The sequence below is a fragment of the Polypterus senegalus genome, chromosome 2 (genome assembly GCF_016835505.1).
Source record: "Polypterus senegalus isolate Bchr_013 chromosome 2, ASM1683550v1, whole genome shotgun sequence".
NCBI classification, from domain to species: Eukaryota; Metazoa; Chordata; class Cladistia; order Polypteriformes; family Polypteridae; genus Polypterus; species Polypterus senegalus.
The window spans coordinates 182,050,521-183,203,953 of record NC_053155.1 but is presented as its reverse complement, the minus strand read 5'-3'; the positions used below and the strand labels follow the sequence as shown (position 1 = coordinate 183,203,953).

Here is a 1,153,433-nt window from a genome sequence, read left to right as displayed (position 1 = left end):
ACTGTTTTTATAGACTTTCCTGCTATAGATAATATAATGCCAAGTCATTCTTTTGGTGATTCATCCCTGACTGATGTAACTTGTCTGGTGCGTGCATTTGACCACTCTGACTACATTTTCAAAAACCAGACGTTGCTGTGAATTCTGCTTTCATGTTTGCCAGTTCAACCACAGTGTAAGGAACTCTTACATTCCTGGATTACAAGCGGATAGTATCATCCTATACAGCTGGCATGGTGCAACTCAGTGATGTCTGTGAAATGCCCGATCAGTCAGCAAGTTAACATTGAAAAGCTCCTGTGGCTAAAAACTCGAGAATGGACAGAACTTGCAAAGTAGCAGGCAGAGAACAATTCCTCAGAGTCTGCCTTTGTAAAGCTGGCACCAGTTCAGCACACAGCTCAAAGATGATAGCTCTTAGAATTTCTAAATCAACTTAGAAGCCCCTCATCATCATCTATAAATAAACACTCTCTTCTAATTCTTCCATTTGTGATGTGTTCTAACAACTCTAAAGCAGCTATGGTACTTGGAATAGTTTGGCCACTCCTTGCACTATAGAGAATGAGTACAATTAAATGAATAAAATTTAGAAGCAATATGCTATTAATTTCATTTTATTTAATAAATCTCGCTTCATTGATGCAAATCTGAAAAAAGGAAGACAACACAGGAACAGTAGCACCACTTTGATGCTGTGTGCTGCCAGTCTGCAGAACTGAGCAGAAACATGCATAGGCATGGTCTGAGGCTGCTGTGTAATTGTGCGTGACTTTATATCAAGTTTAGTTTTTATACATCTTGAAGTGAGTGTAGAAGCAGGGGTACGCGGGTACATACTCACCATTCATACATGAGGCCCTTTGTCATTATTTTCAAGGTGCCTTTCTCTATCTGATTTTATGCCTCATGTCTTTGGTAACTCTTTCAGTGTGCCTCCTATGCCTTTTTTCCTCCTCATTTGTCTCACTTCCTCTATTGATCAGCAACACCAAAGCCAAACTGACCAATCACACAAAGACAAACTGACCAATCAAATTGTTCTGAGGGTCTGGACACACACACAAAGCTTAGTGTCATTAATCAGGTATCACTGGGATCTGAAGCCTATTCTAACAATAGAAAAGAAAATGGGTGCCAGCACTGAGTGAGATACCAGCCCATGTATATTTACTATAATCAGTCTTATGTTTTTTTAATGCTACTTTTGTGTAAGGCTTTAGCTTATCTGATAATATGAGCAGAAACATTCATATTTTAATAAAAAAGCAATGCATCAACAACATTTTAATGACTAAATAAAACTGCTGAATTTTTAAAGCAGCCAAAGAAAAAAAGCAAGACAGCATATAGAGAAAATGTGATTGGAAAGGTGTAATGATTGACGTGGATAAAATCCTCAAAGACTGACAATAAGTGTACCATATCAATATTTAATTTATTACAAAGCAGAGCTGCAAGGAGTGTGCTTTGCTTCTTGCAGTCTGTCACTGTCACTCTGAGGATTTGAAATAAAACAGATCTTGAAGTTGTTTTCTGTGACTAAAGAAAATTCACCTTCAACTACACATAGACATTCAACCCAGTAGTTGTAGGTAAATTGTTCCACACAAAAGAACACCAGCACTGCAGTGATAACCCATATTAACCATCTGCAATGTCCCAGTATCAGGTAGAAAATGTGACAAGCATTGTAGTTACCTCAATTTGACCTTCATTGACTGCACTGGACATCAAGCCAACAAACAAGGTTATATCCTTAGTTTTAGATAGACAAAAGATTTCAATAGCATAGGTATATGAATTTAAATGAGTGCTTTACAAAGCCTCTTAGTTAAAAAATCTAGAAGGGGTGCAGAGCAACCTCTGGATTTGCTTCCCTATGAGCAAAATTTAATTAATTCATTCATTCATTGAGTCATTCATTGATTCATTCATGTATTCATTCATCATTCAAACTCACTTATACAAATACTGGATGGTGGGAGAGCCAAAGCCTGTCCTGGAGGATTAGGGCACATTTCAGGAAGTAAGCAAGGATGAAGCACCTGACTATCACAGAGCATCCTCAGTTATTTAAAGGCACTTAATCTAATACGTATTTCTTTGAAATTTGGAAGATAACCTCACACAGGAAAAAGATTAGGCTAGGATTTAAATTCTGAACTCTAAAGAGGAGAGCCAGACGCAGAACTCTGACACTTGCATACCACACTCCAGTACTCCATGATGTAGCTATATCTTACTAACTTTATTTTAGGGTCATTATTGTCAAGCACTGTGTCTTCCTATCCTGAAAGCCTCAGATAACAGACTAACTACAATAGTAAGAAAATAAGTAAACAAAAGTTAATAATGTGTATTTCACTTAAAGAAGGCACAATTCAGTCTAGGACTCTGGACCTCGAGTATCTACTTATAGAGCAGATTCTGTATTCTGTAATTCATTCATTTATTTTCATATTGGATGCAATACTGATCTTTGATTAAACTTCTTAGTGAAGGCACATGTACATTCTTAAATGATTCAAATGATCTGTGATAAGCAAATTTGCTAGGTGCTTTAAATTCTGAAAAAGTAGTCTACATTCAACATAATACTTCACAGGAAGGCAGTGCATTTCATTTAGAAAATAGGATAATATTAGTTGGCAGTGAGACCAAAGAATCCCTAAGATTACTAAATATGTCCTCCAATTGGTGAGTTTTGAACAAAATTTGCCAACCCATTTTAGAACATTAGAACACTTTAGACGAGAACAGGCCATTCAGCCCAACAAAGCTCGCCAGTCCTATCCACTTATTTCTTCCACGAACACATCAAGTCGAGTTTCGAAAGTCCCTAACGTCTTACTGTCTACCACACTACTTGGTAGCTTATTCAGAGTGTCTATCATTCTTTGTGTAAAGAAAAACTTCCTAATGTTTGTGCAAAATTTACTTGTAACAAGTTTTCAACTGTGTCCCTGTGTTCTTGATGAACTCATTTTAAAATAACAGTCTCGATCTACAGGACTAATTCCTTTCATAATTTTAAACACTTCAGTCATGTCACCTCTTAATCTTCTTTTGCTTAAACTGTATAGGCTCAGCTCTTTTAATCTTTCCTCATAATTCAACCCCTGTAGTCCTGGAATCAGCCTAGTTGCTCTTCTCTGAACCTTTTCTAGTGCTGCTATGTCCTTTTGTAGCCTGGAGACCAAAACTGCACACAGTGCTCAAGATGAGGCCTCACCAGTGCATTAAAAAGGTTGATCATAACCTCCTTGGACTTGTACTCCACAGATCGTGCTATATATCCTAACATTCTGTTAGCCTTCTTAATGGCTTCTGAACACTATCGGGAAGTCGATAGCTTAGAGTCCACTATGACTCCTAAATCCTTCTCATAAGGTGTACTCTCGATTTTACGACCGCCCATTGTGTATTCAAACCTAATATTTTTATTTCCTATGTGTAATACTTTACATTTACTGACATTAAATTTCATCTGCCACCAGTCTGCCCAATTGTAATGATATAACGGATTCCAAATTATCTGCTAATCCACCTATCTTGGTATCATCTGCAAACTTAACCAGCTTGTTACTTATATTCCTATCTAAATCATTTATATATATTAAAAATAGCAGCGGCCCTAGCACTGACCCCTGTGGAACACCACTCTTAACATCGTCCAGTTCTGATGAGGTTCCTCGCACCATCACCCTCTGCTTCCTGTGTCTGAACCAATTCTGCACCCATCTAAAAACATCACCCTGGACTCCCGTTTCTTTTAATTTGATGCCCAACCTCTCATGTTGCACCTTATCAAATGCTTTCTGAAAGTCCAAATAAATAATATCATAAGCTCCACTTTGATTGTATCCTTTTGTTGCCTCCTCATAGAATTCCAACATGTTAGTAAAACACGACCTCCCTCTTATGAACCCATGCTGACTGTTCAGAATAACTCCTGTCCTTGCCATGTGTTGCTCAATCTTATCCTTAATAATTCCTTCCATTAATTTACCTGTGATGCATGTTAAGCTTACTGGCCTATAGTTGCTTGAATCTGCCCTGTCCTCCTTTTATATAATGGGATGATATTTGCCATTTTCCAATTTACTTCGGAATCTCTCCAGTACGCAGTGACTTCCTAAAAATATGTGTCAAGGGTTTATATATGTACTCACTAGCCTCCTTAAGAACACGAGGATAAATATTATCTGGGCCTGGCGATTTGTTTGATTTCATCTTATTTAATCTGAGCAGCACTTCTCCCTCTACAATTTCCAAATCCCTCAGTACCTCCTTAGTAGTTGCGTTTACCTCTGGCAGGTTATCCACTTGCTCACTTGTAAACACCTCAGAAAATGTAAGTTTAGGGCATCTGTTATTTCACTGTCTGTATCTTTTAATTCCCCTTTACTATTCCTGATGCACTTGACCTCCTCCTTGACTGTTCTTTTACTACTAAAATACTGAAAGAATCTCTTGGGGTCTTCTTTCACCTTATCTGCTATATTCCTCTCCAAATGTCTTTTAGCCTCCCTGATATCCTTCTTAATGGTTGCCCTCATGTTCTCATATGCTCTTACGATTCACTTTGCAGTCATCAGCCTTATAAAGCAGTTTTTCCTTTGCAACTTCTTTTTTAAATCTTTATTAATCCACCGTGGAGTTTTTTTTAGTTTCCTATTAATTCCAAATTTAGGTATGTATCTGTCCTGCATTACATGTAAAACATGTTTTAAACCTGTTCCACTACTCCTCGACTGTCTCCACACTTAAAAAATTAGCCCAGTGTATCCTACTTAGACATTGTCTCATCTGCTCAAAATTAGCCCTACCAAAGTTCAACTTAACAAAATACTGAGAATTGTATTACATTATGGTCAATTGACCCTATTCCGATTATTACAAAATACTAAATCCAGACAGGCTTCGCCCCGTGTTGGTGCTTTAACATGCTGTGTTAAAAAACAGTCACTTGTTACTTCTAAAAACTCCTGCTCTTCTGCTCCTTCACCTGCAAAGTTATTCCAGTTAATATTTAGATAATTAACATCCCCCATAACTATAATATCTCCCTGTAAACTTGCCTTTTTGATATTACTAAAAAGATGTGTGTTGAAATTACTGTCTGAATTGGGTAGTCTATAACACACTCCTAAAATAAGACCTGTTTCCCTAATATTTTCCTGGTGAAGCCACATGTCCTCACTAAGATGGGGCTCATCATCCAACTGAAGAGGTCTTACCTTTAAACCTTGTTTGGCATAAACAGCAACCCCACCTCCTTTTCTGTTCTGACTATCCTTCCTAAAAAATGTGTATCCCTCTATGTTACACTCATCCCTATCTTTGTTTTTTAGCCAGGTTTCTGTTATTGCTATAATATCATAATTATGCTCTGCTACATACAACTCCAACTTACTTACCTTATTTTTGATACTTCTAGCATTAAGGCAAGCTATTTTTAATGTGTTACTCCTTCTACATTTAAACGTTTGCTTAGAATTCACATTACTGTGCATTTTTATTTCTACACCATTGTTTGTTCTTCCACGTATAGATTTAAACCTGGCCTGTCCTAAACTCCCTGCCCCCCATTCCCAAGTTTAAGCAATCCTCGACTAGCCTACACATAAGCCTCCCCAATACATTGGTGCCCCTCCAGTTCAGATGTAACTCGTCATGGCGGAACAGGTCCCATCTGTTCCAAAAGGATTCCCAATGCCCCATAAACCTATACCCTTCTATCCTGCATCAAGATTTGAGCCACGTGTTAAGCCTTCTAATCTCTTCACTCTTACCTGGACTGGTGCATGGCACAGGCAGAACTTCGAAGAAGACTACCTTGTCAGTTCTGCTCCTCAGCTTGGCGCCTAACTCTTTGAATTTGGATCGCAGAACTGACAGACTACCCTTAAGACCCTTATGTATGTCATTTGTTTCAATATGGACAATGACAACTGGATCCATCCCCACTCTGGCCAAGAGCCTATCCACCCTTCCAGGGAGGTCTCTAAACTGTGCTCCCGGAAAGCAACACACCGTGCGAGACTCTCTCTCTCTGGAGCACACCTGCGCTTCAATCCCCCTAATGACTGAGTCCCAAATTATCACTACCTCTCTCTTTTTGGGAACTAGTTTTAAGGTGGTCCGTTGGGGCTCCTAATCCATGCCTACCACCTCTAGAATTATCAGAGTCACTGTCCAGCTCTGCAAGGACATGATAACGGTTTGAAATTTCTAGTTCTGGGGTTGATGCCCCCGGACAGTTTTTCACAGCAACTATGCTGTGTTTACTAGTGATGTTGCTAGCCAAATATTTTCCTGCAAATTTTCAATGTGGCTGTCTGAGACAAATTTCTTTTCCCAGAGCCCCATGATGCTTTGTAAGGCAAGTGTGACATCACATAGCTGTAGCAGCCAGACATAGAACTCTCTGTAAATGTAAAGATTTACTGTAAATGTGCATCTTTTTGGGCACATTTAATGTCACTACCCAATCTGCTCCACTCATGTGTGATGTCACTACTCCTGCCACATCTGCACTCCACGTGCATTTAAAAAAATAAAAACTTGCAGTACACAGGCACATTAGCTAAAAAATAATGAGAATCTATCTCTTTATACATCTATAACTATATATGTATACTATATGTATATAGTCTAATAAAAGCACTATATAGTGCCTGATCCTGCACAGATTCACACTGAGGCATGTGTAAAAAGACACAAACTTTATTTTTCTTCAGCTGGAGGGTACGTCTTCCCCATGAACCCTCCAGCCACAAGACAGTCCCAACACAAATAAAGCACCCAAATCACCACACTCTTTTCCTCCACTCCTCTTAGGGAAGCTTCGTCCACCTCCTCCCAACTCCGGAGCCCTGAATAGTGGCTGCAGGCTCCTTTTATAGCCCACCCGGAAGTTCTGCAGGTGTTCGTTGACCTACTTCTGGTTGCACCTCCGGGTGTGGCTGTGCTTCCACCTAGACGGGCTCATTAAGCCGTGCAGCTCTATGCAGCTCCCCCTGGTGGAGGCCATGGAGCCCAACCAATAGATGAGCTCTGGTGTTCCATGAAAGTGGCCCCGATGCAACCTAGGGGGGCTGCCACCTAAGTGTATTGTGGCATTGTGACATCCTTTTGAGTTAATAAAGCTATTATAATAATCATAACCTGTATATCTTTTTCCATACAAACAACTGTAAACCTAGTTTTGCTCACCTCTGTATATGGAATGCAAAGTTGCCTGACTCACTCACTTACTCACTCACTCATCAAGAAAAACATCATTTCCCATTTATTTATAAGGCTGAAATTTGGCAGGATGGTTCACCTAGGCCAGTAGGTATTTACTCATAAAGTACATTTCAGTAGTTCAATATTAAGGGTAAACCCCCTTCTACAATGGAAAAACTAAATACCCCAAAATTTAAAAACAAGTTTGATGGGTTTGATTGAAATTTGGTGATGTTATAGAAAACAGAAAATTAGCCAACTTGTGGCTTTTATTTGTCCATATTTGTTGATAACAATACTATACCAAATACATCATGCTAATGTGCCATGAAGCTCTAACTGAAGCATGAAGAGAAAGAAAGAGTAGTTGCCGCGCCATGACCCATCTGAGTTATGCTGGTGCGTGCAAATGAAGATCTCCAGCAAATGAAAAGTGTAGACGAACAGCTCCACTGACCAATAGAGTGAACTGACAAGTGAAGATGGGGAGGTGACTTGGACAGGAAATAATTTGCATTGACCTGTACAGTTTAGATAGAGCTATGAAACGGAAGAAAGGAGGAAAGCTCTGCTCAAAATGTGTTGTTTCCATTCACAATGTCTGTTTCAAGATTTGCATTGGTTTTGATCAATTAAAATACTGTAGAATCTTTTTTCACTGACAATGTACAAATTACATACCATATAGTATGTGTAAAGGCAGATGGAAATTATTTATTTTGTTGTCTACCATTGTGTGAATACAGAATGGATGTATTAGGTTTGGAAATTCTGCATCAGATTATCCAGTGAGAAAGTGGGCACAATACCAAGTTTTCTCATGTGACACAAATTAGAAAATGTCAGACAAAATCAACAAAAAAAATTGTGGCTAAAAGACACAAAGAATTCCCGAGGGCAACAGAGTTAAATATACACAAAAAATTGCAAAGTGAACAAATGTACAGTTGCTACATATACAAAAAAAAAATCCTGAAGTGAACAAAGTTGTGGTTGTTAAATATACTAGTAAGCATCCATAAAATCACAAGACTGCACTACTAAATACATCTCAAAGCATACTGATATGAAAACAGAAACTGCTGTTTGACATGCAAATCAAAAATTGACAGTTGCCTTGGTTTGAAAATTGCAATAACAGATGTAATTATAATTCACACATTGATTATGAATTTAATAAAAACATTCTTATAGAGTTCATGAATGTTAAATGCCCATATCATCGTGCATTGAAATGAACTGATGAATCACCTGAAAAGATCAAGTTAGAATCTTTTGAAAAAGTTTAGTATTTGTTTTACATCCAGATTCAGAGCATTTTCTAAAGTGCTATAAGAATGTATACCACTGCCTTCCAAATGACATCAGTTAGTGCAAAAAAATCAAAGTCAGTTTCATGACAAATGTTAAAGTGCAAGGACAGGTGTATCTCCATTGTCTTAGAAAATTTCCTGGGTGGAGATAGGTAATACAGCTAGTGGAAATATATAGTTATAGTAATTGAATATACTGGAGAAAATCTTATGATTTCCTCTGTGTACATGCTTGTGAACATGAATACAAGTTCTTTAATGACAGACAGATTCAGCTTAAGAATCAGCTCAGTTCAATTAAGTTTATTTTTGGAAAGTTCTCTTCACCGAATGCAGGTGTAAAGCACTGTGACAAGTTTTCAGGTAAAATTAAATTAAATGAAATTTTACAAGTTACTAAAATTAAATTAGTACACAAAAGATGCACAGAAAATAAAGTACAAACTGATTAATACACATTGACACAGAGAATATCTGTCAACAAGTAATTGCTGATCTATGGTCAGTTGACAACAGAGGAGAGGAAAACAAAAACTCCAGTCAGCAGCATCCATGGAGAAAATAAACCACTAGATGGCCCATGATATACAGTATTGTAACAAAGAAAATCAAAGACAAAGTAATAAATATGCTGTCACAGTCCTGGAGATAGCAGCCAACTTGCCATCCCACCCCCTCCTGGACATTCTATAATAGAGACTGGGTGCAATACCAAGTTTTCTCATATTACACAAATGAGGAAAAAGTCAGACAAAATCAATACAAAAAATTGTAGCTAATCTTCTGACAGCAACTTTTCAATCTAATTCTAATTCTCCCATTATCTCAGAAGACTTCCATGGACAAGAGAACAGCTTGCCACATAAAGATACCAAGCAGGTCACTAACAGTTTCAAGGTCCCACTGTTATTTTTTTAATCCTTATAGTCAATAGTAGGCTGGTATCTTGAAATTTGAATGCACGCTCTGGTTTGTAAGTAATGCAAAGTTCAGATAAGTAAGCAGGGCTTTTGCCATTTAAAGCATTTTATGTAAAAAGAAAGATTTTGAAATAAGTCCTAAGATCAACTGAGAGGATATGACCATTGTAGTTATGTGTTCATACTTATAGTTCTTGTAATGGAAATTGCAGACACATTTTGCATTAACAAAAAGCTGCTTAAAGAAGAATTTGAACAGCCAGTTAAAAACACATTGCAGTAGTCAGTCCTACTAGAAATAAATGCGTAAATGAATTTCTCAGCATCCTTCCATATTTAGGAAAAGTGTTAACATTTTTAACATAGAAAAAATCCACAGTTTACGTGTGGTCATGGGACTGCATGGCTATGTCTGATTTGCGAAACGGAGCCATGTGATTATTGTTGCTATGTCTGATTGGTGAAACAGAGTCTTGTGATTATTGTTGCTATGTCTGATTCGTGAAACGGAGTCTTGTGATTATTATTGCTACGTCTGATTGGTGAAACAGTCATGCAGTAGATCCACTGGCGGCTAATTAGCGTATCTAATGGAAAAAAAGTAGCGATTCGAGTGTTGCCCAATGTAGTGAAGTAAAAGTAGCATTTCTTCTTCACAGATCTACTCAAGTAAAAGTAAAAAGTATGGTGCAATAAAGCTACTCATGGAAGTACAATTTGTTTAAAAAGTTACTCAAGTAAATGTAACGGAGTAAATGTAACTCGTTACTACCCAACTCTGGAAACAATCCCACATTCACTGCAAGAAAATTTAGCAAGCAAAAGTGATTTATTTACAGTTTTCTTCATGTGTTCCATAAAAACATGTTTGTAATTCTGAAGTTTAAATATGATATCTGTTTAGGCACAAAGCTCACCATAATTAACTCACACAAATACGGGTATACAGTGGAGGTGCGCTTTTTTTCCCAATTGACTGATTTTATCTGTTTCACCAGTGGCAGGTTACCATAACTCACACAATTAATCATAAATACCAGTTTGCCTGACTCACATTATTCATCTTTTGTGGTTGTGGAGATTAATAGGACCAAAGCTCTGCTTTTCCTATTTTATAAGTCTCTTCTTGCAAGATTGCCTCACTTAAGTAAAGTTGGATTCAAGTTAGACATACAGAAACAGGCTCACTATGGTTGGATTTGCCTCCTCTGGTCTGAAGCCTTGATTCCTGTTATATATCAGGCAGGGTTCCTCCCCTGGCTGGGTTCAAATTTTTGTTTTATGTTTTTATTGTATATTTTTGATTTATTGGTATAATATGTTAGTATTGCTTTTATTTATGATTTGCACCATTCTTTTATTTAATGTATCTGTTTTCATGCCTTAGTTATGTCACTTGCCAAGAGGTGAGGCAACCTACCCATTGTGACAGATTGGGGGCGCTATCGCTCCCTTAAACCCTTGTCCAAGACACCAGACACCAGATAAAAGTCCAAAAGTAGACTATATTTATTCTGCACAGTGCACAAAGATCCCTCTTTTCCACAATACTCATACAATCAATCACAATACACAATAATAAACTCTCCACCACTCCCAGATGCGTTGCCACCTTTCCACCTTGCTGTCTGGGAGCTCCCACAACCCTTTTATCATCCCTGACCCGGAAGTGTTCCAATCCCCAGTCCATGTGATCCCCTATCACTTCCGGGTCAGATCAAAAGTCCTTTTCTTCACCCCGGAAGCACGTCATTCCCCTTGTCCATGTGACTCGGACGTACTTCCGGGGCGTAGGGTAAATAAACACTGTTCCTTCCTGCAACGCCTTCTAGCGGCCCCTGTGGTATCCAGCAGGGCTGTAAAGGAAAACTCCAATGTCCATAATTCCCTGTTGGCATTCGGGGCACCTCCATGCTGCAGGGAGAGCTCCACCTGGCGGCCTGGGGGTATTGGCCGGGATGAATGGCCGGCCATATTCCACACCATCAATGCAAGGGACTGCCTTCAGCACTATAAAGGCAGTGGCAACCACTGGTTCCTTGTGGTTCATTTGAAACCGTTTGGGAGTGGTGAGTTTCTTGTGCTTCACTTATGCTTTGTCATTTACTGGATTTTTTACCTCTATGCTCTGTATTTGATTATTTTTTTGATTATATATTGGGACCTTATTTGCCTTTTGATTGCTTTTGCTGGCAACTCCTTTTTGCCTTTTTGTGCTTCATTGAACTTCACTGTTTAACAGTGCCTTTTTGATAATTAATCTTTTATTTTATATATTTCCTGTTTATTGTCCTTATTACTAGCTGGGATCTGACAGTGATATCCCTCGCTTGTTTTTGGTACTTACGTGATTTGGAACTTTTGAGCTTATAACAGATTCAATTCTAACCAATCAAGACTGAGTAGAAATGTGAGTAGAACATAACACCATAGATGCATTATTTCTTCTGCATTTATTAATCAGTATTCCATTTTTGGAATCTACAGTGGAAGCTCGAGATATGAACAGCTCTGTATACAAGAAATTCAAGATACAAGGAAAGTATGAGCGAAAAATTCAGATCTAAATAGTAGCATTGGCTCACGTAACGAGCCACAAGCCAGGCTGTGGGTATGCGTGACGCGTTTCCCGATCCACCTCGACTCGGGGATTCACCCAAGCTGACGCCGCCAGCCCGTCAGCTCACTCAGTGTTTCTTGTTCTCCCGTAGCATGAGGATCTACGCATTTGTGTGCTTGTGATTTCATTGTTTCGCTGTAGCAGTTTGCCATATAAGCGTATCCAAAAATATCGCCGACATGCAGATGGAGAATAGGAGACGATTGCCCTCAAGAGGAGAGAGAGAGAGAGAGGCGAGCGAGCGAGAGAGATAAGGAGACAGAGAGAGAGAGAGATAAGGAGAGAGAGAGAGAGACGCATACGTGAGCGAGAGACATAAGGAGAGAGAGACGGGCACGAGAGAGAAGAACCATCAGCTCAGTTATGATCACATGACGCTCAGCAGACAAAGTGTATCCATACTACTCGTATTGCAAGACATCACTCATTTTATCAAGATCAAAATTAATTAAAAAATTAAGCTCATCTTGCAAAACACTCGTAAACCAAGTTACTCACAAACCGAGGTTCCACTTGTATATGTTATTTATCAGTGTTATTTGTTAGGAAAATTGATTTTTATGTTGATATTTTTTGGGGTGCGGAACGGATTAACTGGATTTCCATTATTTTCAATGGGGAAGTTTGTTCTAGATACGAGAAATTTGCTATGCGAGCTCAGTGCTGGAACGAATTAAACTCGTATCTCGAGGTTCCACTGTATTTGTTTTAGTTCAGGGTTGGGAGCTTGAGCTAATCCTGTCCTGAAAGCACTGACAGTAAAGCAGAAAGAATTCCTTGTAAGGACACAATATATATATATATATATAATATATATACTCAGCAAAAAAAGAAACGTCCTCTGACTTTCAACTGTTTTTACTTTTAGTAAACTTAATGTGTAAATATTTGTATGAACACTAAAAGAGTCAACACCATAAGACATAAACTAAAAATGTTTCACAATGTGTCCCTGAATGAAGGGAGGCTCAAAATCAAAAGTACCAGTCAGTATCTGGTGTGGCCACCAGCTGCTTGAAGTACTGCAGTGCATCTCCTCCTCATGGACTGGACCAGATTTGTCAGTTCTTGCTGTGAGATGTTATCCCACTCTTCCACCAAGGCACCTGCAAGTTCCTGGACATTTCTGGGGGGAATGGCCCTAGCCCTCACCCTGCTATCCAACAGGTCCCAGACGTGCTCAATGAGATTGAGATCCGGGCTCTTCCACTGCGAGGATGATCAGCTGTCCTTCCTGTCTCCTGTAGCGCTGTCTTAGGCGTCTCACAGTGCAGACATGGCAATTTATTGCCCTAGCCACATCAGCAGTCCTCATGCCTCCCTGCAGCATGCCTAATGCACGTTCACGCAGATGAGCAGGGACCCTGGGCATCTTTCTTTGGGTGTTTTTCACAGTCGGTAGACAAGTCTCTTTAGTGTCCTGCGTTTTTAGAACTGTGACCTTAAATCACTTTCAGGGGACATCTTCAAGGTTTTGCTGAGGTAAGTAATTCCACCTGGAATGAGAATGGGCACTTTCACTAATTTCCTTTTCCTTTCTACTTCAGCTCCATAGGGATGCACCAGATCATCCCTGACTAAACTCAAATGCAAGCTCCAGAAGCCCTGTCCTTCCAGGATGGTTATTATATATTCAGTCTGCTGACCAGAACTGGGATTTTATTAGTGGCCATTATTTCTTTTTGACATTTAAAAGGGATTTGTGGTATGGTACCCTGACTGTTGAACCCATGCTGGACCAATCATCAACATTATATACTGTATATGTGTGTATACTGTATATACAGTGCCCTCCACTATTATTGGTACTCCTTGTAAAAATTAGTAAGATAAGGTTTAGAAAAAAAAATCACTGTTTGCTGAAATGTCATACAAAGGAGAAGGTTTAGGACCCTTGATGATCTGGAGAGATTATGTAAAGAAGAATGGTCTTAGTTGTCATGATCTGTATTCTCCAACCTTACAAAAGTTTACAAGAGAAAATTCTGTGCTGTTATATTGGCAAAGGGAGGTTTTACAAAGTATTAAATGCAGGGATGCCAACAATTGTGGCACATGTGATTTTGTTAAAAATATTTATTTCTTGATGAGGGTTTTGTTTTTCTTTGAATGAACTTTTTTCAATTAGAAGTCAGATGCTTCTCATGTTTTCAATGCAAGATGAAAGTTCTTCAACAGTGGAGGGCACTGGTACATACATATGTAAATAATGTATATTTGCTAATGTCATTAATGATTTTTTTATACTAAATATATACAAAAAAAAATCACTTCCACAGTGTTTGATTGTTTTGTAACATTTAATTTCATTATATAGACTAGATTCTACTCTTTTTGTCAAAAAGTTTTATAAAGAATATACAACATACTAACAGAAAAAATATGACAGAAATACATGGTCACTCCTGGTAAAGTATATACACAATTAATTGTACACACGAGCAGGCTGACAAGTAAAGTGAGGTTTCAGTTCGCTTGTGACATAACCTACATTATTATATCTTGTCCAGAGGCAAACACATACATATTCTGTTTGTATTTATAGCTGTTTTTGGTTATTTTCTGTATTATTACTCATGCTGAATGCCAAGAGTAAGCTGTAACTCCAGCAGCCATTGTTTGCATTGGGATTTGTAATATTTCATACCGTGTAAAGCTTTGCAAGAGGAGATTTTCTTTATTGAAATACACAACTTTCAGGGTGCTTCCAATGTTGTATTACACTGATCAGTAGTTAAGGGTTCTTGGTCATGTGCAACTATCAATGTCATTTTATGACATGGCACAATGTGTGATAAAATGTATAATCCATAAGCTAATTATACTGTATTTGTCCATACTTAGCGAAAATGGGTGCAATGGTGGCTCTGAGGCTAGGGAATGTAACCAGTTCAAAGCCCATGAATGCCAGAATTGATTCTACTCTATTAGGCACTGGAGTAAGGTCCTTAACTTGCAATTGCTCCATCCTGGGTATGACATTAACCTGCATTCAGCCCTGTAAGTAGGTCCTCCAACTTGCAAGGGAAAATTCTGGGGTTGGTGGCAGGATTTGCACTCCAGCCATGGTAAAAAAACCTCAAAGTGTTCCATTCCATTCAAAATAGTGTGCTGCTGAGGTGTCACCCATTGCACAGCTGCACTCAGGTCCTAATTTGGGATCTTGGGGTGGTTCGTCATGTGGTGGGTACGACAATGCGCTGTATCAGCTTAAGCTTCCAACCTCCCTCTTAGCATATAAACTAGTTTCTGAGGTCGCCTGAATCTAGCCAGCAGCCAGTTGACTAAGCTCACCAGAGGTCTGTAGTGTTATAAACTCATAATCTCAGTTGGTTTGTCTACAGATATTCTGCCATTGGACCTTACCTGAGTACTTTGTGCTATCAGAGTGACAGTTCTCACATGTGGATGCATAGCCATCAGATTGTGATTCTTAAATTATTCAAATGCAGGCTTACTTTATGTAGACAGACAGCGTGATATTGTAAATAAAGTGGTGCAGAGTTGCTGCCTTGGTTTTGATTAAATATGATTAAATATGTGTATCAGTTTGCCTGTAAAATGCTTTAGAATGGTATTTATTATATAAAGGTGTTACAGAATATAAAATAAAGGTTGTTTGTTTATGTGTTGATCAGCTAACACTAACTCCACTGGTTAATTTTCTGCAAGTGATGACAAGGACAATATCTATTATATCTCATCACTCATCACAGAGTTGCCTTGACTCTGCCTAAATAAGGACACACACATACTACCATACAATATCATACCTGGTATTCAACCCAGTTTATCTTGGGTTAAGATTGGTTAATATATTGCTTATTTATGTGGTGTACAACTCTGCCCAGTCAGTTTCTGTGAGGAATTTGCATTGCATTCCCATGGGTTTTCCTTTCACATTCACATTCAGGTTTGCTTAAATGGTTTGATATACAGTAGGTGAGCATAAGTGTGCATCTCGCTCGTGCTTTGTTCCAGCTTTGTGTCAGATGGTAGCAGAATGGGCTGTGACCCCTACAACTCTGGGACTGGATTAGGCAGATTCAGTACATGGATATATAAATAGCCTGTTTATTAATGACAGGTTTCCAAATAATTACATTGCAAATGCATTATTTCATACATCTAGAACACTAGCATATAGCAGGCATCAGGGTCTTAAGGAAGAGGTGAGGAAATCTGAGCCAGTGGTAGGGTAGTGGCATTGACACTAGTGTTGTGGCTAAATGGTACACATGAGGCTGAAACACAGAATCAAAGAGTAATCTTGTTTTAGTTCTTAAAACATGATATCTTTATGTCATTTTTTATACTTGGGGACAAAATTTTATGCTTCGTTGGGTACTTGTGAACTTCTCCTTTAAATTACTTAGATTATAAGTCAGTGGGAAAAGAATTGTGTTATGAAAAAAAGACTTTAAAATTAACCTCTCATCAAATTAAAAAAATGTGAATAAATCATTATATTGTGTTGTTAACTGAGATTAAATTTCAAAACAAAATAGTCTGAATTAGAGTCAACTGCCCTAATTGACGGTGTGCATAAGAAATGTAATGATTTATTTCATGAGGTAGGCGTACATAATAAAAAATAATTGTTTCTTATTTTTGAAACATTTAAATTTAAAGGCTTAAAGTCTAAATATTCTCAAATGTAATAGTAATTTGTCATGTTTGCACATTCTAACAGAAGCTCATAGTAAGCTAAATCCCTAGCAAAGCTCAAAAATCCAAAATAACATTTTATTATTGACCTTAAAATGGTCTAAAACGATACCCAACATGGTTATGTTTAAAATTGTCATTGTTAACCTTTTGTGATTGGCTCTCAGAGGGCCAAACACCAAAAATATTATCATATTCATGATCAGCATCTTCTAAATAGCATAAAACGACACTCCACATGCCTATATTACTGATCCACATGATTGTTATGATAAGAAACAATTTTGACCCTCCTATCCAAAGATGGCCTAAATAGGGTTTTTATAGGTCTTGAGGGCCAAAATAGACAATATTGCTAGACATCAAGACAAATCGAATGTTATATCAAATGGTGGGTTTTTCTCATACCAATGAGTCTGGAGGTGCCTGTCAGACAACAAAAAAGTGAAGTCATTCTTATGATGACAAAAAGACATCTAAAGTCAAACAGGTGACACTAGTAGATACTGTTCACTTTCTCATAGTCGGTGGTTTGTTTGACATTTGCTTGCTACAGTATGAATTGGATTATGACAAGAAGAAGCTTTCCTTGTGGACAACACAGTGGTTTGCATAGCAGCCTCATGGCATGAGTACTTTATTACATTTTCATTGATGTCTGTTAATATATCCATAAAGTGACTAAGTAGTTCCCATTGTGATTAAAATTATATCAGTTTCAATATGCAGTGCAGTATTAGATGACTGTGACATCCGACTCTACACTGTCTTCCTTTGGAAATAGTTGTATGAGAAATTAACTGAAACAAGATAAATAAAGATAAGAAAAAGCTAAGATCAGATGGAGACTGGATGTAACTCCCCATCCAATCACTGTCTGTGGAAAGTATATTGAGTTTCGGAATTCTGCAAAGGCTTTTATCTTGGAGCTACTGTTTTTCATCCACTTTTCAAGGATATACATTACATTTTAGACATTTAAGCCATTCTGCACTAGCCATGTATAAATGTGGATGCTCTGTAATTAAATGGCACACCATCCAGGCCTGGCTGATGTCTTGCGCCTGATTCAAACTATACAAGCTTACAAGCTCTGACTTTTACAAACTTATTTTAAAGATGAACAAATTAAAAAAAAAAAGAGTATAATCAACATTTTTGATGGTTGGGTAAAAGTACAACTTTCTTTGCTTTGTGCCTTTCAAATGTCACAAAGGTTTTAACTATATATAATTAGGAAATGTCAAATGAACTGCCAACTCTATATTTCAGAGACATGCAGTAATTCAGATTGTGACTCTGACATCAATTTTTTTTAATGATCGTAGGTGTTATTGTTGAAATTCAGATTGCACATTAAATGTCTTGTCATGCTGTTTGTTTAAAGGTAGGGCTCTGGTTGACTACTTTTATTATGTGGATTTTAGAAGTTAACATATTTATTGTATCTTTAGTTTATCTTGTACAGAAATCTTTCATTTTTCATCTGATCTGAAATTCAGAAAGATTCTGGCACAAAATGTAATGCTGTGAATGTATTTAAATGACTTCATCTTGCATAACAATAAGACTTTCCATATACACCATATTACTGTAATAAAGGAATACTTGTTTTTGCATTGTATTTGTATTAGCTATGTTGGATTAAATCTAAAAAACATAACTTCATTTTGCAATCACTGCTGGGTCTCGACCTCATCTACACTTTCTGAGCTACTGTGTTACTCAGATTAATGTTGCAGAATCTTTTTGAAAGATGATTATATATTTATTTATTTTTATCATTAGCAATTCTATGCCTCTTAATTTTACAAAGCCCATTTTATGAGAATGGAAATCAAGCTGTGCTCAAAATAGCATGAAGTGCAGCAAAATGCATCTTTGGTATAAGATGACAGAAGGCTTATTAAAATTAAGTAGCAATAACAAGAAACCTAGGATGTGGTCAGCAGAATCACAGTGCCAAGTTAAAGTTGATACGGCCCTTAGCTGTCCAGTCATATCCACAGCTGTGAGAGCCAAGTGTAGGAATATAAAACTGTTTAACAGGTGTTACCACAAGGGGGCATAACTCAGCCCCAATGATCAGACACAATATACACACAATACAGTCCCAAGTTCAAATAAAGGTTGTTGATTTGCACGGTACTTTCAATTAACAGACAATCACACCCCAAAGTATAATTCACCACAAGTTTATTCCGGCAGGTTTGCTCTTCCGAACTATATGTCTCATGAAACCCTGAGGGAGTCCAAACTGGATCCATAGCAGTGTAGCACAGCCACCTTTTGCCCCGGAGCTAAACCGTTCCTGATAACCAGTTTCCCCTGTCCATTCCTTATATGATTGCTCAGACTGGGATAGGCACCTAGAGTGACCCTGGCCCATGTTGCACCTCCACTTATGTAGTCTATCCATGATGGCTTCCCAGCCAGGTAAGACCTCACTCTCTCTCCCTCCAGCATTTCCACAGGTTAACTTGTTCAATAGCCTTTCTGCGGGTTTACCTTCTACCACAAATTAATTATTCTTAACTCCAGCCTCTGTCAGGCTGACAGCCAAGTACAAAGCTGACTACTCCCTCTCCACTGAACATATGTCATCCGTTGACTCTTTCATACTGCTTTGTGGTCAGTGTGCATGTGCTGAGTGTGATGGACGGTATGACTGAGGAGTAATTTAATCGATTCAGGAAAGCAAAGAGGCAACGGGAAAAGCATAAACACTGGAGCTGCAACAACAGAAGGTTAAAGCAAGGTTTTATTGAGAAAATGAGAGAAGGAACGAGAAACAGTAAAGAACAAAAAAAGGCCAGAAAAAGAACCTAAAAGCTTCAGTAAATTCAAGCAATTAACAGCTTATTTCAGTGCCTATTTTATTTAGCAATGTAAAGTTTGTTAATTGTGAAAACAAGGCAGAAGGTATGGCAGGGATCTTACACTAGTAATAAGATAAAGAACAAACCAGATCGACAGCAATACAATTTCGGGGATGACATAAAGTTAACAGAGTCTAGAAAGTGAAAAGCATGGTTAATCACTGAATATGATTCTGAGGATACATACAGTATTTAAACTGAAGAACGGCATATTAAGGGATACTACAGCAAATATTTTGTATACACATTGATCTTCCAAAGTATTTGCAAAATTTTAGCAAAATGATATTTAATAAAAAAAAAATACATTTAATTGAAATGGCATATTTTAAAGTGATTACATTATTATTGTATTTAAGGAGGAAGCCAGTCCATGAAGCTAGTGCACCATAAAGTGAAGATCACAATAATGTAACCATTAATTGCATTATTTGTTCTGCTTCCTTATTTGAAAACAAACAGGAATATCCTTGTAATTCACAGACACGTCTTAATGAGAATTGGAGCAGCCAGAACCTATTTACATTTATGAAAACTACAAAAGTGCCATGTCTGCTGATGCTATCAATAGGCATTTTTTAATTGTATTTAATTTCTAACTATAGCCTGAAACAAACCATGTTCAAAGACATAAGCAAGTTCGAGTCACTCCACATCCCAGGAGCTACAAGCTAAGAGTGTTATGAAACTGCAGTTGTTTTATTTAAGCACTTACTATAACAGCAATTTCACTATTTACAGGCATTTTTTCAAATCAGAAAGTTGGTTTATCGTCCACAAATATGAGGCTGAGGTGCCAGGTTTTTATTAGTGAAATGAAGGCAGCATGCTCAAGGCAGCACATAGTCCAAAAGCCCCAGCAGGCTGAATGACTAGGCTGAAAAGAAGTGTTAAACCACAGAGCTACATACAACTTTCAAGAGCTTGCCTTGCCTTGCCTCAGGACTTTACATTGTCAGAATGGGTATCTGCCTACATTAACTAGCACCTAAATGAGAAACGGTGCCTTATACAAACAGCAATGCAAGAACATAAGAAGAAAATACATTCTGAAGTTCTACAAAAAAGAATGTGTAAAGCAGAGACAGACAGAAAATGGATTTTTCAAAATATCAACATCATTAGGTTACAGAAATAATGTCTGGCAATTCCTAACAGATAAGATGAGGTGAAAATTTGAATCAGTATTGAGGGATACAGTATATAGTGTCTCACAAAAGCCACTAAGACCATGTCACCGTGTTCAGTGATGCCACACATTAACCCCAAAACTAAACCCACTATGCTGCATGGTGAGTCCTGTGATATCATGATGTGATTGTTCTGTCAGCAAACTGGAAGATAAACGTTTGAGCAAAGACTGACAGAAAATTAAAACTAAAAAAAAAAGCAAAACAAAACTGAAGCCTAATACTAGAGAAAATAATTGTGATCAAGAGAACGACAGGGTCAATAACGAAAGTACATGCGAGAAAAAAGCACAAAGATAAACTTTGAACATTTCCGAGATTTGGTATCCACAGATTGGAGAAAGATTTGCACCCACAGCTGTCCTAAATTGTATTGATTATGCATGGGTCCCAACCTCAGAGGCCACACCCCTAGCAACACTGGAAGCAAACCTAATGATGGGGAAAAAAACCCTGGCAACCTATGAGTACCCAAAATTATACCAAATCATGACAATAATATTCGACTGTGTGGAAAAATAAAAATCAGTTATTGATCAAATCTGGTGTGCGTGCCAAGGGCCACGAGAAGTCTGTCTTGCGACAAGTGCAGCTTCTGTTTTCTGTAACAAACAAGAAGTTACAAGTGCCCAACTGATGACCTTTAAAATTGTGTAACTACTGATCCAAACAAAATTATTGTAAAGATGTAATGTCTTGAAATTCTTGTGCAACTAAAGTCATAAGGTCAAATTTTTGCTTAGCATTATAAAAGATTTAGGACACCGACTTCTCGGGCAGATGAAGGGCAGGTGTCCTAGGACTGTGCTTCTCTGTCATTCTTACCTTTGCCTGGTGTGTATTAATAAAATATTTTTTACTAATTTTAATTATATCTCTCTGTCTTCAGTCACGAGAAACGACAATAGAGAAAAAGCGTCCACAGTTTTCTGGCGCAGCGTGGGGCAGAGAGGCGGCGGCTGACTCCTCGGCGGGAAGATCTCAGCGATCTGTCTTCTTGAAGCAGACTGCGCAACTGTGCACCGGCAGCAGAGTAAGCAGCTCCGATAAAAGTTAGGACTGCCCTGTCCTGAGACGACTCCTGCGTGAGGAGTCCCCGGTCTCCTTCTGGTACAACCACGGTGACTGAGAAGGATTTTCCTGACAGAGCTGACTAACACCCAGGCTGGGGTAAGTAACCCGGAGGTTTCCGTAAAAAGATAAGCTGGGGGCGGGCTTGCTGTAGAGTATAAAAAGTGACCGGGAATAGTAAATGGAAAAGAAATACCTTGTTTTAGGTCACTCCTGTTGGGAAAGATAGTATAGAACACTATCCTCTGGGAATTAAAAAGGGGGATTTAGGGCGGGATCCGGTGCGTGGCACACCCATAAACCCGGACAAATCTATTGGACAGAGGATAGAGCATAGAATAGAAGAATAAAAGGTTAAAAAACAAGGGGAGTAATAAAAAGTACGTACTAGAAATAAATATTTGCTTTCACCGTGCACTGTGACAGTAACGTAGGAAATAGTGTAGTATACTTCCCCTGGGAATATTAAAGGGAACGTTAGGGGGTGAGTGGCACACTCAGCATTCCAATAGTTCATCGGACAGGGGACGAGTAGGACAAGGATAGAAAGATAAATCTGGCACAGGGCTGGGGAAAAGCAAAGGAAAAATGGGAATACATAACAGCAAGCCTGCCAACCGGCCCGGGGTTCAAGTCTTTTATGCTGGAAGGATTGTTTTCGGAGGATCAGCAGACGCCGCACAAAAAAGGGTCACCTAGAAAGTTAATAGAGAAAAGCACAGGATTGGATTTTAAAAGGGCATGTAAAAAATGGAATAAGCAGAGCGGTGGGCGTTGGCCATTAGAAGGGACAGGAGATGCAAGTGAGATACAGGAAATAAGAAAGATTTTATGTAGAAATACACAAGGTTGTTGTAATGGAGGACCGTGATCGAATGGATATGTTTGATCGGTGGGAGTTAGTTATTAAAGACAGGAATTTGGAAGCAGTACAGAAACAGAATGAATTGCTAAAAACAAATGAGGGTAAATCTAAGAAAGAAAGAGAGGAACTGCTAATTGCGCTACAGAAAGTGCAGACAGATCCGGGACCACAGATAACCAAAAGTAAGAAAAAGAATAATACTAGTGAAGATTCCTTATACCCTGTCATCTGTTCCTCTCCACCTCACCCACAACCTCCACCCCCTTACCCTTTACCTTCACCCCAAGTAAGTGTGGAGCCAGGTCTCTCCGATGACGATATGGAAGCGGAACATTCAGTTTTCAATTCTCAGTCCCCCGTGTCTCACCATACGAGGAGTCAGTCCTATGGGAAGGACCGACAAATGGCACCTGTTTTTAGCCCTCCTTTCCCAAAACTTAGAAACACCCCCATGGTTACCTTTTCGTGCCCTTTAATTGAGGTTCCCAATCCCCATTATGATCACACCCAGGCTATAGGAGCCCAAAATTCCCCTACTGTAATGATCCACCGTAACTGGGACATTCAAGAATTAAATGAAGTAGTCGCTGCTTTGCCCGATCCTAAAATTGTTGGAGGGAAAAAGTTCGTTGCTGAACTGACTATGTATGACGGCATGTATAAACCAAATGCCGCAGAATGGACTCAGGTACTGAGACGGAAACTTGGTACTACCTGGGCAACCGTTAATCACGGGACTATTAACGGGCAACAGTGGACTTGGGATGAGACGTGTCACCGAAGAGATGGTCCCGGTGGAAGCGCAGTTTTTGATCAACAGTGGCAGGCACTGAAAAATGCCATAGAAGAGAAATATAAAAAGGCACTGACTGGTCCCTCATTTCGCTGCGAAGCAAAAGAAAGACGAAACAGTTGATGAATGGGCACACAGAATTCAGGATTTAATGGCTAACCACTCTGGGCTAGAGAATGCCGAAGATCGCACCCGTGCTGCAGTTCCCCCTTTTGTCTCAGGACTGAGATCTGACATACAGACCAAAGTGCGGACTTCCTGCATCGGGTGGGAGTCAGCCACATTTGAGGAAGTCCTGCGCCACGCCGAACATGCGGAAAAACAGACCAAGCAAAAGACTCTGATATTCAAACTAAGCTACTAGCTGCCCAGATGAACTATTATACAGGAGCAGCTTTAGCAAGAGGACGAAGAGCTGGCTTCCGCGGACGAGGGAGAGGAAGGGGGCGAGGACGAGGTGTCGGAGACTTCACTGCTGGACAACCCACAAACCACTTTACATACTTTCCTTCTTATTCTAATGCCTGTTATAACTGTGGCGAGACTGGACATTTCCGGCGGGACTGTCCCCAGAAGCCGCAACAATTCTTGCCACCCCCTCCTCAGCCTGTTTTTTCTGATGTATCGGACCAACAGCATTGGGCATAGGAATACGCAGGGACCCCCAGCCACTCACTTCAGTTACCCCTAATTACTCATAGCCCAGAGACTGATCCTTTATTGACTTTACTTGTTAATGGCACTGAAATTGCCTTTCTTGTTGACACTGGGGCCACTCGGTCCACCCTCTCGCTGGCAAAGGTCCCTACCTCGAAAGAAATTGTTACTGTGCTCACTGCCTCAGGACAGCCCCATCAACTCCAAGTCTCTAAACCTCTTGTAGTCCAGTCTCACCCAGGTGGACCTGCCTTGCAGCACCGGTTTCTTCTGAACCAACTTTGCCCTGTAAACCTCCTGGGACGGGATTTGATGACAAAGCTCTCCTTTTCCATCTCTATGACTGATCAAGGATTTTTCTGTTCCTCCCCCAAGATACTATGCCAAGCCGCCCTCCACCCCAAACCCTCTTTTGCAGCCTGGACTTTAAATGTTTCCCCACATACCATCCTCCTCAAAGCCCTACACTCTTTTCCCTCATGTCTTTTTCCCCACTTACAGGTCCCTGACACTTTACACTGTACTGCCCAATATTTCCCTGCAGAAGTAGACACCCCTTGGCTAGAATCTTTTCTTTCTTCAGGAACCTGCCCTGAAACCCTTCACATCCCCTGCATTTTCATTTCCTCCACAAAAGCGGCCGCACTTGTACATCTTACATGTGCACAGAGTATCTTTTATCTCGGGGGATCAGTGTCTCATATTTCTTTAGCTAAATCAAGCACTGTCCATTGGGTGGAAATCGGACCATGGGTAGAACAATGTCTTAATAGAACAGACTGGGTACATGTTGCTTCAGGTGTTTTTGATACCTCAGACCATTTAATAACTAAAGTTGTGCTTCAAACTGATTTTTTAGTACATCGTACATTATGCTGCACTTCCCTTTCTGCGTTGTCATTGCAAACTACTTCCCCTTCTTGGCTCTCAGCACTTCCTGACTCTTTGTGGTCTCAGGGTAAAAATGATTATGGAAGGATAGCCCATTGTGAGCCTCTGGTGATCTACCCTAAATCTTCTTTCCGTCCGCACCGTGCCCAGTATCCTCTGTCTCCTGAAGCAGAGGCTGGCATCTCCGCCGTACATTCCGATCTTGTGAAACGCGGTGCGATTATTCCAATTAAATATTCTCCAGTTAATTCTCCCATTTTACCTATAAAAAAGGCTGACGGTTCATGGCGTTTTGTACAAGACTTACGACAAGTGAATGCTGCAATCTTTCCTAGAGCTCCTATTGTACCTAATCCTTCCACTATTCTTTCTGCAATCCCTCCCTCTGCTCGTTATTTTTCAGTAATTGATTTAGCCAATGCTTTTTTCTCTATCCCTGTACACCCTGACTCGCAATTCTGGTTTGCTTTTACTTTCCAAAGCCGCCATTGGACATGGACTGTTATGCCTCAGGGATATACTGAAGCCCCTTGTGTGTATGGACAAGCGCTTGCTCAAAATTTAGAAGGGTTCTGGCCAGACCGGGTAGTACATTAATACAGTATGTAGATGATATTATGTTATGCAGTACTACTGAAGAAGATTGTGCAAGATACTAAAAAACTACTGCAGTTTCTGGGGGACAATGGACATAAAGTTTCAAAGGCTAAATTGCAATTAATTCAAACAACTGTAAAATATTTAGGTCATGACATCACAAATGGAACAAGAGCTCTCTCTAGCGATCGCATTAACACCATTCAAAATCTTCCCAGACCTGTCACAAAACAACAGGTTATGTCTGTATTGGGCATTCTGGGTTACTGCCGGCAATGGATTTTGAATTTCACTGAAAGAGCACAGCCGTTACAAAATTTAGCAAACACCCCTGGCCTTCCTCTTTCTGGTCAGGTGCAATGGACCGAGCAGGCTGAGAAGGCTCTCTGTGACTTAAAAAATGCACTTTCGGTGGCACCAGCCTTGGGCCTTCCGGACTTTTCTCGTCCCTTTACTCTGTTCGTGGACGAAAAGGGGGGATATATGACTGCAGTTTTAACACAATTACATGGGGATAAACAAAGGCCAATAGCTTATTTTTCATGAGACAAAATTCACGCTGTACATTCCATTTTAGTACAGGCTAAGACCTCCCATCTCACTACTGCTAGGGCAATACACTATCAGAATGTACTCTGTACTTTGTCAAACGTCACAATTGAAAGATGCTCCACTTTAAATCCAGCCACCCTGTTGCCAACAAATAACGATGGCGAACCGCATAATTGCCATACAGAAATAGCAAAGGTTGTAAAGCCTCGAGTAGATCTACAGGAAACACCTTTAGAAATTGGAGAAAATATTTTTGTAGACGGATGTTCTTTGCGATTGGAAAACGGAGCACCCTCAACTAGTTACGCAGTGGTCCAAGGGGACCGCCTGCTGGAAGCAAATCGAATTTCATCAAGTTTAAGTGCACAAGCAGCTGAATTAATAGCGCTCACCCGAGCATGTCAGCTGTCCGAAGGAAAAATCATAACAATTTATACAGATTCCAGATATGCCTTTGGAGTCTGCCATGATCATGGGGCATTATGGAAATTAAGGGGATTTAAGACCAGTACTGGCAAGCCCATCCAACATCAAAAGTTAATCGAATCCCTCTTGGAAGCCATAACTAAACCATCAAAGCTAGCGATTGTTAAATGTCAAGCTCACACAGGAAAACAGGACCTTGTCAGCAAAGGAAATGAATTGGCAGATTACTTTGCTAAAAAGGCTGCATACAGTAACACACCAATCTCTTTATTCCAACAGAGAAATGACAAGGACCCTGATAATCAAATTATTTCTTTACAGAGTGCAGCCACGGACATTGAAAAGAAAAAGTGGTCCAAAGAAGGATCCCTCTCTGATGGAGTCTGGACTCATCAGCAAACTAACAAACCTTTTCTCCCAAAAGCTTCTTTTCCAGGTATGGCAAAAATAGCCCATGGCCTCGACCATGCTGGGAAAGATGCCATGGTTCAAGATGTTGAAAAACATTGGGAAGCTGTAGGCTTCTCTACATATGCAGAGCAATTCTGTAGACGCTGTGCATTATGTCAAAGGTTTAATGTAGGAAAAGGCACTCAGGTAAGTCCCGCCGTTACTCCTAACCCAATGGGTCCGTTTGAACACCTCCAAATGGATTTTATTGAACTAACACCGTCTAAAGGTTACCGATATTGCCTTGTGATTGTCGATGTGTTCTCCCGATGGGTAGAAGCTTTCCCTTCAAAACGCAATGATGCCAAAACGGTTGCTAAAGCACTAATTAAAGAAATTATTCCAAGATGGGGCATCCCGCAAAAGTTACAGACAGATAATGGTACTCACTTTGTGAATTCCATTATAAATGAATTACTACCTGGCTACAGATCAATGTACATCATTACTGCAAATACCATCCACAAAGTGGGGTATTGTGGAACGATGCAATGGCACCCTAAAAGCTAAGCTTGCAAAAATTTGTGAACAAACCAATTTATCCTGGCCAGATGCTTTACCCCTGGCTTTAATGGGATTGAGGGGACGGACACACCGGCAATTGGGGCTATCGCCGTTTGAAATCCTGACCGGACGACCCATGCCCGTTGGCATGGTTATAGGAAATGTGAACCTGCATACCGTGGACAATGATCTTCTCTCTAGTCTTACAGGCCTCCGAGCGTCCCTGAAGGAAGTCCACGAGCAGGTTAATCAGGCTTGGAGAACCAGCCCTCCATCTAAGGACTCGCCGATTCCCTTGGGCACCTGGATCCTGGTTCGAGACACCCGGAGGAAACATTGGCATCAGCCTAGGTGGAGAGGACCGTTCCAAGTTCTTTTGTCCACACCACACGCTGTAAAGGTTGAAGGATTGCCCGCCTGGATTCACGCTTCGCACTGCAAAAGATGGCACCCATAATATACATACTCTTGTTGTTTTTTCTTCCATTATCCACTTCACGGGTGACACTGACTTTCCAGGTTGAGGAAACTGCCTCATTCCAGGTTGACTTTTGTGCAATTGTTCCCTGTACTGGCAGACAGGAGCAATGGGAATGGCCTGACAAATATGTCTGTGTGAGCTACCCGGTTTATGACTCTGACTCAAGTTTTGCTTCATCTGACTCTGAATGTGGCTTCTGGAGTGATGTGTTTGCAAACACAGGACCAAATGACTGGGGTTATGAACCCTGGCAGGCTACTCAGTATGGCCTAAAGACTCGATTCTCTATTTTAAAGGGACATGCCTCTCATGAGTGTGCTAAGAATCAGTGTAACCCATTAATCATTACTCTAAAGAATCCTTCTTTGCATGATTCAGGAACTTATGTCTTAGCTGCATATGCAAGTGGTCATGATCCCCGAGGACTTTTCAAATTAAGGTCAAGGCACCTGCTCCCTCTCCTCTGTCCCCCTTTCCTACTCAGTTTTTCACTACTGCATCCGCGAGTGAGGAAAAACCCCTAGTTCAGGCTTTGGATCTAACCACCTTAACAAGCACGTTCTCAGTAGAAACTGGTTATGGGGACCAGAATAGATGGTTGCAGTGGGTAATCTATTCAGCAAAACAGGTTAACCGTTCACATTGCTACGCTTGTGCAGCTGCACGTTCTTCTCTAGCAACAGTCCCTTTCCCACTATCTAACATTTCTGACCCTACTGGTCTGCCTTGTCTTCTCTACTTATTTACTACGTCCAAAACTTCTATTGATTCCAATTGTCGCTTTATCTGTTCTTTTTCCCCATTAGTCATATGACTACCCCCATGTTTCAGTCCCATGAAGGAAATTTCACATGTTTTAAATCAAATGGAACTGCTTGGGTAGGAGAATTACCTTCTTCCTTCTGCCCAAACCTTCCATGTCAATTCCACCTCATTTAATTCCACTCTTTCAAAATTTTTGCTTTCCCAAACTACCCCTAGATCTGATATTTGGTGGATGTGCCGCAGGTCAAAACTGTTTGATATCTTGCCTTTCGATTGGTCTGGCACTTGTGCCCCTGTACAGCTAGTTATGCCCTTTCGATTATTATCCCTACCCTCTTCACACTCTCTGTATCACCCCTAATTCCCAGCTCTCCACTTCCTTCCAACCGTTCCCTCCCAGACTCTTCCTCCAGCTTCTCCTGCACGGCCCAGGAGTATATATTGATTCTATAGGAGTTCCCAGAGGAGTCCCAGATAAGTTTAAAGCAAGGGATCAGGTAGCAGCTGGATTTGAATCTATCATACCTCAGATTGCCATTAATAAAAACGTTGACTGGATTAATTACTTATATTATAACCAGCAGCGTTTCCTTAATTTTACTAGAAATGCTATAGAAGGTATTCATGAACAATTAGATCGTACCTCCCTAATGACTTGGCAAAATCGTTTGGCCCTAGATATGTTACTTGCCGAGAAAGGTGGAGTATGTGCTATGTTTGGTGATGCTTGTTGTACATATATCCCTAATAATACTGCACCTGATGGGTCCATTACTCGAGCACTAGCCAGCCTAACATCTCTTTCCAATGAACTTGCCACTAACTCAGGCATTTCTGACCCTTGGGATCGATGGTTCATGTCCACCTTTGGGTCATGGGGCCAAAGGCTAAAATCAGTATTTATTTCTTTGGCAGTAGTATTCATTGTCCTTTTACTTATCGGATGTTGCATTGTTCCTCTTATTCGCTATATAATATCCAAATATTTCACTGCTTCTATAGCCAAGGCCTATATGCTACACGAGGAACATATGCTCCAAATTGCCTCTTCAGTTTCCTCATCCCTTTCCCCCTCTCCTCCTCCTTCCCCATCCCTTACCTCCGCCTTCTGAATTTTCTTCACTATTTTATCATGCCCAGATTGATAAAAAGGGGGGAATGTGGAAAAATAAAAATCAGTTATTGATCAAATCTGGTGTGCGTGCCAAGGGCCACGAGAAGTCTGTCTTGCGACAAGTGCAGCTTCTGTTTTCTGTAACAAACAAGAAGTTACAAGTGCCCAACTGATGACCTTTAAAATTGTGTAACTACTGATCCAAACAAAATTATTGTAAAGATGTAATGTCTTGAAATTCTTGTGCAACTAAAGTCATAAGGTCAAATTTTAGCTTAGCATTATAAAAGATTTAGGACACCGACTTCTCGGGGCAGATGAAGGGCAGGTGTCCTAGGACTGTGCTTCTCTGTCATTCTTACCTTTGCCTGGTGTGTATTAATAAAATATTTTGTACTAATTTTAATTATATCTCTCTGTCTTCAGTCACGAGAAACGACAATAGAGAAAAAGCGTCCACAACTGCTAGAACTAATGTGCAATTAATCATTAAAATTGTACCAAAATATACATTAATAAAAAAAATATCAAAAGGCTGAACAACACTGGAGTGTTAAACAACCTGAAGGCTGATGTTATTTCAGATTCTGTTTACAAAATAAAAAAGGAAAGCAAAAATATATACTGCTCAAAAATTAAAGGAACACTTGTTAATCAGAGTATAGCATCAAGTCAATGAAACCTCTGGGATATTGATCTGGTCAGTTAAGTAGCAGAGGGGTTTGTTAATCAGTTTGAGCTGTTTTGGTGTTCATGAAATCCACAACAGGTGCACTAGAGGGGCAACAGTGAGATGACCCCCAAAACAGGAATGGTTTAACAGGTGGAGACCACTGGCATTTTTCCTTCCTCATCTTTTCTGACTATTTTTTCACTAGTTTTTTTTATTTGGCTACAGTCAGTGTCACTACTGGTAGCATAAGGTGATACCTGGACACTACAAAGTTTGCACAGGTAGTCCAACTTCTCCAGGATGGCACATCAATACGTGTCATTGTCAAAATTTTGTCCTCTTTTCTTAAATTTCCCTTTTCGACCTGCTTAGCCCAAGCCTTAAAAGAAAGACGGGAATTTGCCCAATTTTTTGTTTTTCCCCACCTTTATACTGCTGTGCTTCAAACTGATTTTTTAGTACATCGTACATTATGCTGCACTTCCCTTTCTGCGTTGTCATTGCAAACTACTTCCCCTTCTTGGCTCTCAGCACTTCCTGACTCTTTGTGGTCTCAGGGTAAAAATGATTATGGAAGGATAGCCCATTGTGAGCCTCTGGTGATCTACCCTAAATCTTCTTTCCGTCCGCACCGTGCCCAGTATCCTCTGTCTCCTGAAGCAGAGGCTGGCATCTCCGCCGATACATTCCGATCTTGTGAACGCGTGCGATTATTCCAATTAAATATTCTCCAGTTAATTCTCCCATTTTACCTATAAAAAAGGCTGACGGTTCATGGCGTTTTGTACAAGACTTACGACAAGTGAATGCTGCAATCTTTCCTAGAGCTCCTATTGTACCTAATCCTTCCACTATTCTTTCTGCAATCCCTCCCTCTGCTCGTTATTTTTCAGTAATTGATTTAGCCAATGCTTTTTTCTCTATCCCTGTACACCCTGACTCGCAATTCTGGTTTGCTTTTACTTTCCAAAGCCGCCGTTGGACATGGACTGTTATGCCTCAGGGATATACTGAAGCCCCTTGTGTGTATGGACAAGCTTGCTCAAAATTTAGAAGGGTTCTGGCCAGACCGGGTAGTACATTAATACAGTATGTAGATGATATTATGTTATGCAGTACTACTGAAGAAGATTGTGCGCAAGATACTAAAAACTACTGCAGTTTCTGGGGGACAATGGACATAAAGTTTCAAAGGCTAAATTGCAATTAATTCAAACAACTGTAAAATATTTAGGTCATGACATCACAAATGGAACAAGAGCTCTCTCTAGCGATCGCATTAACACCATTCAAAATCTTCCCAGACCTGTCACAAAACAACAGGTTATGTCTGTATTGGGCATTCTGGGTTACTGCCGGCAATGGATTTTGAATTTCACTGAAAGAGCACAGCCGTTACAAAATTTAGCAAACACCCCTGGCCTTCCTCTTTCTGGTCAGGTGCAATGGACCGAGCAGGCTGAGAAGGCTCTCTGTGACTTAAAAAATGCACTTTCGGTGGCACCAGCCTTGGGCCTTCCGGACTTTTCTCGTCCCTTTACTCTGTTCGTGGACGAAAAGGGGGGATATATGACTGCAGTTTTAACACAATTACATGGGGATAAACAAAGGCCAATAGCTTATTTTTCGAAAAAATTGGATCCTGTGGCCGCAGCACTTCCGCCTTGCCTTAGGGCTGTGGCTGCCACAACAGAAGCTGTGCTAGCCAGTACAGATATAGTGCTCATGAGCCCCCTAACAGTAAAGGTGCCTCACGCTGTACATTCCATTTTAGTACAGGCTAAGACCTCCCATCTCACTACTGCTAGGGCAATACACTATCAGAATGTACTCTGTACTTTGTCAAACGTCACAATTGAAAGATGCTCCACTTTAAATCCAGCCACCCTGTTGCCAACAAATAACGATGGCGAACCGCATAATTGCCATACAGAAATAGCAAAGGTTGTAAAGCCTCGAGTAGATCTACAGGAAACACCTTTAGAAATTGGAGAAAATATTTTTGTAGACGGATGTTCTTTGCGATTGGAAAACGGAGCACCCTCAACTAGTTACGAGTGGTCCAAGGGGACCGCCTGCTGGAAGCAAATCGAATTTCATCAAGTTTAAGTGCACAAGCAGCTGAATTAATAGCGCTCACCCGAGCATGTCAGCTGTCCGAAGGAAAAATCATAACAATTTATACAGATTCCAGATATGCCTTTGGAGTCTGCCATGATCATGGGGCATTATGGAAATTAAGGGGATTTAAGACCAGTACTGGCAAGCCCATCCAACATCAAAAGTTAATCGAATCCCTCTTGGAAGCCATAACTAAACCATCAAAGCTAGCGATTGTTAAATGTCAAGCTCACACAGGAAAACAGGACCTTGTCAGCAAAGGAAATGAATTGGCAGATTACTTTGCTAAAAAGGCTGCATACAGTAACACACCAATCTCTTTATTCCAACAGAGAAATGACAAGGACCCTGATAATCAAATTATTTCTTTACAGAGTGCAGCCACGGACATTGAAAAGAAAAAGTGGTCCAAAGAAGGATCCCTCTCTGATGGAGTCTGGACTCATCAGCAAACTAACAAACCTTTTCTCCCAAAAGCTTCTTTTCCAGGTATGGCAAAAATAGCCCATGGCCTCGACCATGCTGGGAAAGATGCCATGGTTCAAGATGTTGAAAACATTGGGAAGCTGTAGGCTTCTCTACATATGCAGAGCAATTCTGTAGACGCTGTGCATTATGTCAAAGGTTTAATGTAGGAAAAGGCACTCAGGTAAGTCCCGCCGTTACTCCTAACCCAATGGGTCCGTTTGAACACCTCCAAATGGATTTTATTGAACTAACACCGTCTAAAGGTTACCGATATTGCCTTGTGATTGTCGATGTGTTCTCCCGATGGGTAGAAGCTTTCCCTTCAAAACGCAATGATGCCAAAACGGTTGCTAAAGCACTAATTAAAGAAATTATTCCAAGATGGGGCATCCCACAAAAGTTACAGACAGATAATGGTACTCACTTTGTGAATTCCATTATAAATGAATTGACTACCTGGCTACAGATCAATGTACATCATTACTGCAAATACCATCCACAAAGTGGGGGTATTGTGGAACGATGCAATGGCACCCTAAAAGCTAAGCTTGCAAAAATTTGTGAACAAACCAATTTATCCTGGCCAGATGCTTTACCCCTGGCTTTAATGGGATTGAGGGGACGGACACACCGGCAATTGGGGCTATCGCCGTTTGAAATCCTGACCGACGACCCATGCCCGTTGGCATGGTTATAGGAAATGTGAACCTGCATACCGTGGACAATGATCTTCTCTCTAGTCTTACAGGCCTCCGAGCGTCCCTGAAGGAAGTCCACGAGCAGGTTAATCAGGCTTGGAGAACCAGCCCTCCATCTAAGGACTCGCCGATTCCCTTGGGCACCTGGATCCTGGTTCGAGACACCCGGAGGAAACATTGGCATCAGCCTAGGTGGAGAGGACCGTTCCAAGTTCTTTGTCCACACCACACGCTGTAAAGGTTGAAGGATTGCCCGCCTGGATTCACGCTTCGCACTGCAAAAGATGGCACCCATAATATACATACTCTTGTTGTTTTTTCTTCCATTATCCACTTCACGGGTGACACTGACTTTCCAGGTTGAGGAAACTGCCTCATTCCAGGTTGACTTTTGTGCAATTGTTCCCTGTACTGGCAGACAGGAGCAATGGGAATGGCCTGACAAATATGTCTGTGTGAGCTACCCGGTTTATGACTCTGACTCAAGTTTTGCTTCATCTGACTCTGAATGTGGCTTCTGGAGTGATGTGTTTGCAAACACAGGACCAAATGACTGGGGTTATGAACCCTGGCAGGCTACTCAGTATGGCCTAAAGACTCGATTCTCTATTTTAAAGGGACATGCCTCTCATGAGTGTGCTAAGAATCAGTGTAACCCATTAATCATTACTCTAAAGAATCCTTCTTTGCATGATTCAGGAACTTATGTCTTAGCTGCATATGCAAGTGGTCATGATCCCCGAGGACTTTTTCAAATTAAGGTCAAGGCACCTGCTCCCTCTCCTCTGTCCCCCTTTCCTACTCAGTTTTTCACTACTGCATCCGCGAGTGAGGAAAAACCCTAGTTCAGGCTTTGGATCTAACCACCTTAACAAGCACGTTCTCAGTAGAAACTGGTTATGGGGACCAGAATAGATGGTTGCAGTGGGTAATCTATTCAGCAAAACAGGTTAACCGTTCACATTGCTACGCTTGTGCAGCTGCGTTCTTCTCTAGCAACAGTCCCTTTCCCACTATCTAACATTTCTGACCCTACTGGTCTGCCTTGTCTTCTCTACTTATTTACTACGTCCAAAACTTCTATTGATTCCAATTGCGCTTTATCTGTTCTTTTTCCCCATTCGTCATATATGACTACCCCCATGTTTCAGTCCCATGAAGGAAATTTCACATGTTTTAAATCAAATGGAACTGCTTGGGTAGGAGAATTACCTTCCTCCTTCGCCCAAACCTTCCATGTCAATTCCACCTCATTTAATTCCACTCTTTCAAAATTTTTGCTTTCCCAAACTACCCCTAGATCTGATATTTGGTGGATGTGCGCAGGTCAAAACTGTTTGATATCTTGCCTTTCGATTGGTCTGGCACTTGTGCCCCTGTACAGCTAGTTATGCCCTTTCGATTATTATCCCTACCCTCTTCACACTCTCTGTATCACCCCTAATTCCCAGCTCTCCACTTCCTTCCCAACCCGTTCCCTCCCAGACTCTTCCTCCAGCTTCTCCTGCACGGCCCAGGAGTATATATTGATTCTATAGGAGTTCCCAGAGGAGTCCCAGATAAGTTTAAAGCAAGGGATCAGGTAGCAGCTGGATTTGAATCTATCATACCTCAGATTGCCATTAATAAAAACGTTGACTGGATTAATTACTTATATTATAACCAGCAGCGTTTCCTTAATTTTACTAGAAATGCTATAGAAGGTATTCATGAACAATTAGATCGTACCTCCCTAATGACTTGGCAAAATCGTTTGGCCCTAGATATGTTACTTGCGAGAAAGGTGGAGTATGTGCTATGTTTGGTGATGCTTGTTGTACATATATCCCTAATAATACTGCACCTGATGGGTCCATTACTCGAGCACTAGCCAGCCTAACATCTCTTTCCAATGAACTTGCCACTAACTCAGGCATTTCTGACCCTTGGGATCGATGGTTCATGTCCACCTTTGGGTCATGGGGCCAAAGGCTAAAATCAGTATTTATTTCTTTGGCAGTAGTATTCATTGTCCTTTTACTTATCGGATGTTGCATTGTTCCTCTTATTCGCTATATAATATCCAAATATTTCACTGCTTCTATAGCCAAGGCCTATATGCTACACGAGGAACATATGCTCCAAATTGCCTCTTCAGTTTCCTCATCCCTTTCCCCCTCTCCTGCTCCTTCCCCATCCCTTACCTCTGCCTTCTGAATTTTCTTCACTATTTTATCATGCCCAGATTGATAAAAAGGGGAATGTGGAAAAATAAAAATCAGTTATTGATCAAATCTGGTGTGCGTGTACAAGGGCCACGAGAAGTCTGTCTTATGACAAGTGCAGCTTCTGTTTTCTGTAACAAACAAGAAGTTACAAGTGCCCAACTGATGACCTTTAAAATTGTGTAACTACTGATCCAAACAAAATTATTGTAAAGATGTAATGTCTTGAAATTCTTGTGCAACTAAAGTCATAAGGTCAAATTTTGCGCTTAGCATTATAAAAGATTTAGGACACCGACTTCCGGGCAGATGAAGGGCAGGTGTCCTAGGACTGTGCTTCTCTGTCATTCTTACCTTTGCCTGGTGTGTATTAATAAAATATTTTGTACTAATTTTAATTATATCTCTCTGTCTTCAGTCACGAGAAACGACAATAGAGAAAAAGCGTCCACAACTGCTAGAACTAATGTGCAATTAATCATTAAAATTGTACCAAAATATACATTAATAAAAAAAATATCAAAAGGCTGAACAACACTGGAGTGTTAAACAACCTGAAGGCTGATGTTATTTCAGATTCTGTTTACAAAATAAAAAAGGAAAGCAAAAATATATACTGCTCAAAAAATTAAAGGAACACTTGTTAATCAGAGTATAGCATCAAGTCAATGAAACCTCTGGGATATTGATCTGGTCAGTTAAGTAGCAGAGGGGTTTGTTAATCAGTTTGAGCTGTTTTGGTGTTCATGAAATCCACAACAGGTGCACTAGAGGGGCAACAGTGAGATGACCCCCAAAACAGGAATGGTTTAACAGGTGGAGACCACTGGCATTTTTCCTTCCTCATCTTTTCTGACTATTTTTTCACTAGTTTTTTTTATTTGGCTACAGTCAGTGTCACTACTGGTAGCATAAGGTGATACCTGGACACTACAAAGTTTGCACAGGTAGTCCAACTTCTCCAGGATGGCACATCAATACGTGTCATTGTCAGAAGGTTTGCTTTTTCTCCAAGCACAGTCTCAAGGGCATGGAGGAGACACCAGGAGACAAGCAGTTACTCATAGGAGAGCCGGACAGGGCCGTAGAAGGTCCTTAATCCATCAGCAGGACAGGTACCTGCTCCTTTGGGCAAGGAGGAACAGGAAGAGCACTGCCAGAGTCCTACAAAATGACCTCCAGTAGGCCACTGGTGTGAATGACAGACTTCATGAGGGTTGCCTGAGGACCTGATGTCTTCTAGTGGGACCTTTGCTCACTGCCCGGCACCATGGAGCTCGATTGGCATTTGCCATAGAATATCAGGATTGGCAGGTCCACCACTGGTGCACTGTGCTTTTCACAGATGAGAGCAGGTTCACTTTCAGCACATGTGACAGACATGAAAGGGCCCGGAGAAGCCGTGGAGAAAATTATGCTGCCTGTAACATCGTACACCATGACCGGTTAGGTGGTGGGTCAGTGATGGTCTGGGGAGGCATATCCATGGAGGGATGCACAGGCCTCTACAGGCTAGACAACAGCACCTTGACTGCCATTAGGTATCGGGATGAAGTCTTTGGACTCATAGTCAGACCCTATGCTGGCACAGTGGGTCCTGGATTCCTCCTGGTGCACGACAATGCCCGGCCTCATGTGGTGAGGGTATGCAGGCAGTTCCTGGAGGATGAAGGGATTGATATCATTGACTATCCCCCATTCTCACCTGACCTAAATCCAATAGAATATCTCTGGGACATTATGTTTTGGTCCATCCGATGCCGCCAGGTTGAACTTAGACTGTCTAGGAGCTCAGGTGATGCCCTGATCCAGATCTGGGAGGAGATCCCCCAGGACACCATCCATGGTCTCATTAAGAAGATAACCCAACGTTGTCAGGCATACGTACAAGCACGTGGGGGCCATGCAAACTACTGAGTATGATTTGGAGTTGCTGCAATGAAATTTCGGCAAAATGGATTAGCCTGCCGCATAATTTTTTCTCTTTTATCTTTGGGGTGTCTTTGAATTCAGCCGACTGTAGGTTGATAATTTTTATTTTCATCAAAAGATGTGGCATCCTTTTTTTCCTAACACATTACCCAGTCTATATCAGTAGAGATATCCAGCATGACTTTTCTTCCATTGAGATCTGATGTGTTTTCAAAGTGTTCCTTTAATTTTTTTGAGCAGTATATATGTATTGTCACATACACATGAGTAGGGGGCAGCCAATAGGCCCGACGCAGCTTGAATACAACAACCGGGGGGATTTGATGTTTAGTGCTAATGCTTCTCTTTCTTGTTCTTCAGGAAAATGATGATTAGAAATCAATCCAAGACACAGTCCTCTTCCGGGTACTGAAGATATGACTCTATTAAATTATCTCACTTCCGGCTCCCTCATAATGACCCATCTTATCACCTCTGGCACATCAGTTCTAGGTTACTGTCAATTATTACTGTCATTTCCTGTCCCTCACATATAAAAATCCTCTGTATCACGCAAACACTGTCTCATGAAAGTATCTGCATGACCTACAGTATATGGGACTGGGTCCTAAACCTTTATGTGTTTCTCTGGTGTTATTCTGTCTTCACTATATATATATATATATATATATAAATAGGAGCTGCCTGACACAGTGAAGTAGACCAAAAGCACCTCAAAAGCTAGACATCATGCCAAGATCCAAAGAAATTCAGGAACAATTTATATAGTGGTGTGAAAAACTATTTGCCCCTTTCCTGATTTCTTATTCTTTTGCATGTTTGTCACACAAAATGTTTCTGATCATCAAACACATTTAACCATTAGTCAAATATAACACAAGTAAACACAAAATGCAGTTTTTAAATGATGGTTTTATTATTTAGGGAGAAAAAAAATCCAAACCTACATGGCCCTGTGTGAAAAAGTAATTGCCCCCTTGTTAAAAAAATAACCTAACTGTGGTGTATCACACCTGAGTTCAATTTCCATAGCCACCCCCAGACCTGATTACTGCCACACCGTTTCAATCAAGAAATCACTTAAATAGGAGCTGCCTGACACAGTGAAGTAGACCAAAAGCACCTCAAAAGCTAGACATCATGCCAAGATCCAAAGAAATTCAGGAACAAATGAGAACAGAAGTAATTGAGACAACATATCAGTCTGGTAAAGGTTATAAAGCCATTTCTAAAGCTTTGGGACTCCAGTGAACAACAGTGAGAGCCATTATCCACAAATGGCAAAAACATGGAACAGTGGTGAGCCTTCCCAGTAGTGGCCGGCCGACCGAAATTACCCCAAGAGCGCAGAGACGACTCATCCGAGAGGTCACAAAAGACCCCAGGACAACGTCTAAAGAACTGCAGGCCTCACTTGCCTCAATTAAGGTCAGTGTTCACGACTCCACCATAAGAAAGAAACTGGGCAAAAACGGCCTGCGTGGCAGATTTCCAAGACACAAACCACTGTTAAGCAAAAAGAACATTATGGCTCATCTCAATTTTGCTAAGAAACATCTCAATGATTGCCAAGACTTTTGGGAAAATACCTTGTGGATTGATGAGACAAAAGTTGAACTTTTTGGAAGGCAAATGTCCCGTTACATTGGCGTATAAGGAACACAGTATTTCAGAAAAAGAACATTATACCAACAATAAAATATGGTGGTGGTAGTGTGCTGGTCTGGGGTTGTTTTGCTGCTTCAGCACCCGGACGGCTTGCTGTGATAGATGGAACCATGAATTCTACTGTCTACCAAAAAATCCTGAAGGAGAATGTCCGGCCATCTGTTCGTCAACTCAAGCTGAAGCGATCTTGGGTGCTGCAACAGGACAATGACCCAAAACACACCAGCAAATCCACCTCTGAATGGCTGAAGAAAAACAAAATGAAGACTTTGGAGTGGCCTAGTCAAAGTCCTGACCTGAATCCAATTGAGATGCTATGGCATGACCTTAAAAAGGCGGTTCATGCTAGAAAACCCTCAAATAAAACTGAATTACAACAATTCTGCAAAGATGAGTGGGCCAAAATTCCTCCAGAGCTGTAAAGACTCATTGCAAGTTATCGCAAACGCTTGATTGCAGTTATTGCTGCTAAGGGTGGCCCAACCAGTTATTAGGTTCAGGGGCAATTACTTTTTCACACAGGGCCATGTAGGTTTGGATTTTTTTTTCTCCCTAAATAATAAAAACCATCTTTAAAAACTGCATTTTTTGTTTACTTGTGTTATATTTGACTAATGGTTAAATGTGTTTGATGATCAGAAACATTTTGTGTGACAAACATGCAAAAGAATAAGAAATCAGGAAGGGGACAAATAGTTTTTCATACCACTGTATATAAAAGTAGGGACAAGAGACATGGCAAGGTTTGCGGCAACCACCCGTTTAATACAGTATCCTGGCTGCAAAAGTAAATGCTTTTAGTTTTAGTCAAGTTTACAAGACCGAGTCCAAAACAGAACTGAACTCCAGGAAAATGGTGTGAAGCTTTATAGGGAGTCTGGAGGAAGTGATGTCATCCTCGGGGCCGGGACCGGAAGTGATGTCGTCCTCGGGGCAGGGAATTGAAGTGGGGTGTTCTGAGTCGAGGCGGTGACTCCTGGTTTGGATTTCCTGGGAAAGGCCTGCAGGGAACTTAGAAAGAGCGTCAGTGCACCCCGCCACCCCCTGGGCAGATGTATTACCATTCATCTCCAAGCCCTTCAGCTGCCTCCTATTCACACGTGTGTGACAATATAATATATATATATATATATATATATATATATATATATATTTGACAATTAAATTTGTTAGTCATTGCTACTGTATATGATTGCTATATACTACAAAAATGAACAAAGACTTACAGTAAGCTCTCCAGTCATAAATCTTTCTAACAAATATATCCAGGGCAGGGCCACAGGGCAGCTAGCCTCAATAACAGCTAGCACTGGACAAAAGGCCAGAACAATCCCTGGATGAAGGACCAGTCCGTAACAGGGTGAATGCACACACACACACGCACACTAGGGACAATTTAGCAGTGGCAATTGACCTAACCTGTATATATTTAGACACTGGGAGGCAATTGGAGCACCTGGGGAAAACCAACACAGATATGGCAAGAATATGCAAACTCCCTGCATGGAGCACCAGGGTGCAAACCCCATTCTCCTTACAGTGAAGTAGTAGTATTACCACTGTGCCACCATGCTCCATATAGTATAGTATATATATACTAACCAAAGATGAATTATCTTTTGTAATTTGAAATACAACTTAAATGTTCAATAGCACATAATGATGCCCAGAAATATGTTTAATTTAACAGGCTTTCATAAGAAATAAAAAACATATTGATATGTGCATAAGAATTAACTTTAAATGCACATCTAAACTCAATGTGTGGGCAAGTACAAGGGCCTGAATAAATTTATGGTTTCCAGGTCTCAGACAGGGATCCTCTGAATTCTTTTAAATAAACTAACCTTGCTCTCAATAAAAGCTGAGGCTTGATTTTGTTTCTTTTGGATTATTGTCAGAAGTATTTTATCCTTTCATCAGTAGATTTTTATTACTGCTATTATTGATTTATGAACTTGGAAATCCAACAGTTTCACACTACTTATACAATAAGGTTTATATAGCTTTTGTTAAGCATTGGTGCGTGTTGAAATCCATATACAGACTGCTCAATATATTGATTTTTAAATTGGCAGAATAAAAAAAATAGTATAAGTGAGCAATAACACAGGTTTCCTAGTTAAATTTTCCATTTTGGTTATTCATAAGGATCAGGTCAAATTACTGAATTTCTAACAGTACTTGTATAATATGTAAATCTTAATTAAGGTGGCATCCTTTATTCCATTCAATTTAATGCTATGAAAAGCACATCCACACAAATCTATCCGTTCATCCATGATTAATTTAGGGTCCCGGTAGTCCTATCAGTGTTGAGAGCAAAGAAAAACTATGAATTAGGAAATAAATTAACTGACTTGGGTATGCAAATCCTAACAAGTAAATGACAACAGTAAAGAAAAAATGCTAAATTTCAGTTGTTATGCCACCCTGCCATTATGCTGGCAAACATTGATGATTCCAAATTCCAGTTCCAAGATTAGAAAGGAGAAATTAATCACAGTGGCAGTGATACCAAATAATATAGGATACTGAAAAGAGAAATAGATAGTACTTAGCCACACTCTCACAAAATTATCTCTCTATTATATTAAAAATGTTTTTTTGTCATGTCCACATTATTCAGCCTTGACCAGTCCCCTCAACACCGCTCGCCCAATCATTACTCCTACTGCGCACATCTTCTCTCCATATAATCCCATGACACTCTCAGTGGTAACTCACCCTTCAATGCAGTTGGTTATAATGGCACATCAGAAAAGCAAATTTTTTATTCAAGAACGTCGAATTTTACATTGCAGCGTCAAAAAAAAAGAAAATGAACAAAAAAGAGCTACATATAATAAAAATTAAGAAAGAGTAATTATAATATATAAAGAGAATTGTCCAATAAATGAAAAAAAGAAAAAAACAATATGCTAACAGAACAGCAAAAAAGCAGAGTTAATAGAATGTAAGTTAGAGGATAAAGTAATTCATGATATTGTTTTTAATGCAGCGTTAATGGAATTTAATTTTTTATTCGCTTTTTACTATGTTTTAGTATTCATTGATATTGTAGTAAAACACTCAAGTAACTGGTTTCTGTCTAATATGATCACTGTCTTCCTCTCGAACCCCGCACTCTCTTCTATATACCATCTCTCTAAAAACAATTGCTTTTTCTAACAAAGGAGCACCCCGACACCGTTCAAGTGGCTCAGACGCAAAGTAGTGGGCACCCAATACTCGTCCCCAGGAGGATGGCGAGCAAAGCCAGCAGGGGGCAAAGCCTCCTCAGTAGCAGCTTTAACAAAAGTACTCCGTGTTAAGAGTTCCACCCTTAATTTAAATCCAAAGAGTACTGGTACTGTACTGTGCTGACAGGCTGATTCTTTCAAATATTGGGGTCTTTTATATATCCTTGGATTATCCTTCCTTAATTTTTAATTATTTGCATGAAAAGTGGAGCTAGTCTAAAGTCATCCTTTGTTTTTTCAATCATTACTCAAAAGCACATTTCACTCTGCAGTCCTTTTTGTACGTTTAATAAAGTTCCGTGTGCAATGAGAAATGTGTGATATAAATACAATAAATTCTACAATTGGATGTTGTTTTTAGGAGGAAAAATAAGGAGCCTTTGAGTTAAACAGGATGTTGTGTTTGCTAACAAAAGCTACATTTAAAGCACAGTAAACTCTCAGACAGTTTTTTACACACATACTATAAGAACGTACACTTAATTATAAATTCTCAACATATATTTCATTATCTTGTCAATTTCTCCATTTCTCCATTTTTGTCATTTTTGCATTTTGTTTCCTGCACTTGATGCTCAGCAGATATCATTGCTTTTCTTCTTTATTATGGTGTGGTTTGTTATGTAATCAGCTTCTGCAATTTGCTTAATGCTCACTCTTTCTTTTTGCCATGTCACTTGGTTTTATGATGATATTGCCATAATAAACACATAACCACCAGCTACTTTACCAAGGTTGGTACTACCTAAAATTTTTTGACTATCCAGAAGATATAAGACATTGCTTTTATATAGTTCTTTTCAAGACACTCAATGTGCTTTACACAGGGGAGGGAGCCACTTCAACAACCACCAATATTCAGCATCCACCTGGATGATACGACCACAGCCATTTTGTGGCAGTACACTTACCAAACATTAGTTATTAGATGGTGAAGTTAAAGACGGTATTTCATTAGGCGGCCAGAATGACTCGGCCATGATGGACAATTTAGCTGGTGTCCCAGATGACTGGGCAGTCTCCGAGATGGATGATACCTTCCCTGGGCCATGAGAGGGCAGCCGCCCCGGTCTGCTTGGGGGCCACGGGAACGGAGCTGGGACGCTCACCCCTACGGGAGGACATGGCCACCGCCAGGGGGGCCCGGACGGTTAGGGAATCCTGGATGGCAGCACTTCCGCCACACTAGGAAATGCTGCCGGAAGCAATCCCAGGGGCACCTGGAGTGCTTCCAGATGCTCTCCTGACACTTCCGCCACAACAGGAAGTGATGTCAGGTGGAGCAACTGGGGCTCATCCGGGTCATGATAAAAGGGGCCGCCTCCCTCCAGTAGACGGGAGTTGGGAGGAAGAAGACAGAGCTTGTGAGGAGGGGAGTGGAGGTCGAAAGAGAAAGAAGAAAAGAAAGGAAGAGAGTTGTTGGAAGGCACTGTGGTGCAAGAGGAAAATGAAGAACTGTGTTTTGGACATTCTGCTGTCTGTCTGTCTGTGTCCTGGACAGCAGGAAACACCCAATACTTTATGAAAAATACCAAGAGATCTTTTATGACCACAGAGAATCAGGACCTCGTCTCTGAAAAATAAATAGATGTTTTGCTCCTGTCTTTAACTAAATTTTTCTTTTCTGTCTTAATTGATATGAAAAGAGTGAAAAGAGTCTTTTATCAAAGGAGACTGACTAACAGACATGCAGTACATAGTGAATTACTGATAAGGATGTGTGTAAATAAGTTTTTTCTCCGCTGTTCCACTTTTGAAAAGGTAACCCACCCCCAGTGAGGGATTCAAAAATAATTAAATGATGTTCCTACTGTTGTTTGTTCATTGCAAATAAACATACACACAAGCACATGTATAATTTCAATGTAGGCAAAAATAAAAAATAAAAACAGAAGGACACCATGCTGTTTTATGGCTCACTTGCACATACACACCCCACAGACAACCATAAAATTCATGATTGAATTCAATCAAAAAGAACGCTGAAATAAATCAAACATGAATGTGCTATGAATTACATTTCAAAATAAATAGATTCTGTTTATATTATTTTGATTTGGTATATGCTATTCTATTTTTGTTACAGTAATAATTGTTATTTTATTCACGTCAAAGCAACACCCTTTAAGGACAGTTGCAGTGTACCTGTGATGGTACCGTACTAGTAGCAGATCAAGAGCAGACTACATAGTATGGTAATAAGAGGAGATAATCCTCAGGTCTAAGTTCTGTCTCATTGAACAGCAGACTCTTGTAAAAAAAATTAAGCGTTTGCTTAACAAGTAATAGAGGATACAAAAGATATATTTCAGCTGGAAAGCACAGAGACAGACAGATTGATTGGTGAGTAACTAAGTGTTGCATATGATCCTCAACATCAAAATGAAGCTCCTGCCTAGCATTGCTGACCCCTCTCTGTGACAGAGATGAGCTTTATTGTGGAACCACTGCGTCTTTGAAGTACCAGAAAGAGCTTTCCATCGTTACATTGAATAAGGAACCTTTAGAAATGAAGAAATACCTGTTTCTTTGTTTCTTCTTTTAAAAGTAAAGAAAATGACTATGATTTATCTGCAAAATGGTACTTGTTTGTAGTTTTTAATTTTCTATGCTAAATCCCTAATTTTTCATGTTTTGTTGAAAATAAAAGCTGAAAGCATATGACCAAATTGTTTGAAGTGAAATTTACTTAAAGATACACTAAACAGCTTAACTGGGATTTCTCCAGAGGTTTCAGTGTGTACTGATGATGGATATCGAAAAGATGGGAACATTATGTGTGTTTTCTAAGTTACTTCATATGTTATCCCTTTCTTAGAGAGAATAAACAGTGTTTGAGATTTAGTAATAAAGTGGGGAAAGTAGCCATGGCCTTTCCTGCTGTGTCTACAGGGGAAAATGAAACATTTGCAAGCATCAACATTGATGCAAATCAATCACAAGTCTTGACCATGACTGACCAGTTTTACAACAGGAATAAAGCATGCCAGTTAATTGTGAAAAAGGGAAATGAGAGAAGTAACGAGAAATGTATTGAATTGAAAGTTACAGTCCTTAAGAAATGGTGATCATCAGTATAGAGAATGTGAATGAAATTTTTGGCCAAAGTGGAATGCTGGTATTATACTGATCTTGTCACACAATTTTGGCCAAAATCTGGAAAAAAAGAATTTTTTTTCCAGTATTTAAAATGGCACATAAAAGGCATGTTTGGGAGAATTTAAAAAATCATGTTCAAGAATTAACAAATATGAAAATTTTTGTACACAATTTCCTAGACTTGATTTATGTTTCACAACAAAAAGAAAAATAATCTCGGTAGCATGTGATCTACAACCTAGAAAATAGATACAGGATATAATTGCAAACTGTTTTTTTTTTTTGTACTTGTGTAGCCGCCGAAATATCTGGTGAGTTCAACCACGGGTAACATGCATGCCGAAAGAAATCTCTCAGTCCAAAAGTTTGTTTTAAAAATATTTATTTAAAAGCAAATAATCCACACAAGAATAAAGAAAAATGTAGTTACACACGTAGAATAAAAGGCAAAAAAAAAGGAAAAATGTATTTTCTCCAGGGCGCTGCTGCCTCACAGTTAGGAGACCCGGGTTCGCTTCCCGGTCCTCCCTGCGTGGAGTTTGCATGTTCTCCCCATGTCTGCGTGGGTTTCCTCCCACAGTCCAAAGACATGCAGGTTAGGTGCATTGGCGATCCTAGTGTGTGTGTGCGTCCTGCCCGGGGTTTGTTTCCTGCCTTGCGTCCTGTGTTGGCTGGATGTATCTTTTCCAAACTTAGCTGTTCTTGAGAAACTTAAAAGTTCTTTACTTCTTCTTCTATACTTAAAGATTCTTAACATCTTCTATATTTAAAGATTCTTAGCTTCTTCTTCTGTATGCTTTAAACGTACAGTTCAGCACTTAAATTAAGTGCTATTTTCTTACATGTTACTTCACACACTCAAAAGGCCCATAGGCATTTAGGCATGATTTAAAACCATGTGCCCTCTACACCTTACACATGGCAAGGCTGGTCACTAACTGAGAATAATGTTTAGTCAGAGCTGTTAGAAATAGCTAGAATGTACCAATTCAATTCTACTTATGGGGATTATAGGAACCTCCCATAGATTATGCATTGTCATTTAGTAAAACATTTATGACTCTTATGTAACTACATAACTTGAGTACTGAATTCCTTAAATGTGTACCAAATGATTTAACTCTCACAACAACTGCAGGACAAATTTGATTCTTTTTTATATTTAAATTAAGCAGAAGAACCCTACATGTCATCTCTTCAGGATCAAACTTCATGACTAAATTCCCCCAAATTAACAGAAGATAAAAAATAAAGTAACACATCCTATAATGTGTACAGCTTCTAAAAATATTTAACTTGTCATGTCTTATGGGTTAGGTCTGACCTGTCATTGATTTCAATAGACTTTTCTACTGTATTTAGGGTAATACATTTTGTCACAACCCATAAAAACATCTTAAATATAATTTTTTCAGCCAAGAAACATAAAGACTTTCAGCACCCAACCCCCCAACCCCCTTTACAAAAAAACAAAGAAGATTCCAGATGTCACATTTTTATACAGCTACTCCACATTTTGCGCACAGCAATGTCGTTCAGGTCAGTTTGGACCCAGCATGTACTTTAGTGGATTTTTTGTCTTTATTTAGGGTGGTTTCTTGATTCGTAGCCCAAAGCATAATTTTTCAGTTCAGAGCTGCAAAATCTTTGAGTGTAGTGATATAACTTTACAAAAAGTAAAACATTTTCCCTGCGGTGGGCTGGCGCCCTGCCCGGGGTTTGTTTCCTGCCTTGCGCCCTGTGTTGGCTGGGAATGGCTCCAGCAGACCCCCGTGACCCTGTGTTCGGATTCAGCGGGATGGAAAATGGATGGTAGTTAGGATATAGCGGGTTGAATAATGGATAGATGGATGGAAAACATTTTCCAGATGTCATATTTGCGTATCGTTGATACATATTTTGAACACTGCCATATCGATTTTGACCCATGATTAACCGTAATTGATTTTCTCTGTTTAAGAAATATCTTAAATGTCATATGTACTAAAACCAGTTCTTCTGTGCTACAGGTTAAGATGATCAATCCATGTAAAACAGGCCTGCAGAGAAAAATTTTCTGTCCAGGGCACCAAAAAGGATGTTTCAGAATCAGGTCAAATGAAGCCCAGAAGACACAGCATTGACTCAGTACTCAGAGAAGAAGAAAAGATAAAGGGCTTTTTGCTAATGTACTGTGATTTGGTAGTGGGAAAGACATAAGAAGAGTTTCCCACAATGAAATAAATCCTGTGTGTTGTGCTGGACTTGTGTCTGAATCTTTCTGTTTCAGGTTACTGGAGTGCCCCTGCAGGTCACAATATCATTACAATATTTGTATATATATTCGTGTGGTGTGAAAGTAAAGAGTAAAAAATATTTCAAGCTCATGTACACAGAGAGAGAAAGAGAGGTTGGGAGGATGCAGAGCTTTATACCAAGTAGATTTACTAAATTGCTCACCTCAATAATTAATTGCATGCCACCTCTTTATTTTTCTTGTAAGTGAAATTATTAAAAAGGCCAAAAAAACTGTAAATTGAGTATTGAGCTAGAAAATAGGAACACTCATTACAAAAATTGACATTTATGGTCTTTGTAGTCATACTTATAAATTGCACACAAATGTTTGTAGTTAGATTCAATACATACAGTAAAAAGTCATTTGCACTGAATGTAACCTTTTAGGATCAGCGATAATGTATGCATTCCTTGAAGCCCCAGTGAATGAAGGAGGCCTGATTGTATGAAATGCTTTTAAACCACCAATTATTATTAAATTAGAGGACAGGCCTCTTGACATTTCCTTATCGATGTCTATCTTTGAGGCAGATGTAGGTTTGTAGGGACCAATATTATAAAGGTTTATAGGACTAATGTTGTCATGTATACAGACTAAAGTGAAATCAGCTAATCAACATGCAGCATGTTGGCACTTTATAGAGACTTCATTAGTGAGAACCACCCTACCTCAAAAGTTCTGTTGTCTTTATCTTAAATAACTTCCATGATTTAAAAGTTATAAGAGCAAGTGTCAGAATCAGGTCAAATGAAACCCAGAAAGATCTTTAAGGAGAGAAAGAGTGAGAGTGAAAGAGAGGGAGATGCAATTGCTGCAATTGCACTGAAAGTATAAATTGCAAAGTCATCCTGCTACCCCAGATCTCTGACTCCCTGACTATTATGCACACAGTTGGCGTCAGTATGCAATTCCTTGTATTTGGTGCATTACTGTTGAGTGCTAGAGATGCAGAAAATCTTGGAAAGGAATCTGCACACCAAGACGTTTTCTCACTAAACTTCTTAACATTTGGGTGTAGCTTCCTGTCCAATATAACCTTTGTGCCACCAGGAAGTTGCTGGTAAGTCAAACAATGTTAAAGTGGTGCAGATGTAGCAGTGCCATAAACTGAATACCCATGGATGGAAGTTCTTGAGGAAAATTTGTGAAAACACATTTTCTTTTATTCTCCACTTTGATTTTCTTAATTCCTATGGCATCATTAACTATTAAAACATACATACACACACACACACACACACATGCGTTTACTTAATAATTGTATTGATCCTCTCAAGCCAGTTAAAGAAAACTAACATTTGATTAAATTCACTTAAAAGGCAGACATCTTATTTCTTGATATTAAAACATCTTTTTTCTAGGTTCTGAATTTCAAGCTCCAATTTTCTTACCTTGATCTTTATTGCACTTCTCAAATTTTCAAAATGTCATAGTACACATTAATTGGGTTTTGATTTTTGTTCCCATTATATAATTTGCATGGAGTGGGAGACTGTTCTTGTGACAAGGACTGTCGCATTTCTTACGTCACTAGGAAGTGATAGTATAAATATAATCTTATGGCTTTGACCATGCCTGTCGTTGACAATGATTTTGCCTTGCATGTTTTATCAGATTATTAACAGCAGACATTTTTCCTTTTTGGTTTATAATAAACTTGTACTGGTTAAGTACTTCAAGTTTTTATTCTGCTCAGCTACAATTAAAACACCACTAGCTCCTTTATTTGATAAAAGTTCTTTATGATCGTTTAATTTGAATCTGTGATTTACATAGGCCTGTTCTGAGTTAACAAAAAAACCTGAGCCTAAAATGTGTTAGCAGGGACAATTGAGCGTTGGTTTTATGATTTTGCTGTTTCAACTGAGGCTTATTGTGATAAATCTTGATTTCATAAGCATGCTTCATGGAATACCCCCATCATTCACGGGTTGAAATAGAGAAAAGTTAAGCAATATTAAACAGTTACAAAACAGGGGGGAAAACTATTACAAGACAATTAAATTTAAGGAATACTCTAATAGGTATATATTTAAATTACAAAAGAAAGTTAACAATGGAACACTTAAATATTGTAAAATCAATTAATAAAGGAAAAGAGAACAATACACGAAAAGAAAATAAAAGTCAGGGACAACAATCTTATCAGTAAAGTCAGTAAACACTTTGTTTTCTTGCTTGCATGTTGGGACAGGTCTATAGTTCTCAACACTATACATAAAATAAACATTGATTTATTATTTCTAATCCTATGCTTTTCATACTAAAATGAGTACCATACATTCCCTTATGTACAAATTATTTTTCACTACATGGTATTGTAACACTTAATAATAAACTCATGATTAGTATTCATACTATGAAAGAAAAATGAAATAATTTTCTCTGTCCTGGTCCATTTCTGACCTTGATATGTTCTGAACTTCCAGCCGCCTGGAGTTTTATTTTGTTTTTTCTATCCCCCCTGGCCATTGGACCTTACTCTTATTCGATGTTAATTAATGTTGATTTATTTTGTTTTTCTTATTGTGTCTTTTATTTTTCTATTCTTTACTATGTAAAGCACTTTGAGCTACTGTTTGTATGAAAATGTGCTATATAAATAAATGTTGTTGTTGTTGTTGTTGAACTTGCGGTAAATAATGGATCCTCAAAGCTAATTTAACACTGGAGACATGAACAATTACTTCCAATATTATTTACTTTCTTTACTTACTACTTTGAACATTTTTGGCTGCTATGAAGATGTTTTGGAGTGCTGTGGCAATATTAAGCCTAATTCTGGGAAAGCTTCAGTTCCTTACAAATTTATGTAACTGATACTAGCACTGAGGATGTATCTGAAATGTTAGAAGTTAGATGACCCTATTCTTTTATGAAGTTAATCAGGATAAAAGCTGAAATACGTGTACAAATTAGAGGACAATCAATTGCTACAAAAATGTGAATATTTGATCTTTTTGCATATGAGACTGCATATACTGACTGAAAGTGGAGTGGGAATGCCTAACCAGTAGAGGAGCTTTCCTCAAGGTGCTGTTCAATCCTTCTAATTTTATTGCTGTTTTTGTTTACATTTAGTTATGCAGGAATTGTTTGATTTTGTCTCGAGTGCAAGTACATTTATTTATTTATATCACTGTCTAATAATATTAATCCAGATCAGTGTCATGGGGAATGCTTGAGTCTATTATAGGACTGGGGGGGCCTTATTCAGGGCAATGCCTTCCCCAGAACATGAGAGGGCAACCACCCTGGCTTACAGCGGAGCCACGGGTTTGGAGCTTAGAAGCTCAAGCCCCACAGTTTCAGAGCCCTGGGTTGCAGCACTTCCACCACACCCGGAAGTGCTGCTGGAAGAGGATCTGTGAGCACTTCCGGGTGCCCTATAAAAGGGGATGCCTCACTCCATTTGAGGAGCCAGAGTCAGGAGGAGGTGGATGAAGCTTGCTGGGATAGGAGTGGAGGTGCAAGAGAAAGGGCAAGGAAGAAAGGACTGGGTTATAGGCTTCCCCATGGGAATAAATGTGTCTGCTGGACTTGAACTTGTATCTGTTTGTCTGATTCGGGTAGGGTGGCTGGTATGCCCCCTTGGTGGTCCACATCAAACACACTCTAGGGACAATTTAGTATCACCAGTCCACCTAACCAACATGTCTTTGAACTGTGGGAGGAAGACCTGAGCACCCGGAAGGAACCTAAGCAGACATGGGGGAGAAGATGCAAACTCCAGCCAGGGAGGACCCAGGATGCAAAACATGGTCTCGCTACTGCTACTATTGCACCACTGTGCCACCTTAATAGAACATAATATTCTTAAACCTGATTTTTTTTCAGCTAAGGGTTGTATGGGACCAGAGTCCTCCTTAGCAGCACTGGGCAAAAGGTCAGGAACAAATAGTTCACATGGTGCCACTTCATCACTGACGATTCCTACATTAATTAAATAAAATGTTGCTACGTATCATTTAAAAAATATTAAGAAAATAATTTTAGACTCTACCATTTTCTTGGATGCAGCTGCCAATTATTCCTCAAGGATCATTCCAGAATCTATTGTTATTTTTACAGAAGTACCTTATTTATATAAAAACACACTACTAGAATTTTCTGAATGTTTGAAGAAGGGAACTGAGTTGCCTCAAAAGCTTGGATATTGTAATCTATTTAGTTAGCCAATAAAAAGTGTCATTTTGCTTGACTTCTCATTAACAAAGTGAGATACAGTGGGCAAAGTGATCTTGCAACTATATACATTGTAATCCTACAGTGCTGGATATCTTTTACAGTCAACATCAGAAATAAACATATTGCAGTTAAATTTGTCTGCGACAATTGTTAAAAAAAACTTAGCTGGGTAAGCACCGTTTGCAAACAGTCTTAATAAAGGGGAAGAGGAAACCAAGAAAAGGAACCCCCGATATGATTTCAAAGTTTCACTGTCGCAAACTTAAACATTATGGGGATTTGGTTTTCTGTATGATTTTCATATTGAAAACTCGTATGTTTGTTAGACTCTAAGATCGAGTAGGAACTTACTTACTTATATTAATAAATACAAGAGGTTTGGTAGTCCATGCAGATTTGGCAATTATTGTCTACTCTGTGAGCTTTTTAAAAACTTAAGGGACAAAGAAGAAGAAACAAAACAAACATAGAAACATTCAGCTTTGCATTAAAACCAAATGAAACTTTGTACTCTGAAGAGGGTGCCTTTATCATCCTTTCATTTACTTGGGCAAAAATGAGAACAACATTTTTTTTCCTTCCAATTTCCAAACTTCTCTTTCTGTCTGAGGATGTCTGAGAAGAGAACCTTACCTCATTAACCAAGCATGGGATAGGGTGGTCTCACTCACAGTGTGACATTTTTATGTCACCAATTTAATTCTTAAGCATCTGTTTAGGACGTGGAAAGAAAATCAAGTATTCCAAGACACCCCAGTAGAGTGACTGCTGAAACGGAAACCCCACTCTCTTAAAATTTCAAGCAACAGTTCTGCACAACAATGCTGTCGAGCTCATTTTAAATAGTTTTTAAAAAATATTTACAAATTCTTCTTGGACAGTTTGAAAATAGCTTCTTGTGATGTTTTTTTGTTTGAAATATATACATATACTCAGCATAAAAAGAAATGTCCCTTTTTCAGGACTGTATATTTCAACAATAATGTTTTAAAAATCCAAATAACTTTACAGATCTTCATTGTAAAGGGTTTAAACAATGTTTTCCATGCATGTTCAATTAACCATAATCAATTAATTAACATGCACCTGTGGAATGGTCGTTAAGACCTTAACAGCTTACAGAAAGTAGGCATTTAAGGTCACAGTTCTAAAAACGCAGGACACTAAAGAGACTTGTCTACCGACTGTGAAAAACACCCAAAGAAAGATGCCCAGGGTCCCTGCTCATCTGCGTGAACGTGCATTAGGCATGCTGCAGGGAGACATGAGGACTGCTGATGTGGCTAGGGCAATAAATTGCCATGTCCGCACTGTGAGACGCCTAAGACAGCGCTACAGGGAGACAGGAAGGACAGCTGATCATCCTCGCAGTGGAAGACCACGTGTAACAACACCTGCATAGGATCGGTACATCCGAATATCACACCTGTGTGACAGGTACAGGATGGCCACAAAAATAACTGCCCAAGTCACACCAGGAACACACAATCCCTCCATCAGTGCTCAGACTGTCCGCAATAGGCTGAGAGAGGCTGGACTGAGGGCTTGTAGGCCTGTTGTAAGGCAGGTCCTTACCAGACATCACCAGCAACAACGCCGCCTATGGGCACAAACCCACCTTCGCTGGACCAGACAGGAGTGGCAAAAAGTGCTCTTCACTGATGAGTCACGGTTTTGTCTCACCAGGGGTGATGGACGGATTCGTGTTTATCGTCGAAGGAATTGAACACGTCTGGGACCTGTTGGATCGCAGGGTGAGGGCTAGGGCCATTCCCCCCAGAAATGTCCAGGAACTTGCAGGTGCCTTGGTGGAAGAGTGGGGTAACATCTCACAGCAAGAACTGACAAATCTGGTCCAGTCCATGAGGAGGAGATGCACTGCAGTACTTCAAGCAGGTGGTGGCCACACCAGATACTGACTGGTACTTTTGATTTTGAGCCTCCCTTCATTCAGGGACACATTGTGAAACATTTTTAGTTTATGTCTTATGGTGTTGACTCTTTTAGTGTTCATACAAATATTTACACATTAAGTTTACTGAAAGTAAAAAGAGTTGAAAGTCAGAGGACGTTTCTTTTTTTGCTGAGTATATATTCAAAATTACATAATGTAATTTGCATCAGTATTGTTATGGCTTCTAGGAATGCTTGTAATTATGTAGGTTTATGAACAAAAGCAGTGCACAGACTGTAAAGCAGGGAGTTTTTCTGTCCTCAGATACAGGTATAGTGGATTGTTAACTCCAATCAATGTTTCAAAAGCATTTGTAATGCACACTTTGTGAATATTGTATCTGAGGTCCAAGTGGGGTTTTTCAATGAATATTGAAAACTTGCTTCTTTAATCTTGGGCAACCTCGTTGGAGAAAAGTTGTGTGAAAAATTTAAGAAATCACAGTTTTGTTGCTGAATTGCATAACCGATGTTAATGTTGTTCTATCTATCATGAACTTGTTATTTGAAGCTTCATTCAAGCAAGCACCTACACCTCCCCCCCACCCAATCCAAACACATTACAAGCCTCCTGTAAATCATCACAAATGAAGATCTTTGATTTTAAACTGGCTCTTATTGATCAGTGATATTCAGGCAAAATGCTACTTGTTCTCATTTATGAAGAGCTGCAAGAAGAAATGTTACCGGGGAATCAATAGTTTACAATTCAAACAATTTTTCAACATGACTAAAGGAACAGTGAGTAGTAATTTCCCAATCATTTCATTTTCAGTGGAGTTTTTTTGGCTCCCTTCTGCTCTACTTCTGTGCAGCCAGCCTCATTGTCTTTTGGTGAAACCATGTAATTACCTGTTTAAATAGTTCTTTCTTGACATTATATAATTCACACAAAAGATTCCCTTTTATAGCTTTGAATTAGGGACAAGACTTATTAAAAAACATGTATTTTATATTTTTTGGAACTTGGCTACAACAAAATTAAGGCTGTGCCTAATATGTCAAAAAATAAGTGAGATTATTAAGTTTATTTTAAAAAATATGAATGCTGCGGTGCCTAGCGTTCAAGACAAGAAAAAAAGCTATGTAATATGAATGTGCATGCAAATATCATTACAAGACTATGTTGTACAGTTTAAACAACTTTCAACCAGAGTTAATTCTTAGCCAGACATTTAGTTTTACCCCCTTTGTTGAAGGGAGAGATTATCTGTTCTCTGCCAAGCTCTATGATGACTTTACTTTCCTGTCAGAAATTACATCATAGTACTACAAATAAAGAAAAGACTTCTATGGTTTTAAATTATTCTGCCCTTCTACCAAAGTGAAGTTTTCACTATAATTCATTGCCCTTAGAAAAAAGGCCTTTATAATAATATAGACTAATTTTAAGGTGTGCTAGAAAATGGTAGCTTCAGAAACAAAAGAAAAAAATTGAGGGTGCGAGATGGTTTAGATTACTGGTTGGTTATAATTTAATAAATTCATATACTCACACATCCCTTTTGTACACTGCATATCCAAACTAGGTTTACTGGCAGGCAGTCCTTATATTGACAGAATTATAGACAATGAAATATTCAACCCATTCATCGCAGAAACTAATAATACACAGGCATAAGGCAAATTTAGAGACACTAGCTACACTGGCCCACTCCTATATACACACTTACGACAGGCAAATTTAGAGTTGTCAGTTAACCTAAAACAGGTAGGAACAGCCCAGGCTGGGTTTCAGACCTTGGACTCATGAGCTGTGATGAAGCAGCATTAGCCACAATCGTGCTCTTTCCATAAATCGCTTAAGCACTTCTTGAATTAACAGTGATCATCTCTGCCTTTGACAGAAGACAGTATCCTCCAAGAATTATATCACTCGGTAAACTTCACCTCTTTGTCACCTTCATTGCATACTGTACTTGCAGAACCAATGATGGCACTTTATGAACTATTAGGGAACAGAGTGGTCAGTGCTGAGATCACAAAAAGCCCACTGAAAAGAAAATCTTTTCTTCATTATGCTTTTTTACTTCATTAAGAGCAGAATCAGCAATTAATTAACTCAAAAATGATCTCACTTATCACATATCTGTTTGACCTCCACCTAATGGAGTTGGAATTTAAATGCCATCTGCTTGAAATCCTAAATACCTGGCTTATTCAATAATGGCAAAGTAGTGTTATTAACTACATGACATATCACATGGCATTAACTGAGCTAGAAACATCACAATCCATTATTAAAATGTAAAAAAAAAAACCTCAGCTAATCAACCACAGCATAAAATTAAACAATTACAAATACCTGAGCGAACTCTTGTAGGAAATGTTCCTGACCGATATTAAATGGATAATATCAAAAAGCGCTTGAAAAGTTAGGCACACATATAGTGTCCAACTACAAAAAAGTGATCATCACAATAGAGATAATAGAGATAAAGAGAATAAACTAATGAGTTCTGAACAAAGTTTTTACAGCTAGCCATACTGTAGACAGACAGACAGACAGACAGACAGATAGATAGATAGATAGATAGATAGATAGATAGATAGATAGATAGATAGATAGATAGATAGATAGATAGATAGATAGATAGATAGATAGATAGATAGATAACTTTATTTGGAGGAAATTAGGGATATATATAATATGGTCTGAGCACACACTACAATAACTGAAAAAAAATATATCCTGACTTGGCTGTCACAGTCACAATGATGCATTACAGAGGCATATTGCTGTTGGTATACAGGTTCCCCAATAGTGTTTCTTGACACATTTCTGTTGATTAGCTCACTTGCTGGAATTCCTCCATGTTAGTGTGTCAGAGGGAGGATGTGCAGCATTGTTCATAATGGCACTCAATCCTCATATACAGTTCAATATGTTCAATAATGGTACCATCTCAGGGAATAACGACAGCACATTTTAAAGGAAGGAACAGCTCTTAAAATGTCAAGAGAGTTTTCAGTTTGTATTTAAATGTCATGTCAGAAATTTACAAAAAAAGATCTAGCAAGAGAAGTTAATACTGAATCTTACTTTTCTAAAACTAATTCAGAAGCATATACTGTATTTACTGATTTCAGACAGAAGCTCCAATACCAAATGTAGTCACAATAATGAATACTGGAGGACCGTTCAGTATGTAGATTGCCCTCACTCTGGTTTATTTGCCATAAATTGAGTCTGTACACCCAAACAAAAATTAGGCCATCATTTAGTGAGAGCAACATGTCCTCTTCAATTCAGTGACAACATACATATCTTAATCAGAAATCAGAGCCAATAATTGCAGCAAAACAGAGTTATAAATTCATGTGTTCCTTTTGTTCCTTGACTTTATTTGTTTTTATTTTGAAATGTATTAATGTATTGATCATTTTATTCATTTAGGTAGTTTACCATCTTATAGCAGTGCTCAAAAGTCAACCCAGATTTATATAGAGTAGTCAAATGATTTTTTTATTTTGTTTTTAAGAAATGCCAGGTCTTCACCCAGCCTTAACTGGCTTGCACAACCTTTCAATAAATACAAAGAACAAGTCTAAGAAGCTCAAAAGGAATATATTGGAAAAACACTGAGCTACTTAATTATTTACAAATACAACAATAACCCATAATAAACTGAAAAAAGCATGAACAAATGCAAAATAACTTCTAAAAATAGTCTTAAGACACCTGAACTCTATGAAATGTGCTTTGTGTATGCATTTGGCAAAACACATGCCAGGATCAGCAAAGAAGAATGATAAATTCGGAAAAAAACTGTAGCCCTATGAGAAAATGAGTATAATGCAATCCAAACTGTGCAATGATTTTCTGCAGCTCAAAGAAAAGCATTTTTTTTTTATTTTGTTTTTGTAAAGTATGTTTTACAGGCTCAGGACACTGTAATATGTTTCCAAATAAAATGCAAATTTTACAAAATAAAAAATGTAGACACATATAATCAAAAATTTGGTTAGTCAGAGAGTAAAACAGAGCAAATGTAACATTAAAATAACTGAAAATGTATTCTGTACATACATTGATTTTAAATGCCCAATTGGTAATAGAGAAAAAAATATAAAAATTAACTTGGCAACATCCTTGGGGAAAATAAACTTCTGTGGGTCCAGGGTCACTTATAAAACAAAGTTACTTTCAAAGTCAGATCCACTCCTAGTTCTGGAGACCTAGGACAACTAGATGCCCAGCCTAGGTATTTTGCAGTATTGTATAAGATTGTGCTGGGCAGTGTAATATGGCAGAAAAATGTTTTCATCCATGGATTCCAAAGGCCCCCAGTATCTCTGGTGTCTTTGCCAGAGGTTGGCATGAGTGTAGCTTGACAGTACAGCATTGGCAAAGCAGGATACTGAGAAGGGAAACATAATAAAGGAGGATTAGTAACAGTTTATAATTTTTGTAGTTTTTATATTTGTATACAAATGACTAAGAAACAGAAATGTTAATGAGTTAAACCTAAAACTAGTCGGGGTATGCTATATTAAAGTACTGAGTCTTCAACCTGGATTTACTACATCAGGCTGAGAGGGTATATTTTTTAAAAGGAGACATTTCTATCTTGTTGTCCCTGTAGCTAAAAGCCTACTTTTGTTTAATTAAACATCGGAACCTTTAGTATTTACAGACATTGAGACTGCTACACAGACTCTAGTTTGCAAGTAATGATAAGTTCAGATGGGTAATTAGGGTCTTTGCCATTACAGGAAGCCCTACGTTTAATTGTATCTCAGTGTAACAACTTTAGAACATGTCTTACAAGGTTATACTTTCTAGCTGTTGTAATGATTATTACAGTAGAATTTTGAAAATAATTAAAAGCTGCATGTAGAACCGTATGAGCAGCCAGTGCTGTAAAGCCTTGCAATATTGAGCTGATTACGTTGTATACCAGGATGTTATACAGCCAATGAGGATGGTCTCCACTTTAAAACATATAGATCTTTGTGAGAAAAGATGGAAATATCTGTACTTTCTTCAGATTTGGAAGCAGAGCAGTTGGTAAGGTTACTTGATAATAGTCAAAATGTGCTGAGCCCTCATTTATTACGAAGGTTACTGCAAGAAATTTTAAGTTGCTCTCAACATTGTCACTGCCAATGTAGATGGGAGTGTGGTCTGACTCCTGATTCTCGACGTCATTCGTAAGCTCCTTGTAATTAATGGTGAGGTTGTTCTCCTGACATCAGGAGGTAAACCTCTTCTTTGTAAACTGTCTGATCATTGGCAAGGTAGTGATGTTACCAGCAAATTTAATGAAGGAGCTGGAGGTGTGATTGGCCACACAGTCACAGGTGAACAAAGATTACAGGAGGGGGCTTAGCACTCTACCCTGTGGAGTACCTGTGATAAGAGCATGCATAATGTGATGCTGCCAATCCACACACACTGAGGTCTGCAATTTAGGAAGTTCAAAATCTAGTTACAGAAGGCGGCACAATATCCCAAATTTAGTACAGGCAGTCCCCGGGTTACGTACAAGATAGTGGCTGTACGTTTGTACTTACGTTGAATTTGTATGTAAGTCGGAACAGGTAAATAATTTTAATAAATGCTATTGTTGACAGACTGTAACCAAGTGCTCTGCCTATGAATGATGGAGTTTCACCTCTATCTGACTGTTTTATTATTTCTACTTTATTTTTAATGGTGTTGGTTTTTCTCTTCTTTACTGTATCACCAGCACTTGCATCAGATTTATGTTTCAGAGACATTCTTGAAGGGTGAAGACAAAAGATTAAGATTCTCTTCTGCACAGTACTGTACACGTTATCACAGCAGGAAGGCACCAGACGTCAGCACGTCTGATGTATAGGGTGGTCCAGATCTAATCATGCAATTTTCATAATGCTATAACTTATTCAGTTTATTACATAGAAAATCACCCGGAAAATCCCAAAACATAGAAAAGAGTGCGCACTGATGACATGAAGAATCGTCTTCACGCCAAACTGGAATCGTCCCTGCATAAATCAAAGTCATCCAGATGATCTGGATATGTAAAATTAGATCTGGACCACCCTGTACTGACAAGAGACAACTTCCTGCTATGTGCGTAACAGTACAAGCAGACTTGCTATTCAGAATGAATAAGGGCAGCGAGGGGAGATTCATCACCAGCCCACTTCACAGTCACGTCCACTACAGTATACTGCCTGCAGTGTCTGCCACACCATCTGAGGCACACTATAATGTTATCCCCCGCCGCCTCCTTCACCCTCAATGGCATCCGTTCAGCCACAACCGGGTCATTGCTTGCAGCATTACCAGCCACCCACCGAGAATGAACAGGCAGCCGTGTTGGTGGGCGGGCAATGAAACCACTTGCCGCCAGGAGCCACCCGAGGGACGCTACACTGAGCAGCTAAATCGCCCCCCTCCAGCCTCCGTTCAGCCACAGCTTGCAGCGTCCCCAGGCTGAAGATGACAGAGCGGCAGTTACTGAGGCGCATGCAGCGCAGCTGCTGCCCCGTTCACATATCGTAGGTCGAATGTCCGTAACCTGGGGACTACCTGTGGTTTGGTGAACAGATTTCATATTAAAACACTTTTAAATGCTAAACTGTACATTGTAAACAGGGCATTGGCATAACAGTTTTAATTACCCAGATGTTCATGGATGATATGAAGTGCAAGGGATATGGCATCCTCTGTCAACTGGTTGTGTCCATATGGAAATTAGCAGTGATCATGGCTACCTGGAATATTCTGTTTGATGTGTCCCAGCACCATTCTCTCAAAGCACTTCATCATTACTGCAGAGTGAATGCCACAGGTATGTAGCCATTCAGATATCCACTTTTGTTTTCTTAGAAACTGGGTTAATTGTCCTCACAAAGAAGATGATGACCACACATTCTATCTGCCAAATTTTAGAGATTTTACTTATTTAGCATACAACAACAGAGCAGGGTGAATCGTGGTGATGCAAGCAATCAAATGGTGAGCTATATATTAATATAAATCAAAGTGGCTGTAGGAACTATTAAGTTCATCAAGGAAAAAAAAAGTTGACTTTAGTGTTGAACACCTTGGCATTTGGAAAGAATTTTACTGTCACTACTGTGTTTAAATTGTATGGAATCCTAACATTCTGCACTATGGAATCACCAATGAAAAACAGTCTGATGTTCCATTTTTTCATTCAAAAACTTAATTTTATAAGATAGCATGTTGCCATCCTAAATAGCATCACTTAATGTGACTTCTGGTTGTTGTGAGGTGGCAAAAGGAATCATTGCCACACGAAACGATTGACAAAATGATGGTGCCTGTAAATGACAACTGAAACCAAAATGGTTTAATGGAAATGTCACAAAAATATTCTAAAAGCAACAATTGACTATAAAAAGACAAAATAATAATTGAATGCAAAATACAACATTTCAAAAACACAAAATCATAACATCTAATGTCTACCTCAATAGACATGCTGATGAGTGCTGAGCATTCTTCCTAGTCTGGGTCCCAGTTGGTGACCAGGATGGTGAGGGACTACATTTTGACTTCTTAGTCCTCTGTCCTACTGTTACCTGCTCACACTGCTGCCAAAATTGGTGCAGCTAACTTTGGTCATACATCGACTACGCCGCTTTGAGTAGTGAGAAAAGTGCTATATAAATGGAAAGAATTATTATTATTACAATTAGACCTGGAGACTAAAGCTGAATCAGAAAATTAAAAATTATCCAATCAAATCAAGGCAATCCAAATGGTGGTTTGCCTGTTTGCTATCAGGCTTTAAATGTGGTCATCCAAAGTATACATTTTTCCTACCAACTCTAAGTTTACTACACTTTACTGGCAGGTGAAACAATCTGAACTGTTGATAGGAAAACCTACTCTGTAAATAATGCAAGATGCACAATATATAAACGTGCCTTCAAATGACAAAAACAGATGGAACAAATACTTAACTGGCAAGTTTGTTTTTGTTTCTGGTGAAGATAAATATCGCTCTTGTTGGGAATTACCGCTGGATGGCTGCAAGGCACCCTCATTCTAGCTTTCACCACCTGATCGAACTAATTTTCACTCAAGTCTGCTCTGTATTCCAATGGTGTTTTTCACTCATCATTGTTTGGTTTTCTGCTTATGCTAACTTTTCTGTGACTGTCTCTTGTATTGCTAAATTAAGTAATTCATAAGTGAAACACTGTAATTAATGTTTCTAACTCTTCCTGTACATCTGATACTGCTCCAATTTAAATACTCCATCTCACTGTCTGTTTTCCAGGTTCCTGCATGCTCAAACAGCAGTAGACAGAAGCAGTCAGGTGCCCCAGGTGATATGCTTTGTAAAATCTAAAGTGGTAGTTTCACAGGAAGGAGGACCGCCTAATCAAATACAAATGACAACTTCTGTATTATTTTGTCTATAATGTTTAACTTTCACAGCTGCTCCAAGTCCTTAAGATATAATGGGGTATCAAATTGCCTGATCTCACCGGAAGACTATCCACCTCTCTATTCAACCATGAGGTCATCCACCAGAGCTTAAGACATATTTCCATTTTTCAATATATATCATTCTTCAAAAAATGTCTGCAGTTACCAAAAGTAATGACTGTTTATCACTTCAGATTGTAGACGTAATTGCCTACATGGTACTCAGCATCCAGCACATTAAAAGCAGTCCATGTGACACATGGCCTGCATCTATGTATTAAATTCACTTTTTTTTTTTACTGTCACTTTAGCTTATAGAATCTCGATCCCTTTTTCCAAGTAGTTTTAAATACTGCACTGGCTTTGGGTGCCAGTCCACTGCAGGGCCCATTCATTCATGTACCCACCCTAACACTGTACCAATTTAGAGTTGCCAATAAATCTAATCTGTATTTCTTTCAAAATGTATGCCAAAAAATAGAATGCCTAGATAATAACCCATGTGGGCACAGGCAGAATGAGGAAAATCCAACCAGGCACAGGATATAAACCTAGTAAGCTGGATCTACATACTAGAATGCTTGGCACAATTAATGATCTAGTATTACCTGTAAGAAATTTGAAGAAACTATGAAAGCTGAAGACATTATATACTAGGGAAGACCAAAAAAACTGACTTAAAGGTCACCTCCTTAACACTAGAATTACCAGAGCCTACGAAAAAACTCGTAAATCCGTCCCACCTTAAATCACTTCTTAAAATCGTTCACAGCTCTCCACCAGCGTCTTTTGTCATCTAAATGTGCTGATAAAAATCAGGCTGCAAGCAGCCAGCTATTCCATCCCCCCACCGACAGAACGTGCACAAACTTTTCCCAGCTCATGCCTTGATTGATTTTCTGGGAGTGAAGTGGAGTTTTAGAGTGGAAATAATAGATTGTTGTTTGGAACACACGCATTTCATGTCTGTTCCGTTTCTACAGTAATCTGTGTAAATACATTGTTAAAACAGAAACGTTTTTTATATTCTACTAGTAGATGACAAAATGTAGGCATAAACTATATAATGTATAAAGCCTAAAGTATCAAAGAAATACTTTCACAAAAGATACAAATGTAACACAACAATTGCACTTTTATTCAAAAATATAACTGCAGAAACAAAAAGCCGCCTTAACATGCGACATTGACACCCATTTATTATGACTGCCTCTGTGGTGCAATAGAATCAGCTGCTGACTGGGAATCAAAAGGTCGTGAGTTTGATCTGGCAACCACTCGCTGTAGAAAACATCGTTTGTGGTCATAGTGCCAAAGAAAGGACATTCCAGTAATCCCAAGCATACATCATGAAGACCTTTGAGAGGCTGGCCCAAAAACACCTATGACCGCTGGTTTCAGAACATTTGGATCCTCTGTAGTTTGCTTATCAGGCACATAAGTGTGGAGGATGTTCTGATCTATATGCTCCACAGGGCTTACTCCCACTTGGACAAAGCCAGCACCAAAGTTAGGAAAATTTTCTACGATTTTTCCAGTATCTTTAACAGAATTCTGCATCATTGACTAGGAAAAAAGCTCAGGGCTTTTCAGCTTGACATCCTCCACAATCTCCTGAATCATGGACTGCCTGACCAACAGACATGTCAGACAAATGTCAGCAATGGTGGTGTGTAATACTGGAGCAGCTCAGGAAACTGTCCTATCTCTCTTCCCTTCAGACTACTGAATGCTGTGTAGAACTTTGTCTTGTGGTGCAGGGACAAATACCTGCAACTCAACATCAGAAAGACAAAAGAACTGGTAGCGGACTTCTGACATGTCAAGGTGCCTCTGAGTCTCCATCCAGATAGAGGTTGTGGAAGTGGTACAGAGCAAGTATAAATAAATAAGTACAAGTATTTTGGGATTCATGCAAATTGGACTGGTCTGAAAACAAGGGTGGAGCTGTATAAAGGCCAGAGCATACTGATCTTTTGATGTATGCAGGACACTACTGGAAATGTTCTATCAGTCCACAGTAGCCAGTGTGTTGTTCTACACTGCAGTCACCTGAGGAAGCAACTTGAGCTCAAAAGGTGCCCAATGCCTGAACAAACTTATCAGGAAAACCTGTTCCATCAAAGGGCAAACCCTGGACAAACTGGAAGATGTTGTAGAAAAGAAGGCGGTGGCAAAAAATTCATGAAAAATTCCATCCATTCCCTCCAGGAAGCACTCTCTTGAAACACTTTTAGTCAAAGGCTTACTGCACCACGATATGCTAAGAAGTGCCTCTGGCGATCTTTTCTGCCCAGTGCTATCAGGTAATTCAGTGCTTCATCCCAACACACTCTGTAAGTTCATTTTGAAATTTCAGCACTTTATTTATTTATTTACACTACTTATTGATTGATTGATTAATTGATTGATTGGCTGTATTAGCTGTCCTGTGCATCTGTATCCCTGTTTTTTGTATTTCTGGTGCAGTATGCATGTAAATTTCCTGTTGAGATTAATGCAATTATCTAATCTAATCTTTTTTAATCTAAAATCTTGTAAGGTAAATTTAGTGGCAGAATCATCTTTCATTGCAGTTCACACTTTAGTCAGACCGTACAAGGAAGTCTTGAAAGAAATGGAATGCAGTGCATGTTAGAAATAAGAAACTTTCCTTGTTTAAAGGTAATAATCCAAAGAGTTTGAAGTTTGTAAAGCACCATAACACAGAGAATGATTTCGTTTGGACATGTAAAGAGCAGAGATGCTGGGTATATTGGGAGAAGGATGTTAAAGATAAAACTGCCAGGTAAGAAGAAAAGAGGAAGGCCTAAGAGAAGGTTTATGGATGTGGTGAGATAGGACATGAAGGTGATGGGTGTGACAGAACAAGATGTAGAGGACAGAAAGATATGGAAGAAGATGATCCACTGTGGCACCTCAAACAGTAGCAGCTGAAAGAAGAAGAAGAAAACAGAGAATTACAACTGATGGAACAAGGTCTTACGGATTTAAAGGCGCATAATTATTTTCAGCCAAACAATATGGTACAATCGTATTTGCTGATACCCGAAAGACCGGGATAAACAACTGCAGGAGCTCAGACAAGATTTCATCAGACAAGGTTACACCCCCAAAACAACAGACACTCAAATAAGAAGAGCTACTGCCATACTCAGAGACAACCTTCTGGAATATAAAAAAAAAGACAACAAGAACCGCATCCCCCCTGCAAACTACATCTTGAAACACTTCAAAAAATTATAAAAGAACTTCAGCCACTGCTAAACAATGACCAGACACTGAAAAATGTATTTCTTGAACCTCCCCTCCTGGCATACAGACAACCACCAAAGCTTCAGCAACTAATTGTTCGAAGCTCCCTAAGTGAACCAACAGGAAATTGCACATCTCCCTGCCTACAGAAAAGATGTAAAATGTGTGCTAACATTTATAATACAGACCGTATAGTTATACCACACTGCCAACTTGAACATCACATAAAGAGATCATTTTCCTGCAGATCATCTAATGTGGTCTACCTAATTCTCTGCATGAAATGTCCTGACACTGCACTCTATGTGGGAGAAACTGGACAAACACTCTGCCAGAGAATGAATTTACACAGGTTCCACATTAAACATGGCAAACACAGATGTTCCTGTAGCGGCCTACTTCAACAGCCATGGACACTGTGAGAGGGACTTTAAAGTCACAGTGCTTATGGGCAACTTCAAAACACAGCAAGAGAGAAAAGAATGGGAAGTTAAACTCATGCTAAAATGTAATACATTACAACATGGCTTGAATAGAGACAAGAGTTTTATGGCCAGATATGAGGATTGTTTACATCTCTCAGACTGACACAGACAGCCTGTCTACATATCCACATTGTTTTGTAAAAGTAATTACAAACTTCAAAAGACTTTGTTGGACAGTTATCTTATCCAAAGATCTTGACAATACATTGTTCTTCTCTCTCTTGTTAAATTAACCCCAGCCTGAATGAATCTATTATTTTTTTACATTTAAGATTTCTCATTTAAAGATTTACCAATGTTGTTTCTTGTCCTACAGTGTATATAAACACAGGAAACTCCACTTTTTGTATTACATCTTGCCTGAAGAAGGGGCCTGAGTTGCCTCAAAAGCTTGCATATTGTAATCTTTTTAGTTAGCCAATAAAAGGTGTCATTTTGCTTGGCTTTTGTGGTTCATAAAGATAACAGTGTGTCATAAGTACTGTTGGTGAGAATAAAATTGATAGCTTTTTAGTGATAGTGAAATAGGATGCCAGCTCTGTCGTGGCCTAGAGGTGTATTTCAGCTAATGCTTAAAGAAATCTGGTAAAACCAGAATTTGATTTTTCTCTGATAAAAACAGTGTATTGCCAAAAATGTTACCTTTCTGCATCACAACAACTGTAAAAACATTGCAAAGGAAATGAACACCTTCGTGGAGTGAAAATCTGTTGAACATCAACATTAATAGACTGGCAATCCTTGACCACAATGTGCAGAATCCCTTGCACAGGGAAAAGGACAAAATAAGTTGAAGAAATGTTATGGAAGATGTTGCAAAAGAATGTGAAGAATTTATCACAGGAATATTTGAAAAAGCCTTTACAAGCAGAAAACATTTAACTGCCCAGATATCTAGTCTAATAAATTATCTTAGGTTATGTGGCCCAATACATTTGCATAGAATTTTATTTATAAAATATCCTTTGAATACATAAAATGAACTAAAGCTTGGTAATTTACATTCATAACATCAGAGTATTACATAAACTCGTAATCTCCCTGCCCCACCTAGTCACTTGCATATGGATAATCCCCTTTATAATATAAATAATACTAAGGCTTTTAACATGCACCTCAATCTCAAACATTCAGTATCAAAATACAGTATTATTTTAAGAGAAGAAATCTAAATACACCCAATGTTATATCATCTGCCCGGACTATTCCTTTTGTTAGAGACCTCAAAAAAATCAGAATAAACATGATAGGAGTCCATCACCTTGAAATCTAAGTGGCAAAGAAGGAAGAGAATGATATCTGACATAGTGTTTGATGACCTATGCCTGAAGCTTCTGGTCTACTGGAAGGAATGAGCATTTGTAATGGCTTCGCTGTCTGTAATGGATTTGATGCAGAGCCACTGACCTTGCCCCTGCAGTAGAAAGCAGTTTACCAAGATTATGATTCATCCACTTTCAGTCTCACTTCCTTCTTTGGATCAACATAAACTTTAAATGGATCTGATTTTCTTGAAGTTTTTTTGTTTTCTTTTCAAAACCTGTGCTGTGTTGGTTGTTCTTGGAATTGACTGGCATTTCATTATGAGTGAGTGATAGCATTAGATTGGCCTACATATCTTGGACAAACTTGATTGGCATTTTATTTTGTTTTATTATCACCAGAGATGGCATTGCATTCGTTTAATGTACAAATAATAGACAACTTTCTTATTTTGAGCCTCGACTTTCTGAGATGAATCTAATACTTCCATTGAAGAATAATGTAATCCATCATTCTGATAAACATGGAGCAAATTAGAACACCTTCAAGACCTTTGGTCATAATCATGCATTTCTTAGAGAGCTCTCCATCCAAGGGTATATTGTTGGATAAGTTGTTCTAGAGAATATCAATGACTTTTGACTGATTTCTCAGGAATACTATGATAGGTACAAATATTGGTTACACTGCTTTTTAAAAGAATAAAATAAGAAAGAAACAAAAGTATAACACCCTTACACTGTGTGAAATTACTCCCTTAGCCAAATCCCCTGCAACAATTACTCTGACATCACCCAAAGCCACTTAGGCCTGACCGCAGACAGTAAACAGAAGTGTCCAAGGATGGTAGCATGCTCATATATTGTTCCATTATTTTCTATAATAAAACATTTTCACCTGTTGCATACTATATTTTTGGGCCCTCTTTCTCTGCATTTTAATAATACCAATAATAGTTTAATCCTGTCGTGCTCAGTGGAAGTCTACATACTCAACAATGACTTGACATTCAATGGATGATCTTCCACTTAACAGCAAAAGCAGATGAAGGTTTACTGTTGGGGTGGTGTTAGACTTCAGTAATGTGACACTTGGTGCTGTGCTCCTATTCCTTAAATTAACACAACACATAGAATTTTCAAAACTGTTTTAATCCAGCCCTGGGGTTGCAGGGGTTTGGAGTCTACTCTAGTAACATCAAGCCTATCAGCCATGAATGAGGTATCAGTCCTATACTGGCAATACACTTAGAAAGCCATCTGCAAAATGAATGAAATGCTGGCATTTACCCTTCCAAGAGCGTAAACATTCTCAATTCCTTTATTAAATTCTTTCCATATTCTCATACTCAAACATGACTTGAACAGATAGCCTCACAGCTTCTTGGGTCTTTTTTTTCATCAACAAACTCATAAATCAATTTCCTAATTGATCCAAATGCTTCAGTTTTCACCCAAGTGATCTGCTCATTCATCACTTTGTCAGAATGCCACCTGAAGGCAGACCTGCTAATCCAAAGGCTTTTATAAAGCTTCTCTGGTGTTGATTTATTTTTGCCATTTTTATTATGTGAATTTGGAAAATATATAAATACTATCAATCAGTCAGTGAATTTCCCTTTTTATTTTAGCACATGTCATCGGATCAGCCATCACATACCATTTTATAATCAATTATAAGAGGTGACAAGACTTAAACTCCATCTATAACATTATTTTTTCACCCTGAACAAGTAATTTAACTGTTTAAAATTATAGAACTTTCCTCTGAAAATAATACTGAAGTACATATTTGCTTTCTATTCACTGAACAGAAGATTATAAAGCAACAGTGGGACATACTGACCTCACAGCCCACAGTATTGTGAAGCAACTGCAGTTATGGCAAAACTTGGTTTGTTAATGTCGTTATTGAGACTCAGGTACTTTACCTAAAGAGAAAAAGCCTGAAAATGTCCCCATTTTAATTATTTTCATAAACAACAATCCATTTATCCATCCACTTATGATCTCCTGTTGTATATTGCTGTGTACTGAGAGCTGTGTGTTTTGGTTTTCTGTAAGTGTATTGGTGGCACGTGTTTAATTGAAACAAACTGCCTTTGCCTTATTATCTTGTGGACCAACAATACTGTATTCTGCATGACAAAGATCAGTTTGAACTCATCTTTGTTGCTTATACATTCTCAGGCATATTTGCTGTGTATCAAAAACACTGAAGGCTTTATTTTTACTGTAATCATCTATCAGCCCCTGTGAAAAATTTAGTGCCCCACCTACTAAATTTATTTGGGTGCTAAATTCTATCATGAACAAAAAAAGAAAGTCAAATTTACCTGATATAAAGTTTTTGAAATAATGCCTATACCTGAGTTATTTTATTATTCAAAATGGAGGCAATGAAGAGGATGGGGAGGGGCCTTTTGACCTTTTGACATCCAGGAGCCTATGGAAGTCTTAATTCAGCTTTGTCATTAGCATACCCTGCCTAATTCTCAATTAAAATAGCACAAACTGTACTATTTTTATATTGAACACAATATACATTTAATAGGCACACCTAACGCCATATTATACTGTTGAATCAGGGAATACATTCAACAAGTATATCTACTTTATATCTGTAATTATACGAGGGGTGTTCAAATATAAACAGGAGTTTATGAGCTACATTTTATTTATTGAATACAATGAAACAATTTACACACGAGTTTTCTATGTGGTCTCGTGCCACTAAAATACACTTGTTCCAGTGCTCAGGAAGCTTCTTAATCCCCAAAGAGTAGAAGTTTTTTGACTGCATGTTGTCCCATTCTTGCACAGCATCAATAACCTCTTCATCCCTTCCCTTCTAAAAATTCCTTAAGTGGGCCGAAAAGATGATAGTCCCTCTCTGAACAATTTGCACAAGTCATACACTCTAGACCAGGGATATCCAACTTTTTTTCCCCAGAGAGCTACTTTTACAAAATGAAAATGGCTAAGAGCTACTCATGTTTTCTAACGTTTATTCTCATAGCTTATTTCAACCCAAACAAACTGAATAAGCTTGTTTTGCCTGAACATTTACAAAATGTTGGTGTCACAACTTACATTTTGCATTAAAACATCACAAAAAATATTTAGTTCACCTGCAACTGCATTTTGTATGCCTCTATGAATTTTCTATTGTATTTCACACTATGAATGCTGTCAAAACAATGCAATTATAAATACACAGATATTACTTATTCATTTGTCATTTTGTTGCATGTCACTGTTTCACTTCACAAGAGTATTTACATGTCCTGTTGCATGTGTGATATGTTTTTTAGTTAGTGAGATGGAGTCAACAAGAGAGGTGTATGGTGTAGTGTAGCCACTTAGGTTGACCCTTATATCACTCGGCCCACCTTAAATCTGTTTGCACCTCTCCACCAGCGTCTTTTGTCCTGTAAATGTGCCGATAAAGACAAGCAGCAAGCAGCCTACTATTCCATCCCCCCATCTCCTTAGAATGTGCACAACGTGAAGTTTTCCCAGCTCATGCCTTGATTGATTATCTGGGAGTGGAATTAATAGATTGTTATTTGGAACACATGAATTTCATGTGTGTTCCGTTTCTACAATAATCTGTGTAAACACATTTTTAAAACAGAAACGTTTTTCATATATTTTAGTAGTAAATGACAAAATCTATGTAGACATAAACTATGCACTCACCTAAAGGATTATTAGGAACACCATACTAATACGGTGTTTGACCCCTTTTCGCCTTCAGAACTGTCTTAATTCTACGTGGCATTGATTCAACAAGGTGCTGAAAGCATTCTTTCGAAATGTTGGCCCATATTGATAGGATAGCATCTTGCAGTTGATGGAGATTTGTGGGATGCACATCCAGGGCACGAAGCTTCCGTTCCACCACATCCCAAAGATGCTCTATTGGGTTGAGATCTGGCGACTGTGGGGGCCATTTTAGTACAGTGAACTCATTGTCATGTTCAAGAAACCAATTTGAAATGATTCGAGCTTTGTGACATGGTGCATTATCCTGCTGGAAGTAGCCATCAGAGGATGGGTACATGGTGGTCATGAAGGGATGGACATGGTCAGAAACAATGCTCAGGTAGCCCGTGGCATTTAAACGATGCCTAATTCACACCATTCTTTGTAAACCTTAGAAATGGTTGTGCGTGAAAATCCCAGTAACTGAGCAGATTGTGAAATACTCAGACCGGCCCGTCTGGCCCCAACAACCATGCCACGCTCAAAATTGCTTAAATCACCTTTCTTTCCCATTCTGACATTCAGTTTGGAGTTCAGAGATTGTCTTGACCAGGACCACACCCCTAAATGCATTGAAGCAACTGCCATGTGATTGGTTGATTAGATAATTGCATTAATGAGAAATTGAACAGGTGTTCCTAATATTTAATCAGGTGAGTGTATAATGTATGAAGCCTGAAGTCCAAAGATCAAATAAACACTTTCACAAAAGGTTCAAGGAAAAGACAACAGCTTCTGTGGCATAGCGGTAAGATCTGCTGACTTGTAATCAAGAGTCCCTGGTTCGATCCTGTCTACCTCCTATATTTGCCATTTTCAGTAGTGAGCTGCTCTCATTGTTAATATTATACAGTACAAACATACACTTGGCTTGCGTCTGTAACAGATGGTGTACATTTATAGGACTTGTAAAAGTTACCTTTTTTTTCACTTTTATTCTCTCAGTCACAATCACGATACATACTGCAGCCCTAGGGATCTGATGCTGTTAGTTTTTATTTGAAACTGGGAATAACTGTAGATGTGAGTAGTGATTTGAGGCAATGGAACTGGACATTCTCTCATCTGGAGGGATAAAAGCTGACAAACAAACAATGGCGAATTTTCCTTCTTCGTATCTCACCGTCACTTGATTTTTTTTATTCAGTTTTATTGAGTGTTTCTGCTCACACTGAATTAGTACGCACCTTATGGTCTATGATGTCAAAAAAAAACAAAAATAAAAAAACAGAGACCTAGGTATATATGATATTTGGAATTATTCGTTTTATGACCTGTATAGTACATTTTGAAAAACGTGGCACAGATGCAACATTATTCATATTTTTTATATTCATTCACATAATATTTTGCGCTTGTAATCAGTGACCGTGTGTTTTTTTTCCCCAGATCTTGCCAGTCCCCATATGCTGTATGATGTTTCTTTTGTACTCCAGGACATGCAGAGAAAAGAATAGTAGAAAGAGGTCAGTTCAGCGCTATTGTATATGCAATCATCAAATTCAAATGCTCACAGTTGACACACACGCAAGAACCGTCCTTCCTACATTTACGACGTGTGTACCTGTTGCAAGCTCGCGAGCAATGTGTTGGAGACCCCTGCTCTAGACTGAGAGAGAGAGAGACGCTCATCCCCAAACTAATTTTTAAGTTTCAAATAAGTCTGACATGGAACGACTCCTTTATTTGTCAAAAATTTTAAAATAATTTGCTGCACTAATGTGTACCTCCTGCTCCGAAATGTTGATGATACCTGACAGGAAGGAGGGAAAGGGCAGCTAGCACTACTAACGACAAGTTCAAACATGCATGTGTTTGCCCAAGGAGTCATGTCTACCTTGCACGTTTTATAAGAACAGTGCATGAAAATTTCTGTTTATATTTGAATGTCCCTCGCATTTTACTTAAGTAGAAAGGTTAATGGGATATATCAGTTTTTACTGGAGTACATTTTTCTGTGTTTATTTTTACTTTTGCTTAAGTAAATTGTTTGAGTACTTCCTCCACCACTGCTAAATAGTGTGGGACACAAACTTCATGACTTTTTAAAAGATTCTGTACATTTTAATTTGTGTTTTTATTTTCAATTGTCCCTTTAATTAATAAAAGAGCAATGCTGACTTATTGCACCTGCAGATGCATTGAATGAATTAAGCACAGTTGACTGCCGATAAACAGGTCATTTTGAGCTATCATTGGGGTGTTTTCATAGAGCTTCAGTGACCTCAATGGAAAAGGCACTGCTATTCAGATATTGCTAAAGGGCTTTTCTTTTCCCTACCTGTTAAAACATAGTTCTTCAGTTATCATTGATTCCACCTGCCTGCCTGTTTGTGTCAATCTCAAAGAGCACTGTGAGGTGTTATGCCTGTCTATGTCATGATATGAATGGCTATAACAAGCAGTGATTAACCAATAAGTGGGCAGTGTACGTTGGAGGTAACTGCACACCAGGAATCTGCTGATACCTGAAGCCAGTAATACTGAGTACAGATATGGAGTTTGGAAAGAGATCCAAGCCTGGCATGGCTGCATAACTGTTATAATGTGAATATTATCACCTACTTAGTGCAAAACCAAACAGGTAAAAGTAAACAGGGATTCTTGGCAGTCAAAAACTGAGTGTCTCAATTAGAAGGAAGGCAGGAAATACTATTCGAGAAATGAGAACTGTATACAGTCATTAGCATTGTATTATGACAAGTTTGCTAATTTCAGCTGAAACGGTAACACTAGAGTTTAGGTACTGCATAAATGCCAGTATTGCTCATTTACTCTTATGCAACAACACCTTAAAAAAAGCTTTTTTATGTTAATAACATTTACAAAACATCAGAAAAGTATGCATCTGTGCAATATAGACCAGTAAAATAACTTCACTTCGGTACAGTCAGAAGTGAATTAACTGATACGTATTTCTCTTGATACTGCACATTTCAGTATGAGATTTGTGAATCTTTCACATTCATAAATAATTTTACCGGTGTATCCAGGCTCTTAATATGTCACACTGCATAGAGATGAATACATACTGATGCATAATATTGATAAGCATAATTAAAACCAAAGGAAACCTTTGTTAAGGTCTTGTAACACACACAACTGCACCAGACACAGACACAGTTGGGAGTCGTTTCTTTCTTCTCCTCCACCCATGCCCCAGGTGAGCTTTGTCCTCCTCCACTCCTGGCTCTGACTTTTTGGATGAGGCACAGCGCTACTTTTTAACCCAAACCTGTCAGTGTCAGCACTTCTAGGTCAAGCAGTAACTTGAAGTGACAGGAGAGTTTCCTTCCAGGATTCTTCTCTAGCAGCCCCCAACAGGGCTGCTTTTCAGGTCTGCAACTCCCATACTACCCAGCAGTTGTCCAAATGGGCATGCTTGCCACCCAGCATACTGGAGTAACAAATGACTCTGAGAGGCAACCTCCCTCTTTCCTTCTACAATAGTGGCAACTCCATCTCTACCTTTCATTAAAATATAATGTAAAGTAAATAATACATTTATGTCTTTCTTAGCCTCACTGATTGTTCCTTCTTTTTTGCAACCTTCTCTGTACTGAAAAGGCATTTTTTCTCAGTAGTAATCCACTGGAACTCAATCATCTATCCATTTCCTCAACAAACTTATTCTAAAAACTAATCCTGGACATCACTCCGTTGCTAGACATACTCAAACCAGACTTATTTAGCATCGCCTGCCAATTTAACCTTCCCATAATAGGAGATCAGAGTACTGAGAGAATACTCATGTGAATGCATACAAGCTTCACAAAGATAGTGATGCACAGATAGTGTTAAGGTGCCCTGCACCCTTTTTTCATGTATCCATCTATACACCTATTTTCAAATCTGCTTAATTCAATTTAAGGCTGTAAGTGGTGGGCAGCACTGGGTGCAAAACAGAGGCCAACTTTAGACAGAGCATTAGTCCCTTGCAGGGCACAGTAATGTATACACCTCCACCTATCAAACCCAGTCAGTTAAAATCACCAATTAATCTAATATGCACATTTCTGAGATGTGGGTGAAAACATACATATTAAGACTCCACACAGGGAAAAGCCCTGAGCTTGAGAACAGAATGAAAAAATATTTATTTTATGTAAGACCATTACTAAGTATGCAAGAAAACATCTGAAAACAATAAAACAAAAATGTGGAAGAAAATCACTGGCACATCATTTTAAGCTTATACATAAATTGTTTGAATTTCAGACACAGTAGAGAAAGTCCTAAGTCAATCCAACTAATTAAATGACAAATTTCATTGACAAAAAAATCTGCTTTTAAGAAATTGATAGGAACAAAAATCTCCAGCCACTGCAGCACTCAGGGAGTTAAATTTCAGACTTGTTATGTAAGATATTAGCCTTCTGTAATTTAGAAATGTAACAATTATTTTTTGAAATGGTACATGCACTCTAATAAAAGCATGATTGTTAATTTGCATTTTCAGTAATACAGAAAAAAAAACTATTAAAAATAGATAAGCTATCTCCAGTCCTTAAAGAGCCCCCAACTAATGACTAAAGACCCACGGGTCTGACAGTAACCTTTTCAGTCTTAGTCTTTGGTTCCTGTCTGAAGATACACTCTATAGATTTACTGTTCAATAAAATAGTGCTTCTGGACAAGACCTTGTTCATTTATTAATCAATTCACGTACTAGGATTTATAAATCAAGTGAGCAAGTTTTCCATTTTCATGAATATAACTCTGATTGTACAGTTAGATCAAATTGCCTAGAAGCTTTTGACTGTGAATATTGATATTGTATCTGAGAGATTGAAGATACAAAAAATTCAGCTAATTTGTTCTGCTATTCCACTATCAAAGCAGCTTCAAGCTTAACAGACATTTTAATGAATGAAAAACATGTCATAACCCCGAGAAGAATCACAGAAAGCATAGGTCACTAGGCAGAAACAACCCATGGACAAGGTGCCAGTCCATCACTAAGGTGAGCACACCCACATAATAAGCCATTTAGTAATGGCACCTAACCTTTGGGCTATGGGAGGAAATCAGAAAACCCAGAGGAAACCCACACAAACATGGGGAGAACATGCAAACTCCCAGGAAGTGAATCCTAGTCAACTTACTTCAAGGCAACAACACTACTGTACTGGCCACTGTACCTCAATTGAAAAACTTGTATATAAATTTCTTTCCATTAAGAACTCTCAAAACTCACCATTTTTCAAACAAATACACTGAAGGTATATTTTAAGTAAATATATACAGTATATTGTAAGAAAACGACATGAAAAAATGAAAAAGATTTGGGGTCCAACCCGGCACCATGTTTATTAGGTTTGCAAGAGAAAAAAGAAACATACTTCAAAATTGAGTTCAATATGGAACTAGTGAAAATTGCAGAGCTTCCATTTTTTAGCCCTCTGGACAGGAAGGGGCAGGTCCAGGTGGACAGACACTAGAAGTGGTGTCAGTGAGGTCATAGCTGTCAATCATCTGGTCTGCAGAGGCAGAAAGAGAAAAAGGCATTAAAACAGAGCACCAACCTTTGGTGACATGGTATCATTATAGTCACTAGAGCCCTTCAGCTGTCCCCCATGCATACATGCATGACAAGACCTCTTCCCCCTCAGCCCAGACCCGTTGGGTTGGGCATTCCAAACTGTGAGGTCTTGAGCCCAAAAATAAGCATTGGCATTGGCATGGAGAGTGCAACGACAATGGAGGATAAGGCTGAAGATCCAAAAACCATCTGATGATCAGTAAATTCAACTCCTTGTGATCCACTGTAAGGTTACATGGTCTGTCACTAGAGTAAACTCATGGCCCAGAATATAGTGTCTCAGATGGTTAATAGCCCACTTTATTGCCGCATACCTGTGCAGTAGTTTCCGGTTCAGGAACATGACGGGGTGCTCATCACCATCAGTGCTTTTGCTCAACACAGCACTGAGACCTGTGTCTGAAATGTCAGTCTGTAAAACAAAATACATAGAAAAATCAGGATACATCAATACAGGTGCTGATGTAAGGGCTTGTTTTAAGTTACGGAATGCAAAGTTTGTTTTAACATCCTATACCGCCGTATTAGGAGCCTACTTCTTTGTGAGGTCTGTCAAGGGTGCTGCCCTCTAAAAAAATAAGGAACAAATTGGCTGTAGTAACCCATTAAACCTAAGAAAGCTTGCACCTGCTGCTTGGTTTTTGGACAGGGGCACTTTGGCACACTGTGGTCTCACTGTACCTCTGCCCACTATGTAGCCTAAATATTTGGCTTTCTTCAACCCAAAGAGACTGGCTTGACTTTGTGCCAGGAGCACAGTGTGTACCTGCTGTACATGTTCCTCTCAGCTGACGGAACAGATGATGATGTCCTCCAGTTAGGCGGCACTACAGGCATTGTGGGGATGTAGCAGTCTATCCATGAAATGCTGGAAATTTGCTGGTACCCAGTACAATCCAAATGGGAGGACATGATACCTTCAAAGTCCATTAAGGATGCTAAACTTGGTCTTCTTCTTTGCAGATTACATTAAAGGAATTTACCAGTACCCTTTTGTCATGTCAAGAGTGGTCAGATATTGAGCTTTCATGAGTTGCTCGAGGAGTTTGTTCACTCTGGACATTGGGTAGGCATTGAATTGGGAGACTTGATTAAGTTGGCAGAAGACATTGTACAAACACCAACTGCCACCCGGCTTTAGGACCAGGATGATGAGATTAGACAAGGGACTAAAACTTTTCTCAGTTATACCAAGATCTAGCATTCTTCTGATCTCAAGCTCCACTTCTGTATGTTTTGCCTCCAGAAGGTGGTAAAGGCATTCTTTGATGACAACCCCTGGGCTCTGTGATGATGTCATGTGCAATTAGCGAGGTCCTTCTAGGTAGTTCATTCACCACTTCTGAAAGACTAGATGACTGCTTCAAACACTTTTTGTTGTTTGATCTGTGCTGAAATTAAGGTTAATTTTCTGAGCAAAGAAAAAAATAAGACTGGCTGGAGTAGGGATCAGTATCCTGGTCCTTTCACAGTTTCAGCAAGTTTACATAATATACTAGCCCTACTGGTCGATGATTTGGTTGTTTCACCAAATAATCAACCAGAACATTTCATCCATAATTTCATAGAGGCTTTGCCAATGTGCCAATACTTGGGAATGAGAAGTGGGAATGAGAACGATGACTCGATCTCTGGTATAGAACTCACAGAGGGTCAAGCTATGATCATAAATGCGGGCCTGTGCTACTTGTGCTTTCTCTATTTTTTTTTTTTAGAATAGGCCTGGCTTTCTGAAATCTATCACATAACTACATGATATATTCCAAAATATTAGTGGAAGGGAGTGCCTTTTCTTCACAACCTTCTTTTAGAATGTCCAGGGTTGTTGTCCATACATGGGGAGAAGTTTGTGGAGGCTTGTGAAACTTCCTGGTATGCAAATAACATGAGGTGGAGTAGCTGATCCCAGTTCCTCCCATCCTCGTTTATAACCTTGCACAGCACCTGTTTTAGTGTCTGAATGAACCACTCTACTAAACCATCAGTTCGTGGATGATATGGTGAGGTTTTTGAATGCTTAATTTTGAGTAACTTGGCAATCTCCCTGAACATCTCCGAGGTGAAAGGTGTCCCTTGGTCTGTTAGGACTTCTTTAAGGATGCTAACATGCGCAAAGATCCCTTACAGCTTCCATGCATTGTTTTTGGAGTTGACCACTATCAGGGTGATAGCCTCTGGATATCATGTAGCATAATCAACTATCAACTACTCCTATGAACTTAAATGGAACATCGATGATGGATGAGAAGAGCGCCATCCTTCCAAGGAATCTGCCACAGCTGACATTCAAGACAGGAAACGCAAAAGTAGCAGACTTTCTCATGAATCCCTGGCTAAAAGAATCAGAGCTTAATGTGCTCAAGTGTCTTTGAGTTTCCCAAGTGGGCTCCTAGGGCGTAGGCATGTGCTAACTCACAAACCTGCCACCAGAAAGTTTGTGGGACTAGCACAAAGTGCAGACCGGGGGCATAGGATACAACATTTCTTGTCCATCTATTAGAACAACTACATTCTTCGCAAACTGTAAAGAATCATCGTTCCATTGTTCACTTTTAAAAGAGGCCAGTGTTTGCCAAAATTGAAAATGTAAGTCCGAGTGGGGTGACCTCAGTGGAACAAGCTATGGGCTGTGATGACTCAGCATCTGTCTCCATTGAGACATCTGCATGAGCATTATGTCACCCATGTCACTCTGGGTAGCCATGTAACCCTGTTCCTCAGCTGACTGACAGAGTAGCATGGGGACAGCCTGAAATTGATTCATACCATCTATATCAAGGCCCAGTGGTTCCAGGCAATTAGTGTTTTACTACATTTACTTTGTGACCAGTCTCGCCCCAATATCACAGGATAATGTAAACTGCCTAAAACAGCCCCACTTGATATGTGATTATATATTAGGTGGACATGTACCATCTGGTTTACCTATGGATACAAGTCAGACTGTTGATCCGAATTTCCACTGTCATGGTAGCATGTAACATCATGCAACAATGCAGATGTTGCTACTGTAGAATCAATGAATGCAGTCACCTTATGCTCATTTATATAAACCACCCTAGTACAAGGAAGGGCCAGAAGATTGGCCGTGAAACAAGACTTCTCACCTCTTACCCAACCACAGTTGATCAGTTCACCAAAGCAAGGACAGGTTGTGGCATGGTGCTCCTCCATTGGTTCTCCCGATGATTCCTTTGCATATCAGACTGGCTGAGGAATGGAATGGTTTGTGGTGATCAACAGGCCATACCTCAGCAGCACCTTAACCTTTAGTTGTTCATAATTCGCAGTGGCCTGCTCATCGAGGTTGTAATAAGCCCGCTGAGCTGGCCCGTTTAGGAATGGTGCCAGTGTATAGGCTCGCTCTGTATGCTACCAATGATAATAAGTACCTCAAATATCAAAAAATAGTACTCAATATTGTCATCTTCATGTAATGGAAATAATAGCTGGGATGAACACATCATTTGTTACTTCTGGAGTGTGACATATGCCAAACTACACACCTCCTTCCTCTGTTGCTTCCCCACCTGGAGCTTCACTGCTCAGAGTTCTGTTGCTAGGGTCTGAAGAAGGCTTGTAACGTTCTGTTGCTTCATCATCGCAACAAAACCTGCCGCCTATGCCACTGTAAAAAAAATGACACAACACATGAAAAAGATTTGGGGTTCAAACCTGGCACCCTATATATTAGGTCTGCAAGAAAAAAATGAACGCATGAGAAAAGGAATTTTCAGACTTGAGTTCAATATGGAACTAATGAAAATGGCAGAGCTTCTGGTTTTCAACCCTCCAGACAGGAAGTGAGGTCATAGGTGTCAATGATCTGGTCTGCAGAGGGGTAAAGAGAGAAACACATTAAAACATAGCGACACCCTCTGGTGAGGCATATAATTATAGTCACTTTAGCCCTTCAACTGTCCACCTTGCGTGACAAAAAAAAAATATATATATATATATAGTATTTCCAGCACCCCCTTACACATTAGATTGTAATATGCGCATCACTGGGGAAAATAATAGCCAACATGATCAGTACCAATCACCTTTCCCTTTTTGCTCTCCACATTGTCCAGAAGGATTCCAAGTTCATGAGAAAATCGTGCTTCTGCTGTGACTCCAGTAATTACTTTACTAACAGCAAAGATGACTTTTTGGCTTCTCAAGACTAATTGAAGTAAACAGCAGTCTGCTTCACTGGTTGGTCTTTTGATTCCAGTGGAATATTGCTGAATTCAGAATACCTTTCATAGTGGCCCTGTGAAAATGAGTTTTCTCAGAAAGCGCAGTCGATTTATTTCTACTTTAATATAAAATTGTTTGGGTTTTGGGGTTAAACCTTGCATCTGGCAACATTATTTTGCTATTTTAAATCATTGTAGGAATCTTACAGACAATTTCCAATTGTAGCATGGGGCTGGTTCATTACTGTTGTAGGTGGCTGTTTAACCTGTTCTTTTCCTTGTGGGAGTTTTTCTAGTCAGAATAACCCATTTATTATATGACCTGTGGTTTCTTGTATCTAGCATACATTTACATATAAGTTACAAGACTTTGTTCACAAACATTTTTCGTATACAAAGTCAATCATGTTTTGAACTTTAGAAGTTGAAAAGGTGTTTTGTGGTGAATTCCTTATGGGGAGTTACCTTACTGTATAAGCATGTCTTTCTATAGCATGCACAGTAAACAAGAAAATTCTTATATAGTGCTCTTTATATAGTGTTTGTAGATGTTTATTTTTTTTTTTTACTTCTGAGCTTTTTTAAAAGGATTGAAAATCTTTTCTGACACCAGTTTGGTCTTCATTTGTAGGTTCCTTGGATTCTGTGGCTGGGTTGTTGCCACCATGGGATGTCCAAAGATTGCAAACTGTAATGTCATCTGGTCAACAGTATAAAGGTCAGTAATTCTCACTGTAATTGTAGATAAAAACGTAACTTATTGATGTATGCTTTGCTGTATTTTAGACCATGAATAACACACCTCTGTGCTTTGTTTTTCTGAACACAATTTTTATGTAATGTTTGGGTTTTTGTGAAAGAGAGGACAGATTTTTGGTTTAGACATGTCTCTTCTCCTGGTCCCTTCATAAAAATTCTCTTGCCTTTTCCATCTGCCATAACAATGCATGTGACTTCACTGAAAGCAAAGCAAACTAATTACATTTTATTTGGGAGTCTTTCTTGAGCAAATTGTCTTCTTTCTGCAACCACATGTTAATCATGTAAAAATGAAATGAAAACAAATGACTGATCAGCATCAAGAGGTTGGGCAAGGGGCATTTACAGTAAGGATGGGGTCATCCAATCATGCCTATGATCTGGCAAACTCGTGGTTTTGAATGTATTCTTTAACATATAATGTGAGTTAAGAAGCATTGAGAAGTGTAATTCTAGTCTCACTGAAAATGTTTACTCTTAAGGTTAAGCATTCTAGTGTTGAATGGTGCTAATTATCAGTGTGGTTACATTTTTAAGGTGTGGTTAGTATAACTATCTAAATATCAGGTAAACTGTAGACAAACACTTGTTTGTGTTAATTTGAATGTTGAGCTTGGCTAATTAATATTTTTAATATTCTCACCTTTTAGTTAGCCAGTAAAATCATTATCTCATTTTTTCTCACTCCGCAGTAGTCTACCAAACAGTCGACAGATGTCGACATTGAACAAATAAAAAAGCTATGAATGATGGTGATGACCTGTTCAGGCAAGCCTTGAACAATCTTAAATGGGCTGGGGGTAGCGGAGGCTAATGAGAACATTCCAGCAGCAAAGTAAGCCATCCGTAGCTATGCCAATGGTAGGATCCCCTCATTATTCATCAGGTGGAGTATTTATTGCAGGGTATTTAGGCACTTACAACCAAAGTAGAGCCACCTGATTGACAGCAAATCCTGTAGAAGCTTCCATTGTGTTCTATAGCTTTCTAGAGATTACTGTCCATGGGCTGAGCATCCCAAGATACGGGTGGTTTAAGTAGCACTGCAGTGATTATTGGGCAGTCCTGCCTTTCTAGCATGAAGGGGAGAGTCTATGTTAAGAGATTCCCAGGTAGATGGAAGGAGATTGACTGTTTTGAGTAAAACAAAAAAAAAAAACACACTTTTCTCCAAGGCCTCAAACTACATGTTCCTTCTTGGTCCAGTCTTGGGAATCTGTACAGTATTTGCTTGTTTTATATCATATATCTTTTGACGCCGATTGTAATTGTAAGACCTAATTTTCCACACACACACAGGCATCTTATCTGAAATCAGCTTAGTTCCCACCTTTAAGAGTCCAAGATTTTTTGATTGAGAAATAATAATGATACTAATGGTAGAGCCATTTAATTTTGGATTTGTGGAACTTGAGTTCTTTTAGGACCACTGTGCCTTACTCCTATTAATTTGGATGGATGTGAATTTTTTAATTAAAATGCTTTAAAAATATTATATGAAAAAAATAATGTCATTTTTTGTTTTCAAATTAATAGTATACACACTTTAGAGCACTTCTTTAAAGACTCTCCTCAGTGATTCAGAGGGTTGTATCCTTAAATCCCTACTTACTGCCAGCTCTTCGCAGTCTGCCTGGTTTAACTCGAGGTAGACACTGTCTGATTAATTTTCTACTCACTTGCCATTTGGAGATGCTAAATGCATTTATTAATGACATTTAAAATTACTGTTATTAGGGCCAACTGTAGGCTGCCTCTAACAATCAGAAGTGCTAATTATTTTTTCACTTGCAATAACAATAAAGACATTTCCTACGCCTGCTTGCTTGCAAGGAAAAATCTGACAATCTCTCCAAAAAGAAGATCTGTACAATTTTTGCTGTTTTATGGAGCACACAGAAAGATCTTTGAAATCTCTGCCATTATAGTTCATTTCTTTTTAGAAAAAGTATTCAGTTTGCAGCACAAAAAAGCAGAAATGTGTTGGATGTTGACATTCCACTGCAACAAATTCCAAAAGGTGTCATCTCTGAGTGTAAGGTGAAATGTGTCTGAGCTGTATTTGGCTCATTGACTAAGCTCTACAATCAGTATAGTGTATCTTACTGTTTATATGGGGTTACACACTGAAAGGCTTCAAGTGACATGTCCAACCTCTTCTTGACAGGCCACTACAGAAACAGCTAATGTCAATTAAAGAAACAGAGAAGATCTGCTAGCCAAGTCCCTTTGGAGCAGCATCAACTCTTTGTCTTGGATCCGATGATCAGCAAATGACTCTGTTCTCCTGTGTTTTGGCAAAGGATGAGTTGAAAATTAACTTATTTATTTATTGGAAGGTTCTAAAAGCAATAAATTGATAAACTGTCATTTTTCTGTAATGTTTGTGAATAGTCAAAATCAATACTTTGTAGTTTTCCAGTAAAGCATAGACAGTGCGGTTCAGACATCAAATTTCTTGGAAATGAGTAGAAATATAATGTGTCCCAAACTGCTCAGCAAACAGGAGATAGATGACAAGATGAATCAGGAGGGAGAAGTCCACAACCTTTATTTCGTAAAGAAAAGGGGCGGGCAGGCATTGAAACTATAACAAAGGCAGACAATGCAGTCATTAATTTGATTTAGAGTTTAGAATTCAATGTGGTCACTGAATTTATATTTATCAATATTTCAGACCTGTCCCTAGTAGAGTGTTTCTCAAGTTCTCATCTTTTTTAATGTATCAATTCATTACTAATATAATAAGCAATAAACACCAAACAGCAAGTCAGCAGACTTTATTTTGAAATCCAACATTGTGGCAATGTACTGTGTGGTCTGACAGTAGTTAGAGCTTCTGCCTCAGAGCTCTCAATTCCAGAATTCAAATACTGATGTGGTGTCACACATGTGTCTGAGGATCTCCTTGCTGGCTCATTCGAGGTAAAAGGTAACCCACCAGGGCGAAAGGGGTCGCTATCACTAACTTTGTTTCCTTTTCTCCCCACAACTCCTAGAAATCTCCCAATGAAGGAAATTAGCTCTGCCTCTTCCAGTTCTCCCATTATAAAAAGACCAGGTGCCTCCACTAATTTGTCTTTTGCTGAGACCCATTCCGACAAGTGAAAGGTCTAGGAAAGCCTTCCATTGTTTTGTCTGCTATAACACAAGTTATTTTCTGTTTTGTTCCTTTCAGTTAAACGCTACCAGGCGGCACCTGTTTAAGTTTATTGAGAGATTTGTGAGAATTAAAAGGGATTACCCGGCTGGTGTCCCAAATATTTGTGATTTGTTCCAGCTTTGTTTGAACCTGTGTTCGGCCAGCTCACAGTGGGTATTATCTGTGTGGACTCTACATGTTTGTCTTATGTCTTTGATTTATTCTCCGGGTATTACAGCATATATTTAAATTAGTACCACAAAACACGGTTGATGGTGGTGGTGATGTTGGCTCACATTATTACTGGTATGTAGCTTTTATCTGACTACAACGCAAATAAAATACACTGCTTTGGAAAGACAAACACTCTGCAAAAGTGGTTCCTCTCTCCTGCATTTCATTTTTTAGCCACATCTCTTAAGGCTATTCAACAAGCCACACATACTGACAAATATCAGTATTTATTATATGGTTCCTCTGATGTTTATTTTAAAGTACGCTATGCTGCTGTATTTACTGTCTTACTGTTTTTGCATTTAGTCTGTTGTTGAAAATATACCACACTCCCTAGTTTGTGGAAATTTACTGTACAAGTACCAATTTATTGAACTGTGTGCACAACAATAATTTTGAACTTTTCCTCTAATATCTCAAAGATGAGTGGGTTATTTTGACATTGGCTATGATGAAACATTTAACAAGTTTAGATTAAGATGACTCTTAATAGAGCTGTTACAAATCAGTGGTTCCCAGACTCATTCCTGGAGACCCACTGTGGATGATAATAATTGATCTCATTTAATTACCCTTTTTTTCTCTTCTATTACTTTGCATTCAGAAAAGCACGGTAGTATTCTTTTTATAGTACATGCAGAAGACATTTAGAAATATATTCTACTAGCTGTCCCCTGTGGCTCCACCCACATAGTAGTGAAACAGGGCAAACTTTAAAAAGCAATAGCAAAACAATGTAATTCTGGTCAAGCGGAAGGTAGGTGCGCTCCAATGTCAAACTTCGGCACTGTATCTGATCGTGTTCAGCCCTGACTGGAGAGTGTCCCCTGCGTGGGGAGAAGAGCACATGGCTGTGATATCTCTGTCAATCACCAGGGCCCCACCCCCATCCCCCCAGCCCGTATTGTCTCTCTCGGATTCACACAAATAAATGGGTACAGTAAGCGAACTTTTATACTTAGCGCGAGGAGAGAAGTCGCAAAATCAACGAATCAATGTTCAAGCAAATTATACAAAACAAAGTCGATCTAAATCTGTTAAGTAGTTCTCTCGTGAAAAGCAGACAGATATACAGAACGATAGATGTTGGATTTTATATATATAGTGATGGTGGAGTCTGTGCTGGGCTGCCCAATCTGATGACAGAATGTTTCCATCCGATGATTCCAATTCTCCCAGTATCTGAGGCGACTTCTGAACGGACAGTAGAACAGCCTGTCAAATTAGGACACAGGGAAGAGCAAAGAATAGCGGAAGGGTATAAATGATTTACTAATATTGTATTACTTATATGTTTGTACAAATGACTACCGAACAGCAATGCAGTTGCATAGCAGCTTTAATAAGTGTATGTTAGACAACAGTAGTGAGTGTTCAGTCTGGATTTAAAAGCTGAAACTGAAGGGGCACCTCTTATGTTAACAGGCAGGACATTCCAAAACTTCATGGAACTGTAACTAAAATTTAACTTTCCACTATTACTTTATTAATTATTAAAATCTTGAGTAGAGTACATCTTGAGATCTCAATGTGTGTTCTGGTTTCTAAGTAAAGAAAAGTTCAGATAAGTAAGTAGGGCTTTGGTCATTTAAGGCTTTGTATATTAAAAGGACGATTTTGAAATCAGTCCTAATCTCAACTGAGAGGGGACTGTCAGGACTTGATGGCTGCAGTTAATTGTTCAAATTTTCTGGTTTGTGTAATAATTCTTGCCGCAGAATTTGGAATTAACTGAAAGTTGCCTAAAGAATAATTTGAACAGCCAGAGAATAATGTATTTCTCTCTATTATAATAAAAAAAAACGTGCGACGAGATGAGACTTTTTGGAAGATTGTTTCAAGCCCTGCAACTAGAGACTTTGGCCATGAGATGTTTTCAAGTCACGCCCTCCTCTCAACCATAGAAAACCGTGCACATGGGACTCTCATCTCTCATTCATGTGAAAGCTTTTGACAGACACAGTTCTTGCTCTCTCAGCTCTTATAAATTTTAACGTTTTCTTCACTTTAAATTCCCAATTAAAGAAGCCGTGTTATGTCCAAATCTTACTGGAGAATTTCATCACGAAGGGTTATCAACAGTAAAAATGAGTATACAGGCAATCCTAGCACCGAGAAACAATAAAGTCAAATGAATTAATGGCAAAAATTGGTTAAATGCGTATCAATAGACTATGCTGAAACAGTTGGTAGTGATCATGTGGAAAATGAAAACATCAACTTGCAATATTTTGAAGAATATCTACAACTGTTAAAGCCATCCAGTATTCCTCCGCACTAATTACTGTAGAAGAAGGAAGTATCCAAGAAAGGTAATGTAGTACATCTTCAGGGGATAACATTAGACAACAAAGAAAATCTTGATATGCCATTCATAATAAAACGTTAATAGTTTCCCGTTAGAATAGTTTTTGCATAGACATTTTACAAATCTCAGAGCCAAACATTCGAAAAAGTAGTTTTATTTAATAGAGAAAAAGAAATGAAATTCAATCACGTGCAGTTATACGTGCCATTGTCATGATGAAAGTCCAAACACAGAATCACAAATCAATGGGATATTGACAAAAATGTAATTCAAAAAATTATTTTACAATTGCTTTGCAAGTTTTACAGTAAAATTCCCTCATCATCACTTCATGATCATAATAAATAGCTAAAGCAGACAAAAGGTTGCCAAATTCAGTCATGAACAATCAATATGGACAATGGTATGGGTGATATGTGGTATGACGCACCCACTACAGAAAATTCAGAATGGTGAATATAGCCTGAGCTGGTCAGCTACTTAGGGGAGCCATTAATGAAAGTTAAGGAGTTTGGCTCTGTATACCAAGTGGAGCACGCTCTGTAAAGTCTTGTGTTATGTACACAGAGGGGTTCCAATTCTGTAACTGAAGTAGGCGCATGCTCTGAACACTGAAGGTTATCCCCCTGGTTGTTGAAGTTTAGTACTACTGTATGTGCACCATTTATGAAAGATACGTGGAAAACTCTTTGTAAACTCTGTGGTATGTAATGGCATGTGCTCTGGACACATGAGTGGGAACAACCAGTAATCAAAGTGTAAGACTCCAAATGGCTTCGACCAGCACTGAATATAGCACACATGAAAAGACAATTTTCTAGTTTTATTAAAGAGAATAACAGGTTTCCTTTGTGCTGACACAACTACAGAAGTTTTTCTGATAACCAACTAGCACTATCGACTAGGGGCTGGGTGGTTATTTGGCCTTGGAACCCCTGCAGATTTTGTTTTTTTTCTTTCCTTATCACCAGACTCATCATTAGAGACTTATATTATGATATTGCATATAAGGGCACTACCCTCCTACTAATTATATGTCCATGTTTTTTAAGATTGTGCAGATTTATTTACTTATTCTTGGTTACTTATTAATACTCTTACCTAATCTTATTTGTTTTTCTTTTTTCTTTTCTTGTAACTTTCACTTTGACATCTTGTAAAACACTTTTAACCACATTGTTTGAATGAAAATATGCTATTATTGCTTAAAACATTTTTGGTAATTTCCGGCAACGCATCCGAGTGGCAGCCTTTCCAGCAGCTCCGTATACGACTTTATCTTTTTACCTTTTTATCTCTATTTTTCTCTATCTCACTGATCACTTCTACCACTTTCTTTTATGTGGAATTGCTCCCTGGACACTTTTTACACATTTTTACTATTTTACTATTTGACATGGATTTTACACTCCGAGAATCGCCTATTCAAGTAGTCAGCTTAAAGCACTGAGAAAAAATGCTTATGCCGGTGTGGTTCCTTATTTACCTGACGAGGTAAGAAGACGATATCGGGCAGCCGAGCGGCGCAAAGATAAAAAATAAGATTAAATCGAGAAAATGGCGTTATAAACCGTCGGTGCCTTCTGTGATCCTGGGAAATGTAAACTCACTACAAAATAAGATCGACGAACTGGCTGTGCTGGTGAAAATGTCAGAACCTACAGAGAATGCAGCTTGCTGTGTTTTAGTGAAACATGGCTAACGTCTATCATCCCAGATGCTAACGTGGAGCTACCCGGGTTTAGCACAGTTAGAGCGGACAGAGACGCAAGTACCTGTGGAAAGAAAAAAGGAGGAGGACTCGCTCTCTATGTCAATACAAAGTGGTGCAACTCAGGACATGTAAACGTTAAAATCTCCACTTGCTGCAGGGACATCGAACTGTTGGCCGTAAGTCTGCGCCCTATTACTTGCCCAGAGAGCTTGGACACGTGATTGCTGTTATTGTTTACATCCCCTCAAGCAACGCGAGATGGCGAGTGACATCATCCATTCCGCAGTTGCTAAGTTACAAACGCAGCACCCTGAGGCACTTGTGCTAATCGCTGGAGACTTTAACCATGTAACGCTGGATAAAACATTACCTGCCTTCTCCCAGTATGTGGATTGTAACACTCGGGAAACAGGACTATTGACCTACTATGCAACGTTAAAGACGCATACAGCGCCACCCCCTGCCTGCGCTTGGGAAAGCAGATCATAACCTGGTTCTGCTTCAGCCTCAATACAAACCAAGAGTGAGGGCGCTACCTACAACCACACGCTCATTCAGGAAGTGGTCCCTGAGGCAGAGCAGGCTCTGAGAGACTGCTTTGGAACTACAGACTGGGATATATTGCTGGGTCACATAGTGAGAACATTGAAGAGGCTGTTGAATGCACAACTGATTACATCAACTTCTGTATGGACATTGTAGTTCCAGTAAGAACAGTACGCTGCTATGCTAACAACAAGCCATGGATTACAAGTGACATCAAGGGCCTTTTGAACCAGAAGAAAAGGGCTTTTAAAGGTGGTGATAAGCATGAGCTGAAGTGCGTGCAGAAGGAACTCCGAGTCCAGCTCAGGGCGAAAGAGCAGTACAGGAGAAAGCTGGAGCAGAAGTTGCAGAACAACAGCATGAAGGAAGTGTGGGATGGGATGAAGATTATCACTGGCTGCAGCTCAAGCGGGTGCCGCATCGAGACAGACGTGGAGAGAGCAAACCAAATGAACAACTTCTTTAATAGGTTTGATCACAGTAACCCACTCACACCTCGGAGTACTGCATCCTCCAACCATCCTTCTGCTGATACCAGCATAGGTGAGACATCCCCACCCACAATTACAGCAGCCCAGGTGAGCAGAGAGCTGAAAAGACTTTGTGCCAGCAAAGCAGCGGTCCAGATGGTGTATCGCCACGATTGCTGAAGGCCTGTGCGTTGGAACTGGGGAGTCCTCTACAGCGCATCTTCAACCTGAGCCTGGAACAGGGAGAGTCCCAAGGCTTTGGAAAACATCTTGTATCACTCCTGTCCCAAAGGTATCACGTCCTAGTGAGCTGAATGACTTCCGGCCTGTTGCTCTGACGTCACATCTGATGAAGACCATGGAGCGGCTGCTGCTTCACCACCTGAGGCCACAGGTCCGTCACGCCCTCGACCCTCTGCAGTTCGCATACCAGGAGAAGGTGGGAGCGGAGGATGCCATCATCTATATGCTTCATCGATCCCTCTCCCACCTGGACAGAGGCAGTGGTGCTGTAAGAATTATGTTTTGGACTTCTCTAGCGCCTTCAACACCATCCAACCTCTGCTCCTTAGGGATAAGCTGACTGAGATGGGAGTAGATTCACACCTGGTGGCATGGATTGTGGACTATCTTACAGACAGACCTCAATATGTGCGTCTTGGGAACTGCAGGTCTGACATTGTGTGCAGCAATACAGGGCGCCGAGGGACTGTACTTTCTCGGTCCTGTTCAATCTATATACATCAGACTTCCAATATGACTCGAGTCCTGCCACGTGCAAAAGTTCGCTGATGACACTGCTATTGTGGGCTGCATCAGGAGTGGGCAGGAGGAGGAGTACAGAAAGTTAATCAAAGACTTTGTTAAATGGTGCGACTCAAACCACTTACACCTTAACACCAGCAAGACCAAGGAGCTGGTGGTGGATTTTAGGAGGCCCAGGCCCCTCATGGACCCTGTGATCATCAGAGGTGACTGTGTGCAGAGGGTGCAGACCTATAAATATCTGGGAGTGCAGCTGGATGACAAATTGGACTGGACTGCCAATACTGATGCTCTATGTAAGAAAGGTCAGAGCAGACTATACTTTCTGAGAAGGTTGGCATCCTTCAACATCTGCAGTAAGATGCTGCAGATGTTCTACCAGACGGTTGTGGCGAGTGCCCTCTTCTACGCGGTGGTGTGCTGGGGTGGCAGCATAAAGATGAAAGACGCCTCACGCCTGGACAAACTTGTTAAGAAGGCAGGCTCTATTGTAGGATTAAAGTTGGACAGTTTAACATCTGTGGCAGAGCGACGGGCACTAAGCAAACTCCTGTCAATCATGAAGAATCCACTGCATCCACTTAACAGTGTCATCTCCAGACAGAGGAGTAGCTTCAGTGACAGACTTTTGTCACTGTCCTGCTCCACTGACAGACTGAGAGATCGTTCCTCCCCACACTATGCGACTCTTCAATTCCACCCGGGAGTAAATGCTAACATTAATTTTATTTTAATTTTTTTCATTTTTATTACTATTTAATTTAATATTGTTTCTTTGTATCAGTATACTACTGCTGGATTATGTGAATTTCCCCTTGGGATTAATAAAGTATCTATCTATCTATCTATCTATCTATCTATCTATCTATCTATCTATCTATCTATCTAAAAAGGTGAATTATGAATGTGCTAAGAGTTTACCATTACAACACTGGAGTAATGACTGCTGAAAAAGGGGCCTTGGAGTTATATATGAATAAGCAGTAATAATCATGTGTAGCCTTAGTAATGTCTTGGCTATATTTTTAACTCAATGTAATGGTAGTTTTTAATGAAAAATATATTTCAATCAAAAATGAAAAGTTTAGGGTGATTACAAGCCTTTGAACACAAATGTCAAAATTGTCTGATAAGGTGACTGACAGTGGTGTGCACATTATCTCAAAAGGGCAGGGGCCAAGACATAAAAAATGATAAATTCATAAAAACATATTAGTGTAATAATGGTTGTACCAGTACACAGATATACATTGTCCAGAAGAGTTTACAGTGATTTAAGGATCTGTAAATATGCCAATACAGTATACGCAATTAGATAAATTATACTAAACCCAAAGCATGAAAACAAGCTTCAAATTAAATCATGTAAATATATAATGTTGAAAGGTATATGAACACTAAACTTAGTTGAATTATTCATTATGCTGAATGAAGTAATTTTTAATCAATTTCCTTTTTTATAAGTCCAATGCACCTTCCAGACTAACAAAGCTGTTGTTGAAGCCTATTCCAAGAGTACAGTACTAGGCATAAGACAGAGTGCCAGCCACACATGGATGAATCCTATAATCTGACACTTTTCTCTGGACTTATTTTTTATTTTTATTTTAAGGATTTGGGATGTGACATTTTATTTACTGTTCATGTTCAGGAGTGATCTCTCCAACTAAAATGACGAATGAGGGGAAAATACTTTGAAAGTAAAGACATTTCAGAATTTCTAAGTGTGTAATACTAACTGGCAGATAAGCTGTTCAATGACTGGTATGTTAAAAGAAGCTTTTACTAATTGCTTCAATGGCACCATTTACACCCTCATTTCAAAACATTTGCAAAACACCTCTGCTGCAAAGAATGTGGGAAAATGCATTGTTGGGTGTAGTGTGAAACCAATAAAATAGCTACACAGCTGCCGTAATCAAATCACCTCTGGAGGCATGAGTACAACTTTATGATATCGACTGAAGGTCAGCACCTACTAGACCACCTCCTCACCCAAGACAAAAGTGGAGTTTCAGATGGTCAGGTATCTGTGAATCAGAGGATGAAAAAATTAAATGAATAGCAATAGTAACAAAGTAAAATTGATTCAAAAAGAACTGAAAAAAATATCCAAAGGCATATTTTCATTATGCCCTTCCTGAGGACTCTTGTTGTTAGGGTCTCATTTGATGTCTCAGCAATTCAAAATAATAATAATAAAACCATGTCTTACTCTCCTCTTTTTTCCTGTCTTCTCCTTAGCCATTGCTTTCTCTGTCTGTAAGAGCCAATTTTAGAAAGTAATGTGAAAGTTAAACTTATTTAAGTGTTTGCTTCATTTCAGTAACAGAATATTAGTTTCTTATAGCTACCTAGAACACAGTATAGTCTTTTACCCCGTATAAGTTAACATGAAATAGAATTTTCTTTGCTTTATCTGTAAAATGGAATGTTAATTAAGCCAGTCAGGAAATAGTCTTATTGCTAGCATGAACTGTTAGACAAGTATGCAAATAGGAGTTTTCTGACCGTGCTTAATGTGTTTAACGTGCTTAGCATGCCTAAAGTACAACTGTATGACCAAACTTAGAGAAACGAAACAAGATAAATAAGCCTTAAACTGAACTTTCTTTAAACAAGAACTTTTCTTTATTATCTATTTTTGTGTGAACTTTTTTGCTTTGAATTTGCTAAAACTTTTAAAACAAAGATATTTGGTCTGTGTAATTATTTGAACATGTGTCACACTTTTGCCTGAGTCATCCTATGAAGCAAGCTAAAAGCTGTAGAACTTTGGTAATTTTGGATAAATACAGTTATACCATCTTTCTACATTTTTTTACCACACCCCAGTCAAAAAATAAAAAAATAAGGCTTGTACACTATATGCTCCCTTGAAACAAATCCCACCTATGAAGTGTGACCTGCTACGCTTCACTAACCTAATTAAGAGAATGGAAAAGTGCGAAAAGAAGGTCAGCACAATTAAACCATTCTTTGTCCTTGACTCTAATTAACTCTTGGGTACGCTCAGCAGGAAAACAAAACTTAATTAATTGATTAAAGTGTAAACAGTTATATAAGAGGCATGTAATATGCAAAATATACAAACAATGCACATTGAATAAACTCTCCTTAAATCACCCGACAGATTTATGCAAACACAAAATTACAATGACAAATATTCCACAGGTTAACACACTATATAAAAAAACAGATTTAAATCCAACAGTGGTGAAAGTGGAATATGCACATGCTGGCAAAGCCAGTGAGTGTAACTATAAATGACACTATCCCTGACATATAAAACTGGTCCAGTCTCACTGGGTTTACAACAGGGGAGCTCCCATTCGCCGCTGCTCAAAGTAATCCCTCTTCAGTTGTTTGCTGGGCATGGCACCTGAGTTGACCACCTCTATAAGTGTGAACCTCCCTGGTGGTGGTTAGCCAGTCATTTTGCCAGCTAGTCATAGTTGCCGCTTGATTCATCTGAAACAATTTTATATTGTCAAAGTTTGTTTTTTAAAGTTGCTCCTTCATCTTCCTCCCCTACCTTTTAAAGGGTTTCCAGTGGCTTCAAAGCCAATGTCATTAGGCCCTTAATTGCCCAGATAAGAAATACTCTCCTTTATCAGACAAATTGTCAATGTCAATGTAGTTATAGAGCACATTTGAAACAACACCAGTAATGCTGTAGCTAAAGTGCTTTACAATAAAATATACAACAAACATAACTAAAATAAAATGAATAAAATACAAAAAACACATTACAAACCATCAGTAAATTGCAAGAAGCAAATGACTATGAAGAAAGAACCATCAGTATCACTGAAGGTCTGGGAAAGCTAAAGAATCTAGTTTTAATCAGTTTAATTGAGGGTGACTCCTTAATGTAATTAGGTAAAGAATTCCATAGATGAGGTGCAGCAGTGGTAAAAGCCTTACCACCTCTTTCTTTTGCACTTAGTACGAGGGACACAAAAGAGACAACTGACCAGCAGGATCATGAAGGAAAATGACAGCTCAGGTAACAGAAAGAAAAAATGAATGCACTATGTGTTGTGCTACACCTATTGATTAATCTGTTAATGACCTTTTTGAGTGCAAGAAATCAAAACTTGCTCCACTGAGGAGAAGGATGTGCGCTGGCCCAACGCTGATCCTCTTTGATTTACTGGCTAGTATATTACGATATCACAAAATAATATTGGCAAAATTTTGCATAGAGAAGCACCAGTCCTCCACCATTCACCTCTGTCCAGCAATCACCATTTCAGTATTTGATCCACTTGCTATTGACCATGTTCTGCAGTGTATTGCACTTTGTACAAATTTATTGATGGTTAATTTACAAATAGCTACCCACTATAACTACAGTACATGCTTCTTGATGAGCAAATTTATTACAGCAATATGTTACATAAATCTAAGCAATACCTTAACAATAGTCTGTAGCTGGATGTAAGTAACTGATTGTCAGATTTCGTTGCCACTCACTGTCAGTAAAATCTTAAAGAATAATAAAATCTCATTACTAAGTACTTCTTGTTTTCATTCAGTTTTAACACTAAATATTGAGCACTAGTAGGTACAGTTACATGCAGATAAGAGAGAACTATTACAAGTAAGGTGTAGTGTTGGACAAAGTGGGCATTGCCCATTCTGCTATGCTTTTAGTGGCACACAGTATCACTGCATTCCTGAGCAAATGGCTAAACTGCAGCTTGTACCAAACTTTTGTCAGCTCTGTGCTTCATTCTGTAAGTAAAAGTGTAAAACATAACTGAGCTGACACCTTTACAGAGGCTACTTTAGACAAGAAGGTGTCCAAAAGGACATGCATTTTTGGCTTGTGAACTGAACTTTACCGGGATGTGATGTACAAAATAACACACCTATAAACAGTCACTGGATCTGTAACTAGAAGAGACCTTAATTCAATCATCAGAGGTTATACCATTCCTCAGAACTAGCTAGAGGCTAATAATATATTAGTTTTGCGGAGATGGTACCTTGACAAAAAAACTCTGCTGGATACAAGTCAGGTAAGGGTAGAGAGGTCAGTATTGCGTAGTTTATTAATTATTTTGCAGTTTTGTGTTTTGAGTATTAATGTATATATTTTTGTTTCATGTATTCTTTTCTTCAACCTTTTTGTTGAGTTTCAGAAGGAAGGCAATGTAAAGCTGTAGTTGGGATCCTGCCATCAGCAGTATTTAGGAAACAGACTTTATTATGGCTACTTTGGCACTGAGGCATTTTCATGTCTTGTGATTTTTACTTTTTATTTTGCTCATGGATTTCCCAGTGTTGACCTATGCACATAAATTAAGGTACTGTTCTGGTTTATTGAATTTAGATTTATTTACTTTGTTACATTGTTTTCTTTAATTTTGATCTTCAATTTATCTTTTGTGGAACGTTTTCTGAATCCTATTAACAAAAAATTAAATATTAAAGAAACTTTTTTTTGAAGTTAGAGTTTTACCATTTTCCTCTACTGCTTTAGTGGAAGTTTTGATTTTTAAAATGTTGGCCTGTGTAGGCTAAATGTCTGCCTCTTGACTGCTCACTGACTTTTGTTTAGGGCATTTTTTGAGCTTTAAGAACAGACAGGGTCATAACAGTCACCACACTAGAAAAAAGATACAACAGCACTAGGATTTGTACAGGCAAAAAACAATCAATCGCATGACAGGACAAAAACACAGCTTAATAAAAGAACACATGTCTGTGCAGTGCATTTTGTTATCACTGAAGTTTGTGATGTGCTATCTGTTGGAATGACAGATGTAGCAACTGGATGGACACAGAGATACACAGACATGTATCCTCTTATTAAGGTGTCTGCATTGCAAAGTACATTCTAATAGATGGTGCTGAAGTCTAAGCTGATTATTTAAATTTCAACTCATCTTAGACGGGTAGTACAGCTAACGCATGTTCTGCTTTAACAGGCTCAGGGGATTAAACCTCTGTGTTTAAGGTCTTCACAATTCTCAAAAATATCAGTAAAGTTAATCTAACAGAATTCTTTTGATGAATAGCAATTTATGTACTCAAGTACATCAGCAAAAAAATTAATTGGAAAAATATTTAAGACTGAAGCCAGGAAGCAGTTCTTCACATAAGGATCAGTGGGAATCTGGAACAAACTACTGAAACATGTAGTTGATACAGAGTCCTTGGAAACTTTAAAAAGTATCTGGATGAGATATTGAGACATCTTTGTTACTAACTACCCTAATGTATTTTATAGACTGCACGTTCCTCTCATCTGTTGAATCTGTTATGTTCTTATATTCTTAAGTGAACAGCGTAATAAGGCAATAGCTTAGCTCATTGGCACAATTCTAGAGAAAGAGCAAAGCAAAAGTCTTTTTAAGAAAACATGGAATCAATAAGGTGTGCTTTTTAATAATTAATAAATGATTTACACTGTTTTGCTATAGGAGATTTTTCTCTGGTATGGCTGCTGATGGCATCCAAACTTTGATTAATTAGAGGGAGTTAAAATGGACAAGACAGGAGGAGTAAAGGTGACATTACACCATCGTATTGCTAAGATTTTGGAATATCACTACACTTTCATCATCCAGCAGGTGACGCATGCCCAAAAAACATTTTAATTATTTAAAAGAATTGCTCATTTGTCTGCTTTTCTAAAACACAAATTTAAGGCCTGTGGCCCCTGAGTAAACAAATTAATGTATATTGTGTGGAAGATGGCTTGGGCCCTTACCCTGCCGGGACACCTCGTCAGTGGAAGGACCAGAGGAGAGAGCTTATTCAGGGCATTACCTCCCTAGGGGCCTCATGCATAACAGCGTGCATAGAATTCACACTAAAACAAAAGCGGAAATGTGCATACACACAAAAAAATCCAGATGCATAAATCTGTGCATTTGCCAACTTCCACGTTCCTCTGCTACATAAATCCTGATAAGCGTAAAAAGTAACGCACATGCACGTGCCTGCTGCCACTCCCCAACTCCTCCCAGAATTACGCCTTTTTGAATATGTAAAATCAATATAAATTGCTCTTAAGCAAAAGCACGGGGGAAAATAAAAGAATTTCAGCAAATACCAAGTGGAGGCAAGGAAAAACGTACTATTTGTTGGTTTAAACAGTGGTATAAACCACAAAAGGAAATTGATCGAGTGACATAGAGTGTCGGAGAAACTCGAAAGCTCAAGTTCATAAAGTTGCACAGTGGCCGAAATAAAAAAGAAGTTGTCAGATATCAAAGTCGCTGTGGAAAGGCAAGTTGTAGCCCACTGTCTGAGTGTCATATGAAAGCTTATTAGGGTGCAGAGAAAAAAAAAAAGGACACAGTGAGAAAAAAGCATGAAATGTCAACTTTAATCTCAATATTTCCACTTTATTCACGTAGTTTATTTTGTCATTAAAACAGAACATCATAAACTTCATCTTTAAATTGTTTAATTTACTTGTTTCTCAAATACCATCGTAACTAAAGTAGCACGTTAAATGCTTTGTTTTGTATATGTTCTGCTATGTGCTCTATGTGTGTGAATCACTTCTTAAACGGTCTTTCTCTTCCTCCTACAGCAAACAGAATCCATTGCATTTGTGATATTACAGCTCTCTGAATAATTAAAATACTGAGATGTATACTTGATATTTTCATGATGACAGGGGTTAAAGCATGTTATTAAACATGGGAACACGGTGGCGCAGTGATAGTGTTGAACTGGTGCCCTGTCCAGAGATTGTTCCTGCCTCCCACAAGATGCTTGCTGCGCTGTGCGTGACCTTCGATGAAATAATTTATTGCAGCAGTACTGTCTCTTTCAAATGTACTAACCCCCAATTCTTGTCCCTCCTTTTCTTTCTCCAAGTAACCAATCACCACACAATCAGCTCTGTAATAGATGTTAAGCCATCTGTAAACTTAGAACGCAGATTCTTCAAAACCTTTAAGGAACATTAAAATATCTTCGTAGTACATGTTTAATTATTTTATCCATCTATCCTTCCAGTGTCACGCCAGCCCCAGCAAGAATACAGCGCGAGGCAGGAACAATCCCTAAACGGGGCGCCAGCTCCTTGCTAGCGCTGTGGCACAGTGTCCTCACATGTTTAACTATTAACAAAATAGATTATTTAAATTATGTTAACATTTTATCTTGATGGACTGATTGAGTGCGTTTATAGTTCTTGGAATTAAACTGTTTCTAAACCGTGAGGTTCGTACAGAAAAGGCTCTGAAGCATTTGTCGTATGAGAGCAGTTCAGAGGCAGCGTGTGTGTGATGCTATATCCCGGTAATTCTCTTTCCGATTTGCTACTGTAGAGCTGTGATTCCACACTCAGATGCAGTGGGATAAATACTCTGAGTGGTGCATTGAGAGGAACAATGCTAAAGCAGCTATGGTATTTGGAATAGTTTGACCATTCCGTGGACCATTATATCGTTACAGGTTAATTACAATCAGATGCCTTAAACTAATAAACAATATGTGGTTAATTACAGTGTATATGATAATGCCGCATCAGGGATTTGGATCTAAAAAAGAAAGGGAAACCACACTGGAGCAAAAGCACTGCTTTGACGTTGGGTGCCACCAGTTTGCAAAACCGAGTGGAGAACTTGCGTATGCCAGAGTTTGAGGCAGGGTGAAAATGTGCGTGGCTTTACACCAAGTTTAGGTTTTATACATCGCAATTTGGATGTGGAAATGGGAGTACGCAATATATTTGAGAGTACGCACCATTTATAAATGAGGCCCCCAGTGTGTTAGGTGTAAGCCCCCCAGTGTTGCATCGGTGCCTTGGACTACCTCAAGGCTCCATGGGAGTTGGAGTTTGGTGCAGCCCTATTGGGTTCCATGAGTGCCACCAGGGGGCACTGCTGAGCCCTTTGCTATAGCACTTTCACCACATCCGGAAGTGCTGATGGAAGAAGGTCATCGAGCACTTGGAGCACTTCCGAGTGCCCTATAAAAGGAGCCAGCCGCCACTACTCCGGGAGCAGACCACAGCTGGTATCAAACACTTGAAATGTCCTCTCAATCAGAAGAAAGAAACACATCTAAAACATATCAATTAAAGAAAGAATTAAATTAAAGAAGGATTAATTCCTTATTTATGTCTTTATGGTTGCTTTCATCTTGAATTCAAAATGGAAGCCCATATTATAATTCCTTTTTTTTTTCTTACTCAGTTTTTATTTTTACTTTCTTGTATACAAAGTACAGTATAGGGAAAGTATTGTAATCGTCCAAAGATTCAATCTCGAGATATTGATGAATCTCTGAAAATACCATTCTTGGAATTATGTCTGTGTGTGTGTGTGCATGTGTGTGTATGTAAACACGATAACTTGAGTACGCTTTCACTTAGGTCAGCCAAATTTTGCATACAAGTATTAGGTACAAAACATATATTTCTGTCAACAATTGGGCTATTTCCATTAACTGGAAGTGGTACTTTACCTTTTATTCATGCAGCTGCAAAGTCCGATTTATTCAACTTTACTTTTTTAATAATTGTTCAATATATTATTAATTTGGTTTGATTTGTTGTTGATGGTTCTTTAATGTTCATAATATAAAAATATAATCATTGTCTTGCGGTTTACTACTCAAATATCCATCCCCATATCTGAGTATACAAGAAAGTCTAAGGGAGACCATTACTGATTTGTGTGTTCTGTTTCTTCTTTCACTGTCCATATCTTAATCTTTTAGATTCTATTCATAATTAATATTTAATGTAACACTTGTTTCATAATTTAACTGTATTATAGAGAGCTTCTTCCAATTCAGAAGAACTAGAGAGCCAAACAAGTAAAAACATAGAAATAAGACAATCGATGTATTTGTTATGCTTATTTTAGTAATTCGAAAGTTTAGGTACTGCAAAAATGGATCTATTACTCATTTACTTTTATATAACATGGGAGCTCTGCCCCCTGCTCGCTTTGCTCACCCACCTCCGGGTTTAGCTTACTGGATATGTCCTTTATTTTCAGCCCTGGGTATGGTTGCATCTCTTTCTTGCAGGACATATAACGCTGCTCGTGTTGTGAAGGGGGTGCGGCTGAACGCACGCTAAGGAGATGCCGTCAGATCATATGCTGTCTATCTGCTGCTGCTGTTGCTGTCACGCTGCCCGTCGATCATTTTAAAGCCTGTACACCATCTGTCCTTTTGCCACTTCGCACCTCTGTCACTCATGTTGTGCGGAGGAGTTGGTTCGGGTGTTAGGGTGGCTGAACGCACGCAAGGAGATGCGGTCAGATCATCTGCTGGCTTTCTGCTGCTTGCGAGTTGCATGTTTTGCTTGTCGTTTGTTGTTGTTTTTAGAGCTGGGAGCAAGTTAAAGTGTCTCTCACGGGACTTCAATTTGTCTTCTGAGAAGCTTATGTCTCGTCTCCCTAGCCTCCCTCCCAAAGATTTTTTTATAATAGAGAGACAAGACCTTAAGATTCACTTTTTTGGGTCTTCATAACACAAAAGCATCAGTAAAGTGTTTATTCATCTTCAAAGGTGACCTACTAACAAAGCTTCACTTTGGAGTGGTCCAAAGTGTCTTAGGTAAGACATATTTTTTCTTGATATTGCATACTTTACTATATGACCTGTGAATCCTTCATATTCATAAGTAATTTTAGTAGCATATCAAATCTCACAATGCAGAGATTAATAACTTATTTATTAATGCTTTGTTAGTGTCATTACCACCAAAATAAGCCTTTGTTAAGGTCTTGTTGCATAAGAATAAATGAGTACTAAATGCATTTTTGCAGTGCTTTTGTAACTGTTGTTTAAGACAAGGTAAATAAGATGGATTGATTCATTATTTTTTAACTTCTTCATTTCTTAACTGGTGCCATGATTCAAATGAATAAGTTAAGTGGCCTTATATACTGCCAGCCAGCCAGCCATTTTCCAACCCAATGAATCCGAACACAGGGTCATGGGCCAATTTAGAATCGCCAATTCACCTAACCTGCATGTCTTTGGACTGTGGGAGGAAACCGGAGCGCCCGGAGGAAACCCACACAGACACGGGGAGAACATGCAAACTCCACGCAGGGAGGACCCGGGAAGCGAGCCCAGGTCTCCTAACTGTGAGGAAGCAGAGCTACCACTGCACCACCGTGCCGCCAGGCCTTATATACTGTGCTTTCAAAAATCATCATATCCTCACACCACATCTCAAAAATTATTTCTCTCTGTTTTAACAAAGCTTAAACAAGGTATTTCCACCTGTAGTGATACACCTCAGAAATCTATTCCTGTTTTGAATGATAACAGTTATTTTACATTTAAGCCTCAGGTGTTCTCTGTGTGGAGTTTGCATGTTCTCCCTTTGTCTGTGTGGGTTTCCTCCTGGCACAGTACAAAGACATGCAGGTCAGGTGGCTTGTGTGTGTGTGTGATTGTGTGTCTGTGTGGCAGTGATCTAGCAGGCTTATTTTCAAACAAAAATAAATTCTTACCAAATCAAGAAATTAATTACTGAATATTTTTTTTGTCAAAAATAATTATTTCTTCTAAGAAGCCTTCCAACATAGATTAAACAGTCGTAGAAAATGTATTTATTGATTCAGGTAACTGATCAACACGATTAAATAAAGTTCTAGTGGCATAAGAACATAGTATTCCAAGATACCTGCAATTACTGTAAGTACTTGCTTTGCACAATGAAATAAAAAAACTGGCTACCATTATCTAAGAACTTAAAGATTTTTTTTTTATTTAATTCACTTAAAGAATTCTTTTTTTGTGTTCAGCATGAATTTTGGGGTGGTATGGTGGAGTAGTGGCTAATGCATTCTACAAGAAAAGGACTTCTGAAACACTGTCTTTATGGTGTGTTCACCTAATGATAAGTAACTATTAATATTTTAAAAAACTACACGATACCAATCAAGGTTACACTCACCTTTTTATTCTGTTTATGTTCATTTTCTCCATAAAAGTCATTCCTTTCAGGCTTTGATTAAGTCTACCAAATCATTTCTTAACTATGTCTAAGAATTCTATAAAGTACAATGTTGCCTGTGAGACATAATATAAAATCTAATTATAGATTAAAACTGTGTATTAAAGAAACTCTATTCCTGATCTGAAAAGAGAAGTAAATATTATATTAATATATTAATATTTGAACAGCTTGTTCTAAGCCATCTGAAATTTTTTACTGCTTCTGATTTTGAACAACTTCGAGCAAACAGATCTGTGGACGATGCCATTAACATGGGCCTTCACTTTTAGCTACAGTATCTGTAGTGTAAAGGAACTTGCCACAATACTGTTTGTTGACATCAGTTGAATTTTTAATACTATTGTCCCTGAACTGTTACTAACTAAACTTAAACTAAAGATTGAACTGAATCCATATGTAAATGGATTTACAGTTTTCTAATAAATGGGAAAAAATATGTTTGTGTAGACTCTCACCTTTCAGACTGTCTCCATATTAGCACAGGTGTCCCTCAAGGCTGTGTACTTACCCCTTACTTTATTCATTGTAAACCAGTGACTGCAGGTTCACTGGTCCTTCAGTAAAAATCTTTAAGTTCACCGATGACATCACCATCATTGGACTAATTACTAATTGAAATGGAATAGTTTACAGAAAGGAGGTGTCTCGTCTGGTGTCTTGGTGTGCTACCAATTACCTGGTCCTCATAACCACCAAGACAGTGGAAATGGTCGCTGACTTTCGCAAACAGCAGTTACAACCTTTCCCAATAGAAATTAATGATTTTGCAGTGAATATGATGGAATCCTTCAAATTTCTGGGCACAACAATCATACATTTTCTCAAATGGGACATTAACACCAATTCCATCACAGAGAAGGCTCCGCAGCAGTTGTATTTTTAATGCCAGCTAAAGAAATGAAATATTTCCCTGACAATCCTAGTTCAATTTTACAAAGCCATAATTGAAAGTGTAATTATATTCTCCATTGTTCCAACAATGATGGATGGATTAAAAGCCAGAAGTCTGTATGACCATCAACATCAAGTGACTCCGTGAGAACCCTAACTACATAGAGAACTATTTCATTTATGTTAGGTAGATTTCCCAGAGGGGACTGGGCGGTCCTGTGGCCTGGAACCCCTGCAGATTTTATTTCTTTCTCCAGCCGTTTTTTTTTTGTTTGTTTTTTCTGTCCATCCTGGCCATCGGACCTTACTCCTTTTCTATGTTAACTAATGTTGTCTTATTTTAATTTCTTATTTTGTCTTTTATTTTTCTTTTCTTCATTATGTAAAGCACTTTGAGCTACTTTTGTATGAAAATGTGTTATATGTAAATAAATGTTGTTGTTGTTGTAGGGTTTGGTTCAGCAAACTCCAAAAATAAATGACAGTGTGTTTTGAAGTCTGCTGAGAAAATAATTGTCTGTGCTCTTCCATCTTTTGAAGACCTGTATACATCTTGCGCCACTAACCAAGTCAAAAGGAATACCACATGCTTATCATCACTTGTTCCAAAAACTCTCCTCTGGTAAACTCTTCAGGTCAATTTAAACTAAACCTAACAGACACCTAAACAGTTTCTTTCCCTGAGCCATAACCCTCTCAGACCAGTAATTTAGCCTGTCTTCTTTGCATTTTCATGTGTTCTGTTATATATTGCATGAAAATGTATGTTTGTACAGTAAATGTACGTGTGTGTGCGTGCATGTTCATTCACTCTACACGTTCACATATTCACTTGTACATCATCATTTGCATATGTCCTTTATAACTGTACTATTCTAAAACTTTGTGTAAAGTTTTTTCTTTTTAACTTATGTTATTTGTATGTGACGTTACGTTGTGTTATAAGCAGCTCCAAATCTACCAAGTCAAATTTCTGTACATTAAGTAATGGCAAATAAAAGTGATTCTGATTCTACTTCTGAAATATTATGAATTCATATACGACTTGCACACCCTCCTACACCTCAGCTCAAGGCTACAGAAGGATAATGTGATTCTCTGTTCCCTCAGACATCAGACATAGCAAGTTACTGGAGAGTGAACAAAAGTGATTTATGGTAGTGACTGAAGCTATGAAAAGACCATTGAAGTCTTCAGGATCTGTAAAGAGGTGAATGATTGCATAGTCTGACCAGAGAGCAACATGTAAAAGCACCGTGTGACTCTGTACTAGGAAATAGTTGGGTTCAATGAATGTATGGACAGATAAATAAGAGCATACTATTATGAAGAAAAAAGACAGGGAGTGTACACATACAGAGAACTTGGAATTTAAACTAGTTTAGGAAGACAAATGTTAATAAATAAAAATGTCAATCCATAATGTAAACTTGATTTTAAGGAAAATTAGGACCTTCAAATTAGAATACACCTGAACAAAGGGACAACTGTCTGTGTATGTATGTCTGTGTATCATTGTGTTCATTTCAGTTGGTAGGGTTAGATAGAAACATTTAAAAATAGGCAAAAGATGTAGGAGACATGTCAAAAAAAATCTGAAATTATACTAAAAATACCAAATAAAGATTAAAATAAGAAAATTGGTTTTAAAGGCCTATTCGGTTGTCCGGCAGCAACATTGTCTTAGCAACTTTCTTGCTCAGGTCATATGAACAATGTTTATAGCTTTAATATTAATGTCTGATAACTTTTACTTGGTGGACAATGGATGACTGAAAATAACAATAAATTAATGCACACATCAGGAAACAAAAGCCCCAAAATAACTTGGCTAGAGTCATTAAACCAGGCCAAGATGTTATTGCCCTGTTGTGGAGTGAAATTTAGTACATAGGTTTATACAGTAAATATTTTGTTTATTTGAAAGTCAGCCAAGGCAGATTTGGTGTTAGTGTTACAAGATTTTATTGATAAGGACAGCAGTGCCCAGGCACCCACGTCTTTAGGACTGCCTCAGGATGTGAATTTTAAGACATATGCCTGTAACCAGTTTGGCATTCCCTACAGGAAAGGCATAAAATGACCTGTCTGGCAAACTTCAGCTGAACAAATGGTATCCACTACTTCACAGTAGATGTGAAAAGGCAGTGTGGGTGATGGAGCATCAGACAAGTCTGTTAAGAGTGAATGTATTTCGACTTGCAAGAGCCTATAAGCAAGCAATTGGGGAATGAGATGTACTGGAACTCTATTAGTCTGAAGTATGGCTGTTTGGAATTGGTTTTGAATCAGAGGCCATTCTGTACCATGACACCCTATTGGTGTAATGGTTTGGACAGAGAATGTATAAATGTGGTCGCTTTACTCTTCCCTCTCTCACAACATGGCCATGCAGAAAAGAATACAATGATTAATGCAACTCGGAAGACATATTGAGACAGGCTTACGACCTGGCCTGAAGAAAGCTAACAAAAAATGGTGAATTAACTGGAGACATTCAAGTAACTACATATCTGTGTGCCACCTGAAACTACACATCTAGCATTTATCAGGTTGTATGGTTGCCAATAGTCACATGTACTTTTCTTATTGTTATCATTTTATTAATATTACAATAATACATTATTTAAAGCTGTAACTTAACTCCTGCTTGTCTTTTTACTCTACCTTTATTATACATCTAAAAGAGAAGAAGTTATAAAGTACAATATCTTAAAAACAATGGCGAGTTTATGGGATTTCAGGCATTCTGATAAAGTCTACACAATAAAGAATACAGAACGGGAAAGTAGAGTAATATAAAGCACCACCAAGACAAAACATTTTACCTGCAAAACACTTTTGCTATAACAGTGGTAAGTTTGACGAGCAATATCAAGAGGAAGTGGCAAAAATGAAGAGGAAAAAGCCTCTGCGAGGGAAATGGATTGAGTGGATATTATTATTCCCAACTAAATGAACAACACATATATTAAACAAAAAAGGGTCTACATTGATTACTTACATTTCAACCTGACTTAGATGGGTATAACAGCTAGTTCCATTAATAATTGGTTAGACATAAAGTTCCATTCTACTACATTATTTGTAACATGAATTATTTCCCTTTGCTTTATAAAGTTTTACAATTGTATGCAAAGGCATTCTGTAGATCACACAAATAAAAGATTAAGTAACATTTCTGAACTGTCATCTCATTCTGAAGCTGCACTAGAGATACTTGCATAATCATGGCTTTGAGGAGACCAGAACCAATCCTAGTGAATGGAAAATCCTATTTCTCCATCATACCTCAACACTAAACTGTGCCCTACCAGGAAGACATGTAGCAGATTTTAATAATTAAAAATATTGCTGCTTAATTATTAGGGATGAGTAGTTCTGACTAATGTTGAGCCATAATGTCACTGTGTTAGATGATGAAGCCAATTCAAGGCACCTAGCCTGCAGACAGTTGTTAGATGAGCTTGGATATGAATCAGGATGCCTAGCTGTTGGCATGAATGCTATAAAAATGAAGGGGATGATAATCTTAGGAAAAGACAGGCCTAAAAAGAAGTCTGCATTATAGAAGCAGGTGACATATTGTATTCCTTCTTCACTTGTTCATCTTATATTCTCTGTGTTTGTTTTCATACGTTGAGCATCATATCTCTGGCATCACATCTACAGTATGTGGCTCATCAGCAAGCTTCCAAAGTTACAAAATGAATTGTACCTGAATTGCCATTTAGTGAAAAATTCAATGTTACTTGTGTTCTGCTTTAAGAGCTGTTTTAACTATTCTGCTTTGGTTTATTTTTTTAATTTGAATCAGTTACAGTGTTAGGGCAAGAGAGCAGTTTAGGGCTGTGGTTAATTAACCTCATCTCTGACATTACTTTAGAAGGTTGAGGTGCTTATTCTTTATTTTATATGATATCAGGCTATTTAGTAAAGTAAGACAGTGGTTAAACCATGAGTTGTTTGACTGATATATCTTTGTGTAGGACATATTATTCTTGACTGCTATTGTAAAAGACCACCATTAAACAGTTTAATAATTATTAGCTTTTCTACAGTGGAACAAAATGGTTGACGCAAATGATGTGGTAGGAGATGGCGTCGTAACTGGAAGACGGATGTGACGTCATCAAGAGGAGACCGGAAGTGATGGTATTGCGGAAGTAATGTTATCTTTGGGAGACCGGATATGATTTCATCAAGAGGAGACCAGAAGTGACATTCATCAGTGGGAGACAGGACGTGACATCATCTGTGTTTTTTGGCTTCTTTTTCATGAAGGCAGCCATATTGTTTACTGTTGCTAGGCATGTTGTTGATTGCAAAACACACAAGTCATGTAATGACTTACATCATCATAGTTGGTCTACACATTTTCATTTACATATTTATTGCCACGGTTCTGAAAGACGAGTATGTGTCTGGCCATGGCAATGAGCAGTCACATTATAATATTCACAATGGTTGCGGTTCCCCTTCATTTATTTTACCTGGAAGGTACATTAAAGATGAGTTCACAATACTCATTTTTAGTAATTGTTCAATGTGTACGGTCCATAACAATGCACTGATAAGTCAAATGACACATCTTTATGTAAAAATTAATGTATGCATGATAAAAAAAGGAATAAGACCTGCCTTTACCGTTTAAATAACTGCAAGGCAGGAAAAAGAAAAGCAACACGTTTACAAGAATGAAAGTACAGGGTTTTTTTTTATACCAAAATCATTGAAGTTCTTCTTCTTCTAACTTTCTTTCAAAACACAAAGTTTGCCTGGAAACAAATATAAAGACAGTGCATCTTAAAGACATGATGTGCAGCATATTTTTGATATTGCAATTTGATTTTAAGTGAAAGCTTCTGAGAAATGATCTTAAATCAGTCTTTCTAGAGATCATTTTAAATTACTTGGCTTACTCTAAGAGTTCAAGATATAAAACACAAGGCCTAGTTTTACTGTATTTAGACCCTTCTGCAAAAGAGTCAAGGTAACCACAAGGAAATTAAAAATTATGAGTAACTCCTGAAAATGTTAAAAAAAAATTCTCATGGTTAGTATTGTATGGTATCCTAATTGGCAAGGCCCAACCATATTAATCTAATGTAGAACAAGATGCTTTAAAAAAAGCAGTTATTACAGAGTGAAATAATGAATATAATTCATTTATACTTGTCAAGTTCATCACCTGTGAGAAAAAAGGTTCAGGTTGCTGCTATTGAAGAATACTTTATTTAAATGATTAACTAGTGCTATTTAACTGAAATTCTGAACAGTTGTGATTATATAGTACCTTGATTTTTCAAGAACTATATCTAATGTGTGTGAACGAGCCCCGGACACAGACAGGCAGACATGTTGTAATTCCACCACCACACGTTTATTTACAACTAGCAAAATACCACTGCTTCGTAACGGCGAAGTACTGCCTTAAAATTTTTGAAAATTAAACCTTTTTAAACTGAGGGAAAATATACCAATAATTATTTGTTAAGGATCTCTTTGTATACCACATTGTAAGTTCGGCCCACCGGTTGTAATATGACCAAGCTGTGCACTGAGCTTACTTTTAAGCATGCAACGTACAGTTGGCCATGTGAATGGTAATCTTGTTTCAAATCTCACAGCTTGGATTGCTGCTGTAATAATCGGTTTGAGTTTCATAGTTTGTCTCAATTACAACAGTATTTGCAGGACTTGTGTTGAAGTGACATTCAGCATCTGTCAAGCATTGTAAGCATACAACCGGTTTCATTGATAACTTCACATCCAGCTTTTGAGAGAAATCATCAACTGTGAATTTAAGATGTTTAAGAGGCATTGGCAGTTGTCGAAAGGTGTAAAATATTTGGTAATTTCGATACACTTGAAAGAGACAACCGAACAATTCAGTGGCAGCCATCAACTCACCTGCAGAACCATAGGTGAAGGGCTTAAGCATTTCACTCTTATAGTGCTCCTGTGTAATATAATTATCTCCTGTAACATCATCAGTCCACACCTTGAACCTGTCCCAGTCATTCAATACATAAGACACAATGTTTCTCCAGATATCAAGAGTGAGCCTGATATGGCCGTGCAATATGTAACAGAGAGAATGGAAAAGGTAGGTGCCATCTCATGGAAACCACTCGGTAAGTGAAAGTTCTTTGATCCATGGTGATCACCTCGATAGACATGTTAATGGGGTATGGTTGGAATGATAAAGGAAATGGGAACCTGAACAATGTAAAGTAAGTCTAAAATACCTAAACAATAACTATAATCATAATAAATAAACAATAAAACAGCGGAGAAGCCGTGGATTAAATATAAAGGCTGTAGTTATCAGCAGGGAGACGTGAATCCCATGGCGAAGCAAGGAAGAGAATGTAGAAACTGGAGTGACGGACGAACTTATATAGGCAGGCAGACAACAACGTGGGAGGCATTGGGATGGGGAACCCAACGCCGCCTCACAAGGTGACCGAGCTGCAGGCTATGGACGTATATATGTACATAAGTAGGATTCAGTTAGCATTAGGAACCAGCGTACCAAATTTCTTGAAGATGGGCCCATAAGTAACAAAGACCGTTGAAAAGTTCAATATGGCGGCTGACAGTGGCATCATACCATCGAAATAAGTACGTACATCGGTTTCGGTTTGCACAGGGAAGCCGCCAACCAAATTTCGTGAAGATGGGGCCATATTTAAGAAAGTTCAACATGGCGGATGTTGTCAACCGTTATGACCGTTACATGTAAAATTTCGAAATGAAACCTGCTTAACTTTTGTAAGTAAGCTGTAAGAAATAAGCCTTCCAAATTTCAGCCTTCTATCTACACGGGAAGTTGGAGAATTAATGATGAATGAGTCAGTGAGTGAGTGAGTGAGTGAGTGAGTGAGTGAGTGAGTGAGTGAGTGAGTGAGCGATTCAGTGAGGGCTTTGCCTTTTATTAGTATAGATATATTTACAGTTATTAAAGTGCACACAAACCCCAAAAGTCCCCAAAGTCCAGGCCTCTCACACACTTTGCCTTTCTTCGGGCCGCCTCCACTATCGCTTCTCCTGCTTCGTCCTACTTCCACCCAACTCCAGCCTCGAATGAAAGGAGGCGGCCCCTTTTATCCACACCCGGATGTGCTCCAGGTGCTTTCCGGAAATCTCCCGCCGACACACCCCAGTGTGGCAGAAGTGCCGGCTGTACTCCCGGAAGCACTCCTGGTGTCCCAGCTTCTCTTCCTCCCAGCACTTCCTGGTGTGGCAGAAGTGCTGAGGTCCAGGGCTCCAAAGGCATGGGGGCGCCCCTGGCGGTGACCACGGGCCCCTACAGGGTTTGGCTTCCAAGCCCTCTACCTGTGGCCCCCAAAGCAACCAGGGTGGTGGTCCCCACGTAGTCCGAGGTGGGCGCACGCCCTCTTCCAGTCCTCCAAGGCGTCCCGGCCGGGTCGTTGCCCCTGGCATCCCTGACATGTGTTACTGCAAAAGGAGTCCTTTAAATTTTGTATATTCATGTAAGACAGTTCACATCTGTTCTACTTTTCCCTTTCATCCCTTTCTTATTATTTAAAGAAAGCGCATCAGTTCTTTATCATCATAAATCCATCCATTCATCCATCCATCCATCATCAAACTTGCTAAATTTCCTTGCAGTTGCAGGGCTTCATTATTATATGAGTAGCAATAATATTATCCTAATCACAAATAGACCAAGTAATTAAAAGTAACATAAAATAATCTTAATAAACGGAAATGTTCACTTCTCTCTGACCATTGACCTAAAAAAATGCAGCAGTAACAGTCATTCATAAGAAACATAAAAACATACATTTCACAAACAAGAAGAGACCATTCAGTCCATGAAACTGGTTTGTTTAGTTAATACATTTTTTTTTTCAGCCTTTAGTTAACAATGACATCCGTAAGTCATTTATTTTATTTTGTGGCACCTCTAGTCAATTTTCTCTTATATCCACTTACCATAACACTGTCACCCTTTGTCACTTGAGTTGCTGTATACATTTTATTATATTTTTAAAGGAACTACAGATACTTTATAGGTAACCATGAAATAAACAAGAAAGATTTACCTGATTGTAACTTTTTAATAATGAAGAAATCAACAACATGCACTTCTTTATTCTCTGTTGCAAAAATGTGGTAACATATTCATGTTGACATGCTTTTCTTGTTTTACTGGAAATCCACAAACTTAACTTCTCTCTCAAATCTTTGAGGAGTGAAAGATAAGATATTTTCAGCTTTTCCTTACATGTTGAATTTGACCATGTTTAAATGTAAGATATTAACAAGGTACAATAATTTTGTGATCCAAGCATCACGTACAATTAACATACAAAATTCTTCCTGCTCCTGAAGGGCAACAAAAAACCCCTCATTCTTCAGTTCAATCACCTGTCTCTTTTAGATAGCCATCTTGCTTCCTTGGGAAGAAGAAGAAGATTACCATGCTTTTTCCCAATTATTGGCAAACAGGTGATTGAAGAGGTCTACTTTCTATATATAATTTGTCTAGTACATTTTTTAACTATTTGCCAAGCATTTTCTCAACATGCTCCTCACGGTGGTGACAGCAATATTTTATTATCATATCATATTGACTGAAGAGACAAATCCTTTCAGTGAAACAACCATTGATAAATATATAGTCACACAATTCTCATTTGTTTGAGTTGTGAATTGAGCAAAGAGTGACATGATTCTTGCTCAGTTGTGATTCAGTAACTTAACGGGTTATTTTAGTTCATGGATCATAAATGTGTTGCTAAGATCAATAGGACAATCCACAAAACACCCCTCCTAACGAAGCAGTTTTCAGTATAATTAGAGAATTGACAGAAGTCAGAAATTATCCATGGCTTTAGTAGATTAGAGGAGGTGATAAAGTTCGGCATTAGATTATGTGATATATTAGATAAGGTGCTGTAATTAGAAAAAAAAAAAAAAGTATACAAGGAAATGAATTGTTTAATTGAATTGTTTGCTCCCTCCATGGACAGAGACATTTGTACATAATTCTGTGGAAAGAAAGAAATGTTCTGCATTTTCACCTGGACTCTGTAACTGCCTTCTTTGAAGATAGAGAAAAGTTTTTTATATGATAAAGACAGTTTCAGTAGTTGCTTAGGCTAACATTTTCGCTTCCTCAGAAATGATTGTCAGTCATTCTTCTGACATAGTAGACCTTAGTAATTTTTGATAAATGCTAATTCTGAGAAACTTTGTTTTCCATTCATGATTGATATTGGAAAACCTAGATATATCTCAAGAGCTATGGAGACATTTGGAAATTTACAGCATGTACCAAGGTTCTAAATTTTAAAAACATGTAATTTTTATATTGACAAAATTTCCAAAACAACAATATATTGTATACAAATGCTATAATACAGTTAGCAGGTCTAAAATTGTAATTTCTAATTTCTGCCTTCGTAATACAGACATCCCTCCAAGTTACAAACAGCTGTTGAATGAAAATTCAGGTATATCATGTAAACCATTCCATACCTTTTCTGATTGTACAAACCACAAATAAAATTTAATTTCCACACTTATGAAGACCTAGTCTAGACCTATTTTCAAAAGTGCATCACTAGCACTAACATCCAATCATATTCAGTCAGTACAGCAGGGTAGGAAGTTTGAGGGGTGGTCTAAATATTAGAGAAACACAATCCCAGTCCCAGTAATTCTGACAGCTGTTATTTTCAGCTTGTCACATGTGCTGCTCACGTGTGTTCTCCCGTTATCTGAATCACAATGGCCCAATTAAGATGGTGAAATAGGTGGAAAAGAAAGACCGAAAAGCCATTCCCTTGAAAATAAAGCTTGAATCGATAAAGTAAACAGCCTTATTAAACAGTATTTAATGAATAGAAAATATCTTATTAGGATTTGTTTTGTAACAATATTATTATTAAACAAATTATAACAAGTTTTCAATTGTTGTATGAGCAAAAATTGAGGTCTTTTTTCAGGGCTAGGGAACTGTTATTTTTTTTTCTTTTACATTTAAGATATTTATGAATTTGCATTCTACAATTCGCCTTAAAAAGTTGTTTTCAAGAATGGATTAATTTTGTACATTAGGGGAAATTTGTAATTAGTTTGTGGATTATTAATGGTAAATTGATACTAGTTGATATATAGGGATTAGTGTCAAAATAAAAGTACTAATAAAATTAAACTGGAAACTCAACGATATGATTCAAGTATAGTAATTAAATGGTAGATGAAACGAAAAGCAGTGTAAAATGTCATAAGAATCCAGTACACTGATTCCAGTAGGGAATTTTTGTTATTTTATGACATCGATCGGGACTTCACATGGAAAAGCAGCTCCTTGTTTAGAAGTGCAGATCATTTTAGACATTAAATCAATCAAGGTCTTTCAATTATTGAACTTATTCTTCCTTCATAAGTTGAATGTAGTGGAACAGTATATTATTGATCCTGTTAGAACAAGACACTTATCTTCAAGATCATCCATTGGAAAATTTATGGAGTAAATATACAAATCATATTTTCAGTCAACAAAATTCTAATAAAAAATTGTCATAATAATAAATATATCTGGGATATAAATGGCCTCCCCTTAAATGTAGGACCCTTATGCAATGTATAAACTGAACAACCATACGTGGTGGCCCTTAACATTCACGCTGCAATGTCAGACCGTTGGAGAGGTAGCACTTGATGACCTGGGGCCTCATGTATAAACGATGTGTACACATAAAAATTTTGTGTATGCCCGTTTCCACACTCACATCCCGATGTATAAAATCCACACACATTTTCACACTAGCTCAACCCCTTGCGTACACAAGTTCTCCACTCGGTTTTGCAAACTGGTGGCACCCAGTGTCAAAGCAGTGCTACTGTTCCTGTGTGGTTTCCCTTTATTTTTTAGGCTCACATCACTGATGCGGCTTTATCAAATACACTGAAATTACCGGCATATCATTTCTAAGTTTAAGGCATTTGATTGTAATCAGCCTGTAACAATATAGTGTTAGATGGAATGGCCACGCTATTCCAAATGCCATAGCTGCTTTAGCGGTGTTACTTTCAGTGCACCACTTAGAGAATTTTAGCCCACTGTATCTGAGTGTGGAATCACAGCTCTACAGCAGCTGTTCAGAAAGAAGGTTATCAGGGTACAATATCTAGCACACAGTGCCTCAGCCATGCTCACAGTCTACTTGAAATACTTCAATCTAGCAAACTCTTCAGATCCTTTCCTGCATGAAACTCAAGGTTCAGAAACAGTTTCATTCATAGAGCTACAAACACACTCAATCAGTCCATCAAATGTTCCCAGTAGAACTGTTTGTACTTAGAATTGCAATTACCTCACTGTAAACGTGCACTACAGTTGTGATATCTGCACTATATGTACATATGTATATTGTACTTATGCTTTCATAGTGTTTAATATTCATTGTTTTTTTATCATATTATTATTATTATATAGGATAGAAAACATAGAAAAAAGTGGAATAAACTTTAAATAATATAAACATATTGTATATGAAGAGTGCAGTAATTTAATTTATTTAACTAATACATAACCTCGGCAGCACAGTTAAAGTGTAAGTAATAAAACTTTTTTACAATCCTGTAGCACTGAGATTCTGTCCTTTTCTTCTGTCTTTAAAGGAAGAATACCTTTTCATTTAAAAATACCCCAATCTATATGGTGTGGTTTTGAGCAAAATTGTCATTTTTATAATGTATAACCTTAAAAGAAAATTCTGTTTGAAACCTTCTGTGGTAGCACATTTTCTGTTCTTGTCCTTGATTTATTGAAATAGTTTCTACCTAATAAAATAAAACATACTGCAAGTTAATGTTAATAGTAAATTTACATGAATGTTTACTTAAATTGAATTAAGTGTAAGTTTCACATAGATAATGGAAGAGTCTGTTTATCCCCCTATAACTGAACATGTTAATGGTATATTCCTAATGCTCTGCTGTGTTCTAGTTTGTAGATAATATGATGAACTCCGATTATAAATAGTTACAGATATAAACTTTTATATTAAAAGGTATAAAAGCATGTTGTTTTCTTACTATATGTACTGTAAAATAGGACCAATAAGATCATCAGGGTTTGGGCACCTTTATATAAAATGATTTACTGAAAAATACATAATAACATCTTTCCAGACACTGGTTGTAAGCTTCCTTGACTCCATGATGTCGACAGCCCTGGTCATGAGGTGTGTGAGGCAGAAGGTACAGTTCCAGGTATGTGAGAACCGGAAGTGATGGCACTCTGTAGCTTATCATCAATTGCTGGATCTGCAGGTAGAATGAGAGGAAAAACATTAGGTGACAGTGCCAACCCTCAACAAGCCCTGAAGCTGTCTTCCAAACATATGTGCGTGACAGTATGTATGCCAAAATGTAGTTCATACTGTATGTGATAACATACAGAAACTTTATCAAATGTAACCAAGACACTTAAGCCTTAAACAAAATATGATAGACAAGAGTTTTTTTCTTCATTGTATGTATTATCAACTTCTTTATTTCTGTGTTCTGTTTGCTTTGAATTACACTAAAACGTTTAAAGCGAAGACACTTAGACTATGTATTTCATACCATCCATACACAGTATTGCAACATTCAGTGGCACAAAAAAAAACATTGCCTAGGAATGCAGTGCAATTGTTGTTCATACATAAACACAGGTCAAGTGCATAACAAGTATAATATACTATAAACTGATGAATAATCACTTAATTAAAGTAATTTACTTTAGTAAATGTTATAGATATCAATAAATTGAAAAAGGAAATAATAAATACTGTATATAGCAACAACAGTTAATGATGAAAACAGCAAAAGCAGCAAATGTAATATGTTTAAATAAGCAACTAGGAGCAGATCAGAGGAGAGGGGGAAGCATAGAGTTCAGTGTCTGGACAGCCAAGAGGTAGCAACTGTTGTAAAACGAGATGGAGGTGAGACAAAAAAGACAGCAGAAGAGGTGGGATTAGTCCTCCAGAATGCTGTAGGCTTTGCAGATGATCCTTCCTGCTTTATGCACTATCCATTGTGGGACCTTGCGGTCAGAGACACTGCAGTTCCCAAACCAGATAAGTGATGCAGCTGATCAGAACACTGTTGAAGGTGCCCATGTAGAATGTGGTGAGATTGGCGGGGAGGTAGGCTTGTCTTCCTCAGCCACCTTCAGTGTCTGGAGGTGGTGTTAAATGTCCAAGTAAGGTCAGCTGCCAGGTGTACACAAAGCAATTTGATGCTCTTGACCAATTCCACTGCAGAACCTCAATGTTCAGAGGGGTGTGGACAGCACTGGCCATCCCGATGTCAACAGTCATCTCTTTCATCTTATCCATGCTAAGAAACTACAGTTTGTCACGGCTTTTTGTCAGAAATTTCTTAATGATCTGAATCAGTAGATTTTTACTTAACTTTTAATCTTTTGAAACAAATTTCCAGTACATTATGTGCTTTCTTCTTCTTAGACATTGAATACCAGCAGTCTAGTTCTGTTTTAAATCAATTTTGCACCAGGCAGTTTTTTAGTGGGCCAATGTGGCTTGTCGTTTTGATATCTTACATAAGTAGATAAGTGGCTAGATGGGTGGGAGGCTCAAAATTTCAAATTAGTTATAGTGAGTGTAGGTGTCTGATGACTGTACTTTCTCTTTCCTATCTGTTGTTATTGTGCCTCAGAACACACTATTGGGGACATTAATTTCTTTATTTTGCATGTGGGAATTGTGCCTTTACAGTAGAGTACAAAGGAGACTGAAAGATTTTAAAACTCAGACCTGTCAGCCAAAGCAAAATGCATTATACACTGGTCAAGATATGTAAAAACAACTCTGGCAAAACTTTGTTAAAATCTTCTTGTTTATTTCAAAGCAGTGAATACTTAACGCTATACAAGAAGATGAAATGACTTATAGAAAGGTACAACCTCAGAGGAAAAGAGAATTAATCTGGAACAAGATCAAAAACCAAGAAATATCAGACAAAAACAAGAAAATTCACAAATCACATCTGCAAAAACCCCAGTTACATAAATAACATAAGCTATAACTGAGGATATAACATCATTTCCAAAAATGAAAATATTGTGGCAAATGCTTTTCTCAGAATAAAAAAATAGCAATGTTAAAGTGGATTAGATGTTACCAACTGCTGCAATATGCTCCACCCGCACAGCCTAATAGTTCAGAAACAGATTTGAAAAGGATGGGGAAATGGGTTAATGAACTGCAACAACTTGTCAAGACTAACACTGCAACACCATTTATTTTAAGGGTGTGGTGTCACTTGAATTATGCACTTTCAAGAACACACATAATCTTAAATGGCTATATTTTACATTTTTATTTAATTCTTATAGTTTACTCCTGCTCCATTTAAAAAAAAAATGCTAAAGAGTATGCCAGTTTATTTACCTGCTAGCTTATTTGATTTTGGAACTCTGTTGGGCATAATAAAGTTTTATTATCTAATAGAGCCAGTCTTTGCTGCCAAGCCAGTAAAGAGCTTCAGATAGTATCGTCTGATTAGCTTTCAGTTAATCAAACTCCATAGCAATTGTGAAAATAGAATGGATTATGGATTTTAAAAAGCAAAGGGAAGGAAGTGGTAATGGCAATGTAAGCACTGCAATCGCCCATAGAACTTCTTTTTGATTTGGAAGAAGGCTATTTTGTTTTTCTTTTTTATTGATGAGTGTTATATACCATATTAGCATACTGGAAAAGGGATATAAACTATAGTGTGAGTATATATGTTTAATAGCATTTCTATTATTATTTTTTTCTCTTTTCAGTGTATTTTACTTTTCAATTGTATTTTAAAATAACAATATTATAATTTCAAACCCACATAATCCAGTTCAGGCTCATATAGGACTGAAGTTTATACTGGAAGCTTTGAATGCAAATAGAAACCAACCCAAAATGGTGCATTTACACACACACACACAGATCTATTTATTTAAAACATACTCAGCTACCCACCTTGGCAACTCTTTAGAGGCAAATATCAAATGGAAAATGCAAATTCATTTTTTGGGAGGAATAAGAATGAAATTTGTAAAAGGGCAACTGACATCACAGGAATGATCATTTTTGGTATGGGTATGTGTTCCATTCTGTGAATAAAATAATCTTCTTCTTCTTTCAGCTGTTCCCGTTAGGGGTTGCCACAGCGGATCATCTTCTTCCATATCTTTCTGTCCTCTGCATCTTGTTCTGTTACACCCATCACCTGCATATCCTCTCTCACCACATCCAAAAACCTTTGCTTAGGCCTTCCTCTTTTCCTCTTCCCTGGCAGCTCTATCCTTAGCATCCTTCTCCCAATATACCCAGCATCTCTCCTCTACACATATCCAAACCTACGGAATCTCACCTCTCTGACTTTGTCTCCCAACTGTCCAACTTGAGCTGACCCTCTAATTTACTCATTTCTAATCGTATCCATCCTCATCACACCCAGTGCAAATCTTAGCATCTTTAACTCCCTGCTCCCTACTATCACTACAGATCACAATGTCATCAGCAAACATCATAGTCCACGAGGACTCCAGTCTAATCTCTTCTGTCAACCTGTCCATCACCATTCTAAATAAGAAAGGGCTCAGAGCCGATCCCTGATGTAATCCCACCTCCACGTTGAATGCATCCTTTGCTCTGTCACACTTCCTATCCTGTACAACTGTTACATACTTCTGTGCCACTCCCGACTTCCTCATACAATACCACAGCTCCTCTCGAGGCACCCTGTCATATGCTTTCAAAAGGTCCACAAAAATGCAATGCAACTCTTTCTGGCCTTCTCTAAACCTCTCCATCAACACTCTCAGAGCAAACATTGCATCTGTGGTGCTCTTTCTTGGCATGAAACCGTACAGCTGCTCACTAATTATCACCTCACTTCTTAACCTAGCTTGCACTACTCTTTCCCATAACTTCATGCTGTGGCTCATCAATTTTATTCCCCTGTAGTTACTGCAGTCCTGCACATCCCCTTTATTCTTAAATATCGGCACCAATACACTTCTTCTCCACTCCTCAGGCATCCTGTCACTTTCCAAGATTCCATTAAACAATCTGGTTAAAAACTCCACTGCCATCTCTCCTAAACACCTTCATGCTTCCATATTCGTATGTCATCTGGACCAGTGGCCTTTCCATTTTTCATCCTCTTCATAGCTGTCCTTTTTTCCTCCTTGCTAATCCGTTACACTTCCTAATTCACTATCTCCATATCATCCAACCTCTTCTCTCTCTTGTTCTCTTCATTCATCAGCTTCCCAAAGTACTCTTTCCATCTGTTCAACATGCTCTCCTCGCTTGTGAGTACTTTTCCATCTTTATCCTTTATCACCCTAACCTTCTGCACAACTTTCCCAGCTCGGCCCCTCTGTCTAGCCAATTGGTACAGGTCCTTTTCTCCCTCCTTATTGTCCAACCTCTCAAACAACTCATTATATGCCTTTTCTTTAGCCTTCGCAACCCCTCTCTTCACCTTGTGCCTTATCTCCTTGTACTCTTGTCTACTTTCTGCATTTCTCTGACTATCCCACTTCTTCTTTGCCATTCTCTTCCTCTGTATACTCTCCTGTATTTCCTCATTCCACAACCAGGTTTCCTTTTTCTCCTTCCTCTTTCCAGATCTCACGCCAAGCACCCGTCTTGCTGTAATCCTTACTACATCTGCTGTAGTTTCCCAGCTGTCTGGTAACTATTCACTGCCACCCAGTGCCGGTCTCACCTCCTCCTTAAACTCAACCTTGCAGTCTTCCTTTTTCAACTTCCACCATTTGATCCTTCAGATCATCTCTTCTGCATAGGATGTAATCTACGTGTGTGCATCTTCCTCCACTCTTGTACGTAACCGTATGTTCCTCCCTCTTGTTAAAATATGTATTCACCACAGCCATGTCCATCCTTTTGGCAAAATCTACTATCCTCTGACCTTCTTCATTCCTCTCCTTGATACCATACCTGCCCATCACCTCATCATCTCCACTGTTCCCTTCACCAACATGCTCATTAAAATCCGCTCCAATTACCACTTTCTGTCCCTTGGGTAGACTGTTAATCACTTCATCCAACTCACTCCAAAAATCTTCTTTCTCACCCATTGCACACCCAACTTGCAGTGCATATGCACTAACAACATTCATCATCACACCTCCAGCTTCATAATCATTACTCTGTGAATAAAATAATGATCAGATAAAACGCTGCAGTGGAAAGGGTCAAATTTATTTAATTAAAAAAATGCAATTATTTTAAATTACATTAAAAAAAATTGACAGAACTTTCAATTTAACATTTTCAAGGTTTTTATGCTAATTAGGAATTTTCATAGTCTTTCACCAGAGGGCAACATAAAATTGTCTCATTTTAAGGGTTTGGCCTAAGTAGAAGACGTGGGGCACCAAGCTGTATAAAGGTACAGGGTTATCAGAATCTCTAGTAGGAGGTCTAGCTTGTTATTTCTATAGCAAAGGTAGGACTGCCTCAGGCACCATTGTCTATATTCATTAAGCATCTTAGATGTTCTCCTAGGAATTACATTACAATTCTTAAAAGGGTAAGAATTTACCCTACCAAAGTGTAGGACATCACAATAATTATAAAGAGTTGTACACCTAGTCCCAAGGAATAAGTGTTTATATTTAACAATGAATGACGTCACAAGTTTACGACAACCTGAGTTGCAAAATTGCACTCATGATGACGTTTTGTATATTTTGTGAGACTAAGGCTTCCCCACCAAGATAATAATACAAATGATAATAGTATTAAAAGAAGGAGTAGGAGGAGAAGAAGAAGAAGTAGAAAAACATAACAAGGAGGAATACAGCACTGAGCTGTACATCATTGTTGCCACTTCATAACAACATTTCAAGTAATACTATAACAAGCACTGAGATGGAAAGACTGAGATACACACAACTGAATGAGAGTAAAACTTATCTGGGAAGAAGCCATTAAAGTCTGTATTGAATAGCAACAAAATGCTATGCTTCAAAGGCTACACCAATAGGGCTTCTTCCTAAAACACCCACCCCCAGTTTCTTGAGTCTGTGTGTTCCAGGAGAGTGCAAAAGATACTGAACTAAAGACTTGATAATGAGAAAATAAAAAGCTAAAATTGCTGTTATCCATTCAGGAGTTCAGTAGCACAAGAAGCTTAATAACTACTTTGCATGTTTTAGTCAGCACTGCAATAGTAAAGACACACACACACACACTGACCACTGTAGCTACGCATTTTAGAAGTGCCTCTGTCTGCTACAATATGTTTCTGTTATTTTAACAATTGCATCCCTATATGACATAACATAACAGCAAACAGAGTTCACATAAGCACTGTGGTCTATGAATGTACATTGTGTTAAAATGCTGCTGCTATTTTGTCAAGGCATGTTTGCATTTCCAATTGTACAGTAATGTTAAATTTCTATGGTTATTCGTTTTGGAGTGCAGTCAGAAAGTGGATGAAGTTCAGCCTCATCTGTACATGTGCTGATGTTGTTAAGCAGATTTGTTGATTCAGGTTTTGTTGAACTGAAATCTGCATTTTCTGTGGCTCTTCATTATTAATTTTCTTAAAGGCAGTCCTTTTAATGCAGTTCATATTTTCATGAATATAGCTTCCAGTTCTTTCTAGCTTACATCAACTCCTGCGCTGTCATCATAATGCTGAATAAGAGAAAGCACACATAGCACCTGCATTTGTTTTTTTTTTGGGAGACTTTTTGACTTTAATTGGTTTATTGTAAACCGCTGTCTGTTGGACCAGGTTAACAGGAGCACCTTTTCAGTTCAAAATCACCACCCCTACTTTGAGTGCTGCCTTCACAAGGCATTGGATTGGTTTAGAAATATGACGCTCAGTGAGCTGTCTAATTATTCCCTCCCAGTTTTAAGCAAATCTCACTCACATTTGTCTTCATCTTGCTTCATTAAGACTAACAGTCAGAAGATAAAGTTGAGTGAAAAAGGTAGTCAGAGAGATGAGAGGAAGTGAGAAAGAAAATGTCTTCTGAAGGTTTCTTTTTTTCTTTTTTAATTTTTACCTTTTATTTTTTCTTCTCTCTGTGTCATTGTTAAATGAATTGATCATAGTCACACAGAACTTTAGAATTTGATATAATAAACTTGTAGTTAAAATACCTTGGTTAATTTTATTTTCATATTATACATTTTCAGTTCTGCACTTCATTAAAGTAATTTATATGAGTAGCACAGCATATTTCTTCAATAGGAGCACCAGACGTTTACAGTAAGCATTACTCAAAGACGCTCCAAATTTGGGTCAATGACCTTATGGTTTTAATTAACTAGCCCTTCAATTTTTTTAAAGTGCCTTTCATGGTAATTTATATGAAGACAACATATTTTTGTATAATGGTGCTCTGGAGGTTAAGTGGTTGTTCAAGGCCATTCAGTGAATCAGCAGTGGGATTTGAGGATGTGACCTTGTGATTGCAATTAATTAATTACCTGGCAGTATGCTATAGAGCACCATTTTCCAACTTGTGCCATTTTTCATGAAGAGTAGAACATTTTATTTTAAGTTTACAGTATGGGGCAAAGCTACTTGCTTAGGTGGGTGAGATATGACCCTGTGAACTTGCTTCTTTAAAGCTATTTCCTTAAGCATTCAATTGCTCTAACTTAATGGCCTGTTGCTGTCACAACACTGCTGTTCACCTTAACATGCCATCTTTTACGTTACTAAAATCTTAAGCTTTATATACTAAGTCAGAAATGAAAAGTCCCCATTTTCTTTGCTTGGATGCTACTTGCTCCTCATATGCAATCCCCACAGCTTCCAACAATCAATTTTATATATAATGAAAAATGTCAAGTCACTCTACTGCCAAGGCTGGGCTCTGGGTTGCTACAAAGTAATAAAAAAAATAAATAAAGCTACTACTGACACATTAATGAGATTAAATAATGAGAAATGTAATACGTGTTAATGAGTGTAATGAAAAGTTGTACAGTGCCAAATTCCTACTTATATATAATAATTATTAAACCTGTAATTTCAGTGGGATTTTTTTCTTCATCATGTTAAAGTGCCATATATACATTCATGGAGTAAACCTTTTTTGTTCATCTGCCTATTCTCACAGCTGAGTTCTCTTTTGTACTTTTACCACCCAACTAATGTTTGTCAAGTCCTCACCATGTCCTAAAATTAGATAAGCGTGATGTCAGGTGACATAAATCATATAACAGGTTTCACTCCATCATTATTTATTTAACACAAAGCAAACATGCAGTAATCCTATGATTCAGTAACTTGTAGTTGACACTCTAGGCATGAGTCCGTACCTGAATTATAGGTTTACATCCATTCATCCATTATCCAACCCGCTATATCCTAACTACAGCATCACAGGGGTATGCTGGAGCCAATCCCGGCCAACACAGGGTACAAGGCAGGAAACAAACCCCAGGCAGGGCGCTAGCCCACCGCAGAGGTTTACATATACTTATCTAAATAATAATGTCTGTCACAAAGAAATAAGTTAAATAATCGAATGTTGGTGCATCAACTGTCTCGATTGACGTCAGATCATTATGATACCTTCTGACATCATAATCATTTCACAAAATACAGCCTGATATATCATCATAAAGTGAAATACTCACAACCTCCTGCTACTTAGCAAAATACTGTATATTGGCTATGAACTTCCTAAACTGAAACAGGAACACCATAGGTTTAGAATCAAATGGCATTAAGGTGAAAAAGGACAAGCTATTAAAACATGAGAAGAATACACAAACTATACACACACTGGATGAATTGAACTACACACTGCATGTCCAGGGCAGATCTAATACTGTGAGGCCAGCATGCAATTAAAAAATTCTACTTTTACATATATGTTCTTTCACACTTCTTTGAAACAAGGGCATTATACTGCTGGCTTCCTTTCCACAAGTTGGAAAGAGCATACGTAGAATTCCTTGGTGAATTTATCTTATCAATAGAGGAAAATCAAGAAGTAGCATAACGGTTTCTGAACAACGTATTCCTGATAATGAATTCTTTTTTCAGATTTCTGTGGCTTCTTTTAAGGGTACAATTAATGCTGACTTTTTGAATCTCTTGACTGGTATACATTGCTTGGCCACCACTGGGACAACCTTACGCTGGAAGTGCAAATGTGTAATTAAGAAAAAAAGCAAGTTCCAGCCTCACTGGGCCATATATTTTGGGCCTGCACCAAATTAACATCATTCTGGACTAACATTTTTAAATGTCTATCAGACAGCCAGCCATATTATGACAGACAGGTGTCATAATCCCTCCTAACCCATTAACAGCTGTGTTTGGTGTACTTCCAGATGGGCTTAAAGTGGAGAAGGACAAACAAACTGTGATTGCCTTTACTACAGTATTGGCATGTAAACTTATCTTGCTCAACTGGAAAAATCCCAACTCACCTCTTTTAAGTCAGTGGGTAACTGTTGAAATTGGAAAAAAGTTAAATTCTAACTTAGAGGATCTGTGCAGAACTTTTTCAAAACCTGGCAGGATCTAATCAATAACATTTTAGAATAAGCTTTTAAAGCACTGAGGAAGCAGATCCTCTCCCCTTTACTTTTTCTTCTCCATTTATCTTTATTTACTTATTAATTCATCTATTTACTTATTTTACTAGCTTGAAGTTTTACTCTGCTGGCCCTGCTCTCTTTCTCAGGGGTTGGGTTGATTTTTTTTGATTCCACTTTAGTAAAATTTGATCTATTTGTATGGAATGTTGTGTGATTTCAATAAAATTAAAAAAAAAACCAAAACAACAGACAGTCCTCGTTTTAATGTGGATAATAATTTTGAAGCCCCATCACTATACAATGGAACCTCAGGTCACAAACGTAATTCGCTCCAAAACTCTTGTCATAACCCGATTTGGTCGTGACCCAAAGTATTTTCCACCATAGAATTGTATGTAATTACAATTAATCCGTTAATGACCATACGATCTGTATGTAAACATATTTTCTTTAAAGATTTTTAAGCACAAAAATAGTTAATTATAATATAGAATGCACAGTGTAATAGTAAACTAAATGTAAAAACATTGAATAACACTGAGACAAACACCCAGGCTCCCTGCTCAGCTGCACACGAGCCAGCGCTCGCTCGCTCTCTCTCTCTCTCTCTCTCCTGCACCGGCTTTCTCCTCTTGCTTCCTGCCTTCTCCTGTTCTCTTCTTTTTCCCTTTAGCTGACTCGTGCTTTTATTTATGAAGAGGACGTGGTAGTCATGGCAATCAGCAGCTCCTGGGAACAATTACGAATGCGGACCGCTTCTCACTTGTGCACTTAGGTGTGAAACACACACACATCATAAACTCCTCAGGAACCGCTTCGGCCACACACCACCACACCCCCTCACTAAGCTGAGAGTGCACTAATTATTTATTAAAACTGGCCTTTTTGATGGAAGCTGTGGACCTGCAATACCACAGGAGGATGCTAGATGCAGAGGAGGTTACAATTTTGAGGGAGAGTCCCTCTGTGTGATGCACCGAGAACAATGTACAGTACAGAAAAAGACTGAACACGTGCGGAAATCATCTGCGCGTACAAACCGGAAGGGAAACTAGCTTGTTCGTCACCCGAGTGTGTGGTCATGAACAGATGCAAAAGTTTGGCAAACTTTTTGGTCGTAACCCAATTTGTACATGTTCAGAGACGTTTGTGAACCAAGGTTCCACTGTACTGGAAAATGCAGGTTGCACATGTCTGCACACACATCGGAAGTTATAGAGAGCACCACAATGCCAATTTGTCCAGCCCTTAGCTAGAAACAGCCTTGCATCACCCTCCACAAAGATCATTTCATATACTACAAGATGTGATAGTTTTCTAGAGAAGAAATGACTTTCAGCATATGATGGAAAATCTCCAAGCCCTAAATGTAGCCACTGGTAACTTAAAAAAACACTGTTGTTGTGGAAAGTCTGACTCTCCAAAAGTTACAATGCTCCTGGCTAGGACTCAGGCATTCCTTTTTTTGAAAATGATGTCTTCATCCTTGATTGCTCTACAAAAACCACAAGTCAAGCTTTCTATACAATGAACATTAAAATTCAAAAAAGAAAGTTTGGATAGGAGATGAATTACAGATAAATAAATAAAATGAAGAGTCATGGTCTCATTTTTAATAAATTTATTTCCAAAACCTTTCAAAGCCAGAACAAAACAAATCTAAAACAAGAATTGTGTCAAAAGCAACTCAAAAACCAGGAAACAATGTCAAAAGGCAAAGCATAATAACCCAAAGCCAGAAAAATTCACAAGTACTTACAAAAATTCAATATCAAAGTGAGCAAATGGTAATCTGAGGACTTTAAGCCACTCTACCCTATATAAAAGTTAAGAATGAGTCCTTAACACTCTATCGGAGAAGCCCCATCCCTTGAGGCACCAAATAAAGGGGACAAGGCTGATAATGACTAAATGCACTACTAAACTCAGCATATTGCCAAGACCACCCCCTGACCAGAAGAATTTCTAGTATCAGGAAGTATAAAGAGTGTGGTCATGCTAGAGCTTACTGTGCTGTGTGAGGAGCATTTGGAAGAGGGCTTTGAGCAGAAGAAGAGCACATTTGAAGGCCTAGTCAGAAATATCACAGGCAAGGCTAGAGGGTAAGGTGTATGCCTATGTAACCAGGGTGCAGAAGCTTTGTAGGGTATTCTCTATACAGGACATGCTCAGCTATCTGCATCCTAGGGAAAAGAAGGAGGAGAGCCATTTACTATAACACATGGGATGCAGAGAAAACCTCCCAGTGGCTCTGGATTAAGACATCAGATCCATGGGAGATTGCTGCTAGGGTACAAGCTGAGTTTTGAACACCTTTGCCGGGGTAAGAGTGTCTAATGTTTGAAAGATGCAAACTCCTCAATGACCCCAGGTAACATTACTAAAGATGTGCCCTAGCTTAGCCTCAGTAGACATATTGTCACAAAAAATACGATAATATGAAATGCAAATAAAAAAAAATCAAAATTCAATGCTTAAAATAACACAAAGAAATATACATTGTCAAATTAAATACAAAAAATAAAAAGAGGAAAAGAAAGCTGAGCCTGGGATGAAACTCTGGCTAATCCATAACAGCTTTTGGTTTCAGTCTTTTAAATTTTATTGACGGAATTTTTGGCAAAATTCTCCTTAAATTGTTGGGGTCCATAAATTCTTGACAGCATTTCTTATGCACAATTTTCTTACAAAGTACTTCTGTTCTTTACTATAGAACACATTTTCCTTTAATACGAAAATAAGATATTTGACAAAAGAAAGGAGATCATTCATACCATCAAGCTTGTTTGTTTAGCTAATAACTAATCTGTCCCAATATCTAATCCAGATACGTTTTAAAGACTGTCAATGTTTCTGATAAAACTACCTGTCTCTGTAGTTTGTTTCAGATTCCCATAGATCTTTGCGTAAAAAAGTGCTTCCTGGCTTCAGTCCCGAATGTACATCACCTTAATTTCCACTGATGTCCTCAAGTATGTGATTCACTGTTAGGCTGAAACAATTCTACTGGATTGACTTTATCAATGCTTTGAAGAATTTTGAAGACCTGGATTAGCCCCCCACATAGTTTCCTCTGCTTAAGACTAAACAGGTCTAATTCTGTAAGTCTGTCAGAGCAGGAAGTGTCCTTAGGTCGTGGGATGCAGTTACTGTCCACTGCATAGCTTCAAGTGCTGCTATGTTTTTTTTTTTTTTTTATATAGCGTGGTCACCAGAACTACACACATTACTCCAGATGAGGTTTCACTACTGAGGGGTTTTCAAACTCCAGTCTTAGAGGTCCGCAGTGGCTGTAGGTTTTCATTCTACCCCTTTTCTTAATTAGTGACCCGTTTTTGCTGCTAATTAACTTCTTTTGAATTAATTTTAATTGACTGGGTTTTTAAGATTTGTTTCCCTTCATCGTTCCTCTGAATTTCTTCATTTCTTTCCTTAAACGGCACCCAAACAGAAATGAAAATGAGAAGTGAGGGCCTCAAACTCCAACCAATTTCACTCCAAGCAGTTGCTTAAATAGGTGCTGATTCTTATTGTTAATGAAACCGATTCTTTAATTCCAAGGCTTGTTGCTGCTCTATTGTGCAATAGCATACATTTCTGAAATTATTAATTTTCTCTTTTCTAAGAGTACTGTTAAAATGTTTTGTGGACCTGAGCAGATCAACATTCCTGAGACCTTCGTCTCTCTTTATTTTCAGATACTGTACGATGAACACAGTTTGCTGGTCATGTTTTGACTCATTTTGTATCTCACTATTGTTTGGCAGCTAATTAAGAAAAAAGAAACAATTAAGGGGTCTGAGTCTTCAAGAGCAAGTCAATTAAAATTAATTAAAAAAATGTTAATTAGCAGCAAAAACATGTAACTAATTAGGAAAAGGGTTAGAATGAAAACTTGCAGTCACTGCGGCCCTACAGGACCAGAATACAGTGCATTATATAGTATAAGCATAACACTCCTTAATTTATAACTTTTTTATGATATAACCTAACATTGTTTTAAAGTATATGTTATTTTGAATCTTTTTATTTCTGTGTAGTTTTGTTTTCGCTCCTTTTTCATCGGTGTTTTGCACTATCGCACATGCACATCTAGGGATTACCTTCTTGGCTCTGGCACGGTTAGCAGTTTTATCCTGGGACAAGAGGGGACGGTGATACTAACATTACCTTGTCTTTTCTCCTCCACAGGCATGAAAAGAAGATATCTAACTTTGTTCTTTCCCCAAAGAAAAAGCCCCACCCCTTCCAGATCCAGCCCTTCCCACTCCCAGAAGGTGGTATCAGATGTCAAGCTGACACCCAATAAGTACAGAGCTCCTGATCACCTGTTGTGTCACTGTTAAAGCTATTACTTTTGTTTTTGAGCAGTTAGTCTTTTTTGTTTAGAATATTAAAAGGGATTACCAGTGTGGTACCCCAATCTTTCTTGGCCATCTTCCTCAGTCTGATTTCCCAGCCACAATTACACCATGACACTTTAGACATAAGAAAAATTAATAAATCACAGTTTTAAATGAGCTTTGAGGTCTCCTATGCTTTGTAAAGGGAAACTCAAACTAAAAAAGCATATGGTGCTTGTATAGCAAGGTGTAATTTGTGTTTTGTAATTTTTTTTAGTTTTAGTTATGAACTTCCTCAAAATCAATTGTTCTTGTAAATGGTTACCAGCATACTGATTGTATGTTGTAGTGCGGGCAGTAATTAATGTTACACATCATAGACCACATCCACTGCATTTCTCTGCTGCCACCAGAAGCACAGTGGATGCTGCAGTGGTAAGTGGTGTCTTGAGCTCTCCCAAAGTTATTTTAATTTTATTTTTATTTTATTTGTTATGTACATTATTTGGAAATGCTCGAGTTTGTATATTGTAAATAATTTTCTCCTGGAAAATCTGAATAATACATTGTAAATAGTTTTTATACGTAATAAGTTACATGTATTACTAAAAAAAAAGAAGCACAGTGGATGTGGCATGGGCTTAGGAGAGAAGCTGTTTGTGTTGATGCCCTGCTCTGTTTTCTTTTTGTTTCTGGAAAGAAAAAACTAAACTTCTATTTCGCTCCAACGTGCCTCTGAGTTGACTTGCCTTGTCATCATAATGTGGAGAAGGACAGATTCTAGTTGGTTATTCCAAAAGACCTTAAAGCTAGATTTTGATCAAAAGTTCACCTTATTCTACGGGGTGTAATCGTGGCCGGAAAAGCAGACTGATAGAGACAACTAAGAAAGTATTGTGCCAAACCTGAAAGAGCATGCTTGCTGTGATTCACAAGGTGAATCTTTTTTTTTTTTAATCCATTGCTGTCATGAAATATACTAAAATAGATCATTTAAGAGATTAATTTCTTCAGGTTCAGAAAGTAATACTTTCTTTAAGATTTGCATCAATGCTATGTTTTTATTTTATAACTTTTTTATGTGACTTTAATAACATAATGTAATTTCAGGACTATTTTATAGAATTTTTTTTTGGCAGAACTGTCATTTTGTGTTTCTAGTTTTCATTTTCATTTTGTGCATCTGGTTGTTATGATGTTATGTCTTTGCTGAACACATGATGCCCATAACAGGCAACACATGACATGCCAAGTTACAAAAGATAGCCATGCACATTAACACCATACAAACTTTGTTTAAAATAAAGGGAAGACTTCAGCAAAAGGCTTTAGTGGTAAAAGAAAACAATAAAAATAACAGCAAGAATCCTGAGAATATTGGTTTCTGATTTAAGAATCTGGTAAGGATATCATTGCTTCTTTTCACAGTTATTTGGCTCATCTTAAGAGAAAAACAAAATGTGGTTTTCTGTGACTAACCTTTCAAATGATTAAAATGTGAATTTGTTGGAAGTTCTTACCAGTTAATAAAATTCACATAATGGCTTTCCTTCTATCAACCAATAAATTGATAAGCTGAAATAAAAAAAATCTGAATTAATGTAAGCCACTCAAATTCTGAATGTTCGCAAGAAAATGTAATGATTTACTTCATGAGGTAGAAGTACATAAACAAAAACAGTTGTGTTACATTTGAAATATTAAAAAATATTCTTCTGTTTAAATGTTGAAAGTCTAAACATTCCCGATTGTGAAAAAAAAAATGAATAAATAAATAATATCATGTGTAATCACTGAACTTGAAATTATCTAAAACGATACCCCACATGGTTATGTTTGAAAATCTTTGACATTTTTAACCTACTGGGAGGACTACCGGTAAAGAATCACATAATATCACAAATATATTTATGACCAGCAACCACAAAATATCATAAAACAATACTCCTCATGGCTAAATATTGATTGTATTTTTCTCAAAACGTAGAAAAAATGGGTCATATTCCATTAGGGGGTTAACTCCTGGGGTCAGTTGATGTGACATGCACAATTTCATGTCCTTCTGACCATTTTGCTGAATAGATCTATTGATTTGCTCTTTATAACAAGGGCATAATATCGTCCCCACAATATGGTGCAAAACTTACCTAAATATGAGATTTTTTAGGTCTAGAGGGCCAAAAATATCGGGGACCCTCAAAAAGCTCGACATCTCAATGAAGAGAATGTGCAAACCCTCTTCCGCCAAGAACTAAACCCAAAATCAATGCCAGGATTCTGAACCCACTTTAAGACTTTCCATTATATTTCCTCCCAAATTAAGTGAGAAGTTGAGCAAAATTACACCTTTTATTAGCTAACTAGAAAGATTACAATATGCAAGCTTTCGAGGCAACTCACGTCCCTTGTTCTCAGAAAAACACTCTGGGTGTTTTGCTGCTAATGTAGCACTCAGTGTGATCAATGAAGCTGATTTACATTGTCAAGTGTATGTTTAATATTTAAATAATTTTTTGCATGTAATTTGGTCATCAGTTCTCTAATTACAGTATTTATGGAAATGCTTGTTGGTCATGCTCCAGTACTTGAAGGACTCCTGTTCATGAATAAGCAGAGCATCTGTTTGAACCAACATCTCTTCTTCTCTGTTTTGGTGCCATATTTGGTAAGTTTTTTTGTATTTATCAGTTAAAACGTCTTCAACTCCCTTTGAACAATTAATGGATCACAGGTGAACTACTACTATCTGTCAATCCACATTGCTTGGTATCATCTGCAAACTTTACCAACTGGTTGCTTATATTCCCATATAGACCATTCATAAATATTGAGAACAGCAGCAACTCCAGCACTAACCCTTGTGTGACACCACTCTTAACATCACCCAATTCTGAAAAGGTTTCTTTGCGCCATAATTCTCTGCGTCATGTGTTTTGGCCAATTCTCCACCCATCTACCACCATTCACTAATTTTTGTTTGAAGCACTACCTCTTATGTGGGACCACATGAAGTGCTTTTTGAAAATCAAGATAACTAATATCATATGCACAGCTCTTATTGTATCCTGTGGTTGCTTCTTCAAAGAATTCCAGCATGTTAGTAAAACACAACCTCTCTCATCTGAAACCACGCTGACTGTACCCTAAAACACCTGTTCTGGTCCTCAATTTTTGTTAGTAAACTAGACATTAGCTGAAGTTGCATCTGAATGTTTCTGTCATGAACAAAAAATGCCATTGCTAAAATGTTCTAAAACCTGTAGACTCAAAGATGCTCACTAGAAGGAGAAACCATCAAACCTGGCCAGTGACAAAGGCAGGCACAGAATCTTAACATATAAAAATATTTCATTTTCATTTCAAAAAATGCTCTGTAGTACTCTGAATCCCTGAAGAGAACAAAAGGGAATACAATGCCTGTTAAAAGCAAATCCAAAAAAAATGTGGTCCCTTTACAGTATCATAGTGTGGTCAAAAGACAGAGCAGTAAGGTAAAATAGTCTAATAAATCACAAAGCACAACTGAAAACTCAAGAAATCTCACCAACTCCCTATCACATTCGAAATGAACCTCCAGGAACTGTGGTAAACCCTCCAAATTTATAGGGCAGAGGGCAGTTTGTGATTAGCAGGTGGCCCTGGGTATTGGAGGACCACCCACAAAACATATGGAATGTGACACAGTCAGCCTACCTACATAATAAAAATTAATAAACAGAATAATGGAGATAATCAACAAAGGTAACATAAATAAAAGAATCAAGAATGAACAAAACATACCACAAGAACTTGAACTGAAGCCAATGAAGACATCCTGGTTGATATATAACAGTTTCTCTGTTTTAAGACAGACAGTTCAAAAAATTTGCCTATGTATTTAACAGGCACCCAAATGGGCATTTATTTTAGGCTTGCATCCACAAACTGAACTCTGGCTGGATGTGACTGACAAAACAACACACCTACAGTATAAGCAGTCACTAGATCTGGAACTAGAAGTGACTAGGATCCAATCACCAAAATGTTCACCCTTCTTTATCTTTTCTATCTCTTTGGGGGAGCTGGAAGCTGATGGTTGGTTTTGTTTGGTGGGAGCTGTGAACTGACAAGTCGCTGTCTTAGGCTTGAGAAGCTACCCACTCTTTGTGGTGAAAAAAAAGCTCACAGAATTTGTTTGGTCTGCAGCTGCTCTCCTTAGAATCTTGGAGCTGGAGGCCTTGAATGAGCTTTAAGGTCTACTCTGCCAACCCAAGCTCTGTGCCACTGACTGAGCCCTGTCTGAGAACACTGAAAATCAGCATTACTTCAAGAGGGGAACTTCAAACCCTCGTTCTTGTGCCAGAAAGAGTAATGTTTTCCCTAAGAGGTTGCAAAGAGCATGCCACTCTCAGACCACACCATGAACAAAGGATCATGTAGTAAAAACCAAGACTACACTCCCAACACAAGAAGTGTCCTCCACCTCAAACAGGAGTAACAACATGCAACTTCACACAGCATCAGACATCCTCCTTAAAGCCCTGGCATCTGTGCCAAGATAAATTAAATTAGAACTCTTAACTGCCAGCCTCTTCTGTGTTACATGTTTGTCTGTCTTGTGCCCTGTCTTTTATTCTTATATACTGTTGTAGCTGTTCTTTTCCAGTTTCCCCAAAATCAAGCCTCTACTGAATTGACAAGGCTCCAGCATAAGTCAAATGCATAACAAAGAAATTTCTCAGTCCGATAAAGTTCATTTTGAAAAAGGTTTAGTGAAAATTCAAAGCAAAGCAAAGTAGTTTACACAAAAATAGAGTAAAAAGTTATTACACACGCAGAATAATGGCAAAAAAAGAAAAAATATTTCTTCTACAAACTTACCTTCTTGTTAAACTACTTTAAAGGTTGTCCTATTTCTCTGTGATAAACTTTCATTCAGTTCTTTCTACACATACAGCATATTCAATATGGTCAATACAATACATTACAGTAAATGATTTGAAAACATTAAATCATAAAATCTGTCTTACCAAGGCAGATCATAAACTGTGACTAATCTGTAGTCAGAGGGACAAGAAATAATTAGAATATTCCATTTCAGTTTCGCTTGTGGGAGATATAATAGAACCTCTTCTAGACTATGCACTAAAATTAGGCAAAAATTTTGGTATACCTAAGAAAATACATCTATCAATTTAACATAACCTAAATGACTAACAAATGACTATTACAACTGTATGTGCAGTTATAAAAATCTATAATCCTAGTGTTCATCAATAAATTGTAATATTCTGTTTATTAAAATGAGTGTGCTTTAGATACCTTCATATATGTCTTATAGCTGTAAAACTCTCCAACAGAGAAAAGCAAGGAAAATTAATTGGGAGCTTTAAAAAAATATTGAATAATTACTGGCATTACCAACAGAAAAACTGATAATTAATTAACTTATTGATTAACATAAATTAAATCAATCAATTCTTCTTTTCACATTGTTAAACATTTTCCTACAATTTTTTGGCGTCCCTGGTTAGGCCACCAAACAGAGATCCCTCATTCATTTCCTGCACTACCAAGACAATGTAGATTGCAGAGCAAAGTTATCTTTAATCATTTCAGATTGTTCTTTTATAAATGCCAACACTTTGGCCTTAGCCCTCATTTTGTTGCCTGTATAGTTGTGTTTTGTGTAGTTGAACACTTAATAAGCAGATTGCTCAATGTATCTTAGTAAATTCACTGCCATTGCGGAAACTGGGAGTTTCATGAACAGACTTGACAAGCAGCATGTTAAAACATATGAAAGATGAAGACCAATGTCCATCTATTTTCCAACCCGCTGAATCCAAACACAGGGTCACGGGGGTCTGCTGGAGCCAATCCAGGGCACAAGGCAGGAACCAATCCCGGGCAGGGTGCCAACCCACCGCGGGACACACACCAAGCCCAATTTAGAATTGCCAATCCACCTAACCTGCATGTCTTTGGACTGTGGGAGGAAACGCACGCAGACACGGGGAGAACATGCAAACTCCTCGCAGGGAAGACCCAGGAAGCGAACCCAAGTCTCCTAACTGCGAGGCAGCAGCGCTACCACTGTGCCACCCAAGACCAATGTCTCCTTTTAAAAATAAGAGAAGAAATTATTTGTAATGAAAGGGGCATAGGAAAGGAGCTTTGATTAGAATTAGGAGACTCTAGACAGACAACATAATGAAGGCCACATGTCTCCCCAGGCTTTATTATACTTCTGAACAACAAAAACCATAGCCATTGTCATAAAGTGTTTTTTCGTCAGGAGTCAATGGGTCAGGGTGAAGTAATCCCAAAAACGACAAAGTGCATATAAAGCAATCCCTGCCTGCTCTGAGTGCCCCTAGTATGAACCCACATTTAGGGAATATGTATGAAGGTACTGTTTTTGTATTAGTTTAATTTAATGTAAGTGAACGGGAACATGAACTTGTGTAATATTGTATTTTACCTTGTTTTCATTTATATTGAAAAACCCTGTGCTTTGTGTATATATGAGGGTAAATCAAAAATGAAACAGATAGAAACTAAAGCAATACAAATTGTTCAAGATGGCTGATGGATACATAGACGCTTTGCTGTGGGATTGCACCATTGCTGAGTAATGTGCCATAGTAATTTTTTTGGGGGGGCAGAGGGAGTTAAACCAGCTGAAATTCACTGAAGGATGTTTGCTCGGTAAAGAAGTAAAAACAGTATGCACTGTGAATGTCTTGAATTGTGTCTGCTTCAATCTATTCCAGGTACATCATAATTTTGAAAATACATGTACATTTTGATTTAGCCTCATACCCATTTTATAAATGTGTGCCAAAATTCTATTAATCTCATCCTTTTAAATTTATATTGGAAAATCACTCTCTTGAATGTCCGAAACTGTTAATTTGCTTATATTTAATATTAGGAAGTCATAAAAGGAAAGAACGAGGTACTAGTCGTATGGAGCCACCAAACAGGAAGAGTGCAGTAGCAATGCAGACATCTCCCTCTTCTGCACTCAAATTGTTTTGTTTGCTCTTCTAATAAGTGAGTCACACTCAAATGGGGGCTTCATGTGTACCACAGTGTATCTGTTCCAACTGCCTCATTTTACCTTCATGTCAGCACTATTTTCCTGCTGATCAATTAAACTGAATTGATAAAAAATAAAATCAAAAGAAAGGCAGTGATTGCAACTGGGGCACTGAGTTCATAAAAGTTGTTATTTTGAGAGGCAACCGACAAAAAATAATGACTTTTTCCTTTCAATATGTCTTCTGAGAATAACGGTGCTGAGCCTGCATTTTTGTCTGGAAAACCTTGGCACAAAGGTATCCTTTCTGCTAAAAAGAAAACAATTAATATTTCAGGACCATAAGACGAGAGAGCTGTACTTTCTGGTACTGTTGAGTCAGCAGGAATTATCTGTGTTAATTGTGAGTGTTAATTAAACATCTGTACTTTAATCATCAAATTAATTCTTTGAGAAGATCAGACAGATGATAGGTGCTGCATTCCTTCCCACACTTTTTAACAATTAGAAGACGCAAATGACCAACTTAAAGTAATGCCCTCAAATCCTTGTGATGTCACCTGCTCATTTACATGTTAAACAACAAGAACTCCATCCATCCATCCATTTTCTAACCCGCTGAATCTGAATACAGGGTCATGGGGGTCTGCTGGAGCCAATCCCAGCCAACACAGGGCACAAGGCAGGAACCAATCCTGGGCAGGGTGCCAACCCACCGAACAAGAACTCTCTCATTTAAAAAAAAAAAAAGACTTCTTCACCCTGTCTTGATCATTCTGGTCCAGGAAACCTAATGGGTTACCATGTCTCTGATTTATTCCCTGGAGGTCCTAAACATTTGTAGACCCAAAATGAGAATGTAAAGAAAGAGTCAATGAAAGTGCACAGTTAATGTGAAGAAGATTAAAGAACCTCAGATTATCGCTGATGAGCATTACTGCTAAATACCAGAGCCCATCCTTAGGTGAACAGTAAACACGCCCGGCGGGTGGCCTTCATGATTCTTAATTAACACTTGCAATTTCTTTTTCAGAGACAGAAGAGATTGCAGGATTTAGAGGCTTACCTGGCTGTTTCTTTAATCTCTGATTTGCTCAAGGGAAAATTACAAAATGGTTTTGCTGGATGATATATTCCAGTTGTCTTTTCTAACCAATTCATCTGTTGATCATTTTGCTTCTTAGTTTTGTGCTGACAGTTTACATAGATAAATGTATCATCATCATTGCTTGTTGCTCTTAACATTATTAACAGCTTGCACCCAAGCTTCCACAGTGGGCAAGGTCCTTCTCTGTTTGTGTGCCTCAACACTTTTTGTATGTGTTTACAAATGTGAATTAATTTGTGAGAGATGTTTTGATTAAAATATTAATTGCAACGGGAAATATAAGATATGTTTAGTTTATTATGACTGCAGAGATTCTGACACTTCTGTACCCATTTAATTCTGCACTTGGCCTCACGTTTGGAAATGGAAAGGCTGCACTTCCAGAATGGAAAAGTTCTGAAATCTCTTAAGGGAATTAAAATATTGACCTGTACAATACTTCATGATGTGAAAACTTTTAAAATGTACTTGTGGTTAACTTTCACAAATTCTGATAACGTGCCAGGCTGTAAATGTGTTGACTAAATAATAATAATAATAATAATGTTTTATTTATTTATAAGCGCCTTTCTAAACACTCACGGACACGCAAGGGGGTAGGATCTGAACCAGTCTAGTGGAGTGAAGAGTAGTGTGACAAATAGTGTCAAAGGCTGCATTCAGATCAAGGAGGATGAGAATAGTAATTAAACCAGAACCAGCTGCCATAAGAAGGTCATTAGTAATTTTTATAAGTGCCGTTTCTGTACTGTGGATGGGACGAAAACCAGACTGGAACTGTTCATACAGATTATTTTGATATAAATGAGAATGAAGTTGAATAGCCACTATTTTTTCAAGAATTTTGGAAATGAAGGGTAGATTAGAAATAGGATGAAAATTATTGAATTTAGTCATATCGGCACCAGGTTTTTTCAGTATTGGGGTTATTGCAGCAGTTTTAACACTAGAATTACCAAAGCCTACAAAAAAACTTGTAGATCCGTCCCACCTTAAATCGCTTTGCACTTCTCCATCCGCGTCTTTTGTTCTGTAAATGTGTGGATAAGCAGCAAACAGAAAGCAGCCTGCTATCACATCTCCCACCCCACACAGTTTTCTCAGCTCAAGTCTGTTTACCTGTCTGTCAGTTGCTTATAGTTGTACAGAGTGAGAAGTCAAGTAAAATGACACCTTTTATAAATACTATATCGTTATTTGGAACACTTGCATTTCATGTGTGTTCCGTGTCGACAATGATCTATGTAAACACATCATTAAAACAGAAACATTTTTCATGTTTTAGTAATAATTGACAAATGTAGACATGAAGTGTATAATGTGTGAAGCCTGAATTCCAAATATTAAAGAAACACTTTCACAAAAGGTACATATATAACAGAACAAATGCGCTTCTATTAAAAAATATAACTGCAGAAAAAGAACACGCGTTAGGGTGTGACATTGAAACGCATTTACTATGACTGCTTTGGTGGCGCAACGGTATCAACTGTTGACTGGTAACCAAAACTTCATAGGTTCGATACCAGACAAGTCCATTTTGAGAAGTGAGTTGCTCATATTCTTACTATTTTAGAATAAAAACATACATTTAATTCCAGTCTGTAACAGCCGGTGTAATTTATGATACTTTTAATGGTTAGCTTTGTTTTTTTTTTTATTCAGTTTTATTCTCTTAGCCGCGTTCACGATCCCAACCAAAACCCCCGCATTTGACACTGCTGTTTCCACATAGACGTGCTATAACAGAGGTCAACTCAGATCATGACGACAGTTCTACATCGGAGCAAGAATGGACGTCGCACTTTTGCCATTGCTGTAATTTGTATACAGTATGTACATGGGAAGCTCTGCACAATACTTGTGACTATACGCTGTAGGAAGTGAGTAAATAAATAAAGGTAAATAGGTAAATAACATTCGATCTGGCTTTTATGTAAGTAAAATATGCCTGTAAATGTTAATGTTTTGGACACATGCACCGTAATGTTTTGGGCACATGCACCGTCCTTACATACACCATCCTTTGTATGTAAGAGCCAGATTAGATTGTAAGTTAATTGTAAAAAAGTAAAAAAATTACTGGCAAGCAGTGGCGACCAGTCACGCCAGCATTCGTTCAACCGAAAGTGATCAAGTCAAGTTCATTTTAAAATATATTGTCAAGTGTACAGTTCACAGTACAGTGTAATATTTAATTATATGTGTCCCACAAACTGGTGAAAATAGTGTGTTGCTTGCAACAAGCAATGACAATGACTACCACACCATACAATAAAACCTAAGATGACAACATAAGAGATAATCTAAAACCACCTTCATAATATATTTATATTTATACATAAATATAAACTTGCAGGACTCCAACCTCACTTCTTTATACTCTACTGTTGACCGAAAACCTTACCAATAACATACAAGTATTTAACAAATTCTAGACAATACAGCACAGTTTGTCACACATGTGCGAATGAGAGGCAGCTAAAGGGCTCGAATGAGGATAATTCCACACCAGACCAGGGGGAGGCAAGGTGCATTAACCCTTTCTCTCATTCCAAGAAAGACCCTTTTACAGGATATCCCGCCTGGCCTTGACAATGTCATTTCCAGTAATGCCCCCAAGAACATCACTTCCGGTCCTGAAGACGACACTTCCGGTCCCAATGACACAACTTCCGGTTCCGACCCCAACAACGTCACTTCCTCTGCCATCCCTTAAAGATGCTATCTTGCCTCATCCAGGCAGATCTGTTTTGGACTCAAACCTGTCCACAACTGTACACCATTCAAACCACATTTGCAGCCAGGAAACAATATACAGGTGGCTGCCCCAAACATTTTTATGGCTCCTGTCTATTCTTATGAAAAGTTATATACAGTATATATATAAAACCAGACTGTAACAGTAACATACAGAATATTTGTGCCTACTGGTATAGCTGCATCTTTACTGCTCTTTTCTTGATACTGTATAACCTACTGTTAACTTGTCAAAGGAATACTCCACCCAAAAATGATATTTCTTTAAATGTTACTTACCCCAACTAGTTTGTACTGGAGGCAGAGAAAAACTTGTAATCTTGTATTTTTCTAGTGAAAGTATATCTTGAATATTCAAGCTTAAGAGCACCAACAGTGGCTAATTCTGGACAAAGGCAAATGATGCGAAAAGCTATTGTTACATAATCCACATGTCAGATATCCATTCATATGGACAAAATGAGCAAAGTGTGTGTATCTTTTTTGCTAAAATATCATTTACAGTGTCTTCCTGGAAAGCAGTGTTTAAAGCAAACACTAAAGATGTTATTCCCACAATGCTGTGCGTTTGACTTAAAGATCTGTGTTTCCCCTTCATTTATTAGTTGAATATCCTGTCTTTAAATCAAATGCAAAGCATTGTGGTAATGACACCTTTCCTGTTTAATACTTGCAATATAATTTATAGATGACAAATCCACGAATGGTAAACCGGTGAATTTCAGAGATCGACTGTATTGTACCACATGCAAGCTTAGTCTCTCTCTTTTGGGGCTCAATATGTAAGGTACATAGGACAAATAATTGATTTCTACACAACAGTCTGAGCTCTTGGCACTTCCACCTACAGTCAAGAAGAAGACCCTGATAAACAGCAGTGATGCTATTCAAGACCCACCTCCTGTCCCACCACAATAAAACATATGTAGGTACATCACCAACACATCAGTAGTGAGAGAGCCCTGAATATGTATGAATAAATACATATAAAACAGAAATAGAAAAGCACAAGGTAAGGCAGGAAAGGTGTGTAGCTTCAAGCGAACCCTACTTAATTGGTTTGATTCATTTTCTTTTTCAAAAAGGATGAAAAAATATATATATGGAAAACTGGCAGATTAGTACTCTATTGTGGTGCTAAGTAAGTCATGCAGGAGCAAATGACAGTTCATTTTGGGTACAATCTATCTTATCCCAGCCGGAGCTGAAGAGGATGAGCATGGAGAGGACGTGATGTCAGATGTCTTCCAGCTGCTGTTCTTCTGCCCTAAGGAGTGAAACAGAGATTGAATGAAAAAAAATGCCCTTGCTACACACTCAGTGTACCCTGACAAACATTTGCATATGAGACTCACCAAACCTGTATATATATATAGTCGGAGATGGCTGGGGTGGCGGCCCGGCCGGGACACCTAGGAAGAACGGAGGAGGGCTTACGCCTTCCCCAGACCATGTGGGGGCGACTGCCCTGGTTCCTTTGGGGGCCCGTGGTCACCGCCAGGGTCGCCCCCATGACTTTGGAGCCCTGGACCTCAGCACTTCCGCCACACCCGGAAGTGCTGGGGGGAAGAAGAGAGGGGACACCTGGAGTGCTTCCGGGGATGCAGCTGGCACTTCCGCCACACGGGGGCATGTCCATGGAAGACTGCCGGAAACCACCTGGAGCACATCTGGGTGCTATAAAAGGGGCCGCCTCCCTTCAGACAGTGGCGAGAGTCGGGAGTGGAGTGGACTGAGCTGGAGAGGAGAGAAGGAGGCGGTCTGATGAAAGGCATTGTGTGGCTAGGACTTTGGGGACTAGTGGAGTTTGTGGTGCACTTGTGACTGTAAATAGCCGTAAATAAACGTGTGGTGGGTAAAATGAATGTGTCTGCCTGTCTGTGTCCGGGCCAGTCTCCACAATATATATATATATATATATATATATATATATATATATATATATATTGTCAGGGATGCCAGGGGCCATGACCTGGCCGGAACGCCATGAGGGACCGGATGTGGGTCTGCGCCCCCCCTGGATCACGTGGGGGTAGCCTTCCTGGTTGCTTTGGGGGCCACGGGTACAGGGCATGGAAGCTCCACCCTGTAGGGGCCCGTGGTCACCGCCATGAGGCGCCCCAATGCCTTGGGACCTGTTACCCCAGCACTTCCGCCACACCAGGAAGTGCTGGGGGGAAGAATTAGGACGGCGCCCAGAGAGCTGCCGGGAGGACAGCCGGCACTTCCGCCATGCTGGGGCGTGGCTAGAGGAGGAATGCCGGGAACACCTGGGGCTCATCCGGGTCATATATAAAAGGGGCCGTCTCCCTTCATTCGAGGCTGGAGTCGGGAGGAGGAAGGACGAAGCTCAGGAGAGCTGTGGAGGTGGCCCGAAGAGAGGCATTGTGGCCAGGACTGAGTTTTGGGGGGGTTTTGTGCACTAATCTGGGGTCTTAGTGACCATTGGACTAGGTCTGAGTGACCAATTATTGTAAATATTGTTTGTAAATAAACGTGTGATGGTTGAGAACAACATGTCCGCCTGTCTGTGTCCAGGTCAACTTCCACATATATATATATATATATATATATATATATATATATAGCTAGATAGATAGATATGTGTGTGTGTGTGTGTGCTGTTTTCAGCCAAATTCACAACCTTTTGGCCTCCTAATCAGGTAAATTGCTGCAGCAGGATGCTATGTAGAACATGAACTCCATTGTGCACCTGCAGTTATTGATGAGCCAAGTTAAGCTATCTGAAGATATCTAGAAGTAAAGCCATTGGTGAGGCTTCTTGAAAATAGCAAAACTTTCAAAAAAGTATGGTGAAGAGCTCAACAAGTACTAACCGACAAGAATAAAAACTTTATAGGAAAATGAAGAGTATACAATATTTACATGCTTTTGTGAATAGACAAGGATCTCAGTTGGTTGATTTAATCGTGGGGCAGCATGAAGGCTCAAATCAAGTACAATTTAAGGTGAGCACATGAGAGTTTTGAGAATTTCCCTCATTATTGGGTAGAGTATGTGGCCCAGATGATATGAAGGACATTTAGCCTTTAAAGAGAGACAAAAAGTATGATGAAAAATGAAGCTACTAGAGGGCAATGTAAGATGGCCCCATCAGAACTTCCTAAGTCATACTCAATTCCTTTTCAATTGCCAAGATTAGTTATGGATTCCTTCTCAGTTGCCAAAATAAGTTATGGAGATAGCTTAGAAGCTGCCGGGCTGTGCCCCTTTGGGTTGGTAGTTGGAAGCTGAAGTAAACAAGGCCTCACTGGCAGATAGGTGGAGAAGAATGAAAACTGAGAAGCAGGAAGTGAAATGTTTGTGATGTTAGGGAGTGGCAAAATAGGTGAGCCACCTATTACTAGTGACTTGACAGTGAATTCTTCCACAGAGACTGTAGTGGTGACTACACAGCAGCTTCCAGCAGGCAGAGAAGAGAATAGAAATGCAGTCAGCACAAGCAACACAGATATTAAGTGTTTATGGAACCTGACACATGCTTGTGTGATTTTAAGGATGAGTGAGACAAGAGGGATTTTATTTGTTCCTTTTGCTTTCTCTTTGTTGATTTCTCTTTGCGGTTTGTTCTAATGAACTGCTTTATTTTGGTACTTCCTTTCACTTTTTGACATTTTGTTTTGGGTTACAATGATGTCAGATTTAGTTCTTCTGTCTGAGCAAACATTACAGAAATTAAAGGAGTTAAAGTACCAACTGAATCACTACATCAGGGGCAGCTGGGATACTGGCTTAATTCTTATTAGTTGGAGATGTTTTTCAAAAATTACATAATTAGTAAACTCATCTCAGTAATTTAACATTAAAATGTTTATTAGCATACCCAGCTTAGTCGTCAGAATTAATTTTTCTCGATATTTCTTTATGGTATTTGAGAGACTTTCCTTGTGCCTGGCGCTGCTAGCCTGTTTCTGATTTTCTGTGGCAGTCTCTTAGACCCCACACTTCTTTGGAATGACTTTATTCATTTGCAGTAGTCTGAACATTTCGGATCTGTCTTGGGGCTTGAAGCATAAAATCCTTCAAACGACCACTATTTGAATTTTCCATGACAGAATTTAAAGGCTTCTTGAACTTATGCATCGCGCTGTATTGGAATGCCCGTATTTGAATGACATTAATTATCTAAGTATAATACGATTTATTATTTTGCCTTTTGAACAAAACCTTTTGGGACCAATGAAGAATTACTGTATATTTTACATTCTTGGATTGGAATTGTGAATGTGTTAGGTTTCGACTGTTATAGATTACCTGTGTGTTGAATCTTTAATGTATGCTTTAATAGTGTGTTGGTGGTTGTACTAGGTTTAAAAAATGCGATCATTTATCTTCATTTTATGTGATTTTTTTGATGACATTATTTAGCATTTTAGCATTAGCATGGTAACTGCTTCAATCTTCAATCTTCCTTCTTGGCAGCTCCAATCATCTTTTCTCTCTGTCCATTGCCTGCACATCCATATCCGTTGTGCTAAATCAGACCACTCACTTGGGATCAGAGGCAACATGTGCTGCACTCACTTCCCACTTCTGTGAGTCAATCCAAGCCAGGATGCTTCCTGAAACTCATGTGCAGCTTTTCAGGATGGCTGTGTACCATTTTACAGTCTAAAGATGCTAAGCCCCAGCAGAATTTTCATTCCAAAACACCACTGTAAATTACAAAGAGGCATAGGTTGTTGGTATAACACAGAATGTGTCTTGAGCAAGTGGAAACCTTTGGCTGAGGGAAGCATGTTACTCTTTAGAAGTTACACATTTACTCATTTACTTGAATTTCATTTGCTGGTTGCTCATTTATTCGTCCACGAGTATTTATGGTTGGTATACATACAATTTGGAGTTTGTAATAAATATCTGTTAGTTCTCTACTGTGATTATGACACTCATATACGTTCCTATTGGGCCAGTGATTAGAAAGGGCAATTAACGTGACATACATGAAGATGTAAGACTGCAGGATTCAGGAACAGAGCACAAGAACTACATGCAAACTTCCCACAGATAATGACTAGACCAGGAGTCAGACCCAATGCTGTGGAGAAGTGAGGCAGCAATTCAGCCATCCTGAACTGGACTAAGTGGGTTAGAAAATAAATGTAAGGATAGATTTAAAAAACTATTTGTAAATCAGTTGATACAGTTTATATAACATTTATGAGGAACTACTTTAATATGAAATTTAATGAAATATCTGAAGGTAAATCATTAAATTTTACTGAATAATGAGAACAAAATGCAATTTGGTGCTTTGACAGAAATAAAAAGGAGAAGAATGAGTTACATGACTTCTTTAGAAACTTTTCATTGCATTGCCAATTATTTTTCATTGTCCAGCTCTACTAGTTACCCAACAAATGCACTTGATGTCCACTAAACCCCACAAAAATGCCATACAGTGGCAAGCAGAATCTTTTTTTTTCTTCTAAGTAGCCAAAATCCCCAAACAACACTTTGAAAATGAGTTACATCCTGCACTGAAGCTCTGTTTCTAAAGGATTGCACCAACAGAAAGAGAAGTCATTGAAGTGATTTTATAATTTCCTTCAAAATGGCCTTCATACAATATGTTAGAGCGCCACTAATAGTAAACACAAAGGATTCTGAAACAAATTACTACTGACAACCAAGTTTTAACAAATTTAAAGTAAAACAATGAGTATCCAATAAAAACATTGCAGCAGTCTACCTATCCCAGTGGGTCTCACACTTTATCCTGCTCACTTTTCTTGCCTCAAGCTGCTCTTGTTTTCTTTCAGGGAACTATTTTCTCTGCCTGTTATAATTAGTTTATCTATTAGTGTGTAGTGCGCTCCTTTTTTTAATTGTCTCTCATTATCTCTTAGCAATGTGGATACCAGTGATTGGCTGGCCATTGGGACTAACAGGGCAGTTTCTGCTGGGCTGCTCTATCTTTGAGACAGAATGACTGGAAAAACAATCTAGAAATATGAAATAGGAAGGTGAGAGACGTAAGTGGGCCACACTCAATCTTCAGTGTACCACTCTATAAATACTACTACTTTCTCTCAGACCATTCCCCACCACTGCCCTAAACTAACTTCCTACCTGAAACAAAGAAAAGGGAAGTATAAGAGCATTCATGATGATTCATCAATTCATGATTACCCACCACACCAGGGTTTTGTGCTGTGTGCTAATGCCTCCCCTTCTCCTCTCTCTGCAGAACAAAGGATTGACAGCCACTCCATCATTGACGACTTCCATTTCTCTCCGCCTGGACCCTCCCCTTCCTGCCACTTGACCTCAAAACCCAGAAATCAGCCATCTTGTTTCAGTTCCTATTCAGAACACCAATTTGACTATTCAAAGACTACTCCACATTTATACATGGTTTCTTTGCTTTTGTAAACTCATTTATATGCGTCCACCAAGGTGCAGCCCCAAATCTCTAAAGCCCAACATACTGTTTACTATGACTACATAAGATGGCACGTAACCTAACACAGTCAGCAGAATTTACAGAAATGATAACTTAATTATTAATCAACTACCACAGTGGTGAAGAGTAAGTTTACAAATACGGTATTATTTGTCTTTGATTTCAACTTTTTTAGCTTGATATAGCCAATGATCACTATAAACTGTTTCATGATTTATTTTACAAGGATGCCAATGTTAAAAACATGATGCTGATATTAGCTTGCAGGAAAATAATAGAAGCTTGGTTTGGACTAAAAGTGAACTTTGTCCTCATATTAGATTCTCAAACGTTCTTAATCTCTTGTCAGGTTTCAGCAAAGTGCAGCAGAGAAGAATTGGCAAGAGACAGGAAGGCAAAGCAGCAGCAGGATTATCAGAAAGAATCAGTGCAGTATCAGCAAAGTCTGTTTTTTATGTTGGGTGTTTATATAGTATGAGTTACTTTCAGATCCATAAGAAATGTCAGAAGTATGCACCGAAGGATACTTCGCAAGGATAGCTTGTGTCTCTTTGATTGGCATAAGTCAGCTTGGACAAAAGACTAGGGTCAGTTTTAGATTGCAGTAATCTCTGGTATATACTGTCACGATTTAAAGGGAAAGCGTAGTGTTTTTGGGTGTATTGTCATAATTACTGCAGCAGTGTGGTACTAGCCTGCACTGATCCAGTGAGTTATTGCTGATTTCATTGCTCATTGAGCTATCTTTCTGTTCTTATAAGAACTGCTTATTTTTGCCACACTAGCATGGTGACAGTGTGACGGTGGCCAGTTTGCCCTGCAATTGACACTGTAGCTACTCTTTTGAGTAATGAAATGCCAGCTCAAATTGTTGCCTTTCAGTGACTCAGTGTTGAGGTTGAATTTTTTCCAGCCTTCCCTAACTGAAGCTAGAGTCAGCACTGTTACCTTATTATTTATAATTATTGCTTATTTTACACCCCTATCAGTTGATTTGTTGGTGACATCATCAGGTGTTACTATTTGAAAATTGCAATAATGCCACATGCCACTAGGTTGCACATTGTATGTACATGAGTGTGATGTCTCAGATGTGATCACTTGGTTTAAGTAACTGTCTTAATGAACGGGCTCTGTAATTTGTTTCAAAGATCAGACATTATTTTTAGCTTGAGAGAGCTAACTTCTCTGCCAATTTATTTTTTGAGTATCATTGCTTTCGATTTGGATTCATTTACTCTTGACTTGCAGTCCATTTTGTCCTAATTGCCAGCAATCTGTCTTTGATAAATGAACTCTACACAATCCTGACTGTGCTCTCTCTTTCTGCACCTCCGCATCACTCATAATATACAGTAAATGAAATGATCTCCGGGTTAACGTATAATATAAAGCATGTGGTATGATCAACACTAAACTCTGTTTGATACTCAGTTCCATACCACTAGTTTCACAACTTTTATACATGTGCAGGCGACTTGTTCAAACAGTACCATTTGAAATTTACTGTAGTTACTGCATTTATGTGTTTACTGATAACATCATGACAGGTCAATCTGAATGACAATGTTTATTGGCTATCTGAGCAACTCAGGCCTGAAGAATCTGTTCAGTTAGCCAATAAAATGTGTCATTATTCTTGAGATCTCATTGCATCCATAATGGCTAACATTATGCAACACCCTACTAGTACTTATGATATCATGAAACACAAAACTGGCAGTTATGGTACTCATGTCCAGTAACTTGTGTCTGATCTCAGTGTTTAATTAGCTGGTCTTTGCTTCTTCTTATTTTTAACTCGGAATATAACATATAGTGTGACATCTACACCAATTTTAATAATAAAAATAATTCTTTACATTTATATAGTGCTTTATCACTGGTCAAAGCACTTTTACATAGTGAGTGGGGAGCCACTTCACCCACCACTAATGTTAAGCATCCACATGGATGATGCAATGGCAGCCATTTTTGCACCAGTGCCTTCACCACATATGATCTAATAGGTGGTGAAGGGATGAGAGGGCCAGAATAACTTTTCCTGTTATTCCAACTTTTTCCCTTAGTTGTATCCTAATAATGATAATTAACAGAAATTAGCAGATTAGCAGAGCGACAGGCACTAAGCAAACTCCTGTCAATCATGAAAAATCCACTGCATCCACTTAACAGTGTCATTTCCAGGCAGAGGAGTAGCTTCAGTGACAGACTTTTGTCACTGTCCTGCTCCACTGACAGACTGAGGAGATCGTTCCTACCCCACACTATGCGACTCTTCAATTCCACCCGGGGGATTAAATGCTAACATTAATTTTATTTAAATTTTTTTCATTTTTATTACTATTTAATTTAATATTGTTTCTTTGTTTCAGTATACTGCTGCTGGATTATGTGAATTTCCCCTTGGGATTAATAAAGTATCTATCTATCTATCTATCTATCTATCTATCTATCTATCTATCTATCTATCTATCTATCTATCTATCTATCTATCTATCTATCTATCTATCTATCTATCTATCTATCTATCTAACAGCAAATGGCATAAACACCAGGGCAGTTAACATTGAATCAGCTTGAATGTATTCCAGTTCTCTGAAAGACATTTGTACCCATGCAATATCTATACAATAGTGCCACTGCTACTAAGTAACAGTGGATTTCCTGTTTCCTCAATCTTAGTTCCTAATCTCATTTGATAGGCATTTTTTTGTGGCCATAGAACAAAGCTGATTTTTCCACTCACACCTATTATGAGACATATGGGGTTACAGTTTTGTACTATTCATTTTATTTTGCAGAACTGTCATATTGCAATTTTAATTAAAAGTTTAAAAACATTGTTTGGAGACTTGTTACACCTTCTGATGAAAGTACACATATTGAAAATTTTACTAATTGGACTCCTTACCTGGCCAGGAGGCCCTATTGGAAGGACTATTCAGAAAAACAGCAAGGCCAGGATGAATTATGGGTCTTATCCAAGTTGGGGTGAGAAGATAATGAAAGACTGGAGGAGACACTCTATCAAGAGTGATTTATCCCCCAGGACAACAGATGGCAGTGCCTCCTCTGGCCTGGACCTTGCTTGGAAACCTGCAGAGTTACATTGGGTCTGTAGGTCAAAAGGGCAGCCCTGTCTGAGTCTTTTGGTGCCACAAGGGGGGAACTGCCCAGAATGTACCCAAGGACTCCTTGTTTGGTGCAGCTTTCATATGGCCAGGGATTTCATCATGCAATGCAGTAGCACCAAAAGTACTCCCAAGTCCAGCACAGAAGGGGGCTGTCTCACCTCATTTGGAAAGAGGAAGGAAACAAAGTCTTACTTATTTTATTAAGTGGAGTAGGACTGACTGTGAAGATATTATCTTTATATATAATATGCTACCGTGGCTGTTCGTTTGTCTGTCCAGGATTTTAAATCACCTGTAGCTTGCAAACCGTTTGGTGATGATTGAACTCCAAGGTTATTCCTGTTTTTATTTTTATTTTATTTTATTGTAGAATCAACTCTCGGCAGCAGCGAGCAGGGCGGCCGTGCGCCGCACGTGTACGGCTGACGTTCTCATCCCTACCACCTTCGCCATCACTTTCCCTACCTCTTCAAAACTTAAATCATTCTTGAGGCAGATTGAAGACTTAAGTGCAAGCTAAAGTTTAAAATTAAGGAAAACGTACTAAGTAATTATAACACAAACATTGACTTAATCACTTTTAACATGAAAAAGATGTAGACGATAAGAGAGAAGATGCAGGCTGCTAGGTGGAGGAAAAAGGAGAGATGCTGAGGAAGCAGCAAGCGCATCAATCTCTGAGCAAATGAATACTAAACTTTCAGAGAAAGTGTATGAAAACAATGAATTTTCAAGTCAGATGTATTCACTGCACATTATCATACAGTGCACTGTTACTGGTTGTTTAATAAAACACTTTATTTTCCTCTAATCCGTGTTCATATAAGTTGCTGTATGTCTGGGGTTTGGGGCTCAGTGGTGCACCCTAGTATCCACACGTTATATGTTCCAAATGTGTGTTGGACTTTCCTTTTAGCTTTGTTTCTATGGATTATTTCAATGAAGGAACCTATATGTGGTAATAAAAATGTTTTATTTGATACAGCTCCAAGACAGCTATTTTGATTTCATAAAAGTGTGAAAAATTGCAAATGTAATGTGCATCATATAAAGATTCTTCCTTAAGTAATTATATTCTGCACAACACTACTATTTGCTACTGTTTTTCACAAATCCAGCAGCCTCAAAAACTATTTCTGAAAACCTATGCCTGAAACATACACCCTACATACCAACAACAACTGAAGTTTTGGTGCTTAAATTACTTTTGGACTAACAAGTTATTATATAGCTTCTATGGCAGGATTTGCAAGTATATCACAAAATGACAAAATGCCAAGTAAGACTATTTAACATGAGGTGCTGCCACTGAATTATGATGGATTGATAATTAAAAAGAAGATGTTTTTAATATGCTCAGAAAAATTGTCAGTCTAATACAACAACAAACCAAACCTCATTGCAATATTTCAAGGAAAAATAAATTAGTCTATGTTTTTTAGAAGAGAAGAGCATGAGATCAACACCGTTGGGAAATGTAAATTAAACATTTAGGAGATAATAGCTCAGGATGAAGAAAAACAATTTTGACCTACAAAGGCCTTGATGAAATGACTTGCACAATATGGATTTTTATGAGTATGGATTTATACAAAGCAAACAAAGGGAGCCATGTGGACAATGTAATCTAGTGACTAGCATAATCCCTGCTTGAATAAAGGCCATTGAGACTTTGTCTGCACCCCTGTATTAAGACTATGGTCTGTATTTAGAGTGGAGGTGGATGAAGCTTGTGTATTACTTTGTGTGTAATATATTTCTTGAGTGCTGCGATCTATGAAAGGTACTGTTGTCAATAAAACAGTCTTTCTCGGACTAAAACAGTGTCTTGCACAGTCGTATCCGGGGGTTTGGGTTATGACAGTCCTTCTACAGGTTGCATCAAATAGTTATATATATATAAAATGTACTAGCTGTACCCTGCGGCTCCGCCCACATAGTAGTAAAAACAAGACAAACTTTAAAAATCAATTAAAAACAATGCAATTCTGGCCAAGTGGAAGGTAGGTATACTCGAACATCAAAGGTTGGCACTGTTTCTGATCATGTTTAGCTCTGACGGGAGAGCATCCCCTGTGTGGGGAGAAAAGCATGTGACCGTGATATCTCTGGCAATCAGCAGTTACCTTCTAAAACACATGTACCTCTGATCTCTCTTTCATAAATGTCAAAGTTACTTCTTAACAATCTACAGATGATGTTAATTGAACAAACAGGCATTGCTAGCTAAGCGGAGGCAAGGTACGCTCCAACAAGTGGTGAGAGGTAGACCAACTTGAACGGAGGCTGGGATTTCCTATAGTCCTTTTATAGTGACCCGGAAGTGCTTCTGAACGCCTGTCCATGTGACTTCCTAGCACTTCTGGGTCAAATGAAAAGTCTTCTTTTCTTCAACCCGTAAGCACATAATCTCTTTTGTTTATGTGACTAGGACGCACTTCCGGGTTGTAGGCAAAACCCTCGTTGCTCCTCCCTGCAGTGCCTTCTAGTGGCCCCAGTTGTATCCAGCAGGGCTGTGGATAAAAACTCCATTGTTCATAATTCCCTGCTGGCATTCGGGGCACCTCCATGCTGCAGGGAGGGCTCCACCTGGCGACCTGGGGGTATTGGTCGGGATGAATGGCCGGCCATACTCCACACCACATATTGTTTATTAGTTTAATGCATCTGATTGTAATTAACCTGTAACAATATAATGGTCCACAGAATGGTCAAACTATTCTAAATACAATAGCTGCTTTAGTGTTTTTACTCTCAATGCACCTTCTTCTTCTTTCAGTTGCTCCCGGTAGGCGTTTCCACAGCAGGTCATCTTTTTCCATATTACTCTCGCTGCGCCACTAGGAGTATTTATTTTACTGTATCTGAGTGGGGAAATCACAGCTGTACAGCAGCTGATCAGAAAGAGAATTATTGGTATACAGCATCAAGCACACGCTGCCTCAACCATGCTGTCCATTGAATTCCTTGTATTTCAGAAAGTTTCATTCCAAGAACTGTACACGCACTCAATCAGTTCATGAAGTGCTCCTCGTAGAACTGTTTGTACTTATAAGTACAATTACCTCACTGTAAAGTTGTGATACAGTTATAATATTGCACAACTTAAGTAACTTTAGAAAGCACATATTTACATATGATGACAATATCATTTTTAAGATGAAATGCAGAAAAATAAAACTAACTTAATTTAAATAATCTATATTGTTAATAAATAAACATGGGAGGACATGGTGTCGCAGCGCTAGCAAGGAGCTGGTGCTCTGTTCATGGATTGTTCCTGCCTCGCACTGTATTCTTGCTTGGACTGGCGCAACACTGGATCGATAGAATAATTTAACATGTACTGCGAAGATATTTCAATGTTCCTTAAAAGTTTTGAAGTTTACAGTTGGCTTAATGTCTATTACAGAGGTGATTGTGTGGTGATTGGGTATTTGGAGAACAAAAGTAAGGACAGGAATTGGGGGTTAGTACATTTGAAAGAGACAGTACTGCTGCAATAAATTATTTTATCGAAGGTAGCACATGGTGCAGCAATCATCTTGCGTGAGGCATGAACAATCACTGCGCCACCGTGTTCCCATGTTTAAGAACATGCTTTAACTCCCATCATCATGAAAATGATATCAAGTATACATCTCAGCATTTTAGTTATTCAGAGAGCTTAATATCACAAATGTAATGGATTCTGTGTTTTATCAGAGGAAGAGAAAGCACGTTTAAGAAGCACATAGTGATTCACACACATAGAGCACATAGAAGATCAAATACAAAACATATACATATATAGTATTTAATGTGCTATTTTAGTTACAATGGGATTTGGGAAACTAGTAAATTAAATGATTTTAAGATGAAGTTTATGATGTTCTACTTTAATGACAAAATAAATTATGTGATTAAAGTGGAAATTTCGAGATTAAAATTGATATTTCGTACTTTTTTCCCACTGTGTGCCTATTTTTTTTTCTGTACCCTAATAAGCTTTCATATGACACTCAGATGGTGGGCTATGACTCACCTTTTCACAGTGACTTTGATATCTGACAACTTCTTTTTTATTTTGGGCACTGTGCGATTTTGTGAACTTGAGCTTTTTAGTTTCTCCAAAACTCTATGTCATTTGATCAACTTCCTTTATTTGTTTATACCACTGTTTAAACCAGCAAATAGTACGTTTTTCCTTGCCTCCACTTGGTATTTGCTGAAATTATTCTATTTTCCCCTATGCTTTTCCCATTGCCTTTTCACAGAATGCTGAGCTTAAGGGCTATTTATATTGATTTGCATATTCAAAGAGGCGTAATTCTGGGAGGAGACAGGACAGGACAGCAGGTGCGTGTATGTGCGTTACTTTTCACACTGACCAGGATTTAAGTAGCGGAAGAACATGGAAGTTGGCGTTTGCACAGATTAATGCATCTGGATTTTTTTGTGCGTAAGCACATTTTCGCTTTTCTGTACGTCATGTTATGCATGAGGGCCCTGCTCTAAATCAATAAAGTTGTTCTCTCGTGAAAAACTGACAGACATACATACAGACAGACAAACAGATATTGGATTTCACTGTATATATATAGATATAGATACAGATGTATATATAGGCAGAAGAGAGAAATTAAGCAAAAATTTTGAGATGGATGTGACAGAAGGTCATAGTCTGATAAATAACTGTGAATTAAAACTAAAAATAGCAGCAAATCTAGTAACCAAAGCCCAATACACAAATCAAAAGCATAGTAGAAAAGGAAAGCTAAATTCTATAACACTTTTTACTCAACCAGGTCTTAGAAACACTTGCTAAAGCCTTTTATTAATTTAACTAGACATTAAGCCCGTTAAAGTAACGGGCGCTAGAACAGTAGTGCATAAACATTTGTATGAACAGTCTATATTAAATGGCAAGGGACCTTGTATGTGGCTGTAATATGTGTGACTGTATTGTGTGCCTTTAATTTTCTCTTTCAGTAATACTGGTTTGTATTTCCGTAAAATGCCTGTAATTTTGTCTGACAGTAATACAGTGGAACCTCGGTTCACGACCATTACCGAAGTAATTTCCCCCATAGGATTGTATGTAAATACAATTAATCCGTTCCAGACCGTATGAACTGTATGTAAATATATATATTTTTAAGTTTGTGTATGTATCTGTCTCTCTCTCTGCACAGGGAATGCACAGGAAGAGACTGAACACGTGCTGTGTGGCCCTGCGCATGTGCACTTCACCAGAAGACACACACACACGGACAACTGGACACAAACAAGGGTTTTATTAAAGAGGATGATTAATTGTGCTATCCACAATTTTAGATACTTAATGCTTATATTTATATAATTATAAATGTATATAGTGTGACAGATAGGGGGCAGTATCACTCCCTTGAACCCCTGTCCAATACACCAGACACCAGATAAAAGTCCAAAAGTTGACTTTATTAATACACAACAGTGCCCAAACCACCCTCTCCTCCACAATACTCATTCAATACACACACAAATCACTAACAATAAACTCTCCACCACTCCCAGGCGCGTTGCCCTCCTACCACCCAGCTCAGCTCGCCGTCTGGGAGCTGCCACAGTCCTTTTATAGTCCGTGACCCGGAAGTGCATCTGAATCCTCAGTCCATGTGACTTCTTAGCACTTCCAGGTCAGATCAAAACTCTTTCTTCACCCCAGAAGCACGTCATTCCCCTTGTCCATGTGACTCGGATGTACTTCCAGGGCTTAGGGCAAATGATATTCATTGCTCCTCCCTGCAGCTCCATCTAGCGGCCCCAGGGTTATCCAGCAGGGCTGTGGATGAAAACTTCATTGTCCAAGATTCCTTGTTGGTCTTCGGGGCACCTCCATGTTGCAGGGAGGGCTCCATCTGGCGGCCTGGGGGTATTGGCCGGAATGACAAGCCGGCCATAGACCACAATAGATATACAAATATGCGCCAGTTAACATCCACAATACATTCTGTGAAATAAGACATTATGTGATTTGGACATTGTGCGAACACCTTATTATTTACAGTAATTAGCAAAGCTACAGTATATGGCTAAATACACGGTGGTTATGCTACAATGCTCCAGGGACATGCAATACATAAGATAAGGTGCTGCTGTCTATGAATCAAAGTAGGCAAAGTAGGGAAAGTGCACATTAAAATAACTGGAAGCACAATTGCTTTGTATAGAAGAGACATGAAATATACGTGTTGCACGAAGGAAGCTGTTGTGTTCACTATGTCTGGTCATTTCTGCCACGTCCAATTCTTCGATTGGGATTTCTGAACTGTGAAATAACCTTATAGGACAATGAACATATATGTGGTTAGGACATTGTCCAAATGGATGTTATGCTTTTTAGCCAAATGCAGATGAATATCTTGAATCTGACAGGGACCAATTTAAAGATACCACTACAGAAAAAGTTCATTTGCTCTGAAAAAGATGCCTTCTAATCTTTACAGCTAAGATACTGTGCCAATGGTCAACCAGCAACTGAAGACAGCACAACAATGAGACTGAATCAAGGGCTTCATTATTAACACCAAAGTTCACAATTTCCATTTTTTTGTACTTAACCTTTTTTTTCTAGTCAACTGTTATACAGGGTTTTCCAATTGTTTTACTCTGGCTTTTTTTACTGTGACTTAGCTGGCAGATGCTGGAAAGTGCCAACCTAGCAAAAAGTTATCCTGGAGCCTCTGCGGTGCATAGCAGAGCAGTAACAGTAATTTCAGATCTGAAATGGGCACACATAAACCCAAGTTAGCAGAATCAACCACAGGAAATGAAGTTAAAGGAACACCATATCTCTTACTACTTTGAAAAAAAAAATACTGTCAATATTTTAAACATGAAAGATCCTCAACTGCCAATTACTGACTATCAATGATGGTATTCCACAGATATGCTTATCTTTCATGCCTTACCTTTTTTGTGCATATATATTAAGATAAAAATATTGCTCATGCTGCTTATACTGCTGATTAAATAACCCCCTTTTTCTTATAAGAGCACTGCTGATTAACATTTAAAGAATGGTTGCATTTAGCTCCTGTTTAACTTAGGTTTTGGGAATTAAACCTCTTTTAGTCTTGAATAGAATAGGCCACTGTAGGTCTCAGGTCTTCAAAATTCTGTGAGACATAATTCAAATCAATCTACCTGAATTCTGTCAGATAAATAGTTAATTAAGTGCTCTAGACCATCGGTAAAAATTCAAGGGAAGTGCATCCAAGAAGTACTTCTTCACACAATGAGTTGTAGGAACCGGGAACAAAATAATGAGTCATCTAGTTGAAGTGAAAACCTTGACAACTTTTAAAAAGTATTTGGAGGATATGTTCAAACAACTTGGCTATTAGCTGAACAAATAAGCCCCATGGATTGAATGGTCTCTTCTTGTTTATCAAATTATTTTTTTTCTTATCGAGCTTATGTCTCTGCCTCCCACACTGAGCTTTTTATGTAGGGGTAAAGTGTTCTTTGAGTGAGCAGAAGTGCTCAGAATAGGTGCTGCACAAAAGTGCTGGCAAGACAGCTATTTTATTTTTTATTTGAAATAAGCAATGAAGGTTTCACAAGACACTACAGTAAGTATTTACAAAAATTTTGTTGGTATGTTTTTGTAATTTTACATGAATTTCTCCTTATTTTAAAAAAAAATAGTTTTCAGCCATGTCAAATATACAACAGAGTCTTTGCTCACTTATCTCTGGTTCTTTGTAAGATGCGGATGTAGAGTGCATACAGTAATTAGTTATTAGTCAGTTGATCATCCTTTCCTCTACTAATTACTCCAGATAAATGATGTTAATTAATGCATGGATTATTCTAATTCTTGAGCAACTTAATAGACAGTGGCAGGTAGCACTTCACAGTTCTGTAATTGTATATAATCAACTTAATTCTGGAAAGGAAAACAGCTTATCTTAACAGCTTAGGCCATATTTTCCCCTGAAAATGAGGACTTCACCAGCCATTTATCTGCAGTTGCCATAGAGATGCAGTAAAAAGTCCTCATGTGTAATTTTCACTGACTCCCCCATCAAACCAAAGAAGGGGCATAAAATATCCTCCAAAGGAGTTCTCTTGAGTGCAAGAGGGATCATTTCACTACAGGATATTCCTCTACAAAAGAAGTGTTTGCCCAAAGAATTGACCAGTGAGGCTCTCAAGATTCTTTCATAATAACTTAGATGTTGCTCCTTATTAAATAGGAAGACATTATTTAATCATCCATCTGAAGTTAGGAGAATAATTCTACTGGTCATTTTAAAAAATCATAACACCATTTGTGATTACAGGGCAAAACTGAATTCACGTGAGGAGGTCTGCAATTCTGTGTTTTTTTTTTTTTGACAGCTCAATGCACTTCACAGAGACAGTCATTTCTCAAGAAGAGCTAAATTTCACCAGTTTTCACCATATTGAATCTTTGTATGGAATTCCTTGTACAGGGTTCTAACATCGGTACCTAAAGAACGTGGAAATTCAGCTGAAGGTAGGATGTTTGCCACATTTAATCATCCCCTATACTGGCTACTCTGATTGATGATTGAAAGATGGCCACTAGAGAATGATTTAAAGCAATAAAAAATATTACATTTGTATACTGTTATGGTTAGCATTAAGTGAAAAAAAAAATCTGTGTCTTGATTTAGAATTTCCTCAAAATTATTTCCATTAAGTCTAATACAACTTTCAAATTCTTGAAATGAGAAACAAAGCTTTCAGAAGCTGATCTTGTTACTACCCTTAGACAACTTAAATATCACTTTGATGTCTCCTCTACCACCTTGCCTTGTACAAATGAGGTTTCCTCAGCCTTTTCTTGTTACTTATAATTTAAATATATGACAATAACTGTACATAACATCCCAGCCAGTGTATTGTTCATTCATTTGATTTTTTTTTATGCCTTGCTCATCTTCTGCTTTTCCCTTGATTGAGCATAATTCTATCTGTGCTGTCTTGTCACTGAAAAGGATTAGTCCATTGCTGTTTCTGGATCCTTAGAGTGCAGAGCAACTATAAGCATTTTCTTTTTCACTTTATATGAAAATCAAATTTGGCCCCCACAGTTCTTACAGTATACTTATGATATTTACTTGCATTAACCACATCCATGTGTACTGACATCTAGTCTCAGAATCTCTCTGCACTGCTGCTTGATAGTGTCTTCAGACTGTGTCACTCCTTTAACAATCAATGTTTAGTTAGTGCACATAAGGAAAAGATGGCACCCTATTTCTGACCTTTAAAGAACACAACTAAAAAAGATTATCTGAGGAAAACTTCTCTAAATATCATCCTGAATTTAATTTTGTGGGTCTTCATAGACCTTTTTACTACCATGTCCACTGTCTCCAGTTTTGCCAGATTTCCAGCAGCAGGAATTTAAAGGCTTTCTGAAAACCCAGCTAACCAACATTGTATACTTTCCTCACATAAAGCTTATCTAAAATCACCTGAAAGAAGTCTAAATAATATTTCCAATAACCATGTTGATATATCTTTTCCAGATTGCTGTTGACCCATCTACATCAGCAAAATTCTGATTTTATTCAGATCTTGATTGGCCTTTCACTGGCTGTTAGCTACTGGCTTTGTTGACATACAAGGTGTAAATACACATCATCCCTTTTGTGCATGTTTAGTGTTGTGTGAAAGTTTAATTTTATTTACAAAATTTACTTTTAAAATGTTGTTTTTGCTTTCCACTAAGGTAGGTTATTCCCTTTGCATTGTTTTTCAGCTGCATGAAAGCAACATTTAGAGTGTGAAAAGGATTTCCATTTATGCTGCAGCAGGTGCCGGAGCTGGCAGAACAGGTAGGACAGTCTGTTAAGTAATTCAACAACATCAGCATCATTAATCTAAAAAGTGTAAATGCATCGACTGAAAAAAGTTGTAAATAGGATACTAGATACATCAATTAAATTGCTTTCTTTTAAATACTGTATATTGTATTTCACTGAGTGACATTTTGCGTTTATTTTTTTAATCACACGAATATTTAACTTCTTGTTTTGGCTGACATTTTAGGTTTCTCAAAACCACCATTAGTCACTATATTTTTTTTAGCAACTGAGATCCTTTGAGATTACGTTATCAACTATGTGTTATGAGAGATGCCAGCATTGTTCTCTACCTGCCTTTTAATTTCAAGGTCCGTCAGCATAGCCTGCTGACAAAATGAGAGCTACAGCCAGATGTTATTAGCAACAGACTACACTGCAAAAATGCATATGCAAAAACTAGAAAAAAATCTTTGCATTGGGAGTTGTTTTGCTTTTATTTAGCAGTAGATCTTACAATGGGGTAAGCAACGTTTACTTCACAAGATCATTTAAAGTAAGCCATTATGAAATGATTGAACAGACACAGAAAGAGGTTGGGGGGCAGCCACCCATATACTTGAATCAGGCTGCCAAAATCAAGTCTCAACAGACTTCAGTCCTACAATAGAATGACAACAATAGGCAAATGGAAGTAATGTCATCCTGGCAGGAACCGGAAGTGACGTCGTCGGGTCCAGAACCAGAAGTGATGTCATCAGGCCCAGAATCAAAGTTCTGCCAGGACCAGTTTCCAGACCAGGTAAGACTGCAATGATCATAGGTTCTAACTCATGGCTCATATATTGATATAGGATAGAAGGATAGTGATATCTTGGTGAGGGATAGAAAGGCCTTGTATGCTCAGTTAAATGGAGATTGTCTCCCTTGGTTGGGGGCACTTCAGTTTCTAGTGCACTACTCTTTTGCACAAATTTTTGAATCAAGATCAGTGATACTTTATTCTCGAATCTCATCTTTCACTCAATTTCTCTGCCCCTCCCTTCACTCTGGTGAAGTTCTCCTCCTGCTAATTGAGAACATACATTATGGGTTCCATCCATGATACTTGGGTAACTCAGACCTTGATGCTGTATACATACTTTATCTCATCTCAGAGCACTGGAATTATTCATCAGACAGGCTGAGCCAGCACGGACCCAGCTGCAGAATGGGCAATAGGGGGTAGGCGGTTAGTTAGACAAGGTTTCCAGGACTCTGACTGTTTTCTGGATTGTGTGACTTCTGCAATTTGGCTGTTGTTCTACAATTAAATGATGGACAAATATTGTTGTTTTTTATTTATGTTTCTGCTTTGATTTGCTGTATTTTAACAAATGTGATAGTTCTGTATTTATTAAGTGGTATAATCTATTCTTGCATTTTGCAGTGGGAGTTGTTGTGGTGCTGGTGCTGTTCTACACTTGGTAAGGAGCACTGTGCGAGAACAAAGTATTTTGTACTTTTGTATTGTATTTCTGAGATGGCAATGATTGATTGGCCATCCAACTCTGTGAAGAGTATTATTTGTGCTCTGTTTTGTGCATTGTATTTATTGTATTTGACAGCCATTGCACATCCAACCTACCTACTGTTGAAGGGAGTTTGTCTCTGAATTGCCCTTCTAAAGATTTCTTTCATTTCATTCTTAGAGAGCCAAGGCTGGGAGGCTGTCAAAAAATAGGGCCTGTTAAACCCACTGAAACATTCATTGTGTGATTTTGGGTCATACAAGAAATACAATTGTTGTTGTTCTATACTGTAAATACCTTTGTATGAAGATCATAATAATTTTGATTGTTTTTATAATGAAAAGATTGCAATTCCTCAGAACATTTCAAATAAACATATAACTGGCAGTTATGAAGAGCAACAGAGACAAGTTTCGATTTGCAGACAGCTTCAAGAAATTAACACTAAAATTCATTTTACTTGTGATTTCACACTTGAGAAATGTGAAAGACAGTAAAGAGTTTCTTGGAGTTTTCGGGGGTTTTTTTTGGCTGGGGAAAAAAGAAACACTGCTTCCTAAAGCCTCCTTCGCATTCACATTTCTGTGTTTACATGTGTTGTTTTCTGCACCTGTATAAAGCAATTAATCCATATAACACTGGAAAAATCAAATCTATTTATACCTCTTGTTTGCATCATCCCAACATCCCAAAGGAGTGCAGTATATCTAATATATAAAGCAGAGTCTATGTGTGCGTGTATGTTTGTTTGTCCGCCATACAAATCTGCACCGGGTGTCCATTCACCCCCAATCTGGGCATGCGGCTCCTTTGTGACCAGGAGAAGGTCATGGGGTATGTTTGGTTTGGAAAAATGTTAATGGTGAACCGCAGGGCACCTTTTCATCGACACAACATTCGGCACATGTCCCCATACTTAAGACGTTGTAACAGAACTTCACCACTGCACCATCTAGCGGCAGTTTTGGTCTTTGTGCGTCGCTCTTTACCCATGTTTCTTTAAATTGCCAAGAGATGGTGGAAGTGTCCAAGGATGAGAAGGCTGACTACTTTGATCGGGTGAAGAGGAACTGCTGCATAGATGATAAACATGAACGACCTAGACTGTGTGACCGGCTGACACACCCGCGTTTCCGCACGTCACACTCCCACACGCATTAATAGTGCTGTATTTCATTCACCACTGTCCGTCATATAAAAGCACGTTTGAACAGAGATTCACCTTAAAAAGACAGCATCCTTCCCCCACCATTTTCCCCAAACACAGCACTGATTGTATGCCACTTCTCTCTGTACTTACCATTGTCTGTTACATGGCATCACAGTTCAACACAGATGCTCCTTACAAACAGAACACCCCTCCCCACCAATTTTCCCAGTATGGTTTCAGTGATACTCTTTCTCACTGGCTTTCCGTATTTGTGGTTTTATTTCCTCACTTTACGACTGCCAGTATGATTTCAGTGTTGTTCTTTCTCACTGACTGGTGCTATTTGTTCGCTTTCCAATGTATTCTAAATAACGTAAATTCATCTCACTGTGGTGCTTATTCCATATGTAATACCACGTAACACATTATAATTGTCCTGCTTTTCGCTAATATACCCATGCCACCGAAAAAAAGATGTAGATTTAGAAGGTCCACTTCAGATGCCACAAGGAAATCTATTTCAAGAGTGTCTGAAACACCACAGCACACATAATCCACAGTGAAAGAACTTACAATAAAATGTCAATCAGAAAACCATTTCTTCTATTTCTGTGTTCTGTTTCTTTCATTTGGGAAATTCACCAGTTATAGATTCCCGGGCAACGTTGGGTATACGTTTGAACAGACACTTGCCTTAAGAAGACAGCATCCTTCCCCCGCCATTTTCCACACACACAGCAGCAGTTGTATGTCACTTCTCTCTGTAGTTACCATCACCAATGTCCGTTAGATAGCGGCACAGTTCAACACAGACTCTCCTTAATGTGTAATACCACTCTCCTTTGTGTCAAGACTCTCTATCCAAATATTATTGAAACAACTATCATGACACGTTGTGCAAGCCGTGCACATGTTTTCATACCAAGAATACCGCTGATTCCGAATAATTTACCCTTTGATTTCAAACTGCTCCAAATTCCTGTTCGTTTGACTTTTGCTATGTCAATTAATGAGGTTCAAGAGCAATCACTACAAGTTGCAGACATCCATCCATCCATTTTCTAACCCGCTGAATCCGAACAGGGTCACGGGGGTCTGCTGGAGCCAATCCCAGCCAACACAGGGCACAAGGCAGGAACCAATCCTGGGCAGGGTGCCAACCCACCGCAGGACACACACAAACACACACACACACCAAGCACACACTATGGCCAATTTAGAATCGCCAATCCACCTAACCTGCATGTCTTTGGATTGTGGGAGGAAACAGTTGCAGACATCAATTTCGAAAATCCATTCTTTTCACACGGACAACTCTACATAGCATATTCTAGAGTGGGCAATCCTCAGAATTTGTTCATTTTCTCACCACAACGGAAAACAAAAAATATACTGTATCCAAAGGCTCTGGAATGAGCACTTATATTACCTATTACAATAAAATGTGAATCAGAAAACAGTTTGTTCTATTTCAAAATTCTGTTTCATTTCGGAAATTCACCGGTTATAGATTCCTGGGCAACGCCGGGTACTCCTGCTAGTATATAACAAAGTATTTTTATGTTCCTGACAGTTTCCCCATATGACGCGAGTCTATAGAAATCTTGTTACTACAAAGTACATTCAGCAGATACTTTTACTACAACAAAGTGCCCAAAAGACCTTGAAATGCCTGAATGAATCATCCACAGAGCAGTTAGTTCTGTGGTCGCAGCTTGGCTGTGCGCAACGATCATCAAAGAGAAACACTGTAATTTTTTTTTCTTTCTTTGAACTTTCCTCATACTGTTTTTTTCTTTGTTTCCTTACGGTTTTCAGTGATACCACTTGCTTATTGCACATCAACATTTGAAAAACATCCATTGCAATTTAACTCATTGTCACCCTCCTATTGAAATGGCAGACACGAAAAAAACGATAACAGTTCATATTAGAAAAAAAAACTTTATATTTTTGCAGCTCTCGATTGAGGCAAAAAGAAAAAAGACGTTGCCAGAGAATTTGGAATTTCTCCATCAACGCTGTCAACTTTCTTGAAAGACCGAGCAAAAAAAGACATCAAAAAAGCAGTTTTTATGTGGTCCAGTGATGCTCATTCAAAAAACATTCCTATTAATGCGGCACTCTTTCAAGAACATGTGAGGTTTGTAAACTCTCTTGGGACCTCCCCCAACTAGACAGCATGCCGAAGAGCATCCCAAAGTCCGATCTCCACGTCTATGGAAGACTGTTTATCTATCTTAACAGCAAGCGGAAAGCTATGCTTTCTCACTCAGCTATGCTGCGTCTCTCCGCCAAAGCAAACAGAAAAGATATCGATGGATGGTGCAAGGTACATTGTAAATGCATGTAACAGGATTACTTGATCACTGATCTGGCCACGACCCTGCCTGACTGCTGTGTCTGTGTATAGCAGAGTGGCAAATCACCCTACAATAAATAAGTGTGCCGTTCCTGTTTCAAGCTGAATAAAGCTGGTTTTGCTAAAGTACTGAGACTAAGCCTCATGTTTTGGGTAGCAAGACAGTGACTTATAGTGCGACCCCAAACTTTTATGATTTGATTTTGTGTCGCTTCACTGCAGCGCTTTGAGCTTGTTGTTGACCTGCCCTGGCAACGGACAAACAATCTTCCACAGATGCTGCAATCGCGCTTCGGGACGCACTTCAGCGTGTCATTCCAGTTAGGTGGGTGGGGGCATCAAAAGAGTTCAGAAACCTCACAATATGAAGAAGAAAAGGATGATTTGGCTACTGATTGATAACTGTGCTGCCCATAACATGCTTCCACAATTAGGTACACACATTTGGATTTGGGCATCATTCGCACCCTGAAAATGTATTATATCAAGGAAATGCTGAGAAAAATTCTCATCAGCATAACTTTTAGGCAGGAGAAGATTAAAATTAATGCGAAAGAAACTATTGAAATGATTGCAAATGCCTGGGCGTAAGTTAAAAAAAGCACTATAGTAACAAATACACAATCTCATTACTATGAAATTTTCATTACAACAAAATATTTTTTAGGTCCCTGGGAGTTCGTTGTAACGGAATTTTATCTGATCATCTGTTTTAAAGTTTTGTTAAATCGTTCAGTCAAACCATTCGTCTGTGGATGGTAAACAGTGGTACTCAGTTTCTTAATAGCAAAGCTGTCACACAATTGTTTCATCATGTGAGAAGTAAAAGGTGTGCCCTGATCAGTTAAAATTTCGCTAGGGATGCCAATACGAGTGAGAATCTCACACAAAGCTTTGGCTATAGTGGAGGAATTGGCTTTTTTCAAAGCAGCAACTTCCAGGTATCGCATTGCATAGTCAACCAACACAAGCATATATTGATACCCACTTTTAGTCTTAGGTAGAGGTCCTACTATATCTAATCCCACCCATTGGAAAGGGACCTCCAAAATAGGCGTAGGAGAAAGGGTAGCCCGAGGAGGTTTATAAGCAGAGACTATCTGACAGTCAGGACAAGAAGTACAGAATCTCTCCATATCTTTCCCCATATTCAGCCAATAAAATCGTTTTGATAAATGTTCTCTAGTCCCCAGGTGCCCACCCAAGATGTGAGAGTGAGCTAATTGCAAAAGAATGTCCTTATGTACTTCAGGTACAACTAACTGGTCAATGAATTCCCCGACTAAATGATCTGATATTACTCTAAAAAGGCAGCCGTCTTTCTCAAGAAAGTGCAAGGTTTTTAAGCCCCCGGATGCACACTCTTGGTAATAAGAGTCACTAGCAAAGCGAGCCTGTTTAAAATGCATATTCTAATGAGCTATCGGCATGCTGCAAGCAAACAAAATCAGTCTGCTCAGTTCTTGTTCGGAGGCATTTGCAAGTTGAGAAGTTGTAGATGGGCCAGCCAGCTGCTCTGGGAAAGTGGGGGGGCTATCACCCTCGGTCTTGCTGGAGAGATCGGGTTCAATATCTAGTCTGGGCTTGAGCACTTCCCCAACAGCCACTTCAGGTTCGATATTTAAACAGGGCTTGATGTCTTTCCCAACAGCCAGTTTGTCCTCTTCCCCCCTGCTAAGCTTAACATGGGGTTCACTGACTGGCGTCCGACATTCGGTCATGAGTCTAGGAAAAAAGGGCATTCCTCCTGCCGATCAGTAAGTGCAACGTGCATTCTTTCTCCGACGTAGAACCGTCGTCATGATCTGAGTTCACCTCTGCTATATGTATGTGAAAATAGCAGTGTCAAATGCAGTGGTATGATCGTGAACGTGACTAAGAGAATAAAACTGAATAAAAAAAAACAAAGCTAACCTTTACAAGTATCATATCAATTTACATCGGCTGTTACAGACTGAAATCAAATGTATGTTTTTATTCTGAGATAGTAAGAATAAGAGCAGCTCACTTCTTAAAACGGACTTGTGAACCTGTGAAGTTTTGATTACCAGTCAACAGCTGATACCATTGTGCCACCAAAGCGGTCGTACCGAAGGGGTGTGAATTTCGCACCCTAATTCGGGTTCTTTTTCTGCAGTTACAGTCTTCAATAAAAGAACACTTGTTCTGTTATATTTGTACCTTTTGTGAAAGTGTTTATTTGATATTTGGACTTCAGGCTTCACACATTATTCACTTCATGTCTACATTTTGTCAATTATTACTAAAACGTTAAAAACGTTTCTGTTTTAACGATGTGTTTACATAAACATGAAATGCATGTGTTCCAAATAACAATATAGTATTTATAAAAGGTGTCATTTTGCTTGACTTCTCACTCTATACAACTCTAAGCAACTGACATGCAAGTAAACAGACTTGAGCTGAGAAAACTGTGTGGCGGTGGGGGGATGTAATAGTAGGCTGCTTTCTGCTTATCGACACATTTACAGGACAAAAGATGCTGATGGAGAGGTGCGAAGCGATTTAAGCTGGGACGGATCTATGAGTTTTTTCATAGGCTTTGGTAATTCTAGTGTTAACAGCATGTTGAATCTCTAATCTCCGTTCAAAGCGACAAGCATTTCCTGGGCGATCTCTCGGAGGCTGTGGAACAGCATAAGGAGCAGCAAATCCACTGCTTTTTCTACAACCGGTTTGAGAACCCTCCAAATGTTTGGCCGTGATCGTTAACAATTCAACATCATGACGAAGGAATTCATCTCGGAGAAATGCAGGGATCCCGGCCAGCAGTATATTCATGACAACCTTTTCCACAATGTGCTCCATCTCGCTTCCCTCAAACCAGCAGTGAACTTTATGAGTCAAAGCTTGAATTTGCGCACGAATGGGACCGTCCATGTTTCCAATCATGTAGCGCAAAACCTTTAGACAAAAAGCTAGTAGTTTTTCGTAAAACAACTTGCTGCTTCAAGAAATCATAATTGCCAAGCTTATCGTGAGGCACATTCCGTAAAGCAATTAAGACATCCCCAGACATAAAAGGGATGATGATGACAGCCCAGTTTCATTTTTCCCATCCCAGCAAAGTCAACACATGTTCAAAAGCTAAAAGAGACATCTCTGGGTCATCGGAAGGACCCATCTTCGTCAGCACATCCTTGGAATTAGTAGGTAGAGTAGGAACCGGATCATCCTCCAGGTCAGGAGGAAGCGGGACATTTTGAGCTATCTGAAACAACCGCTCAGCATTCATCCATGCGTTCATCTGTGCAACCAGTCCTGGTACCACTTGTCACACTTGGGTCACAGATTTCCACAGAAACACAGGAGGTTGTAGAGACAGGAACTTTATTCAAACACTGCAAACAAACATATGCCTCTTTTTTTTCAAAGGTTTAAATGGACTCCTTGACAAGACAGAGATGACAGCTCCGTCTCACAATTTAAAAGAATGCAAACATATCTTCCTCTTCAAAGGAGTGCACATCAGGAGCAGGGAAGGTCTGAGGGAGAGAGAGAGATAGAGAAAAGCAAACAAATAATCCAAAAACTGGTGCTGCTCAGACTTTTAAGTCTGCAAAGTACTGCGTGCATCACGTGATAGATCAGCCGCAAGTACGTCCAGCAAGCAAGGGAGCAATGTGAAGGTAGTCTTTCAGCGTCTTTTTTAACCTGTAGCGGTTCTACTCAGGATTGAAACTTCAGCTCCCAGCAGTCCTCGCAGTGGCTCTGATTGGTCGTCTGCTCAGGGTTCAGGGGCTGCTGGGTACAAGGAGGCCAGCATAAAATTTAAAATGGGGTCAGTGATACAAAAGTAGGGAAGTCTTTTGTGTTTCATGTCTGGAGTTGCCTGTCTGTCTGCCTTCCATTCTGATACCTGTGGATTCTTGTTTTGTCCTGGATCATCTCTTGTTTAGGGCTATGGACTATCTGGTGTCTTGCTGCACATGAGGACTGTCCGAGGCTTTGTTGTCATCATGTGAGCATTCCTGATCCCATTCACCAGTCTTCATCTCATCAGGAAATACATTCCCATTCAACGTGCTGGACTATCTACCTTCATCATTGCTTTTCATCAGTTGCTGTTTTCCATGGACTTTATAGTGTGTGGTTTTGTTTGTGGTTTGTTTCTGTTTATTGTACTGTATAATCACCTAAAGGGAACTGGGGTGGGATCATTTCAGCATGTAGTTATATTTCATTTATTAGTGTTTTAATATATTCTTTAATTTCTGTTTTATTATCGGTTGTTTTCTTGTCTCTGGGAGTGTGTGTGAGTTGGGTCCAAGCTGGGCATGTTCCTGGGATCCCCACTAAAAAAATGAAATAAATCACAGTCTTATCGATGGTGTGAATCTTAGCGGTACAGGAAGACATAGTACATGGAATATTAAATGGAAGGCAGATGCATGCAGAATTACTGCATGAAGAAACTTCCAGACAGGAAATATACTCCTTTCTTCTTGTGTGAACGGCACGACTTTCACTGGAAGCAAAACGTAATTTATTTCATGAATTATTTTGTTAAGCAAAAAGCTGAGCTTTCCTTTGAAGTGAATTTTGCAACAATCATTGCAAGTAATTGACAGTCTTGCATTTCATGTGAGTCAGGTAAACTATACAGAAACAAACAAATCTGTTTATATTATAAAGAGTGTGACAGATTAAGTGCTTGCTCGCACCCTTGCACCCTCAGACACCACGTCAGACACCAGGTAAAAGTCCAATAATTATTTATTATAATAATAATTGTGCACAAAGCACTCTCCACTCCCAAATACTCCAATAATATTACAACAATAATCACAATCCTCCACTCCCAGACGCGTTGCCCTCCTACCACCCAGCTCAGCTCAGTGTCTGGACTGAGGCACCGTCCTTTTATAGCCCCTGACCCGGAGGTATTCTTGTCCCGACAGTCCATAGTTCCTTACTCCTTCCGGGTCAGGGCAATCAGTCCTTTTCTTTAACCTGAGCACGTTGTTCGTTCCTGTCATGTGACCATGGCGTACTCCGGGTCATAGGGCATAAAAGAGCCCATAAGCCCCCCCACAGCGACTCCTGGTGGCCCCCAAGGTATCCAGCAGGGTTGTGTAAAAATACTACAAGGTCCATAATGCCCTGCTGGACCTCGGGGCATGATCCTGCTGTCGGGCGAGCTCCTCCTGGCGGCTTGGGGGTGCGGACCGGCATGGAAAGCCGGCAATCCTCCACAAGAGTTATACTTCAGAAAGGTGTGTTTGGTGTGTGGTCATTTAGCTGCATTGACAAGGACTACATCACAGGACATACAGTGAAAAATGGTTACAGATGCTGGAATTATAATCTATTTATCCAGACGTCACTAACCCAGAAAAGCAATACCGATCTTAACCTAATTCTTCTCATTAGCCGTCCAATCAGCATACCACGTTAAAAAGAGAGCAAAGTAAAAGGAAAGTTAAATAAAATCCTAGATAAATCTTTCTCAATCATCTTGGTGTCATGACCCACTTTTTCCCATTTAAGTTTCTTCATGACCCACCAATCCCCCTTTGGAAATCAAACACGATTATCGGGGGGCATCTCCCAAGCTGAATCAAGTACAATCATCAGAGCAATAAAGGGATTCAAGCATGATAATTAAAGCAGTGACCCAGTACCATTACAAACAATACCAACCCACAATCCACCAGCGGCAGCCCAGACACCATAATTAAGAAACACTTTCCTAGACCAATCCATCATGGCAAAAGCTAAACGTTATACATACAATAGTCAATTCTTTCAAGTAATTAAAGTTTTTTTTTCATCATCTAAGATTGTAGCTCTTTTCAAGTTGCTCAGTCTTTTTAGAGGGGCAAGAGATGCATCTGAGGAGAAACCAACAGTAACTGGAGGGTAGGAACTAGCTGGCAAAGGATGTTAGTGAAAAAAGATGTTGTACAGTTTAAGCACAAAACAAAAGTAAACGTAGCAAATGGGGATTACCCAAAATGAAATTAGCAAAATGTGTTTCCTTGTATGGCTTAATAAATGATTACAAATGACTCGCCAATTGTCACTGACGAGGCAGTGTCAGCAAGTAATTGGCTCCCTGGGAGAAAAGTCACATTGGTATTCATGACTGACAGTATGTTCACTGGAGTAATCAGGACAGGGACATGGATGTTCTACTTTGCAGTGAAGAAGAAAAAGTCAGACTGTAAGAACTACAAATAGAACTAATGGCTAGCCTGAGCAGGGCACCTCCAGAAAAACTAAATACCAAAGCCTTCAGTTGTTTGTGGAGTCAATATCTGTGAACTCAGCCACAGAGCTAAGTTCAGTATTAATTCATCCCAGTGGACAAATCACCTATTGAGGCAGCAGATCATAGATCACCTGGAACCCTAAAAAGAAAACAAATACATATTGGGCACCATTTGCTTCTTTCATTTTCCACATAGTTCAAGATCACTGCACTGTTTGATTTTATTGTGTAAAATGTGCCAGAAAAAAAAAACTGCAATGCAAATTGTTCTTTCCAAGCCTCTTGTTGAAGATAATTACTGTAAAGCAACCACTTGCAACAAAGGCATATATTTCTTCAGAGTCTGTTTTGGTTAAACACTGTTTGCCGCAGACGTGATTGCACAATTTTCTTGTCGCTCATTGAAATGAAAAGGGCACGGCATCACTTTGAATTATTGCTTTGGTTCGTGTTCATGCATTAAGCAAAGAAATGTTGAACTTGGAATCGTTGATTGCACAGCTGTTGCTGGCCTTACTTCACAAAGGAGATCAATATATCTGATTAGACTCTCTTTTACAGCAGGAATCTTCTCAGGCCATTGCTTGTTACACAAAATGAAAATCCATTAGCTCCTTTGACAGTTAACAACTGTGTCTGTTCTGTTATTGTGTAGCTGCTTCTATGCAACAGACACTTGAGAAAGCACTACTGTATAAACAATGGGATTCCTCACAAGCTCGGGCACACAGCTGACATGTCCAAAGTACTTGAGTGCAGTGGATACCTTTATCTGTCAGTCTCAGCAACAACCCTGCTTGAGATGGGCTCTGACAAATATCAAAGAACTTGCAGTGCTGCACGTCGTAAAGCAAACCACATTATAAAGAGAGGAAAAGTAATCTGTCACAGATGTGCGGCATGAAAAAATTTTAAAAGATCCACCAACTGTCTGTTATGGTAAGCTATTGAGCACTAATCAAATAAACAAGTATGTGCATAATATTCTAAACATGTAAAATTGATTCTTTAAATATATAAATCAATGCTTTTTAGACATTTTAATGTGATGCATCAGGCCTCACTACTGTAAAATCAATCCTTCTATCAAGACATAATTCTGCTTTCTGTTGAATCAGTTCTACTTCATGGTCAAATAATAATAACAAATAAGCAGAGACCCTGTACACAAATATATACCAGTGCTGTAGTATCTGAGGATGTTTTAGTGGCTTGAAATTGTTGCCCTAATATAAACTTCCACTAGCAATACATCTGAAATTGTCAATGCTCACCCAAAAACATGCTCACTGTCCTGCAAAAAATGTTCAAGATGACCAATAAACACTCTGGTATCCTTGCAAAATAGCATGAAAAGAATATAAAGGTATAATTGACATTGCCATTTTCTTTGATCTTTCTCATTGTAACCTTTCCTGTCTTACAGTTTTGATGATAGACAAACATTACTGTTACAAGGCTACATGGGGGACTAACTTAGCAGAATTCCTTCAGCGAAATAATTGATGTCATACTTAACAGATCCAGGCAGAAATTAAGAGAAAGAGTATTTGATACCAAATCGAGGAAGCACTTCTTCACAGAAAGGGTTTTGAGCAAAGTACAGCAACAACAACAACAACATTTATTTATATAGCACATTTTCATACAAACAGTAGCTCAAAGTGCTTTACATATTGAAAAATGAAAGACACAATTATAAAACAAAATAAATCAACATTAATTAACATCGAATAAGAGTAAGGTTCAATGGCCGGGGGGGGCAGAAAAAACAAAAAAAACTCCAGACGGCTGGAGACAAAATAAAATCTGTAGGGATTCCAGACCATGAGACCGCCCAGTCCCCTCTGGGCATTCTACCTAACATAAATGAAACAGTCCTCTTTGGATTTAGGATTCTCACGGAAGGGCTTGATGATGATGATGGTCACGTAGACTTCTGCCTTTTAATCCGTCCATCATTGTTGGAGCATCATGAAGCTTTGAGTAGGTGGTGGTGGCGCAGGCCACCACCACAAAGAAACGGAAAAAGAAACAGAAAAGAGAGTAGGGGTCAGTACCGATTTTAGAGCCACCATGAATAGTTATTTTGAGGAAATTGAACATATAGAGTATCAAGATTAAGTTAAATTAAGATTAAAATCAAGTCATACAGTCATACAGAGTCATATAGTTGAATGTGCAACCCTGAAAGTGTTGAAAGAAAATATCTGGACAATATATCAGGACAACTCAGCTATTGGCTAACTGAATCTTATGATAGATTCGTGTCTGATGCTCATATACTGTACATTTTCCCAGCTGTTTCTTATTTTATTCTCGACCCTCGCTAACCTCTCTCTCTCTCTCTCTCTCATTTCTCCTAGGGCACGAAGCAGAAAATGGCCGACAGTGGGGTAACTCGCGTTGAAATCGTAGTTGACGAACTCCAAGCACTTGATGAACAGATTCAGAAACTCCTGTCCCGACGGAAATACCTGAGAAATCTGAAGGCCCGGCTGTTGGATAAACCGTCCTTGCCATCTGGAACCGGCGAAACATCAACCCCGTTGTGCCGACCTCACCCCCGCGTCTCGTAGGAGCGACGCCGCTGCTGACCTTGGTGGATTTCAGCTATGCAGGCGGGGGTCAAGGCCAGAGCACCTCCATCGGCACAGGCAGCATTTTATCTCAGAACCGGTTTGACCCTCTCCGCGTCCCCATTTCGCCTTCAGCACCTGGTGATGTATTAGTGGTAGGTGATTCTATCGTTAGAAACCTTAATGTCGCATGCCCTAATGCAAAATCGTTTGTTTCTTGTTTTCCCGGTGCTCGTGTCCGAGATGTAATGATACGTGCGCCAGCAGTCTACGAGAAACACAAGGAGAGGGCAGTTGGAGCAATCGTCTTGCATGCGGCGTAAGCGATATAAGGCACCGACAATCAGAAATCCTGAAGGCTGACTTCGCAGCTTTGATTGAAGACAAGAAGGAGAGGACCCCATCGGCAAAGATTTTCTACCTCTCGTCAGACGATCCAACGAGTACTACAGTCATCTGCTAGGATTGAACAACTGGCTACAGGGTTTCTGCAAGAAGAAGGATGTCGGTTTCATCAACAATTGGAATCTCTTTTGGAAAGGCCGTCTCTTCAAGCGTGATGGCCTGCATCCGAACAGTTTCGCGCCGGGTCCTCTCCGAAAACATATCGAAGGTAATTCGTTTTCTTGACTATCTATCTCTGCTCTTAACCCTTCCGAAATAATACTGCTTGCCAGGACATGATGAATGTTTAATAGAGTCTTCCGTTAAAGTGCACACCATTAATACTGTAATAAGCAATCTCAATGCACGTAGAAAACCTAGGAAATACGGCATAAACTCCAATAATCTAATTAAAATCACTATTTTAAAGGAACAATGTATTAAAACTATAAAAACAGATCACAGATTAAACAAAAATACACAGAGCGCGCTAATAATAATAATTTAGTTCCTATTCCAAATAACAATAACGCACATAGTACTCATCTCTGCACCTCGAAACATTAAATATGGCACTATTAAATGTTAGAGCTTTAACTAACAAAACGTTTTTTATCAATGATCTTATTAGTGATAAAAAAATTGATCTTATTGCACTAAATGAAACGTGGCTGAATTCAGATGCGCGCAGTTTTAATCGAATCTGCCTCCGGATTACAGTTTTACTCATGCAAACCGCCAGGGAAAAGGGGGCGGATTGGCTAACATTTACTCGAGCGATTAAAATGTAAAGATGTCAGTTTTGGTAAGTTCAAGTCCTTTGAGTATCTCGCCGTTGTTATTCATGGAGATTCTCAAGTTCTAGTACTATCCGTGTATAGACCTCCTAAATATAGCGCGTCTTTTTTTGAGGAATTCTCCGACTTAATGTCAATTTTAATTACTAACTATGACACACTCCTAATAGTTGGCGACTTTAATTTTCATATAGATAATCAGTGTGATCTAAAAGTAAAAGAATTTATGAACCTCCTGGATTCTTTTGATTTGAGACAACTCATAAATCAGCCTACACATAAAGCAGGTCATACATTAGACTTAGTGATTACTAAAGGACTGAAAGTTGATATAAAACAGATCATTGATATTGGTCTATCAGACCATTTTCTTCTACTTTTTAATATAGAAATAATGATAAAAAACACTCATGAGAAGCATATTGTTAAAAAACGCTTCTTTGATTGCAGCAGCTTTAAAACTTACAAACATTTTAAGCAATCAGTCCGTTTATAGTGCCAGCTATAATAGCGAGGACAATGTAAATAGTAAGGTGGAAAGATTTAATTCTAAAGTGAGAGCTGCTGTTGACATAGTTGCACCTGAAAAGACAGTGAAAAAATCTTCTAGCATTGTTATACCATGGAAGACCCAAAGAGTGTCTGATTTAAAGAGAACATGCCGTAGAGCTGGCGTCAATGGAGGAAGACTAAACTTACTATCCACCACGAAATATTAAAAGTCAAAATAACAGAATACAATAACACTGTCCGTCTTGAGAGACGCTGCTATTTCTCAAGATTATAAATAACAATGCTAGTAATCCCAGAGTCTTATTTTCAACAATTGATCGCCTACTAAACCCAGGTAGCTCAAAGGAATGCCTCCTAAGTGCTTCCAGTGAAACCTGTGAGGCTGTCGCTGTATTTTCAATCAAAAAATTAATGATATTAGAAATAACATAGTATATCTCCCCAACACTAAGGATCCCCCTAAACCCCAACATCCTGTTATAAACAAATTAAACTCTTTCACTAGGATAGATTTACCTGATTTACAAAAAATAATCTCTCAATTAAAACCCTCCACCTGCGTCCTTGACCCGATACCAACAAGGTTTTTCAAAGAAGTATCAGGCGTGCTAATTGATAATGTTCTTGACATAGTAAATTGTCACTAGATACTGGGGTCTTCCCAGACTGTCTTAAGACTGCTGTAGTTAAACCCCTACTTAAGAAACATAATCTTGACCCCTCAGCTCTTGAAAATTTTAGACCCATCTCTAACCTGCCTTCTTAAGTAAAGTTCTGAGAAGGCAGTCATTATGCAGTTAAATGACCACCTAAATAAACATGCTATTCTTGATAAATTTCAGTCAGGTTTTAGAACAAATCACAGCACAGAAACTGCACTCGTTAAAGTAGTAAATGACTTCTGGGTAAATGCAGACAGAGGCCATTTATCTGTTCTCATCCTCTTAGATCTGAGTGCTGCATTTGACACCATTGATCACAACATTCTTAGAAATCGCCTTAGTCAATGGGTGGGCCTCTCTGGCAGTGTCTTAAATTGGTTTGAATCCTACCTGACAGGGAGAAAATTTTTGTTAGTTGTGGGAATTACAACTCGAAGACACATGATATCCAATATGGTGTTCCACAAGGCTCTATCCTGGGTCCGCTGTTATTCTCAATCTACATGCTTCCGTTAGGTCAGATTATCTCAGGGCACAACGTGAGCTACCACAGCTATGCTGATGACACACAGCTGTACTTATCAATAGCACCTGATGACCCGATTCTATTGATTCACTAACACAATGTCTGACTAGTATCTCAGAATGGATGAATAGTAATTTTCTCAAGTTAAATAAAGAGAAAACTGAAATTTTAGTGATCAGCAATAATGGATACAATGAGGCTATTAGAAATAAACTGGATACATTAGGATTAAAAGTAAAGACGGAGGTAAAAAGCTTAGGGGTGATTGTTGACTGTAATCTGAATTTTAAATCACATATTAATCAGATCATTAGGACAGCATTTTTCACTTAAGAAACATAAGTAAAGTTAGACCGCTTATATCACTGAAAGATGCTGAGAAATTAGTTCACGCGTTTGTTTTCAGTCAACTAGATTACTGTAACACACTCCTCTCAGGACTACCCAAAAAAGATATAAATCATTTGCAACTAGTGCAGAATGCAGCTGCTAGAATCCTAACTAGGAAAAGAAAATCAAACACATTTCTCCAGTTTTAATGTCACTACACTGGTTACCTGTGTCATTCAGGATTGACTTTAAAATTCTGCCTATGGTTTATAAAGCCTTAAATAATCTCGCCCCATCTTACAGCCTGCGCCACCACCACCTACTCAAAGCTTCATGATACTCAAACAATGATGGACGGATTAAAAGGCAGAAGTCTACGTGACCATCATCATCATCAAGCCCTTCCATGAGAATCCTAAATCCAAAGAGGACTGTTTCATTTATGTTAGGTAGAATGCCCAGAGGGGACTGGGCGGTCTCATGGTCTGGAATCCCTACAGATTTTATTTTTCTCCAGCCGTCTGGAGTTTTTTTTTTCTGTCCCCTGGCCATTGAACCTTACTCTTATTCGATGTTAATGTTGATTTATTTTGTTTTATAATTGTGTCTTTCATTTTTCTATTCTTTAATATGTAAAGCACTTTGAGCTTCTGTTTGTATGAAAATGTGCTATATAAATAAATGTTGTTGTTGTTGTTGTTGAATAAACATTATGAACTGAATGTGTTACTTTTGTTTGTTAAACTTCTTATTAGTTTTAGAATGGGTTACCCGTAACAATCTGATACAGAATTCTCTTTTTATTTCTCAGCAATGTTAGATATGTTACCTCTACATTCTGGTCAAGTTTAAGTATTGCCAGCTTTTTCTAACCTTGGATGGATCATCTGTCCATCTTAGCATACTACTCACTGCTCCCCATAAGACAGAACAGGTGTCATTCCTAACCTAGAGTGAACATGATGTTCTCCAATTGTATTTTTCTAGAAATTCAAACTTCGTGTCTTCTATCTATACTAATAAAAGGCAAAGCCCTCACTCACTCACTCACTCACTGACTCACTGACTCACTCACTGACTCATCACTAATTCTCCAACTTCCCGTGTGGGTGGAAGGCTAAAATTTGGCAGGTTCATTCCTTACAGCTTCCTTACAAAAGTTGGGCAGGTTTTATATCGAAATTCTACGCGTAATGGTCATAACTGGAAGCAGTTTTTCTCCATTTACTGTAATGGAGATGAGCTAAAAACGCCGTGGGGGCGGAGTTTCGTGTGACATCATCACGCCTCCCACGTAATCACGCAGTACATAGAAAACCAGGAAGACCTCAAAAAAGCGCTTAAGAAAACATGCATTATATAATTGAGAAGGCAGCGAAACAATAAGAAGCGAGCGAGTGACATATACAACCATATTCATGAGTTCTGCTACTTCGGAAACAAAGCACGATGTAAACCTACACTTTAAATTAAGTTTATAGACAGGCTGCCGCTGGCATTTGTAATTTAGTGCCTACCCATATAAGGCCGTCCGTCAGCGGCAATCCAATAGCAAACTGCCACGGGTAAATATTCATGGGTGAAGGACTGTGCTTATGGAGAGGAAGATGAGATGGTCAGGGTGGTGTTTGACACAAACTCAGCGAAACTGCGAGAGAAAGTTTTAAGTGCCAGGACTAAGGTAACATTAAATAAGCCATGGACATAGCGAGATGGCACCAGCACAGCTGGGAACCTTCGATGCATGTACACCGAGTGGCTCACGTGAACTGGCGCAGTGCACAGATAAAAGCAACAGTTCCAAAGAGCTGAACAAAACCGAATTACACAATTGAAAGGCAGCAAAAATATGAAGCGTCTGATAAGCAGATTCATAAATGCAGCTACTGTGGAAACAAAGCACATGGTGGAAAAAGTCAATGTCCGCTAAAGGAAGACAGTGTAAAAACCTGTGCATGCAGTGTGTCAGGTCTCAGATAAAGAAGAAGACGAGTTGTTTATTGATGCAGTAAGAAACGAATCGATGAATGAAACCTGTCATCTTTACAACGATTGACAAACACGGAATGTAACTTGAACACAACACATCCTACAAATACGAACCTGATTGAAAGAAATAATGATAATCAAATCCTTGATGACAGCAACACTCAGTAACACTCACAAAACAAATACTGTATATTGACAGTCATGTTACGTTATTTTTAAAATGTTCCCTTTTCTTTTTCTACCTTTTTTAACACACTACTTCTCCACTGCGATACGCGGGTATATATATATGTATATATATATCCCGCTCTACATACTCGAATAATGGATACTTTATTCGCCATCAATGATTGTTTTGGTAAAGCCATACTCAGTGTATTCATTAGATGAACGGTAAAAAAGTAAGAGCGAGGGAGGATGACTCATTGAGGCATGCAGGCTGTAGTCTTGGCGTCAACTCTATCTGAATTGCGCGATCACATTTGAAAAAATATATCTTTTCAAGTTCTATTTAGTCCATATGTGTCAAACTCAAGGGCCGGGCCACATCCGCCCGGCGTGTAATTATATCCGCCCCGAGATCATTTTATATACTGTATTATTGTTATTAAAGCCGGGTATATGAAGCGCTGGTAACACAATAAACTACAGATCCCATAATGCAGCGCTTCAGCTGCCTTGCCGAACACTTACCACGTTAATCAAGTCTACCTTATGATGCTGAAAGTTATTGCGAAGCTAGAGTTATTGCGCACTGAGTTTGCACGGCGCTTTGGTGACTTTGAAGAACAAAAAAAGTCTGTCTACATGCGGCTCGAACCTTGTGCATGTTTGGTAGCACATATCTGTGTGAGAAGCTCTTCTCAGTGATAAAGACTAACAAAACAGCACACAGGAGTCGCCTCACTGATGAGCACCTGCAATCCATCCTGAGAATCTCCAGAACACAGAACCTCACACCAAACATAAACGAACTTGTTGCCAAAAAGATGCCAGGCGTCCAGCTCTAAAATGACATATGAGCAAAGACAACTGAATGATTTGATTTGTTATTGCACGTAAGGCGGAGTCAACCGTTTAACAAACAGCGTATTGCACTGATACGAAATAGCTGTGTGTGTATATATGTAGATATGTATGTATATGTATATATATGTTTATATATGTGTGTGTGTATGTATGTATATATATATATATATATATGTATTTGTGTGTATATATGTGTGTGTATGTATGTATATGTGTGTATATATGTGTGTGTATATATGTAGATCTATATGTATGTATATATATATATATATATATATATATATATATATATATATATATATGACAACAACACTCATCACTCACAACAGTGACAAAACAATTACATTGACAATCAGGTTACGTTATTTTCAAAATGTTTCCTTTTCTTTTCATTGCTTCTTTAACACACTACTTCTCCGCTGCGAAGCGTGGGTATTTTGCTAGTTTCTCATAAATGAATTGTGCTTTCTCAAACTTTAGGATTCCTGGCACCATTGTAGTCAATTTTAAAATAGACAGAGAATAGCATAATTTACCAGTATAACATGGGTAAATTCTCAATTTTGCTTTTGAGCAATCTGTCTGTTTTAACCTCCTTAGCTAGGTAGATCTTCATCTTTATCTATAATCAAACTGAGATGCATTCATTTTTTTTCTAATTTAGAGGCATTTGTCAATAGTATTAGCTTCAACAGCTGTCACCATTATGGAAGTGACAAGATATATACTGTGGGACCAAGATCAGTTGTTAGTTTTTCATGGTCTGGAGGTGCCATTGAAGTTCTCACTGCCAATAGATGTGGAAAATCTCCAGATCTGCTGTGGAGTATATGGCATCTGCTTCTAGTATTATCTGTACTTCTATGTTAATATCTGGAGATGCATGGTATTTCTTACCATAAACAGACAGGACAGTTCTTCAAACTCACCTGGACAGACATTTTAACAAACATTACGTTTATTAGCTTTATGTTTTGATCTGAAATGCCATGGCTTTTCTGACCAGAATTAGATAAGACAACTATCCTGATTCAATGGGAAAGGACATATTTCCTGTAGCCAAATCCACTCCAAACCTAAGATGACATGATATTTATCACTAGCACCGATTAAAGCAACTCACCACTGTAATTTAAATCCTTCTGTTTTATTTTTGTTCCAGCCTTCATTAAATTCACCACCCTCTGTCACAGTGTTACTCAGCCTTTCTGGTGTCAACCATGTAAGTATTTATGCAGCCCTTCTTGAAATGACAGCGATCAATGGGAGGCGGGGTTAAGTGTGATCATTGGCGCACTGCCCAACCCATTCACAACCAACCTTGCGACCCATCTCAACTGACTATTGATATATAGAGTAGTAACTAACTTACCAGAAGGAAGCCACAGCCCATAAGTGGTTTGCAACCCAGTGGTTGAGAAAAACTGCACTAACATGCAGAAAGAATGTAAACACTCTACATAGACAGGAACAGCAACCTAGCCTAGATATGAACTCAAAACTCTGGAGCTGTGAGTTTGGAATGTGGTTTATAATGCATGAGGGCTAACAAGCATTCAACCATGCTGCATTAAAAAATGACTGTCAAAGTTAATGCAGTAATGCATAAGATCAAAAGTGTACTTTTAAAAAGTATAACACATTATTCTTCCTTAATTTTATTTCAGCAAATGCATTGTTCCACACACCCTCTAGACTAATCCATTAACGATTGCTGAGAAAGATGACGTTTATGAATTTTTGATGGAAACCTCTCCGAGACAGTTCAAAGGATAAAACTATTGATATTTGTAAACTTACTTCTGGCACATTTAAATATCACAAAAGTAAAATGTCCTTGCTGTATCTATTAAGAGCAAAACATTCTAATGTTAAAAACTAATGGTTAATCATCAAAAATTGTGTCACACTACAATCCATTAATGTACAACTAGATCCGTTTCTATGAATGAAACAAAATCTAAAGATTTGACTATCACTATTGCACCAGACTGCAGACCTCTAAATAACACTTGAAGATAAAGACATGACAGACATCATTCAGTTTACCACTTCTGAAAATTCTTACACATTACCTTCATGTGGGATAACTGTGCCATGTATCAATTATTTATATTAAAGTCATAAGTCTTCACAGTTTGAGCAGCATAGAAGTTGTAGGGCAGTGACAATTACAAAAGACCACTGGACAACACTGAGCAACCAAAACCACCCTGGTTAAACATGCAATTAAAAGTGAGAGTAATGCAATTTCATGATTAACTATGAATAAAAAAATTGTAATTGTTTGACAGTCCTAATATATGTACTGTAGATTCCAGAATATAAGCCGAAAATTTCATCCTAGATTTTTGGCTTGGAGTTTGGGGGTCAGCTTATACAACAAGTATCGTTTCAGATTCAAGATTTCCAGTGCAATGCTGGTTTTGCCGATGAATACAGAAGTAATAGTTTTGATTTACGACCAACATCTTGCGTTATGACCTGAATGAGGTCACGTGTATCCGCTTGCGCGATTGTAAACAAACAACCGAGAGCGTTAGTAAGCGTCAGTCGGAGCCCAGATACATGTGTTTGTGGATGTAATTTCGGTCTTTGCAGTGATTTACCTATATATATAATTCACTAAGACCATGCAAGCAAGACACATAGGGAAGGAAGAGAAGGTAACGAAGGTAAAGATAGCGATCACAATCGAAACAAAGATGGAAATTGTGTGTATATATGAGAGTGCTGTTCGTGTGACCGATCTCGCTAATATGTACAGCATGTCGAAATCCACCATCTCGACAATTTTACAAAGAAAAGATTTGCATAAGGAAGCTCCTTCTAAACAATAACCACCTTCCATTTCATTCTCCTCCTCATCCCTTCTTGCAGCCCAAAGATGTCAAATTAAATGGTGAAAGCGGCCCCGCTTCTGCTTCCTTCTGCATCGTCTCCTAGACCCGACAACAATCCACGGAGAGCCCGCTGGTCTCGCTATGTTGTCTGAGAGATGTTGTGCTTGTGATGAAAAACACTCGAAACAGATGTCTGACTCTGGACACCGATGTCTATAAGGTTCTGACGGGTGTAGTGGATGTTCGCCAAACCGATCGTGCACAAACAAGCAAAAAAAAAAGTACAAAAACAACAAAAAAGTGCACTGAAAAGGAGAGCCGTGAGCAGCTGCGACCATGCGCGCCGCTATGCTCCTAGCTTAATCTAGCCTACTTCTGGTAGGCTAGGCACTTTTTATAACTTTTTGGTTAGTACATTAGAAAAATTATTGGTGTTTTGTTAAATTATGCACATTATACAACACTTTTTTATTATGAAAAGGTTAAATAAGTGTTTCAGTGGGAAGTTCAGAACGTATTATGGGTATTTCCATTATTTCTTATGGGAAAAATAGTCTTGACTTACAACAAACTTGAGTTACAACCAGCCCTCGTGAATGAATTAAGTGTGTAAGTCAAGGGTCCACTGTATTGCATATTTAAGTTAATTAAATTTATAACGAGTCTCCTGAAATCCACCCGCCAATGTACCGTATTTGCGTATACAGTTTCAACACAAAGGTTTCATTTTACCATACTTCTCCGCAATCACTTCCTGGTTTCTATCAGTCTCAAATTCTCGCAGATAAACATGATAAATATACCTGAAGAGACACTTTTAAGGAAATTTAGAAAATTTCGCTTGGAGAAGGGGGTGGGCTTAAATACTGGTCATCGGCAAATACATGTAATTTAGTAGGTAGAAAAGAGGGTCGGCTTATATACCGAGTTGGCTTATATTCTGGGATCTACGGTATATAGTAAAAATCTTACAGCAAGCTCTGTTTAATAATTGGCATGCTGGGCCTAAAAGAAGGCCAAAATAATAAAAAGATGGCACAATGTAATCTAATGAATGAGATTTATTTGATATTTAATTGACACAGACAAAAGAAAAGTAAAGAAAAGAAAAGGGTTTTATGCTTCCTGGAATAGGCTCTAGCTTCCCTGTGACTCTGCCTCTGCCACTGCTCAGGATAAAATGGGTTTAGAAATTGAATGGATGCATGGAAAAGGAAATAAATAAAAGTATTATGAAATGTGACACTAAATAAATAACAACATCAAAGTCAAAGTCAGGGTGAACTTTATTTTCATCTCCCCGAGTTGGACAATACTTTTCCTCGGCCACTAGAGGTCAGCCACCCGGGGCTATTTTGGGGCCACAGGGACACAGCTGGGACGCTCTTTATGAGAGGACGTCAAGGGGAGCACCTGGGGCTCATCCGGATCATGATAAAAGGGACCGCATCCTTCCAGTAGATGAGCCAGAGTTGGGAGGAAGGAGATGAAGCGTGTAAGGAGGAGGAAGGAGGTCAAGAGAGAGAGAGAGAGAGAGAAAGAAACAAAGAAGAGAAAGGAAGAAGAAGAAAAAGCAGAAGAAGAAGAAGAAGAAAGGAAAGAGAGTTGGTGAGAGAAGTCATTGTGGTGCATTGGAAAAATAAAATAAAGGAGTGTGCTTTCGACATCCTGTTATCAGTCTGTCTGTGTTTGTTGGTGCGTTCTCCTCAATGGCGCCCAACGTGGGGCCTACTTCCTGCTAAAAGGTGGGAATCCCGTTTTATAAATATTTTGTGGAAGCAACCCCGCACAGCAGACAAAGGCGCACTTCCATTGCGGCACGCAAGCTGGCGTCAACGCCACTGGAAACGCTCGCCTTGTTCCACGCCTGACGGACATCTTTATTATGGGGAAGAAGAAGGGCAAACGCACCCTGAAGATAGAGATGCCTCTACCCGGCGGCGTCGTTGCGGATGCACGGGGCAGCGGGGTGGCAGAGGAGGCCGCCCAACGACAGAGTAGTCAAGAAGATGGGATTTGGGAGGTAAGTCTCGCATCTGATGGTGATACGCTTGGTGGGACTTACCCGGCGGTCACCTGGTCTTGTTTTTTAGTAGGGGACTGCCCGAATCCGCATCTGTGGCCGAAGCACGCCGACCCATGGAGTGACAACAAGACGGCGATGGGAGACGAAGAGGAGCCGCTGTCGACTGCAGAATGGCTGCGGGGCGGAAGCTGCCCGGAAGACTCTTCCCCGAAGGCGTCCGCTCATAGGGTGGAGGGAGCGTCGAAAGACCGGAAGTTCCTCCCCAAAACAAGTGCGGGATTGGATGGAGTGTGTTGTGTGCCCGCCGATGAGTACAAGAAGGCGGGACCAACGAACGTCAATCCTGGGACGCTCGAAGACCCAAGGGAGCATGCGCAGCAGCTCCATGGCTCCCAGCCGGTGGGTGAGTACGAAAAAAATATGAATTCACCGCCGGCTGGCTTAAGTGACTTTTTGTTGGCTGTACAGGAGTTAGAGAAAGTCTTTCGTCCTGTACAGCCTCTCTTACAGGTACTGCAGAACTTGACAGGTGTGATCAAGACACTGGAGGAGACTGCAGACGCGCCCCTGAAAGCCGTACTGGGGTGGTTACGCGGGCGACATGGGATTCTCCAGCCAGTCCGATGCTTCGGTACAGGTAAGTCACACCGGTACCGAACATGATCATGGAATCCCTAGCGAAAAGAACCCGGATGTAACGGAAGGGATCCAAGTAGCAGGGGTTCCGACAGTAGATCGGGGGATGAGTACTGAGACCGCAGTACAAGTGGAGACGGGGGGGGCGGTGCCGGCTTGTATGTGCTGGCACCCAGACCTTCCCGAGCCAGGAAACTGCGGCGCTCGTAACCCGGTCGAGAGGTGTGCAAACAGCACGGGGTCCCTCTTTAATTCATAAGGGGATCCAAGCTGTTGCAGTGCTCCAGAGTAACGGGAGGCCCCGGAGAAAAACAGAGGAGTCTTCCAACAGGTGGAAACGAGGTTACGAGAGAGCGCAGGTAGTGAGAGAGCTCTCCCCGAGACAATGGAGAGCTGCCCCGAACCAGGCTGAACAGACGCAGGCTCGGGTGTTCCCGTCCTGTTTTCAGGTCTGGAGAGCACCGGAAAGACAGAGGGTGTGCAGGTGTTACAGGTGCCATGGAGTTGGGCATCTGTGGAGGCGTTGTCCGTATGCCTGGAGCAAAGATGCCATTAGGCAGCGTCGGGACGACGTCTCCGCACCTGTTTCCTGTTTTGCAGGTCCTGGTCATAGAAGATGGTATGCTGGGACCCCACCGTGGGAGACTCCTAACCCTCGCGGGATGGGCCACTTTGCTGGATGGGCTTCAGCTGGTGAGGGGGCAGTGTCACAGATGACCGGGGACACTGCCCGGCCAGGACGCCTGGATAGTCCCCGAGTTGGACAATACTTTTCCTCGGCCACTAGAGGGCAGCCGTCCGGGGCTATTTCGGGGCCACAGGGACACAGCTGGGACACTCTTTATGAGAGGACGTGGCCACCGCCAGGGGGGCGCCCGGACAGTGAGAGAAGCTTGGATGACAGCTCTTCCGCCACACCAGGAGGGCTTCCAGGTGCTTTCCTGACACTTCCGCCACACCAGGAGGTGACGTCAAGGGGAGTACCTGGGGCTCATCCGGGTCATGATAAAAGGGGCCGCCTCCTTTCAGTAGATGAGCCAGAGTTGGGAGGAAGGAGACGAAGCTTGTGAGGAGGAGGAAGGAGGTCGAGAGAGAGAAAGAAGAGAAAGGAAGAAGAAGAAGAAGAAGAAGAAGAAAGGAATGAGAGTTGGTGAGAGAAGGCATTGTGGTGCATTGGAAAAATAAAATAAAGGAGTGTGCTTTCGACATACTGGTGTCAGTCTGTCTGTGTTTGGGGGTGCGTTCTCCACAACAAGTATACAGACAGATGAAATTGTGAAGCTCAGGGTCCACAGTGTAACAACATGACGTGCAAATAATAAATTAAAATTAGAATTAAAATTTAAAATTAAAACACAAACAAGACAAGACATTATGTAAAGACAAGACAAAGAATTAGCAGCAATATTAATGTGTAGTTGGCAATATGAACATTGATGCAATGTATGGTATTTGCAATCTAGATACATAAATATAGTCAATAGATATGTAATATAATAAATAAATAATAAATAATAGATATAGATAATACAGAAATTATCAGTGTATGATAATAGTTGTTTAAGACATGTGTAAAGGTCAGTATGAGATTTTCAGTTCTTTTTCTACATGCACAGTAGTCTTTACAGGAAAGTGGTTTGGATGCATAAAAGTTCTGTTTTTAGAGGTGGTTGAAGCAGTGTGGAAGATCCCAGGGGGCAGCATGGTGTTAAGGAGTCTGACAGCTTGGGGGTAAAAACTCTCCTGCAGCCTAGCAGATCTAGCTTTGATGCTGCAGTATCTTCTCTTGGATGGCAGAAGTATGAAAAGTCTATGTGAGGGGTGTAAGGGGTCCTGCACAATGCTGCAGGCCTTGCGGACACTGCGTTTGTAAAATATGTCCTGTAGTGAAGGAAGAGGTACTCCAATAATGTTCTCTGCTGTCTTCACTATCCTTTGCAGGCGCTTGTGGTTGGATATGTTGTAGTTGCCATACAAGACAGTGATGCAGCTGGTCAGAACACTCTTAATAGTGCCTCTGTAGAACATGGTGAGGATGGAAGAGGGAAGACTTGCTCGCTTCAGCCACCTCAGGAAGTGTAGTCTCTACTGGGCTTTCTAGATTAGTCATGAGGTGTTATGTGTCCACGTAAGTTCCTCAGTTATGTGCACACAGAGGAAATTGGTACTGCTAACAGTCTCCACATCTAAACTGTTGATGCTGTTTGGGATGTGGGCAGGATGTGATATTCTGACGTCCACAATTATCTCTTTTGTCTTGTCAACATTGAGAGATAGATTGTTGTCTTCCGACCATGCAGACAGCTGTTCCACCTTATCTCTGTATGCTGTTTCATCATCCCTGCTTATCAATCCCAGTACCGTCGTATCATCTGCAAACTTGATGATGTGGTTGGTATTGTGCATGGCTGTGCAATCGTGAGTCAGCAGGGTGAACAGCAGTGGACTAAGCATGCAACCCTGCAGTGCTCCAGTACTCAGTGTGATGTTGCTGGAAGTGTTGCAGCCCGTCCGAACTGACTGGGGCCTCTCTGTCAAGAAGTCCAGGATGCAAATGAAATGCAAGTACAAATAATTTAATGTGTCACGAAATATGCATTTTGTTCCTTATTTCTTTATGTCAGTCAGTCAAACCTGCTTAGTCCTGAACAGGGTCGCGGGTGTCTGCCAGAGCCTATCCCAGCCAGCAGACGGCACCAGTCAATTTCAGGGCAAACATACACATACACACACAATTTAGTACCGCCAAAGCACCTAATCTGCATATCTTTGGACCATGAAACCTACACAGACACGGGAAGAACTAGCAAACTCACCTATTTAATGTTATTATGTAGTTATTCTCATACTTCACAATTCTTTGATTTATTTTATCTATTTATTTTTATCCTAAATATTCCTTCATTATAAGGGTGTAACATTCTCCATCCTCAATCTTTAATCTAACTCACTGCTTCCATAGCAAAATCGTGATCGTTAGAAAAACTCACTTAAAACCAGTGCCGTCAAGAGGGGGCTGCATTGTTTATATTGTGCAAGGCCCCCAATATTTATGTCTGTTTTGTAGTTTTGTATATATTCATATCCTTCAAAGGGGGTGTCATAATTCCATACTTCTCGTCCCAACCCCAAATCTATGACCAAGATTGGCGAAATGCAAAGGTTGGGAGCTTCCCACAACATCTTGCTCTTCTTATACACGTACAATAAACATTGGGACACTTGGCTAAGATGTTATGTAAAGTTTAAAATGCACCGCCATTAATTTGTTAATTTTCAGCTCTCACTTTTTATTTTTAATTGCATGTTGTCATTGTTTAATTAGTTTCATTGTGTCGATTTTGTTTTGTTTTTCATGCAGGTTGGATAATGGATGGATAGATGTTTTACCCTTTGGAGCCACTGTAATGGGGCTAAGTTCGAAGTATGATTTCTGTCAAAAATAACTCTAGCTTCCTACCTTTTTGGCACATGCGTAGTAACAAAAATCAATTGTTTATTCCTTGATAGCAAATGTCTTGTGCGTCCAATGACGAATTTTTGACATGCTTGTGAATTGTATTTGTAATTTTCAGAAGCAAGCATAACTTTCAGAAGCACAAGCGTAATTTTCAGAAGCAAGCATAACTTTCAGAAGCACAAGCGTAATTTTCAGAATCAAGCATAACTTTCAAAAACGCAAGTGTATTTTTTAGAAGCGTGCATCATTTTCAGAAGAGCAAGTGTAATTTCCAGATGCAAGCATAACTTTCAGATGCGCAAGCGTAATTGACATGTGTGAAATGTAAAATTGTCTCAACTTCTGTTGAATACATAAAAATCTCTATCTTATAGCAGAGTGGAAACAAACTGTGTTAAAAAGTTGTAAATTTCAGTGATAATGGCCAGAAAATGACAATTAACAAATGAAATGAGACAGTGTATTGTTACCCTAAGAAGTATAGGCCTTGCATTTAGAGAAATTACAAAATAAAAAAATCAAAGCATCAGTGAGTATGGTGCCCCACACAATCCTAAGGCAATTGGAAACTGGATGAATTTTGACAGGAAGAGATCTGGCAGACACAAAGTCACAGCCCAATCATAAGACAATTTTTTGAAGATCACCAGTTAGTGTCACACACTGAGGAACCATCTTTTCAGCAACTCATTAGCATACAAACACAATACGTGATGAATGAAGATTTCAAATTTTGATTAATTGTTCCATATAACTTTCTTCCATTCTGCAGTAGTACACAGCCAGTATTTCATGGCCCAGGCAAGTCTTGGTTTCTTATTTTGTCCTTTAAGGAATAGCTTTCTTACTGCCACTGCTCCTGTCAAACCTGCTGCACAAAGTCTCCTCTTCACAGTAGAAATTGAAACTTGCAACCTCTATTAAGCTGTGTTTAAAGCTGTTGAGTTGTGAGGTGCCTATCATGGAAGCTGGTGACCCTAAAAAACTATATACATATTATACACTATAAATACACTGAAGAGGGACATATGACCTGCCACAACGAATAGTGGGAAGGCTGGAATGATAGATGGCCCTTGCACTGCCTGAAGCCAAGCCTGATGTATGCAAACCTATAGAAGGGGAAGGGGGAGGTGAGTGACGGAGGTAAGGGGTGTCTGGGAAGTCTATTTCCCACTTAGCTAAAAAGTTGAAATTTGGTAGGATGGTACATCTAGGGAAGTATATATCCATGCAAAAGGAAATTTTGTTTAATCAATATTTAGGGGTAAAAAAATCCCCATACAAGACAAAAACTAAATACTCCAAAATCTCAGAATGCCTAGATGGATCTGGTTGAAATTTGGAGACATTGTAGAAAACAACAAAATTAGCCGACAAGTGCTTGCCAGACACGAGGGCTATGAGCATTTTCAATTTTGTGCAAAACAGTGTTTTTTGAGTGAATAAAATTAATTAGTAACTTTTATTTTTTGGTTGGTGGACATTTATTCAAATCTATTGTATACTGAGGAAGTACTAATTTTAAGGTTTGATGCTAATGGAGAGTCAAGATTTTTAGCAGTTTTAGATTTGAATAAATCAACTTTAAATCACCTTTGCAATATTACCATATACCAGTGGAGTTCTGCTGCAATCTCTTTAATGGCAAAACTATCGACTATGAATCATAATGAAATGTTTAAATGAGAACACTTTCAAAAGAGTGCACTTCATAAAAGTGAAAATTTTGGTTATTAACTTTTGATTGACTTTTTTAAAGTTATACATAACATCATATTCTCAATCCCTCTTATACTAAGTACAGTATTTTTTAAATCATTTTGTTAACCCTTTTATTATTTCCAGTTTCAAAATAAAAGTGCATTCCTAAACCAAAGTGAAATTTAAGGTGTTGCAAGATTTGTGGGTAAGATGACAGTCTAAAATCTGACTGTAACTAATTGGTCTTTCTAAATTAAACAGTAGGTGGCTGAGGATTTATTGAAGTGGTAAAAGAACCTGCAAGTATAACAAAAACAATCAGCCACTGGAGGCGAGTTAGATACACAGTTAAAACATCTGGTCACGAAGGCATCTTGTGAGTGGGATCCAGTCTTGGGTAAATTTTAGAAAGTCTTTACTTAGAGGGGTGAGTATGGTGTACAATTTTAAAATGGGTTAATCCATATCTAGGATAGATTAAGAGGGAATATATTATGTAGGATTGGCTTTGCACTCTTTATTTGTATAAGAATGTGCAACACAGCATTATCTCAAGAGTTTTGAGGATGGGTTATTTTTTGCAGAAATGAAATATAGAAATTACTCCTGTGTCTGTGGAGTTGCAGTCGCTGTGGTACATAATGAAGGCAGTGTTATACTGACATTAAATGAGTGATGGTAGTTGGGTGCATTCACTTGTTCTACAATAGCTGGGATTTTATTCCTATTTTATACCTATTTCTTCTGGAATCCAATCTGACTTCCCATGATAAAGACATTTTAAGAACCGATTCATAAAGCAGTTAGACAAACCATATTTGAAATGAAAGGACACATTTGTTTGCAGACATACAGTATTTAACATTGTCATAATATTTGCATTGACTGGCAGAGTCATTTGGCTCTGTGTATTTTTTCAGTTCTCTGGCATGACACAAAGAATCTTGATGTGATTAAACACAAAGTGATTTGATAGCTTTATTATAGCACCATAGAGGTAAAGGTTTGGTTGAATATAGTGCTTGTTAATAGGCTTTGCTGACTAATAAAGCTGGAGATGTAAAAGCTGGGAATGTACCGTAGCTTGTGTCTGTTGGTAATAAGACATGAACAGCGGATGCTATATCAAAAACAATGGTGCTCATAGATGAGATGCTCATTTACTGACAAGTTCTGCTATCTACAATATCACAAAACCATGCGTGTCACTTCAATCGGTGTTTCATATGCCCTGAGATGAACAGTTGCCCCGTCTAAGGCTGCTTCTTGCATTATGCCTGGAACTACTGCAACAGGCTTCCTGTAATCGATACTGGAAAAAATGCATTCAGAATACAAATGTTTTTTAGTTATTAAATTATTTTTCTTCTCTTTATCCACACATCCACTCTTTGGATATGACCATTAACCATTTATTCTAAATATTATTTAATTAAAGCATATTTTAATATGGGTGGTATTGAGGTTCAGTGGTTAGCAGTGTGACATCACAGCTCCAGAATTTCAGTTTAATTTATTTCAAAGATAAATCACTCTACATGACGTTTCTTTTATTATACGTAGTGTACTTCCGCATATTTCCTATTACAATAGCAATAAGCACAACAAGTAAGTCCTGAAAAAGGTGAGGAATAAGAATGAAAGATGAGTACTAACCTATAGTAGTAAATTGAATGTCACATTACTCAATTATAGTTCGTGGAACTTGATGACTTTAGATGTGATCTCATCATCTTAGGGTGTCAAATTATAAATCTAAAAAGCACTGGCGATGTCAGATTACCCGACTGATTGATGACTTTCCTGCATAGTTTTATATTTCCAAAGTATCACAACCTCACCCCTTTTGCTAACAGTCAATAATATGCTGCCTGATACACCCATTGTCCATGAGAAAGATTTACAGGAACAAGAACATCAGCCACAATCTCGGCCATTTTTATGCTTTATTTCCATTCTGGTGGGGTACGTAAAACAAAAGACATCAGGCAGATAAGCCCCTCATCTGTGCATGAGGTCCAAATCACCTGTCTTCCTTATTTTTTGTAGCTGCATTATATATATTGTATTTCTGGGTGAGCACTCATTGGTTGTCATCTCTCATGCAAATGTAGCCCACCCTATGACTTAATACAAAATGTCACAGAGCAGTTGGACTGAGTCACAGGATATGTCAGGCTACATGACTGGTGGTTAACTGAAACTGACTCCTGCTTTGATTAAGGTTATACGAATGATGAGGGCAACTGCAGATTCAATTGTAATTATGCCTAGTTATACTGTAATTACACTTGTAATTACTCTACAAATGCTGTACACTGTAATAAGAGGCACATAATAAAATATGTTGCATTTTATTACATGTCTGCAAACTCCTGTTTCCTAAAATAGCCCACAATTATGCATGCAAGCTTGATTGGCTTTTCTTATCAGAGGGTCATATGGAATTAGAACCAGGAATCAAAACTTAATGGGTCCCCATTCTATTGGAAAACACATTCATTCATATTGGAGAAATTCAGAGTAAAAGAAAACTGGACTTTCAGGATTGAATCTATGTGAATAAACAAAATGTGCAAGCTCCAGATGACCAGAATGTAAATCAGAGCCTTAAAGCAGAATTTTTAAACACAATACCTTCAATAATTCATCTTTAGGTTAAAATCTCTCATTTTGAAAATTAAATTAGTGATAAAGTCTTCATACAAAAGAATCACACACTTTTTCTGCTCAGTGTCTCGACTGAGACAACCTTTTCATTAATGAAGGTTTTTAATAAATTTGTGTAACCATTATCTGCCCTACACTTCCACCTGGGAGAGCACAGTACCATTATAACACACAAATGATATTTGTACCTCCAGAACAGGACTTATACTTGGTTAGTAGTTCATGCTGTTTTCACTCCCATGGTGATGGTGCCTTTGAAGATGAATTTTATCTCATTATCAGTAGAAATATTGACAAGTTGAGTCTGACAACATCCTGGCTTCCTGTAAGCAACACCAGCCCCTTAGATGCAAACCCCAAAGGAGGGGTTGGAGTGCTTTGGTACTTGGTCTGATTTCTTTTTCAGTCATTAGGCACCTTCTCTGCATTACTCTGATAACAGGAGTTCTCCTTAATGCCCTGTACTTTTCTTCTCCTCTCATCATCCATCAAACTTGCTTTTATTTCTCATCCTTCTTTATTAATGGGTTTTCCTTCCTTTTTGACTTCCTGCTTGTTTGGTTGATTTTAATCTACAGTTTCTGATTCTGTCAGTTGACCTGATTTATCTAACAATTCCCCTGTTTGTTAATAAGAAAAAAAAGTCTTCAGTATTTTAGCTGAAGCTGATGATGTGGATTTTGCCACATAATTCTTTTACATTTTCTATAGTGAAAGTAATTTGTCTTTCGTACATTAGGTTTTTGGTCATCTTATGCTTAAACAAGGGGGCGACCGCCCTGGTTGTGTTGGGGGCCATGGGTAGAGCGCTTGGAAGCCCAACCCTGTAGGGGCCCATGGTCACCACCAGGGGGCTCCCCAATGCCTTGGGAGTCCTGGACCTCAGCACTTCCACCACACCAGGAAGTGCTGGGGGGAAGAGAAGCAGAGACACGCGGAGTACTTCCGGGGGTATAGTTGGCACTTCCGCCACACTGGGGCGTGTCGGTGGGAGATTTCCAGGAAGCACTTGGAGCACATCCGGGTCTGGATAAAAGGGGCCTGGAGAAAGGCAGAGTGTGTGAGAGGCCTGGACTTTGGGGACTTGGGGGGTTTTGTGTGCACTAATGATTTTGTAAATATTGTAAATAAACGTGTGGTGGTGTATAATAACATGTCTACCTGTCTGTGTCCGGGGCTCGTTACACTATAGATATATATATTTACATTTCACATTCTTTTTATTCTTTACAGTATATGTTTATACTGAACAAGTAAAATTGTGTCACTATCCATAAACTAAAAACAACTGCCAAAGTGGAAAATAAACAGTATTTTATTACACAAATGAGCACAAATGTTAAGACAAAGTACAAAATAATTAAAAAAGAAAAACGTTTGTGGCCATCTCAGGCCCAGCTACATAGGATATTCTTTTAACTACAGTATATATGGGGTCGAGGGTCCACTGCATCTCCTTCAATGCAAAGTGACACAGTACTTCAAAAGAAATGTCTAACTCAAGAAAAATTAGATTGTCTGTTTTACCAAACTGGACTATATCTCCAGTATTAAGCGACCTAACTCTATCATATCAGTGGGGGAAATTAAAGATATTACCAGGGAACCAGAGGCAATGCAATGAATGGAAACATCTTGAGACTCTTTGCAAGTCATTTAAGAAGACACTGATGACAAGAGTCAAGCAACAGGCTTCTTTTAGTAGTCCGGAAAATGGCCAGGTCACTGGCTACTCTTCAAGACTGGAAATTATGGACTTTATATTATATTGAAAAAGCTAAAGACGAGGTGTTGGAAGGACATTGCTTGGCTCATTATTGTAGATTATTGTACATTATCAAATCAGTGTTTTCAATGGTAAAAAAATATAGATGGGAAAAAGTGCAATCAATGAAAGCATCGGAAGACTCCCTTGTCCTGGTAATTTTAATTGTAATGGTGGAAGCACAAGGGAGTTTACAAGATAATAGGTACAGAAATTAGCCATTTCTTGAAAGCATAAAATGACATGTAGAATAAGAAAGAAAGAAAGAAAGAAAGAAAGAAAGAAAGAAAGAGAAAAATGATAAATTACAGTATGAAGAACTCAGAAAAACAAACTCTCTAGGGGCCCAAATATCACAATGGCCAAATGTGCTCCAGTCATGCTACCCATATTGAAACACTTGAGACACAGCCTTCGTGAATATTTTGCTGTTGTTGTTGTTGTTAGGTCTGTCAGGAAGTTTGCTGCATTTCACATTAATCCTGGATTTTGACTTGGTGCCGATTGCTCATGCAAAAAAATATTCAGAGATATAGCTTAAGGAGACAGGATGACTCAAATCAGCAACAAGACCAGTTCTCCATCCTTATTAGGGGCCAGGGAGATTCATGATGACTCAATGAGTCAAGGGAATTCAGGACTATTTTGTAAAATGAGTAATGGTTTCACTTGCTGTGCCAGATCTTAAGTTTGACATGTAGATGCATCAGACTGCAATTCTGAGTCATATGCCGCTTTCACTCTGCATATTTGTTCCTCTGCTGGAACGTTTCTGCAGTTTTACACTGGCAACATTCCTATTCCCTTCCAGCCAATACCCATTCTGACAGAGAACATTCTAAACAATTTTAACAAACTTTTGTCTTTGTTGTTACTGAAAATCCTAAATGTTACAATAAATTAAGTAACTAGATCCTAACCCTAACCTTTTAGAATTTATTATATACAAGCAAAGGTACCTGAAGCTGCCTGGAGTGGAATAGAGCGCAGATGTGGTACTAAATAAATTTTCCTGTGGAATAAAAATTTCACAGACTAAACCAATCATGGGGAACGATTTTACATACCTGTGCCATGTCCCAAAAATGACTCCTAAAGGCAATTCAATAATAAAGTTCTGGTGTGGTCACTAAATACAATTACCTTGGTGGGGGGGTAGAGTTTGGAATGAAGCACAGCATGTTTTCTTGTACAAATGGGAATCTGTACCAAACATGACAGAGACTGGTTGAGCTGTGTGGATTTGTATATTGGACAAACATACATTCAGTTTTATATGCTCGATTTTATATACTAAGCTAAATATCCATTTTATGAAGCCAGTTCAGAGCCATTAAGAACAAAGGAAAAAACTAATGTTTTATAGTCGCAGAATTCTTATATCATAAGTAATCATGAAAAAAAAAGTACATCATTTAATTAAACTATTTGGATGTACAGGTATGCTCTCATCTCATTATAACTCATATGTATTAGCAACACTTGGTTCAAATGTGTGTTCATTTAGGTCAGTTGTTTAAGGGTTCAGATCCCCCCCAGAGATCTCTACGATCAGTAAAAATTGCATCCTATAACTCCCTTAAAATTGCAAAGTGCCACCTCTCAATTTAGGACCACTCCATCTCCAGTTAAATGAGTGGTGGTGGCACCTAAGCACTACTGCTATTTTCAAAGTCTTTTCTGATGGGATTTATTCAGCTGTAAAATGGTTAATAGTGGGGAGGTGGTTTGTTGGCCGAGGCTTCCAGGACTCTGATTGTGTCTGGCTTGTCTTTTCCTACAATCTGGCTGTGGTTTTACAATTAGCTGATGGACAGATATTGTTGTTTCTCATTTATGGTAATTAGATTCTACTTTGTTTTTGATATATTTCAACAAATCTGGATCCCTGCATGTGATAGTTCTGAATTTAGTGAGTGGTATAATCTATTCTCTTATTTTTCCCTGAGAGAAGTTGAAGTGCTTTGTGCCTGCACTTGGCGAGAAGCTCTGTGCAAGAACAAAGTTGTTTATACTGTTGTATTGTATTTCTGGGGTAACAATGATAGAGTGGCCATCTAGCTCTTTTAAAATGGGAAGGGTGCTATATCAATGAAATGTATTATTATTATTATTATTATCATTATTATTATTATATTATTATTATTATTAAGAGGATTACTTGTGTTCTGTTTTGTGTGTTGTATTTACCTCATTTATTGATACCCACTGTATGCCCAGCCTACCTGGAAGGAGGACTCTCACTGAATTAACCTTCCCAAGATTTTTTTTCTTCCTATAAGGTTGTTTCTTGTCTTCTTAGGTAGTCAAGGTTGGGGGGGATATCAAAAAACAGGGCCTGTTGTTATTGTTTCAAATTCAAAATTAAGCGTTATATTTTAGAGAGATATATTTTAAAAAACAAAAAGTTGGTCTTCACTTTTTGTTGGTCTTTCACTTCAATGTAAAACTGAAAAACATCTCCAAATCTACATAAAATGAAAGCATTTAGACATCAGTTGCATTGTGCTTGGAGACACATTGACAAGTTGTTAAACAAAAATAGTGTGTCTGTACAATCATTACTTTGAAAACAGACCCTGAAGGATAGGGTTTGGGGGCTTATTAAATGTTATGAGACACAAGGTGTCTTGAGATTATTGTGAGCAAAAGTACTGGGAGATGAAAATTCGAGCTGAAAATTGTAGTTGAGAATAGAAAGGTGGTTATTACAAAGATAGTGTCACACACATGTGAGCAGGAGGCAGCTAAAGAGCCTAAGTAGTTGTAATACCACAACGACTGGGAGGGTGGCAGAGTGTACTTACTGTCTGTCTCAGTTACTTGCAGAACATTCCTGGGAAATCCCGCCACCCACTTCCGGTCCTAATGACACCACTTCTGGATCCTGTCCCAAAGATGATGTCACTTCTGGTCCCAAGGACATCACTTCTGGTTCTGGCCCTAAAGATGACTTCACTTTCTGAACAGGCCTTTAAATCCACCATTTTTACTATATGTGATCAGTTCTGTTTTGGACTCAATCTTGTCAACAACTCTTTCAAAATTTCGACATTTGCAGCCAGGATACATTATACAGGTGGCTGCCCCAAACCTTCATGATGTCTGGTGTATTTATTTGTGACAAGAGAAAAGATTGTGCTACCAAAACCAAAGCACTAAACCTGTATCAAAAGTTAAAGTCAAGAAATGAGTCAAAAAACCTAGCACTTTGAAACTAACTCTCACTAAGAGTTTGCAAAGAACTGCCCACCAAGGAATAACAAATATTTAATAGTGTCACCTCCTGTGACATCAGAAACGTGAGCGAAATGGTCACATGCCACTACTTGGAGGATCATGTAATTCAATAAGGAAAATATGTTAAAAAATATTAAACTTTTTAAAAACAATTTCAAATCAAATTTAGACTTCAAATAAGTTATCTAGAACCTACAAATCATGTTATTAATTGAAATACATACATAAACCTCATATATTATCACACCAGTAGGGTCAACTTAGAATTCAGGTGAGGGATGATCATGAGAAAGCAAGACAGCCGAATTATATAAACCAAAATACAACGCAGGACTTGTACTTTAAGTAAAGAAACATTAAGTCAGAAGTATTAACTAGATGAAGGATCTCTAATTCAATTTTTTCATCAGTGATAGTTTTGTCATTTAATTGTATCCACAAATATGGATATTGAGATTTGTGCACCACCAATTTAAGTAGTGGAAGCAATCATACTGTTCATCATATCTTATCATATCTTATCACGCCACTGCCATATCCAGGTAAGAGCGGCGTTAGCATTCTTAAGATCTTCATCGGTTCAGGAACAAGGCCTCAGGAACATTCATGGAGAATGTAGTCCATTGTTTTGGTGGGCTCACCACAGGGACATTAAGTACTTGCTGAGAGGCCCCTTCTAAATAGGTTGTCCCTTGTTTTACCCACCTTTGACCTAGCTCGGTTAAGCGTGACCCAGTCTTTCCTAGAGAGGGATGTTCCATTGGGTAGATGCTCTTGAGGTGTAGGAAGAGCTTCACTGGGAGGGCTACAGTCAGTCTCTCGCAACCTCTCAAGCCTATGTTTTGTGGACTGCTTTGGATTAAGGTGTTCCACTGTGGTGAAACTCTGACGAGAAGGTAGTCGGTGATTTACTACCTGGTGATGGTGAAGTGGGTGTCTGGAGTCCATCAGTTGCTTGAACCTTTCTACTCTTGAGCTAGTTTCTCGTCATATATGGGGAGGTGCGATCCCAACCAGCCTGTATAAAGCACGAAGGCACATTGTTCGCAATGTGCCGGTGATGATTCAACATGCACTATTTAGTTCAGGGTCATCCTTGTTGGCATGGGTTGACCTAGCCCACACTGGTGCACAATACTCTGCTGTTGAATAACAGAGTGCCATGGCCGTTGATCGCAGAATCTTAGGGTCTGTTTGTGGTATAGTGGGTCCAGAGCTTCCAAAAAAAAAAAGGTTGGTTTTAAATCTGTATAGCCGTGCCGTTCTCCATGGGCGCGATTTCATGACTGCGGGGAGTTAATGTGGTGATTGTAGCGAGTCGCACCTGCACGTGTGGTTGCGGTTATTCTCATTTGTCTCATTGGCTTCCTGTGGTGTGTGATTAAGGCGCTGCACCCACGGAGGCGAGGGGATGTGTGTGTGTGTATATATACAAGTCAACACCAGAGAAGGGGGGAATGTAGAAAAGAAAACAAAAGATAGATAGAAATGGAAGGAGAGAGATCGATCAAGGAAAAAGGAGGTTAAAGGACATGAGAATGGCAGTCTAAGTAAGCGGATCTGGCCACCTGTAAGGAGGAGACGAACAAGCTGGGGCCCCGTGGAGGAGCGTTTGTTGGTGGCACTCTAGGGGCTAGTTCGTCCCACTGAATATTCGAGTGAGTGGAATGAGCAGAACAGGTGACCTCCCGAGGGATCCGAGGAGCGACTTCGGGAGCGCGAAGGATGAAGGGAGAAGAGCCGACCTTGACGGTCTGGCAGTGACGTCCGAAAGGAGGCCAAGACGGAGGTTGGCAGAAGGAGCTCGTAGCTGTTGGTCTCTGCCAGCTGTGATAGTAATGGGTGAGCCGGGGAGAAAGAGACGGAGGTGGGGGAATAATGAATGGAAGAGACCGTGTATTAACCTCTGATTTTAAAGGATTTATTTATTGATGGTTTTAACCCCACTGGACACTTGTTTTACGGATTTATTTATTTATTGGAACTTGTTGCACTGCACTTTTTGTTTTTGATTGCTTTAAATAAAAGCACTATATCACTTTTTGGAATATATCCCCTGGCTTTGAGAGATTTGTCCCCATTTGTCAGCTCATCTTGGTGACATTATTGACGGTGTTGGGTTCAGGGCTCCCAGACGAACGAAGGGAGCATGGAAGAGAACCTGCATCATCACACTGCTCCCCAGGATGCGTTTGCTAATTTGCTAAGGAGATTATTCTTGCTGGATATCTTCTTTTTGAGTTTAAAAATATGTTCTTTAAAAGACAGTGTCATGTCCGGAGTGATGCCTAAGTAAACAGGATGTTTGGTGTTCTTCAGTACTTCGTTATTCCACCTGATCTCTAGAGTTATGTTTGTTTGTCTATTGTTAAGATGAAAGGTACAGACCTGTGTCTTCTCTGGGTTGGCATTAATGGACCATTTAGTGTAATACTCTGAGGGGTTGTTGAGGGCATTGGTAAGTCTCTTTTGGATATCTTGTAAGGAAACAGACTGGTAGGCTAAGCAGAAATCATCTGCATAAACGAACTTCCTAATGTTGGTGAACACAGGCTAGTTGTTGGTATAGATATTGAACAGAACAGGAGCCAGCACTGAACCTTGAAGAAGTCCATTTTTCTGATTCCTCCAGCCACTCTTTTTACCATCTATTTCTACGTGGAACCTTCTGTTGACCAGTATTGACTCGATTATATGAACCAATGGACTGTTTTGTATGGTTCTAGCAAATTTCAAAAGAAGTGCTCTGTGGTTCACTGTATCATAGGCAGCGGAAAGTTCTACAAACACTTTCCCTGTAATTAGTTTCTGCTCAAAACCATCTTCAGTGTATTGAGTTAGGTTCAAGACGGCCACAACAGGATTGACCGGGGAGAAAGCCGGCTTGGTCTGGTGACATTTGATCCTCGACGGTTGGGGATATGTGTGCCAGTATCATCCTTTCATATACCTTATATAATATGCATATCAGTAAAATTGGGCGGGAACTTTTTGGCTCTTCTGGGTTTTTTTCAGGTTTCAGTAGTGCCACAACTTTTGCTGTTCTCCAGATCTTCAGGATGCGATATGATGTGGCACAGATGTTAAACAATGAGAGAAGCCACTTTTTAGTTTTATCACCAAAGTGCTGTGTGATCTCTGTTGTAATCCCATCTAATCCAGCAGCTTTACCAGGCTTTAGTTGTTTTAAAGCGTTATTCAGTTATTCTATGACAAATAGATCAAAGTTGTTGTCACTGGTGTTCATGAGTCGACCCATGTCTTTTTTCATTTTCTTGAGATAAACTTTTTCCTTACTTGGTGGTTTCCCATTGAGTAACAACTGGTGTGCCACCTCATTAGGTGTTACAGCTGCCGTACGTTTGGGAGGTTTCTTATCAGAATTTAGTTTCCTAATTGTAGCCCAAGCCATTTTGCTATTACTAGTTATATCAATGTTCATTATGACTTCTTTCCACCGATCTTTCCTTTCCCCACTTAACAAGGTCATTAGGGTTTCCCCGAGCTCTATTGTATTCTCAGCAAAGGGGTCCTCATTATATGTTTGAATGTAATCTCTATAAAGAGCCTTGGTTTCTTCATTGAACCCTAAGATGTACTCTTTCCTACAGCCCCTTGGGATGTTACTTTTAGAGCACTCCCATACAGTATGCCGGAACTCTGCATAGCACTGTGGGAGAGGTCTGATATTTAAGATGTCAGCTTCCAGGTCTGCTGTAAATTTCTCCCATTTGGCTTTCTGAAAGTTAAACCTTTATTTTGATTGTGTCTCTCTAGGTCTTATTATGGGCTTGATGTCAATTAGGATCATTCAGTGTTGGGATTTAGGTATGGGATTTGTGGTGGATACGGTGCGCTGGCGCCCTGCCCAGGTTTTGTTCCCTGCCTTGCGCCCTGTGTTGGCTGGGATTGGCTCCAACAGACTCCCGTGACCCTGTAGTTAGGAAATAGCGGGTTGGATAATGGATGGATGGATGGCTTTGTGGTGGACTTTTCGAAGTTTGGGTAGTGTCTTGATGAGGCAAAAACCAGGGGCCTCATGTATAAACAGTGCATACACACAGAAATGTTGCGTATGAGCGTTTCCACCTTCAAATCACGATGTATAAAACCTAAACTTGGTGTAAAGCCACGCACATATCCATGGTACCTCATACCCTGTCATACTCAAGTTCTCCACTCGGGTTTGCAGACTGGCACCACCCAGCGTCAAAGTAGTGCTACTGTTCCTGTGTGGTTATCCTTTCTTTTCCTGATGTGGTTTTATAAATACACTGAAATTAACCACATATTGTTTATTAGTTTAATGCATCTGATTGTAATTAACCAGTAACAATATAATGGTCCACATAATGGTCAAACTATTCTAAATACCATAGCTGCTTTAACGTTGTTACTCTCACTGTACTTTCTTTTTCTTCTTTCAGCTGCTTCTATTAGGGGTTGCCACATCGGATCATCTTTTTCCATATTACTCTTACTGCACCACTCGGAGAAACTGAAAGAGAATTACCGGTGTACAGCATCAAGCACACGCTGCCTCAGCCATGCTTCCTATTTGAACTGCTTCTCATATGACAAATGCTTCAAACCTTTCCTGTACAGACCTCCCGGCTCAGAAACAGTTTCATCCCAAGAACTATGAACGCACTAAATCTATCAAATGCTCCTTGTACAATTGTTTGTACTTATAAGTACAATCACCTCACTGTAAACTTTCAGTACAGTTATAATATTGCACAACCTGAGCCACTTTATAAAGAGTGTATTTACATATGATGACAATATTATTTTTAAGATGAAATGCAGCAAAATATGTTTATTATATTATACAGATAAAACTTTAACTTAATTTAAATAATCTATATAGGACACGGTGTTGCTACGCTAGCAAGGATCTGGTGCTCCGCTGACGATTGTTCCTGCCTCACACTGTAGGCTTCACTGGGACTGGCGTGAAGGATAGAATAATTAAACATGTACTACGAAGATATTTCAATGTTCCTTAAAAGTTTTGAAGAATCGGCGTTATAAGCTTACAGATGGCTTAACGTCCATTACAGAGCTGATTGTGTGGCGATTGGTTACTTGGAGAAAGAAAAGTAAGGACAGGAATTGGAGGTTAGTACGTTTGAAAGAGACAGTAGTGCAGGGGTGGCCTTAGGCATGTGCAAACTGTACACCTGCACAAGGCCGCCAAATCCCAGGGGCCGCCACACCAATATATATTGAATATTAAACAGAAAGAGAAAATAACGACACAGCTAAAAACGCAAATTTCGGCAAAAGTTAAATGCTTGTGTCATAATCACGAGGCGCCTATGCAGTGTCCGCAACAGACATGGCCATCTGCCGTGCATAAGATACCATATTGACATTGGTGGGCGAAGGAGCCACCGATTCTTCCTCTGCCCAGGGCCGCCACAAGCCTAGAGCTGCCCCTGAGTACGCGCACAATCACTGGGCCACAATGTTCCCATGTTTAATAGCGTGCTTTAACTCCCATCATCATGAAAATGATATCACATATACATCTCAGTATTTTAGTTATTCAGAGAGCTGTAATATCATGAATGTAATGAATTCTGTGTCCTGTCAGAGGTAGAAAAAGCCAGTTTAAGAAGCACGTAGTGATTCACACACATAGAGCACATAGAAGATCACATACAAAACAAAGCATTTAACGTGCTGCTTTACCTACCATATGATTTGAGAAACTAATTAATTAGATGATTTTAAGATGAAGTTTATGATGTTCTACTTTAATGACAAAATAAACTATGTGATTAAAGTGGAAATTTCAAGATTAAAGTTGACATTTTGTGCTTTTTCCCCACTGTGTGCCTTTTTTTTTTCTCTGTACCCTAATAAGCTGTCATATGACACTCAGACGGTGGGCTACGACTTGCCTTTTCACGGCGATCTCAACTTGTTTTTTTATTTTTGGCACTGTGCGACTTTGTAAACTTGAGCTTTCGAGTTACTCTGACATGCTATGTCACTCGATCAGCTTCCTTTTTTTGTTTATACCACTGTTTAAACCAACAAATAGTATGTTTTTCCTTGCCTCCACTTGGTATTCGCTGAAATTCTTCCATTTTCCCTCTTGCTTTTGCCATTGTCTTTTCACAGAACGTTGAGCTTAAGGGCTATTTATATTGATTTGCATATTCAAAGAGGCGTAATTCAGGGAGGAGTTGGGGCGGGACAGCAGGCGCGTGCACGAGCGTTACTTTTCACGCTGACTGGGATTTATGCAGCGGAAGAACATGGACGTTGGCGAATGCACAGATTCCTGCATCTGGATTTTTCTGTGTGTAAGCACATTACAGCTTTTGTGCTTACGACATGTTATAGTGTGAGTTCTACACATGCCGTTATGCATGAGGTCCCAGGTCTGGAGTATACCCTCGTTTCTAGCAAGCTCTTTGGAAAGATGGCTTGTTTTTAGCATTGTAGAGAATTGTGAAGTTATTAGCTAGTGTCCATTGTTCCACAGCTTCACCATCTTTATTGGTTTGACTGTATCACCAGATGGTATTGTGACTATTAAACTCAACTACTATGAGGTGAGCTTTGGTTCAATATGGTCTTCCTGGGACCAATTAAATGGGGTTGGAGGTGGCTTGTACACCGAGATGATATTCAGGTGTTCCATTTCCACAGACAGGATCTCAGTCCCCTCATTTGTAAAATCTATGCTTGTCAGGATGGTAGATTTGTCCCGTCCATATATCACACTTCTATGAACCGAGCTTTGGTGGAAGATGACAAGGTCCATTCCTGGTATTGTGGGAGGTGCAGAGGTCTTATGGGTCTCCTGCAGGCATATAATGTCAGCATTGAGTGATTTAAGGAGTTCAACTTTGTTAGGCAGACATGCCTTCAAGTTTGAAGGTAACAACTTTAAACTTGGAAATTTTCGGGGCCGAGGGTTTATCCTTTTACCAACCCTGGATGAGTGCAGTGGACTGTGTTGTATAGCAATTGGTTTCTGTCTGGTAGGGCAGATTAACAGGGGCACCATGAGAAGGTTTGCTACATGCCCCAATCATACTTTTAAAAGAGACAAACTATTTAATATTATTTTTTAAAAAATTAAAATATTATGAACAGTGCAACAACAATTCTATTTAAACAGACAACATTCCCATTCATCTGCGAACACTGAGAGTTCTGTACATCAATTTTTCTATAAACCGTTTTAAAACAGTAAATTATCTATTCATTCATTTTTTGAATTTGCTTATTCTAATACACAATTGAGTGGTCATGGTGTCTATCCCAGATTAAAGACAAACCAAGGTAATAGGACCATCTCAGGACAATCAAAACAAATTTCAGTAAGACAAAAATATTTAAGAAAATGCTGCATGGATCCAAGTAAGAACAAATACGTAATGAGATGACATGTAACAGCTGAGTTTGATTATAAAAGTCAAGTTGGATAGAAGGCCATTTGTAAAATGCTTAGTTGCTACTAGGAAAATAAAAACAAAGTTAGATTTTTACTTAGTGCCATGTCAACTTGGGACTCTCTTCTATTTTGGCATATTTTTTATTTTAATCCAGAGATTGATCGGTATATAAAAATATAAGGACAAAAAAGCAGAGATAAGACATTAGGGGATCAGGACAGGCACGGTGCTGTAGCTTTCTAGAGGATCGTGCTTACGAAATGTGTGAATAATGTGGAGACTATCGATATTGTATGTCACCACACACATAAATATTAAACACTGAGTAAGTACAATTGTAGGTGTTTCATCCTCTTCAGAGTTCTTCTTGGATGCGCGGTCATATATTACCTTAAATAAAACCGATATAACTTGCAAATACATTCCAAAAATATCCCTACGCTTAACAATCCTTCAAAGTGGCACTGGATGTAAGGCTCAGCCAAGTTCTTCCAACCATTTGTATACTTTTGCAGATCACAATAACAGAAGAATGGGTGTGCAGTTTAAAATTGGCATTGTAAAGTCTTACATCAGGCACACTGGAAGCGCCGTGTTAAAATTCTTCCTTCTCAGAATGAACTTTTAGATGGGAACAGACAGTGATGCAAATTGAAGCGAGAATGCGACTCAGCAGGACCAAAGGGAATATTTTAAAGTCAAACCTGAGGACACGTTATTAACAGTCACAGAATATAACAGTATGAGCAGAATGAGGCTTGGATTATTCTACTAAGGACCAATATTTCTTGCTTTTCTTTTTTGCTCTCTGTTTAAATCTAACTGTGTAGCATTGTGTGCTGAGAGGCGAGGGATTTTTCAGATGTTGGTAGAAGTATCTTCAGCTGAAATTTCCCTTTCAGCCAATAAATTTGTCACATTAGTGGCGCATCTTTCCTGAGAGTCTCTGTGAACTACGGCTGACAGGGTTAGCCCTTCGTTTTTCTGCTTATAAATCAAAGGTACAAATGGCTCAAAGCACCACAGGCGAAGACAGGGGATTAGTGCACAGAATATTATTTGCTGCTTGACATTGAAGAGAAAGATGCATTGTTCCCTTTGTGACATCTCATTAAAACACAAAGAACCATGCGTATCATTTATCACTCAAAATTCCAACGCAAGAGAGCCTACGCGCTCCCCACATGAAGAGTCTGTTTGGTGTGTTACTTTTTATTCATATATGCTTCCAATCAATTCCATTTATTTTCATATAGCGCTTCTTGAAATAGAATGCCCCAGAGCAGTGCATAAACAATCAATATACAAAACCACACAGAAATTAAAAATGAATGCAATAATGATTAAATTATAAGGACAAGGAATGATTTAAGGGACAGGCGGCAAAGGAAGAGGAAAGGAGAGGAATTAAAAAAAGTCTTCCCTCTGACAGAAATCCAAGGTCTAGGTTGTTTATAATTAGTCGTTGTTGTTACTATTATATTATTGTAGCATTACTATTAAACAAACAGATATCAAGGCACTAGCAACAGTATTGCTGTGTTAGTCTTAAATTCAGTTTTTGGAAAAGCATAATTCTTCTATGGTGCTGTCAATGATATGGGCCTTGTCTTTACAGAGCCAGATCCATTTCATGTGCAAATAATTAAATATGGCCATTTCTTTGTAATTTAAAACTGAAGCACACTATTCCAGATTTAGCATTAACTTTAAAAATGATTTAATGCTGATATAATTCTAGAAATCTTCACTGAGGCAGGGAACTAGCAACAACACTTCTTCAGCCAATTATCACTCACACTTTTGTCTGTTGATACCCAAGGTATACACAGATCAAAAGGAAAAGTAATTTAAATAAAGTTTACCTTCCTTCTTTATCACAGGCAGGCTGAAATATATCTTGACTGGGTCTTAAAAATCTTGAACTTTCTGGTAACAAGTACTGATAAAAGTAAACCACACTATTATATTCCTCACTCTTCTTTAGCTATATAGTTTATTTTGGTTATTTAGTAAAATGTTTCATTAGAACTTCACACCAGTTGCTGACTGCTATTCAAGTAGATATTTGTTGAACATTAGAAACATTTTGATGAGAATAAGCCATACAGCCCAACAAAGTTTGGTTTACTGGCTGATGTCTTAGCATTTTTTTTAACAACCCCGCTTTTAATTGTTTAGCCTTTTTTTAATTTTGAATTTGTCTTAGAAACTTATATGACTTGCTATTTACCTTTCTTTTTGTCTCCTACAAGTTTATTCCTCACAATACTTCTGCAGTATCACAGTTATCTACCTTAAAATTTTGAATTCATCTTATTTAGCTCCTCATTTGGCTTTCATTTTTGTATACCTAGGCTAAGGCTCACTTTTTAACCTTTGTGTGGGAGGTTCAACCTAACCAGCAGGTTACTTTAAATGCAAAAAAATATATACATGGAGATGGATAATGATCTGTCTGTTCATAGGTTTCATGATATAGCTCAACCTGAAGCTGCCATTATTTCAGCAATCATTTTAAAGTGCCAGAAAGCCAGGCAAATATCTGTTTCTGTGCTGCAACTCCTCAACAAAGTGTTACATTGTTAGGTCGACTATATGACAAGCTCAGAAGCAATAGCTAAGAACTTATTAAGTACTGTGAACATTGAATCATATCTTTCTACTCTAATCTGGAATTATTACTTCTATATCTACAGTATATCTTGTCACACACATGCTCATAGTGAGGTCCTTTAAGTCTCTGAGAAGGTAAGAACTTCCACCCAGGGACAATAGGGGATGCTGTCACTCATAACCTTGTCTTTCCATTCACAGCTCCAAATGACTGTAGCTAGAATGCCAGTTGATGACACTCTGCAAACATCCCAAGCCAAGCTCCTTCTGGGTCCAGATATATATATACAAAGTATATATATTGTGGTCCCCGGTCGGGCTCCAGCCCAGGAGGACGAGAGGAGGACTTGTGCCGCCTCCAGACCGCGAGGGGAGTCTGTCCTGGTTATGTTGGGGGCCTCGGGTACAAGGCTTGGGAGCCCAGCCCTGTAGGGACCCGTGGCCACCGCCAGGCGGCGCCCCGATGCCGGTTTATTCCGTGTGGTCTCCGGCCGGGACGCCTTGGAGGACCAGAGGAGGGCGTGTGTCCTGGTTATGCAGGAGGCCTCGGGTAGGGGGCTTGGAAGCCCAGCCCTGTAGGGACCAGTGGCCACCGCCAGGCGGCGCCCCAGTGCCTATTTATCCCGGGAGCCCGGCGCTTCCGCCACACCAGGAGGTGCCGGGGGGAGGACGACAGGGGACACCCGGACGGCTTCCGGGTGCGCAGCCGGCACTTCTGCCACAGAGGGGTGTGGCCAAGACAAATTGCCAGGAAGCAGCTGGAGCCCATCCAGGTTCCTATAAGAGGGGCCGCCTCCCTCCAGTCATTGGTGGATGTCGGTAGGTAGCGAGACAGAGCTGGGGAGAGGATTGGAGGCGGCCAGGAAGAGAAGGCACAATGACTGTGAGCCCTGGACTTTGGGGGAATTGGGAAGAAAAAAAGCAGACGGTATGAATTAAAGCTCACACAACAGAGAAAAAATGAACGACTTGAAAGAAAAGCAAAAAGAAAAAGAAAAAAGCAGAGTTCCTAACCCCACAACACAACCTTCTCACCTTTTTTTTCAATGAACCTCTCTACCCTCCTCCCGTCCCTTGTACCGCCACCCCCTTTCCGCATCAATCATTCCCTCGCTGTCAGGCCAAAGCACAGTACTCTGTCCTCCCTCAATCGGACCCAACAGTCACTCCAAAAGGCCTTCAACCTGGCTGGGACATTACAATATGTGTATTTATTTTGTAATGAGATTTAGTCTCCAGACATCATAAAGATCAGAATCAGCTTTATTGGCCATGTATATATACACATACAAGGAATTGGACTCCAGTTTTACCTTGCTCTCTGTACATGTGTATGTGTGTATACAACTGTCACAAAGTAACATTTCTACATATACAAGAAATAAATATATATTTGTATATATACTGCTCATAAGAATTAAAGGAACACTTTTTAATCAGAGTATAGCATAAAGTCAATGAAACTTATGGGATATTAATCTGGTCAGTTAAGTAGCAGAGGGGGTTGTTAATCAGTTTCAGCTGCTGTGGTGTTAATGAAATTAATAACAGATGCACTAGAGGGGCAACAATGAGATGACCCCCAAAACAGGAATGGTTTAACAGGTGGAGGCCACTAACATTTTTCCCTCCTCATCTTTTCTGACTGCTTCTTTACTAGTTTTGCATTTGGCTACAGTCAGTGTCACTACTGGTAGCATGAGGCGATACCTGGACCCTACAGAGGTTGCACAGGTAGTCCAACTTCTCCAGGATGGCACATCAACACGTGTCATTGCCAGAAGGTTTGCTGTGTCTCCCTGCACAGTCTCAAGAGCATGGAGGAGATTCTAGGAGACAAGCAGTTACTCTAGGAGAGCTGGAGAGGGCCATAGAAGGTCCATAACCCATCAGCAGGACCAGTATCTGCTCCTTTGGGCAAGGAGGAACAGGATGAGCACTGCCAGAGCCCTACAAAATGACCTCCAGCAGGCCACTGGTGTGAATGCCTCTGACCAAACAACCAGAAAGACTTCATGAGGGTGACCCAAGGGCCCCATGTCCTCTAATGGGCCCTGAGCTCACTGCCCAGCAGCATGCAGCTCGATTGGCATTCGCCATAGAATACCAGAATTGGCAGATGCACCACTGGTGTCCTGTGCTTTTTACAGATGAGAGCAGGTTCACCCTGAGCACGTGACAGAAGTGAAAGGGTCTGGAGAAGCCATGGAGAACATTATGCTGCCTGTAACATCATTCAGCATGAGCAGTTTGGTGGTGGGTTAATGATTGTCTGGGGAGGCATATCCATGGAGGGTCACACAGACCGCTACAGACTTGACAAAGGCACCTTGGCTGCCATTAGGTATCAGGATGAAATCCTTGGACCCATTGTCAGACCCTATGCTGGTACAGTGGCTCCTGGTGCACGACAATTCCTGGCCTCATGTGGTGAGAGTATGCAGGCAGTTCCTGGAGGATGAAGGAATTGATACCATTGACTGGCCACCACACTTTCCTGACCTAAATCCAATAGAACACCTCTGCGACATTATGTTTTGGTCCATCCAATGCCACCAGGTTGCACCTCAGACTGTCCAGGAGCTCAGTGATGCCCTGGTCCAGATCTGGGAGGAGATCCCCCACAACACCATCTGTCATCTCATTAGAGGCATGCACCGATGTTGTCAGGCATGTATACAAGAACACAGGGGCCATACAAAGTGCTGCGTACAATTTTGAGTTGCTGCAATTAAATTTTGGCAAAATGGACTAGCTTACCACATAATTTTTTCACTCTGATTTTTGGGACGTCTTTGAATTCAGGGTTCTGTAGGTTGATCATTTTCATTTCCATCAAACAATGTGGCATCCTTTCGTTCCTAACACATTACCCAGTCTATATCAGTATAGATATCCAGGAGAATTTCTTTTTCCCATTGAGATCTGAAGTGTTTTCAAAGTGTTCCTTTAATTTTTTTGAGCAGTTTACATATCTACATGTATGTAGGCAATGTGCAAAAGACTATAGTGCAATTGTGCAAAGTGCAAAATCAGAATGGAATATAGAATAATGAAATAAGATAAGCAGTAACATTATATACACATGGGGAACAGTTCAGTACAATGGATGATAGTCATTGACTGGTTTATTGCACAAGTATTATCTCTGATGCTGTGAGATTAACTTAAGTATTTATGAAAGTGATAGCCTGTGGAAAGAAATTGTTCATGTGTCTGGTAGTTTTGGCATACAGTGCTCTGTAGCGCCTACCAGAGGAAAGTAGTTGAAAAAGATTATGAACAGGGTGTGATGATTCTGCAATGATGTTTTCTGCCCATTTCCTGACTCAAGATCTGTATAGGACCTGAATGGAGGGCAGATCAACACCAATGATTTTTTCTGCAGTCCTGACTGTCCGTTGTCGCCTGTTTTTGTCCTGTTTTGTGGCTAAACCAAACCAGACTATGATGGAAGAGTAGAGCAGGGGTTCTCAAACTTGGTCCTGGGGGACCCCTGTGGCTGCAGGTTTTTGTTCCAACCAGCCTCTGTTTTTAATTGGACTCCTGGGCTGATTAAGTTAACTGTTGTTTCCCAGATCCCCTTTTTTGGGAACAATATACAAATTAGAAAACTAAGTTTGGTTAAAAAAAAGTATTAAAATGTACTAAGCAGTTATATGTATTTTTTCTTTTTAACAGTATTTTCATCTTGATTGTCATTCTACTTTTCTAGGTGTTCTAATTGTTTAATTAATCATTATTTACTACATTGTGGGGCTGACACTAAAGTAGTTGCTGCCTTTCACGATTGAGTGTTGTTTGCTTGTGTTTCTGCTCTGCTTGTTTTTAATTGTCATGATTAAGATTTAATGAAGGGAGCAAACTGCACAGAGAAAGGGTGAAATATAATAAAAAGAGAGTTAAGCATTTAAATCCATAGCAAAAACAGAAATATTTCAAAGTTTCTTATAAATGTAAAAATCATGCTGCTGTGCTTTTCTGAATGCAGAAGAAAAATAATACCAGCTAATTAAATCAGCGCTATCAGTTGTTGTCACTGATTAGGAATCTGTTTGGAACAAAAACCTGCAGGCCACAGGGGTCACCCAGAACCGAGTTTGAGAACCCCTGGAGTAGAGAACAGACTGGATTTCTGCAGAGTAAAATTGGATGAGAAGAGCCTGAGGCAGGTTGAACTTCCTGAGCTGACGCAGGAAATACAAGCTCTGCTGGGCCTTTTTGACAATTGTGTCTATATTTGGTGCCCACTTCAGGTCCTGCAAGATTGTGGATCCCAGAAACCTACATTTTTCTACGACAGACACAGTACTGTTGAGTAGTATGAGAGGAGCCAACACTGGGGGGCTCCTGCTGAAGTTCACTATCATCTCCACAGTTTTAAGCTTGTTCAGCTCCAGGTTGTTTTGACCGCACCAAAGGGCCAGCTGTTTGACCTCTCTTCTGTATACAGACTCTTCACTATCCTTGATAAGGGCAATGACTGTCATATCATCTGCGAACTTCAGGAGTTTAACAGATGGGTTTCTTGAGGTGCAGTCATTTGTGTAGAGGGAGAAGAGCAGAGGGGAGAGGACACATTCCTGGGGGCACTAGTGCTGACTGTTCATGTACTGGATATGATTTTTCCCAATCTCACTTGCTGCTTCCTATCTGTCAGGAAGTTTGTGATCCACTGGCAGATGGGGGCTGGTGTGAAGAACTTCTGGAATGATAGTATTGAACGCCGAACTGAAGTCCACAAACAGGATCCTCGTATATGTCCCTGGAGAGTCGAGATGTTGCAAGATGTAGTGCAGTCCCATGTTGATAACATCATCCACTGACCTCGATAAGCAAACTGTAGGGGGTCAAGCAGAGGACTTGTAATGTCCTTCAGGTAGGTCAACACCAGTCTTTCAAAGGATTTCATGACCACAGACGTCAGGGCAACAGGCCTGTAGTCATTTAACCCTGCGATGGAGGTTTTCTTAGGAACCTTAAAACCGCCATCTTACCTCCAAAGAGTCAGTTCTGGAGATTTGGGGCAGCCACCCATATATTATATCTCAGCTGCAAAAGCTTTTGAAATGTTCAAACAGAGATTTTCACAAGACTGAGTCCGCAACAGAACTGACTCTTTGGAGGTAAGATGGTGGTTTTAAGGGCTGGGGAAGAAAATTATGTCATCTATGCCGGAACCGGAAGTGGTATCATCAGAGGTGCCGGAGCCAGACGTGACATCATCAGAGGTGCCGGAACCTGGTGAGATTTACCGGGAATGGTCTGCAAGAAACTGAGAGAGACAGTCAGCACACTCTGCCACCCCCTGGTCTGGTGTAGTATTACAGTTGCCCAGGCCCTTAAGCTGTCTCCTACTCACATGATATATATTGTCACACACGTGCGCATGGGAGGCAGCTAAGGCTGTGGAGAGGTTCAATCACACTCTCAAACAAATGCTGCATAAGGTGGTCAGCGAGGATGGAAGGAACTGGGATCAGCTCCTCCTCCTCATCCTTTTTGCCTATTGGGAAGTCCCTCAAGCCTCCATGGGGTTCTCCCCTTTTGAATTACTGTATGGACGACAACCCCGGGGCATATTAGACATCTTAAAAGAAGGATGGGAAGAAGAGGCTCTTCCCTCTACAAATATATTAGAATATATCATTTTAGATTTGGTAAGATTCAGCCCCTCCTAAAAAAGCACATGGAAGAGGCTCAAGCAGCACAGCTCTTTTATTACGACCGCGGCACATCTCTCCGGGAGTTTCACCCGGGAGATTGGGTCATGGTCCTAGTCCCTACCTCCCACTCTAAGTTACTTGCCCATTGCCAAGGTCCCTATGAAGTTAAGGAGAGGAAAGCACTTGTCGACTATTTGGTGAGTCAACCCAATCCGCCAAGGGAGCGGGTTTATCATGTGAACCTGCTGAAACCATGGAAGGACAGGGATCCCGATACCTCCTCCGGTCAGCCCTGCTCACTCTTTGCTTACACGGCTAGCCTTAACTTCCGTGCGGATTTAAATCCCAGACAACGACAAGAGCTCGAAGCAGTTATCCTGTCTGTCCTGGAGGTAGTGAGTGAAAGCCCCAGATGGACCTCTCTGGTTGAGCACGGCATTGTGACAGAACCCAGGGTGGTAGTCCGAGAACGCCCGTATCGGCTTCCCGAGGCATAAAGGGCTGAAGTGGAGCTTGAGATCAAACACATGCTAGAACTAGGTGTGATCGAAGAAAGTTATAGTCCCTGGTCCAGCCCAATTGTGTTGGTCGCTAAGACTGATGGGAGTTGGAGGTTTTGCAATGACTTCCGTCGGCTTAATCAAGTCTCCCAATTCGATGCTTATCCAATGCTGTGAGTGGACGACCTCCTCGAGAGGCTTGGACAGGCTCAATATCTGATCACACTGGACATGACAAAGGGGTACTGGCAGGTTCCTTTAATGGACTCTGCGAAGGTTAAGATCGTGTTTAGCACCCCTAGCAGACACTGGCAGTATCGTGTCCTTCCATTTGGGTTACAGCTACCTTCCAGCATCTGGTGGACAAAGTGCTCAGGCCTCATAACTTGTACAGTGCTGCCTACCTGGATGACATGATCATCTATTCCAGCACATGGAAGGTACACCTACAGCAGGTAAAAGCGGTATTGCGGACACTTGGTGAGTCGAGGCTTCAGATCAGTCCCAAGAAATGTTTCTTCGGCTTGAGCAAAGCCAAGTATTTAGACTACCTGGTGGGTCGAGGTACATTGAAACCACAGTGCTCCAAAGTAGATGCCATTTTGAATTGGTCCGCGAACCAAGTGTCAGGTCCAAGCCTTTCTCAGGTTAGGGGGATACTACCGCCGGTTTGTGCCCCGGTTCTCAGAGAGCGGCGCCCTTGACTGATTTGACAAAGAAGAGGGCCCCAACCATTGTGGTATGGACTGAAAAGACAGGTGCTACATTTAGTGACTTGAAGCAGGCCCTTACGCCTGCACCTATTTTGAATGCTTCCAACTTTTCCTTACCTTTCATCCTCCAGACGGACGCTTCGGACACAGGCCTGGGGGCAATGCTGAGCCAAAACGTCAATGGTGCGGATCATCCCATTATGTTTCTGAGCCGGAAACTGTTGGACCAGGAGACCAGGTATGCGGCGCTGGAGAGAGAGGCTTTAATGGTTAAATGGGTGATTACTCAGCTGAGGTACTACCTGCTGGGCTGGGAATTCACCCTTGTCACGGACCATGCTCCTTTACAGTGGATGGCCCTTTACAAGGAGTCGAATCCGTGGGTTACCAGGTGGTTTCTTGACCTCCAGCCATACAAGTTTTTGCTTGTTCATCGTCGGGGCACTCTTCACGCCAATGCTGATGCCCTCTCTCAGGTTCACGACCTCTCGGTCAGGGTCACCCGACCCGATGGATCTGGGCTGAGAGGGGGGCCTTGTCACACACGTGCGCATGGGAGACAGCTAAAGGGCTTGAGTAAGGACAGTTCCGAGACATACTGGGATGTGGCAGTGTGCACTGACTCTTTTTCTCCCTTGCCTGCAGACCATTCACGGGAGATTTCACCTGGTCCTCTTGCAGTAGGACCCCCTTCGTTGGGGACCTGAACTCAGATGTCGGACCGCCTGTTGAGGGAGCTCTCTGCTGGTGTGCGGGTGCCACCACGGCTGGAGGAGGCTGCAAGGGAGTGAGTGGCTCAGAACAAAGGGGCGTGGAGGCCTCGGAGGGGGTGCCAGTAAAAGGGGGAGCGCAACCGTGGGGAGAGGAGGGGGCGAGCACCGAGTGGAGATGCTCAGGCCACGTCTCCGCCCCTATCCCTGTTTGGAGAGCAGGGCCGGACCTCGGTGGTCCTGGACTAGGACCCGCTTCGAGGGTGTGCTGCCCTCGTGGGACATGTCACTCTTCCTGAGTGGTCTTTGCTGGCTGTAGGGCACTGTCAGGGATGCCAGGGGCAACGACCCGGCCGGGACACCATGAGGGACCGGATGTGGGTCTGCACCCACCCTGGATCACATGGGGGCCGTCTTCCTGGTTGCTTTGGGGGCCACGGGTTAAGGGCATGGAAGCCCCACCCTGCACGGGCCCGTGGTCACCGCCAGGAGGCGCCCCAATGCCTTGGGGACCTGTTCCCTCAGCACTTCCACCACACCAGGAAGTGCTGGGGGGAAGACTTAGAAGGGCACCCGGAGAGCTGCTGGGAGAACAGCCGGCACTTCCGCCATGCTGGGGCGTGGCCAACGAGGGAATGCCTGGAGCCACCTGGAGCTCGTCTGGGAGAGGATAAAAGGGGGCGTCTCCCTTCATTCAAAGCTGGAGTCGGGTGGAAGCAGGACAAGGCACGAGAGAGGTAAGGAGGCGGCCCGAAGAAAGGCATTGTGAGGCCAGGACTGAGTATTGGGGTTGTGTGCACTATTTGGACCTGGTCTGAGTGACCAATATTTGTAAATATAATTGTAAATAAAACGTGTGGTGGTTTGAAAACAACATGTCTGCCTGTCTGTATCCGGGTTGGCTCCACTATATATATATATATATATATATTGTAACCACTGCCGCTGGTGGACACACCGGCCATTCAGTAACCCCATCTTAAACATTTTTTCAATGGAAAAAGAAGGATCAGCTGCTGGCTTGCTTAGTGACTTGCTCCTCACGCGGGACTACAAACATTTACAAGATTGAGCTGTGGCCATCCTGTGTTCTCTCACCCTCCTGTCTCTTTTCCCCCAGAGTTCCTCTGCTACAGCTGTTGCCGGCGGCCCAATGGATCCCCTTGATGAAGAAGATTTTGTGTTCTTTTGAGCTGAAGTTGGGGCCGGTGCATCACGTTTGACAGATGTATATGCAAGGGGGTACCCAAAAATAACTGAAATCTGTACCTGGCATACAATCTAGACTTAGTTGTGAGTTTCGCTGCTAGGTGTAGCATACTTACAGTATTCTGTGAAAGTCTGCCAAGTGGCATTGCTCTGTATTGTTCGTACGGCATTCCATGTCAGCTTTTCTTGGTGCTCAGTAAAAGTGTTCTGCGATTTTTGTGATGGATGATCATAAAGAACCGTGAGTCTGTATTAAATTTTGTTTTCGTTTATGGAAGACAGCTGCTTAAATTGTAGTGATGCTTGAAACTGCTTTTAAAGAGGAAGCTTTAAGTAAAACACAGGTCTGCAAATGGTTTTTGTGTTTCAAATGAGGGGAAATGTCCCCTGAAGACAAACCAGGATCTGGCCAACCTTCTACAATTAGGAATGACAAAAATCTTGAAAAAGTTTGCAATGCAATTTATGAAGATCATCTTTGGACTATTTAAGAGATTTTTGAATTGACTTGTGTGTCTTGGAGTTCATGCCACCTTCCATGCTCGCTTGATCTTGCTTTGTGTGAATTTTTCTTGTTCCCGCATATGAAAAACGAACTCAAAAGAAATTGTTTTTGTACCATGGAGGAAGTCAAAGAAAAATCTCTGCAGGCATTTGACAATTCCAATTTTTTTTCCAAAAGTGGGAAAACCATTGGGACAAGTGCATTCATTTATATTGATAGGACTTTGAAGAAGACTAAAGTTTCAGTAAGTAAAAATTAATAAAACCATTTTTTTTTTAATCTGGTTATTTTTAGATGCCCCAATTATATACAGTATATGCAAAAGTAGGTTTACAGTTGTTCATAAGGAAAATGACATTCAGGTCATGATTATTACAATAGCTTTATTAACTCAATAGCTTTATTAAGTTTATTATCCATCTATCCAGTATCCAACCCGCTATATCTTAACTACAGGGTCACAGGGGTTTGCTGGAGCCAATCCCAGCCAACACAGGGCGCAAGGCAGGAAACAAACCCCGGGCACCACAGTATTAAGTTTATTAACTCAAAAAAATGTCACAATAATAGAAATGAATAATACAATAATCAATAAATAAATCATACAAGAATAAACTCTGTGTTTCATGTACTCTCAACTGTAAACCTACTTTTGCCCTACAATATATATTGTAAAGAATGCACAACAAACAAAATAAAGATTTGGAGATTCCACTCCGTATACTGTAAGGCAAATCAACAAAACAAGTAGTCATTCAAGACAGAATCCAAATAAAGACTTAACAAAAGGATCAAGACTGCTGCTTATATAGAAAGAAAACAGGAAGGGGTGGGATCACAGAAGGTAATGAGTTGTTGTAGATAAGTGTGGCAAGGGACCAGAAGTAGGTGGAGTCTTCTGTTGGTCTAGGGATGAGGAAAGAAAGACATTAGCACCACTTAATAACCACCGTCTCCGTGTTTCACTCCCAAGTAAGCCCTTAGACTGCCTCCCAAGTGCGCGTGTGTGACAATACATACACCCCTATCTCAACTGAAGTTGTGTCTAATTTTTTTTATTTTGATTAGGTTTCTTATACTTTGTTATTCCTTGAGGGAAAATTTTCCTTTAGCATGACCTCTGGGGTTCAGAGCACAGGGTCAGGTGGCCCAATCCCTTTCTCCAGTGTTATTTCTACCAGATCACCAGATATTTATACTATAACTACATCTATATCTTTTTAGGTCTCTACCTGTATTTTGTGATGGGGAAGCTACAGTTCTGCTTTCTATGGATGCTTTGGTTCTGAATAAATACATTTTCTTACACACTTTAGTTATAACCATGCTGGATCAACTGCCCTAACAGGCAAGTTTCAAATCTCGTTGTAATAAAAGTCTTTACACATGCTCATTTCCCTAATATAAGAGTCTTTCTCCAGCTGAGGTGCTACAGTCATTCACATTTATATGGAAGGTAACATCCCAGTTCCTCTGCAGGAGAGCAGCTCTGAAAAAAGGCAGACAGAAGCAGTGTCAACTAGTTGCTAAAGATTTACTTAATTTTCTCATTTGCTTTTAAAGTTTGTTCCTACAAGTCTGAAATAAGTGTGCTTTTGAGAAGAACTGTTTATCATTTTATTGGTGCAACACAGACCCCACATCACAAAAATGTATACATATATGTTTCTTTTTCTGAAGATTCTTAGAATCACTTGTTTTCCATTTGATCCCTGCTCAATATGTGAATTAGAATGCCTTCAAAAAGGCCAAGGTGATGTTGTGGTCACTGATTGGTTTCTGACAGTGTCATTATACATATGCCAAGACCTTAGTCAAACCATTGATTTTTGCATCATTGTTTTTAAACACTTGCTCTAGCTCTTTGAATTGGTTTTGTTTTCCGGAAAATGGAATTGCAAGTGCACAGGACAGCACAAAAATGGTAATGAGTTTGGGCTTTTGACAGTGTTTTATAATTTTAGTTTAGGCTAATGACAGTGTTTAACACAACATAAACTAGTGCAGAAAAAAAAATATATAAAAATGCAGCATAAAGATAAATGAAATGCTTTTTCATGTGGAAATGTTGAGCATATCCATTGCTTATATTTGATGTGATCAATTTTAAATTCTTTCTTTATTTTTGTAATGCAAAACACCAGTAGCCAGACTGTCAAGTCAGCCTGCTTCTGGTTCCTTGTGTTACTGTAATGTGGTGTAAAGCAGCTGCTTCTTGAAACTTGTAAACTTGAGTTTTAATGTTTTATTACTTACTGTGTGTCAACAATGTAATACTGTGATTTTGTAAGATGCTTAATAACTTGTCTGCATAATATGAAGAAATGTAATTTAAAAACAGATCCTATTTGATTAAATATTTACAACCCTTGATAGCATTTTGTAGGTTGTGGGAGTCCTAATACATAAAGTGGAAATAACAAGTTACCCTACATGAACCATAACATTTTTAATTACACAGATATTTTATTGCACTATATTTTTATGTCCTACTTAACATGAGTATATTGTATATTTTATGAATACTCTGAATCCTGTTCCTTGCAAAAATTATTCCCTTCAGATCATCATTGTTTTTTACACATTAATTCTACCTTATTGTATTACTTCTAGTGAAAGCTGAAAGGAACTTTTCACTACTTCTTTTGACTATATGTGCTTAGCAATTTGACTGAAATTCATTCAAATTCATCATAAAGTATTCCTTTGTGATTGCAGAAAATTTATTGCCTACTTTTTAACTGACTAGCTATTTTTCTTAGAGTTTGTCCTTAAAAGTATTTATTTATTGTACCTGTTAATGTTTCACAATAGGCTTTAAAAAAATAATAATGCACCACCAAGTAAATTAAGAACCCAGTGGTAACCTTATACATTATAGGATCAACAAAAAGTAGGTGTTGCAATAGTAAGAGTAAAACATGGTCTTAAAAAACAACTGAACTCTATGCTGTTATCATCGAAATCTATCCATCCATCCATTATCCAGCCTGCTATATCCTAACTACAGAGTCACGGGGGTCTGCTGGAGCCAATCCCAGCCAACACAGGGTGCAAGGCAGGAAACAAACAATGGGCAGGGCGCCGGCATACACACAACTACGCACCAAGCACACACTAGGGACAATTTAGGATCGCTAATGCACCTAACCTGCATGTCTTTGGACTGTGGGAGGAAACCCACGCAGACACGTGATGAACATGCAAACTCCACACAGGGAGGACCCGGGTCACCAAAATCAAAACTGTAATTAATTGTAGATTACAGTATTTCAGTGCAGGAGTAGAGTTGGCAAATGTGGATGAGTTTAAATACTTGGGATCAACAGTACAGAGTAATGGGGATTGTGGAAGAGAGGTGAAAAAGAGAGTGCAGGCAGGGTGGAGTGGGTGGAGAAGAGTGTCAGGAGTAATTTGTGACAGACGGGTATCAGCAAGAGTGAAAGAGAAGGTCTACAGGACGGTAGTGAGACCAGCTATGTTGTATGGGTTAGAGACAGTGGCACTGACCAGAAAGAAGGAAACAGAACTGGAGGTGTCAGAGTTAAAGATGCTAAAATTTGCACTAGGTCTGACGAGAATGGATAGGATTAGAAATGAGTACATTAGAGGGACAGCTCAAGTTGAACGATTGGAAGACAAAGTCAGAGAGGAGAGATTGCGTTGGTTTAGATATGTGCAGAGGAGAGATGCTGAGTATATTGGGAGAAGGATGTTAAGGATAGAGCTGCCAGGCAAGAGAAAAAGAGGAATACCTAAGAGGAGGTTTATGGATGTGGTGAGAGAGGACGTGCAGGTGATGGGTGTAACAGAAGAAGATACAGAGAACAGAAAGATATGGAAGAAGATGATCCGCTGTGGCAACCCCTAACAGGAGCAGCCGAAAGAAGAAGACAGTATTTCAGTGCAAATGATTCATAAATGTGTACAGTATCTTAAAACAGCAACACAGCAAAATCTTGATCATCCGTCAGGGTTTGGGACCAAGGCTGTGATGGATAAGAGAAAAGATGGATAACAGAGTAGCTACTTTAAAAATGTTATATAGAAGATTAGTTTAGTGAATAGTCATATTTATTTACAAAGCAAGACTATATTAAAAAAAATATAATATAGTATCAACAAAATGAATTAATTCATATAATATTTTAATGACCAGCCTAATAAACAAATACAACTCAGAGGTACTAATTTGTTACTTGGCTTCTTCATTCTGTATCAAACGGTGCCCTGTCTTATCTGGGTTACAGAGCACACCTCTAAAAAAATTTTAAAAAAGCTTTCTACTAGTTATTTTATCTCCTGCTGGTTACATTTTTTTTTCTCTATACTGAAAACTCTCGTGCTTATTGTCAACTGATTCCCTACTCAAAACTTTTTTCCGCCATACCTTCCTTTTTCTCCTAACTTTTCCTGTCACTTATCTCCTAAGTGGGAGTGTCCTCCCCTTTTCAGAGCAGAAGCCCTTCAGCCTGTCCTATCACTTACAGCATTCATGCCACCCTTTCTGCTCTCGTACAGTGCATCACAACCTGCCTGCAACAAAACATAATATAACAGAATTAAAAAGAAAAATATAACACAGAAGAACATTACCATTAATCAATACGTTTTTCAATTTTGTCAGCATCAAGCTTTGTATCGGTCACTGTTGTTCTTCCTACTCCGTAAATTGAAGGAATATTTGCAGCACTTTAGCCATTTCGTACACGTTTAATAATTTCAATTTATTTGTGACAATTCCCACACCACATGCATACGTTTATCAGCCATTATAATGTATAGTAAATGAATTTTAATTAAAAAAAACTACGAAACACTATTAAAACTGAAGGTATGTAACTGACAGTGTGATTTCAAAATGTGGCATGACACATTTTGTGGTGCTGGGGAAGAAAACTATGCACTAGCAGAAGGAAGAGCTGATCTATCAACTGCTTTTCGGCTTGTAAGACAGTTGGGGAGGGTCTCAAAAGAGCTCAAAAATCTCACAATATCCTTTGAGTGAATCCAGTAAAGGAAAAGCAGAAAGTTCATGGTGCAACCATTGTACTCTTATACCCCTCTACATACTGCACACTTCTGGATGGCCTCACATAGCAACCATCTAGAGATATTCCTTAAAATGGCAGCATCTATAAGACAAATGGCATCTCAGGAGAACAGTACTGAAATGGTGCTGACAAGTTACATCAGCCAGGGATGAGTCTGTCATTACATCATCAGTGGCAGGGTCACCTATATAAATGTCAAGCCTGCAAAGTTGCATGCTTTTCCAACGAGTGCAGAAAATGGCGAAAGGTCCTTTTAAGGATAGCGAGTCACCTCAAAGAACCATGCAAACAGCAGAGAATCCATCCATCCAACTTTACAATATTTTCTTTCAGCATTATTTAAAATCTATCAAGCACCAAAATAAATGTGAGCACACAATCCATTGACTTCCAAGACCCATATAACATGGTCAAACTAATTTTTGGAGGACAAGGAAAGTTTATAAAAAATAAGAAACAAAACACCTAACCATGACAACTTTGACTTATATTCATTAGTTTATCGGGCACATCAAGATATATATATATTTTTTTTACATTATTTATACATATTGCTTAGATGATTTGTATGTTGTTTCAACGTAAACATCAAATCCTTTACAGAGGTTACTTTCTGAAAATCATTGTCACCAATCTTGCAGCACTTTACACTTGTCAGCACTAAAAGTTCATACCTCTTTGCAGACATCTTTGCTGAAATCAAGAAAAACAAATTTCTGCTTTTAAATCATTGGGTTTGAACTAGTATCATTCTCACTTTTAGATGTTGGCATGCAGGTCATACTTTTCGGTTATTTGAAAATCACATGTAATTTTGTCCTTGATTGTTGAATTACTCTTGATTACCAGTCTTCTGTTTAGAAACCAAGCTCTGCCTTCTATAAGGGTCTACTGATTAGATTTCTATCTAGAATTGATTGACCATCCTGACTTGAAATGAGCTGGCAAAGTTAAATTTTGACTATGAATTCTGGATGAGTAAACATTCCTATCTTCTCCTACTGTGGTTTTGGATTTATTTTTGCTTTTGCTTGTGTTTTAAACTCTAAGTTTTCAAATAACTTTAAGAGCTAATTCTCTTTATTTTGATTTTCAAGTGTATTTTTTTAATGTTTAGTGTCGTGTAGTCCTCAAAAGCAGCTTTACATACTGTATATAGGAAACTGAGTGATTAAACATTAAACTAGCTTTAGAGGAGTAGTTTGACTTGTTAGGTGGCGTAGTTCATTCATTGGCAAAGTATACAAGTGATAAAATGTATCTGACTTACAGTCATTAATGATAAACTCTTATGGACCTGATGTAAAAAATAAAATTGAGTCTTGACCTTATTATGGCCTAAACCTGTCAGACAAGTCCCAGGTTCTCAATTATTGTTTTTATGTAACAAAATAACTCCCAGAAGCTTCTTTTCCTTTTTCCAAGTACAAATAAATACTTTCCTTTTCTTTCATTCTGTTTTTACTGTTTACTCCACTCCTCCCAGACGAGTGCTGCTCTTCTCCACTCCTGAGACTGACTTGTCTGGCCATGTGGAGGGCTGATTCTTTTAACACACAACCTGGGAGAACTTCTGGTTCAATCCACTCTCCTAGATGCAATTCCGGGTCAGGCAGAACCACCTTAGTCACTCAGAAGTTAATTCCTGATAGCACCCCTTGGCGGGCTCCACAAATCCTGACAGGGCAGCCCCATGGAACCATAACTCCCATGCTCCCTTGTGGACTTCCATACTGGAGCCCTCCTGAAGGGATCCTGCCACAAAGTGCATTAGAGAATGACCTAATGCCTCTGACTGTCCTGTATTTCCCACTTCCCATCCGGAAAAGGGTTTGCTAACCACCCTGTTCGAGTTGCTTCTCCATTCAACATTTTCATCCATGACATCTGGGATACCAGATGGTCCATCACACTACATACAGTATATATGAATAATGTGCATAATAGATTAATCAGGGACCTTAAATTGATCTGGTCTGAGGTGAGAATGAATGGGTGTGACCCAAAGTGGACTGTTACTATTTTTAGGATTGTTTCCTGCTTTTCATGTGATGCTTTCCTAAACAAAAAATTGGAATTAAGTGTTTGAAAATAAAATGATGCATTGTAGGTAGAAATAAGATGCCACTGAAAAAAGTTTGTTTCTGATTACCAAGTCAGTTATATGACTCTAAAGTATAATGACACAACTCACACATGATGGTGCAGTAGGTAGAGGTTTTACTGTTAACCATAACATTGCATTTTAGGACATTTTGTTCGTTAGATTCACCATTACTTTGAAAAATCTGTCAAAGAGATGGACAGAAACGGGGATGCTTCTCAGCATTTAAGAAATAAGTTTGGTCTAGAGAAAAGTGAAGCCAAAATTAAGGAAGGTGTTTTTGTTGTTCCTGAAATCCATGAACTGATGCTTGACGATGAGTTCTAAAGGAAACTGAAGCCCACTTCAGAATCAGCAGCATGGGAATAATGCATGTGGGTTGTCCAGAATTTTCTTGGCATTCACAGAGCAGAGAATAATGCTGAGCTTGTGGAGTACCTGCTGAGAGGGTTTCAGCTTATGGGAGCCAGAATGTCACTGAAGATACATTTTTTACATTCACATCTTGACTTTTTTTCACCAAATCTGGGCAATGTTAGCGATGAGTATAGGGAAAGATTTCATCAAGATATAAAGGTGATGGAAAACTGATATCGGGGAAAATTCACTCCGGGCAAGATGGGTGACTACTGTTGGTTCTTGCAAAGAGAGACGGATGTGCAGTACAAGCGCAAAAGCGAGTGCCCCCAAAATTTTTGGGCACGCTGACCTCACTTTTATATTGAGGTAAATTAACATAAATTTGCTTTAACGTGTCTCTGGTGTCGTCTTCTGGTTTGTTTTCAGAATAATCACATCAAAATAATTTTGGTTGAACATAGTCTAAACTCCAAATATTGTGTTGATATATTATATTGATATTCAACAGTGTCAAAACGTCAATGATGTGTATTTCAAAAACCTGGAGTGCTAGCTTAATTCCGATTTCATATATGCAATCAGTGTAAAAAACTAAAAATAAAGAGCTGCTCTGAAGTTCCCAGAAGCAAACAAAAAATATTTTTTGTAGACCAGAGTAATGATTTGTTATGATCATTTGTTCATCAGTCTGTCTGGTAGACTTACTTCACCTCAGGCTTAGTGTTTACCTCACCTTGCAGGCAGCGTTGTGTAGTGGATAAGGCTTTGGATTTTAGACCCTGAGGTTGTGGGTTCAAATCTCGCTACTGTCACTTTATGACCATGAGCAAGTTACTTCATCTGTAGATACAATTATGACCAATTGTATTTCAAATCTTGTTAAGTTGCCTTGTATAAAGGTACCAGCCAAATAATCAGTAATGATTATAATACAGTAATTCCTTGTATGATATAACGCATGGTTCAGATACAAGTTATTGCATTACAAGATATCATAAAATGTTGTTGAAGAAAATATTGTCTGTTTTGGTTGAAGTAAGAGATTTTAAAGTGCATAGTGCCTACACACTTTATTTCCATTTTGATTAGCTAATTAATTCTTCTCTCTATTTGTTGTCTGAAAAACTTCATACACTAGTTTTGTTTTTTCTGTTTTTGAAGACTGACTACGTAACACAGAGAAAATTTCAGCTTGTCATTGAGCTATCTGTTTTGCCTTTGGTGTTTGCTGTGATTTCAGTTTTAAAAGTGTAGTCTGCATAGTAAGGGTCTATGTGCACACTATTTTTAAGTATAATGTTAAATTCTGCCATCATGATGTGTCTCATTTTACAAGACTACACACGTCCTGATGAAATACATTTTACATTTTCTGGGTCTTTGATACTTAGGATAACTGCTAATTATACAAAGGAAATACACTGGAAAGAAAACTCTATACTGAAAAATTAAAACATCAGGAATGTAAAGTTTTGGTGAGGGATCACTTTGTAATGAGTGCTAAAGGCCCACTGCCAGTATGGACACAGCATGTTAGAGATCTAAGGAATCCTGAGTCCATAATGGCTTAAAATATAAGCCAAGTATTTTTTTTACAGAAATGTGGAAAAAACAGAAAGTAAGAGAGACTGCAAGAAAAGCTGCAGGCATCCATAGAAGATAACATTTTTTGCTAAGTTGTTAATTTTTCATAACAGAATTTATTTTTTACCTTCTATTTCTTTTTTCAGCATGATTTCAAAGTAAATTTGAGGGTATAGCACATTTGTTTCTGTTTTTACAACTAGAGCAATAGTAGGCAACGCAACTTGGTCAGCTTCAAAGAATGTGTCAGTAATAGGGAAAAGTATGAGGGGCCAAACAGGCCATAAATCATATATTTCTGTGTGTAATCTATTGGTTTACATGCAAACACTATTGGTTTATGAATATTTACTATCAGTTTGCATGCATACTCGATTGGTTTGCGTGCGTACAATACTGGTTTCATTCATATGAGTTATATTGGTTTGTGTCCGTATATTATTGGTTTGTGCGTGAACCATATCCGTTTGTACGTGCATACCACTGGTTTGCATATGAACTACTATATAGATACTACTGGTTAGATTTGCCCAGTAACCCCACACTCCCACCCCCCCAGCGCCGCACAGACAAGTGAAGTGACTTGTTTATGGTCACCTAGTGTTATTATCAGGACTTGAACCCACAACCTCAGTTTAAAAGTGCAGTCTTAAACACTACGCCACAATGCTTGCACATCTACAATGTTTATATTAATTGGCATAATATAAACTTGTCCGGGACAGATTCCATTGTTAAAGTTGATTTTAACATTTTCAACCCGTTCAAGTTTTGGTTACAAATCTGGAATATTTATTTTTTCAAATAATGGATCAGTTTGCGGATTAATGTCCACACTGTAGAATATTTTGCCTTGCTGTTAATATAGAAGAAGAAGCTGCTTTGTGAATAAGTAGCTGACTGCAAGCTTATACTGGATGTAGCTAGAAGTGAATAAAAAGGCAGCTGAATGCACATCTAACTTAAAAATAATTACCACCAAACCCTTTCGCAAACATACTGTAACGTGCAAAAGTATTCAATCCCCTTTAAAGTTGTCATAATTTTATGCAAGACAAAATATTTGTACACATATTTATTCATTCTGTATTTTTCTTATGCTGTAACAAAACATTTCCAAAGTCAAAATAAACTATTTTATGTAGACATTTAATTGTAGAAGAAAATCTCCAAAGTTAGTGTTTACATAAGTGTTTAAACCTCTGTGCTTTGGAAGCTTCATGTTTACACCAATGACACATTAATTACAAAGGTGGCAGACATTTGACAGTCATATTAAACATAATGAGGTGCTACTTTCTCTCTGGATATAAAAAGCCCCCTTCGTAGTCTTTGGTGGACAATCTGAAAAAATGAACAGAGAGGAGCATTCTGCTGATGTGAGAAACAAAGTTATTGAAATGCACAAGATAGCAGGAAATAATTATAAAAATATCAAGAGTTTGAATGTCCCATTGCACACTGCTGGATCCATCATCAGAAAGTGGAAGGTTCATCACAGCACCCAGATTTACTAGAACAGGCCGTCCCTCAAGACTGAACATCAGAGTTAGACTTCAACTGGAGAGAGAGGAAACTAGAAATCCAACCACCACTCTCAGATGTTTGCAATGCTTTTTGGCTGAAACTGGAGTGAAGGTGCAGGGGTCCACAATTTCAAGAGCTCTCCATTAAACAGGCCTCTACAGGAGGGTGGCAAGAAAGAAGCCATTCCTTAAGATGGTCCACATAAAAGCACATATGGCGTTTTTGCAGTTAAATATGGGGAGAAGGGTTTATGGTCAAATGAAACCAAAATAGAACTTTTTTCTCAGACTTCAAAGAGTTACAGAATGTGTGGTGTGAAACAAACACAGCCCATGCCACAAGAAACAGCAGACCTACAGTGGAATACAGTGGTGGCAACATCTTGCTATGGGGATGTTTTTCATATGCTGGGACTGAGAATCTTGTCAGAATTGAAGGAACAATAGATGGGCCCAAATACCACACAATATTGCAGGAGAACTCGTTCCAGTCTGCTATGAATTTAAAGCTCGGGAGAAGATTCATCTTTCAAGATGACAATGACCCTAAGCATTAGACCAAAGTGACACTGGGATGGCTCAAAAACAGACAGGTGAATGTTTCGGAATGGCCAAGTCAAAGCCCTGATCTTAACCCTGTTGAGAATCTGGGGCATTGTTTGAAAACTGCTGTTCAGAGATACCATCCCACCAACATAGAGGGTACCTAGAAATCATGCCAAGAAGAATAGGGAAGAATCACACCTGAGCAATGTGCAGAACTGGGGCGTATTTACATACCCCAAAGGAATGAAGGCTGCTACTGCAGCAAAAAGGTTCTTGACAAGGTATGAATACGTTGGGCTTGAATGCTTAGGCAAACAATCACTTTGGAGTTTTTCTTTAGTTATTTGGAGTTTGATAATGTTTTGTTACAGCACAAGAGTTCACTTTAAAAATACCAAATGGATAAATATATGGACAAATCTTTTGTGATTCAGAAAATTAAGATGACTTTTAAAGGGATTGAATACTTTTGCATGTCACTGTATGTTTGTGATAGGGCTTGTTGATCATTTTTTTACCAGTATTTTCCCTTAATTCTGAAATGATCATAAGGCTGAAGTTAGGTATGCATTCGGCTGGCATTTTATTCACTCCCAGCTACTTCCAGTATAAGTTTGCAGTCAGCTACTTATTCACACAGCTTTTGCAAAGCAGCTTCTTATTCTATTATAACAGCAAGGCAAAATATTCTACAGTGTGTACATTAGTCGTCATCATTATAGACTGATCCATTATTTGAAAAAATAAATATTCCACTTATTGGTCCTGCACGGGTTAAAATTGTTAAACTTTAATTTAACAAATGAATCTGTCCTGGACAAGTTTATATATGCCAATATCACAAAACTATAAAAATTAAGTTGGCCCAACATCATTTAACACTTTACAGTGCCCATTAGATATCACAGTAAATCCCATTTATCTGATATTGTAGTGGGAATACATTGTCAGTTTCACCCTGATGCTCGCACTGGGCAGAGCAAAACTCCGCTGCATCTTAAAAAAACGCATCTGTCTTTTCATAAAACTGTGAAAGGTAACGTATCCCAATATGATGTAACTGACCCATGCAGGTCCTAAATGTTAAATGTTTAGCTTTAGCTTTCAAAGAATGGACATGTTTAGTCAATTAACATACACGTTATAGATGTGCAAGCATTGCGGTTAGGGCGTTGCACTTTCAACCCTTTATGCGTGGGTTCAAGTCCAGAGACTGACACTGTGTGACCCTGAGCAAGTCACTTCACCTGTCTGTGTGGCACGGTGCGGGATCGCCGGGCATAATAAATCTAACTAGTAGTAACTAAATGTTATGTTGTATAAAGACATCAATCATAAATGTTGAATATTTTGCCTTTAGGATAAGTAACTGTTTTGCAAATACTGTGTGAACAAGTACAGCTGCGGGTTGCAAGCAAGCATGTAGATGGAACCGAATAAGAAGACGGCCAAATACATACCTAACTTCACCCTTGCGTTCATTACAGACTCGAGGGTAAATTCTGTTAAATAGTAATAACTAGCAAAATACCCGCTCTTCGCAGCAGAGAAGAAGTGTGTTAAAGAAGTTATGAAAAAGAAAAGGAAACATTTTAAAAATAACGTAACATTTGCTTTCTATTCGTTTGTATAAGCACAGTCCTTCACCAGCAATTATTTAATGTTAGCTCAGACCCGGCACTTAAAAGTTTCCGTCGCACCTTTGCTGAGTTAGGCACTAACACTATTCTATCCCTGACCATCTCATTTTCATTTGAATAAGCACAGTCCTTCACCAGCAATTTTAACTTAGTTACAAAGTGATCAAAAGTCTCATTTATACCCTGGGTCCTCTCAATAAACTTGTATATCGCGAATATCGTGTTCATCTTAGGCATGACAAATGCAAGTGACAGCGTGTCTATGAACTTAATTTTAAGTTAAGCTTTACACCTTGCTTTCCTATTCGTTTGCATAAGCACAGTTCTTCACCCGCAAGTTTAACTCCGTTACAGCAATTTTAACTCCATTAGAAAGTGATCCAAGTCTCGTTTATACCTCATGTCTTCTCATTAAACTTGTATCGTGCAGCGTGTCTATAAACTTAATTTAAACTTACAGTTTACACCGTGCTTTGTTTCCACAGTAGCTACACTTATGAATATGCTTGTATGCGTCACTCGCTTCATATTCTTTTGCTGCCTTCTCAATTGTGTAATGCGTTTTTTGTTTTGCACTCTTTGGAGCAGTTCCTTGTTCTCTAAGTACTGCGTTCACAGTCAGTTCACGTGAGCCGCTCTCTTGTGTGATCTTGCGATGTCCACGGATTTATTTAATGTTAGCTAAGACCCGACACTTAAAAGTTTCTCGCTACAGCAATTTTAACTCCATTACAAAGTGATCCAAAGTCTCATTTATACCTCGTGTCTTCTCATTAAACTTGTATCTTGCAAATATCGTATTCGTCGTAGTCATGACAAACGCCAGCGGCAGCATGTCTATAAACTTAATTTAAACTTACAGTTTACACCGTGCTTTGTTTCCGAAGTAGATGCACTTATGAATATGCTTGTATGTGTCACTCGCTTCATAATCTTTTGCTGCCTTCTCAATTGTGTAATGCGTTTTTTGTTCAGTGCTCTTTGGAGCTCTTGCTTGTTCTCTACATACTGCATTCACAGTCAATTCACGTGAGCCACTCTCATCTTGCGATGTCCACGACTTTATTTAATGTTAGCTAAGACCTGACACTTAAAAGTTTCTCTCGCACATTCGCTGAGTTTGCGCCAAACACTATACCATCTCATCTTCGTTTGCATAAGCACAGTCCTTCACCTGCGAATATTTGCCATATATGGGCAGACACTCAATTACGTGGGAGGCATGATGATGCGGGAAGCAACTCACATGGCAACCGAGCTGCAGGCTATGGCCGTATATATGGTCGAAAGTAGGTTCCAGTTATGACTGTTACGCGTAGAATTTCAAAATGAAACCTGCCTAACTTTTGTAAGTAAGCTGTAAGGAATGAGCTTGCCAAATTTTAGCCTTCTACCTACACGGGAAGTTGGAGAATTAGTGATGAGTCAGTGAGTCAGTCAGTCAGTGAGGGCTTTGCCTTTTATTAGTATAGTTTACCACCAAGTCCTTTCGCAAATGTGTGTTGCGGAAAAAAAAATATATAGTGCCGTTTAAACACAGATGCGTCTCCTAGACACATCTTTTTACACTCCATGACTCTACTGGCCCTTGAGTTCTGAAGATCACGTGAACAACCAATATAGTTCACACGCAGAATCGATATAGTTCATACACAGAGTTTCGATAGGGTGCGCACGCATGACCAATATGTTTCATACGCGAAACCGACATAGTGCACACATACAACCAACCAAGTTCAATCCCAAAATCGGCAGGTTACCCACCTGAAACCAGTATAAGACATGCATGAAACCAATATAGTGCATACGCAAATCCATTATTAGACCGTCACAGAATGCAAGCCAATGTAGTTCATATGCAAACTGATAACATTCAACCGTAAACCAATGCAGTTCACTCACAAACCAATAACAAACATACTGGAACCAGTGATTTACACACGCAAATCAATATAGTTCATATGCAAACCAGTGATATGCATGTACAAACGGATATAGTTCACACAAAAACCGATAATATACGGACACGAACCAATATAGTTCATATGAATGAAACCAGTATTGTACGCAGGCAAACCAATTAAGTATGCATGCAAACCGATAGTAAATATTCATAAACGAATAGTGTTCACACGTAAACCAATAGATTACACCCAGAAATATATGATTTATAGCCTGTTTGGCCCCTCATAAAAACATGATGTTTTATACTCCAAAGTGTTTGGCTTCAGCAAACACTGCTATCTGTAAACTTTTCTATCATTTTATATGATGCCATTCCATTATGAACATCATCTAAAAGAGCATTATAAGTAGATTCCACATTTCTGCAACTGAATCCCTTGGAGGCTAAAAGGTCTTTATAGGGTCACACAGGCATGTAGTCTACAACTAAATACAATAGTGACTACTGGGGTACACAACAAAAAAAGTAAAACTGATATATGTATATACAGTATATATAATTCCACGTTCCACTTGAAATATCCTTGCTCAAGAGTTTAAAATAAGCCAATGCACGTCTACAATATGAGCTCAGGAAAAGAGAGAAAGAGAGAGACTTAAAGTTCATTTTGTTACTTAAACCCTACAGTCTTATAATATGTGCTTTATTCACTGTTTTTTTTTTTTTTAATGACTATAAGCCTCTATGACCACTACACATCTGACAGGCCACTATGAGTGCTTTTGAACTATGATCAAATAGTTCAATTTTATAAGCCAGGCTAGGTACTTGTGAAAATTGCTCCACAGCAGAATCTAATCAGCTTGATTTATTTTTACTGTCTAAGAGGTTTGTCTCAAGCTCCAGACATCTTAGGATAGCAGTGCTATCAAGTTTGACTGTAAAACAAAAGCTTCTTAGTTCAGTTCTCACCAGTCCTCAAGCTACTGAACTTACCTGGGTTCCAATATTGTAAATCTACAGAAACGAACTGCATTGACGATATACTGTACTTGTAACCGTTGTGGCCACTCTGACCATCTGGGAAAGATATTGCACCACAACCATTCTATTATGGTTTATAAGAAATATGCTTTTTATTTGAGCAGGCAGTGTGTTGTAATGTTTAAGGCTTTGGAGCTAGAACTTCAAACCCTGAGGTTGTGGGTTCATATCCCACTACGGACAGAGTGTAAACATGAGCAAGTCACTTCACCTGCCTGTTCTCCAATTGGAAAAACAAATGAAATGTATCCAATTCCATATCAGATGTTGTAAGTACCTTTGATACAGGTGTCAGTCAAATAATAAGTAATAATTTCTGTCATAATATCAAGAAACAGTTGCAGTAATAGCCTTTAATACCTCAAGATGCTGTGTGAGTTGTTTTATAAAAATGCTATTTCCATTGTGTTTTTCCCTCTTTTCCAATGGGCCACATTTGATTGTAACACAGTGTATACCTGTCACAGGGCAGAGTTCCTCTTTCTTCAGCATAATAATCCCTCTTTTTGTCCCATCTTCCTGTCTTTTATTCTAGTCTTTCAGACCACATGGCTGAAAAGAGTGGATCGAGGTTCTCCCTCAGTAGACCTTATGGGGTGTGTCTTTAAGCCAGATGTCTCTTTGACCATCCTGGGCCTTGTCTTCACAGGAAGGCTTCCAGTACTCATCTGAAGAAAAGAAAGAACACAATTTAAAGCATCTAGAACTCCTTTATTTATGTTCTGGGCTTTCCCTATACTCCATAAAAAGATGGCACAGGCAGGTGGAGCAAACCATGACACAGTGACTTGGGAATGTGTTCACTATGGAGTGGAAAGTTCCTTTATAAATTAAAGGAATGAATAGTTTGCTATCACAGAAACTAGGAAACAAGTTCTAATAATATATTCTGTTCCTGTAACAATACTTCAGAATGGTGTTGTTAACTGAAAGGGAAAGTATTTAAAATATATCTTTGTAAGTGAGGAACCCACTGACACACAAACCGAAACTCATATTCATACACACAAAGCAGCCAAAATATGGCATCACCACTAACCTACCCTACATATATTTGGGGTTGTTAAGAGAAAAACTGGAAGACCCAGAAGACATGAGAAGAGCATGCATACTCTACACAGTAAACATCCAAGATATAAACCAAGGATCTGATACCTGGGATTAACTTATTTCTGGGATCATGCTACTGCATCTGCTAGAGGTCCTGCTAAAGAATTAGTGAAAATCATTACATATTGTAGTAACATGAAATTATTTGTGAGCACATGTTGTACTAAAAATTTTGGTAAGGGAACGTCCCTCAACTTGGAAGGTGTTCCTCCTGTACATGTAGGAAATCAGTTTTACAGTATTTTGAAGGGATGGCTCCAATATTTAGGTGAACTACACAGTCACCTAGAATACCAAAATTTTGTAGGAGTTTTTAAACAATACAAAGAAAGGATTATATTGTCCTGATTTTGAAGAAAAGGCATACTTTAATCTACTGTGTTTAAATAAAGAAGTCCACGTTTGAACCAGGAACTGAGTCTCTGCAATTGTGTCTGAAATGTAAAGTTTTACTACACCCGCTAAAGGCCACTAAGGATAGAAATGTTCTATATATTCATAAAATTCATCCTTATCAGTGGAGAGTAAACTAGTGCAGACAATGGATTTAAAATAAATTGTATCCGAGTTCACAAAAATGAATTCAAGGAAAAAACAGTTTTGAATTGCACTGATTTTGCAAAGTAAAAATTACATTTGTTTACCTAATAACTGCAGAAAAAGTATTGTGGAAATCATTAAATCAAGTATATTTATAGTCCACATAAAATGCATACATGTATGTACAGTAAACGTATAAATCGGTTCATAATCTATTTAGACTAACAAATTATAAACAAATTGTTTCATAGATCATGTTATATTAATGGATAAAATATCAATAATCTCACTGGTATGTTTTAGAAATGATCCTATGACTGCCTGGGTAGGGGATGCCCCTTACTGCTTTGCCTAGAGAAACATAAATGCTGGAATCGGCCCTGGAACATAGCACATTGACAAGATGCTTGAAATAAAAAGGGACTTTATAAAATAAATTTTGTTTTAGAGTAATTGGCATCAACTCCACACTGTCTGAACTGGAAGCATGGGTGTATGGATAGATGTTTAGTAGTAGTGCCCAGTTGCTTAGGATTTGGACAGAAAAGCACAAAGTTCACAGAGTAAAAAGTAATTAACTTTACCAACCATAGTTTTGAATGTAATAATATGAAGAACAAATGAATTAACCATTTTTATTTTTTAGGTTGCATTTAGCTAAAGCAACCACTAAAATAAACTTCTTGCACTATCTGAACCTGATATGGATAGATGGGTTAGAAAATGGACAAATGAGTGAAAAGCTTGTAGTGACACTGAAATGCCTGGAATACTTTCTGTCCAAAAGTGTCTTTCACCAAATCCCTACGTCCTAAGGGAATAGCCTGAATTACCTGGTAAGCTTTTTACAGGCTTTGCACCCAGCACCTACATGATTTTGTGAGGATCTCTTTTAGCCACACCACCACAGACTATTTTCTTTCAGCGAACATAATGGACCAGATTGGCTTGAAGCACTTTATTAATGTGCCGTGATGAGAATGAAGAAGCACTTTGCAACACATTGTGCTGCGTGAGGCATCATCTTCAGCTCACGGTTTCTATTTTTAGACACACAGTGAGCCAGCTGTAGGCGTGTGCATGTTTGCTGCTGTTCTTACTTCTGTTTATGTTTGTTCCAAGAACTTTAGGGTTATTTCATGTCTGAACTGCAGAAGGGTTCAAGATATGTGCTCCAAGTGCTCCCCTGGGCCACTTCAGCAACAGAGGCGGCATTCCTTGAAGAGATGCTGCATCTATCCCCCCATGCCACTGAAATAATAAGAGTATAAAATATGTTCTTTAAAGATCCAACAAAAAGTAGCATTAGAGCACAGAATTGCAAGGAAAATAAAGGGGTAAGTTCAAATTAAGGTCTATTTTTTAGTATCTATTTACTTATTATTTGGCTGACATATACTGTATTTATTCAAAGTGGCATACCAGATCAGTATACATTAAAATGGTTTGCATAACTTCTTTACAACTGGAGCTCAACCAAGTTAAATAACTTGCTCAAGGTCAAACAGTAAATAGGGAGAACTTTAAAGGAGATCGTGTGGTTTAAAATCCATTGATCTAGTCACTTCATCACATTGCTAGTAAGAGGACTTGGTTCAGGCATACCAGTGACAAAAGAGCACCATAGCAGAAAGATTTTTTTACCATTAGCTGTAGTGAATTTCTAATCTTAATTTTTTATAAAACCTTTTATGTTGGTGTTATACAAAATAAATATTTAATCCTGTAAAGGAAAAAACAGGTATCTGGACAGTTTTTCTATTCTTGTCTGCTTTCTGAAGCTCCTTATGGTGGTGATTAATGCGAAAGGCCATTAATAAAATTGACTATCTGTTAAAGACCAACAAGCAGACATTTTTATTCTGTTTCTGCCAACAGTTACTTATCCTCTGTCTTCTCTTTGCCCTTTTGTACACTCTTCTTCTGAATATCCTAGTGTTTAGGTCTGTTTATAAAAATAAAAATGTGTTTTCAATTTTATTGTTTAATTAATATGAAAAGCATTTTAAGGTAGTGGTCCTGTGGCAAGATGTATTAAATTTAGGGCTGAGCAATTTTGACTTTTTGTCCATGGATGAGTGAGTATAGGTTTAAGCATGGTTGGTGCCTCCAATGCTGCCAGGCATTTCACTGAGCTGTATAAATGGGTTATAAATTACATAAGAGGGCAATTCATTGACTGCCTTTACATTTTTTAGCCTATTTTCCCCTTGCGATATTGGACATCTCTGGGCTAATGGTTCTTGAGGCTAATCCTCCAATTAACCATGAACCACCCAATCTCACTGAGATTGCACAGGTGGTGCACCAGCTAAGGGTAGGGAAGGCTGCAGGGATCTGTGGTATCTGGGGTGAACTTCTTCAGGCTGGTGGTAAGGCTGCCCTCCTGGCATTGCAAGAAGTATTTGCTTCCATTTGTGAAACGGACGTCAACTTAACTGACTGGAAAACAGGACTTGTCATCCCTATCTGGATAGCCTGGATTGTGGCAACTGCAGGGAGATAAGATTACTCTGAGTGCCAGGTAAGGTCCTTGCTAGGGTCATCCTCAATAGGATCTCTGACCACTTGCTCATCTACCAACGAACAGAGTAGTCTGGTTTTATGCCTAAAGAAGTCTACCATTAACTGCGTCCTGGCACTGATGGTTCTCATCGACCGTAAATGCAATTATTGGTAGAGTTTCTTTGCAGCCTTTGTTGATTTTCATAAAGCATTAGACTCAGTTGATTGAGCTGCCCTGTGAGACTTCCTGAGACTTTGCAGGATCCCTCCCGAAGTTGCTGGATATCATGGCCAACCTGTACACTGGTACTGTGAGTGCTGTGCAGAGTGGAGGCAGAACCTCTGCATTTTCCCAGTTGATTCTGGAGTTCAACAGTAGTGAGTTATTGCTCCGACTTGGTTCAATGCTTGCATTGACTGGGTGTTGGGCAGGGTCTTGGGTTCCAGCGGTTGTGGAGCATCTGTTGGTGAAGAAAGATTCATGGATCTTGACCTTGCTGACGATGCTGTGATCTTCACAGAGTCAATGGAGGCTCTGATCGGGCCTCTAGAGAGAATGAGTGCTTGGCTTTGTGATTGACCTGGATAAAAACCAAGATCCCAGTTAATTCTGGGGTTCAACAGTAGTGAGTTCTTGCTCTGACTTGGTTCAATGCTTGCATGGACTGGGTGTTGGGCAGGGTCTTGGGTTTCAGGGTTTGTGGGGAATCTGTTGGTGAAGAAAGATTAACGGATCTTGACTTTGCTGACGATGTTGTGATCTTCACAGAGTCAATGGAGGCTCTGATCAGGCCTCTCAAGAGAATGAGTGCTTGGCTTTGTGATTGACCTGGATAAAAGCATGATCCATGCCTTTAATGACCTCTTTGGCACAGCCATCAGCAGTTTGTCTGTTTGCAGAGCAAATGTTGACCTCATCGAGAGGTTTAATTACCTTGGCAGTGACATTCATGTCTGTGGTGACTCTTCCCATGAAGTCAGTAGATGGATAGGGATAATATGGGGGGTCATGAGGTCACTGGAAAGGGGTGTGTGGCGCTTTCGATATCTATGCAAAAAGACCAAGTTCACAGAGTCCTGGTACGTCCTGTTGTGCTATATGGTTGCAAGACATGGACGCTATCCAGTGACCTGAGATGAAGACTGGTCTCCTTCTGTACTATGTTTCTTTATAGAATCCTTGGGTAACACTGGTTTGACTTTGTGTTGAAAAAGTGCTTGCACACGGAGTCCCGAGCAAGGCACATCACCTGCGTTTTGAGGGAGTGTCAGTTATGGCACTACGGCCATGTGGCACGATTCTCTAAGGGTGATCCAGCTTACAGAACCCGAGAGGCAGGACCAGGCCAAGGGGATGTCCATGTAACACCTGCCTGCAGAAGGTAGTCATTTGCGGAGGGTGGGACTGGACTGCGTGTTTACCTGGGGGGTTACCAACCAGGATCTCGAGCTGTTTCATCGTGTGGTGCATATTCCGCAGCCTGACCTTTCCCCTTGCTTTATTAGGCCTCATCCACACTAGTATGTTCTTCTTTAAAAATGCAGATATTTGTCTCTTTTTTTCCCTTTTGTCCACACAACCACGATGTTTTCATCCCAATAAAATGAATACTTCTGAAAATCGTCTCCAGAGCTGGAGATTTTTTTAAATGCCAGCAAGGTGTTTAAGCATGGATGGGCGAACTCAAAGATTTCTGAAAATGCTGACTCCATTGTGCTGTGGTTTGTTCATGTTTATTATGTGGCTCTTCCCTGTTTGATCACTCTTCATGAAAGAAAACATATTCTAACATAGCGGGCATAGAAGAACCACACTTCCTTGCATTTTTTGTGTTTTGCTTACCTGTATGCACCTATATTGCATTTTGTGCGATTTTTAGAACTTGTGGCCAAGAAACTACTCAAACACCATGATAAAATCAGCAGTTGTATATGTGCTCAAACTGCAAAAAAATGTTTGGTCCGTTTGTAACATTTCTAATCAAACTCTGATTCACCTTTAATGCATCTTTTCACACTTTAGAAATACAAGCAACTTAAATGGCTGATATTCTGCAACACGGGAATATAACAACATTGTTATCTGTGGTGCCATGACTGAAACATTTTATCAATCAATCCATCCATCCATTTCAATCTCATATTTATTCAAATCAGGGTCACAAAGCAGAGATTATTCTAGCAAAACTTGGTATAATGCAAGGTCCAAACCCAGAAAGGAGATGATTATGTTATGTCTATTTTTATTTATAATATTGACCCTACTTGTGGTTCAGGTAATGAGCACTAAAGTACATTAGTAGTTCAGCTCCCAGCAGTGACTCACAATATGGTCCTAAACATGTTGTGATACTGAGGTTCCAATTGTAAAAGTGTGGAACAATTTATTGAGCATTTGTTTGACAATTTTAATAATGAATGTAATTATTTTTTTCTGCTTGTATTATAGGCTCACTAGTTACGTATTTACTGTTTTCCATGAGATTAACTGCCGTTGTTTTTGGCCTTGCACCCAATGCTACCAATATTGGTTCAATTCCTCCTAAAACCTCAACTTGTATCAAATGGAATTAGAAAACACATGGACCGTTGCTAGGGTTATAGGGAATTGCAATGTGATTAGTCAAGCTTTAATTTAAACATAATCTTAAAGCAGATGATGTAAAAACATATTTTTCCAAACAAAGTGAGAAATGTTTTGATTAGCAGGATGGATAAAAAAAACTTTTAAGTCACAACACTTCTCATAGAAAATGATGTTCTGAGCTAGGCTGTTTTGATTATACAGCAGCTTTAAATAGAAATTACCATTAAACAGTCACTATTGTAAGTTAGTTAAGAGTAGTATACAGTAACACTTTAGGGGCTATAAGGTCTTGATCTAGTGCATCCACTAGTCACTTATTATTTCTATGTAACACAAACAAAGCCTTTATTAACCTACTATTATGTAGTTTTTTTCATTTCTGCTTTGTCTTACTAAAATAAACAATATGTTTGTTAAGGTCTCAGATGTAATAAATATATAGTAACTAGGTTGTCCCAATTGTACTGTATTGTACTCTGGACAACTGTACTCTGAATCTGGATGTTATTTGTGAGCTTCCAATTCATTATCTAAGTTACAGGGCAATAAAAGCGAGTGTTGCTGCAGTGGATTAGGAATCTCTGCTGCTATCCTGAAATTTCAATTTTATTCACTACAGATGTCTTCAAAACTCCTTGCCTGCAGAAGAACACGCATCAACAGTGTCAGCCACTGCTGATACTTCTGGGGCTGCGTGTCCCTGAGAGTAGCCTGGATAACACAGAACATTTTCTTTGGCTTTACTGATAATGAACTATTGATCTGTCTGCCTGCAAATGGCTCAAAGTCTTTGTATCTCTTGCTTTACAAAGTGGGCCTGATTTAACTGTAAGGAGATCTGCTCGTTATTTGCCAAGGCAGCTTTTCTGACTTTGTCTCAGAATGTTCATTTTCTTGTGTTTGGATCGAAAAAAAAGAGCTGTTAATACTGACCCATATGTCCAATGTCTGATGACAAAAGAAGTATCCACTCATCTAGACAACACAAAGCACAAAAAGGAACATTCTGGTTCATGTCAATTCAGCTTATTATTTTATCGTGCTCAATATGTCAGTACATTACAACTGTAATGCACTAACATTCTTATATCTATACTAATAAAAGGCAAAGCCCTCACTGACTCACTCACTGAATGACTCACTCATCACTAATTCTTCAACTTCCCTTGTAGGTAGAAGGCTGAAATTTGGCAGGCTCATTCCTTACATCTTACTTACAAAAGTTGGGCAGGTTTCATTTCGAAATTCTACTCTTAATGGTCATAACTGGAACCTATTTTTCTTCATATACTGTAATGGACGTTAGCTCGACGGCCGTGGGGGGGCGGAGCTGCGTGTGGCATCATCACGCCTCCCACGTAATCACGTGAACTGACTGTGACCGCAGTACGCAGAAAAGAAGGAAGAGCTCCCAAAGAGCGCTGAAGAAAAACGCCGAATACTTTATTCGCGAGAAGTTTAATGAGAAGACACGAGGTATAAACGAGACTTTGGATCACTTTGTAACAGAATTCAAATTGCTGTAGCGAGAAACTTTTAAGTGCCGGGTCTTAGCTAACATTAAATAAAGACATGGACATCGCAACATCACACAAGAGAACAGCTCACGTGAACTGACTGAACGCAGTACGAGTGATCACTTCCATCCATCAAACCTGTTCAAAAAATGCATTACACAATTGACAAGGTGATGGCTTTATATGTCGTTCGTTTATAAAACAGCGGAGAAGCTGTGTAAAGGCTGTTTCACAAAAAACCAGTGGAGCGTCTTATATGAGCAGGCAGTCAGCTAAAGAAGGGAATCAATAAATATCTATATAATCGTAATAAACAAGCAAAAAATAACGTACAATCTGTGGATTAAATAAAGGAAATGGGTACCTGAACAGTAAAGCAAGTCTCGAATAGCTACACAATAACTATAAGAATCGTAATAAATGAACAATAAAACAGTACAGAACCGCGAAGCAAGGAGAAACGATGGACTTATATGGCGTTCGTTTATAAAGCAGTGGAGAAGCTGTGTGAAGTCAGCTACACAAAAAAAACAGCAGAGCGCCACACTCTGAATGAGTTCCTGGCATCACAGTTATACCATCTGATCTCCCATTTCAATTGAAATGCCTCAAATTTCCAGTAAGGCTCTGATTCGCGATGACAATTAATAAGTCTCAGGGACACACCCTACAAAAGGTTGCCATTGATTTGAGGCAACATTGCTTTCCTCCTGGACAAAACTATACGTTGCATTCTCAAAAGTAATATATACATATATATATCTTGTCACGCTTGGGTCACAGATTTGCACAGATACACAGGAGGTCGTAGAGACAAGAAGGGTTTTTATTCAAACACCGCAAACACATGAACTTAAACGTGCTCCATGACAAGTCAGAGATGACAGTTCAGCTAAGAGCAGAGAGAGATAAAAGCAAACAATCAATTCCAAAACTGACAGGCTGCAAGGCTTATAAGTCGGCAGAGTACCGCGCAAGGCTTGTATTACGCGTTATAGTGCAAGGATAAGGAGCAATGTGAGGGTAGTCAGTGTTTCAGGGTTTGTGGTTTTCCCAGGGGCGTTTGTCTCTATTTGGGGTGCGATCAGCCCTCAGGCTAACTATATATATATATATATATATATATATATATATATATATATATATATATATATATATATATATATATATATATATACACTCCCCGATCTACATACAGTCAAATAAACAAACCACACACCATGGTGCAACATGAGAGGCTTCACCTTTAGCGCTGACGTCTGAGGTTCGATTCGCGAAAGTGGGTGCAGTGAGTGTGTACTGCCTGATGAGCTCAGAGTTAGGGAGAAACACGTGCCGCATACTGTTTGCATTATTTGACAGTAAAACTATTTCAATATATTCAATATACATATATCAGCACTTCTCGATTGATTTTAACCTCGCACCCCCTTGGTTTGAGAAGAAGTATGAAAAAATATGAGGTTAACGCAGAAAAACAGATCTCCAATTGAAGCTTTATTAATAATGGATACTTTATTTGCCATCAATAATTGTTTTGGTAAAGCCATACTCAGTGTAATCCTCCTTCCATGTTATAATTTTTCCACGACTAGCCATGATTAAATGAACGGTAAAAAAGTAAGAGCAAAGCGAGGGTGACTTATTCAGGCAGGCAGGAGACAGCTCAATAGCTCTAATTTAGATATAAGTAGGTTCTGCTTAGTCGCCAGAAATATCTTTGGTAGGAATGGAAGTTGAATTTAGTCTTTAAATTTCTATGGTGAAGAAAAATGTATGCATTGATGACTAAATTTAACTTAGATTCCTACTAAACATATTTATGTCGACCAAATAAAAAATACTTATATTTAAAATTTAAATAGAACTTGAACAGATATGATAGTTCATAATACCCACACAGCACTAAGTGCACGTAAGAGTAGGAGTCATCCGTTTTAACAAGCAGCGTATTGCACTGATATGAAATAGCCTGCCCATTTAATTATTTAGGAATGGATAGATAAATTAAGATTTTGTACAAATAATGTTTTAATTTTTCTTCCTCGATGGATTCTGGCACCCCCAGCAACAGCTGCTCGCACTCCCAAAGGAGATATATATATATATATATATATTGTCACAAGAACGAGACATGGACAGATAAAGGTTTGGGGCAGCCACCCGTATAATGTGGTATCCTGGCTGCAAAAGTCGTTTTAACAAATAATCAGCACTGAAGTGCATTCAACTGAGTCCAAAACAAGACTGAGGAAACAAAGGAAAAGGGGCAGGTTTTAAAGGGGGAGACAGGAAGTGAGGTCATATGGATCCGGCACGTGGTCTTCCACCATTGGTTCATAGCCGAGGTGACATCAGAGGGACTGGAGCTGGTGTGGCCGACTTCCATTGGCTCAGTCCCGGAAGTGATGTCAGGAGATCCAGGTGAAATCCCAGGGATGGTCTACAGGCAAGGGAGAAAAGAGTCAGTGCACTCTGCCACACCCCGGCATGCCTCCGAACTGCCTTCACTCAAGCCCTTTAGCTGCCTCCCATGCGCACGTGTGTGACAAGGCCCCCCCTTAGCCCAGACCCGACGGGTGGGCGACCTAACCGAGAGGTCGTGAACCCGAGAAAGAGCATCAGCGTTGGCGTGGAGCGCCCGGCGATGAACGAGAGAAAACTTGTACGGCTGCAGGTCAAGAAACCACCGGGTGACCCGCGGATTCGACTCCTTGTGGAGGGCCATCCACTGTAGAGGTGCATGGTCCGTGACAAGGGTGAATTCCCGGCCCAACAGGTAGTACCTCAGCTGAGTAATCGCCCATTTAATCGCCAGAGCCTCCCTCTCCACCGCAGCATACCTGGTCTCCCGGTCCAACAGTTTCCGGCTCAGGAACATGATGGGGTGCTCCACACCATCGACGCTTTGGCTCAGCACGGCGCCCAGGCCTGTGTCCGAAGCGTCCGTCTGGAGGATGAAAGGCAAAGAAAAGTTAGGTGCCATCAAAATAGGTGTGGACGTAAGGGCCTGCTTTAAGTCACCAAATGCAGCGCCTGTTTTTTCAGTCCATACCACAATGTTCGGGCCCTCTTCTTTGTTAAATCAGTCAAGGGCACCGCTCTCTCCGAAAAACCGGGTACAAACCGGCGGTAGTACCCGCTAACCGAAAGGCTTGGACCTGCCGCTTGGTTCGCGGACGGGGCCATTTCAGAATGGCATCAATTTTGGAGCACTGTGGCCTTACGGTACCCCGACCCACCAGGTAGCCTAAATATTTGGCCTCGCTTAATCCGAAGAAGCATTTCCTGGGATTAATCCGGAGCCCGGCCTCACCAAGTGTCCGTAATACCGCTTGGACATGCTGTAGGTGTTCCTTCCATGTGCTGGAATAGATGACCACGTCATCCAGGTAGGCAGCACTGTATGAGTTATGAGGCCGAAGCACTTTGTCCACCAGACGCTGAAAGGTTGCTGGAGACCCGTGTAACCCAAATGGAAGGACACGATACTGCCAGTGTCCGCTAGGGGTACTAAACGCGGTTTTTCCTTCGTGGAGTCCGTTAAAGGAACCTGCCAGTACCCTTTGTCATGTCAAGTGTGGTCAGGTATTGAGCCTGTCCAAGCCTCTCGAGGAGGTCGTCCACGCGTGGCATTGGATAAGCATCAAATTGGGAGACTTGATTAAGCCGACGGAAGTCATTGCAGAACCTCCAACTCCGTCAGGCTTACCGACGAGCACAATGGGGCTGGACCAGGGACTATAACTTTCCTCAATCACACCTAGCTCCAGCATGCGCTTGATCTCAAGCTCCACTTCAGCCTTTTTTGCCTCGGGAAGACGATACGGGCGTTCTCGGACAACAACCCCGGCTCTGTCACGATGTTGTGCTCAATCAGAGAGGTCCTTCCGGGGTTCTCACTGACTACCTCCCGAACGGTCCGGATAACTGTTTCCAGCTCCTGCCGCTGTCTGGGACTTAAGTCCGTGCCGAAGTTAAGGTCGTGTGTGTGAGCGAAGAGTGAGCGGGCTGGCGGAGGAGGGATGGGGTCCCTGTCCTTCCACGGTTTCAGCAGGTTCACATGATAAACCCGCTCCTTTGGCCGACGATTGGGTTGACTCACCAAATAGTCGACCAGTCCCTTCCTCTCCTTAACTTCGAGGGGCCCTGCCAGTGGGCAAGCAATTTAGAGTGGGAGGTAGGCACTAGGACCATGACCCGATCTCCCGGGCGGAACTCCCGAAGAGACGTGCCGCTTGAGCCGCCTCCATGTGACTTTTAAGGAGAGGCCGAATGTTTCCAAATCTATCGCGTAACTCGCGCGATATACTCCAGTATGTTTGTAGAGGGAAGAGCCTCTTCTTCCCAGCCTTCTTTCAAAATATCTAATATGCCCCGAGGTTGTCGCCCATACAGTAGTTCAAAAGGGGAGAACCCGTGGAGGCTTGTGGGACTTCCGATAGGCAAAAAGGACGAGGGGGAGGAGCTGATCCCAGTTCCTTCCATCCTCGCTGACCACCTTACGCAGCATTTGCTTGAGAGTTTGATTAAACCTCTCTACTAATCCGTCGGTTTGAGGATGATACACCGAGGTCTTTAAATGCTTTATTTTCAGTAATCTGGCAGTCTCCTTGAACGTTTCCGAGGTGAAGGGGTACCCTGGTCGGTCAAGACTTCCTTGGGGATCCCCACACGCGCGAATACCCCTAGTAATTCCCGTGCGATGGCTTTAGAGGTAGCTGAGCGCAACGGAACAGCTTCGGGGTATCGTGTAGCATAATCCACGAGGACTAAAATGTACTTGTGTCCTCGGGCTGAGGGCTCTAGGGGTCCCACCAGGTCGACCCCGATTCTGTGGAAGGGAACGTCAATCAGTGGAATAGGAACGAGAGGAGCACGGTCCCTCCTAGGAATTTGTCGCAGTTGACACTCTGGGCAGGAAGCAAAAGCGACTAACCTCCTCATTAATTCCTGGCCAGTAGAAACGGAGCTTGATCCGCTCCAGAGTTTTCTCAGTGCCCAAGTGGCCACCTAGGAGGTGGGCGTGTGCTAGTTCGCAGACCTGCCGCCGGAAGGTACGTGGAATTAGCAGCAGCTTTCTCTCCTGTCCATCATGCATCGCTACACGGTAAAGAAGGTCGTTGTCTAACACAAAGTGAGGGCCCTGATCAGTGCGCTGGCCATTGACAAGGACCACTGCATTTTTTACAAACTTCAGGGAGTCGTCGTTCCATTGCTCTAAAAGAAGCCGACGTTTCTTTAAATTGGAAACGCAACACGGAGAGAGGGTCAGCGTCGACCTCAATGGCCGTGGTTTCCTCCCGCTCTGCCGTGGCGTTGGTAGATGACGTGTCAGCCCGCGACGGCCCGGGAGTTGCCACATCAGTTAGGGCGACCGCTTCGTCTCTCTCTGCTGGCTGATTACACGGCGTGGAGGCAGCTTGAGACGGTTCATCTCCGTCCATAACAAGGCCCAAATTAACCCCGGGAGTGGTATGTGTCTCACCGCTTTTAATTTTAGACCAGTCCGGCCCTAGTATCACCGGGTGTGGGGGATCCGGTAGGACAGCTACGGTGAGTTTACGAACTGACCCTCCGTAACTTATGACACAAGCGGCGGACCTGTACCAGCGGATATCTCCGTGGACACAGGTTATACCGGTCTTAAATTTTAGCCACTGTTGCGGTTGCACAAAGCGGCGGGCAACAATGGAAATGTTGCTGCCGGAATCAAACAAACCTGTGGTCTTGTGTCCGTTGACGATCACCACGCCAGTATGTGGGACCGCCAACGGATTAACCAGAGCACACCAACCCCTCCTCGCCCTCCACCTGCATTCCTCCTCGTCTCCAAGCGGTTTGCGCGCCCGCGGCACCGCGGACGCCAATACAAGCTCCGGGTTGTACAGGGAGGGGCTAGGTCTTGGGACGTACCCCGGCTGAGTTTGACATGAGGACGGTTCTGCTCCCTCAGAGTGTGAGGCCGTCCTCTGTGTCTCCAGAAGCTCTATGACCTCAGACATGTTCTTAAACTGCTTGCCCCAGACCGGCTGGGTGAAGCCACGGGGAAGCACTTCCAGGAGCAGATAGCAAGCTACCTGCTCTATTATTTGGTAGGGCGTGTTTTCAATGGCCGTAGCCAGTGCCCTACCGTTGCCCATAAGGACCAGGCTTGTTTGTTGGTCGGCCGCTCAGGGTCCAACCTCCATTTTTTTATTTTATTCACCTACCAGTCTGGGGCACCCCTAGGTGGTAAATGGGGCTTTGGTTTCACAGGGAGACAGGCACTCTCCCCCAGTAGAGAGCATACTGAGTCCTTTTTGCCTCCCCGCTCCATGGCAACCCAATTCTGTGAGCCCCACCCGCACACTCCCTGGCCTCTCCAGGTGGCCTAGTTATGCGTGCTGGGAGCGGAGCCCGCACTGGGTCACGCCGAACCACGGGGCACACTCCCCGCCTGAATACTCGGGCCCAGTACGCTCCCACCTGGGTGTATTGCAGGTCCTGTCCCCTTCTCCATCCTGCCGACTACGCCACTGTCACAAGAACGAGACATAGACAGATAAAGGTTTGGGGCAGCCACCCGTATAATGTGGTATCCTGGCTGCAAAAGTCGTTTTAACAAATAATCAGCACTGAAGTGCATTCAACTGAGTCCAAAACAAGATTGAGGAAACAAAGGAAAAGGGGCAGGTTTTAAAGGGTGAGACAGGAAGTGAGGTCATATGGCTCCGGCACGTGGTCTTCCACCATTGGTTCATAGCCGGACGTGACATCAGAGGGACTGGTGCTGGTGTGGCCGACTTCCATTGGCTCAGTCCCGGAAGTGATGTCAGGAGAGCCAGGTGAAATCCCCCGGAAATGGTCTACAGGCAAGGGAGAAAAAGAGTCAGTGCACTCTGCCACACCCCTGCATGCCTCCGAACTGCCTTCACTCAAGCCCTTTAGCTGCCTCCCATGCGCACGTGTGTGACAGTATATATAGATAGATAGATAGATAGATAGATAGATAGATAGATAGATAGATAGATAGATAGATGTGTATGTATATGTGTGTGTGTATATATGTAGATATGTATATATATATATATATATATATATATATATATATATATATATATATAAATATATATATATGCCAGCAACACTCATGACAATGACAAAACAATTACATTGTCAATCATGTTACGTTATTATTAAAATGTTTCCTTTTCTTTTTCATTACTTCTTTAACACTTTGCTATATATGTATATGTGTATATGTATATATACACTCACCTAGAGGATTATTAGGATCAACTGTTCAATTTCTCATTAATGCAATTATCTAATCAACCAATCACATGGCAGTTGCTTCAATGCATTTTGAGTGTGGCATGGTTGTTGGTGCCAGACGGGCCGGTCTGAGTATTTCACAATCTGCTCAGTTACTGGGATTTTCACACACAACCATTTCTAGGGTTTACAAAGAATGGTGTGAAAAGGGAAAAACATCCAGTATGCGGCAGTCCTGTGGGCGAAAATGCCTTGTTGATGCTAGAGGTCAGAGGAGAATGGGCCAACTGATTCAAGCTGATAGAAGAGCAACTTTGACTGAAATAATCACTCATTACAACCGAGGTATGCAGCAAAGCATTTGTGAAGCCACAACACGCACAACCTTGAGGCGGATGGGCTACAACAGCAGAAGACCCAACCAGGTACCACTCATCTCCACTACAAATAGGAAAAAGAGGCTACAATTTGCACAAGCTCACCAAAATTGGACAGTTGAAGACTATAAAAATGTTGCCTGGTCTGATGAGTCTCCATTTCTGTTGAGACATTCAAATGGTAGAGTCAGAATTTGGCGTAAACAGAATGAGAACATGGATCCATTATGCCTTGTTACCACTGTGCAGGCTGGTGGTGGTGGTGTAATGGTGTGGGGGATGTTTTCTTGGCACACTTTAGGCCCCTTAGTGCCAATTGGGCATCGTTTAAATGCCACGGGCTACCTGAGCATTGTTTCTGACCATGTCCATCCCTTCATGACCACCATGTACCCATCCTCAGATGGCTACTTCCAGCAGGATAATGCACCATGTCACAAAGCTCGAATAATTTCAAATCAGTTTCTTGAACATGGCAATGAGTTGTATGTACTAAAATGGCCCCCACAGTCACCAGATCTCAACCCAATAGAGCATCTTTGGGATGTGGTGGAACGGGAGCTTCGTGCCCTGGATGTGCATCCCACAAATCTCCATCAACTGCAAGATGCTATCCTATCAATATGGGCCAACATTTCTAAAGAATGCTTTCAGCACCTTGTTGAATCAATGCCATGTAGAATTAAGGCAGTTCTGAAGGCGAAAGGGGGTCAAACACCATATTAGTATGGTGTTCCTAATAATCCTTTAGGTGAGTGTATACAGTATATGTATATGTATATATATGCATATATATGTATATGTATATATATGTGTGTGTGTATGTATATGTATATATCTAAAAAGGCCAAGCTCTCACTGACTCACTCACTCACTCACTCACTCACTCACTCACTCACTCACTCACTCATCACTAATTCTCCAACTTCCTGTGTAGGTAGAAGGCTGAAATTTGGCAGGCTTATTCCTTACAGCTTACTTACAAAAGTTAAGCAGGTTTCTTTTCGAAATTCTATGTGTTACAGTCATAACAGTCAACAACGTCCGCCATGTTGAACTTTCTTATTCATGGCCCCATCTTCACGAAATTTGGTAGGCGGCTTCCCTGCGCTAACCGAAACCAATGTACATACTTATTTAGGTGGTATGACGCCACTGTCAGCCGCCATATTGAACTTTGCAACGTCACTAATTCTCTAACTTCCTGTGTAGGTAGAAGGCTGAAATTTGGCAGGCTCATTCCTTACAGCTTACTTACAAAAGTTAAGCAGGTTTCATTTCGAAATTCTACGCTTAACGGTCATAATGATCAACAACGTCTGCAATGTTGAACTTTCTTATTCATGGCCCCATCTTCACGAAATTTGGTAGGCAGCTTCCCTGCGCTAACTGAAACCAACGTACGTACTGATTTCTGTGGTATGACGCCACTGTCAGCCGCCATATTGAACTTTCCAACTTCACTAATTCTCCAACTTCCCATGTAGGTAGAAGGCTGAAATTTGGTACTTAATTCAGTGGTATGATGCCACTGTCGGCCGCCAAATTGAACTTTTCAACGATCTTTGTTACTTATGGGCCCATCTTCAAGAAATTTGGTATGTGGGTTCCCAACGCTAACTGAATCCTACTTACGTACATATATACGTCCATAGCCTGCAGCTCGGTCACCGTGTGAGGCGGCGTTGGGTCCCCCATCCCACTGCCTCCCACGTTGTTGGCTGCCTGCCTATATAAGGTCGTCCGTCACTCCAGTCTCTACATTCCCTTCCTTGCTTCGCCACGGGATTCACGTCTCCCTGCTGATAACTACAGCCTTTTTGTTTAATCCACGGCTTCTCCGCTGTTTTATTGTTCATTTATTATGATTATAGTTATCGTGTAGGTATTTTAGACTTACTTTACATTGTTCAGGTACCCATTTCCTTTATCATTCCAACAGTACCCCCATTAACATGTCTATTGAGGTGATCACCATCGATCAAAGAACTGTCACTTACCGAGTGGTTTCCATGCCCGGAGATGGCACCTACCTTTTCCATTCTCCTTGTTACATATTGCACGGCCATATCAGGCTCACTCTTGATATCCGGAGGAACATTGTGTCTTATGTATTGAATGACTGGGACAGGTTCAAGGTGTGGACTGATGACGGTACAGGAGATAATTATACTACACAGGAGCACTATAAGAGTGAAATGCTTAAGCCCTTCACCTATGCATCTGCATGTGAGTTGATGGCTGCCGCTGAATTGTTCGGTTGTCGCTTTCAAGTGTACCGAAATAGCCAAATATTTTACACCTTTCGACAACCGCCAATTCCTCTTAAACATCTTAGATTGACAGGTGACGATTTCAGTAGTGGACACTTTGATGTTTATGAATGTTTAAACTCTCAAAAGCTGGATGTGAATGTATCGATGAAACCGGTTGTGTGCTGGCGCTTGACAGATGCCGAATGTCTCTTCAACACAAGTCCTATAAATACTGTCGTAATTGAAACAAACCATGAAACTTAAACCGATTACGACAGCAGCAATCCAAGCTGTGAGATTTGAAACAAGATTACTGTTCACATGGCCAACTGTACGTTGCATGCTCAAGAGTAAGCTCAGCACACAGCTTGGTCATATTACAACCGGAAGGCCGAACTCACAATGTGGTATACAAAGAGATCCTTAACAAATAATTATTGGTATATTTTCCCTCTGTTTAAAAAGGTTTAATTTTCTTCACCGCTACAAAACGTGGGTATTTTGCTAGTCTATACTAATAAAAGACAAAGCCCTCACTCACTGACTGACTCACTGACTGACTGACTCATCACTAATTCTCCAACTTCCCATGTAGGTAGAAGGCTGAAATTTGGCAGGCTCATTCCTTACAGCTTACCTACAAAAGTTAAGCAGGTTTCATTTCAAAATTCTACGCGTAACAGTCATAACTGAATCCTACTTACGTACATATATACGGTCATAGCCTGCAGCTCGGTTGCCGTGTGAGGCGGAGTTGCGTCCCGCATCATCACGCCTCCCACGTAATTGAGTGCCTGCCCATATAAGGCTGGCCGTCCAATAAACACACTGCCGCTAAATATTCGCAGGTGAAGGACTGTGCTTATGCATACGAAGATGACATGGTTAGGGATAGACTAGTGTTTGGCACAAACTCAGCGAAAGTGCGATAGAATCTTTTAAGTGCCGGGTCTTAGCCAACATTTAATAAAGCCGTGGACATCGCAAGATCGCACGAGATAGCATATGCACAGCTGAGAACCTTCGATGCATGTACTCCGAGCACATGAACTGACTGTGAACGCAGTACACAGAGAACAAGCAAGAGCTCCAAAGAGCGCTGAACAAAAAACGCATTACACAATTGAGAAGGCAGAAAAAGAATATGAAGCGAGTGACGGATACAAGCATATTCATAAGTGCAGCTACTGTGGAAACAAAGCTCACAGTGGAAAACGTCAATGTCCAGCTAAAGGAAGACAGTGTAAAAAATGTGGTAAATTGAACCAATTCGCTATAGTTTGGAGGACTGGGAAAGGTAAACCCATGCATGCAGTGTGTGATGTCTCAGATAAAGAGGAAGACGAGCTGTTTATTGATGCAGTAAGAGAGGAACAACCCTCTGAGGCTGAACATGCCTTTGAGGACATATCAATAGGAAAGCACGGTGTAAAGCTTAAGTTTAAATTAAGTTCATAGACACGCTGCCGCTGGTGTTTGTCATGCCTACGACGAATACAATATTCGCGAGATACAAGTTTAATGAGAAGACGGAGGGTATAAACGAGACTTTTGATCACTTTGTAACGAGGTTAAAATTGCTCTATCTGAGTTAAAATTGCTGATGAAGGACTGTGCTTATGCAAACAAATACGAAAACAAGGTGTAAAGCTTAACTTTAAATTAAGATCATAGACACGCTGCCACTGGCATTTGTCATGCCGAGAGACTGTGCTTGTGGAGGGGTGGAGAGTTAAGGCGGGTGGGAGAGTCCTGTCATAATCTCCCCTCCCATTCACGTCATTTCATTCACTTCATTTCGCTCCGAGCTTAGCTCCGATGAGCTCCGCAGCTGACGCGGTCTTGCCGTTCTTTTTCCTTAGTGTTTAGTCCTCTCTCCTGTACTGATTTATATAAAGGAGGGTTGAGATCCAAGAGACTGTGTTTGTGTGTTTGTGGAGGGATTGAGAGTTAAGGTGGGTGGGGGAGTCACGTCATCATCTCCCCTTCCATTCACCTCATTTCATTCACTTCATTTCGCTCTGAGCTGTGCTCCGCAGCTAACGCAGTCTTGTGGAAACAACTTTGTGATGCTGCCGCCAAATACTCACAGAAAAATCCACAATTTAATAGACACGCTGTCGCTAGAGTTTCTCCACACTCTGAATCCTCCAGGCACTCCTGAACATAATCTAATTTTGAAGGTTGGGACACCAATAATGTTACTGAAAAACTTACAGCCACCGAAATTTTGTAACGGCACGAGACTTCAGGTCACGTGTCTACAAAAGAACCTAATTGAGGCAACTATTTTTACTGGCAGTTGCTCAGGGGAGAGAGTTTTTATTCCTCGCATCCCCGTTATACCCGCTGATCTCCCATTTCAATTCAAATGCCTCCAATTTCCAGTAAGGCTCTGCTTCGCAATGACAATTAATAAGTCTCAGGGACAGACCCTACAAAAGGTTGCCATTGATTTACGGCAAGATTGCTTTTCACATGGCCAACTACACGTTGCATGCTCAAGAGTAAGCTCACACAGCTTGGTCAGAATACAACCGGAGTGCTGAACTGACAACATGGTATACAAAGAGATCCTTAAGAAATAATTATTGGTATATTTTCCCTCAGTTTAAAAAGGTTGACTTTTCTTCTTAATAAAAATGTAAAAGCAGTACTTCGCCACTGCGAAGCACGGGTATTTTGCTAGTATAAAAATATGAAAAAGTACTTAAACACACATCCATCCATCCATTCATTCATTATACATCCATCCGTCTATTATCCAACCTGCTATATCCTAACTACAGGGTCACAGGGGTCTGCTGGAGCCAATCCCAGGCAATATAGGGTGCAAGGCAGGAAACAAACCCTAGGCAGGGCGCCAGCCCACCACAGAGCACACATACACACACACACCAACACAATAGGGACAATTTAGAATCGCCAGTGCACCTAACCTGTATGTCTTTGAACAGGGATGACCTGGGAAGCGAACCCGGGTCTCCTAACTGCAAGGCAGTTGATGGCAGTGGAGATGAAAACTCTGTATCAAGTTATTCAGAGTAGGAAAGTGGTCCTAACTAGATCAAAAATCTCTGAGTGACACAAAATTGGTCCTACTCTTAGGAACAGGACTGGAAGCATTTTATCAGTTTTTTCTTTATTAGGAAACTTCCCCTAACTTCATTAGAATTTAGGAAAGTTCATGAGCTCTCCTAATTTGCTTGTAGTAGCCTATAGATGGTGCTCAGGCAGAGATCGGCATGCGCATACCAGGAAAGGTGAAATGTTTTGAAATAGTGGTCAACAATAACAACTCATCAAAAGATGATGGTTTGACACAAACAATTCACAACAAATCTTGTAATCTGCACAAATCTGCATTCATGTAAATCAGCACACACATGAAGATCATTGCCCTAAGTGTAGATGAGCAGAAATAAATGAATCACAAGTGATATCACAGTATCAATACTCATGCAGTCATGGGTACAAACTGCTATTGTACCCATTGTACTGCACAGCCAGCATATAACGATGAAGCCAGACGGGGCAGGATGTGTGATTGACAGCAAAATATCATACAGGTTCGCCAGGCTTTACATTCCATGAACTCCTGGAACATTTGCATTATACTTTACAAGCCTAGGTTCAAGAAGGTAGGCACAGACTCCTGGGGCACTAAATAAATAAATAAATAGAGCCACACAGAAGATAAGGGAGGATTATGGAGAGAGGCATGGTATACAAGAGTACACCTGAAGGGTGAACATGACTTATAGCCACTTTACTTTACTAGGGACTTCCAGCAACCATAACAAAGGGAAGGTGATTTTCAAATTTGAAAGAAACCTTCAAATTTGTGCTGTAAAGTATGAGTAAGGTTTTTTGTTTTTAAAACACATGCAGGGTGCAAATCTGGCTGGAGTTCTGATTGGGTAGTGATATTATGCAGGTGTGTATATGTTATAAATTATTCGTGCATGTTCAAAGCTAATTGGGTAGTGCTGTAAAGCATGAGGTGGTACATGCATGTGTAAAAGTCTGTGTGCGCACCCATTGCAAATTGGACAGGTATTGCAGATCGAATAGTGACATCCCCATCCAACTTTGGCTAGTACAATTGTATTATGTCACTCTGACCTCTCAAGGCATTGTGAGGTACTGGGAAAGAAAAGTTTGCCTAAGACAGCCATGTGGCTAAATTTTCAGTAGAAAAATTTGTACCAGCAAACACCAGCTGCAAAAAAGCGTTAGTGATTTCACAGATTACTACTACTCAGGGCCACAGTGTGGTAGAAGTACATGTTCTATTTGCCTGACATCTCACCATCAGTAAGAGCTAACACCCAGCTATCAAACATATGAATCCATGCTAGAAAAGGAATTGAGGGCTAGCCGGAGTCTGCAGAACAGTGACAGGTGATGTAATGCCAGAAAGAGTTATCTTTAGTCACAAACGTGTTGTGTACAAGACGAAAGAGGATGTTAGACAATAATAAGCTTTCAGGGACTCTCTATTCTTTCCAAGCACCATCTCATTATACCCCACTTCCACTGCCGCACCATAATATGGTACTACAACATACAACAGACTTGTGTTCATCTGGCTGTTTTTTTATCATTACATTTTACTAACAGTCGAATGATTGGTACCTTTGTGATTTTTATTTTAAATCTGCGTTATAATGAGTACACATACAACATCCAGTTATATCATTGTCCAATGTAACGTGAATAATGGGTTGACTCTGGCTTGTGTCAAATGGCAGGCTAATGTCATTCATATTTAACTGCTCCTGAACACCACAATTTTCCTTCTATTAATGTAAAAATAACTCAAAGCTGTAATCAACCCTATCTGAAAAGAGTGCTTCTCCCAATCGCAACAACAACCTGATTAAATACATTTTAAACACGTGTGGTAGATAAGAAACATTCTTCATAGGACATGTTTGTGCAAAATGCATAAAGATTACCATTCACTTTACTTTATTAGCTCAGGTACCTGACAAGTCACTACTATATAGTTTCCCAAACCCATTATGACCATGGGTGTAATTCAATTCTTTCCCACAATGAACTGTATTGTATTACACTTGTTTGATAGGCAGAGAAGCTTTTGTGGTGTGAAAAAAAGTTACTGAGGAAATGGTTAATATTTTTTGAAAGTATGGAAAGGTTGAAAATTGTAGCAAACCAACTAAATAAATGGGCATTTAAAGCAAAGTGAATTTGGTCAACTTGTGCAAAGACAACACAGCTACCTTCAACATCAGGACATCATACAAAACAACATGACCAATGTCCAAAATTGTATTATACATTTATAATATATAATATATCTACAGTATATTTATAATAGAAACAATTATAATAAACCACACTTTATTTTCATATGGAATAGTAACCAGCAACCTACCTAGGTTTAACAAAGTATATTGCTTCTTGTTAATTTTTCTGTTTCTGGTCCACTGCAGCCACCCCTCTTGCACATCCGTGTCTGACAGGGTAACTACTGTAGTATAACACTGTAATCAATAACATACTTTTTCCAAAGCATTGAGGGCTTTGTAGTGAATCTTAGGCAAACAATATTTAAACAACATGTCAAACAGCAGTTACGCTAAGAGACCAGTCTTATTTTTTCTTGTAGTAATATACATCAAGTTAATGATAAAAATATCCTTGGTGAAGTATCTGATTTGAGTTTTAGGTCTAATCATGCCCTCTGTGTTGGCTAGTTGATTTATTGATTCAGATTCTGTTACTTACATCAATTTGTAAGTTTCCTCAGTCTTGGGATTTTGGGTAGCAGTTAGGGAAGAACAATAGGTAGGATAAAAATAGGATGTAATTCAGGATCATACGAAGTGAGACAAAGACAAGGCAAAAGTTTGAGGAAATTAGACCAAAAGGAGAAACATATTTTAAAATGATTAAACAGAAATATACAGTAATTAGAGGCAGTCGAAGGTTAAAAATACCAGGAACACTGTGGAAAGTGATAATTAGGGGCAAAATGTAAAACAAAACTTGCGATCAAAGAAAAAGCAAGGTTCTTTAACTTGAAAAGCAGGATTCAAAGTATCCAACTAGTATTGAGAATAGTTCTTTAGAATTTAATCTAAAAACTTAATCCACAGCTACACTGCTGCCTGGCATGATGATGTTAGGACTCACCCATGTAAAATCACCCACCTCACCCACATAACCAGTTTGATAGAACCAGGGGCATCAGAGACCCCCAAACCCCAACACAAACACATAAAGAATCCCAGGTTCAAATAAAGGATGGTTTATTAATAAATTCCTCCATAAAGTCGCACAAGCACAAGAAATTTCTTCCCACAATACCTCACCTCACAATATCTCACCAAACTGCCCTCCTCCAGTTGAGTGTGGCTTCAAGTCCTCCCAGCTCCAATTTGCCTGGATAAGGGAATGCAGTCCCTTTTATTAACACTAGAATTGCCAGAGCCTACGAAAAAACTCGTAATTCCGTCCCACCTTAAACTGCTTCTTAAATCCCTTCACACCTCTCCGTGGCGCCCTTTGTCTTCTAAATGTGCTGATAAAGAGAAGCCGGCTATTCCATCCCCCCACCAATTTAGAACGTGCACGAACTTCTCTCAGCTCATGCCTTGATTGAGTATCTGGGAGTGAAGTGGAGTTTTAGAGTGAAATAATAGATCGTTGTTTGGAACACACGCATTTCATGTCTGTTCCGTTTCTACAGTAATCTGTGTCAACACATTGTTAAAACAGAAACTTTTTTTATATTCTAGTAGTAGATGACAAAATGTAGGCATAAACTATATAATGTATGAAGCCTGAAGTCCAAATAGCAAAGAAACATTTTCACAAGAATAACACAATTGCACTTTTATTCAAACATATAACTGCAGAAAGAAAAAGCCGCCTTAACATGCGACATTGACACCAGTTTAATATAACTGACTCCGTGGTTCAATAGATACAGCCCCGCTTAGAATCAAGGGGTCACAGTTTGATCCTGCCCCTCTCTTTTGAGAAGTAAACTGTTCTTAGTCTTACTGTTTTAGAATAAAACCATACATTTGATTTCAGTCTGTAACAGCCGGTGCAATGTATGATCTTTGTAAAGGTTAGCTTTTTTTTTTTTTATTCACTTTTCACTCTCTCAGTCGCGTTCAGAATCAATCCATACAACCCCATCTAACACGGCTGTTTTCACTAAAGACGCGCTATAGCTATGCAGTGTACCACGATGCATACTAAGGCCCCCACCCCCAGGTTCTGACACACAAACGCTTTATTCAAGTGCACTTTTTCCATCGCCTTTTCCTGTAAGAAGCAGTGTACACACTTCTCTCTATGCTGTGGTTTCTATTACACACCTGAAAGAAAGAGACAATACATATGAACATATCCAGCATACAGCAACATGCGGGGACTGGCAGGAACCCTCAATAAAACTGAATAAAAAGAAAATCAAGTGACGGTGAGATACGAAGAAGACAGCTTCGCCAGCGTCTGTGTGTCAGAACCGGGTGGGGGGGCGTTAGTATGCATCGTGGTACAGCACAGAGCTATAGCGCTCTGTATTCTGTTTCTTTTGTACTCCAGGGCACGCAGAGGAGAGAATAGTAAAGAGCAGTAAGTTCGGCGCTATATGCAATCATCAGACACTCCCCATCTGCCCGTTGTTTTGTTATACTTTTCAATACCTTTTATACTGCTCAAACGGGCATGCTCAAAAAATACACGTGTAATGCCACGAAAAGTGCACGCAGACACTTCATTTCGCAAACAAAACAAGTGCACTTTTATTCAAAACTACCTGTATAACCGAAGAAAAAAGAAAGCAAGATACAGTAGGCGATTGATACGACATCTTGCATGGTGCAATGCTAAGAAGTGAAGATTTTCATTCCGTGCTATATAAAATCATCACATTCAAATATTAACAGTTCCCACACACCCAAGGACCGTCCTTCCTACATTTACGACCGTGTACTTGTTGCCGTGTACACACCTCTCTGTGCTATGGTTTCTATTACACTGAATGAGCCCCTGACACTGTACTTTCTTCCCTGGGGGAAGGTCCCGCATCAGAGAATTTCCAGTTCCTGCATAAATTCACACCCGATCTGACGCTGTTCGTTTTCAAATAATATTGCATTAGTGCGATTATATTTTCACATATATTGTCTCTTTCTTTCAGGTGTGTAATAGAAACCACAGCATAGAGAGAAGTGTGTACACTGCTTCTTACAGAAAAGGCGATGGAAAAAGTGCACTTGAATAAAAGTGCACTTTTGTTATACTTTACACCAATATATGTTCCTGTGTTTGAACGACACGGGCAGTTGGGGAGTGTCTGATGATTGCATATAGCGCCGAAGTTACAGGTCTTTACATTCTTTCTTCTGCATGTCCTGGGTGCAAAAGAAAAAGCATACAGCAACATGCGGGGACTGGCAGGAACACTCAATAAAACTGAATAAAAAGAAAAGCAAGTGACGGTGAGATACGAAGAAGGCAGCTTCGCCAGCGTTTGTGTGTCAGAACCGGGTGGGGAGGCGTTAGTATGCATCGTGGTACACTGCAGAGCTATAGCGCGTCTTTAGTGAAAACAGCCGTGTCAGATGGGGTTGTATGGATTGATTCTGAACGCGACTGAGAGAATGAAAAGTGAATAAAAAAAAAAGCTAACCTTTACAAAGATCATAAATTGCACCGGCTGTTACAGATTGAAATCAAATGTATGTTTTTATTCTAAAACAGTAAGACTAAGAACAGTTTACTTCTCAAAAGGGAGGGGCGCAGGATCGAACCCGTGACCCCAAAGCGGGGACTGTATCTATTGAACCACGGAGTCAGTTATATTAAACTGGTGTCAATGTTGCATGTTAAGGCGGCTTTTTCTTTCTGCAGTTATATGTTTGAATAAAAGTGCAATTGTGTTATTCTTGTGAAAATGTTTCTTTGCTATTTGGACTTCAGGCTTCATACATTATATAGTTTATGCCTACATTTTGTCATCTACTACTAGAATATAAAAAAGTTTCTGTTTTAACAATGTGTTGACACAGATTACTGTAGAAACGGAACAGACATGAAATGCGTGTGTTCCAAACAACGATCTATTATTTCCACTCTAAAACTCCACTTCACTCCCAGATACTCAATCAAGGCATGAGCTGAGAGAAGTTCGTGCACGTTCTAAATTGGTGGGGGATGGAATAGCCGGCTGCTCCTAGCTTCTCTTTATCAGTACATTTAGAGAACAAAGGACGCTGGCGGAGAGGTGTGAAGGGATTTAAGAAGCAGTTTAAGGTGGGACGGAATTACGAGTTTTTTCGTAGGCTCTGGTAATTCTAGTGTTAAGGACCCGAGAGTACTTCCGGTGCCAGGGCCACTACCTGATGAAAGTACTTCCAGGTCATATGGAAGTCCCGCTTATTAGGGAGCTCATCTCCCTGCAGCACCCCCTTGAGGCCCCCATGGTCCCCAACAGGGCTGTGTTGCCAGACTACATCTTCCAACATTCCTTGCTGGTTCCCAAATGGGCAGCGATACGGGGGGCTGCTGCCATCTAGTGTTCTGGGGGAATAACACATCCCCTGCAGTGTCTTTTATAACTGAAAGACTGTCCGTCCATCCCTTCCAGCCATCTCTCTTGGGTCTGGTTCCTTCCTGTCCCCTGGCCGGGATGCCCGTCCAACCTATGTGGCACTGACACCAGCAATGGGTATCATTGCCATAAATAATATGGCTAATGAAGAAAATTCCATCAATAATGCAAAACAAAATGATGTCAACATGACATGAAATATATAACTTAATTTTAATAACTATTAAATCCGCAAGTCCTCGTAATGATCAGACAGTTCCATGATTCTACCACCAGTAATGAATACTGATGCCATAGCATAATAAAGTTAGAAGCTTGTGTAAACAGAAACTAGTAGATATAATTGGACCCATTGCCTTGAGATAATGTAAGAGATCTGCTTTTTTAGCAATTGTTAGTCTTTACAGAACTGGAGTGTCTTATTCTTCAGAGACTCAAGAAATTGAAAAGGAAGGGGATGTTCTTCTTTAGGGTTATGGTTGTCATTGGCTTCATAGCTGAAGAAGGAGTGGACCTGTAAGACCCTATATGTTCTTTTAATCCATGGTTGTCATTTCAGGAATGCCATTCACCTTCAGCCAGTCAGAAGGCACACAATTTTGCATGTTATAATAATGGTTTTAAAAATCTTGTCTTGAGAATTAATGGACAATTTTGCATATGCTTTCATGAAGTTTGTGTGCCTTTTCTGCAGTCCCTGTTTTATGATGTCAGAGGCTAATTTTAAATCTGATTGGTTGATTGCTATTAATTGTCCTGGAATGATACATTTGATGTGGTTCTTGGAACAACAATAACCCAAGTCAATTTAAGCGAACTACTTGCATTTAACTGTGAAATTCAGAAGAGTGTCAAATGAAGTAACAGTGATACTGTATGGGAAATTTTCTTTCTCCTTTTATTCATCTCTCCAGTTGTATACTTTTGGGTTCCTTTTGTTCATTTACATCTGACATAGAGCTGCAATTTATATCACTTTAATAATAGAGTAAATGATTAACTGAAGTGTCTTGTCTCTGTTGGCAAAATGATTCCCCCAAAGTGCTTAAAGCTTAGAACTGTTACTTACTGATGATAAACCTCCTCTGCTCATCTGTTCAAAAGAAGAAATTATTCAGTCCTTTTTAGGAGGACTAAACAGCTTCATTAAGAGTTGAAGTTCTCTAATTATGTCACCCACATTTGGATAAAGGCAATTTCACAGAGGAGTTCATATTTCTAATTTTATTTTTTGTATGTGTTCAGCTTTTGACAGCTTTCACATTTTTTTCATTATTTCACAGCCTCAGTTTTTACTCCCTTTTCTCACTGATTTTATTTTTTTATTTTATTTTTTTATTAATTTTATTGCAATTTCTCACTGATTTTAGACACATTTGTTTTGTTATAGACAGTCAGACAGACAGACAGATAGATAGATAGATAGATAGATAGATAGATAGATAGATAGATAGATAGATAGATAGAAAATTAATTATTTATAGACAGATATTATAGATATGTTATTTTTTTCAGTATTTTTCCCATGACCATTTGATAAAAAAGCTGATTTAAAAGCAAAAAAGATTAGCCAGATGAGCTGTGGGTGGGAGGTTTTATGCTCTTACAGATAAATCACAAAGGCCAAGTCTGAGCACAATCAACCCCCTGCTGAGCAGTAATGAAATGGCAAGGGTTGTTACAGTCTAAAAATGAAACATTGTTTGAAATCACAGAAGACCAAAGAATTGAATGTTTTATACTTTTTGGGCCTTTTGGGCTTTCCAATAATTGAATCCAGATATTATTTATACTTATAATGTAATACTCAATATGTATGCAATGGTAGAGCCTGTTACAGGACACCATAAAAGGGAATTTTATAAAAGAGCATGAGAAAATTATTCTCATAATATGCAATTAATGTAAAGTACATTAAATATTGTTAGGACACAATGGTGGGATCACTACATTACACAGAAATGGACCACTGGCAGTACAAATGCTCTATAATAAGTGGAGTTTATGATGCTCCATTTCCAAGAGTATTGCAGCAATGGTACCTGGGTGGTAAGAGCAGTCCAGGCATTCCGAAGTTTTATGACCAATTTACTAACTCTAGAGTGCAGCTGGACAGTTTACCCCCTTTTATCCTGGCAAGTTGATCAAGGTTTTCCCTGTGATAGACTGAGTACTTAGGATTAGCTTGTGCGTTCACATTAATCAGGTTACACTAATTTGTGGTGTGTTGTTTTTTTTTAATACAGTATATGAAGATAAATGTGTGTTTGTGTTTTAGTTGAACTAGTATTCAAGTCCACACTGATAAACTCATGGGCACCAAACTTTGCAAAGATTTTCCATTTGTACAGAGGAACACCATATGTGATGTATGTTTATGAAATGTAGTTGGTGTCAGCATCATGGACAGTATCAGGTGGTGTCTGAAAACCCGGCAGGGCTGGGTAGCAAAGCTAGTTATATATAGAACAATCCATCCAATAATTTTCTAACATTCTCAATTAGTTTTTAGAGTGAATGGGGGACTACTGCTATACCATTGAGTGCAGAACCAACACTAATAGGGTACCAATCCACACATATGGTCTGCAGTTCACCAACATGTATGTACAGTCATGGTCAAAAGTTCTGAAAATGACACAAGTATTGGTTTTCACAAAGTTTGCTGCTTCAGTGTTTTTAGATCTTTTTGTCAGATATTTCTATGGTATGCTGAAGTGCAATTATAATCATGTCATAAGTTTCACAGGTTTTTATTGACAATTAAATTAAGTTTATGCAAAGAGTCAATATTTGCAGTGTTGGCCCTTCTTTTTCAAAACCTCTACAATTCACCCTGGCATACTGTCCATCAACTTCTGGGCCAAATTCTGACTGATGGCAGCCCATTCTTGCATAATCACTGCTTGGAGTTTGTCAGAATTTGTGGGGTTTTTGTTTGTCCACCCACCTCTTGAAGATTGACCAGAAGTTCTCAATGGGATTAAGTTCTGAGGAGTTTCCTGGCCATGGACCCAAAATTTTGATGTTTTGGTGCCCGAGTCTCTTAGTTATCACTTTTGCCTTATGGCACGGTGCTCTATCAGGCTGGAAAAGGCATTGTTTGTCACCAAACTGTTCTTGAATGGTTGGGATAAGTTGCTCTCGGAGGATGTTTTGGCCATGACTGTATTATGAATGTGGAAGTAAAACTGGCATACACTGAAATAACCCACACAGGCACTAGCAAACAGAACAAGGACAATAGCTGGACCAGAATTTGAACCCACTACTCTCAGGCTATCAGGTAGCAGTGGTAAATACTGTAACATTATGCCATCCTTTTATAATAATATTTTAGTAAGTATATAATTTTATACTATAAATCATATTTTAGGGCAGCATGCTTGGGTGGCACAGTGGTAGCACTGCTGACTTGCAGTAGGGAGCCCAGCATTTGCATCCCGGGTCCTCCCTGTGTGAAGTTTGCATGTTCTCCCCATCTCTGGTTTTCTCCTACTATCCAAAGACATGCAGATTGGGTAAACTGATGATGCTAAACTGGCCCAAGTGTGTGTCTGATATGTGTGTTTGCCTTGTAATGGACTGGCATTCTGTCCAGGGTGTGTTCCTGCCTTGCACCCTATACTAATTGGAATAGGCACCAGCCCTTAAACACTGATCTAGATTAAGCAGGTTAGGAAATGACGTGATGCTCAGTGCAGTGGTTAACACTACAGCCTCAAAAGCAACGGTTTCTTGGGTTCACCTCCCATGCTTGTTTGTGTTCTAAGTGGAATTTGCAAAGTTATCCCCTATTTGCACAGGTTTTCCTCCCACAGTCCTGAAATACATATGGATAAAGTTAATTGTGAAATCTAAAGTGGCACAGTGTGTGTGTTTATGAAGCATGCAATGGATTGGCTCCCTAATCAATGCTGGCTTCTGCCTTTCACCTAAAGTTGTGAGAACTTCTTGCCCATATGGCCCTAGACTAATTGGATTTGAGAATGTTATTATATTAGTCTTTCTTATTTAATTTATACAATAATGTGTATGGAAGCAAAGGTTTGTGATACAGTGAATCATATATGCAAGCACTATTTCTCTTTTTTCACATCTGCTTTTATTTGTATGCACCCCATAGGTACAATAAGAAAATCAAAATGCCCTCTCTCTCTGCTCATGTTGCTACTGAAGAATGGACATCAGACTTTTTTTTACCTATTATGCTCTCCACCATTTCATATCCATGAGACACAGCTCCTCAAATCCATGGCAAGTTGCAGAGGATTATTTAGATTCCATAATATGTTTTCTGGCTGTGTTTATAACTTCTTAGACTTTCCTCTTTATTAAATAAAATATACATAACAAGGTGTGCTTCTATACAAATCCAGGTTTTAAGAGGTTACTATTATGATGGCTTTTCACAAGTGTGAGATTATCCTGGCATAAGAAATAAGGCCTTAATACTTTATAAAACAAGGTATGGGAATTAAGCAAGAAGAAGTTAAATTTCACTATGGTGATAGCTGTTAAAATAGCTTTGCATTCCCATCTTTACCTTCTATTTGTTTCACTCTAGATGGCTCATATTCAGGCTGATCTAAATCTGTATTGACTAGATCTTGTCCTGATAATGCATGTTTGTGATTTGAAGCTACAGGGGACCGATTACTGCAGACTAAGAATATGCTGACATTATAGATCTTGCTGCTTAGCAATCAAATATCAGCTTGAGTTTCCAGCAATCCAGTTGTGCTAGTCAGTCTGTATCTTTAGTATACTTTTTTCTGCATGAGGATTTGGGTCATATTATAATGGTTTAAGCTCTAAGCCAACTGGAACTATTTTAAACTTATATCTTTCATGGTTATACTTGAGGTCCCACATGTTTTTTTAAAGATAATCAGCAAGAGACCAGTTTTTCCTAAATTAATAAGCAAAACAGCAATCATAAATAAGACCAGTAATGGCGCACTGCACGATAACATGCAGTGAATATACTTGACTTATAGTTTTCATACTCTTTGTACGATTAGCATTTGTTTGCTCAGAGGTTGATGTGCTTGCTGCTTCCTGAACAGCTCTTCTTTTCTCCACCGTAGCGGTCCTCTTCTTCTCTTCTTTCGTCGGCATCTTTTCGTGTTAAAACTGATTAAGTCAGTATTTGTGTTGCAATTACTTAGTATGTTTTCTTTAATTTTTCACTTAAGCTAGCACTTAAGTCTTCAATCTGCTTTACGAATGATTTAAGATATGAAAAGGTAGGGAAAGTGACGGCAAGGTGGTAGGAATGAGAATGGAGCCTGTACACATGCGCCACATGACCACCCTACTGGCCGCTGCCGAGAGCTGATTCTACAAAAAATAAAATAATAATAAAAAGATAAGTAACCTTGGAGGTCAATCATCACCCGAAAGCAGATACTAGACGTCCTGTAGCATATGTTTACCAAATTTCAAGTCAATAGGTCAAATGGTTTGCGAGCTACAAGTGATTTAAAATCCTGGACAGAAAAATGAACAGCCACAGTAGTGTATTATATATAAAGATTGTGACAGAAGAAATTAACAATTATTTAGGAGAATATTGTATAATATACAATTTAATACAAACACCATGCAGTGAGTCCAGATTCATTTCATATTACTGTCCTTGTGGAATGAGTGGTTGATGCCAGCTTCAATGTCTAACAATGCAGTGTGACAAGAAAACAATGAGATCCCCAAGGACACTGTATGAAAACCTTACAGTTCCCCAGCTTTATCCAACTTAGAGCTGAGCCAAGTATAAATCTAAGCATGAAAAGTTCCTCTTCCACCAACCTTCTAGTTTGAAATGTTCTTTAGGCATTAACAAAACATAAATGGAATTTAAAACTTGAATACAGACACAAAAAAAGTCCTTTATGCAGCAATTTCTAAGTTTCATATCTTATTGTTATTCTTTCACTACTCTTCTCCCATATTCCTTTACAGGATGATATTTTTTTATAATTTCTGGACCAAGAATGAGCTAAGAAAACCTGACTCTGACAAGCTCCTCAGGGTTGCATTTTACTTATGGTCTTATTACTTGACATACATTATGCAAAACTTATCTTTTAAATATAAAAACCCCTTGTATCATACAATAATCAATTACAAGTTATTTGCATGAACTGCTTTCTAATTCCTTATATGTAGCTCATTACCTCACCTCTTTCCATTCTACCTCATAGGTGGCTTCCATCAAGGCTCCTTTATGGAAGTTGGTGAAGGTCAGACTCCACGAGGGGTAAATAAAAAGTGAGAATGTCACAAGTGTTTGATGAGATACTGTGTATGTAGCAGAGATAATCAGCATCTATCATTTAATGATGCATTCTATTTCAAATGGAAATGTGTAATGGGTGTAATCACACTCCTTTACTTCTGCTCTATTAATATGTTTCATTTATATTCAGTTTTCAGAACAAACAAGGTGATTGCTTTAAGTCAATCCGGGCCCCATCATGTCTGTATAAAGCTACGTCTTGAGTTCCAAAGAATAAACTCCTCTTAACTCTTAATTTAATCCAGCACAGTTAGTATTGACACTTACATATCCTCTTGGAATTTGGGGTCACGAATGGACTCACAGGCAAATTCTTGGAGTTTAAGGTTTCCTGGGTTATAACTTGTGTGGGAAAAATATAGCCAGGATTTCACCTCTTTATGTAAAAAGAGCAAATTGGGACACCAGAATCAGTTGTTTCACAAGCAAATAAAAACTCAGAAATTATACTTGTGAATTATACTAGAGAGCTGGGACCCTTGCCTGGCCGGGACGCCAGGAGAACAGAAGGACCGTAAAAGAGGCAATATCTCCCCTGGGACACAAGAGGGCAGTCACCCTGGTTTGCATCGGAGCCACAGGATCAGAGCTTAGAAGTTCAACCCTTCTGGGGCCCATGGCCACCCCAGGGGGTACCCGAATGATTACAGAGCCATGGAGTACAGCATTTCCATCTCACCAGGAAGTGCTGCAGGAACAGGAACTAGATACACCCAGAGTGCTTCCGGGTGCCCATGCAGCACTTCCACCACACCAGGAAGTGCTGCAGGAAGGTCATCAGGGAGCACCTGGAGCACGTCTGGATGAAGTATAAAAGGGGCCACATCAATCTGCATCCAGTCCTGCATGTAGGCCCTCCAACCTACAGGGAAAAATCCTGGGGGTTGGTGGCAGAATTGTCACTCCACCCACCATAAAAAAATCTCACAATGGTTCCATTCCATCTGAACTAGTGTGGTGCCGAGGTGTCACCCATTACATGGCTGCACCTAGGTACTAATCTGGGATCCTGAGCTGGTTTGCCGTGTGGTGGGTGCGGCAATGCGCTGTATCAGCATGTGCTCCTAACATCTCTCCCTCTCTCTCTCTCTCACTCCATTCAGGGATGCGGAGTCGGGAGGCAGAGGACTGAGCTTGCGAGAAGAGGAGAGGAGGCAGCAGAAGAATGTGTGTGTTTGGACTTCCGTGGGTCCTAGAGTCTGTCTGTAGTTGGGCTGATCTTTCCACATACTCCATAAAAGTACTGTTCAGATAAGCTTTAATTAATGTGACATCATTCAAAAAAGACTATTCTTGAATCTTTTGTAAATCACCATAGTTTGATTCATACAGTGAAATGCACTCTGTTAAGATGTAACATTTTAAAAAATGACATTTAATCCAGCACAGTTAGTACTGATACCTATATATCCTGTTGTAATTTGGGGTCAAGGGTGGACTCACAGGCAAATTCTTGGAGTTTAAGGTTTCCAGGGCCATAGTTGGTGTGGGAAAAATATAGCCAGGATTTTACATCTTTATATAAAAGGACAACAGAATCAGTCGTTTCACAAGCAAATAAATATTCAGAAATTATACTCCATAAAAATACTTTTCAGATCAGCTTTAATTAATGTGACATCTTTTAAAAAGACTATTCTTGAATCTTTTGTAAATCACCATATTTTGATTCATACAGTGAAGTGCACTCTGTTAAGATGTGACATTTTCAAAAATGATATTGCTGCAAGAAGAAAACACAATAGAAGAAGTTAATATATTTTTTTTTATTTTTATTTATTAATTTTATTACAATCAATACATAGCAATCAAGTTTTTACAAAAAAAAGAATTATGCTAAGAACAGATCGATCCCCACCCTTGAGAGAAAGAGCAAGCCAAACGGTGTAAAATTTAAGGCTTGTAAAAATACCTAAATTAATAAATTCTATGTGCTTTATAAACTTATTTTAAAATATGACTGATTAGATCCTGCCATGTTTTGAAAAAAGTCTGTACAGATCCTCTAACTGAGTATTTGATTATTTCCAATTTTAAATAATATAACACATCAGTTTCCCACTGACTTAAAGAGGAGAGTTTGGGTTCTTCCAGTTTATCAGAATAAGTCTGCGTGCCAACAGTGTAGTGAATGCAATCACAATTTGTTTGTCCTTCTCCACTTTAAGACCCTCTGGAAGAACCCCAAACACAGCTGTTAATGGGTTAGGAGGGATTGTGAGTCCCAGGCTGTCTGAGAGGTAATTAAAAATTTTTGTCCAGAATAATGTTAATTTGGTGCAGGCCCAGAACATGTGACCTAGTGAGGCTGGGGCTTGGTTGCAACGTTCGCAGGTTGGATCATGCCCTGGAAACATTTTGGTAGAGTTTTAGTCGAGACAGATGTGCTCGATATATAATTTTGAGTTGTATAATTGTATGCTTTGCGCATATGGAGCTTTAGTGAATTCTCTGCATTGCTACTTTCCACTCCTTTTCTGATATATTAATTGAGAGGTCATTTTCCCCGTGTCCTCTTGGATCTTTGAAAGGAAGGGATTGTAAAATGATTTTATATATTGTAGAGATGGAGTCTAAGTCCTTAAGATTGAGCAATATTTTTTCCAGCGTGGATGAGGGTGCAAGATGAGGAAAATCTGGAAGGTTCTGTTTAACAAAGTTCCTGATTTGAAGATAGTGAAAGAAATTTGTAGCTGGAATGTTAAATTTGGAATGTAATTGTTCATAGGATGCAAAGACGTTGTCTATATAAAGATCTCTAAGCAAGTTAATTCCAAATTTTTTCCAGATCTTAAAAACTGCATATGTTTGTGAAGGTTGAAAGAGGTGGTTCTCTTGCAGGGGTGCCACAGAAAGAAGCTTCTCCGTCTTAAAATGCTTTCTACATTGGTTCCAGATTCTAAGAAGAAGTTAATATTAAATAGTTTTAATAGTATTGTAAAATCACAGCAGGGCAGTACATGAAAAGTAACAAGGCAAAATGAACTTTAGTATGGGCAAATTCTAGGGATAGTCAGCACTACAGGGCTAACTGAGCATCCTTTGAGAAAAACGCCTTGAAGCATTTGGTTATTGAGTTGGTCATTTAATCTCAGGCATCTCATCAGATTACTGAGCATCACAGGCAGGTACTCTCAGGTACAAAACTGAACATGTTGTAAAGTGAATTCTGATTAAACAGGATTGCAAACTGGTTTGGAATCCACTGTTGGGGTTATTGCATTTGGCCTTTAAAGAGTGTCTTACTGTACCTGGGGGGAAAAATTGCTAAATTAGTTTCACTGTATGATCTATTAAACTTGCAGTTCACATACCAGCTGTTATTCAAAGTCATGTGAAACATTTTTATATAGACTTTCAGGAGCTGTTCATTATCAGGCAATAATAACCCATTATGAACTAACTTGTCTTGGATTTTTTTAGGTTTCTTATGACACTGAGCCATTTTTTATTTTTGTCTTTGATACATTTTCACATTCTTTATCTCGGTTCTTCTTTTCATGTGCTTCTGTTCAAAGTCCTGTTTAGCCTTTATTGTCCTCTTTAGCTCCACATGGTTCAAGGGCCTTACTAAGGAGATCTTGTGGCTTATGCAGGCAGAAAATTATGCAGACCTTTGCGAAGAAGTTTGTCCAGTACATAACAGACCAAGTCAAGTGTAAGAGGGGGCTACTAGGGTCAAGTCATCGCAAAGAGAAAGAGTGAGAACCACACTGGAGCTCACAGCATAACTGAGAGAGTGGGAAGTCAGGGCAGCTGGGCAGTAATTCACTCCAGAGGTACCCCTAGTTCCCGGTAAATAAACTCTCAAAGAGTCAAAGAGAAGTCTTGGAACCTGAGTAACAAGTTAAAATTTAGTTTCCTGGGATCTTAAAGCACATTATTAGCACACTAAGTTAGAGATACTAGTTGTTCTGCTTTACTTACACTTTACATTTTATTTTCATTTTTATTAGTCCTTTTTACAATTCTCTGGCTTTAATTTGGGTTTTCTTAAAGGCGCTTAAGTGCACCCACTTGTAGACGAGAAAAGAATTGCTGGGTAGCTCCAGTGTATACTGAGTTACAGATGTCTGATGGCGAAGAAATAAAGACTTTAGTCATCTTCTCAACAGACAAAAAGGCTTGATCTTAGGTAACGCTTATAGTTGGAAAACAAAACGGTCTTAACAGCAGAATTTGTATGTTCATCTAATTTGAGGTTACTTTCAAATATCACATCTAAGTTCATAGCACAGTGTTTAATGTATGTTGCTAGTGAATCGAAATTACAGTCAGAGACACTATAGAGGTCAGACAACCCAAAGATTACAATCTCAGTTTTGTTGACTTGAAAATCATGAAAAGTTAATGACGTCAAAGACTTGATGTCTTCCACACAGTTCAATAAGACCTTAAGTGAGTAACCCTGTTTTAATGATAAATGCATTTGTGTTTCATCAGCATAACAGTGGAAAGAGATCCATATTTTTTAAACGATAGACCATGAGGGTAGCATGTACATTGAAAATAACATGGAACACAGAATGGACCCTTGTGGGATCCCGCAAGTGAGAGGGGCCAGGCGAGGAGGACATAAAGCAAAACACACAAAGAACAAATATATAAAACTCCTAGATGTGAGAAAAATACAAGAATCTTAATAATGATGGCACAGAAGAGTGGCTTAAGCCAGACAATCTCCAGCCAAAACAAAAATGGTGCGAAAAGTGGAAAAGCATTATTAACAGTGTAGCCAAGCAAGAGCAATTCAAGAATTTTAGAATTTGGAAAGAATTAATTAATTCCATTCTAAAGTAAACATATCGGGTGAGTCTCCACCATATCTTTTTTTTCCTGTTTTTGTATATTTGAGGAATGAATTCAGATTAGAGTCTTTCATTTAGTTCTCCAAATTTAACACAGGGAAAGAAGGTTGAGTATTCAGTTGCATGAGGTTTTTGCAACACAATGTTGTGTATTTTTGATTGAATTGTATTTTACTATGTGTAAAATATTGTATTATTAAAGTATAAAAAGAATAAGAAGCCCTGTAAACAGTGATGTGTTCTTTGCAGGTACCATCATCAACCGATATGTAAAGTAAAAAATAAAAAATTGTTATAAACATTTTCTGAATTTTCTGGATGTTGCCAGTGACAGCAAGACTAAGAACTGCACACAGTACACAATTGCATTGACCCAATTGCTAATTTCTAATTGAGACTAATAGCTGTATAATATGGATCTCACAAGAGTTTCCCCTCACTTCTTCACTCAGATGTAGTCAGTATGGACAACTGTTCAATTAACTAGCTTCAAATGTGTTGCTCCACGTCCATAGCCTTGGGTATCACCCCATTTACCGGACCATCAGTAGTTCATAACTAACAATAGACTAATGATGAGACAACAGCAGAGGCTTAGGGTGCCAAGAAGTATAAAGGTGCATATTATTTTTCAAAACAAGTATCACTCTGCCAGATCAGCAAGGTTTAAATCAGTCAATGATAAAACAGACTCACCAGAAATGCAATAAATATTGTAAGGTCTCTAAACTCTTTTGGGACTCCTCCTAACGGGATGACACACTGAAGAACATCCCAAAGGGCGATCGCCACATCTGTGGAAAATAGCATATCGGTTGCAGTGGCAAGTGTGGCTGGGATGCCTATTTGCCAATGGGAGCCTCCCATCTGAGTAAGGAACCATCTGCTCTTCTTGCAAGGATGCCCGTCTGGTCCATGTGCCATCTACACACTTTAAGCTACAATTTTGCATGCAAATTTGGTACACTTTAAATTAAATTTAGAGTTGATGTTTTCTAAACCAACAGATGGCCCTATCCGTCAGTGACCATTATCTCCACTGATGGACCAAGTTCAACCCCAGTGTGGAAAGACTGTTTAGCTGACAGTGCTGTTTTAAAACTACAATAGTAATAAAATAAACACAAAAACAACACAAATCAGTAACTATGGAAAAATAATTTTGTACTTTGCTTCTATTAAAGAATCTTCCAGCTATATTGTACATATTCACAATCATTCTTTACCGGGAGCCCCCTATAAAACTTGACAGAGATGAGTGCAGCAGTTACCTGATGTGCTCTTGATGCTCCCCTCTGTTCTCCATATGCTGAATGAAAAAAGGTTTGGGTAGGTCAGTAACTGTAGTGCTCCAACATGTCCTGAATTTGGCTATTGAGGGATCTCAAAATGTAAGGACATGCTGACATTTTTTGCATGTTTTAGATATTGCAATATACTAGTCAGTGTTTAACTAGGAGCTACACCCAACATCACCCACCTGCCTATTCCAGAAAGGACCATATCAGTATTTCTCTGGCAGAACCCAAGAAATATTGTTTCCAGTATAATAATGAAAAAAAAAAGCCAAAATCTATACTAATAAAAGGCAAAGCCCTCACTGACTGACTGACTGACTCACTCACTCATCACTAATTCTCCAACTTCCCATGTAGGTGGAAGGCTGAAATTTGGCAGGCTCATTCCTTACAGCTTACTTACAAAAGTTGGGCAGGTTTCATTTCGAAATTCTATGCATAACGGTCATAACTGGAACCTACTTTTGTCCATATATACAGCTATAGCCTGCAGCTCGATCGCCGTGTGAGGCGGAGTTGCGTCCGCGTCATCACGCCTCCCACGTAATTGAGTGCCTGCCCATATAAGGTAAATATTCGCGGGTGAAGGACTGTGCTTAGCATATTCATAAGTGCAGCTACTGCGGAAATCAGCATGCCTCCCACGTAACTGAGCTAAATATTCGCGACTACACACTCGGTATACGAACAAGCCAGTTTCCCTTTCGGTTTGTACATGTTCAGTCTCTCCCTGTGCATTTCCTGTACAGCAAGCAAGAGAGAGAGCACGAGACAGTGCGACACACACACACACACGCACACAGGCAGCGTGAGAGAGAGACAGATGCACACACACAGTCAGCGCAAGCACACAAACACAGGCAGCGTGAGACAGATATCGTGACACACACACAGGCAGCAAAACAGAGATAGCGCAACACACACACACACACACAGAGGCAGCACGAGAGATGGACGCAGACACACAGGCAGCGCGAGAGAGAGCTGGACGCATTAAGGTAGGAAGGCGGTTAAAGAATGCACTGCTCTTGATTTTGTTTTCACTTCTGTTTTCGGCGACATGTTCGTAGCGTGTATTGTTGCAATGCTATTTTTCTTGGTGGTTTATTAAATTACAGATTTTTTCAAGTGTTCATTTTTCCCCTGTGCTTAAAACTCATTAAAAGAAGTGCTTTTAGCCAGCGATTGGTAGCGCTATAGTGCGAACTATTGCAGTGTTAGTTTTCTCTGTTGTTCAAGGTTTTCTCAGTGTTATTCAATGTTTTCACATTTCGTTTACTTTTACGCTGTGCATATTATGGTATAATTATATTTGTGCTTAAAAACTAAAAAAATATATATTTACATACAGTTCATATGGTCTGGAAAGGATTAATTGTATTTACATACAATCCTATGGGGGGAAATTGCTTTAGTTCACGACCAAATCGGTTTACCTCCAAATGGGAACCTCGTTGAAAGAAATAATGATGATCAAATCCTTGATGACAGCAACACTCATAACAGTCACAAAACAATTACATTGACAATCATGTTACATTATTTTTAAAATGTTTCCTTTTCTTTTTCATAACTTCTCTTCTGCGAAGCGTAGGTATTTTGCTAGTGTATCATAAAAAGGAAAAGCAAGTCATGTAGCATAATAATAAACAGAAATGGAGAATAATATTCCATAAGCAGGTTATATGAGGGCAATGTTTATTGAATACACAGACAACAGTGACGCATTGAATATTAATTGAGTTTCATGGTTGTCTACACTCATCTGAACTCATCTCACCAATACCTCTGGAAAAAGATATACAGTACTCAGAATTCTGTCAAATATCAGTTCAAATTCGAAGAAAAATATTCTCTTCAAATGTCCTTTTTATTATTCTGTGACAAAAATTTCAAGCAAGCTCCCAGGTTGAAGAGTAAGCCTTTCAATCAAAGATACACTTTTTCCATTCTGTGACATTTACTAAGACTGTTTCCTAAACTACATCATTGTTAAATGAGCAGCACAGGAAAATTCCTCACAGTCACAGAATTATATAATGACCCCAGTTTGACCAATCTGACCTTGCTACACTCCATTAAAGGTCCCTCAGGTACCCTTAGTAGCAGATAAGTTGCTTGTCTTATAAATTTTTTGATGAGCTCCCTTTTATTTTCATATGCGTCTGGAAATTCAAAATCACTGGCACAATGCATGATCTCTTTTCAGAGATTTTAATTGAGAGGTTTCTTTCCTGTTGTTGCTTAATGTTGCCTAGGGGTTTGCTCCTTAAAAGGAGATGAAAGACTGTGGGAATACTACTTATATCGTCAACATAACTTGCTAGTATTGATTCAAGCACAGTATGAAAGGATCAGACTCAACACACTTAAAAAGGTTTGGGGAAGCCACCCGTATATTATCCCTGGCTGCAATGGGTTTGTTTTAAGACAGAAATGTCTTTGATAGAGTCCAGACATGAACTGACTGAGGTTTGAGAAGATGGTGGTTTTAAATGAAAAAAAAACGGAAGTGATGATCTTCTAACGTCATCGTAGGTGCTGAAATCGAAACTGATGTCAGCATTGGTACTGGAACTGGAAGTGATGTCAGCCTAGGCACTGGAACTGGAAGTGACATCAACTTAGGTACCGGAAGCAGAAGTGATGTCGTCTTAGGGCCGGAACCAGAAGTGACATCTTCAATGATGTCAGACAGGTTTTCCTGCAGATGGCCTGCAGAGATAACAGGAGAAGGTTTAGTGCACCTCGCCACCCCGTGGCATGGTGTGGAATTACCTTCACTTGGTCTATACAACTTCCTCCTACTCACATGTGTAGCGGTCAGAAGCAGCTAAGATTCACACTGTCGTGGAAGACGGTGATTTATTTATTTTATATGAGGATTACCAGGGACAACCCCAGCCTTGGCACGACACACACCCACACACTACAGAGACAAAGAAAACGCACTGGGAACTTAAATGATAAAAAAGTATAATAAAATTAAATGAACTAAATGAAACAATAATACCACCCCTGATCCCTTCGGCGATATTACAATTAACAGATAAACACGACAAACACGCAGTAAAGTCCATGTATGAAATAATCAGCGGTGAAGTTATGTCCAGTGATTTGAATGAAGCGAGGGAAATGGAAAAACACAGTCCTACCGGTAGTTGCTGAAGTAAGTTGACAGATGAATGGAGCGCTCCTTCTTCCGTGAAAGCCAATGAATCCAGACAACGTCCTCAGTAACAGTAAACAGGTAGACAAATGATAACCAGACCCCAACAAACAATACAATCCAGGACACGATGATATATGGCAGACAACGACAGGCAGTTCAACAGTTATAACAAGCACCAAACAAACAAGAACAAAACTTTTTTTCTCTTCGTCGTCCCCTGCCCTCCTTTTGAACCCCTCTGGCCACCTTTGCCCCCAACAGCCCTGCAAGGACTGCTGGGAGATGCAGTTCTAACCAATGGTAGCACTGCTACACATGTGTCTGACAGCAGATATTGATGGAAGGTTAGGAATGATGAGCAGGTTCCTTCTAATAAAGTTTTGAACTTGTTGTCACATGTGTATGTTTGGGACATGGCTGAAGGTGATGCTACATATCCTCTGAACCTGCCTTCTCTTCTCTGCCCTTTACAGAAAGTAAGAGTGACACTTGTACCATCTCTGATGTCACTTCACCCACCCTTCTGCACCCACCTCTTCCTGTCTGATTTGAATATAACTGGTTCTTACCTTTGACTCACATCTGAAAGGACTTATTTGCCCTTACTTCTGTTGCAAAATGTACAATATAGAGATATCACGCACACGCCCCAACTCTTTACAATCTGTTTTGTCCCGTTCTCACAGTGTAACGATGAGACCCTGCAACTACAGTAATTAAATGTGGCAAACTCTCTCATTCAAAGTTGTGTAGTTGAATTACTGTATTTTGAGATAGTCAGTGTAAAGCAATCTAGTGTGGTTTGGCCTGCAAGTACGATCATTGGAAAAGTACACTTTTATTCTAGTTATTTTGGAACATAAGATCTTACAAAATGGATTCAATAAATCTTATATGAATGGCAATAATTACTTTGAAATTGTACTCTGTCTTCGGCACAGAGAAGCACCTTTTTCAAGTCCTTCCCTTATGATCCCCTGTATCTCTGATTGCCTGCAGAAAGGGATTCAATAGCAATTGTAAAAATCATTGCTGTCAATGGACAGCTATGTCTGGTCCTGTGTTCTAGTAAGAAATAGAATTTGATTTTTTTATATGAACAGAGGCTTCTGGGTTACAATATATCAAATTTTTCCATATGTAGATATTGTGTGATATATATATATATATATATATATATATATATATGGATCTGGAATCTGTAATAAATTACTGTACAGATTTGTGCAGTATTATATTGTTATTGTGTCATAATTGAAATTTGTGTACTACAGTTAATTAATATTCCCATTTATCTCTACAAAAAGCTTTTTTTTCTGTGTCTAGAGGTTGCAGGACCTTTTGTAAAGCAGATAATGTTAAGGTATACATTACAGTCATCAAAGATTTTTCAATAGATGTCTGCCTTTAAATTCCCCCATCTTGATATTGGAATATTGTAGATAAGAATACATTCTGTATATATTTTTCATAATTATAATTAATCAGCAGTGATGTTGTTTCAGATTCATAAGAGAGCTAGTGTGGAAGACAATTCTCCAGGTCAGAGAAATAGATCAAGGCTGAAAAGAAAAGCACCTGTAAAAATTTCATTGGATCCTTCAGGGCCATATGAAAGGCCAACTAAGGACTTCCTGGTGGTGTCAGATGACCTGTCCAAGGACCGAAAAAAATCCAACAGTTTTCTGACAGGAGTCAAGAGGCACCTGTAGGAATTACACCCTTTTCTAAGTGTGATCACACAGAATGTCAAAAGCCCCTGCTGTGATAGCCATGTTTTTCTGCCTGCCTGTGCATCTGTCTGCAAGAAACCACTTAGCTACCAGTTGACTGATGTTATTGAAACTTGGCACACTTATACTTCAATGAAATTTGGTGGGACAGTTCCATTTTCATAGACATACCCTGAATACAGCAGGCTGTATAGATTTTTGAAATTGCAAAATCTCAAATTGGAAAACATTGGTGAATCTTAAAACAGGAAAACATTATGTGTGACTTCAACTACGAGTTAGTTTACTGTTTCATTTTTACCTTGGGAGTGATTACTTTAACCTGCATATTTTCCTTTTTTCTTTTATTCATTTGACAGCCATTCTTGATGATGAAGCAGTGAAACACCTGTAGTCGTGCTCACTGAAGCATGTACACCTCGCAGCAGAACCGGCCAATGGCAGTGTTACCATATATAGAAAGTATGACTTTAGATGCAGTGGTGGGCTGGCGCCCTTCCCGGGGTTTGTTTCCTGCTTTTCACCCTGTGTTGGCTGGGATTGACTCCAGCAGACCCCCGTGACCCTGTAGTTAGGATATAGCGGGTTGGATAATGGATGGATGGATGGACTTTAGATGTATATTTATTTATTCAATTTAATAATAATGATATTCTTTATTTATTCATCACCATACACGTTAGCCTTCCTTATTGCATCAGAATGCAGGGGTAGGTTTCATTATACACTAACTGGCAGGTTTCTGCCTCTGCCCTCTCCTATCCATGTATCTGTGGCTGCATGGTGGCTCGTGTGAACCTCAGGTATAGCAGCTCACCTCTCCAACAATTTGAAGTCTTAGCAGGTAAGTCATATGTTCATGTCCGTAAAAGAAAAAAAATAAAAGCAACTTAGCTTATGCTGAAATGTATATAGGATGACACAGTGAAAATTTATATCACAGTGATTGAGTGTGTACTTAGTATTTCTGTTACACTGAAAACAACCTCATGGATGCATTTTCTAAAGATTACAATGATTCAATATTTCTCTGATACTGTAATTTATCTTCAAAGTGCTACAGTGATCCACTATATCATTTAAAGATTTAGTCAACAACTTACTCCATCAGGTAATTATTTAAGAAATTTAAAATACAGTTAGCCACATACCATCCACATCCAACAACTAACAATATGAATGTTTTTATCACCTGATCTGGAACGTGCAGAAATCAGTTTCAGCCAGATGTTGTAAAATGGGAATAAAAAACATTTTTTGTACGCTATTAATACGAGCGTATATGTAATTATATTCATTTATTACTGTTATTTTGGAATATTACTAACTTTTGCAATATTATGTAACAAATACAATTTTGTTTTGACAGTCAACTCTTTGATGAAGTGAATAGAGAATTTAAAAATGGTCCAACTTTTAAACCAGCTAATCACGTCTCTGAATGCATCTGAATGTTATGCTATGCATTTATTTTTTAATTTGTTTTTCTTATTGTCACTTGGTAGATCTGTGTAGTAATGATAGGTACATATTGTAGATGCCACATGGGCTGAACGGGCATCCCAGCCAGGAAAGAAAGCAGACCCAGAAGGAGATGGACGGACAGCCCCTATAAAAGTAGAGAGATCACTAGGGAATTGTTATTCCCCCAGCACGCTAGATGGCAGCAATCCCGGATATCCACACCTAGTGGAAAGCCAGCAGGGCATGCCGGGAAATGTAGTCTGGCAAGTCAGCCCTGCTGGGGTCACGGGGTGCAGCAAGAGGGCGTTGCAGGGAAACAAGCTCCCTAATCTAATCATGGACCTCCATGTTACCCACAAGTACTTCCATCGGGCAATTACCCTGGCACCAGAAGTACTCCTGGGTCTGTAATAAAAGGGATCACACTCCCTTATTCAGGCGATTTTGGAACTGGGTGGTAGAGAGGCAACATTTGACTGGAGGAGGGCACTTCAGTGGTGAGAGAATTATTGTGGAGAGAGAAAGAGAGACCAGTGTTGTGTGCTTTTTGTAATACTTTTGGAGGCATTTTAAATAAAACCTTCATTTATTTGGATTTGGAACTGTGAGTCTCTGATTGTGTCGGGGTTTGGACAGGCTGACCTGGGTGTCCATCACAATAGATAAAAAGAAATTGAATGTGAAAGAGATGCTTTTAAAAGTGGTGTAAGCAGGTGGATGAAGAATCCAACCTACCAGCTGAATTGGACCTATTGAAGATGCAGGATTTTATTTAATCTTCGGTTTGTTTGACCCTTTGTCTATGGAGGAATAGTATTTTTACTATGCAGTAATAACTTAATTAAGATATTTTATGAGAAACAAACTCTGTTAAAGCAAAGTCAGCATTAAACATGCTCAAGTTCAAATACCTGTCTACTAGAACCTTATGGAAGTGATTATGATCCCCTCCACATAGAATAACCATTGTCTGTTTTTCACATCATATTGTGATGTGTCTTGCCATTGCATGGGCTATAGGGAAGGGAAGCAGTGTTGGGGTGGAGTCTTGGGGGAACCCTGTTTATAAGGGATTGGGGCACCTCCCTAGAGAGACATGAGTGACAGGGATCCGGGTTAATTAACGGGGAATGATAAAAAGGGGAAGTGGTGGCCGGTTATGTGAGTTGGAGGGGCTGGAGAAAGTAAGGAGAACAGCATCAGGTGAAAAGAAGGGTAGTAAATATTTTTAAGACGTAGACAGGACGAAGGTGATTAGTCTTTATTATTTTGGAGGTGTCCCTGTGACCCAGACAACGGGCAGCTGTAGGGCACCGTTTATATCGCGGCATATTGAATAAAAAGCCAGTCTGCATTTGGAAGACTTCCCCGGACAAGCGGCTCCTGAGTGTGTTTATTCGACGGGACGTCAATTTGGTGTCAGAAGTGGGATTTGGTTATTAGACAAATGGAGTTGCGACAGTGTGGCAATAAAATGAAGCAGCAGTCAAAGTCCAGGTGAGAGTGTATTTAAAGAAGCGTTTACGCCGCATATAAGTTCGCCTAGGCAGTTAGCACTCATGGAGGAGGGCAGGTTTTCAGCCCGCATGAAGCAAGAGGGCGACTTAGAGCCTCCTTCAGAGCAGTTTGCATTTATGAGGCTGAATGCTGTTGAGCCTGCAGCGCGACCCCATTTTATGGAAGACGCTCAATTTAATGCGAGGCCAGACGGAGCAATAGAAACGAAAGAATTGCATCGCTTCCCGAGTATGTTGGCATGGACAGAATTTAAACAGCGCTTCATTTATTTAACAAATACGTACGGATGGACTGAGGATTATGGAGCAGGGCAGTTATTGGCACACGTAGATGGAGAGGCAATAAACATGTTGCTTTTGGTCTCGTCCGATGCGAGAGAATTAAGAAAGCTGATCCCTGGACTATTCTGATACATAATAGTGAGTCATGGCCGTTAATGATATAGCAATGATTAACAATCTACTGTCTGATCTGTTTGTTTTAAAATACGGGTTTTTGTCAGAATATATTCTCATTATTACTTAGTATTACTAGGGCTATCTGTTTATGTTTTATTGTGCTTAATTAATTCTTTTTTTTTTTTTTCTTTTTTCTTTTCTAATTATTTTATCTTTACCCTAAACGAGACTGTTCAATATCATACCTTTGGCTTATTGTTATTGCTATTACTGCATTAAGACATGTTATGCTTATTCTGGACACATTTTTAACACCATCCCGGGTTTATTATCTGGGTGTATCATCTTAATGCACTAAAATTGCTGAAGACTATATATATATATTTTAAGTGCAAAATTCTTTTTTTTTTTCTCTTTTAAAGACTATATTGGTAACAGATATCTCTATCTTTTAACCCTAAAGCGCCGCTGCATTGGGGCTTGTTTTGCTTTGGGCGTGCTCTGTCTCTGGGTATGTCAGAGGACTGGGACTATGTGAAGTGGGTTTTAGCCTCACTTGGGGAGGCAAAAGGGAGGTGGGGGTTAAGGGGGAGAGAAAGAGAGCAGGCTTGATCTATACCTAATCTATCCTCAATCTTTATAATTATAACTACCAACGTAATAATAAGCTGCATGGCAACAACTCTTGGGGAAATAGGAAATTAAGACCTAAAATGTCTCACTTCCAGTTAAGACTATAAAATGACATCAAAAACTCAGAATCAGTGTCTCCATGATGGGACAGTTAACCGTAAGCTGGAATGTTAAAGGCCTGAATCACGAATTAAAGAGAAAGAAAGTACTCTCTCACCTAACAGGTCTAAATGCTAAAATAGTATTTTTACAGGAAACCCACTTACTAAGCAAGGATCAGTTCCGGCTGCAAAAGACTGGACTGGCCAAATGTTCCATTCTAGTTTTACAAAGAAAACTAGAGGGTGGGAATTCTCATACATAGAACAGTACCATTTGTAGCATCAGATGTAGTATTGGATCCTGAAGGGAGATATGTAATGGTCATGGGAGACTTATCTAACTGTAAAATGATTTTGATAAATGTTTATGCACCTAATGTTGATGATAAGGAATTTATACAAAATTTATTTGCATCCATTCCCAATCTGAACACTCATAAAGTTATAATCGCTGGGGACTTTAATTGTGTTTAAATCCACTTTTAGATAGGACTTCCTCCACAGGGGGAACAGTGCAAAGATAATTACAAAGTTTATAACTGATCACAACTTATCAGATCCCTGGAGGTTTTAAACCCAAATTCAAGAACATATTCTTTCTACTCACCAGTACATCATTGCTACTCAAGGATTGATTACTTCTTTATAGACAATAACTTCTTGCCTAAGATTAAATCTTGTAAATACGATGCTATTGTTATTTCTGACCATGCACCTATGATCTTGGAGCTGAAATTACTAAGCCACATACACTCACCCGCAGATGGCGCTCAACCGCTTCTATTAGCTGACGAGAATTGTACTGAATTTATATCCAAACAAATCAAATTCTTTCTAGAGACAAATACATCCCCGAGATCTCTGCAGGAATACTCTGGGAAACTCTTAAGGCCTTCTTAAGAGGACAGATTATCTCATATCTTTCCCACAGAAATAAATCCAAGCCAAGAAAGTAGCAGAGATAAAAGCGAAATTACTAAAATAGACGAAGAACATGCCAGACTACCAAGCGAGACTCTACATAGGAGGAGGCAGGCTCTACATTCAGAATTAAACCTCTTGACAACTAAAGAAACTGAACAACTAATTTACAAATCCAGACATCATTATATGAACATGGAGAGAAAGCTAATAAGCTTTTAGCTCAACAAATTCACAAGCAAGAAGTGCAATGCAATCTCGTAATTACTAACACGAATGGAGATAAAATCATCGAACACAAAAATATAATGCACACTTTCAGAGACTACTATAAATCCCTATATACTACTGAGTTTAAAGAAGACAATACACAATCTAATGCATTTCTGGATACATTACAGATACCACAAATAGACGCTTTAGTGTGGAGGAACTTGATAAACCTCTGGCATTATCAGAATTACTAGATGCTATAAAGTCACTCCAAGGTGGAAAAGCAGCAGGCCCTGATGGCTACCCTGCAGAGTTTTACAAGAAATTCTCCGCTCAGCTAGCTCCCTCCTATTAGCAACATTTACAGAAGCCAGAGATAACCAATCTCTTCCACAAACCTTTCGCCAAGCACTAATCACTGTCTTTCCAAAACAAAATAAGGACTTATTACAATGTGCATCATACAGACCAATTTCACTTCTGAATAACGACGTTAAAATACTCTCTAAAATCATAGCTAGAAGGATGGAGAAAGTGCTCCCCTCGTAATATCACAAGACCAAACTGGATTTATTAGGGGCCGACACTTATCTTCAAATCTTGACGCCTGTTTAATGTAATATACTCACCAACTAAATCAAACACCCCAGAAATATTATTATCATTGGATGCAGAAAAAGCATTCGACATGATTGAATGGAAATACCTTTTACTACATTGGAGAAGTTTGGGTTTGGCCCAACATTTGTGCATGGATTAAATTACTGTATACTAACCCAGAAGCTTCAGTTTGCATCAATAACATTTGCTCAGACTACTTTAAACTAGAACGTGGCACTAGACAAGGATGCCCTTGTCACCACTGCTGTTTGCATTGCCATTGAACCACTGGCAATACATTGTCGAAATACTGATCAGATAAAGGGGATTAGCAGAGAAGGACTGGAACAGAAAATCTCATTATATGCAGATGACATGGTACTGTATATATCGGACCCAGAAAATTCTGTGCCTGCAGTCTTAGCAGCACTCACAGAATTTCAAAAGATCTCTGGTCTCAGAATTAATCTGAATAAAAGTGTACTCTTTCCAGTGAATTCTCAAGCATATAATATTAGATTAGACACCCTACCTTTTATCATTGCAGAACAGTTTAAATACCTCGGGTAAACATCACAAGTAAACATAAAGCTCTTTATCAACAAAATTTCGCGTCTGCATGGAAAAAATTAAACAAGACTTGCATAGATGGTCAACCCTTCATCTCACACTAGCTGGAAGAATTAACACTGTTAAGATGAATATTCTTCCTAAGCTCCTTTTTATTTCAAAACATCCAATATACATTAATAAATCATTCTTTAAGCAATTAGATTCAACAATAACCTCATTTATTTGGAATTCAAAACATCCACGCATCAAAAGAGCGACCCTACAAAGACAAAAGGCAGAAGGTGGCATGGCTCTACCTAACTTCCAGTTTTATTACTGGGCAGCAAATATACAGGCGATAAGAACCTGGACACAAATAGAAGAACATACACAGGCTTGGACCGCAATAGAAGTAAAATCCTGCAGTACTTCTTTGTATTCCTTGCTCTGTGCTCCAATAAACACACGTTATCGGCAATACACTAATAACCCAATTGTGCTCCACTCACTTAGAATCTGGAACCAATGTAGAAAGCATTTTAAGACGGAGAAGCTTCTATCTGTGGCACCTCTGCAAGAGAACCACCTCTTTCAACCTTCACAAACATATGCAGTTTTAATATCTGGAAAAATTTGGAATTAACTTGCTTAGAGATCTTTATATAGACAACGTCTTTGCATCCTATGAACAATTACATTCCAAATTTAACATTCCAGCTACACATTTCTTTCACTATCTTCAAATCAGGAACTTTGTTAAACAGAACCTTCCAGATTTTCCTCATCTTGCACCCTCATCCATGCTGGAAAAATATTGCTCAATTTCAAGGAGTTAGACTCCATCTCTACAATATATAAAATCCTTTTACAATCCCTTCCTTTCAAAGATCCAAGAGGACACTGGGAAAAGATCTCTCAATTAATATATCAGAAAAGGAGTGGAAAGTAGCAATGCAGAGAATTCACTCAAGCTCCATATGCAAAGCATACAATTATACAACTCAAAATTATATATCGAGCACATCTGTCTCGACTAAAACTCTCAAAATGTTTCCAGGGCATGATCCAACCTGCAACGTTGCAACCAAGCCCCAGCCTCACTAGGTCACATGTTCTGGGCCTGCACCAAATTAACATTATTCTGGACAAAAATTTTTAATTACCTCTCAGACAGCCTTGGACTCACAATCCCTCCTAACCCATTAACAGCTGTGTTTGGGGTTCTTCCAGAGGGTTTAAAGTGGAGAAAGACAAACAAATTGTGATTGCAATCACTACACTGTTGGCACGCAGACTTATTCTGATAAACTGGAAGAACCCAAACTCTCCTCTTTTAAGTCAGTGGGAAACTGATGTGTTATATTATTTGAAATTGGAAAAAATCAAATACTCAGTTAGAGGATCTGTACAGACTTTTTCAAAACATGGCAGGATCTAATCAGTAATATTTTAAAATAAGTTCATAAAGCACAGAGAATTTTTAATTTAGGTATGTTTACAAGCCTTAAATTTAACGTTATTTGGCTTGCTCTCTCTCTCAGGGTGGGGATCGATCTGTTCTTAACTAATTTTTCTTTTTGTAAAATCTTGATTGCTTTGTATGGATTGTAATAAAATTAATAAAAATTAAAAAAAATAAATAAATAAAAAATAAACATGTTGGCTGAAGGATTGCGCGAAGGGCGCCGTGGCTACACAGAACTGTTATGCTGCATGGACAACACGTGGCTGAGGGTAGAGGCGGTGCATGTGAGAGATGAAATAAAGACACAACGGATGGGTGGGACTGTATTAAAGATTGGCAGATTTGATGGAACTGGGTCTTGGGAAGCATACAACACCCGTTTTCGCATGATTGCCAAGGCAAATGGCTGGAGTTTGGAGGACCTAGCTGTGCAGCTGGCTGCAGCATTGGATGATGATGCATTGGTGGTTCTGACGGATGTGCCAGAAGATGAGCTGTTAAATGCCCATGCTTTGGAAATTGCATTGGAGCGACGGTTTGGCCATATAGAAGCTGTGACTACAATAAGATAATAGCTGGAGCAGAGGGTTCGCAGGACAAGTGAGGCCCTGGGGGCATTTGCAGCAGATGTACAGTCTCTGATGCGACGGGGTTATCCCCATTTTGACAGATCCGTGCAGGCAGAGTTTGCTAAGGAGGTATTTCTGCGGGGTTTGAGCCCACCATATCTCCGACAGCAGGTCTGTTTCACTAAGTCTGAGACCTTGGAACAAGCTTTGTCTGCAGCCCAGGAGGCAGAACAAATACTTAAAGAGGGTTACAGCCAAGCACCTCTTGCATCAGCAGAGTCGTCCAAGGTGAGGAGACCGGAAGCTATCCACCAAAGTAAGGCCATAGATGTAAAACAAGAGTATGAGGCTGTGGCTCCAGTGACTACCGTACAAAAATTCAGGAATCCTTCACGCCTAATGCGCCCACCCTGCTGCTGGTACTGTGGACAACATGGACACTTTCAATGTGACTGCCCCAGTAGGGCTAAACAAGAGGACTTCCAAGTAAGCATTGTACCGGGAAATGACATGGGACCAGTGTAGGAGGGACAACGCTGGTCCCAAGAACAGTCCCTGTTGGTCAGTTGGGTGAGGGAGATTACTGTCACCTTTCAGTTTTGATTGGCGTCCATGTATACAAGGCACTGGTGGATACAGGGTCAACTGCATTTATTATCCATCCTGACATGTTGGATGTTGCGGTCCTATGTATGGCCAATTCTACTAAGTTGATGACAGCTACAGGTGAGGTGACCCCCATGTTAGGCAGAGCACAAGTAGACATTTGTATTGCTGAGAAGCAGTGGGTGCAGGATGTCTGGGTGGCTACTATCAACAACTCCTGTATCTTGGGACTTGATTTCTTACAAGCAGTTGGAGCGCGAATACATCTTCAGATAGGGACTCTGTATCTTCAAGGCATTGGGACACTCCCCTTGTTAGGGCACCAGCAAGGCAGAAGGGAACCCCCAGTGGTGGCTCCCCTGGAAGAACATGTGCCTATTTTCACTAACATCACTCAAACCATACCAGTAATGAAGGTTGTCCGCACTGTTTGGCATGCCAACAGGAAAGGGTTAACACACAAGCAACAGCGCCAGCTCTGGGAGTTGTTACATGACTTTAGGGACCGTTTTGCTACCTCTGCAGATGATGTTGGCAAGACTACTCTTGTGCAACATGACATCAATACTGGGAGTGCTTCCCCTATCAAACAGCACCCCCACCGTATGCCACTAGCTAAAGAGACAGCAACTGAGAACATTCTGCAGGAAATGAGACAGGCCAGGATTATCGAACCCTCTGAGTCTCCCTGGGTCTCTCCTGTGGTCCTTGTCCCCAAGAAGGATGGCAAGTGATGATTTTGTGTTGATTATCAGCAGGTAAATGCTGTAACCATCAAGGACTCCTATCCGTTGCCTCTCATTAAAGAGTCCCTGGATTTGGTGGCAGGATCAGCCTGGTTTTCATCACTAGACCTGCGCAGTGGCTACTGGCAAGTGCCGCTAACACCTGAAGCTCAACCTAAGACTGCAGTCTCCACAGGAAAGGGACTCTGGCAGTTCCGAGTTATGCCTTTTGGTTTTTGCAATGCTCCAGCTACCTTTGAACGGTTAATGGATAAGGTATTGGCAGGTATGTCTGGTACTCAATGCCTTGTCTACTTGGATGATTTACTGGTTCATGACAAGACATTCCAGGAGGCTCTGGAGTCCTTGAGGGAGGTTCTGCAGAAGCTTCGTGTGGCTAACCTTAAATTTCATCCTGATAAGTGCCACCTTCTCCGGACAGAAGTGTCATTTCTGGGTCACCATGTGAGTCAAAGAGGTGTCACCACACAGAAAGATAAGGTGTCTGTTGTGCAAGAGTGGCCAGAGCCACAGGATTGAAGGCAGATTTGTGAATTTCTTGGACTGGCCTCTTACTATAGGTGATTTGTACCTGAATTTGCCACTATTGCTGCACCCTTGCATCGTTTATTAAGCCCAGATGAAGCATTCCAGTGGGGGGACCAACAAGCCACCTTTTGTAAATTGAAAGAAGCCCTTTGCGGTGCACCGATCTTGGCTCCACCCAATATTGACCAGCCATTCCTCCTTGACACCGATGCCAGTGATGTGGGCTTAGGGGCTGTGCTGTCACAGCGGCACCCAGAGGGAGAGCGTGTGGTGACTTACTATAGCTGTGCTCTCAGAAAAGCTGAGAGAAATTATTGTGTGACTCGGAGGGAGCTCCTTGCCCTGGTGGAATCTGTTCGTCACTTCAAGCACTACCTGTGTAGCCTCTCTTTTGTGGTCCACACTGATCATGCTGCTCTCCAGTGGTTACTGTCTTTTCGAGAACCTGAGGGTCAGATTGCTCATTGGTTGGAGGAGCTTCAGACTTACCACTTTCAAGTAGAGCATCGACCTGGTGAGCAACACAAACATACAGATGCTCTGTCTCGACAACCCTGTGCAGATCAGGGGTGTGCCTATTGTGAGAAAAGGGAGCATCAAGATCAAAGCTGTGAGGATCCTGATAAGTTTCAGTGCCAAGCTCTTTCACTGCCAGGATGTACCTAAGAATGGCGAGTCAGTCAGGAATGTGACCCTGAGGTCAAGAAGGTTCTCCACTGGAAAGAGGAACAGCATCGTCCCTGCTGGGAGGAAGTGGCACTTGAATCACCTGCAGTTAAGGGTCTTTGGTCCCAGTAGGACAGCTTGGTTGTGGAAGAGGGGGTATTGAAGCGACAATGGAGGGACCCTGCAACTGGAGAAGGGAGGTGGCAGATTCTTGTACCACAACAGCTGCGTGAAGAGATCTTGAGGAACATGCATGAAATGCTTGGAGTTGGTCATTTTGGAGTCACCAAAACCTTAAGGCGGGTGAGGCAGGCGTTTTATTGGGGACAGTGCAGGTGCGATGTAGAGGACTACTGTCACAGGTGTGATTTATGCACAGCCAGGAAAGGACCCCAAGGAAGGTCTACTGCCCCACTACAACAGTATCAGGTAGGGGTTCCAAGTATGTGAGCGACTTGGCATCCAGAAAACCCAAACCACCCCCCTACACCCCCAGAGTGATTGGCTAGCAGTTTATCTAGTCTCTGACCACACAGCTGGCTCTTACCACCTCTAAAGATCAAAAGGACTGGGACCAGCAGCTGGCTCTGATTCTGATGGCCTGCCAATCTGCTGTGCAGGAATCCTCTGGATGCACCCCTGCTTTATTAATGCTAGGACGAGAGCTGCGAACAATGTCTGCACTTGTATATATTGTTCCCCCGTTAGCCCAGCTGAACCTCCAGGCCCTGACTATGCTCGCAAGTTGCAGGATCGATTGGAGGTGGCACATAACTTTGCAAGGGGCCGGATAAGAGTAGCAGCGGAGAAACAGAAGCGCCACTATGACATTCGGGTTCGGGGGCAGCCTTTTCAAGCAGGTGATCAAGTTTGGGTTTATGGCCCAAAAAGACAGAAGGGATGCTCTCCAAAGCTGGACAGTTCTTGGGTGGGACCCTGTCAAGTGCTGGAACGGGTGGGGGAGGTTGTTTACTGGGTCCAGTTACCACCTCCAGGCAGGAGAGTGTTTTTACATCAGGACCGTCTGGCCAGTTACAGAGGCTGTGCTCCTTCACAGCCTGCACCCATGACTGCCACAACACCTTCCACAAATCCTGGCTCAGATGTTACACCACTTGCCCGGCCTGACTCCACTAACAGAAGCCCACGCCGGCGAAGACAGCTGCCAAGACATCTGCATGATTATGTGCTTCCTCGGGGACAAGGAGCTGAGGAGGGGGCAGTGTGATGTGTCTTGCCATTGCATGGGCTATAGGGAAGGGAAGCAGTGTTGGGGTGGAGTCTTGGGGGAACCCTGTTTGTAAGGGCTTGGGGCACCTCCCTAGAGAGAGATGAGTGACAGGGATCCGGGTTAATTAACTGGGTGTGATAAAAAGGGGAAGTGATGGCCGGAAGTGTGAGTTGGAGGGGCTGGAGAAAGTGAGGAGAACAGCATCAGGTGAAAAGGGAAGTAAATGTTTTTGAGAGGTAGATAGGACAAAGGTGATTAGTCTTTATTATTTTGGAGGTGTCCCCATGACCCAGACAACGGGAGGCTGTAGGGCACAGTTTATATCGCGGGATATTGAATAAAAAACCAGTCGGCATTTGGAAGACTTCCCCGGACAAGCGGCTCCTGAGTGTGTTTATTCAACGGGACGTCACTATATATTTATAGGCTATACATATATTTATCTAACTGACACAAAGCTGATTTTTTATCATTATTATTAATGTAAGGACCAGTTTTGATTAAACAAGGATTTCCCGGTATACAGAAAACAGTCACATATTAATGCATAGGCTTAATAGGCCTCAAGCTTTGGATCTCGGGTTAGGGATGTTTCAAGGGTGCTGGGGAAAAAGGAGATCTGAAATTTTTAATCACATTTTCTTAAGTCAAGTTATCTGTTTCATGCTCTGCTTCTCCTTATCAGAGTGCTTATTCTGTGCAGCAAAGCGGGGGGTGAAACAGATTGGTAACCTCTTTTAAATTGCACTGAATGATTGGCATAACAGTGTGCTCTAAGTTGCATTATTCTTGAAAATAATCATATTCGAACATTATCCCCAAAAGTTATTTAGCTTTTCACAAATAAACATGTCCAAAAAGTACAAAAATAAGTCTCAATATATAAAAATGAAAAAGACTTATTTTACTCATAAGGCTCACCAATTCAGAATGCTGGCTCTTGCTGTTATTGTGGAGTGTGAAAATATACTTCTATCCATTTCAGTCAAAATAATATTTTTGGGAGGAAATTTTGATAGCGAGTGTTGATCTCAAAATTGGTACATTTTACTTCAGCCTTGATACATAAAGACAAGATGACCCTAAGATGTGTTAGCTTAAATTCCCAAGCTAATGTTAGTGCATGAAGTTGTCAGCTTACAATATCTGCCAGATAAACATTTGTGTTGCATGATTATTGTGCTATTATTGATAAACTTTTTGCGGATGTAGACCAAAGATATGATTTATACATTGGACTGAAAGGAAACAGTAAAACAGTAACTTGCTTCAGGTTTTGCAAGTTCAAATTAAAGTTTAAAAAAATGAGAAACTAAGAAGTGGAAAGTAGTTGCTTCTATTAATTTGTGGAAGAAACATTGATGGACACATAAGTATTTACATAACTTAACTGGGGACCAATGCCTTTCAAGAGTACTCTTTCTCTAAATTAATATTAGTCAGTAAAACTCACTGTAGCCATGTATGGGACAAGACATATGTATTCCACTTTTCCACTGGCACTGGATGCCAGGTAATACAATGCTTGTGTAGTGGTGGCACGTTTGATTTGTGTGCCTGCGTGAATATGTCCTTGTCATATAACATCACTGAATGTTGTGAATAGCATCAGTGATTTGTTGGTTTATTAGCCGGCGTACTCTAGGGCTAGGATTTTTTTTCAGAAAATGAATGACTTAACCAAATCAGGATGCTTTCAGTAATACTGACATCCTGGCTTGAGCTCTTTCCTTTTGAAATTACAGAGGAGGAGAGGCTCATACCACAAATAGTGTATAGCCAGATCAGAAAGAGTTTCTTAGGTTTCGGTGAAGAAAACATCTTTAGCTTTGGGTGATTAAAAAGCAAATAAAAGCATACTTCTGTCGAATATAGAAATAATCCTGATTACACAACCTGGATCTCCACTTTAAAAGTCACTGTTAAAACTGACACTCTTGGTTTAAGGGGATTGTGATGCCTCTTTTTTTTATTGCTGAGACTTTACAAGAGACTGAACAAGGAAAGGAATATTAATATGTATTTATTGTATTATACATAGTGGTGTCTTTGTGTTGATCATTTTTACTTCTTTGTTATATGTCTTCATTTGAAAATGTGTATTGGGTAATGCTCAGTACAACTACCCTATTAGTATCACAGCAGCCTTGAGTTTCATTTTTTTATGATAAGAGAGGTTATAAATATGAAAAATTAGGGGCTAGTGGTGGTTACAAGCTGCAATAAGCCTTGGTCAGTGAATTATTAACTTGTCCTGGTTGAATGGGTATTTGTTATGGAGTGGTGAACCTCATTAATATAAGGGTTTGTTACACATTTTCTTTAGGCAATTTTAGAATTTTTTTGCAAATGCCTATAAAAGGTATTGACTCAATTTTTGCTCAGCATGTAGAAGTTTTACTAACCAGGAAACGACTCAGCAGTGCTATCGTGATATCAAGATCATGCTGTTAAGAAAATGCATGCTTGAACATAGTGTGTGTTCGGACAAACTCCTCTGAAATAGATATATTGACAGGCAGGCACTGGGCTATTTCAGTATGAAGTAAGAGGTGTAGTTGAGTTAGGGGGCTTCCAAAGAGTTATATAAACCCAGGGCTGTGGCCCAAAAAGTAAATGTAGCTTTTAAAGAATGTACAACTGTTTGCAGATTTCTAGCAGCATTGTGCCTGAGTACACAGAGCCTAGTCCCTGACTATCAGGTGGACATACTAAGCAGATAAAATATTGTCTATGCACCTAAACACTCTCTTACTCATCTCCAAATCTCTATCTTTCTTTATCTTCCCTCCTCCCTCTGAACCTCTGGCCACACATTTGTGATACTAGTCAGCTTAGCTTCCACTTCATTAGCCTCCTGAATCGATGTAGCTCTTAACACCACATAGTGGTTACTTATGGGCATGTCTTGAGAGCTACTTGCTCTCAGGAAGGTAATGCCCTCTGAAAGTCCACATTCTGTTTCTACAATGTATCATCTGGTAGCAACAGGTATCCCTGCATTCCCAAAACCATTTTTGGAATTTATATGGTAACACAACCTTGATAGTTTACACACTGACTGCATTCTGTAATATGCATCAATGTTTCACATATTCCATGTTAAAATTCCCTTAAAGTAATTATTTCCATATTTACCCAATAAAGGCGTACATTCACTTGATGCTTCAAATGATTCCTCCTTGCACTTGGGCATCCAGTTTGGAAGCCCAAGGATTGCATCTCTGTTGTTGCTACCATCTTGACCTTTTCAAACTGTGTTGTGCACTAGAATGGTGTGCAGGTGAGTTTCATGCAACCGGGAGAAACATTCGCACCTTCAAATCTGAAGTCATGATTCTATCCTGTAAAAACACAGGCTTTTTCACTTGTAGGTAAGAGGTAACTAAATGCCTGAAGTAGAGATCAAGTATCTTGAGATCTTAAGTGAGGGAAGAGATGATTTTGAAATTGACCAATGAATCAGTGCAATTGGAACATTTTTATAAATACTGGTGGTATAAGGAGAGATAAGTCCACAGATGAAGCTGTTGATTTCAAGCCTCAAGGTTATATTTAATCATGTTTACAAAAGGACATCTGAAATTTGCCTTCTCAGTTGAATCCAATAACAGACAAAAATTAAATAAACCAAACAAATAGAGACAGATTAAAAACTTACTCAGAAATTCTAAAATATTTACATTTCCTACCTATGATCACAAGCTCTGAACAGTGCCTGATGATAGGGTATACAGCTCAGCAAACAACAGAGAACCAAAGTAGAATCCAGATTGATCTCCAGATCAAAAGGAACCAGTAGAGGACATGTAGTTGAAATACTTCCTGGGCACCCAAGGGGAAGACTTAGAAATGCTGGGGAATTATATACAGTATATTAAATGTCCTGCATGTTGTATCCTCACCACAAACAGCAGAAATGATGATGATGATATTTGTTTATCTCCCTTACATCTTAGAAAACACCATATTTCCTATAATTTTAAAATGAACTAATATCATTTATCATTACAATACAACATAATACAATATTAAAATTGATTAATAGTGGAACATAATGATCATTGGTCCATTTTCAAGTGGGAGAGCATTTCATAAAAATTATTAGGAACACCTGTAAACCTGTTCATTCATAGCAATTATCTAATCATCTGTCACGTGGCAACAGAACTATGTGTACAAATCATGCAGATACAAGTCAGTTAAAGTTCACACCAAACATTATGTGTGTATTATTACAGCAGTTAACAACACGACCAGCTTTGAAACGAGTGCTTGACTACTGTCATTACTAACTTGAGAAACAGCGATCACAATTGAAGCGAAGAAAGAAAATTGTGCGGAAATATGAGAGTGGCGTTCGTGACCGTTCTCGCTAATATGTACAGCATGTCGAAATCCACCATCTCGACAATTTTACAAAGAAAAGATTTGCATAAGGAGGCTCCTTCTAAACAATAACCACCTTCCGTTTCATTCTCCTCCTCCTCCCTTCCTGCAGCCCAAAGATGTCAAATTAAATGGTGATTACAGTATGAAATTGTTGTTTCTGGTAGGCTAGGCACTTTTTATAACTTTTTGGTTAGTACATTAGAAAAATTATTGGTGTTTTGGTAAGTTAAACACATTATACAACCCTTTTTTATTTTGAAAAGGTTAAGTAAGTGTTGCTGTGGGAGGTTCGGAGCGCATTATGGGTATTTCAGTAATTTCTTATGGGAAAAATAGTCTTGACTTACAAACAACTTGAGTTACAACCAGCCCTCGCAAATGAATTGAGTTCGTAAGTCAAGGGCCCACTGTATAGATTATATTTAGACCCAGGAACTAAACTGACTAAAAATGAAATTGCATCAAAAAGTTTAATGATTACCTGTAAACATTAACCTGTGATTTCTGTTCACTGTATTCTCACTAATAATGTACCACTCCTTGAACAACAGAGGATGGTATTTGCAGAGTTCTAATGTTTGCCCATTATAATTTGAATTAAATCAGTTTTATCAATTTTTGAATAAAACATTTAAAATCTATACAGTAGTTGCAGTCCTGTTGCTGTGCTGATCATTTCATTTTACTTTGCCTAATCTGTGTCTCCTATGTCATGCCACATATTATTATTATTATTATTGTGGCTGAATTATTATCTATGTTGTAGCCTGCAATATTTTGCTCCTCCCCCTCAATGTTTATGACAGGTCAGCATCCACGTATGTTGTATTGCATATATATCGATTGTGTCATTTTGTAAAATTTTGTTAGATTTTGAAATCTGTTTTTCATTGCCAGTCGCAATGTCTGTTAAAATTCACTTAAGTTCACACTGCACATGTCCAGTTTAGAGGGCAGGTACCTTTAAGCTTGCAGGAATGAGTTTGAAACATTTAAAGTATTTAGGAAAGCATACAGGAGCAGTGACAGAGTCAAGGTTTGTTTCACATTCAGATTCATATTATACAGTTGTATTGTTTTAAATGCCTAATTTATGATTTGTTGTTTTAAATCTAATCTATTTCATTGTTTTACATTTTTTCCAAAAATAATATATATTGTGTTTTGTCAGATTTTCAGATAATGCCCTATATAGCACTATATATTGTATGTAAACTAATTGAATTGTCTCTTGCTTAGTATTGAGAGGGTTATTAGGACATCGATACCAAATGGATACAAAAAGTTTATCTTACTTCTCACATTACAGAACATGCCAATCCTGCCTGCAGGTTTTCTTCCAAACCAACTTCTGCTTAACTTAATTTCCCAATTTTTATGTTTTGGTGTAAATCCAGAAATCCAAATGCATTTGAATTTAGTATTTAATTATTTTCCATGGGAATATTTTTTATCTTAGGTTTTAAGATTTTCATCTTTGTCATTGTCATTTTACAGGGTTGGTGCAACCTATCAAGTGATTTTTAACTAATCTTCAAGTTAACCGTTAACATTTGGACACTGGAAGCAGTCAACAAACCATCAAGCTGCATTTAAATAATGACCAAGGGCCATAGGATGCTTTGAGCTGTTCATTGAACAGAATTAATGTAGTTAGTCTGGTTATAAAAGAGTTTTTTTTTTTTTTATTATTGAAAACTGATTATTTGACAAAATGAAACATTATTTTAGGCAGTATGTCATAAGTATATTAGTGTCTGATCATCCCTTTTTTACAATACAATGCATGAATTAAGTAGACTTTGATGGCATCACTGCCACAGATAACAACAGATGTATTTATTGATGATATTTTTGTGTTATTTCTGTAAAATATTTTATAGGATTTCCAGGAACACAGGAGGTCCTTGAAACAAGACACCCAAGGATGATGCAGTTTCTCTCTTATCTACAGGAAATGGATTATTTAGAAGAAATGTATTTGCTTTTACTTTCCACAGGACAAAAGAAAGAGAGAGCGAGAGAGCATTTTACTGAAAATGCTAAAAACTTTCAATATGAAAATATCTATTATATAATTAAGAAATATGTCATAAGCTTATGTGTCTGAAGGAACATGGTGTGATGGTTATAGCACTTTAATCCATGGAGGTTCTGAAGAATTACTGGTTTATAGTGTCATATGTTATGTGCATGTCACACACTTAATAGAAATATTTATTATTCTTTACTCCTTTTTGAAATCATCTTATTATTATCATTTGATTCAATAGAAGAATTAATCTCTGATTACAAGCTATGCTTGAACAAAAGTCAGAAGTCACTGTGGCAAACAAAGAATAGTCTATGTGCTAATAATGGAGTGAATAATGATTTGCTGTAATCAAATCACAACATATGTAACAGAGGATGATCATAAACCTGTTGAAAAAGTCTCTGTCCGCACAGGGCCAATAGAGATTTGCCAATGGGGGAGAGACGAGGATATCAGGGTACCTGGAGTAGAACCCAAACAGATAGCGAGAACATGCCAACTTCACACAGTCAAAAATCTGGTAAGACATTTGAACACAAGAATAATGAGGCAATATAATGCTGCCAGTTTGCATTATAAGAAGAAAACATTTTATTTATAGAACATCATACCCATGTTCCAAGCACTACCCAAATATTCTAAATGCACTTACTTGACTAAAAGCTTAAAATATGCGTGCAAGTTATGCTAAAAAATTATTTTGCATATGGCTTATTTACACATATTTGGTAAAATAATATCTAATGCATGCAAGCAATTTCTTTGCTTTAATAAATGTCAATATTTTAAAATCTCTTCATAATTTATAACCCAATAAGTTTTGATTTAAGCAGTTTGTTCTATGGATAAAACAATCTTCTACAGTTCATCCTCACCCACAAGCATCACTGATAACTTTGCAAAGACATCCCGCTATAATAAACAATGATGATTCTCAAACAAATACCTTTGGCATCTCACAGAGAGTATTGTGAAAAAACAGTATTAAACTGAAAACCACATTAATAGAATGCTGGGGTTGACATCTGGCTGTAAACTATGTATATTCATATCCATTCTGAATCTAAGATACAATACTTTCAATTTTTGACATCCATAGCTTTGACTCCTTGTTTCGTGTGAAGATCCCATATTTTGTGTTTCACCTGTTTTGTTACACTTTGGAAGAAAAATTTCCAGGTATTCTATATAACTAAAAAACACCAGTCTATTGGAAGCTTGAACATTACTCAGGATTCTTCGGTTAAGTTACTGGAGTTACTATGAATAGATTTATTATTCAACATTGAAAAGGAGCTAAATGGTATATTCATACCAATGTAATTATTATTATTCTTCAATTTTCAAAAACACTTTTCCAGCCATTTTAAAGCTCTGTCATCCACCCATCAATTTTCAAATCCATTTATATTTAACCTTCTTATAGAATCGTCAGAGACCAAAGACTATCTTGGAAGCATTTAGTACAACATAGAAACCAACTGTGAAAGTAGCATCAGTGTATCACAAGGCACAGGTACACACACACAATCACACTCAGTGGCATTGGTTCAATTTAGAGTGGCCTGTGAACTTAATATGAATGTCTTCAGGAAGTGGTAGGAAAACAAAAATCTCTTGTTCCCAGCATTTGTCTCCTGCACTTGCAGAGTCTGCTGTTTTGCACATCCATCTTCACTTTGCAGTGCAGTGGGTGGCATTGATGCATCACATATCTTCCTTGAGGCAGTCAAGCTACCATTTCTTTGGTCTTCCTTACAGTCTTCGTCCTTGGGGGTTATTGCATAATGCAACTGAATTTTCATTGTTCTATATCACGTAGCCAAACCATTGTGGTCTTGTCTCCCACATTTTAATGACTAATGATGCAATTTCCATCCATTTCAGGACCAATGTCATTGTTGCTGTTTAGATCTTCCACAGCTCCTTCCATGCAGCTCCAATGATCTTTCCTCTGCTGCACCCACTGCCTGCACATTCATGCTGCTGGCCCCTCCTCACACCACTTAGTTTGTGTCACAGGCAACATCATCTGTACTCACTTTTTCCAACTCTGTGAGCCAATGTAAGCCAGAATCCTTTCCAAAGTTCCCTAATGGACATGTAACCAGGCCAATGGAATTTAGTGCTGCTATTTAAGTGATTGGTCCTCTCTCTCACTTTGGCACACACATTCATTCACACAAACACACACACCCACAGCTTCACAGGAAGGCTGCACCCCTTCTGACAGCCTCTCTCTGTCAGGTCCTCGAAGTCCTACCAGAGTGTTCATTCCAACAATGGCACTGTGTATGAGGTGATCAATAACAATGTAGAAAACATGATGTTTATTTCCCTTGTATCATTAATTGTTCTGTCAGACTTCTGCTAATTTACATTCAGCATATACTTTTCAGTTTTATATATATTGCTCATTAGACTTTCCATAAGTATTAACTAACTTTGAAGTATTGACCAAGCAATCAAATAAGTGGGTTCAGAAAGCAGATGTATGAAATTTTAATATGTGTCACTAAATTAGTTTCTTATAAATGTTATGCATAGAATTTAATTTCACACCTTTTTGAAGAATTATCTGTATTTCTCAAGGAAAAAAGTCTTTTATAGCAGAGAAAACGTAATCTTCAGCTAAAATGTGGTTAATTAGTTTTTTTTTTTTAAATTAACTGTAGACCTGCACTGTCATGGACCATTGACAGAGCAATCATCCGTCCAATAAGGAAGTATTCATCATTGTTAAATGCTAAAGGAAGTGCAAAGTAATAAGTAAGTCAATACATTCTCTAAATAATTTAATTTGATCACAAATTCAGTAATTACCAAAAAATGGAATTCTAAACCTTAGGCTATTTTTTAAAAGAACTGTATTTTCAATAAAAATATAAATAAACATGTTTTAGAATGTAGTAAGTAATTGTGAATGCCACAAAACAAAATAAAATACAAAATACCATTCAACATATTCCTTAGATAATTACAAACTATATTTGAAACAAGATAAAACTGTTTAGCAGTCCTGTAAAAAGTCATTTCATCTAATCAGTCATCTGTTCATATTTAGCCCAAATGTTCTCAATTTGTTCATCAGGATATCATTTCCTTTGGTCATTCTGTATTATTTTCATTTTCGCTGTAGACAAGGGCTTCGAAAAGTTTAATTAGCAGACTATTTGTTGGATCATAAGCCAAATAGAAATCCATCCCAATCTGAAATGTTTTATACTTTTGCCTTATGCTTGTCTTCAAGGCTAAATTTGCCAGATGTCCCCTAGACTAATTAAATAAGTTAATGAAGCAAAAAAGTTGTGTTCCACAAGTTAATTCAATTAGGTGTAACTTGCTAAAAAATAATATGTCTCCTGAACTACTTATCCAGTAGATTCCTCCATTTGAAAAACCCAAAACTTTTTTCTCAGCATCTATCCATTTTCTTGTCCTCTTATCCAGTTCAGAGTCATTCCAATTCTGTAAGCACTGAACACAAGATGAAACCAACCCCTAGTCTGTAAAAGGACACATTCACCCCTACATACACTTACAGTGGGAAGATTTAGAATTTCTAATGACCAAGTCTGCATATCTGTAGCATATGGAAGTAGAAGTGAAGCACCCCAATTAAAAAAAAAATCATTCTCAGAGAAAATATACTAACTTAGATAATGAATGGGCCTACTGTAAGAGCAAACTAAACCTAGCTAGATTACTAATGAATCACAGGACACCCACACATATGCTCCATCATACCAGGTCAATTGAGAGTCACTTGTTAGCCTAGTTTGTCCGTGTTTGGGATACAGAAGTAAACTACAGTTTATCATGAGACAGGCATTCAAAAGAAATTAAAAAGAGACCCCTGGAGCTGTGAGACAGCACTGCTAACCACTGATCCACCATGCTACAAAGGCACACTTATTAGCATTAATAAATATCAATATAAGTTTAAAATAATATTTAAATTTTTTGTCTAACATTATTAGTTATGCTCATAACAATGTACAACACTGATACTCCTTCTGTAGATATCTTTTTAAATGTTATGTTTTTACCCAAAGAAGGAGTGAAAAAAAAATGTATGTATATACTGTATATTGTGATTTGTGCATCGTAGACTTAGTGGGAAGCAGCCCGGACACAGACAGACGGGCATCATTTCAAGTCCAACACACGTTTATTTACACAATAAGTAGTGCACAAACCCAGTGCCGCAGTACCAATCACCCCAACAATCCAGGCCTCTCTCCACAATGCCTTTCCTTCAGACCGCCTCCTTCTCTCTCTATCCAGACCTCGTCCTCTTCCACCCGACTCCAGCCCTGAATGAAGGGAGGCGGCTCCTTTTATGTCCCCCAGGATGTGCTCCAGGTGTGCTCCGACAATCTTCCACCGACACGCCCCAGTGTGGCAGAAGTGCCGGCTGTATCCCCGGAAGCACTCCGGGTGTCCCTGCTCCTCTTCTCCCCAGCACTTCCTTGTGTGGCATAAGTGCTGAGGTCCAGGGTTCTCCAGGCATTGGGGCGCCCACTGGCGGTGACCACGGGCCCCTACAGGGTTGAGCTTCAAAGCTCTGCACCCGTGGCCCCTAAAGCAACCAGGGCGGTCGCCTCCTCATGGTCTGGAGAAAGCGCAAGCCCAACTCCGGTCCTCCTGGGCGTCCTGGCTGGGTACCACCCCCAGCCGCGTGCCACAACTTGCATAAGAGAGAAGGAGGTAAGTCCTGGTTTCCAAAAAAGTCAGTTTTACTGTTGTGAAGACAAGAACAATTTAAAGCACTTTCCAATGGGAGCTGTAACTTCAGCACACACAAAAACAGCAAGAAAGTGTGACAATGTCTTTATCCTGCATTAGCGCCCTTCTTCAGCTTAAAGCAACAGATATCTTTTCTTGGAGTAAAGAAAGAAAGTGAGTGCAAGGCCAGGTCAGCAGCCAGTTTTAAATGTTCCCTGTATCAACCATCAGGTGATAAACAAGTTATATAATGAACCTACCCACTTTAACAGGGTTTTTAACACACAGTGCAGTTGGGGAGTGCCGGGGTCTCACACTCATCCCCAAGCTTTATTCACACTGGTGTGAACAAACCGACAGTAGAAGCTGGGCTCAGCCAGATGCAAGATCTTGCAAGGAGCTCCAGACCAAGGGTTGTCACCTTCTCACCAAGCTTCTTGTTGATGGTCTTGTAGCCCATTCCAGCCTTGTGCAGGTCTACAATCTTGTCAGAGCCAGAATTCTGGATGGGTTGTAGGAGATCATATACTGATTTCTTTCAGTGATATCCAAATTAATTTATAACTTTTATGTAATATGTTTTTTCTGGATTTTTGGATCATATGCTTCTCTCTCCATTAAAATGAAACTACCATAAAAATTAGAGGCTGTTAATTTTTTTGCAGGTGAGCAAACTTACAAACCTTTCCTCAGACATCACCTGGGGCCTCATGCAAAATGCTGTGCATATAATTCACACTAAAATATGGTGTATGGACAAAAACAGAAATGTTTGTACACACAAAAAAATCCAGAGGCATAAATCTGTGTGTATGCAAACTTCCATGTTCCTTTGCTACATAAATCCCTGTCAGCTTGAAAATGAATGCACATGCATTCGCCTGCTGCCACTCTCCAACTCCTCCCAGAATTACACCTCTTTGAATATGCAAATCAATATAAATAGCCCTTAAGCTCAGCATTCTGTGAAAAGGCAATGGCAAAAGCACAGGGGAAAATAGAAAAAATTCAGAAAATACCAAGAGAAGGCAAGGAAAAACGTACTATTTGTTGGTTTAAACAATGCTATAAACAACAAAAGGAAGTTGATTGAGTGACATAGACAGTCAGAGAAACTCGAAAGTTCAAGTTCACAAGTCGTGCAATGCCCGAAATAAAAAAGTTGTCAGATATCAAAGCCGCCATGAAAAGGCGAGTTGTAGCCCACTGTCTGAGTATCATATGAAAGCTTATTAGGGTACAGAGAAAAGAAAAAAAATAGGCAAACAGTGGGAAAAAAAAACAGAACTTTAATCTCAAAATTTCCATTTTAATCACGTAGTTTATTTTGTCATGAACATCATGAACTTCATCTTAAAATCTTTAATTTACTAGTTTCTCAAATACCATCATAACTAAAGTAGAACGTTAAATGCTTTGTTTTGTATTTGATCTTCTATGTGCTCTATGTGTGTAAATCACTACGTGCTTCTTAAACTGGCTTTCTCTTCCTCTGATAGGACACAGAATCCATTACATTCACGATATTACAGCTCTCTGAAAAATTTCAATACTGAGATGTATACTTGTTATCATTTTCATCATAATAGTAATTAAAGCATGTTATTAAACATGGGAACACAATGACGCTGTGATAGTGACAAGCTGGCTCCTTGTCCAGAGATTGTTCCTGCCTCCTGCAAGATGCTTGCTGCGCCATGTGTGACCATCGATGAAATAATTTATTGCAGCAATACTGTCTCTTTCAAACGTCCTTCCTTTTCTTTCTCCAAGTAACCAATCAGCACACGATCAGCTCTGTAATTGATGTCAAGCCATCTGTAGGCTTAGAACGGCGATTCTTCAAAACTTTTAAAGAACATTGAAGTATCTTCGTAGTACATGTTTAATTATTCTATCCATCTATCCATGCAGTGTCACGCCAGTCCCAGCAAGAATACAGCGCAAGGCAGGAACAATCCCCGAAAGGGCGCCAGCTCGTTGCTAGTGCTGCGACACCATGTAAATGGTATGTAAATACGTGCTTTATAAAGTGGCTCAGGTTGTGCAATATTATATCTGTATCACAAGTTTACAGTGAGGTCATTGTACTCATAAGTACAGACAGTTCTACAAGGAGCACTTGATGGACTGATTGATTGCATTTACAGTATAGTTCTTGGCATGAAACTGTTTTTGAACCACAAGGTCCGTACAGGAAAGGATCTGAAGCATTTGTCGTATGAGAGCAGTTCATTAGACAGCATGGCTGAGGCAGTGTGTGCTTGATGCTGCATACCGATAATTCTCTTTCCAATCAGCTGCAGTAGAGCTGTGATTCCACACTCAGATACAATGATATAAATACTCCGAGTGGTGCAGTGAGTGTAATATGGATAAAGATGATCCGTTGTGGCAACCCTTAACGGGAGCAGCTGAAAGAAGAAGAAGGTGCGGTTAAAGGGGTAGTTTGGCTATTCTGTAGACCATTATATTGTTACAGGTTAATTACAATCAAATGCCTTAAACTAATAAACAATATGCGGTTAATTTCAGTGTATATGATAAGGGATGTGGATCTAAAAAAGAAAGGGAAACCACAGTGGAATAAAAAGTACTGCTTTTTAACACAAATATCTAATCATCCAATCAAATGAGATAGATAGATAGAGATAGATAGATACTTTATTAATCCCAAGGGGAAATCCACATACTCCAGCAGCAGCATACTAATAAAGAACAATATTAATATTAAATTAAATAGTGATAACAATGAAGGTATAACAGACAGACAATAATTTTGTATAATATTAACTTTACCCCCCTGGGTGGAATTGAAAGGTTGCATAGTGTGGGGGAGGAACGATCTCCTCAGTCTGTCAGTGGAGCAGGACAGTGACAGCAGTCGTCCCTGAAGCTTCTCCTCTGTCTGGAGATAATCCTGTTCAGTGGATGCATTTGATTCTCCATGATTGACAGAAGCCTGCTCAATGCCCATCACTCTGCCACGAATGTCAAACTGTCCAGCTCCGTGTCTACAATAGAGCTTGCCTTCCTCACCAGTTTGTCCAGGCGTGAGGCATCCCTCTTCTTTATGCTGCCTCCCCAGCACACCAAGAAGAGGGTGCTCACCACAACTGTCTGATAGAACATCTGCAGCATCTTATTGCAGATGTTGAAAGATGCCAGCCTTCTAAGCAAGTATAGTCGGCTCTGTCCTTTCTTACACAGAGCGTGTACATCAGTATTGTCAGTCCAGTCCAATTTATCATCCAGCTGCACTCCCAGGTATTTATAGGTCTGCACCCTCTGCCCAAAGTCACCTCTGATGATCATGGGGTCCATGAGGGTCTTGGCCTCCTAAAATCGACCACCAGCTCCTTGGTTTTGCTGGTGTTCAATCGTAGGTGGTTTGAGTCGCACTATTTAAAAAAGTCCTTGATTAGTTTCCTATACTCCTCCTCCTGCCCACTCCTGATGCAGCCCACGATAGCAGTGTCATCTGCAAACTTTTGCACATAGCAGGACTCCGAGTTGTATTGGAAGTCCGATGTACTTTGTATATAGGCTGAATAGGACCAGAGAAAGTACAGTCCCCTGCAGTGCTCCTGTGTTGCTAACCACAATGTTAGACATTGAGTTCCCGAGACACACGTGGCATGATTGTTGGTACAAGATCAACTGGTCTGACTATTTCAGAAACTGCTGATCTACTGCGATTTTCACTCACAACTATCTCTAGGGTTTATAGAGAATTGTCCATAAAAGGGAAAATATCCAGTGAACAACAGTTTTCTTGGCAAAAATGCCCTGTTGATGCCTGAGGGCAGTGGAGAATGGCCAGACTGGTTAAAACTGATAGAAAGGCAACAGTAATTCTAATAGCCACTTGATACAACCAAAGTATGCAGAAGAGCATCTCTGAATGCACAACATATCAAACCTTGAAGCAGAAGGGCTACAGCAGCAGGAGATCACACTGGGTGCCACTCCAGTCAGCTAAGAACAGGCAATTGAGGCTAAAATTCACACAGGCTCACCAAAATTGGACAACAGAAGATTTGAAAAACATTTGGATGCTATGGTCACAATTTGGCATCACCAACATGATAGCATGGATGCATTCTGCCAGGCTGGTGGTGGTCATGTAATGGTGTGGGGGATGTTTTCTTGGCACTCTTTGGGCCCTTTAGTACCAACTAAGCATTGTTTAAATGCCACAGCCTACCTGAGTATTGTTGCTGACCATGTCCATTTCTTTATGACGGCAGTGTACCCATCTTATGATGGCTACTTCCAGCATGATAACATGCAATGTCACAATGCTGAAATCATCTCAAACTAGTTTATTGAACATGGCAATGAGTTTACTATACTCAGATTATCTCCTCTCAGTCACCAGATCCCAAACTAATGAGGCACCTTTGGAATATTGTGAAATGGGAAATTTGTATCATGGACGTACAGCTGACAAATCTGCTGCAACTTTGTGATGCTATCATGTCAATATACACCAAAATTCAAGTGGAATGTTTTCAGCACCTTGTTGAATTTATGCCACAAAGAATTATGGCAGTTCTGAAGGCAAAAGAGGGATCCACCAAAGTGTACCTAATAAAGTGGCCAGTGAGTGTATACAGTATATACGTATGTGAGCATCTGTAGCATTTTGTGGGTTTGTGCTGATTAAATTCGTAGAAGGAATTAAGTTTGACACTGCCACTAACATTTATTTAATCTGTTTTCCTAGAATGGAGATAGAGAATAACCAGGAGGACCAATGAGGTCACATCCGATGCCTGTGAAGCCCACACCTTCTAGTAGTGGAAATACTTAAAATGAATGACAACTGTTTAAACGCTGAGCATTTTTTTTAGGTACAACTGTGTCCCAATCTTCATCCTTTAGACAAGACAATTAATGGAGGATTGTATGATACTCCAACCCTCATTTCTACTGTATTTTATCATCATTTACAATATATGCATACACATTCAAGCAGAATTTTCATGCTTTTGACAACAATTGATACTGTTCTCAAAGTATCATTAAATTGATTAAGAAGCAGAATCAATATACTACTAACGTAATGGCTATTACAGCTTGAAATGACCGATTTACACTTTGTTCTACACATATGACCGCAAAGGCCCATTTTTAAGTCATTACTCCAGTGTCCAAACAGTAACCTCTCTTAGTAAATCTTAATTAATCATGTTTAAATTCTAATTGGTTATTAAGAAACCTTTCTTGTGTTAGAACAGTTGAAACATTTTTTTTTTGTTCAATAAAGCAATTAAATCAACTTTCCTTTAATTGTAAGGCACTGTCTTTCCAAAAATGAAATTATGGGTTTAAAAATGGTCAAAATCAGAAACAGTTTTCTCATTTAACATGTCAGTCTATTGTTGTGTGAAATGAAGGTCATTCCATGTGTAAGATTGCCAGGATACTGATAGTTTCACACAAAGAACAAACTGGATCTAACATAGAAAGTATAGAAAGAGAAATGGAACACCCAGGTGCATAAATGTACAAGTGGACCAGTAGACTTAATCTGATTCCACAGTTTCAGAAACAGATGCCTTGCAGGTTGTCAGTTTGCTGTTTCCTTATATAGTATGTGCTAAACACCAGTGTCATATGCAAATATTGAAAAGAAAAGGCTAAAATAGCCAAAAGAACACAGAAACTGATTAGTGGATATCTGGGTGATTCCAAACTTTTGTCCATTTTAGCCTTATCCCTTTATTTGACAGTTACAGATATGGCCTTTTCTTTGAAACTCTACCACTAAGGCCAGTTATCCCTTCTCCGTTGCTAATGTCAATGGTAAAATTCCCTACTCTTACCACGTTATTGGTGAAATTCCACCAGCCTTAGGAGAAGGAAAACTATTCTAACATAAAACTAATAATTGCAATTGTCAGGTTACTCGTTGAGCTGTTTCCCTAAATAACTTCCAGTTTCCTTAACTACTGCCTTTTTCACTTGTTCATATGCATTGCAAAAAAAGGTAGACAGACTGGTGCAGTGTAGAGGGTTTTAAAATGGACTTTTTATAATATAAACACAAATACACACATATACTGTCCATCCATCCATCCATTTTCTAACCCGCTGAATCTGAATACAGGGTCACGGGGGTCTGCTGGAGCCAATCCCAGCCAACACAGGGCAGGAACCAATCCTGGGCAGGGTGCCAACCCACCGCAGGACACACACAAAGGCCAATTTAGAATCGCCAATCCACCTAACCTGCATGTCTTTGGATTGTGGGAGGAAACCCACGCAGACACGGGGAGAACATGCAAACTCCACGTAGGGAGGACCCGGGAAGCGAACCGGGTCTCCTAACTGCGAGGCAGCAGCGCTACCACTGCGCCACCGTGCCGCCACATATACTGTTATTTTATAAATATTTTGTTGAAGAATGTTACTTTAAGTTAGTTTTAGCAATTATCATGACCACTGCTAATGCTAATTTTTCTCATTTTAATATTTTGAGTACATGAACTAAAACTTAATGCACATCTGAATTTTTGTCATTTTCATTTTTGCTGCTGGATAAACCATAAAAAGGAATTAGCAAAACTAAAAACTCTAATATTTTAAGATCTACACTGACTACCTGTGCAAATATAATCACTTTAAAGATGATTAGCACATTAGTACAGTAGAATGAATAAAACAGTGAATAAAAATCATTTCCATTTTAAAGAGCATGTTTTTTATTGTGAAATGAATTGGCAACACTTTTGAACTGCGCAGCTTTCAGGGCTTACATCTCTTAGTCACCTATTCCTACGCAACTCAGACAAAGCCGTTATTTAAAGCGTGTCATTTAGCAATAAGTGACTAATAGATTCAGTACAGGCAGCCTTAATTGAAAGTGTTATTGGTGTTTTGTAAATTTCATTAAGAGCTAGAAAAGCATTTGTTAAAGTCTTACTACTTAACAGTAACTAACTAATAGATTCACCAAGGCAACCCCTCTTGTGAAGTGTTAGAAATGATTCTTAATTTCAAATTGTACTGGATTTCATGCGTTTACTTCTGACTGATATTTCTTGATGCTAATATGTGGTTCATTTCTTGTACTTATTTTGAACTTCTATTGTCTCTGAAAATGTCTTACATCATATTTCATCCATATTCATTTTTCATGTTTCTGATAACAAGCATAGAGTGCATACCCTAAGCAGCAACAAAATTCCTGAAAAAAGGGTCCTTTACTGAAGCTCCTTCTCTTCAGTGATATGTCTGTCATTCATCCCATTTAAAATTACAAATCTGTGTTTCAACTTGACAAACTGTGTCAATAAAAATTATTTGATTAATTTCTACTTTGCATTCAGTACCATGTTACAACCCTTTAAAAGAGCCAATGGAAGATAACACTCCAGACAGAATTGTCCTTGCTCTATAAAATATATCAATTTGGTTTGAAATTCCGGTATTGTGGAGGCAGCGGTTAACACAGTTGTGTTATCGCTCCTGGACAGACTGGTCGTTTTCTGTGTTGAGTGTATATTTTCTCCTGTCCTTTTTTAATTTTTGCTCAGGAGCAGGAGGGCTCTGGGTACATAGCCGCTGGTGATCTCAGGAAGGATGCTGGCTTGGATTGGCTCATGGATTTGGGGAAAGTTAAGACAGATGGTGTTGTCTCTGACCTTAATTGAGTGGTGTGAACTGGAGTCAGTGGCTTGAATGTGTTGGTAGTGGATGTGGCAAAAGAAAAGATGATTGGAATCACAAGGAAGGAGTTGTTGACAATTAGAGTGGAGGCATCAGCTTTGGTGGGGTGGCTGAGGAAAGAGATGGCCTCCAGTCAGCTCTGCATGAGAGAGACACTGTGTTTAACAATGAATTAGCCCAGTGTTTCTCAACCATTCGGTCATTACCCTCTATTGGGTCATAGGCTGCTGCCAGTGGGACGTGTGGGTTGGGTTGGGTTGGGTGTGTGTGTGGGACACAGCAGTTGGCAAAGTAGTCAACAGCACCCAATGATATTTACCTCCCTGTTTTTCTATGATCATCTCACACATGGGAACCAGTTCCCCACTTTTACATGCACACTTGATCACCAAGGGACAGCTCCTTGTGGGAGATCACAAAGGTAGAGAAACATTGTACTAGAACCAGTCATAATAAAATTTTATACTGATTCCATTAAAATAATATACAATGAAGATCTATCCATACATTATTTTGTCATGCAGTACACAAAAAGAGTATTAAAAGATACTGTATCTCAATATCTACATTAATACACCAAAAGCAAATATTTATAAGTTTAAAATTTTTCTTCAGTGGTTAAAGTGCTAAGTCTATTATACATAAGTAAATGATAATATGATAATAATGATGACTATTACTCCAAAATAATGACATCTACAAATTGCTCCTTTAAATTGCATTACACAAAATCATCCAATGAGTCTGTTTAAAGGGCTGTAGCCTTAAAGCCGCTGATGCTGTACATGAAAAGCAACCTAGAAAGAGAGTAACAGCACAAGACACAAGCAACATTTGCATACTCCAAAAATAAATATCTTTATAGATAAGACATTGTACCAAGCATGTTGAACAATACATCAGTTATTAAGGCACATTTACTCCTTGCACAACAATACCATTTGCTGGGGGAAGAGCTACAGTGCCCTTAATGCTTGAAGAGACACCAGCATCCCAACACACTTATATGAATTAAGTACTTTCAGTAAATGGATGGATTCATTTTCAGGTTTAGGGTTTACATCGGGGTGTCCAACTCTGGTCCTGGTGGGCCGCAGTGGCTGCAGGTTTTCATTCTAACCATCTTCTTAATTAGTAAGCAGTAAATGCTGCTGATTAACTTGTTTTGCCTTATTTTTAATTGATATGACCCAGACCCCTTAGTTGTTTCTTTTTCCTTAATGAGCAGCCAAACAATAATGAGACACAAAACAAGTCGCCACATGTCCAGCTAACCAGAAAATAAAGAAAAGTGAAGTTGGACTGCTCAGGCCACTAAAACATCTTAATGGTGGTCTTAGAAAAAAACAGAAAATTAACAGTCTGCTATAGCAGAATGAGAGCAGCAACAAGTCATGATATTCAATAATGACTTTAATTAACAGCAAGAATTGGCTTCTCATTAAGAAACTGGTTGTAGTGAAATGGACTGGAGTTTGATGTACCAATTTAGCTGGTCATCTGTTGGCTCGTTTCACATCTCATTTCTGTTTGGCTGCCATTCAATTCAGAGGACTGAATCCTTAAAATCAGGGATATTAAAATGAAGGGAAAAGGAGTTAATTAGCAAAAGGGTTAGCATAAAAACCTGCAGACACTGGGGCCCACTAGGACCGGAACTGGGCAACCCTGGTTTACACAAAAAGGCTTAATTATAACATACATAACCTGATTATTTTTTGTCTGTATTGTAAACTCACTGACTGAGGTCAATGCAAAAATGCATTTAATTACAATGGAGCAGATACCACCCCATACTAAAAGAGACACACTGTTAGCTAACCAATTGATTTGGTTAGACTGAATGGTATGTGGCTTGTAAATTTTTTTATGCGCAAAATAAAGTGTAAAAAAATAATATTTATATAAGCAATTACATTAATCCATATATCCTATGTTCTAACCCACTTATCCAGTTAAGAGTCTGAGGGAGATGATGCCTATCCTGGAAGAAGCCTTGAATGGTACTCCTGTCATTGGCTTAATTTAGTTCAGTAAATGGATGCAGTGATAGCTTATTTGCTGACAGATCATAAAGGCTATACACCACTTAAATATTCAGTTTAAATCTTCAGTTTTCAGTTTTTCATAACCTTTACAAATAGATAATTAAAAAAAAACCAGAAAAGCCCCTTTACTCACATCAGAGCATTTGACAGTCTAACAAACTATTTCTAACAGTTTTATACTTTCCTACAGCTTAACAGATCTTGATATAATGAAAATTACACTTGTCAATAAAATATTTCACTTACAAGTAAATAAATGTGATTTTATGTAGGACTTTCTACACCAATGGTATTCCACATATTTTTAGAAACATGACATCTCCCTGTGCTACCCATACCAGAAATAAACATTTGCTAACAGCAAGGTCTTCATTAAAAAATAATGGTTTATTTACTCAAACTCATACAAGAAAAGAATGATTATAGTGAAAACACAGAGCATTAGGTCCTCCTTGTGTGGAGTTTGCATGTTCTCCCCTTGTCTGCGTGGGTTTCCTCCTTCCTGGCTGGGATTGGCTCCAGCAGACCCCCGTGACCCTGTGTTAGATAATGACTGACTGACTGACTGACACAGAGCATCAACAGTTAAACAGAAAACAAACAGTGATACTTATCTAAATCTCAAAACAAAGGTTCAAATAGTAATTTATTTGCTGGAATGACTTTCCCACAACCCCAAAATACAGAGCCAAAGCATAAAGCACACTCTCAGTTCTCTAACAATGCAGTCTTTTACTCTCACCTCATTCTGCTCAAACTTTGATCTGGTAACTGTAAGTTCTCTTCACCAATAGTATAATGAGGACACTTTATTCCCTACCTTGGACTTATTTTCTTAACAATCTGTAAAATGATTTCCTGTGTCGGGAATGTGCAGAGAAATTCCTGTGGCATGTTCCCCAGATCTCGTCATAGACACCTCAGGTCACGTAGCATTTCAGAGTACACTGACTGACTGACTGACTGACTGACTCACTCACTCATCACTAATTCTCCAACTTCCCGTGTAGGTAGAAGGCTGAAATTTGGCAGACTCATTCCTTACAGCTTACTTACAAAAGTTGGGCAGGTTTCATTTCGAAATTCTATGCGTAATGGTCATAACTGGAACCTATTTTTTCGTCCATATACTGTAATAGACTGCAGCTTGATGGCTGTGGGAGGCGGAGTTGCGTCTAGCGTCATCACGCCTCCCACGTAATTGAGTGCCTGCCCATATAAGGTAAATATTCACGGGTGAAGGACTGTGCTTAGCATATTCATAAGTAAAAATATCTGAATCACAAAATGATGTTAATTATATTTTGTCCATGAATACTTATTAAATAATTCCAAATAGTCTGTCCGCTTCCTTTCATAGCTTTTCCGATGGTTGTGCTGCTTCCAGGCATGTATTTTCGTATTAAAGCATTTAACCAATCACATTTCCGCCATCATTTGTTGCCAGGCAGAGAGGCCTTCACAATCCGTTGTGTAGGCACTCTAATACAGAATAAAAGTCAATTAACCTGTTGCTTCAACCAATCAGATTTTGAGTTGATGTCAGTACGGCCCTCTAGCAGGCGTACGGCGACGTCACCATATTCAGACCCATTGATTGGATAGAAGCCGCAGGTTCGACTTTCAGCATTAGCTTCGATGGCGATAGAAAGGGACTTTTTGATGGAACTGAGGCGCACGGATAATCCGTATGACAGAGTGATTGAACTGTTTTTGAGGAAAGAAAGGAGGATGGATTTTGTTTACAAATAATCAAAATTTTTGGTGAGTAAAATGTTACGATTTTCCTAAATGATATTGCAAGTTTATGAGTTATTATTGATGTTTTTTATGTGTGTCGCGGCTGTGGCTGCAGTAGAAAGGAACTTTTTCACCCCGGTTTGTCTATTCAATAAAGGCATTTATTGTGGCTACAGGAGTTATCTATCTGCGATGCAGTGGCTCTTTATACTGTATTTCTGCATATTAAGATGTTTTTTTATAACCAAAAATTAGTTTTTGAAGGGCGGGTTGATTCAGACGGAACAGTACTGAAGGCCTAGGTGTGAGATGCACGGTCCGCCAATGGACCAGATAATACGTACATTTAATGAACATTACAACCCAAAAATAAACAAAACTGTAGAGAGGCCCATGATTAAATGAACGGTAAAAAAGTAAGAGCGAAGCGACGGTGACTTATTAAGGCAGGCAGCAGGGCTCGATGTAGTGTGCTTTAAGTCAATCTAAAAGGTGCCCACAGAATCGAAAAAATATATCTTTTCAAGTTCTATTTGGATATAAGTAGGTTCTATTTAGTCGACAGAAATATCTTTGGTAGGAATGTAAGTTGAATTTAGTCTTTACATTTCTATGGTGAAGAAAAATTTATGCAATGATGATTAAATTTAACTTACATTCCTACCAAAGATATTTCTGTCGACTAAAAAAAATTACTTATATTTAAAATTTAAATAGAACTTGAACAGATACGATAGTTCATAATGCCCACGCAGCACTATGTGCACGTAAGAGTGTAAGTCATCCGTTTTAGCAAGCAGTGTATTGCACTGATATGAAATAGCCTGCCCATTTAATTGGATAGATAAATTAAGATTTTGTGCAAATAATGTTTTTCATTTTTCTTCCTCGATGGATTCTGGCACGCCCAGCAACAGCTGCTCGTACCCCAAAGGATATATATATATATGTGTGTGTGTGTATATGTATGTGTGAATATACAGTATGTAGATATATATATATATATATATATATATAGTACAGGCCAAAAGTTTGGACACACCTCCTCATTCAATGTTTTTTCTTTATTTTCAACAGGTAGTCACCTGAAATGGTTTTCCAACAGTCTTGAAGGAGTTCCTAGAGGTGTTTAGCACTTGTTGGCCCGTTGCGAGAATGCCAAGGGTGTGCAAAGCAGTAATCAGAGCAAAGGGTGTCTATTTTGAAAAAACTAGAATATAAAACATGTTTTCAGTTATTTCACCTTTTTTTGTTAAGTACATAACTCCACATGTGTTCAATCATAGTTTTGATGCCTTCAGTGAGAATCTACCCATGTAAATGGTCATGAAAATAAAGAAAACACATTGAATGAGGAGGTGTGTCCAAACTTTTGGCCTGTACTGTATATATAAAAGTCAATGTATGTGTGTGTGTATGTATGTGAGTGTGTGTTTACAAGTGAGCAAGTGGATAACCTCCCAGAGGTAAACACGACTACTAAGGAGGTACTGAGGGATTTGGAAATTTTAGAGGGAGAAGTGCTGCTCAGATTAAATAAGATGAAATCAAACAAATCACCAGGCCCAGATAATATTTATCCTCGTGTTTTTAAGGAGGCTAGTGAGTACATATATAAACCCTTGACACATACTTTTAGGAAGTCACTGTGCACTGGAGAGATTCCAAAGGACTGGAAAATGGCAAATATCATCCCATTATATAAAAAGGGTGACAGGGCAGATCCAAGCAACTATAGGCCAGTAAGCTTAACAAGCATCACAGGAAAATTAATGGAAGGAATTATTAAGGATAAGATTGAGCAACACATGACAAGGACAGGAGTTATTCTGAACAGTCAGCATGGGTTCAGAAAAGGGAGGTCGTGTTTTACTAACATGTTGGAATTCTATAAGGAGGCAACAAAAGGATACGATCAAAGTGGAGCTTATGATATTATTTATCTGGACTTTCAGAAAGCATTTGATAAGGTGCCACATGAGAGGTTGGGCATCAAGTTAAAAGAAGTGGGAGTTCAGGGTGATGTTTTTAGATGGGTGCAGAATTGGCTCAGACACAGGAAGCAGAGAGTGATGGTGCGAGGAACCTCATCAGAACTGGCCGATGTTAAGAGTGGTGTTCCACAGGGGTCAGTGCTAGGGCCGCTGGTATTTTTAATATATATAAATGATTTAGATAGGAATATAAGTAACAAGCTAGTTAAGTTTGCAGATGATACCAAGATAGGTGGATTAGCAGATAATTTGGAATCCGTTATATCATTACAGAAGGACTTGGATAGCATACAGGCTTGGGCAGATTTGTGGCAGATGAAATTTAATGTCAGTAAATGTAAAGTATTACACATAGGAAGTAAGAATATTAGGTTTGAATACACAATGGGCGGTCGGAAAATCGAGAGTACACCTTATGAGAAGGATTTAGGAGTCATAGTGGACTCCAAGCTATCACTTCCAAACAGTGTTCAGAAGCCATTAAGAAGGCTAACAGAATGTTAGGTTATATAGCACGATCTGTGGAGTACAAGTCCAAGGAGGTTATGCTCAACCTTTATAATGCACTGGTGAGGCCTCATCTTGAGTACTGTGTGCAGTTTTGGTCTCCAGGCTACAAAAAGGATATAGCAGCACTAGAAAAGGTCCAGAGAAGAGCGACTAGGCTGATTCCTGGGCTACTGGGGATGAATTATGAGGAAAGATTAAAAGAGCTGAGCCTTTACAGTTTAAGCAAAAGAAGATTAAGAGGTGACATGATTGAAGTGTTTAAAATTATGAAGGGAATTAGTACAGTGGATCGAGACTTGTATTTTAAAATGAGCTCATCAAGAACACGGGGACACAGTTGGAAACTTGTTAAGGGTAAATTTCGCACAAACATTAGGAAGTTTTTCTTTACACAAAGAACGACAGACACTTGGAATAAGCTACCAAGTAGTGTGGTAGACAGTAAGACGTTAGGGACTTTCAAAACTCGACTTGATGTTTTCTTGGAGGAAGCAAGTGGATGGGACTGGCGAGCTTTGTTGGGCTGAATGGCCTGTTCTCGTCTAGATTGTTCTAATTCTAATTCTAATTCTAATTCTATGTATGCTCCAGCATCACTTCCGAACGGCTAGAGCTATTTTCATGAAACTTGGTACAAATGTTTCTCATTGGTTGACTAAAAATACTGTAGGGTGAAATCAACCCAAACCCACCCCCTTCTCTGGGGTATGATCTTGCAGTCTTCTATGCATGTTATCATCCAGTTGACACTCGGAACAACCACCAGAGGGTGAACTGGAGGTGACCACGCCCCTGTTGCTTTTAAAATAAATAGAGTTGGCCTGTTTCACGCGTCAACTGGATCATAACATACATACAAGACCTCAAGACAAGCACATTAGTGAGTCTTAATTGTTGGTTAATTTATTTTTAATTTTAAACTAGTTTTTTTTTTAATTATATTTTTCTCAAACAATTAAAAAAAAAAAACACTTTATTTTCCTCCTGGGCAATGCTCGGTACTTCAGCTAGTAAGTGATAGAACTTTCTTGCTATAACTAAGATACCGTGTGTTAATTGTGTCAGCTGTTGTTTAGAATAAGTTTCAGTGCTAGCAGGGACTGAAAGACCCATTTACAGCATAGAAATGGGATAGAATACAGTTTTCTGACCGTTTAGAAATTGTTCAACCCTATAAGCAAACTTAAAGAAATTAAACAAAAATTTTAAGCTTTAAACAGAAGTTTTCTTTTTTTGCTATATCAATTTTCACTTTTTTGTGTGAACTGTTTTACTTTGAATTTTTACTAAAGTTTTTAAAATGAAGATATTTTGTCTGTGGAGTCATTTCAACATGTTAAGCTTTTGCTGAATCCCATTTGAAAACTAGAGCTGCTGATCTTTAATAATTTTTGGTAAACACAGCTACAAACACTTAATAATTGTTGGTCAAATAGCTTCTTATAAAATATGACTTGCATTTTTATGGTAAAATGTAAGCAAAGAACAATATAGTAATATGATAAGAACACACAACAGGGTTCAGCATGGTGGTGCAAAGATTATTAGTACTGCTGCCTCACCAGTCCATGATCTTGGCATATATATCAAGTATGGTCACTGTCTCTTCTACCTGCAAAGTTTTCCTCAAGATACACAAAATTCCTCTAAATATGTGTTCAGAAGAGCCACCAACAAAGTGCATTCCCAAACAAAATAACATACCCGACTTCATGTAGCAATAAGAAATACATTTCTTATTCTGGATGTGGATCTAATTTAACTCTTGTTTTTCTCCAAATTTTTAAAAGCATTAATAAAATTCATCTGTCCAAATTATTTCAGGTAAAATTGACAGTTACAAGGGCTAACAACATCTTTTGTCAATGTGGTGTGTTTCTAGGTTGAAGTATACCAGCCTTCTTCAAGTTTCTTGAGAGAGGAAGAATAAGGTGCAATTGTATGTGGTTAAGTCCTCTGAGTTTTTACTGAGGCAGAGACAAAAACCTGGGATGAAAAGACACTGCAGATATTATAGGTAGTTCATTTTCTCTGCCTTTATTCTTCTGGCAGGTTTATAATGGAAAAGAAGATATGGTAGTGCCTGCAAAGGGAAGTAATCTGAAAGTTCTGAGAAGGAGAGGCAGAACAGTGAACTGGTGGCATGACCTACAGTACATATTCGCGGATAAGTTCTCCCGCGGATAAGTCAGGACTCTATTTTACAGTATAATTTCTGGTATTTTATAATGTTGGTCCTATAAGTCGAATGCGGAAAGCTCATACTATTGGTACAAGGTATTATGATATGCTAATGCCCACCTGAGAGAGTAACCTCAGAGCACACTGCCTTTTTTCTATATGGGTGTGGCAATGCGCTGTATCAGTGCATGCTCCTAACCTCTCACTCTCTCTCTGTCTCTGTTTTGCCCAATACCCAAACTATTCCGAAGCAACATTTGCACTGATTTGTGTTTTTTGTATCTCACATCCTCATACACCTTTATCATAAGAGCATCCCTTATCTACGATGGCATGTTGAATCAGAAGAAAATATGAAGCTGGTTTTAAATTAAACGTCGTTGAAGTAGTGAAAGAAATTGGTAACTGCACTAGTGCAAAAAAATTTGATGCATATGAGAAACTGGTGTGAGATTGGAGGAAGCAAGAAGATGTGAAAAAAAAATGAAGTGTTGCATTTTTGAATGGGCATATAAGGGTTTCAACACCCGATTTATATGTGAGCATATATGGTAGTCGTAATCCTGGTATAGTGCTCAGTGAAGTCTCTTAGACCTGAGTAATTTTGGGAGGGAAAAGAGAGGCGAGAACTTGAGACTCCTTTTTTATTTTAATGTTTTATTTCTGCACTTTGCTTTTTGGTTGTGTGAGTGAACAAGGAATGGTTTTATTAATAATGTATTGCTTGGCATAAGACTGTGATTTGGCACACAATTAACAGGTTTTATATTTCTTAAAGAAGTTTTTGTTTCTATGGCTCTCTTTTCTCCCATTGTAGTCGCTTGGGTATGACAACAGATACATGTAGTCCAAGTTAAGTGCAAAGGTGCTGTTGCATGAGCCATCACAAGGTTGTTTAGTATGGAAACCAGAAAGCAATGTTTGTGGGAATCTGAAATGAACTACTAAGTCAGATAGATAGATAGATAGATAGATAGATAGATAGATAGATAGATAGATAGATAGATAGATAGATACTTTATTTATCCCAAGAAAAATTTAAGAGTAGAAGCTGAAACCCTGACAACTATCAGCATAAAATATTGAAACAGTTTACGTGTTAGCTGAACAGACCAAATTGATGGAGTAAATGGTCCCATTTCACTTGAGAGACATCTTATGGCTTTATAAAGATATGTATGATAGGTCAATATGTGGTTTTAAAACAGATGTAGTCTGGGTGAGTCTAAATAACTGCTCTCCCATTAAGAACTGGTTCCTATCTGGCTCCTAATTCCCCTTGAAGCTAAAACAAAAAATCCAATAGGCACATTATGTTGTACCATTTTCAAACACATACAGATTTCAAATCATAATTTGGACATTCATTATAACATGAACATTTTTCCACCAGAAAGTGTGGCATGAATGATGATGTGAAGGACTACGTTCAAACTGCTGTAGGTTTGTACATGTTTAAAACCATAGATCTAGAGAGGATATGGACTGCCTAGGATTTCTGAATCTTACGCTGGAAGTAGAAGGCAACAAATTTCTCTTTCAGCCTTACTGTGGTGCAGGATTTGTGCCAGATGACCCACACACTCTTACAGTAAAGCACAGTCTTAATTGCATCAGGCAGGGAGCGCAAAGAGCTAAAGAGCATTTGGATGCTTAATGCTCATTAACATTTAAGTCTAATTAAGTGCATAGTTATGGGCCTCATTAAAACCTGTCGTAAATCTCTTTTTGTGTCTCCATAATAAACTAAATGAAGCATTGCTAGTGACTGCTAATTACTATTGGCTTGTAAACTATTCTCTTTGCTAACTGCTGTATTTTGTTTATTTATTGTTGATCCTAAGTAATTGTTTACTCATCCCTTATTCTCTGTAAATTTGCTCTTGCTGTCATCTTTCTTGCCTAATTCTGCTCTTACTCACAATAAGCCACTCTTGACTTTTGTACTTAAATGGAATAAAAATGTATGTACATGTAGGGACACACATTGATCTTTAATTGTAAATATGATTTTTGCTTCAATGTTCTCTATGTGATATGGCACAGTAGTCTCAATATTTTATGCTGGTAGTTGTCAGGGATTTAGCTTCCACTCTTAAATTTTTCTTGGGATAAATAAAGTATCTATCTATCTATCTATCTATCTATCTATCTATCTATCTATCTATCTATCTATCTATCTATCTATCTATCTATCTATCTATCTGACTTAGTAGTTCCTTTCAAATTCCCACAAACATTGACCTATCATACATATCTTTATAAAGCCATAAGATGTCTCTCAAGTGAAATGGGACCATTTACTCCATCAATTTGGTCTGTTCAGCTAACACGTAAACCGTCTCAATATTTTATGCTGATAGTTGTCAGGGTTTCAGCTTCCACTCTTAAATTTTTCTTGGGATAAAGTATCTATCTATCTATCTATCTATCTATCTATCTATCTATCTATCTATCTATCTATCTATCTATCTATCTATCTATCTATCTATCTATCTATCTATCTTATTGTGTGTATTTTATATCAACCTGTCTTTAGTCACATTCTCTATCTGTATTTGCTGCTGAGCCTAACGTACACATTTATGGAAATGAGATTGGACTAAACTTTATCCCAAGATTCCTGGAGCTGTATATCAAAAATGTAGAGTACTGTGCCACTAAGCATCTCCCTGCAATCATCTGCATCCCTGCATCTCAACTGCAGTAATAAAATATTGAAATGAACACATGTCTAAGCCTACAGATTGTTATTCAGTATTTTTGTTTCCTTTTTGAACCACCTAACAATTTTTCTTTTGGTTTTTCTGCATGCCCTAAAGGAAATGAGAGAGTGCAAAATGCACATAGAAAATAAGCACTCTCTTCTTCCATCTTCCATTCAGCATGACTGTTCTGATACTCCATTTGCAAATTCAGATGAAACTGGCAACAATAAACTACACTACTACAGGGCGTGACAATTTGAATTCACTGGAGCATTGCTTTAAACGCTTCACTAGTAATGAAAGTAGACCTCAATATCCTTATCCTCTTATCTGTACAGATGGAAGGATATAGAATAATAACTGACTTCAAAAAAATTCTAACACTGCCCTATGCAAGGCCAATTTTGATTCTGGCTCCTTATGCTGCTGAGGTAGCCATCTCTAAAACAGATTTTGGAGTGTATTGTTATATGCTTCAAATCTTGTAAACAGAGTATGTAACATTAACTGTGGTGTGCCATTCAGCTAGATACAAAGATCTATCTCAGAGGTCACCCTTCCATTCTCTGCATTAGGCTTTTGAGCCCAATTATCTGTAGACTACATCAGTGAGTGAATAAATAATCTCAACTGGGAAAACTGTGAGGAGTGCAGAGAGACTCAGAGGAAGAAGGAGGCTTAAAAGGAAACATAAAAGTGAAGTGGTCAGGGCTAAAAAAGCAAAGAGGAGAGGAGAGAACAGGACAAGAGAGGAGAGGGCCAAAAGTGAGCAATGGGAAAGCTCAGATTAAAGGTGTCATTCTATTGGTTAGCCAAACAGCAAGTGAAATTCTTAAAGAATAATATAATGTGTCCAGAGCTTGTAACAGAATATTTTATAACATTATATAACCCAGATTTTACTCTTATTTTTCTGACTTTCCACCCACATTCCAAAGACATGCAGGTTAGTGTAATTTGTGGTTTTAAACTTGCCCCTTAAGTGTGCGTAAGTGTGCCCTATATTTGACTGATGCCCCATTTAGTATTAGTTACTGTATGGTGATCTTCGCTGTCCAGAGAAAGCTTTAAACAGGCACAATGCTAAAATAAGCAGGCTCAGTAGGCAAGTGGATGAATACAGAATTCTGATTTTCTTTTACCTTAATTAATGAGGCATAATTTTCACTTACTTAAACCAAATTAGTGAGCCCATTATTTTATGTAAATTTCGCGTTTTTCAAAACACTACAGTGCAATATATATGGTTTATATTACAGTGCAATATATATGGTTCATCTTCCCCCACCTAGACAGAGAAGCAGGACAGGGACACACCCGCAATGTTTTGCTGAACAAGCAGCCATCATTGCCACCATTAAGAAACTTGGTGGTGGAATCATTTAAAAATCAATAAGTTAATCAAGACTGAAATTAAGATAATTATATTTTGGCAAATTAGTTTTTCATCATTAACATATAAAATGAAGTGCTAAATGACTTCCTTGAAATTGTCGATAAGGTCAGTGATCTGATAGGTAAGTCTTAATTATATGATTGTCACTTGCTGCTGATAGATTAATTCCAGGATACAGACTGTCATCTCCTGGCACACTGCTGCTCATTTGAAAACAAAAATATGCGCTGCAGACATCTGACTGATTGGAGCCTCGTTCAGAAATGTAATCTCTGTAATTTTATTATTGCGAGGGTAAAATGAGGGTGCATTGTCTAAAAGACAATGAAGAAAATGACACTCCAAATACATTCTCCAAAGGCGGAGAATGAGAAAATGCACTCCTGAGACTAAGACCCTGTCAGTGATTATGGAATATTCGTGTGGCCTTAGGATGATTTCACTGCTTAGTATCATTTTATGGAATCTAGTGTGTTATTATTCACTCAGAAAGGACCAGAAAAACTGCTTTCTATGGACAAATTCATAGATGTCTATTGAATCAGATCCAAATATAAAGCAGTGCACATATCAGATGAATACAATTAGGACATTTTGAGTTCACAATGCAAGATTACAGTAATGCAAGGTACTAAAGTAATAGTAATATGCCACACTGCCAATGGAGATGTCCACTGGGAATGGCACAACATGGAGAATATTAAAAAAAAAATCTGTAAGTGAGAAGTACATAGCTGTAATTCTAACATGTCTGTTATAAAAAAAATAGCAAGATGGAAACCTTTAAAACTTTTTGTTGCTTTTCCAAGTTATTGACAACTGTCACGTGAGTAATATAATGGGTGGTGGCTAAGGCAGTTAGATGGGTAAGTGGTGTGGAGTGTAGGGTCCTAGTAATATTGCACATAACAGTGTTCAGCCGTGTATCATCCCTTATACAGTGGTGCAGAATGATGCAAGACATAAACAGACACTATTTCTCAGCTAGAATAGCAGTGAACGTGTAGGGCAGATCTAAAAGAGGCAACCATTTCATGAAGGAAATAGGCGTTGATTTCATGCTCCTTTGATCTGAAAAGCTCTCTTCACTTCATCTCTGTGATCTCAATTTTTATGTAATATATTACTGTATACTTCTATATTATTATTATTATTATTATTATTATTATTATTATTATTATAAATATACTACTATATCCTTTTTTTATGTAATATACTACTGTGGTCCTTACTGATTTTTTCTTCTCAATTTTGTGCACTGCTGTTTACATCTGTATGGACCCTCTACAGAGGCAAGAAAATCATTTTGTCTATTTTCGATGAGTTATAGTCCTTCCATGCTTTTTGCACACCTAATACACAACAGCATCTGCCTGTTTCTCTTTGAAGCTAAAATGGAGGGCAGATGTATTCTGCCAGTTATCCTCAACAGGCAGGTCAATACCTAATGACATACCTACTGAAATACCAGAATTCACTGGTATTAGATTGACAGCGTTCTCACAGTTTGTGAGACACTGCCAGGGCTGTGCTTTATCTCCTTAAATGTTTATAATATTTATGGTCAGGATATCAAGGTGTAGCCGGGAAGAGGATTGTATCCAATTTGATGACCTTAGAATTGCGTAACTTCTTTTTTGCAGATGACATGATCCTGTTGGGATGGTTTTGCGACTGAGTGTGAAGGGATGAGTTTCAACATCTCTAAATCTGTTGCCATATTGCTCAGTTCAAAAAAAGCAGATTTTTGTCTCTGAGTAGTAGGTGAGTTACTGAATCAAGTGCAGGAGTTAAAGTACTTTGGGTTAGGGTCTTGTACACAACTGGTGAAGAATGAGCTGAGCCACAAGGCAAAGCTCTCGATTTACCAGTCAATCTGTGTCTTGCCCTCACCTATGGTCATGATCATGGGGTAATGACTTGAAAGAACAAGATCATGGGTACAAAGGGCTAAAATAAGCTTTCTCCACAGGGTGGCTGGGCTCTCCATTAGAGTCAGAGTGAGAATCCCTTTAGGAGATGCTCAGAGTAGACCTGCTGATTCTTCACATTCAGTCTAGTCAATTGAGGTAATTCAGATATTTGATACAGCAACCTCCTGGATGTCTCCTAGCAAATGTTTTATGGGCACGGCGAGCTAGGAGAAGATCCCAGGGAAGAATTATTGCTCACTGGGAGTATTTTTTTTTTTCCCAGATGGCCTGAGAATGGCTTGGGGTCTCACAGTATGAGTCGGTAAGTGTGTCTGGGAAAAAGGATTGTTAATACTGTTGGTCCCACAACGTGGTCTCTGATTAGCAGTGGAACATAATTTAATGAAAATAGTGATATTTCCAGACAAATTTCTTAGGTTGAGCTTTTTACAAAACTGAAGTTAGCAAAGAAGGCTCATTTCTCACTTTTATTACAATATCATTTTAAATATCATTTATCTGTTGTGGTGGTGTAGTAGTTAAGGCTTTGGACTTCAAACTCTGTCCCGCTACTGACACTGTGTGACCATGAGCAAGTCACTTGACCTGCCTGTGCTCCAATAAGAAAACCAAAAGAAATACAGTGGGAGCCACGTCAAACAGCCACCTGGAGCATGACAGGTCCATGACAGGACCATGCACGATCCGTGCACAGAATGTGATCCCCCGCGATGACGCAGTTAACGATGCCCCGCCCCATAAACGCCCCCATGCACTTTCTAAAAAGATGGTTGCAATGCTGTATAATCCCGCCAGATGGAGCATTGAATGCTTCAGTTAACTGCAGTGTCCAGGAAGCCCTATACCGTATCTTTAATATACTGTATAGGCAGTTCTTGTATTGTCAACATAGTTTCATAAATAGATGACGTGGTAAAAAAAACAACAACAAACCGATTAATAAAACAGATTTGTTAAATCACTCAATACACAACCCATGATGATTATGCTATTTATTATTAAATAATGAATTAATAAAACTAGTTAGTAAAATATTTTTATTCTAGACTATAAGTGAAGAAAAAATAAAGCAAGTTACAGTAGGCGGTTGATACGACAGCTTGCGTGGTGCAATGCTAAGAATTGCTGATTTCCGATCCGTGCTGTATAAAATCATTACATTCAAATATTAACAATTCCCACACACCCTTCCTACATTCACGACATGTGTACTTGTTGCAGTGTACACATCTCTCTGTGCTATGGTTCCTATTACACTGAATGAGCACCTGACATTGTACTTTCTTCCCTGTTTAAATAACATTCGAGTATATCGCGTCTCCAAATAAATCACATTCGAGTATAGCGCGTCTCCAAATAAATCACATTCGAGCTATAGCACGTCTCCAAATAAATCACATTTGAGTTATAGCGCGTCTTTATGTGAAAACAGCATTGTCAGATTTTTATCGTGAACGCGACTGAGAGAATGGAACTGAATTTAAAAAAAGCTAACCTTTACAATTATCATGCATTTACACTGGCTCTTACAGACTGACTGAAATCAAATGTATGTTTTTATTCTAAAATAGTTAAGTACATGCAATATTAGCGTCAGATCGGGTTTGAATACACGCTGTTACAGGAGGAGTCAGCTTATTCAGTGCAGCAGTTTCAACGATGCGTGCAATATTATTTGAAACGAACAGCGCCAGATTGGGCATATTCAAACCCGATCTGACGCTATTCGCTTTCAAATAATATTGCATTAGTCTGATGATGTTTTTACATATATTGTCTCTTTCATTCATCTTGCGGTTTGTAATCAGTGACCGCGTGTTTTTCCCGATCTTGCCAGTTCGCACATGTTGCTGTATGGTGCTGTTTCTTTTGTACTCCAGGACATGCAGAGGACAGAATAGTACAGAGCAGTAAGTTCAGCTATATGCAATCAGACAGACAGACAGGCAGAGAAGGCACTAGATATATAAATAAACAGGGAAGGCACTGTATAATAGATATATAAAAAACAGCTAAGGGGATAGATATATAGATAGGTAGGTAGGAAGGAAAGGCACTATATGATAGGCAGACAGGGAAGCTCCTATATAATAATATAATATAATATAATATAATGTTATAATTATAATAATAAAATATAATGTTAAAATCACGTGATTGCAACTCAGCGCAGCTAAATTGCTGGCGTGTGTTAACGTGTTCTTGAGAACAAAGCGCCATCTAGTGGTGGAACCAGGTAAATGAATAAATAGGGCATGAATGGGCGTGTTTACTGTGAAATCTTGACACGCCTTCTATCAGTAGAGGGAGGGGGGGATCACGGCGTGCATAGGGCAGCCGTACGCCATTCGCACGCCATTCACACGGCCGCGGCTATTTGACGTGGCTCCATCTGTATAACCAATTGTATAATACATGTTGTAAGCTGCCTTGGTTAAAGGTGTCAGCCAAATAAGTAAATGTAAATGAAATATATATAAATGAAATAATGATTTTCATGGGTGAACTTGTAGTTGTGCTCTATGCCAAAAACTTTTAACCATAATTGATTCATAAGTTGTGTGTTTTTCACTTGAATATTTAAGAAAAAGTAGTATTGTACATCCAGTGTAGTACTAGGGTGTTGTACCGTGTTAGCCATTATGAATGTAGAGAAAAGCCAAGCAAAATGACACCTTTTATTGGCTAACTAAAAATATGCAACCTTTTGAGGCAACTCAGGCCCCTTTTTCAGGCAAGATGTAGGGGTCTGAGTTGCCTCGAAAGCTTGCATATTGTAATCTTTTTAGTTAGCCAATAAAATGTGTCATTTTGCTTGGCTTTTCTCTACATACAGTGTATAATGTGTGAACTTTGCCCGGACACAGACAGGCGGACATGTTGTCTTAAAACCACCACACGTTTATTAAACACAATATTTTACAATAAAGGTCACAAAGACCCAGTCCAGTGGTCACACAGACCTTAATCACGTGCACAAAACCCCCAAATCACACACAAAGTCCTGGCCACAATGCCTTTCTTCGGACCGCCTCCACTCTCTTCTGCTTCGTCCTCCTTCCACCCGACTCTCGCCTCGAATGAATGGAGACGGCCCCTTTTATAGAGGACCCGGATGAGCCCCAGGTGTTCCTGGCAATCTTCTTCTGGCCACGCCCCAGCGTGGCGGAAGTGCCAGCTGTCCTCCTGGCTGCTCTCCGGGTGCCGTCATAAATCTTCCCCCCAGTACTTCCTGGTGTGGCAGAAGTGCTGGGGCAACAAGTCTCCAAGACATCGGGGCGCCTCCTGGCGGTGACCACGGGCCCCTACAGGGAAAGGCTTCCATGCCCTTGACCCGTGGCCCCCAAAGCAACCCGGAAGACAAACCCCACGTGGTCCAGGCAGGGCTCTGACCCTCTTCCGGTCCCTCCTGGCGTCCCGGCCAGGTCATGGCCCCTGGCATCCCTGACAAATGATAAAAGTGGACCCTGGTGGGTATGGGATCCCCAATAACCACATGGACTCCTTACCCCCATGACCAAAAGGCAGCAAATTAAAACAGCAGTCTGTGAGGATTCAATAGGCTGGAGGTGGCAAGATGCAGGAGTGGCAGCAGCCAGCCAGCAAGGAAGTAAGGCACATCCTTTAAATTAGGAGAACTCAAGAAACAGGGTAGTGATTTTCAAAGGAAATGATTAGAGGTTAGTGCATGACTTCATGGAGCATCACCTCAGTAAAGATAAAACGTTTGACAATGAATACAAATACTGTGATACTGTTAGTGTGCAGTCTGAGATCAGTGTAAGGCTAGCCATGTCTTGTTTCCAGTTATATTTGTTGGTTTATTGTCAGTAGGAGTGCACAAGGGATGATAGGAGTAGACCTTGATCTACACACACTTTAAAGTGAATCAGCATTTAGAGGTAATGGATCGTTGGAGAGCAGTAGCATTTCTTACATACAATGTCTAAGTATGTCTATGATATGAAAAGTGTTCAGTGTGATGCTGGTCAGACAGGCAAGGTGGCATGCCTTTGGTTTTGCAGCATTTAAATCCATGTAGGAGGGTAATTTTTCTACTTCATTGGCACATCTTAAGTAATAGCATTCTTCATGGATAATTTATTGTATTCTACACAGTACTAAAGTTCAATGTTCAGCCAACAATGAAGCGCTAATGGGACCCCCAATTACCACACAGAGAGCATTTGATAGGGTCACCGCTATATTGGTTGTGCTAAGATCAGTTTGGGGTTTTAGGGATGAAACTGAACTAAAATTACAGAAACCCACTAGAAAGCCCCACTCAGTCCCAAACCTTACTGGTGGGGGACTGAGTCCTTAACCCAGTTGGACAGGTCACAGCCACATAAACCTTACTTAATATATAGTATTGCGAGTCAGTGTAGTTGCAGGTTAAAATCAGCAGAAGTTAACATGAAAGAAGACTTTCTTATTAATCAAACATCTCAACAGCACATTTAACTGAGAAAAGCAAGAAAAAGTAAGGTATTGAAACAGAAAGAAAAAAATTACTTGTTAGTGCTAATATCACTCAGAAAGTGAGTTAAACATGCAAAAAGATACCCAAAAGATTGGTAAAAGGGAAAAAAGTAATTGAATAAATAAAACCTGCGACATGCTAAATTGCTTAGAATCTCAAGAAATTTTATTACACTGAAATTTTTCATAAATAGCTGATTTTTGTATGACAATTGGAACTGCAGTAAATGTAAGCATTAACCAGTTGGCCTATATTATGTTTTAAATTTTATAGGGACATAGCTGTCTATTGTACAGTGACACTGTTGCTTGTTTTAAACATCATGTAACATAAGTGGAAATGTATTTTAAACTTGTAACCTCAGTGTAAGACAAGAGCCTCCTGAAATACAAAAGTACACTCTAGCTTCAAGCATCTGTACATTTGAATATTCATTTTCAATGTGGTTGCTTTTGGGCTATTTATAAGGAGTTTTTTGGCTAAGTAATATTTAGCAACCCTGTTTCCCACCTCTAAAACTTGTCAGCTCACATCCTGTGGCATCTGGATTCACTTAAAAAAAAACAACTGTCGTTCTTACTGTTATTTAGAGGTAATCATCCAAGGTGTTTTTTGGCTTTATTCATTTTTGACTACAAGTATTGTTGGTTTGGTCTTTTGTTTTTTCTGGGTTTTTTTCAAGTTTAAAGTGACCTCAACAGTTTCTGCCTTCTCCCTAATTTATTCACATCCTGTCATTACATTAATTCTTTACCTGCCATCTGGCATTGTCTCTGCGATTGTAACACATTAGCTTAATTGGCCCTATGTGAGTGACAATGGAACTATAAGTTAGTATACCCTCATAACAGTTGATTTCTGCTTTGTGCCCAATGGTGCAGAGACAGGCACTGTCTGAAAGTGACCCGGGAAATGAGTAAGAGAGTTCAGTTAACTAATGAGTAGAAATATACTTTAATAAAATGATTTACTTATCCTGTTTCTGCACTTGCATTTTCTATTCCAGAATACCCTGACAGCATACACTGCAAAGCAAGAACTACTCCTTGATACCAGGTTGTCACAGTGCACAATCATGCACACAACACACCAAGTCAATTTAAAGTCATCAGTACATCTCTTGGGATGTGTGAGGGAATATGAGCACCTGGAGAAAAACCCACACAACCATAAGCAGAACATAACTGGGGACAAGGTTGGGAATCAAATCAAATTGCATAAAACAATGAAACTAAAGTATTGCAAATGTGGCATATGGTCACTTGCTGGGTTAATTGTTAATAATTCTGAGATATGCATTTAATGCTTACAATTATTCATGCTGACATTTTTGTTTGAAAATTCCCATAGGTTCTTGAAGGCTCCAGACTTCTTGTATATCCCATAAATGAATCCAGCGTACAGGTAGGAAAGAATGGCTGGCAAGAGATGCTATCTTTTCTAGATTATTCCCCTTATACAACAGCTGCTGGCTTCTCAAAATAGATCACATAAATCATTTTATTTGTATTTCTTGTTGTTTATCAGTTGGATTTTCCTTGGATTAAAGTCCGTAATAAAACTACTTTGATCTTCACAGGGTGCCTCTACTTTGTCAAAGCTTTTTTACAGCTTATTATAATTGCAAGAGGATTTGCATTTAAAATTCTGTTGAACCCAAGATACGTCTTTCAAAACCTTCACTCCAGGGAGCATGAGCTGAACTTTTGCACTTTTGTTTAGTTACTGGAAGCATTTGAAGATCATCTAATTGGGATTTGACTGATTCATATGAATACTCTTGCTTTATTTTATCACCTCAAAATCTCATGCTAAATTATATCAAATAGTAACATTCTTAAGAAATTACTTTGCTTATGTAATCTTATGTCAGACAACTGCACGCCCATCAGTTGAAAACTTATCTGTTTACAAATTATTCAATCAAAAAACACAGTTGTATGGAAGGCTAGTGTTTATTAAGATTTTAGTTTATCAGCTCAGTGTGTTGTCTTCTGTAGTACATTTCAAACCCCCAAACAGAGGCAGGGCAATAGCTATGGAGCTCTTACTATTTAACATGAGTGGACAACCGTCATCAGGGTGTAACCAGCTCATTCCTCAGCCTCAGCAGAGGTGTCCAGCAAGGTAGAACTGAGTGTCTGTGTTGTGGGGCTCCAATGGAACAAGTCCACCCAACAATTAAAGATACCCCCACACTCAGAAGCCTGATTAATCACTTGAGCTGACAGAGTTCTCTTTTAGCTTGATTAGCCAAGAGAGTTGCTTTAGTTGCTTTTTGCAATCTGCATGGGATGAAGATTTGGGTTCATGCCTTAGGGGCCCAGTGCAGAAGCCTGAGTGAAAAGTGAAGAGAATGTATTTTCACTGTTGCTGTGACCCAAAATCACCAAGTAGGGGTGGTATGAGAAGCACAAAGGGTGAGATTGTTGGAGAGGACTGTGCAGCAGAGTGCACATGGAATTGTCACACAGTAAAGAAGAGACAACCCTGCAAGTTAGGAACCCAATTAGACACTTGAGCTGATGGAGTTCTCCCTTTTCTTGACTAGTTTTTACACCCTCTGTGTAGGGTGTGGACTTAAGTTAAAGTCCCAGGAGTCCACTGAATTAGTATTTAGCAAGTGTTAATCACCTGGGCACAGAGCACAAAGAAAAATTTACCTTGGATTCAACACAGATCCAGAAATGGGGTGTCACTCAGAAGCCCACACTTTTTAAAGTCCACTATCTGCCAACGAGTGTTTTTTGCTTATCTCAGTCCCTTGTTCTATCTTTCATATCCTGTCTGCTTATATCAACTAATTTTTTTCTGACCAAGTCATTTAGTTGTGTATTCATGCATCACTTATTGAACTAAATTAATTCAGTTTATATTGGTGGTGTATCTATTCTGGAAGCATCAAACAGAAGGCAAGAAAAAATCAAATTCGCTTATGTAATCTTTATTTCTTTTTAATTTTGTGGAAAAATAGGAGTTGCCAAAGGGAAACCCATGCAGACAAAGGCAAAAGCTCAACATGTGCAGTGATCTAGGCCAATATTTGAACCCAAGAGCTCAGAGGCTTATATTCCAAACCCTGCTGCACTAGAGGGGCAACAATGAGACGACCCCAAAACAGGAATGGTTTAACAGGTGGAGGCCAATAACATTTTTCCCTCCTCATCTTTTCTGACTGTTTTTTCACTAGTTTTCCATTTGGCTACCCTCAGTGTCATTACTGGTAGCACGAGGACCCTACAGAGGTTGCACAGGTAGTCCAACTTCTCCAGGATGGCACATCAATACAGTGGTGTGAAAAACTATTTGCCCCCTTCCTGATTTCTTATTCTTTTGCATGTTTGTCACACAAAATGTTTCTGATCATCAAACACATTTAACCATTAGCCAAATATAACACAAGTAAACACAAAATGCAGTTTTTAAATGATGGTTTTTATTATTTAGGGAGAAAAAATATCCAAACCTACATGCCCCTGTGTGAAAAAGTAATTGCCCCCTGAACCTAATAACTGGTTGGGCCACCCTTAGCAGCAATAACTGCAATCAAGCGTTTGCGATAACTTGCAATGAGTCTTTTACAGCACTCTGGAGGAATTTTGGCCCACTCATCTTTGCAGAATTGTTGTAATTCAGCTTTATTTGAGGGTTTTCTAGCATGAACCGCCTTTTTAAGGTCATGACATAGCATCTCAATTGGATTCAGGTCAGCACTTTGACTAGGCCACTCCAAAGTCTTCATTTTGTTTTTCTTCAGCCATTCAGAGCTGGATTTGCTGGTGTGTTTTGGGTCATTGTCCTGTTGCAGCACCCAAGATCGCTTCAGCTTGAGTTGACGAACAGATGGCCGGACATTCTCCTTCAGGATTTTTTGGTAGACAGTAGAATTCATGGTTCCATCTATCACAGCAAGCCTTCCAGGTCCTGAAGCAGCAAAACAACCCCAGACCATCACACTACCACCACCATATTTTACTGTTGGTATGATGCTCTTTTCTGAAATGCTGTGTTCCTTTTACGCCAGATGTAACGGACATTTGCCTTCCAAAAAGTTCAACTTTTGTCTCATCAGTCCACAAGGTATTTTCCCAAAAGTTTTGGCAATCATTGAGATGTCTCTTAGCAAAATTGAGACGAGCCTTAATGTTCTTTTTGCTTAACAGTGATTTGCGTCTTGGAAATATGCCATGCAGGCCGTTTTTGCCCAGTCTCTTTCTTATGGTGGAGTCGTGAACACTGACCTTAATTGAGGCAAGTGAGGCCTGCAGTTCTTTAGACGTTGTCCTGGGGTCTTTTGTGACCTCTCGGATGAGTCGTCTCTGCGCTCTTGGGGTAATTTTGGTCGGCCAGCCACTCCTGGGAAGGTTCACCACTGTTCCATGTTTTTGCCATTCGTGGATAATGGCTCTCACTGTGGTTCGCTGGAGTCCCAAAGCTTTAGAAATGGCTTTATAACCTTTACCAGACTGATAGATCTCAATTACTTCTGTTCTCATTTGTTCTTGAATATCTTTGGATCTTGGCATGATGTCTAGCTTTTGAGGTGCTTTTGGTCTACTTCTCTGTGTCAGGCAGCTCCTATTTAAGTGATTTCTTGATTGAAACAGGTGTGGCAGTAATCAGGCCTGGGGGTGGCTACGGAAATTGAACTCAGGTGTGATACACCACAGTTAGGTTATTTTTAACAAGGGGCAATTACTTTTTCACACAGGGCCATGTAGGTTTGGATTTTTTCTCCCTAAATAATAAAAACCATCATTTAAAAACTGCATTTTGTGTTTACTTGTGTTATATTTGGCTAATGGTTACATGTGTTTGATGATCAGAAACGTTTTGTGTGACAAACATGCAAAAGAATAAGAAATCAGGAAGGGGGCAAATAGTTTTTCACACCACTGTATGTGTCATTGCCAGAAGGTTTGCTGTGTCTCCCAGCAGAGTCTTAAAGGCATGGAGGAGATTTCAGGAGACAGGCAGTTACTCTAGGAGAGCTGGACAGGACCGATATCTTCTCTTTTGGGCAAGGAGGAACAGGATGAGCACTGCCAGAACCCTACAAAATGACCTCCAGCAGGCCAGTGAATGTCTCTGACCAAACAATCAGAAACAGACTTCTTGAGGGTGGCCTGAGGGCCTGACGCTCTCTGGTGGGCCCTGTGCTCACTGTCCAGCACAGTGGAGTTCAATTTGCATTTGCCATACTGAGCACATATGATAGATGTGGAAGGGTCTAGAGAAGCCGTGGAGAATGTTATGGTGACTGTAACGTCTTTCAGCATCACCGGTTTGGTGGTGGGTCAGTGATAGTCCGGGAAGGCATATCCATGGAGGGATGCACAGACCTCAACAGACTAGACAACAGCACCTTGACTGCCATTAGGTACTGGGATGAAATTTTTGGACCCATTGTCAGACTCTATGCTGGTGCAGTGGGTCCTGGGTTCCTCCTGGTGCACGACAACGCTCGGCCTCATGTGGTGAGAGTGTGCAGGTAGTTCCTGGAGGATGAAGGAATTGATACCATTGACTGGCCCCCACACTTGCCTGACCTAGATCTAATATATCACCTCTGGGACATTATGTTTTGGTCCATCCGATGACACCAGGTTGCACCTCAGACTGTCCAGGGTCTCAGTGATGCTGTGGTACAGATCTAGGAGGAGATCCCCCAGGACACCATCTGTCATCTCATTAGAAACATACCCCAACGTTTTCAGGCATGCATACAAGCACATGGGGGCCATACAAACTACTTAGTATGATTTTGAGGCTTCAGGAATTCTAGTGTTAAACAATACCTATAGATAAATGTGATGTAATTTTTTTTTTTCATTTTCTTTTAATTTTAAAATCTCATGTAATTTAAGAAAACAATATAAATTTGACTTTGCCATAATTTATTCAACAAAAAATTAACAGATGTTATTTATTCTGTGGATAAACTAAGTACACCAGAGGCTCTAATTCCAAGTATTGCTCTCTTTGGCAGAAACAACTTGAAGTAGGCGTTTTCTATAACTGACTACCGGTATGTAACTTCGACTGGAAGAAAAATCCTCCAATTCCTCTTTGCAGAATTCTTTTAGATGTGATGTCTAATGATGTATGATGGCTGGTGGGTTTCTTTCAGTTGACTTTCAATCTTCTGACAGATGGTCTCACATAATCCTCAAGCACCCTCTGGTACGATGAAGAATTACATGATGGTGAACTGATGATGGTGAACTGATGATCTCCTCCTTGAACCGTCACCTTATCGTGGTGGAGGGGTTTGCGTGTCCCAATGATCCTAGGAGCTATGTTGTCCGGGGCTTTATGCCCCTGGTAGGGCCACCTAAGGCAAACTGGTCCTAGGTGAGGGATGAGACAAAGAGCGGTTCAACAAACCTCCGATGAAGAGCAAAAACTTTGGACGACGTTTTCCCTTGCCGGACCGGCTCACGGGCCCCCTCTGGAGCCAGGCCTGGAGGTGGGGCTCGATGGCGAGCGCCTGGTGGCCGGGCCTGCACCCATGGGGCTTGGCCGGGCACAGCCCGAAGAGGTAACGTGGGTCCTCCTCCCCATGGGCTCACCACCTATGGGAGGGGCCAAGGAGGTTGGGTGCAGTGTGAGTTGGGTGGTGGCCGAAGGCGGGGACCTTGGCGGTCTGATCCTCGGCTACAGAAACTGGCTCTTGGGAGGTGGAATGTCACCTCTCTGAAGGGGAAGGAGCCTGAGCTAGTGCGCGAGGTCGAGAGGTTCCGGCTAGATATAGTCGGACTCACCTCGACGCACAGCTTGGACTCTGGAACCAATCTCCTTGAGAGGGGCTGGACTCTCTACCACTCTGGAGTTGCCCGGTGAGGCGCCGAGCAGGTGTGGGCATACTTATTGCCCCCCGACTTGGAGCCTGTGCATTGGGGTTTACCCCGGTGGACGAGAGGGTGGCCTCCCTCCGCCGGGTGGGGAAGGGTCCTGACTGTTGTTTGTGCATATGCACCGAACAGCAGTTTGGAGTATCCACCCTTTTGGAGTCTCTGGAGGGTTGCTAGAGGGCATACCTTCTGGGATTCCCTCGTTTTGCTGGGAGACTTCAATGCTCACGTGGGCAATGACAGTGAGACCTGGAAGGGCGTGATTGGGAGGAATGGCCCCGATCTGAACCCGGCGGTGTTTTGTTATTGGACTTCTGTGCTCGTCATGGATTGTCCATAACGAACACCATGTTCAAGCATAAGGGTGTTCATATGTGCACTTGGCACCAGGACACCCTAGGCCTCAGGTTGATGATCGACTTTGTGGTCGTTCGTGGACTTGAGGCCATATGTCTTGGACACTCGGGTGAAGAGAGGGGCGGAGCTGTCAACTGATCACCACCTGGTGGTGAGTTGGCTTCGATGGTGGGGGAAGATGCCGGTCAGACCTGGTAGGCCCAAGCGTGTTGTGAGGGTCTGCTGGGAACGGCTGGCAGAGTCCCCTGTCAGAAGTAGCTTCAACTCCCACCTCCGGCAGAACTTCAACCCGCCCCGAGGGAGGTGGGGACATTGAGTCCAAATGGGCCATGTTCCGTGCCTCTATTGTTGAGGCGGCTGACCGGAGCTGTGGCCGCAAGGTGGTCGGTGCCTGTCGTGGCGGCAACCCCGAACCTGTTGGTGGACACCAGCGGTGAAGGATGCCGTCAAGCTGAAGAAGGAGTCCTATAGGACTTTTTTGTCCTGTGGGTCTCTGGAGGCAGCTGATAGGTACCGGCAGGCCAAGCGGAATGCGGCTTTGGTTGTTGCTGAGGCAAAAACTCGGGCATGGGAGGAGTTTGGAGAGGCCATGGAGAACGACTTTGGACGGCCGAGGAGATTCTGGTCCACCGTCCGGCGTCTCAGGAGGGGGAAGCAGTGCAGTGTCAACACCGTATATGGTGGGGATGGTGCGCTGCTGACCTCGACTCTGGACGTTGTGGGTCGGTGGGAGGAGTACTTCGAAGACCTCCTCAATCCCACTAACATGCCTTCCAATGAGGAAGCAGAGCCTGGGGACTCTGAGGTGGGCTCTCCCATCTCTGGGACTGAAGTCACCGAGGTGGTCAAAAACTCCTTGGTGGCAGGGCCCGGGGTGGATGAGATCGCCGGAGTTCCTTAAGGCTCTGGATGTTGTAGGACTGTCTTGGTTGACACGTCTCTGCAACATCGCATGGACATCTTTAAAAAGGGGGACCGGAGGGTGTGTTCCAACTATAGAGGGATCACACTCCTCAGCCTCCCTGGAAAAGTCTATTCGGTGGTTCTGGAGAGGAGGGTCCGTCGGATAGTCGAACCTTGGATTCAGGAGGAACAGTGTGGTTTCCGTCCTGGTCGCAGAACAGTGGACCAGCTCTTCACCCTTAGCAGAGTCCTGGAGGGTGCATGGGAGTTTGCCGACCGGTCTACATGTGTTTTGTGGACTTGGAAAAGGCATTGACCGTGTCCCTCGGGAATCCTGTGGGGGTGCTCGGGAGTATGGGGTACGGACCCCTGATAAGAGCTGTTCGGTCTCTGTACAACCGGTGTCAGAGCTTGGTCCGCATTGCCGGCAGTAAGTCGAGCCCGTTTCCAGTGAGAGTTGGACTCTGCCAGGGCTGCCCTTTGTCACCGATTCTGTTCATAACTTTTATGGACAGAATTTCTAGGTGCAGCCAGGGTGTTGAAGGGGTCTGGTTTGGTGGACTCAGGATTGGGTCACTGCTTTTTGCAGATGATGTTGTCCTGTTTGCTTCATCAGGCCGTGATCTTCAGCTCTCTCTGGATCTGTTCGCAGCTGAGTGTGAAGCGGCTGGGATGAGAATCAGCACCTCCAAATCCGAGAGCATGGTCCTCAGCCGGAAAAGGGTGGAGTGCCCTCTCAGGGTTGGGGGAGAGATCCTGCCCCAAGTGGAGGAGTTCAAGTATCTCGGGGTCTTGTTCACGAGTGAGGGAAGAATGGAGCGTGAGATCAACAGGCGGATCGGTGCGGCGTCCGCAGTGATGCGGGCTCTGCATCGGTCTGTCGTGGTGAAAAAGGAGCTGAGCCGTAAGGCAAAGCTCTCAATTTACCAGTCGATCTACGCTCCTACCCTCACCTATGGTCATGAGCTATGGGTAGTGACCGAAAGAACGAGATCGCGAATACAAGCGGCTGAAATGAGTTTCCTCCGCAGGGTGTCTGGGCTTTCCCTTAAAGATAGGGTGAGAAGCTCAGTCATCCGGGAGGGGCTCAGAGTAGAGCCGCTGCTCCTCCGCATCGAGAGGAGTCAGATGAGGTGGCTTTGGCATCTGATCAGGATGCCTCCTGGACGCCTCCCTGGTGAGGTGTTCCGGGCACGTCCAACGGGAGGAGGCCCCGGGGAAGACCCAGGACACGCTGGAGGGACTATGTCTCCCGGCTGGCCTGGGAATGCCTTGGGATTCTCCGGAAGAGCTGGAAGAAGTGGCCGGGGAGAGGGAAGTCTGGGCCTCTCTGCTTAAGCTGCTGCCCCCGCGACCCGACCTCGGATAAGCGGAAGAGGATGGATGGATGGATGGATGAACTGATGATGCTCTGATGCAGCAAAATAGGCCCAAATCATAAAATTCCCACCATCATTCTTTACAGTTGATATTAGCTTCTTCTGGTCTTTAGTTTTCACCTAGCATGTCTTCTGATACTGTGACCTAATAACTCCATCTTTACCTTGCATATCCTAAGAACACTGTAGTGGAAGTTCTGGTCTTTGCCTAGGTGTTTATAGGCAACCTTAATCTTGCCCTGATGTTCTTTTTAGACAGCAAAAGTTTCTTCCTGGCAAACTTCCCATATGTATCTAATTAGTACAGCCTCTTTCTAATGGTAAACTCATGCACTTTGACATCAAGAATGGCAAGTGCAACACGTAGGTCCCATGTTGAAATTGTGCGGTTCTTAGAGAATTCTTTTGACATCTTACTCTCTGCTCTCAGGTGGAACATGTTAGATTGACCTGGCCTGGAGAAGCTGGCAGTTCCTGGAAATCCTTTCCAGTTGTAGATGATCTTCTGGACAGTCGAATGGTTGATTTCCAGGTCTCTTGAGATCTTTTTATATCCCTTCCGACACTCATAATCATCTATAACCTTCTTTCTAAAGGCTTCACTGAGCTCTTTTGATTTAGTCATGGTGATAGCACACACTTCAAAGACAAAGATCAAGTCAAACTAAATGTCTGAGGTTTAAATGACAGGCTCCTTCAAGATCATCTTTAATGATGTTCTAATCATTTGCACCTGATTCTAATTTGAGGAATTTGAGGCACTAAAACATGTAGGATGTATTTTCTCTAACATGTGATATTTTCCTTCATGTTTATTTAAATTATACAATGGACTACAACATGTAAAAGCAGCATGATGTTTGTTATATCACCCTGATCTAAATACTCTGTTTAAATGAAGTATACATCTTGAAAAATAAGACAAGAATGTGTGCAATATTGGTTTGAATTCACCTTAGCAAGTAACAACGTAATATTTCAAGATTAATATAAATAATGGATTGTGCTCAACCTAATAAAATAATACAGCCTTCAAAAATGTTATGCCTCATTTTTAGCCAGTAAACAGCAAATAAAAGATAATAGATTTTTAAAAACTGTCTTTGATTCCTAGAAATGTATTTTGAGATGAGTAGATCAGCAGCCTGGTGATTCAGCAGGGCCAGCTTATGGGCCTTTGTTGCTTATACCCAGGGATGTCCTAATTATTTCTCCTAGGGATAGCTAAGCTAGTGCTGCCCTCTGTTTTGAATAACGCATTTGAGAATTGAGCCTTGCAAGTCAGTTGGTTAAGGAAATTCAATTGTTGTCACTCAACAGGAGGCGGTTTAATCGGATTTGCCCAGGCTAATTCTGTAATGTACTGAAGATAAACCGCTGTTCCCTTGAACTGCAAATCAGTTATTTCTGTTATGTATTCCTACAGTATATCTTTCCTCTTTGAATATAAGAACATAAAATGAATGTTAGACAAGAGCACATCATTCAGCCTAATACCACAATTCACCTATGGTGTCCACTGAGTCAAGGTCCTTAGGATGCAAATCCATAGGCAAGTGTTCCTTTACCCTCTGTTTTTTTCATGTTTTACAGGAATATGGCTTTGAACGCTATAACAGCAAGAGTAGTTTGTTCAATAAGAATGTCCCATTTCGCCAATTTGTAGCTTGTGATCTGAAATAATGTAGTTCATTTTTAATTCATATAGCAACTTTTAAAATGAGTACCATAACAAGAATTTGCCACAGAGGAGACTTTGGAGAAAGCTTGCAAATGTGACAAGATCAAATCATCATACAGTATAAATTGATGGACCCCAACCTTGAAATTAGCAGTCAAACAATTGGTGGGCAGAACAGCAGACTGAGTATCACAAAGACTCTCTTACAACAAGAAAACTGAACTGTATGGTCCAGACCAAACATATGCATCCTACCTATAAAGTAACACTTCTTGTACTAGTTTCTAAAGCTCTAGAATCATCTACTGTATCAACCCAACTGTTTAACAAACTTGTTTAGTCCAGTATTAGGAATATGGGGGGAATCAGCAGACATCCCTGGAGTGCTGGCTGCAAGGTAGCAACCATCCCTACTATATATGGGATGCCTGTAACTGGATAAAAATTAAAAATGTCAAGGATAGATACTTTGTTACAGATTGGATTCAAGACAGCAGAAGTTTAAAAAATAACTGAAACTGAATTCTCAAAGGAGAAGCTCTCAATTTTCCCTGAGATTATTTTTTTTTTATATACAGGATTCTGTTTCAGTTTGTCACAACTATTGTGGTTATTATGCAATACTCTTCCCTAAAGAAATAATAATAAAAAAAACTTTATTTAATCAACCAGTTCTGTATACAGTGCCTTTCACAGTGAGTATTATCAAAAGGAAAATAATGTAACACTGGCAACACAAGATGATATAAAGCATTAAACGCAGAAGAAAGTTCTACTTGATTAATTTCAAACCCGATTCATTAAAAAAAAAAACATAGACAGATGAAAAGCAATGGGCTTTATAAATCCCAAGCTTAATAAAAAAGTAAACTCAAAATCACATAATTCATGTGACATGTGGCATTGATTTATATGCTAGTAATTTTCATAAGCAGATAAAAACTTCCTGTGGGAATTTTAATGAGAGATGGAAGGACAGCACATCAAAAACATAAAAAAGTGCCAGTAGAGCAGGGACCTTTAAAATAAGGTCTACCTTAACTTCATTTGTCGCATAGTTGAGCTGAAGACTGCAAAGGCAGCACCTGGTGAAAAGATATGTGAGAAAAAAAAAGCTGTCTCTTTGTAACACAGTTACAATTTTAGTGCTTATCTTCAAAACACTGAAGCTCATTTTTCTAGCTACAAAGAGGCTTAATACCTGTTGGGAGACACCAATACAACAACCTGTTATGTTATGCTGCCTTCTTCTGGGAGCCTATATTGATTTTTTAATTTTCAAAATGGACGGAAAGATATATTTCATATTGTTGTGCAATTTTGTGTTTTATTTGAGCCATTTGAACATTTGTTAGTATGTACAATATTCAGGACTTGTGAAGTGCACTACAGAAAACCATTTTATTAAATTGTTCATAGAAAATCATGATCTATTACCATTGCATATATGTTCCTAATTAATCATATTATAATATTGCATTCATCACACTATTTCATGGAAAGAAGGCATAAAAAGATAATTAAACGCAAAACTGGAAAAAAAGCATTACTATTCAGTACTGATACTAAGGCTTCATGTTCACTTAGTCCAAGTACTAGCAATGGATGCAAACCCTACAAGATTAAATACACATGAGATATGGTGTGATGGAAACTGGGACAACAGTGAACCGCAAAACCCCACCACAACAACCACAGTCTCGGGTTCGAATAAAGGATGGTTTTAATATCCACAATCCCTCAGTTAAGTACAAAGTATAAAGCACAGTGTTGCCTCCCTTTCTCCCAGCTCCAACTCCCATGGATATGGGAGTGCGGTTTCTTTGATTGAGGACTTGGGAGTACTTCTGGTGCCAGGGCTGCTGCCCATTGGAAGTACTTCCGGATCATGCGGAAGTCCAAAATAGCATGGAGCAGTTCTCCCTGCAGTGCCCCACCGACTACAACTCCCGGCATTCCCTGTTGGTTCTCAATTGGGTGCTGATATGGAGGGATGCTGCCATCTAGCGCATGGGGGGAATAAACATCCCTCAGAGACTGTCCTACCCTGTCCTCTTCTATCCCGATTAGGGAAGGTATTAAGCATATGTCTGGTCGGGACACCTGTCCATTTGTTTTGGGCTCCCCACCCGGATGACGAATCTTTTCTGGCTGGGATGTCCATTCATCCCTTAGTGCAACCTTCTCCAGGTGCACCATCCTTCCCTCTCTTGGCCTGGATGCCTTTATGTTTACTTAGGGCCTCCTGTCTGGGTAAGGGATCTTCCCAACTTCCTGCTGGGATGCCTGTCCATCTCGTGTGACTCCTACAATGGCTAAGTGAGATAAGAGATATATTGTGGTACTTATTTAATGTAAAAATTTTAAGTCCTAAACAGAACATAAATCATTGGAAGAAGAGGGATCATGATGTAGATGTAATTGCAGTGGTTACGTTAAAAGAATGCTTATCAGGTAGAATGAGAGTCACAAATATAACTTACTCCAAATAACAATGTAAGGTTGAAGACAAGAAGCCAGAAACAGGTTAGGACACTAAAGTCCTGCAGACTCATAGTTGCACTTCATAGTTTCCAGAGCAATGCTTTATAATTTCTAGTTCTTAATCTTCTAGATTATATAGGAGTCTGCCCCTTATTAGAGTTCTTCCTTCTAAGTATGCAGTTACACTTTGACCATACCTAGGCACAGCTTCATCCTGAAGTGAACTGTCCTTTCTAATTGTTTTTTTTTTCACCTGAAAACAGTGTGACAGCCTCTATTTTCTAAACACCCCCTGACTTTTGCGTACCATTTAGTGGTGTGTCTGGTTCTTCAATGAAAACAGAGAAGAATCGAGACTTTTATGGATCCCTAAACAGTTTTCTTCTGACTTCTTTTTCCTCATAGAGAGACTAAGAAAACTGTGATACTCCTGCTCCAAAGAAAAAAACATTTTTCATGTCATAGAAGTAATTCAAAAGGCTTGAGTGTATTTTGGATCAGCGGACACAACAGTGCAGATGGAAATCCCAAAAGAAGCAGTTTAGAAGCCTTAATATATACTATATATATATTGTGGAACTGGCCCCGGACACAGACAGATGGACATCGTTAGTTCACCCAACACACATTTATTATGTACAATATTTACAGTGTTCAAAAGTGCACGTCCCAGTGCTTCCAGCACCGATCCACCAAAGTCCAGGTCACCAAATGCCTTTCCTTCTGGCCGCCTCCACTCCACTCTCGAGCTCCGTCCTCTTCCACCCGACTCTTGCTAATGAACGGAGGGAGGTGGCCCCCTTTATCCCAACCCAGATGGGCTTCAGCTGCTTTCTGGCAATCCTCCGCGGACACACCCCCGTGTGGCGGAAGTGCCGGCTGCGCACCTGGAAGCCCTCCGAGTGTCCCCAGTCTTCTTACCCCCAGCACTTCCTGGTATGGCGGAAGTGCTGAGGTCCAGGGTTCTTCAGGCACCAGGGCGCCGCCAACACAACCAGGGCGGTCACCCCCTCATGGTCTGGAGGAGGCACAAGCCCTCCTCCGGTCTGCCTGGGTGTCTTGGCTGGGCTCCACCCCCCAGCCGCATGCGACAATATATATACATATATATGTATATACTGTATATAGTCAAGCTTGGGTCACAAAGTTGCACAAGAGAACACAGAAGAGTTTACAAAAAGCAGAAGCTTTTTGCAGTTCTGTCAGTTTCAAACATAACAGTCTTTCAGAAGAGGTCCAGCCACACTGGGAACACCTGTCAAACATGACGCCTCGGCCCCAACTCCTGGTCAAAAGAACAAAAAGTCTTTCTCTTCAAGCAGCTTGGAAGCAGCAACCAGAGCAGAGGGAGTCTGGGGGAAGAGAAGACAGGAGAGTGAGGCTGTGGCTTGGTCTTTTAAATGTTTGAAGCTGTGTATGAGGAGCATGTTGTACGGCAAGCCTACAGCTGATCCCACAAAGAGCATGTGTAAGAGTGTGTTTGTTTTCCACTGAAATACTGTTTAAGAGGGAGTTTCTGAAGGGCAGCTGTGTCCCCCTGCGGCAGCGGTCACACCCCCACCCTCAGCTTTGTTCACACCTTCATGAACTAATTGATTTACAAAACTGGGCTCGGCCAGGTGATTGAGGATATCAGCATTGACATGTGCAGAGCCAGGATGATGATGGACAATAGAATTAAACGGCTGCAAGCTTATGAACCACCTAGTAAGTTCAGAGTTTACATCTTTCTGTCTATAGAGCCACTGAAGGGGAGTGTGATCGGTCACCAAGGTAAACTTATGCCCTCACAAATAATAACAAAGCACTTCTATGACCCATTTGATTGCTAAACACTCCTTCTCAATTGTCAAGTAATTATACTCTCTGGGAAGCAATTTCCTATTAAAAAATGTGATGGGGTGCTCCACACCATCAAAAACCTAAGACAGGACAGCCCTTAAACCAAACACACTAGTGTCCGTCTGCAGGATGAACTCTTGAGAGAAGTCTGGTTTCCTTAAAACAGGGTACAATGACAAAGCAGTCTTAAAATCATGAAGGACAGTTCACAATCATCCGACCAGACAACACTGTGGTTCTTTCTGCCCTTTGTAAGATCACTAAGAGGAGCAGCTCTATTCACGAAATTTGGGGTGAATCTCCTGTAATAACCAGCAAGTTTGAGGAAGGCATTAACCTGTTTCTGCGTTTCCAGATGAGGGTAAGCAAGCACCTCCTCCATCTTCTTCAATTTTGGGCTAACCAAACTCCTGCCCATAAAATAACACAAATAATGTATTTCAGACATACCCAACTCATATTTCTTAGGGTTAGCCGTTGTTCCAAATGCAAGTGCCAATCATTACTAAAAATGATAACATATAGAGATACGCCCTGGAATATTTGGAATGGTGGTGCCAAATCTAATCCATCATATGCTGGAAAGTTAGAGGGGTGCCATGCACACCAAATGGGAGTCTAGTAAACTCAAATAATCTGTCAGGGGTGGCAAATGCTGTTTTTTCACAACTGGAAGCACCTGGCAGTACCCTTTCGTAAGATTGAGTGTAGAGATATATAACACCTGACCCAGTTTTTCCAGTAATTCATCAACACAGTGCATAGAATAAGCATCAGATTTGGAAACTTTATTTAAGTGTCTAAAATTGATACTGATAACCTAGTCAAACTGTCGCGTTTTGGGACCAGAATGATCAGGCTATTTTCTGCTCATATTCAGCCAATAAAACTGCTTTGAGATGCGCTCCCTAGTTTTCTCAGTGCCCAGGTGACTGCCTCAAACGTGTGCATGAGCCATCTTCAATACTATCTCTCTACACTCAGTCGGGTTGACCAGCTGTTCACTCAGTTTGTCCCCTGCACAATCAGAAATGACCCGATAAAGCAAGCCACTTCTAATTGACAAAGTGCAGAGTTTTGAAACTGGGGGTCTCATGCTCCTAATAATAGGAATTAATGGCAGTGTAAGTTTGATTAAACACAAACTCCAAGGAGTTGTCGGCTCGCTGCAAGCTCACAAACTCTGTCTGTTTAATAGCCGCTGCCGCCGGGGGGGGATGTGCAGTGATGGCTTCTGGAGAGGTAGAAGGACCAGGCAAACATTCTCTAGCAAAATACCCGGTCTGGTCACAGTGAAAGCATCTGCGCTTGGACCCAGCTACGGAATTCCTATGACGGCGTCTTCTACTCGATGCGCTAACAGGAGGACTCTCGACAGCAACGTCAGCAGCTCTTTGCATCTGGGCAAAAGAAAGGTGCCTGGTGGGAACAGAAGGCACCACAGGCTGCTCCGGAGGAAAAAAGCTCAGGCCTGGGGCCATGGCTTAAAGAAGGAGTGGCAATTGCCCGGTGGAAGAGGCCTGGTGGGCAGAGGGGGATTAGGAGCTGGACAAGATTCCCATCCTGCTTCCAAACAGCCTGGGTGCCTTCCAGTCTATGAGCCAAGCTGATCAGCGAGCCAATATCATTCCGTAGCAACTCATCTCAGAGCTCCTCAGCTATTCAAGACAGTATTGCATCGACAGCGACCTTTTACACTATACACTCAATGGTGTCTCCTCAGAATCAGCTTTGAATAAGATGAAGCAGGTCCTGCAGCTGTGCTCGTATAGGGCGATGAGGATCAAGCTATCAAAGCTGGACCGAACGCCCCTTGGCAAGGGAGCTTGTAGCTGTACGAAGAAGAATTTACAAAGACATCAAAATCACCAAGGGCCTCATGTATAAACGGTGCGTACGCACAGAAATGTTGCGTAAGAACTTTTCCACGTTCAAATCCCGATGTATAAAACCTACACTTGGCGTAAAGCCACGCACTTTTCCACGGTACCTCATGCCTTGTCGTATGCAAGTTCTCCGCTCGGTTTTGCAAACTGGCGGCACCCAGCGTCAAAGCAATGGTACTGTTCTTGTGTGATTACTCATTATTTTCCTGACGCGGCTTTATAAATACACAGAAAGTAACCGCATATTGTTTATTAGTGTAATGCATCTGATTGTAATTAACTCGTAACAATATAATGGTTCAGGGAACAGCCATAGTATTCCAAATACCATAACTGCTTTAGCGTTGTTACTCTCACTTCTTCTTCTTCTTCTTCTTCTTCTTCTTCTTCTTCTTCTTCTTCTTCTTCTTCTTTCAGCTCCTCCCGTTAGGAGTTGCCACAGCGGATCATCTTTTTCCATATTACTCTCACTGCACGACTGCACGAGTATTTATATCACTGTATCTGAGTGTGAATCACAGCAGCTGATCGTAAAGAGAATTATCGGGATACGGCATCAAGCACACGCTGTCTCAGCCACTGCAAAACGTTTTAAAGCCTTTCCTGTACGGACCTCGCGGTTCAGAAACAGTTTAATCCCAAGAACTTTAAATGCACTCAATCAATTGCTCCTTGTAGAACGGTTTGTACTTATAAGTACAATCACCCCACTGTAAACTTGCACTTCAGTTATAATATCGCACAACCTGAGCCACTTTATAAAGCGCGTATTTACATATGATAGCGATATCATTTTTAAGGTGAAATGCAGCAAAATATGTTTGTTAAATTATACACATAAAACTTTAACTTCATTTAAATAATCTATATTCTTCACTGGAAATGTCATGAAGGATAGAATAATTAAACATGTACTACGAAGATATTTCAATGTTCTTTAAACGTTTTGAAGAATCGCTAAGCTTACAGATGGCTTAACGTCTACTACAGAGCTGATTGTGTGGCGATCGGTTACTTGGGGAAAGAAAAGCACTGACTGCAGTGGCTACGCCAATATATATTGAATATAAAACAGAAAGAAAATAACAACACAGCTAAAAGCATGCGACAAATTTCGACAATAAATTATTTCATCGAAGTGAAACACATGTTTAATAACGTGCTTTAGCTCCTATCATCATGAAAATGACATCACGTATACATCTCAGTATTTTAGTTATTCAGAGAGCTGTAATATCACGAATGTAATGGATTCTGTGTCCAGTTGGAGGAAGAGAGCCAGTTTAAGAAGCAAGTAGTGATTCACACACATAGAGCACATACGAGTAGAAGATCAAATACAAAACAAAGCATTTAACGTGCTACTTTAATTACGATGTGATTTGAGAAACTGGTTAATTAAACGATTTTAAGATGAAGTTTATAATGTTCTACTAAATGACAAAATAAACTACGTGATTAAAGTGGAAATGTCGAGATTGAAGTTGACATTTCGTGCTTTTTCCCACCGTGTGCCTTTTTCTCTGTACCTAATAAACTTTCATATGACACTCAGACAGTGGGCTTACAACTCTTCTTTTCACGGCAACTTTGATATGTGACTTCTTTTTATTTCGGCACTGTGCGATTTTGTGAATGTGAGCTTTCAAGTTTCTCCAACACGCTATGTCACTCGATCAACTTCCTTTTGTTGATTATACCTCGGTTTATTTGAACAAATAGTATGTTTTTCATTTGCCTCCACTTGGTATTCGCTGAAATTATATTTTCCCTCGTGCTTTTCCCGTTGTCTTTTCACAGAAGGCTGCGCATAAAGGCGATTTATATTGATTTGCATATTCAAAGAGGCGTAATTCTGGGAGGATTTGGGGCGTTACATAATGCGCGTGCACGAGCGTTAGTTTTCCGCTGATCGGGATTTATGTAGCGGAAGAGCGTGGAAGTTAGATGCGCACAGATTCCTGCATCTGGATTTTTCTGTGCGTAAGCACATTTCGGCTTTTGTGCTTACGCCATGTTATAGTGCGAGTTCTACGCACGGCGTTATACATGAGGCCCCAAGTCTCTAAAGAGGGAGGTTTCGCAAGACCAGTAGGGCAAATATGGGGCAACGATGGCAGCCCAGTTTAATTCGCTCCAATGCATTAACATGGCAGTCTGCTCAAAGCCGAGGAGAAAACCCTCCAGATCGTACATAGGGCCTATCTTCATAAGCAGGTCTCTGGTAGGAACAGTGGGTAGAGGCAGCAGATCCTTTGGATCTGCTGGAAGAGGAATGTTCTGAGGATCCATTTATGCAACACCCCACCTGGTAGCACTTGTCAAGACTGGGTCGCACAGGAGAGCACAGAAGGATTTCCAAGGAGCAGAAGCTTTATTACAGTTCTTGAAGATACTAACACAAGACTCTTCCTGAAGCAGTCAGGACACACTGGGAACAGCTGTCAAACATGACACCTCGGCTCCGACTCCTTGTCAAAAGAACACAATGTCTCCCTCTTCAAAGGGTTAGAGTGGTCTGGACCAGCAAGCGTGCAGCTGATCCCGCTAAGACGAGGTGAAAAAGTGTGTTTGTTTCCCAATGAAATACTGTTTAACACTAGAATTACCAGAGCCTACAAAAAACTTGTAGATCCAGCCCACCTTAAATCCGTTCGCACCTCTCCATCAGCGTCTTTTGTCCTGTTAATGTGCCAATAAAGACAAGCAGCAAGCAGCCTACTATATCATCCCCCCACAGCCGCAAAACATGCACAAAGTTCTCCCAGTTCATGCCTTGATTGATTATCTGGGAGTGAATAGCTGGAGTTTTAGAGTGAAAATAATACAGTAGATAGTTATTTGGAACACATGCATTTCATGTGTGTTTTCTGTTTCTACAATAATCTGTGTAAATACATCATTAAAACAGAACCATTTTTCATATTTTAGTAGTAAATGACATAATGTTGGCATACACTATATAATGTGTAAAGCCTGAAGTCCAAAGATCAAATAAACACTTTCACAAAAGGTTCAAGGTTAGCACAACAGTTTCTGTGGCGTAGCGGTAAGATTTACTGACTTGTGATCAAGAGTTCCCGGTTCGATCCTGATCTCTAATTTGCCGTTTTCAGTAGTGAGCTGCTCTTATTGTTAATATTATACAGTACACACATACATTTGGTTTGTGTCTGTAACACACGATGTACATTTATAGGACTTGTGAAAGTTACCATTTTATTTTCACTTTTATTCTCTCAGTCACAATCATGATACATACATACTTCCATACCCCCCCACCCAGCGATGTGACACTGTTACTTTGTATTTGAAACTGGGAATAACTGTAGATGTGAGAGGTGTTTTGAGGCAATGGAACTAGACATTGTCTAATCTGGAGAGATAAAAGCTGACACACAAACGCTGGTGAATCTGCCTTCTTCGTATCTCAACGTCACTTGATTTTTTTTATTCAGTTTTATTGAGTGTTACTGCTCACGCTGAATTAATATGCACCCTATGGTCTATGATGAGAGACATACAGTGGGATGCAAAAGTTTGGGCGACCTTGTTAATAGTCATTGTTTTCCTGTATAAATCGTTGTTTGTTACGATAAAAAATGTCAGTTAAATATATCATATAGGAGACACACAGTGATATTTGAGAAGTGAAATGAAGTTTATTGGATTTACAGGAAGTGTGCAATAATTGTTCAAACAAAATCAGGCAGGTGCATAAATTTGGGCACCATTGTCATTTTATTGATTCCAAAAATTTTAGAACTAATTATTGGAACTCAAATTGGCTTGGTAAGCTCAGTGACCCCTGACCTACATACTGTGGACGAAGTTTGCAGACCAGACAGCAGGTGAAATAATAAAGCAGCTTTATTCTTTAGTGTCACAGTGAGAAAAGTTTCAGAAAAGCAGACAATCAATACTTGAAAGCGTCAGGGCTCTTCTGAACCCCGTTTGTTGGATGGGATCCGGTTTTATACCCCTAGAATGCGTAATTTAATATCAGTATAAAATGCAACAGTCAACACATTTATTGAGCCCCTTATAAAACTTGATTTCTTGGCTCCTTTTGTTATGGCGTTCAGATGTAAGCTAAGGAACAATCTGATAAGGCAGACTCATGTGTGGAATGCATAGACCTTGAGTCCTTTGCACAAATACTTTTCTGTTTGCTAAAACAAAACATGCTTTTACAGGGTTTTGCAAAACTTACTTCTCAGACATGAATAAGTACAAGAGAATGAAGAGAACATTCGTCTTCCACATTCCCCCCTTTTTGTTTAGCAAACAGAAAAATACTTGATCAGGGGAGAGGTGAGTGGGAAAAGGTAGGAGAAGGGGATGTAGTGGAATGGGCAGAGGAGTGTGGGGTAGCTGTGCTGATCTGAAGCATTTTTTCTTCGTGTAAGAAGTAAGCTTTTGCCATAGAGGCAATAAAATACTTGGATACGATGAATCTTATCAAAGGAACAATAAAGCAAGCTACAAGCAGGAGAACGATTAAAGCAACTGTAAGAGAAATGAGAACTGACTTTAGCCATTGGCCCCAGGACCCAAAAGTGGACAAAAACCATTTGTCCCAAGGATTAGAAATGCCAGAATTAGTAGCTAGTTCATTAGAGAGAGCAGTCAAATCAGCTAAAGCACGAGTGATTGATCCATCAGGAGCTGTATTATTAGGGATATAAGTACAGCATGCATCACCAAACATAGCACAAACGCCTCCTTTCTCAGCCAAGAGCATATCTAAAGCCAATCGATTTTGCCAGGTCATGAGGGATGTTTTATCAAGTTGCTCATGGATACCCTCAATAGCTTCTAAAAGGGATTCTATTAGTTTTTGATGCTGAATGGGCTTGCCAGTACTGGTCTTGAATCCCCTGAGTTTCCATAATGCCCCATGATCATGGCAGACTCCAAAAGCATATCTAGAGTCAGTATAGTTACAATTTTTCCCTCTGACAACTGACAAGCTCGGGTGAGAGCTATCAATTCAGGTGCCTGCGCGCTTAAACTTAAAGAAATTCGGTTTGCTTCCAGCAGGTGGTCACCTTTGACCACTGCATAGCTGGTTGAAGGTGTTCCATTTTCCAATCGTAAAGAACACCCATCCACAAAAATTATCTCTCCTGTTCCTAAGGGTGTTTCCTGTAGGTCTGGTCTAAGTTTTATAACCTTAGTTATTTCATCATGACAGTTGTGGGGCTCCCCTTGATTTTCATTTGGAAGCAGCGTAGCTAGATTTAAGGTGGAGCAACTTTCTATGGTAACGTTTGACAAAGTACAGAGTACATTTTGGTAGTGTATTGCCCTAGCAGTAGTGAGATGTGAAGTTTTAGCCTGTACTAAAATGGAGTGTACGACGTGAGGCACTTTTACCACTAGGGGGCTCATGAGAACTATATCTGTACTGGCTAGCATGGCCTCTGTTGTGGCTGCTACGGCTCTGAGACAGGGTGGAAGTCCCGTAGCCACTGGATCCAATTTTTTCGAAAAATCGGCTATTGGCCTTTGTTTTTCTCCATGGAGTTGTGTAAGAACTGAAGTCATATATCCCCCCTTTTCGTCCACGAACAAAGTGAATGGACGCCCATAATCAGGAAGGCCCAATGCTGGCGCAGAGAGGAGTGCATTTTTTAAGTCACATAGAGCCTTCTCAGCTCGATCATTCCATGCCACCTGACCAGAAAGGGGGAGATCAGGGGTGTTCGCTAAAAGTTGTAAAGGCTGTGCTCTTTCAGTGAAGTTTAAAATCCATTGCCGGCAGTATCCTAGAATGCCTAAGACAGACATAACCTGTTGCTTTGTAACAGGTCTAGGAAGATTTTGAATGGTGGTTATACGATCATTAGAGAGAGCTCTTGTTCCGCGAGAAAATGTCAGGACCTAAATATTTCACAGTTGTTTGAATTAACTGCAGTTTTGCTTTAGAAACTTTGTGGCCATTCTCAGCATAAAATAAAAACAGTTGCTGAGTATCATGTGCACAAGCGTCTTCGGTAGTACTACACAACATTATATCATCTACATACTGTATCAATACACTGTCTTTATCTGGCCAAAAGCCTTCTAAATTTTGAGCAAGAGCTTGTCCAAATACACAAGGGGCTTCAGTATATCCCTGAGGCATAACGGTCCATGTCCAACGGCGGTTTTGGAAAGTAAAAGCAAACCAGATTTGAGAGTCGGGGTGTATGGGGACTTGCAAGTGGGAGAAAGACATGAAGGAAAAGAGTGTAGGGCTTTAAGGAGGAATGGCGTGTGAGGAGATATTCAGGGTCCAGGCTGCAAAAGAGGGCTTAGTGTGGGGGGAGGTTTGGCACAGGAGTTTAGGAATAGAACAGTAAAACCCTTGTTCAGTTAGAGAAATAGAAGGAAGCTTAGTCATCAGATCCCTTCCTAACAGATTAACAGGGCAGAGCTGATTTAACAAAAACCGGTGCATCAAAGTGGAACCCCCGGAATAAAGCTGAACCCGAAGAGGTTTAGACACTAGCAAAACATGTGGTTGTCCAGAAGCAGCAAGAACAGTCACTTTATCGTTCGAGGCAGGGACCTCCTTCAGTGAAAGGGTGGATCGCGTAGCACCAGTATCAACAAGAAAAGCAATTTCAGTGCCATTCACCAGCAAAGTCAATAAAGGATCTGTGTCCGCATGGCGAGTGAGCAAAGGCAACTGAAGAGAGTGGCTGGGGATCCCTGCGAATTCCTAGGACCAAGAAATATCCTCAGGTGTAGGTAAAGGAGGCGGGGGAGGAAACTGGTGTGGGCAATTGCGGCGGAAGTGTCCCGTCTCACCGCACCCGTAACAGGCATAAGATGTAGGTGCTTGATCTGAGGGGAGAGGTGGCTGAGCAGATGAAGAATTCGGATTAGGAAGCAAAAATCCACAACCTCTCCCCGGCCTCGCCCCTGTCCTCGGAAAAATCCATGTCCTCTACGTCCTCGACCCCTGCCTGAGGTTCCACCTGCATAATAATTCATTTGTGCCGCAATTAACTTGGTCTGAGTATCTGACTCTTTTTGCTTAGTCTGTCATTCAGCATGCTCCGTGTGTCTTTTAACTTCATCAAAAGTGGCACTTTCCCATCCAATACAGGACGTGCGCATCTTATTCTGGATATCACTTCTGAGTCCTGACACAAAAGGAGGAACTGCTGCCTTGTTACGGTCGTCTGAGCTGTCTAAGTCAGAATGATTTGTCATCAAGTCCTGAATGCGATGTGCCCATTCATCTACCGTCTCATTTTTCTTTTGTTTGGCAGCTGAAATAAGGGACCAGTCAGTGCCCTTTTTATATTTTGCAGCTATTGCAGTTTTCACGTATTCCCATTGGGCAAGGAAAGGACCCTCATTATTTTGTCCACGAGGCAATGCCTCATTCCACTGCCACTGTACTCCATTATGCTGCCCATGATTGACAGTAGCCCAAGTAGTCCCATTTTCTGCGTAGCACCAGGTCCACTCGGCTGCACTGGGTTTGTACATATTATCTAGCTGCTGCACCTGTTCCACAAACTTCAACCCACCGATTACCTTAGGATCAGGCAATTCGGACACTACATCTTTCAGCTCTTGAATATCCCAGTTACGATGTATCATTACAGTAGTGGGGTTATCGTTTTCTGGGGGCAGTGTGGGATCGTGTCGTGGGTTAGGGACCTCAATTAAAGGGCATGAAAATGTGGGTGCTAAAGGTTTAGGGGACCTAAACAGGGTAAGGTTTTCAGGGGACTTATCTCTGAGGGTCTTGCTTCTAGTACGTTGTGAAATGGAGGGCTTTTTGTGTAAGTTAGAAGAGCCTCCCATAGCCCCTAACAAGTGACCATCAGTCTCATCATCAGGATCTGTAAGTGAGGAGGGATCGCACTGATATTGTTCATCAAAGAAATCATCAGTAACTGGGGCATCGGTAACTACAGGAGACATTGGGGCAATGCTTGTATGTGGCGGTGGAAGGGGTTGTGGGTAAAGTGTTGGGGAAGAGAGCATGGGATATAAAGGGTCTTTTTTATCACTCCATCTTCCTCCTTCCTTCAGACTGGGGTCCGAATCAGCCTGCACTTTCTGTAAGGCTATAAGCAGCTCTTCTTTTTCCTTTCTATTCTTAAGTTCAGCAACTAAAAGCTCATTCCGTTTCTGTGCGCTTCCAGCGTCGCGGTCTTTAATAACCAATTCCCATCTGTCATACATATCCATCCGATAAGGACCTCCATTACAACAACTCTGTGTATTTCTGCACAGTATTTTTCAAATCTCCTGTATCTCACTAATATCCCTGGTTCCCTCCACTAGCCATCAACCTGCACTGTCCTTATTCCACTTTCTACATGCCTTTTTAAAATCTAATCCTGTCTTCTTTTCAATGAGCTTTCTAGGGGACTTTTCGATCCCGATGGCACACCAGGAGCCCGGCAATCCTCCGAAAATAACCCATCTAACATTAGGTTTTTAGGACTCTTGGGGGACTGTTTGACTGGCTTGCTATTTGTTTTTCCCATAGTGAGCGGCAGGATATCAACAGAAAATGACTCAGCCCTCGATAAACCCCGTTCCATCCGCCATCCGCTCCTATTCCCGGATTACAGCTTCAGGTGACTTCGTGTCCGTTTATTCGCATCAGCAGAATCCTACATCAATATGCCCAGTGGAGTCCGGGATATGGAGGTTTTACCCGATCCCTTCATCAGACGGTTTGTATGCGTCAATCTGCCAGGGTATTGTCTCCGTCACCTTAGCAACCCGTTGAAACAAGAGTATGACCAGACAGCGGATGAAAAACTCGACCTCCCGTTTATTTAGACACACATTCTCTAAATATGCCCTTTCACCCCCATTTCTCAAATTTTTATAGGAGTGTGCCACTCACCCCTTTCTAATCCACTTCATGGAGATGACTAACATTCACACTGTGCCGTTTTCCGTAGGGTCCCAAGTCACCTTTTGTGAGTCCTTAGAACCCTCCTATGGGTCTGATACAGTATGCTCTCTTATTCTTTATTTTGCATATGCTTTTATTCTTTTTCTTTCTTTATTCGTATTACTTCTAGCACACCAGTCAAACTCAAATAACAGGAATCCCCCGATATACTCACCGCAACTCCGTCCACCTGCCTGGAAATGCCCGTCAAGTCGTGCCTCGTTTTGGCTAGGAGGAGGTCAGGGACTCCCCACGCAGGAAACACCCAAGGCAGGCCAATCCTACATTTACCGAAGCTGGACCCGACCCGGCGGAATCGGCTCCACCACGGTCCTCTGGGCGATCCTGCACGAGCCGTCTGCCGTCTCCTGCCCCACGTTTGGGTGCCAAAACTGTGGACGAAGTTTGCAGACCAGACAGCAGGTGAAATAATAAAGCAGCTTTATTCTTTATTGTCACAGTGAGAAAAGTTTCAGAAAAGCAGACAATCAATACATGAAAGCGTCAGGGCTCTTCTGAACCCCGCTTGTTGGGTGAGGTCCGGTTTTCTACCCCTAGAATGCGTGATTTAATATCAGTATAAAATGCAACAGTCAACACATTTATTATACACAATCCTTGAGCCCCTTATAAAACTTGATTTCTTGGCTCCTTTTGTTATGGCGTTCAGATGTAAGCTAAGGAACAATGTGATAAGGCAGACTCATGTGAGGAATGCATAGACCTTGAGTCCTTTGCACAAATACTTTTCTGTTTGCTAAAACAAAACATGCTTTTACAGGGTTTTGCAAAACTTACTTCTCAGACATGAATTAGTACAAGTGAACGAAGAGAACATTCGTCTTCCACACAGGTGAATCCTATAATGAGAAAGAGTATTTAAGGGGGTCAATTGTAAGTTTCTCTCCTCCTTTAATTTTCTCTGAAGAGTAGCAACATGGGGGTCACAAAACAACTCTCAAATGACCTGAAGACAAAGATTGTTCACCATCATGGTTTAGGGGAAGGGTACAGAAAGCTGTCCCAGAGATTTAAGCTGTCTGTTTCCACAGTTAGGAACATACTGAGGAAATGGAAGACCACAGGCTCAGTTCAAGTTAAGACTAGAAGTGGCAGACCAAGAAAGATTTCGGATAGACAGAAGCGACGAATGGGGAGAACAGTCAGAGTCAACCAGCACCAAAGACCTACAACATCATCTTGCAGCAGATGGAGTCACTGTGCATCGTTCAACCATTCGGCACACTTTACACAAGGAGATGCTTTATGCGAGAGTGATGCAGAGGAAGCCTTTTCTCTGCCCAGAGCACAAACAGAGCCGCTTGAGGTATGCTCAAGCACATTTGGACAAGCCAGCTTCATTTTGGAATAAGGTGCTGTGGACTGATGAAACTAAAATTGAGTTATTTGGGCATAACAAGGGGCGTTATGCATGGAGGAAAAAGAACACAGCATTCCAAGAAAAACACCTGCTACCTACAGTAAAATATGGTGGTGGTTCCATCATGCTATGGGGCTGTGTGGCCAGTGCAGGGACTGGGAATCTTGTCAAAGTTGAGGGACGCATGGATTCCACTCAGTATCAGCAGATTCTGGAGATCAATGTCCAGGAATCAGTGACAAAGCTGAAGCTGCGCTGGGGCTGGATCTTTCAACAAGACAACAACCCGAAACACTGCTCAAAATCCACTAAGGCATTCATGCAGAGGAACAAGTACAACGTTCTGGAATGGCCATCTCAGTCCCCAGACCTGAATATAATTGAAAATCTGTGGTGTGAGGTAAAGAGAGCTGTCCATGCTCGGAAGCCATCAAACCTGAATGAACTAGAGATGTTTTGTAAAGAAGAATGGTCCAAAATACCTTCAACCACAATCCAGACTCTCATTGGAACCTACAGGAAGCGTTTAGAGGCTGTAATTTCTGCAAAAGGCGGATCTACTAAATATTGATTTCATTTCTTTTTTGTGGTGCCCAAATTTATGCACCTGCCTGATTTTGTTTGAACAATTGCACACTTTCTGTAAATCCAATAAACTTCATTTCACTTCTCAAATATCACTGTGTGTGTCTCCTATATGATATATTTAACTGACATTTTTTATCGTAACAACCAACGATTTATACAGGAAAATAATGACTATTAACAAGGTTGCCCAAACTTTTGCATCCCACTGTAGGTATATACGAGGGGGGACCCAAAAATAACCGGAAATATTTTTATAACATGTTTAATTTAATTTTCTGTACGAACTATAATTAGTCTCCTTCAAAGTACTCTCCATTGGCGGAAATACATTTATATAACCGTTTGTTCCATTGTTCGAAATGTTTTTTAAATTCGTATGAAGTAATGCCCATTAATGCTCTGGTCGTTTCTTATTTTACCTCTTCGATGTCAGCAAAATGCTTTCCTTTCAAGTCTTTTTTCATCCGTGGGAACAAAAAGAAATCACACAGAGCTAAATCCGGTGAGTAGGGTGGGTGGTTCAGGGTTGTCATACCGTTTCAATAACAATAGTTTCTGCAACACTTTTTTCTAAAAGAAAACAAAATTTCACTGCTGCACGTTGCTCTCTATAATCGGCCATCGTAAAATAATGACGCTTGCACAAAATTACTTTTACAAAATTCACTTAACACAAGCACAACCTTCCAGACTGATGGCACTTGGCAGACTGACTTGTGAGGAGTGTAACTAGATCGCCCTAGCCCTAGTTACATCGCCCAACCACGTACTACAAGTACCAACCTAACAACAACACAATTCTGGTTATTTTTGGGTCCTGCTTCGTATGATATTTGGATATATTCATTTTATAACCTGTATAGTACATTTCGGAAAACATTGTGGCACGGATGAAACATTATTCATATTCATTCGCATAGCATATTGCACTTGTAATCAGTGACTGCTTGTTTTTTTTCCCCAATCTTGCCAGTGTCCACTTTTGGGTGCACAGTGCTGTTTTTTTGTACTCCTGGATATGCAGAGTAAAGAATAGTACAGAGAGGAGAAGTTCAGCACTATATGTAATCATCAAATTCAAATGTTAACTGTTCACACACATGCAAGGACCGTCCTTCCTACATTTACGACATGCGTACCTGTTGTGATATTCCTGTTGGACTTCAGGCTTTACACATTATATAGTTTATGCCAAAATTTTGTCATTTACTACTAAAATATTAAAAACATTTCTGTTTTAACAATGTGTTTACACAGATTACTGTAGAAACAGAACACACATGAAATGCGTGTATTCCAAATAACAATCTATTATTTCCACTCTAAAACTCCACTTCACTCCCAGATAATCAATCAAGGCATGAGCTGGGAGAAGTTTGTGCACGTTCTAAGTCGTTCGGGGGATGGAATAGCCGGCTACTTGCAGCTTTTCTTTTATCAGCACATTTAGATTAACAAAAGACACTGGCGGAGAGGTGAGAACGGTTTTAAGAAGCGATTGACTAGTTTTGGAAGAACTTTGTTCACGTTCTGCGGCTGTGGGGGGATGGAACAGTAGGCTGCTTGCTGCTTGTCTTTATTAGCACACTAGCAGAATACCCGCGCTTCGCAGCGGAGAAGTAGTGTGTTAAAGAAGTTATGAAAAAGAAAAGGAAAAATTTTAAAAATAACGTAACATGATTGTTAATGTAATTGTTTTGTCATTGTCATGAGTGTTGCTGGCATATCTATATATACACACACACGCATATAAACATACATGTGTACATATATACACACACACATATACTATGGGGTGCCAAACAGGCAAATACATTGATTTTCTGAATATATAAAGTTGGCGTCAGAATATATAAAGTCAAAACTTGAATATATAAAGTTATTCCCGAATATATAAAGTTAAAATTTGAATATATAAAGTCAGCGTCGGCATATATAAAGTCAAAACTTGAATATATAAAGTTATCGCTGGAATATATAAAGTCAAAACTTGAATATATAAAGTCAGCGTCAGAATATATAAACTCATTCCTGAATATATAAAGTCAAAGTCAAAATATATTGATTGAAATGACTCTGAACTGAACTAAGTTAACAAAAACGTATTCAGAAAGATAAATTAAAAAAACACTGTTCGTTTAATGTTTTGAAAGTGATGCATGTTTCCTGCCCAGGATTGGTTCCTGCCTTGCGCCCAGTGTTGGCTGGGATTGGCTTTAGCAGACCCCCGTGACCCTGTGGTCAGATTCAACAGGTTGGGAAATGGATGGATATTCCAGCGCTGACTTTGTATATTCCGACGCTGACTTTATATATTCAAGTTTTGACTTTATATATCCCAGCGCTTACTTTATATATTCCGATGCTGACTTTATATATTCAAGTTTTAACTTTAAATATTCCAACGCCGTCTTTATATACTCAGGTTTTGACTTATAAAAAGGTTGCTTCGTTGGTGAAGCAAGGAAAAAGGACTTAACCCGTTAATTAAATAAAAAGGTTGCTTCGTTGGTGATGCAAGGATAAAGCACTTTCTTATATATCGTTCGTTTATAAAACAGTGCAGAAGCTGTGAGAAAGCTGCCTCCTTAGCGAAGCTCGTAAGCGAAGACACCGCAGTGAACACAGAAGAGAACCCGTGGATTAAACAAAACCTACACAATAACTATAAAAATCGTAATAAATAAACAATGAAACAGCCGGAGAACACGTGGATTAAATAAAAGGCTGCTTCGTTGGCGAAGCAAGGAAAAGGACTTTCTTATATATCGTTCGTTTATAAAACAGTGCAGAAGCTGTGCGAAAGCTGCTTCCTTAGCGAAGCTCGTAAACGAAAGACACCACAGTGAACACAGAAGAGAACCGTGGATTAAATAAAACCTACACAATAACTATAAAAATCGTAATAAATGAACAATGAAACAGCGGAGAACCCGTGGATTAAATAAAAAGGCTGCCTCGTTGGCGAAGCAAGGAAAAGGACTTTCTTAGATATCGTTCGTTTATTAAAAGAGAAAGTTGCTTCCTTCGCAAAGTAAGGAAACGACTGAAGACACCGCGGGGAAGAATAGCCTTATATGGACAGGCAGTCAATTACGTGGGAGGCGTGCTGAGTTCCACAGTAGCCGCGTCGGAGGCGTGCTAATTTCCACAGCACTTATGAATATGCTAAAAGAGTGGAGAACCTATGAAAGCGCTTTCTTGGCGAAGAAAGGAAAGGAGTGAACACACCACAGAGAATAACGGCCTTATATGGACAGGCAGTCAATTACAGGCTGCTTCGTTGGAGAAGCAAGGAGAAAGGACTTTCTTATATTTCGTTCGTTTATTAAACAGTGCAGAAGCTGTGAGAAAGCTGCTTCCTTCGCAAAGCAAGGAAACGAAGCAAAGAATGGCCTTATATGGGCAGGCAGTCAATTACATGGGAGGCGAGCTGAGTTGCGCAGCAGCCTTACTTATGAATATGCTGAATATTTACCCGTGGCAGTTTGCTATTGGATTGCCGCTGACGGACGGCCTTATATGGGCAGGCACTAAATTACAAACGCCAGCGGCAGCCTGTCTATGAACTTAATTTAAAGTGTAGGTTTACATCGTGCTTTGTTTCCGAAGTAGCAGAACTCATGAATATGGTTGTATATGTCACTCGCTCGCTTCTTATTGTTTCGCTGCCTTCTCAATTATATAATGCATGTTTTCTTGAGCGCTTTTTTGAGGTCTTCCTGGTTTTCTATGTACTGCGTGATTACGTGGGAGGCGTGATGATGTCACACGAAACTCCACCCCACGGCGTTGAAGCTCATCTCCATTACAGTAAATGGAGAAAACTGCTTCCAGTTATGACCATTACGGCGTAGAATTTCGATATAAAACCTGCCCAACTTTTGTAAGGAAGCTGTAAGGAATGAACCTGCCAAATTTCAGCCTTCCACCCACACGGGAAGTTGGAGAATTAGTGATGAGTCAGTGAGTGAGTCAGTGAGTGAGTGAGGGCTTTGCCTTTTATTAGTATAGATTTATAGGACAAAAGACGCTGACAGAGAGGTGGGCCGGATCTACCAGTTTTTTCATAGGCTCTGGTAATTCTAGTGTTAAGAAGGAGTTTCCGCATACCCCCTGCAGCAGCAGTCATATATATATATATATATATATATATATATATATATATATATATATATATATATATATATATATATATATATATATATATATATATAAACTGCTCAAAAAATTAAGGGAACACTTTGAAAACACATCAGATCTCAATGGGAAAAGAAATCCTCCTGGATATCTATACTGATATAGACTGGGTAATGTGTTAGGAACGAAAGGATGCCACATCATTTGATGGAAATGAAAATGATCAACCTACAGAGCCCTGAATTCAAAGACGCCCCAAAATTGGAGTGAAAAATTATGTGGCAGGCTAGTCCATTTTGCCAAAATTTAATTGCAGCAACTCAAAATTGTACGCAGCACTTTGTATGGCCCCTGTGTTCTTGTATACATGCCTGACAACATCGGTGCATGCTTCTAATAAGATGACAGATGGTGTTGTGGGGGATCTCCTCCCAGATCTGGACCAGGGCATCACTGAGCTCCTGGACAGTCTGAGGTGCAACCTGGTGGCATTGGATGGACCAAAACATAATGTCCCAGAGGTGTTCTATTGGATTTAGGTCAGAAAAGTGTGGTGGCCAGTCAATGGTATCAATTCCTTCATCCTCCAGGAACTGTCTGCATACTCTCACCACATGAGGCCAGGAATTGTCGTGCACCAGGAGCCACTGTACCAGCATAGGGTCTGACAATGGGTCCAAGGATTTCATCCTGATACCTAATGGCAGCCAAGGTGCTTTTGTCAAGCCTGTAGCGGTCTGTGTGACCCTCCATGGATACTTAACTGATCAGATTAATATCCCATAAGTTTCATTGACTTTATGCTATACTCTGATTAAAAAGTGTTCCTTTAATTCTTTTGAGCAGTATATATATATATATATATATATATATATAGTGGAAGCCGGCCCAGACACAGACAGGTGGACACGTTGACGTCACCCAACACACATTTATTATACATTATTTACAAGTGCAGCAACCCCAAAAGTCCTAACCACAATACAGTGCCTTCTCTATCTTCAGGCCGCCTCCTGGCCTCTCCTCCCGACTCCAGCCATTGTCTAAAGGGAGGCGGCCCTTTTTATAGCCACCCGGATGTGCTCCAGGTGCTTCCCGGAAATTTCCCACCGACGCACCCCAGTGTGGCTGAAGTGCCAGCTGCGTACCTGGAAGCACTCTGGATGTCCCCAGTCTTCTTCCCCCAAGCACTTCTGGGTGTGGCGAAAGTGCTGAGGTCCAGGGCTCCAAAGACACAGGGCCCCTACAGGGTGGAGCTTCAAAGCTCTGTACCCATGGCCCCGAAAGGTACCATGGTGGTCACCCCCACATGGTCTGGGGAAGGCACAAGCCCTCCTCCGGTCCTCCTGGGTATAAAAAAAAACCCTTATCTTCCATTCTTAAACAGTTCTGTTTTGGACTCTAACCAGTACATATTGTACTCTACTTTAAAGCCTTATACAGCTAGGGAAAGTAAACAGGTGGCTGGCTGTTTCTTTCACACTGGCGTAGTTGGTAGGATAGTCTCCTTAAAGAAGCAGGAGAGAACCCTTAGAGGAGCCTGGACACACCATCCAACCAGCAAACAACAGGTGGGAGATTTTTGTTCCTGAGCTCCCATGGTGAGGTCGGTTGGTGTTGGTGGAGGGAGCATGGGGAGTGCTTTGACTCAAGGGTCTGATACAAAACTCTGGGCATGTGGACGTAGGGCTTACGGGGCACAGGCGGGACTGATTATGGGCTCCTGGCTGAATGGTCTGCTCCCAGAGCCCCCACAAAGGGAAAGAACCCTAGTAAGTGTGGGAATGTCTCAGGTTGGCAGGCAAGGAGAGTGATGCAGTGGGAGTTTGATCCCCAATTGCCGGTGAATCCCCAAGCCATGAAATAATGGATTATAGTCTAGTTTTGGCTACAGACCGAAGAAAATAACACCCGACAAATAGTCGAACAAGTAGTGTGTGCGCTGTTGCTCAAAGCCCTCCTGACTGACCTCGCCCAGCTGGCCTGGGGTCGGCTCATGAAGAATATGGTCTTGTTAATCGAGATTGTACAAACCGCAAAGGCGGAGAACTACCCAGGGAAAACAGAAAGGAACCCCTGTGAACCCAGACGATCTTGTGTCCCTACTTCACCGCCCCATTGCCACCCCACGGAGCAAACCCGGGAACCTTCTAACCGGGTCTGCGTAGGCACGGAGACTGCGAGGTGCTGTGCTCTCGCTAACCTTCTGGTTTCTGAACATATTTGGGAGATTTTATTAAATGGGATCAAAACACCAGCCCTCTATGATTCAGGCAGTAAAATTTCAATTGTTCCTTGCCACTTAGTGTTGCCATGACAATGGCATAAAACAAAGACCAATGTAACCTGTGTACACGAGGAAGTCTGTCAGTATAAATCCGCCATGTGCTTTGTCAGCTGTAATGGGACAGTTAAAAAACTGATGGTAGCCATAATGGAAGACCCTCTGTCCCAAGTGATACTCAGGAGAGACTGGTCAGACAGTAAACGCAATGTAACACTCTACCTTCCTAAACAACCGTTGGGCCTAGTAATGGACGCTACGAAGGCGTCCTTGGCTGACTCCACGCTGTGTTTGCCTTTACTGATGACGTGGAGATCCCCAGGCCATCACGTACTGATACATCAAACCCAGGCAGCGAGGTGGTATGGGCAGATACCATGCCCATTAAGGTTGCCTTTGACCCTCTTTCTCAAGTACACTTCCAATTCAGGCAGACACAAGAGTCTTCTAAAAGGGAGGAATGGAATGATGACTCCCTTAAGTTTATAAAGAATGCAGTCATTCTGATAGATGGCCAGTGCACTCAGCATCCTATGCCACAGGGTCCTCACTTTGTGCTAAATAACAACCTCCTATATCGGGTGGCTGAACATGAAGGGGAAATGCACTCTCTGTTGCTAGTCCCACAGGCTTACCGGTGACAAGTCTGTGACCTAGCACATAGCCATCTCCTCTGAGCCCGTTTGTGGCCCGAAAAGACTCTTGAGCATATCAAGATCCGATTTTTTTGGCTGGGAATCAATAAGGAAATCCGCCGCTTTTGCATGTCTGGCCCGGAATGTCAACTGCGGCAGACTCCAAAAAGGGACCGTGCTCCTCTCGTTCCTCTACTCCTAGTTGATGTCCCATTTGAACGTGTCGGGGTTGATCTAGTGGGACCCCCGCCACAAATATATAATGGTCCTGGTGGATTATGCCACCCGATATCCAGAAGCTGTTCCGCTGCGCTCGGCTACTACTAAGGCTATCGCATGGGAATTAGTATGGGTCTTCTCGTGGCTCAGCATCCCTAAAGAAATCCTTAAGGATCTAAGGACGCTCTTCACCTTGGAAATGTTCAGGGAGATAGCTAAGTTACTGAGAATTAAACATTTAAAAACCTCGGTGTATCATCCTCGAACTGATGGTTTAGTGGAGCAGTTCAACCAGACCCTCAAACAGATGCTTCGGAAGTTGGTCAGTGAGGACAGAAAGAACTGGGATCAGCTCCTCCCCCTTCTTTTTGCATACAGGGAAGTCCCACAAGCCTCCATGGGCTTCTCACTGTTTGAGTTATTGTACGGACAACAACCCTGGGGCATATTAGACATTCTAAAGGAAGTTTGGGAGGAAGAGGCCCTCCCTTCCACAAACATATTAGAATATATTGCGCAGTTACGCAATAGATTTGCTAAAATTAGGCCTCTTCTCAAAGTCAGTTGGAAAAAGCATAAGCAGCTCAGGCCCACTGTTACAACCGCGGCAGATCTCTATGGGAGTTCTGACTGGGTGATTGTGTCATGGTACTCATTCATACCTCCCATTCTAAACTCATGGCCCATTGACAAGGTCCTTATGATGTTAAGGAGAGGAAGGGGCTCGTAGACAATTTGGTTAAACAACCAAATCGTCGACCAAGTGAGCGGATATACCACTTGAACCTGCTGAAACTGTGAAAGGATAAGGATCCCGATCCCTCCTCCAAGCAGCCCCGCTCACACTTCACTCGCAAATCTGACCTTAACTTTAGTCCTGATTTGACCACCCTTCAACGCCGAGTTCTGGAAGTAGCCATCTCGGCTATTCCTGAGGTAGTGAACAAAAACCCAGGGTGGACCTGACATAGTGATCGAACAGAACTGAAGTGGAGCTGGAGATCAAACGAATGTTGGAACTAGGTGTGACAGAGGAGAGTCATAGTCCCTGGTCCAGTCCTAGGTGCAAGGTTTTGCAATGACTTCCGTCGGCTTAACCAGGTTTACTGATTCGACGCTTATCCAATGCCGCGCATGGATGACCTCCTCGAATGGCTAGGACACACCAAATTCTTGACCGCCCACAATATGACAAAGGGGTATTAGCAGGTTACCTTAACAGATTCCGCAAAGAAGAAGACTGCATTTAGCATCCCTAGCGGACATTGGCAGTATCATGTCCTTCCATTTGGGTTATACGGGGCCCCCGAAACCTTTCAGCGTCTGGTGGACAAAGTACTTTGGCCCCATAACTCATACAGTGCTGCCTACCTGAATGATGTTATTATCCATTCTAGCACGTGGAAGGAACACGTACAGCAGGTGCAAGCGGTAATGCGGACACTGAATTAACAGAAAGAAATGTTTCTTCGGGTTAACTGAGGCCAAATATTTTGGCTGCCTAGTGGGAAGGGGTAGTGTACGACCACAGTGTTCAAAAGTTGACACCATATTGAAATGGCCTCGTCCAAAGACCAAGTGGCAAGTCCAAGCCTTTCTCGGACTAGCCGGCTACTATCGGCGGTTTGTGCCCCGTTTTTCCAAGAGAGCGGCGCCATTGACAAACCTCACAAAGAGGTGCCCCAATCATGTGGTATGGAATGCTACATTGGAAACTGCATTTGGTGACTTGAAACGGGCCCTTATGTCAACTCCAGTTTTGAAAACCCCTGACTTTTCTTTATCTTTTATCCTCCAGACGGATGCTTTGAACACAGGTCTTGGTGCCATGTTGAGCCAAAGCGTCGATGGAGTTGAACACCCCATCTTGTACCTCAGCCAGAAACTGTTTGACTGCAAAACCAGGTATGCGGCAGTGGAGCAGGAAGCCCTAGCAGTTAAATAGGCGATCACCCAGCTAAGGTACTACCTTTTATAAGTTCACCCTGGTGACAGACCATGCGCCACTGCAGTGAATGGCTTTGCACAGGGAGTTAAGTCCACGGGTCACGAGGTGGTTCTTGGACCTCCAGCCATTCAAGTTTTTGGTCTTTTACTGCCGGGGTAACCTACAGGCCAATGCCGATGGCCTTTCCAGGTGTCACAACCTCTCGGCCAGGTACGCCCAACACGGGCTGAGGGGGGGAAGGGGGGCATGTGACAATGTGACACACATGCGCTTGGGAGTCAACCAAACGGACAAGGAAATGACAATTCCAAGCCAGGCCAGGGGGTGGTGGGTTGCACTGAACCTCTTTCTTTTCTCTCTGCAGACCAAACATGAGAAATCCTTCCTGTCCCGGCCACGATGATGTCACTTCCTGTGATCCAGTTATAAAAAAACCCCATCCTCTAGTCTTAAACAGTTCTGATTTGGACTCTAACCAGTACACATTGTACTATACTTTAAAGCCTTTTGCAGCTAGGGAAACTATACGGGTGGCTGCCCCAAACATTTGTTATGTGTTAGGCTGTTTCTTTCACTATATATATATATATATATATATATATATATATATATATATATATATATATATATATATATATATATATATATATATATATATATAGTAGAATACCAAGGCAAGAGCGGAGAAGTAGTGTGTTAAAGAAGGCACGAAAAAGAAAAGGAAAAATTTTAAAAATAACGTAACATGATTGTTAATGTAATTGTTTTGTCATTGATATGAGTGTTGTTCTCATATCTATCTATATATATCTCTATCTATCTATATATATACACTGTTCACAAAAATTAAAGGAATACTTTAAAGAAACACATTAGATACATCAGATCTCAATATGAAGTTGGATATCTATACAAATAACAACAGGGCAATGTCTTAGGAACAAAAGGATGCCAAGTCTTTTAATGGAAATAAAAGTTTTCTGCCTACAGAGGGCTCAATTGTGTAGACACCCTAAAATCAGAGTGAAATGAAGATGTGGCAGGCTAGTCCAAATGCTTTTCAGTATCTTGTGTGGCCCCCATGAGCTTGTATGCATGCTTGACAACGTCAGGGCATGCTCCTAATGAGACGACGGATGGTGTCTTGTGGCATTTCCTCCCAGATCTGTATGAGGGCATCCCTGAGCTGTTGTACAGTCTGAGGAGCAACCTGGCGGCGCCTAATGGACCGAAACATAATGTTCCACAGATGTTCTATTGGGTTTAAGTCAGGGGATCGTGAAGGCCATTCAATTGTTTCAATTCCTTCATCCTCCAGGTACTGCCTGCATACTCTTGCCACATGAGGCCGGGCATTGTCGTGTATTAGGAGGAAACCAGGACCTACTGCACCAGCATAGGGTCTGACAATGGGTCCAAGGATTTCATCCTGATACCTAATGGCAGTCAAGATGCCGTTGTCTAGCCTGTAGAGGTCTGTGAGTCGCTCCATGGATATGCCTCCAAGATCATCACTGACCCACCACCAAACCAGTCATGCTAAACAATGTTACAGGCAGCATAATATTCTCCACGGCTTCTCCTGACCCTTTCACGTCTTTCACATATACTCAGGGTGAACCTGCTCTCATCTGTGAAAAGCAAAGGACGCCAGTGGTGGACCTGCCAATTCTGGTATTCTATGGCAAATGCCAATTGAGCTCCCCGGTGCTGTGCAGTGAGCACAGGACGCAGTAGACATTTGGGCCCCTCAGGCAACCCTCATGAAGTCTGTTTCTGATTGTTTGGTCAGAGACATTCACACCAGTGGCCTCCTGGAGGTCATTTTGTAGGGCTCTGGCAGTGCTCATCCTGTTCCTCCTTGCCCAAAGGAGCTGATACTGGTCCTGCTGATGGGTTATGGACCTTCTATGGCCCTCTCCAGCTCTCCTAGAGTAACTGCTTGTCTCCTAGAATCTCCTCCATGCCCTTGAGACTGTGCAGGGAGACACAGCAAACCTTCTGGCAATGACACGTATTGATGTGCCATCCTGGAGAAGTTGGACTACCTGTGCAACCTCTGTAGGGTCCAGGTATCGCCTCATGCTACCAGTAGTGACACTGACTGTAGCCAAATGCAAAACTAGTGAAGAAACAGTCAGAAAAGATGAGGAGGGAAAATGTCAGTGGCCTCCACCTGTTAAACCATTCCTGTTTTGGGGGTCATCTCATTGTTGCCCCTCTAGTGCATCTGTTGTTAATTTCATTAACACAACAGCAGCTGAAACTGATTAACAACCCCCTCTGCTACTTAACTGACCAGATTAATATCCCATAAGTTTCATTGACTTTATGCTATATTCTGATTAAAAAGTGTTCCTTTAATTCTTTTGAGCAGTATATATATATGTTGTTCTCATATCTATCTATATATATATATATATCTCTATCTATCTAAATATATATATATACCCGCGCTTGGCAGCGGAGAAGTAGTGTGTTAAAGAAGGAAAGAGAAAGAAAAGGAAACATTTTGAAAATAACGTAACATGATTATCAATGTAATTGTTTTGTCACTGTTATTAAAGTTGCTGTGATATATATATATATATAGCAAAATACCCGCGCTTCGCAGCGATGTCATGTGTTAAAGAAGTTATGAAAAAGAAAAGGAAACATTTTAAAAATAATGTAACATGATTGTCAAAGTAATTGTTTTGTGTATTTGGCGCAGCGTCAAAGTTGTTTTCGGTAGCTGCATCAGAAAATGTACCACGACGCCTGACACGCCTCCTTTTACTGTTTTCTCACAGCTTGGATTGCTGCTGTCATATATATACACACACACTCATACATAAATACATACATACATATATATATACATATATATATATACACATACATATCTTCATATCTACATATCTATATACATATCTACATACACCTATATATATATATATATATATACACATACCTATCTACATCATATATACACACACATACATACATAAACACACACAAATTATATATATGTGTGTATGTATGTATGTATGTATGTGTGTGTGTGTGTGTGTATATATATATATATATATATATATATATATATATAATGTAGATAGGGGTGTGTGTGTTTATATATATATATATATATTAAATGTAGATAGGGGTGTGTGTGTGTATATATATATATACACATACATACATATATATACACATACATATACTTGTGTGTATGTTTGTATGTGTCTATATGTGTGTGTATATCTTTGGTCACTGAGTGTAAGGGTAAAATAATAAAATATAGTCTATAAGTTAATAAACAGTAAAACATTAACGTTTTAAGAAGTACAGGTACATTGAGCACTACTGGAGTGGTTGGGTAAACTACATTTTAAAGACTGTGTAACACAACAGGTAAGTAGAACTAACAGCAGCTAAAATGTATATGGATCATCTCTCGGTAGTAGATCCCTTTTGAAAGGCGCTACACGACGGCTGTGGCATAGAAATTACATTTTCTATGTGAACGTTCAAATTTGTGCCTCTGGTAATGTGCCTTACCGGCTTTTAAAGAAAATTAGTTTTGTGTCCTCTGCAGTATTAAGAGAGAAAGGCTTTGGTTTGGGATAAAAGGAAAAAGGGTGTAAAGAAAGGAAAGTTGCCTTTTTCTTTTATATAGTATAGAGAGATGTGTTCGCTGACGTTATGATCGCCTTTTGGGGACAGTCGCGTGGGTCTTGTGTAGACTGGTGAGACGTCCCCGCCATTAATCGGCTGTGATGGCACTGTCAGTCCTCCACTCGTGTGCGTGTCTTCATAATCCGAGCTGAGGACCTCATAATCGTATCGTGCAAAAGAAAGTGTGAATCGCCTTAATATTATTTTGCCGTGGTGTAGAAAAGGGGTCCCGTGTTTGCACTTGTCTGGGCTATAGCGCAGGGGGAGGATGAAAAAAATCTTAAGGCAGAAGCGCAGTCAGCGTCTCAAAGGCCAGCACAGCTATGCACGCGTGCTGGCTGCTCGACTTTTGCAGGGCAGAAGACCACAGTTTTTGCAGACACATTCATGATATCAAAAGTCTCAGCGCTCTTTGGAGGTCATTCATATATTATATGATATATATATATATATATATCAAAATACCCGCGCCTCGCAACGGAGAAGTAGTGCATTAAAGAAGTAATGAAAAAGAAAAGGAAACATTTTAATAATAACGTAACATGATTGACATTGTCATGAGTGTTGCTGTCATATATATGCCTGCCTAAATAAGTCACCCTCGCTTTGCTCTTACTTTATTTACTGTTCATTTAATCATGGCTAATGGCGGAAAAATTATAAAATGGAAGGAGGATGGCTTTACCAAAACAATTATTGATGGCGAATCGATTACTCATAAAGCTTGAATTGGTGATCTGTTTTTCTGTGTTAACCTCTGTCACGCACGCGCGAGTAGGAGGCCGCGGATTGATTCGATAGCACCTGGGAAACCATTCGCCGCCAGGGAATGGCGGGGTATTAACTTTCTCCCTCTGCTTCCTCATAGAAAGAAAGACCTTCCTGCACCATAGGCCTGGATTGACCGCAGTGCGATACTTCCGCCCTTCCTCCGCCATCTTGCCCTGACGTCATCCTTCCCATCCTCCCTTGCGTCCTTCCCGCATCCTCCACTTCCGCTCCTCCCCAATAAAATGGCCGCGACGCCAGGAGTCGGCGCGCGATTATGAACTGTTTGTTTATAATTTTGACCTGTTTTTGTTTTGTTTACAATATACGGGGCCGGAAAACCCCAACCCTTGCTACTGTCTCCTCGGTCCTTTACAAGTGGCGTAGTCGGCAGGATAGAGAGATCCCGGAATGACGGAGGGACAGGACCTCAACACGGTGCTGCAGGATGAATGACCAGCTCCAGGCGCTGCAGCGCGCAAGCCGCCACCACCGGGAGCTGGAGGCCACGAGGCCAGGTTAGTGGAAGCCCAACGGGCGAGACCAGACCCGCCCAGGCAGCCGCCTCCTCCTATGGTCCGATGGGCCCTTCGAGGACGCCGATGCCTACCTGGGCATGTTTGAGAGGACGGCCACCCGAAGCGAGTGGCAGCGGTCCAGTGGGCGCCCATCTTGGCGCCATACCTGAAGGACCAGCGCTGGGCCTATTATGACCTCCCTGAGGAGGAGGCCGCTAATTACGACCTCCTCAAGCCCAAATACTGGCCCGCTACGGCATTAGCCCGGCCAGCAGGCGGCGAATGGCGGAACTGGGTCTTTGACCCGAAAAGCCGCTTCGCGCCCAGGCGCTCGAAGTTCTGGGGCAAGATGGGCCGCTGGCTACGGCCAGAGACCCGACGGGCGGAAAGTGGTCGAGCGGGTGGCCTGTGAAGGCCTGGTCAATGCGATGCCCAGTTCCCTCGCCCAGCAGGTCCGGGACACGCCTATCAGAACATGTCGGGCCTCCTCGACGCCCTGGAGCGCCAGTTGGCGGTCCTCCGACTTGGGGGTCAGAAAAGCCTGCTCGCGGGAACCGCAGGGACGGGCGGCCACCCCGAGCCCCTCGACGCGCTGCAGAAGCGCCAGCCAGAGCCAGAGAGGCCGGGTCCGCCGCGCTGTTTCAAGTGTGGCGAGACCGTCACCTGCTGCCAAACTGCCCCATCACATCGCCCGGAGCCTATGGACTGCAGCTGGACATCATCGGAGAGGTATTGTACCCGCCGCATCCCTTGGCGAGTCGAATCACGGGAGTGGTGTTGCTAAATGGGCACGCCGTGGTGGCTTTGTTTGATTCCGCAGCAACATTACCATTGTTGCTCGCCGCTTTGTCTTACCGCAACAGTGGTTAAAACAGCATTTGTTGGTCACCTGTGTGCATGGGGGGACTAGGTCATATCGCTCGCCACTGCTATGTCACCTGGAAGGGGAACCAATCCAAATGACGGTCGCTGTGTTACCTGACCCCCTTCCCAGTGATTTGGGACAAGACTGGTCTAAAAGAATCAGCGGTAAGCCATTCGCCGCCCCGGGCCTCGTTGGATCTTGTTATGAGGGGAAAAGGCACCCCTCCCGCGCCTCCACGCCGTGCACAAGGGCAGGCCCTATGGGCGCTGGTGTCTCGGGGGACCTTTCCGTGGCTACGGACCTTGACCCGAAGATTCCGCCGGAGAAGGGACTAGCCAGGAACTCTTCCCGGCCCAGGCCCCAAGACCCTCTCGGCGCCTGGACCATCAATTTCGGTCCACGCCGCCTCCTTTAAGAGGGAGCAGTGGAATGATGACTCCCTGCGCTTTGCCCGAATGCGTCGTTCTGCCTAACAGCTCAACAGCGGACGGATCCACACCGCGGAACCCTTCTTTGTCCTTGAGAATGATCTGTTGTACCAGTGGCTACCCATGAGGGCGAGGTGCGGAAGTTGTTGCTAATTCCGCGTACCTTCCGGCGGGAGATATGCGAGTTGGCACATGCTCACCTCCTAGGCGCCCACCTCGGGGCCGAAAAACACTGGAGAGGATTAAGCTCCGCTTTTACTGGCCTGGGATCAATGAGGAGGTCCGGCGGTTCTGTCAATCCTGTCCGAGTGCCAGACCCGCCAGATTCCTAGGAGGGACCGTGCTCCTCTAGTCCCTATTCCCTCGTGGACATCCCTTTGAAAGGATAGGGGTCGATTTGGTGGGACCCTGGAGCCCTCAACCCGTGGCCACAAGTATATCCTAGTCATGGTGGACTATGCCACCCGGTACCCAGAGGCGGGTCCCCCGCGCCCGCTAATACTAAAAGCATCGCACGGGAACTGGTTAATTTGTTTTCACGCGTGGGCATACCCAAGGAGGTCCTCACGGACCAGGGTACGCCCTTCACTTCGGATACGTTCAAGGAGGTAGCCAAATTACTGCAGATAAAGCACCTGAAAGCGCCAGTCTATCACCCGCAAACTGACGGGTTGGTCGAACGTTTAATCAGACGCTTAAGCAGATGCTCCGCAAGGTAGTCAGCGGACGGCAGGAACTGGGACCAGCTCCTCCCGCCGTGCTTTTGCCTACCGGGAGGTACCCCAGGCCTCTACAGGCTTCTCCCCTTTTGAATTACTATACGGGCGACAACCCCGGGGAATCCTCGACATCCTAAAAGAAGGCTGGGAGGCCGAGGCTCTTCCCTCCTCTAACATTTTGAGTGCGTGGCGCAACCGCGCGACCGACTCACAAAGATCAGGCCCCTCCTAAAAGAGCACGTGACTCGTGCGCAAGCAGCGCAGGCCGGTGTTACAACCGCAACTCCGTCCTCAGGGAGTTCCGCCGGGGACCGAAGTTATGGTGCTCGCCCCGACCTCCCACTCGAAGCTGCTCGCCACTGGCAAGGGCCTTACGAGGTTAAGGAGAGAAAGGACTCGCCGACTATTTGGTGAAACAGCCCAATCGCGTCGACCGAAGTGAGAGGATCTATCATGTCAACCTGTTAAAGCCCTGAGAGATAGAGAGGAGCTCCCAGCCCCGTAGGTCACTCTCCCTTTCGCAAGCACAACTGCCCTTAACCTCGGCGAAGAGCTGACCCCAAGCAGCGGCAGGAGTTAGCCCAAACACTCCGAGCCATCCCCGAGGTAGTGAGCGAGTCACCCGCCGGACCGCTGATTGAGCACGATATAGTCACGGAGCCCGGGTAATCGTCCGAGAGGCCCTACCGACTCCGGAGGCAAAAGCGCAGAGGTCGAACTGGAGGTGAAACGTATGTTGGACATGGACATAATTGAAGAGAGCCATAGTCCCTGGTCCAGCCCTATTGTCCTCGTCTCCAAGCCAGACGGCTCCTGGAGGTTCTGTAATGACTTTAGACGCCTGAATCAGATCTCCAAGTTCGATGCCTACCCCATGCCCCGCATTGACGACCTCCTTGAGCGGCTGGGTACGGCTCGATATCTGACTACCCTTGACATGACAAAAGGGTATTGGCAAATTCCTTTAACGGCATCCGCAAAGGAGAAAACGGCCTTTAGCACCCCTAGCGGGCACTGGCAGTACAAGGTCCTCCCATTTGGGCTGCACGGGCCCGGCGACCTTCCAACGCCTGGTAGATAGAGTGCTGAAGCCCCACCAGTCCTATAGCCGCTTACCTGGATGACGTTGTCATCTATTCCGCACCTGGGAGGAGCATCTACTGCAGGTCGCAGCTGTCCTCCTAACACTGGCTAAAGCCGCCTCCGCATAAACCCCGGAAGTGTTTTTGGATTAAAGGAGGCCAAATATTTAGGCTACCTCGTGGGACAAGGACAGGTGCGCCACAGAGCTCCAAAGTTAAAGACATCTTAGAATGGCCCGTCCGAGTACCAAGAAACAGGTGCAGGCTTTCTTGGGGCTTGCGGGTTACTACCGCCGGTTTGTTCCCGTTTCTCCGAAGAGCAGCACCCTTGAATGACCTGACAAAAAGGGCTCCCTATACGTGGTGTGGACCGACAAAGCAGAACACGCGCTCAGTGACCTAAAGAAGGCCCTAACGCCGGCACCTGTGTTACGGACGCCCGATTTTGGGCTCCCGCTTATTCTCCAGACCGACGCGGACACAGGCCTGGGTGCCGTGCTGAGCCAAAGCGCCGATGGTGTCGAGCACCCTGTGATGTACCTTAGCCGGAAACTGATGGACCGGGAGACCCGGCACGCGGCAGTGGAGAGGGAGGCCTTGGCCATTAAGTGGGCAGTGACCCAACTCCGTACTACCTGCTGGGTCGCGAATTCGCTCTGGTGACTGATCACGCTGCACTTCAGTGGATGTCCCTACACAAAGAGTCGAATCCGCGGGTCACCAGGTGGTTCCTGGACTTACAGCCGTATAAGTTCACTGTCACTTATCGGCGGGCACCCTTCAGGCCAATGCCGATGCCCTCTCTCGTATTCACGACCTCTCGGTTAGGTCCGCCACCTGACGGTCCTGGGCTAAGGGGGATCGTGTCACGCTTGAGTAGGAGGCCGCGGATTGATTCGATAGCACCTGGGAAACCATTCGCCGCCAGGGAATGGTGGGGTATTAACTTTCTCCCTCTGCTTCCTCGTAGAAAGAAAGACCTTCCTGCACCATAGGCCTGGATTGACGCAGTGCGATACTTCCGCCCTTCCTCCGCCATCTTGCCCTGACGTCATCCTTCCCATCCTCCCTTGCGGTCCTTCCCGCATCCCTCCACTTCCGCTCCTCCCCAATAAAATGGCCGCGACGCCAGGAGTCGGCGTCGCGCATTATGAACTGTTTGTTTATAATTTTGACCAGCTTTTTTTGTTCTGATTTACAATATACGGGGCCGGAAAACCCCAACCCTTGCTACTGTCTCCTCGGTCCTTTACACCTCATATTTTTTCATATTTCTTCTCAAACTAAGGTGGTGCGAGGGTAAAATGAATCGGGATGCGCTGATCAATGTAATTGGTGTACCAGGAAATCATGCATTGACAAAAGCTCCCCTTTGCTTGTAATGCAAAGTGTGATTAAATGCATTATTTTTAACTGTATATGGAGCACATGCATGAAGCTTCTCAGCTGTGCTTGTGCTAAGAAAAGGAAAGATTTTAAAATAACGTAACACGATTGTCAATGTAACCTTTTGTAAGTAGTGCCTGGAGGATTCAGTGTGGAGAAACTCTAGAGACAGTGTGTGTATTAACTTGTGGATTTTTCTGTGAGTATTTTGTGGCAGTCTGACGAAGTTGCTTCGGAAGACGCAAGTTAGCTGCAGAGCTCAGCTCAGAGCGAAATGAGATGAATGGGAGGGGAGATGATGACGTGACTCCCCCACCCGCCTTAACTGTCAATCCCCACAAACACAGTCTCGGAATTTGCATAAGCACCCCTTCACCTACAATTTTAACTTAGTTACAAAGTGATCAAAACTCTCGCTTTTATCCCTGCGCCCTCTCATTAAACTTGTATCCCGCATTACCTGTGGGCATGTGAAACGCCAGCGGTAGCCTGTCTATGAACTTAATTTAAAGTTTAGGTTTACACCTTGCTTTCTTTCCGAGGTAGCAGCACTCATGAATATGGTAGTATATGTCACTCGCTCGCTTCTTATTGTTTCGCTGCCTTCTCAATTATATAATGCATGTTTTCTTAAGCGCATTTTGGAGGTCTTCCTGGTTTTCTATGCACTGCGTTGACAGTCAGTTCACGTGATTGCGTGGGAGGCGTGATGATGTCACACGAAACTCCGCCCCCACGTCATTCCAGCTCAACTCCATTACAGTTAATGGAGAAAAATACCTTCCAGTTATGACCATTAGGCGTAGAATTTCGAAATGAAACCTGCCCAACTTTTGTAAGTAAGCTGTAAGGAATGAGCCTGCCAAATTTCAGCCTTCTACCTACACGAGAAGTTGGAGAATTAGTGATGAGTCAGTGAGTGAGTGAGTGAGTGAGTGAGTGAGTGAGGGCTTTGCCTTTTATTAGTATAGATAACCTATGGAGCAAGATTCGGGGGTTGGACAAGTACAGTGGTAGCTGATGAATCTGACCTTAGTCTTATAGTGTGTACACAAGATAATAAATTTAAAAAACACTAATTATGTTATATTTTTTATTAAAGCAATGCCTTACATTTTTTAAAAAGCCTATGCATTTGCAGTACCAATCAACACTCAGAATTAAGCATTTATTGTTGCATGTCATTTGTACACATCATATGAAAAATACTAAGGAAATGGGAAAAAGGCCTGCAAACTTTTCAATATACCCAATAAACGATGTAAAAAAATTAAGTACTTTTTTTCTATAATGCACGACGAGTCACATTTGCCCAGAAGATGGTAAAAAGAGAATGACTGACAATGCTGTGTTTGAATGATTAGAAATGGTGATTTCTACTGTTGCTTTTTGGAAGACATTTATTCAGATCCTTTTATGCTGAGACAGATCTAATTTTACAGTTTGATGCCAATAAGACATTGTGATATGTAACTTTTAAATCATCTTTGAATGAATCACCTTTGAATCATCTTAATAACATTACTGAATATGTGTTCTGAGTTGCAGCAATCTCTGAGAGAACCCTGGGCCCCACTTACTGAAGATGTTTTCGGTGGTCTATATGCATGAATACACATCACATAAAACTGTCCTATGTCTTGGCCTAGTCCCAAGCATTGAGACTATCCCAGAATGTACAGTGATTAATAATAATAATATTTTATGTCCTGAATAATAATATCAGCTGATAACTAGGGTGGAGTGTAAATTTAGTTATATGTAGCATATAAATCGATAAGTATTTTCTCTGTTTTTATTTTTAAAGATAACACTAGAATTACCAGAGCCTAGGAAAAAACTCGTAAATCAGGCCGAACCTTAAATACATTCGCACCTCTCCGTCAGCGTCTTTTGTCCTGTAAATGTGCCGATAAAGACAAGCAGCCTACTTTTCCATCCCCCCACAGCTGCAGAACGTACACAAAGTTCTCCCAGCTCATGCCTTGATTGATTATCTGGGAGTAAAGTGCTGGAATTTTAGAATGGAAATAATAGATTGTTATTTGGAACACATGCATTTCACGTGTGTTCCGTTTCTACAATAATCTGTGTAAACACATTGTTAAAGCAGAAACGTTTTTCATATTTTAGTAGTAAATGACAAAATGTTGGCATAAACTATATAATGTGTGAAGCCTGAAGTCCAAGGATCAAATAAACACTTTCACAAAAGGTTCAAGGATAAAACAACAGCTTCTGTGGCACAGCGGTAAGATTTGTTGACTTGTAATCAAGAGTCCCCGGTTTGATCCTGACTGCCTCCTATATTTGCCATTTTCAGTAGTGAGCTGCTCTTATTATTAATATTATACAGTACACACATACATTTGGTTTGCATCTGTAACAGACGGTGTACATTTATAGGACTTGTGAAAGTTACCGTTTTATATTCACTTTTATTCTCTCAATCACGATCACGATACATACTACTGCCCCCCCACCCAGGGATCTGACACTTTCTATTTGAAACTGGGAATAACTGTAGATGTGAGTGTTGTTTTGAGGCAATGGAGCTAGACATTCTCTGATCTGGAGGGATGAAAGCTGACAGACAAACGCTGGTGAATCTGCCTTCTTTGTATCTCACCATCCCTTGATTTTTTTTTTATTCAGTTTTATGGAGTGTTCCTGTTCACGCTGAATTAGTATGCACCTTATGGTCTATGACAGGGGTGCCCAATACGTCAATCGCGATCGACCAGTAGATTGGAAAGGTAGTGCAGGTAGATTGCGTTGCATTCAAAAAAAATTTTTTTTAAACATTAGTTTATAGCTCCTCCCTATGGCATTTGCCACTTGATTGACATACAGGGAGGCCAGTCTGAGATCTCTTTTCTTCTAACACACTGGTCATCCCACACGCATGATCAAACTCGCAAGCTACTGCAAAACTCCGGCTGTGATCTACTTAGCCTTCTAATTTATATCGACTAAAGAAGGGATTTAAAAAAAAAATTGTTTGGGGAGGGTATGGGCTGGATGTGGAATTGGAAGAGGATTTTTTTCTCACAATGTCACAATCGAAGTGCGTTTGTCTGATCTGTCAATCTATCATTGCTATTCCAAAGAAGAAAAATGTGGAAAGGCACTTTCAAACTGTTCATAAAAACTACGAAACTGACTTCCTCCCGAAAAGAAATCTGAGAAAGAGAAAGGAGAGGGAACTAAAATTGCAGTTAATCGGACGGCTGTCATTTTTCACTCGGCTGAATTCAAAAGCAAAGGCAGACACCGAAGCATCGTTCCGGGTGAGTCACTCGATCATTAAGCATAAGAAGTCCTTCCAAGATGAAGAAATGATAAAAGATGCCTTTGTTGAGAAAGGCAGCTAGGAAGAAAATCCTGCTGAGATTTCAAGACCCCTGGCCAGAAAAGAAGGAGTTTCTCCTTGTCATTAAACATGCAGAATACAAGCAACTTAATAACGATCAATGGCCGGTAGACTTGGCATTTTTTTCCCATCTGACCAACATGTTGAATGAGCTTAATTTACAGCTGTAAGGAAAAGAGAACCCCATGGTCAATATGATTAGTTCAGTTAATGCTTTCAAACAAAAAATTCAACATCTGTCCTCAAAGCTGCAGCGCCTTGATTTGGGGAACATCCAAAACCTCACGTCAGAGCTGGAGACGCAATGAAAGGCGTGTGCGCAACTTGACAGCTTTCTCCACACAGAGCAGATTGAAAATTGCCTGTCAGACCGTTTCAAGATGCTTTACTTTAGCCAATCGCTACATTTAAGTGCTATCCATTTAGGGAAGATGTTGAGGGTGATTCACCCGCATCAAAAATTGCAACTGTTTCACCTAAAACTCCTCTACAGTGGAGGATGAGATTTTGACTCTACAGGATGACATTGAGCTGAGGTCTGGGGCTCTTGGACAGTTTTGGAACTTACTCACAGAGGAAAAGTACCCAAACATGAGGAAATGTGCTACCTCCTTGTCTGCATTATTTGCCTCTACTTATTTATGTGGGTAAGCCTTTTCCCACATGAAGATTATTAAATCCAAATACTGTAGTGACCGTAAATGTATTGAATTGTTATTGTGCCATAAAGGTTATTCAGTTATGCAAGGTACTACAACATATATTTTATGTATAAAGTATACTCAGTATGTGTATATATATATATATATATATATATATATATATATATATATATATATATATATATATATAATTTTTAATGTAAGCAGATCATTTCGACCTGGTCATTTTAAAAGTAGCTCGCAAGCCGAAAAAGTGTGCGCATCTCTGGTCTATGATGGTCAAAGGCGCACTGACAAAAAAAAACAAACAACAGAGACATAGGTATATATGATATTTGAAATTATTCATTTTATGACCTGTATAGTACATTTCAGAAAACATTGTGGCACAGCTGCAACATTATTCATATTATTTATATTCATTCGCATAACATCTTGCACTTGCATTCAGTGACCAGATGTTTTACCCCCGATCTTGCCAGTCTCCACGTTGCTGTATACTGTTTCTTTTGTACTTCAGAACATGCAGAGGAAAGAATAGTACAGAAGGGTCAGTTCAGCGCTATGTGCAATCATCAAATTCAAATGTTAACAGTTTACACACACGCAAGGACCGTCCATCCTACAGTTACAACATGTGCACCTGTTGCAATGCGCACACTTCTCTCTGTGCTAAAGTACAGTACTTGACCGCAGAGTGGCAAGTTTATGCAGTTTGAGGCATTTTGGAAAGTCTACGTAACAAAGAGTATAAAAGAAGAAAATAGGATCACATAAGACTCTTATGAAGACAAAAACAGTAACTTCTGAATTTTTTATTGCACTCTTCTCTATTCTGTTTTTCAATTTAAACTAATTACATTTCCAATGTATGGCTGGCTTGCTCCTGCATGATTATTTATCTGGATGTTTAATTGATCACTCCAGTTTAAGTACATCATTAATTCTATTATATATGTTCTGTCATGCTAAATATGTTATCCATTCCATGAAAAAAATAAGAAAAACAAAATGGTTTTTAGAATGCTAAAAATATTACTAGTACATTATATATTTTAGTTTATCTAAATACCCTAGGTACTGTATATGTTAACATGTAATGGAATATTTCTAATACTTCCTTTGCAATAGTGACTGTTTTAACTTGGGCTCTGTTCCAGGATGTGGTATCTGCTTCTTTTATTTAGCTTGTTTGTTTTGTTATTTTTCTTTTATTTTTGTAAACATTTTTTGTTATGTTCTGCTGTCTGATATGTTGCCTTTTATTGATTTTTTTCTTTTTTTAATTATTTTGTATTTGTATGTTAATTTTATTTGTTATTTGTTATTAGTATTATTATCATCCTTTTTTAATATTGAGTTTTTTGACATTTTCATGAAGATGCATTTGGAATTTTTTGCTTGTCAATTGCTTTGATTTTGTTTTTTCACTGTTTGTTTTCTTTGGAAAAAAATCTTTTTTTGAATTTTTTAATAAAAGTTTTGAATGTTATGAAGAAAATTACTTTTGTTTCTGTAGAGAAGGGGATTTTATATGCTGCCCCATTCCAATTTAAGATTTATCAGACTTGGCCTGTTTGAGGATGCAGGCCTCAGGCATGTTTTTGAGGTTTTAAGGCCAGGCCTATTTTTAGGGGAGCTTTAGACATTTCAAAGGTTTCTTGGCCTGAAATTGTGTACACATTAGATGTCTAGCAATAATGTGGCAATCAACGTAACAAAACAATGACAAAACCAAAAGACTGACTGCCAGACAAACCAAACCCAATACTAGAGGCAAAATTCAAAGTCAAAAAGTTCAAAATAAAGGTCAAATTACCCAAAAAGTCAAAGTAACAAAGAAAGCATCAACACCAGATGTTTTGTTGTTACCCCAATACTAGGATAGCAAGATTACCTTGACGCGATGTTGTATACTTGCAATATGATGGTGTCACACGTGAAGCAATGTGGGAGTGGGTTGCTGCAAAACCAAAATGGTGATGCCCAGGCATAATAAACATAAAAATTCAAGATGGCATAACGACAAAATTCAAAAGGTAGTAAATATACTATAATTAACAAATAACAAAGATTCTTAATAATAATAATATCCATGGTCAGATAGTATTTTTCTCATTGGCCATTTTCCTTGTAATTATCTATTATTTCAAGCTTTAAATTTTTCAAGAGTTTAAGAAGGCATTTCAGATTCAGTTGTGGCTCAGGATCATTAGCACATAGACTGGCACATTTTTGAAGACATTTCTGCTTTTCAACTTCATGTTTACACTAATCAGCCTTGAAGTTCAGACTTCCTTTGGTGAGACTTATTTCTTATCTGGGTTAACCTCTACCCTCCCCAACCACGCAGACAACATTTTCCAGGCAAACATCCAAGAATGAAGTAGTGCAGTATGAAACCACCAAGCAGTTCAGACTCTAAGCTTAATCGTTAATGATGGCTCCTATCTAATATAATGTAAGGTCAAGTGCTACAGCAAGAATAGATACTGTAGCAAATGCATTAGTAGTCTAAACCTATAGGGACAATTACATAATTTAATTATATAATTAAAACTTGTTTTATTAAGATCATTTTTATAAGAACCTGTAGATTCTTGAATAAAGTTTATCGTGAATGTTTGGTAATTTAAAGTGGATATTTTAATAATCAAACGTCTTTTTAACAACTTAAATTGTATTCCTTTTCTTTATTTTAACACCAAAGGTTTAAAATACTATAGGGCATTGTGTTCTGGGGAACAGAATTAAAAGACCCACAATCCATCATGTTTTGTGTTTTATAGGCAGGCACTAGTGTTTGTTGACATTATGGCAGTACCTTAAGTTATGTATGGTTGAGGACATGTGTCGTATTGCTCCTTGTCATGTTGAAGACATTGAAATCTGCATTGTTGTATTCCTGATTTGATTATTAAATATTCTGTATATAAGTTTCGTAAAGGGAATTTAGGAAATAGATCTAAAAATGTAAGCGGAGAAGAAAAGAGAAGGGGCCAGAGAGAGTAAACAAGTTGAAAACTAATAGAATTAACACATAGGGTAATGAAGTCATTAATAAAAAGTGGGTACATCTAGAGATATGGGGTTTAAAGTAGAGAGCAGCATTTTTAAAGTAAATGGCTTTAAAAGTGGAGTCAACTCTCTTCTCAGAAAACTTACCGGCACATTGATGTAATGTTTTTTAGTGAAGCTTGACTAAAAATCAATGATAAATATATTGTAGAGTATTATTTAAACATAAGTTTGATAAAAAGTTTCTAAATGCAATGATACCTTGATAAGACAGTCTTAGAGATTTGGTAAAAAATGTACTGAAACCACTTAAATGTCTAAGGCTTATAACAGTCAGATGAGACCATCAAAGTTGTGCATACAATATTATTTATGTTGTCTTTCAGAAAGCATTTTATTTTATCTTGACTTTCAAAAATTATTTGATAAGATGCCACAACAGAAGTTGTGCATCAAACTTAAAAAAAAGTGAGAGTTCAGGGTGTTGTGTGTAAATGAGTGCAAAATTGCCTAAAACACCAGAAGCAGATGGTTATGGCACAAGGAACCTTATCAGAATTGGCTGATGTACAAGTGGCTAATACTAGATAGATAGATAGATAGATAGATAGATAGATAGATAGATAGATAGATAGATAGATAGATAGATAGATAGATAGATAGATAGATAGATAGATAGATAGATAGATAGATAGATACTTTATTAATCCCAAGGGGAAATTCACATAATCCAGCAGCAGCAACAATATTAAATTAAAGAGTAATAAAAATGCAGGTAAAAACAGATAATAATTTTGAATAATGTTAGCGTTTACCTCTTGATTGAAGAGTCGCATAGTGTGGGGGAGGAACGGTATCCTCAGTCTGTCTGTGGAGCAGAACAGTGATAGCAGTCTGTTGCTGAAGCTGCTCCTCTGCCTGGAGATAATACTGTTCAGTGGATGCAGTGGATTCTCCATGATTGACAGGAGCCTGCTCAGCGCCCGTCTCTCTGCCACAGATGTTAAACTGTCCAGAGTTCATTCCTATAATAGAGCCTGCCATCCTCACAAGTTTGTCCAGGTGTGAGGAATCCTTCTTCTTTATGCTGCCTCCCCAGCACACCACCGCGTAAAAGAGGGCACTCGCCACAACCGTCTGGTAGAACATCTGCAGCATTTTATTGCAGATGTTGAAGGTTGCCAACCTTCTAAGGAAGTATAGTCAGCTCTGACCTTTCTTACACAGAGCATCAGTATTAGCAGTTCAGTCCAATTTATCATCCAGCTGCACTCCCAGGTATTTATAGGTCTGTACCCTCTGCACACAGTCTCCTCTGATGATCGCGGGGTCCATGAGGGGCCTGGGCCTCCTAAAATCCACCACCAGTTCCTTGGTCTTCTGGTGATCAGACGTAAGTGGTTTGAGTTGCACCATTTAACAAAGTCCTTGATTAGCTTCCTATACTCCTCCTCCTGCCCACTCCTGATGCAGCCCACAATAGCAGTGTCATCAGCGAACTTTTGCATGTGGCAGGACTCCGAGTCATATTGGAAGTCTGATGTAAATAGGCAGAACAGCACTGGAGAAAGTACAGTCCCCTGCGGCGCTCCTGTGTTGCTGACCACGCTGTCAGACCTGCAGTTCCCGAGACGCACATACTGAGGTCTGTCTGTAAGATAGTCCACGATCCATGCCACCAGGTGTGAGTCTACTCCCATCTCTGTCAGCTTGTCCCTAAGAAGCAGAGGTTGGGTGGTGTCGCTATTATTTTTATATTTATATAAAAGTATTTATATTACTTTTATATATATAAAAGATTTAGATAGGAATATGAATAACAAGCTGGTTAAGTTTGCACATGAATCCAGGCAGATAATCTTAAATCTGTTGAAATTCACTACAGAGACATTTAGACAGCATTCATGCTTGGTTAGATTTGTGTCAGGTGAAATTTAATGTAAGTAAATGTAAAGTATTATACATAGGAAGTAAAAATGTTAAGTCTGAATATACAATGGGAAGGTTGAAAATCAAGAGTACACCTTAGGAGAAAAATTTAGTAGTCGTAGTGGACTCAACACTATCATCCTCCAGACATTGTTCAGAATGTTTGACTATATAGCATGATGTGTGGTGTACACGTCCAAGAAGGTTATACTCAGGCTTTATTACATCTTGGTGAGACCTCATCTGGCGTACTGTGTGCTGTTTTAGTCTCTATGCTACAAAAACGACATAGCAGTGCTAGAAAAGGTCCAGAGAAGAACGGCTAGGCTCATTACAGGGATAGAGGGGATGAATTATGAGGGAAAATTAAAAGAGCTGAGCATTTTCAGTTTAAGCAAAAGAAGATTAAAAGGTGACATGATTGAAGTGTTTAAAATTATGAAGGGAATTAGTACAGTGGATTAGGACTGTTACTTTAAAATGAGTCAAAAAAACCATAGGAATACAGATGGAAAATGTTAAGGGTAAATTTCACAGAAATAGGAAGTTCTTCTTTGCGCAGGGACCCATAGACAATTAGAGTAAGCTACCAAGTAGTGTGGTAGACAGTATGCCATATAGGGCCTTTCTAAAGTAGATGTGATGTTATTTTGGAATAATTAAGATGATAGGACTGATTAGCTTTCTTGGGCTAAAAGGCCTGCTCTCATTTAGATTGCTCTAATTTTTTAAAAGGCAGGAAACATTGAAACTCATGTGCCGTATGTTTCCCATTGAAATTTTTCACAGTGCTAATGTGTGCAAAAACAATAGTTGTAATCATTTAAGGTAATATTGGTGTAGAGAATGATAATATAAAAATATAATCCAGAGGAATAAATAAGGGTACACCACCAAATCATTAACTGGACTGGGAGTATAACTTGAGGGATATTATACTTAGACTATAAAATGCTCTAGGAGTATTCTGGGCAGTTCTAATCACCATACTACTATAGAGACATAGCAACACTTCAAACTGTGCAACGGAGAGAAAACCAAGTGCATTCTAGGACTTAAGGACATGTCTTACTCTGATAGACTCAGAGAACTAAGCCTGTTTAGTCTCGAGTAGAGGAGACTCTGTGGTGACCTAATTCAGGTCTTCAAAATCCTCAAAGACATTGATAAGGTAGATCCAGAAAGATTCTTTCAGCTTAAGGGTCAGTCACATGTTCAAGGATGTCAATGGAACATAAGGGGAAGAGTTGTGGGACTCTGGAACAAACTATTGAGACATGTAGTTCAAGCAGAAACTTTGGCAACCTTTAAGAAGTATCTGGATGAGATATTGAGACATCTTAGCTATTAGCTAAACAATCAAGCTTGATGGACTGAATGGTCAAATTTCTTATGTTATTATGTTCTAGTAGGCTGTTCTAAAAATAAAGCTTTAAAAGCTGAGGTTGATGGAGCATTTGTTGGCTGATCATTCCAAAGTTCCCTAATATCTTTGATAAGATGAACAGGGGATGTCTGGGAAAAGATTTGAATTGAGCAGAAGATATTCTTAATATCTTTCTTTTCAAGAATTATCAGGAGAATGGTTTAAGATGTTTCTGTGTATGTCTGTAAACAGAAATCATAACTAATCTTTCAAAACCTTACAATGAATGTAAACCATAAAGAAAACATATATTCTTCCCTAGTTGATCTTCTTTTTCTTTGTTTGTTGTATGAGCACTAAGTAACTTGGATGGTGTTTTATTTGATTGAATCAAAGTCCTGACTCTTCATTGTACGTGCCAGTGCCATCTTACTTTATAGCAAAACTGTGCAGATATCAGAATTTCTGTCTATACACATCACCAAAAGAATGATAAAAAATGCAACCAGTAAGAAATAAGAATTAACAACACTTTTAAGCAAAGCTAAAATATACTAAATTAAAAAATAAGCAGAAAATATCTGCATTCCCCAGTACTAAACTTTTACATTGTGTTTTTAATAGATTTTAGTTGATTTTAGTTTACATTGTATTTATTAGGTAAGTACTGAATATATTGTTGTATTGGTAATTTTTCCATAATTATTAAAGAAATAAATTGAGAGATGGTCATTGGGTCTGTCTCTTTTTGGAGGATGATTTTTCATTACTGAAATAAACAATTTCACCTGTAGTAAATGCTCTCCTACAGTTGTCAATTACATTATTCATCTGTCTGCAATATTCATTTACAAACCAAACCTATTTTATAAGCAATGTGTACATGGACGGTGCATCATAATGTTATTTTGCTTGGCTTTAGAATTTCAGTGTTGACTTCACACAAAATATTCTGCTAGGAGGAATCAATCTACGGTCAGAATTCTGTGTGATGCCCACTCCTGTGACAAGTCCTATACATTTTTATCATTTGAGGCTTTTCTTAAACTAATTTAACTAATTGCTGGCATTGACAATTGCAAGCCTACTTTGGAAAAATGAATAAATGTCCTTACAGTGAGCAAAGTAGCCATTAAGCTGCACTTTGTGACTAGCAGGGGGATGAATTGCACCTTCTCTTCTCTTTATCTGGCTGGAGCAGCAGATCAGGATTTTACCAATCACCCCAGAAGATCATTCCCCAAAGGTCAGATGACCTTTCTCAAAGGCTGTAGTGGAAGCTGCTTGATCAACCTGCAAATTACCTGAGCAGGATGTTACACAACAGTGACCTGGCAATAATAAGCTGCTCAAGCAATTTCAAAGCAAGGAAGTCAACCGTGAATAAAAGTACAGAACAAGTGGAGCATTGTTGGATTCCAAGGAAAATGAGAACAAAGAAGCCATTGAAATGTGGCCAAAGAGCACATCCAGGTGAAACATGGTCACTGAATGCATAACTTGTACTCAAAATACTGGCCAGACACAAAACTTGACAGTGGCAAGAAAAGGCTGTGTTTTTCCAAACTTTTCCAGACCCCAGGTTGTCCCTGTCATTGCAAGTTAAGTACATGCACCCCAAAACAACGTAATCTGGAAAATCTCCTAGTGGTATAAAGATCACAGACAGATTAATTCTAAATGAGAGGAAAATGAAAAATGGCTATAAAGTATTGAATCTATGCTTTGGTTTTATACTTATCTCAGCATACTAAACAACATTTGCACCAACATAAACACCCAGGTCATATCTGGCTCTTATAGCTTTAGGTCTCAGAAGGTACAGAAATGGGAAACTGGTTGGACTGGTCACATAACACAGAGGAACTATATAAGAAGGGGTAAAGCAGACTCGTTTTCCATAGGAGACTGCACTCCTTTAATGTGGGTACAGACATCCTTCATATCTTCTATTAGTCTATGATGGCCAATGCAGTTTTTCCCACTGAGGTGAACTATTTGGCAGAAGTGTGTCAAGAAATGCAACTGGGGCTCCTTTATACCAACAGCAATACATCTGCATAATGCCTACTGGCAAGTCAGAAATTTTTTCTTGCATTTTAGTCATTCTGGTGTTTGTTGAGACTATCTATCTATCTATCTATCTATCTCAAATAACAGAATTATTGTTATAATTTTTGAAGCAGACATACTCATTCTTGTGCATACAGTCTGCAATTATTAAGCATCCTCTTTCCATCCTGTTAAAAGGTTTTATGAAGATTACTGAAAAGTTATGTGCCTTCCTCACTTTCTAAGAATTTATAAGTCAGTTGTGAAAACCTTGAAACATAAAAAACACCCATACATCATGTGAAAAACAGCCTGTAAATTTCATAATTTTTGTTATAATAAATCCATCAACAGCGTCCTGGCACTGAGGGATCTAGATGGAGCACAAACACTAATATCAGCAGTTTCTTTGCAACCTTTGTTCATTTTTGTAAAGCATTTGCTTCAGTTGATCAAGCTGCCCTGTGGGACATCCAGAGACTACGCGGGATCCACTCAAGGTTGCTGGAAATCATGGCCAGCCTGTATACTAGCAGAGTGGAGGCAGAACCTCTGTGTTTTTCCCAGTTGATTCTGGGGTTCGTCAGGGGTGTGTTCTTGCTCGTTCTCTGTTCAGTGCTTGCATTGACTGGGTGTTGGGCAAGGTCATGGGGCCCAGCGGCCGTGGGGCATTTGTTGGTGAAAAAAGATGCACTTATTTTGACTTTGCCGACGATGCTGTGAGTCAATGGAGGCTCTGATCGGGGTACTTGAGAGAATGAGCGAGGAGTCTGAGTGTCTGGGCTTGTGAGTGTCCTGGATAAAAACCAAGATCCAGGCCTTTAATGACCTCTTAGGCACAGCCATCACCAGTGTATCTGTTTGTGGAGATAGTGTTGACCTGCCCAAGATGTTTACTTACCTCAGCAGTGACATTCATGTCTCAGGTGACACTTCCTTTGAAGTCAGTAAATAGATTGGGACAGCATGGGGAGTCATGAGGTCACTGGAAAGGGATGTGCTCCCAATATATATACAAAAGAATGAAGATCCAAGTCTTTAGAGTCCTGGTGCTTCCTGTCTTACTATTTGGTTGCAAAACATTGACGCTATCCAGTAACCTGAGACGAAGACTGGACTCCTTTGGCACAGTGTTTCTTTAGAGAATCCTTGGGCACTGCTAGTATGACTTTGTGTCAAATGAGTGGTTGCTCATGGAGTCCCAAATGAGGAACATTGCCTGCATTGTGAGGGAGCATCAGTTATGGCACTACGGCCATATGGCGTGATTCCCCCGATGGTGATCTGGCTCGAAGTACCCTCATTGTTGAGGACTTAAGTGGCTGGTCCTGGCCAAATGGACGCCAACATAACACCTGGCTGCAGCAAATAGAAGATCATTTCTGGAGGGTGGGACTTGACCGCGTGTCTGCCTGGGGGGTTACCAACCAGGATCCCAAGCTGCTTTGTCGTGTGGTGGGTGCGGCAACGCACTGTACCAGTGCATGCTCCCCAACCCTGTTTGTAAAAATGACAAAACATCCAAACTTCTGTAATTATCTTAAAAAGCCCTAAGTTCCTATTCCTGTGAACACTACAAGCTACATACATACTCTAGAACAGGGGTACTCAATTATAGTCCTGGAGGTCCGTCCGCAGATGCTGCAGGTTTTTGAGTTAACTACATTTCTAATTAGAACCTGTTTATCCACCTTAATAAAGGAATAAGAGTCTATGTGCCTGCCTGAGTGTTCATTAGATTGCTATGTCTCTGCCATTGCATTTGTAATTCCAACAGATAGCACATCATAAACATTTTTAGAAATTAAGTGCATTGCATTTGTGATTTCAATAGATGATGTCACATTTGTAGTAATGCATTGTAAAATTTATTCCAATAGATGGTGGACTGCAAATATGAACACGATGGTCTACTTTACACGGGTAGTACAGCTAGTTTACTAATAAAGAAATTTGTTTTTGGTCTTACTTTTAGTGAACTTGGTTGATAAAAGTCTATTAATTGCCTATTTTAGCTTTAAACAACTGCATTTAGGTTTTAACTGTCGCCCTTTTTCATAACCAGCCATCAGTTAATAATGAGGTGCAAATGACAAAGGAACCTCTAGCTCTTCAGCTAATACGCTTCTATTTAAAAATTTGTATATACATGAAGTGTTTGTGTTAATACAATGTTTTGAAATAAATGAGAGAAAAGGAAAGCACCACAAGTGGATAAAGTTTTCAGAAAAAAAAAAAATTGTCTCAGAAGAATGAAAGCACTAACAAGCCATATAATTAAATACTAACTTTTATTATCTGTTTGGCCTGGCTTTTAATTACAATGCTTGTTGGAAAACTGCAGCCACTGTGGACATTCAGGGCTTTAATTGAGTACCCCTACCTTAGACAGTTTAGAATTTCTGAAGCTGGCTTTCCTATTATTACAAAATCACACTGCACAAGTCATTCAACTCCGCATCACCTACTCTGTTGCTCTGTAATGGACTGTCCATTAGGCTTCATTGATTATAATGTGTCTGTCATTTCTAAAATTTAGATTGGTTATTCTTCCATTGTGTTTTTTTATATATACCTATTCTATTAATACTGACTGCACAATGCTGCAGTATTATCTTTGAGCTATAAATGTGAACTGATCAGATATGCTGGGTCTATGCAGAGAATCAATTTCTTCCACAGACATTTATGTTAGGTTTGATTTAACTTGCACTGCACTTTATTATATGGTGGTATGTTTTAATATAACCTTGTTCGCTTTGCAAGGGTTTTATGATTCTTGGTTCTTGCTTTCACAGGTGTTAAATAAAATGTTCAATAATGGATTGATCGATCGATCGATTGATTACGCTGTCAGCATTTACTTTGACTCATTGCATTTTGTCTGACTTGTTTCAACTCTGTCACTCACACTCAATGAACTAATCAATTGCACAGTTACTCCGTCATATTTATTCAATATAGCCCTTTTTAACTTTCAACAGGAGTTTGAGAATAATAAAATAAGAAATAATGTACATAGCATCTGTAGCAATGGTATACTCATTACATCACACATACAGTATACAAATTTCAGCTGATAGGAATGTTGCATCCTTCCATTCATTCACTTACACAATTACATTAAATGGTGAAAGAGTAAAGATGAGGAGCCAAGCTGTAAAGAAATTGTTTACTTTTTCTAAACTGTTTTTTTCTTTCTTTGTAAAAAAAATTCTAAATATACAAAGACCTAATGCACAACTTATTCGAACAATAATTTCCACTAGATCCCCATACATAGTATATTCTCCACTCCTAGTTCAAGGCTTGCAAAACCAACCATATCTGAACATTTTATTTAATATATAAAGCATAAAATTAATGCTTCCTTTTAAGACCTTAAAATTCAACAAAATTGTATTATTGCTCATTATTAAAGATTTGGCCTTCCAGTTGCTTTTAGTTTAGTTTCTCTGAATAACATCTTTCAACTGCTTTATGATATTGTGAAGCAGTCTTTACAGACACATTGAATGAAACATCAGTCTGTTCTTGTTGGTTAACTGCTTGGGCTTTAGAAACAGATTCAACAAATTCTGGAAAATTTGAATTTCCATCTTGATTTTTATTTGCGTTGTACCCCTATGGTGAACTTCAGATATATGTGAGCATTTCAGATCTAATCTACATGTCTTCAAAGGTTCTATTCAAGTAATCATTTTTCCTAGTTTGAGTTACAACTTCTTCAGAACTGAGTTAGTATTTTGTCCACTATTTGTATGCTTGTATTTTAACTGTTTCTTTTTAACCCCCAAAAAAGGATATCTACTATAATGACATCCATTTGATATCTCATATTTGTGTTTAAAATAATAAAGTATGTATGGTGTCATTACATGATCTGCATATGTAATAAAAATGATGATGTTTGGGTTGAAGTGATTTACTTTCATTATCCATGGGCTTAATGGCCCATTCAAAGGTTTAGATAGATTTCTTAACTAGACCATTGGTAGCTAGATGATGAGGAGGAAATGTGATATATTTAATGCCATTGTTCCTCATGAAGGTTTAAATTCCACCAAACAGAACTGTGGTGCATTTCGACTTCAACCATTTTTGGTAAGCCATTTCTTGATAGTATTGTTTTCAATCCAGAGATAGTCTTTTCTGAAGTTGTTGACTTCATGCAAATAACCTCAGGTCATTTATAATGTGCCAATTATTAGAAGATCATCAAATAACAGTGTGTTTTATATATTCCTGTAAGTATTTGGTCCATTGTTGTTTGCCAGATGGCAGCTGCTGAAGTAACACAAAAAAAGAAGATGATTACACCAAAACAAACCATTGTGTGTATTAATAGTCAAATATTTCCATGATAATTTCTTAATTTCCATTTGTAATAAGCCTCTCCAAAAATAACTTGTATGAGAGGCAGAGGGTACTGAACAGTGCAAAGTACAGTACCAATTGTAAATTTGTAAACCTCTCATATCTGAACATCAACAGCTTTTCCCTTCTTTTAAACAAGAATTACAGTGTAGCCCACTGTCTTTATTCCATTTTCGACAGAATGTCCACATTTTCAAGGTTCTGTAATTTTAGCTCTACTTTATGTTGGATAGTATATAGCACTGGATAGGCTTATTAAATTTAGGAATGGCATTTTCATTTATTTCAATGAATTCTGTTTTATTTTTTGCGAAGTTCAAATTCCTTTTCCAAAAACTTCTTGAAACTCCAGCAGCCATACCACATGCAGTTCATGACAGGTACTTCACCTGTAGCTAAGCATATTCGGGCCCAGCCAGTACTTGGATAGGAGACCATAAAGGAAAAGATTTAGGTTGATGCTGGAAGAGGTGTTGGCAAGGATAGCAGGGGGCCATTACCCTGTAGTCTGTGTGTGGATCCCAAGACCCCAGTGCAGTGATGGGGGCACTCTGCTGTACAAATGGCACCATCCTTCAAATGAGACATAAAACCAAGGTCCTGATACTCTATGATCATTAAAGGTCCCTGGGCATCTTCTATAAAGAGTAGGGTGTTTCCCATGTCCTGGCTAAACTGCCCATCATGGCCTTGTCATCTTTGCCTCCTAATCTTCCCCTGTCTCTATTTGACTAATCATTTCTCTGACCACTTTACCTCCTAATAACTAATGTGTGTTGATCCTACTGGTGCAACATGACTGCTGTGGCATCATCCAGGTGGATGCCGCACATTAGTGGTTACTGAAGTGGCTCCCCCCTCTAAATGTAAAGCGTTCACAGTGTCTTGAAAAGCACTATACATATACAATGTCTTCTTGAGGAACTGCAAGATAGTTTATTGGCTTTAAAGGACAGTAATGGGCATATATCTGAGACTAGGTGCCTGCTAGGGTCCTTGGGGAACATTACAGGTTTGTTCATTCACTGATCTGTGCATAGGCCCCTTTCTAACTAATGTCTGGTACACCATGCAGCCATTCAAAATACATTGTCTCTTGGTTGTAGTGTCAAGTATTGCCCTGACAAGTCAATCTATGGCCATCTACTTTGACACTAGAGGGCGCTGTCACTCCTCAAACCCCACAGACAAATGTTCAGGACACCATGTAAAAGTATCAGAAATATTTTTCATTTCTTTTCTTTTTTCAATTGTGCCACAGTGCACCGCAATCACCACCATAAACCAATCAATAAACAATAATAATACAATAAATCAATCCTCCATTCCCAACAGCTCCGTCACACTACCACCCAACTCCGGCTCGGCTTGTTTTAAATAGTTCTTGACCCGGAAGTGCTCCTGTCCTTTAGTCCATATGATTCAGTAGCACTTCTGGGTCAGATGAAGACTTGTATATTCTTCTTCAGCCCAGAAGTACTTCTGTTCTTCCGTCCCTGTGACTTGGGAGTACTTCTGGGCTATAGGGAAAATAAAAATCCCCCAGTCTCCCTGCAGGGTCACACAGCGGCACTCACAGCACCCAGCAGGGCTGTGAAGCCGAACTCCATCTCCCATGGTGCCCTACGGGAATCCGGGGTACCTAAGCTGCAGGGAAGTTTCCACCTAGCGGCCTGGATGTGTCGGCCAGGATGAGCTGCCGGCCATCCATCAAACTACATATGTCCCCTATCACCAGCAGCTCTCATACTAACCTGTCACTCCACTTCAGTAAGTTCAGAAGAATGGATGGATACCTTCATTCTCTGTATACAGCTCTTTGTGTCCTGTATTTATTAAGATTCATTTCAATAGGGTCAGTTTTACAATAGGATTTGGGGTCAAGTAATTATTACTAATGAATTTCTGTAATTGTAGTCCTATTCAAGCAACTCAAATAATGGAACATGGGACAAGTTTAATTTGGGGTTATTTTTTAAGGAATTTTTACAAAAGGTAAAATGCTCTGTAATCTTTACTGAGACTTGAACATACAATCTGTAAAAAGTTACTAACATGAGCTGATCAAATGGGTCTAGAATTATAGAGGTCCTCTGGTAATAATTACTGTACCCCACCTCTTGGTATAAAACTTATCCCGTTCGAATAGGATTTTAGTGTCTTTACTGTCTCACCCATTATACATCCCTTTTCTTTTTTATTTTTTAGGAAGTTTCTGTTGGTCTAATTTTTTATCTGCCTGACTTAGAAATTGATCTTACAGATATTACAAAGTCCATTCCTTTCTATGTTTACATATATGATCAATGTCAATTTGATGTGTACTATATTGTGCCTGCCTTAGGAATGATAAAGCTAAGTGAATCAGTTTATAGTGTAAAGTACACTCTGTATGTAAAACAAAAATAAAATAAAAAACTGTACCTATTTAAATGTTATTTCTCATCAGTCATCAATTAGTCAACATATAAAAAACTTTTTTCTGCATAATGGCATTAAAAAAATTACAGAATTAAATATATATTTAAATATTTATTCATGCTGTAATCATGAGTATATTCTCTTAAGTTTAATACATTAATCACATTTTTCAAGCCTCACAGGTTTCTTTTTTGAGTTTTCTGCGTCTGTGGTTAACTTTATTTTCATTTAGAAATTAACTGCATTTGCACTATGTCACATTGTGCCACATCATATTTTGTATCATACTTATAAATGATGCTTACTGGATTTGGTAAAAGCTGTGAACGACATTCTTCTAAAAATAAACTGTAATGTGAAATACATTTGATGAGTTTTGACTTGACCTGCCACTCATTGCCTCACAATTTGATGACAGAGCCTTCCCTATGACAGACTCTATTTACAGGACACTCAAGTACGGCTTGGGCGCAGATGTCTCTTGTCTTGAGCACAGATGTTGAAAACAGAGCACTAAACACAAGTAATTGATGTGCATCAATTCACAGTGTCTCAGAAGAGCTGCTGCGACAGCCACAGTCCCATTTTATTATTAATGCATTAAAGAAGAAGATAAGAAAAATCAAAGTTTGTTCTGCTTGAATTTAAAATGATTACTGTATTACATATTTATATTGTATTCCTCTGGCTTTGCCATCAATCAGTCAGATTTTGTTTTATGTAGAAACATTTACAGAGGCAATCATCACAATGCACTTCACAAAGGATTACAATGAAGTCTGCAAGAGAAAACATGAGGGAAATTTATAGGCCATCCACCATAGTACAAAGTATCTTTCATAACTGATAATTATCTAAAAAAGATATATCTAATTTTCACTGATAACTGGTTTCCCTTTCAGATGGAATCAGGCTTATACTTTACCTGCATTCAGTAATGCTGTTTGAAATCTTGTGTTACAGCCTGTATTTTTCCTCTTTCACATATACAGTGCATGCACAATTCAGTTTTGACTTCAGAATTTTTTGTGGCTGCCTATACTCTTTGAACACATAATAGCTGAACCCAGATATAGCTGGCTATTATCAGACAGGGTTAGAGCAGCAAGGAGATGTTCTAGAATTGTACTAGTTAATGGATAGCCCAAACTAATAAAGATTAAGTACATCTCAGTCATCCTTGTTTATTTCAGTTGCCCAAAAACCTAGATTCAAATAATTTAAAAGTACAAGGTTAGTCTCAAAAGAAAAAAAAAATTTTTTTTCTGAAAGCAGTACAAACTTTCTATCTTGGGTTACCATAGCATGTAGAATACTTTGACATCTTCTCTAAAGTTAAAGAGGAAAAGTAGAAATTTCCTAAGAAGTGGAATGTGGAAGTTCATGTTGTTTTATCAAAAAATCATAAAGTAGGAAATTCGGTGGAAAAGACTAACTAAAAGGTCATTAAACAAGCACTGAAACCATTTATTGACTTAAGGCTTCTCTTCAAATGGCAAGCATTGTAGGGGAGTGGAAGAGCTTTGCCTAATATTAAGTAGTTGCTTACTGAATCCAATCGCCTTCCTCTCGCATCTCCAAAGTAAGGTTAATTAATGACTCTAAATTTGGTATAGTATAAGTGAGTGTAAAAGTTTGTGTTCTGTGATGTAAGGGCAGTCTTTCTGAGCTTATTTCCTGCTATGTGCCAGGTGCTGCTAGGAGAGGCTCTGGCCTCACTTTAACCCTAAGTAATTAAACGTTAATGAAAATGTATGCATTATAAAAAGACCATCTAAACAGATGAAGTGAGTTGAGACTCCACCAAGAGATTTGTGTTTATTTTTTGGTTATAGTGGAAGGAAAGAGTAAATGTGCTTCCAATAATAACAATATCTTTATCAATGTTTAATGAATTCTTTAGATATTTCCATCCAAGTTCTGCAATACCTAGGACAGTGATGGCGAACCATTTAGAAACCAAGTGCCCAAACTGCAATCCAAAACCCACTTATTTATCGCAAAGTGCCAACATGGCAATTTAACCTGAATACCACCTAAAACTGAACACCAGCATAACCAAGGAGCTGGTGGTGGATTTTAGGAGGCCCAGGCCCCTCATGGACCCTGTGATCATCAGAGGTGAGTGTGTGCAGAGGGTACAGACCTATAAATACCTGGGAGTGCAGCTGGATGATAAATTGGACGGAACTGCCAATACTGATGCTCTGTCTTTCTGTCTATCTACTGAGTTTTTAGTTTAGAAAAGCAACTCATACATTAACATCTTTTGTCTTAAAAGAAAAACATAATAACAGAGCTTTCAATGATACAAACAACTTTTTGTTGAAAGGTAAAAGTTTGCATTCGGTATGCTTTTGAACAATTAATGTGCTTTTTGCTGTTGTATGCATGCTGATAATTTGTCTAACCTTGGCTCATACTTTGTAAGTTTGAGAGCAACACATGCAGCACTCAGGTCATCTGTTAGTCTGTTTCTGGTGTCAGATTTGATTTAATTCAAAGCTAAAAACAGCTGCGCACAAGCATAAGCTGTTCCAAACAAAGTAAGGAAAGAAATCTCAAGTGCCTTCATTGACTTAAGATTATTTGGCAGAGAAGAGAGTGAGTGAAGAGGGGGAGCGGTGAGGGGAGCAGCCCGGCCCCGCATTCCTCTGGCTTTATAGTAACGAACTCTGTGCTCGGGCGACGGCGCGTGCCCACTGAGAGGGCTCTGAGTGCCCCCTTTGGCACGCGTGCCATAGGTTCGCCACCACTGACCTAGGAGGTAGCATGAGTAACGGCTATGCTAGTGGGGAGTGATAGGTTAGGTTCCCAGATTATTTTCCAAGTTAGCGGCATTTGGACTGTGGAGAATACAGATACACATCATACTCCTTACACTAGCCACACCACTTTCCTGTGCACCCGTTAAATGTGTCCTCATAAAACCAGCAGAGTCACATTCATGACCATCTGTTTGTGTATATATGTAATGTGAAAAGATCAGACTTGACACACTCATAAAGGTTTGGGGTAGCCACCCGTGTATTGTCTCTGGCGCAATGGGTTTGAAAAGTCCACAGAAGTGTCTTTGATGGAGTCCAAAAGTGAACTGATTGAGGTTTGAGAAGATGTGGGTTTTAAATGTAAAGACCAGAAGTACCATAAGGGAACCAGAAGTGACCTTCTTCTGAGGTCATCCTATGTGGTGGAACTGGAAGTGACGTCATCTTAGGCGCCGGAACCAGAAGAGATAACAGGAGAAGGTTTAGTGCACCCCGCCACACCCTGGCCTGACTTGTAATTACCTTTGCTTGGTCTGTACAATGTCCTCCTACTCACACATGTTTAATATGGCCCCCCCCACACTCAGCTCAGACACGTTGGGTCAAGAGTACCTGTCCGAGAAGTCGTGGCAACGGGAAAGGGCATCAGCATTGGCTTGCAGTACACCACGGCAATAAACGACCGAATACTTGCATGGCTGTAGGTCTAAAAATGACCTAGTGATGTGTGGGTTTGAATCCCTGTGCAAGGCCATCCACTGTAAAGGTGCATGGTCCGTCACAAGAGTGAACTCACACCCCAATAGGTAGTACCTCAGCTGAGTAATTATTCATTTAATAGCCAAAGCTTTCCGCTCCACTGCCACATGCCTGGTTTCATGATCCAGCAGTTTCCGACTCAGGTACATAATGTGGTGTTCAAGTGTTTCTGAAGTGTCCGTCTGGAGGATGAAAGGAATGGAAAAGTCAGGTGCTTTCAATATAAGAGCTGACGTAAAGGTCATTTTCAGGTCACTGAATGCAGCCTCCGTTATATTATCCAATACCACGTGATTAGGTTTCCCCTTCTTTGTGAGGTTTATCAAGGGTGTGGCTCTCTCAGAAAAACAGGGTACAAACCGGCAATAGTAACCTGCTAAGCCGAGAAAGGTCTGAACCTGGCTCTTACTTATCGGACAGGGCCAATTTAAAATTTCATCTATTTTAGAACACTGTGGTCTCACTATACCCCGGCCCACTAGATAGCCTAAATATTTGGCTTTGACTAACCTAAAGTAACATTTCTTCAGATTAACACGAAGACTGGCTTTTGCTAGTGATTGCAATAAATCACCAACCTGCTGCATGTGTTCTGCCCATATGCTGTAATAGATGACAACGTCATCCAAGTAGGCAACACTATACAAACTATGAGGATGGAGCTATTTGTCCACCAGACATAAGAAGGTCGCAGGTGGCCCATGCAATCCAAATGAGAGAACACGATACTCCGAGTGTCCGCTAGGGGTGCTAAAAACTGTCTCTTTCTTAGCGGAGTCTGTTAAGGGAACCTGCCAATACACTTTAGTCATATCTAGAGTAGTCAGGAACTTGAAGTGTCCTAGCTGCTTGAGGAGGTCATCCACTTGTGGCACTGGATAGGCATCAAATTGGGAGACCTGGGGCCTCATGTATAACGCCGTGCGTAGAATTCGCACTATAACATGACGTAAGACAAAAGATGAAATGTGCTTACGCACAGAAAAATCCAGATGCAGGAATCTGTGTGTACTCCAACTTCCGCTACGTAAATCCCGATCAGCGTGAAAACTACGCACGTGCACGCGCCTTCTGTCCTGCCCAAACTCCTCCCAGAATTACGCCTCTTTGACTATGCAAATCAATATAAATCGTCCTTAAGCTCAGCCTTCTGTGAAAAGAAAATGGGAAAAGTACGGGGGAAAATACAAGAATTTCAGCGAATACCAAGTGGAGGCAAAGGAAAAACATACTATTTGTTTATTTAAAACTAGAATTACCAGAGTCTACGAAAAAACTCGTAAATCCGTCCCACCTTAAATCGCTTCTTAAATCCCTTCACACCTCTCCACCAGCGTCCTTTGTCCTCTAAATGTGCTGATAAAGAGAAGGTAGAAGCAGCCGGCTATTCCATCCCCCCACCAATTTAGAACGTGCACAAACTTCTCTCAGCTCATGCCTTGATTGAGTATCTGGGAGTAAAGTGGAGTTTTAGAGTGGAAATAATAGATCATTATTTGGAACATACGCATTTCATGTCTGTTCCGTTTCTACAGTAATCTGTGTAAACACATTGTTAAAACAGAAACGTTTTTTATATTCTAGTAGTAGATGACAAAATGTAGGCATAAACTACAGTATATAATGTATGAAGCCTGAAGTCCAGATATCAAAGAAACATTTTCACAAAAGGTACAAATATAACACAACAGTTGCGTGTTTATTCAAAAATATAACTGCAGAAACAAAAATCCGCCTTAACATGTGACATTGACACCTGTTTGTTATGATTGCCTCTGTGGCGCAATTGATTCAGCTGCCGACTGGGAATCAAAAGGTCGCGAGTTCAAACCTGCACTACTCTGTTTTGAGAAGTAAACTGCTCTTAGTCTTACTATTTTAGAATAAAAGCATACATTTGATTTCAGTCTGTAACAGCCGGTGTAATTTATGATCCTTATAAAGGTTAGCTTTGTTTTTTTTTTTAATTCACTTTTCATTCTCTCAGTCGCGTTCAGAATCAATCCATACAACCCCATCTGACACGGCTGTTTTCACATAAAGACGCGCTATAGCTCTGCAGTGTACTTGTGACTGCATTCTCGTACCAATGTTTGCGAAATGAAGTGTCTGCATGCACTTTTCGTGGCATTACGAATTTACAAGTTTTTTCGTAGGCTCTGGTAATTCTAGTGTTAAACCATGGTATAATCAACAAAAGGAAGTTGATCAAGTGACATAGCGTGTTGGAAAACTTCACTAAAGGCGCAAAGTGGCGGAAATAAAAAACAACTTGTCAGATGTCAAAGTCTACGTGAAAAGGCGAGTCGTGGCCCACTGTCTGAGTGTCATATGAAAGCTTATTAGGGTACAGAGAAAAAAAAGGCACACAGTTGCAAAAAGCACGAAATGTCAAATTCAATCTCGAAATTTCCACTTTAATCATGTAGTTTATTTTGTCATTAAAGTAGAACATCATAAACTTCATCTTAAAATCGTTTAATTAACCAGTTTCTCAAATCACATCGTAATTAAAGCAGCACGTTAAATGCTTTGTTTTGTATGTGATCTTCTATGTGCTCTATGTGTGTGAATCACTACTTGCTTCTTAAACCGGTTCTCTTCCTCCAACTGGACACAGAATCCATTACATTCGTGATATTACAGCTCTGAATAATTAAATATTGAGATGTATACGTGATATCATTTTCATGATGATAGGAATTAAAGCACGTTATTAAACATGGCTATCATGGCGGAGTGATTGTCTTCGATAAAATTATTTATTGCAGCAGTACTCAGGAGTGGCTCTAGGCTTGTGGCGGCCCAGGGCAGAGAAAAAATCGGTGGCCCCTTCACCCGCCAATGTCAGTATGGTATCTTATGCACGGTGGATGGCCATGTCTGTTGCGGACACTGCATAGTTGCCTCGTGCTCATGACACAAGCGTTTAACTTTTGTTGAAATTTGCCGCCGCATTTTTAGCTGTGTTGTTATTTTCTCTTTCTGTTTTATATGCAATATATATTGGTGTAGCCGCCAATGCAGTCCTTGCTTTTCTTTCTCTAAGTAACCGATTGCCACACAATCAGCTCTGTAATAGACATTAAGCTATCTGTATGCTTAGAGTGCCGATTCTTCAAAATGTTTAAGGAACATTGAAATATCTTTGTAGTACATGTTTAATTATTCTATCCTTCACACCAGTCCCAGTGAAGAATATAGGTTATTTAAATGAAGTTGAAGTTTAATCTGTATAATATAATAAACATATTTTGCTGCATTTCATCTTAAAAATGATATCGTCATCATATGTAAATACGCGCTTTATAAAGTGACTCATATTATAACTGTAGTGCAAGTTTACAGTGGGGTGATTGTGCTTATAAGTACAAACAGTTCTACAAGGTGCAATTGATTGAGTGCATTTAAAGTTCTTGGGATGAAACTGTTTCTGAACTGCAAGGTCTGTACAGGAAAGGCTTTGAAACGCTTTGCCATGGCTGAGACAGTGTGTGCTTGATACTGTATACCGATAATTCTCTTTCCGATCAGCTGCTGCTGTGATTCACACTCAGATACAGTGATATAAATACTCCAAATGGTGCAGTGAGAGTAATATGGAAAAAGATGATCCACTGTGGCAACTCCTAATGGGAGCAGCTGAAAGAAGATGAAGAAGAAGAAGGTGCAGTGAGAGTAACAACGCTAAAGCAGTTATGGTATTTGGAATACTATGGCTATTCCCTGGACCATTATATTGTTACAAGTTAATTACAATCAGATGCATTACACTAATAAACAATATACGGTTAGCTTCAGTGTATTTATAAAGCCGCGTCAGGAAAATAAGAGTAACCACACAGGAACAGTAGCACTTTTTTGACGCTGGGTGCCGCCAGTCTTCAAAATGAGCGGAGAACTTGCTTACGACAAGGTATGAGGTATCGTGGAAATGTGCGTGGCTTTATGCCAAGTGTAGGTTTTATACATCGCGATATGAACGTGCTAAAGTTCATACGCAACATTTCTGTGTGTACGCACCGTTTATACATGAGGCCTCTGGTTAAGCTGATGGAAGTCATTGCAGCGCCTCTAACTTCTGTCTGGCTTGCTGCCCAAGACGATAGGACTGGACCAGGAGCTATAACTTTCCTCAATCACACCTAGGTTTAGCATTTGCCTGATCTCTAGCTCCATTTCAGCCATTTTTGCCTCAGGAATTCTGTACGGGTGTTCTCAGACTATAACCCTAGGTTTCATCACAATGTCATGCGCAACCAGGGAGGTCCGCCCTGGATTTTCACTGACTACCTCTGTGATGGACAGGATAACTGCTTCGAGCTCCTGTTGTTGCCGAGTCAAATTATCTCAGAAGTTAAGGTCAAATTTTAGAGTGAAGAGAGAGCCTGGCTGTCCGGAGGAAGGCTCAGAATCCCTGTCCTTCCACGGTTCAGCAAATTGACATGATAAATGTGCTTTCTGGGATGATAATTTGGTTGTTTCACCAAATAATTGACCAACCCCTTCCTCTCCTTAACTTCATATGGGCCCTGCCAATGAGGCAATAATTTGAAGTGGGAGGTAGGAACTTGATCTTCTGGGCAGAATTCCCAAGGAGATGTGCCACGGTTACAACAGGGGACCTGGGCTGCATGCGCCTTTTCCATGTGCATTTTTAGTATGGGTCTAATCTTTTCAAATATATCACGTAACTGCATGATATATTTCAAAATATTTATAGAAGGGAGAGCCTCTTCCACCCAACCTTCTTTTAAAATATCTAATATGCCCCGGGGTTATCATCCATATAATAATTCAAAAGGTGAGAACACCATGGAGGCTTGTGGGACTTCCCAATATGCAAAAAGGATGAGTGGGAGGAGCTGATCCCAGTTCCTTCTGCCCACATTGACTACCTTGCACAACATCTGCTTGAGAGTTTCATTGAACCTCTCCACTAGACCATCGGTTTAAGGATGATATACTGAGGTCTTCAAATGCTTTATTTGTAGCAACTTGGTAGTCTCCTTGAATGTCTGCAAGGTAAAAGGTGTCCTTTGATCAATCAGGATTTCTTTAGGGATGGTGTCTCCCGCATATACCCCTACCAATTCCCATGCGATAGCTTTTGAAGTAGCTGAGTGCAGCAGAACAGCTTCAGGAAATCGGTTAGCATAATCAACCAAGACCATTATATATTTATGATCCCTGGCCGAGGGTTCTAAGGGTCCTACCAGATCGACCCCAATGTGTTCAAAAGGGACATCAATTAAAGGTAATGGAACTAGAGGAGCATGGTCCCTCCTAGGAATCTGCTGCAATTGGCACTACAGACAAGACATGAAAAAGCGGCGGTCCACCTCATTAATTCCAGGCCAAAAGAATCAGAGCTTAATTCGCTAAATTATTTTCTCGGGGTCCAAATGGGCTCCCAGGAGGTGTGTATGTGCTAGTTAACAGACTTGTTGCCGGTAAGTCTGTGGTACTAACAACAGGGACCTCACCTCTCTCTTGTGTTCTGCTACCTGATACAACAGATCATTATTCAACGCAAAGTGAAGACCATGTGGCATGGGATGTAATGTTTGGTGGCCGTCTATCAGAACGACTGCATTCTTTGCAAATGTAAGGGAGTCGTCGGTCCACTGCTCCCTTTTAAATGAAGCCAGGGTCTGCCTAAATTGAAACTGCAGACGTGTGAGAGGGTTGGATTCTACCTCAATGGGCGAGGATTCATCCCGAGCCGGTACAGCACTTAATGATGATGTTTCATGCTACGATGTCCCAGGTGTCTTCCCATCATTATTAGAGGCTGAACTCTGTCTCTCTGCTGGCTGTGTACATGGTGTGAAGGAAGATGAGGGCACTGGTTCTGCATCCATGACTAGACCTAGCCTTTGTGTGGGAGTAGCGAGTGTTATACTGTGATTAATATCTGACCAGTCTCTACCTAGTATTACGGGGGAGGATGTTTCATCACCACCATCACCACCTGCTTTTTAAAATGCCATCATGGCAGATATAACAGCTAGTGGATCTATAATATCAGACATTCCCTTGAATACAGGTTAGACGGGTCTTATCTTTTATCCACTGTTGTGGCAACACTAAATCGCGAGCAACAACAGAAATGTTATTGTCTAAGTCAAATAAAGATGTAACTTTGTGTTCATTAACCAGCGCTTCTCCCTTATGAGCATAGGCCAGAGGAGTAGCGATTACACACTGCGCCTCCCCGGGTATCACTCCGCAGACCCCTTTGTCGCTTCGCAGAGCCTTTTACCTCACATCGGGTTCTACCAAAGCATGCCTCACTTTGTAGCAACAGGAGTCAATGTTAGGGACGCAAGCATGTCTGGGTTCACATGAGTTTCGTTATGGTTCTCCCAAGCAGGTTTCCGCTCTGAGATGTTCTATTACTCCCACTGGGGAGATTATATCACCATATTCCCAGGCTGGCTGGGTGATTTTATGGGGCATAGCATGGAGCAAGGCACAGGCAACCTGCTCCGCTATTTGGTAGGTATTATTTTGGTGTGGTTTAACCACTTGACCACCTTCGTCCATAAATTTACTGCCTGTCCTCTGAGTGCCCTAGCTAAGTTTAAACAAGCAGGCCAATACATTTTTCACAAGCCAACATGGAGCACTCCCACCTTTCACAAAAGACTTTCCTTTCGTGGGGTACTTAGGAGCAGTCCCCATACCCGGGAGCCCATAATAAGTCCCCCATGTGTTCCCAGCCGTACCAGGCTCTATTTTCTGGGTCCCCTTTCTGAACTCTCATATGCCTCTAAAAGGTTGGTGGGTTGAAGCATACTCTAGTTTTCCACAACACACCAACTGACCTCAGCTTGGTGACTCGGGAGTGGTTCTTACCCAACTGTCCCCTCTTTGCTTGTAGGTTGGAGTAGTATGTTGAGTCTTGGTTCAGGTTCGACTTCCAGTCCAATAAGAAGGTCATTATCCTGCTAGCTACACCACTGTGAAAATATCAGACTCAACACACTCATAAAGGTTTGGGGCAGCCACCTGTGTATTGTCCCTGACTACAATGGGTTTGAAAAGTTGAAACAGAAGTTTCTTTGATGGAGTCCAAATGTGAACTGATTGAGGTTTGAGAAGATGGGGGTTTTAAATGGAAAGACTGGAAGTGACGTCTAATTGAATCAATCACAACAGGACCAGGCACAAAACAGGGACCATCCTTGGACTGCTTGAGTTTGCAGCTCGCATACCCATCAACACTGGGCCACTTTAGAATTACCAATTAACGAAACACAGATCTTTGGGATGTGTGAGAAAAACTCACACACACACTTTCAGAACATGAAACCTCAGCACGAGAAATGCTTTGAGCTGGGATGGACTCTGAACTGATAAAGCAGCAAGGCATGACTGCGGAATTCAGTCCTTATAAATGAAAGTTCAAACTGATAAACAGGTCATTGTTTGGATCGCAGGGCCAAACCAGTATTACAGTTGTCAGAAAGAAACCACTTAGATGACAAGTGGGTCATGTTTTGATGCCTTCTTTAAAGGGTTAATCTCTACAACACTTAATAAAGTTAATCAGAAGTTGCTGTGGTGCAACACAATCCCTTTCATTACTCTCCATATTGTTTTGAATGAGAGGCATCCTTTGGAAAGACTAACTATGGGAAGATCATGTATGCCAGTGTCAGTATTCTAATGATATTTGGTGGGTGAATGAGCTCTAAATTGCACTATTTACAGTACTGGCCTTCTGAATTTTAGAAGTGTTCCCAAAGTCACTGCGAAAAGTTTTTTGGTAAAAAATTAAGTTGTGTATGTCTCTAATTAGGCACCAGGCTTATTGCACCACAAGGGTTATTCCCAGCTCTCACCTGAATACCAATTAAATTAAATATTTGCTTTTTTAACAGTGTCTCAAAATACTGTAATCCTGTTCTCATTTGATTTGTTATAAAAATCAGCAAGGGGTTTTAGGGTTGCTTTGCTTTAGAGCATATGCCAATTAAGTGTTACTTACCAGTCTCATACCATTTTGCATTTAGCAGACATATTTCTTCAAGAAATGTGTGTCAGCACTTTGTGTTAGCTGCACCTTCTTTGTATCTTATTAGGCTGATAGCTTGGCTCATTTTGACTGTTATAAAAATGAAAAGCATGGTCCAGCTCCTCTTGAAATGGGTGATCTGTGTTTATATGAGGACAATATGAGTATAAACCATTTATAATAAGTTTGAATCAACTTAATAATCTGTATTTTGGTGGACTTCTATTGTAAATAAAGTGCTTAACAGAAAATGACCCACCCAAGGTTGGATTCTGGTTTATGCCTAATACAGCAAAAAATAGGTTAAGCTCCCAACAGCCCTGAGACTGGATTAAATAAGTTAAAAAATGAATGAAGAATGGATAAACATGATCATGTAAACTGTTTTTGTTTGTGCTGCTAAGATGAACATGGAAATTGTGAGCTGTGAGATGCATGACATTAAAATTGAGTATCCATTGTGACAGATTAGGGTTTTTCTCGCAACCTTGTACCCTCAGACACCACGTCAGACACCAGGTAAAAGTCCAAATAATTATTATTTATTATAATAATGTGCACAGCGCACGTTACTCTCCACAATTCTCCAATAAACAATAAACCAATCACAATAACAATCCTCCTCTCCCAGACGCTTAGGCACCCTGCCTCCCAACTCAGCTCGTCTGTCTGGGATCTCCCACAGTTCTTTATACTCCTCGACCCGGAAGTGTTTCTGAGCCCTCAGTCCATGTGATTATCCAACACTTCTGGGTCAGGTAATCTGCTCTTTTCTTCAGCCCAGAAGTATATCATTTCTGCTGGAATTCGGGGCCCTTCCATGTTGCAGGGATGGCTCCATCTGGCGGTTTGGGTTTGTTGGCCGGGATACATGGCCGGCAATCCCTCACACCATATACTAAAACACTACAACATCTAATTTCAACACTGAATTTGCCTACTTACACTCAGTCAGAGTTTAAGACAGCATAATATTTGAAAACCTTATTATCTGAAATCATGCAGAAAACTATCATAATATGAATAACAATAATATAATTAAGTTAAATAATAAAATAAAAAATATGATATAAAGCAGAACTCTCTTGACATCCACACTGGTTGCTGTGAAAAATGATAATATATAAATAACTAGCCAGTGTTTCTTAAAATGTTTTGTGTCGTGACCCAATTTTGCCTTCTTTGTGTTATCAAGACCCAGAGTCAGAATATCATGATGGGCCTATTCCTGCCAAGCAAGAACCTGAAGATGAGTCCACTGTGGAAATATGATCACCAAAAGTAGATAACAAAAGATCAGAACAATCTGATGAATGTTGACTTTAGTTGCAACATGCAAATGGTAGGATAAGAATCCAGCATAAATAGCATGAATCTATGAATCCATCCTATCTTTTGTAAACAGTATTGCCTGGTGATTATAGTGTAATATAGTGGAGAATGTAGTCTTGGCACATATAAGGGCTCTTAATGCCATTTGTGTGTCATTTTTATGCCATAGCATACCTAAATCTATTTGCTGATCATGGAAATCACTTTATAACCACAGACTACCCTTATTTTTAAATGTATACATCCACTAAGATAATTTGCCATGTCATAAAACATGCTTCATGTCAGGATTGCTCCACAAATATGACACTGACATGAGTATAATTTAATAACCTACACAGCCCACAGATCTCAATCCAGAAGGGTAGAAGTGGAACTGGAGGTTCAAGCATGACTATGTGATTTTGTGTGATGCTATTGAGTCTATGTGGACCAATATATCTAAGGAATGTCTCCAGTGCCATATTGAATCTATGTCTGGAATAATTCAAGTTGTTCTCAAGGCCAAAAGGGATCTTACACAGTACTTTATTAAGGGATTAAATGAACTAAAGAAAAAAGTATATTGTTTTAAAGATGACTAGTTATTTGATGACTGAAAACTTGTCCAATGTGAGGGAAAGTGTGTAAAGTATATTAGTGTGTCTTAAAAAGAACCAGCAGGGTTAATTTCTGCTTCACATATGATGCTTCTGGTATAGATCTAGCCTCCCCACCAACATCATTATAAGAAATTAGGCCCATAAATGAATGGATAAGTGTAAAGTAAACAGGCCAGCAGGATGAAGCATTAACTTTCTCTAAATTGGCAACTCTCATTTGTTTGTGGAAATAAAGTTGAAGTCCCCTGTAATGAAAAGAATGAGAATGTCAGGATGTCATTAATACAACAAAAGGGAGAATAATGAGAGAAAAGTTTTGAAAAAAGAGAGATACGAAGTGTTCATTATGGGGAGAATCAAGAAGAAAGGTCAAGGACAAAGAGCAGTCTGGCAAAATGAAGAAGCTTAGAGAGTAGAATGAAGAATTAATCATTTTTCACCAAAAGTCGGGATCTGACATAATGCATTGATCTAAATACTGCTGAACGACTAAGCGTTACTCTTTGTCCACATGTGGTCAAGTGGAGAGAAGCATCACCATAAGTAGTACCAGCGGCTATGGATATAATCTCAGAATTCATTTTTATCGCATGAGTGCAATGAATATCCAGATTGGACATTCCTGAACCATAACTAATGACAGGCCTTCTAGTGACATGATAATTGTGAGTGATAGCTCATGCCTACTAGAACAATTTGTGCAGTATTTCTAAACAAGTTCTTTGCTGCAAATACAAACTGGACATTATTTTAAGGGTAAATAAGGCTTATTATCTTTATGAAAATTTCATGAAAGGTCTTACCTGTATGTGCATAATTTTTGTGTAATAATTTAATTTTCCAAAACATTTCTCACATCTTCAGTCCTCTGAGTGTACTGAATGAGATATAGTTCTTGCATAATGATGATTATTAGTGAAAATATGTATACAGTATATTAATATGCTTCCATAATACCCAGGTGTTTTACTCTTGATGCACTTGTGAAGCACTTTTACATTGCCTGCATAAAGTGGTTACTAGGTCTACATCTGGAAGTATAGAGAAAGGAAGAAACATGCTACACATGCTAATCGGTTCACTGGTGTCGCACCTATAGTATAATCAGCTGAAATGAGGTTCCTGGGTTCAATGAAGCGGTGAGGAACGTTACAATAATGAAAGGCCTAGTTGGAGAAAAAATCATTCACAAATGATGGCATGGATATGTAGTGAGGATGCTGCCTAGGTGCCTCACAAAAGTGATATATTAAGAAGGACCCACTGAGAGAATGTCCAGGACACATTTTATATCTCTGAGGGGCTTAGAATTTCTCCATAAATACCCAGATACTGCTGTGTAATCTGTCCAATTCAGACAAATAGATAATAATAATAAATTTTATTTATATAGCACCTTTCCCATGCTCAAGGCACTTCACAGAGTTTAAGAAAGAACAGCAGGGTATATAGTATATAGCATTGTACAAACCAAATAAATAAATAAAGAAGAGTAAGACAGTAAATTCAGAGAAAAAGCCTAACAGACAACTTAATTGATGGTCTAGCACACACACAGGTTACATGAGCATCTTGACATAGAGGTAAACTGAGAGAAGGGTAATAAAGTCAGGTAGAGCTGAAAGCCTTCCTGACCAGATGAGTTTTGAGTTGTTTTTTAAAAGAATTCATGGAGTCAGCTGATCTAATTAATTTCGGTAGGTCATTCCAGAGTCTGGGCGCTATACAGCTGAAGGCCCTGCCACCAACGGAGTGTAGATTAGTGTGGGGTACAAGATTGCCAGAATCAGAGGACCTTAGTGGGCACACAGACACATAGTGATGGAGAAGGTCACTGATGTAGTTTGGAGCAAGGTCGTTGAAGGCTTTGTAGGTTATTCATAGAATTTTATATTCAATTCTGCAAGACACAAGGAGCCAATGAAGGCGAAGCAGGATGGGTGTGATGTGCTCACTGTTGCTGGTTCGAGTTAGGACTCTTGCAGCCGAGTTTTGAATAAGCTGGAGCTGTGATATAAGATTAGAAGGGGCACCTGCCAGCAGCTAGTTACAATAATCGATGCGGGATGTGATAAAAGCATGGACAAGTTTCTCAGCATTAGAAAAGGAGAGGAAGGAGCAAACATGGGATATGTTACGGAGGTGAAAGTAAGAAAGTTTCTTCATGTGATTTATGTGGGTGGAATAAGAAAAGGAGGAATCAAAAATGACACCAAGATTCTTTGCAGTAGTGGCAGGTCTGATGAGATCATTTTATTAAGTTGCACTTTAGTCCCAATTTGCAGGGGTTCAGTTTTGTTGCAATTTAATTTTACAGAGTTCTGCTCCAATCAGGTTTTAATTTCACTGAGGCAAGTTGTGAGCTGAGAAAGCTCTGATGAAGTTCCACTTTTAACATTGAAATAGAGTTGAGTATTGTCAGCATAAAAATGATAACCCAGTCCAAAGCTATGAATAATATGGCCAAGGGGAAGCATACAAATACAGAAAAGCAGAGGACCAAGGACAGAGCCCTCAGGAACTCCTTGGTGTGACTGGCGCCGAGCTGGATCTGCTGTTGCCAAGACTAACAAACTCTTGGTCAGATAGGACTTGAACCACTGGAGGTATGCCAGAGATACCCAGCATGTTCTCCATTCCGGACAGTAGAATGTCATGTCTGATGGTGTCAAATGCTGCACTGAGGTCTAACAGAATTAATATGCTGGTTTGTCCAGAGTCTGCTGCCATAAGCAAATCATTGGTTACCCATAGCAGAGCAGTTTCACAGCTGTGCTGCGCCCTGAAACCAGACTGAAAGGGCTCCATCAAATTATTAGAAGTTAAGTAGTTGGTGAGTTGGGAAGCTACAACACGCTCAAGAACTTTTGACAGATGGATAGTAAAATGAACTGAAGTGACACAAGTCATTTATACAACAAACATGTTGAAAGCAAGCATATCAACCAAACTTAGGTAGGATGAATACACAGGGGATAGCACTGCTATCTTGCATTCCCAATGAGGCCACTGTTCCCTGTTTCTGTGATTTTTTTTCTTTCTTGTACTCCCTCTTTTTTCTTGCATCACAAACTTGTTTGGCTTAACATCTGCCAATCTGAGCATGCATATCCTATAAAACACTATGGTCCCAACCCAGACTGGCACCTGCCTTGTGTGTACAGTAATCCCTCGCTATATCAAGGCCGACTTTTCGGCTTCACTCTATTTGGATTTTAAATGTAAGCACATCTAAATATATATCACAGATTTTTCGCTGGTTTGCGGATTTCTGCGGACAATGGGTCTTTTAATTTATGCTACACGCTTCCTAAGTTTGTTTGCCCTGTTGATTTCATACAAGGGACGCTATTGGCGGAGGGCTTATAACCTACCTAATCAGAGCATGTATTACATATTAACTAAAACTCCTCAATGCTATAAGATATGCTTCCCGCGCGGAGCTTGATTGTTTGCTTGTCTCTGCCTCTATCTCACCCTCTCTGACATTCTCTGCGCCTGACGGAGGAGCTGTGAGCAGAGGTGCTGTTTGCACAGAAGCTGTTTGCCTAGTGGATACAGACACATCTTTAAGAAATGCCGCTTTATCAGGGTGCTTTCAAAAGCACACTTATTGATTTTTTGATGGTTTGCTTTAATCTCGCTCTTTCTCTCTGACGTTCTCTGCGCCTGACGAGGAGATGTGAGCAGAGGGGCTGTTTGCTTAGAAGATACTGACGCTCCTCTAAAAAATGCCGTGGCAAACTTAAAAACACATGTATTGATTTTTTGATTGTTTGCTTTTCTTTGCGAGCGCTCTCTCTCTCTCTCTCTCTCTCTGAAATTCTCTGCTCCTGAAGAGAAGAAGATATATTTGCATTCTTTTAATTGTGAGAAAGAACTGTCATCTCTGTCTTGTCATGGAGCACAGTTTAAAGTTTTGACTAAAGGGTGTTATTTCATTTCTAGAGGGCTCTAATAATGTTAACAGTGTGGGAGAGTTTATAAGGGCTTAAAATATATAAAAATAACTACACAAACATATGGTTTCTACTTCTCGGATTTTCATCTATCGTGGGGGGTTCTGGAACGCAACCCCCGCGATTGAGGAGGGATTACTGTAATGCGTTCAGAAGAGGTTGCTGCTCTATAGGAGGACTAAAGAGTTTCAGTAAATGAATGTATTAATCAATCAAAAAAATTTTTTTCAGTTCATCTAATGGCCTTCCTGATAAAAGCTTGTATATTTATTTTATTTATTCAGTTGTCCTGACTATAGTCTAACAGATCTTAATGAACAGAAAAAAGGAACAATTTCAAATAGCTGGCTTTTAGTGCTCTTGGACAAAAAAAGGAAAAAGTTGGAAAATCAGCAGATAGTAAGCTACTATTCTTTACATAAATTGTCAGAACATCCACTTGTAATGAAATTACTGTAACATGGAGATGTGTTTTCCTTAGGGAGATCTAGAAATGTGTTTATTTTAGCTATTTTATATGATTGTTTGCTGTATTTTTGGACTGGTGACAAGATAAGAGGCCTTCAGAGATTAGCTGCAAACCTCAGGGAGATTTGTATCATTTGCTTTCACAGTAGCAGTCAGACCTGCATTAAGCAGTGTACAGGAAAACAATAGCTGATTCCACCAAATGAAGCTCCTTGGTGTCTTTTCTTCAATTGCTCATTTTCTGTTAAATACTGTATTGCTTCTGCACTAGTATCCAACAGCAGTTACACTAATTTTTTGCATAGCCTGTTTAGCAAGAAAAAAAGGGCAATATTTAAGGGGACAATGTAATTTTGATCCGGATTGCCAAGTGGTCAACATAAAAAGGCTTATATTGATAGAATGGAAGTATGAATTCAAATCCCTTTTGTGGTATAGCTTAGAGCTATACTGTAGAGGTAGACTGTGACTGACAAGCATAACAGTTCAACATTCATCTTGACTCTTCGCTTTATTGCCTTGTCTTGATTACCTTTTGCTTAATCTTTCTATATTTAATATAGTGTGCTCACTTTTATTGGCTTTCCTCCTCTCTGAAAGAAAAAATAGAAAGCAAAAGCTATTTTAGAGGTTGTATGAATATTCATCTGTATAAATTATAATATAGAGGTGTACCCAGTCAGAACTGATTGATTATTGCCATATGTCTAATCATGATGAGATTTAAAACCAAGATCCCGACTCTCTGTGGTCTTTAAAGATTTCTGGGCATCTTTGGAAAAGATTAGGATTTCTCCTAATGCCCTGGATAAATTGCCCACCTGGCTCTGTCCATTCTGGCATTCTAATGATCCCCTGTATAATTGGGTAACTATCTCAGCCCTTCATCACCTTACAGCTAATATGTGGTGGGCTTACTGGTACAAGAATAGCTGCCACCACATCATCCAGGTGGGTGCTATACTTTGGTGGTTGTTGAAGTGGTTCCCCTCTGTGTATGTAAAAGCACCATCATCAGTGAGAACATTTCATTATTATAACTATAATTATGGTGGTGTAGTGTGCTGGATTAATTGATAACTCTGAACTGGCCTTGCATGAATTAGTGTGGATGTGTTCATTAGTGTGACCCGTGGTGTACTGGTTTCTAACTTGCTCCCATGCTGCCATGTTAGGTTTTGGATTCTTCATCTCAAAGCTAGATTATGTAAATTTGATGAAAGAAGAACAACATGTTAGGTACTATAGGCAGAGTGGACTAGATATTAAAACACTGGAGTCTAGACTAAGAATATCCCCATATTGTGCTCCAACTGTAGAAATATATAAAGCAAAAATGTTGGTTTGCAGACAAGTGTCAGGTAAATTAAATAAAAAGAAAAAATCTTAATCAAGTTCTTCTCTCATGCTAGAGGCACATAATACATCTGGTCCCAGAATAAACATCATTCTTTTTACTGTGTTAATCAATGACATTCGAAATGAAATTGTAAAGTTAGATTATATTCATTTCAAACTGTCTCCTTCCCTTTCTATGGATATTGAATTTATTTTGCCCAGTATCATTCAATGCTGTACGCTTTATTTATAGGAATGAATAATATTCATTTCTGAATGCCATATTCATTTTAACATGTGTCACATTGACATAGCTGTAATCCTGAATTTAACATCTTCTTAGAATTTGTCCCTCTTTTGACACTTAAGTTGAATTGTTCTTGAAGTCTGAATCTGTACTGTGTAAAGTGAAAGTGGTGAATGCAATAAATAAACGCATTCAAAAATAAACAACTTTAAAAAGCTTTTCTGTAATGTAATACAAAGTACAGCTAAATGTCCTTGAATACGGAGAACAATAATCACAGTGAAAAAGAACATACAGCATGGTCTTTTAAGACTTTTACCAACAAAATTTGCCCATATGTAGATGGGGTAGAGGAGCACTACAGAAAGTTGGCTGCAAAATTAAAAATCAATCTTAACTTCACCTCTTTAATACCTTGTCATATTCAATTTACCGCTTACCATTCATTCCTCTGTAAAAAGCTCAATAGAAAAAGGCTTACTGATGATTTCAACAAAAATGGATCGGTATAAACCGCAATTAATATATAAAAAGATTGGTGACACTGACCTGCAAAAACAAGCTTTCAAAAGGTTTTGGAGGTTTAACCAAAAACAATATTCCCATTGGCAAAGAAATTTGTAGAAGCAATCATAAAGGCAGATCAAAGGTTAGGTAATATAGGAACATAGTATGAATACAAACCAAGTGACATAATCCCTTAATTAAAAAATACACTAGTGAGAACTCATTTGAAGGACCCTGTTCAATTCTTATCACAATTCTACAAAAAAGTCATAGCCCCACCAGAAGATGTGCAAAGAAGAGCAACTTAGTGTGTTCTGGAAATAAAGGGCATGTTCTATTTCTATAGGCCAAGGGAATTAAGTCTGCTCTAGTGTACAGCAGAGAGGATGCTATTGGATCAATTTCAGGTCCCCAGAACTGTCAAAAATAGACAAATGTCATCCAGCAGAATTATTTCATCTACTGTACCTAGTTAATCACATGCACAAGGAAACAAGTAAAAAGCAAAGGGAAATTTATTTAAGACAAAAATTGGCATTTCTTTATGGAAAGATTGAAGAAATCTGTTACTTTAACAGTGTGTGTAGAATGATCCTAAATTTGAATGTATAATTTATATGAATGTATAATTTTCCTAAATGTTCCTTTAAACAATTTAGAAACACATGCACATATGACTAAATCCTTCATATTCACAGCTACTTATAAACAATAAATCATCTTAAATTTGTATGCATGTGAACAAGAACATTGTCTCAACCCAAAGAATTAGCACACATATCTTAAAAAAGGATATAAAGTGATATCAACAGCAAGAAATCACACATGATTGACTCAGTTAAAATGGTACTGTCTGAGAGGCGGAGTTGAGAAATCAGGAGGATGGACTTAAATGCTGCCATCTGCACAGCAAATTATTGTGGTAGCAGGAAAGAAAAGAGAAAGCCTGCTTCTCCTCAGTGTCTGTTAAAACTATTATGTTGCATTTTAAGTGATTAGAACTCCTTAGGAATTGAGTGCATCAGATGAAGCAACACTACACAAACATGTGCATCTCTATCTGCAAATTAAAGTTTGAATCTGAAATCTACTTTCCCAGTGTTTTAATTGACACTCGTCTGCGAATGCCAACTATTCCTGAACAACCAAACAAGGTCCTTTAATTTTTTCTCTCCTATAGGTATGTTAAATGACAGAAGATGTAAACTTTCCTGAACCCTGTGAAAAGGATTTAGGAGTTGTAGTGGATTTGACACTACCAACTGCCAGACAGCATTCAGGAGCCATTAACAAGGCTAACAGAATGTTAGGCAATTTAGGAAGATGTGTAGAGTACAAGTTCAAGGATGTTATGCTGAAGATTTTTATAAAGCAGTGTTTAGACCTTATCTGGGGTACTGTGAACTGGCTACAAAAAGAAAATAAACTATGATAGAAAAAGTCCAGAGAAGAGCAACTAGGCTGATTCCAGGGCTGCAGAAGATGAATTATAAGGTAAGATTAAAAGAGCAGAGCCTTTTTCGATTTAAGCAAAAGAAGATTAAGAGGAGACAAGATTGAAGTGGTTATAATTATGAAGGGAATTAGTACAGTGGGTTGAGACTGTTATTTTAAAATGAGTTCTTCAAGAAATTATGGACACAGTTTGAAATTTATTAAGGATAAATTTCACACAAATATTATGGAGGTTTTCTTTACACAATTAACCATAAACACATGAAATAAGCTACCAAGTAGTGTGGTAGACAGTAGGTTTTAAGGACTTTGAAAACTAGACTTGATGTTATTTTGGAAGAATTGATTGATAAGACTGGTGGGCTGAATGGCCTTTTCTCATCTACATTGTTCTAATGTTGGTATTTTCTGTTTTAAATAAGTGTATTCAATTATTAAAGATGTCTTTTTGGAAAGATGAGTGACATAAATTATAGTAAGCATATTTGGTAAATCCTGTCTACTGCTCAAGCCCCTCTTTATCGGACCTTGGATCTTTTCATCATGGGGGAAAATTATGACCTATGGAGTCAGGACAATGAAAGCCTTCATGACAGAAAGTAATTTCCCCTGAGAATAGGCAGAACTATAGTACTTTATACCTGCTGCAAGTTCTTTCTGCTTCATACATACTTCTTGTGATGCACTCAGACACATCATCAGTTATATATCCTGGGTGTTTCAGTTTTTCAACATCATACACCCTTGCCAAGGTGACCCAGGAGAGGTTAATCTGATCCCCACCTTTGTCTAAGTAGCATTAGCCCATGGCTTACTTCTCTTCAACCACTGCCATCTTAAGGCCCTCTCTGCTGCCACTGTGCTTTTCCTGATGCCCTGTGTTCTATGTGTCCCCTTAATGTCCATTAGAAGAAATGCCTTAGAGAGGGATTGGACAGCAAGTACTCTCAGCTAACCTCTATGGGCAAACACCATGTCTTCCACCATCTGCATTTTTGGCTCATTTCCTCTTTGTGGCCTCCTCCATCCTGTCTGACTGTGAATTTCAGCATGACCACCTATCTTGTTGACTCTGGCGACATTACTATGGCTGCCCCAAACATGGTTGCCATGATGGAATTTGGTAACTGGAGCTGCTTTCCCTGGCAGACATGCATACAAATGTAAGATGATTTGTGGTTTAAAAATACCTGTGAAAACACTGCACAATTAGAACAGTTGTGTAGCCAAGGCGGTCAGCATTAGAAAAAGTCTAAAATGAAAGTGCACATATTACTTAAGAATATTTAAAACAATATCTAAAATAAATGCTTTATCATCTTACTTGCACAGCTTTGCGTTGATGGTTTCAGTGATGTTTTCTTCTGGTCTATTGTTCTATCTGCTGCACTACAATTCCACTCAATGCTGCTGCTATACTTGAAGGGATGATTAAACTCTTAAACCCTGAGCAACTGTTTAAAAATATTTCTCCATATCATGCAAGTGAACTACATGACATACTGACAAAAATAATACCTCTTCTTCAAGTGACGGGTGTCTACCACTCAGTGATCACATCCTTCCTCTCAAGCATCATCTAACTCTCTCCCAACTCTGATTTTCTAATGCAGTAAGACTGCTCCCGTTTATCTCGAACCAGTGAGTGCTTCCAAAGAGGAGACATTAACTTGCGGAAACACTTCCTTGTCACATTGACGCTGGAAGCTCCTTTTTCATAGCACCCTCTGGAAGAACCCAAAGACCCCTACAGGTTTGTCTCTCCATACTCCAGCTCCTAGGCAACCCTGTAAGTGTCTGACTTGGAACCCACATTGGATTAGAAACCACATTGGGAGGAACATTGCCACTGCTCACCCTGGAGGATGGATTGCCAATAAAAGGCCATTCAACTCTATCTGTACGTTGTTTGCACTTGATATCAGTTGAGGCTCTGCTCTGATGGGGTGCATCTCCACTCCAAGGTCCTTCCATTACATTGACCTTGCCGGGTAAGGAGTCATCCTCAAACCCTGTCAGCATCACAGACCATCCTCTCCAATACTTACTTTACACATTTACGCTTTTAACTTTGGATCATAAGGCTCAGGTCCCATTACTAGTTCATTTTAAGACTTTCTTCAAGATGTTTTGTCTCAAAAGCAATCCAGTAGGTCCTAACTGAAGAAAACGTACTTCATGCATGTCCTTGATAGGACTAAAGAGCTAAAGTAAATGTACACTATATCCTACAAAGTAAATATACATTATATCCTACACAAAAATAAATAGGCACTCAATATTAGATTGTTTCATTCTTCCTTTCACCTTGCCTGAGTTTTTTGTGTCTTCAGGGATTGTTTTTTATGCTAATTCCAAAAAAACATGCCCATGCAAGCAGCATATCATCCCTGAAATGTATTTATCTTACAATAGGCTGACTATATTTGATGAATTTGATATTAAATGTAGATACATCATGTTTGGCCTTGATTTACAGTTTCCTGCACCACGAGTCTGGTTCTATTTTCATTGTTTTCATCTACTGTATTATTATTTCTTTTTGCAACCTTAATTTCATGCTCACATTTTATTTGTGCATGGAGACCACTACTTTTATATTGTCAAAATATGTAACAAGTGCTAGGTGGCATGTTGGGACCCAGCAAGTGTTTGCTGGTTCTCCCTGTATGTGTTTTTTTTTTTTACTTTATCCAGATTTCCTCATACATCCAAAATAGGTGCAAATGTAATTGATTTTCTAGTGTATATTGGGCTAGTGTGTGTGTGAGGGACTGAGTCACAACCAGGTATTATTAGTATCTTGCACCCAAAGCTGCCAGGGTGCCCTCCAGCTTTCTGTGATCTTTTATTGAAATAAATGTGTATAATAAAATGAATAAGTAATGACAGTCAAAAACACCAGAAATGGCAAAAAAAGCATTGTGGACACAACTGTGATGCAGAATATGTGGTATCTTATTCTCTTGCATGTGATCATTGAGTATTTTTATTTGTGTGTGCTTTTTAAAACTGAGAGCCTAGCTTTATTTTTAAATCATTATTTATTTTTTTATCATTGCATCTGAAAGTGAGAAATGCCACCGGCGCTGAATGCGTGATTTTGCTAACATAGCTTTCATAAAGTGATATTTTTTCAATTTAGTTTTGCATATTTATTTCTAAAAATTCCCCTCAAACATTTTATGTTTTGTACAGTGAAGCAGCCAGTCATTTGTGTACAGTGTAAATTCATAAATCAAATGCGAAATAATCAGGTTCATTAGGCTCAGCTTATTACCTTCGGCATTTTGCAAAATCAGATTTACAGCAGCAAATGACTTTTTTGACATCATCATCTAATATTTTCTTTAAATAAGCCTGAGAAGAGAACTTCTTTACATGCTAGGTACCATTCACATTCATTGTAAAGAGATTTAATTATGACCTTTATTAATGAAAACATCTAAACTCATCTGAGCTGCTCCAGTACTTGACTATCTAAATTTTTCAGATAGTTATTCATGAGTTATTCACCCACGTCATGAAAAAAACACCCGGTTGAACACAGTATTTTCTGAAACATAAAATAAACTCAAAGAACCTCAGAAAGTACATTCCAAAACTCTGTGGTCCAAAATTGTAATACAGCCTATTAAGTGACTATTAAATAATTTACCTCTGGTCATGAAGGGTCACTGTGGATGTCAGGTTTTCATTCCAACCAATGTCTTAAGTAGTGACCAATATCTGTTGTCTATTGGTTTTATCATTCCTATAGGGACTATGCTGACAAAGTAAGAAATTATTGGCAGAATTAGCTGTACTTTTTGTAAAGTCATAATTAAAATGCACAGGAGTTAATTCACTTGCATGTATTTCTGGAACCTCTACGTTTAAGATTCTGAGTGTTTAATTCTTTCCTTTTTCTATTTAACATCAACCGTTCAATACTCTTTCTGAAATTGCCTCTTCCTTTACAGGGTCTGTCAGCTGAAGCCTTTCCTAACAGGAACCAGCCTGGACAAGACATCCGACAAATCAGAGCAAGTAATTTAATATTGTTTTAAAGTGTTGGAGGGAGAGTGGGTTCCAAATAGAAGTCTGCATGGTACTGAATTTTTTTGGTCCTGCTCTTGACCATAGTTTCATCCCGCTCCTGGCCACTTCCAACAAAATATCTGATCCATGTGCGGAAAGTGCAATCAGTGTAACTGGAATGTGGTGTGGGATTCAATCCATCCATTATCTAACCTGCTATATCCTAACTACAGGGTCATAGGGGTCTGCTGGAGCCAATCTCAGCCAACACAGGGTGCATGTCAGGAAACAAACCCTAGGCAGGGTGCCAGCCCGCGTGCTATTGTGCCCTCGCCTGCCTTCCTCAATAAGTCACCGTCGCTTCGCTCTTACTTTTTTACTGTTCATTTAATCATGGCTAGTCGCGTAAAAATTAGAAAATGGAAGGAGGATTACACTGAGTATGGCTTTACCAAAACAATTATTAATGGCGAATAAAGTATCCATTATTCATAAAGCTTCAACTGGTGATCTGTTTTTATGCATTAACCTCATATTTTTTCATACTTCTTCTCAAACCAAGGGGGTGCGAAATCAGCCTCGTCAGTCACAGGGGGTGCAAGGGTAAAATGAATCGGGAAGCGCTGATATATATGTATGTATGTGTGTGTGTGTATATATATATATATATATATATATATATATATATATATATATATATATGTCACGCACGCTATGAGTAGGAGACCGTGGACGGATTTTAACGCACCTGGGAACAAATTCGCCGGCAGGGAATGGCGGGGTACTAACTTTCTCCCTCTGCTTCATCATAGGAAAAAGGACGCTCCGCCACCATATGCCGGGTTTTGACCGTAGTACGGTACTCCCGCCCTTCCTCCGCCATCTTGTCCTGACGTCATCAATCCCATCCTCCCTCACGGTCCTTCCCAGCATTCCTCCACTTTCGGCTCCTCCCTAATAAAATGGCCGCCGACGCCATGATACGCCGTCGCGTTTATGAACTGTTTTGTTTATAATTTTGACCAGTTTTTCATTGTGGATTGTCTACAATATACGGGGCCAGCAAACCCCAAACCTTTATGCTCTCTCCTCTTAAGTCTTTTACAATATATATATATATATATATATATATTTATATATGTGTGTGTATGTGTGTGTATATATACATATATATATTGAAATAGTTTTACTGTCAAATAATGCAAAGTGTACGCAACACATGTTTTGCGACATATATATATATAGCAGAATAACCGCACTTCGCAGTGGAGAAGAAGTGTGTTAAAGAAGTTATGAAAAAGAAAAGGAAACATTTTAAAAATAACGTAACATGATTGTCACTATAATTGTCTTGTGACTGTTATGAGTGTTGCTGTCATCAAGGATTTGATTATCATTATTTCTTGAAATCAGGTTCGTATTTGGAGGATGTGTTGTGTTCAAGTTACATTCCGTGTTTGTCAACCGTTGTAAAGATAACAGGTTTTATTCATCGATTCCTTAATTACTGCATCAATAAACAGCTCGTCTTCCTCTTTATCTGAGAAGTGACGCACTGCATGCACAGGTTTTTTTTACACTGTCTTCATTTAGCTGAACATTGACTTTTTCCACCGTGTGCTTTGTTTCCGCAGTAGCTGCACTTATGAATGTGCTTGTATGCGTCACTCACTTCATATTCTTTTGCGGCCTTCTCAATTGTGTAATGTGGTTTTTGTTCAGCGCTCTTTGGAGATGTTGCTTTTTGTCTGTGTACTGCGTTTACAGTCAGTTCACGTGAGCCACTCGGTGCACATTCATCGAAGGTTCTCAGCTGTGCTTGTGCTATGTTGTGCGATTGTCCACGGCTTTATTTAATGTTAGCTAAGACCCGGCACTTAAAAGTTTCTCTCGCAGTTTCGCTGAGTTTGTGCCAAACACCACCCTGACCATCTCATCTTCATCTGCATAAGCACGGCCCTTCACCCGTGAATATTTAGCAGTAGAGTGTTTCTATTGGATTGCCAGTGATGTTATATGGGCAGGCACTCAATTACATGGGGGCGTGACGATTAGGGACTTAACTACGCCTCACACGGTGACCAAGCTGCGAGTATGGTCGGTATATATGTACATAAGTAGGTTCCAGTTTTGACCGTTACGCGTAGAATTTCGAAACGAAACCTGCCTAACTTTTGTAGGTAAGCTGTAAGGAATGAGCCTGCCAAATTTCAGCCTTCTACCTACACGGGAAGCTGGAGAATTAGTGATGAGTGAGTGAGTGAGTGAGTGAGTCAGGGCTATACTATACTATACTATATATATAGTAAAAGGCACTATATAGCGCCCGACCCGGCACAGACCACACAGAGGCACGTGTACACAAACACACAGGCTTTATCTTTTCTTCAGCTGTGTGACATGTCTTCCCCGTGCCACACAGCCCAAACACAGTCCCAAAGTACAAAACAAAGCACAAAAACAAACCACAATTCTCCACCACTCCCCCCAGGCAAGCTTCGTCTCCTTCCTCCCAACTCTGGCTCAACGAGTGGTGGTGGCTGGGCCCTTTAATAGCCCACCCGGAAGCGTTCCAGGTGATTAACCACCTGGTCCTAATTGCACTTCCGGGTGGGGCTGCAGGCTCGTCCAGCCGGGCTGTGGGAAGCAGGCAGCTCCCCCTAGCGGCCACGCCGGGCCCCAACCAAGCTGTGGAGGACTCCATCTCCCATGGAGCCCTACGGGTGGTTGGGAAAACACCGTCGGCCAGAGAGGCTGCCACCAAGCGTCCCGGGGGAGGTACTGGACTGTCCATGGCGGCTCCCCCAGAACATAAGCAGCAGGGGCGTCCCTGCCGGGCATGGGACCCGGCTGTCCTTCACAATATAGATTTATCTTTGCTTTGACAGCTCATTTACTACCACAGGAATGAAGTCTATTCACCCACGGTATTCACTCACTACTCTTAAATTTTAGTCCAGGCCAAAAAAGAGCTGGGTCCTAGATGACTTCCATGGGAATACAGACTTCTAGCTTCAAACCTTCACATCATTTTTCATGTTGTTTAAACCTGGTTCCTCTAATCTGAATCTGTTACTTCCTGATGTTAGTCAGACCGCAGTCACATGTGTCTCAATTTATTTGAGACGTATTTGCTTTGGGTTTCTGAACATTATTAGTGGTCATTTTTGTTTTTCAGAATTTTTTTTGGAATGATTGCTATTTTGTATGGCAATGGCTACTTTGGTAGCTGCTTTCATTGACCTACCATTTTGTTGTCAGTTAATCAGTTAGTTGATGGACTTATGCTTCATGTTCAACTTGAGACACAATGTCATGATATCCACATAAAAAAACCATGCATGGTGAATGCTGCTTAAATTTTACTTATCGGAGCAGACTCTGAGAGACAAGTCCTCAAGCAGACTGAAAACGTCTTAGACAAAACTATTCTGGATTTGAAATCTTGTTTTGTTTTGAATCACAATTTTTGACTAGCAATTTGGTGTTAATGATCAAAAGATACTCCATGTAACAAATCCCTGCCTTGACTCCTCTTAGTAAATCGATTGCATTGTCACTGTAAATTAAAATAACATCCTGACTAAAGTCTGTCCAATTCAAATATTACAAAATAATGGAAAGGCAAAGGAAATCAAAGGGGAAGCTCAGAATCCTATGCAATTGTCCTCTTTATTGCTATTTGTATTATAGATTTCAGTAAAGTTAATTTTTTGTCTACCCACTCATCATGGTCCTTCATTTGTGTGCTTTGAGGTCTCCATCTCCATTTTAGTGCATGCCTGACAGAATACAAGGGCAAGAATCACTGTCTTTCCCTCCTATCATGTGACTGCAGCAAATGTAGAGCTGTCCAGCAAGAAGTGTAGATGAGAAGGGCCATGGCAAAAGGATGCATCAGAGTGGTGCCCAGACAGCATCATGACATGTGCCATTTGTGTTCCTAGTGTTGATACTTGAATAAAAAAGTGGAAAAAGCAAAAACAGATAAAATGTTACTTACATTACTTCACAATTTTTGTTCATTTTCTATGAAAAGTGAAACACTAAATTGAATTTCTAATGCAGCAACGAACCATCTAATCCAGTGGCATGTTTCATTAACAATAACTTGGATGCTAATATACAAACTGGTTTTAAGAATTAATGACCTACAGACTAACGCTTCCAGAATATTGGTTTTCAAGCTCTAGTTGCTCTTTATGGAGTTTTTCACTTTCTCTTAGTGTTTGTGTGGGTTTTATGCTTGGTACTCTAGTTTCCTTAGATATTTCCTTGGTTTCCTTGTACTTCTGACTGTAATATGAGGTGTATGAACTTGACCTTCAAGACGTTTGCATTGATTTGTTGAATGCCTAAGAGGTTTTATTGGTTGTTTTTGGTCGATTGAGCAATGATGATTACTGATGCCCTTATATTACACAAGCTTCACAGAAGCAAATACCTTACAACTGATCTTTGTATAGTAATAAAGTAAATGCATTCTTTTGAAATTGCCCAGGTTTGTCCTACAACATAATGGAGCCCCATAGAGAGTTAATTCTTGGCTTGTGTAAAATGCTGCCTTGACAGGCCCCGATTTTGTATGATCCTGTACTGGAATAACTGGGTCTGTAAAATAATTAATCAATGATTAAATAATTAACTAACTTATTTACTTATAAATATGTTTTTAGAAATAAACTAGCAATGTACTGGACTACTGACTTCATTACACAGATATGTTGAAAAACAAGAAACGTACTGTATCACCATTTAAAAAGTACATAGAATTCAAGGATAAATTAAAAGTAAAATGAAACACACTGAGAATAAAGACCAGCATTATACCAAGAATGTTAAAGGGAAATCTAGGACAGTAATCACAGCAGTTTTTGCTGAAGCCTATAAAGAATAGAATTCATCAGAAAAGAAAATTATTAAGGGATTGACACAGGAACAGTGCAGAGGGGGGCTTCTTTTTCAAAAAGAATTGTAGAGAGGTTAAATGAAACCTAATACCAGGAAAATGGAGCTATGAAACATTAAACAGTAGTTGGTAATATTAAACAAAACCAATTTTTTTTTTATATTATGCAAACACATATCTTGTTCAGCAAAGGCGTTTAAAGAGCTGATGGCACTTGGAGTAATAGAGTACCAGTTCCTGCTAGTTTTCCGCCTTGTGTCATTTCTTTAGGGAAATTGGAGAATTCCTATGTGCTCTGTTGGCATGGATATCCACCGGAGATCAATGGAAACAAGAGAGTACCCTAGTGAATGAGAAATAGGAAATGTTTTTCCATTTATCAAAAGCATGGAGAAAACAGATACTATTAAGTAAGGGCCATCCCGACATCATGGCTCAGATAAGTAATGGAAAGACTAATCAGGATTGACTAACTCCTGAAAAACATTCCTGAAAAGTACAGTGCCAGCATGATTTTAGAATGGCAACTTTATCAGAAAGAACATGTTGAAGAGGTAATACGTGCAGAAATTGGGCAGACAATCTGTACATCATTAGTAAGAGACAAGGCTAATTTAGTTTTTTAATTAGCTTTTACATCTATACTGTTTTCTCCTGGTTTAGGTTTATGAATCTTTGAATATTTAAATTTTAGTGTTTATTATTGGTGAACAACCTCAATTAGTTTTTATTTTGATAGAACCCTTTTAGTTTAGTTTTTGTTTTTTTATAGACATCTTTGTGATAACAGTATATTTTATTTTTAAGTTTTTTGGATTAGTTCTCATACACTTAGCTCTATAATCCCAACTGCCTATATCAATTATGAGCTTGTCCTTGTCACTGTCAGCATCATACTCCAAGTACTTCTAGACAGAAAATTCAACTTTACTTATTTCTCTGTTGTATGTATGTATGTTCAAAAATATATTATTACAAGCAGAGTTTATTCACTGACTTATGTTTCTTTTCTGTTTTATTGCTGTTAATTTCTGAATTCCCTTTTTTAATTTTTATTAATATCGTTATACGTATTTATTTAGTATTAATGTATTATATATAAAAGTTGGAATACACTACTTGTTTTTAGTGAATGGAACCTCAAGAGGCAGGACCACCATTAGGTCACTGGTGATGGAACACCTTCAGCAAGTATATTTCAAGCTGGAGAACGAGTAATTCAGAAGTTAATTGATGTTTGTCCAGAAATATTCTTATTATAAGCATTGTTTCATTTTTATAAATTCCTTAATGTTGTTATTGGAAAGTGGATTATTGTGGAGTATTAAGATTGTGAATTTAAACGGGTCTGCTTTGAATTGCCTTTTAGACCATTTGCCTTATTTATTTCTTTGGACTTGATCTCTTTTTGTTTATTCAAATCAACTCTTCATTTATAAAAATTCTATATTGGTCTCGTTCTTCCAAGCCAGGTTTTACAGCTTCCTCTCCACTGAAAAACATTTTTGGATATTTTTTATGTTCCTGAAAAAGTTAAAATATCTTTTCGAATTTTAAAAAGTCAAAGCCCATTTTGGATTTGTGCAGGCTTAAATCCGCCTGGTGAAATTAAGAGTCAGGCTTCCTGGGTAGAAGCCTCAAAGAAGGCAAAAGGAAGGTTAGGGTTTTTCACCCTTCTTTCACCTAACTGGAACACTTTCCAGCTAGGTCACAACCATTATACTCATTAGACAACATGGTGTAGTAGCCTAATAGTGGAAAACAAGAGGCATTCAATAGCAGGCTACTGGCAATTGGTTTCTTTGAAAACAGAAGGGCCACTTTTATTTTCACTCATTTTACTTTCACTTCAATGAGTTTTCAAGTACAGAGTTTTAATTTTAGTTTAGTTTTCATGTTTGTCAGCTTTTAGTTTAATTTTTATTTAAATTAATGAAACGAATTTGTGATTTTATTAATTTTATTAACAATAATAACCTTGATTAGAGAATGGGCATTACTGGATATTATCAGCCTCATTTGTATAGCTAGGTATTTATCTGCTCTAGCTACTTGCCAGACCAATATGTTTAGGCAATATTCAAAGGATGAAACTTTTAAATAAGCGTAAGAAACGCCATCGTTCATTTTTATCATTGGTCTTAGACTGGTGGCTCAACTAAGTGAGGGGAGATGGCTCCTTTTATGCTGGACCCAGGAGTACTTCTGTTGTCACAACTTAGCATGGCAGAAGAATTTCCAGGTCATGCGGAAGCTCCCAAGAGCCAGTTTCTGTAGCCGAGGATCAGACCGCCAAGGTCCCCGCCTTCGGCCACCACCCTACCTTAAAGATAGGGTGAGAAGCTCAGTCATCCGGGAGGGGCTCAGAGTAGAGCCGCTGCTCCTCCGCATCGAGAGGAGTCAGATGAGGTGGCTCGGGCATCTGATCAGGATGCCTCCTGGACGCCTCCCTGGTGAGGTGTTCCGGGCACGTCCAACCGGGAGGAGGCCCCGGGGAAGACCCAGGACACGCTGGAAGGACTATGTCTCCCGGCTGGCCTGGGAACGCCTTGGGATTCTCCCGGAAGAGCTGGAAGAAGTGGCGGGAGAGGGAAGTCTGGGCCTCTCTGCTTAAGCTGCTGCCCCCGCGACCCGACCTCGGATAAGCGGAAGAGGATGGATGGATGGATGGATGGCGGAAGCTCCCAAAAGTAGGCAGATATTCTCGCGGCAGTTTCATCTGGCATCACTCAGGGACCCTGTCCTTCCAAATTACCGGTACCATAGAAGTCTGTGGGAGTTCAAATTGGGACCATATCAGAGTAGCCACCTTTTGAACAAGGGGATAACCTGTCCTTGATAACTAGTCTCCCCAGGTCTGTGAAATATATAAAACTAGCCAACCCGCGGCGTACCATACGCAGCATAATCAGGCCGGTTTTTGAATGATTTTTAAGCACAGGGAGAAAATTATTTGAAAAATCGGCACTGCCTGCTCATGTGCCCACCTCCAACTCGTTACTTGAGTCATTGTCATCTTTGCACAGTCCAGATGCACCTATGACTCACGTAGACTTTGCATTGCTCTGTGTGGTATTGGCTGCTTTTCTATATATAATCCACCAAGACACACGAACACGGTAGTAGCGAGGTGGGAGGGGGGCCGTGTTCCTGCAGGAGCATCTAAGAAGACGCATGTTTGTCATGGATGCAAATTGCTGTATGTAGCGTGTAAAACAGTTTGCTATGCTGCACGCGGTCGTGCATCGTAACCGAAAACTCGGTTTTTAAAAACTGCTTACTTCATTGTGTTTTAACCTCCGTTGTAAAAGATTGTTTTAAGGATCCCATGGGATACCCCTCGCAAACCGTTTTACACGCTGCATATGGCAATTTACCGCCGCGAGAAACATGCCTCTATGAACAGTTAACGCAGCTCGGAGGTGCATGTGGCCTCTAAGACAGATGAATATAAATGACGCCTTTTCTTCTGTGTCATCGCATTCGAGTTGGTGGGCGTGGCCAGGGCCGGATTTAGACTTGATAAGGCTGTAAGCTATTTGAGACATGGGACCCTTTATAAGTCCAGATATTCTATGTAAGTGCCAAATATGATTTTCCGATACCTAGAGGTTTAAACTGAAATACAATTAAGAAGTATATAGATAGTGAAATAATAAATGCTTAACTTAAAATAATTTTTATTCATAATAAACTTAAAAATGCAAACTCTGGTAAAAAGAAACAAAAGTTCTTTTAAAAGGCACAATGTATTAAGGTTTATTATCTAATATCTTGTGTGGAGCCGACCCGGACACAGACAGGCGGACATGTTCTTAATCACCACCACACGTTTATTATATACAATTATTTACAATAAATGGTCACTAAGACCCAGTTCAAAAGTGCACAAACCCCAACACACAGTCCTGGCCACACAAATGCCTCTTCTCGGGCCGCCTCCACCCCTGTCTCGTGCCTTGTCCTTCTTCCACCCGACTCCAGTCTCGAATGAAGTGAGACGGCCCCTTTTATATTCTCCTGGATGAGCTCCAGGTGGTTCCCGGCATTCCCTTGTTGGCCACGCCCCAGCTGTTCTCCCGGCAGCTCTCCGGGTGTCCTTCTAAATCTTCCCCCCAGCACTTCCTGGTGTGGCGGAAGTGCTGAGGTAACAGGTCCCCAAGGCATTGGGGCGCCTCCTGGCGGTGACCACGGGCCCCTACAGAGTGGGACTTCCATGCCCTCAACCCATGGCCCCCAGAGCAACCAGGAAGGCGGCCCCCACATGATCCAGGGTGGGCGCAGACCCACATCCGGTACCTCACGGCGTCCCGGCCAGGTCGTTGCCCCTGGCATCCCTGACACTTGAAACATGGTATAAGGATTAAGGAATTATATTAAACTAAAATATTTTCTTTCTTGCCTTTGCCAGAGCAAAGTCACTGATGACATCATCAAATGATAAACTGCGTAGATTGTCACTTTCTATGCACATGAGACTGAGGGAACATAATTTATCTTGTGTCATTGTTGTACTAAATTCATTTTTTATTCTCTTCAGCTGAGAAAAAAATCTTTCTCCAGAGCAATTTGCAACCATCATACATAGAAACAATCTCAAAATTGCTTCTACATTAGGGAATGCTGTTGGGTGCAATGGCAAATCATTCCATTCAGAAAGGACCTCTAACCTCTCTCTCTCTCTCTCTCATTTCTCCTAGGGCACGAAGTAGAAAATGGCCGACAGTGGGGTAACTCGCGTTGAAATCGTAATTGAGGAACTCCAAGCACTTGATGAAAAGATTCAGAAACTCCTGTCCCGACGGAAATACCTGAGAAATCTGAAGGCCTGGCTGTTGGATAAACCGTCCTTGCCATCTGGAACCGGCGAAACATCAACCCCGCGTTGTGCCGACCTCACCCCGCGTCTCGTAGGAGCGCCGCTGCTGACCTCGGTGGATTTCAGCTATGCAGGCGGGGGTTCAAGGCCAGAGCACCTCCATCGGCACAGGCGAGCATTTTATCTCAGAACCGGTTTGACCCTCTACGCGTCCCCATTTCGCCTTCAGCACCTGGTGATGTATTAGTGGTAGGTGATTCTATCGTTAGAAACCTTAATGTCGCATGCCCTAATGCAAAATCGTTTGTTTCTTGTTTTCCCGGTGCTCGTGTCCGAGATGTAATGAAACGTCGCCAGCAGTCTACGAGAAACACAAGGAGAGGGCAGTTGGATCAATCGTCTTGCATGCCGGCGTAAACGATATAAGGCACCGACAATCAGAAATCCTGAAGGCTGACTTCGCAGCTCTGATTAGAGACACGAAGGAGAGGACCCCATCGGCAAAGATCTTCGTTTCGGGTCCACTACCTCTCGTCAGACGATCCAACGAGTACTACAGTCGTCTGCTAGGGTTGAACAACTGGCTACAGGGTTTCTGCAAGAAGAAGGATGTCGGCTTCATCAACAATTGGAATCTCTTTTGGAAAGGCGCGTCTCTTCAAGCGTGATGGCCTGCATCCGAACAGTTTCGCGCCGGGTCCTCCGAAAACATATCGAAGGTAATTCGTTTTCTTGACTATCTATCTCTGCTCTTAACCCCTTCCGAAATAATACTGCTGTGCCAGGACATGATGAATGTTTAATAGAGTCTTCCGTTAAAGTTCACACCATTAATACTGTAATAAGCAATCTCAATGCACGTAGAAAACCTAGGAAATACGGCATAAACTCCAATAATCTAATTAAAATCACTATTTTAGAGGAACAATGTATTAAAACTATAAAACAGATCACAGATTAAACAAAAATATACACAGAGCGCTAATAATAATAATTTAGTTCCTATTCCAAATAACAATAACGCACATAGTACTCATCTCTGCACCTCCAAACATTAAATATGGCACTATTAAATGTCAGAGCTTTAACTAACAAAACGTTTTTATCAACGATCTTATTAGTGATAAAAATAGATCTTATTGCACTAAATGAAACATGGCTGAATTCAGATGCGCGTCAGTTTTAATCGAATCTGCCTCCGGATTACAGTTTTACTCATTCAAACCGCCAGGGAAAAGGGGCGGATTGGCTAACATTTACTCGAGCGATTAAAATGTAAAGATGTCAGTTTTGGTAAGTTCAAGTCCTTTGAGTATCTCGCCGTTGTTATTCATGGAGATTCTCAAGTTCTAATACTATCCGTGTATAGACCTCCTAAATATAACGCGTCGTTTTTTGAGGAATTCTCTGACTTAATGTCAATTTTAATTACTAACTATGACACACTCCTAATAGTTGGCGACTTTAATTTTCATATAGATAATCAGTGTGATCTAAAAGTAAAAGAATTTATGAACCTCCTGGATTCTTTTGATTTGAGACAACTCATAAATCAGCCTACACATAAAGCAGGTCATACATTAGACTTAGTGATTACTAAAGGACTGAAAGTTGATATAAAACAGATCATTGATATTGGTCTATCAGACCATTTTCTTCTACTTTTTAATATAGAAATAATGATAAAAACACTCATGAGAAGCATATTGTTAAAAACGCTTCTTTGATTCGCAGCAGCTTTAAAACTTACAAACATTTTAAGCAATCAGTCCGTTTATAGTGCCAGCTATAATAGCGAGGACAATGTAAATAGTAAGGTGGAAAGATTTAATTCTAAAGTGAGAGCTGCTGTTGACATAGTTGCACCTGAAAAGACAGTGAAAAAATCTTCTAGCATTGGTATACCATGGAAGACCCAAAGAGTGTCTGATTTAAAGAGAACATGCCGTAGAGCTGAGCGTCAATGGAGGAAGAGTAAACTTACTATCCACCACGAAATATTAAAAGTCAAAATAACAGAATACAATAACACTGTCCGTCTTGAGAGACGCTGCTATTTCTCTAATATTATAAATAACAATGCTAGTAATCCTAGAGTCTTATTTTCAACAATTGATCACCTACTAAACCCAGGTAGCTCAAAGGAATGCCTCCTAAGTGCTTCCAGTGAAACCTGTGAGGCTGTCGCTGTATTTTCAATCAAAAATTAATGATATTAGAAATAACATAGTATATCTCCCCAACACTAAGGATCCCCTAAACCCCAACATCCTGTTATAAACAAATTAAACTCTTTCACTAGGATAGATTTACCTGATTTACAAAAATAATATCTCAATTAAAACCCTCCACCGCCCCTTGACCCGATACCAACAAGGTTTTTCAAAGAAGTATCAGGCGTGCTAATTGATAATGTTCTTGACATAGTAAATTCGTCACTAGATACTGGGGTCTTCCCAGACTGTCTTAAGACTGCTGTAGTTAAACCCCTACTTAAGAAACATAATCTTGACCCTCAGCTCTTGAAAATTTTAGACCCATCTCTAACCTGCCCTTCTTAAGTAAAGTTCTAGAGAAGGCAGTCATTATGCAGTTAAATGACCACCTAAATAAACATGCTATTCTTGATAAATTTCAGTCAGGTTTTAGAACAAATCACAGCACAGAAACTGCACTCGTTAAAGTAGTAAATGACTTGCGGGTAAATGCAGACAGAGGCCATTTATCTGTTCTCATCCTCTTAGATCTGAGTGCTGCATTTGACACCATTGATCACAACATTCTTAGAAATCGCCTTAGTCAATGGGTGGGCCTCTCTGGCAGTGTCTTAAATTGGTTTGAATCCTACCTGACAGGGAGAAAATATTTTGTTAGTTGTGGGAATTACAACTCAAGACACATGATATCCAATATGGTGTTCCACAAGGCTCTATCCTGGGTCCGCTGTTATTCTCAATCTACATGCTTCCGTTAGGTCAGATTATCTCAGGGCACAACGTGAGCTACCACAGCTATGCTGATGACACACAGCTGTACTTATCAATAGCACCTGATGACCCGATTCTATTGATTCACTAACACAATGTCTGACTAGTATCTCAGAATGGATGAATAGTAATTTTCTCAAGTTAAATAAAGAGAAAACTGAAATTTTAGTGATCAGCAATAATGGATACAATGAGGCTATTAGAAATAAACTGGATACATTAGGATTAAAAGTCAAGACGGAGGTAAAAAGCTTAGGGGTGATTGTTGACTGTAATCTGAATTTTAAATCACATATTAATCAGATCATTAGGACAGCATTTTTCACTTAAGAAACATAAGTAAAGTTAGACCTCTTTATCACTGAAAGATGCTGAGAAATTAGTTCACGCGTTTGTTTTCAGTCGACTAGATTACTGTAACGCACTCCTCTCAGGACTACCCAAAAAGATATAAATCGTTTGCAACTAGTGCAGAATGCAGCTGCTAGAATCCTAACTAGGAAAAGAAAATCAGAACACATTACTCCAGTTTTGATGTCACTACACTGGTTACCTGTGTCATTCAGAATTGACTTTAAAATTCTGCTTATGGTTTATAAAGCCTTAAATAATCTCGCCCCATCTTATATATCGGAATGTCTGACACCTTATATTCCAAATCGTAACCTCAGATCCTCAAATGAGTGTCTCCTTAGAATTCCAAGAACAAAACTTAAAAGAAGTGGTGAGGCGGCCTTCTGCTGTTATGCACCTAAAATCTGGAATAGCCTGCCAATAGGAATTCGCCAGGCTGATACAGTAGAGCACTTTAAAACACTGCTGAAAACACATTACTTTAACATGGCCTTTTTATAACTTCATTTTAATCGTAATTTAACTTAATCCTGATACTCTGTATGTTCAATTCATCATAACAACTATTCATGGTGGCTCTAAAATCGGTACTGACCCCTACTCTCTTTTCTGTTTCTTTTTCCGGTTTCTTTGTGGTGGTGGCCTGCGCCACCTCCACCTACTCAAAGCTTCATGATGCTCCAACAATGATGGACGGATTAAAAGGAAGAAGTCTACGTGACCATCATCATCATCAAGCCCTTCCGTGAGAACCCTAAATCCAAAGAGGACTGTTTCATTTATGTTAGGTAGAATGCCCAGAGGGGACTGGGCGGTCATCATGGTCTGGAATCCCTACAGATTTTATTTTTCTCCAGCCGTCTGGAGTTTTTTTGTTTATTCTGTCCCCCCTGGCCATTGAACCTTACTCTTATTCGATGTTAATGTTGATTTATTTTTTATAATTATGTCTTTCATTTTTCTATTCTTTAATATGTAAAGCACTTTGAGCTACTGTTTGTATGAAAATGTGCTATATAAATAAATGTTGTTGTTGTTGTTTGGACACGATCGTTAAATATTACCCTATACAGATCCTGATGTGTCAGACTGTCGTGTTCCGCTGAACCATGGGCTTGACTATGTCTAACATATTGGTGAAAATGCTTGACTTCTCCTACAAGATTCATGTCCAAATGTTCAGGATATGTTTGGCATAAAGCACTAACTCCTTCACGAATCTCTTCTTCTGTAGCTTCTAATTTTGTTAGGAATGAAAAGCATCATTGTATATTGAGGCCCTCTGTGCCAGACTTGACTCTAATGCATCCATCACAGGTATAAATGTTTTAATTCTGAACTTGTCTCTTGGCCCAAGGTTCTCTAAAGCATCATATTAATCATTATTGATATGCCTTCTTCTATAACTGCTTTTCTTGTAATCAACATCAGGCAATTTTTCCTTTGCTTTTTCTTCAAAATGATCAAACAAAATGCACTTACCTGAAATGTAACTCCAGTAAGGACACAAAAAACTACTTTCCAAAATAATGTCAACAATCAATTTATCAAAGAAACACACTCTGCAAATAAAAGGTCAGAATAGTGTATCGTCTGCCGGCTCACTCGAACTACAAAAGATCAGCGCATGCTCGAGTGTAGTGGAGGAACACAGGGGAATCCCCGTGTTTATAGTAAAAGAAATTATATACTCTAAAGTTTAGAGTTTAAACGTTCCATTTCTATTGTGAAATAATAATGAAATAATTTTAAAAATTACCGAAATTACCGGCATTTACTGTCGAAATTTATCAGTATTTTCGGTAGTCATAATTACCGGTAATATTGGTTAACCGGTTATCGGTAATGCAAACCCTAGGCACAATAGCGCTCTGTTCCTCGAAAAGACGCGCAAAAAAATTTGGTGAAGAATATTGGACGTCCCGGACGTGCGGCATTGGGACAAATAATGCTGTGGTATATTTAAGTATATATGACAATTACTCACTCAGACAATTTGTTTAGGGGGCCCCCAAGAAGGTGGGGGCCCTAAGCTATAGCTTGTGTAGCTTATACGTAAATCCTGCACTGGGCGTGGTTCTGCGAGTTGTCGTCGTATCCAATGGTCTTGGAGTTGGTGGCCGTGGCTCCTTCCTGCGTGCACCATAGGTGTCTTACTTGTCGGCGGCTTAGTGAATCCACGCCCCTTCTGGCGTGCTTTCCATGGGTGTCTTGCCTTAGTGAATTATATATATAGATCTTGACAGGGATAGAAACCTGGAGCCATCCTGGCTGGATTGCACCTCCACATGTGCAGTCCATCCATTATGGCCTCCCAGCTGGTATTTTTCGTTATCCTAGACAAGATGCCTGTCCATCCATTATGGCATCTACAATAGGTACACATCAATAATAGACACATAATATAAAATGTGGGCGAAAATCTATGTGTGGCACTAATAGGAATTGAAAATGTGTAATTTATTGATACATTTGCTACATGTGGTCTTTGAGGAATCCTGGAAATGTGAACAATTCTGTGATAATAACTAATGTGAGTAATGTTCAGCTTTATGAGATTTCATTTTGAGCAAAGAGAGATAGTTTCAGCAGGTAGCAATTGTATCATGGTTAGGACTTTAAGAAGCTGCTACAGAAACAGTATTTGAATGGAGGCTTTTGCATAAACAAAGAAAACATAATGAATGAATTGAATGATTTAAATAGAGTTATGAATGAACTTTACATGAACATTCCTGCAATGCTGGAAGAAAAATGGCACACATACAGAAAACACTGTGCAGGAATAAGCAGAATGTGCAAACTCCATAACAGCAGTGATTGGAATAGAATTCAAAGTCAGTACTGTCAAGGTGGTAGGCAGCAGCAATAACCTCTTTATCATTCTACATTTGACCAACACTTTAACATTTTAAAAAGGTACTTATTACTGATTTGGTGTTGCAGACCTTTTAGGGTCATTGTCTTAGATTTTCAGGAGGTGTGGAAAAGACTGTCAGGAGACAGTGCCTGTAAAACTGAATGCATTTGGGATTATGGGAAATATTAGAAGCTTAATCTGTAATGCTCTTAACAGCATAAGGCAGGTGATTTATAGAAGGTCAGACTTGTCCTGGAGTGATGTCTATATTTTTGGTCAGTATTAAACTCCTTACAGTTCTTTATTATAGTACATAAATGAGTTGTGAAAGATATTGAGTTGAAGACAGTTAATCTGTTCTGGTGAAACAGATAGCTTAGAAGCAGATGTTGTTATCTAGAGAGATATAGACATTATAGGTATTAGACAGACAAGTGACAAATGAGTTTTTGTGTCAGTAAGTGTATGAGAATGCATGTGGGGCCTAATAACTTTGTGGTCTGTGCAGAAACCTTTCCAGAAAATCTCATGAAGCTGGCTAGAGGATTTTTTTTTCACTCTGTCCATCTGACTTCTGTCATTCTGCCTGACTAACTTACAAAATGATGGGAGCCACAAATGCATAGTGTGTGCCTTCCTCTGAAATCATGTCAATCGGCAATTGTACCTGTGCTTACAAGGTACTCCACTTGTCTGCAAAGATTGTACATTATGATGGATTAAGATATTGGGGGAAGTTAAATCCAACCTTGTGAGCCTGCTTTGTCTGTTGCAGGGTCATAAAAAATGGAGTTTATCAAGCCAGCATTATATACAAGAAACAATATAGTGACAGTCCATCGCAGGGCACACATGTACATTCATTCAGAGCAATTTAGTTTTCTGCCAGCATCTAAAGTAATCTGCATTTCTGGAGAGCATGTGAAAGCCATGTGAAGATGGAGAGATCATACAAATTCTGTACGGTCAGTGATCAGTCTGTAATCTGGTGGAGCTTTGAGGTCACAAGATTTACCACTACACCACTCTGCAGGAGAAAAAATATTAAGAACAGCATTTGTTGTAATGCAATTGGTGTTTTCTGATATGCTATAACACGTCGAAAATATAAGCACAAGTTGTGTATGGTTCTAGTCTATTATTAGATTTTCAGATATCTGCACAAGAGCAATCAAAAATTCTTATTTTTATACAATAAATTTCTCTAGTGAACATCATCTGAGTGCATTTAATAAAATTATACTTAAATAATTTATATTTTGTTTATTATTGGAATACAGTTTGGCTAATATGCTTCCATTTACTTATTTGGGATTTAAGGTACAATTAAGATACAATTAGTTTAATTTCTTTTGTTTTTCCAGTTGGAGTGTTGACAAGTGAAGTGACTTGCTCATGATCAAACAGTGCCAGTGTAGTCATAATTGACATGCCAGATATTGGTATTTTAAAATATAGTACTTTATCTTCAAGGAATCAGTTCAAATAGTAACAATAAGGAATCAACATACCTTTAGGATGATGAAGAACAGCATAGTTTATTATTGTCTTATTTAATAATTATTAATTCTTTTAACACCATTGATTGTTTTATAGGCATGGATTGTGAGGTGTTATCTGGCCACTGAGTGAAAGTGCCCATAAAATTGTAGGGGATGAAACTGGCTCTCCATCTTTGTTCCCAAAACTAACATTTTCTTCCCTTTCAAAAAAAAAGACTAGAAGAGGTTCTTGGATCAATCTGCAGTTAGCTCACAAACAAGCTTGAAGCGTTTTTTCTTGTTTGTTATCTTCCCTAAATAAGTGGAAATTACACTGACTGCTCACGCAATGGCCCTCAGCTAGTCATGTAGCCAGCCTTCACTCTCATTGAAAAAATCAATATTTTTGTCAATTGTGTTGGACTGTATATGGTGCTCACCATGACAGGCTTAACAAAAGATTGATTCCTATGCTGCTGAGCTCTACTGCTGGTTGGTCTCAGTCTGATGGGATTATATTTACACACGAATGAGTGATAATATATATCTCTTACTAACAGCTACACCAAATCATGGATTTCTCTCTTGATAAAAAAGTAAACTTTTGTAAAAGTTTTGCAAGTTTGTATTGCTATTTTCAGAAAGCACAACAATGGATTACCAATGGCAACTGGATCCATGGAAGAAAACAGCCACATCTGGCTCTCTTTTAGACATTCCTCTGCATGTTGCCTATTATGATAGACACTACAGAAAAGAAAACTTTTTTAGGACAGTTCCTCTGAACAATTAAGCAGCTTTCAAATATAGCATTCTTACCATTTAAGATATTTTCAAAAATTTTAGCTGTTCATCAAAAAAAATTAAAACTTGACATGAGCTAAATAAAAAGAGAAGAAAGAGATTAGCCCAATCATCAAAATTATAAATCAATATATTTAATTACAAAGGATGACTCTAGATCAGCCTGATGTGAGCGGCAGTGGGTGTATAAGTATTGCTGGGATGAATGGGTGACTGTCATGATCTAGGAGATTTTTGCTCTTAGATTTTATTTTCAAGTGTTACCATGTGTTAATTTCAAACATTTGATTGTTTTACCACTGTTACAATAACACCACCTTGCCACCATTTTGAACATTTTGATTTTGTCATATTGTTTTATGGAAGCTTGGGCACAACCATCTGGTTTATTGCCATATTACTTGTTATTTAAGACTCTATCACAGGACACTTAGCATTTTAGAATTCAAACATTAAAAATATAAATCTGTGCCAAATGATTTTATAATTTTTGTTTTCTAATTGACGATCTGTATTGCTAAGCTCATATACCAGGTTTTCTCACCTTTTTGCTTCTCACCAATCGTTTTTGGTTAGTGGAGGTAATTCTTGCTTCCAACAAAATGTTTAGTTTTGAATTCAAATTCCTTTCTGTTTTAGGCTTAGTCCACACTAATGAGGAGGAATCCGAAAATATTAGTTTCTGTTTAAAAGTGTTCAACTATAGCATTTTCAGATTTGCATTCTACTCCGAAATGTCAAAAATGACTAAATCTTGTCTATTAAGCATGCATGGAGCAAACCTGCAAACAAAAAAAAAATGGACTTCTTTGATTGGACACAGGATAAACTAAAACTTCTTTTAAAGATTATAAGTAACTATAAAGTTAACAAGATCTTGCAGTCAAGATATTCAAGTGCTTCAAGACACAATGCCCATCATCTGATGCAAAGAAGTTATAAAAGGACCATCCTCATGGTAACCATGAGATCACAAAAGGAGCTTATCAGAACAAACCAAAGTCAGTGCCTGATCACATGGCAATCTTGCATCAGTCTTTTTGAAAATCTTCTGATTCTTTCAAAATTACACAGTTTGGACAGCGTTTTTGAATTTATTAATTTTTGCTAGTAAAATTGGCTGAATTATTACAAAGGTACCTTGACAGAATATAGATGTGGGTAGATAATATTTAAGGTAAATAAAATGTAAACTATTACAAATAGGAACTAAAATTGTTTGAATGCACAATTGGAGGTTTAAAACTTAAACATACATTTTATGAGAAAGACCTTGGAGTCTAGATCCAAACAATACACAGAAGCAGTAACGAAGGATTAGAGTATGTTACTTTATATAGTACATATATGAGTGGAGTATATGAGCTTTGATCTCCATATTACAAAAAAAAAGCCAGCATCTCCAGAGAATGTCAACAAAAGAGCAACAAGGTTAAGGAGAAATGAGCTATGAGAAAAGTGTTTAACCTTTTCAGTTTAAGTTTAATTAAAGGTGTAGTTGAAATCTTTAAACCTGTGGAGTAAACTAGTACAGTGGATTGCATCTTTAATTTTAAAATAAATACTTTGACAAGAACATGGAGATGCAGATAGAAATTAATCAATAGTAGATTTCTCACTAATGACAAAACGTTAGGATTAGGTTAGGGGATAAGGCCAATAAAGACAAGCTCTGGCACACATGATCTAAAATATATTTAATTTAGTAAACATTCTTGAATCAGCATGGCCATCTTGTTAAAACATAAATAATCTTTAAGCTATTTTGATAGCATGTGCATAAAACCATTTTATTAAAAAATACCTTTTTGATATCCCTTTCTTTCTATAAATCAAATTAGGGTTTTAAAAAAGAGACTATAATACAATTTTTAACAAGATTGTCCTTTCTGTAGATATTAAGATTGGGGTTAGTATTTAAATATAAAATTAAAGGAAAATAAAAGAAGTATTTAACAGGACCCTAGGAAATCTTAACATCAGTTTCCTAACTTTTACTAACTTTAGGGGTTGGGGATAGACTTTGCAATTTTAAATCTTTAGTCTTATTGCCTCCACTCAGAAAACTCTTAACCTCAGGGATTCAAAAGAAAACAGATTTTAACCTCAGGGACTCTTAGGGGTCTTACCATAAGGGGCATTATTTTATTAACATTAGGTTAAGGGTCAGGGGTAGGGGACAGAAATTAAAGTTTTTATAATCATTAATATTACAGCTTGTATTCCAAAGCTCTTAACCTAAGGGCCTCAAAAAAAAAAACTAAGTTTAACATTAGGGATCCTTAGGGGATCTTATTTACATAAGGGGCCTTATTTTACTGATTTTAAGTTTGGGTTAAGGGGGTTGAATATATAGTTGTAATTACATTTTAGGTCAATATCAAAAAAATCTTAATCCTAGGAGTTCTGTTAAAAAAAAAAAGTTTTTCAAAAGACTTGGGAGGGTTAGGTGTAAGATAGGGAATATGGCCATCAAGGCATTCTCTGCCACACAAAGTTCCTAATTTAAAAAATTAAATATATTCTGTTTAATTCAAAATATATATATAATTTAATTGTTTAAAAAATGAATACAATCTTTTAATTTAAATAAATAATCCCTAATAACATTAAAAATGTTCATATCAATAAAACCAATATTAATAAAATTAATAATCCATAAATAATAATTCCTAAAATTTAGTAAAAACAGAATTTGATAAACCTAACACCCCCTAAAAATGAATAAATAGTGACCTCCCTAGAAATTCTGATCCATAAATAAATAATCCAAAAATCTATATCTATAATTCACAAGACACTGAACGCAAGCAAGACACGAGCCCTGCCCTCCAACTCTAAGACAATGGGATACGCTCGACAGAGCCCCGCCCACCAACTCTAACCCTCCTACCGCATCATGGGATGCGCACGACAGAACCACACACGCCAACTGTAAGCGTCCTCCCGAGTCCAGCGTCGCTCTCGAGGCACGCAACAACTCACCAAACACAGCCTCAGTCGGTTTCGTCTGTGCAAAAGTCCACATGCACCTCTGAGCCATGTTGACTTTACACCGCACGCAAGACAGAGAGCCACGATTGCCAACTCACAGAGGCCCGCCCACCAACTCTAAGGGCAAGCAAGACAGAGAGCCACACCTGCCAAAGCCCTCCCGCCAACTCTAATTAAGGGCAAGCAAGATAGAGAGCACATGCAAGACAGGGAGCCCTGCCCACCAACTCTAAGACCATGGGATACGCACGCATTTAGTGTATCAATGGATATAAATAATTGCATGTAAACGATTCACCAAGATCTGTTGTATGTAAACGATACTGTTTAAAAATTGTTGTTTTTTCATCAGAAAATTCGGTTTCCATGTCTACCTGTATTAGTTTAAATGGTACTTTTACCACTCGCTATAGGGCGGGCGCGCTGACTTATCGTGTCGACTGGGCAACACAGTGAATATGGCGTCTATCTATATATGTCTATGTTTTCCATAGCCTGCTACAGGAAAGTACTCTCTCGGCTATTAGCATTGGTTTCGTTCCTTGCTATTTTCATTATACTGCGACAGTGTTTCCCTAAGCCTTTGTTATACTGAATTCCTTTCTCATTGTTTTCCATTCCTATTCTTACACCGGTGTATGCTACGGCGGGCTTTGGCTAGTAATTAATAATTACTAATAAAATGCAACGTTATCTTTCATTTAACCTCAATGGGAACCGGGGCCTCATGTATAAACAGTGCGTACTCACAAAAATGTTGTGTATGGCCATTTCCATGTTCATATCGCAATGTATAAAAATTAAACTTGGCGTGAAGCCATGCACATCTTCACACCAGCTTAATCACTGGTGTACGCAAGTTCTCCACTTGGTTTTGCAAACTGGCGGCACCCTGCGTCAAAGCAGTGCTTTTGTTCCAGTGTGGTTTCTTTTTCTTTTTTAGATTCACATCCCTTACGCAGCTTTATCAAATACACTGAAATTAACCGCATATCGTTTATCAGTTTAAGGCATCTGATTGTAATTAACCTAAAACAATATAATGGTCCATGGAATGGCGAAACTATTCCAAATGCCACAGCTGCTTTACCGTTGTTACTCTTAGTGCACCACACAGAGTATATATACCACTGTATCTGAGTGTGGAATTACAGCTCTACAGCAGCTGATAGGAAACAGAATTATCGGTATACAGCATGAAACACGCTTTGCCACAGCCATGCGCACAGTCTATTGAACTGCTCTCATATGACAAACGCTTTATAGAATTTCCTGTAGGGACATCGCGGTTCAAAAACAGTTTCATCCCAAGAACTATAAACTCAATCAGACCAGCAAGTGCTTCTTGAAAAACTGTTTGTACTTATAAGTACAATTACCTCACTGTAAACTTAATATACAGTTATAATATTGCACAACCTGAGCCACTTTATAAAGCGCGTATTTGCATATGATGATGATATCATTTTTAAGATGAAATACAGCAAAATATGTTTATTACATTATACAGATAAAATGTTAACATTGTTTAAATAATATATATTGTTAATAATTAAATGTGAGAACACAGTGTCTCTGCACTAGCGACACGCTGGCGCCCAGTTCAGGGATTGTTCCTGCTTTGTGCTGTATTCTTGGTGGGACTGGCGCAACAGCGGATGGATTGATGGTTAGAATAATTAAAAATGTACTATGAAGATATTTTAGTGTTCCTTAAAAAGTTTTGAAGAACCGGCATTCTAAGCTTCCAAATAACTTGACATCTATTAGTTAGTATGTTTGAAAGAGAGTACTGCTGTAATAAATTATTTCATCTAAGGTCGCGCAGCGAAAATCTTGCGGGAGGCAGGAACAATCTCTGGACAGGGCACCAGCTCGTCACTATCACTGCACCACCGTGTTACCAAGTTTAATAACATGATATAATTCCTATCATCATGAAAATGATATCAAGTATACATCTCAGTATTTAAATTATTCAGAGAGCTGTAATATCATGAATGTAATGGATTCTGTGTCCTGTCGGAGGAAGAGAAAACCCATTTAAGAATCACGTAGTGATTCACACACAGAGCACATACAATACAAAGCATTTAACGTGCTACTTTAGATATGATGGTATTTGAGAAACTAGTAAATTAAAGATTTTAAGATGATGTTTATGATGTTCTACTTTAATGACAAAATAAACTACGTGATTAAAGTGGAAATTTCAAGATTAAAGTTCCATGCTTTTTTTCCCACTGTGTGCCTATTGTTTTTTTCTCTGTACCCTAATAAGCTTCCATATGACTCTCAGATGGTGGGCTACAACTCACCTTTTCATGACGACTTTGATATCTGACAACTTTTTTATTTCGGGCACTGTGCGACTTTGTGAACTTGAACTTTCGAGTTTCTCCGACACTCTATGTCACGCGATCAACTTGTTTAAACCAACAAATAGTAAGTTTTTCCTTGCCTCCACTTGGTATTAACTGAAATTCTTCTTTTTTCCCCCGTGCTTTTGCCATTGTCTTTTCACAGAACACTGAGCTTAAGGACTAGTTATATTGGAGGAGTTGGGGAGTGGCAGCAGGCGTGTGCATGTGTGTTACTTTTCACACTGACCAGGATTTATGTAGCGGAAGAACGTGGAAGTTGGTGTACACACAGATTTATGCATCTGGATTTTTTTCTGCGTATGCACATTTCCGCTTTTGACCGTAAGCCATGTTTTAGTGTGAATTCTACGCACGCCGTTATGCATGAGGTCCTAGATGTTTAATTCTCTTTTGACTACAGGATCTATCCACCAATTTAACATTGATATTAATATCCCACAACAGAATCCACTGGAATTTTCAGGATGGGAAAGAGAATCTAATAATAAAAAGAAAAAGGTAATTTAGGACCATATAAAACACAAGATCGAGGATATCTTGGTACGGCTCTTAGAGGGAGGATTTATTACATGTCAGCAGAAACAATGCTTCTTGAGACCTATTGTTCCATTGGTTTGGAAGTTCTACCTCCTGCCCTAAGATTCATAAGCCACCTCAGTGCTGGCTGGCCTATGCCCTTTGAGATACTGGATGGAAGGCCGATAGTCTCTGACTGTTCCTCCGAGTCCTATCGTATCTCTGAATATGTGGAGTTCCATTAGAACCCCGTCACACAAAGACATAATAGCTACATCAGGGATACATATTTATTTTTACATATTATTAAGCAATTTAAAGTTCCTGCTGATGCCTTACTTTTTACAATGGATGTTGAGTCACTATTTACGAATATTGATGTCTCATTGGGCTTGAGTGCAATACGGGACATATTTGAAAGGTTCTCTGATCCAGGCAGGCATGATGACTTATTATTGAAACTTTTTAAGATAAATTTAATCTATAATGATTTTGAGTTTAATGGCAAATACTTTTTACAAACATATGGGACTGCCAAGGACAATAAATTTGTGCCTTCTTACATGAACATCAACATGGCAGAATGGGAAATGGGGGCATTTGCTAAATGCCCCTGCCTCCCTTTCCTATATTTCAGATACCTGGACGATATGTTAGAAGTCTGGACCCATTCGGGGGATGATTTAGAGGATTTCCTTAGTATTCTGAACCAACATCATCCTACTATCAGAGTACAGGCCTATTTTGATCCTTATATGGTAAGTTTTTTAGATACAAAAATCTGTTTTTCACCGATAGTCAGTTCCTTCAGGCATCTCCATTCTAGAATCTTTTTTAAGCCAACAGACATACATGCCCTATTATTTCAAACAAGTTATCAACCCAGACATACGTTTAGGGGAATAGTGAAATTCCAGATTATTTGTTTTTATAGGATTAACCGATCTAAACCCGAGAGGTGTTTTGTTATTGGACTTATGTGCTCATCACAGATTGTCCATAATGAACACTATGTTCAAGCATAGGGGTGTTCATATGTGCACTTGGCACCAGGACACTCTAGGCCTCAGTTGGATGATCGACTTTATGGTCATGTCGTTGGACTTGTGGCTACATGTCTTGGACACTCGGGTGAAGAGAGGGGCGGAGCTGTCAACTGATCACCACCTGGTGGTGAGTAGGCTTCGATGCCGGTCAGGCCTGGTAGGCCCAAACGTGTTGTGAGGGTCTGCTGGAAATGTCTGTCAGAGTCCCCTGTCAGAAGTAGCTTCAACTCCCACCTCCATCAGAAGGGAGGTGGGGGACATTGAGTCTGAATGGGCCATGTTCCGTGCCTTTATTGTTGAGGTGGCTGACTGGAGCTGTGGCCGTAAGGTGGTCGGTGCCTGTCGTGGCGGCAATCCCGTTGGTGAACACTGGCGGTGAGGGATGTCGTCAAGCTGAAGAAGAGGTCCTACAGGACCCTTTTGTCCTGTGGGACTCTGGAGACAGCTAATAGGTACGGGCAGGCCAAGCAGAATGCAGCTTCAGTGGTTGCTGAGGCAAAAACTTGGGCATGGGAGGAGTTTGGGGAGGCCATGGAGAACAACTTTCGGACGGCTTCGAGGAGATTCTGGTTCACCATCCAGTGTCTCAGGAGGGGGAAGCAGTGTAGTGTCAACACTGTATATGGTGGGGATGGTGTACTACTGACCTCTACTCGGGACATTGTGGGTCGGTGTGGGGAGTACTTCGAAGACCTCCTCAATCTCACTAACATGCCTTCCAATGAGGAAGCAGAGCCTGGGGACTCGGAGATGGGCTCCCCCATCTCTGGGACTGAGGTCACTGAGGTGGTCAAAGAGCTCCTTGGTGGCAGGGCCTCAGGAGTGGATGAGATACGCCCGGAGTTCCTCAAGGCTCTGGATGTTGTAGGACTGTCTTGGTTGACACATCTCTGCAACATCGCATGGACATTGGGAATAGTGCCTCTGGATTGGCAGACCAGGCTGGTGGTCCCCCTCTTTAAGAAGGGGGACCGGAGGGTGTGTTCCAATTACAGAGGGGTCACACTCCTCAGCCACCCTGGAAAAGTCTAATCGGGGGTCCTGGAGAGGAGGGTCCATCGATAGTCGAACCTCGGATTCAGGAGGAACAGTGCGGTTTCCGTCCTGGTCGCGTAACAGTGGACCAGCTCTACACCCTTAGCAGGGTCCTGGAGGGTGCATGGGAGTTTGCCCAACAAGTCTACATGTGTTTTGTGGACTTGGAAAAGGCGTTTCACCGTGTTCCTCGGGGAATCCTATGGGGGGTGCTTCGGGAGTATGGGGTACCAGACCCCCTGATAAGGGCTGTTATGTCCCTATACAACCAGTGTCAGAGCTTGGTCTGCATTGCTGGCAGTAAGTCGAACCTGTTTCCAGTGAGAGTTGGACTCTGCCAGGGCTGACCTTTGTCACCGAGTTTTATGGACAGATTTTCTAGGCGCAGCCAGGGTGTTGAGGGGGTCTGGTTTGGTGGACTCAGGATTGGGTCACTGCTCTTTGCAGATGATGTTATGTTTGCTTCATCAGGCTGTGATCTTCAGCTCTTTCTGGATTGGTTTGCAGCTGAGTGTGAAGCGGCTGGGATGGGAATCAGCACCTTCAAATCCGAGACCATGGTCCTCAGCCGGAAAATGGTGGAGTGCTCCCTCAGGGTTGGGAGCGAGATCCTGTCCCAAGTGGAGGAGTTCAATTATCTCAGGGTCTTGTTCAAGAGTGAGGGAAGAATGGATGGATGGAGGATTAACTCTCATTTGGTGGATGTTGAGAGGGCCATTCATGCCTTATTCCAAGTACTATACAAGAGAGTCTATTCCTTTAGGTTTATCAAAAGTATTGCAGATGAAGTACCGCACACATTTTCACAATATGCATATAAGGTTAGTCCCCAATTAATAAAAATGTAGGTAGACCACAATTAGCAATGAGGGATTTTGAAATGGAAACGTATTCGGGTACTTCTCTAACAATGCCCAAGTCGGTACATTCTGCAGCTTTGGATGATGTAGTGGAGTGTCAGACACAGTCTATCTTGGGCTAATGGATTTCGTATTGGCAGATTGAGATTTACCTATCGGATTGTGTCAATTAGGTGATTTAACTTTACTTTAACATGGCCTTTTTATAACTTTAATTTAACTTAATTTAACTTAATCCTGATACTTTGTATGTTCAATTTCCTCATAATAATTACTCATGGTGGCTCTAAAATCCGTACTGACCCCTACTTTCTGTTTCTATTTCTTTTTCCGGTTTCTTTGTGGTGGTGGCCTGCGCCACCTCCACCTACTCAAGGCTTCATGATGCTCCAACAATGATGGATGGATTAAAAGTCAGAAGTCTACATGACCATCATCATCAAGCCCTTCCATGAGAACCCTAAATCCAAAGAGGACTGTTTCACTTATGTTAGGTAGAATGCCCAGAGGGGACTGGGCGGTCTCATGGTCTGGAATCCCTACAGATTTTATTTTTTTCTCCAACCGTCTGGAGTTGTTTTTGTTTTTTCTGTCCCCCCTGGCCATTGGACCTTACTCTTATTTGATGTTAATTAATGTTGATTTATTTTGTTTTCTTATTGTGTCTTTTATTTTTCTATTCTTTATTATGTAAAGCACTTTGAGCTACTGTTTGTATGAAAATGTGCTATATAAATAAATGTTGTTGTTGTTGTTGTTATTTCTCTTTTTTAAGATGAATTGCAACTTAGATTCCTTGGTTCCTTTCGATTTTGACATTGGATATGACGGTGTGGTAGTTTTTGGTTCCGCCTTGCCCCTGTACAATTATGTGTAGACCCAGTCCTCTAACCTTAAGGTCCCATCTTTTTTTGATTTCCTGTCTGGATTGGTTTATGGCCTTACCTTGCCCAACCCTAAACTTAAGGTTAGTGGAAGAGATATGCTTTTTTTACAACATGATACCTATTTTTTTTTTTTATCAATTTAGGTGGGCTTTGGTGGGGTCGGAGGATGAGTTGTAATCGGGTTGAACTGATTTAATGATGACTCTGGATCAGCTGGGCAAGTATCATCAGGTAGATGGAGTTAATCCTTCCATTTTTCAATCTTTTTCAGTGTTTGGGAAGTAGGAGGGACCGGATTTTTTTGGTGATGCAATTCTTGGATGCACTGGAGTACTTCAAGGTTTGGCGTTACTCTTTCTTTCAATTAGATAGGATAGACAGGAATTGAACTGGGATCTGAATCTGACTAATTCTGGTTGTAACAAGGGTAGGGAGGTGAGACAGATCGAATTGAGTGCTACCGGTGATATCTGAGGAATGGGGGATGGGGCAATTCCAGGAAGTTATTAGGAGGAGGAGTTTAGTACATCAAATAGAAGAGATAGAATGGAATGGAATCATTTTCATTGGTCATTCCTTTGCACATTTCTGTGAAGTGCATTATATGTAAATGCTTGTAATCCTGTTTCTGTTACATCAGTTTATTAGAGCATTTGTGGCATCTTAATAAGTTCTTCTAATTTTGTGTTCTTTAATTACATTCATGGACCAGGAAATGTAAAGGGAAGTCAATTTTGGGTTGTGTGGCATACAAAAAAGTAGGGGTGACAGACAGGAAGAATTTTTGTGGTCTAAATCAGAGAGTTAAAAAATTTTAAGATGAACTGAGCTGTTTGCAAAATAAGCAGTAGTGCCATGAAGATGCCACTTCAGTATGCCGCCATTCCTGCTTCCTGGCATTGGTTTAGGCTACTCTTCTTGTATGTGAGCACACTTTCTGCAATGTGCTGAATTTAGTCTCATTTTCAGGCACGTCTTGTAAAAGGTATTTTGCAATCAGAACTCAATTGTTCTTTCACTCACCTTCTGACTGTCAGAATTAATCTCCTCTAGTCTACATCAGAAAGCTCACTAATATAAGCATTTATTATTTATGAGAAATTAACCTTTTGTTTTAGAAAGTTGTTCAAGTAAATTGTCGGGGTAGTTTTAATTTTTAATTAAACAAGCAAGGTTGAAGGAGTTTGTTTTTTTCATACTAATTGGTAATACAGGTGTTATAGTTTGTCTTTGTTCAGTGCTCTTCAATGTATTTTGTAAAGATTTGATTTCTAAACATAATCTATAATAATAAAAGGCAAAGCCCTCTTTGACTGACTGACTCACTGACTGACCCATCACTAATTCTCCAACTTCCCATGTAGGTAGAAGGCTGAAATTTGGCAGGCTTATTCCTTACAGCTTACTTACAAAAGTTAAGCAGTTTTCATTTCGAAATTCTAAACGTAACGGTCATAACGGTTGATAACGGTCGACAACGTCCGCCATGTTGAACTTTCTTATTTATGGCCCCATCTTCACAAAATTTGGTAGGCGGCTTCATTGCGCTAACTGAAACCGATGTACATACTTATTTCGGTGGTATGACGCCACTGTCGGCCGCCATATTGAATTTTCCAAACGTCACTAATTCTCCAACTTCCTGTGTAGGTAGAAGGCTAAAATTTGGCAGGCCCATTCCTTACAGCTTACTTACAAAAGTTAAGCAGGTTTCACTTCGAAATTCTATGCGTAATGGTCATAACGGTCAACAACATCCACAATATTGAACTTTCTTATTCATGGCCCCATCTTCACGAAAGTTGGTAGGCGGCTTCCTTGCACTAACCGAAACCAATGTACATACTTATTTCGGTGGTATGACGCCACTGTCAGCCACCATGTTGAACTTTCCAACGTCACTAATTCTCCAACTTCCCGTGTAGGTAGAAGGCTGAAATTTTGTACTTATTTCGGTGGTATGATGCCACTGTTGGCCTCCATATTGAACTTTTAACGGAAACCGGTATCCGTACTTATTTCGTTGGTATGACACCACTGTCGGCCGCCATATTGAACTTTCCAACGTCACTAATTCTCCAACTTCCCGTGTAGGTAGAAGGCTGAAATTTGGCAGGCTCATTCGTTACAGCTTACTTACAAATGTTAAGCAGGTTTCATTTCGAAATTCTACGCGTTAATGGTCATAACGGTCAACAACGTCCGCCATGTTGAACTTTCTTATTTATGGCCCCATCTTCTCGAAATTTGGTAGGCGGCTTCCCTGAACTAACCGAAACCAATGTACGTACTTGTTTCGGTAATATGATGCCACTGTGGGCCCCACATTAAACTTTTCAACAGTCTTTGTTACTTATGGGCCCATCTTCAAGAAATTAGGTACACGGGTTCCCAACGCTAACTGAATTCTACTTACTTACATATATACGTCCATAGCCTGCACCTCGGTCACCGTGTGAGGTGGCGTTGGGTCCCCCATCCCAACGCCTCCCACGTTGTTGGCTGCCTGCCTATATAAGACCGTCGGTCTCTACATTCCCTTGCTTGCTTCGCCACGGGATTCATGTCTCCCTACTGATAACTACAGCCTTTTTATTTAATCCATGGCTTCTCTGCTGTTTTATTGTTTGTTTATTACAATTATAGTTATTGTGTAGGTATTTCAGACTTACTTTACATTGCTCAGGTACCCATTCTCTTTATCGTTCCAACCCCCATTACCATGTCTATCGAGGTGATCACTATCGATCAAAGAACTGTCACTTACCGAGTGGTTTCCATGCCTGGAGATGGCACCTACCTTTTCCATTCTCTTTGTTACATATTGCACGGCCATATCAGGCTCACTCCTGATATCCGGAGATATGGATGGATGGTTCAAGGTGTGGAATGATGACGGTACAGGAGATAATTATTGTACACAGGAGCACTAGAAGAGTGAAATGCTTAAGTCCTTCACCTATGGTTCTGCATGTGAGTTGATGGCTGCCGCTGAATTGTTCGGTTCTCGCTTTCAAGTGTACCAAAATGGCCAAATATTTTACACCTTTGGACAACCGCCAATGCCTCTTAAACATCTTAGACTCACAGGTGACGATTTCAGTAGTGGACACTTTGATGTTTATGAATGTTTAAACTCTCAAAAGCTGGATGTGAAGGTATCAATGAAATCGATTGTATACTGTACTTACAACGCTTGACAGATGCCAAATGTCTCTTCAACACAACAAATCCTGCAAATACTGTCGTAATTGAAACAAACCATAAAACTCAAACCGATTATGACAGCAGCAATCCAAGCTGTGAGATTTGAAACAAGATTACTGTTCACCTGGCCAACTGTAAGTTGCATGCTCAAGAGTAAGCTCAGCGCACAGCTTGGTCATATTACAACCGGAGGGCCGAACTCACAATGTGGTATACAAAGAGATCCTTAACAAATAATTATTGGCATATTTTCCCTCAGTTTAAAAAGGTTTAATTTTCTTCTTAATAAAAATTTTAATGCAGGGTATTTTGCTAGTTAAAACATATAAGTTCTTTTTTATGTGTAAGTCTAATATTTAATGTACTTTTTAAGGAAACATTAATTTCTTGCCATGCAGCTCACTTAGTTTGCTGACAACTCAAGTTCTGACATACAATAATAAAATGTTGAGAAACACTACCACGGACACGCAAGTAGTGTGGCAGAGAGCAGGACTTTAGGAACGTTCAAAATTTAGCTTGTTGTTATTTTGGAAATTTGGATTGAACAGCTTGTTTGGCTGAATGGCTTATTCTTGTCCAGATTATTCCAATGTTCTAAAAAATAATTCACAGTGAGGCTTTCACATACTGCTCACTTTTTCTTACTGATAAAAGATGAAAATTTCCCATACATTTCAGGAATATGCCATGCAGTCAAGGAATCCTTGAAATAAAAGCTATACAGATCAGTGTTATGATTGTGGAGTTATATATTTTTTAATCATTTATATCTGTTCTCCTTATTTACAGGTAAAAAAGACTGCAGAGCACTTGAAAAATCTCATTTTCACTTTGGAATGTGTGAAATTTAGGAATTTTAAACAAATTGAGAAAATCTCCTGCCTCCTGTCACAATCTAAATAACTACATATACATTTCTCACATTGTCACTACCAGTCAGCATGTAAATAATTTATATACATATTATATACGTATATATTTATTATATTACAATACAAAACATATGTCTGCGTAAAAATTATAACGGTGACAAATAATGTAAACAGCACGTTGTGCTAGGAGTTCTGACAGTCTCTTTCACCTGAGACAAGCAGCTAATTTCTAAGGTCTAAAAATTGTACCTGGAATGGACAGACGTAAATGCCTAGATATTTATACCCTAATGAGCGTTGAGTTAACAAGGCATAATTAACAAAAGAAAAGATACAAAAGTGTAAAACCTCAAAGCTAAAAATAGCTAAAATATGTGTAAGATGTACAAAAAGACACGGAAAATTATAACAATATGCTAACAAAAAGGGCATTCATCTGACACAATCTAGTTTCTCAGAAAGAATAAAAAGGAGCTGATAGCAATCCCCCTACCTCTGGTACCCCTTATTGGTAGCTGTGACATCTCATGGCAAAACATGTGCCAACAAGTTTTGAACTCACTAAACAAAAATGCATAAAAACAGAAAGCTTTCCCCTGACAGTGTAACGCAGTATACATTCAAGTTCCATTATTTCAGACAGGGCTCAGATAGTCCATTTTTATTCCACAGTAGTTGCAAACTTTGAAATATTTAATTAATTTAGATAAAAAACATAGATAATGTGCTAGCAATAGACTCAAACGGTGACCTATCCTATTTTTGAAGACCTTTTTGTAGCTTAAATTATTAGCTGTTACCCAGGTTTGCCCAGAAGAAGAGGGGGGAGACATGTCTGGAGGCAGGAGGAGAAGAGGAAGGTAAAGAGAGTGGAACTGAAGGTAGGAACTTTGAATGTTGGCAGTATGACTGGTAAGAGGAGAGAATTAGCAGATATATAGAGAAAAGGAAGGCTGATATATTGTGCGTACAAGAGACTAAATGGAAGGGGTGGATCAGAGGTGGATTCAAATTGTTCTATCATGGTGTGGATAGGAGGAGAAATGGAGTAGGGGTTATTCTGAAGGAACAGTAAGAGTGTTTTGAAGTTGAAAAGAGTGTCAGACAGAGTAATGATTATGAAGCTGGAAATTGGAGGTGTGATGATGATGTTGTTAATGCATATGCCACGCAAGAGCCAAGAATCAAATGGTGGAAATTGAAAAAGGAAGACTGCAATGTTGAGTTTAGGGAGAAGGTGAAACAGGCACTGGGTGGTAGTGAAGAATTACCAGACAATTGGGAAACTATAGCAGATGTAGTAAGGGTGACAGCAAGAAGGGTGCTTGGTGTGACATATGGACAGAGGAAGGGAGAAAAGGAAACCTGGTGCTGGAATGGGGACGTACAGAAGAGTATACAGAGAAAGAGGGTGGCAAAGAAGAAGTGGGATAGTCAGTGGGATGCAGAAAGTAGACAAGCGTACAAGAAGATAAGGCACAAGGTGAAGAGAGAGGTGGCAAAGGCTAAAGAAAAGGCATATGATGAGTTGTATGAGAGGTTGGACATTAAGGAGGGAGAAAAGGACCTGTACCGGTTGGCTACACAGAGGGACCAAACTGGGAAAGATGTGCAGCAGGTTAGGGTAATAAAGGATAAATATGGAAACATACAAGTGAGGAGAGTGTGTTGAGCAGATGGAAAGAGTACTTTGAGAGGCTGATGAATGAAGAAAATGAGAGAGAGAAGAGGTTGGATGATGTGGAGATAGTGAATCAGGAAGTGCAACGGATTAGCAAGGAGGAAGTAAGGACAGCTATTAATAGGATGAAGAATGGAAAAGCCGTTGGTCCAGATGACATACCTGTGGAATCATGGAGGTGTTTAGGAGAGTTGGCAGTGGAGTTTTTAACCAGATTGTTTAATGGAATCTTGGAAAGTGAGAGGATGCCTGAGGAGTGGAGAAGAAGTGTACTGGTGCTGATATTTAAGAATAAGAGGGATGTGCCGGACTGTAGTAACTACAGGGGGATAAAATTGATGAGCCACAGCATGAAGTTATGGGAAAGAGTAGTGGTAGCTAGGTTAAGAAATGAGGTGATGATTAGTGAGCATCAGTATGGTTTCATGACAAGAAGGAGCACCAGAGATGGGATGTTTGCTCTGAGGGTGTTGATGGAGAAGTATAGAGAAGGCCAGGAGATGTTGCATTGTGTCTTTGTGGATCTGGGGAATGCATATGACAGGGTTCCTCAAGAGGAGTTGTTGTATTGTATGAGGAATTTGGGAGTGGCAGAGAAGTATGTAAGAGTTGTACAGGATATGTGTGAGAGAAGTGTGACCATGTTGAGGTCTGCGGTAGGAGTGACAGATGCATTCAAGGTGGAGGTGGGATTGCATCAGGGTTCAGCTCTGAGCCCTTTCTTATTTGCAATGGTGATGGACAGGTTATCAAACGAGATTAGACAGGAGTCCCCGTGGACTATGATGTTTGCTGATGACATTGTGATCTGTAGTGATAGTAGGGAGCAGGTTGAGGAGATCTTGGAGAGGTGGAAATATGCTCTAGAGAGGAGAGGAATGAAGGTCAGTAGGAACAAGACAGAATACATGTGTATAAATGAGAGGGTGGTCAGTGGAATGGTGAGGATGCAAGGAGTAGAGCTGGCGAAGGTGGACAAATTTAAATGCTTGAGTAATGGGGATTGTGGAAGAGAGGTGAAAAAGAGAGTGCAGGCAAAGTGGAATGGGTAGAGAAGAGTGTCAGGAGTGATTTGTGACAGACAGATATCAGCAAGAGTGAAAGGGAAGGTTTACAGGATGGTAGTGAGACCAGCTGTGTTATATGGGTTGGAGACGGTGGCACTGACCAGAAAGCAGGAGACAGAGCTGGAGGTAACAGAGTTAAAGATGCTAAGATTTGCATTGGGTGTGATAAGGATGGATAGGATTAGAAATGAGTACATTAGAGGGTCAGCTCAAGTTGGATGGTTGGGAGACAAAGTCAGAGAGGCGAGATTGTGCTGGTTTGGACATGTGCAGAGGAGAGATGCTGATTATATTGGGAGAAGAATGCTAAGGATAGAGCTGCCAGGAAAGAGGAAAAGTCCTAAGAAAAGGTTTATGGATGTGGTGAGAGAGGACATGCAGGTGATGGGTGTAATACAGGTAGAACAAGATACAGAGGACAGAAAGATATGGAAGAAAATGATCCGCTGTGGCGACCCCTAACGGGAGCAGCCGAAAGAAGAAGACCCAGCTTTGCCCAGAAACTTTTATTACACAATGGGCCTTTGTAAATAGTGCCACAAGTTAATTGGATGTATCAGAAGCACAATATAATTAAGTTCTTTTATGTACACAATATTTGTATTTTTTTTAATGAAAGACTGATATTTTTATAGGCAGTGTGGTGTAACTGGTAGGACTTTAAACCCTGATGTTGTGGGTTCAGATCCCACTACTGATACTGAGTGACTATGAGCATGTCACTTCATCTGCCTGTGCTCCAATTGGAAAAGAAGTATAATTAATTGTATCTCAAATTTTGTAAGTCACCTTTGATAAGTACATTAGCCAGATAAGTAACAATAATAATATTAGGCCACTGGAGCTGCTTACTCTTGAAAATATTCTATATATTATTATACCTGAGTAATACATTTCTGCATTAGATCAATTCCTGGTTTTCCTAGTGACTTGGCTTTTGTTGATGGCCATTGTAAAACAGTTTTACAGGAAAGTGTATTCTTTTGAATTAAAATGGGTATTCAGGGAATAATGTGAAATCTGACTATGTAAGTATTATTATTATTATTATTATTAGATATTTACAATTTTAACTTGCTTATTTCATTTACTCAAGTAGTTATTTTCATATTTTTTTCAGGTTTACGTTCAAGCTTGTATTTAATTTCTTGCCATAGCCATAGGTAGACAATAAAATGCTAACACTAAATTTTGTCTTACTTTATCTTGTTACAAACAGAAATGACATTTATAGACTGCACATTTAGGCTGTCCATGCACTGGATTACATTTTTGGGTTGTTTTCTCTAGTGCTTAAAGTGAAAGAAAATAACTGTCAGTAGTATGGTTTGGAGTCGTCATAAATGATTTGGAGGGTGGCCCAGTGGTGCAGTGGTAGCACTGCTGCCTCGCAGTTAGGAGACCCAGGTTCGCTTCCCGGGCTCTCCTTGCATGGAGCTTGCATGTTCTGTCCATGTCTGTATGGGTTTACTCCGGTTTCCTCTTAAAGTCCATAGACATGCAGATTAGGTGCATTGGCGATTCTAAATTGTCCCTAGTGTGTGTGTGTGTGTGCACATGCCCTTTGGTGAGCTGGTGCCCTGCCCAGGGTTTGTTTCCTGCCTTGCGCGCTGGAACTGGCTCCAGCAGACCCCCGTGACCCTGTAGTTGGAATATAGCGGGTTGGGGCATCACTTTAAAGTCTGCAAATGCAAATGTATATTGTCGGGTTTGGGCTTCTGAATTGCACAAAAAGACAGCCAGGAGAGAACTGGGCAACAATACTTTTACTCTGGCACACAAAGAAACAGTTTAGGGGCTTTATTTAAACATGCAGCAAATTTCTTAGCTGTTTTGCTCAACGGATCCTTTAGATTAAAAGAAATCAATGGCATTTCCTCGAAAGCGCTCATTTGAAGAGAGTGGATTCTCTGGTCCAGGACACTGCCTCTTCTTCACTCTGTTGGTTAGTGTAGCTCTCGGTAATGATATCTGCCTTCCTAACAACTACATCTCTACTTCTGATTCCCTTGCTTTTTTCATGCTATACTTTTATCTTAGAATAACAGATTTGTTCTCAAGACAATAAGCCCCAATATATTACTGTAAATAGTTTATCAAAATTGTTTGTTGGAAATAACAGGGAAACCCTTAATAAATTTAATATTCGAGTAAAGAAAAAATGTAACCTCAGAAACAAAGGTATATCACAAGGCAAGGCTAAATTAATAATTAGTCTATGTAAGAAAAAAGACAGAAGCAACATAAGGTGTTGTGGTACCTGAAGTGTTGCCAAACCTCATCAAAATTGATGAAAAAAATACAAACATGTTCTACATTAAACTTTGAGAACATCTTTTCAGGTTAAAGTCTAAATATTGACTGCCTAAGATGGTGGATCTTCCAGGAGGAAGAGATGGGTCCCAGGTGAACAGACACTGGAAGTGACGTCAGTGATGTTAAAGATGTTAATCTTTCAGATGGAGGAAAAGAAAACACATTAGCACACAGTGCCAACACCTGGAGCGGCGGGAAATTACAATTATGTCCTCTATGCACGCATACTTGTGTGTGACAACTGGTAACTGAAGATGCTTTAAACAGGGGCTTGGATGCCAGAATCTAATAGCAGCCCAACTGCAATATTAGGAGGCCAAGCTTCCTTGGGCTCAACAAAATAAGGAGATGACAGTAGGAAAAATAAAACAGAACAATTAGGAAACAAAGGAAGATAACTGACAATTTTTTAGCAATAAATTAGGTAATTAAACAGTAACAGTAATCTATACTAATAAAAGGCAAAGTCCTCACTGACTGACTGACTCACTCACTCACTCACTTACTCATCACTAATTCTCCAACTTCCCGTGTAGGTGGAAGGCTGAAATTTGGCAGGCTCATTCCTTACAGCTTACTTACAAAAGTTAGGCAGGTTTCATTTCGAAATTCTACTCGTAATGGTCATAACTGGAACCTATTTTTTCGTCCATATACTGTAATAGACTGCAACTCGATGACCGTGGGAGGCAGAGATGCGTCTTGCATCTCGCATCATCACGCCTCCCACGTAATTGAGTGCCTGCCCATATAAGGCCATCACTCAGTGGCAATCCAATAGAAACACTCTGCCACTAAATATTCAGACGAAGATGAGATGGTCAGGGTGGTGTTTGACACAAACTCTGCAAAACTGCGAGAGAAATTTTTAAGTGCCGGATTTTAGCTAACATTAAATAAAGCCATGGACATCGCGAGATCACACAAGATAGCACAGGCACAGCAAGGAATCTTCGATGCATGTACTATGTGAACTGACTATGAACGCAGTAAGCAGAGAACAAGCAAGACCTCTAAAGAGCGCGGAGACGTTTTGATCACGTGAACGTGTCTGCAAAAAGTGGCGTTTCCTGCACTGCAAAAATACTATAAAAGTCGGGCAGCCGGCCCACGCGCGTAGCTGTGCCGGCCTTTGAGACGCTGACAGTGCTTCTGCCTTAAGTGAAAGTAAACACTTTTAATTTTTTTCCTCCTTCCTCTGAGCTATAGCCCAGACAACTGCAAACATGCGATCCCATTTCTAGACCGCGGCAAACTAATATTAAGGCGCTTCAAACTTTCTTTTGCACGTATACGATTATGAGGTTGTCAGGTCGGATTATGAAGACACGCACAGGAGTGGAGGACCAACAGTGCCATCCTGGCCAGTTAATGGTAGGGCCGTCTCTCCAGTCTACACGAGACCCACTGCGACACTCATATCGTCAGTGAAGACGTCTCTCTACACTACATAAAAGAAAAAGGCAAGTTTCCTTTCTTTACACCTTTTTTCCTTTTATCCCAAACCAAAGCATTTCTTAACACTGCAGAGGACACAAAACTAATTTTCTTTCATTGCAGGTAATGCTGGTAAGGCACATTACCAGAGGCAGAAATTTGGACGTTCACATAGAAAATGTAATTTCTATACCACAGCCGTCGTGTAGCCTTTCAAAAGGGATCTACTACCGAGAGATGATCCATATACATTTTAGCTTCTGTTAGTACTACTTACCTGTTGTGTTATACCATCTTTAAAATGTAGTTTACCCGAAACCACTCCAGTAGTGCTCAATGTATCGTAACGTTACATAAACGTTAATGTTTTACTGTTTAATAACTTATAGACTACATTTTATTTTTTTCCCTTGCACTCAGTGACCAAAGCTATACACACACATATAGACACATACATATATATATACACATATATATATATATCTGTGTGTGTGTATATATATATATATATATATATATATATATATATATATATATATATATATATATATATATATACACACATACATACATACATACACACACACAAATATATATATATATGTGTGTGCGTGTGTGTATGTATGTATGTATGTATGTGTGTGTATATATATGTAGATAGTGTGTGTGTGTATATATATATATATATATATATATATATATATATGTATATATATATATATATATATATATATATATATATATATATATATATATATATGACAGCAACACTCATAACAGTGACAAAACAATTGACGTTACGTTATTTTCAAAATGTTTCCTTTTCTTTTTCATTACTTCTTTAACACACTACTTCTCCGCTGCGAAGCGCTGGTATTTTGATAGTCTATACTAATAAAAGGCAAAGCCCTCACTGACTGACTGACTGGCTGACTCACTCACTCACTCACTCACCACTAATTCTCCAACATCCCGTGTAGGTAGAAGGCTGAAATTTGGCAGGCTTATTCCTTACTGCTTACTTACAAAAGTTAAGCAGGTTTCATTTTCGAAATTCTACACATAACGGTCGACAATGTCCACAATGTTAAACTTTCTTATTTATGGCCCCATCTTCACGAAATGTGGTAGGCGGCTTCCCTGTGCTAACCGAAACTGATGTACGTACTGTGATGAGGATTCTTCTTTAAAAGAATGTTACACAAACAAAATAAAGTTTTGGGGACCGTCCCCATATATTGTCATCCAGACAATCAAAGAAAAGCACGATTCAAAGTCTCAAAATAAAACAATGAACAATTTTCCTGAGTCAAAATGGCGACTTTATAGAGGGAAGGATTATGGGACAGGAAATGATTGGCAGGAAGTGACGTTGAAAACAGGAACCGGAAACAACGTCATCAGGATGGGACGGAAGTGAGGTGAATTGATGGAGCCGGAAGTGATGTCATCATGGTGGACCGGGAGTGATGTCGTCGCGGCCATTTTGGAATCCGGAAGTGGAGGAGTTATTTTTCTTCCAGTTTTCTGTTGGGCAAAAGAGATTCAGGTAAGTACCACATGACAACCCTCGATCTCGCGATGTTTCATTCACCTTTAGGCTCTTTGACTGCCTCCTAATCGCACATGTGTGACAGTACGTATTTCGGTGGTATGAACTTTCCAATGGTGTTTGTTACTTATGGGTACATCTTCAAGAAATTTGGTATGCAGGTTCCCAACGCTAACTGAATCCTACTTATATACATATATACGTCCATAGCCTGCAGCTCGGTCACCGTGTGAGGCGGCATTGGGTCCTCCATCCCAACACCTCCCACGTTGTTGGCTGCCTGTCTATATAAGGCCGTCACTCTGGTCTCTACATTCCCTTCCATGTTTCACTACGGGATTCACGTCTCCCGGCTGATATCTACAGTCTTTTTATTTAATCCACGGCTTCTCCTCTGCTTTATTGTTTGTTTATTACGATTATAGTTATTGTGTAGGTATTTTAGACTTCCTTTACATTGTTCAGGTACCCATTCCCTTTATCATTTCAACCATACCCCTATTAACATGTCTATCGAGGTGATCACCATCAATCAAAGAACTGTCACTTACCGAGATGGCACCTGCCTTTTCCATTCTCTGTGTTACATATTGCACGGCCATATCAGGCTCACTCCTGATATCCGGAGGAACATTGTGTCTTATGTATTGAATGACTGGGAGAGGTTCAAGGTGTGGACTGATGACAGTACAGGAGATAATTATACTACACAGGAGCACTAGACGAGTGAAATGCTTAAGCCCTTCACCTATGCATCTGCACGTAAGTTGATGGCTGCCACTGAATTGTTCGGTTGTCGCTTTCAAGTGTACCGAAATAGCCAAGTATTTTACACCTTTGGACAACCGCCAATGCCACTTAAACATCTTAGATTCACAGGTGACGATTTCAGTAGTGGACACTTTGATGTTTATGAATGTTTAAATTCTCAAAAGCTGGATGTGAAGTTATCGATAAAACCGGCTGTATGCTTACAAGGCTTGACAGATGCCGAATGTCACTTCAACACAAGTCCTGCAAATACTGTCGTAATTGAAACAAACCATGAAACTCAAACTGATTATGACAGCAGCAATCCAAGCTTTGAGATTTGAAACAAGATTACTGTTCACATGGCCAACTGTATGTTGCATGCTCAAGAGTAAGCTGAGCGCACATTACATTACATTATATGTAGATATGTATATATATATATATATATATATATATAGATATGTATGTATATGTGTGTATATATATATGTTTGTGTGTATATATATATATGTGTGTGTGTGTGTATATATATGTGTGTGTATATGTAGATATGTATGTGTATATGTATATACAGTATATGTGTGTGTGTATATATATATATAAATATATATATATGACAGCAACACTCATAATAGTGACAAAACAATTACATTGACAATCATGTTACGTTATTTTTAAAATGTTTTCTTTTCTTTTTCATAACTTCGCACTACTTCTCCGCAGCGGGTATTTTGCTAGTTAAACAATAAAATAATTAAACAGTGATAGAAATAAGTCAATACAATTTCATTAAGAGAAAAAGCAATTTAGTAAGAAAAAGGAAAAACAATTACAATAAATAAAACTAATGCCAGAGATGGAGCCAAGTGTTTTAAACATGCACACTAAATCAGCCTTGTATTTACATTTTTTTTTTTTTTGCCTAAAGTTTAACTAAAAGAAACCAACAACACAAAATTAAAGTCCCCAAGAATTTATCACTGATTAAGCTCTGGAAAATCTCCATTTAAGAAAATTTCCTTGACAGGTTAAGGTGGTCTGTCAGTCTTCTGCCAGACTAAATGCACTATTTTTTGTATCAGATGTAGTTACAATAAAGAGAGCAATAAAGTACGAGAAGTAACAAAGTGGATTCATTGCACTTCTAAACTTATGTGGCTCCGTTAGATGTAGAATGAAGTTTACATTTTCATGGGAATTACTGGTGTGATATTTTCATTTGTGGAAAATATATGTTGTCTTCTAGGACTTTATAAAGACACAGTTTCAATGTAATAATCCAAGATATGTAAGATGGTAACTTCATGACACAAAGGCACATAGAATGAAGATTATTAGTGCAGGTTTGTTCCTTAAAAAAAGGAAAAAACTGAAATCTAAGAGGGAATATAAAATTTGGGGTTTGCCATTTTAAGATACATTTATAATGCTATAGTCAGGGATCTAGCTCAAAAACTAAGCTCATGTCACTTCTCATGAACTTTTCCTGTAGAGTGCTGACCTTGAAGTGACTTGTGACCGCCCAGGCCCGCAGCTCTGAAGGACTTTTGCACTTAAGACCAAGAGCAGAATGCAGGTAGGTGGACACATTCTTGAGCAGACCCATCAAGAAATGTACTTAAAGTGGAAACCCAGCCTTTATTTAAAATCAGATGGATTTAAGCTGCCACCAGTAAGAAAAATGAACACCTCTTACAAAACTCTCTTCTCCTATTTGCCATCTTCCTTATGCTTTAAAATATTTCAGATACAGTATTTCCATTTTTATTTAGCTTAAAATATTCACCAGCTATTCACTCCCCTACAAACTGAGTTTGAGCTCTGGTTGAATTTGACTTATTACATATACAGAGCACGATGAAGCCATCTGTCAAAAGTAAAGCGACTGTTTGACATTTACTTCAATATTAGTATAGATATAAATTACAATAATGAAAAAGCAAATATTTTAGTCAGCTGGGCCTTTTTCATATAACAGCATCTATTTGCATTTATTGTTTTGAAATAGAGTAGATAAAGGAAGTACAGCAACCATGTCAGGAAAATAAAATAACTGCGAAAGCAATTTTACGTTTAGAAGATATGATCATTATCTTTAGCCTGCACATATTGTACAGTACCAAAATGATTTATGTATTCTTCTTAGCAATGATGGAACATGAAGGGAAACCCTTCTAAATCTGAGTAAATTACAGATTTGTGACCTGTTTTTTTTTTTCTTTTTGTCATTAACCTGTCATAGCAAATGTATCTGTGAGGGCTGCTCAGATTAATCTATTGCCCTGGAGACAGTTTAACAGGCATTCTTTATGAGAAGAAATAACAAAGGCCAATTCTTATATCTTTATTTTAAACCTAGTTTAAACAATTTGTCACCAAAATTAAGATGGGCAAAGTAAGAAAAAGCCTATGCATTCATCTTTGGAAAAAAATATAATTTTTCAAGTAGCTTAACTCAATGCTGAACTTTTCACAGTAATTTTTGTACTTACTTATTAAAGGGAATAACAGAACACCAAATAAGTAAATAAATATACACACAGTGCATCCGTACATTAGGAATGTGATTTATCTAGTGTTTAAAAGATAAACCGGACTTCTTTTTAGTACACGGGGAAATTGCAGTGCTCAGGAAGACAGAAATAAATCTGCAATGCAGTAGATCTCGGTTCAGACTTCACAGCAAAAGACGATCACATAGTACAGACTTGGCAGAGTTCAATCACATTGTCCAGAGAGGCAGAATTAAAGTTCATCCAACCCAACGAGTCTAAAAAGAAAGTAAAGGCTGCAAGGATATGTTGTCTTCCTGACTACAACAGTAAGACAGTTTTATGATTGAATGAGTGTATTTTAAAGTTCTTTCTTCAATCCAGTGAAAATGGACTTGTAACATCTTTAAGTTACAAGTACTTCTCCACTACTTCTTGTTTTCTATTTAGTCTTATCTTTTAACTGTTTCTAATAGGTTCTGTCCCATGTGAGGATAAGAACTTGAACTACTGTGTTAGCAGAAGTTGTGGAAGCTGAGTAAATACAGGTGTTTATGCCACTGTTTAATGTCTCCTGATGAATCAGAAAAGGTGATTACTGTTTTGTTTTCAAGTTAAAAACATGCAAGAAAGCATATTTAAGGGAAGAAGAGCAACTCAGAAGCTAAAACTGTGGACAAGTGCTATGGAAACGTCCCTGATGCCTACATATTACATCACAGAGCAGCTCTGGGTGCGTCTGACCACGTCGTTGTTCATCTACTCCCGAAGTACAAACAGAAACTGAAATAAGAAAAACCAGCCATACGAATAACACAAAACTGGTGCAAGGACAGTGTAGAGGAACTGTAGGAATGTTTCTCCAGAACAAATTGGGTGGGATGTGCTGATATCCTCACAGTCATTGAATGAGGCCACTTACACTGTCAGTGAATATATGAAATTCTGTTAGTCTATGATCATTAAGGGAAAAACTGTCAAGTTGTACCCCAACAGTAAGCCAATGAATCACTAAAGAGGTTAAAGCATTACTATTGGAAAAGCAACATGCACATCAAGAAAATAAGATAGAAGATAAATTAATTTTAAAACAAAGGATAAACAGGTTAATTAAAATAAAAAGAGGTATGTGGAAAAAATCAAGAGGTGGTTTAATCATAACAATCCAAAGCAGATCTGGAAGGGACTAAAAACAATTACAGGACTGGGCTGTAAAAAGAACGTGAATTTTTCAGCTGACAAAGACCATAAGCTTTTAGCAGATGAACTGAAAAACTTTTTTGCCAGCTTTGAAACAAGTGATTTTAGCATCTAAAATACAGAAATAAAGGAGATGCTTTATAAAAACACCAGGAATTCTGCTGTGATGGGGTTCAGTTTAACGGAAGTGGGGAAAAGCGTGCGGCAGGCCAAAGCAAAGAGTGCAGTGGGACCAGACAGCATATCAGGTCGGCTCTTAAAGTCTTGCTCTAAGCAGCTCTCTTCAGTTTTTTCATTGCTTTTTAACTGGTCTCTGACCTGTGGTATTGTACCTAATCTGTGGAAACAATCAATCATTACCCCTGTATCTAAGGTTTCTAGACCAAACTGTTTAAATGACTACAGACCAGTGGCACTTACACCTATTCTAATGAACATTTGGTGAAAAACATTTTAATGACAGAGACAAAGTCTTTTCAAGACAACAATCAATTTGCTTATTGTGCAAACAGAAGTGTGGAAGATGCTCTGCTTGTTATCTTACATCAAATCTTCACTTTTCTTGATCAGCCTGGTTCATATGTCAGAGCACTATTTTTCGATTTTTCTTGAGCGTTCAATGCTATACAGCCTCATATACTGATTGGGAAATTGAACAGTATGAATGTAAATCCATTTATTACACTATGGATTCAGAACTTTCTTTTAAACTGTTTACAGACAGTTAAAGTTCAGGACACTTTTTCAATAGTCATTTATTCAAACACAGGAAGTCCGCAGGGATGTGTCTTATTTACTCTGTACACAAGTGACTTGAGACAGAACAATGATCACTGCTCCATTATTAAGTATGCAGATGACACCTTGCTCATAGGACGCATATCTGGAGAGGATGAAAGCCATTATCTAAATTAAGTGGACTGGATGGTAAACTGGTGCAATAAAAACTCTCTCACTCTGAATGTAAAAAAGACCAAAGAAATGATATTTGATTTTAAGAGACAGAAATCTGTATGTTCACCTATTTTAGTTCTGGGAGAGGAGGTAGAAATAGGGATTGAATATAATATACTTAGGAACTTACTGTACCTAGATAACAATCTTAACTGGAATTCAAAAAAAATATTCTCTAAATGCAACCAGCGCTTATTTCTCCTCCTTAAACTCAAACTATTTAAAGTAGACAAGGACCTCATGTTGTTCTTTTATCATAGTCTGATCCCGTCTGTGATCACTTTCAGTTTCATTGCCTGGTTTAATAGTCTGACAAACCAAAACTCAGAAAGGCTCCAGCAGATTACGAAGTATACAGCTAAAGTTATTGGGGCTGATGTAGATTTGACTAGTATGTGTCAGAGGGCAATGTTAAAGAAACTGGAAATCATCTCAACTGATGACAGACATCCATTACAACTAAATTCAGTAAATCAGGAAGGATAGTCGCTTTGAAAACCCACACAAATCGCTCCACAAACTCCTTTCTTCCTAGTGCCATATGACTTTTCAATAAAAAATATCGGAGATAATGATTAAGGTTTTGATATATATATATCCTGTTTTTTTTTTTTTTGTTTGTGTGTGTGTATATAATTATGTATTATCTAACTGCCTTACCTTAACCTATATTGTTTCTATTTGTCTGTTTTTTCTCATTCTGTCTGTTATTAAATGCAACTGAGAAGGCAAATTTCATGTTTTCTTGTGTAAAAATGACTAAATGAAGAAACCTTAAACACGGCTGCCTCATGAAACTAGTGTCTGAATTCTATGCCTGATTGTTTTATCTATATACGAGGTGAGACACAAAAATAACCAGGTTGGTAAAAAATATGTATTTATTGATGAATTACATCATCATGAATTACATCATCTAAACATTGTCACCTTCTATATACTCCCCCTCCTGATCTCTGCACTGCTGCATACGTATCTTCTATTGATTGAAAAAGTGCTGGGAGTCTTCTTGTTTGAGGCTTTTCAACAGGCTTGCTGTTTTTGTCTTCACTTCAACCATTGATGAAAACTGTGGTCCCTTCAGGTCACTTTTGACATCACAGGGAGGTAAATCGGGCAAATGGGAAGAATGATTGAGGACAGGAATGTTTTTGTCAGTCAAAAACTGCTTTACGGAAAAAGAGAAAATTCGCAAGAAATTTCATATTGATTTGCTGTTTGATTTTTTCACCCGACATTATCACGGGAACTTGTGTAGAGATTGTTGTGCAAATACTGACTGGGCTTTTCACAGGATATACCTAGCCAGTCAGCGGTTTGAGAGGGCGTGTAGGAGGGGATATAGTTCTATGATTCACGTCTGGCTGACCTCTAGATGGTTTTCCAGGAAAGCCCAAAGCCCAGTCCGGTTATTTTTGTGTCTCACCTTGTAGTGTTCACATTCTATCTGTGTCTGTATGAGATTTGTACACGTACACAGATTTTCTGAATACATTCAGAAATATGCAGGTTAGGTTAATTGGTGAGTCTATTTACTTACTAATTTGCCTTATCTTCCCCCAATATACATGATATATGATGTTGGAGTAGAATTGGTGAATCTAAATTGACCCAAACTGAACCTGAATACAGGTAAGTGTCTAGGGTTGGATCGTGCCTTGTAGGGTAAGCGATCACTTATCGTTAATCCAATAACCCTAAACTGGATTAATTAGGGCGGAGAATGTTATGCTAAGTTATATTCTGTATATTGGGATGGTGCCAGGCAGAAAGAATGATCAGCAAGAAAAAAAAAAAGAAAGAGGGGATACACTAGGGATGAATACATGTGTGTGCTGAAGATATAATTCAGGCAGCTTTTCCCATAAGTACAACAAACAGGGTACCCAGCTGAAGGAGGGCAAAACTGAACACCAGGTACCAGATATACCTGAGCCTCTTTGTAATATAAAATGAGACCAAGTAGGAAAAACAGGAGTGACAAAATCTCCTGGTTACTAAGGACAAGAGAGCTTAAGTACGAATTTTCATGCCCCATTGGAGTGAGTTCTAACCTACAGTCCCTGTTGCAAAATTAGGGTCAATCTGATACATCTGTATGGCTGAACATGGAGGTGCTATTTCCTTATGTAATTGTAAGATGTAGTAGTTGAGAAATTCTGCGATTGGATACATTTTTTATAACTGTCCTTCACAAGGCAACTGTAAAGCCCAACTGGCCAAGATGTCAGAGGGCAACTGGAAAAACAGGTTGTAATGTCACTGTACTTTTCCAAGCTTGGTACCTTTGATGCATATCGAGTTCAATATCATTATGTTTTGTGGGATTCATCCATTACCTCTGGTGTCCACTGCCGTCAAACCACAGGTTGATTGGCCAATCTACACCGCATCCGGAAAGTGTTCACAGCGCATCACTTTTTCCACATTTTGTTATGTTACAGCCTTATTCCAAAATGGATTAAATTAATTTTTTTCCTCAGAATTCTAGACACAACACCCCATAATGACGTGAAAAAAGTTTACTTGAGGTTTTTGCAAATTTATTAAAAATAAAAAAACTGAGAAATCACATGTACATAAGTATTCACAGCCTTTGTTCAATACTTTGTCGGTGCACCTTTGGCAGCAATTACAGCCTCAAGTCTTTTTGAATATGATGCCACAAGCTTGGCACACCTATTCTTGGCCAGTTTCGCCCATTCCTCTTTGCAGCACCTCTCAAGCTCCATCGGGTTGGATGGGAAGCGTCAGTGCATAGCCATTTTAAGATCTCTCCAGAGATGTTCAATCATATTCAAGTCTAGGCTCTGGCTGGGCCACTCAAGGACATTCACAGAGTTGTCCTGAAGCCACTCCTTTGATATCTTGGCTGTGTGCTTAAGGTCGTTGTCCTGCTGAAAGATGAACCGTTGCCCCAGTCTGAGGTCAAGAGCGCTCTGGAGCAGGTTTTCATCCAGAATGTCTCTGTACATTGCTGCAGTCATCTTTCCCTTTATCCTGACTAGTCTTCCAGTTCCTGCCACTGAAAAACATCCCCACTGCATGATGCTGCCACCACCAGGTATTGGCCTGGTGATGAGTGGTGCCTGGTATCCTTCAAATGTGACGCCTGGCATTCACACCAAAGAGTTCAATCTTTGTCTCATCAGACCAGAGAATTTTGGTTCTCATGGTCTGAGAGTACTTCAGGTCCCTTTTGGCAAACTCCAGGCGGGCTGCCATGTGCCTTTTACTAAGGAGTGGCTTCGGTCTGGCCACTTTACCATACTGGCCTGATTGGTGGATTGCTGCAGAGATGGTTGTCCTGGAAGGTTCTCCTCTCTCCACAGAGGACCTCTGGAGCTCTGACAGAGTGACCATCGGGTTCTTGGTCACCTACCTGACTAAAGCCCTTCTCCCCCGATCGCTCAGTTTAGATGGCCGGCCAGCTCTAGGAAGAGTCCTGGTGGTTTTGAAGTTCTTACAATTACGGATGATGGAGGCCACTGTGCTCACTGGGACCTACAAAGCAGCAGAAATGTTTCTGTAACCTTCCCCAGATTTGTGCCTCGGAGGTCTACAGACATTTCCTTTGACAGACATTTCCTTTGACTTCATGCTTGGTTTGTGCTCTGACATGAACTGTCAACTGTGGGGCCTTATATACAGTAGACAGGTGTGTGCCTTTCCAAATCATGTCCAATCAACTGAATTTACCACAGGTGGACACCAATTAAGCTGCAGAAACATCTCAAGGATGATCAGGGGAAACAGGATACACCTGAGCTCAATTTTGAGCTTCATGGCAAAGGCTGTGAATACTTATGTACATGTGCTTTCTCAGTTTTTATTTTTAATAAATTTGCAAAAACCTCAAGTAAACTTTTTTCATGTTGTCATTATGGGGTGTTGTGTGTAGAATACTGAGGAAAAAATGAATTTAATCCATTTTGGAATAAGGCTGTAACAAAAAGTGATGTGCTGTGAATACTTTCCGGATGCACTGTATATTGGTTTGTTGGGGATGTATTTGAGTAGACAGGAAAATGTTGATAATAGTCTGGTATCCAATCTTCATTTGGTTCCTATTTTGTGCCTATTATCTATTTATGACATTTTCTAGAAATGTAGAGTTACGTTTTAACAAACATCAGAAAGATTACTCATTACTGTATAATTACGCTATTTTTTTGTTCATTGTCCAAACCTCAAATACAGAATTAGCTTGAGGTCCCCAGTGATTTTTTTAGATATGTGCATGATTCCTTTCGGAACTAATCTTTTCTTGTATATTAGGCAGATTGTTTTTGCCATTGTATTGTTGCCTTTAATATAATATCTTGGATGTATTTCAGTCCAACACATGTTAAAGGAATGCTATAGTGGGGTAAAAAACAAAAGTGCTTCTGTACACTGAGTGAACAGCATTGACAAGAATCTAGATAGAACTGTCCAGCTATAATTTTCAAGTGTAGGACTTTACCATCTTTTTAAGGAATGAAAGAATCCATACCTGCTTGTAATACAAAAGCATGTTAGGCATACACACACAATGGCTTTTGCATGGCATACATTTTTTGAAGCACTCATGGTGGTTAACAGTGTGTCAATCAGGCATTAGAATTTAGTAGTTAGAAAGTTCATTAGGAGTAGTTTTTGGACATTTGCATTTAAGGATCTAAAATAAGGGTTAATTATTATTTAAATAAATGAACTCTGTAAGATAAGACTTTTCAAAAAACAGGAACACAACAGAAATAAAAAAGAAAAAGCAGGAGCTGTAAATAAAAATCCTTTAAGCGTTGCTTTGAGCTGCTTGTGCTGGCAGCAGCGTGTTTGGGGATTTGAATTCTGTGCGCACAAGTCTAATTCAATGTGACACCTGTTCTGAAGTGCTGTAATTAATTGTTTCAGGACCTTACCATGAATGCTTCATGCTGAGGCCAAGGGTGATGAAAGCTGAATTGAATCTTAACAGTTCATTTGCAAAAAGCATATGTTCAAATGAATTTATGAAATAAAATGACCTGTGATGTGCCATTATGCTCACAGTAGCCAGCACAATAAATAGCAAGGGATGCAAGGTTCATCGCATTTCTGCAAAAGAAAATGACTTTCTAAACCGACCATTAGATACGTAGAACTGGCAAATCAAACAATGAATTATGATGACATTTTGCTTAAAGAGAGAAGTGCTTTAAGTGGGAAGGTTCAAATCCCACTTCTGGCTCACTGGGAAAACCTCTGGCAACCTGTCAAGGCTACAGATATACAATTATTACTGTGCATCTTATCAGAATAGGATTTATAGCCTAGTGGATAAGGTGTTGGACTACACTGCACAATTCAAACATGGATTCAGATAGTGACAAGAAGTAATTCACTTGATTTAACAGAGGTAAGTAAGAAAATTAAATTATATGCAGTATTAAACTACAGTGAAATGCAGGATAAACATATACAGTAGAATTGTTCATTGGAGGTTCCTCAATTATTAGTCAATTACTTTTGATATTAAAAGACTTCTTCTTAGGTAGTTTTCCAAAATATTTACAGTGCATCCGGAAAGTATTCACAGTACATCACTTTTTCCACATTTTATGTTACAGCGTTATTCCAAAATGGATTAAATTCACTTTTTTTCCTCAGAATTCTACACACAACAACCCATAATGACAACGTGAAAAAAGTTTACTTGAGGTTTTTGGAAATTTACTGTATTACTAGGTATTACTAGGTATGTGATTTGTATAAAGGGCTATAATAATAATAATAATAATAATGATGCTATTATTAGTACTTTTGTTGAGTGTGACTTGCCCTAAATATAGAGCTCAGCTCACAGAGTTAGATTTCAACCATCAAAAGTCTGGCTGTACCAATCATCCTATACAGCTTTGCCATCACCTCATAATCCTCTTCTGAGCTGAAGATCATGGACCAAAAGACCAGCAAGATGCTTGTCCACCTACATCCAAAATTATGGAGATGAGGATGAAGCGCTACAGGCAGTTCTTAAACAACCCGGACAAGCCATACAAAGACAAGGATCTGACACACATTTATGGCTTCTAGGGAATCCGTTCCTGGGAATTCTGGAATCCCGCATGTCATTCCCGGGAATCCTGGGCTCCCGGGGATGACACAGTGCACAGGCATCTCACATGTGAACGGTTTTAGACTGACCGACACTTATTTTTAATAAAATTACTGCAATATGTTGACACCAATAAAAACTTACCTTATCTACAAGCAGTTTATGTTGTCATATAAGTACATGTATCTAGTTCAGGGGTGCCCACACTTTTTCTGCTTGCGAGCTACTTTTAAAATGACCAGGTCGAAATGATCTACCTACACTAAAATTGCTATATATATATATGCAGTAATCCCTCCTCGATCGCGGAGGTTGCGTTCTAGAACCCCCCGCGATAGGTGAAAATCCGAGAAGTAGAAACCATATGTTTGTATAGTTATTTTTATATATTTTAAGCCCTTAGAAACTCTCCCACACTGTTTATAAATATTCTCCGCACAGTTATACAGTAAACCTTCATTTATAGCGGTTGATCCGCTCCAGACAGATAAATGAATTTCCAAGAAGTAGGATTCTTTATTTATAAATCTAATATTTTTGCAGTTAGAGCATTGAAAACCTGTTTACGACCTTCTAAATACGTTTTTTAACATTATTAGAGCCCTCTAGACATGAAATAACACCCTTTAGTCAAAAGTTTAAACTGTGCTCCATGACAAGACAGAGATGACAGTTCTTTCTCACAATTAAAAGAATGCAAACATATCTTCCTCTTCAAAGAATACGCGTCAGGAGCGGAGAATGTCAGAGAGAGAGTAAAGTAAACAGTCAAAAATCAATAGGGCTGTTGCGCTTTTAAGTATGCAAGCACCGCGATAAAGTGGCGCAATGAAGGGATCAATGTGAAGGTAGCCTTTCAGCATTTTTTTACAGGCGGGTCCCTATCTTCTAAGCAAACCAGCCACTGTGCAAACAGCCCCTCTGCTCACACCCCCTCCGTCAGGAGAAGATAATGGGGCCAATCATATGCCTCCCTGATGGTGTTGCATGATGTATAAGTATCTGCCTTTATTTCTCAGAGAGAGTGAGAGACAAACAGAAAAGCAAACAATGAAAAATCAATACAAGCTTTTAAGTGTGTGAAGCAGCGCGCGGGAAGCATATCGTATATCATTGAGGAGTTTTATTTAATATGCTCTGATTGGGTAGCTTCTCAGCCATCCGCCAATAGCGTCCCTTGTATGAAATCAACTGGGCAAACAAACTGAGGAAGCATGTAACATAAATTGAAAGACCCATTGTCTGCAGAAATCCGCGAACCAGCGAACAATCCGTGATATATATTTAGATATGCTTACATTTAAAATCGCGATGGAGTGAAGCCGCGAAAGTCGAAGTGCGATATAGCGAGGGACCACTGTATATATATATATATATATTGTCACAGACGGCTGGGGTTCTTACCCAGCCGGGATGTCTAAAAGGAACGGAAGGGGGCAAGAATAGCTTCCGGGCCACAAGGGGGCAACCGCCCTGGAATAGGAAAGGACCACGAGAAAAGATTATAACCCGTTGGGACCCGTGGCCACCGCCAGAGGGAGCCTTAAACCTCGGCAAGATGGCGGAGGAACCTGCCAGGGACGCCCGGAGTGCTTCCGGTGCAAAGGGCAGCACTTCTGCCACACCAGGAAGTGCTGCCGGTTCGACGTCATCAGCCACCTGGAGCACATCCGGGCAGGAATAAAAGGGGCCGCCTTCCAGCAATCGAGGAGCTAGAGTCGGGAGAGGGAGCAGGACGAAGCTCCTAGGAGGAAATTGGTAGCCAAGAACAGAGAGAAAGAAAGTTCAAATTGTGGTGATTATTGCTGTGTAGTGTTTTGGGACTGTGTTTATTTATGAATAATAAACGTGTGTCTTTTATAAAGATGTGGTCTCTGACTGGTGGTGTCCAGGAAAGTCTCACAATATATACATATATATATATATATATATATATATATATATATAACATAGTTTTACTGTCAAATAATGCAAAGAGTACGCGGTACATGTTTCGCCCTTTACGTTGCGCCACGGCATGTGGTTCGTTTATTTGACAGCATGTAGATCGGGGTAATTACATTCATGGCATTTGTAGTCTGAATCACAATCTGATTGTATGGGTGGTTACCTACCAAACATCCCCCATGGTGCCCTCTTCAGTTGCGAGAAGCAGATCATAGAATGTTGCAAAGTTTTACTGTCAAATAAAGCAAAGAGTACGCAACACATTTTTAACCCTAATTCTGGGCTCATCAGACGTACACACTCACTGCACCCCCTCTCGGGAATCGAACCTCGGAAATCAGCGCCAGAGGTGAAGTTAATTTATTTGACAGCATGTACAAAGTAGATCGGGGTAATTACATTCTTGGCATTCGTGGTCTGAATCACAATCTGATTGTATGGGTGCATGTGGGATGACCAGTGTGTTAGAAAGAAAGAGATCTCAGACTGACCGCCCTGTATGTCAATCAAGTGGCAAATGCCATAGGGAGGATATATGATAGACTAACGTTTAAAAAAAAAATTTTGAATGCAACGCGATCTACCTGATCAGATACTGATACACTTGTTCTAAACAACACCCGTGCTTACCATTGCTCTGAAACACCGCCATTTCAGCTTTTACTGATGCGTCCAGTTTCTTGTCATCATTCTGTGATGGCAAGTTTCTTAGCACAGATAATGTGGATGCAACAGACTGATGCATTGCAATTTCAAGTTGCTGTTCAAAGCTGTTGTCCGACAGACGTCAATGAAGTCTGCCCTGTCCCAGCATTTGTGAGCTGCCAAGTGCAGACTCCTCCCAGTCCACTATACAGTAGTCTTAGTCGGAGCCAGGAGACTGACAATTGATGCTGGTTGACTAAATTAATCTGCAAAACACTACACCGTGGGCCAAAAAACCGTGCTACTTAATTATTTTTCAACTATACCTCTGTTATTTCTTGATCGATTTTTACACTTTTACACGCTATATATGCAAGCTTGGCCGTTCCCTGTTTCCCGGGAATTACAGCAGTTTCATTCCTGGGAATGCGGGAATGAAAAATGTCCAGGAATCCAATTACCAGGAGCCCGGGAATGGATTGCCTTATGGCTTCAAAGTGCAGTTCTCAAGAGCAAAGCCGAGAGTCTCAACAGTGCCACTTAAGACCAAGCCTTGAACAACCGGCACCAACAGAAGTACGGCACTTACCAGCAAATGTTGTGTGTGTGGTGAAGCTGAAGAGAATTTAAGCCACATAGTGATTGGATTCCATGTACTGGTCCTGAAGAAATATCTTGAATATCACAACAAGGTTGGCATGTACATGCACTGGGTGCTGTGCCAATAGCTGGGTGTTCCAACAGCAGAGAAGGGGTACAATCATATACCAGATGTGGTTGTTGACAGTGGAGACTGTGTTGACATATGGGACAAGATCATTCCCATAGACCATACCATCACTGCCAACAGGCTGCATATTGTGTCCCATGACAAGAAGAGCAAGTTGTGCATCTTCATTGATGTGATGTTCCCGGATGACAACAACATCCTGAACAAGGAGGCCGAGGGAACTGTCAGTTAGAAAGACCTTGAGATCAAATTGAGATACATGTGAAACACAAGGACAAGAGTGGCCTCTATAGAAGTAGGCACAAAAGCATCTGGACAAATGCCCATGTAGAGTTGGGCATGAAAGAGCTTGCACTCCTTGGTGCTGCCCTCATTCTTAGATGACTCCTGAGTTACAGTAGCTGAGTTCAAAGACTGAGAGGTCTGGCTGACCAATGGCCAGTGTACCAGCATGCCTCAGTGCACTGAGAGGAAGGTCTTGAGGATAATAATAATAATAATAATAACAATAATAATAATGAAGATGTCAGCTCAGAATGACATCATTACTGAGTCACCAGCAGCATGAAAGGGCATTCCATCATTCAAATACATAGCTTAAGTACAAGTCAAAGGACAAGCCTGCCATAGTCACATGACTACCATTCTAGTGTGGCCAAAGTGAATTGTCCTTCTAAGGATAGTGACCTATCTAAAACAGCAATGAAATAAGCATAAATCCACTGTGTTGGTGCTAGCTAACACTAAACATTTACTACAATAATATTAATAATAACCACAATTATGATAATAATAATCTTTTTTATATCTTTAATAAACTTTAGTGGCACAATGGTAGAGTGATTCATGCTACTACCTCACAGCTTTAGAAGAATGGATTAAAATCAGATGGCTTGTTCACTTTCTGTGCACTTTTTTGTTTTCCTTTTCTTTTCCTTCCACGTCAATAGCAATATGGATAAGGTGGATTGATAACTTTAAACTGGGGTCTGTGTGTGGTCTGTGTGTGTGTGATTGTAATGAACTTGTACTCTATCCAGGGTTAGTTCCCACTTTTCTAGATAGGTATTGGTTCCCAGGAGCCTGTAATCACATTAACAAGTTATAAAATAAATACATTTTAAGACAGTGTTTGTTTTATATTTTACTGTATGGCATTTTAGAAATCGTATTGGATAATAGTGTTTTATTTTACCTCCCCTAAGATATATTTGTAAATTTGTTCAACAATCTAATCTTGTCAGTGTAAACTGTTCTTTAAAATAAATTGAACTGCATAGACTTGAATTTACAACGAGCTTAATAAAGTACACACAGGGCCTAAAAATGAATCAATCAAAACTGCAATGTCTCATATAGTAATGGCTGTAGCAATACATTTATTGAGACAACTATACTGTACTTGTATATGCCACCTCATCCTCCTAGGACTCCCACTTAAATACATTTGCTGTATTCCTACTGTGACTAGATTATCAGCTTGAAAACATTTGATTATCAGAGCCACACTAGCTCACTACTCTGTCCATTTCATACATTTCTAAAATGATCTATGCTCTGTAAATATGTTTGCAAAACTGATATTGATGCCTCCAGCAAGCTCACTATATCTCAATGACCAGTACTTTTCATCAATATGTGTGTATTGTTCAGCAGGGTCTCGAGAAAACCAAACATTATTACTTTTTATGGGACACAGTAGCCCATCATCTCATTTTCTAAGTGACTGTATGACTCCAAGTCTTTGCCTCTCATTTTAATTTCTGTTCCTCCTGGTTACTCAGGCAGCTTGCTCAGGGGGGTATCACACCTCTTCATTGCCCACTGTGTTCCCTCTACCATTTTACTAAATATACACATTTTGTTTGATTTTTTTTTTCTACAACCCCCACCCCCCCCAACTGACTAACACACTTTATGATATCAGCTTTTGTGAAGAAGCTTGAAACATTATTTCTAACCTCATTTTCTTTCCACAGCATGTATTCATTATCACATTTTTGCTTGTTTGAGGCTGCACACTGACACAGACGACCACTTTTTAGTGAAATCCTTTACTTTTGTGCTGCTAAAACATTCTCGTGTTTTGATCATTCCATAATTGTATGACAAAGATCTGTCTGTTAAATTAAACTGGTTACTCGAAACAGACCCCAAGGGTGTGTGAGTAGGAGTGTGTGCCTGACTGTTTTGTACCCAAGGCTGATAATTATATGGAGTGTGGGATTTCCTTCAGTTGCGCCATTTTTCTGTCAGTCATCAATCAGCCTGAACTATACATATTTAAGAAGCAGCAGGAAAGCAGGATGGACACAGGGAGAAATGTTCAAACCACACAGAAAAGTTACCCTGACTGGCAATCAAACCCAAGACTCTGGCTATGATGCCCTAATGTCATGTAATGCTAACAGAACATTATAGATTAAGCTGGCTTTTATTTAATTTACCACAAAATAAATAAACATGCACTTATTTACCATGCAACAGAAATATTTTTACTTTACAAAAATCTACAGATATCTACAAATAAATAAATACATAAACTTTTTTTTGCACAAACGTCTGACTAAAAGAGGGAGAACAGACTCTTACAAAGTTTAGCAGAAATCTTGAATCTCTAACACATTGAAAAAACAGGGAACCTCGCTGCTGAAATTCACGCACCACCTGCCTTGTAATCTGCACAATGTTAACAGTTTATAGACAAGTGAAAATTCACAGCATACGGAACACCTCCGCTTCTTCCACTTTCTGTTATTATTAGATATGCTTTGGAAGAAGCAGAAAAAGTATTTGAAAAATCAGATGACTGCTCCGTACTCCTTCACATATAATCAGGTGCCAGTTTCAGTGTGGCCTGGTGTAGCAGTTGTCAGCACCCTTGCCTCAGTACTCCAGAGACCAGTCCAGTTAAGTCTCTCTGTGGAACTTTATTCAGATGCTCTATTATTAATGCAGGTGTTTTCCATATCGTATTCACTCTTCAGATAATCATTGTGCTTACAACAACCTAATAAATTATGAGTAGTCTGCAAGTTAGGTAGTCTTGCAGAGCCAGAAGTATAATATTGATGATATTTTTGAGACCCCCAAAATTCCCCCGGGTGCATGTTGTGCTGAAACTATCCACGCAGGCAGAGATTGTTTGTCCGTCACTGAGGCCTTGCTGTGTAACGAGCCAGTCGGCCAATGGTTCCTGCTTTTTTGCTCTGTCTGTCTGTATTAAAGTGGTAGCTTTCATTTGAATAAAGAACCTGACTGTGCCTCTTTTGAAAAAAATTAAAAGTTGGTTTCCTGAAGCCTGTGGACTTATCATCTTCTCTCGGGGGCAAGACAGTCAATCACGCGAGATGACCTTGAGTGAACATTGCTTAAAACTGGGTGGGAACAATTACATTGCTCACAATGTGTCACATTTCTAAACCAATCCAATGCATCATGAAGGCTGCACTCAAACTAGAAGCAGTGGTTTTGAATTGCAAAAAGCAACCTGACCCAACAGAGACCATTATGATAAACTGTTTACATGCATCAAAAGGATATGAAAAGAACGGCTGTTAAGAACTGAGATGGAGATTTCAGTACTCAAAACAGCGGAATCAACAAATCAGCTTAATGACACCTGTAAAACACAGACAAGGCTGCAAAACATCCACCTGTCTAAATGAATAAATAAAGTTAACATTACTTTCTAACTGGAAATCAAACATACCCTGCCACAATATTGCCATAGCATGTCAACACATAGTATATAAATAGACCACAATGTTTTTTGCTGCTATGCCATATAGTGATGCAACAGTCTAACTGACAGCACTTCTCAAATGCATGGGGCAAAGTAGCTGCAGTGGTATACAAGAATATGTGTCTGTGTCTTTTGTTGCCATGCTCACTAGAATGTACAAATTACTCATTAAGCTTCAGTTTCCTTGTGCAACTGATTATCTGAATTGATAACAGCAATTTTAGATTTTTACTTTTTCTCAGTGTCAAGTCTTTCATTTAGTTTCTTTTGTTCTCTCCCTGCCCTCAGTGGTTTAAAGTGCATGGCCTTGACAAACTGGAGGAGGATGTTTTAGGAAGAAACCCCAGGGGCAGAGCCTTTTCAACAGCTGATTTTTCCCACTATTCACTACAAACTTTTTAACAAATTGTCCCCAGATGTGTATTCTTGTTTGAAATTATGTCTGGCCCCAGCTTGGACAACCAGCTTGCAGGTTAAAACTGCTTTATAGATATGAAATTTACATTTTTTTCTTTTTTTGTAATTAGGTTATGAACTACTTTCCAGTAGCAGATATAAAAGACTAAACCTTTACTGCCACACAAAACACCTGTTTACCTGCACTCCATCCTTCCAGTTTCTAAAGAACTTTTCAAGCTAGGTATTGTGGTAGTTAATGGCACAGTGGGACAAGCCAAACTTTTCCATTTGTCTCAACAAATACTTGCTCTTGTTACATGATACCTATGAACATTTCAGACCAGCTGTAAAGTACTCCACTTACATTCTGGTAGAGGATGAAAGGAAAAGCCCATTAGTATCCCGAAAGAGCAGTTCTCCTCTTGAATTTGATACACTGGCACATTTACACAAATTTATGACATTGTCATAAATACTCCACAGCACAAAATAAGAAAAAAGGTGCACAGGCCTCGGAATAAACAATAAACAAACCAGGACTTCACTGGTCTTCATTTGAAACAAGCCTCACCACAGGTAGCTTAGTCCCAAATTCAAAAGTTCAACTTCAAGGTCTTCAAATTGCCTACATTAATGCTCAAAAATATAAAGACATGCCCTTCAAGGAAGATAACGATTGTACACCTCTAGCTTTAATAGGACAAAGGGAAAACAATATATTTTAAATGCAAAAGAATGTATTAAATGACAAAAAAAAGCAAAACAAATGATTAGGCAAGAAAAAAATACCAAAAATATCACCAAAAGGGTATGCCTAAAAAGGTAAAACAAAAGCAAACAAGATAAATCGAAATCTAAGGCAAAATTCACAACATAGAGGACAAAATATTAAAAGAAAACAGAAGATCCAAACATTGCTATCAAAAGATGATCTGCACTCCACATCCACTGAAGACTGTTGTGAAATGGAGATCCAAACATGGCAAAAGGACCTGTGAGGCCTCCAAAATTATTATAAAGCAGACCATTAACCTTCCTTGCCCAGCCCAGAATAGACTTACTTCAAACTAGCTTGGCACAAAAAATAGAAAAAATATAACAAAATGAGCAAAAGAGCAACAAGCATTTGCCTAATCCAAGGTAAACAAGTCCCAATACAAAATCCAAAGGCAATTTTAATAACAGAAGCACAAATCCAGAACCAGAAATTAACAAAACAATACCTACAAATTCTCCAAACAGCAACTCACAATGATTCATTGGCTGATTCTCTTACTGTGGCCTCCAGATGCAAGCTGAGGGAGGAGCCAGCAGCAGTGATGTCAGGGTGGTCCTACCTCATGGTGCTTCACCCACACAGTACATGGAATTTTCTCATGTTAAAAAAAATAAATCCATTAAAATGTGAACATATGAAATAAGAAATAAAAAATTACAATAAAACATAATGACTCTCTGAGGGTCCTTAATCGTCAGCCTGAATATAAAAACTGTGGGCAGTCCCTCAGCAGTGATGTTATAGTAACCTTGTCTCTTGGGGTTCCACCTAAAAAAAAACAAGAAAAAATGATACAGAATAAATGAACATGACAATATTAAAAAGTGCTCACTAACACAAAACACAACACGAAAAATGCATAACTAACAACAAAAACTGTAACACAGGAAAAACAAATCTTGAATAAAGGACCAGGCCCACACTAACATCTAACATTCTTGAACTGGAAGCTCTGCAATGTTACATAGAGGACTATTTTTGCATCTTTTGCTCTTGCTCTTATCATTTTGACTTCCCTTCATTAGATAATGAAAAAATTGTACAGTATAGGTAAAATGAGATTTTATGCAAAAACACCATCGTTTCACAATCACAAATTAATTAGTGGACCTATACAACAGCAGCTGCTGTTCCTAAAAAACTGTGAATGTGGATGTGAGTAGAGTGCGTGACTGAGAATGGCTGTGGATGTCAATTTTTTTTTATTCAGTTTTATTCTTGAGTGCTCTTGCTCACGCTGAATTAATATGCACTTTCTGATGCATGATGTCAAGGCCGCACTGACAAAAAAGAGAGACTTAGGTATATATGACATTTGGAATAATTCATTTTATGATTGTAAATCATGTATTGCACATTTTGGAAAACGTTGCACTAATGCAACATTATATTCATTTGCATACCTTCATGTGGTTGTAGTTAGTGACCATGTTTGTTTTTTTCTTCTGATCTTGTTGCTGCATGTTGGTAGTTCTTTTGATCTCCAGGAGATGCAGAGGACAGCATAGTACATAGTGGTCAGTTCCACGCTATATGCAATCATCAGATTCAAATGTTAACAGTTCCCACACACACCCAAGGACCGTCTTTATGACATTTGTATAAGGTGTGAAGCCTGAAGTCCAAATATCAAATAAACACTTTCACAAAAAGTACAATTATAACAAAACAAGTGCGCTTTTATTCAAGAATATAACCAAAGAAAAAAGAAAGCAGGTTACGGTAGGCGGTTTATGCGACAGCTTGCATATTGCAATGCTAAGAACAGCTGACTACCAACCAAGAAATTCTGGGTTCGATGCTGGCAGCTTCTCAGGTTTACTACAATATATATACAATACAATAAAAACATACATTTGATTTGTGTCTGTAACAGCCACTGTAAATTTATAGTGCTTGTCAAATTTAGTATTTTTTTTTATTCAGTTTTATTCTCTCAGTCGCGTTCATGCTCTCCGTGATATGACACACCTTTCTTTAATTTTTTACTTAAATGAAGAATGATTTAAGATATGAAGAGGTAGGGGAAGTGATGGAGATTCCTACCACAGGAATGAGAACGGCGCCCGTACACATGCGCTTTATAGCTGCCCTGCTGCGCGCTGCCAAGAGTCGATTCTACAATAAAATAAAAATAAACAGCAGAATAACCTTGGTGGTCAGTAATCACCCTGAAAGCGGATAGTATACGTCACATAGTATATGAGTACGAAATTTCAGGTTAGTAGTTGAAATGGTTTGCGAACTACAGGTGATTTAATATCCTGGACAGACTAACGAACAGCCACGGTAGTGTAGTATATAAGAAGATTATTACACAGAGTGTTGTTCTTATTATAAAAAATAGGATACAGTATATAAGGGTGGTTCTACACATAACAAACAAACGCAAAGTAGAGAAGACTAAAGACAATAACCTTTGCCCCAGTTATGCCTCAGTAAACAGATGAGTGTTGATACTGATTTGTGGAGTGTCTACTCCACTTATTCACAGAATACTCATCTAACACACATTTTTTACCTCTTTAACCACCTCCCTCCTTTCTTCCTGCTACCATCTACCCTCAAATCACCAGTGGTTCTCTTGACTGCAAGATGTCCCCCTTTTCTCTGGATGGAAGGGCCTTTTAAACATCAACCCAAAAGCTCTTTCCAAGGTCTGAAAGTTAATAGACAGGTCAAGTCAAGTTTGGCAGAACTCCCAAGTACTCTGTCTGGGAAGGGAAGTTTTCTCTCAGCAATATGGCTTTAGAATTCAGAGCCCTCCCCACCCAGTGGTCCATGCTGTCTTTGTAATACTACAGGAGCCTGCCCATAATATATTAGCAAGGCTCCGTGCATAAAACATTAGTGCCTTGTATTCTCATTTGGGCTGATCTTCATAGTGGTTACAAAACTGATTTTTTTTTTGCTCTCTATTTTCTAACCGCTTATTTACTGTAATTTATATTTATGAGAAACCATCTTGGCAGCAGAGAGCGTAAGGTTGGTTACAAACTAAAAATTTTAAGATATAGATTTTCAGAGAAAAGTCACATTATGGACATCTAGCCCATCAGCCTCAATTTGAGCCTCATTTATTGCAATGCTTCTTTAATGGAAAATACAGTTCTTGATGCTGTTGTGTGCTGCTGGCAAGACTGGCACTCTGACTCAAAATGGTAATAAGAAGGAATTAAAACTCAAGAGCAAGCAGAATTATTAGTATTGGCATAGTTATGCTACAAGTTAGCCAAGGCACTTGTAGCACTCGAAATCTTTGCATTGGGTATTTCTGCCAATGCAGCTGGAATAAATTCAGATTACAAGCTCAACAAATATATTTACAGCATATCAGAAGTGCCTGTTATTCTGTTCTTGCCAGCTCAGAAACATCTGCTTTACTTTCCTAAAATAACTCCAAGAATTTAATTCTCCATAGTAATCTCTTACTGTTTCTGGAAAGACAAACTTTGCATCTGTGCAACGGGAAAAGCGAAATAAACATAAAGGAGCTGCCTCACAGTTATAGGAGAATTGCTGCAAATTCTGGCCTAATGACATGTGGAAAAAGGTCAGCATTGTCTTATATAAAACTCAGCAATTTAGCATTTATTATCACTGTGAAATGCCCACTGCATAAACTGTAAAGCTCACATTACTAAATATTTATATTTATATTTAAGAGATTTGAAAAATAATGTGGAAAAGGGTATGAAACAATGTTATGTCTGAAACCCACCTCAGCTATGGTCAGAAGAATGGTGTAAAAATGTATTGATGCTGAAGTACCAGTTACAAACTAGGGATTAGACCTAGATGAGGGCACCCTCACTCATTTCAGACCAATTTAAAATACAGTGGAAAGAAATCAAAATGTTTCAGAGAAAATTCATGGGAAGAACATGAAAAATCTATCCAGACAGTCACCAGGTGCAGGTTTATGAAGGTGCACAGCAGCAGCATTTACTCATAGTGCCACATTACTACACTAGTCCTACAGATTAATCATAAAATTATCCTACAAGCAATAAACAAGTCCCCCCCCCCCAAAAAAAAAATAAGACTACTCTTATTTTGACTAAAGTTACTAATCATGACTCAACCATCAGAAAAACCTACGCAAAAATGGGATTCACAGGGAATAAGAAAAGTACCTTTGTTCATTATAGAGATCTTTGATGCTTAAATCAAGTTTGTGAAATGCAGTAATGTTCAGTCACTGAAAACTGTGTACTTATGGAGAATACATAGAACTAATCAATAATTACAGAAAGAATTCCATTGTAGTCAATTTTGCTATAGGTGGTGAATCTGTTACTATATCAAAGACTTCATTACTTTTTCATATGAGATATAGTACTGATGGTCTTTGTTAATGAGTTTAATTTAAGCAAGTATAAAAATACAGTTTTATTTGTTCATGAGATTGACCTTTAACTGTTATTAGAATCTGGATATAAAGTGGTCAGTTGAACGTCCCTAGGAAATTTGTGACCTTTATGCATTTAAATTGTCTTGCATAGCCAGTTAAATATTTTTTTGGTATCTGTTACATACAGTATGTACAGGCTTGTAGGGTTAAGATATTGGGTTAGATTGACAAATGTTAAAAGCATTCTAGTAATTGTGGAAAGGGCTGTTGTCTTACAGATTTGGTGTCCTTGGTTTAAATCCCCTGTCCAGTCATTTTCTGTATGGAGTTTATATGTATTTTACCATGCATTTATTGGATATCCTTGGACGTATTCAGATTTGTTCACACATCCCCAAACATGTGCAGGCTAGGTTAATTGGCAACTCTAAGTTGGCATTGTATGAATGTTAATGTGTGTGAGTAGCTCTGCAATGTGCTGGCACCCTTTTCAGGGCTTGTTCCTGCCCTGCTCATTAGGTAGCCTTTGCTCCCCTTTGAGTTAATATGGTTTGAGAAGGATAGGCTAAGTGTGCTGACTGCATAAGTCAAAGGAATCGTGAGATGAATAGCAACCAAAAAACAAGTTTCATAACTGAAAAGTCAAAAAACCAATTACCAAGTCTAAATAACAACAACATTTATTTATATAGCACATTTTCATACAAACAGTAGCTCAAAGTGCTTTACATAATAAAGAATAGAAAAATAAAAGACACAGTAAGAAAAGAAAACAAGTCAACATTAATTAACATAGAATAATAGTAAGTTCCAATGGCCAGGGTGGACAGAAAAAACAAAAAAAAAAAACTCCAGACGGCTGGAGAAAAAAATAAAATCTGTAGGGATTCCAGACCATTAGACTGCCCAGTCCCCTCTGGGCATTCTACCTAACATAAATGAAACAGTCCTCTTTGGATTTAGGGTTCTCACAGAAGGACTTGAAAATGATGGTCACGTAGACTTCTGCCTTTTAATCCATTTATCATTGTTGGAGCATCATGATGCTTTGAGTAGGTGGAGGTGGCGCTGGCCACCACCACAAAGAAACCGGAAAAAGAAACAGAAGAGAGAGTAGGGGTCATTACGGATTTTAGAGCCACCATTAATAGTTATAATACATGTAACAAAAATAAAAGTCAAATAGAGAGAGCAAGAATTTGAAAAACCAAAACCAAAACATTAATCTTAAACCACAGTCAAAAAGCAGATCCAGAATTTGTGAACCAGAAATTTTTCGAAAACAAAAAAGGAATGAATGCTACTTGTCTTTTTCATTTTAATTGAAGAATATAACATTCTATACAATCAAGCCTATCTTATACAATGAAGAACAGGTCCTCTAAACAAGAATTGATTTTTTCCGTTTTTAAATACTATAAAACATCAATTACCTACTGACTTATAACAGGTGGACTGAGATTCTTCTAGTTGAGCAAGATGAGTCTACGTGTTACCAGTGTGGTATATACAATTACAGTCAATATGTACTTCTCTACTTCACCAAACAAAGATGTTAATGGGCTTGGAGTGGTTGTGGCAGGAAGGCTGTCTGATAGGCATTCAAAGATTTTTATCCAAAATTATGTTAATTTGGTGCACTTCTAAAACATGTGGCCCAGTGCACTAGATTGCAATGTTCACAGGTTGGATCTTGCCCAGGATACATTTTGGACAATTTTAAATGAGATAAATGTGATCAGTGAAAGATTTTAAGTTGAATGATTGAATGCTTTGTGCTGTTGGAGCCAGAGTATATTCTATATATGGCTGCATTCCACTCCATTTCTGAGATATTAAGTGAAGTATGTTTTAATATATTATTGAAATGCTGTCTGAGTCTTCAACACTGATCAGTATTTCTTCTGGAATAGAAATAGGTAGGAGGTGTGGAAAATTGTGCAGGTTGCTTTTGACAAAGTTTCTGATTTGAAACTAGTGGAAAAATTGTGTTGATAGGAAGTTAACTTTTATAGTGTAATTGGTCATAAGAAGCAAAGACATTATGTATATACAATTCTCTAATTGCTTTTGATACCAGATGTTTTCCAAACATGAAATATTGTCTAGGTTTGAATGGGTAGAAAAAGACGATTGTCATGTAGAGGTGCAACACATAAAAGCTTCCTTGCATTTTTATGCTTCCTGTATTGGTTCCATATTCTGAGTGATTGATGGACAATTGGATTATTGATATAGTGACAATAATTAGTATTTACTGTGGCACAAAGCTGGGCATATAAAGAAGTACAGCAGGATTTTATTTCTATTGCAGACCAGGCTTGTGTATGTTCAGTTTTTATCAATGTCTAGGTCTTTAGTTTGTATATTTGCTGACGAATAATGATACCTTCTGCTTTAAGTCTTTGTAGAGTCTTTCTTTGAATGCCTAGATGTATTGAATTCCAAATAAATGAGGTTATAATTGAGTTTAATTTCTTAAAGAATGATTTGTTAAAGTATATGGGGATGCTCTGAAACAGAAAAAGGAGCTTGGGAAGGACATTCATCTTGACTATATCGATTCTCTCTGCTAATGTGAGATGGGAGTTAGACCTTTTGTTCACATCTTGTTTGATGCTGATAGCAAAATGTTCTTGAAAAAGATCTTTATATTTAGTTGTGATGTTTACTTCTAGGTATTTAAACTGATCTGATAAAATAAATGGGTTAATTTCCAGTCTAGCATTGTGTACTAGAGAATTAACTGGGAAAAGCACTATTTTATTCATGTGAAGGCAGATATCTTTTGAAATTCTACTATTGCATTAAGGACTACTGGTAAAAAAAGTTTGTGGGTCTGATATACTAAATACTATATATAGTATTGTGTCATCTGTATATAGTGATATTTTCTAGTCCTGCTCTGATAATCCCTCGGCATGTTAAAAGTGAACAAAGGGGGCTTCTTTCAAGTTCCACATTCTAGTCCGAAGTAGTTTGAGATAATATTGTTAATAAAGACAGAGGCTTCTGGACTGGTATAAAGTAGTTTTATCTATACTGTACATATATATTTGGGCCAACCCAAATTTGAGCAATGTGGTAAATAGGTAGTCCCATTCAACCATATCAGATGCTATTTGCGTCCAAAGATAATAAGATCTCTGTTAGATTTTATGGGTGAGTATATTACATTAAACAAACGTTGAAGATTAGAAGCTAAGTGTCTACCTTTAATACATCAGTTTGGTCTTGTGATACTAAAGAAGGATACACTTTCTCACTCATTGTAGCTAGAACTTTGGACAGAATCTTAACATCATTGCTCATAAGTTAAATTGGTCTGTATGATGTATATTGCAATATGTTTTTTTTTTTTTGTTTTTTTTTTGGAAAGATGGTAATAAATACTTGGTGAAAAGTTTGAGGTAGAATTTTCTTGTCTCTAGCTAATTTAAACGTTGCTAATAATAGTGGAGCTAAGTTATTTGAATATTTTTATAATACTGCAATGGTAGCCATCAGGGCCTTCTGCTTTCCCACACTGGAGTGAGTTTATGGTATCTAGTAATATTGAGAGTGTCAGAGGATTGACTAGTTCTTCTGCATAAGACTGTCCAGCTGTGGTATTTGTGATACATCAAAGAAATCATTAGATTGTGTTTTATCGTCTTTAAACTGAGTAGAATATAGGGACTTATGGGATAGCATTCTCTAAAAGTGGGGATTATATTTTTATAGTCAATGATTTTATCTTTGTGTGTGTTAGTAATTGTGCTTTGAACTTCCTGCTTGTGGATTTGTTTGATCTTATTAGCCTTCTCTCTATGTTAATAGTAATGATGCCACAATTTAAAGATGAGATGTTCTATTTTGTTTGTTGTCAAGAGATCAAATTCTGATTGTAGAACCTGTCTTTGCCTATAAAGTGCCTCATTTGGAGACCTGGGGCCTCATGTATAAATGGTGCATATGCATAAAAATGTTGTTTACTCCCATTTCCACGCTCACATCGCGATGTATAAAAACTAAACTTGCCATAAAGCCATGCACATTTTCATGCCAGTTCAATCCCTTGTGTACGGAAGACCTCCGCTTGGTTTTGCAAACTAGCTGCACCCAGCATCAAAGCAGTTCTACTGTTTCCATTTATTTTTTAGATTCACGTCCCTGACTCAGCTTTACCAAATAGACATGAAATTAACCGCATATTATTTATTAGTTTAAGGCATCTGATTGTAATCAACCCATAACCATATAATGGTGCACAGAATGGCCAAACTATTCCAAATACTATAGCTGCATTGGCATTGTTACTCTCAGTGCACCACTGAGTATTTAAACAACTGTATCTGAGTGTGGAATCACAGCTCTACAGCAGCTGATTGGAAAGAGGATTATCAGGATACAGCATTTAGCACACACTTCCTCAGCCATCCACACAGTCTATTGGAACTTCACCCATACAGCATGGCAAACGCTTCAAAGCCTTGCGGTTCAGGAACAGTTTCATCCCAAGAACTATAAATGCACTCAATCAGTCCATCAAGTGTTCCTGGTAGAACTGTTTGTACTTATAAGTACAGTAACGTCACTGTAAACTTGCACTACAGTTATAATATCGCACAATCTGAGCCAATTTATAAAGCACGTATTTACATATGATGACGACTGGCTTCTAAGTCAATTTAGATTCCAAAGCGCTATCTTCTTGGAGCTCTTGATATCATTTTTAAGATGAAATGCAGGATAGATGGATGGAATAATTACACATGTACTATGAAGATATTTTAATGTTCCATAAAAGTTTTGAAGAATCAGCATTCTAACCTTACAAGTGGCTTGGCATCTGTTACAGAGCTGATCGTGTGGCGATTGGTTACTTGGAGAAAGAAAAGGAAGGACAGGAGTTGGTAGTTAGTATGTTTGACAGAGACAGTACTGCTGCTACCTTTATTTCATCAAAGGTCACGCACGGGGCAGGAACAATCTCTGGACGGGGCGCCAGCTCGTCGCTACCATTGCGCCACTTTAGCCCTATGTTTAATTCATCCATCCATCCATTGTCTAGCCCGTTGAATCCGAACACAGGGGTCTGCTGAAGCCAATCCCAGCCAACACAGGGCACAAGGCAGGAACCAATCCAACCCACCGCAGTGTTTAATTCATGCTTTAATTAATTTCATCCTGAAAATGATATCAAGTATACATCTTAGCATTTAAATTGTTCAGAAAGCTATAATAACATGAATGTAATGTATTCTGTATCCTGTCGGCGTAAGAGAAAGTCCATTTAAGAAGCACATACTGCTTCACACACATAGAGCACATAGAAGAGCACATACAGTACAATACACAGCATTTAACATGCTACTTTAGTTATGATGGGATCTGGGAAACTAGTAAATTAAATGATTTTAAGATGAAGTTTATGACGTTCTACTTTAATGACAAAATAAACTATGTAAATAAAGTGGAAATTTCGAGATTTTAAAGTTTACATTTGGACTCTTCTTATTTATTTCGGCCACTTTGCAACTTTCTGAACTTGAACTTTTGAGTTTCTCCGCCACTCTGTTACGTGATCATCTTCCTCTTGTTGTTTATATCACTGCTTAAACCAACAAATAGTACGTTTTTCCTTGCCTCTACTTGGTATTCGCTGAAATTCTTCTTTTTTACCCCCATGCTTTTGCCATTTTCTTTTCAAATAAAGCACAAACATAAGGGTCTATTTATATTGATTTGCATATTCAAAGAGGCGTAATTCTGGGAGGAGTCTGGGTTGGGCGTGTACGTGTGTTACTTTTCACGCTGACCAGGATTTATGTAGCGTAAAAATGTGGAAGTTGGCACAGATTTATGCATCTGGATTTTTTTGTGCGTACACACATTTCCGCTTTTGTCTGTATGCCATGTTTTAGTTTAATTCTACACACGACATTATGCATGAGGCCACTGGTGTATTCTGGATCTATTTTGGAAATTTTGCTGATTAACTCTGACAACTTTTTGGTCTCAAATTTACTTTTATGGGAAATATATTAAATAATTTGGCCTCTTAAAAAAACCTTTAGAGTTTCCTAGAGTATTCCTACAGAGACCTCTGAGGATTTGTTTATCTCTAAATATATAAGTGTGTTTGGAGATGAATTCTGTAAAGTTCTAAGCTACTAATGACAGGAGGTTAAGACACCAGCTACAAAATTAGTGTGTAGGGCATAGTGATTCAGGCTGCAAGATCAGAGGGGCATGATCAGAGATAACAATAGCATTATACTTGCAAGATTTGATAGTGGGCAATAAATTATTATCAATAAAGAAACAATCAATTCTTGAGTAATTATAGAGTATTGATAAGAAGAAGGAATATTCTCTTGAGTTTGGATTTAAGAATCTGCATGAGTCTCATAAGTTATGATTGGTTACAAACTGTGTGATTGTTTTGCAGTATCGCCACAGTAGTTGAAGATGTATTCAGGTCTGGATTTAAAACACGATTAAAGTCTACGGCCATTATAGTTTTGTGAGTGTTCATCTTTAGGAAGAGATGCAAATACATTTTGGATGAAATCTTTATCATCCACATTGGGTGCATAGACATTTATCAAAATTACTTCAGATTTAAATAAATTACCCATCATCCTGAGATGTCACCCTTCAGGATCTGATAGTACATTTTATTCTACAAATGATGTTATATGTATTAAGATTCCCACACCGTTAGTTTTCTTTGTGTAGCTCAAGTGAAAAACTTGGTCAGTCCATTTTCTTTGCAATCGAAACTGGTCTTTACCTATTAAGTTAGTCCCCTTTAAAAATACTATCTTGGCATTTAGGCGTGTGTGATGAGAGAGTACTTTTTTTCTCTTTAAATCACAATTGAGACCTTTGACATTCCAATTTACTAAGTTCACTGTTTGGTCAGAGGGACTCTGATTCTGAACTCTTGAGGACATTTTGTAATCTTAAGTAAAAGTAAAGTTCATAAAATAGATTTAACCTTGATTTCATATTATTGCCATATGTTACAGCTAAGGGGGTTATTATTATGTTGGCATTTACAGTTGTTGGGGTAAAAGAAATAAATAAGAAATAACTTGCTTCCCCCTACCCAACCTCCATTTTCCCTCACCAAGTTAGTTTAGACAACACTTTACAGAGTCCCAGTCCTCTGACGTTCCAAGAGACAGGGTATGTCTGAAATAAAAGGAACCCCCAGCAGCAGTGTAATCTATAATAATAAAAGGCAAAGCTCTCACTGACTGACTGACTGACTGACTGACTGACTCACTGACTGACTGACTGACTGACTGACTCACTCACTCACTCACTCACTCACTCACTCACTCACTCACTCACTCACTCACTCACTCATCACTAAGTCTCCAACTTCCCATGTAGGTAGAAAGCTGAAATTTGGCAGGCTTATTCCTTACAGCTTACTTACAAAAGTTAAGCAGGTTTCATTTCGAAATTCTACACGTAACGGTCATAACGGTCGATATAGGTCGACAACGTCCGCCATGTTAAACTTTCTTATTTATGGCCCCATCTTCACGAAATTTGGTAGGCGGCTTCCCTGCGCTAACCGAAACCGATGTACTTACTTATTTCGATGGTATGATGCCACTGTCGGCCGCCATATTGAACTTTCCAACATCACCAATTTTCAAACTTTCCGTGTAGGTAGAAGGCTGACCCCATCTTCACGAAATTTGGTAGGTGGCTTCCCTGCGCTAACCAAAACCGATGTACGTACTTATTTCGATGGTATGACGCCACTGTTGGCCGCCAACTTTAATTTTCCAAACGTCACTAATTCTCCAACTTCCTGTGTAGGTAGAAGGCTGAAATTTGGCAGGCCCATTCCTTACAGCTTACTTACAAAAGTTAAGCAGCTTTCATTTCAGAATTCTATGCGTAACGGTCATAACGGTCAACAACGTCCGCCATATTGAACTTTCTTATTCATGGCCCCATCTTCACGAAATTTGGTAGGCGGCTTTCTTGCGCTAACCGAAACCAATGTACATACTTATTTCGGTGGTATGACGCCACTGTCAGCCGCCATATTGAACTTTCCAACGTCACTAATTCTCCATCTTCCTGTTTAGGTAGAAGGCTGAAATTTGGTACTTATTTTGGTGGTATGATGCCACTGTTGGCCGCCATATTGAACTTTTAACGGAAACCGATGTCCGTACTTATTTCGTTGGTATGATATCACTGTCGCCCGCCATATTGAACTTTCCAACGTCACTAATTCTCTAACTTCCCGTGTAGGTAGAAGGCTGAAATTTGGCAGGCTCATTCCTTACAGCTTACTTACAACAGTTAAGCAGGTTTCATTTAGAAATTCTACGCGTAACGGTCATAACGGTCAACAACGTACGCCATGTTGAACTTTCTTATTTACGGCCCCATCTTCACGAAATTTTGTAGGTGGCTTCCCTGAGCTAACCGAAACCAATGTACATACTTATTTCGGTGGTATGACGCCACTGTCAGCCGCTATATTGAACTTTCCAACATCACTAATTCTCCAACTTCCCGTGTAGGTAGAAAGCTGAAATTTGGCAGGCTCATTCCTTACAGCTTACTTACAAAAGTTAAGCAGGTTTCATTTCGAAATTCTACGCGTAATGGTCATAACGGTCAACAACGTCTGCCATGTTGAACTTTCTTATTTATGGCCCCATCTTCTCGAAATTTGGTAGGCGGCTTCCTGCACTAACCGAAACCAATGTACGCGTACTTGTTTCGGTGGTATGATGCCACTGTCGGCCGCCATATTGAACTTTTCAACAGTCTTTGTTACTTATGGGCCCATCTTCAAGAAATTTGGTACACGGGTTCCCAACGCTAACTGAATCCTACTTACGTACATATATACGTCCATAGCCTGCACTTCGGTCACCGTGTGAGGTGGCGTTGGGTCCCCCATCCCAACGCCTCCCACGTTGTTGGCTGCCTGCCTATATAAGACCGTCTGTCGCTCCGGTCTCTACATTTCCTTCCTTGCTTCGCCACGGGATTCATATCTCCCTACTGATAACTACAGCCTTTTTGTTTAATCCACGGCTTCTCCGCTGTTTTATTGTTTGTTTATTACAATTATAGTTATTGTATAGGTATTTTACACTTACTTTACATTGCTCAGGTACCCATTTCCTTTATCATTCCAACCCCCCATTAACATGTCTATCGAGGTGATCACCATCGATCAAAGAACTGTCACTTACCGAGTGGTTTCCATGCCCGGAGATAGCACCTACCTTTTCCATTCTCTTTGTTACATATTGCACGGCCATATCAGGCTCACTCTTGATATCCGGAGGAACATTGTGTCTTATGTATTGAATGACTGGGACAGGTTCAAGGTGTGGACTGATGACAGTACAGAAGATAATTATACTACACAGGAGCACTATAAGAGTGAAATGCTTAAGCCCTTCACCTATGGTTCTGCATGTGAGTTGATGGCTGCTGCTGAATTGTTCGGTTGTCGCTTTCAAGTGTACCGAAATGGCCAAATGTTTTACACCTTTTGACAACCGCCAATGCCTCTTAAACATCTTAGATTCACAGGTGACGATTTCAGTAGTGGACACTTTCATGTTTATAAATGTTTAAACTCTCAAAAGCTGGATGTGATTTTATCGATGAAACCGGTTGTGTGCTTACAACGCTTGACAGATGCCAAATGTCACTTCAACACAACAAATCCTGCAAATACTGTCGTAATTGAAACAAACCATGAAACTCAAACCGATTATGACAGCAGCAATCCAAGCTGTGAGATTTGATACAAGATTACTGTTTACATGGCCAACTGTAAGTTACATGCTCAAGAGTAAGCTCAGCGCACAGCTTGGTCATGTTACAACCGGAGGGCCGTACTGACAACATGGTATACAAAGAGATCCTTAACAAATAATTATTGGCATATTTTCCCTCAGTTTAAAAAGGTTTAATTTTCTTCTTAATAAAAATTTTAATGCAGTACTTCGCCGCTGCGAAGCGCGGGTATTTTGCTAGTAAAGAGTTAAACAGTCCCCATAGGGAAAAAGAGTCTAATGACACTTTAAATTACTAGTTACTTAATGGTTACCAAAATATACATATATTTAGAATATATTTCAATATAGTAATTGAAAAAGTGGCCAAAATAGAAATAGAATGTATATTTACAGCAAATGTTACATTAAAGAAAGACCAAGTTGCAAGCAGAATATTTTTGCATTACCAGGATACAATATGACATGATATGACTTATGTTCATATTTTAGATGATATCAGAATCAGTCAGTACTTATTTTCAACCATACTTATTCTTGAACTCACTCCAGTTTAGAGGAGCAGGGAGCAAGAGCCTATTCTGGCAGAACTCGGATAATGCAGGAAAAGTGCCTGGATTGGGTACCAGTCCATCATTTGGGCCCATTCATGCACACACCAACACTCAGACTCACAAGAGAAGACAAGCAGTCACAGAGGAACATTCAAACTTCACACAGATAATCAGGTGCTGGATTTGAACCTATTGCAGTACACTTAATTTGTAAAGTGGAAGTGCTAATCAGTCTACACTACTGTGCCATCTGAGCTCAAAATATCTCATAATTCTTAAATGAGAGCACCAACAAGCCATGGAATCAAATAATTGGTTTAATTTATTAAGAAACTGGTTGGGGTGAAACTGCTTGGTATTTGAAGCCCTGGCTTAGTTGGTCATATGTGGGTTATGTCACATCTCATTTTTGCATGTCTGCCACTTAAGGAAAAAGCACAGGGTTTTTAAAAATAATGTAATCAAAAGTCAGGGAAAAGAAGTCAATTAACATTAACAATTAAGTTTGTCACTGATTAAGAAAGTGGCAGTCACTGTGGCCCTCAGGGTTTTGACACCCTTGTTATGAACAAAAAAGAGGGACCCTTATGACCGAATGTTTTTAATTTCTGTGAATTTCACAATTTGTGCATTTTTCTTACTTTTAATTTATCTTATAGTTTAGTGAGGTTTCATTTTTATCCTCTTATGCTAAGAAACATGAAATATTTATACTTTTACCAGACTTTAAATGTTTGCATTCCCTTTACCATTTTCTTTTTTGTTTACTCTATACTTTACACTTTGCTCCCTTAATTGTATCCAAATGTGGACAACACTAAATGCTAAAAATAAACTTCAATGCCATATTCTCCTGTCTACTGTTTTGTAAGAAATGCTTTTTAATGAGCTGACAAGCCAAAATTGCTTTAAGAAATTGCCCCCTTTTAGTATTCAATATTGTCTGCACCCGTGTCTGCACTGCTTATTGCTATTTGTCAGCATTTGGAAACAATTCAGGGAGTATACAGAAAAGAGTGAATTAAAAAAAGAAAACAGAAGAAGAGATATGTAAGCTTCTAAAAATCACAGCAAACAATATTAATATTTATACATTTCTTAAAAAATATTTATAGGCCAGATGACTTAACAATGACAATTAAAAGTAACACTGACATACTGATTGTGAAATTTATTGGAATAAAAACCTGTAGCCATGGTGGCTCCAGGAACTGAATTTGAAAACGAAAAATTTACTGATGAGCTAGAATGCTAAGGCTCACTGAACACTAAGGACAATAGAGAGAAATAAAGAAAAAATGGGCCCTCTCCCCATAACCAGACTGTTTGTAGGTGTTGTAACACAATCTACACCCCTTATATAATCCGGGAAGGAGAAGTATGGATATGCTTCAGTTAGCAAATCCAAAAATAGTTTCATGTCCAAACTTGCAAATGCTAAACAATAAACTTAGCACCTTTTTATTACTTCATTATATACAATTGTTTTTTGAATAAGAGAAAAACAAGACTGTTTTAAAGTAACAAGATTCTCTTCTTCGTGATTTACTACCATTCTTGAAACTTGTCTGTCATACTAACTTTTTATTTTTTTTATCCACTGACAGGGAATAACTGAAAGGTCACACACATTTGGCTAACATGTATGCCGCAGTACACCACAATACAAATCACTTGATAATGGACTGTACATTTACCATTGCAGTTTCATATAATCTGTAAATGGGGTGTTTTAGAATTTAGCCTGATTAGTAAGGAATTCCCAGAGTTTTGATTTTGCTGTAGCCACCCTGTCAACTAAATACAAATCCCTAACAAGAAAGTATTTGTTCCACCGATTTATAGTAGAGGCAGCCTGCTATCCTGCTCTAAAGCACTCTTCGAAATAAGAAAAATCACTTCTCATCTTAGCCCAGTGTTCTAAAAGTGAAGTTCATTAATATCATTGCAGATGACCTCGCTGTGTTCTGTCATGTTCCGTCAAAAGCTAATTTTGCTCCTGACTAAAAGTGCAAAGCCAAGCAATGGATTCTGCTATATCATTTCCAATGTTTTGAAAAGTCCTTGAGGGACACGGAGCACATATGGATAGTGCTATATGGTGAAAAGGCAGCTGGATATTTTATCTTGAGGCAATTATTAAGTTAGATGTGCAAGAAGATGAAAAACATGGGAGAAAGTAAAGAAATGAAATACACTTCACTTAAACTGTTGTTGTGTCTTGCAAACCTATCTACTTTCATTAGTACTACAAACAGAGTTTGAGGAAAATAGGATGAGTCATCACTTAAATTGTACATCAGCTAGTCAGATTTTTACCTTTAATCGTGATGTTCAGGCTGAAGAGAGCAAATATACATTTGAACTGAAGAAAGTGACCATTGTTATAAAGCTCCATGGACAGTTCGTATCCACACTGAGCTACTGCATTCAGCCACTGTATACTGCTAAAGTAAATTCTGCTAAAGTGTAAATCATGTTAATGTTCAGTAGCTATTCACAAAAGCACAAAGCAGCTTTGGCCATGACTGCATGCAGAAGGCATTTCATCTTTAAGTATTCCTTAAGCTTTGTGGGGAACATCAGTTTTAAGAGCACTTGATTTTAAGTTCAGGTTGAAATCTATTGTCCGCTGTGTTCCTTAAAATTATATTGTTTCTCACAGACTAGTGACAATAGTACACTATCAGCAACAGACATAACAATGTCATGAATATATCATTCATTGATACAACAACATACTATAAATACAATATATTTTAAAAGAATTAGACAAAAAAATCACATAAAATGTGTTGGGGAACCAGATGGAGGTCCTGTTTAATACCCTAAATACACTGGCTTTTTGGTGATCCAAATAGGAAGGTGGTGACAAAGATAGCATGTGGAGTCTCTCAGTCTCAAAATGATTGCCTTCTTATAGGGGAGGACCAGAGGAGGTAGGGTAAACAGCATGGCTAGAGATGCGGCTATAGTTTGTGTTTTTAGTCTTTGTTATCATTTCAAGGGGCAGGAGTGGAAGATACTTAAGCAACTATTTCAGACTTAACTCCTTCTCAAGTGTAACCTTAAAATCATTCTAAAAAAAAGGCACACAGTGCTCTTGCAAATTACAGTATAGCAACACACATCAGATATACTCATGCAGCGGTCAACCTCCCTTGAATGATTTGCAACTTTGTTATTGAATCTACTTATGAGTGTACTAATGGTTCTCTACCATTTGATAGAAATGAGTGGGCAAATTATTTTGCAAAATAGCTGAGGTCTGTAGCCTACTCATGTTAAATCCTGGAAAAATGAGCAAAACTGTTAAACTTTTTCAAAAAGAAAAAATTTAATGACATGTAAAAGATACATTTAAATAACAAAATGTCAACATAAATACAGTAGAAAAGGTACTAATGCAGATTTAGTACACATTCTTTGTGTGATAATTTTTGAAATGGTCACCAATGCACAAATGTGTTTATTTATGCGCTTTTCTTATAATACCAGTAACGGCACACGATAATGTTCAGTGAATACACTTGACTTGAGCATTCATAGTTTTCATACTCTTTCTCTGTACATTTAGCATTCATTTGCCCAGAGGTTGATGTGCTTGCTGCTTCCTGAGCAGCTCTTCTTTTCTCCACCCAAACGGGCCGCTTATTCTCTTCTTTCGTCAGCATCTTTTCTCATTAAAACTGATTATGTCAGTGTTTTTGCTGCAATTACTTGGTACATTTTCCTTAAATTTTCAATCTGCCTCAAGAATGATTTAAGATATGAAGAGGTATGGGAAGTGATGGCGAAGGTGTTAGGGATGAACTACTTGCTGTCTGCTGCCGAGAGTTGATTCTACAATAAAATAAAATAAAAATAAAAAGAGGAATAACCTTGGAGGTCAATCATCACCCTGAAAGCGGATAGTAGACATCACGTAGTACCAAATTTCAGGTCAATAGATCAAACGGTTTGCGAGCTACAGGAGATTTTAAATACTGGACAGATAAAATGGACAGCCATTGTAGCGTATTAAATAAGAAGATTTTTTTCTGTTGCTTGTTATGAGATGTAGGATGTGCATTATGCACACAAGTGATGCACCCATTTCCTGACACGAATGTCGACAATTGCTGCATTGTCAATAGTACTTATGGGGTTTTGTCTTCCTTACTCTTCAATTTGATCGCAGAAATTGTTCACCACAGTGAACCATCAGATGCTTAAATTCATTAGGTATTCATCAGGCAGTTTGGTTGTACAGTGCTATAGGCATTAGTTTCATTATCTATGACATGTCTGATGACCATTCACATTCAGTATGACTTGATTAATCTAGTGGCTCAGGTTTGAATTTGTTCGAAAACTGGCTTTACAACTTGCCATTGTGTTTTGGATAATAAATCTAATTAGATACCTTAGATTAGCAAAACACATAGAAATATTCTTTTTTTTGCAGCAAAATTTTATTATATTCATGGAGCAGAATTATATCCAAAGCATTATTTCAGCTTAATGATGTATATTGGATCATAACAGGATCAGAATGCTTATCGTCTCCCCTCCTACACTAGATGGCAACAGCCCTAGATACCAGTAGCTCTTTGGACACCCACAGGGAATGTTGGGACTTGTAGTTTTGTAGTTCAGACCTGCTGGGGTCTGTGGGTGCTGCTAGGGGGTGCTAGAGGGAGTTACACTCCCTAGCATGTGAAGCTTCCATGTGGCCCAGAAGTGCTTCCAGCAGGCAAAACCCTGGCACCAGAAGTACTCCCAGGTCCTCCATTATAGGGACTGTATTTCTTTATCCAGGTAAGTCAGAGCTGAAAAGGCAACGCTCATCTGGAGGAGTAGCAGCGTGGAGAGAAAAAAGAGAGAGAGAGAGAAAGAAAGAAGGACAAAGAGACACCTGTTTGTTGTGTTATTTTTGTAATAACTCCCCCCCCCCCCTTTTTAACCCAGAACTGTGTTGCACATTTAGTTTGGGGTTCAGTGGCACCCCATAGCCTTCACACAGGTATATCCTGAGAGATATTCAAGGTTAACCATAGAAATCCAAGCCTAAGAAACACTCAGGGTTAATACCAAGATGGTTAATAATACTGTTTGTCTTTCTACACATGATGTGCACTAGTCTGGCTTCCTTTGGTAAGAATATGTATTGCCCTTACAACATACAGATTATACAATATATCCAGAATATATGAATATAAGAATACCAACACTAACAGAGAAATCTAAGAACAGTAGCAGTGACCTGAAATCTCTTTTAAAGTAAATTGTTTTTAAAGATTAATTGCATTTTCAACAGTACTTTCACTGAGACCTACACAGGTCCTTAATGTAAATTTATAGTAGAGGCTTGATTCGACAAGAAGATACAGTGTAACTAACCATCCAATCATTTTCTAAGGCAGTTTAAATCCAGTTTAGGGTTACAGTGTTTGTCACCCAAGAATTTGCAAACCACCCAGGACCAAGATTCTGGTCCTGGGAGGTATCAGCACATGCATTACCATTATGTAACTTTGTAATGTAATCAGAATTATAAATGATCATGTGTAAGGTTTCCTCATTGTGAAAAGTAGTTGTGGGTGAAAAAATAAAAACCCAAATGATGCAAACTGCAATTTGCCTTAAATAATTTTCAAGGTAATCTCAAATGTAAAACTTTATGGTTCATGTGCATCATCAATAAAAATAATTTTGGGGAATAAATCATAAATATTGTAACTTTGTTGGTTATTTTAGGTAATACATGTCAACTGATATTTTACTGTATGTCTGTTCATACTGCTTATTTACTGGAGACTGAGCATGAAGCTGAATAATTTCAAATATACACAAACTGCACAGCAGAGCTAAAATGGGGTCTCTCTGTTTACATCTTGTTAGGTTTCAGGGATTACTTTATTTTTATTTGCAATGGACTAGTATCCTGCTAAGGACTGGCTCCTGCCTTGCACTTAATGCTGACTGAGAACCCTCATGACCTTGAACTTGGTTAGCCATGTTAGAAAACTGTTTTATGTAATTGTTTATAATATAAAAAAAGTAGACCTGCAAGATCTGGGGGGTATTTTTCGTACGTGGATTACTCGCTTAGCCGGATGTAATTGTTGACGATTTGGTCTGATACTGGATCTGTCGGTTTTTAGAAACTCTTGCTGGAAGTGTTGTCATAGCAACACATCCTAATCCTCAAACCTGCAAGGAGCAGGTTTGTTCTATGTAAACAAGGATTGGCTCACACACGTAATCAGTGTCCGTGCATGGAATTCATTCAGTCATGACTTCGTCGTTCATGAATGAGCGACCAAAATATACAAAGAGAATTTCATATAGAGAGGGTTTTGCGCGATCAGCAAGATCCTTTATTGCTCCCGGAGAAAATTCTTTTCAAAAGATACCGCTTTAGCCGAGGTGGAATATTGTACCTCAAAGATTTATTAGCTCCTTATATTCGAAGTCAAACTCGGCAAAGTTGGGCTCTCACAACCACACAGACAGTATGCATTGCTTTGAGGTTTCTTGCCAGTGGCACTTTTTTATATACTGTAAGCGATGCGGAACATCTATCGAAAAGTGCAGTTTGCCAGGCAATTCATAAAGTCTGTTTGGGTCTGAAACATTTCCTTCAGGTTTTCATAGTGTTTCCTGGACACCTGTGTGTGCAGACCATAAAAGAGGCATTTCATGCCATTGCAGGTAGGTAATAAACAGGAAATAAACACCCATAGTTCCATAAAGAATCTCACAATCAGCCTAACATTCTCATTACCTAGGATTTCCAAATGTGATTGGGGCACTGGATTGTACGCAGATCCGAATAAAGGCCACATCAGGTCCAAATGAGCCAGATTACATGAACAGAAAATGCTTCCACAGTATTAACGTGCAGGTATTGTCACTTTTTGAAAGAGTTGAAAATAGCCAATAGGTATGTTGACAGTAAAATTGTTTGACCTACATGCTATCAATTCTCAGATGATCTGTTATGCATCCTACCTTGTATCAAATGTGGAGGCTAAATGGCCAGGGTCTGTTCATGACTGAATTTTTAAGGAGTCACACCTGTATCGGACATTTGAACAAGGTAATAATCTAATTATTAATCATGGTGATGTGTGTATTGTATTCACAATTTTTACATATTCCACAGGTCATCATGATGGAATCCTGCTTGCGAACAGGGGATATGCCTGTAGGAATTTTCTAATGACCCCGTTTCCTGACCCCAACCGTGGGCCACAAACTCGATATAATGCAGCTCTGTCTAGGACAAGGGCACGAATTGAAATGACCTTTGGCCACCTGAAGGAGAGATATCAATGTCTAAAAAGGCTGAGGGTTGCACCTGACAGAGCATGTGACATAATTGTTGCATACTCTGTCTTACACAACATAGCGACCATCAGAAAAGAGAGAGTCCCTGAGGTTTTGGTGCAGTCTGATGATGATCTTGACCCAGTGCACCTTGAGCAAACCAGTGGCAAAGCTGCCAGAGACAGAATTGTGGCCCAACATTTTCAATGAAAAAGACAACAGTGGTTTCACACAAAACTGATTTATTATATATTACGGACTTTCAGCCTGTAAGGAGGAGAACATAAATTAAGGATACACTCACGCATACACATCTTGGGAAAGAGAAGAGAATTTTGTTACCAATTGTTTTTCTAGTATTTTTATCTGCAACTTCACTTTGGTTGTCTTCAGTTCATGAAGTTCCATGTCCTAATGTATTTTCCTCATTTTTAGTTTCCTGTACATGACTTTCTGCTGAATATATCTCTTGTATAGACCCGTCACATTTTTCTGCAAATAAATACACAATTACAAACGCCTTTTTTCCTCTATATTGTATACACAGTATATCATTTTGAATCATTTCGTATCAAGTACAACAGATGGCTCAACCAACCTCACCATCTCCTTTTTTTGATGTGGATGTTCCAAAAGGTACATGTGTGCTGGCTACAGGCTCCTGCAACACAGTTATATCACGATTAGCACATGGGACTGATCAGAGTGGAGTTTGTTCAAACATTTGGAACATTTACCTCTCCTTCTGATGAATAATCAGACACAGTGTCTTCATCAAATATTTGACATTCGTTAATAGCTGGGTGGTCAGACACAGGTTCTAGGGATATGACATTCCCTGCAACTGACCCAACAAAAATAAAAAAGAGGGCTAAATGGGACATACCTATGGCACACATTGAGGACAAAATATATGCAATGACCATCCTTTACCTGAAATGAAGTTACCACTTCATCCTGCCACTGGTTCTGAGGAGGAGCTTCCCCCTGGAATGCCCTCAGAAACCGGGCGATTGGCATTTTGCTGGAGAGCCAACTCTTCTGCAGGGGCTAGGTCTGGACCACGTGGACCTCCACTTGTTTTTTGCTTGTCTGTCTTCTTCTTATTAGCTTTTAAATTAATGTTTTTTCTATTATATATGATTCTTTATGTCAACAATTCTTTAAATAGTTATATACCAATATTCACCAGTTTGAAGTATATTTTTGTACTTCAATTTAACCTGTTCCCATGTTCTCCTTGTGCTCACGTTTGATCTGGAATTATGACATATTAAATAATAATTAATGTGACACATAGGAAATGAAACGCTGCATTCAGTAAATACAATGCACACTACTTACGCATTTAATTTGTCAGCCACTTTTTGCCAGCCATCTTTTCTAGTTTGGGCTGCTTTTGCAGTGTTACCCCTTGTACATATTAACTCTTGAAATTCTTCATATCCTTCGAGTAACAGGTCCTGCTCTGCTTGTGTGAAAGAATGTGCCCGTTCTTTCGTCATTTTGTTGCAGCCTATCAAAGACTTGCTGATCATGTTTTCTAGAATCAATATACAGTAATCCCTCCTCGATCGCGGGGGTTGCGTTCCAGAACCCCCCGCGATAGGTGAAAATCCGCGAAGTAGAAACCATATGTTTGTATGATTATTTTTATATATTTTAAGCCCTTAGAAACTCTCCCACACTGTTTATAAATATTCTCCGCACAGTTATACAGTAAACCCTTGTGTATCGCGGTTAATCCGCTCCAGACAGATAAATGAATTTCCACGAAGTAGGATTCTTTATTTATAAATCTAATATTTTCGCAGTTAGAGCATTGAAAACCTGTTTACGACCTTCTAAATACGTTTTTAACATTATTAGAGCCCTCTAGACATGAAATAACACCCTTTAGTCAAAAGTTTAAACTGTGCTCCATGACAAGACAGAGATGACAGTTCTTTCTCACAATTAAAAGAATGCAAACATATCTTCCTCTTCAAAGGGCGCGTAAGGAGCGGAGAATGTCAGAGAAAGAGAGTAAAGTAAACAATGAAAAATCAATAGGGCTGTTGCGCTTTTAAGTATGCAAGCACCGCGATAAAGCAGCGGCAATGAAGGGATCAATGCGAAGGTAGCCTTTCAGCATTTTTTACAGGAGCGTCCGTATCTTCTAAGCAAACAGCCTCTGTGCAAAAAGCCCCTCTGCTCACATCTCCTCCGTCAAGCACAGAGAACGTCAGAGAGAGAGAGAGCGAGATTAAAGCAAACAATCAAAAAATCAATAAGTGTGCTTTTGGACGCACCTCGATAAAGCGGCATTTCTTAGAGGAGCGTCCGTATCCACTAGGCAAATAGCTTCTGTGCAAACAGCACCTCTGCTCACACCCCCTCTGTCAGGCGCAGAGAATGTCAGAGAGGGTGAGATAGAGGCAGAGACAAGCAAACAATCGAGCACCGCGCAGGAGGCATATCTTATAGCATTGAGGAGTTTTAGTTAATATGTAATACGTGCTCTGATTGGGTAGCTTTTAAGCCATCCGCCAATAGCGTCCCTTGTATGAAATCAACTGGGCAAACAAACTGAGGAAGCATGTACCATAAATTAAAAGACCCATTGTCCGCAGAAATCCGCGAATTAGCGAAAAATCTGCAATATACATTTACATATGCTTACATATAAAATCCGCGATAGAGCAAAACCGCGAAAGTCAAAGCGCGATACAGCAAGGGATCACTGTATATGGGCTTTTCAATCAGCGCAGATGTGCGTAATCATCTCAGATGATTAGATCCAGCTAGACTAATCTACTACACCGCTGCGTTTGAAAAACTGACCTATCCCGGATGAGTGTCACCGGCATTAACTTATCCAAGATGAGGCACCTAATCTCGGATGATTTAAGCAACGTACGGAAAATACCCTCCTGGTAAACGTTAAGAAAATCGCACAGGCTGATAATGAGCCAGGATATTGTATTCAACAACAATAGGGAAATACCTGCCAGTGGACGACCACCACCTTGGAAACTTATGTCACCATTGTGATCACTCTGAAGTTGTGTTTTTTCATGCTGAAAGCAAAAGAATGTGTTGCCAAAATGGAAAAGTTCAGCTTACTCTATATGAAACATCTTTAAGAAGAGCAGCGATAATCATGTAATAGAGAGAGAGAGAGAGAGAGGTTAGGAACATGCACTGATACAGCGCATTGCCGCACCCACCACATGACAAATCAACTCAGGATCCCCAGATAAGATCCCGAGTGCAGCCATGTGACAGGTGACATCTCAGCACCACACTAGTTCAGATGAAATGGAACAGTGAGATTTTTATGGTGGTTGGAGTGCCAATTCTGTCACCAACCCCCAGATTTTTCCCTGCAACTTGGAGGGCCTACCTGCAGGGCTGGTTGCAGATTAAAGTCATACCCAGGATGAAGCATGTAATAGAAATAAGAAGATGTAACAATTCTAGCATCCAGTGAGCATCAGGTACATATGGTTAGGCGACCTGCTGGTACTCATGAGTTACAGGGGCTAGATCTTTGTTATTTTTCCTAGTTATTTATAAAGTGGATCAGTTACATGTTAGCTTGCAATGGTTTGTTTACTAAATGCTGGTAGGGAAACAATTCATGGTAGAACAGATAATTTGATATTTTGCATAGGTATTCAGAAACCATTTTTGATATTTTGCATAGGTAATCAGAAACCATTTTTAACTATGTATGTTGTATTAAAGGAATAATGATGGTCAAGAAAAACCTTTTAATCTCATGTTTTCATGCAAAATGGAGATAAAGTTTTTAATAAGTCTGAGGTGACCTACATTGTACAATAGCAAATAATATCCAACTGTCAAAGAAAAAATCTTACATTACTTGTGTTTCATATCCCACAAGTCAAGTCATCCGGTCATATACTCACACCATTTACCAAAATATTATTAACACTTTGAATGTGAGTTACGAGTTAACTTGTATCTCATCGAGTCTGTCAAGACGCAACATACGAGACAACTTGTATCTCAGTACACAGCCACTGTACTGTAGATGCAGGCAGCTTGCTAGCAATCTTTATGGACATGTCTCTGTTAGCTGCAACAGTGCTGCCATCTAGTGGATAGCCAAAAAAAATATTTTTGGTGTCAACGGTTTGTGGAAATGTTATAAATAAGTGGCTTGTAGTTATGCTGTCACAAAAAATGTATAAAGCCACTAATGTTTGAAACAACTATAGTTGTTGCAAGATGAATATTTTGATGATAATGACAGTGAATGAGATAGTTGCAATCAGTGGAATAATGTGGAATCTGTCAGATCTGGTACTGATGAGGATAACTTCCCTGAAAGCGTTTCTTTCATTATAAGACTAGTAACAACTGTCAGGAGAGCACTACATGGACATTTTTCTGCCCATTGACTGCAAATAACCATCAAACTACCGCATATGTTGTGTTCAACAAGTGTAAATAGCACAAAGAAATGCGTTATATATGTGGTGGATAATCTTCCAAGCTTGCACTCTGCATGGTGCCATATTCTAGGACTAATTCAAATGGAGACTTTTACATGTTGCTGGTGAAAATAAAGTAATTAACAGTTTATTTACATTTTTAAAAGAGTTACTGGTGTTATAAATGTTGGTTTCTAATAAATTTCTTTATATTTTTTACAAGTTTTGATAAAGTATATTATTTACCATATTTGCAAATACCTGTATTGCAGCATCCTGGTAAAAAACGGTCCAGCAGTCAATGTGATAAATAAGTCACCTCCAGAAAATATTATCATGAACTAAAAATGGAACATGCTCAGATGCGCCTGAGCATCTTAGTTGTCTCCCTGCCTCCCATTGCTTCTTCTATTACCATATCCGCAGCTAGAATACTTCAGGTTTATTTAGTGCCAGTCAGTGAAACTGCATGAGTGAATTGAACTTCTGTTTTTTAAATTATCTCAAATATAAACAAGTCTGTTCTCTTCCTGATAATTTTTTCACTCAGTTTTCTTAAACTTTTAATTTTAAGTTGTGCAGGTCTCTTAGTGAACTTTGCACTGTTGATATCAAATTGAAAGCAATGTTAGCACATGAATAACCTTTTACTGGGCTGGATTCAAGAACCAATAAATGGCCATTCTGCTTAAAAACATGAATTTACATTTTTCTTTGCTATCGCTTCAAACTACATGGAGAAAGTAACATAAAAAAAAAAAAATTTTGGGTGGAGTATTTCACTACTTTGTTAAACAGAACCATCCAGATTTTCCTCATCTTGCACCCTTATCCACGCTGGAAAAAATATTGCTCAATTTTGAGGAATTAGACTCCATCTCTACAATATATAAAATCATTTTACAATCCCTTCCTTTCAAAGATCCAAGAGGACACTGGGAAAAAGATCTCTCAATTAATATATCAGAAAAGGAGTGGAAAGTAGCAATGCAGAGAATTCACTCAAGCTCCATATGCGCAAAGCATACAATTATACAACTCAAAATTATATATCGAGCACATCTGTCTCGACTAAAACTCTCCAAAATGTTTCCAGGGCATGATCCAACCTGCGAACGTTGCAACCAAGCCCCAGCCTCACTGGGTCACATGTTCTGGGCCTGCACCAAATTAGCATTATTCTGGACAAAAATTTTTAATTTCCTCTCAGACAGCCTTGGACTCACAATCCCTCCTAACCCATTAACAGCTGTGTTTGGGGTTCTTCCAGAGGGGCCTAAAGTGGAGAAGGACAAACAAATTGTGATTGCATTCACTACACTGTTGGCACGCAGACTTATTCTGATAAACTGGAAGAACCCAAACTCTCCTCTTTTAAGTCAGTGGGAAACTGATGTGTTATACTATTTAAAATTGGAAAAAATCAAATACTCAGTTAGAGGATCTGTACAGACTTTTTTGAAAACCTGGCAGGATCTAATCAGTAATATTTTAAAATAAGTTTATAAAGCACAGAGAATTTATTAATTTAGGTATTTTTACAAGCCTTAAATTTTACACCGTTTGGCTTGCTCTCTCTCTCAGGGGTGGGGATCGATCTGTTCTTAACATAATTCTTTTTTGTAAAACTTGATTGCGATGTATTGATTGTAATAAAATTAATAAATAAAAATAAAAAAAATAATAAAAAAAAAAACACCATTGCAACAGTTTTTGTGTTAAAATTTCATCAAACTCAAGGATCTAACTTTAACTTCATATAAATCATCTTGTGCAGCTGGTAGTAAGGTATTAAATATTAAAGTACTGTGGGATCTACTACAATATCATATGGTATTCTGTTTAGCATAGGCTTGGTTTAGATATTAGGCACTAATGTTATGCATAAATTACTAATTCTAGCTATACAATTAACCTAACAAATCTTTTATGTTTATGTCTATGCTTGGTCAGTTTACATTTTTCCAATAATCAGAATCATAGCCCTAACTGTATCAGTGTAATAAATACATTTTTCTCCTGACTTTAAAAGGGCTGCGCACAATTGGTCTGGATATATTCCAATCTACTTGTTGCAGCTTAATGAAAGAAACCCTACAGCAATTTGCTGACAAATTGCATGAATAATTTGCTGTTTACTCATGAGTGTATTTTTCTTTAGTTGTTGCATGTAGAAAATTAATTAATTTAACATGATTTAGCAAGATGAAAGTGATAAGCGACTGTGGAGAAATTTAATGGAAGATTTCTATACACAAATTGTGTTAGAGTAGATATCTTCAGGGAGGCATCACAAATATTTCCTGGCACTTGTTGGAATAATTGTTGTCATATAACTGTGCATAGCTATCTGGCATAGATATGAAAAGGGCAAACTGAATGGCAAATACAACATAGTCCCAGACAGCCACCGATTATTTTCTTAATATCTTTCATTATCACTTGCAGTGCGAAAGGATGCATTTGCAAATGTGTGAGTGATGAAGTTTCAGTTGTGACTATTAGTCAAAGTGCTCTCAGCAGCAGTAAGTAAAAATGAAATGCTTAGTTGTCAATATTTCAGTTGAGCGGCAGTAGTTGAAAGATGTGGCCTTCTAAACTCTGTGCAGTTTGCTTGCTTAAGATGTATCTAAGATTTAATTTACAGGAATCCAATGTACTATTTCAGCATAGACAGAATAAAGACAGATAAATTCTTGATTTGTTTCAAAGATCTTATTGCATAAAGCATTGTAGAAATTCTTATACCCAGAGCAACATCAAGGTGGTTAAACTATTTAAAAATGGTTAATTTATTAAATCATGAACACAAGTAAAAGATAAACAAAAGGAGGCTAAATAAAGAAGCAAAAAGTGCAATACCTGCTGCCTGATTGGGTTAAACTATTCAGACTCAAAGTCCACTGATGATCAGATGAGACGGCTTATCCATTTGCACCAAGCACACACCTGTCAGTCCTCTCCTTCTCTCTCTTGCTTTCTGTTTCTTTCTGTCTCTCTCTCTCTCTCTGTATGTTTGTATTTGTAATCGGTAACACTGCAGAAATGTTACATAAGAGTAAATGAGTAATAGACACATTTTTTCAGCATTTAAACTAAAGTGTTACCATGTAATTTAGCCTCTCTCTTCTTCATGCCAGTTGACCCCTAACTCCATCTCACCTCTTGATTCCAGCCAGAGTTAGCATTTTGGCTCAAAGCCACTATAAACTTCCTCCAAAGCATCTGAACCATGCCATGGAACTTCAGCCACCACTGTGAAAGCCTAGCTTTATGTTAGATACTCCTTCTGGTGGCCAAATATGTCTTTGCAACTCTGAGCTTTTGACTGACCTTTTTGGGTTTCCCATATAAAGGCCAATTCTATGCTCCTCTGTCTTGCGACCATAGGCATTCCAGCCTCATTCAATATGGTCTTGTCTTCCTTCTTTCAAAAAGGTAATTCCTGACAACAGTAAGGTGCTTTCATCTAGTATCTTAGAGTAACAGTATATGCTTCTACCCACTCTGCCAATACTGGGCATCATTTTCTGTAGACTGTCAATGCCATCCAGTAGTGATACAGGACTTCTCAGTCCCTAGGCTCTCCCGTCCTTTGACACTACCAAGCTCAGCATTACTCCTGCTCAGAAATCCCCTTATTCACATGGATATTAAACCCTCCATTTCAGTTTTCTTTCCACGTGGTTTTCTCTTAAAGATTAAATACAAGGGAAAGCATGTTAATTTCAATGTGCAAAAAACTTTTTGACATCTGTAATGAGGGACAGTTTTTTTCAGTTAGACACTATGAACTTGTACTTTTTATTTCTTATTGAACTAACACATCAAAAGCAAATAAATTGAAGAACCCTTCAACTAACATGCACAACTTAGGTTTTGCAAATACAAAACTGTTAAATGCTGTAGCTATGTAAATACAGTATATACAATAAAAATTAGTATTTTACTGACACTAAAAATGTTTTCCATTAAAGGAAGGAATTGCTAAAAAAATTCTCAGCCTTTAGAATTTCTGAAAAAAAAAAAAACATTTTAGCATTAATATACTAGCTCTAAAGATTTAATGTAAACTATAATTTCCATTTTTTGGTTCACTAATTCACGTAATCCAAGTTTATGTTTGTTGGGGCTCATATCTTCCCTCTTTGCAGTATTAAGGACTTCTTGGGATTTTTTAATTTAATATTTTTATATAAGTGTTCTACTTTTATTCTCCTTAGGCCTACAACAAATCAATATTGCTGCTCTAGCCAATAGATATAGATATATAATGATTCCATTTAAGACAGCAGAATGTCTATATTATTTGTCATTTAACAATGTAGATGAATGATCTGCCTATAATATTTAATTATACACAGAACGAAAATCCTAGTGCTTCATCAAGTAAGCATCAGGTAAGATGGAGAAGATCGATCCTCTGAATATCAAACAAGTTAAGAGAAAAAATGCAGAAGGATATTCACCATTGTTTCACTTTATACTAAAAAAAGAAACTCAAGAGGAAAGATTATTAAAGGCACATTGTTTTTCTCAGCTAAATCTAGAAACTATTACTAAAAGACACATTTTCCATTTTAAAACTGTTAACTATCATTTAAGGCTTCAGGATTTTTTTGAACACAGTGATTTAATATTGTGCTTAATGAATGTCAAATTTATAAAAGCTATTGAAACTTCTGAACAATCATTTTTTGAGGGCTCATTTAAAAATCTGATTGGGATTGACTTCATCAGAAACATATTAATCTTAATACATAATATAGAAATAGTTCTTATCCTACCTTATTCTAACATAAAAATACTAATTAAGAATTATTATTATATCCCTTTTTGGCAGCGCTTCTCAAAAAGACGGAGTGAAAGTTTAAATAGTTAATGTTTTATTTATTAAACGACTTGGAATCAGCAATGATTTGTTTATAAAAATGCGACAAAAAATATTTTTATTTCTTGTTACTTTAGTTGTCATGTAATGTTGATAAAAAGGACTGTTACACAATATTAATTGAGTAATTCTTGATGCTCTATGGGCATGATATTCCAGGAAGACTTTGGTACTATAACACTGCAATCAAATAAAATTTGAATCACTACTTAATAAAGACAGAGTTGTCAGCATTATATTATTGATTATTGCAATTAAGTGTCATAGCATATAGAAATTAAATTTTGTAAAGTCATAAAGATCATCATTTTCATGAATGCTGTATGCCTTTGGTCAAATAGCAGTTCAAATTATGTGAACTCTCATATCGGGGTAGTTGGCACAATGCAACATTTTAATTGGATTATGATATGCACTGTGTTATTGTGCACGGTATTTTGCATTTGAGATGATGATTTTGAAGTATTGAAATATGAAGATGAGATGACATTTATTTCTTATGTTTTTGTAAGATATATTATGAGAGACATGCTTCTTCTTCTTCATCTTTTCCCACTTCTATGTGCGTTTAACGTGCTTGATCAACCTTCTCCAAACAGCTTGGTCCTGCATCTTCTCACCTGTCAAGCCCTTTTCCTTCACATCATCCATCCACCTCCACTTTGGCCTCCCTCGCTTTCTTTTCCTCTGTACTTCCATTCCCATCACTTTTTTACCCATATATTTATTGTCTTTCCTCTTTACATGTTCATACCACTTCAACCTACTTACTTTTACTTTCTCTCTTCCACTTTTGTTGTACCTCCAATTGTCTCATTTCTCTATCTTAGAAAGCCCTTCTCCATTCTTCCAGCTTCTCTCCACTTTTTCATTTCTGGTGCTACATAACACAATGTCATCAGCAAAAAGTATGCACAAGGGGGATTGGTCTTTTATTACATGATTCAACACATTAATAACAAGATCAAAGAGATAAGGACTTAAAGAAGATCCCTGTTGCAGATCTTCTCAAACTGGGATCTTGTCTGTTACCCCAACACTGCTTTTTACCTGAGTCCTCACTCAGGTTGATATGCTGGACAATCCTCACATACTTCTCTGGTTCTTCTTTCTCTCTCATGCACCTCCAGATCGCTTGACGTTCATAAACTTTCTCTAAATCAATAAAACATCATATGCAAACTGTTCTACTTTTCTAAGTGCTTCTTTATGAGCTGCCTCAATTTAAAGACTTCATCAGTTGTTCCTCTCCATAGTATAAAACCAAACTGCTCCTCCCCAATGGTGGCATTCGCTCTATGACCCTTTCTCAAATTTTTGTTGTGTGTGGCATCAGCTTTTTCCCTCCATAGTTTAAACAATCTTGAATATCATTCTTCTCCTTATAAATGGGTACAATCACACTGTTCTGTCACTCCTTCACAACACATCTACTCTCTCTTCTTCAAACTTTTTCCACACTTCTCCGTTTCTATTTCATCTGGTCCTATCAGTGATATTTAATGACGGCATGCAATATTAACATTTATAAATGCCTAGTTTTCTTTAATAATAGCAAAATCTGGATTGTTGCATTGCAATCTTCTTTATCTGTTTTGTTTTTTTTGAAGACATGCACCATTGAATGTGGTATATACAGTTAAGTTACATATTAGGAATTATACTGTATATGTTCTTAAGTGATTTCTTTGGTTATCATAGATTATCTATTGATTATGCCATGGTTGAATCCACTATTTCAAATTGAATCAGTTCGGAGCCAATGGAGAACAAAAAAAAAAGGAATATGGTGTTCTCCTCTACTATAAGAGATGCCACTACAATCTCAGCTTTTAACATTAGAATCCTTGAAGCCTATGAAAAAACTCCCAGGCCACATTAAATTCCTTTTCACGCTTCATTAGCATCTTTTGTTTTGCAAATGTGTCGATCAGCACAAGCAGCAAGAAGCCTACTATCCCATATTCCCACCGCCTCAGTTCAAGTCTGACAAAAAGGTCTCCCAGCTCAAGTCTGTTAATCTGGGTGTGAGGTGCCTGGAGTTGTATTGGATTAATAATATATCGTTATTTGGAACACATGCGTTTCATGTGTGTTCTGTGTCTACAACGATCTATGTAAATGTAGGATGACAAGAAATGCGAAGCAAAAAATGTGGAAGACATACCTAAAACTGAAAAACTTTTTCACGTTATAGTACTAATGACAACATTTTGATGTGAAGTGTATAATGAATGAAGACTGAAGTCCAAATATCAAATAAACACTTTCACAAAAGTTCCAAGTATGGCAAAACAAGTGCAGTGTTATTCAAGAATATAACCGAAGAAAAAGAAACTGTGTTAGGGTGCAGTGCTGACACAACCACTTGACTGGTGAAGAGGTAAGAACTGCTGATTCATATCAAGTGGTCGCGGGTTTGATTCTGGGCGCTTCCTAGATTTACTATTTTGAGTAGCAAGTTGCTCTTATTGCTACTCTTACAGAATAAAAACATAGATTTGATTTGAGTCTGTGACATCTGGTGTAAATTAATGGTACTTGTAAAGGTGTTTTTTTTTTTCTTTCAGTCACATTCACGCTCCCCCTGATTTGACACTGCTGTTTTCAAATAAAGATATGCTATAGCAGAGGTTAACTCAGATAAGGATGAGGGTTCTGCATTGGAGAAAGAGATCAGAAGCACACCCTGCAAGAAATGTCCAGTCACACATAACAACAACACAGCAGCACCAGGCGTAAAGACGAAAGATGGCACCGTTTGGATGCTGCAACAGGTTGGGTGTCATCTTGTCAGTGTATCTGCCACACGCATATCCTTCAACGAAACAGCAGAGCCTACAGAGCTTACCAAGGTATTGTACAAAGTTCTGTTTGTGATTGTGTTTCTTGATGGTCTTTATATGAAAAACATTTATATGTTACTTATATAAACACCATATCGAATATTGTTTACCTATTTATTTACTTATCTTCCTACAGCATAAAGTGACAAGTAGACATGGGCATGCTGACAAAGTACATCTACAATACCACTCCTAATTCAGGAAAAGATCAGTACGAAACGTTCAATGCCAACTTCCACCAGCTGCTAAAGTCACTTCAGTAGGCAAGAAAATCTGTACTCTAGTGTTTATACCAAGAAGTGCCATGCTGACGGTGTAATGTATCCAAAAAAAAGTCTTGTGACTGCATTTTCGGTATATTGCTTACTTACTGAAATGCCAATTGCAGCACTCCTTGTGTGATTTTGGGCTACATAATATGTAAATTGTTGTTGTTTTCTCTGTTTTTAGGAGGGAACAAGAATCATAAAAATGTACAGAAAAGTGGAAAAGCAATTTTTATTTCTGCAATAAGAAAGGAACTCCTCCTGAGTTGAACAGCCTGTATAAAACACTTGTTTACAAGAAAGGGTTGTATTGAAAAAGACTGGTGAAAGCAAGGACAATATTCACTTTGCAGTAGGTAATAAGGTAGGTAGACTAATTTTTAAATCATTGTTTTTTGAAACAAAGAACTTTGTAAAAGTAGGCACACATTGCTAAGCTTGAATGACTCATTAAAGAGTTTGTGTTTTGGTTGGCTGAGTGTTAGCAGTAACACTTATTATTCTGGTACTTCCTTCTGTTGCCTCTTTTACAATGTGACCATGTCTTGATTTTATTGCATTATTAAAATGTATATGACAAACAAATTTGACCAAGAGGGTCAAACTGGGAATGTGTTGCTGGATGATATCATTAGCAATTGACAATTGGTTACTTATATTAATGAAAAAACTTTATTTTGCTAATGATTTGAAACAAATGATTGAAGATATTAAATGCTGTTTGTACTTGGAGCTTGTAAATGCATTGTATACATTTTGCATTTAGACATGAAAGTTTAAATGTGTCTCTAGTAGGCGAATCTTTCTCTTACAAAGTGCAAATTATCAATCTGGCAGTTTCCTCTGCTGTGGGTGTGCCACAATTCTGTACACTTCATTCATTTTTACAGATGATGAAGGAAGAACCCATATCATTAAGGAAATAAAAGAGAGACAGAATGGCTGTTAAGTGTCTACGTGACTCTTCACATTTTCTGTATTTGAGAAAGCTTTCATCCTCTGCTGAGAAAACATGATAATTCAAAAACATAATGGGTCAAATAGCAAGTTGCAATGGTATTATGGTATCTTTCTACTGGTGTTGTCTTTAACACCTTATCAAATCTTTTTACAATTAGTAAACCATCAGTAAGTCATTCTGACTGTGAAATGTGTTGTGCTGTCTGGTAAGCTCTACAGGAAATGTACACAAGTTTCAAGTTATGAGCTGCAGACTGCATGCAATAGTGGGTGGATATGAAAGGAGATAGGAAGATTCTCAGTGTGGAAGTACAAGTGATGGGTTACACATTCCCATCTCTGTCCTAGAAGAATTTAATAGGGGTTATTACAATTGAAAGAGATACCATTTAATTTTACTTCAGTCTATAACTGATCATCTTGGAGTTGTTAGATGACTGATATATGTGACTTAGCAATTAAAATATTTATCATGCTTTAATGTAATGTGAAATGGCAATGATAAATTGTGCTTATCTTGCAAGGACCTGCTCATATTTTGCACTTTTTCCAAATCCAAAAGTACCAATGGTGAGACATTGGTGTACTGGAGGATGTATTCATAAATTAATATTTGCAGGCTTATCTTTGTAAAGTATGATAACAATCTTCCTGCTTAGTTGACAAATAACTTTGGTTAAAGTTTTGAAACCAAGATTTTGCCATATTGGAAAGGTTAATTTATTGTTAGCCAACAAATCGTCCATATGTCTTTTTCTATATTACGTGAGCTATTTTTACATATTTGTACCACGCCTGGCTATTAACAATAAAGACAAATTGTGGTCAAATTGAAAATTACAGGAATTACAAAACAGCAATGTTGGCTTACTCAGTTAAAATGATGATTCTCCTGATTAACCTGAGAATTTTACACATTGCCCAGCCCTAGACCAAATCTGATTAAGTTTCCAAACATCTGATTGAGAGCAAAACATAAAGTGTAAAACTATTCACAAAGCAGCCTAACAGGGAGAGCGAAAGCAAAGATAGGAGAAGATGACTGTCCCAATAAGCAACTAAATGAATAAAGACAAAATTGTAAAGATTTAATTTCATAGCAACAGCACGTTTGACAATATTTATCAGATAGCAAACAGAGGTTATAATACTTTCAATATGCAATTATGGAATGAGTATGAGAATTGACCTGCAGGGTAGTGCAGTTGTTGCCATGTTATACACTGTCCCATTGTCAATGCTGGATTGCGGATGCTGTGTAAGCTTCAAGTGATCCATCGGAGAAGGTTATGTAACAGTAGTCTGTATGAAAAAGGGAGGCAGCAATATTTTTTTTTTCATTGTCTTCATATGTTTCTGCATATGGTATAGCTGAATGACAGAAATGGATTCCAAAGTGAAATTAAAAGACAATATTGTACTGTATTTGATTTATAAATATCTTGCTTCTTTACTTTTCTTTCATCTTACTGGTTATAAAATGGCATTAGATTATTTCGACTAGTCTAACAGAAAAACCCTACAGGATAGAAAAGCTCACAAATTTGTGGCTTCTTCACAAACAAAATAAAAACTAAAAAAACCTGCAAAGAACTGCATTGCTGATAAGCAGCCTTAACACTTGCCATGAATCAACTTCATTTTCAGAAATTATAGTAATAAAATTGTTTGTCCAAGGCCATTCAGGCACTAACTGTAGAGTAAAGAACATTTTACACAGAATGAGCAGGAATCAATCATAAATCCAGGTTGAAGTTCTTGTGCATAAAGAGAAAACATGACCTGTTATAAAAGTAATTTTAATTCAAGTCAAATGTTGTTATGGTATTGTAAAGTTTCTGTTTCAGCCATTTGCTAAACTGATCATCATTAATATTGCTATGAAATCTCCGAATTTAAAAAGTCAAAGCATTTTAACTAATGTGATACTTTGGATTAATATATTAAGTTTAGAGACAGTATATCTCCGAGTTTCTGTGTTACTCAGTATATCTGTATTATTTTAAAATTTTTCTTTGTAACTCAGTTCACACCTGTGAATTGCACTTATATAACAATTAAAGTAAAACATTAACCCAACCCAACTCAATAAACATATTGATGGTTAAGTATTGCAAAAAACCATCACAATATAAGAACTGAAATTATAATAGCTGAGATCGTGTAAACCTTGTAAGCTTGTTGCTTAAAACAGACAAAATCACAGTTCTGATGCCATAGGCCCACTTGCCAACCTAACACTTCATTTCATAAATATCCAAAAGTGTAAAAGCTAAAGTAAGAGGTTTTGGTGTTAAGGCAATAACCTCTGAATTTCATTAGCAGGAACAAAGGCTTGACAAACCAGCACTGAGATAAAGTCCATTAAAGAATACAGAGAAAAGAAACAGAATAGAAGAGGGTTAATAACTGTACATAATGATGGCTAAGCTTTTATTTCTGAGGAAATTATTATGAGCAGATAATCAGCCATTCTAATAAGGATATGCTAGCCTAAAGTAGTGAGTCTTCATCCTTTAATTGCTGAGACACAAGCAAAGTCGATAATTTAAGTGTTAAATTAACACTTCTAATGTTCAAGGAACCCTTACAAATGTGTATGTAGGATGTGTTTCAGTGTATAAATCTTCTTCTTCTTTCGGCTGCTCCCGTTAGGGGTTGCCTCAGCAGATCATCTGTCCGCATATGGATTTGGCAAAATTTTACACCAGATGCCCTTCCTGACGTAACCCTCCCCATTTATCTGGGCTTGGGACCGGCACGAAAAAACACACTGGTTTGTGCATCCTCTGTGGCTACATTTTTTTAAATAAACACAGCTCAGGCCATTTTCAGCTTTGTGTGTTAGAAAGAGGATTTTTACATTGGCACTAAACTAATATTAGAGTTAATAATAGGAGTTATATTATTGTTTTTCTATTCACTAGTAATCCTGAATTAAGTGAAAGCTACAAACAGAACAATGGGAACAACTGGTGAATAAGGTGTTACATATGTCTATACTACTAAAAATAAATGCATGAATCAACTTCTTTGCATTATGTATACTAAAAAATACATTAAGTTTTCAATATTCTTAAGCTGGCTTTATAGAGAGCAGTAATGTTTATGATATGGATGGATCGGTATCAATACAGCAAAATCAGCATTCATGCTACTGATTCAAAAAGTGACAATATTTCATTATGGCTGTGTTCACACTTACCAGGCACCAGGCAAGTGAATCCAATCCAATGTTTTGCCTTAACACTAGAATTACTAGAGCCTACGAAAAAACTCGTATATCCGTCCCACCTTAAATCGCTTCTTAAAACCATTCTCACCTCTCCGCCCGCGTCTTTTGTTGATCTAAATGTGCTGATAAAATCAGGCTGTACGCAGCCGGCTATTCCATCACCCCACCGACTTAGAACGTGCACAAACTTCTCCCAGGTCATGCCTTGATTGATTTTATGGGAATGAAGTGGAGTTTTAGAGTGAAAATAATAGATCGTTGTTTGGAACACACGCATTTCATGTCTGTTCCGTTTCTAAAGCTATCTGTGTAAACACATTGTTAAAACAGAAATGTTTTTTATATTCTAGTAGTAGATGACAAAATGTAGGCATAAACTATATAATGTATGAAGCCTGAAGTCTAAATATCAAAGAAACACTTTCACAGAAGGTACAAATCTAACACAACAATTGCGCTTTTATTCAAAAATATAACCGCAGAAACAAAAAGCCGCCTTAATATGCGACTTTGACAATTGTGATACATAATATGAAAAATCTGATTTTAGTTATTTTCATATTTGGTCATAAATTAGGTACATATTCAGTTCGGCATAAATGAGGAGGATCAGATCACAATTCATGTGGTTTTTTTGCATATCCATATGAGCTGAGTGTTGCTGTCATCAATGAGCACAGGCAGCACAGCAAAGCAGAGCTACAGCTGCAACAATAGTCACAGTCCAACCATTACTGACTCCCACACATGGTTGGTGTAGCGGTGCGAGCAATAGCTGTGAAAACAGCTTATTTTAGTATTCTTGACCTAATCATGTATGACTAACAAAGTTTTTGAAGTTCTTCAGTGCAAAATGTAATGCACACCATAGCTACAAGCACATTAATTTTGTTGGTTTTAATACCACAAGTTGTCTCAGAAGTTTTTCATTATTGGTGACGCAGTTGACTCGTTCACAAACATATCAATGTGCGCATGCATGTCGTTTCAGAGGACAAATGCGTACCCATTACATTTAGATACAGGTCACTTGCACATATAAATGTGATCTGTTAAAAAAGACAGACTAGAGCAATGAGGCTTGTAATGTGAGCATAGCATAACTTTCCAATTTTCCCATATTAAAACACAAATAGTTATCACTTTTCCAATGTTTAATAAAATAAAATGAAGACATGACAGGAAAAAGGTCCTTTGGTCTGAAAGAAAAAAACAGCTATGTATCATGAGTTAAAGTGAATATTACAGTATGTTTTGTCCCAGTGGTAGCATGTAAAGTGAAAACAGTAACTGTTCCAGTTATATCACCCTTTAAGAGTTAATGACGGAGTGCTATCATCATATCTTTGTATACTCTAAAAACAATAAAACTTCAACTAAGCACACAAGGATGCTTGCTGCCTTTCAACTCAACAAAATGTTCATGCCCATGTAATAAAATGATGTAGTCAGTACTGTCAAAAGCTTAAATCTAACAATGTAATAAACACAGCATTTCCCTCCATGAGAAGAGATTTCAGTGTCTTTGACAATACACATTAATGCCACTTCTGCATTGTGAATGGTCAGATCAGAATTTTGTCCATAAAGAGGTCAAGTGGGAGGATGAGAAAGAAAATAGTACAGGATGGTTAGGAGCAAGTGAGGATCCTAGAGATACAAAGAAATAAGGATGGGGCAAGATGGAGACAATCAGAGAGAAAGACAGAGATTAAGGTAAAAAGTGTGCACAAAAGAAGAAGATGGACAATTCAATAGACCAAATTTGTAATCTTTTTTTAAAAAAAAGCTAACCAGATATATTTGTATGTATGTTATTTCATTGGTAATACCTTCACATATTTCCAGAACTGCATGTGAGTAACTCAGAGTAAGTCAAACCCAGAATATGGTGTCTTGAAGCAGAAGCAAGGATGGCAGAATGAATCTGATTTCAGGTGTCTGTTGTCCATTACTTTCTTCCTTTAAGACATCAGAGACTAACTTTAAAGCTGATTGGCTGAAGAAAAATAAAGGTTCAACTATGGCATGTCAGGGTCTGAGCAAGTAGACACAATCTTAATGAGGTGTGATGAAGGATAATCCATATTTATACAGCAGATATTTCTCATTCTGTCAAATAAGATATTGTATACAGTTGCAGTTCATTGTGAGTCTATATTTTGCATCTCTCACAGGTATGCTGCTTGCTCTGATAAGTGTAATGTAGAATTTACAGTGATATTTTGAATTAAAATACAGGCAATTCCGGGAAACACAACTAGTGAAAGACATAGTGCTCTGAGCCACATATGAGATGCCCATTTTATGGAAAGTGACTGACTTAAACAAAAAAAAAGACTAACTTGTATTTTGTATAAGCAGATTGCATCTGTCTAGTTATTCATTCATGAGGATTAGAGATGTCAGAAGTAGAAATGCACTGACAGGAAACAAAAAAAAAAATAGCGTTTTGGTTTGCAGTTGACTGAGTGGGGTACATTATACAGAATTTTTACAGCAGAACTTGACTGTGGCCTTCTTCCTCTTTACATGGTCCATTTCATTTATCAGTAGTGATTTTTCTTTTTCTTTCTCTTAAGGCCTTAAATGAGGGTGTGAATTTGGGATTAATCTTGCCAGAACAAACACAAAATGATGCTCAACAGCAATTCTGAATTGAGGCTTGATTAAAAACAGAAGGAGGAACAGGAATATCACAGTAATTGCAGAAAATGTTCCAAATTGAAACCTGCCTACTAGTCTGCCATTTTTTGCATTTGATATGCTTATAATAAGGTTGAAAAATGCATAAAATATTTTGTCTCAAGTTTTTCATATGAAGTTCTGAAGCGCAAACTTTAATGGTGAACCACAATTTGATATAAACTGCTGAAGGAATAGGTATACTCTAGAAAACAGCAAAACAATAAACATTCAAGCATTTTTATCTTGAAAAGTGGGAACAACCTTGTGAGACATACTCTGTGCAAAACATTAGGTATTCAGACACGTACAGATCTTTATACGGACAATATGCCATATATACTCGCGTCTAAGTTCTTCTGCAAGTAAATCGGGCTTGATTTTAATGTATAATTTCCTGTATTTTATAATGTCGGTCGTATTAGTCGATTGCTATTGGTCCAAGAGATTAGGATATGCTAATGCCAACCTGAGAAGGTAACCACGGAGCACACTGCCTTTTTTTTTCTATGTATTGTGCCTACGTAACCACACAGTAATGCCCAAACTATTCTGTAGCGACATTTGCACTTTTTTTGTGTTTTTTGTATCTCATGCCCTCATACACCTTTATCATAAGAGCATCCCTTATCTACGATGGAGCGTTCTATCAGAAGAAAATATGAAGTGGGTTTTAAATTAAACATCGTTGAAGTGGCAAAAGAAATTGGTAACTGTGCTGCTGCAAGAAAATTCGATGTGTCTGAGAAACTAGTGCGAGATTAGTGGAAGCAAGAAGATGTAAAAAAAGAAAAATCAAGTGTTGCATTTTTGAACGGGCATATAAGTCGGAGTCTGATTTTATGATCGATTTTTCGGGTTTCAGGACCTGACTTTTACACGGGTATATATGGTATCTTATGAACAAATGTAATTTTCCAGCTACACACTTTTTTTCCTATATGCAACTTAGAAATTTTCATGAAACAGACTTGTCCAAATTTCTTAATATTGCATCCATATCAATCCCCAATGCCATTCTGTTTTTTCTTGATGAAGTTTTCAGTAATATATGTGTTTACTGTAGTCTTTTCAGACCTTGACTATATCCTTTTAATAAGTGATATAACCTAAAGTCTGCTAATGTCAATGAAAAAAACCATGGTGGAGTCACCAGGAGTACCATTGTTGGACTAATCCTGTGCTGAACCCATCCACCCAAAAATAACAATATATTTTTTTTTTTTATGGTGCTCCCAACAATCTCTTAATACATTAACTACATGATAATCATTCTTATGCCCTGTAATTTTTACCAAGTATATTAAAAGTACTTGTAATCTCCAAAGTTTCAATGGCACTTATCCCATCTCGACTTGTACTCCAGAGTTAGGTGAGGATTTAACAGCACCATAGCTGACTCTCAAAGCCTGACAAGACAACCCTTGTAGGCAGAAAGTGCCTTTTATACTGGTGAGCGTTACTTTCATTCAGCTTCATGCTTTTCCCTTCCTCTAATCACAGCTGACATGGACTCCTTCTCATTGTCTGCAAGACCTCTATTAAATTATATGGTGGTTTTGTGTGTGTGTGTGTGTACGCGCAAGCACACTCTCAAAGTGCTACAGACAGACATGCGGACTCTGTCACCGCACTTAGTATAGTAAACTACACTTTCATTTTAATTCAGGATATCTGAAACAGTGCATGCCTTAAATTAAAGCAACACTCCACACTTCTAATTCTGCAGCAGGAGGGGATTATGAAGATGCTCATATTTTGAGAGGGCACATGTGAAGTTCAGCAGGCCTTTCCTGAACCCAGATATATCCAACCACCGGCATCTCACACCACGGTCCTGCCAGAGCTAATTTAAAATGTTTGAAGAAGCACACATTTCCACTTCAAAAGGTTAAAAAGGTAGTGCCTTTACTTTACGTTACTGAGTGTAAGTCATTTTACACTAAGCTTAAACTTTCTTCTCTGAACTGGTAATGTCTGGCAGGCGCATTACCACAGAGGATAAAACTATTTCAAAGAATGGGGAATGACGGGAAAGGTACCTTTCAATTAGCTTCTATGAAAAGACATATACATATAATACACTCTAGTTCTATATGCACTAACCATTGCACAATCCAACTAAAGGTCTTTCATAGATCAAGTTTAACTTGTTTAAAATTGACCAAAATATACCCAGGGAAAGACCCAAACTCCAACTGCTGGCATCTAGTGCTACCATCACTAAGCCATTTGTTTTGGGAATGCAATAAATTAACATAATTTTTGAACAAAATCTTTACATACTTCTTTGTATGTATTTCTTGGTGTCATAATCACTCCTCATCCATTAATGGCTATATTTGGATGTTTGGTGTACACCCAGATGGAATTACAGTGCTCAGTGATAAATCGATTCTAATAGTCTATACGACACTACTAGCATGCAGACTTACCTTGCTCAGCTGGAAGAATCCCAACCCACTTTCTATAATGTAGTGAGTAACTGACATTCTGTTCTATTTCAAATTGGAAAAAAAATCAAATTCTCTCTGAAAACATACATCCAAAATATTTTTAACACGTGGCAAGAATTCATTAGTATTAATTTAGAATGAACATGCTGGGCTGTGATTGACTCTGTTACACTATTAATTTTTTAATCATATTTAAAAAAAAGATTTCTTTTGCTTTTGTCTAGGTTTGTTTACTTTTTCTTTTGGGTAAGGGTTGAATCTTGTTGTACATTGTTTCCCTTTGTATTTCTATTTTTCTTTTTTTTCCTTTGTATTTATTTTGAATAAATGGTTGTATTTGTTATGTTCTTATTATATGTTTGATTGAGCAAAACACAATTGGAATGTTCTGGTTTTCAGAAATAAAATAAAATATTAAAAACAAATACATATATAAAATGTATCTAACAATATATATTATATATATATTGTAATATTAACAAAACAAGATGCAGAGGACAGAAAGATATGGAAGAAGATGATCCGCTGTGGCAACCCCTAACGGGAGCAGCCGAAAGAAGAAGAAAAAAGATATTGTTATTTCGTCTTTCGGCTGCTCCCGTTAGGGGTTGCCACAGCGGATCATCTTCTTCCATATCTTTCTGTCCTCTGCATCTTGTTCTGTTACACCCATCACCTGCATGTCCTCTCTCACCACACCCATAAACCTTTCCTTAGGCCTTCCTCTTTTCCTCTTACCTGGCAACTCTATCCTTAACATCCTTCTCCCCATATACTATCATCTCTCCTCTGCACATGTCCAAACCAACGCAATCTCGCCTCTCTGACTTTGTCTCCCAACTACCCAACTTGAGCTAACCCTCTAATGTACTCATTTCTAACCCTATCCATCCTTGTCACATTCATCGTAAATCTTAGCATCTTTAACTCTACTACTTCCAGCTCTGTCTCCTGCTTTTGGTGAATGGCACCATCTCCAATGCATATAACATAGCTGGTGTCACTACCGCCCTGTAGACATTCCCTTTCACTCTTGCTGATACCCGTCTGTCAAAAATTACACCTGACAGTCTTCTCCACTCATTCCACCCTGCACTCTCTTTTTCACCTCTCTTCCACAATTACTCTGTACTGTTGATCCCAAGTATTTAAACTCATCCACCTTCGCCAACTCTAGTCATTGCATCCTCACCATTCCACTGACCTCCCTCTCATTTACACACATATATTCTGTCTTATTCCTACTGACGTTCATTCCTCTCCTCTCCAGAGCATATCTCCACCTCTCCAGGGTCTCCTCAAACTGCTCCATACTCTTGCTACAGATCACAATGTCATCAGCAAACATCATAGTCCACAGGGATTTCTGTCAAATCTCATCTGTCAACCTGTCCATCATCATTGCAAATTAGAAAGGGCTCAGAGCCAATCCCTGATCCCACCTCGAATGCATCCATCACTCCTACCGCAGACCTCACCACTGTCACACTTCCCTCTTACATATCCTGTACAACTGTTACGTACTTCTCTGCTACTCCCGACTTCCTCATACAATACCACAGCTATTCTTGAGGCACCCTGCCATATGCTTTCTCCAGGTCCACAAACACACAATGCAACTCCTTCTAGCCTTCTTTATACTTCTACATCAACATCCTCATAGCAAACATCGCATCTGTGGTGCTTTTTCTTGGCATGAAACCATACTGCTGCTCACTAATCATCACCTCACTACTTAACCTAGCTTCCACTACGATTTCTCATAACTTCATGCTGTGGCTCATCGATTGTATCCCCCTGTAGTTACTACAGTCCTGCACATCCCCCTTTTTCTTAAATATCGGCACCAGTACACTTCTTCCCCACTCCTCAGACATCCTCTCCCTTTACAAGATTGCATTAAACAATCTGGTTAAAAACTCCACTGCCATCTCTATTAAACATCTCCATGCTTGCACAGGTGTGTCATCTGGACCAACGGCCTTTCCATTTTTCATCCTCTTCATAGCTTTCCTTACTTCCTCCTTGCTAATCCATTGCATTTCCTGATTCACTATCTCCACATCACCCAACGTTCTCTCTCTCTCATTCATCAGTCTCTCAAAGTACTCTTTCCATCTGCTCAACACACTCTCTTCGCTTGTGAGTATGTTTCCATCTTTATCCTTTATCACCCTGACCTTCTGCACATCTTTCCCAGCTCGGCCCTTCTGTTTAGCCAATTGGTACAGGTCCTTTTCTCCCTCCTTAGTGTCCAGCCTCTCATACAATTCATCATACGCCTTTTCTTTAGCCTTCGCTACCTCTCTCTTCACTTTGCGCCTTATCTCCTTGTAGTCTTGTCTGCTTTCTGCATCTCTCTGACTATCCCACTTCATCTTCGTCATCCTTTTCCTCTGTATACTCTCCTGTACTTCCCCACTCCACCACCAGGTTCCTTTTTCCTCCTTCCTCTGTCCAGATGTCATGCCAAGCACCCTTCTTGCTGTCACTCTTACTACATCTGCTGTAGTTTCCCAACTGTCTGGTAATTTTTCACTACCACCCAGTGCCTGTCTCACCTCCCTAAACTCAACCTTGTAGTCTTCCTTTTTCAACTTCCACCATTTGATCCTTAGATCTGCCCTCACTCTCTTCCTCTTCTTTATCTCCAGCGTTATCCTACTGACCACCATTCTATGCTTCTTAACTACACTTTCCCCTGCCACCACTTTGCAGTCTTCAATCTCCTTGAGATTGACTCTTCTGCATAAGATGTAATCTACCTGTGTGCATCTTCCTCCATTGTTGTATGTCACCCTATGTTCCTGCCTCTTCTTAAAATATGTATTCACTACAGTAATGTCCATCCTTATGGCAAAATCCACTATTATCTGAACTTCATTCCTCTCCTTGGCACCATACCTACCGAACACCTATTGTCTCCTCTATTTCCTTCACCAACATGTCCATTGAAATCTGCTCCAAACACCACTTTCTGTCCCTTTGTTCCCTTTCTGTTCATCATTTCATCTAATTCACTCCAAAAATCTTCTTTCTCATCCATCACACACCCAACTTGCGGGGCATATGCACTAACAACATTCATTATCACACCGCCAATTTCCAGCTTCAAAATCATTACTCAGTCTGACACTCTTTTCACCTTCAAAACACTCTTGACATAAAGTTCCTTCAGAATAATCCCTACTTCATTTCTTCTCCTATCCACACCACGATTAAACAATTTGAATCCACCTCCGATACACCTGGCCTTACTCCCTTTCCATTTAGACTTTTGCACGCACAATATATCAACCTTCCTTCTCTCCATCATAACGGCTAACTCTCTCCCCTTAACAGACATACTGCCAACATTCAAAGTTCCTACCCTCAGTTCCACTCTCTTTACCTTCCTCCTCTCCTCCTCCCTCCAGACATGTCTCTCCCCCTCTTATTCTCCTTTTTCGGCCAACAGTAGCCCAATTTCCGCCAGCACCCTGTTGGCTAACAGTACTGGTGGTGGTCGTTGTTAACCCAGGGCTTGACCAATCTGGTAGGGAAATTTGTATTGTTTTCCACATATTGATACATCAATATGCATGTATACTGTTTTATATATAAAATGTACATAATAATTGTATAAAAGCATATAAACATGTTTGATGAAAATTAATAATTTATAATAATACACATTCACTTAATTATTTTGAAACATTTAAAATAATTTAAGCCTAACTATCTCAAAAAGGTTAAATTACAGTGCACTATCATGCATCTGATACCCAGGACTAACATTTCTTTATGTGAAAATTATTTTTAAAGTTTCGTTATAGTTAACTTTTCTCTTTCAAACCTGCCCTTCTTAAAGAACTTCTTTTAAGATTAAATTATAATTATTCCTATCATGGGGATCCACGGTTTTTTCTGTTTTCAGTTTTTCCACAAAGCACATGATCTTCAGTCTGAAAAAAATCTGTTTTAGTTTCAACTCCTTATGCCCTAAGGGGTTTTTGTAAATATTGTGCCTAAATTACATACCCAAAAATAAATGGCTATTATTCTGCATATGTAATAAAGAAGCTTCAAATGACTAGACAGCAGGGAAAAGAAAGTATTTATATAATTTAAAATCTTTACACCAATATGAACTAAATAAAATTAAAAAAATGTTTCTTTAGTGTTTTCTCTTCAAAAAACTGTGTTTTTACAGTACATAACCAAGACATTTTATGATGCACAACCCTGGAATCAATTTTACTTTGTGCCCCAATCTGTCAGCTATCATTCTACCAAGTTTACATGTCATATCCCATAGCTTTGCCAAATTATACAGTTTGGCACAAATGTCCCCCTTTTTGGAAATATTAAGCGTCTTGCACGTAAATAATCTCTCAAAACAAGTACTGCAAAAAGAGAAAAAATATATATGTATATACACACACTTCACATATCTCTTAGAAGCAGCAAGTAAACAATTTGTAACTATAAATGTACAGGTACAATTATGTACTAATCAAAAACTTTACTTTCAAATTTTTTTCATACCAATCCTTGAAACAATTTCTGTTTTCCAGTAGACACAATGACACTTTACATTTTATACAGTAGTTTTGTTTTTTTGTGCTGCAATGGACACATCTTCTCTTGTCGTATGTTGCAGTACCCTACTAAGATGCTGTGTATGAAACAGACCACTATAGGGCACACACATACAACTAAACAATTCACACTGTGTTCAATCAACCTGAACTGCACATTTTTGTCATGCAAGTCGAACATGGGCATACTCAGAAACAGTGGGGTGGGACACTGACATTTCATCAAAGTGGGGGGTGTGTGGGGAATCTCACATTAAGCAGTGAGGAGTGGTGCAGTGGGTTGTGATTCAGTGACATTTGATCAAAGAGAGATTCCCTGTGAAAGTTTGCATGGTGTAATTCAGTAACATTTCATTACGGGTGATGGGGGGAGACGGGAAGCTCCCACATGAAGTTGTAAGTGGTAGCATGGCAGGGCACGATACAAGTACATTCAATCGAAGAGTGGTCCCCAGTGAAAGTTCATATACCAAGTGACATCTGAGTAAAAGCATTGGTGGTTGGGAAGGTACAAGTTTTTAGGGTTTAGGAAGCAGCTACAAAGTTGAAATCTTACTTCACGTCAACCAAACAATGTGAATGCACTCTCTTTAGAAGCTTGTGTGTAAAGATATGTAGAGATTAGTTGTCACATATGCAATATATTTCCTGCAATTTATACACAGCTGTGACATGTACAGTAGTACCAATGACCAATCATAGACTTTACATCATTGGAAAGGTCTGAAACTCAGTGATCCAATAGCAATGAGTCTTTCACTGTCTGTGGCTCAACATATGTAGGAACTTTGGTAAAACCAGATTCACTCAGTTGTGATGCACTGGTCACATCAGCATATGTGTACAAAATTAGACTAGTCTAGTTATGCAACACGTTGAGCTTTTTGGGCTTAGTTATTGATAGTAAAGTTATATAGAGATACTTTTTATGCTATTTTGCTGATTATAAAAATGGTATTTTTGATGTTGGATTATTTACTGATGGTTTTGCTTTCTAAGAGCCAATCCCGGAAAGTTATAAATGTCAAATATCAAACATGCTGTAAGTATCTGGGTTAACGTATTAGACTATTTTAAGGTCAGTGATTATGAATATGATGCTAATTTTGATTTATTTCTATTACAATCAAGAATATTTAGACTTTCAAAATTTAAACTGAAGCATGCATTGTAATCTATACTAATAAAAGGCAAAGCCCTCACTGACTGACTCACTCACTCACTCATCACTAATTCTCCAAGTTCCTTTGTAGGTAGAAGGCTGAAATTTGGCAGGTTCATTCCTTACAGCTTACTTACAAAAGTTGGGCAGGTTTCATTTCGAAATTCTACGCGTAATGGTCATAACTGGAAGCTATTTTTCTCCATATACTGTAATGGAGTCGAGCTGGATGGCCGTGGGGGGTGGAGTTCCATGTGACATCATCACGCCTCCCACGTAATCACGTGAACTGACTATCAACGCAGTACGTAGAAAACCAGGAAGAGCTTAAAAACGCGCTGAACAAAACATGCATTATATAATTGAGAAGGCAGAGAAACAATAAGAAGCGAGCGACTGACATATACAACCATGTTCATGAGTGCTGCTACTTCGGAAACAAAGCACGGTGTAACCCTAAAGTTTAAATTAAGTTTATAGACAGGCTGCCGCTGGCGTTTGTAATTTAGTGCCTGCCCATATAAGGCCGTCCGTCAGCGGCAATCCAATAGAAACACTGCCGCTAAATATTCACGGGTGAAGGACTGTGCTTATGCAGAGGAAGATGAGATGGTCAGGGTGGTGTTTGGCACAAACTCAGCAAAACTGCGAGAGAAACTTTTAAGTGCCGGGTCTTAGCTGACATTACATACAGCCGTGGACATCACACGAGATGGCACCAGCACAGCTGGGAACCTTCGATGCAAGAACACCAAGCGGCTTACCTGAACTGACGGAGTGCACAGACAAAAAGCAACAGTTCCAAAGAGTGCTGAACAAAAACGAATTACACAATTGAGAAGGCAGCAAAAAAATATGAAGCGTCTGATACATACAAGCATATTCCTAAGTGCAGCTACTGCGGAAACAAAGCACACGGTGGAAAAGGTCAATGTCCCGCTAAACAAAGACAGAGTAAAAAAAAACCCGTGCATGCAGTGTGTCACGTCTCAGATAAAGAGGAAGACGAGCTGTTTATTGATGCAGTAAGAAACGAAACGATGAATGAAACGTCTTATCTTTACAACGATTGACAAACACGAAATGTAACTTGAACACAACACATCCTACAAATACGACCCTGATTGAAAGAAATAATGATAATCAAATCCTTGATGACAGCAACACTCAATAACACTCACAAAACAATTACTGTATATTGACAATCATGTTACGTTATTTTTAAAATGTTCCCTTTTCTTTTTCATAACTTCTTTAACACACTACTTCTCCGCTGCGAATATACAGTATATATATACCCCGATCTACATACTCTCAAATAGACAAGCCACACGCCCTGGCACAATTTTAGAGGTTTCGCCTCTAGCTCCGAGGTTCGATTCCTGAGAAGGGATGCACTGAGTATGTACGCGTACACGTATGTACACCTTGGTTTGGGACGTATGATAAAATATGCGGTTAATGCAGAATCATATTACGTTATTTTTAAAATGTTTACTTTTCTTAGCACAAGCACAGCTGAGAAGCTTCGATGCATGTACTCCATAACGCGTTAAAAAAATAATGCATTTAATCACACTTTCAATTCCAAGCAAAGGGAACTTTTGTCAATGCATGATTTCCTGGTACATCGATTACACTGATGCACACATCACAGCTACAAAAATGTTAGAGTCGGAATGAAGCGCGTTCCTACGACTGATCGGAGCAAAATTTCATTTCAAAAGACTACCCGAGTGAAGCCTTGATAAAAGCATGGTTTTGTGCACACTGAAAAGTAAGCAAAATTAGATGCATTACAGAAAGCGGACTTTGTGGCTCTTACTGGGGATCATTGGACTTCCGTGACCGTTAGTAATTCTAATTACATCTAATTACAAAATGTTCAATGATCACATTGTTTTAGCCTAATGTACAAAATAATTTTGGCTGAGGTTACTCAGAGTTTAAAGATTAAGTTGGGCAATTTACCTTTTTTGTTTCTGACTAATTTTTTTAAGAATAAAAACTGCACTTTATGTAGAAATTTTGATTATTATTATTTAAAGACAATACCATTCTGAAAATGTACTTAAAGTACTTAAACTGCCACTTTATTTTTAAGTCTGCCCAATTTTAACCAGGGATGATATTTTTGTTTCTGTTTTGAATTCAAATGCAGTTTAAAAGCATTTTTTTTTTCAGAAATTAAAACAGCTTGAGTTTACAATATTCATTTCCATGTCTATTATTTGATTCTGTTGCCCACTAAAACCCTTTTAAATTAAAAAAAAAACATTTGAGACTTGGGGCAAATTTACGTGTGCAATTACTTACAATTAACCAAGATTAATTCTTACACAGCCTCTAATTAATTGGATTAATTTTTTTAATCAAGTCCCACCCCTACACTCTACATAGATATATATGTAGATTTGTATATATATGTGTATATACAGTATATATGTAGATATGTATATATATATGTGTGTGTGTGTATATATATGTATATATATTTATATGTATATGTATATATATATATGTATGTGTGTATATATATATATATATACTAGCAAAATACCAGCGCTTCGCAGCGGAGAAGTAGTGTGTTAAAGAAGTAATGAAAAGAAAAGGAAACATTTTGAAAATAACGTAACATGATTGTTAATGTAATTGTTTTGTCACTGTTATGAGTGTCGCTGTGATATATATATATAGCAAAATACCCGCGCTTTGCAACGATGTCATGTGTTAAAGAAGTTATGAAAAGAAAAGGAAACATTTTAAATATAATGTAACATGATTGTCAAAGTAATTGTTTTGTGTATTTGGTGGCAGCGTCACAAAGTTATTTTCGTCTAGCTGCATCAGAAAATGTACCACAACGTCTGACACGCCTCCTTTTTACTGTTTTCTCACAGCTTGGATTGCTGCTGTCATATATATATATACACACACACACACACACACACACACATACATACATACATACACATACATACATATATATATATATATATATATATACACATACATATCTTCATATCTACATATACACATATATATATACATACCTATCTACATCATATATACACACACATACATACACACACACAAATTATATATATGTATGTGTGTGTGTGTGTGTATATATATATATATATATATATATATATATATATATAATCTAGATAGGTGTGTGTGTGCATATATATATATACACATACATACATATATATACACATACATATACTTGTGTGTATGTTTGTATGTGTCTATATGTGTGTGTATAGCTTTGGTCACTGAGTGCAAGGGAAAAATAATAAAATATAGTCTATAAGTTATTAAACAGTAAAACATTAATGTTTCAAGAAGTACAGGTACACTGATCACTACTGAGTGGTTGCGGGTAAACTACATTTTAAAGACTGTGTAACACAACAGGTAAGTAACTAACAGCAGCTAGAATGTATATGGATCATCTCTCGGTAGTAGATCCCTTTTGAAAGGCGCTACGACGGTTGTGGTATAGAAATTACATTTTCTACGTGAACGTTCAAATTTGTGCCTCTGGTAATGTGCCTTACCGGCAATTAAAGAAAATTAGTTTTGTGTCCTCTGCAGTGTTAAGAGAGAAAGGCTTTGGTTTGGCATAAAAGGAAAAAAGGTGTAAAGAAAGGAAAGTTGCCTTTTTCTTTTATATAGTATAGAGAGGTGTTCGCTGGCGTTATGATTGCCTTTTGGGGACAGTCGCGGTGGGTCTTGTGTAGACTGGTGAGACGTCCCGCCATTAATCGGCTGTGATGGCACTGTCAGTCCTCCACTCGTGTGCGTGTTTTCATAATCCGAGTTTAGGACCTCATAATCGATATCGTGCAAAGAAAGTGTGAATCGCCTTAATATTATTTTGCCGTGGTGTAGAAAAGGGATCCTGTGTTTGCACTTGTCTGGGCTATAGCGCAGGGGGAGGATGAAAAAAATTAAAAGTGCTCACTTTGACTTAAAGCAGAAGCGCAGTCAGCATCTCAAAGGCCGGCACAGCTATATATATATATATATATATATATATATATATATATATATATATATATATATATATATATATATATATATATATATATACACACATACATCCACATATATATACATATCTACATATACACACGTACATATACATACTGTGGACTTGACCCGGACACAGACAGGCAGACATGTTCTTAATCACCTCCACACGTTTATTGTATATACAATATTTACAAAAGTCCAGTGTCACTCAGACACAAACAAAACCCAACACACAGTACTGGCCTCACAATGCCTTTCTTCGGGCCGCCTCCACACACCTCTCGTGCCTTGTCCTTCCTCCACCCGACTCCAGCCTCGAATGAAGGGAGGAGACGGCCTCTTTTATACGCTCCCGGATGAGCCCCAGGTGGTTCCCGGCATTCCCTTGCTCTCCGGGTGCCATTCTAAATCTTCCCCCCAGCACTTCCTGGTGTGACGGAAGTGCTGAGGTCACAAGTCACCAAGGCATTGGGGTGCCTCCTGGCGGTGACCACGGGTCCCTAAAGGGTGTGGCTTCCATGCCCTGAACCCGTGGCCCCCAGAGCAACCAGGAAAGCGGCCCCCACATGATCCAGGGTGGGCGCAGACCCACATCCGGTCCCTCACGGCGTCCCGCCCGGGTCATTGCCCCTGGCATCCCTGACAATACACACATACATACATACACACACATATATACACACAAATACATATATATATATATATATATATATATATATATATATATATATATATATATATATATATATATATATATATATATTGTGGTCCCTGGCGCCCAGGAGGACAAGAGGAGCAGCTGTTGCTAGGGATGCCAGAATCCATCAAGGAAGAAAAATGAAAAACATTATTTGTACAAAATCTTAATTTATTTATCCATTCCTTTCGTATCAGTGCAATACGCTGCTTGTTAAAACGGATGACTCCCGCTCTTACGTGCAAGTCTGCCTGGATATTATGAACTATCGTATCTGTTCAAGTTCTATTTAAATTTTAAAGAGAAGGAATTTTTATTTAGCTGACAGAAATATCTTTGGTAGGAATGTAAGTTAAATGTAGGCATCATTGCATAAATTATTCTTCACTCTACAAATGTAAAGAGTAAATTCGCCTTACCTTCCAACCAAAGATATTTGTGTCGACTAAATAGAACTTGAAAAGATATATTTTTTCTAATGTGATCACGCAATTCAGATCGAGTTGACGCGCACTACATCAAGCCCGCGTGCTATTGTGGTTTCGCCTGCGTGCCTCAATAAGTCACCCTCCCCTCACTCTTACTTTTTTACCGTTCATCTAATGATTACACTGAGTATGGCTTTACCAAAACAATCATTGATGGTGAATAAAGTATCCATTATTCATAACTTCCAATATGACTCGGAGTCCTGCCACGTGCAAAAGTTCGCTGATGACACTGCTATTGTGGGCTGCATCAGGTGTGGGCAGGAGGAGGAGTACAGGAAACTAATCAAGGACTTTGTTAAATGGTGCGACTCAAACCACTTACACCTTAACACCAGCAAGACCAAGGAGCTGGTGGTGGATTTTAGGAGGCCCAGGCCCATCATGGACCCTGTGATCATCAGAGGTGACTGTGTGCAGAGGGTGCAGACCTATAAATATCTGGGAGTGCAGCTGGATGACAAATTGGACTGGACTGCCAATACTGATGCTCTATGTAAGAAAGCTCAGAGCAGACTATACTTTCTGAGAAGGCTGGCATCCTTCAACATCTGCAGTAAGATGCTGCAGATGTTCTACCAGACGGTTGTGGCGAGTGCCCTCTTCTACGCGGTGGTGTGCTGGGGAGGCAGCATAAAGATGAAAGACGCCTCACGCCTGGACAAACTTGTTAAGAAGGCAGGCTCCATTGTAGGATTAAAGTTGGACAGTTTAACCTCTGTGGCAGAGCGACGGGCACTAAGCAAACTCCTGTCAATCATGAATAATCCACTGCATCCACTTAACAGTGTCATCTCCAGACAGAGGAGTAGCTTCAGTGACAGACTTTTGTCACTGTCCTGCTCCACTGACAGACTGAGGAGATCGTTCCTCCCCCACACTATGCGACTCTTCAATTCCACCCGGGGGAGTAAATGCGAACATTAATTTTATTTTAATTCTTTTCATTTTTATTACTATTTAATTTAATATTGTTTCTTTGTATCAGTATACTGCTGCTGGATTATGTGAATTTCCCCTTGGGATTAATAAAGTATCTATCTATTTATCTATCTATCTATCTATCTATCTATCTATCTATCTATCTATCTATCTATCTATCTATCTATCTAAAGCTTCAATTGTTGATCTGTCTTTCTGCGTTAACCGCATATTTTTTCATACGGCTCAAACAAAGGGGATGCGAGGGTAAAATGAATCGGGAAGCACTGATATATGTATTTGTGTGTATATATATGTATGTATATATATATTGAAATAGTTTTATGTGAAATAATGAAAAGAGTATGCGACACGTGTTTCGCCCTAATTTTGGGGTCATCAGGCGTACATACTAAGTGCACCCCCTTTCGGGAATCGAACCTCAGACGTTGGCGTTAGATGCGAAGCCTCTTCCTTTGCGCCACGGCGTGTGGTTTGTCTATTTGAGAGTATGTAGATCGGGGTATATACATATATATATACTGTATATATCCACGCTTTGCAGCGGAGAAGTAGTGTGTTAAAGAAGTTATGAAAAAGAAAAGGGAACATTTTAAAAATAACGTAACATGACTGTCAATATACAGTAATTGTTTTGTGAGTGTTATGAGTGTTGCTGTCATCAAGGATTTGATTATCATTATTTCTTTCAATCAGGTTTGTATTTGTTGGATGTGTTGTGTTCAAGTTACATTCTGTGTTTGTGAACCGGATAACAGGTAACAGGTTTCATTCATCGATTCGTTTCTTACTGCATCAATAAACAGCTCGTCTTCATCTGAGACGTGACACACTGCATGCACGGGTTTTTTTTTACACTGTCTTCCTTTAGCGGGACATTGACTTTTCCACCGTGTGCTTTGTTTCCGCAGTAGCTGCACTTATAAATATGTTTGTATATGTCACACGCTTCATATTTTTTTGCTGCCTTCTCAATTGTGTAATTCGGTTTTTGTTCAGCACTCTTTGGAGCTGTTGCTTTTTGTCTGTGCACTGCGTCAGTTCACGTGAGCGGCTCGGTGTACATGCATTGAAGGTTCCCAGCTGTGCTGGTGCCATCTCGTGCGATGTCCACGGCTGTATTTAATGTTAGCTAAGACCCGGCACTTAAAAGTTTCTCTCGCAGTTTCCCTGAGTTTGTGCCAAACACCACCCTGACCATCTCATCTTCATCTGCATAAGCACAGTCCTTCACCCGTGAATATTTAGCGGCAGTGTTTCTATTGGATTGCCGCTGACGGACGGCCTTATATGGGCAGGCACTAAATTATGTGTGAGGCGTAACTCCGCCTCCCACGACCATTGAGCAGAAGTCTATTATAGTATATGGACGAAAAAATAGGTTCCAGTTATGACCATTACGCGTAGAATTTCGAAATGAACAACATTTGCAAGTAAGCTGTAAGGAATGAGCCTGCCAAATTTCAGCCTTCTACCTACACGGGAAGTTGGAGAATTAGTGATGAGTCAGTGAGTGAGAGAGTCAGTGAGGGCTTTGCCTTTTATTAGTATAGATACTACCTGTTCAGTGAGAAGGAATGATTCTTTTGAAGCTTACACTGGAACTTGGACTTTATAATTGTTTTTTGTGCATGCTGCTGCACTATTTTAAGAAATAGAACTTCCCACATGCTGTATCTTGGCCAAACTACATAAAATATGGCCCATTCAAGAGGATTAGACTGGGAAATGAAAAATCAGAGGGTTAACCAAAGTAATAGGCATAAAATAATCGGGGTCAAAACTAAAAAATAAAAAAGTTTATTGGCCAAAACAAAAATGTGAGGCAAACATCAGCCATGTTCTTTGTGCTGCCCATCTTAAATTGTGTGAAAATGAAAATGTCCTGCACTTGCTGATGTCTGAATGTATGTCCGACTATGGTGCCTTTTCTAACAGCAAGAATTATGGAGCTAGAATGTGAATACTCTGAAATGGCTGGGATCGCAACAAACTCATGATTACAAAATGTCGCCACAATTATGTAACCAAAATAACCTGACATTTTACAATAATAATAAAATCTAAATGTATAAAATAATAAAATAAAATCAAAAAGTATGTCATTTATATAGAAATTATTATACTACCATATATGTGGCAGACAATGGGTAAATTATTTCTCCTGGATATACTGGGAGGGTCTTGAAATTGCCCAGTAGTAAATCTAAAATTGATGCCCGCTCAATGTCCAGTGTGGATAAATTGTTTAGAAAAACAACTCTCTCTACCTTTGATTTAACTAAAGAATACTTTCAGGTTCCAATTGAGGAATCTAGTGTTGAGGCTCCCATTTGGGCTTCATGGGGCCCTGCTGACATTTCAACGTAAGACAGATCAAAAATAATGCCATTACTCTGAGTACTTAGGTGCATATCTTAATGATGTTATTTTCAACTATAATTGGAACTCAAAACTGATAGGACTTCAGGTGGTCGTAAACAGCTTGAACAATACTGGTTCAACTGCTAATCCAAAGAAATGTAAATTAGGTATGTCAGAAAATCACCACTTTAATTATTCTATGGGTAAGGAACTAATCAGTCCTCAAATAAAAAAGATTGATGGGGTACTTCCATATCCTTGTAAGTCTTTGCTTTCTTTTACTTTTATTTTTGCCATTCAAATTTGCCCCTTTAATGGATTTAAGGAAGGGCCACAAGAATCTCAGTATTGCCTGGATGGAAACTTGTGAAAAAGCTTTTACAGATTTAAAACTCTTACCTCTCACCCTATTCTATGAAACCTGTTCAAGGACTTTATCTTGAAAACAGATGCCAGTGTTAAAGGGTTGGCAACAATATTTTCTCAGGTTTTTGATGACATGGAAGCTCGTTACGTATTTGAGTAGTAAACTGTAGCCCAGAGAATATAGTTATTCCACTATTGAAAAGAAATCTCTGGTGATAAAATGTACCGTTGAAGCACTCTGTTATTACTTATAGGGTCAAAGGTTTACTTTGGTAACCAATTATGCACCACTACAATGGCCTTATAGGAAAAAAGACACAAATTCTATATTTACCAGATGGTGTATTCATTTATAGCCATTTTTTCAGTTGGACATAGTCCTGGTGCACAGTATGTTAACGCAGATGTTCTTTCCCAACTTGCTGAGCTATAGTTAGAAAGTGTGCTCTCACTTTTTAGAGCTGATTCAATGAGATAGAAAACACACTTTCCAACAAACACCGGTTTCGCAAATGCTGGAGCAGCTGCAGGTTTGCACAAGTCTCATATCTCATGGTAACAAAAACCTTTATAAGCATTTGCCTAACACAAGCAGTTTACTACCTGTCTGAGTTTTCTGTCTTTAAGATGGTTCATGGAGCTTGAGACACTGACCCTTTGCAGCTTGGCTCAATAGAACTGATGCAGATGCCTTTGAATTCTTTTATTTTTTGAGGAACTGACTGGAGTCAAACAAGTGAACATGTTCATGTTTACAGTATGCCTTTAAAAGTCTCCAATATTATTTTTCAAGTTCAAGAATAAAATGTGTTTAAAAGGACTTTTCTGAGTGTTATTTGCGCAATTCTGAACCCAATAGACATCAGTAACTGTAGACTGTTTCTATGGAAAAGGTGTCCTGTTCATTTCATTATGTTGCCAGTGAGACTATTAGCTGGGCTAATATTTATTATTTATTTATTATTTAAATAGTGTATTCGTAATGACCCAGTCCCATTATTATATTTATAAGGATAGCATTCTAATGCCTCACGCCTAGACAAACTGGTGAGGAAGGCAGGCTCTATTGTAGACACGGAGTTGAACAGTTTGACATCCATGGCAGAGCGACGGGCACTGAGCAGGCTCCTGTCAATAATGGAAAATCCACTGCATCCACTGAACAGGATCATATCCAGACAGAGGAGCAGCTTCAGCGACAGACTGCTGTCACTGTCCTGCTCCACTGACAGACTGAGGAGATCGTTCCTCCCCCACACTATGCGACTCTTCAATTCCACCCAGGGGGGTAAACGTTAATATTATACAAAGTTATTGTCTGTCTGTTATACTTTCATTGTTATCACTCATTAATTTAATATTGTTCTTTATCAGTATGCTGCTGCTGGAGTATGTGAATTTCCCCTTGGGATTAATAAAGTATCTATCTATCTATCTATCTATCTATCTATCTATCTATCTATCTATCTATCTATCTATCTATCTATCTATCTATCTATCTATCTATCTATCTATCTACTGTATCTATTCACCATTTTGGCGTAGTCAGTGCAGGGTGGTATTAAGGCTGGTATAATGTGGTCAAATATTGTTGTATTACACATATTAAGGCTGCAGTCTTTTGCACTGTCAAGGGTCTCACTTTCAAGAACAACATTTAACCACAGATCGACTGCCTTCTACCGAAGTGACTTTTGGCTACCTTGGGTTAAAATGATGCAAGAATAAGGTGCTGGACTTTTAAGTCTTGAACTGTCATATACAATATTTCAGCACCAAAAACAATCCCAAAAAATTGTGTGCACCAATTTGTCCATGAAGGCCACTTAAACACCACCATTTCAAAGTTGAACACCTTCAAGGTAGTAACTTGCAAAACATCCACTATTCAGGTCATTATTGGAATATAATACAGGAGGTGATAATTTGGAAGTACAATAAAAATGAATCTCTTTTTATTTAATGTGTGCTACATTTCAATTATAAAATAACTGTATTCTTTTGAGAATATATTTACATCATAATAAACAAATAAGTGACACCTAACTACCTACAAATATAATAATGAATTTTATATTTAATTTCCTACAGGTAAAATGGTACATATTGACTCTTTTCAAAAATGTAAAACTGCTCAATAAGGTAGGACATAAAAAACGTAACCTACTCCACCCTGTTTAATCTCATTCAGGGTATCAGAGCCCGCCCCAGCAGCATCAGATGCAGGTCAGGGACTGTCCATGGAAAGCCCAAAAGACCATCACAGGGCTCAGTCACGCTTGCACTAATTGAGATTTGCCAATAAACCTAATATGAATATTTGCAAGTATGAAGAAAACTGGAGTATATGGAGAATAATCCATACAGACAGGGAGAAGGATTCAAACCTAAGACACAAAATCCATGACAGAACTGGGCTCAGAACTGTTTAAAATAATGAAAATGACTCATTGGGTCACTGTCAATATCATATTGAATATTGTAAAATCAGTATTTTATTGTGTTGCAGTGCAGTGGCTAGTCCTACAGATTCATATCAAAGGCTCTACAATATATGTGCTGTTTGTACGTTCTTCCTGTCCATACGTTTTTTCTCATATCCTCAGAGTCTAGTGCACCAAGACTTGGTGGCTGCTTACAACTTGGTTCTGTTTGCATAACCTGTGGCTGCCAGCAACATCACATTGTAATTAGAATGGATAAATACAGAATATTTTTGTTTTCAGATTTACCATTGTTTTTGTCTACCCTATGCTGTCTTTTGATTTAAATTTCAGTGAGATAAAGTAGGCTAGGTAAAGGTTAAAAATGAAAAAAGTGTATACAGTAATATATATCTGCCCACTCCTGAAACCTGGCCAATTTTATTTCCATTAAAATTATTCTCTATGGAATAAAATCCACTCAATTTGGTATAACCTGTGAATATAACTAATTTGCTTTACATGGTTGTTGAAATGAATTCTTAATAATTGTTAAGTTTAGCATTTTCGTTCCTGACCTTTGTAAGAACCTGAATTTGACTTTTATTAATTCCTCTCAAAACACCGAATCTCCCTTCCTAATATTTTGTTACTTTCAGGCAAAAGGTAATTGCCAGAACAGGAGGTGGTTTTGGAAGAAAACATTTTAGGAGACAATTTAGAGAAAATGCTCAAAAAACATTGTTCCTATTGACTAAAAGAGAAATAATTTACTAAATCGCTGCGCATCCTTACAAAAAAACTATAAAAAAGCACCATCTGTAAAGGAAAACACTGGCACCTACATGCATGATGAGTTATATTTGATTGATGTATAAGACATCTTTGAGGGGTAATATTAGCCACAAGGGTTTAGGAAGCAGGAGGCTGCCACAACTTTTTATCATTATGAAATATTTTATTGATGAGTACTGTGAAAAAAAAATGTTCCTAAAAATGTAAAAAATAACTATATATCAAATGTAAAATAATGTATAACTAGTTAAACGTAAATATGAATATCAGTTGTTTATTCCCTTTGATTCTGTTCCATACACTACCTTAATAGCTACTCAAGAAAACTTAACATAATATGATGTATGGCATATGTAAAAAAGGAAAAAAAAAGCCTTTTAAGAGCTAGTATGGATAAACAGAGTAAAGACATAAATTAATAAAGGCCTGAATTTAAGACAATTCACTCAAAACAACTCTCTTTTTATTTCCTTTTTTCTTTCAAAAATTCCAACTCAATACTTAGTTTATATAGCACTTCATTCTTTTCATTCATGCTCTGCAAATTGTTGGACCCGTGTTGAGGAAAAAACTTTCCTCTGTTGAGAAAGAAATCATTCATGGAGTCAGATGTGAATGCAGAACAGTTTTTTATTTGCGTACAGATATGCACAAATGTCTCAGTCCATGGAGTGAGCAATTAATTAATCAATTCATTCTCTTTTATATTTTTCTACTAGCAAAATACCCGCGCTTCACAGCGGTGAAGTACTGCCTAAAAATTTTTATTAAGAAGAAAATTAAACCTTTTTAAACTGAGGGAAAATATACCAATAATTATTTGTTAAGGATCTCTTTGTATACCACATTGTGAGTTTGGCCCTCCGGTTGTAATATGACCAAGCTGTGCACTGAGCTTACTCTTGAGCATGCAACGTACAGTTGGCCATATGAACAGTAATCTTGTTTCAAATCTCACAGCTTGGATTGCTGCTGTCATAATCAGTTTGAGTTTCATGATTTGTTTCAATTACGACAGTATTTGTAGGACTTGTGTTGAAGAGACATTCGGCATCTGTCAAGCGTTGTAAGTATACAACCAGTTTCATCGATAACTCTACATCCAGCTTTTGAGAGTTTAAACATTCATAAACATCAAAGTGTCCACTACTGAAATCGTCACCTGTGAATCTAAGATGTGTAAGAGGCATTGGCGGTTGTTGAAAGGTGTAAATATTTGGCCATTTCGGTACACTTGAAAGCGACAACCGAACAATTCAGCGGCAGCCATCAACTCACATATAATAGAATAATTATCTCCTGTACTGTCATCAGTCCACACCTTGAACCTGTCCCAGTCATTCAATACATAAGACACAATGTTCCTCTGGATATAAAGAGTGAGCCTGATGTTGTAGGCAGGCAGCCAACAACGTGGGAGGCGTTGGGATGAGGGACCCAACACTGCCTCACACGGTGACCAAGCTGCAGGCTATGGACGTATATATGTACGTAAGTAGGATTAAGATGGCGATGGGAACCCGCGTACCAAATTTCTTGAAGATGGGCCCATAAGTAACAAAGACCATTGAAAAGTTCAATATAGAGGCCGACAGTGGCATCATACCACCGGTATAAGTAACAAATTTCAGCCTTCTACCTACATGGGAAGTTGGAGAATTAGTGACGTTGGAAAGTTCAATATGGCAGCTGACAGTGGCGTCATACCACCGAAATAAGTACATACATTGGTTTCGGTTAGCGCAGGGAAGCTGCCTACCAAATTTCGTGAAGATGGGGCCATAAATAAGAAAGTTCAACATGGCAGACGTTGTCGACCGTTATTGACCGTTATGACTGTTACGTGTAGAATTTCGAAATGAAACCTGCTTAACTTTTGTAAGTAAGCTGTAAGGAATAAGCCTGCCTTCTACCTACACGGGAAGTTGGAGAATTAGTGATGAGTGAGTCAGTCAGTCAGTCAGTTAGTCAGCCAGTGAGGGCTTTGCCTTTTATTAGTATAAATTACTACTACCTTATCTAATACATATCATCTCTTAATATGCAGAATTCTATCATCTTAATTAATCCACTACAGCCACCAGTAACTTTGTATATATATTGATTCTTCCATTAATATAAACATCACTTCATTAATAGGGGTGTCCTACAGGTTTTTTCATTAATCTTATCACTACCTCATTACCAGGGGTATTTGGGCTTTCTCATTAGATTTTCCTCACTTATTAAGGAGGTGTTCATTACTTATTTACTTCATTTTTAGCTTAGTATCTACTTGGTTGGTTCCTCAAAAATGAGGCAAAAACCTCACATGCCTAGGTTTAAAACAACATTTAGATAATCCTTTAGTTACATTCAGTTCTTATGTTTATTAATTCATTGCCATAACTTCATATAAGTATATTCTTGTATTTAATTGAAAAAATCATCATGTATTGATTAAAATTGTTTACCTGTTACAAAATTCCCAATAAATAGACTCCTTTTTCTGTACCAAGATGCCTTTAGATCACCCTTAATTTTACATCTGACATACATTAAAACTAACCAATTACATAAGAATTAATAACACTTGGAACAAGTACAGAGAATTTTGTCATGTCGCTTCTACAAATGTCCAGGGAGGAGGTTTCAACTTCTTATAAGGTCATTCGCAGTTATACTGTATGTTCTTTTAGTGTTCATGTGAGGTATCACTCACAGACATGTGCGCAGCAGATGAAGTATTGATGCTAAATTGCCCTGGTTATGACTGAATGTATGGGTTTATGCCTGAAGGCTGGAATAGAATCATGAGATGAAGCATAGTTCAAACCAGAAACAAGCTGAAACCTAAAAGGCAAAACTTTTGCACCAAAACATACCCACAAAACACAAATCAGATTTGAAGGAAATCAAACTGAAGACTGAAAAACGTAAATTTAAGTCTGTTTGATTGTGTTTTTATCCAACTCACAGATACTGAATGAACCATTGGGCCTGTTTTTTTATGGCTTCACACGGATGCAGTGATGTGAAGTGAGGATCATGGCTGGTGAGGCACTGAGTCCTTCAGAGACAGATTTACAATATTAACTATTCAGATTGCAGCATGCATATTAACTTCTCATCAGCATTCTTTACACACAAATAGGTAAGGCACATATTTGGCTAAGAAAAAACGGTATGCTTATAGCGATGGGAGAGAGCGCATTTGCTCCACACCCTCCACGTGTTCTAAACTTGCTGTTGCAATTCCACAATTAATACTCATTCAGTACAAATGAAAGTATTGAGTGATGTACAAAAAAAAGGATTTCAATTTTGACTTTAATTGAAATACTTATTAATTTTTTTAAAAGCTTTTTATTCTGATTCTTTAATCAATTTAACTGTTCAACAAAAGGATAACAAGAAAAACAAAAGAATATTTTATTTACGGTCAAAATTTAGTTTTTAAATATTGGATTTTTTTTTTCTTAATCTGATCCCTTTTTTTATTATAAAACTAGCAAATTACCCGCGCTTTGCAGCAGAGAAGTAGTGTGTTAAAGAAGTAAAGAAAAGGAAACATTTTGAAAATAACGTAACATGATTATCAAAGTAATTGTTTTGTGTATTTGGCCGCAGCGTTACAAAGTTGTTTTCGTCTAGCTGCATCAGAAAATGTACCACGACGTCTGACACGCCTCATTTTTAGTGTTTTCTCACAGCTTGGATTGCTGCTGTTATAATCGGTTTGAGTCTACATATACATATACATATATATATATATATATATATATATAATATATATATATATATATATATATATACACACACATATATATATACACATATATATACACACTGTAACAGATTATGTCTCTCCTCGCACCCTTGTACCCTCAGACTATACATCAGACACCAGGTAAAAGTCCAATGATAATATTTATTATAATTAATAAAGTGCACAAAGCACGCTCCTCTCCACAATTCTCAATAACAATAATAATAATAATAACAACAATCCTCCACACCCAGACGCTTAGCCACCCTGCCTCCCAACTCAGCTCATCGTCTGGGGCTCCCACAGTCCTTTTATATTCCCTGACCCGGAGGTGTTCCTGCCCAACAGTCCACAAGTCCTTATTCCTTCCGGGTCAGTGCAAATAGTCCTTTTCTTCAACCCGGGAGCACGTTGTTTCTTCCTGTCACGTGACCGTGACGCATTCCCAGGTTATAGGGCACATAGGAGCCTACGAGCCCCCCTACAGCGACGCCTGGTGGCCCCCAAGGTATCCAGCAGGGCTGTGTACAAACACTACATAGTCCATGATGCCCTGCTGGAACTCGGGGCATGATCATGCTGTTGGGAGAGCTCCTCCTTGCGGCCTGGGGTTGAGGACCGGAGTGAAATGCCGGCAATCCACCACAACACATATATACATATATATATATATATATACACATGTAGTTTGGCCAAGATACAGCATGTGGGAAGTTCTATTTCTTAAAATAGTGCAGCAGCATGCACAAACAACAATTATAAAGTCCAAGTTCCAGTGTAAGCTTCAAAAGAATCATTCCTTCTCACTGAACAGGTAGTATCTATACTAATAAAACGCAAAGCCCTCACTCACTCACTCACTGACTCATCACTAATTCTCCAACTTCCCGTGTAGGTAGAAGGCTGAAATTTGGCAGGCTCATTCCTTACAGCTTACTTACAAAAGTTGGGCAGGTTTCATTTCGAAATTCTATGCCTAATGGTCATAACTGGAAGGTATTTTTCTCCATTAACTGTAATGGAGTTGAGCTGGAATGACGTGGGGGGGCGGAGTTTCGTGTGACATCATCACGCCTCCCACGTAATCACGTGAACTGACTGTCAGCGCAGTGCGTAGAAAACCAGGAAGACCTCCAAAAGCGCTTAAGAAAACATGCATTATATAATTGAGAAGGCAGCGAAACAATAAGAAGCGCGCGAGTGACATATACTACCATATTCATGAGTGCTGCTACCTCGGAAAGAAAGCAAGGTGTAAACCTAAACTTTAAATTAAGTTCATAGACAGGCTACGCTGGCGTTTCACATGCCCACAGGTAATGCGGGATACAAGTTTAATGAGAGGACGAGGATATAAATGAGAGTTTTGATCACTTTGTAACTAAGTTAAAATTGTAGGTGAAGGGGTGTGCTTATGCAAATTCCGAGACTGTGTTTGTGGGGATTGACAGTTAAAGGCGGGTGGGGAGTCACGTCATCACCTCCCCTCCCATTCATCTCATTTCGCTCTGAGCTGAGCTCCGCGGCTAACGCCGTCTTCCGAAGCAACTTCGTCAGACTGCCACCAAATACTCACAGAAAAATCCACAAGTTAATACACACACTGTCTCTAGAGTTTCTCCACACTGAATCCTCCAGGCACTACTTACAAAAGGTTACATTGACAATCGTGTTACGTTATTTTTAAAATCTTTCCTTTTCTTAGCACAAGCACAGCTGAGAAGCTTCGATGCATGTGCTCCATAACGTTAAAAATAATGCATTTAATCACACTTTGCATTACAAGCAAAGGGAGCTTTTGTCAATGCATGATTTCCTGGTACACCGATTACATTGATCAGCATCCCGATTCATTTTACCCTCGCACCACCTTAGTTTGAGAAGAAGTATGAAAAATATGAGGTTAACACAGAAAAACAGATCACCAATTCAAGCTTTATGAATAATCGATTACCATCAATAATTGTTTTGGTAAAGCCATCCTCCTTCCATTTTATAATTTTTCCGCCATTAGCCATGATTAAATGAGCGGTAAATAAAGTAAGAGCAAAGCGAGGGTGACTTATTTAGGCAGGCATATATATGACAGCAACACTCATGACAATGTCAATCATGTTACGTTATTATTAAAATGTTTCCTTTTCTTTTTCATTACTTCTTTAACACACTACTTCTCCGCTGCGAGGCGCGGGTATTTTGATATATATATATCATATAATATATGAATGACCTCCAAAGAGCGCTGAGACTTTTGATATCAAGAGCGTGTCTGCAAAACTGTGGTCTCCTGCCCAGCAAAAGTCGAGCAGCCAGCGTGCATAGCTGTGCCGGCCTTTGAGACGCTGACTGCGCTTCTGCCTTAAGTCAAAGTGAGCACTTTTAATTTTTTCATCCTCCCCTGCGCTATAGCCCAGACAAGTGCAAACACGGGACCCCTTTTCTACACCACGGCAAAATAATATTAAGGCGATTCACACTTTCTTTTGCACGTATACGATTAGGAGGTCCTCAGCTCGGATTATGAAGACACGCACACGAGTGGAGGACTGACAGTGCCATCACAGCCGATTAATGGCGGGACGTCTCACCAGTCTACACAAGACCCACCGTGACTGTCCCCAAAAGGTAATCATAACGTCAGCGAACACATCTCTCTATACTATATAAAAGAAAAAGGCAACTTTCCTTTCTTTACACCTTTTTCCTTTTATCCCAAACCAAAGCCTTTCTCTCTTAACACTGCAGAGGACACAAAACTAATTTTCTTTAAATGCGGTAAGGCACATTACCAGAGGCACAAATTTGAACGTTCACATAGAAAATGTAATTTCTATACCACAGCCGTCGTGTAGCGCCTTTCAAAAGGGATCTACTACCGAGAGATGATCCATATACATTTTAGCTGCTGTTAGTTACTTACCTGTTGTGTTACACAGTCTTTAAAATGTAGTTTACCCGGAACCACTCCAGTAGTGCTCAATGTACCTGTACTTCTTAAAACGTTAATGTTTTACTGTTTAATAACTTAGACTATATTTTATTATTTTTCCCTTGCACTCAGTGACCAAAGCTATACACACACATATAGACACATACAAACATACACACAAGTATATGTATGTGTATATATATGTATGTATGTGTATATATATATATATATATACACACACACCCCTATCTACATTATATATATATATATATATAAACACACACACCCCTATCTACATTATATATATATACACACACACACACACATACATACATACATACATACATACATACACACATATATATAATTTGTGTGTGTGTATGTATGTATGTGTGTGTATATATGATGTAGATAGGTATGTATATATATATATATGTGTATATGTAGATATGTAGATAGATATGTAGATATGAAGATATGTATGTGTATATATGTATATATATATATATATGTATGTATGTATGTATGTGTGTGTGTGTGTGTGTATATATATGACAGCAGCAATCCAAGCTGTGAGAAAACAGTAAAAAGGAGGCGTGTCAGACGTCGTGGTACATTTTCTGATGCAGCTACCGAAAACAACGTCGTGACGCTGCCGCCAAATACACAAAACAATTACTTTGACAATCATGTTACATTATTTTTAAAATGTTTCCTTTTCTTTTCATAACTTCTTTAACACATGACATCGCTGCGAAGCGCGGGTATTTTGCTATATATATATATATCACAGCGACAAAACAATTACATTGATAATCATGTTACGTTATTTTCAAAATGTTTACTTATCTTTCTCTTTCCTTCTTTAACACATTACTTCTCCGCTGCCAAGTGCGGGTATATATATATATTTAGATAGATAGAGAGATATATATATAGATAGATATGAGAACAACATATATATATATATATATATATATATATATATATATATATATATATAGATAGATAGATATGAGAACAACACTCATATCAATGACAAAACAATTACATTAACAATCATGTTACGTTATTTTTAAAATTTTCCTTTTCTTTTCGTACCTTCTTTAACACACTACTTCTCCGCTGCGAAGCGCGGGTATTCTGCTAGTACATATATATACATATATATATATAATACATATATATATATACACATATATATATACATATATATATACAATACAATACAATATATATATATATTATGAGGGGCCGTTCAGGAAAAAAAGATTGGTTTGTAAATATATACATTGGTTCAGATATTTATATCGGTTCAGATACATTGGTTTGAATACATCCATTCAGATATATATTTCGGTTCAAATATATACATTGGTTGGGATGTATTGGTTGAGATATATACATCGGTTTGAATACATCCGTTCAGATATATACATTGGTTGAGATATATATATTGGTTGATATACATTGGTTTAAATTTATATATTGGTTAAAATAGATTGGTTTAGATATATACATCGGTTCAGATACATCCGTTCTGATATATATATTGGTTCAGATAGATCGGTTCAGATATATACATTGGTTGGGATTTATGGGCAGGCACAACGCGGTCACCCATGTTTAGCATCTCCCTTTTGCTTCATCATTGCTTCAACACTGTTGTAATTATTGTGAACATTTTATACAAGCAGCATACGCTTGTCTGTCGCGTTATGTTTAGTAAGCCCTATTTGTTGGGGGTCCTCGATTTCCAAGCACTTTTTTCCTTTCATTATTTAAAACACTCGCAGATACCGCCCTCGCCTCGCTCCGTCCGCCCGCTCATTGTACCCGCCTCACTCGCTCCCTCTTGTCCCACCCATGACAGATTCTTCTCAAAAGCAGAGTTACCAGAAAGCATTAATCGCAACCACAGTACGTCCCATTTTTCACCTCATCAGACGCTGGTTTATCATTGGTGGAAAGCCGCCCGGTGATATCTGTTATTCCGTATTGGTAGCATTTCATTTAAGGGCGATCTGCTTCAGCAAGGAACTTAGTCCTGTTTGCTGAAAGGATTTTATGAAGGAAAACACTGGAGTTGCTCTGTTTCTTTAAATGTTCATCAGGGATCAAAATGACCAGAATATTCCCGCATCACAAATAACTGATGTTTAACTATTTTTATAGTAAAACTAACAAAACCACACACAAGCACGCATACACGCCACACACACACTCACACTCACAAATCGTGGGTCGCGCGTACTACTGATTAAGCGTATCTGTCAAGGACGATTATTTTTTCACCCCATAAAACAGATTCTTCTCAAAAGCTGAGTTACCAGGAAGCATTGAATGCAACCGCAGTACCTCCCATGTTTTCACCTCAACAGACGCTGGTTTATCATTGACCAAAGCCGCCCGGTAATTTCTGTTATTCCGTATTGGCAGCATTTCATTAAAGGGCGATCTGGTTCAGCAAGGAACTTAGTCCTGTTTGCTGAAAGGATGTTATGGAGGAAAACACTGGAATAGCGCTGTTTCTTCTGAATGCTTATCAGTGATCAGGGACCAGAATGATCAGAATATTCCTGCTTCACAAATAACTGAGGTCTGTTTTTATTGTAAAACTGAGAAAACCAACACACGTGCGTACACAACACAAATACTCAAACTCACACATCGTGGGTCGCACATACTGCTGATTAAGTGTATCTGTCACGGACGATCATTTTTTTTCACCCAATAAAATTTTAGATCGTCAAAGTTAGAAAGCAGCGCGGTGATTTCTATTATTCCTTATTGGCAGCATTTAATTTAAAGATGATTCATGTCAACGAGGTGAAAGAGTCTCTTATTTTGATAGGGCGATCTTTTTTTAGGCTTAAGCATTTTTGATTGACTTACAAAAGAAAATAGCTATTACTTACCCTCTTTGCTTCAAATTGGCTTTTTAAAAAACCTTTTTGATATAAGTTGTTTATGGCAGTATAAAATAAAAAAAGCAGTGTTCAAAATTATAATGCGCGTATCTAACAGGAAGAGGTGGTGGTAAGATTGCTGACTCGCAGTTAAATGATCACTGGTTTGTGTCCGGGGGGCTTCCTTTCTGTTATTTTATTTATTTACTTATTTATTTTTACAAATTGCTTTGAGTAGTAAGAAATGTAAGGAATTAATAACAATAATAATAATAGTATTATTATTATTATTGTTGTTATTATTATTATTATTATTATTATATAATAATAATTATTATTATTATACGTGTGAATGCTTGATCAAATTCAGCCGCTGCGTAGTGGGGTATGAATAAGGACAATACCACGAGTTCATTGAAATAATTACACAGCAAGGTGCACACGCAATGCAAACATAATGTGTATATTATTGAAGTAAAGGTTCATATAAATTAATTATATTCAACTTTTTAACAAGTTGAGAGATGTCAACTGGTTAAAATGCACGAAATTATACATGTATTGCTTTATAGTCCACACATAGTGTATGTATATTATTAAAATAATGATGTAAAATTCCTATAAAATGGTATAGAATCTGCGTCGTAGACTTATTTTGTGTCAAATTTCTTCAAAGAAGTTTTTAATTAGTTTGCTTTAAAAAAATCTTACGGCAAACATGTGAACCGTTGAAAATCGCTGATCTTAATCAATTTGTTTTAACGCATGCTCCGTGCAAAATGCTGTCATATCTGTTAGTAAACATGCACACGCAGTGATGTCCTGATGTCTGCGTTCTAAGGCTGCAGGTAAATTAAACGCTATTGACGTTTTACCGGGGTGCTCTGTGATTGAGAGCGGACAGTAAACTTTGTTAAAATGATATCGAAAAATACCAGTCGTCAGTTGTGTTTTTTAGTCGTTTTGGCATGTTTACTGTTCTGTTACCAAAAAATTCTTCAACGGGGATCATCAACAAAGAAACGTGGATAGTAAGATTTAGTAAAATATCAGTAATAATAATACATTGCTCGACACCTAGTAACACTTTACAAAGACATTTAAAAGACAGCTCGTTAAAATAAATGTAGCAATCCATTGTCATGCTATAAGTGACAGCTTGCTCTTAAACATTTACACAGGTGGTTTTTCCTGGGAATAAAAAAGGGGGGAAAAAATCCACGGGAAAGGTTTTGTTGTTGAACTCAAATTTCACCTCCGCCATGTGAGCCATTAAAACTATTGGAATGAAATATACAGTAGTTCTATATAAATAAATAAATAAATTTCCTATCACACCCACCCTTTCACCTCCTGTACATTGGAGAGGATTCTCATTTTCACAGCAGGTGCAATTATCCTATAAAACACATAGGAGTTCTCTGCACCGTTTTTCATGGGAGATTAAAACTCATCAAATGTATTTAAAAAACTTTTAGCAGCCTGTGGCATTCCTTATCTGCTGTGGTCCATTACAAAATGAACACCAGGCAGTTACAATTGTGCACAGTTTCTTTAATAAGTCTATTAGACAGTCTTTTATAACGTTTTCATATCGAGTGTGTCTCTTAATCCCTTCTAGCAGAGGAGACACTTATTTTCACAGCTTGGTCTATGCTGTAGAAATGCGTGCCCCCGTCTTCTGCTTGTAAATTAACACTGGAATTAAAAAACTGTCCACAGTTTATTTAAAGAGATTGAAGGAAGTCTTCTATATCACTTTTTTGTTTACTATGTCCTTACTCATCCACTAATTAAAAAAAAAAATCAAGCGCTTACACTGTCTTTTTTTAAGTATGTCTATGAAAATCGCTGTGAGTAGCCAGAAAAATGCTATATAAATGTAATATATTATTATTATTATTATTTTGGTTTTTTAAATCCAAATAAACCTGATAGGACTTCTTCCAGGATATGTGCCACTCTAGGGTACCAACAAAGTCAAACTGATTAGGACATTTTGTGATCAGTTTGTTTAAAGTATATTAAACAAAATATAACTTTTCATCATCTTCTCATTTCTAATTTGGCATTTCAGGATACAGTACAGTATATACTGCAAATATACATTTAAATTGTAACCGCTGATAATTATTTACTCTTGTGCTTGCGTTTTCCATAAAACAGCATCAAAATGTGCACAAAGTATAAGTGATAAAACACACAAATTCTGACATTAGCATGACTGTTGAAGGAAAAACATGTATTAGAAAGTATTCTATGGAGTTTTCATAAATTAATCAAACCTTTTGAGTTTCTTAATATATTTTGTAATCAGGTTTTAATTTTTTTTTTATTTTTACTGCCACTTCACAGATCAACAATCCCCAACATGGTCACTGTCAGAATAAGTCTTTTAACTTTTTTCCTGTGTCCATTGATACATTTTCCGGGTTTCACTACCCATCTGAAAGAGTTGGCATCAGGTTGGGTGGCACTTTTAAACTGTAGTAGTATGAGCAAGCATCAGTGTGGCAAGCACTATTTTGGCATTTCTTTCCGTCTCATTTTTTGTCCTGGGCCCAAGCCTGTAAATCTCTTTTGTAAATGGGTGGATTGGATAGAGGACAGATACTGACAATTTTCAAGGCTATATTAAAACAATACTAAAAGATATTTGTGTATGTGTGTTGTAGTGCCCCATGGTGTAAGTGTTAGATCCATTGAAGAAGTCAACTTAAACAAAGAAAATGTACATTTTACAGGCTTGTTTGAAGTGTTTTACATTATAACCATATTTTTAATTGCTGCGTGAATATAATTTTTTCAAGAGGATGACCTTTACTATTGTCAAAAAAGACAAGCAGAGCAACAGGAGGAATATGAAAGTTATTTGTTGAGTTTAGGAGACAAAGGATACTTGTAAGGAAGTTCATGCCAGTGCTATTGGTGTACATTCTGGAATTTATAAAACTGCTGAAATTATTTCACAAAGATGTTACTGGCCTGGTTTTATGCTGACATTAAAATGGCTACATTTTCTGATAATTATAATCATTATTTTAATTAAAAGACTATAATTGTCAGAACAGATTCAATAAAATGTTTTAATATCTCAGTTGCTGTTTGTCGGACTCTTTAATTGACTTGTCCTACAAATGTGGATATTTGGTACTTCATTTGACAAATAATATGAATTTTTCCAAGTCTCATGTATTTCATATAGATAGATAGATAGATAGATAGATAGATAGATAGATAGATAGATAGATAGATAGATAGAACTTGTACTCTAAGGGAAAATGTGCTTCTTTTTTTAACAGAGGCTGAATGAATAAATAAATTAATATTAATATAATGAAAAAACAGCCAATCCAATAAAAATTGTCTAATGTTCATTCTGCAAGCAACAGTTGAAGCTCACAACTCTGACGCAAAAGCTCAGCTGTAGAAGTGAGTGTCCCTTTGAGTGGAGAGGATAATGGGACACAGTAGACTTGAAAGTGATATAGATGACTTTCAACAATCTTTTACCATGGATTTCAGACAATATTAGTTACCCAGGGTTCATTTTGAAAGCAGCAGACAGGGTGCACACAAGCGCATGGATCTGCTCTAGCCATGGAAATGAGTGTTGCCTGTAGGGAATAGGATGCAAACAAATAGTGGAGAAGATTATATAGAAAACTATATCTACAACCTTTTAAAATCAATTTTACATATTTTTAACTATCCGGTGTTCATTTTGTATAATCAGCAGTCAGAGGGCACACATTTTACAGCTCTACAGCAGCCATGGAAAATGAGCGTACCGACCAGTGGATGAGACATGCTTTTTCAATCCAATAGTTTTAATAATTCACATGGCGGAGGTGAAATTTGAGTTCAAAAACAAAACATTTCCCGTGGATTTTTCCCCCTTTTTTATTCCCAGGAAAAAACACCTGTGTAAATGTTTAAGAGCAAGCTGTCACTTATAGCGTGACAATGGACTGCTACATTTATTTTAACGAGCTGTCTTTTAAATGTCTTTGTAAAGTGTTACTAGGTGTCGAGCAATGTATTATTATTACTGATATTTTACTAAATCTTACTATCCACGTTTCTTTGTTGATGATCCCCGTTGAAGAATTTTTTGGTAACAGAACAGTAAACACGCCAAAACGACTAAAAAACACAACTGACGACTGGTATTTTAAAGGCAAAAAAAAGGGAAAAATGTATCTTCTATAAACTTAGTTTTTCTTATGAAGCTTTGGTTACTTCTGTACATAAAGGTTATTTATTTCTTCTTCTGTATGCTTTAAACATACGGTCCAAAACTTAGATCTTTTAATTTACGAGTTACTTCACACTCAAAAGACCCTTAGGCCGTTGGCACTTAGATATGCGCCAAGCTCACCGTGCATAAGCACGAACGCAAGCATAAAACGAATTCTTTCAAGGACACGGTTAAAAAACCGTATGCCTCTATACCTTACACAAGGTAAGGCCAAACACTTACTAAAGAACATTGTTTACTCAAAAACTGTTAAGAGATGACAGGAAAATACCAACTCAATTCTATTCACGGGGGTTATAGGAACCTCCCATATTTTATGCATTATCATCTAATAAATATTCATACATTTTATAGAACTAGGAAATGGCTCTTACACATCCGGCCCCTAATTGTTTATGCTAGGGCAGAAATCAATTACTTAACTTTACTTAATAAGAGCCTTCATTACTTTACCAAACTTAAAACAAACCTTAAGAAGCTTAACTTAGTTTCTACTATAAAAACACAAATATTAAGTTTAGGAAACTTTATAGCTTAAACTCTAATGTATAAACACAAGCACTAAATTTAAAAAGCTTTAAAATTAGGCATGCAAAAAGAGAATGAGTCATTTTAATCATTGTTTGAAGCCTCCTGGATCAGGCACAGTTTGCTCACGGGTCTGTCCAGTATACTGTTCTTGGTTTGCACGCAAACTCTTCTGACGGCACCTTTGGCATCTGGCATTGTCTTTGTGACTCGACCCATTACCCATGAATTGCGAGGTGTAGCTTTATCCACAATTAGAACGATGTCTCCTTGTTCAAGGTTTCTTTTTGGTGTAAGCCATTTTTGGCGTTCCTGAAGTATTGGCAAATACTCTTTAGTCCATCTTTTCCAAAACAAATCTGCCATGTATTGAATTTGTTTCCAGCGTCTTCTTGAATATGATTCGTTTTTTGAAACTAGTTTAGGTGGCATATCGGGTTCAGTGTCCAATAACAATAGATGATTGGGTGTGAGCGGTTCCAGATCGTTAGGGTCGTTAGATGTCTCTGTAAGGGGTCTATTATTTAGTATTGATTCCACTTCGCACATCAGTGTGTGAAGATTTTGATCATCGAGTGTTTGTTGGTTTAGTGTCGAATTTAAAATCTTTCTTATACTTCTGATTTGTCTTTCCCAAACTCCGCCTTGATGAGAGGCTGACGGTGGGTTAAAAATCCATTTGATTTCTCTTCGCATCATTTCTTTGCTGATTTTTTCGTGCTCCAAATTTTTTGTGGCTTCTCGTAACTCTCTTTCTGCTCCAGCAAAATTTGTTCCATTATCTGAGCGCATGATTTTAACCCGGCCCCTTCTACTCTTAAATCTGAGAATCGCTTGGATACAGGAATCCGAGTCTACATTGTGTGCAATCTCAATGTGCGCAGCTCTAGTTGTTAAACAGGTGAAAATTACTCCATACCTTTTGACTAAGCTTCGTCCTCTTTTGACAAAAAAGGGTCCAAAATAATCAACTCCAACATTAGTGAAAGGCTTTTTGTTGGGTGCTAGGCGATCTTCTGGCAAATCTGCCATTTTTTGCTCACCAGCTTTCGCATTGTATCTTCTGCACGTAGTGCATTTCGAAATTATTTTTCTGATGGCTGCGTTTGCCTGAGGTATCCAGTATTTTTGACGTAGTTCTGCTAGCAAATAATTACATCCACAGTGTCTGTGTTTTTGGTGAAGGTGTCTGATTATGAGTGTAGCGATATGCGAGTTTTTATGAACTATTGCAGGATGCTTAGCTTCCTTTGGCATAGCTGATTTGCTGAGTCTTCCTCCGACTCTTAATATTCCTTCTTGCAGGACTGGATCCAGTTTAATGATTTTACTGCTTTTCTTTACAGGCCTATTTTTACTTAGTGCTTTAACTTCTTCTAGGTAAGCTTGTACTTGACTTAGTCGAATAAGCTCATTTTCTGCTTTAGACAAGTCATCTAGAGACAGAGGCTTTAGTCTCATTGTTGATTTGTATTCTTTCATATGTTTCGCGATCAGTGTCTTTTGTTTTTCTGGGCTATGTCCAGATTGGCTAACTGTATATTGAATCGCCTTTCTCTCTTCTTTCAAGCGTATTAGCACTTCTTTAAACTTAAGAAACCAAGCTACTGTTTTCTTTAATTTGTACCATTCTGAGTAGTACTCTATAATTCTTTTTACCGGTTCAGTTTTTTCTTCTACACATGCAAAATTTGCTACACACCTTTTGATTTCCGGATCGTCGCTAGTAGACAAGTCCACCTCATCCGGTCTCTCAGGCCATTCGTCCTCTGGCTGTAGTAGGAAATTCGGGCTTTGTATCCACGTCTTACGTTTGATGAAGCTTTCTATTGTCGAACCTCTTGATGCCTGATCCGCAGGATTTTGCGCAGATGCGACGTATCTCCATTGCGAGGGTTGCGTGTGCTCTCTTATCACTGCGATCCTGTTGGCAACGAAGGTTTTGTAGCGTGTACTTTCATTTGTGATGTACCTTAGTACTGTGGTGCTGTCAGTCCAAAAGATCGACTCTTGCAGGGGAATCTGCAGTTCTCGTTTTAACATTTTGTCCATTTTGACTGCTATCACTGCTGCTGTAAGTTCCAACCTTGGTATAGTGACAGATTTTAGTGGTGCCACTCTTGATTTCCCCATTAGAAATGAACAATGTCTCTCATTTTCTTTGTTAGTCAAAAAGAGGTAGGAAACAGTGCCATACCCGTTTTCTGAAGCATCTCCAAAATGATGCATTTGTGCGGTCATTATTTGACCAAATCCAGGCGGTTTAAAGCACCTGACTACATTAAAATCCACAAGTAGCTGCAAATTGTCCATCCATTTTTTCCATTGCCGAACGTACTTAGCTTCCACTTCTTGATCCCAAGCATATTTTTCTTTACACAGTTCTCTTAGAATAAGCTTGGCAGGCAGTATGACTGGCGCTAGAAATCCAAGTGGGTCATATATTGAACTGACCACTGACAGAATGCCGCGTCTTGTAGCAGGCTTATCTTGCAGCTTTACCTGGAACTTGAAACTGTCAGTCTGTGTGCACCATTGAACACCCAAGGCTCTTTCAACTGGTAACAGATCATGGCTTAAGTCCAAGTCTTTTTGATCTTTTGCCCTGTCTTCTTCAGGGATTGACAGCAAAACTGCTCTGCTATTACTTATCCATTTTGTAAGATAAAATCCTCCCTTTAAGCAAAGGGCTTTAAGATCTTTGGCCAATTTTATGGCTTGTTCTTCAGTAGCAACTGACTTTAAACAATCATCGTCATAGAAATTATTTAACACAGTGTTAACTGCTTCCTCCGGAGCTGTGCCCCTTGCATCCTCTGCTGTTCTTCTTAAGGCATAAGAGGCACAACTGGCACAAGTAGCACCAAAAAGATGCACTGTCATTTTGTATTCCTCAAGTTCATTGTTTAGATTACCTTCGGGCCACCACAGAAAACGAAGAAGATCCATGTCTGTTTCTGGTACTTTCACTTGATAGAACATTGATTTAATGTCCGCCATGAGAGCGATTGGTTCCTCTCTGAATCTTGTAAGAACACCGATGAGTGTATTAGTTAAATCAGGTCCTTTCAACAACTGTTCATTTAGAGAAAAACCTTGAAAATGTAAGATCTTAACAGAGTTACAAGTCAGTGGGATAGAAGAAAACACATTTTATGATTTACCAGAGGTACGTACAGCAACTGTTATACCTGGTAATAAGGACAAAATTCCTACTCAAGAAGATATTTCGAAATGGCCTTACCTTAAAGATGTATACCTACCCCAAATAAACGCAGAAGTAGGTTTAATAATAGGTACAAACTCTCGCAAACTCTTAGAGCCATGGGAAATCATACATAGCGAAGGAGATGGACCTTTCGCAACAAGAACACCTCTAGGTTGGACTGTTATTTGTTATGCGAAAGAGACAGATAACAGAAGTGAAAAAAGGTGTTCAGTCAATTGTGTAACAATAAAGCAAGTAGAACAAATGTTACTCAAGCAATACAATATAGACTTTCCAGAACGCGACTGTGAAGAAAAAGAGGAAATGTCACAGGAAGACATTAAATTCATGCGCATAGCCTCAGATACTGCAAGTCTAGTGAACGGACATTATTGTATTAATCTGCCCTTTAAAGATGAAACACTTAAGGTACCAAACAATCGTTGTATTGCAAAACAACGTGCTATAGGACTTAAAAGGAAACTTACAAGGTTCCCGACATTTCATGAGGATTATAAAGCGTTCATGAAAGACATTTTAGACAAAGGTTATGCCATAAAGGTACCCACTGAACAGCGGAACCTCGAAAATGAAAAAGTATGGTACATCCCTCATCATGGAGTATACCATCCAAAGAAAAACAAAATAAGAGTAGTGTTTGATTGTACAGCCACCTATCAAGGTTTTTTAACTTTAGTGTTGCCGCTTTGCGTAAGGTGAAGTCAGGCACGGGTAAGACGGGTAAGGCGGTAAGTATAAGTTGTTTAGAGCTATATTTTTAGGTTCGCCCTTGGTGAATTGTATCAAATACCCTAGTTTGCTATCAGGATCACTCACTTCTTGGTCTATGATTCGATCAAATGCTCTTATAAAGTTTATATAAGTCAATGGATCGCCTTCAAACACTGGGATCTTTTTATGGGGTACATTAGGAGCTTGTGTCTTATTCTGTTGTTCTTTCTGTTGATCGTAGCGTTTTTCATAAAGCGATTGTTGAAGAGGTGCTTCGTTTTGTTGCTGATAAGGCGGTTGCTGTGGATTATTTTTACTTTCATTTGTATTTGTAAAGTTGTAACTGTTCGCATCTTGCGACTTTTCAAATTTCACATCTGGTTTCTGGCTTAGTCTATTAGGACTGCGTTTGCGCCCTTTAAGTGCTTTTAATTTCGCTTCTGATTCTGCAATAGCTGCCTCTAAAGCCAATTGATCTCTTTTAGCTTTTAGCTGAGCTTCTTCAGCTTTTCTCTGCATTTCCTCAGCCTTTCTCTTTATTTTTAGCTGCATTTCTTCTAAATCTAGAGCCTGTTGCTTTCTTTGGTTTTCTGCTTTAGCCAACAGCACAGCGTGTGCTGCCTCTTGAGATCTGATGGCGCTCATAGAAGTCCCGCTGAACTTGTACTACGTTTAGATTTTTGGAGATTTGGGAGGCTTTGGCTGAATTCGCCCGAACTTATATGACTTTTACTTTGAATGGAAACCTGTGAGACACTATCTTCTGGCGAGACGTCAGGAAAGTCATTCGTCGTTCTGTAATCCTTGAATTGGCTAGCGAAAAGTCAGGCTGCTGGTTGAGGCTTATATTTTGACGTACTTCAAAGACCCATTCCATCGTATTTTCCGAAAATGTGCGAATAGTTTCTATTTTAGCATCAAAGTCCTTTTGTAGCATTTTCCGTATATCTTCGTTACTCTGGAGGGATAAGAGTTTGTCGTTTAACCTTTTATATTCCATTCTCATGTTAAGGAACGAGTTTTCGAAGATCGATTTTATAGATTCGTAATTAAGTTAATTTCTTTTTAATTCATTTACAGTCTTCATTGTAATAGATAATTGTTTGTATTTGTAGTCCATTTCAGACTGAAGTTTAGATATTAATGAATTGGACGGCTTTATGTCATCATCAAGATGATCTTCCATTGAAACATCCTGATCGTTGTGACTTCCACTCACACCACTGTTACTTTCAATGGGGGTTCGAAATGTTCTCTGGCTCCCGGACTCAGATGCCATGGCGTTGAAAATGCAGGCTTGCTTTCTTTTATGATCCAAGGCAGTTTTAAACTTTCAGTCCTAGGCAGGTTCAGATCTTAAGCAGGTTTCAAAACTTCAGGCTGGTTTTTTAACTTTAGTGTTGCCGCTTTGCGTAAGGTGAAGTCAGGCACGAGTAAGACGCGTGTCAAAGAAATCTCTCAGTCCAAAAGTTCGTTTTAAAAATATTTAGTTAAAGTTAAAGGCAAATAATCCATACAAGAATAAAAAGAAAAATATTTACACACAAAGGATAAAGGCAAAAAAAAAAGGGAAAAATGTATCTTCTATAAACTTAGTTTTTCTTATGAAGCTTTGGTTACTTCTGTACATAAAGGTTATTTATTTCTTCTTCTGTATGCTTTAAACATACGGTCCAAAACTTAGATCTTTTAATTTACGAGTTACTTCACACTCAAAAGACCCTTAGGCCGTTGGCACTTAGATATGCGCCAAGCTCACCGTGCATAAGCATGAACGCAAGCATAAAACGAATTCTTTCAAGGACACGGTTAAAAAACCGTATGCCTCTATACCTTACACAAGGTAAGGCCAAACACTTACTAAAGAACATTGTTTACTCAAAACTGTTAAGAGATGACAGGAAAATACCAACTCAATTCTATTCACGGGGGTTTTAGGAACCTCCCATATTTTATGCATTATCATCTAATAAATATTCATACATTTTATAGAACTAGGAAATGGCTCTTACAGCAATCATGTATAAATTCGTGCATTTTAACCAGTTGACATCTCTCAACTTGTTAAAAAGTTGTATATAATTAATTTATATGAACCTTTACTTCAATAATATACACATTATGTTTGCATTGCGTGTGCACCTTGCTGTGTAATTATTTCAATGAACTCGTGGTATTGTCCCTATTCTTACCCCACTACGCAGCGGCTGAATTTGATCATGCATTCACACGTATAATAATAATAATAATAATAATAATACAATTGTTATTAATTCCTTACGTTTTTATAGCGCCTTTCTTACTACTCAAAGCAATTTGTAAAAATAAATAGGTAAATAAATAAAATAACAGAAAGGAAGCCCCTGGACACAAACCAGTGATCATTTAACTGCGAGTCAGCAATCTTACCACCACCTCTTCCTTTTAGATACGCGCATTATAATTTTGAGCACTACTTTTTTATTTTATACTGTCATAAACAAATTACATCAAAAGTTTTTAAAAAGCCAATTTGAAGCAAAGAGGGTAAGTAATAGCTATTTTCTTTTGTAAGTCAATCAAAAATGCTTAAGCCTTAAAAACGATCGCCCTGTCAAAATAAGAGACTCTTTCACCTCGTTGACATTAATCATCTTTAAATTAAATGCTGCCAATAAGGAATAATAGAAATCACCTCGCTGCTTTCTAAATTTGATGAACTAAAGTTTTATTAGGTAAAAAAAATGATCGTCCATGACAGATACACTTAATCAGCAGTATGTGCGACCCACGATGTGTGAGTTTGAGTATTTGTGTTGTGTATGCGCGTGTTTGGTTTTCTCAGTTTTACAATAAAAATAGACATCAGTTATTTGTGAAGCAGGAATATTCTGATCAATCTGGTCCCTGATCACTGATAAACATTCAGAAGAAACAGTGCTATTCCAGTGTTTACATCCATAACATCCTTTCAGCAAACAGGACTAAGTTCCTTGCTGAACCAGATCGCCCTTTAATGAAATGCTGCCAATACGGAATAACAGAAATCACCGGGCGGCTTTCGGTCAATGATAAACCAGCGTCTGTTGAGGTGAAAAAAATGGGAGGTACTGCGGTTGCGATCAATGCTTCCTGGTAATTCAGCTTTTGAGAAGAATCTGTTTTATGGGGTGAAAAAATAATCGCCCTTGACAGATACGCTTAATTAGTAGTACGTGCGACCCATGATTTGTGAGTTTGTGAGTGTGTGTGGTTTTGTTCGTTTTACTATAAAAACATCAGTTAAACATCAGTTATTTGTGATGCGGGAATATTCTGGTCATTTTGATCCCTGATCAACATTTAAAGAAAGAGAGCAACTCCAGTGTTTTCCTCCATAACATTCTTTCAGCAAACAGGACTAAGTTCCTTGCTGAAGCAGATCGCTCTTTAATGAAATGCTGCCAATACGGAACAACAGATATCACCGGGGGGCTTTCCACCAATGATAAACCAGCGTCTCATGAGGTGAAAAATGGGAGGTACTGCGGTTGCGATTAATGCTTTCTAGTAACTCTGCTTTTGAGAAGAATCTGTCATGGGAGGGACAAGAGGGAGCGAATGAGGTGGGTACAATGAGCCGGGGCGGACGGAACCAGAGGCGGTATCTGTGCGAGTGTTTTAAATAATGAAAGGAAAAAAAGTGCTTTGAAATCGAGGACCCCCAACAAATAGGGCTTACGAAACAAAACCCGACAGACAGGCATATGCTACTTGTAGAAAATGTGGACAATAATTACAACAGTGTTGAAGAAATGATGAAGCGAAAGGGAGATGCTAAACATGGGTGACCGCGTTGTGCCTGCCCATAAATCCCAACCAATGTATATATCTGAACCGATCTATCTGAACCAATATATATATCAGAACGGATGTATCTGAACCGATGTATATATCTAAACCAATCTATTTTAACCAATATATATATTTAAACCAATGTATATCAACCAATATATATATCTCAACCAATGTATATATTTGAACGGATGTATTCAAACCAATGTATAAATCTGAACGGATGTATTCAAACCGATGTATATATCTCAACCAATACATCCCAACCAATGTATATATTTGAACCGAAATATATATCTGAATGGATGTATTAAAACCAATGTATATATTCAAACCAATGTATCTGAACTGATATAAATATCTGAACCAATGTATATATTTACAAACCAATCTTTTTTCCTGAACGGCCCCTCATAATATATACATATATATATATATACAATATATATATATATTGTAACAACTGGTAGTTGAGTATTGAAGTTCTCGGAGCTGAACTTTGCTGCGCACTTCCCCCAAGCTATCGGCTAGCGGAATGCCAGCGCCATACACGCAGCTGTACCTAGCTCATTAAGCAGGCGAACACTCGTGTCCCATACACCGCACGACCCCGAGTGTCTCTGTAATAATTGCATAGATGGAATATCTAGCAAGACACAGCTCTGTCCTTTATAACCTCTTTAATAGAGCAGAGAGTCAAAAACAAAGCTTAACACATTGCAAGGCCATTGCCAATGTCATTCATAAACACATCTTTCTCCATGATGGTAACTGTTACACTTTTATATAACTGGGCTGCAAATGAACAAAACCCACCCAAACTAACTTGACATAAACACATAACATCTCTAATACAAAAGAAATCGACTGCCTTGCTTTATTAACATAAAAAGTAAACTCTAAAGAAATACCCATAATGCACCAGGCTGTTAGCCCTGACTGCCGGGTCATTACAATATATATATGTACATGTAGCTCAGTCGGTAGAGCGGGTTGTCCAGCAATCGGAGGGTTGCAGGTTTGATCCTGGCTTCTGGCATGAGAATGCAGCTGTTGTGTCCTTGGGCAAGACACTTAACCTACCTTGCCTGCTGGTGGTGGTCAGAAGGATTGGTGGCGCCAGTGTTCGGCAGCCTCACTTCTGTCAGTGTGCCCCAGGGCAGCTGTGGCTACATAGTAGCTTATCATCACCAGCGTATGAATGTGTGTGTGAATGACTGTTGTGTTGTAAAGCGCCTAGGGGGGTTCTTGAACTCTAGTTAGGCGCTATATCAAATACAGGCCATTTACCATTTTTACCATTTACATCATATATAAACACACATACATACATACACACACACACACACAAATTATATATGTCTGTGTGTGTGTGTATGTATGTATGTATGTATGTATGTGTGTATGTATGTATGTATGTGTGTGTATATATAATGTAGATAGGTGTGTGTGTATATATATGTGAATATATATATGTATGTGTCTATATGTGTGTGTATAGCTTTGGTCACTGAGTTCAAGGGAAAAATAATAAAATGTGGTCTATAAGTTATTAAACTGTAAAACATTAAAGTTTTAAGAAGTAAAGCTACATTGAGCATTACAGGAGTGATTTCGCGAAAACTACATTTTAAAGACGGTGTAACAGAACAGGTAAGTAGTACTAAAAGCAGCTAAAATGTATATGGATCATCTCTCGGTAGTTGATCCCTTTTGAAAGGCGCTACACGAGGCTGTGGTATAGAAATTTCATTTTCTATATGAACGTCCAAATTTCTGCTTCTGGTAATGTGCCTTACAGGCATTACCAGCAATTAAAGAAAATCATTTTTGTGTCCTCAGCAGTGTTAAGAGAGAAAGGGTTTGGTTGGGGATAAAAGGAAAAAAGGTGTAAAGAAAGGAAACTTGCCATTTTCTTTAATATAGTGTAGAGAGAGGTCTTCGCTGACGATATGAGCGTCACGGTGGGTCTCGTGTAGACTGGAGAGACATGTGCCTTACCGGCATTACCAGCAATTAAAAGAATTGTATCTCGCGAATAAAGTATTTGGCGCTCTTTGGGGGCTCTTCCTTCTTTTCTACGCACTGCGGTCATAGTCAGTTCACGTGATTACGTGGGAGGCGTGATGATGTCACACGCAGCTCCGCCCCCACGGCCATCGGGCTAACGTCCATTACAGTATATGGAGAAAAATAGGTTCCAGTTATGACCATTACACATAGAATTTCGAAATGAAACCTGCCCAACTTTTGTAAGTAAGCTGTAAGGAATGAGCCTGCCAAATTTCAGCCTTCTACCTACACGGGAAGTTGGAGAATTAATGATGAGTGAGTGAGTCAGTGAGTGAGTGAGTCAGTGAGGGCTTTGCCTTTTATTAGTATAGATTGAAAACTGTAAAGGAAGTCCATGTGCCTATCCTCTCCACGACAATCTCTGTCAATTTCTTGTAAAAGTCCTTCTTATTTTCCTTTAATTTTAAAAATCTTACGTTTCTATTTTGGCAGTCAGTCGGAACAAAAAAGTAAAAATAAACAGACCACTGAAGTGCACTTGACTTTCTGATATTGCTAATTTATAGAGTGTCTGCGCAGAAGAACAGCAGCAACAAGCACCTGTTGTGCTCACATGCACCCCCTTTAGTGTGGCACAGTGCTGTTTGCCTCACCTTGTGTCATTTCACTGCGATTTTATAATAATAATTCAATAATAATTCATTACATTTATATAGCGCTTTTCTCAGTACTCAAAGCGCTATCCACACAGGGAGGAACCAGGAAGCGAACCCACAATCTTCCACAGTCTCCTTACTGCAAAGCAGCAGCACTACCACTGCGCCATCAGCAAGACTAAATAAGTCACACACGTTCTTTAAAGATATTAGCCAGACTGGAAAGTCAAGGTGTATAATAAACATGTCTGCAAATGTTATAGTGGCAACATACAGGGAGACAGCAACAGGCACATGCCAATTGCATGCATCAACCACGTGTGTGAGGGATAGCGCAGTCCGAGGTGAGGCTCAACTCATCGCTGATGCACTTTGTGTTTCTCCACTGTATTTGAACAGGAAATGCACCTCAGCGATTTTGACTATAAAAAAATGTATCACAATTATTGGAATCGTACAGAAAACAAATTTATAGCAAAGACCAGTGGACAAATTTATTTTATGTTATCATTATTAATTTTATATATATATATATATATATATATATATATATATATATATATATATATATATATATATATATATATATATATATATATACACACATACTTTTCATGATGACAGACTGCACGTCCCTGCACTGATGACGTAAGTCTGAAACCACATTCCTTGGTAAAGGGAATCATAACCTGGCGACATCCATATGCAAAACAAAATTATGTCACCATTATATAAATAATCACTATGTTCTAGAAACAGTTTAATGCCAATTAAGTGCACTGAAATGTCCCAGAGTAATAGATTAATTGATTAGAAAAGAGCATTCTAAGAGAAATACATTTTAAAGTGAACAGTTCATAAAAGTAGGTATCTGAGTAGGTGTCCTGCAGTGTTGGTTCTTGTCTTGTGCCCAGTGCTATTAGGTTAGCAGCTCTGTAACAGAATATGTGGATTTAGAAAAAGAATGGCCCTAAGATACAGGTGGGATATTGTGCTTGCAACTGTACAGCACTGCAGCATGTACAAACTTAGGGAGCCAAACTGTGAAAGGAGATTGACCAATAGTGTAGGCGGATTTGGCCTCATCTTGTAAAAAAAGCTGTTTAAAGCTTCAGTGGAGGAACTTCCCAGGAAAGGACTTAAAAAGTGATGCTGGGCCAGAGCTGCAGGGAGGAGCTGGACAGTATGTTGAGAAATTCTGACAGAAACCCATTGGGAAGCAAGTGGCCTGGAAAATTATTCAAACGTTATGGCAGTAAAAGGTGCTCAAGCGAGCTTGTTTGGGGCCACAACACCGAAGAAAGTATGGTGTGTTCCAGAGGCCATAACACCTGAGTAAGCACAGTGAATTTTGATACTGCAACACCAGAGTGGGTACAGCATGTTCCTGGGGCACAGCACTGGATAGTAGATGGAGGGAACACCTTTCACCAGTAACAGCTGAGGTGTATAAATAGTTTCATTTTAGTTTGTTATGCTAAAGTTAAAAATGCTAAAGAGCTATATTTTGAACATTCATCTTATTAAGTTACTTTATTGCAAAAGATTTAAATGGGATAAAACAATATATTGATACCTGTGTCTAAAACAATGTAGAATACATCATGTGGAACAAATTACCTGTATTTGATTTATCTCAGACTATACTGGTTGTAAGTTGTAAGATTTGTATTTGTTTTGGAAAAGACTTTTTGATTGCTCTTTTTAAGAAGAATTCCATGTAAATAAATACACAGATTGTTATAGCTGTATTTCTCAAGGGTTTCTAAATGGCTTTTAGTGAAATTCACAGCAAAAAGTTGTCCAAAATAAAGGAAGAAAGTTGATAATGCACAACGAAAAACGACTTGTCTATAATGTGCTGCTTAAGGCTTAAGTGTCCAGGTTACATTTCTTAAAGTTTATATATGTTATTTCATACACTAGCTTAATGCTAATGTAAAGGTAATTGTCACAAAGCTATTTCTTAATGTTTCTATATGTTTTTTCATACACTAGCTTAATGCTAACGTAAAGGTAATGGTCAGAAAACTTTATTCCTTTAATACCATAATACCCAGTTCATGTTTTTTTTCTGGCTGTCTAGCTACAATCTGAGAGTATTCTATTGTTTAAATAAAGAAATATAGCTGAACATTAAGAATATTACATTAACTTGTTAGCTATGGGTGTAGAACAGAATTTATTAAGTACAGTATACTTTTTAAAAAAAGGCATAACAATCGTGTTATGAACAAAAGAGTTTCAAAGCACAAGAAGTCGCAAAATACTCAAAATGCCCACTAGAAGGGCATAAACCATCAAACCCTGGCTTAGTCACAAAAAGGAGCAATGAAGATTCTTTATAATTAAAAGATTTGTTATTTAAAAATGCTATTTTTAACAAGAAACTTTGAAGAGCACAACAGACACAAAAGGCAATGCCAATAGCAAACACAGTCCCAATATAAAATCCAAAAGTACAAAGTCAAAAACAAAGCCAAGCATTAGGTCAGATATCCATGTAATTAATGAAAGCATAGAAGAAAACACTAAATAACTCCCCATACTACAAACACGTTCAAAAAAACAAGTTTTCCTCGGTCTTTATTAGGCTAAAGGGCATTCACCTGTGGTAATGGCAGGTAGCCCACCTCTTGGGCATCCACCCACAAAGCACAAGGAAAATAGCGGAAGATTTATTTACATAAACCTGCTAAATAATCTACAAGGTTAATATAAAAAAGACCTATTTGAAAGTAAATGAGACATTTGAACCACAGCCGGGGGAAGAAACCTGACTGAAACCCAACAGATTGCATCACATATGTGGCTTTTCATTTATAAAAGGGCCATGCATTTTGTATCGGTTTTACAAATAATTATGTAGTTATAACATTTGCAATTTGAATTTCATACATAGGCTTTGCTTACCTTTGGGTTACTTATTTCAGACATCATTATTGTATTTTTACAAATTATTATTTTTTGCCTTTTATTATCCTTTTTGAACAAACGTTATTGTAATTACAAGATGTTCTGCTTGCTCTTTGCTGCAGGGGTTTTACAGATTCCCTGTCCCTTTTAGGACTGATAAAGTTAACCTTTCTTTTTTGTATGTGCAGCCCGCAAGCCTGTTTTAGAGATTTAGGAACATGCTTATTTTCCTCTATTTCCTCTATTCCGTAAAAAATTCAGTCTTGAGGATTTAGACAGCATTTCTAGAATACATAAAAACTTTTTAAAGTCCCTCCGTTTCCCAGTGTACAGTGGGAACAGGATTTCTTACTCAACATTTTAGAAAAGGAGTGTAAGGCAGCCATGCACAGAATTCACTCGAGCTCCACATATGCAAAGCATACAATTATTTAACTTAAAATTATATATTGAGCACATCTGTCTTGTTTAAAACAGTCAAAATTGTTTCCTGGGAAAGATCCAACCTGCAAATGTTACAATCAAGTTCCAGCATCATAGGGCCATATATTTTGGGTCTGCACCAAATTAATATCATTTTGGACCAAAATCTTTAAATGCCTGTCAGAAGCCTTGGTGTCACAATCCCTCCTAATCCATTAACATATGTGTTTGGTGTGCTTGCAGATGGGCTTAAAGTGGAGGACGACCAAACTGTAATTGCCTTTACTTCATTATTGGCACATAGACTTATCTTGCTCAACTGGAAGAATCCTAACTCACCTCTTTTAAGTCAGTGGGTAACTAATGTTATATATTATCTGGAATTTGAAAAAATCATATTCTCACTTAGAGGATCTGTACATAACTTTTTTCAAAATCTGACAGGATCTAATCAATAACATTTTAGAATAAGCATTTAAATTGTGGACATGGATTCTCTTCCCTTTTTGTTCTCTATTTATTTATTTATTTATTTACTAGGGGTTTACCCCCTGCTCACTTCACTCACCAACCCCCCTTATCTGCGCTACACGCACGTTGTGAATAGGGGGGCTGAACGCACCCCAAGGAGATGCGGTCGCTCCTCCAAAACTCCCTCTTAAGCAGTGATAAAATGGGAAACAAATACAGTTTTTTTTACCTCCTCTTTTCTCAATCAGCTACTGGCTTGCTGCTGCTGCTGCGGTACCACGTGATATGCATCTCACGCAGCACTTCGAACATTTAAAAGCCTGTACAACAGCATGGCTTTGTCATGTACTCTTTGTTTTTTATTTCCTGGCCCCGGGCGTGGTCAAATCTCTTGGCACAGAGTCTCGTCTCACAGGACTTGAGTTCTTGATATGTTTTAGTTTAGAATTTAACACAGAATAAGAAACTGAAAATCTAACAACACCACATTAAAGTTCAATAAATTCTAAAAAGACTACGATCCATATATATGTAGGTTTTAAAATAAGCCCGATTTAAAACGTGACAAAAAACACAACATAAAAAGTCACATAAAATCGTTGCACAAAATCATTGCATTTTAGCTTTAGGATTTTATATATAGAGAGTAGATTTATCTGCGGTGGGTTGGCACCCTGCCCAGGATTGGTTCCTGCCTTGTGCCCTGTGTTGGCTGGGATTGGCTCCAGCAGACCCCCGTGACCCTGTATTCGGATTCAGCGGGTTAGAAAATGGATGGATGGATGGAGAGTAGATTTATTTATTCTACTATTAAAGGTCTCTGTTGCCCTAGCTCTCTTTCTCATGGGCGAGGGTTTATTTGTTTCGAACCTAGTTTTGTAACACTGGACTTGCTTGTATGGAATGTTATTTGATTTTAATAAATTTAATAGAATGTTAAAAAAAGAGAGATTCTATCTAAGGCCTATGTTTTGAGTTAAAGCCTTTTTTAAATTTTATGGTTCTGTACATCACATTAGGAACTTTTTAATCAATTTTCTGATTTTTTTTAATGCATTCTATGCTCTATAGTAGTTAAGGCTTTGTACTTCAGTCCTTGAACTTGTGAGTTCAGATCCTTCTACTGTTCCTGGCCACGAGTAAGTTTCTTCACCAGTCTGTTCTGCAATAAGAAAATCAAGAAAAAATGTATCCAATTGTATCTCAAATGATGTAAGTTTCCTGCGATAAAGGTGTCAGAAAAAAAAATAATAAAAATTTTGAACAGAGGGCAGAGCAAATTTATCTCTTAATTTGTTTTCTTTTCCTTTTCTGAATTCAGTTTGGTTGTTCTGGTTAATTGCATTGGTGAAACCTGTCCCTAGGCACGGTCTGTGCTTCTGATGGAAATGTGTGTCACAGAGTATTTAAGTTATGGCATTAGCTAAATAAACTGAGGATTTTTTTTTACCTAAGATACCCCATTAAAATTTATGGTTCTGTGAATTGATTGTTGTACTGGCTGGCTGAAGACAGCTTTCTTTACTAGCAGAAAGCACATGGTCTACTTATTGTTCTGTTTGGGGTTATGTATATGACTACCACAATGTACATTTTACAATTTAACCATGCCTTTCTTTGAGAGGAGCTATTTTTGGTAGGCAAGTGGATGGACAAAGTAAGCGTATTAAAAGGCTTTGTTTTTACTTTCTTTTGTAATTTTTTTATGAGTTTAGAGTTAGGAGGTCATGGTTTCTACAATAAAATGCATCTTGTTATACTTTTCTTCTTTTTGCTCACCCGCTCTATTACAATTTGCAGCCTCCCCCTTAGCAGTAATCCATTTTAAGAGGTGCCATGTTGTGACAACCATCTCTTTGTTATTTCTAAAACTATTTTTACTTCATGTCTTTTATGATTATATTTCTACTAAGCTGTTAAAACTTACTTATTGTTTAACTTTTTGTTTCCCTAGAGGTTTTTAATGTTCCATTTGTTAAATTTTTCTGTTTTGCTATAACACTTTTTGTTGTATTTTACTGTTATTTCATTGATTTGTTTACATTGTGGACACTACCATTTTGTACCTCCATTGCTAAGATGCATGGATGTCTTGCTATGCTCAAGCTGAGTCACTGTTTTCATTATTATAACATTATTTAAACCAGCAGTGCATGTTATTATTTGTCCAAGATTGTGGATACTAAAAAATGAAAAACTTTTGTGTGTGCTTACTGTAACTGTCTTTCAGGTTGTAATCTTTGGGTAAAGAATTTCAACTTCGTGTTTATCTTAGCATTTTGGATTATGTGCTTGATATTCTGACTTTCTGATTTTGGCCTTAGCTTAAATTACTTAAAACAATTGCATCTCTTGACCCAAATAATTACATTTGACTTCTCCCATGTTTTTCCATTATTTGACAGAAAAATCTATTTAATGAAAAGGATTCAAGGCAGCATAATATTGTTATTATGTAGGCGCCTATAAATAGAGCTAAGGTGAAAGACATTGTGCATGATAAATCAAAAGGAGTTAAACAATTATAGTAAAACACCACTCTCACTGCAATGTAAACCTATTAAAATATGAATTTTCATGGTAAAATGGTAAAGCATAACCAAAGAAAGGGGTGCTTATACACTACAGATGATTCCTTGAATAATGAATCACAGAAATGTGCCTCAATAATAGCAATAATAATAGTAACATCTGCCATGCTGCAATGTCAAACTTCATTCTCTACTATGCCAAGCCAAAGAAACTCTGAACTTAATTGCTTTTTCTACTGTCATCTCTCTATTATAATAAAATATCCTGGGACGAGACAAGACTTTTTAATCTAGGATGAGACGTGACTTTTTCAAAGAGATTCTTTCATGTCCCACGAGATGAGACTTTGTGCCAAGAGATTTAACCATGCCTGGGGCCATAAATAAAAATGTCAAAGAGTAGATGACAAAGTAGAACGTTGTAAAGAATTCAAAAACGTTGGCGCGATACACATGCAGAGCAGGTAAGAGATAATGAAAGTACTAAAATTAGAAAGTCTCAAAAAAATGTTAGTAAAGATTGCATCAGCACAAATTATTACTCAGTGAAAAGAGATCAAATATATTGTTCGGATTTAAACTGTAACTCGGAGACATGTAGATTATCTAATTTGTGTTGCCATCAGGGAAAAGTAGTGTTTCTTCCCAATGAAGAGGCCTATCCACAAGAATTAAAAGTTTTGTTGTTTGGTAAAAGTGAAATCCACATACGCGAGTGGCAGAGGCGCAGCACAGCGTGGGGTGATGGCGAAGCCCCCTAGTACAACAAAAAATTCTAGAATGAACATGTTTATCTCTAAATATGTATTAGAATAGATACTTTTTCTATGTGTTTGTGTTTCAGATGTACCCTTTTGTAATATATCTTTTAGAGAAATTTCATATTTATAAACTTGAAAATAAATTTTCAATGCAAGCTTTACTTTATATTTGTCAGGGTAAAATCCATAAAGTTGCCCTTGCGTCCCTATTAAAGATGTGAATAGTTAAATATCTTGCTTATTAACACTCTTTCTTCTACCATCTTTGCCTTTGCTATCACTCTTCTTTATCCATTTTTAAGAATTTGTAGGTCTTTTGTTTAATTACAGATTGGGTGCCCATATTTTAGCTGCAATTTTTGCAGGTGAAGCATTTTGCTGCTGTTTATGTTGTGTTTTCATTCCTTATAAAAGCACACATAAACAAAACAAAATGTAAACTTTTATGCTGTTTATTTGGCAATAGCATGAAAAGAGATAAAGTGTAGAGCAAATGTAAAATGAGCACAGAACGGCCTTGATTAAGCTTTAGCTACTCCTCACACTGGTTATTTCCAGTTGCATCTAATAACCCACTGTCATTGATCTATTGGTACCATTCTGAATTTAAAAAGGGAATTGTTTGCTTCCATTTCTTTTTCTGTTATTGATATAAAAGTCCTTCGCTTGGGGACAGGCAATGACTTAGTCTATGGCTTGGTTACTGGCTTTTAAACACATTAGAGACTGACTGAGATTTATTTATGTAATGCATAACATTTTAATGAATCTAATTTTGATTAGCATTTCCCCATGTTTAATGATATTTTTTATTTATTGTAATTTTAAATTAGACCTGCCTGATTAATGACTTAAACTTGGATGAGAAATAGTAAACAATTTGCCAACCTTGCTCTTTTAAGTTTCTTTAAACCATTTTTACTAATAAATCATTCTTTTAATTTGCCCAGATTAACTGAAATAAACTTGTGCTTGTCTCTATGGAAACTGTAGCACAGAAACATCTTATTCATTAAAATACAGTTTGCTGTTCAACAAGCCCCTGTTTGAAAGTCACTTATTATAAGCCAGGTCAATTCCGTAAACAGTGGTAATAAAGCTATAAGTTTTAGAACTTCCAGTAGTGAGAAATTAGGGCATCTGATAAGCAGGTCATCAGAGATGGGCATTCATATAGACATGGATTTCCAATATGAGGTGATAATGTTTGTCTTTAATAAATTACTATGTATTAAGTTGAAAAAAATAAACTTCTTTGTATTTCTTGTGCGTTGATCATTTTTTTCAGTGAGTTGAGTGCTATGAAATGCTCACCAAAATAGACAGACTGTGGAGTAATTTTAATATTTCACTTTGTTTTTATCTTGATTGACAAGCTGGTTATGACTTTTTCTTGTGCCAGTTTGGAGTATGGAAACCTTAATGGTCAGAGGTCGACCTTTTATCCTATAAGATAAGGCACTTGACAGTAAAACATAAGTTCAGCCTTAACCTTTATCTAGATGAGTGATCCTTTGTAAGTCAGCTAAAAATATGGAGTAACTGTACAACTTCATATCGATATACAATAGTGTCTTGGTGCTTTCAATAGTGTTCCATATAATGAAGTTAGGCTAGATGTTTGGTCTTCATAAATATGTATGTTTACTTTATGTTTACTGATATCACATCCCTTTTTCATTTATTATGGTACACTGTTTTAAAATGTAATGGACACACAAAAAAATGAGTACATATGCCTGTTCTATTATCTGCCATTTAGATTCTCAGTACACCCACATTCGACCTCCAGCATATCTCTGTCTCAAGCAATACATTTCCTAAAATTCCCATCATTGTGTAAGCTAATGAAGGGTCCGGTATGCTACTAAATTCTCCAACAAAACCAGAAGTAGGTTAATCTCAAGGTACCATAACTGGACTGTATTCTTGTAATGAGGATATTGACTGTATAAGAATTTTTAATGGGGGACTCTCTTATTAAGGGGACTGAGAATCAGTTTTGGTCCAGGGAAAGAAAGTCTTATATGATGTGTGTAAAGGCCAGCCCTGACACAGACAGGCGTAGGACACGGGTTCAAAGCACAAAAGAGTTTTTATTTTCTTTTACCTTGTGGGCAACGCCTTCCCCGTTCCCACTAGTTCAACACAGTCCCAAACCACACAGCACACAATTGTCTTTTCTCTTTCTTCTTTCTCCTGACTCTGGCTCTTGGGGTAGTGGGTGCTGGCTCCTTTAATAACACACCTGAAAATGCTCCAGGTGCTAGATGACTTATTTCCGGCAGCTCTTCCGGGTGTGGCAGAAGAGCTGCTTTGTTAGGCTCAGCAACAGCTTCAGCAACCCCTGGATCCCAACAGGGCTGCATCAAACTCCAATTCCCATGAAGCGCTGCGGGAGTCCTGGGCACTGCTGCAACCAACAGGGGCTGCCATCTAGTGCTCCGGGGGAGGTAGCACTCTGGATAGGCTGGTTCCCCCGGTCCTCCCAGCATGGAGGTGTCTCAGCCGCCCACCAAATGTGTTGTATTCTGTATGCACATATGGGGGACCTTTGTAGACACATGAATTGGCTCCTGGCTACAGCAGGGTGGACCCAGTACTACATTGGAGTAATTGACTTGTTTCACAGAATGCTGTCAGTTCTGCATTCCAAATTTAAGAAGTCACTTCAAGTAAGATTGAGGAGATTTAAAATGTTTAACATAACTCAGATCTTGGTGATATTTTACAGGAGTGTATCATTATTGGACACTAGGTGACTTCTGGACAGATGGGATTTGCAATGCTGAAACAGGCTGCATTTGAACAAGAGGTGTATTAGGGAGCATTGTGAGTAGGTTAGTGGAGGATTGTTTAAACTAGGAACTGGGAAGGGGACAAAGTTTAGGATAGGCCAGATATTTGAACTTCATATCAAGGAAATAACACTATTATTAAGGCAAAAATAAAAAAAATAACTAACTTAATCTTAAGAAAGACAAAGTAAAATGTGAAGTACATTAGAAGTCCTTGCCTTAATACTAGGAGTCTCAAAAATGAACCAAGTGAGTTTCAGCTAAATGCAGATGCATATAATAAAGATATCATAGCAGTAACAGAAACTTGACTGAATCAGAAGGATGGGAATATATGGACTGGGAATGTAACAAAATTATTTATGAAAATATAACCCATTATTTATAAAATGAAATAAGAACTTGGCCATTCAGTTGGAAACTTAGTAAGGGTTGATTTCACATAAAAGACAGAAAGATTTTGCTTCAGACAGAGAACTGAACGTTAAATAAGCTACCAAGTGGTGTGGACTAGCAGGACATTGAAGACCTGTAGAACTTGACTTGAGGTAAGTTTGGAAAAAATAGTTGAATAGGACTATTGAGCTTGTTGGAGTGAATGACCCGATCATTTGAGAAGAGCTCATTCATCTAAACACAGGTCCTGAATTTTGATGTGAAAGTCCTCAAGATGAAATGTTCACCTATAATGCTACAGATGGTTTCAGCCTTAGTGTTTTGTTTCAGAATTTAAATAATTGTATCATACCTGTATTACATATCTTTTAATTCTCTGCTTAATATAAAATTTTTCAGAATTTCCATATACATTTTATGCTGCATTCTTAGAATATTTTGGATATTTTATTGAATTAGTATGTCATTTTTAAAATATGAAATGCTGCAGGATGTGGTCTCCTAATATTCAACTGAAGTGTGACCCTGTTTCAAAGTAGTGCCAGGGAGGAAAGGTTGCCAGTTCTGAAATACTTGGAAGAACTGAGGTAGCAGCTTTGTAATATGCCCTCTCTTAACTCTCTTTAAAATTCTGTCACTGTGTATTCTGACATTACACCTGGAGCCACACTAGATGAAATACGCTTGTTTAAAAATCAAACTACAGTACATGCAGTATGACAGCAGATTACATGAGATTAGGTAGTCAACCAGCCTCAACTTTTAATACGTCATACAGTAAGTCCCTCAAGCATTATATGTACACAGTCCTACCCACAGGCTGACCTTTATTTCAGCAGACTGTATTACTTGTTGGTTTATGACTGATGAAAACAAAAGGAACTTCAACCAGCATAAGAATATGTAGGCTTTGAATCATACATTCGAAAAGAAAGGTCAGTCTTTTCCTTATATACAAGACCAATATCATACTTTTTTTTCTGAACTCAACAGTTCAGAGTTTCCCTACAAAATGCTGTGGAACTAAAAAGTTATTATAAGCTCTATGTTTAAACTCACTAATGTGGACTCTACAGATACTGCTACCTGGCATTTCCATAATCTTAAAAATTAATGAAACTTTCTGATGCACACAAGACGGTGTTAGCCAAAAAGCAAACAATATTCATTGCTGGACAGTTCTTGGTATTCTTAGATCTCTCTTGTGTTGTCACATTTCAATCTGACTAGGAGCTGTTTATTTGAGCCCAATTCAAAGCATCTCCTGATATAGCAGAAATGAGAACAAAATTATACTGACTGTAAACATGTGGAAAGCTAAAGGTTAGTATGATCAGCTGGCGAGCTAACTCACAGGTTTGTATAGATCATGTTGACATCTTGAACTTGAATATAAGCAGTGATCTATTGACATCTTGCAAAGTACTTTGAGCTACATTGTTTGTATGAAAATGTGCTATATAAATAGAGTAAATGTTACTGTTATAATCTTAATCACTCTGGCTTAACCTAAAATTTGTGTTTGTTGAAAAACAGGTATCTTTCCTCTTTAACAACCTCTGGGTCTCCATTGTACTGTGTGTATGTGCCTATTAGCTAAGAGCTCCTTTTTCATTTACATGTGTCATATTTCACAGTACAAATACTTACCACACAAGCATTTTTCTCCCTTAGGAAAAATGTGTGTTTTTGCTATAAGTACAGATAGAAAAGAATACTCATATGCCCATTGCTATCCTTGAACAAAGTTATTTGCTTGAAATTGAATTTGCAGTAAAACATAAAGTTTTGCTTTGCAAAAAAAAAAACAAAAATTGTGAAACTAATTGTTACACCAGCTGTTACGGACTGAAATCAAAGGCTTCTTCTTTTTGGGCATGTACACCATCAGCTGTCACGGTGCTGTCAGATCTAAACACTAGCATGGTGAATTGCTTGTGTACTGAATTGACTTTTGCTGTAGGTGGAAGTCCCATTTTACTTATGGTGCCAAGCAGAGTAGCGCTGCATTGCAGCACTCTATTAGCCAGCAAAAGTGCTTTGAAGAAACGGTGTGTTGTTACAGCTCTGCCTTTGTCCAGTCTGATAGCAGTCACGGGACATTGTATCTTTGATTGCTGGTACAACAAACAGTTCTGAGCAGGCATCAGCCACAGTGCTGCTCTTGTGAAAAGAATGGAGATAAATGTTATCAACTCAAAGAGGGAGAGGCAAGTTTGTTGTACCAATTGAGCGTCACTGAGAGAATATAACTGAATAATAAAAAAAAGGATTTCAGTGTGTAAATGCACCACACACACATAACCATCTACAGAACATGATACAACACATTTCTGGGGGACTAATTTTGCTTTTTCACAGTTATTGAGTAAATGAACAATGTATGAAATAGGAACTTCATATCTTCACACCAAATGAGCAGTTCAGCAAAGCTTGCATTCGTGCTGAGTTGTATGTTTCCATTGAAAATTTAATTTTGCCATAGTTTACCCCTTTATAAAATTTAAGCAGCCAACTTGCCCCTGTTTTTCAAAAAGTCATGCCCGTGCTGCTTTTATTAGAAGCAGAGCAGCCTATCCATATGCTATTATTTTTTTGTTGTTGTTGTTTGTTTCAAGCAGCTTGGAGCAGAAATAATTTTTACCACAAAGACATATTTTTGATGAGCATAGGACAGATTTCATATAAAGATTCTTTGGGAGCAAGTGATTCTAGGGTGTATAATCTTCCCAAAATTGAAAACATATGCTGGTAGATGGTAATATGTTAAATGAAATAGTGCTTTCTTTTACCATCATTACATTCAGGCATCCATCAGTCAGCATCGTTGACTCATTTGTCATTACAGGCAACACACTTATCATCATCACTGTCACCTCTTGAATATGTTCCTATTGAGAATGGTGAGGTCTTATTTTAAGACAAACATCTAATCCACGCATATGTTGTGAGTCCATATAAAGTTCCTTTGTTTCTTTTAATCTTAAGCATACAAAGCAGAGATTACCTTTTTAATTAAATTTGTAAATGTCTCTTGTATATATTTCTTATGTCTCCTTGAAAGTGCTACATTGAATATCCCACATCCAAATTATATATATATTTATATTTAGAAAAACCATATATCATTGCATAATGTTAATTTTATTGTAAGTTAATGAAAGATGATCACTGCCAAGGCTTTCAAAGCATTAAAAAGTTAAGCCATAGCCATAAATTATAAAAGAGCAGGGTTTTGATGCCTGGGTTGCCCACAACCTTGAAATCTTCATGAATCTGGATCACCAACAGTCATTAGTGGGATGGACTAGTGCCATGAGAACACACAGGCAGCAAGATTAGGGCAAAGTGCATAGTGTTTTATTCACAAACAAAACAGTGACCAAAGAAAAGTGCAGTACAGTTCCTCAAATAAATAAATGATCCAATAAATAGTCTATAAAATCAGGGCTGTTTTGAGGGAGATAAATTCAATTGGTAATAAATAAATCCAAATAAACATGTTAAAAGTTAAGACTAAAAACATATAGGTAAAATCTGTTCCCTGAGACTTAGTGCCCTTATTCTCTTTCTCCCCCATAACCCCATATCTCTAACCCATCGAGTTTCCTCAGTGGGGGTCAAAACACCGACAATTGCTGTCATCCATGAAAATGGCTTGAATTCCAGCCACCTCAGCCGATCACAGATGAGATGCTTAAACCATTTTCTATCATCCAAGCACCATCCTTTTGTCATATGTAGGAAGATCATCAAAGCCTTTCAGCCTTTGTTCCCTGGATGCTAAGCAGGAGTGTCCTAGGGCCTCATGCATAACGCCGTGTGTAGAATTCACACTGAAACATGGCGTACAGACAAAAGCGGAAATGTTCATACACACAAAAAATCTAGATGCATAAATCTGTACGTTCACCAACTTCCATGTTCTTCCGCTCCATAAATCCCGGTCAACCTGAAAAGTAAAACACATGAACGCGCCTGCTGCAACTCCCCAAACTCCTCCCAGAATTACGTCTTTTTGAATATGCAAATCAATATAAATAGCCCTTAAGCTCAACGTTCGTGAAAAGGCAATGACACAAGGGAAATAGAAGAATTTCAGCGAATACCAAGTGGAGACAAGGAAAAACATACTATTTGTTGGCTTAAACAGTGGTATCTATACTAATAAAAGGCAAAGCCCTCACTCACTGACTCATCACTAATTCTCCAACTTCCCGTGTGGGTGGAAGGCTGAAATTTGGCAGGTTCATTCCTTACAGCTTCCTTACAAAAGTTGGGCAGGTTTTATATCGAAATTCTACGCGTAATGGTCATAACTGGAAGCAGTTTTTCTCCATTTACTGTAATGGAGATGAGCTTCAACACCGGGGGGCGGAGTTTCGTGTGACATCATCACGCCTCCCACGTAATCACGCAGTACATAGAAAACCAGGAAGACCTCAAAAAAGCGCTCAAGAAAACATGCGTTATATAATTGAGAAGGCAGCGAAACAATAAGAAGCGAGCGAGTGACATATACAACCATATTCATGAGTTCTGCTACTTCGGAAACAAAGCACGATGTAAACCTACACTTTAAATTAAGTTCATAGACAGGCTGCCGCTGGCGTTTGTAATTTAGTGCCTGCCCATATAAGGCCGTCCGTCAGCGCAATCCAATAGCAAACTGCCACGGGTAAATATTCACAGGTGAAGGACTGTGCTTATGGAGAGGAAGATGAGATGGTCAGGGTGGTGTTTGACATAAACTCAGCGAAACTGCGAGAGAAAGTTTTAAGTGCCAGGACTAAGGTAACATTAAATAAAGCTATGGACATAGCACGAGATGGCACCAGCACAGCTGGGAACCTTCGATGCAAGTACACCGAGTGGCTCACGGAACTGACGCAGTGCACAGATAAAAGCAACAGTTCCAAAGAGCTGAACAAAACCGAATTACACAATTGAAAAGGCAGCAAAAATATGAAGCGCCTGATAAGCATATTCATAAATGCAGCTACTGTGGAAACAAAGCACACGGTGGAAAAAGTCAATGTCCCGCTAAAGGAAGACAGTGTAAAAACCCGTGCATGCAGTGTGTCAGGTCTCAGATAAAGAAGAAGACGAGCTGTTTATTGATGCAGTAAGAAACGAATCGATGAATGAAACCTGTCATCTTTACAACGATTGACAAACACGGAATGTAACTTGAACACAACACATCCTACAAATACGAACCTGATTGAAAGAAATAATGATAATCAAATCCTTGATGACAGCAACACTCAGTAACACTCACAAAACAAATACTGTATATTGACAGTCATGTTACGTTATTTTAAAATGTTCCCTTTTCTTTTCTACCTTTTTAACACACTACTTCTCGCATGATACGCTGGTATATATATATGTATATATATATACCGATCTACATACTCGAATAATGGATACTTTATTCGCCATCAATGATTGTTTTGGTAAAGCCATAATCAGTGTATTCATTAGATGAACGGTAAAAAAGTAAGAGCGAGGGGAGGATGACTCATTGATGCATGCAGGCTGTAGTGCGCGTCAACACTATCTGAATTGCGCGATCACATTTGAAAAAATATATCTTTTCAAGTTCTATTCAGTCCATATGTGTCAAACTCAAGGGCGCGGGCCACATCCGCCCGGCGTAATTATATCCGCCCGCGAGATCATTTTATATACTGTATTATTGTTATTAAAGCCCGGTATATGAAGCGCTGGTAACACAATAAACTACAGATCCCATAATGCAGCGCTTCAGCTGCCTTGCCAACACTTACCGCTTACTAGAGTTATTGCGCACTGAGTTTGCACGGCGCTTTGGTGACTTTGAAGAACAAAAAAAGTCCGTCTACATGCGGCTCGAACCTTGTGCATGTTTGGTAGCACATATCTGTGTGAGAAGCTCTTCTCAGTGATAAAGACTAACAAAACAGCACACAGGAGTCGCCTCACTGATGAGCACCTGCAATCCATCCTGAGAATCTCCACAACACAGAACCTCACACCAAACAGAAACGAACTTGTGGCCAAAAAGATGCCAGGCGTCCAGCTCTAAAATGACATATGAGCAAAGACAACTGAATGATTTGATTTGTTATTGCACGTAAGAGCGGAGTCAACCGTTTTAACAAACAGCGTATTGCACTGATACTGAAATAGCTGTGTGTGTATATATGTAGATATGTATGTATATGTATATATATGTTTATATATGTGTGTGTGTATGTATGTATATATATATATGTATTTGTGTGTATATATGTAGATATATATGTATGTATATATGTGTATATGTATAGATATGTATATATATATATGTTTATGTGTGTGTGTAATATATATATATATATATATATATATATATATATATATATGACAAAAACACTCATCACTCACAACAGTGACAAAACAATTACATTGACAATCAGGTTACGTTATTTTCAAAATGTTTCCTTTTCTTTTCATTGCTTCTTTAACACACTACTTCTCCGCTGCGAAGCGCGGGTATTTTGCTAGTAAACAATAAAAGGAAGTTGATCGAGTGACATAGAGTGTCGGAGAAACTCAAAAGCTCAAGTTCACAAAGTCGCATGGTGACCGAAATAAAAAAGAAGTTGTCAGATATCAAAGTCGCCGTGAAAAGGGGAGACGTAGCCCACTGTCTGAGGGTCATATGAAAGCTTATTAGGGTACAGAGAAAAAAAAAATATGCACACAGTGAGAAAAAAGCATGAAATGTCAACTTTAATCTTGAAATTTCCACTTTAATCAAAAAGCTTATTTTGTCATTAAAGTAGAACATCATAAACTTCATATTTAAATCGTTTAACACTAGAATTACCAGAGCCTATGAGAAAACTCGTAAATCCAGCCCACCTTAACAGACCATGTACATTTATTTGAAACTGGGAATAACTGAAGATGTGAGTGGTGTTTTGAGGCAATGGAACTGGACATTCTCTGGATCTGGAGGGATAAAAGCTGACACACAAACTTTGGTGAATCTTCCTTCTTCGTTCAGTTCCATTGCCTCAAAACACTACTCACATCTACAGTTATTCCCAGTTTCAAATAAAAACTAACAGCATCAAATCCCTAAAGTGGTAGTATGTATTTTTCACACTTTAATCACGTAGTTTATTTTTTCATTAAAGTAGAACATCATAAACTTCATCTTAAAACCGTTTAATTTACTAGTTTCTCAAATCACATTGTAACTAAAGTAGCACGTTAAATGCTTTCTTTTGTATGTGTTCTTCTATGTGCTCTATATATGTGAATCACTATGTGCTTCCTCTGACAGGACACAGAATCCATTACATTCATGATATTACAGCTCTCAGAATTATATAAATACTTAGATGCAAACTTGATATTTTCATGATGATAGGAATTAAAGTATGTATTAAACATGGGAACACGGTGGCGCAGTGATAGTGATGAGCTGGCGCCCGGTCCAGAGATTGTTCATGCCTCACGCAAAATTCTTGCTGCGCCGTGCGTGACCTTTGATGAAATAATTTATTGCAGCAGTACAGTCTCTTCAAAAGTACTAATTCCCAATTCCTATCCTTCCTTTTCTTTTTCCAAGTACCCAATCGCCACACAATCAGCTCTGTAATAGTTGTTAAGTCAGCTGTAAGCTGAGAACGCAGATTCTTCAAAACATTTAAGGAACACTGAAATATCTTCGTAATACATATTTAAATATTCTATCCATCTATGTTTCCAGTGTTGCGCCATCCCCAGCAAGAATACAGCGCAAGGCAGGAACAATCCGTGAACAGAGCGCCAGCATCTTGCTAGCACTACAATACCCTGTCCTCACATGTTTAATTATTAACAATATAGATTATTTAAATGAAGTTAAAGTTTTATCTGTATAATATAATAAACATTTTGCTGTATTTCATCTTTAAAATGATATTGTCATCATATGTAAATACGCACTTTATGAAATGGCTCAGGTTGTGCAATATTATAACTGTATAGTGCAAGTTTACAGTGAGGTAATTGTACTTATAAGTGCAAACAGTTATACAAGGATCACTTGATGGACTGATTGATTGCATTTATAGTTCTTGGGATGAAACTGTTTCTGAACCGCGAGGTCAGTACAGGAAAGGTTCTGAAGCGTTTGTCACATGAGAGCAGTTCAAATAGGCAGCATGGCTGAGGCATCGTGTGCTTGATGCTATATACTGATAATTCTCTTTCCAATCAGCAGCTGCAGAGCTGTGATTCCACACTTTGATATAGTGATATAAATATTCTGAGTGGTGCAGTGAGAGTAATATGGAAAAAGATGATCCACTGTGGCAACCCCTAACAGTAGCAGCTGAAAGAAGAAGAAGAAGGTGAGAGTAGCAATGCTAAAGCAGCTACAGTATTTGGAATAGTTTGGCTATTCCATAGATCATTATATTGTTACAGGTTAATTTCAATCATATTTCAATCACTTAAACTAATAAACAATATGCGGTTAATTTCAGTGTATATAATAAAGCCACGGCAGGAATGTGGATATAAAAAAGAAAGGGAAACACACTTGAACAAAAGCACTGCTTTGACGCTGGGTACCCCCAGTTTACAGAACTGAGTGGAGAACTTGCGTACGCCAGGGTTTGAGCTACCTCTATGAGTATTACAGTGATGCGTTGAACAGAGTGAGAGGAAGGAATTTAAGTCTAGTAAGGGATGGTTGGCTAGCTATGAGAAAAGCTATAGCCTCAAGAACTTAAATATCACAAGAGACTCAGCATCAACTGACGTATTAGGTAATGTAAGTAATCTAGAGTTTATTTAAACTCTATTTATATGCTGGAGGATGTTATATGCAAATGCTATGCCATTTTATATAAGGGACTTGAATATCCTTGGACTTTGTTATTTATGGGGATTCTGAAACCACTCCCCAGCAGATACTGAGGGACGACTATATTAGATCAGACTCTACAAGTAAGTAACTAGGTTAAGAAAAATTCTTGAATATTTATAGACAGATACAACTAACTGTGCAGGAATAGCCAGTTAGTTTGCTATCATGATTACCTACACTCAAGATATTATTACTTTTACATATTTTATTTTCTGCTTGTTGATCAAGAGATTAAGTCAGATGAAGTTGTAAACCTGACTGCCAGTGATTTTGGCAATTATTATGCATTTTTAATCTTTTATTTTGTATTCGTTTACTTGGTCTTTCATTATTTCCAGGGACTCAAGATGGCCACCATGTGATTACATCATCAGGGTCAAGTCACATGTTCTTCACAGCTACTTTGGGACACTGCAGATGCTCAACATTAATTTATTAATTTAAAAGCTAATGATATGGCCTATTAGGTCTTTTGCATTATGTCATGTTTTCCTCATTTTATTTCAAAATCACTGTCAGAATCCATGAAATTCTGGAGCATCTTCCCTATTTGTAAACATTCTTATTTGTTTTATTTCTATGTGCCAGGTGGTCGAGTTAAGAGCAAAATAAATCTTATTAAAGCATGGGTTTAATTAAAAAACAACACAATGAAATTCTATTGCCACTGTGACCTTTCAGGAGCAGTTTTGACTAAATTCTTTGTCATATACAAGAGGTATTCAGAAACCAAGTAGCTCTCAATTTATTGAATACGTACTCATGAGGAGGACAGTTTTAGATTCCCCATAACTTTCAGTCACAAAGATTTCCTGGGCTGTGTGCTCTTTGAGTCACCTGGGGCCTCATGTATAAACTTTGCAAACACAAAAAAATGTTTTTGTTCTCCTGTTTCCATGCTCAAATTGCGATGTATAAAATTTTAACGCTAGCTAAAACCCTCACGTATGCAAGTTCTCTGATTGGTTTTGCAAACTGGCGGCACTTAGTGTCACTGCAGTGCTTTTGTTCCAGTGTGGTTTCCCTTTCTTTCTTAGATCCACATCCCTGATGTGGCTTTATAAATACACTGAAATTATCTGCATATTGTTTATTAGTTTAAGGCATCTGTAATTAACCTGTAACAATATAATGGTCCACAGATTGACTAAAGTATTCCAAATACCATTGCTGCTTTAGCGTTGTTACTCTCACTGCACCTTCTTCTTTTAGCTGCTCCCGTTAGGGGTTGCCACAGTGGATCAACTTTTTCCTTATTACTCTCACTGCACCACTCGGAGTATTTATATCACTATATCTGAGTGTGGAATCACAGCTCTAGTGCCAGCTGATCAGAAAGGGACTTATCGGTATACAGCATCAAACACACGCTGCTTCAGCCATGCTGTCTTTTTGAACTGCTCCTATATGGCACACCTCGCGGTTCAGAAACAGTTTCATCCCAAGAACTATAAACACACTCAATCAGTCCATCAAGTGCTCCTTGTAGAACTGTTTGTACTTATAAATACAGTTACCTCACTGCAAACTTGCGATACAGTTATAGTATTGCACAACCTGAGCCACTTTATAAAGTGCGTATTTACATATGATGACAATATCATTTTTAAGATGAAATGCAGCAAAATGTGTTTATTATATTATACAGGTAAAACTTTAGCTTCATTTCAATAATCTGTATTTTTAATTAAACATGTGAGAACACAGTGTCGCAGCGCTAGCAAGGAGCTGGTGCTCCGTTCATGGATTGTTTCTGCCTCGTGCTGTATTCTTGTTGGGGCTGGCATGACACTGGAAGGATAGATGGATAGAATAATTAAACATGTTTTACAAAGGTATTTCAATGTTCCTTAAAAGTTTTGAAGAATCTGTGCTCTTTCTTCAAAACAGCTTTACATCTATTACAGAGCTGATTGTGTGGCGATTGGGTATTTGGAGAAAGAAAAAGAAGGACAGGAATTGGAAGTTAGTATGTTTGAAAAAGACAGTACTGCTGCAATAAATTATTTCATTGAAGGTCGCGCATGGCGCAGCAAGCATCTTGTGTGAGGCATGAACAATCATTGCACCACCATGTTCCCATATTTAATAAAATGCTTTAATTCCTGTCATAATGAAAGTGATATCAAGTATACATCTCAGTATTTTAATTATTCAGAGAGCTGTAATATCATTAATATAATGGATTCTGTGTCCTGTTGGAGGAAGAGAAAGCCCATTTAAGAAGCACGTAGTGATTCACACACATAGAGCACATAGAAGATCAAATACAAAACAAAACATTTAATATGCTACATTAGTTCTAATGGTATTTGAGAAACTAGTAAATTAACACTAGAATTACCAGAGCCTACGAGAAAACTCATAAATCTGGCCCACCTTAAATCCGTTCGCACCTCTCCGTCAGCGTCTTTGTCCTGTAAATGTGCTGATTAAGACAAGCAGCCGGCTTTTTCATCCCCCACCATCAAGAACGTTCACTAAGTTTTCCCAGCTCGTGCCTTGTTTGATTATCTGGGAGTGAATGAACTGCTGGAGATTTAGAGTGGAAATAATAGATCGTTATTTGGAACACATGCATTTCATGTGTGTTCCATTTCTACAGTAATCTGTGTAAACACATTGTTAAAATAGAAACTTTTTCATATTTTAGTAATAAATGTTATAAAATGTAGGCATAAACTATAGAATGTGTGAAGCCTGAAGTCCAAAGATCAAATAAACACTTTCACAAAAGGTTCAAGGATAATACAACAGCTTCCGTGGCAGTAAGATTTGCTGACTTGAAATCAAGGGGCCACCGGTTCAATCCCCCCTGCCTCCTACATTTGCCGTTTTCAGTAGTGAGCTGCTCTTATTGTTAATATTATACGTACATTACGCACATACATTTGGTTTGTGTCTGTAACAGACCATGTATATTTATAGTACTGTACTTGTAAAAGTTATCTTTTTTTTTCAGCTTTTATTCTCTCACTCATGATTACAATACATACTACCACTCTAGGAATCTGATGCTGTTAGTTTTTATTTGAAACTGGGAATAACTGTAGATGTGAGTAGTGTTTTGAGGCAATGGAACTGGACATTGAGATACAAAGTAGGAAGATCCACCAGCAATTTGTGTGTCAGCTTTTATTCCTCCAGATCAGAGAATGTCCAATTTTATTACCTCAAAACACCACTCACATATAGTTATTCCCAGTTTCAAATAAATGCACACGGTCTGTTAAGGTGGGCCGGATTTACAAGTTTTCTCATATGCCCTGGTAATTCTAGTGTTAAACAATTTAAATATGAAGTTTATGATGTTCTACTTTAATGACAAAATAATCTATGTGATTAAAGTGGAAATTTCGAGATTAAAGTTGACATTTCATGCTTTTTGTCCACTGTGTGCCTTTTTTCTCTGTACCCTAATAAGCTTTCATATGACACTCAGACGGTGGGCTACGACTCGTCTTTTCACGACGACTTTGATATCTGGCAACTTCTTTTTTCTTTCGGGCACTGTGCGACTGTGAACTTGAGCTTTTGAGTTTCTCCAACACTCTATGTCACTTCTTCAGGTGACATAGGTCAATTTCTTTTTTTTGTTTATACCACTGTTTAAGCCAACAAATAGTACATTTTTCCTCACCTCCACTTGGTATTCGCTGAAATTCTTCTGTTTCCGCCCGTGCTTTTACCATTGCCTTTTCACAGAACGCTGAGCTTAAGGGCTAATTATATTGACTTGCATATTCAAAGAAGCATAATTCTGGGAGGGGTTTGGAGAGTGGCAGCAGGCGTGTGCACGTGCATTACTTTTCATGCTGACAGGGATTTATGGAGTGGTAGAATGTGGAAGTTGGCGAACGTACAGATTTATGCATCTGGATTTTTTTGTGTGTACGAACATTTCCGCTTTTGTCCCTGTACCATGTTTTAGTTTGAATTCTATGCATGTCATTTTTTCTCGAGGCCCCTGGACTCCATCCCCCAGCCTAACCCTGAATCAAATTAATCTGTGTGAGAATTTTATGCTTTGTTACTTAATGTTATGATGGAGAGTACATATTATTAACTAAGAACTAGGAAATAATTTACGTTAATGTGCTGTATATTTTTATATAACTTTATTTTATTCCATCTTTATATATATATAAAATCCAACGTCTGTCTGTCTGTCCACTTTTCATGAGAGAACTACTTAACGGATTTAGATCAAGTTTTTTTCTATAATTTGTTTGAACATTTCAGTTGATTTTACGACTTCTGTCATCACAGTAAGTATCTTAGTGCACTTGCAGGAGCTATTTATTCGCACTAATCCAAAACAAAGGCTGTGGGCCAAGGGAGGGGGAGCATGAAGTCAGGAATGGGGAGCCAGGCAGTGCCCTCCTCACTCAAGCACCAGCCTCTGTTAGAATTGGTTTACCTCTCACCACATTTTGGAGTGTACCTTGCTTCTGCTTAGCTAGCAATACCTGTTTGTTTATTGACTTTTAAAGTTTGTCCTGTTTCACTACTATGTGGGCGTAGTTGCGGGGGACAGCTAGTTTTAAATAAATAAAAAAAAGACATTTATTATTAATCTCACCTAGATGTTTTGTTGCTTTAGGTTCATTAAAGAGTATGCAGATTTTGAGCTACACAAGTAAACCAAACCCAGTAAGTGTGTTCACTGCTACTGAATTCAGAGGTTTAGAATTGTGAGGTGAACCTTGTGGGCTCTAAGACCACCAGATTTCTTCCCCTTGAGCCTGGGAATAGGCAACAGGTAGCCTGGGTGTCTTCACCAAGCCTTGAATGTGTACTTAAACAAATTACCATGATATTTTATGATTTTTTTAAATGTTAAGAAGACTGACTGAGGTAGTGCTAACATTTTCCTAACAGGGACACCTACTGTAAAATGGCAACAAGAAGAAAGAAGCCACCAACCATTTTATACTCAATATATATTTTATAATAACAGCTAAATAACCTTTATGTTCACGGCTTTTTCAAAATTTCAAGTTTTCATTTCAACACCTGATTTGTAAGTTAATACATCATAATTTACTTGTGTATGTACTGTAAAATTACTTATAAGAAACTGCTTGATTTGTAGTTATAAATATATTCTTAAAATTTTCACTTCTCTGTCAGTCAATAAACACTTTTTATATTATATTTTAGTTTTTCATCAATGTAATTTTGGCATAACTTTCTAAATGGAACCTAGAGAATCCTTTGTTTGGTCCTCATAAAAAACTAAAAAATTATAAATTGAACATTATGTTCCATTATTAAAATTGCTTGCTCTAACTCATGAAGGGAAATGGGAATATATAATTCTGAAAATTTCTTAATTTTGAATATGAAACTTGTATTCAAACCTTAGGGACATTTTATTATAGGAATTATTTACTGTGTCAGTGGTTCTGAACACAAGTCTAAGTGTGATAAACAATTGCATGGAGTGACTAAACTAAACTGTTAGGCACAAGATCTTTTAGGGAGGTCAACTTGGCCTCAACTGTAGAAGAATCCCTTTACTTCCAGATATGCACCTGCAAATTGTCAATTTGGTGACCCTTGAAAATGTTAAAGAAATAGAAGACAAATGATGTGATGACTTCCTACATTTCCTTTCCAGCTGATAGGAACAGGAGGAACATTGTTTACTTTTGGAACCTTCCTATTCCTAATTGGACAATTTGCGACTTTAACTGTGTCATTTTTTCATTATACTGATAATATAATAGCTGCATAAAATTCTGCAGCAAGAGAGACATTTCTGTATTTTAGGCTTAGTATCATTTAGAGCAACATTGTAAATTAAAACAGCTATTGTTCTTTATATATTTTTAAATGTCATTTGGAACGTGTGCCACCAATTCTCAGTGCATACAATTAGCACAGGCACTCTGCCATATTCTGTTAACCCTGCTTTACACCTTCTGTATATATCTTCTTGCTGCTGTTATACTTGTGTCATTGCATATTGTGTTCAACAGCTTCCACCACTTTGCAAATATCAGTTTTTAAAAAGAGAAAATAGGGTTTGTTTGACAGAGTGAAAGATGATTTATTCAGAAGGTTAAGTGTCACAAAAGACTTGATAAAAATGACTCCTTACCTTTTCTATTTTGGGTAGTTTTAACATGAATTATTCATAAGCATACCAATGATTCAATCATAATTAGCAAGACTTATAATTCAGTATTTAACTAATATAAAAGATGACAGTCATGTAAGATTCAGAGCAATGCGGTACAGGTACAGGGTAATAGTTTGTCCCTTTGGCCACTTGAACTTAAGAATATCTATGAACTAAAAAATAGTGTAATTATGCAAAACAGTTCAAGAAAAGACAGCATTTTTGGGCAAAGCTTTTTATATGAGTTCAGAACCTAATGACATTGTCTGGAATGGAAAACCAGACTATTATAACAAAGAAATTGTCTGGAATGGAAAACCAGACTATTATAACAAAGAAATTGTGTAACAAAGTTGAGTCCAGGTAGCCAAAATAAGCCCAAGAACCTAATAACAATTTCAGACCTCTGAAATGTCTAAATAGGATTAAAGTCTGTATTTTACTTTTTTTACATTATGGTACTAGCTTTTCATGACAAACATGAGGATAACTCTAATGTGCTTATTAGTCAACAACTGTTGTTCCTGCTGCTCTGCCATGTATCCCATTTTTCTTACAGATAACTGTGGTTCATTGTGACATCGCATCGTAGGAAATTTTTTGCATCTTTCATTTCAATAAATTTTGAATGAACAGGTACAAATGAGAAGAATGACAGATGTATGATGCTTTCTCTCTATTGCTAGTGTGGTTCCAAGAGTGTTTTACAGAGTCCCAGGTATTACAAGGGTGTACCACACTCTTTAAATATGAATGATTCTATTATAGTATATACTCTACATTCAAAAAGTGCAGCTCAATAACAAGGCATGCAAAAAAAGGCTCTTCTTCTTCTTTATTGGATTACCTCTCAGTACAGTTATCCAGTAAGCACACAAATCTTTGTACTACAGTCTAATAGAACTCATAGATAGCATTTCAAAATAATGGTTGCCTCATACTGTATAATACATTACAGTAAAGGTGTTAGAAATAATTGTGCAACCCTTCCCAGACTGGTAGACATTACAGTTTTTAGTGCTTTTGTGGAGCTATGTACAGTATTATGATTTTATGTCTTGGTTAATTTTTCCTGGGACTTTATTTTATTTTTAATTTGCTATTTGAAATGTGCAGAATTCTGTTTGGTCTTCATAAGAATTTGTTATAATGCTTTGAAATCGCTTAGTTTTTTTTTTTTTTGTCTGGAACCTTCTGACCAGTATGACAAACCCCCACATACGATGTACTGTTCAACTTGTCTTAAGATGTACAGCAGTTATTAAAGACATCAAGCTTTTTGGGGTTCTCACCTATTTTATTTGCTCTCTAGTGCTAAAACACCCCTCACAGCCTGTGTGCTGTAGGACTCACTGTCACCAGGTTCTGGTTTTCAGATGTGAACAGGAATGTGCTTTAGTATTGTGTTTATAAGAATTACTTATGGATGGCTTGAAATCACTTCATCACACTTTTTTTTTTTTTTGTCTGGTGCCTCTTCGTTCATAGGTACAAAAAAACTCTACATATAATAAACTACTTGACTTGTCTTAAATTCTAGTTATGCAAGATATACAACTTTTTGGGTTTCCTCCTATTTTTATCCCTCTAATCCTGAGAAAGAAATCCAAAGTTTTAAGCAATTTTTGGGCCATATATTGTTCAGGAAGAAACCAATAGGTGTCTTCAGCAGAAATGATCAAATGGTGCCAAGACTAGGTCCTAATGGGATACTAGGGGTTAAAGTTACTCCTTTTGAAAACAATTCGAAAAAATTGTTGATAATATAGGCATGTTGAGTGTCAAATTAATGGTATTTCAAGGTTGCTGATTACTAATATGATAATCGTTTTAATATTAGATTCTTTACTGGTGATCTCAGAGCCACTACCAGAAGGTTAAAAATGGCAAATTACAAACATAGCATTTGGGGGTATTGTTTTAGACTATTATTTCAAGGTCGGTTATTGCCAGTATGATGTCATTTTTCATATATGGTCCTTTACTAGGGATCTAGCCCTCAATGGACCTCTATAAGGGGGTGACAAATTACTTTAAACATCCAAACTGAAGCACATGTAAGAATGAAACCAAAGAGATCATAAAGGTTTGGGGCACCAAAGTGATCCCCATATAATTGAAAAATCTTAATGAAAAAACCCCAAAAACTAAATAAATGTTAGTATGTCTTCTTCAGATGGGAGTTGATCATAGCCTGCTTCAAGGTGGCAGATTAGCCTATTTTAATTGCTGGGAACATGTTGGTTTAAGTGGCTGGAACCAGAATTGATGATTATCTGTGTTTTGTCTATCAATCATTTGTCATGAATGGCCATCTGAGTGCCACCTTCCAGACACGGATAAGGTATGCAGTAGCCTGCTGGGACCAGAGGGGTTGCCAACACTAACAAGTCAAGTCAAGTCAAGTTGGGAAGCATGCACTAGTACAGTTCGTTGCCGCACCCACTACATGGCAAAACAACCCGTGATCCTGGTTTGCAACCCCCCAGGCAGACACACGGTACAGTCCCACCCTCCGGAAAAGACCATTGTGGACACTTTTTCTATAGTGTCGTTTCTTGTGACTGAAGACAGAGAGATATAATTAAAGTTAGTAAAAAAATCTTTTATTAATACACACCAGGCAAGGGTAAGATGACAGAGAAGCACAGTCCTAGGACACCTGCCCATCATCTGCCTCGAGGGGTCGGTGTCCCAAATCTTTTATAGGGCAAAGCTTTGTCTTATGACTTTAGTTGCACAAGAATTTCAAGACATTACATCTTTACAACAATTTGCTTGGATCAGCATTTACAAAATTTTTAAAGTTCATCAGTTGGTCACTTGTGGTTTTTTGTCTGTTAGTAAAAACAGGAAGTTACACTTGTCATGTGCACTATGGACAAGATAGGTTCTGCGTGGCTTTTGTCACGTACACCAGATTGATCAATACTGATCAACTTTTTATTATTTTTCCACACCATCTATCTGCTGCAGCCAGGTGTTACTTGGGCGACCCCTTGGCTTGGTCAAGCCACTCGGGTCCCCAACAATCAGGATCTTTCGAGCTGGATCACCCTCGGGGAAACGTGTTACCTGGCCATAGTGCCATAACTGACACTCCCTCACAATGCAGGTAATGTGCTTCATTTGGGACCCCATGAGCAACCGCTCATTCAACACAAAGTCAAACCAATGGTACCCAAGGATTCTTCTGAAAAAACACAGTACCAAAGGAGTCCAGTCTTCGTCTCAGATCACTGAATAGCGTCCATGTCTCGCAACCATATAGCAAGACAGGAAGCACCAGGACTCTAAAAACTTGAACCTTCGTCCTTTTCCTATCGGGAGCACCAAACACCCCTTTCCAGCAAACTAATGACCCTCCATGCTCTTCCAATCCGCCTACTGACTTCATAGGAAGAGTCACCAGAGACATGAATGTCACTGCCAAGGTAAATAAACCTCTCAACAAGGTCAACACTCTCTCTGCAAACAGACACACTGCTGATGGCTGAGCCCAAGAGGTCATTAAAAGCCTGGATCCTGGTTTTTATCCAGGACGCTTGCAAGCCCAGACACTCAGACTCCTCACTCAGTCTCTCGAGCGCCCCAGTCAGAGCCTCCATTGACTCCGTGAAGATCACAGCATCTTCAGCAAAGTCAAGATCTGTGAATCTTTCTTCACCAACAGATGCCCCACAGCCACTGGACCCCACGACCTTGCCCAACACCTAGTCCATGCAAGCACTGAACAGAGTAGGAGCAAGAACACACCCCTGACGAAACCCAGAATGAACTGGGAAAAACGCAGAGGTCTTGCCTCCACTCTGCACAGCACTCACAGTACCAGTGTACAGGCCGGCCATGATATCCAGAAACCTTGAGGGGATCCCGCAAACCCTTAGGATCTTCCAGAGGGCAGCTCAATCAACTGGAGTTGAACACTTTGCAAATCGACAAAGGCTGCAAAGAAACTCTGCCGATATTCGTGTTTGCACTCCATGAGAACCGACAGTGCCAGAATACAGTCGACGGTAGACTTCGTAGGCATAAAACGAGAATATTCCGGTCGCTGGTAGGTGAGCAAGTGCTCATAGATCCTATTGAGGACGACCCTAGCAAGGACCTTACCTATAACCGAGAGCAGTGTTATACCCCTGTAGTTGCTGCAATCCAGGCAATCACCCTTCCCTTCCAGATAGGGGTGACGTGTCCCATTTTCCAGTCAGCTGGGATGATGCCAGTCTCCCAAATGGAAACAAAGATTGCTTGCAATGCCAGGAGGACAGCCTTACCACCAGCCTGGTGAAGTTTACCCCGGATACCATAAATCCCTGCAGCCTTTAGATGGATAGATAGATAGATAGATAGATAGATAGATAGATAGATAGATAGATAGATAGATAGATAGATAGATAGATAGATAGATAGATAGATAGATAGATGCGTGCGAACTCATTACAAACAGCCTGGTCTTGAAGTCTGGCCAAGTCCAGGCTCATTTTCCTAGTTGGTGGCAACCTACTGGACCTAAGCTGGATCCTAAGAATAGCAACAACAAGGCTGTGGTCAGAATTCACAAACTGGGCACTTCTGTAGCAGTTTTGCAAGAGCCTCCAGCATCTGCTCACAAAGACGAGATCGATCACCTTCTAACAATACCATCAATATGAAAGCATCATAGTGATTCTGTTTAAACTGGTGCTGCATTTCCCTAGTTGTCCAAGTTTGTGGATAACCTGCATAAATAAATTTCTTGAGTTTTGCTAGTTAGGTATCTTGCTTTGTACTTTCAACAAATTTGGTTTATGTTTTGGGTTTTGCTCTTTTACCGTCTTTAAAGTATTTATGACACTGACTTTGGCAACTCTTCTAGTATACGTTTAGCCTTTTCACACTAGTCTTAGTATTCATTTCTTTCTTTTAGTTGTGATCTGACATCTTCAGACTAGTGAAGAGGGCCAAATGTAGCCATTATATTGAGCAGGACTGGCCTAAATTGAGCTTCATTGTTAATCAAAATGTTTATATAGCTGATGCTAATTATGTCTTTAATTCGGTTGAGTGGGTGCTTCATGCTAATTACTCCTTTAATTGGTCTGAGTTCATTCAAAATATAATAACTTTTCAATATCTGAGGATACTTGTGAACCCCAAGCAAATTAAACAGATATTAAATTTTCCAATGTTTATATCCTATCTCAAGCCCTTATCTATATACCACTATAACCCACCAAAACAAATTAAGTTAAAAAAAGTCAATAATGCAGAAAATCATATGTACAAATGCAATAGTTGTAGTTATGTTGAATCATTTTTGTTCAACTAATAAATTATGTTAAAATCCCTTTCATCAACTAGGGTCTAAAAATAAATGTTTCAGGTTAACAAATAATAATAATAACAATAATGATAATGATCATGCAGTTTGCAAAAGGCTTTTGAGTTACGTCTACTTCTGCCAACATTAAGTTGATCGAACTAACTAAAATGAAAAAGATGAGTTTGCCTTTTTAATTATTTTTAATTTCCAAGTTATTTAAGATTGCTACAAATAACATAAGCTGATCAGATACTTTTTCTCTATATTTAAAGTTATTTTGAGTGCTATGAACTTAGTAACAATACTGTATGTGGGAACAGCAGATGATAACATGTAAAAGATTAAGTTGTTCCAAATAGTTTTTTTTCTAAATATGTGTAAGCATTTTCAAGTTAAGTTGTGACCACATCAGCATAACTATTTGATAGCAACTTTGTAGAATTACATTAATTCAGTTAAAAATCCAATCACACACTTCCTTATTAAGCTCTTTATAAAACCAAAGAGTTTATAATACAACCAGTATAACAATAACATGCAGTGAATACACTTGACTTGATCATTCCTAGTTTTCATACTCTTTCTCTGTACGTTTAGCATTTGTTTGCTCAAAGGCTGATGCACTTGCTGCTTCCTGAGCAGCTATTCTTTTCTCCAACCTAGCGGCCCGCTTCTTCTCTTCTTTCTTTTCGCGTTAAAACTGATGAAGTCATTGTTTGTGCTAAGCTGGCACTTAAGTCTTCAATTTCCCTCAAGAATGATTTAAGATTTAAGATATGAAGAGTTAGAGGAAGGATGAGAATGGCGCCCGTACGCATGTGCCGCATGGCTGCCCTGCTGGCTGCTGCCAAGAGTTGATTCTACAATAAAATAAAATTAAAATTAAAAAGAAGAATAACTTTGGAGGTCAATCACCCCAAAAGCAGACAGTAGAGGTCACATAGTATATGTGTACCAAATTTCAGGTCAATAGGTCAAATGGTTGGCGAGCAAAATTTGATTTTAAATCCTTTACAGAAAAATGGACAGCCACAGTAGTGTATTATATAAGAAGATAAGTTTATTTTGCACTTTGCATTTAAATCAAAATACTAAAATACTGATAGGTATTTTGGTCCACAAAGTGTTCATTTCCTTTGGAAATTAGTTTGCTTTTTGCACTACATCACAATGGCAAAATTATGGACATAAGTAACTGCTGCTTGAATCAAAATATATAAAATCAGCATGCATTTTGTGAAACTATATGTTTACATTGTTGTAAGCACAAGTGCTTACAAAATATGAAATAGCATGCTTTATATATAAAACCTTTGTTAGATTTCATACTAAAATTTGCTTATGCTCAAAAGATAAAAATGGTGTTTGCAAAAAAAAATCTGATTTATAAAAGTGTACATACACTACGTGTCATGTCACGTTTCTGTATTAATCTGAAATCAACTTAAGACTATGTGTGCTTAGGGACTCACCATCACCTCCTGCCAATATCCAAAAGATGCAATATGTTACTAAAATATGTTTCAAAGAAATTTTTTTTTGTTTGTTTCAATGTTGTTCAATGTTTGTTTTGTTTGTTTGTATGTTGGTTGAGGAAGAGAAAACATTATTATTTAACTCACAGATATCAAGGACTATGTTTTGAGTTGATCATGCTGCAGAGAGCTATATGATTTGTTGCTGATTTATGCAGAAAAGGAGTTGGGCTGTGTGCACAGCATTAAGGGACTAACTTTTATCATTCATGAGGAAAAGCTGACCTCTGATACTATCAGAAGACCCCTGAAGAATGTAAGATCTTTATGGACTATAAGAATGTTTAAATTGATTCTAAGTGGGTACAAATACAAGGGGGTATTCATTAGGAATGCAAATGGCTGTTTATTTCATGTTTTAGAACATTCCAGTATGTCATGAATTAAGATTTATGTATAACCTCAGAATGAACTGCTAGGGGTTTTTTTTCCTTTTCTAGGATATAAAAGAGAAAACGTTTTTACTTTAGATATTCTGCTAAAACCCAAATCAGTCGACTGAGTTGGGAAGAGGTAGTCTCACATTTTCTCTACTCACCAAGAATTAAGAATAAAGAAATTATTTTTACTTTAATTGGATTTAAGTTCTTCCGTTGTTTTCGACTTCAGCGCTCACATGGTTTAAATATTTTAATATTCAACGAACTAGGCACCCAATACTGCTGTAAAGAGTTCAGGGGTGCTCCCTGTGTAGAATTTTATCCAAGAGTGCAGAGACATGCAAGTTAGGTTAACTAGCAATGCCACATTGTCCCCTGATGTGTGTGTGTGTGTGTGTTCACCTTGCAAAGAGCTATTGCCCAGTCCAAGGGCTGTTCCTGTCTGTGCCCATTGAGGCAAAGTGGTCAGAGAAAACATCAGTCACATACAGTATCACACATAACACTGTGACAAAATGTTTAAAAAACTTAAAACTGTGATATCTGTGTCTTTGATCAACTGAATAAATAACTGAAAATGGTCCAACTTTCCAACCAGTCACACCCAAATGTTACTCTATGCATACTGTACATTTTGTAACACTTCCTACAATAAGAAGTTTTAAATGTGTTAATTTGAGTGAGATTTACTTCATATTGTAAATTTATATTGTGAGCAATTCATTATATGTGACATGGGATGTGAGGTTCATATGTAATACTTAACTTTGAAAACTGCAATTTTTTTATGGTTTGTCAGACCCCCTTCCCCCCAGTTTAAATGTCTAATTCCACCCATATCTGTGATGCTTTTATCGCATATGGCTGCATTCAAGTGCACCAATTATATTAGGAAAATCAGCATTTGCTGCAAATTGCCTTTTGATCTTGGCCTTCTCACACTCACCGTAAGATTCCTGACTGATCAGCAAGTTCACATTGAAAAGTGCCTGTTGCCAAATACCTTACAGTTATTAAAACCTATACTGGAACAGAGATCATGTGATTTCTTCATGATAGTCTCTGTAATGTAGCCTGCAATTCAACACACAACTCCAAGAGAACAGCTCTAGAAAGGTTAAATTGGCTTATAAGCCATTCATCATCATGAGACAAGAAACTTGGCGGTATTCTCCAAAATAGCCAATGGTACCATTGCCAGTTATGTCATACAACACTAAAGCTACACACAATGAGAGCAATTAACATTAAGCAATAGGCATTATTACCAACACTGAAGGCATTTGTAATGGAAGAAATTGTAAGTTACCTCAGATATAATTAGTTTAAGAAAATCGGAATGTGACAGACACTTCATTGAAATAAAGAAATTAGACTTTCTGCTCAGTTCATTGTCCTGCCAGCTGGAGTCACTAAAATGCCAAAAAAGTCTGTGTAGGATTTAGGGATGGTCAAAGTTTGCTGTAATATTAAGTCAATTTTCACAGCAAGTTTATGTTTTATAAATCATGACTTTTGCATAAGAAATGGCTTACACATATTTCCAAGGATAAGCATGTTTTAATACGTTCGGTCTCAGGTTAAGAAAGAAAAAGAAACAAAGAACAATTGTGTAAAAAAATTGCTTTCTTCATCAGACAGATACTATTTGAAACAGGTAACAGGAATATATTGTAACTAAACTGTTTTGATCGCACAACTTTAAATTTAAACATATGGAATACCTTTTAGCATTAGCTACTTACACATATGTTTCTTTAAATAGACTATGTTGTATCCCCTGTTTATGTTGATATACATATGTTGTATGTATAATCACTCATTTAAATATTGCAATTTAATATGGCAATGGACAAAAACAGATGCTTGTTTCATCTCTTCTTTATCTTGTATCCCAAAGTTCAAAAAATGGACATGCAGCTTGAAAGTAAGCCGTTTAAATTAGTTGTTTAGTATTAAGTCAACTAGATATAAAATGATCGGGTATTATCCCATAGTATGACAAGATACAATCTGGTTCAAATGAGATAAACCATAAAATTTTAAGAGGATGGATTCAAGGCCAGTGTAGGTGATGTTTAGATGAAATTGGAAAAAATCCATGGAGATGCTGAGTGAAAGAACTACTGACCACGTATTTAGTCTCAAGCACTAGTCACAGTATGTGACGAATTAGCACATACAACAGAAGATGAAGGCACTTCACTTTCAGATTAAAATGGCCCCTCTGAACTCTATCTGCTGGACACTAAGAGCAACATACATAGCTAGCCTCTACAACAGTCACAGTTATTTCACACTTGGCCAAAAACTTTATTAGTCATCATGAACCAAAGCCTGCATACATGCTGTGCATCACTTTAATCTTAAGAATGTATTTGTAAATTAAAAATACTCACTATAATGGATTTCTTCAGAATTACAGATAGTGTTTGTTAGTGGACAGGTAATGTAGTATGAACTTGTGCAGAGCTTAGGTGGGCAGAAACTTGGCATACTTCAAATGAAGGCAGAGAAACTACGCCACCTAACCAACGTGAAACATTTTTTTTTTAACCAGCAAATTAATTAAGTGGAATGTAAATTACTCAAAATAGTTGAAGTAATCACAAGTATGACCCTTTCAGCACAGTTCATTCAATAATATTTGTGCTGCTGTTGATTTGATGTTCTAGCATTGGGAGATCGGGTTTTAAACATAAGTAGAGTTTAAGGGGAGGAAGGGCTCCTTTAAAAAGATTTGCTATGTTACTGAAATATATCAATAATGTTTGTTTTTTTTTTCCTCAAATGTTTTTTTTAGGTCACAGCTAATGTAATTAGGCTAATAATCAACAAACATAACAATTTAATTTATCCTCCCTAAGCAACTCTTTCTTGCACCTAGCCTTAAAACAGAGAAACATTCTATACCACACAACTTAAGGATTAGTTTATTGTTTCAGATTTAACTTGAGAGAGGTCACTTCAGCTTGTATATTTTTTATTCAGCATTTTCATCTTTTACGTGTCAGATAGCCACTCTTGTCAGCAGAGCAGGTCTTCAAGTCATGAGTTCGAGCAACTATAACAGTAGAAACAGTAGAACACCCATATCTGCCGGTGACACATTCTAAGACCTACCGTGGATGCCTGAAACTGTGGATAGTAGCAAACCCTATACAGTATATTTGTCGCTTATCATTTGAATACATACTTATGATAAAGTTAATTGATAAATTACACACAATAAGACTTTTCCAGCATTAAATAATACGAGTAATACAAAAGACTGTGCATTATTATACTCGTGTGATCTCTCTCTCTCTCTATCAAATGAATGGGATGTTAATATTTTGACGTAACCCTCAAGGGATGATGGAAGCAATGAAAAATATCTTCCACACACACAGTTTAAACACACATTTACATTTATTTCTTTAAAACAATCTTAGCCTATTATGGGTATTCACGACTTCTCCATTCTTCATTCTTTTAACTGCACTTCACGCTTCCCTTCAGCTATCAAGAACTGCCAACATCACTACATGCATTTTTGGTGCTTTGAGGCCAATATTGAGGAAAATTAAGAACAGCACTGTGATAACATGGAATTGAACGTGGAGAGCAAGAACCCTAAATGCTAAAGGCTGGTTTATATTGTTCTTAACGCATCAGTGTGGCGAAAATGATATTAGACATAGTCACATTGCAGTGTGCTTCACACAGAATGTGGTAATAATTTATTTGTGGAATTATTTTATATTTTCTGGCCATTGCATATCATGGATAACTGAAACCACAGAAACCAAATTCATGGATACAGGGTTCTACTGTGTATTCTAACTTTCTATCAATCCATCCATTTTCTAAACATACTTATTCAGAACAGGGATGCAGGGAAGCTGGAGCCTAACCCAGCAAGCATCAGAAGCAAAAGCAGGAACAATTGCCGTATAGGGTGCCAGTCCATCGTAGGATCAACACACCCATTGGGGGCCAATTTAGCAATTCTTTTCCACCAACCCTGCATGTCTTTCAGAAAATTTAACTCAATCTTAGGACACCTGAAAATTACACCATGCATATATTATCTGACATGTTTAAAAATAATAAAGTGTTTACAAGTAGAAAAAAAAAAACAAACAAAAAAAGTTTTCTATCATTATAATAGTGTTAACAGAACCTGTGTATTTCTTGATAAATTCAAAGTTTTAAGTATGTTAATGTGAGAGATTTAGGTTATATTGTAATTTTATGTTACACTATTTGGTATATGGGACTTACTATGTCATGTTAATATGTATTAGTACACTTGTGAATCTAATAAAGCTATTATTTTCTATGGTTTGTCTAGCCCTGCAATCCTAAATATTTTCTATTAGGTAGCATAGCACTTGCTGTCTCTCTCTGTGTCTTTGTCCCTTGTGCTGGAAGCAGCAGTGCTGTAAATGTGAAGCAGACGTAAAACACTTTGTGACACCCAACTGATTCTAGCTATTTCTGTTTGTTTTTTAGGTGACCAAAATTCTTTCATAAACTTTGTTCTCCATACCCAGTTTTCTAAAAGTGTTTGCTATTGGTTTATATCTGTGTGCTTCAATAAGTAGCAGTTAAGCTATTATTTGAAGTTTTAAGTAGCAGTGCTCTGGATGCGAAAGAGATGCAAATCAGTTTGCAACATGCTGTTGATTCTCGCTATTTCTGTTTTTAGCCTTTTCAGCCTCAACGCAAATTGTAAAAATGTCAATAGATTTAAAACTGAATTTGAATGACTGTTTGTGATGAAGTTTATTTGAGCATAAAAGATGTAGCAACACAATGCGAAGTATGCGGTCCAGACTTTATACGCTCATGCACTTGCCTCTTAGTATGGCTGACGTCACAAACTGAGGGATCAGTGTAACTTCACAAAATCATTAAATTTGATTATTTATCCTAGTTAAGTACTAGCCATCTGTCTATTGAATTATCTTTTAGACAGGTGCATCTTAGTTTTATATTATTATGTGAGCTCTGACATACCAAAAGTAAAAAATCAAAGCTGTACTAAGTCAAAAAATCACTGTTATATGTTATTGTGTTTATAAAGCACTTTGATAGAAGCCCACTTTCAGAAGCAGAGGTGAACAAATTTTCACTTGAGGTCATCTAAAAGCAATTAGATTACTGAAAAAAGCTTAAAAATTCTTTATAGTTTTAAATTAACTTTGAAAGAGAGTCAAAAATAATTAGAGGAAGACAGGAATATTTCATAAATTTGTTGTGTATTTATTATGTGATTAGTGAAGAGTTACATAATTCCAGCAGATTTGTTTTCAATATTTTAGTTACAAAATTTTTAATATAGTTGTTTACAAAAGACAACAGCACAAAAATATTAAATGAAATATTAAATATACATTTATAAACAGAAAAGATAAAAACAGAACATTTGAGTGTTGTGACAGACATGATGTGTTTTTCAAGAATGACATGTGGTAAAAGCAACAGAGATAAATGGTAGCAGAGACAGCTTTACCGACAGACTCAAGCAGTATGGGAGAACTCTGGACGCCTCAATGAATAAGCTGGTATTAAAAAGGATGAGTTGCAAGTTTTTATGTGGGTTTTTTATAGGTGCAAAAAATAATGTCAAAGAAGTATTTATTAGGGTAAATGGCAAGTCTAAATTTGCCTGGTGTATGTATAGATTTGATGGTGATAGTACTCATTCCTGTATTTTACTTGATGCTGCTAGGAAACTATGGCTAGTGAAATTTTTGAAGGCTTTAGCATATACTGTAAAGGATGAATTTCTGAGTGAAATGCATATGCTGACATTTAACAATATTTGGTATTGCGAAACTCCAACTTAATTTGACTTTGCTTCCAAAGAACGTTTCCCATATCCTTCTATATAAAAGCGGTCGGGTGTCCTTCCGTCCCGTGAATGCTACGCAGGCGCGGAGTTTCACACGCCCGTCCATTTTGCAATGCACGATGGGATTTGTAGTTTCGTTTTTCCAGGTAAAAGATGATTTTCTACTCCAGACTGTACGATATCTTCTTCTTCTTTCTTACTATATAGCGGTCGGGATTGTCCTTCCGTCCCGTGAGTGGAAAACGTAGTGGTATTCCACTTATCACAGACTTATTACTTGCAGCTTGCGGTACGAAGCAACATGATGTGACCAGAGTTCTGGTGCTCCCATCGTTCCCTTGCTTTTGTGCGCAATGCGCTGGAAAAATAGACAAAATGATGTCTCTGGAAATAATTAATGTTGATGGAGTACAAATGCCTCACCGCGTAGTAAATATCAGGGAGTTCAAAAGGGCGACCTCAATATAGAAAAAAAGTTTAAATTTCATCACAAAAATAGCAGAAACTATGAGTATTAAAGTAATACCGCTCAAATGCAATATAACCAAATTAATGAGTTTGTATAAAATATCAAATTGATCTACATATTGAATTGCCTTAAGAAGTGGTCAACTTAAAAGTCGGTCACCTTAAAAGGCGGGTGAGCCTAGTCATGATAACATGCTGAAACAGTAAGGGCACAATGTTACACAGAATCACAGTATTATCCCTCTGTAAGACCATTCGTACTGTATAATAATATGTAAATGCCTGTATTAAAGCGTATGTATTAGTTAATTAATCATGCCTTTGTGTAGAATAAGTAGGTGCTCCATGAGTCTGTCCTGCTTCTAGTTTTAATTCTGTGAAGGGAGTTGGGTCAAATGATTGATGTTGAGCAGGACATGAAGCAACGGTTTTTTGACTGTTTTAGTTAGATATAATTACATAGGTTTACAGTAAAGGAAATGGCATTTTGGAAATATGTTAGGCTATGTTTAATAAGTTTATTATGTTCTTTAATTTACCTATGTTTTGTAATAAAGTTCATTAAATCATATGGAAGAAGTAGTTTAATGCTTCTGAATCTTCGATCCTGCTCAAAGTGGCACTTAAGAGGGAGATGCTGCTATACACTCTACCAACCTTTCCAAAAGCTATGCGATTGAGAGACCTAACTTTTGCCTGATGACAGCATGGTGAGACTAAAAAATAAAAGCATGTCAATGTCTGACATTTGATTTCTTTGGCCTGACGAAAAGCCATGTAACAGGACTCCTGGTGAGCACCTGGGTCATAAGCTATAGCTGAAACTATCCGGTGAGTTACAAGGAAGGTAGCTGACTGCATTATTCAGTCTTGTCAAGATGATGGCATGAACTGCGAGAAATGACAAAGCCTTTGTGAACTAGCCTAGCAGCTCACCGAGCAGGCACTGTAGGGGAGGATATGGCCTTTTCATGCTTATTACTAAAAGCAGCCCAACCATTTATTTGCTGTCAGAGCTATTTACTGTAGAGCAAGACCTGGTTTGCAGGAAATGTGCAGTGAAAGAATTCACTATCAATCACTGACTTCTTTTATATTGCTCTGATTTATCGCAAAATAAATCTGGTTATGTTAGGGTCTGAGTGAAATATAGCATTCTATTGACTAATCTTTCACTCAACTCAGAAAACTCTGTCAAGGTAGTCGGGCTAGATGAGATGGAGCTGCCTTTCATTTGTTTCCAACTCTCAGCCCACAGAAAGAACCTATACACAATTTCCATGATCGTATTAGATAGAAGGCATTTCTAGTGAAACTCATTAAAACTTTTAATTACATCACCTCCAGTTAATTAATAATTTACATATTTAAGAGGTCTTTTACTAATGATATATGAAGGTAATATGGCTTGTTAAGGGCCCTGCATCAACCAAAAATAGCAAAATCATTAGTCTATCTATCAAGCAAATATTCTGATCCAGAGATGGTATAGCCCCGGACTAGAATTATGAGATGAAAGTATAACAAAGAAATGAATTTATTAACTAAAGTAAAGAGACAAAGACAGTTGATAAACTAAAGGAGCAATTGAATTACAAAGAAACACAAACTAAACAAAAATATAGGTTCTGAAACTCTGATAGTAAAGTATGGTGTCTTGTAAAATTGCCCTTCTTAAAGTACGGCACCAAAATAATTAATTTGCTTTCCATCACCCTCTAAGTCCCAGCTTCTTTTTCTCCCACCATTTGCGAATTTATCTTTGGCTTCCCCTGACACCACGCTCACTAAATATCTGACAAGGGTCACCTTAAAACTCTATCTTAGGGTAACTTTCAGTCACACTACAGGGTTTTAGGACTTGCTTCGGTTACAATTGCACTTGCCAAACGGAAATTTTCTGGGGGAACAAACAAGTACATCTTGCAGGTAGTATTGATTAGATATAAATAAATTATTTAGGAAGGTTGATGGAGATGGCTTGGCATTAGTCCTAATGCCAGTGACAGTGTCCTCTACTTTTTGCCAATCTCCTGTAGAATGGCTATCCAATCATTAGCAGGTATCAGCTGATGCACGGTTATAACCTACATGCCAACAGAAATGAGCACTACCAAAATGAAACCTAATCATAATTGCCAGAGGTTGTAATGACAAAGGGAGGGAAAATATCCAAGGAAAATTTTGAATGATATGTACTCCTGACTTTGGCTGTATCGAAAGAATTTACTATTGGCGACAGTGTTTTCTGGCACCTGCTAAAATAACAATTGACATTGCAAGCACCTGTTGGTAAAGATCTCAATTCTGAACTATCTTTTGGTATGCCGATATTTTTGAACAAACCATAGGAGGAGAAGACTGTGGTTCTGCCTATCATCGGAATTGCACAACTTTTAAAACTGCAATTAAATAGGGCAAGGTACAAACCTGCTTCAAAACAGAAGTGAGACTGGTCAAAACTCTCAGGCCCAAAATGAATCCAGCAGTTTCAACTTGCATTATCCTACTAATCACTTATCTGCTCTTGAACAACTTAGCAATGTGGGTGCAGAAATATGTAGGAACTCTTTGTCCACCCTTTCCCCAACAAACTTAAGAAATAGTTTTTTATACATTTCTGGACTGTATGAAACAGTAAATATCCATAATGCCATAGGTTGAAAGTGTGCCACAGGCTTGGCACACTGACAACATCTCATCAGAGAAAGGCTTTGCCTCAAAACACAAACCTTTCGTAAGGGTTAGTGATCAAACTATCTGGAGCTGCAATGGCATCAAGTGCAGTGTCTGCTTCAATTGCTGTATTTTAAACAATGCAACTGCAAAAGCAAATGGGCATAAAATGCCAACAGAGTGGGCTTTCTATCACCCTCTTCTAAAAAAAGAAAATTCCGGTCACCATAATCTCATGTCTTTTTGTATGATGATTACTACAAAAGCACATTCATTATCACCTTGAAATATTCAGCAACAAATTGTAGTGCATCTGATTTTAAATTTATTCACCACCTTGATGTATTCAAACACACTCGCTGCCTATTTGTCTTATTCATTGCCTCTATCTGTATTATAAAGCACACTATATAACAATCTAGTTTTCCATATAGCTCCTTTCAATTCCAACTTATCATAGAGAGCTGCAGAAATCCACTTTTATGTGGTGTTGATGCATCTATGTATCAGTGTTTCTTATATATGTCCTGTCTACATCATTATTGAAGGGGCAGAAGAAATAGAATGTATTACCACATATAGTATATCATTTGTTCCTGCTAGGTTATGACAAATATGTTTAGAGATTTTTTTTTCACATAAGGAAGACAAAGGTTTAGAGATAACGTTGTTATACTTCCTAATCACAGTTCCAGAGAGCGGCCATGTGTTGCATGCTGATTAAGTAAGACTTTCACTGTATACTATACATGTGACAGTAATGACTCTATAAACCTGTAAAAAAATGAATGCACAGTTTACTGGGATAATGGGGAGGAAGGACTTCAAGAAACAACACATGGCTGGGAATATCGTAGACTGTATACAATTCTACGTTAGCTTTCCGTTATAATCTATGACAACAGTCAGCGCATCTGTATGTCAAAAGGCTCCATTGTGTGCACTGGCAGGATTAAGCTGATGGAGAAAATGTTTACAAGAATTCCTCAATCACGATGCCCCAGACAGATCACCAACTAAACTATCATAGTTGGACGTATCCTTGGACACTTGACGTTGTCAATTAAGCATTGCATTAGTCAGTTAAAAGTAGGCAATGACATAGGCAGGGACAAAATCACAGAAGTATTCAAGGCTGTGTGTGTGTGTTTGTGTGTCTGTGTGTTTACTAATGTGCTTCTCTGAAAGCATACCACATTCTTGGAAACAGGAGATAATAGCTCTCATATACAATTGCTGTGGAATAAACCTTCTGTCAATAATGGGTAAAGTGATCCTGTTTATGATACAGTAACGCCTGCTGCAACTAGGGAACAAACTGCAAGACAGGAGCAGGGTGGCTTCCACCCTGGAAAATGGTGTGTTGACCAAATATTAGTTCATTTCAAAGCACCATTCAAAAGCATACATTAGCCTGCCTTGTGGATAACTCAATAATGCAGAGGTTATGACCACCAATATTATTTGTCTTCTGTAGAAAAGCTTTGCGATTGCCTGGTTGTGTGCAAATAAAAGGCCAGCTGTCTGAAAACGTTACAATACGCACAGGTGTGGAACAAGGGCTGCATCATGTCACCACTCTTGTTCAACACTGTGCCCACTGGTAAGGTAAACCTTTAAAGACCAATACAACGTTTCTAACAGACCCGGTGTAATGTATGTAGACGACAATGCAATCTGAAGCTGAAACAACTGTAATCATTCTTGGTGTCATGGCTACAGCATAACAATTTTTAATTAAACATTAAAGCAAAAGTCCTTAGCTATATAGTTTATTGGTCAGTTTAATCCTTGTTGGTGAACAACTAAAATAAGTCTAGCAATTAAAGAATTCTGACTATCATCGAATGACAGAAAGTTGAAAATTTAGAGGATGTCTCAAGTCAAATTGGCATAGCAGTGGCAGCGATTGGCGCAATAACATAATGTCAGTATATCAGCATAGCAATCAAAATGATATTCAAGCCGACTATGGGCCTTGCTACAAGCAAACCTGAACAAGTTGAAAGGTTTCCAGATATGTGGCATGAGGTAGATTTTAGACATTTTACTTTGTAATCACATACAAAATGAAACCATAAGTCCTGCGCAACTCTCGTTCTGTACCTGATGAAGCTGTGGCTGTGATAATTTAGTCACATTTGCCAAAGCAATCCACATATTGCTATCTTTAGTGCTCCTAACTGTATCAACATAAGATCATAAGTACATCCCCAGAATAATCCAAAATGAAACAACAACAACATTTATTTATATAACACATTTTCATACAAATGATGTAGCTCAAAGTGCTTTACAGGAAGAAGAAAGAGAAAAAAAGACAAAATATACAAGAAAATAAAAGTAGGCAGTACTAATTAATATAGAATAAAAGTAAGGTCTGATGGCCAGAGAGGACAGAAAAAACAATAAAAAAAACTCCAGACAGCTGGAGAAAAATAATAAAATCTGTAGGGGTTCCGAGGCCACGAGATCCGCACATCCCCCTCTACGGATTCTACCTAACATAAATAATAATAATAAGACATTTTATTTATTTGTAAGTGCCTTTATAAACACTCAAGGACACCAAACAATAGATAAAACACAGATTATAAACAAAACAAAAATACAAAAATTTAAATCAGATGGAGAAAATTATAATCAAAGAGAAAAACAGTCTTAAACAAATGAGTTTTAAGTTTAGATTTGAAAAGTGAGAATGAATCAATGTTTCTAAGCTCGGAAGGTAATGAGTTCCAGAGCTGGGGAGCAGAGCAGCTGAATGCTCTGCTCCCCATAGTGGTAACACGGACGTATTTTGAATTGAATGCAGAACTTAACTGGAAGCCAGTGAAGCTGCTGCAAAATAGGAGTGATATGGTGGATAGATGGGGTTCTAGTAATGATGCGGGCATCTGAATTCTGGACCAGTTGAAGCTTATAAAGAGATTTGCAGGAAAGACCAAAGAAAAGGGGATTGCAATAATCCAGATGAGAAGTGACAAGGCTATGAACAAGGATAGAAATGGTGTGGGGAGTCAGGAAGGGGCGAATACGATTAATGTTATGTAAGTGGAAATATGCAGACTGAGAGGTGTTATTGATGTGGGACTGAAAAGTTAAAGTACTGTCAAGGATGACACCCAGACTCTTAACCAGTGTCGGAAGGGGTAGACAGAGGAATTATCAATAACAAATGTAAAATTAACAATTTTGCACAATGTTGATTTTGTACCAATGAGGAGAACCACAGTTTTGTATTTAAGAAAATTTGAAGAAAACCAGGGTTTGATTTCTGCTATGCAATCAATAAGCGAGGAGGGTGGAAAGGAAACAGTAGGTTTGCTAGTGAGATAGAGCTGGTTGTCATCAGCATAACATTGGAAGCTAATGTTATACTGTATTTCCAAAAGATATTTCCAAGGGGAAGGAGGTAAATAATGAAAATGAGGGACCCCAGAACAGAGCCCTGGGGCACACCTGAAGTAACACCGGTGAGTTGGGATGTGAAAGTTTTAAGCTGGACAATGAAATGAATAGCTGAAATGACCTCAATCAGTCCTCATTGTATTCAGGGTTCACATGGAAGAACTTGATGATGACAGTCATGTGGACTTCTGGCCTTTAATCCATCAATGTGGGGATATCACGGAGCTTTGATCAGGTGGTGGTGGCGCAGATCGCCACCACAGAAAACCGGAAAAAAAACAGAAGAGAAAGTAGGGGTTATGGATTTTGGACCCACCATGAATGATAATGGTAATTAATTGAATATACAGAGTATCAGGATTAAACTAAAATGTAGCTATGAGAAAGACATGTTAATATAATGGGTTTTTAGCAGTTATTTAAAGTGCTCCACCATATAAGCCTGGTGAATTCCTATTGGCAAGGTATTCAGATTATAAGTGCATAAGAGCAGAAGGCTGCCTCACAACCTCTTTTAAGTATAGCTCTTGAAATAATAAGCAGACACTCATTTGAAGATCTATGGTTACAAGTAGTAACTAACTAAACAAGCAGTAACTGACTTGATACTCAGTGACCTTTGACACCTGCAGAAGTGTATTGGCTACATAAAAGGGCACAACAACACAAGTGCTAAAATTGAGAAAAAAGAAAGAAGGTTTATCACAAAGTTTTGGACTACTGACATTAATTAACTGCTTCAAGGTCCACCACTGAGTTAGTGAGATTGAACCAGTAAAACTGTGGTCTTGGTTTTGAAAACACAATGGCCCTGATAAAGGTTTTGAAATAAACAAAAAACTAATCTAAGGGAAAGATAAAGCACAGAGACTCATTCCAACTGTAAACTAAAAATAGACCATGAATGTGAGTGGGATTTAAGCCCAGGACAGTCTGATGGCCCATTCTATATTACACTAGCACCTTCTCAGATTTTGAGCATCTGGAGTTGTGACTGAATAGATCAGTTTTGAAGAGGAAACAAGACACAGACCAAAGCAAAAAGTGAACAAATAGTGATTTTTTATTTACAGTGATCAAAAAAGAAACAAAATCAAAAATCAGTGTTTTGTCAGTCTTAAAAACACACACAGTCCCGATTACATGTTTAAACAAACAAATAAACATATTTTAAAAAAAAAATTCTTTTACTTCCAAGCAAAAAACCAAGAAAAAGAAAAAAGTTTTTCAACAGTATATACAAAAACAAAAGGGCGAACAGCTCACCAATGCAGGCCCTCTACTATGCTCTAGGGCTTTCTCCTTATGTATTGCTTTCTTAAGATATACTGTGCTTCCAGGAAGACAAAGGCAGATAAAGAACCTCTAACACCTAATGCCCTGGTTTATGCAGCTGCCAGATTGTCATGACCAATCCCATCTGTCGCCGATCCCTCCAATGAGCACACGACACAATACTGGTGCATGCCACATTCCCTCCTCCTAGAACTCTATACTTAGCAGGGTTTATTTGTGAACACACACCCTTAGGCGGATGAACATCTGCCTCTTTCTCACTCTTTTGTAAGTACCTGTAAACTTATTAGCCAGGCCTTGTACTTTCTTACAGGTTTTTCATTCTGGCACACTAACATGCCATTTACATTTACTTATTTGGCTGATGCCTTTATCCAAGGCGACTTACAGCATTTATAATAAAATTGGTTACATTTTTTTTTAGAGCATAGAGAGGTCAAGTGACTTCCTAATGGTCACACAGTGTTAGCAATGAGATTTGAATCCAGAAACCTCAAGGTTTAAAGTAAAAAGCCTTAATTACTACAAAATACAAAATCTGAAATGCACGGGCTACTGTCCTCAGCTGCCCCAAGTTGTGCTCACCCATTTATTAATTATACTTTTTCACCAAACTAAATCATAGACACTTGGATTTGTGAGGCAGCAGTAATAACCAATGCTACCTAAAATATTTTATTGAAATGGAACTGAAATTGGAATAGCCATATGACACTAAACTCAAATTAATTAATTACTAAATATAGGTAAATATAATATATAAAAACTAATTTAATAATAATAATCACATTTATGTTTGGCGGCACAGTGGTTGCGCTGCTGCCTCACAGTAAGGAGACCTGGGTTTGCTTCCCGGGTCCTCCCTGTGTGGAGTTTGCATGTTCTCCCCGTGTCTGTATGGGTTTCCTCCCATAGTCCAAAGACATGCAGGTTAGGTGCATTGGTGATCCTAAATTGTCCCTAGTGTGTGCTTGATGTGTGGGTGAAGGCTGAAAAAAATCAGTTTATGTATTAAAAAATGTTATTTCAAAGAATGAAATATCAAAAATATAAAGGTGCATATCCATCTCCCATGCAGTCAGAATAATGAATGCTAAAAATCTGTTTGGAAAATTAAGACACAAAAGCAAAGGTTTGATAAAACAACAATACTGGACATTCCTGCTCTTGTCCAGCCTTTCAGTGGTGGCCTCGACCCATGATCCACAAACTGTGAAGAGTGTCATCCTCACAGAATGTCACCAAAGAGCTCAAATTAAACTTTTCTTTTGTTTAAGGTTGTTTAAATGAGCGCAGGTGAAAACAAATCACTGCCCAGCATTTTTGCATATCATAAGTGAGATATGAAAGTTGACCAATGGTTTACCCTCAAAATATTTTGCATGTGGAAAAAATTGATTACTCAAAAAAAGAAATCATAGAAATGTGCATGGAGAATGACACTCTTTTTCCACATTTGACATATAAGTGTTAAAGTTCAGAACACTATCAAGGATAACATCAAAGTGGACATAGAACTGAACTGGTGTGGTTAAAGGCAAGATGTACTAAATCTGTTCAAACAGTTTTCAACCACATACCTGCAGGTCTTTTTCAAACAACAAGTAAAGATGTCTCAAAATGTCACATCATCCCCATGTTGAACTTTCAGCCAATAGTAGCCCCTCTACCCAACAGCCATACGTTAAAGAACCTACAGAATACTATATCACAGAGTATGTACTGTAAGTTGGTGGAAAAGTTCAAGAAACCCACTCCTTCAGTCAGCAGCATGCTGTGCTAAATACTGAAATGCCTACAAACCAGGTGTTCTGCAAATGAGTGCTATTTTCAACACAGCTTCACAACATTCATTGAAATTAAAGCTCCATTTTTATCAAGCCTTTTGAGAGTGTTCATTCAGTTTAGAATCTTCTGCCTACATCAAAGATAGCTTTAATTTTGCAAAAAGGTTAACTTAATTTAGAGTTCACAGGAAAGATATGTGAATTGCACAGCTAAGTTAGGAACTTGATAATTGCATTTAATTAAATTAGCCATTTCTGATTGAACCTTATGCTGTCACTTTCAGTGCCACACTGTAGTTAGTGAGAGCCATATACCTGCAGCACCAGTTCACTCACAGTGTTTATGGTCTTAAGTCAGAAATGGGTTCAAGAACATAAAGGTTAGACTCTTAACAAAAAGTTAAACAATTTAGACTGAAAAATAGTTCCTGTCTAATGTGAAAAACAAAGTGCTATCATTGGTAAATACATTGTTTAAAAACAAGTTATAATTTCTAGTATTATACATACAGTATATTGAAATGCCTTCCTGAAGCCAGGAAATCTAACATAGAATATACTGTAAATTCCACACAGATTTTGATGATGAATTATCTACCTGTATTCTTCTTGCTAATATTAATGACAAACATTTTTGGCCATCAATGGAATAAATGAGAAGCTTCATGTCAAAGTGCAGAAACAAAAATAGATTATAAACAAGAGATACAATATCTAAATAATGACCTGTACTTGTAATTATCAAGCATCTTAGAGAAGGAAACCTGTCGTAGTTAGCAGAAAAACCTTAGGTCTGGCACAAATTTGGCCCTACTCTAAGGAATAGGACTAAAAGCATTTAATCAATTTTCCTAAATTATGAAACTACTCCTAACTTTACCAGGGTTTGGAAGAGCTGGTGAGCTTATCCTAAATTTCTGGGAGTTTGCTAGATGATGGTGCTCAGGCAGTGATTAGCATACACATCCTGGGGAAGGTGGAATGTTTTGGAAATGACGGGCAACAAAGAACATGTAAAAAGGTCTCGATTTGACAGAGATGGAATGATATTTGTAACAAATCTGGTATATTACGTAATTTATCCACTTTAACAGAGAAGCCATGCGCTGTCAGTCGACACAAAAGTGTTGGTAACATTACAGGTAAAATGCGGCTTTCCAATATAAATGACTTGGGTACGTCACAGTCCACCTTTTCTCAAATTTTGTACCAAACTTTAAATGTCCTTACAACGCCTGAGGTAATATGCAAATTTGTTTTTCACTGCTCCATGTGAGGTAATGCTAAATTAAGCTGCTTTCCGGCAAACTGTTTTTTACATTATATTTCCTAGAGTTGTTGGTGTGATTGACAGCATACACATAAAAAGCACTGCTTCAAGTGTGGATGAGCAAGCATATGTGAATTGCAAGCAATATCACAGTATCAACATACCGGTGGTGATGAATGTAACAATTATCCTGAATATAGGTGAAGCTGGATGGGTGATTGACAGTCAAATGTCACATATATGCTGAGATCTGCATTTCACAAACCCCTGGAACATTCATGTTACACTTCACAAACTCACTCTTGGAGCATTAGGTACATTTTTCCTCACAGAAGATAATGGGTTATCCTGGAGAAAGGCAGAGAATACAGATCTAGAAGGTGATCAGGAACACTGGAAGAGTGAACATGACTTCAGAAGTAGTGACAGAATAGCAGTGGCTAGTTTCAGTAACTGTTACATTAAATCCTGTAACCTTAACAGTGGTGAAGGCATTTTTTTTTTCTGAATGTATGGGTGTGGAACATTTACTGTTAAATAAACAGGCACAACTCTCATTTGGTATGTGTATCTCAGTTTTTTCACTCGGGTTGTTGACTACATTATTATTTTTGATGTTATGTACTGTCAGCTTAGTACAATATCCTATGTTATTATGGTTTTCTTCTTCTTCTGCTTCTTCCACTTCTCCTACTGCTTGGGTTATTATTATTATTATTATTATTATTATTATTATTATTATTATTATTATTATTATTTGTGCAGAAGCCTACATGTTAGTATCAAAAAACTAAAAAAATGCAATCATGAGCACCAATTTGTGGTGGCTCTGGGTACTGTGAAATCATGACATCATTCATTCTCAAACATGAACTTCTACTCTTTGCTAAGAGTTGGACTAGCACGTTTCATAACTACTTCTCATGTCCTACTCCAGAGTATTACAAATTCTCATCCAAGTCAGATGTTTAATGCAATTCCTAGGAGTAATTCTGAGATGCTTGATACATATGGACACTGGTCTTAATCAAAATTAAATGTTTGTAAATTACACAGCTCTAGCTTTAAAGAAATTATGTTCCACATTCTAAATGGAGAAGTCCAAAAGTACAGCAGTAAGAATGATTAATCAACTAATTAGTGAACTGTCTGGGATCTTATATTGCAGGGTGTTTATTATCTCACACATTTCACACTCTAGCTGTTACCCACTATCCTCTGGTGGGAGGGGCCATTCGAAATGGAATTTGTGCTACTAACAACTAATTAACAAATAATGTATACTTGTATAGAAAGAGTATATACACTATATACAGCAAGAGGGTCTCAACTCACTCTGTTTCCTCCTGTAGAACTTTTGGAAGCACAGGCTGTAAGAATACAAGATGTCTCACAGTCTGTTTATGCTTTACCTAAAGCATTTAGGATGAACCTATAAACCTGGGATTAAAGTTCATTGATGAAGGTTTGGAAATTAACAGAAAATTAGTATGGTGTGAAGTATTATAGCTTTGTTTTTTGCCAGCACACTTTGAATATAAATACCAAGGGAATTAATTTCATCAGGCAGGATTATACCAGTCTGCCAGTGTTTGTATTTTTTACTTTTTCTGCTTCCTATTTCTATTGACTTTTGTAAACTTATAAAAATCTATTTCAAACTACTTAGTTACACTCTGAGATGGAGATGCTCGGTAAATTTGCTCTTTGTACAATAACTTACCAACTTAGCTTTTAACAATAAAACTGAATAATAAAAAAAAGTTCTACCAACATTGACCAGTTGCATTACTGACATTCATTAAAAAGGATATTTTGTATTATCCTTGGAGCCCTGTCATTTAGAGTTTTGAGTGCATTTGAATATGCTTACACAAATATACATATTCAAGCTACAAAAAAAAAACCTTTCAATTTAAGGTTTCTTCTTTTGCAGCAGACAATCTGAAAATGCTATGTATTGATTATCTATTTAGTAAGAAATTAAGCTAAACTGTTCTTCTTATACTTAACTATTTTGTAAGCCTGAACAAGGTTGCCTGGGGCTAGTGCCTATACCAGCAGCCATGTGGCACAAGGCAAAAACACTCCCCTGGACCAGATGCCAGTCCATGGCAGGGGAACACACAAATCAACACACTAGGGCTAGCCAATTTAGCATTGCCAATCCACCTAACCTGGACTGTGGGAAGAAACTGGAGCCCATGGAGGAAACCCACATATACACAAGGACAACATGCAGATTTCACGCAAGGAGGACCTGGGACCTAAATCCAGATCTCCTTATTGCAAGGTGATGCTACTGCTGCACCACGTGCCACACTATTCTTGTTATATTAAGACAAACTCTCATTATTAATAATTTATTTATTTTTTGCTTACTAAACTTTGCTTATCATTTCAGACATCATTAGTTAAAAAAAATAATTCCCTATGGGTTAAGCTAACACTCCTGCAACTTTCCACTTCTTTCTCAATGATATTTTTACTGTAGAGATATTTTTGTTCCTGACAATACTCTCAATTTTCTAAGAATTTAGAAAGTCATGTTATTCATGGTAGTGTGGTTCACTATTTTTGAAATCGGAAAAAAATTAAATTTAACAGAACCTTTTAGGTTGTCACATTTCACGATAAGGTCTGAATTACGATCTAATCAAAACAAAGGCCATAATGAAATGGAAAGCAACAAATTCGATAAAAACATTGGATTTGTTAATTATTATAGATGATTATTTAAAAATACACTTGAAAAATCAAAATATGCATTTAAAAAATTACATGTACCTGTATAACATCACATAAATTTCCTTCAAGAAGGTGTTGAATAATTTAAAGGGCATTCACTCACTTCTGCATGCATGATATCCCACGGACATTAAAAATATGTTCTTGTATTGGTTTCGTCCTCCTGTTGTGGCTTTCTGGTCTCTAGTTCCTTGCTTACTCTCTTTCATGCTGTCAGTCAGTATTTCTCATTTTCCAGAAATATTTATACACCTTGACATTTCAAGCCTCACTTTCTCTGTGCATCAGTGTAAATTCTTATGTTTATGCACACTAGGTACTAAACCTTTCCTTGCTTCTAGATGGAAGACTCCAGACCTAATTACATTGAAGAAATGGCAGTCTACCTTTCATAATCTGATTCTGTCAGAGCTTTCTACATCACAAATCAACAGAGTAGTGCATCTGATTCCATACATGCCTGGGAGGTTACTGCTTCCAAACTTGAATCTTTTATTAAAATAATCTTTTGATAACAGTCATTCACTTGGTTAGGCATTGTGGTGTAGACGGTTGACAGTGTTGCAGTTTCTGGAGGTACAGCACAACACATGGGGTGGGGTGGGAGGGTTACACAGAGGCAACCTTTGGGTTTGTTACACATGTTAATCATGTCTTGTTCTGGAATTTTAATTTCCTTTTGGTGTTAATAATGAAAGCTCGATAACTTCCTTTTAAGTTAGAAGGGGATATATCCAATTTTTACATCTGCTTACATCTTTTTTTTACATTTGTTTACATCTCCAATTTTTACATCTGTTTTCTAGCATCCCAGGATGAGGCAACCTCTTGTGCCTTATATCTCTCTCTTTCTCTCTGTTTCTTTCTCTCTCTGGGCACTTATAGCACATAGAGAGAATTCCACCATCCTGAGACACCAGTGGCAGTATGATAGAAAACATCATCAGTGCTAAAACATGTTCTTCTCTCTTTTCTCTCTTTATCATTTGTCAAAGCTATGTCCCTACCCAGTGCTATCTTTCCTGAGTTGTCATTCCCTTGGCTACAATGTCCCCCTAGTACATATGACTGACACATTTGCCAAGATCGCAATGTCTGACAGCAGTTGAAATCTTCCAAATGTACAAAAATCTTAGCAGTATTATAAAGTCAACACAGAATACAGTTAAAATGAAGATTTTTAACTAAAATTAAAGAAGGCTTGTAGCAATTTAAAAACTGAGCATTTTCTCAGAACAAATAATAATTAAATTGGAAGTGATGTAACTGTTGAACCACTAGTATCACTTCTTCATTTATCACATTATGAGGTTGATTATTATTGACCACTAATATAAACAATTTAAGTATTGCCAAACTGAAAATCTGTTCACTGATTAGTGTCACAATAACAGTCCACAGACATCAAAAAGGTTTAGGGTAGCCACCGTATATTGTGCCCTGGCTACAAATGGGTAAATTTTGGTTGAGTTGTTCACAGATTGGAGTCCAAAATAGAACTGATTTAAGAGTAAAAATATGACGGCTTTAAAGGCTGGGACAGGAAGTGACATCATTGGGACCGGGACTGGAAATTACGTCTTCAGGGACCAAAAATGACATCATCTCTAGTGCCTGGTACCGGAAGTGATGTCATCAATGGCGCCTGGACCTAGCAGGATGTGTGTGACATGAGTTTTGGTGTTATCGCCTGACAAGAGAAAATTCTAAATAATCAGAAATACATTCCTATGACAAGATGGCACATGTCAGTGTGAAAACTGTGAAAAAAGTTAAGATTATGTTATAGAGAAAAGAAAAAGAAATGTAAAACATTTAAGCAAGAATTAACATTACAGGGCATACCAGTCCACCACAGAGTGCACAGAGACAATAAGCCAATCATCTTAAATTACACAATCACAATAAGAAAAAGAAACACTCTTGCTCTGAAGCAATAACCGTTGTTTTTTTCTTTTTTGTCATTCACCTGTCCATTTTGCTTGAGCAGTTTCTTGGAATTTGCGTAAAAAGGTCATCTATAAAAAGTGTAATGAAGTTCCCCTGTCTCTCACAGTCTGTTTATTTGGCAGCTTGGAAACATTTACCTGGTGAACAGAATCCCTGTTGGGTTTATATTTCTTTATTAATCATTCCAATAAGATTGCCGGCCAAATTTGCAAATTTAATACAAGTATAATTAAATATTTTAACGTGGCATTTTCCTTTCTTATTATAATGTCTTTATGTATTTTTATGTGCGGAATTAAATCTTTTTTGTGCTGCCTCCTGAGATTCCTGGGAAAATGAGATGCAAATCTCGAAGGCTATTTTATCCCAGCTAAATAAACAGATTACATTTCAGAGTAATAACACAAGCAATTGAGCTCTAATTATCATTAGGAGCTGCGGCACATTTTAGGTTTAGTTTCCGGTAATGAATTGTGGCTGATGTAATTGCTATTTGTCTTTGCAACTCTTCTAGAATCAGTTTAAAAATAACCTTTAATTTTTCAGTTTGTCACCCACTATAGAAAATGACAACATCTTGCACTCATTGCATTGCAGTGTATTAATATGTATAAATGTCCCCCAACCTGCTTCTAATTAGACACACCAAGGAGGAACGCCTATCCTCTGACTTCACAGCTATTAGTGCAGCAGGGGAACTGCAATATCAGAGCCCTGTCAGCTGTTATCTAAATGCTGACTGAAAGATAAACCGATGTCTGAGCAGGCAGTAATCTCATCAAGGGTCCAGATTCTCATTAATGTGCTGGGCAGGTGAGGTTTTGCCAACTCTTATTCAATTCTGTTTATTGTTGTATAGACCTCTACAATGAGTGCAGGCTTAGACTCCTGTAACAAGCTCACAAATAAAATGCAATTACAAACTTTACAATTACCAGGTGCTTAATGCATGCACATAAAGGTACATATTTATTTAAACACAAAATAAAATGAGACAAGGTCCAAACTCATTAACGTAAATAAAATCTAAAAATAGCTGTCCATTAATATTATTGTCAAACTTTTCCCATTTGGTGACAGAGGAGAGGAAAACAAAAACTCAGTCAGCAGAATTCCAGTCATCGTCCTAGAGACCTCGGCTGACTGGCTGCCCGCCCCTTTCTGGGCCCTCTGACAACAGAATCTTTCCATCCATTGTTTCCAATATCACAGCTGTCTGTGAATGGGTATGAAAACTTTGTGGAAGTACAGCAGAGGTACAATGTACCACAATAGGGTTACAAAAAGAGAAACAGAACAAAGGACTTAGTAAAGGATCATAATTGTTTAATTACTGTTATTTTAGCACAAATGATTAGCAAACAGAGATATAATACGATCTGATCAGAAGCTCAAATCAAGGTATGCTAAAGAAGTGAATCATCAGCCTGGATTTAACAGCCAAGATTAAACGAGTATTTCTTATATTAGCAGGCAGATCATTCCACAGCTTTGAGGCCCTGTAATTAAAAGCTCAACCTCCCACTGTGTTATTCCCACTGAAAAACCATGAAATATTAAGTAGGCAGGCATCTTCAGTCATTCATGCATGATGTGGTTTATAGGTCAGTAGGGACCTGGCTATTTAAGGCTTTATATGTAAGAAGTAGAATTTTGAAATCAGTCCTAAGCTTAACTGGAAGCTGGTGTTAGGACATGAGAACTAGAGTTATGTCTAGTTCTAGTTATGATTCTCACAGCCATATTTTGAATTAAATGAAAGTTGCATATAGAATGGTTTGAACAGCCAGTGAATAACACATTCCAGCAGTCAATCCTACAAGAAATAAATGAGTTAATTTCTCAGTATCCTTCATATTTAAGCCAACTTAATTTTCCTATACCTGTATTTTAAAGCAGAAAAAATAGGTTTTAGATAGTATTGTAATGTTTATTTTAAAAGACATACTGATATCAAATATAATGCATAAATTGTGTGCTGATTCAGTAAAAATAATGTTTACAACAACTAAGTAAAAAAATGACAGACTATTGTTGTGGTCTGCATTCTTTCCTATAATATCATTTATTTTTTTCTCCAGAGACACTATAATAGAAATATCATTTATCTAAAAAAACTATAGCTGATTAGAATCTACATATGAGTGAAAAATAATGGTATGTTTTCTAAATGATAGTTCTTAGTGGAAACATTTAAAGAAAATAACAGTAAATGTCCGAGTACTGAGCCCCACAGAACACCATACAGGGGGTCCTCAGGTTACGACACAGTTCCATTCCTACAACAGTGATGTAACCGAAATTTTGGTGTAAGTCGAAACACACTCTAGTCTAAGTCACTTACCTATCTTAACACATAAGCAAAATCATAATCTAGAACATTAAAACACAAAACCTTAACCTGAGAAAAAAGAAAAGGACATAAATATACTGTACTGTACACTGTACTGTAGTAACAGAAAAAATGAGTGTAAAAAAATGCTTACCTTTATTCCTTCTCATGTCTCAATTTTTTTAAGTTTTTATGGGAGTGAGTGTTGTAAACTCGAAATGTTGTATGTCGAAACGTTGTAACCCGAGGACCCCCTGTATTTAACTTCTGAATGTAAAGATGGTGTTTCTCAAATAAAACGTGATGTGTTAGGTGAGTCTGAAGCTACATGGCAACAACTTTTTCACCTATTTTAGACAGAAAAGATACATTTATTTGTTTAGAATTGTTAGGCGTATGTGGGTCCAGCTCTTTTAAGTAACATTCTGATAGACACTTTTCAATGTATTAGGAACTCTGCCAGTCATTAATGAACTATTGATAATGCTAAGAATTGTGCTGCCAGAGCATCCACTTGTTTTGCTGGGACTGAGTCTATGGAACAGGTAGTAGATTTTATTTTTCGAAATTAAACTTATGACTTACTGTTCTGTTATCAAGTCAAAATTACTAAAGCAGTAATCACAAATACAGACAGGGTTTTATAATTCAATATTTAATTTGTGACTTGACGGTGAAATCTGAGATCTTATATGAACAATTTTGTCATTAAAAAAGTTCAGAATGTCTGCAACTGTTTATGTTTTTAGGTATTTTGCATATAGTTCAGAATTCCCATTTATTAGATTGGGAACTATTCTAAACAGTATACAAAAATTATTTTTGTTGTTTTATATTAATCTACTATAATAGTCAGAGAGAGTATTTTTATACTATTTAAAGAGTATGTCCATACAATTCAGAAGACCTATGGCTTTGTTACTGTTTGTCTATGCTCCAGTTTGCAGCATTCTAATTTAAGAGCTTGAGTACTCTCATTGAACCAGTGAGAGTATCTACCACTTTTGTTTTAAAGGGAGCTACAGTATTCAGATTTCACAAGCAATATATCACATCCAGAAACTTAATGAGATTGCATTAATAGCATGATTTTACACTGTCCTGTAATTATTAATTATTGGTTTAGAGTCCAGCAGTCATTGTCTGTGTGGAGTTTGCACATACTTCCTGTGTTTGAGTGACAAATTCTAAAAAAATGTCCTAGGTTATTAGTAGCTCTAAGCTAAGTGTGTGAATGGACTCGTCGATGTACTGGTGCCCATCTAGTATTAAATTCTGCTCTGCATCCAATGCTCCTGGAATACGTATTACACTCCAAGAACTCTAAAATGGATTCAGAGGTTTGAGAATGTCATGTTATAAAGGTTTTTTTTTTATTAATTTTAATTAAAAGTAAATAACAATCTGTACAATCAAATCAAACTTAACAAAACCAAAATTCAACTCCCACCCAAAAATAAGAGAAGAGAGCTAGCCAACAAAGCAAATATTTAAAGCAGCAAGGAAGAGTATCCTTTTCCCTGATATAGAAGCTTATTTTAAATCTTGCCATATTCTTAAAAAAGATTTGAACAGATCCCCTAAGTGAAAATTAGATTTTTTTCCAATTTCAAATAGTATGGGATTTCAGTTAACTACTGACTTAAAAGTGTTGGATTGGGATTCTTCCAGTTGAGCAAGAGAAGTTTACGTGCTAGTAATGAGGTAAAAGTAATTATGATTTTTTTTTGTCCTTCTCTACTTTAAGTCCTTCTGGGAGTACACCGAACACAGCTGTTAATGGGTTAGGAGTGATTGTGATACCAAAGCTGTCTGATAGGCATGCAAAGATTTTCATAACAAGCATCACCATATATAGCATTTGACAATCAACTGAAATCAGATGAGTTGCACACTGAGCTGAATGTAAATAGCAATAGAAAATTACACTTGGCCATTGTAGACTCCTTAGTTCACAGTATCTAATCAGACTATATTTGATATGCCACCTTTCATATGTAATTACATACAAGAGCTTTATTTAACACATTTTTTTTTGCAAATCAGTGCCATACAGATGATTTGAAACACATAAGCAGATACTAGTCAGTATCTTAGTGAAGCACCATGCAGCACGTAGTGAGTGCTTATTTAGCTAGTACCGCTGGATTACTGGAAACTTCTTTACATTATTTAATATATAAATGTAGCACATTTAAAATATATAATCTGTTAATTTAGGGCTTGTGTTTTAATCATATGTTTTATGATGAAATACAATATATATGTATAGCTGTATTTCTATATATATAAAATCCAATGTCTGTCTGTCCGCTTTTCACGAGAGAACTACTTGAATGATTTAGATCTGTTTTTTTTCTAGAATTTGCTTGAACATTCCTGTTGATTTTGCGACTGCTCTCATCGTGCTAAGAATCATAGTTCGCTTGCAGAAGAAATATATTCATGATAATCCGAGACAGAGGCTGTGGGCTAAGGGGAAGGAGTAGCGTGATATCAGGAGTCGGGAGTTGGTCTACCTGTGTTTTGGAGCGTAACTTGCCTCCACTTAGCTATCGGTACCTTTTTGTTTATTGATTTTTAAAGTTTGTCCTGTTTCACTATTACATGGGAGGAGCCACAGGTAACGGTTAGTATACAGTGCATCTGGAAAGTATTCACAGCGCATCACCTTTTCCACATTTTGTTATGTTACAGCCTTATTCCAAAATGAATTAAATTCATTTTTTTCCTCAGAATTCTACACACAACACCCTATAATGACAATGTGAAAAAAGTCTACTTAAGGTTTTTGCAAATTTATTAAACATAAAAAAACTGAGAAAGCACATGTACATAAGTATTCACAGCCTTTGCCATGAAGCTCAAAATTGAGCTCAGGTGCATCCTGTTTCTCTTGATCATCCTTGAGATGTTTTTGCAGCTTAATTGGAGTCCACCTGTGGTTAATTCAGTTGATTGGACATGATTTGGAAAGGCACACACCTGTCTATATAAGGTCCCACAGTTGACAGTTCATGTCAGAGCACAAACCAAGCATGAAGTCAAAGGAATTTTCTGTAGACCTCCAGGACAGGATTGTCTCGAGGCACAAATCTGGGGAAGGTTACAGAAAAAATTCTGGTGCTTTGAAGGTCTCAGTGAGCACAGTGGCCTCCATCATCCGTAAGTGGAAGAAGTTCGAAACCACCAGGACTCTTCCTAGAGCTGGCTGGTCATCTAAACTGAGCGATTGGGGGACAACGGCCTTAGTCAGGGAGGTGACCAAGAACCCGATGGTCACTCTTTCAGAGCTCCAGAGGTCCTCTGTGGAGAGAGGAGAACCTTCCAGAAGGACAACCATCTCTGCAGCAATCCACCAATCAGGCCTGTATGGTAGAATGGCCAGACGGAAGCCACTCCTTAGTAAAAGGCACATGGCAGCCCGCCTGGAGTTTGCCAAAAGGCACCTGAAGGATTCTCAGACCATGAGAAACAAAATTCTCTGGTCTGATGAGACAAAGATTGAACTCTTTGGTGTGAATGCCAGGTGTCATGTTTGGAGGAAACCAGGCACTGCTCATCACCAGGCCAATACCATCTCTACAGTGAAGCATGGTGGTGGCAACATCATGCTGTGGTGATGTTTTTCAGTGTCAGGAACTGGCAGACTAATCAGGATAAAGGGAAAGATGACTGCAGCAATGTACAGAGACATCCTGGGTGAAAACCTGCTCCAGAGCACTCTTGAGCTCAGACTGTGGCAACGGTTCATCTTTCAGCAGGACAAGGACCCTAAGCACACAACCAAGATATCAAAGGAGTGGCTTCAGGACAACTCTGTGAATGTCCTTGAGTGGCCCAGCCAGAGCCCAGACTTAAATCCAATTGAACATCTCTGGAGAGATCTTAAAATGGCTGTGCACTGATGCTTCCCATCCAACCTGATGGAGCTTGAGAGGTGCTGCAAAGAGGAATGGGTGAAACTGGCCAAGGATAGGTGTGCCAAGCTTGTGGCATCATATTCAAAAAGTTTTGAGGCTGTAATTGCTGCCAAAGGTGCATCGACAAAGTATTGAGCAAAGGCTGTGAATACTTATGTACATGTGCGTTCTCAGTTTTTTTTATTTTTAATAAATTTGCAAAAACCTCAAGTAAACTTTTTTCATGTTGTCATTATGGTGTGTTGTGTATAGAATTCTGAGGAAAAAATTAATCTAATCAATTTTAGAATATGGCTGTAATATAACAAAATGTGGAAAAAGTGATGCGCTGTGAATATTTTTCGGATGCACTATATGTATATTGTAAAAAGATAACACTCAACACACTTAAAAAGGTTTGGGGCAGCCACCCGTGTGTTATCCCTGGCTGCAATTGGTTTTGTTTTTAAAACAGAATTGTCTTCAATGGAGTCCAGACATTAACTGATTGAGTTTGGAGAAGATAGCAGTTTTAAATGGAAAGACCAGAAGTAATGTAGGGGAAGCGGTAGTGACATTGTCCTAGGCACTGGAACCAGAAATTATGTCTTCAGTGATAAGTCAATCAGGTTTTGCCGCAGCTGGTCTGTAGAGATAACAGGAGAAGGTATAGTGCCCCCTTGCCCTCTGGCCTGGCGTCGTATCACCTTTGCTTGGTCCATACAACGTCTTCCTACTCGCACGTGCGTGACAATATATATATATATATATATACCCCCAATGTTGGTCAGAGTTTGGCAAACATCACATGCTCAGCACAAAAATATTTCAGATGGCATTGCAGTATTCCTGGTGTCCAAGATATTGAATTTATAAAGGAAATTTTCTTATGTGATTTTAGAGATTTAGGGTATTTTTTTAACAAAAAATTGGTTAGTATTTTTGAGTTTTTGGCATTTTCTATCAGATTGATTTGTGTTTGCCTTTAGATCACTGCTTGTTTTTGATCATTACTGTACATTTTTCTCCTCTTTTGACCATTTTTTGTGTTTCTCAGTTTGATCTGGCAGAACATTACAGTTCTAAATTAAGGTATGATTTTAGAATTTATTAATCGTTGCTGGTACCATTCAGCTCACCTTTTACCTTCTAGGTTTGGATACCTGACCATCTACTTTCTTTCTGAGAGTTGTTTTGAACAACTGATATACAGTAGATTCAGAAAATATTCAGACCCCTTTACTTTCTGCACACTTTCTGTGTTTTAGATTTAATATTAAATGGTGTGATGTATGGCCGGCCGTTCACCCCGGCCAATACCCCCACGCCGCCAGATGGAGCCCTCCCTGCAGTATTGAGCTACCCCGAAGACCAGTAAGGCATCATGGACATTGGAGTCTTTATGCACAGTCCTGCAGGATACCATGGGGGCTGCTGGGAGATGCTGCAGGGAGGAGCAACGAGTATTTACCTTATGCCCCGGAAGTACGTCCGAGCCACATGGACAAGGGGAATGACGTGCTTCCGAGGTGAAGAAAAGGACTTTTGATCTGACCCGAAAGTGATAGGAGATCACATGGACTGGGGATTGGAATACTTCCGGGTCAGGGATAATAAAAGGACTCTGGGAACTCCCAGACGGGGAGCTGAGCTGGGTGGAAGGGTGGCAACGCATCTGGGAGTGGAGGAATTGTTTATCGTATTGTATATTGTTTATTAATCAGAATAATTGAGAGGAGGGTGCTTGTGCACTATTGTATAGTCCAAATAAAGAATTATTGCACTTTTACCTGGTGTCTGGAATCTTGGACAAGGGTTCAAGGCAGCAATAGCAGACCCAATCTGTCACAATGGATAGATTTGACATTTTGTCAATCAATCTACACTCAGTAACCCATGATAAGAAAGTTAAATCCAGTTTCAGAAAGGTTTGCAGATTTACTAAAATCAAAAACCAAAATCTGTTATTCATATAAGTATTCAGATGCATTGCTGGTCAGGTGCATTCTGTTTGCTTTAATTATTCTTGAGATGTATCTAGAACTAGATTGGAGTCCACCCTTGGGAAACTGAATTGACTGGACTGGGCGTAGAAAGGTACACACCTGTGTATGTAAAGTCCCAGAATTCACAATTCATGTCAGGACAAAAAGCAAGCCATGAAGTCCAAAGTACTCTCTATAAACCTTTGTGATTAAATTGTAGTGAGGAATAGAACTGAGCAAGGTCAGAAAAGCATTTCTAAAACCCAGAGTGTTTCCAGGGGTACAGTGGCCTTAATAATTATAAAATGGAACAAGTTTGAAACCACCAGGATTCTTCCTAGAGTTAGCCATCTGGTCAAACTGAGTAACAGAGCAAGAAGAATCGTGGTCAAGGAGGTGACCAAGAACCCAACGGTCACTCTACCAGATCTTCAGAACCCGTCAGAAGGACATCCATCTCAAGAGAATTTCAGTAATCAGATTTTAATGGTAGAATGGCCTGCCTGCTTGGAGTTTGCCAAATGTCATTTAAGGGGTTGTAATAGAATGAGTAAAATGATTTTCTGGTCTTATGACATGAAAATTGAACTTGTTTGACAGAACTCCAAGCACTATGTCTGGGTGAAAACTAGGCATTGCCTATCACCTACCTAATACCATCCTTGAAACATGGTGATGACAGCATCAAGCTATGTGGTGCTTCTCAGTGTCAGGAACAAGGTGAATAGCTAAAATTGAAGGAATAATTATAATAAATAGTAATAATAATAATAAATTTTATTTATTTTGCACCTTTCCTATGGAAGGATGAATGCAGCCAAATACAGAAAGATCTTTGAAGAAAGCCTGCTCGTATGTGCTTGCAACCTAAGACTGGGGCGACGGTTTGCCTTTCAGCACAAAAATGACTTAAAGCATATAACCAAAACAACACTGGAGTGGCTTCAGGGCAAGTCTGTGACTGTCCTTAAGTGGCCCAGCCAATGCTCAAAATTACAGAATGTGTATGGAGGCATTTGAAAATGGCAGTTTAAAGACACTTTCCATACAGTCTAATGGAGTTTAAAAGGATATTCCAGGAACAATGGGAAAAACTGCCCAAATCCAGGCATGCAAAGCTTGTATGCATTCATACACAAAGACTCAAAGCTGTAATTGCTGCCAACGGGGCATCTTAAAGTATTAAATCCTTAGTTTGAATACCAATATGAATGAGAGATTTCAGTTTTTGATTTTTAATAAATTTACAAACCTTTCTGAAAACAGTTCTGGGCTATTGAGTGTAGATTGATGGGCAAAAATTGTAAATTCATCCATTTTAAACTAAATCTACAAGCACAGTAAAATGTGCAGAAAGTTAAGGTGTCTGAAAACTTACTGAATTGAATGTATATCTCTTGACCTTTAAACGTTTCTCTTGTTTGGTTTGTAAATCAACTTGTGATATTTTTTATTTAAAATATGAGTTAAAGAAGCATTATATAAATGAAAAATGGGATCATGCCTTCCTCAGCCCTGCCAAGGACTTTAATGTGATGTAAATGGGAAGTCTTGAAGCACCTATGTAGAATACTTAGCAATAAACTACCCTCCGTCCGACTGCACCTTTTGAGGGACCTTTTTAGACTAAGTGACAAAAGGCATATCCCAGTGACTTTACACATGACTGGTATGCATCTGAAATGAGCAAAGGCAGCTGGCCAGTGCTCCTAGAATCTATCGATGGTAGTGGGACAACTGAGCACTACTTGGTAATCCAGACCAGCTGTATACCTCACCCGCCTGCCCTGGGTTTGGCCTTCTGTCTTGCTTGTGCATTGCTACCCTTTGATTGATTTCTTCCCTGTCACAAAGCAGCCTGTCATGTCATACAGATGACACAAGTGTACTTGTCTGTACATCTGATGTAAAATTATATGTCTCTATGGCTTCAGCTTGGCTGAATGAGGAGCTTTGTGCAACTTAGCTTGACAGTAGAGCAGTGCTTGGTGTCACTTGGGATGTGGCTCAATGTGCCTGAGGTTTCTGCTGAAGAAGACAGAAATGGCTCCTACCTCACTATTATACTGATTTTCTTACTTGCCTGCTTTTCACCTCCATTTGCTTGCAATGTTCTTTGTAATTTTTGGTGGCAGGAACAATATACCGTACTTAATAGAGCAAAAAGGCTTAATGTTAAAAAAGGATTACTGAACATTTTCACCCCTGTGATATGTCATAATTTTGTTGCTACTTGTGATTTGACAAATGAATGACTTTTTAAATTTTAGATGGATTGAAAGACTGAATGAAATGGATGCTGTCTGTGTTGAGGGTAATTTTTTGTTGGATATTCCAGTTTCTTCCATATCCCAAAGATACTTGCTCAACTGATGACCCCAGAGTACCACGTTCATCCAGCTTTCCTAAGAATGTGGTAAATAAAAAAAAAGGCTTGGTTCTAGATTGTACTAGTCTTAATTAAAACTTGTTTTAAAATGTGTATATTCAACCAAAGTGCAGTGTTTTTTCCTGCCTTGTGCACAGTCAGCCAACATGACTCTGGAGTGGATTAAATGAATTTGAAAGGAAAGGATTTTTACATTAGAGTAGGAGTCATTTAGGGTGAGTGTGCATATGTCCTAGCAGCTGAGTGATTGCTTCCTTATAATGATGAGTAAAATGATTAAAGTGAATTGAATTTGCAGCAAAATACCAAATAGTGTTTCTCTTCCAGCAAAATTCCTGCCATTCACAGAAGAAGAAAAGTGTGTAACAAATTAAAGCACATGAGACAGATAAAGAGTTGGGGAGACTCCCCATATACTGGCTGTGGGTTCCAGTTCCGGGTATAAGGTCAAACACAGCACAGAAAAAGCACACACATTTGACAACACAATATGATTACTTGGAGCTTTCATGAAGGAGGGTTAATGACAACAGGAAATGAGTTGACAGAAGTGATGGGGTTGGAGAAAAGCCAGAAGTGACATCAGAAACAAAACAATGGTATTGACGTCATCAGGAGGAAGCAGGAAGTGAGGTGATTTTCCTGAGCAAGAATGAGGTGTTCTTCATGGGAGATCGGAGCCTTTTCTTGTGGTAAGGACTTTTATTCTGGCATTTTCCTGTGGGCATAAAGGAAAAGTGAGTATTAGTGCCGTGTTCCAAATCCCTCGTGGTTTCATGTGCAATCAGGCCCTTTGACTGTCCCCTAGTCGTGCATGTGTGACAAGTGTTTAGTTCCTTTCTGGAAGAGTTTTCACACATTAATCCCACATTAATCTGCTTACCATTTAGTATTTAAATAAAAGATCTCTAGCAGAAAAAAAAACACTGTAAATGTGAATATTCTCACCTAGGATAAGGTCGGTTGCTAAATAAGGGAGTAGTAGGAAATGGGGTTTTGGCAGCAGCAACTTTCCATGTACTGAGACTTCCAGTGTATAAAATGCAGTGTTGTGGACAATGTTGTGTTTTTTATGGAAAATAGGTAACGTCTTATTTTTAAAAAGTGTATTGCACTCATTGGATGATATCAGCAAGAGGCAATAAATAGTGATTTTACCAGTGTGGTACGGATTATGTGTTTTATGCAGCAGAAGAAAAGAAAAGAGTTGGACGCAAAAGTGTGAACAAGGATTTAGGAAGCAAAATTACTTGTTCTTCCACTCACAAAAACACCTTTAATACAGCAAAAAAAAAAAAAATCTTCGGTAAGTCTAGCATTTTGTAACATTAAAATAGCCTGCAAAATGAATTTTAGAGTCAGATTTCTAAAGCTGTAAGTGAATCAAAACTGTCTAGTTTAACTCATCATTAGTCCCTTACTTTTGGCCAAAGTCTTTTGTTTTTCTATCATGGAAAAAGTGTGCTTAGGAAATTAATGGATGACATTTGAGAAGCATAGGAAATGCTGTCACATCACAAAACATAATTAACTGAGATGCAATTTTCAGATAAGGCTTCTACTCAGATAAGTTCTCCCTATATTCACATAAGCTTCTCCCATAAATCGAAGGCATATTCTTATTCATAAGAGGTTTTCCTTATAGATCCTGCGATGACCTGACATCCTGTCCAGTACCATTTTATGCTTGGCGCCAACTTTGCCCGGATGATGTTACAATACACTGTGGCACAGAAACAAGTGGGCCTAGAAAATACTGCATGCTGCATAAATTAATTATTGCTAGAATAGTGAAGAATCCTCATACATAAAATCATTAGTGTTCAAATATTAGCTAGTGTGGAATGAGCCCCGGACACAGACAGACGGACAACGTTTGGTCACCCAACACACACATTTATTATACAAATATATTTACAATTAAAGGTGCACAACCCAGTGCCACAGCACCAATCACCCCAAAGTCCAGACCTCTCTCTTCAGTGCCTCTCTTTGCCACCTCCACTCCTCCGCTCCTAGACTCTTGTCAACTTCCACTCGACTCCAGTCATCGATGGAGGGAGGTGGCCCCTTATATACATGCCTGGATGGGCTCCAGGTGCTTCCTGACACTCCTCCGCCGACACTGCCCTGTGTGTCCTCGGTCTTCTTCCCCCTAGCACTTCCAGGTGTGGCAGAAGTGCTGAGGTCCAGGTGCTCTTCAGGCACTGGGTCGCCGCCTGGCAGTGACCACGGGCCCCTACAGGGTTGAGCTTCCAAGCCCTGCACCCGTGGTCCCCAATGAAACCAGGGCGGTCTGGGAAAGGTGCAAGCCCTCTTCTGGTCCTCATGGGCATCACGGCCGGGTCGCCACCCCTGTCATCTCCAACACTAGAAAAAAACTCCAAGAGCTTTCTTCTCTTGATTGTGCTAATAATTGATATTAATCTAATAAAAAGTGTGTAGTAAGTTGAGAAACTGGGTTACACTAGATTTCTTATAAATATCATTGTCAGCACAGTTTCTTCTCAAAAATAAAAATATTAAAACATTATGCAAGATTTTAAGGCATTGTGCAGTTGGGTTTTTAAAGAGGGGAGGAGAAATGTCATCAGGAATTGCAGGGTTTTATAACAACCAATGGTGAGAGACAAAAGGGCAATTCACATTCAAAACCATGAAATAAGAAAAAAAGTCAAACAAAAGCCTAAAAGAGAAATGAAGCTAGATTTCTTTAACAAATTACTAGTTATTTACTTTAGTTATTCAGAATGGACTTACAAATTAACCCTATGTTGTCACCTGCACACACTCATACAAATGGGCAATGCCTCCCCACGTCGTAACTACCAGATGAAAGTGCCGGTGAGTAATAATATAATGATTATTGTTACTTTTATTTTTTACAATTTATATTCTTATTTTGATATTTTCATTACCATTTCACATTATGCTCACTGTCATTTTGTGATTCTCAGTGTGTTGAATTGCCGTGATATGAAGCCTGTGTTGTCATCATGTACAAATGAATAATAAAGTATTATTTTACTGAATCATGTCCATTATCTATATATATAAAATTCTTTTTGCGTTTGAAACAGAAATTACGTATGACCACGCAAAACAGAAATTGCGTATGACCACAGCACATATTATAACATATTATAATACAGGAACTAATCACTTCATTTGCGGACGCCATTTTTATATTGTCTTTGCAAATTGTTATTATTTGTGTGAGAGTTATTTAACTGATATTGAAAAGAAGTAAACACAAACATGCCGATCTATACCATAGAAGTGCGCCCTGCATCACCCTCCATTTTGGACTCCAGCGCTGAGCTGTCCGCCGCCAGGCGCGTTCTGACAGAGAAGTTTTATTTATTCGTCCACGTGACTGTCGCAGAAACTGCCACATTGTAACTTTTTTTTAATTGGAAGTACTTGATAGTAGAAGAGATGAGGAAATCTGCTTTGCATCTTTCTACTTTTTAACTGCGCCAAGCTGTACACAATGTGAAGACGACACCGCATTCAGCAGCGAGGGTTCATGAGAACAAAGTGGACCCTGGGAGGCGCAAAATGTCGGGTTGCTCCGCCGGGTCGAGAGCTTCGCAGTTTCAGGCAACATCCTCTCTTCTCGCACTGTTTGTGACATTTCGAGTCCCCCTCGGCTCCTGGGAGAGTGGAAATCTTTCCGAATGAATGCGATCGCGCCATCAAAGAAAAACTCTCTTTGTAAATTGCACTGCACAACTACTTACTGTCCCTTAAGGTGAGTTCAGGTCACTAAAACCCTGTAGCATTCAAGGTTGTTTTTGTGATTAATTCTTTTAAGATGATGGAGGGTTTACATCTAAGAAGATGTACCGACCTCTTCATGTTAAGTTTTGGACTTGGGAATTGTTTGGACCTTCTGCCCGTTAAGCACGGAAGTGCAGTGTCCACATTTCTCAGAATAATTTTTCTCTTAAATCACAGGCACGTAGTGCAAGGTTGTCAGGCAGAAATTTGCAGGATCGCATAGAAAATGTAATTTCTATACCACAGCGGTCGTGTAGCGCCTTTCACAAGGGATCTGCTACGAGAGATGATCCAAATACATTTAAGCTGCTGTTAGTGCTACTTACCTGTTATGTTATAGCACCTTTAAAATGTACTTTACCCGAAAGCACTCCAGTACTGCTCAGTGTATCTTTACTTCTTACATGTTAATGTTTTACTGTTTAATAATTTATATGCTACATTTTATTTTATTCCCTTGCACTCAGTGAGTGAAGCCACTGGGTAATCAGCTAGTGTATGCATAAACAGCAAATAAATAAAGCAAATTCTACTTTGTATTAGATTTCCTGAACTACATTATATCCTTTGGGCTTCAAATGGATGTCAGTATCATTAATATACAGTAGTATTTGGCCTCACTCAGCCATGTGTTTGATCTCTTCAGCAACTTTTTGCAAATCTGTCGGCCACTCACTGTTGAATATAGTGTCATCCATTGATCATGTCCTTACAAGGAACTTTTGAGAAAGTAATATTATAATTATGTGGTGGGCTGGCGCCCTGCCCGGGGTTTGTTTCCTGCCATGCGCCATGTGTTGGCTAGGACTGGCTCCAGCAGACCCCCGTGACCCTGTAGTTAGGATATAGCGGGTTGGATAATGGATGGATAGAAGATTATAATTAATAGTATTAAAGTGACAAATCCACTTTAGAGAGTCAATACTGTAACATACATTCAAGAAACAAAGGTAAAGATTTTGTTATAAGTAGAAATGGTTTCTCTCCTTATTTTTTTTTTTTGAATTCTAGTTAAGTATGTTGACTTTGTTTTATGACTTTTCCATGGATATTGCCATCCTGATCCATTGCCTGAATGCGATGTTCAGTTGATAAGGAGCTTATGCTTTAAATACCTGCACTACAGATGGATCGCTCCAAGTCTGCGAAGGAACTGATCAAAAAGCTGTTTATGTGAGAGTGTTTATACAGTAGTGTTATTTAGATGCCTGACTTTTGACTTGTGTTTCAGTTGTGATGGAAACTGGGGGTGTCAGCGAACCCCAAATCTCTGAACACGATCACACCAAGTCTCGGGTTCAAATAATGGAAGGTTTATTAAACAATTCCTCCACAAAGTCTCTCCACGTCCTCCCTGCTGTGACTCGCCTAGATAAGGCAGTGCGGTCCCTTTTATTACTTCCGGTGCCAAGGTGATTGCCTAAAGGAAGTACTTCTGGGTCACATGGGAGTCTCATAAATTGGGGAGTGCAGCTCCCTATAGAGCTGCCTGGCAGCACCCATGGTCCCCAGCAGGGCTATATTGCCGGGTAAATCTCCCAACATTCCCTGCTGGTTCCTGAATGAGTGGCTTCATTAACAACTGCTGCCATCTAGGGTCTTGAGGGAGTAAAAAGCTCCCAGTGACATCCTCCATTTTCAGTGGGCTGTCCGTCCATCCCTTCTGGTTCTGGTCTGATCCTATTTTCCTCCCTGGCTGGGATGCCTGTCTGCCTACTAGGAGACTCCCATCCAGGTAAGGAATCATCCCCTCTTCTGGCTGGGATGCTCGTCCCGCCCATGTGCATCTACACTGTGAAACCCCATGTAGTGGGAATTGGCACCAAGAATCATTTTTGGCCCTTGTAATTCATGTACCGTGTGTATCGATTGTGAGATCAGAGAGACACAGACACAAAATTATAAAAGTGAAGAAAAATAAGTGTTCTTTATTAAAAGGTGCTACAAACAAAAAGGGTGAAAAAACAAAAATTCAAATGAAAATGATGTGGTGTCATTAAAAAAAAAACCTGTCCTAACAACACACACATAAAGCAAAAATGCTAAAAAACCAACAAAACAAATATTTACAAAAATACTGTTCTTTCCTCTTATGCCACTTAAAATGAGGAAATGAAAAGAAAACATGCAATAATCTAGAAGAAAGAAAAACATTATATAAAACAAATGTCCTGCTTTCACCTCTGTTAAATAAATCACACACTTTTTACATTAAAGAATAAAAAAAACAAACTCTGTTAAAGTCTCCATATCTGTATGCATGAGCTTTAACTCATGCTCAGCACTCCAGCTTCACTCTGTTTGATACTCTGAAGGTTTGTAAGTCACCCAACTCTGTCCATTCTCCGGTTTTATAGGTCAAATGGGGATTGTGGTGCCCTATCCCCAGTCACATCCCCTCGTTCCCCAATCAGGGAGTACTAAGTGACAATGCTCACACTTTACAGACCCCTCTTCCAGGAACTCTCCTGTTTCCTGAGGCAATTGTCAGCATGCACTCTGTAAGGAGCTGCCTCGCTCTTCCACTCTTCCTCATGCCATTGCACTCTCTCTGGTAAGTACTACTCTTACCTGTTTTCCCAGGACTTTGGTAAAATTGCGCAATCAGTGTCTTTGGACTTCTCATATTGCTTCCTTTCCTTTTTCCAGAAGTGGCAAAGTGCAACAGGTGACAGACCTTGTCCAATTAGATGCCGTCCAATTCCCACCCACAATGTCACATAAGACCTGATCCATTTAGTAGCCGTGTCTCCTCTGGAGATATGACACACCTCCCCCTCCTTCAAGTTAAGTGTGCCCATGGTTGCAATAGCTATTAAAAAAAATAAAAAACACAGATAAGGCCATAAATAGCTATACTGCTCTAGTGTGACAAGCATTACTTTCACTTTCAGTAGTGCTCTGCACCACAGTTTCTTACTTCAATTCTTGATTTACGATTTTGACTAGATGAAAGACAGGATTGACTCTTAGTTTCAACTTTCAGGCTTGTTTAACATTTCTTATTCTAGTCATTTTCATTCATTCTGTTTGCTTTTCCTAGTGATAGGCACTAAACTGACGTTTTGAGTAGTGCATTTTTGTTTAAAGAAAAGTCATTTGGATACCATACCTCAGTTTTCTCAAGGGTCTATTATAGATTGAGTCTCCATCACAGAGACATGCCTTACTTTGAAGGTTTTCACAACAACCTTGATGTCAATGTTAGAATTGATGAAGCATTATAAATAAATTTCAATAAGGTAATCTATAGGATAGTAGTCACAAAACTTGAAGAAACATCCACAAGTCCTTGGGACAACAAGATGACCACAATCATCATCTTTATCATCATCATATTTTTGTGATCCCCTGGATTTAGATAAGATAAACAATGTAGACTGGCTTTCTGTGGTGTTGGTGTTCAAAGCTTTGTAAATTAACACCAGACTAATATAAGTGGTCCATGGTTTTGGACTATTTTAAATAAATAGTCTATGGCGTGAAGTGCAGGTTACTATTGGGTGCAGGTGTGCACGAGTGTGCATAGCTCTTGGAATGGTCATGGTGGCTGGCATACAGTGCATACACTTGCAAATGTGAGTGTCAGTCAGATCCCTCATTCTTATCTTGGAGGCAGTGGCGCATTGCACCTGCACCCAGTTAGTCAAGCCGAGTTAAAAGGAGCCTGCATGGCACAGGAAGGGGAAAATGGTTGTGAAAAGAAAAAAGAAAGATTTTGTCTGGCAAGAGAAAGGATGTGAAAAGAAAGGATCGAGTTCTATGGGCATTGTGCATCTGGTTGGAAGCAAGTGCCACTGAGCAAATTGAAGAGATGTGATCACATTGTGTACTTTGAGTTTATTGTAATCTGCTGATATTTTCTGAAGGAACTGTGTTGAAGAGGAAATTACAGAAATCTATGCACAAAGAGGTGGAGATGAAACAGTGGATCTCATAGTAACAAACTCCAGTGATATTCATAAATGAGTAGAATGCAGTTTTAAATGGAAATTAAATGTAGGAATGAAAATTCTGATTGGTTTCAAATATACCACCAAGGCTTATAATTGAAGATGATGGTTTGATTTGATACAATCACATATTCAGTGGCTGCGGTGGGTTGGCACCCTGCCCAGGATTGGTTCCTGCCTTGTGCCCTGTGTTAGCTGGGATTGGCTCCAGCAGACCCCCGTGACCCTGTATTCGGATTCAGCGGGTTGGAAAATGGATGGATGGACATATTCAGTGGTAAGGCATGTAACATAGGGCCAAGACAAAGATAAAGAGTTGGGGTGAGATAGCAACCCTGTATATTACAAGGCAAAAATAAATGCAGCTTTTCAGCAGAACAAAGAAACATCACTAAAGAAACGAGTCTTAGTTCAGACAATCTAAAATGGCAACACTTACAGTTAAATGCGAGCCAGTCAAGAAGAGACATGTTCCAGGGGAATGGACACTGGCTGTGACATTAGAGTCTATAGATGGAGAAAGACAAGAGAGTTAGAATGCAGTGTAGAATTACCACCACCAGAGCCTTTAACCTGTCTCCAAGGCGCATGTGAGTGACAGACATCAAATTTCTAAGCGATAATTATGTTTTATTAGTATTATTTTAAAAAAGTTTCAAACATTGCTGTCACCAAGGTTGATTACACATTTAATATTCATTGCTATATATCCAACAATAATTTTCAGATAAAGTTGGAAGTCACAGCAAACAATGAAACACGAAGCAATAAAATAACAGATCAAGCACAGTACTTTGAGGCATACCACATGTTTCTTTTGATTCTAAATTACTATGTGTAATTTCTGGAGTTTCCTTGTCTGGGCTCCACCATTTTGTGGTGCAGATTCATGGGCTCAGCCAACAACAACAATACTAATTCTGGTTAGGGCCTCCTTTTTCTCTCAAAATATCATCAATTCTTCATGGCATGGAACCCACAAGATGTTGGAAACATTCCTTTGATATTTTGGTTCATGTTGATGTGATTGGATCATACGATTTCTGCAGATTTGTCAGTTGCACACAACCACCCCCCAAAGGTGGTCCACTGGATTCAGATCTGGTGACTTTGAAGGCAGCTGAAAAACACTGAACATGTTACCATGTTCATCAAACCAGTTTGAGATGGCTTTTACTTTGTGAATTGGTGCATTATTATGCTAGAAGTAGTCATTAGAACAGGGGTGGGCAAAGTCAGTCCTGGAGGGCCGCAGTGGCTGCAGGTTTTTGTTGCAACCCAGTTGCTTAATTAGAAACCAATTCTTGCCAATAATTTAATTGCTTGGCTTTTTAGTGCTTTAACTATGCTATGTCTGGTAATTCTCCTATCCTAGATTTTTTCCCCTTTCTAAGGATATCATCCAAATTATTTGAAGTCTAAAACGGATGAGTAATTATCAGTCCTTCACTTTCCTTCCAAGTATTTAATTAAACTCAATAGTGCATGATAAATACACACAGGTGTAAATGATAACAAGCTAAATGGAGGAATACTAGTCTCTTTTGTCATTAACAGAAGCAATTCAAAACCAAGAATACAGCTGTTTAAGACTAAAATAAGCAATAAGAGTTCAAAATCTTAATGAGCAAGACAACTAAATTGAAGTAGAAGTGTTACTTCAGCAACAAGTGCTTCTTATTAGGTAAATGAGTTGGAGAAAAAACATGCAGCCACTGCAGCCCTCCAGGAAGAACTTGCCCACCCCTGCATTAGAAGATGGGTACATTGTGGTCATGAAAAGATGCTTATGGTCAGCAACAATACTCAAACAAGCCATGACATTCAAGTAATGATTGATTGATAGAAATGCATCTCAAGTGTACCAAGAAAACATTCCCCACATTATTACACCACCATCTTGGACTGTTGACACAAGGCAGGATGATTACATGGATTCATGATGTTGTTACCATATTCCAACCCTACCATCATTGTGTCTCAGCAAAAACAGATTCACCAGATCAGGTTACATCCAATGTCCAGTTTTGGTACATCTTGTGTCCACTTGTGACAATGCAGGTCCTGCTCCATGCTCCCACTTCTCTTCTGGTTGAGCTGGTCTGATGGGGACAAATCAAACTAGAAAGGGGATGGTGGAAAAGTGATTTTATTAAAAACCAAACAAATCAGTTTCCAACTAAGGTGCAGTGCTCAAAATGTTTCAATTAATTACTCATGTGTTTAAAACCTGGCTAAAACGAGACTAAAAACCTTCAGCAGACATTAGAGCCACACCAGCCAAACACAGCTACTTCCCAGTCTCTCCAGGTCACCCCAGGTTTACTCAGCTGAAGAGACTTTAGCAGTCGCGGCCCTCTCGCTAACGACCCCCATCTTGGCTGCCTCTGCTGGCGTCTGCCAGACCACTTGGGGTAGGTTGTCCTCTTATCTTCCTTCTCGTACACATAGTCATCCCTCAGATTCCTAGGGAGGACTCCATTTCAATAAAACTCCTCCCATTCAGTGGGCGCTATCCGTTCTTTAAGCGCCGATCCTTCGCTCCGCATGGGACCACGACCGTATTGACCTCTTTCTTTAAACTGGCTGACTTGTTCTCTCTCTGTCACCCCTGATGCTGTTCATTTTTTCTTTCTCCTTTTCTTTCTCTTTCCTCCTTTCCTCCTTTTTGACTCCCGATCTTCTGTACCGGTCCGTACTTATATGTCTCCGTGGGTGCAGCGGCTCAATCACGCACCGCAGGAAGCTGATTAAGAAATTGAGAATGATCGCACCCCCTCGTGCAGGTGCAACTTCTCTCATTTACTTCATCAACTCCCCACGACTGCACAATCGCACCCACGGCGACTGAAACGGCCAAATGGATTATTTAAAAAATGGCCTTTCTTTCAGAATCGTGGATCCACTATACCACACAACTGCAACTTCAGTTTTCTTTGCTGACAAGAGTGGAACCTGACATGGTCTTCTGTTGTTTTATCTCATCCATCATAAGGGTTGATGTACTGTAGTGCACATTCTGAAATTCTTTTCTGTTCACCAGAGTTTTACAGAGTGGTTATCTAAGTTACTGTGGCCTTTCTGTCAGCTCAAAGCAGTCTGGCCATGCTCCTCCGACCACTCTCATAAACAAGGTGTTTTGATTTTTGCAGCATTCTGAGTAAACCCTCGAGACTATTGCGTGTGAAAAACCAAAGAGATCAGCAGTTACAGAAATATTCAAACCAGCCAATCTGGCACCAACAATTTAAAATCACAGAGATCACGTTTTTTCCCCATTCTGATGTCTGTTTGCATGGATAAGCAGTGTACAGGCGTGTCTAATAATTTGTTCAGTGAGTGAAGGTACTGCCATCGTGACATGCAAGTGGGAACCCTGAACAAAACATTGGCTTGCATTTTGTCTCATATAATATTATGAGAAGGGACATTCTGGAGTCACTTGCATGGTTTTTTACCTTTTAAAGCCACAAGAAAAAAGATTACTTTCACAATCCGCTGTTTATTATTATTATTATTATTATTATTATTATTATTATTATTATTATTAGCCTACAGTGTATATTGCCAGATGTATTTACAGAATTGCTGTTTCCAGTCACCATCACAGTTTTTATAACAGAGTATTGGTCTGCCATGATGAGAAAGGCCCTCAGGACCCACAAAATTATAGGGGATTTTATTATGGAAACTGCAGTAAATTAATGTTATGACCCAGAACAGCTTGACCCTTAATTATGCCAGCTAATTGACATTCTACAGTAAATTAATGTAGCCATTATGTTTATTGAAAGCAATTTCATAGAATCAAATCTAAAAGTTATGACACTAAGTGAAGTGAAAATGTCGCCATCTGTGAGCACTGAAACAGAAGCTTGTGGTTAGACTAGTGGACAGCAATAAAGAAAATGAACTGGCCAATGAAGGAGGAGGGGAACTTTATAAAGGAGAAGAGGTACCAAAATTGAAAAATTGCATGGAGCAGGCCAGTAAAACAACATGTTGGCAGTAATTCTGTCTGGAAAAGCGAAAGTGTCCATGAATAAGCTTTGTGCTGCTTCATCAAGCTTCCTTAATTTCAATAAGGTGAATTCATTAAAAATTCCAGTTATGCAGAAGAAACACACCCCCTTGGGAGTTTTTGCAGACAGCAATCACTGAATCCACAAAATATACAATGTGTATCGAGTAGAGCTCCCCATGCAGAACCTTAAAAGGGGCTTCTTGATTTCGAATGCAAGTTTCTCTTTGCATGAAAGATTATATTTAATCTAGAAAGGAGTATTATTTATCTCTTGATTAATGTAAGTATGTGCATACTTTGGGAATTATGTTAAATAACCTACAAATGAACAGAATGCACAATTTGGCATGAATATAACAAACACTTGTAAATATCTTTTAACCAGTATCCAAAGCATGGCTAATTGTGAGTGCTGGGTTGAAAATTCCAGTCTGTGTGGAATTTGCATGATCTTCCCACAGCTGGATTGTAAAGTAGGAGAAATACAGCTAATAGTAGACTGACAGAAAGCTTCCTGCCCTGATGAGAAAATAAAAAATAAAGCTAATGCTAATGTGAATTTCCCCTTGGGGATTAATAAAGTATCTATCTATCTATCTATCTATCTATCTATCTATCTATCTATCTATCTATCTATCTATCTATCTATCTATCTATCTATCTATCTATCTAATGCTGTTTAGTTTGATAGGCGTCCATTTCAACAAAGAAGTTGTCTTGGGGATGGCAATGTATAAAATTTACATATACAAACAACAGCAGCACTAATGCAAAAGTAGCTCCCTGTTAAAAACTTGTTCATTAACCATTATTATTGTCTTCTTATATTTTCTGTGTTATTATTAATCATATAATATTGCTAATTTTTATTGTCAGCTTTGTGCTGTTTTTGCATCTTTATTTTGTGATTTGTTTTCCTATAGGCATGGCAATATTGTTTATAGCTACTGCTATACACTCCAATGTTTGTGTCTGAACTACATGGAAACATGTAGCAATGTCCAAACAAAAGATTTTTAGTGCAGGTTTCAGGTTATGACTGGAATCACTATGCCAGTCACAGAAAACACAAATGTTTTGAAAATCCACACCCACCACTTACAATTTTTTAAAATCCAGCCATCGACTCTCTTTCCCAAGCAAATCACCCCCAAGTTTCCCACTAACACAATGCTCTATAAATCTGACCATGATATGTGAGCTTATTTCAGAATCCTAGTAAAAACATATGAGAAATAAACTTAAAAACAAAATCTAAACTTTTCAGACCCTAATTGGAGGGCTTAACCATCATAATCAGAATGGAAGTGGAAAAGTCATTAACTAAGTAAAAATCCTGTTTAATAACCAGTGCCAAAACAATAAGACAAAAATGAGCTGAGACAAAGGAGCGACAGTCAATACCAGAATATCGAATACTAAACTATTTTCTTAGTTGAATTTGTATCTTAGACAGTGTGTCAAGAGGATGGTCCCTAGCAACCAGGTAAGGCCCCCCTAAAAACGTATTGTCTGCTTGCAGTGGCTTTCGGTATACAGTGTTGTGCAAGTTCACACCTCACAAGAACTAGCTCAAAGTTCAGTTCACACAGATTTAAATGAATACAGTTATGACTATAATTCACTATTTGAATTTTGAACTAGTTCATGTTCAGTTCATTTTATATTTTTTAAGTAGTGAGAATAAATGACTCAGTAGTTTAATTTTTTTTAAATTTTGCATGCCTTATATTAGGCTATTACAGTGTTCTTGAATAAAATACAATAATTATGAAGACTTTTTTTTATTTAAATACACTTTATTAAGTTATACCCAGCAACAAATACGTATAACTATTGTGGAAAGACAGCCCCCGGACACAGACAGACAGAGACAGAAGGTCCAAAACACACTTGTTTATTTATAAACAGCACCACAATGCCATATTCTCCAACAGCACCGTCTATTTCTCTTTTCTCTCTCTTTCTCTGACCTCCACTCCTCTCCTCACAAGCTTCGTCTCCTTCCTCCCAACTCCGACTCATCTACTGGAGGGAGGCGGCCCCTTTTATAATAGCCCAGATGTGCTCCAGGTGCTCTGTCCGACGACACTTCCTGGTGTGGCAGAATTGTCAGGTGAACACCCGGATGCACTCTTGGTGCCCTTGGGATTTCTTCCGGCAGCACTTCCAGGGTTCCATGACAGTCCAGGTGCCCCCTGGCGGTGGCCACATCCTCCCATAGGAATGAGCTTCCCAGCTCTGTTCCGGTGACCCCCAAGCAGACCCGGGTGACTACCTTCTCGTGGCCCAGAGAAGGTATTGTCCCTCTCGTGGACCATCCAGGCATCCTGGCTGGGTAAGGTCCCCGGCTGTCTGCCACAGTATATATGCTAATATCCTCCCGGTCAAACAAGAAATTAAATAGATGCAAGTATACATATAAAGTACTACTCTATTTCCAATCATATGACACAAATGGCAATTGTAGAACCAGTGTGTAGATGAACTAACCTATTACGCTGCCTGTCAAAATTCACATCACATATTGCATGTGCAATGGGGAAAAATATAAAGTGGCCTCACGAAGTACAACGTTTTCCTAAAAGCGAAAGCGGAGCTTCACAGCATGCTTGTGACAGCAGGGGTGCACCATAAGCACAAGCAGGCAAACACAGACAGTGCATATTGGATTTTACATTATTTTTTCCAAATACAAATACATGGCAAAAAATGTGTACAAAATAAATATTTGTAAAATTCCACTATTTGTGCTTATCCGAATACCGTATTCAGATTAGGCTCCACCCCTACATTACAGGGTGTCACACACGTACGTTTAGGAGGCAGTCAGCAAGCTCTGAGGTGAGTCAATATAATATCAGACGGGGGTTGAATTGGGGTACTGATGTCTATCTCTCTGTCTCTACAGAACAAAAGAAGAAAAATAATAACACACCCACTCACCAACAACACTTCCGTTATCTGAAAATGGCTCTATATAAACCACTCCTTCTGTGATGATGCCACCTCTGACACATTTGGATGACGCCACTTCCGGTGCATGGTAATGACGCCACTTACTGGTCCCCACTGATGACGTCACTTACGGCCATTTAAGATGAAGTCACTTCCGGTCCCTCGCGGATAACGTTACTTCTGGCCACCATTCAAGATGACGTCACTTCTGGTGTCCATTAATGTCACTTCTGGATTAACCATCATTTCCTGCCAACTCATATCCTGTAGCCATTTTGTATTTAAATGATCAATCCACTAATGAAAACTTTTAACTGTTTGGTTTTTTTCAATACATTTTGACCAAAAATAACATATACTATACGGGTCAATTCCCCAACTTTTATTTGCAGTTTTGATTCTATCATTTCTTATCACAATTGGCGTAGCTGGCCAGATTAAATTGTTCCAAAATGCCAGAGGAACAAGACCTCAACACCTTCTTAACCACCATGATGACTGAACTAAAGCAAGTGAAGATACAATTAGGATAAACTCTGACCCAACTGGCTGAATCCGAAGCCCGGGTTGCGGCAGCGGTAAGAGTGGAGACTTCGTGGTCTATTTCTCCTCAGTTGACTCATTTGACTAAGGGAGATGATGTAGATTCATATTTTTTAATATTTAATATTTGAATGTACCGCCAAGCGTAATAGTTGGCCAAGGTCGAAGTGGGCTTACATTCTGGCGCCCTATCTGAAAGGAGAAGCGCAGAGGGCTTATTATGATCTTACAGAGGAGCAGACTGACAACTACAATATATCAAAAGCAAAGGTGTATAAATGCTACGGTGTATCAGCAGCACAGCAGGTGAGAGAATGGCGAGAGTGGAGGTTTGATCCCGAACGGCCGATAAGAACCCAAGCCTTCGAGGTATGGGGAATAGTTGGGTGCTGGCTAAGGCCAGATGTAACTAGTGCCCAAAGAATGGCCGAGCTCCTAGCTTGTGAAACCTTTATTAATGCTCTCCCAGACCAACTCGCCCAGCAAGTCCGCAAACAAGAGGTAATCTCCATGGAAAACCTCATTGGGGTAGTTGAACGGCATTGGGTGGTTTGCAAATTGGACGGGACAGAATGGTCCTCTCACCAATCCCAACAGGGTTGTGTTCCTTATTCTAAGCCTACCCATCCACATACCGAAGTCTCTGCTCAAAAAAAAGAAAAATTGTACCTCCCTCCCTGCTGTTTCAAGTGGGGTTGGACACATGTTTTCTGCATGCCCAACTGTGGAGCATATAGATTGTTCTCACAGCAAGCGAGAGAGGTATTGTGCTTTAATAAACCCTTTGTCTCTCCCGTATACGGGAGTAGTAATACTTAATGGCTATAAGGTAACACCGATGTTTGATTCCGGGACTAACATTTTCATTGTTGTCACCATTATTTTTTGCCGCGGCAGTGGATGAAAATCAAGATCAGTCAGAAATGTATTCACGAGGAAACTTATTATTACAAATCCGCCTCGTGTCTTCTCGGTGGATAATGTAATGAAAAGTAAGGTGGTTGCTGTGTCGCCCGATCCACCGTGTCCTGTGATACTAGGACGGGAGTGGTCTGACAATAACAGCGGTAGAAACATTACTACTCCCTTTATCAGTGAGGGCGCTTGTTAATGGATGGGGATGACTCTAGTCTGACTGCCTCCACGCCGTCTATTAGCTCCTATAGGTCCAATTTAGATGCTCAAACAGATGAAGGTCCTTCAGGCACTTCAAGAGACAAACCCGCTCCCGAGGGACCTGGACGGTCAAAAACTCTGCCCCTTGAGGTCAGCCACGATCCCATTCATGAATTAGCTTCTCAGTTTAGGTTAACATCGTCCTCTTTTATAAGGGAACAATGGAACGATGATTCCTTGAAATATGCAAGAAATGTGGTTGTTTCAGTAAATGGGCAAATGTCCCTAGATCCCCCACCACGAATGCCCTACTTTGTTATTAAAAATCATCTGTTGTATCGAGTGGCGGAGCATGAGGGAGAGATAAGGGTACTGTTGTTAATTCCACGCACTTATCGACAAGTGTGTGAGTTAGTGCATGCTCATCTCCTAGGAACCCATCTTGGGAACGAAAAAACACTAGAAAGAATTAAGTTCAGATTCTATTGGCCAGGAATAAACAAGGAAGTCAGACAATTCTGTACTTCGTGTCCCGAAGGCCAGATTCACCAGATCCCTTTGAGGGGCTGTGCTCCTCTCATTCCTTTACCCCTGACTGTTATCCCATTTGAAAGGGTTGGAGTTGATCTTGTGGGACCCCTGGAGCCCTCATTGCGTGGTCATAAATACATTTTAGTTATGGTAGATTATGCCACTCGATTTCCGGAAGCTGTTCCATTGCGCTCAGCAACCTCCAAAATAATAGCACGGGAATTAGTAGGGATTTTCGCTTGTGTAGGGATTCCAAAGGACGTACTAACAGACCAAGGAACTCTCTTCATTTCGGAAACATTCAGGGAGGTTGCTAAGTTACTGCAAATTAAACATCTTAAAATATCGGTTTATCACCCTCAAACAGACAAGCTGGTAGAACGATTTAACCAAACACTTAAGTAGATGTTGTGCAAGGTAGTTAGCGAGGACGGATGGAAGTTGGGATCAGTTACTCCCTCTTGTATTATTTGCATATCGGGAAGTCCCACAGACGTCTACGGGCTTTTCTCCTTTTGAACTCGTATATGGAAAACAACCCCGATGTCTATTGGATATGCTAAAATAAGGCTGGGAAGAGGAGGTCCTCCCGTCCTCTAATATATTAGAATATATTGCACAATTACACGATAGATTGGCTAAAATTAGACCTGTACTTAAAGAACATTTAGAAAAAGCTTAAGCAGCGCAGGTGCGGTATTACAATCGAAACACCACCCTCCAGGAATTCACCCAGGGGATCGTGTTATGGTGCTCGTTCCTACTTCCCATTCCAAATTATTGGCACATTGGCAAGGCCCTTATGAAATTAAAGAACGGAAAGGGCTTGTCGACTATTTAGTTAAACAACCTAATCGTTGACAGAGCAAGCGTATTTATCATGTAAATTTGTTGAAACCGTGAAAGGATAGAGAGGCGGAGCCTCCCTCCAGTCAGCCATGCTCCCTTTTCATAGAACATCAATCCCTTAATTTCGGATCTGATTTGTCATGGCAGCAACGACAGGAGCTGGAAACAGCTATCCTGTTGATTCTGGAAGTAGTAAGCGAACAACCAGGTCGCACTTCCCTGATTGAACATGATATCATTACTGACCCGGGTTTGATTGTCCGAGAACGGCCATATCGGCTTCCCGAAGCAAAGAAGGTGGAAGAGGAATTGGAAATTAGGCGGATGATGGATTTAGCGGTTATTGAAGAAAGCTACAGCCCCGGTCCAGTCCAATCATCTTCATTGCTAAACCTGATGGATCGTAGAGGTTCTGTAATGACTTCCGACGACTCAATCAGGTATCCAAGTTTGATGCTTATCCAATGCCTTGAGTGGATGATCTCCTCAAATGGCTAGGTAATGCTTAATATCTAACTACTCTTGATATGACTAAAGGGTACTGGCAAATTCCCTTAACATCTTCTGCTAAGGAAAAAAATGTCTTTAATACACCTAGTGGACACTGACAATACACAGTCCTTCCATTTGGTTTGCACCGAGCACCGATGATATTTCAGCGTCTGGTGCATACACTGTTAAGCCCCCACAATTCCTACAGTGCCACCTACTTAGATGACATTGTCATCTATTCCGGCACCTGGAAGGACAATGTACAGCAGGTTATGACTGTTCTCTTCACACTAACACCAGCTGGGCTTCGGATCAATCTGAAGAAATGTTTCTTTGGATTGAAATAGGCCAAATATCTGGTGGGAGATGGTACTGTGAAGCCATAGTGTTCTAAAATTGATGCCATCATTAAATGGCCCCATTCGATTACTAAGAGCCAAGTACAGGCTTTCCTGGGGATAACGAGCTACTACCGTCGCTTTGTTCCTCGCTTCTCTGAGAAGGCCATGCCTCTTAACAAAGAAAAGGGGTCCCCTTAATGTGGTGTGTGATGACAAAACTGAAGTCACATTGTGAGACTTGAAGACGGCACTTATGTGTCAGCACCTGTGCTGAAATCGCCGTACATTTCTTATCTTTTCATCCTCCAGACTGCTGAACACCCCGTGATGTACTTGAGCTGAACACTGCTGGATAGGGAGACCAGGTATGCAGCAGAGGAATGGGAGGCCTTGTCAATCATGTGGGCTTTGACGCAACTGAGATACTACCTTTTGGAACATGAGTTTACCCTTGTGATAGACCATGCCGCTTTACAGTGGATGGCTCTAAATCAGGAGTCGAACCCGCATGTCACTAGGTGGTTTCTGGAATTACGACCTTACAGTTTCAGAGTCACTTTTCATCAAAGCACTCTCCAGGCCAACACCAATGCCCTCTCGATTCTACGACCTCTCAATTCAGGTCACCCGACCCAATGGGTCTGGGCTGGGGGGGACATGTCACACACGTGTGCTTAGGAGGCAGTCAACAAGCCCTGAGGTGAGTAATATAATATCAGACGGTGGGTTGAATTGGGGTACTGATGTCTTTTTCTCTGTCTCTACGGAACAAAAGAAGAAAAATAATAATAACACTCACTTAATTCACCAACAACACTTCCGATACATGAAAATGGCTCTATACAAACCACTCCATTCTGTGATGACGTCACTTTCCGGTCCCTCACTGATGACGTCACTTCTGGTCCCTGCTGATGATGTCACTTCCAGCCATTCAAGATGACGTCACTTCCGGATTTACCATTATTTCCTGCCAACTCATATCCTGTACCCATTTTGTATTTAAACGATCAATCCACTACTGTAAATTTTCAACTGTTTGGTTTTTTTCATCATATTTTGACCGAAAATTACAGATATTATATGGGGCAATTCCCCAACTCTTATTTGCTGTTTTGATTCTATTATTTCTTAACACAAGGGTAAGACAAAACATTTAATCTGGACCTAAACCAGATCCAGAATGTCACATAAACCTGAACTAGCTCACGTTCAAGTTTTTCTCTTGCAAATACATTACATTAAGTTCACTTTTCTTAGAAAAATGAGCTTGTTTAATGAATGCATTCTTTTGAACTAGTTCACGAACAACACTGGCAGTATGAGGATGCAATGTAGCCAGAAACCAAATTAAAAACAATTGAAGACTCTTTCAAACAAATTAAATTCAAAGCAGTACACAAAATCAAAGGCTGAAGCCAAACTTTCATAATATAAAAATCTTGCAAACTAGAAACATTATTTAAAATACAAAAAATATTTAAAGACACAAGAATGGTTTGCCAGTTTTCAACAAGAATGTTCTTGGGCTTTGAATTTGGTTGGACTCTTTTGACTTACGATAATGATCCCTGTCTGACTTTTTGTTTATTCTTTAGCTTGATCTTGCTTAGTGTCTTCATTATGTTGTAGATTTATTTCTCTCATTTTGTGAAAATTGTTATAGCTGCCAGCTTATTGAATGTGTAACTAAACAGAAACAAACCCTGCTGAACAGTAAGAGTGTAACTATATACAACTTTGCATTGCGTCGTTCAGTACAGGATATTCAGTTCAATGATGTGATCCGAGTAAATACAGCCTATAACTTTAACTATGCATGTTACAAGCATAACTTTTTCATGCACTGATGGTTAGTTGAATGAAAGTTTTCAAGATAAGCTGTATACTTGACAAGATACAGTGTGCCCACTGTATTTTTTATGAATGGATCTAAATTAAAAACTCTGTATCCTAACAACTGCATTAGCACATGTTCAGTGATGCAGCCTTGAAAGTATGGCCACCGCAAAGCCAAAGCTTGGGGACACTCCCATATCCTTCTTGTTTCCTCTTTGGGAACATTTCAGTTTTCCTGTGAACTGTAGTTGGTATGGGCAAAGACAAGTGGATAGGACAAAGGCAGCATGCCAACGTTGTTTAACTGAAATTGGACAGATTGCTGGAAGTATGTCAAACATGATTACTCATTTGTGTAAAGAAAAAAAGGAGTGAAGTGCAAACACTGCTCCCTGTGGCATTTAAGGAATCTCTTCTTGCTAATTCAGACTTGGCAAAAGCAGTAACAAACACCACAGGTTTTTTTATCACATCAGATCTGTGACCATACTCTGTTATGAATAATACAGGTATGAAACACAAGTTAAAAGTTTCTGAGCCCCGGTATGTTGTTCCGTCTTGCACATATTTCAGGCAACAAGTCATACCAGCCATTTATAAACAAGTACAAGATTTAGTTGTACATTGTTTATCTGAAGCATCAGCCCTTGTTCTCATTACTGATGTTGGAAAAATGAGCCCACATATCCTCATATTGCCATACTGTGAATGTTCTACTTCACTGTACCTGCTACCTCTGTCCCTTTAGAGAGGGTTTTTTCAACTGCAGGAGACATGGTTAATGCTAGTACTGTAGATCTGCCCTTTCTGCAAATTCATTTTTCTTAAAAAACATGAAAATAGAATCATTCAATAATTTTATACATGGTGCACTTCAATAGATCTTTATTTTAGTATTATACTATACATTTATTATTATTACTTATTTGATAACATTCTGAAGAACTAAGTTCTGTTAGTAGATTGCAGAAATATTAGCAAAAAATATTTTTAAAAATAATTTCTTGTCATAGGTATGTTTTTTTAAGAAGAAAAAAAACATTTGCATGTGTTCAGGAAATTATGGCCAGTTTGCCACTGTTTACAAGTTTTTATAAATTGTGGGATAAGAACTGGCATCCTTTCCAGAGAGGTGTATGGGTTATTATCTGAACGGGAGGCCTGAGTGGAACACAGGATAGATTAGCCGGATGGGCTGAAAGGTAACTCTGTCCCCAGCTAATATAAAATAATGGATGGACCGGCGGAGTCCAGAACTTCGAAGTGGTTCCATCCTGAGATGGAATAATGGCAGAATGGCATAAAAGGAAGCCCATTGCCACACATGAACATGTCAGAGCAGGGTGGCAAAACCCTGATAGAGAAGGAGGAAGAATTGTGTGCTTATTGTGTATTTTCATTGTGCTTGTACAACTGGTCAAGAGAAGATTTGGAAAGGTGCATTTGAACAGAATAAAAACCCTTTATTTTATTCTACAAACGTGTGTTACTATACTGTGTCTGTGATTTGGGGCTCTCTTGCACCTCTTGTGGGGACAAAGTATATATTTTTTCAAGTTAAATTCATAAAAAAATAAAAGAAATTTCATATTTTGCAAGTCTTTTTATTTCACTGTAACAGAAACATACCAAACCATGTCTTCAAAACTGAAGTACCTACCGAACGGTGACTTTTGCATACCATTATAATCGTACTGGACAGTGATCTTCACAGAAAAGGGCATGCACCATTTCACAGGACATGGTGGATGGGTTCACCGACAAAAGCGCGATAGACATACAGTGGGTATGGAAAGTATTCAGACCCCCTTCAATTTTTCACTCTTTGTTATATTGCAGCCATTTGCTAAAATCATTTAAATTAAATTTTCCCTCATTAATGTATACACAGCACCACATATTGACAGACAAAAAAAAAAAAAATAAATTGTTGCAGATTTATTAAAAAAGAAAAACTGAAATATCACATGGTCCTAAGTATTCAGACCCTTTGCTCAGTATTTAGTAGAAGCGCTCTTTTGAGCTAATACAGCCATGAGTCTTCTTGGGAAAGATGCAACAAGTTTTTCACACCTGGATTTGGGGATCCTCTGCCATTCCTCCTTGCAGATCCTCTCCAGTTCTGTCATGTTGGATGGTAAACGTTGGTGGACAGCCATTTTTAAGTCTCTCCAGAGATGCTCAATTGGGTTTAAGTCAGGGCTCTGGCTGGGCCATTCAAGAACAGTCACAGAGTTGTTGTGAAGCCACTCCTTCATTATTTTAGCTGTGTGCTTAGGGTCATTGTCTTGTTGGAAGGTAAACCTTCGGCCCAGTCTGAGGTCCTTAGCACTCTGGAGAAGGTTTTTGTCCAGGATATCCCTGTACTTGGCAGCATTCATCTTTCCCTTGATTGCAACCAGTCGTCCTGTCCCTGCAGCTGAAAAACACCCCCACAGCATGATGCTGCCACCGCCATGCTTCACTGTGGGGACTGTATTGGACAAGTGATGAGCAGTGCCTGGTTGTCTCCACACATACCGCTTAGAATTAAGGCCAAAAAGTTCTATCTTGGTCTCATCAGACCAGAGAATCTTATTTCTCACCATCTCAGAGTCCTTCAGGTGTCTTTTAGCAAACTCCATGCGGGCTGTCATGTGTCTTGCACTGAGGAGAGGCTTCCGACAGGCCACTCTGCCATAAAGCCCTGACTGGTGGAGGGCTGCAGTGATGGTTGACTTTCTACAACTTTCTCCCATCTCCTGACTGCATCTCTGGAGCTCAGCCAAAGTGATCTTTGGGTTCTTCTTTACCTCTCTCACCAAGGCTCTTCTCCCCCGGTAGCTCAGCTTGGCCGGACGGTCAGCTCTAGGAATGGTTCTGGTCGTCCCAAACGTCTTCCATTTAAGGATTATGGAGGCCACTGTGCTCTTGGGAACCTTAAGTGCAGCAGAAATTTTTTTGTAACCTTGGCCAGATCTGTGCCTTACCACAATTCAGTCTCTGAGCTCTTCAGGCAGTTCCTTTGACCTCATAATTCTCATTTGCTCTGACATGCATTGTGAGCTGTAAGGTCTTATATAGACAGGTGTGTGGCTTTCCTAATCAAGTCCAATCAGTATAATCAAACACAGCTGGACTCAAATGAAGGTGATCTCAAGGATGATCAGAAGAAATGGAAAGCACCTGAGTTAAATATATGAGTGTCACAGCAAAGGGTCTGAATACTTAGGCCCATGTGATATTTCAGTATTTCTTTTTAATAAATCTGCAACAATTTCAAAAATTCTTTTTTTTGTCTGTCAATAAGGGGTGCTGTGTATACATTAATGAGGAAAAAAAATAATTTAAATGATTTTAGCAAATGGCTGCAATATAACAAAGAGTGAAAATCGAAGGGGGTCTGAATACTTTCTGTACCTGTATGAGCCCCGACAAAACCACAACGGACAAAATCGCATGAGAGGCCAAGAGAGTGGGACGTGTACAAATTATGTGCTAGGTTATAACTGTTCTGCGGTGGGTTGGCACCCTGCCCAGGATTGGTTCCTGCCTTGTGCCCTGTGTTGGCTGGGATTGGCTCCAGCGGACCCCCGTGACCCTGTATTCGGATTCAGCGGGTTAGAAAATGGATGGATGGATGGTTATAACTGTTATAACTGCTGATGGCATGCCGCGAACAAATAACTTATATTTGCTTTAAACTAGTAATTCATATTTAATGAAACTTTTGCGATTTTGTTGGTGCGATTTTGTCTGAGCAATTTTGTCGACGCGATTTTGACGCCGCATTTTAATCGCCGCTATTTTGTCGGCGCTAATATGTCTATCGTGCAAATGTCAGGTCACATGGTGGATGTGTCAACTGTCGCGGATGCCAGGGGCGACGACCCGGCCAGGATGCCTTGGAGGACCGGAAGTGGGCGTGCACCCATCTGGGATCACGTGGGGGCTGCCCTCCTGGTTGCTTTGGGGGCCACGGGTTCAGGGCATGGAAGCCCCACCCTGTGGGGGACCGTGGTCACAGCCAGGAGGCGCCCCAATGCCTTGGGGACTTGTGACCTCAGCACTTCCGCCACACCAGGAAATGCTGGGGGGAAGATTTAGGAGGACACCCGGAGAGCTGCCGGGAGAACAGCCAGCACTTCCGCTACGCTGGGGCGTGGCCAAGAGGGGAATGCCGGGAACCACCTGGAGCTCGTCTGGGAGTATATAAAAGGGGCCGTCTCTCTTCATTTAAGGCTGGAGTCGGGTGGAAGCAGGACGAGGCAGAAGAGAGTGTGGAGGCGGCCCGAAGGAGAAGGCATTGTTGTTTGGCCAGGACTGTGGATTGGGGTTTGTTGTGCACTTTATACTGAGTCTGAGTGACTTTAAATTGTAAATATTGTATATAATAAACGTGTGGTGGTGACAAACAACATGTCCGTCTGTCTGTGTCTGGGTCAAGTCCACACAACACAGGACAAAACCTATACTGAGCATGAAGAGCTGATCTTAAAAGGAACAAAACAGCTGTCACAAAGTAGGAGATAGCCAGCTTAACACTTTGTATGCGAACTGTGAATAAACTCGTATCTCATGAAAATGTGATATACAAGACAAATTGTGTCTCAGCATACAGCCACTATAGACGCAGCCAGCTTGTTGTCGATCTTTTCTGCCACTTCTCAGTTAGCTACTACAGTGCCTTTATTTAGTAGATATCCATAAAAAAATTTTTGTGGCCACAGGTTGTGGAAAACTGTTATTAATAGACTGTTTATGGTTATGTTGTCATGAAAAAGGAATAAAGCTGCTGTTTTGAAATCACAAGATTTTTTGCCAGATGAATGTTTTTTTGATGATTGAGGCGTTTCTTCATTACAAGGTATCCAACTTGTCACAACTATCAGGACAGCACTACATGGACATTAAGCTGTCCACTAAATGCAAGCAGTCATCAACTACCAAATGTGCTGTGTGCAGCAAGCATGGACAGTACTGTGACGATGTGGGTTCAGGCTCCACACTCCCTTTGATATTGGAAGCACATGAACCCAACACCGTTGATAATGTTGCCGAGTGAGCTAGTCAATGGAGGCAAATAAACAATTGAGCAAGGGGTGGTATACAAAAAGTGCAATAGTGCTTTTATTAAAAGCAGTCAACAAAACAAAAACAGTGTTCAAATAAATAGTGCAGTACTCCAATAAATAAATAATCCATAAAAAGAACATGTGGAGGTTAAAAATCAATAAATAGAAAAAACAATCCTTAAAATCGTGAGGTTAAAATCTTCTCTTGGAAGCAGTCTTAAAACACTAACAAAATCCGGTGCCTATTTTCTGTATGCGTCTCACCTGCTAATCCCGTTTGGGCATCGCAGCAGGCAAGACGCTCTCTGCAGCTGCCCTCCTGAAACACACGCACGAGACTGAAGACCTCCCGATCCCTGGCTTCGGTATGGCACTCATCCCAGTCCCGGAGAACTTGGTTTCCCACAACGGCCAGGTCGCTCACGTTGGGGATTCCCACCACCAAGTCTCCCGACTTCCGCTGCCTTTCCATGGCCTCTCGCGCCAGTCGCCTTCCCTGGTCACTCCCGCTACCTGATCGCTCAGCGGGAGCGACATCAACACAAACGTCTGGGTGTCAGCCTAACACCCAGCTTCCCCGCAGCTGTTCACGAGCGCTCGATCGCGCGCTCACCCCACTCACGCACCGTCTGCTTCCTCTCCTGCTCCCGGTAACCTCCGTCCTCTCCTTTCCTTTCACTCTCCGATCGTTTTTCCTCCTCCTCTCCTTTCCTTTTCTTTTCTTTCTCTCTCCACTTTTTTCCTCTGATCGTTTCTTTCTCCCTCTAAAACCGACTCGCGCTTCTTTTTAAAATGACGAGGGCCACAGCAGCTGCAGCATTAGCCACGGGACAATCATGAATGTGGGCAGTTCCTCACCTGTGCACTAGTTGAGAAACGCCCACACCCTACGGATCGTCCCGCGGCTCACTATGGCCCAACGTCCCCTCACTAAGCCGCGAGCACATCGATTATTCATCCAAAATGAATGGCCTTTTGCTCAACGAGCTGTGGACCCATAACACCACAAGTACAAAGAAATGCGTTATATTGGTAGCAGATGGGCTTCTAAATGGAGAATTTTACATGTTGCTGGTGGAAATAAGGTAATTAACGGATTCTTTATATTTTTAACAGTTACTGTTGATAATAAAACTGTTGCTTTTCTGTTACATTTCTTTACATTTTTCTGAGTTTTGATAGAGTTCAATATTTATCATATAATCATAGACCTGTACTGCAGCATCCTATTGATAAGCCCAGCAACGTGCTAAAGAGAAGAGAGTTTGCTGGTCAACATGAGACAACTGCAGTACGGTTTGTTGGGACCTCATACTCAGACCAAAGTGTCCAGTTCCTAACACTAATAAATAGGAACTGATGCAGAAGGAGATATTAAATCAAAGTCCAAAAAAAATATTCAATCCAATGCCAAATATGTAAATCTGTTTTCTTTGGCTATCCACCTCTGCTTCTACCTTATTGCCCTGTAGCGAATGATCAGTCTTTTGGCCTTGGAACCCCTACAGATTTACCTTCTTCAGTATTATCATGCATGTGTTGGAGGTCCTGCTCACAGGCTCAGTCAAGGAATGTAATACCCCATGAAGGTGAAAGGTGGTGTTGCTTCTAATATTGTCATTTCCTTTTTTCTCCTCAGTGGTGTAAAGCTGCCCAGCGAGGACAGCTGAACCCGTCCCTTTTGGTCCAACCGTCATTACTGGCTTGAGTAACCTGCCGAGTGATCCTCTTCTACAAGCGGCTAAAGCTATCCAGCTATTTATTTGCCAAACGTCAAAGTATCTTTTTTGTTCGTTTTTGTTATCATGTTGTCCTTGGACAAAAACAGGGATAACGTGGTTGGCACCCCAAAATTTCTTCATGTTTCTGAACTGTCATTCCTGCACCCAGCCACAGTATCTTGACAACTGGAGTTTTCTTTTCCTTTCTTCCCTGGCCACCTGTCCATAGAATTGGATTCTGCCATTGTCAACTATTATTATTGTAGACTTAAAAACTGAGCTTAGGTAATAATAAGTTATGTTAATGACTGTGGTGGGCTGGTGCCCTGCCCGGGGTTTGTTTCCTGCCTTGCACCCTGTGTTGGCTTGGATTGGCTCCAGCAGACCCCTGTGACCCTGTAGTTAGGATATAGCGGGTTGGATAATGGATGGATGGATGGATGGATTTGTTAATGAACTTGTTAATGGTTTTACTTATTTGTTTATTTGTACTATGTACTGATATGTTTATTTTTTATTTGAATGAGTTAGTTATTTTTCTTTATTATCAAAATTCTTTCTTTTATTTTTTTTATACTCTTTGTAATAAAATGTGCATTATAATGTTGTATGTTTTTTTTTTGTTGTCTTCACCATATAAAGCACTATCTAGAATGCCGTGCTTACTGCATAGATTTACAGAAATATACCCATGACGTATGAATATGCGGCTACGACTTCATCAGAAACAACACAAATACCAAAACTGAAACAAATAAATCAAAGAAAGCAAACAAAATATAATATTTTAGAAATGGTATGAAAAATGCCGACATTCATCAAAATAATAAAAAAAATTGATCAATCCTGGACTTGGAAGAAAGAAGACCACCTTTAAGCAATACATGTTTTAAATTACTGGATAATAATATATTTACAAATAAATGACACATAAATTGCACTTTGTTAGAATAAAGGTTAGGTCGTATAATGTTTCTTTCTGTTGAGCTCAGATTTAGCAATTTAGAATTGAAGAACATGTGTCAAAAATTGACAAATTCTTTATTCTTTCTATTTATTTGCAGTATTATGCATCCAGCCCACTTTTCCTTCCTTTACTAGTCAGAAATGTAGTGAACAAGCTGTGCAACAATTAACACAGTGCTGATAAAATGTCTTACTTTCTCCAAAAGGAATTAGTTGGTTTAAATAGTCAGGATTTCAGTTTCATGTTGCATGGAGATAGATACAGTCTACTGAAGGGCTAAAAGATTGATTTCAAGATGAATGAAGATGAATTATGGTGAAAATTGAAAGGGCTGAATCTTTTCAGGCTTGTCAAACAGAGACTAAGAAGATATAAGTACTTAATAAGGGAATAAGTAAGGCTGATGCCAGCTGTTACTTGAAAACAAGTTCCTAAACAAGTATGTAGCTGCACAGATGGAAGCTGGTTAAGTGTAAATTTCACACATATGTTAGGAAGCATTTTTTCACACAGAGAAATAAATGGAACCAATTACCTGGCAATATGGGTGGAAGTAGCAACTCAGGGACAATCATATCACAAATCTCAATCTGATATTATTTTAGAAAAAAAGAGTAACTGAGGATGCAAAAGTTATGTCAAAATTATGTTGTAAAACTGAAGACATTACAAAACTTTAATAATATGAACATTAAAAATTTCAAATATTAATTGAAATCTTGTAGTATAAAGCATATTACAAATTGCAATAATGGTTTAACACAGCTGATTAGGATGTGTTTGTAAAGAGTTCAACTTTTAATAACAATAACAACATTTACTGTATTTATATAGCATGTTTTTATACAAATGATATAGCTCAAAGTGCTTTACAAGATGAAGAAAGAAAAAAGAAAAATATAAAAATAAGATTAAGTAATCCAAAGTAATAAAGAATAAAGTAAGGTCCAATGGCCAGGGAGGATGGAAAAAATAAAAAATAAAAAAAGCAAAGAATCTGAATCTGCATGGGTTTTGGGGCCACAAGACCACCCAGTACCCCACTGGGCAAATGCCTATTTAAACTAGGTCAAGACTCCTTAGCCTGATGCTTTATTTTAACTACTAAAAATAACTTTATTTGTTGTCATACCTGATTTTTTGACATTAAAATAACAGATTCATAATCTTGCTTTTTTGTTAAGATAAATCATTATGTAGGCAATAACTGCATTGTATGCAAATATTTCATATAATGCCAATGAGCTTATGAACCACTGTTTTAGCTCTAAATGCTCATGTTTCAGTTATTTTATTATGTTACTTTTCTTTCCTAATTTATTAAAATATTGCCAACTACAAGAATCAAATCTAGGTAGTGTGTGGAGCTATCGATGTATGCAAACATTATGTAAAAATACCAACGCAAGTGTTGTATCTTTTAACCTATGTGATAATAAAGATGTGTGATATTCATTTTAGTGCTATTGACCTAATTAACTAAAACTGCAACACTGAAAGTCTGAATTCTTTCAATATGTATTTATTCAATGAAATCTAGAGAAATGCAGTTTATTTTCTGGAGAAGAAATAAGTGCACCCTGGCTTTAATAACATTTTTAGCAGTAATAGCGTAAAGTAATTGTGATGTTTCTCCACAAAGAGCAGCAAGAACTGTTTACCAACAAGCTCTGAGGTAAGGAACTGTGATATGTTGCATGTTGATTAGTACCTGCATGTAGGAATTTCACTGTACTTTGTACATGTGACAATATTGACCCTTGCGAACATTTGATCATATTATCAATTTTATCGGTACTGAAACAAAACACAGGGGAACAGTGTTCAAGTCTGCACAGAATGGCACATGTCTGTGTCTTCTTTGCAGATTATAGGTTGCCAGCCTGGAAAAAGATCCATGACCTATGAGAACCTCTGCCACTCAATAGGCCACAGCCTAAGGATATAAATACTTCAATTTTTTCCAATGTAATTAGTTCTTCTCTGGAAGAAGTCACCAAATCACCATGCTTTAGAGTTTGTATGAGGTCCTTCTGCTTAAAGGCAGCTGTTGGCTTAATCCACATATGATTTATGGCATTGTGGCAACATGACTCCAAAGTAAACTTGCTTCTTTTGGTCTCCAAAGGATATAAATCCCTCTGACATTCTACAACTAATAAGTGCTTCTCTGGAAGAATCCCATAATCATCATAGTTTACAGTTGGTATAAGGTTCTTCTCTTTAAAGACAGTTGTTGGCTTACTCCACCTATGATTTATGGAACTGTGGCAATATAACTCCAAAGCAGACTTGCCTTTTCTGAGCACTCTAAGTTAAAAGCCTTGCTATATAATCAATTTTAATTCATTCAATTATTTTTTTTATTCTAGTTTTTAGTAACAGAGGCCTTTTACTTGGTGATTACTCAATTGCATCATGTCTGTATAATAATTTGTTGACAGTTTGCTCACGCACCTTCACACTGAGTTGCCTTTTAAAATATGTTCTTAGGTCATGCTGGGCCCTTGGCCCAATCATCTTGCCAGTGACAGCTATGGCCCAGCTCACTTATAGCTCCATGTTAGTAGGCTACTAGCAGAAAGAGGACTGTTCATGTGTTATGTTTCAGGTAATTCACAAAGACACCTTCAGCAGCAGTGTTGAAGCCACACACCTTTCTTCTGAGACATATAAACAGTGAGACACATTTATCTGTTTTTCAAGATTCCATCTGTTTCATAAGGTAACTCACTGTTGCTACTTTAAGCTTTAGGGAAGTTCTGCTGACCTCTTGCTAGTCTCCCATTAGCTCATTTTTACTTCTGCACCCACAGACTACTTTCTTTAGTTTTTGGGCACCATTTAAGGATGTATAGAATACTGCCCACTTTTTTTTTCCCACAAGGACACCCCAGGTTCCAGATTATGCTCCTCATTTATGTTTTTGTATCAATCTGTCCATAAATGTGTTGTATGTTTGTCTCTAAATAAAGTGTCAGTTAGAATTCTAAGAAAGAAATGAAATACCAGTCTTATATAAGAAAGTCAATCAGCTTGGGCATTGTTTCTGAAGAAGGAAAAATGTATGAACATTTAGAGACACAGTTCACCATTAAAGAAATTTGAATCTTGTTTCCAGATATTTTAAAATATGTTCTTTTATATTTTATGTTTGCAATACATTTAAGATACAGTATCTCAAATGCACTTCAAACTCAAATACAATTTCAGATATCTTGAAACGGCTTCCTGTAAATTTCAAGATATCTCTAATACATTTTGTGATATCTCAAATTGACGTTGCATGTATTTTAAGATATCTGAAATTCATTTAGAGGAATCTTAAAATGTCAGGAAGTCCCTTGGAATATATTAGCAATTTTACAGGAAGATATTTTGAGATATGTTTAACTTTATTTCAGATATCTCAGAATGACTACTAATTTATTTTAAGACTAACTGTGCTATCTGTCTAGGATGGGTTAAAATGTAAATAATCAATGTAGACCTCATGTTTTTTATTTAATATATGTATCTTGTATAATGGGCGGCACGGTGGCGCAGTGGTAGTGCTGCTGCCTCGCAGTTAGGAGACCCGGGTTTGCTTCCCGGGTCTTCCCTGCGTGGAGTTTGCATGTTCTCTGTGTGGGTTTCCTCCCACAGTCCAAACACATGCAGGTTAGGTGGATTGGCGATTCTAAATTGGGCCTAGTTTGTGTGTGTCCTGCGGTGGGTTGGCACCCTGCCTGGGATTGGTTCTTGCCTTGTGCCCTGTGTTGGCTGGGACTGGCTCCAGCAGACCCCCGTGACCCTGGGTTTGGATTCAGCGGGTTGGAAAATGCATGGATGGATCTTGTATAATAATACACATGCAATTAATTTCCCTCACTACAGCCTTTTTCTCTTCAGATAGTCAGCAATTTTCACTTAATTATTATTCGTCAAACTGACCATTATTATAGTCAAAGTATTTTGCTGGTTGCTACTGCATTGGTCTGCTTTAGTGACTCTAGCCTAGTTGTGTCAGGGCTGTGGTTTCTTGATGTGCATGTCGATTGATTATTATTTTCACAGATCTATTGCCCACCATGCAGTTATTAGCCATTAGCATTGCAGTGATAAACCTTGTTCACATGACCCTTGTAGGTGCAAGAAAATTGCTGCCATGCTGCTGTTGTCGATGTACTGTATATAACCGGACAACAAAATTGGCTGATAAGACCAATTTTCTTATTTTTAGACCTTATTATTTGTATTAGCATTTTTTTACCCTTCTTGTCCATTTTTTGCAAATTTTTACAATTTTCTTCCTAATTATGGCAACTGGACAGATATACCTGTAGAGACACAAACACAGAATTTTTATTACAGTAGATATCTTGAAATCTATTTGAGAGATAATTATTAATAATGCATTTAATTTAACCTGAAATTGATGTATTTTTAGATGTCTGTCATTCATTTTAAGATATCTTAAATGGATTTCCAGATAACTTAAAATATTGAGATACCTCTAAATGTTAATTTGGCTTGCCACACGATGTCTCAGAATTCCAAGAGGCCCTGTAATTCCTCAGAGGCATATGTCTAAATTTGTCATCATGGTTATGAAAATCAATATAACTCTATTTATATCGAAACAGTTTGATGAAAACCACACTGTAAATTTCAAAAATAACTTCAAAGAGAGAGGTAACATCTTGCATGTGATTCTAGTCACTGGGAACTTGTAGATCATCTGTTTATCTTTAAGTGATTTAAATTAGCACATCATTAAGCAGAAGGAGCCCCACACTTTTCTTAATATTCTTTTAAACGAAAAGCCATTTCAGCACAGTTAATAGAATTTTACTTTCATCTTTCTTTGGTATGTAGAAGCTATCTCTCCAACAGTATCTGTAGAATTCAGTGCCTGCATAATTTTAAATAACATAGAAAATTAGATTATGCTTGATTAGTAAATGACAATATCAATTAGCAGAAAAGTGATGAGTCTAAAGTAATCAATTGGTACAAGCAGATAATGGAAACTGTTTAAAAATGATTTCAGTCTACTGAATTTTATTAATGTTCTTCTCTACAAAACTGGTGCAGTATGTAATGAAAAATTATTATTAAAACTTTATTGACTAGCCATAACCTAGTGCTAGCATTGACACATTTCTGAAGTACCACATTTAATAAAAGAATGGTTATATAATTTATTTTGTAATTATTATAAAGGAATTAATGGTATTCATGAATGTAATAAAAAGTTATACATCTTTGTGAACATAGTGCTGTCTGCTTTCGATGGTCATATTCTTTTTATCTTACATCCACTTTACCCATGTATTTTCATTTTATTTCAAGGAGCTATACTTTATTTTTGAACTTGGACAAAAATCAAAGGAATTGGTCATAAATAAGAAAGTATTGTCTCAATGTACTTTGAGTATAACACAGACATTAGGAAGAGCAAATGTGTAATTAATATAGTTTGTCTTATTTCTGGACCTCAATTAAACAGAAAGAGAACCTAACAAATTTAAAACCACACTTAAACTGCTTTTACACAGATGTCTATAAAGAGAACTCCATCTGCCATGGAACCCTGAGGCACCATCGTCAACCATGGAGGCTGCCCCCAAGCGTCCCATGGGAGATACTGAGGAGGCCATGGCTGCTCCCCTGGAACATAAGTAGAAGGTGCGTCCCAGCCGGGCATGGGACCCGGCCACCCACCACATTGCCCCTCTCACAGATTAGCCTCATGGAGCTCATCAGCATGTCCTGCGAGGGCCGGTCCTTTCCTGGATAGGGAATCGGCGTCCTTCAGTCCATGGCTCCACCCTGTGGAAATATAAAGAATAGGTCTGGGGGTGCTACCACGACATCCCTGCCCCTCGGATGTCATCTCTGGACATCACCTGCAGACGTGGCCACAGCGGCCACAGTTATAACACACCCTACTCCATTCCGCCCGACCCTTGTGGGACCGGAAGCAGGCAGCAAACTCCTGCCCCTCTGCCCACTCAGCTGAGAGCTTCTGGAATTTCCGCCCCTCTGTAGCATAGCCCTTCTGTTAGGAGTTCCCAGTTTCTTCTTCTGGGTCCTCCTCTTTCTCTGGGGTGCCCTGATGGTTTGAGTCTCTCTATGGGAAGAAGAGGGACCACTTGCCATCTGCAACCCTTTAGATGAGACCAATGTCGGCAGTTGGGGCAAGGTTGTTTGGCAGCCGACATCCATCAGCTGCTTCCCTGCATGCTCCCTTGCCACGCTGTCGATCATCGTGGCAGCATCTCGTGTGGTGGGCATGGCTGCCTGGCAAGCAGTCTAATCATAACTGCAGCTGTTGCGCTCTGCCCTCCCCTTTCCTCTATGGCACAGGCCTCACTCACCTGTATCCTGCAGGCAGTAGGATGATGCGCCGCATCTTCGAAGCCATTCGGTAATGGCTCCCAATATGGTGCCGAGCTTCTTCTCAAGTCCTGCCTTCATCTTCTGCAGGACGTGAAAACCCTTAAGCAAAGACTGCAGGGGCCTCCTGTGCAGCCCCAGAAAAGTTAATGGTTTCAGTCGGTGGTGGACTCAGGGTCCCCCGAGTAAATATAAATATATATATAAATAAATATATGTGTGTGTGTATACAGTACAATTCCTCTTAACTGGCCTTACATTAACCAGCCTGTTAAAATAAAACAAAATTTTAAAAAAATTTAATCCTGAGATCTTTTTTATATTATATGTATGCCCTTCCTTCTTTCCTGGAAGGTGATTGGTATTTTAAAACCAGCAAACAGCAAAACAGTGTTCAAATTAAATAAAGTGAAGTGTATCTAAAGTCTTCTTTAAATAAATAATCCATTAAAATGAGTGAATTAGTGGAGGTTAAGATCCATTGGCAAAAAAACAAGTCCTTTAAAGACAATGCAAATGAGGTTAAAACAATGTCTGGAAGCAGTCTCTTAAAATCCAAAGCATGGTGCCTTCTACTTTCTACCGGGTGGCTCCCCTGCTTCTCCCATTGGGCTCCGCAACAGGGGAGTCGCCCTACCTACAGATGCAGCTACCTTCCATACTGGTCCAGTAGCCCTCCGAACCCTGGCTACTTTGGGCTCCATCCAGACTGAGACCTCCATGACTGTTGCTGCCTTTCGACTGCCAGTCGTCTTCAATACCGGTCACTCCAGCACCGTGGTTGCTGAACCAATTGGCCACACTTACCACGCCCCCTCACTAAGCCGTGAGTAGTGCGATTATTTATTTCAAAAGTGTCCTTTTTGACTTGAGCTGTGGACCCACTACACCACACTGTCCAGTTGTTATACAAGAAAAAAAACCCATGTGCGAAATTGTAGATGAAGCCTTGTGGATATGGTTTCTTCAGGAACATCAAAGAGGTACAGTACATACCTTAGAAATATGTTTCTACATGAAAATAGGTTTGCGTCGGAATAACCGGCCAAAACGGCAACCAGCCATGGGTCCAGTCCTGAGTATATATATATAAATATATATTATATAAAAAATTCTTGCGTCAAGACATGATCATCTCAGAGAGACACTTTGAAGTCCTGCGAGACTTCTTGCACGTCACAACCTACTTACAAACAATTTTTCTCAGACACTTTAATGTCCCACAAGACAAGGCAGTGAGACAATAGGACAGCTGCTGTACAGGCTTTAAAATGATTGTTGCGCAGCGCGACATGCAGATCACGCAGCTCGGTAGCAGCTAGCAGACAGCCAGCAGTGGATCCATCTTAATCTCCTTAGCATGCGTTCACCCGCCCTTCACAACGCGAGCTGCAGAAATGTGAAATGGCTAGAGTGAAGCATGCCTCTGGGGGTGGGGGTTGTAGGGTGGGCGAGCAAAGTGAGTAGGGGGCACAGCCCCCTAGTATATATATATATATATTGGCAGACAAACACATATCATATAGGCTTGCTACTTACTAGTATTTACAGCTCTACCTTATCTTGGCAAAAATAAATAGTTTTCTGATACAAAGACCGGATTGATGAAGTCCAGACGTTGTGTGGAGTTGTTGCTTTGTTGCTGGTCCATCTTCAAGCGAAGGATTCTTCCTTCATTGGAGTACACTATTTCTCCTTTGTGGATGCGAAAACAATGGGAAACAAACACCAATTTAAAACAAAAAGCAAATTCTTTATTCTTGCTGAGTCAAAGAGACTGCCGCAGCATCAACACAATAAACCCCCCCACCCCCACCCGCCAGCTCAGTGTCACTGACTGGTCAGAAAAGACAGCCTGCCTAAAAGAAATAAATCCTCCTCTCTTTATATTACCTAGCTTATTCATTAACCAAAGAGAGAAAAAAAAAGATGGCAGTTCATTTTGAGGTCATACATAGATTGCTGTAAATTACGGTTACAACAACAACAATAACAACATTTATTTATATAGCACATTTTCATACAAATAGTAGCTCAAAGTGCTTTACATAATAAAGAATAGAAAAATAAAAGACACAACAAGAAAACAAAATAAGTCAACATTAATTAACATAGAATAAGAGTAAGGTCCATCCTAATTTATTACATGCAAGAGTGTACAAAGTTTATTACCAACTTAAAGAATCATCAGGGCACTCACATTCCTAAAAATATGCCTTTATCAGCACACACACACACAAGACCAGTTTAAAGTAGTTTCTTATAGTTCAGTACATTAGTTATAAAGAAATTATATTCTTATAGCTTTAATATCTTCATTAGATTTTGTTTGGTTAGATTAATAAATCCTTATTTATTAATCTATAAATGACATGTTTCTTATAGTTTTAAGTACGAATTCAGAAACTATCACATTGATTTATAATATCAGAGGGAGTTCTGTTAGTATCAAGAGGTCAGCATTTCCTCATAAAAGAATGCAAATTACTCTCATAATTCTGTGCACAAGCTTAATTCTTTTTCTATCTAAATGAAGAACAAATCATATAGAAGTAAAAATAATATAGCTTTCTGCAGCATGATTATTACAAAATACAGTATTTGAAATTGTGAAGTAACTACTTATAATCATTATAGTTAATAATGTTTTTTTTTTTGTTTCTCACCTTGCTGTATGACCCTTTCTTTGTGGTGTTCCTCTGAGGTGTTGCTTTCTAAACTTGCTTTCTGCTGTTAAACACCTTTTCTCTGCTGTCTGAAACTTAGGGAAAAGAAATACTCTTTCCTGCATAAGAATTTAGATGTTAAAGTTCCTTTCTGCTGCTTGTCAGCCTTCAGTCTCTCTCACTGTGTAACATGGCAAACTGGATCTCAGCTCTCAGGGTGAAAAAGAGAAGAGTTTGTCAGATATGGCTCTTCAAGGAAGAGCGGGTTATAACTTTTTAGGTTTTAGAGACCAAATTTCAGAAGGTCAATTTTTATATTTCCCTCTCCCCTACAGAATGCCCATGGAATTCAGTAAGTATCCAGAGAATATACCACAGTGCTTCTTCAAGGTGGTGGAAAGACTTTTAAAGGAATGTAAAACCTGCTGCTATTAAAGTTACTTCCTTGTACAAAATCAGTGTCTTCTTACAATTAACTCTGTTGTTATCCCTTGAATTAGAAGTGTTTGTCCTTGTCTGAGACCATTTCACACCTTCTGCCTCAAGAGGTCTGCAGAGAGGCCTCAGGAGAGATGTCAATTTGACTTTACACCTTTGTTATCAGATGAAGTACAAATCCTGCAACTCAGCACTTAGACTGGAATGCAAGTGAGGGAAAGGGGCAGCTAGATGCCTGCATCCCTGTAAAACCTAAAGCCTAGCAAAATGGGCAATTCCCACTTTATCCTATAACGGTCATCACACAATCAAACACAAAAACAGAATGTTCAGGGGCAACTATTTTTGGAATCTGAATGTGATTGAAAATTGTGTGAATTACTTGCATTCATAAGATGCTGTGAAGTATTTGTTTAAAAATAAGCATCCTATCCCTTGAACAGCTGAAAACTGCTGCAACACTAAGCGAGACCCAGTATCCAAAACTTTCAGAAGATGGTTCACTGTACAGATGAATGGGGTAAAAGGGGACTCACTGCATCCATTATGGGTATATTTGTGAGTTTATACTGTTCTTACACTATGGAGGCACAACATGAATATTTTAATCTTAATTGCATGTCCCTTTTAAGAGAAAATGAAAACTAAACTTAAAAGAATTTCTTTTTTTAAAAAATAATTGAGGTAAGTCACCAATAATTAAAAGAAAAGTTAATTCACAAATGGTCATACGTTCATAAAACTAAACTGAAAATCAATCAACAAATCGAAACAGAATAGCAAAAAATAATTAAAAAAATTAGATTAAAATAACCTTGGTCATTACCATGTACTATTAATAAATTTTAAAGACAACATTGTATTGTGAACATGACTTATTTTCAGCTTTGTCTGTATTGATGCAACTTTTTCTCTATTTTCATTTTTCTCATTTAACACTTTTACGTTTTTATTCAGTTTTGGCTTAAGCCAAAATAGAAATAATGAGCTTCTGTTTTTCTACTTCTGTTTTTCATCACTGTGGCAGTAAACTATTAAATGGCGTATCAAATTGATAAATGGAATTGAACTGCAATGTCACCTTTTGCAGAAATAATTTGTCAGAGCAGGATATGCCTCTTGAGATGTCTGTTTTGGATTGACTCCAGAGCTGAACTCCTAATATATAATTATACAGGTGGTCTCCTACAATCTGTCTACTATTCTAAACTCAGGTGCAAAAAGCATAAGTTGATTCACATTCAAAATTCAATGTTCATTTTGTTCATAGCGTAACGGTGAAGGGCCACTCAGTTGACCAAACTGCAGACTCTTGCAGATTTATTAATATAAAACAAACACACTAGCCCAATAAGCAAGAGTTTGCAAAATAAATCTATGGTTAACAGTCTTAGCCCCTAACTTCATTTTTTTTTTTTATCAAACTGAGTCTAACACATCCACAATGAGCTTCTTAGATTAGTAATCCTTATGCTTCCTCAGCATATAAAAATCAGCCCTTGTGGCATATTCCCTAGTTTGCAGCATTAAGGTCCCATTTGTAAAGTATATACACAGTCTTCTTTTCTTGCTTGTATAGCAAGCTGCCAGTTTTCCTTTCATCTTCTTCATTTATCTTGGCTCCCAGTGACATCTTGTTGGGCTCTGTCTTTCCTCTAGTTTCCTTGCACAGTGTGTCTTTCCTAGGACTCTTCTAGGGCATCCTGCGTGAGGTTACTGAGTTTTCTGTGTTTGACTGTGTATGTTAGGCAACAGTAAAGATTTTTATGTTGTTCAGGGAGCAAAAGATGAACACATTGTCAGTAAACCAATAAAGTATAAACATATCGAAGACAAAACTAAAACCATCCATCCATCCATTTTCTAACCCGCTGAATCCGAATACAGGGTCACGGGAGACTGCTGGAGCCAATCCCAGCCAACACAGGGTACAAGGCAGGAACCAATCCTGGGCAGGGTGCCAACCCACCGCAGGACAAAACTAAAACCCTAACCACTAAACAAAACTTGTAGCCAAACGATGTTCCTCTAAAACTTAGTTTTAGAAAAATACTGAGTCTCAAACACTAAACAGAGGCAAAAGTCAAAAGGAGATGTTGTCAAAAGTGAATTCACTCTAAATTCAAAATAAATGAAGCTGCTCACATTAGAGAATTAGCCCCAATCTTGGACAAAATGGAAGTGCACAATGCTGACCTTTGCACTGTGCCAATAATTACATCACATGGCAGCAGGCAAATTAAAGATCACAAGATGAAAACTCATATTAAAAAAAAATGTCACTGTACACTTTAAAAAATGGACTGTGAATTTATAATAAAATTACTGGAAACTATTTTCATTACTTTCACAATATGTTACTGTATCATATTACTGTATATTACATCAACAATACAAAACTTTACAGTGACTTTACAAAATAAATGTCATATAGCTGTATGCTGTTGATAAACTACAGTAATTTCCTAAATTTTTGCATATTAACTGTAACAGTGCTGCAATTCAGTAGCCAGTAATTTACTGCAGATTTGTTAATCTCCTTACTTAGAGTTTTATTGTTATTAAATTTGTTTTGTTTCTATTTATTTTAATTTACTTAAAATATCTGTTAAATTTTACTCTGATGTGTATCTTAAAGTGTCTATGTCTTGCCTAGTTTCATCTTTTTTCTTTTTCTTTTATTATACAGTTCTTTGTGACTTCTTGTTTGTAAAAGACACTTCGTAAATAAACTTTACTTACTTACTTACTTAAACAATTTTAGTTAAAAGATATGAAAAAAAAGCGTATCTGTAACCGTAACAGTTAAATGACTAGGAGTTCATCTGGCAATCATTTAGCTATCAGATACACATACCATAATTTCTATCCATTGATAAAATATCAGTGTTTTATAGAATTATTTTAGGTTGTCTGGGGGAACTGAAAAGGTTGCTTTTCTTATATAGCGCATGCTACAGGCTCACCAGTTTATCAAAAAAGCACTATACATTAGCTTCCATAACCACAAACAAATCTTCAGCACACACAGAAAACTAGCCAGAGTTTTCTAGCCATCTTGAACTTTTTATTTCTCACAGTGCAAAGATGTAGGATCATCATTAAGATTTTACAATGTTGCTGAAAAGGGGGTGTTCCATATGCAAACAGACAAACTTTATGCAAAATTTGTTTTCTGTGCCATTCTAACTTTATACCAATACAACAATTGTTCATAAAAATTGCCCTGCAAATTGAAACAATTATTTGAAATTGACAGCTAAACCACTACCCTAAATGTAAATTTACATGCATTTATCTATTTAAAATATTTGTAAAAAATATTTATTGTAGTGTATTTTTGACTGAAAAAATACACTGTTAACGTAATGTATTATTACCTTTTTTTTTCTTAAGTGTATTCACCCAACTTCCTCAAAATTTACATCAACTTGAGTTTTGAAAGTTCCTAAATTCCTTCTTCTTCTGTGGTCCACTGTGTGAAGCAAACCTTCTAATGTTTGCATGAGATCAAGCAAGTTTCCATCAGTGTCAATATAGCCAGGATGTCATTTTTAACTTCCACCATACCAGACATGTAAGTTTAAATGTGCAAATTGAAAATGTCACACAATGAAACACAGACCAGTATAAATACAATATTACAATGATTTTTTGTCTTATGACGGAAGATGGTGTGATTACACAATACATTTTTCATTTTATTGAGAAATATTACAGTTAATTCCTGAAATAGATTTTTTTTAACAGTGAATAATTTACATTTAAACTAAAACAAAGGAAATATTAAATTGTGCATGTTACCAAACCCCTAACAACATCACACAAATGTTATTAAATTCATAATTATACATGAAATAAAATAAAAATGCCCTCCATCATAACAGGTTGGGAGGGAAAGAGCAAACTATGACAATTTTTTAGGTATACCATAACTAGGGGTTACTAAATACAACATCACATATGAATAATGTTCATTTTTTACAAGATATACACTTGAACTTTGCTGTGATTTTAATGTTTTCAGTTGCCAACTGTAGAATATTAGAGATACTAACCTGCAAAAGCCATCAGCAACCATTCTGACATTATCAGAATATACACAGGAGTGTGTGTTCCATTGTTCCTGAACATTCTATAAATTTCTATTTATTTATTTAGTTATTTTTAAATACCATTGTTTTGTTTTTGCTTTCAGGCTCTGCAGACTGCATGAGGGTGACATTTTTGGGAGCTACACAGACCTCTCCTGTTGCTATACAGCATTCTTTGTAGCCATGTACATTCAACTCTGTGTTGACGTGTGATGTTACTGGTGTTATTGTGAATAAAAAATTATTCATTTGCAGTGTGAAGTTGAGAGATGCAAAAATGTGTGTAATTTACTGCAGAAAAAGAAAAAAGAAAGAAAAGGAAAAGAAATATCTAGTGTTGGAGAAAACTAATCCAGTGCCAAAAAGAAAAAGAAATCAAGTGCTAAACATCTCCAGCTGGCAAGGCTTCCATTGGAATGAAAGTGAGGGTCTCTGTTTGTTTAGATGTTTTAGTTGGAAATTCTTTTCTGTGTAAAATTAATAATAAGTCCTATGTATTTGATTAGTTTTGTTTGGGGGATTTGTATTCTCTCCTACTCAGTGGATAAATCAAACAGATCTGACAGCTGTTCTCATGTATGGATCAGTGAAGTCACAACATGCACACTTTTCATAATGATCATAAAATCTGATTGCAGAGATAAACTCTAAAGGTCTGATGCATAAACATATCATTTCTGAAGGTGCAGTGCACCTTTCTTTTTATGTGCCTGACATTTGATTATGTTGTACCATAAAGAAAATAAGGCATGATTTTAACTGAGAGACTATAAGAGGAGGCGCAGTCTCTGTTGAGGCTAAATTTGATACTGTGAATCAGTCATCTCCTTCACCTAACTGTAATTTGTAACGCCATTTTTGTTATTGAGCAATCAAAGTCAAAAATCAAAAAACACTTTAATAGGTGCTGAATTGCACTCTACAAACCTGGAAAACCAGGAAGTGCATGGCATGTTTACCACGGCAGTGTGGTAATCCTTACCAAGCCAGGACGCCCAGAGTGTGGAAGGACCAGGGGAAAGAGTATTTTTAAGATAGTTTCTTCCCCGGGCCGACAGAGGGCAACCGCCTTGGTTTCCATTAGGGCCATGGGTAATGAACATGGGAGCTCAACCCTGCTGGAACCCATGGCCACTGCCAGGGGGCACATTAACATTTCCAGGGCCTTATTTGGCCACACCCAGAAGAAGCTCATTGGGCACCTGGAGTCTTTGCGGGTGCCCAATAAAAAGGGGCCAGTCCCCACCATTTGACACCAGAATTGGGAGGAAGAGGACAAAACCTAAGAGGGACTGTTGTGTTGGTGATTTGTACACAGTGTGTTTTATTCTAAATAAATTAGGTGTTGTGTTGAACCTGTGTCCTGCCTGTGTGTGTCCGGGTTAGGGCAGCTGTGCGCCCCCTGGTGCCTCACAAGTGCTAAGATTAACCCACCACAAAATGTTAATGTCCATGATAACTTGAAATGGTTTTGGAAAAGATGTAATTTAACTAAATTAAATATTATTCGAGACACAAAATAAATGTAAAAAATGGAATCTCCAGAGCAGAAAAAATGCAAAAGGAGAAACAAAAAATAAAATTCACTTTGTACAATGCAAGTAAAAATTAATTGGAAAACCAGATCATGAGCAATGAGCAATCTAAACTGTAACACTACTATATCAGCTGGCATTTATGAGCTATATCTTGCTTCAAACATGACCATCAGGAATTTGCTAAACAGTTCAATTTAACATCAAGCTCATGTACACAATTCTCTCTCCATGTGTCTCTCTGTGTACATGAGTGTGGAACTTTGCCAAGCATGTGCCTTACTGCTGTTTCTCTTCCTGATTTTTCTGGAGGGAACAACACTGTGAAGTTGACGTTTGGCCACTATTCAATTTGGAAACTTAATAATGGTGTTTCTGCTGTTTGTGGCTGATGTTGTTCTCCGGCCTTCATCAAACTGTTGTGCACTTAAACAGTTCACAGCTCAGTTTAATGTGGTTGAGATGACAGTTTGCACCTGTAGATCTAAGGTTATGGTTCTGGAACAAAATGGTTTGATCTCTGCAAATAGCCAGAGTTAAGAGAGGGTAAAAGGTGAACCATAAGTTTGTCATGGTTGTGTATTGATTTTTTGGTTGTTTTGTTATTATTAGTTGATTTTTCTTATTTTTTATTTATGATGGTCAATCATCGCCACTCAGTTTGCAAGATTTGCTTGCTTACATGCAATTTTCCAATCTGCAACCATTTTGGCATATAGCAATGGTGTCTCCTGCTACCACATGAACATGCTGTCATTCAATCTGCGTTTAAGATATAGCATAGTGACTACCACATCCATCTTTATGGATAATTTATAAACAAATGCTATCAATAGATTTAATATTTATTTTAAGGAAAGGATTCTAAGGTGGTCAGGACTTATTTGCTTTTTGATTTCGTACACGTAAATATTAAAGTGATTGTAGATTTTTGCTCTTTCTGCTATTTAAACACTTGTTATTTCTTTTACCCATAATTATTAATTCTGTTTCCCTGTCCATTATCCTTTCTTTGGGTTGCTGTATTCATGCATCCTGAATTCTTCTTTAAGGTTGAGGGTAGAGGTTGATATTTAGATTGATTAACAAAAAGGTGCACAGTGGCAGTTTAATAGTCTTTATACCAGCTGTGGTGGTGTAGCGCCTGGATAAAGTGTTTAATTTACTCCGTAACTGTATGTATAGACTGGAAATTGTTCATGCTTCCCTTGCTGAATCCCCATGATGGTGGTTTGAGCGTGGAATTTGGAATTGTATTGTGGGCATTTCTAAACAGGCTGACTAAGAGAAGACCTGGGGCAAAGACAAGATGCGTTGGAAGCATTTTATACCTCAGCTGGACAAGGAGTATCTGGGTAATTCCCCAGACGATCTTGGAAACGGTTTCTTGGAATAAGGATGCTTAGTCTTTTTAACTTATCATACTTAAACTACCACCCTCACAAGGAAAAGTGGATTGAAAAGTGAACAAATATGATTACATTAGTTTTTATCTCTCACTATCTTGTTTACTAATAGTGTTTATAGCAACACACTATTATTTCTTGATATTGTGTATGTTTCAGTAATGGCTGTGCATGGTGGAAAGTGTTTTTTTTTATTATTGTTATAACCTTATTGTATTGCGCATAGCACTGATTTTTTCTGTTATTTCCTTGTCTTGTTTTGTTTCTTCAACTTCCCACCATTCATTTTAGTTTTATATTCTCATTTCTCAACTTGAACAGCCGAAGCATTTTGCTAACTAACGTTCTTTTGATTCTTCAACTGGAATCTAATTTCAGCATGCATATGACATGGGCATGATACCATTTTATTAAACTCATTCTAAATTTGTACTGCATGTTCCTGGTGTGAGAAAAATTCAATTAACTCAATGACTTTTGGTTATTATTTTGGACAGTGTCCCTCAGTCAATTAAAAAGAGCAAAATAATCCAAATGATGTTGATAAAGTAACTGAAAAATCTGAAGCATGCAAACTGCTTATGCTGCAAAGATATTTTTTTTATTTTATTTTATTTTTTTTAAGGAGATAAGTCTGGAAATTCTGTCACTCCGTAGTATCTATATCTTAATTATTGCATCTGTTCAGAACAGTCAGAAAGTATAATGAAGGCTGACAATAAACCCTGAAGGTATGAGTCTTATTGTCAAAACAGGCAACGGCTGTAAATTTCCTGGGGCTTGTACTTGTCAGCACAGCAGCTTCTCTCTGTACTCAAAATAATTTGCAACTCAAGTATGGATACTTTTAAAACAGGGATTCATCTGGAGCAAGGTAAAGACACCTTTTCACATGTTACCCAGCATGCTTGCATTGTGAGATAATGAAAGTAACTGCTTAAACTAACTCATGCTGAAAAGAAGACAGCTGAGAGTTAAGTGAAGTGAGGTTTCTCCAGTTGGTGCTTGACTTTCTCCCGCTGGGTGGGCTGCTCTAAAGGATAAACTGACTGTTATTAGGTTATATTTTAAAGTGCATTGCACCCTTAGAAAATGCCAAATGTGAAAACCCTTAACAGAGTGCATTGTCCTATCTTCACAGCACACCAAAGGTTATTTGATTAAATCAGATGATACAAAAAACATTTTTTAAAAAACCTGAAACATACAAGGAGAATGTCATTGAAGCTGCAAGATAGCATGATAAAAGAATTGGCCAAGGTAACCTGGGGTTTCATACAGTTTTTGTGTTGAGCCAATGAAGCAATTAACAATTCAAACTCCTTAGGGTCATGTATAATTTTTTAAGCATATCTTCATATCTATAATTATGATTAGCATGACTGGATGGCAACAACACTGTAACTTTAAAACAGTCTTTTTTATACTATTTCTTAGTTCAAACTATAAATGTGTTCTAGAAAGAGACAGATCATACAACTCCTAGTAATGACTTAGATCTATTGCCTATAGGCAAAATGCAAAGGGGTTAAGGACACACTGAACTGCCTGAGAATTATTTGTTAGCAATGCAATACCAGGAAATGACAAATGGAAACAAAGATGTGGTTTTAAACAGAGAAGGGTCAAAACTGTTAAATCAAACTAAAGCAGGCATTCAGGAACCAAGGGGCAAGATGTTACTCAAGAGTCTGAACAATGTCAAAACTAAAATAACAACTTTACCACTAGGGCTTACTTGACAAGAAAACTAACCAGCACTAACAGAAATTGCAAAGCTGTTTTATCTGCCGCGGGATGTAGAAAAATGAGAATGTGTCCTATTTATACAGTACGTCACCTCTGGTATCATAATGGTCTGACCGTCATATTTGTGTGATTTAAGAAAACAAAATGTCAACTAAAATAGCTTTCTTAATATCGGGTGATGCACTCGAAAGATACCCAGAATATTCTGTAATAACTCTCACTAGGACAAAGCAATCTGAACGAAACACCATGCAATTTGCTCCTCAGTACATTGAGCTTTGAACAAGCCAGGATGACCCTGCGTCAGAGCGATGAGGTAGGCGCCTGACAGCCGTCGTGATGTTTAACCTTCGTTTGCAAATTCTGGATGTGTACCGCCCGTACCCCTTCACTCAGTCACTCAACTTCTCATCAGAATGGTGGTGTACAGTATTGAGCAGCATGTCTTCATTGGGCAAACCTATTGGGTCACCAATTTGTTTAAGCGATGTCAGAATCAACTAGATGATTGTGAGTTAATGGAAGGTTACTTCCAGCAAGATGGAGCAACATATCACACTTCGGCATGGAGCATGGCAGAAATTTAGTCTTTCTTCGGCATCAGGGTAATTTCAAAGGGGCTTTGGCCACCACGATCGTCGGATCTGACACCACCAGACTTCTTCCTTTGGGGTATGCTCAATGGAAAAGTCTGTTGGAACAAACCTTGCACTGTGGAAGATTTGAAGGAAAACATACAATGTGAAATTGCTGCTATTCCCCCCGAGACACTAGCCGATACGTTCAGAAACATGGAGCACTGCATCAAAATGTGTCTGGCAGAAAACGGAAACCAGTTCCAGCATCACATGTAATGCAATTGATTACACATACGTCAAGGTATATAGCATTTTTATTTTTGGTTCAGATTGTTTCATCTTAATTGAAGTTACAACAGAGTATTTGGGCCCTCTTTTGAGTGAATCTCCCTGCACTTATTCTATTTAAAAATAGGCAATGGGGACTGATCCCTGATGATTCAAATCCCAAAATAAATCCAAAACACACATATAGCAATATATGCAGTATTTGGCCAAAGGTTTGTGGACACCTGATCATCACACTTACATGTGCATTATGGCCTCTGTTTTGCTACTATAACTGCCTCCACTCTTTTGGGAAGGCTTTACACAAGATTTTACATTTGTGAGGTCAAGTACTGATGTTGGATGAGAAGACCTGGATTGCATTCTACATTCCATTTCCTCCCAAAGGTGTTCAGTAGTATTGAGGCCAGGGCTCTATGCAGGCCACTAAAGATCTTCCACACAAAACTTGTCAAATGATGTTTTACAGACTTGACTTTCTGCACAGTGGCATTGCCATGCTGAGACAGAAAATGTCCTTCCCCAAACTGTTGCAACAAAGTTGGATTTTCACTGTTGTCTAAAATGTTTTTGTATACTATACTCGAATAACAAAACCCTTCCCTGGAACCAACAGCCTAGTCCAAATCCAGAAAAACTGCTCCAAACCACTATCTTTCCTCCATCAAACTTTACAGTAGGCACTATGCAGTTCAAAAGTTAGCATTCTCCTGGAATCCACCAAACCCATATTCACCCATCAGACTGCCAGATATTGAATTTTGATTCACCACTCCAAGCAACATGCTCCCACTGCTCAAGAGTTCAATGTTGGCATGCTTTACGATACTCCAGCAGACACTTGACATCATGCATAGTTATCTTAGGCATGTGTGCATTTGCTCAGCCATGGAAACCCATTTCATGGTGCTCCTGGAAAAGTTTTTATGCTGATGTTGCTTCCAGAGAAAGTTTTGTACTGTATTTTGAGTGACAGAAAAGAGCACAGGCATTGTTTTTACACGCTATGCACTTCAGCATTTCGCCAGTCAACTCTGTGAGTTTGTGTAGTTTGCCACATTATGGCTGAGCCATAATGGCCTTTACACTTCATAGATCTTTACAGATCATAGCAGAAATGTCATGTTCCTATTTGTGGTAAAAATGGGATTCTATGATAGTGCCATGTTTAAAGTCATGGAACTCATGGAACCTGCCAATGTCGGTCAACGGCAATTGCAAGGCTATGTGTTTGATTTTATGTACCTATTAGCAATTGGTCTGACTGAAACATCTAAACTTAGTATTTTGGAATGGTGTCCACATATTTTTAGGTCATATAGTGTAATTTGACATCTTGTCACTTTACCACCTAAAGGCACATTTACACTTTTTGTTTTTCCCTGCATTATTTTTGCAACCTAATAATGTAGGTAATTTGTAGCACAATAGTAAAATGAATTCTTTTCAATGGTCCCTGTTCACATCACTGTGGAGTAGCACATTTAAAAAAAAGTGTCTTGCTGTATACAGTGGTGTGAAAAACTATTTGCCCCCTTCCTGATTTCTTATTCTTTTGCATGTTTGTCACACAAAATGTTTCTGATCATTAAACACATTTAACCATTAGTCAAATATAACACAAGTAAACACAAAATGTAGTTTTTAAATGATGGTTTTTATTATTTAGGGAGAAAAAATCCAAACCTACATGGCCCTGTGTGAAAAGTAATTGCCCCTTGTTAAAAAATAACCTACCTGTGGTGTATCACACCTGAGTTCAATTTCCGTAGCCACCCCAGGCCTGATTACTGCCACACCTGTTTCAATCAAGAAATCACTTAAATAGGAGCTGCCTGACACAGAGAAGTAGACCAAAAGCACCTCAAAAGCTAGACATCATGCCAAGATCCAAAGAAATTCAGGAACAAATGAGAACAGAAGTAATTGAGATCTATCAGTCTGCTAAAGGTTATAAAGCCATTTCTAAATCTTTGGGACTCTAGCGAACCACAGTGAGAGCCATTATCCACAAATGGCAAAAACATGGAACAGTGGTGAACCTTCCCAGGAGTGGCGCCAACCAAAATTACCCCAAGAGCACAGAGACGACTCACCCGAAAGGTCACAAAAGACCCCAGGACAACGTCTAAAGAACTGCAGGCCTCACTTGCCTCAATTAAGGTCAGTGTTCACGACTCCACCATAAGAAAGAGACTGGGCAAAAACGGCCTGCATGGCAGATTTCCAAGACGCAAACCACTGTTAAGCAAAAGAACATTGGGGCTCGTCTCAATTTTGCTAAGAAACATCTCAATGATTGCCAAGACTTTTGGGAAAATACCTTGTGGACTGATGAGACAAAAGTTGAACTTTTTGGAAGGTAAATGTCCGTTACATCTGCCGTAAAAGGAACACAGCATTTCAGAAAAGAACATCATACCAACAGTAAAATATGGTGGTGGTAGTGTGATGGTCTGGGGTTGTTTTGCTGCTTCAGGACCTGGAAGGCTTGCTGTGATAGATGGAACCATGAATTCTACTGTCTACCAAAAATCCTGAAAGAGAATGTCCGCCATCTGTTGTCAACTCAAACTGAAGCGATCTTAGGTGCTGCAACAGGACAATGACCCAAAACACACCAGCAAATCCACCTCTGAATGGCTGAAGAAAAACAAAATGAAGACTTTGGAGTGGCCTAGTCAAAGTCCTGACCTGAATCCAATTGAGATGCTATGGCATGACCTTAAAAAGGCGGTTCATGCTAGAAAACCCTCAAATAAAGCTGAATTACAACAATTCTGCAAAGATGAGTGGGCCAAAATTCCTCCAGAGCGCTGTAAAAGACTCATTGCAAGTTATCGCAAATGCTTGATTGCAGTTTTTGCTGCTAAGGGTGGCCCAACCAGTTATTAGGTTCAGGGGGCAATTACTTTTTCACACAGGGCCATATAGGTTTGGATTTTTTTTTCTCCCTAAATAATAGTGACAAACATGCAAAAGAATAAGAAATCAGGAAGGGGGCAAATAGTTTTTCACACCACTGTATTTATATTTTACTTACCGTCCTCTGAGGCTCTACCCGCATAGTAGTGAAATACAGCAAACTTTAATAATCAATAAACAAAATGGTATCACTAACTACGCGGAGGCAAGGCACACTCCGAAACTGGCACATGAATGAGGAAGGCCCTGCCTGGCTCCCCACTCCTGATGTCACTGTTCTCCCTCCCATTGGCCCGCAGCCTCTGTCTCGGATTAGCATGAATATATCACTCCTGCAAGCGAACTATGATTCTTAGCATGATGAGAGAAGTCGCAAAATCAACAGGAATGTTCAAGCAAATTATAGAAAAAACCCGATTTAAATCCGTTAAGTAGTTCTCTCATTTGCTAGCTTAGGTTAGCGCGTGTGTGAGTGAGGAGGGCCCCACCCCCCCAGCCCTCAGGCTTCAGCCCTCAGCCTCCCTCTTGGATTCACGCAAATAAATCAGTACCACAAGCGAACTATGATACTTAGCGCAATGAGAGAAGTCACAAAATCAACTGGAATCTTCAAGCAAATTATAGAAAAAAAATGATCTCTCATGAAAAGTGGACAGAAATACAGACTGACGTTGGATTTTATATATAGAGACATGTACTTAGATGCATGAAAATGTACCATTATACATATTGATGTGTATCTTTCTTGCTGGAAAATGCACAACAAAAGAAGATCATAGATTCCTGTTTCCTGCAAATGAGGCTGAACACATGCATACATCAGGAGCCAATGAAGAATGTATCATCCATTTCTGCATGTTGCTGGAAATGACTGGAATATTTTTTCACCAGAATACAGTGACAGGTAGACACATATGGAATTTACCAATTTAGATGGCAAAATAAACCTTTGTATTAATCGCTGGTTTAAAATGTGTGTCAATGTACAAAAAGCACATGGGCACCAGCGTTAACTTGCATCTCTGCATATGCACAGGAAATCATAGATGAATTAGGTCATGAATTAAAAGATTATTTCAGTGAAGATGAAACTGTTCTCACAGTTTCTCACAGGCAAAACAGAACAAATACATCCCTTAAGAGGTTTTTGAGCTTACCTAGAATGTCAAAAAGTGAAAGAGTCTCATACACAAGAAGAAATCATAAGGCAGCACACTATTCTGTGCCTAAGCATCCATCACTACCAGTGCTATTCTGTTTATATGTGAAGTGATCATTGAATTGGAAATTGTGGATCAGTTGGGGGCAGCTTGGTGGTGCAGTGGGTAGCGCTGCTGCCTTGCAGTAAGTAGACCTGGGTTCGCTTCCCAGGTCCTCCCTGCGTGGAGTTTGCATGTTCTCCCCATGTCTGTCTGGGTTTCCTCCGGGTGCTCCAGTTTTCCCCCACAGTCCAAAGACATGCAGGTTAGGTGCATTGGCGATCCTAAATTGTCCCTATTGTGTGCTTGGTGTGTGCGTGTGTATGTGTGCCCTACGATGCCCGGGGTTTGTTTCCTGCCTTGCGCCCTGTGTTGGCTGGGATTGGCTCCAGCAGACCCCCGTGACCCTGTAGTTAGGATATAGCAGGTTGGATAATGGATGGATGAGTCCCTGAGGTAGTATCATACAATCAGTAAATCAGTACCAGACTACATAGTACAGTACAAAGAGGAGATGATCCTCAGGTCTTAATGCTATCTCAGTGAACAGCAGAATAAGATCGGTACCGTTTAAGTACTCCACAGCTGGTCTTGTTTTGGGCCTTGTGTTTCTCCTTGGTTTGCCAAGCTGATCATCTGATTGCCTGTTAACGGTGGTGCCTCAGCAATTAATGTTTTACCCTCTCTCAATTAATGGCATACATCTTGATTTAAAGGGATAAAGCAAAGGGAAAAATGTGCATTATCATGTAAACGTAATAAAATCAATGCAATCATACATTAGATTGAAATGAATGTCACTGTTATTATTGTAAACATTATTCACTTTAATCAAATGAAAAGATCCTGAAATCCCAATATGAAAAGTAATGACAAAGAGAGATACACTTTAGTAGAGTTGTATCTAAAGCATTATTGTCCCTCTGTAACTCATTTCTCAATTACATAGATAATATGGAAGAATGTACTTGTCAGTGCTTTTCCATTCATCCATCCATTTTCAATCTCACTTATCCAGGGCAGGAAAACAGCTTTGGGTGCCAAGAGAGCGAATTTCAATAAACAGCATTTAAAATGATTTTTTTCTAAACCCTGATATATTTTTTTTAATTTGAATTAAATTTCTATTACAGATCCCTGGTGGAGTGTCTAGTTTTACCCCTTGGGTCTAATTATACACCTTATTTTTGGTTATCAATTAATTTATGGTTTGTTTCAAGACTAAATTTACTGGATGCCCCACAACAGGGTTATGGGTAACAGCTTCAGAAAATAACAGGTGGGATAAACAACAGCCGGGATTTAAGATCACTGACCGCGCCGGGATGGTGCTCTAATCAGTCAACCAGGCAGTTTTGCTGCCATATTTTGGGATAATACATAAGATCCCTCAGTTAGGATGAAGCCCATCTCTTCTAAAAAAACCCGGCCTTTCCAAAAATCATCCCAATTGTTCACACATGCTATGCTTTATTTGCACACCAGGTTTCTACCCAGCAGTGAAAGGAATGCAATCTGCTATAAATCCACATCCCCTCAAACAATCTTGGTAAGGGACCAGATACAATTAAATTAAAATTTTGTTTTAGCTTTGGTATAGAGGTGAAGTTCGCTTTAATACCTCAGATTGCTGTAAAATATCATTAGTGCCGACATGCAGCAATAAGGTGAACTTTGCCGGAAACGGTCCAATGCGCCTTAACATTAATCGGGTTTAACATAGTTTGGGAAATTTTAATTCCGCACTATGGATCGCCAATTATGACACTTTATTATTCTCAGTTTCCACAGAGGCCTGAGGCTGAGAACCTGTTCTGGGTCCGAATTGTGACCCTGGGTGCTGGGGACTAAATTTTGGATTCTTAGACCCCGCCTACTGTTACCCACTCGCCCTGTGGCTGGGTTGGTGCTGATTTCGCCTGCACTGACTACAGTGGGGCCTGGAGAGACTGAAACCGAAACAGATGTGCAATTGTCTAAACAAACCGAGTCGATCCCAAATTTGGTTTGCCTAATCGCTATCAGATTCCTAACGTGGTCCCCAATTCGCGTATTTTCCGACCAACTCTAAATTAACTAAACATTTTGGCAGGTGAAGCTATCTGCACTGTCGGCCGGGAAAAAAAGGTACATACTGCAGGACACCAAAAATATAAACGTGCCTCGATGGGCAGAGAGAAGAACAATTAAATGTTAGTCATCTTTGCCGTTTTATAGGTGCTTCTCTTCCGTGTTGAGCTGAATCACCCTCGCTTTAAGTTTCCACCACCTTAGCGATCGACTTTTAAATTTCCCCACCGCGGGTTATTTCTACTGGTAGCCGCCGGCTTTATCTCAGGTGAACTTGCTGTTGCTTTCAAAGGGCTACGTGCCTGTGAGACCCCCCGCCTTCTGCTTCCTTCCGCTGATCCGGCTCTCTGCTTCCGGGCCCCTGATCCGCTCTTTTGCTTCCCCCGCTGATCGCTTCTGCTTCCGCCCCTGATCCTCTCTGCTTCCGCCCTGATCCGCTTCGCTTCCGCTGATCCGCTCTCTCTGCTTCCGCTCGCTGATCCGCTCTCTGCTTCCGCCTACCTGTGGTGTATCACACCTGAGTTCAATTTCCGTAGCCACCCCAGGCCATTACGCCACACCTGTTTCAATCAAGAAATCACTTAAATAGGAGCTGCCTGACAAGAAGTAGACCAAAGACCTCAAAAGCTAGACATCATGCCAAGATCCAAGAAATTCAGGAACAAATGAGAACAAAATAATTGAGATCATCAGTCTGCTAAAGGTTATAAGCCATTTCTAAATCTTTGGGACTCTAGCAACACAGTGAGAGCCATTATCCAAAATGGCAAAAAAAATTGGAACAGTGGTGAACCTTCCAGGAGTGGCCGTCGACCAAAATTACCCCAAGAGCACAGAGACACTCACCCGAAAGGTCACAAAGACCCCAGGACAACGTCAATGAACTGCAGGCCTCACTTGCCTCAATTAAGGTCAGTGTTCACGACTCCACCATAAGAAAGAGACTGGGCAAAACGGCCTGCATGGCAGATTTCCCAAGGCGCAACCACTGTTAAGAAAAAAGAACATTGGGGCTCGTCTCAATTTTTAAAACATCTCAATGATTCCCAAAGACTTTTGGGAAAATACCTTTGGACTGATGGACAAAAGTTGAATTTTTTGGAAGGTAAATGTCCTTACTTTCTGGCGTAAAAGGAACACAGCATTTCAAAAAAAGAACATCTACCAAAAAGAAAAAATATTGGTGGTAGTGTGGGGTCTGGGGTTGTTTTGCTGCTGGGACCTGGAAGGCTTGCTGTGATAGATGGAACCATAGATTCTACTGTCTACCAAAAAATCCTGAAGGAGAATGTCCGGCCATCTGTTCGTCAACTCAAGCTGAAGTGATCTTAGGTGCTGCAACAGGACAATGACCCAAAACACACCAGCAAATCCACCTCTGAATGGCTGAAGAAAAACAAAATGAAGACTTTGGAGTGCCTAGTCAAAGTCCTGACCTGAATCAATTGAGATGCTATGGCATGACCTTAAAAGGCGGTTCATGCTAGAAAACCCTCAAATAAAGCTGAATTACAACAATTCTGCAAAGATGAGTGGGCCAAAATTCCTCCAGAGCTGTAAAAGACTCATTGCAAGTTATCGCAAATGCTTGATTGCAGTTTTTGCTGCTAAGGGTGGCCCAACCAGTTATTAGGTTCAGGGGGCAATTACTTTTTCACACAGGGCCATATAGGTTTTGGATTTTTTTCTCCCTAAATAATAGTGACAAACATGCAAAAGAATAAGAAATCAGGAAGGGGGCAAATAGTTTTTCACACCACTGTATTTATATTTTACTTACCGTCCTCTGAGGCTCCACCGCATGTAGTGAAATACAGCAAACTTTAATAATCAATAAACAAAATGGTATCACTAACTACGCGGAGGCAAGGCACACTCCGAAACTGGCACATGAATGAGGAAGGCCTGCCTGGCTCCTCCACTCCTGATGTCACTGTTCTCCCTCCCATTGGCCCGCAGCCTCTGTCTCGGATTAGCATGAATATATCACTCCTGCAAGCGAACTATGATTCTTAGCATGATGAGAGAAGTCGCAAAATCAACAGGAATGTTCAAGCAAATTATAGAAAAAACCCGATTTAAATCCGTTAAGTAGTTCTCTCATTTGCTAGCTTAGGTTAGCGCGTGTGTGAGTGAGGAGGGCCCCACCCCCCCAGCCCTCAGGCTTCAGCCCTCAGCCTCCCTCTTGGATTCACGCAAATAAATCAGTACCACAAGCGAACTATGATACTTAGCGCAATGAGAGAAGTCACAAAATCAACTGGAATCTTCAAGCAAATTATAGAAAAAAAATGATCTCTCATGAAAAGTGGACAGAAATACAGACTGACGTTGGATTTTATATATAGAGACATGTACTTAGATGCATGAAAATGTACCATTATACATATTGATGTGTATCTTTCTTGCTGGAAAATGCACAACAAAAGAAGATCATAGATTCCTGTTTCCTGCAAATGAGGCTGAACACATGCATACATCAGGAGCCAATGAAGAATGTATCATCCATTTCTGCATGTTGCTGGAAATGACTGGAATATTTTTTCACCAGAATACAGTGACAGGTAGACACATATGGAATTTACCAATTTAGATGGCAAAATAAACCTTTGTATTAATCGCTGGTTTAAAATGTGTGTCAATGTACAAAAAGCACATGGGCACCAGCGTTAACTTGCATCTCTGCATATGCACAGGAAATCATAGATGAATTAGGTCATGAATTAAAAGATTATTTCAGTGAAGATGAAACTGTTCTCACAGTTTCTCACAGGCAAAACAGAACAAATACATCCCTTAAGAGGTTTTTGAGCTTACCTAGAATGTCCAAAAAGTGAAAGAGTCTCATACACAAGAAGAAATCATAAGGCAGCACACTATTCTGTGCCTAAGCATCCATCACTACCAGTGCTATTCTGTTTATATGTGAAGTGATCATTGAATTGGAAATTGTGGATCAGTTGGGGGCAGCTTGGTGGTGCAGTGGGTAGCGCTGCTGCCTTGCAGTAAGTAGACCTGGGTTCGCTTCCCAGGTCCTCCCTGCGTGGAGTTTGCATGTTCTCCCCATGTCTGTCTGGGTTTCCTCCGGGTGCTCCAGTTTTCCCCCACAGTCCAAAGACATGCAGGTTAGGTGCATTGGCGATCCTAAATTGTCCCTATTGTGTGCTTGGTGTGTGCGTGTGTATGTGTGCCCTCTGATGCCGGGTTTGTTTCCTGCCTTGCGCTGTGTTGGCTGGGATTGGCTCCAGCAGACCCCCGTGACCCTGTAGTTAGGATATAGCAGGTTGGATAATGGATGGATGAGTCCCTGAGGTAGTATCATACAATCAGTAAATCAGTACCAGACTACATAGTACAGTACAAAGAGGAGATGATCCTCAGGTCTTAATGCTATCTCAGTGAACAGCAGAATAAGATCGGTACCGTTTAAGTACTCCACAGTTGGTCTTGTTTTGGGCCTTGTGTTTCTCCTTGGTTTGCCAAGCTGATCATCTGATTGCCTGTTAACGGTGGTGCCTCAGCAATTAATGTTTTACCCTCTCTCAATTAATGGCATACATCTTGATTTAAAGGGATAAAGCAAAGGGAAAAATGTGCATTATCATGTAAACGTAATAAAATCAATGCAATCATACATTAGATTGAAATGAATGTCACTGTTATTATTGTAAACATTATTCACTTTAATCAAATGAAAAGATCCTGAAATCCCAATATGAAAAGTAATGACAAAGAGAGATACACTTTAGTAGAGTTGTATCTAAAGCATTATTGTCCCTCTGTAACTCATTTCTCAATTACATAGATAATATGGAAGAATGTACTTGTCAGTGCTTTTCCATTCATCCATCCATTTTCAATCTCACTTATCCAGGGCAGGGTTGCAGGGAAACTGGAAGCTATCCCAGGAAACATTGGCTGCAAGGCAGGAACAATTATCACCAGTCCATCGTGGGTTAAACACACACAAATGCACACCAAATTAATCCAACAGTCACTAAGCCATTTTAAATACCTAGTAAAAGACTGGACAATATTCATAAAGAATCTCATTACAGCACAAACTTCCCAGTAGGGCACTGGTGCTATATAATACATATTGTGAAAGATCTCATACCAGATCTGGAGAACACTGGCAAAGAGACCTTCATGATACTCTGAAGGAATACAGTACAGATGAAACTGACAGCACCTGTTGATGCACACTTTCCAGACAGGTGGCCAAATAGCATCACACACCTAAAAACATTTATGGATGTGGATGAAAATAGGAGCCAGAAAGGCAATTATAAAGCATTAGACAATGGCTATGCAAGAAGAGTGGGTGCCAGCTCAGACGCAGTTGGTGCAGTTGCTCCCAAAATCATCAGTATAAATATTTACATGCATTGCTGGACTTTTTTTTATGAGATCGATTTACATATATTTGATTCAGTATCAGACAATGCTTCAATCCAAATATAAATGTAAAATATTGTTTCTATGTTTTTAAAGGTATAATGATGATTTTTCATGCTGAGAGCGCAATGCAACAGACCCGATATGTCCATTGCCATGTCAGGAAAACAGAAGGAAGCTACACATATACCATATTATGTAAATGTTCACAAAATCAGTTCAACTTTCAGCAACAAATGAGAAAGACATAAAACTACTAAACTGTTCTCAATAATCTGGAATAAAACTAAAAGTACAAGCCCATTAAAATATCTTTGGAATGCAAAAGCAAAAAAAAAATCTATGATATTTAAAGGCTAACCCATGGTATAAAATAAAAATAAGTCACTCTAATTTTCAGTATCACTCCTGCCAACTTGTAAATCTGTACTTTCGTCAGTAGTAACTATTCTTTTGTGTTTAATTGCCTACTTTGCTACCCCTCATTCATTGTAAAGAAACACCCCAGTGTGATGTATCAGTCGTCTGACTATTAGACAGTTGCTATTAATATTAAGTCTGCCATTTAACAATCTGAAAGTGTGAATAAAAGACATAAAAAGAGTGATAATGAAATGATTAAAGATGCCTCTCGGTGTTTGCTGTCACTGTCAGTTGAACTAGTAAATGCAAACACTATTGTGCTAATGAAGAAAGAAACATTTTATTGCTAAATCAAAAGTGGTTGAAAGGATAAATGTTGTGAGCCATCTTAAAACAGCCAGAGCTTCTCTAGAACATCCACTTTTGATTACGATGGTCAATTTCAACCTAAAAATATAATGCCATTTTTTAAATTAGGTAAGACACCATCAGTATTGATGAGAAGGTCTGTAAGGATAGGATGGTCATAAAAGATCTAACAAATCCAATTAGAGCTGTCTCCACATCAGATAACTATAACTGGGATTGTTATCAAACAAGGGGTTGCAATAGCTGGAAACCTGGCTAAATAACAAAGATGGGGATGACTGTAACATAGAGGGATACACATTTTTTAGGAAGGATAGAACAGAAAAGGAGGTGGGGTTGCTGTTTATGCCAAACAGGGTTTAAATGTAAGACCTCTTCAGTTGGATGATGAGCCCCATCTTAGTGAGGACATGTGGCTTCGCCTGGAAAATATTAGGGAAAAAGGTCTTATTTTAGGAGTGTGTTATAGACCACCCAAATCAGACAGTAATTTCAACACACATCTTTTTAGTAATATCAAAAAGGCAAGTTTACAGGGGGATATTATAGTCATGGGGGACTTTAATTATCCAAATATTAACTGGGATAACCTTGCAGATGGAGGAGCACAAGAGCAGGAGTTTTTATAAGTAATCAGCGACTGTTTTTTAACTCAGCATGTTAAAGCACCAACACGGGGTGAAGCCTGTCTGGATTTAGTATTCTGTAATAATCAGGATAGAATTGAGGGTGTAGAGGTGATTGAACCACTAGAGTCAAGTGACCATAATGTAATACAATTCTAAGTATTTTTTAAGAGTACAGATGCAAAGACTAAAATTGTTAAGTTGAACTTTGGTAGGGCTAATTTTGAGCAGATGCGACAAAGTCTAAGTAGGATAGACTGGGATAAGCTTTTAAATATGTAGACAGTCGAAGAGCAGTGGAACAGGTTTAAAAATGTTTTACATGTAATGCAGGACAGATACATACCTAAATTTGGAATTAATAGGAAACTAAAAAAAACTCCACGGTGGATTAATAAAGATTTAAAAAAGAAGTTGCAAAGGAAAAAACTGCTGTATAAGGCATATAAGACTAATGACTGCAAAGTGAATCGTACAGCGTATGAGAACATGAGGGCAACCATTAAGAAGGATATCAGAGAGGCTAAAGACAGTTGGAGAGGAATATAGCAGATAAGGCGAAAGAAGACCCCAAGAGATTCTTGCAGTATTTTAGTAGTAAAAGAACAGTTAAGGAGGAGGTCAAGTGCATCAGGAATAGTAAAGGGGAATTAAAAGATACAGACAATGAAATAGCAGATGCCCTAAACTTACATTTTATTGAGGTGTTTACAAGTGAGCAAGTGGATAACTTCCCAGAGGTAAACATGACTACTAAGGAGGTACTGAGGGATTTGGAAATTGTAGAGGGAGAAGTTAGGTTTAGGTTTAGTTTATTTATATAGCACATTTACAACAGCCACACGACTGACCAAAGTGCTGTACATTTAGAAACATCAACATAAAATAGAAATATACGATTTAGCCAAAAGAAGCACAACACATAAAAATAATTTGTATAAATATATCTATACATATACATATATCTACACTTACACACATCTAGGTAGGCAAAATAAAGCCTAGTAAGCCAGAGAAAACAGATGTGTTTTTAAAATAGATTTAAAAATAGTCAGACTAGGAGCCATTCGGATTTCAATAGGCAGATCATTCCAAAGACGAGGCCCAATTACCGAGAAAGCACGGTCACCTCTACGCTTGAGTCTGGAGTGTGGAATTAAAAGAAGGTTCTGATCACGGATCTCAAACTTCTCAGGGGTATATTGGTGAAGCAATTCAGATAAATAGATGGGTGCTTGTTGGTGTAGTGTTTTAAAAACAAATAATAAGATTTTAAAATGTATTCTAAATTGAACAGGCAACCAATGAAGGGACTTCAGAAGAGTCACATGATCCATTTTTCTTTTTAAAAGAAATTTAGCAGCTGCGTTCTGGACCAATTGAAGGCGGGCAATTTGGGATTTGGAGATGCCATAATAAAGAGAGTTGCAATAGTCGAGGCGAGATGTAATAAAAGCATGTATGGCCATCTCCAGGGTCTTGTCAGTGAGATAAGGTTTAATTTTTGCAAGCGTGCAAGCTGATAAAAGCTCGATCCGATCACGGCAGAGACTTGTTTGTCAAGTTTTAATGAGTCATCTAACAGGACACCCAGATTCCGAACCTGTGAAGACCTGAAAGCTGATAAAGGTCCCAGGTCAAATTCCGGGGCCTTCATATGTTCAGAAGGGCCAAAGACTATCACCTCAGTCTTCTCTTCATTTAAGATAAGAAGTTTTGGGATAGCCAAGATTTAACTTCATCTAAACAAGATAACAAGGCATTCATAGCCAGTGGATCATTTTTCTTAAAAGGTAAATAAATTTGTGTGTCATCAGCATAAAGGTGAAATGATACCCCATGTTTTCTAAAAATAGAGCCTAGAGGTAGCATATACAGAGAAAATAAAGTGGGAGACAACACAGAGCCTTGAGGAAGACCACAGGAGAGAGAGGACGTCGAGGAGGAGAAGTCTCCTAGCCTAACCATGTATTTCTATCAGATAAAAATGACTGAAACCATTTTAAAACTGTGCCAGAAAGACCCACCCAGGACTCTAGTCTATTTAGTAATATCGAATGATTAATGAGTGTCGAAAGCAGCTGATAAATCTAATAGAACAAGGACCACAGAATCCCCCGTATCAGTGGCTAAAAAGATGTCATTTAACACCCTCAAGAGGGCTGATTCGGTACTGTGGGCCTTGAAACCAGATTGAAAATGCTCAAACAAATTGTTTAAAGCAAGAAAAGATTGAAGTTGGAAAAACACAATCTTTTCCAAAACCTTAAAAAGAAGCGGTAGGACCGAGATAGAGGCGATAGTTTTTAAAACTGACAAATCGGAAGTGAAGGTTTCTTGAGGAGGGAGTAATAGTAGCCACTTTCAAATTAGAAGGAACCACGCCTGTTGAGAGGCACTTATTAAAAAGGACGCTAAGCCCGGTCCGATCGAATCAATGATTTGTGTAAAAATCTAGGATGGATAGCGTCATATGGAGAGGAGGATGGCTTCAGTTTAACAATAGTATCTTTGAGTGACTGTATAGAGACTGGTTCAAAAGTATCCCAAGACATAGAACAGCGGCAGAGGAGCAGGCTGCTTGGTAGAGAAGATATGGGCTCCCAGACCAGGTTTACTTACTTTGTCTTTAAAAAATCTCGAGAAGCTTTCACAAAGGGCAACAGAAACAACTGACCCAGTGTGTACCGGGGATTGACAACAGAATTAATAACAGAAAACATGACCTTAGGTCTAGACTGATTATGCAAAATTAAATTAGAAAAATAGGTTGCCTTAGCTGATTTGGCAGCTCTCTGATAAGCCGATAGACTATCTTTGAACAGATGTAGAAAATGTGTAACCTGTCCTTTTTCCACTTACGCTCAGCCTTTCTACAAATCTGCCTTAGTAGCCGAGTCTCTGCAGAATGCCACACTTCAGATTTAGGTTTGAGCTTAAGAGGTTTAAAAGGAGCAGTTTCATTCATTACATCAAGCCAGGCATTTTGTAACAGACTGAGATGTTCGTCTGCATCCAAGTCTGATAATGGAGAATCCAACAGTAGATGAGAACAAAGCTTTGTAAAACACTGACTAAAATTAACACTAAACTGAGGTGAGTATACCCTAGTCAGAGATGTCACTTTAGAAGAAACATAAGGAAGGCTAGGAAGGCACATGGAAAATAAAACAGGCTTGTGATCAGAGAGCATAAAGTCAGAGACAATAACATCAGTAATATCAACTCCATAAGAGAGGATGAGGTCAAGAGTATGTCCATGAATGTGAGTGGGACTTTTAACCCACTGTGTCAGGTTAAAAGCCTCGATTAGATTAAGAAATTCCCTCGAGAGAGGGTTTGACTGACAACAAACATGAACGCGTTAAAATCGCCCATCAATAAAAAGCGATCAATGTATGTGTGCCCTCGATGCCGGGTTTGTTTCCTGCCTTGCGCCCTGTGTTGGCTGGGATTGGCTCCAGCAGACCCCCGTGACCCTGTAGTTAGGATATAGCAGGTTGGATAATGGATGGATGAGTCCCTGAGGTAGTATCATACAATCAGTAAATCAGTACCAGACTACATAGTACAGTACAAAGAGGAGATGATCCTCAGGTCTTAATGCTATCTCAGTGAACAGCAGAATAAGATCGGTACCGTTTAAGTACTCCACAGTTGGTCTTGTTTTGGGCCTTGTGTTTCTCCTTGGTTTGCCAAGCTGATCATCTGATTGCCTGTTAACGGTGGTGCCTCAGCAATTAATGTTTTACCCTCTCTCAATTAATGGCATACATCTTGATTTAAAGGGATAAAGCAAAGGGAAAAATGTGCATTATCATGTAAACGTAATAAAATCAATGCAATCATACATTAGATTGAAATGAATGTCACTGTTATTATTGTAAACATTATTCACTTTAATCAAATGAAAAGATCCTGAAATCCCAATATGAAAAGTAATGACAAAGAGAGATACACTTTAGTAGAGTTGTATCTAAAGCATTATTGTCCCTCTGTAACTCATTTCTCAATTACATAGATAATATGGAAGAATGTACTTGTCAGTGCTTTTCCATTCATCCATCCATTTTCAATCTCACTTATCCAGGGCAGGGTTGCAGGGAAACTGGAAGCTATCCCAGGAAACATTGGCTGCAAGGCAGGAACAATTATCACCAGTCCATCGTGGGTTAAACACACACAAATGCACACCAAATTAATCCAACAGTCACTAAGCCATTTTAAATACCTAGTAAAAGACTGGACAATATTCATAAAGAATCTCATTACAGCACAAACTTCCCAGTAGGGCACTGGTGCTATATAATACATATTGTGAAAGATCTCATACCAGATCTGGAGAACACTGGCAAAGAGACCTTCATGATACTCTGAAGGAATACAGTACAGATGAAACTGACAGCACCTGTTGATGCACACTTTCCAGACAGGTGGCCAAATAGCATCACACACCTAAAAACATTTATGGATGTGGATGAAAATAGGAGCCAGAAAGGCAATTATAAAGCATTAGACAATGGCTATGCAAGAAGAGTGGGTGCCAGCTCAGACGCAGTTGGTGCAGTTGCTCCCAAAATCATCAGTATAAATATTTACATGCATTGCTGGACTTTTTTTTATGAGATCGATTTACATATATTTGATTCAGTATCAGACAATGCTTCAATCCAAATATAAATGTAAAATATTGTTTCTATGTTTTTAAAGGTATAATGATGATTTTTCATGCTGAGAGCGCAATGCAACAGACCCGATATGTCCATTGCCATGTCAGGAAAACAGAAGGAAGCTACACATATACCATATTATGTAAATGTTCACAAAATCAGTTCAACTTTCAGCAACAAATGAGAAAGACATAAAACTACTAAACTGTTCTCAATAATCTGGAATAAAACTAAAAGTACAAGCCCATTAAAATATCTTTGGAATGCAAAAGCAAAAAAAAAATCTATGATATTTAAAGGCTAACCCATGGTATAAAATAAAAATAAGTCACTCTAATTTTCAGTATCACTCCTGCCAACTTGTAAATCTGTACTTTCGTCAGTAGTAACTATTCTTTTGTGTTTAATTGCCTACTTTGCTACCTCATTCATTGTAAAGAAACACCCCAGTGTGATGTATCAGTCGTCTGACTATTAGACAGTTGCTATTAATATTAAGTCTGCCATTTAACAATCTGAAAGTGTGAATAAAAGACATAAAAAGAGTGATAATGAAATGATTAAAGATGCCTCTCGGTGTTTGCTGTCACTGTCAGTTGAACTAGTAAATGCAAACACTATTGTGCTAATGAAGAAGAGAAACATTTTATTGCTAAATCAAAAGTGGTTGAAAGGATAAATGTTGTGAGCCATCTTAAAACAGCCAGAGCTTCTCTAGAACATCCACTTTTGATTACGATGGTCAATTTCAACCTAAAAATATAATGCCATTTTTTAAATTAGGTAAGACACCATCAGTATTGATGAGAAGGTCTGTAAGGATAGGATGGTCATAAAAGATCTAACAAATCCAATTAGAGCTGTCTCCACATCAGATAACTATAACTGGGATTGTTATCAAACAAGGGGTTGCAATAGCTGGAAACCTGGCTAAATAACAAAGATGGGGATGACTGTAACATAGAGGGATACACATTTTTTAGGAAGGATAGAACAGAAAAGGAGGTGGGGTTGCTGTTTATGCCAAACAGGGTTTAAATGTAAGACCTCTTCAGTTGGATGATGAGCCCCATCTTAGTGAGGACATGTGGCTTCGCCTGGAAAATATTAGGGAAAAAGGTCTTATTTTAGGAGTGTGTTATAGACCACCCAAATCAGACAGTAATTTCAACACACATCTTTTTAGTAATATCAAAAAGGCAAGTTTACAGGGGGATATTATAGTCATGGTGGACTTTAATTATCCAAATATTGACTGGGATAACCTTGCAGATGGAGGAGCACAAGAGCAGGAGTTTTTATAAGTAATCAGCGACTGTTTTTTAACACAGCATGTTAAAGCACCAACACGGGGTGAAGCCTGTCTGGATTTAGTATTCTGTAATAATCAGGATAGAATTGAGGGTGTAGAGGTGATTGAACCACTAGGGTCAAGTGACCATAATGTAATACAATTCTAAGTATTTTTTAAGAGTACAGATGCAAAGACTAAAATTGTTAAGTTGAACTTTGGTAGGGCTAATTTTGAGCAGATGCGACAAAGTCTAAGTAGGATAGACTGGGATAAGCTTTTAAATATGGAGACAGTCGAGGAGCAGTGGAACAGGTTTAAAAATGTTTTACATGTAATGCAGGACAGATACATACCTAAATTTGGAATTAATAGGAAACTAAAAAAACTTCACGGTGGATTAATAAAGATTTTAAAAAGAAGTTGCAAAGGAAAAACTGCTGTATGAGGCATATAAGACTAATGACTGCAAAGTGAATCGTACAGCGTATGAGAACATGAGGGCAACCATTAAGAAGGATATCAGAGAGGCTAAAAGACAGTTGGAGAGGAATATAGCAGATAAGGCGAAAGAAGACCCCAAGAGATTCTTGCAGTATTTTAGTAGTAAAAGAACAGTTAAGGAGGAGGTCAAGTGCATCAGGAATAGTAAAGGGGAATTAAAAGATACAGACAATGAAATAGCAGATGCCCTAAACTTACATTTTATTGAGGTGTTTACAAGTGAGCAAGTGGATAACCTGCCAGAGGTAAACATGACTACTAAGGAGGTACTGAGGGATTTGGAAATTGTAGAGGGAGAAGTTAGGTTTAGGTTTAGTTTATTTATATAGCACATTTACAACAGCCACACGACTGACCAAAGTGCTGTACATTTAGAAACATCAACATAAAATAGAAATATACGATTTAGCCAAAAGAAGAAACACATAAAAATAATTTGTATAAATATATCTATACATATACATATATCTACACATACACACATCTAGGTAGGCAAAATAAAGCCTAGTAAGCCAGAGAAAACAGATGTGTTTTTAAAATAGATTTAAAAATAGTCAGACTAGGAGCCATTCGGATTTCAATAGGCAGATCATTCCAAAGACGAGGCCCAATTACGAGAAAGCACGGTCACCTCTACGCTTGAGTCTGGAGTGTGGAATTAAAAGAAGGTTCTGATCACAGGATCTCAAACTTCTCAGGGGGGTATATTGGTGAAGCAATTCAGATAAATAGATGGGTGCTTGTTGGTGTAGTGTTTTAAAAACAAATAATAAGATTTTAAAATGTATTCTGAATTGAACAGGCAACCAATGAAGGGACTTCAGAAGCGGAGTCACATGATCCATTTTCTTCTTTTTTAAATGAAATTTAGCAGCTGCATTCTGGACCAATTGAAGACGGGCAATTTGGGATTTGGAGATGCCATAATAAAGAGAGTTGCAATAGTCGAGGCGAGATGTAATAAAAGCATGTATGGCCATCTCCAGGGTCTTGTCAGTGAGATAAGGTTTAATTTTTGCAAGCGTGCGAAGCTGATAAAAGCTCGATCCGATCACGGCAGAGACTTGTTTGTCAAGTTTTAATGAGTCATCTAACAGGACACCCAGATTCCGAACCTGTGAAGACCTGAAAGCTGATAAAGGTCCCAGGTCAAATTCCGGGGCCTTCATATGTTCAGAAGGGCCAAGACTATCACCTCAGTCTTCTCTTCATTTAAAGATAAGAAGTTTTGGGATAGCCAAGATTTAACTTCATCTAAATAAGATAACAAGGCATTCATAGCCAGGGGATCATTTTTCTTAAAAGGTAAATAAATTTGTGTGTCATCAGCATAAAGGTGAAATGATACCCCATGATTTCTAAAAATAGAGCCTAGAGGTAGCATATACAGAGAAAATAAAGTGGGAGACAACACAGAGCCTTGAGGAAGACCACAGGAGAGAGAGGACGTCGAGGAGGAGAAGTCTCCTAGCCTAACCACGTATTTCCTATCAGATAAAAATGACTGAAACCATTTTAAAACTGTGCCAGAAAGACCCACCCAGGACTCTATAGTCTATTTAGTAATATCGAATGATTAATAGTGTCGAAAGCAGCTGATAAATCTAATAGAACAAGGACCACAGAATCCCCCGTATCAGTGGCTAAAAAGATGTCATTTAACACTCTCAAGAGGGCTGATTCGGTATTGTGGGCCGCCTTGAAACCAGATTGAAAATGCTCAAACAAATTGTTTAAAGCAAGAAAAGATTGAAGTTGGAAAAACACAATCTTTTCCAAAACCTTAGAAAGAAACGGTAGGACCGAGATAGGGCGATAGTTTTTTAAAACTGACAAATCGAGTGAAGGCTTCTTGAGGAGGGGAGTAACAGTAGCCACTTTCAAATTAGAAGGAACCACGCCTGTTGAGAGGCACTAATTAAAAAAGGACGCTAAGCCCGGTCCGATCGAATCAATGATTTGTATTAAAAGTCTAGGATGGATAGCGTCATATGGAGAGGAGGATGGCTTCAGTTTAACAATAGTATCTTTGAGTGACTGTATAGAGACTGGTTCAAAAGTATCCCAAGACATAGACAACGGCAGAGGAGCAGGCTGCTTGGTAGAGAAGATATGGGCTCCCAGACCAGGTTTACTTACTTTGTCTTTAAAAAATCTTGAGAGGCTTTCACAAAGGGCAACAGAAGCAACTGACCCAGTGTGTACCGGGGGATTGACAACAGAATTAATAACAGAAAACATGACCTTAGGTCTAGACTGATTATGCAAAATTAAATTAGAAAAATAGGTTGCCTTAGCTGATTTGGCAGCTCTCTGATAAGCCGATAGACTATCTTTGAACAGCTGTAGAGAAATGTGTAACCTGTCTTTTTTCCACTTACGCTCAGCCTTTCTACAAATCTGCCTTAGTAGCCGAGTCTCTGCAGAATGCCACACTTCAGATTTAGGTTTGAGCTTAAGAGGTTTAAAAGGAGCAGTTTCATTCATTACATCAAGCCAGGCATTTTGTAACAGACTGAGATGTTCGTCTGCATCCAAGTCTGATAATGGAGAATCCAACAGTAGATGAGAGCAAAGCTTTGTAAAACACTGACTAAAATTAACACTAAACTGAGGTGAGTATACCCTAGTCAGAGACGTCACTTTAGAAGAAACATAAGGAAGGCTAGGAAGAAACATGGAAAATAAAACAGGCTTGTGATCAGAGAGCATATAGTCAGAGACAATAACATCAGTAATATCAACTCCATAAGAGAGGATGAGGTCAAGAGTATGTCCATGAATGTGAGTGGAACTTTTAACCCACTGTGTCAGGTTAAAAGCCTCGATTAGATTAAGAAATTCCCTCGAGAGAGGGTTTGACTGACAACAAACATGAACGTTAAAATCGCTCATCAATAAAAAGCGATCAAATTTAGTAACAATATTACCAATAAAGTCAATGAATTGCTGAAGAAAGTCCTTATCTGAGTGAGGAGGACAGTAAATCAGCCCTAGGCAGATAGGACCGTTCCAGTCGAGGTGAATAAGTTGAGCTTCAAAGCTGGTATAAATATCCGGAGAGATCGAGGAACACTGCGCACGGTGAGAGTTTTTCAAAACAGTCGCTAGCCCACCCCCACGTCCGTTTTGGCGGGGGAATTAAAAAATGTACAGTCTACCGGGACCAACTCAGCGAAGGGGGTAAGATCACCACATTTAATCCATGACTCAGTAATGAACATAAAATCCAGATTTTGCAAGGAGAAAAAGTCATTCAACAGAAATGTCTTGTTTACTGCTGAGCGAGCATTAATTAAAACCATTTTAGGTGAAGGAACAGCATCGGGTAAGAGAGAGACTCTACACAGCGGCCGTAGCATACCTGAGTCAACTCCAGATCTGCGGAGATAGTGGCCAATCCGAGGGAGTCCAAGCCGGGGGGTAGAGGGTGAGGACAGGGGAAGAGCAGGTCGAAGCCACCGGTGCGCCTGATCCACGAGACGCCAAATCACAGAGCCACCTTGTAGCGGCTCGGAAAACGGGCTTGTAATACAGCCCGCATGCAGGTGGGCTTTCAACTTGATCGCAAATCCTCCCCTGCATCCACGTTTCCTCCTGCGTTTTCTCCGAAGAATGTTTAAAGGCCAGCGGCGAATATAGTCCGGAATGACAATTTTGAAATTCTCATGTTGTTTGTTAAAAACACACTCCATCTCCGACTTGTGAAAATTAAAAAGAGTTGATCGAATATCCAAGAGACACTGACGATCATAGACTATAAGGGCACTACAGTTTGAATACAGTGCACTCAACCAAACTATCAGGCAGGAGAGCAGTAGACGGCATGCCGACACAGGCGCCATCTTTTCCATAAATAATCAGAATTTGATTTAATCTGATTCTCAGATCTAATCTGAGAAGTGCTGCTCAGATTAAATAAAATGAAATCAAACAAATCACCAGGCCCAGATAATATTTATCCTCGTGTTCTTAAGGAGGCTAGTGAGTACATATATAAACCCTTGACACATATTTTTAGGAAGTCACTGTGCACTGGAGAGATTCCAGAGGACTGGAAAATGGCAAATATCATCCCATTATATAAAAAGGGTGACAGGGCAGATCCAAGCAACTATAGGCCAATAAGCTTAACATACACCACAGGAAAATTAATGGAAGGAATTATTAAGGATAAGATTGAGCAACACATGGCAAGGACAGGAGTTAAAGGGAAAAGGGAGGTCGTGTTTTACTAACATGCTGGAACAAAACGATACGATCAAAGTGGAGCTTATGATATTATTCATCTGGACTTTCAGAAAGCATTTAATAAGGTGCCACATGAGATGTTGGGCATCAAGTTAAAAGAAGTGGGAGTTCAGGGTGATGTTTTTAGATGGGTGCAGAATTGGTTCAGACACAGGAAGCAGAGGGTGATGGTGCGAGGAACCTCATCAGAACTGGCCGATGTTAAGAGTGGTGTTCCACAGGGGTCAGTGCTAGGGCCGCTGCTATTTTTAATATATATAAATGATTTAGATAGGAATATAAGTAACAAGCTGGTTAAGTTTGCAGATGATACCAAGATAGGTGGATTAGCAGATAATTTGGAATCCATTGCATGATTAAAGAAGGACTTGAATAGCATACGGGCTTGGGGCAGATTTGCGGCAGATGAAATTTAATGTCAGTAAATGTAAAGTATTACACATAGGAAGTAAAAATATTAGGTTTGAATACACAATTGGCGGTCGGAAAAACGAGAGTACACCTTATGAGAAGGATTTAGCAGTGATAGTTGAGTCTAAGCTATAAACTTCCCGACAGTATTCAGAAGCCATTAAGAAAGCTAACAGAATGTTAGGATATATAGCACGATGTGTGGAGTACAAGTCCAAGGAGGTTATGCTCAACCTTTATAATGCACTGGTGAGACCTCATCTTGAGTATTGTGTGCAGTTCTGGTCTCCAGGCTACAAAAAGGACATAGCAGTGCTAGAAGGTCCAGAGAAGAGGGACTAGGCTGATTCCAGGGCTACAGGGGTTGAATTATAAGGAAAGATTAAAAAAGCTGAGCCTTTACAGTTTAAGCAAAAGAAATTTAAGAGGTGACATGATTGAAGTGTAAATTTCGCACAAACATTATGAAGTTTTTCTTTACACAAAGAATGATAGACACTTGGAATAAGCTACCAAGTAGTGTGGTAGACAGACGTTAGGGACTTTCAAAACTCGACTTGATGTTTTCTTGGAGGAAATACAGTAAGTGGATAGGACTGGCGAGCTTTATTGGGTTGAAAGGCCTGTTCTCGTCTAGAGTGTTCTAATGTTCTAATGTTCTAATAGAATAAACAACCTACTCCCTAACAACAGACACCAGGACCACCTTGCGATGTGCTTCTAATGGACCAGATGAAGTCCATTTTCCTCTGCAAAAAGATATTTAAGCTGATCTTGCTTGATTTCAGTGGTGTTCTGTGAGAAAGCTCTGGCCTAAAGACAAGGCAAGTTTTTTTTACCAGCATTCTGCACAGAGGATGCCCTGCAGTTGTAATATTAGTTAGATGATTATAAAGCTACGAAATACAACACTTAATGTAGTGAGAAACTTTGGCCCAGGTAGAACTCTGACAGTAAGATAGATAGATAGATAGATAGATAGATAGATAGATAGATAGATAGATAGATAGATAGATAGATAGATAGATAGATAGATGAGGATGAAAGGCGAAGCTATTGCTAACACTGTCATCTCCTTCTTTCTCCACAGTGCCAAGAGGCCACCCAATGAGGGCAACTGACCCCTCCCTCTTCCAGTTCAGCCTCTATCAAAACCCAACCCTCCCAGAAGGAGGTGAACTTGTGGAGCAGTTGGGTTTCAGACAGCTATTTAACAAAAGCAGACTTACTGTATGTAAAAGATCTTGCCTGAAGAAAGGGCCTTAGCTGACTCAAAAGCTTGCCTATTTTAATCTGTCTATTTAGCCAATAAATGGTGTAATTTTGTGTGATTTCTCATTGCACCCATAATAGCTAACAGGGTTCAACACCCTACTAGTGAAGGATATTGACAAGTTCCACTTACCCATGCATCTGACCACTTATAGAGCCAATTCACTGTGCTACTATTTGGGCTACATGGGGCAGCAGCCAGTTTTCAGAGTCCTATTGGCAGAGTATTGAAAGGTGCAAAGAAGGACCTATGAGAAAAATGTGATAACATAGTCATCTCTAGTAAGATGTGGGAAGAACACAAGGAACATCTTTCAGACATTTGTAAGTGTATGAAAGCACCCAGGTTTCTTGCAAGTGAAGAGAAGACTGTAATTGCAAGATAGGAGGAACAGTACCTGGGTTTCACCATAAAGGGCAGTGTAATCAAGCCCCAAGAAGATAAAGTGGCTGCCATACGATATCGACCTCGTCCCACTAAAAAGAAGCAGATCTGGTCCTTGTTAGGACTGGTGGGGTGGTACAGCTGGTTTATTCTGGAATTTTACACATTTGACACCGCTAACCGACTTGTTACAAATAGGTGCACCTATGAAAATAAAGTGGACAACAATCTGTGAGAAAGCATTTCAGGTATTGAAAACTGTATTATGTAAAAATGTAATTATGCATTAAGCTGACTTTAAAAGTTCATTTTTTTGCAGGTAGATGCACTAGGGTAAGGTTTAGGAGCAGCACTTCTGCAATGAGAAGGACAGGATAGAAGGCTGGTGCTGTTTATTAGCAGAAAAGTGTTCCCTAGAGAGAAAAATTATGCAGTGGTGGAGAAGGAAGCATTGGCTATAAAATGGGCCATAGACAGCTTAAACTACTATCTGTTGGGAACCAAATTTGTGGTGGAGAATGACCACTAGGCTCTACAGTGGATGCAGAAGATGAGATTTACTAATGCCCACATTGTTCAGTGGCACCTCACACTACAGCCATATAGATCAAGGTACGCAGGTGTCGGGGAAAAACAATCAGTGGGCAGATTACTTATTCCAACCGGGTAACCTATATCTACAGAATTTTGCTGTCTGTATGGAAAAAATTAAGCAAGATCTATATAGATTGTCCACCCTCCATCTCACTTTAGCTGGAAAAATGAACACTGTCAAGATGAATATCCCTCCTAAGCTACTTTTTCTATTTCAAAACATTCCAAAATACATCATTAAATCATTTTTTAAAAAGTTAGATTCAATCATAACCTCATTTATTTGGAATTTAAACCTGGACATGAACAGAAACAGATGAACAGACACAGGCTTGGTCCGCAATAGGAATACAATTCTGCAGTATGTCTTTATGTTACTTGCTTTGTACCCCAATAAGTACAAGTCATTGCCAATATACTAACAACCCAATAGTGCTGCTTCATTCACTCAGAATATGGAACCAATGTAAGAAGTACTTCAAGACAGAGAAGCTTTTATCTGTGGCACCACTGCATGAGAATCATCTTTTTCCAGCATCTCAAACGTACAGTTTTTAATGTCTGGAAAACATTTGGGATTAAATCACTTAGAGGTTATCCTATGAAAAAATAACACTCCAAATTTAACTTTCTAGCAACACATTTTTTTCACTATCTCCAAATTACAAATTTTGTTAAACAAAACCTGCCCAGTTTCCCTCATCTCCCACCTAATTCTATTTCATAAAGAATATTGATCAGTCTCAGAGACTCAGACAGCATTTCTGTAATATATAAATACATTTTAAAGATCCCAGAGTACAGTGGGAAAAGGATCTCTCACTCAACATCTCAGAAAAAGAGTGGAAGGTAGCAATGCACAGAATTCACTTGAGCTCCATATGTGCAAAGCATATAATTTTACAACTTAAAATTATATAGCAAGTGCATCTGTCTCATTTAAGATTATCCAAAATGTTTCCAGGGCAAGATGCAACCTTCAAACGTTGCAATCATGTCCCAGCCTCATTGGGCCACATGTTTTGGGCCTGCACCAAATTAGCATCATTCTGGGCCAAAATCTTTGTCTGTCTGAATGCCTTTCAGACAGCCTCGGAGTCACAATTACATTAACAGCTGTGTTTGGTGTACTCCCAGATGGGTGGAGAAGGACAAACAAACTGTAATTACTTTTACTACACTATTGGCACATAGACTTATCTTGCTCAACTGGAAGAATCCTAACTCTCCTCTTTTAAGTCAGTGGGTAACTGATATTATATATTATCTAAAATTGGAAAAAAATCAGATTCTCACTTAGAGGATCTGTACAAATCGTTTTCAAAACCTGTAAGGATCTGATAAATAACATTTTAGAATAAGCATTTAAATCGAGGAAGTGGATTCTCTCCCCTCTTTTTTATTCTATTTATTTTTATTAATTTATTTATTTGCATATTTTTACTATTGTTAAAGTTTTGCTTTACTGGTCTGGCTCTTTTTCTCATGGGTGGTGGTTTATTCATTTCGAATCTAGTTTTGTTAAACTTGACTTGCTTGTATGGATTGTTGCCAATACTTTTTTAAATAGATAAAGGGTGCGCTTAACTTTCTGTTTTTTTTTTTACACAGCACAGCGGTTAGTGCACTGATGCATTCATAGCGCCTTTGTAGTGTCTCGTGGACAGTGCACCAGGAGAGGCCTATTACAATGGAAACTACCAGGCACGTGGTCATCATCCTGATGAAACACTGCTATAGAAAGGGGTGTCACAGGAGGCTGGGGGTCTCGGTCAGAAGGACCGAGAGGTGGTCTATACGTTCCCTGGGCCAGAAGGGGGCAACTGTCCTGGATGTTGAGGAGACCATGGGGAAGTAGCAAGAAGGCTTAAGCCCACTGCGGCCCATGGCCACCACCAGGGGGTGCCCCGAGCGTCATGGAGCCCGGGAGATCGACACTTCCGCCACACCTGGGAAGGTGGAGGAACAACAACAACAACATTTATTTATATAGCACATTTTCATACAAACAGTAGCTCAAAGTGCTTTACATAATAAAGAATAGAAAAATAAAAGACACAATAAGAAAACAAAATAAATCAACATTAATTAACATCGAATAGGAGTAAGGTTCAATGGCCAGGGGGGACAGAAAAAACAAAAAAACTCCAGACGGCTGGAGAAAAATAAAATCTGTAGGGATTCCAGACCATGAGACCGCCCAGTCCCCTCTGGGCATTCTACCTAACATAAATGAAACAGTCCTCTTTGGATTTAGGGTTCTCACGGAAGGGCTTGATGAAGATGGTCACGTAGAGTTCTGCCTTTTAATCCATCTATCATTGTTGGAGCATCATGAAGCTTTGAGTAGGTGGAGGTGGCAGGCCACCACCACAAAGAAACCGGAAAAAGAAACAGAAAAGAGAGTAGGGGTCAGTACGGATTTTAGAGCCACCATGAATAGTTATTATGATGAATTGAACATATAGAGTATCAGGATTAAGTTAAATTAAGTTAAATTGAAGTTATAGAAAGGCCATGTTAAAGTAATATGTTTTCAGCAGTGTTTTAAAGTGCTCTACTGTATTTGCCTGGCGAATTCCTATTGGCAGGCTATTCCAGATTTTAGGTGCATAACAGCAGAAGGCCGCCTCACCACTTCTTTTAAGTTTTGTTCTTGGAATTCTAAGGAGACACTCATTTGAGGATCTGAGGTTACGATTTGGAATATAAGGTGTCAGACATTCCGATATATACGATGGGGCGAGTTTATTTAAGGCTTTATAAACCATAAGCAGAATTTTAAAGTCAATCCTGAATGACACAGGTAACCAGTGTAGTGACATTAAAACAGGAGAAATGTGTTCAGATTTTCTTTTCCTAGTTAGGATTCTAGCAGCTGCATTCTGCACTAGTTGCAAACGATTTATGTCTTTTTTGGGTAGTCCTGAGAGGAGTGCGTTACAGTAATCTAGTCGACTGAAAACAAACGCGTGAACTAATTTCTCAGCATCTTTCAGTGATATAAGAGGTCTAACTTTACTTATGTTTCTTAAGTGAAAAAATGCTGTCCTAATGATCTGATTAATATGCGATTTAAAATTCAGATTACAGTCAACAATTACCCCTAAGCTTCCTAAGAAGGAAGGACATTCCAGGGATGCCTGGCGTGCTTCCGGGTGCAAGGGCAGCACTTCCACCACACAAGGAAGTGCTGCCAGAAAAGTGTCATCAAGCACCAGGAGCACATCCGGGTGGGAATTAAAGGGGTCGCCTCACTCCAATCAGAGAGCTAGAGTCAGGAGCTGGAGGTGGACGAAGCTCCAGCGGCAGGAGGAAGAGAGGTGGCCCACAAACATTTAAAGTTTGGTGCTGGAGTATTGTGTGTGGTGCAGGACTATTTAGTATGTGTATATAGTGTAAATAAACGTGTGTGGCATTTGACATCCGATGTCTGTCTGTGGTTGGGCTGTTGTGGTCGGGGGCATGTGTGAAAGTTGCTGGTTTTGAAAGTTACCGAAAGGAGAAAAAGAGAGTAAGGCCATGGAGATGAGTCGACAGACAATGCTGCAGAGGACTGGAAGGCTAGCGAACCCACATACAGGAAGTTTAGAAAACTTATAGTAAGGCCACATTGGACAAAAGGCATAGCGTGCCTAGCTTTGTTATGGTGAATAGGGATTGGAGGAGCATGTGTAGTGTCTACATGGATTGGTTCGCCAGTATAATATAAATGGTTGTCGTAGACGCTAGAGGGCCTTTGGGCTCTTCCAAGCTTTTCTGGGAGGAGAGCCATTATTACAATTTAATTTGTAGATTCTTTACTGCTGTTTTTATTTTTATTTTTTAGGAAGAATGTGTTTCCTATCCTGAATTATTTGTGTAAGGAAGAAAACTTTATTACTTTTTGCTTTTCATTTTTGACTGCAGAACTATTTGTAGAGTCAGAAATATCTGTAGAGTCCTTTATTTTCCTCCTTCAGTTTTTGCATGACACCTATTTTTATTGATTATTGTTTTCTTTTTCCACTATGCATTTCAGTTATAAACTTCTACAAACCCAGAATCCCAGATCATGCTAAGTGTCCAGAAGCATGGTGTTCCACTCTCACTCTCATGGTGCTCCAGTGTTGAACACACCTATTTTAGAAGCACAGTGTTCTTGGCTTTCAGAATCCCACGTCCATTACTTTCTTCTGGCATCTGCATTTCTTTCTAGAAGGTGTAATATTGGATAATAAATAACAAAAGGAAGTTTAAGTAGCAGAACATATTTACTTTATTCCCATAATGTGAATGGCTAGATTTGACAGGATGTACCCTCAACAAAAATGTTTAACTGTCGAAGTCTGTGAGTTTTATACACTAGCACATTCACTGCTTTTTACAAATAGGTATACCTTTTAGTTTATCCCTAAACTTTCTTCACAATCTGTTTGTATGCATCATTGATTTGGGGCTCGCAAAAATGTGTTACATAGCCAGTTTTTTTTAAGAAGCTGCCCCTGAAAAAGGTAGCCTATACTTTGACCTGGACCAAGACTAATGTACATAGCAAATTTCATGTAAATCGGTTCAGCCACTTTTATACCCAGATAAACACACAGGGAGACAGACATTCTAAAGTTTTTTTTATATAAATGGCAGCATTCTGTATACATGCATCAAATCAAAGAACAATTATTACCGTTATGGGCAAATAAACCAAGTTTGAGTAAGGCTTTTGTAACATTTATTTCCATCCATTCATTATCCAAACCGTTATATCCTAACTACAGGGTCACAGGGATCTGCTGGAGCAAATCCCAGCTAACACAGTGTGCAAGGCAGGAAACAAACCACGGGCAGGGCGCCAGCCCAACATTTATTTTGACATTGATATCTATTTACGTGATTTGGCTATGGCATTTTGATTTGGAATAGATTCTTGGTTACTGACCTCCCACATGTTTAGATCATGCATTCACTAGTCCCTTTTGTGCCTTACATCTCCCAGCCTTACTCTCCCTCAACCAAATGTCCTTTGAGCTTTTTTTTCTCTCTCAGGCGTTCATAACACTGGGTGGCTGGTGATGAGGGATGTGAGAATCTTTTAATCTTTACAGCCTTTTCTCTCAGCTTTTTAAGTGTCTAATCTGATGATCATGCTGCAGCACTCTCTCATGACTATCTTTCTCTTTTTTTTTTTAACCTTCCTAGATTTGGGGTAGAGGTGTTTAAGGAGAATCCATTGCTAGGGGCTTTCTATTATGTTTTTGTTTTTCAGAATCAGTTGTTAATTGCTTTACTGATTAAGCAGACATTCTTCAGGCTTTTCTAAACTACTGTCTTTTAAATTGTTTCAACCATGAGACCCGTTAGGTTTTTTGACCCAGGAGGATACAATTTGTCAGAATCTTCTGTTTGTTCCTCTTCGTTGGCACAGCTTCCCCTGCCTGTCTCTGGAATCGGTATCTGGCAGAGCTTAAAATGACTACAAGCAGGGTGCACACATCATGTGTCTGCCATTGATTCATAATCACTAGTTGCTGTCAATGCGATCCTCTGCAGGTTACTGTCTACAACACAGCAGCGCATGTCTGATCAGTGATCTGCATTTTACTCAGACATCAAAGTGAAAGATTTTAGTGATGAGATGCTGAACATTTGGTTATGTGTATCTTGTTAACATGAGAAGATGCATCTTAAATATCTTATAATAAAAAACAATAAAATATTTACATGCCTCTTACATTAAATAAGACAGAAAATGCAAAAAAAAAAATCCAATATGCAGTAATGAACATAAAGCAAAAAGGTAATCTTAATTGAGATAATGTGTCTCTATAACAAATAATTCAACTACCATGAGGTTACTATCTATCCATTGCATGGCAGACAAGAACAATAGACTTTCTCAGCACAATAAAGTTTAAGACAGGCACCAATTCTGCAGAGGGTGCCTGTTCTTAATCTAAAAATGACTAAGTATCTTGACTTTGCAAGGAACACTCAACAGCTTATATCTATGTAGTAATTTATACTATCCTAGCCTTCATTTTGGAGCTGGTCCTAAGCCCGGATAAATGGTGAGGATTTGCATCATGGAAGGCATCTGAATGTAAAAATCATGGCAAAACCTCATGGAGAAGTCTAGTCAAAAAAAGTGACCCCATATAAAAATAGGAATAGCTATGGAAGAAGAAAAACAATACAGAACACAATTGTTTCCTTGCAGTTTTATCTCATGCAGGTAATCAGTTACTCATTTAGAGTTACATAGCTTGAAAGTGTTTGGGATTGATCAAGTCAAAGGCACAACAGCAGAATCCTATCCTTAGAACACTGGCCACTAAGCAGGAATCCACCCAGGAGCTGCTGTCAGTCCTTGGCAGGGTCCACTTGTGCACACATTACATACACTTGTGCATACTGGGTAAATTTAGAATGGCCAATTATCCTAAAATACACATCTTTAGAATACAGAAGGAAAACCAATGGAGCAACCCACAAACAAATCTCACAGCAATTCCATACCAGAACACTGCATCCATGAGGCAGAGGTGCAACCTGATAAATAAAAGTATTCTATATTTTTATAATTGCAGTTCTGTCAAGTTACGTGACTTCTAAACCAAATTAATAAAATAATATATTTTGTGTTACAAAGATATTAATAACACACTGAAACACAAAGACCTGTGTTGCTAAAATAAAGGTGGTTCATATAGAGAATGCTGAATTAGATTATATTAAATACATTTAATTAATCCCATGGGGAAATTCAGATGCATACAATAGTAGAAATATACAAAAACAAGGATACAGACTCACAGGACAGATAATATAGCCAATCAATCAATCAATCAATCAATCAATCAATCAATCAATAAATATTGTGCAGACATTGTAAAATGAATTTAATGAGTACATCAGGAGGAAGCATTGAATTGCCTGATAGCAGTGGGCAGAAAAGCAACGGAGAGGAACTTCTTAGCACACTGTGGTGGAATGAGCATTTGGCTAAAAGTACTCCAAGGGAGCACCTCCTGGAGGGGATGGAGGGGATTTTAATGATGGCATTCAATTTTACAGCCATCCTCTTTTCCACAACAGCTTCCAGTGTGACTAGTTTAAATACTTGGGATCAACAGTACAGATTAATGGGGAGTGTTGGAAGAGAGGTGATGAAGAGAGTGCAGGTAGGGAGGAATGGGTGGAGAAGAGTGTCAGGACTAATTTGTGACAGATGGGTATCAGCAAGAGTGAAAGGGAAGGTCTACAGGACAGTAGTGAGACCAGCTATGTTATATGGGTTGGAGACGGTGGCACTGACTAGAAACCAGGAGACAGAGCTGGAGGTGACAGAGTTAAAGATGCTAAGATTTGCATTGGGTGTGACGAGGATGGATAGACATAAGAATGAGTACATTAGAGGGTCAGCTCAAATTGAAAGGTTGGGAGACAAAGTCAGAGAGGGGAGATTGAGTTAGTTTGGATTTGTGCAGAGGAGAGATGCTGGGTATATTGGGAGAAGGATGTTAAGGATGGAGCTGCCAGGCAAGAGGAAAAGAGGAAGGCCTAAGAGAAGGTTTATGGATGTGGTGAGAGAGGACATGCAGGTGATGGGTATAACAGAGCTAGATGCAGAGGACAGGAGGATATAGAAAAAGTTGATCCACTGTGGCGACCCCTAATGGGAGCAGCCAAAAGAAGAAGAAGAAGACTCTATAAGAGTAACATATAGGAACAAATGAAACATCAAATCCAGTATGTTTTGTAACCATTCTTGTTTGATTTTCTCTACTCCATTTGACTTAAGTGCACATATCTGAACTACTTTACAAAGCACTTACAGACTTAAAGAAACTTGAAATTAAATTGTATCACTTTAGAACAGGGGCTTTAAGGACTTGTTATAGTGCACCTTTTAGCCACTTATTGCAATATAACACAAATAAATCCTTTGTTAAGATCGTGTTACATAGCAGTCAATAACTAAAAGATGTTCTCTATGCAGTCTAGGCAGCCCTTATTTTAAAGTGTCCTTGTGCTTTGAAAGTCTTATTAAGAACAAACAAAGTGTCTGCTCAAATTGTGTTAAACAGCAGATCCATTTATGTTACTCCTATTCTGAAGTTGATATGTGTTGCATATGTTGATATTCTGCTTTTTTCGCAACTGGCATATTATGCAGAGTTTGTTTCTTCTTTGTATTTGTTGATGGGGGTGGCACAGTGATAGTGCTACTGCCTTGCAGTAGGGAGATCAGGGTTCATGTCCCGGGTTCCAGTCTATTGGTATCTACAAGTGGTGCATTTGTCAGAGTGGAACATTTTTGTATACTGGATCGTTCCATTTCTCTCTTAGGAAAAGAAACATGTAAATATTACATTTAAAACCCAGCAGATGAACAGGCAATAGGCACCCATTGTTTGGACTGAGGCGAGAAGTTAAAAGGCAAATTTCCTGGGTTATCCTCTTACTAATTATTGTGATGGCCGTCTACAGGATATCGGTATTTGCTGTCTTGCAAAAGAATCACCACTTTGAAGTTTTAACTGCCTAAACATACAAACAATATAACATTGTGATAAAAGAACTGCTCCTTCTTTGGAAAATGGTTGTATTTACCTGACTTGGAAATTAACATGCTGCGGTGGGTTGGCACCCTGCCCAGGATTGGTTCCTGCCTTGTGCCCTGTGTTGGCTGGGATTGGCTCCGGCAGACCCCCGTGACCCTATTCGGATTCAGCGGGTTAGAAAATGGATGGATGGATGGAAATTAACATGTCTGAGAATGTTGGTTTCTAATCAGCTGTGTACTCATTGATAGTTGGTAACAATACATTTTGTTAACTTGTGTTTTCATTATTTATTAAACCCAGGAAATTTAGATGTGCCATTGTTTAATCCAATTGTCCAGAACTGATTATTGTCTTGTGTAATAGAAGTTACTGTTGCTTTTCCTGAAATTACTGTTGTGTCTTTCATTGTGTGTTTATTCACTGCCCAATTTAAACAACCCTGTATGCTATTTTCTGTAAATCTCGAGAGTTCCCAGTCTCTTAATAAAACTGGGTGGCATAGTCGGATATGTTAACGGTGTTTAAGTTAGATTACCTGTAAGTGTGACCAGACACCTGTCACACATTTCTTGTATTTTCTATGTGTATGTTTATTTCTTATACCTTAATACTGATCTGTTAAATATGACATTGCATTAATATCTTGTTAGTCCTTTAAAGTGGTTAATGGCACTATCATGAATACACTGACTGGACAATTAATTTATTGAATGAACATTAATTCAGCTTAAGGGTGCTACATTTTTTGGAGCTCTTTTATCCAGTCTGACTCTAACGTTCTTTCAGTCACAAAATCCAGTTCCTGAAAACACTCTTCTTTCAGTTTCAATTTGTTTTTGTAGGGAACTATTCACAGAATACAGGCTGGGAACACTTGAATTTGTTTCCGTCTATAATGTGTCAAACGTGTGGGTGTAGTGCTACCTTCATGGGAACCAAGTTCATGGGGACAAAGGTGAATGATTTCATTACAACAAAGCCTCTTAAACATATTCCAGTTCTGCTCTCAAACTGGAAAGTGATAACCCTGAAGAGAGGCACTGACCTCACCTCAGGCATCACCTCTAGTCCCACTGTTTTAAAGACTACCTCAACAAGAAGGTTGTGTCATTTGAGGAAGGCACATGGATGGCACATGTTATGATTACATTATTTTCTTTAACATTTTATAGATATATTTAGCACTTATTTCATGTCCTTTGTGTCTTTTGGGGGGATTTAAAATATGGAAAATTCAGATTTAAGATTTTTTTCTGTGCTAAAAGCACCCATTAAAATGAATAAAAATATTCAATATCATATCACAGTCAGAATAATGTTTTTTTTTTTATTTAATTCTGCCTTATTAACTGGGGAAAAAACTTGATGCCTCCACATTCTCCAGGAATATGGACTACCTGAACAACAGACAGCAGTTTGGGAGGTTGAGGAACTCTGCGTCAGAAATGGTGGTGTGTAATACTGGAGTACCTCTGGGAACTGTCCTGTCCACCCTGTTTACCTTCTATACAACAGAATTCCAATATGATACCAGGACTTGTGGCATGCAGAAATCTTCACATGACTCGTCCATCATGGGCTGCATTATTAATTGAGAACAGTCAGAGTACAGGGAGGTTGTGGAGGACTTTGTGCTATGGTACAGAGACAACAACCAGCAATTCAGCATCAGCAACACAAAATTGGTGGCGGCGGACTTGCTAAGGATCCCCCTGAGATCACTCACCATTCAGGGGGAGGACTTGGAAGTTGTTCAGAGCTTCAAGTACCTGGGGGCTCATGTGAACAACAAACCAGACTGGTCTGACAACACAGTGGCTTTGTACAAGAAGGGCCAGAGCAGTCTTTACTTCCTGAGGAGACTCTGGTCTTTTGATGTATGCAGCAAGCTGCTGGAAATATTCTGCCAGTCCATAGTACTGTATTTGCTCTAATAGAGGCCCCTGGTGTTTATTTGCAAAACTAGCCTCGGCTCCCGGCGCTTAATAGAGACCGGCTGCTATTAGAGACCGGCCATTATTAACAAAATCCTTCAGAACGCAATATTTTTTCAGGTGTGTCGGTACAGGTAAGTATACAAAAATATCGGCTAATATTACGAACAGCTACTTTATTTGAATTTCACATGCTGCATAAGACTGTCAAAGATAAATGGCAATGTCTTTCTGTACCTTTCGCTGCTATTCGTCGTCCGAATCCGCAATGACAGCCTCGTTGTTGTCCAGTTCACTATCGTCTTCCTCTTCTTCCAGGTTTGTCACGATGCTTTGAATTCTTGCCGCCGACAATTTCTCTCTTCCTTCTAAACACAGCTGATTTTCTTTGAGGCAATGAATTAATGAATCCTCACTGCCATCAGTAGAATTGATGATGCTACAATTTTTGAAAGATTCCCAAATCATTTCATTTGAGATTTCATCCCATGCAGACATGATCCATGTCAACATCAGGCGTCGTGAAGGTGTGCGCAAATTTCTGTCTCATGGTCAACCCGGCACAAAAATGAAGCAATTTTAGAAATCGGTATATCCATATTTCCTATATATGCAATGTGTTGACATGCACATGTATTACACATGTCTATAAAGATACAGATGCTTACAATGTACGCTAGTAGGCAAATATCAAACACCCAGCTACTTTTAGAGACCGGCTACTATTTGGCCGAGTCCCCTCTGAAGCCAGGCGCTTATTAGAGAGCAGCGACAATAAGAGACTCTGCGTTTATTGAAGCATATACGGTAGCCACTGAGTTGTTTTACACTGTGGTCAGCTGGGGAAGCAGTTTGAGCTCAAAAGAAGCACAGTGCCTGAACAAACTTATCACGAAATCCTACTCCATCACAGGGTGAACACTGGACACACTGGAAGCTGTTGCAGAAAAGAGGATGATGGAAAATTTTAATGAAATCATGAAACATCACCTCCAACCTTTACAGGAGGCGATCCCTTAGAGCAATCTAAGCCAAAGGCCCATTCCACCACAGTTGGCTAAGAAGCGCCTCTGGGGGTCTTTTCTGTCCACTGCTATCAGGCAACTCAATGCTTCCTCCCAACGTACTCTTTAAGTTCATATTGAAATATCTTAACAATATACATGTTTTTATTTTTTGTTTGATTGCTTGGCTGCATTATTTGTTCTGTGAGTATGTATCCTTGTTTAGTATGTTTCTGTGCAGTATGCACCTGAATGTCCCCATGGGATTAATGAAGTTCACCTACTCTATTATTGGACTTGCTTTGTGGTCGGGTGCTTGCAGCATTGCGGTGTACATCACATGTCATTGAATAGAGGGGATTAAGGTTGTAGTCATGCACTTTATGATTATCTTAAATTGAATAGAAACATCGGATCAGCTCAGGTTAGGGAGCATGCACTGGTATAGCGCATTGCTGCACCCATCACACAATGAAACACCTCAGGATCTGAGTTAGAAACCACCGAGGCAGACATGCGGTCCAGTTCCACCCTCTGGAAATGACCATCTATCTGCCGCAGCCACATGTTACGTGGGCGTCCCCCTGGCCTGAGCCAACTGCTCGGGTCCTCAGCAATGAGGATCCTGTGAGCTGGATCAGCCTTGGAGAATCGCACCCCATGGCTCTAGTGCCATAACTGACAATCTCTCATTATACAGGTAATGTGCCTTACTCAGGACTCCATGAGAAACCACTCATTCAAAACAAAGTCAAACCAGTAGTACCCAAGGATTCTCCAAAGGAGTCCAGTCTTTGTCTCAAGTCAATGTATAGCATCCAAATCTCACAACTATATAGCAACACAGTAAAAACTTGGAACTTTGTCTTTTTGCAAAGATATTGGGAGCCCCACACACCCCTTTCCAGTGACCTCATGATCCCCCATGATTTCCCAGTCCTTCTACTGACTTCAAAGTAAGGGTCACCAGAGACATGAATGTCACTGTTGAGGTAAGTAGACCTCTTGATGAGCTCGACATTCTCTCCAAAGGCAGACAGACTCATTACTGATGGATGTCCCCAAGAAGTCAATAAAGGCCTGGATCTTGGTTTTTTATCCAGGACATTCACACGCCCAGACACTCAGACTCCTTGCTCACTCTTTCAAGAGCCCCGATCAGAGCCACCTCTGACTCAGTGAAGATCACAGAAGTGAGACTGGGCGGTTTAAAGCTAATTTGAGAATTAGCCTCTAGAACCATGGGCCAAGAGATGTCCAATATCCTAGCCAGAGGATCAGCTTTAAACAGTGTTTCAAAGTAGCCAGCCCTGTTGGTCACAACAGCAGTGTCATTAGTAAGGACCCTTCCATCACCTGCCCTGACTGCAACTTTCTAAGGAACAGATTCGGATGTGTGTAATGCTTCAGTTCTTCTGTAGTCAGAACGTAGGTCACTAGACCGTAGATGGTGAGTCATTTGCTCACACGTCCCTCTAACTAACATCTCCTTATCTGCCATCAGAGTCCTCAGAGCCATCCTTCTCGGTTCCCAGTACAGACTGGAGTTGCCATCAAGCTATGTGCTATGACTCCTTTCGATGATATCCAGAGTGCCCTGTGAAATAAAAATACCTTCTTCTGGGAACATCGGCAACACCAACTAAACCCTCAGCAACTTTCAGGGTCTTGTTACGGAAGGTCTCCCACATCACAAGATCACCAGTAGCACCCAAATCTGCAAGTTCATCACACAAACTGCATGCAGACTCATTAGAAACAGCCTGATCTTGGAATCTGGCCAGGTCTAGCTTCCTAGTAGGTGGTAGCCTGTTGGACTTAGCTGGATCTTCAGAGTAGCAACAACAAGTCTGTGGGTCTGTTGCCAGAATTTACAAACTGGTCACTTTTGTAGACCATGCATTTCTGTTGGAGCCTCTAGTATGTACCCACGAGGATGGGATTGATCTCCTTCAACACACCGCTATCGGAGTACCAAGTCCAACAATGTGGCTCAGGGAGCTGAAACAAGAATCCAGTGATTTGCAGCCCTTGGTCTTTTACAAAGTTAAGGAACATGGAGCCACTTTCACCATGGTTGCCAGACTCATGGGGACAGACACAACCCTCATAGCCAGCTCTGTGCTATGTGTATTTACCTGTGACATTTTATGTTTTTCCTCTCCTGTTCATTTCACTCTGTATTTGCTGTTATGTAGTGCCGGTGTTTTGTTCAATTTATTTGATAGTTGTATTTATAACTATTGCTGTGTGAAGAGCATTATCATACAGCTCAATATGGAAGCCACCATATAAAATAAAACTCTCAAATATACTGTACATACATTGTTGCCTCACAGATCCAGCTTGGTCTAGTCGCTTCCTCTGAAAGCTTTGACAGCTCTTCCTGTGTTTTTGTAGGTTATTTTGCATGTAACCTTGTTATCTCTGAGACATGTGTGTTAATGTGACTGGCTAGTCTGAGCTTACCCTATAGGAGTTAGCGAGTATGGATATGTGTTCTGCAATATACTGGTGCAGTATTCAGAGCTGAAGGCAGCATTCAGTAACCCTGTAATGGAATAAGTAGGATCACATATGGATGGATAATGGTGTACAAATGTAATTTAATTGTCTAATTAACCTTGTTCTGTCATGCTGCAAAGCATTTTGTCATTATTATTCATTATTCTGCTTTATTTTTATAGTGCCCTTCATAATACTGCTCACATTGTCAAACAGAAAGAAGAAAAGAGATAATCAATGGTACACCCACTCATCCGTACTGTCAGTGATCACTGGATGCCCTCAAGGGATGAGCAGCTATTACAATTGTGGTTGCGGATCATTCTGTCAGTAGACATTGTAACACTATCTGTTTCACAGCAGCCAAGACTCAGGGCAGAGAGCACAAATACTTTCTGTCAAAATACAAAGAGAAACTTAAATTTCTGGTGGCTCAATTGCATACGGGTCAAGCAATTCCTAGATGTGCTGTCTACACTAAATGATTAGAAAGAGGCAAGAAGTTGGCTGAGAGGGTGAAATTGCTTACTTTTATGTTTTTGACACCATACCCCAACCCATTACAAAATATCTGCGTATAAAGCCAATAAATTGTTTGCTTCCTTATTAGTAAAATATTGGTAAAGGCGTAATAATTTTTTTAATGGTGCCAGCATGAAATAGCACCATATTAATTTAATTTTGTATTTTATTTTATTAATTTTATTTCATTTTAAAATAAAAATGAGTGGTTTCAATGCATCATTTACAAAAAAGATTACTAGGCATCTCTTGATCTTATCTGTAGCATTTCCATTTAAGAGGCAGAATTTCTCCCGGTTTGGTGGCACAGCAGTTAGTGATACTGCCAATCAACTGCATTATCTGTGAGGGGTTTTTGTGTTCTTCACATGGCTACGTGAGGTTTCTCTCCTATTTTTTTCTATATTAAAGAAGGTCAAATTGATCTGTAAATCCAAACTCGACCAAAATGAGTAAGAATTCTCTACAATGGATTGGAGTCCTGTCCAAGAACTGTTTTGTAACCAGTACTGTTGAGATAAGCTTGTACCACAAAAAAAAAGGGTCCTTAAAAGAACTTTACAGATCACAAGTACAAATACAAAGACAGCAATTCAAGCGGTTAGCCATGGATGTTTTTTTTAAATACCTCTGAGGAGCAAGTCAGCTAGACAGTACAAAAAATGAAGAATTGAAAAACTGAAAACAGTAAGTAACAACTCTCAAGTGCAACAGTGACAATTAATTTATAGCATTAGAAGAAATAACACAATGATATGTTCAACAATAGGTTAACCTATAATCAGTGTATAAATAGTATGGGAAAAAAACAAAACTATAGTACATTTTATTAATGTTCTTATGGGTTTTCTGGTCAAATAGAGGAAAACACCCTGCAAGGGTATTGTGACTACCTTAAGACAAAAAGCAGATATCAGCATTTTAAAGCATTTAAAAAATATATTCTTATAAATTGACAGAGGGAACTATGCTTGATATGTAAATTACCACAACAAGAAGTGACTTAATGGGATCAAATCAAATAGTGAAAATACTTGATGGAGTTATGCGTGCATTATCATTCACTGTAATTCCAACATTGTATTTTCCTCTTCTCAAATGCATTAAATTGGCACTTTGAGAAAACATGAAATGGAAAATGAGAACATCATTAATTATTTTACAAACAGATGTAATATTCAACAAAATCATGTTTCGTTTTTCAGAATGAACAGAAAGTTATGGGAAGCATTCGGTTGCAGCTTTTGCTGGAGGCTATTCTTACAGGTTATTGACATTGTGGATTGTCTAATGATTTGTGTAACATAGCCTTGTAGTCTCATCTTCTTTCAGTGCATGTATGTACCTATTCCTAACAGCACCATCTATAAGATATCTCAGGTCCCTAATACAAGATTGTTGTTATCTTGCTAGCTGCTCTATTTAGAGGTTTAAACCATGAGGTATAATAACAGCAGAGGTGGTAAAAACAACTTAAAACCTGTGGCTAAGGTCTGCAGAGACACAGTTTACTTGAAGGTCCCTGGCCTTTAAACTAGAGTCTCAGAGCATTTGACTCTTTAGATCGGGCTGACTACTTGATTACAATATGGTGTAACTTCCAGTTTGGACCAAAATGATAGCATCAAAAAATGTATCTCTATGTCACGGTATAAGTAAACAAAGTTTCTTTTTGTCGTTTCTTTAGGAACTACTCCTTCAATTTAGTTAATTTACTTCTCTATATCCCTTTTTACTGAGAGCTGCAACAAGTTCTCAAATTCAAGTTTAAATTTTACAAATACAGTATCTAAATCCAGAATAAACACATAAACACACTGGCTTATTTAAACACACAAGAAAACAAATTAGTTTGAAACTGATTAACATGAATGGAAAGCAACAATATCTATTGATTTGTTGTTGAACTATAGCCATTTGACAATGGAGGAGAAGGGAATGAAGACTTCAACCAGCATCATCCCTGAAGAAAATGATCCTCTGGAGGGTCCATGGTCAACTACAACAGTCAGACTCAAAGTCAGACACATTCTGAAGGGGCCTGAGTTGCCTCAAAAGCTTGCAAATTATAATCTGTTCAGTTACCCAATAAAAAGCATCATTTTGCTTGACTTCTCATTGCATCTGTAATGACTAACATGGTACAACACCCTACTATAATGGAAGTATGTAAAGTGAAAACAATAAACATTCCAGTAATGAGTCATGTGTGAAACCATATATTTAACTTCTGTGTATATAGATGGAGTACTGTCAGCACATTTCTGTATGTACTGAAATCCATTTGATAAATACTGTATGAACTAAACCGCACAAGGACAATGTCAGAGAGCCCAAAGTACTGTTCCAGTCTATGTAATAAACTAGAATGTTCAATGGTGTCAAATGTGCTGCTTAAATAAAACAATAGTTACACTGTTTTTCCACTTCTGGACAATAATGTGTAAGTTTGTGCAACTGGCTTGCATAACACAGCTCATGTAAAAGAGTGACTTACTAAGAGTCACAATCTGGTAACCACAAGCTTGAGCAGTTACTTGGACTAATGGAGTTCTCTGTTAGCTCAATTGACCACAAAGGATTGACTTTTACGTTTTCAGGTGCTACGTATCTTCATGTTCAGGAAGGACGACCTGCTTAGTGGAGGTGAAACGCTGGCTCTGCAAGAATTTCTGTCACATTTACAAAAAACATTTTTGTCATAGGCAGATAATATACTATTCTGTTTCAATTCCAAGCTCCTCACTTCACATAATGAATACATATTTCAAACAATGAATGAATAATGAATGAATAAATATTTTAAATTAAATTTCAAAGTAAAAGTATGTCATTTTTTGTAAATACTCTGGCTTGCTAGTTTAGACTTAAACAGTTTCCTTTCATAGTGTGACATTCTGTATTAGATATCAGAATTATGCCAAACTGAAGGGCATTGTTACACATTGGTTAGCAATACTGTCTCATGGACCCAGCATGCTGATTAGTAGCCTGTAATGCTTGAGCCACACATTACAGTAACTGAAAATTCTAAATTGCCCCCATGGAGTGGGTGTGTGTGCATGAAGAGGCTCTGAAGTTTCCTAGTGAATCCTATCTTAAGCTCAGTGCAGCCAGGAAAGGCATTGTGGCCCCTTGCATCTCTGAAATATTTTGAACAGGTTTGAGAATTCTATTTACAGTATGTTAAATAAGGTAAACTTTAAATATCTTTAAAGGAAAAAAGTACAAATCAACCAGCAAAACCTTTACAATTGAGCTCAAAGACCCTAGAGAGAGTTATAATTGTGGTTAACGTGAATATTTTGTTAACATAGCAGCTGGATTCAAATCCATATAATCCTCAATAATTCTACTCATTCTCTATGATATAAATTCAATTTTAGGAGTGTGACAAGCAATAGAATCCTGCAATGCATAACAAGAACAATGCAGTACAAGAGATCATTTGTGCTCTCAGCAATCAAGCTGCTTAATGGTAAAGAATAACTCAGTCAAGTCTAAAATGAATTAACTAGCTCTTGTTTAAAAAAAAGAGAGGTTTTACTGCAATATACCGTCTATGTTACTCCTTATTATTTGAAATTGTTTTCAGTCTCTTGTAATGCATATGACCAACTGAATTTCCTATAATGGGCTAATAAAGTTTACCTTGACCTTGATGGAAGGTTGCAAACCAGGCAGGGTGCTGCATTCTGAATAAGTTGAGGAATCCTGCTAGAAGGGAATTGCGAAGCACCAGCTGGGAGAGGACCAGTGCTTGGACTAGCTACTCATTATTATCTTCATGATCAGACAGCGCGGTCCTGAAAGTTCAACAAAGAGTCTTATTAACTTCTTAAAGAATTGTTTATCGTGATTGGTGATGCTATACTACTAGTCAGACCGAGACTCAAAAGCATGTTGGTGATGTTGGCTATAAATCCTTTTCCCCTAGTGAAGTGCCTAGCAGTTGGACAGATGTATCAAGTGCACAAATCCTGCAATTTGAATCTCAGACCTCAGGGTGATGAGATTCCACTTCAGGACATTAATCACATTTTAAAGGGTGGCCTTGCATGCAATCCCCAAGAATAAACCCAAGTGTGCATTAATAGTTCATGTTCAGGAATGTGTTTTTTAATAATACTGCTCTATAACTTTCACTTTTGAATATTTTATAAAATGATGAGATGTTCAAGTGAATGCTTCCAATTATCCACACACCAATGTCAACAATGTCAAGCCTATTATCATCTCCTTTCATTCTTTCATGGCGGTGTTGTCTTGATGTTATGCTATTTAAAGCCCAAAGCTGTTTGTTTTGTGTTAAGTGCACTTCTCTCCAAAAACCCTGAGCAGAATACAAGATGCAACCGAGCAGAACTGTGCCAAAGGTGCGAGTTAGCTGCAGTAAATATATAGTATTAGCAGGAATATTTGCAGTACTGATGCAAGACGTTACATGGCAGCTTTCAGGAAAAGTGCCTAATGATTCTATAGTCCTAAAGACTTTACTGTGTTACAATGTAATGTGATATCCATCATATTGTATACTTTATACTGTAAATGTACGTGTTTCAGTCAGTCAGCCAAGCTTATAAAATTATCTAACACTTTTTATAGCAAAATTATCTGAAACCAGTAAAGCATAAAAGTGTGTGTATGTGTTTTTCGATAATGCTGTATGTAGCACATTTCACGGTGATCACTGCCCTAAAGTGCTGGATGTCCATCTTGTTGTTTCTAATCTCTCATTGCCTCTAACCTCCCTTGTCAGTTTGTGAAACTTTTTTAGTGGTCACATATAAAAATTACACATATAAACCCACTTTTGTTTATTAATTAGCTACCCTTGGACATTTATTGTCTAATGTCTCTCTCCTAGCAATGCTTCCAACATTTTTTCTGTGTGGTATTAGTTTACGTATGTAGATAGAATATTTCTCTCTAATGTATCAAAGATTAATGATTTTGTATTTCGTCTTTTTTTTAATTGTATATTTATGAGGAATGCTATATAACATAATAATTAATTAATTGAGATTTCTGTGAAAACCAACATTGTAAAAAATACTGATGTGTGTTTTATGAACAAATTACCCAGAAACAAAGGCAGAGATTTAGTGTATTAATCTTCAGAAACATGAGAAGGAATGTAAGATCATCCTGCTTCGGCCAGGAGAGAGACACAAGATGCCAGTGTGGTAGTGGGTATGCTGGAGTCCCAGTAGCATTGAACCAAGGAACAATACCCAAGGAGACCAGTGTGATGGAAAGATTTGGGGTGGCAACCTACCAGGACTATATGCTCCCCTGACACACTAGGTGACAGCATCTCTGGGTGAAGATACCTTCATGCTGGGAACTGTAGTCCCATGAAGTAACCTTATCAGGTTCTGTGGGTGCTACCAGGGGGTCCTGCAAGGATCCACAATTCCTACCTTGTTGGCTTTCACTTAACCAGTGATTGCTTCCAGTGGGCTATGCCGTGGGACTGGAAGGCCAACAGGCTATGCCACAGCCCTGGAAGTACTCATTGGTCTAAGATAAAATAAACCGCTGCACCTTATCCAGCTGAGTTGTAGTTGTGTGGGGAGGACGGACAAGGCTCACCTGGGAGGTGTAGAGAAGAATAAAGGATTACAAGAATCCTTTTGTAAGGTATTTATACAAATAAACTTTTTATTTGAATCCAGAACTTGTGTTGTGGTTGTTGTGTCTGGGGTTTGGGGTTCTGCAATGCCCCCTACTGGTCACAGCCTTAAATCTCATAAACTTATCACTCTGTGTTTAGATACAGCACTTCATTTCTGCATTTCCTCTTGCTTCCCTTTTTTTATCTATAACCTCAGGCAATTATACAGAATAAATAAAATAGGCAGGAGAAAGAGCTACATTTTAACTATGTATTATAGGTAATAAATTTTATTATAACTAGAGCCATACAAGCAAATAAAATGTGGCTTTGTAAATCCAGATCATGCAACCTGATAATACCATATGTGTAATTTCAGATGGTGCAGTAACTTAGTTGCATTCAATTCTCCCTGGTCAATTCATTATTTGCACAGACCTAGGCAGCCTGCTTTCTTCAGGTCATTATCTGGTCTGCTTTTGTCAGGATGCAACATGACAGAGAGAGAGAGAGCATATCTTTGCAAGTCTCTCACTTTATTGTCCCTGTGTAGCTCCTGAGAAACACACTATCATGGCCCATTCACCAGTGGAACAGCTCCGCCCAGCCCACAATTATTTCTTGTCAGAATTCTTCAAACAACACAGAAAGGAGATTAAAGTCATTAAGCAATTAAACAGGCCATGTCTGTCACAGGTAACCAGCAATTCAATCATAAAAAACAGCATTCCTAAAGTTTTTTAGGTAGTGCCAAAAATTTGGTTGGTCCGTTTTGTTTTTTCTCTTTGAATATTATAACCAGTAAAATACTAATTCTACAAATAAAGAAATAGAGAATATTTGTGAACTTACTGTACAAGTATATGCAAAAATAATTTATCTGACCTCATTATCTTCAGTGGCTGAGACTTCTTTGTTTTAGTGAAAGATGTCCAGTACCTTATATCTGGTTACAGGCTCCAACTCTGTTTCACCTGAATTTCATTCCTGTAAAAGTAACTCTGTGATCACACTTTTAAAGGGCAGATGAATGTATATTTTTTAAACAGTCTTTATATTTTGCCTTTCATAGTACCAGAAAATTATCAGGACCCCTGAAGAAAATTATGTTACAAATCCCACAACATTTCACTCAGGACTATTCACCATACTCTTTAAATTGAAGGAGTAAATTGCTAACCTGCCAAACATAGTACTAGTGCTTTCATCTTTAAACTTCTAAAAGTTCATGATGAAGAAAAGGTATTTCACTGTATTGCAAGAAAGCCGCTCTCTTATTTGAAGCCAATTGGATCATTATTTTTCCTGTGTTCAGCCCTGAAATCATAGACAAAAGAACATCTTACATTATGTTAGTCAGGAATATTCCTTATGTGCCTGCAATGGACCTGGACTGAAACAGACAAATGGAAGTCAAAGATATAAGTTTTAAACACCTGAAAAATCTGAGAAGACCTTTGCATTTGCAAGTTGAATAAGAAAAGTGTGACCTGCCATTTAGAGATAAGCTGTGACATCTCTACAAATAGGAACATATTTTTTCACAATGAATGACACTATTTCATTTACCCCTGTTGTACTGTTGTAATGAAATATTAATAACAATATTAAAGTCTGACAAATTTTATTTGCTAATATTATTAATTACTGATATTATTAATAGATATTATTACCATACAAATTGCTTTTCAGGGCTGGACTATAACATGATAGATTTTATTACTGTATTAACTTCATATTGTGACACCTGTAGGGGGCGTGCCAGCCACCCAACCTGACACAGACAGACACAAGAGGCATACTTGGAAAGACTCACGCTAACTCTTTTCTTTTCCTTTCTTTATTTCTTCTCTCTTCTGCTGCCTCCACTCCTCTTCCACAAGCTCTGTCCTCCACTTCCCGACTCCGGCTCTCCGAATGGAGTGAGGCGGCTCTTTTTATAGTTCACCTGGATGTGCTCCAGGTGCTCCCTGACGATCTTCCTGCAGCACTTCCTGGTGTGGCAGAAGTGCTGCAGTCCAGGGCTCCGGGATCCTCCAGATGCCTCATGGCAGTGGCCATGTTTCCCAATAGGGCTGAGCTTCCAAGCTCCAGTCCCGTGGCCTCAATGCAAATCAGGAGGGCTGCCCAGTCGTGTCCCAGCCGTTTGCCACAATATGTAGTCGTTCTTTTCTTCTCTGTTTTACTAATGATAATGTAATGATACTGGACGAATCATGTCATTCATACAGTAGGAATATAGAAGCTGTTACTAGTAGAAATATTCTCACACTACAACATCTTCATTTTATTTGCTTAATTTTATTTTATTTTACTTTTGTCCTCAAGTGTAACACTTCCCCATAATGGTGCTTTGGATTTGCGCTGCTGACAATTGCCATTGCAGCAACCACCAAGGCATCTTACAGTCCCTGTTGTGTCCTGGATTATGTTAACTAGTTACATTGTAATAGAATACATTTTAAAATATTTGATATCTCTTATCTTATGTGCACCCTCTGCATTCCTCCTGTGTCTTTCTTAGGTATTTGCATGTGTCTAAACCTGTCATGCTTCCTTTCTTGATCATGTTCCTGTAAAGCCTTCTTCTCTGACTCATTTCAAGGTGCCTTGCTTGCCTCCTGTCTACAGGACAACTCTCATTACCCACTTCCCTTCTTTGAAGGAGACTCTCAGGATTCCTTCTACACCTTTCCTCTGTGTCTCATGTGTCTCAGCCTTTCTTGCTTAGTGCTCCCTCTCTCATGCACAATTCCATAAGGCCTAATTCTCAAACAATCTTATTGAGAAGCACCTCTCTTATATCCTGTCCACTTTTTGACTACCAGTTGATGGGTCTCATTACCTGCTGTGAAAATATCACTCCTATTCTTGCAAATATTTCCTATCTTTTATAAGAAATTCTCAGCCTTCATTCAACACCTTCTGTATCTCACTCTTTCTTGCCCAGTACTTCCTGCTTTGATTATGTATGACTGAGCTACCAAATTGAAATGGGCCAATCAGTCCAACACCAAACAGATTAATTGGACTGTGCGGTGGGACTGGACACAAAATCACAGAAGAAGCATTTTATTATATAGTATAGATTACTTTTAGCCATTCATCACATTTCATATTACTTTGCAGTATGCATTAATCACTTTTGACCTTTTTCAGTGAAAAGAAACATGTTTATGGGTTATCTTTATTATGGCTTAATATTGTAGTATTAAAAAAACTAGCATGCAATCACCTGTGTGGTATTTTCATATAAGCATATATTTTAACATTACAAAATAATAATACAAAAATACAAGTTAAGTATGAGCTATAAGAACTATATACATAACAAGTGCCTAATTTATATACTGTCACAGGTTCAATGCCTAATAAAAATCTCTTAAGTTCTTATAGAACATGTTAAGTTAAAAAAGGGAAGGTGCCTTTAAGCCTGCAGAGTTTAAAACTGCCGAGGTATTTAGAAAAGTGTGCTGGATAAGCAAAACAGACAAGCTTTGATTCTCATTCAGTTTTACAATCAAAAGATAATCAGTGAAGAATTTACACATTTTGATTGTTCTTAATGATTGTTTCATTCTTTATAAACTTTTTTTTTAAATAATACTGTTTGCTATTTTATTCATTATACCCCAGATGTTCTCAATCATAGCAGTATTCAGTTACGAAGCTTGTATGTGTTGACTTATGCCTAGTAAGGATATAAAAAGAGGGATGCAGCAAAAATGTGCCTTGCCTTATGTGACATTATTTAATGCACCGGCCCTGCAAGAAAGTGTAGATATATAAAGTATATTCATTATTATGAAGAAACAAAGCTGTTTCGCTGCACTTGCAAATGTTGCATATTAAGTTAAGCTTGAAAAGTGACAAAGTAATGTAATTCAGATATTAAGGAAGGATTGATGTAACAGATTGTACAGTCTGAGCTAAATGTACTTTTTATAATAAAGTATCTATCTATCTATCTATCTATCTATCTATCTATCTATCTATCTATCTATCTATCTGTCTATCTATCTATCTATCTATCTATCTATCTATCTATCTATCTATCTATCTTGCGTATACCAATACGCATGCAACATAAGTATTACTTTAATTATCAAGGCACATATTCTTTAAGATTTGGCTTGAATTCCTGTGTTTTAATTGACACATTAGTGTCTACTGCTAAATCCAAATCAGCTCACTCCTATTTCCTAGGCCTCACATTGGGCTATTTGTTCTGGCAAGGTAAAGAAAAGTGATCATGTGTGAAGTTTAGGCAAAGTTGTCATTAAACACACTAAAGCATTTTCCTTGTAGCACTGTCTTAAAGTGCATGCCTGAGTTTGAGTGTCTGTTAGTCAGCAAAATAAAGGCAAAGTGGACTGTGACTAGGGCTAAACTGTCTCTGATCAATCCAATTATATGGAAAAAAAGTGGATAATACTTGTAAAGGATTCTTCTTTAGATAATATCACTGTGTATAATAATTGAGAAGTCTGGCACTGTGTTAATACTTAAAGACTTCCCTATAGCAGATCAAATTGTTCTGAGTGAGGCTTTGGTCTGCTAAAAAATCTGTAAATTAGACCCTGAACAAAGGAGACTGTGTTAGAAAGTTCTAATCTTTCTTATCTTCAGTTATGCATCACATTTGGAAACAGTTTCAACAGAAAAGTACTTCTTTAATTTATTTTAAAAAAATCTATGAAATGCATTGCATTGGGTTTGCCTAATTTAGAAGGGAATTGAGTTTCCATTCAGAAATTGGTTGGAATAAATAATGTCAGTCATAGGACTGCAATAAAGGGTATGGGGAAAGTGTAGGTAGAAAGTAATATGCTGTTTTAATTGATGGATTTCAAAGTTTTTTTGTGCTGTTGTGCACATGTAATGCATAATTTCACTGCATACCATACTGTTGATTGCTTTAGAATATATTAATATGATAATATTCACTACGAAATTTACTGCACATTAAAAATGTCAACCTATGTGAATCTGTGCATATGTGGACCCTGTGATGGGCCAGTTCCTCATTGAGGGTTATTTCCTACTTTGTATCAGTGGTGTCAGGATAGGGTCCAGTCTTGTGTGATTCTGTATTACAAAAAAAACAGGCCTGATGATGTTTTATTATGTGGTAAGGGTGCAGTCCTGTGAACGAGAGGCTATGATTCTAGGTCATATAAGGTAATAAACAAGTGGTGATTAAGAAACGAGAAATTTCAAGATGAAGGCTCATAAAAGAGAGATGGGCCACTATGACACATTAACATAGGCTCAAGGGAAAAAAATCTGGCAGTGTTGGCAACTTCTAACTCTGAGGGCAAAGGTATCATTCTTTGCCAATCAACCCACTATACCATTATTGGAGGTGGCAAATACTGCATGAGACATTGCAGAAGGAAACCAAACTACACTGTAATGCTTATCAGACTGTTGGTTGACTGTGTGTGCCACAGTCATCCTGGAAATCATCCTTTCCAAACAACAACAAAAAAATACAAATTAAGGTTATCACTCAAAAATCTTTTAACAATGATTAGCCACAACTATTCTGTCTAATTGGATGAGTGTATCTTAGCGTGCCAGGAAAGTTCAGTCCACACCATTGTAAAACTGTTGGTAAGCTTTATTGCTAAAAACATATCCCATAAGCTGATAACTTCCTTTCTTTACACTCCATGTTCAAGTTAAAAGTTGCATTTGCCATTTCTAACACTAATATTGAATTTCTTACTAACAAACCAGGTTCTTATTTTAGTAAGAGGTAAATTCCAATTTGACATCAACTCCCTTCTTTAGGCTATAAAAGCTCAAAAGTCCCAGACTTATCCTCCCCTTTACAAATTAGGCATATTATCTCCCAATAACTCCCAATATTTGCCCAATACACTAGTACCAGTTCCTGGTCCCTTATCCAAAATTTGTTTGTGCCAGATTGTTTATAAAGCTTCGAATTTTTTGGATACCAGAATGGTCTGAGCCATGGGAACAGTCATAAGAGTGGTGTGTACTGCATAAGAAGGTGCCCACAGGGAACAGGGAAGAAGATGTCCATTTCCAGAAGGTAATTTTGAGTTTAGGAAAAAAAATAGTGTGGGCATGGATCTGATGTATCCAATTTATACGAGTAGTATAGTATAGTACAGGGTAGTACAGTACAGTGCAGTATACTACACTACAGTGCAGAATGATATAGGATGGGATAGGATATGATAGGTTAGGATAGGATATAAGATCTTAAGAATTTATGACAAACAAAATAAGACTATTTAGTCTATCAACCTTATGTAGTTAGTCAATAGCTAAGTCTCATCCAGACACCTTTTAAACGTTTCTACTTAAGCTATGTGGCTTACATAGTTGATTATTCCATAATCTCAAAACTCCTTGCATAAAGAAGTGCTTCCAATCTTAAATAAACTTCTCCTTAGTTTCCACTGGTGTTCTTGAGTACACGATTCCCTATTTGTCTGAAAAAACTATTTGAAAGAATACTGTTGGATCCACTTTATCAATGCCTTCAGCAATTTTGAAAGTCTGAACTAAGTGTCCCAGAAGCCTCCTCTTCTTGAAAATAAAGAGGTTTGACCCCCTGAACCTAACAGAGTGTGGCATGCTGTTTAATCCTGTGATGTACCTGGTTGCTCTCCTCTTCACAACTTCAAGTGATGTTCTGTCTGTTTTGTTGTTTGCTGACCAGAACTGAACACAGTACTCCAAACACAGTCTCACTAGTGCATTATATAGTCTATGTAAAACGTCCAGTGATTTTACATTATATAACATTTCATTTGCCATTTTAATCATTTTGCTTAGATGATAAGAATGTTATGTCAACAAGTCTGCTATCTTGTATTTATAATTAGATTTTAAATAGAATTATTTAATCTAATTATACATTAAATACATTATTAAATTAGATTAAAAAGAAAATGGGAGTACATTTTGCCTACATATGAATGAATTTAATTTTCTAAGTTTTTGCCCAGTTCTGAAGGTTGTCCGTGTTTTTTAATTGTTTTTGCAGCTTTCTCTGCCATACATCCAATTTTAATAGTTTATTAAAATTGTTTAATAGTTTATTAACTATGCCAGAATCTACGTAGTTAATATAAATTAGAACAGTCTAAGGAAAAAACTCTGAGGGACTCCACTGATGACATTTCACATGGAGCATTCTCCTCTTATTCTTTGCCCCCTGTCACTTAAACAACTTGAGATCAGGTTTTGCATGTTACATTTAGCTCAAAATTAACTGCCTCCAAGTTCATAATTAATCTTCAATGTGGTATTGTATCAATCTCTACATAAATGATGTTGTTAGCATTGCTTTTGTCAATTATTCAGTGGCCTACTCTAAAAAGTGTAATAGATTGGTTTTGATTTCATTGACCCATACTGGATTTTACTTAGCATACTATTTTCATAGTGGTACCCATCTTATATGGGCAAAGACATTCCTGCAGGGCCACAGTGGCTGCAGGTTTTTGTTCCAACCCAAATACTTAATAAGAAGCCCTTATTGTTCAAGTAACACTTATACTTCATTTTTATTGTGTCACTTGTTAGGATTTTGAACCTTTATTGCTTATTTTAGGCTGAAACAGATGTATTCTCGATTTTTAATTGCTCCTTATCAGCAACAGGATTAAAAAGATAAAAGAAACCAGCAGTCCTCAGTTTAGCTTGTTTCCATTTACACTTGTGTGTATTTATTATGCACTATTTGTTTAGTTAAATTAATAATTAATAAGTAAGCAACTGGGTTGGAACAAAAACCTGCAGGCACTGTGACCCTCAAGGACTGACTATGCCCACCCCTGTTATATAGGATAGTAGTGAAAAATTGTAAATATTAGGGGTGGACATTTCAGATAAATGTGTATTCAGAGATCCACTATTTAATGTTATACAAAGGATACCCAAATTCTTCACCCTTTTCAATGACCTTTAGTAGTTTTTAAAAGAGAGACAGAACTTTTTATATGAAGGGTTGGTGTGGCTACTATTCTTCCACTTACTGTGCCAGAGTAAAAAAAAATACTGTGATGTTTCTCCAGAGAAAGTGTCTAAATATGCATGTGCCGTCAGGTGTAAATTTGATTAATTGTATAAAATCTGCAATTGACTATCCATTGTGAAGCCCTTCTTAAAACCCATTCACTTTTTTCACATGATACTCAGCGTGATTGAAGTCTGCGAGTCGGCATTTATGTATGGAATTATAAATTGTGGGTTAAATCATTAACGGTGGGTATACTGCACTCATAACCTTCTCCAATTGTGTTCAATTTAGGGAAAATTTCATCCTAAAGTGTTTTTTCTTTAGATAGATATTTGTATTTGCCTTAAATGTACTGTATGTTAATATATACTATTCTTATCTGGAAAGTACTGGATTAAATATAAAATCTCAATAGATCATCATTTTCATATTACTTTAAATCTTTTCACCTTTTAAAAGAGTGGATGTATTCTAAAAGTAATTCCATAGGTGACACCATCACTTAAAAGTGTGCCATTTTCATATATTCTTTGTAAATTACATTCACATGCACAAAGGATGGAGATGAATGCACAATCACCTGGTCTACTGGCCATATTCAGTGCCCACTGGGCCATGTCTAGCCTAAAAAAGAAAGTTTAAAAAAATTATTGGGTTTTGAAGCTTTTCAAGCTTTAGAATTGCACATACGATGTATTACATTTTAATATGCTGTTATATTGCTATAAGAGTTTCCTTGGATCTGAAGCCCAGCCCTGTAGTGCAAAAATATAAGAAAGTGACAGAAATTGTCAAAGTGTTGGGATACCAACAGGTGACTCTGTTTATTAGCATCTAGTTGGCTGAAAAGGCTGAGAATGAAAGAAACATTAACAGTCACTCCCAGATGTTCTTTCAAGTATGTCAGTCATGATCACAAGATACTGGTGCAGTCGAGCTTAATAACAGAAACACGCAAAGGGGGTGGAGTGGAAACTGGTGCCAGGCTCATTCGTTTTGTGCATCTTCTGAGCTGTGGGCAAAGAGAAAGATGAATACCCTTGAAATGATTTCCCATAAGGAACAGACCTTCCCTTAGACTTCTCATAACCTAAGGTTCTTGTCAGCTTTAACCTCACCAGCACCCTTTTCCCAATTGACACCTCCTTAGCAAGACCTCATGAACAAGTTTAAGAGATTAATTACTAGCATGTCTTTAGGTTGACCTTCACTCGGCAGAAATGCACTACTGGCAAATACAAGGTACTAAAAAGTCTGTTGGCATGCAAGGACTAACACATCTACCTGCACTTTCACAGGCCTCCAAACTATTACTATGCTGTCAGCCGCACGGGCAATGGCCACACTCTGCTTTTACAGATTAGCTGACTAACAGCATCACCATTATTGTGAACAAAATGTCATACTGGGATATATAAACAATGCTTGATTTACCTTTGTGCTTGTCTTCTGTTAACACTATTGACTAAAGCTTTTTGAAGCTACAGTCTGACCTCAATCAGTCATCACATTTATCACTTTATGAAACCGTAAATTATTTACAAGAGCTGCAAAAATGTCTCTTGCACCTCCTCACACCTATGTTATCGTAGGCTGAAGCTATTTCCCTGCATCAGATGGGAGCTGCATTACTTGTGAAGGCGGAATAATCAGAATCCTTAATGAGCTTTGTACTTGAATGTTATCCATGGTGCCTGAAATCCACCTAGGAACTGTGTGAGGCCTACCTGTTAAGTCAAAAAACAAGTGGCCACATTGAATCTCCAACCTTCAGTGAGGCTACAATAAGCTTAATATGCAGCCATAAACACATATTTTTTGAGAACCATACAACATCTCTCCTTCTCACCATCTTCTTTGACATTGCATTTATGATTGTTATTGTAAATGGCGTGGATTTTCCAGAATAATCAATTGCGTGCAGCTGTAGCACTTCTACAAAAATATAAATATTTATTTCCAGGTTATAAATGTTTTTTGTGGCTGCCATTTTGCATCTATATGAATGTTATTATATGTGAAAAGGTTGTTGCCCATTAACAGGAGAAGGAATGGAATGGCTGTAGTCATAACACTTTTTTCTACATGGCTATGAAACTTCCATTTTGCTTCTTACGTCTGTTCAGGTCATTAGAATTGAAAACGCCATCCCCTGTTCTATCCACTCATTAACACAACAACAATTCTCACCCTGATTTCAACCCCGGAAATATCCATACTTCAGCAATATGCAGCCCGCATCTCCAACACTTTGATTGTGTTTGCTTTTCAATCAGCCTGTGCAGTATGCATTACTGTCACAGTGGTATGAACCGTTAACTTCTCCTGTCAGCTGTGAGAAGAACGTCAGCCATGTTTGCGTTGCTGCTTGCCATGAGGCACGCGGCCATGTCTCTCCCTGCAGTGAGAATCAGAATCAGAATCACTTTATCGCTAGCATATAAAACATACCAGAATTGACTTTGGTTAGGTGCAAAGCATACAAGGCATAACCAATTCAAGACAACAAAATTTCAACCCAATGTTAACCTGACACTATGCTAACCACTGTACAAATACAGTGGTTAGCAACAGTTTCTTGAACAAAACATTTACAAACTTCAATAGTTAACTCTAACACATAGAAAAAACTATACAGTACAACATAATATAGTTATGAAATAGTCCAAGCTGAGCAAGTATGAGGTGTTTACAAATAGACAAACAGCACAATTATCATTTATAGGTGCAAAAACAGTTAGGAGTAACCCTATGTAAGTTTATTTAGGATCTGAATAATTTAAGGAAAGAAGCTGTGGAGATGGCATGTAGTTTGGGTTGAAATAGACCTGTATATCTTCTGATGGCAATTTAATGAACAGATGGATGCTGGGGTGGGTGGAGTCAGCTGCAGTCGTTCCTGCTCTCTTTTTCACTCTGGCGATAAACACATCTTTTAACGCTGGGAGACAACAGCCAATGATTTTCTCAGCTAAACAAATCACCTGCTGCAACTGAGTCTTAAAAAGAGAGGAGGCAGAATGATACCAAACAGTGATGGTGGAGGTCACATTACTCCTAAAGATATCTGAATAAAAATTTAACAATACACAACCTAATATGCTCAGCTTCTTAAGCTGGTTGAAGGTAGAATAATCTCTACCCATCTTCCATGATGATGTAGGTGATGTGCTTGTCCCATTTTGATATATTTGTAAAAGTAGTCCTCAGGAATTTAAATGACTGAACCACAGACACAGTCTGGCCATTAATTTGCAAAGGACCCCAAGCTTCCTGTATGCTTTTTCTATCATTCACAACATTTGTCCACCTCGCTGCATGGTGTGAGGCATGCGGCAGCACTGCTGCCTACCATGAGAAGAATGAAAGCCATGGTTCAATTCCATGTTGCTGCTTGCCATGAGAAGTACCCGTATCCAAATTTCGTTGCTGAGGTGGCCCGTACATCCAATTGATTGGTTATGTTATGTGTATCGTGGCCTAAGCTGCCACGGCGTGCATGAATTTTTGCATGACAGACAAACAACCCTTATCATTTGGAGCAGGAGAGGACCACGGGAAAGGAGAAAAAGGGTTCTGGACTGTTTGGACCCGTGGCCACTGCCAGGGGGCATCTTAAGCCTCCTAGAACCTGGGAGAACATGGCAAGATGGCGGAGGAACTTGCCAGGGGCACCTGGAGTGCTTCCGGGGCAAAGGGCACCACTTCAGGTCACTTCATCAGCCACCTGGAGCACATCCGGGCGGGAATAAAAGTTGTCGCCTCCCAGCAATCTGGTAGCTAGAGTCAGGAGCGGGATTAGGACGAAACTCCCAGGAGGAGATTGGCGGCCAAGGACAGAGATAGAGAAAAGTTCATTGTGGGTGATTATTGCTGTGTGCTTTGTGTCGTGTTTGGGACTGTATTTATTTATGAGAAACAAATGTGTGGGTTTTATAAAGATGTTGTTTTCGACTGGTGGTGTCCTTGCAAATCTCACAATGGCGCCTGAACAGGAACCTTCTGCCTATTCCAAGGCAGCGGACCCCAAAAATACATTTTTTGTGAGCTGCCCGGTACCCCAGTCGGCCACACACACGTCCTGCAGGGAGACGGTCCGCACACGCACCGTGGACATCCCGCGAATCGCCCAGTGGCAATTGGAGATTCTCCAGATAGCTGTTTTCCACCTTAGGGGACTGAGGAATGCCAGCCAATGCCAAGGAGAAGGGGATTCCCCAGCGTTTGTTGTCGCCAGAGGGACTGCAGTAGGCACAACCACTGACAGGTCCGGAGGAGGTTGCCTGGACTCATGTCACGGTCTGGGGTGTGCATATCTGGTCCACGAAGCTGGGACAGCATTGCTAGAGGAAGGGGAGGATCCACCACGTCTCCAGCAGCTGAGGCAGAGGGATGGCAGCGAGAGTTGCTGTTCCCTGGGGAGAGGCAAGATGGCCGAAGACCGGAAGTTCCGCCCCGTGACAGTCGAGGGATTGGATGGTGTGTGTCGTGTTCCCGTCAATGATTGGTTGAAGACGAGGCAGGCGACCGTCCATCTCGAGCAAGTGGAGGGACCGGTGAATCCCAGAAGAAAGCTCTAGAACACACAGCCGGTGAAAAGGACCAATGGACCGATGGACCTTCACTGGCTGTTGATTATTTTCTACCTGCAGGCCCTGACATGTCGGAGAGGATGCTTCGATTAAGGAGGTGGGTTAAACAGGTAGAACACAACTTCCGAGTCTGCATAGACGAGCTGAAGGGGAAGGCAGTCGCGTCAGGGCAGATGTTACGTCACGAGGCAGAGAGGCGAGACGCTGGAATCTTTGGCCGGAGGATCGTGGCGGTAAAGGTAATTAAAACTGATACCATAAAGGAAAAGGGAGGTGCGAGGGAACCCGTCCCAGGATTGCGTGGTTCCGGGGACTTAGTAGCTGCATCTCCGACAGCGGAAACGAAGCGGGGTGCTGATCGCTTGGAAGGGGTGGAGCCAAGACGCTGGCTGACAAGTGCTCAACCTCCAGAACCAGCATCAGTCTCGCTTCTTTCTACAAGGGCGCAGACGGCAAGGGGTCTTTTCCTTTTCAGTAGGAAGACTCAGGCCATCAGAATGCTCCAGAGAAATAGGAAGAATCGAAGGGGTAAAGCCGGTTCTTCCTACAAAGGGAGATGTGAGCCCGTGAGCTCACGTAGTGCAATACGTCGACTTCTGCGCAGGCAGAGGAAAGCCCCAAAGTCAGCAAGGGCAAACCCAGTATGTACCCCGATGAAGGGGAGTGGACATTACGGAAGCGGATGCCAAGGTTTTGGCGACCAGGGTGCTGGTCAAAAGGGGGAGCATTGGATCTATTTCAGGAGGAAAAAAGCCAGACAATGGCATCAGGGCAATGTCTCCGACCCATGTATATTTTATATTTTATAGGACCAGACCATGGAAGAAAACCAATTATGCCCGCTTCGTTTGAATTGCACACTTGCGGGTCAGGCCGCTACGAAAGACTGTTCTTCGCTGGCGATGGGACAGTGTCACAGATGACTGGGGTTCTGACCCGGCAGGGATGTCTAAATGGACCGGAAGGTCATAAGAATAGCTTCCGGGCCACAAGGGGGCAACCGCCCTGGAGCAGGAGAGGACCACGGAAAAGAAGAAACAGGGTTCTGGACTGTTTAGACCCGTGGCCACCGCCAGGGGGCATCTTAAGCCTCCTAGAACCTGGGAGAACATTACTTCCACCACGCTTGGCAAGATGGCGGAGGAACCTGCCAGGGGCACCCGGAGTGCTTCCGGGGCAAAGGGCAGCACTTCTACCACACCAGGACGAAGCTCCCAGGAGGAGATTGGCGGCCAAGGACAGAGAAAGAGAAGAGTTCATTGTAAGTGATTATTGCTGTGTGCTTTGTGTCGTGTTTGGGACTGTATTTATTTATGAGAAATAAACGTGCGGGTTTTATTAAGATGTGGTTTCCGACAGGTGGTGTCCGGGCAAGTTTCACAATATATTTATATATCCATCCATCCATCCATCCATTTCCTAACCCGCTGAATCCGAACACAGGGCCACGGGGGACTGCCGGAGCCAATCCCAGCCAACACAGGGCACAAGGCGGGAACCAATCCTGGGCAGGGTGCCAACCCACCGCAGGACTATATATATATATCCTCTTTAATAAAACCCCTGTGTGCGTCCAGGTGTCCGTGAGTGTGTGTCTTCTGGTGAAGTGCGCATGCGCGGGGCTCGGTGCGATGCGCACGGCACTGTGGACGCACACACACTGGAAGCTGGGCACACAGTGAATGGCGTAGCCGCAGCCGCGCATGATAAGCAAATAAAGGACAGCATTGCCGGGGAGAGTGCTGATTGGGTAGTCGCAGCCGCGCACATAAAATCCATTGCTGGGGAGACGCCACACATACTGCCCCGCGCATGTTTACTAACTATCTACTAACAGCATGCCACCCAAAAAGAGGACACGTCAAGTAGGACAAAAGACACAGACACTCAAATCGTATATAAGCAACATCTCCTGGAAGAACGGTCAGCTCAGCAAGTAAACATCAACAAAAGAAAAGCTGAAAGACAAAGAAAAACACGAGCAAATAGATCGATTGAAGAAAAAGAAAATGAGCGTCAGAATATTTCCCGTATTGATTTGGCTGCATCCTCTACTAATTTACCCTTGGTAACAATTTCCAGATACATTAGCCTTTGCCATAACAATTAATAAAGCTCAAGGGCAAACCTTAGAAAAAGTTGGCATTTACTTGCCAGAACCAGTATTCAGCCACTGTCAGTTATATGTTGCATTATCAAGAGTTAAAAGTTTTACAGATGTTGTTGTCAACATTGTAAATGGTCCTGAAAAAGGCAAACTGTTGCTAAACTCAGACAGAGTATTTACAAAAAATGTTGTCTATAATGAAATTTTATTGAAAAATTTCATGAGGTAAAATAATAAAAACTTTTTCCTAAATATCTTCTTCAGATATTGTGTATTACAGATTGTTACAAAGTTTTACACTAAGGCAATATTAATTATACTTACTTTATTGTTATATACGTTTCTATTTTATTTTTAATATTATTTTACTTTAGGCTTCTTGCAAAAATATTTTTAACAAAAAAATTAAGACAACAAACAGAATGAGGTCAAGGTCCCTTGCCATTTAATATAGACTGTTCCTACTAATGTTTATTCAATACTGTTCTAGCGCCCGTTATTGTAACGGGCTTAATGTCTAGTATATATATATATATATATATATATATATATATATATATATATATATATATATATATATATATATATATATATATATATACGTGCCGGTCAGCTAATGTTTGATGCATGGAACAGTCTAACCTGACCACTAACATGACACCATTAATGCTTACAGTATTTGCTGTGTCTGTGTGTATTAAAGTGATAGCTCCCATTTGAATAAAGACACAGACTGTGCCTGTTTTGATAAAAATAAAGTTGTTTTTCCTGAAGCCTGTGGGCTCAACGTCTTCTCTCATGTGCGAAGACAGTGACTCACATGTCACAATATACACTAGATAGATAGATAGATAGATAGATAGATAGATAGATAGATAGATAGATAGATAGATAGATAGATAGATAGATAGATAGAACAAATTATTAGGAACACCTTTACTCCTGTTTATCCAAGAAATTATCTAATCATCTAATTATTGTGGCAGTAACACATTTTAAAAAATAATACAGATTCTGTTCAGGAGCTTCAGATAATGATCACATCACACACCAGAATAGGAAAAAAATAATTTCAGTGATTTCATCAATGGTATGATTGTTTGTGCCAGACAGTTTGGTTTTCTGTAATTGCTACTAGGATCTTCACACATAACAGTCTCCAGAGTTTATTCAGAAGCAGTTCTGTAGATCTAAATGTCTTGATGATGACAGAGGTCAAAAGAGAATGCTCAGACTAATATCAAGCTGATAGAATATCTGTGGTAACTAAGATAACCATTCTGTACTAGCCATGTGCGCCCAACTACGTTGTGCGTGTTAAAGTTGTCTGTGAAGGGCTCCCTGTTTAAACGCGGCTGCCAGTCGTGAACTGGACCCTTCGTTGCACAGCATTATGATTTTTTATAAGGGAAACGAAATTACAAAAGAAAACCCTTGGACATTGATTAGATAGGAACGGCCTACTTGGAATCACTGTCCGAATAGTAATTATGTGGTGGTGTGGGAGCATTTCTGCTTCTGTCCGTTCACAGTTCGTCTCGTTTTCACGACGCTATCGTTTCCTCTCACGATGTCTTCTCAACCTTTCTCCAATCTCCAATCCAAAGAGTAAGGCAATATACACGGAGCAATGGTTATAAAAGGGGGACACATACAGTGCATCTGGAAAATATTCACAACGCATCACTTTTTCCACATTTTCTTATGTTACAGCCTTATTCCAAAATGGATTAAATTAATTTTTTTCCTCAAACTTCTACACACAACACCCCATAATGACAACGTGAAAAAAGTTTACTTGAGATTTTTGCAAATTTATTAAAAATAAGAAAATTGAGAAAGCACATGTACATAAGTATTCACAGCATTTGCCATGAAGCTCAAAATTGAGCTCAGGTGCATCCTGTTTCCCCTGATTATCCTTGAGATGTTTCTGCAGCTTAATTGGAGTCCATCTGTGGTAAATTCAGTTGATTGGACATGATTTGGAAAGACACACATCTGTCTATATAAGGTCCCACAGTTGACAGTTCATGTCAGAGCACAAACCAAGCATGAAAGCAAAGGAATCTGTAGACCTCCGAGACAGGATTGTCTCGAGGCACAAATCTGGGGAAGGTTACAGAAAAAGTCTGCTGCTTTGAAGGTCCCAATGAGCACAGTGGCCTCCATCATCACCTGTAAGTGGAAGAAGTTCGAAACCACCAGGACTCTTCCTAGAGCTGGTCAGCCATCTAAACTGAGCAATCAGGGGAGAAGGGCCTTAGTCAGGGAGGTGACCAAGAACCTGATGGTCACTCTATCAGAGCTCCAGAGGTCCTCTGTGGAGAGAGTAGAACCTTCCAAAATGACCACCATCTCTGAAGCAATCCACCAATCAGGCCTGTATGGTAGAGTGGCCAGACGGAAGCCACTCCTTAGTAAAAGGCACATGGCAGCCCACCTGGAGTTTGCCAAAAGGCACCTGAAGGACTCTCTGACCATGAGGAACAAAATTCTCTGGTCTGATGAGACAAAGATTGAACTATTTGATGTGAATGCCAGGCGTCATGTTTGGAGGAAACCAGGCAACACTCATCACCAGGCCAATACCATCTCTACAGTGAAGCATGGTGGTGGCAGCATCATGCTTTGAGGATGTTTTTCAGCAGCAGGAACTGGGACACTAGTCAGGATAAAGGGAAAGATGACTGCAGCAATGTACAGAGACATCCTGGATGAAAACCTGCTCCAGAGTGCTCTTGACCTCAGACTGGGGTGACGGTTCATCTTTCAGCAGAACAACGACCCTAAGCACACTGCCAAGATATCAAAGGAGTGGCTTCAGGACAACTCTGTGAATGTCCTTGAGTGGCCCAGCCAGAGCCCTGACTTGAATTGGATTGAACATCTCTGGAGAGATCTTAAAATGGCTGTGCACCGACGCTTCCCATCCAACCTGATGGAGCTTGAGAGGTGCTGCAAAGAGGAATGGGCGAAACTGGCCAAGGATAATTGTGCCAAGCTTGTGGCATCATATTCAAAAAGTCTTGAGGCTGTAATTGCTGCCAAAGGTGAATCAACAAAGTATTGAGCAATGGCTGTGAATATTTATGTACATGTAATTTCTCAGTTTTTTTATTTTTTATAAATTTGCAAAAACCTCAAGTAAATGTTTTTCACGTTGTCGTTATGGGGTGTTGTGTGTAGAATTATGAGGAAAAAATGAATTTAATCCATTTTGAAATAAGGCTGTAACATAACAAAATGTGGAAAAAGTGATGCGCTGTGAATACTTTCCGGATGCACTGTATATTAAAATGTACCAAGCAGTTATATAGGAATAATGTATTTTTTTCTTTTTAACAGTATTTTCATCTTGATTTCAATTCTACTTTTCTAGGTCTTGTAATTGTTTAATTAATCCATTATTTACTAATTAGTGGGTCTAACTCTAAAGTAGTAGCAGCCTTTGATTATTCAGTGTTGTTTGCCTGGGTGTCTGCTCTGCTCATTTTAAGTTGTCATTATTAAGATACAATGAAGGGGGAAAAACTGCACAGAGAAAGGGCAAAGTAAAATGAAATCAACAAAAGAGAGTTAAGCATTTAAATCTATAGAAAAAGCAGAAATATTTATAAATGTCTTATAAATGTAAAAATCATGCTGCTATGCTTTTTTGAATGTTGAATAAAAGAAAAAAAATACCAGCTAATTAAAAGAGATCAGTGCTATAAGGTGTTGTCACTGATTAGGAATCTGGTTGGAACAAAAACCTGAAGCCACAGGGGTCCCCAGGACCGACGTTGAGAACCCCTGGATTAGAAGCATGAATATATGCTGAAAAATCTGCAGAAACTGTGTTGTGCATTCATGTCAGCACAGATGAGAATCTCCAAGATATGTTTCCAACATCTTATGGAAACCATGCCATAAAGAATTGAGGCTGTTTTGAGAGCAAAACAAGGCCCTTCCTAGTATTAGTATAGTAAATCTCAATACAATACATATATTGTAACCAGTAGGGTTTGCCAAAGAGCTTCAAACCCCAAACCCAATTATACTCAACATAGTCATGGGTTCAAATAAAGGATTTTTAATCCACCAAGCGCATTATTTAATGAAGCACAGCCAATAACCATACGCACAAAATTGAAATTCTTTCCTCTCCTTCAGTCTTCAGTTGAGTGTTTCCTGCTACCTACCAACTCTGACTCTATGACGTATAGCAGTAGACTGAGCCTGGAAGGCCTGACTTGAGGGGAGCACTTCCAGGTTATTTGAGAACCAGGGCAGTCCTTCCCCAACAGCTACCTCTTGTAGCACCCAGGGACCTCGATTGTGTTGCACTTTCAGACTCCAATGCCCATGAACCCCTGCAGGTGCCCAAGCTGGGACGCCTCCAGCAGACCACTACCACCTAATGTATGGTGGATAATAATGCTTCTGGTATCCAGCTTCTTGTCCATCCCCTGGCACCTTTTATCTTGGCAAGAGTGTTACTATCTCAGATGATAGCTTCCTCTTGTTCAGGGATTAAGAAAGCATATGCTTATAATTCCAGGACCAGGCAGGCAGGCTGCTTTCCCACTGCCATACATGAATATATGATGTACTCCAACTGTGATGTTGAGCACATTCTAACCAGACAGATCTTATTAATGAGCATTAACAAATGTACACTGCACTGAAATCTTACTTTATGAAGAGTCCTCTGAAGCCTGCAAGGGCAAAAACTGTAACTGTTGTTTTCTTGTTTTTATTTGCAGAAGTTGCATCTTTTACATAAAGAGTGGCTTGTTTTAAGAGTTTCCACAGGATTTACAGTACATATTCCTTCTCTACTCAGGATTTTCACATCCCATCATTTTGTCACAGTGCATTATTGATAAAAACAGCCTGACAGGGAATCTGGAATGCATATAGGCATTCATTATAAGCCTTCTCTGTGGTGCTGTGAACTACATCTATGCCAATATGCAGGACTGTCCAAGCGTGAAATACCCACATGAATGTTTGATGCTGTTGATAAATGTGTTTTCATGTAATTGTTTTATTTTCTACAACCTGAAAACTGTTTCAAAGAATGTTTGCCGGGAGACAGGCTGCATAACTACTGACCTAGTTGTACTGGTCACTTACTTTGTGAAAAATGCATTTTGTTTTAGTCTAGTTAACTACCTTCACATAGTTTGCATCTCCTCTACACAGTATTGTTTGAATAATCTGTTCTTTTGTCAAATGACAATTCCTCCAGCATTTGACCTGAACTATTAAATAAGGAAACAATGGGTAAACATTACTGAGGAAAAAGTGAAAGAGCAAAAGTCTAGGAAGAAGTATGATCTTGCCCAGTGGCAGATCTGGTCTGCAAAGCTCACATATGCTTTAGAGTGACCAGTCAAGTTCTCTGGGATAAAGTAGATTATCCAGTTCTGGTTCAGCAAGATCATAGTGGCTGCAGGCATTCACTTTAACCAGTTCCTTAATCTGATGTCAAACCTGTTGCACTGCTGAACTTCTCACTTATTTAGTCAGCTTGTCATCTGTTATAATACAAATTAATAAAAGTAGGACTTGTGTTTCTCTTTCTCTATTTATCAACTTACTAAGAGTTCTAGAACACAATGAACAACGAGGGACAAACGACTAGGATGCAAAAGCTAACCACCAAACATTGTTCCATTAAAAACTTCTGTTCTTCAGAAAGTAATTCAACATTTACCTTTAAAAAATGAAAGTGAATAAAATCCTTACCAGGAGTACAGTGGATTAACTTAACGGTGCTTCCTCTATGATCCATCATCCTATGTATAAAAACAATGCCTGGATGCTGTCTTTGTGGAATTTTCATGTTCTGCCCATGCATAAATTAATTTTACCCTTGGGCACTTCAGTATTCACACCACACCAGTATAGACACACGTTTGGTTAATTTGTGATTGTCAGACATGCTCTATGTGAACCCTGGTTTCAGCTCAGTTCTGTTGAAGCAGACTATGGCATGAATTGAAACAAGAGTGCTTGGTTATGTTACATTATTTTGTTAGTTTCTTTCAGTGACATGCAAAGGGCTAGGAATTTCACAGAAGAATGGCAAAAGGAGAAAGCTTTAACGTAGAGGTATGCATTTTAACTATACGTATAGTATTGGTTTCTGTTTAATTAAATTGGCTGCAGTGACAGAGGTTTACTTAAGTTGGCAGTGACATTCATGTTTCTGGTGACTCTTCCTATGAAGTCAGTAGATGGATTGAGAGAGCATGGAGGGTCATGAGGTCACTGGAAAGGAGTGTGTGGCACTCCCGATATATATGCAAAAGAACGAAGGTCCAAGTCTTTAGAGTCCTGGTGCTTCCTGTCTTGCTATATGTTTGCGAGACATGGACCCTATCCAGTGACCTGAAACGAAGACTGGACTTCTTTGGTACTGTGTCTATTCAGAAAATCATTGGGTACCATTGGTTTGACTTTGTGTCGAATGAGAGTCCTGAATGAGGCACATTACCTGCATTGTGAGGGAACATCAGTTACGGCACTACGGCCATGTGGCGCATTTCCCCGAAGGGGTGATCGAACGTGTAAGATCCTCATTGTTGGGGACCAGAGTATCTGGACCAGGCCAACTGTCGCCCATGTAACACCTGGCTGTGGCAGATCGAGAGTCATTTCTGGTTGGACTGGACCGTGTGTCTGCCTGGGGGGTTGCCAACCGGGATCCCTAGTTGTTTCATCATGTAATGGGTGTGGCTAAGCACTGTACCAGTGCGTACTCCCCAAATTGACTTGGCAGTGAAAACCTTTAGCTATTATATCCTTCCACCACCAGGCCTGGATATGCCCGTCGCAGAGGAGATAAAATATATAAACTTATTAAATATGGATAGTAACAGACTATGGAGGCGAATCTCACTTAGTAAACTGTATAAAACATATTACCTGCCAAAAATGGGGTAAAAGGTTATTACAAGCCTAGCTTTGCTATTCATTAAGTGTGTTAGACACATAAACTACTAACCTTAGAAGTGTCATGATTACAGTGGGATGAGAAAAGGAAAATTATTCTTAATGAGCTGAAAGATTTTTTTATGGAACAAACTCCACTAATTACCAATACTAAATCTAAACATTAACATGAAACTGAAGTTACCAGATTTCCAATAAGCTATCTGTTCTGCCGAAATACCGCGCAAAGGAAATGACCAAGAGATAAATATGAATCTACTAAAATAGCAGGGATAAAAACCACTAAGTCTGAATACCAATCATCAATAGTCAAAGACAGCATAGCCAAAATTGGAAATCCCAAAATAAAATACTGTTTTAGAAGGAACACACTTTCGCAATGGATCCACAATGTTGGAGGATGCATAACATGTGCTGCCACCTTATTAGGTGTCATGATGCTGCACAACATTAATTCCATTACTCTGTCCTCTAACAATAAAGTGTTGCATGGTAACTGAGCCACAAAACTGTGGTACCCACTAAAAAATAACATCAGCTAAATTCAGAATTGTTCCAGGAGAAATATACTATTAAATAAACAGGAAATTCAGATTGACTGTGGTCCAAAACCCTCTTAAAACATTTTTTTGTAAGTTAAGAAAAAAACAATTGCAGTCAAAATAAATTTTTTATGCTTACTAAATCATTAACAGTAGCCCACAAGGACATACTTATCCTCTAATGGCCTGAAAGAATAAAGAGAATCTAATCTACAGACCTCAAAACAAAAACAAAGTACAAAAGACCACAATTGTGGGAAAGGTGTTATACTAAATATGAACTAAAAGTACATACTTTAAATAATAAAATAAAAGTAAACTATAGTTAACAAAACAAAGAAAAGAGAGTTCCCAAAAGAAAATGAGACTTACGTATAGGCTCAACTAATTTCTTAAAGGATCAGCTGACAGCTTACTATCTCAGTCCTTAAAAGTGGAAGCCCTTCAGAAAAATCCTGCATCTACATACTTACTACATAGAAAGTCCAGTACCATTAACCATGAACAACAGTGGCAAGGAAACAACATCTATTGCAGTGTCATCACAGCAAAACAATAAACAAAATAAAATTAAAAGAGCAATAATAAAGTTTTATATTGAAGGCTAGAAAACTTGACATTTAAACAATGATAAAAATGAATCCACACAAGAAAGGAAAATAAGATTGACCTACCTAATCCAGATAAAGAAACTGATAGCACCCACCAAGCCCAGCAGTCAATAATGCTCTTGTGTGAACAGTAGAATTGTCAACCCTAAGTTGTCAGGTTTTGGAGGAACATTCATCTTGTCTTTAGGAATAATCCGCAAATTCATTTGAGGTTCCAGTGCTTAGATTACCTAAGGTCTTAGCTGGCAGACAGAGTATTCCTTTCTATAGCTCTGGATTGTTTGCATTGAAATTGGAAATTGATCAGGGATTTGATGAATTCATGGCTGGGCAGACACAATCAATTCACTATCAAGCAAGTACAAGTACCTCAAGGACAAAGAAAACAACAGCTCATGGTCAGCAACAAAGCTTGTAGTTTGGCAAACAAAAGCTGATTTAAGAAGAAAAGGAAAAGTAGGAAAACCTAAACAACAAGTGAAAAAGTGTTTCCTTAACACTTATTAAAATAGGAAAATTAGAAGTCACATACCAGACAACAAACACAGGACATGAGACTGACGAGGAGGTTTAACTTTAAATCCATGATGTGCAGTTGGGATGGTTTATCAAGCGCAGACACAGTAGCATTAGTTCACAATGCATGTGTAGTTACTGAAGTATATCTGTGGATAATAATACAGAAATTATTTCAAGGTACAACTAACTCCTAAACTTATAATACAATGAGTTTAAGAACACAAGTAATATAAAAGCTATAGAACTGCATCTGATTGGCAGATATTTCAGCCAAATGCCTAAAACAGCTGTTTTCAATCTGTGGTACACGTACCACTGGTAGCATGAGAAGAACTACTAGATGGTATGGAAATGAGCATAAAAAATGCCAGGAGAGGAAAGCATAAGCAAAGGCAAACAGAGAGTGAAAAGCTATCTCAGTTGCAGTTGCAGATCAAGGCATGCTTCCAGAGTTTCAATTTCATCATGGGATCATGGGCACCCAATACTTAAAAATACTCCATGGGAGAATTTGCTACACTTTCAAAGCAAAAAAAAAAGAAAAGGTTTTAGTTATTGCCTATTTTATGCCAGTATAGAATTAGAAATAAAAATGCATACTTTGTGCAGATTGGGAAAGCACAATTTTGTAAATAATCAACTGTTAGTTGAGTAAGTTTAACAGATGATGAGACTGTTAGATTCTTAATACAGTGTCATACACAGACAAGATAAAAGAAGGGAATCTGCTTTTATTCTTGGCTTGATATGAATATCATTACACTTGTTAGTAAAACTATTTATTTTCTGACTGGCATTTCATGTTAAGGATTGCTGAAGAGTTGAGGTCTTGTTCGTAGAATTCACACTAAGACATGGTGTATGGACAAAACTGGAAATGTGCATACGCACAAAAAATCCAGATGCATAAAACTGTATGAATGTCAAATTTCATGAGCTTTCTCTTTATAAATCAGCATACACCTCAAAGAGAATAGCTCTCGGAAATCAAAATTTACTTAAAAGCAAGTCATTACATTCTATAAATATGTGCTCTCTTCTAATTCTTCCATTTGCGATGTCATCTAACAATGCTAAAGCAGTTATGGCATTTGGAATAGTTTGGCCATTCTGTGCACCATTATATTGTTACAGAATGATTACAATCAAGTGCCTTAAATTTGAAAATGATATGCAATTAATTTTGTTGTATTTGATAATGCCCCTGTGATGGATGAGAATATGAAAAACAAAAGAAAACAGCACAGAAACAGTAGCACTACTTTGACGCTGGGTGCCACCCGTTTGCAAAACTGAGGGAGGCTGCTGTGAAAATTTGAAAAGGTGAGCATGGAAATGGGCATACACAACATTTTTGTGTGTATGCATCATTTACACATGAGGCCCTTGGTGTCTATTTTATTTACAAGTGGGCAAAAACCTGGATTCGGTGTTGGATGGGGTGCCAACCTCACAAGGGTAGAATGTCTAAATATCTACATTGGTCATATGTATGTTAATGTTTGAACAATAAGGAAAATCTCTACAATTATAAGACATCCAATGTGTTAACAGAAGTGCATAATTTCAGAGCAGTTAAAGTGGCTAATGAAACGGCATTCTTAATTCCTGAAAACAAATTATCAAATACTAAATTTCTATCATTTACTTGTCTTTTGAGACCAAAGTAATGTTTATTACTTTATTATATTGCAACTTAAATTTGACTAAAGCAGATACAACACATATTTGAATGGCACAGGTGTGAATTAGATTGCCATCTTCAGATACAATTCATTTCTGCATTTATAGTCTGTCCAATTTAATGACTAATTATGTATTAATGCACAGACATTGACAATAGCCAAGTCTGATCATTTATTAGATAAACTTTACTGGTCCCCAAGGGGAAATTAAAATTTATGCAAGGACAATATACAATAAAACAACAATATACAGGTACAGGCTGTTTTATGGGAAATTATAATCTTAAATTAACAAAGATAGCCTTAAAGTTGTAAAAAATCTGAAAATGATTTGTAGAATCAAAACATCAGGTTTAGAATTTGACTTAATCTGATTTGTCTGTTAAATATTACTCCTTATAAATGTAACTTACTTGCTAATGTCACATGGTTGCAGTCTCAAAACAGCAAATGTCATCAACTTGACAAAGAGGTTTTCATACAGACCTGGGGCATCATGTATAAACGGTGCGTACCCACAGAAATGTTACGTAAGAACGTTTCCACGTTCAAATCGCGATGTATAAAACCTACACTTGGCATAAAGCCACGCACTTTTCCACGGTACCTCATACCTTGTCGTACGCAAGTTCTCCTCTCGGTTTTGCAGACTGGTGGCACCCAGCGTCAAAGCAGTGCTACTGTTCCTGTGTGGTTACCCTTTATTTCTTAGAACCACATTCCTGACGCGGCTTTATAAATACACTGAAACTAACTGCATATTGTTTATTAGTGTAATGCATCTGATTGTAGATTACCTGTAACAATATAATGGCCGAGGGAATAGCCATAGTATTCCAAATAACATAACTGCTTTAGCATTGTTACTCTCACTGCACCTTCTTTTTCTTCTTCTTTTTCTTCTTTCAGCTGCTCCCATTAGGAATTGCCACAGTGGTTCGTCTTTTTCCATATTACTATCACTGCACCACTCTGATTATTTATATCACTGTATCTGAGTGGGGAATCACAGCAGCAGCTGATTGGAAAGAGAATTATCGGTATACAGCATCAAGCACACGCTGTCTCAGCCACGGCAAAATGTTTCAAAGCCTTTCCTGTATGGACCTCGCGGTTCAGAAACAGTTTCATCCCAAGAACTATAAACGCACTCAATCAATTGCTCCTTGTAGAACTGTTTGTACTTATGAGTACTGTACAATCACCCCACTGTAAACTTGCACTACAGTTATAATATTGCACAACCTGCGCCACTGTATAAAGCGTGTATTTACATATGATGATGATATCATTTTTAAGATGAAATGCAGCAAAATATGTTGATTATGTTATACAGATAAAACTTTAACTTCATTTAAAAGTGCTGAGGCTGGCGTAACTCTGGAAGGATAGACGGATAGAATAATTAAATACGTACTATGAAGATATTTCAGTGTTCCTCAAAAGTTTTGAAGAATCGTCGTTGTAAGCTTACAGATGGCTTAACGTCTGTTACAGAGCTGATTGTGTGGCGATTGGGTATTTGGGGAATGAAAAGTAAGGACAGGAATTGCAGGTTAGTATGTTTGAAAGAGACAGTACTGCTACAATAAATTATTTCATCGAAGGTCGCGCATGGCGCAGCAACATCTTGTGTGAGACATGAACAATCACTGTGCCATCGTGTTCCCATTTTTAATAACATGCTTTCATTCCAATCATCATGAAAATGATATCACATATACATCTCATACAACAATTATTCAGAGAGCTGTAATATCATGAATGTAATGGATTCTGTGTCCTGTCGGAGAAAGAGAAAGAACGGAAGCATGTAGTGATTCACACACATAGAGCACACTGAAGATCAAATACAAAACAAAGCATTTAATATGCTACTTTAGTTACGATGGGATTTGAAAAATTAGTTAATGAAATGATTTTAAGATGAAGATTATGATGTTCTACTTTAATGACGAAATAAACTATGTGAATAAAGTGGAAATTTCGAGATTAAAGTTGACATTTTGTGCTTTTTTCCCACTGTGTGCCTATTTTTTTGTCTGTACCCTAATAAGCTCAGATGGTGAGCTGCAACTCGCCTGTTCACAACGACTTTGATATGTGACTTGTTTTTTATTTTGGCACTGTGCGACTTTGTGAACTTGAGCTTTAGAGTTTCTCCGACACGCTATGTCACTAGATCAACTTCCTTTTGTTGATTAAACCACTGTTTAAATCAACAAATAGTATATTTTTCCTTTGCCTCCACTTGGTATTCGCTGAAATTCTTATATTTTCCCCTGTGCTTTTCCCATTGTCTTTTCACAGAACGCTGAGCTTAAGGGCGATTTATATTGATTTGCATATTCAAAGAGGTGTAATTCTGGGAGGAATTGGGGCGGGACAGCAGGCGCGTGCACATGCATTACTTTTCACGCTGACCGGGATTTATGGAGCGGAAAAACGTGGAAGTTGGAGTACACACAGATTCCTGCATCCTGCACAGCTTTATGCATGAGGCCATTGATTTGGAAAGTGTGTTTCTGTAAAATCAGCTCTAAAGAGTTTGTTTAATTTAAAATATTCACATTTGTTTTGCTATTCACTAATTTACATGGCAATAATCTGAATTTTGTAGGGGTGATTTTAAGGAGTATCTAGTTTTTAGTTAAAGGACAGAAACTGTAAGTAAATAGATTTAGTACAAACACATAAGATAAATCTAGGAGGCTATTATGATCACATTATTTCTATGAAACAAAATCCCCCTAAAAGTTGTCCCAAGTTTGTTTTTGCCATGGTACGAAATCACCATCTCCTCGCCTTAAATGAAATTGAAACTCTGAACTGTATATTTTTGTAAAGTAAAAGCATGGAGATGTAAGACTTTCCAGTTTTTATTCTATTCCAAACCACACAATTGTTAGCACATCAAATAAAGCATCACATGTACATAAGAAAAATGAAAGGACACACACACGGGAGCAAAAACTATCCATAATACCTTGTTTTAACCCCAAAATATAATATTTTTTTTCTAAAACCTTTACAGTAATTAACAATTTAACACCCCAAAAATGGAAGTACAGTACTACAGAATATTTAAATTCCTGTGGGTTGTACATCAAGACAAAAGGCTGAGAACCCCTCGGCTAAAATGCATGTTAACAATGTAATAAATAACCAAACAGGGAAAATAACTTTTTGTTTTTTTTTTAATGAGGTGTAACAGTGAAACAGCAGGTATCTTCCAAAGAACATAGAACTTGATTCAGTTCCACACATGGGTGTCTTTTTTGAAGATTTTGCATGTTCCTCACAGGTCTAAAGACATATTTTGAATCTTGGTTGAAAATGTTGTGTATATAAATATACTTTGTGACAACTTAGAATCTTCTTTGTCCAGAGATGGTGGTTCATAATGAACGTGACAGGGAAAATCTGTATAAAAAAATGTATAGATGTGTTTTATAGTTAAACGATCCACTAGTTAAGTACAAATGAGATCTGAGTAAAGTAACTTATTTCAAAATGAGCTTGTGTCTCACTTAGAAATGTCACATAGTCCCATTCTACTTCTTATTATAGATTCTAAATGAAAATACTTCTAAATACTGTCAAATGTGAGAAGCATTGCCCCTACAGATATCCATTATCCATCAAATTAAATCCTGGTATCCTGGTAATTTCTACACTCCTCCTTGTTAGCACCCTTAATCTGAAAACACTCCTTATAACTCTCACTTTTGATGACTGCAATTAACAAGTTCGCTTTTTTCATTCATTATCAGCAGAGCACCATGCTTTTTTTCACCAAATTTCATCATATTCTTTCATTACACTTTTCTTGATAATTTGGTGATAGTTTAAGTTGGTTAGACCTAAGCCCATCAGCAGGCTCCAGCTCCTTTTGGATAATTACAAAACCAATCTGAAATAAAAATCTGTCCATGTTGTCATGGATTTGCTCACAGGTTCTACCGGGTTATGACTGATCCACCTTGAAGGACACCTTCTCACTGCATGTTCAGATTACATCAGCAAGGCCTTCTTAAACCAGATGATCAGTGGCTCTACTCTAAGGTCTTTCGTGGAATATTCCTCAACCTATCACAAGCAGAGCAATAAAAAGCAGCTCAAATATTGTAATTAGCACTTGCATCACAAAACGCGTTACCTCTGAAGACTTTTAAACATAAATCAGAATGGTGGATTGTTAATTAGAAAGCTTGATGTTTTTTGCTCCCACTTCATCACAACCTTTTGGCACAACACCTTCATTGCTGGTGCTGCTGCACTGATCTGTTTACCACTATATTTATTGCCCTTAGCTCACATATGAACTTAAGCCTCTTTCCACCCACTGCATACACTCCTAAGTTTAAGTTATGTGTGCTGATTCTCACTGTAAACATATAAAATATGCCTGCAAACTGATACAACTGTTAATTTCTGAAACTAGATACTGGAGAGAAATCACTCAGGGCTACATCCACTCTTTGTTTCACATTCTCACATAGGCAAGCTGGCCTCAAACCCGGGTACTATGAGTCAATAATTGGCAGCTAATATTGATGAGCTAAAGGCCTAATTGATTAATCCATGTGGGTGCCTTTTATGTGGCAGCAGACTTTCACTCTCTCAGTCTTGCTTGGCTCACCACTTCTGTTACACTACTGAAAAACCCGAGTCTCAGCACAATTTGTCACTGCTTTGGAATTCGCTCTGAGCAATGCCTTCTTTCAGTTTCTTGTCTTTGCTTAGAGTGCAGCAGAAGAATGCAAACCTGGACCATTGGATTATAGAGCAGCCATCCCAGCCTCTGCACAAAAGGAGCTCCTCTTTAGCTCAGCTGGATGCTCTGACACTTACTGACTCAGAACTCCAGGGATCATAGCCTGCCTGTCCATGTGTGGATGCAAAATGTACAGGGTTGTATCTTTTAGTGATTTCTTGCTGATGATGCTATCAATTTATTTGTCCTTTTGCAGTCCCTGTAATCTAAGCATAGGATCCCAAGATGCCAGGGCCTGGATTTGGTATCCTATCTGTGAAGATTTCAATGAGACAAGACATTTACATTTACTTATTTGGCTGACGCAGAATCCAAGGCAACTTACAACATTTGAGATACAATTGGTTACATTTCTTCTGGTATTCCAATTGGAGCACAGGCAGATCAAGTGACTTGCTCAGGGTCACAGAGTGTCAGTAGAGGGATTTGAACCCACAACCTCAGGGTTTGAAGTCCAAAGCCTTAACCAGAGTCATGTGTCCTTTTAAAAGTCTTCCACCTACTGCCAAGTATGCAAGTACAGGGATGTAATAACATAAAGCAGCAGCCTCCAAGTGTTGAACACATAACAAAATGGAACAGCATAAGACTTTTCCAAATCTACCAAAACAAATAGACAGGTTTTTCAAACTCTCACCAGCCCCCAAATACTCATTTACTGTTTTACAGCAAGTCTGGAATCCACATTGCTGCTCCTGGATCTGTCTTAGAGTCCTCTAGATTCTTGCATTATGCTAACAGTCTACTTATGGCTTACAGGCAACAGGCAGTACAAATCAGATATCTACATACCCATCTGCAATAGTGCAGCTTAAAAAATTAAAAATTAAAAACCAGTTATGTCTAGGAAAGTATTGCCATGCATGATTCATTGCTGTCGGTAAGGGAAGCAAGAAATTACAAAACATTTCCAGAATACATTTTGGGTTAAATGCGATAATGTCATTTTGTTAAAAAACAGAAGAGAATAAAAACAGTGAGTCTCCTTTAAAAGGAGAAACAAGGAAGAGAAGAAATGAAAAAGCTAAAGTGCAAGCAAAGGAATGGCCAGGGAGTCCCTCTCCTCCTTCGTGACTAGAGCCAGCAAGCCTGACTGATGCTAACTTAAAAGGACAGTTACAGCTCATGAAAAAAATATTGGTGGCATCAAATGAGCGCAAAAATCTGCAGCTCTGGCACACACATGCTGAATATTTTATTCCGTAAAAGCAGGTGCCACAAAGGAAATTATGAGCAGCTCTCTTTTGCATGCTAGAATTAACTGTAGTATAATGGCATAATAAAAGCAATTTGGTAACACCAGCAATCCTGGAGCGATGCCTATAGACAACGGTAATTACAGATGACATGGCTCTCGGCAGGTCACGTCGGGTGCATGCGCATGACTGAGTGGGGATATGAGCTGACAAATGTATGTTTTGGCTGCCGAGAATCGAATGCACTTGTAGGGCTGCTGGAACATCAAAACACAATCAAGAGCGGCTTGCAGAGCTGGGAGCTCTGAGAATTCCTCAGGCATTACAGCTGAAAGCTCAGCGAAGAGGAAGAAAAGACTTTGCCACTTAAGGACGAGCCAGAAATAGAACAAGAGAGCAAAGCTGCATGAGCCAGGCAAGCAAGGGTTAAATGCAAGCAGGGTGCATTTGTCGGTTGTTGGATGCCAGAGACTGCAGAGCTCTCAACTGGGGCATTTAACATTGTAAAAATAAAAAAGAAGTTGGGAGACACAGTAGCATAATATCACGTCCTGCTGCTTTAGCGTTCAAATCCCAGCCCCCAAAATCTGTGTTATTTTCTGTATCCATGTACGACTTACTACAACATCCCAATGATGTGGGTATTGGGTTATTTGGCCAATTTTGAGTGTGCATTAAAATGAACACCATGTCTGTATTCTGGAATATGTCTAATGTTACCTCCTCTACTGGTCCCCTCAAATAACATTTAGAGAGGGTGTGATCAGAGCCTCCTGCCACTGACTTTATATATACCATTAGTGTCTAACAAAATATTACTCCATGTCCCACTACCAATAATGACTGGAAACCACCCCCAGAGTGATTGTACAAAAATGATAATTGTATTAACAACAACAACATTTATTTATATAGCACGTTTTCATACAAATAATGTAGCTAAACATATACCAATACATTATACACCTAATCAGTGCACATGTGTACCATAAACACCCTGTGGGAATAAGCCTGGACACAGACAGGCAGACACCAATGGTTTACACCCAAGCACATGTTTATTCATATTTTATTATTTACAGATGCCATGCACAACCCAGTGCTCCGGCACCAATCGCCCTCAGTCCAGGCCTCTTTCTCCAATGCCTCTCCTTCTGACCGCCTGCACTCCTCTCCTCCAGGCTTCGTCCTCTTCCAACCGACTCCAGCTAACAAATGGAGGGAGGTGGCCCCTTTTATGTTCACCCAGACGTGCTCCAGGTGTCTACCAATGAACTTCTGCCGGCACTTCCTGATGCACTCCAGGTGTCCCTGGTTTTCCATCCCCCAGCACCTCCACGTGTGGCGGAAGTGCTGACGTCCAGGGCTTCTCAGGCATTCAGGCTCCCACTGGCGGTGACCACAGGCCCCTATAGGGTTGAGCTTCCATGCTCTGTTCCCGTGGTCCCCATACCAACCAGGGCAGCTGCCCCCTCGTGGTCTGGAGGAGGCGTAATCCCTCTTCTGGTCCTTCCAGGCATCCCGGCTGGGTACTGCCTCCAGCCAAGAAAAAAAGTAAAACTACAAAACACCACTATTTACAGTCCAACAATATTATCCTTGTCTTAATTGAATATGGCCATTCCCAAGAACAGTACAATACAGTGCAGTAAATCACAGTCAAAGGTGATGGAACAGAAGAAGTCACTTTCTAGTCAGTAAGGACAGTTTTTATATTAGTAAACCTTCATTCTTTCAGCAGTCAGATTCACCATTGTCTTTTGTTAGACATATTTCCAGCAACCGTTCTTAATTGCACTCCTCCATATGCACAAACTCTAAATCAGCAAAAGAGACCTCCTGTCTTGGATGCTGTTTTACTCTGGATATGAAGCTTTACTGTTAAGTTCAGTCAATGAGTCTCTCATTCTATGTGAAATTTCTTCTATCTTTTGAAGTTGCTCTAAAATCTTTATATATAATACGCTACCTTGGGTGTTCGTTTGTCTGTCCAGGATTTTAAATCACCTGTAGCTCGCAAACTGTTTGACCTACTGACCTGAAATTTGGTACACATATACTACGTAAGGTCTGCTATCCGCTTTTGGGGGTGATGATTGACCTCCAAGGTTATTTCTCTTTTTATTTTATTTTATTTTAGAATCTACTCTCTGCAGTGGCCAGCAGGGTGGCCTGTTTGGCGCATGCGTACGGGTGCCGTTCTCATCCCTACCATCTTCAACGTTGCTTCCCCTACCTCTTCATATCTTAAATCATTCTTGAGGCAGATTGAAAATTGAGGTGCCAGCTTAAGTGAAAAATTGAAGAAAGCGTACTAAGTAATTGCAACACAAATACTGACTTAATCAGTTTTAACACGAAAAGATGCTGACAAAAGAAGAGAAGAAATTAGAGTTGCTCAGGTAGCAGCAAGCACATCAACCTCTGAGCAAACGAATGCTAAACATACAGAGAAACAGTATGAAAACTATAAGTCAAGTGTATTCACTGCACGTTATCGAGCAGTGTGCCGTTACTGGTTAAATATTAATTGCAAATTCCACTCAGTTTCTGCACTCATCTTCTATATTTAATCTACATGGTGTTAAAGGCATTAGCATGGTGCCAGAGGATAATTGTGAGCCAAAAAATAACTAGGAGATGATTTGTGAACTAAAAAAAAATCATCAGGAGCAAGCAAAACGTCAAAGCCAGTAAAAAGACAAAGCTGGATTCATAGCCAAAGGAAACCTAACTCTAGGGTCTTCTTGGATTAGAGTCTAACTAACTATTTCAGATTTGATTATCTATCTGTTATGTCTCATGTTCCTTGAACTTCAGCACAATCACATATTTTATGTCTTGTAATTCATAACTGAGGACCACTGGTGAAGAGTAAGGCAAAAAGAGAACCTCTAGTATCTGTCAGCCTGTTTTATACAACTGCAGAATTGTTGCAATGAATCCTGTCTGTCACTGCTCACTTTTCTTCCAATAAGGGTGCATGAAGTGACATGCCATGTTCTCCCCACCCCACAACTCTGCACAAAGCTGAATTTGCCTACATGTGTGCAATTTGCCTACATGTGGCCTCTCATACAGGCCTATAGATGGACATGCTTCATTTACCCTCAAGTAATTTCTCTAAACCTTTTCACCTAGGCCTTGGACTTTTCTATAGCTTCCTCTAATTACCAAGCTTCAATTACAGCTATCTGCAACTGCAGTGTAATGCAGGCATCATGGCTTAGTCAGCCTTGAATGTATGCCTCCATGCTGAGGTAAACTCATTGGAGTCCCGTCATTTTCCTTGCACTCTTCCTCTACACCAATGGTAAGTGCCTTTGCAAAACTATCCTTTAAGGTAAGAGGAAGGGCTATATACAGGCTATAAATAGTTTAAACTTTCTTAACCTGTGACATGTACAGTCACCCCATCGAGGGATATTGAACATGCCCCAATATTTTTATTAAAGTGGTGATGAAATCACTGACCCAGACCCATAAGAATGAGAACAGGAAAGTGATGACATGCAGCTAAACAGCATTGATTCATTAAGAAAAATGATGATGATAACAACATTCAAAACCTTAAAAAAGACTGAAATGAAAGCTGAGTAATAAATAAACCAGTCAAAAACACATGTATAGGTTCAGTCTTTTACTATACTTGAATGTCGAATGTGAATTGATGGTCTGTATAATTATCCAGGATGTTAACTTCTGCTCCACATTTGGGTTCTGAAACAGGCAGGCTGCTCCAGCAACTGGAAGCTCAAGGGCAATAGAAGTTGAACACAGGCCACAAGTGTGTAGTCACTGGTCATTGTCCACCATGATATGTCCCTTCCATAAAATGCTTTGTAGAAAATATGAAATAAAATAATGACAGATGGAATAATTTCACTAATTTCTTCTCTGAAATTTAATGCTGGGTCATCCTAACTCAAGATCAGTCGCCATATTGATTAAAGTGATCCTAACTGTGTCAAAAATCTCAGAGCGACTCAAATTTAGTCTTACTCTTAAAATAAGTATGCACTCACACTGGCAATTGGTTCCGTGCCCGAGCATGTTTGTCCACATGTAACCCCTGTGGTGGATGTCCGGCTTCATATTCCGGCCCTCACCCCCAGGCCGCCAGGAGGAGCTCTCCCGACAGCATAGACGTGTCCCGAGTTCCAGCAGGGCATCATATACTCTGTAGTTTTTATACCCAGCCCTGCTGGATACCTTGGGGACCACAAGGAGTCGCTGTAGGGAGGCTCATGGACTTGTATATGCCCTATAACCCGGAAGTACGTCATAATCCCGTGACAAGAAGATAAGGACTATTTGCCCTGACCCGGAAGGAATAAGGAATTGTGGACTGTTGGGCAGGATCAGGGAGTATAAAAGGACTATGTGAGCTCCCAGACAGTGAGCTGAGCTGGGTGGTAGGAGGGCAACGCGTCTGGGATTTGGAGGATTGGTTATTGTTATTATTGGAGTATTGTATTTGGTTTTTGAGTAGTGTGGAGTGGAGGGTGCTTAGTGCACATTATTATAATAAAACAAATAATTATTGCACTTTTACCTGGTGTCTGGCGTGGTACCTGAGGGTTCAAGGGAGCGATAGCGCCCCCTACTGTCACACCCCGCCAAGTCTAGTTCATTTAAATAGTGTGATCACTCCGTATCAAGCCGCACGCATCATGTCCTGGCCCACTTGGAAGTGGTGGGCCTGAGCACGGTTCAGTAGCATCAGTGTGATTGCTAAACGTGCTCAAGCACAGAAAACAAACATGATGCCAATGATGTCACAAGTCAGATAGTTCAATTGATTTCATTCAATATTTTTTGAGTTAAAACTCCTTCTATCCTTCTTTAACATCATTAGTCAGCAAAAAAATCTTCTCGGTCATGCAGCACAATTAACAGTAAAACGTTGCGCTGCACATTCAATTAATCTGTAAGAGGGTAGAGTATTATCCTGCCCTACAAGACTCCAAAACAACCACAAAATAAGTAAAATCATTTTGACATGCATGTTGTCACACCATGTTTGGATCTTGGTTTGACATTACATGGAGTTGCATGATCATGACGAAAGCATGCCCGGGTCCAGAATATTAAGCACAGTGTGAGTGCAGGCTAGTGGGGGAGTAAGGAGTGGGGACAATCATACTTGGACACGGTACGGAACAAACGTGCCTAGTGTGAGTAAACCTTAAGAGTAATAGCATATCATTAGTTTTCCAAATTCAGGAAATTACTCCGAACTTCACCAGGATTTAGGAGAGCTAATGAGCCTTCCGATCTTATGAAGGAAATGATGGCCAGCAATGAACTTCTAATAAGATAATAATTAGACAAATACGGGGCCCAGGTATTTAAATCTGAAATAATTTTTCTAATACTGAGTTCAGCTGTTTGTGTTTGTGTGTGTGTGCGCCTTGCCCGGGGTTTGTTTCCTGCCTTGCACCCTGTGCTGGCTGGGATTGGCTCCAGCAGACTCCCGTGACCCTGTAGTTTGGATATAACGGATTGGATAATGAATGGATGGAGTTCAGCTGTTAATGTCACATGGACGATAATATCCCTGAGATCAATGATCAACATTTTAACTGTGACCCCTTTGGCACAGAATAAGGATTAAGACAATTTCAAGAAACAGATATTGACCTTTTTATTTATTTTTTTTAATTCCTTTGGTAGTCTAGTAATAGATATGTCAATATAAATGTGAAGAGTTATGGGAATGAGGAAAATACTTATTTTCATTCAGATTCTAAGTCCACATTGTAATACACATTTTCTAAATGGATGAGTTCATTTAGAGGTTACAGTTCTCTAGTACCCACTACTTCTGATAGAAGCCATGTAAGATTTAAGCATATTATCACCTGATAATATGACAGTATTTCTTTGAAGGCGAGTGAAGACCAGTTACCTTAGAAGGAAATTGGGAAATATGACAGTTTAAGAGTATGTAGAGGAGTGAGGGTGTTACAAAAGCTGATAATATGCAATTTAACAAAGAATGCACCACTCTTTGTTTCATACTACAATAGGAAAAGATTTTTGTCCAGTTAGGGGTAACTCAGAGCATGCTTTAAAATCTATTTTCTCTCCTCCAATCAGAATACTGTAGGTCATAGTTCATAGCCAGGACACATTCCATAAAAACAAAATTCAAATATCAATGTTAGAAATTCATAGTAGCTGAAATGAAAACTTAAGAAGTGTTGCATGTATATCTTGCAACAACACGGTTTTTCTTTGTTTTATCCTTTTTACACATTGTAAGAAGTTTTCACATGGATCTTTCATATTGATTTTATGCACAATTTGTAACAGTGTTTGTTTCCCCTTGTTTTGCCACTGGGCAGCACTCAGTGAAGTTAATATCTTGGATCCTCTCATTTTTCACCCTGTTTTAAACAGCTGATTTGATAATTGATATAAAAGTTTGACCTGGCCAAGGTGCAGGCTGAAAGTAACACAGTGGCCAGAGCAACAACAACAACTATTCATTTTCAAAATCACGCAATAAATGCCTCCATTATCTTTAGCAGTCTTTGTTTAAATGACTCTCTAAAAAGACAAGCTGACAACCTGCAAAAAACCTTGCAGGAAAAAATGGAAGAAATCTTTGGAAGGTCAATTCAAAACAGAGAGCTCATTCCAGGTAGTTTGGGTGTGCAATTGGTATTAGAAAATAGTGCAAATGCAACACACAAAACAGAATACAACTAGTCCTCTTCACAGAGCGAGATGGGCAATCTATCATCATCACCTCAGAAACACAATACAATAATACAATATAATCTGTTCTTGCACAGCAACTCCTTACCACCTCTGGGACACGATCAAACACAAAATGCAAGGATAAATTATAGCACTCACTAAATAGAGAACTATCACATATAAATTTACTGATTCATTAAAATAAACAGAAAAAAATTGACACTGATTAGTGTAAATGAAAACCAAAAATATATGTCCATTAATCAATTGTAGAGCTATTGTCAGTTGATGACATAGGAAATGAAATTGTAAGACGTAGTTAGGGTCCTGGAGACCTTGGCCAACTGGCCGCCCAACGTGTCTTGGGCATTCTATAGCATAGTCAGTGCTGGGACATCCAGTCTGATGTAAGGATCATGCTGTCTGATGATTCCAATGTTCTTTTATCTGGGCAGGATACAGAAAAAAGAATCAGAGTAGAGGAGGGTTAGTAATGGTTTATAAACATTGTATTACATTTTTTGCACAGATGACTAACAGACAGAGATACAGTATGCACATTTAATTAATAGCTCTAGTCAGGGTATGCTAAAGTAGTGAGCCTTCAGATTGGATTTAAAAGATGAGACTGAAGGGGGCGCCTCTTATAGCTGCAGGCAGACCATTTCACAGCTTTGGGGCCCTGTAAAAAAAAGGTCAAACCCCATCCACACTACTATTTTATTAATTCTTATAATCATAAGCAGACCGGCATCTTGAGATCTTAATGTTTGCAAGCAATGATTAGTTCAGATATGTTAGCAGGGCCTTGGCCATTTAAGACTTTATATGTTTAAAGGATGTTATTTTTAATCAGCCCTAAACTTAACTAGGAGTCAGTGTGAGGACTTGAATTGGGGTTGTGTGTTCATATTTTCTAATTCTTGTAGTAATTCCTGCAGCAGCATTTTGAATTAACTGAAAGCTGTATAAAGAACAAGTAGGAAAGTCAGTCAAAGTGCATTGCAGTAGTCAATCTTTCTAGAAATAAATACATGAATTAATGTATTTCTCAGTATCCCGCATATCTATAAAAAGTCTTAATTTCCAACAATTTTAAATTGGGGGAAAAATAACATGTATGGATAGTTTTTAATGTGTATTTTAGACCACATGCTGTTGTCAAGGACAATGCCTAGAGCAGTGACCTGGCATCAGTTGGAAACAGAGGAGCATGGTGTGGATGTGAAGTGTGAGAATGAAGTGCGAATAAGCAGTTTAGAATTAAGAGGGGATGTTTTAGGTGTTCTGATGTATTTGGTGGTGTAGTCGGATAAGTTTTGTATAAGTTCCTTCTGATAGTATTTTGCTCCTACTTTCTGATGTACAATACTGTGAGGGAGTTGAAGGTTTTTAAGAATATATTTCCAAATATTGTTCAGTTACATGTTTCATGATACTTCATTTATAACAAACTTGGGCCTACATTTGCACTGTTTTGGTATTTTAGGTTGAGGGTACTGAAAGTCTACCCCTGAACCAGCAGGCAACTGTACCAGACTTTCTCAGGTTAATCAAACTCAGTGGGCCTCCAAAATGAGTTTAACGGTGTTCCTTCTGGCAAGTGATCAAGAGTCTCAAAGCCAATGTCATATGATGCTTTATAACCTCACATTTTAATGGGTCACAGGGAGTTGAAGCCTATCTCCACAGATCTCATGTGCAATGGAAAAACCTAGCAACTGCCATTTTTTCAAAATTGAGTTTTTTTAGTATTTGGAATTACTAGGTGCTTCCTGATGTTATAAGGTAGTGATTGTGGCCAAATATATCTTGATTCTGGTCACAGCATGATGGAAGAAGCTAGTATATACACAGTATTTTAGATACTGCAGGAGAAAAACTTAGCAACTCCACTGACCAATCCGGAAAGACCCCCTACCAATGAAAGTGTTGGATTATGGTAACGTGATTTAATTGGCAGGTGTTGTTGATTCATGAATAAGACAATATTGTGTGTGTTAAGCTCAGGAAAAATGAAATCTAGAGATCATTAATTATAGGGGCGACATTATTTTCTCAACTTGAAAGAAGTGACATACTTGGTTTTTCCATAGTTGATGGGAGAAGGAGTAACTCTGGAGACTGCATCCAGTCATGCATGCATCTATACTCATACTCACTCAGGACCAACTAAAAACTGTCAATGAACTTAAAACATATATATTTTAGGCTTGTACAATCTTGGGCATATATAGTTTTGTGCTTGTTTTTGCCATTCAGAAATGATAAATTATGTAAATGTTCTTTCAGAAGTATGAGTTGAAAAGTAAGTGGCTACAAATAATCTTCAGAGTCATCAATTATTGTAACACTCATGTTTATGAGGATGGGAAAGGAAAGCTGGAGTACAAACCCATGCAGAAATGGTGTGAATGTGTAAGCTCCATATAACAATCACCTGGGACCTCATGCATAACGCTGTGCATAGAATTCACACTATAACATGACGTAAGCACAAAAGCGGAAATGTGCTTACACACAAAAAAATCCAGATCCAGATTCTTCCGCTACATAAATCCTGTTCAGTGTGAAAATGAACCCATGAGCACGTGCCTGCTGCCCCACCCCAACTCCTCCCAGAATTGCACATCTTTGAATATGCAAATCAATATGAATAGCCCTTAAGCTCAGTGTTCTGGGAAAAGGCAATGGCAAAAGCATGAGGGAAAATAGAATTTCATCGAATACCAAGTGGAGGCAATGAAAAACGTACTATTTGTTGGTTTAAACAGTGGTATAAACAACAAAAGGAAGTTGATCAAGTGACATAGCGTGTTGGTGAAACTCGAAAGCTCAAGTTCACAAAGTCGCACAGTGCCCAAAATAAAAAAGAAGTTGTCAGATATCAAAGTCATCGTGAAAAGGCAAGTCGTAGCCCACAGTCTTAGTGTCATATGAAAGCTTATTAGGGTACAGAGAAAAAAAAGGGCACACAGTGGGAAAAAAGCATGAAATGTCAACTTTAATCTTAAAATTTCCACTTTAATCACATAGTTTATTTTGTCATTAAAGTAGAACATCAAAAACTTCATCTTAAAATTGTTTAATTTACTAGTTGCTCAAATCTCATCGTGACTAAAGTCGCACGTTAAATGCTTTGTTTTGTATTTGATCTTCTGCTCTATGTTTTATTCTCCAAATACCTAATCACCATACAATCAGCTCTGTAATAGATGTTAAGCCATCTGTAAGCTTAGAACACCAATTCTTCAAAACTTTTAAGGAATAACAACAACAACAACAACATTTATTTATATAGCACATTTTCATACAAACAGTAGCTCAAAGTGCTTTACATATTAAAGAATAGAAAAATGAAAGACATAATTATAAAACAAAATAAATCAACATTAACATCGAATAAGAGTAAGGTTCAATGGCCAGGGGGGACAGAAAAACAAAAAAACTCCAGACGGCTGGAGAAAAAATAAAATCTGTAGGGATTCCAGACCATGATACCGCCCAGTCCCTCTGGGCATTCTACCTAACATAAATGAAACAGTCCTCTTTGGATTTAGGATTCTCACGGAAGGGCTTGATGATGATGATGGTCACGTAGACTTCTGCCTTTTAATCCATCCATCATTGTTGGAGCATCATGAAGCTTTGAGTAGGTGAAGGTGGCGCAGGCCACCACCACAAAGAAACCGGAAAAAGAAACAGAAAAGAGAGTAGGGGTCAGTACCGATTTTAGAGCCACCATGAATAGTTGTTATGATGAATTGAACATACAGAGTATCAGGATTAAGTTAAATTACGATTAAAATGAAGTTATAAAAAGGCCATGTTAAAGTAATGTGTTTTCAGCAGTGTTTTAAAGTGCTCTACTGTATCAGCCTGGCGAATTCCTATTGGCAGGCTATTCCAGATTTTAGGTGCATAACAGCAGAAGGCCGCCTCACCACTTCTTTTAAGTTTTGTTCTTGGAATTCTAAGGAGACACTCATTTGAGGATCTGAGGTTACGATTTGGAATATAAGGTGTCAGACATTCCGATATATAAGATGGGGAGATTATTTAAGGCTTTATAAACCATAAGCAGAATTTTAAAGTCAATTCTGAATGACACAGGTAACCAGTGTAGTGACATAAGACTGGTGTGATGTGTTCTGATTTTCTTTTCCTAGTTAGGATTCTAGCAGCTGCATTCTGCACTAGTTGCAAACGATTTATATCTTTTTTGGGTAGTCCTGAGAGGAGTGCATTACAGTAATCTAGTCGACTGAAAACAAACGCGTGAACTAATTTCTCAGCATCTTTCAGTGATATAAGAGGTCTAACTTTACTTATGTTTCTTAAGTGAAAAATGCTGTCCTAATGATCTGATTAATATGTGATTTAAAATTCAGATTACAGTCAACAATCACCCCTAAGCTTTTTACCTCCGTCTTGACTTTTAATCCTAATGTATCCAGTTTATTTCTAATAGCCTCATTGTATCCATTATTGCTGATCACTAAAATTTCAGTTTCTCTTTATTTAACTTGAGAAAATTACTATTCATCCATTCTGAGATACTAGTCAGACATTGTGTTAGTGAATCAATAGAATCAGGGTCATCAGGTGCTATTGATAAGTACAGCTGTGTGTCATCAGCATAGCTGTGGTAGCTCACGTTGTGCCCTGAGATAATCTGACCTAACGGAAGCATGTAGATTGAGAATAACAGGACCCAGGATAGAGCCTTGTGGAACACCATATTGGATATCATGTGTCTTCGAGTTGTAATTCCCACAACTAACAAAATATTTTCTCCCTGTCAGGTAGGATTCAAACCAATTTAAGACACTGCCAGAGAGGCCCACCCATTGACTAAGGCGATTTCTAAGAATGTTGTGATCAATGGTGTCAAATGCAGCACTCAGATCTAAGAGGATGAGAACAGATAAATGGCCTCTGTCTGCATTTACCTGCAAGTCATTTACTACTTTAACGAGTGCAGTTTCTGTGCTGTGATTTGTTCTAAAACCTGACTGAAATTTATCAAGAATAGCATGTTTATTTAGGTGGTCATTTAACTGCATAATGACTGCCTTCTCTAGAACTTTACTTAAGAAGGGCAGGTTAGAGATGGGTCTAAAATTTTCAAGAGCCGAGGGGTCAAGATTATGTTTCTTAAGTAGGGGTTTAACTACAGCAGTCTTAAGACAGTCTGGGAAGACCCCAGTATCTAGTGACGAATTTACTATGTCCAGAACATTATCAATTAGCACGCCTGATACTTCTTTGAAAAACCTTGTTGGTATCGGGTCAAGGGCAGGTGGAGGGTTTTAATTGAGATATTATTTTTTGTAAATCAGGTAAATCTATCCTAGTGAAAGTTTAATTTGTTTATAACAGGATGTTGGGGTTTAGGGGGATCCTTAGTGTTGGGGAGATATACTATGTTATTTCTAATATCATTAATTTTTTGATTGAAAAATACAGCGACAGCCTCACAGGTGAAATATCTTCATAGTACCTGTTTAATTATCCTATCCATCTATCCTTCCAGTGTCGCGTCAGCCCCAGCAAGAATACAGAGCGAGGCAGGAGCAATCCGTAAATGGAGTGCCAGCGGCTTGCTAACACTGCGGCACCGTGTCCTCACATGTTTAATTATTAACAATATAGAAATTTTAAATAAAGGTAAAGTTTTATCTGTATAATATAATAAACATATTTTGCAACATTTCATCTTAAAAATTATATCATTATCATATGTAAATGTGCGCTTTATAAAGTGGCTCAGGTTGTGTACCTTGTGTACCACAAGTTTACAGTGAGGTAATTGTACTTATAAGTACAAACAGTTCTATAAGGAGCACTTGATGGACTGCTTGACTGAGTTTAGAATCCTTGGGATGAAACTGTTTCTGAACTGTGAGGAAAGGCTCTGAAGCGTTTGCCGTATGAGAGCAGTTCAACAGACAGCATGGCTGAGGCAGCGTGTGCTTGATGCTGTATACCGATAATTCTCTTTCTGATCAGCTGCTGTACAGCTGTGATTCACTCTCAGATACAGTGATATAAATACTCCGAGTGGTGCATTGAGAATAATATGGAAAAAGATGCTCCGATGTGGCAACCCCTAAAGGGAGCAGCTGAAAGAAGAAGAAGAAGAAGGTACAGTGAGAGTAAAAACGCTAAAGCAGTTATGGTGTTTGGAATAGTTTGACCATTCTGTGGACCATTATAGTGTTACAGTAATTACAATCAGATGCATTAAACTAATCTATACTAATAAAAGACAAAGCCCTCACTCACTCACTCACTCACTGACTCATCACTAATTCTTCAAGTTCCGGTGTGGGTAGAAGGCTGAAATTTGGCAGGCTCATTCCTTACAGCTTACTTACAAAAGTTGGGCAGGTTTCATTTCGAAATTCTACGCCTAATGGTCATAACTGGAAGGTATTTTTCTCCATTAACTGTAATGGAGTTGAGCTGGAAAGATGTGGGGGGCGGAGTTTCGTGTGACATCATCACGCCTCCCACGTAATCACGTGAACTGACTGTCAACGCAGTGCGTAGAAAACCAGGAAGACCTCCAAAAAGCGCTTAAGAAAACATGTATTATATAATTGAGAAGGCAGCGAAATAATAAGAAGCGAGCAAGTGACATATACTACCATATTCATGAGTGTTGCTACCTCGGAAAGAAAGCAAGGTGTAAACCTAAACTTTAAATTAAGTTCATAGACAGGCTACCGCTGGCGTTTCACATGCCCACAGGTAATGCAGGATACAAGTTTAATGAGAGGATGCAGGATATAAACGAGAGTTTTGATCACTTTGTAACTAAGTTAAAATTGTAGGTAAAGGGGTGTGCTTATGCAAATTCGAGACTGTGTTTGTGGGGGATTGACAGTTAAGGCGGGTGGGGGAGTCACGTCATTATCACCCCTCCCATTTACCTCATTTCGCTCTGAGCTGAGCTCCGTGGCTAACGCCGTCTTCCGAAGCAACTTTGTCAGACTGCCACCAAATACTCACAGAAAAATCCACAAGTTAATACAAACGCTGTCTCTAGAGTTTCTCCACACTGAATCCTCCAGGCACTACTTTCAAAAGGTTACATTGACAATCGTGTTACGTTATTTTTAAAATCTTTCCTTTTCTTAGCACAAGCACAGCTGAGAAGCTTCGATGCATGTGCTCCATAACGCGTTAAAAAATAATGCATTTAATCACACTTTGCATTACAAGCAAAGGGAGCTTTTGTCAATGCATGATTTCCTGGTACACCGATTACATTGATCAGCGCATCCCGATTCATTTTACCCTTGCACCACCTTAGTTTCAGAAGAAGTATGAAAAAATATGAGGTTAACACAGAAAAACAGATCACCAATTCAAGCTTTATGAATAATCGATTCGCCATCAATAATTGTTTTGGTAAAGCCATCCTCCTTCCATTTTATAATTTTTCTGCCACTAGCCATGATTAAATGAACGGTAAAAAGTAAGAGCAAAGCGAGGGTGACTTATTTAGGCAGGCATATATATGACAGCAACACTCATGACAATGTCAATCATGTTACGTTATTATTAAAATGTTTCCTTTTCTTTTCATTACTTCTTTAACACACTACTTCTCCGCTGTAGGGTATTTTTATATATATATATATATATATATATATATATATATATATATATATATATATATATATATATATATGTATATATATATGAATGACCTCCAAAGAGTGCTGAGACTTTTGATATCATGAACGTGTCTGCAAAAATTGGGGTCTCCTGCCCAGCAAAAGTCAAGCAGCCAGCGCGCGTGCATAGCTGTGCCGGCCTTTGAGACGCTGACTGCGCTTCTGCCTTAAGTCAAAGTGAGCACTTTTAATTTTTTTCATCCTCCCCCTGAGCTATAGCCCAGACAAGTGCAAACACAGGACCCCTTTTGAACACCGCGGCAAATTAATATTAAGGTGATTTGCACTTTCTTTTGCACGTATACGATTATGAGGTCGTCAGCTCGGATTATGAAGACATGCACACGAGTGGAGGACTGACAGTGCCATCACAGCCGATTAATGGCGGGACGCCTCACCAGTCTACACAAGACACACCGCGACTGTCCCCAAAAGGCGATCATAACGCCAGCTTAACACATCTCTCTATACTATATAAAAGAAAAGGCAACTTTCCTTTCTTTACACCTTTTTTCCTTTTATCCCAAACCAAAGCCTTTCTCTCTTAACACTGCAGAGGACACAAAACTAATTTTCTTTAAATGCCGGTAAGGCACATTACCAGAGGCACAAATTTGAACGTTCACATAGAAAATGTAATTTCTATACCACAGCCGTCGTGTAGCGCCTTTCAAAAAGGATCTACTACCAAGAGATGATCCATATACATTTTAGCTTCTGTTAGTACTACTTATCTGTTGTGTTACACAGTCTTTAAAATGTAGTTTACCCGCAACCACTCCAGTAGTGCTCAATGTACCTGCACTTCTTAAAACGTTAATGTTTTACTGTTTAATAACTTATAGACTATATTTTATTATTTTTCCCTTGCACTCAGTGACCAAAGCTATACACACACATAGAGACACATACAAACATACACACAAGTATATGTATGTGTATATATATGTATGTATGTGTATATATATATACACACACACACACCCCTATCTACATTATATATATACACACACACACACACACACACACACACACACACACACACATACATACATACACACATATATATATAATTTGTGTGTGTGTATGTATGTATGTGTGTGTATATATGGTGTAGATAGGTATGTATATATATATATATATATATATATATATATATGTGTGTGTGTGTATATGTAGATATGTATATAGATATGTAGATATGAAGATATGTATGTGTATATATATATATATATATATATATATATATATATATATATATATATATATATATATATATATATATATATATATATATATATATATATATATGTAGACTCAAACCCATTATGACAGCAGCAATCCAGGCTGTGAGAAACACTAAAAAGGAGGCCTGTCAGACGTCATGGTACATTTTCTGATGCAGCTAGACGAAAAAAACTTTGTGACGCTGCCGCCAAATACACAAAACAATTACTTTGACAATCATCTTACATTATTTTTAAAATGTTTCCTTTTCTTTTTAATAACTTCTTTAACACGACATCGCTGTGAAGCGCGGGTATTTTGCTATATATATATATATCACAGAGACACTCATAACAGTGACAAAACAATTACATTGACAATCATGTTACGCTATTTTCAAAATGTTTCCTTTTCTTTCTCTTTCCTTCTTTAACACACTACTTCTCTGCTGCTATATATATATATATATATATATATATATATATATATATATATATATATATATATATATATATATATATATATATATATAGATATGAGAACAACACTCATATCAATGACAAAACAATTACATTAACAACCATGTTACGTTATTTTTAAAATTTTTCCTTTTCTTTTTCGTACCTTCTTTAACACACTACTTCTCCGCTGCGAAGCGCGGGTATTCTGCTAGTAAACAATATGCGGTTTATTTCAGTGTATTTATAAAGCTGCATCAGGAATGTGGATCTGAAAAAGTAAGGGTAACCACACAGGAACAGTAGCATTGCTTTGACGCCAGTCGAAGAAGTTGCGTACGACAGAGTATGAGCTACCGTGGAAACGTGCATGGTTTTACGCCAAGTTTAGGTTTTATACATTGCAATTTGAACGTGGAAACCTTCTTACTGAATATTTTTGTGCATATGCACTGTTTATACATGAGGCCTCAGAAGATGGGTCAGAAAGGGGTTATAACATCCACCCAACCTTACATAATGTATCATATTTGAACAACAAAAACAGGCTTAAAACAGTCTAAGCCCAAAACAGTATTAGTCACTTGTTATTGGTTGATAATAGAAATGGGATTATAGTAGTCTCTTTGTGCTGTTAACCTTTCAAATTGTGTATATTATTATTATTTTAATTTTACACATTGAGCATCTAAATCACTTTCTGTAGAAATAAAAAAACATATTCAATTGGAGGATAACATTGTTGACAAGATGCTGACTCAAACAGTTCTTCTGGAAGTTTTGTAAAAGCAAGAGAATCTAAGTGACTTTTGTTAGAGCAGATTACTTAGACGTCCATCTTGCCTTGTGAGCTTTAATTAATAAACATTGTTCATCTTGCCTTCTAGTCAGAAGGTGATGTGTTTTCTCCCAGACCACAATGGGGCATGACTGGACAGATGCAGGGCCTTATAATGCCCTAAAATATTTAATGCTATACAATTAATAATACAAATACAAATAATACAATTCAACCTCTGCTCCTTAGGGATAAGCTGACTGAGATGGGAGTAGATTCACACCTTGTGGCATGGATTGTGGACTATCTTACAGACAGACCTCAATATGTGCGTCTTGGGAACTGCAGGTCTGACATTGTGTGCAGCAATACAGGGCGCCGAGGGGACTGTACTTTCTCCGGTCCTGTTCAATCCATATACATCAGACTTCCAATATGACTCGGAGTCCTGCCATGTGCAAAAGTTCGCTGATGACACTGCTATTGTGGGCTGCATCAGGAGTGGGCAGGAGGAGGAGTACAGAAAGTTAATCAAAGACTTTGTTAAATGGTGCGACTCAAACCACTTACACCTTAACACCAGCAAGACCAAGGAGCTGGTGGTGGATTTTAGGAGGCCTAGGCCCCTCATGGACCCTGTGATCATCAGAGGTGACTGTGTGCACGGGGTGCAAGACCTTTAAATTTCTGGGAGTGCAGCTGGATGACAAATTGGACTGGACTGCCAATACTGATGCTCTATGTAAGAAAGGTCAAAGCAGACTATACTTTCTGAGAAGGTTGGCATCCTTCAACATCAGCAGTAAGATGCTGCAGATGTTCTACCAGACGGTTGTGGCGAGTGCCCTCTTCTACACTGTGGTGTGCTGGGGTGGCAGCATAAAGATGACAGACGCCTCACGCCTGGACAAACTTGTTAAGAAGGCAGGCTCTATTGTAGGAGTAAAGTTGGACAGTTTAACATCTGTGGCAGAGCGATGGGCACTAAGCAAACTCCTGTAAATCATGAATAATCCACTGCATCCACTTGCAACAGTGTCATCTCCAGACAGAGGAGTAGCTTCAGTGACAGACTTTGTCACTGTCCTGCTCCACTGACAGACTGAGGAGATCGTTCCTCCCCCACACTATGCGACTCTTCAATTCCACCCGGGGGAGTAAATGCGAACATTAATTTTATTTTAATTTTTTTCATTTTTATTACTATTTAATATTGTTTTTTTGCATCTGTATACTGCTGCTGGATTATGTGAATTTCCCCTTGGGATTAATAAAGTATCTATCTATCTATCTATCTATCTATCTATCTATCTATCTATCTATCTATCTATCTATCTATCTATCTATCTATCTATCTATCTATCTATCTATCTATCTATTGGGAGTCTCTTCTGCTATGTTATAATGTTCCAAAGGTATTTGAGGGCAATCTCCATATATAAAGTGCATTGGTTACTGTAGAAAATGGTCATGACAAACGATCAGTGGTTCACCAGTTCCTTTGTGTGAATATAACACAGGAGTGAAGAGGCATCTGGGTCACGAGATGGAGGTCTAGAATTTGGGCCCATGTCTTTTACCTGGAATCCAGTAACCTGGAGTGGATTTGTGAAATGTACCTGGAAGCTTTTCCTGGATGACGTGTAAAGGATCCATCTGGTTATTCATTGTCTAAGCTTGGAATCAGGAGGATAGATACTGATGAGCTGGCAAGAATAAGAGAGGCCATGGTGCGTAGAAGGAACATTTTAGTGGAACATGAGCAGGGAGTGCTCTGTTTTTGGCAAGAGAATAAACCACTTTATGTGGCAGTTAGGAACACCTTCACTTCTAGACAGGCTTGTTGGGAGTTATAGGTCTTGAGTCGTGAATGATTTATTTTTTGAGTTCTTTCTATGGTGTTAACCTTCCTTTAGTAGAAAGCTCTTAAAGTATACTTTTTATGGCTTTCTTGATTCTTATTCAGGTTCAGATACAGCTTGTGAGCACTTCCTATGTTCTACAACTTGACAAGCATTTATCTCTAGGCATAAAGAATAAAGGAAGCATTTCAACCACGACTCTATCATGTCTTGCATAGTCTCAAAGCATTGGTTTCATTTTCTTAAACAATCAATAAAGAAATGACCACACTTTAAAACAATGATAAATTATTCTGATAATGTTGATCTGCTTCCACCCCGCTGTGTTATTCCTGTTTTCAAAAATCTTCAGTTAACTTAATAACTGTGACTCATCACAGCCAACATCATTGTTTTGCATGGTTTATGGTGCAATGTTTGTATTTTATTCAATATTGCTTTTGCCATTGTTTATATGCTATCATGTTTTTCGAAGCATATGTTTCTCTAAACTTGTCAGTAGGAAGAGCACCACATAAAAAGCACTTGAATTGAGGACTTTAAAGTACTGTCTGGGTTTTGCTTAAAGAAATTGAATTCAGTCTACAAGTTTACAGTACACATTCAAATACTGGTATTGAACATATGACGGCACAAAACGCTTGGATAACGATTCTCTGACCTTGCACAGTGAGCTTTCAGCCACACACAAAAGCAATTATGAGAGCGAGCAAAATTGATGGTTGGTAATAAATGGAGTGGCTAATGAAACTGTCGATTGACAAAAAATAATAGGATTCCTTGTTAATAAATGTTGGCTTGTCTTTAACAAAAAAAAAAGCACAAGATATTCAAGGCAGCCGTCTGCGTACAGTCATCTTCTTTAACCATGCTCATGCTGTGAGCTTGATGCAAGCTGGGATTCATCTTCATGCTGCCACGATGCAAAGAGCAGGATTAAGACAATACATCTGTCCTTTTTCAGTTGCATTTCTTCCATTTCTATTGCATCTCTTTCTTTTTTTACCATTTTATTTGTTTATGTTATAGTTTTGTTATATTAAATTATATTTTGATTTTGGTATTTCATGTTAATGTACTGTAACACTTTTGAGTTTGAAATTAAACAAAAATGTTTTTGTAGGTAGGTGTTTTAAAAATGCAGCTGTCATTGCCAGTTCTGGCATAAAGATAGAGATTCTTACTTGTCTGAAAAATGAGGTATAGTTTGATTAAGACAGACCTATCAAGGGGCTTAGGTAATGCAAAGCAGAGCTGAAGATTGCTGGTATACTCCCCACAATTGGTTGTCTGGATGGTCCTCAGCAAGTAGCACAGACATGCATAAAGAACTGTACAACAGTAAATTTCACATTTTGTTATGGTCCAGCCTTGTGTGAAAATAATTTACATTTTCCCTTATCAAGCAACACTCAATACTCCAGAATGGTAACACAAAAGCAACATTTCTGAAAATTTAAGAAAAATAAAAAACTACAATATCACAAATGACATAAATATTCATACCCTTTACTCAGTACACAGCTGAAGCACCTTTGGAAGCGATTCCAGCCTGGAGTTTTCTTGAGTATGTTATGACAAGCTACACAAAAATGGATTGGGAAATTTTCTTCTATTCTTCTCTGCAGATCCTCTCAGGCTTTTGTCAGGTTGAATGAAGACTGTCATTGAGTGGTCATTCTCATGTAAGACTAGTCAAGTTCAATTGGGTTCGAGCCCAGGTTCTGTCTGGTCCACTCAAGGACATTCACAGAGGTACCCTTAAGCCACCCTGTGTTGTCACTGCATTGTGCTTTGGTTCACTATCACTGTTAGGAGGTGAAACTTTGGCCCAGTCTGAGGTTTAGAGTGTTCTGGTGCATATTTTCAGGATATTTCTGCACTTTTCTCTGTTCAGCTTGATCACAACACTGACTACTTTCCTAGATCCTAACCCCACAGCATAATTTTGCCACCAACAGTTGATGAATAGTTCCTGGTTTGCTCGAGATGTGACACCTAAAATTGAGGCCAAACAGTTCAATCTTTAATTCATCAGACCAGAGAATCTTATTTCCCAGAGTATGAGAGACCTTTAGGTGCCTTCTTTGTAACCTGCAAATGGGCTTTAATTAGTCTTTTAAGGAGGAGAGGCTTCTGTTTACCACTCTGCCATTAAATCCAGACTGCTGAAGTTTCTTCCATCTCTACACAGGTTCTGTGGAGCCCAGCAAAAGTGACCATCAGATTCCTGGTCACCTCTCTTACCACAGCCCTCCTCCCATGAGTGCTCAGTTTGGCTGTTTGGCAAGCTCTAGAAAGAGTCATGGTTGATCCAAAATTCTTTCATTTAAGAATTATGGAGGTCATTGTGCTCTTTGAAACCTTCAATGCAGCAGAAAAATTTTGTAGCTTTCTCCACATCTGTGCCTCAACATAATCCTGTCTCTAAGCTCCACAGACAATTCCTTCAACCTCATGGCTTGGTTTTTATACACGTTGTCAAATGTGGCACTTTCTATAGACAGGTGTGTATCTTTCCTAAAGCTTCTGTTCCTAAGGACATAGCAGCACTAGAAAAAGTCCAGGGAAGAGTGACTAGATTCCACGGCTACAAGGGATGAATTATGAAGAAAGATTAAAACAGCTAAGCCTTTTCAATTTAAATGAAAGAGGGTTAAAAGGAGACATGATTGAAGTGTTAAAAATTATGAAGGGAATTAGCACAGTGGAACAAGACTGTTATTTTAAAATGAGTTCATCAAGAACATGGGAACTTTTTAAGGGTAACTATCACACAAATATTAGAAAGTTCTTCTTTACAGAGAGAACTATAGACACTTGGAATAAGCTACCAAGTAGGTGGTAGACAGTAACACCTTAGGGACTTTCAAAACTCGACTTGATGGCTTTTTAGAAGAATTTAGTGGAAAGGACTGGCCAGCTTTGTTGGGCTGGATGGCCTTTTCACATCTAAATTGTTCTAATGTTCCAATTATGTCCAATCAATTGACCTGACCACAAATGAACCCCAACAAATAGTGTAAAAACATTTCAGCGGTAATCAGTAGAATGGGATGCACCTGTACCAAATTTGAATTCATAAAGCAAAGTTTCTGATTACTTATGTCAATGTGATATTTCAGTCTTTTAATTTTAATGCATGAGCAAAATTTGTAAAAGCCAATTATTGCTTTGTAATTCTGGGGTATCGAATGTTGCTTGACGAGGGGAATAAAATGAATTTAAACGATTTTACTACACAACTGAAATATAACCAAACGTGAAAAAATAAAGGGGTCTGAATATTTTCTAAATGCACTGTGCAACTTATAAAGCTCTCTTCAATGATGTTAATTATAGAAAGGCATTAGATAAAATGAATCATGTTTGTGTTGAATCTATCAATGATAAAGTGCATTTTAACAAACTGTTACAGAAATTTTTCTGGGATGTTGCCTTGTACTTTAAACTGCAAAGTTGATGGTTCAACTCCCACTTCTGCCTCACTTTGTGACCATGAGCACCATTTTAACCTATTTATTCTCCAAATATAAAAAAATGTCTGTAATAAGTTTTGTCTCATTGGATAAATGCAACAGCTGGATGTGCATTAACAATTATAAAAACCTGGATTTCTTCCTTGTACCCCATAGCCCTGACCAAAAGAAAGTGAATATAATAAATGATGAGTATATGAACAAAATGTGTTATAGACAACCACTTGTGAATGGATAAACATTATCAGTGCAGTGACAGTAGTAATGAAATAATGAACAATTATACTTGTTGTTGAAATCTCATTTTGTCCACCAAAAAACTTGATGAATAGTCAAAAAGTATATAGCTATCCACCCATCCATCCATCCATCTCTCTGTCTGCCTTTTTAAAGATCTACATTTTGCAAAGAAGATTTGTAGTGAGTTGAACTTTACCCTTTCAAAATTTAGCAAGAAGTGAAAGAATAAATCTATCAATCCATTAATAAGCTCTCTTAATAAAGTATTAATGATTGCAAGCACATCCTTAAAGTACCCTTAGAGCTAGGCAAGAACCAACTGTGGATGGGGTACAAGTTCACTGCAGGGCATTGTCCATTTAGAATTATCAAAACAACTTGACCTTCATGACTTTGGGATTATAGTGAGTAATAAATCCAGTGGTTTAATATGCAAATGGCATTTATGTTTCACATGTTTTTGCATTTTATATGCTGTCATGGATGGCTGGGGCCCTTGCTCGGCCAGGATGCCTTCCCCAGAATGCTAGATGGCAGCCCCCCAGGGTGGCAGTGGTGCCTCAGATTCCCACAGGGCTTCATGGGAGATGGAGTTGGACACAGCCCTGTTGGGATCCGGGGTTGCACCAGGGGGCGCTTCAGCTGTTCCTGAGCCTATGTGGGTGTTTCTTCTGGGTGCCTTATATAAGGGGCCAGTAGACAGTACTCGGTGAGCCAGAGTCGGGAGGAGGGAGGTGAAGATTGCCGAGGAGGAGTAAAGGTGAAAGAGAAAAGAAAGAAGAGAATTGTGTTAAGGTGTGATGTTTGTGCTTGGACTGTGTTGTGGGCTCATGGGAATGGAGAAGATGTTAACCACAAGTGAAGAAACAAAAAATAAAAGCACTCGCGTTTTATAAGTGTGCCTCCTGTGTTTGTCTGTGTTGGGTTGGGTGGCTGGCACTCCCCCTAGTGGTTCTGTCACAATAGCTAAGTTTAGACTGCTTTTATAAAGTTTTTACCGGACAAACAGTATCATTTAATGACTTTAAACATTTCAAGCACTTTTGAGAATGATTTTATTTGTAAAACTGACAAACTGCAGAACAAGATAAAACTGCAACTCAGGCATACTTCTTTAATGCTACACAAAACAAACAAAAAAAAAATTGTGTCCAATGTTTATTTAATGTCTCAGTATTTTTGAGAGGCCAAGCCTTAGAGTAAATAGTAATTTAAAATTTCATGTTGTCTTCTTAGAGATTATAAATCTGTAAAAAAAATCACATTCATCATTAGAGTATCCACATCATGGTTCAAAACCATAAGCATAAATCATGGATCAGTGCAACTTAAAAAGCAGGAAATACTAAACTCAGAGGACACAATGTTGTCAACATTAGGAGCTGAAAGCATGGGATGTCTGCAGGATTTTATAGTTGTTCTAGCCACAGTACCTGTCGAAAACAAGTAATAGATTAATTTAAAAATATTTGCTATCTCTTGCTCCCTGCGTGGAGTTTGCATGTTCTCCCCGTGTCTGCGTGGGTTTCCTCCGGGCGCTCCGGTTTCCTCCCACAATCCAAAGACATGCAGGTTAGGTGGATTGGCGATTCTTAATTGGCCCTAGTGTGTGCTTGGTTTGTGTGTGTCCTGCGGTGGGTTGGCACCCTGCCCAGGATTGGTTCCTGCCTTCTGCCCTGTGTTGGCTGGGATTGGCTCCAGCAGACCCCCGTGACCCTGTATTCGGATTCAGCGGGTTAGAAAATGGATGGATGGATGCTATCTCTTGTCCTACATGTACAGCGCCTTTCTTCTGTATTTGCATGGGTCTGAACCATTCTTCACCGGCACTCCTTTTCATGGACTTGTACCCATAAAGCCTGCTTCTCAGACCATTTCATTATATTTTTAATCACTTCTCTCACAGGTTTTACACTTTCCGTCTACAAAGGCGACTATCTCAGCATGCACCTATACTCCTCCTCCTACATGTGACACTTGCACTTCTTTTGTAGCGTCACCAAAGCCAAGCTGACCAATCAGATTGCTCTGAGGTACTGGACACACAGACCTTAGGGTTTTATTATATAGTAGAAATATATTTGTCCAGACTGACCTGACAGTAGCTGTTGGTTGGACAACTGCACATTCAAGACTGAATAAAGAGAGCTGAAATCTAGGAGACAGAAATATGCAGAAACCCTGGGAGTAGGACTGAGTGTTCTTGCCGTATGGATTTTGAGAAAACTATTTTATTTGTCTGCTAAAAATGATTGGAAATCTGAGTCTTTGCGAACGGACTTGATTAGGAACTCATCAATTCTGTTGTCATTGGTACCATTGTAATAAATGTCACCATCATTATCTTCATCTTATGACACCTGTTTATTCTCCTACAAAATGTCCTCCTCTCTGCCATCAAGATTATTAGAAATAGAAGGGTAGACTCCCTTTGCTGGAGCGATGTTAGACTCATTGACTTAACGTCTAATCCCTGCTTGTGCGTAAGAAGTAATGAGTAAACAATGGAAAAAATTGTATTGACATCTAGCAATAAAGCAAAGTGAATGTGCAAATCAAAATACTCAGTGAATGACTTTTTGCGTATATTTTATTATTCTGAAATGGACTCTGAGCTGGAAATCAAGATCTAAAATAAAAGTGTGGTACCGGCATCAGCTAATCCGTCCCCAGCGGATAAGTCACCAAAAATCTGTGGTGCTGAACACATTTGTTTAACTGATGAGCCTACAACAACATTCACCTGGGACAACCATCTCTTACAATGACAAGAGGTACAAACCAGATTGTGTTGCACTGCGACTGCCACGGCACATCCACACCCACCAGCTGCACAGCCGCAGCAACAGATGTTTTATTTTGATTTATGTGTGAAACCCTTGCTTTATGTGCTTTTCAGAAAACAGCCCTGCGCTGACACAAAAGCAGAAGCCAGAGATGGCTAACATGAAGCAACAGCGTGCTGCATGCAGCAACAGACATTTTAAGTTGGTTTATGTGAGACACTATTGCATTCAATTGCTAATCAATCCTGGGAGAAAAGGAAAAAAAAATGAGCACTAAAAGAGTTAAAATTATTATCTGCTTAAGAAACACGATGGCCACCTACCTACTACTATGAAGTCCTTTGATCAAGATGAAATTACCGACTATAATGCGGCATAATTCATGTGCAAACTGAGAGGTAGTGACTGTGTGCAGAGGGTGTAGAACTTTAAATATCTGGGAGTGCAGCTGGATGACAAATTGGACTGGACTGCCAATACTGATGCTCTATGTAAGAAAGGTCAGAGCAGACTATACTTTCTGAGAAGGCTGGCATCCTTCAACATCTGCAGTAAGATGCTGCAGATGTTCTACCAGATGGTTGTGGCGAGTGCCCTCTTCTACGCGGTGGTGTGCTGGGGTGGCAGCATTAAGATGAAAGACGCCTCACGCCTGGACAAACTTGTTAAGAAGGCAGGCTCTATTGTAGGAGTAAAGTTGGACAGTTTAACATCTGTGGCAGAGCGATGGGCACTAAGCAAACTCCTGTCAATCATGAATAATCCACTGCATCCACTTAACAGGATCATCTCCAGGCAGAGGAGTAGCTTCAGTGACAGACTTTTGTCACTGTCCTGCTCCACTGACAGACTGAGGAGATCGTTCCTCCCCCACACTATGCGACTCTTCAATTCCACCCGGGAGTAAATGCGAACATTAATTTTATTTTAATTTTTTTCATTTTTATTACTATTTAATTTAATATTGTTTCTTTGTATCAGTATACTGCTGCTGGATTATGTGAATTTCCCCTTGGGATTAATAAAGTATCTATCTATCTATCTATCTATCTATCTATCTATCTATCTATCTATCTATCTATCTAAATGAGCGCTGATGTCTGAAGTAAGAGGGAAGAACTGTAACGCAGCTCCACCCAACTGTGAAACAGTACAGCAGCCGGAACAAAGCACTTTATGCACATAATGAATTTATGTACTAACATTCCTACTGTGCAGGGTTATTGAAAATACCTAATTAAAATTATGTCACATGTATAATGTGCACCCCAATTTTCAGGGAACTAAAATGAGTGAAAATTGCACGCATTATACACAAGATTTCATGCTAAATAAATCAGAACATTCCAAAGCAAACAAACTAAATGAAAAACACACATCGGACTTAGATGATATAAAGCAGCAGTATCAAAAGGAACCAACCCAAGAAAGAATTCAGTCCTACCTTAAGAACACACACTCTTTTTTATATAGGCAGTTTATACTATTTAGCCCAACATACACATCTTAGTGAGGTAAATGGGATCTGTAGACAGAGGGAGAATGTGCAAGCTCTAGATAGGCCAGGTATTAAAAATAACCAAATGGGTCAAAAAGCACAAAACAAAATTTTATTCTAAGGGAAATTTAACTAAAGTACTAAAAAGGGGGGGGCGGCACGGTGGCGCAGTGGTAGCGTTGCTGCCTCGCAGTTAGGAGACCCGGGTTCACTTCCCGGGTCCTCCCCGCGTGGAGCTTGCATGTTCTCCCCGTGTCTGCGTGGGTTTCCTCCGGGCGCTCCGGTTTCCTCCCACAATCCAAAGACATGCAGGTTAGGTGGATTGGCGATTCTAAATTGGCCCTAGGGTTTGTTTGTGTGTGTCCTGCGGGTGGTTGGCACCCTGCCCAGGATTGGTTCCTGCCTTGTGCCCTGTGTTGGCTGGGATTGGCTCCAGCAGACCCCCGTGACCCTGTATTCAGATTCAGCGGGTTAGAAAATGGATGGATGGATGGACTAAAAAGGGGATAGTGAAAAAGGCCTAATAATCAAAGAGTCTATCATGCAGTTGACCCTCTCTACCATCTGCAAGGCTTGTCTAGTTAGCTACATACACTCTGTAACAAAGGTGCTATATAAGCACTGACCCAACACAAACTGACACTGGAGGCACATATAAAAGTAAATAAACTTTTATTTTTCTTCACCTGTGGGGCATGTCTTCCCCGTGTCCCACAGGCAATACACAGTCCCAAAAGCACCAACCAAAATCAAAACACACACTACTCTTTGTACTACCACGCCTCCTGGCAAGCATTGTCCTCCTCCTCCTGACTCAGGCTCCTGTAGTGGTGGCTGCTGCCCCCCTTTATAGTTCACCCAGAAGTGCTTCAGGTGCTTGACCACCTGCCTCCGATTGCACCTCTGGGTGTGGCTGAACTACAGCCCAGACGGGCCCAGGAAACCCTGCAGCACCTCCTGTTGGCCACCCTGGATTCCAAAAGGGCTGTGGAGAACCCTGTGGGTATCTGAGGCACCACAGTCACCCAGGGGGTTTCCACCAAGTGGTCCGGGGGAGGTACTGTGCAGCCCATGGTTGCTCCGCTGGCACATACACAGAACTCCCAAAGCCTTTCTTACTAATGAAAAAAATTGTCAACGCATAACCACAGAGAAGAGTTAGAGTCCTCCCCCTGACTCAAAGTTGCAGGGAGGTGGCCATCTCATCCTGGGTAACTCCAGAGTGGAATAGAGTCCTTCCCCTCTCCAGGAGTTTTGTTCCAGAGCTTGTGCTGTACGTTAAAGTAAGCCCAACTAGCTCAGGTTGCTTCCCTGCTAGAGATGTCGCATTTCATGTCCTTAGAGTCAGTTTCAGCAGCCAGTCATGGCAGAAGCCTTTGACTGCCACCCAAGCCACAATGCACCAGACCCTTATGGTTCCTTCTGCAGGTAAGCCGGCTCCAGTTTCCTTTTTCTGTAGAGGTCAATATAATACTTAGTCTGGTCACTGACCTGGGAACGATTTGCCTTGGGTGACCCTACCAGAGGCAATTAACCCCAGACAGCATAGCTCCTAGGATCATTGGAACACACAGACCCCACCACCACAAAAAAGAGGCAATAAATGGAGGGGCCTCTTAGTTTTATGTAATGCTGCCATAGTAGAGTACTGATTAAATTACACATAGAGTACAACTATAGAGTTATTTATTCCCAAGTTTAACTAATAAATAAACTGCATATAATACATATATAAACTAATTTACTCAAAGACAAAAAAATGTATGGAAAAAGTTCAATTTGGTATCACATCGAATATGCCAGGGTTGTTTAAGCAAGGAGAATCTTCATCAATTTATTACACCAGGGTTTGGGAGAAACAGAAAATTCCTCAACAGGGGAAGGATACAAATATTGTCACCATCTATAAGAAGAAGAGTGACAAGTCTGCATGCACCAACAATAGAGAAATATTTTTCTCTGTATTGCTATTATAGGCAAAGTGCTGTCAAAGATTCTCCTGCAGAAATCACTCAATGACATCATTGATTCAGTGCCAACTTTGTCACAGTGTGAATTTAGAAGAAACTGTCAACAGTGCCATGAATGACATCAGAAACTGTGATTTTCATTGAATTACACTGTGAACATGACGTGCCTTTGGAAGGTGCTAGCTAAATTTGGTTGTCCAACTAAATTTATTGCCATCATACAGCCATTCCACAATGGAATGTTTGCTTGTGTGACCATAAGAGGCCAAGAGTCCTAACATTTCCATGTTTAAACATCTTTCTAACATTTCAGCTGTGTGTCTCTCATTTTCTTTATAAGGAGCTCTAGGACAACAGTGGGGTTGCTATGGATTTCAGACTGGATGGAAACCTGAGGCTAGAAGCAGTCACCAAGTTGGGTAATGAGCAGGCCCTAGAACTACAATACAGTATGCTGATGACTTTGCTCTTATGGCTCACACTTCATGAGACCATCAAGCTGTCTTCACTGTTTCATTTAAAAATTGCAGCAGTATGATACTGTTTGTTAACATCACCAACCCAGAGGTGATGTTCTAGTTGAGCTCTAGAAAACCACAAACACTACCAGTCTTTAAAATCAAACTTGTTCCCAATACCATAGTTCCATCATTTAAATGCCCAGCCAGCAACCTCTCTGAAAACCGCAACATTGACCATAACATACAAAATTCGATCAAATAAGCATCTGCTGCTTTTGTTAAACTTTGGCGATGGAACATTCAAAATAAGAACGCCCGCCAACACACCAAGGTTGCCATAAACCAAGCTGTCTGCATACCCACTCTCTTTTACAGTTGTGAAGCCTGGGTCTTCAAGAGCTGCCACATCAAGTTACATGAGCAGTTCCATATCAGGTGCTTACAGCACACCCTGGGTGTCATGATCGGGTATTTTACACTGACTTTCTTGCAAAAGCCAACTGCAGACATATTGAAAACTTAATCATCCAACATAAGTTCCATTGGCATGGCCATGTAATATGGATGCCCCAAAACTAGCTGTGCCACTGAGTGCCGTACGGTCAGTTACGTCATGCTTAGCAAGTGGGAAGAAGAAACAGTTTAAAGACAAGTTATAGGTGTTCTTGAAAAATGTGGAATACAGCTTGAAGACCTGCAGGATGCTGCTGCTTACCATAATAGCTGGCTGGTTGGAATACATACACTGGAGGAGAATAGGACAGTCAGGGCACAGAAACAGAGAACCAAGAAGAACATACCCATTGAGGTTTCCATCAACACTATAACCTATACATGCCTAATCTGTAATAAAAGCAGTTGTTCCAAAATCAGACTGTTTGACCATCAGAAAACACACCATTGATGAGAGAAAGTGATGCATCATGGGGTATGATGGACAGCAAAAGGGAACAGCACTGCTGCTTTTGGCCCTTTTTCTCTTTATTAAACATTTGTCAAACAAGATAACATCCTACAAAAAAAGATACAACAAAAATAAATTCAAGAAGCAGAGCCACGGCCCATTAAGCTGCCTTAAAGGTGTGCTATTAATAAGAAGTCGATGTTTCCATCAGCTTCTGTACAGAGAGTTTTAAATACAAAGCAGTTAAGAGAACGTAGTGCATTAACAATTTTATGGTGCACGGAGATTCAAAAAATCGAAATACATAAACAATAACTTGACAAAAAAACAAAAAACTAGACATTAAAAAACCAAGAATTCAAGCTAAATAAAGACTGTGAAAATATCAGGAGAATTTTCTGAGTGGAAAGAAGGGGGAACATGTGAAAAGCAGAGAAAGCACACAAGCAAAAAGAGAACACACAAATTAAAGCAAATACTATAAGGGATGAAAGGGGAACCACAAACAAAATTTTTACTATGGAAACATTTTACCAGGCTTTAACACTGTAGAAGCCATTTACGTTTGTTCTGATAGAGGAATGAAGAAATGAAAGGTATTAAGATATTTTGTCATGTTTTAATATTCTTTTTGTACTCTGACAATCTTTTATTTCAAATAAAGACTGTCATCATATAAAGAGTATTCTTTATCTGCCTCCCAACAGTAATGTGGTTAAAAAATTATGAAACACTACTTAAAATTCCTTGTACTTACGTGGTTTCCATGGATGAAACATTTGGAAGCACAACAATAGAGACGTGCACAATAACGGCATTCTGCATGCTTCTTATATTTGCTTTATAAATCAATGTCTCGTGTTATTAGCTGTACCATATGTGCTAGCGGTTTTTCCTACTTATATTGTTTTTTTAAGTGATTTTATTCATGTCATAATTGCAGCTCTGTCATCCAAGTGTAGTAATAATAGTAAAGGAGTTTCTGGATGCAAAATGAAAAATGTTTTTATGGACTGGGTGTTCACATAGATGTAATCGACTGTAGGAGGAGAGGAGAATGGGTACAAATGGTTCTCAAATGGTTCTCTTCTTAAGTCACTTGAGTCACCCAGTAAATACAGATTTGTCCTGAATTAGGAACAACCACTTTTTGAAGAAAGTCATTTAATAAACTTAAATGTCTGACAAACTGCAATCAAGTTGAATTTTCATGGTAGCAAAGACAAAGGTTGGGATGATTTTCGAATCCAGGGATAGTAATAATAATAAATGAGTTTCTAGATGCAAAACAAAAAATGTTTTTATGGACTGGGTGTTCACATAGATGTCATCGACCGTAGAAGGAGAGGAGAATGGGTACAAATGGTTCTCAAATGGTTGTCAAGAAATGTTTGTATTTGAAAGCCAAAGTGAAAACTATGTAGTGACATTCTCAGGTAAATACTACATAACACAAAAAAGGAGTGATGTGACAGAGATGACGGAAAGAAGACTAGCAACATGGATTGAAACTCCCTGCCAAGAGCACATACCTATAACCTCAGCCCTATCCCAGAAAAAAGCATTATCCTTGGTACAAGGATATTCAGCAGGACCCCTTAATTATTTCCTATGATGTAGTTGGTGGATATATTTAAGTGGTAATTTCTTTGTCTCCAGTATCAATTTAAAGCAAGGATAGCCTGTAAAGTATTTATGTAAAAAATATACTGCAATCAAACACAATAAATATGCAAAATGATTTATCATTCCTCAAATATCAAGTCCCCCACATTATAGATCCAGTTGTTTGTTTGCTGCATGCTGTGAGCCATGGCCAATGCACCAGCCTATCACAAAGGCACATTTACATCACTCATGTTATAATAACAATAAACACAAATTGCAGCTAATAATGTATTGAATGGTTTTGCAGAACAATGGTTTACAAAATGATGGTCTGATCACCATCCCTCCCATGCACTGAGACCTCGTCAAAACTCAATATAATGTAAATTTCATGTGGAGGCAAACTTTTCTTTTTGATAAAACATTGCAGTTATATATATATATGTGATTGCAAACTAGACTACACCAAACTTTGCACAAGAAAAAACTAATGATGGACATAACAATACAATAGAAATGCATCTACTGGAGAAATTATGGCTGTAGCATTAAAAAAAGGCAGTAGAAGAGTTCATTTGTGATTAAGGCAGACATGAAACAAGGAGTTGTACTGTCTCAGAAAAATTTAAAATATTGTCAAATATGCAAAACAAGATAAATTCATAATATGCTTCTCTTACCAGTTATTCCATAGTTTATGCACTCTGATTTTTGCAGTTGTGTTTTGCCATTCAAAATCACTTAAGTAAACAGTTGAAGTAAAAGATTAAAGAACCTTTAAGTTGTGCATGCCAGAAATTTTGACTTACACGTATTTTGTAAGAGCAAGACTATAGATCATGTCATATAATGTGATCTTCTTTACTGCACACTGCTCTTCTTAAGTCACTTGAGTCACCCAGTAAATACAGATTTGCCCTGAATTAGGAACAACCACTTTTTGAAGAAAGTCATTTAATACACTTAAATGTCTGACAAACTGCAATCAAGTTGAGATTTCATGGTTGCAAAGTTTGGGATGATTTTCAGATCTGAAATGCTAGTGCTAATGGTCAATCATCTTTGCAGTTATTCTAAATACACTCCACTACAGCCTGTACAAGAAACTGAAACAGAGCCGGATGTTTGAGGGAAGAGTGACTGGATATTTAGGGCAGGGCTGGATTTTATGGATGTTGATGAATGTATGAGGAGTGACTGGTTGCTGGTGACACCCATATCCAGTTTCAGTCATTTTCACAGCTGATGATGCATTGATGTGCTGTAGTTCAGTCCCCATGGCATATGTGTTGTTTGGGTCTTCTTGCATTATCTTGACCAAAAGGTTTAGGAAAGCCCAGGCATGATCAAAAGGCCATCTCTTTGAATGTGAAATGAAACTTGAACCAATAAAGCATAATTAAAATGTCTTATTGAACAGTGTACAATGAACAGAAGTGTCTTAGTAAAGTTACTATTGATGGCTTACTAAGTATTATTATAAAACTTATTCTATTATGCTGTAAGTATTTGGTGTTATTCAAGCAAAAATGGGAGTCTTTTTGGGGCAATGGAATACCATTTTGTTCTATTTAAATAAATAATTATGTGTTCACATTAGGAAAATTTACCTTACAACATGTTTTTCTCAGACCCTTCCCCTCAAAAAGATGAGACAAGCTATACAAGGACACATAAGATTAAGAAAGATGGAACTGCAAACCCATTTTATTTTCAATAAATTCATCTATCAAATCTATTTGGAGACTAGATCAAGCTGAGACTAAGTGAGCCAACGCACAAGGATAATGGAGATAGATTGTTTGGTTGAGTTAAGACAGATCCAAGATTAGAATCATTAGTGACTTAAATTAGTTTAGCATTTGAATCCATAATTAACAACTTGTAAGTCACTTTGAGCTACATGCCACATGTACTATAGAATAAGAGATGTTGTTGTTGTACTCATTTTTGTCATTTAAAATTTCATAAGTAGCAGCATAAAGTGTACATGTGATAAATATAGTACATTAAAAAAGGAAAAGAACTGCCTCAGTGTTTGACTGGTTTACATTTTCTCTAAGCATGCACTGCAAAAGTTAAATATCACAAACATTCAAAATTTACTATTCAAGTCTTCAAAGAGGTTAAAGCTTATTCTGAAAAAAAATGTAATTCAAAGCAAGAGCCAACTATGGACAGCATGCAAGTTCATCACTGGGCTCCTTTGCACATCCTCACCCAGACTTTGCAATGCTGGGTCACTTGAGAATTATAGTGTCTCTAACATACAAATCTTGGGCATGTAGGTGGAAACTGGAGCCTCTGCTTTTGTCTTCCAACTCAAGACTCACAAAATCTCTGGCAAGGGACCATTTCCAGGATGTTTCATCAAGAAAACATTAAGTGTTCTTTAAACTTTTTCTGTTGCTGTTGATGAAAGGTATAACAAATGCCTCTTAGGTTCTTTTGTAATTTGTATACAAGAAATACCTCTAAACAATGCCTTAGTCTATTACAATTTGGTCACATGCACACCCCACAACATTCACCCCTGGGAACCTCAGCAGTGATAGGCTGCATGCTTGTGAGACTTTAACTTACAGTCAATCAACTTACCTTTTCTTCAGCTTAACCCAGTTTTCTACCACTGGGAGGACTATGGAAAAGATCTTTCTGCATCCCTACAGAACCTGGATCAGGTAGGAAAGAGATCCACAAACCCACTGATTATTGTCAATGTCAGTGAACATGAGGTTGTTTCTGTGAAATAATTCAAAAACATTATTTAAATTAAACTATATATTGTGACCAGTACAGGTGCAGCAGCTCCCTAAAGCCCAGACATTACCACACAGACAAAAGTTCTGGTTTAAATAAAATGTTTATTGTGCACAAATATTTCAGCCAGGTTTCTTTATATAGGTGCACAAACAATCTTACAATTCTTCTTCCTTCTCTCTCTCTGTCTCTGTATCTCTGATTCATCTCCTCCTTTTCCTCACTCCTCCACTAATACACTCCTCCAGTCCTCCCAGCTGAGCTTTATCCACCCTCCACTCCTGATTGCAATTCACCTGGGTGAGGTAGGGTGACTCCTTTTATCTCAAAGCTGAGAGTTCTTCTGGTGCTAGGACACGTTCTGTTGGAAGCACTTCTGGGTCAGGTAGAGTTTCCATAAAATACGGATTAGTAAATTCTTGAACGGTTAAATTGGAATCTTGACTGGGACAGAGTGATAATTCTTACCTGGCTGGGAGGCCATAATGGATGGACTACATAAGTGGAGGTGTAACCCAACAGGGATAGCTTTAGGTCCCTATGCCAGTTTGGGTAATCATATAATGGACATATGGGAGGAGACTGGTTTTCAGGGGTAGTATAATCACCAGGGCAAAAGGTGGCAGAGCTATAGAGGTACACTGCAAGATTGGATTCTTACAGAGATTCATGGGACCTGTAGTTATGAAGGACAACCCTGATGATATCTCTGAGTGATGCCAAAGGGCATTGTTCAGAGAATGTCTCCTTACTTTAGAGAGCGTCTGCATGACTCTAAAGTGCTTCCACTATGATACTGTATGTCTTGACATCAGAAGTAATCCAAGGTCCAACATAAAAGGAGCCATCTCGCCTCAATTAGGTGAGCCAGAGTCAGAGGTCGACACTCACCTGGAGGACTGGAAGGAGAGGAAAAGAACTGTTATTTTTGTGATTGTGACATTTGGACTTTGTACACCAAAAGAAGCTACTGTGATTAATAAAATAACTTTTATTTGAACTTAGAACTATGTCATGGTTGATTGTGTCTGGGATTTAGGGCTCTGTGGCAACTCCTTGTGGTCACAGATTGTATATCTCCACAGCACCCCAGTCACCCTTGACAGCAACCACAGAACCTAACAGGCTTGTAATCCGAGACTCTGATTCCCAGAATGCCTTGTGGGTATTTGGCTGAGTATCCAAGCCCAGGGATGCCACTATCTAAAGTGATAGGGGACAAAGATCTCAGAAATTTCTGCCTTCTGTGGTCCTTCCATTACATTGGCCTCCTGGCAAGACAAGAGTCCCTATTCCATCCCAAATGGGAGATGAGCCAATGTGTCCAATCTGTTACAAAATACTGTATATATTGCAGAGAAACCAGACGTATCAAACACTTGCAGTTAATAAATGAAAACAATACAACCTGAACGATTCAAATCAATTTCCACACTGCAGGCTTCATATCAAAGGGTTTGTCTTGAGAAGTTACAGAGTTAGCAGTGTTATCCTCTTAAGCCACTTTAAATTATTGTGTTTGTTAGACGTGTCCTAGGAAGTGCATACCATGGTCTGTTCAGTGTTTTCTTTTTAAGCTACCTAAGTTGCTCTTGTAAAAAGCATGTCATTGCTAATGTAGCCTTTTTCTTCCTAATGCATGTGTCCATTGGGATACATTTTGTAGTTAACAGGCTTAATTAAACACTGTTTCCAAACATATCAAACACTGTTTCTCTCTGTTTCCTACATTATCCTCCTTGCATATCCAACATTATCCCTTGGTTATGTCTCCAAATCACTGTGTCACTGAGTGCTCTTAAATCCATTTGTTTTACACAGAACCTGAAGAGGTAATTCTATTGGAAAACTGCAGGACACCGCAAGTCACATAGGTTAGGTCAGGTCAAGTTGGGGAGCATGCACTGATCCTGGTTTGTAACCCCCCCAGGCAGACACAAAGTCCAGTCCCACCCTCCAGAAATGACCCTCTATCTGCCACAGCCAGGTGTTACGTGGGCTTCCCCTTGCTCTGGTGCAGCCACTTGGGTCCTCAACAATGAGGATCCTGCTCGCCGGATCACCCACGGAGAATCACACCACATAGCCATAGTGCTGTAACTGATGCTCTCTCACAATGCAGGTAATGTATCTCATTCGTGACTCCATGAGTTACCACTCATTCGACACAAAATTAAACCAGCAGTACCCAAGGATTCTCTGAAGAGACGCAGTACCAAAGGAGTCCACTCTTCACCTCAGGTCACTGGATAGTATCCATGTCTCACAACCATATAGCAAAACAGGAAGCACCAGGACTCCATTGACTCCGCGAAGATCACAGCACCGTTGGCAAAGTCAGGATCAGTGAATCTTGCCCAACACCCAGTCCATGCAAGCGCTGAACAGAGTAGGAGCACACCCCATGACGAGCCCCAGAATCAACTGGGAAAAAATACAGTACCAGTGTGCAAGCCAGTCATGAGGGGCTTGAGGGGCTCCTGCAAAGTCTCAGGATATCTCACAGGGAAGCTCAATTAACTGAGTCAAACACTTTATGAAGTCTCTGTGTCTCTTTTATTATGAAAATTGACAAAAGCTGCAAAGAAACTCTGCTGATATTTACATTTGTGCTCTATGAGAACCTTCAGTGCCAGAATGTGGTCGATGGTAGACATCTTAGGCTCTGAGATGACAGAAAGAACTCCTTTCTCTGTTTGAAGGCTGCTCAATTATGAAAGGGATGGGGGAAAGCCCTTGGGAACCCCATCCCTGGAAGAGACAAAACCATTGAAGAGCCAATGGGGTCAAGTCTGTAGTAGATCGGAACTGATGTGGTGCTGAGGCGTCGCCTGCTGCATGATGGCAAGTCACATAGTTTCAGCTAAAACCAGACAACTGATAACTTATCAAAGACTTTTGTTACTTATATTATATGCCTCATTGAGACTACTCTGATCAGTACTGCATAGCTAAAAGATACTTGCTAACTGAAAGGTCCCAATCACCCATTTCATATCTTCTTACAAGCACAAACTCACACTGGTTATTTTATCTGAGCTTTAAGCTTTTAAAAGATTAGAAAAAATTAAACAAGAACAGGCCATTCCATCCAACTAAACCCAACTAAACAAAAAATTATCAAGTGTGCTTTTGAAGGTCTCTGGAGTCTTGCAGTCTACCACACTGTTTGCTATTTTTTTCTATGTGTCTCCATGTGAAGAAAAACTTTTCAGCGTTTGGGTGAAATTTAACCTTAACCAGTTTCCAAGTGTGCCTCAGTGTTCTGAATGAACTTATTTTAAAGTTAAGTGCCTGGATCTACTGTACTATTTCCCTTCATAATTATAAACACTTCAATCATGTTTCTTAATTTCATTTTGCTAAAACTGAAAAGGCTCAGCTCTTTTAATCTTTGCTCATAACTCATCCCCTGCAGTCCTGGAATCAACCTACAAGTAGCTGCTTTTCTCTGGACTTTTTCTAGCGCTACACTCAGTACTCCTAGTGTGGCCTCACTAGTATATTATAATGCTTAAGCATAAAGCTTGTACAATCTATAGTTATGGCACTATACAAGTATTTGCTTTTGCATTTGCATAGTCAAAACTGTTTCTTAACATATACAGTAAATATGCATGCTGACTAATCTGCTCAAAAATATTAGCCAAGCATAGCCGTTGTAACGGTCGGCTGGGACCCTTACTTAGCGAGCACACCCAGAGTCTGGAAGGACCAGGAGAGGTGCACTATCTCCCCCAGGACACAAGAGGGCAGCCACCTTGGTGGGTGTTGGGGCCACGGGAACAGAGCTTGAAAGCTTAATCCTGTGGGGCCCATAGCCACCGCCAGGTGGCACCTGGACATTTGCTAAACCCTGGACTGCAGCACTTCCGCCACACCAGGAAGTGCTGCAGGAAGAGAATCCAGGCACACCTGGAGTACTTCTGAGTGCCCACGCAGCACTTCCGCCACACCAGTAAGTGCTGCAGGAAGATCGTCACGGTGCATCTGGAGCACATCCGGATGCAACATAAAAAGGGTCGCCACACTCCATTCAAGGAGCTGGAGTTGGGAGGCAAAGAATGTTAAGAGATGTTAGTTAGTAGGTTGGTGCAGCACATGATGATGTCATCAGTGTGAGTCGGCACCGACATGCTTCCGTTTTATGTGTATTCTTACAGCAGCTTACAACATGACCAGCTTTGAACTGACTGGTTGATTACTGTCGTTATTAACATAAGAAACATAGGACAGAGCTTGCGGGAAGGGAGCGGAGGCTGCAGGAGAAAAGAAGAATAAAGAAAGAGAGGGAAAGGAAAGGAGTGAGCTGTTCTAGCTGATTGGTGCACTGTGCGCTGTGCTGTAAGAGAAAGAGGAAAATAAAAACTTGTGTGTTTTGTGTCTGTCTGTCTTGCTAATTCCACATCGTGTTAAACTACTGCTCAATACACAATTAAATAAAATGTTAACATTTCATATGAGCTCTCTATTCTTGTTTACAAATTTTATTAACTTAAAAACTTTATCTTATCTAAATAATCCTATATTCCAATATCAACAAGCCACACAAAATTAAATACGTTGAGTCTTACTTAACAAACTGTAATAAGATCTATTTTCATTTCATTACACAGGAACCATCAAGAAATAAAACGGATGATCAAAAGTAAATTAAGGAACTTTGCAGGCCACCTTGCTAGCACTCCACCATTTGTCTGAAGGTTCAACCTTGTTACTTAAAGGTCTAGGCAATCTTTTAGTTTGTCTGTTGTTAGGGATGCCAGGGGTAACGACCCTTGAGGGACTTGAGGGACCGGAAGAGGGTCTACGCCCACCCTGGATCAGTTGGGGGCCGCCATCCTGGTTGCTTTGGGGGCCACGGGTAGAGGGCTTGGAAGCCCAACCCTGTAGGGACCTGTGGTCACCGCCAGGGGGTGCCCCATTGCCTTGGGGACCCTGGACCTCAGCACTTCCGCCACACCAGGAAGTGCTGGGGGGAAGAAGAGAAGGGACACTCGGAGAGCTTCCGGGAGAACAGCTGGCATTTCCGCCACACTGGGGCGTGTCCATGGAGGAATGCCGGGAAACACCTGGAGCTCATCCGGGATGATATAAAAGGGGCCATCTCCCTTCATTCGGTGCTGGAGTCGGGTGGAAGCAGGACAAAGCAGGAGAGAGAGTGGAGGCGGCCCAAAGAAGAAGGCATTGTGTGGCCAGGACTGTGTTTGGGGTTTGTGTGCACTTAATTATTGTAAATACAGTCAACCCTCGTTTATCGCGGTTAAACCGTTCCAGACTCTGCCGCGATAAATGAATTTCCGCGAAGTAGGATTCTTTATTTATAAATCGAATATTTTCGCAGTTAGAGCATAGAAAATCTGTTTACGACCTTCTAAATACAGTAATCCCTCCTCGATCGTGGGGGTTGCGTTCCAGACCCCCCCGCGATAGGTGAAAATCTGCGAAGTAGAAACCATATGTTTGTATGGTTATTTTTATATATTTTAAGCCCTTATAAACTCTCCCACACTGTGAACATTATTAGAGCCCTCTAGACATGAAATAACACCCTTTAGTCAAACGTTTAAACTGTGCTTCATTACAAGACAGAGACGGCAGTTCTTTCTCACAATTAAAAGAATGCAAACATATCTTATCTTCAAAGGAGCACCGTGAAGAGCAGATAATGTCAGAGAGAGCGCTTGCTAAGAAAAGCAAACAATCAAAAAATCAATACGTGCTTTTAAGTATACAGAAGCACCGCGATAAAGCGCATTTTGTAGAGGAGCGTCCTATCTTCTAGGCAAACAGCCACTGTGTAAACAGCCCTCTGCTCACACCCTCCGTCAGGCAGAGAGAGTGAGAGAGACAGAGAGAAGCAAACAAAACAAGCCACGCTGAAGCATATCTTATAGCATTGAGGAGTTTTAGTTAATATGTAATACATGCTCTGATTGGGTAGCTTCTAAGCCATCCGCCAATAGCGTCCCTTGTATGAAATCAACTGGGCAATCAAACTGAGGAAGCATGTAACCTAAATTAAAAGACCCATTGTCCGCAGAAAGCAGCGAACCAGCGAAAACTCCGTGATATATATTTAGATGTGCTTATATTTAAAATCCGCGATAGAGTGAAGCCGTGAAAGTCGAAGTGCGATACAGCGAGGGATTACTGTATTAGTTGTAAATAAACGTGTGGTGATGAACAACATGTCCAGCTGTCTGTGTCCGGGCCGCGTCCACACTGTCCACTACAATTAAGGAAGCCACGTATATAATAGACCACCCTGCTGCCACTACAAAACTGGGAATTTCTAACAAACAGTAATGTTTTTCTATCCTAAATTCAGAAACACCACATATTTATTGGAACTAGTGCATAATAAACAACATACTTGTATAATGATAAAAGTGGTCATTTGTCTGTGTTCTAATGTGATTTTTATAAGGAAGAATGTAGATGTCACAGATAGAAAGGAGGAAAAGAAAATCAAGAAGGAAAACACAGAGGACACCAGTAAAGAGGTGTTTCTTCTAGGAGCACATTGAGATCACATTGATGATATTGGGGATAGTTGAGAGGAGGATGTGTTCCCACAATGAAGAGAGATTGAGTTGACTGCTTAAGTACAAATGCCTATTGTAATGGAAACAATAGCTAAGAACTGAATATGACATTTTTATCCGAAAGTAAATTGTGGTGTAATCAATATTCTAATGCATACTGTATGTACCTATCTGTTATAAGTAAATCTCACTAAAGAAAAATATATATCAGAATTACTGGCTGGTGTTTGAGTATACATAATTTTTAAGTTAATCCTTTCATACAGTTTTATTTACTATCTTTACCTATGCACATAGCATAATGGTAAAAGCTGCTTTCTGGCAAAAAAGAGATTGTGGGTTCATGTACTCACTGTGTGGAGTTTGCAAAGAACTTTGAGTGGTGAATAAAGAGCTATATATATGTAGAGAATTGTTATGCCTGGCCAGCCAGTCTGTTCATCTGTATAGCTTGGCTCACTGTTGCTAACACCCACCAGGTCAGATCGCAGCCTTGGGATGGTGATTGATGAGCAGCTATCCTTTTCTGACCACTTTTCTACTGTTTCTCATTCACTCAGGTTCATGCTGTTCATGAACAGGTTCATCTTTAAGATCAGACCCTATTTGACAGAATATGCCCACACAGCTTCTGGTGCAGGCTTTAGTCTTGTAGTGTCTGGACTACTGCAACTCACTGCTGGCAGGAGTACATGCATGTGCTATCAAGCCGCTGCAGATGATCCAGAATGCAGTGACATGTATTTAACAAGTCGAGACGGGCACATGTAATGGTTCTCTTTAGGTAGCTACATTGGCTTTCTGTAGCAGCATGCATTAAGTTCAAATCCCTGCTGCTTACCTACAGATTAGTCAGTGGGTCAATACCTGCATATATAGAGACACTGGTGAGGTGCTATGCTCCTTCTCATCCACTCAGGTCTGCCATGGAACAGCGTCTGGTGATACCAGCTCTGTGTGGTAAAATGTCTCAATCTAGACTCTTTTCCTGTGTTGTTCTCATTTGGTGGAATGAGTTAACTACCTCCATCTGTACTGCTGACTCCCACAATGTATTTAGGAAGCAATTGAAGACCCACCTGTTCTGTGAATATCTGATTGATAGAAAATCCCCTGCGATCCTTTATACTGTTGGTTAATTTAATGTTTAAGCTTAATTGTTTTATTGATTAATAATTGTAAATGATTAGTTATCACATTTTTCACTTGAGGCAGTCAACTTTTGTTACTCTGTCCTATAACATTTGCTGTACAAACAGGCCTAAACCTAATGTTACTCAATTATGCTTACCTCTTTTGTAAGTCACTTTGGATAAAAGCTTCTGCCAAGCAAATACAAATAAATTAAAATCTTCTTAATACAGCAAAAGCTCAGGAAAGCTGTATGGAAGAAAGGTCTTCTTTTAATCCAAGGTGCCACCTGTTATAAGTATCCCCCAGTGATAAAAATTTAGTTTCACAGTCATTGGAGCAAAACATTCACTGCTAGGATACACTTTATTAGAGCATCTTATGACCCAGTTACTGCTTCATAAGTGTTTATGCTTCCATAATATCCATCCAAGTTTTGAACCCATGTATGGTTTATCAGACCAGAGCCTATGCTAGTAGCTTTAGCTCCAAGACAGAACCTTGGGCGAGATGCCAGATCACCATAGACCATATCTAAACACCCACACACTTATAATCATTAATCAGAATATTCCAGATAGTCACGATCACTTTCAGTTTACATTTCATCACAACTGGTCCACAGTGAATGTCATATCCCTTGCATACTATCCTGGCACATCTGGATAATAAAAATTGAGTCCTGTTAATACAGTAAAGCCCAGCATTTGAGTGTTTTCCATCAAAGCTGACCACCACACTCTTCGATTTAGAGCCAAGATCTCTGCATGTGTGGATGGCAGCATCACATCCTCATCACTTTGCACTAGACACAGCTCCAACTCCATCATTAACTTTGCTGGTGGCACCACCATCATAGGTTTGATCACCAACAAAATTAAGACAGCTTATAGAGAAAAAAGAAGTTTATCGGCTGAAATCTTGTATTGCACTGATCATAAAGTTCAGGAAGCAAAGATCAGAAAGCACACTTCCATCTACACCAGAGGGGATGCTTTTGAAACAGTGAACAGATTTAAATTTCTTGGAGTGACTAATACTGACAAACTGAACTGAGCACAGCAGAACTACAAATTTCATTGTACTATGTAAACATGACAATAAACTTGACCTTGTAGTAATTCAGTGATGCCAATCCATCTAATATATCTTTGCAGTGGGGGTGGGAACCAGAATCCCTGAAAAAAACAAACAAACCTTTCATAAACTGAAGATATTACATTTGGGAATTACTATTATCACACCTGATACTAACAGAATAGGCCCCCACCCTCCCAAGCCTGAACTGAAATAAGCAGTTTTGTAAAACTAATGAATACATTAATCATCACAGCTCCAGGGGTCTGTGTTTTATTGCCTGCTCAGTCACTTTCCCAGTGGGGTTTGTAGATTTTGCTCATGCCCTTGTGACAACCCTATTGGCCTAGTATAAATAGGAGCAGCTGTGTGTAAAACTAAACCCTGTTATTTTCTGCCATCCTGTTCAGAGTTGGCACCTTGCTTTTTTTAGTGCTACCTAGGTAGGCACGATCTGCTCACAGTTCTGTAATGGATGAAGTGGGTTTGGCTTTACAACCATTTTATTTCTGTTACAATTCAAGGGTGCTTTATTTACAATATTAAAAAAAATCAGTTATGCATATTCTGGAAGTGATAAGAAGAATCTACCAAAAATTGTCATAAACATTAGCTTTTTTTTAAGTGTATAATTAACTTTGATCACTAATCACTCACAATAAAACATTTTTACAACATTTGAATAAAAATATTGATATCCAGAATAACATTTGAAAACCATCCATCCATCCATTTTCTAACCCGCTGAATCCGAACACAGGGTCACGGGGGTCTGCTGGAGCCAACCCCAGCCAACACAGGGCACAAGGCAGGAACCAATCCTGGGCAGGGTGTCAACCCACCGCAGGACACACACAAACACACCCACACACCAAGCACACACTAGGGCCAATTTAGAATCGCCAGTCCACCTAACCTGCATGTCTTTGGATTGTGGGAGGAAACCGGAGCGCTCGGAGGAAACCCACGCAGACATGGGGAGCACATGCAAACTCTACGCAGGGAAGACCCAGGAGGCGAACCCAGGTCTCATTTGAAAACCTTAAAGTAAAATTTACTTACACTGTAAAATATTAATCAATAAAACTAAAGTTGCTCCTAAATTTACAGAGTAGCCAATATCTTTCATTAAAACCCTTAACTATTTTTTACCCAGCGCTATCTAGTATATAATAAAACGTTATGGTTTGTACGTGTGTGCGTGTGTGTGTGTGTTCCTCTGAGTAATCTGACTAGTCAGTTTGGCTTTGGTGTGACTGGTCAGTTTGGCTTTGGGGATGCAGTCGAAAGAAGAAGTGTGAGTGTGAAGTACACAATGAGGACTGAAAGTGTAGGAGGCATGCTTCCTAGTTGGGAAGTATAAAAGCAGACAGGAGGCAAGCAAAGTGCCTCAAAATGGCAAAGTCTGAGAAATAGACTTTATGGGAATGAGCTGGAGTGACGCAGTGATGGTCAAGAAAGGATCAGATGAATATACCAAGCAAAGGCACTGAACATACATGTAGAGCAAGATATATCAAATATTTTTAAATTTATTCCTGTACCTGACTTTGACCGGTAATGTGAAAAGTTGTTTGTATTCTACCCTGCTAGCTTGCATATGAAATCAGCTAGAGAAAGGTAATGGAGGGAGACATCACCTCCTGCTGACCAGAAAATTAAAACACTTAGCTTATGGTATTCCCTGCCAGTCTGTCATCCTAGTACTAACCAAGCCTGGCCCTATTCAGCTTCCAAAATTTACTTTGGAAGGTGCAGTCATATGCAAGAGGTGTTTTATTTTGGTCCTCTTTATAACCATATAATCAAAATTGAAAATGTACATGCAGAAAAACAAAAAAGAAATGGCAATTGAAATCACTGAAGCTGTGAGGTGGGATGAGCAGTATATTCATTTTTTTAACATTTTTTTTACTTTATGGGAAGTCAGTTAATCAGGGTTTGCCCCAGGAAAAAATCAAAAACCAAACTAAAATGAGAAGCCTGCTTATCATGGGGCACACTTGCAACCACATTTAGTTACAACAAAATAATGTATACTGGCCTTTTAACGTGGATGTGGGTGGAGTAAAGAAAAAAAAGGCAGTATAGGAAGATTCTGTATATTCCACATAGAAAAAGAAGGGTACAGTCAGGCACGTGTACAAAGGGGCAGCTGCAATTGCTCCAGCCTGTGCTTCTTTCCCGTTGTTGGCTCAAGTGCTCTTTTCTTCTGGGCATAAGTGCAAACCTTCTATTCATTGTAAGAAACAGATAAGAATAAACAATAATCTGGTTACACTTCACTATCCCATGATGAAATAAAGTATGGTCCATGATAAGTATTGCTATTAATTTCACCAAAAAGGGTATAGTAAATATCTGTGTCTTGGTCAAATTGTTTTATATAATGTCATGATAACAACAGTAGTTTGTTATATTTATCAGTCAATCACCATTTTCCAAGGTTATAAAAATGACAATGTCCATAGCGTTAAAACTAAATACCTAGTGAAATTAAAAATGCAGAAATAAAAGTGTGCTTTACTTTGTGCCCAGAATTAAAATGCAACAAATCCTGTCCCATAATGTGCCCCATCTCCCCTAATGAGCTGCTGTCCACCAAAATGTTTGTGCACGTCACTGGGTAAAGTAGACTAACTGCCGTCTCTAGAGCAATGAGGCATGTAATATTGGGTTATATTATAATTATTATTATTATAAAATGCATAAGGGGTTGTTTGGCGCAGGAACACTTCAGGATTCCAAATTCTCTCCCTGGCAGATTGAACAACTACTTATTAATAGCTGTTGGTAAGCAGAATTTAAATCCTATTATTTTGAGACACCAACCTATCATTTCTGCTGGACCTGGGACAATAACAGTATGAGAGCTATGCATTTAGAACATATTATGTTTATTGAATATAAATATAAACATTAATGTTTGTTTTAGAAGATATTAAGAATTAAAATTCTTAATTGTCAAATATGTACATAATGAAATTCTTGTGCCACAGTTGTGCTGATGTACAAATAAATACAGTAAATAAATAAGAGTAGCAATCAAATTATAAATAAATACAGTAAATAAGAGCAAAAACAAAAACAATTTAGTGTAAAGTACAATTTCACATAAACCAGCAGGTTACTGGGAATTCAATGACCTTATGGCTAGAGGGATGAAGCTGTTTCTGTAGCAGGTGGAGTGAATGGTGAAGCTCCAGTAGCACTTTCCAGAAGGCAGAAGTGAAAGCAAGGGATGAGCTGGGGTACTATCATTAGTATTAGGCCAGTAAATATATTTTTGCATAACAAAGTGACATTCACAGAGTCAAGCGATGAACTTCAGGTTCATGAGCTGCTGGAGCAGACATGTAACCATTAAATAATGTTATGATCTTTCCAAACTTCCATGTTTTAATTGTGTTGTTTTATGTTTTACATGAACACAATTACCTTTTTAATGATAAAGTAAGGTTTAAAAGGTAGAAAACAGTTGATTTTTACAGTTAATCAGTTAGTTTTGCTCATCTATTGAAACACTGCAAACCTTACCCTCACCTGAACTGTTTACCTAGATCTCAATAGTGCAGGTTTCTAAACTCAATGTGAACTGTTTCATAAAGAGATTTTTTTCCTATAGCTTAAAATGATCTACACTACATGAAATAATTATTGATCGAGGATTTAGCATTGGATAGATAGACTAGCCAGCTCTCAGTCATCCCCACCATTTTTGTTTAAGCTCCTTTTTCTACTCTTCCTAATCAATATTGGGGTTGTACAAAGTCACTGAATTGCAAAATGAGGAAGAATAGTGGTATTATCTGCTAATAGAAAGTCTCCACATCAGAAAATGAAGAATAAAAGGAGGGATTTTTGTCTTCTTGAGCTTGAACAGGTCTTTCAGCTTTTAAATAGCAAGTCCATCAGGTTTTATGTGGCGGCATCTAACTAAACAAGAAATCTGCTGGAGTGTATCAATCAGTGGGCACCCGCTGTCGGCAAACTGTTACTGACATGATGTGCTTGTGCCTGCAGTAATGATCTCTGCCAACAGCTTTGTTGTAAACATGTGTATCAGCCTTTACCTCGGTGACAAGCTTGATTTACAACTAAACCGGCATCTAAGTTCATGTAATTGATATATCGAGAAGGGAAACAAATGGCTTTCTTGGCAAAGCCACTTGCTATTGCTACTGCCTGAGAACAGTTTAAGCACTGTTATGGAAACTTTGAGCTAAATAAGTCTAAAGATCTCTTAGGATCAATTCTGAAATTATTACTTAAAGGCATTGCTCTTCTGAACCTCTACTTCCTCCTTCATTCTCTGAACAGCTCAAAATGGCTAAATCTTAAAAAAGTACAATGCAAAGGACATTCAACTTTTCTTTAGCTCTTATTATTAAGCATCCTTCAACTTAGAGCCCAGACGTTACAAATATTGAATGACTGACATAAATGCAAAACCTAATGTTGAAGTATAAACAGAGATAAATAAATGCAGTATATACCGTGTAGTTAAGGTCAGGAACAAAACTGTAGTTTATTGTACACTGCCATTGAATGAATATATCAGATTAATTTATAGGTTAACTGTCACAGGCACTGTGAGAAAAGACTGAAATTCCTATACCCGAGGTACTAGGTGGATGGGAGGTGGGTTCAGGAATGTATATACAGGCAATAATACAGTTAAGATAATGTATTAATAAATACGTTTTAAAAATAAGAGCAACAGTAGAATGGTCTGATGTACATAGAGCAAAACAGAACAGTATAGACATATAGATCTCACAGTTTAAAAGCAACAATAAAAAGTACAGAAGGCAGTAAACATGTAACATACATCAGAATTACACATAAACCGGCAGGTGGGTACAGTAGAGGAAGGGTAATATCAGGTGTGAAAAGAACAGCCTCGACACACACAAAAAGGTCTGGGGCAGCCACCCATATATTGTCCCTGGCTATAAAAGGGGTTTGATAACACACTCATGTGCATGATTTCGAGTCCTGAGTTGAACTGATTTGATGAGAAATGATGGCGGCTTTGTAAGCCAAAACATGGAAGTGATATCATCAAGAGCTGGAGCCGAAAGTGATGTTAGGGTGAGCTCCGGAACCTGGAAGTGATGTCAGTCTGAGCAATGGAAAACATAAGTGACGACGTTCATGACACCGGAACCAGAAGTGACATCGTTGATGGGGCGTCTGGTAGGTTTTCCAATATCTGGCCTGCAGAGATAACAGAAGTGGGATTAGTGCACCCTGCCAACCCCTGGCCTGACGGGTAATTACCTTAAGTTGGTCCACTCAGCATCCTCCTATTCGCACATGTGTGACATAGATTACCAAGACTTCAGATACATAATGGCCTCGAGATAGAAACTGCCCCGATATGGGTGATTTGTGTTAAGGCACTGATAGTGTTTACCAGAAGACAGACCTGAACTCTTAGGGCTGGACGTGCCGGGCTTAGAAGGCCTGTTACAGGATGCTCTGGAGGCAGAGGTACTGGTAGCGCAGGCAGAAAAGCAGACTGTGACAGCCCAAGCTGCTTGGGACTCCTTGCCATTTTCTGTTGCTGACAGCCTAAACACAAACCGTAAGTCCTGCAGGCTGAGAAGGCAAAAGAAGCTCCTGACAATTTGCCCCTACCAAGTTGGAAATCTCAGGTGGTACCTTTGACTGGCCAAGTGACTTGGCTGCAACTCAGCCTGGAGATCCCAGTCTGCACACCTGTTTTGACAAAGAAGAAAGGGGCCTTCAGGAAAAGGGTGAAAAGTTTGCTATCCTCAACAATTTGTTGTATCACAAGGATGAATATGGGGAGAGATTAGAGCTGCCTACATGCTTGAGAAGAAAAGTCTTTGAATTAAGCCATAGCATACTCTAGTCAGGTCATCTGGGCCAGGCAAAGACATCAGAAAGGTTGGCTAAGCACTTATATTGGCCAGAATGGACTAAAGATGTGGTTATCTATATTAAAGTTTGTGCAAAATGTCAGAAAGTAGGACCTATTAAACAAGCAGATAGGGTGCCTCTAATGCCTTTGTCCATTTTCGCGCATTGTTATGGACATTGTGGGGCTACTTAAAAGAAGCAGGAATGGGTATAGGTACATTCTAGTCCTGTGTGATTATGCCACTAGATTCCCAGAAGCCTTTCCCCTGAAGAAGACATATTCAACTAGCATAGCAAGACCTTTAATACAGTTGTTCTCAAGGGAAGGAATCCCTATGGAAATCCTAACAGATCAGGGTTCCAACCTTATATCCAATTTATTAAAACAAGTGTATGGCTTGCTAGGTATTCAGGGGCTGAGGACCACATCTCATCACCCACAGACTGGTGGAAAGATTCAATGCTACACTTAAACAAATGCTCTTTACAATGTTTGCATACAGAGAAGTGCCACAGTCGTCAGCAGAGTTTTCCCCATTTGAACTGTTATGTGGTCACCATGTGAGAGGCTCCTTGTCAGTCCTAAGAGAGGCGTTGGAAGGAGACAAAAATGCAAATGAGGAAAAGAACCTGCTGACATTTGTCTTAAAGATGCAGGAAACACTGAAGCACCTTACACAAATGGTTCAGGAGAGCATGCAGAAATCATAAGCCAAGCAGAAGACCTGGTATGATAAGACAGATACAGTTCAATGTACCTTGAACGTAGGATAGAAGGTACTGTTATTACCTACCTCGGAAAGTAGCCTATTGTCCAAGTGGCAAGGCCCGTGCACTGTGATGGCACAGAAGGGTCCTGTCACTTGTGAGATCCATATGCCCAATCACCCTAGGAAATCAAAACAGACTTTCCATATTAATATGTTAAAGGCATAGCATAAACAAACAAACCCTCCTTTGCAGTTTTTTGTCCACTGTGTCCTGGAGGAGGAAGAAACCGAGGAGCAGTACTTGCCAATGGGAGGGATAACTGACATTTTGCCTCTAGAGCACCTGACAGAGAAGCAAAAAAACATACTCAAAACCTGATCCCCAAAGGACTTTTTGGAACAATCCTGGGTAAGACAAGTACTGTTCACCATGACATTAGATTTACCTCTCCAGGTCCTGTGAGGTCAGTGTGCTACAGAATCCCTGTGCATCCCCAGGAAACGTTCAAGGAGGAGCTGCAACAGATGCTAAAATTAGGTATCGTAGAACTTCCATTAGTGAATGGTGTAGCCCGGTAGTCCTTATCCTAAAAAAGAATGGTCAGATGAGGTTCTGTGTGGACTACAGTAAGTTAAATGCTATTTCGGCCTTTGATACTTATCCCATGCCAAGGGTAGACAAACTGGTGGAGAAACTAGGTCCAGCAACATATCTGACCATAATTGACCTTTGTAAAGGCTACTGGCAGAACCTATTGACTCCCAAGTCCAAGCCATTTATGGCATTTAAAGCACCTGGGGGATTATACCAATTCAATGTTATGCCATTTGGTTTGCATGGGGCAGCGGCAAGCTTTCAAGGATTAATGAACTGTGTTTTCCAGGGAGCTGAAGCATATGCCCGAGCTTACATTGACGATGTAATGGTATGCCGAAATACCTGGGAAGAGCATCTTGAACACTTGGCAGACATTTTTGATTGCATCAAAGCAGCTGGTCTTGGGGCTATTCCTGATAAAACTGTAACAGGAAAACAACAAGTGCAGTACCTAGGTTATACTATTGGGAGTGGTATCATTAAGTCACAAGTCGACAAAGTTGAATCCATCTAGGACCGACCACTTCCAGAGAATAAGAAACGGCCCTGGTCGATTCTCTGACTAGTTTGGTGGTACCGGAGATTTGTACAGAAATTTTCAAGCATCGCTGCACCCATCATGGACCTGCTCAAAGAGAAAGCACCTAGAGTCATTAATTGGTCACCAAAATGTGAAAAGGCATTTTCAGATTTAAAGGAAATACTTTGTAAAAATGTAATTTTACATTGCCCTAATTTTACATCTCCATTCATTTTACAGGTGAATGTGTCTGGACAAGGCTTGGGGGTGGTGTTGATTCAAGGTGAAGCAGAGCACAGGAGGCCTATTCTGTTTATTAGCAGGAAATTGTTTGATAGGGAAAAGAAGCATTCAACCCTAAATAAAGAGGGCTTAAGTGGGTTGTGGATAGTCTAAAATGTTATCTGATAGCAAATACTTTCTTTGTAGAGAGCGACTATACAGCTCTTCAATGGATGCAATGAATGAGGAATTCCAATGCACATATTGCTAGGTGGTATTTGGCCATACAAATGTCAAGTATACTACGTTGCAGGAAAGATGAATTTGGTAGCGGATTATTTGTCCCGCTTGCATGGTCAATAATTTTGTGATGTGGGGAGTGTGATAAGACACGTTCAGTGGCTGTAGATATTGCAAATAAAGAGGCAGCCGCTTAGCTTGTCATGGACATTTGGAAAAAAATATGTTAAAGAAATAAAGTTTTCATTTAACTGTTTTAGCACCCCTACACAGATTAACACGACAGAAGTACAAAGTTTGCTCAAAGGGCTGCCTGAAGGCCTGCAGGTACTCCGAGAGCAAGCCGTGGGACTCAAACTGGCCGACTCAATGGCACGTGTCTGAGGCCATTTTTCGAGAGTGCTCACAGTTTCTGACAGCATGCTACTGTAACCACTGGAGGAGAGAGGGCAAAAGTGCCATATTTAAACTCAGAGAAAAAGGTCAGAAGGATAGAAAGCTCATTTTTAAAGTAGCCTTAAAAGTAATTCACACATGTGGCAAAGCACAGAACTAAAAGATGGAGAAAGTTAAACAGTACTCACTTAACAGAGGCTGAATGGGTAGCCCCCAAGTCACCAAGACAGATGGGTATAGGATGGACTGCACCTAAGCAGCTGTAGACTAATGGTGTATGTCCCGACGTGACTGTTTATTGGAAGTCTGCGGGAAATGTAAAGGCGGATTGGATGGTCAAAAGGGCTCGCAATATAAAACCAGGGTCCGGTTGTGTTTTGACCAGGTCTTAAGGCTTTAATGTAGATCTGTGTTACTGATTTGTTTAACTGAGTAATGTAGATATGTGCTGTTCTTTGTGTAGAAAATTGGTGTTTAGGTTTTCTTTTTTTTTTTCTTTTCAGCCTGTCCTTTGTGATCTGTTTTGTAGCTGGATGAAGAAGCTGGAAGGGTTTTTTTTTTTTTGCTTTGTTCTTTTCTTCACTTTTGATTTGGAAACCACTGTAAATATTATAAGTAACACCTGCACTATTTTTACTTTTTGCAAGTGTCTTTGTATTGGACTTTGTAAATATTTTACAAGACATTGGTTTGTACAATAGTTTTGAATAGTCTTTTTCAGTCTGAGTCTCTCTTACTCCATCACCTGGATGCTCGGTCTCGTCTACTGACACTCCAAGTTGGGAATTGTGCAACAGTGTCCTTACCCGGGGTGTCAAATAGGGCATATTTGTGGAAGTGAAACACGCAGCCACAGATGGCACGGCTTAAAATAAGGTCTCAGTGCCTGTCTAGTGGGCACAATGGTAGAAGGGATAGATATTGTGGTTAATGTGGATTATGACCAGTTTCTCCAGACACTTCATCACCACATACATTAATGCAATGGAGGCTATCTATGAAATGTAATTGTGGAGGTGCCAAGGTTGTACATAATGGAAGAATCCCTGGAAATAACTGGGAGAGTGTAATAATTGAAATATAATGGTGAAACACTAGAAATCCTCCAAAATGTTAAATAGCACCAGAGAAGTATACTGTCTTTCAACCCTTTTACTTACTGTATGTTAATCAGGCCTCTACAGATTTACTTGGCCTTTGAAAAGCACTTTAAGGCTCAGGACCGCAGAGACACCTGAGTTGTCTCCAGGGATTATACGGGACATTTCTGGCCCAGGAAATCATTTAAGGGTTAAAACAGTTTTAAAATGAAACCTAAAAGCTGATGTTACAGGTCAGAGGTTTTGATGAGAAAGAAAAATAAGGCAGAAAGGCATGTTTCATTAGTGAATCTTTGAGATAAAACAGTGCAGCTACAGAAAAGATTAATAAACATCATTTATTGTATTAAGTGTAGATGGGCCCAGAGAGTCTTTACATTTTTTATCTTGTTGCATTACATGTCATTTTTAGTCCTTCTCTATTACAATATCCTATGTTTGGGTGTTTTATTGTTAATAAATCAAACCTTTTTTCATTTAGCATGGGCTCTCTAATGGTGATTATGTATGTGTGTTTTTATTTTTCTGTGAGCTTTTTAACTGTGTGTTTTGTTTTTTCTTTTGCCATCTGATGTGTCCTATGGGATTCAGCATTCAGCATTAGCTATCCTGATTTTGCCACTGGTCACTTGCTGTAACTAGTTGTGCCGGAAATTTATAAAATATCCTGAAGATTAAATTTTCTTGTTCAGTCTACTTAAAGATTTGAACCCTTGAAAGTAAAGCTTCCTTTTGTTTAGTAATACGGTGGTTTACTTTTCTTCTATTGTATGCATATATTTATACTTACTCACAAAGAGAGTGGACAAAATAATGGAAACTGTACATGAAAAATGAGATTTGAGGATGACTGCCAATTATCAGTATGTGTCTGCTAAAAAAGGTCAGGTGACAATTAGTGCTCTGAGAGGCAACTAACAGAGATGCAAAGAAAAAGCAGATATATCAATTATAGCCGTATCTGTGACACAAACCACAAGATTATTATGTCCTTGAAACTAATATATTACTAAGAGTTTCCATTTTTACCATCCCTTATATATAGTATATGTACTGTACATAGACATCTAACACCTGAAAAGGCTTTGAGCCAAATGTTGTGTTTCTAGTGTTTTATTCTTTTTTTTCAATATGAAAAGAACCATGATCATGTTTTCCTCATCATTTGCAAGGACACATCCACTCCAAGCAGACCAAGTGTCATCACATATGTAAATCAGTCATATTTTGACCCGCTTAGTCCTGAACAGGGTCATGGAGGTGCTGGAGCCTATCACAGCCAGCACAGGGTGAAGGGCAGGACAAACTAAGGACAGATGTTAATACATAAAGCATTATAAACATTAACAGCAGCTCTCATAAGATTGTTTATCGATAATATAATGAGTGTTCTCTCTAGATTTAAATGATGACCGCCATTGGGACACCTCTAATTACTTTTAAGTACAAAAATTTGTCATATCTTATTTACTGGCACTATAAGTTCAAAATAAAGATAAGTAGTAAACTGTCGACACATAATGTGTCCAGAAATAAGAATGGCCCAGGAGAGAAGAGATGGTAAATCCGGGCTAAACTAAGATTTGCCAAATGTCAGAACTGTAAATAAAGCTAAACTAGCAGCTAATCAAAAATTCAAGGAGAAATTTTTAAAATAAAAGATCTGTAGTCAAACCAGCAAAATGAATCTCTAACTAAAGAATAAATATGAATCAACTGAATGGGTATGTCCAGAGTCTTAGATAATGTGTTGCCTTCTTAACTAGGAGATGATGTTATGCATCACATTAGGGCAGCGTTTCTCAGCCTGTAAGTATTTGCGACCCGAGTTTTCATAACAGTTTTAATCGCAACCCCCTTAAGATTTTTTTTGAAATGTAGATGCATATTTTATTATACCTACTTAACTTTTATCAACATTTATCTAACTCTATATTTATTGTTCTAGTATCAGAATGTAGTTTAAGTTAATTTGTTTTGGTTTCAACAGATGTTTTTTTCATATTTTTGATTCTTGTTTTCTTTTTTTCACATCTTCGTGCCCCGCTTTTTGTTACTTCACGCCCCCCTAGGGGGTCCTGCCCCACAGGTTGAGAACCACTGCATTAGGGTGATGACCTGACCACAACTACCATGGTAGTGAGTAAATAATATGACTGAAGCCATCAGAACACTCATCAAATGGTAGTGCAAACAATAAAAATATTCCCCAGCATGGTGGTGAGACTATGCAAAATCAAAGCAATAAAAATCAACAAATATCAAAAAATAAATACATAAATAAATAATGATGCCAAATCAGGGCAGGGACATCAATTTCCCCACATGGTTTTGGTATTTAAGACCAGCATTACAAGTCAGGCGTGACGAGAAATGGGCTAACGGCCTCTTGGCTGGTTTGACACTTTCCATCTGCGGCACACTTAACGTTAAATATAACTATCCAGATGACACAGTGTACTATGACTGAAAATACCTACTCTACAACAGCCCACTGATATATTTTCTATTGCATCATTCTCTTTACCACATTGTTTGACAAAGTAAATCTAACAAGCGTTTGTATTGTAAAATAAAATTAGCTTACCTGTGAAATGGTCAAATGAATTTTCAACTTGCAGAGTAAAGCTCTTTGTTACAGGCCTTGCTGTCAACAGTGCAATTAAAAAGAAAATCTGAATTCAATAGAAGAGAGATGAACAGCTAATATTAACAAAATGTAATCTACTTAACTAATGCTTTTATGTAAATCAGTTTACTAGGCGTATGTGTGTTATAATTTATTCCATATTTCTATACTTGAGGCACTATAAATTGAAGTAATTTACAACATGGTGCACAATGAAAGACAGTTTTGTAGTCTGTATCTCAATGCTTTAACCACTAATCCATTCTGCTTGTTTACGTTTATTGCATTCAAAGACCTTTCCTATTGATTATTTCAACATAACCTCTCTTTGTGGAGATTAAACCTGTCAGCTAGTATAAAAGTTCATTCATTAAATTTTTAGTTCTACTTTCTTCAGTACTGTTACATACACCTTTGTTTTGTGTATATGCTTTACAGTTTACATGCATGTGAAGTTGTCATGTAGTACATAATAAAGAGCAATTATATCTCATATAACTGTTGCGGTTTCATCTTTCAGCCACATCACATATACATATACTATAGAGTAGCAATGCTTAACTTTCAAATTTGCCTTATATTTCTCTGGTGCATATAATGAGGAGTCAAGCAAAACAACACCTTTTATTGGCTAACTAAAAAGAGTACAATGTTCATGCCCCTTTTCATGCAGTTTGTAATACAGAAACTGGAGGTCCATGTGTTTATATAGACACTAGGACAGAGACAGTATTGGAAAAACTTTAAGTGGGTCACCTTCACTGTAAAAAAATTAAGAGATCTCTCTAGCCTAAGATTCATTTAGTTGCTGAATTTTAGAAAGAGAGGAGAACACTTTAATATGATAATTGGCCAGCAAAGTCTTTTGAAGATTTTGATGACTTTTCCATGCAATGTGGATCTGCAATCCAGCTGTCTGGGTAAGTCAGAGAGAGGTAAACAGTCCTCATGTCTGGTCATGAAACAATTGTCTGTATTAAAACCATTTTGTAATGTGTTCAATTTTAGCATCAGTTTAACTTCCTATTCCTTTCTCTATTGTTGTGTCTTGAAGTTGCCCATAAGCAATGTGACTTTAAAGTCCTTCCACAGGGTCCATTACTACTGAAATGATTTCCTACAGGAACATCTCTGTTGCCATGCTTAATGTGGAATCTAAATTCATTCTCTGGTGGAGTGTCTGTCCAGTTTGTCCAGGAACATTTCATGCACAGAATTAGCTAAACCACATTGGATGATCTGCAGGAAAATGATCCCTTTATCAGGTGTTCTTGTTGGGTGTGTTGTATAACTACACAATTAGATTATAAATGTGAGCACACATATTACATCTTCTTTGTAGGCAGGAAGATATATCATTATCTGTTGGTTCACTCAGAGACAATTAGTTGCTGCAGGTTTGGTGGTTGTGTGTATGCCAGGAGGGGAGGTTCTGGGAATACATTCAGTATGTCAGTGTGTCATCATTATTTATTATTGGCTGAAATTATTTTCGAATTTTTCGAAGTAATTCAAGATGTGGGTTATAGGTAACAAAAAGGGGGAGGTGGTTCTTGTTGTCTTTGTTTTTATATTCCAGAAGGTTTGAAAGTACTATATATCAGAGGAATGATTTTATATGAGAGTCCACAACATGAATGACTCAAGATGGTGGTATCCAGCCACTCAGGGTCAAAACATCACTACCTACAAAGCCTCATCTGTTGTTCCAGGGATATTGCGTACGTCAGAAACACTTAAGCCTTCAGGTGATTTTAGTTAGAAGCAGATTACTCCACTAGGTCGTAGTAAGCCTGGTGAATCTCCCCCAACAAGGACACCAGTATGTGCACCCATTCTGCATGCTCCCAGTAGTGCCTGGTGGCTGTTGTGTTGAAGATCCAAATACAGGTCTCATTGTCATCATCCGTCCGCAATGGCTGCAAAACCTTGTCCCTTGTCTGTTCCTGTTGGACAACCACTTGTGCTTGATTCTGCACCTCTGCCTCAGCAACCTGAGTCCAGTGTTCTACTATTTGGACCCAGAAGGTTTGGAGTTCCATAGCCACACAACAAAAAAAAAAAAAAATTGGGAACTTCCACTCACCCCAACCACATGTAATTGCAGGAAAGACAACAAACAACAAAGAGTAATGATTTCAGACGCGAGTTCACAACATGTCTGACTCAAGACGGTTATGTCCATAATTTTATACAATCTCATCAAGAAAAGGGGGGAATCCAGGAAGGTGGGCAACAGAAGTGATGTCAATGGTGGAATGGCTGTCCTTCTACAGAGGGAGGAAGAGAGAAGGCAATAGACAACAGCGCCAATCCCTGAACTGGCTGGTAATTACCATTACTAGGGCCTTTAAGCCTCCTCCTATGCATGCATGTGTGACTATATATATATAAGAAAAACCCTTAGAACTTTTGCAAATTGTTCATTTCTATAGAAGACAAAGTATTTTTTATACTTTAATTTAAATGAATTTTACATGTATTTCTGTTTTCAGTGTTTGCTATGTGACCACAAATATGATATATAGACCTCTGATGCCCCACAAAGTCAAATTAAGTGGGTTACTCATGGTCACACAAGGAAGGAGCACTTAAATTCCATGTTGCGCACCATTTAGCACGGCTATTGGAATAAGCCTCTTGAAACCACAGGTGTGCTGTTTTATGATTTAGAGTTTCACTTGAAATTCTATAATAAGACTATTGTGTACTTGTCAGTGATGCTTAACTTAAAGTGAGACACATAAGGAGTACAAATTCTTTCAGCCATAATTGGAAAAGAGAAAACCAGTGTTCCATTTTTTATTTTGCAGTAAAATACTGTCCTAATGAACTGTTTCAACACTTTGATTTAAAAGAAAGCATACAGCAATAATGTTGAATTACAGCTGATGAGTATGTCAAAATTAAAACAGGAATAAAGTTGCACTCTCTCTACTTTTACAATGTAAACCTATTCTATTGTCAGAAAAGTAATGAAGTTTTCATTTCCAAAACATGCTTTAAAAATTAAGGTATATTCTTGCTATACAGGATACAGAGAAGTTAAGCAATTAATGTATTTATGTCATAACTGATTACTACAATGCTGTTCTATTTGTAGTTCTCAATTAATTCAAATAAAGCTCAATGCCAGAACTGGAAACAACTACCATACGACTCTTATTCTTAAGTCTCTTTATTGTCTGTCAGTTAAGTTTACAGCTTATTTCAAAATTCTTGCTCAAACATACTCATTTTAAAACTGTTTTCATTTCATTTAATAATGCATATGCCCTTTATAAATATTACCATCACAAGATGCCTTACATCTAGAAATTCCAGGGATAAATATGCCTACTGTGAGAAACCATGTAGCAAATCCCTTCTTATATTGGCTGTTAGAAATAACAACTTTTTCCCATTGGACTCAGAAAAAAATGAAATGAAAAGTAAATGATTTGGAAAAAGATCAACAATACAGCCAAATGTTATCAATCAAAGCTCATTTTACACCATCTTACTTCCACACACAATGAATTAATAGAATTGACTACAGAACTGAAACATCAATGAAATAATTATATTAAATTAAAGAATGTAAATATATCTTGAAGGTGAGGTCTGGCACTTAGAACAACAGTTGCAGTTGTGAGAGCCAAATGATGACTACGTTTGCAGCTCCACACAAGAAAGTTCATATTCTAGACAGATAACTGCTCTGAAGTATAGCATTGAACATCTCTGTGGCACCGCATGACAGCACAGTTCTCAACCTCCCTGCTATGCCATCTGAAAACACACTGCTTCAGACACCTGATGAAGTTGCTGCTGGAGGCAGCGACTTCAAATGGATGGCTATATAACAGCACTCACATGTTGCCACAATTGCACAACAACAAACTAGGGTGGGAGGCCTTCAAAGGATAGCAAGCTGTATAAAAGAGCAATGTAAAGAGCAAGAATCCATTGGGTCAGTGCCAGTAAGCACCACAAAAAGCTAACTTTTCCCTTAAGATAGGCAGATAGTGAGTGGAAGATTCACAGAGACCCAGGTAAGATAGATAAATAGATAGATAGATAGATAGATAGATAGATAGATAGATAGATAGATAGATAGATAGATAGATAGATAGATAGATAGATAGATAGATTTGTAATTACTTTTAATCTCTGCTTTTTTTAATAACTGATTCCTCTGTGGTGGCATTCTGAACAAGCAGCACATGATCAAAGTCCTGTGCAGCTGCCAGTGATATTTGAATTAAAGTGCATAACCAAACATTCCTTGAGACCCACTGCATCAAATCATCTTTGACGAAGCATAAATAAAACAATAAGGAAATACTTATGAATATTTAGTTTATGTAGAATGTCCAGTGGAGTCTAAGCAATATTTTGGCCTTGGAACCCGTGCATTCATATCAGCTGGTTCATCTTTAGAGACTTAAAGACTGATTCTATACGTAAGGACTCTAATTTTCTGATAAATTATTTATCTATTTTGTGTATTATTTATTTTTTTAATAATTTTTTGTGATCAAGTTTTTGTTAAATAAAGACAAAATGACAACAGAAAAACAGTAAACCATTGTGCAATACAAAAGAATCCAAACCTTCCTCTCCCACCCAAACCAAACTCAAAGTACCAGGATTTGTACAATTGAGCAGCAGTAGACTAAGTTTCAGTTGCATTGCTGCAGGCACCATTAGTCATTGCTGCAGATACCTCAAGAGCCATTAAATTGTAGAAGAAGGAAATCCAGTTGTCTACAGTAACACATTCAAGAGCCTACCAGCGCAAGGCAATAATTAATTTGGCTGCCAGAGAACCCAGACAAAGGAACTGATTTTGAGGAATGTTAAGTAGAAGTATAGAGATGTCTAAAAAAGGAAGATTTGAGGCAACACACAAATATTGAAAGAAAGAAAAGAAGATGGTAGGTGACACATGTCATCCAAAATAAAAAGAAAGGAGAGTAGTGCCAGATAATATGGAGAAAATTGTCAGGTAAACCAAGGGGGCATAATTGACAAAGAGGATCAGCATTGAGACCCATTATATGCTGCTTACAAGGAGTCTGTGGAATTCTGAACTGGGTGTCTTGATACCTAGTTTGGATTTCAAGAATAAAACGTTACATTGGAGAAAATAGTGTCTCGTGAGAAGGGTGAAGAGAAAGGAGAAAGGTCTCTGGACCAAAGAGAAATCAAGGGTAGAAGTTTATAAGATGCTTAAAAAGTAAAGAGTAGAGGGTAGATACAGTTTTTTTTTTTCTTGGGAAAGAAAGTACAAATCAGAAAGTATAATGGGTCTTTGGATAGAGTGGTAGTTAGAGAAACACTGTCTGAGCATTGATCGGAGCTGTAGGTAGAAAAAGAAACTAGAACAAGAGAAATTAAAACACAGCTTGTAAAGACTGGAATGTCATAAGTCCTGAACTATTAAACAAAGCTCCTAGCACATTGATTCCAGTACGATAATAAGAAGGAAATGCACAGGGCCGGCTAGCTATTGAGAGAATGGGGTTTTGAAATATGCAAGTGAGAAAAGACAGGTCCTAAGGAAAGTTTGGAGGGTGTAGACATTAAGATAGGCAAACAATATTTCCTGAAGTGAAAATGGGAAAGCAAGGGCGAATTCATTCCATGGAGGAGGATGAGGAACAGGATACAGGACCCAACAAGGCAAAGAGTGAAGGCCCATTTGTCAGAAGGGACCATTTTTGTACAATGGGTGTTTTTCTTTTTCTCTTAGGAAAAAAAAAAAAACAGGTAAATAATAAATGTAAAAGCCGCTAGATGAAGGGGAAGGATGGTGTGAGAGTGCAGATGGTGTAAGAGGGTGATGGCCCACCAAGAACACCGTCAAGATCACTTGCACTGAGCACAGGAAGTCGCAGGCAGACAAGAGTAAGTGGCTGACAAGATACAAGGCATATGAATGGTGAAACCTACCTCCAAGGAGGAAGAGACAATTTCTCCAGAGAAATGCTGGGTCCAATGAGAGAGGTAAAACTCACGAGTGGACCTAATAATGCTGGGGGATAAGAAGCAAGACTTCTGTTGGAGAACAAGCATTTGGAGAACAGAATGTTTCAGCAGGACAGTTGAAAGACTAATCATTGTGTTAACATGGTATGCAGCTTGGACTTTGCAGCACCAAAGGTTCTATCCTCTACTGTTATGTTTTAGAGTGTGGACTATGTATATTTTCTTTTTAAATGGTTTTCGCTTCTGATATTTTTAGTTTCTTATGTACTTTTATCTTCTTGGCAGATTTTATATTGTTTGGTGTAATACAAGTTACTCTTGTTTTCTTGAAATTGCTTTCATTTTGTGTTTACTCACCGCCCAATTTAAAGAATTTTGTGCACTATTATCTTTAATGTTCAAGAGTTCCCAGACTCTAAATAAAACTGGGTGGCATAGTCAGATATTTTAATTGTGTTTAGGTTAGATTAACTATAAGTGGGACCTAGACAGCAGTCACACAGTGATATAGTTCTAGGTGGGGTAGTGATACATCTGCCTCTAACCAGGGCTGAATGTTAGAAAGTTTGGCCTCCTTGCATTTGGCGATTAATACTTTTACAAATATAAAACCTTAAAATCTCCTCAACTTAGACTCCCTCTCAAACCCACAAACTACCCCCAACAGCTAAATTTCCCATAATGTGCAATTGCAAAAAAATTAAAACAAGCAGTGCAGCCCCAAACTACCCCAGTTCCTAACCATTACATCAATGACCAATCCAAAATTCACCCCTGACAGCATGCCCACTCCTCATAGTGTAGCACAAAAGAAATTAGAGCAAGAAGAGAAGCCTCAACCGCTGAGCCTCATCCTCACCCACAATTAATGAAAATGAGTAAATTTTGTCTTAAAATAAAATTGTATGCACAATGCAGATAACAAATAAGGTACATAAGACAAACCATTGGAGGGAGAGGATTAACTGTGGTACTTGTCAACCCATGGTGATGCTGAAGATGCAATTAGGTTCCTGCACACCCTCCTCCCAAAACCCATTGAACTGATAAACAAGGCAATTCCCCTTGAGTATTAATAAAGTATATTAAAAAGAAAAAAGAGGTCCACCAATATAACACCAGTGTGCATTATTAATGCATAAAATTCTATTAATTAATAAAGTTCTTTGGTAAATCAGTAACCTGAAATCAGCCTTTACTCGAAGTTTAACATTATCATCAATGAGTTGAATACAAACAATGTTACTCAGGATAAATAAAAAAATCTTCACAGTGAGTAAATGCTGGTTGAAATGAAATTGAAAATGAAGCTGGATCAATTAATAAGGCAGTGATCTGGGACTCTATTGAAAATAGCTTATTTTCAATTTTACAGGATAGAGCAAATATTGCTGAAGCTCAGCAGCACACCCTTTTTCAGCATCTGGCGTCTTCTCCATCCTGTGCGGTGTTGTAAATTAACTGAAATTCAGGAAAAAGTGAATATGTGAGTCTTTGAAATTGATATTTCACACAGCCAGTGTAGCCCTGATGATCCAGCATGATCATCATGACCAGGGGAAAAGTGTGAGAGATTTGGGAACCATTTGGACTGCAGTTTGGTGAGAAAATTAATTGGATTGTCCACATTGGTCTCTTTTTAATTCTGACAATTCTTAAGTTGTCAGTTTGAACCCTATCTTCTTGACTTAAACTTTCAAGTCAGCAAATTCTTTACGGAGCGCAATTATCTCCAATCTCATGAAATATATGGTGGACTGTAGAGCTTGGACATTTTTAGTAGCTTTTAACTTAGTGTGTATTTCAATGAAGTTGGTATACATTGTATTATTTAGCAAGATGTTGTGTTCAAGAAGAAGATTTATTCATCAAGTTCTAGTAGGCATCAATGTCACTGGATTTCATTGGAGGATTCTTTGATGAGTTAAAAGCCAAGGAATGGAGTCTCCAGCCTGAAGAAGACATCTGTTCTCTGTGACAGTAAGTAATATGATACAGTTGGTTGGTTAAATACTAAAAGTAAGGTGGGACAAAAAGTTGAAAAATGGGCTCTATTGGTGTGAGGAGATGGAGCTCGAGCTCAAGCTAGCCACAATGGTGAAGCGTCACATAACGTCTCCTAGTTTTCGTATGCTACTTATTTAGTATTATTCTTATCTAATTTTAATTTCTATTTCTTTACTTGTAACTGTTTTTGTGACATTTTGTAGCACTTTGGGCTACATGCTGTATATGAAAATGTGCTATAGAAATAAATGTTGTTGTTGTTGTTAAATGGCCCATCACAAGCATTATTTCCTGACATGTGGCAATACTACAAAAAAGCTTTTCAAGGTGTTGAACAATCTAGCTGCTTACTGTACATAAGGGATGTCCCTTGAATTTGAATCCAAGCCAAAGTCTCATTACTTTAGCCTAGCAAAACCTTATCAGAATTGCTGATTTTGCTTTTGATATTCCAAGTACATTCGCAAGTGATTTGTTCAAAAATAGAAATCAGGCAGTCACTGCAGTCTGTTGTTGACAATATTCTATTTCTCTTTGACACCATTAGTTTTTTAACAAGCAAACTTTCCTTTCCATGCAATAAAATATCAGAAACTTACGATTCAACAGTATTAGACAAACACCAGAGCATCATGTTTTACTTTAGTTTATGCAGCTACAAATTTTAACATGTACTTGTATGAAATTATAGAATGTTCAACTTGCAGTTAGCCTTTGTCATTAGCATTGTGCCTTTGCTTGTTATAAGAAAATGTTGACCCCAAGAGATTTAGCTTCTCCGAAGAGCGATTATTTATATTTATTTATATTACAGTTTTCTACCATGCAGTGTATATTTATGTCTGTAAATAACTGTTGTGTCTGTAAACTCTGAACCGCACAGTGAAAACAAATGATGAGAGAAGCACTATCCTATTTATCTGCAAAACTATCTTGTATGTTGTGGTTTGTATAGGGCACCACTGAACCCCAAACTCCCAGACAAAATTGCACCACCACAGTCCCAGTTGAGCTAAAGTGCTTTTAATTTAAACAATACCTTCACACAGGCTTATTTAGTTAACGATACAGCTCAACTCTTTCTCTTTTTTGTCTTCCTTTTCTTTTTCTCCACCTCCACTCTCTTTGAGTCAAGATGAGGGCTCTCTTTTAACTCTTGACCTGTGAGTATTTCTGGTGGTTTGGTAGGCCACCATGACCATCCCGGATGCTATTCAGTGGTTGTTAGGATGCCACTCCTGATATAGCCAGTGTAACATGCTTCCATCTCTGCGTCCTGGCATGGAAATGAGATATTGCTCCCTCCCTAGCCAGGTAAGTGGAGCGGTGCCTATACCGGCTGGGATGCTGGTTCGTCCATCAAGATAATGGTTTTTGCGTAATATAGTAAATTTAATTTGCCATGCAGTTTATCCAAATTTGGAATTATCTGCAGAATTAAGAACTCTGTTCTGATTTTTTTCAGATAAGGATGACAGCAGTTTTGAGGTAAGCTTGTTATACTCAACAATCATGGTGCTGGAGAGTGGCAACATATTACAAATTGATTTTCACATGCAAGTAATAATTTGATTGTGCTTTGCACATATAACAAAGATTATTGCATGATTTTACATGTTGCTGTATTATGGATGTAAAATTGTGTAAACATTTTAACCCTGAATAATGGGAATTGAAATACAAAATTGTACACTGCCAGGACATTTTAATACCTGGTTTTGGCTTTAAGCCAAGAGTTCTGTAGACAGAATTTTGTTAATCTTAGGAATATAATGATGAAGAAAGTAATTGAGCTTTTTAATTGCAGTTTTAATGAACAAACAAAGGCTGTTCATATAGTTGGGATGTTGTACATCAAGAAAATTTAAAAAAAAGGTCTCACTTTTGGGTATTGTCGCACACCCTACCTGTAAATGAAGTGTCCAGGATGTGCTACCTGAAGTGCTGGATGGCATTGGCATAAACAGTGATATAAGATATTCTCTGCAATTCACATATGCTAGAGGACACATAATGATGTTAAAGAACAGTGAATCAATTGATAACCTACCCTAACCCTAACCCTAATTTTCCCAAAAAGAGTTTATAATACTGCCAGTTGGTGACTCTTAGTGAAGAACAAACTGCCTTCCTCATAGCAAAATCACCAGTGTTAAATTTAATTGTTAAAGTAATGGGAAACTGTTTTTCTATACAGAACATACATTTTAAGTGGTAATTTAGCACAGGTGATTTTAGTTTGTTCAGTCACTATAGATTTATAAACAATTCCATTGCTACCAGAATGGCCTCTCAATTACCCTGATCTGGAACTGGACAAAAATGGTTACGAAAATTAATACATAGAAATATAATATATTTTGGATGGGACAAACAGTTGAGCTCATCAGTGACTACAGATATTAGCACTGGAACAATTTTGATGAGAAGAGGCGATACAGCCCAACAAAACTCACCAAACCTATCCATCTTTTTTATCCAAAATAACATCAAATTAATATTCGAAGATCTCTAAAGTCCTGATTTCTACCACTCTACTTGGTTATTTATTCTGTTTCTCTATGGCTTTTGTGTGAAGATAATCTATCTGGAATTTTAGAAATCTACCTTAACGGGTTTCGATCCATGTCCCTGTGTTCTTTTTGAAGAACACATTTTAAAGTAGTAACTGTATCCACTGTACTAATTCCTTAAAAGGTTTTAAAAACTTCAGTCATGTCACCTCCTAATCTGATTACTTATTAAACATGTTGTAGCAAAAACTAAACAGAACCCAAAGGTTCTGAGTCTGTCCATTGATAAACACTTCTAGCCAGTTTTTTTAGCAATCTGCCACAAAGGTACCTTGTAGTAAGCATGTACAAACTGGTGAATGCTCTACATATGAAAGTCATTCAGACTTGACCTGGTTGTTGACACGGTGCAGCGTTTAAATTTCCAGCTGGTATTACATACTCGTGAGTGAAAAGCACATAGTGGAAATCAAACTCTTCAAGAAAACTTAACAGTAAGTCCTGTACATGCTGTTGTTTTCATTAGTGTAAAATATTCACTTTCAGTTTTTTTAAAGCTGTTATACGGTTGTATTCACTAGCACTTTACAAAGAGGTCTGCTTCCCCTGCCATGCTGTCTGTATGTCACGTTAGCGACTTGGTAAACCTGCAAATTTATTAAAAATATAAAGATGAAATATTACATTGTCACAAGAATTCAGACCCTTTGCTTTCATTCTGCTGATTACACTGAGATATTTCTATGCCTTATTTGGAGTCCACAAGTGATCAATTCAATTGATTGGTATGATTACATAAAGGTACACATCTGTCTATAGAAGGTCCCACAGGTGGTAATGTATATCAAAGCAAAGAACAAACCATGAGGTTCAAGGAATTGCCTACAGAGCTTAGGGACAGGATCGTGTTGAAGGACAGAGCTGGGGAAGGCTACAAAAAATTTCTGTAGGTTCTCAAAAGCACAGTAGCCTTTATAAGTCTTAAATGGAAGAAATATGGAGCAACCACAAGTCTTCCTAAAACTAGCTGCCTAACCTAACCAAGCACTCATGGGATAAAGGTCATGGTAAAAGAGGTGACTAAGAATTTAAAGGTCATGCTGGCTGTGCTCTAGAGCAGGCATGTCAAACTCATTACCATTGGTGGGCCTCTTTGACTGCCATATGTGCATCAGCGGCCCGCACTGTAGCAAATACTCAATACTATTATACTATTATACAAAATTACTGTAGCGTTCTTTCCAATACTGAAAACTTTAAAAAATGCAACACTTAAAGTTTAAAGAAAAGCAATTTATTTCCATACAATCTCTGTACAGCAGCGTAAAATTAGAGTCTTAGCGTTTTAGCAAGGTCCTTATATTATTATATTATATTCATTGCTTATAGAGGAGTCTTACAGTGTGAGATCTATTTCTTTTGTCCCGACACTTGGCATCTCTTGTTAATAACCAGTTCGTCAATATCAGGCTTGAAATCTTGCGCAACTGCAACTTTTATGAGGGATGAAAGGTGCTCGACATTAAGTCTTGAGCGACGAGGGGTTTTGGTAGCTTTCATTAACGAAAACAATTCCTCACAAAGATAAGTGCTTCTGAACACAGACAGTACTGTCAATGCCAACTTAAGGATCTGCACATACGAGGGTGGCAGGTAAGCATACAAGCCTGGCACACCAACTTCATTTTATTTTTCCTTCAGAATAGAATCTGACTGCAGTTCAATCAATTCCATTTGAATATTCTCAGGCGCATTCTCAACGTTGTAAGAGAACAGCGCAAAGTCCTGTTCGTGTGAACTGAAATCACAAAAACGCTCACTGAATTCATTGCTCAGTAATTCAAGTTGGAAAACAAATCCTCCAAAAATCAAATTTTACTTTACTAAGTTTACTTCAAAGTTTATATTGTAAAATAAGCTGATATGCCAAAAGCCACCTGACCTACACTAAAACAAATTCAAAATAACAAAAATATGTTAATAAACAACTCACCAACTTCTCGCATCCACTTCAGATCTTCAGCTGTAGTCTGCACTAACTATTCTTCACAATACTAGCAGACAATTACATAAAACAAGACCAAAAAAACATGAAAATATGCAGGCTATTACTACTCGTGATGGTCAGTTCTGCCCAGTGGCCAGTCTCAGCAGCCCAGCCAGTAGTGTAGCCTAGCATGGGCGGCTCTAGGATCACGGCAGCCCAGGGCAGAGAAAGAATCGGTGGCCCCTTAGCCCACCAATGTCAATATGGTATCTTATGCACGGCAGATGGCCACGTCCATTGCGGACACTTCATAGCCGCCTTGTGCTCATGACGCGCTTCTGTATGCGCGTGTCCATAACTTGAAAAGTGGCGGCCCATGATATTCTCATTACGGCAGAACGCTATAATACTACAAATAGCTTGCTGCTCCAACTCTAGCGACATTATTAAATACAGCGTACTAATTAACAAGAAAATTCAGCCACATTGCCGTCGATACATTTTCTCTTTCTGTTTTATATTCAATATACTGTATATTGGCATGGTGGTCCCTGGGATTTGGCGGCCCTGTGCAGGTGCACAGTTTGCACATGCCTAAAGCCGCTCCTGCTGCCCGCTGCTGCAGCCTAGCACTTCAGTTGTGATGTTGCAGCTCATTAACTTTGGTCAAGGCTCGTGGCAATACTAGCAAATGACGTTTCCAGTACTGTAGTGCCACACGCTTTTGTCAGAAGGCAGAAGTAAGAAAAGTCAATAAGTAACGCCGAAGATGCAGAATGATTCAATCACAAACAATAGTAATCATTTTGTACAAGTTCAGTGCTAACTAGGATCTGTCATGCAGGCCGCACAGATTTCTGTTGCAGGCCGCATGCGGCCCAGGGGCAGCGTGTTTGACATGCCTGCTCTAGAGAACCTGTGTGGAGATGGGTGAAACTTCCAGGACAATCATTGCTGCAACACTCCACCAATCTATGCTTTATGACACGAGTGGACATACAGAAGCATCTCTTCAGTAAAAGACGCATGGAATTCCTCTTAGAGTTTGCAAAAAAGCACATAAAGTACTCTCAAACTGTGAGAAACAAGAATCTCTGCTTTGAATGAAACTAGTTTAGCGTCATGTCTGATGGAATTAATGCACTTCTGTTTGACTGGGCAATATCATTCCAACGGTGAAGTATTCTGGTGGCAGCATCATGCTGTGGGGTAATTTTTCAGTGGCAGGAACACGATTGAGGGAAAGCTGAACTGACCAAAGTAAAGAGATATCCTTGAAGGCATCCTGCTCCATAGCACTTCAGACCTCAGACTTTGCAAAAGGTTCACCTACCAACAGGACAATGACACTAAGCACAAAACAAAGACAATACAAGAATGGCTTGAGTAATCCAGGCACAGGCTGGCTTGTACCCAATCAGACACCTCTAGAGAGAACTGAAAGCAGCTGTCCATTGGCAGTCTGTATTCAACCTGACAGAACTTGAAAGGATCTGCAGAGAAGAACAGTGGAAAATCCCCAAATCTAGGTGTACAAAGATTGTTGCATCATACCCATGAAGACTCCAGGCTGTAATCGCTGTTATGGGTGCTTGAACTAAGTACTGAATTAAGGAATATGTACATCAATGACATATTTCAAGTTTTTATTTTAAATAAATTTGTGAAAATTTATAAAATCATGTTTTATCTTTTTATTGTGATGAATTGAGTGTTGCTTGATGTGGGGAAAAATTAACTTAAATGACTTCAGCACAAGGCTGCAACATAGTAAAAAAGTGAAAAAAGTGAAGAGAGCTGAATATTCTACTTCCTGAATCCACATTATGAAATTTACATGTAGTGCATGATTATGACTAGCATGTCAGTATTTCAAATCTATAAATATGTAGAGTAGAATGTTGGTACGTTGGGTAACACTGTTGCTTCACAGATTCAAATCCCACTGTCACTCATTAGGTGAAGTTTGCATGTTATGGATAATGGACACTCTGTCGGGCAGACCACAGTTTGTGAGACTCAAAGACTGTTTCTAATACGGATGTGACAACACTGGAACACCACAAGGAACAGTCCTGTCTCTTTTTTCTCTTCACTCTGTACACCTCTGACTATAAATAAAACACCAGGGGCCTCATGTATAAAACAGTGCGTACGCACAGAAATGTTGCGTAAGAACGTTTCCACGTTCAAATCGCGATGTATAAAACCTACGCTTGGCGTAAAGCCACGCACTTTTCCACGGTACCTCATACCCTGTCGAATGCAAGTTGTCTTCTCGGTTTTGCAGACTGGTGGCACCCAGCATCAGAGCAGTGCTACTGTTCCTGTGTGGTTACCCTTTATTTCTTAGATCCACATTCCTGAGGCGGCTTTATAAATACACTAAAACTAACCGCATATTGTTTATTAGTGTAATGCATCTGATTGTAATTAACTTGTAACAATATAATGGTCCAGGGAATAGCCATAGTATTCCAAATAACATAACTGCTTTAGCGTTGTTACTCTCACTGCACCTTCTTTTTCTTCTTTCAGCTGTTCCCATTAGGAGTTGCCACAGTGGATCGTCTTTTTCCATATTACTATCACTGCATCACTCAGAGTATTTATATCACTGTATCTGAGTTGGGAATCACAGCAGCAGCTGATCGGAAAGAGAATTATCAGTATACAGCATCAGGCACACGCTGCCTCAGCCACAGCAAAAAGTCTTTCCTGTACGGACCTCGCAGGTCAGAAACAGTTTCATCCCAAGAACTATGAACGCACTCAATCAATTGCTCCTTGTAGAACTGTTTGTTCTTTGTTCCTCACGTTTAATTATTAATAATATAGATTATTTAAATAATGTTAACGTTTTATCTGTATAATGTAATAAACATATTTTTCTGCATTTCATCTTAAAAATGATATCATCATCATATGTAATATTATAACTGTAGCATAAGTTTACAGTGAGGTGATTGTACTTATAAGTACAAACAGTTCTACAAGGAGCACTTGATGGACTGATTGAGTGCTTTTATAGTTCTTGGGATGAAACTGTTTCTGAACTGCGATGTCCCTACAGGAAAGGCTCTGAAGCGTTTATCACATGAGAGCAGTTCAATAGACAGCATGGATGAGGCAGCGTGTGCTTGATGCTGTATACCGATAACTCTCTTTCCGATCAGATTGGATACTCAGATTCAGTGGAAAAAATAGTCTGAGTGGTTCATTGAGTAGAACAACGCTAAAGCAGCTATGGTATTTGGAATAGTTTGACCATTCCGTGGACCATTATATTGTTACAGGTTAATTACAATCAGATTACAATCAGATCACATAATAAACAGTATGCAGTTAATTTCAGTGTATATGATAAAGCCGCGTCAGAGATGTGGATCTAAAAAAGAAAGGGAGACCCCACTGGAACAAAAGCACTGGTTTAATGCTGGGTGCTGCCAGTTTGCAAAACCGAGCGGAGAACTTGCATACACCAAGCATTTAGCTAGTGTGAAAATGTGCATTGGATTACGTGAAATTTAGGTTTTATACATCGCGATTTGTGTGTGGAAACGGGAATATGCAACATTTTTGTACAGTACGTACGCAGCGTTTATACATGAGGCCCCAGATATAAGCATTGGTGTCATATTTGCATTTGTAAGTGACACAGCAGCTTCTGTAACAGAGTGTGGCTCCCTTCGAAGAAGGGACCTGCGGACATGGAGTTTGCGTAGGTTAGGTGGCCGACAGAAGAGGGTCAAGGGAGGATTACGAAAAATGTCTCTGCAGGAAAGCTCTGTTTACAAAATTGGGAAATGTTGTTTAATGATCTGTGGGAGAGATATGAACTGTAAAAAACTGTACAGTATAGAAAATGAAAAAACAAACAATACACTTCAAAGACACAACAAAGCTAAAAAAAAACACAATCATTGTTAAATCTGAACCAATAGTAATTGAATGTTGGCCAATAAGAACAAATGAGGCTAAAGTGTAGTTGGAATAAAAAAAACAGTCCCAGTTCATATATTTGGATGTAAGGAAAAGTCTGTCAGCTCAGAATACATACAGTAGCTTTCCTGCTGTTGTCTTTCCTTCCTTTGTCTCTTTTTTGCACCGCCCAGAGAACATTCACTTTATAGGTGGCCATTCTACTAATTTTTAACCGACTTTAAGCAGGTATGATGCTGATCCTTGTTGGAGATGGTAGTTAACCACACTCTTTTCCTTCCAAATGAATTTAAGAATCTATTCTTAGGACATATTCCACATATCATGCAATCTGTCCTTTTATATAATATTTTTATCCTGGATATAATAATTAGCAAACTGGATGTCCTGTCAATTAAAAGTTAATAAAGTCAGTCACTGCCCTACCCTCCCATTAAAGTGAATGAGGAAGATTTAATCATATACCCACAGTATATGTTAAGGAAATAATAAATAACAAAGACAAAATACACCAAAAGCAAATACACATACTATGAAACCCTGCTACAAATGAAACAAGCAAAATGTAATATAATTTGTTCAATGAGATTCCCTTTTATCTAATATTATGCTTTGGTTGGAAATCTGATAACATTCACAGTGAGAAAAATGCAATAATGCAGAAAATCAGATGGAGAGAAGGATTCCATGGCACTGTGCAAACTTAGACTGCAAAATGAGAGTCATGTCAGGATTTTCAATACACAGTGTTGGCATTTGTCTCCCATAGCATTTCATTAGATAAACAGATTTCTGATTAGATGTATATCATTGACTTTTACCTATGTCTGGCTTTGAAATGTAGACTTTAGCTTGAGTTTAACATTTTTAGCAGTTTGTTACATGTTGCTAATTATTGTTTATGTTTACTGTACTTATCTGGAAGTTTTATTTTGAAAAATATCTTATGAAAGTTGTACTGGATGATTCATTTTAGCACATTAAGCCTTTTAAAGCATTAGTTCTTTCCATGAGTATGATAAAAATGCCCCTTACAAATCTTTTCTTTCTTTCTTTCTTTCTTTCTTTCTTTCTTAAGCACATTTTAACAAACAGAGCCTGACCAAATGCTGCACAGAGTAAAACAGTAGGTTTAGTCCTGAAAAGGGTCGGGGTGGGAGAAAAAACACCCACACACACACACCCCAGCCACATACTGACCTGCCTGTCTTTTGACTGTGGGAGGACACCCACGCAGACAGGGGAAGAACATACAAATTCCATGCAGGGAGGACTTGGGAAAACCAACCCTGGTTTGGTTACTGTGAGGCAGCAGTGCTACCAATGCACTACCCTTTAAGAGATAATATAAATACTAAAATCACAGTTAAAGCATCACTGTGCATCAACATTAGACTGAGTCCAAGGATACACACATACCCTTGACAAACACCTTAAACAAATACTTTACACTAGCCAACCAGCGGCGTACCATACGCCGCATAATCAGGCCAGTTTTTTAATGATTTTTAAGCACAGGGAGAAAATGAACATTTGAAAAATCGGTAATGTAATAAATCAACAAGAAAAGCAACATTGTAACAATGCACGGAACGAACCAACACACAATCGTCCGTGACTGAAAACTGGCAGACCGCAATCGCGCCTTCTCTTGCCAGACGGAGGGATGGGGGTGTACGGAGCGGAGTGTGGAATGGGAGGAGAGGAGAAGGACATCCATTCAGCTCCCTCCATCATGCTAGTCTCCTGAATTCTTGTTCAGTATGTACTGCCCGCTCATGTGCCCACCTCCAACTCGTCACTTGAGTCATTGGCTGCTTTTCTAAATATAATCCACCAAGACACCCGACCACGGTAGTAGCGAGGTGGGAGGGGGGTGTGCACAAAGGGTAGGGACGCAACCAGTGGGAGCATATGAGCTGCACTTAGTGGGAATTCCACGGTTTGCAGCCCGAATGGGGTTCAACGGCTTACCCATACCTCTCTGTGCCATGTAGACACACGCTCAATCTTATGCATAATTATTTATTGAATGCTAAACACTTCTGGAAAGACACGGTTGTCTAAAATGGGTTGGTGTGAGAATACAACAGTAAGTGAATGAAAAGATGGAACTCTGGAGAGAGCAAAATACAACACAATAGTGAACCAGCGGCATAACAAACGCCGCATAATTATTTGTTGATGGTTGAACACTTCTGAAAAGACACAGTTGTCTAAAAAGGGAGGGTTTGAGGATACAACAAAAAGTGAATGAAAAGATGGAACTCTGGAGAGAGCAATATATAATTGTCCGTAAGTGAAGAAGATGCATGTTTGTCGCGGATGCGAATTGCTGTATGTAGCGTGTAAAACAGTTTGTTATGGTGCACGCGGTCGTACATCGTAACCGAAAACTCGTTTTTTAAAGACTGCTTACTTCATTGTGTTTTAACCTCAGTTGTAAAGGGTTGTTTTAAGGATCCCATGGGATACCCCTCGCAAACTGTTTTACACGCTGCATATGGCGATTCACCTCCACGAGAAACATGCCTCTATGAACAGTCAAGGTCGCTCGGAGGTACATGAGGCCTCTACGACAGACGAATATAAATGACGCCGTTCTTTCTGTGTCGTCGCACCTGAGTTGGTGGGCGTGGCTCTGCGAGTTGTCGTCGTATCCAATGGTCTTGGAGTTGGTGGGCGTGGCTCCTCCCTGCATGCGCCATAGGTGTCTTACTTGTCGGCGGCTTAGTGAATCCACGCCCCTTCCAGCGTGCTTTCCATGGGTGTCTTGCCTTTCCATGGGTTTCTTGCCTTAGTGAATTACATATATAGATTCTTCCCCAAAAACCAAAGTAAAAAAGTAGAACTTTAGGCATGATTTAACTGAAGGAATGGTCCTGATATCAAAAGGTAGTACATTCCAAAGTTTTTAGGCAGCCACTGAAAAAGCCCAATCTTCACTTCCTATGCAGCAGGGATGTGGTACCACCATTAGAAACTGAGAAGAGGATCTGAGCAACCTGGCAGTGGTATTCTTGGAAAAAATGTCTGAAATATAGGGAGGAGCTAGGTGTTTTAGGGCATTAAACATAAACCAAGATAGTTTGACAGGTAGTTAGCAGGCCAAGACAGGAATGATGTGTTTGACATGGGTGCCTGCAAAGTGCAGCTGCCACAGACCAGCTGAAGATTACCTCTTTATTCATTTTATTGTAGCTGTAGAAAATTACTAAGCATCCTGCATTTAATACCATTGAGGAAATCAAGCACTTTAGTTACTGAGCCCATATTAGTTGGTTTCAGAGGTAGACTGTAGAATTGTAGCAGTGAAATGCAATGCTATGACATTGAATTACTGACTTGAGAAAGAGCATATACAGTATATGGCAATGAGTGAGGGGGCCAAAATGAACCCTTGAGGGACTCCAGAGGTCGGAGTAGCAGAGAAAGAGAAAAACGTAAAATATTTACAGAAAAAGATCTGTTATTAAAATAGGATTTAAACCAGATATTTGACTTTAGCTAAAAGACATTGCTTGGAGATTTTTCACAACAAAATTTATTTATATAGCACATTTTCATACAAAATATGTAGCTCAAAGTGCTTTACATAATGAAGAATAGAAAAATAAAAAACACAGTAAGACAATAAAATAAGTCAACATTAACTAACATAGAATAAGAGTAAGGTCTGATGACCAGGGTGGACAGAAAAAACAAAAAAAACTCCAGATGACAGGAGAAAAAAATAAAATCTGCAGGGATTCCAGACCATGAGACCGCCCAGTCCCCTCTGGGCATTCTAACATAAATGAAACATATGATGGTCATGTGATGATGGTTAGACTTCTGGCTTTTAGTCCATCAATGTTGGAGCATCATGATGCTTTGAGTAGGTGGTGGTGCAGGCCGCCACCACAAAGAAACCGGAAAGAGAAACAGAAGAGAGAGTTGGGGTCAGTACGGATTTTAGAGTCACCATGAACAGTTATTATAATGAATTGAACATACAGAGTATCAGGATTAAGTTAAAGTGAAGTTAGAGAAGGCCATGTTAAAGTAATGTGTTTTGAGCAGTGTTTTAAAGTGCTCCACTGTATTAGCCTGGTAAAATTCTATTGGCAGGCTATTCCAGATTTTAGGTGTATAACAGCAGAAGGCCAGCCTCCTCACCACTTCTTTTAAGTTTTGCTTTGGAATTCTAAGGAGACACTCATTTGAGGATCTAAGGTTACGATTTGGAATATAAGGTGTCAGACATTCCGATATATAAGATGGAGCGAGATTATTTAAGGCTTTATAAACCATAAGCAGAATTTTAAAGTCAATTCTGAATGACACAGGTAACCAGTGTAGTGACATCAAAACTGGAGAAATGTGTTGATTTTCTTTTCCTAGTTAGGATTCTAGCAGCTGCATTCTGCACTTGTTGCAAAAATTTATGTCTTTTTGGGTAGTCCTGAGAGGAGTGCGTTACAGTAATCTAGTCGACTGAAAACAAAAGCGTGAATTAATTTCTCAGCATCTTTCAATGATATAAGAGGTCTAACTTTTGCTATGTTTCTTAAGTGAAAAATGCTGTCCTAGTGGTCTGATGAATATGCATTTAAAATTCAGATTACAGTCAACAGTTACCCCTAAGTTTTTTACTTCTATCTTAACTTTTAATCCTAATGCATCAAGTTTATTTCTGATAACCTCATTGAATCCATTATTGCCAATCACTAAAATTTCAGTTTCTCTTTATTTAGCTTGAGAAAATTACTATTCATCCATTCAGAAGTACCAGTAAGACATAGTGTTAGTGAATCGAGAGTCGTTGTCATCAGGTGCTATTGATAAGTACAGCTGTGTGTCATCAGCATAGCTGTGGTAGCTCACGTTGTGCCCTGAGATAATCTGACCTAACGGAAGCATATAGATTGAGAAAAGCAGCGGACCCAGGATAGAGCCTTGTGGAACACCATATCGGATATCATGTGTCTTTGAGATGTGATTACCACAACTAACAAAGAATTTTCTCCTGCCAGGTAGGATTCAAACCAATTTAAGACACTGCCAGAGAGGCCCACCCATTGACTAAGGCGATTTCTAAGAATATTATGATCAATGGTGTCAAATGCAGCACTCAGATCTAAGAGGATGAGAACAGATAAATGGCCTCTGTCTGCATTTACCCGCAAGTCATTTACTACTTTAACAAGTGCAGTTTCTGTGCTGTGATTTGTTCTAAAACCTGACTGAAATTTATCAAGAATAGCATGTTTTTTGAGGTGGTCATTTAACTGCATAATGACTGCCTTCTCTAGAATTTTACTTAAGAAGGGCAGGTTAGAGATGGGTCTAAAATTTTCAAAAGCAGAGGGGTCAAGATTATTTTTCTTGAGTAGGGGTTTAACTACAGCAGTCTTAAGACAGTCTGGGAAGACCCCCGTATCTAATGACGAATTTACTATGTCAAGAATATTATCAATTAGCACGCCTGATACTTCTTTGAAAAAATTGTTGGTATTGGGTCAAGGACACAGGTGGAGGGTCTCAGTTGAGAGATTATTTTATGTAAATCAGGTAAATCTATCCTGGTGAAAGAATTTAATTTGTTTATAATGGAGTACTGAGGCTTAGTAGGATCCCCAGTGTTGGGGAGATATACTATGTTATTTCTAATATCATTAATTTTTTGACTGAAAAACACAGCAATAACCTCACAGGTTACACTGGAAGTATTTTGGAGGCATTCCTTTGTGTTGCCTGGGTTTAACAGATGATCAATCGTAAAAAATAAGACTCTGGGATTACTAGCATTGTTATTTATAATCTTAAGAGAAATAGCAGCCTCTCAAGACGGACTGTGTTATTGTATTCTGTTATTTTAACCTTCAATACCTCATAGTGGATAGTTAGTTTAGTTTTCCTCCATTTACGCTCAGCTCTACGACATGTTCTTTTTAAATAGAACACTCTTTGGGTCTTCCATGGAATAACAATGCTAGAAGATTTTTAACTGTCTTTTCAGGTGCAACTATATCAACAGCAGCTCTTACTTTAGAATTCAATTTTTCCACCTTACTATTTACATTATCCTCGCTATTATAGTTGGCACTATAAACGGACTGATTGCTTAGAATGTTTGTAAGTTTTAAAGCTGCTGATTAGTCAAATAAGAGTTTTTTAACAATATGCTTCTCAGGAATGTGTTCTATCATTATTTCTATATTAAATAGTAGAAGAAAGTGGTCAGATAGACCAATATCAATGACCTGCTTCACATCAACTTTTAGTCCTTTGGTAATTACTAAATCTAACGTATGACCTGCTTTATGTGTAGGCTGATTAACGAGCTGTCTCAAATCAAAAGAGTCCAGGAGGTTCATGAATTCCTTTACTTTTAGGTCACACTGATTATTGATATGAAAGTTAAAGTCGCCGACTATTAAGAGTGTGTCATAGTTCGTAATTAAAATTGACATTAAGTCAGAGAATTCCTCAAAGAAAGACACGTTAAATTTAGGAGGTCTATACACGGATAAAACTAGAACGTGAGAATCTCCATGAATAACAATGGCGAGATACTCAAAGGACTTGAATTTACCAAAACTAACATCTTTACACTTTAAACGGCTCAAGTAAATGTTTGCCAAGCCACCGCCCTTCTTTTCCTGGCAGTCCACATGAGTAAAACTGTAATCCGGAGGCGCAGATTCGATTAAAACAGCTGCGCTGTCTGAGCTAAGCCACGTTTCACTTAGTGCAATAAAATCAATTTTTCTATCACTAATAAGATCGTTGATATAAAACGTCTTGTTAGTTAAAGCTCTAACATTTAATAGTGCCATATTTAATGTTTCGGAGAGGCAGAGCTGTATTCTATGTGCGTTATTGATGTTTGGAACAGAAAGTTATTTTTGTTAGCGCCGCTCTGTGTGTATTTTTTATGTAAACTATAATCTGTTTTGATAGTTTTAATACTATCACCTTATCGTGATGGAGGGGTTTGTGTGTCCCAATGATCCTAGGAGCTATGTTGTCCGGGGTTTTATGCTCCTGGTAGGGTCACCCAAGGCAAACTGGTCCTAGGTGAGGGATGAGACAAAGAGCGGTTGAACAAACCTCCAATGATGAGCAAAAACTCTGGACAACATTTTCCCTTGCCCGGACACGAGTCACCGGGGCCCCCCTCTGGAGCCAGGCCTGGAGGTGGGGCTCAATGGCGAGCACCTGGTGGCGGGCCTGCACCCATGGGGCTCGCCGGGCACAGCCGAAGAGGTAACGTGGGCCCTCCTCCCCATGGGCTCACCACCTATGGGAGGAGCCAAGGAGGTCAGGTGCAGTGTGAGCTGGGTGGTGGCCGAAGGGGGGGACCTTGGCGGTCTGATCCTCGGCTACAGAAACTGGCTCTTGGGACATGGAATGTCACATCTCTGAAGGGGAAGGAGGCTGAGCTAGTGCGCAAGGTCGAGAGGTTCCGGCTAGATAAAGTCGGACTCACCTCGACGCACAGCTTGGACTCTGGAACCAATCTCCTTGAGAGGGGCTGGACTCTCTACCACTCTGGAGTTGCCCCCGGTGAGAGGCGAGCAGGTGTGGGCATACTTATTGCCCCCCGACTTGGAGCCTGTGCATTGGGGTTTACCCCGGTGGACGAGAGGGTGGCCTCCCTCCACCTTCGGGTGGGGGGAAGGGTCCTGACTGTTGTTTGTGCATATGCGCCGAACAGCAGTTTGGAGTATCCACCCTTTTTGGAGTCTCTGGAGGGGTGCTAGAGGGCATACCTTCTGGGATTCCCTCGTTTTGCTGGGAGACTTCAATGCTCACGTGGGCAATGACAGTGAGACCTGGAAGGGCGTGATTGGGAGGAATGGCCCCCCCGATCTGAACCCGAGTGGTGTTTTGTTATTGGACTTCTGTGCTCATCACGGATTGTCCATAACGAACACCATGTTCAAGCATAAGGGTGTTCATATGTGCACTTGGCACCAGGACACCCTAGGCCTCAGGTCGATGATCGACTTTGTGGTCGTGTCGTCGGACTTGCGGCCATATGTCTTGGACACTCGGGTGAAGAGAGGGGCGGAGCTGTCAACTGATTACCACCTGGTGGTGAGTTGGCTTCGATGGTGGGGAAGATGCGGTCAGACCTGGTAGGCCCAAGCGTGTTGTGAGGGTCTGCTGGGAACGGCTGGCAGAGTCCCTGTCAGAAGTAGCTTCAACTCCCACCTTCGACAGAACTTCGACCACGTCCCGAGGGACTCCGAATGGGCCATGTTCCGTGCCTCTATTGTTGAGGCGGCTGACTGGAGCTGTGGCCGTAAGGTGGTCGTGGCCTGTCGTGGCGGCAACCCCTGAACCCATTGGTGGACACCAGCAGTGAGGGATGCCGTCAAGCTGAAGAAGGAGTCCTATAGAACCTTTTTGTCCTGTGGGTTTCTGGAGGCAGCTGATAGGTACCGGCAGGCCAACCGGAATGCGGCGTTGGTGGTTGCTGAGGCAAAAGTTTGGAGAGGCCATGGAGAATGACTTTCAGATGGCTTCGAGGAGATTCTGGTCCACCGTCCGGCATCTCAGAAGGGGGAAGCAGTGCAGTGTCAACACTGGACACATATATGGTGGGGATGGTGCGCTGCTGACCTCGACTCAGGACGTTGTAGGTTAGTGGGGGGAGTACTTCGAAGACCTCCTCAATCCCACTAACATGCCTTCCAATGAGGAAGCAGAGCCTGGGGACTCTGAGGTGGGCTCTCCCATCTCTGGGACTGAAGTCACCGAGGTGGTCAAAAAACTCCTTGGTGGCAGGGCCCCGGGGGTGGATGAGATACTCCCGGAGTTCCTTAAGGCTCTGGATGTTGTAGGACTGTCTTGGTTGACACGCCTCTGCAACATCGCATGGACATCGGGAACAGTGCCTCTGGATTGGCAGACTGGGGTGGTGGTCCCCTCTTTAAAAAGGGGGACCGGAGGGTGTGTTCCAACTACAGAGGGATCACACTCCTCAGCCTCCCTGGAAAAGTCTATTCGGGGTTCTGGAGAGGAGGGTCCGTCGGATAGTCGAACCTCGGATTCAGGAGGAACAGTGTGGTTTTAGTCCTGGTCGGAACAGTGGACCAGCTCTTCACCCTTAGCAGAGTCCTGGAGGGTGCATGGGAGTTTGCCCAACCAGTCTACATGTGTTTTGTGGACTTGGAAAAGGCATTGACCGTGTCCCTTGGGAATCCTGTGGGGGTGCTCGGGAGTATGGGGTACCGGACCCCCTGATAAGGACTGTTTGCTCCCTGTACAACCGGTGTCAGAGCTTGGTCCGCATTGCCGCAGTAAGTCGAGCCTGTTTCCAGTGAGAGTTGGACTCCGCCAGGGCTGCCCTTTGTCACCGATTCTGTTCATAACTTTTATGGACAGAATTTCTAGGCGCAGCCAGGGTGTTGAAGGGGTCCGGTTTGGTGGACTCAGGATTGGGTCACTGCTTTTGCAGATGATTTGTCCTGTTTGCTTCATCCGTGATCTTCAGCTCTCTGGAACAGTTCGCAGCTGAGTGTGAAGCGGCTGGAATGAGAATCAGCACCTCCAAATCTGAGACCATGGTCCTCAGCCGAAAAGGGTGGAGTGCCCTCTCAGGGTTGGGGGAGAGATCCTGCCCCAAGTGGAGGAGTTCAAGTATCTCGGGGTCTTGTTCACGAGTGAGGGAAGAATGGACCGTGAGATCGACAGGCGGATCGGTGCGGCATCCGCAGTGATGCAGGCTCTGCATCGGTCTGTCGTGGTGAAAAAAGAGCTGAGCCGTAAGGCAAAGCTCTCAATTTACCAGTCGATCTACGCTCCTACCCTCACCTATGGTCATGAGCTATGGGTAGTGACCGAAAGAACGAGATCGCGAATACAAGCGGCTGAAATGAGTTTCCTCCGCAGGGTGTCTGGGCTTTCCCTTAAAGATAGGGTGAGAAGCTCTGTCATCCGGGAGGGGCTCAGAGCAGAGCCGCTACTCCTCCGCATTGAGAGGAGTTAGATGAGGTGGCTCGGGCATCTGATCAGGATGCCTCCCTGGTGAGGTGTTTCGGGCACGTACAACCAGGAGGAGGCCCTGGGGAAGACCCAGGACATGCTGGAGGGACTATGTCTCCCGGCTGGCCTGGGAACGCCTTGGGATTCTCCCGGAAGAGCTGGAAGAAGTGGCCGGGGAGAGGGAAGTCTGGGCATCTCTGCTCAAACTGCTGCCCCCGCGACCCGATCTCAGATAAGTGGAAGAGGATGGATGGATGGATGGATGGAATGCATTGTTGATCTAAAGTAGTAATTGCAATTAAATTATTGGTGTTTATGCCGCACTGCCTAGATTTTTTACGTGCATTAAGATTGGTTATTAGATTATTAATGTTGTGCACTTTTACGGAAGACTTTGCTAAGCCATTATCATGTCGTAGCAAAGCAGTAGCATTACGGAAGGGGTTTAAAGTAGAAATAGACAGTCAGAAGAGCTGATGGATCAAAATTACAACAACAGTAATTTTGAGGTTGGTTTTCACTGTACCCAACATGAAACAACAGTGTTAACATTAAGTGTTTAATAGAATCTTCCGTTAAAGTGCACAACATTAATACTGTAATAAGCAATCTCAATGCACGTAGAAAATCTAGGAAATACGGTATAAACTCCAATAATCTAATTAAAATTACTATTTTAGAGGAACAATGTATTAAAACTATAAAAACAGATCACAGATTAAACAAAAAATACACACAGAGCGCTAATAAAAATAATTTAGTTCCTATTCCAAATATCAATAACGCACATAGTATTCATCTTGGCACCTCCGAAACATTAAATATGGCACAATTAAATGTTAGAGCTTTAACTAACAAACGTTTTTTATCAACGATCTTATTAGTGATAAAAAAAGATTTATTGCACTAAGTGAAACATGGCTTAACTCAGAACGCGCGCTGTTTTAATCGAATCTGCCTCCGGATTACAGTTTTACTCGTGCAGACCGCCAGGGAAAAAGGGGGGGCGGATTGGCTAACATTTACTCGAGCCGATTAAAATGTAAAGATGTCAGTTTTGGTAAGTTCAAGTCCTTTGAGTATCTCGCCGTTGTTATTCATGGAGATTCTCAAGTTCTAGTACTATCCGTGTATAGACCTCCTAAATATAATGCGTCTTTTTGAGGAATTCTCTGACTTAATGTCAATTTTAATTACTAACTATGACACACTCCTAATAGTTGGCGACTTTAATTTTCATATAGATAATCAGTGTGATCTAAAAGTAAAAGAATTTATGAACCTCCTGGATTCTTTTGATTTGAGACAACTCATAAATCAGCCTACACATAAAGCAGGTCATACGTTAGACTTAGTGATTACTAAAGGACTGAAAGTTGATATAAAACAGATCATTGATATTGGTCTATCAGACCATTTTCTTCTACTTTTTAATATAGAAATAATGATAAAAACACTCATGAGAAGCATATTGTTAAAAAACGCTTCTTTGACTCATCAGCAGCTTTAAAACTTACAAACATTTTAAGCAATCAGTCCGTTTATAGTGCCAGCTATAATAGCGAGGATAATGTAAATAGTAAGGTGGAAAGATTTAATTCTAAAGTGAGAGCTGCTGTTGACATAGTTGCACCTGAAAAGACAGTGAAAAAATCTTCTAGCATTGTTATACCATGGAAGACCCAAAGAGTGTCTGATTTAAAGAGAACATGCCCTAGAGCTGAGCGTCAATGGAGGAAGACTAAACTTACTATCCACCACGAAATATTAAAAGTCAAAATAACAGAATACAATAACACTGTCCGTCTTGAGAGACGCTGCTATTTCTCCAAGATTATAAATAACAATGCTAGTAATCCCAGAGTCTTATTTTCTACAATTGATCGCCTACTAAACCCAGGTAGCTCAAAGGAATGCCTCCTAAGTGCTTCCAGTGAAACCTGTGAGGCTATCGCTGTATTTTCAATCAAAAATTAATGATATTAGAAATAACATAGTATATCCCTCCAACACTAAGGATCCTCCTAAACCCCAGCATCCTGTTATAAACAAATTAAACTCTTTCACTAGGATAGATTTACCTGATTTAAAAAATAATCTCTCAATTAAAACCTCCACCTGCATCCTTGACCCAATACCAACAAGGTTTTTCAAAGAAGTATCAGGCGTGCTAATTGATAATGTTCTGACATAGTAAATTCGTCACTAGATACGGGGTCTTCCCAGACTGTCTTAAGACTGCTGTAGTTAAACCCCTACTTAAGAAACATAATCTTGACCCTCGCTCTTGAAAATTTTAGACCCATCTCTAACCTGCCTTCTTAAGTAAAGTTCTGAGAAGGCAGTCATTATGCAGTTAAATGACCACCTCAATAAACATGCTATTCTTGATAAATTTCAGTCGGGTTTTAGAACAAATCACAGCACAGAAACTGCACTCGTTAAAGTAGTAAATGACTTGCGAGTGAATGCAGACAGAGGCCATTTATCTGTTCTCATCCTCTTAGATCTGAGTGCTGCATTTGACACCATTGATCACAACATTCTTAGAAATCGCCTTAGTCAATGGGTGGGCCTCTCTGGCAGTGTCTTAAATTGGTTTGAATCCTACCTGACAGGGAGAAAATTTTTGTTAGTTGTGGAATTACAACTCAAGACACATGATATCCAATATGGTGTTCCACAAGGCTCTATCCTGGGTCCGCTGTTATTCTCAATCTACATGCTTCCGTTAGGTCAGATTATCTCAGGGCACAACGTGAGCTACCACAGCTATGCTGATGACACACAGCTGTACTTATCAATAGCACCTGATGACCCGATTCTATTGATTCACTAACAGAATGGATGAATAGTAACTTTCTCAAGTTAAATAAAATGAAAACTGAAATTTTAGTGATCAGCAATAATGGATACAATGAGGCTATTAGAAATAAACTGGATACATTAGGATTAAAAGTCAAGACGGAGGTAAAAAGCTTAGGGGTAATTGTTGACTGTAATCTGAATTTTAAATCACATATTAATCAGATCATTAGGACAGCATTTTTCACTTAAGAAACATAAGTAAAGTTAGACCTCTTATATCACTGAAAGATGCTGAGAAATTAGTTCACGCTTTGTTTTCAGTCGACTAGATTACTGTAACGCACTCCTCTCAGGACTACCCAAAAAGACATAAATCGTTTGCAACTAGTGCAGAATGCAGCTGCTAGAATCCTAACTAGGAAAAGAAAATCGAACACATTTCTCCAGTTTTGATGTCACTACACTGGTTACCTGTGTCATTCAGGATTGACTTTAAAATTCTGCTTATGGTTTATAAAGCCTTAAATAATCTCGCCCCATCTTATATATCGGAATGTCTGACACCTTATATTCCAAATCGTAACCTCAGATCCTCAAATGAGTGTCTCCTTAGAATTCCAAGAACAAAACTTAAAAGAAGTGGTGAGGCGGCCTTCTGCTGCTATGCACCTAAAATCTGGAATAGCCTGCCAATAGGAATTCGCCAGGCTGATACAGTAGAGCACTTTAAAACACTGCTGAAAACACATTACTTTAACATGACCTTCTCATAACTTCAATTTAACTTAATCCTGATACTCTATATGTTCAATTCATCATAATAACTATTCATGGTGGCTCAAAAATTCGTACTGACCCCTACTCTCTTTTCTGTTTCTTTTTCCGGTTTCTTTGTGGTGGTGGCCTGCGCCACCTCCACCTACTCAAAGCTTCATGATGCTCCAACAATGATGGATGGATTAAAAGGCAGAAGTCTACGTGACCATCATCATCATCAAGCCCTTCCTTGAGAACCCTAAATCCAAAGGCGACTGTTTCATTTATGTTAGGTAGAATGCCCAGAGGGGACTGGGCGGTCTCATGGTCTGGAATCCCTACAGATTTTATTTTTCTCCAGCCGTCTGGAGTTTTTGTTTTTCTGTCCCCTGGCCATTGAACCTTACTCTTATTCGATGTTAATTAATGTTGATTTATTTTGTTTTCTTATTGTGTCTTTTATTTTTCTATTCTTCATTATGTAAAGCACTTTGAGCTACTGTTTGTATGAAAATGTGCTATATAAATAAATGTTGTTGTTGTTGTTGTTTTCTACTATTATAATAAATTACTAAGGTCTGTGTGTGCCTCAGTGAAGAGACAAAGATGGAAAGTATAAAACTAGACAGGAGGCAAGAAAAGCAACTTAAAATATTGTCTGAGCAGTAAGCTTCACAGGAAAATACTCGAGTGAGGAAGTACTGGTCAAGAGAGGTTCAGACCCTCACAGTTACTGAGGAAAGTTGCTAAAAGTAAACATAGGGCAACAGGTAACAGTTTTTTTTTAAATAATTATTTTAAGTGTCTTTGGCAGGTTATATGGCTAAATACTTGAACCAATGATGTCCAAAGCCTCTTTCAGAAGGCAAGGAGGCATAATATCTAAAGCACAGGATGAAAATTTAAAATTATCTCTCTCAGGTCAGAGAGAGACGATAATTGAAATTGAATAAAAACAGCAGAGTGCATGGGAGCAAAAATTGAATCACAGGATTGGAGGAAAATGATAAGGCCTAATGTCAGTAATCTTGTGAATACAATAATGCAGAAATCTTTCACAGACTGCAGGAGGGTAATCTGAGATAGAGTCAACTAGATGGTTTTGAAGAATATTTAAGATTGTATAAAGAATTTGGGATTTTTGATGACTTAAAGATATGATCTCAGCAAAGTACTTAATTCTGGACACTATTACAGCCTACTGGTAGCTGAGAAGACACCCTTTCAGGGTCTCAAAAAGATAACTGGAGCGTGTTTTTCTTCCATTTTCTCTCTGCTTTTCTGCTCTCCTGACTAAGCGAGTGAGTTCTGTGGTTTAGCCAGGACTGAACTCTGGACATTTGATGTTTAAAATGGCCACCATATTCAAAATAGAGGAGCAGCAGGTGTTGAAATGTGAAATCAGCTCTTCTGTGTCTGAATGCATCAATGCCGACAACACCTCTATCAGTGATAAAGAACATGGTTCAATCAACAAATGCCTGCAGACATCAACTGAAGCTTGAGGTAGGGAAAAAAAAAACATGGAAGTCTGTAATGCTTCAGTTTGCAGCTTCAAAAGTCACTCAAAAGTTTAGCAGGCTTCTCACAGAAAAACAGAAGAAAAGGCGTGTTTTGAAAAGACAACAATATAATAAGAATGAACCCTAAAACAGCCAGTAATGGACAGACAGATAGACGGCTTGTCAACAGCCCAACTGGCACCATCTTGTGCATCATCTATTCTGGTGGCTTTGGAGGGTTTTTAATTCCACCTTTGCACCTGTAAGCCCATTTTACTTTCTTTCTAATGTCTCTGTTACCACTTTAAAACAAACTGAGTACTCTCAGCTGAAATACATTTTCATGAAAGTCAAGAGACATTTTTTTGCTCACAAAAACAAGTGAAATATTTTAATGATTTGAAAGGATTATTCTGCAAATGACATAAATTCACAATGGGCTCTTCCAAGACCATTTTATTTTAATTTATTAGGGTATTTTTAATACTTAACAAATACAACTGCAATCATTGTATTCAAAGTTGTCAGCAATAAGGAAACAGCTGCTTAGAAACCTCAGATATGATAAATTGCAGTACTCATAAGGTAATTAGTACACATCAGAAAACATCAATCTTTGCTTGTTTTTGCACTGCTCAGTATCTCTGACAAATACGTAAATATAAATGGAAAGTTTGTGCAGGAAGAAAACACAGAACAATACCAATTGGTTGTGGGCCCAGACTCTCGAGGGTACACCATCTGTGCAGTGTGTATATACATTCTCCCCATGTTTCTTTAGTTTTTTTGTGATTATAGATAAACCAATGTGTTTTTGACCTATTGCTTACTACCAAAGACATAAGAATAGGACAGCCAAATTTAGGGTTTAACTTCAATTTCAAATAAGTGAAAGAAAAATCAAAGAGGAACTGAGGGTCAGTCATATTAGGTACAATTGGAAGTGAGAAAGGGCTTGAGAGAGGGACAATTCAAGTCCAAACTGGAAGGAAGATATACAGTATGTCCAATGGTGTAATTCTAAAACTACTAAAGATCTCTGAGTCTTCAAAGGGAATGCTTTTTGAAATTTTTGGAAAAATTGGGAGAAAAGATATCAGACTTCATGGTAACCCTTCATGATGTAGCAAGGAGAGCAGGGCACTAGAAATCCTAAAATGTAGAACAATACAGTGGTGTGAAAAACTATTTGCCCCCTTCCTGATTTCTTATTCTTTTGCATGTTTGTCACACAAAATGTTTCTGACCATCAAACACATTTAACCATTAGTCAAATATAACACAAGTAAACACAAAATGCAGTTTTAAATAATGGCTTTTATTATTTAGGAGAAAAAAATCCAAACCTACATGGCCCTGTGTGAAAAAGTAATTGCCCCTTGTTAAAAAATAACCTAACTGTGGTGTATCACACCTGAGTGTAATTTCCGTAGCCACCCCCAGGCCTGATTACTGCCACACCTATTTCAATCAAGAAATCACTTAAATAGGAGCTGCCTGACACAGAGAAGTAGACCAAAAGCACCTCAAAAGCTAGACATCATGCCAAGATCCAAAGAAATTCGGGAACAAATGAGAATGGAAGTAATTGAGATCTATCAGTCTGGTAAAGGTTATAAGGCCATTTCTAAAGCTTTGGGACTCCAGCGAACCACAGTGAGAGCCATTATCCACAAATGGCAAAAACATGGAACAGTGGTGAACCTTCCCAGGAGTGGCCGGCCGACCAAAATTACCTCAAGAGCGTAGAGACGACTCATCTGAGAGGTCACAAAAGACCCCAGGACAACGTCTAAAGAACTGCAGGCCTAACTTGCCTCAGTTAAGGTCAGTGTTCATGACTCCACCATAAGAAAGAGACTGGGAGAAAAAACGGCCTGCATGGCAGATTTCCAAGACGCAAACCACTGTTAAGCAAAAAGAGCATTAGGGCTCGTCTCAATTTTGCTAAGAAACATCTCAATGATTACCAAGACTTTTGGGAAAATACCTTGTGGACTGATGAGACAAAAGTTGAACTTTTTGGAAGGCAAATGTCCCGTTACATCTGGCGTAAAAGGAACACAGCATTTCAGAAAAAGAACATCATACCAACAGTAAAATATGGTGGTGGTAGTGTGATGGTCTGGGGTTGTTTTGCTGCTTCAGGACCTGGAAGGCTTGCTGTGATAGATGGAACCATGAATTCTACTGTCTACCAAAAAATCCTGAAGGAGAATGTCCGGCCATCTGTTCGTCAACTCAAGCTGAAGTGATCTTGGGTTCTGCAACAGGACAATGACCCAAAACGCATCAGCAAATCCACCTCTGAATGGCTGAAGAAAAACAAAATGAAGACTTTGGAGTGGCCTAGTAAAAGTCCTGACCTGAATCCAATTGAGATGCTATGGCATGACCTTAAAAAGGCGGTTCATGCTAGAAAACCCTCAAATAAAGCTGAATTACAACACTTCTGCAAAGATGAGTGGGCCAAAATTCCTCCAGAGCGCTGTAAAAGACTCATTGCAAGTTATCGCAAACGCTTGATTGCAGTTATTGCTGCTAAGGGTGGCCCAACCAGTTATTAGGTTCAGGGGGCAATTACTTTTTCACACAGGGCCATGTAGGTTTGGATTTTTTCTCTCCCTAAATAATAAAAACCATCATTTAAAAACTGCATTTTGTGTTTACTTGTGTTATATTTGACTAATGGTTAAATGTGTTTGATGATCAGAAACATTTTGTGTGACAAACATGCAAAAGAATAAGAAATCAGGAAGGGGGCAAATAGTTTTTCAAACCACTGTATCTATTTTTATAATTGGCCTTTGGGAACAAAAATAAGGTAAAGGCAGGACCAAGAGGAAAAGAAATTCTTTATGCCTCTCAAAATGAGAGAAAGGAAACTATTGACACCAGTATTTTGAAGCAAGAAAGATGGATTTGGAATAGTTTTATACCAAAGATAGTCTCATAGTAGCTTGTCCAGCATATTAAAATACAGTATCATTGAGAGATGTAAGAATTAGTAAATAAGAAGAATTGAGGGTTTAAAATATATTAACAAATGTTGTGTTAAAGATTAAGGTTTAGATTAAGATTAAGGTTTTAGATTCTGATTAAGGCCCCTACAAATATTGGCCTAGTTCCTGTGGTCCCCAGTTCGATCCTAACTGCTTCCTATATTCAGTAGTGAGCTGCTCTTATTGTTAATATTATACAGTACACACATACATTTATTTGGCTTGCGTCTGTAACAGCCGATGTATATTTATAGGACTTGTAAAAGTTACCGTTTTTTTCACTTTTATACTCTCGGTCATGATCATGATACATACTACTGCCCCCCACCAAGGGATCTGAAACTGGGAATAACTGTAGATGTGAGTAGTGTTTTGTGGCAATGGAACTGGACATTCTCTGATCTGGAGGGATAAAAGCCTTCTTCATATCTCACCATCACTTGATTTTTTTTTTTTTATTCAATTTTATTGAGTGTTCCTGCTCACGCTGAATTAGTATGCATCTTATGGTCCATGATGTAAAAAAAAAAAACAAAAAACAGAGACATACAGTAGGTATATATGATATTTGGAATTATTCATTTTATGACCTGTATAGTACATTTCGGAAAACATTGTGGCACAGATGCAGCATTATTCATATTATTCATATTCATTTGCATAACATCTTGTGGTTGTAATCAGTGACCGAGTGTTTTTTTTTCCCCCCGAAAGAAGAGTACAGGGAGGTCAGTTCAGCGCTATATGCAATCATCAAATTCAAATGTTAACAGTTCACACACACACAAGGACTGTTCTTCCTACATTTATGATGTGTGTACCTTTTGCAATGTACACACTTCTCTCTATGCTGTGGTTTCTTTTACACACCTGAAAGAAAGAGACAATATATGTAACATTTTGAAGAAATCATTTTATGACCTCAATAGTACCAATCAGAAAACATCATTGCACTAATACAATATTACTTGAAAATGAACAGTGTCAGACCGGGCGTGAATTTATGCTGGCGCTGTTACTTAGAGTCAGATCAGGAGGGGTGTGGGGGGTTTAGAGCGTGATCATGATTGACAGAATAAAACTGAAAAAACTAACTTTTACAAGTACAATAAATTTATACCCAATGTCCCATATATTTGTCTCTTTTTTTCTCCGTGCTGCACTGACATCGTACACCAGAAGGCGTGAGCTTATTCAGTGCGCGGAGGAACACACAGGTGGCCAGTTACTGTGTGCTACAACAAGCTTGATCTGGCAGCAATCAACGCACATGTACTGTGCAAGGCCACGGGGCCACTGAGAAAGGAAGAGTGTTCATGGTTCACCTTGCATGAGGAACTTCCTTTGTCGTCACATCTTACTAGAAAAGGCAATGGAAAAAGAAAAGGAGGATGCAACATTGACAAGATTCTGTTCCAAGACAGCTGCTTTCCCCAGGAAAGTAAACTGAGTTTGTGTTAATGCCCTTTCAATGTAATAGGATCCAAAGCATAGAGAAAAGTGTGCGCATTGCAACAAGTACACATGTCATAAATGTATGAAGAACGGTCCTTGCGTTTGTGTGAACTGTTAACATTTGAATCTGATGATTACATATAGCACTGAACTGACCTCTCTGTACTATTCTTTCCTCTGCATGTCCTGGAGTACAAAAGAAACAGCATACAGCAACATGTGGAGACTGGCAATATCGGGGAAAAAAAAAAACAACACTCGGTCACTGGTTACAACCACAAGATGTTATGTGAATGAATATGAATAATGTTGCATCCGTGCCACAATGTTTTCTGAAATATACTATGCAGGTCATAAAATGAACAATTCCAAATATCATATATACCTATGTCAGTTTTTTTTTTTTTTTTTGGACATCATTGACCATAAGGTGCATACTAATTCAATGTGAACAGGAACACTCAATAAAACTGAATAAAAAAAAAATCAAGTGACAGTGAGATACGAACAAGGCAGATTCACCAGCTTTTGTGTATCAGCTTTTATCCCTCTAGATCAGAGATTGCCTCAAAACACCACTCACATCTACAGTTATTCCCATTTTCAAATAAAAACTAACAGCATCACATCTATAGGTGGGTGGGCTGCGGTAGTATGTATCGTGATCGTGACTGAGACAATAAAAGTGAAAAAAAATGGTAACTTTTACAAGTCCTATAAATGTACTTCGGCTGTTACAGACGCAAACCAAATATATGTGTGTACTGTATAATATTAACAATAAGAGCAGCTCACTATTGAAAATGGCAAATATGGGAGGCAGTCAGGATTGAACCAGGGGCTCTTGATTACAAGTCAGCAAATCTTACCACTACACTTCGAAAGCAGATGTTATACCCTGCAACCTTTTGTGAAAGTGTTTATTTGATCTTTGGATTTCAGGCTTCATACATAATGGAGATTATGCCTATACAGTATTTTGTCATTTACTACTAAAATATGAAAAATGTTTCTGGTTTAAAAATTTGTTTACACAGATTATTGTAGAAATGGAACACACATGAAATGCATGTGTTCCAAATAACTATCTACTATTTCCACTCTAAAACTCCAGCACTTCACTCCCAGATAATCAAGGTATGAGCTGGGAGGACTTTGTGCATGTTCTATGGTGGTGGGGGATGGAATAGCAGGCTGCTTGCGGCTTGTCTTTATTGGCACATTTACAGGACAAAAGACACTGGCGGAGAGGTGTGAATGGATTTAAGGTGGACCGGATCTACAAGCTTTTTAATAGGCTCTGGTAATTCTAGTGTTAAAAAGCACACTGCAGATGTCAAGCAGGTAGGTTTTCCAGCAACTTGTAATCAGAGTTCATAATGGAGGTCAATAGATTGTTTGAGCAACCAGATGTCTCCTTACCCTAAATAAACTGAGGCATTAATTTTGCAGAGGAAACAGCAAGATTGTAAACATAGAAGAGGAGGGTTGCTAACTGATTCCAAAAGACTGACAGAAATTCAGGCAGGAGACTGATAGGGTCCAAGGCCTACTTATGTTCAGTCAACAAAAGGGGAAATAATAACTTTTCTCAATCAATCAATCAATCAATCAATCAATCAATCAATCAATCAATCAATTAATCAACATTTATTTATATAGCAAAAAAAATGTAGTTCAAAGTGCTTTACAAAATGAATAGAAAAATAGAAGACACAATAAAAAATAAACATAAGTCAACATTAATTAACATAGAATAAGTAAGGTCCGATGGCCAGGGTGGACAGAAAAAACAAAAAAAAAACTCCAAAAGCTGGAGAAAAAAAAAAAATATCTTTATAAAATTTCTCCCTTAGTAATTCCTCTAAAAGGAATTTTAGGTACAAATAGAAATGACTGAGATTTAAAAAAATACGTTTAAGAAAATGTCTAAAATATTAATTAATATAATTGGTTACATTCCATGACTTACTTCTAATGCCCTAAAGTAGCACCGAAAGAATTATATCTTAGGAATTTAAGTGCCAAAAATATGTTTGTTTTAGCCTCAACATGTGAACGACTACATATTTTGAAACTTATTTCAGTTCTGACATAAGGAATTAGTAATTCCTGCTAGGGTAAACTACTTGTGGGAAAACAGATTCCAAAGATGAAGGAAGTATTTTAACCTCTGAAATCATTTTCCTTTACCAGCTTACCAAACAGTAAGTCAGACAAACCATAAATCATCTACAGAGCCAGAACTCATAGAAATACATTCTTTCCAATTTGTTAAATATTTTCTGGGAAAAATCCACCTTTTTAAACAAACTGGAATTAAATCTCCACCACAAGAGTAATGGAAATTTAAACTGTAATATGGCATATTTATGGCCAGAGAGAGAAGTGATGATAAGTGTAGCTTGATTCTGAGTGAGCAAGAAACTAGGAAATCAAACTGTAATCAAGTTGTTATGAAGAGAGGTGACGAGGGAAAAATAAGAATATTCTTTAGCAGAGGGATTCATCAAGCATTTAAAAACAATCAATTTCAAGTAAGAGACAAATCTACAAAGAGAGCATATGGAACGAGGGGTACATTGTTGGCTAGGGATAAGAAATGTATCTAATAAAGGGCTCATTTAAGAATTCACTTCAAAATCAAGAATTAATTCAAAGTCTTTAAAGTTTAAAATGAAATTGGCTGCATATGAAATAAATGATGGCCCATATTGCAGTAGCAGAATTGGTAGATCTTTTACCACTTATCTCTGTTAGCAAGAAGAAAAATTTAAAAGCATCATGAGAGTATAACTCAAGCATTTTGAGTGCCAGGTTGCACAGCACAAGAATAATCACGCTCCACTTATGAGATGAAGCAGTTCAAGGCACAGCTGCAAAGTAGTGCTTATTGCTAACACCTTTGACTAACAGCTTAGATTTTTTTAAGAATGTCATTTATTTTTTTTCTACCAGAGGTAATCAAGGAGACACAATAATTTAAATTTTAATCCAAACCCCAAACTTTTTGCAAGATGACCATAAAGATTAACCGTATTGAAAATAAAACAGACAACATGGTACAAAGAAGTGAAAGGTAGCAAAACAGGTACTCTTGACACCAATTATTCTTCACAGTGTACCCATCAGAGAACCCAACCCAATAAACCACTTAACCAGTGAATAGACTAAAAGAAGCATATGCACCCCATTCAGTTCCTGCATGTACAGATGGTGACATTCAGAGATTTGAGGTAAAAAAACAGGCATCCCTGTTTAATCACAGGCAGTTTTGTCAAAGAAATTATATTGTCTTGATGAGGCAGTAATGTAATTTTACATTAGAAAGAATCACTATTAAACACAGTTTTTATCCAGTCTTGGATAAAGTTGAAAATGTTTATGCTGACCTTTATATGGTCTGAATTATGTCCTACAGAACCCTGGAAAACTCTGCTATGGCGGTCACCAACGCTAAAGTCAGAAAATGGTAGCAACCATGTAGAAAACAAATTGGTGCCTCAAACTAACACTAAAAAAATTAAAGCACTAAATCAAAAAGTAGACATTATTGAAACATAGGAAATTATGCATAGATGGTCAAAAACACTTAAACGAGCATAAAAAATTAAGGAATGATCTACATCATAACAGAAATAAATGAAAATGAAGAAAAACAATGGAAGGACCAATGGCCTCACATCATCTTTTAAGAATTGTTCCACGAGTGATCACTCTTTTGGATCAGGGTTAAAAATGATCACTGACTTCTGTAACCCCTTTTCTTAAATAGGGAGGTGGACCAGAAGTGATGTCAGTGTTCACCCAGATTGTCCTTCTCCATTCAATGAGGAAAGAAGCAAAGGCAGTTACTGACTGTGTCACTCTGTTTTTTTTATTTCTTTCCTACCTGATCAGAGCCTGAGGCCGGCGTATATGATACCCCTGCCTCATACAGTCATGGCGTATATCTCAGTCCCTTGTAGTGACAAAGACAAAGAATTTAAAAATAGAAATAAAATTACATGGAATAAAAATGGCCAGAGCAAGTATTTGGCTTGAGGTGACAAGGTGATCGGCCCAGACAACACTTTGATAAGAGTGCCATTTTCATGTGTAGAAGAGAAAAAAAATTTACATTAGCATAATTTGCAAATTAACATAAAGAGCCATAAAAAGTAATTAAAAGCTTCTAAAACATTAGATTAAGCATAAATTAGAATGTTAAGCAAATAAGATAGGTCAAGCAAATAACTAAACATCCGTCATATTGCATTATTTTTTAAGCTTAAAGTAGAATTGCTAGTGTGGGAAAAAGAACAGAACAAGAACAAGAAATGACATGCAGAAACCAGCTTAGGATAGGAAAAAGAGAAGGAGAACACCTGTGTTCAAGGCTGGGAATCTAAGGAACGATACCACAGAGAGAAAATGGCTCTGTTAGGCACGTTAAGAAACCAGCTGGATTTGTGTATCAGCAAAAAGGCAACAAAAGGCTTTTTATTATAAGCAAGGTCACAATGATGTAATGCATGAAAGAAACAGTATATTCAGGCATTAGCAATAAATAGAGAATATATTAGAAATTAATTTTAGCATAGAAATTAAGGCAAATCAAGCATGCCAAGCAAATGATTAAATAAAAACATATACCATATTTCTTTTTAATTAAAGCTTAGCTTCAGGCCTCTTAGCTTGAAAGGCTTAGAGAAGGAAGTGACACCATGAAAGCCCAAATATGGAAGAAGGAACATCTGCCCAGTCAAAGAACCAATCAAAAATAAGCAAAGCAGAAACTAGAAATGAACAATAAACAATATAGACAGGTGCAGAATGAGCTAATTAAATAAGGTCAAAGTGATAAGAAATTGTTAGATAAACTTTGATTGCTGTGATGTACGGGGCTCGTCTCAATTTGGCCGTATTGGGTTGAGTTTGTGTTTTTACTTGTGTTGTTTTATTGCAATAAAGCTTTAAAACTATTTCTGTCTATCTCGATTCCTAATAGCCTTCATTTTCAGGTAAAAAGCCTTCTGGTGACGAATTTTTCACCACGACAAATGTTACATATTTCGTTTTTAATATTACAAAATAACAATACAAAAAAGAAAGTTAAATGTGACCCTTAGGAATTAAATATCCTGCATGTAGCAATTGAAAAAAGACTTGATAAATCCATGCTGGCTGCATTTCACTCTCCATCTTACTAAGGTTAAGCGTCTCAGTTTCAGTTTTCAAGTATTTCAAATCCGATATTACAGTGTACTGACATTTATCCTGAATCTGCAAAATTAATAAAAATGAATTAATCAGACAGATGCAACCTAATAAAACAACATAAATACCAGGTACATGATAGCTTGAGGGTGGCACAGTGGCGCAGTGGGTAGCGCTCCTGCCGCGCAGTTAGGAGACCTGGGTTCTCTTCCTGGGTCCTCCATGTGTGGAGTTTGCATGTTCTCCCCATGTCTGTGGGGGTTTCCTGCGGGTAATCTGGTTTCCTCCTACAGTCCAAAGACATGGAGGTTAGGTGCATTGGTGATTCTAAATTGTCCCTAGTGTGTGTGTGCCCTGTAGTGGGCTGGCGTCCAGCCCGGGGTTTGTTTCCTGCCTTGTGCCATGTGTTGACTGGGATTGGCTCCAGCAGACCCCTGTGACCCTGTAGTTAGGATATAGTGGGTTGGATAATGGATGGATGGATGGTAGCTTGATTCTTCACCATAAGGGAATTTTGCAAACTGTCCAAAGATGCTCTGAATGGGATCATCTCTACTGAATCTGTCTGCAAGATACTCACACTCTCTCTTTTGCATTTCACATTTCTGTACAAAGATAAAATCTTTTGCACATTAGTGTAAAGAAAATATTTGTATGGCAGTATAGACATAACTGCTTTAAGTAGTTCTTTATTTAACCCACCAGTCTTCCAGATAGCTTACACTTATGGTAATAACAACATTATAATTTTATTGTGCTCCCTCATACAGTAAACTTTAACTTTATAAATTATATTTAGACTCATGTACTAATCTAATACAGTAATATAACCACTAAATTCAATGTATATCAAAGTATATTGTTTATTGGTAATCATGATACCTGTTTTCATATTTTTATATGTATTGTATATATTGCAATATCTCCATTTAATCAATGCTTGTCATCTGTTTTTCAGCTAGGATAACATTTTTTAGCATATAAGGAACAGGAACAAATGTGAAGAGGATAATTATCAGGTAATTCATGGAGGTGCACTGCAGAGGATGGAATTTTACTGAATTTTAATGCAAATATTAATGTAAGAACATTATACTGATGAAGCCATTTTGTAAAATTTTGTAATTTCTGGAATCTGTTTAAGGTGACAGTCACAGTACCTGTTAAATGTATCTTTAAGTTTACACCACATATGTTTCATTAAAAAGGAAGTTGCCTTTTAGATTGCAGGGCCAAGGTATTTAAGGAAGCATGCAGTTAGAGTGGTACAGCTGAGTTTCATTTCAAATTCAGTTTCATATTATATATTTGTTTTTGTTTTTAATACATATTTTGTGCTTTATTGTTTTAAATTTAATTTTAATGAATATTATATCTTCGACAGATTTTATGACAGCCCTGTATCAAAAAGACTTTATATAAATATGTATTATATCTGATTTAATTGCATTCTTTGCAATGAGAGGAGAAGAAGCTAATTATCCTGGGTTTACTTAAATTTGCTTCATACCTGGAGGAACTGGGTGGTGTGGGGATTGGTTCTGCTGTGGATGGAGTACAGTGGCTTACAACAGTAGGATCAGGAAATCATGACTGTGATTGAAGTTGTGTAGAAACTGAAGATACTGCTGATGGTACAGGACTTGGAATATGACCTGATAAGTTTTTTAAAGGTGGAGGTGAAACACAGTCTGGGCAATGATAGAGTTTTGTGATATATGATTTCAGCTGATTGTAATGGATGTCTTTTGTTTTATATTGGGGTTTTGACAGGTCACAGAGTTTAAAGTTGACAGGGGGATCATTTTTGGATGATTATAGAGGGAAAATATCAATTAATGGATAAAGGTTGACAAATTTAGTATAAAGATCCATCAGGACTAACGAGTAACAGTAACCTTTTATAGAAACTGGTAGCTCTGTTATGTCTGCAGCAACAATATGGAATGGCCATTCAGGTGAGATAGAAGCCAAAGGAGCCTGTGGGCAAGGTCCATCTGGACTGAGAAGCAGCACATAGTTGGTAGTAATTAGCAATGTCCAAAGACATGTAGGACCATTGAAAGGACAATGTTGCTCTGTCCATTGTCTTGGCCAATTCCATAATGACCAACTGCTGGGTGTCTGTGTACATAATAGAATATTCAGGGATCAACATGGAAGGAATAATAATTTGTTTAATTTTTTTGTGAGACGGTTGGCACAGACAATGATACAACAGTCCATTATATATTATAAGATGACCAAACTGTGACCACAGTTTCCTTAGATAAGGGGATGCATCATGAAGTCAGCAGATAGGGGGTTGGTGTCACTTCTCTAGTCAAGAGAAAACTGTTGAGAGATCAGGGTCCCTCTGTCAGCAATGTTCCAGTCTCCTTGAATAGGCACAAGACTAGTGGTTGAAACTGCCCATGATGTATGACTTTGATCGAGTGCTAAGGCAACATCTGTCTGGATTGAAGCTGTTACAGTCTGAGATTGCAATTGCCATTTCTGACAAAACTGGGACAGTCACAGGTAAAACAGTGGTGGCGACATACTGTGCAGGGACAAGATGTTGGGGGGATGAGAGAGCAGATTGATTCTAAAGAAGCTGAAGATAACATCCACAAAACCTTGAACATTACTATAGCAGCAATGCAGGCCTTTGGCGATTCCTTCTTTGAAGGACTGCTTCGAGTTATCATAAATCACTTTCGTGGAAACATTAGGGAGCTTGAAACAAAATTGGCAAGAAGTGGCAGCAAGCAACTTCAGTTCATAATCTCTTTTTATAAGTGGCATAGCTTTCCAAGCTTGAACCATTGTTGAATTAAATCTCAAAATAGGGGAAATTGTTCTAGCACTCATGATTATGATTATATGCCTAATTAGGAATCTTCATAACTTAGCACTGGGTGTGAGGAATTTTCATGCGGATAATAAATTTTCTGGAAATTTTCCATCACTGGTTGGGAGCAACGAAGGCTGGATGACTAACAAAATGCAATAAATGAAGACAAAAAAGAAAAAGAAATGAAAAACTTAGCAAGTACTATAATATATTCCGAAAAAAAGTTCAAAATACAGTACTCAACCTTTACCCGACTCAAAGAGTTTTTTGAAAAGAGAATTTCATCTAAAGTAGTTCTTCATGCAGAATAAAACGGAAAATAAAACAAAATATTTCAGCACAGGTCTAACATGCTTATTTTCTAAAATAAAAGAGGAAAGGGCCCAGCACTAGTCCTAAGGGGAACTCTGTGCTTGCCTGATGCATCCTTTATACTTCTCTGTGCCAGGAAACAAGGCAGGATCTGCATTTGCATCAAGTAAATATTAATTCTTTATGAAACAGAATGGTGCATACTTTTACAAAGTGTTTTACTGTATTCAAGTATATAAAATATGAAATGAAATGTCAGTTTTGTTTTCTGTAACATTATAAAAAGGAAGCATTAAAATTTAGAATGAGGGATGGCTTGGTATTGGTGGTAAGTTATTCCAAAGAATATTGCGCCAACCCTAGTGATTATGTTTAACTTAAAGTATTGAATTTGTGATATAAAAAATATACTATTCTAATTAATTTAATACAAAGTTTTCAATAAAGTAATGAAAACAGAAGCCACTTAACCATATTTTATGCTTACAGAGAGTCCAAGCCATCCTGTTAGAACTGAATAAGGGACAGGAGATGATTCTGCAAGGAGACACTGGTCAACTAACAGGCACACACACCTAGCACTCATTCATATTAGGCCAATTTATTGGCAACAATCAACCTGTGATGAACAGTAAAGTTTATAATGAAAAATGAATTGCAATTTGACACAAAATATGCAGTAACCAAAAACAGTTTTTATATGTGCCATACTAAAGCTTGTTATTAGACAGAGGGCAAGCCAGCATGGCAGCCCACTCTTCTCTATTTTCTGTCTCTTGTTCTGGGTTTTGCCATATTCTGGCAGCTTTACAGCATTTTCACCTCACTGAATATGTAAGGCCATTGTTCAAAATTACAATAACTTCAAATTAGAGAACAGTTCAGTTGTAACTATGGACTTTGCCTCACATACACAGTTACAGATTATCAGATTTTTTTATTACTACTGAATCAGAAAACAAGAAAAGTATTAAAAGGCAAGTCTTTACAAATGCAAGGTCACTCCATACAAACTGTAAACAAGCCTCCAGACAACACTGAAAAGTGTAGAGCTTCAGCTTAACTTGACCTTCCTAGGGAAAATTCAAGGGCAATGAGCTTGGCATGCTTTAAAACAAACATTCTTCATTAAGTCAGAGCATTATGTGCCTACTGACTACATTAATACATTTGTATAGAATAGACTACGACATGTTCTGCACTGTGTAATTATACAGTCCATCTTGCAGCTTAAACAGTAGGTGATTTACCTTCAATATTTGTACATATTATACAATATTCAGAATGCTGTAAAACTATATATATAGCATCTTGTGAATTCTAAAACTGCAAGTGGCAAAATTGCATTGTGTGCAGAGAAATTGGAATTATTTTAAAATAAAGAAAATATTAAAATGTGATTGCCTTATTTTATACGGCAGAAGGACGATGTGTTGTCAGTGTTAAGCATATATAAAATGATGTAGATAAAGGTGCAAGAAAGACAAAAGTGGCATTTGTGGATAAACCTAAATTAACTGGATTAGCACATGTATCCTAGGGGCAGCTAAAGCAAAAAGATAAATAAGCTCAGAATTTAGAATAAAGCAGATATGTGTCAGATAAAGTTTATTCTAAATAAAGGTAAAGTTTGTCAGCTGGGAAATACTAGGTATAACTGGACAGTGATGAAATTGCATCCCATCCCAACTGAATACCTGCCTTGCACCAGTGCCTGCTAGACAGGTTTAAGTTCCTTGCTCTGATTACATAAGGGGACTGAAGAACTGATATATTTAAATTTCCATCCATCCATTATCCAACCCGCTGTATCCTAACTACAGGGTCACAGGGGTCTGCTGGAGCCAACCTCAGCCAACATAGGGCGCAAGGCAGGAAGCAAACCCCGGGCAGGGCGCCAGCCCACCACAGGGCACACACACACCAAGCACACACTAGGGACAATTTAGAATCGCCAATGCACCTAACCTGCATGTCTTTGGACTTTGGAAGGAAACCAGAGTACCCGGAGGGAACCCACGCAGACACAGGTAGAACATGCAAACTCCACACAGGGAGGACCCGGGAAATGAACCCAGGTCTCCTGACTGTGAGGCAATATTTAAATTTGTTCCATGTAATTTTTTTTTACATTGGAAACATAGGCAGATTAGGTGAGTTTTACAGAGTGACAGAGAACATCAGAATGATGAGGACTGAACCAGGAACCTTTTGGGTTACAGCTCAATCCCCTAGGCACTATAACTCACTGCCTGCTGGACAAATGGGTAAAAGAACTGCCTGATGGATTTAGTTACACAACTGCATTTTAAAAGAAGCAAAGTTCTGCTTTTTAAGAAAAAGACATTAAAGTCACCATGGACATCTCACTCACTAAAAAAAAATCATAGTTTACAGAAAAAAATGAAAATCTGCAGTCACAGTCACAATGGACGTGTGCAATGAAGTAAAGCCAAACTGTTTTGGCTAAACAGTAGAACATGATTAGTTTAGTTTTTTATTCTGCCTCGTAAATTCAGTGTCCTGGGTTTCACTCCTTTGCATGGGTTTGTCCACACAGTATCCCTAAAAACGGGTAGTTTGTGAAAACTGGCAAATCTAAATGGTGTTGTCAGAATAGGCTCTGGCCATCCATGGCTCTGAATTGGATTAAACAGATTCCACAATACATATGTATGTTTGGGCTGAATAATTATTAATTACAGAGATTGAAAGGATAAAATCCCAGCCACAGGGGATCTACAAACCAGTGTGTTTCTTCATGCTGGTCCAAAGTCCAGATAAATGGGGAAGGTTACGTCAGGAAGGCCATCAGGTGTAAAATTTTGGCAGATCAACATAAGAACAACAATACAAATTTCCATACCGGATTTGTCGAGGCCTGGGTTAACAATGGCTACAATGTTAGCTAAAATGGTGCTGGCGGAAATCGGGCTACACTTGGTCGAAGAAGGAGAAGAAGAGGGGGAAGATGTGTCTGGAGGCAGGAGGAGAGGAGAGGGGTAAGGAGAGTGGAACTGAAGGTAGGAACATTAAACATTAGTAATATGACTGGTAAGAGGAGGGAGTTAGCTGATGTGATGGAGAGAAGGAACATTGATATATTGTGCATACAAGAGACTAAATGGAAGGGGAGTAAGGCCAGGTGGATCGGAGGTGGATTCAAACTGTTCTATCAAGGTGAGGATGGGTGGAGAAACAGGGTAGGGGTTATTCTGAAGGTACAGTATGTAAAGATTGTTTTGGAAGTGAAAAGAGTGTCAGACCGATGATTATGAAGTTGTAAATTTAAGATGTGATAATGAATGTTATTAGTGTATATGCCCTGTAAGTTGGGTGTGCGATGGAAGATAAAGATTTCTGGAGTGACTTGGATGAAATAATGGACAGTGTACCCAAGGTGCAGAGAGTGGTGATTGGAGTGAATTTCAATGGACATGTTGGTAAAGGGAACAGAGGAAATGAGGAGGTGATGGGTAGTTATGGTGTCAAGGAAAGGAATGAAGAAGGTCAGATAATAGTGAATTCTGTGAAAATGATGGACATGGCTATAGTGAATACTTATTTTAAGAAGAAGGAACATAGAGTGACATACAAGAGTGGAGAAAGATGTACACAGGTAGATTACATTCTGTGCAGGAGGGTCAATCTGAAGGAGACTGAAGACTGCAAAGTGGTGGCAGGGGAAAGTGCAGTTAGCCAGCATAGGATGGTGGTCTGAAGGATGAAGTTGGAGACCAAGAAGAAGAGGAGAGTGAGGGCAGAGCCAATAATCAAATGGTGGAAGTTCTAAAAGGAAGAATGCAAGGTTAAGTTCAGAGAGGAGGTAAGATAGGCTCTGGGTGGCAGTAAAGAGTTACCAGACAGTGGGGTAACTACAGCAGAAGTAGTAAGGGTGACAGCAAGAAGGGTGCTTAGCGTGACATCTGGACAGAGGAAAGAGGAAACCTGGTGGTAGAATGGGGAAGTACAAGAGAATGTACAAAGGAAAAGGTTGGTGAAGTAGAAGTGGGATAGTCAAAGAGATGCAGAAAGTAGACAAGACTTCAAAGAGATAAGGTGTAAGGTGAAGAGAAATGTGGCGAAGGCTAAAGAAAAGGCATATGATGCGTTGTATGAGAGGTTGGACACTAAGGAGTGAGAAAAGGACCTGTACTGATTGGCTAGACAGAGGGCCCGAGATGGGAAAGATGTACAGCATGTAAAAGTGATAAAGAATAAAGATTGAAATGTACTCACTGATGAATGAAGAGAATTAGAGAGAGAGAAGGTTGGATGATGTGACAATAGTGAATAAGGAAATGCAACATATTTAGTAATGAGGAAATAAGGACAGCAATGAAGAAGAAGAATGGAAAGGCCGTTGGTCCAGATAACGTACAGTACCTGTGGAAGCACGGAGTTGTTTAGGAGAAATTACAGTGGAGTTTTTAACCAGATATTTAATGGAATTTTGGAAAGTGATTGGAGGCCTGAGGAGTGAAAAAGAAGTGTACTGGTACAGATTTTTAAGAATAAGGGGTATATGCAGAGCTGTATTAACTACAGGGGGATAAAATTGATGAGCCACAGCATGAAGCTATGGTAAGAAATAGTGGAAGCTAGGTTAAGAAAGGAGGTGATGATTGGTGAGCAGCAGTATGGTTTCATGCCAGGAAAGATGCCAGGATGTTTGTTCTGAGGGTGTTGATGGAGAAGTATAGAGAAGGTCAAAAGGAGTTGCATTGCATCTTTGTGGACCTGGAGAAAACATATGACAGGGTGCCAGGAGCTGTGGTATTGTATGAGTAAGTCGGGAGTGACAGAGAAGTATGTAAGAGTTGTACAAGATATGTACGGGCAAAGTGTGACAGTGGTGAGGACTGAGGTAGGAGTGACGGATGCATTCAATGTAGAGGTGGGATTACATCAGGGATCAGCTCTGAAACCTTTCTTATTTGCAATGTTGATGGACAGGTTGACAGACGAGATTAGACAGGAGTCCCTGTGGACTATGATGTTTGCTGATGACATTGTGATCTGTAGTGAGAGTAGAGAGCAGGTTGAGGAGACCCTGGAGAGGTGGAAATATGCTCTAGAGAAGAGAGGAATGAAGGTCAGTAGGAACAAGATAGAATACATGTCTGTAAATGAGAGGGACGTTAGTGGAATGGTGAGGATGCAAGGAGTAGAGTTGATGAAGGTGGATGAGTTTAAATACTTGGGATTAACAGTACAGAGTAATGGGGATTGTGGAAGAGAAGTGAAAAAGAGAGTGCAGGCAGGGTGGAATGGGTGGAGAAGAGTGTCAGGAGTAATTTGTAAAAGAACGGGCATTGGAAAGAGTGAAAGGGAAGGTCTAAAGTACGGTTGTGAAATCAGCTATGTTATATGGGTTGGAGACGGTGGCACTGACCAAAAAACAGGAGGCAAAGCTGGAGGTGGCAGAGTTAAAAATGTTAAGATTTGCATTGGGTGTGATGAGGATGGATTGGATTAGGAACGAGTAAATAAGAGGGTCAGCTCAAGTTGGACGGTTTGGAGACCAAGTCAGAGAGGTGAGATTATGTTGGTTTGGACATGTGCAGAGGAGAAATACTGGGCATATTGGGAAAAGGATGCTAAGAATAGAGTTGTCAGGCAAGAGGAAAAGAGAAAGGCCTAAGTGAAGGTTTATGGATGTGGTGAGGAAGGACATGCAGGAGATGGGGTTAACAGAGCAAGATGCAGAGGACATGAAAATATGGAAAAAGATGATCCGCTGTGGCAACCCTTAACTGTGTAGCGGGGCCACATAGTTAGTGTTAAATGTCAGTTCTAAATGCGTCTCGTTTCATTGTCCCGTTTGCTGTTTTGTATGTGTAGCAGTTAATGCCGTCCCCGTAAAGGAGGACGGATGATGGAAGGAGACCACAGTCGCAAACCTGGAAAACACCTGTTCTTAATTAATCAATCACAGCCGTCACATAGACTATTTAAGTAATCAGGAGAAAGAGAAGAAAGGACAAAGGAGAAGGAAGGAGAAAGAAGAACATTTTGTTTCAACCACTTTTCAACTTGCTTGTTGTTTTTTCACATCGCGCCTTTTCACCAGTTTGCTATTCATTTTGCCGGACTGTCTTTCAACCTCCATCTACTGAGACCCCGGGGTCGATTCACCATCCACCATACGCCGAGGAATCACGGTGAGGTTGCTCCAATCGCCGGGAAAATCAAACACCGCATTTACTGCTAGTTCAGTCATCCGTTTTAAGGACATTTTTATAATCGGACTCAAGTTCACAATCATTCAGTTTATCAGTCATTTTGTTATTCGTGTTGTGTGTTATATGTTACAGGGGCAAGGGAGGGTTTTTGTTGTGTTTATATTTGGCGGTGTCTTGTTGCTGGGGTGGAGGGATATTTATATTTATATGTTTTCTGTTTTTTGCATGTCTTGTTTCATTTAATACATTTAATCCGTTTAATTTTACATCCTGCTTTTGTGTACTTACATTTACACCGTTGATTGTGGGGAAAAGTTTAATTGGTTAGAAGTACGGCTTGATAGGTAGATTATTTCTCAGTAAATTATCCAGGCCACAGGTCTTGAAGGTGTAGCTGCCGGCTGGGTAAAGGGGTCGGCCGTTACAACTGAAACAGCCGAAAGAAAAAGAAGAAATAGATTGAAAGGTTAAAGTGGAATATGCTGGTCATATCCAAGCAAAGATGGGAAATGACATTTAGGTTTCAATATTAGCCTTAAAAAATTATCATCTAAGTTATTGTGTACAAGTAAGAATTTTACTGTACTTTGTACACATTACTAAAGTGACCATATTAACCTATAAATCTATTAGAAGACCATACATAACCCTCTTCTCTTAGGCAGAAAGAGAGAATGAGAGATGAAGAAAGTCTTCAGTCAGAATCAGCAAAATTAGGAAGGTGATGTGTAATCTGAAATGCCTGAGACAAATTAAATAAAGTACAGGATGACATGACCAAAGTATGTAAAACAATAGCAGGGACAGTTGGGAGAAGAAAGTTCTACATGACAGCAGTTATTAACACACATAGTTATCTGGTTATTTGCAGTTGGATCTCAACATTAATTATTTAAACTAATGGAAATATTATAAAAAGGAAATCCTAGTTTAGCATTTCCCTAGACAAGGAAAGGTCTTCATCCAAGATGTCAGTGCTAATGAGATGTTTGTCTGATGATGTCAGGAGAGTTACAGCTGGTGAATATACAGTACTGAGGATATTGTTCCTGCATTATTGCAGAAAGGATATGAGTGATATGAGGATGCGGAGAGCCAGGACCTACAGGAAACTTGTACTGCTGGAGATAATTAATTATAGTGATAGTTGTAGAGGAGACTCATTTTGAGATGGCAGACATCTCAAGGATTGGTTTAATGATTAACAGATACATAAGGCAAGGCCAGAGCAAATGGGGAAAGAAAGTGAATGTAATTTTAGGTGGGAGGACATATTGACAAGAAGACTTAGTGTAAATTGCAACAAAATAAAAATTCTGAATAATTTCTCTGACGTTACAGGAATTGTATAAAATGAAAGTCCCCAGTTACAGAAAATAACAGCAGAATTGAATCTGAAAGATGTTAACTTTTGCAACGACATTAAAATGGAGATTTGTTAACTCTATTGTGGTGTGTTAATTATTTTGGAAATGTTTTTAATCCAGTATTGTGCCACTAATGCCAATTTCAGCTGTATTACAGTCCCATTGACAACTCAGTCCATCACAGAGCATATTCACATAATTCACAGACACATATATAAGAACAAATTAAAATTGATAAATAACTTAGCATGGATATTTTCAAAAGTGGGAGAAAAATTAGAAACCTAAAGGAAAATACATCTGTATATTAGGAGCATGAGCAAATTCTACACAACCAGTGGCTTATTGATAATTAGATAATAGATTCAGGCACTGATAAATTAGACCCAGCAGAATTCCTTTTTCTTAAAAAGGTGAATCACATACATGAGGGCACCGGTGGAAACTAAGGGGAAGAGCTTTTAAGACTGAAGCCACAAGCATTTCTTTATGCAAAAAGTTGTGGGATTCTGGAACAAACACCCAAGACATGTAGTTGAAGTAAAAATGCTGACAACATTTAAGAAGACTCTGGATTATACACTAGGACAACTTGGATATATAATCCAGACAAGCTTCCCTGAAGTGAATGGTCTCCTCTTGTTGGACAAGTTTCTTATGTTCTTACTGGGCTGGAGCTATGATGCAGAAGTACTGCCTAGTGTGTCATCATGCCACTAGTTCCAATGAGAGTGTGTTTTGGTGTTTGGTGTTTTGGCTTGCGCCACCACCATCTACTTAAAGCACCATGATGTTCCAACAGTGATGGATTAAAAGCCGGAAGTCTGCATGACCATCATCATCAAGTCTGTCCGTGAGAACCCTAAATACAAAGAGGACTATTTCATTTATGTTAGGTAGAATGCCCAGAGGGGACTGGGTGGTCTTGTGGCCTAGAATCCCTGCAGATTTTATTTTTTTCTCCAGCCGTCTGGAGTTTTTTTATTTTTTCTGTCCTCCCTGGCCATCGGACCTTTCTCTTTTTCTATGTTAACTAATGTTGTCTTATTTTAATTTATTATTTTGTCTTTTATTTTTCTTCATTATGTAAAGTACTTTGAGCTACTTTTTGTATGAAAATGTGCTATATAAATAAATGTTGTTGCTGTTATTGTTGTTTTAAATAAGTGAAAAGTTTGAATTTGTTACAGCTGTCAGATGAGACACTGTCTCCTACCAAATGTACAAGTGGTATATATGGAAAGGATTTTATAGAAGTAGAATACAATAGTCATTCAAAGTCAGTATCCAATCAATTAACTCAATAGCTTACAGAAGCATTAGCAGAAAAGCAATTTTCATCCCTGGATATGGTGCAAGCTCATTTCAAAGATGACTTTACTATTAAAAACTCATCCCATATACAGTATTTAAGGATATTCTGATTCTTTTCTGGATGTTACTAATGTTAAAACTGATCACACTGACATTTACCTGATTTTATAAATATTTTTTAAGAATGATTAATCTCATGTTTATATTCATTGTGATGGATGACCGGCCGTTTATCCCGGCCAATACCCCCAAGCCGCCAGGTGGAGCCCTCCTTGCAGTATGGAGGTCCCCAGAAGACCAGCAGGGCATCATGGACAATGTAGTTTTTATCCGCAGCCCTGCTGGATGCCATGGGGGCCACTAGGGGACACTGCAGGGAGGAATAACGGCTATTTTCCCTATGCCCCGGAAGCACAGGTGGACAAAAGGAATGACGTGCTTCCGGGGTGAAGAAAAGAACTTGCCAGAAGTGATTGAGAGTCACATGGACTGGGGATGGAGAACACTTCCTGGTCAGGAGGTATAAAAGGACTGTGAGAGCTCCCAGATGGCGAGCTGAGCTGGGTGGAAGGGTGGCAATGCGTCTGGGAGTGGAGGATTGTTTATTGTAATAGTTATTGTGATTTGTATGAGTATTGTGGAGGAGAGGGTGCTTTGTGCACTGTGGCGATTGAATAAAGTCGAATCTTGGACTTTTACCTGGTGTCTGGAGTCGTGGACAGGGGTTCAAGGGAGCGAGAGCGCCCCCTATCTAACACTTCATATATAATGGATACTATGGTGTCTACTGTCTCATGTACTCTTCTTTTTCTTCATTAGGATTCTCTACATGATGCTTGACTGTAATGTTTTGAATGTACATGTTGATTTGGCTCTAAATCAAGCAACATAAAACATCAAACACAAACACTTCAAGTTGTGATGTATATATATTCATCTTTGGCCACTTATACTATCAGCACCACTGAATGCCCCTATTAAGTTCAGACTGGAACATTCTGATTACTCCTCATATACAGTATATTAACTTCCAATGGTACATTCCAAGATACTATTATGATATCTGCCATTTCAAATGAGCATAGGGTAAAATATTTAAAATTACAGAAAAACAAGTAAAAATAAACTAATAAAACTGTAAACAAAACAGAACATCCAATATAAGAGAACATGATTAACAAGAATAAAACAGTACACAATTGTAGAAAAATATTTGCTATAACAAATGTTTGGAAAGTCGATGAGTTCCAGAGGTTGAACACTTGACAATATTACACAAGTGTCAATTATGAGTGTGTAGACAATATTTAGTGATATATAATGCTAATAACAGATAATAGCCCCTGGTTAAAACATTATTGAGATACACAAGAAGGAGGACAATGAAAGGGACAAATATCCAAACCAAAAACCCAGGTCAACAATGTAGTATGTCAAAAATTTAGCATTCAACCTGATAATCAAGAAGACTGTCTGGTGAACTAGATTAGTGTAGAGATTGCTGTTAGTAAGCTGTAATTTAAATTTGTTTCCAGTGGTCTTCTTAGTGTTTCGGGGGATGAGGGGAGACTGGCCATACTGGAAAGTCTGGAAGAAAGTTTATGATTTCAATTACATTATTGGTGATTTAGTTAACAGTATACACCCATCTATTTTCAAAACATATTTAATCCAGTTCATGATCATTGGGAGCATAGCCTATCCCAACATCACTAGATACAAAACAGGAACCATCTGATTTGAGGGGCTGTTTAAACCTTTCAATGTGTGGACCTTTCTGGTGCTTTAGTCTGTCAGAATGACAGTGTGGGTTTTGTCAGTAATAGGAGGGTATTCCTGACTGCTCGACTTCTGATTTTGTAATGAATAAATATAAATTTACTTAATATATACTCAGCAGTAGTAGTATGTCAAGAATAAAAATACATCATTAACTATAAACCATTTTTAAACAAAGCTAAGTAGGCTATTGTTTGATAATAGACCTTCTGAGATCTCTTGGGCATGTGTATTACAGCACCTCTCTGTTTTCCAAGGCTGCAAATTTTTATTTAATAAGCACTAAGAAAAGCTTTGCTTTGACTCTTACAAATGAGGCGAACACTACATATTATAATACAGTCATTTCAGATTAGATGTAAATCAATAAACTCTTTTAATCCACTTCACAGTCATTACCAGGCTGGAGATTTCATTGCTTCCTTGGACAACATGCTCACACACAGAATGGTGACAATTTGAAATCCATAATTAACTTAACACATACATCGTTGGGATTTTGGAGTGAAGAGGATTGGAGTACTTAGAAAAGAATGTAGACATGTGGAGTACATTCAAACTCCACACAACAATAATCTATCACTGGATCAGTAGTAGAAGTTCGAACTACAGTATTGGTGTGCCATTATACTACCTGATTCAAATAAGAAAGGCGTAATATTATTGTAATCAAAATGCTAATCTGACATCAGCTAAAGGCCAGAATTGTACAGTATTGCTGTGCTGGTCAGGCAGCTCAACAGGCATGAGATCAAAGAGAGGAGAAATTGAAGATTTTGCTGCCTATGATTAATAAAGAACTGATTCCACTGTTTCCTTCTATTACCATTTATTCAATTGAAGAAAGTAATAACTGACTTCAATTATTGAATTATGAAGTCAAAAACTAAATATTGACATCAGCTGTTGAGTTTTTCTCTTGTCTTCCCTGACCTGCTAGTTCATTTAATATATTTTTAAGCTACCAAGACTTGATTTCTAAAATAAATATCACTTATAAAGGTCTATGCCACATAAACTAAAAATAGGATATCTTAAAAAAAATTAGTTAAACCCTCTCGCTTTTTAAAGTCCTTGCATGTGTTCTGCCATCCCAGTATTCCAGTTCAATTACTTAACTTCCAAGAATCTGATGGAATCATTTAATTCCTGCTTCAGGATACATCACACTTATGAAACTGTTCTGCTCAGAATAACTAATGACTTTGTGTCTACAAATGACTTTCTACCACATGTAAAAATTATCAGTAACCTGTAATCAATATTTCACTTTAATTTGTCCTTTTAAAAGCTCTGAACCAAACATGTTTTCGTTTTGCTTTTGTCACAAAGGTACACATAGATTTTGCTTACATTTATGCACACACTGTGAGATGGACTGGCATGAATTGAGTTTGTTGCTGCGTTGTGCCCCAGAAAGCCAATATCAGCTCTAGTCTTTTCTATCAATGAACTGGAGCAAACCAAAGACAGTTTTATACACATCACAACTTTTTTTTTATTTTGTATAGCGCGCAAGCTCAGAGCAGGCACAAAGCACTGTGTACAATTCTCAGTTAAATATAAGTAGACTATACTAATTACCAAATACAGACCTGGTACACATTTAAATGCAAATTTGTTAAAATGCACAAAGTATAAGGTAGTACTGATTAAGCAAAAATGAAGTCCCAACAATAACTGTTCATTAATTAATTGATGATCAATGGCCAGTTGACAACTGTGGAGATTACAACCACACAAGAATAAGTCAAAAATAAAAGAAACTTTGGCCAACTGGCCTCCTACTCTCTCCTGTTTTTTTTTTTTAAAGTGGAGTCTCTGCTGGCCATCCAGTCTGATAAGAGAATCCTTACCTCTGATGATTCCAACGCTTCTTTGTCTGAGATGGCTTCACCATATGTAGGAAAGCAGCCTGTCAGTAGACGAGTGGTACCAAGTGCCAGAAACAGAATAGAGGAAAGTTAGTAGCAGTTTAAACATATTGTTATATTCATATTTCTGTACAAATTACTACCAAACAGAGATGCAGCATGCACAGCAAACCAGCAGCTCTAGTCAGGCTGTACTAGACTAAAGTAGTAAATCTTCAGAGAGGATTTAAAAGCTAAAACTGAAGGAGAATCTCTGATATTAGCAGGCAAATCACCCCACAGCTTCGGGGCCCTGTAACTAAAAGCTCAACCTCCCACTGTTACTTTATTAATCCCTGGAATCTTAAGTAGGCCAGCATCTTAAGATCAGAATGTGCGTTCTGGTTTGTAAAAAATGATAAGCTCAGATAAGTAAGCAGGGCTTTGGCCATTTAAGACTTTACAAGTTAAAAGGAGGATCTTGAAATCAGCCTTATGTTATGTTATAAATTCTGAAAGGTATTTATTTTTCCCTAGAAAAAGCATTTTACTTAATGCCCAGGGTTTTAAGAGAATGTGCTTTGGCAGCCACAGCAAGATAAAGGCTTCTTCAAGTGAATAATATTGTGATTCAGCAGCACAAAAATGTCAAAAGGCCTAAAGGCATCACTAAATAGTGGACTAGAACCATACTAGTCTTTCTCAGAAATAGGCCTTACCCCAGGAAGTTTGGCGACAAACTCAATAGGTTGCTGCAGGGACATCGAACTGTTGGCCGTAAGTCTGCATCCCTATTACTTGCCCAGAGAGTTTGGACACGTGATTGTTGTCATTGTTTACATCCCCCTCAAGCGAACGCGGAGATAGCGAGTGACATCATCCATTTCGCAGTCGAATTTTAGCCTATAGTATCTAGAGATATAATTAATTCTTTAGCTTTAAGGTTAGCTGTTTTTGAAAAGGACTGCTACAGAAATCTTGCAACAACTATAATAGAAAATTGCGGACACTGGAAGTTAATGTCACAATATATTTTAGTTATCATCCACAATGTTAACCGTTTTGAAAAATGGTGACATGGAAGTATAGTTTCAATCTAGACCAGTTTTATTGCTATCCTGTTTCACAGCATACATTTACCTTCTTGCATTATACAACAAATTGCATTTAAACTGTTGAGTCATTATTATTTATCTGCTACATTAATATATACCTATCACTGAATTCAAGTTAATTTGCAAATGCATAATTATAAATGGTATGTGCAGCAAATGAAAATTTCCAGTAAAACTAAATAAACACAGCCAAAAAATGATGAATTTCCATTACATTTACACCGGTTACAATATTGTACTTGTAAATGTGTGTTTTTAATTTCTTGAGTTTTAAAGCAGCTTAGAGAAGGAGTGTTGGAATGCCTAAGTCCTTGACTTCAAGTACAACACTAAATGAAAAAGAATCAGATCTCGCCTAGAGTATATTTATTAATGATAGAGTAATAAAGCAAAAGAAGCAAACTCTTGTTTTAGTGCTGGTATCCAGAGGTTTAAATCATTATAAATTCACAATTCTTTATATATGATATCCATTTCTGCCTTTGTTTAGCCTAGAGACATCTGTTTTTCAAGCACAAGGCCAACTGTGAAGCTAGTTGCTGCAAATCATGATGATACATAGTAAATACCTGAACTCACAATGAGAACATTTGTTATAAAAAGTGTTATTAAGTTATATAACTCAGTAGAAGATATGAAAGAATTGGATGCACACTGTTGGGATAACATTTCAAAAGGAAACGAAAGAATACCAGAAAAATTGTTAATAAAACAGTGAAAACCCACATGTCCTGCTCAAGACTTCCGTATCATTGTGTTTTCACTCTGTCATGTAAACAACTTCATTGCTAATCAAACATTCTTGCAATAATTAAGTAATATTTTTATTAGAAAATTATCATAAAAATAAGTAATGAGGAGATTAGACAAGAATAAGGTTTACAGTTCCTATAAAAACTATTAACCCCAGTATTTCACATTTTATTGTTATATAACATTGAATCATAGTGGAATTAATTTGACTTTATTGACACTGATCAACAGAAAAAGACATTAATATTAAAGTAAAAATAGATCCATACAAAGAGGTTGAAATTATTTACAAATATAAAACACAAAATAATTAAATACATAAGCTTTAATATGACACACCTAAATGATCATTGGTGCACCTAATTGGTTTTAGACCTCACATAATTAGTTAATTAAAACCTCAGAAAGGTGATTGGCAAGCCAATAAGGTACAGAGGACACTACTGTATTGTCACTTTGCTTTATTTGTTATATACCCACTTGGAGAGCACCAAGACTTCTCATCAGCTTTTAATATCATCCAGTCCCACCATTTTACTGAGAGACTTATAAAAGATTTTAATGTGGACTTCAGTTTGGTAGGGTTACTGATTGGCTTTTTAAAAGAACTGAAATAAACAAAAGTGAATGTTTGTATGTCTGACATGCTGTCCTCTTCCACAGGGTCCCCTGTGGGCTGTGGTCTTTCACCTCTTTTATTAATCCTCTACATAAATGGTTGTCACAGTAAAATTGAGAACAAGCTCATCTTAAAATCTGGTGAGGGCTCAGAAATGGTAAGCCAACTGAATAAGAATGAAACCAGTCATGATCCAGTGATAGACAATTTTGTTAGCTGGTGTGATGAGTGTTCTGCACACTTTAAGTTTACAAAAAACTTGGAAGTAATAATCAATTTTAAAAGAAACACCAAACTTTTCATCCACAACAAACAATCATCAAAGACCAAGCAGTTGAGATTGTTGAGTTAAACATTTCTGGGGAAATTTATAGACTGAAACCTGACTTTTAATAAAAACACAGAAACCACTGCAAAAAGGGACAGCAGTACCTTTACTGTTAAAGGTAGCCACGTCTTTCTAGTGTGAGTCCTACCATTACGCCACTCTTTTATAAGTTTGCAATTGAGTCCATTTTTACTGGGGCCTCATGTATAAACGGAGTGTATGCACAAAAATGTTGTGTACGCCCGTTTCCACGCTCACATTGTGATGTGTAAAAACTAAACTTGGTGTAAAGCCACACATATTCGCACTGCAGCTCAATCCATTTCGTTCGGAAGTTTTCGGCTCGGTTTTGCAAACTGGAGGTCTCCAGCATCAAAGCAGATCTACTGTTCCTGTGTGGTTTCCTTTTATATTTTTTTTGATTCTCTTCCTTGACGGAGTAACACATATCAAGGTCAAATCTCACACAGTGGTTTACCAAGCAAGTATTATGGAAAGTAAAGTTTATTTTGTCACACAGGACTCATCCGCTACATTCTCAATCTTAGTTGTTGGCATTGTCAAAAGTTTAAGGTTCCAGGGACAAAAAACTACCATCTCAAATACTCTTTCAATCAATCAATCAATCAACATTTATTTATATAGCACATATTCATACAAAAAAATGTAGCTCAAAGTGCTTTACAAAATGAATAGAAAAATAGAAGACACGATAAAAAATAAACATAAGTCAGCATTAATTAACATAGAATAAGTAAGGTCCGATGGCCAGGGTGGACAGAAAAAACAAAAAAAAAAACTCCAAAAGCTGGAGAAAAAAATAAAATCTGTAGGGGTTCCAGACCACGAGACCGCCCAGTCCCCTCTGGGCAATCTACCTAACATAAGTCAAACAGTCCTCTTTGTATTTATGGTTTTCATGGAAGGACCTGATGATGATGGTCACGTAGACTTCTGGCTTTCAGTCCATCAATGTTGGTGCATCATGATGCTTTGAGTAGGTGGTGGTGGCACAGGCCGCCACCACAAAGAAAACCGGAAAAAGAAACAGAAGAGAGAGTAGGGGTCAGTATGGATTTTGGAGCCACTGTGAATAATTATTATGAAGAATTGAACATACAGAGTATCAGTATTAAGTTAAAGTGAAGTTATAAAAAGGCCATGTTAAAGAAATGTGTTTTCAGCAGTGTTTTAAAGTGCTCTACTGTATTTGCCTGGCGAATTCCTATTGGCAGGCTATTCCAGATTTTAGGTACATAACAGCAGAAGGCCGCCTCACCACTTCTTTTAAGTTTAGCTTTTGGAATTATAAGGAGACACTCATTTGAAGATCTAAGGTTACGATTTGGAATATAATGTGTCAGGCATTCCGATATACAAGATGGAGCACGATTATTTAAGGCTTTATAAACCATAACCAGTATTTTAAAGCCAATCCTGAATGACACAGGCAACCAGTGTAGTGACATCAAAACTGGAGAAATGTGTTCGGATTTTCTTTTCCCAGTTAGGATTCTAGCAGCTGCATTCTACACTCGTTGCAAGTGATTTATGTCTTTTTTGGGTAGTCCTGAGAGGAGTGCGTTACAGTAATCTAGTCTACTGAAAACAAAAGCGTGAATTAATTTCTCAGCATCTTTTAATGATATAAGAGGTCTAACTTTTGCTATGTTTCTTAAGTGAAAAAATGCTGTCCTAGTGGTCTGATGAATATGCGATTTAAAATTCAGATTACAGTCAACGGTTACCCATAAGTTTTTTACTTCCGTCTTAACTTTTAATCCTAGTGCATCAAGTTTATTTCTGATAACCTCATTGAATCCATTATTGCCATTTACTAAGATTTCAGTTTTCTCTTTATTTAGTTTGAGAAAATTACTATTCATCCATTCAGAAATACCAGTAAGACATTGTGTTAGTCAATCGAGAGAGTCGGAGTCATCAGGTGCTATTGATAAGTACAGCTGTGTGTCATCAGCATAGCTGTGGTAGCTCACGTTGTGCCCTGAGATAATCTGACCTAACGGAAGCATATAGATTGAGAATAACAGCGGACCCAGGATAGAGCCTTGTGGAACACCATATCGGATATCATGTGTCTTCGAGTTGTAATTACCACAACTCACAAAGAATTTTCTACCTGCCAGGTAGGATTCAAACCAATTTAAGACACTGCCAGAGAGGCCGACCCATTGACTAAGGCGATTTCTAAGAATATTGTGATCAATGGTGTCAAATGCAGCACTCAGATCTAAGAGGATGAGAACAGATAAATGGCCTCTGTCTGCATTCACTCGCAAGTCATTTACTACTTTAACGAGTGCAGTTTCTGTGCTGTGATTTGTTCTGAAGCCTGACTGAAATTTATCAAGATTAGCATGTTTATTGAGGTGGTCATTTCATTGCAAAATGACTGCCTTCTCTAGAATTTTACTTAAGAATGGCAGGTTGGAGATGGGTCTAAAATTTTCAAAGGCAGAGGGGTCAAGATTATTTTTCTTGAGCAGGGGTTTAACTACAGCAGTCTTAAGACAGTCTGGGAAGACCCCCGTATCTAATGACGAATTAACTATGTCCAGAATATTGTCAATTAGCACGCCTGATATTTCTTTGAAAAACCTGGTTGGTATTGGGTCAAGGACACAGGTGGAGGGTTTCAGTTGAGAGATTATACTATGTAATTCAGGTAAATCTATCCTGGTGAAAGCATTTAATTTGTTTATAATGGAGTACCGGGGCTTTGGAGGTTCTGCAGTGTTGGGGAGATATACTATGTTATCTCTAATATCATTAATTTTTTGATTGAAAAATACAGCAATGTTCTCACAGGTTTCACTGGAAGTATTCTGGGGGCATTCCTTTGAGTTACCTGGGTTTAACAGATGATCAATTGTAGAAAATAAGACTCTGGGATTACTAGCATTGTTATTTATAATATTAGAGAAATAGCAGCGCCTCTCAAGGCGGACTGTGTTATTGTATCCTGTTATTTTAGCCTTCAATATCTCATAATGGATAGTTAGATTAGTTTTCCTCCATTTACGCTCAGCTCTACGACATGTTCTTTTTAAATCAGACACTCTTTGGGTCTTCCATGGAATAACAATACTAGAAGATTTTTTAACTTAAAAGAGAAAGCCACCTCTCTCTAACCTCTCTCTCTCTCTCTCTCATTTCTCCTAGGGCACGAAGTAGAAAATGGCCGACAATGGGGTAACTCGCGTTGAAATCGTAATTGAGGAACTCCAAGCACTTGATGAAAAGATTCAGAAACTCCTGTCCCGACGGAAATACCTGAGAAATCTGAAGGCCCGGCTGTTGGATAAACCGTCCTTGCCATCTGGAACCGGCGAAACATCAACCCCGCGTTGTGCCGACCTCACCCCGCGTCTCGTAGGAGCGACGCCGCTGCTGACCTCGGTGGATTTCAGCTATGCAGGCGGGGGTTCAAGGCCAGAGCACCTCCATCGGCACAGGCGAGCATTTTATCTCAGAACCGGTTTGACCCTCTCCGCGTCCCCATTTCGCCTTCAGCACCTGGTGATGTATTAGTGGTAGGTGATTCCATCGTTAGAAACCTTAATGTCGCATGCCCTAATGCAAAATCGTTTGTTTCTTGTTTTCCCGTGCTCGTGTCCGAGATGTAATGAAAGCGCGCCAGCAGTCTACGAAACACAAGGAGAGGGCAGTTGGATCAATCGTCTTGCATGCCGGCGTAAACGATATAAGGCACCGACAATCAGAAATCCTGAAGGCTGACTTCGCAGCTTGATTAGAGACACGAAGGAGAGGACCCCATCGGCAAAGATCTTCGTTTGGTCCACTACCTCTCGTCAGACGATCCAACGAGTACTACAGTCGTCTGCTAGGGTTGAACAACTGGCTACAGGGTTTCTGCAAGAAGAAGGATGTCGGTTTCATCAACAATTGGAATCTCTTTTGGAAAGGCGCGTCTCTTCAAGCGTGATGGCCTGCATCCGAACAGTTTCGGCCGGGTCCTCTCCGAAAACATATCGAAGGTAATTCGTTTTTCTTGACTATCTATCTCTGCTCTTAACCCCTTCCGAAATAATACTGCTGTGCCAGGACATGATGAATGTTTAATAGAGTCTTCCGTTAAAGTTCACACCATTAATACTGTAATAAGCAATCTCAATGCACGTAGAAAACCTAGGAAATACGGCATAAACTCCAATAATCTAATTAAAATCACTATTTTAGAGGAACAATGTATTAAAACTATAAAACAGATCACAGATTAAACAAAAATATACACAGAGCGCTAATAATAATAATTTAGTTCCTATTCCAAATAACAATAACGCACATAGTACTCATCTCTGCACCTCCAAACATTAAATATGGCACTATTAAATGTCAGAGCTTTAACTAACAAAACGTTTTTTATCAACGATCTTATTAGTGATAAAAAAATAGATCTTATTGCACTAAATGAAACATGGCTGAATTCAGATGCGCGTCAGTTTTAATCGAATCTGCCTCCGGATTACAGTTTTACTCATGCAAACCGCCAGGGAAAAGGGGCGGATTGGCTAACATTTACTCGAGCGATTAAAATGTAAAGATGTCAGTTTTGGTAAGTTCAAGTCCTTTGAGTATCTCGCCGTTGTTATTCATGGAGATTCTCAAGTTCTAATACTATCCGTGTATAGACCTCCTAAATATAACGCGTTTTTGAGGAATTCTCTGACTTAATGTCAATTTTAATTACTAACTATGACACACTCCTAATAGTTGGCGACTTTAATTTTCATATAGATAATCAGTGTGATCTAAAAGTAAAAGAATTTATGAACCTCCTGGATTCTTTTGATTTGAGACAACTCATAAATCAGCCTACACATAAAGCAGGTCATACATTAGACTTAGTGATTACTAAAGGACTGAAAGTTGATATAAAACAGATCATTGATATTGGTCTATCAGACCATTTTCTTCTACTTTTAATATAGAAATAATGATAAAAACACTCATGAGAAGCATATTGTTAAAAACGCTTCTTTGATTCGCAGCAGCTTTAAAACTTACAAACATTTTAAGCAATCAGTCCGTTTATAGTGCCAGCTATAATAGCGAGGACAATGTAAATAGTAAGGTGGAAAGATTTAATTCTAAAGTGAGAGCTGCTGTTGACATAGTTGCACCTGAAAAGACAGTGAAAAAATCTTCTAGCATTGTATACCATGGAAGACCCAAAGAGTGTCTGATTTAAAGAGAACATGCCGTAGAGCTGAGCGTCAATGGAGGAAGACTAAACTTACTATCCACCACGAAATATTAAAAGTCAAAATAACAGAATACAATAACACTGTCCGTCTTGAGAGACGCTGCTATTTCTCAAGATTATAAATAACAATGCTAGTAATCCTAGAGTCTTATTTTCAACAATTGATCACCTACTAAACCCAGGTAGCTCAAAGGAATGCCTCCTAAGTGCTTCCAGTGAAACCTGTGAGGCTGTCGCTGTATTTTCAATCAAAAATTAATGATATTAGAAATAACATAGTATATCTCCCCAACACTAAGGATCCCCTAAACCCCAACATCCTGTTATAAACAAATTAAACTCTTTCACTAGGATAGATTTACCTGATTTACAAAAATAATATCTCAATTAAAACCCTCCACCTCGTCCTTGACCCGATACCAACAAGGTTTTTCAAAGAAGTATCAGGCGTGCTAATTGATAATGTTCTTGACATAGTAAATTCGTCACTAGATACTGGGGTCTTCCCAGACTGTCTTAAGACTGCTGTAGTTAAACCCCTACTTAAGAAACATAATCTTGACCCTCGCTCTTGAAAATTTTAGACCCATCTCTAACCTGCCCTTCTTAAGTAAAGTTCTAGAGAAGGCAGTCATTATGCAGTTAAATGACCACCTAAATAAACATGCTATTCTTGATAAATTTCAGTCAGGTTTTAGAACAAATCACAGCACAGAAACTGCACTCGTTAAAGTAGTAAATGACTTGCGGGTAAATGCAGACAGAGGCCATTTATCTGTTCTCATCCTCTTAGATCTGAGTGCTGCATTTGACACCATTGATCACAACATTCTTAGAAATCGCCTTAGTCAATGGGTGGGCCTCTCTGGCAGTGTCTTAAATTGGTTTGAATCCTACCTGACAGGGAGAAAATATTTTGTTAGTTGTGGGAATTACAACTCAAGACACATGATATCCAATATGGTGTTCCACAAGGCTCTATCCTGGGTCCGCTGTTATTCTCAATCTACATGCTTCCGTTAGGTCAGATTATCCCAGGGCACAACGTGAGCTACCACAGCTATGCTGATGACACACAGCTGTACTTATCAATAGCACCTGATGACCCGATTCTATTGATTCACTAACACAATGTCTGACTAGTATCTCAGAATGGATGAATAGTAATTTTCTCAAGTTAAATAAAGAGAAAACTGAAATTTTAGTGATCAGCAATAATGGATACAATGAGGCTATTAGAAATAAACTGGATACATTAGGATTAAAAGTCAAGACGGAGGTAAAAAGCTTAGGGGTGATTGTTGACTGTAATCTGAATTTTAAATCACATATTAATCAGATCATTAGGACAGCATTTTTCACTTAAGAAACATAAGTAAAGTTAGACCTCTTATATCACTGAAAGATGCTGAGAAATTAGTTCACGCGTTTGTTTTCAGTCGACTAGATTACTGTAACGCACTCCTCTCAGGACTACCCAAAAAGATATAAATCGTTTGCAACTAGTGCAGAATGCAGCTGCTAGAATCCTAACTAGGAAAAGAAAATCAGAACACATCACTCCAGTTTTGATGTCACTACACTGGTTACCTGTGTCATTCAGAATTGACTTTAAAATTCTGCTTATGGTTTATAAAGCCTTAAATAATCTCGCCCCATCTTATATATCGGAATGTCTGACACCTTATATTCCAAATCGTAACCTCAGATCCTCAAATGAGTGTCTCCTTAGAATTCCAAGAACAAAACTTAAAAGAAGTGGTGAGGCGGCCTTCTGCTGTTATGCACCTAAAATCTGGAATAGCCTGCCAATAGGAATTCGCCAGGCTGATACAGTAGAGCACTTTAAAACACTGCTGAAAACACATTACTTTAACATGGCCTTTCTATAACTTCATTTTAATCGTAATTTAACTTAATCCTGATACTCTGTATGTTCAATTCATCATAACAACTATTCATGGTGGCTCTAAAATCGGTACTGACCCCTACTCTCTTTTCTGTTTCTTTTTCCGGTTTCTTTGTGGTGGTGGCCTGCGCCACCTCCACCTACTCAAAGCTTCATGATGCTCCAACAATGATGGACGGATTAAAAGGAAGAAGTCTACGTGACCATCATCATCATCAAGCCCTTCCGTGAGAACCCTAAATCCAAAGAGGACTGTTTCATTTATGTTAGGTAGAATGCCCAGAGGGGACTGGGCGGTATCATGGTCTGGAATCCCTACAGATTTTATTTTTCTCCAGCCGTCTGGAGTTTTTTTTGTTTTTCTGTCGCCCCGGCCATTGAACCTTACTCTTATTCGATGTTAATGTTGATTTATTTTTTATAATTATGTCTTTCATTTTTCTATTCTTTAATATGTAAAGCACTTTGAGCTACTGTTTGTATGAAAATGTGCTATATAAATAAATGTTGTTGTTGTTGTCTTTTCAGGTGCAACTATGTCAACAGCAGCTCTTACTTTAGAATTAAAGTTTTCCACTTTACTATTTACATTATCCTCGCTATTATAGTTGGCACTATAAACGGACTGATTGCTTAGAATAGTTGTAAGCTTTAAAGCTGCTGATGAGTCAAAGAAGCGTTTTTTAACAAAATGCTTCTCATGAGTGTTTTCTATCTTTATTTCAATATTAAATAGTAGAAGGAAATGGTCTGATAGACCGATATCAATAACCTGCTTTAAATCGACTTTAAGTCCTTTAGCAATCACTAAGTCTAACGTATGACCTGCTTTATGTATAGGCTGATTAACGTGCCGCCTCAAATCAAAAGAGTCCAGGAGGTTCATGAATTCCTTTACCTTTTGGTCGCAGTCGTCTATGTGGGCGTTTCTCACCGTGTGCACAGGTGAGGAACTGCCCACATTCGTGATTGCTCCCGTGGCTAATGCTACAGCTGTGATGGCCCCTCACGTTTAAAAAGAAGCGAGTCGGTTGTGGAGGATGAAAATAAGAACGAGATGAGAAAAGGAAAGAAAGGAAAAGAGAGGACGGAGGTTACAGGGAGCGAGTGTGGAAGCAGGCGGTGCCGGAGAGAGACAGACACGCGGTGCGTGCATGTGGTGAGCTGCGATCGGCTCGTGGGCAGCTCTTGAGGAAGCTGGGTGTTAGGCCGACACCCAGGCGTTTGAGTTGAGGTTGCTCCCGCTGAGTGACCATGTAGCGGGAGTGACCAGGTGAAAGCGACGAGCCGCAGAGGGCCGCGGAAAGGCAGCGGAAGTCGGGAGGCTTGGTGGTGGAGTCCCCAATGTGTGCGTCCTGGTCATTGGTGGACATCAAGTCTCGGGACTGGGATGAGTGCCAGACCGAAGCCAGGGATCGGGAGGTCTCCAGTCTCATGCGTGTGTTGTAGGAGGGCAGCTGCAGAGAGCGTCTTGCCTGCTGCTGGGCCCAAACGGGATAAGCAGGTGAGACGCTAATAAACGATGCACTGGATTTGTTGTTTTTAAGACTGCTTCCTAGAGAAGATTTTAACCTCTGGTTTTTAAGGATTGTTTTTTTCTATTGATTTTTAACCTCCACGTTTTCACTTTATGGATTATTTAAAGAACTTTTGAACTGCACTATTTGAACACCTGTTTTGTTGACTGTTTTTAATAAAAGCACTTTTGCACTTTTTACCTTCCCCTTGCTGGAATTATTTGCCTCCACTGACTAGCTCACTCGGTAACATTATCGACGGTGTTGGGTTCAAGGGTTCCCAAACAGCCATGGGAGCGTGGAGCCAGAACCCACACCGTCACATCGTTGCTCCTACGAGGCGCGGGGGTGAAGCTTACTTGCCCTTGGACTTGAGCGGCACGAGGTGGGGTTGATGTTACGCCGACTTCAGTTGTTGGGTGTGGTTTATCCAGCAGCCGAGTCTTCAAGTCTCTGAGGTACCTGCATCTGGACAGGAGTTTCTGAATCTGTTTGTCGAGTGCCTGGAGTTCTTCGACGACGACGGCAACGCGATTCATCTCACTGTCGGCCATTGTCTGCTTCTACTTCCGCTTCCGCTTCGTCACCTAGGAAAGAAAGAGAGAAAGTTAATCCAACTTCAGTCCAAATTCATTCCAACTGCTATTAATTTTCTAAATAAGTTCAACTTTAACAACTCATTCACAGATTGATTTCATAGGGTGAACAATTAACATTTGCATCAATCATTAGTCGAGTCTAAATGTGGGTTTAATTTTTATATGAATAATGCTTGATCTAATATTTCACCATAAGCATCATGTTCACTGCTATATTATATTTATTTGTATTAAGTTTATTTGTGATGTGTTTTTAATGTTATATTGTGGTTTATCTGTGAAACCTGTTGACAAACCAAACTTCCTTCTTGGGACAATAAAATTTAATTGAATTGTATGTGGTTGTAGTATAAATGCTCCTGTATCTGGTAGATCCAATTAGAGTTAAGTCAGAATAATGGCCTAACCTACACAGTTAAAACAAAGGAATACTTCAAGTAATTCTCCATGAAAAGAAGACTGAGAAGCACAATACGTGAGGAATACAATAAATTATCAAAGTCACTGAATACCCCTTGAAGACTAGTTAAATCAAACTTTAATAGCTGTAAATCTGCCTAGAGCAGACAGTTCAGAAAAAATGGGCAACTGTGCAAAAAGAACACTAGTGAGTGAGGCTAGAAAGAGATGTATTAGAACTCTAAAAGAGGTACTGGATATTAAGAAGAAGATTAGAGTGACTGCATACAACAACAGCTGCCTAGGTGCTTCATCCATCATAGCTTTACAAGAGATTGGCAAAAAGAAAGCAACTATTAACCTTAGCGTTAAACCCGTGTGTCACTCAGCCTATGAAGACAGTGTTAAAAGTATTAGTCATGAGTGTCAGTCGGGCAACTGTATTGACTCATCTCGTGTAAGCGTAATGGTATACACTCATCTTACACAAAGCATCAGGCCCAAACGTTACCTGGGTGACAGTGTAGATGCATCTTCTCCTATCCTCATAATGGTATCTTGTAAGAAATGTTTTTAAGAGGTTGAGGTGTTGCACACTCTTGACAGTAATATGCACAGTGTTGTTGAGCAGCCTCTCATCAATAGTGATGACAAAGTGAATCTGTCTTCAACCATTGAAAGTAAACTGGTCAGTGAAACCGAAAATCATTCTGATGAATCTGAAAGTGATGCTCACGTTTGGGTTTCTGTTCATCCTACTGCAAGTAAACTTAGCACCACCTTGTTTTGATTTTGTGGGACAGCCTGAAATAAAAGTGAATGTTGACAGCCAAGATCTACTTACTTATTTGAAGTTATTTCTTGATGATAACGTGATTGAAAGAATTATTGTTGAGACAACCCGTTATGTTGATGTTGAATAGTGTTGGGTAAATGATCATAGACCTAAGCAGCTTTCCTGCTCAAAGATATACAAAACAAAATATATATTTTTATAGTATATATGATATTAGCATCATCATTATTATTATTCATTTCATAGTATTACTATTAGTATTCATTATTATTATTATTATTTCGCTTCCCGGGTCCTCCCTGTGTGGAGTTTGTATGTTCTCCCCGTGTCTGGGTGGGTTTCCTCTGGGTGCTCCGGTTTCCTCCAACAGTTACTAATGATATGACTTCTAAAACCGGTTCATGGACCAGTGATGATTCAGGGGTGTCATATTCAATAACATTAAATATTTAAGTAATCAATTATTTTGTGTATCATATTTATAATTGAAGAGCTCTCTTTTCACTTTGACATTAAAGTCTTCTGTTGACCAGTGTCAGAAATTCAAATGAAATCCACTGTGATTAAATATTGCACAAAAATAAAATGTGAAAAAATCTGAGGGATTTTTTTACTTTTTGTAGGCACTATATCATTAAAGCCAAATTATATTTGACTGTTTTGTCAGTAATGTGCCATTTTATTTGGATTTAACATTAGTCAGTCAATCAGCCATTTTCTATCATGCTTATTCCGGAAAAGAGTTGCAAGGGGATGCTGGAGACTATCCCAGCTAGCACAGGGCACAAGGCAGGAACAGGGTGCCAGTCACAGGGTATTCACACACACACCAAGCACACACTAGGATCAATTTATTATCGCCAATGTATCTAACCTGCATGTCTTTGGACTGTAAGAGGAAACTGGAGCACCCGGAGGAAATCCATACAGACTCCACGCAGGCAGGTCCCAGGACTCAAACCCAGGTCTCCTTGCTGCAAGGCAGAAGTGCTAGCAAAGTGCTACCCACATTAGAACATTAAATGTGCAAAAATTGTTGACCTCTAAGTAAGGCCAAGTCCAGTTAAATGAGACATGGAACAAAACAAAGTTTTTGTACTTAGTGAAAATACTTCCAAATAGGAAGATGTCACTGACAACTTTTAGGTTGACGGGCTTGATCTCAATTTTGGCTAAATCTTTACTAAATGTGCAGGATGGACTGGCATCTAAATCCGGATGGGAGCTGGCTCTTTGCTGGGAAAGGAGGACAAAATAGAAGTACCCATAATTATTAAATATCAAAAATTTTGGCAATAGGGCTTAAAGCTCATTACTTATGGTGTGTACTGTATAGTTGTAATACTGTGAAGTTGTTCAGAATGCTACATATCAATAACTGTATACATTGCAGCAATTGCTTTGGTGTTCTTCTATTCCCTGTGACACTTGCCATCTGTACCATTTTCAATATGTTACACAGGATCCCAAAGTGAATAAGAGAAAAAAAAAGCAATATCTGTAGCACAGCCATCTTTTTCTCTTATGAAATGGATACTAGTCTGCATTGTAATACCTTATGGTGTGTCAAGGGATGACCTGAACAGGCAACTGTTCTAAAACAGATAGATTTTGGCTTTCCCTAAGGAACCTTGATTCCATGTACATGTTTTCATTAGCATTTGTTTAAAATGCAATTTTGCTTTTACTATTTTGGCTTAGCAAAAATATGTGACATTGCTAATCTATCTATCCATTCATCTCTCTGTGTTAACAATCTCTTGCCTGCTATGGACTATATATTTTGCCACTCCCTTCGACTCTCTCCATTTCCTGGGGCCTCACATGTAAAGCCTAGTATAGATTTTGTACTATAATTTTGCTTACACTCAAAAGTCAAAATGGCATATGCACAAAAAAGCATACATATGGCAGGTGTCACATAAAGTTTATTTATAAATCTCAAAGCAACTTAAAATTATGCACATGTGCATGCACTTTTAGTCATTTCCCGTCACATCCTGTCAGTGTATGTTGTATAGCTTTAAAAAAAAAATTCTTCAATATTCATGATCTAATGATCTAAGGAGGGCGGCACGGTGGCACAGTGGTAGCGCTGCTGCCTCGCAGTTAGAAGACCCGGGTTCGCTTCCCGGGTCCTTCCCGGGTCCTCCCTGTGTGGAGTTTGCCTGTTCTCCCGTGTCTGCGGTTTCCTCCGGCGCTCCGGTTTCCTCCCACAATCCACAGACATGCAGGTTAGGTGGATTGGCGATTCTACATTGGCCCTAGTGTGTGGGTGTGTTTGTGTGTGTCCTGCGGTGGGTTGGCACCCTGCCCAGGATTGGTTCCTGCCTTGTGCCCTGTGTTGGCTGGGATTGGCTCCAGCAGACCCCTGTGACCCTGTGTTCGGATTCAGTGGGTGGATGGGTGGATGGATGATCTAAGTAAAAAAGCAGAAAATTAACTTTAAGTGAATATAAATTTGCAAAATTGCTGATTGAGATGGAAAAGTACAAAAACAGTTTCTTTGATGGTGTTTCTGAGAGAGTCATAAATAGAAGGAAAAACTAAGAGTGGAAGCAAGTGACAGCAGCTGAGTGGAGAGAGCAATAGCAATATGCCAAAATGCAGTGCCCAAACCACTGCCAGTACACAGCATAGATTGATTCAAGCTGTATGGACAGAACTGTGTGATATTAAGAACATTCTTATTATTTTGCCATGTAAATATAAATTTTGCAATACATACAAGTCTGTTTACATTCGACATGCAATATCCAAATGTGCCATTGCAATGCAACAAACCCTTCTGAGGCTGTACAGCAGTGTGCTGTCCAACGAGTCTAGACCCTGCAATCTACCTTTTAATGAACCAATGATCCATTTTCTCACTCATTGTGTTCTAGAATGCCTTTCATTATGTCGAATGTCTTATGGTATGCACATTGTCACCTGAAAGAAAGATAATGCAAGTTGTTTTCTAATGTGCTAAATGTAAGCGCAGTTTAATTAATTAGGCTTACTTACCAAGAAGTATTTACCAATCATCGCACAGAACATGACCCTGAAGTTTGCTTCCCACACTACTATTAACTGCAAGATTCTTGAATAATCAGTCAGTTCACTCTGAAAAGCATCCATCACCAAGTAACTTGTTAAAGCCTGTAATGGAATAGGATTGCGTGATTTTCATGTGATAATCTATGTAATGTGGGCTCCAATTCAACACACAACTGAAAGAAGACGCTGCTAAGTCTGTCAAATACATGAGCCACAAATATCATTGCAAGTCATTAGTAATTTTCTAAAACAACTAACACTGCCATTGCCAGTTATGTCCTACAACACACAGCACCTACTTTTTGTAGATAAAATAGACAGGCTACACACTAAGACAATTACCATTAATCATTTAATCACATAGTGTGTTGCACACAACAGGTGACTCAGAGGAATCCCTCACCACCTTATCCTAATGGAACTATAAGTGTACTAATCCTGTTGCTTACAATAATAATAATAATAATACATTTTATTTATATAGTGCCTTTCCCATGCTCAAGGCACTCATGAGTGGGCGTTGCCTTCAACCAAAGAGAGAGGCCATAAAGTCAGTTTTAGAAGAAACTGAAAGTGAACCATTGCTCAAATCAAAATATAGTGATAACAGACGCTGACGAGATAGTGAAACTTTTGCATACGGCACAGTATGACCGAATTTGGTCACCTGAAGGTTCACCATTGAATAAGTAGATGTGTATCAAAAAGGTAAAATAAGTGCAATCAAGTAGAAGGACAAGAAAGACATTCGCCCCTAAGCACTCTTCACAATGCAGCAACTGTTGTTCATGTCAGGAGAAATGTGGAAGCCTACAATAACACAAGTGACACATTATTCATGTGGTTAAGGCACTGACATTTTCCCTTTTCTAACAGCAGAAAAACATATGATAAAAAGTTATGTACAAAGAAACACGCTTCAACTGTCCCTTTTAAAACACTGGGCTGTGTGTTAGTCACTGTCTCAAAATACACCTCCCGAAAAATATGTTTTAAATCTGCATCAGTATAACAGTGGACTTTAGACAAAACTTTCCTTCTGTATTTGTTTTGACGTTTTGGTATTTACATGTTTCTGTTACTTGTGATAACATTTTTTATTAAAAAAAAATCAACTTTTTAGCGATTTTCCTGGAGGTAAACATAACATTAACACTAGATTTACCAGAGCCTATGAAAAACTCGTAAATCCATCCAACCTTATAACGCTTCTTAAAATCGCTCACAGCTCTCCACCAGCGTCTTTTGTCATCTAAATGTGCTGATAAAAATCAGGCTGCAAGCAGCCGCTATTCCATCCCCACCGACTTAGAGCGTGCACAAACTTCTCCCAGCTCATGCCTTGATTGATTTTCTGGGAGTGAAGTGGAGTTTTAGAGTGGAAATAATAGATTGTTGTTTGGAACACACACATTTCATGTCTGTTCCGTTTCTACAGTATGTTATTTATTTGGGACAGACATGTCTGCATGCACTTTTTGTGGCATTACACATGTATTTTTGAGCATATCCGCCAAATAAATAACATTTGACGCTTTGAAGAAATCATTTTATGACAGGTTTACCTTTATTTATTTACTTACTTCAGAAAGCCTAAAGTCACAAGTAGTGTGTAGAGGGCATGCTCAAAACTGTGTGTAATGCCACGAAAGCGTGCCTCGGACACTTTAGTATGCAAGCAATGGTATGTGCATTTTGCTCCGATGTAGAAGGGACCTGAGTTTACCTCTGTTACAGCGTGTCTCTGTGAAAACAGCAGTGTCAGATGCGGGTGGGGTGTGTTTGGGCTCGTGACCCTGTGTTGGATTGGCTGAGATAATAAACTGACTAAAAAAAAAAACAAAGCTAACCTTTACAAGTATCATAAATTACACCGGCTGTTACAGACTGAAATCAAATGTATGTTTTTATTCTAAAATCTAGTAAGACTAAGAGCAGTTTACTTCTCAAAACAGAGTGGTGCAGGATCAAACTCACGACCTTTTGATTCCCAGTTGGCAGCTGACTCTATTCTATTGCGCCACGGAGGCAGTCATAATAAATGGTGTCGCGATGTTAAGGCGGCTTTTTATTTCTGCAGTTATATTTTTGAATAAAAGCGCAATTGTTGTGTTAGATTTGGAGCTTTTGTGAAAGTATTTGTGTGATACTTCACGCTTCATACATTATATAGTTTATGCCTACATTTTGTCATCTACTAGTAGAATATAAAAAATTTCTGTTTTAACAATGTGTTTACACAGATTACTGTAGAAACGGAACAGACATGAAATGTGTGTGTTCCAAACAACGATCTATTATTTCCACTCTAAAACTCCACTTCACTCCCAGAAAATCAATCAAGGCATGATCTAGGAGAAGTTTCTGCACGTTCTAAGTCGGTGGGGGGATGGAATAGCCAGCTGCTTGCAGCCTGATTTTTATCAGCACATTTAGATGACAAAAGATGCCGGTGGAAAGCTGTGAATGATTTAAAGAAGCGATTTAAGGTGGGACGGATTTACGAGTTTTTTCGTAGGCTCTGGTAATTTTAGTGTTAAGGAGGTTAAAAGAACAGACTTTGGAGAGACACTCTGAATGAAACAGTTTTATGAACTGCCAAGGTACCTGGAACTGCTAGAAAGAGTTCGGACCTGGTGTTCCTGTCTCATACTGTAAGTAGGGCAACATCTGACTCCAAAGACCTTTGAGGGACAGGCAAATTTCTGCGTAGAGTCGGGAAGTGAGTTGAAAAAGAAAGTGATAAGGCAGGAAAATGGGAAGGTGGGTGAGCCACTCCACTCATTTGACAGTAGTACACGGCCACCATTGATACATTAAGAGAGGTGAGGAGGATTTTATTTTCCTGGATTTAATTTCTGGTCAGCCACGTGTGAGTCCCACCCTGCTCTCTTTTGGCAATAAGCACCCCTTTTTATGTGGCTTCCTTGCCATTATTCAAAAAATGTAGACACAGATACTATTGTGTATTTTGTTTGACTTTATTTTTGCATTTTAGTTTAATTTAATAATATTCGTTTAAATGTTTTCAGCTAAATGATCAGTTGAAAGTATGCATTATAACAATAAATTCAAAAGAATACACTGAATGAACTGTGGCAGGCTGGCACCCTGCTCGCGGTTTGTTTCCTGCTTTGCGCCCTGTGTTGGGTGGGATTGGCTCTGGCAGACCCCCGTGACCCTGTAGTTGGGATATAGTGGGTTTGATAATGGATGGATGGACATTGAATGAACTAATGCTATTCTAACATTTATTTCTTGGAGGCAGGAGGTTTTTGTCTTCATCAGGGCAAAATGATTCTGCTTTGTTTAATTGATTTCATTTCTGCTTTTTCCACATTGTAGTTCATTTTAAATAAAAACATTTCAGTGTTCATATTAGCAGTGTTTTTAAACTACATTTGTTTGATAGTTTCTTTTCTAGCAAGTAATAATAAAGCAAATAAAATTGCTGGTGTCTGCTGTTAAAGACCTAATTTGCATTGTAACAGTCTGCCCCTAAAGTCTTATCTCCTTCCCTGTACAGATAATTAAAACTACATAAAAATAGCAGTCTTAAGCAGTTAAAGAAACACGACAGTTTAAAAAAAGGCACAGGAGATGTCTGGATATAAATATATAAGGAAAACAAAAATTAACTTTTTACCACTTTAATATGTATAATTGAGAGTTTGAGGTAAATGACATTTCAAAGGAACATATCCATAGAAAAACTACAGATCATTAAAAATCAAACATACACACTGAGTGTCACAGGCTACATGAGCCTACTCAGGTATATCTGGCTATTAGGCAGGAACCGGCACTGACCAGAACCCCAGTGCAAAGAAGTACAAATTTCATATCAGGCCAATCAAGCTAACATACAGTATGTATACAATGGAGGAATGACAATGCCAACATACTCACCTCCTTAAGATAGTAACCACTTTGGGAATCAAACCATGGTCCCAGGAGCTAGGAATCAAAAGTGCACTATAAGCTGAAAATAACAACAAAATGTGCACTTATACAACTCCACTAGATTCGGCCCTTCATTGGCAGGTACTGTTCTTTAAGAATAAAATCCACAAAATAATATTGGTGTGAAAAGGAAGTCATTTTTTTCTCACCTCTACTTAGTTCCAAACCACATTCTGACAACAGGAAACTTTTATGCCTTCGGGGCCTCTTTTCTTGGTTCTGCCATTAGACTCAAGTTGAGAAATTTACAACAAAGTTGTTAATTAGAAGTAACTTTCATGCAATTATTTTTGATTATATTTAGCCTTTTCTTTGTGTTTAATCATAAAAATGCTGTGAATCCCAAATCTTGCTATGCTAGGTGAATCTGTTTTCTTCTGTTTTTGTGAATGTGATGTTTAGGTTAAATACCATATCAATTCAATTCACAATGTAACATTTTCAAACTTGCTTAATCCAAGATGTTATTTGCATCATTGGCATGTTCCATAAATCCAGGAAGCAGAAAAGGCTAGAAAAGCTGAAGGTTCCAGCCCAGAAGAAGGGTGTAGCCATTCCATTGTTCTATTCTCTCAGGTAAAGACCTTGACTTGCCAGGTGATGGGTTATGTGCTCAATGTGATAATCTGGGCTTGAATGCATGCTCTGACAAAGCTGACCAAGGATACCAGACCAAAATTGGAGAGATGTTTATTATGAAGGATCATGTATTTTACCATCAGAACAATAGTGGTAAAAGACTGGAAATTGCCAACCTGTTTGCACTAGTGGATCCTGAAAAAAACCTTGGGGGAGATCATGTGGAGCAAGTGAAGATCATGATTAGAATTTGTAAGTACTTTTATTGTCTGGGGTGGGCAACCGATGTGACAATGTGGGTCAAACTTCACAGAGTGCCAGAAGGAGGGAACAGTAAAACAAAGAAATAGAGTAGAAGTAAGTCCTGTTTCTGTGTTGGGAGAACCGTTCATAAAAGTTTAGTGTTAATAGAGGGTTCCTTTATGGAATTATGCAGGGGCAAAATATATTCTTCTGCTAAAGGAAAGTGCAACAGGGGGGCTGAGGGGGGGAGCTTATTTAGATGTTCAGTTCCTCATATACTGTAGTTAACATGTTAGGACTAAAGGAGGTTAAAGCCATGGCCTATCTCCAGGAAAAATTGGACATGATGACAAATGTAAAAGCTTGCATAGACTGTAATTCCCAAGAATGATGAGCACAACAGGTGCAGAATGGGATCACTGGTTGTCTTACATGCTTTATGTCATTATGTTCTTCAGATTCCACAGCCGTCTACTGGGTTTGTCCAGCTGCCAAGAAACATTTTTCAGGGAGACTCTGAAAATGTGAGTGACAAATCTAATAAGCATATCATAAACACATGAAGAGTTTGCTCACCTGATGCAGCTGGAAGCAAGGGAGATGAAGAACAGTTGTGCCAGTCACGACACCAGGAATGAAAAGCATACCTTTATCCAGGGATGTAAAGTACGTGTATTTAAACTAAAATTAAATGTGTCTAACTGGCAGGGGACTTATGTGGTGACCAGAAAGATCCTTATTATTTTACCAAGTTTGTTTGCCAGACCAAGAGTGGGGAAAACAAAAAGGACTTTGCTTATGAATGTTTTGAAATTCTGAGAGAAAGAAAATTCAAACCCTCCTTCCTTTCAAACTTTACCCCACTGAGTTGAGAAAGAGGATGGAATTAGTCTAAACTATAAGTGCTCCATCTGTGGCCAGACACCATGATGACTTACCTTGAAAAGAGACAGTGAAGTGAGAACAGGAATATAAAAAGAAACATATTCAAATATCTTGAAATTTTTCTATAATGATTTGTTCTTATTTCTGCCTGTTTGTTATATTGTGAAGGTCAACATTGGGGGAAAGGTCTTGGGTGCAATTGGTTCTGCTGCAAGAAGGGTGGGAAATGATGGAGAGCTGCTTGAATGTAATTAACATTCAAAGTTAAAAAAAAAGAAAAATGCCGGGCCACCTTAAATTCCCTCGCACCTCTTCATTAGCATCTTTGCTTTGCAAATGTATGAATCAACACAAGCAGCAAGATAGCAAAATAGCTCCTCTCTCCAGTCCCCCTACATCCTGGAATGTTGATTAACTTAGAGCACTGTCACTTGTCCAGAGGCTTTGGTGTGTGCTTCATGTGGTGACAGTTGGGCTCGGGAATAGGGACACATTTTGTGAGGTTTGGACGATGGGACTGCTTGCCTCTACTGGATTATGAAGCTTCCAAATATTGTTCTATGACCTCAATGAGGTCTTTCATTCTTTTAAAAGGATTTCCCCGAACCAGCTGAGTGAGATATTCAGGAAGGCCGATCAATAAGAATTAACAGGTGACATGTCCGACTACATGCTGTGCATTGTTCTTATCTGGCCTTAGCCAATTCCCAATCCTGCCCCATAGGGTGCACACTTGAGAGTGGGTTGGCAGCTCAGGGTTGGGAAAACACAGCCTCGCCTGCTGGTCTGAGGCACCCCCCACCTTTACCAAAGGTCTTTGTGGGGTCAAAGGAGGCAACATTCTCATCTGAGAGACCATAACAAGCACCTTGCATCTCCCCTTTCCAGAATGGCCCTATTCTGTTAGCCCATCTTGGAAGCACCCAAGGGTGTAATATTACCGGTACTTGGGTTGGAATTGCACCTGGTCCTTTCGAACAGCAACACATGCCTCATGCTCAGCGATCCTGGTCTTTCTCAAGTCCTGTTCTTGGGACATCTTGGAGACAAAATCCTGCTGACTACGCCAATGTGGTAAAAATAAGGCAGTAGACAAGAAAAAGGTTTGGGGATGGCCACCCCGTATACTGAAAAATCAGCAAAATAAAAAAAAGCACATCTTTACAGATCAAAGTTCACAACTGAACTGAACTAACAGGATGAGTTTGTTCTATAAATATGCTGGATAGGAAGAAGTGGCAGGAAGATGAATTCTGGGTACCAGAAGTGATGTAATCAGGGATGGCCAGAAATTATGCTAGTGGGTAAATCGGTAGTGATGTAACTGAGAGGCAGGGCCTTCGGCTGAACTGCAAGGAAACAAGAGGAGAGAGGATTAGTTGCAAGTGCTAACCCCTGGGCTGGCTGATAAATAACATGATTGAAAACTGTCCCCCATGCCATGTGCATGTGTGTGTCTATATATATGTGCTAGTGCATAGGACTACATTTATTCTCTTGATATACATGACACCAGAATTATTAATTTATTGCATTGTAAATAAAAGACAATTATTCTTGAAACATACAGTAAGGTTTGGTCTGTGCGTAATTTTTTACATCATTGGTCTGGGTATGGTACAGATGCCCAGAATCTGAACGTGTGAAGTGGTGTCAGTGCACGGGGCATCACAGTGTGTTAATGTAATGCTATGTTATTAATTAAATATTGTTAACAGATGTTACAACTTATAATACATATTATAATTACATATTATATTAGGGAAAAATAAGAGAACGCTTCCAGTACTTTTAGGAATATTGAATTGAATAGCCATAGTTTGAGACATAAGGCAGGCATTTTAAATAGTTATCTTCTAGCCTTGTAAAAGTAGATTTTCTGTGTCCTTGTAAAAAAAGAAAAAAGAAAACATAAAATATTTACATTAAGTAGCATATAGCTAAATGAATAAAAAAGATTACATTTTCTCCTTTCATGTGAAATTTAATGAAGTAAAGCTTAAAGGTTTACATGGTAGGCATGGTACCGAATGCACAGTAAGCAGAGTCTTTACATGCACAAATATACTGCATGGGGAGGCCTGATTATTAGAGTAGTGGCTTCAAGTCACACAGGGAAAAGTATTGGTACTCCAGACTGTTAGCAAAAACAGTGTGAAGTTGCTTTTTTTCACATTAAAGAACTGTTGGCATTAAAGAAGAGTTTTCAAGAACTAAATGTAATTTAAGAGAAGGGGGTAAATTATTTTTTAAGTCTTACAAAATTATGATTAAAAGAATACAGTACAGAAATACCTACAATTTAAAAATCAGTCCATTGTTTGAATGTGTTTAACCCAGTTTCAGGGTTCCTGGGGCTAACATCGATCCTGGTAGACAAACAAGGAAATATTATGATAATGTTGATATTGACCATATAATAATGTTAATATAAATGCTGAGCACATATACAGTATAAGTCAAGCAAAATTAACATCATGTGTTTATAAAAAAAATATGATATTCTTAAAATTAAAATATTGAAATGAAACACATAATGGAAGCATGGGGAGGTTTGGGGTGTACAACTGATTGCCATTACCCATTTTGCTATGGTATGGCACACAAGATTTTGATGAAAGTCAAACTGTCAGACACTGTTAATTAAGGCAAGTCTGTCAGTTTTCTCGCCACAGGGCCTCTTGAGAATGCAGCCTCTAGGCCTTATCTGATACCCAATGATGTCTCTTTGCTGCACTATCCAAATACTTGATCAGGTCCATAACTAAAAGATGAGCAACATTGATAGACAAAACCAAAAAGTTGAACTTACATATAACAAAGAAACCAATGGCAAAACATCTACTCCTTCTGTTAAAAACCATTACCAGCACCCAGATCTGGGCTCTCTCTACACACTCACTGCTCTCGACCTGGTTGTATCTTTGGTTCACAGCGATTATCCCATTACCTAGGATGTGGCTGTTACAAAAAGCTGGAGCAAAGTGTTTTATTCAGAAGGGCAATCAGGTACTGGACTGTCTCTACTGGAGTTAGACAAGAGTACCATTAGTTCAAACCTTGCTAAGAAATAGCAAGTACAGGAGAATGAGAGAGACCTTCATAAAAACCACGTTTGTTTACTAAAGGTAGGCGTTGCCTGATCATTGTCTGCCTAGCAGACTTAACTTTGCTGGTAACTGACATTGTATGTAAAAACGTCAAAGAGGTAATACCTGCAACCAGAAGGCTGGCCAAGGCTAACAAAGAAAGAAAATATTTTCATGTGTATTAGAGAAAGCTGACCAGAAAAGGAACAAACATTGCTTACACCAAACTATAAGTACTTCTACTCTTATTCCAATAACTATCAACTGTAACTTAGTAATAAAATATTGTGGTATTACTGTAACTGGAAAGTAATAAACTTTGTGAAGGATATCTGTTACAGGTTTTTCTCCCTAAAACCCAGTAGGAGGTTTAAAATGGCATCACAAGCACACACAAATTACAGAATGTTGGGGGGTTCACTTGGTCTAAATCAGGACAGACTAGGCACTAGAAACCTTATAACTAGCTGAAGAACTTATCCATCTTCACCATATGAAATGAAAGAACAGAATTCATAAGTTATGTGTTATTGTAGAAAGGTAGTCTACACATCCAAACCCCAACATAGAAAATGAAAGTCATTTAATATAGAGTTTCACTAGTTTATGAAGTTTCAGAAGCTATACAAATCTCTTTATATTTCTGGCATCCTTGGTGGAAGATGAAACAGATTTTTCACTCAATATACAGGGGTTCCTGTATATAATTCCCTATTCATTGTTGGCATGGCAAGAGATTTCAGGAAAAATCATTCTCAGATGAACACCATTTTTTTCCATGTTACTGTCTTAGTTGGTTTATGCCACGAAACCAGAGTGAATGTACAGAAAAGTATCGGCCTTCTTTCTGGTCATTATCTTTCTGACTGGATAAGAAAATGACTAAGGGCTCGTTTATACTTCACACTCAGAACGCACATGCATCATGGCTGCCACACGTTCCCAAAGTCCATTTGACGTCCTCTGAGTACGTCCTCAGAAATTAATATGACACGAGTCCATATTTACTATCTACATGTGACAGAAAGCAACTTTAAGGATCTTCTGGGATCGATGTCCGTGCTTTGATGTTTGATGATATGAAATGCATTCATGATGATTTTACATTAAATTGTCACATATTCCCCACCGTAATGACACAATACATTTTAAAAGTCTTGCATGCCATCTTCTGGAGCTTCCTTCTGATCTAATAGCAGTGGCAAGCAACAATAGATCACCACACAGAACACACTAAAAACTCTCTGCAAATTTGGAATCCTTACTGTATACTTGATATCACTTTCATAATGAAATGTATTAAAGTACTGTATGTATGTTACATTTTGTAGATAAATCATTAACTTTGTTCAAATAAAGAATACTGTTAATAATTGCACATATGGCGACGGCATGTTGGCAGAGCAGTAGCACTGCTGCCTCGCAGGGAGCCACGTCCCTTGTGTTCCCTGCCTGGAGTTTGCATGTTTTCCTGGTGGGTTTCCACAGTGTGCTTCGGCTTCCTTCCAAAGACACAAAGGTTTGGGGATTTGGTGAGGCTAAAATGCCGCTAGTGTATATGTGTGCTCGTATTCACCTTGCGATGAGGTGATGCCCCGTCCAGGAATTGTTTTTGCCTCATGCTTGATACTAGCTGGAATTGGATTGATGGATTTAATCACTAAACATCCATCCTTTTCAGAGATATTTTGGCAAGGTGTCCTTGGAATTTAATGGGTGTTTCAAGCAATTCACAACACAGAAAAACCAAACATGTTCTCTCTGTGATGATATCTCACACTGCCACCTGGTGGAATCTTCCAGATTTACGTAAAGTACACGTGCAAGTATAAACAGTACAACGCTTGTGTAGCAGTAGCGTCCGCTGGAGCAGGTGTCACGTCGCGTGAAGTATAAACCTGGCCTTTGAGGTATGCCACAGTATAATTTCAAAAAATGTCTCCCGTGTACCTCTTAGATTGGGCCCAAAAAGCTTTATGATATGCTCAGACATGTGACAATATGAAACCTGCTACAGTACTGTACATAAAAATGTGAAACTACATATTGTTTCATGATGGTTAAGGGAATTCATTCATTAATTTTATTCATCACAAGGTCTTTTGGAACAATGAGAGCAAGAACTTTCCAAGGATAGGACAAATATGTTAGGTAATCACCAGTCATACTCAAGTACATACAAGCTCATAAGGGACAATTTACTGCCAAAAACTAACTTAATATGCAGGGGTTTTGATACTTTTAAAGATATACTAGGCCAAGGATTTAAACCCAGGTCTCTAGACCTTTGGTAATATTCACACTAACCAGTGGACCACTATGCCCCCTACTTTAAGGAAACCTTACATCTGCAAAGTTGTAAAAATACTAAACTGATTCATCCATCCCCTTCCACATTTGCTTTAATTATTTTTAATTTGAAAGGTAAATCATTTTTTCCTCTCAGGATTCCATTCTGTTCCGAAGCTCCCATATGAAATTGTGTTTTGAAAAGTTTCACCTTTTAGGTTCTGATTTTTAAAGATTTAAAAACTAGGACAATTTCAGTGTTTAGTAGGTGGACTTGTTCTGGTACATTTTTTTTTCTTGTTTCAAGAAGATATATTACCTGAATATCACAGATTTTATTTTCAATGTATGATGTCACTACAAAAAATGTTTTTGCTTGAAATTATAACTGATATGTTATACTTAAATGCAATACTCAAGAAGAAGTTGGTAATGTTGTGTTCTGGTGGTGCAGCGCAGGTTATGGAGTGCAGAGAAAAAGAGACTCGACATCTGAAGAAAACCAACATGTCACAAGAACATTAACAGAGAGGAATGACTTGACAATAAATGACTAAACAGCCTGCTTTAATCTCTTTATCAATGATACCTTTCTTACGTCCCCATGCAGCGCACCATTTCTCCCTCTCCCCTGTCTCTTCTTTCAGACTTTTTTCTTGGAAACTGTCACTCCTGACTATCTGATTCTGTTCAGATATTCTTGTAAGATGCAGCCATGTCTAACATTCTCTGTGGGTCATTTCCAGAATAATGTTTGAAAGACTAATGAAGTTTGTATCCTAAGACAATACTGCCAACCAGCACATATCAGGGTATTCTACATGTTTAACATTTCCAAGGAAAAAGGGGCAACTGTGAATTGTGAATCTCACTAAAATGAGTTTTTAGGGTTTGTAAAAGTTTTTGCAGCAGAAAGCAAGAAACATTGTTCTCTAAATGTCATTCAACAACCACCAAGGCCAGAGATAACACCATCTGTGCTCACTTTCCCCAACCCCATAACCTAATCCAAGTCATGCATAATAATTGCATGTTTCTGTATATAATTGTTTGTTAGTTTTCTTCATGTGAAATTGATTTGTGGGAGTTGCTAACCATTTTTGTCTGTTTTCATAAAGTTTGTCTTTGTATTTAATTCAATTATGCCCTTTTGTTAACGTCATTGGGAGCGTGCCACTGACTGGCTCATTTGTGACATAAGTGGTAGTAACGCTATAAGTATTGTTGCGGTTCCATGTTTTGGTATTCTCAGTTGGATAAACTTTAAAGACTTTTAGCAGTAGTTTGCACCTCAAAGTAGGCCAAGTTTCATTTCAGTTTTTGATTTATGTTTTGTCACTGTGGCATGTTGATTATACAGAGATCGAGGTGCTCATGGCATGAATGATATTCTCTGAATCACTGTCTCCAGGATGTCCAGCCTAGTGCAAATAACAGAGCTGGCTATCCAGATTAATGTTTTAAGACTGTTGGTTTTCATGAAGTGAGGTCCATGACCATGCAAGTTTGTAAAAATTCAGTTCAGCCAAACTCAGGAGAATGGGGTGTAGGTGTATAGTAGTGAGGTGAAGTAGTCCCAGAGTTGTTGATTGGGGAATTGACATGCCTTCATTCACGTGCAGAAGCACTCGGTCTGTCCAGTTTCCTCATTAATGTTCCGGGGTTTTACAATTAAGACCTACACACACCAACATTGAAAAAGCGAGTCCAAACAGAATAGGTGGGACGAGTTGGAAAAGAAACACTAAGTAAAATTTAGCTGAGAAAGAAACCAGAGAGGAGGCACTGTGGTCAGGCCCCTGTGAGGGAGTGAAGGTAATGGTGCTCCTAGGGGGTTTTCTTTTGAACAATGATGCTGGAACAGGAAGTGTGGAATGAGCCTCCTGGGGATCCTAGAAATGCTGAAGGGCTGACAGAGTATATGGGAAGATGGAGGTCAGGAAAGGTGCATCACAGCCATTGCTGATGCCGTTTCAGCTGTTGGCATTGCTTCCAGGTGGGAACACCCACTAAAGTGAGCTGGGGTCACAGAGAGTGAGAGGGCCCAACCTGTTATCTTGGAGTGTTTTGCATTAGGATTAAAGTATTTTTTGTTTGTTTTAACCTTTATTTGATCATTGATTTTAATTGTATTATTTATTGACTTTACTAATTTTGATCTGCACTCCACTTTATTGTTTGAACATGGCTTTATTAAACTCAATATGCATTTTTGGATAATGAGAAACAAGTTGTTATCTCTTACTAGTGGGTCAAAAGGCAAGTTTGGTCTTGGGTATGTCTCCCAGACTTTGACCCCTGACTCTGGCATCTCCTGTTCTTATATTAATAGACCAAAATACTAATGTGTAATGGAGAAACCTTGGCATCCATTTAATAATTATATGCAGAAATGTTCCTCTCCAAAGGACATGAGATTTCTCAGGAAAAACAGACCCCATCTGTCCCTTGTTATGTACTACTTCAATATCTATAGCCCAAACTAGATTTATGTTCAGGTTCACCACCAGGTATTTATATACCTGAACCATTTTATCATATCCTTCCTGGATTAAGTTTTAATGTTGAACAATTAAAGATTGGATCTGATTAAGTGTGACTTGCTGAAAAAATAAAACGCAGCTTACTACCTTACACTTTCCCTGGACCTTATTTGATAAGCAAAATGGCCTCAGTGATATTGTGTGACAACAGGTGTGTGCAGCCAGCATGAATTGTTACTGATATCATGTTGCCATAGAAACAATGGGAAATCATTAGACACAATTAATAAAATATCTTTGTTAAACAGAAAAAAATTCTGCAAAGAATGCATAGGTGAAACCCACTAAATTTAGGTTCTGGTTGAAGAACGGTGTAGTATAAAGCTACAATATAATCTGGAGCTGTAAATGAAGAATGGGTCTTATTGTTATGTTACAGCCAGAGTATTTTCCATGGCTTATCTTTATTTTCTGTTTTATTCATATTTTTGGTGGTTTTGAATGATTTTTTTATGTGCTTTATATTTTTTTGCATATTTTGTTAATATTGTTATATTTATTTTTTATTTAGTTTTTATGTATTGCATATTCAAGTTATTTAAATCTATTCGTTGAGTATATGGGTGGAGCCACACCCGGAAGTACTGCCAGAAGGTGACTGTAGAGCACCTGGAGCACTTCCAGGCGCAGTATAAAAGAGGCCGCCTCACTCTATTTAAGAAGCCAGAGTCGGGAGGCAGAGGACAGAGATTGCGAGGAGAGGAGTGGAGGAAAGGACTGAGTTGATTGTAGTGATTTATGCATTGTGTTGTATGTAAAAAGAAGAGTAGAATAAACGTGTGTATTTTTGGACGTTGTGTGTCCTTGGTGTCTGTCTGGAACCAGGCTGGCCTTTCACAAAATATATATTTGCTAGTATCACAGTAAGGTTATGGTTAAGTGTTTGCTGGTATAAAAAAAATAGATCAGTCTATTTACCTTTATGCTGGTGTGCTAAATGTGGTGTTTTTTTGAATGACTACGAAATATTCAGAAGAAGTAACTGTAAATGAAGTAGCCCAGAAAAGATAAAATACAGATTGAATGCGTTAAGATGACAATAAGCAAAATGAGGTTTAAAAAGGACTGTTGCAGTTCACTGGAAAAAGGTTTTAGAAGATAGCATGCTGCAGTTTCATCTAAGGAAGATAGGGCTGCATCAGCATGGCAACAGGGTGAAGTTTTGAACCACCATGGTAGTGCCAAACCCTCCTCACCCACTTGTGCATATTGCTTGGTGCATCAACAACACAAACATAAAAAAGAGATTGCTACACCTGTGCAACAGAAGTTCAAAGTTTCCTGTGCAACAGAAGTTCAAAGTTTAAAACAGTAGCCGTCACATGTAGCAGAAGGTACAAAAACAACCGATTCCTTCTGCGTTGCCAGCCTTCATTTCAACTGTGTTCTGGCAGTCCACTTGCAGAGATTAAAGCTTTTTCTTCCTTGTAGATCTTTCTCAGACTGCCTGCAAAGCTTCCATCACCAGTGTGTGGGGCTAGCAGAGCAATTTGCAAATAAAAAGGAATTTTTCGTGAGTTTTCCCTGCACTGCTGTGGCACAGAGGATTAAGAAATAGAGACATCATCTCAGTGAATGAGATAGTAGGAGGCTTTCATGTCAAAGCTTTCCTCCCTTTTCCCTTTCTTTGTGCGCTGCTCTCAGCTCAGTGTTTCCCAGGGGCTTGTATTAGTTTGTATAATGTTCCCTTGAAGTTCTGCTTACTTACGTGACTGGGAGTTGAAACTGAGGTCGTCTGCACAGCCTTTTCATTTACCGCCTCGTTTGCATGTTGTGTTCTAATACAGCTTCTTTAGAATGAATTCTCTGAAAAGCCGAATAAAGCACAAGCAATGTCTCATATTTCACTCGCTTCCATTTGACAGTTTTTGTTTAGAATTGCAAACTTTCTCTCGGCCTAATTTTATTTAATGTTCCTGTGCTGTAATGAGCTGCAACTGCAGTCATCAAGATATCTTTTTCATGTCACCCAAAATAAATCATTCGCCGCTTTTGCCGCTTTTCTCTGCTGACATTCACAAATGAACGCTGACCTCTTAATAAAAAGCTCTTCATAATCTTTATTAAAAAGAAAGAAGACATTTTTCGCTTTTTCCTTAAGGCACACATTAATAATACTCATTTTAATGCAAACCTTCGTCTTCCAAGTAAGAATGAAGGTCCTAACGGAGCAATCACTAGCAACTTTATTGCGATGGATTATAAAGCTGCCTTATGGTTTAAATGACAGAGGAGAATGCCACACGTCTATACTGGAGTGCATCTGTACAACCCAGAAACCCACAAATTATTAGTTCTCATGTAAAGAAACAGTTCACTGTCTACATAGCTTGGGAAGAGATTATAAGAGAAAGCTGCCCTTTCACCTCCTTCTCTTCTTTCTCCTCTTCCTCAACCTAATGCCTCTTGTCTGTAGTTTGTTTTAAACAGCAGACAATCTGTTTTAGTGATCTCTAATCTTATTAGGGGAAATACAAGGTGGTTAGAGGACAGCATAGTGGCACTGTAGTTAGTGCTGATGCCTCATATATCTACTAGCTTCCTGGATTCAAACCCCATGCCCAGTCATATAATTGATCAATTCTGCATACTAACTCCTGTGTTTGCATGGATTTTCCTTTGGGCTCTCAAATTTTCTTCTTACATCCTCAAAGACATGCTGTTTAGTATGACTGGCAACTCTGGATTAACCCCACGTGGTTACTTGCTGGAGTGGGCCCTTCATTTTGTCTAGGTTTGCCTCCAGCCTTGTGACCAGTGCTGCCAGGTCAGACTCTGGCTCACATGGCCATGAATTTGATTACCTGGGTTTGGAAACGAGTTGTAATTTAATTACTAGATCTTAATGTACTTTTATTAAAAGCATGTGGACTTGTAGAATTCTGTTTGTTTTATCTTAAAAGTACACACAAATTGCACTTTAGCCTGTGAAGGTTCTTCTTTATGGGTGGACAAGTTAATCCTAGCAATGCCTAAATAATGTTTCTGACCATACTAACCTTGTTTTACCTCTGGAATCCTAAACAAGGGCAGGTTGCATGCTGCTAAGACCAATCTTTTTTCTCAGTTTTCTACTACTGAAAGGAATATCTACAAACTTTAGCAGTGACATGCTGCATGCTGCATGCTGCTTTGACCAATCTTGCTCCCAGCTGAACTTTTGAAATCTTAACAACGGCTGATTCCAATCATGGTCTCAGTTTCTCCCACTCTGAATACCTTAACAAGGGCAGTCTGCATGCTGCTCCAAATTTCTCACCCATAGACAGGGTAAGAATGTGCTGACTTTGCAAAGATAGCAACTAGGTTCAGTATCCAAGCCCAGAATGCCAGATCCATGAAGTGGCATCCCATCTTTTGGAAGATTTCTATTATAAAATCTCTTTTCTTACTTGGCACAGTTGTGCACTTTTATTCTACACTGAATGCATGAAAGTAACTGTACGTAGCAGTAGCCCTTAACTCAAAACTCAGTTAAAAACATATACAAATGCTACAGAGAGAAGACAACAAAATATAGAGATTTTGAACAATGAAATTTCTCAAGGCTTTTTTTGTGAAGTGTAGTAAGTACATATGTTTAATATGTCATCATGCTCTGTACAAAGAATATTTTATAAATCCATTTACATGTACAGGCCAGATTTAACACACAAGGGCTCAGCATTTAGAACTGCTAGGCAAGCATTAGAAGACAAGAAAGGGACAACTACGAAAATGGGCATTGTGCTATTTCTGTGTGACAGAGTCAGCATGATATTGGATCCTCTCTTTGACTTGTTTGGAATGTCATGATTTACCTAAATAAGGGCCTACACATGGAGAAAGAGTATAAAACATTGGAACATCGCCCGGCACACCTTTGAAGCTGATAGATGGATAAGAGATAATGTCATCTGATCCTGAAAATCCTTCCAGCATGATGAAAATTGCAGACTCTACACATGGGCTTGTCATGGCTTCCTTGTCTGTTATGCAGTGTAAATTGTCATTAAAGAAAGCTAAATTATTTTCTCTTACGTGATTTCTTACCGTCATATCACTATGGGATGGGTATCGCCTTTTAATATTATATCTATATAGTTTCAGGTTACTTAAGACGCCACAATTAAAAAAGAACTTATTGCAACCAGGGAGCTAACACCTCCTGCTGGATAGATGAAGAACCCATCCAATTAAGGCAAAAGGAGTTCAAACTTCAGCCAAAAACGTTACATCCCCTTTTATGATTCACAAGCCATGTTGTCATTTTTATAATGTCTCCAGTCCTTCACTTTTTATAGCAAATGGTGTTACAATGATCCATTAACATTGACCTACCCAATGTAGGCCATGGCACTGAGATAACAGTATTTGCTTCTGAGAGCTCCTTGCTGTGAGTTACTCCCCAACCAACAATCAAACCTGTGCTTTTTATGGCTTTTGAGTATTATTGTTTTCACAATATACTTTGTAATTATTTTTTTAACATCGCTTTTTTATTTTTGACACCATTTTTCAAACACAGTGCTGCCATTTTGTGTATTTTCTTTTTGTTTGCAATACCTCCCTAATTACCACCATGTATTTCCCAGAAGTGAGATATGCACCACACGACACATATAAAATATGGCAGTGGTCGTTAATGCATGCCCAACTTTCTAAATTGTTGTGAACCTTCCACACGAGTAATTTCTTTAAAAGACTCCAGTTTTTTGTTTGTGTTTTTTGACCTCAACCTTTCCATTTTGTGTATATGGGCTTTGGATTATTGATTTTAATCTCTCAGGAGAAGGGGGGGGGGTAGGGGACGAGACCTTCTTACACAAAACACAACTTATGGCATTGGAACCTGAGTGAATATGTCTTGCTGAAAAACATCTGGTCTTATAATTGAGACTCAATCTGCTCAACCAAAGCAAAGTGTTTCTTGGTAAGTCAAGAAGTGCTTAGGCAATCCACCATTATGTGCTCACTCATGATATTTAACCAGCCACTGAGAAGCAGTCATTGAAAACATCTAGCATAACTCAAAATAATAAATAGAGAGTGTCACATTAATATGTGAAGCTGATAATATGCATGTTATATTATGGGATAGATTGGAAAACTAAACAGTTTTATTTAATTTTTGTAAAAGAGAAGAACATGCAACAGTGAGAGCAGCTGTCTTTTTCATTTCATCAGTGGAACATAAGGTAATACAAACAATGCAATTCTGTAGTGACAAGAAATAAATGTGTTTGCTATTAAGTAAACAAGAGAGCTATGTTGCAATCATGCTCAGGTTCAAATGTATTGTCATGTATACATAATACAATAACACTTTTAATTGCATATCCCCTCACAACAGTAAGGATATTGCAATACCAAAACAATACATTCACATACACACAAGTACATTAACAATATATACACTTACATACAATATTTAACACATAAATTTGCTAGTATTTGTCTATGTGACTGACTTTTTTTTATACTGAATATAACCACAAACATCTGCATGCAGTTCAGCAGGACAAGTGGCAGAATATAATTGCTAATTTTTATAATGAGTTTTTCTATTTTACTGACAGATACTCAATTATAGAACATTTTGCCTCAGTATTAGCTTACTAGTAAAACAGAGTACAATATGGACTATTAAAAAGATAATAAAGAGGTCATATGCAATTAATTATTGAGCCGTGCTTTGCAATCTATTTAATGTACATGTGAATATGTTCTAGAAATATTTTACTCATTACTAGACAATATACCAACAAATATTGTCATGGCACACATGTATCAAAAATGAGAAGAAGCTTTACTTCTATTCAATATTTGTGCTGATAGTCTAAACACTGTGCATAGTTCCTGAGCTCCCATCACAGTACTATTTTCAAGAAAAGGATTAGAACAAGATTGAATCTTAAAGGTCTTGAAGTGAAGCATTTTTTCTTGTGCATTATGTCTTTGTGCTACTTATGATAAAGTTAAATAAGAATTCAATCATTAATGATTTTAGCTTACTGGAACATGCCTTTATAATTTGCTTATAATAATATTTTATATGTATTTTTTAGTTTGCCTCTCAATGACAAAAAGAAGTGTTATGATTAAATTCATTCTTGGAGTTATCAATGGACAGTATGGCTTTTAATGTTTTACCATTCTGAAATAAGCATACCAGATTAATTTATTAATCATAGTGTAGCTAAGAACACAAAACATTAAATATACTAAAAATTGGTTTCTCATCGAACAAAAGTTTTGTGAAGTCTCCAGTCCCAATGCTGAGCAGGCGAGAGGTGACACTTACCAAGTGTGAGACACCCTAATCCTCTTTGGTGTAACAAGAAACAGCTGGAAACAGCCCAGCTTGTTGAATTCAGTGAAGCTTGTATGTTTAACTCGATTCATGAAATAACCCAAAAGGCTATTACTTCATCTCAGTCAGACTCTAATTGACTCTCATCTTCTGGGTCTTTTGTTTTTCGGTTTTTCAGTTTCTGTCCTGGCAGAATTCTGATTAAATTCCAGAAAAAGCACAGTTGTTTTGTTATATCTGCGTCTGTTGTGAAAGTGTCTATTTGATATTTGGACTTATCACTAGAATCCCTGAAGCCTATAAAAAAATTTGTAATCCCAGGCCACCTTAAATTCCTTCATACTTCTCCATCGACATCTTTTGTGTTGTAAATATGTCGATCGGCACAAGCAGCAAGTAGCCTTCTATCCCACCCCCACCAATGGAGCTCAAGTCAGTCACAAAATTCTCAGAGCTCAAGTGTGTTTATCTGGGAGTGAGGTGCCTGGAGTTGTAGAGGGTAAATAATATATAGTCATTTGGAATATATATATTTCATGTGTGTTCTGTGTCTACAACACTTCTGTGTAAATGTAGGATGACAGGATATATGAGGCAAGAAATACTGAACACATACCAAAAACAGAAACTTTTTCCATGTTATACTAGTAATGACGTGAAGTGTATAATGTGTGAAGACTTTAGTCCAAGTATCAAATAAATATTTGCACTTTTATTCAAGAACTAGACATTAAGCCTGTTACAATAACAGGGGCTAGAACAGTAGTGCATAAACATTAGTAGGAACAGTCTATATTAAATGGCAAGGGACCTTGTATGAGGCTGTAATATGCTTCACTGTATTGTGTGCCTTTAATTTTCATCTCTCAGTAATACTGGCTTGTATTTCCGTAAAATGCCTGTAATTTTGTCTGACAGTAATACAGTGGAACCTCGGTTCATGACCATAATTCGTTCCAAAACTGTGGTTGTAACCCGATTTGGTCATGAACTGAAGTAATTTCCCTCATAGGATTGTATGTACAGTGGTGTGAAAAACTATTTGCCCCCTTCCATTTTCTTATTCTTTTGCATGTTTGTCACACAAAATGTTTCTGATCATCAAGCACATTTAAAAGTAAACACAAAATGCAGTTTTTAAATGATGGTTTTTATTATTTAGGGAGAAAAAAATCCAAACCTACATGGCCCTGTGTGAAAAGTAATTGCCCCCTGAACCTAATAACTGGTTGGGCCACCCTTAGCAGCAATAACTGCAATCAAGCATTTGCGATAACTTGCAATAAGTCTTTTACAGCGCTCTGGAGGAATTTTGGCCCACTCATCTTTGCAGAATTGTTGTAATTCAGCTTTATTTGAGGGTTTTCTAGCATGAACCGCTTTTTTAAGGTCATGCCATAGCATCTCAATTGGATTCAGGTCAGGACTTTGACTAGGCCACTCCAAAGTCTTCATTTTGTTTTTCTTCAGCCATTCAAAGGTGGATTTGCTGTTGTGTTTTGGGTCATTGTCCTGTTGCAGCACCCAAGATCGCTTCAGCTTGAGTTGACGAACAGATGGCCGAAAATCTCCTTCAGGATTTTTGGTAGACAGTAGAATTCATGGTTCTATCTATCACAGCAAGCCTTCCAGGTCCTGAAGCAGCAAAACAACCCCAGACCATCACACTACCACCACCATATTTTACTGTTGGTATGATGTTCTTTTTCTGAAATGCTGTGTTCCTTTTACGCCAGATGTAACGGGACATTTGCCTTCCAAAAAGTTCAACATTTGTCTCATCAGTCCACAAGGTATTTATTTTCCCAAAAGTCTTGGCAATCATTGAGATGTTTCTTAGCAAAATTGAGACGAGCCCTAATGTTCTTTTTGCTTAACAGTGGTTTGCGTCTTGGAAATCTGCCATGCAGGCCGTTTTTGCCCAGTCTCTTTCTAATGGTGGAGTCGTGAACACTGACCTTAATTGAGGCAAGTGAGGCCTGCAGTTCTTTAGACGTTGTCCTGGGGTCTTTGGTGACCTCTCGGATGAGTCGTCTCTGCACTCTTGGGGTAATTTTGGTCGGCCGCCATTCCTGGGAAGGTTCACCACTGTTCCATGTTTTTGCCATTTGTGGATAATGGCTCTCACTGTGGTTCGCTGGAGTCCCAAAGCTTTAGAAATGACTTTATAACCTTTACCAGACTGATAGATCTCAATTACTTCTGTTCTCATTTGTTCCTGAATTTCTTTGGATCTTGGCATGATGTCTAGCTTTTGAGGTGCTTTTGGTCTACTTCTCTGTGTCAGGCAGCTCCTATTTAAGTGATTTCTTGATTGAAACAGGTGTGGCAGTAATCAGGCCTGGGGTGGCTACGGAAATTGAACTCAAGTGTGATACACCACAGTTAGGTTATTTTTGACAAGGGGCAATTACTTTTTCACACAGGGCCATGTAGGTTTGGATTTTTTTCTCCTAAATAATAAAACCATCATTTAAAAACTGCATTTTGTGTTTAGTTGTGTTATATTTGACTAATGGTTAAATGTGTTTGATGATCAGAAACATTTTGTGTGACAAACATGCAAAAGAATAAGAAATCAGGAAGGGGGCAAATAGTTTTTCACACCACTGTAAATACAATTAATCCATTCTAGACCGTATGAACTGTATGTAAATATATATTTTTTAAAGTTTTTAAGCACAAATATAGTTAATTATCCCATTGAATGCACAGTGTAATAGTAAACTAAATGTAAAAACATTGAATAACACTAAGAAAACAATGAACAACAGAGAAAACTAACACTGCAAGAGTTCAAGGCTTATAGCCTTACGACCCGCTTGCTAAAAACACTTTTTTTTAATGAGTTTTAAGCACAGGGAAAAAAAATGAACATTTGAAAAATCCGCAATTTAATAAACAACCAAGAAAAGTAACATTGCAACAATGCACGCGCACGCCTGTGTGTGTGTGTGTGTGTGTGTCGGTCTGTCTCGCGCCCGCCTGCATGTGTGTGTCTGTCTGTCTGTCTGTCTCGGGCGCGCCTGCATGTGTGTGTGTCTGTCTGTCTGTCTCGTGTGTGTGTGTGTGTGCGTGTGTGTGTGTGTCTCGCGCACCCCTGTGTGTGTGTGTCTCTCTCTCGCGAACGCACCTGTGTGTGTCTCTTTCTCTGTACACACAGGGAATGCACAGGAAGAGACTAAACACGTGCCGTGTGGCCCCACGCATGCGCACTTCACCAGAAGACACACACACACACGTACACCTGGACGCACACAGGGGTTTTATTAAAGAGGATATAACCAAAGAAAAAAAAATCATTCAATTTACATACTGCTGTCAATGAAAAAAGTTTCTGTTCTTGTTATGTGTTCATCATATCTTGCCTCACAGTTCCTGTCATCCTACATTTACCCAGATCATTGTAGACACGGAACACACATGAAATGTATGTGTTCTAAATAACGATATATTATTTACCCTATACAATTCAGGGCACCTCACACCCAGATAAACAGACTTGAGCTGAGAGAACCTTGTGTACGACTAAAGCTGCGTTGGATAGCAGGATGCAGGCTGCATAATAATTACTGCTTCTTAAAGCCTCTTTCACAGTTTCATGTTTAATTGGGAATCGTACTACTAGAACACATTTGGCACTTCAAAAAAATGTCTATACATGACAAGAAATGAGTCGATGATGTTGATTTTTGTTTCCCTAAAGATCATTTGATTATAAATGATTGGCTGATGCATAAAGTGAAACTAAATTTTTTTTGCTAATTTTTTAAGTTAGGTTAATTTCGCTCATCATCATATTAAAGATTTATGGTTGGCATATCCATTATCTCAGCTGCACCAACAGTTACATTTTAAGTCAATAGTCTAGTAGCTGTGGACATTGTACTGGATATTCTGATATTGTGTATTACTGCTTTAAGTGTGAAGTGCTGTGGTGGGCATTTAGAGGTTTCTTTGGTTTTTTAACTGTGTAGATTTGGATGACGTAGGCAAGCCACCGTGTAAAATCAATAACATGCTTTAACTCATTACTTTCACAAAATATGGAATAATACCAGCTCTTACACATTAACTCCCTACACTGAGTCTAAATGGTCTCACATATTTATTATTTTATTTCAATACAATCACACACAGACATTTAGGAGTACAACTAATGAAGTGCAGCACACCTAAGGAAAAGCAAGATTACAAAGACACAACCTCTCACCTAGCACTCTCCAGATGCATGCTGACTAAAAATATATTTAGGTTTGACATTAATTCACATCTGCATTTATTTATTTATCAGAATCTTTGTCTAATGAGACGTAAAGATCACAGGAGAATGAAGACAAATGCCAGGGCTAGCAGATAATTTCTAACCCAAGATACTCTCACAGGACAGTTTTGGAATAGCAAATCAACCTAATATGCATGTCATTGGGGATGTGGGAATGAAGCCAGTGGAAAACAAATGCATCATAAGAATACACAAAATTCATGTGTATAATAACCAGGCATCAGAATTTAACCCAGGAAGTGAGCTGCATCATGGAGTAGATTTAACCATTGCACTGTTGCATCAAACTGGACAGATATATAGAATTAAACTTGAAATAAGCAAGTGTAATTTTATATAAAAGATGGAAAACGGTTCATATAGATGTTGTACATATACCTTATATACTATATATACATATACACAATATTTTTCACAGTGCCAAGATATGACTGTAAAGCAAGCCTATCAAAAAAAGCCAGACTACAGAAAATCGATGCTTGTGAACTGTAGTGTTAGAGCAGATTACTGTGCGCACCTAGGACTGCAAGATGGACAAATCAGTCAATTTTATGACGGATGAAACCCAATTTCACATTGGAATTATATATAGTGAGTCTGAAGCAACAACCCTTATATTCTAGGCACATCTTCAGGAAAGAGGTCTTGTTAGAGAATACACTAAGACTTGGAAAAGGTATAGAAAGAAGACAAAGAGAGAGACTAAATATGCAGGAATGAAATCATTAGAGAAAATGTCGAAAAAGGCAGTGTCACTTATACCTTCTAGTTGTACATTTAAATGGATTTGTAAAGCTTTTTCAAAATGACCTGGTCTGAGAAACTGCAAGTGAAAAAGGGCATACTGTATAACATACATGTAGCCAAAGAATTATAAACAGGCTGAGGTTAGAGATTTCAATTACAAAGCATAGTAGACATTGAATAGTTGCCAGCAGGAAGCAGAAAAACCTTAACTTTGTCATTAAGTGAACATACAGTATGTGTGTTGTACAACATAACTGACAACTTTAATATTTTGTTTGTATGATATTGGTTTTTTTACGGTTTATGCAGAGAACATATCCAGAAAGAGATATGTATGCCTTGTATTCTACTTCTGCCCTCTTCCATTGTTTATAATTTAATTACTTTCATTTATATAGCACTGCTCAATTTACTTTGCATGGATAGAGGGGAACCACTTGAACCACCACCAATAAGTAGCATCCACCTAGATGATGAGACTGCAGACATTTTGCGGCAGTACTCTAACCACACATTATCAATTAGGTGGTCACGAGATGAGGAAAATCCTCAGGTACAGTGCATGATAAGGGCTAGAATGGGCCTCGATGGGCAACTTCGACAATATATTATACCCTGGTCTTTTGGAATGATTCCTAGGGTCCCTTTATGACCATAGAGAGTTAGCACCTTGGTTTTATATGTGATCTGAAGGAAGGCACTATTATTATAGAATATTGTCCTCTTCACTTCACTGGGACATTGAGATTTACACATACAATACATGAAACAACACATGGTAAGCACCCTCTTCTGGCTTTACCAATAACTCTTTCAGCAGGACCCAAGCTTTTCCGTGGATAACCATCTTTCCAAGTACTGGCCAAACCCAGACATACTTAGTTTCAGGTGGATAGCATGTTCTAAAGTGCAGAGGTAACCGTCTTCACACTCTCTCTACAGACAATCCTCCATGTGTTGCTGCCATTGCTATGCTTGTCAGCTACTGTCACTCACTCTGACATTTGCAATGCAGAGACAGTTATTTCTTTCTAGTTCATGAACAACTTGCTTCAAAACATTTATGCAACCATCAAGTCAAGCTGTGATTGGCTTTTACTATATAATTATATTGTTATGGTATATTTTTCTTTATTTTACTTCATTGAATTACATTTCAGTGTCACTCTTGGAACGCCTCCTCATTTTGCCACATTACATACAGCTGTTGTCTGCAAAAACAGGCAGAGAAACAATATCAACTTCCATGCTAAGCTAGAGCTGAGGGATACCAGCTGAATGGTAAAGACATAGCTCTGCATAATAGTTTGAAACCCCCTGACATAACATGCTGTTGAGCTGGTAGCAAACACTTTCAAATCAAAACAGTAGGGAATGTCTACATTAAAAAAAGAAAAAAGTGACATTTAGAGATAGAAAGTACTGTCTTTGAGAAAGAGTAGTCTTAGTGGGTTCATCTCTCTCCCTTCACAACCAGGCAATAGAAAGGCTAACTGAATGTTGTGTTTCCAGGCAATAGAAAGGCTAACTGAATGTTGTGTTTCCATCACAGTGTGAGGCATACAACTATAAAGAGCATCTACATATGCTGATTAATTTACTTGGGAGGCAAAATCAGGAATTTTACGTCCAGGTTTGGGATACATATGTCAAGACGAAGATTATACTGTAAGAAATCAGCTGCTAGACAATCACAGACTAAAGGGTTATGAGTTAAAACTCAATTTAATCTTTACAGTTTCAGCTAAAATAAACTATAAAAAATATGATAAAAGTGAACACTACAGGTATAAATTAAGGTGTAAATTAAATCTGTGACTGACACGGAGATAAGGACCAGTTTGAAGAACAGGTTTGACAGTCTGACATGTTTGGTGTGGGATGGGAACAGATAGGAGGAAGTGCATGTGGGGCGAAGAGAAAACAGTGCTGATTGTCTGTGTGCATGCTTTTTATGCAACTTGAGAAATATTCATTTACAAAGAAGAGATAAAGAGGAATGTAATGTTTGGAATAGTATTTAAACTCGAAAATCTGGTGACTAAGAAGAAGGAATCAGCATGCAAATAGTTGGTGTCAACTTTTCAACTTGAAGACTGAGGGAAAAAGGATAACCCAGTGAAGGATAAAATGATGCACAGCCAGAAGAATTGTTGAAAGCCAGATGGATACACACATGCACATACACTCACCTAAAGGATTATTAGGAACGCCATACTAATACGGTGTTTGACCCCCTTTCGCCTTCAGAACTGCCTTAATTCTACGTGGTATTGATCCAACAAGGTGCTGAAAGCATTCTTTAGAAATGTTGGCCCATATTGATAGGATAGCATCTTGCAGTTGATGGAGATTTGTGGGATGCACATCCAGGGCACGAAGCTCCCGTTCCACCACATCCCAAAGATGCTCTATTGGGTTGAGATCTGGTGACTGTGGGGGCCATTTTAGTACAGTGAACTCATTGTCATGTTCAAGAAACCAATTTGAAATGATTCGAGCATTGTGACACAGTGCTTTATCCTGCTGGAAGTAGCCATCAGAGGATGGGTACATGGTGGTCATGAAGGGATAGACATGGTCAGAAACAATGCTCAGGTAGCCCGTGGCATTTAAACGATGTCCAATTGGAACTAAGGGGCCTAAAGTGTGCCAAGAAAACATCCCCCACACCATTACACCACCACCACCATCCTGCACAGTGGTAACAAGGCATGATGGATCCATGTTCTCATTCTGTTTACGCCAAATTCTGACTCTATCATTTGAACGTCTCAACAGAAATCGAGACTCATCAGACCAGGCAACATTTTTCCAGTCTTCAACTGTCCAATTTTCGTGAGCACATGCAAATTGTAGCCTCTTTTTCCTATTTGTAGTGGAGATGAGTGGTACCCGGTGGGGTCTTCTGTTGTTGTAGCCCATCCGCCTCAAGGTTGTGCATGTTGTCGCTTCACAAATGCTTTGCTGCATACCTCGGTTGTAAAGAGTGGTTATTTCAGTCAAAGTTGCTCTTCTATCAGCTTGAATCAGTCGGCCCATTTTCCTCTGACCTCTAGCATCAACAAGGCATTTTAGCCCACAGGACTGCCACATACTGGATGTTTTTCCCTTTTCACGCCATTCTTTGTAAACCCTAGAAATGGTTGTGCGTGGAAATCCCAGTAACTGAGCAGATTGTGAAATACTCAGACCGGCCCGTCTGGCACCAACAACCATGCCACGCTCAAAATTGGTTAAATCACCTTTCTTTCCCATTCTGACATTCAGTTTGGAGGTTAGGAGATTGTCTTGACCAGGACCACACCCCTAAATGCATTGAAGCAACTGCCATGTGATTGGTTGATTAGATAATTGCATTAACCTCTTAACATGCACACGTACCGGTCCCGGTACATAACTACGATTGGACGACGTCACAGCCATGTCACAGAAATTGAACAGGTGTTCCTAATAATCCTTTAGGTGAGTGTATATACGTGCATCTCAATGAATTAGAATATCATCAAAAAGTTTATTTATTTCAGTAATTCAATTCAAAAAGTGAAACTCATATGTTATATACTGTAGATTAATTACACACAAAGTGATATATTTCATGTGTTTATTTCTTTTCATTTTGCTGATTATTGCTTAAATCTAATGAAAACCCAAAATCTAGTATCTCAGAAAATTAGAATATTTTGAAAAAGTTCAATATTGTAGACTCATGGTGTCACTCCACTCAGCTAATTAACCCAAACCACCTGCAAATGTGTCCTGAGCCATTAAATGGTCTCTCAGTCTGGTTCAGTAGGCCACACAATCATGGGGAAGACTGCTTACTTGACAGTTGTCCAGATGACAGTCATTGACACTCTTCCCAAGGAGGGTAAGCCACAAAAGGTCATTGCTAAAGAAGCTGACTGTTCACAGAGTGCTGTATCCAAGCATATTAATGGAAAATTGAGTGGAAGGAAAAAATGTGGCAGAAAAAGGTGCACAAGCAACAGAGATAACCGCAGCTTTGAGAAGATTATGAAGCACAGCCCATTCAAGAATTTGGGGGAGATTCACAAGGAGTGGAGCACGACTGGTGTCACTGCTTCAAGAGCCACCACACACAGACGTGTGTATCTGGTACATGGGCTACAGGAGAAATGGCTATAGGCTAAGGAGAAAACGGGCTGGACTGTTGCTCAGCTGTCCAAAGTCCTCTTTTCAGATGAAAGGAAATTTTGCATTTCATTTGGAAATAAAGGTCCCAGAGTCTGGAGGAAGAGTGGAGGGGCACAGAATCCAAGTTGCTTGAGGTCCAGTGTGAAGTTTCCACAGACAATGATGATTTGGGGAGTGATGTCATCTGCTGGTGTTGGTCCACTGTGTTTTATCAAGTCTAAAGTCAGTGCAGCTGTCTACCAGGAAATGTTAGAGCACTTCATGCTTCCCTCTACTGATAAACTTTATGTAGATACTGATTTCATTTTCCAGCAGGACTTGGCACCTGCCCACTCTGCCAAAAGTACCAATACCTGGTTTATTGACCATGGTATTACTGTACTAGATAGATAGATAGATAGATAGATAGATACTTTATTAATCCCCAAGGGGAAATTCACATACTCCAGCAGCAGCATACTGATAAAAACAATATTAATTAAAGAGTGATAAAAATGCAGTGCAAGTTAAAAAATGCAGGGTGGAGAGTGCAAGGCAGTTATAGCAGACAATATCATTGTATAATGTTAATGTTTAAAACCGGGTGGAATTGAAGAGTCGTATAGTGTGGGGGGGGATAGTGTTGTGGGGTCACAATCTCCTCAGTCTGTTAGTGGAGCAGGACGGTGACAGCAGTCTGTCACTGAAGCTGCTTCTCTGTCTGGAGATGATACTGTTCAGTGGATGCAGTGGATTCTCCATGACTGACAGGAGCCTGCTCGCTCTGCCACAGATGTCAAACTGTCCAGCTCCGTGCCTACAATGGAGCCTGCCTTCTTCACCAGTTTGTCCAGGCATGAGGCATCCCTCTACTTTATGTTGCCCCTCCAGCACACCACCGTGTAGAAGAGGGCGCTAGCCACAACCGTCTGATCTTATTGTAGATGTTGAAGGACGCCAGCCTTCTAAGGAAGTACAGTCGACTGTGTCCTCTCTTGCACAGAGTATTAGTATTGGCAGTCCAGTCCAATTTATCAACCAGCTACACTCCCAGGTATTTATAGGTCTGCACTCTCTGCACACAGTCACTTCTGATGATCACGGGGTCCATGAGGGGCCTGGGCCTCCTAAAATCCACCACCAGCTCCTTGGTTTTGCTGATGTTCAGTTGTAGGTGGTTTGAGTTGCACCATTTAACAAAGTCCTTGATTAGTTTCCTACACTCCTCCTCCTGCCCACTCCTGATGCAGCCCACGATAACAGTGTTGTCAGCGAACTTTCACACATGGCAAGACTCCGAGTTGTATTGGAAGTCCGATGTATATAGGCTGAACAGGACCGGAGAAAGCACAGTCCCCTGCGGCGCTATTGTGCTGCTGACCACAATGTCAGAAATGCAGTTCCTGAGACGCACATACTGAGGTCTGTCTGCAAGATAGTTCACGATCCATGCCACCAGGTATGAAGCTACTCCCATCTCTGTCAGCTTGTCCCTGAGGAGCAGAGGTGATGTTGAAGGTGCTAGAGAAGTCCAGGAACATAATTGATTGATTGGCCAGCAAACTCGCCTGACCTAAACAATATTGTCAAGAGGAAGATGAGAAAGACCAGTCCTAATCATGCAGATGAGCTGACGGCTGCTATCAAATTATCCTGGGCTGCCATACGCCATGATCATATTTCACATCTTCTTATAAGCAGATATACACACTGGTTAGATTATTTGAGTTTTAATAAAAAGTTTGTTATTTTTGAAGTTGAAGTTATTTCTTCTCAAGCATGGTAATATATTAACTTGCCATAGAAAGTAGTGTTCTAAAGTGAAGCATTTTAAATAAAATTTAAAAAAAATAGTCTGTACTTGTACCTTACAATAGGGCTTATGGTAGCCTGGGTCCATGCATGAAGAAAAGGCTTAAACTTACCAAGTACATCCTCTTAGGAGCAGTAAATATTTCTATTTAAGAAAATGTGCCTTCCATGTTCACGAGGAATCCTTGTGATAACGAAAGGAAACTAAAAATGATCATTTTATCACTGATTCTTGGAACAATTTTCCTTGCGGTAACAATACATTTCCTGTTTACTCATTCCCTCACAGCTGCTGTTGTGGGTGGAATTTACAAGTAAATAAGGAGTTCAGCATGAAACAAAATGTGTCTCAACCTGCCTAGAGCAATTTTGTCTTTCAAGAAAATGGTTAGAAAATGTGCATATCCAGGATGTGAACATAAATTTAGAAAACAAAGGATTCACAGTTTTTGTTGACTTCATTGAAGTAACCACGATACTTTACAGTTATGGCCTGTAGCACTTAGGCTGAATGTGGGCACTCAAATGAAAGACCTTCTGAAAGTGGACCTGCGAGTGTGAAATGCTCATTTCTCGGTGGATGAGTACTTGCAGCGCAAGAGGAGAAAAAAAATATTCCTGATCGCCCATTACTGGAGCCAATTGCAGTTTCAGACACATTTCAGTTGAATCGTTTAAATGCAACTGCAACTGAAATGATGAAATGTAGAGCCATAAAATAATAACAATGTTAATGGCTTTCATTAGCAAACTAAATACTGTTTAGGTTGTTATTTAGGGTGGCAAGGTAAAACAATTCTTGATGGTGCTACACAGATCTAACATCTTGGTTTGAATCATGTGCCTGATTATCATACATTTAAATAATAATAACAGTATCTATATGGTCTCTAGGATGTGACACACATCAACAATAAGTAAGCATTTAACACTAAAAAATAAGGTCAATAAGCAAACTTACTCTAATGACAGCTGCCCATTTAGTCCTTAATGTTTTGTTCTTTTAGCTTAATTTTGAAAAATGGTAAAATATCAGCAGAACTCCATGACTGATAACTGAAAATTTTATCCTTATCAGTTGCTCATACTGAAGCAATGCTTAACAAGGCTGGCCTCACTCCTCAGCACTACAAATTAGCACATCCCACTCCCTGTAACAAAGGTACTCTTACCGAGTGGTCATAACATTTTCCACATGTGCACCACTTGTCTGTTGCATTGCCATACCTTCCATTTATATATTTTGCTCTTTTTGTCTCTCCAGTTCTGCCCTCCTCTCCGTTCTTTCCACTTTGATCTGTTGGATCTCCTCATCAGTATATTCTAGTTCATACAAATATGGGTTCAGTCATAATACTAAATGTATCCTCGTCTTCATTGTTGGACATTTTGCCAATTTGAAACAATAACATATTTGTGTAAATCCTGAAAAAAAAACAATCCTCAAAACAGTAGGTTTTCAAAAAGTAAGTGGCATGTGCTGCATTCATAACACAAGCTATAGGAGATGCTTCTGGGAGGTTAAATGTTATTGTGGAGAGAGAGACAATTAACAAGATATGGTGCAGAACTGCTTTCTTTTAAAAAGGCCGAATCTCACTAAGAGTTTTTTTACTTTTTTAATTCCTTTCTAAACCAGTGGATACACTGTTTTACAATATTTATGCAGTCTCAAGCTGCAGATTAATTGATGCATAGCCAGTCACTGAATTGTTATGCAGCTGTGACTCATTAAATTCTACAGGGGTAAAATCTTCCCCCCAATCTCATTGTTTGTATGTTAGTGATTTGTGACACTCAAAAATTCATGGGGGAATTACAATTCATGCCCTGCTAGTGTTACATCCCTCTAAATGGTAACTACCAGGTCAAATGTTATTCACTTCCACTTATCAGTAAAAAAAAAATACACACATATATACACACACATGTATATATATATATACACATATATATATATATATATATATATATATATATATATATATATATATATATATATATATATATATATATATATATATATATATATTGTAAAGGACCGAGGAGACAGTAGCAAGGTTGGGGTTTTCCGCCCAGATATTGTACACACAATCAAAAACTGGTCAAAATTATAAACAAAACAGTTCATATTGCGCACGACTCCTGGCGCCGCGGCCATTTTATTGGGGAGGAGCCGAAGTGGAGGGATGCCGGGAAGGACCGCAAGGGAGGATGGGAAGGATGACGCCAGGGCAAGATGGCGGAGGAAGGGCGGAAGATATCGCTATGCGGTCAATCCAGGCCTATGGTGCAGGAAGGTCTTTCTTTCTATGAGGAAGCAGAGGAGAAAGTTAATACCCGCCATTCCCTGGCGAATGGTTTCCAGGTGCTATCGAATCAATCCATGCCTCCTACTACGTACGTGACAATATATATACACACACATATATATATATATATATACATATACATATACATATATACACATATATATATATATACATATATATATATATATATATATATATACATATATATACACACACACACACACACACACATATACATATATACATATATATATATATACTGTATATATAGATAGAGGTGCATCTCAATAAGTTTCAGTAATTCAATTCAAAAAGTGAAACTCATGTTTTAAATAGATTCATTCAATGATATATTTCAAGCGCTTATTTCTTTTCATGTTACTGATTATGGCTTGCAGGTAATGAAAATTCAAAATTCAGTATCTCAGAAAATTGGAATATAACATAAGACCAATAAAAAAAATATTTTTTATACAGAAATGTGGCCTACTTAAAATTATGTCTATGTACGCACTCAATATGTGGTTGGGGCTCCTTTTGCACAAATTACTGCATTAATGTGAAGTGGCATGGAGGCGATCAGCCTGTGGCATTGCTGATCATTAGGAACTATGTTGTTTTAATTTGTGTGTCATAATTAGCTTAAGACAACTTCTGGTTTCCAGGTAGGGAGACCAAAGGTAAATTCTCAGTTGTCCATATCTGATATATCTTAATAAAAATAGCCATCAAGGTAAGGTATAAATGAAAGCATCTCTATTTATGTAATGCAGACGCTATACAGCTTTTGAGGGAGGCAGATAACACACAGCTTTTAATATGAGAATGCAGTGTTGGAAACATAGGCAGTTCTGAAGCCACATCAACACATCATGCTGTCAGAGGGTGAAAGTACAGTGCAATCTACAAAATAAAATGAACCCTAACTAAGAAGAAAACAACAAATACTGTGACATAGCTGTGATTACTTTTAAAGAATGCCTTAACTGGATTAAGAAGAACAGACTTTTCTAATTGCACAGACAGCTACCTTTCAATCATACTGAAACAAAGCTTGCTATATGGGCATTCATTTGAATCCTTCAGATTGTATTCTTCTACTTTTGCCTCCTAATATTTAATGTCTGGATTATCTACAAATAAACATAACTAATAGATAAATTAGTTTGAATTTTATCTCATTTAAACTTTCCTTGTTCATTGATGTCATCTGGCCCAATGATGGCAGTATTGCAGGGTCTTCATGTAAATCAAGGCTAATAATTTAGACATTTCCAGTATTAGCTTGTCCAAAATAAAAAGAACCATAGAATGTAAAGTACCTTCTGTGAACACTTTCATACAATAAAACAATAAATAAATTAATAAGAAAAGAAAAAGGGAGCAAATACCACACTATGTTCCATTTGGGAAAAAGCTTCCTCGTTTATAGGATGTACTGGGAAGTATACTCCAACTTCACGGCAGTTACAGGAGGTAAACAGGGAGCATTAGAAGCAAGGGCCAAGGAAGCATGCTGGGAGAGAGAAGTGCTGGCTAGGAAGATCACGGATTCTCGGCAGCGTTTGACGCAGATGGCAGCTCGTTAGCAAACATTCTAAACAATTAAGACACATTTACGCCAAATTTATTTACTTACAACGCAATTAATCCGGCAAGTATAACTCATTCAACCTGGAGGTAAATGAAGAAAATTTGGAAAGTTTACAAAATTATATTAATCAAGTTTTTGAGTCTGTTGTCATGGGGCCTAAGAAAGCAGCAGCTAACACGGAAACACCTGCTACCAAGAGAAGCCATCCTCAGGATTCCCCCGAGGCGACCTCATCTCCCCGCAAGGATATATTAGAATTATTAGATTCTATAGATAAAAGGCTTTTGGGATTTGAGGGACGACTCCACCTGCTCGAGGTTCTACACCAGGAGTTCCAGAACCTCCGACAATCTCTGGAATTCAGCCAGGATCAGGTGGAGCGGCTTGCTGCTGAAAACGCGTCTCTGCGGGAGACTGTGTCTTCCCTGACAGAGGGATTGACACAGATCTCCCAGGACAACAAGACCCTGAAGGAGACAGTTTTGGATCTTCAGGCCCGCAGCATGAGAGACAATCTGGTGTTCGCAGGCCTGCCGGAGCAGATGGGAGGACAACCGGAGGATTGCGAACAAACAATCAAGTATTTTCTCCAGACCCACATGAAGATACCGAAGAAGCGGTAAAAACATCACCTTTCACCGGGTACATCCCTTTGGAGCCAAGAGAGCAGACAGCAGAAGATCTCGTCCCATCGTGGCCAAATTTGAGCATTTTAAACAAAAGGATTTTGTTAAGAGCCACGGGAAAGAGCTCAAAGGGAAAAATTTCAGCGTGAATGATCAATTTCCTAAAGAAATTTTGGATCGCTGCAGAGTTCTGTTCCCACGTAAAAATTCATCCAAGAAGGGAGCCGCTGTCATTTCTGTGGACAAGCTCTACATCAACAACAGGCTGTACAAGGAGCGAGAGTGACAGACTGGCTTTATTAGCCCAACATCAGGTCATCACATGTTTATTATTCTTATCGGGATTCACTGGGTATGAGCATGTCAGGATATATATAAAAAAAAAAGTTGTTATATCCGTGTTTAGATGATGGGATCACCTGTTCTCTCACCACCCCACACCTCTAACACCTTTTCTTTTCTTAACCTTTATCACTTTTTCCTTTCCTTCTTTTACCTGCTTCTGGAACTTTACATCCGCATGACACAATCACACAATCCTTCACACACTGCGCAGTAACACACACAACGCAGCATACAAACACTAGATTATAATTATTACATATTTACTCATACAACCACAAACACTTTTGGTTCTGTCTGATTATTATTATTATTATTGTCATTATTATCAGCATTATTAGTATTATCAGAATTAGTATTATTATTATTATCAGCATTAGTATTATTATTATCAGCATTATTATTATTATTTATTTTCAGCATTATTATTATTTTCAGCATTAATATTATTATCATCAGCATTAATACAGTGGAACCTCGGCTTAGTAGCAGTTTCATGAGTGTATTGTAAGACGAGCAAAAATTTTTAATAAATTTTGACTTGATAAACGAAAATGTCTTGCAACGAGTAGTATGGGTACACTTTGTCTGCTGAGTCATGATCACAACTGAGCTGATGGTGGTCTCTCTCTCTCCTTATCACGCTTGCCCAGTGCTGCCTTTTCTCTCTCTCTCCTTATCTTGCTCCCTCGCTCGCCGCTGGCTTTTTCTCTCTCTCTCTCATTCTCGCCGCCGCCCAGTGCGCCTTCCTTTTCTCTCTCTCCTATTCTTGCTCGCCCAGCTTCTCTATTTACAGCTCTCTCTTCTTATCTCGCTCACCCAGCCGCTCTCTGTTTACTACAGCATTGTGACTGTGTGTGCAAGGCAGAAGTGCGAGTCCTCATCTTACTCCCCAAAACACGGCTGAGTCTCAGTACTTTAACACCTGTTTGAAACAGCAACAGCCGTTTTTTGAAAGGTTTTTATAATTTTCCCTTGATTTTTTGGATCCTTTGGAACTGCGGGCGGGGGATTGATTCTTTACCTTTCGGGGTGTGCCCTTTTTGGGTGGCCCCACAAGTTTAAAACTCCCACCCCGTTCTTTTAGGTAAATTGGGTTAATTTTATTATGTATTTTTTTTATTTTGAAACCCTTTTTTATATGAAAAGTTTTTTGGGGAAACAATTTTGAATTTATTATTTCAGGGGGAAATTGCTTTGATATAATGTTTTGGATTAACCGTTTGGGGCAATTATGCTTTCAAAACCATTCCACTGTTTTAAATTTTGTTATTAATTATTAAAATATATTTTTTATTTATTATTTATTTTTATTTTTATTTATATATATTATATATATATATTTATATATTTTTTTTTTCGAAAAATTTCATTTTTTTTCAAAAACTCACATGAAGGCCCCAACATTAGTAATCACACACAAACTATGGGTACACTGGTTTGTCAGTTGGAATGTTCCGGAACTGGCTCTGAAGAAAAAATTAAAAGTTTTTTGATCAGCTTAAAAGACTCAGGCAGATGTTGTCTTTTTACAAGAACTCATAGGTCTCCCACAGTTGCAGATGAACTTAAAACATCTGAGTTTCCCAGACTTTCTCTCCGCCTATAATTTAGACAAAGGGTGTAGTATTTTAATACCAAAATACAAATTTCACAGTTTTGGGACACAGTCTGGAATCCAGATGGTGATTTATAAATAAAACTTTTATAAAAAATAAAAGCTTTTGATTGTTAGCATATACTCCAAACATAGATGACCCGCTTTTTTCCCTTAATTTTTTCTTGTTCAAATTTGGGACTGTCCACTTATACTTGGGAGATTTTAATTTTGGAGGTTATTCTTAGACAGGCCAGTACAGCTGGGACTCACCCAATTGGCATTCCACTAAAAAGCAAACAGAATGAGTGATTAGGGGCTTTTGATGCATAAATCTTTACCCCAGCTTAGTTACTTTTTCTCCCCGTTTCATCACCCCACCACGTTTGGACTATTTTCTAGTCAGCGCTCATTTTTGACATTTAACACTGAGATACCCCCAAATTTGTCAATCATGCCCATTTTTTTAACTCTGAAATAAAAAAACAATCCCATCAGGAAAAAACTGGGGGTTTTTAAACGCCCTGCAAAGAAAAAAGGGTTTTTGTGGAATATTAAAAAAAAATGGGCTTTATATTTAGAAACAATACCCCTGGAACATCAGCATCTTTCTGGGGGAAGGAAAGCAGTGATAAAGGGAAAAAATTTCCTTCTATACTAAAAAAAAAAAGGGAAAACAAACTATTAGGAATTAGAAGAAATCATTAAGTCTCTAGGGCATCCCAGAAGAAAATTACAAAACAAATTGGGGGAAAAGTAAACTGAACAAAGGGAATTATTAAAAAAAACAAAATTTTTTTACCAAAAAAGACTAGAATAAAAAAACTTTGAACACGGTAATAAATAGGCAAGTTTTAGCCAACCAGAAAAAAATAAACAAGAAAACGCCATATCTCTTTTAAAAGAGCCCGGGGGGTATATATGACCCCAAAAGAATAAACAACACTTTCAGAGTTTTTTAAAAAACCCACTCCCCAAATTAACCCATCAGATAATGAGTTTGGTTTCTAGACAGGAAAAACTTCCTAAATTCCAGATGTAAACTACGCCTGGACTCGCCATTAACATCGATGTTTTTCAGGGCTCTCTCCATGCCTAATAAGGCTCCAGGCCCAGATGGGTTTCCACAGAGTTCTCAAAGAATTTGGATCATTCTGGCCCCAACATTCTTCAGAATGATGAGTGAAATAAAAGAAAATGGTGAAACCAAAATGTTCCACCAACTTATTCATCTTTTAAAAAACCAGGCAAAGATCTATATTTTCTACCACTTTCCCAAATTTTCTCTTATTAATGTTGACCTGAAAAAAAATTGTAAACCCCTTTGCAAAAGATTAGAAAGGAAACCCCCTTTCTTCACCCAGAAAACTGGTTTCTTAGGAGACATTCACCCAAAAATTCCGAATTACTCAACAATAGATTTTTCTTATAGCGAAACTTTTGAAACCAGTATATTTCCCCATGCGAAAATTTTTATAGGGGGGGAAGTTCTTATTTCAACACAAAAATTTTGGGTTTTTGGAAACTTCTTCTAAACTGGTTAAAAAAATATTATACAGTTCACCAACAGCGCCAGGACAAATAAAACATCAGATGTTTCGGTTTTCAGGGGGACCGGCAGGATCCCCTCTCCCCCCAGCATCTTTATTGAACCACTGCGGAAAACCCGGAAACCACAGTTATTAAAGGCATAAAGTGTAAGAACATAGAACAAAAATCAGTTTTATGCAGATGCGTGTTACTTTTTCTTCAGTTTAATCCTTCTCTCAGCAATTAACAAAAACCTTTTTCAAGGTTTCAGTTATTCAATAAATGGTTAAACCCCAAATTTTTCCCCAATTTAAATTTTCTCTTTGCAATTCCCTTAATCCCCAAATTTGGGAATCAGGGGAATATTACATACCTGGGCTTTCATGTTCTCCCCCAGCTGAGATTAACAAACTAAACTCATCCACTTTAAAGGGGGAAAGTGATCTTGCTGATAAAATCCTGATATCCTTATGGGGGGGTTGCCAAAATTTAAAAATGATGGTTTTCCAAGTAATTTTTTTTTCTATGACCCCCAAACAACCTCATCGTTGGTTTGATCCGGGATTCCATCCTAAATTCCTTTGGAAGGAAAAACCCCCCAAATTAAAAAACACTACGAAAAAAAGATGAGGTGGATCTACCCTTCTATCATTTTTCCCCAAACAACGGGCCCCCAATATATACCAAGATTTACAACCCCGCTGGATGAGTCCTGTTAGTTTAGAACAGAACTTTGCAATACTATAGAGCTTTGGTCCCGTTTATTAGCTCAAAAATAAAAACATAAAAGTTTTAAAAATATAAAAAAAATACCTCCGGGAAAGGGGAATACAAAATGCGGGTCTTCACTAATTCCATGCAGGCCCCCATCTAATAATCCGACATTGCAAAACAATAAAATGATGGACCCCCCATACTGGAAAAGTAAAGGGGAATTCTATCAGGGAAACATATTTAAAGGGTTGGATTCATTCCTTTTAAACAGAATAGTCTCCTTTTGGGGAAGACAAGAATAGTTTTTTAGAATATCCCCAAATTAAATCATAGTTAAAAAAAAATTTAATCTTAATAAAGTGAACTACAAACCCAAAAATTATTAGACTTTTTTTTCCCAAACACCCCAAATTACTGCTGTAAAAAACATTGCCCAAAAAATAGATGATCAATACAACCTATAAAGGAAGGGGGCTTTTTAAACTTTTAAGTTTCTGGTCCCAAAACTTTTTTAAAAAATTAAAACCCCCAAATTTAAAAAAATTCAATACAAAATTTTCCCCGGGCCCCCCCAAAGGAATTTTTTCAGGTGGGATCTGGCCAGACACCCCAATGCCAAAACTTCCACGTTAATCCCCCGCCTGGGATGTACCTGTTTAGTCGGATGTATTAACCCAAAATTTAAATGAATCCCAATTTCCCCCTTTTTTTTTGGGGCCTAAGGGGGGCCCTTAAAAAATTTTTCCCCGGAGATATGCATGCAAAAAAATCTTATTAAAAAAAAAAAACTTTGAAACCCTTTTTAAATCTTTTTTTTTTTCCCCCCCTCCCCCCCCCAAAAAAATTTTGGGCCTTTGTCCGTCCCGGGGTGTGGGGTTTTTAAATTTTGGGATCTGGGTTGTTTAAGGGGCTGGCTTTGGGGGGATCCCCGGGGGGCCAAAGGGGGGGTTGGGTGGGGTGTGGCCTGGGGGTTTTTTTGTTCCTCCGGGGGGGGTTTTGGTGTGGGTTTGGGGGGGGGGTCTGGATCCAGTGGTAATGCCCCCGGGGGTTTTGGGGGTTGGGGTGGGGAGGGGGGCCCGCCCATGGGGGGAAAAGGGGGGCCTTGGGGTTTGTCCCCCCAATTTGGGAAAGAGGCGGAAAGGGGATTCCCCAAAGGGGGGGTGTCCCCAGAGGGGACCCCTTGGGTCTTATGCTTCTTAACTAATGTTAGAAAGGGGGGGGTAAAAACCCTTGGTTTTTTGGGGGGTGGGGGCCCGGCGGGGGCTCTGGAGGGGGGCTCGGCCTGGGGTCTGGGGGTAAACCCCCGGGGGGGGGAAAAACCGGATAGGGGGGCCCCCCGGGGGGTTCAGGGTCAGCGTTCCCCCCCCCTCACCCCCCCCCTTTTCCTTACACTCCACAAACTCACCAAAGGGGCCCCTTTGGGGGGGTGGGGGCAATTGGCTTCCGGGTTTGGGGGTACCCCTTTTTTTCATTAAAATTTTAAAACAACATTTCCCCTAATTGGTTTGGGGGCCAAAGGGACGGGAAAATTTAATCCCCGGGGGGGCCCCCAATTTTAAAAGCATAAAGATTTTTGGGGAGGGGGGGTTGGGTTGGATCCCTTTAGGCCCCTTTTGGGGCCCCACGCCCCCCCACCCCAAAATCCCTTATCCCAAAACCCTTGGGGGGGGGGGGAGGTGGCCCCTTTTCCTTTTCCGGCAGGCTGGGGGTGGCCTGCCCGGGCGGGGGGGGTTGTTCCGATTGGGGGGCCCCCCTTTTTCCCCGGACCTACTCTGGGGGTGGTTTTTCCCCCCAAGGGCCCAAAAGGGGGTTTGATGGGGGGGTAATTCTCTCTCCTTTTTTGGGGGGTTTATTTTAACCCTTTGGGGGGGGGTTTGATTTTTTTAAAAATGTAACAGGTGGGGTTTTTTATCCCCCTTTCCCGGGGCATCTGGGAATACTACAAATTTTCCCCCCCCCTGTTTAAATTTTTGGTCTCCCTAATCTGGGCCCCGGGTCCCCGGGGTGGGTCCCCTTTGGGGCCCCCGGGGGTTCCCCGGGGGGACGGTGGGGGGTTCCCGGGTTTTGGGAATCTGGGGCCCCCTTTTTTTTGCCCCGGGGGGGTTTCCCTTTAATTTTTTTTCTTCCCCCCCTGGGGTTCTTTTTTTACCCCTTTACCCTTTAACCCCCCTTTAAATTTTTTTTGGGGGAGGTTTTGGCCCTTTTCACCACAAGGACCCAAAAGAAATTCATAAAATTTTAACCCTTTTTTAATTTTAAAAAAAATTTCCCCTTAAGGTTTGGGGGTAAATCCTTTTAAATTTTATTATTTGAGAAACTTTTTTTTTTTTAATACCATTAGGGGAAAAAATTTTTTTTTTGGGTCTTGGCTTTTTTTTGGTTTCCCCCCCCCTTTTTTAAAAAACGATGGATTTTTTGGTTCGGGAAAACCCCTTCCCCCTTTCCCCTTCTTCTCCTTTTTTTTCCCCCTTTTTCCGGGGTTTTTTAAAAAAAAAATTTTTTAAAAAAAAATTTTTTTTAAAGGGTTTTCTGTACCCCCCCTCTGTGGCTTTCCAACAACATTTTTTGACCCCAAAAAAAAGAAAAAAATTTCCCCCTTTTTCATGAAAAGAAATCCTCCCCTTTTTTCCCCGCGAATCCAAGACAGGGTCCTTTGGACCCCCCAAAAGGGAAAAGGAACCCCCGGGCCCCCCAAAGGTTTTTTTTTTTTAACAAAAATTTTTTTTTAACCCCAAAAAATTCCAAAGCCTTTGGAAGGAATTAAAAATCTTTTTAAAGAAACCAAAGCCCTTAAAAATTTTTGGTTTAAATTTTGGCCTTTGGAAAATTTTTTTTAAAAAATTAAATTTTTCTGTACTTTCGAAAAAAATTTTTTAAAATTTAAAAAACACATTTTTAAAACTTAAAATTAAAAACTGAAGGAAAGTTGAAAAGTAACAGGGGATTTTAAAAAACCCAAACCTTTTTAAAAAATTTTTTTTTTAATTTAATCAATTTTAAAAAAAAAAAATTTTTTAGATTTTAAAAAAAATGAAATTTTTAAAACCCCCAACCAAATTTTTGGGTGAGAACTTTTTTGACTTTTTAAAAAAAAAAAAAGAATTAAAACTAAATCTTTCACTTTGGGGAAAAGACCAAAAACTTTTTTATGTTAAAACAAATGGGGGACCTGAAAAAGTGAAAAGGGTTAAAAAGAAAGGGGAAAACAAAAAAATTCCAAAACCCCTTTTTTTTTTCCAGCACCACAAGCCCCTTACCAACCCTTTTCCGCACCTCATCCCTCCCCCAAAACCCCCTAAAGCGTCATAAACCCCCCAACCAAACCCGGGGAAGGGGGTTTTTTTCCCCCTTCCTTTTGGTGGGGTTTAATGAAGGGGGGCATTTGCCCCAATTTTTTTTAATTTTCCTTCCAAATTTCAGGACCTCGGTGAATTTTTTTTTTCTTTCTATTTTAAAAACCGGGGGGGGCCCTCTCCCAGGGAATTTTCCTAATACCTGCATTCCCCTATAATCCCCCCCCCTTTTAAAAAAGAGAAAAAAAAAAAAAAACTTACCCTTTGTAATTAATAATTTTTTAAATTTTTAAAAAATAAATTTTTAAAAGGTTTTTAATTATTGGAAAAAACCATTTTTTAAAAAAAAAAGGGGTTTTTTTTGGAAAAACCCGTTAAAAAGGGGTATTAAATGGAGCCCCCCGGAGACCCGGGGGGTTGTGGGAAAGAAAGGCCCGGCCGGGAAAAACCTTTACTCCCGGGAAAAAATGAAAAAATTTGGGTTAAAAAAGGGGTAAATTTTAAAAAAGAGGGCTCCAAAAAAAAAAAAATTTAAATTTAAATTCCCGAACTTTTTCCAAAAATAACCAGGATTTAAAAAAAGAATCGAAAAAGGGGAAAATTTTCAAAAAACGTCCCCCCCAAAAACTTTTATAGTTTTTTTCAACCATTACTTTTAAACAGAAGGGGGCTCCCAAAAAAAAAGGGAAATTTTTTATGAAAAAACCCTTTAATTTTTGATTTTTCCAGAACATCAAAGGCCCTTTTTAAAAACAAGGGTTAGAAGCCCAAAAAAAAAACCTTTGTATAAAAAAATAATGGGGTTATTAAAAAAACTCTTCAATTTTATTTATTTATTTATTTATTTTTTTTGTTTAAGACTATATTGATAATAGATATCTCTATCTTTTAACCCTAAAGCGCCACTGCATTGGGGCTTGTTTTGCTTTGGACGTACTCTGTCTCTGGGTATGTCAGAGGACTGGGACTATGTGAAGTGGGTTTTAGCCTCACTTGGGGAGACAAAGAGGGTGGGTGGGGGTTAAGGGGGGGAGAGAAAGAGAGCAGGCCTGATCTATACCTAATCTATCCTCACCATCTTTATAATTATTACTACCAACATAATAATAAGCTATATGGCAACAACTCTAGGGGAAATAGGAAATTAAGACCAAAGATGTCTCACTCCCAGTTAAGACTATAAAATGACATCAAAAACTCAGAATCAGTGTCTCCATGATGGGACAGTTAACTTCGTAAGCTGGAATGTTAAAGGCCTGAATCACGAATTAAAGAGAAAGAAAGTACTCTCTCACCTAACAGGTCTAAATGCTAAAATAGTATTTTTACAGGAAACCCACTTACTAAGCAAGGATCAGTTCCGGCTGCAAAAAGAATGGACTGGCCAAATGTTCCATTCTAGTTTTACGAAGAAAACTAGAGGTGTGGGAATTCTCATACATAGAACAGTACCATTTGTAGCATCAGATGTAGTACTGGATCCTGAAGGAGATATGTAATGGTCATGGGAGACTTATCTAACTGTAAAATGATTTTGATAAATGTTTATGCACCTAATGTTGATGATAAGGAATTTATACAAAATTTATTTGCATCCATTCCCAATCTGAACACTCATAAAGTTATAATGGCTGGGGACTTTAATTGTGTTTCAAATCCACTTTTAGATAGGACTTCCTCCACAGGGGGAACAGTATCTAACACTGCAAAGATAATTACAAAGTTTATAACTGATCACAACTTATCAGATTCCTGGAGGTTTTTAAACCCAAATTCAAGAACATATTCTTTCTACTCACCAGTACATCATTGCTACTCAAGGATTGATTACTTCTTTATAGACAATAACTTCTTGCCTAAGATTAAATCTTGCAAATACGATGCTATTGTTATTTCTGACCATGCACCTATGATCTTGGAGTTAAAATTACTAAGCCCCACACACTCACCACGCAGATGGCGCCTCAACCCGCTTCTATTAGCTGACGAGAATTGTACGGAATTTATATCCAAACAAATCAAATTCTTTCTAGAGACAAATACATCCCCCGAGATCTCTGCAGGAATTCTCTGGGAAACTCTTAAGGCCTTCTTAAGAGGACAGATTATCTCATATCTTTCCCACAGAAATAAATCCGAAGCCAAGAAAGTAGCAGAGATAAAAAGCGAAATTACTAAAATAGATGAACACGCCAGACTACCAAGCGAGACTCTACATAGGAGGAGGCAGGCTCTGCATTCAGAATTAAACCTCTTGACAACTAATTTACAAATCCAGACATCATTACTATGAACATGGAGAGAAAGCTAATAAGCTTTTAGCTCAACAAATTCACAAGCAAGAAGTGCGCAATGCAATCTCGGTAATTACTAACCACGAATGGAGATAAAATCATCGAACACAAAAATATAATGCACACTTTCAGAGACTACTATAAATCCCTATATACTACTGATTTTAAAGAAGACAATACACAATCTAATGCATTTCTGGATACATTACAGATACCACAAATACAATACAATACAATACAGTTTATTTTTGTATAGCCCAAAATCACACAGGAAGTGCCGCAATGGGCTTTAACAGGCCCTGCCTTTTGACAGCCCCCCAGCCTTGACTCTCTGAGAAGACAAGGAAAAACTCCCAATAAAACCTTGTAGGGAAAATGGAAGAAACCTCGGGAAAGGCAGTTCAAAGAGACCCCTTTCCAGGTAGGTTGGGCGTGCAGTAGGTGTCAAAAGTAGGGGGTCAATACAATACAATATACACAACAGAACAATTCCTTAAGACAGCATAATAAAAATTTTAGAATTACGGTTTAACAGTAGATGATATGACATAATTAGGTTTGGATATTTTTAGAGTCCTGGAGACCTCATCCATCTAGCTGCATCTCCATTTGGCCATGCCACGGCTGAAACATTGCTCCGATGAAAGGACCCCTCTTTCCCATGATTCCTGTGATCCTCCATCAGGGATGACTTTACCTTTGGCAGGCAAACAACTTGGCAGGTGGGCCGTGGCAACCAATGGCCACATTTGGGTACCGAGAAAAGAAACAGAATAGGTGAGGGTTAGTATTCAAATATAATTATCATGTTACTTATGTTATAGTGCTAATGACTAACAACAGAGATGCAGTATGTACAGTTAATCAGCAGCTCTAGTCAGGATATGCTAAACTGAAGTAGTGAGTCTTCAGCCGGGATTTAAAGGCTGAGACCGAGGGCATCTCTTATGGAAGCAGGAAGACCATTCCACAGTTTAGGGGCCCTGTAACTAAAAGCTCGACCTCCCACTGTTATTTTATTAATCCTTGGAATCCTAAGCAGACCGGCATCTTGAGATCTTAATGTGCGCTCAGGTTTGTAAGTCATGATAAGTTCAGACAAGTAAGCCGGACCTTGGCCGTTTAATGCTTTATATGTTAAAAGGAGGATTTTGAAATCTGCCCTAAATTTAACTGGGAGCCAGTGTAAAGATTTAAGAACTGGGGTTATGTGTTCATATTTTCTTGTTCTTGTAATAATTCTTGCAGCGGCATTTTGGATTAACTGGAGGCTGTATAGAGAACAGTTTGAACAGCCAGTGAACACCGCATTGCAGTAGTCAATCCTACTAGAGATAAATGCATGAATTAATTTCTCACAATCCTGTTTATTTAGAAAGCGCCTTAATTTCCTAATATTTTTAAGATGGAAAAAAACAGGTTTTGGACGACTTAAAATAGACGCTATTAGTGTGGAGGAACTTGATAAACCTCTGGCGTTATCAGAATTACTAGATGCTATAAAGTCACTCCAAGGCGGAAAAGCAGCAGGCCCTGATGGCTACCCTGCAGAGTTTTACAAGAAATTCTCCGCTCAGCTAGCTCCCCTCCTATTAGCAACATTTACAGAAGCCAGAGATAACCAATCTCTCCCGCAAACCTTTCGCCAAGCACTAATCACTGTCTTTCCAAAACAAAATAAGGACTTATTACAATGTGCATCATACAGACCAATTTCACTTCTGAATAATGACGTTAAAATACTCTCTAAAATCATAGCCAGAAGGATGGAGAAAGTGCTCCCCTCTGTAATATCACAAGACCAAACTGGATTTATTAGGGGCCGACACTTATCTTCAAATCTTCGACGCCTGTTTAATGTAATATACTCACCAACTAAACCAAACACCCCAGAAATATTATTATCATTGGATGCAGAAAAAGCATTCGACATGATTGAATGGAAATACCTTTTTACTACATTGGAGAAGTTTGGGTTTGGCCCGAACATTTGTGCATGGATTAAATTACTGTATACTAACCCAGAAGCTTCAGTTTGCATCAACAATATTTGCTCAGACTACTTTAAACTAGAACGTGGCACTAGACAAGGATGCCCCTTGTCACCACTGCTGTTTGCGATTGCCATTGAACCACTGGCAATACATTGTCGAAATACTGATCAGATAAAGGGGATTATCAGAGAAGGACTGGAACAGAAAATCTCCTTATATGCAGATGACATGGTACTGTATATATCGGACCAGAATATTCTGTGCCTGCAGTCTTAGCAGCACTCACAGAATTTCAAAAGATCTCTGGTCTCAGAATTAATCTGAATAAAAGTGTACTCTTTCCAGTGAATTCTCAAGCATATAATATTAGATTAGACACCCTACCTTTATCATTGCAGAACAGTTTAAATACCTCGGGGTAAACACCACAAGTAAACAAAGCTCTTTATCAACAAATTTCGCAGTCTGCATGGAAAAAATTAAACAAGACTTGCATAGATGGTCAACCCTTCATCTCACACTAGCTGGAAGAATTAACACTGTTAAGATGAATATTTTTCCTAAGCTCCTTTTTTTATTTCAAAACATCCCATCCATCCATCCATTCTCTTCCGCTTATCCGAGGTCGGGTCGCGGGGGCAGCAGCTTAAGCAGAGGCCCAGACTTCCTCTCCCGGCCACTTCTTCCAGCTCTTCGGGAGAATCCCAAAGGCGTTCCCAGGCCAGCCGGAGACATAGTCCCTCCAGCGTGTCCTGGGTCTTCCCGGGCCTCCTCCCGGTTGGGCGTGCCGGAACACCTCACCAGGGAGGCGTCCAGGAGGCATCCTGATCAGATGCCCGAGCCACCTCATCTGACTCCTCTCGATGCGGAGGAGCAGCGGCTCTACTCTGAGCCCCTCCCGGATGACTGAGCTTCTCACCCTATCTTTAAGGGAAAGCCCAGACACCCTGCGCGGAGGAAACTCATTTCAGCCGCTTGTATTAGCGATCTCATTCTTTCGGTCACTACCCATAGCTCATGACCATAGGTGAGGGTAGGAAGGTAGATCGACTGGTAAATTGAGAGCTTTGCCTTACGGCTCAGCTCCTTTTTCACCACGACAGACCGATGCAGAGCCCGCATCACTGCGGATGCCGCACCGATCCGCCTGTCGATCTCACGCTCCATTCTTCCCTCACTCGTGAACAAGACCCGAGATACTTGAACTCCTCCACTTGGGGCAGGATCTCTCCCCCAACCCTGAGAGGGCACTCCACCCTTTTCCGGCTGAGGACCATGCTCTCGGATTTGGAGGTGCTGATTCTCATCCCAGCCGCTTCACACTCAGCTGCGAACCGATCCAGAGAGCTGAAGATCACGGCCTGATGAAGCAAACAGGACAACATCATCTGCAAAAGCAGTGACCCAATCCTGAGTCCACCAAACGGACCCCTTCAACACCCTGGCTGCGCCTAGAAATTCTGTCCATAAAAGTTATGAACAGAATGGTGACAAAGGGCAGCCCTGGCGAGTCCAACTCTCACTGGAAGCGGGCTCGACTTACTGCCGGCAATGCGGACCAAGCTCTGACACGGTTGTACAGAGACCGAACAGCTCTTATCAGGGGTCCGGTACCCCATACTCCCGAGCACCCCCACAGGATTCCCGAGGGACACGGTGAATGCCTTTTCCAAGTCCACAAAACACATGTAGACCGGTCGGGCAAACTCCCATGCACCCTCAGGACTCTGCTAAGGGTGAAGAGCTGGTCCACTGTTCGCGACCAGGGCGAAAACCACACTGTTCCTCCTGAATCCGAGGTTGACTATCCGGACGGACCCTCCTCTCCAGAACCCCGAATAGACTTTTCCAGGGAGGCTGAGGAGTGTGATCCCTCTATAGTTGGAACACACCCTCCGGTCACCCTTTTTAAAAAGAGGGACCACCACCCCGTCTGCCAATCCAGAGGCACTGTCCCGATGTCCATGCGATGTTGCAGAGGCGTGTCAACCAAGACAGTCCTACAACATCCAGAGCCTTAAGGAACTCGGTATCTCATCCACCCCCGGGGCCCTGCCACCAAGGAGTTTTTTGACCACCTCGGTGACTTCAGTCCCAGAGATGGGAGAGCCCACCTCAGAGTCCCCAGGCTCTGCTTCCTCACGGAAGGCATGTTAGTGGGATTGAGGAGGTCTTGAAGTACTCCTCCCACCGACCCAGCGTCGAGTGAGGTCAGCAGCGCACCATCCCCACTATATACGGTGTTGACACTGCACTGCTTCCCCTCCTGAGGCGCGGACGGTGGACCAGAATCTCCTCGAAGCCGTCCGAAAGTCGTTCTCCATGGCCTCTCCAAACTCCTCCCATGCCCGAGTTTTGCCTCAGCAACAACGAAGCCGCATTCCGCTTGGCCTGCGGTACCTATCAGCTGCCTCCAGAGACCCACAGGACAAAAAAGTCCTATAGGACTCCTTCTTCAGCTTGACAGCATCCCTCACCGCCGGTGTCCACCAACGGGTTCGGGGATTGCCGCCACGACAGGCACCGACCACCTTGCGGCCACAGCTCCGGTCAGCCGCCTCAACAATAGAGGCACGGAACATGGCCCATTCGGACTCAATGTCCCCCACCTCCCTCGGGGCGGGTTGAAGTTCTGCGGAGGTGGGAGTTGAAGCTACTTCTGACAGGAGACTCTGCCAGCCGTTCCCAGCAGACCCTCACAACACGTTTGGGCCTACCAGGTCTGACCGGCATCTTCCCCCACCATCGAAGCCAACTCACCACCAGGTGGTGATCAGTTGACAGCTCCGCCCCTCTCTTCACCCGAGTGTCCAAGACATATGGCGCAAGTCCGGCGACCGACCACAAAGTCGATCATCGACCTGAGGCCTAGGGTGTCCTGGTGCCAAGTGCACATATGAACACCCTTATGCTTGAACATGGTGTTCGTTATGGACAATCCGTGACGAGCACAGAAGTCCAATAACAAAACACCGCTCGGGTTCAGATCGGGGGGGCCATTCCTCCCAATCACGCCCTTCCAGGTCTCACTGTCATTGCCCACGTGAGCATTGAAGTCTCCCAGCAAAACGAGGGAATCCCAGAAGGTATGCCCTCTAGCAACCCCTCCAGAGACTCCAAAAAGGGTGGATACTCCAAACTGCTGTTTGGCGCATACGCACAAACAACAGTCAGGACCCTTCCCCACCCGGCGGAGGGAGGCCACCCTCTCGTCCACTGGGGTAAACCCCAATGCACAGGCTCCGAGTCGGGGGGCAATAAGTATGCCCACACCTGCTCGGCCTCTCACGGGGCAACTCCAGAGTGGTAGAGAGTCCAGCCCCTCTCAAGGAGATTGGTTCCAGAGTCCAAGCTGTGCGTCGAGGTGAGTCCGACTATATCTAGCCGAACCTCTCGACCTCGCGCACTAGCTCAGGCTCCTTCCCCTTCAGAGAGGTGACATTCCACGTCCCAAGAGCCAGTTTCTGTAGCCGAGGATCAGACCGCCAAGGTCCCGCCTTCGCCACCACCCAACTCACACTGCACCCAACCTCCTTGGCCCCTCCCATAGGTGGTGAGCCCATGGGGAGGAGGACCCACGTTACCTCTTGGGCTGTGCCCGCCGAGCTCCATGGGTGCAGGCCCGGCCACCAGGCGCTCGCCATCGAGCCCCACCTCCAGGCCTGGCTCCAGAGGGGGGCCCCGGTGACCCGCGTCCGGGCAAGGGAAAACGTTGTCCAGAGTTTTTATTTTTCATTGGAGGTTTATTGAACCGCTCTTTGTCTCATCCCTCACCCAGGACCAGTTTGCCTTGGGTGGCCCTACCAGGGGCATAAAGCCCCGGACAACATAGCTCCTAGGATCATTGGGACACGCAAACCCCTCCACCACGATAAGGTGACGGTTCAAGGAGGAGTCAAAACATCCCAATATACATTAATAAATCATTCTTTAAGCAATTAGATTCAACAATAACCTAATTTATTTGGAATTCAAAACATCCACGCATCAAAAGAGCGACCCTACAAAGACAAAAGGCAGAAGGTGGCATGGCTCTACCTAACTTCCAGTTTTATTACTGGGCAGCAAATATACAGGCAATAAGAACCTGGACACAAACAGAAGAACATACACAGGCTTGGACCGCAATAGAAGTAAAATCTTGCAGTACTTCTTTGTATTCCTTGCTCTGCGCTCCAATAAACACACGTTATCGGCAATACACTAATAACCCAATTGTGCTCCACTCACTTAGAATCTGGAACCAATGTAGAAAGCATTTTAAGACGGAGAAGTTTCTATCTGTGGCACCTCTGCAAGAGAACCACCTCTTTCAACCTTCACAGACATATGCAGTTTTTAATATCTGGAAAAAATTTGGAATTAACTTGCTTAGAGATCTTTATATAGACAACGTCTTTGCATCCTATGAACAATTACATTCCAAATTTAACATTCCAGCTACACATTTCTTTCACTATCTTCAAATCAGGAACTTTGTTAAACAGAACCTTCCAGATTTTCCTCATCTTGCACCCTCAACCATGCTGGAAAAATTATTGCTCAATTTCAAGGAGTTAGACTCCATCTCTACAATATATAAAATCCTTTTACAATCCCTCCCTTTCAAAGATCCAAGAGTACACTGAGAAAAAGATCTCTCAATTAATATATCAGAAAAGGAGTGGAAAGTAGCAATGCAGAGAATTCACTCAAACTCCATATGCGCAAAGCATACAATTATACAACTCAAAATTATATATCGAGCACATCTGTCTCGACTAAAACTCTCCAAAATGTTTCCAGGACATGATCCAACCTGCGAACGTTGCAACCAAGCCCCCAGCCTCACTGGGTCACATGTTCTGGGCCTGCACCAAATTAACATTATTCTGGAAAAAAATTTTTAATTACCTGTCAGACAGCCTTGGACTCACAATCCCTCCTAACCCATTAACAGCTGTGTTTGGGGTTCTTCCAGAGGGGCTTAAAGTGGAGAAAGACAAACAAATTGTGATTGCATTCACTACACTGTTGGCACGCTGACTCATTCTGATAAACTGGAAGAATCCAAACTCTCCTCTTTTAAGTCAGTGGGAAACCAATGTGTTATATTATTTGAAATTGGAAAAAAATTAATACTCAGTTAGAGGATCTGTACAGACTTTTTTCAAAACATGGCAGGATCTAATCAGTAATATTTTAAAATAAGTTCATAAAGCACAGATAATTTTTTTTAAATTAGGTATGTTTACAAGCTTTAAATTTAACGTTATTTGGCTTGCTCTCTCTCTCAGGGGTGGGGATCAATCTGCTCTTAATTCAATTTTTCTTTTTGTAAAATCTTGATTGCTTTGTATGGATTGTAATAAAATTAATAGAAATAAGGAAAAAAAAAAAAAAAAGATATTATAGCACTCTGAACTCACACTCAGTAAAGGAAATTATACAAAAAAAATGTTACCTTAGAACAAGTTCTTAAGTCAGAATGCAAATTACAACTGAATTTATGTTTAACCTACTGTTATATAAAAATTGACCCCGTTATGTAGTTTGAAAAGAAATTTACAGGCTGTGTTGAATGAACTGAATGGCGTATTTTGCTAAAACTTTTCGCAGCATGTTTCACTCCTTGAGAACAAGCAGTATAAGTCTGACCACACTTAATGATTTAATTAGCTCAGTATTTTGAAAAAAACTATTTGATGGGTAAATCATACATTATTAAAAAAAATAACGGACTATTATCAATGGTTGATAACATTTCTAGCTGTGGCAAATTTGAAATCATTTCAGCATACTACAGTATGTTTGTTTTAGCTCAGCATTGTGGTAGCTTGTGAATCTAAATCATGAGATGGTGTCTCGGGTCTTTGTAGTAACTCAGTGAATATAATAATATTAACCTGCAATAAAAAGACTGTGTCTTGTTTCTTTAGAATGGCCATACAACAATACCAGCATAGACTTGAAAGAAACATCAAGGTGAATGGACAGTAAATAAACTGAAAGAAAACTGTGAATAGTTTAACTTTTTCATACAGTGAACTGTTTTGGTTAGCAGGATTTGGAAGTCTGTAGAGAACTTGCAGAAAGTTCCCCAGCTGTGAAAAACATCCTGTGTGGTCCCAGTGCCAAAAAAGGTGACATTTCAGTAATCCCAAGGACTTCAGAACAGTTGCTCTTACTTAATACATGCTGATGACATTTGACAGAGGCAGAGAGACTGAATTTGGGAGTCTGCACTAGTACAGGGTGTTGCCACACCCATCACAAGAGAAAGCACCTGAGGATCCCAAATTAGGACCCGAGTGTAGCCTTGCAATGGGTGACATTTCAGCACCACACTAATCAGAATGGAATGCAACAATGTGAGGTTTTTTACAGCGGCTGGAGTGCTAATCCTTCGAGAGGTTGGTCTTAAAACAGCTATGAGCCCTGGTCTCGAAACATGTGGATCATGTGCAGTTTGCTCATCAGGTACATATATGTGTAGAGGATGCGGTTATCTACAAGCTCCACAGAGTCTATTCCCATTTGGATAAAACTGGTACCACAGTCATAATTATTTTCTTGTCCTTATCCATTGTTTTTAATACCATTCTCCCTCACTGACTGATGAAAAAACTCAAGGTTTTGAATTTTGATGCCCTCACAACCTTCTGGATCATGGACTTCAAGATCACCAGATAGCAGTGTGTGAGGCTGGGGGACTGTGTATCAGAAATGGTGGTGTGTAATAATGGAGCACCTCAGGGAAATATCTTGTCTCCTTTCCTGTTTACCCTCTACACAACAGACTTCCAGCACAATACCAGCGCTTATGTACAGAAATGTTTAGATGACTAATCTGTCATAGACTGAATTAATAATGGAGATGAGTCAAAGTATAGGAAAGTTGTGGAGTCTTGTGGTGTAGGGACAACAACCAGCAACTCAACATCAGCAAGACAAAATAATTGCTGGTGGACCCCCAAAATGCCAAGAAGCCTTTAAGACTAGTTACCATTCAAGGGGAAGATGTGGAAGAGATTGAAAGCTACAAGTACCTGGGGGTTCACATAAAAAACAAAATGGAATGGTGTGGCAACACAATGGCACTGTACAGGAAGAGCCAGAGAAGACTGTACTTGCTAGGGAGACTCAGGTATTTGATGTGTGCAGCAACTTACTGGAAATGTTCCACCAGTCCAAAGCAACCAGTGTGGTGTTCTATCTCCTGGGAAAGCGACTTGTGCTTAATAGTCTACTCAATCACATGGCAAACGCTGGACACACTGGAAGATGTTGTGGAAAAAAGAATAATGGCAAAATTGGATGCCAGCATGAAAATCCCTGCCATCCTGTCTAGGAGGTGCACTCTTGGAGAACAGTATGCTAGGAGGCACTTCTGGGGGTCTTTTCTGTCCATTGCTCTCAGGCAATTCAATGCTTTGACCTGATGTACTCAAAGTATTTTTATTGATTGATTGATTGGCTGTATTATCTGTCCTATGACTTTGTATCCTTGTTTTTTTTATGTTTGAGCTGCTGTATGCATCTCATCTAATCTAATAATCTAATCTAATTATTTCACATAAAGCTCTCTGAGAGTAATGCACAAATTTCTTAGCACAGTTCATATGCTGGTTTTGCATTCTCAAAACATTTAAATTTCCCCAACATTTTTACAAATAAAGAAATACAACCAACAGAAAATTAAAACACAGGTTGAGCAAAACAAATAAGATGGTAGCAGATTAGATCTTTGTCACATACACTGTATGAACATACTGAAATTGTCACAGTTGTGAGGGTGGGGATGGGGCTGGATATATAGAGAAACAGACAATAACACACTGTTTAAATAAATACTATAAATAAGTAAATAGTAGAAGAATGATCTAATATACAAAGTAAAAAACAAAATTGTATAAGCATATAAATGCATACAGTAGAAGAAACAAAAAACAAGAATACAGAATCACAGGACAAATAATATAATCAATCAATAAATTTGTATTGGTACGAAATTGCAAAATTAATTTAAATATCAGCTTTTAGTTTGGGGTGTTGGAAGAGTACAAAAAATAAGTACAAATGGTAAAAGCAGGTAAAATGCAGAATCAAGTACAGATGTGACATATAATAGAATTAGAAATAAACCATCAGGTGGGTACCTTATCAGTGAGTTTATGGCCTGGAAAGAAGAAAGTGTCCCTGAAGCAGGCGTAACATGTGGTAAGACTCTGGTAGAATATACCAGAGGGCAGGAGTGAAAACAAGGAAAAGCCAAATGGCTGGCATCAGAGATGATGGATTCAGCCCTCCTCAGACATCAGATAGAGTAGATGGAATGAAGCTGCCACCCCCAATAATGTTAGAAGCCGTATGGACAGACCTTTCGAGGAACTTGTGATCCTGGCATGTCAGGTTACCGGACCACACAGTGATGCTTTCAATCTGGATACTTTCAATAGTGTAATAGAAGCTTACCAATATCTTGGTTCCCAGTTCAAAGCTCTTTTTCCTCCTTAGGAGTTTTTCTGAGGATGAAGGTGGTGTTGACAGACCAAAAAAGGTAGTCAGTAATTAGACTTTCAGGAACCTGAAGCTGCTGTTTGGATAGGGGAGCCATTGGTGTGGATTATGATTTCCTTTGTTTTACCTGAAGTCATGAATGACTTCTTTTGTCTTGTCAATGTTCAGAGAGAGTTTGTTGTCATGGCACCATATGGTCAGGTTTTTTACATTCCTTTTGTAGGCAGCCTCATCATCATCAATGACAGTGATGATATCTGCCTTCATGCTTTGTTAGGCAGTCAAAACTGAATAGACTATATAGTTGTGGGCTTAGGCAGCAGCTTTGTGGAACACCAATGATGGTGAACAATGTAGGAGACTTTCTGTTTTAGTCCTCAGTGACTGGGGCCTATTTTTGGAGAAGTCAAACTGCCAGCCACAGAGGGAGTTGCTCAGACCAAGGTCTCTGACCTTCTACACCAGGCTAGTGGGCACAATGAAAAGCATCCTAACATTTGTGTTTTTCTTTTCCAGATGTCCTTGAGCAAGGTGAAGCAAAAAGCATCATCCACAAATCTTTTGTGCTAGTGTGTAAACTGTACTGGATATAGGGTAGCAGGGATGTTGTGGTTAATGTGAATCATGACCAGTTGTTCCAAATACTTCATTACCACAGAGGTAGTTGTTTAGGCAGGAAACACCAAAATTGTAGCATGATTGTGGTTTCTTTGAAATTGTGCCTCCTGTCTCAATTCTGTGACTGTAAGTAAACAAACATAACATTAAAACCTGAGTTCATGTGTGTTTGATTATAGTACAAATGTACAGTAGAAATAGTATACTATCTTTTTCTGTTGAAGTTGTGCACGTTAATTGATGATGTTAGGCTTAACAAAATGAATTCATCTTCACTTTATTTATGCTCAACATACATGTATATGCTTTTACATGTTTCATATGTTTATAATTCTAAACTAATGCTTTAGTCCTTGATACCCACTAAATGAAATTATTTTTAATCCTTTGCCAAGACTCTCCACTTCATACCCTCAGCCAAAGGTTCCTGAACGACATCCTAAGGTTCTGCATAGGGATGCATAGGGATCTGCTGCTGGAGGTTGCCAGACCAGACTCTTCTCAAAATGTCTGTGGTGGAAACTTAAGAGTATTTTTAAAGAGTAGCATAATAGATCAGAAGTTAATATTGGTCTCTTACATTGTTTTGACCTTTTATTTTCAGTTTACATGTTTTGATTCGGATTTATCCAACATTTAAAAGACAATCAGATATTTGTATTAGCAACTCTAAAACTGGCCTTTTATGAGGGAGTATAACCGTACACAGATGTGTTCACTGCAATGGAACACTTCAAGACTATCTAGAATGATCTCCCTCTTATCATTGATTGTTTCTTTGATAGGATTCTGCCTCTGTGGACTCAATGCTAAATAAAGGAGGTTTTATATAAATGGAAGAACTGATACAATTCAAATTAATATTCATTAAACCTGATTTGCTAGCATACCTACAATTACTTTTCACCTGGTTTTGCAAAATAATATGAAGGGTAAATATAAAAAAAGCGTAACTAAGGCAAATCTGTTGAGTTAACTGTTTCACTGTTCTCTAATATATTGTCCTTCAATACTTCCCTTTACTTTGCTTGCTGCCTTTCATCATCCTTACACTGTTTTACTTTGTTAATGCATTCAGCACTGCTCCAAATTCTTGCCTGAATGCTCTTGAGCCTCAGTTAATCCCACTGCTTCAAAGTCATCACACTATCTACATCTAAATTCTAGTAAAACAGTATTTTGCTTCCTTATAAAATAACTAAAATGGTACCACACTTTCTTTTTGATCCTGTCAGCTACACCAGGCTCATTCTCTGAACAGATTTAAATGTAATTGATGAACTAAAAATGAGCTCTGACTATCAAATCTTGGCTATGGATAAAGCTTTTTTTCTGCTATCTATTTATGTCACTAAAACTGCTCTGTTTAAACCAAAATTGTTTGCTAGGTCATTAATATCTCTAAGATTACTGTGATTATTTTTTCCTATAATTTTGTATTAAGACCTTTAAACAGATTTATATCTGTTACAAAATGCTACCCCTAGATTCTTAATCTACTACAATATATTTAATCATTTGGCTGACTCCACTAAACTGGTTTCCTGTCCATTTAATAATTTCTTTTGCCATTTATTTACAAGTGTAAAACTCACATACCCTATTTATACACCTGCAAAATTTTTCTATTTGATCCAAATCCATTCTGACTTGTTATTCAACTTTGTGATGACAGCACTGCAGAACTCCAAGCATGATGTCTGCTCATGAAGTTACTTGGTTTTGGAATTCTCATAAACCTTTAAAAAATGTTGCTTCTCTGCTTCAGATTAACATTTTATACCTGAAAAAAAGGTAAAAGGTTATTTCCACAATGAAAAGGAAAGAAGATAAAACATAGAACCCATCAGGTGTGTAACTGAAAAGGAAACAGCAAATAACATATAGAGGAGAGGAAGGAGGAAACAAAATTAGGGTCAATGAAAGAGGAAAAGATCAAAGTATGTGTGAAAAAGGTGCTATTAGAGAAGATGCAGGGAGAGATTAAAATGTTATAGTCATTAATACCTGGAGAAATATGTGATCCCAGGCTGAGAGTAGGCTTAGCTCCTTCTAATTTTCTTTGACAGTGTTGCTGAAGTCCTGCAAAAGAACATAAACTGAGGGATCAGTGTGGCTATGATCAAGTGATGTTTGAAGTGTTCTACAATAGGCTTTGATTGTAAATATCTCATATGCCTCTTCTCATTTCTTTAGTTCACCTTCGTCGATGGCAGCACACTTTCTGAAGTCATTGACTGGCACATGGCCATTGTTTAATATTGACTTTACCAGAGAGACTAGGTATAAGGCTGTTGATGCTGAATATATTCTAGTGCCACAGTGGCTCCGGTTACAGCTCAAAGTACCTGGTGGGGAACTTGTTTCTCTTCTGTGAAGTGAGTTGAGGAAAATAAGGAGATGAAGACAGTTTTTTTGTTGAATGGCCTGTGGCAAAGATAAAGTGTTAGGGTGGAATGGGAGGTCCTGCAGGGTATGTGTTTCATTACTAGAGTTTCTCTTATCGTGGATGTTATGAGTATTATGCTAGAGAAGTAGTAGAAAGGTTTTTTGAGTTTCAAGATCAAAAAAAATCAAAACTAATTCAATTCAAAACTGAAAAAACAAGTTGCACTCTTACCAATTTTAAATTGACAGACTAAATAGAAGTCAAACAGTTCAGGAATGAGTTACAAACCAAAAAGAACGTTTGAATAAGAAAAGCTTTGTAAGCAAAAAGGGGTTTTGAATGCACAAACTTGAATAGGGAAGTGATCCCAAGGATGACCTTTTAAAACCATTACATTGTTAGCCAAAGGTCATGATCTCTGAGTGCATTCCCTTACAATGCAGGAACTGCCCTAATGACATGAAGTCAAAATAACTGCAATTGTGAGTAATTCAAAATGGCGGCAAAAACAAGACAAATACCAACAAAAGTGCTATATCAATAAACTAATGTCGGTATTTAATTCAACAGCACATAAAACTTCCATTTTGAATAGTAGATCTCTAAAAAAGACTGCAAAGATTAAATAAATGATTCTGTCATAAAAATGATGTTCCCTCCTGGCTTGATTGAGGGTTCTGTCCACAACATAAGAGGGGTGTCTTCTATCATTGAAAAAACTCATCCTTCTGAGTGCTTCATTACAGAGGTCAGCCTCATCTCTGAAGAGACAGCAGCAACTGTGAAAGAGGTGGAAAATGTTTAGTGTGCCAGGGATAGTTGGAGATGTTAAGAACGCAACTGCGTGAGTCAGTTGGCTTGTAATAGACAGAAGACTAAGTCCTGGAAAGGTGATAAAATGACTGATGTAAAGGAATGTTAGGGTTATGATTGAAATGTTGACCTTAAAGGTGTGTGGAGACTAGTAAAATTGTTAATTAATTCCTACAGATGACTTCTGGAGCATGAGGAAGCACCAGCACAATTACTGGTATATCTTATAGGATGACATCTATGCCCACATAGGAAGAAAAGAATACAGCACTTTTCGTACCATTTCACTTTTTCATTTTCATACCACTCACTGCCTTGCCTTATGATATCATTTATTTTTTTCCTCATTGTCTTACTAATTAAATAATTATAGAAAAATACAGTAATCTTTCATCAGTGTTTTGGTTTCTGTGTGTGAAGGTAATGACAATTTACTGCTAGAGGCCCTTGCTTAGCTGTTCTGAAAGAGATGTCAGGGTTAGGCAATCTCAAAGACTTTCCTATTTTAGAGAGCACACAATAATGAAAAAACAGTGGGGATTAAAGGATCAAAACAAAACATTCCCGTTCTAACTTAGGGAAAGCAAGTCTGCTGTGTGTGTCTGTTATGCATCAGCCAGGGTCTTTCACCTGGTTCAAGTTTATCTTTTTGTTTATTTAATCTTATTTTGTTATTTAAATATTATTTTGTGTGTTATGATATTAATTCTGGTTTTGGTTTGTATATATTTTTTTATTAAATACAGTGCTGTTTATTAGTTATTTTTTAAGTTTTATATTGTTTATATTATGTTATATTCTTACTTGCTTGCCCTGCCTGTTGTATATATTGAGCCCATGGTGGCAAACCCACCCAATAATGCAGTGGTGTAACTACTCTAGACAGTGCCTTCTTGTTACAGGTGAGGAAAGCTTGAATTCAGGGTTGGAGTACTGGCAAGAGTTTGTCTGGTAGAGAGACAGATAGGCCAATGTGGTCTGAGGAGATTGAAGAGTAGGTGAAGGTGATGATTACTGTTACATTTTAGCCAATGTTGCTCCCTTGGTTTGGGTTTAAGTCTTGTTTTATGTCTTTGTTGTTCTTGATTGAGCCATTTATTTATATTAATGTTACTTTAGTTAATTCTCTGCTGTATTGTCTTTGCCTGTGTTATGTCCCTTGTGTTTTGTGTGTGGTCCCCCAAGAGGCAGGGACTCCAAAAACTGCTCTCTGCCCTATAAAAAGGCTAAGTCTCCAACAGTCTCCTGGTAGTTCATTTGAAAGCACAAGGGAGTGGTGAGTTATTGGGAATCTTACACATTTATTGAGATTTTTCAAATTTTGCCTTCATGCTGTTTTTGACTTTGCTTTGGCTTTCTGTATTGGGGCTTTGCTTTCATTGGGTTGACTTATTGTTTGGGCAAATCCTACTGCCTTTATTCTCAAAGGAGCTTATTTGTTATTAAAGAGCATTTCTGTGAATAAATCATTTATTTAATAAAGATTCTATGTGGTCCCTTTTTGTATATACAGTAGCCAGGGTTTTTCACTGGATTTCTCCCACTAGTGGATATATTTGGAAGTGGTTTTAGGACTCCCAGAGGCTGCAACTTTTTAGATAGGTCCCAAAGGGGGGAACTAATCATAATTATTTTGTTTCGTTGTAGTGGGTTTTACTCCTGTGTACCTGTCATTGCTGTTGAATGAACAGAACTTTTACGTTTACTTTGGTATCAGTAGTGTCATTCTGGGTTCAGGTACATATTGCTAGAAACTTCCAAAAAGATTGCCATCGCTAAGAAAACTACTATATGAACGATGGTTTACCTTTTCCATTGTAGTTTCAAACAATCTCTCACACTGATGCATAGTCATCCCTGAATAAATACTTGCCACTACTCTAAACTTGAAGTTAATATTACTGTTACAAATGGATTGGCACTCAATTCTGGAACTTTAGGTAAAATACTTTTACACTTGTAACTTTGCCTAAGTGTCTCATGTTCCCTGGCAGGTGTCGTTTTAGAAATGTTTACTTCCTTTTAGCAGTAGAAACACCATTCACTCATCAAAAGAAAAATATTTTGCCATGGTTGTCTTTACAAGATCACTGAATGCTGTTTATAAGTTATAAATGCAAGGGTGGTAAACTATTTGAGGGAAAATGAAGACACTTTAAAAATATGCTTGACTCTTTTGAATCTCTAGTAGTACTCTTGTCCTTAAGACATTGAAATTCTGATAAATAATGACAACATAAGTAAAATATCTTCCGCTTTCTATTCTTTTGGATTTTTTACACTTGACAGATGTTCAAACTCTTCTTCAGAAGGCCTAGATGAATAGAGCATCTTGGAAGAAATGCATATAAGTCACAGCTGCACAGAGGCAGTGTTAACAATGTTCAGACCTTCCCTGAATTTCAATTCTTTAATAAAATCAAAATATATGGCTAGCCTATTAATACACTTACTGCTCTATTGAGAAAATGACATGTACTGTACATCCCTAAGGTTACTAAACTGACATAGAAAAAAAAAATAGCAGACAGGAATATCTAATCTTAACTGCAATGTGTGCTTTGGTGCCTGATAAAGACACCAAATGCAGAACAGACGAGTTGCTTTTCTAATTTTATAAAAATGTTTCATAATTAAATGTAATGCAAATACATATTTTTCCAAATTAATATGATCCTTTAGCTCATTACATGAATAACATTTATTAGTCCAGCTTAACATCACAGACTTATCATTGTTACCTTCATTTTAAAGTAGACATCTATCCATGGTTGATATTACTTGTAATGAAGTTCTTTCTTCTTTATCATCACCATCAGCTGTCATAAAGTGATTACTCCTCCAGGTTAGATTATATATATTATGAAGGAAGAAATAACAGTAAGAGGCATAAGTAAAAATGGTGTCTGGGCAGGAAAAGCAAAATGTGTAATAGATAACTGGAATTGATTTTAGAATAAAGTCAGCAATTAAGGAGCTGATCTCATTTGTAATACAGTGTTAAAAATGAAGTCCCTAGTATGTGATGCAAAGTTTGTGGAATAGATAGATAGATAGATAGATAGATAGATATTACTTTGTCCCAATGAGGAAATGTAACTTTTTATAGACCTTTAAGAAATATTATAGCAAATAACAATAAAAACCACCCAACTTCAATAAATACAAAAAAATTACAGAAAAAATTTTTGAATTTGGCTGAAGATAAAAGGGCAATCATAGTGAGGCTTTGCAAAGGTAAACTGCCACAGTAGTGTCACTTTCTGGAGCCTTAGTGACAAACACAACAAGTAGCATAGGGTAACACATAGTGGGGCAGTGCAGGCCTTAAGTGCTTCTCAGAGGTGGACTCATCATTCACCATACCAGTTGAAGCTGAAACAAGGAGCTGTTTATACAGTATGGTGTGGGAGTGACTGACCATTGGAAGAAGGTGCAGGTGGGAAGAAAAATCTATTTAAAACCTAGTTCAGGGCAGTAGCTTTGCTCACATTCCCTTCCACCATCTGAACCCTGGATTGCTTGTGTTCAGGAATTATTCCTTGTCCATTCCAATGGGGAGTGTTAGCCCAGTGAGCTGTATCTGTAGACCCATAGATTTCCTCATGAGAACATTGGGAATTAGAGAGTGCTTTTACAGTTACAAAATCAAAGGCTGACATATTTATATTGGCAAAGTTGGATTAAGCTATGGAAGTTCTATATATCTGTTCTACTATTAGCCTCAGTTTTGCAACAGGGATTCCCATGAATATAGTGGATTAAGTCTGATTTTCTATCATTTTGTAAATATTTCCTGAACCTAAATATATTTATTTATTTGTCTCTCATGCTGTAATTTTAGTTTAGGTTATTGTTATTTGTTGATTGCAGTTAGCACACACAAAACAAATATCACAACCACATTAACCTTTAGGTTTTGCAAGTACCATTTTAACACCATGTTCTTGAATTGGTTGCTAATTTTAATTTGCAGACAAATTTTAATATTCCTCCCTAAAATAAAACATTCAGAATATCAGTTACAGATGTATAACACCAACATAAGAGAGGTACTTGAAATCTGATGTTAGAATTCTTGTCATTTCAAAGTCATGCTGTGCAAGATTCTTTAGCTTTGTAGTATCCACCTATCTCTGCAAATGTCTCTTAGTGAAGCTTCTTTAGTTATAATTCTCAGATTATGTCTGAATGATTGTAACTTCTCTACTGCATTTAATTGAATGTATTCCTTTTAATGTTATTGTATACCTTCTCTTGCTTCTGTCTGATATTTTTTACTGTTGCAACTAACACAAGCAATTTGATTTACCATTCAGGGATAATAAAGTCCACCTTGATCTTAATCTGAGTCTGTAATTTCCAACTCAATCTTGCCCTGTAATGTACTCTAATATTGATTTTACTGTGTTCTCTATATCTTATACCGCTTTCTACAAAAAAAATCAATACATAAAATTGTTAATTTTACTCAAGTTATGCCTAACTTACAAAAAAATTTAAGTTGTAAGAAAAAAAAAAAAGAAAAAGAAAAATAATATAATGATGTATTTAAGTGAGCCAATGCTTTTCTTATAGATGTTCTGGACATTTTCATATTCAATGCCTTAAATTGCCTAAATTACAGAAAAGTAATTTAGGATGTAAAGTAAGAGTGGATTGGACAAGTGGTTGTTTTTCTCTCCAGTGATTCATTAGTATGGTTGTCCCTGTCATTTTGGAAAAAATTATATTTTCTGAAGTGTTAATGTTTCAGGTGGAGCAGAGAATCTTGTAAGTTTCTCCTATATTCAACAAAATATTTCACCTTCTCTCCTGGCTAACTTTTCTATTCTAAGATACAGGCTACTGATGGCGGGCCAATTGGCTTTGGGTTTACAAAAAGAGTTAAACATTCCTTTGAATATAGCAATGGAAACTATCTTGTAGCAAAAAAAAAAAAAAAAACACACTTTTGTTCTTGGACTCTTTTATACCCAAAATTATATTACTATGTAAACAGTAATAATCAAGATCAAAGTCAAATTACTCCTCCAGTGCAATATTTCTATATATACTGCCACACATGTAAGACTGATGAGTCTTTAAGCCAGATTCTCAGATGGTTACATAGGGCTATACCAGTGGTTCTCAACCTGTGGGGTGGGACCACTAGAGGGGCACAAAGTGAAAAAAAAGGGGGGCGCGAAGATATGAAAAAAAGAAAACTAGAATCAAAAATATGAAAAAAAATCTGTTGAAATAAAATATGCATCTACATTTCAAAAAATGTTAGGGGGGCACGATTAAAACTGTTATGAAAACTCGGCTCGCAGATACTTAAAGGTTGAGAAACGCTGGGCTATACTAAGGGGGTGCAAAACTTATTAACACAGTTTCTATTTCCCTCTCCAGAATAGAGGAACATTAACTGGAATAAGCATGGCATTACTCCTCTCTATCTCTATCTATCTATCTATCTATATATCTATATCTCTATATTAGTGGCCTGCAGGGGTCACACAGACAGACAGACAGACAGCAGGAGGCATAATGTCCTGAACACTTTCTTCCCTGGTCCTTCCATCCATATGAACACAAACAGGTTTGAAAGGGTGGCAGAATGTCAGTGAACAAACCAAAGTGACCACACAGTTAAATATATGCAAAAATAAAATCAAATAGCATTTGGTAGGTGTAAGGTAAATCCTACCAGTGCCCTGTGAGGTATGAGACCTTGGATTTGCTTCAATTCAATTCATTTTATTTTTATATAGTGTACTACACAGGGTGTCAGTGCAGTGTGCTAAGTTCAGGTAAAATATAAATGCAAACATTTCAAGTGATTAAGTACATAGTGCAACACAGATTTGTTTAAACAGACAGGAAAATAAAGTAGTTTGAAATTGATTAACTTAAATGGATTCTGACATCTGTCATTTAATTAATTGTTGAACTATAGTTTCTGTTTATTTGGTTTTTATTTTAAATTTACCTTATAATCACCTCACATTTGTGTGCCATTTGTTTAATTAAATCACTTGTTTTTATGAAAAATGCGTTTTGCAACCATTTTGTTCTGGATAATATGGCACGCAGAAGTGTCATCCCAGTACTATAAATACATACATTTAATAATTTTCACTATGTGTCTCCCTGTGAAAAAAATATGCCAAGCTTGACAGACCAGGAGCCTCATGTATAACGTTGTACAAATCCCACACTCTTCGCCTTTATGAATCCCAATGAAGATGAAATTTAACGCATGTGCAAGCGCCTACAGCCCCACCCCGACTCCTCTCATAATTTTGCATATTTTTGTAAGAAAATCAATATAAATATGTTCTGTTTGGTGTTTTGTTAATACAATGCAATGGCAAAATCACATGGAAAAAAGAATTTCAGCAAATGTGAAGTGGAGCCAAGGAAAAATGTACTATTTTTTCGCTTAAGCAGTGGTTAAAGCAAGAAAACAAAGTTATGCAGTGACACAGCATGGCTAAGACACTCAAAATTTCAGAAAGTCTCACAGTTCCCAAAATAAAAAAAGAAGCAGTCAGATATCAAAGTCAATGTGAAAAGGTGAGTCACAGGCCCACCATCTGTTTATTCTGTTTTACACAATATTACAAACAAACTCTGACCCCTATAACGATTAAGTGACTCCATGTGGTGATGGTGCTGCTATGCCCAGCACATCTTCAGATGTTGGCTACACACACACCTCTGCCTCAGAAATTGCTGGGTGACCATCTGGTTGTGTGCTGATGGACACTGTTCTGGAGTCACAAAATGCAATAGAGGATGCTGTAAGAGATGTGGCCAATGAACTGAGGAATATAAGGGCTGTACTACGTGATATTGACCACAGTTTAAATGAATTGGTTAAAAAATAAATGCTGCATTTGCTAATTATATTCAAATGAAGTTGTAGCGCTGTCCAGTTTGGCTGATCAGTTGGTGGGTCCGGGTCAGGTTCATCATACCACATCTCTTCAGGTATGGGCAAGCCATGACACACTTTCTGTGGACTATACCTGTAGAGCAGCACATTAATAGGAGTGGGAATACATTCTATTTACATAAGCAAATTCATTCTGTGAAGGCACCTTTATAGTGTAGCATCGGTGCTGAGCAACACAATGGCTTGATTCTCTTCTCTTTACCAGGGTCTTTGAGGTAACTATCTTTAAAAAAAAAAAAGCGCTTTCCTTTTGCTGTACTAGTTGGAAAAAGCACCTGTGACTGCACAGAGCTGCCGTTTCTCCAGAAATTTATGATGTAATGGCAGCTCATTCTTTTGGTGATTCATCAGTGGCTAATACAACTTGTCCAGTGCTGTTGCAACAGCAATGTGAATGCAGCTGACTGCTCAGATTACATTTGAAAACCGGACGTAGCTGTGAATTTAATGTTTCACAGTTCAACTACAATGTAAGGAAATCTTATATATCTGGATGAGAAGCGGATAATACCATCCCATACAGCAGGCATGGTACGACTCAGTGATGTTTGTGAAATACCCAATCGGTCAGCAAGTTCACTGTGAAAAGCTCCTGTGGTTAAAAACTGTAGAGTGGACAGAACTTGCAAAGGAACAGGTGCAGCACAGTTCCTCAAAGTCAAACCCAGTTCAGCATACAGCTCCAAAGGGATAGCTCTTTGAAATCGAAATCGACTTAGAAGCCAGTCATCATCATCATCTATAAATACATACTCTCTTCTAATTCTTCCATTTGGAATGTCTTCTAACAATGGTAAAGCAGCTATGGTAGTTTGAATAGTTTGGCCATTCCATTCCCTATTAGATTGTTACAGAGTGTAAGAAAGACACTATATAGCACCTGACCTGAATAGACACAGGAGGCACATGTAAAATTAAATCAATTTTTTATTTTCTTCAGCTGTGAGAAACGTCTTCAGGGTAACCCCCATGTGAGCGCACTGAGTTTGCGGCGCTTTGGTGACCCTCGAACTAGCCCAATTTCCACAGTTTATTTTTATAAAATATAAAATTACTCAATTCCTGTCTGCACACAACAGACTTGCACACATCCGTTTTAACAAACAGCGTATTGTACTGATTAAACTATTTATTTTGTTACGTTATTTTCAAAACATTGCTTCTCTTCTTCTAAGAAAGACACTATATAGCACCTGACCTGAATAGACACAGGAGGCACATGTAAAATTAAATCAATTTTTTATTTTCTTCAGCTGTGAGAAACGTCTTCCACATGTCCCACTAGCCCAACACAGTCCCAAGCACACAATAAACACTAATTTTACCTCTTCTTCTCACTCCACCACTCCTCACCAAGTTTCGTCCTCCTTCCACCCGACGCTGGCTCCCTTTATAGTTCACCTGGAAGTGTTCCAGGTGCTTGATCCATGATCTCCAGCTGCACTTCCAGGTGTGATGAATTGGTTGCCCACACGGGCTCAGAAGTCCCAAATATATAGTCCCCTGGCGGTACCTGTAGGACCCAACATGGCTGCACCCAACTCCAATTCCCAAGATGCCCTGCGGGAACCCAAGACACTGTTCCACCCCAGGGAGGTGGCCAACTAGCGTTCAGGGGGAGGTATTGCAAGATCCATAGCTGTTCCCCCTGAATATAGTGTGCAGGGACGTCCCGGCTAGGCAAGGACGCCAAGCCCCTGTCACAAGAGTGATTACAATCAAGTAAAGTAAATTTGTGAACAATATGCAGTTAATTTCGATGTATTTGATAACCCTTTATCATTGATGCAAATAAGAAAAAGAACAGTAAATGACACAGAAACAATAGCACTGTTTTGACAATGGGTGCTGGCAGTATTGAAAACTGAGCAGACATGTGCATCCACCTGGTAGGGGGCTACTGTGAAAATGTGCGTGACTTTATGGCAAGTTTAGTTTTTATACATCTCAGTGTGCAAGGAGACGGGTGAACGCAACATTATTGTGCGTATACACCGTTTATACATGAGGCCCCTGGTAATCATAACAGCTTTTTCCAGCTTTATCCTGAGAAATTCTTAGAGGTTCCCTGACTTGTTAAGAGATCTAATCCCCCCAAGTGTGTGTCCAGATTCTGCCCTTACATCTTCTCCCGTACAATTATACTCATTGCACACTCTTTAGAGAGGATCTGGCTACCATCCAAGCCACAGACTCAAAATACCTTTACTGTCTCCTTTCAATATGAAGTAGCACTGATTTCACTCTAAGGCTTCTTGAATTGTTGAGTATCTGACCATACCACAAAGAATGAGCCAGAACATCCTGTTCAGCAGCCACATTTTTTGCCTTGTACCCTTAATCTCATCTGTTCAGAGCTTGCAACATGATGCATACTTACTGCTTATTCCAAAAATTTGATTCAAAGACTCCACTTTACCACAATGGTCTGGTGCAACAATAAATATTGCAGATGCATCGATTTATTCATCTCCTCTATCTACACTTCTGAACATGATTCCAAGGTACTTCAATTACACCACTTGATGCAATAGTAAGGAACAAGCCATTTCTTTACAATAGAGTGCCATAACATGAGAGTTGCAGGTGCTAATTACTGTATCACCCATCACATCATATTTATCTGCACCTCCACCTGCAGCTGTGGTGCATTTCACAGATCACAGTCTGATGAGGGAAAGAGGACAACACTTTGAATCTCAGATATAACTTGATAATTGTGGAAGACAATTAGGCCACGATGTTAATTAATAGATGGAGGTAATTTACTCATTTACTAATACTTGTAGCAAGGGGACAGTAGAATTAATTTATCTAACCTTTTCAAAGCATTTTGGAACACAATTAACTTACAGTATATACCCAGACATTTGAGAGATACACACCTCAGCTTGTGCGACTATTCGCTCATCTCAGAAGGACAAAATAGCCAAAGGCTGATCCCATATAAAACTCCTCTTGTTTACCAGTACTTTAAATAACAGTCTGACCTTTAAAAAAAAAAAAAAAATCACAAGAAGACACTTTCCTGTTTTAGCAGAAAGACCTTTCAACATTTGTTTAGTTTACAGATAGAAAAAGTTCAGAAACAGTACAAAGTTATAGTGATATGAATTTTGTTATCATTAGTTATTTGTATTTAGCTTCCATAAAACCTGCCCATAAGGTGATAAAAAGAAAGACAAGTGGAGTCTAATGTCCCCAGTGAATGGACTCCCTTTAATGCCAAGGATACCAACATGACTCCCTCTCCTCAAATGTAGGCAACGATCCTCTGAAACCCTGTACTCTTGTAGAGCCTTCTACATGATACTATAGGGTATATGGACGTAAAAATAGTTAAAAAAGCATACATGGAAACTATTGACATTGAGAATTAATTATCATGAATATTTTAATATAAATTATTTAATCACCTCCACATATGTCCAAATACATTATATGTGAACAAGGTACAAGCGAGTCCGTGGAAACAAAAGCGTAATTAAATGTTCTAGACAAAAATAAATGAAAAAATATCTTTTGCTCCACAGCATGCCACATGCTGGGACCCTGTGACTATATAAAAGGTTGGAGTTAATAAAATCAAAACCAAAATAAGCAATTTAGCTGTCTTTTGATTAACATAATTAACCTTACCTTAGTTGAGAGCAATAAAAAACTATTTCAGGTAATTTAATTCAAATTTTTGTCACTAAGAAGAATGAATACCAAATTAGACAGAAGAAAAAAAAAAAAATTAAAAATCTACAATACCCTCCCTGGTTGTAAATGGATTAACTACATAAAGTATAAATATCAAATGCAGTAAATTACTAAAATAAGAATATGAAAATGTGAATAGTAATTCATCCAAAAAAATATTTAAAATTTTTTAAACTAACATCTGTTATAGAAGCTGCACAAACCACATCATTCCATACATGAAAACCATTCTTCAAAGCTAGAAACCATGAGGAAGATTGTAAGACTAAACTCAAAAACTTCATTGTGAAAAAGAAGTATAACTTCAACAAAGAAATACACAAGAACAGCAAAACTAGGAAGGACATTACTGTTATTTGGAAATAAATGATCACTAGTTCTTGTGGTTGGTTGCAATAAAATGATCTGCAAGGCTTATGCATTGGTCATTTTAAAACAAATAATCTGCAGTGATTAGGTCAAGCAGCAGAGATGCAAACTAGTTAAAGGGATAATCTTAAGAAAAGTTCATGAAGTAAAAGTCAGTAACAAAATGTCATCGAAGAGTCAAACTGGTAATGGCAAAACAAAAACAAAATAAGACACAGAAAAGAATGCTAAAGTGAAGGTCTCTATGTGTTTTAAGTATAAAATGATTTTCAAGTCTTCACTTTAAATAAATAAAATGTAGGCATCTCATGACTTATATAGCCCACCTAAGTAGAAGTGCCATGATGAGACATCTGCCACAATATACCCAAATCATACGGCTAGCAGTGGTAGACATTGACATAGATGCCATAAACAGCATGTTTGACGTCTATAGAAAACAACATGCAATAATGTAATCAAAAATGTAGCTCCAATTTTTAATAAAGCAAGAAATAAGCTTGTTTAGAACACTGATACCACAAGCCAAATGCCTGAGCAATTTCATTACGCTGTCTGTATTATTTCACGCCCTACCCTCTAAGAAACTGAATTGTAATTAATTAACATTACACCCAACCCAACAGGGACTAGAGTGGAAGGTCTAAGCGTTCAAAGAATTCAGCATAAACAAATCATCATAATGAGCTGCATTTCAGATTAAAGTAGGCAAGACTAAGACAAAAAATGGGAAACCATGAGCAGAACCCAGGTCAAAGCTTGTTTTTTATGTACACCTCCATTTAAGTAAATGATAGGAGTGTGGGAAGTAAAAAAGTATGAAAACTGAGCACCTGCTGTAAAGAATTCATGAGCTTAAATATGCATGTGCACATGAATCACAAGATGACAAACTTAATAATGCATTAGCTGTTTAAAATATGTAATCAAAAGCTCATATTAGCTTTAGATAAAGTCAGATTATATTTTAGCTAGAAAAAGCTGAGTTGGCTTTCATTCATTTGGCATAACTAGTGATCTGTGTTGCTGTTCTTCAGTAAGAGTTTGTGTAAAGTATTGTAGAAAATCTGCAAGAGTGTACAAGTGGAGTCATCATTCTTAGTCTGAGTGGTTGTGGATCAGGTTAAAAATGATAACCCAACAGGAGCATTTATTAAATTAATATCAAGTCATGCTTTACCTTTCACCTATTGGAACTCCACTGCTTACAGTATAACACAGAAATCCAAAGCCCTTGATAAAAATCAAAAGTCAGCAGCATTCACCCTGGCAAAAGTCAATACGAAAAAATAGCACAATTTTCTGTCAGCAGGCTGGTATTTTCACATTTTGATAACAGCAGTAGGTATTAGGCAAACAAAACAAGACCAAGTTTAAAAGGGAAAAAAAATGTGCCCACTGGGATCAGCAAGGCTGTTGTTATCTATTGCAACCTGCTGAATGAGTTGTTAGCTTGCAATTAAAACTAGTCTGACAGCTGCGATTCCCAACTGAAATGGAAGAATAGGGAAATAGAAGAATCTGGGATTATTGTGCTATTCTAAACTATTAGGCTCTGTACATCTTTAGTGTTCACCTTCAGTAAGTGATATCAGTTTGAATGATGGTGCTCTGTGTGCATTTAATCTGTATGTATTTAATCTGATGAAAGTAACTAGACACATCACTAACGAAAAAGAAACAGAATCAGTCAGTAAGTCCCAAACCAGCTTAATTCAACAGAGCCTACCTTGGCAGGGCTGGGCACAGACAAGACCATCCACACTAGGGCTTTATTTAGAGACTCCAGGTATTAGGGATGTTGTAGAAAGCACAGGAAGAAAATTCATACAGGCAGAATCCAGAGAGACAACAATGAGGAACCTGATAATGTCAGATCTGTGAAGCAGCAGCACAAGTCACCATGTTACTTACTAACACTTGTAGCAAAGTTTTTATTTAATTTTTGAAAAATGTTCAAACGTGAATATCTGGAATAAACATTTTTTAGTCATTTTTCAAATACCCTTTAAATCAACAATTAAGTGCCATGACCCATCAATTTCTCTCTCTCTCTCTCTGTATATAAATACCCCTATTTAAAGACTAAGTGTCTGTGTGTCTGTCTAGTTGTTATGACTCTGTCATTTCAAAAGATGGCACATCACAAACATTAAAATTGTTTTTACAGATTCCATACCAAATGGCATATGGCAGACATATGCATTGTATTTGTCAGGCTACACCAAGATATCAAAAAAAGTATGAAAAATGTCAAGAGAGAAACCAAACAAATTTGCTACAGAAGTTAAAATATACAGCAAGCAATTTTTCCAGTACTACTTCAGTAAAATCACAATAAAAGAGAATGTAAGAAATCTTAGGAACACGAATGGAGAAATCGAAATAGCAAATGAATTGAATAAATATTTCACTCAAATATTTATAAAGGAATAAAGAAGTGAAATGCCTCTTGCAGAAGTAAAAACAAACTCTAAGTCCATTGATTTTAAAACAGAAGAGTCAGATGTGCTTCAAGCCCTCTATATGTTGATGACTAATACAACCCCTGTACCTCATGGGCTCTTATCAATTGTATGGCAAGAAGTGAAAGACATCATCTATAAACCCTTTTTTGGCATATTTCAGCAGTCACTTCAAAAAAGAGAAGTATCAGTGGATTGGAAAGTTGCAAATGTGACTCTAATCTTGAAGAAGTGAGACAAAATGTGTCCTTGTAATTTCAGACCAATTAGTCTTACTTCTGTGCCATGCAAAATTATTGAAACTATCATAAAAGAAATAAATTTAAAAAGCCATCATGGGTTTATGAAAGGAAGGTCCTGCCAAACTTATCTTTTAGATATTTTTGAAGAATCAACTGGAATAATTAACATGTGAAATGCAGGTGTTCAAAATAATGATATAGTATTTATAAAAGGTGTGATTTTGCTTGACATCTCACTCTGTAAAACTCTAAGCAAATGGCACACAGGTAAACAGACTTGAGCTGTGAAAATTGTGCGCCAGTGGGGGATGTGATAGCAGACTGCTTGCTGCTTATCAACACATTTAAAGGACAAAAGATGCTAACAGATAGGTGAGAAGCGATTTAAGGTGGGATGGATCTACAAGTTATTTCACAGGCTCTGGTAATTCTAGTGTTAAGTAAAATTCTAGAGAAGGCAGTCATTATGCAGCTTAATGACCACCTCAATAAACATACTATTCTTGATAAGTTTCAGTCAGGTTTCAGAACAAATCACAGTACAGAAACTGAACTAGTTAAAGTAGTAAATGACTTGTGGGTAAATGCAGACTGAGGCCGTTTATCTGTTCTCATCCTCTTAGATCTGAGTGCCGCATTCGATACCATTGATTCAATATTTTTAGAAATTGCCTTAGTCAATGGGTGGGCCTCTTTGGCAGTGTCTTAAATTTGCTTGAATCCTACCTGGCAGGTAGAAAATTCTTTGCAAGTTGTGGTAATTACACTTCAAAGACACATGATATTCTATATGGTGTTCCACAAGGCTCTATCCTGGGTCCGCTGCTCTTTTCGATTTACATGCTTCCGTTAGGTCAGATTATCTCGGGGCATAATGTGAGCTACCATAGCTATGCTGATGACACACAACTGTACTTATCAATAGTGCCTTACGACCCCGACTCTCTTGATTCACTGACACAATGTCTTGTGTTTCTGAATGAATGAGTAGTAATTTTCTCAAACTAAATAAAGAGAAAACAAAGTTTAGTGATTAGCAATAATGGATATAATGAGGTTATTAGAATTAAACTTGATGCATTAGGATTAAAAGTCAAAACGGAGGTAAGGAATTTAGGGGTAACTATTGACTCTGACCTGAATTTTAAATCACATATTAATCAGATTACTAGGACAGCATTTTTCCACTTAAGAAATATAGCAAAAGTTAGACCCCTTATAACATTGCAAGATGCTGAGAAATTAATCCACGCTTTTGTTTTCAGTCGACTAGATTACTGTAATGCTCTCCTCTCAGACTACCCAAAAAAGACATCAATCAATTGCAACTAGTGCAGAATGAAGCAGCTAGAATCTTAACTAGGAAAAGAAAATCCGAGCACATCTCTACAGTTCTTTAAAATACTGCTTATAGTTTACATAGCCTTAAATAATCTCTCTCCATCTTATATTTCGGAATGTACTACACCTTGCACTCCAAATTGTAACCTTAGATCTTCAAATGAGGGTCTACTTAGAATTCCAAGAGCTAAACTTAAAAGAAGTGGTGAAGCGGCCTTCTGCTGTTATGCACCTAAAATCTGGAATAGCTTGCCAATAGGAATTCACCAGGCTAATATGGTGGAGCACTTTAAAACACTGCTGAAAACACATTACTTTAACATGGTTTTCTCATAGCTTCATCTTAGTTTAATCCTGATGCTCTGTATATTCAATTAATTATCATGATTATTCATGGTGGCTCCAAAATCTGTACTAGCCCCTACTTTCTCTTCTGTTCTTTTTCTGGTTTTCTGGGGTGGTGACCTGTGCCACCACCACCTGATCAAAGCACTGTGATGTCCCTACATTGATGTATTAAAGGTCAGAAGTCCACATGACCATCATCATCAAGTTCTTCCATGAGAACCCTGAATACTATGAGTAGATTGAGGTCATTTATATTAGGTAGAATGCCTAGAAGGGGCTGGGCAGTCTTGTGGGCTGGAACCCCTGCAGATTTTATATTTTTTTCTCCAGTCATCTGGAGTTTTTTTTTGTTTTGTTTTTTCTGTCCTCCCTGGCCATCAGACCTTACTTTTTCTTTTAAATGTCAATTACTGTTTCCTTATTCTATTTTTTATTTATTTTGTCTTTTTTCTCTTTAATCATGTAAAGCACTTTGAGCTGCATAATTTGTATGAAAATGTGCTATATAAATAAATGTTGTTGTTGACACAACATTTTCATTATCTAAGCAATGTGCAGAAGCAATTAAAAAGGCAAATTAAATGTTACGTTATATCTTAAGAATTGTTGAGTTTAAGTTAAGGGACATTACACTCAAATTATACAACAGCATTTGACATTGGGTAGAGGAAGGCAACCAAGTGCATCCTGGGACTTAAGCACATATCCTACTATGACAAACTCAGAGAATTAAACCTGTTTAATCTCAAGCAGAGGAGGCTGTGTGGGGATCTAATCCTGATATGTAAAGTTCTAAAAGGCAATGATAAAGCACATTCAGCAACAATATTTTGGCTTAAGGGTGAATCACATCAGTAGAATTTAAGGGGGAGCCAGGATACACTTCTTTATGCAAAGAGTTGTGGGATTCTGGATCAAACTACTTTGACATGTAGATGAAGCAGAAACCTTGACAACCTATAAAAAGAATTAAGATGAGATATTAGGACAGCTTAGCTATTACCTAAACAACCCGGCTTGTTGGACTGAATGGTCTCCTCTTGTTTGTCAAATTTCTTATGTTCTTATGATCATTGCAGCAGATGGTGCATCACAAACATCTGTAGTAATACATTTTAATACTACAAATGTTTGTTATTTGCCATCTGTTAGAATGACAAATGCAGTGCATTTTATTACAACATGCATTACAAAATACACTCCAATAGATAGTGCACTGTAAAAGTTAATACTCCAGTCTACATTGATTACTAAGATTTCAACCAGTCTTAGACAGGTAGCATAGTTAGTATATGTATATGTTGAATATTATTTGTGATGGAAAAACCTGTCTCTTCAGGGGTTGGACCATGGAATATAAGTGGGAAATGCTCAGTATTTCTACCTGCTGTACAGATGACCTGCACCAACAAGAATAGCCAACAATCCTCCAAACCACAACTACATACTCAATTTGGTATTATTTAAATAACAAACTGACAACAAAAGTCTGCCATTCTGAAACAGAAACTTGAGTAGACATGTGAAATGAGGTGTCAATGATGTTTGCAAGACACCAACATGTAAAAAAAACACAAACAATCTCCAACACATAAGCTAAGGCCAGGTAATTATTACATACTGTACATAAGCTTTGTGACTTAAAAAGACTTAAAAGTCTGAGTTCAAGAAAGCCTCTGAAAAATAATAGATTAATCTTTCTAAAGTACATTTAATCCAAATAATGTTACAAATTCATGTCATTTTCTAACCTGCTTACTCCTGATCAGGGTTGCCCTATTCCAGCTAGTATAGGGCACAAGGCAAAAACAAACCTTGAAGAGGATGCCAGTCCATCACAGAGTGAACACAAAGAAACACACACTGTCTTTATCTATTATCTGTTACACTTTCTAACACTTTCATCAAGTATTTCATTTAGTCAGCCTCAGTATATCTACCTTGATGTTTAAAAAAATGATTAAACTCACTCTTTCTCCTTCACTGTGACTCAACCTCTTTTTTGCTCACCTTATACCACTCCCATGAATGCCACTATTCAGTCCTCTCGCTTTTCCCTCACCAGATTCAGCATTTCATTCTGTACTCCTGAGAGTCCAGGTATTTTCCCTGCCTTCATCTTACTTCCATCTTAATCTTCAATGTTAGTGCTTCCATCATTGGCACTTCTACCTTTCCAAAAATTTCAAGTTTTCCTCCTATTTAATAGTTGCTTATAGTATTCCGTCAGTCTTATTAATTACACAGACCCTTTCCTGATCTGTATTATTATTGTGAAGTTTTCTCCTTCTGTTGTTTTCATCTTACTTTACAATGCATATCCTCCATTGCAGTTCTTCTGCTTCCATCAGATGCCTCACTTTCAAGTCCTTGAATGCCAATGAATCCTTCATTACTGTTTCATTATCTGACCGGTCACCTTGCTCCTCTTTGGTGGACCAATAAGAATCTAGTCTCTGTGGAGTTTGCCTGCTCTTCCCTCTGTCTTTCCATTATTCTTAGTTTCCCAGAGTTTAATGCTTGGGTATTTTGGTGAACTCTGCTGGTCATTTGTTTTGGAATCCAGAATTATGCATGACTACTATATTTTCTTGGTAACACATCTATATTAACAATAAATTTGGAGGGAGATTCAACTTCACTGATATTCAATTATTACCTCTTAACAATTTATTATATGGGAGTATTAATTTTGCATAATGTTTTATATTTTGTTTGAATACTTTTTTGACCAAGATGGATATTTACCTTAAGAAAGAAAACGTTTACTGTGCAGGACAGCCATCATCTGTATACATCATTGTAATGAATGTTTACAGTACTGGAAAATTTCTTTTAACATTACAAATAGTGCTTGGTTCAATTAATACAGTACATAGCATAATGCTAATTTAATGTTTAAAAGTGTTAATTGGTTGGTTTCGGGAGTTGGACGCCTGAAGTGGAGCTCTGTTAGCAGCAGTTTTATTTTTTCTCTTATTTCTTATTATTCCGAAGAATCCTGTATTTACCCAACCTGAGGAGTTTCTATTACAGTATATACAAGCATATATAAAACATGAGCAACAAGAAAGGGGGTCCGAAAGAAACGGAAAAGAAAACTAAAGTTACACTTATGTCTAGACAGGCATCAAGTCCAAGTTAAGGGAATGGCCTTTCAGAGACTGACTTGGAACAGGCAGGCAAAAGCATAGACTACCTGACCCCGCTCCGCTCCATCGTCTCCAGTCGAGATTGAAAATGGGAGCGAATGTGCAAGTGATGCAGGTCACGATAGCTTGTCGATTCCAGAAGATCACTTGAAACTGGAAATGACCTTGCAGTCTGCACTTTCATCTGCTCCTTGCGAGTCGGGAACATTGGCTGTAATAGGGGTTGCCGCTTCACCTGCGGAGTGCGAAGGCTGAAAAAAAAAATCTGTTTGAATTGAAGGTAATGATAGCTACAATGGCCACGACCACCCTCATGACATAAATGAGCTCAAGAAAGATATAAAGAAATAAATAAATGGTGTGCTTAAGACAAACGAGAAGTTGTGGGTGAAGCAGTGGCTGGAGCTGCGACAGGATAATAAAGACTTGGAGAAACGCTTTTAGAATCACTTTGAGGCAGCCTTTAAAAGGTATGCTGGAAAAAACTGAGGAACACATTCAAAAAAATGTGTCCAAGTTTGAGAATAAACTGACAGCATTTGTCAATCAGTTGGAAGACGTTAAGCAGACATTTATGACTCAAATTGAAACAGCTGAACATTTGGCATCCACAGCTGACAGAAAAGCAACAGCTGTAAATTCCGAATGCAAAAAACTTGGAAATAGACTTGCTGCTCTGGAAGATGGATGCAGAAGGAATATTAGAATTGAAGGTGTACCTGACAATCGTGAAAGTCAAAACCCAGTGAAATTCATAGCTGAACTATTCTCAAAAATAACTGGAGAGGACTTTAAATCAGACACAGAGATAGCAGCAGCTTATCACATACAGGGATCAAATACCTATACACCTAAAACTCTTGTTGTGCGCTTCAAGAAATTACAATCTAAATTTAGTTTAATGTCACTTCTCAGACAGAAACATGAGATATTTGAAAATAACCATATTCGAATTTTCCCTGATATCTCACCCTCAACAGCTGCTAAACGAGCTGTTTTTTACAACATTAAAGAGCACTTATGGAAAGCCGATATCAGGTACAGCCTCTTGTATCCTGCCAAACTGAAAGTGTACATTCAAGATCAGCATTACAACTTTACCACTACGGAGGAAGCAGAGAAAGAGTTAAGAAAGCTGACCCCGACACTTTTTTGAAATACGATCCTGAGTCGCATCCTGTCATGGCATGGCCTGGTACTGGTACCGTAATTATACATCCTTTTCCCTTCTCAGCCACTTTGTTTTAATTACAATTATACGCGTATATGTGGAAAAAATTTAATTAGCAACCTTTTTTTTTTTTCAACTATTCTAAAGGACACCGTTTAACATCATACCCTTGGTTTATTATTATTGTTATTATTGTATTAGGGTTTACTATGCTTATCCAGGGCCACTTTTGAACACCATTCCCTGGGTTTACTATCTTAGTATTTCAAGACTGTTAAAGATTATATTTTATGCTTATAGTATTTAGACTGTAGGTATCTCAATTTTAATTCTCATACGCCACTGCCTGGGGGGCTTGTTTTGTTCTGGACGTGCTCGGTCTCTAGACATGTCAGAGGACTGGGAATTTGTGAAGTGGGGTCCAACCTCACGTGGGGAGGCAACATGGGGGGGGGGCTGATAGGGAGAGAAAGAGAGCAAGCTATCTCTCATCTATCTTTTTAATCCTTATAATTATAATTACCAATGTAACAATAAGCTGCATGGCAATATCTCCTGGGAAAACTGGAAATTAAGATCAAAGCTGTCTCACTATAGGCTTTTCCACTGCATAGTACGGCACAGCACGGTTCAGTACAGCTCACCTTGGTTCGGCTCAGTTCGCTCGGTTTTGCGTTCGACTGCAGTTTAGTACCGCTTTAGAGTGGGCGGGATTATTCATGTGTCGTTATAGTTGCGCCGCCTCTACTGCCGTGACACCGTGGAACTTTTACAACAACACGCAGACAAGCGACAACACTTTAGCTTGACGACGCGCAAGGGTAAGCATCTAAAAAAAGCACACCACTAGCTAACTTTTATCACTGTTGCAAAGCATAAAATGAACTTAACTGCCAGTGTAACATTAAAATGCTGATTCTGTATATTACAGATCTTCCACATTTTGCAAAAAGTCGCGCAACAGACCATCTGTTTGAACATTTAACCGTGCTTCAGAGTGGTGGGATGTGATTGTTCCCGGTTTTACAAACATTCAGTGGCTGGAGAACTTTCGAATGTCTGAAGAAACATTCATCCACTTATGCAACAAACTGCGTCCAGCGATGGAGAGACGGGACACAAACTTCCGCGTGTATAAAGAAAAGAATAGCCAGTGACGCAGTAATGGCGATTTTCTCCGCCAATCAGTGACCAGCAGTTTACACGCCACGCTTTGGTAACGGTTCGGGCGCTTGGAACCTCGGCTGAGGTGGTACTAAAAAAAGGACCAGGTACCAGGTACTGTTCCCAGTGGAAAACCCCCTAAAAGTGAGCTGAACTGAACCGTGTCATGCCGTACTATGCAGTGGAAAAGCCATATTAGTAAAGACTACAAAATGACATCAAAATTCAGAATCAATGTAATCTATCCTCACAATCTTTATAATTGTTACTACCAACATAATAATAAGCTATATGGCAACAACTCTAGGGAAATAGGTAATTAAGACCAAAGATGTCTCGCTCCCAGTTAAGACTATAAAATGACATCAAAAACTCAGAATCAGTGTCTCCATGATGGAACAGTTAACTTTGTGAGCGGAATGTTAAAAGTCTGAATCACGAATTAGAGAAAAAAAGTATTCTCTCACCTAACAGGTCTAAACACTAAAATAGTATTTTTACAGGAGGCCCACTTATTAAGCAAGGATAATTTCCGGCTGCAAAAAGACTGGACTAACCAATGTTCCATTTCAGCTTTACAAAGCAAACTAGAGATGTGGGAATTCTAACATATAGAACAGTCTCATTTTTAGTGTCAGATGTACAGTAGTATCTGATCCAGAAGGGAGATATGTGATTGTCATGGGTAATGTATGTAACTGTAAAGTGATTTTTATAGATGTTTATGCACCTAATTTAGATGATAGGGAATTCATGCAAAATGTATTTGCATCCATTCAAAATGTGAACACTCATAAAATTATAATGGCTGGGGACTTTAAATGTGTTTTAAATCCAGACTTAGATGTCATCACCCTTGTGACAGAAGACTATCTAACACTGCAAAGACAATTACACAATTTGTAACTGACCACAACTTATCAGACCCCTGGAGATTTCTAAACCCAAACTCTAGAGCATATTCCTTCCACTCACAGTGCATCATTGCTACTCAAAAACTGATTTGCAGATAACAATTTCTTGCCTACGATTAAATCCTGCAAGTACAATGTTATTGGTATTTCCGACCATGCCCTCTGATCTTAGAGCTAAAATCATTATGCTCCACATACTCAAAGATGGCATTTTAACCCTCTTTATTAGCAGACGAGAACTGTATAGAATTTATATCAAAACAAATCAGTTTTTTTCTAGAGACAAATACATCCTCAGACGTCTCCACAGGAATACTCTGGGAAACCCTGAAAGCCTTCTTAAGAGGACAGATTATCTCATATCAGAGTATCAGGTATCAGTGCTAACCAGAAAAATTATTAGAATAGATGAAAAACATGCCAGGGGCCTCATGTATAAGGCTGTGCATAGAATTCGCACTATAACATGGCATAAGCACAAAAGCTGAAATGTGCTTACGCACAGAAAAATCCAGATGCAGGAATCTGTGCGTACTCCAACTTCCACGTTCTTCTGCTACATAAATCCCAATTAGCATGAAAAGTAACGCTCATGCACACGCTTTATGTAACGCCCTAACTCCTCCCAGAATTACGCCTCTTTGAATATGCAAATCAATATAAATTGCCCTGAAGCTCAGCCTTCTGTGAAAAGACAATGGGAAAAGCACAGGGGAAAATACAGTATAAGAATTTCAGCGAATACCAAGTGGAGGCAAAGGAAAAACCATACTATTTGTTAAATTAAACCATGGTATAATCAACAAAAGGAAGTTGATTGAGTGACATAGCGTATTGGAGAAACTTGAAAGCTCACGTTCACAAAAAAATTGCACAGTGCCGGAAATAAAAAAAGAAGTCACATATCAAAGTCGCCGTGAAAAGGAGAGTTGTAGCCCACTGTGAGTGTCATATGAAAGCTTATTAGGGTACAGAGGAAAAAAAAAAGGCACACAGTGGGGAAAAAGCACAAAATGCCAACTTCAATCTCGAAATTTCCACCTTAATCATGTAGTTTATTTTGTCATTAAAGCAGAACATCATAAACTTCATCTTAAAATTGTTTAACCAGTTTCTCAAATCACATCGTAATTAAAGTAGCACGTTAAATGCTTTGTTTTGTATGTGATCTTCTATGTGCTCTGTGTGTGTGAATCACTACATGCTTCTTAAAACGGCTCTCTTCCTCCAACTGGACACAGAATCCATTACATTCGTGATATTACAGCTCTCTGAATAATTAAAATACTGAGATGTATATGTGATATCATTTTCATGATGATAGGAGTTAAAGCACATTATTAAACATGGGTTTCACGGCGCAGTGATTGTGTGCGACCTTCGATGAAATTATTTATTGCAGCAGTACTCAGGGGTGGCTCTAAGCTTGTGGCAGCCCTGGGCAGAGGAACAAACGGTGGCCCCTTCACCCGCCGATGTCAATTTGGTATCTTAGGCACGGTGGATGGCCACGATCCGTTGCGGACACTGCATAGCTGCCTCGTGCTCATGACGCAAGCATTTAACTTTTGCCGAAATTTGTCGCTGCTTTTTTAGCTGTGTTATTTTCTCTTTCTGTTGTATATTCAATATATATTGGCGTAGCCGCCCTGCAGTCCTTGTTTTTCTTTCTCCAAGTAACCGATCGCCACACAATCAGCTCTGTAATAGACGTTGAGCCATCTGTAAGCTTAGAGCTCCGATTCTTCAAAACATTTAAGGAACATTGAAAGATCTTCGTAGTACGTGTTTAATGATTCTATCCTTCACGACAGTCCCAGTGAAGAATATAGATTTAAATGAAGTTAAAGTTTTCTGTGTATAATATAATAAACATTTTGCTGCATTTCATCTTAAAAATGATATCATCATCATATGCAAATACGCGCTTTATAAAGAGGCTCAGGTTGTGCAATATTATAACTGTAGTGCAAGTTTAAAGTGGGGTGATTGTACTTATAAGTATAAACAGTTCTACAAGGAGCAATTAAGTACATTTAAAGTTCTTGGGATGAAACTGTTTCTGAACCGCAAGGTCCGTACAGGAAAGGCTTTGAAACGTTTTACCGTGGCTGAGGTAGCATGTCCTTGAAGCTGTATACCCATAATTCTCTTTCCGATCAGCTGCTGCTGTGATTCACACTCAGATACAGGGATAAAAATACTCTGAGTGGTGCAGTGAGAGTAATATGGAAAAAGATGATCCACTGTGGCAACTCCTAACGGGAACAGCTGAAAGAAGAACTGGGTAACCTCTGGCAATATCAGAATTACTAGATGCTATAAAGTCACTTCAGTGTGGGAAAGCAGCAGGCCCTGATGGCTACCCTGTCGAATTTTATAAGAACTACCCCACTCGGCTAGCTCCCTTTTTATTAGCAACTTTCACAGAAGCTAGAGATAATAAAATTCCACCTCAAACTTTTTGCCAAGCATTAATCACCGTCTTTCCTACACAAAACAAGGACTTATTGCAATGTGCATCATACAGACCAATTTCACTTCTGAATAATGATGTTAAGATACTCTCCAAAGTCCTAGCTAGAAGGATGGAGAAAGTGCTGTGTTCACAAGGTCAAACTGGATTTATTAAAGGCCGACACTTAGCTTACAATTTTTGACGCCTGTTTAATATAATATATTCACCTGCAAAGTCAAACACCCCGGAGATATTATTATCGTTGGATGCAGAAAAAGCATTTAATATGATTGAATGGAACTTCCTTTTCACTACATTGGAGAAATTTGGGTTTGGCCCGAACATTTGTGCATGGATCAAACTATTGTATACCAATCCAGAAGCTTCAGTTTGTATTAACAACATTAATTCAGACTACTTTAAACTAGAACGTGGTACCAGACAAGGATGCCCCTTGTCACCAGTACTTTTTGCAATCGCCATTAAGCCACTGGCAGTTCACTGTCAAAATGCTTATGAGATAAAAGGAATTATCAGAGAAGGACTTGAACAGAAAATTTCTCTATACGCAGATGATATGGTACTGTTATATATCAGACCCATAAAATACTGTGCCTGCAGTCCTAACAGCACTAACAGAATTTCAAAAGATTTCTGGTCTCAAAATTAATTTGAATAAAATTGTGCACTTTCCAATGAATTGTCAAGCACACAATATTAGATTGGACACCTATTAGATTGGACTTATCATTGCAGATTAGTTTAAATACCTGGAGGTAAACATCACAAGTAGACTTAAAACTCTTTATCAACAAAATTCCGGTGTCTGTATGGAAAAAATTTAGCAAGACTTGCATAGATAGTCAACCCTTCATCTCACTTTAAGAGGAAGAATTAATGTTGTTAAGATGAATATCCTTCCTAAGCTTCTCTTTTTATTTTATTTCAAAACATAACCCGCTTCCATTAGCCGACGAGAATTGTACGGAATTTATATCCAAACAAATCAAATTCTTTCTAGAGACAAATACATCCCCGAGATCTCTGCAGGAATACTCTGGGAAACTCTTAAGGCCTTCTTAAGAGGACAGATTATCTCATATCTTTCCCACAGAAATAAATCCGAAGCCAAGAAAGTAGCAGAGATAAAAAGTGAAATTACTAAAATAGATGAAGAACATGCCAGACTACCAAGCGAGACTCTACATAGGAGAAGGCAGGCTCTACATTCAGAATTAGACCTCTTGACAACTAAAGAAACTGAACAACTAATCTATAAATCCAGACATCATTACTATGAACATGGAGAAAGCTAATAAGCTTTTAGCTCAACAAATTCACAAGCAAGAAGTGCGTAGCAATCTCGGTAATCACCAACTAACGGAGATAAAATCATCGAACACAAAAATATAATGCACACTTTCAGAGACTACTATAAATCCCTATATACTACTGAGTTTAAAGAAGACAATACACAATCTAATGCATTTCTGGATACATTACAGATACCACAAATAGACACTTTTAGTGCGGAGGAACTTGATAAACCTCTGCCGTTATCAGAATTAGTAGATGCTATAAAGTCACTCCAAGGCGAGAAAACAGCAGGCCCGGATGGCTACCCTGCAGAATTTTACAAGAAATTCTCCGCTCAGCTAGCTCCCCTCCTATTAGCAACATTTACAGAAGCCAGAGATAACCAATCTCTTCCTCAAACCTTTCGCCAAGCACTAATCACCGTTTTTCCAAAACTTATTACAATGTGCATCATACAGACCAATTTCACTTCTGAATAACGACGTTAAAATACTCTCTAAAATCATAGCTAGAAGGATGGAGAAAGTGCTCCCTTCGGTAATATCACAAGACCAAACTGGATTTATTAGGGGCCACACTTATCTTCAAATCTTCGCCTGTTTAATGTAATATACTCACCAACTAAATCAAACACCCCAGAAATATTATTATCATTGGATGCAGAAAAAGCATTCACATGATTGAATGGAAATACCTTTTACTACATTGGAGAAGTTTGGGTTTGGCCCGAACATTTGTGCATGGATTAAATTACTGTATACTAACCCAGAAGCTTCAGTTTGCATCAACAACATTTGCTCAGACTACTTTAAACTAGAGCGTGGCACTAGACAAGGATGCCCTTGTCACGCTGCTGTTTCGATTGCCATTGAACCACTGGCAATACATTGTCAAATACTGATCAGATAAAGGGGATTAGCAGAGAAGGACTGGAACAGAAAATCTCATTATATGCAGATGATATGGTACTGTATATATCGGACCCAGAAAATTCTGTGCCTGCAGTCTTAGCAGCACTCACAGAATTTCAAAAGATCTCTGGTCTCAGAATTAATCTGAATAAAAGTGTACTCTTTCCAGTGAATTCTCAAGCATATAATATTAGATTAGATACCCTACCTTTTATCATTGCAGAACAGTTTAAATACCTAGGGGTAAACATCACAAGTAAACATAAAGCTCTATATCAACAAAATTTTGCGTCTGCATGGAAAAAATTAAACAAGACTTGCATAGATGGTCAACCCTTCATCTCACACTAGCTGGAAGAATTAACACTGTTAAGATGAATATTCTTCCTAAGCTCCTTTTTATTTCAAAACATCCAATATACATTAATAAATCATTCTTTAGGCAATTAGATTCAACAATAACCTCATTTATTTGGAATTCAAAACATCCACGCATCAAAAGAGCGACCCTACAAAGACAAAAGGCAGAAGGCGGCATGGCTCTACCTAACTTCCAGTTTTATTACTGGGCAGCAAATATACAGGCGATAAGAACCTGGACACAAATAGAAGAACATACACAGGCTTGGTCCGCAATAGAAGTAAAATCCTGCAATAGAAGTAAAATCCTGCAGTACTTCTTTGTATTCCTTGCTCTGAGCTCCAATAAACACACGTTATCAGCAATATACAAATAACCTAGTTCTGGGCCTGCACCAAATTAACATTATTCTGGATAAAAAATTTTTAATTACCTTTCAGACAGCCTTGGTCTCATAATCCCTCCTAACCCATTAACAGCTGTGTTTGGGGTTCTTCCAGAGGAGCTTAAAGTGGAGAAAGACAAACACAATGTGATTGCATTCACTACACTTTTGGCACGTAGACTTATTCTGATAAACTGGAAGAACCCAGTCAGTGGGAAACCGATGTGTTATACTATTTGAAATTGGAAAAAAATCAAATACTCAGTTAGAGGATCCATACAGACTTTTTTCAAAACATGGCAGGATCTAATCAGCAATATTTTAAAATAAGCTCATGAATCAAAGAATTTATTAATTTAGGTATGTTTACAAGCCTTAAATTTCACGCCGTTTGGCTTGCTCTCTCTCTCTCAGAGGTGGGGAGGGATCGACCTGTTCTTAACTTAATTTTTCTTTTGTAAAAACTTGATTGCTTTGTATGGATTGCAATAAAATTAATAAAAAGGAAAAACAAAATAAAATATTCCAATGTACATCAGTAAATAATTTTTTTAAGAAATTAGATTCAACCATAACCTCATTTGGAATTCAAAACATCCACGTATCTAAAGAGCAACCCTACAAAGACCTAAGGCTGAAGGTGGCATGTCTCTACCTAACTCAGTTTTATTACTGGGCAGCAAACATACAAGTATAAAAACCTGGACATGGACACAAATAGATGAACATACACAGGCTTGGTCCGCAACAGAAATGCAATTCTGCAGTACTTCTTTATATTCCTTGTTTTGTGCCCCAATAAATGCAAGTTAGTACATTGGTGATAACAACCCAATTGTGCTTCACTCACTCAGAATATGGAACCAATGCAGGAAGCATTTTAAGGTAGAGAAGCTTTTCTCTCTGGCACCTCTGCACAAGAACCACCTTTTTCAACCCTCACAAACGTGCAGTTTAATGTTTGGAAAACATTTGGGAATAAATCACTTAGAGATCTGTACATAGAAAACGTCTTTGCATCCTATGAACAATTACATTCCAAATTTAACTTTCCATCAACACATTTGTTTCATTATCTTCAAATTAGAAACTTTGTTAAACAGAACCTGCCCGATATTCCTCACCTCCCACCTCCCTCACTCTGTGCTGGAAAAAATATTGCTCAGTTTCGAGGACTCAGACAGCATTTCAGCAATATATAAAACCATTTTACAGTCCGTCCCTTTCAAAGATCCAAGAGGACAGTGGGAAAATCATCTCTTACTCAATATCTCAGAAAAGGAGTGGAAGCTAGCACTGCATAGAATTCACTTGAGTTCCATATATGCAAAGCATACAATCATTCAATTCAAAAATATATATCGAGCACATCTGTCTTGTTTAAAATTGTCCAAAATGTTTCCAGGGCAAGATCCAGCCTGCGAACGCTGCAGTCATGTTCCAGCCTCACTGGGCCACGTGTTTTGGGCCTGTGCCAAATTAACATTATTCTGGGCCAGAATTTTTAAATGCCTTTCAGACAGCCTTGGTGTCACAATCCCTCCTAACCCATTAACAGCTGTGTTTGGTGTACTTCCAGATGGGCTTAAAGTGCAGAAGGACAAACTCACTCTAATTGCCTTTACTACACTATTGGCATGTAGACTTATCTTGCGCAACTGGAAGAATCCTAACTCTCCTATTTTAAGTCAGTGGGTAACTGATGTTTTATACTATTTGAAATTGGAAAAAATCAAATTCTCACGTAGAAGATCTGTGCAGAACTTTTTCAAAACCTGGCAGGATCTAATCAATAACATTTTAGAATAAACATTTAAAGCACTGAGGAAACCGATTCTCTCCCAATTTCTTTTTCTTCTCCATTTATCTTTATTAATTCATCGATTTACTTATTTTTACTAGCTTTAAGTTTTACTCTGCTGGCCATGGTCTCTTTCTCAGGGGTGGCGGTTCATTTGTTTTCAATCCTATTTTTGTAAAAAATGATCTATTTGTATGGAATGTTATGTGATTACAATGACATCAACAACATTTATTTATATAGTACATTTTCATACAAAAAATGTAGCTCAAAGTGCTTTACATAATAAAGAATAGAAAAATAAAACACACAGTAAGAAAATAAAATAAGTCAACATTAATTAACATAGAATAAGACTAAGGTCCGATGGCCAGGGAGGACAGAAAAAAAACAAAAAAAAACAAAAAAACTCCAGGTTGGAGAAAAAAATAAAATCTGCAGGGATTCCAGACCATGAGACCGCCAAGTCCCCTCTGGGCATTCTACCTCACATAAATGAAACAGTCCTCTTAGGATTTAGGATTCTCACGGAAGGACTTCTTGCTTTTAGTCCATCAATGTTGGAGCATCATGATGCTTTGAGTAAATCAATGAAATCAATAAAATTATATAAAAAAAAAAAAAAGTGTTAAATAATATGTGTAAAACGGTTGGTTTAAAGATTGTACACATAGACTGCTGACAGTTCTTTATGAAGCAAACATTTTTGTTGCTTTCCTGATGTATTGTCATTTTGTGAAAAGTTGTAATTGTGTGCAATTTGTATAATATATCCAATGCTTTAATAAATGCTTTCAGCAAAACAGCTGCTGTGAAAGCAAAGTGGCGCCAGAGACCCCCAAACACAAACACACAAGACATTCCCGGGATCACAAAAATGGGCGTTTAATCTGCAATACCTCAGTGTACATAAGCACAAAACACAGTTCTCTCCATTTGTATAATAAATCCAATACTTCAATAAATGCTTTCAGTAAAACAGCTGCTGTGAAGGCAAAGTGGCGCCAGAGACCCCCAAACACAAACACACAAGACAGTCCCTGGATCAAAAAAAGGGTGTTTAATCTGCAATACCTCAGCGCAAAACAGTTCTCTCCTCCAGTTCACTTTTCCTTTCTCAGCACCACACTGCTTTCCCTAAGTTGAGTGTTGCCTTCCTTTCTCCCAGCTCCATTTCACCTGGATGAGGGAGTGCGTCCCCTTTTATTAAGGACCCAGGAATACTTCTGGTTCTAGGGCTTTGTCCTTTGGAAGCACTTCCAGGTCATACAGAAGTCCCAAATAGTAGGGACTGTAACTCCCTGCAGCACCCCCTGGAGGCACCTCCAGACCTCAGCAGGGCTGCCCTACCAGACTACAATTCCCTGCGGGTGTCCAGATGGGTACCAATATTCAGGCCTGCTGCCGTCTAGCACACAGGGGAGACAATAGACAGGAATTATTGCTCTCCCCTGATCTTACACATTATGGGCATCCCATCAAGGTATGGATCCAAAACCATTTCGGGCTTCTGCTGGTAACTTCCATTATTTTATATTGGCTGGTCACAAAGGTTTATTTCTGTTCATCTTGGTAATCTAAGATTTGTTCCATCCTGGCTTCCCGTCCGGGTAGTAAACCATCCTCTTTCCCATCCAGGATGCCTATCCTTCTCCTACACTGCATAGTTCCTTGAGATTCATTTAAAAGAAAGTTAAACTTACTGGTAAACTAAATTTGTATTCAGGGAGACCAGTGTATCCCCCATTTCTCCTGTGTATAGTTTATTGATCACTGTAAATTGGCTTGATTGGCCTCACACCCCTATAAAATGTTTGATTTACTTGACAAGGTTTCTTACCTACCTTAAGCTAAATAATCGTAATTGCAGATTATTTGATAATTCAATAATTCTTACAATAAGGAAAACAAGATTTAATGTCATGATATGGTTTTCCACTTGCTTAGATTTCATTTTTTGCAGTGCAGTCAATTGATGATTCATGGGGTTAGGGTATCCCAAAATGCATCAAGTGCCATAATGAAATGAGACACAATCACTGATTGAGGGGTCTGGGGGATTGGAGATCACCGTGAAGCAATAGGTGCCGGAGTGCCACTAAGCATCGAAACATAGTCAATGAGCTACTGTATGTCCCCCAGTAACACCTGCACTGCAGTTCAAAAAGAGATGCACCGCACAGTTAAAAATACTGTGCTACCAATGGGCCACCAGAAGGAGAGATGGGCTGTGTGTAAGCAGCAGGTGTTGTCTGCAATTCAGTCCCCCTTGTACCCACCTGAAAAAAATGTCAATCAAACCTTGAAATCAGTACTTCTTCACGCACAGGATTTTCACAGAAATCAATACTAAATCTAGCCCTTCCCCATGGATTATTGCAAGGTCCAAATCCTATTCTCTTAAATAAAGTTATTCATCCTAATGAATGCTCTGCCTGCAGCAAGGAACCCATGAGAATGCACATTTCAGTGACACCACAGATTGGGAACTCCTGATATAAGTCATTGTGGATGTATGCATGAATATGGCTGTCACTCAGATGGAATGGGTCCTGCCATGCACATAATGTTGCTATGAAATGCTCCTGCCCTCAAGACCTTGAAATAGAATAAGTTCACTTGAAAAATGAATGAATCGATAGATTAATACATCTTATACTTTTCAAAATGAATTAATTTTGAAACTTTTTTCATTTGTTTTGTGAATTTTATAAATTTTTTAATTAACCGAGTAGTGTGTCAACATAATTCTATAAATTTCATGTGCTTCTAATAAATTGAATCAAAATTATTTTTCAGAATAAGAAATAAAGAGAGAAATTGCAATAAATATGTATCAATTTCACAAACAAAATAAATAAAGAAATTGTGTAGATTCAGCAGCACTGTGGCCCATTAGAATGTCATGGACAGTTAGAAAAAAACATGCAGTTGTTGGTGTGTTGACATTCTTTTAGATATCAGACATACAAAAGTGTAAATGCTGCATTCTGTGACCTTTTTCAGTAGAACTCATGGGTTATCCATTAATAGAACAGTCAAACAATATCCATTTGAGATCTGGATAAATTTGGCAGCTTAAGATATATGTTAAAATACAGTACATTATATTCAAATGATACATTTTCCAGAGTCATTAAGCTCTTAATTCTCTGTTCTGCAGGGAATACATAGCTTTGGAATATCGAGAGGGAATTTTAGACTAGGAGTAATGCATTACAGGAAATTACTTTTTTTGGCATTTAATCTGAGCTCTAATTATTTTAATTAGGCAAATTTGCATAAACAATGAAAAAGAGGTGAAACCCTAGCTCTTTGTAAAACAATCCTACACTGAAAAACCCATGGCTTGCAAAAAATACAATTCACTAACCAGACATAGTGGTCAGAATAAGGAAATAACTCATAATTAAGGCATATTAAACAGTATTGAATACTGTGTTCCATAATTATATAATAGAAAATATATTTCTCAGACCCACTTAATCTGTTTCAAAGTTGCATCAATCCAGGGGTCAGATTTATAAAACTTGTAAATGCACACAAAGAGGTGCATAAGCGAGTTTCCATGCAAAAGTCTGGGTTTATAAAAGAGAACCTAATGGGATAACTGGCCAACATTTACAGCAACTCCAATCTATTCATATGCAACATTTCAGACTAAGTGGGAAACAATGACACCCTTGATAAAGTAGGGAATTGAAGCCAAACACCAGCTAAATGATGACTCAAGTGAACATCCATCCATCCATCCATTTTCCAACCTGCTGAATCCGAACACAGGGTCACACTGGAGCCAATCCCAGGGCACAAGGCAGGAACCAATCCCGGGCAGGGTGCCAACCGAACCTCAGGACACACACAAACACACCCACCACACACTAGGGCCAATTTATAATCGCCAATCCACCTAACCTGCATGTCTTTGGACTGTGGGAGGAAACTGGAGCGCCCGGAGGAAACCCACACAGACACGGGGAGAACATGCAAACTCCACGCAGCGCTACCATTGCACCACCATGCCGTCCCTCAAGTGAACAATGACTCACAAATACTGATTCTTTAATATAATATAAATCAATATATCAAACATACTAAACCTAAAAGGGATGAATATAATGTACATACTCAATTTTAGTTGCCTTTTAAGAGGGTCAATACTTCATATTTGCACTGAAGAACTTACAGTACTTTGGTTTTCCTCACTTTATGTTGGCCACCTGTTGTCACTTGTCAGGATTGGAAACCAATGCAATCATTTGTCAATAATTGCATTAAGTAAAAACACAGGGGTGATTCACTCCTTGAATACACAAAGCTATAAATCTCATGCCATATAGCCCAATCATTGTCTTTTTTTTGACACAACATGGTTTGGTGCGGTTTGAAGACTACGCCGATTGTCACATAAGAAAGGAACAAACCTCTATGAACCAGTGATGTTTACTTATGAGCCAATTTAGGCTTCCAAGAGCAATGCTCTTGGAACTACATGTTGAATTGCTCCCAGCATTAGAAAGACAGTCTGTTCAAAATATTCAGGTTTTAACATTAGTTGATTTTCTGGCAACAGGCACCTCCTAATGAGAACTTGCCGACAGATCAGGACTGTCTCAGCCAAGTTTCAGTTGCATCAGCCAGCTGTGCTGGAAGAATCAAGGTGTTAAATCAGTTCTTTAGGGTAAGGGCATACAGGCTAACATAAAAAGCACTGTCTGGAGTTCCTAACGTAACAGTGGCACCTGACTGTGTTCATATTGTATTATGGGCAAATAGCAAGAATATTGCTGCTTTTATTAACTGTAAGCAGTGACATTAAATTAACCCACAAGTCTTCTGTGATGCCAAGATAAGGCAGACAAACATCATGGCTAAGTAACCTAGGTCAACCCAACATTCATTTATTTTATCACAAGGTTGCATTGGCAGATGACTTTCTGACAGTACTGTACATGATGGCTAGCTCGTTGGTAAGGAACTAACTAGCTGAACCCTCAGCTTTTCATATGGTATACACTATTCATTGTAATAACGATCATGTCATTCCATTTGCCAGGTGATAGTGGCTACCTGCTTAGATGCTGGCTCCCCGACACCCAGCATACAGAGGAGAGGGGCTACAATGCCATACATGCTTGTGGCATACTCAAGTATGGAGCGTACCATAGGACTCCTCTAATGAAGGTGGAGTTGTCTGGATGTTTCAAATGGGATGCTGGTCTAACAATCAATGAAGGTCTACTGTGGCATGGCTGCATACTGTATGTACAAGGTTTCAGGGTATCAACAAGGGGTGGGGGTTCAAGTCATGTTCACAATTACAAGATGCTCTATGTAAGAAAGCTCAGAGCAGACTATACTTTCTGAGAAGGTTGGCATCCTTCAACATCTGCAGTAAGATGCTGCACATGTTCTACCAGTGGCGAGTACCCTCTTCTACGCGGTGGTGTGCTGGGGTGGCAGCATAAAGATGAAAGACACCTCACGCCTGGACAAACTTGTTAAGAAAGCAGGCTCTATTGTAGGAATGAAGCTGGACAGTTTAACATCTGTGGCAGAGCGGCGGGCACTAAGCAAACTCCTGTCAATAATGAATAATCCACTGCATCCACTGAACAGTGTCATCTCCAGGCAGAGGAGTAGCTTCAGTGACAGACTTTTGTCAATGTCCTGCTCCACTGACAGACTGAGGAGATCGTTCCTCCCCTACACTATGCGACTCTTCAATTCCACTGGGGGAGTAAATGCGAACATTAATTTTATTTTAATTCTTTTCATTTTTATTACTATTTAATTTAATATTGTTTCTTTGTATCAGTATACTGCTGCTGGATTATGTGAATTTCCCCTTGGGATTAATAAAGTATCTATCTATCTAAATCAGATTTTGTTTGTAGTACACACATTTTCTTTTTTTTTTTTTTTTTTTGGTTGTACAGTAATCCCTCCTCGATCGCGGGGGTTGTGTTCCAGAACCCCCCGCGATAGATGAAAATCCGCGAAGTAGAAACCATATGTTTGTATGGTTATTTTTATATATTTTAAGCCCTTATAAACTCTCCCACACTGTTAACATTAATAGAGCCCTCTAGACATGAAATAACACCCTTTAGTCAAAAGTTTAAACTGTGCTCCATGACAAGACAGAGATGACAGTTTCTTTCTCACAATAAAAAGAATGCAAAAATATCTTCTCTTCAAAGGAATGCGCACATCAGGAGCAGAGAATTTCAGACAGAGAGAGTGCTCGCAAAGAAAAGCAAACAATCAAAAAATCAATACGTGTGCTTTTAAGTATGCCGAAGCACCGCGATAAAGTGGCATTTTTTAGAGGATCGTCCGTATCTTCTAAGCAAACAGCCTCTGTGTAAACAGCCCTTCTGCTCACTTCCCTCCATCAGGCGCAGAGAATGTCAGAGATGGTGAGAAAGACCGAGAAAAGCAAACAATCAAGCACCGCGCGGGAAGCATATCATTGAGGAGTTTTAGTTAATATTTAATACATGCTCTAATTGGGTAGCTTCTAAGCCATCCGCCAATGGCGTCCCTTGTATGAAATCAACTGGGCAAACAAAGCGAGGACGCATGTACCATAAATTAAAAGACCCATTGTCCACAGAAATCCGCGAACCAGCACAAAATCCGTGATATATATTTAGATATGCTTACATTTAAAATCCGATAGAGTGAAGCCACGAAAGTCGAAGCGCGATATAGCGAGGGATTACTGTACTTATACTTTCATGCTCAAATCCATGCAAAGTTTTATAAATGAGACTGTGTGGACACAAGGTAGGAAACCACCTTTGCAGCACTCACTTAGGTACACACCCACTCTCATACTCATACAGGACCAATTTGGAATTACCAGTCAACATAACTTTAATAATTTTGTCATAATTTACTGTAAATATTTAACAAACTTAATACATTTTTTAAACTTATTTGTGAATGAGTCTGTTTTAAAAAGATACCTTGCATATATTCCTTTTCTTTAGTTCACAATTATTCTATGAGAAGTACTGAACTGTAATAAATAAAACCAATATAAGTTCTGATTAAACTGTAAATGAAAATACCTCCTTTGTGTGTTTTGAGGTGGTCTGCTGGAGCCAATCACAGCCAACACAGGGCACAAGGCAGGAAACAAACACAGGGCAGGGCGCCAGCCCACCTCAGGTTTTGAGGAGTCATCAGGTAATTTTCAGTTAGGCTTTGGGATTTGATTCTCTTAGCAAGCGTTCATATGAAAGCAAATATCGGACATTGGGACTGATATAATAGGCCAGTCTTAGGTTATGAACGTGTTCAGTTGCTGCGGACATTTGTAACCTGATTTTATGTTTATTTCAGAAGTTGATGAGAAAAATACTTAAGGTCATATCACGCAATTCACCAAAAACATTTAAAACTGGCAGTGATGCAATATTATTATATATTTACTGTGCCTATAAAAATATTCCCTCTCCTGGAAGTTTTCACTTCTTATTGTTATGCAACATTGAATCACAGTGGGTTCAGTTTTTCTTTTTTACGCTGATCAACAGAAACATAGTCTTTAATATTAAAGTAAAACCAGATCTCTACAAAGTGGTCTAAATCAATTACAAATGTAAAACAAATAAATAATCATACGTTTTTACCCTGTTTAATACAACACACATAAATCATCACTGGTGGAGCTAGATTATTTTAGATTTCACATCATTTGTTCCATAGAAATCACCTGTCTGTGGTTTCAATTGACTGTAGTCTCAATGCTCCTTATCTGGAAGGTTCAGTTTGTGGTGAGACACAGTTAAGATAAAAGAACACTCCAAGCAACTCAGTGAAAAGCACATGTCAGGGGATTGATACAAGAGCACAAGAATATCCCTTAGAGTGCAGTTATATCAGTCATTAAGAAAGGAAAGAGTGTGGCATGGCTAGAAATCTGCCTAAAGCAAGCTGTCCACAAAAACTGAGTGCTGGTCCAAGACGACTAGTGAAGGAGGCCACCAAGAGAACTCTGAAGCAGTTACAAGCTATGGCAGCTGAGACTACAGAAACTGTGCATATAACAACTGGTACCTGGGGGATTCACCAGTCAAAACTTTATGGGAGTGTGGCAAAGCGAATGTCATTGCTAAAACAAAATGTACAGAGAGTTTGCCAAAAGGCACATGTGAGACTCTGAAGTGAGATGGAAGAAGATCATGTGGCCTGATGAGACCAAAAATGAATTTTTGAACATCACACTAAACCCTCTCTTTAGCATTAAAATAGACCTGCATTTCTAAAGTACTGGCCAAAGGTTCTGATTAAGCACATTTAATCCAATTTTTCTGTACTCTGCTCAATGTTGATGCACACTGGTAAAACTGACTGGTGTCAGGAGAAAAGAGTCTGTATTAAATTAGAGTCATGGACCCATTACTGACTTAAGCGAGTTTTCTTTTTAATTAAACCATTTAGTTGTTCTGTTAATATTTTGTAAGTATTTCTTATTGATCATGTGTTTTATTTTCTTTTATATACATATTTTCTTAATGATTAAATTTTTCAAATATTGTCTGTCCTGGCGAATATTTTTCTTATTAATGTTACATTATTGTTTCATGTTTATTGCTACATATTTGTTCTTTTTGTTGTGTGCCCGCTCATTTCCTATTGAACCCAAGGGACCAACCCTTGCCCTACCCTCTGCCTACCCTGCTGACCACTCAGGCACTGAGGCTTGTCCATTTTGATGTTATTTTGAGAATCATGTAAATTCTAGTATTTAATTTTCTAGATTTGGACCTTTTAATATGCATATGTATTCAGACTTTTGGACTGTGAATTGATTTGGTTTTGAATAGGTTTCATTTTTAAGGCATTACTCTTATGAAATAATTTCCTTGAATATTACAATTTTGTTGTTAATAAAACTCTAAAAGATTAAGAATAATGTTTTTTGTTATTTGGGATCAGGGTTTTAATGGGCCTCCTCTTCCCCTACTACGATGTATTTTTTTTCCAGTCTGATCTGTGAGGCCGTGCTCCATGCTTACTGAGTTTGTAGCCAGACTAATTTGTGCTGGTGGGGCATACACTGGGTGTTCAGATGTCTGTTGGAGTACAGGTCTGACTTTAAAGTCATTAAAGTTTAAAAGATTTGTGTTATGTGAGCTGGCTGTTGTAACACAAAGAAGGAAGGCACGGGTTAATCTAAATGATTTGATGATGAGGTGTAGGAAGTACTACAGCTAAGTTTGATGCAAAATTGTAGTCGAGAAAACAAAACATTAAATCATTAACCACAGAAGCTAGAATAACACAGAAAGTTTCTCACCAAAGGTTTTGGATTTATCTGCACATTTGGATGACCAGGAAGAGTACACCCCTGTCATCATGCTGATGTTCTATGTCATGCTCTTTCAGCAGAAACAATGCTGTAACAACCACAACACAAAATGGGGGTGTCTATAATAAAGCAAAATGGCATCAGAACAGACATTTTAAATGTGCAACTACTTTAACTTATAATTTCATGCACAAAATAATTGTGAAAAATTGGGACTTCTTAGCAAAATAAAAACCCAAAGGACATTGTACAAAACAAGAAAAAATTTGAATAATTAAGCAGACAGCAAATCACAACAGTCTGAACATAATGTTCCTTGGAGACGCTGATAAAAAAAAAGGATTTTCACTTTCAATCACCAAAAAGCCACAGTATTCATTCCACTTGGTCCCATGTCAGTAAGCCTTTTGTGGTCTGAATGGAGTGACATTGACAGAAGTCCATATCTTGGCTTTGAAAAACTGCCCTGCAGGTGCTGATTACCTTAAATCTATGAAAGAAAGTAAAGCCGTGTAATATCTTTATGAATAATTGCTTCGGGTTTAACAGCAAGGAAAATGAACACAAGAGTAACTATTACAGCAAAAATCTGAAATGCCAAAGGGCAGCTACAGAATAATATTGCTGTAATATTCACTGGCATACTGAAAAAGGTTTCTTTGATTTTTTTAACAATAAGAGAGCAGTCACAAAAGAAGTTAAGTGAATTAGAAGATATAAGGGAAAATATATACATGCAATGAAACTGTGAAAGTACTTAAATTATTTTCCAAATTTTTCACGGGCAAAGAAGTTAGAAAGATGATTTAGATTCATGGAATATTTAAATTATATTATGATACCTGGAAAAAATTCCTATAATGTATATTGTACAGTCATTATTTACATCTTACAGTTCCAACCATTGGCACCATTGCACCACACCACTCCTGGATTTAAAAGTATTTATTTTTTATTTAATAAGAATGCCTTTTCACAGGTTCCAAAAGTATACAATTCTTTTTCTTTTCATGTTTCCACTCCTCTCTGTCCTTCTTCTGTCTCAACTCTGACTATTGGGGAAGATGGAGCAGCTCCTTTTCAACCCATATTCAGGAGGACTTCTGGTGCAACAAGATTGCCACCCTTAGGCACTTCTGGGTCAGGTAGACCCTCACTTTGACAGGGGAGCCTGACCCCAGCACCTTACCTTCAGTAGCACTAGAAGACCCCAAAAAGGACTTCCACTAGAACTACAACTTCCAATCAGCCCTGTGGGTAGTCCAAACAGGAGTCATACCAGAGGGATGCTGGAACACAAGGCACTGGGGAAATAGTCTCTCTGTCTTTTCGTTATGATGACCTCACGACCAGGAAAGGTATCAATAACCAACCCAGCCAGGATGCCAGTCCATCCTGAACCTGAACCTTCCATTATACATCTATCTTAGTCCAGTTACCAACCATCCTGTGTCATCTATGACAACACAGATCTTTATCCTTGGAAAAAAAATATATTCTCTAATAGGAGGTGTACAGGTGCCTGATTTGCACTAAATTCCTAAGGAGAATTCATTGCCCTAGGGAGAGTTCACTATAATGTCCGTGGATTTCAGCAGTTTTTGCGTAATATAGTTTAAAATGTTATTTTGCTGATAAGTACACTATAGTCATGAAGAAATAAACCTCATCTGGAAAGATTTCAGATATCATGCATCATTTAGACATAACTCTGCTTGGTATCAAGATACCTATGTTCTCTATATAAAAGCATCCCATGTCTTAACGCTGCCACCATCAACCTACACTTCAATTGAAACACAACAACATGAAGCTACAGATTCAGGTGATTATTTGCCATTTTTTTGTCTTTCACATGGATTAATTCCAGCCTAGTTATTACTCTGGAAAAGAGGAGTCAGATTTAGCTTTTCATTTCCATCAGTCGGTTTCCAAACTCAAAAATGGCTGGGTACTTTTCCATACCTAATACGCCTGCTTTTATTCTGTATATGAAAAACATAGAAGAACTTGTGTTCTTAATACCTTCACTCTGGTGTGTTCACCTCTCCATACTATGTGAATTTGGTGATTGAATATCTCTTGGAGTTCAGTTAAATCAATTTTTAGTAAACTGAAATAGTATGGTACAGTTGTATATCACAGCAGGCCTTTCACAAAAACTCAGTGATTGTGCAAGAAGGTTAGTGAGGGAAGTCATCAAAAGAACTCTGTAGCAGTTACAAGCTTTAGAGAAATTGTGAGTTGTAAAAGATGAGACTGACAAAGATAAAAAAGTTCAGGCACCACCCTGCTGACCCTATATAATTGAAGTTTTGGAAAATAACAAAAAGTCACGCAACAATGGCAGAGACTTCTTTTTCAGACACAAGTTTCAAGGTGAACTGAACAAAGATGGTGGATCTTCAGTTCATCAGTCTTTCCGGCAGGAAGAGTCAGGACCTGGTGGGTGGATAACAGAAGTGACATCAGTGATTATAAAGTTTATGATCTTCCTGTCTGCAGAGGGAGGAAAAGAAAAGACATTAGCTAAGACATTAGCACCAACCTCTGGATTAGCAGGAAATTATCATCTCCCTGTGTGCATGCGTGTGACAGAATATACCGTTAGTTGCTTCACCAGTAACAGGTTTATGGAAGAGTGGCAAAGAGAAGCAGCTGTTAAAAAAAATGCACAGAGTTTGCCTGAATGCATATGGGAGACCCTGAAATAATCTGGTAGAAGATTTCATGGTCTGATGAGACCAAAATTGAGCTTTTTAGTGTTGCCTGTTTCTACTCTCAGACATCTGTGTTTTTTGCATATAATTTTTTTTTATTGTTTTTACAATTATTTTGCAGTGAGTTAAAACGATTATTAATTATGATTGGCCAACTTTTTTAAACATCAGAGCAAATATTCAGAATTAGACAGCCTAATAAATGCATAGTTGCTGTAATCTGGATTGATATTTATATTGCTGTACAAAACTAACACAAATAACGTGCTGAATGATCTGTACAATATTGTTACAGAATGTGAGCATTTAAATAATGAACGATTATAAATTGTTGCTGGTGAAGCCAACAATGCAAATTTAAGGAAGTTTTGCCATAAATACCACCAGCATGTCACCTGCCCCACGAGGGGAGCTAATACTGTGGATCACTGCAACACTGCAATAAAAGACTCTTACTTCCTGCTGTGCCACACTCACTTTGACAGTCTGGTCACATATCTGTGTTTCTGCTTCCAGCTTGCTAAAAGAGGCTGAAAATGTTAAGAGCCAACAAGAGAAGTGGTACAGTGCTAAATAAAAGAATAAGGAAAAACTGCAGGACTACTTTGATTGCAGAGATGGAGATGTTCAGAGCCTCTTCATGAAATCTGGAGGAGTATGCAGATGTCGTAACATGATTCATCAAAAATGTGTAGATGAAAACAATCTGGTTATTTCCTTATAAGAAACTGTAGATCACAGATGACATCAGGAATTTACTGAAGTCACAGAGCAATACACTGCAAAATGTAGATATGAAAGCATACAAGAAATGCAGATATAGACTCAGCATGAGAGTAAACTAGAAATGGGATTTAACAGCTCTAACAATTTGTGCAAATTTTGGCAGAGATTAGGGATGTGTACAGACTACAAAGTAAAACCCAGTATCATTCTGATTTTCCCTCCCTGATCAACTTAAATCTTTCCATCCCCATTTTCATCTCGACAGCAACCAACCTCTATTCAGTTGTCTGCACAACCTCCTTATTCATCTCTTCTTTGTACATTTTTAAACAAGTTAATCTCCATAAGGCCTCAGGTATGGATGAAAACTCAGGGTGTATTTTACTGTGTATACTTGTATACTAATGACGCTGATCACAACAACATTTTGCCATCATTTAACTCGGAATCACCAGTAATTTTACTGAATCAGCCCACAATCTAGGAGTTCTTTTACTCTAGCATTTCATTTAAAGCGCACATTGCAAAGCTGTCCAAATCATGTTTCTTCCATCTTAAAAATATTGGCAAATTAAGGTGCTTTCTAAATAAACAGGGTTCTGAGAAATTAATTCTTGCACTTATTTCTACTAGGATTGACTACTGCAATGCGGTGTTTACTGGATGTTTAAATTGTTCTTTATACCGCCTCCAGTTAATCCAAAATGCTGCTTCAAGAATTATTACAAGAACAAGAAAATACAAACACATAACTCCAGTTCTTAAATCCTTATACTGGCTCCCGGTTAAGTTTAGGGTCGATTTCAAAACCCTCCTTTTAACATATAAAGCCTTAAATGGCCAAGGTCTGGGTTACTTGTCTGAACTTAGCATGACTTGCAAACCAGAATGCACATTAAGATCTCAAGATGCCAGTCTGCTTATGATTCCAAGAACTAATAAAACAACAATGGGAGGTCTAGCTTTTATTTACAGGGCCCCTAAACTCTGGAATGGTCTGCCTGCTACTATAAGACATGCCCCTTCGGTCTCAGCTTTCAAATCCCGGTTGAAGACTCAACTTCAGTTTAGCATATCCTGACTAGAGCTTCTGATTAAGTGTATAGACTGTATATCTGTTGTTAGTCATTAGCACTAAAATATAAGTAACATGATAATTTGTTACTAACCCTCATCTATTCTGTTTCTCTTCTCAGCACTGGGTGCCACGGCTCATCTGCTAAGTTGTTTTGCCCTCCTAAGGTAAAGTCATCCCTGAAGGAGGATCGCAGGAATCGTGGGGTAGATGGGTCCTTTCATCGGATTGGCTGGCCCAGCACTGTCTCAGCTGTGGAATGGCCAAATGGGGGAGGCAGCTTGATGACTTGATGACTCTAAACAAATCCAAATCATATTATGTGATATCATCTACTGTTAAATTCTGCTCCGTACTTGTAATATTTTTATACTGTATTGAGGATTTGTTCTGTTCTGTGTATTGTACCCCTTCTTTTTGACTCCCATCGCATGCCCAACCCACCTGGAAAGGGGTCTTTCCTTGAACTGCCTTTCCCAAGGTTTCTTCCATTTTTTCCCTAAATGGGTTTTTTTTTTGGAAGTTTTTCCTTGTCTTCTTAGAGAGTCAAGGCTGGGGGGCTGTCAAGAGGCAGGGCCTGTTAAAGCCCATTGCAGCACTTCTAGTGTGATTTTGGGCTATACAAAAATAAATTTTATTGTATAGTATTGTATTGTAGCAACTGATTAGCTGACATCTTCCATAAAGTCTTTAATATTCATAGAGAGAATATCTGCTTCAAAAGGACAATGATTATCCAATACAAAAGTGGACTGAAAAACTTCAGACCAGAGTTACTCGTTCCTATCATATCATCACAGCTGGTCCACAGAGGATGCCATATCCCTTGCACTTCATACCTTCCAGGCACATCAGGAAAATAAAAACTGTTTTATCAGAGTCCTGTTTGTACACTTCAGTTCAGAATTTAACCCTTTTGTACCACTAAAGCTAACCTCCAAACTCCTTAGTTTAGAATTTAGTGCCATCTCTGCAAATGGATTTTGGACTTCCTAACCAGCAAACCTCAACATGTGCAGATTGGCAGCTTACATCCTCCACACTGTTCCTGAACACAGGCACTCCAGTGGATGGTGTGCTAAGTCCATTTCTGTTCTCTTTCTTCACCTATGACTGTATGGCCAATATGGCATACTACACTGACTGTGTCTGGCTGTAAAGCATATTTTCTGAAGCTACAAGACAGCAAGACTAAACACTGTGTAACCATGCCCAAATATTACACTTAAGGTTATAAAATAGATTGTCTGGACACACAATAGTAGTACCTCAGAAGCCACATTTAGGCCTCCTGCTACATACTATATTATTAAATATTATCCTTTTTAACCTTTTGTTTCTTTATTGCCAATAATTCCAGGTGTAATCCAAGCATCAGGCATGTTTTTGTTTCTGTTAATTGCCACAATCACCTTTCTGTACTGTTTGTACAAGTGAACATCCATATTCCCATATTTCCCTTATTTCCCTATTTAGACTGATGTTTATCAATAATATATCCCATTTCATTGCTCAGGACATCAAATCCACCATTTACAATGATTTAAGGACAAGACACATTGCAGTTTCTGGGAGCATATATACTTATGTGGTCTGCCTGTCTGTGCGATGTCCTTCTATACCTCAAGTACAGAGTGGTTCTCAACCTTTATTTCTCCAAGGTCTCCTAGAGAACCACAAAAATATGTGAACCTCCCACCACCACACCACCCATAAACACAGGCCATGATATTTATCTTGTTGTAATTTTGCTGCAGTTTTAACAAAGGTGCTTGTTTTTGAACTTAAATTAACTGACAAAAGCATATTTGTTGCTAGACTTTTTACACAGATTGTATTTTTAAAGCATAATACAAAATGTAAAACACCATGTCAAAAATTCCCCCTTTGTGTTTTTATTAAATAAAAGTTACTTTTATTAGTGCCTTAATTTCATAATCATAACATAAAACAAGTTGGTTTTGTTTAGGGATACATAATAACCAGTAATTACCAAAATACAGAATTTGTCACTGCGGATAGTTTTGATACAGTATCAACAAAAGCTGCTCCCCACTCATTTGGCTTAAGTATTACTGGTTAAATTATGCATAACATGATTACATATTTCTGAAAATAAAAAAAAAATGTCTGCATTAATAAGTGTTAACCATCCTAATTCAGGGTGTTCATAAGAAATGTAATGATTTAACCATTGAGGTAGAAGTACATAATAAACAGGAATTGGTGTGTCAGAAATTTGAAACATTAAAATGTGCTCTCTAGTTTTAATGTTTAAGTGTAAATATTCTGAATTGTAATAGAAAACTGTAATTTTTAACCCTCTGATAGAGGTCCATAGATGGCTAGATCTCTAGTAGAGGAACACAAATTAAAAATATAACATCACATTCATAATCATTGACCTTAAAATTTGTCATTTGTTATCTTCTGGGAGTTGCTCTTAGAGGGCTAGGACCAAATGTAAAGAATAAGAATAGTATAATATTCTTGATCAGCAGCCTCTAAATACTATAAAATGACCTTCTTTCTATATGCTTATATTATCAATCCCATTTTTTTTTGGGGATGAAACACTGGAGTCAGTTGATTTGGCATACACAACTTCAAGTCCTTCTGATCATTTTTTCCTGAAGATACCTATTGATTTACTCTTTATTGTAAGGGTGTTATTTCTTGAACAAAATATGGTTCAAAGATGACCTAAAATGACTGTTGTTCAGGTCTAGAGGGATATAAATAGGAGGAAAGCCTAAAGAGCTTGACGTCTTACATAGCTAGACATTATGACTCAAACATATGTGGGGGTTTTCGGAGGTGCCAGACAAAAACACTGAACAGATTTCACAGTGTCCATAAGTAATTCTTATGATCACAATAAAAAGTCTTTTTATTGCAAAATTAATAGCTACTTCATTATCCTGTGGATTCAGGAGTGTTTTCATCAGTGATAGCAAAACGGATTTTTTTTTTTTAAACAATAATGGAAATGCAAAAGTGTTTTCTGTCCACATACAAAAATGTAGTGCGGTGAAAACACAAAAGCACCTGTCAAGGTAAACCACAACAGGGAGCCCAACCACGACACCCGTGTAGCTTTAAAAAGTGAGCAGAGACGTAGAAGTAGTGTGTATTGAGCTGCATCTCCTTCATGACACTGTCACATCTTTAGCATCGTTCTAAATTCAAAGTATCATGTCATATTCATTTCACTTTTTTTGTTGGGTCATTGCCATCAGCCTGTTCCCATCTAACTAAAGTTAGTAGCTGTGGTGCACTGTGCAGCACAGATAAACATGAGTGGACACTGGAGGCACATTTTAATACCAGTGTGTATATGTGATCCCTCTAAATTATATTTCGATACAATCTAAATATGAAAGTGTTAAAGGAGATCTTTGAGAAAACTGACAGTCATTGTGTACCATATGTAACATATTATGGATATTGTTCACCTTAAAAAGATAGACTTGACCTCCCTGCTGTAGTTTCATTTTTAGTGACTTGAGTATTTTGAAGATATTTTATTGTTATTTTAAGTCATCTTGCGGCCCCTCTGTAAGTTTGAGTCCTCATAGTAGGCTGCAGCCCCCAGTTAAGAACCACTGACCAAGAGTAACCACATTTTAAGAGAGTGTTCTTGCTTTGTTAGTTTGAATCCACTAAACTTAATTTGATTTTATGTGGGTTCAGCAGCTGAAGACAAACTTTTGATGAAAACTATGGTAAATAATAATAACAACAGTATTAACAATTTACTTACATTTATATAGCACTTTTCTCACGGCTCAAAGCACTTCAGTGAGTGGGTAGCCACTTCAACCATCACTAATGTGTAGCATCCACTTGGATGATGTGGTAGCAGCCATTTTTGCGCCAATACACTCACCACACATTAGCTCTCAAGTGGTGATGTGGTGAGAGAAAAACAGCCAGTTAGAGGCAGGGTGTAATTAGGGGACCAGAATGACTAGGATGTTGTAGACAGTTTAGCCTTAACATTAGAATACACCATTACTCTTTACAAAGGACACCCAAAGATCTTATGACCACAGAGAGTCAGGACCTCAGTTTTATGTCTCATCCCAAGGACACCGCTGTTTTACAGCACAGCGTTCTTATCACTGCCCTGGGGCATTGGGATGCACATACAGACAACAAAGTAAGTGCCCCCTGCTGGCCTCACCAGCACCTTGTAGCGGTCAGAAGCCGCTAAGATTCACGACAGTGATTTATTTTACATGAGGATTACCAGGGACAACCCCAGCCTTAGCACGACACACACACACACACACTACAGAGACAACAAAGAAAACACGCTGGGAACTTAAACGATAAAGAAGTATAATGAAATTAAATTAACTAAATGGAAACAATACCACCCCGATCCCTTCGGCGATATTACATTTATCAGATAAACATGACAAACACGCAGTAAAGTCCATGTACGAAATGATCAGCGGTGAAGTTATGTCCAGCGATTTGTATGAAGCGAGGGAAATGGAAAAACACAGTCCTACCGGTAATTGCTGAAGTATGATGACAGATGAATGGTTCAGAAGCGCTCCTTCTTCCGTGAAAGCCAATGAATCCAGACACCGTCCTCAGTAACAGTAGACAGGTAGACAAATGATTCCAGACCCCAAACAAACAATACAATCCAGGACACTATGTATAGCAGAAAAACCAGCAGGCAGTTCAACAGATAAATACAAGCACCAAACAAACAAAACAAACTTTTTTTCTTTCTCTTCGACCCCTGCCCTCCTTTTAAACCCCTCTGGCCACCTTTGACCCCAACAGCCCCTGCAAGGACTGCTGGGAGATGCAGTTCTAACTAATGGTAGCACTGCTACAATCCCCCTCCCCAGGCTGTGGTGTACAGCCGAACCAAGGCTTGAGGTTAGCGATGTTAACAGTGTCTACTTTCTTCGTCCCCGGCAGTCCCCACTCCACCACATAGGTTACTGGTCCTTTCTTTTGGACTATAGTTGCCGGGCCAAACCACTTCGGAGCCAGTTTAGCTGTGAATTTAATCGGAGGCTTTGGAGAGGGGATGAGTCCTGATCCAGACTCTCTCCCCATCTGAGAATTGCACAGGCTTATGTCTCCGGTTGTGCGATTGAGATTGTCTTTACTGGGACCTCACCATCCTCTCCTTTACCCATTGTGTGATAAGTTGTAGTGTTTGCAAATGATCATGTATTGAGGTGTCCGGATTGGGTGGTTTATGATTAATTATCCTCTCTAGTGGACCGTTTAGCTGTCTGCCTAAAGCTAACAATGCAGGGGTCTCACCTGTAACCTCATGCAACGCCATGTTCAATGCAAACTGCAGCTCGGGCAGCCACTTTGTCCAATCCTGATGATGGTCTCCAACGAAGGATGCAATCATTGTCTTCAGGGTCCGGTTCATCCGCTTAGTGCGATTAGATTTGGGATGGTACGCTGTTGTCTTCAGGTGAACCACCCCCACCAACCCCCCCCCACTGCTTCCAAAATTCTTCGGCCTCTGAGCTGGTAAACTGCGGGCCCCGGTCTGAGATGATGTTCGGCACCCCCCATCGGGTAAAGATCTCATCCTTCAGGGTGGAACATATCTTCTTGGCTGTGGCATTAGCCATAGGGAATAGCTCCACCCATCGGGTAAAATAGTCCACAACCACCATCAGGTAGGTCTTCCGGTCCTTACTAGTGGGTAATGGTCCCATTAGGTCCACGCCTAGGCTCTCCACCGGGGTCGTGATGGTTACTGGCTGGAGCTGTCCTGAGGGGAGACCAGGTGGGGTTTTGTATTGCTGACAGGTGGTACAAGTCTGGACATGGGACCAGACGTCTTTGTGTATCGTCGGCCGACATGCCACCTCCAAGATTTTAAACAGTGTCTTGGTAAGTCCAAGGTGACCACCGATCGGGCTGTCATGGTAATACTGTAGGAACTTGGGCACTACCAAGCACTACCAACTGATAATGGTAACCCCGGTCTTTTGTTGGAGCACAGCGATAGAGTGCCCCTTGAATTTCCCTATAATGTATGCAGTCAGACCTCCCCCCTGAGCCCTCTCTCAACCCCTGACATGCAGGACTGGCTGCTTGAGAGTGAACAATTTCCTGCATGTTCAGGGGAAGATTAGGCCAAGGGTTAGAGACCGATACCACACATACCATCGGTGCGGGCTCGTGCATCCGGGATAAGGCATCGGGCACCACATTAGCACAACCCTTCCGATAGCACACCCTGAACGTGAACTGTTGGAGGCGCAAAACCTACCTTGTTAGCCTAGATGTGGTCTTTGGGCAATTGAATGCCCAGGTCAGAGCCCTATGATCGGTGTAGACTTCAAAGGATGTCCCCTCCAGGAAGTGACGCCACTTTTCCACGGCCCACACGACAGCGAGGCATTCCTTCTCGGTGGTGGAATAATTATACTCGGCGCCCTTCAGTGACCGTGAAGCATAGGCCACCACTCTCTCCTCTCCTTGATTTGTTTGAGCAAGAACGGCGCCGAGCCCGAGGTCACTTGCGTCTGTGTGGACCTGAAAGGTTAATTTGGGATCAGGCTGTGCCAGGACTGGAGGTGATATCAATGCCTGTTTGAGTCTTTCAAAGGAGTCCTGGCACGTTGGTGACCACTCCCAGGGGGATCCCTTCCTCAGCAGCTGGAACAAAGGGGTGGCGATGTCGGCAAACCCATGCACGAATTTGTGGAACCACCCAGCCATCCCCAGGAAGCGCTGGAGACTTTTTACCTCCTGGGGCGCTGGGTAGTCCAAGATGGCCTTAATTTTCTTTGGGTCTACCCGGACCCCATCTGCCGACACCACATGGCCGAGGAAGTTCAGATGGTCCTTTAGAAATCTACACTTCTTGGTGTTGAGTGTTAGATGAGCCTTCTGCAGTTGCTGGAAGATGTGGCCTAGGTCCTTCAGATGTTGTGAGACAGATGGGGAGAATACGATGATGTCATTTATGTACACAAAACAGGTCTTTCCAATGAGTCCCCGGAGGACCTGCTCCATTAGCCGTTGGAATGACACCCCAGTGTTATTAAGTCCAAAGGGCATCACCCAAAACTGGAACAACCCCTCCGGGGTGATGACGGCGGTCTTCTCCATGCTACTCTTCCCCATCTTCACCTGCCAATACCCGGACTTCAGATCTAGGGAGCTGAAAACCGCTGCCCCATGCAAAGACTCCAAGATGTCATGTATGAGGGGCATGGGGTAAGCATCATCCAAGGTCTTGTTCAGCTCCCGATAGTCCACACAGAATCGGTAGGTCCCGTCGGCCTTCTGAACGAGCACCGCAGGGCTAGCCCATGGCGAGGTGGAAGGCTCAATGACCCCATCCGCCAACATCTGGTCGACCCACTCCTTGATTATTCCTCTTTTCAGAGGCGACACTCTGTAAGCTCTGAGCCGAACAGGGACAGGGTCGACTGTGTGAATGTGGTGACACACCACCTCAGTCCGACCCAATTTGTCCGTCCACACCGAGTGCCACCTCCTAAGCAGCGACTGAACGAGCTCCGGCTGTTCAAGAATAGCCTTCTCTACTGGGCTGGGCTCGTCCACCAACTACGGAAGGTAATAACTCAAGTTAGGCCAAACCAGATTACCTTGAGCCTTCGTCCCAAACCGATGGACTCCACCCCCCGGCAACTCATACTCCAGCCGCGACCCAAGAGAGTCCATTCCCAGTAACAAGGGCATTGACAGGTGGTCATCCTTCAGAATGTAAACTTCTGTCTCCCAGTGTGTCTCATATAAGCAGAACCTCATAGGAACCCTGCCCTTAGCCCCGTGCGCCCTTCCATCCGCAAGAAAGAATTTTACTTTTGCACTTTCCCTTAACTGCTCGTGAGGCACTTTAAGCTTTTCCCCACAAGCTGTATTTCATAAGGGTATAAATGCTCCCTGTATCTACGACCGCCTCTCCAGTGACACCCCGCACTTGTACGGGCACCACTAAGAGGGGCAAGGTGGCTTACACCAGGGTGAGATCGACCCGGGGATCCACTGGGGCTTTCCATCGTGGTTTCGGACAGGCGACATCTCGAGACGTGGGACCCTTTCGAGACCCACTAAGCCCGATAGCCGCCCAATCCTTTTCCACTCGGAACCCCACCTTCACCAACTCATCGACCGATTTCACGACCCCCCTCACAGTAGCGGCCACCCGATGGTCACATGCATCAAGGACACGTCGCAATATCTCTTCCTCACGCATGTCAGATCGCCACTTCAGACACAACGCACGGAATTCAAAGACAAAGTCCCGGAGGCTCTGCAATGGTTTTTGTACAAAAGTCCGGAGCTTTTCTTCCAACAGCGCCTGGTAATTGTCAGAGAGGAACGCGTTCAGGAAAGCAGCGCGAAACTCCACCCAGGTGTTGTACTTGTGCCGCTCAGCAAACCACCAAGAGCGTGCCGGCCCGCTGAGTGCCGTGTTCAGGAATCCCCGTAGCCCGGCTTGCCAAAATCTGTAGCTATCAGAAGCTGCTAAGATTCACACCGTCGTGTGTGACGGTGATTTATTTATTTTACACGAGGATTACCAGGGACAATCCCCAGCCTTGGCACGACACACACACCCTACAGAGACAACAAAGAAAACATGCTGGGAATTTAAATGATAAAGAAGTATAATGAAATTAACCTAAATGGAAACAATAATACCACCCCGATCCCTTCGGCGATATTATATTTAACAGATAAACACAACAAACACGCAGTAAAGTCCATGTATGAAATGATCAGCAGTGAAGCTATGTCCGGCGATTTGTATGAAGCAAGGGAAATGGAAAAACACAGTCCTACCGGTAATTGCTGAAGTATGATGACAGATGAATGGTTCAGGAGCGCTCCTTCTTCCGTGAAAGCCAATGAATCCAGACACCGTCCTCAGTAACAGTAGACAGGTAGACAGATGATTCTAGACCCCAATAAACAATACAATCCAGGACACGAAGATGTATAGCAGAAAAACGGCAGGCAGTTCAACAGATAAATACAAGCACCAAACAAACAAAACAAACTTTTTTTCTTTCTCTTCGACCCCTGCCCTCCTTTTAAACCCCTCTGGCCACCTTTGACCCCAACAGCCCCTGCAAGGACTTCTGGGAGATGCAGTTCTAACTAATGGTAGCACTGCTACAACCTCTTCCAGCAGCAACCCAAGTTTTTCCTAGAGAGTCCAAGTACTGCCAGGCTGGAACATGCTTGTGTTCAGGTGGACGGCCTGTTCTGAAGTGCATGTGGTATGGCACCTGATGTAGCTGAGAAATGCCAAGAGGGAGGACCATGGAGCACTGATGCTTCTCTGTTAATAAAAAAATGGAAATTCCTTTAGATGAGTCCCAATTTCGAGTGACATAGTGGCAGAGTGCTTAAAGCTGTTGCCTGTCAGATGCATGGAATCAAATCTAGCCCAGACACCATCTGTACAGAGAAGGCACTTAAGTATGCAATCCGGTTTTCCTCAGGATACACAATTTTTACTTGCACTTCCTAAAGTTGTGCCTGTTCATTTGACTGGTGATTTTAAGTTGGCATTGTGTGTGTGTGTGTGCATGTGTACCCTGCAATACACCTTTTCCCTCTATGGGTGTGGCTTCTGTTATGCACCTAATACTGCTGGTATATGCTTGGAACAGGGTTCATTTTACGTAAATTGCATCTGTGTCAACCAGACCCTTCCATTAAACCAGATGACTATGACAATTATGGTGACACATTTACTCTAAGGTCCTATTTTAAAGTCAAAAATCTTGCCAGATTAAAAAAGTTTTGCTTAGTGACTCTGCAGAACACCAAGAACAATAAGTGATTTGGAAGGAAGTAATAGCAGCCAGTCATAAAGATTAGCAGAGTCACTGAAATGCAAAATGAACAGCCACACTAAAAGTGTAATTGTTGATGTTGTAGGTCTGGTGAGAACTGCTGGAGTTTAGGATGATGATTTGATTTGGATTTAATTGGACTGAGGTTTTTTAACTTTCTTATGTATATAATTTATATGGAAATTACATTTTGAATGCATCCGGATAATGCACAAAATGTTTTGTACCTTTCATGACCATGTTTTTTAGATGTTCCTAGTATAATATTCTATTTCTGGAATCGAGGATGATTCCCATATATCTGACAAAAAAAACCCCAGTACATTTAGAACCAACTTTTTAAAAAACGTGTTTCATAATTTTGCAGACATTGCATTATAATTTTTCTTGCACACTTCAATTCAGTCACTCAAAATACAGCACACGTCCTGTAAACATGCAATTTGAGTAAAAAATGTGGTTACGTTGAATTAAATCAAAGTATTGGAAAACATCAAAATGGGATAGAATAGATAAGTTAAAGACAAATAATGTTCTTTCTTCCTTCCTTCATCTTACTAAAGCAGTTAGTAATATTAGATTTTATAGATAGATATCTTATCCTCTAAATGGCCTATCCTTTTGTCAAAAATTCAAAGACAAAAATCTGTCATAGCACTGAACTCTAAGGGACAAAATATCTAACTGAAGTAGGAAATAAAGGAAACTTTCAAGCATTGCAAAGGTTTTGAGAAGTCTGCCTGGTGTAGTTAATAGTAGGAAAAGCTGTACTTAAATCTAAAATTGTTGTGACTATAATATTTTCAGCATTTGAATGTAACAACAATTCTTTACAGCATGGATCAATGATGTTTTTGTAATATGACAGGGGCGAACACCAGAATGACATTACACAAAAATATATATTATCTTCATGTAAAATCTGAATTGCAAGAGTATACCTTTCTCTTAAAGTTCATAAAGAAAGTGTAAAACTTAAATGAGTTTACCTTTCTTGAGTATATTATCATTTAAATTTGATTTCTTCAATTAAGGTCCAATTATGGCCTCTACGGTATAAATGAATCGGAGAAAATGCCACGCAGTAAAGACATCTTAATGATACTAATTATGGACTGTGCATTTGCTGTGAGTTTAACAAAAATTTAGTTGGAACAAGGTGGTAGACATCATTTTCAGAAATGATTTTTGAATCATCATGTTTTGCAGTCAAGTTATACTCATGCAATGTGTACAACACCTCGTGACCCTGTGCTACCAAATGTGGAAGCTGAGTGTTCAGTTCTCAGTCTTGCACCAACTAATGTAAAGAAATCCATAAAGCCAATGCTACTATTATTAGGTGACAGTTTAGCCTTCTCTTTAAAAAAATCCTGTTAAATTTACAGTAAAAAACTGGCAGCTGTGGTTGCTGGAATTTCACTGTAAAAAATACGGTAAGGATGTTTTTTGCTTTAGAATTTTCTGTAAAAAAACATCCTGTTAAATTTACAGTAAAAAACTGGCAGCTGTAAAAAAATATTGTAAAGATGTTTATTGCTTTACAGTCTTCTGTAAAAGACTTTAATGTGAAGTAAAAGTGCTCATTTTCAATGAAATTGCAGTAAATACAATAAGGATGTAATCTACTTTAAGGTACAGTGTGCATATTTTACATTTAAGCAGTCATAAAATTGTACTTTAAAACTGCATGTCTTGCTGTAATATGTATGTTATTTGACTGTTAGAACTATGACACTATTCCAGAACAATGCATATAAAACATGTGCATTTGACAACTTAAAACTTCTAATTACCATTATTCTTAACTGTTAAATTTACACTTGCATAATATAATTATGTAATCATGTGACACATGTTAACTTGAAAAAGCTATTTAGCAGTGCAACTTGAGTGAAATAACAAAATACGAATCACAATATTATCATTTGCATTCATTATTTTATTTTCAGTATAAATAAACCAATAAAAAAGATGTTTATCATAGATTTTAAGTATTTCAAACAAAAATGAACAACCCAAAAAGTGGTCAGATGTTGACAAAATGTTGACAATCTCTGATATTGAGAAGACCTGCCATTAAAGAAAAAAAAATATATCATAAACCAAATTATTTTTTCTTCATTGGCAGCACTAAATGGGCACCATGAAATGATTATTAGCTTGTGTTAAATAAAATTTAATTTACAACTTTATATAGTGCTTTATAACATATTCCTTGTTTGTAATTGGAAAAAAAGAAAGAAAAGTGAAAAAACAAGTCCTCCATGTTCCTTAGTTTTACAAAGGTAAATTATGGCAAAATCTGAGACTCCCTGTCCTCCAAAATAAAATAGAAAAGTAAACAACAATAAAGAGGGATCATGACTTCCTATTTGCTTCATAACTTTAACAAATAAATTAGAAAATAAATAATATAAAAATAAATATTGAACTAAAATGAGGATTCAGACTTCTTATTTGTTCAATGCCTTCTAAAACAAACAAAAATACTAAGAAAACCAAAATACGGAATCAGATTTCTTGTTTGTTCCATGTCTTCTCATTGCAATGCTCAGTAATCTTCTATGAACTGGTTCTCCAGTCATGGTCATCAAGGTCAGCTATTAGAGTGAGCACTTTGGGATAGATTGGGAGCTGTTTCTTGTTTTTCCTTGACTCGACCTTGGTGCCCTTGTCTGATTTATGTTGAAAAAGCATCTGAAAAACAAATTAATTTGCTTTTACTTGCTTATTTTCTTGATATGTGCTGCACATTATCAATTATCAATAGTCTTATGTGAAATAAATTCTGTTATACTCACCATTGCAATAACTCAAGAGTGGATGCCAGTTCCACTGTATAGTGAATATTGAAACAGTAAAAGCTGCCGAACATCATGCACAGTGCTGAGATAAAGGTTGGAATGTGTTTAGTTGTAATCTGTTGGTCGATACCCAGCATGAACATTTTTGAAATGTAGATTGAAGGACCTATAGATAAACAATGTATACAACATCATCTCAACAAGCTTTTTGACACTTAAAGCAAAACTGTTTCCCCACTTAGTTTACACCAATATTTTTTTGCATTTAGTTTGAAAATATGCTTACCAGAAACAATAATGTAGGGGGGGACTGGCAATTTATCAACCACATCTTCAGCAAGGAAGGACTCTTCCACATGATGAAACATTACCTCTTGCCTTTCTTCAAAGTATGCAAGAAGAAGAATCAACATGTCCTTGACATCTTCAGAACAGCCCTCCAACTGGCCTCTGGACACCTCCAATTTAGCAGCAGCTCTCATGACTTGCTTTTATTTCTCTATGCTGGTGGTTTGTAGGAACTTTAGGAGCCGCACTCCCTTTTTGTCCAGGCTTGCAAGGAACATCTCTTTCAGATCAATCCCACTCAGCTGTTTGAAGTGTACACCCAAGCCAATTTCTTGGAATACGAAAGGCCAGTTCTCAAAAAGCTGTTTCATGCTGGCTCCCTTATTTATCTCTTTACGTTGGGAGTAATATGTTGATTGCACAAGGGTTCTGATTTCTTCATTGTTAACATTTGTCTCGTTAGACAGCATCTTCATTTTCTCCTGTTTATCCTGTCTCAGAAAGTGGCATACATTTTAATTCTCAATTAACACAGCCATATGTGTCTTGAACCACTGCCTTTTGTTCAGCAGGGACATCCTCAGTATTACTATCTGAAGCATGCTTGCGTTTTCTGATTTTTTGTATGTCAGGTCTTTTCACTTTGTCAACACGATTCTGGAGCTGTTTCACCAGTGAATGATATCCTGGTCCAACTACATCTCCTTCAATGACATCCTGCAAGGATACTGGGTACTTGGTCACAATCTTTTTGGCAATAACAGTTTTACTTTGCTTACTGGGGAATCACAGATCTTAATCATTTCAGAAACGATAATTCTGAGAATTTCACGTTGTAAACGTGGACCTTGTCTTTTCTTCCTTTCAAAATACAATACAGTTTATTTTTGTATAGCCCAAAATCACACAGGAAGTGCCGCAATGGGCTTTCACAGGCCCTGCCTTTTGACAGCCCCCCAGCCTTGACTCTCTGAGAAGACAAGGAAAAACTCCCAATAAAAACCTTGTAGGGAAAAATGGAAGAAACCTCGGGAAAGGCAGTTCAAAGAGAGACCCCTTTCCAGGTAGGTTGGGCGTGCAGTGGGTGTCAAAAGTAGGGGGTCAATACAATACAATATACAGAACAGAACAATTCCTTAAGACAGCATAATAATAAAAAATTTAGAATTACGGTTTAACAGTAGATGATATGACATAATTATGTTTGGATATTTTTAGAGTCCTGGAGACCTCATCCATCTAGCTGCCTCCCCATTTGGCCATGCCACGGCTGAAACGTTGCTCCGATGAAAGGACCCTCTTTCCCATGATTCCTGTGATCCTCCATCAGGGATGACTTTACCATAGGCAGGCAAACAACTTGGCAGGTGGGCCGTGGCACCAATGGCCACATTTGGGTACCGAGAAAAGAAACAGAATAGGTGAGGGTTAGTATTCAAATATAATTATCATGTTACTTATGTTATAGTGCTAATGACTAACAACAGAGATGCAGTATGTACAGTTAATCAGCAGCTCTAGTCAGGATATGCTAAACTGAAGTAGTGAGTCTTCAGCCGGGATTTAAAGGCTGAGACCGAGGGGCATGTCTTATAGTAGCAGGCAGACCATTCCAGAGTTTAGGGGCCCTGTAAATAAAAGCTAGACCTCCCATTGTTGTTTTATTAGTTCTTGGAATCATAAGCAGACTGGCATCTTGAGATCTTAATGTGCATTCTGGTTTGTAAGTCATGATAAGTTCAGACAAGTAAGCCGGACCTGGCCATTTAATGCTTTATATGTTAAAAGGAGGATTTTGAAATCTGCCCTGAACTTAACTGGGAGCCAGTGTAAAGATTTAAGAACTGGGGTTATGTGTTCATATTTTCTTGTTCTTGTAATAATTCTTGCAGCGGCATTTTGGATTAACTGGATGGTGAAGGCATGTGCGTTGGAACTGGGGAGTCCTCTACAGTGCATCTTCAACCTGAGCCTGGAACAGGGAGAGTCCCAAGGCTTTGGAAAACATCTTGTATCACCCCTGTCCCAAAGGTATCACGTCCTAGTGAGTTGAATGACTTCCGGCCTGTTGCTCTGACGTCACATCTGATGAAGACCATGGAGCGGCTGCTGCTTCACCATCTGAGGCCACAGGTCCGTCACGCCCTCGACCCACTGCAGTTCGCATACCAGGAGAAGGTGGGAGCGGAGGATGCCATCATCTATATGCTACACCGATCCCTCTCCCACCTGGACAGAGGCAGTGGTGCTGTAAGAATTATGTTTTTGGACTTCTCTAGCGCCTTCAACACCATCCAACCTCTGCTCCTTAGAGACAAGCTGACTGAGATGGGAGTAGACTCACACCTGGTGGCATGGATCGTGGACTATCTTACAGACAGACCTCAATATGTGTCTTGGGAACTGCAGGTCTGACATTGTGTTCAGCAATACAGGGCACCGCAGGACTGTACTTTCTCCGGTCCTGTTCAATCTATATACATCAGACTTCCAATATGACTCAGAGTCCTGCCACGTGCAAAAGTTCGCTGATGACACTGCTATTGTGGGCTGCATCAGGTGTGGGCAGGAGGAGGAGTACAGAAAGTTAATCAAAGACTTTGTTAAATGGTGCGACTCAAACCACTTACACCTTAACACCAACAAGACCAAGGAGCTGGTGGTGGATTTTAGGAGGCCTAGGCCCTCATGGACCCTGTGATCATCAGAGGTGACTGTGTGCAGAGGGTGCAGACCTTTAAATATCTGGGAGTGCAGCTGGATGACAAATTGGACTGGACTGCCAATACTGATGCTCTATGTAAGAAAGTTCAGAGCAGACTATACTTTCTGAGAAGGCTGGCATCCTTCAACATCTGCAGTAAGATGCTGCAGATGTTCTACCAGAAGGTTGTGGCGAGTGCCCTCTTCTATGCGGGTGGTGTGCTGGGGTGGCAGCATAAAGATGAAAGACACCTCACGCCTGGACAAACTTGTTAAGAAGGCAGTCTCTATTGTAGGATTAAAGTTGGACAATTTAAAATCTGTGGCAGAGAGATGGGCACTAAGCAAACTCCTGTCAATCATGAATAATCCACTGCATCCACTTAACAGTGTCATCTCCAGACAGAGGAGTAGCTTCAGTGACAGACTTTTGTCACTGTCCTGCTCCACTGACAGACTAAAGAGATCGTTCCTCCCCACACTATGCGACTCTTCAATTCCTCCCGGGGGAGTAAATGCTAACATTAATTGTATTTTAATTTTTTTCATTTTTATTACTATTTAATTTAATATTGTTTCTTTGTATCAGTATACTGCTGCTGGATTATGTGAATTTCCCCTTGGGATTAATAAAGTATCTATCTATCTATCTATCTATCTATCTATCTATCTATCTATCTATCTATCTATCAAAACTCATCCCTGATAATCAGGCAGTACCTACAGAAATACCGCAAATGGCTAAAATTTTCAGTGAATCTACCAACACAGTGTGATCCCAAATGGTCCAAAATACCTTCAACCACAATCCAGACTCTCATTGGAACCTACAGGAAGCGTTTAGAGGCTGTAATTTCTGCAAAAGGCGGATCTACTAAATATTGATTTCATTTCTTTTTTATGGTGCCCAAATTTATGCACCTGCCTGATTTTGTTTGAACAATTATTGCACACTTTCTGTAAATCCAATAAACTTCATTTCACTTCTCAAATATCACTGTGTGTGTCTCCTATATGATATATTTAACTGACATTTTTTATCGTAACAACCAACGATTTATACAGGAAAATAATGACTATTAACAAGGTTGCCCAAACTTTTGCATCCCACTGTATCACCAGCAATGCAATAAAGTGTGCCTTTAATGACAGACTGCTCTGCCATAGCAAGTCCATTGTCCTCAATGTCTTTCTAATCTGCTATTAATCGAGAGAAAACTCTTTCATGGCCAAAATCTTTGAAATTTTTCTCTCTACACAACAATACCAACTGCATATGTTCAGTTTTTGACCTAAGATAAGCAGGTAAATTCGCAAGACATAGATAAACAGCCAAAATGCTGTGTTTCTTTTGCAGAGCCTAAAGGGTTAACAACTTCAAAGACATCTTGATAAAGCACTAGTTTGAGGCATTCTGGATTTTCATTGAAAAATGCACTTTGTTTAAATATTTGACAATCCGTGCAGTCACAAAATACATCAGTAGAGCTCCCTTCTGATCTCATAAAGCAATCCTGCCAGACATTTGAATCCAAAAAACACCAATGTCTCTTTCACAGGCCCATAATAGGCTAATTGCTCAGCACAGTGTTCATCTCTACCCAAAAGTACTCTTTTTGGCTCTACATATTTGAAGTGTTTTTTAAAGGTTTGAGCCCTTGAGTACACCAATCGCATTGGTCCCTTATGACACATAGAAAACAAGTCTGATGCCTTGACTATATCACATATTTTGACAATGTCCTCATCTGCTACTGACAAATCATTCTTCAAAAACACACTCAGTTGCAATACAATGTTGTATTAAGTCATGCTGATTCCCTTTTTTTCTCTTTAATTTTCTTTTAAAAACATACAAGTAGTAGCAGTTTCTTCGCTTTTATTTTCTTACTTTGGACAGGAACTGGTTTATAAAGCCTCTCACACACAAAGTATGCAATATAGTTGTGTGTAATCTAAATTAACATTGGTCTCCCAGCTTGTGTTTGACATTCTCAGAATATCAAAAATGAAGGAGTGCTCTTATTATTTAGATGCTGCATAATTGTAGTATTTAACTGAGCACCTATCAATATAATGGAAGGAGCAGATGAAAAGTAAACCAAATAAGAGCCAGAATTGTATTAACTGAAGAGATATTTACATTATGAATGTTAACACCAGGAGTGATATTTATGACGTTTGCCTTGCACAAAAATAGCAGAGACATGTCAATAATGCTTCTAAAGCACATGAAAATACACAATGGCCCTTAAGATGTCCCTATAGACTAGAAATACTGTAAGATCTGTCATAGATAAGGGATGCTGTGCTTTTTTGCTGTACAACTGTTAGCATAATCCTTTAAAAGACTTTGTGATGGAATGACATCTTATCCAGATTTGGTTCCTGCCTTGCACCTAATGCTAACAAGACAGGGTCTGGCTTCCTACAAACTTGAATTGCAATAAAGGAGTCTGAGGATGTTATATTATGTTGTAATCATTCAAAATAAGACTCTCCCATTTTCCCTTTTTTCTTTCTGATCAGCAATGAGCTAGAGCTCAAGTAGTTTATAGGCATTAGTACATGTATTTAACATATTCTTAGTGTTGTAGCTACAACAGGTTAAACAATTCATTCAAGGTTAAATACTAAATAATTGGTGGTGATTAAACCATTAATGTTATGCTTTACATTCCAACAGCTTTTAAAATTCAAACTGCCTGCCAGACAGACAAGGTCCTCAACTCATTGCTTCTTTGCATTTTTGATGACTCTTAACCTCACTAATCATTTTTCATTCATTAAACTACCAGAAGAAACATCCATGGAGGTTGAAATACAAGTGAGCTCTCTTGTCCTTATTCTACAAATTTAGAAAGTCTGTCCACAATCACCAATATTATGAAACTGCTGTAATGTGATAATAAGAAGATCAAGTGAGTAATGTACATTCTAAATGTTACTGCATACTCTCCTTGATTTTGTGTCATATATCTACCTTTTTCTTTTCTGACAATAATAGTGGTGTCTCTTCAAATCCGGTGTTCACAAATAGTATAACTTACTATATTATTACTTTGAGAGACTTGTCCTGGACTGTATGAGTCCTCTCATGTAGACCACGTGGACACTCTGCAATTTGTCTATCGGATAAATGCTGGAGTGGAGAATGCAATTATCTGTCTGCTGAACCAGTCTTATTATCACCTTGTTAAAGCTAGCAACACTGTGAAGATTATGTTTTTGATTTCTCTGGTGCTTTCAATACCATTCAGCCATCCCTAGCTCAGAGATACGCTGGTGGATGAGCTTATGGTGTCCTGAATAATGAACTATCTGTCGGGCAGACCACAGTTTGCGAGGCTGTGTTTCTGATATGGACGTGAGCAAAACTGGAGCACTACAAGGAACAATTCTGTCCCTTTTTCTCTTTACTCTGAATACCTCAGACTATAAATATAACACCAAGATATGTCATTTGCAGAAATTCTCAAATGATTATGGGGTGTATGGATAAAGGAAATGAGACAGAGTGCAGGAGTCAAAGAGAACTGTCTGCACCTGAACATCAGCAAAACCATAGACTTTTACTGCACCAAAGAGCCTCTATGTCTGGTCATTATTCAAGGAGTGGATGTGGAGATGGTCTACTCCTAAAAGTACTTGGGGGTCCACATCAATGACAGTTTGGACTGGCCTTAGAACACTGAGGAACTATAGAAGAAAGGGCAGAGCAGGCTTTTCATCCTTAGGAGACTGCTTTCCTTTATGTGGGTAGTGACCTATGTGATGTCCAGTGCAATTTTCTATGCTATGGTGTGCTGGTCTGGTAGCATCACTTCAAGACAGGCCCACCAAATCAACAATCTAATTAAAAAGGCAGGATCAGTTATGGGACACACCCTGGACCCCATGGAGGCAGTACCAAACAAGATAATTAAAACTGAGGACTTTCAACCAATAAATTATCTAACAGAAGTGTGTCAAGAAACGCTACCTTCAGCTCCTTTTACCAACTAAAACAGCAATATGCCTTCATAATACCTCACTGTAACTGTAACAGCTGTGAAAGAAAATTTAACTGCTTGCAAGCTACCAAGGGTTAAACGCTGAGAAAGTTGTTTTGCTATAACGGCAGGTTATTCATACAGGCATCTGTCATAAGACAGGGTGCAGTAAGATGACCTAGGACAATTTCCTCTTTAGGAATGCGTCTGTTAGACATAGGAAAGATGATCTTTCCTTCTTTAGGGCCCCATCTGACATGTACACAAAATAGAAATGGTTGGCCAATTTGTGCAATACAAGATGAACTGCTTAGGTAAATGATATTATGCTTTTTGAGAAGTGAGGGAATGGGGGAGGAAGGAAAAAAAATATAAGTTGACTGAAAAGGAAATCTGCGCTCTTCTGCCTTGCAATGCATGAATCCATGTACTCATCTGTGACTGAATAAAAGCTGATTGAATGAACTATTCTGGTCTTTGTTGAATGTGTTCTAGGCTTGGGGTGGAAAATCGCTGTCTCTGCCTCTACCTGTGTATTGGTCGGGACACCGGCACACACCCCTCCACCTTTTACCTGAAACTTGGAGGGCATCCTGGCCCAACCATGCCCCCTCCTCCATTGGATTAATGCTGTTGGGGTGAGACTCCAGGCGCTTCTCTTCCAGGCAATGATGATGAAGTCGCTCTCCCTTGAGCTTACTCCATCATCTCTCCATGAAGAATTGTGCCCCAGGCACCGACACAGATCCATTGTTTTGCTATCTAAGAGGTAGGCAGATGGAACAGACATAAAGCATCCCAAGGGCAACTCACCCCTGGGGCCGCTGCCTACCTTAGCACAGATCCTGCCTTCTGGTGCTTCTTCTTTCTGGGTGGACTTTCTCCATTACACACTGTTCCAGGCTATATCCACAATATATATATATATATTGTAATAAATCAAGAGTCTTTTCAAACTAGAAAAAGGTTTGGGGGTTTGTCCCCATATATTGTCGTCCAGACAGAGAATGAAAAAGTTGATTCAAAATGACTTTACAGTACAAAGTGAATACATGACTGCAACAAGATGGCGTTTTTATAACAGATGGGATGATGGGAAAGGAAATGCCTTGTCTCGAGATTTCACTCACCTTTAGGCTCTTTGACTGCCTCCTACTCGCACGTGTGTGACATGACCCCCCCCCTCAGCCCAGACCCATCCGGTCGGGCGATCTGAACCGAGGTCGTGGACCGGGAGAGAGCATCTGCGTTGGCCTGTAAGGAACCCCTACGATAAGTAGCGCTAAAGCGGTATGGTTGAAGATCCAAAACCACCTAGTGACACGAGGATTGACTCGATGAAGGGACATCCACTGTAAAGCGGCATGATCCGTTATCAGAGTGAACTCTCGCCCCAATAGGTAGTACCTTAATGATGTAATAGCCCACTTAATCGCCAGAGCCTCACGCTCCACCGCAGCATACTTCATCTCCCGGTCCAGCAGTTTCCGGCTCAGATACATAATGGGGTGTTCAGCACCGTCGATACATTGGCTCAACACGGCACCCAATCCTGTGGCGATGCATCGGTCTGGAGAACAAAGGAAGAGAAAAATCAGGAGATTTTAATACAGGTGCTGGCGTAAGGGCCAATTTTAAGTCACCAAATGCTTTATCTACTTTATCATCCCATACCACTTTAACAGGTGCTCGCTTCTTTGTCAAATTGGATAAGGTAGCAATTTCTGAGAAATGAGGTACAAAACGCGATAGTATCCAGCTAATCCCAAAAATGCTTGTACTTGCCGCTTATTTATCGGACGGGGCCAATTAATGATGGCATCAATTTTAAGACATTGTGGCTTCACGACACCTCCCCCCACTAGGTAGCCCAAATATTTGGCTTCTTTCAATCCAAAGAAACATTTCTTTGGATTAATACGCAGCCCTGCTGCTGCCAGTGTGGAAAGCACCGTTTTCACCTGCTGTACATGATCCTTCCATGTGCTGGAATAGATGACAACGTCATCTAGGTAGGCGGCACAAAAGGAATTGTGGGGCCGTAGCAGTGTGTCTACCAGGCGCTGGAAAGTAGCTGGCGCCCGTGCAAACCAAATGGAAGGACCCTATACTGCCAATGTCCACTGGGAGTGCTAAGCGGTTTTTCTTTTGCAGAATCCGTTAAGGGAATTTGCCAATACCCTTTTGTCATGTCAAGGGTAGTTAGGAATTGAGCGTTTCCTAGCCGATCGAGCAGGTCATCTACTCGCTGCATCGGATCGCATCAAATTTAGAGACCTGATTGAGTCGTGAGGAAGTCATTACAGAACCTCCAAGACCCATCGGGTTTAGAAACTAGAACAATTGGACTAGACCAAGGGCTATAGCTTTCTTGATAACCCCTAAATCCAGCATTAGCCTAATTTCTAACTCCACTTCCGCTTTCTTTGCCTCCGGGAGTCTGTAAGGTCTCTCCCTGACAATCACTCCAGGGTCCGTAATAATATCATGTGCAATCAACGCAGTACGTCCAGGTAATTCGTCCACCACCTCAGGTACAGACAAGATAGCTTTTTCGAGATCTTGTCTCTGTTCGGGTGTCAAATCGGGACCAAAATTAAGTTTGGCACAGGACATAAAAAGTGAACTAGGCTGTCGGAGGAGGGATCAGGCTCCCTTTCCTTCCACGGTTTCAGCAAGTTAATATGATATACTCTTTCACTCGATCGACGATTAGGTTGTTTAACTAAATAGTCGGAGACCTTCTTTCTTTAATTTCATAAGGTCCTTGCCAATGAGCTAATAATTTATAATGGGAGGTTGGGACTAATACCATAACGATCACCGGGACAAATTCGAATGGTGGTGTTTCTATTATAATAGCATGACTGTGCTGCTTGCGCTTTTCTAAATTATCTTTTAGGATAGGTCGGATTTTCTCTAGCCTATCGCGTAACTGTGATATATTCAAGAATATTTGAGGTAGGAGTACCTCCTCCTCCCAACCTTCTTTTAACATGTCCAAAATCCCCTGGGTTGTCTTCCATATAATAATTCAAAGGAGAAAACCCTGTTGAGGTTTGAGGGACTTCCCTGTAGGCAAACAAAACGAGGGAAGCAACTGATCCCAGTTTCTCCGTCCTCGCTAACTACCTTGCGTAACATCTGTTTTAGCGTCTGATTAAAGCGTTCAACCAGTCCATCAGTTTGAGGATGATAAACTGATGTTTTTAGATGTTTTATCCTGAGTAATTTGGCCACTTCCCTGAACGTTTCTGAAGTGAAAGGAGTCCCTTGATCTGTTAAGACCTCTTTGGGGATCCCAACACGCGAATATCCCTACTAATTCCCGTGCGATATTTTTGAATTTGCTGGCAAAGGAACAGCCTCTGGAAGCGAGTGGCATAATCTACTAGAACTAAAATATATTTAAAACCTTTTAACGAGGGTTCTAATGGACCAACGAGATCTATACCTACTCGTTCAAACGGGATGTCAACAAGGGGAAGGGGAATAAGAGGAGCTTTAGACCGTCTGGGTATCTGGCGAAGTTGACACTCCGGACATGAAGCGCAAAATCGCCTGACCTCCTCATTAACTCCCGGCCAAAAAAATCTGAGTTTTATTCTCTCCAAAGTTTTTTCGGAGCCTAGATGAGCTCCTAGAAGGTGGGCATGTGCTAATTCACATACGTTTCCGAAGCGTCGTGGAATTAACAGCAAAGCCCGCACTCACCCTCGTGTTCTGCCACTCTATATAATAATTCATTTTAATTACAAAGAGCGGCATCGGTGGCATGGGATCTAGGTTTGTATAACCATGGTAGATACTATTGCATTTCTTGCATTTTTTAATGAATCATCATTCCATTGTTCTCTTTTGAATGATGATGGGGTTAACCGAAATTGAGTTGCTAAGTTTTGAATAGGGTCTCTTTCGAGTTCAATGGGAGGGGCTATCGCCTCTCGTCTTGGCGTCGACTGTATCAGTTCCCGCGAGGGCGATGGGACATCAAATTTTAGCACTGGGTACCCGTATGGATCCGTGCTACTGAGGGACACGGCGTGGAGGCAGTCGAGCATTATTCTCCATTACTAAGCCTAAATTCTTTTTAGATGCAGTTACGTTCTTACCGCTGTTGATGTTATTCCAATCTCTTCCTAAAATGACTGGAAAAGGGGGATCGGGTAACACTGCCATAGCCATACTGGTTATTTTATGTTCTAGCGATATTACACACCTGGCAGTTCTGTAATATTTAATATCCCCATGAATACATTTTAGACTAGTTTTCCCCTTAGTCCACTGTCGCGGTAATACGTAACGGGCAGCAACAATGGAAATGTTACTCCCGGAATCAAACATTGCCCTTACCTTTCTACCATTTATTATAACTGCACCTGTATATGGAAGAGACAGAGGGTTATTCACTGCGGCACAGTACCTTTCTCCCTTCACTATCGAGCAATCCATAGGCTCGTAGGCACAGCTCGGGGACAGATGTCCAATCTCCCCTGAAACAGCGAGGGGACCGGCTAGTCTGTCCCTTCTACGGACGGCAGGTTCGGGAGTTTGTCGGGGGGGCTCAAGGGCTGCTCCACGTATCTGTTGGGTTCGGAGAAGACCGTTCCGATCGCCTGATTTATAGGCTGCCCAATGGCGCTCTGCTATTTGTATTAGGGTGTCCATATCCTCGAGCGTGTGCTTTCTTATTTGTTGGGCGATGTGGTCAGGGAGGGCATTCCGAAGGTTTCGCATGCCAGGAGCTCAGCCATTTTGTGGGAGGAATTTATATCGGGCGTAGCCAGCGACACACCTTACCCCAAGCTTCAAAGCCCTGAGTTCTTAGCGGCCTTTCTGGATCGAATTGCCACTCCCTCCACTCTCGCCTGTTGTTCTGCTGAAGCGCCGTGGCGCTTGAACACCTCCGTTTTCGAGCGTCATAATTGGCCGCCTGCTCCTCGGTTAAATCGTAATAAGCCCTCTCGCGTTCCTTCAAATAGGGAGCCAGTAGGTATGCCCACTCCGACTTGACCCGCGCGTTCCGCTTAGCGTGCGCTCAAAAATCAAAAGTAAGACTCGATGTCATCTTCTTCAGTCAAAGGGTTAACTGGATTGGCTGTGGCGAACCACCTCGGCCGTGCACCAGCACGAGCGAGCCTCGGACTCTGCCAGTTGAGTCCTGGTTTCTCCCATCTGTATCTTCAATGTTTGAGATCTCCCATGATGGTGTGAAGTACCGTATTGAGGTCCTGTTCTTAGCTCATGATGAACAATATCCTTGCCGACTCGCCAATTGTAATAAATCAAGAGTCTTTTCAAACTAGAAAAGGTTTGGGGTTGTCCCCATATATTGTCGTCAGACAGAGAATGAAAAGTTGATTCAAAATGACTTTTCAGTACAAAGTGAATACATTATATATATATATATACAGATGAGTCAAATAAATAATGTACTCTATATACTTATGTCAATTTGATAATTTTGTAAATAGGTGTTGCTGGTGGCAGTGAACATTATACCATGTATTCATCACTGTCATGACAAACATCAAATACACCATGTAAATGAATTCATGTGAAGAATGATATTTTGCCTTGAGTTGCAGGATACACATAATGGGATCGGAAAATTCAACAATACTAAAGTGCCAGAGAATGGTGAACTATCATGAAAATTAAATTGATAACCAGTATCAGCATGAAGAAACATCATAAACCAATACTCGACCCCCCCATCAATCACCCCAACATCATCACTCTACCTAATTTGTATATAATCTGGAATTTTATGCATCATTTGAATTCAAACGTTATTTTTGCTACAAATGTGTCCATAATACTGAACTCGTACACCCCGGGGGTCCAACGATGGTTAATCAGGGGTTGAAAACCCCCTAAAGCCAATAGTAATCCCCCACTTAATCGCCAGAGCCTCACGCTCCACCGCAGCATACTTCATCTCCCGGTCCAGCAGTTTCCGGCTCAGATACATAATGGGGTGTTCAGCACCGTCGATACATTGGCTCAACACGGCACCCAATCCTGTGGCGATGCATCGGTCTGGAGAACAAAGGAAGAGAAAAATCAGGAGATTTTAATACAGGTGCTGACGTAAGGGCCAATTTTAAGTCACCAAATGCTTTATCTACTTTATCATCCCATACCACTTTAACAGGTGCTCGCTTCTTTGTCAAATTGGATAAGGGCGTAGCAATTTCTGAGAAATGAGGTACAAAGCACGATAGTATCCAGCTAATCCCAAAATGCTTGTACTTGCCGCTTATTTATCGGACGGGCCAATTAATGATGGCATCAATTTTAAGACATTGTGGCTTCACGACACCTCCCCCCACTAGGTAGCCCAAATATTTGGCTTCTTTCAATCCAAAGAAACATTTCTTTGGATTAATACGCAGCCCTGCTGCTGCCAGTGTGGAAAGCACCGTTTTCACCTGCCGTACATGATCCTTCCATGTGCTGGAATAGATGACAACGTCATCTAGGTAGCGCACAAAAGGAATTGTGGGGCCGTAGCAGTGTGTCTACCAGGCGCTGGAAAGTAGCTGGCGCCCGTGCAAACCAAATGGAAGGACCCTATACTGCCAATGTCCACTGGGAGTGCTAAGCGGTTTTTCTTTGCAGAATCCGTTAAGGGAATTTGCCAATACCCTTTTGTCATGTCAAGGGTAGTTAGAATTGGCGTTTCTTAGCCGATCGAGCAGGTCATCTACTCGCGGCATCGGATACGCATCAAATTTAGAGACCTGATTGAGTCGTCGGAAGTCATTACAGAACCTCCAAGACCCATCGGGTTTAGAAACTAGAACAATTGGACTAGACCAAGGGCTATAGCTTTCTTGATAACCCCTAAATCCAGCATTCGCCTAATTTCTAACTCCACTTCCTTTCTTTGCCTCCGAGTCTGTAAGGTCTCTCCCTGACAATCACTCCAGGGTCCGTAATAATATCATGTGCAATCAACGCATGCGTCCAGGTAATTCGTCCACCACCTCAGGTACAGACAAGATAGCTTTTCGAGATCTTGTCTCTGTTCGGTGTCAAATCGGGACCAAAATTAAGTTTGGCACAGGACATAAAAAGTGAACTAGGCTGTCGGAGGAGGGATCAGGCTCCCTTTCCTTCCACGGTTTCAGCAAGTTAATATGATATACTCTTTCACTCGGTCGACGATTAGGTTGTTTAACTAAATAGTCGCAGACCTTCTTTCTTTAATTTCATAAGGTCCTTGCCAATGAGCTAATAATTTATAATGGGAGGTTGGGACTAATACCATAACACGATCACCGGGACAAATTCGAATGGTGGTGTTTCTATTATAATAACGTGACTGTGCTGCTTGCGCTTTTCTAAATTATCTTTTAGGATAGGTCGGATTTTCTCTAGCCTATCGCGTAACTGCGATATATTCAAGAATATTTGAGGTAGGAGTACCTCCTCCTCCCAACCTTCTTTTAACATGTCCAAAATCCCCCTGGGTTGTCTTCCATATAATAATTCAAAAGGAGAAAACCCTGTTGAGGTTTGAGGGACTTCCCTGTAGGCAAACAAAACGAGGGGAAGCAACTGATCCCAGTTTCTCCCGTCCTCGCTAACTACCTTGCGTAACATCTGTTTTAACGTCTGATTAAAACGTTCAACCAGTCCATCAGTTTGAGGATGATAAACTGATGTTTTAGATGTTTTATCCTGAGTAATTTGGCCACTTCCTGAACGTTTCTGAAGTGAAAGGAGTCCCTTGATCTGTTAAGACCTCTTTGGGGATCCCAACACGCGCGAATATCCCTACTAATTCCCGTGCGATATTTTTTGAATTTGCTGAGCGCAAAGGAACAGCCTCTGGAAAGCGAGTGGCATAATCTACTAGAACTAAAATATATTTAAAACCTTTTAACGAGGGTTCTAATGGACCAACGAGATCTATACCTACTCGTTCAAACGGGATGTCAACAAGGGGAAGGGGAATAAGAGGAGCTTTAGACCGTCTGGGTATCTGGCGAAGTTGACACTCCGGACATGAAGCGCAAAATCGCCTGACCTCCTCATTAACTCCCGGCCAAAAAAATCTGAGTTTTATTCTCTCCAAAGTTTTTCGGAGCCTAGATGAGCTCCTAGAAGGTGGGCATGTGCTAATTCACATACGTTTAAACGTGCGTGGAATTAACAGCAAAGCCCGCACTCACCCTCGTGTTCTGCCACTCTATATAATAATTCATTTTAATTACAAAGAACGGCATCGGTGGCATGGGATCTAGGTTTGTATAACCATCGGTAGATACTATTGCATTTCTTGCATTTTTTAATGAATCATCATTCCATTGTTCTCTTTTGAATGATGATGGGGTTAACCGAAATTGAGTTGCTAAGTTTTGAATAGGGTCTCTTTCGAGTTCAATGGGAGGGGCTATCGCCTCTACGTCTTCGGCGTCGACTGTATCAGTTCCCGCAGAGGACGATGGGACATCAACATTTTCGCACTGGGTACCCGTATGGATCCGTGCTACTGAGGGACACGGCGTGGAGGCAGTCGGAGCATTATTCTCCATTACTAAGCCTAAATTCTTTTTAGATGCAGTTACGTTCTTACCGCTGTTGATGTTATTCCAATCTCTTCCTAAAATGACTGGAAAAGGGGGATCGGGTAACACTGCCATAGCCATACTGGTTATTTTATGATCTAGCGATATTACACACCTGGCAGTTCTGTAATATTTAATATCCCCATGAATACATCTTAGACTAGTTTTCCCCTTAGTCCACTGTCGCGGTAATACGTAACGGGCAGCAACAATGGAAATGTTACTCCCGGAATCAAACATTGCCCTTACCTTTCTACCATTTATTATAACTGCACCTGTATATGGAAGAGACAGAGGGTTATTCACTGCGGCACAGTACCTTTCTCCCTTCACTATCGAGCAATCCATAGGCTCGTAGGCACAGCTCGGGGACAGATGTCCAATCTCCCCGCACTTGAAACAGCGCGGGGGACCGGCTAGTCTGTCCCTTCTACGGACGGCAGGTTCGGGAGTTTGTCGGGGGGGCTCAAAGGGCTGCTCCACGTATCTGTTGGGTTCGGCGAGAAGACCGTTCCGATCGCCCCGATTTATAGGCTGCCCAATGACGCTCTGCTATTTGTATTAGGGTGTCCATATCCTCGAACGTGTGCTTTCTTATTTGTTGGGCGATGTGGTCAGGGAGGGCATTCACGAAGGTTTCGCATGCCAGGAGCTCAGCCATTTTGTGGGAGGAATTTATATCGGGCCGTAGCCAGCGACACACCTTACCCCAAGCTTCAAAGCCCTGAGTTCTTAGCGGCCTTTCTGGATCGAATTGCCACTCCCTCCACTCTCGCCTGTTGTTCTGCTGAAACGCCGTAGCGCTTGAACACCTCCGTTTTCAGAGCGTCATAATTGGCCGCCTGCTCCTCGGTTAAATCGTAATAAGCCCTCTGCGCCGTTCCCTTCAAATAGGGAGCCAGTAGGTATGCCCACTCCGACTTCGACCCGCGTTCGCTTTAGCGCTCAAAAATCAAAAAGTAAGACTCGATGTCATCTTCTTCAGTCAAAGGGGTTAACTGGATTGGCTGTGGCCGAACCACCTCCGGCCGTGCACCAGCACGAGAACGAGCCTCGGACTCTGCCAGTTGAGTCCTGGTTTCTCCCATCTGTATCTTCAATGTTTGAAGATCTCCCATGATGGTGTGAAGTACCGTATTGAGGTCCTGTTCTTCGCTCATGATGAACAATATCCTTGCCGACTACGCCAATTGTAATAAATCAAGAGTCTTTTCAAACTAGAAAAGGTTTGGGGTTTGTCCCCATATATTGTCGTCAGACAGAGAATGAAAAAGTTGATTCAAAATGACTTTTCAGTACAAAGTGAATACATGACTGCAACAAGATGGCGTTTTATAACAGATGGGATGATGGGAAAGGAAATGGTTGTCAGGAAGTGATGATTGGAGGCGGGACCATGGAACCAATGTCACCAAGAGTAGACCAGAATAATCGAGTGTGGAACCGGAAATGACGTCATCAGACTGGAACCGGAAGTGACGTCATCGCGGCCATTTTGGATTTGAACTGGAAAGTGTTTTATTTTTCTTCCGGTTTTCTGTAGATAGAAAGAGGTTCAGGTAAGTACCACGTGATAAACCCTTGTCTCGAGATTTCACTCACCTTTAGGCTCTTTGACTGCCTCCTACTGCGTGTGTGACATATATATATATATATATATATATATATATATATATATATATATATATATATATATATATATACATATACAGGATGAGTCAAAATTATGTTAACACTAATGGTACTGCTATATATATACTTATGTACAATTTTTGTGGATAATTTATGCGCCAAATAAATTACAGGTGTTGAACATGGTGGCAAAGGTTGAGACATATACATACTATACCATGTAATTCATGCACAACTGTGTACATGGGACAAACATCAAATACACTTGCCACATGTGTAAATGAATATATCGCAATGCGGTCAGAAGAAAGGACACATGGTCTATGATTTGTGCACTTAGAAGTTCGACAGGATACACATTTAAATGGGAATCAGTGCACATAAAATTCAAAACTAATACTAAAAGTGCCAGAGAACTGGCTGAAACATGGCTATCCAATGAAAATGCCATTAACAGACATTTGGATATGAACCCAGCATATGCAGGCATGAAAAGAAGAACATACACATCATAAGCAAGACCAATACCCTCTGAACCCCACCTCATCAATCCCCACCCACAACATCTATCCTACCTTCTACCCCTAATTTAGTATATATTGTCATGTATTCCTGTAAGTGTAATCATTTTCCTCTGATGATGATTCCTAGAAGGAGTCAAAAGTTTAGGAATTAAGAACTACTTTAAGGTACACAATTCATTGTTTCAGTTTGTGGATTTCCAGCTACAAATATGCAAACTGTACCACAGACCGCCGCTTCTATATATACATGCAGTGGAACCTCAGTACACGAACGTCTCGGAACACGTACAAATCGGTTTACAACCAAAACGTTTGCCAAACTTTTGCATTTGCTCACGACCACACACTCGGTATATGAACAAGCCAGTTTCCCTTTCGGTTTGTGTGCGCTGATGATTTCCACATGTGTTCAGTCTCTCCCTGTGCATTCCTTTTGCAGAGAGAGAGAGAGACACACACACAGACGTGCACGCGCGAGAGACACACACACACAGACGTGCGCGCGAACGAGAGAGAGAGACACACACACGCGTGCGCGATAGAGAGACTGCTGGATTAATAAGGCAGAGAAAGCAGTTAAAGAATGCACCAGGCTTGTTTTTAAAGAGACAGATCCGAGCATTATTTTAACCTTGTTGTATTTAATGAAGACTTTTTTCTATTAGACTCTAACCTCCACTTTACTTCTGTTTACAGCGATTGGTTCGTAGCGTGCATTGTTGCAATGTTACTTTTCTTGGTGGTTTATTAAATTCTGGAATTTTCAAATTTTTTTTTTCCCGTGCTTAAAACTCATTAAAAAAAGTGTTTTTAGCGAGTGGTTTGTAGCACTATAGCGCAAACTGTTACAATGTTAGTTTTCTCTGTTGTTCAAGGTTTTCTCAGTGTTATTCAATGTTTTTACATTTAGTTTACTATTACGCTGTGCATTCTATGGTATTATTAACTATATTTGTGCTTAAAAATCTTTAAAAAAATATATTTACATACAGTTCGTACGGTCTGGAACGGATTAATTGTATTTACATACAATCCTATGGGGGAAATTACTTTGGTTCCAACGTATATATATTGTCACACACAAGCGATTAGGCGGTATCTAAAGGATCCGACAAGTTGCACAAAACTACAAGACGGGGGACTAAGACAACGTGTTAACACCTCTCTCTTTATTTTAACAGGAAACACGAACAACAAAAACCCACGCCACCTTCAATTTGTCTCAAAAACCACGTCCAGACGTCCCAACTGTTTCAGTATTATGAATTCACCTCCGGTCGCTTACAGATGACGCCAGTATTCCTATTTCCGTTCCCCAGCCCATAAATTCAGCACCATTCTTTGCCAATTGCACTTTGCAATCCTTTTACTGTGGTTTACAGTATACGGGGACGGAATCCCCAACCCTTAATCTGTGTGTCTGTGTTTTTTTCACAGATTGGCATAGGCGGCATTATTATTGTCCAGAAAATGTCAGAAGGACAGGACCTGAATACTAGGCTGAGCACATTTATGATGGAGTTCCAGAATGAGAAGGTTGAGCTGGCGACTTCACGGAGACAAAGACGCGGCTGGAGGCAGCAGAAGTAGTAAAACCAGAGCCTGTATGGCCTCCACCACCTCATTTAGTGCCTTTGGCGGTGTCTGATGATATTGAGTCCTACTTGTTGATATTCTTATAACCAATGGCTGAGGGAGGACTGGGCCCACATACTGGCACCGTACCTGAAGAGGGATGCTTAGCAAGGCTATTATGACCTCCCTGAGGAGGAGGCCGCCAATTACGATCTCTTAAGGGCTGAGATATTTCAGCGCTATGGCATGAATTTGGGACAGCAGGCGAGGGAGTGGCATTGGAAATTTGACCCAGATTGACCAGCCAGAGAACAGGCTTTTGAATTCTGGGGCAAGCTGGGTCGCTGGCTATGGCTAGATGTCAACCATTCGAGGCATGTAGTTAAGCAGGTGGCCTGTGAAGGCCTCGTCAAAGCTATGCCCGATTATTTCACCAGGCAGGTCCGGAGACATCCTTTTAAGGATATGAATGGCCTTCTTGAGGTCCTTGAACGTAATCTGGTGGTCAACTGACTGGGGAAGGGTCAGAACGGTCTGCTTATGGAAGCTGACAGGGACGCGTCGCTACTCCTGAGCCCACCTGTCATGCTGCTGAGGCTCTGGCTAAACTAAAAGAGAAAGATTCCAGTCTTCCCCGTTGTTTCAAGTGTGGGGAGCTGGGACACATTATCACCGCTTGCCCTCTAAATGCTGAATCAATGGACTGTACCTGGCTGAAGGGAGAGTGGTTCTGTGCACTGTCTAATCCCCTGTCATTTCCAAATACAGGAGTGGTGTGAGTAAATGGGCAAAAGGTTGTGGCAAAGTTCAATTCCGGGAGTAACATCTCTATTGTAGCTCACTGTTTTTTCTTACCTCGACAGTGGTTAACCCAAAGAACGAGTGTAACATGTACCCATGGGGAGACCAGATATTATAGGTCCGCTAAGTGCTTTATAAACAGGGAGGGCGAACCCAAACAGTTATTGGTGGCTGTGTTGCCCGAGACCCCCTACCCGGTTTATATTGGGACTGCTTACCACAACTTCTAGAAATAAGATGGGTCTAGTAATGGACAAATCAGTGTCTCTTCCAGCTGCCCCCACGCCGTGTCTTCCAGCAACTGATGATGACTATGCTCCTCTTGTTCCTCTTCCCCTCATTGAATTTCCCTTTGAAAGAATCGGTGTCGATCTTGTTGACCCCTTAGAGCCTTCAGCAAGAGGCCAGAAATATATATTGGTAATGGTCGATTATGCTAGAGACGTTCAGGGAGGTTGCCAAATTACTCTGCATTACGCATCTTAAGACATCTGTGTACCACCTGCAGACGGACGGGCTGGTTGAAAGATTCAACCAGTCCCTCAGACAGATGCTCCGCAAGGTAGTCAGCAAGGACAGTAGGAACTGGGACCAACTACTCCCCCTTGTACTTTTTGCTTACCGAGAGGTTCCACAGGCCTCGATGGGGTTTTCCCCCTTTGAATTACTCTGCCGACAACAACCCCAGGGTATTTTGGATACACTAAAAGAGGGCTGGGAAGGAGAGGCCCTTCCCTCCTCTAACATCTTGGAATACGTTGTGCAGTTACATGATAGATTGGCGAAAATCTGGTCCCTGCTAAAAGATCATATCACAAAGACTCAATCAGTGCAGGCATGGAACTATAATAGAAACAGCTCTTTGCAGGAATTCCAGCCGGGAGATCACATGCTCACTTCCCATTCTAAACTTTTGTGTCATTAGCAGGGCCCATATGAGGTTAAAGAAAGAAAGGGGCTTGTCAACTATTTGGTGAAGCAGCCTAATCGTCGGGTTTACCATGTCAATTTGTTAAAGCTGTGGAAGGACAGGGAAGACAACCCTCACTTTTTTCGCTAACATCCAATCTTAACCTCGGTCTTAATTTGAACATGCACCAAAGACAGGAACTAGAATTTGCAATCCTGTCTGTGGCAGAAGTGGTCAGTGAATTACCCGGCCATACCTCACTGATTCAACACGACATAGTGACAGATCCGGGGGTGGTCGTCATGGAACGTTCCTACCGCCTCCCGGAGGCAAACGGTACAGAGGTGGAGTTGGAAATTCAACATATGTTAGATATGGACGTCATTGAGGAGAGTAACAGCCCATGGCCCAGTCCTATCGTTATTTTCTCCAAACCCGACAGGACATGGAGGTTCTGTAATGACTTCCGACATCTCAATCAGGTCACCAAATTTTACATGTATCCCATGACCCGAGTAGATGAACTCCTCGAGTAGCTAGGGAATGCATAATATTTGACTACTCTTGACATGGCCAAGGGATACTGGCAAATTCCCTTAACGGCCTCCACAAAAGAAAAAACAGCATTCAGTACCCCAGCGGACACTGGCAGTACAAGTTCCTCCTATTTGGATTGCACGGGGCACCGGTGACCTTCCAGGATCTGGTAGAAAGAGTGCTAAAGCCCCACGATGCCTATTGTGCTGCCTACTGATGTAGTCATTTTCTCCGGCACCTGGGAGGAACATGTGCAGCAGGTTTACACCGTTTTCTTGACGCTAGCGAAAGCCTGGCTACTTATTAACCCCAAAAAGTGTTTCTTCCTATTAAATGAAGTTAAATATTTAGGCAACCTTAGGATCGTTAAACCACAGTGTTCTAAAATCTAAGCCATCCTGAACTGCCCCCATCCGATAACCAAGTGGCAGGTACAGACTTTCCTAAGATTAGTGTGCTATTACCGCCCTTGATAAGCCTGACAAAGAAAAGAGGGGCCCCTTTCAATGTGGTGTGGGATGAGTTTCCATTGGTATGTTTTATCCTCCCTGACAGATGCCACTTGTTCCATTCACAATGAACCCCTTCATCATAAAGGTATAATTACATATATTCTGAGAATTGTCATCTTTGACATTCAATTTTTTTCTCTTTTCATCACGACTTGTGTTAAATGCCACTTATGGCTCACTAGTTTGACCTGAGCATTACTTCCCTTGCCAGTGCTTAAACTTGTGGAGTAAACTGTCACACATGTTATGCTTATTAGTACTACAGTCCTTTCAACAAGAAAGCTACAATATAAAATATGAATAATTATGAATGGTTTTGTTGAATCTATCCTTAAAATGTACTCCTTGAGATGCAGCTGCAGATTTCCATTCCAGCTACTTTCTTTATCAGTAGCTGCCAAAGGAACATGCTTATTTTGCCTTTGTTTTAATTGACTTGAATTTAGGATTCAGAAGTGTTATTTGCTTCTTTATTGAAAGAAAAAGGTGAAGGTCTGAGAACTGTTGATCTTCTCTAGTCCTCAAAATATTTCGATAGTGCTCTCAGAGAAAAGAAATACCTATACAACAACTTTGAAAATGTCTGGTGTGACAGAATGAGAGCTCTAAAAAGCCATCAAATTGCACAATGTGTTTTATTAACAGTAAGAATTGCCTTCTAATTAAGAATTTTGAATAAAAATGGTTGCCCTCCAGGAACTGAGTTTGAGACCTCTAATTTAGCTGGTTATCTGTTGGCCCACTTTGCATCCCATTACTGTTTGGTGGCTGAGTAAGGGAAGAAAAACAATTACGGGTTCTGAATATTCAAAAGCAAGTTGATTAAAATTAAGGCAGAAGACATCTGTGCTATTAGCAGCAGCAATTGGATGCTCATTAATAAAGTGGTTGAAACAAAAACCTGCAGCCATTGTGGCCCTCCAGGATCTGGATATGACAACTCCCTCCTTAAAAGTAAAAATAATGCAAATATTAAAAAAGCATTGGAAACTGAAAATCTACTACTCCGGTGCATTGGCAGTTTTGCCTGGTGTGCCAGGTGCCAGTGATTCTCCAGCACATTAGGCTGACAGTGAGGTGTTAATGTTGAGCCTGGCACTAGCATGAAGCAGGATCTGTTTTGATGATTTCTCACTTCCACAGTGTGTGCTTCAGAAAGTTTGCCTAAGCCACTCACAGGCAGCTCAATGTGCTGAATACTGCAGAAAAAGCTGCTTTAGCATAAATGGGATCTGGAAAAGCCTCGAGGTTTGACGGTTTCTCTAAAAATCCTGACAGATCAAAGGAATCGGGCTCCCTATAGCCTGACAGCAGAAGCAGCAAAGTCTTTCATCCTCCAATCCAATGACTTCTGGTTGACCCCGCTTGTTTCCCTAGGCAAAGCACACAAAGCACCTCCTTATTAATAAACCACTAGATTGTGACACCATTTGTATTCATTACGGCTCATGTAAATGAAATTTCCTGATAAAAGCATTAGCATCAACAGTTTAGTTACGAAGAGAAACCAATTAAACTGTTTAAAGAAAAATAAATAAATTGTCAACAACTATAAAGGGAGTATTAGATACAAATTATTTACTGCCTCACTGGCAGTGATAGAAGAAATGTTTAGGGATCGGTGTTGCTAAGAAGGAAATGAAGATGACATGATTTGAAATGCAAAATAAAAATGTGCTGTTAGCCCAAGTTCACACTGGAGAGGTAGTAAAAATAAGAAGATAAAAACTCTAGCACTTTGTCCTCAGCTAAAAGCCATAAGAACAACCTTCTATCACTTGTACTGCTGTGTGGTGGCATAGAAGAGCTATTCTTGACTAAGATGACTGGCCCACTTTGGTGGTCAGAATGGAGGCACCACTTTACCTGTGCTCTAATGGGAGTTCTGACACAGGACAGTTTTGTGTGAGAGAGAAAGACAGTGACTTTGGAATATTGTTTAATAATCAAGAATTAAATCCGTAAAAGATCAGTGAACATTAACATTAAAGCAATACCAGGGCAGCTGATGGAACGGTCCATACGGATGACACTGCAGTTGTGACCTGCTGGGCTGGCTACTTTGAGCAGTTGTTCAAAGCTGAGCCTCTGGCTAGGACGTTGGTTATCACTGGGCCCATAGTTCTTGAGGCTGATTCTCCAATTAGCTGTGAACCACCCAATCGCACTGAGATTGCACAAGTGGTGAAGAAGCTGAGGAGGGGAAAGGCTGCAGGTATCTGTGGTATACGGGGTGAACTTCTCCAGGCTGGTGATAAAGCTGTCCTCCTGGCATTGCAAGCAATCTTTGCTTCCATTTGGGAGACTGGCATCATCCCAACTGACTGGAAAATGGGACTTGTTGTCCCTATCTGGAAAGGGAAGGGTGATCGCCTGGATTGCAGCAACTGCAGGGGGATAACACTGCTCTCGGTGCCGGGTAAGGTCCTTGCTAGGGTCATCCTCAATAGGATCCATGATCACTTGCTCACCTACCATCGACTGGAACAGTCTGGTTTTATGCTTAAAAACCATCAACCACCAACTTTTTCTACCATCGACCGCATCCTGGCACTGAGGGTTCTTATGGAGCGCAAACGAGAGTATCGGCAGAGGTTCTTTGCAGCCTTTGTCGATTTTCGCAAAGCGTTCGACTCAGTTGATCGAGCTGCCCTGTGGGACATACTGAGGATTCGTGGGATCCCCTCAAGGTTGCTGGAGATCATGGCTGGCCTGTACACTGGTACTGTGAGTGCTGTGCATAGTGGAGGCAGGATCTCTGGGTTTTTCCCAGTTGATTTTGGGGTTTGTCAGGGGTGTGTTCTTGTTACTCTGTTCAATGCTTATATGGACTGGGTGTTGGGCAAGATCGTGTGGTCCATCTGTTGGTGAAGAAAGGTTCACGGATCTTGACTTTGCTGATGATGCTGTGATCTTTGCGGAGCCAATGGAGGCTCTGATCAGGGCGCTCGAGAGACTGAGCAAGGAGTCTGAGTGTCTGGGCTTGTGAGTGTCCTGGATAAAAACCAAGATCAAGGCCTTTAATGACCTCTTAGGCACAGCCATCAGCAGTGTGTCTATTTGCAGAGAGAGTGTCGACCTTGTTGAGAGGTTTACTTACCTTGGCAGTGACATTCATGTCAGACTCTTCCTATGAAGTCAGTAGACGGATTGGGAGAGCATGGGGGATCATGAGGTTGGTGGAAAGGAGTTTATGGCACTCCCGATATCTATGCAAATGGACGAAGGTCCAAGTCTTTAGAGTCCTGGTGCTTCTTGCCTTGCTATATGGTTGCAAGACATGGATGCTATCCAGTGACCAGAAATGAAGCCTGGACTCCTTTGGTACTGTGTCTCTCCGGAAAATCCTTGGGTACCATTGGTTTGACTTTGTGTCAAATGAGCGGTTGCTCATGGTGTTCCGAATGAGGCATTGTGAGAGACCGTCAGTTATGGCACAATGGCCATGTGACGCGTTTCCCCGAGGGTGATCCAGCTCATAAGATCTTCATTGTTAGGGACCCAAATGGCTGGACTAGGCCAAGGGGTCGCCCACTTAACACCTGGCTGTGGCAGATAGAGGGTCATTTCGAGAGGGTGGGACTGGACTGCGTGTCTGCCTGGGGGGTTGCAAACCGGGATCCCAAGTTGTTTTGTTGTGTAGTGGGTGCGGCAGCGCACTGTACCAGTGCATTCAACCCAACTTGACTTGACTTGAATACCAAGAACAATGTAGTATGAAAACAGGAAAAATTATATAATGAACAAGCATATCATCCAACTGTCTTCCTCTGTTTTCCATCCTCTAAGCCTGCAGGGTGGTGTTTAGTCCAACAAAAATAGTAACCAGGCAGGATTCAACTGCACACTGTATACCAGTGCATCAAATCAGCACTCTGGTGCATTCATGCCAAACTAGTTTAATGTCACCAATTGTCTCTAACACTTGTGTCGGAAAAGCAGGAGTTCAGAAAGAAATTCATGTGAGCACAAGGAGAATATGCATACTCAGCACTGATGAAAACCAAGGCTGGTATTGTACTGGATCTGTGGACTGTAAGGCTACAAGACTAAAAGCTGCTTCACAGTATGTCTTAAACAAGCTTCAATGACAAGACATATGTTTGCAAATGTTACCAAATCTGTTTATTCCAATTGAGAGTTGCAGGGGCTGAAGCCTTGAGACCAAAGAAGGAAAACAACTTAATTTATAAAACCTGCCATGGATTTGAGTATGAAAATATGCGCGTTCCCGAAAATAGGAAAATACTTAAAAAAAAAAATCAGATTTATAAAATGTGTTGTATGTTCATTTCTATGCAATTTACCTTTTATAAATCAAAATTACCTTGTAAAAGTCTGTATGTCGTGTTTTGAAGGCCACCCTGAAATATTTGTATATAGAGCATACTAATCAACCTATATACGCAATTACAATGCTGCAGAACTTCATTGGCTGATAGGACAGTGTCCCACCTAATGCACCAATTCACTGCCACCCACATTTAAGAGAATCTGGCTGCACTCCTCTGAGGGCAATATACCACCTCTCCTCTGCGAGGGAAAGGTCAAAGATGCCTGTGTATGAATGACTAGCTGCTATGTAATGAAATGATTGATGTACAATGTATAGTAAAAACCATGCAAAAAACTGAGGGTACAGCCAGTTAACTTACCAACAAGCCAGCTACCATTCACAGCACCATCACATTTGTCAAAGCTGATTTGTCTCAAAATAAGTGAATCACAGGTTGAAGTGAGCCACTGAAACTCATCTTGGCATGACAGATGACTTGTGTGCTAATGAAATGCCACTGTTAACAAAACCAGTGCCATTCTTGCCAGGTGCCCTTATTAAAATATGACTGCAGTGAATTGTTCCATTTAACTTAAAAGAACCAGACACTACTGCAATTTTCCATTTTATGTTGACAAAAACATGTTATGTTTTATGTAAGTGCACCCAGACCATATAGTCGGTTACTGACACAGTCAGCATGAAGGAGTGAATCTTCTCTAAGATATTCCTGATCTGTCGGCCAGTTCCTCGGAAGTATCAAAAGGTAGCCTATATAAACTGAAGAATAACCAAAAAAGTTCTTCAGCTGAAATGCGCAACATTGGCCCTTTTAAAAGGGAACTAAAATACAGTCTGTACATCATATTCATCACTTTGAGGTTTAATATGCTTGTCACGTCAATGCACATTATAACAACGGTTCGGTTATATGACTTACTAGCAAAATACCCGCGCTTCGCAGAGGAGAAGTAGTATGTTTAAGAAGTTATGAAAAAGAAAAGGAAACATTTTAAAAATAACATAACCTGATTGTCAATGTAATTGTTTTGTCACTGTTATGAGTGTTGCTGTCATCGAGGATTTGATTATCATTATTTCTTTCAATCAGGTTCGTATTTGGAGGATGTGTTGTTATGAAATTACATTCCGTGTTTGTCAACCATTGTAAAGATAACAGGTTTCATTCATTGAAGTGTTCACTACGCAAATCGCTACTCGTGAATGTAAGATGTTTAACAGGCATTCCCGGTATTAATTTGTGCTAAACGTACCATGGTGTGACGTAAGGGGAGCTGACTGAAAAAAGGCAAGAAGGCACGTATTTTGAACAAAAAGGGAGAAGACAGCAAAGGAGCGGAAAAGTGAGAAGGAAAAATGTTTAAATAAAGAGCTAGGAAGGTGAATGGAAAGAAGCAGCCAGCGGTAAAGCAAGGAAGACTTCATAATAAGGACAGTTTGGTGCACTTAGAAGGCTATAAAAATAAGATTGTTAAGCCTTATGATAATGTTCTCGTATGGAGGATTTAGAGAGACGCACTGAGAGAAGTAAAATCTGAACCTCTCTACAGTTTTGTTTATTTTTGGGTTGTAATGTTAATCAAATTTATGTATCATCTGGTCCATTGGCGGACCGTCTCACACCTAGGCCTTCAGTAGTGCTCCATCTGAATCAACCCGCCCCTCAAAAACAAATTTATGGTTATAAAAACCATCCTAATATGCAGAAATACAGTATAAAGAGCCGCTGCATCGCAGATAGATAACTCCTGTAGCCACAATAAATGCCTTTATTGAATAGACAAACCGGGGTGAACAAGTTCCTTTCTACTGCAGCCACTGCCGCGACACAAATAAAAAACATCAATAATAACTCATAAACTTGCAATATTATTTAGGAAAATCGCAACATTTTACTCACAAAAAATTCGGATTATTTGTAAACAAAATCCATCCTCCTTTCTTTCCTCAAAAACAGTTCAATTACTCTGTCATAAAGATTATCCGTGCGCTTCAGTTCCATCAAAAAGTCCCTTTCTATTGCCATCGAAGCTAATGCTGAAAGTCGAACCTGCCCTGTCGTATTTCTGGCATAAGTTTTAATTCGCTTTAGGGCTGAAAATGTCTGCTCGACAGAAGCAGTGTGCACGGGAAAGGTCACCGCCAAATATACCAATGTGAACAGCTGCCCCATGCTCTCATTCAGATTTTTCTGATGAAGGAAGTCAAGGAGATCAGTGGTAGATTTTCCAGCAAAATCATCCATGGCATACATTACAGTCAGTTCTGTTTTTAGACGAGACAGATCAAAAACTGCTCCGCGGCTCTTGTGTTAAACTGGAGAAGGCTACATTCAGGAAATTTTTCTTGTATTCCCAAAACTTCTGGGGCTCGAGGAGCGTGCCAAACATCAGGTTTTCGTGGTCTTGAAATCTGGTCTGTGTCTGGCAAATAATATTGTCCAGAATCCTGCCATGGAGTTGGCCATAGTGCGCGCGAGGATCTTGCACTCAGAGCACTTGCGGTGCGTTCAGTGGCCTCATAGAGTTCCTCATATCGGCTTCTATCCAATCAATGGGTCTGAATATGGTGACGTTACCGTACGCCTGCTAGAGGGCCCTACTGACACCAACTCAAATTCTGATTGGTTGAAGCAACAGGTTAATCGACATTTATTCTGTGTTAGAGTGCCTGCACAACAGATTGTGAAGGCCTCTCTGCCTGGCAACAAATGATGGCTGAAATGTGATTGGTTAAATGCTTTAATACGAAAATATATGCTTGGAAGCAGCACAACCATCGGAAAAGCTATGAAAGGAAGAGGACAGACTATTTGGAATTATTTAATAAGTATTCATGGACAAAATATAATTAACATCAGTTTGTGATTCAGATATTTTTTTAGGCCAGCAGAGAAGGCATGACTTTGCCAGGTCTTTAGCATCGAGGCCTGCGTCTTGTATCTCCTGAATATCTTGTGCGATCTTGCGATGTCCATGGCTTTATTTAATTTTAGGTAAGACCCGGCATTTAAAAGTTTCTCTCACACGTTCGCTGAGGGAGGGTTTCCACAGTAGCTGCACTTATGAATATGCTAAGCACAGTCCTTGACTCACGAATATTTACCTTATATGGGCAGGCACTCAATTACGTGGGAGGCATGATGATGCGAGACGCAACTCCGCCTCACATGGCCACCGAGCTGCAGTCCATTACAGTATATTGACGAAAGTAGGTTCCAGTTATGACCATTACGCATAGAATTTCGAAATGAAACCTGCCCAACTTTTGTAAGTAAGCTGTAAGGAATGAGCCTGCCAAATTTCAGCCTTCTACCTACATGGGAAGTTAGAGATTTAGTGATGAGTGAGTGAGTGGATCAGTCAGTCAGTCAGTCAGGAAGTGAGGGCATTGCCTTTTATTAGTATAGATTAGGTGTATGAATTGTCATTTAACTGGTTTGGATGCATGTCCCTACTTTATTAAGGGTGTTGTCATTTCCTAGTTTTCTTTAAAATGTTGTGTACACATAGGTCAATGTTTCCTTAAATATAAGCATGTTCCCTCTTCACATTTTCTTGTATTAATCCAAGCATTTGTGTGGAATGCTCCATATACACATTTTGAGCCTCTTTTTATGTGTATGCAAACTTTATAAATGAGACTCCTAAACACGGTGCTCTTGCTCTTTACATAAGATAGTGTCACTGGTTTTTGATTGTTGGATTTTGTTTGCTTGAAATTGGTTTCCATTTTTTCCTGCTTTGTCTTTTTTTTTTTGTAATCATTTTTGAATATTTTTTAAACTTTAAAAATAAATAAATATTTTAGAATCTTTGTATGGCTTTATTGGTCCCAAGTGTTTTTAAATTTCTTCCCTCTGCCACTTTCACTGTGTGACTTTAAAAGCCTTTGCCCCATTTTTGGACCTGTGCAGACTATATGCCTTTCTGTTGATGACGGGGTTCAGACTGGCATGTTGTGACACCTTTCTCTCATGGCCAGCATTAAGTTTTTCAGCAACTTGGGCTGCAGTAGCTCTTCTGTGGGATCAGACTAGACTGTCTAGCTTTCACTTCACACACAACAATAAGCCTTGTTGCCAGGTCACTGGTTGTCCTTTCTTGGATCACTTTTGGTAGGTTCTAACCACTACATACTGGGGAAAGCTGTTCAGATCCCTACAATTCCCAATTTTTCTAATTCCAGCACATCATCTTCAAAAACTGAACTGGCTGTTAACTTTCTGCCTAATACATCCCACCCCTTGATAGTTTTGTTAGTGTCGTAGCTGATCAGTGCATAAAAGTATATACGTATCTGGGCAGATTACATTTTGTCTTCTTTCTTATGATTTTTTGATTCAAAATTGTCATACGCATTAACTTCTTTTTACATACTGTATTTTATTAATTTTAATTCAAGAGCAGTAGTATATATATTTTGAAAGATCATAATTGCCCTTGTTATGAGTTAGTTTTAGTAAATATCTGATACTTTAATTAAATTTTAATATAAAAAAGAAGACCAATTCACATCACAAGTCTGTAAAGTTATAATAATTCCCTGTCAGTATATATTTTTCTATGCTTAATAAAAGTTAGATTGTTTTTATTTTAACATGTACAGCACAGTACTAGCGAATTTCATATTTGTTTGAGCATCATTGAATCTGACTTGAAGTTTTGAAGTGCTGTTTTAGTTAATCTCCCAAGATCGATCACCTGACATTTCTGAGTAATTCATAGCAAGTGACTATTAGAACTATAATACAAAGTTTTTTACTACCAATAATCGTAGTTTTTGACGGCCTAATAACTGCATACACAACAAAAGGACTAAAACCATATCTCATTCTCTTTCATTACATTAAAAGAAATTCCATTGGGTCAGGATGATAAATCATTTTTACTAAAATGAGTTACCAAGTAGAAACATTTGAAAAACACTACCCTAGTGGACTATCTCATGCAGATTAAAATGAGGTAATAGCATCAAATACTTCAAAGTAAATATTTAAATTTTATCAATCACAAGCAGAGGGAAAAAGGACAGCAGTTACAAATTATTATATAAAACAACAAGTCAAAACCCAGTTCCACACTCGATGTCACAAATGTCATATTTTGTCCTTTTCTGGCTGCTGTACACTTACTAATCATAAACCATATGCTGTAAGAACACTCAGAAGGTACTGACAGGTGTAACACTAAGTTGGCATTTGTCTTTTTTTTTTTTTTTGGTCTTAAAAAACAGATCTTCATAAGGACACCAGCCAACACAGGAAGGTTATGGTCTAGGGCAAACACAATTTCTTCCGATATTTGACAGAATAAGTTGCTCAGAGGGTGCCTAAATCTTTGTGTAAAAAGAAAGTGAAACAAAGGAAGACTGTCAAGAGACTGCAAGACCTAATAAAAGATAGGTGAGAGTAAAGGGCTACTAGCTGGGAAGAGTAAGAAAATGTTGGTAATTCTAGAGTGAGTCCAGGGAGGACTGGCATAAGGTCAAAGACTCTGTCTTTTAAGGTCAACTGTTGGCTCTTTGTTGCCAAGAGAGGGAGCATCCCTGTAATTAAGTAGGTTTATACACTTAATACTGAAATATATTGAACATTTATAATTAGAAATTTAGACAAAATAAGCCCTTGATGCATTATCTTTGTTAATAATTACAATGGAAATCAGCGGAATTCCAAGTTTTATATTAGAATATTAGAACAGTTGAGACATTTTTTTAAAGTAACATCAAATCACAATTTAAACGTCTCCAAGTCCTACTGTCCACCACACTGCCAGGTAATTTATTCCATGTGTCTATAGTTCTTTGTGTGAAGTATGTGTCTTATATAATCAAATGGCCATTCAGTAAAGAAGGAACTTCTTTTATCAGCTATTCTCCTGAGTCATGCCATGCCCCCCAACTACCACACACATTTTAAAAACTGTAACCTTTTACACATGACAATTTTGGATGTTTTTATTCTAAAGAAAATGAGAAAACATTAAAGAAAATCTGTATAGCAAGTCAATAATTTCCTACTAAAATTTACTAACACTTTGCAAACAAAAATTGTGGTTCTCCCTGTGGACACCAAGCAGCTCCACCATCTAATGAAAAATGCCAGAGGAGAAACAGATTTAGAATACATGCATTACTAAGGTACTTTAATATCTGGCAAGGTTTTTATTTCACACTGCAGTAATCACACCACTATAGTCTTTAGGCGTATATACAGTCTACTTAACTCTTTCAGAGCTGATGTCGACTTGTGTCAAAAGGAGGAGTTGACTATGGTAATCAACTGCAAACTGTGACAAAACCAACCATTATGTTTTAGTTGGAGTCTCTTTGGTAGAAGGAAAGTTAGCTTTGTTGGTTTTGATTGAGATTTCCTGCACTACCATGAGTAGCAAGGCACAAACATCGGCAAAAATGGCCCTGACACCTGGTGAAAGATCAAAGCAGATGCATAAAGCAGAACATTCTGGGGACAGCGTTTTGCCTATTCTCTCTGAACTGGACTATGACTTGTTGGACTCTGATTTTGAATGTGAGTTTCTGGCTTCAGTTGATTGGTCTCCAGGTATTTGTGATGCCGACACAGGTTCAAGTAGCTGACACTCCTATGGTATTGTTCGCCTGGGAGGACTGGCACTTAACAATGATAAGAGGCAGAATCCAGATTGCAATGCACCACGACAGTGACAGCTGCTGCTGCCCCAGCCACATGAAGACAGCCTGGCAGCAAGCCTGCCGCACATTCATGGCAAACTGGCAGCCACAGCATGCAACAACGATGTTTATATAGTGTTATGTTACATATTTCTGTGTGAAGCCATTGCTTTTCAGAAAACTGTTTTTTTGGAAAAAATATTCAGCCCTCAAAGAGTTAAGGTATAACACCCATATGGGTGTGCTCAGAAACCAAGATGTGGGATTTCAGCCAAGAAAAGGACAAAGAATTTCTTGAAAACTGGTTAAAAGTATGCTAACACAGAGTAAATTAAACTTTATACAGGAAATTGAAATTATAATTTTAATTTCTAAAATGAAGCTACATATCCATCTTTTAATTAAGTCCCAACAAAACTAGTGAAGATTTTAGTCACTGTTCTGGCAGTGTTTCCTAACATTACTGATTGATACATATCCTAAAGTGCAACTTGTCAGATATTTATTGAAAAAAATATATTATTATTCATTATAGAAACATTTCAACATAATTTTTTCTCTGTTAAAGTACCTGCAAAAGTTGATTCTACCCAGATTCAGTCTCATCCTACTCATCACAAAGTATTTGAGCAGTTCCAGTGTGGCTTTCATACCATCACAGTAGAGAAATAGCATTAATTTTTGTTGTAAATGACCTTTTAATATTTTCTGATGAAAGAAAGGCTACATGCATTATACTGTTAGCTATAAGTGTAGCCTTTGACACTGCTGACCACTTTATTCCATTACACAGTGGCTTGAAAATTATGCTGCGCTATCATGGTCCTTGAGAGGTTTATTTGTATTTTAAAATTATTTTAGTATATACAGGTATGTGATGATGGTACTCCATTATTATGTTTTGAAGTTAGATACGCTGTCCCTCAGGGTTCAGTACTCTGACTAATAGTGTTTCACTTTACTTGCTGTTCCTGGTGATACATAAAATATAATACCTGCTTTTACTTGTATGCAGATGATACTCAGCTATATCTTTCCTACAGACCAATGTTTCCTCTATGTTCCCCTTAACTGTGTGTGTAGAAGAGACAAAGTATTTCATGAGCAATTACATTAGATCATTTCATCAATTTTGATGAGAACTGGCCATACAGCCCAGCAAATCTTGTCAAACCTCTTTACCAATTACTTGTCTTTGAGTGCAGATACAACAGAAATTTTATTAACTGGAAGGAATTATACAGAGAGCAACAAACCACTGGCCCTTTTTTTAACTATATCAGCCACACTGTTGACATTAGCTGTAATGTTATATACATTACAGCACTATCTAAAACTTTACATCTTAAAAATATAGCAATATATTAAATTATGGAGGATGCCAATAGATTTGATGCATTTATTTCTGGTAGAATTGACTAATGCAATTCATTATTTATAGGCAGTTCAAATAATAATATCTGTAGCTTTTGGTTGAAAAAAATTGAAAAAATGATTACTAGAACTACAAAGTATTCAATTCATTTTCTCAAATCCCAGAATTCCAGTTACATTTAGGGCTGATTTCAAAATAATTCTTCTTACACAAAGCTTTAAATGGATATTGCACTACTTATTTGAACTTAGCAGTTTATACAAAAAATGTATGCTAAGCTCTCTAATTGCTGGTTTGTTAAAAATTACAAGAATTAATAAAGCAACACTATGGGATTTATTTTTTTAGCTATAGGGCTCCAAAGCTGTGAAATGATCTGCCCACTTTTACAATAGATGCCACGTCAGTCCCAGCATTTAAATCTACACTGAAGTCTCACTTCTTTAGTCTAGCATGCCCTGACGGAATGTTCATGTTTTACTCTGTATACACGAAAAGAAGCATGGCAGTCTTGGTGAACTGTTATTGACCCTTCTTAATATTATGTCTCTTCCTGGTACCCTGCTGTGGTACTGGTTGCAAATGCAACATTGCCAAGCTGCTACTCTTTTCCATGGGAATAGCCCTGGAATCCAAATATGAAACAATTTAATCTCCTTATTAGACTTACTGTCAATGATGGCACCTGTGCGTGTGGCTGGTCATCTGTGTGTGCATTCATTTTGGTCTGTTTCGTTTTTCACTGCCCAGTTTATGTCTTTTTTTATCCACAATGTCTTTTCTTTGCTGGTCTATGATCATCAATCTCATTTAAACATGCGATCAACAGTTGACAAACGTTTTAAATATGATTGAGCTCTCCAGACTACTTGCTGTCCACCTTTTCTGATGGATATACCGGCATACTTGTGCTGTAAGCCCTGACTATTACCCTGAAGAAAGCATTGCAGAAGACAAGGAAAGCACAGGGGCATACTTGTGAGGCTTAAAACTTACCTGGCATCTTCTCCTTAGATTGATCCTCATTACGCTGTGGTTTATAGCCGTTTCATCTCTTGGCACTCATAAATGGATGAGCTCATCTGCTAGTGATCTCTGCATCTCCGCAGGGTGGAGTAGATTCTTGGAACCTTCATCTGCTGAGTCATGCTCGCAAACATTCCAGTGAAATGGTTTGATTAATGATGGCCCTGGTAAATGGTAGATCTCTAGCTAACAAAACATTTATTTTAAATAATTTCTCCCCCTCAAAATGATTGGACTTTTTACTTGGGACTGAAACACGGCTAACTGCTAGTGAGTTAACCCCTTTCCCTAAATTAGTACCTCCCGACTATAATTTTTTAATTCCCTAAAATCTGCTGGTCGGGGTGGTGGATTAGTGACAATATTTAAAAGCCGTTATTACTGTTGCTAATTGACAACTGACCACTACTCCAGCTTCGAATTACAGTTGTTCGAAATGGAACAATGTTGTGTGCAGTGATGTAACGGCCACCAAAATTTAACAAGGATTTTATATACGAGTTTTCTACATTTCTGGCAGAAACTACACTGAATTACTAATAAACATTTAATTCTTGGGGACTTTATCTTAATGTGTCCTGCCTGAGTAAACCTCTGGTTAAAGACTTTTTTTAAATATCATTGATTCTTTTAATCTTGTTCAGTCTGTGAGAGGCCCAGCACATAAGCATGTAAATACATTGGACCTTGTTTTATGATATGGTTTATCTGTCTGTAACAGTGAAATTGGTGATACTTGCTTTTCCGATCGCATGCCTGCTATAATTGAGGCTTCCTTACCGTTCCAAAAAGTAAACATTTGTACTCACTACTCTTGAATAATGAACTTCACTTCTACCAGCAATATCTCTTCAGCTTTTATGGATGCTGTCTAACCCAAAAAAAAAAAACTCAGCTGAGCATGTTTTTCAGATATTATTTGAAATAATTGTCATAGATCTAAAGTGTAGCTGTGTCTTTTCCATTTTCCTAAAATCGATCTGCTACTGAGTTGACAAGGTAGGATCCTGCATGAGTCAAACTTGTAACAAAAGAAATTTATCTGTCCAATAAACTTTAGTGAAAATTCAAAGCAAAACAGTTATCACAAAAATAGAGAAAAAATTTAGTACACACTAACGATAAAGGACAAAAAAGGAAAAAATGTTTCTTCTACAAGTTTAACTTTTTCTTTTTAAACTTCAGTAACTTTATAAAGATTTTGTTATTTCTCTACAGCAAACTTACATATGCTTTACTTATTCCATTCAACACGTTCTATATGTACAGCACATTGAAAAAAAATCTGCCTGGTTTTAAGACACATCACAGCACAAAGTCAACACTTTTAAGAGTTCTAAATGATCTCTTATTAATACGTGACTCAGGAATACTGTGGCCTTGTTGCTCTTAGATCTAGCTGTAAGCATTTCTTACAGTTTGATGCAGACCATGACATCCTTATTATCCATCTTAAGCAATATGTGGGTATACAAGGAACTCATTTGAAATGATTCAGTCGGCCTGGGAAATTTCTCCTCATCCTTGGCCCATATCACCTGTGGGGTCCTTCAACAATCTATTCTGGGGCCTATTCTTTTTTCCCTGTACATATTGCCCTTAGGATCCTTTTATAAAAAACACATTATTTCTGTGCAGATCATATACAGATATATCCTCCACTGAAACAAGTCAATACAAATTCTCTTTAACATTTATTGGAATGTCTGGAAGACATTAAAAAATGGATGTCACAAAATCTTCTTAGTTTTGGACCTTTCGATATTACTTATGCTACTGCAATTAATCTTAGCCCTTTGACAACCTACTGTAAACCATTCGCAAAAAAATCTTTGTGTGATTTATAATAATCCCATCAATTTTGATAAGCAAATTAACTCCACTGTTACAGCCTGTTTCTATCAGCTCAGGGTGTTAGCCCAGGTCAAGCCCTTTCTTTCTGTACCTGATTTTGAAACGCTAATTCATGTGTTTGTCTCTTCTTGGTTTGACTATTGTATCTCATTACACACTGGAGTTAATCAGTCATCTCTTGCTAGTCTTCGGCGAGTCCAAAACACTGCTGCCAGGCTTCTAATAGGCACTCAGAATCAGAACCACATCACTACACTCTTAGCTTCTCTTCACTGGCTTCCTATTCACTACAGGACAGAGCTTTTCAGTCTTCTTCTTTCAGCCCCCTTACCGATCTCTTACACCGTTACTCCCTTTCATTATCACTGAGATCCTCTTATAGCAGTGCTACTATAAGTTAAAACTGCATCTCCCAGCAATCCCTGTGGAGGCTATGATTGGTCTTCTGTCTGGGGTGCAGGGAATGTTTGGATCAAAGGTGGTCAGAGTGGCTCTTAAAAGGAGGGCAGGTGTCCAAAGAGAAAAAAGTGGGTTTTTTTGTATTCTGTGTTCCATGTACCTGTCTGGCTGCCTTCCGTTGACTAACCGTACTTAGTCATTGTTGTCCTGGATTGTTTTGTTGTTGGTGTCTGGATTGTCTTCTGCCTACCTGTGTGCTGAGGACTGATAGTGGAGTCATGGCTGTCCAGCAAGAAAAGGAGTGCTCCTGAACCGTCCACCCGTCTTCACCTTTTTTCAGGGACTACCGGTAGGAATGTTTTTTCATTCCCTTTAAACGTACAGATCACTGGAGTTACTGTCGTCATCATTTTGTTACATCCGGTGCTGTTTTACATGGACTTTGCTACATTATTGTGTCTCTATTTGTAAGTGTGTACGGGTCTAGCCAAGGCTGGGAATGTCCCTGGCATCTCCTCCTTAAAAATAAATAAATCACCATCTTTTTAACTGTGTGAATCTTAGCGGCACCTGACTGCTACACTCTGACCAGAAATTATTCATTGTGCCGAGCTCTAGATTTAGAGGGGACCAAGCTTTTCTGGTAGCTGCTCCTTAGCTTTGGGAGTGAAACGAGCTGAAATTAACTGAAAGATGATGGCTCAGTACAGAAGTAAAAAAAAAAAACATGATTCAATAAAATGTTTATGAATGGGTAGAAAGGTTTAAAGTGGGAAGAACAAGTGAAACAAACTCGATCTGGTGCAGAAATTTTTGATTAATAATCAATAAGGTGGGCACCCAGAAGCTTGCCATACTATTGTGGGATTAATCCAATAATTTGGTAAGGCTCCTATTTTATTTACTATATCTTTCTCTGTTGTAGGAGGCAGGTCTAGACCTAAGTCCAGGTAACTGAGGCACACTCATTTTTAGAAACAGTATGATACAAATTATTGATAAACACAAGGGTTATAGAAATTTGATAACTGCACGTATGTTAACATATATGACTGGTTGCAGACAACAACAACAACAACATTTATTTATATAGCACATTTTCATACAAACAGTAGCTCAAAGTGCTTTACATATTAAAGAATAGAAAAATGAAAGACATAATTATAAAAAAATAAATCAACATTAACATCGAATAAGAGTAAGGTTCAATGGCCAGGGGACAGAAAAACAAAAAACTCCAGACGGCTGGAGAAAAAATAAAATCTGTAGGGATTCCAGACCATGATACCGCCCAGTCCCCTCTGGGCATTCTACCTAACATAAATGAAACAGTCCTCTTTGGATTTAGGGTTCTCACGGAAGGGCTTGATGATGATGATGGTCACGTAGACTTCTTCCTTTTAATCCGTCCATCATTGTTGGAGCATCATGAAGCTTTGAGTAGGTGGAGGTGGCGCAGGCCACCACCACAAAGAAACCGGAAAAAGAAACAGAAAAGAGAGTAGGGGTCAGTACCGATTTTAGAGCCACCATGAATAGTTGTTATGATGAATTGAACATACAGAGTATCAGGATTAAGTTAAATTACGATTAAAATGAAGTTATAAAAAGGCCATGTTAAAGTAAAACAGACAGACAAACATATAACATATAGGCTGGCTATTGACTTGTATCTAGTGTTCTACTTTTTCTTGATACATATAAATAGATTTATGATAGCAAGTCTTTATGGATGATGTTTGATTTTGTGTGGAGTTCTTGTTTTATTGTTGCTCTGGGTTCAAGTGGATGATTCTTCATGTGTTAGAGTGCACTCTTTCTCTTTGTAGTACAATCCTTGTCAGTGTTGTGCTTCTGCTTCTTCAGCTTGCCTTCGACTGTGTTTTGCCACATCACAGGCAAAATGCATTTCTCATTCTGGCCCAAGAGTTTCGATGCTAAAGTCCCCTTCTTGAAGGCATGACTTCACAGCCTCGTCAGACACACACAGCTTTGGCTTGGGTCATCTTCTGGTCCACAAAGATATAAGTTTCTCATATTCAGCTTTCCAAGCAAGAGGCTTTTCGGTTCAGAGATCAGATTCGGATGTTTTCAGTCATTTTTGACAGTTCCTCATCCCTGAAAGAATTCCAGTCAGGGTGTACCCTGAGAGTTCAGTGATTGCCCAGTGTTTATCTCAGAGAAAAAGACCGAGAGAGAGATTCTTCTTCTACCTCGAGAGATGGGGTGCATGTGGTTATGAAGGAAGGTTGAACCTCTTCCTGATTGGATTAAAGTCACTTCCAGTTACAAAATCGGTATCTTCTACTAGGTGAGTCCTTTCGTCCATCTTACTTGTCATCTCTTGAATTATAGGTGATTGTCCTTTCTTGGGTTCGTTTCGCACCTCAAGAGGTTTGCTGAGGGCCCTCTGGATAGATTTCAGTGCAACTCTGATTTACATCTTTGTTATGAGATGAAGTCCAGGCAGATCCTAGTACATGCTAAATTTGATTCACTTAGTTTGGAATGCAAGTGGGAGTTTTGTTCAGTTGAATGCCTGCATCCCTATTAAATCTGCTTTCTTAACAGGCCTGGTGTGCAGAGAAAGCCAAGCAGAATGGATAATGCACCCATTGTCCTACACTGGTCGACCATCAACATTGCACACACAAGCCCATATCGACATAGTGAATGCCTTCATCAGAGAAGACAGATGGATTACATTATTACATTGTCCACTGTTGCAGCACATTTGACTATCAGCTATGAATCTGCATATGCCATAGTGCATGATGACTTGGGGGACCATAATGTTTGTACAAGATGGGTACCAAAACAGCTTACTGATCTGCACAAGCCAACATCCTTCAATGAAATTTAAGTGGGTTTCACTCTCTCTGCCCTAAGAAATCTTACTAAAGTGTGTTGTTCAACAATGGAGTAATCCTGCAGTGGAGTGTCCAGGTTCATTTGACCATGTCTTCAAGTAGACTAACTGCAGAATGTTGTTCTGTGTGCGCTCAAACTACTCAGAAGCCATTGCAAACATGCTGCATTGCATCAACTTCTTTCTATTGAAGTTATCACATAATTTCCAAATTGCCTTTACTTTTTAATTAGACCCTCATATATAGTTGCATTGGAGTTGCAAAAAAAAAAAAAAAAACAGCCAGAAAGATGCTTTAAAATAAGCTTTATTCTTGAACATATAGCAAACTTGACAATTTTTCCACTTGAGGACTCTTTGGTATTAAAAGAAGTCAAAGATGTCTTCCCCAGAGCTATCAAGTCAATAGCATACCATCTGAAAGGCAAGCAGATTGATCAGGGAAAGAATACGTTATTGGGCAAGCTGCTCAACTTTAAAGATTTCTAGAACTGTGAGGTAAAAGAGTTCATGTGCTGCACTGTAGCTATCTGTTGTTGACCCTGCATGGCTAAACTGCTAGCTGTGTGAAAGTGTGTTTTCTCTGTACCTGAACCAGCTCTAGAAAATGAAAGCACAGCAACGATCAGTCACTACATAGATAGCTAGCTACCAAGCTAGATAGACAAATGAGGCAGAGAAGGCTAGGTTTTCACTTGCACTTATTTAGTTACAAGGAAAGCACACTTTCTTGCAAAAAAAGTCAGAAAGATGCAGGATCAGCTGCCTGTCAACTGCTTTAATATGCAAGTCTCATATCTCATGGTAATAAAAGTCTTTAATAGTCTTTGTTTCTCTATATGCAAACTTTCTTTCCCTGGTAAGGGTTCGTCTCACTTTCAGATTGGTCTAGAAAGTAGCATCTCTGCATCCTCTCCAAGACAGCTGCTCCAAAGGAGACACCTTGTAGTTTTAGTAAATACTTGCCATGGTACCTTTCACAAACAGATAAAAGGATAATTTAAAAATATTTCCTATTTCTTGATCTACATGTACCTTTTGTGTCTTTCCTCCATATTTGTGTGTGTGTGAACACCTCTTCACCAGCACTTGACCATGTTCCTGTAAAGTCTTTGTCTCATACTCTTTTATTATTTGCAGGGTACCTTTCTCGCCACCTGTCTGTTTTCATACTTTCAGTCTATGAAGGTGGCTATTTCTGTATGACTAAGTCTTTACTCCTTCTCGTGTATCTCACACTCTCATTTCCTCTTTCATTGTGTCACCAAAGTCAAACTGACCAATCAAACTGCTCTAGGAAACTGGACACACAGACCTTAGTGTTTTATTATATAGTAGACGAGAAGACAGAAATTGAGTTGAGTATTAATTCAAGATTAATTATATATTTTTTTCTGTTTTGCTTTTTCTTGAAAAATTCCAAAACTCTTTCTGCAATTACAAGAATAATGTGTTCTTAGAAAAGAACTGTTTATTAATGTTGTCTGTGCAACACACAGCCCAGAATGCAACAGGATATATATACATTTTTTTTGCTACATATTGCATGCTGGCTACATTAAACTTCATTATCTACACTTTTGGTGCTTCAGACAGTGTAATCCCTCTGTATTAACTATGATAACATTAAAATGCCAATGACTGATACAGAGAGCCCAATCACTACTAAAGCATAAAATCATGACACATAACAGTGAAATATAATGCAATAATAATAAGGAAAATGAAAAGGATGCTTTAGAAGTCCATTTTGAGTGTGTGAAAGATCTAACAGCATCAATGACGATTTAGTCTCTATCAATCTTCCATGCAAATAGTGAGGGCAAATGTACACAGTAGGTGTTCATTCATTAACTAGAGGGCTTCCAAGTTGCTCTTGCCAAGGCTGAGTGCATCACATATGAATAGCAGCTCTTCAGAAAGGCATACTTAAGTGTCATTAGTTAGTACCAGGGACAGCAACTGACATGAAAACCCTCCTTTACTTAAACAGCTCTTCGCTCCATTAGGAACTTCTTTCTGCATGCCATTAGTGACTTTGATGTGCACATACTGCACACTACATTCAGAAAGACACATGCTTGGGAAATTTTCTTTCAGTCGAATCGTGGATATAGGCTTTCTGTTTCAAAACTTTGCAGCTAAAGTCACACTTCTTGGAGTTGTGACTGCTTCACCATTAAATCCTCCTACGATTTAAACTATGTAACAGACAGGATAGATTAATTAACAGATCTTTTATAGTTTTTATCTTTCTTTCACCTTTAGTTAGCCATTATGATTCTTTGTTACTATAGATTAAGCTTGGGGTGTACCATAGGAACTAAACTAGGTTTACTAATACATAAGTAAATGTTATATTTCTGACATGATTTTCCTTTCTTTTCAAGGATAAACATAATTTTCTTATTGTAATAAATTTTAGATTATTTCCTTTTTGTGCACAGCTCCCTATTGCTACACTTCCTGGGGTCCTCGGTTGGTTAAACTGAGTTTCAGTGTACTAGCTGGTTCACAAATGCCTGTCTTGAGTTGCACATTCTCTCTTCATGTCCTTCATATGGAATTTATCACTACTTGTATTTATTTATTAATTATGCAATACTTATTGCAGGCTTATGTGTCACTAATAGTTAACATAAAATTCATTTGTATTATATTTTCATATGACAAGTTATGCATATTCAATGACCCAGGTTTGAATTCCACATCTGGATGTTGTCCATGTGGATTTTGCATGTTCTCCCTGCATCTATCTGTGTGGAGTTTCTTTCTCAAGATATAATTTTCTTCCTTATACCTTAAGACATGGGTTTAAGGTAACTGTTGGCTCAAAACAGGTGCTCTGTGAGTGTGTGCACAAGTAAGTTCTGTGATGGACTGCTTTGTGCTCAGTGCTGCTGGGATGAGCTACAGCCCCCTGCCACCTGGACTACATTTAGAGGGTGTGCAAATTTAATGTTATCTTTATATTAGACATTGGTTGTATACTAGTATGCAGAGCTGGATGTACAAGTAGCTAAAAGCATATTCTGGACAGACTGAGACAGACAAGCAATATACATACTGTATTTGGATGATGATGTGAATACAAGTCAGTGTGTGGGTTTGTGGAAATAAATATCTTTTACTTGTCTGTATGTTATTTTATTTTTTCCTTTTTGCTTTGAGCCAATCTTGAAATAAACAGCACTTGCACCAATGTGGCTTCCCTGGCAGGAAATTGTGAACCGACACTATCTCACACCATTAAAAAATATCCATCATGACAGCTAGTATCCTTGCAGGCGGAGTGGTATACTGAGTAAGATTTTGGGCTGCCGCCAACAAAGTCACAGGTTTGGCTTCCATTTTCACTCACTGTGGGAGTCTATTTAACTCACCTCATCTGCCATGGCTCCAGTTGAAAAAATAAATTTGTTTTATGCTTGTAAAGCACTTTAGAATGGTATAAGCTGTAACAAGATGCTATTTTAAAAAGATCCCTTCTACCGTTCCTGTGCTTATGGCTAATATCTGGGTGTTCTTTTCTCTTTTATGTCTTATAAACCTGGCAAACCCAAAATAGAGTACCCCAAACATATACTATATGCAGGGCTTTTGAGTAAAATGCACTTGGGAACATCTGACTCCTTAAACACATAATTTAGAAGCCAACCACACAGAGGGCTCCTTATCAGGCTATTCAAGAGAAGGGGCTTTCTGAAGTGATCCTGAACAAATCCTCCAAAGTTGAGACATTAGGGTCATTTCTTCAGTTTTGATTTTATTCTTTTTGGTACAGAAAAACTCATTCACATTGTGCAACTGATATTGATAGCACAAGCATGATCTCAAATAAATAAAACATTCCTGAACTCTCTACAGTAAGGTTCTTTTGTCAAGGTGACTTCAAACAAACTATTGTAAGACATATTTGCAAACTGTCCTTTGATGAATATTTTGAGATGATTTCTACTCAACCTGGACAACCTCCACATCACATTAGTTAAATGATAATACATTTTTTTCATACGATGCATCCCTATTAATCCTGGCTCTATCCAACCCAATGCACAGATTTTTATCTTGCCTGCAGATATGCTGGTCAGCATTATTAACTGCAGTTTTTATTGTGTTTAGTATTCACTGAACTAGGCCATGTTTAAGCTCAGCTAATTCAAAAAGACTGTTCACAACTACACCAGAAGAAATATGCCCACAGTATGCATGTTACCTCTTTTAGAGGCACCAGTTCTGCAGTCTGTAATGACAAAGTTATAATTTTCTTCTGCAGTCCCAAGCTGTGTTTGTGCTTTAAATTTATCTGCAAAGCTTTCAATAAACGCATATGTATTCTATACTAACCCTCTCCAGTGTAAAAGAGAAACAGGACAGCAAGGAGGGCCCTGCCTGACTCGATACTCCTGACGTCGTGCTTCCTCCACCCCTTTGCCCGCAGCCTCTGTCTTGGATTAAAGCAAATAAATCACTCCTGCAAGCGAATTATGATTCTGAAAGCGATGAGTGAAGTCACAAAATCAACCTGAATGTTCAAGCAAATTCTAGAAAAAAGCCAGTTTTAAATCCATTAAGAAGTTCTCTTTTATTCGCTAGCTAAGTGGATATAAGATACGCCCCAAAGCTGGCACGTAAGTGAGGAGGCCTCCACACCCCTCCCCTTGGCCCGCTTCGTCTCTCTCGGATTTGCGCAAATAAATTGGTACCACAAGAAAACTATGACACTTAGCATGATGAGAGAGGTCGCAAAGTCAACTGAAATGTTGAAACAAATCATAGAAAAAACCTGAACTAAATCCATGAAGTAGTTCCCTCGTGAAAAGCAGACAGACATACAGACAGAGAGAGAGACAGATGCTGGATTTTATATATATATTTTCACACATGGGCGATTAGGAGGCAGTCAAAGAGCCTAAAGGTGAGTAAAACATCGCAAGATTAGGGGTTGTCACGTGGTACTTACCTGAACTCTTTTCTCTCATCAACAGAAAACAAGAAGGAAAATAATACTGCAACTTCCGGGTTCCAAAACGGCCGTGGTGACGTCACTTCCGGCCCCCACAAAACACCTCACTTCCGGATCCTGTTGCCACATCACCACATTGCCAACCGTTTCCTGTCACATGTCTTTTGCTTCCTATATAACTGCCATTTTGAAGCCCCTTGGCTTAGCTATGTTTAGGACTCAGAAACACATATTTGTAACCAACACAGACTTTTGATTTTTTTTTCCTTATTCAAATAACGATATAGGCTTTATGAAAAATCAATAAACAGAAAACTAACTGTATCAAGGTTTGAACAGAAGACCTCTCAAATCCAAAAAATCATTTTGGATTTCATTTTCAAAGCACCCGAATGGCATGTGGGAATGTGCAGATAATTTTTAAAACATTTATAATTTCTTCTACATTGTTCCTTCTTTCTCAAAACACAAACCTTACCTTTCTTATGCAATTTATTCATGTTTATTTTCCATCCTAAATATAGGCTGGATGTGCCATGTGTCAATAATGGTAATCATTGAGTTTTCAATCAGTAAGTTATCCATCCATCCATCCATTTTCTAACCCGCTGAATCCGAATACAGGGTCACGGGGGTCTGCTGGAGCCAATCCCAGCCAACACAGGAACCAATCCTGGGCAGGGTGCCAACCCACCACAGGACACACACAAACACCAAGCACACACTAGGGCCAATTGAGAATCGCCAATCCACCTAACCTGCATATCTTTGGATTGTGGGAGGAAACCAGAGCGCCCGGAGGAAACCCACGCAGACAAGGAGAGAACATGCAAACTCCACGCAGGGAGGACCCGGGAAGCGAACCCGGGTCTCCTAACTGCGAGGCAGCAGCGCTACCACTGCGCCACCGTGCCGCCCCAGTAAGTTATCAAAAAAGTCAAACTTTTTTCATATCAAATCACGATAGCCTATCTCATGTTGCTGAACATGAGCCAAAAAAGTACCTGGTACTTGGGAATACTACTGTTACATCCCTACAGAAGATGGCAAACTCAAAGTCAGACAGTTTATTGACTGTCCGAATAATCACCACTGAAGCAGCAGCAGCCCTCTCATGATTACACTCCTGATGGATCAGATGCGTCCCTCACATTAGAACAGTGGCCTTTTGGAGGCTATGTTGAGGGCGTGTATGATGAAAAATGTTGGATTGGTGTGATTTCTGACAAGAGTGAAGCGAAATCAGACATCCTGATATGTTTCATGCATCCAAACTACCCTGCACAGTCCTTCCATTGGCCACTTAGAGACGACGTGTTGGATGCTCTCCCAATGGTCAGTGGGAGGCAGTACCATCTTGGTCTAAAAGACAAATATGCCCTTCACTCTCCACTTCGACTGAAACAGAAATGAAATGGGTCCCATTCCTGCTGATACAATACCAAGATGTTAACATTTCACTATAACTAGTGTTGTATTTCATGATAAATCCAGCAGCTGTTGTTCATGTGGTGTGCTTAATGTGCCTTTGGTGATTTGTTTTTTCATTAATCCTGTACCTAAGTTAGTGATAAAGAACTTGATAATTATGTTTAGAATGGAAAATAAAAATGAAAAATTCACATAAGAAAAGCAAGACTTGTAGTTTGTGAAAGAAGGGACCATGTAGGGTACAGGAAAATAATTTTAAAAATGTATGAACATCACCTCAGTGCATTAAGCTGGTCTGAAAATTAGACCCCAAATTATTTTTTCACATTTGAGAGGTCTGCTGGTCCAACCATGATGCAGTTTCTTGTTTGTTTATGACCTTTTGAAAAGCTATGTTTAGGTATCTAAACTTGGAAAAAAATTCTGCTGGCTATATCAGTTAGAAGTAAGCTTTCTGAAAGCCTAAACATGTTAAAGGCAAAGACGCAAAATCTTTTTTTCCATTTTTGGAGGTCTGCTCTCATCAAGTGGTGTCGTCTGGGCCAAACATTTTGATTATGTTACGCACTATACCTATAAAGATACTTGCATGCAAAATATGAGCCTGCTATGTGGTTCTTGTGAAATTGATTAAAAAAATAAAGCTGTGTCGAATTTGAAACCCCTCTCCCCTCACAAAATTGGCTGTATCTTTCGAAAGTATTGTTCTTTCATCAAAATAATTGTACAGGGTGTCTCCTGGATAACATGGGTACAACTGGTATTTTTCAGAATTTTATGAGACCTAAGTGTGTGGTATTTCTAGAAAATCGGTTGATTTAACATGGAATAACCCCTCTATATCCATTTCCAGTCCCACTAAAGTCGATGTCAAATTACACAACTTCATGACGAAAGGGATGTCAAACTTGATGACTGCATCACTGTCTTCCAGCACAACTAACAAATTTCCAAAGCACCACAAGCTTGCTACTTTTTCTGACAGCCAGTAACATGCTTCCTAGAGCACCCGTAAATTGTGAAAAACCGCGAATTTTGGATGTGGTTAAAAAATGTCTATTTTTATAGTTTAAACCCTAAATATGCCCCAAAACACTTTAATTTAATTTCAAACTCAGCTTAATACTTTACCTAAAAAAAAAGAATGTAATGGTAAACCTGTATATTGTACTGCTATGTTTCCCGCAGTGCTAGAATGCAAAATACTGATGTTACTGCTATATGTACTGTAATTCATGCAAGCACGTTTTCATTGCCAGAAGCCTTAGAAGGTGCAGGCCATTTCGGCGGCATAAACTGCCACATACTTGGGGGTTAATGTATCCCTGGATGCCAAATACTTTTTTGCTACACTTTAAGTAAACATCACAATTCACAAATAAAAAGTGAAATTTTAATGGAACACATTTTTTTCATGCAAAGAGGATCACAATTAATGCAACACTGATCATTTTACACACTGCTAATAAACTGTAAAAATTATTTTTAAAAACTACTGGAACAATATGTACAAAGTGCAACTGATGCCATGGATGAAATTCACTAAATCACCAAGCCAACTGCGCTTGAACTGGCTGCACTCAAACACACAGAGGTAAAATGCTGACGCTTGGAGGCTAGTCTAGTGCAGCGGCTCAATCCTAGGGACAGCGAGCCTGCAGTATTGCAGGGTGTCACGCTTGGGTCACAGAATTGCACAGAAACATAGGAGATTGTAGAGACAGGAACTTTATTCAAACATTTCAAACAAACATGTCTCTTTCAGAAGTAAAACGAGCTCAGTATGCAGTTATTTCTTGAATAAAGAATAGACAAACATCATAGGGGAGCACAACAGGAGCAGGACCCCCCAACAGGAGCAAAGGATGTCTGGGGGAGGAGAGAGAAACAAAGCAATCAGCTAAAAAAGACAGGTGCTGTTCAGGCTTTTAAGTATGTGTAGCGTCGCGAGAAGCATATGACAAGACAGAGCAGCCGCAAGTAAGCCCAGCAACTAAGGGAGCAATGTGAAGGTAATCTATCAGCGTTTTTTAAGAGGGAGTTTTTGAGGATCATTTACGTCTTCTAGGGGTGCTCACAAGGAGTTGGCAGTGGTCATGAGCTGGCTGCTCAACGAATGTACGCCACTGATTGATCAGCTCCTGCATGCTCGCAAATGGCACTGGGAAATGACTATAGCCGGTTGCGTCAGTTTAAGGGTTAAGAGGAACAAAATGGCAAACACAAGAACACTCAGCTGGAGATGCATCACAGTCAATTAGCAGCATGGAGAAATGAATAATGCTGTAGCAGTCTGGTGGCGCTAAGATTCACACCGTCGAGAAGACGGTGATTTATTTATTTTTATGGTGGAGATTCCAGGGTCCCATCTAGCCTTGGTCGACCCGCACGCACTCACAAACAGAGACAAAAACAAAGCAAACCACTAATCAAACAGCAAATAAAGAATGTAATGAAAACAAATTAAATAAATGAAAACAAACATACCACCCCTGTTCCCCTTACAGCGATTACACTTTAAATACAACAAAGCACAAACAAAACACACACAGTAAATTATGAAAAACGTTAATGAAAAATGGCAACGGATGAAATGTAATGATGAAAATAGATAGTCCAGAGATCCACACGTTGAATGGGAATGTAAAGATAGTCCTAACGCTAGTTCCTAAAATGGAGAAGATGGGTGGACGGGTTCAGGAGCGCTCCTTTCTTTGCAGGATGGCCATGAATCCATTTACAGTCTTCGTGTACACAGGCAGATGGCAGACAATCCAGACCCAAACCCTGAAACGTTCCAAGACAAAACAAATAAGTACAGGTAACTCAACAGCAGGCAGACAGACAGGAACTTGAAACACAAATTACAAAAACATTTCTTTTGCTTTTGGTCACCGGCCCACTTTTTAAAATTTGCACTGAAATCCTTTGACCCCAACAGCCCCAGCACCCTCAGCAGAAGACCAATCAGAGCAACTGCAGGGACTGCTGGGAGTTGATGTTTCAAATTCTACTAGCTACTTTCACCAACCCACCATCCCGTTTTCCTCTACAGTTGCTTCCTCTTCTCTCTAAAGTACAGTATTGCCATGAAAAAGCCACAAAAATTGAAGAGGATATTTGCGGTTTCCGTTTAGATTGAGTTCTAAGGAGAAATCTGCGAATGACTGAGACCGCGAACTGTGAACCGCGTGGACTTATATATGGTCTATATATATATATATATATATATATATATATATATATATATATATATATATATATAGGCTATATACAGTATATATGTGTGTGTGTGTGTGTGCAAAGTACATTGGTGAGTGTTCCTTGATTGTCAGCTCTGATGTACATATAGCTTGAATAAACACAGATTCAAACCAGTTTGATTTTGCCTGGGCGAGTCGCAGACTGCTTGTACCGAGTCATTGGGTATGTCAGATTGCATACCTGCCGTTGACATACTAAGATTATGCGAATGACAATCTCAAGTCATTTGACATGGCCTTGATCTGACTAAATTCTTCCCGGTGATCTGTGCCTCTGAAAAAGAGCAGTGGTGCATTGGTGCTGTTCTTAAAAGTTAAGTGTTTTAAATATCTATCTAGTGTGTTGCTATACCTCTTTGGAATGCACTTTACAAACTGACATACTTTACTTATATCAGTCTCACTTAGGATATTGCAAGCGTTAGTATAGTGTCGTCCATCCCGTCTCCTGGGGCCTCATGCATAATGGCGTGCGTAGAATTTGCACTATAACATGACGTAAGCACAAAAGTGGAAATGTCAAAAAAAATCCAGATGCATAAATCTGTGCGTTCGCCAACTTCCATGGTCTTCCACTACATAAATCCTGGTCAGCGTGAAAAGTAACGCATGTGAATGCGCCTGCTGTCCCGCCCCGTCTCCTCCCAGAATTATACCTCTTTGAATATGCAAATCAATATAAATAGCCCTTAAGATCAGCCTTCTGTGAAAAGGCAATAGCAAAAGTATGAGGTAAAATAGGAGAATTTCACAGAATACCAAGTGGGGGCAAGGAAAAACTTACTATTTATTGGTTTAAACAGTGGTATAAACAACAAAAGGAAGTTGATCGAGTGACATAGCATGTCGGAGATAATCAAAAGCTCAAGTTCACAAAGTTGCACAGTGCCTGAAATAAAAAAGAAGTTGTCACATATCAAAGTCGCCGTGAAAAGACAAGTCGTAACCCACCGTCTGAGTGTCATATGAAAGCTTATTAGGGTACAGAGAAAAAAAAGGCACACACAGTGGGAAAAAAGCATGAAATGTCAACTTTAATCTCGAAATTTCCACTTAAAATTGTTTAATTTACTAGTGTCTAAAATCCCATTGTAACTAAAGTAGCACGTTAAATGCTTTGTTTTGCATTTGATCTTCTATGTGCTCTATGTGTGTGAATCACTACGTCCTTCCGGGCTTTCTCTTCCTCCGACAAGACACAGAATCCATTACATTCGTAATATTACAGCTCTCTGAATAATTAAAATACTGAGAAGTATACGTGATATCATTTTCATGATGATAGGAGTTAAAGTATGTTAACATGGGAACACGGAGGCGCAGTGATTGTTCATGTCTCACACAAGATGCTTGCTGTGCCATGCACGACATTCAATGAAATACTTTATTACAGAAGTACTGTCTCTTTCAAACGTACTAACCCCCAATTCCTGTCCTTACTCTTCTTTCTCCAAATACCCAATTGCCACACAATCAGCTCTGTAATAGATGTTAAGCCATCTGTAAGCTTAGAACGCAGATTCTTCAAAACTTTTAAGGTACATTGAAATATCTTTGTAATGTTTAATTATTCTATCCATCTATCCTTCCAGTGTCGCGCCAGCCACAGCAAGAATACAACGTGAGACAGGAGCAATCCGTGAATGAAGTTCCAGCTTCTGGCTAGTGCTGCGGCACCGTGTAGTTAAAGTTAAAGTTTTATCTGTATAATATAATAAACATATTTTGCTGCATTTCATCTTAAAAATGATATTGTCATCATATATAAATACGCGCTTTATAAAGTGGCTCAGGTTGTGCAATATTATAACTGTATCGCAAGTTTACAGTGAGCTGATTGTACTTATAAGTACAGACAGTTCTACAAGGAGCTCAAATATCAAATGGCTGAGGCAGCGTGTGCTTGATGCTGTATATCGATAATTCTCTTTCCGATCAGCTGCTGCAAAGCTGTGATTCACACTCAGATACAGTGACATAAATACTCTGAGTTGTGCAGCGAGAATAATGTGGAAAAAGATGATCCGATGTGGCAACCCCTAACGGGAGCAGCTGAAAGAAGAAGAAGAAGGTGCAGTGAGAGTAACAACGCTAAAGCAGTTATGGTATTTGATATAGTTTGACCATTCTGTGGACCATTATATTGTTACAGGTTAATTACAATCAGATGCCTTAAACTAATAAGCAATATGCGGTTAATTTCAGTGCATTTATAAAGTCGCGTCAGGGATGTGGATCTGAAAAACAAAGATAAACCACACAGGAACAGTAGCACTGCTTTGACGCTGAGTGCTGCCAGTCTGCAAAACCGAGTGGAGAACTTGCGTATGACAGGGTATGAGCTACCGTGGAAATGTGTGTGTGGCACATTTGAACGTGGGAACGTTCTTATGCAACATTTTTGTGCGTATGCACCATTTATGCATGAGGCTGCTGGTGACTTGTGTCGCATGCGGCTGGGGGTGGAGCCCAGCTGGGACGCCCAGGAGGACCGGAGGAGGGCTTGTGCCTCCTCCAAACCACGAGAGGGTGACCGCCCTGGTTGTGTTGGGGGCTATGGGTAGAGGGCATGGAAGCTCAACCCTGTAGGGGACCGTGGCCACCGCCAGGCGGCACCCCGGTGTCTGAAGAACCCTTGACCTCAGAACTTCCGCCACACCAGGAAGTGCGGGAGGGGAAGAAGTCTGGGGAGACCCGGAGGGCTTCCGGGTGCACAGCCGGCACTTCCGCCACATGGGGTGTGTCCGCGGGGGGTTGCCGGGAAAGCAGCTGGAGCCCATCCGGGTTGCTATTTAAGGGGCCACCTCCCTTCCGTCATCAGCAAGAGTCGGGTGGAAGTGGACGGAGCTCGAGAGTGGAGTGGAGGCAGCCAGAAGGAAAGGCATTTGGTAACTGTGAGGCCTAGACTGGGGGATCAGTGCTGGAGGCACTGGGACGTGCACTGATCTCATTTGTGAATATTGTACAAAATAAACGTGTGTTGGGTGAACAAACGATGTCCGTCTGTCTGTGTCCGGGGCCAGTTCCACACTTGATATAACATGAATATTACACTGATTTCAGTTATTTTCTCAAATGCAAGATTTTTACCTGTACAATGTATAGTATTTTGTTACATGCATAATCATAAGGCTATTAAACTTTTACTGTAATTTCCACTTCATGTATTTTCTTACTATATATTAATTTGTCATTAACTTTGGCCCACTTGTACCATTGTAACACCTGCTTGTACAGCAAGATCTCCTAACCAAATTTACATTAGCAGTTGCTCTTGAGGATTCTGAAACAAGCAGTGACTATAATTCTCTTTGTCTCTGCCTGCCTTAAAGTCTTTTTCCATGTAAAAATAATGCAATATGATGGCTTCCTACTAGACCATGCTGAATAAGGCCATTGAATCATTTTCACTAGATGTTATCAAACTCATCCTAAAACACACTTGTTTTGTCTACAATACCTGATTTCAAATGGTACAAACAGATACATTGACAGTGAAAAGTAGAGAAAAGATACAAAGTTGGATTTGGTTTATTTCCTGAAAGTGAATCCAGGATTTAACAATTTCTTCTCTGGAACAGAATAGAAGAGAAGATATTGCACTCTACTTATTTCACTTTCATTCCTGCTAAAGTCCACATCCTGACCTGCTCCTCACATACTATAATCTTATCCCACATACAACAACCCACAGATTTTTATTGTTTATAACTGACACAAATCTTCCTCACAATGCATTTTTACTGTAAAAAAAAAAAAAATTTTAGCATACAATGTTGCTATATTTTCACCATTTCATTTGCTTAACCAGTTTCTTTCAGTTCTAAGCAGCATTAAGCCCAAGGCAGGGATGAACACTGGTTAAGTTTCCATTCCATTGTGGGCCATAATTTCACACACACAAACAGTCTAGTTTAGAGTCAGTAGTCAACTTAATCTGCATGTCTTCTCAACTGGGAAGGAAACTGAAATGGACAAAGAAATCCATGTAGACTCCTCACAGACAGTGCTCTGGACCTACGAGTAAGTAGCTTGTGATAAGCCGAGCCTGCAGAAAATTTAAAGTAGCATTTAGTATAGCTGTTTATAGCTTATTATGTTAAGTGAAATAGTTTTAGAAGTAAAAGTTACTTACCTGCTATTTTTGTGCTCCAGCATTGAAGAACGAGGTGACCAGGTAAAGTAGCACCAGCATTTGGAACCCCTTTGAGAGTTGCCCCACTAATCTGAAAGTCTGCAAGTCTGAGGCCTTCTCCGGCCTGAACTGGCAATATGCTAAGGTGAATGTCCAATGACGCAATACCATCTCCAGGTGCCCCTTCGAACTGAGGTGGCCCAAAGTCGTTGCAGGAAAAAAACAGAATGCTGAGACAGATGTTGTGTATGGCAGGCTATTTTAACATTTAATCCATTTTTCTTGATATCAGCCAGTTACAACAGTGATATCGCTGGTTTAAATCTGATATCAAGCTTTTACAATTTGATATCAAGTTTCTAAAATTTGATATTGTGGTTTTAAAATTTAATAATTTAAAATTTGATATCAATCTTTTGAAATTTGATATCATGCGTTTAAAACTTAACTTCAAAAAACAGACCTTAAATGTTGATTTATTATGGTAGGCCATTTTAATATTTAATTAAGTTTCCTTTTTATGAAATTTGATATAAAGCTTTTAAAATTTAATATCACACTATTGAAATTTGATATCAAGTTTTTGATATTTGTAGATACTCATTTTTGCATTATTGTCTTTTTGCATAATTGTTCACCTTTTATTTTTGATTAATTTTCTGTTGGCCCATCGTGAACTGTCATTTGAAGAAGGAGTATGAAAAGGCTTTTTGCATATTTTTGTTGGATTTTCTCATCACTTTTTTCTCTCTAGTCACTGTAATTATTGTATATATATATCACCTACATTTATTTTTCTTCTTAGTCTTCATGTTCTTGCATTGAACTGTATATATTTGCAAGCCATTACAGTAAATATTTATCGGCACTTCTAGAATAAACCAGAATTTTGTTGGTTTTTTTTTCACCAACTTTCCATCAGGCCAATTGTTATTACTGAATAGGCATGTTTAATTCTATTTATCAAGATGCAAAAAATACACCTAATATTATAATATTCATCTGAGAATTTATTGAAGAATTTTATTTTTCAGGTTTTCACTTGAAACTATAAAGTTAGAAAATATAGTTCAAATTTTGTTGGACAAACTTTTATTTAGCAACAACAATACACTTTATATTGAATGATTCAGTACATAACTAGCACCATAACCTTCCATTTTTTTCTTCATTAAAACCTAAAATCAAAAAGGGTCAGATAAGTTGGGACAGAACATTTTATGGCTAAGTCACCAGCCTGAATATTGTAGATGACAAGAAAACCCAATAGCATGCAGCTGATGTCTAACATTGAACCTTCAACCTTTTGAAACATCTTACTGTTTGCATTTGAAGATAGGTCTGCATTTTTAATGCTTGACTAATTCAGTTGTAATGTTCATAAGATTGTAACAAACTGGACTTTTTAAAATGATACTAAATGCAAATGGTTTTCATGATCTTCTGAGATTTTTCTTCCTTAGTTTGCTGCATCCTGGATATCGGACTAGTCTGGTATCAAAATTAAATATGTAGTTAAGCTTTATATACTGTACAATGGTATGCAAAATTATTCAACCCACTTGATAGTCTTCATAATTTTCTGCATGACAAAAGATCTGTACACATACTTCATCTATTCAGTATTTTTAATGTGAACTCTTATGCTGTAGAAACACATTTCCAAACACAAATTGAACCATTTTCTGTATTCTGTATATAACTGGAGAAGAAAAACTCAAAGTTAGTGTTTGCATAAGTATTTACACATGTGCTTTGGAAGCTACATGTTTACACAAATGACAAATTAATAACAAACAACTCAAAAGAGACAGTCATCTGACCATAATTAAACATAATTAGATACTAATTGTGCGTCCTTTCTATCTCTCAGGATATAAAAAGCCCCCTATGTGAGGGTCATAGTCTTTTTTGGACAATCAATGCAAAAAATGAAGACAAAGGAGCATTCTGCTGTTGTGAGAAACAAAGTCATTGAAATGAGCAAGGCAGGAAATGGCTACAAAATATATCAAAGAGTTTGAATGTCCGGTTAAACACTGTTGGATCCATCATCAGAAAGTGGAAGGTTCATCACAGCACCCAGACTCTTAATTGAACAGGCCGTCCTTTAAAGCTAAACATCAAAACAAGACATCAACTGGTGAGAGAGCCTACAAAAAATCCAACCGTCACTCCTAGAAGTCTGCAATGCTCTTTAGCTGAAACTGGAGTGAAGGTGTAATGGTTTTCCATCCATATGGTTTTAACAGAATGTTTTAACTGGAAGTTCACACATTTTCAATCATGAATTCTTGCTTAATTGTTAATGACAATTTAACATAAACAAGGACTGATTACTTGTAATAGTGGGTGTGTGATGTGTGTGCGTGTGTGTGTGTGTGAGAGAGTTTGTCCTGCAATGGACTGGCGCTCTGTCCAGAGGATTGTTCTTGCCTTGTTTGCTGAGATAGGATTCAGCCCTCCTCAACCCTGATTAGGATTAAGCAATCTTAGAATATAGCATTGTATGGTATTTTATTACTTATTAATTTGGATAAACTGTAAGAGTTAACGTCAGAGCATAGGAACAGGATTTCATAGATATAATAAGTGACTGTTTTTTTAACTCTGTATGTTAAAACAACAATGTGTGGAGAAGCATTTCCATGTTTACTATTTTACATTAATGGGTAAGTAGTTGAACCATTAGATTCTCATAATCATAATATAATAGGTTTCATAGTATTCTTATCAGAGTGTATATATAAAAACTGGGATTATTTAATTTGAGTAAATGCAGACAAGTCTAAAAGTGATTGACTGGGATAATCTTGTATATATGGAGACAGCAGAGGAATAATGGAGCAGTTTGGAGAGTACATTATTTTCAATTCAGAACAAGTTTATCCTGAAGTTTTATAAACACATTTAAGAGAAGTTTGTGGTGGATGAACAAGGAGCTAAGAAAAAGATAAAGCAACTGTGTAAAATGACCAGGACAATTACTGTAACTCAAGCACTAACCATAGACATTTTTGAGCACATGACAGCAATGATTCAAAAGAAAATTTTAGAAAATAAAAGGTAGTCAGAAAAGATTATTAAAGGAAATGCAAAAAAGAATCATACAGATGAACAGAATTGTCACAGAGGGGGTGAAGGGTATTGGTAACCATAAGGTGGAAATTAAATATACAGAAACTAAAGTAGAGGATATGAATAAAAAGGAAATGACAATTTACCTGGAGATATTTGAAGAAGTAGAATGGATACAAGGTATAAGTTCCCCTAAATGTGTTCTAGTAAATCAAAATGTATCATAATTATTATTATCATAATTGAATTATTATTAAATATCTTAATTACTTTATTTGCTTTATTAACTTCCATTCTATTTTTCTGAAACCGTGAATACTGTATGCACCAAACATATCTCATCCTTACGGACCTTTATAAAATCAGGTCCTCATCTAATAATAATATCATAAAATCATATAGGTTATTTTTTACCAAAAAAACAAAAAAATGATCTGGCAGGCTAGTCCATTTTGCTGAAATTTCATTGCAGCAACTCCAAATCATACGCATTAGTTTGTATGGCCCCCACGCGCTAGTATGCATGCCTGACAATGTCATCAGCATGCTCCTAATGAGATGACGAATGGTGTCCTGGGGGATCTCCTCCCAGATCTGGACCAGGGCATCACTGACCTCCTGGACAATCTGAGGTGCAACCTGGTGGCATTGGATGGACCAAAACATAATGTCCCAGAGGTGTTCTATTGGATTTGGTCAGGCGAGTGTGGGTGCCAGTCAATGGCATCAATCCTTCATCCTCCAGGAACTGCCTGCATACTCTTGCCACATGAGGCCAGGTATTGTCGTGCACCAGGAGGAACGCAGGATTCACTGCACCAGCATAGGCTCTGACAATGGATCCAGGGATTTCATCCCAATATGTAATGGCAGTCAAGGTGCCGATGTCTAGCCTGTAGTGGTCTGTGTGACCCTCCATGGATATGCCTCCCAAGACTATCACTGACCCACTGCCAAACCGGTCATGCTGAACGATTTTAAAGGCAGCATATCGTTCTCCACAGCTTCGTCAGATCCTTTCAAGTCTGTTACATGTGCTCAGGATGAACCTGCTCTCATCTGTGAAAAGCACAGGGTGCCAGTTGTGGACCTGGCAATTCTGGTATTCTAAAGCAAATGCCAATTGTGCTTCATGGTACCACAGGCCACCCTCATGAAATCGGTTTCTGATTCTTTGGTCAGAGACATTCACACCAGTGGTCTTCTGGAGGTGAATTTTTAGGGCTCTGGCAGTGTTCATCCTGTTCTTCCTTGCCCAAAGGAGCAGATACCGGTCCTGCTGATGGGTTAAGGACCTTCTATGTTCCTGTTTAGCTCTCCTAGAGTAACTGCCTGTCTCCTAGAATCTCCTCCATGCCCTTGAGACTGTGCTGGAAGACACAGCAAACCTTCTGTCAATGGCACATATTGATGTGCCATCCTGGAGAAGCTGGACTACCTGTGCAACCTCTGTAGAGTCCAGGTTTTGCCTCATGCTACTATTAGTGACACTGACCATAGCGAATTGCAAAATTAGAGAAACAACAGTCAGAAAAGATGAGAAGGGAAAATGTCAGTGGCCTCCACCTGTTAAACCATTCCTGTTTTGGGGGTCATCCCATTGTTGCCGCTCTAGTGCATCTGTTGTTAATTTCATTAACACCACATCAGCTGAAACTGATTAACAACCCCCTCTGCTACTTAACTGACCAGATCAATATCCCATAAGTTTCATTGACTTAATGCTATACTCTGATTAAAAAGAGTTCCTTTAATTTTTTTGAGCAGTATATATATTTAGCAACCGCCATAGATGAAGCAAGCAGAATTCATCCAGAAAGATGTCTATCTAGATAAAAAAAATCAAAAAAAGATAAAAATATTCTATATGTCTGTTGCAGCATATTTCCTTTGCTTGGAGCTGCATGTTGATCTATACACTTGTGTTAAGTTACAATGTTTCAAAGAGAACTTTTCAAGTAAAATAGTAAAAAAGCACAAATTATTCTTAAACTTATCCTTGTCCGCATATCCTTTAAACATTCAGCAGATAACTTGCTTGCCTTTTAATCTAATCATTTGTCTTCTCAGATAGCCACCTTTAGACACACTGCCTTTTTCACCTTAAAGGCTTTGTTCGGGTTCTTCTCTGTGTGTTGTACAGCCTTTATTTATTCTGCACTCTAAGGAATGCCTGATGAAGCCTCAAAAGCAACATTTTGTTTCCAGCTTTTTGTCTTTTTTATTTCCAGGGTACAAATTACCTGCCTACCTCTCTCCTGTGCAGTTCCACATTTCGGGTTTTTCTATCATTTTTAAGACTGTTTCTTCACATACTACAAGTATTCCACTACTGATTTTTAAGCAATTTTTGAAATTTTAGTGAGATATATAATTGTTGGACATCTTTCAGTTTCAGTGTTCAAATCTTTAGCATGGACATGATGCCTTACTACACGCATGTGTACTACTGTACAAAAAGTACACAAATTCATTTAGACTAGCAAGATCTTACTGTAAATGCAAGAAATCTATCTATAAGTCACTTCTCTGTAACAAGACCCAACCAAGGCCTCTATTTAGTCTTAGTAAGCACCTTGAGCATGGAAAAGGTGCTATATCAATAAAATGTATTGTTATTATTATTACTATTATTATTATTATTATTACTAATGCTTACAAATAATCAATAAATACCTCTCTCTGCAGTGTGGCAAATTAAATGATATGTTTAGTATTATTAAAATTGTAACTAGCTAATACATGCCCCTAATTAGCCCTATTTTATAATGTTAAAGAATCATCTTCTTTTATCTACATTATAACTCTTTAAGAGTCTTCTTTGTTTTATTGTATTATGGTAGTGATTCTGGCATATTGACATTTATTCCACCCTTTTTGATTTAACTTTTTATTTCTGATTGATCTTAAATATTGTGATATGTGAGGTATGATAATAGATTGACTGCCACCTTTAAGATGGAAATGTTTTTCCACACATACCAGTACTAATGCAAACAGACATGTGTGGCAGAGACGGTAACTGCAAGGGAAAAAAATATTCAAAATATATCAGAGTTGCAAATCCCAGGAGGTGAACAAAGGAAGGATGCAAAACAATGAAATTTTAGACCTTGAACACCCTCAATGTGATACTTTGGTTCCATTTTGTCTTCTGTTTGAAGTTGTCTTCAGCAGGTTTCTCTGTAAACCTTTCTCTGTCTTCCTTTTATTTCATGTGTCAGTTTTATGCAGTTTAATCTAAACCAACTTATCAATGTCAGATTCTACAGATGGTAAGTAGCTGGTAGATACCCAAGAATATAATGTTGGAACCTTGCACTTTTAAAAAGAAGGCTTAGAAAATCAATAACCATTCAAGAGAGCTAGGCCAGCAGAGTAAAATTTTAAACTTGTAAAAATAAGTAAATAGATAAATTAATAAATAAATAAATAAAATAAAAAAGGGGACAGAATCTACTTCCTCAATTCAAATGCTTATTCTAAAATGTTATTGATTAGATCCTGCCAGGTTTTGAAAATGTTTTGTACAGATCCTCTAATTGAGAATTTGATTTCTTCCAATTTCAAATAGTATAAAACATCAGTTACCCACTGACTTACTTAACAGAAGTGGGTCGGGATTCTTCTAGTTAAGCAAGATAAGTTGTCATGCCAATAGTGAAGTAAAGACAGTTACAGTTTGTTTGTCCTTCTTTACTTTAAGCCCATCTGGAAGTACACCAAACACAGCTGTTAGTGGATTTGGAGGGATTGTGACACCAAGGCTTCTGAAAGGCATTTAAAGATTTTGGTCCAGAATGTTCATTTGGTGTGCACCCAAAACATGTGGCCCAATGAGGGTGGAACTTGATTGCAACATTCACAGGCTGGATCTTGCCCTGGAAACATTTTGGACAATTTTAAAGGAGACAGATGTGCTCGATATATAATTTTAAGTTAAATAATTCTGAATCACTTTAAGAAAAATGGCACACAATACAGAATGCTTTTTATTCATCTTTTTTAGTTAGTATATACTTCACAGAGGGTGTAAGTGCCATAATTGATGAATTGGCATCCTGACAGAGATGGAAGGCAATTCCTTGCCTGGCCGTTGTCATAATACGGTTGGCATGCTTTTTGATTCTTATCCCGGTTGAGGTGGAAAGACAATGGATAGACTGGGGGAGACACTCGATCAAGAGGAATTCACCCCCCAGTACGAGAGATGGCAGTGCTCCTCTGGCTTGTCCCAGTCTGGATACCCCCACAGATGCCTGGGACTTGTAGTTTGGAGGGGCAGCCCTCAGGCACATTGGGTGCCACCAGAGGGCTATGCCTGGAAAGAAGCTCCCTTGTCTTGTTCAGCTTCCATTTGACCCAGAATTACTTCCGTCATATAATGCCGTGGCACTGGAAGTTCTCCTGGATCCAATATAAACGAAGCTGCCTCACCTCTCAGAATCAGGAGGAGGTGGGCAAGGGAAGGAGTGGAAGGAGAAGAATATAATTATTTTGGATTGTGTCCAGCTATTGGGAAGATGAAACCTGTGATGGTACTGTTTTATGAGTTAAATCATTTTATTTGAACCTGTGACTGTGTGGCTGTGTTGACTGTGTGGTTTAATTGCAACCCCTACTGGCCACAAGGGGGTGGGTCAGGATGATGCAATGTTTAGTGTAAAAACTAAATAGACATGGATTTTACTCTCAAACCAGTCAATGTCATTGTGCAGTGTTTCCACCTTTTCCTCACATAAGCATGGCTTTATCCAGATATTCTGGCTTCATCTCACATCCTAAAGATTTACATTTTCTGCGCAAATTTCAACAGTCTTCCTATGTTTAGAAGTGCCTTGTTATAAATGAGCTTCAATGAGTTGTGCATAACATGGATGGATACTGTAATTAGATAAATGGATGATTTAGTGCAAATTTCCATTAAAAAGACAACAAATACAGTGAGCCCAGCAAAAATGTTCACAAATAAATAAACACACAAAAGACAGATATGAGAGTCAGGGTAGAAAGCTGCTTACTCCTTGGAAAACCATGGGTTCATTCCAGACAAATAAAGGAATAGGAAACAAAGATGCTTCCCCACTAATCATACCGCTTTGCTTTTCGAACCCTTTTTGTCATTACTTCATCTGCTTATCCATAACATTTTTCTTTTCTTTTTTTTGCTTTCCAGTGTCTTGCTGCTTTTTCATTTTGCTTCTAGATCCCTAATTTCAGGCCGGGATGCCATAATATACTTACTGCATTGCCTTTTTTTTCAATTTCATCTCAAAAAGGAGCTTTCAGCAGCTGTTTTTAAATGACACAGCTAGTGACTTGTGATTTTACTGCCAAGTATATGGAGAACATTTTATTTTGAGACAAAAGGTCACTCTTTAAACTCCATACAAAGGTTAAACTATGCACGCCTCTTAAAGCTCCCTGCTTAATCAGAAGAGATGCCAAACAAAAATTGTCAAGTGCTGACCTTACATAACCAAGCCATTAGAGCAGGGGGAGGCGATATGCTCAAAAATGCTTGCGGTCTGCTTTGAAATGTCGTGTGTGGGAAGAAGGCAGAGGGAAGTGTCAAAATGAAAAAGCCGGCTCTTTGCGTTTTAAAGAATAGAGTATATATTTTAATGAAACCTGGGTGTTAATTTTCTGCTGATTTTATTTTTTATCCAATATCTTGAATTTGAAAAGGCACATATGAATAACCAAATCACAGGCAGTTTAATGCGGACTCTTGTGAAGGTTCATACACAAAACCACCATTCTTGCTGGATTTTCATACACTTTTCACATTTTGTGCTCCTTTGTGCTGTTCATTGTTTCATCTTGTATGGTTATTCAAATGTTTTTTAAAGTACTTAATACTACAGCTCACTCACTTCAGCTTGAATTTGTATAAAGGTTATTCAACAAATAAAGCACTCTGTGTTTTAGGTTGCATTCATACGTCTGATACAGTCCACAAATGTCACTTTTATTGAGCAGTATGGAACCCTACCTTTGGAACACCCTATGGGTGCCAATGAAGCTTTTTAGGCTCCAAGTTTATAAATTTCCAGTCTAACCTTAGATTCTAAAATGTATATTAATTTTTCAAGTTGAAATAACTTTTTTGAAACCATGGTATACATAAAATTTGCACTGAAAACAATTTTCTAAAGTGATGCATTTTTTACAAAATAAAACAAAATGTCCTGCCTGTTCTTATGGTTTAAAATGGGATCTACAGGGCATGAGTCCGATATATGAAAAGAATAGCATTAAAGCTTACTGAATATGTACATTTGAAGCAGTAAAGATTTCCATTTTAGAAAACATGCCATCTGCATTTCTGATATATGTTCATGACAGCAAAAAAACTGTAAGTAGTACATTTATCAAAGACTCTTAGCACTATTATTGGTTTCTGTTCAATTATCTGTTCACAACGACTATCAAAATTAGAGTTTTTATGTAACTAAAAAAGAAATGCATGAAACCATATAGACATCTGGAGCTGTTGAACGCAGCACAGCCTTTCTACTGAAATGTTTTGAAAATGTGCATATCTGGAATATAAATATAAAATAAAACAGTTTTCACCCACCTATGATAATCACAATACCTTAAGGTTATTTGTCATAGGATTTAGGTTATACACCAGGTGAAGACCTACTGAAAAGCTTATCTATGAGTTAGTGGATGAGCTTTCCATTGATGGCTACTTGCTTGAGGGAAAAAAAAATGTTTTTGATTACTTATTTCTGAAGCCTACTACATTCCCAGATGTTTTCTAGTTGAGTTATACCATTGTAGCCAAAAATGAAACAGGGAGAAAAATAGAGCTATATATGGTTTACCAAACATCGTACAATTTTTGCTCATCTTTGAAAACACACAAATGTTTACTAAAACAAAGACATACAATTGCTGGAAAGAAGACTTCAATATGCAAGTTAAGTGAATTGGCAAATCCAAATTAGGGTGAGCTCAGGTGTGTGTAACTGAATATAAAATGACAGATTTTTTTTTCATCTAAATACTGAGGAAAAACCCCACCCTAATGACTCGAGTCATTCTCAACAGAACAATGGCAACTGCAGAATTCATAAAACGAGCTATGGGACACCACACCTCTGGATGTTGCAGAGTTAGACAAGCAAAAAGGTGAAGAACACAGACAGACTTCTTTTAAAATTACACAATCAAACTCTTTATTTTATCAAAACCAATAAGCTTAACTGTAGAAACATAAGGTTCACATAGTGCAGAGTAGGATGAAGAGGTCTTAGTGAGATTAATTATCCTGTACGTTGTTGCAATTTATAATAAAAAGTTGGTGTTTGGACTTGAGGCTTGGTCTCATCAGTTGTGGTCAGGGGTGCAAGGCTCAATACCATCGTAATATATGCAAATATATAGGATGATGTGACGTTCCTGTGACAAACTCATATATCAGGCACTATTCAGGTGTCCCAACCTATTCTTACAAATCTTAAATTGTCAGATATTTTAATATTTCAAGCAGAAAAATTATGAAGACATTCCTCAGCACTCTTGGTATGTGAACTAAAGTTAATCACGGTCATTTTATGCGATTTTAAAATCCACACCAAAGTTATCACATTCACAAGTCAGAGAGCTTGCTTTAGTCACTTATGCATTCTGTAAAAGATTACTTTTAAGTATTACCCTAAAATTAAGTCTCCAATTAAAAAGAAACATTATAATCTTTGATTTCGTAAATGACAACAAAACTGTCAAAGTTTCAAAGCAACTATCATAATACTGCTGACTGCATGGTTTTGATATAAAGTTTAGGGGTTGATAGTTAAGCAGGTTTTAAAATGGATGGACTGGGGCAAGGCTAGAAATGGCAGAGATGACAGGCCTGGGCAATAATCTGGTGGCCAAGTTAGAATCTTGAGTTTGTTGTAGAACTATCAGTAAAACATGCTTCCTACAGTATATGTGATGCATCATCCATTGTCACTTATTAAAGAAAAATAAAACAAAATGTTTATGAGTCTTACAAAACTTAAGAAAATGTGAGGCTTTTGGACTGTATATCCAAAATGGCGCAGCACTAGGTGACTTCACCAATACCTTGCTCTTTTAATGTGGTGCATTGCAATATTATGCAAAACAAAAGTAAACCAATGGTGCTGCTATAGTACTCTTATAATAAATATAAACTGGAAAAAGAATGGATCACGAAAAGATGAGTTCATAAAGTAATGAATGCTTTTGCCAATGTCAACATTATAGATGGCATCAGAGACAGCAACTAGAGGACTGGTGTTTCTGAGTTGCTAGCTCACAATCAGACAACGCTCTGAACAAGTTGAAGAAAACCACACAAGGCCACTCAGTAATGAGTAGGTTCCCGCTTAATGAAACAAGCCAAGTTCATCATTGATTTAAAATCTACAAACAGCATGAGTTCATTTCTTCATCATTAAAACATCACTGACGAAAATTGAATATGGAGCTGTACTATTTCAGCCTAATAAAGCAAACTGAAGGATATTCATCACTCTGTTAAGCACCCAGTCATGGGTAGATTTTGAAAATTACATGATGATTATACGGTTTAAAGCCCACATGGAGCTGCTGCAATCAAAAGCCGACGACAAAAGCAAAGCAGGCACATGAGACACAAGCAATGTGTTGTTGCTGCTGCTGCTCATTAAAGTATTTTTTAAATGCTGTGTTTATTCCTAAAAAATATATTATGAGTATTTAATGGTGATAGCAATTACTGAATTACAGGAGCATCTATATGTACAGAAAAGCAGGGAAACAAATTGATATTGCCTGACAAGAATGTTCCCTTTACCTAGTTACCCTGTAATTGAATTAATTTGGCAACTTGCAACTGACAAGCATGTGCTTCTTGGCTTTCAGACCTTGAGGAAGCTACAAGACAACAAGTACCGTTATAAGATTAGGAACAAAAGGAAAGGGGTGTTGTAGATAATGGCCTTATTTTGTGATACAATATAGCCTTAAAGGGAGATTCCATAGCTTCTTCTTGGAGGGCCACTTTGGCTGCTGGCATTCTTACCCACTGAAATGTGTTTCAGCTCCTAATTTGTCTCTCTGCAAAACCTTCTTTTCAATTAAATTTTTTGTTTCTCAGTGTTTGGACTCAGCAGATGCTTATAAAAATATGAAACAAAGTGTCACTTTGGCACACAGCATGGCTATCTGTACTTCATAATTTCTTCTTAACAGTATAGTTCCATATCCTACAATTAATTTCTGATATACAGATGCTGAGAGGAGCTCTAGAGGAACATCTTAATAAAATCCCTCCTCCAAGACTTCAACTACACTTAAAAATTAAGGTGCCACAGTGGTTCTTCAGATTGATGTCATACCACAACTATTTTTGTTCCCCAAAGACCCATCCATGTGAGCATTCCAGAAGGAACCTTTACTTATTTTGATCCGTAACAGGCTCTATACATTGAATTAAAATGAACAGATGGAAACAGATTTGTGAAATCCCAATGGATCATGATTTTAACACTACAATTACCAAAGCCTACAAAAGAACTTGTAATTCTGGCCCACCTTAAATCCCTTTGCACCTCTCTGTCAGCATCTTTTGTCTTGTAAATGTGTCGATCAACACAAGCAGCAAGCAGCCTGCTATCACATCCCCACACCGCCGCAGAAAGGGCACAAAGTTCTCCCAGTTCAAGCCTTGATTATCTGGGAGTGAGGTACCTAGAGTTGTAGAGGGAAATAATATATAGTTTCATATTTCATGTTTTTAATAATAAATGATAAAATATAGACATGAACTGTATAATGTGTGAAGGCTGCAGTCCAAATATCAAATAAACACTTTTACAAAAGGTACAAGTATAATACAACAGCTTCTGTGATGCAGCAGTTAGAATTGCTGACTTGTAATCAAGAGGTTGTCGGTTCAATCCTGGCTGCCTCGCAAATAAGAGCTGCTCTTATTGTTAATATTATACAATAAAAACACATTTTATCTATGTCTGTAACAGCCAGTGTAAATTTATGGTACTTGTAAAAGTTAGTGTTTTTTTTTTTCACTTTTATCCTCTCAGTCATGATCATGATACATTCTCACACACATTCGTCGACCCCCAACCACCCCAGATCTGACGCTGTTAGTTTTTTTTTGAAACTGTAGATGTGAGTGGTGTTTTGAGACAATAGAACTTGAAATTCTTTGATCTGTGGGGATAAAGGCTGACACACAAACACTGCTGAATCTGCCTTCTTCTTAACTCACCGTCACTTGAATTCTTTTTTATTCAGTTTTATTGAGTGTTCCTGCTCACGCTGAGTTAGTATGCACCTTATGGTCCATGATGTCAAAGCCGCAGTGACAAAACAACAGAGACATAGATATATATGATATTTGCAGTTATTAATTTTATGGTCTGTATAGTACATTTCGGAAAACATTGTGGCATTGATGCAACATTATTCATATTATTCATATTCATTCAAATACCTTCTTGCAGTTGTAATCAGTGACCACTTTTTTCTTTTTCCGATCTTGCCCAGTCTCCATATTTTGGTTCATGGTGGTGTTTCTTTTGTACTCAAGAACAGGCTTGAGCTGGGAGAACTTCTTGCTCTTTCTGCGGTACTGGGGAGGACGTTATAGCAGGCTGCTTGCTGCTTGTGTTGATCGGCACCTTTACAAGGCAAAAGACGCTGACGGAGAGGTGTGAAGGGATTTAAGGTGGGCCAGAATTATGAGTTTTTTCATAGGCTTTGGTAATTCTAGTGTTAAAAGGACTCCTGCTGTATACGATAACATAGGCTAAGTTCAGGTTTTCTTACTATGTTAGTGTCCTGCTAGGTAGCCTACAATACACATTGAATCTTTTTTCCACATATCAGGAAGTTTTCAAAGCACAAAGACTGAACTTCACAAGCAAAGAACCGGTACCAGAATGAAACTGTACTTTGTCAAGCAGTGTTTCTATGAGGAACCACACAATCTAGTAAAGAACTATAAAATACCAGCAATACTAAGGACTGTAGCTTAAAAGATGTTTTATGAGTTTATTTAACAACACAAATTTGAAAAATAAGATTCCAAATGTACTATAAATTGAATTAAACTAAACAAACAAAAACCAAAAACTAAAGTGAAAGAAATAACAACAATTTGCATACAAAACCAAAATCACAGTCTAAATGAAAGCTAAATGAAAGCCTTTCAATACTCCAAATGTAAAGCCCAAATGTTATTATTGACATTCTTAATTATTCTTTCTCAGGTTCTCCATAAGATTTAAATTTAAGTTATATATGTGTTATAGAGTTTTCAGATCAAGCAAGTCTATTTCTGATGTCTGTTTTTAAATTGCAAACTTTACTTTTTCACATTATTTTCAATGCCATTTTGTTTTAGCAATGGGCAATGACATTTGGAGAGTTTTGTGTCTCCCTTTTTCCTTGGTGATGCATCCCACAATACACTGGCTCAGTCCAATGATTATCACAGTGACTATAATAGCCACTGTGGAAGAATAATTTTAGGGTAACATAGCTTTTATCTTAAAGAAATATCATAAAGGTTTAATAAATGTCAAAAACCTTTTGTGGCATATCTGGAAACCAGATAAAGGTCAAGTGAACAGCAAAATGTACTGAAAGACTGACTAAGAAATGACTAAAAACTCAGACGATGTCCTGTAAACAGCCGAATGGACAGTTGTTATATGCACAGAAATTTCAAGATGGTGGCTCAAGTCAAAGGTACAAAGAAGAACCAGAATGTAATAAAATATACTTTTATTTTATATAAGTCATTTTAGTGTAAACCAACAAACCAACCAGAGTAAAACGTATACATTGATTGACATTGTATGTAAATTCAATAGTTTATAAAATGAACCTCTATTCTTTGTTTCTCGGACCATTCTGAACATGCTGTAACAGACTGCTTTTAAAGAATGCTCCCTCCAAGGCATTTTGCCGAGGAGTAATTAAAAGATACAATGAACAGCTTTTCTCCTGCCTGATAACTGATTTGTCCTGTTAGAAGATATCTCTTTCTTTAATAAGATGTTAACTTTCTGCCATACTACCTCTTGCATTTCTACTTTATTCAAGATTAGATAAAAACCCATAGTAATTGATATTTTTGGTACTAAAATCTCTGCTTTTTTTTTTTGGTTAGCATTTGACAATCATGCTTTCAGGCTATGTCTTTTCTAGCAATCATTTCTCATAAAATATACAGTACATTCACAATCCTTTTACAGTCAGTACAATAGCAGAGTTATCTGAATCAAAACCAAATAACAAACCAAAAATTCAAACTGCTGTCTTAAAACCTAATCAACTAAGTTTTTCTCTAGATAAAATACCAACTCTTGAGAGAGAACTAGACCAATTGATGATGCCACAGGCCCAGTCCAGCCCTTAAACCACACTCCAGTCATGCACTCCTAGTTACCGCAACACTTGCAAAAAATTGACTAACTGCAGGCTGTACCCCTTTATTAATCAAATCAAATAAGATTAAAGGATACAGAGGCACAATTAATAGTAATTGAAAAGGAACAAAACCAAAAATAGTGCTGAAGACAGCAACAAAACATTACAGATACAGACACACATGACATGGCCACCTCAACAGCAGTGACTAATATGCCAAGTCATTCTCTGGTAAACATTTTCTGTAATACATTGAATTTGGGAACTAGTACCTTCATATACTTTAATTCGGGAGTGTTTGCCAATATGACAACAAGCAGTTAGGACCTAATGAAAAGAATACGTGTTTGTAGCTGAAAAAATAAAGATATAGGATACCTCAGTACTTATGTGAGCTTTTTATAAAAAAATAAACACATTTCATTGCTTTTGTTTTTTCACACATACATATGCTGCCATTTCAAGAGTTTTTTTAAATTACTTCTGAGTTTTTCAATGAAATTGCAGTCTTATATTACATAATGCACTGGACTTGCAAAGACACGCATTTAAACCTTATTTTTGTTCTTGTGGTCTCAAAGCCAGCACAACTCCACATAGTACAATATGCTCTCATAGATTAGGAATCAATTAACCAAAAGTCATTGATTTCTAAAACCACCATTTGACTGAATGTTACCTTTAAAAAAAGTTTACAAGAATAGGATAAAATCATAAATGGTTCATTATGTTGTTCACTTCCTAAAATTACTTATAAAGTTTACCTGTTTAGGGTTGTGTGAATCCAAGGCCCATGAAAAAGACCATTTGACAAAATACAGGGACTAGTCCTGAAGGGGAAACCAGTCCATGACAGGACTAAAACAAACATGGGCTCAACTTAGTGTTGCCACTTCACCAAAGAAGCAAGTTTTTCTGATGAAGGTTGGAAATTCACATAGTCATGTGTTAAAAAATGCAAACTCCACCGTGGTAGTGATTGGCCCTGGAATTTAAGCCAAAGGCTGTAGAGCTGTGATCCAACAGCATAATTAAACAGACCACCCTAATTAAGAAATCACAGGACACTGTATGTACAATAGAATAACTCATTTTTCATGTACCTAAATGGAAATAAAAAATGTCAAGTACCTTGGACACTGGCTTTTACTCCTTGATGAATATCTTGTTCGTAAACCGAAGAAGGACTAGGGTAAGTAATGGGACAACAAAAGGACTGAAGAGTGCAACAAGGTGCTAAATTCATTAATAGTGTCATTGTGCAAAAATTGCAAAAAGAAAAATCCATTATAAATAAATAAATAAATTGTTTCTTAAAAACAAATGGTCATCGGGGTGTCTAGCTATAATATCAAATGCTGTATATATTCACAGGGGAAATATCCAAAAAGTCCTTTCCAGAGCAGCAACCCACCTGGCAAACTCCATAAGGTTTTTAGTCCATGAATGAGGCCACCATGTCACTTACTCCCACTCACCCAACGAATATCCAAGTAACTTATTGGTTGTCTCATCATCTCTTTCTTCAGGACATCTTTGCCATCAATTTTATAAAACTGTAGTTCCCCTCTGGCATCAATATGTCATCCTTGCTCCTTATCTGCAGTAAAGACATCAATAATGAACTGTCAGTCTTCACTCCATCTAAGGTCAGTACCCTCGAAATGTGCACCAGCTCACCATCGTCCCTACTACTCACTGCAGCAGACCAGCAATGACCCTGCTCTCCATGAAGGCCCTCCCCTTTCTCCACATTGCACCTTTCTCCCTGATCTCTTATTTGTTCTTGTCATCCTTCTCTCTCTAGTCCTTGATCGATTAAAATCATTAACTGCTTCGCCTTTCTCACATTTTTTTCTTCTCCTCCTTATTCCACTGTGAGTCATGCTTAATGATCTAATCAAGCTATAACATGTGTGGTGGCACTAATCACCTAGCCTGCATCTATTTGACTTCACACATTCAGTGTTGCTCTCAGCAACTGTGTCTATCTTTACATCTCTCCGATTGAACAAAAACTAGCAGGATGATGCAAAGTGTCACAGAAACAAGAAGCCTTATTTCACAAGAACTTTATTTAATGCATCAAGGACTCTTTCATTTAAAGGTGTGGTTGGAATGAAGTGCAGGAAAAGACATGGTCTATTTGCTGTACCCATTTTAAACCCACCTACTAAACTGAAAAGACGAACAAGACAACTAGATATAAACAGATTTCAGTTCAATTCAGTACTTTAAATGGAAAAAGAACGATAAAGTCCTCATTGCAACTCATCACTTACAAATGTTATTGTATTCTTGGACAATTTTAATTCTAATAATGATATCCTTTTATTAGTTTAAAAATTAGTTGTATAGTCATTTGAAATGTATGTGCTATAACCTTAACAATGTTAATCAAAACAGATACACATTTTAAATTGTTTTTCATTTGCAATAATTTGCAAAAAAAAAGCAGTCTTCAGTTTGGTGAGCAAGATGTTTTAATCTATTTCTTTTCTTATTTATCAATTATTTATTGATGAATGTTTTTCTCCCACATCCACCAAAGTCTTGCTTGTCATATTGCTTATTGATTCCAGATTGTTTTGAACCAGACTCCTGTTCAAGACTCTGTCCTGCCTTTGTGCCTTGATTTTGATGACTGGGTTACCAAATGAAAGATGAGCTGTATTACATTAAACTGTAAGAGCATTTACCTTGAAAAAAAAACCCTGATTTCTTTAGAGGAGATGTCCGTTTGCAAGAATGATATGGATGATGGGTTCAATTACAGACTAGTTTTTCAATTTGCACCCCAATCCCAACAACAGGACTTGTGAAGATGTGGATTCATCCTGGAATAAATTATGCTCCATTGCAAAACCTCTTGACCTTCTTAAATTTTTAATCAAGTTAAAGGAAACAAAGTTATCTAGGAGGAGATATTGTAGATATTTCTTAGAACATACGTTCTTTAAAAATTTCTGCCTTACTGAAACTGATAAATCACCCACCTCCCACATGCACACAGTATAACAAGAGACAGAGAAAGAAGGATATACTTACCTAGCATTTAATGTCAGCTTTTACTCATACATAAGAACAACTAATGGAAAGCCCAATGAAAAATTACGATGTAGGCAGTTCCACTCTTTTACTAGCTCAAGCATATCGTTGTTTCCAGATCCAAAGAATGGAGATACTTTTTTAAAAGAAGTTTCATGCTGCTTAAGCTACCATTTGTGCGTTCCTATTCTTGTCTTGGATAAAGCAAATGGGCAACCACCCCACTGCATACAGTATCATTTAACCTCTTAGGAAACTCATGATGTCCATTTAAAAGGAGCAAAGGAGCCCACCTTTAAATCATATCTACTATTTGTTTAAGTTTATAATATTTATTCTATGCATAATTTTATTAGTATTAATTCGGGATATATACCTTAAATATATAGAAATCTCAGACACACCCGGAGTGCTTCCGGATGCTCGTGGCACTTCTGCCACACCAGGAAGCACTGCCGGAAGACCATTGTAAACCACCTGGAGCACACCCAAGGCATTATAAAAGGAGCCGCTTCACTTCATTAGGGGTGCCAGAGTCAGGTGGAAGAGCACAGAGCTAGAGTGTGGAGGAGTGAAGGCGACAGAAAGAAGAAAAGGGACTGAGATTGGCTGGTAAGAGCATTGTGAGGTGCTGTATATTAGAGTGAAAATAATAAACATGTGTGATTTTGCACATTTCATGCCTGTCTGTCTGTGTTCGGGGGCTGATTTTCCACTATATATATATATATATATATATATATATATACTGTATATATCTATATATATATATATATATACTATATATATATATATATATATATATACAGTATATCAGCATTTCTCAACCTTTAAGTATTTGCAGTCCGAGTTTTCATGACAGTTTTAATCGCGCCCCCCTAACGTTTTTTTGAAACCCTAATAAAATGTATTCCTATATTTTTTGCTGCCGATACACCGCTACAAGTTTCACAAAAACAACAACATTTATTTATATAGCACATTTTCATACAAAAAGTAGCTCAAAGTGCTTTACATACTGAAGAAAAGAAAAATAAAAGACAAAATAAGAAATTAAAATAAGACAACATTAGTTAACATATAAAAGGAGTAGGGTCCGATGGCCAGGGTGGACAGAAAAAACAGAAAAAAAAACTCAGCTGGAGAAAAAAAATAAAATCTGCAGGGGTTCCAGGCCACGGGACCGCCCAGTCCCCTCTGGGCATTCTACCTAACATAAATGAAATAGTCCTCTTTGTAGTTAGGGTAAGTTTTATTATACCTACTTAACCTTTATCGACATTTATCTAAGTCTATATTTATTTTCCTAGTATCAGATTGTAGTTTAAGTTAATTTGTTTTGATTTAAATAGATGTATTTTTCATATTTTCAATTCTTGTTTTCTTTTTTTCACATATTTGTGCGCCGTTTTTTATTAGGGGGCACACCCTAAAGGTTGAGAACCGATATATATATATATATATATATATATATATATACAGTAGAACCTTGGTTCACGACCATAATTCATTCCAAAACTCTGGTCGTAAACCAATTTGGTCATGAACCGAAGCAAGTTCCCCCCATAGGATTGTATGTAAATACAATTAATCCGTTCCAGACCATACGAACTGTATGTAAATATATATATTTTTTAAGCTTTTAAGCACAAAATATAGTTAATTAAACCATAGAATGCACAGCATAATAGTAAACTAAATGAATAACATTGAGAAAACCTTGAACAACAGAAAAAACTAACACTACAATAGTTCACGCTATAGCGCTACCAACTGCTGGCTAAAAGCACTTTTTTTAATGAGTTTTAAGCACAGGGAAAAACTGAACATTTGAAAAAATCCGTAATTTAATAAACCACCAAGAAAAATAATATTGCAACAATGCATGCAACGAACCAATCGCTGGAAACAGAAGTGAAAACAAAATCAAGTCCAGTGCATTCTTTAAGCGCCTTCCTACCTTAATGCGTCCAGCTCTCTCTCACACTGCCTGTGTGTCTGCCTGCTGCCTTTGTGTGTGTGTGAGTCTGCGCACGCTGCCTGTGTGCCTCTCTCGTGCTGCCTGTGTGTGTGTGCGCACCTCTCTCGCGCTTCCTGTGTGTGTGCGCACGCCTCTCTCGTGCTGCCTGTGTGTGTGTGTGTGTGTGCGCGCTGCCTGTGTGTGTGTGTGTGCGCTATCTCTCTTGCTCTCTCTCTCTCTCTCTTGCTAGCTGCACAGGAAATGCACAGGGAGAGACTGAACATGTACAAACCAAAAGGGAAACTGGCTTGTTCGTATACCGAGTGTGTGGTCGTGAACCGAGGCAAAAGTTTGGCAAACTTTTTGGTCGTAAACCGAGTTGTTTGTGTACCTAGATGTTCGTGAAATGTTCCACTATATACAGTATATATATATAATATATATATATATATATATATATATATATATATATATATATATATATATATATAAATAAAGGGCATTCATGCATGCAGAGTGGTGACCTTAAGCTCACAGACTAAAGCAACATATTGAATACTACTAATTATTACTTTTGTTTTACACTTTATAGAATTAGCATTTTACTAGATTAAAGGAATATTTAGAATCATTATCATTTAAAAAAAGGTTTTACCACATGCCTTGATTTAAATTATTGACTCTCTGATTTGCCAAATGCACTTTTCTGTTGCAATCTCCATATACAAAGATAATCAAGATGTGTTTGCATTTAATTGTTTGGCTGTTGCCTTTTTTCAAAATGACATACAACATTTGAGATACAATTTGTTATATTTCTTTAGTTTTTTTCCAGTTGGAGCAAGTCAAAGCAGCAAACTAGTTGCAGAAGTGACTTGATCGTGGTTACACAGTGTCAGTTTTAGGATTTGAACCTACATACTCAGAGTTTAAAGAGCAAAGCCTTAACTTCTACACCACACTGCCTACTTAAGGCTTTCTTAGCATATCATTGGTCCTGATATTAGACTGCCATTGATGGTGCTGTCTTAAACACTTAGTTTCGCATGTATACCAAAGATATAAAAACAAGCTGGGGTAATTGATTAAAGTTTGGCCAGCATGACTGTAATTTCTTGAATAACATTTTACAAGATTTTATTACAACAGACCTCAGTGTCTAGTGTTGCCATGGTTAAAAATGTATGCCTTTCTGACATACCTGTACAAATAAAAAAAGAGCTAGCATTCAGTTTTATCACTTCAAACTAAAGTATTGTCCATATTCTTTTGATGATTTAGTGTTCTTTGAAATTCTTGCATTGAATGGACTTAGACAGTTACAGTTGTTTGTGCCACATTATACAGATCGCTTAAAGCACATGCTTTTCTTTCTTGTGATTTATCACATATTGACTGATCTTGTTTTTTTTCTTTTACCTTGTTGCTTTGACTTGCTCTTTTGTTTGTTTTGTGAAGTGCCTTAGAATGGTGTGCTCTGCGAAGGCCACTGGATTAAGTAAATGTTGATTTAACTTCCACTGAAATTTCTGTGCCTTCGCTAATGCTGTTTTTGAAATGCAACAAAATACTTCTCATAATAAACTTTCTGTCAATTAATTCAAACCAGCTTCACTCATTTAACAGTTCCAGGGGTTACAGCCCATCCTCAAAGTAAAATATACTTTTTATAAGTGAAGTTTTTATTTTCTTCTTCTTCTTCTTCTTCTTCTTCTTCTTCTTCTTCTTCTTATTATTATTATTATTATTATTTAATTAAAAAGTAAAACAAGGCTCTGATTGCTAGCTTATCTAAACCAAATGCCTGAAGCAACTGGGCAGATCTCTACCTTAAAGATTTTGGCAAATAAAACACAAAACAGAATGACAACAGTCAAGTGATGCTTCTGATGAGTCTTGAACCTGTCACAACAACTGCAATGCAGAAATATCACGATAATAAAGCTGTTAAATAACATAAATCTGAAGTTTGCATTTCCCTTTTGATTACCGTTATCTCTCATACGTCGTCCAAAGAAAAGAAGCCCAGATGCTATTCTTCAGCATAAACATCGTGCATGTGAAATTGACTTCTTGTGCTCTGCTTTTCTACACCTATTAAGTAGCACACTTATTCAGTCCCTCTGCCTGAAGAGACAGCAGTAACTTCACTAACACAGCATTACAGCAGATACAAGTTAGCAGACAATTTGCTTAATTTAGCAATTGCTCTCTAACAATTATAAAATAATAAAGAGATCTGTCTTTAACTCCCCTTACTGCAGGCAAAGCAGAGAAGATCAGTAAGCTCAAAATAGCTTTGGGCATTTTATTCACGTGAAATGAGAAATGGTCAGATTCATTTAAATATTATTTTTGATCATCCTTTTAAACTTTTCCCCTCCAACCATCACGCAAACCAAAAGAGAAAAGATGAAGTCTTTGTGCCATTTAGCTAAGGATCGCTGGCAAAAGTTGGGTGAGCTGGAAAGGCAGTATAATCACACGCCTGGGGGGCACTTGCTGTGTGAATGATGGCTTGAAATTTTGAAGTATTTTTAAATATGTACATAGTATCAAGCATTCCAGAGTCCTGGAGTATGCCAATGCTGCTGCTTAAGGCACCCCCGGCAAAAAAATGGTTGCAAATTGAAGGAAGTGTTTGGCTTATATTGGTGTAACACCTTTGAAACTGGAATGAAGAAGTCAGAAGTGCTACATTACAGTTAAGGATCTGGGTTTGAATCTGTACCAGGACTAACTATGCCAACATGATTAGAATGATGGGCCCTTTATGCGTGAGCATTAGTTTGTGTGCAGTGACTTTAATTTTATTGTAGGTTGATTCCTGCCTTATCTCTGATGCTTAATGTATGGGAAGGAAACTTTACCATTAGTACCTTCAGTTGGGATATATTGGGCAAAATGGTTTGGAGGATCTCTTCACCCTTACTGTGGTTATTACTTGTTTGGCTTTGCACAATTTTAAAAATGGCTACTCTGGAGTTGCTGCTTTGAAGGCTGAGAGGGTTGCCTGGGAAAAATATATATATTTTGTTCTTCAAAGACCTCTGAAGTAAAATAGAGTGGTTAGGGACCCTGTACTATCTACCCTCAATGAGTGACGTTAGACATTATTGGGTGAATCTTTTCCTGAAGCTTGTGGTAAGCACAAAATAATTTGTTAGAACGTATACTGCTGTATTGTGTAAAGGTGGCATGATTATAATATGGCAATGTAAGATACAATACAGTAGAGCACAACTTATTTTTTGTATAACGTGTGGACCACCAAGGCTGGCATTGCCAGCTGAACCCAACACAGACAAGCGTGGGACACAAATTCAAGGCACACAATGGTTTTTTATTTTCTTTTTACCTCATGGGAAATGCCTTCTCCCATTTCCCACAAGTAAAGCACAGTCTCAGCACAAGCACAGCACACAAACAATTCTCTTCCTTATCTTTCTCTCCTTTCTCCTCCATTCCTCTGGTCAAGCTTCGTCTTCCTCCTCACAACTCTGACTCCCCAAGTATTGGCTGCTGGTTCCTTTTATAAAGCACCCAGAATGATGCACTGGAGATGTTTGCTCTGAGGGAAAAAATTAAAAAAAACAGAAGTCACAACACCAGCACCAGGCTTGGCAAGTTAGATGCCGCCATGAGCGCCTGGCCCTTCATATATGCATATACTAGAACTGGAAAAGAGAGCTCTGATAGGATTACCCAAAAACTTTTTATTGAGATAATTCTTCACCTAAAAATATATCCCCTTGAAGGTTTTAAAGGCTGTTTCCTGAATTATTTAAGTCACATAATCATCTGGAAGGGTGGCTGTGCAATAAAAGATAGACAAAAATAACTTGAAATATGAATGCAAGTACTGTGTATAGTGGGTAAACTTGTTATTTATGTACACTTTATCTCTACTAGCAGGTCCAGTGGGAAAATGTAAGTTTCTTTGAGGATTGTGTCACACGTGTGTCTGGAGACACCCTTAGGCCTAATTTAATAATTGTTATATTTTGAGCCAGAATGTGGTGCTGTTGTCTAATGCCTTCTATCTTCACTTCTCTGCAGAAAGGGTAATGAGAAGTGAAGAGTCCCTTGGTCTGTTAAAACCTCTTTGGGGATCCCAACATGAGCAAATATCCCTATTAATTCCTGTGCAATGTTTATTGTATTAGCTGAGTGCAATGGAACAGCTTCTGGAAAGTGAGTGGCATAATCAACTAACACCAAAATATATTTAAATCCTTTTAACGAGGGTTCTAAGGGTCCTACGAGATCAATTCTGACTCGTTCAAATGGGATATCAATAAGGGGAAGGGGAACAAGAGGAGCTCGAGTCCGTCTTGGAATCTGGCGAAGTTGACACTCCAGACAGGAAGCGCAAAATCGCCAGACCTCCTCATTTATTCCTGGCCAATAAAATCAGAGTTTTATTTTCTCTAAAGTTTTATCGGAGCCTAAATGGGCTCCTAGAAGGTGAACATGTGCCAACTCACACACTTGTCACCGAAAAGTGCATGGAATTAACAACAATGCTCGCACTTCACCCCTGTGTTCTGCCACTCTATATTATAAATAATTTTTAAATACAAAGAACAGCATCGGTGGCATGGGATCCAGAGTTGCATAACCCTCGGTGGACACTATAGCATTCCTAGCAAATTTTAAGGAATTATCGTTCCACTGTTCTCTTTTAAAGGATGAAGGTGTTAAAAGGAATTGTGAAGGTAAATTTTGAATTGTGTCCAGTGCGACCTCAAGGGGAGGGGCTTCTGCCTCCACGTCCTCCACGTTAACTGTAATAGCTCCTGCAGCGGACGATGGGACATCGATTTCTTCGCATTGGGTACTGGTATCAGTCCATGCTACTGTGGGACATGGTGTGGAGACAGTCGGAGCAGTATTCTCCATGACTAAGCCTAAATATTTCTTTGGTACAGTTACATTTTTACCGCTGGTAATTTTATTCCAATCTCTACCAAGTATGACTGGAAATAGGGGATCCGGTAATACAGCCATGGTCATGCTTGTCAGGTTACGATTTACTGCCACTACACATCTGGTTGTCTTATAATACTGGATATTCCCATTAATACATTTAAGACTAGTTTTTATTTTAGTCCTCTGTTGCGGTAAAATTAAACGGGCAGCAACAATAGAAATGTTACTCCCAGAATCAAACATTGCCCTTACCTTTCTGCCATTTATAATAACTGCACCTGCATAAGGAAGAGACAAAGGGTTATTCACTGTGGCATAATACCTTTCTCCCTTCACCAATGAGCAATCCATGGGCTCGTAGGAACAGTTAGGGGATAGATGTCCAATCTCCCCACGCTTGTAACTGCAGGGAAAATTAGCTGGTCTATCCCGTCTACGGACGGCAGGTTTGGGAGCTTGTCGGGGGGGGAGGCTCAGGTGCTGCCCCACATGCCCTTCTGATCGCCCCGATTAAAGTATTCATATTGTCGAAGTTATGTTTCCGGACTTGCTGGGCAATATGTTCAGGGATGGCATGCACAAAGGTCTCACACGCAGGAAGCTCGGCCATTTTATGGGAACTATTGATGTCGGACCATAGCCAATGACAGTCTTTTCCCCAGGCGTCAAAGCCCTGGGTTCTCAGTGGTCACTCTAGGTCGAATTGCCACTCCCTCCATTCTCTTGCCTGCTGCTCCGGAGATACACCATAGCGTTTGAATACTTCTAATTTAAGAGCGTCATAAATTGCAGCCTGCTCCTCAGTTAAATCATAATAGGCTCTCTGCGCCGTTCCCTTCAGGTAGGGAGCCAGTTGGTACACCCACGCCGACCTCGGCCATGCGTTCCGCTTAGCAGTACGCTCGAAGATCAAAAAATACGTCTCAATGTTATCTGATTCGGTCAGTGTTGTCAGCGCAATGGGTTGTGACTGAGTGACCTCCGTCCGTACTCCAGCTGCAGCACAAGCCTCCGCTTTGGCTAATTGGGTCCTCGTCTCACCCATTTGGATCTTTAAGGTTTGTAGATCTCCCATAATGGTGTTTAAAACGGTGTTCAGGTCCTGTTCCTCTGACATATTGAAACGAAAAATCCTGCCGACTACACCAATTGTGGTAGAAAATAATCTGTTACAAAGACAAAACAAATTTTTGGGGACTGTCCCCGTATATTGTCGCCCAGACAATAAGAAAAAAAGAAGCAATTCAAAGTCTTGGAATACAATGAATGAATTTACTGGGACAAAATGGCGGTTATATAACAAAATAAGAACATGTGACAGGAAATGGTTGGCATGGTGTGACTCTGCAGCAGGAACTGGAAACAACGTCATCCTGATGGGGCGGAAGTGAGGTGATTTGTGGGTGCTGGATGTGACGTCATCTAGGTTGGCCGGAAGTGACGTCATCGCAGCCATTTTGGAAGTTGCAGGGATATTTGATTTCTGTTGATGAAAAGAAGTTCAGGTAAGTACCATGTGACAACCCCTTATCTCGCGATGTTTCACTCACCTTTAGGCTCTTTGACTGCTTCCTAATCGCACATGTGTGACTATATATATATATATATATATATATATATATATTTTTTACCGCTGCTGCAGGGAGACCAGGCTGCTCTTCAGAAACTCCCTCTTAAACAGTATTTCACTGGGAAACAAACAAACTTTTATACCTCCTTCTTTGTGGGATCAGGTGTAGGCTTGCTGGCAGGGCTTCAAACATTTAAAAAACTGTGCTGCGGCTGTCCTAAAGTCTCACTTTCCTGTCCTCTCTTCTTCCAGACTCACACAAACTATATATATACACGTGTTTGTGTGTGCATGTGTGTATTGCCATGCCCATGCGTTTTGGAGGCAACCTAAGGGCTCTGGTGATGGTACTAAGCCACCAAAGAAGTGGATAGCACTGTCCACTAATGCCTTCTCTCTTCCTCCACTTGCAGAACAAAAGACTGACAGCCATTCCACCATTGACTTCATTTCTGTTGTCTGCCCTATTGGACCCTTCCCTTCTAGCCAGGATCATTTAAAACCATAGCCACTGATATTTTGAATCAGTTCACACAAACACCCATGCTCATAGGATAAACATTTAGGCTCTAATGAGGAAAGGACAACGCCCTCCCAGGGCAAGGAGTTACTGTCATTAAATCCTTTTTTCCTTTCTTCTGCAGACCTGAGGAAGGCACCCAGAGAGATGTCTGTTATCACTTCTGAAAGTCCCATCCCAATGGGTATTTAAGACATTGTCTGACTAGTTTTGTTCTCATGAGTTCTCCCAGCAATGCAATCTTATTTGCCACAGCTACATTCACCAGACACAGAGCACCCATTTGCTGTTTGTTTTGCTATTTGAACCTTTAATTTTTTTGTTCATTATTGAATGGGGTTACCAAAGTTGTTCACCCAACATTTTAACTTATTTCCACTGCTTTCTTCTTCTATATACTTCACTCCTCCTAGGTGAACTTTGTCTGTCCTCCATTCCCGACTCCAACTCGCCTAGATGAGGTCAAGTAGTCTCTTTTACCTTGGACCTTCGAGGTCAATCAGAAATTCCACAAAGTAGGGATTAAGAATCCCATCAGATTCCCCTGGAGGCCCTTATGGAACCCAACAGGGCTGCCTCACTAGATTACAGGTCCTAGCATGCTCTAGAGGCATCTGTATGGGAATCCTTACCCAAGGAGGCTGCCACCTAGCATATTGGGGTAGAAAATATTCATCTGTGCTCACCTCCCCTGGTCCTTCCATTGCTCAGATAAGAATCCTTGTTCAGGATCCTGACTAGGATGCCAGTCCAAATGCTCTGTCTAATACATTATATACATATAAATATATATATATGTCACACATGCATATGTGAAACGGTTTACCAGCTCAAATATATCTTTTCTCAGGGTTGGCTCTTCCTTGTAATATTTTCTCCTTTTGTCCCCCTGCAGACTGAGTAAAGACTGTACCTCTCAGTAGCACCACCTCTGATCCACCCACTCACTTGTGGCATCCTCTAATGACACCCTGTCTGGTCCAGAACCCACTTCTACAGACATCACCTCCTTTTCCAGCCTAACTGACTCCACCACTTCCCGCTTGTGCAATAGATAAATCAGAGAACTTCCTTGTTAGCCAGATCCATTTTAAATTCCGTTTGTAAAGATGTGTTTTTTGCTTTGCTGATTTTCAGTACACAGGGTGACTAGCCCTAAACCTTTTTCTGCCTCTGACTATTTTTCTATCACTATGGTGGGGCCCTTACCCATCCGGGATGCTACTATAATGGAAGGTCTGGGGTAAAGGGTATATCCAGACCATTACCCCTCCAAAGCGCTAGTGGTCAGCCCCCGACATCCAGCAGTGCCACGGGTTTGGAGCATGGAAGCTCAACTCTGCTGGTGTCCGTGGCCACCGCCAGGTAACGCCTGGAGATTTGCTGAGCCCTTCTTTGCAGCACTTCTGCCACACCTGGAAGTGCTGCCAGAAGTAGGTCAACAAGCACCTGGAGCACTTCCAGGTGCCTTATAAAAGAAGCCAGAGGCCACTACTCTAAGAGAGCCAGAGTTGGAAAGGACTAAGGCGAAACTCGCTGGAGAGCTTGCTGGAGATGGAAGGACAGAGATAGAGATAAAGAGAAGAAAAAGACTGTGAATCGTGTACTAATGGTGCTTTGTACTAAGCGCTTCACAGCTGTACATAAAGTGTGTTGTGTTCTGTACTTGTGTCTCTGCCTGTCTGTGTTGGGTTAGGACAGGTGTACATGCCCCGGTGGTCCATAATATATGTCTTTATGTGAAACATTTTAAAAATAACGTAACATGATTGTCAATATAATTGTGTTGTCACTGTTATGAGTGTTGCTGTCATCAAGGATTTGATTATCATTATTTCTTTCAATCAGGTTCGTATTTGGAGGATGTGTTGTGTTCAAGTTATAATCCGTGTTTGTCAACCGTTGTAAAGATAACAGGTTTCATTCATCGAAGTGTTCACTACCCAAATCGGTACTTGTGAATCTAAAATGTTTAACAGGCATTCCCAGTATTAAGTTGTTGATTTGCCTGCGAATATTTAGCGGCAGCGTGTCTATGAACTTAATTTAAACTTAAGCTTTACACCTTACTTTCCTATTGATATGTCTACAAAGGCTTGTTCAGCTTCAGAAGGTTGTTCCTTTCTTACTGCATCAATAAACAGCTCGTCTTCCTCTTTACCTGAGACATCACACACCGCATGCACGGGTTTACCTTTCCCAGTCCTGCAAAGTCAGTTCACGTGAGACACTCGAAGTACATGCATCGAAGCTTCTCAGCTGTGCTTGTGCTATCTCGTGTGATTTTGCGATGTCCACAGCTTTATTTAATGTTAGCTCAGACCCGGCACTTAAAAGTTTCTCTTGCACTTTTGCTGAGTTTTTGCCAAACACTAGTCTATCCCTGACCATCTCATCTTTGTTTGCATAAGCACAGTCCTTTACCCGCGAATATTTCGCGGCAGCGTGTCTATTGGATAGCTGTTGACGGACGGCCTTATATGGGCAGGCACTCAATTACATGGGAGGCGTGACGATGAGGGACGCAACTCTGCCTCACATGGCAACCGAGCTGCAGGCTATGGCCGTATATATGTACGTAAGTAGGTTCCAGTAATGACCGTTACGCGTAGAATTTCGAAATTAAACCTGCCTAACTTTTGTAAGTAAGCGGTAAGGAATGAGCCTGCCAAATTTCAGCCTTCTACCTACATTGGAAGTTGAAGAATTAGTGATGAGTCAGTCAGTCAAAAAAGTTTCTCTCACACTTTCGCTGAGTTTGTGTCAAACACTAGTCTATCCCTGACCATCTCATCTTCGTTTGCATAAGCACAGTCCTTCACCCACGAATATTTTGCGACAGCATGTCTATTGGATAGCTGCTGACGGCCTTATATGGACAGGCAAACAAATTTCAGCCTTCTACCTACACGGGAAGATGGAGAATTAGTGATGAGTCAGTCAGTCAGTCAGTCAGTGAGGGCTTTGCCTTTTATTAGTATAGATATGCATTTAAGGATTCTCTAGTCCATATTAAGATGGCTAAGAGCAAGGGCATGCAGTTCTAAGCAGCATCATAAGATGACGAAAAATGTTCTTTGATCTTGATTTACAGTTTGAATTCATGCATCCTTTTACAACTTATCTTGTACAAAGGACAAATACATGTGTTTCTCGATATGTGTATTATTCAGGTTTGGCTAGAGATTGAAAGACTCCTTCACAAGTGTTTGTATACTGCTTTCTGTTTTGAAAGGGAGATCTGACTTTTTATTATGTTTTTTTTTTTCTCATGGATTCACACAGAAAATCCCTGTCCTTGAACTCTGCAGCATTGTCCTGTCTCTATCCATTTAACACAGCTCATAGTTCATCACATTTCCAGCATAAGATTGACTGATTGGCACAGCACTTAGTGCAATAGGCCAGTTTGGAATCTGCATTCTAGTCTGAATCAGTTGTATCCAACATCTTATTTATTTCTGTTTCCACTGCCTATACTTGTATGCAGCCTGTCATCACAATAAGCTGCCTGGCATGCACCGCCTTGCTTGTTTTGTTACGTCTCTCCTCCCCCGTTTGCTCCAATTCCATTTATAATCAGTTCCACTCAACATGACCCCACTGCTTTGCATCTTTTATAGCTATAATATTTCTTATTCTCTTTCATCTATCCCACTTATCTTTGCACATTTCACACTGTCCCAGATAACTTATTTCTATTTTTTCCCCGTACATTTCTTTTCTCTAAAGCTATATACGGCCCCATTGTCACTAACATTCTCTGCCTCCAGCGCTTATATCTTTTCTTTTCTGTCTTGTGTGTGGAGGCTGCACTTTCTTTATCTTTCACACTGCCTAACTGTATTATTCTCTATTTCAATATCAGAAGCGGTTCGAGGCCAGAGGATGTGGTCTTGCTCTGTGGTCTTGCTAAGTTCTCCTAGTGTCCAGTATAGAATTCCACACAATGCAGCAACAAGCAGAACTGGATCACATGGGACTAAAGGAAGGTAGTTACAAAAACAAAACCTGTATTGACAAATCTAAAATATGTTTTCTCGTTGACTGCCCTATTCCTGCCAGCTTGCACAATAATCAGATCTATCTATCTATCTATCTATCTATCTATCTATCTATCTATCTATCTATCTATCTATCTATCTATCTATCTATCTATCTATCTATCTAACTACTGTATATGTCCATTTACTGAACCCATTTTGTTTAATTCAGGGTTGTGGAGGACAATTGCCAATCCCTGCAATGAAACTAACACTACATGGGAAACTCGTCCATCAGAGAGGCCACTCATGCACACAACTATGTTAGCATTCACATGAGATCAAAGTAGAATCATCAATTATTATAAAATCCATATCTTTGGGATTTGGAGGGAAAACAGGAGTCCCCAAAAGAAACAGAGATCTGGTCTGGATTTGAACACAAAAATGACAATCATTGAGCAACTGTGCCACTAGAATTACCTACATTTTTGTAAAGATTTATTTATGGCCAGTCTCTCCCTGTTTTAAATTAAGTACTGTCATTATACTGTTGTCGTAATTTAAAGCATATCTATCTTAGGTTCTATTGATTTCATTACTGTATAAGAAGTTAAACCAGAGGAGATCATTCAGTCCATTAACCTCATTTGGTAGCTTAAAGCAAAGCTGTCCCAATATCACATTCAAATACTTTTGAAAAGCTGCCTCAGGTTAGATCAGGTTGGGTAGCATGCATTATTACAGTGCATTGATGCACCTCCCTCATGACTAAACAGCTTGGGATTCCATTTGGCAACCCCCCAGGAAGTCTCAGCCTCTGGAAGCGACCATCTATCTGCCTCATTCAAGTGTTATATGGGTGTTCCCTTGGCCTGTTCCAGCTGCAACTACAACCAACAATGAGGATCCTGTGAACCGGATCACCTTCAAGGAATTGCGCATTGTGACCATAGTGCTGTAACTGATGCTCCCTTACATTTCAGGTAATGTGCCTCATTCAGAGCTCCATCAGAAACCACTCTTTCAACACATAGTCAAACCAGCAGTGCCCAAGGATTTTTGGAAGAGACACAGTACCAAATGAGTCCAGTCTTCATCTCCAGTCACTGGATAGCATCCATGTCTTGCAATAATATACGTAGCAAAACAGAAAGCACCAGGGCCTTCGTCCTTTTGCAAAGATATGAAGAGCACCACGCACCCCTTTCCAGCGACCTCATAACCTCCAAGCTTTCTCAATCTGTCTATTAACTTCATAGGAAAAGACACCAGAAACATGAATGTCACTGGCGTGGTAAGCAAACCTTTCAATGAGGTTGACATTCTGTCCCTGGACAGACACACTGCTGATCGCTGGGCCCAAGAGGTCATTAAAGGCCTGGTTTCTATCCAGGACACTCGCAAGCCCAGACACACAGACTCCTTGTTCAGTCTCTTGAGAACCCCGATCAGAGCATCCATGCAAGCATTGAAGAGAATAAGAGCAAGAACACACCCCACCGAACCCCAGAATCAACTGGGAGAAATGCTGAGGTTCTACCTCCACTTTACATAGTTGCCTGCTTTAACTTAATCACTTGAGGGTTGTCATGGCTCTTTGCATGTTGAAGTGTTTTTTTGGCTTCTGTCCTAAATGCACACCGCCTTAATTTTCAGCAGTATCCTCGAGTATATGATTAACACAAGACAGTTTTACTCTGTCTAGCTATAGGACTAGGGTGTTGTACTGTGTTTGCCATTATGAATGTAGAGAAAAGCCAAGCAAAATGACACCTTTTATTGGCTAACTAAAAAGATTACAATATGCAAGCTTTCGAGGCAACTCAGGCCCTATGTCTTATTTACCATACTCCAGATGCAATCTCACTAATACATTAAACAATCAGAGTTTAACATCCCAAGATTTATATGTGAATTTTCTTATCTTGAATAGATCAGCTTTTTAACAACAGTATTTCTAAATATTCTTCCACCCACTCATACATTTAATTTCTGAACCGGCCATTATTATGGAGACATTGAACTGTAGCATATTCAGGAAGCAATAGCTTCAAGACAGAAACCACCTGGGAAACGAGGGCCCAATTGTTAGAGCCCAGGCTCTTAGGACTGCTGCTGCAAACACACCTTCCACATTGGCACTTAAAAAAGAGCTACACATCTTCACACATTCTTTTAATACCAATGAACAACAATATAAATTGCAAAACCATGACACTTTATAGCTGTGTGTCCACTTAATTATTGCCATCTACTTTACTTTTAAACACAGGTTTCTTCGGGTCATAATTTAAAAAATCTAAAACATTTCTTGACAGCAACAGATCTGCATACGAAAGATTTGGTTATTGGACTCACTTTCAACCAGCTGGAGGTAGTGGTGGAGTAGGAAATGAAGACAAAACTTAAAGTCATTATGAACAATGCTACATATCCTTTCTCTGACACTCTAACACTGAGAACTTTCATTCAACAAATTATTCAACAGAAGAGTGTCAAGAAATGTTACTGGTTCTCCGTCATACCTATGGTAATACATCTATATAACACCTCATTGTGACTGTGACAGAAGTTTTCTTTCTATGAATCATTCCTGTATGAATGTGTGTATTTTAGGGGGATTGCTGTTGCTTGCCAAAATGTGTATTTACTTGTTTCGATTCTGTAAAAAGCTGAATTGCCCTCTTGATGCAAATTAAATGTTATCTATCTATCTATCTATCTATCTATCTATCTATCTATCTATCTATCTATCTATCTATCTATCTATCTATCTATCTATCTATCTATCTATCTATCTATCTATCTATCTACTTAGCTGGCTAGCTAGCTAGCTAACTAGCTTTCATGTGTTGTGTTTTACCATTTCCATAGTTTATTCTTTGTCTGGTTCTATTAGCTTTTCTTGTATTTATTTACCTTTATAAGTCCAAGAGAAACAGTTTGAAGCATGTCAAATGTGGGTTTGGCAGCCAAAAGAGAAAATGAGTTGATTGACATATCACACAAACAAGGAAGTTCTATAATTTTCCAATTAAGATAGAGAATCTTCATCAAAGCAGGAATAAGGAATTAACTAAAACATGGAGATTCTCCTTTTAGAAATATAGATGCCAGAATAGAGAAGAAAGTGACTGTGAATGCAATCATACAAATAAGCATGATGAAATTAAACTGAATGATACAGATGGGAGCATATTAATTGTTGAAGAAAAATGGATAAGAAGGTATATTGTTTGGATGTTAGAACCTACTGAACCATAGAAAGCCTAAAGAAGATTTCTTTATTTCATAGTGACTGTGTGGGCTGCAGAACTGATCAACAATCAAACTCCTTAACTAGTTTTAACACCCTACAACAAGTGTTTTTTTGGGTCAGATTAAGTAATCTAAGCAATTACAGAGTCTTTCCCGGTTGCCAGAGTGGCGCTTTGAAGCCATTAATAAAAGCTTGTCTCTGTGTCAGCACCAGTCAATCTTTTTTGTCAAGGATTTAGTTGACAGGAATTAGAGACCCTGTGTTTAACCATACTTCATGAGGCATTGCCCAGCAGAGTTCTTTTTAAGTTCACAGCCAGAATTAAACATCCAATCTGGTCCTTTTATTCTAGTTTAGGTTCTGTCTGGCCACTACTGGTCCTCCTTTGGAAAGAAAGAAGAAGAATCTAGAATTCCTTTCCTTTTCTCCTGTGGTTTTCCCTATGATTCTGTCTCATGCCTGAGAAGGAGGCAGGGTGAACTATGACACTATCTTCTGAATAACTTCTCATTGTGATTAAGTGTCCAATAAATTCCAAGGTTTATGCATTTGCCCATATTTTGAAATTCACTGTTTTCATAGTTGGCTGCCTGCTGTTTTTAAAATGATTATCATAGCTGGTGAAGACATGGTACTTTTTCATTCATGTAGATGTATTTACTGCATGTGTTCCAGTACAAAAAAGAACACCTTCTTTGTCATTTATTAAAAGGTGAATAAATAGTCTTGGGATTGCAGACAGACAGATGTGTCTTTAGGAAATAACCAGGATTGACAAGAACATATTATGGCACAGTTATCTATTGAAAAGTTACAATGACATATTCCCAAACTTTTTTAATCCAATTGAGAGATGCCAGTAGTTACCTCAGTCATGAAGCAACATCCCATCTTGTATGGTACACACTGAGTTAAGCACTTTGAGCATGGGAGAGGCACGATACAGATAAAACATATTATAAGCATAAACCCTGTGAAATGATCAGACTCTACAAACTTAAAAAAAAGTTTGGGCCAACCACCTGTATATTTTCCCTGGCTGCAATGGGTTTTTGAGAATCAAGACAGATGTGTCCTTGATGGAGTCCAAAACAAGACTGAAGGTTCTTGGAAAAAAGGCGGCTTTAAATGCCAAAAGTGTAAGTGACGTAGTAGGCGCCTGAACCAGAAGTGATGTGTATCCAGTTGCTGGAACTGGAAGTGATGATCTTCTGGGCTCCAGAACCGGAAGTGCTGTCTTCAGGGTTGAATCAGACAGGTTTTCCCGTTTTTGATCTGCAGAGACAACACAAGAAGGTTTAGCACACCCCCCTATACCCTGGTCTGGCGTGGAATTACCTTTACTTGGTCCTTACAGCTCTCTCCTATTCGCACGTGTTTGAAAATCCATAGTTATTAATTCCATTTGTTGCCCAATTAGTCAATTTCAGTAAAACTCATTCATACTGTACCAGTAGCATTTGAAGTTGCCCAATGACAAATGAGATGAAATTTGGAGTACCTGGAGAAAAACTGAGAGACAAAAAGCATATCAAACTCCACACAGGCAATGTTTAGGTCCACTGCCAGCACCAGGTACACAATCCTCTAGTATTATATATAATGTTTAATAATAAATTGTCTTCCAGTTATATACTTCTAAATTCTACTAGAAAGAACTATGGTAGCTACAACTGCTTGAGGAGATGGAAGGGATTTTTAATGATAGCATCCAATTTTGCAATCATCCTCTTTCCACAACAGCTCACAGTGTGTTCAAAGTTAGCCCTGTGATGGATCAGGTGTTCCTGATAAGCTTTTTCAGGCATTGTTCTTCTTTTGAGCTCAGGTTGCTTCCCCAGGAGACTCTAGTAACAACACACTGGCTACTAAAGACTGGTAGAACATTTCCAGCCACTTGCTGCACACATCAAAAGACTTGAGTCTCCTTACCAAGTATGACCTGCTCTGGCCCTCCTTGTACAGCACCACTATGTTGTCAGAACAGTTCAGTTTGTTGATTATGTGAACCCCCAGGTACTTGTAGCTCTGCACCAATACCACATTGGTGACTGATCTCAGAGGCTTCTTGGCATGCCAGAAGTCCATCACCAGTTCTTTTGTCTTGCTAAGGTTGAGTTGCAAGTTGTTGTCCCTGAATCAAGATGAAGTCCTCCGCAACCTTCCTGTACTCTGACTTGTCTACATTATTAAAGGGAGAATGATCAAAAGAGAAGACAGAGAATTTGTAGCTAAAAAGAGCAAAACCAAAGCTCACTTTAGTCGCTTTAACAGACAAAAAGTTAAATTCAAGATGTTGGGACGCTGAAACCCAATTCAAATTGGTCATTAAAACCAATGCATTATAAACTTTAGCTTGTTTTTCATCACAGTTCATTTTTTGTTGCTGGTATTTTCTATCATTATTTTTGTGACATCATCGCATAGCAATTTTGTAGTAGTAGTTACTATCCCATGTCCACTTTGTTGTTAATGATGACATTAAGCTGCTGCCTTTTGACAATAGGATTTTTAACATGAGATATAATTGCATTGATTTCTATTATATTATTATTCTTGTAATGTCAGATAAAGTCAGCCTTTGATTGTTTTCTTTGTGTTTGTAGATCTGAGTATAGTGCTTTTATGATAAGTCATCCGTTTTCCCCTGGTCTGAAGTTATAGTTGCATCTAATTAGTGCCTGTTCCATCCTGAGATGGCAACTTCTTTTATAAGGCTGACGTTTCTAGACAGGAGAGGGGGGTCACAAGCCATGGGTTGACTCAAGGATATCAGAGGAGAGCGTGCACACACACATGCTCCAGTAGGGGGACTCCTGCATTTTATTTAAGGAGCCTGGAGATTCTTTAGTTTAAAGAGTTGCCTCAAAGCCCTTTTTTGTTATTTCTTTTTTTTTTGGCTGGAAGGCTGCTTTAATTAGCCCAGAATTTAAGCAGTGGGTAAGAGCCCTGAATTTTGATCTTGTTGCCTTTTTATGCAGTGTGATTATTTTGATTATGTTATACAGGATCTACGCTGGTATTTAAAAGGTTTCTGGCTCAAATCCCATTACTGCCAGAAGGGATCCTACTCTGCTAGGTCCTTAAACTGAAAATTGCTCTGGGGCACTGTACAATGGTTAACTCTGTGCTCTGACCCCCAATAGTCATACAAAAAGACAATTTCCCCTTGGGGATTAGCAAAGTGTATGAAAATCAATAAAAAAGAAAAATATTGGCTACTTTTTTTCATCACTTTTTTACTGTACATATTTGGATCACTGCCTTTTGCACCTTGTTTTTAAGTGAATGTTTTGAATAAACTTTCAGTTCTTATTGATATAATATCTGCCATCATCCTTGTCTTGGACATTCTGCTTGCATTATTGATCCACATTGGTCCTGGTCGGTCTCGATCTATTAGTTGGTTGTCTGCCTTGGCAGGTGGCTGGCAACTGATCTTTGCAGAGCCATTAACTAGTTTCAAATGATTCTAGGGAGACACACTTTTTTGTGCACATTTGAATATGACTTTAGGTTACTGTTTTTGTTTTGACATTGCAATATTATCTTGTTTAAGAGACATGCTTGGCATGAATATTTTTTTCTTTCATCTCTTCGTCTTGCTCTGCTTTGTGGCCTGCCTTTTTTCCAGTTCTGAAATGCACAATGCCTGACATTTCATAATGACTATCCACTTCAGCTGGTCACGCTCACATCTTTTTATTGTCCATGTTTGACTAGTAATACTTATTGATCATCATGCCAGAGGGTGGCAATGTGTTGCATTTTGGTCAGAAATATGAACTTCAATTTGAAATTAGTTTGCAAGAGCCTTCCCTTTATTTTTATTTTACAAACTTTAGATTATTCTTCTAATAAACACATTATCCATTAATAAGATGGCCACTATAACTTAAATATTAAGTTGTGCAAACACACAAATACCTGCAACTAAATGTAATAGAAAATGACACCTGACAAGAAAATATAAAACAAAACAGCTATAAAAACAAATTTTTAGAAAACAGATTCCTTAAAAGAAAAGCAAAAAACTGAAACAAAGTAATATTAGTAATCTCAAGATCTTGAAAATGTATAACCTATTAATGTACATACAATGCATTTGTTAGCTATGAAGAAAGTATGAATAATGTCAAATAAATACCTAATAATAAAATGTTAATGTCTGTAAGTGTGTCTAGTTCTTCTGGACAATCTGATTGGTCAGTTTGGCTTTGGTGACATGATCAAAAAGGATGTGCAAGCGTGAGACACATGAGGAAGAGTAGTAGGCATGCTGAGAGATCATCTTCATAGATGGGAAGAATAAAAGCAGACAGGCAATATGCAGGGCAACTCTAAATGACACATCATGAGAAGCTGGCTTTATGGAAACGCAATTGAGAGATGAAATGTTGGTCAAGATAGGATCAGACACACAAGGATACCAAGAAAAGAGGCTGCAGGATCTGTACTGTCCCTGCGCAAACCAAATGTAATTCTATTGCAAAATGCTGACATGCTGAGTGAAAGTTTACTTTAAATTGAGTAAAAACTTTAAAAGGGCACTGTTGTATAAGTATTTCCTAAAATAAGTTCCTAAAATGTAAGTTTTTCCTAATAATCGTTATGTCTTCTTGAACATTTGACCCCAGTGCTCATTTGTACTAGGCTCAAACGAAAAACAAAACAAACAAAGAAAAACCTAAAATTTATGAAGACTCTAAATGTTTTATGACTGATGTAAAAGAGAAAATAATTCATACTAATGTCCATCGGTTTGTTCTCAATAGATACACTTTGCAAACTAATTAACCTCAGTTTATACTGAAGTATATTATGTGAAACACTGCAACTCTGTGGAGATTTATATAACGTTTTCATCCATCCATACATACATTTATGCATTATTTGACTTGTTTATGCAGTTGAAAGGTGAAGAGAGAAAATAATGAACCACTGGGATTTTGTGGGGCATGCCAGGATGTGATTTCAAAAAGCATTTCCACTACCATTTCAGTCTAATAATGCTTCTGCAACAGTCTGATATTGATCCATTAGTATGCAGTATTTGGATTCAGATTATAAGAATTTACAGTGTTGTTTGTATCCAGATTGAATGCTATGAATAGTTTGAGGTCCATTTATGGTTTGGTTATGTAAATAATCTTAATATTTGCAAAATGCACAGAATCTATACTAAAGGCCTGCAAGTTTTTAAATATTGTACTTGACTAAGAAGTTATTTACCTGTAGATTAGTGACCACCACAATTAAGAATAAACAAATATTAAAAAAAAAATACACCAACAGTTGCTAATTCATCATGGATCATATAACATTTGTCAAAGACGTTGAAAAATTCCCTTTGTAAGTTATACATGTAGGCTTCAGTATAATATGTGTACATACATATGTGTGGCCTTAAATGTCTATTATTGCATTCTATATTCCTGCTCTGGAGGTTCGTCTTTTTCATTCTAATTGTATCACATAAAAAGCAATACTTTTAGGTTCCCTTGCTGTTAAACTATTTTTCCCTCCGGGTGGAAAAACTTTGACCAACAGTTGGGTACCACCAACACTGCTGTTCTTTTAGCTCATCTACTTTGAACTCCTTCTTGGAGGACAGAGATGCATATCCAGACCTTTTAAACTTGCATTTTAATTACAGGATAAGGAGACTAAGTCTGTTTAGAAAAAGACACAAGCCCTAACCCTAACCTGGGGAGGATACCAGACCATTAGGAGGCCCACTCAGTTATACATCCACACTCACTGATATAGGGTGAATTTAAAGATTCTACAGTAGTTAATCAAACCTGCACATTCTTGGAAAATAAAGTACCCAAACAAAAAGCACTGCTACAAAAGGAAAAAAAAAACATATTCTGTGTGTGTGTGTGTGTGTGTCAAGAGCTGCAAAGTGACAATAGCAGGGTGACTTGCAAAGCCATGCTGTCTCTGCTATTTTCCTGAACAGACCAGATGGGAAGTGAATTGACCAGAAAGATTTGTGCCACCTGAAGCTACACATCTAGGCCTATGGTTTGGTTTGTAGTTAATACTTTTTGAGCTCTGCTTGCTTATAATTTGGGCAATTTATCAATTATGCATAAATAAACATGCAGCTTAAACCTTGCCTGTTTTTTATCATAATTGCCTGAGGTTATTGATGTAAGAAGGAAAGGAGGATGAAGTGCAGAACTACAGTACCTCACAGTTTGGTAAAAGTGTGGGATTTCAGACATATTGCTAAGTCTACATAATAAATAGTATAAATGGGAAAAATAGAGTCACCTAGGACTCTTACACCACTTAACAACTACAAATGCATATTGTGATGCATGAGTCACTGTCTTGCACCCAAGGGAACAGTCTGAGTCCAAAGGTGTCAAGAAAACCAACTATATTCCAGTCAGAACAGGAACTGTCAGGGTATTTATTCAAAAGAGAGCTACCACTTCAATACACACAGACACAGCACATGAGCAGGGACACGGGCCAGGTCACTGGCTGGGTTATAATGTTCTCTACATCAACCAATGGGCAACAGACATAATAAGCAGGCAGGCTGTGAACTTGCAGTTGCCTCGGTGGTGCTTTGAATATAGTGCCATCACACACACTGTAGCATTAGTTCTGGAACCAAAAGTCTTGATCTGGGCTAGTCTCTCCCCCACTCAGGAGTTCCCATGTGTGAAAGGCAGATACTCAAAAGACCCTGACTGAAATCTGTGCAATTGGGGCTTTCCCCAGTGGATGAGAGGGTTGCCTCAGTTTGTCTATGAGTCATAGAGAGGAACACTGTGACTACTGTTCATTCATATGCACCAAACAGCTGTTTGGAGTATTCAGCTCTTCCTATATAGGGTGATTGAGGTGCTTGAAAGGGTGCTGCCCAACGATTCAATAGTCTTACTAGGTGACCTCAATGCTCAAATTGAGAATGACAGAGATAACTGGAGGGGTGCATTTGGGAGGATTAATCTGTCAGATCTAAACCAGAATGATGAGTTGTTGTTGCATTTCTGTGCCAGTCATGGGTTTTCTATAACAATCACATGATCAAACACAAAGAGGCTTTTGAGTGTACCTGAAACTAAAGCACCTTTGATCGTAGGTCAATGATAGACTTTGTTCTTTTGTCATTTAACCTGAGGCTATTTTTGTTGGACACTTAGTTGAAGAGAGGGGCAGAGCTGACAACTGATCACCATGGGGTAGCAAGTTGGAGTCAAGCAAGGGGAGAAGGCCAGATAGACCAGGGAAGCTTAGATGAACAGCTAAGTTTTCCTGGGAATATCTGGCTGAGAACACCATTCATGAAAGAACTTGGAGAGTAAGGTCAAGGGCATTGAGTCAAAGTGGGCCCTGCTCAAGATCTCAGTTGTGGACATAGCTGATAAAACCTGTGGTCATGGTACAACTCTAGGATCCAATGTTGGACACCAGAGTTGAGGGAAGCTGTCAAAATGAAGAAGGTGGCCTTCAGCCGCCTGTGGGATCTCCTGAAATAATTGAAAGGTATCAACAGGCTCAAAGGACTTCTACAAAAGTGGTTGTGGAAGTAAAAGCTTGAGAAGGGGAGGAGCTTAGAGAGGCCATGGAGAAAGACTATCAGATGGTGTTAAGGTTGTTCTGACAAACTGTTCTACTCCTTATGAGGGAAAGGTGTGATCTTGCCCAGATTGTGTTAAGCTGGGATAGAGAGGTGCTGACTTCTTCTTGGATAATTATTGAGAAACACTTTGAGGAACTCTTCAATCAAGTGAACATGCTCTTTTACTAAGAGGAAGCGTCAAACATGTCCAATGTGGATGATCCCACAAATGTTGCCAAAATCACTATGGTGGCCTGGAGACTCTGTATTAATAAGGCTGCTGGGCTGGATAAAATCTGACCAAAGATGTTGTAAGTGCTAGACATTGTTGAGATAGTATGGACAGATGTATTCAATATTAGATGGAAGGTGTGTAAAGAACCCATGGAATTGCAGACTGGTGTGGTGGTCTCCATATTTAAGAAAAGTGACAAGAGTGTGTGCATTTCAACTAATGATCAATGTCTGTCTCCCAGGTAAGTTATATGTAAGCGTGCTGGAAAGAAGAATCTTTCCAATGGTTGAACCAAAGATACAGGTGGGGCAATGTGGATTGCATCCTGACTGTGAAACAGTAGACCAACTCTTCTCCCTAGCAGAGTGGGTAGGGGGTGCATGGGAATACCTAAGTCTACCTGTGTTTTGTAGATTTGGAAAAAGCATGCAACAGTGTCCCTCATCATGTGTTGTAGGAGGTGCAGCTGAAATATGGGGTAACAGGGTCACTCTTAGAAGCTGTTCATTCCCTAGAATTTTCTTGATGATGATCTTACAGCCTGTACAGCTTGGTTCTTAGGAGTGAAATGTAAAATTAACATAAATACAGTTCTTAGACATATTTGTTTTTTTTTCCATAGTAGAAAAGTACGTCTTTGGTGATAGTCTTGTACTGAAGAAATACAATGAAGCAGATTGTCAGCTTGAATAAATTGCAAATGTAGAATGCTATGTGATACAAATAGTTCTCAAATCATCATCATGATTATAGACACTGAAGCTTCATTTTCAGAAAGCTTTAGTTATTTCAGGTTAGGAATTTACAAATCAGTCATTCCATAAATACAGTAAATAAAACACAAAATTGTCTTTTTCTTATTGTGTTTTTGCCATAATATACCTAATTTTAATCATTATTTGTTTATTTACTTACTCAGTTGTTCATTTTTTGGCACTCAGCTAAGCAAGTTCATGGTTATATGAATAAAGTAATTGAAAAATATGCTAGCAAAAATTGAGAAATGCAAAGCTTGATTGGCTCATTAAAACTGAGAGTAAGAAAAGAGTGTGGTTACAAAAAGAAAAAATATAAAAATTGATTTGTTCAGTTCAATTGTCAAAAGAAATATAAAATGAAAAAAGAACACAGAAACTGATTCCTTTGTTATCACTGTTAAGAAAACCTGCTCTGCTATCATAGATGCCAGTGGCCTGGCACCTGCAGCTATATTTTGCAGAAAACCTGACTCTCACATCACTAACCACGTGGCTCTATCGATTAACTTTTATCTGCTTCTCTTCTGCAGGCTCAGCCTTGCTTGGCCCTTTTTCAGAATTAGCCCACTGCTCTCAAAACATTTTGTTCCCCGTCTTTGCCTTCTTCTCATTCTCAACCACATAATATGGCACTGAATTTTAAATATCTCTTAATATGCAACATTAAGGAAGTTTGTTACTTGCCAATTAATTACAAGGATCTTTATGCTGGGTTGCTGAGGTGGTGTTGGGGAGGGTGGGGGGGTTGGCTTGAGATTTGAAAATAGAGCAGCAGCAATAAACTAGTGAATATTTAAAACATTAATAATGCAGCACAGCACATGGGTCACCAGGCAAACAGTATATCTGTGAGATAAGCAGCAGCTCTAACTGGCAAGATAACAATGCATTAATATTGTCTATAATGAGCTTAATCTCTGTATTCCAAGAGAAAGGCATCTTTTAATGTGTAAGGCTATTATTTATTTAGCATTTGGCTCTATCCCACATTTTTCCAAATGTTAAATTGCACTAAATGACTTCTTCAATATATAGTGTAGATAGACTGGATGGACAGGGGTTCAAGATTTGGGGAACCACCTCATTATCCAGATTTAAATGACACAGAATAAAATGGTACAAAGGAAATTATCAGCCTCTGTCAAAAACAACAGCAAAACAGCTCAGTTATGATGAGAGAGGAACCTATCTTCTCACTTTCTCTCTCTCTCAGTTGAGGGTCAAATAAGGATACTAGTATATATATATATATATATATATATATATATATATATACATTTTCCTGCTGAATCCAAACACAGGGTCACAGGGGTCTGCTGGAGCCAATCCCAGCCAACACAGTGCACAAGGCAGGAATCCAACCCCAGGCAGGTTGCCAACCCACCAAAGGACACACACAAACACACCTGGGCCAATTTAGAATCACCAATCCACCATGTCTTTGGACTGTAGGAGGAAACCAGAGCACCCGGAGGAAACCCACACAGACATAGGGAGAACACACAGACACAGGGAGAACTCCACGCAGGGAGGACCTGGGAAGCGAACCCAGGTCTCCTAACTGCAAGGCTGCAGCGCTACCATGCCACCCATATATGTATATTTTTATATATATATATATATATATATATATATATATATATATATATATATATATACATACGCGCGAGTTGGAGGCAGTCAAAGAGCCTAAAGGTGAGTGAAATCTCGCGAGACAAGGGTTTAACACGTGGTGCTTACCTGACTCTCTTTCTATCTACAGAAAACTGGAAGACAAGTAAAACAGTTTCAAAATCACAAATCCAAAATGGCCGCGATGACGTCACTTCCGGTTCCCACTCGATTACTTCAGTCTGCTCCTGGTGACGTTGGTTCCGTGGTCCCGCCTCCAATCGTCACTTCCTGCCAACCACTTCCTCCCATCATCCCATCTTTTATATAAACGCCATTTTGTTACAGCATTTCATTCATTTTGTGTACTGAAAAGTCATATTTGGATCATTCTTTTCATTGTTGTCTGGACGACAATATACAGGGATAAAACCCCAAAACTTTTTCTATTTGAAAGGACTCTTTATTTATTACAATATATATATATATATATATATATATATATATATATATATACAAAGTATATATATATATTAAAACAAATCTTGGGAGGGATACTAGGGAGATGAGACATGATCTTCTCGTAGGTCAATTTGAAATCCCGCGAGGGACAAGGCAGTGAGACAACATGACCTGATGGCATCTCCTGAGTGTGCATTCAGCTACCCCCCTTAACAGCGCGAGCAGCATTATACGTCCTGCGAGAAAGAGTTTTAATCAAGTCCGAGACTGGAAATAAAGGACAAGCATTGTTTTTACAAACGTTTTAAAGTAAAAATAAAAATATTGCATATGTAACAATTCCCAAGAACATAACAATCTCTTTAAATTGTATATCCGGTAAAACAAACCCTGGGGTGAGTGAGTGAAGCGAGCAGCGGGCATATATATATATATATATATATATATATATACTAGCAGAATACCCGAGCTTCGCAGCGGAGAAGTAGTGTGTTAAAGAAGTTATGAAAAGAAAAGCAAACATTTTAAAAATAACGTAAGATGATTGTTAATGTAATTGTTTTGTCATTGATATGAGTGTTGTTGTCATATCTATCTATTATATATATATATATATAGCAAAATAGCTGCGATTGGCAGCGGAGAAGTAAAAAGAAAAGGAAACATTTTAATAATAACGTAACATGATTGACAATGTAATTGTTTTGTAATTGTCATGAGTGTTGCTGGCATATATATATATATATATATATACACACACACACAGACACATATATAAACATATATATACATATAAACATATATATATATATATATATACACATCTATATACAGTTATATATATATATATACATATACACACATACATATATATACATATACATATATATACACATACTGTATATATACACACACACATATATACATACTGTATATACAACATATACATATCTACATATATACTGTATATACACATATATATACAAATCTACATATATATATCTACATATATATATATTAGGTGGGACTCGATTAAAAAAATTAATCCAATAAATTAGAGGCTGTGTAAGAATTAATCTTGATTAATCGTATGTAATCGCACACGTAAATTTGCCCCAAATCGCAAATGTTTTTTTTTTATTTAAAACGGTTTTAGTGGGCGACAGAATCAAATAATAGACATGGACATGAATATTGTAAACTGAAGCTGTTTTAATTTCTGAAAAAAGCTTTTAAACTGCATTTGAATTCAAAACAGAAACAAAAATATCATCCCTGGTTAAAATTGGGCAGACTTAAAAATAAAGTGGTAGTTTAAGTACTTTAAGTACATTTTCAGAATAGTATTGTCTTTAAATAATAATAACCAAAATTTCACCATAAAGTGCAGTTTTTCTTCTTAAAAAAATAAGTCAGAAACATAAAAGGTAATTTGACCAGCTTACTCTTTAAACTCTGAGTAACATTAGCCAAAATTATTTTGTACATTAGGCTAAAACAGTGTGATCATTGAACATTTTGTAATTAGATGTATTTAGAATTACTAACGGTCACGGAAGTCCAATGATCCCCAGTAAGAGCCACAAAGTCCGCTTTCTGTAATGCATCTAATTTTGCTTGCTTTTCAGTGTGCACAAAACCATGCTTTTATCAAGGCTCGCTCGGGAAGTCGAAATGATCAGTCGTAGGAACGCGCTTTATTCCGACTCTAACATTTTTGTAGCTGTGATGTGTGCATCAGTGTAATGGATGTACCAGGAAATCATGCATTGACAAAAGTTCCCGTTTGCTTGGAATTGAAAGTGTGATTAAATGCGTTATTTTTTAACGCGTTATGGAGTACATGCATCGAAGCTTCTCAACTGTGCTTGTGCTAAGAAAGGGAAAATTTTAAAAATAACGTAACATGATTCTGCGTTAACCTAATATTTTTCATACGTCCCAAACCAAGGAGATGGGAAGGTAAAATGAATCGGTAGCTGCATACATAGTCAGTACACCCCTCTCGGGAATCGAACCTCGAATGTCGGAATTAGAGGCGAAGACTCTACAATTGCACCACCGCTTGTCTATGCTAAAGTATATATTGTAGATCGGGCTATAGATATACATTTATATATATACCCGTATCGCAGTGGAGAAGTAGAAGTTATGAAAAGAAAAGGGAACATTTTAAAAATAACGTAACATGATTGTCAATATACAGTAATTGTTTTGTGAGTGTTATTGAATGTTGCTGTCATCAAGGATTTGATTATCATTATTTCTTTCAATCAGGCTCGTATTTATGATGTGTTCAAGTTACATTCCGTGTTTGTCAATCGTTGTAAAGATAAGAGGTTTCATTCATCGATTAGTTCCTTACTGCATCAATAAACAGCTCGTCTTCCTTTTTATCTGTGATGTGACAAACTGCATGCACGGGTTTTTTTTACGCTGTCTTCCTTTAGCAGGACATTGACTTTTTCCACCGTGTGCTTTGTTTCCACAGTAGCTGCATTTATGAATATGCTTATCAGGCGCTTCATATTTTTGCTGCCTTTTCAATTGTGTAATTCGGTTTTGTTCAGCTCTTTGGAACTGTTGCTTTTTATCTGTGCACTGCATCAGTTCACGTGAGCCACTCGGTGTACTTGCATCGAAGGTTCCCAGCTGTGCTGGTGCCATCTCGTGCTATGTCCATAGCTTTATTTAATGTTACCTTAGTCCTGGCACTTAAAACTTTCTCTGGCAGTTTCGCTGAGTTTGTGTCAAACACCACCCTGACCATCTCATCTTCCTCTCCATAAGCACAGTCCTTCACCCGTGAATATTTACCCGTGGCAGTTTGCTATTGGATTGCCGCTGACGGATGGCCTTATATGGGCAGGCACTAAATTACAAACGCCAGCGCAGCCTGTCTATGAACTTAATTTAAAGTGTAGGTTTACATCGTGCTTTGTTTCCGAAGTAGCAGAACTCGCTTCTTATTGTTTCGCTGCCTTCTCAATTATATAATGCATGTTTTCTTGAGCGCTTTTTTGAGGTCTTCCTGGTTTTCTATGTACTGCGTGATTACGTGGGAGGCGTGATGATGTCACACGAAACTCCCCCACGGCGTTGAAGCTCATCTCCATTACAGTAAATGGAGAAAAACTGCTTCCAGTTATGACCATTACGCGTAGAATTTCGATATAAAACCTGTCCAACTTTTGTAAGGAAGCTGTAAGGAATCAACCTGCCAAATTTCAGCCTTCCACCCACACGGGAAGTTGGAGAATTAGTGATGAGTCAGTGAGTGAGTGAGTGAGTGAGTGAGTGAGTGAGTGAGTCAGTGAGTGAGTGAGTGAGGGCTTTGCCTTTTATTAGTATAGATATATATATATATAAGGGATGGGGTATATATACAGTAAGTCTAGAACCAGATGGGGCATGGCTTTGGAGGTCTGAAAGGGCATGGCCAGGCATTGTCTAGCTGCAGTCCTTTAGAGCTGCCCCTGGAAGAACAAGGTTGTGAGTGACAGTGCTCCTTCTCATCCTCAGGTAATAGAGAATGTGTGTGACAACATAGTGTGTGTATATATATTGTAAGAGAGCAGACTGAACATAGAAAAAGGTTTGAGGAGTTAAATCCAATAGAACACCCCTGGGACATTATGTTTTGGTCCACCTGACGCCACCAGGTTGCACCTCAGACTGTCCAGGAGCAGTTTATATATATATATATATATATATATATATATACTAATAAAAGGCAAAGCCATCACTGACTGACTGACTGACTGACTGACTGACTGACTCACTCACTCACTTACTCACTCACTCACTGACTGACTTACTCATCACTAATTCCCCAACTTCTCATGTAGGTAGAAGGCGTAAATATAATGAACATTACAACCTGAAAATAAACAAAACCTTAGAGAGGCCCATGATTAAATGAACGGTAAGAGCGAAGTGACGGTGACTTATTGAGGCAGGCAAGAGCACAATAGCACGGGGCTCTATGTAGTGCGCGTTAAGTCGATCTAAAATGCGCGCTCAGATTCGAAAAAATATATCTTTTCAAGTTCTATTTGGATATAAGTAGGTTCTATTTAGTCGACAGAAATATCTTTGGTAGGAATGTAAGTTGAATTTAGTCTTTACATTTATATTGGTGAAGAAAAATGTATGTAGTTTACATTCCTACCAAAGATATGTCTGTCAACTAAATAAAAATTACTTATATTTAAAATTTAAATACAACTTGAACAGATACAATAGTTCAGAATGCCCACGCAGCACTACGTGCACGTAAGAGCGGAAGTCATCCGTTTTAACAAGCAGCGTATTGCACTGATACAAAATAGCCTGCCCATTTAATTATTTAGGAATGGATAGATAAATTAAGATTTTGTACAAATAATGTTTTTCAATTTTCTTCCTCGATGGATTCTGGCGTGCCCAGCAACAGCTGCTCGCACCCCAAAGGGTATATATATATATATATATGTGTATATGTATGTGTGAATATATGTAGATATGTATATATATATGTATATATGTGGATGTATGTGTATATATATATATGTATATATGTATATGTATATGTATATGTATATATATGTTTATATGTGTGTGTGTATGTATATATATATGCATGTGTGTGTGTTTATATATATATATGTGTATGTATGTATGTGTGTGTATATGTATGTATATGTATATTTGTATATGTGTACTGTATATGTATATATATGTTTATGTGTGTGTGTGTGTATATATATATATGACAGCAACACTCATAACAGTGACAAAACAGTTACATTGACAATCATGTTACGTTATTTGCAAAATGTTTCCTTTTGTTTTTCATTACTTCTTTAACACACTACTTCGCCGCTGCGAAGCGCGGATATTTTGCTAGTATACATATAAAAGACAAAGCCCTCACTGACTCATCACTAATTCTCCCACTTTCCACATAGATGGGAAGCTGAAATTTTGCGTGCTCATTCCTTGCAGTGTACTTACAAAAGTTAGGTATGTTTCATGTTCTATGGGGTGGTAAACAGATGTACCCCCTAAACTGTATATATAAATAGGGGAAACCCCTCCTCACTATTTCTGTGATTTCCAATATATGTAGGAAGCCCAAATTTCCCTTGCTCATCCTTTACACTGTACTTACAAACATGAAGTATTTTTCATTTCATGCTGTGCCCCGTAACGAACTTTCGAAAATAACTTCTTCTTTTTGGCGGTTTTCACCATTATGCCATAAGGAACTTTTGGAACTGACCTCTCCTTTGGGCTGTTTCATTCCTTATTTTCATTAACAGGGGATTTATTTCACAGCAGAGATGCACAAGGGCTGCCCCCGGTCCCCTTCCTTTTTCCACACGGCCGCTGTCCGCGCACCTACCACATGGTTGGCTCCCTGCCTATATACATTAACGAAATCCCTCACTCATGTGCCTCCTCACTCGTTTCCTTTATTTTTCCTCAGCTGTTCGTCATGCTTACTGCTCCCTTCTTCTTTACTCCACCGCTTCAAGCCTGTTATTGTTCACCTTGCTTCACGTCTTCCTGATGGTGACTCCTGCCTTTTCATTTAGTTTCTTCACACTCTTAATCCTCATGTCTCTGCATACTCTACTTTTGAAGGTCAGTGCACCAATTATGTTACTATGAAATTTACAACCACCAAAACTTTGTAACGGCACCAGGCTTCAGGTCAAATTTCTGCACAAGAACCTCACTGAGGCAACTGTCTTCACTGGAACTGGTTCAGGGAAGACTGTATTTATTCCTTGCATCCCTCTCATACCCTCTGACCTCCCATTCCAATTCAAACGCCTCCAATTTCCAGTAATATTCTGCTTCGCTATGACAATAAATAAGTCACAGGGCCAGACTCTAAAAAAGGTTGGCATTGACTTGACACAAGATTGCTTTGCACATGGCCAACTGTATGTTGCATGGTCAAGAGTAAGCTTGGTCATTTTACATCTCGAGAGCAGAACTGCAAACGTCAATTACAAAGAGATCCTTACATCCTAAAAATGTGCATTTTTCATGCACAACATTTACAATCATAAATTAAACACTTTACAATAATCAGATTCACTGTCAATACTAGAATAAGCTACGACATTGACAATCATGTTATGTTATTTTTAAAATGTTTCCTTTTCTTTGTCATAACTTCTTTAACACACTACTTCTCCACTGCAAAGCGTGGGTATTTTGCTAGTGTATATATTGTGGACTATGGCCAGCAGCTTATCCCGGCCAATACCCCCAAGCCGCCAGGTGGAGTCTTCCCTGTAATGTGGAGATGCCCCGGATTCCAGCAGAGCGTCATGGACCTTGGAGTTTCCCTTCACAGCCCTGCTGAATACCATGGGGACTGCCAGGCGACGCTGCAGGGAGGCATCTGGACTTCTATTTGCCTTATAACCTGGAAGTACTTCCCAGTCGAGGGGACAGAAGCAATGTTGTACTTCTGGGTTAAAGAAAAGGAGTTTTCATCTGACCCGGAAGTGTTAAGAGTCACATGGACTGAGGGACAGAAACACTTCCGGGTCGAGAAGTATAAAAGGACTATGTGTAACCCCAGCAGGGCGAGGCGGAGTTGGGAGGAATTGCGACACAGCTGCTGGGAGGAGTGGAGGATTGATTGTTTATTGTATTGTTTATTGGAGTAGTGTGGAATAGGGGTGTTTGTGCACAGTATTATAATAAAAGATAAAAATATTGGACTTATATGAGGTGTCTGACATGTTATCGGAGGGTTCAAGTGGCGCCTATATAGCGCCTTTATTACAATATATACAGTGGAACCTCGGTTCACGAACGTCTCGGTACACGTACAAATCCGTTTACGACCAAAAAGTTTCCCAACCTTTTGCCTTGGTTCACGACCACACACTCGGTATACGAACAAACCAGTTTCCCTTTTGGTCTGGACATGTTCAGTCTCTCCCTGTGCATTTCCTGTGCAGTGAGCGAGCGAGCGAGAGAGAGAGAGAGTGACACACACACACAGGCACGCGAGAGAGAGAGACACACACAATCACACAGGTACAGGAGAGAGGGAGACACACACACACACATAGGCGAGGGAGAGAGAGGCACACACACAGAGGCGAGCGATAGAGAAGCACATGCATACACAGGTGCGTGAGAGAGAGGCACACACACACAGGTGCGCGAGAGAGGCACACACACACAGGTGTGTGCGAGAGAGAGGCACACACACACACACAGGAGCGTGCTAGAGAGAGACACACACAAGCGCTCCAGGCTCACGAAAGACAGACACACGCACACACGAAAAAGAGAGTGAGCGAGCGAGAGGGGGAGGGCTGGATGCATAAAGTAGAAAAGGCTTGTTTTTGTTTTCAGTTCTGTTTACAGCGATCGGTTCATAGCGTGCGTTGTGGCAATGTTACTTTTCTTGGTGGTTTATTAAATTACAAATTTTTTAAATGTTCATTTTTTTCTCTGTGCTTAAAACTCATTAAAAAAAAGTGTTTTTAGCAAGTGGTTCCTAGCACTATAGCGCGAACTACTGCAGTGTTAGGTTTTCTCAGTGTTATTCAATATTTTTACATTTAGTTTACTATTATGCTGTGCATTCTATGGTATAATTAACTATAGTTGTGCTTAAAAACTAAAAAAATATATATTTACATACAGTTCGTACGGTCTGGAACGGATTAATTGTATTTACATACAATCCTATGGTGGAAATTGTTTCAGTTCATGACCAAATCGGTTTACGACCAGAGTTTTGGAACGAATTATTGTCGTAAACCGAAGTTCCACTGTATATATATGTATATATATATATACTAGCAAAATACTCGCACTTCGCAGCGGTGAAGTATTGCTTTTAAATTTTTATTAAGAAGAAAAGTAAACCTTTTTAAACTGAGGGAAAATATACCAATAATTATTTGTTAAGGATCTCTTTGTATACCACATTGTCAATTCAGCCCACCGGTTGTAATATGACCAAGCTGTGCGCTTACTCTTGAGCATGCAACGTATAGTTGGCCATGTGAAAAGCAATCTTGCCTCAAATCAATGCCAACCTATTGTAGGGTCTGTCTCTGAGACTTATTAATTGTTATTGCGAAGCAGAGCCTTACTGGAAATTGGAGGCATTTGAATTGAAATGGGAGATCAACAACAACAACAACAACATTTATTTATATAGCACATTTTCATACAAACAGTAGCTCAAAGTGCTTTACATATTAAAGAATAGAAAAATGAAAGACATAATTATAAAAAATAAATCAACATTAACATCGAATAAGAGTAAGGTTCAATGGCCAGGGGACAGAAAAAACAAAAACTCCAGACGGCTGGAGAAAAAATAAAATCTGTAGGGATTCCAGACCATGATACCGCCCAGTCCCCTCTGGGCATTCTACCTAACATAAATGAAACAGTCCTCTTTGGCTTTAGAATTCTCACGGAAGGGCTTGATGATGATGATGGTCACGTAGACTTCTTCCTTTTAATCCGTCCATCATTGTTGGAGCATCATGAAGCTTTGAGTAGGTGGAGGTGGCGCAGGCCACCACCACAAAGAAACCGGAAAAAGAAACAGAAAAGAGAGTAGGGGTCAGTACCGATTTTAGAGCCACCATGAATAGTTGTTATGATGAATTGAACATACAGAGTATCAGGATTAAGTTAAATTACGATTAAAATGAAGTTATAAAAAGGCCATGTTAAAGTAATGTGTTTTCAGCAGTGTTTTAAAGTGCTCTACTGTATCAGCCTGGCGAATTCCTATTGGCAGGCTATTCCAGATTTTAGGTGCATAACAGCAGAAGGCCGCCTCACCACTTCTTTTAAGTTTTGTTCTTGGAATTCTAAGGAGACACTCATTTGAGGATCTGAGGTTACGATTTGGAATATAAGGTGTCAGACATTCCGATATATAAGATGGGGCGAGATTATTTAAGGCTTTATAAACCATAAGCAGAATTTTAAAGTCAATCCTGAATGACACAGGTAACCAGTGTAGTGACATCAAAACTGGAGAAATATGTTCTGATTTTCTTTTCCTAGTTAGGATTCTAGCAGCTGCATTCTGCACTAGTTGCAAACGATTTATATCTTTTTTGGGTAGTCCTGAGAGGAGTGCGTTACAGTAATCTAGTCGACTGAAAACAAACGCGTGAACTAATTTCTCAGCATCTTTCAGTGATAAAAGAGGTCTAACTTTACTTATGTTTCTTAAGTGAAAAATGCTGTCCTAATGATCTGATTAATATGTGATTTAAAATTCAGATTACAGTCAACAATCACCCCTAAGCTTTTTACCTCCGTCTTGACTTTTAATCCTAATGTATCCAGTTTATTTCTAATAGCCTCATTGTATCCATTATTGCTGATCACTAAAATTTCAGTTTTCAGATCAAAAATCTAAATCTTCAGATCTAAAATTTTCAAATTTCAGATCAGAGGGTATAACGGGGATGCGAAGAATACAAACTCTCTCCCCTGAGCCACTGCCACTAAAAATAGTTGCCTCAATTAGGTTCTTTTGCAGGTCTTCTAATTGTTTAATTAATGTATTATTTAGCTAAAGTACAGTGACCAGATTTTTGTGGGGGCAACCTGGGACACCTGGGGTTTCTTCCATTTGAAACAATCATATAATTAAACCACAAACATATACCCATTTTCAAAGTAGGGTTCTATACCATTGTATGCTATTTTTCGTGAAATTACAGGCTAGATCTTGCCAAAAACAGTTCGTGAAAATTGACTGAAAGATACACTTTCCTGAAGAGCAAATAAACTCATTAGTGTACATCATTAGGTCAGTTACACTTGCAGGATAAACGTGCTTCATTCGCAATATTGCATCCCACGTACATGTGCTACTGCTAGTGCATGTCCCGACTTCAAAAGAAGAAACAGCAAACCAAATTCCAAAGAGGCAAGGGAAGAAGCAATGTCACTCTGCATTCTAAACTAAAGGAAAACAAAATAAAATACAGCTGTAAGTGTAAGGAACAGGCAAGCATCCGCAAATGGCCATCAGCAGACGTCAGACTCAGAAGAAGGTCGACTAACCGTCTGACGTCATAATGGGTAGAAAGTATGATTTGGAATCAGAAAGACTGAATGGGGTCTAGCCTTCTAGGGAAAAGTACCCATTTTGTCAGAAAACGCCACAGGCCGGGACATTTCCTGATCCTTCGGGGACGCTGGGACGGATGATCCAAAAATAGGGACTGTCCCGGGTAAACCGGGACATCTGGTCACTGTAGCAAGTACTTGCAGCTGTTGATTATTCAGTGTTGTTTGCCAGCGTATCTGCTCTGCTCGTTTTAAATTGTCATTATTAAGATACAACAAAGGGGGAAAAACTGCACAGAGAAAGGGCAAAGTATAATGAAATCAACAAAAGAGAGTTTTCATTGTTGTTTGCCAGCGTGTCTGCTCTGCTCATCTAACTATTTAAATCTATATAAGGCAGGCTGCCAACTACGCGGGAGGCGTGGGAATGGGGGAAGCAATATAGGCAGGCAGTCAACTACGTGGGAGGCCAGGGGACGCAGGACAAAACCTCGCCTCACACGGCGACCGAGCTGCAGGCTATGGACGTATATATGTATGTAAGTAGGATTCGGTTATGGCCGTTATGCATGGAATTTCGAAATGAAACCTGCTTAACTTTTGTAAGTAAGCTGTAAAGGAATGAGCCTGCCAAATTTCAGGCTTCTCGTTTAAGCATTTACTGTAAATCTATATAAGGCAGGCTGCCAAGTATGCGGGAGGCGTGGGAATGGGGGACACAATATAGGCAGGCAGCCAACTACATGGGAGGCCGGGGGACACAGGACAAAACCTCGCCTCACACGGCGACCGAGCTGCAGGCTATGGACGTATATATGTACAGTTATGGCTGTTATGCATGGAATTTCTAAATGAAACCTGCTTAACTTTTGTAAGTAAGCTGTAAAGGAATGATCCTGCCAAATTTCAGCCTTCTACCTACACGGGAAGTTGGAGAATTAATGATGAGTCAGTGAGTCAGTGAGGGCTTTGCCTTTTATTAGTATATATACATACATACATATATATATATATATATATATATATATATATATATATATATATATATATATATATATATATATATAGATAATATTTGAATATTTTCTCAATCAATCAATCAACATTTATTTATATAGCACATATTCATACAAAAAAATGTAGCTCAAAGTGATTTACAAAATGAATAGAGAATTAGAAGACACAATAAAAAATAAACATAAGTCAACATTAATTAACATAGAATAAGAGTAAAGTCCGATGGCCAGGGTGGACAGAAAAACAAAAAACTCCAAAGGCTGGAGAAAAAATAAAATCTGTAGGGGTTCCAGACCAAGAGACCGCCCAGTCCCCTCTGGGCAATCTACCTAACATAAGTCAAACAGTCCTCTTTGTATTTAGGGTTTTCATTGAAGGACTTGATGATGATGGTCACGTAGACTTCTGGCTTTCAGTCCATCAATGTTGGTGCATCATGATGCTTTGAGTAGGTGGTGGTGGCGCAGGCCACCACCACAAAGAAACCGGAAAAAGAAACAGAAGAGAGAGTTGGGGTCAGTACGGATTTTAGAGCCACTATGAATAGTTATTATGAAGAATTGAACATACAGAGTATCAGTATTAAGTTAAAGTGAAGTTATAGAAAGGCCATGTTAAAGTAATGTGTTTTCAGCAGTTTTTTAAAGTGCTCTACTGTATTTGCCTGGCGAATTCCTATTGGCAGGCTATTCCAGATTTTAGGTGCATAACAGCAGAAGGCTGCCTCACCACTTCTTTTAAGTTTAGCTTTTGGAATTATAAGGAGACACTCATTTGAAGATCTAAGGTTACGATTTGGAATATAACGTGTCAGGCATTCCGATATATAAGATGGAGCGCGATTATTTAAGGCTTTATAAACCATAAGCAGTATTTTAAAGTCAATCCTGAATGACACAGGTAACCAGTGTAGTGACATCAAAACTGGAGAAATGTGTTTGGATTTTCTTTTCCCAGTTTGATGATTGCTTGAATATTGTATAAAGAAAAAAGTCACTTTCTATTTACACATAGAGAGAATGAGATACTATATATCTCAACCAATGTACTGTATATATATAAATGGATGTATACAAACAAATATATCTGAACCAGCGTTATTGTTATATTTATGAACCATACTTTTATATATATACACATATAAAAGCATGCATGATAGTTAAACTAAGACTTGCATTCTGCATGCAGTTTCTTTTTTTTTGCTTTTCTTTTTCTTGAGGAATGGATAACCCAGTTATCATGATAGTACAGTAGCTATAAAAACAGAGACATTTATAGTATACTAAGGATATACTTATGAACTGTAGTGATAATTTGTAAACTCTCAGCTTAATAATTGTGTAGGAACAATTCACACATATGAGCTAATATAGAACAATGCAGGACCAGAGGCAGTTCTCATGTCTCATTATTAATGTAATCAATTCAAACTAATGACTACAGTAAATAGCAATGGAAAATTAAAAATATATATATTTTTGCCATTCTTAAAATGTATATTAGTTGTCTTAAAAGAACATAAGCTGCATAGGGTTCGTGAATAAATAATTAATGTTTGTATTATTAACATGGTGTTAATAATCATTCTTTTTTATATACAGCCATCTCTTGCTACCCCTAGATTTCCACTCATGTCCAAAATCCACTCTGTAAAATCAAATCAATATATTATATGTAATTAACACTGTATAATAATAGTTATCATTGTCCTTATGGGTAAACTTTGTGAATGTCTTACTTATAAAAAGTAAAATAGAATAATCAATGTATTGCTTAGGCATAAGAAATCTTCACTTTAATAAAAAGTCATAAGCAGTGGCAGAGTTTCATTGGGGGTTGGATTCATTTCCCTCAATGTTACAATAAACATGTGTGGGCTGTGGGGGTTGTTGGTTTTGGGGACTGTATGATTTATCTTAAAATGTGCACATACTAAACTCATTTAATTCCATGTTCTGACCAATAGTTGAAAAAATATACAATACAAAAGTGAAAACGAACATGCAACATTATGCCACTCTCACGAGCCATGATTAAGAGTAAAATCTCAGAAATTCTGTCCTCCTTACCTGAAAAATCTCAGAACACAGTTTACAACACTATCTCCCCATGGGAGACATAGCAAGTTATGCAGTGATGTGAAAGATGTGTTAAAATAGATAATGAAGGGATTTATGCTAAACTATTAGATAGGTAAAGTGCTACATCAAATACTATAATGTAAAAGATACACAGGTACTTTATACAGACAAGTAAAGGTATATTAAAGTACTCTATAATAGATAGAAGGAAATACACTATATAATAAACAGTGCAAGGATTTGTATAGAACCAGCCATTTATTAATTAATATCAAGATAATTCAGATATTTCTGTTTTTACAAGCTCTTGAAAGTTGCTTCTGTAACAATACAGTTTAAATCAGGCTTTGTACACAATGACTTTGTCAGATTGGTGACATTTGCTGTTGTGAGGTTTATATTTGCATTAGTAAACTGAGGAGACATTAGCCAGTAAATAACAATTACTGAACAGTAACATTTAATAGACCAATCAAATGAAAAATTTAAATGTCACAAACTACTGATACTTTAATTGGCTACATCTCTCCCTTCCTTTTTATAATTATCCCTTAAGGCTATCTTTGTGAAATCAAGATTAATCCATTATTTCAGAACTCCTGCAAAGCCTTTGTTCTGTGCAAAGGTACACATGATTATAACATGCACAGGATATAGTAAATGCAAAAATGACAGCATAACTTTACTTTGTTTCAAATTATTATTTTTGGCTTTTAAAAATTATCTTCAACTGGATCTATGCAATTCTTTTTGCCTAAAAATACAAAAACAAACAAAATGTGACCCCAGTACATCTCATTATTATAAAGTGGGGTAATAAAATTTGAAAAAAATGTACAAGCAGAAAGAAGGGCATTAAATAGAAAGAGGACTATAATTATTGTAGTATTCAATTCTTATAGAACCAAAGTATAGCAAATCAACAGAATCAGGTAAAGCAAAATACATTCTAGAAGGGCAATCTGAAAAAAGGGCAGAACAAGGAAATTTTAAAATTGGCAGAGGCCAATTTGATTGTATTTGTTTAATTTCACAAGCAGTTTCTTTCTGAAATGAAGACCCTTACTTGTATTGCTCCTTTCTCTTATTTTCTCTGTTCCTGGTTACCATAATTCAGGGTGTTTAGAAATGCTGTAAGATTTTTGCTGCTGATCATCTATTGGACTGGAGCAGAGCTGATTCATCATCACTGGATACATTAATGTTACTCTTCAGCTGCTTGGGTAGTTGTGTTTCTCGCACTCAAGACTGCCATAAAGTTAGGTTCCCCCTCAGACATAGCTGATCTAATATTGGCTTCTTCCCTGCTAATACTGAGTGTTGATAATTTTAAGTCTTCATCTAGGAAAAGATACAGCAATTCCAATTACATTTTTGTAATGCATTGAGCATCATCTCTAGTTGACACTAAGCTAAGTGGGCTAACCAATAAATTCTTGAAAAGGATACTACATTTTGGACTTACACATAAAAGATTTACTTGGTAATGATATCAATATTTGCTTAATAATTGTTTGAGATGAAATCTTCATAGAAATACCAATGGGAGAAAACCACAAAACACAAAAAAACTAGAACAGCTTTTTACAATTAGTAAGAACAAAATAACCACCACCCTGTTTTTTATTTTATTAATAATCAAAATTACCTGCTACAATTTAGTTTAAAAAACTTTCTAAATAAAGCTATTGACTTTTTAGAAATAAAAAATTATTACTTTATTGAGCTTTCTGTAGGGAAGACGAATACTTATAGTTCAAAGACAGATGAGTGACAGCACAGTGAACTATAGAATACTGTCTGTGATACGTGCATAAGACCTTATTTAATTTGCAGCATTAAATACCTAAGTTATGGAGGAGTCATAAAATGCTGACTGTATTTACTGATGGGACTGAAGATACATTTTATTCATTATTTACTGAACATACCAGAGGTGAATGACTGTGAAAGAAGGTTTGTCGACTTGGCTGAAGGTTAATAAAATCTGGGTAAAACAGATGACTGTTTGAACTTGCAGTTTCTTTGCAGATATTTTCATAGTTGTTTTAGACCAAAAACAAAACACATGTGAGCAAACAAGAAAACAACAACACAAGATGAAATGGCAACTTGCTAACAGTTGAGTAGCACCTGTGCACTCTACATAACACAAAGACTCACGATCAAGAGTGATTTGAGATTGTACCTGCAACGTTTGACATTTTTATTTGATGTGACGCATTTTGAGGAAGTTGTTAAACATTCTAATAAATTGATTTGACAAACACACCAATTATCAGTGGATTATGAGCATTTACATGCTGTAAGAAAAGAAAGACAGTCGTAATAAGGTGGGAAGGAGGAGAGATTTATTTCTCTTAATCAATTATCAATCTTGCCTTCGGTAATGCTGGTAATTGATTATACAATTTGGGACAACTCCTACTTTATTTACTTTCCCTTTCTCTGTTGTAGGAGAACTCCAGCTATTCGACTTATATCCTGGTAACTGAAACACACCCATTTTAAGAAATAATAATAATAATAAACACAAAGATTATAGAAATATCATAACTGCATATATATGTTGTGTCACAGGAGGCTGTGGTCAGACCCAGCCGGGACGCCTGGAAGGACCGGGATGTGGTCTATATGTCCCCCGGGCCACGAGGGGGCAATTGCCCTGGATGTTGAAGGGATCACGGGAAAGGAGCAAGGAGGCTCAAGCCAACTGGGCACGTGGCCACCGCCAGGGGGCGCCCCGAGCGTCGTGGAGCCCGGGAGATCGACACTTCTGCCACACCTGAGAAGGTGGAGGAAGGACCTTCCAGGGACGCCCAGAGTGCTTCCGGGAGAGCTTCATCAGGCACCTGGAGCACATTCGGGTGGAAATAAAAGGGGCTGCCTCACTACAATCAAGGAGTTAGAGTTGGGAGCAGGACCAAGCTCCCGTGAGGAGAGTAGAGGTCGGCCCACAGACACTGAGAGAGAAGTCCATGAGGAGGATGATTGGTGCTGGGAGCACTGCGTGCTGTGTGAAACTTGTTTATTGGAAAATAAGCGTGTGTTTTGATAAAGTGCTGGTGTTAGTCTGATGGTGTTCGGACCCGTGCTCACAATGGTGCCCTCAGCACCTCAGACCACCGCACACACACGCCGTGTGGAAGCAACCCGCATATGCACCGCGGATGGACTGCGACTCACTCCGCAACCGCCAGCAGTTCAGTGCAGCACCATCTCCAACCCGATTGGGGAAAGGAACGTCAGGCAAGGCAGGCGAGCTGTGGACTCCCCAGTGTTCACCATCGTCGTGGTATCGTGCAGTTGTGGTGACCGAGTAGTGTCATGGCGAAAAATTCATCATCAGAAGGCTTTTTACCTAAAAATAAAGGCTATTAGGACTCGAGATAGACAGACAGAGTTTTAAGGCTTTATTGCAATAAATCAACCACACTGACTCAACCCAATTCGGCCGAATGAGATTGAGCCCCGATCATTACAGCCATTGAAGTTTTTATAACAATTTCTTATTATTTTGGCTCATTCAATTAGCTCATTCTGCACCTGGTTTTACTGTCCATTATTCCTCTTGGTGTCTGTTTGGCTTATTTTGATTGGTCTAAGACTGGGCGGATGGTTTCCTCCCAGCCTCTTCTCTGACTCCCTTCTTACTCCTGTTTGGCCAGACCTTGAGTTTCCATGGGAACCCTTATTATCTCCTTACTTTTCCTATTACTGGCCCTCCTTATAGAATTTGTAATCTTTCTATGCTGTTCCATTTTCTCTAACTGGCCAAGGCTCCAATTCCATATATGGGTTTTCCTCTCATCGTTTCCTCTCTTAAGCCTTCCAAACTTTTTACAATAGTGACATTAAGCTTAAGCTTTAATTAAAAAGAAGTATAGTATGTGCTTTCATTTGATCATTGCTTGGCATGCTTGATTTGTCTTAATTTCTACACTAGATAGATAGATAGATAGATAGATAGATAGATAGATAGATAGATAGATAGATAGATAGATAGATAGATAGATAGATAGATAGATAGATAGATAGATAGATACTTTATTAATCCCAAGGGGAAATTCACATAATCCAGCAGCAGAATACTGATACAAAAAAACAATATTAAATTAAATAGTAATAAAAATGAAAAAAATGAAAAAAAAAAATAAAAATAAAATTAATTAGTTTAAAAAGTTAATTGCTAATATATTCTTATAATATTTTTGCTAATGCCTACATTTACTAAGATTTTCTCTTCATGCATTAGGTCAGCGTGACCCTGCTTATAGCAAAAGCTTTTCTGCTGATTCAGTAACCCAGCTGGTTTCAGAGGCCTCTTCCTTGAATCACAGGTGTTCTCAAACTCTTATCCTGTCCAAAACTGGTCTCAGTGTATCAATTAGCAGTTCTTTTCTTTACTTTGGAAATTTGAATGTAAGCCTATAAAATAATACAATATAACTGATTTTTAGTTAAATATTTGCTAGACCTATCGTATTTGCGTTAATATTCTAATTTATGCTTAATCTAATGTTTTAGAAGCTTTTAATTACTTTTTATGGCTCTATATGTTAATTTGCTATTCTCTTATGCGAATAAAAAATTTTCCTTCTACAGTAGCCGCATCTCCGATAGTGGATACGACGCGAAGGGCTGATCGCATGGTGGGCGTGGAGCCAAGACCAACAGGGGTGCAGACAGCGAGGGGTCTCTTCTTTTCCCATAGGTGACTCAAGCCATCAGGGTGCCCCAGAGGAAAAGGAAGAACTGGAGGAGTGAAGCTGGCTCTTCCCACAAAATGGGACGTGAGCCCATGAGCTCACGTATGGTGAAGGGCTGCCCTCTTCGGTGACAGAGGGAAGCCCCAAAGTCAGTGGAGAAGACGGGAGTACAAGCAGTCCTGTTAGACAACACGAAGACTGGGGCATGAAGGCTGCAGAGTGGGTGCCAAGGTTTCGGCTGCCAGGGTGTCTGCCGGAGAGGGGGGGGAATTGGCCCTTTAACTTATTAGAGGACGCCGGGCAGTAGCGTCGGGGCAACGTCTCCGCCTCTCTGTCTGCTTTGTATTTTACAGGACCGGGCCCTGGACAAGCATGATTTAAGCCCACTTCATGGGAAACCTGCCCTCGCGGGACGGGCCACTGTGCCCGCCGGGTTTTCGTTGGAAATGTGGCAGTGTCACAGGAGACTAGGGGTCAGACTCAGCCGGGATGCCTGTGAGGAGGGTGATTGATGCTGGGAGCACTGTGTGCTGTGTGGGATTTGTTTATTGGATTTGATAAAGTGCTGGTATTAATTTGATGGTATTCGGACCTGTGCTCACAGTTGACAAAGTTCCCTTGACAGGGCCATCTGAGAGAGACAGAGAGTATCTAGGATGGTACAGTGAGTTTTAAAGGAATGTATAACTTCTGATTGGATTAAAGTCACTTCCAGTTACATATTAATGTTTCCTCATAGATGAGTTCTTCTGTCCATCAAAGTTGTCATTCACTTATTTACAGCTTTTTGATCGTGTCTGAATCCATTTCATGCCCACTGGCTCAAGAAGTACAAGCTGGAATTCAGTCACTTAGTTTAGAATGTAAGTGGGGGAAGGCAAAGCAGCATGTCTGCTAAATCTGCTGCTTTACAGGCATGGTGTGCCACTAAAACCTAGCAGAATAGACAATACCCACTTTGTCCAATAATGCAATGTGATTTTAAACATTAAATGAACATAAACATGTGGAGGAATGATTAATGCAAATGTTTATGATCATGTGCTAGTAACTCCCAGGAGCTTATCTGGACTTCATGTCCGGGTAAGGTGGGCCACAGGAGGAGAACTCCTGCACTAAACTGACACCTGTCAATTTAATTTTCTTAACCAACAGTACTACAGATTGTGCAAAATCCAGCTGTTTAGTAAGCAAGCATCAAGATGGTATCTTAGCAGGCTTGTTTTATCACAACAGTGAATGCAGATGAGCAAAATCAGCAACTAATCCAAATTAATTATGCCTAAAGTTTGTGTGATGCCCCTAGTTTCCACTGTTGGTATTGTCAACATTATTTGCAGGATGTTTGCTTGGCAGAGACCTGCATATCAAAAGTATTATAGTGACCACAACCTAGACACAAGCTTGACTTAATACAATTGTTGCATGACTGTTTCAATAATGGGATGGGGGTAAATTCTGCAAGAGAACCATCTGGGAGTAGAGTACCTATGAGTATCACTTCTCAGAAAACTTGCCTGGACTGTACTGATGAAGATGAGATGAGCAACCAAGGGTCATCCACAGAGACAAATGGAGTGTTGCTTATCAGGTAAAGAAAAAGACAACCATCTGTTACTGCGCAGCCACAGATTAGACTAGAGATACTTTATGTGCTGTAGCTAAGCATGACATATCATATAATGAGCTGTTTGCCACTCCCTGTTATCACTTCACTAACAGTGAAAGCATTGCATGTTGTTTTATATACATCCTTATTTCCAGGCAAGATGAGGATGATAAGTTGAGAGGCCAGATGGGTAACCAAATGTGTGTTGATCACCACTGACAAAAGACAGACATGTAACTGATTACAGGGAACCCTGGGTGTTACGTATTTAGAATACCTGTTTCTGGAAAAGATGAACTTCAAAGGCATTCGATGAATGACTGCCTCATAGAATTTCTAACTGGAGATAGAGGATGAGATATGCATCTTGAACTTAGCACTAAATTGATGGAACAGGTGGAACCTGTTCCTTTACCTGATGGGAGGCTGATATAATGGATTATCTCAGTCAATGTGACAGAAGACCCAGCAGGATTGATGCCCCAGAATGGATGGTTGGTAGTTACTTACCTTTTGGGGCATCCTTGTCAGGATGGTTAGCACTCACTTTCCTGGCTGAGAGTCCAGGGTGAGTAAAGGGCACTGGGGGCTGTATTCTGTGCTCATGTCACTTTCCCATATACTGGGGTACAGCATGGCAGTTTTGCTTCAACAGGGTTGGCCTATTGGGTTCAGTGGGTACCACCAGAAGGAATTATTCAGAGGTGATTCCCCAGTCTTAGGGTGATTCAGCCTTACACAAAAGTTCTTAGGGGAAAGGAGCAGTTGGCAAAGCCCAGGAAGTTGGAACTGGGAAGAGGGGAACAAAGCTCATCTGATAAGAGTGGAGGAGGAACTTCAATTGTATAGATTTTGAGAAAAACAAACTTGTGGAAGGTATTTTCTTTAAATAAAAAAATATTAGAACCAGGACTGAAGTCTAAATAATTGTGTCTGTGGTTTGGGGGTGTGTAATGCCCCCTAGTGGCCAACATTTGATTAAATGATGTATCTCAAAAACTACTCATGCAAAAGAATTGCAAATCAATATCTCTGGTCCCAGGACAAAATGAAGCAGACTTCAAAAACCCTGATTGAATTAAACAATTTCTATTGCAATTACCATTAGACATAGGTCAAATAATATTTGAATAATACAAGGATATATACTTGACAAAATTAGACCTTTCTTTGTTAGGATGTAGTCATCCAGGAGCTCTACACAAGACAAATAACACAGAATTTTCTCATAAAAACTATAATATAAAGGTATGAAAATACATTTTGATTTTCCACAGACATACATACATACATACATACAGATGTCATGTTCAAATCAAGTTTTCTCAATGTTTTGTACAGAGTATAAACAAATTAAACAGTGAATCTCATACCCCATCACCACAAAATGATAAAGAATGTCATGTTTGTGTGAGTAAATCTCTTTAATGACGGGCTGTTTCTTGTAGTAGAACCATTAAGTCTATAGTAGGAGGAGGTAGCTCAGCTTTTAGGCTCTACAGCCAATGCAGTTGAGTAATAACTTAAACTGGCTATCACTTAGGTGCATTTTAATATAGAAAGTTCTCAGCTGAGTGAATATAAATGAAGCCTCATTAGTTGGAGGAGGTAAAATATAGTGCTGCGGTGGGTTGGCGCCCTGCCCGGGATTGGTTCCTGCCTTGTGCCCTGTGTTGGCTGGGATTGACTCCAGCAGACCCCCGTGGCCCTGTATTCGGATTCAGCGGGTTGGAAAATGGATGGATGGAAAATATAGTGGTGTTTCTGTTAATTACTGAGCTAGTCAGATGCAGATCAAAAATCCAAACCCTTTTGTTCAAATTTCTCTGCAACTAAGTAGGTACAATTTATTGTAGTGGTGAGCAGTAGTAGTATTTGTCTACAGTATACTGCAAGAGTTATTTCTCATATAAAATGTGCAAACAAATATGGATTTTAATGTAAACATATAGAAATGTCTACGTACAAGCAAAAAGGAACATTAACTTCACATAAAAGATGGGGGACATTAACATTCAAAAAGAAAACTCTGACAATGATTGAGAATTTTACATTGATACAACATTCTCACTGAACAGTGTCATCATTCTATCGGAATGACAGGTCTGAGAACAAGATAAATGCTGGTTTGCTAATCCAGTCTTTACTTCTTAAGTCCAATAAAAGTACACAATGTCGCAATAACAAACAAAAGATTCACTAACTCACATTACAAACAGCACAAATAATGCCTCTAAAGGCATCTTTAGATCACACAGATCAAGGTAAGAATGAACACCGTCTTGTCTCTTTACCTTCCCAGTCAGTAAGTGTCATTTATTTCTGGGTAGCTGTGCTGTTATGGTCCAGGGAACAGAATGTATGGAGTTAATTGCCTTTACTGGGCAGTTTCTTGGTACTGTGGAGGCAAAAGAAGACAACATAGTTGGTGGCCCGCAGTGGAATTACATACCTTTGACCCTCTGACATGCATGCTTACCACCAGTCAATGTGCATAAACAATTAAAAAGACAAATAATATGTTATGTTACATTGTTAGAACTATAGAATGCAAAATCTTGGTACATTGTACTCAGATTCAATAATAGAGAGTAAGACAACATCTCGTGTACTATGTATGGTGTGGCCTGCAGAGGGCACTCCTACCACCCAAACCTGACACAGATGCAAAACAAAGTGCAGCACACACATTTTTATTTTTTTCCAGTGGAAAACACCTTCCCTCATGTCCCACCTATACAGTACAGTTCAAGTACAGCAAACACAGTTCTCGTCTTCTCTTTGTCCATCTCCACTCCTCCAGGAAGGCTTCGTCCTCTTCCACCCAACTTCTTTTATAGGACATGCAGAAGTGCTCCAGGTATTCAATGACCTTCTTCTAGTAGCACTTCTGGGTATGGCGGAAGTGCTGCCAAACAGGGCTCAATTGTTCCTGCAGCACCCCCTGGTGGTGCCCACAGAACCCAGCAGGGCTGCTCCAAAGTCCAATTCCCAAGGAGCCACCCAGGGGAGCTGCCACCTAGTGCTTAGGGGAAAGTAATGCAGCCATCCATAAAGTTCAGGTCACCATGCTCCAAAAAATCAAACCACTCCTAGAAGCAGTGCAGAAGGAAGTGGAAAACGCATTCCTGGATAAAAGGGCATGTTTTACTCTAATTTACTAAGTGAATTATTATTAAGCAGAGAAGGCTATGTGGCAATGGAATTCATCCATCCATCCATCCATTATCCAACCCGCCATATCCTAACGACAGGGTCACGGGGGTCTGCTGGAGCCAATCCCAGCCAACACAGGGTACAAGGCAGGAAACAAACCCCGGGCAGGGCGCCAGCCCACCGCAGGCCCTGCACACACACACCCACACACCAAGCACATACTAGTGACAATTTAGAATCACCAGTGCACCTAACCTGCATGTCTTTGGACAGTGGGAGGAAACTGGAATACCTGGAGGACACCCACACAGACACAGGGAGAACATCAATGGAATTCAAGTCTGCAAAAATCTCAAGTATATAATATCAATCAGGCTAATCTGGCAGAATTGTTTCAGTTTAATAGCAAATTTTAGACTTGAGCATACTGGTAGATATTAACCAGGTTCAAGTTAGAAAGTCGATAGCAATTCTTTAAACAAATAATGGTTGTGTAGATGAAACTGAGACCCTTCTTTAAAAACAAGATATTGGGGATACTTTACCTTAACTAATCAAACAAGGCAGATGAAATGAATAGGTGCGTTGCAAAATGTTTTCAGATGGGAGTACTTTTTAACTCTCTTGTCTTCTCTGTCAATGATGCTGACTAGCTACCTTTACCTCAGATTTCTGAGTGAATAAAAATAATCTGATTATATATGTGAAAAACAGCAACTTGTTGTTTGTGACAATAAGGCCCATGATTCCCAGCTTTGGATAACTGTGTTTGATTTCCTATTGATTAAATAAAAAATTCAAATCATGTCACGATGCACTCTCCATCACTTTGGTACCATTTCTAAAAAACTTAAACCACTGTGAAATTTCCAAGGAAACAATGAAAATTCAGACACAGAAATCCTGATAGTAGAAATTCTGGACTTTTCAATGTATGCACAACCTTTTGCCATGGCACCGTAACTTCTTTACTCCCACAGAGACTTCATCACCTCTGAAATGTAATGCATAAAAAACTGCAACAATTCCTTACAGTATACTGTACTTCAGTCAAAATTACGTAGAAATCTATGAATCCTACAGTTATTTTGAAATATTCTGCTTGGTACCTTAGTATTATGAAGCAATCCCTTTTTAGTGTATGCATAACTGTCTCTCAAAATGGTAAGAATTTTAAACAGGCTGTTATTGAAATTCTTGTGGTGGAGAAGCAATCAGCAGAATGCGACATCAGGGTGTAGCACATACACCTAGTTATCCTATGAGCATATTTAACCATGTCTAAAATCAGTTATTAGCATTTAAAAAACTGTGCATCAAAATTTTCTGTGTGACCCTATTACAAATCATAATAGTATCTGGGTATTTACAGATTGCAGCTGGGAATTATATCAAAATGAGTGGAAGTTAAGACATTTTTCATCCTTTACTCCATTAAATAGTTATTGGGTGTCCTAGATTACTCCGTTCACACAAATGATATCCATGATGGGTAAAGCAGCCTTGCTTTTCTTCCTACTAGCCCCCCTCCAGTATGCTAAACGTGGAGTTGCCTGCAGTATTAAATGTCTTCCCAGCTTAAGCTTTCATCTTACAGCGACTAACACCAGCAATAGCAGAAGACAGCACAATCACCCCAGGGATTTCATTTCTGTTTTTGCACGGAAAGTTCCGCAGAGGAACTCCAAGACGAAGCAAAATAAATAGAAATATTTACAAATAGTCTGATCATCTCTGTATGATTGCTTGTCACACATCCACTCAGCTGCTGTGCGGCTGCATGCCAATTCCTGATAACATAACAGGCTTGGCTGCCAGTGGCGGGTGGGTGGCATCTAGTCGGCACTCGAGGGGAATTGAATGTTTCCATTCAGCTGGAAGAATTTGTTTTCTGCTCTCTTTCTCTCTCTCAGGATCTTTTCTTCTTCTCCACTGTCTTGAAGTGATAAGCACATTTTATAGCATTGTGCATGAAGCAGGTTGAAAGTAACAAAGTCACCCTCTTCTAAACTTGGGATAATGAAAAGGGAATTACAGGACTCCCAAAACATGACAAAGTGCAAAGCAAAGAATTCTATCATCAGAAGGAGTAGCTTCCTAGCTGTCTCAGCAGATTGGAAAAAGCACCAAAAGAAATTGCATATGAATACACTGTACTCTTTAAAAATGCCATCTGCTTCTTGATGTTACAGTTCAAGAAATAATTATAACTTTCAGCTCTGTTATGACAAGTTTCGTAATATCTTTATGGCACATGCGTCTCCATTTCCAATATAGTATCTAGAATGTTGTTATCCTTAAAGTGCTTGTTAATGGATGCCTTGTGTTAGTGTAAGCTCTTAAGCCATTTTAACAGGCCCTGTCAGTAACACAGTTGCATGTGGGAATCAAATTTTTAACACAGCTCATTGAACCTGTCTCTTTTGCCCGAGAATCTACTGTTGATATTGCTTACGCTTTCAGCCTATTTGTTTATTATGTTTCACAAATGTTAAAGTTACCTGCAGTTTCAGATTTTAGGCCATACATGTTCCAAGGTCTGTTTATTGTTAAACTATATAATGAGTCATTTCTTTTTTTTTTATCTTTAAAACATGGCTACACATTATGCTTTCAGTTCCTTCTTAATTCTTAACATCCATTTGAGGTAAAGGGATATTTTCTTAAAGTGGTCATTGGGGATGTGTGGACTAAACATGCTCTCTGATACAGAAGCATGTTCAGCATGGCACCCTGTGAAGTAGGCAGAGGCAAACTTAGGGACTACAGTGCAGCACAACACCTTGACCTTTCACACTGAAGTAAATGTGCAGGCCAGGTGAGCCAATACTGAAGCAGACTTAACAGTAAAGTAAATAATGTGTGCTGAAAATTAGTTTGTTATCCAAAGTTACATCCAAAATACAGGCAAACAGTTAAGTAAAGAAATCTAGTAAGTAGTGGTATCTAACTCATAATTAGGAAAATCAAAAATAGTTTGTAAATATTAAAAAAAAATCCAAACAACAACCATACCAAGCCACTAAACAAAACTAAAAAATCCAAACAACTATGGTACAGAACACAAAGCATAAAACATTTGAAACTTATTCAGTAAAGGAAGCCAAGAGCAAGAATGCAAATGCTCGTGCGAGATTTTTAGCACAAAGTTCCAAAAACTGTTCCAAAAAAGCCCCTACAAGTGAAATGATCCATCAACCTTTAGCTTGTAAACCAAAAAAGGGCTAACAAAGAATCTTTATTATATAAAATATTTATTTAAAAAAAATGCTCTGCAGCTTAAGAAGTTCCAAAGAGCACAAACGGTATAGAAGGAGTTGCCTTAACATAATAGGTAATTCACTGGTGAACTAGTCTCAAAAAACATAAATCCAAAGAGCTGTAGAGAAGCAAAGGATGAGGTGAAAAATTCCAGAGACTCAGCAATATATCTATACTGTACTAATAAAAGGCAAAGCCCTCACTGACTGACTGACTGACTCACTCACTGACTCATCACTAATTCTCCAACTTCCCGTGTAGGTAGAAGGCTGAAATTTGGCAGGCTTATTCCTTACAGCACACTTACAAAAGTTAAGCAGGTTTCATTTCGAAATTCTACACGTAACGATCATAACAGTCGATAACGGTCGACAACGTCCGCCATGTTGAACTTTCTTATTTATGGCCCCATCTTCACGAAATTTGGTGGGCGGCTTCCCTGCGCTAACCAAAACCGATGTATGTACTTATTTCGATGGTATGACGCCACTGTCGGCTGCCATATTGAACTTTCCAACGTCACTAATTTTCCAACTACCCGTGCAGGTAGAAGGCTGACCCCATCTTCATGAAATTTGGTAGGTGGCTTCCCTGCGCTAACCAAAACCGATGTACGTATTTATTTTGGTGGTATAACGCCACTGTCGGCCGCCATATTGAATTTTCCAAACATCACTAATTCTCCAACTTCCCATGTAGGTAGAAGGCTGACATTTGGCAGGCTCATTCCTTAGAGCTTACTTACAAAAGTTAAGCAGGTTTCATTTCGAAATTCTACGCATAACGGTCATAACGGTCAACATCGTCCGCCATGTTGAACTTTCTTATTCATGGCCCCATCTTCACGAAATTTGGTAGGCGGCTTTCCTGCGCTAACCGAAACCAATGTACGTACTTATTTCGGTGGTGTGACACCGCTGTCAGCAGCCATATTGAACTTTCCAACGTCACTAATTCTCCAACTTCCTGTGTAGGTAGAAGGCTGAAATTTGGTACTTATTTCGGTGATATGATGCCACTGTCGACCACCATATTGAACTTTTCAATGGTCTTTGTTACTTATGGGCCCATCATCAAGAAATTTGGTAAACGCGTTCCCAACGCTAACTGAATCCTCCTTACGTACATATATACGTCCATAGCCTGCAGCTCAGTCACCGTGTGAGGCCGTTGGGTCCCCCATCCCAACACCTCCCACGTTGTTGGCTGCCTGCCTATATAAGGCCATCTGTCGCTCCAGTCTCTACATTCCCTTCATTGCTTCGCCACGGTATTCACGTCTCCCTGCTGATAACTACAGCCTTTTTATTTAATCCACGGCTTCTCCGCTGTTTTATTGTTCATTACGATTACAGTTATTGTGTAGGTATTTTAGACTTACTTTACATTGTTCAGGTACCCATTTCCTTTATCATTCCAACCGTACCCCCATTAACATGTCTATCGAGATGATCACTATCGATCAAAGAACTGTCACTTACCAAGTGGTTTCCATGCCTGGAGATGGCACCTGCCTTTTCCATTCTCTTTGTTACATATTGCACGGCCATATCAGGCTCACTCTTGATATCCGGAGGAATATTGTGTCTTATGTATTGAATGACTGGGACAGGTTCAAGGTGTGGACTGATGACGGTACAGGAGATAATTATACTACACAGGAGCACTAGAAGAATGAAATGCTTAAGCCCTTCACCTATGCATCTGCATGCGAGTTGATGGCTGCCACTGAATTGTTCGGTTGACGCTTTCAAGTGTACTGAAATGGCCAAATATTTTACACCTTTGGACAACCGCCAATGCCTCTTAAACATCTTAGATTCACAAGTGACGATTTCAGTAGTGGACACTTTGATGTTTAGAAATGTTTAAACTCTCAAAAGCTGGATGTGAAGTTATCAATGAAACTGGTTGTATACTTACAATGCTTGACAGATGCCGAATGTTTCTTCAACACAAGTCCTACAAATACTGTCGTAATTGAAACAAACCATGAAACTCACCCTGATTATGACAGCAGCAATCCAAGCTGTGAGATTTGAAACAAGATTACTGTTCACATGGCCAACTGTACGTTGCATGCTCAAGAGTAAGCTCAGCGCACAGCTACAGCTTGGTCATATTACAACTGGAGGGCCGAACTGACAACGTGGCATACAAAGAGATCCTTAACAAATAATTATTGGTATATTTTCCCTCAGTTTAAAAAGGTTTAATTTTCTTCTTAATAAAAATTTTAAGGCAGTACTTCGCTGCTGCGAAGCACGGGTATTTTGCTAGTACTATAATAAACACAAGAAAACGCACCAAAACCACCAAGCTCACTCAATGAACCACACGGGACTGTCTTTTTATACAGCCTTTATAGGTTTTAGGGCAGTACCTCAATGAAGATAAACAGATGGCCCCATCTCTTGGGGAACCATCCAAAAAACTCATAGAATGTCATAAATAAGCATAGACACTGTGGAACTTGGCCCGGACACAGACAGACGGACATCATTTGTTCACCCAACACACTCATTTATTAAACAAATATCTATATATATAATTCACTAAGGCAAGACAACCATGGAAAGCACGCCGGAAGGGGCGTGGATTCACTAAGCCGACAAGTGAGACACCTATGGCGCACGCAGGAAGGAGCCACGGCCACCAACTCCAAGAGCATTGGATACGACGACAACTCACAGAGCCGCGCCCACCAACTCGGACGCCACGACACAGAAAAACCGGCGTCATTTATATTCGTCTGTCGTAGAGGTCACATGCAGCTCCGACCCATGTTGACTGTTAATAGAGGCATGTTTCTCGCGGAGGTGAATTGCCATATGTGGCGTGTAAAACTGTTTGCGAGGGGTATCCCATGGGATCCTTAAAACGTTCCTTTACAACTGAGGTTAAAACACAATGAAGTGAGCAGTCTTTAAAAAACGAGTTTTCAGTTACGACGCACGACCTCGCGCACTATAGCAAACTGTTTTACACGCTACATACAGCAATTCGCATCCGCGACAAACATGCGTCTTCTTAGATACTCCTGCACTTTGTACACACCCCCCTCTCACCGTGGTCGGGTGTCTTGGTGGATTGTATATAGAAAAGCAGCCAAAACCGCACAGAACAATGAAAAGTCTACGTGAGTCACAGCTGCATCTGGACTGTGTAAAGACGATGATTCAAGTGACGAGTTGGAGGTGGGCACATGAGCGGGCAGTGCATACTGAACGAGAAATCAGCAGACTAGCATGACGGATGGAGCTGAATGGACGTCCTTCTCCTCTCCTCCCGTTCAACCCTGAGCGCTGCATGGACGATTGTGTGTTGGTTCATTCCGTGCATTGGTTAAAACATGCTATTCTTGATAAATTTCAGTCAGGTTTCAGAACAAATCACACCACAGAAACTGCACTCATTAAAGTAGTAAATGACTTGCAGGTAAATGCAGACAGAGGCCATTTATCTGTTCTCATCCTCTTAGATCTGAGTGCCGCATTTGACACCATTGATCACAACATTCTTAGAAATCGCCTTAGTCAATGGGTGGGCCTCTCTGGCAGTGTCTTAAATTGGTTTGAATCCTACCTGGCAGGTAGAAAATTCTTTGTGAGTTGTGGTAATCACATCTCAAAGACACATGATATCCGATATGGTGTTCCAAAAGGCTCTATCCTGGGTCCGCTGCTTTTCTCAATCTATATGCTTCCGTTAGGTCAGATTATCTCTGGTTACAACGTGAGTTACCACAGCTATGCTGATGACACACAGCTGTACTTATCAATAGCACCTGATGACTCCGACTCTTTCGATACACTAACACAATGTCTTACTGGTATTTCTGAATGGATGAATAGTAATTTTCTCAAACTAAATAAAGAGAAAACTGAAATCTTAGTAATTGGCAATAATGGATTCAATGAGGTTATCAGAAATAAACTTGATGCACTAGGATTAAAAGTTAAGACGGAAGTAAAAAACTTAGGGGTAACCGTTGACTGTAATCTGAATTTTAAATCGCATATTCATCAGACCATTAGGACAGCATTTTTTCACTTAAGAAACAGCAAAAGTTAGACCTCTTATATCATTGAAAGATGCTGAGAAATTAATTCACGCTTTTGTTTTCAGTAGACTAGATTACTGTAACGCAGTCCTCTCAGGACTACCCAAAAAAGACATAAATCACTTGCAACGAATGCAGAATGCAGCTGCTAGAATCCTAACTGGGAAAAGAAAATCCGAACACATTTCTCCAGTTTTGATGTCACTACACTGGTTGCCTGTGTCATTCAGGATTGACTTTAAAATACTGCTTATGGTTTATAAAGCCTTAAATAATCGCGCTCCATCTTATATATCAGAATGCCTGACACATTATATTCCAAATCGTAACATTAGATCTTCAAATGAGTGTCTCCTTAGAATTCCAAAAGCTAAACTTAAGAAAAGTGGTGAGGCGGCCTTCTGCTCTTATGCACCTAAAATCTGGAATAGCCTGCCAATAGGAATTCACCAGGCAAATACAGTAGAGCACTTTAAAACACTGCTGAAAACACATTACTTTAACATGGCCTTCTCATAACTTCACTTTAACTTAATACTGATACTCTGTATGTTCAATTCATCACAATAACTATTCATAGTGGCTCTAAAATCCGTACTGACCCCAACTCTCTCTTCTGTTTCTTTTTCCGGTTTCTTTGTGGTGGTGGCCTGCGCCACCACCACCTACTCAAAGCATCATGATGCACCAACATTGATGGACTGAAAGCCAGAAGTCTACGTGACCATCATCACCAAGTCCTTACATGAAAACCCTAAATACAAAGAGGACTGTTTGACTTATGTTAGGTAGATTGCCCAGAGGGGACTGGGCGGTCTCGTGGTCTGGAACCCCTACAGATTTTATTTTTTTTTTTCCAGCTCTTGGAGTTTTTTTTTTGTTATTTCTGTCCACCCTGGCCATCGGACCTTACTTATTCTATGTTAATATGTTTATTTTTTATTGTGTCTTCTATTTTTCTATTCATTTTGTAAAGCACTTTGAGCTACATTTATTTGTATGAATATGTGCTATATAAATAAATGTTGATTGATTGAATGAAGCAGTCTTTAAAATCCAAAAAGCCCTGTGCCTCAGTTTCATTATCGTCTCACCTGCTTCACCAATGCAGGCCCCACAACAGGCGATCCGGCGTCATTCCCATGACCCGCCGGGCAGCCAACCGGGTAACCAAAGTCTTTGGGCTCAGGGGGGAGTATGGTTACAAAGCTGAAACTTAAAGGAATTGATGGAAGGGCACCACCAGGTGTGGAGCCTTTCGCTTCATTTGACACAACACAGGAAACCTCACCCGGCCCGGACACGGACTGGATTGACAGATTGATAGCTCTTTCTCGATTCTGTGGGTGGTGGTGCATGGCAGTTCTTAGTTGGTGGATCGATTTGGCTGGTTATTTCCGAAAACGAACGAGACTCCCGCCTGCTAAATAGTTACACAACCCAACAGCGGTCGGCGTCCAAATTCTTAGAAGGACAAGTGGCTTTCAGCCACGTGAGATTGAGCATTAACAGGTCTGTGATGCACTTGTATGTCCGGTACTGCATGCGTGCTACACTGAATGGATCAACGTGTGTCTACCCGGCGCGGGGAGGCGTGAGTAAGCCGTTGAACACCATTCGTGAAGGAGACCGTGGCTTCTAATTGTTCCCCACGAACGAGAAATTCCCAGTACGTGCGGGTCATACGCTCGCACTGATTACGTCCCCGCCCTTTGTAAAGCCCCCAATGGTCGGGTGACTTGGTGGATTATATATATAAAAAAAGCAGCCGGAACCGCAAAGAACAATGAAAATTCAACGTGGAAACCGACTGAGGCGGTGTTTGGAAAATTAACAGTCAACGTGACTCACAGGTGCATGTGGACTGTACACAGACGAAAGCGACTCAGGTAGGGAGTTGGGGGCGGGCACATAAGCAGGCAGTGCGTACTGAGCGAGCGCCGTTCAACCCGTCCTTCGCTTTGGATGGAGAAAGCGCGACGGCGCTCCTCCGGTTTTCAGTCATGGACAATTGTATGTTGGTTCGTAGCGTGCATTGTTGCAATGTTACTTTTCTTGGTGGTTTATTAAATTACGGATTTTTCAAATGTTTATTTTTTCCTCTGTGCTTAAAAATCATTTAAAAAGCGGCCTGATTATGCGGCGTATGCTACGCCGTGGGTTGGCTAGTTTACAATAAACAGCTCAGTGCACAAACCCAGTGCCTCCAGCACCGATCCCCCAAAGTCCAGGCCTCACAGTCACAAGTGCCTTTCTGGCCGCCTCCATTCCTCTCTCCAGCTCCGTCCTTCTTCCACCCGACTTCCGCTACTGAATGAAGGGAGGCAGCCCCTTATATAGGAACCCGGATGGGCTCCAGCTGCTTCCCGGCATTCCTCCGCAGACATGCCCCAAGAGTGGCGGAAGTGCTGGCTGCGCACCATGTGGAAGACGAATGTTCTCTTCGTTCCCTTGTACTAATTCATGTCTGAGAAGTAAGCTTTACAAAACCAAGTAACAGTATGCTTTGTTTTAGCAAACAGATAAATATTTGTGCAAAGGACTCAAGGTCTGAGCATTCCACACATGAGTCTGCCTTATCACGTTTTCCCTTAGCTTACATCTGAACGCCATAACAAAAGGGGCCAAGAAATCAAGTTGCATAAGGGACATTGAAGGGGCTCAAGGATTGTGTATAATAAAGTGTTGACTGTTACATTTTATAATGATATTAAATTACGCATTCTAGGGGTATAAAACTGGACCCCACCCAACAGACGGGGTTCAGAAGAGCCCTGACGCTGTCATGTATATTTGATTGTCTGCTTTTCTGGAACTCTTCTCACCGTGACTCTGAAAAATAAAGCTGCTTTATAACCACACCTGCTGTCGGGTTTGAGTTTTCGTCCACACCCTCCGGGTGTCCCCTGTCTTCTTCCCCCCAGCACTGCATGGTGTGGCGGAAGTGCTGAGCTCCAGGTTTCTACAGGCACCGGGGCGCTGTCTGGCCCCCAACACAACCAGGGCAGTCGCCCCCTCACGGTCTGGAGGAGGTACAAGCCCTCCTCCGGTCGTCCTGGGCGTCCCGGCTGGGCTCCACCCTCAGTCGGATGCCACAACACATATAAATTAAATATACCAAACTACACAAATGAATGCAAATAATGAACATAAATAACAATCAAAAAAGATATCAAAAATAATCTGAACCCCCAGCCATTAGAGGAACCCTGGATGTCACATAACAACCACAATCTGAGAAGCCGCTTGTCACATAATAAAAGTAGCTATTGAACAACACAGACGGGATAGGCTAGGGGCTAAAGCAGGCAAATGAAGGACTGGAGCTCCTGACACTGGGGAGTTGTATAGCAGCTATGGGGATGGGTAGGTAGCTCCACCTCACAGAACTCAATTTGTATAGGAAAAGATGCATAGACATTGTCAAGCATGCACGTCGGAGGAACTCCTTGTTGACTCAGTCGAGGCAGATGGTAACCCGCTGGGGCAAAAGGGGTGCTTGCACTAACCGTGTCTTCTCCTTTTCTCCCCATAGCTATAACAAGCCACCCACTGAGGGAAATTAGCTCCGTCCTCCTGTTAAAAGAAGCCTGACTGCCTCCACTGAGGTATTTTTTTGTGACTGATACCTGACAGTTTCAGAGCTTCACAGGAGACCTGCTATTTGTTGAGAAGGCTAACTAGAGCCCTGTTTTTTTTGTGTGTTTTGCCCTATACTTACTTTAAGTATGAAGAAGAACAGAAAGAAATTAAAAGGGATGATCTGGCTGGTTTTTCAACTATTCTTTGGTTGTCACAGCTCTGCTTCAACCCACACTTGGCCATATCACAATATAAAGAAACTACATAATCAACAATGTTAAAATTAAAACAGACATAAAAGAGTCATTCGAACCAACCAAAGAAACAGTGAAACATAAGTTAGTGACTGATGTAACCCAGTGGCAAGCACTATACTGGCTAAAAAAGTGGACCAAGAAGTGGATATTTAATGGGTACCACAGGATAAAGTATGTTGAGAGTTCAATTCATCTGTGAAGACATAAGAATAAAAAAAAATATGATAAATAAGAGTAGTCAGTTTAATTGGTTAAGCTCCTTTTCTTGACTAAAGTTCTACTAATGTCTCATCCATATACTTTTCAATGTTGTAAAGGTTTCTGCTTGTAGTACCTGAGTTTGTTTCAGACATTAACAGCTAGTGATGAGTGAACTGTGCTGAATTACCTTTGCCTTGGACTTCAGCAAAATCATTAAAATGTTTTTTGAACTTGGCTTAACTCTGCAAAATGCACTGAGGTCAATGGGGAAGGAGGAACTGAGCTCGTTATGAGTGGATTATAATGGTGCGATGGTCTAGGGAAAAATCAGTTAACAATTCTGGACCAATTTTTGTGGCCAAATATGTTAGCTAAGCTGTGAAGCAGCAGTGGTGACCACTGCTCCACAGTGCCTCAAACAACAAAAGATTTAGAGAGAAAAAATAGCACAAAAATAAATAAATAAATAAATAAATAAATAAATAAATAAATAAATAAATAGAATACATATGAAATAAAATAAAATTTTACACATTAGCCATGCCCTGAAGTGGTGGCATGGGGCTGGCTCATTTCATTGTTTGAAGCTGCTGCTCCAGGCACAATGGGAATATCTTCTTTGTTTCCCAATTTATCTGTGCAGATGCATTGCACTTTCTTCTTCCATCAAGAGTAAAGAAACATCTTGTAAATAGTAATAAACCTTTTGTTCTTACTATTTCACAGTGTCTCCTGTATGAGGTGAGGGGGAAGAGGAGGTCTCCTTTAAGGCTTGTTTTGAGTTTGCTGCTGGGCACATGGCTAATATGCATCCATAGTGATCCATGTGGTGCTGACGCACAGGAATCAGTGTTATATATCTTCTGGCAGAACTAATGATATTGCAAGGTTTTTGTTTGTTTTGTTAAGCACATGCATAATGGAAGTCTAGTGCTTCCCAACCTTTGTGGCTTTGGGACACATTTTTACCATTTTAAATTCACTAAAGACCCATATACTGAAATCAAAGAGTCCAGGGAGTTGAAACAACGGCAAGTGGAAGAAACAATTGTGGGTAGTGACAGGGAAAAATATCACACAACACTGTTAAATGCATGGGAGGTATTTTCAGTGCATCTTAGCTGAAACAACATTTTTATTCTTCATGTGCTTACAACACAGCGATAACCAAGTCAGCAACAATCATTACACTAGGTATGTCTGAAAGTTCTGTGCATGGCTGTGTGACGATGCAGATCCAGCTTCATGTTCCCATCTCTCTTTTGGAAGCCTCTTGAACCCAACACCGTCGGTACTGTAACCAGATGAGCTGGACAATGAGGACACCATACAAAGCAAGGGGAAGGTGCAAAGTGCAAAAGTGCTTTTATTCAATAAAACAAAACCAACACAGTGTCCAAATAAAATGCAGTGCTCAAAATGTCAATAAATAAATAATTCATTAAGACAACAACTAGAGGTTAAAATCCCAATAAATAATTCAATTTAAAAATGTGGTTAAAATACTGGCTGGAAGCAGTCCCTTTTTTAAAAACCCGGTGCTTTCTTTTTTCTACCTGGCTGCTCCCCTTCTTCTCCCTGGTTCTCCCATACGGGCCCTGCAACAGGGGAGTCACCCTATTTGCAGGTGTAGCTGCCTTCTTCGGTTGCCTTATGTTCCTCGGCCACGTAGAACTCCAGCCAGACCGAGACTTGTTTTGCCCAGCATCCATGGTGCTCATGCTGAGCCTCAACTCTCCCAAGCCTCCATGACTGCCCCTCTCTTCCAAGGCAAGTCATCACTCTGCCGGTCACGACAGCTTCTCCAAACTGCTCATCTGGAGCGACCGCTTCATTCTGCCACCTGAGTGAGCCTAACACTCCTCTTCATGGGCTCTCCTACCAGCTCTATACATCCACCAATGAATCTGCTCTCACTCACTTCTGCACCAGCTCTTACAGCTTCCAACTTTCCTCTTCTCATTCTTAACCTTCATTATTTTTTTGTCTTCTCGTTTCTCCCCCTCCGCACCCGCGCTTCTCCTATTTATAATGGGGACCTGGCACAAGTGCAGCGATTAGCAACTCCATCAGTTATGGACATGGGCAATCCCACATCTGTGCACTTCAGTACAGAAACGCCCATGCCCGCATTGCACCTGCGAACAACTCTGGCCACACTACCACGCACTCTCTGTAAGCCGCAAATGCTGCGATTATTTTATTTAAAAACTGGCCATTCCTTTTGAACCATGAACCCACTATATCACAGGCTGCTACAGCTCTGAGATGTCATGTTGGCTTCACAAAGCATCATGAGGCACTTGAAAAAGGAGTATTTGCCTAAGTCAGCTACACAGAGAATTTTCTGGAAAATATTTGGGAAAACAAGGTCACCGAGGAGCACAGCGTATTCAATATGAAAAACCCTTTGGTGAAATTTGCAGATCAACACTACTAATAGCAAAATAATGTTTGGAGCTTACATCTTAATTGCACTTTTCCAGTGTGACAGGTAGGGGTTGCTGTTGACCCCTGGACCCTCAGACAACATGTTCAGACACCAGGTAAAATAATGAAATCTAATTTAATTTCATAAATATTGTGCACAAAGCACCTCCACAATACTTCCAATAACAATACACTAATAATAATTATAATACAATCCTCCACTCCCAGATGCTTCAAAACCCTTCCTCCAAACTCAGCTCAGCTTGCTGGGGTTTCCCAGTGTCCTTTATAGTCCTTGACCCGGAAGTGCCTCTATCCCTCAGTCCACGTGATTTCATAGCACTTCCAGGTCAGATGAAATCTTCCTCTTTTCTTCAGCCCAGAAGTACTTCATCTCTTCCGTCCCCATGACTAGGGAGTACTTCCGGGCTATATGGAAAATATAAATCACTGTGCCTCCCTGCAGCCTCCCCTGGTAGCCCTCACGGTATCCAGCAGGGCTGTGAAGTAAAACTCCAATGTCCATGATGCCCTGCTGGAACTCGGGGCCCCTCCAAGTTGCAGGGAGGACTCCATCTAGTGGTGTGGGGGTATTGGCCCGGATCACCTGCCGGCCATATATCACACCAGGCACATGATTAACTATTTAACAAAAATGATTCTGCTGCAGAAAGCTTATGGATGTCTTTCAGAATTTTGAACACCTAGGATTAGGTCTCCATGAATCTTTTTCTAATTGAGACTACAGAGTTTTGATTCCTTTAGCCTGTCACACTAGGAACACCCCCTTCACTCCCAGGATGCAATTGGTTGTTTTTCTATCCTGTGCTGCTAGTGCTGCTATACTACAATTTGCTTATTGGTGACCAGAAATACATGCAGTACTCCAGATGCAGTCTCATTAATGTATTATACAGACTCTTGATTCCCAGTTTTCCACAAATTAAGCTATCATTTAATTTGCCTTGACAATGAGAATGTTGTGTGAATATAAACTTTAAATCCTTTCCAGAGGTTGCTTTCCATCAAAAAGTGTTGCATTTTTTTGTTCCTTTTCCTATTTGAGTCATTGCACGCTTTTCTATATTAAACAGCATTTTGCAAATGTTTCCCAAATAGTCTATTTTCTGTATTATTTTTGTTGCCTCCTCAGTGTTTGGTATACTATACATACCAAAAAATATATATGAGTGCATGCGGCTAGAGGGTATAAAGGACATTCAGAAATGATATATTTTTATTAATCCAGCATAAATATTTAGACATTTCAGGAGGATGTGATGGTCAGCTGTATCAAAAGTAGCAGTGGGACAGTCATCTTCAGCACTGAGAAGGAAGTAATTTACAATTCAGACAAGAGATGTTGCAAAGGTGTAATAAGTTAGAATCCAGGGTGAAAAGAGTCACACAAACATTTACTAGCTAGATGTTGAATAAACTGAAAACAAATTCCAGAGTTAAAGATAGAGAGTTAGAAAGATGTTTTAGGGTCATCCATGTACTGGGTGTATAACCAGTTCTGTGGGAATAGGTTCACTAGGTTCAATGATGGCTCATTGATAATTCAAGGGTAGAAGTCAAAACTAGTTAAGAATATATATCTGAGCAAAAAAAAGTAGAAGCAGGAAAAGACTTATTAACATGCCTGACAATGTCCAACTTTTCACAACTCTTCATTCCTGACTGAAACTGAGATTCACTTCTAAATAACAAAAGAGTTCAATAGTATCTCAAACAATTATTTGTATATTTAAGTAATGACTTAATTGACAGTGTATTTTTTTGCCAATTGCCTAATGTTTTCATGATCCCAGTGTCCCTGTACTAGATTCACTTTGTCAGTGGTCTTTGGATTGTCTGAGCTCTTCCATTATGTCCCTGCTCTGGTGCTGAGGCTGCCATCTGGTATTCTAGTCCCATATTTGTTATATTGGTTCACATAACCCTGAATAATATGAAACTAACTGTTTTGCTGTGCCCATTTCTTCCAATTCATCTCCAAAGACAGTTGCCAATACCTGTTACACTTACCTAATTAATCCCATTGCACAGAGAGTGATACCTAATGGCTAACTGGATTATAAACCACACATTCTAACTACTGTTTGACCCTGAGCAAGTCTCTTAACCTTCCAGCCCTCCAACTGTAAAAAATGCACGTAAAAGCAAATGTATTGTGTAGTATCTATACTTGTTAAGAGCCCTGGGTTTGGTGTTCTCTATAGAAAATTACTATGTAAACAAGGTTTGTTTGATTTATTGCCAACACAGCTATCTGCAACCATCATTTGTTGCCTCTTGCTATTTCAATGCAAGGTAAAATTCACCTTGAGAGCAATTTCTTTCTAAACTGTGTTGTTTTCTATGACATTCTTTACAGTGAAAGGTTAAACAGCATCATAAACACGCACTAGGACACACAGAACAAGTTTACCCCAGGGACGGGCAAAACGTGATAATGGGGACCTGGTGACAATGTTCATGAAGACAGCCTATTTGAAGGCTTAGAACAGTCAATACAGGTCTGTTAGGCACCACAATATATTGTGTTATATCTGTTTATCCAGGACCCCATAAATCAAACCTTTTTCACATGTCAAAATAAGATGTACATTATAGTTGGACTTCTACAAATATGTGGTGCCAGCACAGCAAGTTTTTTTAATAGCTTAGTCCTACTTCACATTCAACATTTTCATCATTAGCTTGGATGAATTTCTTAACTGCAGAAGTTATTGGCACATTATTGATAACAAAGCTTATATTTTGTATTGTAAATTGTTTTAGTTATTTTCTTTATTTCAAATAAGGGTTTAGAACACATGGAAAATTTTGGTGGAAAGAAACAATTTTGATTGGGCAACTCAAGATCTTGTTAAACTTGTTACAAACATGAAAGCAGTTAACCCTGGCATTAACTTTGCACGTATTCCATAAATTATGTTATATCTTGTAGTTATGCCTTACTGTTCTCTCATGTTACCACGTCAACACCTGCCTAGTTTCTATTTTAGCTCGCAATCCACTTCTTCCAAAAGTGTCTCATTTTTGTCATACAGTTTACAACTAGATGACATGCTGTAAAAATATGCAGTTAAAAATGGCAAAAGTTTAAAATGTGTGAATGGCTGATTGACTGGTAAAGGCACCACCAAGAGGATTCAATATGGTGTTTAACCCTGTAGAAAATGTTAAATTTGAGAGAGAGAATATGCAGGCCTACCAAAACACATATTGATCTTTAGGCCAGTAAGGGTCTCTGGCAAAGAAATCTTGATTAACGTCACCTTCTTTGACAGAAGAGAATGTCTGAAAAGATCTGGCAGTTGGCCATAAGAATTGCAAGCCAGAATATGGGAGCATGAGGTCTTGCAATGACACATAGGTTATTATAGTTCCCATTTCAGAGAATAGGTAACAGGATTGGTGCCTAAGAGACAGGGACTTATAAGAGTATTAAAGCCAAAGTGTTGCTAACAATATACATGCACCTATACCGTCTTGTTTTATCTTTCTGTGCTAGTTGTATTAATCTGGATTTAAATGTTTTACTATCTAATATTGTCAATTTACTCCAAGTTCATATATGCTCACTGACCTCTGTGATAGAAAAAGGATTTCCACAAGTAAAAAAAGAGCTGAGAACCACCCCCGTATAATGTCCACAGATCAAGGAAAACGAATAGGCAAAAATATGGTGATCAAAATACTTTTTACAGTACATCACAATGGCATTTACAAAATGGTGGCTTTTCTACAAAACAACAATGGTGGGCGGAAATGAGTTGGCACGAAATGACGTTGAAACTGACATATGGATGCGACGTCATCAAAAGTGACTGGAAGTGATGCATGGCTGGAAGTGACTTCATCGACTGGAGACCGGAAGTGACGTAATAAGTTGGAAATGGAAGTGTTGTCATCAGATGATGCTGGAGGTGACATTTCGGTGGCCATCTTGGAACTTTTGGAAGCGTTAGTACCACAGATTGACCCTCTGTTTCGTAATATTTCACTCACCTCCAGGTTTGTTGACTGCCTCCTAATCATATGTGTGTGACACCACTTTATCATATGGTAACAATTCAATGCATTTAGGCCTGTAGAAATTGTCAAGACGTCCTGCTGAAGTTCAAACCAAGCATCAGAATGGAGAGGAAGGAGATTAAATTGACTTTGAATATGGCATGGTTGTTTGTGCCTGATGGGCTGGTCTGAGTATTTCAGAAACTGCTATTCTACTGGGATTTTCACACACAACCATCTCTAGGGTTTGCAGAGAATGGCCAGAAAATATCCAGCAAGCAGCAATTGTCTGGGCAAAAATGTTTTCTTGATACCAGAGGTCAGAGGAGAATGGCCACACCGGTTCGGGTTGATAGAAAAGGCAACATTAACTCAAATAACCACTTATTACAACTGAAATATGCAGAAGAGCATCTCTAAATGCACAACACTTCGAACCTTGAAACAGAAGGGATGCAGCAGCAGGAGACCACACTGGATGCTACACCTGTCAGCTAAGAATAGCAACTTAGCCAACAAATCACACAGGTTTACTAAAATTGGACAACAGAATAACTGAAAAATGTTGCCTGGTCTGGTGAGTCTTGATTCTGCTGTGACATTCGGATGGTAGGGTCAGAATTTGGTGTCAGCAACATGAAAGCATAGATCCATCCTTCCTTGTATCAAATGTTCAGACTGGTGGTGGTGGTATAATGGGGTGGGGGAAATTTTCTTGGTACACTTTAAACCCCTTTGTACCAACTGAGCATCATTTAAATACCACAGACTACCTGAGTATTGCTGATGACCATATTTATACATTTACGACCACAGTGTGCCCATCTTCTGATGGCTACTTCCAGCAGGATAATGCACCATGTCACAAACCTCAAGTCATCTGAAACTGTTCTCTTGAACATGACAATGAGCTCACTGTACTCAAATGGCCTTTACAGTCACCAGATCTCAATCCAATATAACACCTTTGCGAGATTTACATCATGGATGTGCAGCCAACACATCTGCAACAATTGAGTTTGATGCTATCATGTCAATATGGACCACAGTCCCTGAGGAATGTTTCCTGCACCTTGTTGAATGTATGGCACAAAGAATGATGGCAGTTCTGAAAGCAAAGAGGGTCCAACCCGGTACTAGCAAGGCAAACCTAATAAAGTGGCTGGTGAGTGTATACATCTATAGACTTTACTGAATTTGTTATTATTATATATTGAATGATCTTGTGGTTGGGCAGTGGTAAGCACTGCTGGATCATGCATCCAGCTTCTTGTGGTTGAATCCCACACATTGTTGTTGTCTGCGTGGTGTCTTCAAATTCTTAACATATCTTCAGAATTTTTCTTCCGTATATTCCAGTTTCTTCAATATATTCCTATAGATGTGCATGTTAGTTTAAAAGATGGTTCCAATTTGGCCCACAGTGAGTGACATGTAGGTATGTGTGTGAATAGGATTTGTGACAGCCTAGTGCCATATCCAGGATTAGCTGCTTTCATGTGTTCTGAAAGGTCTGCCTCCAATTACCCTGAATTACATTTGAAAATATTATATTATAAAGGATCTTGTACAGAAAGATATGGAAGAAGATGATCCTCTGTGGCAACCCCTAATGGGAGCAGCCGAAAGCAGAAGAAGAATATATTATAAATGATCTTGTGAAGTTCCATCTGATGGTGTGTGTCATGAGCTTATAATTTTCTGTGTAGCAGCAATTTGGGTGGAGATGGGTGGATCAAAAAAAAAAACTAAGGCAGCAATTGGTGTTAGTGGATGGATCATGTTAGCAAGAGCAGACACAGACATTGAACCTTTAGATGAAGTGTGTGCAGCACAAATAGGGAATGGTGGCTCAACAGAGAAAACATCAAACCTTGGGGTGGACGATGTAACAATAGACATGACAAAAGCTGCAGATGGTGATATTGTCACCTTCCGTAATCCTTGGCAGGAAAGATGATGCCTCAAACCACTGGTCCTTAATAGCTTTTAAATGGTTATAAGTATGAAAGAGAACACTTGGAGACAAAAATTCTTTCAGGTAACACAATGGTTCTGAAAATAACCATCCACCGATTTTTTTTTTTAAAAAACTACAGTCCCTCTTGCAGAAAGCTGCTGCAGGGTTTATTTTTTTTATTTTATTCTGTCATGAACTTGGGACGCTCTTAACATAAAATCTTGAAAAACTGTAGAAATAAGCTCCCACAAATGGAAAGACTCCATCATATTTTGGCTTGTAATTATAAAGGGCAGATAAACATTTTTTATAAATAAAAATATTTATTTTTATGATAAAAATGCTCTGCAACAGTGAAGCTCCAAAGAGAACAAAAGGCACAGCAATGTTTGCCTGAAATAGATAAAAGAAAACAACTACTAAAAATGTAAGTGCAAAGATAATGGCCAAAAACAGAACAGAGGTCAGAAATTGAGAAGATATAAAAAAGCACAAGAAATCATTGTAACTCACTGAAACCACCAAGTGCATTCAATAAACCACTAAGAGCTGCTTGTTTTCTCAGCCTTTATAAGGCTTAGGGCAGTACCTTGACAAAATGATGGCAAGTCAAGTAAAGTTGGGGAGCATGCACTGGTATAGTGTTACGTGGTCAACCCCTTGGCCTGGTCCAACCACTCAGGTCCCCAACAGTGAGGATCCTGCGAGCTGGATCACCCTCAGAGAATATTGCCACATGGCTGTAGTGCCCTAACTGACACTCCCTCACAATACAGGTAATGTGCCTTATTCGGGACTCCATGAGTAACCCCTCAATTTACACCCAATGATTCTGCAAAAAGACACATTACTAGAGGAGTCCAGTCTTTGTCTCAGGTCACTGGATAGCATCCATGTCTCGCAACCATATAGTAAGACAGGAAGCACCAGGACTCTAAAAATTTGGACCGTCGTCCTTTTGCATAGGTATTGGGATCACCACACACCCCTTTCCAGCAACCTTATGACCCCCCATGCTCTCCCAATCTGTTTACTGACTTCATAGGAAGAGTCACCAGAGACATAAATGTCACTTACAAGGTAAGTAAACCTCTCGATAAGGTCGACGCTCTCTCCGCCGACAGACACACTGCTGATGGCTGTGCCCAAGAGGTCATTAAAAGCCTGGATCTTGGTTTTTATCCAGGACACTTGCAAGCCCAGACACTCTGACTCTTCGCTCAGTCTCTCGACCGCCTCAATCACAGCCTCCATTGACTCCGTGAAGATCACAGCATCATCAGCAAAGTCAAGATCAGGGAATCTTTCTTCACCAACAGATGCTCTACAGCCACTGGACCCCACAACCTTGCCCAGCACTCACTCCATACAAGCACTGAACAGAGCAGGAGCAAGAACACACACCTGACGAACACCAGAATCAACTGGGAAAAACACAGAGGTTCTGCCTCCACCCTGCACAGCACTCACAATACCAGTGTACAGGCCGGTCATGATATCCAGCAACCTTGAGGGGATCCCGCGAACCCTCAGGATGTCCCACAGGGAAGCTCAATCAACTGAGTCGAACACTTTATGAAAATCAACAAAGGCTGCAAAGAAACTCTGCTGATATTCACGTTTGTGCTCCATGAGAACCCTCGGTGCCAGGATGCGGTCGATGGTAGACTTCTTAGGTGTAAAACCAGACTGCTCCGGTCCCTAATAGGTGAGCAAATGATCACAGATCCTATTGAGGACAACCCTAGCAAGGACCTTACCTGACACTGAGAGCAGTGTTATCCCCCTGTACTGTAGTTGCCGCAATCCAGGCGATCACCCTTCCCTTTCCAGATGACAAGTCCCATTTTACAGTCAGTTGGGAGGATGTCAGTCTTCCAAATAGAACAACAACAACAACACATTTATTTATATAGCACATTTTCAAACACACAATGTAGCTTAAAGTGCTTTACATAATGAGAAAGAGAAAAAAAGACAAAGTAAGAATTAAAATAAGAGAACTCTAATTAACATAGAATAAAAGTAAGGTTCGATGGCCAGGGAGGACAGAAAAAAAAAAAAAAAACTGCATGGGTTCCAGGCCATGAGACCGCCCAGCCCCCTCTAGGCATTCTACCTAACATAAATGATCAGTCCTCATTGTATTTAGGGTTCTCATGGAAGGACTTGATGATGATGGTTACGTGGACCTCTGGCCTTTGATCCATCAATGTAGGGACATCACGGTGCTTTGATTAGATGGTGTGAAATGAATGCGGAAAAAGAACAAAAGAGAGAGTAGGGGTTAGTACGTATTTTGGAGCCACCATGAATAGTAATGATAATTAATTGAATATACAGAGCATAAGGATTAAACTAAAATGAAGTTATGAGAAAGCCATGTTCAAGTAATGTGTTTTTAGCAGTTTTTTAAAGTGCTCCACTGTATTAGCATGGCAAATTCCTATTGGCAGGCTATTCCAGATTTTAGGTGCATAACAGCAGAAGGCCACCTCACCATTTCTTTTAAGTTTATCTCTTGGAATTCTAAGCAGACACTCATTTGAAGATCTAAATTTACGATCTGGAATGTCAGACATTCCGAAATACAAGATGGAGTGAGATTATTTAAGACTTTGTAAACCATACGCAGAATTTGAAAGTCAATTCTGATTGACACAGGTAACCAATGTAGAGACATCAACACTGGAGAAATGTGCTCAGATTTTCTTTTCCCAGTTAGGATTCTAGCAGCTGCATTCTGCACAAGTTGAATTCGATTTATGTCTTTTTTGGGTAGTCCTGAGAGGAGTGTTTTACAGTAATCTAGTCGACTGAAAACAAAAGCGTGAACTAATTTCTCAGCATCTTTCAATGTTATAAGAGGTCTAACTTTTGCTATATTTCTAAAGTGAAAAAATGCTTTCCTAGTGATCTGATTGATATGTGATTCAAAATTCAGGTCACAGTCAACAAATACCCCTAAATCATTTACCTCCGTCTTGACTTTTAATCCTAATGCATCAAGTTTATTTCTAATAACCTCATTATATCCATTATTGCCAATCTCTAAAATTTCAGTTTTCTCTTGATTTAGTTTGAGAAAATTACTACTCATCCATTCAGAAACACAAGTAAGACATTGTGTTAGTGTGTTAGTGAATCAACAGAGTTGGGGTCATCATGTGCTATTGATAAATACAGCTGCGTGTCATAAGCATAGTTATAGTAGCTCACGTTATGCCCAGAGATAATCTGACCTAACGGAAGCATGTAAATCCAAAATAGCAAAACAATGCCAGGAGGACAGCCTTACCACCAGCATGGAGAAGTTCACCCCGGATACCACAGATTCCTGCAGCCTTGACTCCCTGCTGGTTCACCACCTGTGCAATATTAATGACATTGGGTGGTTCACAGCTAATTTGATTATCAGACCCAAGAACCGTGGACCCAGAGATATCCAGTGTCCTAGCTGGAGGATCAGCTTTGAACAACTACTCAAAGTAGCCAGCCAAGCAGGTCGCAACTGCAGTGCCATTCATAAGGACCATTCCTTTAGCCACCCTGACTGCAACTCTCCGAGTAACAGATTCGGATGTATGTAATGCTTCAGTTCTTCTGTAAGCAGGATGTGGGTTGCTAGACCACAGATGGTGTGGCGCTTGCTCACAGATTCCTCTAACAAATGCCTCCTTATCTGCCCTCAGAGTCCTCACAGCCGTCCTTCTCATTTCCCGGTACAGACCAGAGTTGCCATAAAGCTGTGTGCTATGTCTCCTCTCAATGATATCCAGGGTTCCCTGCGAAATGAAATACCTCCTTCTGCGAACACCAGTAACACCAACACAACCCTGGGCAACCTTCAGGGTCTTGTCACAAAAGGTCTCCCATATCACATTAGGATCAGCAGTCACACCCAAATCTGCAAGTTCCTCACACAAACTACGTGCAAACTCATTAGAAACAGCCTCAAGATCAGGCTCATTTTCTTAGTAGGTGGTAGCATACTGGACATAAGCTGGATCTTCAGAGTAGCAGCAACAAGTCTTTGGTCAGAATTCACAAACTGGGCACTTCTGTAGATCCTGCAGTATTGCAAGAGCCTCCAGCATCTGCCCATGAGGATGTGATCAATCTCCTTCCAATACTGGAGTACCAAGTCCAACGATGTGGCTCAGAGTGCTGGAACCAGGATCCAGCGATTCGCAGTTCCTGACCTTTTGCAAAGTCAAGGAACATGGAGCCACTTTCACCACGGTCACCAGACCCATGGGGACCGAGACAATCCTCATAGCCAACCCTTTCAGTGCCAGAGGTTGCATTGAAGTCACCCATCATCAGAGGAGTGTCTCCTTGTGGGCACCCATCAACCACCGATAGAAGTTGCGAATAAAATGTCTTCCTCACCAAGACATCGCTCCCTGTGGACAGAGCATACACTGAGTCAACAGAGAAAGCACAAGTGCCATAATCATAATATGCTCAATGATAGGCCATCCACAAAACACACAGAAGGACAAGCAGAGATATATGGAAAAAAATAGTATACAGAAAATACATAAAATAAAACACATAATAACTCAAAAACAACAATAAAATACATAAACCACTGCAAAACCATGACAGAGTGTTTTCTGAGGTCACCACATAAAATATATATTGATTGTGTGATATCTTCAAATAGTAAATGACAAGTCACAGACCTTCCAAATAGTCAACAAACCTTAATGTCTTAACTTTTCCTTGTACTGTCTTGCATCAACAACAAATTTACTCAAAAAGAAGGGAAAATATAAGGGGGCAGTTGATCCATCTGACCTGAATATGAAAAACAGAACTGAAGATCCTCTACATTGGGTGGGTAACAGAAAAAGACTTCATTTGCACTTATCAGCAAAGATAGACTTTACCAATTAGCTCTTCATATTGTGAAAACAACAAATGTATTAAACAATAGGCTGAGAATAAAAGCTAATTGTAACCAGTTATATTGTTTGTTAATCAACTCCCCTTCACCCTTTAATGGATGGAGCAGAAAGAGGTTTTTCATGGCAATCCCCCTTTTTGTCACCTATAACCCATATCTCGAGCACTGAAAAATTATTAAAGAACTTCTGCCAATACTAAATAATGATGACACGCTAAGAGATGTATTCCCAGAGCCTCCCCTCCTGGCATTCAGACAACCACCAAACCTGCAGCAACTAATTGTCCAAAGCTCCCTGATTGAACCATCAGATAATGGTAATGGTGCTCACATTTATAATTCAGATTGTGTTGTTATACCACACAGCCAACAAAGAACACCTCATAAAGGGATCATTTTCCTGCAGATCATCTAATGTGATCTACCTAATTCTGTCTATGATATGTCTCAACACTGCACTCTATGTGGGAGAAACTGGATAACCACTCCACCAAAGAATGAATTTACACATTTTCCACATTAATGGCAATAGAGATGTTCCAGTAGGAGTTTAGGAGTGATGGACACTGTGATAAAGACTTGAAAGTCACAGCACTTATGGGCAACTTCGAGACACAACAAGACAGAAAGAAATGGGAAGTTAAACTGCTAAAATTTAACACATTACAACAATGATGGAATAGAGACAAGAATTTTACAACAATATATAGGGATTTTTAACCCAGACAACCTAAATACAGATCCACATTGTATGGAAAACTCATCAAAATCTTTAAAAGACTTTTTGGAGAGTCATCTTATTAAAAGATCGTGACTATACAATGTTCTCTCCTGCAAAATTAATCTTAGCCTGCTCATTTTTTACATTTAAGTTGACCTGCTTAAAGGTTTTCCAATGCTGTATCTGTCCTGTTGTCTATATAAACACAGAACATTCCAGTTTCTGTATTACATCTTGCCTGAAGAAGGGGCCTGAACTACCTTGAAAGCATGCATATTGTCATCTTTTTAGTTAGCCAGTAACAAGTGCAATTTTGCTTGACTACTCATGGCAGGGTTGAATCTTAACCAGGATGATTTGAAGCACATGCACAGCCTGTAATGTTATACCTGAAGCAAGACCCTTTGCTTCTCTGAATTGGTACAGGATAATTTTGTGGGTCACAAACCTAGCAGCTGGCACCCTGCCCGGGCTTTGTTCCTGCCTTGCGCCCTGTGACCCTGTGTTAGGATATGGCGGGTTGGATAATGGATGGATGGACAAACCTAGCAGTTGTACCATCTAGAGCATGAGGCAGTGAAGAATTGTTACAAGAGGGATCAGGTGGTAAAACATTGTGGGGAGTTTGTGCCAGGGCCATGGCAAAGAAAGCAAACTGATTGATAGTCAAGTACAAAATGCAAGCCTAAATCAATGGTGTAAGGAAACAAAGGAAGTTTGAATACCAGAAGTCTTCTACCTACAACTAGATTTGCACAATAACATCATCTTTGTTGTAACTAGTACAACCAGAAAGTCTTTGAGCTGACCTTTACACCATCTAACTTGGAACATCATGGGTTGTAAGCTTGATTGTCTTGCATAGCAGCATGGCTAACAGCAGCACACACTCAGCTCAAAATGAAAGTGCCCACATTTAATAATATTGTCCATCCATCCATCCACCCATCCATCTTCTTCCACTTAAAATAATATTGTGTCAACAACAACATTTATTTATATAGCACATTTTCATACAAACAGTAGCTCAAAGTGCTTTACATATTAAAGAATAGAAAAATGAAAGACATAATTATAAAACAAAATAAATCAACATTAACATCGAATAAGAGTAAGGTTCAATGGCCGGGGGGACAGAAAAAACAAAAAAACTCCAGACGGCTGGAGAAAAAATAAAATCTGTAGGGATTCCAGACCATGATACCGCCCAGTCCCCTCTGGGCATTCTACCTAACATAAATGAAACAGTCCTCTTTGGATTTAGGATTCTCACGGAAGGGCTTGATGATGATGATGGTCACGTAGACTTCTTCCTTTTAATCCGTCCATCATTGTTGGAGCATCATGAAGCTTTGAGTAGGTGGAGGTGGCGCAGGCCACCACCACAAAGAAACCGGAAAAAGAAACAGAAAAGAGAGTAGGGGTCAGTACCGATTTTAGAGCCACCATGAATAGTTGCTATGATGAATTGAACATACAGAGTATCAGGATTAAGTTAAATTACGATTAAAATGAAGTTATAAAAAGGCCATGTTAAAGTAAAGTGTCACAGAATAATGATAAAAATTTAGTGCCTCGAGTGCCTTATAATGAAAACAAATATCACATTCCTAGTCTTTGGATTCAATTCCCCCCATAATCAATGCTTGGAGTTTATCAGAATGTGTGGGTTTTTGTTGTCCACCTGCCTCCTGAGGATTGACCACAAGTTCTCAAAGGGATTAAGGTCTGGGGAGTTTCCTGGCCATGGACCCACAATTTAGATTTTTTGTTCCCCAAGCAAATTAATTATCACTTTTGCCTTATGGCACGGGGCTCCATCATGCTGGAAGAGGCATTGCTTGTCACCAAACTGTTCTTGGATGCTTGGGAGAAGTTGCTCTCAGAGGATGTTTTGGTACCATTCTTTATTCATGGCTGTGTTCTTGGGAAAAATTGTGAGTGAGCCCACTCCCTTGGCTGAGAAGCAACCCCAATTGTCTCAAGATGCTTTACTGTTGGTATAACACAGGACTGATGGTAGCACTCACCTTTTCTTCTCCAGACAATCTTTTTTCTGGATTCCCCAAACAATTGGAAAGCAGATTCATCAGAGAAAATGACTTTACCCCCATCCATGTACCTTTTGCAGAATATCAGTCTGTCCCTAATGTTTTTCTTGGAAAGAAGTAGCTTCTTTGTTGTCCTTCTTGACACCAGGCCATCCTCCAAAAATCATCACCTCACTGTGTGTGTAGATGCACTCACACCTGCCTGCTGCCATTCCTGAGCAACCTCTGCTGCACTGGTGTTGCCCCAGTCCTGCAGCTGAATCAACTTTAGGAGACAGTCCAGGTGCTTGCTAGACTTTCTTGGATGCCCTGAAGCCTTCTTCACAACAATTGAATCTTTCCTTGAAATTCTTAATGATCCAATAAATATTTGATTTAGGTGCAATCTTACTAGCAGCAATATCTTTGCCTGTAAAAACCCTTTTGTGCAAAACAATGATGGTCCTTTTGTGGCAGTGGAAATGGGTTTTTGCAATTAAGCTCATTTTCATGGCAAAGAGGGACTTTGTAATTAATTGCAATTCATCTGATTATTCTTCATAACATTCTGGAATATATGCAAATTGCCATAATTAAAAAACTGAGGCAGCAAACTTTGCAAAAATTAATATTTGTGTCATTCTCAAAACTTTTGGACTCGACAGTACTGTTTGAATTTTCATCCGTGGTACACAAAATAAATTAATGAGAAAAATAAATTCTGCACATGACAGAATCGCACTGCGATTCTGTGCTGGTTGGGATAGGCTCCAGCAGACCCCTGCGACCTTGTTCAAGAAAAAGCGGGTTAGAAAATGACTGACTGACTGACATGACAGAATCATCTCTGCCATGGGCTTCCTTCTCTTATTGGAAATGGCAGCTTTATTCAGTAAAACTCCCTGTCTAACATTCTTTGCTGTCATATCCTTTCTTAATAATTCTCAGGGGTAGATGCTGAATGGTTAGCTTAGTCATTCTGTCTTATCTCTAATAAGAAAAGGTGCAACATTTTCATGCCTCTGCATTATTAAATTTGTAAAGTTTGTAATTTATTGTTACCTGTTAACTTGTTACAGAGTTTTGATTCTGCATTCAGAGAAGAGTTTTTTTCTTAATTGAATTGAATTAAGTGATTGATTTATGGACACCAAGGACTATTATAGGGAGCTCTACAATTCAGTGCAACAAAATCAAAAAGACCAATTCTCAACTTTCCAAATACAAAATGAATCACTGTGAAATCAACTATGAAGATACAACAAACATTAAAGAGCTAATAAATAAATAGCACAAGAGCATCTGGCTTAGTAAGCTAGTCACGTAAGACTTCGATGATAATAAAATAAACATTATGTGTAGTTGATTTCAAACAGTTTTCATGATTGATCTGATCTTTAAAACAGATGCCATCATATGTGCAAGTAAACTGAAAGAGTTTCACCCAAAACCTAAATAATTTTCTAACCACCTGGCTGAGGGAGTCATCCTTCAGCTAAAGTCACAAAATTCTAACATGTATCTGGTGTGTTTCATCCTCTGTTTTTGTAGATTGCAATTTTTTGTGAATCTAACCATAGCAGGAACTGCCCTTATAAAAGATTTATAAGGTCTGATACTAATAAAAAAGCAAAATATGATTATTCAGGCACAATGAATTAAAAATAAGTATATTTCAAAGTGCACTACATTCTAAATGTTTTCCCATTGTTACTACCATGGAGGACAGACAGGCATCCTGTCTGGACAACGGCATGACCTCTTGTCAAGATGGAAGGCACCAGGGGATGAACGTGCAAAAACATAGGCCAGGAGCAGTTCCTTCCCCCATATGTTAGGTGGCAGGGGCCACTGGAGAGATCCTGGGTTGGACACCTGGAGGACTCCATAGGAAGTGCAGTCCATAAGTCTTGGTCCCTGGATACCACAAGGGGGCACTGTCTAATCAGGGCCACAGAAGGGTCTGCTGGGAGTTGAAGTTCTTAAGGCACATAGCACTTCTACAATCCCCCCAGGACATTGGGTATGGCCAAACCAAGGCTTGAGATTGGAGATGTTAACTGTATGTACTTTTTGATTCACAGGTAATCCCCACTCTAATGTCTTTATCAACTGAGATGAGACTGTCTATGATGTCAGCAAGGCCACAGCCGCCAGAGTATCTAGAGAAGCGGCTGTGATAGTGCAGCATCTTGAACAGTCCTTTGCACAGTGCAAGGAGCACCTAGAGGCAAACATGACAGTGGAGATCAGGAGGCAGTTGCAAGAGAGCTGGCATGCTGTCTCATAGCCACGGAGGCAGTCAATTCCTGTAAGGGGAGGTGGGGAACGACTGGGGACAGTCATCCTTGTCAGTTGCTGTACTGTGGATGAAGTTCCCTAGGCTCGCCTCTCAGTATGCACCCATGAACATCATCTTCATTGTAGAGGAGGTCAGCCTGTACATGGAATTGCATCAATTGAGTACTGCAGAGCTGTAGGGATTCCTGAGCAGGGGCACTCAGCAGTCCGACTCTCTCTTGGTGGTTTGCAGAACAGTTCTCCTGGATGAGTACCAGATGCTGTTGGAAATGAAGCACTGGAACTTTGTGCAAAAGCCATTGCAGAGTATCAGTAACTTTGTCTTTAAATTTCAGATGTTTTGCTTTAAGTAGCATTTTGACACAGACAAGGAAGAAATATTGCAACATGTCCTTGATGCATGTGACCCTTGGGTGGGGACTTCTCTTAGGGGTGTCATGAAAGCAGTAGATGAGTTGGTGAAATTGGAGTACCAAGTAGAAAAGGACTGGGTGAGTCTCGCAAGGGTGTAACATCATATTTCACAATGTGTGAAGGAGAGGATAGTGGTGTCCCAATCCAGGCAATCTCAATCAAACATCCAGAGACATAAGCCTGTGCAATTCTTGGTTGGGGAGTAAGTCTGGATCAACACTCATCTATTCCCCAAAGTCTTAGCAAATTCACTGCTAAACTGACTGCATGTTGGTTTAGCCCAGCCAAAAATAGTTCAAAAGAAAGGTCCTGTTACCTGCACTGTAGAGGGTGGAATTAACTGGGACTAAAAAAGTAAACACAGTTAACATCCCTAAACTAAATTCTTGGTGCGGTGGTGTGTGTGTGTCGAGTGTGGGGGGTTAGGTGTTGGTTTGGGGCGGGGGTGGGTATTACAGCAGTGTTACATGACTTAAGAACTTCAACTCCTGGCAGACCCTGCTGTGGCACTGATTGAAAGTTTGAGGAGACCGTAGGGAGTGCTGAGGACAAGATCGGCAAGTTTGATCTTTGAAAAAGCTAGCCAACTAGTCAATAAATGAGGCCTGTTGTTTGTGTATTTTTGTTTAATATATTCAGTTTTTATTATTAGTATAGCTTTTTTGTTTCAGAGACTCTTTCTTTGAGTGGTACTATTCAGGCCAAGGCTGGGTGCATTCCAGGGGTCCCCACTAAAAAAAGAAATAAATCACCGTTCTTGCAGTGGTATGAATCTTAGCAGCACTGGCCTCACTACAACACATTATCTTAGGCTCTGCAAAAATGTATCTATTTCTCATTTACTCATATGTAGCAAGACCTTAAGAAAGGTCTGCGCACTCTGGCATATTGTCATGATGGTAAAATTACTTGTTAATATGAAGGATTCACAGGTCTTATACAAAATATGTAATATCAAGACAACAAAGTGAAGTTTTGTTAGTAGGTCATATTGCAGAGATGAATAAATACTACACTGATGCTTTTTGATTGTTATGAAGACGCTGTGAACGGTACCCGGGCACAGACAGGCGGACATGTTGTTTTGACACCACCACACGTTTATTTACAAATTATTTACAATTATATTGGTCACCAAGACCCCAGTTCATCGGTCACAAAGACCTAGTCACGTGCACAAAAACCCCAAACACCCAATGTCCTGGCCACAATGCCTTTCTTCGGGCCGCCTCCACTCTCCACAGCTTCGTCCTACCTCCACCCGACTCCAGCCCTGAATGACGGGAGACGGCCCCTTTTATGGAGGACCCGGATGAGCCCCAGGTGTTCCCGGCAATCTTCTGGCCACGCCCCAGCGTGGCGGAAGTGTCGGCTGTCCTCCCGGCTGCTCCCGGGCACCGTCCAAAGTCTTCCCCCCAGCACTTCCTGGTGTGGCAGGAGTGCTGGGGAAACAAATCCCAAGGCATTGGGGCGCCTCCTGGCGGTGGCCACGGGCCCCTACAGGGAAGAGCTTCCAAGCCCTTGACCCGTGGCTCCCAAAGCAACCCGGAAGGCGAACCCCACGTGGTCCAGGCCGGGCTCTGACCCTCTTCCGTCCCCCCTGCCGCCCCGCCGGGTCATAGCCCCTGGCATCCCTGACAGTGCCCCACAGCCAGCGAAGACCACTCGTGGGTAAGAGCGACCCGTCCCGCGAGGGCAGCAGAGCCCGAAACGGGTCCCACTCGAGGATAGCCGGGGTCCGGCCCCGCACTCCTAGCAGGGACAGGGGCGGAGACACAATCTGCGCACCAACCCATGGTGCATCCCTGTGCCTCGCACAGGTTGTGCTCCCCCCTTTTACCGCACCCCGGGCCTCCTCGGTAGGCACCCCTCCGGGACCTCCACGCCCCTTTGTTCTGAGCCACTCGTTCCCCCGTTGGCTCCTCCAGCTGTGGGCGCACCTGCGCACCGACAGAAAGATCCTTGTGCAGACGGCCCGACATCAGAGGGCTGTTCCGCCACGAAGGGGCTCCTTCAACTCGCCCGGGGTCCGTCCCTACAAAAGAGAACACAGGGGCAGAACCGCTGCCAAAGCACCCAGCTCGTGCCACGCACGGGCAGCGTTCCCCTC

General features: G+C 39.1%; 1 long non-coding RNA gene across 1 annotated transcript; it reads left to right on the top strand.

Annotated features, from left to right (window-relative positions):
• The first annotated feature begins 158,103 nt into the window (after nt 1–158,103).
• LOC120524649 lies at nt 158,104–174,062 on the top strand. The gene is made up of 4 exons (XR_005632803.1): nt 158,104–158,191; nt 158,964–159,102; nt 160,357–160,432; nt 174,024–174,062. It is a non-coding gene; the product is annotated as an uncharacterized LOC120524649 (long non-coding RNA).
• The last annotated feature ends 979,371 nt before the right edge of the window (nt 174,063–1,153,433 follow it).